The sequence below is a fragment of the Ambystoma mexicanum genome, chromosome 2p (assembly GCF_040938575.1).
Source record: "Ambystoma mexicanum isolate Mex_15411 chromosome 2p, UKY_AmexF1_1, whole genome shotgun sequence".
Taxonomy (NCBI): domain Eukaryota; kingdom Metazoa; phylum Chordata; class Amphibia; order Caudata; family Ambystomatidae; genus Ambystoma; species Ambystoma mexicanum.
This window is the reverse complement of record NC_090923.1, coordinates 1,349,087,305-1,349,897,693: the sequence shown is the minus strand read 5'-3', so window position 1 is coordinate 1,349,897,693 and position 810,389 is coordinate 1,349,087,305. Positions and strand designations below refer to the sequence as shown.

At 47.7% G+C, this 810,389-nt stretch overlaps 2 protein-coding genes across 3 annotated transcripts; one reads left to right on the top strand and one right to left on the bottom strand.

Annotated features, from left to right (window-relative positions):
* Positions 1–72,128: 72,128 nt before the first annotated feature.
* On the bottom strand, positions 72,129–452,530 carry ATPAF2 (ATP synthase mitochondrial F1 complex assembly factor 2). The gene is made up of 10 exons (XM_069646388.1): positions 452,444–452,530; positions 452,170–452,249; positions 451,362–451,468; positions 369,756–369,800; positions 330,510–330,655; positions 303,055–303,152; positions 265,113–265,193; positions 218,054–218,166; positions 213,593–213,708; positions 72,129–72,891 (listed from the first exon to the last, which is right to left on the bottom strand). Exons 1-10 carry the CDS (start codon positions 452,528–452,530, stop codon positions 72,754–72,756), a joined length of 1,011 nt encoding a protein of 336 aa, XP_069502489.1. The 3' UTR covers positions 72,129–72,753.
* Positions 452,338–683,040, top strand: GID4 (GID complex subunit 4 homolog). 2 transcript variants are annotated; one of them, XM_069645708.1, is made up of 6 exons: positions 452,338–452,716; positions 521,746–521,805; positions 522,235–522,342; positions 566,040–566,141; positions 630,969–631,099; positions 680,498–683,040. In XM_069645708.1, the coding sequence occupies exons 1-6, from the start codon at positions 452,552–452,554 to the stop codon at positions 680,559–680,561; spliced, it is 630 nt and encodes a 209-aa protein (XP_069501809.1). In that variant the 5' UTR covers positions 452,338–452,551; the 3' UTR covers positions 680,562–683,040. The 2 variants fall into 2 exon arrangements, with proteins under 2 accessions (XP_069501809.1, XP_069501810.1); XM_069645709.1 differs by lacking the exon at positions 522,235–522,342 and having other exon boundaries at positions 452,421–452,716; positions 680,498–680,701.
* Positions 683,041–810,389: the final 127,349 nt, after the last annotated feature.

Genomic DNA, 810,389 nt, shown 5'->3' with positions numbered 1-810,389 from the left:
CAGGGCTACGTAGCATACCAGAATCTAAGGCAGAGTAGGAACTGGTGCAAGTTGGAATGAGTTGGAGATCAAGAAAGGAGTTTGGAGGAGTGGTGAAAGAGGGTGCATGAATTGGAAGTCTGGAGTTTGGAGAAGGGGTGCAAGAAGAAGGTGCATGGAGAGGAAGGAAGGAGTTTGGTGGAGATGGAGTGAAGAAATAAGGAGTTTGGGGAATGGAGGAAGTGAAAGAGAAGTTGAGAGACGAGAGCGAGATACATTTGAAGACATCATGAGGAGGCGATTGGATTAAGGAACCATCAAGAAGAGGGGGTTGGTTTACAGAAACAACAGGAGAAGGTTGGGCTTAGATGTCAGGAGGAGGTAAATTTAAGGAAAAATCAAGAGGGATGAAGTTGGATTGAGGAGATACCAGGAGGAGTTTGGTTTAATATAGCACCTTAAGAAGACGTTGATTATTAGGGACATGAAGAGGAGGTGGTTGCGGTGACAAAATGCCAGGAAGAGATTGATGAGACACATCTGGAGGGGGTTGGTATGAAACGTTAAGAGGGGTTCAGAGAAGAACCTCAGTAAGATAGAGTCATGGGTAGCATGAGTAGGAAGCACAAAAAGGCTGGCACAAGGGAGGTTGTGATTAAGAAAGTAATGTTTGCATTGACAGAAAACATGGAAGAATGATTCTTCAATAATGATTATTATCAAACGAAAGATAATTACGAAATTCTTAATGGACTTGTCTTGCTACTACTATGTCCAGTCGAGCACCCTAGTCTTTGTCTTGTGAGTTTCAGGGTTCCCAAAACTGCTTTCCAGAACATCTAATAAGGACTGTCGAGGCCAAGATGCCACAGGCTTCACAACACCTTAAAGTCACTTTCACAAGTTGGAGACATAGGTGGACCTTTCTCAGCAGTGGTCTGCTCTGCCAGGCTTCTAAGTGCTTGTTTAGAGGTGCTCTGTCACCTGACCCCCTCCATGTTCAGTGCTCATTTGTGTCATCTCTTGCGCGGGTTAACACGTATGAGTTTAATTTAATTCTTTTGGTTTATGAAACAAAACTTTGTATCCATGGGACCACAGCATTATCCGTGAGCCTAACTAATTTCTCATGATTTTTTTCTTTTAGCAGCTGTGCTGAGCAAAGAAATCTATTTCCACAATCATTGATGATTTCAAAATGCTGTAACTCTGTTTCTTTAAAGGGAAAGTAGTATGCCCAATGCTGGGTGTTTGGTTCTGGCTAGGGGGCTGAAATATCTCACTGGGGACACCAGTATTATGATTTTAGGTATCCCAAAGTGATTTGTACTTGACCCCTTTACCCTGATTTTCATTGGTGGCTGTAGGTGGGGTAGAGCTTGTGTAACTGGGGGAGCTGTTTAACAGCCAATCAAGATGGCTGCCTGAATGAGGAGCTCCAGCCACGTAAAATCCAAAGCTTAAATCAATCCGTTAGTGCCTGACTACGAGGAAAATTGCTACCAGCCAAACGTTCATAAAAGAATAGTGCATCTGTGGACCTGTTTCTGTATTGATCCGGTCTGCTGGTGCGGAGCTACGAGCGACTGAAACCCTGTTGCGGCCGATGTCCGGACTGCGCTGAGGAGGGGGAGGCCGCTGGGAGCCCGGTCGTGGGCCCGCCCTCCGCTGTCCTGCTGCGGGTGGTACTGCCGGCCCTCCAGTTACTGATCCTGACGAGGGAGGAGGCAAACAAGACACCATCCAGACCGTCCTAAACCCAGCTGGCTCTAGTGGCGGTTGCCAGTGGTGGACGAACCCGTCTGTGTGCTCCTTGGAAGAGGGGCGCATGGAGCTATGCGTGCTTCCCGTGCTGCGGCCGTGAGTAGGTGAGAGCGGGCCAAGCTGTTGCCGTGAAGCCAGTGTGAGCCGGGGTCGCGTTGGGGCGTCCACTGCAGCAGGGGCACCGGAACGGCCCGTGCCATCTGCGGTCTGCCAGACCTGCATTATATCTGACGGGTGAATGGCGAGAATATCTGAGGGGCACTGGATTGCAGACACAAGTTCCAAAAACACCGGGAACTGTGCAACAAACACTCTGCTGTGCATACATGTCCGAAGGCCCTCTGTGCTGATCAGTGAGGTAGATCAATATATGGACACTGCCCGAGGCAGTAACCTGCATCTGGGCACCGATGTCTGAGGCTCTGCAGCTGGGGTGGCGCTGGTGGCAGCGATCAGGCTTCCGACCTTCTCATCTGCTCAGAAGATCTGGGCACTGGAGTAAATCTGGGCCACAGATGAATCTGTACATCCGGTGAGTGACTCGTGGGTTGGGATCACCCTGGTGAGTGAGCGCAGAGGCTGGTGTGGCCTGTTTGCTGACCCGACGTGGGGGCCACATTAGAGGGATCTGACCCGGGAGCACCTGCCATACCATACACCTCATTGGCTCTTTGGGGTGGCCTGGTCCCCCGGTGGGCGCGGGAGCGACACACCATAACATATTATGCGACTCAGACGAAGATTCGGGTCCTGCAGGACCGTGCTAATTAATTGATAAACTAGCCAAGCTCCCAACACAGATCCCAAATGGTATGGTTTTTTGTGCGCTCATCGAGGCATCTTAATGGGATCCGCGCTACGGGTGCGCAGACAGGCTGTCGGATCTTGCATAAACTGCCTGCGCAGCCAAAACTGAAGACCAGTAACAAATGGTACTCTGCCACCTCCAGGTGCTACTAAGAATTGTACAGATGTCACCCATGGGTGCAAACTAGAAATAGGGAGTGGTGGAGACTGCGGCAACACTACCCACCATAACCGCTGTGTGGAGCGACCCTTGGGATGCAGCGTTTACACTCACTCACCCCTGTGCAAACTACTGGGCCTGTGTGACAATGACATAAGGTGATGAAACTCATCTTAAGACAAACACGCTTTTGAGTATAATCGTGAGTGTCTGGGCACAACAATACAACTGATTTGAAGCTCTCATGTCGGCATCCAGTTATTCGCTCAGACCCACAGACTGCTTACACGGCGGAGAAAGTCTCTCCAGCTACCCGGAACACTATACTTTTTCGACACAGTTGTAACCTGCTGCGGCCGCTTGTTGGCCCCTGTATTGCCAAGGCTACAACACAAGCACAACAAGGTTGACCTGTCACTGGAAAGAGTGGCCTGAACAAAGTGGCTGTGGTGGGAAGGCCAGTAGCGAAAACATACTTTGACATTGCCGGGGGCTGCCTCGAGCTGTGTGGTAGGCGCCAGAGAGCCTACACTGGAAACATGCAGCAGCACAGACTACATTAGAATTACCCACTGGAGCCATACTGGGAAGACCTCACAGGGTCATGTTACACTTGTAGACACCCACACCCCAAGTGCAGTGGATTGGCGGGAGCTTGGGGCCCAGGTGGGGAACCTGAGACAGTACACTGAACGGACACATCTGGGCTCTCTAGCAATCTACAGAGCAGAGAAAATCTGTATGGCTTCCTTTGTGGCTGCGCTCGCCCAGTGGGCCTCCGGACTGGGGCGTGAAGCATATCAAGCCCGCAACACGACATAGAACAGCCGACTAATACTACTACAAGTCACATGCTCCTGACAAACTTGAGGGTTACATCGAAACCTTCTGACTCTGGGCTTCCTGCCGCGATGCCGTGGGTGCAATTAGGTTGATCTTTTACTGGTGGTATTCTGCATAGCTCGTGAATAACCGAGAGTGGAAACAATACACGTAGCAGACCTACGCAACAGTGCTGGAGGCAACTGGTGGCAACTTTCCCCTAACCGCTTACAGGCCACACACCCAGCGGTGGGACAGCATGACGAAGGGAGCCAGATTCAAAAAGAAGGGCCCAATGCATACATACACTAGCACCCCGGCTAAGAACTCGAATCCTGCTGGGGACCCGCCTGAAGATGAACAGCCCTCTGCGTCCAACACCACCAGGGATGACCATCTCATTGCTGCAATGCAGAATAGCTTTATGGCAGTGAACGTGACATTAGACGACATAGTCTCCACCATTGGGTCTTTGAAGTCCAAGCTTGAAAAGGAAGGGGTCTGCATTACGCAAGTTGAAACAAGAGTGAGCGAAGCATGATCGTGACATCGCCCATCTGCAGCAAGAGTTTAGCAGAGTCTGAAATAAATGCAACGACCTAGAATCACAGTCTCGCCGGAATAACATCCGGATAGTCGATATCCCAGAGGCAGCCTGCAAAGGACCTATGGAGCATTTTGCCGAGAACCTGTTAAAAACACTATTCAACTCTTCCAGATTCTCACAGCATTTCTTGGTGGAAAGAGCACACCGGGTCCTGGCCTCAGTCCCCAAACCTGCCCCCCCCCCCCTCCTACCAACCTGGCTAAACTACTGAACCATTGTGATAGGGACCTAATCCTCCGCGTGGCCAGGGAAAAAGGGGCACTGCGGTACGAATCCTCAGATATACATATATATCCAGAATTTGCTGCAAATGTACTAACCAAACACAAGTCATACGACCCAGTTAAAACAAAAATGCTACAGATACGTCAAGTACAATGTGCACTGCTATATCCGGCAAAGCTGCACATACAGCATGGAGGAAGGGCCCATTTCTTTGAAGATCCTGATGAGGCCACAGCATGCATTGAATCCAAGATATCCATACCATTATCTAGAAGAGATCGTGATGGCAGGGGTGGTTCACCCGCAGGCAACAATGATCGAAATGTCATGGAAAATGACTGATTCCATTCGGTAGGATAGGCCCATGCTGGGAATTAACTATGGGCACAGATAATTCAAGTCACAGGGCTGGTGGCAAGATAGTGGCCATCAGAACAGCTCCACGGACTGCACACAGTGCACCCCAAAAGTGTTCAAACTGTTATTGCAGGATGAGGGTTTCATCGTCAAGTTGGGGGTGATGTGGGAGGGGGAAGGGATGGGGATGATTGCAATTGCAAATGTTTAGACCTTATAGGTTTGTTGTTCAAAGTCACCCATATGGTTCACGGTTTGGACGTTACAACCAGACACAGATGAGTTAATAAGCCTCAACCCAGTACCCTAGTTAGGGTGACTTGCTTACCTGCTCCATCACGAGCCTGCTCGACCATCTTTTTGCCTTGATAAAGACTACGGTTGAAACGTGCGTCAGCTTTTTTTTGTTTCACCACATATGGCACAAGATGCCAGAATTGTCATGTTGTATCTGAACAATAAAATACCATGTACAACAACTCAAGACTGATCTGTCAATAATTATCGAAAGTATCAAATATTGGACCACCAATAACTGCCAGCGCCCACACCAAACAAGGATTTGTGACCCCACCTAGTGCTATATATAAGAAACCCAGCCACAAATCTTTCCCCAATATTGGATAAGCTCCGCAAATTCTGGTATTCCCCACATGAGCGACTATTACATGCACGTTTGGATAAATATAGCGCGTCCCGGCTAGCTTACATACAATGGTTTTGGCCAATCAACCTAACAACACTTGTACGCTTGATCCGGTCCACACATACCTGAATGCCTGTGCCAGGATATTGTAAAAGGTATGGTGTCACTGAGCCATACGTAGGAGCAATCCCTCTCTGGAACTGCCCAGGGCTTCCTCTGAAATATGATAAGGCTATTCAGAGGGGGTGGGATCCTGAAGACATTATGACATTACATGACCTCTTCCCGGAGGGTTTGTTTGTTATGCAGGCAGACTTCTCTTAGAAAAGCTGGGCACAGGACCCATCAAGACTCTTCAATATTATAGAGTGAGAGCAGCGGTCAGGGGCGCTGGCCGTCGTTTCCAGGGGAACCTGAGGAATGTGAAGTACTGGGCATGGTGGTAACAGGCAGGAACCCCAGAGGGCTGGTCTTCAGGGTATATAAAAAATGCCAAGAAGCGCTAACCCAACCCCTGAAAGCCAATGAGAAATAGATATAGGCACTCCGCTGGATGATCCTCAGTGGATCCGGTGGTGTCGTCTGACCAAGGAAGTGTCCCTCAATGCCCGACACAGACTCATTCCGTTTAAGATACTCAATAGGCCGCACTACACCCCCACAAAAATTGCTAGGTTCGCTCCTGCGGTGAACGGTGGCTGCATTAAATGTAACGCAGACATAGCTGATGTACATCACATGTATTGGACCTGTCCCAGAGTAGCCCAATTTTGGCAGGAAGTTGCTAATAGTTTACAGGAATGTACAGCTGTTCCTCCCACTCTGTCATTCCCAAAATACTTATTTGGGGATATTGGAAACGTTACAGTTAAACTGAGATGCCTCTTTAATCTTGGATGTTTGATAGCCAAAAAATGCATATTGCTTTAATGGAAATCTGTAACGGCTCCGGACATTGGACTGTGGGTCAGAGAAATGACGCATGTCAATGAGTGCGAGGAGGCTGAGCTGTGACACCAAGCTGCAGGCCAAAGGACAATTGGGAGCCTTTTTCGTGCATACTTAAGCAAGCGAAGAACTGTACAATGACGACCATGCACAAAGTAAATGTATTCAGATAAATGTGATTCATACAATGTTTGCATATGTGGATACTAAAACCCAGGAATGTTGTAAACATAGCTATGTTATTTATCACTGTCTCAGAGGATGTATGTTCTGCATTAAAATAAAGTTTTTTAAAAAAATGTTAAAAACTTTGGGTGTCTATTTTGACTCCCACCTTACCTTTCAGAAACATGTTTCAACTGTTAAATCTTCATGTGCCTTCTTTACCAGTCTACTTTGGCAAATTTGTCCTTATCTGTCTGAGGTTAATCGTGCCCTAATTGCTGCAGCAGTCATTAATTCTAAATTAGACTACTGTAATAGTCTTTTGGTAGGTACTGCGAAATGAAATACCCCGAGGTTACAGGTCTCTCAAAATGGAGCTGTTTGTGTGGTATGTGGCCTTTGCCGGATATCAAAGGTCTCGGAGTCTCGCAAGAAGCTACACTGGCTCCCTTTCACGCAGCGGATTCTCTTTAAGGGCGATGTCCTGATTTTTAAATGTCTCTCAGATGAGGCTTTTTTATATCTTTCTTCCCGAATCCACAGAGCTCCCATGAGGCGCACCCTCCGCTCTAATTCTGATTTTTCTCTTCCAACCTTGTGTGACCCTAAAAAAGTTTGGTGGTGCAAGCTTTAATGCCTGGGCATCCACCATCTGGAACTCTTAACCCTGGAACTTCAAGTATGCAATTCTATAACCAGTTTCAAGAAGCAACTCAAGACGTTCCCTCTGTGTTATTGATCCCCTTATTCTGTGCCCCCTTTTTCAGTTTAATGTGTGTCTGTCTCCTAAGCGTCCCGAGTTCTTCGGCAGTGTGGCGGGATACAAGAAATCTATAGATAGATAGTCGAGCCTTTTATCTCAGACGAGAAGCATATGCACAGAGACTCAGACAGACTTAAGATTCAAATTACTTGAACTGCCTAGCCCAGCAGAGAGCCCGGGAGAAAGGGTAAGGACACTTGGGTGGAGGCCCGTACCAGGTACAAACAGGAAGAGAGAAAGACGGAAAGGGCCATTTTTAACTGTATTACCAGACCCGTGGCATGTGAGAGGACCGAAAAATCTTTGGATGGGGGTCAGAAGCCGGCCACCACTAGCCAACTAACAGGAGGAACAATGGTCCTACGTCAAGTTTATTTTACCTTTTTGTATTAGTGGAAGGGACACACGTTAGGTTAGATCAGGTTTGGACAGAGGACAGATTTTGTATAAGACATCCTGACGAACACCAGTTTATTTTCTTTTGAGATTAGGGACACCATCATCATAGAAGTAGGGACAGGAGAGGCATACTTTCCTTTAAAAAAAAAAGAAATTGACACAGTTAAAACAGGTCTTCTTGTCCATCTCCTATGTATGACTTACCACATATCATATTAAATAAAATGATAGATGGAATTACTAGCTGGTGTTGGGAATGAATGGGTGAATGACACGCCTGAAACCGCAGCCAGTTATACAATTGGTCCCAGGAGTAGTTTGGAGGGCAAAACGGATGGCAATATAAGAAGCTGTCCTTACACCCTTAAGTCACCAACTCCATGAACTATTAATCATAAACCATTCAGACTATGTGCCTCATTACGACCCTGGAGGTAACCATGCCGCTTTTTGTGGCATGGCTACCCCCATTCTGGGTACAGAGTCCGGGTTCCCTGAATGGGTAAATACCGGGCCATTCCGACCTTGGAGGGCCTGGTATTTCTCCATTCACATTTCAGCCCCCATACCAGGCGTCCTTAGCGGGTCTCGCAAGCAGACCTCGTAATTAGGCGGTAGGGGTTAATGGGGCCGGCAGCTCTACCGGCCCCGTTAACCCCCTACCGCCAGGGTCGTAATGAGTTCCTATTTCTGAAATGGATTTGTTGAGCATTTAGTTTCCTAGAAAGCCAGAGGTAAGCTTTGTGCACACAACAAACCCCTGAAACATGGAAAGTCAATCCAAACGAAAGATGATTTAGTGCCATCAAACAACATGACCCTATTTTTGAAGAAAATAAAGGGTCACACAAAAGTTGAAGGTCCTGATAAAAATGGAAATTATTTGGCTGATGAACTCTCCAAAACTGGGCGATGCAAGGCAAGTACATTGACATGGAACATCTCACTGGAGAATTACTAGTAACTTGATCACAAACTCAAGCTAAAAAGAACCACCGCCAGTTTTTCCCAACAAAGAGACTGGCATGACAGCCTGCAGTATAGCACAAGGTAAAAGATCTTTGGCTCCTATGCAAGCTATTCCATGCATTGTTGCGCCCAATTGTCTTGCTCACAGGCCACCACCACCTACCCTCTTCCTACACCCAGTTCTCTGTGCTAATACTACTGATTCCCAGACACGCAGTTCACTTGCATGTGCCATAACCCTTATGGCCCTGCCCATCCGCGCACTACTTCTGCACAAGCATGTCACTGCCACTCTCACCTCTAGCACCCTTTCCATGCATCATTACTTTAATGACCTACAACCCTCTACCATCTATAGCCCCCGCTCCAAAAACACTCTGGCTGCATTCTCCTCAACAGGCTTTAAAGTAACTTGCATCACAAACTCCCTGCTCATACTCCCCACTCACTTCGGAGAGACCACCAACTCCAGCCAATATAGAATCACACTCCCCTCCCAGGCCCACACCTCCCCTGCACAACTTTGCTGCCCCTATGCTACATACCATCACCCTACCTACCTCCTCCACCATCCCCAGGCCCACACCTACCACTTTCCTCCCATCTCTACGCCCTTTGCTGCTCCCATTGCCCACATGCCCCAAGACACTGATAAATGAAACCGTCAGTTACAGCTACAAGACCATCAGCGTGACCATTTCGGCCAACAGCACCCTCTTCTATTTGGTGTGCCATCCGATACTCGTGCAGCCTTACGGTTTGGCTGCGAGCGCCACGTAGAGCGCTAGTTTCAGAATTTCTCAGCTGATCCAAAATGCCCACCACTACGCCGATATCTTTTTGTTGATTTGGTTGTTAAGCAACCCAGTGTGCCGCTGTGTACTTTAAGCCTATTGGCTCGACTGGCAGGCGGAAGCCGGCCCCTTCGCAAAAGGCTCCAAGTACAAGGCCCTGTCCGGTGCCTGTCCGAGCCGAAAGGACCTATGGACCGCCCTGGAACTCTGCCCCTCTCATACTTTAAGACTCTGGTCTCATGTCTTAGACTTGCTTTGTATACAACAACTGCAGCTTACCTACTATTTTGATCGGACACTGCTGCTTCCTCTGTACACAGATTGCGCCTGTATCTGCTATTCCTTGCGGTAAGAGGGTTTGCATCTCTTATAAGTTTCAACTCTCTCAAACAGGCTGTGCGCTCATGTTTCAGCTTCTGCTGCCTTCCCCCACTAAACGCCAACCTCCACCTCTTGCACGATTCCACCTTTTAGGCCACACCACGACTCTTACTCCTTCTCTACTGCCGCCCACTTTCCACCTTTGCTATCCCAATAGCACCACCGCCCAGATCACTAAGACCTCGCTGCGCACCTCCTCTCTTTTTATTGCTCCGTCCTGCTCCTCACACTGCATGCCCACTGTCTACTACTTCACCCACTTCCTCCAGCACACCCTGAACTGCTGTGCTGTCACACGCTTCAGTTGCGATCATCAAGCTACAGTTGCTAGAGCATTATGCCCCCCTGAACCCTTTGTTTACCATTGCAGTCTATTTCTTCCGCCCCACTTGGAGGGAACTGCTCTTTGACACTACTGCATGAATTTTCTTATTGTCCTTTCCAGGTGTGCCGTACCTTCTGTCATTTTTATGATGCCTCACTTGTAACCTGTGTTAATGACTTACTGCTGACATATTCAATGCATGCTGGTTTTGCTCATATGTTCTGTGGGATTACTATATAGAAACAATTACTAAGTATGTGCCCAAATGTATTTTCCCTGGCAATATACTAGCTAACATCTACCTGACTGACACCACAATATAGCTGTGTGTTGTTGGAGTCCTGCACCTTTGCTTATGACCAGTAGCCTACACCCTATTTTACGACTGTATCACGCTTCTAGATCTCATTCTAGCTTATACTTGCTTGATACCTATACCTTTGATGCCAGCAACCCTCTCACAAAAGGTCTTCATGGCTAATTTATGGCTGGTCACTCTCACCATGGCCACTCTGCAACATGTCTCCAGTACCATTGCAGCTATTGAACTACCCCCCCCCCCCCTACTCGACTATAACCAACTACTTAGGCCTGTTACTGTAGTTGCAGAGTGTAACAATTACCCCCTCTATCCCACTCAGTGGATACTACGTTACACCACTAAGCCTACTCCTAACATACCTTGCACTATAGCGCCTAGAAACACCAGACTTGGTTCTCGAACCAACTTCAAAAACATCTTGCGTGTCAAGACCCCTTCGACCAAATCTACTTTTGCCAACTTTGACCTCATCAATACAAATAACACTGTGCCCTCATGGAATCATTGACTCCTGAGTCTATCCCTTCAGCACTGCCTCCCTCGCCAGAAGCCTCCCAAATCAAAGGAGCTCTCAATAACGCCAGGTCTCTGATTGCTCATGCGCTAGATATAGCAGACCTCATCTCCTTTAATAACTTAGACTTCCTAGCAGTCACAGAAACATGGCTTCACCCAGCAGCAGGACCATCCCTCATGCTAGCACTACCTGAAAACTACACAATCATTTGAGCTGACAGAACTACTAGCAGAGGTGGCAGAGTCGCATTCATTACCAAAAACCAACTTGGTATCAGAGAATTCGCCAGCCAACCTACCTCCTTGGGAGAACTCCCATCTGTCAAACTTCCCCTATCAACTAAGCGTTCACTACTCATCCACCTTGTGTACAGACCACCTGGCCCTCTGTCCTCATTCGAGGAAGACATCTCACATCTTTTCACCCACAACACCAAACCTAGTTCCCAAATTCTGCTACTAGGCGATCTGAATTTAGGTGTACACGACTCACAAGACACCAATGCAACAGCCCTAGAACACTCCCTCACTGAACTAGGCTTCACACAGCGTATCATCAAACCTACTCATAGCAAAGGCAGAACCCTGGACTGGGTTGCTGATCTAAACTGTAATACAAAAATCCTCTCAAACCTACCGTGCGCTTGGTCTGATCACCATGTCATATCCTTTGAGTTTCATGACACCTGCCACCCCGTGGTCCTCAAGCACCCCCTGCCACTTCCAGAAATAACCGGTTGGTCACCTTGGAGAATATACTCCTGCTAATGCAACCTATTACCAACCCCCACAAGATTCTTGACAAGGATCCCACTAACTTAGTGGATCTATATAACCAAAACTTCAAGCATTAGACCAAATAGCTCCAGTCAAATTGAGAAAAGCCAAGCCTCCAGCACACTTCAACAAATGGTTCTCACTTGATCTGAAAGCCCTACGGAAGACCAAATGATGCGCAGAAGCTAACCGGAAAATAAAAAACCTCGATCCAGAATAAGGAAATATTTAACATTGGGCCTCATTACGACCCTGGCGGTGAGGGGTTTACGCCAGCGTTAGCTGCGCCGACCCCTTACCGCCAATTACGAGGTCCCTTAGCGCCATGGCGCTTTTAACACCTGCTTTTAGCAGGTGTTAAAATCCATGGCGCTAAGGGACCATGGAGTTAATTACGCCACCGTAATTTACGGTGGCGTAATTAACGCCTTCCCCACTCCCATTATGCCCTATGGGGCAAAAATGGGAATGGGGAAGGGTAAATGGGGATTGGGGACTTACCGCCCCGCCAAGGTCGGAATGGGGCGGTAAGTCCGCCAACCACCATGGCGTAAACATAGTTTACGCCATGGTGGTAAAGTCACGGCCCAGGCGGTAACTTACCGCCTGGGTCGTAATGAGGCCCATTGTCTCAAACGCCTATAAAGCCGCCATTCTGAAAGCAAAAAGTGAGACCTTCAACAATAGAATACTAAACACCAAGTCTAGTACCAAAGAGCTCTTTATCATCCTCAAAGAGCTGGAGTCTCCTATTCCCCCTCTGGATTCGTGCAACAAAGATGCTGTTTGGTGTGCCAGCATCCAAAAGGCCCTTCTAGATAAAATGGCACTATTACAAGCGAAAATTGAATCTAAAAAACTCAGCCTCGCGACCAAAGTCAAATCTAGCGAACCCCGGTCTTCTCCATCCAAATTCTGCAACCTATTTGAATTCTCACCAGTCACTACTGAAGAGGTTGAAGCCATAATTGCTAGCCTTAAACCATCTAGATGCCAAGGAGACATCTGCCCAGCCACCATCATAAAAGAGGCGGCCAAGGAATTTGCTCCCTTTATTACATCTTTCATCAATACTTCCTTCGCCTCATGTTCTGTCCCAAAAAATCTCAAAGATGCTTGGGTTATGCCCCCAATTAAGAAACCCAACCTCGACCCTAACATTCCAACCAACTACAGAACAATCACTACCGTTCCGTTTCTCTTGAAAATATTGGATAAAGCAGCCTACATCCAAATACAAAACCATCTCGAAGCCAACAATCTTCTGGGCCTCCGGCAATCCGGTTCCAGACATACACACAGCACCGAGACAGCCCTCTTGGATTTAAAAATCCAGATGGATGAGGCTAAAGATAATGGAAATCCTGCCTTACTCCTCTTACTAGACCTTTCGGCAGCTTTTGATGTAGTTGACCACAGCATACTAACCACCCACCTTATCACAGCAGCCTCCTTTTCACCCAAAGTCGCTGCTTGGACCCAATTCTCCCTCTCAGACAGAACTATGAGGGTCTTTTCCTCTACAGCATCAGCAGCCCCCTCTCAAATTACATGCAGAGTCCCACAAGGCTCCTGCGTCCCCCCCAACTTTGTATAACATCTTTACAAAGTTGCTGTTTGACCACTTAGATGACTTGGACATCCCCTATACAAATTACACAAATGATACAAAAAATTCTGATCATTCTCTCGGGATCTTATGAGAAAGATTCCACATTCCTAAATGAAATATACCTAAAAATCCAAGCATGGATAGCCAAGCATGGTCTTTGTCTCAATGATGATAAGACCAAGCTTTTGCTTATCGGCTCAAGGCAGCGCCTCAACAAGTTACATCCCCAATACACTTCATTTACCATCAATGGGAATAACATAAGTGTCTAAGGATGCCAAAACACTTGGAGTCTATCTCAATTCCACGCTCTCCCTCTCTAGACAAGTAAACAACAGCTTCAGCAACTGCTTACACCTCCAAACTAATAAACGCATGCAGACCTTTCTTATCCACCATCAGCTGTATCACTCTGGCCAGAGCGCTTATACTCTCCAAATTGGACTATTGCAACACCTTATATGTAGGCACTAGTAAATTAAACCTTAACAAGCTAGATGTGTTGCAAAATAATGCCCTCAGAGTGGCGCTAAACATACCTCGTTCTAACCACATCTCACAAGCCAGACGCAATATCAATATCAACTGGCTCCCAATTGCAGACAGGATTACCTTCAGAACTTTAATGACCACACATAAATGTCTGTCTAATTCGGGCCCCAAATACCTGGTCGATCATTCTCTAGAAAAATATCCTCTAGACCTACCAGAGTCAACTACATACACTGCCTCAACATCCCCAAGTTCAAGATGCAGAAAGCAGGCGGTTCCAGCTTTCCAGTGCTGGCAGCTAAAACTTGGAACTCTATGCCCCCTTCTCTAAGAGAGGAACCATCTTTTCAATCCTTCATAAATAAGGTTAAATCCTGGCTCTTCTCCCTGCTTACTTAGTGACGCGTCCTCAAATCTCTGACACCACACCAACCTTTTCGGAATCACACTTAGATATGTAACACTGAGCGATGTCTTCTAGTTGGACTCATCCTTAACCATCTCTAATTGTGCATAAACTTTGTATATATTTTCTTCTGCCATATCTCATGATTTTGGCCGGTAACATAAGGCAACTGCCAACCTTGTACATTTTTATATCTTGTATATGCATATTTCAACTATATTAGAACAGTGCGTGTTCCTGTAATATCATTGCCACTTTAAAACAATTGTTGTTCGTCTAAGTTAAAGCACCTAGTTACCTCTGTGTTCAGTGCGCTATATAAGAAATTAAACTAAATGACCCCAACAGCTTAAGATCTTGCAAGACAAGCCACCACGCTGCTCCCTGCATACGACCTACACACCTGCCAAGCTCTCCTACTCACGTCCTCATGCCACCCACAGAACTGTACCCTGTCTAGGCCTTCCTAGACATGAGTGTCTACGCTCACGCATTCCTATTGTCACTGACTCACCGTGATATGGCCCCGATAGAATTGAACACCTAAGTGCTCACACATGCCCCTCACCATCGCCTCTTACACAGCACTCTCCTCCACACCCCTCACCCATCCTACAGGAACCATTACACACCAAGCCCCAACCCCCACCATCACAACTAAGCACCCTCTCCTGTGCCCTCATTAATGCACGCTCCCTCTGTGCGCAAACACAAGATATTTTTGACTTAATACTGGAACATGACCTTGATATACTCACCATCGCTGAAACATGGCTACACAATGCTGCCAGACCCTCGCTTTCCCTAGTCATCCCCCCCTGTGTACACCTTGCTGAGATCCGACAGAACAACCCAACCTGGCGGCGAAGTCGCCATCATTGCCAGAGCCTCCATATCCATCAGATCACCCCCCCTTCAGACTCTGTCGCGCAATTAACTCCTGCTCGCTAAATTAGAACCTCATCACCAAACTACCATCAACCTGGCCTTGCTACCTCTCCGGACACTGACATCCCCTTCCTCCTCACTCCACTCATTAAACCTGAAACCAAACTACTACTTCTCAGAGACTCAGAGTCTCCATGATTCAACTGACACCAAGGCCACTGCCCTTGCTACCTCTCTAGAAGAGATGAACTTTACAATAGCCATTAGTTCTCCTACTCATATCAAGGGCCAGACCCTCGACTGGGTCACGCACCTCAACTTGCCCATCTCAGTCACAGCCATTGTCCATGTCCCCTGGACCGACCACTCCCTGATCCTCTTCCTCCTACCTCTGGAGCATTCTAATGCTTATACCTACCCCATGCGTATCCCTATAACCTCCAGACACACGTGCACAATCACTGCCGAGTTGCTCAAACTTACCCTCTCCTCTTTCCTCGCCACTTTACCTGACTACAATGACCCCAACCCCATCCTCACTGCCTACAATGCCCTGATACTCCACACACTTGACTCTCGTGCACCCCTCAAAAATGACCATCCAAAAGAAACCTTGCATCCACAATTGGTTCTCTGAAGAACTTATCTTCCTACACAAACACAAATGGGCCCTAGAACACCTCTGGAGAAAAAGCCTCTCCATCAACCACAAAAAAGCCTTTCTCGCTGCATCAAAAACATACAAAGCTGCCGCCATTTCCACTAAATCCTCGTTCTACAATACTAGAATTAGAAAGGCCAGCTCCAACTCTAAAGAGCTCTTTAAAATCTTCAAAGAACTTGAAGCCCCAGCACCCTCGATCACCAACTTTCCCTAAAGACAAAGCCTGGCATACTACTGTTCAATCAGCAGTATCTGACAAAACCACCAAATTAAGAAACAAAACTATCCTAAAAAAAGAATTGCTTATTGCCAAAGACTCCTCCCTCTCCATCCCTCAAGAACTTCCACCTCCTGCCTTTTTCCTGTTCCAGTTCTCCCTTGTCTCCCCATTCGGATATCCTCCTCATCATCCAACGCCGTAAGCCCTCAAACTGCAAGGGTGACCTCTGCCCCGCCCACATCATCGAAAGGTTTGCTGAGCACCTGGCACCTGTTATCTCTAAATTCATTAATGCCTCCTTCCAATCGAGCTCAGCCTCAGCTGCTATCAAGGAAGCTTGGGTCACTCTCCTCATCAAAAAATCCACCCTCAATCCCTCCCCACCAACTACAGCCCGATCACTCCCATTCCTTACCTACTCCTAATCCTAGACCACACTGCATACGTCCAACTCCAAGCTTACCTAGAAACCAACAACCTACTGGGCTCCCACCAATTCGGCTCGGCTTCAGACCCAGGCACAGCACAAAGGCTGACCTCCTCGACCTAAAATCCATCTCGATGGTGTCCGTGATGCCGGTGAACTAGCCATCCTCCTCCTCCTCCTCCTCGACCTCTCTGCAGCCTTTGATCTTGATGACCACAATATTTTCTGCCAACACCTCACCACCAAATTTTACTTCTCTAGAGAAGCCACCAGTTGGGTCACAGCATTTCTGAGCGAGCGATCCTCTAGGGTCTTCCCAGGCTCAGAAGCTGCAGACCCCTTACCTGTGCCCTGCGGTGTCCCTCAGGGCTCCTGCATTTCACCCACCTTGTACAACATGTACACCAAATCCCTGTTCAACCATCTCGACAACCTTGGAATCTTCTACACAAACTTTGCAGGCAACACTCAAATCCTGCTAACAATAACTGGTAACCATGCCACTGATTCCACAAACATCAATCAATTTTACAGCATTATTCAGGCCTGGATGGCGGAACACCATCTATGCTTGAATGAGAAAACCAAGCTTGTCATAGTAGGCTCCCCATACAGTCTTAAATTACTTTTGCATCATTCTGCATTGACGTAATCCCTACCAGCGTATCGAGCCATGTGAAAACACTGGGTGTTCATTTAGATGCAGAACTATCTATGCACAAACACATCAAGGCCCTTGCCTCCTCAGCGGCCTATACCACTAGACTCATCAACCTCAGCAAGAAATTCCTATACACTGACAACTGCGTCACCCCCGACAGTGGCATTATATGCAGTAAACTGGACTACTGCAGCGCCATCCTTGCCGGCACTAACTCAAAAAATCTGGTAAAAATAAATTCAACTGATTCAAAACAATGCCCTCCGGGCTGTCTGGGGCCTCAAATGATTGGACCACATCTCTCATGCCAGGTGGAATGTCGACTGGTTGCCAATCAAAGCATGCATTGATTTCAAGATTCTCTCCCTAACGCACAGATGCATCCACAATACTGCACCCTCTTTCCTCACCCAACGCATACTCTAAAAGAGCACAGCTGCCCTGCCTACGTTCCTCATCCACCTTGAATTTAACCATCCCTGGATTCACAAGAAAAAGAGCTGGGAGCACTTGCTTCATGTCATCGCCCTCATCCTGTGGAATGCCCTACCTCCTTGCATCCAAGAGCAGGCATCCTACCTCATCTTCAGAGAACAGCTAAAAACTTGGCTGTTTGACAAATACGACTAATCTGACATTGGTGTATCCTGCCTGTTATGACATGGACACTACTTAACTCTCTGCATCATTTAGTGTCCTACTTGTGTATCATGTTTGCTTTGTTTTCTCGAAGTTTATCAGCGCTGTGATACTTCCGGGTTTGGGCACTGTCAATAAATGCAATAAATAAGAGAGATTTCTGTCCTGCAATGAAGTTCAAATTTCCTAACTTATTCTGATGTATATTGTTAAATCATGCCCCTGACACAGTAACAGCTGGTCATCATTGTCTCAGGAGGATAGCCCAGGGACAAAACGCTCTCCTTGGAAGCAAGACTATGCGGAGCAGCACAGGTTTGATCCCCGGGTCCGCGCTTAGAAACCTGTAGGTATTAAGCGCATTATAAATAATCAATTATAAATTATAAATCAGGATTTTTAAAATAGATTAAAGATCCTATGTGAAGTTGCTTATTGGCTGCACACAGGTCAAGACTTAAAGGGGTGTCTAGCGTGGGCTCAGTTCCAACCGAATTCTTTCACTCACCAGGTTCCTCTATAAAAAGAGAGGAATGACCTTACCATCGTCAGATCTTCAGATCGACTTTATTGGTCCAGTAAATCGTTCTGCATGCAGCAATGAATATATGTTGACCATTACGTGTCTCGTTACCAACGGTGTCGAATGTCTTCCTGCTCCAAATTGCCAGGTGCAAACAGTCACCATGTTATTGATGAACCACATATTTGGTCGTTTCGACCTTCCTGAAAAGATTGAGACTGACCGAGGTAGTCATTTCACCAGTGAGGTAATTACTAAAATGTGGGAAATTCTCTGAGTTAAAAGAAAATTACTTATCACCTACCATTCAGCTTCAAGCAGGGGTTTGAGTTATATAATAAGACTGTAGTAGGAATCTTAGTCAACCTCAGGGGAGATATCCAGACCACTGGCTTCTTTCAGATAAATTGCTAGGTCTTCAAGCTGGATTTGGTCTGAGACCAACTCTTCTGGAACATTGGGAGTTCCAAAACATTCATAACTGAATGGTAGGATGTCATCTTCCTCCTCATCCTCTTCAGAGATGGACCGAAAGGATCTGAAGAAATCTGTCTTCGATTTGGGTTTAAAAACTTAAAGTTGTCTCAGAAGTTGACGTTGAAGGACCCTTTGACTCGTTCAAGGAGGCAGTCACAGAAGCTTTTTGCTTCGATGAAGTCTCTGTGGTTGACGCTACATGAGACTATATCCCTGAGGTCTTCAGACTGTGGCTTTTGGGTGTGCGGGTCAAAGCCTTGCTGGATTCCCTGTCGGTCTTGGAAGACACAGTGCGTTCAACAGCCTTTTATGGCTCTTTCGAGGGACCAGGAAAGAACCACCTTTGAAAAAACCTCCATCATCTTCTCTCTAAACCTTTCCCCATCAGCAGCAGAAGCAGTCTTATCGGGAAAATGTACCCAAAGCTTGTAGGGCGAAGAGTCAGAGGGTGAGGCACAATGGTGTTGTTTCTTCGAGGTATGCTGTGATGATGAAGAGGAAGAATGATGGCAATCACACCTGGATCTTGACCGTTTAGAATGTCGAGATAGTTTCTTGGGTCTTTCTGGAGACTGGGTGTGGAGGACGGAGACTTGGAAACTGACCGGCCTATGGTGAACTTCGCTCTTCTCTCCTTCTATGCCTTGTTGGTCATCGATTGGCAGGAGTCGCACTCAATTAATTTATGTTCTTCGGCGAGGCACCAGAGACAAATCCTTTGCGGATCAGTGTTCAACATCTTCGAATCACAGTCAGCACATGTCTTGAAGCCTGTCTTAGGTGTAGACATTGTGACTATTCTCAAAAAATATAAAGACGTTAGTTGAGAGATTCGCTGAGGCAAGTCGAACCATTCCGAGACCATGCTGTGCATGTGGAAAAATTGAACTGAGGCAATGGTGCAGTGTGCGTTATTTATACCATCATCAACGTCACACATCCGGATGTGGGAATGGTAACCATTAAGGGACATTTATTCGATGCCGCACAGTGCCCTCTGCTGTCAAAACATTTCCAAGATTGCAAAGCAGTATATGGATGAGGAACCCGTGGGAGGAACATACATCAGAAAGAACATTACTAGGGGTCGATAATTTGTTCTTTTGAAGAAGAAACAGTCCCAGAACCTTTGGGTTTTTCTCTTGGAGACATCAGTTCTGGAAGGGACTTTGTAAGAAACTTTGAAGCAAAGGATAACTGCATAAAATAAACTGACAACAGAAAGTATTTCTGAAAGAGCCATTGCCCAAAAGAGTTATTTTGTGCAGGAGATTTCTGCCTCTATCCCGCTGCCATGATAAAAAGGATGCCACTGTGAAATGCAAATAGTAGCGCGCACCTGAGAACATTTACCTTATAAACTGCAATAATTGTTAAGGCCTTTTAATTGATTCCAGAGACTGGCAAGAACTGTGCATATATATGTTGAAACTTTATACATATAAACAAAAGATACCTAATTTCCCCTTCAAAGACTCCAATGAAAATCATGTATTTATTCTCCTATTGCTTCATGGTATGTAAAGGCATTCATAAAAATGCCCAGGGAAGTTGAAACTGTGCCACATGATAAAAACTGTGTTTTAGCGCCAAAATAATTAAACAGGCTGAAGAACATTGATTGGAGAACATAACACAATTGTAAAAGTCCAGGATTTTATCACAGTGATGTCCTGGGTCCCAGGCACATTGAAAAGAAATTACATTTGTGCATAATAAGAAACTTTTTATTGTTTTTTTAATGACCATACTTGCTATCTATTTTGTTTAACCAAAATAATGTGAAATGTAATGTAGTACCATTGTATTTTGCCATGCTCTCACTTCACTTTGAATAATACTGCCATTATTTAACTCAAAATAAAACATGCCTGAGCATAAAGCTTGATGTTGTATTGAGCTGACCTAAGATTCACTACATCATAAAACAAAGGCCATACATAACCATTGTATTCATTGTGTTCAAGCTAGTTACAAGCCAAGGCCTCGTGAAAGCTCACAAACCATTGCCAATGAGAGTCTAAATATTATACTACAAAGAGAACTGTCACATATAACAAACTTCAGGCGTTTCATAAATCCATTAGCTAAGGTCATGAGAGCAGCTCATTAGATTTCTCTGCAGCCAAATAAACTTGTCTTGATATGTATTCATATTAGGAAGGGGAATGTATATGGGATCTATCAATTGTGACCTGTGGGTCGAAGTCAACATTTCTTTACTTACAAATTGGTTACAAAGGTAATCGGTGTGCATTTTAAACATAAAATGTAATAATTTGAAAAAACATATCTATAGAATGGAAGCTCCTAGCTACTTAAAACAACTCACAGTTTATAGCTAAAAATGACATTTCCCAACCTATTTAAAATGTGCCTGGGGTGTAATGAAAACACATTTTAGATAAATGGGAAAACAAATTATCTCTAGCATGCAACATTATTATGAACATGGTAGATGAATATTGAAGCTTTTCCAGATACAACTGGAGATGACGATGGCTGGCAAAAAGAGCTGAAATTACCTGGAAGACATAGTCCTAGGCAGGCTGGAGACAGATGATTTTCAGAGAGGTGATCAGCCCATATTGGAAACTGAATTCCAGCAAGCGAGCATAAAAGTCCACTAAAGCTGGTAACTCCATATCCATCATTGCTGCACTTTCCCCTTTAAGGGAGTCAAGGAGCATGGTTCCCGGGGAGCCACCAGCGCCTATGCGCTAAGCTCCCCTGACACAGGTGCAGAAACTGCTCCTAAATGTTCCCAGAGAAAGAGGGGACCATGAGCTAGGCAGGAAATCCCAGAGGAAGGCAGCTAGTTCTCACACATGGCCTGCAAATGCACACAGTTGAGAACAGATAGGCAGGGTGAGTTTACCCCCCCTCCCCTCTCGAGGGCAACAGAGATGTCATTATGGGAGGTCAAAAAGGCACGGCCCTCCTCCTGATTGCCTGATGTAAAGAAGGCAGTGCACGTATTTAAAAAAGTATAAACACATGCTTTGATATTTGATGGTGTGCTCCTGATGCGCTGTGCCTACTGCCTGGCTGTTCTTAACAACTAAGGTATTAGTTGACCAATTAATCCTGTAACACATTCTGTGTTCACTGCACTACTCGCCGTATGTGCGTTTACTATAGCACAACTTGTGCAGCATGTTTACCTTTCTTTGGGGAATACATTGATCACATGCAATAACCAAAGTTGAAATGTATATTCATAATCTTGAGTGCCACAATGGTTCAGATGATAGCTCAGTATGATGAGCATATGTTGCAGAGATCTGTGTTCATATGCCAGATCACACTTGCAAATCCTGGCAGGGCAGATTTGGGGGCTGATTCATGGAATTTGTGCGCCGAAAAACAGCAATTTTTGTGCGCCATTCTGCCCGCAAATCCCCATTTGTTAAACAGGGATTCGCGGGCAGAATGGCGCACAAATCACCGTTTTTCTGCGCACGAATTCCATGAATCAGCCCCTCAGTCTATACTCTCTTTGAGGTTAATACACTTAAGTATACAAATGTTGCTGATAATCAAGAAGTTCGTGGTCCATAGCAACGACAAAAATTTAAAAAGCTGCACTGGATGATTGCACAAAAACGACATAAAACGTCTACATAAAAAACGTCTACACTGAAACTGAAACTAAAGTACACAGAAGTGAAGAGAAAACAAAAAAAAAAATGAAGTAAACCACTTTGCAAAATCATAAAATTGATAAATGCAAAAAAAACAAAAAAAAAAATGTTGCTGATAGTAACAATGTGCTGCAAAACAACATGTTTGAAGGATACGGGAAAGTGGTGTAACAGCAACCTTGGGCCTACGGAGCTTTGAATAGGTGCGTGGTCGCTTACAAATCATTAACCTTACTCATCCAATTTTAGTATTCATGAAAATAATGTTGCTGCCACATGTGCTAGTTGTTTGATACATAAAAACCCAATGTGATAACGGAAATAAATATCTATGTGGCACAAATGCCCAGCGTTTGGGAAAGATCATCAACCTTCCAAATGTGTGTTGACAGTTTTTTGTTACATTTGTACAATTTCTAAACAATGCATTCCACTCTACACATACATCAACCTGTAATTGCATTTGTATAATTGAATGCAAAACATTTGGTTCTTAAAAAAATGAAAAACATTTGGTTCTGAAAAAGCAGACCCTTCACATTTGCACACATGATTTCTTTTCTCCTTAAACAAGGCTTTATCAAGGCTTAATTGATTAAACTGATCCTAGTAAATTAATTGTGCTATTCATTCACGTACATTGTGCCATTGTCCATAATGGCTGTGTGTTTGCATACCAGGCACGAGAGCGCCGACGCGAGGACACCAGCCGGTCTGTGGCATGGATAAATAGACCTCATTGAGGTGAGTTCTCATTTAGCAGTGTATTTTATTAATTGTATCCATGCATTTTAATATTTGATTTTAGCTCGTTTGTGACTGTATTTTCTACATCATTTTAGCTTCCTGGTATCTTGCGGCGTGCAATTCCCTTTGTTCGCAGCGCATCTGGGGCTTAGTGTGCTCGTAACACTGTGTCTGTATCCCGCTACCGGGTCTTGAAGCAGACGTGCTCTGATAGGCTTAGGCCCTTGAAACCACAACTCCCGGACCGCCTGGTAATTCTCGGTCCTATTTTTTTGCATACCAGGCACGAGAGCGCCAACATGAGAACACCAAGCGGCCTGTGGCATAGATAAATAGACCTCATTGAGGCGAGTTCTCATTTAGCAGTGTATTTTATTAATTGTTGTATCCACGCATTTTAATATTTGCTTTTAGCTCGCTTGTGACTGTATTTTCTATATCATTTTAGCTTCCTGGCATCTTGCGGCGTGTAATTCCCTTTGTTCGCAGCGTATCTGGGGCTTAGTGTGCTTGTAACATTGTGTCTGTATCCCGCTACTGGGTCTTGAAGTAGACGTGTTCTGATAGGTTTAGGCCCTTGAAACCACTGCTCCCAGACCGCCTGGTAGTTTTCGCTCCTATTTATTTGCTACCAGGCGCAAGCACCAAGCGGTCTGTGGCGGTCCGGAAGTAGGAAGCTCCACGCTATGGGGATTGTCGAAGTTCTCGCTGCTATTGCTGCAGCTAGAACCATCTTTGTGAATACAAATCTGGAGAGAGATAACCTCTTTATTATAATTCCAGCTACTAAATGTGCTCTGGTTAGCGCTGAGGAAACTAATTGTGATTCCTCACTTATGGATGTGGTCACTCAATCCATAGATTCTACATCTATCCCTGCTATGGTTTCAGCTGCTCCGCATGTTGTGATAGATAACAACAGTTCTTCGGAACGTATAGATCAAGGCGGCCATACGGCTCCATCACTCTTAGAAGAGCCTTTGTGGGACCAGATGACATGTAGCCCGTTGCTGAAAAACAAGCACTGGGAATTTCTTCCCAGAACAAAAATCACCCCTATATCGTAGTTGAGAATCGTTTTTTTTAAAACTCTTTGTTTTCTTGTTTTACGACATATATATATATATATAACAGACAACAGATAACATAACATTCATTCTTGCACGTTGCGACGGGAGCTTCCAACATCATCAGTGTCCTAGCGCGCTGTCCTGGTCCTCTGTACTCGGATCTCTAGCTGCTTCTTTGCCCGGCTGAGTTGTCTCCCACTTTCGGGTTCTCCGGTGCTTGGATTGTCCCTTCTTAGCTTGTTTGACTCGTCGTCAACTATGCCCTTCATTTTCTCCTGCGTTTATGTCCGCACCTTCCGGCCCGCTTGGATTGTCTGTGTGGTTTCCATCCCTGGATTCAAACAGTTCCTGAATTAATGAATTCTATGCCAGTATCTTGTCTCTGCTCTCGCTCGCCCCACTTAGCAATGCCCTGGTCCATGCCGTCGTTTCGGCTAGTGACCAACGCTTCAGTTCTGCCCACCATGCTTCCATGCTCGGACCTGTGTTATTTTACCACGCCATTGTTATTCGTCGTTTAGCCAGGATAGTCGTTAAGTCTTTCATTTTGGCTACATGTGCTCTTGGCCTGCCACCTCTCGGGAACAGTCCCAGCAAATAAGACTCTCGACCACGCCTGCATATGGATTTCCCCCCTCCTCCGCTCTTGCCTTGATACCCTCCCAGAATTTTGTTATGACTGGGCAGGCCCAGAACATGTGCAGCATATCTGTGTCTTCCATTGTGCATCGAGGGCAGCTCTGAATTTCTCTGCTCCCCATCCTAGATATTCTGCTTGGGGTAAGGTATGCCCTTTGCGTGACGTAGAGCTGTGTCTGCCTGAATCTCGCATTCCTGGAGACCTTCTTTATATATCTTAAGGCCCTTGTCTATTCTTGGTCTGTAAGGGTTCTTTAGAGTTCTGCCTCCCACGTGCCTGCAGTTCCTGTGTGTTCTGGCTTTTCAGGAGCTACTCATAAAGCCTGAACACTGTGTGTCCACCTAACACATCATACCATGCTTCCAGTGTGTCCCCCATTCCGGTATCCTCTGTTAAATCTGGCCATCTTTTCTTCATTGTTCTGACCATGCTGTTGTTCATGTACATCATATTCTTCCCTGAGGGTTTGAAATTCCACACGTTGTGCCTCTTTCGATAAGTCCCCAATCTGTGCTATGCTTTTGGCCTCCCAATGTTTTCAATAGGCTGCGAGGGTTTCGGGTCGGGTATTCGCCAGCCCTGCTAGGGGAATCTGCGTCGAGGAAGGGTCCAGGGTTCCCTGGATTTACCACGCTTTCTTCCATCATTTCAGACCCAGTCTAGCCAGGGTGGAGAGCATTCGGGTTAAGGACTTCTCCATCCATATGACCTCTCGCAGTGCTGCAGTGCTGATTGTACTAGTAATGAGTCAATGAATGTGTCATCTCCCAGCCATCTCACCACAAATTGCAGCTTCCCTGACAAGTAGTAACGTTCAAAGTCAGGCAGTTTGATTACTCCTGACTCGTAATCTCTTTGTAGTGTGTCGAGTGCCAGCCTGTCTCTTCCCCCTTCCCACAGGAATTCCAGTGCAATTGTTTTTAGTTGTTTAAAAGAATATCCCCGGTATGTTGTAGGGTATGTTTGGGAAAAAGTATAGGAGGGAGGATAGTACTCTCATCTCCAGCATGTCTGCCCTCCCCATCAACTCTCATGGTAGTGTCTTCCAGAACTTCATGGCCTTGTGTGTGTCTACGGAGTCATGGCGTGTATATATATATATATATATATATATATACCCAGGTAGCGAAAGGTGTTCAGAGGCCCCAGTTGGGCAATTGGTCTGTGCCAGCCTGTCTGAGTTCTGCTAGTGGTTACAGGAATGATTTCTCTTTATCAATGGAAATACCTGACAGTCTGGCAAATGCATCTTTCACCCTCAACAGATCTGGTAAGTTAACTTGTGGTTTTGCTACAAATAGGAGTATGCTGTCTGCGTATAGCGAGACTAGGTGGGTGATGTTATCTATTTTGATCCCTGTGTCATCATCCTCTGCTCTCAGGAAGACCGCTAACGGTTCTAAAGCCAATATGTAAAGCATCGGTGACAGCGGGCATCCCTACTTTGTACCCCGATATATCCTCCACGACTCTGAGATATGTTGACCCATCCTAACCCTTGCCCTGGGGTCCCTGTATAGGAGCTCGATCCACCGCAAGAAGCCCTCCCCAATTCCAAACTCCGCCAGTGTGTGCAACAGCCAATTCCAGTTCTCAGAGTCGAATGCTTTGACTGCATCTAAAGGCGCTACCACACATTGTTCCCTTCTTTGGTTAGTCTGGTCTATGACGTGGTGCAGCCAAGTACAGTGTAGTCCCCAAGCACCCACAAAAGAATGCCCACACACTGCATTAGTTAAAACACAGTATTTATATAATTAAGGTTCAAAGTTATATACACAATGGGCCTCATTACAACCCTGGCGTTAAGGGGTTAACGGCGCCGTAAAAGGCTGCGGCGCCGTTAAACCCTTAACGCCAGATTCACACTTTAACGTCTGCTTTTTGCAGGCGTTAAAGTCCAACCCGCTAAGGGACCTTGGTGCTAATTACGGCACAATTTACGGTGCCGTAATTAATGCCTTCCCCATTCCCATTGAGCCCTATGGGGCCATGGTGAATGGGGATTTACCGCCCCGCCAATCTTGGAATGGGGCGGTAAATCCGCCCTCCAACATGGCATGGCGGAATCTGGCATGGACCATGGTGCTAATAGCCAGGGTTGTAATGAGGCCAAATAACTCACTTTGTGCTCAGTTAATCTACAATGGCAAATATATACGGTTCTAAGTGGTACCACAATTATTATCAGATTTCATTAAAGTGCATCAACTGTACTCTGGTCAAAAGTCACACAAATCAATTAATGAAGGTAACCAACAATAGACATAGGAGGAAAGCAGTTGGTTAGAACAATTGGCAGAATATTGGCCCCTACCACTAGACACAGTTCTGTGTGGAGATCCCCCCCCACCTGGGCAACCTGTAAAACAAAGATATACTACAAGCCCAGTCCATATATTGTTCAATGAGTCTTATTCCATTCTAAAATGTTTCTACCACCCCAATGAAATGGCAAAGTTCCTCGAGGAGGCGTCGAGGGATCCTTCTTGAGTGACTCCCTTTAAAGCAGGAGCCACGGATCGTCAATGGGCCTCGAAGAAAGTGCACTTGGCATCAAGAATCCTAGATGGAAAGTTTGGTGGCGTCGAGGCAGCAGCTTCGGTCCTGCCGGTGCTCATTGCCGACGAGTCGAAGATGTCCTGCAAGGAAGAGGCGTGCGGGGCACCTCGGTGTCAATAGTTCTGGATCGCAAAGAATGTGTGAAGAACTTTGGCCCAGCAAGGGCGTAGAGTCGTCCGGCGTCTCTGCGGTCTTTGGGTGGCGGGAAACCGACTGGCGGATTCTCCTCAGTGCGTCAGCGGCCTGCCCTTCTCCAGCGGGATAAAAGCAGTCGGCCGTAGCGGTCAAGATAGTCCTTTGATTCGAATGTCTTAATCAATGGAGTGTTGTGGCTACGGTCACCGATGGCACAGCGTCAAGCAGTCCCCGCTTCTGGGCAACACAGCTTCAACGGGCCTCCAGCGGATATAGCAAACCTGCGAACCCTGGTCGACAACGGTGGACGGAATGTCCGGTGCTTCTCTTCATTCTGCTTGGCGGTCCCCGCCTCCGGTCAGCAGCCTGTCGAGGGTCTGACTTCCAGGGAGCTTCGGCGAAGGTTAGCGGTGCTCAATGGTCCCTCGGAGCTCAGGAACAGGGCACCTAACCAGGTCCTCTCTTGGGATCAGTCTCGACGTCACAGCGGCTTCCAGATTGCGGTGAAGGTAACAGCAGTCAACCTTCTTCTTTGGGCTCTGCTTCGAAATCAATCATCAATTTCTACTTCAGCTTCTGCACGAATTCTAGCAGTGAGAGGCCCCCAGATATACTGTTGATCGCCCATTAATTCTGCTGGGTCACACTCAGGCAACCAATCACTCACAAGGGCATTCAGCAGTCAGTCAGCCAATCAGGCATAAAGTGCATTCAGGCCATTCTCCTCCCTCTCAGACACTCACAACAAGGAATGTGTATTGGGACAAGTACCCAGCCATTCAACACTACACACTGCATTCATACCAGTTTTGGGCCGGGCTGTCTCAGTCAATGTGTTTCATACCAGAAATCAGATATCCACAAAAGAAGTGCATATTGCTCACACACTCCATTCACCCAGGTCCCACCCACAGGGTATACCCACAACATACAGTCACTGGGAAGGCTCCAGCCAGTCTGGCCTGGACTTCGCTACAATACCATATATGGAACTTCCACCCAACAGCCAGTCAGGGGGAAGGGACAGAGTCAGGGCTTCGCAGGTCTTTGGGAAAACAAGGTAACAGGCAATAGAAAGCAAGAGGCCAGAGGGGCCATATTGTTTCCTATCAGGAATCAACTGATTCCAATGGCAGGGCCTGGGTATCCCAAAATGGAGGATAGTCAGACCACCTGTCAAATTCAGCATGGAGCTGACTCCAGCCCATGCCCTGCTCTGTGGCCACACACAGGTGCCCAAGAACATACACTAGGGGCACAGGGTTGTACCCCTGCCCGTGGGTGACATAAGGGTTTCCCATGGGTCTGTACACCAAACCAAAAATAGGAAGAGCTGCACTGCCAGGAGTCCTGCATGGACTCCTGGGAAGAAAACAATACAGAACACAAATGAAAAAGGACTACAGGAAAAGGACAGGGAGGCCCTGTCCCTCCAATGCATTTCCAGCATCAGTCACCCCGCCCCCTCCCCCCCCAGACTGAGGTTAGGGTGCCTAATCTCTCACGAGATAGACACCCTCATCCAGATGGTCAACATACTTTCTGGAAAGGCTCTATGGTGAAGTCTAGCCTTTGCAGGCTAATTGACCACCTGAACAGTTTCGGGCTCTCACCCTTAATCTGCATAAGCCACTTCAGGGGCTTATGATCTGTTTGGACCTTGAAGGTAGAGCCCGTAAGGTAGGGCCTAAAACACCTAAGGCTCCAAACTATGCTGAAACATTCCTTTTCAACAATAGCCCACCTAAGTTCTCTACCTTTGAGTTGTCTACTGATGAATATGATCGGATGTTCCCTCCCTTTGTCATTTAACTGGGACAAGACTGCTCCAATTGCAGTGTTGCAGGCATCCGTCTGGACGATAAAGGGTTTGCTGTAGTCAGGCGCACACAACACGGGTGCCCTACACAGAATTTCTTTCAAGCCATCAAAGGCCCTCCGTCCGTCTTCAGTCCAATTAACCTTCCTAGGTTGTTTGGGTGAAGTCAGAGCTGTCAGAGGTGCAGCAATGGTTCCATAGTCTGCCATGAAATTGGGATAATACCCAGTGAGGCCCAAAAAGGCTCTCACCTGGGTTTGAGTAGTGGGAGTCTCCCAGTCATGTACATCCTGTACTTTATTGGGGAGAGGTTGGATTTTACCCCCTCTTACCTCATGATCAAGATACGTGACTTTCTCCTGAGCTATCTGGCACTTGGTGGCCTCGATAGTTAGGCCTGCAACACCTTATCCAGATGTGTCAAATGCTCTTCCCAGGTGGAACTGGAGACGGCAATGTCATCTAAGTAGGCCACACAAAAGGCATCCAGCCCACTGAGCGCAATCTCTGGAAGGTGGCAGGGGCATTCTTCAACCCAAAAGGCATGACCCTAAACTGGTAGAGTCCCTCGGGTATTGAGAACACTGTCTTTTCCTTGACATGATCCGTCAGAGCTATTTTCCAATAGCCTGAGGTAAGGTCAAAGGTGCTCACAAATTTGGCAGCACCTATGGTGTCCACAAGCTCTTTAGCCCTGAGCAATGGGTGAGCATCAGTTTTGGTGACGGCATTGACTCCTCGGTTGTCCACACAGAACCTCCAATCCTTGGTACCTGCCTGGGAACTTGCCTTGGGGACAAGGACCACTGGACTGGACCAGGGACTGGTTGAGGGTTCAATAACACCCAGATCCAACATCTTGGCGACCTCAGCCAGGATGTGGTTCTTAACGGTATCTGACATATGGTAGCAGCTGCTTTTGACAGGCACACTGTCACCAGTGTCAATTTCGTGCCTACACCACGGTGTAAGGCCTGGTGTCAGTGAGAACAGAGAGGCATACTGCCGGAGCAAAGCCCTGCAGGCCCTCTGCTGCTCTGTCGTCAGATCTGGAGAGAGATGTACTCCCTCCACTGAGCCATCCTGAGGGTTGCTATGCAGCAAATCAGGAATGGGCTCACTCTCATCCTCTTCTTGCTCTGAAGCTAGCAAGAGACATGAGACCTCCGCTCGCCTATGGAAAGGCTTTAGGGGCTACCCCAGAGACTCCCATGTCAACCAGATAATTGACTTTGCCCATCTTGGAGATTATCCTGAAGGGTCCAGTCCATTTGTCTGCCAAAGCTTGAGGCTTGGTAGGCTCCATCACAAGGATCTCCTGGCCTGGAGTCCAATGCACTTGCGAGGCTTTAAGGTCATGCCAGTACTTATTCAATTCCTGGCTGGCCTTGAGATTCGCTGTCGCCTGACCCATCATCTGTGCCATCCTCTGTCTGAGGCCTAACACATAGTCCCCCACTTGCTTGGCCGGGCCTGGAGGGGTGGCTTCCAAACCTTCTCTGATCAAGGCAAGGGGCCCCCTCACGGGATGTCCAAAGAGTAACTCAAAGGGGCTGAAACCAACACCCTCTTGAGGTGCCTCTCTGTAAGCGAACAGCAGGCATGGCAGGAGGAGATCCCATTTCCTCCGTAGGGGCTCTTCCAAAGCGCCTAGCATGCCCTTGAGAGTTTTATTAAATCTCTCAACCAGACCATTGGTCTGGGGATGGTAAGAGGTATAGAACTTGTAGGTTACCCCACACTCTTTCCACATAGATTTCATGTAACTAGACAGGAAGTTGGATCCTCTGTCAGAGACAACCTTCTTAGGGAATCCAACCCGGGTGAAATGCCCAGGAGAGCCCTGGCAACCACCTTGGCAGTAACAGTCCGAAGCGTTATAGCCTCAGGGTACCTGGTGGCATGATCAACCAAGACCAGGATAAACCGATGTTCACCTGAAGTGGGAGGGTCAAGGGGACCGACAATGACGATGGCCGTCCTCTCAAACCGTGTGCCAACCACTGGCAATGGCTGCAGTGGGGCAACGACACTGCCTCCAGTCTTGCCAGACAACTGACAAGTTGGGCAGGTCCTGCATTGGGGCTCCACTTCTACTCCGATCCGGGGCCAGTAGAAATGGGCAGAGAGCCTCTGCTTAGTCTTCTTGGTACCAAGATGACCAGCTAAGGGCACCTCATGCAACAACTGCAGCAGGAAGGAGCTCACCCTCCCAATAGATCCGGAATGTCCTAGGCACGTCTCCTTGTGCCTGAGACAGGGCCTGTTTCCTCAGATCCTCGAGAGAGTGGCACTCTCTCTGTCCCTTACAGAAGTCCGCCCGGGAGGGTGCCCCTTCAGCCAGCAGGCATTGAAGGTCGGGGTGGTCCTTTGGGTTGAGCAACTCTCCCGCAGGAGGGTCTTCTGCCTCTTCTCCCTCAGGAGTTGAGTTTGGGTTTTCCAGTGGACCCAGCTGTCATGATTGGTACCACTGATAACCCCTCACGTCACTCCCCTCAGGGTAGAGTGGCACTGCAGCATTCACACATGGCCCTACAGGCCCCAAAAGACTGGAGGAAGAACACCTGGTCTCAGTCCTGGCACCTTTGGCGCCAGGCTCATGACAGAAATAGACCAGGTATCAGGAACACTACCAGAATCCAACATGGAGGCCTACCCTACAGCCTTGTTCCCCCAACTGGACCGAGCAGTCTAGTGTTTTGTAAGTGGTCGGGTCTTAGGGTGCAGCTGGCTATTTAAGCCACGCCCAGGCCGAAATCCACGCTTTGCGTTATTCTGCATCTCTGCAGCGTAACGTTCACTGTGTCCGGCTCTGCTTACCTGATCCGCAGTCCTGAATCCAATCGCCGATCCATCTGGAAGAGAAAGCAGTACAAGAAGAACACCAGCGCTTACCTGCACGTTAACCGAGGGATCTCGAGCACCACCTAGGTGGTCCACTTGATCTTCACTCCAAGAGCCTCACTGCAACCTGTAACAATGAAACAAGAGAAAACAGAGACAGCAGGTTAGCAACGCGCACTTTCACCACCGCCCAATGCAAGTGCTCGCATATTGGAACTTACCTGTCAAATTGCCAGTCTACATGTTCTGGGTTCTGCAACATCCATCTCCGGGCTAAGGTGGCCCACAACCCGCTACGCAAACTGCAACTGTGGAAATAAGAGAGAAATGAACTCAGAATAAAACATCAAACGGAAGGATGAACACAGAGAGAAAGGACATCTCACCTTAAGAAGCTTAAGGTAAACACTGGGAAAAGAACGTTAAGAGAAGAACAAGCATAGAAAGGGAGAAAAGGAGAAGAGACCGAGCATAACGTAATTAAGGACTATACTCACCTTAAGACTGCAAAGCACGAATTGAGTCGCAGCAGGTCTGGACTCTATGCACAGGCCCGTGGACCAGTTAAGCAACTAGGTCCATTCACCACCTGCATCCATAACGGCACCCCTGCAATAAGGAAAGCAGGACTGGGAGTTCATTGTTCATATATCCAATGTGAGAACAAACCCTCAGGGAGGGAATCGTGAGCAAGGGGCAGTGGTGGTCGTACCCAGAACAATTCCTAACTGCTTCCCTCGCCCATTTTAGGAGCGGTTTCCCCCAAGCTTGACCATTAACCAGAGTGACTCAAGGAGCAGTGCAACCACGGCCAGCATCTTTTGACGCCCCCGAGGAGACCAGGCGAGCGTAACAGAATGCAAAGCTGTAGTCAATCCTCCACCCGGGCATCATGGAAACATCGGACACTGACCAATTGGCCCAGTTATTAGGCAAATTACAGGCCGAAGTGCACGCCGCCGGACAAGAAACCAATTCTCTAAGGAGTGAGTTGATAGTGAATAAGGACCACACAGATGAGCTAGCCAGGCAATTACTGCAGACGCAAGCCGGCCAGGCTCCATTACCCGGGAGTGTTCCATCAGTCATGGCTCTGTCAGCTGCCCCGGTGCAAGTAGTCCTTCCTGGGGCAGTTCCTTTGGCCCCACCTGAGCGTTTCACTTGGGACCCGAAACAATTTGCAGTGTTCATGAACCAGTGCCGCCTCCAATTCCTTTGTAGACCAGGAGCATTTTCCAAATGATCAAACAAGAGGTGCCCTCTTGTTATCATACCTGGGTGGCAGTGCTGCGGACTGGTCAGTGCCACTGGTTAACCGTGATGACCCCCTACTGCAGGATTTCGGGGGATTTCAACAGGAAATGGAGAAACTGTTTGCCCGACAAACCCAGGGCCAAGCCCTGGACAACAAACTTCTATTGCTTCGCCAAGGCAGTCAGGATTTGCTAACCTATATCGCTACCTTCAACAGACTAATCGTTGAAACTGGGTGGCCAGAAGAAAAGCGCATCAAACTATTGCATCGGGGCCTGCGTGGCAAGTTCAAAGACGTTCTGGCCCAGGTACTAGATCCCCCTTGAGACTGTGCTGAGTTCATCGACTTGGTAGTACAGTTAGACCACAGGCTGCAGGACCGGAAAACTGATCGAGCCCGATTTGAGGGCCACACTATGTATGTACACCCAAAGGAAAGCCCTAAGCACCTTACGGCCACAGGAGAACCCTGCTGATTCTATGCAAATCGGAGGGGTACGGAGCCCATTAACCAAGACTGAAATAGACAAACAAAGGCAACAGCAGTTATGCCTGTATTGTGGGAAACCAGGCCATTTTCTCCGGGGAAACCACCCCGGAGAACGGTAGGAGCTACATACAAAGAATACATTGAACGGGAGTCGGAAAACTCTCAAGCACAGCAGGCGTAGGGGTCCGTCTGTCGAGTGAAAAGAAGGTACCACAGATCTCGCACCCTGCTGTGCCTGTGATCTTGATCAACCACCAACAACCATCCAGGATGCATGCTGTTGAGGCATATTTTAGACAGCGGAGCAGTTGGTAATTACATAGACCAGGATTTGGCAACTAGAATGGGTCTTCCCCTGCACCAAAAGAAGACATCAGAAGAACAAGTTACTTTCTTACCTGGTAACGTTCTTTCGATGGGATGTTCCGGCGACGTATTCCGACGCACAACGGCCGTAGCCTCAGTTGTAGTTTTTTTCCCTAGAATGTGTGGCACCAATCTTCTGCCATAATGACTACAGAAAGCCTTGCGGAAACGGAAGCTGCAATCGCATAAGAAATTCTGTAGCGGGGCAGGTAGGGAGGATTTGATGTTGAATACGTTTTCGGAACATCCCCACGAAAGAATGTTACCAGGTAAGAAAGTAACTTGTTCTTCGAAGGGATTGGTTCCTCCGACGTATTCCACATCTATGACAGACTCCCAAAGCATTACCAACGTATGGAGGTGGGAAAAGAATTTAGAAATTTAGAATGCCCAATCAAATTGCAGAATAGAGGACAGCCTTACCAAAGGCTAGGTCCTGCCCCTGGATAGAATCCAGCGAGTAGTGTTTTACAAAAGTATGGACAGAGGCTCATGTGGCTGCTTCACAAATGTTACGAATAGGAACACCCCTCTGCAGAGCAGTGGAGGCAGCCACACCACTATTAGAATGGGCCCTCAAGCCTACCGGAGGGTCCTTACCCGCCAGACGGTAGCATTCCGAGATGGTCAAGATAATCCATCTGGACAATGTCTGCTTAGTAGTCCACTCTGACCCGGGACATGCGTGAGATGTAGAAGCTTAACGCTCTCCTAGGATCCAACCTATGGAACCTCTCCTCTTCCTTACCAGGATGTGGAGGAGGATAGAACACCAGAAGAATGACCTTCTGGCTTAAATGAAATTCTGACACAACCTTTGGAAGAAAAGAAGGACGTACCCTAAGGACAACCCTGTCCTTATGGAACACCGTGAAGGGTGGCTTAGCGGATAGTGCCTGCAACTCACTCAATCTGTGAGCGGAAGTAACCGCAACCAAAAATACAGTTTTAAAGGTAAACAGTCTCAAAAGACAAGAATGTAAAGGCTCAAACGGAGCTCCCATTAGGAATTTTAAAACCAGGTTCAAAACCCAACCGGGCACCTGGAAAGGTGACGGTGGGAACACATTAGTGAGCCCTTTCAGAAACTGAGAAATCAAAGTAATCTTAAATTAAGAACACTCCTCAGACAAGCGCTTAAATATGGACCGCGCCGCCAGGTAACCTTTTTTGGTACCCACTTGCAGGCCCTTGTGGGCTAACGAAAGCAAAAAAGACAGAACGACAGTATTGGCACATGAAAAAGGATCCACATTCTGAACCCTGCACCTGTCGCAGAACTTTCTCCAACGGCAACGGTACAGGGACTTAGTTGCGGGCCTTCTGGCCGAAAGCAACACCTCCATCACGTCTTCAGGGAGGTCCCAATCCTTATACCTCAATCTTTCAGAAGACAAGCATGAAGGTTGAGAGATTTGACCTCTGGATGGAGAACCTGACCCCCCTCCAGTGAGAGCAGATCGTCTCGGTAGGGAAGATGGCGTGGAGGGCAGATGGACATGTCGAGAAGGTCCGGGTACCACGTTCTCCTGGCCCATGCCGGAGCAATGAGGATCATTCTGGAACCGAACCTCCGTAACCTCTGCAGCTCTTGCGGAATGACAGGGACTGGAGGAAACGCATACAGCAGTGGGAAGGACCACTCCACTACAAATGCGTCTCCTAAGGCTCCTCTTGGAGGAAATCCCCGCGAGAAGAATCTTTTGCACTTCTGGTTGACACTGGTGGCAAAGAGATCCACTAGTGGGGTCCCCCAAAGGGCAAAGATCTCCAGGAGAACTTCCTGAGCCAGCTCCCACTCGTGAGAGACCGTGCTCTGCCTGCTCAGAGCGTCCGCCACCTCGTTTTCGTCTCTGGCCTGGTGAACTGCCGAGATCGAAATTTCCTGCTGGATAGGCCAGAACCAGAGCTGCATCGCCTGCCTGCACAATGGGAGTGATCCTGCCCGCCTTTTTTGTTGAGGTAGTGCATGGCCACTGTATTGTCCGTCATAATCAGGACATTCTTCCACTGCACAGACGGCAGAAAAGGCTTCAGGCTAGCCTGACAGCCCGCAGCGCTAACAGATTGATGTGGAGTCTGGACTCCGACGGAGACCAACGGCCGCTGGCTGTCAACTCGCTGACATGATGCGTCCGTCACGATCGTCATCTCCGGCCATGGTTGCCAAAACGGAGCACCCTTCAACAGATTTCCTTCGACAGCCCACCACAGAATGTCCTGCTGGGCGACCGAGGGCGGAATCTGAATGGGATCCGACATCCTGCTGGAGAACTGCAACCACTACATCTTCAGAGCCCACTGCAGAGATCTCATCCGCAGCCTGGCCTCTGGCACCAGGAAAATGCAGGATGCCATGAGGCCGAGCAACCTCAAGAACTCGAACGCCAGGAGACTCTGGGCACATTGAAATTTGTTTACCATCTGCAGAATGTTTTGAGCCCTCACCCGAAGAGGCAAACACAGCCCCAGGGATTTGTCGAGCACAGCTCCGATGTATTGGAGCCGCTGGGTAGGTGTCAAATGGGACTTCTTTAAATTGAGGGAGAAGCCAGGCTTGTGAAGGGAGTGGCAAGTGACGGACCGATGATCCAGGGTTTGCTCGGGAGAGTGCGCCCTGATCAACCAATCGTCCAGGTAGGGGTAGACGTGAATCCCCCATTTGCTGAGATACGCTGCCACCACCACCATCAGCTTGGTGAAGACCCTGGGGCTGAGGTCAATCCGAACGGCAGGACCCGAAACTGAAAATGCGAGTCGCCAACCGCGAACCTCAGGTACTTCCTGTGCTTGGGATGAATCTGTACATGAAAGTAAGCATCCTTGAGGTCGCGAGACGCCAACCAATCCTGAAGTTGAAGGGCCTGGAGAATTTGAGAAAGAGTGACCATCTTGCACTTGTCCTTCCTGAGGAGCTTGTTCAGCCAACGCAAGTCCATGATGGGTCTCAATCCCCCGTCTTTTTTCGGATCAAAAAATAAGGGAAATACCATCCCTTGTTCCTCTCTGCTACAGGCACCAGTTCTTTGGCGCCTTTCTCCAGCAGGGATAGTATTTCCAGTGCAAGGAGTGGATCCAGACTCTTCAACGAGAGCTTCCCCGGTGGATTGTCGTGAGGCCTCTGCCGAAAGAGGAGACAGTAGCCATGGGTTATGATCTCCAGAACCCACACATCTGAAGTAATGGCACGCCATTCTCCCAGATGCTGCGCAAGTCTGCCCCCAACCGGCGAACCATGGGACATGGCCGCATGACTGACCGGACGCGGCTGCGGCAGTGCCTGAGGGCAAAGGGGCAACTGCCCGAGCGGCTTTGGCACCTTGAGTACCTTGCTTTCCACCTCTGGTTCTCCTACGTTGGCCCCTTTGACTGGCAGCTCCTCTCGATCTACCAAAGGAAGAGTAGTACCGAAAAGGAACCTCCCCTCCATTTCCGGCCCCCTAGGACGAAAAGGCGGAGGTTGACGTACTGCAGCGCCCAAAGACTTTGCTGCAGTTTTGGAGGTCTGCAACCTCTCAAGGCTCTCTTCAGCCTTTCTGCCAAACAGATGGATACCATCAAAGGGCATGTTGAGAAGCCGGGATTGCACATCAGGAGCAAACCCTGACTTCCGCAACCACGCAAATCTGCGTATCACGGTACTCACAGCCATGGACCGACTGACACAGTCTGCCGTGTCCAAACCCGACTGAACGGCTTCACACATGGCATCCTTGCTGTCCTGCACGAGGGCTAGAAAACCATCCCGTTCCTCCCCTTCGGGAATACGCTCAGCCGCCAAAGATACACAATTCCACAGAGTGTGAATGAATCTTGCCAAGGCACAAACGGAGTTGGCCGCCTTCAAGGCCATACCCCCAGATGAAAATACCTTCTTCGCCCAACCATCAAAGCGCTTGTCGTCCCTATCAGGAGGGATGGTAGGGTACGCAGCCTGCTTTGCAGGGGCCGCAGCGGCCTCCACCACCAAACTCTCCGGAGTAGGGTACGTTGACAAGTAGCAGGGGTCACCACTGGCTGGACGGTATTTTTTCAGAAGCGACTTATTCACTGCTGGGATACTCTCCAGAGCAGTCCAAGCCGCCGCCACCCTTCTTTGCAAAGCCATATGAAATGGCAACATCAGGTCAGTGGATGGACCTTGGTCCAGGATATCTGTCAGATGATCCTGCAGAAAATCAACAGGTGTAGCAGACCTCCCCAAGTATTCAGTCACACTCGACATGAGACGCCTATAGGAGGATTCGGCATGCGTACCAGGTTCAGGCTTGCCAAACTCCACCTCCGGAGAGGTGTCAAGCCCACTGGTGTCATGCAAGGACTGACAGAGTTCTTCCATCTGGCTGTGAACAGACAACAGGTCATCAGGGACATCAGGAGGCACCAACACCTACTCATCAGACCCTTCTTCCACCTCCGAAATGTAATCCAAAGGTTGGTATGAATCCATCCTGGGTGGAGGAACATAGAAGGGCTCAAAACATGCCTCACTGACTTACTGAGAGCCTTCCTCAGAGCTTCCACAGCCCTCCAGGGCACCTCCGGCAAATTCTCCTCAAAAGGCGTTGAGGGCGCTGATGGAATCGGCGTCGACATCGACCGAGGCGCTGATGACTTCGACAAATGCTTCAAGGCCGGAGCCCCGAGAGTGTCCTTCGACGGCCTCGACACCGATGGTGTCGACGACTTCTTCGGAGCCGTAGCTTCAAGAGAGTCCCTCGATGGACACGGCGCCGATGGCGTCGATGCCTTCTTGGAAGGCCTCACAGGTTCCGACGGTCTCGAGGGCATCAAGGACCGGGACCTGGATCTGGCACAGCTATGGCGATCATCCTTGTCCGATCGGGACCTCGATGGCTCCCGAAGATCGCGCCGACCACCCGAGCCCGAAGACGTGCGAGCGGTAGCTCTAGCTCGTTCCTTGCTGGCTTCTCTCGAATCTGCTGGCGGAATGCGTCCCATTCAGCCGGCGATGAATACTTGGTGGGACAAGTCTCCCTCCGTCTGGCTGAGTCCTCCGACGAGTACGGGGAAGGCGACCGAGAATGCGACTGAGAATGCCTAGAAGAGGCAGAGGAATGGCAGGATCCACTCCGACACCGAGACCCCCTGGAGGCACCCTATATATAACATCCGGTGATGTCGACCCTCGAGGGACAGCATATCGACGTCATTGACGCAGGACGCCTATGCCAAAAAATGTGGTCATTACTGTCATAGATGTGGAAAACGTCAGAGGACACAATCCCCTCGAAGCAATTTACAATCGGGAATCAAACCAATAAAACAGTAAGTAGAGCAATGAATCTGTGAGGGAAGAGGGAAGGGGTGAGGAAGGGAAGAAGGAGGGAAACAGAAGGGGTATAGGGTGAAAATGAGGGAGGGTAAAGGGAAGGGGGAGGGAAGAGAGATGTGTTAACTAGATTAAAATGTGTTAACCAGTTAAGCATCTGTTAAAATGTGAAATCCATATGCTGTATTTTAAAATTCACATGTCTTCAATTTTGTATAATGCATGTTTTTGTCCGAGACCCTCCTTAGGACCTGTCTCATATAATGCTGGTGTTATTCTTATGGTTCAGAGAATAAGAATGTCATTGAAATATATGAGATCTAGAATGTCTCTTAATATGTCCTTTTCTGTGTTTAAAAATGCTACGGGTGCATTTTAAAGCCTGAAAGGCATTACTAGATATTCAAAGTATCAATATCTTGTGTTGAAGGCCGTCTTTCACTCCTATTAATTTATTACTATCAGATTGTTTGCCCTTCTGAGATCTAATTTAGGAAATATTTTGGCAGACTTTAATTTATCAATGAGCACTCCGATCGGGGCAAAAGATATCTATAGTGATGTCATTCAGTTCTCTATAATGTATATAGTCTGTTTCCACTTCAGATATTGGAACAAAAAGATAGCTGCCCCTGCTGGGGAGTTAGTGTGTATATAATGAAGTATTTTTTTCATATTCTATGTTAAATATTCACCTGTCTTTTCTGTCAAAGGATATATGTGGCAATGTGGTATCTTCACATTAGGTATTAAGGCAATCAGGCAATCATATGTCCTCTGTGGAGGACTCATCCATGCTTCCTTTTCTGAAAATACAGCGAGGAACTCTTGATAGATAAGGTGATGCTTCTCTTGATGCTTATCTACCATAAAAATTACACATTAAATGTGTAATGTCTGTGCTATTGGCCAGCACTGTTGTTGGCATAATGGTGTAGACAAAATGATCTCCTCGTTTACCCAATCTATCTAAACTACACAGCTCGAGTAAGACGAGCAAACTGGTGTTCCAAGTAGACGCGAACGTCCCCAGGGGATTAAGACACCATTTCCTCAGGTGTTTGCAACAAAAGAAAATCAACAGCCATAGCAACCCAGGTCTTTTCCCTCTGTTCTTCCTTTTCCATATTTCTGGATTAACAGAGCGCACTATGTAGGATTACCCATGCTCTGCAACACAGAGGAATTTCGAGACTTTGACCGAAGCCTTGCAACAAATACCAGCTGGGTGATATCACAAATGTATTACTGTACTTTCATGGGTCCTGAAGAAAGTGGAACAGCTCTATTATCCATTGAAACCGGACGACCTTTTTAAAACAAAGGGATGTCCACACACCATGTGGTCACCCTGGATATAATGTTGTATATATCGTTTTACAAATTGTGTTCTCAACAAAAAACAGGAGAATTAAAGACTTGCTTCCTCCTGTTTACACTCACCAACCGGATAGTTTTCCTTGTATTTTACTCTGGCTTTTTAATAAAAAACTCACTGATACAGAACATAAAATTGTTCACCACTTCAGGTGATAGCTCAAGGAGGGTCAGTCTCTTTCTATGTCCCCTCGCCCTAGCTAGGCGGCCCACACCCTCTCTCTAGGGTGCGCTCACTTGCACAGGGACATTTAGTTTTATGTTGGAGGGTCAGTTGAGCTATTAGATAGCTACTATTGAATCAGACTCAATACGACAGCCCTGTTATTTTTGTGTGTGATAACGTTCAGGATTAAAAACAGGGTCGTACATACCCATCCCGGTCCCTTAATGTGTTTTGTGTTACCCAATCTATCACACGGTTGTGTTTGTGCAACCATGATGTCCCCGATTACAAAATCAAATTGAAAGGCTTCAACATGTCCTATCTTAGGTGCCATGACTATCTGTGTGCATTCGTGTTGAGTAGCCACTGAAATAAGTGGAAAACAATCAACTGTGCGAAATGGTTCTGAAGTAAGATTCTCATTCAATGGTCCTTGAACCTTTTAGGAATATTTACATCCATAATCACCCCAGATGCACCTGAACCAATGAGTGACAATACCTGGAAAGAAAGGGATTTATTTTTGGAGCAGAACCGCATAGCAAAACATGGTCACGGCTGCTGCATGTCCACAATATAGGCTTTAAACTGAACTATGTTCTTTGTTTTATTTTTCAGCAGGAGTTAATGTTCTTTTCATCATCATTTAGTCTATTTCTGTGTTACAAGCCATTAAAGTACACATAAACAATGCATATTAAATAATATAGATATAAACAATTTAATGAATTTATTAGAGATAATCAGATATATGAGTACAACTAAATAATCCAAGACTCTAAAACTCTATAATAAGTCATGCAAGCAAAGAAGAACTAAAGCATATATTTAACCATATACATTTTAAAATCCTATCTCTCCTCCACCATACTTACCAATTTAAGTGGAGACAGCAGAAATCCCATCTATTGAGTTCCACTTTCCTCAGCAATGTTCAGAGATCGAACACCTGTCCGAAAACATGGTTTTACATTATTTCTGCTCCTTATATGAACATATAGGTTCCTTTTAATATTACTAATTTGCATGTGTTGTGCTCTATCAGTTGAAGTTGGGTAAAAGGGTTTTGGCCATATGTTAATTCTCTGGGACCCTACACATTTCTCTTTTAGCCCAATAAGCTCTTGTGGGTTACTCTGCAAGGTTAACTGTATTAGATAAGTGAGGCAATGGGCAGCCCACTACCCATGATTATTTTAATTTTTATGAAGGTTCCTAAACATGTTACACTATACTGCATGGCTCAATTTATATGACGCAACTTTCATTGCCCCTCCCTTCGCCCCTATCCCCTCCCAATTCCAAATCCCCCAACGAAACAAATCAACCCACGGATTCAGTCTTCAGAAGTCCACCAGAGTTTCTGCCTTGCCTTCCATCCCAAAACATACCCCATCTCATGTTCTTCAACTCTCCCTCCAGAATCCCTCCCCACCTCCATCTTGTCACACCTTGCCATCAGGCGACCTGAACAATGCTTTCACAAAGGCATTCCAAATTGCTACATTCTCCGAGCTTTCCCGTCTACCCACCTGTATGGGCTCATATCACACTGCAGTCTCAGCCATTGACCAGCACCGTAAATCCTCTCACAACCTCGCAATACTTGGGCCATCTCGGGACCTCCAGGCCATGGTGATCTTTCTCTTCGCCAGGACCCAGGCCAGGTCTACCAGCCTGTTTTCTGGTTTAGCCTTCTTGGGGCACGTAAACAATGTTAACTGCCATAATTAACAAGTGCCTTATTGCCATTGTTTTAATGCATGTGTCCTACAATGCTTTATCGACAAGTACCTAGATATCCTTTCTTCTCCAGTTCTTGCCTCTGACGTGTTTCCCTTTTGCCATATAGAAGCGTGTATTAGCCCTGCTTTCGTAGGCAAGGCGGCCGTAGCATGAAGGAAGTTGTCACATAGTAAACAGGTTTGCTTGCCCCGAGTCGTGTGTGAATTGTATAAGTAGCTTGCACAGCACAACCAGAAATGTATTACTGTTTGCCTCCCATCAGGATTATGCCTTCCTGAAAGTGTGAGAACGCAGCATCTGCCTAAAATGTGTATGCAGAGACACTGTTCATTCACCTGCAACATTGCTGCTTAATTACACCATGCGATGTATGAAACCTCCGTCTCCATTGAAATGAATGTGTGCTCTCTTGTATGAAGCCCAGTGAACGGAGGCAAGGGGGCGGGGTTGCTGCGCCTAGTGTCATTCTGTTGTTGGGTTGCTGGTGTTTTGTGTATGCTAGCTTTGCCGATTGCCAATAAAGGTCATTCACCATTCCACTGTATAGGTCTGTGGTTATTTTTCCTTTACTAAATTGGTGCTTGCGACGTCTGATTCCCACTGACCTACAGCCAAACTCAGGGGTCGCGGGTCACAACTCCCAGTGATCCCCATGGGCCCAGGTAAGATGATTTCAACTGCATGGAAAGTTGGAGTAGACAGAACAGACGGTCAAGAAGAGTGAACAAAAATCATGGGTTGGTGAGTGCAGTCAATTCCAATGCTATTCGTCATTTTTGTGTATTATTGTCTGAGGCCGGTTGGGATGTTTGTCTCTGGTAAAAGAATCCTGAAAGCTGGAAAGTGTCTGGTTGTCCTAGGCCACAGGAGGGTAGGAGAGACTGTATCCCGCCTATGAATGTTTGATCTGATCAGGAAAAAGGCAAAAGCCTTACATTTTAAAACTTGTATGACTGCGTGGCTTTTAAAAATGTATTTTATTCTACTCCATGACGCTCCACTTGGAATCTGGTTAGGCTGCTTACTGTGTGACTGGCGCTTGAGTTAAAAGAAAAATCTGTACTATCGAGCTGCTTGAGTGGCTCACCCATTCCGGTTTGGGCTTTTTCAGAAGTGCAGACCGTTGTTATAAAATGACGAGGTAGATGCCAGATCTATGCAGTGGAAGACCCCCAGGCACAGCCGCACTGCTGCTGCTAGGTCCGCCGGTTGCCAACTGCTCTTCGGCAACATTCGCGAACCCTCGAACGATGCAGGAGATGTTGTGACAAATGACGTTAGGTGTCTTGAATCAAGAACAACCTGGTGGTAGGCTGAGGATGGATAGATACAAAGGTGTGGAGTAATTCGCTGGCCTCATAATTGTCAGCATCTCATTGATGTTGGACACTGATCAACCCAGATGTTGGAATTTAGATCCCTGTCACTCTTTCGCACAATCACTATAGGAGCTAGCCAATTGTCGACTCAATGGGTTCAACGATGTAATGTTCACACAGTTTGCCTAGCTACTTTTCTAGAGCATCCCTACTGCCGATAGGTATGTTTCTGACCTTATGCATCACTGGCTTCACTCCTCTCTTCTGCACAATACGATGCTTGAACCCTTTAAACATGCCTATCGTGTCATGGAACATGAGGGGAAAACGTCTTCACTAAACCCTCTTTGGATGAGAAATCATGCTTTGTGACACACAGTATGGGTCTCAACTCACCAGGGTGTATTTTGATCTGTAGGGAAGCTTGCTCTTCCCTTCCTACTACCAATGATCCATTCTGCACCACATGCATTTTGCAGAAAACATCTCTCCCTCTCTGATCTTGAGGGGGACCCATGTATATGTATCATGATAGGACTCTTGCCGTACCCTGTGGCACTTACATGAGAGGGCTTCAATTCATGTAGCTGTCCTTTCAATTCATGCACAAATACATGGGTATTTACTATTGTGTACAGTGAACCAGGATCCACCATTACATCCAAAGAAATGTAATGTATATCCATGATCACCCACGGGCTTCTCTTACTTGTAGAGCCAACAGTAAGTATGTGGATGGGGTTGGCATCTGACATCGTAAGGAAGCTACTGGGCCCCCCTATTTCTTCAAGGGCTCTAATACTGTGCCTCCCCTTGACGCTCTTGCACTCTACCATAGTGTCCAACCACGTCGCACAAGAAAAACTCTGCAGTAGCAGCTGGACAGTCTTTGTTCACCATTCAGGTGCCCGTTGTGCCCACACTTATGACCTCTCCATTGAGGACGAGTTACTGGAGTATAAGCACCTGTCCCTTGTACAGTTCCAGGAGTGAATTTGTCACATGAATTCAACTTGTGTCGTGATGCACACATCGATCCCTTCTTGACTAATGCCACAGTGATGTCATCGCTATAGTCGCCTCCTTCATTCTCTATCATTTTCACTTCCTGAGCAGTGGACTCATGTTGAACTACTTTAATTCACTTGCTCCCCAATTACATTGCCCTAGCCATTTCAATGGCCTGCTCCAGGGTAGAGTCCTTCGCATGCCATAACTTTTATTGAATGTGGGGGGGGAGCATAAACTGATCTCTCAGGTACTCATCAGCAACACCTGTAAACTTGCAAGTGGCATGCAGTCCCTCTCAAAGCTGCAACATAGCTGTCCACACACTCCTTTCTCTGCATCCTCGTGAAGAAATAATACCTCTCCAGACAGCATTGGTTTTGTTCCCAGAATGTTTCTCCAGTTTCAGCAGGGCTGTCCCATATGTCTTTGGCATACTTGATTCACCAGCACCATCTAAATAATCACTTCAGACAGAGTGCGAAAAATCCATAATGCATCTGGCTCCCTATGCAGTTCAGGAGAGAAGCCTCCCTCAAATCATCATTACATTCTGCTCCCCCAATAGCCCTGAGATATACTCGAAAGGAGTGTACTTCTCCCATGGAATTCGAGGATCTCCTGGAGAGGCGAGGAAAGGAGAGGGGGCAGGCACATTCTGTGTTGTTTCCTCCTCTTCACCCCTGCAAGCCACTTAAAACGAAACAGATGCAAAAGTATGGGGACCTGGCAGATGTGTGTGATTTAAAACGACTGCCAAAGGTACTGGGACGAGGAAGATTAGCGTGATGACCGCACACACCAGCCAGAATCAAGATGGCCACACACACACACAGCACGCTTGAGGGTCCTTTCCCTCTAGTGTGCGTCGCACCCTCAAATGGCTAGCAGACAAACACTCGCCTCAGCACAAGCTGGGTCCCAATCGTGGAGCCCAGTTTTGAGAGGGACCCACCACTGGCCTGCCGAAGGAGCAGCTGCCCCAGACTTCAGGGAAGGCTGCTGCAGGAGTCTCGACCGGTTCGCCCTGCTGTATCCTACATCTGTAGACCCTCAGAGCGCCTGGGGGTCTCCACCACCGCCTCCCCACTGGTCCCTCGTCACAAAGATGTTATAAAATGACGAGGAAGACAGCGGATCTGTGCAGAAAGGTACGTTTAATAGTGGAAGGACCCCCCCAGGCACGGCCGCACTGCCACTGCTGGGACCGCCGGTTGCCAACTACTCTTCCACATCGTTCGCAAACCCTGGCGGTGCTCGAACGATGCAGAAGATCAAACCACAACAGTCCCACATATATAATATGAAAGGCAAGACTACATGTAGCATACAATAAAAACAAATCTGTGTGGGCTACTCAGGCGGACATTGAAGAACTTGAGGAGGGAAGTACTGGTAGATGTTGCATACTTGCATCCTGGTTGTCAATAGCCCAGCTTCACATTTGTCCAATGAGCAGACTATGCAGCCACTGTAAGGGCAAGAGAGAACCAGTGGAGTCTGTCTTTCAGGGCAATTGGGTCTTAAAGCAGTGAACAGCCAAAGTTTTAATCGTGCAAGCATAGAACAGACTGTTGGGCCACAGTAGATAGTTAACCGGCACAGGCGCGGTCCATAAAGGTGGATAAGGATCTGGGCTAGCAGAAGCAGGACATCCAGCCCTTGAGGAGATGTAAGGACATGGTAAAGACTGTGCAGACCTAGTACTGACTGTGCAGGCATAGCACCGATGGCCCAACCACAGCAGGTAAGGTCCCACCATGGTTGTGTTATGTCACTTGAAAGGGTGTCCAGTCATTATTTCGAATACAAAAGAGTCGAACACAATACGTTCGAATCAAAAGGATCGAAAAAAATGACCGAATGCTTTTTTTTAAATGTATTTTTATTTATTTTTTGGTATAGGAAAAAGGAGTGGGTTTTCCCCCCAAAAAACAGGGGTTTGTGGGGGGACCCCCCAAATAAATAAAAGTGCATTAGATTTTTTTTTTTTCGATCCTTTTGTTTCCGAAAGTATTGCATTTCGAAACTTTGTATTCTAAACTTTAACTATAAACCACTTGAAAGTACTTCAGGGAATGGAACGAAGTACATTTTCTGGAAGGGGTCAGGGATCAGGAATAGGATGTGGGGCACACGACAGGGAGGCGAGGGCATCATGATAGGTTTTGTAGGTTACATGTAAGGCACACACTACAGTCATTTGTAGGTGCAACCAACAGGATACACCCAAAGGGTAGGCGGTGATGCTGGAAGAGAAACAGTTATGAACTAGCAATTCCTTTTATAGTGTTCCATCATGCCAACTTAAACAACAGCAAAGTGTTCTTTTGCCCTCCCGTCAGGACTTCAGCACCTAGCAGCCCTGCTCTCTCTCTTCCAGAATGATACAATGTGCAGAGCAGCACCTAGGCATGATAGGCCGACTAGGGAAGTACTGACACTTCCTTTATTTCCTGGTGTTCGAGGCACTGACAGACTTACCTAGGCAGAATCCATCCGGGGGGTGTGTTTTCCCTCAACCTCCTATGTAAAGACAGACAGCATCCTACTTAGCTTGGTTAAGGTCAAGCTATTGCATTTCCCCAGAAAGCGTGCACTGCCAGTGAGCAAATATTCCATTGTGGTCACATCTGTGGCAAGTCTACCATTCAAGAGATTAGTGCTCCCAGTGACACATCCACTTGTATTTTGTATTTATCTGACAAACAGAATATTTACAATGTCACGTTTCCAGATGGCGGAGGCCTTACTCGGGAGGGTGCCTACAATAAGAGCAAGGGGTGATCACGCCAGTTTATGAGGGTGTGAACAAAGTGGGACATCGACCATGAACAAAAACAAGAAATAGGCTTACAAAGACATTAACCTAGCAAGTACTTCAATCTAAAGAGGAGTACTATACAAGATTACAAAAATTACATTATTATGTGGCACTGGAGGGAGTGTTGGAGTCAAGTATGATATGATAAGTCATTTATAACGCACCTGTACACAAGTGTTTCTAGGCGTGACACGACAAGGGAGGGAAGACAGAGGACAAGACAAACGATCTTACTAGGCCTTGTGTCATTCCGATCATGCAAGTGCGAGAACGAGAAGTGCAAGGGGAAAGGGAGAACAGTAGTGCAAGGGAGAGGGGAGGGGAAGACAGGGCAGCAATGCTCTGAGTAAGTGCAGCCAGGGCAGCGTGGCTCTGGGCAGTGCAAGGAGAACACAGGACTGTAGGGGTACAGTTACAGCCCCCAAGTCCATGGTATGCCCGGAGGCAGTGCAAGGGTGACTGATCAAGAAAGTGCCTGGTACCCAGTGAGACTCTGAGGGTAGCCAATCAACCAGTCGGTACAGCAGACAGATAAGGTCAGTTAGGTCAGCAGGGGAGGGAGAGAGAGCAGAAAAGAGTTTTGAGTTGCCTCCAGAACTTCAGGTGGTCCAGCTCAAGTTTGAGAGGGGCAGGGAGGCAATTCCAGAGGGAGGCACCTGCAGAGGAGAGAGTTTTACCCTCCACTCTCTGCCTGGAGAAGCGTCTAACCCTTAGAGAGTTGGAGGTAGCTGAGCAAAGCACTTGAAAAGGAAGGTATTTTGGAAGGGAGCGTTGGATGTAGTTCAGGCCCCGGTCCCAGAAAGCCTTGTGGACAATGCAAAGGGCCTTGAGCTTGATCCTTGCAGCCATCTGGAGCCAGTGGAGAGATTTCAGGGCTGGAGAGATACGGTCCCTGCACTTAAGGCCAAGGATAAGTCTTGCAGTCCTGTTCTGGATTAGTTGCAGAAGGCGGAGAGTAGAGTAAGGCAGATTGAGAAAATGGCTGTTGCAGTAGTCCAGCCTATAGAGAACCAGGGCTCTGGATACAGTGAGCTTCTGGGGGAAGGTGAGTAGGGAGGATGTGGGGGTGGGCAGAGGGAGCTCCTTCTTTAGTAAGGGAAGTTTAGGCTAAGCTTTGAAGGGATCCAGTCGGGCTGGGTTTGATTGAGATAGGCAGTGGGTTCCAATGGAGCAGGCCGAGGAGGGAGAAAGAGCAGAAATGAGAAGAGGCCCAAGGGGGCTATGTGACAGTGAGGTTCAGTGCAAAGGATTAGCGTCAGAAAGGTGGTTAGTAGATAGAGACAGTCAGAACGGAGGAGCAAGACCAACGATAGTTTTGTAGACAAGGAGAAGGAACTTGAAAAGGAAGCATTTATGGATGGGGAGTCAGCCAGTATGTTGTTGGTAGGTGGAAGTGGGTGAGAATATGGGTAGGTTGTAGAGAGTGCGGGTAGGAAGGTTGAACACTTTGGCTAGAAGGGAGAATGCCAAGGAATAGGAATGAGCAGCAGTCGAGTTTGCTGCACACGAAAATGGAGATTAGCGTTTTCATAAAATGGTAAGAAAGTAACGCATTCTCTGGATTTTGAGATGGTTAACACAAGAAGAAGCAGTGGTAGTAATAGAATGTTGTGGCCGGAGCTCGCAATCAAAGAGGCCTTCAAGGTTGCCCACCTTAGGCGAGGGAGCAAAACGGTTAAGTGTGTAGGAGATGGGAGTACTCACCCGGCCCCTTGCACTACCGTTATACCCTTACAGGACTCCACCCCTCCAGTGCACCATGTGCTGCTCACTCTCCTAGTGTTGCTAATTATTGAGCTGGCAGGACACAAAACTAAGCACCATCAATAAGTAGGCAATAGTAAGGGTAACCAGTAAGCCACAGAAACCAGCATTGTATCGCGCTTGGATGAGGGAGTCCTATGTTCATAGCCCAGATGAAAAGGACAACGTGGGTCAAAAGACCACCCACTTCGTGAGGTCAACCTGAAAGTGGTAATGGTGAATCCCTCCAGGCCTCATCCCGGTTTCTGAAAAGATGTGTTGTCATAATTCCACCCCACCTAGAAGAAAAGAAACCTGAAATGTCCCCTCGTTCACTGGGATGCGTGTGCTTCTAAAACAGGATTGTAGCTTGTGAAACTTTGCAGCTGAGACCAAAAAGGTACATTTTCAACATCTGTGAACCACTGCTTACTCAATTCCTGACAATGCAAATGCTGCTGTTCTGGCCACAAACAAGCAGCCTTCCAGGTATCGGGAATCACATGGGCAGGGGAAGGGAAACATTTCAGAATGTGGCAGCCATTGTGACAGGGTCTACTCATTCCAAGATTGTTGCCCAGAATTTTATGCATTCGGCCAATGCAGCCATTAACAATCAGTGAGTACGGCTGGGGACAGGATCGATTAGGAAACACCAATCCCAAAACCTGCGCAATAGAGCCCTGCAAGTACAGGCAATTCATTATGTGACAAATTCACTGAAGCACAGGCCAGAGTATAAACAGGGGTCCAACACCAGTGTGGGAGTTTGGAGCAGGTTGGAAAGAGTGAGGCAGAGCAGAAAAAAGAATGCGGAACAAGTGAGAGAAGGCAGAAAGCGAGAGATGGAAGGGGGAGGGTATGAGCAGGGAAATGGCATTGGAAAGGGGAGAAATTAGCAGTATGAAAGAAGGCAAATGAGATAAGGAAGTCTAAGAGGAATGTAGGAAGAAAGAAAGTATATACAGGAGAGAGAAAACCAGAGAGGAACACCGACGCCAAAGGAACCTATAGTTTAGCCAAGCAAAGAAGGCCAAACAGTATAGAGGAAGTTTGGAACTGGAATGTGAAATCAACAAAGCTGACAGTGGAAGATGACCAAGATAGCTGGCAGATATGCAAAGGTTTGGTTGAGCTGGGACAGAGATGTGGAGACCAAATGTAAGCATCCAGAACAAGTAGACAAAAAAAGTCAGGCTAAACATTTGCCACAGACTTGACCTGGTGGAACGGTCAAGGCCATCAACAACACTAAGCAATCCTTGGCCAAGGAACAAATACTGAACACAGTGTACAACAGCAAGATAGATATTAGTCTAGGAACAGATCTGGTTGAATTGGCAAGTCCACCAATTAAACTAAAGAACTCTTGTCCAGCAGTCCAGAGGCATCGACTTCTAAACTGCGAGTCTCCCTTGAGTACAATCACAAAGTATAGGATGTGTACAAAAGACACGGAAGGAGAATGAGTCTGTGACAGGCTCCCATGCGAACTGAGAAGAGGTTTACAAGAATTTGCTTATCGTGGGATGCAATAATGATACCCTAAAAATACATCCATTGAAGAAAACGAATAGCACATCCACTGCCTTGATGGATTAACCGTTGCAAGAAAGAGGTTTCGAGGAATTTTGGGGGTACTTTAATATGTCCAAAAGACCAAAATTAGTGATTTGAGTAAGGCCTCTGGAACCAAGGCCCAGAGAAGTACAAAAGACTTTCCAGTAGGATACGGGTTCTGACAACTAGACCCTACGTATGCAGAAGGACATACTTTTTCTTTTCAGTCTGTGAACTAATATTGCCTTTTACAAACTTGTTTTATGAATAAAAACTCAGAGCCCAGAGCCTGTCAATATCCTCTGCACTTTTTTCTCTCTTTCTGTCACAACATTTGCAGAGGTGTGTCCCATCTTAATTGTATCATTTTTGCTCCTCTTCTGTTGTGGATGACTGAATACATAACTTTGTTATCTCGCATGCGCCTCGCAAACCCTTTGTTGATCTCCTTCGCTGTAACAGGTGGCACATCATTTACAGGGATCAAAGGAGACACAAACAATCAAGTTTTAGAAATAAACAAAGGTTTATTAGGAATCTGGTATAGACTAGGGCAAAACAATAAATAGTGAGACTTTGAATTAAACTGAAGTTATCATGAGGGGTACTCTGTAGGATGCGGGCTGTGCTTCAGGACAAATTAAAGTGTGTCTTGGGGGAAGTTAGAGTCCAAACAAAAAGATCTGCCAGTTTTCAGTCTTACAAGAAGCAGTTTCTTTATAGTGCTTGGTTCAAGCGATACCCACGCCCTTCTCTCTTACATAGACTGAGGTTGAAATGGGTCCCACATCCTGTTTTTCCTCTTCCTTTCAGGGTCTCCACTTGTATTCCTAATCTCGGATTTAGGGAGCCTTGCACCCTTCTTCCTTATGGGAAGCCTCCTCCTGTGGTCTAAGCTATGAGCTGAGGCATGTTGGTTGGCTATTTTAGTGGGGTCACGTGCATCTGGCCTTCAATCAAATACCAGAGCTGCAGGGAGACTGGAGGCCACTCTAAGGTCTTGCTAGGGTATTCAACAGGCCTCTTTTCACCCCCTCTTCTTCTCAGTCCGGATTCTCCAGCCACCCTACCTATGTGAGTCTTGCTTTTGCCGTACGAGTCTTACACCAAGTCTGTCGCAACATGGTTCTGCCCTAGACCTTCCTCTCTCTCTTGGCTATGAGCTTCTCCTGCACCTCCTGGAGGCGTTATCAGGTACTGTCCCCATACATAATGTCCCCATACTTCAATGTAATAATGTCTCTGCAAAAACCGGTCAAATATTTTGTCAGGAGACAATTTTGCGGGGACATTATTACACCGTGATCCTATCCTGCCCTCCAAGGTACAAGGCAAACACTGTGGTCATGGGGTGTCCACCATCTTCTTTTCCTCGCTACATGTTCCTACACCTCTATGCTGACCTAAAGTCTTCTTCATACTTCTCTCTACCAACTCCTTCACCTTGTTGGTTTCTCCACCCCTCTGCCCTTTCACCAACCCTTACCACACCTCCTTACCCTTTTATCTCTATCTCCTTCCCTTTTCTTGCCCACCTCATCTTCTCTGATAATGCTTCCTTACTCTCCATCGCAAATAAACACTTTCTCCGACATTCTAGATCGTTTTCCTACCCAGCTCTCTGTGTCTGTCTCACTTAAGCCCCCTGAGCCATCTCCTCCCACCACACTGCAGAGAAAGACTGGAGGCTTAGGTGGACAAAGACCAAGAGGGCTAGGAGTAGAAAAGCCCAAGGTCCTATTGGTCGGTCACCTCCCAGCCCTCTGGGTCTTTCCCTCTCAAGTCACTGGGTCTTTCTCAGACCAGTCTTCTTGGTCCCAATTCCCAAACTACAGGGCCTGTCTCTCCCAATCAACTGAGTCTCCCTTGCAGCCTCCTGACCTCATCCTTCCGGGCTGACCTCTAGCACCCTTCTCTCCACAGGCTCAAGGGACTCTCCTCCAGTCTCCTTCTCTGGTTCCAACTCCTGCTCTCTGTTCACTTCTCCAGCCAGCTTTGAATAAGCGCTCCTCCTAATTTCCCCAACCTTCTTCCAAATGCCCCACCTTCCAGCCACTCTCTGGTTTAAGGAAACAAGCGATTTCCCTTCCATAGCTGGGATGGGAATTGGCTAGTGGGCCTACCACTGCGAAGGTCTTACAGCCGAGATGTGCTTGGGGTTGGTTCGTCCCACCCCTTGGGCAGTCCTCTCTTTCCATGCCACACCATTTCCCTGCCCTCAAAATGGACTCCCTTGTGCATGTTTGCATGGGACTTATAAACCACAAACCTAGCTGGAAAGCAGTGGAGCGCTGTACATGGAGGACATACCCAGGGGATTGCAAGCAAGGATGCAGTATAAGCAGGGGAGCTGGGATGGATAGGTGGAGCAGTTGAGAAAGGCCTCCAGGGGAAAGAGTTAGGATTGAGTGGAGAAATCAGCATTTGGTGAAATGTTGTTTGAAGACTAGGTTCTTCAGATTGTTCTTGATATGTGGGATGTTCTGCATTGGGAGTAACTAACCAGTCTTAACTGTATGAGTGTGGAACCTTTGGAAGACGATTGATGGATTACTTGCTCAGGTCTCACTCTTTTCTTTCGCTATGGTTTTATAAGGGGCTTCTGTAGTTTCACGAGAGGAATCTAGTATATAAGGGTTGCCGGCTCCATTGGATCGCTGCTCCCACTGGATTCCTTTCAAGGGCTCCATTGGATCGCTGCTCCCACTGGATTCCTTTCAAGGGCTAGAAGAGTTTATGGTGTAAACATGACATGTCTTTCTCCACAAGTGGCATGGTGGTGTTAGCAAGTGATCCTTTGCGCAATACCTCCCAGACCATCGCCTGACTTGTGGTGGTACCCAGTCCCTTGACGACCCCACGATCCACTAGCAAGTTATGGTAGAAATGACGGTCTGATAAATCAATCCAAGACAGATGGGGAAGAAATATACTGATCAGCAAGCTCAGTGACCACTGCCCAGGAGGGCCATTGTACTCTAGGGACACCGTACCAAGCAAGGTTCAGAACTTTAAATGACTATGCTACATCAGCCAGGAGGATTTACCCCGACCACAAATTGTTGATAATAGGACTTTGGAGTTCAGGGCCATAGTCCTTATGACTGATTACTTACACTAGTTTAAGTTTTCCCTTGCCCTTTCACAGTGTTATTGAAGATTTGTTTTTACTAGGTTATTATCACTCTAGTGCTGGTACAATAAGATTATCTTTTTGTACAACAACTGTGGTACACATGCCTTTGTTGATCCTCTGATCTGTGACAATGCTCAAAAGCTTTCAATAAATTAATTCTTCAGTACTGGAAATTATAGGATTAAACTCGCCAAATAATTTGTGGACCCATGTTTATATACACAATATATGGGTGTAGTGAAAACATTTACAAATGGGAGATTTAAGACAAAATTGTACCAACAAAGTCAATAATCTTTTTCATACCATGGGTTACCAAGTCTGTACGATAAGGGTCTGTCATACATTTAAATCCATATCTAGAAATTACCTCTCAAAATATGTGGTAGGTAAAACATCTAATTTAACTTATGTCAGTATGTTTTCATGTTACACTCACGAAATTGAAAAGATTATTACAAATAATTGGTCTATGCTCTCAGCAGACTTGGGAACCTTGTTCTGACCCCTTCAACACCCCATACATGGTTAAATAAAAAAAGGATGAAATGGGTAAGACACAAAAGACTTAAAGATCATAGATTAAAAAAACACAATTGTGTACGTCGTAAAATAAAGGCACTGTCACAATCTTGAATTGCAGTTAACACCCAGGAAGACAATACAACCAATTACCCATGTGTGAGTAAAAAAAGAAAAAAAATAATTTAACTTCAATTTTTAAATGAGCGCCTCGAGTGTCCTTTCACTATCACAGTATTTGTGCATCACTGGAGAACAGCTGCTATTGGTCCACGTTTCTTTCTACTGAAAGGAGTCACCCCTGAACCTTAGTCTTTCACTGCAACACGGCACACCACTGCTTCTGAAGCCAGGACAGACCTGCCAGAAGAGCCACTGCCTGCTCAAATATTGCACAGGACTGTGGGGTTAGGAGAGCGCAAAAGGAGGAAATCTAGACATCCTACCCCCTCGGCTCCCACAGAGACAGTGAATCTACTTATCATGAACGTGAACGGACCACCCAGTAACACTACAGAGCAGGCCAGTGTTGGCCTGCTAAGGAAATCGATCAAAAGAGGCAGAACAACATTTCAAGCATGTCTAGAGGAACCCCAACTGCTGGTGGCAAAATTCGTAGGATGGAAGGACCCTGCTGAGCTGGTTCATCAACACATTGTCAATGTCCAGAATGTAAAACGCAATGGTATTGGGTAGGCCTCTAGACCGATCTGATGAGCAAACTGTGCCTCTGATGAGCAAACTGTGCCTGGGTCCTTGAACAAGTATCCCCAACTGCCAAATGTATTAATAAGAAGCCTGCTATAAAACGAAGAGGATTTAGTAAAACCCATGTTCACATATTCTTGGAGAAACTGTAATTGGTGGCAGAGCTACATTGGAGGCATGCCCCCGGACCATATAGACATCAAAGAATGTCTATTTACTTTTGGATGAAGAGAGGTTTCCCTCTGCCTGATTAGATCTAAACCAGATATATTTATGAACCGCTATGGAACAAATAATGCTCTGACTTTTGCATGCCCCTATTCCATTGGCACAGTTCATTCCCCTCTTTCTAAATGTGAAAATCCTTGGTGTCCCTTTTCAGTCTAAGCTGCAACATGTTCCACAATTACATAACAGGGCTAAGTGTCAGTCACATACTACCAACATAGGTCTACCATAACACAAAAAGGAGTTAAAAGTGAACATGTGAATACATGCGTAGTCCTGGAAACAATCAGCTAATAAAAACAAAAAAAAATTAACTAATAGGTCAAACCTCTTCCCATACCTATTGTGATCAAGTTCCCTGCCTAGATCTGAGGACATCTAGTCACTTAACCAAGAGGGCTGGGCACAACTCTAAATTAGTGGATGATGGGCACAGGGGTGTTATGAAGAGAATCTCCTCAACACTCCCACTTAAGCACCATCTTAGGGCAAGGGGCAGTTACAGGATAGCTTACGGCAGATGGGGACCCTTTACTCGAGGAGCCCTCTACATCGGTGGAGGCGTCTCCCTGGCCCCAGAAAACTGTGCTCACAGTTGGCAAGTCCTTGTAGACCACGGATGCCTCTCGAATTTTCCACAACAGTCGTACAGTGAGCCCAGCTGGACATCAGTGGCACGCCAGAATTTCTTGTGGCACTCATGCTGTGAGTTTGCTGAGACATCAGGGTCACAACACACTCTCTTGTGATTCTCAGGAGACACGTCTGCTGTATACACAGATGCTATGCTAATTTATCTGCAGCTCAAAGCACAGAGCTCCTGCAAAGAAAACAGTGCCAGATTTAAAAGTGCTTCTAGAAAATTCACCTTCATGCATCAAGCCTGCAGAAAGCGAACACCATCTCTCAAATTATAACAGATCAAAGGAATGTTACAAGGCAAACAGGGCGTCAAAGAGGTAGGGCAGATAAGCCCTTTAAAGACTTGGTGCTGCCCCATAAGGCCAAACCTTACACAGTTGCTGCCATAAGACCCAACAAATGTGTGTCACTCCCTGCCTCACAGCCATAGGTGCTTACCATTGCATGGAGCCAGTCAATGTGGAGGAATCACATGGCTTTATAAATCAGTTAGTGTGGGCGTGTTTATCATAGGAGCTGGAGACATGAGTTTGAAGTCAAGAATGCGGTTGGAGGAGAGACCAAGAGGAGCTGGTCCTAGAGCGAAGTCCGGGATACTGTAGGAGCGGTAAAAGAGGCTAGGCAAAACTGAAGCCTGGGAACTGGATGCGAGGTTCAGGAGACCAAGGAAAGAAACCAAGAGAATTGGAGTAAGAGACAAGGAGTGGGAGAGTGATGTGCAGATAATGTGAAAGGAGAGAAAGGACAGTTGGAGCCCAGAGAGGCGAAGAAGGTGGGAGAGACCTAGAAAATGTTGAGAGGGAAAACAGAATAAAATATGTGAGAGGCCCAGACAGGACAAGAGATCATAAGAGTCAGAGGACAACTGATAAGACTGGTGGTAGCCGAAGGCTTGTCGAAGCCGACAAAAGATATTGAAGGTCTGAAAGACAGGAGTGTCTTGGAAAGGACAGATTCAGAGGGTAGTGGTGCCATGTGGGCTTCAGAGTTTGTACAGATAGTGCAATCTGTGAACCCAGAAATGAAACAATGGTAGTGAGAAAGAGAATAGACAGTTGGAGTGAAGTGTACACTGATGAGAGGTGGTAATGAAAGGAGTACCCAGAAGAAAGGCGTAGAGAGGAGGAAATGAACAAGTCACGTACCCTTGGTAATGTTCTTTCAACTGAATGTTCCTCCCGTGTATTCCTTATCTTTGATATTTCTAATATCCCTGCTTTGGAATTTTTTTCAGCAGGGGGCGCTGTGCGTAGATGCCTGTCGACTCGAGGTCCCTCAGATACCTCTGTCTCGATGTCGACGTCACTGCTGGTATATGGAGCACGCGCAGCGCCAGTTGGCCTCAGTTCTGTTTTTTCAAGTGAAGCATTTATCTTGTGTTCGATAGTTACCCCCCATGAGAGAGCGTAGACTGTAACCGCAAGGGGAATTCTACTGCGGGGTAGGTTGGGAGGGGCAATAAGGAATACGTCGGAGGACCATCCAGTCGAAGGAACGTTACTAGGGGTAAGTAACTTTTTCCTCTGACCTATTCCTTATCTTTGATACACTCCAAAAGCAGTTTAACTAGAGGGAGTAGAGTTTAGTGTGACATGAATTTTCATGGTTGTGTATGCACCCAGTGTAACACTGCTTTGCCAAATGCTGATCCCTGCCTAGAAGAAGAGTCTAAACTATGTTTAGTGAAAGTGTGTACAGACGACCATGTGGCAGCTGCACATATATCCCTTATTGGGACTCCCCTCTGTAGAGCAGAAGAAGTTGCCATGCCCCTGGTCTAATGAGCTCTTGGGTGTTCCAGGGGATCTTTCCCCGCCAGTTTGTAGCATTCTGATATTGTTAAAATAATCCATCTGGATAGTTTGTTTGTTAATAGCCAAACCCAATTTGTGACCACAATAGCCCACCAATAACTGGTCATCCTGTCTTAACTGCGTCATTCTGGAGATGTAAAAGCTCAGTGCACATTTAGGGTCAAGCCTGTGAAGCCTTTCCTCTTCTTTCCCAGGATGTGGTGGAGGGTAAAAAGATGGTAACATTATCTTCTGAGTGAGGTGAAACTCAGGGACAATTTTGGGGAGAGTACCACTTTGTCTTTATAAAAGATAGTGTAAGGAGGCTTGCAGGATAACGCCTGTATCTCACTCACCCTTCGGTCAGAAGTAATTGCCAAAAAGATTGTCTTTAGAGTTAGTAGCCTCGTAGGACAGGAGTGTAAAGGCTCGAAAGGAGCTGCCATCAAAAAAGTTAGCACTGGTATTCCAAGATGGCCGCCGGCACTGTGTAGACGTGTTGACGGTGCTCTCCGGACCCGCTGGATGAAAGGTGCCCACCACCCCATCAGCGGACCTGTCGTTAACTCTGCGTGTCCCCCCCCCCCAAGGGGTTGGTGGTGAAGGGGGAAAGCAGGACGAGCCGGCCGGCTCGGAAGAGCAGTTTGGAGTGTGCAATGCCTGGAGCGCCCGGGCGGGAGCCGAAGAGACCAACGAGGAGCGCGGCAGAGTCGGGAACGATCCCATTGGGAGACGTGAAAGGAGCGGCATTCCCGGGGAGGAAGGGCGGAGGGCCGCGACGCCGGAGATCCCCGAGGACTTCTCTGCCTGGGTGGCGCATGGCGGGGAGGCACTCTTGGAGAGCTGTTGGTTGCCGGCCCAGCGCCAGAGGGGAGAAATCAGAAAGCACGGCCCTGGGGGCGGCCTGCCCCCGCCGGCGAACCCGAGTGTGTCCGAGGGACTTGGATAGCGATCGGGATAGCGATCGGGGGCACCAGCGGACGCGGCCTCGCTGGGGGGAGAGGATCGGCGGAGGCGAACTTAAGGCAGCTGGACTGGATGGAGGTCCTGGTCGGTTGGCGGTCTCCGGCGGAACCTTCCAGGTGGAGAGAGGGGGAGAGAACCCCTTTAAGCGAACGGCCTGAAAGCGGCGGGGTGAGGAACCCATTTGGAGGTGAGCATGGACTCTATCCACACCCCTGAAGGCTGGGGGGTTTTCTTGGAGTGGAGGGCCCGTTGAGGGGCGCGGGACAGGTTGGACCCCTAGCCGAGGAGTCAGCTAGAGGAGCTACAAACAGCTAGACACCCCATAAAGGCTTCCTCTGGGGGGTGAGGGGAGCATCCCGATCCCGCATATTCAACAGTCGGAGAAGTGACAAGAAGAAGGCCTGTCGGGGCACTGGCGGAGGTTGGAGAGGAAAAGGTGGCTCCAGCCCCCTAGCATTGCTCTCGGGTCGTCTGGGAGCGGTGGAGGACTGGTGCAGGGCAGCAGTTGCGGGGGCTTACCCGCTGAGAAGTGAGCAGCATGTCCACGAAACTCAAAGGGAAAGGGGGGAGGGTGCCGCAAGCGTCGGGAGATATCCCGGGCACCCTTCTGGCGATGTAGCCAGCTTAGTCCTTGAAAGACGGGCCTGGGGCATCCCGGGGGCGAACAGGAGAAGAACCCATACAAGAGGAATCAGAGCACTTGGCACCCATGCCTAGACAAGAATTTCTGGGGGGAACTACTTGCCTTGCAAGCAAATCTGGCAAAGGCCTTCCAGGAACAATTCCAGCTGATGCGCAACGACTTGAATGAAGCCATTGGGGAAATGAAACATGAGATGCGACAATTAGGGGAAAGAACTGAAGCGCTGGAGAAAGGGCTCCAAGAGGTAGATACAGATACTTCAGCTAATAGTGAAGCTATAGAAAGGCTGGACATTGCCACCAGAAATCTCGAAAAACAGGTCTCGTAGGATCAATATAAGAGTGCAAATGCTGCCGGAATCAGTGCCTGACAAGACAGGACAGCCCGGAGGTGGTGGAACTGGATCGGGCACACAGAACCGGGAGATTATCCAAAGGTCAGACAGCAAGGCCGAGAGATGTGCTCGCAGCATTCACTAGGTACGCTCAGGAGGAAGCGGTTCTTAGGGCAGCAAGATTGAAGGAACCAATTATGTATGAGGGCCACCAGAATGCTCTTTTTCAAGATTTGGCGAATAGCACGCTCCTGAAAAGGAAACAAATGGCACCACTACTGAAAGTCCTCAACAAGAAAGCAGTCCGATACAAATGGACCTTTCCGTTTGGCTTGCTTTTTGAATGGGAGGGGGCCCAGAGGCGGATTACCTCTCTCCAGGAAGGGTCTGATCTTCTGCAACTGGACCTCGAGTATGCCCCAGCGAGTTCAGGTCAGAAAGCTTGGAGTGGTCGACCTAGACCTCGACCATGGGAATGGACGACAGTTGGGGATAAAAGAAGGAGAGGCCAAGAACGACAATCCGTGGAACAGAGGCAAACTCAGCGAAACGCGATGCGAGACTGTGACGGAGTCAAAACTTGAATGGTAACGACAGGGGTGGTGGGCCTCTAGAAGGGTGATGTAGCTATATGGTCGCAGGTAGAGCAACCATGTTGGAACCGAAAGGGCGTTGATGCCCGAGTTGGGAGTAGGGAGAGTGCGGGAAGGTTTTTGCCTTCGGGGGGGGAAGAGAGGGGACGGAGACTAATAGTGGGTTGGGCAGGGCAGGCAAAGGGGAATTCCCGCGTAGTGGTAACCTTTTACGAGGGGTAACTCCTTAAGTGGCTAACGCATAATGTAAGAGGGATGAATACCCCTCTTAAAAAGGAAGAAGTTGGAGCATTTCACACAGAAAGAAAGGCCAGACTTTATGGGGCTTCAGGAAACACATTTGCTGCGGAAAGATCAGGACAGATTAAAATTGCGGGACTTCGACCAGATTCTCCATGCCTCAGGTCCAAGTAAAACAAAGGGAGTAGCCCTGGCCATTCCGAATACGGTGGGCTTCAGCGTCTGTGAGGTGACTAGAGATAAGGAAGGGAGGTACATAGTGGTCAGGGGGAAGTATCAAGAGGCTCCCTATACAATAGCCGTGGTGTACGCTCCAAACTCCGGTCAGGAGCAGTTTCTGAAACAGATTCTAAAGGTATTAGAAGAGCAGAGTAGGGGGTCAAATTGTTCTATTGGGGGCTCGAATATCGCATGGGACAGGGAAAAAGACAGGGCCGGTAGAAGGGGGGGGCGGTAATGTCTGAGGAGCTGAAGGAGAGGATTGGCAGGATGGGGATACGAGATGTCTGGAGGGAATTGAAGGGGGATGAGGATGGACATACTTTTCTGTCAGGAGTCCATGGATCACAATCTAGGATTGATTATATATGCGTGTCAGTAGGCCTAATGGGGAACATTCGGGAGGTATGCACTGGTCCAATAGGGGTAGTGGACCACAAGACGGTTTCTATGGTGATGGAGCTTGGCCGGCGGGTAAAGGGAATCTGGGGCTGGAAATTACCAGGGGCCATACAGAGGGACCCGGAAATTCAGGGGTGTATTGAAGAGAAAATTAAGGTCTTTTTTGAGATTAACAGGAAGGAAAATACGGGGGAGGGGATAAGGTGGGATGCTCTCAAGGCCATGCTCAGGGGGGAGTTTATTGCGGCATCAGCCCATCGGGCGAAACAATTACAGACATTAGAAGCCCAGCTAGAGGCAGAAGTAGAGCCAGCTAGACAGGCAACGGGAGGTACCCCTTCCCAGAAAGCAATGCAGGCCTATAGGAAAGCGGTGGGCAACTGGAGATCCTGCGCACGAAAAAGCCTGAGGGAGCACTGCTAGCAGTAAGACAAAAGTATAATGCTAAGGCTAATAAATCAGATGCACTTTTGGCGCGCCTGTTAAGGGGCAAAAGGGCGAGAAATACAATCACGGCATTGAAGGTAGGCACAGGGGTCCGTGTTACGAGGCAGGAAGAGCTACAAGAGGCTTTAGCGGAGTATTATGATTCTCTATACGCCTTGCAGCATCCCTGCAGTGATACGCAAGAGCAATTACTGCAAAAAGTGCATTTGGGGGAAATTGGTAGGGAAATGAGGGAATTCCTTAACCAGGAAATCTCGCAGGAGGAGGTAAGAGGGGTTATAAGAGAGCTCCCGGTACATAAAGCTCCTGGCCCGGATGGTTATACTGTAGCTTTCTACAAGTCGTTTATATTGCAACTGGCCCCTCAATTGACGTCACTATACAATTCATTCCGTCAGTCAGGCAGAATTGCCCCTTCCATGAGAGAAGCCAAAGTTACCCTCATCGTTAAACCCAATAAGAGCCCAGAAGAGAGAACATCCTACCGCCGTATAGCCTTGATTAATATCGATGCTAAGATTTATACTAAGATCATGGCGAAGAGACTTGAGTCCATCCTCCCACAATTGATACACCCCGATCAGGCCTGGTTCTTTAGGGGAAGGCAACCAGCTGATAACATCAGGCGAGTGGCCCATATAGTTGAAAAAGTGCAGAAAACGAACACTCCCGCAGTCCTGGCATTGGACGCAGAAAAGGCTTTTGACCGCGTGGAGTGGACGTTTCTTTTCCGGGTAATGGAAAAGATGGGCTTTGGGAGGGAGTTTATGTCAATGGTTAAGGCCAACTACCAAAACCCCACGATTAGAGTGATGGTAAACGGGGCAGCCTCGAGACGGGTACATCTACCAAGAGGGACAAAACAGGGCTGCCCGCTCTCCCCATTACTCTATGCGATCTATCTAGACCACTTTTACAAGCCATCAGGGAATCCACAGAGATATGGGGCGTTCCCTTTGGGGGGGAGCAACACAAGGTTGCAGCTTTTGCTGACGATATGCTGCTTATGCTGTCGGCTCCAAGTGAGTCTCTCAGGACTAGCGTGACATTGCTGGAGACATATAGGGAGGCCTCTGGATTAAAAATTAATGTTAGCAAGTAGGAGGTCCTGAATCTAACGTTAGAAGCGGCAGAACAGGATAGACTAAGATGGAGCACCCTCTTCCAGTGGAGCTCGGGAGGGATTCGTTACCTCGGGGTGAGGTAAGGGTGTCATGGCTGGGAAGGTTAGCTGCAGTGAAGATGGTCATACACCCGCGGCTATTGTATTTTTTCCAGACAATCCCTCAGCTGGTCCGGGTGAGCTTCTTCAAGGAGTTGGGAACACTGACTAGACATTTTATTTGGGAAGGGAAAAGACCCAAGTGTGGGGTCCAAGCTACTGACGGCGCCTAAGGGCGAGGGAGGTCTAGCGCTGCTGGATTTTCGGCGATATTACGAGGCAACACAACTCTGCATTATCAGGGAGTGGTTGAAGGGTGAAGAAGACACGCAAGATAAGTTATGGGTGCGGATGGATAGGGCAGTGGTGCACCGTAGCCTGGCCGAAGTGTTGTGACTCTCGAAGGCGCATAGACCCAGTCATTTGTATCAGAGCGCTATTACCAAACTCATGGCGGACACTTGGGGCAGGCTGGCGGGACCTGGGGGGATCACCACATTCCAGTCTCCCTTTACCCCCCATTTTCGGCAATGGGGATTTCACCCCAGGGCTGGAGAAGGGGGCATTTACAAAATGGCCGGAAGGAGGCTGTAAGAAATTGTGTGACATGTTCCAGGAGGGGGGGGAAGTGCTATCCTTTAACAAATGTAAGAGGGAATTCGCTATACATGAGGGTGAAAGGCTTCGGTACGTGCAGATACGTCATTGGGTACTACAGCCGGGGGTCAGATTGGCAGCCACACATGACCCAACACAATTTGAGAAATTTTTACTCACCAATGACGGATCAAAAGGTCTCATCGCCAACATATATAAAATTTTAGATGCCGCAAAGGCAGGAACGCAATGGGCTTATTTGCGGGAATGGGAATGTGTTTTGGGATGTGAGATTGGTAGGGGGGAGTGGGAAAGGATGTGGAGGAGAATACCCAAATTGGCCAGGGCGTCCCAATTACAAGAGGCATGGTATAAGATACTATGTGGGTGGCATTATACCCCTGCCCGGCTCCATAGGTTTTACCCTACAATATCCGGGTCATGCTGGAGGGGGTGTGGAATGGCAGGTACTGCGGAGAATATTTGGTAGAACTGCCCAAAGATCAAGCCCTTTTGGGGAGAAATACGGGAAGCACAGGAGCAGGCGTTTGGCCGGGGGGACGACAGAACTCCAATGCAGATCCTTTTAGGTATTCGAGACACCTCGGGGACAGGGGGACTTTAGGGTGATGTGGTGCCCTTCGCGAGAGAAGGTCCTCTCTTTGTGGAAGACGTATCTTAGGGCAGATGGACATGTCCAGAAGGTCCGGGTAACACATTCTCCTGGCCAAATCCAGGGCAATTAAGATCAAGGATTTCCAGAACTTTATCAACCTCCTGATTACATGAGGAATCAAGGGGACTGGAGGGAACACATACAGGAAAGGAAATTCCTAGTCCACTCCGAACACGTCTGCTAGAGCTCCTCTTGGTGAAAATTCCCTTGAGCAGTACAGTTCACACTTCCGATTGTTACCGGTAGCGAACAGATCCAGTTGAGGGGTTACCCAAAGGGAGAAGATCTCTTGAAGGACTTTCTGAGCTAGTTCCCATTCCTGGGAGACTGTGCTCTGCCTGCTCAGAGCATCCACCGTTGTGTTCTTCTCTTCGACTAGATGAACTGCCGATAGAGATATCCCTTCTTGTATTGCCAGAATCAGAGCTGCATTGCCTTTCTGCACAGTGGTAGTCACCCTACACCTCTTCTTTTGTTTAAGTAGTACATGGCCACTGTATTGTCCGTCATTATCCGGACATTTGTTCCCTGTACAGATGGCAGAAAAGCCTTCAGCGCTAGTCTGATTGTCCTCAGCGCTAAAAGGTTGATATGTAGTTTGGACTTCAATGGAGACCAACGACTGTTAATTGTCAGTTCTTTGGTATGGGCTCCCCACCCCATAAGTGAGGCGTCTGTCACTACTGTTATCTCCGGCCACGGTTGCCACAAAGGTTCTCCTGTCAAGATGTTCTCCCGACAGGCGCACCACTGAAGATCCAGTGAGACTCTGTTTGGGATAAGTAGGAGGTCTGCCATCCTTCCTGAGAATTGTGACCACTGAGTCTTGTGAGCCCATTGGAGAGATCTCCTTCTCAGGCGAGCCGCTGGCACCAGAAAAATGGAGGATGCCATGAGGCAGAGCAACCTCAGAAAATCGAAGGCCTGTAGATACTGGACATTCTGGAATTTGGTCACCACCTGCAAAATGTCTTGAGCCCTCACCTCTGGTGGCGAGGCTTTTCCCAGGGATGCATCCAGGACTGCTCTGATGTACTGGAGCCTTTGTGATGGTATCATGTGGGACTTCTTGAAGTTGAGGGAGAAGCCCAGTCTGTGAGGGGAGTGGCAGGTGTAGCTGAGATGATCCAAGGCCTGTTCTGGGGAACTGGCCCTGACCAGTCAGTCATCTAGGTAGGGGTAAACGTGAATTCCACCCCTCCTGAGACTTGCTGCCACAACCGCCATCAGTTTGGTGAAAACCCTCGGGCGGAGGTCAGCCCAAATGGCAGAACCCAAAACTGATAATAAGAAACGCCAATGGCGAACCTCAGGAACTGCCTGTGCTTGAGATGGATCCGCACATGAAAGTAAGCATCCTGAAGGTCCAATGATAGCATCAAATCCTGACGCTGGAGGGCCTAAAGGATCTGAGAAAGGGTTACCATCTTGAACTTGTCCTTCCTGAGGAACTTTTTCAAGTCTCTTAAATCAAAGATGGGTCTCAATCCTCCGTCATTTTTGGGGATTAGAAAATACGGGGAGTACCAACCCTGGTTCCTCTCCACTACAGGTACTGGTTCTATAGCACCTTTCTTTAGCAGGGTTAACATCTCCTGCATAAGGAGCGGATCTGGAACTTCCAAAGAGTTGTTCCCCGGTGGATGACTGACGTATTTTCAGAAAAGGGAGACAGTAACCTTGGTGAACTGTTTCCAATGCCCATGCATCTGAAGTAATAGCCTGCCATTCTGACAGATGCTGTGACAATCTGCCTACTACTGCAGTCTTGTAAACGAAGATCTCAAAAGGGTTTTGGGGCGGCTGACGCAGTGGCTGAAGGTAAAACAGCCGCTGCTGTTGCGGTCTTAGTATTTCTTCCTCGTTCACCACGAAGGAATCATCTTTGTCCTCTTTGAGCTGGCTGTCCTCTGCCCCTTCCAAATGTGGAGTAGTGGCGAAAACTACCCCTCCAGGGTGTACCCGTGGGGTGGTTTTGAGGTTGTTTGATTGCAGCCCCCAAGGGATTTGGCAGCTGCCTTGGAAGTTTGCAGCTTCTCCAAACTCTCATCAGCTTTGTTTCCCAATATATGAGTGCCGTCAAAGGGCATGTTGAGAAGTCTGGATTGTGCACGTTGGGCAAATCCTGACTTTCTCAACCAGGCAAATCTGCACATCACTGTACTTCCCGCCATAGCTCTGCTGATACTGTAAACAGAGTCGAGACCAGTCTGGGGGGATTTGCACATTGCATCTTTCCCATCCTTGACAATTTTAAGGAATCCGTCTCGCTCTTCTCCTTCGGGGATATTGTCAGCCGCCATAGAAATCTACTCCCAAAGTGTGTGTGTAAATCTTGCTAATGTGCACGTAGCATTGGCCGATTTCAAGCCATTCTCCCGGTCGAAAACACTTTCTTGGCTATGATGTCATAACACTTGTAATCCCAATCCTTGTAGGATAGGCATTTTGCCTACTCGTGGAGGTGGCTGCCTGAACCACCAGGCTTTCTGTCGTAGGATGCTTGGACAGGTAATATGGGTCAGAGCTTGAAACCCTATATTTAGCCGTCAATTTCGTATCGACAGCTAGGATAACTTCTGGTGCTCCCCAGTTATTAGTGACAAGCCTTTGTAAGGCTTGATGGAAGGGTACAATTGGGTCCTCTTGGGGTCCTCTATCCAAGATATCGGTAAGATCGTCTTGTTCAAACACTAGTGTAGGTCTTGACTACCCCATGTACTCCATAACCGTTGACATCAGTTGCCTGTATGCCACTTCTGCATGGTCACCTGGGTCAGCCCTGCCAAATTCAACCTCTGGTGAGGTGTCTATTCCACTAGCATCACAAAGGCATTCCTATAGGTTTGTGACACATGAATCCTTTGAAAACAATGCCTCAGGCACCGAGGTGTTCCATATTCTGACCCAAAGGGTCTGGTTTCATCTGAACATTCCTCTGCATCTTCCAAAATAGAAGAGGGGAATTTGAAAAAATCAGATTGTGGCAAGGGCGTGTATGTCTTCTCCAGTGAAGTTATGATATTTGTCGTTGGGGGAGTTGAAATCGTTGACAGTTGACGTTGACGGCTGCGTCGATGGCTTCGAAAGTTGCGTTGATGGCTTCGGCATATGCAGCGTCAAGGAGGTCGACGCTCGAAGCGTAGGTGGCTTCTCTGAAGCTATCGGCACCAATGGCGTTGATGATGCACCTTTCGTCCCCGACAGTGTTGAGTCTTTCGGTGTGGATGGTTCTGTCCTCAAGGGGACTTTTTCTCGACTCAAGGGATTTTTTGATCGCTCTCGAGGAGTCTTCTCCACCGGGTCCGAAGACGCACAGCTCTTGTGTTTACGAGGTCTTTCGACTGGGACATGTGTTTTGGGTGTAGTCGAGGGGGGCAAGGCTGCATTCTCGAACACCTTTAACATCTGTAATCGAAACTCTTCCCACTGGGTCGTGACCTTTATTTAGTGGGGCAAATGACCCGTTCCATTGAAGAACCTGCAGACGAGGAAGATGGCGATCTGTGGCACAGTTTCTTTCCGTGTCTAGAGGTCGAAGAGGGGTATGAACCACTTCGAGACCTGGAACATTTATGGTTTCTTAGACGAGGAGAAACTGCTCGACTCGTCTGAAGTTTTTTGATGGAATGGAAGGGGATTTGTGTGTCCTACCTGCCGCTAGCTTCCCTCTACGCTCCCTTAGGCCCTTGGGCGTCATAGAAAGGCAGTTTTCACACTCTGACGATGGGTGAGTCGATCCCAGAAACCACAGGCAGATCCTGTGAGGGTCTGTCACAGACATCTTTGCACCGCAGTCACAGCATTTCTTGAAGCCTGATCTCGGGGTGGACGACGCCAAAGACTAAACCATTGTTACTCTACTAAAAGATTGTTGAAATTTCACGAAGAAATGTTGAAGATATTCCTGTAACAGGAACAAGGTGTACAGCATCTGAAGCTTAAGCGTGGAAAAATGGAACTGAGGCCTACATGCGCTGCGCGTGCTACTTATACCAGCAGTGACATCAACATCAAGATGAAGGCCTCCAAAGGACAAAGTCGATGCACAGCACCCCCTGCTGAAAAATAAATTCCGAAGCAGCAAAGCTGGGATATTGGAAATATCAAAGATGAGGAATACGTGGAAGGACACTCCATTCGAAGGTGCGTTACAGGCCAAGTGAAGAAATAAAAAGCAGAGAGGAACTGGGAGAAGATAAAGAGACATATGAGGCTGCGATGAGCCAGAGTATGATCAGGAGAAGAGAACGCAGAGAATGAACTGGAAAGAGGGATGTCTTGGGGACGGATTACAGAGAAAGAGGGAGGTTGGGGGGAGGGAGAGAAGAGGGGGAAGAGGGAGGGGAAGAGAAAGAGGGAGGAGAGGAGAAGGGAGGGGAAAGAGAAAGCCGTCAAGCTGCATGGTCCACATTCAGGACTTTGGAAGTCACCACAAGGTACCAGGGTACTCCTTCCCTTGCCAGGGGAACATGAACTGTTCACAGAAACAAACCACCATGAGGAGCAGGCTCTTGTGGTCTTTGTGAGAGACATCAGACAGCTGACTAGAAAGACCATGTCCCAAAGGAGAAAGCGGAGGAAAGGAGGGGTGGCCTCTAAAAAGCCCCAGAAGATGAGACAAACATGTCAACAGCCTGGAAACTTTGTTTTGAGACTTTATTGCCAGACGGCTCCCACAAAGGGAACTCTGGAAGGAATCAGAGGCTCGAGCGAAGCCCTTTCAAAATTTAGTTATTTGTAACCACCTAGCCAATCCCGACACTTTGGTCGCAATTTACTCAATCCCTGTTTAACAATTTGTATCACACAGTAAAGCCCACTGAGGCATCCCAGTGTACGTTTTGCTGGCTTTACTGAGTTTTGCACTCTGTCTACCAACCAGGCATAATCCAAAGTCTGACAGTGACATGTTCTGTCTTTTGAGTTGTCTACCTTAGGAGTCCTTGTAACTCCTAAAGCAGGTGTACCTCATTGTTACCCTCTAGTCTCACAAATGGAGTACCCTCTCTCTGTTAGTTATGTGGATAGAGTCACCAATGCTGAGATCAAGTCTTTCTCCTGTGATGAATTTTGCATTACCATAAGCAACACAGTCTCCAAGGGAGAGCAGCCAGAAACAATCGGACATGGCAACAACAACCCCAAGTACGCCTGCATGGGAAAAAGCTCCAGCGCTAAAGAAGGTTTGGGACCCTCTGATCCAACAACCCCCACTCCTCCCATGGAAAAGGAAGCAAGAGATTGGCTGGAGAGGTCAGGTGCAGACTTAAGCCAAAGGGAAGGAGAGGAAGAGGTGAGTAACGAAGGCAGGTATAAAAGACCAAGGGGCCACGGATCAATGAGGGGTGTTTGGGTGAGGTCAGGTGAATTGGTGGCAGGCCGAAAGACAAGTGGAGAACAGAAGCTGGGGCAGAGTGCAGCAGACATGTTGGAAACTATAGACTAGAGTATGAGAGAGTGGGGTGACTGTTGTGGGAGTAAGTGCAGGAATGAGAGAGAGGAAAGTAGAAGAGAGTGAGAGTAGAGGGAAACTAGAAGGAGAGATTGGGCCACGGCACAGACAGGGTGTAATAGGAGAGAAAGAGGAAGTGTGAGAAACATCCAAGAGAGGGGTAGAAAGAAAGGTGCGGAAGACCTGGGGGGAGAGATAGGAGAGAGAGCAAAGAGGGAGGAAAGAAGAAAGAAGAGGAATGATAATAGAAGTAGTAGTGAGACACAAAGACTAGGAGTTAGTAGGAGGGGGTTAGAGGAGAGAAATAAGGGAGGGGGAAGAGGGGGACAAGTGAAGAAGGGAGACAGGAGAAAAAGTAGAGGAAAGAGTAGGCAAGAGAAACAATAGGAAGAGGAGAAAGCGGGAATAAGAGGTTTGGAAGGAGAGAGAGTAAACGGTTTACCGTGACCATCATTCTTAGGTGAGATCAGAACAGGTTGCCAGTAGAACATTCCTAAGGGAGTGAGACAGAAAATGATGCAGTAATTAGGCCCTTATTGGCAGACCAGAAGTGCTACAGACAGTAAGGGCTACCTTGCTCTAGTCCTGATGTACAACCATCTTGGAAAAAGGGAAGTTCTGGTTAGGAAGGAGGGAGCCCACAGGAGGCTGAGGATTGGACATGGGAATCTGCTTAGTCTGACCCTCCTGCAATCCCAGTTTTAACCAGTGCTAAACATTTGAAATACATTCTTTAACTTTTCTAAAGGACTTGTGGAATTATTGAGGCCATGTGTGACAGCTTCCAGGACTCCAAAGACTCGCTGTTCCAACCAACCAGACGATCTTCATTCCAGGATATCATGCCCTGTTTGGTGAGCTCCAAATGCACTGCTAAACTTGCCTCCCTATCGTCCCTCCGTGGCTGGCTTCCCTATGGTGTGACTTTGTCACACCTTCTACCCTCTTCAATATTCTTCCTTCTTGGGGTCTCTCCAGGTCGAACCTAAGCTGAAAAGCTGAATCTGTGCTTGAGGTCGCAGTGGAAACCTCGTATCACCAGCCCCACTGCCGACTCACCTTTCCAACCCTCTGGCCCAGACTCAGAAATCACTGAATCGAGACTAAGTGCTCTTTCCCAAAAGGCTCGGAAGCCTTCCTCCACCACAGAGTTGTTTCTAGATTCCTCAGTGGGCGCCAATGTGTACAGGAAGCACATCTGGAAACTCCTGACTACCTGCTGCAAAACTGCTTTTTCGGTCCCAGTGTATTGCTCCTCTGACCCTTTAGTGCTGCTGGCAAGTCTTTTCTTTATACATTTCTTCAACCCTGGGCCTCTCCGTCATCTTCAAGGGACTTGTGAGGATAATTTAGGCCCAATCTTAGATTTTCACATTTTTATGAATAAACTGTATATTTTGGTCTAGCAACAGGCAGAGATTACGTTAATCTTTACTTGAGACTAAGACGTATCAATGCATATTTGAGTATTGTATACTAATCATGTATATGTGTACACTAATCAGGTTCACATACTAAACCAATTGGACAGCGCACCTCCCGGGATTTACTTGTAGTTCAATTTTCTATTTGTAGGTTTTGGGTGACCTACCATAATCCCACAGGATTGCAGCAGTCAGTGTTCTTTTTATTCTGGCATTGCTTTTGAATTCATCCTCTGAGCGCTCGTCTACCTGGACTGGAAGGCATCCCAACGAAGAGGGTGCTACTTTAAAGTGAAATATGAGATGGTGAAATTGAGATACAGTTGTAAGGTGGTAGGTTTACGCCAAAGAACATCCTAAAAAGTGGCTCTACCAGTATGAGGCACCAGTAGAGTTTGATAAGAGTTTAAATAAATGATTGTAGAGTCAGATATTGGGCTATGAGAGCCAGAAAACGAGTAATCTGTAAAGGTCATGCACAAAACGTAAAGTTTAAACCTCATAATATACTGACCATTTTATTTTTGCAGAATTAAGTACCCGTTGGTTCAGTCATAGACTGCGCCTTGCACTTTATAAGAAAGGAGTCAAGACATCCATTAAGAACCCACAGGACAAAGCACCTTTAATTCAGGCAGACACAGCTGGATTGATTGTTGAACAAATTAACAAATCCTAACAGATTTAGAGGTTGGTTAGGTGGTAGGTCAGGGGAGATGGGTGGAATGGTCTGTTTACATCACAGTTCTTGTGCCGCCTGGGGCTCAGTGCCAGTCCATAACAAATGTGCCACTGCCGTCAAATGCATCTTAGGGTAAATGTCATAAGAAGGTAGGCACATATAGGCCAGATATGTTCCAAGCTCTATGGATATCGTAGACAGAGCTATCGTGGAGTTATGGATGAGTCTTCATTATGGTTCTGCATTCATGCAGGATTCCTCATGATGGTTCTACAAACACGTGGGGTTACCAATTGTGGTGTAGTCTTGAAGTGATACTTCTGTTGTCAAAGCCTGTGGTGGATCCCTCCTCAAAGGCAGTCTGTGTTCTCTTCTTCTAGGGATCTGTGAGGAATGCCCGTTCCATCTCATTGGGTACCATTATTCTCGCTCTACAGTGCACAATCGTTAGATATGAACTTGAACCCAAGTCTTGTGAATAACCACTCTGAAGTCTTAAAGGTGTTTGGCATTCACTCTTAAATAGTTGCCAGAAGAAGCCCTCAATCCTGCAGTAGCTTGTGCTTCACAGTAGAGGATTCGGAGCAAAAGTGGACAAACAGAGTCCCAGCTGCTGTGCGAGCACACAAATCCTTGAATTCATAGTCATGGGCCCACTCCACATTGCCCCAGTGCTGGATCTGAGGAGAAAAGGTAATGTAACAGTCAATCCACCAACCTCAAAACAAAAATTGGTAATACGTTCTTTGGAATTCTGTACATTTGTGAAACCAAACAACAACGCAAATAAAATACACATTAAATTAACACAACCTCCAAATGAGAATATAAAATCATCATGTGTTATACGGTATAACGCTGGATATCTTCTGCTGCCAAGACATGCAACAGGTGTTATTGTAACCAAATTTATTGGTAATCAATTTATTGACCACAGGTGCAAGATGGGCTCAGTTGGCCCTTTCCAGATCTGACACAGGTCACACACCTCTGAGGCAAGAGCTAAATGCCCTGAGCTATTTCACAAGCAGAAATAGCAAGCACAAGGTCTCTGATCTTGAGCAACCTGCCACAGTTGGCACTACCCATAGCCAACTTGTGATCCCTTATCATTTGTGCCAGATATGTGCAGTCCTGCCGTTTCAGTCACAAGTACCCAAATGCAAATTATGTTCTTCAAATGCAAATTGGATGATTGGCTCACAAACAATAGGAGGAGGATTTTTAAATCTGCTTAATTCTTTTTAGGGGTGCCATGTGTCACAATCCGGAATGTCAGCAGTTTGACATTCTATAACTCTGCACAAGAAGTAAATCTGCTTATGTAGTGAGAAGGTATTCGCAACTCCAATATATAGGCATCTTTTAACGGAAAACTATTGTCGCTCTCTGGAATCCTTTTGCCTGAGAAGAGAGGTGGCGGTATCCGCTACAAGGTGCAAAGGCTAGGTGGCAGAAAGGAGCATGGTGGAACTACTACTGGGGTCATCTTAAGAAATGTTGAAGCGCGGGGTACAGACACCTTTGTGGTTCTCCCCCCTCCCCCAGAACTAAAGACATTAAGAGAAAGAGATCCAAAATCTCTGGTCACACCCCCTTGTAGTGATCACAACCCTTAGGTTTGATACGTTGCCCTGCAGAGATCAGAATAAACATCGAAACTCCCTTCCAGTTCCCTTACCTACTAAATCCTTCTGCAATCAGAATAATAAACAAATGGCATTTCAAGGACAACATTAGGAATCCACAAGGGTACTTTTGTTCCAGAAAAGGTACAGGACGCTTTTTAAGAACATCAGCCACGAGGAAGGTACAGGCTATAGTTTAGATGCGGAGACATAGAATTCCATTGAAAAAAAGAAAACGTACCCCAGCATATAAAGGGGATTCAGATGAGCAACATCACAGAGTGTACAAGTGCTCAAGCATGGATACAGGTGACAGATTGGAAGCAACCAGAAAGGTACAAATACCATTGCACAGTTAATGGATACAGATTCAGAACTACTTAGAAGGGGCAGGCATCCAGAGGCTGATCGACTGAGATTAAAAGAGAGCCAAGGTTTTCAGGTGATGTTGCCATTGGTGAGCAAATGAACGAATTACTTTGCTGTGTCCAATATATCAATTGTCACTATTGTTAAATATGAAGCAATATTATGGCCAGTTAAATCATGTGCAGGACTTCTTTGAAGAGAATACCAGGAGAACTAAATCCCTCTCAAGGGAATGACAATTTTTCAGATGTGTAGGAACTGACAATTTTTAAAGGTTGGGCGCAATGAGCCCAGCATCACCCACGTTGGTTTAAAGGTGAAACTGGGGTTTAAGCCAAAACTGCAATTTTTGCACTTGACCACATTGTTTTCAGTCCTTATCATACAGCGAGGTGCAATTATTTGTGAATGTTTGACTTTCATGAACTAAAAGGAATACCTGCTATTTGCAATAGGTAATAGAATACTTGCTATTTGCTGCTTACGGAAGTTGATTGGGCTATTATGCCTATAAGTCTAAGATGAAATGCAAGGACTGGGAGAGCAACTTCCAACGAACAAGTGAACTTCACAATGGCTTCATGGAGGGCACGGTATATACTTACCTTAGCGCTCAACTCTATCTAATTCGTTGCCCCGATCAGTTTATTCGTAGATTTAGGCTCCTTATGCTTACAAATCAATTGCCAGTGAAAGCAACCCATGATACGCAATGGAAGATAACCATGGGTGATTGACAATGTCGAATCTGCAAGTTGGAGAATAATCTTGAAACTGTGAGGCACTTGCTGACTGGCTGCTTTATGATGCAATCTCAGTATTTGTTGAATTATGACCGCTATGTTTATAATGTGTCGTTTATATAGTCTGATCATTTTTGGTATTGGTGTTTGAACACTCAGTCTGAATCAATGCATATTGCCCTATTCAGAGTTTGGTCTGCTGTACCTTCATTAATGGTAATTGAATGAATAACTTGGTAGCCTACATGGACAACCAGGGGGCACGGACCAGGATGGCCATGTAGGGACGGAGCTCCGCCACACCCCATCAGTGAGGAGATTACTGGCTACCCCCAGCAACCAGGGAGACATTTCCCAGCGTTTTTGGCCCAGCAGAAATCGGAAGAATACAGCCTGAGCAGAGCCACAGTTAATCGTAGGCTCCCAGGCGATGGTGCAGAAGGCGGACCAGGCTGTGCAGCAGCGAGGCGGGAACCCCGGGCTGTACAGTGTGCCTGCGGGGAAGCAGTTGCAGCACCAGGGCACCCCTTCCACCCCTGCGAGCTGTCAGAGTGCCAGCTAGGCTCTGAGGCAGCGGAGCTAAAAGGACATTTAGCAAGAAGACAGCCCAGCGGAGAGGACTGGACTGCAGAGGTGGCGGGTGCCCCCGAGACGTGAGGAGTATTGAAGGTGAGGAGCAGCCACGAGCCCCAAGAGGCGAAACCTGACCCTAACTGGGCCCACAGCCACAGAAGTGTGGGGGCAAGGTCTTCCATGCCGCCACCCACAGCTTAAGCAGACCAGAGGGGAGCGAGTCGCTGGGATGCCAACTGGGTTGGAGGTGGCCCGGGGAACGCTGCAGGCCCAGCAGGGACTTGGGACTGGGTTCCATGCACCTCCCATGCCAGCGAGGGCCCACCCAGGGGAGCAGGGACTTGGAGTGCTGGAATGGGTACCTGAATCCCAGAGCAAGGGGGAGCAGGGAGCCGCTTATCCCCCCAAAGCCGCTGAATGACAACACAACCAATGCATTGGAACCCTGAGAGCACAAGCCTAGGGTGACATGAGGTGCCCCCCCTAACACAGGAGTACAATAAGAGCCATGAGAGCAGCCGCTATTAGTGAGCTCTAAGCCCCAGGCACCGGGATATACCGCAAGCCAGGAGGAGACTACACAGGGATCAGGCCAGCAAAGGAGAGCTGGGCCAGGCATCGGCCGACCTGATACGGGCTTGATACACCTGGCACACTGCAGAGACCCAAGGGTTTGGTTCTACGGCAAAGGAGTCCTGGATCCGGGATAAGATCTCTACAGCGCTTCAGGAGAGACTCAGGGAGGGACCCAGGCGACACCTTGAGCACGAAGGACACCATGGCTGAGGGATGGGTGTGCCCCGGCCCTTATCAAAGATGACCTAAAAGACATCTTCCAAGAAATCAAGGCTATATTTGGACAGACGTCCAAAACTTTGATATGCGACCTCAAGGGAAGAATGGATAAGCTTGAGGACAAAATGGAAGGAATGGAAAATAACCATCTGCAGGTCAACCTTCTGGACATGAAATATGAGGCGCGGCTTACAGACCTGGAGTCCAGGCAAGAAGATACACTGTTGAAAATGGATGACCTCGAAAACAGAGAACACCGTAATAACCTACGCACATTCACAGAACTACCGAACAAGGGTGCGGCTGTGGGGAGAAAGGTCCAAGGTCTGATTAACTCCATCTTCGTGGCAGATAGAGGGAAGAATGTCCAGTTGGAGAGGGCCCATAGAGGTGGCGGTGGAGGAGGTAGGGGCCCGCGGTTGATAGTGGTCCGCTTCCTGAGATACAGGGAGAAGATGGAAGTGCTTGAGAAAGCCAAGCACCGGGGCAGCATTCAAATCGAGGGAGATACAGTATCCCAGGACTTATCAGGTTTTACTCTGTCCCGACGCAGATTGCTGCCCTTTGACCCAATGGCTCACGGAGAAGGGTATTAGATACCGCTGGTCCTTTCCTTTTGCGCTAACCTTCGAAAGAGGAGAGGTGGACTACCGAATTACAAGTGACCAGGAGGCGCAACAGGTCCTATATGTCCTAAAGGAGAACATCTCGGATGAAGGCCTCAGGGGAGACGGTGGGGCAGCAATGGAATTGAGCCAGGAGGGCTTCCAACGCCTGAAGAGAAGAATGCCAGGAGGCAGGAGATACAAGAAGCTCAATACTCCCCCGGCGACGAAATAGGACTGAGATACCAGTGGAGAACTATGGACGGATGTAAATGCAGGCCCTAGTTGGGCCGCACTGTTTGGGAGCAGACAGGAGGGTGTGGGGGGGGGGGAGATTACATGGGAGATGGTGGGCGAAGCATTGGTCATCCTTGATGGTCCACCACAGGGGGGGATACGCAAGGAAGGAGGGGGTCCCGGGGTGAGAGGGATCAGTGGGTCTCGAGGGGGGGGGTTGCAAGAAAGGGTGGGGGATTACGAAGGGAGGGAAGGAACGGGGAGGTGATGGCTGCGTTCAGCAGAGTGGAATAGAAGTGCCTGTATGGAAAAACACCCAAGCACAGAGAGTCCCAGGGGTACAGAAGGGTGGGCATCGGCGTAGGGGTGAACGGGGGGGGGACATTCTAGCAGCAGTTAATTCACGGTTATTTCGAGGATTGGAGTGTTCAAAAGATTCAATTAATGCTCAGAATGGCACGCATTGATACAGAGTTCGGGCTGATGCACTTAGGATGGGACCTTAAATATTAAGGGCGTGAACTCGCCTACAAAGCGATCACTATTGGGAAGGGAGTTCCGCACCAGGGGCCTGGCCTTTCTGATGGTGCAGGGAACAAGGTTGATGTGAGGTGAAGAAAGGCACATACCCGGGGGCTCAAGTTGGGCAGGTATTCTGGCCATCGGGGTCCACCAAGAAAGGAGGAGTAGGCATGCTCATTAAATCGGAGAATCCACATAGGGAACCCATGGACCTGGAGGAGGGCAGACGGGAGGGCCCTCGTGGTCTCGGGAACCATAGAGCCAGTTAAGGTGACCATTGCCACAGTATATTGCCTGAACACGGGACAGCCTCAATTTCTATCTGGAGCCATGGGAGACATACTTACCCGAATGGTGGAACTCCTCTTACTAGGGGGGGGATTTTAACATGTGGGCAGATCGACCCATGGACCACAGCGGGGGCCCGGACCGGGAGCTTGCGACACACAAGCGGAATGGGGCCTCCTTGGGTACATGAACGATCAGGGTCTAGTTGATATATGGAGGGAGCTACACCCGGCCAAAAGAGGTTTCAATTTCTATTCCCCTTTCCACGGGTCTCAGACGAGGATTGATTACTGGATTACTGGTTTGTGCATCACCAGCATGCCCAGAGGTTATCCACCAGTGAGATCATTCCCTATAGTTGGTCAGACCATGACATGGTTGACGTGGGTATATTACTGACGGGTCTTAGAGCCAGAGACTCATTATGGCGCTGCAACGATATGTTGCTAAAGGACGCAAATGAAGAAATGAGAGGAGCTATAGAGGATTACTTTAGCTTCAACGACACCGGGGAGGTGGACCTGGGAACGGTTTGGGAAGCTGCTAAAGCCACCTGGAGAGGACTCCTGATATGGGAGGTGCTGCCAAGAAGAGCGTTAGGACACTCCAGATGGAGAAGCTTAGAGGGGATATATCTGTGGGTTGGAAGCCGGTAAAGTGGAAGGAGGGAAGTAGGACGAAGACAAACTGAGGATGGTGAGGGAAAAACAGCATGAATTAAAGAGATCTGAGGTGGGGAATGGTGGTCTCTGGCCTACATTTTCTTAAACAACGATACTATGAGAATGGAGACAAGGCGGACACCCTGCTGGCGTCGAGACTCTGGGGGCAGAGGACAGACAGGTGGGTGTCTGAAATTGTGGACCCAGGGGGGCCGCCACACTCCAAAACAGGGAAAGCTATACAGGAATTCAACGAGCAATTGTATGGGGAAGAGAGGGTGGTAGGGAAGGAGCTGGATAGCTTCCCGAGAGGTGTGCGCCTCCCAGCTCTGCAGGAAAGTGAGGTCACAACCCTGGAAACGCCGATCTCACAGGAGGAGGTATTTAGAGCCATTAGTGGACTGAAGTTAGGTTCAGCTCCCTGCGACGATGGGTATACGGCAGGATTTTATAAGCCTTTTTTGGACTGCCTGGTCCAGCATATGGCTAAACTGTTTAAAAACATCTTGGCCACAGGGAAGGGCCCACCCTGTTATATGGCAGAGCACTAATAATAGTCATAGCCAAGGAGGGGAGGGACCCCAAGAATTGGAAGTCATACCACCCCATTTCCCTTCTAAACGTTGATGCGAAGATCTTTACCAAAATTGGTCCACTATGATCAGGTGGGGTTTATCCAGGGAAGACAAGGGGCCGATACAGTGCGCAAAATGCTAAATCTGATGGAGGCTGCACTGAAAAGGGAGGGCAATCCAGTGCTCATCGCCTTAGATACTGAGAAGGCTTATGACCAGGTTGACTGGAGCTTTCTCTATGGGGTCTTGCAGAAATATCGGCTGGGAGACCGGTTCCTGAAGGGGATACAGGCATTGTAAGCATCCCCAGTAGCTCCCGTACCGGTCAATGTGAGGTCATCAAATTGATGAGCTGTACAAGGCAGGGTTGTTCGCTCTCGCTACTCCTGTTTGCGCTCACAATGGCGGTACTTGCGGAACAACTGAAAGTGGGCCTATATGCGGGCGACATCCTGTTAAACCTGGTGAACCCATTGAGTTATACCCGGGTGGCCCTACATATAATTGAGGAATACGGGTAATTCTCAGGTTTCAAAGTAAACGAGGAAAAGCGAGTAGTGTTCCCCTTTGCACAAGATGACCAAATGGACGTGGAGGCGTTGCGGCTTCTAGGGTTGGAAATCCAAGTTGAAAGTATACGCTACCTGGGAGTCACTATTGTTAGGTGTGGGGAAGATCTGGGCGATGCCAACTACACCCCTCTAGTTAACACATTGTTCAAGGAAATGGTGGGATGGGGGAAAAGGACAAATCTCATGGATGAGAAGGCTTAATGCCCTAAAAATGAGCCTCCTGCCAAGGGCCCTCTACCTCTTCAGACGCTGCCAGTTAGGGCCACGGAGACCCTACTGAGAGAGGCCAAAGCCTGAATGATGCGGTTCCTGTGGTAGAATCAGAAACCCAGGGTAGGTTATGACACACTGATGCTGCCAAAACACCGGGGTTGGGGGCGGGGATTCCTAGACTTTATGTTATATTACACAGCAGCCCAGCTCAGAGTGATGGTCCCACACGTGAGGGAAGACCCTGAAAAACAGTGGGTTTTCTTGGAAAACCACCATATGCACCCTGCAAAGATTGGGGAATGGCTCTGGGTCCCAAGGAGACAACTCCTGAGGAGAATCAGAGAACATCCGTACTTGGGGGTCTACTGGGATGTCCAGAAGGAACAAGTTACTTACCTGTAACTGTTGTTCTCCAGCATGGGTCTGGCATGGATTGAAATGCTCATGAATATTCCCCGTCGTCAGGCTGGGAATCCTCGGTAAACAAAGTATCTGTTTCAGTTTCGTTTCTCAACTGTCTTTCTACTAATAACCAATCGCTGGTCTCTGGGTCATTCTGCCCCCAGCCAATGACTGCCCTCTACCTAAGCCCCTCCTCTGGCAGCCATCTTCAGATTTGGTAGCACATAAAATGGCAGTAGGACCAAGAGAAGAGACGCAGAGGGGTCGGAGGGAGGGATCGCATGAGAATCCATGCCAGACCCATGCTGAAGAACAACAGTTACAGGTAAGTAACTGGTTTCTTCTCCAGCATGGGGTCTGGCATGGGTTCACATGCTCATGAATACAAGAATACATAGCAGTACACACATGCACAACCACGGGAGGTGGCAAGGCTCAACATTAAGCATTTCAACAACTTAACATTAAGCATCTCTTCCCTCCTCACCAGGCTCACCTTCAAGCGAACAGGTTGCGCAGCACTGCCTGGACGATTCTGGACTCCTCCCTGGAATCCCAGTCGACGCAATAGAATCTCGTGAAGGTGTGCATCGACCTCCACGTAGCAGCACTGCAGATGTCCAGCATGGGCACACCAGACAGGAACGCTGTAGTAGCAGCGATCGCTCTGGTTGAATGGGCTCTCGGATGGCCGGGCAACGGTCGGTTTGCCAACCGGTGACCGTGCATGATGCAGCGGAGAGCCATCTGGAAATGGAAGCCTTGGAGAAACTCTTCCCTTGGTTCACAAGGCTAAAGTTCACAAACAGCTGTGATGTCTTCCGAAAACTCTTCGTGCGGTCCACGTAGAACTTCAGCGCTCTAGCTACATCCAGTGAGTGCAAAGTCCTATCAGCCGGTGACAAAGGCGACGGGAAGAAAACAGGTAACACCAAGGGCTCGTTGAGATGGAAGTCTGACGGCACCTTGGACATGAAGCACTACTCTTGTGCGTCCTCAGCACTACCCTCATCTCGTGTAATGTCAGGTATGGAGGTTTACAGGAGAGGGCCTGGATCTCTCCCACTCGTCGTGCGGAGGAGATGGCCACAAGAAACGCTGTCTTCCACGATAACTTCAGCAGCGCCGAATACAAAGGCTCGAATGGGGGGTCCATGAGCCTGGTCAGCACCACATTGAGCTCCCACGCCGGGGGCAGAGCCTTCACCAGCGGAAACGAGCGGAACAGTCCTTTCATGAACTCCTTCACCAGGCGGTGCCACCACAGCGACGACCGCCCCTGAGTTCTGGTGTAGTGGGAGATAGCTGCCATATGAATTTTGATGGATGCATGCGCCAGTCCCGCCTTGGCCAGCGACAGCAAGTACAGCAGCACTTGAGGGGCTGTAATCCGTAGAGGGTTGATCTTCTGTGCACAGCACCAGACAGAGAACCTCCTCCACTTGTGACCATAGCACTTAAGAGTCGAGGACACCCTGGCCTTTGCAAACACCTCCTTGCAGTCCGCCGGGATATCGTACCCTCCAAACTCTAGTGCTGCAGGAGCCAGGCCTGCAGATTCAGCGATCCCGGGTCATGATGTAGGATGGCGCCTCCTTCCCTGGCGAGAAGATCCGCGACCGTCGGCAGTTGGACTGGGGGGGCACTGACATGTCCAGAAGGTCCGGGTATCAGATCTGCCTCGGCCACACCGGTGCGACGAGGATCATCCTGCAGCGGAACCGCCTGAGTTGACTGATGAGTCGCAATAGCAATGGTGGGAACGCATACAAGAACAGGCCGTCCCAGGGGAATGAGAATGCGTTGCCCATGCTCCCCGGCTGGGGAAACCTGCTGGCGAACCGCCGGCACTTGGTGTTCGTCGCCGTCGCAAATAGATCGATTTGTGGATTGCCCCATCGTCGGAAGAGGAGATCCAATCGATCCTGCCGAAGCTCCCACTCGTGGCAAGAACGCAGCTCCCTGCTGAGCTAATCAGCAATGGTGTTCTTTATTCCTGCCAGATGGAAGGGTACCAGGAACATCCCCAGGGCCACAGATCCTTCACTTCCTTGGATAGGGCTGGGGATCTGGTGCCCCCCTGCTTCCGGATGTAGAACATCATGGTGGTGTTATCGGTGAAGAGCCTCACAACCTTGCCCTTGAGGGACGGGAGGAAAGACCTGAGGGCCCAGAACACGGTTTGGAGCTCCAGGACGTTGATGTGTAGTGACCTCTCCTCCGGGACCCAAAGGCCTCTTGCGTGGAGATCTCCGGTGTGCGCTCCCCATCCCTCCAGGAAGGTGTCCGTTGTCACCGTTTCCTGATGTTCCGGGGTCTGGCAGTCCATGCCCGCCGCTAGATGCGCATGGTTGCCCCACCACCGGATTGCTTGGTGGAAAGTCTCGTTGAGGGCGATCTTGTCTTCGAAGCTGCCCACCGCTTGTATCCAACAGGCGTCGAGGAACTCCTGTAGTGGCCGCATCCGCAATCTGCACAGACGCACGAGGTAAATGCACGATGACATCATGCCGAGCAGGGACTTGATGGACCTCACCCTGGCCACTTCCATGGTCAACAGCCGTTGTACCTTGCCCAGGATGGCCTTCGTCCTCTCCTCAGACGGTGAAACCAACCGTGCCACTGTGTCGAGTCTAGCTCCCAGGAACAGGGCGTTCCGCGACGGTACCAAGTGGGACTTTGAGAAGTTGATCGAGAATCCCAGTTCCGTGAGCAGGCGGACGGTCTACGCTGTGTGATCGACGGCGAGTTCTCTTGACTTTGCTCGGATGAGCCAATCGTCCAGATAGGCATATACGTGGATCCCTTGCAAGCGCAGCTGCGCCGCCACCGGTGGCAGGCACTTGGTGAAGACCCTTGGCGCCGACTTCAACCCGAAGGGCAGGGCCTTGAACTGGTAGTGCTGCCCTTGGACGAAGAAATATAGGAACTTTCGATGTCCTTTGCGTATGGGGATGTGGAAGTAAGCATCCTCCAAGTCCAGCGACAACAGGAAGTTGCCCTCCTCCAGCTGTTCCAGCACGTGCTGAAGGGTGAGCATCCGGAACTTCTGGGACTTGATGTATTTGTTGAGGCGGCGAAGGCCCAGGATGGGTCGCCCACCGCCGGTCTTCTTTCGGATGAGGAAGTACCGCGAGTATACTCCGGAGCCCCGGAGCCTCTTTGGGACAATTTCATTCGCACCCTTTTTAAGCATTGCTCGTACCTCCAGAAGTAGCTGTGGTACGTGGTTTTCCTTCCTGGCCACGGGTGGTAGACGGAGACACTTTCTTTGGAATTCCAGAGTGTGCCCGTTGGCCAGAGCATCCAGAACCCAACGGTCACTGGAGATGGACTCCCATGCGCTGACGAAATTCACCAGCTGGCCTCCCACTGGGGTGCTCGGGTGGGGGCCCGACGTCATGGCTGGTTCAATCTTGCTTCGCCGAGGCCTTGTCACCTTGGCCTTCTTGATGACGACGGTGTCCTCCGGCCTGCGACAATGAGCGGGCCGCTTGGCGGTACGATGTGGAACCGCCACCAAATCCTTTGGAGGCACCTTGAGACCTGCCTCCGCGGGTCCGAAAGGACGGCCGCCGTTGATGGAGAGAACCCAAGGCCCGGGCTGTCTCGGTGTCCGCCTTGATGACCTGCATGGACTCGTCTTCTGCCTTGCCGAACAGGTCGTTTCCGTCGAAGGGCATGTCCAGTACCCTGGTCTGAACGTCCTGACGGAAGTCGGTGGCCTTGAGCCACCCGCGCCGGCGGAGGCAAACGCTGTTTCCCATCTGGCGAAAACCGGTGTTGGCGATGTCCATGGCCACCATGATGGCGTGGTCCGACACCACCTCGCCTTCCTGTAGGATTTCAAGGGCCTCCGCCCTCGTCATCTGTCAGGAAATCCAGGAGGGGAGCGCTCTTGAACCACAGTTCCCTGTCGTAGCGTGCCACAATCGCGAGAGCGTTGGCCGCCTTGATGGTCATCGCCGCCGACGAGATGACTCGTCCCATAGCGTCCAGCTTCTTCCCCTTGCCGTCCGGTGGGGAAGTGGAAGTTGATGCCGTCGCCCCTGCCGATTTATTCTTGGCCGGCGCGGAGACAACTGAATCCGGGGACGGCTGAGCTCTGAGGCACATCGGGGCAGAATCTGGGACCGGGTACTACTTCTTATACCGGTCCCTCTTCGCAGGAGCCGTGGACGGGTTCTTGAGCAGCGATATTCCCTCGTCCCAGATGTCATCTAGTAACGGAACTGAGAGGACTGTCTTCCTCTTGGCCTCCCATCGTTGGTAAAGGAAACCCTCCTTCTTCTGCTCTTCGGGACAAAGCTGGAAAAGCTCTGATGCCCTGGAGATCATGGCGTGAAAGGAGCCAATTTCGTCGGGAGGGGAGGGATATCTGTCCTGTCGTCACCACCATCGTCGTCCGTCGCCGTCGGCTGCGTTCCCGTCTCATCCCTCGGCGGAGGGGAAGGAGGTGAAGGCTGGAAAGGAGGGGGTGCATGGATTCGCCTCTGCTTGTTCGGTGGGCTTCCCGACGGTCCAGGCGCCGCTGGATCATCCGCTGGGGGTAAGGGCAACCTCGTCCTTATCTCCATACACAGGGTCTGGATGGCCATCAAGATCGCTCCTGTGTTGTCCTGTGGCATGGGATCCTCCGTCCCCTCCATGGACCGCAGCTCCTCGTCGGCTCCACCGTTGCTCTCTACATCCGCCTCATCGGGAACCCTCCCGTAGGACCAGACTTCCTCGAACTTCTTGTCCAGGATTTTTGTGACGCCAACCAGCTCATCTTCGGAGGTGGTATCTGTGTCCATTATGGCTACCGTGCCCCGCCCCTCTTTCTCGTCCCGGGGTTTCACAGGTGTCTTCTCGATAGGTTGAAAAGATGATTCCCTCCGGGGTGGCAGGGAAACTCTAGGCCGAGGAGTCGGTTCCAATGGGATAGCCTCCACAGGCTTCGCCAGCGCCTCCACGACTCCTGCAATCGAGGCCTTCTCTGGGTGAATCGGGGCCCTCATGACCTTGCCCACATCTGGGGCATTTACCTTAGGGGGAGGGTCACCGCCTCGCCGCCCCCCTTGGCTTTCTCCGTCGGGATCGACCGGGGCTTCTCCCGAAGCTTACCCGGGTTCTCCGACTTCCCTTTTCCCCGAGCCAGAGCGGTGGCTCGTGGTTGATGGAGTCGGGGACATCGCGGCCTGCCTGGCAGCCGAGGAGCCTGAACCAACGGCGCTCCCGGTGCCCACGGGCTCGCAGCGCTTTGCCTTTTGTTGGGCCCCCATCGCCGGAGCGCCCTCAAAGGTTCTTCTCACCTGCTGCTGGGCTCTTTGCCTCCAGCCAGTCAGCGAGTCAGCGAGTCGTTTAGGACGGTCTTTCAGGGTCCGTACGGACATGTTCTTGCAGAACGCACAGTCCTTCATGTGTGATTTGTCGGCGTGAAAGCAGCAGAGGCACCGGGAGTGCTCATCCTCAAAGACATTCTGCAATCCACATCCAGGGCAGTTCCTAAACAGCTTGCATCCAGTAGGCGTCGTGTCTCCTTTGTCCTGGTCCACGACCAGGCGGGGTAGGCCTCAAAGACCTTCCGGAATCCTCCAAGAAGAGAAACTCGATGAAAATTTGCCCTTGAGGGGCGTATAAAAATTCCAAAACGGGTCCCAGTTGATCGGAAGAAGAATCGGTGGAGCTTGAGGCTCGAATTGACCGAAAAATAAGAGAAAACTCTTAAAGAAAAGGCAAAACACAGTAAAAGCTCGAGAGCTATAGCACGAGGACTCCCAACACTTGAATGTGCGGTACAAATCTGAAGATGGCTGCCAGATGAGGGGCTTAGGTAGAGGGCAGTCATTGGCTGGGGGCAGTATGACCCAGAGACCAGTGATTGGTTATCAGTAGAAAGACCGTTCAGAAACGAAACTGAAACTGATTTTTTCTTTACCGAGGATTCCCAGCCTGACGGGGAATATTCATGAGCATGTGAATACATGCCAGACCCCATGCTGGAGAAGAAGGGTTCTAGGGCGCAAGGAATCACCCCATGGCCCTCTCTGATGAGCCACATTTGGGCCCCCCTCCCCCCGGTACGGGATGAGATACCCAAGCCAGAAAGGTATCAGAAATGTTTCAGGTGGACTCTCCAGATTTTGTCAACTTTGGGAGCAGAAAAATTCATAGGATTGCAGGAGCTAGAAGCCAGTCTGGGTATCTGAAGGCTACCAGTGCTCTGATACCACCGGTTGAAAGATATTTTTACGGCGGAGAAATGGAGAGACAAGAAACAAAGTGATCTCACCCCCATTGAGAAGGGCACACAGATGAGGGGTCTCATTTCACTAATTTACAGAGCATTGCTAGAGACAGCAAGGAATGTAGTGGAGGGTCTCAGGCAGAGATGGGAACAGAACAGGAGGGCCTTCAAAACATCAATATCCTGTCAGTACAAACTCTATGGCTTGAAGCTATTGAACCGGTGGCAATATGACCCGGTGCAGCTATCTAAGATGTTCCCTATGGTGAATCCGCGGTTGCGGGGTCAGAGAGGACTATTGGCACATGTGGTGGAGCTGCCCGATATTCAAGATGTATTGGGCAGAGGTCCTGGGGTGGATAAAAGACGCGGGAGGGGGAGACCTGGGGGCGTGAACCAATGTTAGTACTTTTTGGACTAGAAAAAACAAGATGAACAATGGCACACCCTGTCCTCCGTGGTTCACTTTCTCCTACTGGCAAGCGAGAGCATGCAGCGCTAGATATTGGACGAGAAGGGACCTTCTGAGTGTTATGGAATGGTCGGACAAGGCAGAGGACATTTATCTCATGGAAAAGATCACAGCAGCAATCCATGGAGGGAGTGCAGAGGTTGAAGAGGAATGGCTGCAATTCTGCACAAGCTTTGAAGGGGGATAAAGAGACATGCACGTATCCATGATATTCCAGTCGGGTCCCGGTATAGACAGAAGTAGTTAATGAACATAATCTGAGTTCCTGAAGACATATGCTTGACCATTGTGTGTTTGAGTTGCCTGTTTTTTCTGTACACGAAACTTCACATTTATTTTGGGATGTTTGCTGGACAACTGGGGTGGTGGGGTTGGGGGAAGGGGGAAAACAAGAATAAATGGAAGATCCAGAGTTGGAACCACTTATAAAGGGCATGTGCCCGCCAGTTGATTTGTAATCTTTCAATGTTCTCTTGAAAATAATAAAACTCAATTTACAACAAAAAAAGAACACCCTGTTTTGCAGAAATAACAGGGAAAGTATACAAATCAAATAATAATGCACCGTGAAAATATTAAAAAAATAAAATGTTATAATGGCAAGTCTGAGGATTATTGGTAAAATCAGCTCCTCTAGGGCCCTGGCGCCGAACAATTTGTCCAATGTTCTTTTTAAGGGGGACGCTGCTACATGGGCAACCATCTTACCTATCCTCTTTAACAATATTGCCCACTTCGAATCAATGACTCCTTCTTGGTCCATGTTATTCCGATATAAAAGAAGGGTTCACGCTCTAATCTGACAAATTATCACCCGATTGCAATTTTAGACGCAGACAGCAAAAAGTTTTCGCACATCCTTCTTGAACATTTAGAGACTTGGCAAAGATCTGTAGGGAGGATTCCGAAATGGCAAATAGCCTTTCGCAAATAAATAAATAAATAAATAAAAACTGTCCTTAATGGTGTGATCTCAAAGGCAATCCTGAATAAAGTATGGCATGGAAAGATGTACGTAGTGTACCTAGCTACAATTTGTCTGCTGCTTTTGACATGGTAGACTGTAATCTATTTTGGATCAAACTAAAGAGGTGGGGAATATGAATCTATATCAACAGATTGCACCGCCTGTAACTGCGCCGATAAAAAAGTCGACGTCAATTACAGCGCAGCGCAGTGATCAGATAGATCATGTTTCCCCTGCAATACTCCAACCCCCACCCCATTTACCTTTACTGTGGCGCACTTCTGTGTTTTTATTTTTCCTGTCCCCTGCTTACCGTAATGGTAAACGGGGACACCCCCGCAACTCCCAACTCCCATTACTGCAAGCAGGGAGAACTGGGGACACCACCAAAACCCCCACTCCACTTGGGTGCAGTAATGAGAGTTGGCATACTCTAAAATAATGACAGCGTAGTAAAAGCACAGTCAGCATTTTGAGTCGCAGTTTTGGTATGCTTCTGGGAATACCAGTAGGGCTTCTCCGGCTATTAATTTCTCTCCACACCCATACGAACATCAGAATCCAGTTAGATGCCGCTGGTTCTCTGTACCGTAACGTTCCCACATTGAACAGGGTAAGACAGGGATGTGTATTAGCTGCTTACCCGTTTTGTCTTTACTTGTCTGATATTGGGATGATCTGATTAAGGCTGCATTGCTTTCTCCTAGATTAGATACGCTGAAGGTATCCTGGCTCGCCTAAGCGGATGATTTCTTGTTATTCGACACAACCTCCAGGGGCCTTCAGCATCTTATAAATACATTGTTGGCCTTCGCTACAAACCATAACTTGTGCATCAACTCATCTAAAACAGAAGTTCTCAGCTGTGCTGTTAAAAAGAAAAAAAATAGTTTCGCGTACAAATTTTACATAGACCAGGTTCAGCTGGATAGAGCGGAACACTTTACCCACTTGGGCTTTTCAATTTTGGTGCGTGATCCTTAATTGGGCTTGAGTGATGGGCTGCTTGCCCGAGGTGTTACACTATGCAATCAGCTAATGCGTGTTATACCTAAAGTATGGTAGGTGTTCCATTCTACCAGCTATCAAATTTTATGAAAAGAAACTAATCCCCAACCTACTGTATGGCATTGAGCTTTTCCCTGACTGGGTTGGTAATACTCTTCCCACTATCGAAGGTAATCTGTGGAGACGAGGTCTCCATGTTCCAAATGGTCTTCCCATTGTGATAATTCGCTATGACCTTGGGCTCCTCTCTTTTAAATATAGAGCTCAGTGGAGGCTCCTGGCTCTTCACTATAACATTCCTTTTCGGAAACTGAGCCCTGCCTATGCACTGACTTGAAAATGATCATAGCGACTGCCCGGGATCCTTTTTTTAACACACTCGGTAAGGCTCATTATTGCATTCTCTTGGGCCTAGAATTGACTGTTATTTTACTTTTTCAGATAAATCTATGTCTTTTATATAGATAGGATTGGAGTTCTACAGTGGACACAATGCACTCTTATCCATCCCAGAACCCTTTACAGTTAGATTACAAAACAGTTAGAATTACTGCCCCTTTTTTACAATCTATCCCCACCCAGCAGTCAGGCGAATGTTCATCCGTTTCAGATGGAATGTGATCCTGACACGTTAACTACTGGCCTGCTTCAATGACTACTCTAAATTGTCAACTCTTTGTCACTTTTGCAACCATCCGTTAAGAGGAGAAACTCTAGAACATCTGATTGTATACTGCATAGAATTAGACGGAAAGCGTGAGGTGTACTTCAAGAACTATATGTCACTTCGAGATTTTGGGGGCGGCTGTTCCTTTTAGTATCTGTTTATCAGGTCGGGTCACGTCAACTGCGATAGCTGCCGTGGGGATTTTATTCTCATTGAAGCTTGAATGAAATTAAAGATACCCTTGTGTCTTTTTCTGCAAACAAACTTCTGGAATGCATTACTGGATGTCGTATTTTACAAATGTAATTAATGTATGTTCTTATTCAATTTTTATAAGCTATGTTTCTATAAGTTTTATATGTATTTCGATGTTTTGTCAAAGGTTTGAAAATTAACCATATGATAATAAAAAAAACAAATTAGCAATGCTATCCTTCAGCGCAGAAGCCGGCAGAGCTCGTGTGCAAGCTTCTCTTCCTGGACCGCCTGGCTTCCAGGTCAATAAAAGCAGATCGATTCATAATGTGGTATTCAGAGACGTGTTTCCTTGATTGCTCATATGCCCGTTTGGGTTCATAAAGGATCTATTCAGGAAGACTCACAGTCTCCTAAAATAGGGAAACACTAGAGCCAACCGAAGCTTGAGGAGAATTTCCCTGAAGAAAAGAAACAGGAACCATAATATCAAAAGGGGAAACAAAAATGAAGCCTTTGCTGAACAAAGAATAAAATACTTCCTGAAGAAAAGAAAGGAGAACGCTTCATCCAATTGATGTACCAGATTCAACAAGCATTGGCAATGCCAACAGTTTTGGCATTTGTGTATGCGCGAGAACAGCATTTGCCAGGCACATAATATCAAAAGGAGAAACCATTAATGAAGCCTTTGCTGAACAAGGAATAACATACTTCCTGAAGAAAAGGAAGGAGAGGGCTTCATCCAATTGATGTACCCGATTCAACAAGCATTGGCAATGCCAACACTTTTGGCATTTGTGTAGGCACGAGAAAGGCATTTGCCAGGCACTGCCATAGAGGTATTAACTGCCCATTGATGGCAGCAGCAGCTGCACAATGGTGTGAGTACCTGGGCATTTAATAGCATTGCCCGTCATAAGCTTAATAACACACAAGCCAAAACAGTCAGCTTTGCCAATGCTTGTTTTACCAGGACTCGAATGAAGGACACTCATAAAGGTGTGGGGCAGCAAATGTGGTTTGAGATAAGTGAAATTCAAGTTCGGACTCATGTTAGGCACCTTAATGAAAAACACCAGAGCATCCCCATTTGGATTAGGACATCTATTCTCCATATGCATCACATAACTGCCTCCCAAACCAAAGTCCTTTACCTATGCTGCACTGAATTAATTCTTCTAGTTCTGTAAATTATACATTAATTGAATGAGAAGATATGTGCTACCAAGAAGAACAAGTTACTCTCTTACCTGGTAACTGTTAGGGAGAATTCTCTGTTTAGGCTGAATTTCCTAACCTAGTGAGTCCCCCAGCAGCTTTGCTGGATTTTTGGGGTTTATTTTTTCTCCTGCCAAGAGTGAGACTCTTTTACCCTCACTCTTGGACATGACCTGAGAGTGTTTCTGTGACTTGCTATGTGCTTATGGGCTATGGGGTATTTTTTTCCCCATAGGCTATCATTGGTTTTTGAATGTGTGTTACACAGCACCCTCAGTGAAGTAACACAGGGGTGTCATAGTGACCCCCAAACATAGACTCCACACCCTGGGACTGACTACTGTCTCCCTGGGTCTGTAAAGTCACCATTGACTTTACTAGTCTTAACTTAGGAACTTAACCAGTACAAACCATCATACTGTGGAAGTACTGGTAGGGGCAATTAGATTGCCCCTGGGTCTGTTGTCAAGGGGGTACTGTCCCGTCCCCCCTCGCCGAGTTTCTGGCTGGTGGCAGTGGATACCACGGAAATATTCCACCGGAATATTTCCCAATGGGATTTCCCATTGATTTTAATGTACCACTTTTTGGTGCAATGTTAAAGATACCGCCGGTTTATTTATTTAATATAAATTCACCGGTTGGGATTTTTTGCCAGAACTCGTCGCTAAAATGGCGTCTAGGTTCACTTCAGTAACCCTGAACCCGAGTCGAGCCTTTGTTCCACTTTTGGCGGGCTTCTGTACAGAAGCCCTCCAAAGTGGTGCCATTCTGTCTGGGTACCACAGGGGGGTGTGGGAGGGGGTTTAGGCACCCTGGACTGAGTTGCCTTGCCAACTCATGTCGCACTCTGGTGTGATTGGCCCAAGTGGTGAGCCGCCCCGCTCACCACTTAGCATGTTTGAGTGACAGCTAGCCTGTATGAATGGGGGTTTGCTGCATAAAAGCAGGGTTTTTGGGACTGGTTCTTCAAAAGTTGCCACAGGACCTAAGAAGCCGAAGAGGGAGAAGCCGAGCCGACCTGCCAAGACGACACCACCGGTGGAGCCCTGCGGAACCGTCTCAACACTTTTCCCAACGACAGAGGAGATCTCCAGCCGGGAGAGTCTTCTTCCCTTGACTGGTGGGGACAACCAGTTTCTGCCTTCTTTTCGCCTCCCTGAAGCATCTCGTGGCCGCCTTGCCTGTGCCAAGCACCCCGGCAAACGGGACACCACTTTTCACCTCAACCGCGAAAGAGGAGTAACATACTTTTAACCGGAAAAATCCACGGCTGGTTTCTTCCCTGGTAGTGCAACGACCTTCAGCTTTCCTCCACGTCGAGATCTTCTCTTCCTCTGGACGACGCCGCGACTTGCACCCACTACCAGGAACAACTGCCACCGCTGGAGGATCCTTTCCATTTTAAAAGGTACCGTGTTCCGCCCGGCTTCCCTTGCCACCGATTGTACGGGGTAGATTTAGCCCTCGCCTCTCGAACCTGGGTAAGCCTGGGACACCCTAACTAAACTTTTCTAAACTTGGTAAAACCTTTTCTACTCACCTGTAAAGACTTGTGACATTGGGCCTCATTACGACCCAGGCGTTAAGGGTTAACGCCGTCGTTAACCCTTAACACCTGATTCCAATTTTAACGGCTGCTTTTAGCAGCCGTTAAAATCCATGGCGCTAACCCGCCATGGTGCTAATTACGCCGCCGTAATTTACGGCGGCGTAATTAGCACCTTCCCCACTCCCATTATGCCCTATGGGGCAAAAATGGGAATGGGGAAGGGAAAATGGGAAATGGGGATTTACTGCCCCACTCACCTTGGAATGGGGCGGTAAATCCGCCATCCACCATGGTGTAAACGGAGTTTACACCAAGGTGGTAAAGTTGGTGCACTTAGCACCAAGGTTGTAATGACCTCCATTGTGTGATCTTGGACACCTTTTCGCCTGGCTTTCCCTAGAGTGGGCCTGGCAACCGAACTTCCTTGCTCCACAATAGACTGCCTTTCTAAACTTACTGTGAATCTCTGAAAAGTGTTTTACCTTGCTGTTTTCATTACTTCTGCCTTTTCCCTCCCTTTTTAACTAACTTGTTGGAGTGCCATCTAACGTTAAGCGCTCACCTCTGTTTGGAAATAAGTGGTGTTAACTTAGACTTGTCCAACAAATAACTAGGGATGTACATATAAGTAATAGTGACTGTGTTTTGACTTACTTACCTTTTCTGTGCTAGTGTAATTTATGAGTGTGTCTTTTAAATAAATAATTATATACTTTTACACCTAGCTCTGGTCAGTGTTTGCTTGTACTACTGTGCCTCTGTACCTATTATGTATGCTCTATATACTGCCTAACTCTTCTTGAGGGAAGTCTGACTGCTCAGCCACAGCTACCAGGTAAATCTGGGTGGTACAGACTGCTACCAAGTGGGTTTACTGCCAAACACCTGTAGTCTTAAATCTTTTGCAGTGGTCCCAGAGGGAACTGCACAGGTTTCTGCCTAACAGTAACGTTCTTTCGATGGGATGGTCCGACGACTTATTCCATATCTATGACAGTAATCACTACAGCTGTGCTGCTTCGGAAAATCTTCCGGCGTCTGCGTCCTGCGTCGATGACGTCGATAAGCCGCCCTCTAGGACCGCCTCCGACAGCTGACGTCACTGGATGTTATAAGTAGGACGCACAACGCCGTAGTCTCAGTTGTAGTTTTTTCACAGAACGTGTGGCACTAATCTTCTGCCAGTCTGACCACAGAAAGCCTTGCGGAAACGTAAGGTGCAATCGCATAAGAAATTCTGTAGCGGGGCAGGCAGGGAGGGAGCGATATGGAATACGTCCTCGGACCATCCCATCGAAAGAACATTACCAGGTAAGAGAGTAACTTGTTCTTCAAGGGGATTGGGTCCTTCAACGTATTCCATATCTATGACAGACTCCCAAAGCAGTACCAACGTAAGGAGGTGGGAAAAGAATTTAGAATATACAAATTTAGAATGCCCAATCAAATTGCAGAGTAAAGGACCACCTTGCCAAAGGCCAGATCCTGTCCCCTGATAGAATCGAGGGAGTAGTGACGTACAAAAGTATGGACCGAAGCCCAGGTGGCTGCATCACAGAAGTTACGAATAGGAACACCCCTCTGCAGGGTAGTAGAGGCAGCCGTACCCCTGCTAGAATGGGCCTGTAAGCCTACCGGAGGGTCCTTACCCGCCAAGCGGTAACATTCAGAAATTGCCAAGATGATCCATCGAGACAAAATTCTGCTTCGTAACAGCCTGTCCCAAACGCCTTCCAGCGTAACCAATAAAGAGTTGATCGTCCGCTCTGACCCGGGAGATATGTGATATGCAGAAGCTTAAAGCTCTCCTGGGATCCAGCCTATGGAGCCTCTCCTCTTCCTTACCAGGATGTGGAGGAGGATAAAATGCTGGTAGAATAACCTTCTGGCTTAAATGAAATTCTGACACCACTTTCGGAAGAAAGGAAGGACGAACTCTAAGGACAACCCTGTCCTTATGAAACACAGTGAAGGGTGGTTTAACTGAAAGTGCCTGTAACTCACTCACTCTGCGAGCGGAAGTGACCGCAACTAAAAACACAGTTTTAAGGGTTAACAGTCTCAAAGGACAAGAATGCAAAGGCTCAAAGGGAGCACCCATCAGAAACTTGAGAACAAGGTTCAGATCCCACCCGGGCACCTGGAAAGGTAACTGAGGGAACACATTAGTGAGCCCTTTCAGAAACTGAGAAATTCAAGGGATTTTAAAATAAGAACACTCCTCAGACGAGCGCTTAAATATAGACAGTGCCGCCAGGTAACCTTTAATGGTACCCACTTGCAGGCCCTTGTGGGCCAAAGAAAGCAAAAAAGACAGAACGACAGGAATGTCACATGAAAAAGGATCCACATTCTGAACCCTGCACCAGTCGCAGAACTTCCTCCAACGGCAACGGTACAGGGACTTTGTTGCCGGCCGTCTGGCCGAAAACAACACCTCCATCACGTCTTCAGGGAGGTCCCAATCCTTATACCTCAACCTTTCAGAAGCCAAGCGTGAATGTTGAGGGATCTGACTTCTGGATGGAGAACCTGACCCCCCCTCCCTTGAGAGCAGATTGTCTCGGTAGGGAAGACGACTTGGAGGGCAGATGGACAAGTCGAGAAGGTCCGGGTACCACGTCCTCCGGGCCCATGCTGGAGCAATGAGGATCATCGGGGAACCGAACCTCCGTAACCTCCGCAGCACTTGCGGAATGATAGGGACTGGAGGAAACGCGTACAGCAGCGGGAAGGACCACTCCACCACGAACGCATCCCCTAAGGCTCTATTTGGAGGAAATTCCCACAAGCAGAACCTTTCGCACTTCCGGTTGACACTGGAGGCGAAGAGATCCACTTGAGGGATCCGCCAAAGGGTGAAGATCTCCCTCCAGGCGAATCTCCTGAGCCAGCTCCCACTCGTGAGAGATCGTGCTCTACCTGCTCAGAACGTCCGCCGTCTCGTTTTCGTCTCCGGCCAGATGAACTGCCAAGATCGAAATTTCCTGCTGGATGGCCCAGAACCAGAGCTGCATCGCCTCCCTGCGCAGAGGAAGTGACCCTGCCCCCACCCCCTTTTTGTTGAGGTAGTGCATGGCCACTGTGTTGTCCGTCAGAATCAGGACATTCTTTCCTCGCACAGTCGGCAGAAAAGCCTTCAGGGCAAGCCTGACGGCCCTCAGCTCCAACAGATTGATAAGGAGTCTGGACTCCGACGGAGACCAACGACCGCTGACTGTCATCTCGTTGGCATGAGCTCCCCATCCCGTGAGGGATGCGTCTGTCACGATCGTCACCTCCGGCCAGGGTAGCCAAAAGGAGCCCCGTTCATCAGATTGCCTTAGACGGCCCAACACAGAAGGTCCTGGGCAACCGAGGACGGCACCTGAACAGGGTCCGACATCCTGCTGGAGGACTGAGACCACTGGAGCTTGAGTGCCCATTGCAAAGATCTCATCCGCAACCTTGCCTCTGGCACCAGAAGAATGCAGGGTGCCATGAGGCCGAGCAATCTCAAGAACTTGAACGCAGGGAGACTTTGGGCATGTTGAAACTTGTGCACCATCTGCTGAATGTGATGAGCCTTCACCTGGGGAGGAAAACACTGCCCCAGGGACGTGTCGAACACTGCTCCAATGTACTGGAGCCCCTGCGTTGGCGTCAAGTGGGACTTCTTTAAGTTGAGGGAGAAGCCCAGCCTGTGAAGGGAGTGGCAGGTGACGGACAGATGATCCAGGACTTGCTCGGGAGAGCACGCCCTGATCAACCAATCCTCCAGGTAGGATTGACGTGAATCCCCCCTTTCCTGAGATACGCTGCCACCACCATGAGCTTGGTGAAAACCCTCGGGGCGGAGGTCAATCCGAACGGCAGGACCCCAAACTGAAAGTGCGAGTCGTCAACTGCGAACCTCAGGTACTTCTTGTGCTTGGAATGGATCGGCACATGAAAATAAGCGTCCTTGAGGTCGAGAGACAGCAACCAGTCCTGAAGTTGAAGGGCGTGGAGGACTTGAGAGAGAGAGTAACCATCTTGAACTTGTCCTTCCTGAGGAGTTTGTTCAAACCGCGCAAGTCCATGATGGGTCTCAATCCCCCGTCTTTCTTCGAAACCAGAAAATAAGGGGAATACCATCCCTTGTTCCTCTCCGCTACATGTACCAGTTCTATAGCGCCTTTCTCCAGCAGGGATTGAATTTCCTGCGCAAGGAGCGGATCCGGACTCTTCAAAGAGATTCCCTGGTGGATTGTCGTAAGGCCTCTGCCAGAAAGGAAGACAGTAGCCGTGGGCTATGATCTCCAGAACCCACACATCTGAAGTAATGGCACACCATTCTACAAGATGCTGCGCCAGCATTCCCCCAATCGGCGAAGCATGGGCCTCATGACTGAGCAGAAGCAGCTGTGGCCTTGGCACCTCGAGTACCTTGTTTTCCACCTCTGGCACTCCTACGGTTGCCCCTTTGACTTGCAGCTCCTCTCGCTTTACTAAAGGATGAGTAATAACGAAAGGAACCTCCCCTCCACTGCTGTCCCCTAGAACGAAAAGGCGGAGGTTGGCGGACTGCAGCGCCCAACAACTTTGCTGCAGTTTTGGAGGTCTGCAACCTCCAAAGCTCTCATCAGCCTTGCTGCCAAAAAGATGTTCACCATCAAAGGGCATCTTGAGGAGCATGGCTTGCACATCAGGAGCAAACCCCGACTTCCTCAACCACGTAAACCTGCGCATCACGGTACTCGCCGCCATGGACCGGCTGACACAGTCTGCCATGTCCAAATCCGACTGAACGGACTCACACATGGCATCCTTGACATCCTGAATAATAGCAAGAAAACCCTCCTGTTCGCCCCCTTCGGGAATATGTTCAGTCGCTAAGGAAATACAGTTCCACAGAGTGTGCGTGAAACCCCCCACCCCATGAAGAAAACACTTTCTTCGCCCAGCCATCAACTCTTGTCGTCCCCGTCAGGAGGGATGGCAGGATACGCCTGCTTTGCTGGTGCCGTAGCCGCCTGCACCACCAAACTCTCCGGAGTGGGGTGCGTGGTCAAGTAGCAGGGGTCACTACTGGCTGGGCGGTATTTTCGCGGCAAAGACTTGCCCACTGCGGGGAGACTCTCTGGAACAGTCCAAGCCGCTGCCACCCTTCTTTGCAGAGCCATATGGAATGGCAGTACCGGGTCAGTGGGTGGACCTTGGTCGAGGATATCCGTCAGGTTATCCTGCACAAAATCAACTGGGGGTGCCGACCACCCCAAGTAGTCCGTGACCCTCGACATAAGGCGCCGGTACGATGAATCTGCATGGGTGCCAGGCTCAGGCCTACAGAACTCCACTTCCGGAGAGGTGTCCAGACCACTGGCGTCATGCAGTGACTGACCCAGATCCTCAATCTGGCTATGACCAGAAAGAATCTCATCTGGAACTGTGTCAGGAACCAACCCATCTTCAGAACCCTCCTCCACCTTGGAAATATACTCCAAAGGCTGGAAAGTGGGCATTGAATAAGGGAGAAAGGCACGTTTTGCCTTTGCCAGAGCCTTTCTAAGGGGTTCCCCCGTGCCACGGGGTACCTCCGACACCACAGCCTCGAAAGGCGTTGAGGGCGTCGAGTGAAACGGCGCCCACAGCATCGACGGCGTCGACACAGGCCTGTCATGATGCCTACCTCTAAGGAGCCAGGCCGGGCCCAGCAACCCCAGAGGCAGACATCATTTTCCCCAGGGAAGTCTCAGCGGGCCCAAGTCGGGGCCCTTTGGACTCAGTCCTGGCGCCTTAGGCGCCAGGCTCATAGCGGACCCCAGTCCTGGCGCCAGGCTCATAGAAGAGGATATGTGTTTAAGTGCTTGGGTGCACACTTACCTGATGCAGACCTTGCTGCTTCATCCAGGCCCTCTTGAGGCCTGAATGGGACTACTTAACCTGTAGGACTACTTCACCACCCGGGTGTGGTCGGGGAAGGATACTGTCACAACTCGTCTGCCGTGGAAACTATACCTAAGATGGAGACTGAAACGGAGATAGAAGAAGGACTCCTTTCCAGGACTCGCAGTGCGCATTCTAGTCTTTTGACTTTATATTTCCGGAAGTCACTAACGCAACCGCGTTGCAACTTCCAGTGTTTTGGATAGTGTTCACCAGCGCTCACGTGTAATTCTACTTACCTTTCTGGCCGCTTTCCGAACGACCTTCCTTTGCAGTCTCTGCCGTTCTCAGACGGCTGTTCCTCTGTTTGCTGTTTACTGTTTACCCTCCTGGGTACTCTCTCTCTTTCCTTGCTCGCAGTTCTTGCGAGGTACCTGCTACTCTTCTGCTACCTTGCCCTTCCGGACTTCCGACAATTCTTCTGTTACCTTCTGGAGGATTCTTTGGAACTTTCGTATACTACTTCAGTTCTCAAGTGCATTCTGGGAATTGATGTCCCAGCAAAAGATCACAACCTACCAGGGTTTTTTCGGCAAGGCTTTTTCCCTGGTCTGGGGTGGGCTCCCTGGGGTTCCCGCTGCCAGGCAAATTGCATCTCTGGCAAAGTGGCCTCTAGTGGAGCTCATTCCCAACGCTCCAAACCAGGAGTAAGGACGCACAAGAAGCCCAACGAATTTTGGAGACAGAGAAGAAAGGAGATACCAACGGATGAATCCTGGGACTCGGATTCAGATAGTACTTCAGCCATAAAGACTTCAGGTGAGGAGGGGGTTGGTGGAGATAGTAAGCATCAGACTGAATCTGAGAGATACATACCTGATTGGTGGAAGGATACATACCAGGAACTTCTTCCAAGGCTATTTAAACCCCACCCGAACAGCCACACATGCTTCGCGTTGTTCTGCACCTAGCAGCTGGACGCTCACCGTGTCAGCTCCTGCATTCTGACTTCAGCCACGCCTGCCAGCACCCTGGAACACCTGCAAGGGGAGAAAGGAAGAGAATAGGAGAAGAAAAGCCCTTACCTGCTAAATCTGCATCCCGGAGTCATTTCTCCAACGGCCCTGAAAAGGAAGACATCATTTTAAAGGCATTTCGTTTCGATCGCTGCAGCGCTGCATTTTACTCACCTTTGCAAGGCGCTTCCATCTTCAGCAGCGATCTTCCGGATTCAGCTACGCCCCGGCGCCTAGAGGAAAAAAGACAAGAACAAAGGTGAGAGGGAGAAAAGGAATAAGGAAAGCTCAGTTTCCTTTTAAGTCTTACCTGTTGGATTATTCCCACTGCATTTCGGGTCCTGCCGCTTCCTGGCATCTCCGGACCCCGGCCCCTGTGGGGAAAAAAGACAAAGACATTGAATGAGCGAATGCAAAGACATTACCTGAGCGCTCATCCAGAACTGTTTCACTTCGGGTCGGCGCCATATCTCCGGCACTCCGAACCCCGGCCCCTAAGGAGAAAAAGACATGAGCATTAGCGCTTGCTGCAATTAGACAACAAACATTATTATTAAGCTTGAACTTTTGAACAGAACTTTTACAGCGCCTTACCTGAACAGTCAAGCTTACCTGAACTCCCATCAATCCTCAATCCAGTGAAGTAACTGGGTTTCAACGCGCCCCTGCATCAGAAGCAGGATGGAGAGCTCATCCTTCCAAACCATAAGGTGAGGCTTCACGGGGAATCGTGCAGGAGGTATCGTGGAGGGTTGGAAGGGAGTGGGAGGCTTGAGCATTGTTCCACAGTTGGTAAAACTCCCTTTTCACACACAGGAGGGTATCCAACGAGCCAGGGAAGCCAGAATAGAGGGGCCCTTCCTGTCCATCTTCAGAGTTCTGCGCCTTCGACGCCGCGCCTCCGTGGGAACCAGGTGAGCGTTACAGAACGCGAAGCCTTACCACAATTTCCCACCTGGGCGCTATGGAGACTTCCGAGACAGATCAGCTGGCCCATCTTTTAGGGGAATTACGGGCAGAAGTGCACTCAGCCCGCCAGGAGACTAATGCTCTCAGAAGGGAACTAATCCTATCCAAGGAAAGAACTGATGATCTGGCCAAAAGGTTATTGCAGGGCCAGGCAGAGCACACTCCTTTACCTGTTTCCGGAGATATTTCTACAACAATGGGTTCGAATAACCCGGTACAAATCAATCTACCTGGACACATGCCTTTGGCCCCGCCGGAACGTTTTGCGGGGGATCCCAAGAAATATGCCGTTTTTATGAACCAATGCCGTTTACACTTTTTATGCAGGCCCGGGGCCTTCCCCAACGACCAGACCAAAGTAGCCTTTGTACTATCTTACCTCAGTGGCTGTGCTGCCGATTGGTCTATTCCATTGGTAAATCAGGATGATCCCATTCTCCGGGATTTCCAGGGCTTCCAGGCCAGCATGGAAAGATTGTTCGCTCGACACTCGCAGGGACAGGCCCTTGACAACGAACTGCTATCCTTACGACAAGGTAATCAGGATCTTTTGTCCTATATCGCCACCTTTAATAGACTAGTTGTGGAAACCGGATGGCCTGAAAATAAAAGGATCACATTGTTTCATCGAGGCCTGCGCGGCGAGCTTAAAGATGTTATAGCTCAGATAGTAGATCCACCCCAGGCCTGCGCAGACTACATAGACTTAGTGGTTCAACTTGATCACAGACTTCAAAATAGAAAAGCAGATCGGCTCAAGTATGAAACCAGAGTACCTATCAAGACCCACGTTAACTCCAAGAGTACTGACGTTTCCGAATCTATGCAAATTGGCAGTGTTAAAGGACCATTAACGCAGAAGGAACGAGTGAGAAGGCGACAAATGCAACTTTGTCTGTATTGCGGAACTTCCGGTCACTTTCTTCAAAGTTGTCCAGTTAAACCACCCAAGAAGGTGGTTGGAGCCACTGATAACGAGTTATTGACACCTGGTTCGGGAAACGACCTAGCCCGACAAGCGTAGGGGTCCGCTTGCCGAGCTTGAAAACAAACTCTTTGACCTCGCATTTTGTCATGCCAATGGTGCTTGTGAACCCAAAACAGCCTCAACAGTTGCATGCTATAAAAGCATACATAGACAGTGGCGCTATTGGAAATTACATAGACCGTGAATTGGCTTCCAGGATTAAGCTTCCTCTCCGCCCGAAAGTAACCCAAGATGTAATTACTACAGTTGATGGAACCGAAATAGCCTCAGGGCCTGTAACGCATTCCACAGTTGAAATCACTCTGGTGGGTCAGGACGGACATCGGGAAGCAATCGTGTTTGATGTGATCAAGGCCCCACAATTTCAAGTACTTCTTGGAATCCCTTGGTTAGAAACACATAATCCGAGAATAGACTGGCGAGCAAAGAAGATAACTTTTCCTGATTGTGAACCAACCTGTTACCCAAGGAATCCAGCTATGGGTCTAGCCTCGGTAACTTCCACCCCTGTACAGCTACCATCTGAATACCAAGAATTCCAAGACGTTTTTCAGAAAGAGCAGGCTAACACCTTACCTCCCCATCGATCTTACGATTGCCAAATCGACTTGGTACCCAATGCACAACTACCTTGTAGTAGGATTTATGCTCTTACTGAACCTGAGAACCTGCATTTGCGCCAGTATTTGGATCAATACCTGGCCAATGGTTTCATTCGCCCATCAAAGTCACCAGTCTCTTCCGCTTTGTTCTTCGTACCTAAAAAGGAAGGAGACCTTAGGGCCTGTATTGACTACCGCGCCCTAAATCAGATAACGATTAAGAATCGTTACCCTTTGCCCCTGATACCTGAGCTTATCGACCAAGTAAAAGATGCTCGTGTGTACACCAAGCTAGATCTCCGAGGAGCTTACCACCTGGTACGTATAAAAGAGGGCGACGAGTGGAAGACTGCATTCCGCACCAAACTTGGGCTCTTCGAATATCAAGTAATGCCCTTCGGTTTGTGCAACGCACCTGCCGCCTTTCAGTACTTCATGAATGATGTTCTTCGGGAACTTATCGATGTTTGTGTCATCGTTTATATTGATGACATCCTGGTGTATTCCTCCTCAGAATCTGATCACAGAAACCATGTTAGGGCAGTTCTTGAGAAATTGCGCCAGCACAAATTATTTGCCAAGCTCGAAAAATGCGTTTTTCATACCACAGAAGTGGAGTTTCTCGGATTCATCCTGACACCTCGAGGAATCCGAATGGACTCGCGGAAAGTGAATGCCATTCTCAAATGGCCATCTCCTAGCTCTGTGAAGGGAGTGCAAAGCATGCTTGGCTTTGCCAATTTCTATCGAAGGTTCATCCCGGAATTTTCTCGAACTGTTCAACCCATCACAGCTCTCCTAAAGAAAAATAAACGCTTTGAATGGACTCTTGAGGCTGAACAAGCCTTTCAGGACCTGAAAACCAAATTCACCTCTGCACCTGTATTGAAGCACCCGCGCCCAGATCTCCCTTACATCGTGGAAACCGATGCATCCAGTTCGGCCATGGGAGCTGTCCTGTCGCAAAGAGACCCAGAAACTAACCAACTACACCCTGTAGCCTTTTGGTCCAGAAAATTCTCTCCACCTGAACTCAATTACGCAATTACCGACAAAGAACTACTGGCTATTAAATCAGCTTTCAAGGCTTGGCGTCACTATCTTCTCGGTGCAAGACACACCATCACCGTAATTACGGACCACAGAAATTTGCAGTATTTAAAGACGGCCAAAGCTCAATCTTCGCGACAACTCCGATGGGCTTTATTCTTTGCGGAATTTGATTTTGTAATTACCTATCGCCCTGGCTGCAAGAATGGTAAGGCAGATGCCTTATCCCGGATAGGCATGGAAGAACCCAATTCGAGTTTAGAACCTGTGCCAATCATACCGGAACAAAGAATTCTGGGCTTGACTTCATTGCAAACCATTGAGGACATCCAAGCTCAAGTAAAACAGCTTTTTGACTCTTCTGCCTTACTGGAATGGAGTCAAAAGGGTCCTCACTACACCGTTAAGGATGATTTACCCCACTTCCAAGAGCGGTTATTTCTGCCAAGTAAAGAATTGCAGGAACTTGTCATTACCCGTCATCATGAATCATTAATGGAAGGACACCCCGGTATCGTGAAAACAGAAGAAAAGATCAAACGCCACTTCTGGTGGCCTTCTTGGAGAAAAGACAAAGTCATTTGTGTTGTCTTGCGGAATCTGTGCCCAAATTAAGAGTCAAAAGAAAAGGCCAGCCGGCCTACTTCAACCTTTGGACATTCCACCAGCACCTTGGCACACCTTGTCAATGGACTTTATAACTGACCTGCCTCCTTGTGGTGGTTACAACACGATTCTCGTAATAGTGGATCTATTCTCCAAAATGGCCCATTTTATCCCTTTGAAAGGATTGCCGTCAGCTTCCACCTTGGCCAAGGAATTTATGGAAAATATAGCGCGGTTACATGGTTTCCCTTCCATATTAGTCTCAGACCGTGGAAGTCAATTTATCTCCCACTTTTGGAAGAAATGTTGCCAACTAGCACAAATAGACGTGCGGTTATCCACCAGCCACCACCCCCAGACCGACGGACAAACTGAGAGAACCAATCAGACTCTCAAGCAATATCTGCGGTGCATGTTACACCAATCCGAGTTGAATTGGAAGGACATCCTTTGGATTGCAGAATATGCATACAACAATTCAGTGCATTCTGGAACCGGACAGACTCCTTTTTATACCCTGTATGGTCACCATCCTCGGACCTCTGACCTAGATCCACCTCTGACCCTGGAGATGCCTGCAGTAAATCACCTACATTCCACAATAACCCAAGCCTTCAAAGAAGCTACAACCCACTTACAGCAAGCCAAGAAAAAGTATAAAGAAAACGCTGATTTGCACCGAAGTAAAACTCCTCCTTACCAAGTAGGAGATCAGGTATGGCTAGCAACTAAACATCTACCCCTCAAGGGTCAGCGAACTTTTAATCCCAGATTCATTGGGCCTTACCCCATCAAAGCTATTATCAACCCAGTGGCCTTTAAACTCGATTTACCATCCAACATGCGGATTCATCCCGTTTTTCACGCATCTCTTCTAAAACCAGTACAACCTGGAACCAGACTGTCTGAGACCCCAGGCCCTGTCCAAATTGATGGAGAATTAGAATTCGAAGTGAAAGACATTTTAGATTCCAAGATAATTAAGTCGAAACTCTTCTATCTTGTTGATTGGAAAGGATATGGACCTCAGGAAAGATCTTGGGAACCCAGTAACTATGTTCACGCACCACGATTAATTCAAAGATTCCATCGAAGATTCCTTCACAAACCAAAACCCCCGGAGGAAAAGACCTTGGGAGGGGCCTTGAGGGGGGGGGGGTACTGTCATGATGCCTACCTCTAAGGAGCCAGGCCGGGCCCAGCAACCCCAGAGGCAGACATCTTTTTCCCCAGGGAAGTCTCAGCGGGCCCAAGTCGGGGCCCTTTGGACTCAGTCCTGGCGCCTTAGGCGCCAGGCTCATAGCGGACCCCAGTCCTGGCGCCTTAGGCGCCAGGCTCATAGAAGAGGATATGTGTTTAAGTGCTTGGGTGCACACTTACCTGATGCAGACCTTGCTGCTTCATCCAGGCCCTCTTGAGGCCTGAATGGGACTACTTAACCTGTAGAACTACTTCACCACCCGGGTGTGGTCGGGGAAGGATACAAACCTGATTGGTGGAAGGATACATACCAGGAACTTCTTCCAAGGCTATTTAAACCCCACCCGAACAGCCACACATGCTTCGCGTTGTTCTGCACCTAGCAGCTGGACGCTCACCGTGTCAGCTCTTGCATCCTGACTTCAGCCACGCCTGCCAGCACCCTGGAACACCTGCAAGGGGAGAAAGGAAGAGAATAGGAGAAGAAAAGCCCTTAACTGCTAAATCTGCATCCCGGAGTCATTTCTCCAACGGCCCTGAAAAGGAAGACATCATTTTAAAGGCATTTCGTTTCGATCGCTGCAGCGCTGCATTTTACTCACCTTTGCAAGGCGCTTCCATCTTCAGCAGCGATCTTCCGGATTCAGCTACGCCCCGGCGCCTAGAGGAAAAAAGACAAGAACAAAGGTGAGAGGGAGAAAAGGAATAAGGAAAGCTCAGTTTCCTTTTAAGTCTTACCTGTTGGATTATTCCCACTGCATTTCGGGTCCTGCCGCTTCCTGGCATCTCCGGACCCCGGCCCCTGTGGGGAAAAAAGACAGACATTGAATGAGCGAATGCAAAGACATTACCTGAGCGCTCATCCAGAACTGTTTCACTTCGGGTCGGCGCCATATCTCCGGCACTCCGAACCCCGGCCCCTAAGGGGAAAAAGACATAAGCATTAGCGCTTGCTGCAATTAGACAACAAACATTATTATTAAGCTTGAACTTTTGAACAGAACTTTTGCAGCGCCTTACCTGAACAGTCAAGCTTACCTGAACTCCCATCAATCCTCAATCCAGTGAAGTAACTGGGTTTCAACGCGCCCCTGCATCAGAAGCAGGATGGAGAGCTCATCCTTCCAAACCCTAAGGTGAGGCTTCACGGGGAATCGTGGAGGAGGTATCGTGGACGGTTGGAAGGGAGTGGGAGGCTTGAGCATTGTTCCACAGTTGGTAATACTCCCTTTTCACACACAGGAGGGTATCCAATGAGCCAGGGAAGCCAGAATAGAGGGGCCCTTCCTGTCCATCTTCAGAGTTCTGCGCCTTCGACGCCGCGCCTCCGTGGGAACCAGGTGAGCGTTACAAGGCCTCAAGGGTGGAGCCCTGAGCGTGTCCTTCGACAGCCTGGGCGCCGATGGCGTCGACGACTTCTGCGGAGGCGGAGCCTCGAGAGAGACCATCGACGACCTCGGCGCCACCAGCATCTTCTTTGAAGACTTCACAGGTGCACACGGGCTCGAGCGCGTCGAGGACCGGGACCAGGAAAAGGTAATGACTCGAACGATTCCCCTTGTCCGAGCGGGACCTCTCCCGCGAATCGTGCCGACCACCCGAGCCCGAAGGCGTATGAGCGGTGTCTCCAGTACGGTCACGACCGACCCCTCTTGGAGGCGCGGATGGACCGGAGCCCTGCGATTCAAGAATCGCCAACATTTTCTTCCCGAAGGAAGCCCATTCCTCCGGAGAGGAACGCTTGGTGGGATAAGAAGCCCGCCGACGGGCGGAGTCGTCGGAGGAGGACGGGGAAGGCAACCGATGACGGCGCTTCCGGGAGTGCCTCGAAGAGGCAGAGGAGTGGTGGGAACCACTCCGGGATTGAGACCCCCTAGAATTACGACTACGATGCGGAGAGTCGCCCCTCTAATCATCCGTCGAAAGCCCAGTGGACCCTTCCGGGGCTTGGACACCTTACCGACCGACGGCTTCTTCTTACGTTCCCGCAAGTCGACACAATCATCCATGTTGTGGGCCTCCTTGAGGCACCAGAGGCAGGCGTTGTGCGAGTCCGTCATTGACATTTTGGACCCGCTGTCCCCACACTTCTTGAAGCCCGGACGAGGGGTGGAAGAAGAGGAAGACATCCCGAGAACTTCACAAAACGAACAGGTTTGAAGAACCGTAAGAACAGAAACTCCAAGGAGTCGAGGCACGCCGAGATCTCCGAAACTAACACGTTTCACAGAAAAAACGGAACTGAGGCTACGGGCGTTGTGCGTCCTACTTATAACATCCGGTGATGTCGGCCGTCAGAGGAGGTCCTCGAGGACAGCGTATCGACGTCATCGACGCAGGACACAGAAAGATTTTCCGAAGAAGCACAGCTGTGGTGATTACTGTCATAGATATGGAATAAGTCGGAGGACCCAATCCCCTCGAAATAAAACTACAGGGAGGGACTGGGGAATATTTGAAAACCTTAAGTTAAACATCAATGAATTCCTGGTGTTAAAATATGCAGGATGATTTTCCCAGATGTAGGCAAAGAACCCCCCAATCTCAAGAAAAACATGAGGGGGCACAGCTTTGCGATTTTGAATATGTGAGTACCTAAACCTATGGAAGGCTTAGCAGTTTTTCTCACCCAAAATATATTTCAATGACTATCCATCACTCTTTGCAGAGATGTCATGGACTGATCAGGGCAGTGTATGGGCATTATGACTGAATTTTTAAAATGATGCATTAATGCCCAGTGATACACTGCAGGTCCAAGACTTGCTTTTGCCACTGGTCAAGCTGCCCAATCTCCATTATAGCAACAAGTCGAATAGGCAGTGACCTCATGGTGGCTCCGCATGGGTCAGAGCAGATTGGAAATTGACTAATGTAGTCCTAATTATATTCTAGATATGTAATGCACACTGATTTTCAACCGTCTCTATTCTAACATGCAGTTCCGGGTTATTTTATCATTTGAAAAATGCAGTCGGTTTCAGCTCATTTAGAAATGCACATCAGCATTTTGCAGGAGTGAAATGAAGGCTGCACAGCAGTTTTCCAGCGCAGTTTCCCTCCCTCCCTCCCCTGCTCTCAGGCCCAGCACATATTAAACATATACACATGGCCCATTGGTGAGTTGTGCTATGCATCCTACCAAACAGCACTGTTAGGCAATGTTTGTATGCAGTGCCCTCTGGGAACACTACAAACAACTATGACTACAGGTGTAGGCAACCCAACCTTTGGTATAAGCTTGTACTACACAGTTTTGGTAGCGTGCTGAGCAACCAGGCTTATCTCAAGTGGGGAAATGAGAGCTGTAGTGGAGTTACATAAAGATTCACAGTTACAGGTATTCAAATAAACACATACATTCAAGGTTTCTTGCATAAACAATAATTTATCAGTCAGTTATAAAACATTCTTCAGAAGGGAGCAATAGAATACTAACACACAAATATACTTCAATACTGTACACTGAGTTTCTGAATCAGACAAGGCCCTTTTAGGATGGCCCACAGACACAACCTACACCTACAGGTGACTTCAGTAACAAGAGTGCTGGGAACATTAATACCTTACTGTTGGCATTCAGAATACTCTTTAAAAAGTAAGTAAAAAGCAAAGGTTATTTAGAACTCAATATACAAATATTCATAAGCAGGGCAAATACTTTCAGATAGCACTTACAAGAGTCATTCAATTCAATAGGCTAAGCCAAAGTCAATAGGCAAAGGTCTTTGTATAGGATGCAGCACTTCAAGTAAGTAATGGAAATGTCTTTGCACAAGTGGAGTCTTTGATAAAAAGAAGAAACAAATGTAGGGCCACAGGCTGATTAGACTTGTGAGTTGCAGAAGTTACAAGCACTTCCACAGTAAGAGGTAAGTTCTCTTAGGCTAGTGTTACAGTACCTTAGTAAAGAAGAAAAAGATGCAGCTGAAGCATCTGTTCCTGTACAGCTCTGCAGCTCTCACTGTTCCTGGGCCTCAGTTGCGGGCACAAGAGGGAGGACGTCGGGGGAACCCTGCACTGTATTGGCACCGTCAAAGCTGGCAACTGGCAAACTTTACTTTCAGTGGCTGTTTCGCTTTTCAGCTCCTTGCGGTACAGCAAATATCAATAAGCGCGGTTCCTGGCTGTCAAGGTGGACTTTCCTCACATCCAAGGTCCCGCACTCAACTGAGGGGGGTCAGGCTTCGTCAGTCCTGCTTCATGGGAGTCCGGAGGATCTTCCAAAAGCTTTAGGGCAGCTTATAAGCAACGCACACAATCTGGTGTCCCTCTCCATGGCTCTACAGTTTCCTGCAGCAACTCTGAGGAAATTCAACCAGCTCCGAGATGGGTGTCCAGGTGGCTTACTTGGGAGTTGATTGGCCCACCAACTCAAAGGGAGAAGTCGCCCTTGCAGGGCTTCTCAGTCAATGCGAACTTAGCGAATCGGACCTGGAGCAGGGCTTCACCAGGCAAACCAACGGTCCAGGAGTTGCAGCAGCCATCCTCTTCAAGCTCTTCTTCGGTTCCTTCATCCAGTGGTCGACTCTGCCTTCCAAGCCAAGAGACTCGCCTTTTATTCAGTTCTCTCCCATTCATTCCAGCTAGGCTGCCACTCACCCAGCAGAGTGCTGTCCTTGCCGGACAGTCAGCCAGCCAATCGTCACAGAGTGCATTTGGGTCTCCTAGGAGACAAAGCACAGGGAGTTTCGGGCACCTCCCTCACTTCCTGCCTACCCCAGACACTCTGGAGCCAGAGGTGGGTTTCACTCCTGAAGCCCACCAGTGGCGAATGAACAAAGACCAAACCTGGTTTGGCGCGCAGAGAAAAACTCTAGAAGGACCTTTCCACAAAGACCTGGCAAAAAAAGAACACCGTGTGTTTCATTCACACACTCTTCTAGACCAATCTTGAGACTTGAATTATTAATTCTTTCAGAACCTATACATTTACAGTGGGATTTGAGCCTGGCTGCCTTCAGGTCCGTGGTGCGCCTTCTGAACCAGTGGGTGACTACAGCCCTAGCCGAGTGAGCACTCGATTAGCCGTTGCCTATGACCAGGGTAAGGATGATGTTCTCACCAGCCCCCCTTTTTTAACTATTGCAATCCTAAAATGTGATTCATTCCAGCCCAATAGTTTCTGAAAACACTCCTTAAAATCCTTCTCTGTCTGCCTCCATACAGGGTAAAGTTCTTTCCTTCCTTGTTTTCGCCCTGAGGAAGGCTTCGACCTAAATATCCTGCCCAGCAAGGGGCAGTCTTGCCGAAACGTGACATGGATGTTATTTCTACTATGGATAGGAAGGTCCTATTTGAACTAAGTCCTGTTTGAATCTATTTTTGTTTTTTGGATCTCCTCATAACACGAACACGTCGGCAGACCTGCATTCATGGGACTTCTGCACTTGGAATACTACTAAAGGCCCTGTTATTTCCTTTCTTTCTTTCTTTTATGCATTTATTGCTTATCATTTGTCTATTTTCTCAATCTTGTTTGACCCTTTGTGTTTAATTTTAAGATTTGTACATTGCATTTCTGTAATTAGTTTTTTGGTTCATTGTTGGAATTTGTCTCAACAATTGTTAATCATTTTTGTTTTTTTTGCTCCAATTAGTAATGTCTTTTCCTATTAGTAATGTCTTTTCCAACTCAACATGTCAATAATATTGGTTTTGTAAAATGCATCATTAAATTTGTTTTAACAAGAAGGACTGTTTTCAGTATCTACAGAGGCTCAAAATAATTGTGGTATCTGCTTTTGGATACACACAAGTTAAAACTAACTACACTCATTTTATATTTTTTGCTGCAGCATAGTGGATACTGTTGGTATAAAAAAAAAAAGAAGACCGGGCACCATTTTAACAAGGATGGCTGGATGCCATTTTGAAAAAGATGACTCCCGCGGTTAATGTTACCAGGTCCGCGAACGGTCGCGGTAAATGCAAACCATGGAAGTTCAAACGAAACCACTGCCACCAGCCAGTCATTGAGGAAAGGGTAACATAAAAGATGCTACATGAGCATTTAGACACAGGTGATACTAAGTAACCCCTCCAGCACTCTATTGTAAGATAGGGCGTGCTGGGTCTAGCAAATACAATGCTAAGTAGAGTCAATTTCACTCTACCGCTATGGGAAATAGTAGTTGATCCCAGAGAAGGCATTGAAACCTTGGGAAATCTAAAAGACTTCCCTGTGTGACACAATTGAAAAAGATGATGCCTATGGAGTTGGTTAGACTCCATAACCAGAACAAAAAACACAGAAAACACATTGGGCCTCATTACAGGTTGGGTGGTCCGGAAATAACCAAATCACAAGATGGTGCCGGTGTTTCCACTTCCCCATTCCCATTGAGGCCTATGGGACTCAATGGGAATGGGGATTTACCGAATTCCGCCTTTGGAATTCCCGGGACACCAGGGTCGTAATGCCCTGGTAATTCCGGGAGTCAAGGAGGCGGAATGGTAATACGAGTCCGCAGTAACCGAGCTGGAAAAACCTGCTGGTTGCTGCCGGACTCGTAATGAGGCCCATTGATTTGAAAAGTTCAAAGTCCCAAAGTGTAGCAAAAGAGCTGGAGGGCTCTAAGGTGGGAGGAATTGGCAATTTTTGGAGAATTCTCCCTAACAAGCACTTGCACCACCGACTGCGGTGTGTAACCCTCCCAAGCGTGTTGCCCCTTTAAGGGAATGTGCCCCTCCCCTCTGTATTGCCCTTTTAACATGGGCCATGACTGTGTCGTGGCCCAAGCTAATAAAAGGAGCCTCTGCAGACACCTGCACCAGAACGGCTGCAGACTCCCAAAGAGGAACGATCTAGTCCGTCTCTCATTTATTAGGCCTGCAGGCCAACACCGTGTGAGCACGGGCCTGCAGGCCATGATGCTGTGGGACCCTCGTGCCAGCACGGTGGCAGAGGTCTGCATGGTCAGGGGCATGGCTTGCCCTGCCCCCACTCCAGATGGTGCAGAATGTCCATAGCAGGCCCCAAATCCCCCGGCCCCCAGAGGCAGTGGGCCTCAATGGTGCCGATGCCCATAGCACTACAAATGAAATATATAACAGCCCTGCAAGAGCGGTCCCGGGGCAACTGCTGGTAAAAATGATCAGCCACACTGCAAACACAGATATAGCCCGGTTAGCTGATCCCAGTTGGTTCAGCTGCCTACACTCCTGCAGTGTCCCGGGCCGCTGGGAGCGGTGATATGCACTGTATCACGCATTCGGTAGGAGGAAGTCAATGCACAATTTGTCATTCCTGCTATCCAGATTTGTGCAGCGCCAGTGGCAGAGCGAGGTCTATGACTGTTGCACCAACTGTAGAGTATGGATCCATCCTTAATGACTGCATGATGTCTTTGTTTTGCCCCAATGGTACACTCTGCCAACTCAAGAGAGACATCAACACGAGGAAAGCACAGGGCACTTTTGAAAGTGCAGCTGGAGCACGTAGGTTCCATGACAGATGGCCTGTTCTGCGCAAAAAATTCATCAATCAAGGCAATTACTGATTGGAAAAGGGATTGAGGAAATTACTGAACAAAGGGTACTCCGGTGTCGAGGCTGGGATCACAGGAGCCCCCGGCAATAACCCGGCCCCCCCAGCAGTGAGAACCGTGCACAGAGGCTGCCCACCTTCACCAGAAACACAGGCATCACTCTGCTGGGCCAGTGGCCCCGGCTGCAGCATGGCCGGGCCAATATGGTGGTGAAAAATAAAGCACTGCATGTCAGTGCTATAACCCGCATCTCGCCGACTGCCCAACGTCAAGGGACTGACCGAGCCTGACCCTGGCGCAGGTTGAAAGCCCTGCTACCCGCGTCTCGGTGCCTACCACAACATCAAGGGACTAAGTCAATGTGGCCCCTGGTGCTCCCAGGTGCAGCTTTACTGGCTTTGAACTGTAACATCAACGGACCTGGACCTGTGCAAATGACTTGGACGGATGCTGGTGGAAAGTGAACTGGTCTCATGCAGCCCTGCAATTGCTTAAAGAGGACTCAGTAAACACGTGTTTTTCATGCTGTGAGCCTGCATATTAGCTACATGCTTAAAGTGGTTTCGGTAAAGAACAGTTAGGTGAAGCTGTGATCCCGCAGTTTGCAGATGTGCAATATATGGTGCCAGCAGCCAACAATGGGGTCATTCAGTGGTTGCAGTTCCACACCCCGGGTTAATAAAGTGTTTTGAAACATGTGGTGTATATGGTGCCAGCAGCCAACAATGGGGTCATTCAGTGGTTGCAGTTCCACACCCCGGGTTAATAAAGTGTTTTGAAACATGTGGTGGAACTGCCAACATTCTACTGGTGGTTTGCCAACCATGATTGTCACCCGCAAGTTATGTGTAGGGTGTGTTAATATGTGTAGTAGGTCTATGAAAATGTGAGCCCCATGTGTGTAGCCGTGCCAGATCCGATCTGTTGTTGATCCTACGATTCTGAATTAGTGCAAGTAATGTCTTTCTGTAACAGGGGGAGGGGATCGTTTATGTTTTAGTAACATTTGTTGTTTGTTATGAAAAAGGAGGAGCGCCCATAGCACCACAGGGCCTGTTGGATGCCCAGAGCAGGCCCCACCAAACCGACCTCGCAAGGCGTGGACCAGTCAGTGATTACGTTCTGACCCGACTCAAACCGTCACGTTAAAAAATAAAGGGTACCTGGTAAATATCTATGGTCCTCCGGGTGAGTGTACATATTAAGCAAAAGAATGGACCAATAGATCAAAGATGACAAAGTACTATGAAAGTCGTTTCAATATTTAACAACAAATGGTATTTACTTCATTTCATATCCATATACAGTTCAAAAAAGAAGGCTCAAGACCTTTCCTCATCAACCATACTCATTCTACTCTCATTCACACAAATCAATTCACTAAAATATCTGGTTGAAATTCATTAGGGGCAGCTGATCACTTGCCCATTGAATTTAACCATCCTTCATCAGGATGGAGGTCAACTACCGGCTGTGTGTTGCCTCACAAATGGATAGGGTGAGCCCCATGATCTAAAAACATTAATAAACTACTCTCTTTTTCACAAATCAATGTAATCTTGAACAATTTACACAACACAATCAATGTGAATGCAGTAACATCTCATATTGTTACCAATATCACACTCGCCTCCTCTATCGGAGTGTCAGAGGCAATATACTGGGACAAATCCCTTTTTCTGCTCCATCTGGTAATGCATCAAATTATGACAACTCCTGCAGAGCGAGAGAGAAACAAACAAAGAGCCTAATCTGTAATTATACAGAAGGCTTATGTAGTCAGCCTATCCTTGACCGCATATATAAAACTTTCAGCATAAGGATTTTGATACTCATTATATTCTTCATGACTAGCCAACGGTCCGTTTGGCCTTGTGTATGCTGGTTAGTGGAGGTTCCCCATCTTTATTAGCTATTCTTGATCTCATGATTAAAGAAAATCAGGTAACAAACTAGAGACCACATTGTACAGAAAGCCAACTGACAGAAACACCCTGCTACACTACTCCAGTTTCCACCCCATGGGACTGAGACAAAACCTGCCATACGGCTAGTTTCTGTGAATACGACGCAATTGCACAGAGAGGAAAGATTTCGACACACATGCGTCGCAATTGAAAGACAGATTGCAAGAACGCGGATACCCTAAAAAATTGGTGAAGGATAACCTCAAAAGAGCAGCCAATGCCAACAGGGAAATAAGCTTGACTCCCAGAGAGAACCGGACCAATGACAGATTGGTGTGCATGACAACCCGATCAACAATTACATCATTAATCGTAACTGGAATTTGGTCAAACATCCAGGCAGGCTGCTGAAAAAGCTGATGTTTGCATTTAAACGCAACAGTTATCTGCGCCAAAGATTGGTGCATACATGCCGTGAAAAACCAAAAGAGCAAACTACTTAAACAATGAGGATTGCCACCCATAATTGGGCATCACAAATGTGGGTACTGTGTGGTATGCCTGCTAACTGAAACCAAATATGTGTTCCAGTACGGACACGTGAAATGGGAATTTAAGAACTATACCAACTGTCTGACAAAAAATGTAATATACACGATTTCCTGCCCATGCAATTTGCTACATGTAGGCAAAACCACTAGGGAGATTAGACTGAGAATATTACGAGCATAGGTCTTGCATTCGGAATAAAGTGACAGACAAGCCCTTGGTGACCACTTTACTAAAAAAGATCACAAGGACACAGAACTGAAATGGTTTGTACTACAAGCTATAAAACCAAAAATGTGTGGAGTAGAGATGGCAACGGCGCTCCATAAGTTAGAACAGCGCTAGTTATACTCTTTGGACACAGTGCAACATGGTTTGCACTTTGCCGTAGAATAGAACGCTTTAAATCTGCAAGTAAAACAGCTGCCAATGGTATTGTGTACATGCAGCAGCAACTGTGAATAGGACTATTTTGATCTTAATATGGAATAACCACAGTACTTTAACTATTTGACATAGATACACATCCAATATACCCCCCCCCACTGGTGAGGTAAGTAGTACCAGTCCTATACATTGAAAACCTGATCGGCAACTGTGACAAAGGGGAAGGGGGCAGGATCCACGTTAAGTATCCAGCTCTAAACTACAAGTCCCAAGAAGCTTTGCACAACTACACACCACATTAGATACCACAAGTTGTGAACGCTATATGATACACTTATCAATAAGGTATCTGTAATGACAGGAGGATTCATCCACACATTAGTGGTTACTAACAGTATCATCTCTGGCTGTTTTAGGCACTTTCAATATGCTGCAGCGAGATACACTACGAGTCCTCTTTCTAGCACCTTGGCTCCCTTAGGAAAAAGGTGCCGTAATGAGGAGCGTTTCATCATTACGCCCCGAGAGTCCGACATGAGCAGTGACTGCCACAGTCGAGCCGGAATGCACATTTCAAGTGAATGCTTTCACTTTTAAGGTAAGCATGTAAAAAGAAACAGACTCGCGGCAGCCTAGCACCAGTTGCTATGAGCAGAGGTATAGTGGGATATATTTGCAATAATGGTTTACTCCCCCACGAGGACTACGATAACTTATTGACCCGCACTTGCTCCTTAGAACAATAGAGACAAGTCAGCAAATTTCCCAGCTCGCGCCAACATGTGTAACGAAAAACACATGGTAAAGCTATCACTATACAGGATTAAAACTCGACTGAATTTTAAGCACACCAGAGTGGGGAAGGAACAGTAGCCCCTCCTGTGAGATATATATAACATTCAGAGTATTGCGAAAAGTGCTGTTGAACCTCAAAGATCTGGAATTTTTTGAGACTAGTGGGAAATGGTAACCAGAAATCTAAAGTAGTTTGTTTGTCTTCCATTTTTAGTGACTACAACACGAGCGCTGAAACAACATTAGTATATCCCTACTTGGCGGGACTACAACATATATATGATTACCTGCGTGTTTCCATATCAACGCATGGTAAGACATTACTATGTACTATGAATTTTATTGGCACTACAGCCTAGACACAATGAAAAGGAATCACAGTGCACCAAAATAGGCAATTTTGCTGTTTTAAGACAAGAGCCAATAAATATGGGGAACCTCCGCTAACCAGCATACACAAGGCCAAACGGACCGTTGGCTGGTCATGAAGAATATGTAGTGAGTATACAAATCCTTCTGCTGAATGTTAAATATGCGGTCAAGGATAGGCTAACTACATAAGCCTTATGTATATTTACATATTAGGCTCTTTGTTAATCTCTCACTCTGCAGGAGTTCTCATAATTTGATGCATTCCTAGATAGAGCGGAAAAAGGGATTTGTCCCAGTATATCGAGACTTGCCTCCGACACTCCGATAGAGGAGGTGAGTGCGATATTGGTAACAATATGAAATGTTACTGCATTCACATTGATTGTGTTGTGTAAATTGTTCAAGATGACTTTGATTTATGAAAAAGAGAGCAATTAGTTTATTGTTTTTAGATCACGGGGCTCATCCTATCCATTTGTGAGGCAACACACCGCCGGTAGTTGATCTCCGTCCTGATGAAGGTTGGCTAAATTGAATGGGCAAGTGATCAGCTGCCCCTATTGAATTCCAACTGAAACACGTGTCAACATATATCTCCTGTAAAAGACACAGAGGGACACAGCTGTAAAATGTCATGGGTTTAAGTTTAAATTTGTAGTTGGATGTTTTGATATTGTGATAGTACATGCCATTGTTAGGGATATTTGAGTGAATTGATTTGTGTGAAGGAGAATAGAATGAGATGATTTATGGGGAAAGGTCTTGAGCCTCCTTTTTATGAACTGTATATGGATTTGAAATGAAATAAATACCATTGTTGTTAAATATTGAAACGACTATCATAGTACTCTGTCATCTTTGATCTATTGGTCCATTATTTTGCTTTATATAAAACCATCACGTGCAAGCATTCGAACCTGTGTAAACAAGAATTCTAAATGGTTACAGAAAGATTACAGACAGTCCCCTAAAGTGAGCATCCAGCTCACTGACATTTCGCAGAATACTCAAAACTAGTCCAACCATCCGACACATTGCCGTAGTGTCCCAGTCCTCTAATCCCTCTATGCTAATGCCAAGAGGGGGATGGTCCTCTCACCTTGTCCGTGGCAGTGCTTGAATATCCTGGTCATCCAGTTTACACAAACATCTGCTGGCTCTTCCAATGCATGGCCCTGGAGGGCAGCTTAGCACATGCAGACTTTCCATTTCAAAGAAGACAGGTTTTTCCGACGCTTACAGAATGAAATGGTGGAAGCACAGTCCTCCTGGAAACAAATCAAGGCTCAGCCAGTGCTTTGGCTATTTCATCCCATTAGCGGTCAGTTGCCATGCCAACACTAGACTGCTCCCGAACTCCCCTTTTTCTTTCAGTACCAATTATTTTGGCATTAGGTGGCGCTAGCACGCCACCAAATACGTCAAAACCAATATACGAGTAATTTTCAGGACTAGATGAATTTGACAAATGCTCCAGAGTACAAATTTGAAGCCTTGAAAAAGCCCAGGATTGTGCAAAACATGAATGGGCTGTTGTATTTTATATATACCAAAGTGCTGTGGCAATTCTTTTGCACATCCAATCAATTAATAGGGTACATGTAAGAGTAAAGGTGTTGCGTTTTTACAAAAAAGAAATACAGTATTAAAAAAGGCTGTATTTAAACATTAGTAAGAAATCATGATGGACACCGGGAACACAAACTAGACACGCACCAGGGTTCTTTTAAAATGGTTTATCAGGGATAAATTACAAAGTGGGGCCAAAATAATAAAAGGGGTTCAGTAAGGGTGATCTACATTGTCCCACAGGCTTCCCTACACTGAAGTAAAATGGCAGTGCTCAACAAAGTTCCAGGTAGTTATTCTGGCTACAGGAAGAATATGTTCAGTAGTCCTGCATTTTCCTACATTTTCCAATAAAATGTCCTCATACGGGGAAGGGGCGTGGTTGCCCGAGCATGCAGAGGACAGTTACCTGTATCTGTAACACGGTGGAGCAACTAGAGAGGCCCATGGAGCGTGCTAAGCTCCTGTATTCAATGATCCACTGCCTTGCATAGGGGAGCAGAGCCACCATCTTTGAGAAGGCCGGACGCTGGAGACAACAAATCGGCATTCCAAGAGGACGTGGGGAGCCGGAACAACCGCAGAGCAGGAACAGACATATTGCTCATTACTACCTGATTGCAGCAGCAATCGCAAGCATATTAAGACTGGGTCAGGCTGCTGGGGCCTCTGAGGAGACAGTGGAGGTGTGGAGGTGGAGATGGGAGGCAATCTGGCTGGGGAAGGCACCGGACAGCAGTCGCAAAGACGAGAGTGGTGCTGCGGCTGGGTAATGATGCTCAAAGTAGAAAGCAGATCCTCCCCTGGATAGGCACCAGGAGGAACGGCTGGGGTGATTTTTAAGTTTTTCACCTGTGCTCCAGACCGATCTACTTATTAATGGAGAGTGTAGAGTGCAATTGCTAGTGTGATGTGTCAGGAGACATTGTATCTACAACAAGTAGTAACATCACTCCCGTGCCTAAACCATGGGTTGCCCTGCCCCCACTCCAGATGGTGCTGGTGTCCCATAGTGCCATGGGGCCTGCTGGAAGTCCACAGCAGGCCCCAACCCCCAGAGGCACTGGGCCTCAATGGTGCAGATGCCCATAGCACCACGGGCCTGCTGAATGCCCATAGCAGGCCCCCACCACTCCGACCTCTCAAGGCGTGGACCATTCAGTGATTATGTTCAGACCTGACTGAAACCATCACGTGCAAGCATTCGAACCTGTGTAAACAAGGATTCAAACTTGTCAAAGAAAGATTACAGACGGTCCCCTAAAGTGAGCATCCAGCTCACTGACATTTCACAGCAGACCAAAAGATAGTCCAACCAGCCGAAACATTGCCATAGTGTCCCAGTCCTCTACTCCCTCTACGATAATGCCGAGAGGGGGATGGTCCTCTTACCTTGTCCGTGGGCAGTGTTCGAATGTCCTGGTCATCCTGTTTAAACACAAACATTGGCTGGCTCTTCCAATCCATGGCCCTGGAAGGCATCTTAGCACATGCAGACTTTCCATTTCAAAGAAGACAGGTGTTTCCGACGCTTACAGAATGAAATGGCGGAAGCACAATCCACCTGGAAACAAATCAAGGCTCAGCTAGTGCTTTGGCCATTTCATCCCATACGAGGTCAGTTGCCATGGCAACACAAGACTGCTCCCGAACTCCCTTTTCTCATATTTGATGGCGCTCTAGCGACATATTTGATGGCGCTAGCGTGTCATGATGCCTACCCCGGGCATCCGAATCAAGCCCATCAGCCCCGGGAGCAGGCATCCAGGTATTTAATAAAACCCCAGCAGCCTGGCTGGGGGCTGTCTGGGTTCAGTCCTGGCGCCTTAGGAGTCAGGCTCATAATAGAAAATAGGCCTGGCTCCATAGGCGCCAGGCTCATAGACTTTACTTACCTCATGCAGACCATGCTGCAAATGAATCCAAGCCAACGTGAGGCCTGGATGGGACTATTTTTCTACAGGGACTATTTTTTACTCGGGTGTGGTTCTAGGGACATCTTACCTGGAACTACTTTGGAGGCTATTTAAACCACGCCCGAACAGCAGCACATGCTTCGTGTTATTCTGCATCCAGCAGCGTAACGCTCACTGTGCCTGCAGTCAGCATCCAGTCTTCAGCCACGCCCGTCTCGAATCCAGAGCTCCTAGCAATAGAAGAAAGAAGAAGGAAAGGTTAGAAAACAGATATTATTTCAATCCTTACCTGAATTCTGGATCCATCACGTCTAAGAACTTGAAAAGGACATTATTCTACATGCGTCGCATCGCCAGCTGCAACGCCGCGCCATACTCACCAGTCCTCACAGCATTTTTCGATCCAGCGCAGCCTCCATCATTTTCTCTGCCGAATTCCACCATCTAGGTGACAAAAGAAACATAAGGTGAGCCGAGAGAGGCAACAAATGCAACCTCTCCACCATAGACTTACCTGATTAACAACCAGAGGCATTATTCTGTAACAAATCGCAACTTCTTACGCCACACCTGTAAGGAGAGAGAAACCAGCAATTTAAACACCCGCATCTTTTGCCGGACAGTGTTGGGTAATACAGACTCTCACCTGAACACCATCAGCTGCCACAAGACAATCTTCCCTTGGACCCAGCTGCAGCACAAGAAAGGAATGTACAAGAGTGAACGTCTGACATATTGAACTCTTTGAACTTTATACTTACGGGTTCTCGCCTGGAACCTCGGAGTCAATATTCATCCGGAACTCTTCCAATGCCCTAAAACCAGTGAAGTAACTGGTATCTACGCACCCCTGCATTCCACGCAGGATGGAGAGCTCATCATTTACAAACATAAGGTGAGTTTACAGAAAGTGAATATCGGTGGTGATTAGTGGGGAGAACAGTGGGGTGCCATTACTAAAATCCACGGGTGGCTAAATCCCTTTCTCCACTTGCAGGAGAATACTTCTACGGGTCAAGCAGACGAGATTAGGCGGTCCAGTCCAGTCTGTCATCTCTGCACTACGCTTCACGTTGGAGGAGGTCGCAGCTGTCCGGGCCCGATCGATGCCCCTGTGGGAGCCAGGTGAGCGTAACATAGCGCGCCATCAAATATGTCAAAACCAATATATGACTAATTTTCAGGACTAGATGAAGCTGCTGAAAATCCCAACACCTCATGAAGAAAGAAATCAAGATACCATATGGCTATATGTACCTTCGCAATGCAACGCCTTGGACATGGAACTGTAGGAACACTGAGATGAGGAGACTACCTCAAAAGGAAAGAAGAGCTGAACACCAACAGTACTTTGGTTCCTTTTTTATGACCGATGATTTTTTAACCAACAAAAGAGAGGAAGGACTAAAAGGGGCGATTGTTGGAGTAGTAGTAAGTAGAGGAAGTTGTGAACGAATGAGTCATCAAGCAGAGGAGAATGGAGTTGCAGCAGTGGTTTTGAGGCAAGAGGCAGTCAGAGAATTAGGAGTTGAAGAAGACAAGTAATAAACAGTGACTTAAATAAAAGCTTGTTGGCAGAAGGAGACGCAAGAAAGAGTTACAAACGGCATTGCCGCCTTCCCGAAAGAGCGAGGCTGCATCGGCGTTCATCAGAAACCCCAGCGGTGGCCTCAAAGGGATACAATCAGCCGGCAGCAAACTGGTGACGCCACCTACCGACAGCCCTTAAACCCCAGAGCGACCAAGAAGAACAAGTTACTCTTTTACCAGGTAACGTTCTTTCGATGGGGTGGTCCGACGACGTATTCCATATCTATGACAGTAATCACCACAGCTGTGCTGCTTCGGAAAATTTTCGGCGTCTGCGTTGATGACGACGATGCGCCGTCCTTGAGGACCTCCTCCGACGGCCGACGTCACCCGATGTGATAAGTAGGACGCACGACGCCCATAGCCTCAGTTGTAGTTTTTTCCCAGAACGTGTGCCACCAGTCTTCTGCCAGTCTGACACACAAAGCCTTGCGGAAACGTAAGCTGCAATCGCATAAGAAATTCTGTAGCGGGGAAGGAAGGGAGGGAGCGATATGGAATACGTTGTCGGACCATCCCATCGAAAGAACGTTACCAGGTAAGAGAGTAACTTGTTCTTCGAGGGGATAGCGTCCTCCGACGTATTCCATATCTATGACAGACTCCCAAAGCAGTACCAATGCAAGGAGGTGGGAAAAGAATTTAGAAAACAGAAATTTAGCATGCCCAATCAAATTGCGGAGTAAAGGACTGCCTTGCCAAAGGCCAGATCCTGCCCCCGGATGGAATCGAGGGAATAGTGATGTACAAAAGTATTTACCGAAGCCCAGGTGGCTGCATCACAGATGTTGCAAATAGGAACACCCCTCTGCAGGGCAGTAGAGGCAGCCATACCCCTTGTAGAATGGGCCCGTAAACCGACCGGGGGGTCCTTACCCGCCAAGCGGTAACACTCAGAGATAGCCAAAATAATCCAGCGAGACAAAGTCTGTTTCGTCACAGCCTGTCCCAAACACTTTCCAGCGTAACCAATAAAGAGCTGATCGTCCACTCTGACCCGCGACATGCGTGAAATATAAAAGCTTAACGCTCTCCTAGGATCAAGCCTATGCAGCCTCTCCTCTTCTTTACCAGGATGTGGAGGAGGATAAAATGCCGGAAGAACAACCTTCTGGCCTAAATTAAATTCCGACACCACCTTCGGAAGAAAAGGACGAACTCTAAGGACAACCCTGTCCTTATGAAACACAGTGAAGGGTGGCTTAACTGAAAGAGCCTGTAACTCGCTCACTCTGCGAGCGGAAGTGACCGCAACTAAAAATACAGTTTTCAGAGTTAACAGTCTCAAAGGGCATGAATGCAAAGGCTCAAACGGAGCACCCATCAGAAACTTGAGAATAAGGTTCAAATCCCAACCGGGCACCTGGAAAGGTGATGGAGGGAACACATTAGTGAGCCCTTTCAGAAACTGAGAAATTAAAGGAATTTTAAAATAGGAACACTCTTCAGACAAGCGCTTAAATATGGACAGCGCCGCCAGGTAACCTTTAATGGTACCCACTTGAAGGCCCCTGTAGGCCAAAGAAAGCAAAAAAGACAGAACCATGGGAATTTCACATGCAAAAGGATCCACATTCTTAACCCTGCACCAGTCGCAGAACTTACTCCAACGGCAACGGTACAGGGACTTTGTTGCGGAACACCTCCATCACGTCTTCAGGGAGGTCCCAATCCTTATACTTCAACCTTTCAGAAACCAAGCGTGAAGGTTGAGGGACCTGACCTCTGGATGGAGAACCTGACCCCCCCCTCCCGTGAGAGCAGATCGTCTCGGTAGGGAAGACGACGTGGAGGACAGATGGACAAGCAGAGAAGGTCCGGGTACCACGTCCTCCGGGCCCATGCCGGAGAAATGAGGACCATCCGGGAACCGAACCTCCGTAACCTCCGCAGTACTTGCGGGATGACGGGGACTGGAGGAAACACGTACAGCAGTGGGAATGACCACTCCACCACGAACGCGTCTCCTAAGGCTCCGTTTGGAGGAAATTCCCACGAGCAGAATCTCTCGCACTTCCGATTGACACTGGAGGCGAAGAGATCCACTTGAGGGGTCCCCCGAAGGGCGAAGATCTCCAGGAGAATCTCCTGAGCCAACTCCCACTCGTGAGAGATCGCGCTTTGCCTGTTCAGAGCGTCCGCCGTCTCGTTTTCGTCTCCTGCCAGATGAACTGCCGAGATCGAAACTTCCTGCTGGATTGCCCAGAACCAGAGCTGCATCGCCTCCCTGCACAGAGGAAGTGACCCTGCCCCCACTTTTTGTTGAGGTAGTGCATGGCCACCGTGTTGTCTGTTAGGATCAGGACATTCTTTCCTCGCACAGTCGGCAGAAAAGCCTTCAGGGCTAGCCTGACGGCCCTCAGCTCCAACAGATTGATATGGAGTCTGGACTCCGACGGAGACCAACGACCGCTGTCAACTCGTTGGCATGAGCTCCCCATCCCGTGAGGGATGCGTCCATCACGATCGTCACCTCTGGCCAGGGCAGCCAAAATGGAGCCCCCCTCATCAGATTGCCTTCGTCGGCCCACCACAGAAGGTCATGGGCGACCTAAGACGGCACCTGAACCGGGTCCGACATCCTGCCGGAGGACTTAGACCACTGGAGCTTGAGTGCCCATTGCAAAGATCTCATCCGCAACCTGGCCTCTGGCACCAGAAGAATGCAGGATGCCATGAGGCCGAGCAGTCTCAAGAACTCCAACGCTGGGAGAGTCTGGGCAAGTTGAAACTTGTGCACCATCTGCTGAATGTGATGAGCCCTCACTTGGGGAGGAAAACACTGCCCCAGGGACGTGTCGAGCACTGCTCCGATGTACTGGAGCCTCTGAGTTGGTGTCAAATGGGACCTCTTTAATTTGAGGGACAAGCCCAGCTTGTGGAGGGAGTGGCAGGTGATTGACAGATGATCCAGGACTTGCTCGGGAGAGCGCGCCCTGATCAACCAATCATCCAGGTAGGGGTAGATGTGAACCCCCCCTTTCCTGAGGTGCGCTGCCACCACTACCATGAGCTTGGTGAAGACCCTCGGGGCGGAGGTCAATCCGAACAGCAGGACCCGAAACTGAAAGTGCGAGTCGCCAACCGCAAACCTCAGGTACTTCTTGTGCTTGGAATGGATCGGCACATGAAAATAAGCATCCTTGAGGTCGAGAGACACCAACCAGTCCTGAAGTTGAAGGGCCTGGAGGACTTGAGAAAGAGTAACCATCTTGAACTTGTCCTTCCTGAGGAGTTTGTTCAAACCGCGCAAGTCCGTGATGGGTCTCAATCCCCTGTCTTTCTTGGAAATCAAAAAATAAGGGGAATACCATCCCTTGTTACACTCCCCTACAGGCACCAGTTCTATGGCGCCTTTCTCCAGCAGGGATTGAATTTCCTGCGCAAGGAGCGGATCCGGACTCTTCAAAGAGATTCCCTGGTGGATTGTCTTGAGGCAGAAAGGAAGACAGTAGCCGTGGGTTATGATCTCCAGAACCCACACATCTGAAGAAATGGCGCGCCACTCTGCAAGATGCTGCGCCAGCCTTCCCCCAACCGGCGAACCATGGGACATGGCCTCATGACTGAGCTGAAGCGGCTGTGGCGTTGCCTGACGGCAAAGAGGCAACAGCCCGAGCGGCCTTGGCACCTCGAGTACCTTGTTTTCCACCTCTGGCACTCCTACGGTGGCCCCTTTGACTGGCAGCTCCTCTCGCTTTACCACAGGATGAGTAATAACAAAAGGAACCTCCCCTTCATTGCTGTCCCCTAGGACGAAAAGGCAGAGGTTGTCGAACTGCATCGCCCAACGAATTTGCTGCAGCTTTGGAGGTCTGCAACCTCTCAAGGCTCTCGTCAGCCCTGCTGCCAAAAAGATGTTCCCCGTCAAAGGGTATGTTGAGGAGCCGGGCCTGCACATCAGGAGCAAACCCCGACTTCCGCAACCACGCAAACCTGCGTATCACGGTGCTCGCCGCCATGGACCGGCTGACGCAATCTGCCATGTCCAAACCCGATTGAACGGCCTTACACATAGCATCCTTGCCATCCTGAACCATGGCAAGGAAACCATCTCGTTCATCCCCTTCGGGAATATGTTCAGCCGCCAAGGAAAAACAGTTCCACAGAGTGTGCGCGAAATGAGACAAGGCACAAATGGAGTTGGCCGCCTGAAGCGCCATACCCCCTGCAGAAAACACTTTCTTCGCCCAGCTGTCAAAACGCTTGTCGTCCCTATCAGGAGGGATGGTAGGGTACGACGCCTGCTTTGCCGGGGCCGTAGCCGCCTGCACCACCAAACTCTCCGGAGTAGGGTGCTTGGACAAGTAGCAGGGGTCACTACTGGCTGAGCGGTATTTTCGCGGCAAAGACTTGCTCACTGCCGGGAGACTCTCCGGAGCAGTCCAAGCCGCTGCCACCCTTCTTTGCAGAGCCATATGGAATGGCAGTACCGGGTCAGTTGGTGGACCAATGTCGAGGATATCCATAAGGTCATCCTGAACAAACTCCCCTGGGGGAGCAGACCATCCCAAGTACTCGGAGACCCGTGACATAAGTCGCCGGTACGAAGAATCGGCATGAGTGCCAGGCTCAGGCCTACAAAACTCCACCTCCGGAGAGGTGTCCAGCCCACTAGCATCATGCAGGGACTGCCTCAGGTCCTCAAACTGGCTATGGCTCGAGAGAATCTCGTCGGGCACCGTGTCAGGCACCATGCCAACATCAGAGCTATCATCCACCTCTGAAATGAATTCCAGATGGCGTTAAGAAGGCACAGAACTGGAACCAAAGCCATGCTTGACCTTGGCCAGAGCCTTCCTAGGTGGTTCCCTCGAGCAACGGGGTACCCCCGTCGACACAGCCCCGAAAGGCGTCGAGAGAGTCGGCGTCGACGACAGAAGCGGCGCCGACAGCATCGACGGTGTCGACACAAGCCTCGAAGGTGGAGCCCCGAGCGTGTCCCTCGACATCCTGGGCGCCAACGACTTCCTCGGAGGCGGAGCCTCGAGAGAGTCTGTCGACGACCTCGGCGCCACAGGCGTCGATGTCTTCCTCGAAGACTTCACAGGTTCACGCAGTCTCGAGCGTATCGAGGACCGTGCATGCCGAGAACGATTCCCCTTGTCTGAGCGGGACCTTTCCTGTGAATCGTGACAACCACCCGAGCCCGAAGGCGTGCGAGCGGCGTTTCTCGACTGATCACGACTGACCCCACTCGGAGGCGTGGACGGACCAGTACCCTGCAATTCGAGAATCGCCAACATTTTCTTCCCGAAGGAAGCACATTCCTCCGGTGTCGCATGTTTGGTGGGGTAAGCGACCTGCCGACGGGCAGAGTCCTCGGATGAGGACAGGGAAGGCGACCGATGACGGTGCTTCCGGAAGTCCCTCAAAGAGGCAGAGGAGTGGCGAGACCGACTCCGGGACCGAGACCCACTGGACTTCCGACGACGACGCGGAGAATCACCCCTCGAGTCGTCCGTCGAAAGCCCCGCAGACCTCGACTTCCGGGGCTTGGACACCTTACCTACCGGTAAACCTCTTGCGCTCTTGCAAGGCTTTCGAAGTGAGCAACTGGCAGTCGACACTTGAGCCTCCCCGAGGCACCAGAGGCAGGCGTTGTGCGAGTCCGTGACCGACATCTTGGACCCACAGTCCCCGCACTTCTTAAAGCCCGGACGCAGTGTGGAAGATGAGGTAGACATCTTCACAAAGAAATCGTACACAAACAGGTTCGAAGAACCGAGATGAACAACAGAAACTCCAAAGAGTCGAGGCGTACCGAGATTCACGAAGCAAACACGTAACGGAACTGAGGTTACGGGCGTCGTGCGTCCTACTTATCACATCGGGTGACGTCGGCCATTGGAGGAGGTCCTCGAGGACGGCGCATCAACGTCATCGACGCAGGAGCCGAAAATGTTCCCAAGCAGCACAGCTGTGGTGATTACCGTCATAGATATGGAATACGTCGGAGGACCCAATCCCCTCAAAGACACCTCTGGAAGGAGCCGTGTGGTGGGACTGCTTTGAAAGGTACCCGTCAGGGAAAACGAGCTCTGGGGATCAAAGAGGACAGTGGTGCTACATGGTGTGATACTCTATGAGTGGGGGCTGGGCGCGGCAGGCCAAGGCGCACATCAAAGGAAAGAACGAGAGGCACTCGCTGGCAATCTCGGAGCAGTAATCCCTTTGCAGGCTTTCCGACTCCCTTTTATTAACTTTGTCATGTGGTCTCACGCGGCCTCGTTCCTTGATGTCATGTGATCATCACATCCTTCCCCAACTTGGATAACAAACAAACATTTTCAAAATCATGACCATGGCCTCCTGTTACATATCTAGAGGTAACATTTTCCTAGCTTTTGGCTTTAAAGTCTTCTTACTTCTAGTTCGGGTTTTCACCGGCTCCCACCTTTTGGTAAATGCCATTCAGGATGAACCCATGCAGCTGAGTGGAGGGTACTGGTCGTCGGCAGAGCGAGTATCGTCCCCAGTCTTCTTTTCTCAGGGTATTGGACCCGTTGGGGTTTGTCAGAGTCTCTTCTGCACTCACTTGGTGGTGTTTCCGGTGGTTCTCTCCGGTCTTCTGCCCTGGGTACTTGCTCCGTTGTTATGGGGCTTGCTCCCGTGTGGGCTCCTTCATGAGTCTCATGCCAGGTAGTGCTTGGTATCCACCTGAAATGGGGCACATTTCTTGTGACTGTCTCTGATCCTCGGGAATGCAGTTACTAGTCTATGGTCTTGATGGGTGATGGTCTAGGGTAGTGATTCGTAAGCGAGTGCCATCTTCCTGGGAGGGGTTCGGTTTTTGATCAGCACTGTATCCTCTACTTGTAGGTAACTCTCCTTGTGCTGTCTTCTTTGCGTTGTGCTCTTGCTTCTTCTGTTCCATCCTTTCTAGGTCTGTTTTAGGGGGACACCAGGAGTGGTAGAGGGGAAGCCATGCCTGGATGGGAACCCCGAACATAAGGGCTGTGGGGCTCACTTGCGTGGCCGAGTGAGGCGTCTGTCGGTATGGCCGGAGAAACCGGTACAGTTCTGGTAGCCATGGTCACCCTCTGTCCTTGGCGATGTGCACGCATTTATTGATGCATATCATGAATATCTCTGCGTCTCCATTGGCTTGGGGCCAGTACGGTGTGGCATGGTGGTGTCTGACTCCAATATTGTCAATGAAGTGTTGGAATTATTTTTTTCTGAACAGTGGGCCGTTGTCGCTCTTGAGTGACGAGGGTATACCATGGGCAGCAAACATTTTCTTGAGCACGGTTGTCACAGAGGCTGCATTGGTGGAGTTGACTGGTACAACCTCTTTGTATCGTGTGTATTCATCTACCTCTACTAGGTGGTACACCTCATTGGCAATCGTGCACAAATCCACACTCACTGTGTCCCGTGTGCGTTCACTTTTAGGTGGGCAGGCCATGGGCTCTAGTGGTCCTGGCCGGCGGGTGGCTAGGCATGATGCACAAGGGACATAACTTTCTGCTGTATATGTGGCATCCATACTCGCGACTTGAGGACTGCCTGTGTCTTCATGATCCCCTGGTGCCCTTTGTGCGCGAGTTGGAGCGCTCTCTCTTGCAGGCTGGAGGGCACTGCAATGCGGTGTCCTTAGAGGATCAGTCCTTCCGGGGGGATGGACACCTCATGTCAGATCCGAATAGTGCTTGCATTAGTTCTTGTGCTTGTGGTGTTCGATAGCCGACAGCTGTGAGGAAGGTTTTCCATTCGCCTGTTAGTATGGCCTCTTTGGCGATTTGGAGGCAGGTGTCTTTGTTTCAGACGCAATTTCATCTAGTCTCATTGCTTTTGGCTTGACACACGCGATTATGTGGCATACATGCTCCTCTATCTCTTTGGCCACTTCGCATTCCATCACAATGGCAGGTCTTGGGTGCCGTGACAGGAAATCTGCGGGGTACTTCTAGATCGAACTGTTGCAGTTGGAGCATCCAGCGCTCTATTCTGGCTGGGGGTGTGTGGTGCCGACCCCTTGAAGATTGGAACTAAGGGCTTTTGGTCCGTCAGTACTTTCACCGGGTGGCTCCTAATGTATACATGAAAGTCTCGGCAACCCCATATGATGGTAAGAGCTTAATTCTCTTTGTGGGCATAGTTCCTCTCTGTTGGAGTGAGTGCACGGCTGGCAAAGGCAATGGGGACTAGTGTTGCTGCTAGCCGTTTGTGTTGTTCTTCCGTTTTGCCGTAGACTACTATATCGTCACTGACATTGGTGACTCCAGGTAGGTCTTGGAGTACCTTTCTGATTTCATGTTGGAATACCTCTGCTATGGAGGAGGAGATTCCGAAGTTGAGCCGGCGGTAACTTAGCCCGAGGTGTGACGAAAAGGTTGTGATGTATCTCGACTTTTTCGCTAAGCGGATCTGGTGGTATCCTGATCTTAAGTCTAGTTTGCTGAATATAGTGGCACCACTGAGGTCCACTATTAGCTCATCCACCGTCGGGGTAATGTGCCTTTAGTGCCCTATGGCAAAGTTGCGCAATGCAAATTCGTACAGCTTGTGGCTGTTTGGGCTTTGCGGTCACGACCATGGGGGATACCCATGGTGTGGGGCCTTTGGTCTTTTTGATTAACCTGAGGTCTTCGACCTTGTTCAGTTCAGCCCCAACTGCCGCTCTCATATGAAAGGGAACCAGTCAGCGCCGGATGGCTCTTGATTCCACCGTGGGGTCGATGTTGCGTGTTACTGTCCTCCCTTTTAGGCACCCAATGCCTTGGAACATCTTCTTGTTCTTTGGCTAGCAAATGGTAGATTTCTCTGGAATGGATAGCAAAGGTGAACAGGATTAGCTGTAGTTTTTCAGCATGTGGGCAGCTGAGTACCATCTCGATCCCGGCGTCAACCACATAGATGTGTGTTTTGCAGCTTTTTTCAGCATAGGTGAGGTTGTTTTTTTTGGTATCCTATGACTGGTAGGGGTTTCTTACACACATAGGCGAATAGTTGTACAGGTTTGTGTCGTAGGGTTGGTCTGGGATGGCGCTTGTCAAATTTTGTGGTTGGCATTACCTTTAAAGTGGCACCGGTATCAATCATCATTTTTACTGGCATGTCTGCGACTGCTACCATGCAGGTGAGGTATGATTTGTTGTTGTGTGGTTGGTTGCCGCTGGCTGGCTTGACTGTCGAGATCATGTGAGCCTTTTCTCTTCTCGACTTGTGGTAGCGGTTTGTGCAGCTCAAGGAAGGCTCTCTGCTCGATTGGTCATCGTCATTGTTGCTGCTGTCAGCGTCATCTCCTTCGACTGGGCAGGCTCCCCTCTGTGCCTGTCGCGGGGTTTATTGGACTGTTTCCGTGGGCGGTAGTCTGGTTGCCGTGGGCTGAATGGCTGTGCATGCTTGGACCTTGGGCCACTTTTCCATTCTCGGGCCCTTTCTTGTGGTGGGTGTTCTTTTGCTCTCCGGGAGTTGTAGTGGTTTATCCACAGCATAGGCAGTCTCCGACTCTGCTCAGTGTGGGAACATGTTGGGGTCGGTTCTGCTGCAGTGCGTTGATGGTAGTCATGCTGTTCCGCGTTTCGGTGGCAAGCGGTTGATCATCTGCTCCATTTCCACCACGTGCTCGTCCATCCTCTGTGCTGTTGTCCCATGGTGAGGATGGCTTCCAAAGGGAGATTGGTCTCCGAAAGTATAGTTCTGTTAAGTTTCTCAGAGGAGAGGCCATGTAAGACTTGTTGCCAGACTGCAAATTTTCGTTTGGGGAAGTCGCATCCGATGGCCATCTCCCAGAGTCGGCTGTCAAAATCATCAACGTTTTCTTACGGGCGCTGCCTCGCTTGGCATTTTTTGAACCTTTCAAAGTCTGGGTTTAGCTGGTGTTTGAATTTTCTCGTTAATACTGCTTTTGCCGTGTCATAGTCTTCTTAAATGCCGCTGTTCGGGAGCGTGTTGAAGAGTCAACGCCATGGTGCCAAGGTTGAGCATTAGCAGCGTTCTTTTCTCTTCATCATCTGTAACTTTCCGTGACTTCAGACTCTGTTGGACCCACAATTCGCAGTGAAGAGCAGCTGTGGGGTTGAACGCCTCAAAAGGCTTCATAAACGTACCCTGTGTCGTGTCCAACCACGTGCTGGAGTCTGGGTTTTGAGGCCCGTCCTGTGACGCAGTGGGGTCAGCCGGTGCTGGTTGTACTAGTTAGATGCAGCGGCACTTGTGCAGGCCCAGGGCACGTGCCACACATAGCTGTTACACTTATGAAGGTGCTCTAGGGAGGTGCTGCACCTTCCTTTTCTAGTTTCCTGTGGTGTGCCGGCACTAGCAACCTCTGATGTGTCCCTGATGCGTGTGCAGGCCCTTAGCGTGGACAGGTGGTGGCCGGGGGGCTGGCTCTTGCGTGGTCCATTGGTGGCTGGTGGTCCCAGCAAGGCACCGCTGGCTGGTGGGGGGCTGTTCATGGGACTGGATGCTGTTGCCACTAGTATGAGGGGCTGGGGCAGCACTAGTGCTGTGGTCGTACTCACGGCTATCACCGGCATGTGCTGCAGCTGTCCTCAGCAACCAGGCAAGGTGTAGAAAAGGTGCGACTCTGCGGTCGAGTCAGCGGGCCCATGGATGCCTGGGGTGCTCTTGCGAGCCGAGTGTGTCGCGTAATGTGGGCTGAGGGGCATGTAGCGGCGGGGCCTTTTCGGGCACCCTTCATCGCCAGTGTGATACTCTATGAGTGCGGGCTGGGCGCAGCAGGCCCACGCGCACATCGGAGGAAAGAACAAGACACACACACTTGCTGGCAGTCTTGGAGCGGCAATCCCTTCGCAGGCTTTCCAACTCCCTTTTATTAACCATCACGTGGTCTCGAGCGGCCACGTTCCTAGATGTCATGTGATCATCACACATGTGTCGGGTGAACGAGGGAAAAAGAAACGGACACAACTTTAACATTACCATTGGGAAGTGAGCGGTAAAGTGGGCAGTAGAGTAAACCCACTTTACCAAAGAAGTAGAAATAGGCAAGTTTTATCTCCGTGCATCAGTAAAAAGAATTAAGTATAAACAGTACTCTTCCTCGTCCCAGTAGTTTTGGGAGAGACTGCGCTAAAGAGAAATTTAGCACATTAAGAAAATCAGTGATCTGTGATAAAACCAAAAAAACATACAGTCCTTGGAAGCATCAGAAGCCCAAGAATGTGGTTCAATCGACCAGGGCAAAAGCAAGGGACATACTTGGCTGGAGAACAAGCTAAGTGTGTCACAACAAATACCTAAAACAGATTGGAACAAGGCCACAAAGAGAAGGGAGAAACCCTCTAAGAACCATGGGAATAAGACATGGGGAAGGGGATTGTCCCCCTTAGCATTTTGTGGAGCACTATTTATCAAGTGGAATTCAGAAGTTGAACCCACAGTGCTGCAGGCAAGCAGCCAAGAGATATATTTAGTTTAATCCTGGAAATATGTTTTTTTAAACATTTAGAGTGCGAGGGTCAAAATAGGTTTTAGACACAGGACGATAAACTTCATTTTGGACTTCGTGACAACAAAGATTGTCTCATTAGTTTGTTCTGTTGAGGTAGGGAAACCCCTCAAAGTTAGGGATAGTGAGGCATTTTTCCAATCCCTTTTATTATTTGAATAAAATCATTGAAGAAAACCATCACTTGTGTCAGTCTCCTTAACTGTGACCCCTCACACTAGGTACACTGTCTTTAGGTGGACATACCTTCCATATTTGGTGAGAGGCCGTTAATGATGGTAAAAGTTCAGCAAAAGATGAAGCAGTTTGTGGGCTCCTAGAATAAACTGGGTAAGCAGTCCTCAACTTTTCAAGTTCTTGGCTCGTCGCCAGCATCAGCCTCAGAGGGGATTACCATGGAAAGCCTCTTACTGGCCATACATGACTCCAGAGTGGCATTGGGGGAAAAGATTCTGGATGTAGGAAGGGATGTCTCGCTCATACGGGTTGATTTTAAAGAACGTGAATGAAAGTCTCTGAAATAGAATGAAATCAGTGACACGGAGTACTCGCTGACGAAGTAACAGAATAAAGCTATGGGCCTAGTTGGGGCTGCTAGCACCCTGAACATAGGGCTGAGGATGCAGAGGGAAGATCTGACGATGAAATGTCCGGGTACTGGCTGTGCCGGAAGGGGAAGAAGGCCCATGCACGGAACTGTTTGGGGAAAAATTGATATTGGTGACCCTACGGATCAGAGGACTCGAAATGTTTCACCATCGTACGAGCACAGCGTGTCATGGGGGCATCCACCCACGGGAGGCCCTACACGAGTGATAGCAGCCAAATTTCTGAATTTTAGAGAAAGATACAGTTCTAGAGGAGGCACACAAATGCAGACAGTTTAAGGTAGTGGCATCACATTTCCTGACCTTCCCCTACTTTAGTCTGGAGGTCCAGAGGCAAAGAAGATTCTTTGACGCAAGGAGGAGAAAATGGCGTCAAGAGAACCTTGTACATATGATGTCCTTTTCCGCTACATTGAAAGTCTATGGCAGATGAAAAAGCCCTTTATTTATGCCAGCACAAGAGGTTTGGGATTGTTTGGCGAGCAGGACTCCCAGTATACTCGGTCTGGGAGGACCAAGCAATGCTGTGGATACGCCTAATGGCTGGATGGACTGTTATGGTCCGAATCTTGGTCCAGAGAAGAGTGGAAAATGGTTACATGAGCTGGATGGCTATAAAGGGGGTGTTGTGAAGAAAACAGGAACCCAAATAGTCTCCTTAGGAAAAGAGGGGAGGGGGAGGCAGGTGAACACTGTGCTGTATTCAGTGCGAAAATGCTGTGGAGGAAGGGGATGTTCTCTGTTCTTGCCGGTTTCTGTTTTAGGGGCCTGGGGGGGGGGAGGGGGTAAATCGTGAGGTTTGGTACGAGGGATGGTTATTGCTGCAATTGTTGCTCAGAAGGACTATTTATGTGGCTGTTTGCCACGGTCCTGGCTCTTCGGATCCACGTTCTGAAGTGTCTGGATCGGGGTCAGATTGGGGCACTTGGAAATAGTGGATATTCAATGTAGGTATTGTGGGGGATCCACTGGGACATTATAGGAGCAAGGAAGGTTACTCCAAAGGATCGTGAGGGAGGGTGGGTGATGGGGTTTGTTGAGTTGTTGACAGGGTTTGTGTGGGGGGAGGGCTTGGGTGATCCATCCGGGAAATTAATGCGGATTGTTTGAAGAAATGAGCGAGGTGGGCAGGGGGGAATGTTTTGGCAATGCTGTTGGTTATATTAATGTGCAACAATGCAGTGATTGTTGGAACAGGGATGTGGTGTATGGGAGTGATTATTGAGATGCCTTGCGGAAAGATAATCGAAATGTGTAGGAATAAGATCAGAATGGTAACTTGAAATATGCAAGGGTTGGGTAATAAAAAAATAAAAGGAGAAAAAAAAGCAACAGGACGATGGTGGGGAACCTCCTGTAGAGATTGGCCGTTCAGGTGGAGCTGTTGCAGGAAACACATCTCATGAAATCTGACCTAGATGACATATGGAAGAAATTGGGTGGGACAGCCTTCGGATCTGACTAGCCCTCATTTGCAAGGTGGGTTTATAATGTGGATAGCGAAGGGTCTACTGATATATATAGAGAAGCGACTACGATACTCAGAGGATAGGACCTTGATACTATTGGGTAGTCTGGACGGGAAAGCGTGTTTACTGAACTCTTATGCACCCAATGAGGATGCTAGAACATATTTTCAATCAGAGGTGGAATTGGATGGGGGCTATAGATCTGACTTTTTCCTCTGGGGATGAGATTCTAATTGCTTTCTGAATCCAGAGCTGGATAGCTCAGCAAGAACATGACCATTTAAACAACAGTCTTCCGAAGCTTTGAATGGTAGGATTGCTGATCTAATTAAAGTAGAATTATAGAGGGCAAGTCATGGAGATAAGGAGGGTTATTCTTTCTATTCTTATGCCCATAGACCTTATTCCAGACTGGATTACATTTTTGTGGGAAGAGAGCATTTTAATTAGTTCTCGGACAGAATATTTGGGGAGGATAATCTCGGACCATGCCCGTTGTTAATCACTCTGGCACGGACATAAATTAGACCAGTCATTTCATTATTGAGACAGAGCGGAAGCTCTGGAGGACACTGCGTTCAGAGCTATAGTTAAGGATGAGATTTCCAATTGTTTTTTTTTAAAGCAATGAAGGTTCCATAGAGGGTGTGGGGTTGATCTTGGAGGCATTCAAGGTGACGATGAGAGGGGTGTTTATTGCCAAGACGGTGGGAGCCCTCAAAGCGTTGCATAGTTCCTTCAAGCAGGTGGAACAAACTATTGTTGGTTTGGAGGGTCAGTTAGTTAAAGGGTCCCTGCAGGGGACAGTCTTTCCTGGGAACTGTGTGAGCTTTAGGAGGCACTGCATAGGTATGAATATAGCCAATATATACGGCACACCTTTATAAGGAGGGCGACAAGGCTGGTAGATGGTTGGCATGGCTGATCCATCAGGAAAGTCTGAGGTCAGAGATAAAAGATATATATGACAAGGCAGGTATGTTGACATCAACATAACAGGGGATTAAAATGAGATCTTTCAGGAATATTACATTTCCCTTTATTCCAGCGAAAGTACATTCTCAGAGAGGGACGCCTCAGATGAACAAGTTACTTACCAACTGTAACGTTCTTTCGATTGGATGTTCCTCCGACGTATTCCTCATCTTAGATATAGCCTTACCTTTAGCTTTGCTGCCTCAGAAATGTTTTCTCCCTCCAGCAGAGGGCGCTCCACTCGAGGCCGCGGCGTTGATGTCCTTTGGCGGCATCCGCCGAGTGCCGACGTCATCCGGTGTAAATAAATGCCTCGGGCGTGCCCGTTGGCCTCAGTTCTGTTTTTTCGTATATTATGACCAACGGATTGTAGTTAATGGCGTGCCTCTTTTGACCCAAGCCTTAAAAGAATTTAGAGTGTAAATCACGTAAACTGTACTGTAGGGTAGGCTGGGAGGGTCGATGAGGAATACGTGGGAGGAACATCTAATCGAAAGAACGTTAGAGTTGGTAAGTAACTTGTTCTTCGAATGGATTGTGTCCTCCCACGTATTCCACATCTTAGATTGACTCCCAAAGCAGTTTTGTATTGGAGGTGGGAGTACAGAAATTTTAGTCATGTACAGAATGAAGTATTGATTTAGCAAATAGACCTCCTTGAGAAGAAGTCGAATCTAGAGTATAATGTTTTATAAAAGTGTGCATGGATGACCATGTGGCTGCTGCACAAATATCTTGCACAGGGACACCCCTTTGAAGTGCTGTTGAAGTTGCCATGCCCCTGGTTGAATGAGCCCTCAGCCCATCAGCTAGTCCCAATTTACAGCCAGTGTATCCCACAAAAAGCTGGTCAAACTGACATAGTTTTGCCAATCTTGAGATATAGAAGCCAAGAGCTCTTCTAGGATCTAATCTATGTAGCCGTTCCTCTTCCTTACTTGTGTGAGGAGGAGGGTAGAAATTAGGCAATGTTATTTTTTGTGACAGGTGAAAATCTGAGACAAGTTTTGGCAAAAAAGAGGGTTTTACTCTAAGGACTACTTTATCTTTATAAAAGATGGTGTGAGGAGGACCACTAGAAAGTGCCTGCAACTCACTTACCCTGCGTGCTGATGTCATTGCAACAAGTATTGTTTTTAGATTAAGAAGCCTTAATGGACAAGAATGTAAAGGCTCAAATGGAATGCATGTGAGGAACTTTCGTACCAAGTTTAAATCCCACACACTTGAAAGGGTATTGGAGGAAACACATTATTTAGACCTTTTAAGAATGGAGTTATTAAAAAGGTATCTTAAAGTAAGATTCTTCTTCTGATGAGCGCTTAAAAATGGATTGCGCTGCTAAGTATACTTTCATTGTGCCAACCTGGATCCCCAGATTAGCCAAGTGTAATAGAAAAGACAACATTGTAGGAATATTACATTGAAACAGGTCCACATTCTTTTCTCTGCACCAGTTACTGAACTTGTTCCAACGACACCGGTACAGAGATTTTGTTGCTGGCCTTCTGGCCATAAGCAAGATCTCCATAACGTCATCTGGAAGGTCCCAATGCTTGTATCTCAACCTCTCAGAAGCCATGTGTTAAGGTTGAGAGTCTTGACCTCTGGATGGAGAACGTGACCACCTTCTTGCGAGAGAAGATCCTCTCTTTTTGGAAGACGTATTGGAGGGCAGATGGACATCAGAAGGTCCGGGTACCACGTTCTCCTGGACCAATCCGAGGATATTAGGATCATGGTTTTCCTGAACTTTCTCAACCTCCTGATTACCTGAGGGATCACAGGGACTGGAGGAAACGCGTAGGGAAGTGGAAACTCCCATCCCACCACAAATGCGTCTCCTAGAGCTCCTCTCGGTGGAAATTCCCTTGCGCAGTAAAGTTTGCACTTCCTGTTGACACTGGTCACAAACAGATCCACTTGTGGGGTTCCCCAAAGGGGGAAGATTTCTTGAAGGACTTCCTGAGCTAGTTCCTACTCGTGGGAGACTTTGCTCTGCCTGCTCAGAGCGTCCGCCGCTAAGTTTTGGTCTCTGGCTAGGTGAACTGCCGACAGAGATCCCTTCTTGTATTGCCCAGAACCAGAGCTGCATTGCTTCTCTGCACAGTGGCAGTGACCATACTCCTCCTCTCTTGTTGAGGCCACCGTGTTGTCCGTCATTATCGGGACATTCTTTCCCCGTACAGAGGGCAAGAAGGCCTTTAGCGCTAGTCTAATTGCCCTCAACTCCAATAGGTTGATGTGTGTTTGGACTCCGATGGAGACCGACGACCGCTGATTTTCAACTCATTGGTGTGAGCTCTCAACCCCGTGAGTGAGGCGTCCGTTACTGTTACCTCCAGCCATGGTTGCCAAAAAGATTCTCCCCTGAGGATATGTTCCCTGCAAGCCCACCATTGCAGATCCTGTGCTACTCTGGTTGGAACTTGCAATAGATCTACCATTTCCCCAGAAATCTGGGACCATTGAGTCCTGAGGGCCCATTGAAGGGATCTCATCCTCAATCTGGCACCAGAAAAACGCAGCATGCCATGAGACAAAGCAACCTCAGAAAATCTAAGGTCCGATAGACACTGGGCATTCTGGAATTTTATTACCATCTGCAGAATGTGGTGAGCTCTCTCTTCGGGAGACGAGGCTTTGCCCGAACAAGTATCCAGGACTGCTCCGATAAACTGGAGTTTCTGTCATGGTATCATGTTGGACTTTTTTAAATTCAGAGAAAACCCTAGTTTGTGAAGGAAGTGGCAAGTCTTGGACAGATGTTCCTGGGCTTGTTCTTGAGAACGTGCCCTGATCATCCAATCGTCCAGATAGGGGTCGACGTGAATGCCCCCTTTCCTCAGACTCGCTGCCACGACCACCATCAACTTGGTGAAAACTCTTGGGGGAGAAGTCAACCGAATGGCAGAACTCGAAATCGCGAACCTCAGGTACTTTCTGTGCTTGAGATGGATTGGCACATGAAAGTATACATCCTGAAAGTCCAATGATACCAACCAATCCTGGCGTTGGAGAGCCTGAAGGATCTGGGAAAGTGTATTCTTGAACTTGTCCTTCCTGAGGAACTTGTTCAAGCTTCTCAAGTCCAAGATGGGTCTCAGTCCTCCGCCCTTCTTTGGTATGAGGAAATATGGGGAATACCAACCCTTGTTCCTCTCCGCTACAGGTACATGTTCTATTGCACCTTTCAGTAGCAGGCTTAAAACTTCCTGAAACAGGAGCGGATCTGGATTTTTGACAGAGTTGTATCCCAGTGGGTGATTCTGAGGTTTCATTTGAAAAGGAAGGCAGTAACAGTTTCCAGTGCCCAAGCATATGAGGTAATGCCCTGCCATTTTTCCAGATGCTGTGAGATCCCGCCTCCCACTGGGGTCTTGTGGGTCAAAACCTTAGAGTGGTTTTGCGGCACCTGCAGCAGCGGCTGAAGGGACAGATGCTGGGGCAGATCTAGCACCTTTTCCTCGCCCTGAAGAAATTTCCTTTGCCCTCTCTGACTGGGCCTGTCCCCTTCCTTTCCCAAATGAGGAATAAAATCAAAAGGGACGACCCCTCCAGAAAGATGAGCCTGTGTAGGGGCGTTGTTGAGGTTGTCGTATAGTGGCAGTGAGTGATTTTGTCACCGCTTTGGAGGTCTACAGCTTCTCCAAACTTTCATGCCCCTTGCTGGCAAACAACCTTGAGTCGTCAAATGGCATATTAAGAAGCCTGGATTGCACATCCGGTGCAAAACATGACTTTCTTAGCCATGCAAATCTGCCTAGCACCATGCTCGATGCCATGGACCTACTGATACTGTCAGCTGTGTCCAAACCTGATTGAAGACATTTCCCCGAAGCCTCCTTTCCATCCCTTACTATAGATAGGAACCCATCATGCTCCTCACCTTCTGGGATGTGTTGAGCTGCCGCTGACATGCAGTCCCACAGGGTATATGTAAATCTTGCAAGGGTGCAAGTTACATTTGTGGATTTTAAAGCCATGCTCCCTGACGTAAAAATCTTTCTGGACCATGCATCAACCTTTTCATCATCCCTATAAGGGGGAATTGTAGGGTATGCAGCATTCCTAGTAGAGGTAGCTGCTTGAACTACCAGACTTTCTGGAGATGGATGCTTACTTAAATATTCTGGATCTGAAGGACAGGGTCTTTATTTTGACACATATTTCTTATTTACTGCCGGAATAGTTTCAGGGTTTTCCCATGCAGTATTAACCTTCCTTTGTAAGGCCACATGAAAAGGAAGTATGGGGTCTTGCTGAGATCCTCCTGAAAGGATGTCACCCATGTCATCATCTTGATAGACAGGTGAATTTCTACCCCATCCCATGAATTCAGTTACCCTGTTCATCAATTTTCTATAACCTGTATCAGCATGTTCTACTGGGCCAGGTTTTTCGAATTCATATTCTGGAGAAGTATCCAGACCACTTGCTGATTGCAAGCACTCATGTAGATCTTGCATCTTAGATTGCGGATCAACTAACTCCTCAGGGACTTGTCTTGTACCAAATTTATCATCAGCAAGTGAAACCTCCTATTCTGCTGAGGACTCTCCTTCATATATAAATGACATGGTCCTAAAAAAAGCATGTCTACTTTCTGGGTGAAACACCTTTTCAGGTGGTATAGGTTTTAACATTGGTGTCGATTTTACCATTGGAATGGGCGTAGACGTCGACAAAAGCGTTGATGGCGTCGTTGTTGTAGCCAATACCTTCGATATTGTCGAGTTAGTTTTCGATGCCTTCGAAGGAATCGTTGATGCCGTTAACAGAGTTGTTGAGATCATTGACACCGTCGGAGGAGCCTTCAATACTGTTGATTGTGCACTCGACGTAACCTTTTTAGGTTGGGTCATCGACACCTTGTGCTCGACCGCCTTCGATAGAAGTTCTAGACGAGGACTTTGATGACGTATGAGAGTCTGACGCCATTTTCTTAAATTCTACCTCCGATTTATGCACCGTTAGGTCTTTTCTATGGTGTGTCTGGGAAGACTCCCTGGATGACACCCACAACAATTTTTTGTCAGATTTTCTCGTCTTGGGTCTTCTCCTGTCACTTTTTTTGTGAGCAGAGGCATGGTCTGCCTTAGACTTTTTTGAGGGGTTCTGGGTCGCATTCTCAAAAAGTTTTAACATAGATGCTCTGAAAGCTTCCCACTTTCTTGGAGAGTCATGCCTCGATGGACATGTTATAACTTCCTCAGACGACGTCGAGGAAGAGGGAAACCGGGGTCGTCTTTTTTTCCACCTTTTTATAGGACGAAGAAGACGACTTCCTACATCTACTCCTCCACCTAGATTTGTTATGACGTTTTACTTAAGACTCAGCCGAGTCTTTTCTCCCCCTCGAAGAAAACTTTGAGGATTCCTCCCCCACCGCCAGTTTACCTCTTCATTCTTTTAAGGCCTTATGGGTCATCGACTGACAAGCCAGCGACACCTTTCTCCCACATTTCTGGCATTTCTTAAATCCAGTCTTCGGTGTGGAAGGATTAGATGAAGACGACTTTATCGTTCGAACTGAAGTGCTGTTTATATCGATCCGAAGCGAAGCCAACGGAAAAACGGGACTGAGGCCAACGGGCGCCCTCAAGGCATTTTTACAGCGGACGATGTTGGCACTCGACAGATGCCGCCGAGTGACATCGGTGCCACTGCCTCGAGTGGAGCGCCCTCTGGTGGAGAGAGAAAACATTTCCGAAGCAGCAAAGCTGAAGGTAAGGATATATCTAAGATGAAGAATACGTGGGAGGACACAATCCATTCGAAATGCTAGATTTGGTGAGTTTACCGAGATAGTCCAATGATTCTAGAAACATGTTGAAGGCACCCATCACGGAGTGTGAAAAACTGGCACCACTCAATTCGATGCAAAGAAATAGGTCGCCAGGTAGGGATGATCTTCTGGTTGAATTTTTTATAACATTGGCAGATATGGTCCCAAGTTAAAGAAGGTATTTGATTTCGCTTGTGGCAGCGGAATCCACCCAAAGCGGCTGAAATCTCAGAGGTACCCGAGATACTGAGGTTCTTATCGGCCTATCTCATTGATAAATGTGGATGCGAAGGATTTGGGAAAAGTAATTGCAATGGGGCCGTCAATGTGGCTTTGAGGGGGGAGGAATAAGTCTATGAACTTGAGAAGACTCCATCATGTGATAGACAGGATCAAGACCGTCGAGGAGGAATTAGTGATTGCATCTCTGGATGCTGTCCATGCTTTTGATTCACTCAAATGGGCATGGCTCCTTCATCTATTGGAAAGACTAAGATTTGGCCTAGGTATTTTGAAATTGATCTATTTATTATATAATGGCCCTATGGCTAGGGTTAAGACAGGTTCTTCGGTATCTTGCCGGTAGATTCTAGAAAGAGGTACCAGGCAGGGGTGCCCAGTGTCCCAGATTCTGTTCACGATGACACTGGAGCCACTGGCTGGTTACTTTTGAAACTATAAGCCTGAAACTGGAATACTGATAGATAATAACTTGCATATTATTTCCTATATGCTAATGATGTCCTATTATCTATATGCAATCCCTCACCCAATGTCCAGATAATATTGCAAGTGTTGGATAACTTTAGGAAATTATCTGTATTTCAGGTTAATAAGGACAAATTAATACTTTTCCTGTTGTCTAAGTTGAGGGACAAAAATAGGGACATGTTTCCCGATTGGGGAATACAATGGGAATTTCAATCCTTTAAATATTTGGACATTCAGGTTTTTCCAAGAGGCTGAAGACACGTTTGTCAATAATACGGCTAGGGCCCTGAATGGCATCAGTGTCACGATCGATTTTTGGAAAGCGCTAGCTTTGTCAGTGTTCGGGAGAGTGGCACTGTGTAAAATGGTCATACTATCCAGATTGTTATATTTTGTCATTAACATCATATATATGATTAAGCAGATCTTTTTAAAAAAGTGTTGGATACTAAGATAGGGAAATTGGGCATGGGGTGATTATGTCCTTAAATACGGGGAAGAAGCCTGGAGGGGATGAATTACTGTGAGTTCTCTAACTCGTATGGCATAATTATTATTTTTTTTATTTGTTTTTATTTGGAAACAAGAACATAAAGAAACACAAATGCCAGATCTTAATTGGATGTCACTCTGCGACAGATAGAATATATGACGTAGCTTCAAAAGAAGAAACACAATTGACTCATACAAGAAAATTAATGAAAGTCAAAATTAAGTAATTAATTCATCTCAACCCTGCCCTTCCCACCTGCCCCATACCTTCTGAAATTGAGAGGCAACCCCATGCATTGTACACCCTTTGCTCCAGGGCCATACACCAGTCTACTTCGGTCATCCAGCGACTAATACATGAACGATCCGCCAAGCCCCACAATGCAACAATGATCCTTTTCATTAGCTTGATCGCTAAAGGACAAACAAATTCTCATATTTAGTAAATCCAGCTTCGCCCCATATTTGAAGCAGTACAAGCTTCGGAAATTTAGGCATGTACAGGCAGTACAAGCTTCGGAAATTTAGTCATGTATGCTCTGTGAAGTATGTAGAATTGTAGCTGTTTCAGGAGACCTTTTTGGGGTATAGCATTGCTATGCAGCGCTCCTTTTCCGTAATTTCTCTTCCTATTTCTGCTTCCCATGGACGTTTCCCTTTATGTAGATCTTTGGGTATCTCCTCTAAGAGCGCCTGATATATTCTGGAGACCATATGACCTCCTTCAGACACATCATACAACAGTCCCAGTACAGGATTTTCGGTTTCCAGGGCTGCAGGGGATGGCCATCGGGTTTTCAGATCTTGTATGTGTATTGCATAAGTTGGTGTACTTCATGTGTTTTGACTAGGTCTTGGAACTCTAGTAGTTTCCATGTGGGGGCGAGATCTACTGTAAGCAGTATGTTCCCAGTATGCTCTACTTTGCTTGAGGTGTTCTCTATTGTTCCCATGCAGGGCCGCCACTGGTATCTGGGGGAATATGGTTCTTCTACCTTTAGTATTCTCTTTATTCTAGTCCATATCTGCTTACCTAGCTGTAGGAGTGATGGGGGACTTTCGATTCTCGCTTTCTCAAGCCATAGTACTTCTTTAAGGAGGTAAGGCGCTATGTTGGCACTCACCAGGGTGTGTTCCATCGTTTCTGTATCTGCTAGCCAACCCGCTACATGCTGGAGTTGTCTTGTTAGATAGTAGTCAGAATTCAGGAGGCACACACCTCCTTCTGAGTTGTTCCTTTACAATACCTCCATGGCAATTCTTTTCCGGCCTTTTCCCTGTATGAAACTTCTTAGTACTGTATTTAAGTCTCTGAAAAGGTCCTTGGTATGAAGAATGGTACGTTAATGAAGTGATATAGTAGTCGAGGGAGAGCTATCATTTTTACCAATGAGATTCTTCTCATCACTGGCAGGGGTAGTTTTTCCCAGAACTTTATGGATGCCTCCAGACTCTTGTTTTCTCTTAGCGTGTTTGTAGTATGAGTATCTTTAATGTCATGACATATGTTTATGCCCAAATAGCAGAATGTGTGGGGGTTCCATTGGAGGCCAAGGCGGGGAAGTCTGTCTTCTGCAATACCTGCTCATCCTTCCAGGGGGAATAGGCAGGTTTTATTCCTGCTAATTGATATTTGTATTTGCTTTATTTGTATAGCGCGCCGAACCCGCAGGCAACTGGGCGCATTGCTTAAGGTTACAGTTGCATTTCTTAGGTTACATTTGCTTAAATTACACATTGTTACAAATGAAAAAAATAGGCAATTTGAGATAATAGTCAAAAAAGTACAAGAGAAGGTTTATACATGGCAAGAGGTATAGTATCCAGAGTACAGTGTATTATTTACAAATGTGTTAGACATGATCATGATATCTAATGATCCTGTGTTGCGAGCCAAGTTTTGGCTTTGTTTTTGAATGAGTGGAAGGATGGTTCAGTTCTGAGTAGCAAAGGTAGAGAGTTCCAAAGCTTTGCTGCTTCCCTGACAGCTGTGCGAAATTTCCCAGTACTTCTAAGTATGACTCTAGGTTGTCCTCCGGATGTTTTATATATAGCAGTACATCGTCTGCGTAGAGGGATATTATATGCAGGGTCCCAGCTACTTGTAGCCCTGTGTCTTCAAATGAGTTACCCATGTATATTGCTAGGGGTGCTGGTGCTAAGATGTACAATAGGGGGGATATAGGGCAGCCCTGTTTGGTGCCTCTGCGGATCAGAAATGGATCTGAAATATGTTTCCCTGTGCGGACTCTTGCCGATGGCGTTGCATATAGCATGCGTATCCATCGCATAAACCTGTGTCCTATCCCGTATTGTTCCAGTGTGGCAAACAGCCATTCCCATCGCACAGATTCAAATGCCTTGATAGCATCCAATGCCACCACTGCACAGCCCTCTGTCCTGCCATGCGTCCTGTCTATGACCGCCTGAAGTCGCCTCAGGTTTTCTGTTGTGGCTGTACCCGGAACATAGCCTGTCTGGTCAGGGTGGACTAATGTAGTGATTACCTTTTTTAAGCCTCTCCGCTAACACTGATGTAAGAATGTTAGTGTCTTGATTTATTAGCGCAATTGGCCGATAGGATTCGCATAATATTTTATCTTTTCCGGGTTTTAGGATAGGAAGTATCAGTGCTTGTTCCATCGTATTGGGTATGGCACAAAGCTTGTATGCCTCTTAGAAGACTAATAGTAATTGCAGGGCTATTAAATCAGTGTACTCTTTATAAAATTCCACCGTCCATCGCTTCCTGGTTTTTCCGGTGGGTAGTGCAGTATTTCTTCTATTGTGAGGGGGTATCAGTACAGGCAGTCCTTTGTCTTCTAGGGTTTCTCTTATTTCTGTTTCCCTGGATTGTGTGTTATCCTCGTATAATCTACTGTAGAAGTCTTTAAAGGTGTTGTTGATCTCTGACTGCGATCTCCATACATTCCTGCACTTGTCTGTTATTTCTACCGGTACTTCTCTGGTGTTCTGGCTCTGGGCCAGCCAGGCCAGCAGTCTACCTGGTTTATCACCCTGCCCATGTATTTTTTCGGTATACTTTGCAAAGCTAAAGTTGCCCAGCTTTTCCCATTGCACTATGCAGTTTCGTCTTGGGTCTATGAAGGTACTTTCTTTTTGTTTTCTTATCGATTCCTCTCCCTCCAGTTATTTGATCTCAGCTTCTACCACTGATATTTTCTAGATCCTTTCTGACTCCCCTCCTTTAGCTATGGCCGCCCCGCGTATAACTACTTTAAAGGTCTCCCAACACTGTTATGTATTTTTAACACTTCCCAGGTTGTGCTCAAAATATTGTTCTATTTGGAGTCTTAGTTCTTCCATGAAGCTACTCTCCCTAAGTGATTCTGCTCTTAGTTTCCATGTGGGGATAGGTGCTGGATGGTTGGCAAGTGCCCATTGTATCATCATGGTTTAGTGGTTGGATAGTGTTCTGCCTTCATAAGTGGCCCCTACTACACTCCCCAGGTGTTATTTCCCAGTGAAGACAAAGTCAATTCTCATGTACAACTGGTGCACACTCGAGTAGAACAAGAATTCTCGTCTGTCTCAGACAGTGTATCCATCTCCACACTTCCTGGAGCTCCAGATCTCGTACTAATGTTTCCAGTACTCAGGATGGCGGGAGGAGTGGTCGGGTTGAGCTCTCTGATCTATCCTGGATCGGATCTAGTACACAATTAATGTTCCCTCCCCAGATCTATTGCATGCCCTTATAGTGAGTCAGGAAGAAGTACAGTGAGCGGAAGAAAGTTGCAGCATTCTGATTGGGTGCATAGGTATTGATTATGCAGATGTCTTTCTTATCTAAGAATCTGTGCATTAATATTACTCTCCCCTCTAGGTCTGAGTGTGTGTTTAATACTTGGAGCCGTATTCCTGGGGCAATGCATACGAATACCCCTCTGGCATAGTTGGAGTATGCTGAGCCGTACCCTCTACCTTTCCATTTATAAAATATACGTGACTGCTTGTCAGGTGTCAAGTGTGTTTCTTAGAGCAGGGCAATGTAGATAGCTTTTTGACGTAAATATGTCATCACTCTCATTCTTTTGATGTAGTTGTTGAGGCCACGTACGTTCCACATGGCAATTTTCAGGGTTTCTGGCATCTGGGGTGTGTTATTGGCTCTATGTCTCTGTTCCTAGATGATGGGCTTTTGGCTCTGTGACTGCGTTAATTTGGGCCATAGTTGTTTTCTCCTGTGTGCGTTCCTGGTCTCTTGGCAATTCCTGGGTTTTACTCTGTTCTCTTTTTCCCTTTTGTTCCTCAGTCTGTCTGTAGTCCTCCCAATTGACATCCGTTGTGACATTGACCCTTGGACTTTTTGTAGGTTGCGTCTTCTATAGCCGCTTCGGTCACGGTATGTCCTTAACTGTGTTGTTAACAACTGAACTCTAATATAACAGTCAACTTGATGCCCACACATGTAGTTCCGTAGAGGTGTCACCACCAGTGATTCCTGATACATCTCGGGAGGTCAGTGACTGAGTACTACAGAGTACTCTCAGTCCATTTGAGTGTGGGTGTGGGGTTGGGTGGCCAGGCCAGTTGAACAGGGGAATCGAAAAAAGTTGGAATGTGATTCCTGTATTCGTGGTCCTTGTGCTGGCCTGGGGTTTTTTGCTTGTGAGTTCTGTAGACCTGGAGTATGGAGTTCCAGCTTATGTTGTCTCCATTCTGTTGTGTCGACAGTGACATGTTTATGGTTGTTTTACTTGATTGCATCATTCGTTGTGGCGGGTTGTATCTTCTTGCAATTCTGTCCCAGGTTCTGTTCATCCATCCATTCATTGACTGCTTCCTGTGTTTTGAAGAAAAGTGATTTCCCTTTGTACAATATTTTTAATTTAGCAGGATTGAGGAGCATATATTTGATGTCTTGACGCCCGAGCCGTTCTTTGGTGGCTATATATTGATTTCTTCTTCTTTGGACCCGATTTGTTTAGTCTGGATTTATTGCCAGATCACTCCGCGTGATTGTGAGAGGGCTAGGTTTTTCTCCTCGTCTCCATTGTTAAGAATTTTTGCTATAACTGGTCTCAGGATGGCTCCTGGGGGTGAGGGGTTTCCTTGTGAGGGCCCGGTGGGCTCTTTTGACTGTGAACCCCTGCAACAGGGCTCCAGGTCCTATCTCTTGGAGGAGTAGGTTTTCATTGAAATTCGTGGGGTCTCTACCTTCTGTGCCTTCAGGTAATCCCAGGATCCTGATAATACTACTTCCGCATCTTCTGCTCTCTCTCCTGCAGCATTCTGACTTTAGTTGTTAGTCCCTTTACCGTTGCCTGCAGTTCTTTGGTCGTGGATGCCGTCTCATCCAGCTTCTGCTCTGTTTCTCCTACTCTGCTGGCGAGAGTACGCACGTCTTGGTGTAGTAGACTCACATAGCATTCTATCTCTCCTATGTGGGTCTCCATGGATGTGCGCATGGTCGCAATCACTTCCAGGATCTTATTTTCATCAGCCATATGTTGTGGCGCCGATTTGTTGCTTCCTAGACGCTCTCCCGGATGTGTGGAATCAGTCTTTGATTCATATTTCTTTGCATAGGTATCTATTGTCGCTTGCTTAGGCTGTGCTGCTGTTTTCCTCCTCCCGTCCGACATTTGTGATAGTTGCCTGTGACCTTTTATCTCTGAGCCACATGGGTCCACTTGCTCCAGCAGCAGTTTTTCCTGAGGGGGATCTGAGCTTCCAATGGCTACCTCATGATTGTTGAGACTCTACTCTTGCTTGGTCATTCACTGGATGTGTTCCTTATCGCTCTGCTGGTGATCGGTCTTGCGTCCCTGGTAATTCAGGAGGTGCTGGGGTCAGCTTGCCCCACTTGTGCCCTATTAGAGTTTAGGCTTCAGACTAGGCGTCTCTACAGTTTTTATTCCAGGTCAGGATTTAGTAGCCTTGTGGGACACCTATGCACTTTTCGTGTGTCCTCCGGCGCTGATTGCTTCCTCCTCTTTCCCTTTCCCTCCTGGGGTCCCATGGGTGTGTGCTTTCGCTGCACGTCCCTTTCTGGTGCTCATATAGATGGGTTTGGTGGTACTGTTGTGATTGCAGCCTTTATTCCCCCCTATAGTCTGGTACTCTCTGGGCTGCGTGGGATTCTGGCTTCTCTATCTCGCAGTCATTACTGGCTCATCTTTCTTCTATAACCCTTTGTCTGGTTCCCCTTCTCCGATTTGCCTGGAATCTCTGAGGCTCTGTGTTATGTTGGGTCTCTCTCCCGCTCTCAGTGAGCGAAGTGTGTGTTGTATTTTGGGGGTTACCCACGGATGCTCCGGGCTTCTTCCCCACTGTGTGTGCCCTTTGGGGGCGAGGGGGAGCCAGAGGGAGCCTCTGTATTTCAGCACTGTTCCAGTGTCAGGCCACTGTGCGTCTTGGAGCATTCATGGGGCTGCTGGTCTCTGTATTTTTTTCCCCGGGTGTGCTCCGCTTTAATGCGTGTTGGGGGGGCAGTAGTAGCTTCCCGGTTCCCATTCGCTACTGTGTCCTGCTTCACTATGTCTCGTGGGGAGCCGGGTCTGCAGCGTTCTATTCCGTCCCTCTTCCCCCGGCCTGTGTGTATTTTCAGCTCTTCTCCCTGTAGAAGGCTGCACTCTAGCCGCAGTTGCTACGTTCGCTTTACCACTTATTTCCTCGTCCGCGGGTGTCACTCCCTGGCACTCGCAGGCCTCTGCGGGTCGGCCGGTTCTTCCACCAGTGGATCGGAGCTATCCGCGTCTTCACTGGTTCTCGGGTGTCCCAGGTACCATTTTGCAGGCACCTCCTCTGCTGCCATTACAGGTACGTTCTTTGGATTTACTTCTTCGTTCGCTGCAAGAGTCAGTACAACGTACTCCCCAGAAGTTCCTGGTTTTATAGGAATCTATACCGCCTCAGCCAGATCACTCTGTCTTGCACAGGATCGCGTTATACCGGATCAAGCAGGGAGTGCACAAAGATCTCAACCGCCTCACATTGCAGCTGGCCACAGCCCCCCCCGGCTCATACAACATAACATATTGCACCCTGTTTACTATTCCCGACCAGCGCTGGTTAGGTGAAACAAAATATATAATAACTGTCTACAGTGTGGACGACCAGGGGCGTAATGTCTTCCATACGCTATGGGAATGTGAGCAGATTCAAGTTGTTTGGGGGAGGTGTATGGATATGCTGACTGCAGTACTTGGCTCTGAGCTTCACAGAGCATACATGACGCCTAAAAGGATATCACAATTTCCAGGAGCAAGTACACAGAGTTGCCCGAAATGTGGAGAAGATGATGCAGACATGGGACATATGTTCTGGTCTTGCCCATAGAGCCAGACATATTGGCGAGATATCGAACAGTGCCTACGGAAGAATGGAATAAAAGGCCATGAATGATCAGCTGAGGCCTGCCTCCTTGGCTATATAAATACCCAGGGAAAGACAGAGCAATGAAAAGAATGATGACCTGGCATGAACACTGGCCAAACGGCGAATAGCAATGACATAGAAGACCAAAGAGGGACCCAATCATAGAAATATGGTGGAAAGATTTGAAAAGATGGACCAGGGCGGAGACAGCAGTATGGTATGAAGTACTAGGGATGGGAAGAAGAGAGAGCTCTGTAGACATCACGTCGTGGAATGTACTTCTGCAAGAACTGCTCACCTTGCCAGGCGACAAACCCCCCTAAATATGGCAATCTGTAAAAGGACATTGACAAAAGATCTAAAGGAAAACAACATGCCTAGCGTCTGACATCCTGCATTCACCTAAAAGATAGGTTGACCCAAGGAACGTGTAACCTTACATATAGATTATGGACACATTTACTGTTCTAGTTGGGGTTAGGGAGGTAATGAGGGGAGGGAGGAAAAGTTGATACGATAGTCGCTACATATCTGAACACTGATCAAACCAGTTTAATTAAACTTGTAAAACTTTAATAAAATGTTAAAAAATATATATATATATTGTACGAGCCGGAGCTTGGCCGATATCCCCATCTCACCCCGGAACATTAGCGCTTTGACACACTCCTCAGGCTCCAGTGAGCCAAGGTCTTTTTTACACTTTCCTTTAGTGGAGTCAGTTCCTTAGTCCCGAATGCCATTAGTACTTGGTATAGAGTAGACGTTAACTTGGTAACAATGCATTTGGGAAGGATATTGGCATCAAGAGGAAAACTGTTTGGAACCTCTCCCAGGGACTGAAACTGTGAAACAATGGCATGTGCAAGTTGTAAGTGCCTATATAATTCCCTGCCAAGCATTTCATACGTATCTTGCAGTGTCTCGAAGGGGAGGAATGGTCCTTCATGCACCACATTCCTTAGGGTAATTAATCCATACACCCTAAAGTGTCTCCTTTTAAGTATCCCAGGTAGGTGCATATTATTCCACTATCCCCGTCCCCCACTTCAATCCACATCAGCGGGTGTGAACTATCATTTGAGGGAGGGCCGTCTTTCCTTTCCTGCACCCATATAGCACTTGTGTCGGTGGGTCCTCTCTCATCCATCCCTTCTCTAGGTTAATATGGGGTAGCTTAGAGTCACCATGCAGCTGGAGGTTGGGCAGACCTATCCCTGCCTCCCATACTGAGCACTGAAAGGTTGTCAGGGTGATAAGGGGTAGTTTCCCGCCATATGGCGAAATCTTGGTGCCCACACTCCTTCAAGTCTATGAAGATGCGTTAGATCCTGGGAGCCTAACGGAAAGTATGCGCAAGTCTATAATTGTCCCGATACTCATGCCTGGGAAGCCACAGTATTTATGTGATTACTACAGGCCGCTGTGCATGTTGAACCAGGACATTACGATCCTTACTACGCACCTTGCGATCCGGCTTGATTGGGTCATTGCTTCCAGAATACATCAGGATCAGACTGGATTTGTTCCTCGAAGGAATGCCTCTCTGAATTTACATAGGCTCCAATATGTCCTTGATAGGATGTAAACGCACAAAGTGGACAATGCGGTTTGCTTCCCTCAATGCCATAAATGCCTTTAACACTCATTACAAGTTTGCTGGTATCCCGCCAGTAATTCTGGCGGGATACCAGCAAACTGACCTTCCATTACTGTCACCAGATATCCCCAAATTTCGAGGATATTACAGGTGGTGGAAAGAGCAGTGAATCCCAATTCCATTAAGTCCATTAGGACTCCATGGAGGGGATTGCCGGTATTTCCTGCACAGATAATACGGGTGTTGGAAATACCGGCTGTTTTTTGACAGTGGGGGCCTGATTTACCATCAGTTCTTGGCTGCAGGTAAATCAGTGAACCCCCACCAGAAAACTTGCAGTTTGCCTGTATGGGAAAATTGCTGGTCATAGAAATACTGCAAATTTTGCTGCCAATTTTCCCAGACTGCCCAACTTATAATGACCGCATGCCCCCTTGATTCCATCTACTGCCGTTGAATGTACGCAGTCCTCAGCAGATTGGTACTGGGGAAGGATTCTCTAGATGGGTCAAGTTTATTTACTCTAAGCCCGTGGATATAGTTCAAATGGCTAGACAGATTTTCCCTGCATGGCTGATTCAGAGGGGCACCAAACGGGGATATCCCTTATTGCCAATGCTCTTCATCCTGGCATTCGGACCATTAGCTATATATCTACAGGAAGAATTGGAGGAGGCTGGATGCGGTACGTCATCTCGTCTCTATGCAGAGGACTGACTCCTACATATCCAGGAACTAGCGCATAATCTCCCTCTGATGCTCGAGATACGGTCTTGTCTTTCCCCATTGGCTGCAATGCGTACCAATGTTGAGGACCTCCCAGTGGTTGGCATGAAATGGAAAGTTCAATTGTTTCGATAGTTGGGTGAAAATATCTGGCACTGTGTGAAGTGTATGCACACACAACACTGTCCGGACTGTAGCAGGGATAACAAATTCAATGGACTTCTATAGCCGGCTTCTGCAGCTCAGCGATGGGGAGGGTGGTGCCGATTAAGATTGTTGCACTACCTCGTTTATTATATTATTTCACTAATATCATGTTTCTTATTCTGCAGTCATTCTTCAAGACCTTAGACTCTTCTCAAAAGGTTCATATGGGGCCCAAAAAAGACAGTCGCGTTGACTGGGTTGCACTTGAGGTATGAAGATGAGGTCGGGGGCACAGTTACCTTGGTTCGAACTATATTACCTGGCTGCACAAACACAATACTTGGTATGGTGGCGGACGGATGTGGGACACTGGACAACACTATGATGCATTGAATGGTACAGCCGGTGGTGCTCAAGGATGCGCTATGGATTGCTAATGTTTGCTTTTAAGATTGACCCAGCATTTTGATTCTGGGGTAGGAGATATGAAGTAGATGAACAAGTTACTCTCTTACCTGGTAACGTTCTTTCGATGGGATGGTCCGACGACGTATTCCATATCTATGACAGTAATCACCACAGCTGTGCTGCTTCGGAAAATCTTCGGCGTCTGCGTCCTGCGTCGATAACGTCGATACGCCACCCTCGAGGACCTCCTCCGACAGCTGACGTCACTGGATGTTATAAGTAGGACGCACGACGCCCGTAGCCTCAGTTGTAGTTTTTTCCCAAAACGTGTGCCACCAGTCTTCTGCCAGTCCGACACAGAAAGCCTTGCGGAAACGTAAGCTGCAATCGCATAAGAAATTCTGTAGAGGGGAAGGTAGGGAGGGAGCGATATGGAATACGTCGTCGGACCATCCCATCGAAACAACGTTACCAGGTAAGGGAGTAACTTGTTCTTCGAGGGGATTGGGTCGTCCGACGTATTCCATATCTACGACAGACTCCCAAAGCAGTACCAATGCAAGGAGGTGGGAAAAGAATTTAGAAAACAGAAATTTAACATGCCCAATCAAATTGCGGAGTAAAGGACCGCCTTGCCAAAGGCCAGACCCTGCCCCCGGATGGAATCGAGGGAATAGTGACGTACAAAAGTATGTACCGAAGCCCAGGTGGCTGCATCACAGATGTTGCGAATAGGAACACCCCTCTGCACGGCAGTAGAGGCAGCCATACCCCTGGTAGAATGGGCCCGTAAGCCGACCGGTGGGTCCTTACCCGCCAAGCGGTAACACTCAGAGATAGCCAGAATAATCCAGCGAGACAAAGTCTGTTTCGTCACAGCCTGTCCCAAACGCTTTCCAGCGTAACCAATAAAGAGCTGATCGTCCACTCTGACCCAGGACATGCGTGAAATATAAAAGCTTAACGCTCTCCTAGGATCAAGTCTATGGAGCCTCTCCTCTTCCTTACCAGGATGTGGAGGAGGATAAAATGCCGGAAGAACAACCTTCTGGCCTAAATGAAATTCCGACACCACCTTCGGAAGAAAAGGACAAACTCTAAGGACAACCCTATCCTTAAGAAACACAGTGAAGGGTGGCTTAACTGAAAGTGCCTGTAACTCACTCACTCTGCGAGCGGAAGTGACCGCAACTAAAAATACCGTTTTCAGAGTTAACAGTCTCAAAGGGCATGAATGCAAAGGCTCAAACGGAGCACCTATCAGAAACTTGAGAACAAGGTTCAAATCCCAACCGGGCACCTGGAAAGGTGACAGAGGGAACACATTAGTGAGCCCTTTCAGAAACTGAGAAATGCAAAAGGATCCACATTCTTAACCCTGCACCAGTCGCAGAACTTCCTCCAACGGCACAGGGACTTTGTTGCGGGCCTTCTGGCCGAAAGCAACACCTCCATCATGTCTTCAGGGAGGCCCCAATCCTTATACCTCAACCTTTCAGAAACCAAGCGTGAAGGTTGAGGGACCTGACCTCTGGATGGAGAATCTGACCCCCCTCCAGTGAGAGCAGATCGTCTCGGTAGGGAAGACGACGTGGAGGGCAGATAGACAAGTCGAGAAGGTCCGGGTACCACATCCTCCGGGCCCACGCCGGAGCAATGAGGATCATCCGGGAACCGAACCTCCGTAACCTCCGCAGTACTTGCGGGATGACAGGGACTGGAGGAAACGCGTTCAGCAGTGGGAATGACCACTCCACCACAAACGCGTCTCCTAAGGCTCCGTTTGGAGGAAATTCCCACGAGCAGAACCTCTCGCACTTCCGGTTGACACTGGAGGCGAAGAGATCCAGTTGAGGGGTCCCCCAAAGGGCAAAGATCTCCAGGAGAATCTCCTGAGCCAACTCCCACTCGTTTGAGATCGAGCTCTGCCTGCTCAGAGCGTCCGCCGTCTCATTTTCGTCTCCTGCCAGATGAACTGCCGAGATCGAAACGTCCTGCTGGATTGCCCAGAACCAAAGCTGCATCGCCTCCCTGCACAGAGGAAGTGACCCTGCCCTCCCCTTTTTGTTGAGGTAGTGCATGCCACTGTGTTGTCCGTCAGGATCATGACATTCTTTCCTCGCACAGTCGGCAGAAAAGCCTTCAGGGCTAGCCTGACGGCCCTCAGCTCCAACAGATTGTTATGGAGTCTGGACTCCGACGGAGACCAACGACCGCTGACTGTGAACTCGTTGGCATGAGCTCCCCATCCCGTGAGCGATGCGTCCGACACGATCGTCACCTCCGGCCAGGGCAGGCAAAACAGAGCCCCCCTCATCAGATTGCCTTCGTCGGCCCACCACAGAAGGTCCCGGGCGACCGAAGACGGCACCTGAACAGGGTCCGACATCCTGCCGGAGGACTGAGACCACTGGAGCTTGAGTGCCCACTGCAAAGATCTCATCCGCAACCTGGCCTCTGGCACCAGAAGAATGCAGGATGCCATGAGGCCGAAGAGTCTCAAGAACTCGAACGCTGGGAGAGTCTGGGCAAGTTGAAACTTGTGCACCATCTGCTGAATGTGATGAGCCCTCACCTGGGGAGGAAAACACTGCCCCAGGGACGTATCGAGCACTGCTCAGATGTACTGGAGCCTCTGAGTTGGTGTCAAATGGGACTTCTTTAAGTAGAGGGAGAAGCCCAGCTTGTGGAGGGAGTGGCAGGTGACTGACAGATGATCCAGGACTTGCTTGGGAGAGCACGCCCTGATCAACCAATCATCCAGGTAGGGGTAGACGTGAATCCCCCCTTTCCTGAGGAGCGCTGCCACCACTACCATGAGCTTGGTGAAGACCCTCGGGCGGAGGTCAATCTGAATGGCAGGACCCGAAACTGAAAGTGCGAGTCGCCAACCGCAAACCTCAAGTGGTACTTGTGCTTCGGATGGATCGGCACATGAAAATAAGCAACCTTGAGGTCGAGAGACACCAACCAGTCCTGAAGTTGAAGGGCCTGGAGGACTTGAGAAAGAGTAACCATCTTGAACTTGTCCTTCCTGAGGAGTTTGTTCAAACCGCGCAAGTCCATGATGGGTCTCAATCCCCCGTCTTTCTTGGAAATCAAAAAATAAGGGGAAAACCATCCCTTGTTCCTCTCCGCTACAGGCACCAGTTCTCTGGCGCCTTTCTCCAGCAGGGATTGAATTTCCTGCGCAAGGAGCGGATCCAGACTCTTCAAAGAGAGATTCCCTGGTGGATTGTCTTGAGGACTTTGCCGGAAAGGAAGACAGTAGCCGTGGGTTATGATCTCCAGAACCTACACATCTGAAAGATGCTGTGCCAGCCTTCCTCTACCCGGCGAACCATGGGACATGGCCTCATGACTGAGCTGAAGCGGCTGCAGCGTTGCCTGAGGGCAAAGAGGCAACAGCCCGAGCGGCCTTGGCACCTCGAGTACCTTGTTTTCCACCTCTGGCACTCCTACGGTGGCCCCTTTGACTGGCAGCTCCTCTCGCTTTACCACAGGATGAGTAATAACAAAAGGAACCTCCCCTCCATTGCTGTCCCCTAGGACGAAAAGGCAGGGGTTGTCGAACTGCAGCGCCCAACGACTTCGCTGCAGCTTTGGAGGTCTGCAACCTCTCAAGGCTCTCATCAGCCTTGCTGCCAAAAAGATGTTCCCTGTCAAAGGGCATGTTGAGGAGCCGGGCCTGCACATCAGGAGCAAACCCCGACTTCCGCAACCATGCAAACCTGCGTATCACGGTGCTCGCCGCCATGGGCCGGCTGACGCAATCTGCCATGTCCAAACCCGACTGAACGGCCTCACACATAGCATCCTTGCCATCCTGAACCATGGCAAGGAAACCATCCCATTCATCCCCTCCGGGAATATGTTCAGCCACCAAGGAAACACAGTTCCACAGAGTGTGCATGAACCGAGTCAAGGCACAAATGGAGTTGGCCGCCTGAAGCACCATATCCCCTGCAGAAAACACTTTCTTCGCCCAGCCATCAAAACACTTGTCGTCCCTATCAGGAGGGATGGTAGGGTACGACGCCTGCTTTGCCGGGGCTGTAGCCGCCTGCACCACCAAACTCTCTGGAGTAGGGTGCTTGGACAAGTAGCAGCGGTCACTACTGGCTGGGTGGTATTTTCGCGGCAAAGACTTGCTTACTGCCGGAAGACTCTCTGGAGCAGTCCAAGTCGATGCCACCCTTCTTTGCAGAGCCATATGGAATGGCAGTACCGGGTCAGTTGGTGGACCAATGTCGAGGATATCCGTAAGGTCATCCTGAACAAACTCCCCTGGGGGAGAAGACCATCCCAAGTACTCGGTGACCCGTGACATAAGTCGCCGGTACGAAGAATCGGCATGAGTGCCAGGCTCAGGCCTACAAAACTCTACCTCCGGAGAGGTGTCCTGCCCACTAGCATCATGCAGGGACTGCCTCAGGTCCTCAAACTGGCTATGGCCCGAGAGAATCTCGTCAGGCACCGTGTCAGGCACCATGCCATCATCAGAGCCCTCATCCACCTCTGAAATGAATTCCAGATGGCGGTAAGAAGGCACAGAACTGGAACCAAAGCCATGCTTAACCTTGGCCAGAGCCTTCCTAGGTGGTTCCCCCGAGCCACGGGGTACCCCCGTCGACACAGCCCCGAAAGGCGTCGAGGGCGTCGAGTGAATCGACGCCGACGTCGAGAGAATCGGCATGGACAACAGACGCGGCGCCGACCGCATCGAGGCATCGACACATGCCTCGAGGGAGGAGCCCCAAGCGTGTCCCTCGACATCCTGGGAGCCGACGACTTCCTCGGAGGCAGAGCCTCGAGAGAGTCCGTCGACGACCTCAGCGCCACAGGCGTCGATGTCTTCCACGAGGACTTTACAGGCTCACTCGGTCTCGAGTGCGTCGAGGACCGGGACCTGGACCGGACATGCCGAGAACGATTCCCCTTGTCCGAGCGGGACCTTTCCCACGAATCGTGACAACCACCCAAGACCAAAGGCGTGCGAGCAGCGTCTCTCGGCTGATCACGACTGACCCCGCACGGAGGAGCGGACGGACCAGTGCCCTGCGGTTCGAGAATCGCCAACATTTTCTTCCCGAAGGAAGCCCATTCCTCCGGTGTCGCATGCTTGGTGGGGTAAGCGACCCGCCGACGGCCGGAGTCCTCGGATGAATGAGGACGGGGAAGGCGACACATGACGGCACTCCCGGGAGTGCCTCGAAGAGGCAGAGGAGTGGCGAGACCGACTCTGGGACCGAGACCCACTGGACTTCCGAGGACGACGCGGAGAGTCATCCCTCGAGTTGTCCGTCGAAAGCTCCGCAGACCTCGACTTCCGGAGCTTGGACACCTTACCTACCGATAACTTCTTCTTGCGCTCCCGCAAGGCTTTGGACGTGAGCGACTGGCAGTCGACACAGTCATCCGTGTCATGGGCCTCCCCAAGGCACCAGAGGCAGGCGTTGTGCGAGTCTGTGACCGACATCTTGGACCCACAGTCCCCCCACTTCTTAAAGCCCAGACGCGGTGTGGAAGACGAGTTAGACATCTTCACGAAGAATAACTTCACAAACGAACAGGTTCTAAGAACCGAGATGAACAACAGAAACTCCAAAGAGTCAAGGCGTACCGAGATTCACGAAGCGAACGCGTTCGGGGGAAAAAACGGAACTGAGGCTACAGGCGTCGTGTGTCCTACTTATAACATCCAGTTACGTCAGCCGTCGGAGGAGGACCTCGAGGGCGGCGTATCGACGTCATTGACGCAGGAGCCGAAGATTTTCCGAAGCAGCACAGCTGTGGTGATTACTGTCATAGATATGGAATACGTCAGAGGACCCAATCCCCTCGAATAATGAACATTTTTCATTCTGAGAATGCATACTCGCCTCATATACCCCTGGATGCGACCTAGAGCCTGGATTTGAACAAAAGTTTCGAATATTCAGGAAATGGGAGGAATTGGGTCTTACCACACAGGAGAGGTTTTTTAAGATGGAGTGTTTGATAGTTGTTGACTATGGGATACACACAGGGCAATTCCTAAGATATACGAGGCTTTTCAAAACAGCACAGGCAAGATGGCCCAAGTGGTCTGAAGAACCCAAGCACAATGACACGCTCTGCCTTCTCTATAATTTGCAGGGTGCCTGGAAACCAGTGCCTAGGATATACCACAACCTACTATTGGGGACAAGCATCAAGCTGGCATGTGAAAAGTATTTGGGTATTGAGCTGGAAGATAAGCAATGGGATTGCGCATTAGTGTTTTTGAAACGGGTTTCCAGGAATCCGTTCTTCTGCTTAGTACAATTGGTTTACTTTATAGAACATACATGATACCACACTTGCAAAATTCAATAGCCAGGTATCCCCAAATCTCCCGTTGTGTGGCAGTGAACACGCCGATTTCTTACATATGTTTTTGGAAGACCAGACAGTTAAATCCTTTTGGCAGCAAATACGGCAATAAGTGAAGGAGATTGGTATAAGCAGACCTAGTTGTACTCCATCTGAATGTTTGCTTGGTACCTACCCTTGCCCTGAGAAGGTTGGACATGTAAAATGTACGGACTTAGCTTGTGTGTTAGCTTAAAGTAGGATTGCCATGTCATGAAAACTGGGCTCCAGCCCACTATACAAGGCATCGTGGGAAGACATGCTGAAATGGGCCACGGCATAATCAGAGGAATAGTGCAGAGCCTTGAAAAAAGGTCTTTGGGAGCCTACTACAAACTTAGAAGCGTGAAGTCTTTGATGCAAGCAATGTTTTGTCAGCGGGATGATCCGCCTCCTTCAGCATGTAGGCATGTCTATGATTGAGACTGTAAATATGTGGACTTCTGCATGACACGATCTTACCAGGATAGATAAAGGGCCTAACTGGAATTGAAATGTGCCTGATCCCACTTCTCAACCCCCCTCTTCTTTGATGTATTTGGATCTGTGATTTGATTGCTCCATGGTATAAGGTGTATTGCCATTATGTGTCTGTCCAGCTGTTAACGTTATATATGTATTCTATGACAGTGCCATACGATAACGTAAAATGTGCTGCATTTGTTGATTTATATTTTAATGAAAAGGGTTTAAAAACAAAAATGATAGGGGAATTGCTTTGGGGATCTGGAAGGTGCAGGGTGACCATAGGAACATTGCACAGACCATACCAGATAGAGGGATTGATAATTCCAGATTTTGAGTTCTACTTTCTGGCCGCTCAATTGCATCATGCAATCAGATAGGAAGCTTTGCCAGAGGGGGTGTTATAAAAACTGATACTGGGTTTCCCAAATGAATAGTCAGAGTGTGGAATTGCTTTGGGACTCTATGGGGGACAGAGGGAATATTTACATATAGTGAGGTTTCTGACCAAGCCGTGGAAGAGGCTGGTGTTAAAGTTTCAGCTGACAGGCAGCTATAACCCAGATTTCTCATTGAGTTTTGATAGGACTATTTTTGGTGTACTTCGGGATATGGGTCTTTTGAATTTACAGGACAGGGTATTTGAGTCGATGGGCGATTTCTTTAAGGGGTCCTCCTCACATTAAAAGAATGGTAGTAAAATGATATAATGCTACAAGGACACTCCCTGTCATATCCCAGGGTGGTTAGGAGAATGGCGGAGATATGGAAAGACATCCCAGAGGAACCAGAAACTAATGCTTTGTAGTAGGCTCTTCTCGCTATGGGTGACTGGAAGGAAATAGTTTCCCGGATTTATAGGGCACTGGTGAGTGGGAGGACCCCCACATCCCTAAAACTAAAGGACGAATAGGAAAGGGACATGGGCTTGTTCTACATTGGATCAGGAATGGATTAACATAGGGGAACAAGTAAAAGAAATATTTTTTTTAGAAGGTGTCCAGGAATGCTAGTTTCAAATTCATTCAGTACAACTTCCAACATAGGGAGTATATGACCCATGCAAAATGACATACACTAGATTTAAAGTTCTTTCACATCTGTCCAAGAAGCAACCAGGACTCAGCAGGGTTTATACGGTCTGTGAGTCAAGGTTATCCAAAAGTATTGGAGTCACGTGGTAGACAGAACAAATACTTTAATCCAAAGCTCCTTGGAACGTACACCTGTCGTATGCCTCTTTGGGAAAGTACTGGGGGTAAGAAAAAGGACACAATTTGTATTATTACTGGCAAAAAGGAGGATTGCAATATGATTGAAGAGTTCCAGGGGGTCACTTCTCCAGCACTGAAATACGGATATAAGAAGGTGGGATTTGGGAAGGTTTCGTCCCAGTCACTCCACACGAAACAGCCTTGACCTCAGTACTTAACTTTCTTCTTACTGCTCGTTACTCGAAACACTCTTCTGTCCCTTTTTTATTCTTCTTGATCTCTCTGCTGCTTTGGACACAGTGGCTCATTCTTTGCTTCTTGACTCGCTCTCCTCATTTGGTTTTTGTGGTTCTGTCCTATACTGGTTCTCTTATCTATCTAACCGCACATTTGCTGTATCCTGAGGCAGCAATATTTCTCCTCCTCTTCCTCTCAATCACAGAGTCCCACAACGGTCTGTTCTTGGTCCTTTTCTTTTTTCTTTATACACTTCCTTTCTTGCTCCTGTCATCTCTTTCTTCGGAATGACACATCACTTCTACGCAGATGACACTAAGCTCTTTCTCTCTTTCTGGTCCTTCACACCAGATATCCACGCCACCCCCTCTTCCTGTCTTATTTCTATTAAGTCGTGGATGACCTCCCATTTTCTCACTTGGAACTCCAGAAAGACGGAGGTTCTTTTCTTTCCTGCTAATGCTCTTCCACCTCCCTCTATTCTCTTTCCCCCTCAACCCTGGTGATTTGTCCTACTGCCCGCAATCTCAATCTTTATCTTGACTCTAATTTCTCCTTCAGCCATCATATTTCACTCACCTCTCGCGCCTGTCGTTTTCACCTCTTTAATATTTGCAAAATGTATCCCTTTCTCACTTTTCATGCCACTAAACTCTTGGTTTCTTTAATTTGTTCTCGACTTTTCTACTGCTCTGTTCTACTTTTTGGTCTTCCTCACTCTCGCCATAGCCCCACTTAAATCAATTCATCATTCCGCCATTCGCTCACTTTGCTTACTTTCCATCGTGACTCCATCTCCTCTTCTCTTGACTTTCTTGGATGGCTCTCCTTTCATTCTCAGTTGAAATTCAATTTCCTCCGTTTAGTATTTAAATTTCTATATGGCCTTGCCCATGATTATCTCGCTTCTCTTCTCTCATTTTACTCTCATTCTCGGCCTCTCCGCTCTGCTGGACTCTTCTTACTCACTGTTCCCCGTGCCCCTTGCACACAATCTCGCTTTCAATCTTTTCAACTGCTGGCCCCTCTCCACTGGAACCTCCTTCCCCTATCCCACCGATCTATAACCTCTTAATCTCTATTTCGCCCCTCCTTAAAATGTCATCTACTTCAGTCAACTGTCTGATTGCTACTGGCTGATCTCGAAAACAATTGTTTTTGCTGATTTTAATGTACTGTTGATTGTGCTTTGTGAAACGCTTTGGTAAAAAGCGCTACATAAAACTCAATAAAATACAAAAAATACACTGTTGGGGATTTTGTGTTGCAATGATGTCACCAAGGGAGATTACTTGTATATGGAAGGTCTCCCAGTCTCCATACCCCCTCTCCTCACCTCTCGCCTACTCACAATCCCCCATCTACGACTCTATGCCCTAATCTTACCACACTTTATCCACCTATCTCTTCCAAATGCATTCCCCTCCTGATGCATGCCACCATCAATACTGCTCCCCCTGCTACCTTGGACTCTGTGGCGGGTCAGAAGAAGAACACAGACTCTGATTTTCCATTTCACTGCTGATGTTTATTAAATGAAAGGTGAAAGCTCCTATCATTCCCTATGCTAAGGGTGTTCCCTACCTAACAAAGCTAACTAAGGTGCTGGTCAGTCGCCAGTGAGACCTAATCAAGTTCAGACCACTGTCCAAACGAACCTGACCTAACCTAACCCTACCACTATTAGAACAAAAGCACATAATGACTCCCTTGTCCTGTGAGGTGTTATTTCCACCAAGTTCAGTTCAATAAAGTATCCTTAGGTAGTTCTTGGTAAATTCTTTTATCAAATCACAGTTCTGATACTGGCTTATTCAAGGTCTCAACCATCTCTTTCGCCTCAAATACTCTTTCATTCCTTCTTGTCTTATTCTAGTTGGGATCCAGATTTAAGGTTTTCCCTTTACTCAATGTCCACTCTTTATCTTGACTGAAACGAGTTTGAGGGTTCCAGTATTGATGCTCTAGTTCTTCATTCACTCCCAATACTATATCTTGACTGGGACAAGTATGAACGTTCCAGTAATTCTCTTCGGTACCTCTTCCGGGTCTCCTGTTTTTCCTGTTAACTGGATTGCTCAGGGACAATGTCACTTAGGTTTCTAACAGACTGGGGCCCTCTTCTTCGCTTGTCAGGTTAGAATCTGCGATACCTTAATGGAAGTGGTGCACTGACCATGGACCTCCAGATCCACCACAACTTGCTTGTGGTTACGCCACCAAGGATCTCTCGCTCAGGACACCCTGCATCTACCTCTGTCTATCGCGTCTCCTCTCACCTCCAAAACCAGACGTCGGAAGCTGCACTCAGGCTTCTCTCTATCACTGTATACTGCGTGTCCAGGTTTTCTTCAGAATTTCTCTGCCAGCTGGTTCAAAACTCGTGGGTTCCCTCTCTCTCTCTCAAGATCTCTGCCTCCAAGCTTTATGATACTGCCGTGGGACTTCCCTGGTGTAGTGTCAAAGTCCTACTTTTCTGTTTGATGCATGCTCTGTATTCTTTCAGTGGTTTTCTTCGTCTCAGTGCCATAGTTCCTTCATTGGTACAATCATAGTGTTTGGCTGACGATAACAAATTCTAGTTTGTTCTTCCATTCTTCCTTCACTAGTTGTTTTTGAAGGTGGGTTAGTGATATGTTGGCTTGGGGAGTTCCTCATAAGAAATGTCTTTGTCCCTAGAGGGGGTCTCTCTCCCGGTGAGGTCCCGATTGCCTCTACCCCTAGGGAAGGTATTGCGTAGCAGGCTCACCTCCCAAGCCTCACAGGGAAAGGCTCCCCGCTGGGGAGAAGTGACGGAATCCAGTGATTAGTCACAACTCTCTCCACACCCACCAACCATACACTATCTCCCTCACTCTCCAATTCCCCCATGATGCTTTCCTTCTCCCTCTCTTTCTCCATCTAGACTCTCCTTTCACACACACCACTCTTTCTCACATTACCCTACATACAACTGGTACCACTATCTCTCACAACCAATATATCGCTTTCACTTTGCTCCAACTCTGCCACAAACTCTTTAGCCCTCTGCTCCACAGATCCTGATTCCACCCCTACAATCCTCACTTCGTCTCTCATTCACTCTCCCTTTATACTGTGTTCTTCCAGGTTCCATCTCCCTTCTCCTTCCATTGGTTCGAGTCCTCACCTGACTATTGGCCCTTCTGTGGCTATTCCTTCCCCAGTGATTGGGTTACAGAGGTGTAAAGCTTTAAAACACCCTTTAGCCCATTCCCCTCTTCAGTCTCCATTTTCAGGGTATAGCAGCCAGGTCTTCAGACAGCCCGCGTGCCTTGTGGCCATCTCTATTTGCTGGGGAGATTTGCTTTCTATTCAGTTTGGTGAGGATGTCAGTCTCTCCTGCTTCCCTGCAGTCTCATTTCACTCTCTTCATTTTTTGTTGCCCCACAATTCGCCTGGCGTCCTGCCCGCAGTTGGTAGGTCTCGTGTTGGGTGTATCATCTCTTTTTGGCAGGTCAAATTCCAGTCCATTCTATTTCTGTTCTTGATTCCATTCCCCCTGATGCTTTTATGGGTTTTCTTGGCTGCACCCAGATGCATTCTGGGAGTTACTGTCATGTAAAAGACAAAACAAGTACTGGGAGGCATTGTGTGGCAGAGGGAGGTATTGTGTGGCAGAGGGGTACCCACATTAACAATCAAGGCATGCAAGAGGATTTCAGGGTCTGGGCACCCCCTCACCCCACCTCCCACCTGCCACTCTCTTCTGGGAGGGTTCACTGTTCCCCGCAGCCGGTTCAGGATGCTGACCCTGTCACACTAACTCCGTCTCAACTCCACTTCCTTCTTTAATTTCTTCTTCTCCCGCCTCCTGATGATGTGCCACCTCCTACTTGAATTCTCTAACCCCTTCTTCCTCAAATCTACCTCCATCGATCTCCTGATCTTGTCTAACCACGTTCACCATGGCTAGGCCTCCTTGCTTGACTTCCCCTCCTATATCTTGATGTTTCCCTACCGCTTCCATAGCTTTACCACCTCGTCCTGCTTCTCAGCACTCTCCTCCAACAACCTTCCCCACCACCTTGCTAATATTGTCAACCTCCTCAACCAACAATCTCAGCTCCTTTTCCAACTCGCCCACCTTTGGCAACCTTCTACCTTCCTTTTCAACATTATTAACCCTCAAAAAATCTCCAGCTTCCTCCTTAACTTTAACCAACACCTCGAATAACTATCCACCCCCCTCCTCAAACTCTTCCAAGGATATAGTTGCCAGGTCACTTGGGGTTATAGTGCACTGCTCACTCACCTACTTCTTCCCCTCTAAAAAGCTCACCAACCGCCATCCTCACTGTCCCTTCGGACTCCTTCGCCTTCCTTCACTCCAATCTTTTCAGCTCTCTTGAAACACCATCTGATCAGTTATCCTGCTCTCTCTGGGATGGGATGTGGGTCTATTTATATTGTCTTAACAGCTCTCCTAGGCTGGACTCTCCAAGTGTTTACAGCAGCTCAAGGGGAGGGCTCCACTGGTATGGGCTGAGGCCACTTTCTTCCTAAATGTCTCCTGTAAGTAGGCTTAATAAATTAGAGGCTATAGGAAGTGGGGAAGCCATCTTGAATTTCATTAGGTCCGTCTCTTTCTGCCTTCATGCTCTCTTCGGCTCCCACTCCCTGGCTGTTGCTGGAACGTTCTCTAACACTGATGTTGTCTTTGGTGCTTTCCTGCTCTCATCAGGATAGTGTGATTAATATCTCCTTTGAGGGTGGGCAGGGGGTGGGGGTAGAGGCCGGGATCCTATTTCTCCCCTTTGTTTTTAAGAAGGGGAGGAGGGACATTTATTCGGGTTGAGGGTTTCCCGGGGCCATTGCCCCTAAAGTTTGAAAATCACTTCTGCGGGTCGGCCTGCTTCCACAAGCAATTCTCCTGTCCCTGTAACAGTAAGTGTGGTTTGTTGTTGGCAAGATCAAGTTTTGTGTACTGCTTGTAATCCATTTTAAAATCAAAACTAAATGGGTGTTTTTTTCATCTTGCATCCTTTTTTGTGCAGTGCTTGCAATCCACCTCACTGTACTTTGGCTTGACATCTTGCATTCTTGTTGTGTTCTGCAATGTATTCCTTTTGCAACACATCTTTTGCCTTGTATTGTAATTGTGCCCTCCTTACCACCTGTCAATTAGTGCCCAGGACTGTGCAGTACAGCCCCTCTCCCTCCTCCTTCTCTCATCTATCCTCTGCCTCTGAGATGGTTCCCACCATCTCTCAAATCTTTTTTAACTGCTTCACTATGACCTATCCTCTGTCTCTCACGAAATCTGGACGGAAAAAGCACAAAAAATAAAAAAAGACATCCTGGGTGCAAATCCTGGCCTTCCCATCGCAGACACCGATGTCAGTGCATCTTCCAGAGATCTTCACCGATATACAATTCTCTGTCCCCTCTCCAGACCTATGGACTCCTCAGCTCAACTCTACTCTCTCCCCTTTCTCATCCTCTCCCATTAATGGTGGCACCAAGTGGGAAGCCCTCTTGGCGGGCTTCTTCTCACACTGCATCATTAATGACTATCACACTGGCACTATTCTGGTTCAGGGTCCTCAAGCCAACCTCCTTCTCTTTGACCGGATCCTACCATCTCTCATTCATTTTCTTCCTTCTCCTGCCTCTTCCCCTTCTGTCCCTCCCCCTCTGACTGAAATATCATGGCCCCATACTCCACCTCTGACAACCTTCAAAGGCAGAGACCAACTCCATCTGGCAATTCTGAAAGCCCACTGAGCCAACAAACACTCTGCTGACATCGGTCTCCTCGAAGGCACTGATCTTGACATTCTCGCTCTTACTGATACATGGTTCAATACCAGCTCAGTCACCGCTTTTGACTCCCTCCTACCTGATGGCTTTAAGATAATTTCCAAGCCATGGCCTCACCGTACTGGCAGTGAGGTTGCCTTAATCTTCCCTTAGTGGGTACCCTCTTCCATCTTAACCACTCAGCTCTACTCTTCCTTTGAGAGCCTTGTATGCAAGTTGACAAACACAAAGGATGTCACCTCTATTACATTGCACAGCTCAAACACCAATAAGTGAATGCAAGGCTAGATCAAAAGCAAAATATAAATTGGCAATAAGTTCAAAAAAATATAATCAGCCAACGGTCTTAAAGTAAAAGATGTTTTATAGTCCAATGTAACACAGAACTGCTGACATGTGTTTCGACCCTAGACAACGGGTCCTTTTCAAGGAAAAACTGTTAATATTATGAGAAGAAAATTACATTAAAACTTTTACACATAGTGCATAGCAATCAAGGAACACAAAGGTCACATTGGAAAATTGTTGCGATTAAAGAATAGACAACAAAGGAAGAGATAGGGCCAGAACCCATCAGGAGAAAGCAAAAAAGCATTCAAGTAGGTAGTTACCATAAAAAGCATATAATGAAATGACATACCATGAGGACAGTTGAATGGGGTGTAACCATTAGGAATCAAACATGCGATGATCATGGTCCACAGGTGTAGTGTTCGATATTGAAATCGTGTAGAAGGAACAAAACATATGGAACAAGCAATGAATTGGGTTTATTGCATATTTATATGAGTACCCTTTTCCCAAGGTGTTATAGGGTAGCTCAAAGAGATTTGAAAGAGTGGCATTATTACTGCGTAATTTAGGCAAAACTGATAGTCGTGGATGCCAATTTCTCAGCCGGTTTCAAGCGATGCAAAAGGTCATTACTGCTAAGTTCCAGGATCACGGAAATATGTCCTGGACTACAAGAATAGGTCTGAGCAAAATAAGTCTATGAAGAAAAACAAATCAAGTGCGTCCCAATATAGTATATATTAGTATAATATAAGAGATCTGTTATTTCAAACATCCCATTTGGGGAGTTCTACCGTGCTCGACGCAATTGCAGCACAGAGGTGGCTTTCGAAGGAGAGTGCACAATGATCAAGCAGAGGTTTTTAGAACAAGGCTTTACTAAATCTTCCATTAATAAAGGCCTAGATCGCATCAAACGTATGACCCGAGAGTCCATTTTGGTTTCTCACAAAACACCTAACAGTAACCAATCTGACAATGTATCGTGTTCATTACTAAGTACTCAGAAGACTCCAATATGCTTTACCGACTTCTCAATAAGCATTGGCACCTTTTGTGTCTTGATCCAGATTTGCAGTCATATATTTCCAAAACACCTAAATCGATTTTTACTCGCAATAAAACCTTGCGCAATCAACTTTGCCCCTCGTTCTTAAAACCAAAGCCTGTTCAAAAACAGTCCTTGACTTGGCTTCAACCGAAACCTGCTGGCTTTCCCAAGTGTGGCTCTTGTAACTTTTACACATTTTCCTTGAATCAGAAAGAGTTCAGTTGTCACCAAGGTCTAACGATTCAAATTTCCGATTTTATTAATTGTAAATCCAAATATATAGTGTATGCTATATTGTGTGTATGCGGTAAGGTATATATAGGCTCCACTATCAGAGAGTCGAGAGTACGTATTCGTGAGCATTTTGCCCATTTGAAAAGTCAAGATCCTAAATTGCCACTCGCCATGCATTGGCAACATCATCATCAATTGGACTCAGTAAGTGATCTCAAGTTCATTGGACTAATTCAAGCTCATGCTCACCCTAGAGGTGGTGATCGACAACTACTATTACGACAGCTTGAGGCACGGAACATTGCCAAACTTTGGTGCACCAGCCTTGGATTGAACACTGACACAGAACTTAATGTATTTCTTTAATGTGACTTTTTTAACGTTGGTTCATGTTCCTAAAGTTTGCAGTTCATTTGATCACCTAATTGCACATTTAGTTTTTACACAGTCTAACACTACTTTTTCGTTAATTCTTTGCTCAATACTTGCATTACAAGGTCTTTACACTTGCATGTAACACTTTCTCTGCAGGGAAGTGTCATAGTTCAGCTGTCCATCCCGAGTTATCTTTATTTGTGTATAATTGTTCTGTGCTAAAAAACATTTCACGTATATAGCTCTCTCACACATTCTTCCGTTAGTGTTCGCTTACGGATTATCAGCATACCGATGTTCTCATGAATTCTCCAACAATTATCAAAATTGGGACAATTGAGAATTTTCCACACTTATTTTTGGTCCGCACATATAACTCAATTTTATTTAAATACTGCTAATATGGATGTAATGCACTCAAACATTGGTTTTCCATATATCAATTATCTATATTACTTGTTCTTTATACGTGCATTTCTTTTTGCAGCCTAACTGGCACGTGACGTTCTCACGTGACGCGGCCTAAGGCCATATTTTTTCCGATAGTGTCCGCTTACTGATTATCAGTATACCGATGCTCTCATGAACTCTTCAATAATTACAAAATTTGGGGCAACGGAGAATTCTCCACACTCATTTTTGGTCTGCACATATAACTCAGTTTTATTTACACACCTGTGCAAATACGGATGTAATGTACTCAAACATTGGGTTTCTATACGTTAACTATCCATATTATTCGTTCTTTACACGTGCATTACAATCTTCAGCGCAATTGGATGAGCTACGCACACGTGATGCTCTCACGTGATGCACTTTAAGGTCCGTTCTACTAATATGAGGAAGACACAAGCCTCGGAAGACACAAGCCTCGTACTTCCTAACAACAGATACCCGAGAACAGTGTTTCACAGGGAATTGGAACCCAGTATACGCAGGCATGGATCTTTTCCTGAGCGAACGGGGCACAAAAACATAATTAGTTTAGCCCTAAATTCACTCATGTATCTGGATGATACTATAGCCTACTCCCTCCTTTTTTTGTAGTTACTGCGAGACCGCGCCGGGGAATCACCCAGTCTATTGTATGCGCTTGACTTTTCTTTGCTCAGGTAATTAACGTAATATGGCCAATCACATTTTCAATATCTGCCATCAAACATACTATATTTTGACGCACTTGATTCATTTTTCTTCATAGACTTAGTTTGCTCAGACCTATTCTTGTAGTCCAGGACATATTTCCGTGATCCCGGAACTTACAAGTAATGACCTTTTGCATCGCTCTAAACCGGCTGAGAAATTGGCATCCACGACTATCAGTTTTGCCTAAATTACGCAGTAATAATGCCACTCTTTCAAATCTCTTTGAGCTACCCTATAACACCTTGAGAAAGGGAACTCATATAAATACGCAATAACTGCATGAGATCACCTAGGTGACCAATGGAGGACTTTCTGATTCTTGGCACATCATGCTATCTTGTCATTTAGGACTCTAATTTTGTTTTATAATAAAAAAGAGCACCACATGTAGTTGGTTTCTAACCTTTGGACACTACTACCAATCTCCTTTTTTCTTTACTGTAATACTGGTTTTTGAGATGTTAAAGCAAAAGTGATCAAGTAGACATTCATACTATGCAACACAGTTTATATTCAACATAGCACTTTACCATACGGCACACTATGTGCCTAAATTGCACTATGAGCAAGATGTTGGAGCCCAATTCATTGCTTGTTCCATATGTTTTGTTCCTTCTACACGATTTCAATATCGAACACTACACCTGTGGACCATGATCATCGCATGTTTGATTCCTAATGGTAACACCACATTCAACTGTGCTCATGGTATGTAATTTCATTATATGCGTTTTATGGTAACTACCTACTTGAATGCTTTTTTGCTTTCTCCTGATGGGTTCTGGCCCTATCCCTTCCTTTGTTGTCTATTCTTTAATCGCAACAATTTTACAATGTGACCTTTGTGTTCCTTGATTGCTATGCACTATGTGTATATGTTTCCATGTAATTTTCTTCTCATAATATTAACAGTTTTGCGTTGAAAAGGACCCGTTGTCTAGGGTGGAAACACATGTCGGCAGTTCTGTGTTACATTGGACTATAAAACATCTTTTACTTTAAGACCGTTGGCTGATTATGCCTTTTTGAATTTATTGCCACTTTATATTTTGCTTTTGATCTAGGCTTGCATTCACTTATTGGTGTTTGAGCTGCGCAATGTAATAGAGGTGACATCCTTTGAGTTTGTGAATGTTTTAGAATAGCAGTTTTGAGGTACTGCTGGTCTCTCGCACGTGCAGCAACCCCAGCTTTTCTTTTGATTTATGACTTACTAATTGCATTCTTGCTTACTATTCACTCATAGTCCCAGCGCCTCCTAGACACGGCATTCCTCAATTCAGTTTTTGTATGCAAGTTGGTCATCTGTCCCTCCTCGACCATGACCATTGCTACCATTTACTGGCCTTCAGGCGCTACCTCCCTGTTCCTCTCTGAATGAACTGATTTCTGTTTTTCCTTACTTTCTACCTGCTCCTCATGGGGGACTTTAACATTCAAATTGGACTCTCCTGGCACAGCATCCTCTCTTTTCATTGTCCTCTGCACCACCTAATCCCTCTCCATTCTCTAGTCTGTTCCAACCCACTCTGCTGCACACTCTAGATGCCCTCATCCACTCTGACCTCCCTCTCATCTCTCATGGTCACCACTCTCTCTTGGTCAGACCACTCCCTTCTCTCCTCCTACCTGGGTCCATATGGCCATGTGACTTGACCTCCAAAAGTCCTGCCAACCTCGTTCACGAGCATCCGCCCGATGAAATGTCAGCTGCTGTCTTCAGTTCCTGCTTTATTCCCCCTTCTTCCCACAGCTATCCCCCAACTCAGATTCTACCACAGACATTTTTTTCAGCAACTTCCACTTGTCCATTACCAACCCCATGGACATTCTTGCCCCGGTCATTGAAACCTGCTTCTAAGCGCAACGCCTGGTACGACTGCAAACTTGCAGCCCTGAAACGAAGGTGCAGATCTGCGGAACAGATGTGGCAAACTTCCGGCACACCCTCTGAAAAACTGGTCTGCCACCTGCCCCAAATGCAATACAGACTAGCTATATGTGCCAAGAGAAGGGCCCGCATTCAGGCACAGCTATCTGGCGCATCCAGAAACACGGCTGAACTTTTCACAATCTGCAGGGAAATAGCCAACACTTCCGCTGTATCCTCCTCCCCTACTCCCTCTCAGGCCCTTTGCAATATACTTGCCACTCACCTCACCACCAAGACCCAGGACATCCTGAACAGCCTTGTTACACACACTCCCATCACTCTCCCTCCCCCTCCCTCCTCCTATGTTTCCTCCTTTGCCCTTGTCTCACCTGATGAAGTCACCAGAATGGTCTGCTCCATGAAGGTCTCTTCCTAACAGGTTTACCCTTGCACTTTGAGAAACATCAAGGACAACATTGGCTCTCTTGTGCCTGCACTTGCTGATCTCTGTAAAAACTCCTTTGCTATTGGTTCTTTCCCCTCCTGCCTCAAGCACTCCCTTGTGTGCCCCCTCCTTAAAAGAAAGTCAGCAGACCCTACCCTGTCCAGCCAACTACCACCCTATCTCCATCACCCCTTCCTGAGGAAACTGCTGGAGAAGTTGGCCCTGTCCCAACTCCCACAATTAGCTTGTTGGTGGTCTCGACGACTATCAATCTGGATTCCGAGCATCCAGAGGCATGAAAACCGCTCTCCTGAACACCTGTGAAGAACTGCTTGAATCCCTGGATTCCAACTCCCCACTGTCCTCATCCGTCTTGATCTCTCCTCTGCATTTGACACAGTCAACCACTCCATCCTCATACAAAGGCTCCACAACACCCTTGGTATCTCAGAGTGGGCACTGGAGTGGCTGACCTCCTTCCTTACTGACTGCTCCTCTCAAGTCATCCTTGCCACCTTTTCCTCTCATACTTCCTTCTCCTCATGGTATCCGCAGGGCTCTATCCTCCTTAACATCTATCTTTTTCAGCTGGCACTCCTCATCTCCACATTCTCCCCCAACTTCCAGTGTTATGCAGACGCACAACTCTGCTTCAAACTTCCTGCTGACCCTCTTGCACCTTACATCATCCAGACTGCCTCTGCCATAAATGCCTGGTGCACTTCCAATGATTTCTGCCTCAATGCCAGCAAAACAGAGATCCTTCCCATTGGGGACCCTGCTCCCGACTTCTTCCCTTCACTCTGGCCTTCCTCCATGGGCTCTCCCTCTGCTCCCTCCTCTGAAGCCAGAAACCTTGGAGTTATCGTCGACTCCTTTCTCTCCTTCCTCCCTCAAACTAAGGACATTGCCAAAAAGTCCCACTTTCAGCTCTTTTTTCTCAAAGGAATTCTACCTTTTCTCACCTTCCCCCAGAAGCTCAATGTTACTCACGCCTTGGTTCTCTCTCAAGCTTGACTATTGCAATAGCCTCATCAATCTTCCTTCTTCCACTCTGCGTCCTCTGCAGCTAATGCAGAATAAGGCAGCAAGACTTATCCTTGGGCTGAAGCCCACGGACTACAGCTCTCCTGTCCTAAACACTTTTCACTGGCTCCTGGTTGCTTTGCAGATTAAATTCAAATCCCTCCATCATCCACAAGGCTTTCTGGGGCCAGGGACCACACTATCTGCAACTCTCCCTTAATAAATGTTCCCCCCTCTACTCCCCTGCGCTCCTCTGGTACCAACTCTATGTGTAAAGGGCTTCGCTACATAGAGGGCAGGAGGTCGATCTCTTTCCTCAACCCGCTCCCTTCTCTTGAACAGCCTCCCCCTCCCGCTTCATCTTGAGAAGAACATTCTTAAATTCTGGTAGCTCCTCAAGACTTTCCTCTTGACCTCTGCCTTCCCCATCACTCCCCTCTGCTAATCTCAAAGTTGCTTGTTTGGTGTTTAGGGCCCTTTTGCATCCCCGGGATCCTGACCTCCCACACTGAATCCCCCCCAGCTTATGTCTATCCTCAGCACTTGCCTCGGCTCACCTTCCACCATGGAGGCTGGCACTTACCTGACATTGCACTTAATTTGTTGATCACCCATGAGCACCACAGCACCTATCCCTTTCCCTCTTCCTTCTGCACTTGCACGTTCTGAACACTCACAAGGCATAGTAGGTTTGTCTCCCCTTCGCTGTGTATTATTGTATTTCAATCGTTTTTACATCCCCTTGTCATCTCCCTATTGCCCTGTGGACGCTTTGAAACAGTATTTACTTCCTGTACAAGTGCCTAACAAGCAAACAATAAATAAATAAATCTTCCTAGTCTAATGGCCTTTTGGGGATTAGCTGGGTGTTCCCCAATGATGGTCCCCCCATGGTCTCCATAATTGCCTTATCTGGATTCAGTCCAGGTTTTGAATTGGAGCCACTAGGGAATTCTGGGGAGTGGTAATGTTTTATTCCATTCTTTCCCCTACTGACCTGACTAATTGGAAATAAGATTCTCTCATTTGGAGAGTTGGCTAACCTGTGAGCTGTGTGGCTTTCCCCCGCTATGAGGAAGGGGGTTCTGCAGAGGTGACCCATATGGTTTTAGGGTCACCCCACTAGTCACCACTTAATTCCAGCTGGGGACCTCATCACAATATGTATTAGAAGCACAGGCATACATAAATGTGAGACACATGTTTTGCCATGTTCCATTACTGTGGAGGCATAGGCAGTCACCCCCACCCAAGACAGGAATACGGGCCCCTCTTTAATTAAGACACTTGTATTACCTGGAGCTGTAAAGCACTGCTCATCTGCCCCGTTGTGTTTTTTTTTCACTTAATTCCACTTTTAGTTTGCTCCTTTGGCCACCCTTTATGCTCTCGCCAGCCGTCTCCCATTTCATTGGCTCCTGTTCTTTTGAGTACCTTCAGGCCATTCTTTTTGGTTCTGTTGTTCCTCCCATATTTCTGATCAATCCCATCTATCCTCCAAGATCCTCCAATACACCCTGCATGTATTTCCATCTTATACTTGCTTTGGGGTATATGGGAAGAGCTGTTCGTCCTGTCAACCAGGACAGCGACATCTCATTTTTACGTAGACCCAGCAGGAGACATAAACCTAGTAGGAGACTTGGTTGTACCAGCTCAGAGCTTCCCCAAATACTCCATTCCAAGTTGTGATATTAATTGTGAAGGTAGAAGGTTGGAGTCGTATTTCAACTGTGTGTCATAAATTGCAAAGGTAACCCAGGTAGGTTTTGGGTGGCTGTGCTGATGTAAGGGGCAGGAAGCTAAACAAGAATGAAGAATAGGCGAAGTAATTTAGAACGATGGAACAGGAAGAAAGGACGGATCTCAATGGTGAACAAAATGGGATGGGACCCATGCACTGGACAAACAATGTGAAATCCCACATTGGTACAAGTGTTAGCTATGAGAAGAACTATAGGATCAGATGAATGTTTCTCTGATATACAATGTCAACTCAAATACATTAGCTAGACAAAGTTTTGTTTGAAGTTTGAGAACCTTACTTGATCAAGCAACTAAGGTTATTGCAATCATACAAAAGGTATTGGACTTGAAAATCAAGAGAGGTCAAGTACCCATGTGATGTAATATTTAAAATTCACTGATAAGAATCAATACATGGTCAGATTAGGGCGAGTAAAGAATTGCTTTCTGATGCACAATAACACCCCAGATACATTAGCTGTTTTGAAATCACTTAAACGGTGGAATATTGTGTAATTAAGAAACTGAAACCGTTGCAATTGTACAAGTTTTTGTGAATATCATTTGTACATATATTTTATATATATCTTTTGTAGACATTGTCTAAAAACCAGCCCGTGAAGAAGAGATAGATAATCTCACATCTGACGAAAAAGAATATTGAGAGCATTTATATTTAATTAATTGAAATATGAAAACTGCTAAGTTATTTAATAATAATTGTACATGAAATCACTTAACCAGCTACCCAGAAATAGGGGTAGCACCTTTCTAAAAAACTGGACTTATCTATTGAGCCACAAAATGTGTGCAGGGGACACAAGTTTCCCAAATAAGGTAACTTATCTTTCAAGTTTTCCCCTATACAACCCATATGCCAAGGTTGTAGTTTTCTCCTCTGCACCTGCAATACATTAAACATTTTGTCTTACAATTTCGACAATATCTTAACATACGAAAGAGCAGAGGTATAAGAGTGCAGGGTATAATAGGAACACAGTATCTAGATTACCTTGGGTGGCATAATCATACCTTCTGCACCAACAATCTTAAATTATGTCATTTTCAAAGATGAACTTTTTAACAAATACATTTTTAACAAATAAATCGGCTACGACACTAGCATTCAGTGAGGATGAGGCTACAAGGATTTTAGGCCTCATTTCAAGTACAGAAAAGGAATCATCAGAAGACAATCCTGAGAGACTTATTTCAAATTGGAAAAACTGATACGAAGAGAAATCTCACAAAAGCTACATGCATCAACACTATTACAAATCCAAAAGAATTCCACAAGGACTCGGAGTGTATCTGCGCCTAACACTGTGCAAGGAGAACCAGGAATTCATAAAACGCTGGCAACAGATATTAAACAAATGTTCTCTTAATTTGATACTATTAAAAATCGAAGAATTAGCAAAATCATCACCTTCCATAAACTCAGAGATAGAAGAGATCAGTGAACAATTATCTACACTACAATCCCCAGGGGAACTTAAAAAGATCCCGGAAGATACCAACCGAAAACCAGAGGTCTATAAAAAGGACATAGAACAGCGAAATATAGGAAGTTTAGAAGAGATACGCTTGACTACGCAAGAGATATTGTATATACATGTCAAGACTTCTACCAAAAGACAGACACCTTACAATCCAATGAGAAAACCACCCAATAAGTTCAGCAGAGAGAGCAGTGACATAACCAGCAGGGAAGGTGACAATGTAAATAACACGAATACCAACATTCAAACAGTAGTCTCCGTATCGAGAAAAGAAACAATTCCATCAAAACCAAGTAGCTCCACTATACCGGTACAACAGCCTTTTTTTTAGAAGAAGAAAACAGTCCCAAAGAGGGGAAAAAGAAAACAAAGACCCAAACACAAATTAATGATTCCTTAATCATTAATATTTCCAGCAAACCACAAACTAGACCACAGATGTATACAATGAATTTAGGACTATCCTTTATGCCAACAAATAATACAATGTGTTTTTAAGAAGAGGTGAATCTCTTTAAACTCATTTGGAAATGGAGATAAGAATATTCTTTGAGAATTTACTAGAGACTCAATCCAGAGCGAAAGAGAGAGACTACTTGGAAATGAAAGGCAACAGTTCCTTTCACTCACAAATAAACCGTTCCATTATAGACTTATTTAAACTAAAAACAACAAAAGATCTCATACATATAAATTACAGCACACAAGGAGTTAGTAATATAAGACAACATCATCTCAAATTGATAAAAGGAACTAGCTGAAGACAGGACAAATGTCATGAAATCAGCAGATAAGGGCGGTGCCCCAGTTATAATGGACACAACTTCTTACAAAGAGGGCTGTATGCAACTATTACTGGACCAACAAGTCTACTTGCAACTTGATCATGATCCCATAATGGAAATTAAAGAACTGGTGGAAAATACAGTGAAAAAAAGCACTTGACTTGCAATGGATTACAGAGCGTACCAAAGAATTCCCCATAAACACATCACCCATAACACCAGTGTTTTATACTCTGGCAAAGATCCATAAAAAACCACAAACCCGCCTTTTAGACCAATAGTAGCCAGGACAGAAAGAATATTTCAACCACTCGCCATCTATCTAGATGCGGCGTTACAACCCATGATCCAAGCTACAAATACTTATCTCAAAGACGCCGCACACTTCTTACAACTTCTTACAATTGGTGAAAGAACTGCATTTGACCAATCCAATTCTTATACTTGTTACACTAGATGTCACAAGCCTATATACCTCAATTCCACATGGAGAAGGAATAGAAGTAAGAATGGTTTCTGCTAAACCGTGAGAATTGTACGATCCAGAAAGTCTTCGCCATCAAGCTGTTACATGTCATTTTGTACAACAATTACTTCAGTTACTATAAAAAGTTCTATCTAAAATAGCATGCACTTCAATGGGCTCAACAGTAGTACCATCGTATGAAAATACTTTCATGCAACACTTTGAAAAACAGTATATTCTGAACAACCAGGAATGGATGCCAAAGCAAAATGTTTGGAAGAGATTTATTGATATCGTCTTTGGAATTTGGGAGGGAACTAAAGAAGAACTCATTCAATTTCATGACTATCTAAATAGATGCAAAGAACGGATCAAGTTCACCTTGGAAGTAGGAACACCCCAAATACATTTCCTAGATGTTATGATCCATTACACAGGAACAGAACCTCCAACTACTAGTTACCGAAAACCAACAGATGTTAGTAACCCAAACCATCTTAAGGAGAACTTTCCATTTAGCCAATTCTTTAGGCTCAAAAGAATAATATTAAATACAGAAAACTTACAGAATGAATATGAGAACAAGATTCACAGAGAGAGGCTTTCCGGAGAATATTCTGGAGAAAGCAAGAACAAGAATAGAACCACTGAAACGAGACGATCTTCTGAAATGTAGTGAGAAGAAAGAATCTACCAGATTGGTACACTCGCTCAAATTTTCTTCCCAAAGCTACCAAATCAAGAAAATCATAATGAAGAACTGGGAGCTGATTAAACATGATCCCACATTACATCGTTTGTTCCCTGAACCATCAATGTTAGCCTACAAAAGAGGCAGAAATTTTAGGGACAGATTGATAAAAGCAGAAAGATCTAAAAATACAACACAGTCACTTTTGAAGAAACAAAAGAAGGGCACTTTTGCCTGTTTAAACTGCCAACACTGCTCAAATCTGATTAAAGGAGAACACATCGACACCCCAACACAGGAAAGAAAATCCAATTGAGGGACTTTGTGACTTGTGATTCCAAAATGTAATCTATGCTTTGAAATGCCCCTGTCGGAAATACTATGTAGGCAAAACAATGAGGAAAGCCAAGGAACGTTGGACAGAACATAAGTCCAACATTAGGACAAACCACATCAAATCTCCTATTTATAGACATTTCAGAGACAACAAACACATAATAGCCCAGCTAAGATGCCTAGTACTTGAAATAATACATACACTTCCGAGGAGTGGAACCATCTCCAGGATACTCTCACAAAGAGAACTGGATTCATAAACTTGACTCTATGTCTACTTTAGGTCTGAATGAAGACTACTACCTGGGACCCTATCTCTACAAACAATGGTGGATAGTAACCCCACTGGGTTTAGACAGATTCCAAACTCAAATAGATATGGACAGATTGTGAACTCAATTGAGGCAGACAAGTAACAACTGTGTGTAATCGGAAAATAACTGATGTCACAGTATGAAATATAACCAACATTTACATCCATATGAATCACCAAGGAATAGAAGAGGTGGTTCAATATGTCAATTCTGATGTCACATTTAAACAAAGGTGGAAAGTAAACCATAGGGTATAGGCAGATTGTAAACTCGGGAGTGTGTTACCATGTGTGCATACTGCTTACTGCACGGAAGTCTGTCTACAGTGGCTGTGCATTTTGGAGGGTGTCCCAACATCATTTCCAACACTCAAAGCACCCGGCTCCTGAGCGAAGTGGAGCGAGTGCGGGTGGAGTGTGTTACTGTGTGTTCCCGGATTACACAGTACGGTAAGGCTTGGAGTTTTGCCAAATTAAACAAAAGAAGAAATTAAGATCTCGGAGTGTCCCCTGATTAATGACATAGGAGCGGGAGCTGTATCACGGATGTGCAGCCAAATGAAGCTACTACGTGAAGGTAAGGGGGGAGGGGTAACACACTTTGGTGTGGCTCAGAGGCCTGTCATAAAACCTAATGACCCCCAAGTTACAGCAAACACCTGTGTCCATGCTCCCTAGATCCCGGCTAACATCACGCCTGCCACTTCCCCACCAAAGGCACACGCAGCCTTTTACTTCCCCTCAGCCTTTGCAGGGCCTCAGAGGGGCCGTCCCTGCGCCCAGCGCAATCCCGGTTACGAAGATTCTAACACATGGACAACCGGGGAGCGCTAGGGAGAAAGGTTTGACTGAGGGATTAGTGGGCTGTCTTGTAAACAATCGTGACATTGAAGAAGGAGAGAAAGGACGGGGCGGTGCTGCAGCCCATTGAACAATCACAGCTCTCTAAACCCTCCCTGACTGCCCCCTCAAGGATTCCTCCACTCCAAAAAGATGCAGGAGCCCGTAAAGGAAAAGAAAGTGTTTTTCCACAACAAAAACAGCGAAGCAAATCGCTTTCTGAAAGCAAGACAATTCGCTGGCATTTTCAAACCAAAATCTTGACAGCCTCCCAGCCGGTAAAGGAAATTCTGCAAAAAGAAGACGACGTCTGTGCAAACCACTGAGACATGGATTTACTAGTGGGATCCGGCCACAGCCTGTCCCAACCGGGGGCTTTCCAACAAGACTTATACCCAGAACCCTGTGTTTTTGTAGAAGAAGCACCATCATCTCTCCCAAATACACAGAGTGGGGTGGGGGCTCGGCCAGGGAACATCCAAGTACAAATAAAGAGCCATGAGGGGTATGACTTACAAGGGGTGTCTGCTTCAGAACTGCCTAAAAAAAGGAGCCAGGATCTAGCCCTCCACTCCAATCCACAAGAGATGGGTCGAGCACCCAGCACTGACAACAGAAAAGAACCTGAAGAGATGATGGCACCCAGAATTGGGTGCCTCGCAAGGAGCCACTCTGAGAAATAACTATTTGAACAGGGGGTTGGAAAAAGGTGTATGAGTGAATCGGAAGACGACGATCGAAGAGGCGCCAGTGCCTCGACAAAAAAACAAAAGATCTAATTTGCGAATCTAGCATGGAGGCCAACTCCCCGAAAAAATAACGGGGAAGTTCACGTTACTGATACCTCTAGTAAAAAGTATGAGCCAAAAAAAGCTGTGCTTCAACTACTGATCCGACTCTTCTGTCATGGTCATTCAGAAATAGACTGTGAGGATGCCCCCGGAGCCCACAGACCTCTACAGAGCGGGACATAGGCTACAAAGTCTATGCAAAATTGCCAAGCCGAACAGGCCCATCCTATGTCAAGTATTCATCAAAACTGGTAGGACCAAAGTGTCAATTGGTTCTATGGTCACTATTGCCCTCTCTACTTTTCTAAAACTATATGAAAATTTGAGTGAAAACTATAATGACCAATCAACGCTGCTTTCTTTGATGCACTCAAAGCCGATTTTTATAGACACTTACATTAAGGCCTCCAGAGAAAAAAGATCTAACGAAAAGGAGTCGGAGGGGGTAATTATCAAAACGCTTATTGACCTGATAGAAGACGCCCGAGAAGACAAAAAAAATCTTTCCTGCCGTGTTTCAGGGAAACAATTAACTTGATGAAAACACAAGACGACTCAGGGGCTATTAAACACCTAGTTCCTAAAGTGATAACTGCCCCACTCACTCAACAGCAGCCTCATAGTATGGGAGAAATTACGCGGGAGATCACTACTGGGTCCAGGTGTAAGTTAGTGTCTGAGAAGGAACCTGCAAGGCCTTCCGGTAGTGGACTACAAAAGGATACCATGACACAGTGTCCACCAATCAGGGTGGAGCCTTCCACTGCTCCATCAACCGAACAAACACCATGGCAACAGGCTTCAACAAGAGAAACCACTTCAGTGGATCCACTCGAAGAATCTCAGGGAAATTCTGAACATGTCTCAATTTTCGCAAAGGATGGCAATGGACCCACAAAAGTAGCAACTACCACTAAAGGTTTGAAACGTGTTGCGGTAAAGAAGTAAAAAAATATAGCAACCAAGGAAGTTCGAGGGGCCAGAAATTTCATTCGTAACCTAAGAACTGTAGATTTGATTCCACAGATTCAGCAGAAATGCCTGCTGCAAATTAAAACCAACGAGAAGATCGATCCCTTGCTGGCAACAAAGAACATAAGAGACCGGGATGTCGATCTAGAGACCACAATGAAGGATCTGGGAATTCCGACATAGAAGAAGGTTTGATGTTTCTTTCTACTTATGAAGACTAGGAAGAACAGGAATTGGTCCCCGTTACCAAGCACCCCCTGTCGCTATATAGACGTGTCCAGTTCATAGATTCCATCAATTCTTCACAAAACTATAGAACATTTGAAACCCGGGAGGAGAAGAGAACTAAAACAATCGCAATGGGACAAAATGTGGCGAGACTTAACCTGTTAAGGGAGAAAGGACCGTAAAATGAGGAAAGAAGAGTCCTCAGCAATAAAAAAAAAACAGCAACACCCACTAGAAATTGGAGGTGGAAAAACCCAGACTTGAACCCCAAGTTGACCAACTGACAGCACAGGCACTCGTGATTGCTAGAAAATAAGAAAATATGGAAAATTCTCTTTATTGCCGGTGATTCAATTTTATAATCAAAAGGTGGTGCCTGCTTTGACCTACGGCTGTGAAGCTGGCCTGGGTCTAGCCTGGGATATTTGGGAAAAACCTGAGAGCACGTTTTGGAAAAGATTGCTAACGCTGCCAAAATCTATACCCATAGCAATCGTAAGACACTAGTTGGGCTCAACTTCTATGTACGCTAGAATCATATGGCAATCCCTCTCGGTCTTTGGCAAACTGAACTCCTGGAACTGTCCACCACAATATGACATCATTAAGAAAAGGGGAGACGGTTAACTTGAATGGATCCTGAAATAATGGCTTGCAAATTGCCAGGAAATATTGAACCAACTGGGCCAATCGGTAAAAACTATGTGAAAACCTGCTACAAGTTAAGCAAATGTTATGGGCCGCCAACTGGTCCGCAACAGAGGCAAAAAGAACTGCTTCAAAAAACCATAAACTATCTGAGACAACAAATAATCATTTAAATATAGTGCCTACATATTTGAGGAAGTATCAGTCTTCTGGCTTCCACGACATCTACTTAAGATTTTGCCTTAATATCCTCCACACAAGGTCTGTGTTCTTCCACTATGGAGGAAGGGTGAAGGATAAGAGTTGCTGATTTTGCAACCAGCAGGAGGAAACCCTGTACCATTTGACACTCTACTGCCCAGAACTCTGAATAGAGAGAACCTTAAGCCTATATGAAAAATTGAACACAGCGGGCACTGACCCTGAACAGTGGTTGGAAAAATGGTATGGGGGCACCACCCAATCTGTTAACAGATGTATGGTAACATATCTGGAGAGAACCTTTAATCACAAATTCAGAGATAACCTTGCAGCTTGGAAAGTCTCCATCTGCTGAATTCGGTGGGCTTACCCTGACTCTCGAATGTAGGACTAGCAAACTGAACGGGATGACGACCCAGGAACATTGACTAGGACTTCTGAAGGGTGGGCTGTATGATTTTCTTACCTTGTGATGTCTCTCCCTCGTCACCTTTTCTTCTCTTTTTATCTTTTTTTCCACTTTATTTTTATTGAGCTTTTTAACAAACAACAATACACCAGGTAATTCTGGTATTAGCCAACAGTAATAAACTTCGGAAAGACAAACATACCCACTTTCTCCCCTAAGCCCCCCGCACCACCCTCCTTCCCCAAACACAGGCAAACCAAGCTTCCCAAAACCCTTGATACACGAGGCGTGAAGTTAGAGCAAGACACAAATGATGACTCTTCAGAACAACAACAGCTTCCTTGAGGTCCCAGATGATGTAGCGAGATGCAGCCACTTGGAAGCCCGTCAGACACATCCACAAGCCCTCTAAAAACATAGCAACCCCAAAAAAGGAAACAAAGTCACAGCTTCAAGCCTTCACAGTCTGTACTGAGCAGGACAACGGTCCACTCTTCCAGGAAAGAAGACATAGAATCATTGGCAATGGCTGTCAATTTCTCATAAGTGAAGATAACAAGCAGTTTATTAAAACAATCTGCCTTGGAGGGGGCAGATGATCCCTTCCACTTTTGGGCAAGGGCCAGACTCCCCGCCCTCAACATTGCCCCCAACACTTTTGAGAAGGGTAAGGACTCACAATACGGCCTAGGAGTACCCAATAAGACTTCTAAGGGGTGAAGGGAGGGGCTCGTACCAAGGATATCCTTAATCCAACTAAGCAGCTCCGCCCAGAAGACCCGGATGATCAGACATTCCCACCAGATATGAAACCAAGTGCCGCTGTGTGAACGCAACCTAGGGCACAGTGACGACACCTTGGAAAACATCCTAGCTAGAGTGGCGGGGGGAGGGGGGGTGGTGCCAAGAACGAAAGACCTTAAAATTGTGTTCCATGGCAGCCGTATACAACCTACCTGAAACGGTTGATTTAAAGATCAACTCCCATGTATGGTCATCCCATGTATGGTCATCAAGGGCATAGCCCAATCTCTCCTCCCAGACCCGCTTAAACGACTGTTTGCCATTGAGATTGGCAGAGACCAGTACGTTGTAAATCTTGGAAATGATCCCCTTCGTAGATGTGGCCTCCACCATGATCCTCTCGAAGGGAAACAAAGGCTGTGTAAGGTCCGCCACCCAATTGGCCTGAGTAAGAATCCCCCTAAGACTCAGCTACTCAAATATGGAGAGGTGTTTGTCCTTCAGCACCTCCCGCAATTGATCATACTCAATAAAGATGTCCTGACGAAAGAGCTGGGCAGCCCTCTCCAGCCCCTGATCAGACCACGACTGTGTTTCCCGGAACCTTTTGACGCTGAGGTTTAAGGGGGGGCCCCCATAGGGAAGAGAGGGGGGAAGGCCAGGAGGAGAGGCGCTTGTTATCCTTATTAGGCGTCCAGGAAGCTCAGAGGGCAGCCAGGATTGGACGTGCCCGAACTGACAGAGGAAGGGTCTTCGGGGAGCCCATAGAAAGTCCCTGACTTTTCTCGGGTGCACCTGGACATCTTCCACGTATGTCCAATACGTTCTTAGATCGTCCCTAAGATGTTCTAATATCACACACATCTGAGCTGCCTTGTAGTACAACCTAAAGTCTGGGAGGCCAAAGCCTCCGTGAGACTTCAGGAGCGTCCAGGTGGAAAATTTCACTCTAGCCCTTCCAAATGAAGCGAAGAATACAAACATTTGAAAAAGGAGTCGGGAATCATGCAGGGGAGAGATTAAAATAGATTGAGGAGTCGAGAGAGTACATTCATTTTAATCGTGACCATTCTTCCAAACCACAATAGAGTAAGAGGGGCCCATCTTGTGAGATCACTTTGGATCTTTGCCTGAAGAGGGAGGAAATTGAGCTCAAACACCTTCTCCAGATCTCTGGGGATACTGATGCCCAGATAGCTGGAGGATTCCCGCTCAACCCTCATGCCCAACACTTCTACTCTATCTCTAACTTTGCGGTCCAACTTACCCATGGACATTAAGCATGATTTGGTAACATTGACCTTTAGCCCTGAAAAGGAGCCAAAACGGCGGATTAAATCCAGTAAGCGGGGGAGTGAAATATGGAGATTGGTCAGATACTTCAAGATATCGTCCACGAACAGGGATAACTTGAACTCACATTCCCCACAGAGCACCCCAGAGATGACACTGTCGGTCCGGACCGCTATGGCAAAGGGTTCCATTACTAAAGCATACAAGAGGGGGGAAAGAGGGCACCCTTGCCGGGTACCTCTAGAGAGCGAAAAACCTGTCGACGTACAACTATTAACTAGTACCCTCGCGGAGGGACCATTGTACAAGGCCGAGACCCAACCACAAAATGTGTCCCCCAGACCCATCTTCCTAAGCACCCTTCCCATATATGGCCATTCGACTCGGTCGAATGCCTTTTCTGAGTCCAAAGACAAGAGATAGGCCTCTATATCACGCCTCGACACTTCGTGCATAAGGTCCAGTGTTTTCCTCACATTATCTGACCCCTGGCGACCGGGAATGAAACCGACCTGATGTCCATGAACCAGCAAAATGGGGACAGCCTATTAGCCAGTAGTTTAGCTAAAATTTTCACATCTATGTTGAGAAGAGAAATGGGCCTATAGGACTGGCAAAGAGAAGAGTCTTTCCCTTCATTTGGTAGGACCACTATAAGTGCAGACATCATGGAAGGGGGAGGGAACCTGTTTCCAGAGCAGAGTTGAACACCTTAGCCAAGAAGGGAGCCAACATGGACTGGAAAGTTTTATAGAAAGTGACCAAGAACCCATCATCCCCCGGCGCAGTGCCACTCCTCAATGATGAAATGGTGTCAATTACTTCCTGGGGCGAGACAGGGAGCTCCGGGTAAGTCCGAGTTCTCTGGGGAAAGTCGAGGAATGGGAAGCAAATTTAAAAATTACCCACATCGGTCCCATCTCCTGAATACTCTGATGACGCGTAAAGGGCTTCATAAAATTGCTTAAACTGTTCTGCTATCAGGTCATCCTTCAAAAAATGTTCACCTGCCCGGCCGGAAATAAAGCTCACTCTTCTACTATTCCGAACCTCCCTCAGCCTCCAAGCCAGAATCCTATCTGCCTTCTCCCCCCTCTCCATATACCTCTGTTTTAGGAAGGCTAGCTTTCTCTCCGCTTGCCCCACCATCAGGGCCGTCAATTTTGCCCTGAGCCCCTGGAGTTCCTCCCACCTGCCCGGACCCATCTGCGACCTCAGCTTCCCCCCTGGCTGGATGGCTGCAATTTGTTTTCTAAGCTTTGACTCTTCCCGACCCCTCTCTCTCTTCCTCCTCAAGCCCATTTCCAACAGCAAGCCCCTGATCGTGGCCTTTAACGCATTCCAAGTTCCCCTAGCATCCACCTCCCCCGTATCATTAAGGGCAAAATATTCCTTGATAGCGACAAGAAGAGACTGCCTCAGCTCCCTATCTTGCAACAAGGAATCATTGCAAATCCACTGTGACCTTACCGAAGCAAGGGGGGGAACCCCAAGCTGACTCTGACCAAGTCGTGGTCCGACCACGGAATGGTCTCTACCCAGACCTCAGAAATGCAGTACCGAACCAAAGAATCCACCAAAACATAATCTATCCTAGAGAATGCCAAATGCACTTTGGAGAAGTAGGTGAAGAGTGGTTTGCGTTCGCATTCAGCGAAGTGCGCATCGACTAGGCCTAATTCCTCGTTAACCCGTCGGAATGAACACGCAAACTTCTTTTGGGCCTTTAGATCGAGGAAAGGAGTAGGAGACTTCCTATCCCCATCTAGAGAAAGGACCATATTGAAATCACCTTCTACTATTAGGGAGCCTTCTGCGAAACCTCTAATTCTTCCCCTCATCCCCTCCAAAAAAACATCCTGAGCCTCGTTCGGGGCATACACTCCTACCAGTGTGAGCACCCTGCCTCTCACCTCCCCCTTGACCATAATATGACACCCTTCCGGATCAGCCCTGTGAGCTCTGGGGACAAAGAGCATTCAGAGAAACCAAAAGGGCCACCCCCCCTTTCTTCACTATGAAAGATGACTTGAACACGTGCTGGATGGCCCCAGACCTTAAGATCGGTTCCTTCCCATTGACCCAATGGGTTTCTTGTAGGAAAAGAAAGCTTAAGTCTGGAAATTTCCCTCGCCACCAACGATCTCTTAGTAGCAGAGTTTAATCCCTGCACATTTAGGGACCCCACAGAAAGGAACTGAGGAGAATCACCCATTAGAGAAAAAGATCAAATCCACCAACCCCACTCGGGAGACCACCGTGCCCAACCCCCCGCCTCTGTGCGCAGAAATAAACCCAGAGAAGCCTAAAGACCCCCCCAGAAACTGAGAAACTTGGCCGCTTAAAGAACCCCACCCCAACAACAAAAGGATCCCACTGCCCCAACCGCCCTCCCCACCCAGTCCCACCCCACCGCGCAACCCCCCCCCGCCCTCCCTCTCCCCGAGTGCCTGGAAGAGCTGCGACATGGAACCGCCGCACAACCAGGCCACCAAGGATCGCCTCCACTGGGGCGAATTACCCCACAAAAAACACTCCAATTATCTGAGCCCCCCCCCAACAGAAGTAAGCCCAATAACAACATCTCTATCAACCTCCTAACTCCCACTCTCCATGACTCTCTACAGGCTGAACATTGAAGGCCATCAACGACCCTGTGAGAACAGCCCCAAAGCCCCCCAATGCCCAGAACAACCAGCCAATAAGCCCATGCCCACCCCCCCTCGAGGTCAGGTTGCAGGCTGCACCGGGGATGGTGGGGCCAATTTTCTATACTTCCTGTGGCGCCGAATATATCGCCTCCCCACGAACTCTGGGGCTTCATGAGGGCCACCTCATCCTTCATTCCCAGCTTCTTTAACAGGACCCGAGGACATGGCCCCCAGCAGTTCGCTAGTCATTTTCTGAATCTCAGACTCCATGGATAGGGTCTATTTATAGCCGTCCACCTCAAACGAGAGTGAGAATGGGTGCCCGCACTCCCTTTGTCTGCAACCAACTCATCAGGGGCCCACACAATCTCCAGCGGGCAAAGGGTGAGCGCTGAAAGGTCCTGGTAGATCGTTATTTTAGCACCCTCCCAGTCGATGGGGCCCTTTCTACGCTCTAGCTCCAGAATCTTTGTTTTCTCAGCATAGTAATGAAATTTAACTAGAACAGATCTCGTCCCTCTCCTGCGCAACCTCCTGCTCTGTGGGCTCGACAGCATTCACCTTCTTATCGAGGGAGTCTAGCCGCCTGCCAATATCTGCCCTGAAACCACAGATCGCCTCCAGCAGGGCAACCATATTGTGCCTCATAGACTGAGCCTCTGCTGCCTCTGGCAGACTGGCTGACTGCATACTGGGCCTCTCCGGCGTCTGCTCAGGGGTGCGACAAAACTTCTGTACAGACTGGACACAGTCCATCAAAGAACTTAAAGGGTGTGGACCACCCCAAGAGTCCCGGTGGCCGGCAATAAGAGAACACCAGCCAGCCGCCTACAGAAACACTGTTGTGCCTCCCCACCGAAGAGCAACAATACCTCAAAGCAGACCGCCCACTGCCCGGCTCTTCACACACTGATTCTAAATCGAGAGATTCATGTCTGCGGGCCCACCTCTCGAAGTCCAACGATTAGAGCCCAAAAAAACCCCACTTATGTAAAACTCTGGGGGTCCAAGAGAAGCCACACACTTCGCCAAGGCCAAGGGTGACCAACCAGCAGGCCCAGCCCTCACCAATCCGGCTCTCACACAGTCACAGGCCTTCACCAGGATGGACTCTGCAGAGTGGAAAGCAGCAGGCCCAACAAGCAGGCCCCTGGAACCTCACTGCTGGCAGACTGATGTCCCTGGCATTACCGCTGCTGTGTTATTGGAGACTCCCGACAGCCCCAACATGCAACTCCTAAGCAAAACATAGATATCTGGGATCTTCTTGTGAATACGAGATGTTAGCAGGACAAACAGCATCCACTAAAGTGTCCCTCTATATTCTGACTACTAATGCTCACAGTGGGACTGCTGGGAAATCTGAGCTAAATATTTATACAATTCCCCAAGCAGTGGAAGTTGCCAGATCCTGCCTTTGCCACCATTTCAAAGGCCAGAGTCACTGCCCAGATACACATCCCACTGCAGGCACTGACTTCCGGGCAATGCTCCGTGTAAAATCCATTCAGTTAAAAAACACAGGTATCTCACAGAGCCCTCGAGCCGCAGCTATATCATGTGGCATGTCAGAGACGCCTTGGCCATATATCACAAACTACAATGTTGATAATGTCTCCACAGGCCACCAAGGCACATCGTCCGCCTGGGCCTCCTCTTCCCACCGTGGCTCTCCCCGATATCCAATGTAGAAGAGACCAGTAAGCAGGCTCCTGCAGACCCACACCCTGCCGCCCCTCCAAGGTTCAGGAGGTGCCGCTGCGGTGGACCGCACATACCTTGTTTGCCGTGCCTCTAGATGGCACGGACAGCCGTTCCCAGCACCAGTCCTGGCAGGCCTCACAAATCTGCCCTCCAGGATTGACCGGCGGATCACGCCTGGGTGCCCGGCGGGACCTGACACCAACACTGCAGCGAATGGGGCCACGACCCCGCCGGGATTAGCCCACACACCCAGGCACCCCACTCCGATTCCTCACAGGGACCGCGGCCGCTGTCCCGCGCCTCCGCCTGAGCTCTTCCTGGAGGGGGCGAGCCCGCGGCCCAAGCTCCTGCCCCTCCCCCCACCGTCAGGCAGCCGGCATTCGCACGGTTTCCACAGCTGGGCGGACCTGCCCTCTGTGCCCGCACACTGCCGAACAACGGCTGTTCTCTGGTCTCTCGGCACCCACAAGCACCGGGAACACGCTCCGCCGCTGCACAATAGCTTCAGCTCACCTAGGGGGGGGGTCCAACCTCGACACCCTCAGGGCTGGGGGGCAGACTCCCAAAATCAGCGCCCCGGGGAGGAGATCAGCCAAGACCCGTCAGCACACCTCAGAGCCCCCTGGTGGCTCCCTCTATCTTTTTGATCTTTTGGATAGTCTGTCTTAACTTTCTAACTTCACTGGCTTCCTTTTTTTCTTCTTTTAATTTGATAATGGAGAAACAAAAAGGTTTTGTATTAAAACAGAATGTTTAATAAAAAAAATAGGGATGAACAGATTATGAACTTGATTCAGGCAGACAAACAACTGTGTGTAACCACAAAATAATTAATATCACAGTATGAAAAATAACCAGTATGTACATGCATTGAACATGTTGTTCAATATGACAGTTCTGATTTGACATTTAAGACATGTGACAAATACATCAAAGTTCATAAGATGGTAACTTGAATTATCTTCACAAAATGTGCACTCGGATGAGACAGAGATTGAGTACGGAATAAGAAAAGTAAACACCTTAGAATCTTGAATTAATCAAGATATAGATTGCAATATGTGCCAACATGTATCTAATGATCTTACACTATTATGGAGAGACATTATCCGCTCTATACATCAAAATGTACCTGAACGAATTCTTTAAACTACCAAGACCAACACTAGGCATAGAGGTAGAACAATGCACCGTAGGACCATATTTATATAAAGAAATTAGAAAGGAACAATTATAATCCATCATTAAGTATACACCACCTGGAAGCTGCTGGGAGCTGGTACTTTTTGCCCCCCCCCCCCTCCACCATCAGGAGTTTGGACTTCTTCCTTCCATTCAGAAGAAAGGTAAGCCATAGGCTTACAGAAAAGCAAATTTGCTGTGAAGCGCGACATGAAACGTTTTCCCGAATTTCAGAAAAAAAATGACTATTTTCGTGCTGAGCCGTGGACTGCCGTTGCCCTTATTATTTCGCTTTCCTGTCTTTGAAATGCTAGCCTTTTCATTCATGCTGCAGTGCCTTTTGCTGCTCCTTGGCCATTCCAAGATGGCCGCCCCATGCACACCGGAGTGCCTGGGTCTTTGTTCTGTGCTCGTGGTCCCCAATTGGCTGGGGCTACCATCAAACCGGCCTATGGGATCGCCGGCAGGCTTGGCTGGCCCTCCCTTCCAAGGCCCACTCCTAAGGCCCCGTCTACCCCTGTCCACCACGGTATGACACAGCTACCCCCCTGTATGGTCGTCTATGTGCTCTGTAAGCCCCCCACACCCATGTATGGTCGCCTGTGTGTGGTGGTATCCATCACCTCCCCACCCCATCTCTCTGCCACCTGATTTTACTCTACAGCACTTATGTGCTGTCACCAGCTAGCAACACAGGATCAGACAGCATGCCTCTGCCGAATTTATTTATGCATCTGCTTGACTATATGTACCTGATGTAGTTCCCCGTAACATGAGGTGAGATTGCCCAAGTATATATTCCTTCGTACCTATTATTACATTATGTACCTGATGTAGTTCCCTGTAACATGGTGAGCTTGCCCAAGTATATATTCCTTCGTACCTATTATTACATTATGTACCTGATGTAGTTCCCGTAACATGAGGTGAGATTGCTCTAGTATATATTTCCTTTGTACCTTGTATGACCTTATGTACCTGTTGTAGCTCCCCGCAACAAGAGGTGAGCTTGCCCAAGTATGTACTCTGTGTCTGCACTTCCCTGGCTTACGTACACCAGGTCTGTAATTGTTTATTGCACTTACTGTAACCGTATTCTTATGCCAAGCGCCTAGATGCCCCAGGCCTTTGCGCGCTATATAAATAAAAAAACAAACCAAAACACCAAAGAAACAAGGGTAATGTATGTTTTACCATGCACGTACATTTAGGATAAGGGAAAATAAGATTGTCAGTTTATACTGACACTAACCTTTTAATTCTCCTTGACCCAAGCAGAGGAGTCCTACAAATTGATTTAACAATAACAAATCTGCATATGAAGCAAATCCAACAGTAGCCTTTACACATTTTTAGCAAAGCCATCCAAAATTGCTTATATGTAAATTTCTTAAAAAGAAAGACTTCCTAGAGGGATGTTCTTTAATATTGGTTCAATATTACATTAACATTCACTATACTTAGGACAGATGCACAAAATTGACCGCAGCATTTTACGGTACTTTGTTTACACTAATGACGTCATGATGAACGTATTGACGCCGCTATATAACGTGGCCATTTTGAATGGCATGGTTGTCAGATCCAGCAAAGAACTCGTGGAGACAAGATCGCCAGCCACAGGTAATCCACTTCCTCCATAGATAATATTTTCCAAACTAACACATGAATATATTATCCTTATTCTTAACAAGACACTTTCTTTGTATTTTGTTTCCCAGACAGATCCTGTTAATAACTACCATTTCTGAATACAGGATTTTTGGTTATAAAGAAAGATCATTCTCCTTTCCTCATCATTAACAAGCTGCAGGTACTTTATCGTGCTATTCAATTATAGCAGAATTAGTAAACTTAACTATTCTTCACTACTGAAAATACCACAATTTACATAAACGTGGCCGCTGAGTGGACCCTAAAACCCTTTTTTTGATGGGAGGCTAAACTGAATAATCGCTTCTGAAGTTACCCTGACGTTTGCTAACTTAACAATGGCTGGCCTGGCTCCCTAAATGATGACTCTTCCATTCCTTGCTTATGTGTTTTGCCTTCCTTCCAGGAAAGGGTTAACTGACTTTGCATTGGGGGGTTATTTTGAAAGTACTTACCTGCTTAAGGATGACTGTGTGAATACTTGTTTTATTCCGAAATCTCTTTTCTTGAACACTCCACTCAAGGATATTCTAAATGCAACAGTGATTTATTAATGTCAATAGCACCCTAGCTATTGAAGTCACCTGAGTGTGTAGGTAGTGCCTGTATGTCATCCCAAATGGGTATTTGCTGATTTAGTAAACTAAGAGTGTGTATTGTTGGAGTGTATTTGTGTGTTGCTTTATATTGCTCCCTTCTGAAGAAGGCTTATTCAAATGGACTGATACATTAATAATTGTGTAATCAATAAACCTTGTGTGTAAGTTTATTTGAATACTTTTCACTTCTGAATCTCTTTAACTCCCCTACAGCTCACATTGACCCCGCTTGAGATAAGGTTGGCTACTCGATCACTCTACCAACCTGTGTAGTACAGACTTATACCAAAGGTTGGGTTCCTATTGGCAGGCAGTCAGGGTTGTTGTAGTGCACTCAAAGGGTACTGCATACAATCATGCCTAACAACTTTACACTTTGCATTTTCCCAAATAAGTTTCCAATAATCGCTGAAAAACCGCAGAGGCTGATGCCAGCCTAAATGAAGTCTCATAGGACAATGAATGCCTTGATTCAGAATGTAGAACTACCCGACGGTATGCGGATGATGGGTCCAACGTTGAGAACCAACTCGCTTCCTTCATGATCACTAACCTTTCACTGATGTTAGACAGTGTTGGACAGTGGATTGCTTTGTTTAAATCACATAAGTCTACGCACATGCAAATTCTTATATCCTGTCTCATAGTTCTTACTACTAAGGATAATCTCTCACTCGCCTTGATGGGTTCAATCACATTCTTCTCACATAACCTTTTCCAACACAACTTTTTCTCTAATAGCTACTGGCACCAGTGTCACCTTGTGACAGGCTTTGTTCCTTTTTTGCATAATCTTGTGTGTAAATCCCTTCAGTTCTAATCCGGTCGAGAATACTTCTGGGCGCACTGCGCCCTCACCAAGCGCCAACATTTGTACCACTGCCACAGGCTTCAAGTGCATTTGCAACATAACCGGATGTTGCCATCCCAACAAATGTACCCCTTTACTTGCAACATATGTTTTCCCTACCGACCAGTCTGCAGTTGAAAACTATTTAACTTATGAAATACCCCACATTTTGGATCGGATAACCTCCATATGCTGAGAGTTCATTGTCAGACCTTGACAGCTTGAATCATTGACGCATTCCCGAAACAACTTGTGGGATATAGTTGTATATGGTGAGCCTGAATCCACTAACATTCTCAAGTCCTTTCCTCCTATCAGCACCTCTATCAAAAGGTGCTTTCATTGTTTTTCTGCCCCTCATCAATCTGTAGTACTACTTGGCTCTCATCACCATAGTTTCCGTTCTCAATAAGATACCCAGTCTTTTTCCTGGTAACTTTTTCAGAAGTGTTCCTTCACGCCCTGGTGAAATGCCCTTTTTTTTATCATTTCCTGCACATTGCTTTCTGTACTGGACACTCCTTGGACGTGGGGATGTGTCCCTCATTCCCGTACCTAAAGCATAATACTTTGCCATCTTTTTTTTTTTTTTAACGGTTTTTATTATTTTTTAAAACAAACAATACAAACCAAATTGGCAGCGTTATTTGCAACAAAACACATGAACATCAATTAGTCAAGACCACTGCTCCCCCGATCCCTCCCCCCTCAAGAGCTTGTTTATCCTTCTCATCCCGTATCTGCTGCGTGTGGCAGGGTATCACCTTCTTCTCAGACTGCAGAATCCGTTACTGTTCCAAACAGTCCTGCTATTAATACTCTCCATGCTAGCAGGGTACTCACTTCTTCCCCACACATGCTACATGCCTCCTGCCATACCACCGTTTCAGCCTCCCCCCATTTTTGCAAATCCTGCCACCATACCTCCACCCGTGGCTTATGGCACTGCTTCCAGCCCATGGCAATCCTTCGTTTTGCAAGCACATATGCCAAGTCCTTCAATTTCCCGACATGTTTAAGTTTCCGTGGTCTGGGAAACCCTCCCAACAGGCAGGCCCAGGCCGTATCTATAGTGAGCGTGACCCCTTTGTCCGCTATTTTTTGCGCCACTTCTCCCCAGAAACTCTCAATCACTGGGCAAGACCAAAACACGTGTGTCATGTCAGCATCTTCCTTATCGCATTTTGGGCACGCTTGTCGTCCCGCATTTACAAACTTCGATATTCTCATCGGGGTTGTGTAAGCTCTGTGCGTTATGTGCAACTGTATTTGTTGTAATCTGGCATTTCTGGACACCTTCTTGTGGTATCCCATAGCACACTCCCACATCCCATCTTCCATCTGTGCTCCCACCTCTGTTTCCCAATCCAGCCTCAAATGCATCAATTCCTTCCCTACCCGGGTCATCACCATCTCGTACAATCTAGAGATCTCATGCCCTCCTTCTGATATGTCATATATTGTCCCCATTGTGGCGTCTGGCTCCTCCGCCAATACAGTCTCAGGCCAGATTTTACGAATATTCTGCACCAGCCTTAGATACGTGACATACTGGCCCCTATGCAAGCCCGCCTCTTCCCCCTAGTCCTTCAAAATCCTTAATGGCTCCCTTTTGCCAGACATCCCCCAATGTAACCAGCCCGACCGACTCCCAATAGGTCCTGATTATCATCCTTAGTTGTTTGTCTTCCCCTGCCAAGGCCACCAGCGGCACCTGTGGGGAACACGGGTACGGGTCCTCCATCATTCGACATACTCTACGACACATTTTCCATCCAAGCAACATCATACCCGGGCACTCCTTCATTTCAGACCTAGGCAACCAAATAATTTCCTTCAGGTAAAAAGGAGTGCAGTCCTGTCCAAACAGCCTAAATTTGGGAGTTACCTCATCAGAGAGCCATTTGACCACATATTGCAAATGGCCAGCCACATAATAGGCCTCAAAATTAGGCAGCTTAATACCCCCTTTTTCATAGAAATTCTGCAACTTCCACAGCGCCACTCTATTTCGAGTGCCATGCCATAGGAAGTCGCTGCACATACTATTCAGCTTGGCAAAAAACTTCTTAGGCATCATGTACGGAATATTGCTGAAAAAATGTAAGAGCCTGGGTAGGACCACCATTTTGAGCATCGCCCCCTATCCCATCATCGCCACCGTCAACTTCTCCCAAAACTTCATACTTATACGGATTTTTCCCACAGCCACCTCAGTGTTATGCAAATGTTCCTCCTCTACCGTGTGATACACATCTATTCCGAGGTAGCGGAAGGAGCCAACCGCCCATGGTATCGACAACACTGGCAACCGCTCCGGAGGGGTTCCTCTCTAGCTACCCAATGGGAACATGCTCGATTTTTGGGGGTTCACCGCTATGCCAGACAATTCTGCATACCTTTCCATTACCTCCAGAATATATTGAAGATTTTCCTCTGGATATTTCAGATATAATAGCAAATCGTCAGCATACAGGGATATTAGGTGTTTCTCTCCCCCTACCTCAATGCCTATCATGTCATATTGTTGTCGAAGGTACACTGCCAGGGGCTCCACGACCAGAATATATAACATCGGGGACCAGGGGCACCCTTGTCTGGTGCCCCTGCCAAGTTGCCACCTCTCGGATATCAACGCTCCTGTACATACCCTAGCCAGCGGCTCACTGTACTGCAACTTCGCCCACCTAACATAGCCCGGCCCCATCCCGTATTCCCTCAGGGCCTCCAGCAACCACGGCCACCTCATTGAGTCGAAAGCTTTGACTGCATCTAGGGACACAACCGCCATTTCACCCTCGCTCTTGCTCCCCCCTTCAATCACCCGGTGGAGTCGCCTATGGTTGTGGGTTATATTTCTGTTGGGGACATAACCTGTCTGATCCAGATGTATCAATTTACTAATAACTCTACGCAACCTATTGGCCAGGACCGCCGTCAATATCTTGCTGTCCTGGTTCAACTTTGACAAGGGCCTATAGGAGCCGCAGCCATTACCTGGTTTGTTGGGCTTAGGGAGCGGTATTATCGCTTCTCTAAGCGATTCTGGCAGCCGTCTCACCTCAAACGATTCATTGAGCATTTCCAGCATGGGGGGGGGGGGGCGAGTACCTCCTCTCTATATGCTTTATAAAATTCGCTAGGGAGTCTGTCCACACCCGGGGTCTTACTGGTGGGCAGCTGCTTCACCACCTCCTCCAATTCTTCTAAAGTAATCGGTGCATCCAGCTCCTCCCTTTCTTCGGCACTGATCTTAGGTAATCCCATATCTCAAAGTTTCTCTTACCTCCTCTCGGGTTGCCCCCCCCCCTTTGTCCTCATATAGTGCCCTGTAATAGTCTAAGAATGCCTCATTGATCCTTCTTGGGTGTCCGCTACCTCTCCATCCTCTCTGGTTACCGTCCTAATCGGGGGCCTAGGGGTTTCGATCTTGTATAACCACGCCAAGAGACGGTCCGTTTTATCCCCCCCTGCATGCTGTCTCTCAACATACTTCTTATAGTTAAGGTTGCAAAGCCTTTCCCAAAGTTCCGCACACCACTGCTGTAGTGTGAGTACTAGCTCCGCATCCCCCCATCCCCTATTGAGTTCCCGTTCCAGTTCATCCTCAGCTTCCCCCTAACTCCATTAGGACCCCACCCTGCAGGCCCTTTGATTTAGCAATGGCAGCCCCCCGCAATACCACCTTAAAGGCTTCCCAGAGCGTGCCCGCCGAATCCACACTGCCAGCGTTTTCTTCGAAATAATGTGTGATCTCATCCCTGATATCCTCTCTAAAGACCGGATCCTTGAGCGCCTCAGCCCGGAGGCGCTACGTCGGTATCCGCGCTCTGGGGCGGCAGTACTGCCAATCCAGGACCAGAGGCGAGTGGTCCGACAGGACCCTTGCTTTGTAGTCTATTTGGGTGGTCTCTATCACCACATCTGGCGTGGCAAAAAAATAATCAAGTCTCGTGTGCAGTTGTTGCAGGGCTGAGTAATGCGAGTACTGCTCCTCATTAGGATGTTTCAGCCTCCAAACATCTGCCAGCCCGAAGTCGAGCAGTGTCTGCAATGCCCTGGCCGCTGGGGTGGGCCTATCAATCTTATCATCAGATCTGTCTACCCTGGGGTTCAGCACGCAATTAAAATCCCCTCCCCAAATAACCGCCCCACCCACACACGCACCTAGGTTGGTACACAGAGTCCTAAAATATGCCGCCGTATTTTTATTGGGGGCATACGTATTTACAATGCACACCTCCCTATTCTCAACCAGTGCCTTCAAAATGACCATCCTCCCCTCCGTATCCACCACCTCTTGTGTAAGTTGGGGTGGAACGTGCGGTGCCACCCAGACCAACACTCCCCTAGCGTAGGCAGAATACGGAGAGCCCACTACAGTACCTCTCCACTTCTTCCCCACCAGTTCCAACTTTTGCCGAGTCAGATGCGTCTCTTGCAACAGTGCAATATCAATCTTCTGTCTTTTCAAATACATCATGACCTTGTTCCTCTTTAGGTAACTATTGAGTCCCCTGACATTCCACGTTACGATCTTAAGATCCCACATAGCTCACAAGTATCCTCCCCCCTTCCGTGCAACAAATCCCACCTGCCCACGCGATACAGATACAGCCCTCTGGCTTTTTCTTGTAGCCTCTTGTACAAACTCGAACTCCCCATAACTATACACACCCCAAACTCCCCACTTCCCTCCCCACCCTCTACCCATCCCTTCCCCAACACCACACACCCCAACTGCTGCCAAGCTCCATCCTCAGAACTCGGGCAGCCCCACATCTAGCCCTGCAAGCACCAAACAATGCCCAGAGCTCAGTAGGGTGAAGTCGCCCTAATGGCCACTTAACTAAAGTTACTAAGTGGGGTAAAGAGATACGCTCTGCAAGGCTCCCCTAAATACAGCAATAGCCACAGTGCTCATAATATCTTGTGCAACAGTCTGACCTTCTCTGCCTAAGGCTGCGCAAATGACTATAATCAAGTCCCAGAGATCTATTCCGCGCCATCTTGTAGCATCCTCCTCGTGCACTACTTATCTCCTCCATCTCCTCTTCCCGTCGGAACGTCAGGCTCCTGGAGACATCCCTGCGCATCGAGCCATCCCTCCGGAGTCTCAAAAAACAAAGTTTTGTGTTTATGAAAAACTTTCAATTTCGCCGGATACAGCAACATGTATTTATGGCCCGCCTCTCTCAATCTCCGCTTTACCGTCCCAAAGTTCATGCGGCTACGCTGCACAGTCAGGGTATAGTCCGGGTAGGCCGTTATGTTTGCCGCACCTCGTGTAATCGTTCCTCCCTTGCGGAAGTGTTCTAGTATCCACTCCCAGACCCGGTAATTAAGGATTTTGGCAATTACGGGCCTAGGCGGGTTTCCCGGCGGCGGCCTCCTTGTTAGGGCTCTATGAGCACGTTCCACCGCGAATCCTTGAGATAAGGCTCCTCCGGGTATCTCCTGCAACAGCATAGATTCGATGAACTCCGTAGGATCGTGGCCCTCCGATCCTTCTGGCAGGCCCACGATGCGAATGTTGTTCCGTCGGGCACGTCATTCTGCCTCCTCAGCCCTGCTCTCTCACCAGGGCATGCAATTCAGCCTTATGGGAGGCACAATCCGCGGTGTTCGGGCTCACCTCTTTCTCGAGGGTCTCAGTGCGCTCCGCCAAGGACCTGACGTCCTGCCGGAGTAAATTCACCTCCTCCTGCACCTCACCGACCTTAAGGTCCAATGCCGTTTTCAGCTCAGTAACGGCCAGTTCTAGCTTAGCTTCCCAGGTCGCCTGCAATTGCAGCCAGGACCTCTTGGTTAGTACCCGTCGCAGGCATGCCGCCTGTAGGCGACTTATCCTTACTCTTGGAATTTTCCGGGCCGGGGGACGTCTTGGCGAAGTCGTCCAAGGTGGGCTGCTTCGCCTTTGGTCTCACTGTTCTATTAGACATGACCCAGAGGACCTGCATTCTGCACAAGTTACAAATGCGCACACAATACGCTTCTATCGCCCGACCACCGTGCGGCCTGCTCCTTCCTTTGTTCCGGTCGTTGATCGGCCATTTTGTTTCGTCTTTCGTCTCCGGCGCTCCTTATCTTTTTCGCACAAAACTCCACCACCGTTCCTCCCACGCCTTCCAAAATTTCACCAAGCACAGTCAGACCGTTCACACACCGGCATGTGTGTTTTCAGCAGTCATAGGCACGTTGTTATGCACTATTTCGCCAGGATCATTTCAGGATCTCGGGAGCTCCTCCAGATCGCGTCCTCCTACATGGCCCTCGTAGCCACGCCCCACTTTGTCATCTTTAACTTCTTTCCACACTTGTCTTTTGAGTGTCATTCGGCATACATTAACCATATTGGGTTCTTCGTTAGTTTCAGCACCTTTCATGTTAACATAGGTGACAAAGCAGGCGGTCATCTCTACATCCCGTGCCAATGGCAATGCTTCCTTGACAGGTGGAATTTTTGCTAGCCATTCGTTTGCCTGTATTTTCCTGTTAGAGGTTGCCAGCATTAATTGGTCACAGACATATTCATCTTCATTTCCAAGTTACCTTAGATCAGTAATGAAATTATCCACAATTCCTCCACTGAATAGTCGAAAGATGAACAAGTTACTCTCTTCCTTGGTAATGTTCTTTGATGGGATGGTCCGACGACGTATTCCATATCTATAACAGTAATCACCACAGCTGTGCTGCGTCTGAAAATCTTTCAGCGTCTGCGTCCTGCGTCGATGAGCCGCCCTCGAGGACCTCCTCTGACGGCCAACGTCACTGGATGTTATAAGTAGGACGCACGACGCCTGTAGCCTCAGTTGTAGTTTTTTTCTCCAGAACGTGTGGCACCAGTCTTCTGCCAGTCTGACCACACAAAGCCTTGCGGAAACGTAAGCTGCAATCGCATAAGAAATTCTGTAGCAGGGAAAGCAGGGAGGGAGCGATATGGAATACGTCGTCAGACCATCCCATCAAAAGAACGTTACCTTGTAAGAGAGTAACTTCTTCGAGGTGATTGGGTCCTCCGACGTATTCCATATCTATGACAGACTCCCAAAGCAGTACCAATGCAAGGAGGTGGGAAAAGAATTTAACAAAAGAAATTTAGAATGCCCAATCAAATTGCAGAGCAAAGGACCGCCTTGCCAAAGGCCAGATCCTGCCCATGGATGGAATCGAGGGAGTAGTGACGTACAAAAGTATGGACCGAAGCCCAGGTGGCTGCGTCACAGATGTTACGAATAGGAACACCCCTCTGTAGGGCAGTAGAGGCAGCCATGCCCCTGGTAGAATGGGCCCGCAAGCCGACCGGTGGGTCCTTACCCGCCAAGCGGTAACACTCAGAAATAGCCAGAATAATGCAGCGAGAAAAAGTCTGCTTAGTCCCAGCTTGTCCCAAAATCTTACCAGCGTAACCAATGAAGAGTTGATCGTCCACTCTGACCCGGGACATGCGTGAAATGTAAAAGCTTAAAACTCTCCTAGGATCGAGCCTATGGAGCCTCTCCTCTTCCTTACCAGGATGTGGAGGAGGATGAAATGCCGGAAGAACAACCTTCTGGCCTGAATGAAATTCCGACACCACCTTCGGAAGAAAGGAAGGACGAACTCTAAGGACAACCCTGTCCTTATGAAATACAGTGAAGGGTGGCTTAACTGAAAGTGCCTGTAACTCACTCACTCTGCGAGCGGAAGTGACCGCAACCAAAAATGCAGTTTTAAGAGTTAACAGTCTCAAAGGGCAAGAATGCAAAGGCTCAAACGGAGCACCCATCAGAAACTTGGCGACAAGGTTCAAATCCCAACCGGGCACCTGTAAAGGTGACGGAGGGAACACATTAGTTAGCCCTTTTAGAAACTGAGAAATTAAAGGAATTTTAAAATAAGAACACTCTTCAGACGAGCGCTTAAATATGGACAGCGCCGCCAGGTAACCTTTAACCGTACCCACTTGCAAGCCCCTGTGGGCTAAAGAAAGCAAAAAAGACAGAACCACAGGAATGTCACATGCAAAAGGATCCACATTATTAACCCTGCACCAGTCGCAGAACTTTCGCCAACGGCAACGGTACAGGGACTTAGTTACGGGCCTTCTGGCCGAAAGCAACACCTCCATCACATCTTCAGGGAGGTCCCAATCCTTATACCTCAACCTTTCAGACACCAAGCGTGAAGGTTGAGGGATCTGCCCTCTGGATGGAGAACCTGACCTCCCTCCTATGAGAGCAGATCATCTTGGAAGGGAAGACGACGTGGAGGGCAGATGGGTAAGTCGAGAAGGTCCGGGTACCACGTCCTCAGGACCCACGCCAGAGCAATGAGGATCATCCGGGAACTGAACATTCGTAACCTCCGCAGCACTTGCGGGATGACGGGGACTGGAGGAAACGCGTACAGCAGTGGGAAAGACCACTCCGCCACAAACGCATCTCCCAAGGCTCCTTTTGGAGGAAATTCCCGCAAGCAGAACCTTTCGCACTTCGGGTTGACACTGGAGGCGAAGAGATCCACTTGAGGGGTCCCCCAAAGGGGCGAAGATCTCCAGGAGAGTCTCCTGAGCTAACTCCCACTTGTGAGAGATCGTGCTCTGCCTGCTTAGAGCGTCCGCCGTCTCGTTTTCGTCTAAGGCCAGATGAACTGCCGAGATCGAAACTTACTGCTGGATTGCCCAGAACCAGAGCTGCACCTGCACAGAGGTAGTGACCCTGCCCCCCCTTTTTGTTGAGGTAGTGCATGGCCACTGCGTTTTCCGTCAGGATCAGGACACACTTTCCTCGCACAGTCGGCAGAAAAGCCTTCAGGGCAAGCCTGACGGCCCTCAGCTCCAACAGATTGATTTGGAGTCTGGACTCCGACAGAGACCAACGACCGCTGACTGTCAGCTCGTTGGCATGAGCTCCCCTTCCCGTGAGGGATGCGTCCGTCACGATCATCACCTCCGGCCAGGGTAGCCAAAAGGGAGCCCCCTTCATCAGATTGCCTTCGACGGCCCACCATAGAAGATCCTGGGCGACCGAGGACGGCACCTGAACAGGGTCCGACATCCTGCAGGAAGGACTGAGACCACTGGCGCTTGAGTGCCCATTGCAAAGATCTCATCCGCAACCTGGCCTCTGGCACCAGAAGAATGCAGGATGCCATGAGGCCGAGCAGTCTCAAGAACTCGAACGCAGGGAGACTCTGGGCAAGTTGAAACTTGTGCACCATCTGCTGAATGTGATGAGCCCTCACCTGGGGAGGAAAACACTGCTCCAGGGACGTGTCGAGCACTGCTCCGATGTACTGGAGCCTCTGAGTTGGCGTCAAATGGGACTTCTTTAAGTTGAGGGAGAAGCCCAGCTTGTGGAGGGAGTGGCAGGTGACTGACCGATGATCCAGGACTTGCTCGGGAGAGCGTGCCCTGATCAACCAATCATCCAGGTAGGGGTAGACGTGAATCCCCTCCTTTCCTGAGATGCGCTGCCACCACTACCATGAGCTTGGTGAAGACCCTCGGGCAGAGGTTAATCCGAACGGCAGGACCCGAAACTGAAAGTGCGAGTCGCCAACCGCGAACCTCAGGTACTTCTTGTGCTTTGGATGGATCGGCACATGAAAATAAGCGTCCTTGAGGTCGGGAGACACCAACCAGTCCTGAAGTCGAAGGGCCTGGAGGACTTGAGAGAGTGTAACCATCTTGAACTTGTCCTTCCTGAGGAGTTTGTTCAAACCGCGCAAGTCCATGATGGGTCTCAATCCCCAGTCTTTCTTGGAAATCAAAAAAATAAGGGGAATACCATCCCTTGTTCCTTTCCGATAAAGGCACCAGTTCCATGGCGCCATTGTCCAGCAGGGATTGAATTTCCTGCGCAAGGAGCGGATCCGGACTCTTCAAAGAGAGATTCCCCGGTGGATTGTCATGAGGCCTCTGCCAGAAAGCAAGACAGTAGCCGTGGGCTATGATCTCCAGAACCCACACATCTGAAGTAATGGCACGCCACTCTACAAGATGCTGCGCCAGCCTTCCCCCAACCGGCAAACCATGGGACATGGCCTCATGACTGAGCTGAAGCAGCTGCAGCATTGCCTGAGGGCAAAGAGGCAACTGCCCGAGCGGCCTTGGCACCTCAAGTACCTCGTTTTCCACCTCTGGCACTCCTACGGTGGCCCCTTTGACTGGCAGCTCCTCTCGCTTTACCAAAGGATGAGTAATAACGAAAGAAACCTCGCCTCCATTGCTGTCCCCTATAACGAAAAGGCAGAGGTTGTCGAACTGCAGCGCCCAACGACTTCGCTGCAGCTTTGGAGGTCTGCAACTTCTCAAGGCTCTCATCAGCCTTGCTGCCAAAAAGATGTTCACCGTCAAAGGACATCTTGAGGAGCCGGGCCTGCACATCAGGAGCAAACCCCGACTTCCGCAACCACGCAAACCTGCGCATTACGGTGCTCGCGCCGTGGACCGGCTGACGAAATCTGCCAAGTCCAAACCCGACTGAACGGCCTCACACATGGCATCCTTGCCATCCCGAACCATGGCCAGGAAACCATCCCGTTCTTCCCCTTCGGGAATATGTTCAGCCGCTAAGGAAACACAGTTCCACAGAGTGTGCGTGAAACGTGACAAGGCACATACGGAGTTGGCCGCCTGAAGCGCCATACTCCCCTGAAGAAAACACTTTCTTCACCCAACCATCTAAACGCTTGTCGTCCCAATCAGGAGGGATGGTAGGATACGACGCCTGCTTTGCTGGGGCCATAGCCGCCTGCACCACCAAACTCTCCGGAGTGGGGTGCCAGGTCAAGTAGCAGGGGGCGCTACTGGCTGGGCGGTATTTTCACTGCAAAGACTTGCCCACTGCCGGGAGACTCTCCGGAGCAGTCCAAGCCACTGCCACCCTCCTCTGTAGAGCCATGTGGAAGGGCAGTACTGGGTCAGTTGGTGGACCTTGGTTGAGGATATCCGTAAGGTCATCCTGAAGAAAATCCCCTGGAGGAGCAGACCACCCCAAGTACTCGGTGACTCTAGACATAAGGCGCCGGTATGAGGAGTCGGCATGAGTGCCAGGCTCAGGCCTACAAAACTCCACCTCCGGAGAGGTGTCCAGACCACTGGCGTTGTGCAGGGACTGAGGCAGGTCCTCAATTTGGCTATGGCCCGAGAGAATCTCATCTGGCACCGTATCAGGAACCATGCCATCATCAGAGACCTCATCCTTTAAATAATTTAGCATTTATATAGCGTTATGAACCCTCAGGTATCTGAGCGCTGCTTATTATTTACCCACAGTGTTGAAATGAACTCAAGATGGCGGTAAGATGGCACAGAATGGGGAACAAAGCCATGCTTGACGTTGGCCAGAGCCTTCCTAGGGGGTTCCACCATGCCCCGGGGTACCCCTGTCGAAACAGCCTCGAAAGGCATTGAGGGCGTCGAGTGAATCGGCGTTGACGCCGAACGTGGAGCCGACAGCATCGACACAGGCCTCGAGGGCGGAGCCCCGAGCGTGTCCCTCGACAGCCTGGGTGCTGATGGCGTCGACGACTTATTCGGAGGCGGAGCCTCGAAAGAGTCTGTCGATGACCTCGGCGCCACAGGCGTCTACGTCTTCCTCGAAGACACCACAGGTGCACACGGTCTCGAGCGAGTCGAGGACCGGGACCTGGAACGGGCATGACGAGAACGATTCCCCTTGTCCGAGCGGGACCTTTCCCGCGAATCGTGCCGATCACACAAGCCCGAAGGCGTGCGAGCGGTGTCTCCAGACCGATCACGACCGAACCCACTCGGAGGCGCGGACGGACCAGTGCCCTGCGATTCGAGAATCCCTAGCATTTTCTTACCGAAGGAAGCCCATTCCTCCGGCGTCGCATTCTTGGTGGGATAAGCGACCCGCCAACGGGCGGAGTCCTCGGATGAGGAAGACGACTGATCACGGCACTTCCGGGAGTGCCTCGAAGAGGCAGAGGAGTGGCGGGACCTACTCCGGGACCGAGACCCACTGGACTTCCGACGACGATGCAGAGAGTCGCCTCTCGAATCGTCCGTCGAAAAGCCCCGCAAACTTCCGTGGCTTAGACACCTTACCTACCGACAGTTTCTTCTTGCGCTCCCGCAAGGCTTTGGAAGTAAGCGACTGGCAGTCAACACAATCATCCATGTCATGGGCCTCCTCGAGGCACCAGAGGCAGGTGTCATGCGAGTCTGTCACCGACATCTCGGACCCACAGTCCCCGCACTTCTTAAAGCCCGGACGCGGGGTGGAAGACGAGGTAGACATCATGAAGGATAACTTCACAAACAAACAGGTTCGAAGAACTGAGAAATAACAGAAACTCCAAAGAGTTGAGGCGTGCCGAGATCTCTGAAGCGAACACGTTCGCTGAAAAAACGGAACTGAGGCTACGGGCGTTGTGCGTCCTACTTATAACATCGAGTGACATCGGCCGTCAGAGGAGGTCCTCGAGGGCGGCGTATCGACGTCATTGACGCAGGAGGCAAAAGATTTTCCTAAGCAGCACAGCTGTGGTGATTACGGTCATAGATATGGAATACATTGGAGGACCCAATCCCCTTGAAACACATTTTTCAGACTTGAACTACATTGGACTTCTGACCAGTTCGATCTTTTTCATGGCAACGTCAAAAATGCTAGGCACGGCACTAGCTTCTCCTGCACTTTCTTGTACTCTCTAGCACTGGTGAATTCACAGCTTCAGGTTAAGGGTTAATATACTCTTAAACCTTCCCTTCCTAAGCATGCGTTGAGAGTGGCATATTTCTCCTCCTCTGCTATGCTTGCGCCACCACTAGTAAGAGCTGCAACATGTCCTCTCAGGGCACTGTGGGTTGCCCCGCAGTGGGTTAGCACTACAGGGGGGGTGCAAATCTCGGCTATGAAAATTTCCGTCTACGGATGCTTCAATATGTCATACCCACTGCCGATTGTCCTAAAGTTGTGGGTGCACTGGTCAACTCAAAATTAGACTATTTAAATGCCATTTTAGCTGGTATCCCTGAACAACTTATGTATACGAGTTGCACAAAATGGAGTGGTTAAATTACTTAGCCAGGTGCTACATTTTCCTCAATCTTACAATGTTAGGTTATGCTATGTTATACCGTGCACTGCTACCATCCCATCCTAGGGCAGTCTCTAGGCACCCACGTGGCTCTGCAAGAGAAGAGGTTGCGGTATGTTAGTGACGATAGGATAGGTTCAGAACCTGGAGGAACTGTAGTCTGTGTGTGTTACCTTGCATGTGAGAGTTGGTTTGATTCACTAGGCCCCGCTTGTTGTAACCGTATGGGCAGGACTCAGTGCCTCAGATGTGTGCCAATGTTGGGTGTGTGGGTCATATGAGGTTAGAGTGGGGTTGAACTCAAACGCACTGGTTAGTTGTATCCATAAGGGGGTCCAGAGTCACAGATGATTGTTAGGTGTTTTATTGTATTGGGTTAGTGTTTATATGTGTAGTGTTGCTGGATTTATGAACTATGTGCAAAGGTGTGTTCTTCTAACGTTACTTCCAGAGTCTTGGAGAGTTGGTTGAGTGCGAGGATTAGATTTGTTTTAGGTGTGCCGTTGTGTAGTGTGGCTAGCCCCTAGTCGTGTATAGTGGCGCTGGTTATGTTTGAGGAGCAGGAAGGGGGGGAGCTGGTTAGAACATTGGTTAGTTTGACAGTGCCTCTGAAGTGCGTCTTTAGTTGCCGCTCGATAGTACCTCCCCACGTTCTTGTTTGCGGCCCATCGGCCAGCCCGCCCTCCTCTCCAAGCATGGAGGCTGACTTCCCCTACGGGTTTGAGGTCAGGGGTTGGTTGTACCCAATGTGTTCCTAGTTCCTCGACATGGATTAGTCAGGGCAGTTGCGTTTTGGCCTGTTCTACCGGTGGCTGCTAAATTGGTGCACAGCTGGTATTATAATACCTTTTAGGAAGTGATGATCTTCTGGGCAACCCTAGTTATGTGGGTGGGCCATTGTTAGGGTGATGCTTTAGTTTAATGTATTACCTGTCTGGGCTTTCATGAGTACATGAATTGCACATGGGTCCTCGTTCTCTGGGTCTGTCTGCTGATTGGGCGGGCTACCCTTCGCAGATCTCTCTAGTTGTGGGGCGTGACTGGGGGTGGGGAGGTGGGCAATGGGTTATTCTGGTCCTCCTTGGTTTGGCTGCTGTTATACATGACCGCGTCCCTTGGTATGTTTCTATTGGCCTGCAATGGGTTTTTTGTGGTTTTCGTTGTCCTTTAGCGCTTGTCATTGTCTGCTGAATAACTAGGTTTTTAGCAGTTTCCTGAAGGTGATGAGGTCTTATGTGGTTACGATTTCTTTGGGCATGGTTAACAATTAGCCGTGAAAATGCTGTTCCTCCAAATTTCCTCTTTTCATATTGTTTTGTCTACATTTATAGGTCAATGCTTGACCTTAGGTCCCTTCTTGGCTGGTAGCGGCAGATCCTGACCTGGAGGAATTCGGCTCCTTGTCTATGTAGGGATTTATGGGCAATGCAGAGGGCTCTGCATTTGATGCATTCTTTTAGTAGTAGCCAATGGTGGCTTCTCAAAGCTGGTGTGATGTGTTCTCTTCTGTTTACTCTTAGGAGAATCCTGGCTGCAGTGCTTTGGACTTGTCGGAGTTTCTTGGTGAGTTTTTCTGGCATTCCTAGGTAGAGGCTGTTTGCATAGTCCATTCCTGTTAGTATGAGGGATATGATCTTGAGGGTTCAGAGTGGTATGAGAGAAGCCTCCTGAGTAGTCTTCGGAGATAGAAGCACTTTTTAGTGATTGCGTTGACTTGCGGTTCCACGGGTAGTCCATTGTCCATGAGTATTCCTAGGTTATTTACCACATTGGAAGTCTCCAGTTATGTTCCCAAGAAAGTCCACCAGTCCAGTTGTGGGTTGATTGCATTGCTTTCTATGGGTGAAATTATTTACGTTTTGGCCTGGTTCAATTTGAGGCTGTTCGTTGTCATCGGGTGAAGATGTCTGTGAGACAGTTGTTGAGGCTGCTTTGTTCCTGGGTCGTGTTCATCTTCACAATCAGTTGTGTGCTTAGTGGTAGGCGGTCAGTCCGTGGGTTCAAATCATTTTCCTCAGGGGGGACATGTAGATGTTGAAAAGCAGGGGAGAGAGGAGGGATCCCTGTGGAACTCTGCAGGAGATGTTTTTGGTGTTTGAGGTTCTTTTGGTTCGATTTGTGAGGAATGAGGTAAGCCACCTTAGGGCGGATTCCTGTATGCCACATTCCATTAGTCTTTTTATATGTGTTGCATTGCTAATTGTGCCGAATGCCGCAGATATGTCCAATAGTATGAGAGCAGATTGGGTGCCACTGTGTGCATTTATTTTCAGGTCGTCCTACATTGATAGGAGTGCAGATTCTGTTTCTCTCATTGGTCTGAAGCCAACTTGTGAGTGGTTGAACTCTCCACTTGCTTCCAGGCAGGTGAATAATTATCTTGCAGCTACTTTGACTGGTATTCAAATGCACCCGCAGGCTTGCTCCATCTTATCTAACCAATAAAAATACATTCCATCATCCCACTCACTGCTCATCCACAGTCTGACAGTGCCCTCTTCTCGTTACCTCAATAGATGTGATGGCCGATTTTCAGTGGCTGGCCCTCACCTCTGGTACTCTCTTCCACAATGACTCTTGGAGCCACTGATTCTTCCAATTTGTTTCTTAAGAAGTTAAAGTCTTTTCCCTTAATTTACCCCTTGAAGATTATGGTCAGGCATCAATCTAAGACACGGCCCAGGTGGAGTAACTGGTAGGGACCATGGTGCCTGTACTGCTCTGCACACTAACGTATCCGCTAACGTCATTATGCTCCGACACAGTCAAATGCGCTGTGCATTTAGCAATGTGCTCATAACTGTCAGGCTGAGGATCTCATGTGTCAGCAGAAGCTGCTGAACCCCCAACAATCCCCCCGGAGCGTCTAACTTAGAACTAGGGAATACTACAGTTCAGCATGTTACACTACAAAGGGAAAGGGGGAAGTGGAAAAAATAATAGACTCCAGGTTGCACCAGTCTTAACCTCAGAACCTGTAGATTGGATACAAAGAACAAGCACATTCCAACTTAATCTAAAAAAAAATAACACTTACCTGCAAATCTTGTTATATCCCAAACATTGAAGTTTAAAAACCATACCTGGTTCTTCTCTTCCGATTGCCCAGAGAAGTTTATATAGTTGCAGTTGCCTTTAATAATGAATGGCTTAACCTTGCTTCTAGAAGGCTCCTGAGTAGATGTAGAGAATTGCTTCAAAACCCTTCTCTTCACCAGAGTTCAATTCCCTCAATAATGCTTTAATGTCATCATCTCGAGTGAGTAAATATTCAGCTGCTTCAGCCATAATACAGCTGCTGGGTATAGTGACTTGAAAATGACAAGAACAAAGTTATGGCAGAAAAAGTCACGAGTCCACAGCACTTATACAGTGATTAAGAAAATAAACATCAAGGCTGCGGGTATCTGGGCGGTGTGGGTGTACTGCCAATACACATCCACAGGAATAGTTGAAGAAAAAAAAGAATCATGTTTGATTTAAGACTTAGCTTACTAAGTGGAACTTGATTGCGCTGCTATGGCCAACTTTTGTTTCTAAAATCATGTTTCTTTTTCTTCTTTTTTTGTTTGTCTGTCAACGGGCTACTACGAATGAAATTGGTTAATTTGTGGTACTTCATTTCTACTTTTTTACTCTTCCTACATGTGATGTACATGTGTTATATTTTTTGTGGTTGCATCGCGCCCTGGACTGCTTGCTCACAACCTGTGCCTATGTTCTTTATGTAACAATTCTTTGCACAAAACAATCATGTGTATGTTTTATTTTTAACTTTACCCAATTTGTATGGAAATGATGTACTATGCAATTTAAGCCTCTGATGAAAAGCTGTACACAGCTTGAAACACGTGTCAGGCTTCTCTTCGCACAAACAATAAAGGCTTTTCTTTGCACAAACAACTAATTATAATTTCTTGGCGCAGTGAGACTGGGAACATCTTTGTTTTTCTTCAAATTAAATATTGTGCTCACGCACAATACAAAAGAGCAGAGCGATACTTCAGTTTGCCTTATGAAACGCGCACCCTAAACTTCCACGCTTCGGATCATTGACGTCAGCTGCTCTGGACACGAGCATGACTTAATGGAAGGTATCCTAGCAACTATGAGGCAGATCTCTAATCCGCTCAACTCAGCATTACGAGCGACATGCTCAGTTTAAAAACACATTAGAAAGTAAATACTGTCTTTTCACAAATATAACTCAGCGCTACCATAACTTTTAAAGATTATTTACAGACTAAAACTCTAACTTTAGATTAAGGAAGTGTAGAAGCCAAAATGGCCAGTCACTCAACTTTCTGGTTTTCTGAATTCACCCCTGTTCGCTACGTGTGGTTTATAGTCATAATGTCGAAAAAAAAATGTCGACAAACAAAAATGTTGAACATTTTTTTTTCGAAAACAATAATGTCGACATCCTATACTTATAATGGAAAAAGTCATTTTTTAGAAAAAAAAATGTTGACAAAAAAATGTCACTTAGAACTATCAACACCTCACCCAACACCCCCCCCTGCCACCCCACCCCACACCCCTCACCACCACCCTCCCACCCCTCATACTCAACACATTCTAATTATATATTTATTTATTTATTCAATAAATAAATAACCAAAAAGAGTATCATTTACTATTGGGGGGGGTCCCCCCCAACTCCCCCTCACCCAACACCCCCCTGCCACCCCCCCCAACCACCCTCTCACCCCTCTTACTCAACACATTCTAATTATACATTTATTTATTTTTTCAATAAATAAATAACCAAAAAGAGTATCATTTACTATTGGGGGGTCCCCCCCAACCACCTCTCACCAAAGACCCCCTGCCACCCCCCCACATCCCCCACCCCTCATACCCAACACATCTTAGTTATATATATTTATTTATTTATTCATACAATAAATACAAAATTTCGAAAAAATATCGAAAAAATGTCGACATTTTGACTGTCGACATTATTTTTTTCGACATTTATTTTTCGAAATTTTGACTGTCGACATTTTGACTGTCGACATTATGACTGCCCACCATGCAGATCTCCTGGAAATCTCCTGTAACTCTCACAGCACGCTTAACTCCACAACTTGATGCCTTAAATCCTTTTCAGGCCTACAAAACTGGAGCTTCTTCATAACATGTCCACTCAGCTGGGCATTTGACAATGAAAGGCAGTTTAGAATGTTCATGGTCTCATCTTCAGAACTCTCCAGCCAATCAAGGAGCCTGCAAGGGACCTCCATCTTGGCCAGACACACTTCCCATACTCTGCAAGGGAAAGTTAAGGCCAATCCAACTCCATAATAAGAAAATTCCTACTAATTCTAATAAATTCCCCAGCAGAACCTGACAAGAACACACCCACCCTTTTAAACCATTGCAACGTGGGAGGTGCGCTCTGTTTTGCGATCTTCATTTTCCGGACCGGTCTCATGGGTTATCCCGTGTTTCGTCGCCTTGGAGTTTGCTTCTTGGACCCAGACTTGTTTGCATGGACTTGGATTTCTTGGTTTGGACGTTGCCCTTAGTGGGCCTTCCGGATTGTGTGAACTTTGCTTTCCTGTGTGCTCCTGGCTCTCCCTTTCTGCTGACCCTCATACCACTCAGACATCTCTCTAGCTGGATTCAGCTGCGTGTTTCCCCTTACAGGCATGCAGAGTCTTGGGGAGCAGGGCAAGGGATGAGGGGAAAGGGGCATTCCCAGCCTTCCTAATCTAGGCTCTTGTTGTCTTACAGCGCTGCTTGGAGAGAGCTGTGCAGTGTTTCTCCCCTGACCTTTTGGTTCAGTGAATCACCCACAGTGGCTAATGATCTGTGCGGGGCCCATTGGACAGAAAGATCTTGCTTCGAGTCATTGTTGAACTCGGGACAATACAGCATGACAATTATGCCTTAGTAACATCTGTGCCCAGGTGCAATTTAGACTGCCTGGCTTGCAGTGCTATACCAATCATCCCCACAGCCTAGTACAAGAGAGGTAATGAGTACACAGTAGATAAGAATCAACGAGTACACAGAAACTCTGGAGCCACTTCAACCCTTTAGATCAAAGGATACTGCACAGTATATGAAATAAGGCTATGTTTTTTATTGGGTTTAGTAATCAAGTATCAGCCATTTTCCCAAAAAATCATAGCAGAGCTTACCTGGTACTCTTCCTCTAAACGTGACAGCAGCACAGCTTTCTCGACTGTAAGATGGCGGTCCAAAAGCCCCATTGCCAGAATAAGAGACTTCAAATGTGTTATCACAAACTCCATACCTGAATAATGAAAGGCGATCAAGAACAGAGAAGGAAAACTGAGCTAGTTATGCAACAACACTGCCACATGCAGGGCCACAGTCAATTCACATTAGGTACTGGTGGGATCACAGTGCCGCCAATGTTCTTTGGCTTTTTCAAGATATTCACAGGCCCCTTAGTAACTGCTTTAGTGCATGCGTCAAAAGTATTCTGCTACATTTAGGCAAGTTTTGGAATCCGCAGACATAGCATAATGAAATTAATCTGTAGATCTATTCTCAAATCCTGGTTAGTACTACTCTCTACACCTACCCACCATCATGTGACAAAATATTGCCTAGAAAATTCAAACCACTAGGTTTTACATATTCAGTGCAGTTAAATGGTTATCAAAGTGTATTTCAACTATGGTGTATACATTAGACATTTGGGTGTGCCCAAGCTATGACCTGTACTCGAAAATGAATTTTAAATTAAAAATATCTAGTTCAGAGTGTTCCTCTAGAAGGAGAGGCAGTGGTAATAATATGCTGTTTGTGTATATTTTCAAACTTTTCCATACAGTGGAGAACCTAGCGTCTCAGAATTCATTTGGGTTAGGCACCCATCTTACACTTCAAATCATCATAGATACTAGTGGGCGGCAGATAAATAATGTAGCACCCAGACCCTTTTTTTCTGGATCTTGAATGGTCAGAGAAATAACGGTGAGAGAAAACAGCAGGAATATCTGCTTGTATGCAGATCGGAGTACAATCCAAGTTCTGTGAATGAGAAGCTAGAACGGACAGGCTCACTGAACTGAATTACCTGAGGCACTAGTTATGTTAAGTGTAATTGTTAGGGAGAATTCTCAGAAATGTGCTAATTCCCTCCACCTTAGAGACCCCCCAGCAACTTTGCTGGATTTTGAGGACTTGATTTTTTTAACCTGGAGCGAGTGAGACTCTTTTTCTCCACTCTCTCATGTATTTTAATGTGATTTCTCAGCTTTGTGTTTTCTTTTGGATATGGAGCCTGACAAAATCCATAGGCATAATCTTTTACATTGTGTCGCACAGCACCTTCAGTGCAGTGGCACAGAGGGAAGTCTTTCAGATTTCCCCAAGGTTTAAATACCTTCTCTTGGATAAACTACTGTTTCCAAGAGCAGTAAAGTGAAATTGACTTTACTTACATTTCTAACTTTCTAGACCCAGCACACACCATCATACAATAGGGTGTTGAGGGGTTACCTAGTGTCCCCTTTGTCTAGCTTCTCATGTAACAATTTTTTGTTACCTTTTCTTCACTGAATGGCTGGTGGCAGTGGTTTCGTTTTAACTACCGTGGTGTGCATTTACCGCGAGCTGTGTTCGCAGCTGCAGTGAAGCACACAAGGGTGTCATTTTTGTCGAAATGGCCCCGGTTTTCTTTTTTCGCCATTTCTTTGTGGAAAGGTCCTTCTTGAGATGCACTCTGCACGCCAAACCAGGTTTGGTCCCGTTGTTCGTTTTAGCTTTGGCGGGATTCACAAGTGAAGCCTGCCTCTGGCTCCATGGTGTCTGGGGTGTGCAGGAAGTGAGGGTTGTGCCCAAAACTCCCTGTTCTCAGTCTCCTAGGAGACCCAAATGCACTCTGTAGTGATTGGCCGGCTGACTGTTCGGCAAGGAAAGTCACCCTGCTGGGTGATTGACAGCTAGGCTGGAATGAATGGGAGAGAACTGAATAAAAGGCAAGGCTTTTGTCTTGGAAGGCAGAGTCGACCACTGGACGAAGGAACAGAAGAAGAACTTGAAGAGGACGCCTGCTGCAACTCCTGGACAGTTGGTTTGCGCGGTGAAGCCCTGCTGCTGTGCTGCAACTCCAAATTCGTATCGACAGAGAAGCCCCTGCAAGGACGACTTCTCCCCTTGAGTTGGTGGGACAAAATCTAAAGTAAGCCACCTGGACATCCTTCTCGGAGATGTTTGAATTTCCAAAGAGTTGCTGCTGGAAACCGTATAGCCAGGGTGAGGAACACCAAATTGTGCATGTTGCTTTTAAGCTGGCCTAGAGCTTCAGGAAGATCCTCCAGACTCCCAGGAAGCAGGACTGACCGAGCCTGAGCCCCCTCAACAGAGTGCAGGACCCCAGAAGCAAGGAAAGTCCATCTCGCCAGCCAGGATCCACTGTGTTTCTATTTGCGTAAGATGCAAGGAGCTGAAACACTGAACAGCCACTGATTTGAAGATTGCTGGTTGCAAGCAGTGACGTTCCATTGCAGTGCAGGAGTCCCCAGAAGTCCTCCCTCTTGTCCCCACGACTGAGGCCCAGGAACAGTGAGATCTGCAGAGCTGCACAGGAACAGAAGTCATCTGCTGCGTCTTCTCTCCAATTCAAAGGTACTGTACCAAGTTTGAGAGAATGTACCTCTTGCTGTAGAGCTGCTTGCATCTTCTTCTACTCAAGTATAACGGCTTGTGGCCCTACATTTGATTCTTCTTTTCTTCAAAGACTTCTAAAACATTGTGCAAAGACTTTTCTAATTACCTACCAGAAGTGCTTCATCCTATAGAAGACTTTTGCCCATTGACTTTGGCCTAGCCTGTTATACTGAATGACTCTGCTGTGGGGATCCAAAAGTATTTGCCTGCCTAAGAATATTTGTGGTCTCTTGTTGTTCTAATAACCTTATAAACATTTTTGTAAATGCAAACAGTAAGATATTAATGTCCCCAGCACCCTAGCTATTGAAGTCACCTGAGGGCGTAGGTTGTGTCTGTGGGCCATTCCGAAAGGGTCTTTACTGATTTGGAAACTAAGAGTGTACAGTATTGAAGTGCATTTGTGTGTTGCTATTATATTGCTCCTTTCTGAAGAAGGCTTATTCTAACTGATGAATAAATTAATAATTGTTTATTCAAGAAACCTTGAGTATAAGTGCTTATATGAATACTTGTCACTGTGAATCTCTGTGTAACTCCCCTACAGCTCACATTGACCCTTCTTGAGATAAGCCTGGTTGCTCAACACGCTACCAAAACTGTGTAGTACAAGCTTATACCAAAGGTTGGGTTTGCTATACCTGTAGTCAGAGTTGTTTGTAGTGTTCCCAGAGGGTACTGCATACAAACTTTGCCTAACAGTAATTTGTGGTGTACTCATCTGCTTCTGGTACAGCCTCTTCAGAATTTTCGGGCTGTCAGAGTGTGCCAGTTTACACAGTTCTTGGTTTCCGACTGCAAACTAATACTGCATAAAAAATGACAATGAGCACAACATTGCAGAATGGCAAGCATATTGCTCATTACTACTTTCAAATGAGCATTAACAACATATTGCAGGTAGAGCAACAAGTAATCGGCGCAGTATAGTAGACCATCTCTTAGGATATCTGTCAGAATGGTAATGCTGCGGTTGTGACATGTGATGCGTGCTGTTGGATATGGCACTTGCATGGTTTTATCGCCCCATGCAATTGAGTAGTGGTGTGATTGGAATAGCTGTGTCAGTCGACAGTCAGAAATGATAACCCAGGCAATGGAATCCAAATTGTAGGCCTCAAGTTTGCATCTCGACATAGTGTAACCGGATATAGTGTGACCCAGTAGAACAATGCATTACAGGACACAAAATAACCTCCTCCACAGGTTTCTGCAGAAAGCTTTAAATTGTACTGTTCTCTCTCGCTCTCTCTTGATGACAATTAAGGAGAGGGTGTTGCTAGTAGTCTACCCAGGTTATTATGAATGGATACATTTCTGGGTCTTTTTTTACCATCATCTCAAAGCATTTTGGATGAAGAATGGCTTTTCTAAGATGCTCGTTATGGTGCTAGAATCTTTGTCATTTTCTCAGGAAATCTGCACCAATCTACACCAATGTTGAGTGTAATCCCATTTCTGGACTGGTATTGAGAATGAACATCAATGGCACCTGAAGGTGTCATGTGAAACTATCTACCGACATCCACCAACTGTGCCTTATCCTTGATTTGATCCCATGCGCATTCAATTATTTGTCCTTTATCCAAGGATCCTAACAGAGGTCACACATCTTGGAATTTGCAAAGATTATCTGTGAAGAGGACACCTGCCATCATGAAGTATGGATGGTTGTAAGCATTTACTTTTACTTTTGCATGGCACCATCAGATGGCATTGAGGTTCAAACAACATCCTAGGGCCTTTTCTGTTCCATCGGTTTACTGCAAAGCTTCAATATGACTGTGTCAAATAGTATTGATCTCTTGGTTAAACGCTCCCCCTCCCCCATTCAGAGAAAGGCAGCTTGACTCCCAGTTAAAAAGCAGCTGTTCATCATTAAGTAATGTTTCATCATGGAAAGAAGCTCAACATGAAATTAAAAAACCACAGAAAGCTTCTGCAGCCACTACGCTTACCTATAAGTCCCCAGGTATTGTATGAAGCCAAATGCTTGACAAAGGTGTCTTTGGTCTCTGCCGGGATCTTGGGGCCCAGGATGCTGGTAGAGGAGCCAATGGAGACATTAAATCTGCAAGAGATCAGGGTTTCTTTTAAGGCATGGCGAAAAAGACAGGCTTTGTTCCATAGCGAAATCACATTTTGTAGGGATTAGAAAAAAGAAAAGCACAGATGGCATGACAAAAATGGATTGCAGTCATTGCTTTCACAAGATTTATTAGCATTTCGAGGTTTACTCGCCAATCCCGATTGTAGGTAAGATGTGGTGTTGAGCCAGTTTTGAAATAAAAAAAAATATTTCCATTGTCAACAAGCATGTTGAATTAATTTTGTGTTGTCAAATTGAAAAAACGAAATCCCCGATAAGCAAGTAAGCAAAAAGTGTCCTTCTTGTACTAAATGAAAAACACTGGGGAAATGTTTTACGAAATGCTTTTCTCTTTAGAAAATCTTGTAAGTGTTTATAATTTTCACAACGGATCAACAGAACGCATGAATTAGCAAAACATAACCAGTTTGGTTGGATGAATGCCATTAAAAGGTACAGACCTGCCCATTATAAAACTGTTTACTGCTCCCTGAGTACTAAACAAACAGTGCTCAGGATTAGCGAAATGCCAAAGTGTTGGGGTTCCTGGACAGATTTTCTGATGTGAACCGGCTTCTCTGGTCTATTCACTAATCAGTGAGGCTACAGCCCCCAAAATCTCCATTGCTCTGCAGACCCCAGACCACTGATGCAGGTACTGAAGTCGGACATGGGTGCCGCGACCGGCTGGGCGCAGGCCAGCGTGCCGCTCCTCGCATGAATGCCACCTGACCAGGCTTTGGGTGGATCAATGGTGTGCCACACTTTAGGAGGTGTGCTCTCTAGGCAGCTCAGTGGCGACGCTGGTGCACGCAGCCACGGAACGAAAGAGCGGGTAGCCCGATCTCACTGACTGAGGTGCTGCAGGGATAGTGGGAAGCCGTGCCCCCAGTCCCTCGAGAGTGCAAGCAGCTCCATTGAGAACAGCTAAGGCGGAGAGGGCCCCCAGCCTGGAGCGAATAGCGATCGGCACGACAGCGGCTGCCCTGGTGGGAAGAAGTTGATTTTACAAAGAGACCCCCCACATGGGGCCTGAAGCCACTGCGGCCTGGGGAACATGGATCTGCTTTGAAGGTGTGTTAGGGAGAATTTTTAGTTTCTGTGCTAATTCCCCTCAACCTGCGAGATCACCAGTACTTCTTGCTGGACTCTAGAGCAACTTTTTACCAATCACTCATTCTTTTCCTCTGAATGGGAATCTTTTACTGCTTTTGTATTCTCTTTTTACTTTAATGGAGTTCTGCTTTCCTCCATGTATTTCAATACAGGCATCTGTCATTGACTTTTGTGACACACAGCATCCTATGTGCAGTGTTACAGAGGAGTCCCTTGGACTTCCCTTTTTATGTTATTCTCTCATGTGAATTACTGTTCTCAAGAGTAATAAGGTAACTTATCTTACCTTTTCTTTTGTGGGACCAGCACACACCACCTCATGTGGGATGCTGGGGGGTTACATTGTAACTCCTTTCCCACTGTAACCTTCTAGTTACAGTAACTAACAAACCTAAATGGAAAGTGGCAGTGGATACTTTTTCTACCTTTATATGCAGGTTACTTGCAGGCCAATTTCTCAGCTGCAGTACAGCACCCCACCCATGGGTGACCATTTTCTCAATTTTTCACCATTTTTCGTTTGTAAGTTCCTTCTGGGCTCTCCTATCATTCCAGGTGGGGGTGGGTCCTTTGGGCGTTTTGCCTTTGGTGGGTTTCTTGTGTGATGCCTGCCAGGGCTCCAGTGTCTGGAAAATCAGGTAGTGAGGGAGGACCCCAAGCTTCACTGTCCTTTGTCTGATGGTGTGTCTAGCTGAAACCAGTTTAAACTGGGCGGCTGGCTGTCCTGCAGAACAGCCAACCCCCAGTTGATTGACAGCTCCATCCAGCATATAAGGTGAGGATTTTAGGACTACAGGAGAGTCGACGACTGGAACTGGAAATCCAAAACGGAAGGCAAGCAGAGATGCCTGCACTACCTTCAAGAACCAACGTACCACCAGTGAAGACCTGGCTGCTGTCCTGACCCCGTTTTCAACTTGACAGGGAAGCTCCGCCAAGGACGACTTTGCCCTTTAGGCTGGTGAGATCAATCAGCCTCAAGAACCTCTTCGTTTTGGCCCATCCCCACGGGCCCTTTGAGTGCATTGCCTTGGACCGACCGAATCTCGCCGAACCTTCACAGGAATTAGACAATGCAATTCTCTTCCAAAAGTCCCCTCAAAAGAGTTCAGGATGAAGAAACCAAGGAGAATCCAAACAGCGATATTTGTACCCTCTTGGCGCTAAGAAAAAGGCACCAAAACCACAAACTGCCGCTGGAGTGAGCTGAATCCTTTGCTGGTGACCCTTCTCTTGATGGCTGCCGCAGAAGTCCACTGAAGGTCCCCCCATTCGTCAGCACGACTGAGGAGCAGGAAACCAAGTCTTCAACACTGCATCCGGAAGGCTACCAGCTGCATTTTAAACTTCACTCTCCAGGTACTGTGGGGCTTGGGTTACACTTACCTTAGGCCATTTCGGTGCTCCTTTGCTTTAAAAGTGCTGTTTTTGACGTTTGGGATTTGACCTCAAATCCATTTTGCAGGCCTTACAGCCTGCATACCTACAGGAAGGCTCCTCTTGAGCTCCGGTGCTTTCTACATGTACAACTGACTGGTTACTTAACTTTTCTCTGAAGACTGCATCAGAACTGGCACTGTCCATTTGACCCTGGCTTTCCTGCTTCCCAAAAGTCAATTTTCTTCATCCCACTGGCTTGGGTAATGATTGTTACTCCACAACCTGAACTGTGAACTAATTTCTAGTTCAGAAACAGACTGCCTATACCATTCTTGGAAAGTGTCCCATTGTTACTTACCAGTTCCAAGCTGTGTTCTGCCTAACCTTTCCTTCCCCTTAAACTGAATTTTGGAAAGTTGATACACACAAGTGCTTTTACTGACCGTAACTGAAGTCACTGTGTGTGGATATGAAAAGTACATGAAAAGTTACTCATCTGCATTATTGTTATTTTTCAAAATCTTATTCCATTTTTAATTGAATGTTATTAGTAGTTACTGCATTTTAGAATTGCTTGTGTGCCTTGTGTATATAAATAAAAAAATTATTTTAATATAACTTTCAGTGAGTGTTTCCTTGGATCTGCGTATAAAAACTTGCCTAACAAGGTGCTCGACAAGCAGCGCTGCGAGTAATGGCTCGGTGAGGTTCGACCTGACCTCATTGGGATAGTGAAAACCCCAGAACAGCTGTCACAGACAGATCCAGACTCCCACTTGGTGGAAAGAAGTGGGGGACATTGTCCGGCCTTCAATTTGTGCGCATATTGCTACTCCACGCAGCATCAGCCCTATATGAGAGTGCAACTCTCCTGAGGCGGCCCCTGGAACCACAGACATGGCTTTGCTGACACACTAAGGATTCTTGTTGGCGGGCAACCCAGCCTAGCTGTGTGCGCCTAGTTTTTCAGGATGTGTCAGCTGTCTCTGGACAGCATGGTTCTGATTGGTGGCTGCCTCGTCGCCCGGAGGGGGAAGTTGGTGGTGTGACACCGGCCCGCTACGTTGTGTACACCTGGAGAGAGCAGTGGAATGGACTGAACAGCACCTGGTGGAGACGTGTGCTGGTGGCGCACCTTGAGTGGGGGCACATCTCCTAGACCCCATAGCGGGGAGTGGGTCATGTGCACACCTCATTAGCGTCATCGCACTGCCAGCCCCAAAGGGCAACGAGTGGGTACACAGTCTGCTAATACAACGCAAGACATAACGGACAAGGGAGACATGGATACGGCAGCCAAACTCCAAGCAATTGTAGCAGAAAGGAAGACGCTGAACCAAGGATCGCAGGAAACAAACCTGGCTGTGCAGGACATGGCAAAAGAGTTTAAAGACATTAACAGTTGCTTACATGCTCAGGTGGAGAGAAAAACAGAGCAGTGGATCAGTGTGGTGGAGGACGACCAGCGGGACATGGCCCAGGTGCAGGATGCAGCACCTTGGGGCAAAATTGGACGATCAAGAAAATCGCTTCCGTCATAATAATATTCGCCTGGTCAGGCAAGGAAGGGAATGACTTAGATGGCCATCTCTACTCTCTCTGGCAGTCGGAGCTATGTTTTAGCAATCCCAGGGAGTTGCCGATTGAACGTGCCCATACAGCACTGATCGCGCAGCCACCTAAAGAAGCACACCCCCAGGTCATCACTATCCGGTTTTTAACTTTCCAGCATAAACTGACTGTTCTTTTTTTAAAAAAATGTTATTTTAAATCAAGGCAGGTTGACAAGCATACAGAATAAATAGTAGCAAAGACGTGTTAACCCTTAACCCCCCCCTCCCCTCGGGCCCGTCCCCCCCCTTGCTCCACTCCCCTGCCAGGCCTCCACTCTCTGTGCTCTCCTCTCTGCGGCCCCACAGTTTATGTGTCCCCTTTGGGTTCCTCCCGGACTTCCAGGGTCCATCGGGCATTAATAGGCTTATAAGTCAGGGCGGGAAATCGCTGGTCATATTCCAGTACTGGGTCCCAAATGTTCTGAAACCGGTGAAGGACCCCGCCCTTTGCCGCCGTCACCTTTTCCGCTATCAGTATGTCCCATAGTTTTGTCCACCAATGAGCTAAGCAGGGGCCGTCCAGGGACTTCCAGTGGCGGGCCAGCACCGATTTTCCAGCTAAAAGGCAATGGGTCAACAGTTTCGCCCTATTCCCGAAGCGTGGGTAGATCGCCGGGACTGAGACCCCCAGAAAAACGGGGCCTGGCTCCAGTGGAATCGTTGCCCCCGTGATCTGTGTAATTGTCCCCAGGCATTGTCTCCAAAAATCGCTGGATTTTCGGGCACGCCCACCACATGTGGAAAAAGGAGCCTGGGTGGCTACATCCTCTCCAGCAGGAGGGGTCCACACTGGGATTCATGTGATGGAGCCTAAGAGGGGGGTAGTACCACCTCAGCATGATCTTATATGCACATTACCTATTGGTGACATAGGAGGACGAGGAGTGTGCTCGGGTCCAAATGTCTACCCATGTTTGGTCTTCTATCGGGTGCCCTAGGTCGGCCTCCCATTGGGCCATGCAGAGGGTTCTCTCAACCAGGAAATCGCCCAAAAAGCATCTGTAAAAGGTAGATAACCTACCACGAGATGGGGGGTCCTTGATCGATGGTTCCAGTGAAGTCAGGGCGCGCGTTGCGGGTATGCAGATTTACCTACATAAATCTGGTGTGAGCACCAGTGGCGCAGCTGTATGTAGGTAAATCTGTCCTTTTCCTGAAGTTGGAACTTCTCCTTGCATCGTTCGAACGTGCATGGCGCGTTCCCCTCGGACATCTGCCAGCATTGAAAATTGCGCGGGTTTGATCCGGGGGAGAAAGCTGGATTGTGGAAAATCGGCGATTGCGGGTTCAGGCCTCTTGGGACGCCCTTCCGTTTTAGTGCCCAGTCCGAGACACTCAGGGTGCGTTTGGTTGCCCGCTGGAGGTCTCCCCAATGTGTCCTGAGGGGGGGCCGGGATGTGTGGCAGGAATCGCAGGGGCAGCCGTGACTGTTCCAGTTCTACCCATATAGGGTGGTTTGTGAGTGTTTGCCATGCGTGAACGTGTGCCAATTGGGCCGCCACTCTGTAGGCCTGTAAGTCCGGGACTCCGAGCCCTCCCATTTTGGAGGCTCCCAGTAGAGTTTTGTAAGGAATTCTAGGTTTTTTACCCCTCCATATGAACTTCACCATTTTCTTCTGCAGGTCTCGAAGGGCTGGTGCGGGGATTGCCACTGGGAGGGAGGAGCAGGCATAGAGAAACCTCGGGAGAAGGTTCATTTTGCAGGCTGTTATTCGCCCCATTAAGGAGATCTCCTGGGTCGTCAAACGTCTCAGGTCTCCCTCCAGTTCTTTAAATAGCCAGGGAAAGTTGGTCTGGTACGTTTCTTTTGGGTCTGCCGGGATGTAGACCCCCCCCAAGTAGGGGATGGCACGGTTTTCCCACTTGATCGGGCTCATCTTGGTCAGTGTCTCCCGCTCCTCCGGGGCGAGGCCAATACTCAAGGCTGTTGATTTAGCAAAGTTAACTGAAAAGCCGGATACCTCACCGTAGCTGCTTATTTCTGCCAGGGCATGCTTCAGGGAGGAGCGGGGTTCTGAGATTGTTAACAGGACATCGTCACATATTGTGTTGGGAGGGGCCGACCTGCAGGTCTGTGATCTGGGTGTTTTGTCTTATTTTCTGGGCAAAGGGCTCCATGGTAAGTGCAAAAAGCAGAGGTGATAATGGGCAGCCCTGCCTCGTACCGCAGGACAGCGAGATCGGGGCCGAGATGGATCCGTTGGTCCTCAGAAATGTTTTGGGTCCTTTGTAGTTGGCCAGGATCATTGTCTGAAAAGCAGTTCCAAAGCCAAAGGCCCCCAGGGTGCGTTTCATGAATGGCCAGCCCACCCTGTCAAATGCCTTGGTGGCATCTAGTGCCATCAATACTAGTTTTTGGGATTTTCGGGTGGCGATGTCCACCAGGTTTAGAGGTCTCCGGATATTGTCCCCTGTCGACCGATTTAGGATGAAGCCTGCTTGGTCTGGCTGGATTATCTCCGGTAGGATGCGACCCAGACGATTCGCAAGGACTTTGGAATATAGGTTTGCATCTATGTTTAATAGTGCTATTGGTCTGTAGGAGACTAGGTCTCTCGGGTCTTCCCCTGGCTTGGGTAGAATAACAGTGGTTGATTCCTGCATCGAGGGGGTTACTGAGCCAGAATCTCTGAAGGAGTTGAAGAGAGTTACTAAGGGGGGGGGGCGGTGGGGTTAGCTGGTGCTTAAATAATTTGTAGTACCTTGTCGAGAATCTATCTGGGCCTAGGGCCCGTGTCTTGAGCGATTTGATGGCTTCCTCAATCTCTTCTTATGTGATCAGTGCCTCCGGAGATTCCCTTGCCGAGGTGGAGAGTGGGGGCAGTGCTGCGCTCTGCAGGTATTCCTTCTGTTTGAGCCGGTCTTGTGGAGTAGCCGTCATGACCTGCGTTAAGTGGGCTACCACCAGTTGCTGTTTATTAGATTCTGAATATTGGACAGCTCCCTGGGGGTCGCGCAGGCTGGAGATGGTGTAAGTTTGTTTTATTTTGGCCAGTTTGGCTACCACGAATTTGTTTGCTTTATTATTCTTTGCGCAGTAGGATTGTTTGGCCTTGGCCATTAATTGTGCGGTCTGTTCCGCGTAGTGGGCCTCCAGCTTCTTTCTGGCCATGCGTAGGGCTCGCTGCGTTTTGGGGACCAGCCTTTTTCTTTGTGGATCTCCTCTGCCGCTTTCAGTTCTTCCTCCAAGGTTATCCTGGTCTGCCGCCTGTTCCGATGATAGGCTACTCCCTGTGCAATCAGGACGCCTCTGATCTCTGCCTTCATGGCGTCCCAGTTATTCGCTGGGGAGGTATCAGAAGCTGGGTTTTCTTCAAGAAAATTCTTGATCGCCTTCGCGATTCTGTCTCTCACCGACATGTCATTGAGGATCGGGTCATATAATGACCATTTTTGGGGAGCATTAGGGGTGGGGTTCTGGACCCGGATCTCCATGATCACTGGAGCGTGGTCAGATAGAATTCTTGAACCAATAGACACTTCTTTGATGAAGGCGAGAGTTTGTGGGGATGCCAGGAGGAGGTCGATCCGTGAAAAGGTTCGGGGGACGTAGGAGTGAAAAGAATAGTCTATTTCAGTGGGGTGTAGGACCCGCCATGAGTCCACTATTTCCAGGGATCTGAAAGGGTGTAGGAGGCTCAGAGCCTGGGTGAAGTCGTTCGGGGTCGGAGGGTGCGACTTATCTCTTATCGGGTCTGGTACTCCGTGAAAGTCCCCTCCTATTATCACCTGGCCTTCTATGAAGCGTGAAAGAGACATGCTCAAGGAGTCGTAAAAGTTCGATTGGCCAGAGTAAGGCGCATATACGGAGACAAAGGTATATAAGTCACCAAGGAGGAGGCATTTGACTGCTATGAACCGGCCTACTGGGCATGTTTTAGTGTCCAGGATTTGAGGGTGTAGGTCTCTCCTGAAGAGGATTGCAGTGCCTCCTTTTTTAGACTATCCCGAGGCGAAGAATTGGAGTGGATACATCCGGGAGCGGAGACGCCCAAAGTCTGCTCGTAGCAGGTGGGTCTCCTGCAGCATGGCCACCGCGGCCTCCTCATCTTGGAGTTTTTGCAGGATATTCTTCTGTTTGGCTGGAGAGTTCAGCCCATTGACATTGAGGGAGAGGAGTCTTAGGTTTTGGTGGTCTGAGGCCAGATTCCCCCCTGTTGACTGGATTGGGGGGGGAAAGGGTCGATGGCGCCTGTGTCAACCGCCATCGCTTGTGAGAGATAAGAAGGGGTCAACCTGCACTTGGGATTTTAACACGAGCCCCCAACAGGGGGCCGTAACTTTAACCAGCGGGTGGGCCGACATTGTGTGAGTGGCCTCACCCTTGGCCAACGGGGCCAACAAGCAATACAGTACTGTGAATTTCCAAGGACTCAGGGTTGGAACGTCTCTTGGAACGGGCACGAGCCGTGGATATTGCCCGCCGCCGCAGTTAATGGTGCATGTTCCTTACCCCGAAGATGATGGTTCCTTGCGGGGTAGGATCAAGCGGTTGGTGAGAAAGGTGTGGTGAGCGCCTATATCTTCAGTTATCTCTTCCGGTTGTTCCACTGCACCTTTGACCATGATGGCAGCCTTGGCTTTGGGGGGGGGGGGGGGGGGGGGGGAGCCAGGTCTGGGTCTCCAGTTGGCTCTGAGTTTGGTGAGGCGGATTCTCTAGGTGAGGTTGGGTGCATGATTTTATTCGCATCTTCCAGGTGACTGATACGTCGCATCACGCCTTTGAATGAGAATTGCAAGGCCGTTGGAAATAGCCATCGGTAACGCACCTTTTGGTCTTGGAGAAAGAGTGCCAGGGGTCGGAGCGTCCCCTTCTTTTCTGGAGGGTGAGCATTGAGAGATCTTGATAAATTTGGAGCGGAGAGCCCTGGAAAGAGAGTTTGTCCCCGGTACGGCTGATCGCCGAGATGGCCTCCTTAGTAGAGAAGAAATGGACCCTGGTGATGACATCTGGGGGGAGATCCAAGTCTATTCCCTGGCGTGGGCGCAGCCTAATACGAGGTGGGCTTCATCGAGATCTGGGAGCAAGGACCGAAAGAAGTCTCCGACGTATTACGCCAGGTTTTTGTCGGGTACAGAGGAGGGAATTCCTCGGATCCGGAGGTTGTTCGACGGGCCCCGTTTTCGAGGTCCTCTTGTTTATACTCTAGGATTTCGTATTTATCTTGTAGGGCTCTGATTGAGCGCTGCACCTCCTCTAGTGCGGTCGTATGTTCCAGTGAGCGATCTTCAACCTCGCCCAGCCTCTGCTCCACCTCAGTCACCCTCTGATCTGTCTGTTCCACTTTGGTGGAGAGTTCTGCTAGGCATGAGCGGAATTCGGACTTGATATCCGCCATAAAAGCCACCAGGTCTCCCTTGGTAGCGAGGGCTTCTTTTTCTCCACAGGGTGTTTGCGGGGAAAGATTGGGAGGGTCCTGTTTCTTACCCTTTTCTGTCGTCGAGAACATAGTAGCTATGTCCGAGTTTTTGCCGGCCTTCGTTTGTTTCGTCATGGCGGCTGCGGTGGAGGTTCTGCAAGCAATGAGGTTGGGCAGGGATGTGGGCCGGGGTGCCCCAGGAAACCCATGGGAGGCAGGTCGCGGCGAGGTCGTTGGCTTAGACCGGCGATTTCGTTATACAGCCAGGGGGATCTTATGTGGGGCGCGTGGTCTTAGGGTGCTCCCAGTCCACAGGTGTGGGTCTGCAGCTGAGGTTACCCCCCGCTGAAGCGGGGTCCTGGCGTCTTCCGACGGAGTAGGCTGGTGGGGGAGGCCTCGGTTGTCTGTGTCTAGAGTCTTTGTTTTTCGGTGCCTTGTAGGGCTGGGGCAGGCGGCACTCGCCCCGCCGGCTCCAAGATGCTTCTGGAGTGCGGGCTTGCCGCGGCTCCGCCGCCGCATGTCACGCTTGGGCGCCGGGGTTGCTCCCGCCGGCTAGAGCTCCGCTGGCCCCCTCATCATTGTGTTAGATCTGGGTCGCATTGTGCATCCGGCTTCAGGCTGCAGGCTGTACTCGGGCTCTCGTCTGTTTCGAGTCCTGGGTCAGCGTAAAATCTGCCTCCATTTCCTGGCTGCGTCTGAGCTTGTAGGTGCGGCCGCCATCTTGCTTCTTCCGAGAGGAGCAGGGCGTTATGTTTCAGACGACGAATTCGGGCGTAGAGCTTCCTTGCAAGTTCTTCATCTTCAGACCGCTTGCGCTCTGGCAGTTCCGCTCCTTATTGCTAATGTCGATGAGTCATTTCAGCCAAGGGAACCGCATGAATTTTCCTGCGGTAACGGGCGATCCACGGGCGGCTTCAGCGGAGCGACCACATCGCTGGCGTTCCAAGCCACGCCCCCCCACCCCAAACTGACTGTTCTTAAAGTCTACCGGCAACATGGCCCCATCCATCTGAATGGAGCGCAGATACAGCTGTTGAATTGCTTCTTGCTGGAGGTTTCTAGGTGCCGCAGGGAATCCAATCCAATCCAATCTCCAAGACTCTGAAGAGCTCAACTCATCACGACTACCTGAAGTTCCCAGCAGTTTGGTGCTTTCTGCTTGGCGAGAAATGGTACTCGTTTGACTCTCCAGCCGAGGCCTGGCAGTTCCTGGGCCGGCACGACATTCTGGTGCCAGATTCTATTCACAACCTGAACTCTCAGGCCATCTCCCCTAAAGAGGACAATATGGAGCTCTGCAATACGGACCAGAGAATGAGGTGGCAAAAGAAGAAAGGTAGACAGCCCAGGGGGCCAGCGCGATCAGCAGGGAGTAGAATGCTGAATAAGGCACATAACTGAGGGGGTGGGCACAGCAAGTTTTGATAGCGCTTTGACTTTGTGATGGAGTGGCATAAATTGTGTGCAGCATGCTGCAATGGTTACTGACGGGGCGATTATGAGCATATGTGTTTCTTAGATGCCTCTTTATTCATCGTTTTGAGCCAGGGCAAAAACACTGCTCGTACTCTCTTAGTTTCTGAACGATTTGCCTCGTGGTGCCGCTCCTTTGCTTTGTTTTGGGGTCGCCAGGTCTGTCGTTGTATATGGTCATTACGGTTTGCCCATAGGTTCTGCATTGGCTGTTCATTCTTCTTATGGGCTCCCCACTTGGGCGCTCAATGTTTGACTGTATTTCCTATTTTGGATTGTTATTTTGGTGGGGTTGGACAGGCTTGCGTGGGGGGGGGGAGGGGGGTGTTGACCCTGTGGCGTGTGCATAGATGGGGTAGGTATTTTGCCCAGGTTGGGGCCTATCATGTCATTGACTAGGTTGACACTTTTGAAGGGGGGATGGGGGAGAGACTATCTCCGGAATTTGATAAGAGGCCTACAGTGTCCTGGGTGGGGCGAGGGGGTTGAGGGTGCATCTAGGTATAATTTCCATGGCCTGGGGGAACCAATTAAGCGTTGAATGTTAAACCTGTTTCAGGATGAAGGGGGGTGGGGGGGACGTAGCCTTCCTTCAGGAAAACAACTTAGATGTGATTGAGTCAGGGAAGCTTGCACGGAAGTGGTTGAGGATGCCATATCATGGTGCCTTTTCACACAAGTGAGAGGTAGTCTCCTTCATAAAAGGCAGCCTTTTATCCCGATGACAACTGTCTGATCCAGATGGGTGCTTTGTTTTGGTGAGGGAGCTACTTTTCAAACAATGTGTAACCCATCTGAATATTTATGGCCAGATGGACGATAATGCAGGTTTTTTTGCTCATGTGTTCACGCAATAGGCCCCCTACATGGTACATGGGTCCCTTAACATTCGTGGAAGTCGGGGGTAGGGTTTAAATGTCACTTTGGCTCTTGATGTGCAAGCAGCCGCCTCACTCTTCTCGCACAAGGCATCCCAGAAAGACTAAGGCCCTTCTGAGCCGGATGGAAGAGCTTCGGTTGAGGGACACGAGGAGGGAGCTGCATCCGCCACGGCGAGTATTTTCTCTCTGCACGAACCGTCAAGGAAATCTTGTCCATCTTGATTATTGGCTACTTGCCTCGCCCATGCTGCCCAAGGAGGACCAGTGCGAGGTCCGACCCATCGCCATTTCGGATCATGGCCCGATAGTGCTCCAAATTGCGCTCCCGGCAGAGCGGCTACAATCCCTGTTGTAGAGATTGAATCTTGCTACCCTGCAGTACTCAGATTTCATGGATCACTTAAACCAGCACAGAGATTGCTTCTGGAAGGAAAATTTGATGGAGGGCTACACGGCAGTTCGATGTCGGGATGCCTTCAAAGCCTCTCTGCTGGGGCAATGCAATGCCAAGTGGGTGACAGCAGCGTGAGAAACAGCTCCAGAAGGACCTTCAATGATTGGGGTGAGCACCTAAGGTCACACTTGATCGTACTTTTTTGGGTAGAATAAAGACTTGTAAGAAAGAGGGAGCTCACGGATTTCACAACTCAGTGAGCTCAGAGGTTCTTTGCTAAATGTGCCCAATCCTCCTTCGAAAATAACAATCGCCCTATGTGACCCAAGGTGGTCCTTTTGAAGGAACGTCACCAAGCCCGGATCATCAACGCAGTTAAGTCCAAGGCTGGGTTCCTCCTCACCAATGCTAAAGCGATCAATGAGCGCTTCATGGAGTTCTATCAGGAGTTATATGCAGAGCCGGGGCCATCTGAAACCAGTGCAGTTCTGGCCTTTGAGAGCCTTGACCTACCCGTTATAACTGAGGAGGACCGAGTGCTGCTGAATGCCCCTATCGAGGAAGGGGACTTGGCTGTGGCGGGTCTAACTGGAGGAAAGACTACTGGCCCCAATGGCCTCCCAATCAATTTGAATAATGCTCTGGTAGATAAGCTGACCCCCAAAGCAGACCACAGTATTACATGAAGCTAGGATTGCAGGTTCCATACCAGACTCGCTCTTAAGGGCCAATATCATTGTTTTCCCCAAACTGGGTAAAGATCCTACTGAATGTAGTGCCTATAGGCCAATATCCCTCATCAACACAGATGCTTATGTTTTGGCCAAATGCTTTGCGCGCCGCCTGGATCGTGTTCTCCCAAAGCTGGTCCGTTCAGACCAGACCGGCTTCATTTGCCGTCGCCACTCGTGCGACAATATGAGACGCCTATGAAATATGGTGGTAGCGGCGGCAGCAGCAGGAGACCAGGGGGATATCGTCCTATCCCTTAATGCCGAAAAGGCGTTTGTCAATGTTAAATGGAACTATACGTTTACAGTTTTGCAGACTTTCGCCATCAAAGGACTTTTCCTGAATATGGTGGGGCTCTTGTATTGTCGCCCACAGGTGCCGGTTGTCACCAACGGGTTCACCTCTGCTCCCTTTTGACTGTACACGGGTACGAGACAGGGTTGCTCCATGTCTCTGCTCCTCTACGCATTGGTCATTGAACCTCTGGCAGCCAGAATTCAGCAGGACACTCAGCTGAAGGGTATCACTAGAGCTGGGATCGAGCATTGCATATCTCTATACGATAACAATGTTCTGCTATATGTGGCTGAATGGTAAGTTAATCTATCCCGTATTCAGACCATCCTGAATGTTTTTGGCCCAATAGCTGGCTATAATGTCAACTATGATAAAAACGGAGGTCCTGCCGTTATGGCAAAATATTCAGTGGGACCCAGGCGGATGGCACCAGCTGCAGTTGACCGCTATAATATATTTGGGGATATATGTGGGCGCCTCAGTGGGAACACTTCTTCGGGACAATTATCCTGGGCTGATTACAAACATTTAGACTGACATGTGTAGATGGAATGTGTTGCCTCTGTCACTGCAGGGCAGGTTCAATGTGATAACAATGAATACTCTTCCTAAATTGGTCCACTTGGCAGAGATTATCCCGTTCCCCATGCCATCTAGCATGAGGTGGGAACTTGAAAGGCATATAGGGAAATTCTTGTGGCGACGTAAGAGGGCAAGGTTGAGAACGGAGTGGTTATACAACACCAAGCAAGACGGGGCCTAGCCCTCCCATTGTGGCAGTCCTACTTCCTGGCAGCACAGGAGTGTTGGGTCAAGCGGTGGCTGGGCCAGCCACAGACAACTAGGTGGTGTAAAACGAAGCTTTCGCTGCTGTAGCACTTCTCTCCTCAGGAGGCTGTGACCCTTTCGTGGACTGGCTTCCAGTGGCATGTTGCGCACCATCTCATAGTGGGGACATTGCTGCGATGTGTGCACAGCTGTGGAAGGTAGGGGTGGACAACAAATCGGTGCCGCCCTGATTTAGTCTCAGGGCATTACTCCTAACAAATCCGAAGGGAGGAAGAAGGTGGAAGAGGTGTGAGGCTTGGCGCCAGGTGCACATAATAGATCTATTTGAAGAGACAACTCCACTGCCTTTTGCTGAGGCCGGGGTGATACTGGGCCTGGAGCAAACCATGTGGTTAGAGCACAGGGCTGTGATCTCAATGATCCAATCCCAGATGACAACAGCAGGGCTTTTGCGTAACACCTCGTCCTGCAAATTATAACTGTAGGTTCATAAGCTTGAATTCTGTCAAAGCTGTCGCTATGGATATCAGAACCGTCAGTCCCACTTCCCTCCTCCGACTCCTCACCTGAAGAACTGGAATCCATGGTGTATCTGGGGGCTTCTCGGTATTGATGACAGTTTGAAGTTGAATCCCTTCCGCGGTGAGAAGCCACAGCGGCCACCTGTGAACTGTGGCCACTTCGACCCCGTCACGAAGGCGGGTGAATAGGGGAAAAAGCCAAATGACAAAAAAAAAACCTTGCTGAGATCGATGTGCTGGAGAATCGGCTGGAATTCAGGAGCAGTCTGGAACAGGTCGAAAATAGGATTCCAATGATGCAGAACAATCGGAAGAATTGGTTCAAAAAGGAAGGAAGGATGGAAAACACAGGTAAGCTTGGGAAGTCTGGACTAATGTGGACGTGAATGAAAAGGATACGAGTCCAGCGGAAAAGCAGCGTGAACGAAGGCACATCACTAGAAAGGAGAGAAAAACTGAAACTGGGAGAGGAAACGAGCCCCGAATGGGGGAGAGAGAGAGGAAAAGAAAGTACACACTAGCGTTCAGCAACAAAGTAAGCAAGCGATAGCTCAAAGTTGCAACGCCCCGTCCGCCGGGGAAACGCGTAAGTAATGTCTCCCAGCTACGGCGACGTCACAACTTGAAAAACGTGAGAAAGACTAGACCGCCACTTATGCAAGGGCAAGAAGGCGTGTGACAACCTAATGGCCACTCCAACGGAACCATCACCACAGTCTCCATGCGGTCGGGCGCATGACAAATTCCGTAAATTAAAGGCCTTTTACCTGCATAGTATCCCAAATAATGTGGGGAGGAATACAATTCTGGCTGAACAAGGGACCGCGGAACTGGAAGTCCAGCTGGATTGTGGTGATATATTTACTTTCTTCTCCTGGGTTACCAAGGTCTCGTACAGCATGGGGAAAATCATTTAAAATCGTTCAAACATACTATTACACACCAACGAATTTGGCGGCAATGAAATTGTTAAAATCTGATTGCTGGAGGGGCAGTGGGCAACAGGGGATGCTAGGTTAGTTGTTTTGGACTTGCCCGGTGATCAGAGATTTTGGGGTTCAGTGCGAGATGCAGAAAGTGGAATCCCAGGTGTGGTGTCTAGGCTGGAACTAGGGGCCACGTTTGGGGTAGGGTTGGAGGACTGGCATGACGACAATAATGTTATTCGACTCCTGCACATGATATTTCCTGCCAGAAAGGCCATTCTTGTCAAATGGAAGTCCCCGGCGGGTCTGCCTCAGAGTGTACAGCAAGGGCTTGTTTCGAGCTGGTGCGTACATGAGAGGGAGGCTCTGGTGAATCGGCCCGGAGTGGAGAGGTCACAGCAACTATGGGAGCTATACAAACAATACACTTGACTTATGTGGGCATACTCGTGGCCAGTGCCTCAGGGAAATACTTCTCTCACCAGGATGCATGTCTTTTGCTCCCCTACCCTTGGGAGTGAGATTTTTTACCCCCACATGTGAACCTCCCAACCTGGATTATGTTCCCCTATATGGCATTTGTCGTTTTACTGTTTCTGTTTTTCATTTGTACGGTTTATTTTTCTTGTAATAAAAAGGTTTAAATAAAAATAAACCCACAGACAAGGATTGTGCAGTTTTAGCTTTATTAAGATTTGAAAAGTATTCTCTGTGAGGTTGTAGTGGGTTTGGGCTAAGGGGTACCCTAGGACTTTCTCAAGCTTCACGTGGTCTCCCTCGACCCTAGCCAAGGCATCCATCCCCCCCTATACATGATCCGGAGAGTTGGGCCTAATGCAAGTTAACCCACGTCATATAAAGTAGTCTATTTCTAATGGAAACTGAAAGGCATTCGCCTTATCCATCTATCCATGTGACTTTCTAAAGGGACTGTGTTTCATTTGAAGTTACTACTTCTGTGTTCTATATATTTACGCTATTCCTCTCTTCACCAGTCTAACTAATCTCATCTCATCTCTCTCCCCACTCAACCTTTCTGATTAACATCCTCCTCTCCCAGCGTCTTCTCTATCTATCTATCTCTGGTCTCCTCATCACTACCTTCCTCATGACTCACTCTGATCTTCACCTTTCACCCCTCTCCCTCTGTCCCTGTTCTTCTCATTCTCTCTAATCGCTCCCTCTAATGCTCATTCCATTCTGGCATTGCTTTCCTCCTGCTCTCTGCTCTTTCCCACAATTCCTGCCCTACTCTCTGCTACCCCCTCCTACTATTTATCTCTCGCTCTGTAACTTTGAAATCACTACCTACTCTCACACTGCCAAAACAGGTTTACCTCATACTCTGATTCTCACCCCGCTATAGCTCTCCCTTTCCCCCTGTACCAGTCACTCTCACCCTCATGACACTCTACACTAATTCAATTTGTAGAACTCTCACTCACACACACACACACACACCCTTACGTGCACTCACTCGCACCATTGCCAGTCTCCTCTAATCTCCTCCCCACCATTCATTTTCCATCGCATGGTCTCTTGGTTCATCAACTCCACTCTCGACCTCACTCTAACACCTTTTATCCATCTTCTGTCTGGCTGTACTTTTCTAGCCCTGCCCATCCTGCAATACGACTCCCCTGGTTCTTATTGGTCTTTTTGGTCACTTGTGATATAGGGTCAATTTATTCCTAGTTTTTTCCCCTGGGGTTGGATTTTCAGGTCACAAGTTTCAAAAACCCAGGTATGCTCCACCCCCTTTCTGGTCTCCTCCGTGGTCTCTGTTGTCTCCGAGGCAAACAGTTTGTTTTCACCATGTTGATTCCTTGCACCAGGTAACATTGTCTTTGTTGTTCCGCAGTTCTTTTCTTTGGCAGAAATAAATTGGAGGTCACATAATAACTGAAAATTGGTGATAGCAAGTGCTATGCAGTGACCCATTTGGTGTTCTGGCGGTTGTCAAGGTTTTCATTGTGGCAGCCTTAGGACTCCTGGGTTGTGTAGTTCTGAAAAGGAAACAAAATATACCAGGCCAGGACTGGGGCCAACAGGTGTTGCGGATGGGACAGTGGTACCAATATTTTCACAGTGGAGCACTCTGGGGAGTCCAGGACTAGGGTCCCCCTTAACTCCTGCACCCCACATCTGGGGTAGGATCAGCTCGAGGACTGCCTAAGTAGACAGCCTACCCCAGATTGTGAGGGGTCCCTGTTCCCCTCTGACGGGGTCATGAGCCTCTAACAGTATTTTAGAGTTGAAATAGTCCATGAGGAATCTGCATACTGGCGGTGAATGTGGGTGTGGATGGTGGTTTAGAAAGTGACTTGATATTGAAAGGTTTCTGTGTGCGACTGGTAGTTCTTGGAGGTAGTGGGCGTGTCTGGAGTTGCAACAGTGTTTGAGGGGTGTCCTGGTGGTAGGGCATGGATTCTTTTGCCAGGTTTTTTCTGTTTTGATGGGGGCTATTTTGTAGAGTGGTCGTGTGATGGTGGCGTTATCATTTTGAGAGTAAGGAGGGATATGTGTGAGGGGAGGACATGGGTGGTATGGGTGTTGCGAACAAGGTGTGTAATGTATTTGATTTGTCTGGCTGGGGAGTGGAGATATGGTGGGAGGTGAGGGGATGTGTGGCAGAGTGAGGATGAAGGGGATCGCAAAGTGGTCAGACCAGAATACCCAGATCAATTGTCTCCGGCTCAAACCAAGGTATGAGATATATCCTCGGTAGGTTTATAATATTGTTTTACCTTTTGTCTTGGTTTCAGCCACAGTCTGCGGTGAGTGTGTGTGTGAGTGTGAGTGTAGAGGGTTTTGATCGATAGGGCCTTAGCTTGCTCCTTGTCCTCCGTTATATTCATTGCTTTGCACTTGGAGTAGTTTATCGCAAAGCCAGATATATTAGCAAACTCTTGGAATTTCCTTACAAACCTGTGCAGTGCATTGCATTCTTTGTGTTTACCATAAAGAGCATTACTTCATCTGCGTATAGCGCGATTTTACGTGTGGTTCCCCCGCATGTCACCCCTCTAATTTCTGGGTCCCTTCTCATCCAAGCTGCAAAGGGCTCCATTGCCATAGCGAAGATTAGAGGTGATAGGGGACATCCCTGTCGTGTGCTCCTCCTTATGTTGATCTGTTCCGAGCTTAGCCCCTTTGACTACAAAGTGAGTGGAAGGGAGTTGGAAATTGGCTACAACCATCGTTACAAATGATGCTGCGCAACCGAAGCCTTCTAGAACTAGCTTCAGATATTCCCAATCCAGGCTATCAAAGGCCCGCTTGGCGTCTAGGGCGGCTACCACGAATCATTGTTTCCTCCTTGTCCCCATGTCGATGAGGTTGATGGCGCATCCGACATTGGCTTGTGTGTGCCTTCCCCTGATGAATCCTGCCTGGGCTGTATATATGATTTCTGGGAGTATGTTCATCAACCAGGTGGGCAATATCCTGGCGTACATTTTTGCATCTGTGTTCAGTAGCGCGATAGGTCGGTAGTTGGCGCATTCTGAGAGATCGTGGTCTGGTTTTAGAATTAGAATAGTCGTGCATTTCCCCATGTCTGCTGTGACCGAACCTTTTTCTCTAATGAAGTTAAAAAGGCGTGTGAGAGGGGCCAGCAACTGTGTGCGGAATGTCTTATAGTAGCAGTTTCCCAAACCGTCTGGACCCGGGGTTTTGTTTGCCAGTAATATTAATATTGCATCACTAATTTCCTGGGCCGTTATTGGTCCCCCTAGTATGTTCCTATCTTGTTCTGTGATTTGGGATAGGGGTGTTGCCAGCATGTAGGACTTCTGATGTGCAGGGTCAAGGTTTTCCCCCCCATAACAATGCCTCGTGGAACTGTGCCATTATTTCCAATGTTTCCTTTTCTGCAATACGGGATTCCCCCCCCCGTGTGTTTTTGAGGCGTGCGATATAGTTACGTGTTTTTTGTTTCTTCAGTTTAGCTGTCAGAAATTGGTTCGCCTTCCCTCCATCTATATAATATGATTGTTTAGTATTCAATATTGTCTGTGCCACCCGGTCGGCGATGTGGTTTTCTAGCTGGGCTCTGGCCTTTCTCAATTCTTGTAATGACTTATGCGTTTGTCGGGAGTTATGCTGTTTCTCCGGTTCTTGTAACATCCCTTCCAGCTTTACCGTTATGAGGGCCCTCTCTCTGTTATATGCGGACGCCTGTGAGATAAACCCACCACGTACTACCGCTTTCCCGCGTCTCAGACCACCCTCCAGTCCATCTCCCCATTGTCATTTTCTCTAAAGTTGTTATTTATGGCGCCCTCCATGTGTGCTCCAAGTGTTATGTCCATTAATATCATCTAATTTGATCTCCATTAAGGCCGGCATCCACTCCCTGTACCCCACACGTCGATGTCGACCCGCATTGGCGCGTGGCCCAAGAGGTATTTCGTCTCTATATCCACTTTCGTCACCTGGGGGATCAAGAAGCCGCCACCAGCACCATCTCTATTCTGGAGTACCTTTTATGTACTGCCAAGTAATGTGTGTATTCTCTGTTTTCGTCTTGGAAGTATCCCACATTTCAATCACTCACATTTCCCTAAAGAGTTTGCCCAGTGCTTGTCTATTTCTCTGGTCCGCTGCTGTGGGTGGGAGCGTTTTATTAAGTATCGGGTCCATAACACAGTTGAAATCCACTCCTTGAAGCTCCAATTTTTACAAACTCTGCATATTTACTCTAACAGGTAGCGGGCCATTGGGGATGGTGTTCGCCTGGCCACCACCATATGCACTTTCCCGTTCTTTATTAGGTGGATCCCATGGGCCAGTTAATCCGCAGGGAACCTGGTGATCCATACCAAGGCACACCGGCAGAGAAGGAAGACTTAAATACTTAGGGAACTACATGTCCCAGCAGGGCCCTAAAACATGGGAACCTCAATGAAGGCAGAGGACAGATAACCGCAAACCTGTGAACCAACCAAACTCGCTTAAGCAGACGCAGTTTGGCCATACTGCAAATTCATAATAGTCTGAAAGCAAGCACGTTTTACCTGCAGAAACAGGATGTGGAAGCACATCCTCAAAGCCGGCTTCCAGCTCTGGAGGAATGCCAGGACTAACTAAGGAGAGTGGATGTAGATCTATGCAAAGATGCGTTAAACTATCTGGTAAAAGCCAAGATGGCAGTGGCAGCTGCAGTGCCCTTTAAACCATCACTGAACCTCATTATAGAGGCTCAGGAATGTTAACAAATCAACCAAGCAACCTACCTATTAAGATAAAGCGCCTCCAGGGAGGCAGGGGGGTGGGATAAATGTGACTGGGAAAGGCCAGCTGAGGTGCAGATCCTTGATCCAAAAGGGAAGAACGCTGAGAAGCAAGGACACAGACTGCTGCCTGGCAGAGTCTTGCTAGGCTTTAGGAGAGACTATGGCATGCTAGGAGAATTGGTCATAGAGGAATAAGGGGCAAACTTGAAGCCGACCACAACAAGGACTAGCACAGCCGATAAACTTCTGGGACTGAGGGGGAATGCATCTGAAGAGCCCAACTTGCAATCAGAAGGTCTGTGACAAGCTGTGGCCATGCAAAATAAAAGAATGTCAACTGCCTTACAAGAACACAAAGAAGGGGGTGGGGTGAGAAATATCGATCTACATTAGGAATGACCAAGGAGATCCAGAGAGGTCCCATCCCTGAGACAAAGAAATGAGACACCAGTGGCTGGAAACAATACCCGAGAGCCAAGCCAAGACAGTCCTGATACAAAGAACAAGTGGCGGACCAAAAGGTCTCCTAATAAAGGTGGAAAGCTAAGAACCAGAGTTTGACACGAGGAAGATGACTATGGAAGCATGAAGCAAAGACACAGTTTGCCAGAAGGAGAAGATGTGAGCATTTGACCAGAGTGTCAAGAAGGTGTCCACTGGAGGAGACCCCTGGCGAAAGCAGAGAGGATGAGGAGGAACTCAACTGTGTAGACAGTTGCATCTTAAATTAGTGATGGACTTAAAGACTATAGAATGTGTGAACATTTGATTTTGGCCAAATCTTGAAACTGTGCTGTACCTTAGGGGGGCTTTCAGGCTGAGGACTTGTTAAAAATAGGGTTTGAGTCTTTTGTTGACCATCATTCGGAATCTTCTTTTATAGAATAGGGTGTTTCAAGGAAGACAAGCTCTTGAAAAGACAAGGAGGGTTATAACACAAAGAGGTGGGAATAGATCAGTTGCTGAAAAGTGGTGATCACTATATTATGTTGTCCAGATACTAGCACTTTTGGTTATAGGTTATTAGTTTTAGTTTTCCCCTAGGAACTCCTAGGCACTTCCCACACCTTTCCTGTGTTAATAATATAACAATAAAGAAACCTGAAAACTCATTCTGTGGTCGCACATGTCTCAATACTCCTATTCGGCTTACTACAGTATAAATGATAATATGGCATGGAAGAACTGCGTTACGCAATTCTTGTATTCTTGAATTGTACAATTGTACAATTCAGGGCGGCATTTGCTTTGGCATTCTTCGGGGCTCTCCGGGTTAGCGAATTGGTGGCAACAGGGAAGGGTGATGACTCAGGTAGGACACTGGCTCCAGGGGATGTCATAATCACTGAGGGGGGCTACAGTGAAGATCAGGAAATCAAAGACTGATCAGGCCGGGAGGGGCATCTCAATCAGCTTTCAGAAGTCAGCGGAACAGTCCAGCTGCCCCACGTGGTTACTGTCCCAGTACTTGACAAACAGGCCAGCCGGCGGCAGGTACCTCTTAATACACAAGAACGGGTCTCTACTGACCATGTTTCAATTCCGGAGGGTACTGGCCATGGCTTTGAAAAGAGCGGGGTGTCAAGGGGAAGGATGGTCCACGCATGGGTTCCGGATAGGGGCAGCAACAACAGCATTTCAGGCAGGGAGGCACGGCCCGGCCATCCAGACGCTGGGAAGATGGCAATCAGACAGGTATAAAGTATACATTTGCCCAGGGGGGCAGGACACCCAACCCCCTCCAAGAAAATAGGTCAGGCTCGGGTGTGACAGGATAAGGGGGGGGGCATGGTGGATACGATAGGGTGGAAAGGTTTAATGACTATGCGTTTGATTTTATTACAGCTGGGCGCGCAGTCTGGATAATTGGCCACTTGTTTATCAGCAGAGCGGAGAAATGGGCCCGCACTAAGCCGGTTCGGGGGGCCAATTTGGGTTTTCATGACACAGAGCTGGTGTGGCTAGGAACACCGGGCATGCGGTGGCAGACCCCGTGCTGCACCCCGTGCTGCACAGGCAGACCAGGAGGGCACCCTCCAGGTTGCTGGTGGTGCACCTTGGGGGGAATGGCCTGGTGGATTTGGGGAGGGGGCGATTGCTGAGAGTGATGCAAGAAGGCATTAGAATTCTAGCACGAATGCTGCCGGCAACAGAGATAGCATGGTCAGAGCTGATCCCGAGGAAGGTGTGGCGGGGAGCGGCGTCTAACGCTGCCATGGAAAAATCTAGGAGAAGTGTTAACAGGAGCATGGAGCACTTCATAAAGCATGAAGGGCTTGCATTTGTCAGACACCGGGAGTTGTGTGAAGGGATCCCAGTAGATTTTGCAGCAGATGGAGTGCATCTATCAGAGCACGGGACAGGCCATTTCAACTTAGTGCTGTGGGGAATGGTTGGGAAGTACAAGCAGGAAGAGGAATTTGGTGTGGGGGCATTTGGGGTTGCGGGGGGGCCACCCCAAAGCGTGGCAGAGTTACAAGGGCGGTCCCGGAGAAGGAGGCACGCTGCGGTCTGGTCCACGAGCTACAACCACTGGCTGCTTCAGGTAGGATTGGGTGACATGGGCACTGCTACCACTAGGGACGGTTGGGACCCAACAACCGATGCAGTGGCCTTATTCGCTCCATGTTCTCTGGAGGAATGACTGAACTGGCAGTGGAACCCTGGGCGGGCCGTTCTCGCAAGAACGGAAGGATGTGAGATGGCTCACAGGTTTTTGGACATGGGACTTTGTAAGGCGGGATTGGCAGAGCCACCCGGATAAGGACCATGGGTTGGGCCAGGCAGACATAAGACCTGAGCAGGGATGGCGAGGCCGCCCTCATAAGTGGACTCCAATTATGCAACCATATGTTTTCCAATAAAATGTTATATATATTTCCAACTTTCAGAAAGTCTCTGTCTCCATCATTGGGGTAAGCAGGGTAGGAAATGTTATACATGTTTACTGGTATGATGTAAGGGGCCAAGGAGTAGGGGTTAGCCCCGCTAAGCAGGTGTGCCAGCCCACGCAGGGGGTGCTAGAGGCGGAGCTCACATAGCGGGCCGCTCCTCTGGCCGCCCCCTGCGTGGACTCGCCTCCTCTGAAAGGACCAATCAGTGTGCCCTCAGGGGTCCAGCCAGAAACGGCCAGCACCTCGGAGTCTTAAATAGCCAGGGGCGGAGTGAGCAAGCCCTCTCATCCAGCCCTGGCAGCAGTAACAACCACTCTCTCACCCAAGCTTCCGAACAAGACAAGGACGTGAGAGAGAGCGGCAAGGGTTTGGATAAGGACAGGACAGAATATGAAGGAACTGTAAAAAAAATTGTAATTACGTGATGTATGAATGATCTATTGACAAATTTGTTTGGCATAGGTGATGGTAGCACTAAATGTACTAACTAATTTCTTTGTCGCAAGCGGAGTTACGAGGGTGGTCCCAGAGAAGGAGGCACGTTGCGGTCTGCTCCACGAGCTACAACCACTGGCTGCTTCAGGTAGGATTGGGTGACATGGGCACTGCTACCACTAGGGACGGTTGGGACCCAACAACCGATGCAGTGGCCTTATTCGCTCCATGTTCTCTAGAGGAATGACTGAACTGGCAGTGGAACCCAGGACGGGCCGTTCTCGCAAGAACGGAAGGGTGTGAGATGGCTCACAGGTTTTTGGACACGGGACTTTGTAAGGCGGGATTGGCGGAGCCACCCGGATAAAGACCATGGGTTGGGCCAGGCAGTCATAAGACCAGAGCTCATCACCACGCCACTGCCAAAACAAATACTTTGGACCGACCACCTCATCATCCCATTCGTGATCACTCTGCTTACGCAAGTCTGCATCCAGCCCCCTAAACTCACAACCACCTCAAAAAGAAACTGGAAACATGTCAAAGAAAGCAACCTATTCGAACAACTGGAGTTAACCTTACCCTCAACTACAGAACTCGAGCTAGCTGACCTAAATGGGAAAGCGGAGTTACTACACAAATGGATTGCAGACGCAATTGACAAGATCGCCCCAGAAAACCCATTTACCCCATCAAAAAAAAGAAAGAGCAATGGCTAAATGGTTCACCCCACTATTAAGCATCATGAAAAAGGAAAACTAAAAGAGGGAACTGGAATGGAGGAAAGAATACAACCCAGGCAAAAAAACACTATTCCAGAGACAAATCCGCGCATACAAGAAGGAAATTCAAAAGGCGAAGAGAAGGCATTATGATGACAGAATCACCAATGCCACCAACACAAAAAAAGAAATGTTTTACATCATTAAAGAGATGAGAAACCCACCAGGCTGCGACAACACCCTCAGAGAAACTATGCAACGACCTGGCAGACTACTTCAAGAAAAAAAATAATAAAATAATTCGATGATATCCGACAAACCATACAAAACATACCAACCGACCACAACATACTACCAAGCGAACCTATCACAGAACCTCAGCACAAACTCAAATCTTTCCTGAAATATCAGCAGAGGCCTTCGCAATGCTGGTAAAACACAGCAAGAAAACTGGATCACATATGAATACCTGTCCCCCGGACATCTACAAATCAATCCTCGTACAAGGAACGCCAGCAGAATACTACAGAAACCTTCAGAACCTTTCACTAGCAACAGGAACTGTACCAAAGATCTTCAAATCAGCATATATCAAACCACTTCTGAAAAACACAAGTAGCGACATAGAAGACCTCTTCAACTACAGGCCGATTTCAAACATTCCCTACCCGGCACAACTCCTGGAAACCTACGTATATGAACTGACAAGAAAACTTAGAAAAACACCACCTGCTAGACCAAGCTCAAGTCGGTTTCAGACCCGCAAGAGGAACGGAAACAGCACTACTATCCATCTGGGATGACCTAAAAACTAACGCAGACTCAAACACAACCTCAGCCCTCATTCTACTCGACCTCTCTGCAGCCTTCGACACAGTTAGTCATGACACCCTAATCAAAAGACTAGAAGACATAGGCATAACAAACACAGCACTACTCTGGACTAAATCATTCCTAGCAGACAGAACAGAAACCATATGGATTAAACCCTTCAAATCCACTCTAAGAGTTAACGACTGTGGAGTGCCAGAAGGGTTCACTATCACTACTGTACTTCAACATATACCAGACTCCGGTTATCAAAAAGTACAACATTACATGCTACAACTACGCAGATGATACCCAAATCATCTACAAAATCAAAGACAACCAAGCTGATCATTCAACCCTAATCGAGTGTCTAAAAGAAGTCTTCAACTGGATGACTGCCAACAACTTGAAAATCAACCCAGGAAAGACAGAAATCATGATCATATCCAAAGACCAAGAGAACGAAACCGCCATCCCGTGGCCAACGGAAATGGGAACCGCACCATCACCATCTAAGGTAGAAAAAAATCTGGGAATCCTGATGGACAACACCCTAACCTTAGAACCACAAGTAAATGCAACAGTCAAGAAATGTTTTTTCCTCCTCCACACAGCAAGAAGAATCCTACCTTTCCTTTCCTTTCCTTTGCGCACAAAACACTCACTATCATACCCTCATCATGTCAAGAATCGACTATGCAAACAGTCTCTACCTCAGAATACCAGAATACCTCCTGAAGAAACTATAACGGATCCAAAATGCAGCAGCCAGACTACTCCTCAAACTATCAAGAAGAGAACACATCACTCCTGCCCTAAAAACACTACACTGGCTCCCAGTAAAACACTGCATCACCTTCAAAACAATGTGCATAATGCACAGGGCAATCAGTGGACAAGGAGCAGAATTCCTACAAAAGAAAACAACATCTACAAGCCAACAAGACTCCTAAGGTCGAGCAACGAAATCCGCCTGGAACCAAAACCATACCTCAAGAAGAAACTTGGAGGCACCTCCTTCTACCACTTAGCCGCAAAAACCTGGAACAACATCCCAAAAGAAATACACACCCCAAATCACCTAAAATTTAGGAAACTACTAAAAACCTGGCTCTTCAACACCACAGACTCAAACTGAAAACCGAAACTGAAGGGAAAAGGGATGACTAAACTGGATTGGACACGGACAACTTCCAGCACCGACTGTGGACAACTCCCTATGTTAAGAAGCTCACACGGCACCTAGACGAAGGACGCTGGTTAGAGTGGAAGGAACAAGTTACTTACCTGTAACTGTTGTTCTCCAGCATGGGTCTGGCATGGATTCACATGCTCATGAATATTCCCCGTCGTCAGGCTGGGAATCCTCGGTAAAGAAAAAAACCAGTATCAGTTTCGTTTCTGATCTGTCTTTCGTAGTAATAACCAATCACTGGTCTCTGCGTCATACTGACCACAGCCAATGACTGCCCTCTACCTAAGCACCGCCTCTGGCAGCCATCTTCAGATTTGGAAGCACGTGAAGTGGCAGTATGACCAAGTGAAGAGCCGCAGAGGGGTAGGCGGGAGGGTTCGCATGTGAATCCATGCCAGACCCATGCTGGAGAACAACAGTTACAGGTAAGTAACTTGTTCCTTCTCCAGCATGGGGTCTGGCATGGATTCACATGCTCATGAATAAAGAATACATAGCAGTACACACATGCACAACCACGGGAGGTGGCAAAGGCTCAACATTAAGCATTACATCAAACTCAACATTAAGCATCTTACCTCCTCACCAGGCTCACCTCAGGCGAACAGGTTGCGCAGCACTGCTTGGCCGACCCTGGACTCCTCCCTGGAATCCAGATCGACGCAGTAGAATTTCGTGAAGGTGTGCGTCGACCTCCACGTAGCAGCCCTGCATATGTCCAGCAGGGGCACACCAGAAAGGAACGCCGTGGTAGCTGCGATCGCTCTGGTGGAATGGGCTCTCGGACGGCCAGGCAGCGGTCGGTTTGCCAACCGATGACAGTACATGATACAGCCGGAGAGCCATCTGGAAATGGAAGCCTTCGAGAGAGCCTTCCCCTGATTGACAGGTCCAAAGTTCACAAAGAGTTGTGACGTCTTCCGAAAACACTTTGTGCAGTCCACGTAGAACTTCAGCGCTCTAGCCACATCCAGCGAGTGCAAAGTCCTCTCAGCCGGCGACGAAGGCGACGGGAAGAACACAGGCAACACCAAGGGTTCGTTGAGATGGAAGTCCGACGGTACCTGGGGCATGAAGGAGGGGTGCGTCCTGAGCACTACCCTCGTGTCGTGAAAAGTCAAGTACGGGGCCTTGCAGGAAAGGGCCTGGATCTCTCCCACCCGTCGTGCGGAGGTGATGGCCACAAGAAACGCTGTTTTCCATGACAGAAACTTCAACGGGGCCGAGTGCAGAGGCTCGAACGGAGGTCCCATGAGCTTGGTCAGCACCACGTTGAGCTCCCACGCCGGGGCCGGCGCCTTCACCGGCGGGAACGATCTGAACAGTCCCTTCATGAACTCTTTCACCAGACGATGAGACCACAGGGACGTCCGGCCCGTGGTTCTGGTGTACCGGGAGATCGCAGCAAGATGAATCTTGATGGACGCGTGTGCCAGTCCAGCTTTGGCCAGCGTCAGCAGGTACGGCAGTACCTGGGGAGCCGTAATCCGTAGAGGGTTAATCTTCTGTGAGTGGCACCAGACAGAGAACCTCTTCCATTTGTGTCCGTAGCATTTAAGAGTCGAGGACGCCCTGGCCTTTGCAAGAACCTCTCTGCAGTCGGCCGGTATGTCATATCCTCCAAACTCTAGCGCTGCAGGAGCCAGGCCTGCAAGTTCAGCGATTTCGGGTCGTGGTGGAGGATGGCGCCTCCTTCCCTGGAGAGTAGATCCGCGTCCACCGGCAGCTTGATTGCCGGGGACGCTGACAAGTCCAGAAGGTCCGGGAACCATATCTGCCTCGGCCACGCAGGTGCGACGAGGATCATCCTGCACCGTGACCTCTTGAGCTGGTTGACGAGCCGGGTTAGCAGTGGCAAAGGAGGGAGCGCGTAGAGGAACAGGCCCTCCCAGGGGAACGAGAAAGCATCGCCCATGCTCCTCGCCTGGGGAAACCTGCTGGCGAACCTCCGGCACTTGGAGTTCGTCGCCGTCGCGAACAGGTCGATCTGGGGTGTGCCCCACCGTCGGAAGAGGCGATCCACTAGATCCTGCCGTAGTTCCCACTCGTGGCACGAGCGCAGCTCCCTGCTGAGTGAGTCGGCGATGGTGTTTTTTATCCCTGCCAGATGAAACGGCACCAGAAACATCCTTTGGGCGACTGCCCAATGCCACAGGTCCTGCGCCTCCTTGGACAATGCTGGGGACCTGGTTCCGCCCTGTTTCCTGATGTAAAACATGGTGGTGGTGTTGTCGGTGAAGATCCTCACCACCTTGCCCTTGAGGGACGGAAGGAAGGACCCGAGGGCCCAGAACACTGCACGGAGCTCCAGGACGTTGATATGGAGGGACTTCTCCGTCGGGAGCCAGAGGCCTCTCGCGTGCAGATTTTCAGTGTGCGCTCCCCACCCTTCCAGGGAGGCATCCGTGGTCACTGTCTCCTGGTGGTCTGGGGTCTGGAAGTCCATGCCCGCCGTCAGATGCGCGCGGGTGCCCCACCACCGGACCACTCGGCGGAAACTCTTCGTCGAGTGTGATCCTCTCCTCGAAGCCGCCCGTCGTTTGGATCCAGCCCGCGTCCAGGAACTAATGCAACGGGCGCATCCGGAGCCTGCAGATGGGAATGAGGTAGATGCAAGAGGACATCATTCCGAGGAGGGACTTGATGGACCTCACCTTGGCAGCGTCGGAAACCAACATCCGCTGTACCTTGCCCAGGATGGACCTGGTCCTTTCCTCCGACGGGGAGGCCAGAAGGGACACTGTGTCGAGCTTCGCTCCCAGAAACAGTGCGTTTTGCGCAGGTACCAGGTGGGACTTGGCGTAGTTCACAGAGAATCCCAGGTCCGTGAGAAGTTGGACGGTCCTTGCCGTGTGGTCCACGGCGAGCTCCCTCGTCTTGGCTCGGATGAGCCAGTCGTCCAGGTAGGGGTAGACGTGGATCCCCTTGCGGCGCAGCTGCGCCGCCACCGGTGCAAGGCGCTTGGTAAATACCCTGGGTGCCGACCGTAGTCCGAAGGGGAGGGCTTTGAACTGGTAGTGACGCCCTTGGACCACAAACCTGAGGAATTTTCGGTGCCCCTTTAGGATGGGAATATGGAAGTAGGCATCTTCCAAATCCAACGACGACAGGAAGTCTCCTTCCTCCAGCTGACCCAGGACGTGCTGGAGGGTGACCATCCGGAACTTCTGCGCCTTGATGATCTTGTTCAGACGTCGCAGGTCTAGGATGGGGCGCCATCCTCCCGTCTTCTTCTTCACGAGGAAGTATCTCGAGTAAACTCCGGAGCCCCGAAGCCTCTTTGGGACGAGTTCGATGGCGCCCTTCCTGAGCAACGCCTTTACCTCCAGGAGAAGCTGAGGGACGTGAAGCTCTCTCCTGGCCACGGGGGGGACGCGCGGGCACCTTCTTTGAAACTCGAGCGCGTGACCCTGGGCCAAGGCGTCCAGCACCCAACGGTCGGTGGAGATCGACTCCCACACGCTGACGAAGCTCGCCAGCCGGCCTCCCACCGGGGTGCTTCGGTGGGGGCCCGACCCCACGGCCGGTTCAATCCTGTTTCGACGAGGCTTTGCCGCCTTGACCTCCTTGGCGACGACGGCGGGGTCCTCCAGACTTGCCTCGTCCTCTATAGGCCTCTTGAGACGACGAGCGGGCCGCTTGACGGTAGGTAGAGAAACCGCCGCCGGAACCTTTGGAGGCGCCCTTGCCTCCGCTGCTCCGAAAGGGCGTCCGTCGTTGCTGTAGAACCCCAAGGGCCCGGGCCGTCTCAGTGTCCGCTTTAATGGCCTGAAGGGAATCGTCCACTGTTTTCCCAAACAGGTTCTTCCCATCGAACGGCATGTCCAGGACTCTGGTCTGTACGTCTTGACGGAAGTCCGTAGCCTTGAGCCATCCACGCCGCCTAAGGCACACGCTGTTGCCCAACTGGCGAAACCCAGTGTCGGCGATGTCCGTCGCAATAGTGATGGCGTGGTCCGACGCCACCTCACCTTCCTGTAGAATCTCCAGGGCATCCGCCCTCTTGTCGTCCGGTAGGAAGTCCAGCAGGGGAGCCAGTTTGTACCATAGCTCCCTGTCGTAGCGGGCCACGATAGCCAAGGCGTTGGCCGCTTTAATCGTCGTCGCTGCAGACGAGATGACCCAGCGTCCCATAGCGTCCAATTTCTTTCCCTCGCCGTCCGGTGGGGAAGTCGATGTGGAGGCTGCACCTCCACCCCCCCCCCGCTTTCTTCCTGGCCGCCGCGGAGACGACGGAGTCCGGGGTAGGCTGCGCCCGGAGGCACAGGGGGGCCGCGTCCGGGACCCGGTACTTCTTTTCGTACCGGTCTCTTCTAGCTGGCGTCGTGGAAGGGTTCTTTAGGAGGGCGAGGCCCTCATCCCAAATGTCGTCCAGTAGAGGCACCGCGAGGACAGTCTTCCTCTTGGCCTCGCGCCGTTGATAAAGGAATCCTTCCTTTTTCTTCTCCTCAGGGCAGAGTTGGAAAAGCTCGGATGCCCTGGCGATCATGGAGTGGAACGATCCAATCTCGTCGGGCGGAGAGGCCCTGGTGGGAGGTGACGACGGGAGATCCTCGTCATATACCTCGTCGTCCGTACCCGTCGCTGCCGTGTCAGTCCCCGTATCATCCCCTCGGGTGGACGGGGAGGAGGGCTGGACGGGTCGCGACGGCTGAAAAGGAGGTGGAGGGTGAATCCTTCTTTTCTTGGGAGGGGGAACACCCGAAGGTCCCGGTTCAGGATCCCCCGACGGGAGAGGCTCCTCCGTCGGCAACGGTAGTCTCGTCCGTATCTCTGAGCATAAAGGACTGTATAGCCAACAAAATGGCCGCCGAGTTGTCTTGCGGCGCTGGCAGAGGGGTATCCGACGGGCGATCAGGGGCCCCGTCGGCACCCTCGACGCTGTCGTCGTCACCTGCGTCGGGATCCATCCCGACGGGCCGGTCTTCATCCACGCCAAGGCCGTGGCTTAAGACCTCGATCAGCTCTTCCTCTGAAGCCGAATCTACGACGACGCCCTGCCCCCCCTTTTTCTTCCCCGCCGGGGATTTCACGGGGGTCCTATCGATGGGCACAAAAGAGGACTCCCTCCGAGGTGGCAGGGAGACTCTGAGCCCCGAGGTCGCCACCACTGGTGTAGCCTCCACAGGCTGAGCCAGGGCCGCCGCGACAGTATCGATAGAGGGCTTGGCCGGATGGATTAAGGCCTTCACCACCTTAGGTGCGCTCACCGCCTTATCCTTGAGGGGGGGGACACTGCCTCGCTCCCCCTCCGATGGGGCCTTCGAGCTCGACCGGGGCCTCTCCAGGAGCTTTGCCGGGTGCTCGCCCTTCCTCTTACCCGACCCAGAGCGTTGGCTCGTGGCTGAAGGTGCCGGGGAGGGTGCGCCCTGCCTGGCGCCCGTAGAGCCCGACCGTTCGGCGCTCCCGGTGCCAGCGGACTCGCGGTGCTTGGCCTTGTGTTGGACCCCCGTCGCCGGGGCGTCCTCAAAGGTCTTAGTAGACCGCTCGGATTTCTTCCTCTTCTTCTCGCCTGACGGGCTCTTCCCTTCCAGCCAGTTGGCGAGGCGTTGGTGGCGGTCCTTCATGGTCCGCTCCGACATATTGCCGCAAAACGCACAGTCCTTCTCCACGTGCGTCTTGTCCTCATGTAAGCAGTAGAGACAAAAGGAGTGTTCGTCCTCCTTAAAGACGTTCTGCAGCTGGCATCCAGGGCAGACCCTGAACAGCTTTCCGGGCGTCGAGCTTCCCTTCTCCTGGGCCATGTCCGGGCCTGAGAAGCTTCTGGAGTCCTCCAAAACGTAGCTCGACGAAATCTTCACCCTTGAGGGGAGCAGACGAATCCGACACGGGTCCCCGTTGATCGGATGGAGAGTCGGTGGAGCTTGAGGCTCTTTTGACCGGAAAAAACAAAGTTTTGAGAAATAAACGTGAAAAAGTAGCACTAACGCTCGAGAGCAATAGCACGAGGATCCCAACACATGAACGTGCGGTAAAAATCTGAAGATGGCTGCCAGAGGCGGTGCTTAGGTAGAGGGCAGTCATTGGCTGTGGTCAGTATGACGCAGAGACCAGTGATTGGTTATTACTACGAAAGACAGATCAGAAACGAAACTGATACTGGTTTTTTCTTTACTGAGGATTCCCAGCCTGACGACGGGGAATATTCATGAGCATGTGAATCCATGCCAGACCCCATGCTGGAGAATCAAGCATATTCCATAGGAATCAATTACAAATGGTGCTTGCCAAACATTAACAGCGTGCTGAGTTGACTAAATGTGCACTGCAAAAGCGCACAAAGGCAACGTTGTGGGATATATTGACCCACTCAACAGTATTTCTCCACATCACCAAGCTGCATTTGCGCATATACAGCTGGCTCCTGTGAGCGCCATGGCCTCAAAACTGCGTTTTGCAGCAACAAAAAAAATGGCGGCACCGTCCTGCGAAGCACACATTGGGCAGGATGGAACAAGGGGGCACACTGACAGAGCGTGCCAGTGTGTTTCGACACATACAAAGAGAATAAAGTGAAAAGGCAGGACTGCTCTGCTGAAACCCCAAAATCACCATTGAAAAGGAAACTTTTTCACCTTTAATAAAGACTGCTTTGACGCGAATTCCATCTGTTCTTTCTTAAACCATCGTGCTTAATAAGGCCTTGCTATGAACATTCATATACCCATTGTGCTTCAGCAAAACCAACATGACCCCTGAATGAGAGGCTCCGTTAAGCCAAATCTGAAAATAAAGGCCCAAGAAACCTCACTTTCTGCCGTGCACGGGAAATGCTTTATTTTGTGCTACAAAGTGTCAAAGGAATGAACCCTGCAAAAGAAATCATAGCTCTGTGCACATATCCATTCCAGGAGACCGTTGCCTTGTACAGACTGTTGTGTACAAGAAACCAACTATGGCTGCAAGACAATATTGGGAAGTCAGATGGCAAAATTGAATTTGAAAGGAAATGGTAGCAGTTTTCACCACATGTGTAAAATGGGCTTTGCAAACCAAAGAAAAATAAATTGCTGTTTTAAAGGAAAAGTAATATGTTGAATGAAAGCTTGTCTGTGCCTAGCAATGAGAAAGGGTTGGCTGCTGGGAAACATATTGGCTATTTTTATTCCACAGGCTTGTTTATTTTTTTAATTCAGGACCAAATCAAAGAAAATAAAGGTTTTAAACTGACTTGGCTAGATTTTGCAAGCTTCCAAAAACAAGTTATTCTAGCAAGGAGCCACCATAAACTTCCAGGACACGAAAGTGATAATTGCTAGGATGGAAAACTGTGACTAACCAGGACAAAGAAACTTCACATACTAATCGGACTTCAGTCTGGGCAGGGGCCTCTTTCAACAGAAATTCTGGGACATCAAAGTGCGAAGTGGATAAGGGGCAATAAACCTTCAATCAAGCTGGAAAAACCCATCCTCCCTATGGGGGAAGTGACAGTTGGTGGTAGCTGAAAAAGAAGAAAATGGCCCAGTGCGGGACAAAGGACTGCCATTTGCTTCCAAAGACTATTTTATAAATAAACTTTAAAGACCTATCTCTGCAGCAAGACTTTGTAAAAATTTCGCATTTTAAAAGTGATTTTTTGTATTATAATTTGAGACATTGTAGAAGTCACTGATACCTTGGGAATAGAAATGGCAAAGAATCAGGGATTATAAGAAAAGTATCAATGATACCAATTGACATTTTTATACTTGCATCCCTTATGATAACCACACGTATATAAAGTTATGGAATTTTAGGCCGAATCTTTCATACCCAAAATTGCCAAAATGTATCAGAGGGGCGAAACAATATCTCACAGAGTTGGAGTGGAATGGTCTGCATAAAATGTGTAACCTGCTCATGTCATTGGGTAATATGCCAAAAACTGTATAAATGTGTAAATTCTGTTATGACTGATTTTTGGCAAAAAGGTCTGTGGGAAGTCTTTTCACCTCATAAAAGTACGACCCCTAAACTGAGTCAGATCCTATGGGAGGCAGCCAACATTGATTGCCCAATCCAGTTGGTAGAGGCGTGATTAGCAGACCCTGCCCAGCCATATACTTCAATGATGTCACTATGCATTTTAAATAAGAGTCCCTGACAAGACTCTGGACACAGATACTCTTCCTGAAGTTCCTGCGCTGCGTTCCTGTTCCAGTCATCAGCCAGATACCAGACCCCACTACAAGGCCAAAGCATTGCTGATCCTACTCCAGGGCCCACTGCAAAACCCAAGCAGTGCTGATGCCATTCCCAGCAAGGCCTCAATTCTGAAAACCCACTAATCCATCAGTAAAAAGGGGAAAGCTGTGGTACTTTTTGCATCCTGAACCAGATTGGCTTGCTGCCCATCAACTGCATGCCCGCTGCAATCCTGCCATCCAGCTGACCTTTAGTATCCAGTGACCAGAATTGCCAGTCCAGAAGTGCCATCCGGGGACCAGAACTGCCCAGCTGTTTGCCAGGCACGCCGACGTATAGTGACCCGACCCTATTGACGGTCCAAAAATCCCAAAACTAAAAGTGGACTGGGAGTATAAATTACGGCCCCATAGAAACCCATAGTATACCCTGTCTTGCCTTTGTCCTTATGCCCCTCTCCAAGCCATCCTACCCTTATCCTGATAACTTTATCCATGCAACCCTGCCTTTGATTTCTAGTGCTAGCGCCATCTTTTTTCAATTTTGTCTGGTGTAATCCTATGCCATTAGTTATATTCAAGTGATCGGACTGGTTTCCACCAAGGTTGGGCACTGGGGTGATAGGGTTGAACTCCCGAATCAACCTTGGATCTTACTGAGTCCATCTTTGGTGGTCTAGCCTGAATATTCTAGTTTTAAGTAAAACTATTCTTATCACAACTGATTTCCTTTCCTATTTCACGGATTCATTTTACTCAAAGCGCACCTTTTTATATCTTGTATAACTCCTCCAATTTACCAGCTAGAGACTCACTTCCATGTTGTCCCTGTGAGATACTTCTATCCCCCAGCCCAAGAACCGCACTCCAAATCAGTGTATTTTACCCGTTTTTATAAAAAAACGTTTGGGTAATTTAAGGGGGGGGAATTAAGAAAAGGCAACATTTACACGTGTAATTTTGCTGCAATCTGTCGTAAAATTTCCACTCATTTTCAAACTGTATGCTTTTGGTAATCCATTCTTTGTGATTGTTAGTGTCTTTGCATTGTTGCTTTAGTGAGGAATTAGATTTGCTTCAAGGTTTTTAACACATTCATTATTTCTTTGTCCATTTCCGAGTGTCATTTCATAACATTGCAAGCGGTTTAAAATGTGTTTTTCTCTCTTATTTGGGGAGGGAAGGTCAGATTTGGATTCTGTTTCCTGTTTCTTATTCCTGATTACCTGCTGCTTCTGTTTATCCACTCAGAATTGATTATTTGTGGGTTGAAAGAACATTACAGGGGGAAATTCTAACTTGGGTGCTATCTTTCCTAAATCAAAAAGTGCTCCTATTCCGCCATACTGTGTATATGTTCCACTAGAAGGTTAAACCCAGTGCATTGCTCACATTCTCATTGTAATTATCACCCCATTAGTGATTGCTGCCCCATATTAAAAATTGTATGATTTCTTTTCAATTTTAAAATAAATAAATAAATATTGCATTTTACCAACCAGCCTGGTTCATGGTCCATTGTTATCCGGGGTATTTGAAAAGGGAGTGTGATATCAGTTGTGTACCATCTCAAAATTGAATCTGCATAAAATAAGCAGAAAAGCATCTCAATTGTGCGCTACATACTAGGCCGAGACCAAGGTCTGTGTCGCTTGATTGAAATCCTTAACAACGTCCATGCGAATACTCTTGCTTTTACACCTTTATTTCGCACTTCGTAGTGCAAATGATGAAAACTGCACGGAGAACTGTTTTCACCAAAGGTCCCGGTCATGCAGTTTACATACACGTGTAAAAGGGCCTCCCGTAGCATTGTGCTTACCCTCAATAAAACCTTGTGACCCCAGTTCTTGGTTTAGAGTTGTATGTTGAGCCCTCTGACATGTCAAGATCCAAGAAGTTCAACCCCATTACGTGGCCATGAAGACACCTGCATGCAAACTTGTGTCAAATGTCGAGGGTGCAGGCTTTTGCAAGCACACGCACAGCAAGCAAACTGCCACCGGCGATGAACCCTTCCTGCAAATGTGTTCTGTGTTAGGTTGGTATGTTTCCTTCATAATCAGTCAGTCCTAACCTGGCGACCTCAGGTCTATTTCCTGTGTCCTCTTAGCCATCTTGCAAGTCAAAGGCACTCATGCAGCAAAAAAGAAAAGGTGGATGCCAAGCTGGAAGAGAGATGACTAGCTGTCCAGCATGACAGCTAAAGTGAACAGAGTCTTGTGTAGCCCCTGTTGGCTGCAGGGCATATCAGTTCCCAACAGTGTCCCTAACTCATTTGTTGGTTGTGATCTAGTCCCATTCCTGGTAGAACAACCTTAGCTTTCCTCATATTATTGGGATGCTATGGACTGAGTGCATATGTGGGTCATCATTGCTTTATCGAGGTAGTTCCTCAGTCTGAACTCTCTGCACCCCCCAACCCCCCCCCCCCCCCCCCCCCGTTTCTCTGGTAGGACTAGATTCCCATGAGTCTCCACTCAGGACTAAAAATGAATGGGATTTTCTGCTTTACTTGATCTAACCCTCCTAAGAAGTAGTTTCCTTGTTAGAGCTGCCATAGATGTAGCAGTATAGGTTTCCTTTTTGTCTTTTTCCAAGGCATCGTCTAATGTTTCCCAAATAAATGTTTCCATAGAATGTCGAATTAATCATTGGAGGCAATAACACAAGCCTAAAACCTGATATCCTCAGCCATATTTGTTTAATTAAATGGTCAATTGCTGCATATCTGGCTGCAGTCTCACCAGCACCAAAACTAATTTTAGTCATAGTACTGAAACAGATTTGAACCTCTTGTACAAAATGTTGCACTTTTTAGAAAGATCTCTAGGACTGCTTAATAACATTCTCCACCTCATCGCATTGACAGAGATCGCATCTAGGGAACATTGCTGGCAGGTGTTAGGCAAGATTGTATGTAGTAACCCTGTGGGAGACGACACCAGCCTTGTCCTCTTGGCAATAAGTAACCCAACCTTTGGTATAGCCCTGTACTATTTAAGTTGGTAGAGTGACTGAGCAGCCAGGCCTATCTCAAGATGGGTCAATGTGAGCTGTAGGGTTGCAACACAGAGATTCACAGTGACATGTATTCAAATAACACTTATACTAAAGGTATCTTGATTAAAATAATTATGTATTTATGTAACAGTCAGTTTTAAAACGAGCCTTCTTTAGAAGTGAGCAATATGCAACACTTAAAAACACTTCAAAAATACTCCTTCAGTTATGTTAAGTAGATACCCTTTTGGGATGGCACACAGATACTTCCTACACCCTGAGGTGACTTCAATAGTTAGGACACTGGACATTAATATATCACTTTCCACACTTAAAAGGTAATACTGAAGTTATGGCAAAAAAGGAAAAGGTCAGGGAAGGAAACAATGGTTAACACGTTTCTCAAACAGGTAAGCACTTAATAATCCCCCAATGAAATATAGGTTAACCCTTTCCCAGCTATACAAGTAAGGTATGTATGACTGTTTGGAGGGACAGTTAAACACAAGGTCAGAGGGTAAGAAGAGTCTGCAGGCAGCCACGACAGACAATGTCAATTGAGCAAAGTCTAGGGGAGCTGAGGCACTTCTTGAAGATAGCACAAAAGTCTTGCACAATGTTAAAGTTTTGTTGTAAAAAGAATCATTGTTGGGACACAAGCTGGGAGGCTTGTGAAGGGCAAAGCTGTAAACAGCTCTGCAAAGGGCAACCAATGCTAGTCTCCAGGGAGAGCAAGCAAGCTACACACAACAAGAGGTAAGTTCCCCTAGTTACACAGTACCTTGAGTCTGAAGAAAAGGTTCCAGCTGGCTTCTGTTCCTGTTGTAGTCCTGTAGATCCTGTTGTTCCTGGGCCTCAGTCGCGGGGACAAGAGGGAGGACGTCTGGGAACTCCTGCACTACGGTTTGAAGGTCGGCGCCAGCAATGGGCACAATTCAGATCAGCGGCACTTCGCGGTTTCAGCTACTCGCAAATAGCACCACAGCGGTTCTTGGACACCTTGTGGACTTGCCTTGCTTCTGGGGTCCAGCACTCTGTTGAGGTTGCTCAAGCTTCGTTAGTCCTGCTTCTAGGGAGTCCTGAAGATCTTCCTAGAGCTCAGGTCCAGCCTAAAGGTGAAGCACTTGATTCTGGTGTTCCTGTCCCCTGGCACTCGGTTCCTGCAGCAGCAAAGCGGTACAGCCAGCAGAGAGGGGTTCCAGTTGAGTTCATCATGGGGCCGATTGGTCCCACCAACCCAAGGGGAGAAGTCGTCCTTTACGGGAATCTCTAGTCGACTAGAAATTCAGAGCTTCAGCACTGCAGCAGGGCTTCACCGGGCAAACCAATGTTCCAGGAGGATCCAGCAAGCTTCTCTTCCATTTTCTTCTTCGTTTCTTTCATCCAGTGGTTGACTCTGCCTTCCTTGCAAAAGACCCTGCCTTTTATGCAAGTTTCTCCCATTCATTTGTAGCCTAGCGGCCACTCACACAGCAGGGTGGCTGTCCTCCAAGGACAGCCAGCCAGCCAGCCAGCCAATCACCTTTGGGTGCATTCCTACAACCAAGGAGACTAAGCACAGGGAGTTTCAGGACCCTCCCTTGCTTCCTGCCCTGCCAGAGGCAGGCTTCACCAGTGAATCCCACCAAAGACAAAACAAACAAAAGGGACCAGACCTGGTTTGGCGTTCAGAGTAAATCTCAAGAAGGACCTTTACAGCAAGAAATGGCAAAAAAAGAATACCAGGGTCATTTGGACGAAATGGGCACAATACTGCAGCTGCGAATGCAGCCTGCGGTAACATGCGCAATGGTTGGAAAAAGTAAACCACTGCCACCAGACATTAATTGTAGAAAGGGTAACATACAAATGTTACATGAGAAGGTAGACAAAAGGGGATACTAAGTAACCCCTCCAGCACTCTATGTAAGATAGTGTGTGCTGGGTCTACAAAGAAAAAAAGGTGAGTAAAGTCAATTTCACTTTACTACTCTTGGAAACAGTAGTTTATCCAAGAGAAGGTTTTTAAACCTTAGCAGAAATCCAAAGGATTTCTCTGTGACACTGCACGGAGGGTGCTTTGTGTTACAATACAAATAGATGATGCCTATGGAGTTTGTCGGAGGGTTCAAATTCAAGAATAATACTTGAGAGAGTGGGAAAAAGGTCTCACTCTCTCCAGGATAAAAAGAAAAGTCATAAAGTCCAGCAAACAAGCCGGGGTCTCTAAGGTAGAAGGGAATTAACACAGAATTGAGAATTCTCCCTAACAGCGAGCTTGCCATTCTGAGGTTGTATGGTGCTTAAGGGAGGTTGACACTTTTCCATACAACATTTAATTGTTCGCTCACCCTATCAGAATGAGGCATTGAAGTACTTGCTGGAGTGAATCATTTCTTTCTAGCTGGGTCAGAATACCAAGAGTCAGGTGTTTAGAGACCACTAAAAATATGGTCTTGGGGCACTGGTTTGCATTTCATTTCAATACATGTTCTAACTTTTCTGAAATTGGTCAAATTTGTTCATATTTTAGGGAGTATTTAAAGTATCAAAAAGACTGAATCTTCAATCTTATCTTGCATTATAGCGTTATATTTTACTGATGATCACTTTAAGACTGTGTGGGAACGTCAATGTTCATGAACAGATGAAGTTACTGAGAGTCTTTTTTCAGCATGTAATCATCCACTATATTCCCCTGTTCATCGAGCATATTTTCCTCATCATTAGAAAATAAGTGTTCTCCCTGTGATCCTTCTTCTTGAATTGGAGAACATGATAGTGACATTTATTTCTTCCTTTTGTTAGAGCTTCGGTAGGGTGGATAGAGTGTCTACTAGAGAAAAAAGTATCCTTTGTGCTGATGGAACTTTAGCCACAGGAACTGCCGCACTCCTGCACTCATTCACCCCATACCCCAGACTAAAACACAAGATCTGTCATCAAAATGCAGCTAGTTCTTACGACAACAAATTTGGCCTAGCTGGACACATAATGAGTCTCTCGCACTTGCGCATCCTTCTGACAAGCTCTGAGCACCTATCCACATGCCTGACCATCATGGGTAGCTTACTGGACCTCGGCCATCCCACCAACTCCATACGTTGGCCAAATGCACACACACATTCTAATCTCTGACAACTTTCCCATACCTTGGACTTCAGACCCCCAAGGGCATTTCCACCACCAGCACGTTGAGACCATAATAATGGGATAAAGGCGCTATATAAAAGACAAACGACTACTACTTCTTGTAAGTCATGTTTCCTTCATAGATTTATTTAGGTTATATGGGCTTAATGAAAACACCTTTCCTGTGCTGGAGTTAAAGTAGGGATACCAATTCCTAAAATGAATTCAGAGTCTGTGACAAAACCCAAGAGGTTAGACCTTTGTGACTAAGTCCCATGCCAGACCTTGAAGATCCACCAAGGGATGGTCAATGAGGCCACGTGCCACACCAAGATAATGGATGTTGGGCCCCAAGGTGGTCTACAGGGAATCTCAAGACCACCTACACTGGGTCTCTATGCTAAGTCTGGGGAGGTCACACAGCGACAAACCTTCTCAACCCTACTGATGGGAAGAAGCCTGAACAAGATGGTCACAATGGCACCCTACTTCCTGCCTTTCCCCCACCGTTACTTATAACCCAGACAGGAAACAGGGATGGCATAAAGTCTCTGGTGGAAATCGCTGCCCGAATGTAATGGTTCCCAGAGAGACCATCAACTCCCTTAACCGGAACCAGAACTTCAGTGCCGGAGGGCAAGCCACTCTTGAGACATTAAGAGTGTTGTCCCAGCTGACAGTCCTCAGTGAGGAAATATCAATATTATATGCACCACAATTCCTAAGATAAATCATGCATGCATAATCCTTTGATTACCAAGTCATGCTGGGAGGAAGCACTGGCGATTCCAACTGGGCTCCTGTCAAACGAGATTATACCACATTACTCCCAGTGCCATGGGACAATGAACCTTCCTGACCCCCTGCAACAAAGGAGAATTACACATGACAAACCACGCCCATTGCATACTGCAAGGTTTCCCAGCAACAGAAACATACAGTAGCCAAATGGAGAGACACATACCCACACAGTCATGGACACTAGGACTCCCAGGGCAAGACAAGGACATTCCAGATATGCCCACAGCCCTTGTGAGATCCAAGATGGCATCAGGCCTTATAACTTCAGACCAGTCCTCTTGCAAGCCACATGACCCCCAATCTGGTTACCAATCACATAAAAGCACATCCCTTCATGCCAGGGAGCCCTCTACTACAAACTGTCCCACCACACTGGAGAAGAGACCTTACTGTATAATGTAGCCAGCTCTGAATGGCAGTGGAGAGTGTGTAGGAGGTGGAGGAATGAGCTTGGTGAATACTGGCAAGCTAGAGGTGTAACAAGAGGAGAGCAGGAGGAGAGAGATGTAGGTTGAACTGCCAGTTAGCAGGAGATTTGAGCCTAAGAGAGGTGTCATCCGGAGGCATAGTGCACTGGAGTTTGGATGAGGTTGGAACAGGAGAAAGGTACCATCACAGAGAAGAGGATTGTTGGGGAGTAGAGGAGGATGGAGAAAACAGAGGGAGGTTTCAGTGGGCCAGGTTGACCTAGGGAAAATATTAGTTGAGGTGGGAGGAGGCATAAGGTGGTACAATCGCACAGAGGTTTAGGGAACATATTGTAGAGCACATCGGTCAGGGACTACCATGAGGACTGAGACCCTAGAACAGGGAGGTGAAGATCACATTAGGACCCCTTCCTGTACCTACTGGAGAAGTTTTCCATTGCCTCGCATTGCTGAGGGAGACTTTCAAGCTCACCAAAGAAACAAGACCATGGGCAGGGGAAGGCCCAGAACAACATACTTTATAAAAAAACCTTGCAAAACTGGCAACCTAAAAGGCAAATATAAAAATTATCACCCTGTTTGATCTGCAAAGGGGATAGAAATGTGCCTGTGGAATTATTTTAACAGACTTTCGTTTTGCTTTCTGAAACAGTTTAGTTGCTTTGATTGTTAATAGAATAAATTCCTTTGTGCAGTTGGCCTCTTTTATGCACCCTACCCGGCAACCATGTCACACCTTTTAAATGGTGTAGTTCAAAAATCCGCAAAAACTTGGATTACAGGTTTAAAGAGTGTTTTTATTATGTCTAATGTATTTGTTGGTGTAGAGAACGCTCAGCTGTAGTTGTCGAAATGGTTTCCTTTGGGGCCAATGTTTCTCGGAAATGGTATGACTGACACACACGTCGAAGGTAGGCCTCATTGTTTTTGTCTTAAGCCTCAAGTTGTTTGTGTCACAGATAGCCTTAATAATACACAACTGGGAGACAGTTCAAGGGTTATTAAATATATATGCAAAGGACTGGGTTTGGTATTCTGAATAGGTTGATGTGGGGACACTGAGCTCATCTCTCTCCCTCATTTCCCGTGGGCTACCTCCACCCTAGCCCAGGCTTCCCCTAATCCCCAGGGTGACTAAACTAGAGATAGGCAACATCTACTATCAAAAGGCTCACAGGCTAGATGTGAAGGCCTTAAGTCCAAAGCCTTATCCATCAGGCTCCCTCCAGGGTTCTTCTAGGTGGTAATCCCTCATAACACTTGAGGTCTTCTCAATGGAAATAATTTTTATTGTGGCATTTGTTTCCTTCCTCTCTTTTCTCTGATCCTACGATTCCACTCTCCCCTTGCTTCTACTTTATTATAATACCATCTCTCCTCCTATATCGTTAATCTTTTCAATACCTTTGATGTCCTGCACTCTCACCCTCTGCTCATAGCTCCTCTCATCCCTCCAGGCATCTCTCCTTTCACCCCTCCTCACTCTGCTACGCTCACCTTTCATCTTTATGCTACTCCTGGATATGGTGCCCTGCTCACACTGTCAGCGATAAAGCACCCTGCACACTCTCCCAGGGATATAAAGCCCTGCACACCCTACTCCAAAAACGTCTCTCTCTACCTAATCACTCACACATACTATTCTCAACTGCCCCTCAAATCTCCCCTGCACCCTTCTCCTCACACATCTCTATTACACCCCTCTACTATCCTTACTCGCCTCGAGCTTCCACTTCCTCTCATTACATCTACTACCCTCACACTCCTATATTTGTCCATTACCTTCTCTCACAAAAATACTGTTGCTCACTGTTTCACTCTCACAAACTGGTACTATTCCCCATCACTACCAATGGCTCGCCTGTACTCTGCACCAACTCTGCCACCAACTTCTCAGCACTAAACTCCTCTATCGACCCTCCTGCTGTTCTCTTGGTCCACCTTCATGCCTCCCGACTGACTCACCCAAACCTGTGACTCAGTCTTCCATTCATTCATTCCCTTTATATTCAGTGCTGTTCCTGGTCCTGTCCTCGCCCCCACCTCCTTTGGCTCCAGTTGACCTTACTCTGGGGGCCAATCTGTGCCTCTTTTCCTCTAGGCTGTGGTTAGACAGGTAAAAAAGCTTAAGAAAAACATTCTCTTCTGGGAAAGGGGGAGGGGATTCATTTTGTTTGCAGTATCTCTCGGTTTCTCTGTTTCTCTGGCGTGCTGTCAGTCTGGGAGTTCACTTTTCTTTCGCTGCATTCAGTGGTTTGGTTGTGGTACTGTTTCATAGTCGGTGGTTTTTGCAGTGTTACTGTTTTCCCATTAATTTGTGTGTTTCAGCACCATCACAGTGGATGCTCGGTCTTGCAGTCCTCAAAAAGAAAAGACAACACTGGCCAGACACATTACTGGGAGGCATCGTGCCACAGAGGGTGGTAACAGGCTGGCCCATGAGGGAGTTAAGTTCATAGCTACCACTACTCTCCACAGATCCCCCTCCCTGGCTCTGGGATGGGACGGGCTCTGGCTTATGTCCAGGTAGCCCAGGTCACCCCTGACTGGTTTATGCCACACTTGATTTTGACACAATTGGTGCTTTTTATGGGAAAAAGTTGGCCCTTGAGATGAGGATCGTTAGACTAGGGGTACTTTTAGTAGACTTTTATAGTAAACCTCTAAAGAGCATCTGAAGCCTTTTATTCATGTTGTTACTCCTCATAAGACTGTTCCATTTTGCTTTGGAGACACTCTACCGTAGCCGAGTAATCCAATGGTCGAAAAGAGGTAATTGTGTACCCTTGGTAAGCAACTGTTACATACTCGGTTCTGACCTATCCAAGGGAATAATTGATCACACCCTTGTGAAAAATGTAAAAGGCGCATTCTGCACTGGCTCAAAACATTCAAATGCCAAGAGCTATGTAACTCTCGAAACACATACAGTTATTCTCATATTGATCGGGGACAGTATATAAAAATAATCCTTTAAATGAGTGTGTTGTCAGGTGGACGCGTCTCCGTTTCTGATGATTGTCTCCCAAGTCAAAATCTCGTAGGCTCTCCTATATTTTAGAGCTTTTTTTTCTCTGTGTTGCTCTGCATGACTCAATACGATAGATGGCGTCAATTTGAAGGGCTGCTGTGGCTGGCTGGGCAAGAGAATCCAGCATTCTGACTCTATACATATGCTCAGGTCGTATCTTGAGCAAAGCAGAATAGCCAGACAAAATAACTTGAATGAGACGTATGCAGAGCATATCAATATCAATGTATAAAAATGTGTGGTGCACATATAGAACAGTACAGGAAGGGAGGGGCACATATCTTTCAGCCACCGGTCTTCTCCAAACATTTTCAGTGTTAGTCACATCATCAGGCCTGAAAAGCGTGAGCCAAGCTCAGTTGTTACAGTTGGCGAGGTGCAAGACGTCTGTAGGTCTCATGGTGGCACTATTTTTACAGCTGTCTCCCACAACTTTGATCTGGAGCATTGTTCAAACACGCTTATTTATATTGCAAATCTCCATCCAATATGCTTAAATACAATTTGAGTAGTTGTCCTGAGAAGCAAGAGGAGTCTAGGTAAAACATGGAAAAGCTGCTTCCCAGCACCATTACGGATACGGCAAAAGCTTAGTTGCCATTTCCTGACATGGAGAAAAATCACTCTACAAGTGTGGGGCAAAGACAAGCAAAGAAGACTACCTTTTAAAATACAAGTACTGCAAGAATTACACAAATTATTATTAGGAGTCCCAAGAAGCTGCAACAAGATCCTCGGAATGCCAACGTGGAGCCCAGTAGAAACGTTGCGTAAGTAACTCTGCAGCGACCGAGAAGCTGCAAGAATCAGGCAGAAGAGTCCTCGAAGATAGACATGGAGCCCAGTTGAAAAGTTGAGTAAGCAGCTCTGCGATAAAAGGAGGCTTGACCAGGCTCAGTGCCCCTCCCGTGGAGCACCGCCTGAGGCAGTTATGAACCTGGTGGCTCAAGTTAAACGGGAGGCAGGTGAAACAGAAAGAGGGAAAAAAACATGGCGGCAAAATACTAAGAATACCCCAGACAATGGTATTGAGAAGTAGAACAGCCCTATACTCGGGGGAGACTGAGATTATCCCAGAGTGGGGTGGAAGGAAGACGGACGGAATCCCTGATGAGGGAGAGAGCAAGAATTCCAGAGTGGGAGGAAACCGAGAGCGAGAAACATGGGCTGGAACAGTTGGATAGCAATCCAGCACCCAAAGAACTATCTGCGTCCAACTAGAACTATGGGCAAAAGCCTTTAATGAAGGGGAGCCAGGATTGGGGGTCATAAGCCAGCAGCCATCCCCTCCATGTAATAGTTCCACAAAGTTTCTCTGTGTTTTCTTTTGTTGATATGAAAGTGGTTAGTTTAGAACAGGATTGGGATTCGATTTCTAGATTTAGGGAAAGAGTATGTTGTACTCTGACAACGAGGCATTGTTCAAAGTCTTTATTTTTCTTTCATAGTCCTGATTCTGACCTTCCACAGCAGTCTGAACTGGAAATTGGCATCTGCTTTTTAGGATCGCTTAAGGTAATTTTTAGGAGGCAGAGAAAGCAACAGTACATGAGGAACCCGTTACATACTGGGAAGCAATAAAAAGTGCAGCACTGTCCCCAATGTTTCAGATACGCTCAGAAGTCAACTTGAGACAATAAAGAGCGCTCTTACCTCTTTTGGGCCCAGTCCAGCATGGGGTCCCATTCGTTCTTCTGAAGTTCCACTAATGTTTGAGGCTCGTCCACTCGATAACTAGTTAAAAATAAAAAAAACATTCAAGATAATCATGAACAGTAAAGTGCAACTATCAAAAAATGGAAGCATCCAAGAACATGTGGTGCTGTGGGGGACCTGTGCTTTGGTGCAACAGTCACCAAAGACTGTGTGGGGAGGGGATATGCTGGCTGCATACCCGCTCCCCAGAGTGCACTCATGCATGGTCATTAAGTGACTTTACAAAAAAGTAGACATGTACCCTACAATTCTGTAATTATATTTTATTCTGGTGATGTTAACACATTTCATGATATCACTACAATCTTTACTGTACACTGGTGATCAATCAGGGTTTCTAGAGGTCAGAAGTACAACCTTTTTGTTACCACTTGCCATCTTTTCCAGGGACTCTGCTTGTCCCAGACTAGTGACTGAATCAAAGAGGCAGCATTGGCTTTTAAGAGTGATGTAGAGCCTGAACTTTCTTTTTTTTTTAAACTTCTCTTTATTGGCAAGGAGCAATAGCAGGTGCATTACATACTACATCAACAAACCGCGATATATGTTTAAAGGTACGGACAACCATCAGTGCATTAGTAACAAGGCAGGCACATTCACAAGAGCAAATCAAGTCCAGTGAGGGGATCCACAGTTCAGCTTACACCCCTGTCTGATCTGGCAATGGGGGCAAGGATAGGAGCTCCAGATCAGCTTTGCTATTCAAATAGCTACAGAATTCTGTCCACACGTTTTTGGGGAGAGCATTCACAGGCAATGTATTGATATAGTCTTCCTCACACACCTGTGTCCAGATGAGAGCCTTTAGCCACATTTCTAGCGTAGGGGGTGATCGCCGCTTCCAGCACTGCAGGATGTATCTCTTGGTCACTATGGCTCCCACGTTCAAAAATTTAGCAACCCGCTTAGCCCCCGCTCCCTCCCACAGCCCAAATGCAGCCAGAGGGTCAGGATCAATCCGAAACCCCACCATCTCTGAGAGGCCCTCGAGCACAGACTCCCAAAACGGGGCCAGCGTCCCACAGGACCAGAACATATGTGTGGGATCCGCCTTGTTGGATTTGCATCTCTGGCAAACTTGGGGTTGATTTCATGCAAACTTCCCAACCACCCAGGGAGTGTAATACAGGCGATTAAGGAGTTTATATTGCATACATCTAAATCTAGAGTTGAGGGAGACGTTACGTGTGTGTGTACACATTTTCGCCCACATCTCGTCAGTGATTGCCAACCCCAGTTCCTGGCTCCATGCATCCCGAATCTTATAGGATGGTTCTGCAGTACGTTCTATCAGCATTTTGTAAAGGGCGGATATTATGCCCCTACCCCTGCAGAATTAGCAATATAACAGATTTCAGAGGACTCTGGGGGTTCATCCGGGTATGAGGGCCACATGTCCTACACTGCCACTCTGGGTCTAAAGTATTGCAGTAACTCCAGTGGTGAGCCAGAGTGTCCTGGCCTCCATGTCTGCGGGGTGATGAATTTCCACTCGGGGAACAGGTCGGAGATACCCCAGGTCCAGCCAGTGTCGCATGAGGAGTTTATCCTGTGTTGGGGCGAGGCCTGGGAATGACCATTTGGGCAGCCATTTATAGTACGGACGGAGTTTAGAGTGGGGTTGCAGCATCTGTTTCCATGCCCTGATTGTGGTGGCCACTGGGTCAGCCGGGGCGTCGGATTGATACGAGTGGAAGAGGATCAGGGACATAACATTTAACTCCTCGGTTGCCAGGATCTCGAGTTTGACATGAGGAGGTGGGTCTTGGTGTTTATACCAGTGAGTTGCGTGTTGGGCTTGTGCAGCAATCCAGTATCGGGCTATATCCGGCGCGTTAAAACCCCCTTTCTCGTATGGTAAAGTCATATGCTGCCATTTCCGGCGGACGGCCCCGGAGTGCCATAGGAACTGGGCAAACCCTGCGTGTAGGTCTGTGAAATAGTGCTACCCGGTCCAGAGTGGGACGTTGGCGAATATATATAGGAGCTTTGTAACTATAATTATTTTGATTAGCGAAAGTCTTCCCGCCAGGGACAGGGGGAGGTTACTCCACCTCTTCATTCTAGCTTCCGCATACTGCGCAGCAGCATCATAGTTGTCAGCCAATTGGGAGGCTCTAGACAGGGAGACCTGGACCACGAGATATTTAATCCCTTCTGGGGCCCACCTGAGTGGGAATTCGCATGACAGTTGAGGGGTTGCAGGTGTGAGAGGGAAGATATCTGATTTAGTGTAATTTATAGTGAAGCCCGAAAATGTACCTATTTTGATTATCTCACGGATGATTGGGTCTAAGTCGACCGAGGGGTCCCTGATGTACAGAAGCACGTCGTCCACATACAGTGATATAATTTCAGGTGTGTCACGCAGGCGTATCCCCTTACGAGTATGCTTGTCTCTTACACTGTCTGCCATTGGCTCAATAGCCATCGCAAATAATAGGGGGGAAAATGGGCACCCCTGGCGTGTCCCTCTGTGGAGGTTGAAGGGAGCCGAGAGCTGAGAATTAACCAGGACTCTGGCCACTGGGTTTGTGTAAAGCAATTTGATTTAGGAGAGCATGTGTGGGCCAATTCCCATCTTCTCCAGCACCGCCCACAGGTACTGCCATGAAACCATATCAAACGCCTTTTGGGCATCTAGTGTCACGGCCACCGCGTTAGCTTTAGGGTCAATTCTGGAGATGACATTGAATAGGTGCCGGATATTTAAAGCAGTGGAACGGGCAGGGACAAAGCCTCTTTGGTCCGGGTGGATTAGGTACGTCATGATGGGGAGGAACCTGTTCGCAATAATCTTGGCGAATATTTTGGTGTCTGTATTCATAAGAGAAAGAGGCTTGTAGGAGCCACACTCCTCCGGGGGTTTGCCCGGCTTGGGCAGTACAGTGATAATAGCCTCACGTAGGGACTGTGGCAAGGCAGAGGGACTCAGCCCACACCTCATGCAGGCGCAGGGCCAGTAAAGCAACATGCTCTTGATAAAATTCAGCGGTTAGGCCATCAGGACCGGGGGCCTTGCCTTTGAGAAGGGCAGAGATAGCCTCAGTGATCTCATCAAAAGAGATGGGAGCATCCAGCTGCTCTTTAGTGGCGTGGGATATATAGGACATGGGGATACTGTCAAGGAGACGATCCAGGTCCTGAGGGCTATGCTCACTCTGCGTGGCATAGAGGGCAGCATAAAATTCCGAAAAGGTTTCAAGAATGGGTTGGTCAGCCCAATGTTGGACACCGTCCTTGCTCCTAATACTGTCAATCAGGGTTCTGCCCCCCTCGATACGGGTCAGCCTGGCCAGGGTACAACCGGGTCTTTCCCCCTCGCCATATTTACGAGCCACAATGGGTCGTGCATAATATCGTATCTCCCTGAGGGGATGTGCCTCAAAGGTCTCCAATTCCGCACGTATCTGTGCCAACTTGGGCGGGGAGGGAGCAGAGGCGTATTCACGCTCTAGTTCCTTGAGTTTTGTCTCAGAGCGTTGCAAAGAGTTCCTAATGTCTTTCAGGACGCCATCTTCCCTAGAGATACACATCCCCCTGATGAACACCTTGAAAGCCTCCCATCGGACCCCATCAGTTGTGTCATGGCGTTTATTGTTGTCAAAAAACGAATTGACATCCGCAAGGATGTCAGCCTTAAAAACTATGTCATGTAATGCCTCAGATTTAAATCGCCAGTTGGAGTGGCGAGGTAGTGCAGGCTGCAAGGTTATGTCGAGTGTCACTGGGGAGTGGTCTGAAAGCGTGCGTGGTAATATCTGCATGCTGAGATTCTTCCCCATCAATCCGGCCGACAGAAGGAAGAGATCGATTCTGGAATGACTGTCGTGTGCAGAAGAGTAAAACGTGTACTCCTTAGCCAGTGGGTTAAGTGCTCTCTAGCCATCGATTAGGCCAGCTGGGCCCATGTGTGCCTGGAGCCGACGAGCAGCTCTGGATACCGTCCTGTGTGCAGTGCCTGATCTGTCGAGCTCAGTGTTTAGAATGAGATTCATGTCCCCCACCCAAATAACCGGGATCCCGATGTATCTCAGAAGCAGGGTATTGATTTCATCGAAGAAGTCGGGGGTGTCTATGCTCGGGGCGTATGTGTTGACCAACAGGCACTCCGTGTTAGCTAATAGACAATGGAGGATCACGTATCTACCCTCATGATCTATGTGGCTAGTATGTAAGGAAAATTCCACCGATTTGTGAACACCCCTGGACTGAGAGGAATATACAGTGTAGAATTTATTGGTGCCCCATGCCGGGGCCAGAACGGATGAGAGATGCGCAAGAGCGTGGGTTTCTTGTAAAAGGAGAATATTAACCCCATGCCTCTGAGCGTACGCCGTTATCCTGCGGGCCTTAGTGAAATTACTGAGCCCCCGAATATTCCATGACATTAGTCTAATAGCCATGTTACGACTTTACGGGACATCCCAGCATCGCGTAGCTTTGATTGTTGACCGTATGATGGTTATTGATGCAGTGACACACCTTTCCACCCTCCAAGCCGCACTCTCCTTGCCATTTTTGAGATAACATCCCTCAATCCTGCCACCCCAACCCTCACTGCCCACCCCAACCAAGCAGTGCACAGAAACCCACCCCAAGACCCTACACAGGCGTGCCCAACGGAACAGGGGCCCACCTGCCTGCGCGCCCAACAGGGGCGCATCCAACGGTCACAACATGCCAAACTTGGCATTGCAGCTGCATCGGGGGGTCGCTGTTGCCGTTAACCCAACTTGAGTGTGAGATTGGTGCAATGCACCGTGGATCTAGTAGCAGTATCAATTAGTACAATTCAGGGAGCCATTACAACAGGTTACGCATAGCAGAGGATATAGAGAATGCAAGGTTCATGAGTACAACAAGGGAGATATAGACAGCACGTGTGTTAGCAGCGCCCAAGGCGGACCGCTTGTGCGGGTCGGTGTTCGCTTCTTCAGCCATCAAGTGTTGGCTCCTCGACCGAGTCAGGAAGCGGGATGTGGGCTTCCATGAATTTCACTGCTTCCTCCGGCACCGTGAAAAAAATATAACTTATTGCGATGAGTAAGCTTCAGACGTGCCGGGAACAGCATGGCATATTTAATTTTCCTCTCCCTGAGCAACTTTTTCACACCGTTGAACTGCTTGCGCTCCATTTGCACACTGATGGAAAAGTCTGGAAAAATTCTAATAGTTTGAGATTCAAATTTCAGTTCCCCCTTCTCCCGGGCCAAGCGAAGTATATTGTCTCTGTCCCTAAAACTCAAAACCTTGGCAATGATCGGCCCGGGTTTGGACGGGGGGGGGGGGTCAGCACCCGATCAGCACGCTCGATCGTGAAGAACAGGGAGAGTTGGGGATTACCCAGGAGGTCTCTCAGCAGATTTTCAACAGCCTGCTCAATCTTGCCCTTGAGGGCGGACTCCGGGACCCCCACGATGGGAAGATTATTTCCGACGGGACCTGGACTCCAAATCATCACATTTTGCCTTGACTTGCTTCATATCACGCACCAGTTTAGAGACAGTGTTTTGGAGAGTGTGCATCCCATCCTCGTTGGCCCCGATTCGTGTCTCGGCCTCCGCCAGCCTGGTACCATGCTGATCCAATTTGGCCCGCATAGAGGCAACACTTGCATTAATGTCATCCAGCTTCTCGTGGAATGACACAAAGTTTTTCGCCATGGTTTCCATTAAGGTCGTGAGGGGGGCACGAGAGAGCCTCAGAATCGTCCTGGTTCAGGGGTGACCCTCCCTGCTCCTGTCTGGGAAGTGACTTAGTGTATTTGTCCATTGCCCCCGCCTTGTTGGCCCCGCGTGATTTACTTGACATGCTACAGGAGTGCACCGGAGCGACACAGGGCAGCCCTTGCAGGGTGTTAGGTTCGTGGTCCTTGGGCCCCCTGGGTACAGAAGTATCGGGACAAGAAGGAGTGCCTCAATCTCCCGTTAGCAGGCATCCAAACTCAGTGTAGGGGTAGGGCTGAGCTGCACACTGGGCAAAAACGTTCCATAGCGGGTGCACAGACTCCAGTAACAGCAGCAGGAGGGGGGTGTAGACAGAGAGACAGAGACCGCCAGGAAGGCACAGAGTTTGGGCGGCCGGATGTGGCCAGAGCCGGTCCCCGGCGGTGTCGCACCCCACGCCAAATCACGGAGGGGCCAAAGTCCTGTTTATTGCCCCGGGCCTACGGGTCCGCAGCAGCTTGATAAGTATAGGAATCCCAGATCCAGTGGGACTCACGTTGCAGGCGAGCCATGCGCACGTTGGATAAACGGGGGCTCAGCACACACCCACCGCAGCCCCCACCTCCTCACCTGCTGGCACAGAGTTCAAGTCTTTCAGCCGCACCAGACCGCTCTCAGGGGATCGAGAAGAAAATATGCGGATGGGCCGCAGTGTCCAAGTTCGTGGAGGTTGGCAGCAGTCAGCACAGCACCATAGGCACCTCGTGGGGGGGGGGGGGTGGTGGATGGCAGGCCGGGTGCAGGCAGGGGAGGGCGCTTTGTCTCCGGGGCAGAGGGATCGCCTCGGGAACCCCCGTGGGGCTGGATGAGTCACTGGGGCAGCCACCAACCGGAGTCACCACTGCACCACCGGGCGCATCCGCCGTACCCGCCCGTCCTCAGGGCGAGCCAGGAATGAGGAGCCGCTCGGGACAGCAACAACTTCAGGCGCACCTCGCCACAGGGGGACAGGACCGGGAGAGAAGTGCCGCCCAAACGACGCGCAGAGGGTCAGGTACGCAGGCGGCCAGGCAAGGAGGAAATATAGTCTGCCGCTCCAGCGGCCTCCGGAGGGCCAATCCCGCGGCGATAGAGTGCGGCTCCACAGGGCACCAGAAGCAGATAGCCGCTCCGCAAGGATTAGGAAGTAAAAATCACAGCAGCATACAGGGGCCGGGGCCGCATCCTCAACACGCGGCCCGGCCCGGCCGGCCTCAGTCAGCGAGGGGCCGGGTCAGGAGAAAGAAGGGCCCTGCTCGGTGATAAAGTTATGTTTTTCACCCCGACATGGATCAATATGTCACTCCGGGGATGGCAAACACAATACACTCACTCCCAGTGTCGGATGGTGCAGGGAACCGCTGATGCAGGCGGATATTCAACAGTCGGGTACGGAGCTTGAAAGCTAGGCAGCCATCTTGCAGGCTGCTCAACAGCGCCCCCCAGAGTCTGAACTTTCTGCCCTATGTCATGCCCTAACCTTCATCGGTCTTCCACTGGAGGCTGAGGGACGCAGGACCTTTTCCTACTAGCTACATGTCATCACAACAGAGTGGTGGATTTATGTGTATGTGAGAAATCCAGCGTTTTACATGGAGATATTTTATTTTACTAGTATTAAGAGTATAAAAACACATAATACTGCTATTATTTTAGAAAACAAAACATCATTTTAAAATTGCATATCAAGCATCAATTCACTGGATTTTGGTGACTCCAACCTGCATATCATATTAAAATCGCATGACATGCACCATGTATGTGTGTACCTCCTTGGATAGACAGCTCTACAGGGACCAGGCTCTCTGAAGTATACATGCGTTTGAGGTTGATGCAAATTAAACTGTTAATAGAGCTACAGAAAAGCAAGTGCCAAGTGGAAAGAGAGGTAGGTTGCTTCTAAGAGTCATCCATTTTAGATAGTAGTATTTTGCCATTTATATAGCGCCTTTACCCTATTAGTATTGCCTCAACATGCTTGTGGTGGTAACGCCCTAGAGGGACCGAAGTCCAAGGTATCAGAAAATTGGCAGAATGATTAGAATTAGTGTGTGCATTTGGCCAAGATATGGAGTTAGGTGGGCTGGCCGAGCTCCAGTAAGCTACTCTAAGGGTGCAGAAGTAGGACTCTGACACAGAGGGGTCATGGGGATTATTAGAAACCTTTATTCAAGTGTGAAAAGGAAAAGAAGACCCTATCTCACCCTAACTCAAGAGGGGTTTCCATGCCTCAAATGAAATAACTAGTATCAGAATGTCCAAAGCAAAAGTCCCAATGTCCAATGTCAAAATCCCAATTCTGTCCCTCGCATTTAAGTTTAAACTAAAATGAAAGTGCGGTCTTACTAACCCAAAGGGAGTGCTACCCTTCCCCCTGGACAAACATCTTCAGACCTTGAAGAATTGGGGAATATCTCCATTCTCTGGCCTTGCTTAGGCTTCTAGTAGAATTCAACAACTGATGGGGGAAATTCCCTCCCCTTGTTGGCCCTTCTCAGTCTTCCTTTCTGTCCTTGGGCCCCTAACGCCGATTGACAAACCTGGTTCCTTTTCACTAGGCACAGATGCAAACACAAAAAAAGAGTTTGGATAGGTTTCCAAACTGGAGTGGGTCCTTGAGCCTGGTTGGCAGACCTGGTTTCGTCCCACCAGGCACTGCAATGAAGAACAACCTGGATGCACGCCCCAAGCTGTGATGGGTCCCTGACCCTGGGTGGCAGACCTGGTGTCCTCCCACCAGGTACTGTGACGAAAAAGAACAGCCTGGATGCACTTCCAAAGCTGTGCTGTCACATACAGACCAGGTTTATTCGCCTGCCAAATACTGTATATACTGTCTGTTAGTTTCACAGTTCGCTTTACATGGGTGCAGATTCCAGACTTGCAAAACTGACTTTAGTTTCCCACTTAGTAGGCTTGGTTTGCTCTCCTGCCAAGCCTTAGCATAAGTCCATGTCCAATCAGCCATTTTCCCATGGATTTAGGGTTGCAGATCCTCTTTTCCCAGCCTCGCAGCTCGTGCCACCACCTCCTTGGGCTTCCAGCACCTCTCCGGCCACAAACATACCTTACTGCGTGGTCTGCACGGGTGTCTGCTTCTCCAGGGGAGCTGGGTTTGGTCGTTCTGGGGCCTTTTTCGCTCTGGCATTCCTAGCAGCGTGGTTTCTTCCCTGCGCACTCTCTGGTTCTCAGGGGTGCCCGTTGTTCCAGCCCACCTTCTGGCCATACGGTCCTCACATCCTGGACCAACATCGGACTTTCTCCCTCCGCTCTCGGCATCCCGGTCAGCTTCCGCTTTCACTCCTGGTCTTGCGGCTCGTCCAGAGAGGGCTTGACACTTTGTCAAGTCCCTAGTTGCTTTTCACATGGCTTCTTCCAGTCGGCTGTCAAGAACCACTAGAATGGACAAAGTGGTTATGCTAAGTATTCTGTACTGGTCTGCGCCGCCTCCTTTTCCCAGTACTGAGTGAGGTATGATGTAACTCACTAGTGACCTTCCTCGTCTTAATACTTTCTTTTGTTGGACTACAAAAATACATGGTATATGAGGGTAGGGAGGGAGGATGTGAAGGAGAGGTTGGGTTGTTGTATGAAGGGGGTGTAGGGTCAGGTGATTGGCGGTGATACCACATTCTCCCGATATGGTCAGTGGTCCCAAAGGGGGGGTTCCCCTCCCATGAGATCCACCCGCTGAGTACCACCCGCAAGGGGACTATCGGGTAGTGGCCTTACCATCCTGTCCTCAAGGGAAGGGGCTCCCCCCTTCAGAAGCAGCAACATCATCTTGGGATTCGTAACACTACCTATGAAGGTCAGGCATGATGATGGGGGCTGAGGTGGGCAGGAGAGTGAGCAAGTGCAAGAGAATCATTATGTGTCCAGCTAGACTGAATTTTGTGATAGGTTTGTCGCTGCATTCTGATGGCAGAGGTTTTGTGCTGTGTTTTTTAGTCTGGTGTATGTAGCCGAAACATGTGTCCAGCTAGACCTGAATTTTTGTCATAGGTCATCGCTGCATTCTGATGCATGCGGGTAGATAGCCGTGCCTGTGGCAGATGCACACTGAAGTTGTGCGTGCATACGTAGCTTGAAGCTCAGATGGAGTTTTGTTTTTGACATAGCTGTGTGATCAGATCTTCTATATAATAAACAGCCTGCCCTCAGACCCTCTAAGCGCAATAGACAAGCTATCCTAATACATCTTCAAAGCGCAATAGAAATCTTCCTCAGAAATCTTCTGAGTGCAATATCAAGGCTACCAGGAGTTTCAAAGTACGCAGTGGATCCGGGGAAAGGGTTCTGCAGAGGATGCCCGTGAGAAGCTGAGCGAGCCCGTAACAGGTCCTGCATCGGCACGACTGAGTTCAGCTGCAAATAGGTGAGACAGTGGCACGGCCTCCAGGAGGAGGAGGACCGCACGGTCCCCGAACAGTGCTGAGACTGCAGGAAGCTTCAACACGCGGATACACCGCAGAACCAGAAGAAGCTGACGGCTGCAGTAAGCGGGAAGGAGACGGACCCCAGTCACTGGAGAGACTGGCACCATGCGAGCAAGTCCCAGAAGGTAATGGGAAGCATGGGCAGACCGGTAGGGACGTGGTGGGAGTTACGAGGTTTCAGATTCTGGCCAGGACAAGTGCTTCAAGGGTCTGGGACCCAAACAATAGTAAAGGGTACATCCAAAGTAATCTTCCTCATACTAGTGGCAGGGATAAGGCCACTGACCATCAGAGAACGGTCTGGGACCTGAGAAAAAGTGAACAGTGCATCTGAGTAAAACTTCCTTGTACCAAGGGATAAGTTCAATAACCAACAAAGAAGGGTCTGGGACCCCGACGAAAGAGAACAGTGCATCTGATGACACTTCCTCATATCTGTGGCAGAGGTAAGCACTGACCACCAGAGAAGGGTCTGAGACCTTGAGTTAAGTTTGTTGATTCTGTGAAAAACCAAGGCCAAGGCAAAAACCCAAGTGAGAAAACTCTCAAATACCAGAAGAAGGGAGTAATTCTCCTGGTGGGAAAAACAAAGCCAGTCAAGTATGCTGAAGAGGCACTCACCCACCATTTAATTCCTGCAATGGTTTCTCCACATCTAAAAACACCTCAGGCAGAGGTTGTGAATATGAAGTATACCAAAGTCCCTTGGCGTTCCCTAGCTAATATAGTGTTACCCAGGGGTCAAATGCGTTTCTTTAGAAAGCATGATATCAAACTGCCTTCTGCGTATGTAGGATGAAATCCTGACTCTTTGGACCACAATATTGATCCCCTTCACATTCTGAAAGAGAATGGTTAATTTAGTAATCTCCAATCCCCGCTCTTCAATGCCTGAGTGTGTGGCTCTTCCTAGATATGAAATGACTTAATGCGATGCTCAACTCTGAACAATCCGAAAACATATTGCTTCCTTTTATATGTACCACACGCTGTGAACTTAAGGCCTTCCCCTCATGCAACCTTCCATATCCAAGCTTGGCTGCATCAATTAATACAATGGACCTGCAGCCACCACAAAGCTGCCCCCTACCGAAATCCCATACGTAGGTAAGCCTATAACCCCGCCACACCCACCCCCCAGCATGTGCAATGAAACTTACATTTGCAACATGCACACAACTTCTTCCAATTAAAGAATTACAGATACTTCCCCTTAAATGCAGATTTGAAAAATGCTGCTGGAGTGAGAACGGAGTCTCAAGGTTCCCTTGTGTTTGAACTGTTGTTTGAAGCTTGGGGAAGGGTACCCTCGATCTTGATTGATACCATATTACCTTGAGTCAAGAGAAGGTAACTGAGTTGTTTTGTAGAACTGTTTTATGCTTGGGTAAGGGATCTGAAAGTAAGCTGTGACTAAGTTGAACACTGATTCTTTTGACTTTGACATCCCTACACATTTATTAACTGTAGTTGTGAGAGCAAGGATAGGTTTTCGACACAGACAGACTTGAATCAGACTTCCCTTAGTTTGGTTTAGGTAGGGAAATTCCACCTTGGTATCGGGCAAGTTAGGATTTCAAACATCCTGACATTTAAGTTAATAAAGTATTTTATTTTTAACTCTTAATCTGTTGTATGTGTCCTGCTTGATGATGCCTTCACACACCTACTTCAGGCCTGTGGAAGCGGGATGTGCTCTCTCCTTTCTCATCTCGCACACCCGCATTATGCTAAGTGGCTCTCACCCATATTTATTTAACTACCCCCTGTTGCAGTTATTTATTTATTTTTCCGCCCGTATTTAATTCCCCCTGATGCCTGCATTCACTTATTTATTTTCCCACCCCCAATATTTACTTACTTGATGCTTGCTCCCGTTGCCTCCTTCCCAAAAGTCCCTTCCCTCCCCTGTCCTTTCCCGACCCACTCACCCAGGCCAAGGATTGGCTGCTCCTTTAAGGAAGTAGCCCTCTTTATGGAGTACCTCAGGGCAGCCTTGCCTGGGCAGCCGACTGAGGGACAGAGGCAAAGGGCAGTGGCTAGCTCTCATTCCCTGTTCGCCCCTGTTCGCCCATGGACGCCTGATGAAACATCCTACACCGACAACTCTGGTAAGGTGATACGGGAGGGGAGCACAGCCATTACTGTGCTCTGGTAATACCCTGCCAAGCTTACTCACATTAATACTACCTATTCCAACAGTGTGATGTTCCCCTCTGTGCACTGGTAAATAGTCGATGTGTTAACCATGCTGTGCTCTGGGTTGCCACTGTGTTAGAACATCCTACGCTCTCTAGAAAGCCACTGTGCAGGCAATGTGTTGTACTTAGATGGGATTTGCGGGTGGGTAATGTATTGCACTTAGATGGAATTTGGAGGTGGGCAATGTGTTGCACCTATTAGGATAGCCTATCACACTAGAAGTTTTATAGGGATAGCCTTTCTGCTACACTTAGAAGATATATCATTGCGGGCTGTCTTTGACACTCAGAAGACCTATGAGTTACCCAATGTATAGCACATAGAAGATATATGCAGGTAGCTTTGATATTGCACCTAAATATTTCTGAGGGTAGCCGGTCTATTGCGCTTAGAAGATATACAGGATAGCCTGTCTATTGCACTTAGCATGGTATTGAACCTAGAATATTCTTGATGTAAGCCTGTCTGTTGCGCTTGAAAATTAATGAGGACAGCCAATGAATTGCAAGTAGAAGATGCCGAGAGGTCGAATGGGAGGAGGGTGGCAAGGTCTCCGGCGTCATGGTCTCTGGCGTCACGGATGGGGTCAAGTTGGATATTTACGTCAAGAAGGGCGGATTCCATGCTGTGTCTGAAGCCGGATTGACGGGTGTGGTCGAGGATTTTCAGGCGATAGGGCACCATAGTGATAGGGCGCTAGTTAGTAGGAAGGGTGGGGTCTAGGGGGGGGGTTTTCAAGAGATGTGTGTCCCATGCTTTTTTGATGGATTTGGGAACAGTGCAGGTGTTGAAGACAGCATTAATAAAATTGGTGTTGGTGGGGGTAAGGGGATTTGCGCACATCTTTATTAGATTGGCTGGGCAGATGTCACCTATGCAGTTGGAGGTTTTAAGGCGTTGGATGGTGGAGATCACATCAGGCGGGGAGACAGGGGAGAGGTGAAGGGCGGGTTGTGGGGGCAGGTGGGGTAATGGCTGCAGTGGAGACCTCATTGGTGATGAGGAGCAGGGATTTCTTGATAATGGTTTTGTCACAAAGTTTGAGGGTTTTGTTCGCTAGGGTTGATTGCACAAGGGAACACCAGGTTTTATCTTTGGGGAAGCCAGTAGGAGGGGGGGGGGCTGGGATTTTGAGCTTCTTGAGGATCTTAAATAGCTCTCTGGTGTTGGAGCTGGCTTCACTGATTCGAGTATTGTAAATGCTGGCTTTAGTAGAGGTAATAGCTTTTTTGTAAGAGGTGGCCGAGTTGGAGAATGTCTCCTTGATGTGGGGGGTAGGGTTTTTCATCCAGAGATGTTCTTTGGCATGTTTTAGTTTATGGATGGTAGTTCGTTCTTTAGTGAACCAGTTATGGGGATTGTCTTTTTTATGCTAAGTAGGTTTGACGGGAAGGTGCTGGTTTAGGGTGCTGAGGAGGGCAGAGTTGTAGGTGTGAAGAATTACTTCAGGGTCAGTGCTGATGAGACCTGGCTCGAGGGAGGCCAGAATGGTGGGTTCCAATATTTCCTTGGCTAGTTTGCAGGTTTGTCTAGCAGTGATGGCTAGGCGATCATCAGGTTTTAAGGTGGCGGGGGACGTGGGGGTGATGGAGAATTGGATCACGGAGTGGTCAGTCCAGGGAACAGGGATAATGGAGATGACTAGGGTGGGGATGATGAAGGATAAGATCCAGTCGAGAATGCGATCTTTGGAGTGGGTCGGGGCTGAAATTGCTTGGGCGAGGTACATTTCATGGAGAGCTGTGGAGAGAGCAGTAGATTTCAGGTCTGAGGGGTCTTTGAATCCTAAGCTGAAATCGCCCAGGAGCAAGAATTTAGTGTTGGGCTTCAATAATGGGGCGATGAGCAGATTAATTAAATGTCCAGGGAGCTGAGGTTGCTGGGTTGTCTGTAGAGGAGGAGGTTGTTGATGGTAGTTTGGGGTTCAATTTAAGCAAGTAGGAGTTTGTAGCCTGGACGAAGCGGGAGGGAAGGGAGGCACTGATGGGGAGGGAGCCTTTTGATATGATGGCGACTCCCCCACCTGGGGAGCCATCTCTGTCCTAAGGATGGAGTAGCCAGGTGGTAGGGCGAGGGATAAAGAGGGGCAGCCAGGTCTCGGTGATGGCCAGCAGGTCAAGGTTATTGTCCAGTAGGTCATGGATGTTGAGTGCATGGGAACAGAGAGTGTGTGTTGATAAGGGCGCAGACAAGGTGTTGAAGCCTACTTGGGGTGTGTGGTGAGAGGTTTGGCTGTGGTTATGATGGAGTGTGTGGTGTGGTGGGGAGTAGATTTGGTAAATTGGGTACTATGGGTCTGTTTACCTGGTGGTGTTTCAGAGGCCACAAATCGGGATCAGAGGCGATGCGGTCTGGGGATACCTGTGCAGGCATGAGTGGTGGGTGGGTGGGGGAGGGAGGAGGGGCAAGTGGTGCCGTGTTTAAGGGAGTTGGGAGGGTTCAGCAGGTCTTGAGCCGAGTCTGTGTAGGCGTGTAGTGCCCAGGTAGGGTGCCAAGAGCGCTGCAGCGCGTGTGGTTGGCAAGGGCTGTGTAGAGAGTAGAAGGTATGGGGGAATGTCAGGTTGGTGCCAAGTAGTTTGGGTGAGTGTGTAGTGGTGGATGGTGTGGGGGGGCTGGTAGGAGGTTGGTCGAGCGTCGGGGTATGCCTGGTGCTCTGGTATGCCAATCCATTTCAAGATGGGCAGGAAGGGTCTGGGGGAGTGTTGAGCCGAAAGATGGCCGGAAGGAGAGGTTTGGGGGGCTGCAGGGCAGCTGGTAGGTCTCTCAGAGGGGCAGCATGCGGGAGGGTGTGGATGGCGAGGGGGTGATTGGGAACAGTGGGGGGGTTGTAGGCAGCTTGTTACACACATTGGTGTCTGAGGCTAATGTACAACTAACATTGTCATTGTAAGAGGACTTATCAACATCGTGAGATATGAGAGCAGCAGGCAGCTTAGTCCAGTCGTTGGAATTGACAAATAGTTCACTGGTGTCTGATGGATTGGCGGAAACCTGAGCGGGGTGGAGGGGCATCCGATGGTCTGGCACAGGTGTTGGCGGCTGTGTAAACACCACATCAGGCGGCCACAGTGTAGTGAGGTACACCGTGGGCCTGGGAGGTAGAAGTCGTGGTGTTACAGGCACCAGAGTTCCTCGTGGGGTGGGAGGGTCTGTCGGGAGGTTGTTTGTTGCATGAGGGTGAGACCACAGCTGGTGGAATGCTTGCGTCAGCGGGGGAATCGCTTCAGGGTAGAGGGCCAATGCAAGTGGCGATATCTGGGTGGATGGTACTTGGTGGGTTGGTAGGGATAAGGCATATGAGGATCTTATGAGAGGGGTGGGAGCGGGAGTGAGGGTCTTGCTGAAATGTGGGCAGAAAGCTTGTGGGTGGTGGGAGGATGGCAGGTGTGGGGGAGTGGTAGGGCAAAGGGAGTGGGAGGCAGTAACTGTGTTCCAAATAGCATTGCTTGCGGGCTGGGCATGTCTCGTCTCGGGCGGTGGATAATGCTGACAAGCGGGCGGTGTCGTTAGAGGCGCAGGTGCACCTCTTACCTGGCACTAGGAGTTTGATCCAAGTAGATATCTGCCGGATCATAGAGGGGGTGGCGGGAGCCATAGCGACCATCTGCAGACCGTAAATCTTGTATAATGTGGCAGGAGAGGCAGCCAGAGGAAGACAGGGAAAGAGAGGGGCCTTAGACCAGGGCCTCTGGTCTGTACCCGGCGTCGCCTCCCGGCTCGGCAGAGCCTTGCGATTCGTAGCTGATAACACCCAATCAGAAAGCTCAATGAAGCTGGGTGCTTCTCCAGGCAATTGAGGACAAAGGCACACAGGGCAATGCGGCAGCCATTTTATGAGTGGTTTTTAAACCACTGAAGTCGGTTGGTGCATCAGTTACAGATGCAGATGCCTCGATGTTAGGGAGCACATCATGCTCTTTTGTGGCTCCTTGTGGAAAGAGCCCACCATCCCTAGGCATGTGATTCTCTGAGAGGAAGAATCACTTGAGGTCGAAGGAGATCTGTGACGTCGTTGCTTTGCCTTCTTGGACGAAGAGGGACGTGATCGACTCCTCAATCGAGATCTTTTCTTAGATCTCTTCCATCGAGGAGACTCTCTCAACACGTCAGATTTTCTTTTCTTCTAAATATTCTAAGGGGACTTTGAAGGGATCCTACCCCCGCTAATTTACCTTTACACTCCCTTAGAGCTTTGTCAGCCATTGCCCGATAGGAATTACATGCCGTTGTGCGATGTTCTGTGCCAAGACACCACAGACATACGTGGTGGGGGGTCAGGATCGTCATTTTTGCCCCACAATCCAGAATGTTTTTAACCCCATTTTAGGCATGGATGGAGCCGTCAATGAAGACATTTTGAATATAGTTTTGTTGAACCGGAGTTCGATGAAGAACCAAAGTGTGCCGTAATTCTTCAAAGCGAAAGCTGTGTTGGAAAAATGGAACTGAAGCCAACGGGCGCTGCACAAGTTACATATACTGGTGATGTCGACAGGAGGCCCTCGAGGGACATCAGGTCAATGGGACCAGTGCACAGCACCCTCCCTCGAGGAAAATATTTTTTCGAAGCAGCTGAAGCTGGAAAGGAATATCAAAGATGAGGAATATGTGGGAGGATACAATCCATTTAAATTAGGGTTGTGCTGCTGGCTCAGTGAGAGTCCACGCCCCAGGTTGAAGTGAGCAGATCATGACTGAATGTGGGATATGCTCCAATCCTCGTTTATGAGAGAGTTGCCATAAGCACCTGGCTACACTAGGGTGCCAGTCGGGGAGTCTAGGCAAACTGCTGCATTTGATGCCACCTGATGGCTATCGGGGGGAAGGTGTGACTACACAACCCTAAACAAATACCCAAATACAGGATTTGGGCGCTCTAGGTAAGAGGGGCTGGCCATGGGCGATATTGGAAAGCTAGAATAGCTCTCTAAATGGTGCTCAAGGAATGTTGCAACAAACCTAGCACCCACAATCGTACTTCAAGCCAGTACATACATACCCGTCTACACCTTTAAAGAAAGGGAATCTGGATTTCACTTAAAAAAGAAGTCTTCGAAATGTGATCTGGTCAGAAATATGTTCTCTTTTAATCCATGTGTACATCCCCAAATAGCTTCAGATTAGTCATGAGATTATAGTCTCTGACATGTAACGAAATGGAGTTTTACAACAAGAATGATTATGCGACAGGCTATTGCACTCAATTACAGCATCTATAATGCAATTGGAGTGGTTTGTTCGAATGAATACATGTTGTACGGATACTTTCATGCATTTAAGTGCAACCAAATACGTAGTTATTACTCTGCCATAAATGGAACAAGTGGAGGCACTGTACCTAGTAGCATACAATTCAGGTGATGCAGAGGTGGGTTGGAATAGGAAAATGAAACTATCCTCAAGTCGCTGTTAACCATGCCCTAATTCTTTTGAAGGCGCAGATAATGCCAATATCCTTTTGGGAGGAAAGTAAAAAAGGGTTGCATAGAATGAGATTATGTTAATGAGAGGATTAATCAAGTACTGGCCAATCCTTGCAATATTCAGAGAAGGACCGTCTATCCCATGTTAAGGAACATATGGAGAGGGGTTTATAGTCATAATGTCGACAACAAAAATGTCGAAAAAAAAAATGTCGACTTTTTTTTTCAATGCATTTTTTTTCGAAATGGGGGGGTTCCCCCCCAGCCCCCACTTTTTTAATTTTTTTTTTAATTTTTCCCTTTTTTTTTAGTCCCGAACCCCTAAAATAAATATATAATTTAAAAAAACGAAAGTCGACATTTTTTTTTCGACATTTTTTTGTCGACATTTTTTTTTCGACATTATGACTGTCCACCATGGAGAGGCCTGAGGGATATAAAAGGAGAAACAGACTTACAATGCAGTTTGCCATTTGGGTTCCTATGAAGGAAGGACGGTGAGAAGGGAGTGTTGGTGATCAGAAGAAAAGCGATGCAGACGGCTTGGAAAACCACTTGAAATGAGGAGGTGATGGGAGATATTGAGAAGCCTGGAAAGCATGTCACCATAGCAGGTGAATTTTGCAGACAGATCTAACTTTTTTGGACTCTCAGATCTGTGCTCAGACAATACAAACAACAATGGTATAAATATGATTTCCAAAATCATTCCTGGTGGGAGGATTTTGGGAAGCCACCCTTTTTATGGTAAACTGGGAATAGACTGAGCGGTTAGCAAAACCCAAACAAGGTAAGAGCTGAGCAGCCAAGGTTTAGTCTCAGGAAGTGCGAATAGTCTAGGGCTACAATGAGTCCACACAGAGCAACATTACTAATTGAAGTTAGATAGTAAGTACATAAAAATATAATTATTTATTTTTAGGCCTTAATTTCACACTAAGCATATATAAAGAAAAAAGAAAATCATGGGGTGTGGCTAGGAACGCCATCCCAGCAGATGGCTTCCTCAGAGCCTCAGGTGACGAGAGAGACGTAAATGGAGTGAGCCCCCTTTCTCGCTACCTTTCAATAGTGGATTGTGTTGATGGACCCGGTGTGGAGCTGATCCAGGAATTTCAGAGCGCTGGGAGAACGAACGCTGCGGAGGTGCAGCCCATGGCTCCCAAGATGGCGGCGGTGGTCGCATCCCACATGGCCTGAGAGGAGGTGAAGCTGCTACAAGGTGAACGGAGGGCTGCGCATCCCAGGCTGCCAGCAAGGGTGCGAGGAAAGCACCCAGATGGTGTGCTGGCAAGAACGACGTGGCTGAACACAGGGAATGGGTCCCGAGTCTCCCAGACGCCAGGAAAGTGAATATCAGGCGGAGTCTGCCTGCTGGGGGGCTGAGTAGACTGTGTGTGACTCGTGGCACCTGCCTTGAAGCTGGAGTGAAGCGGAGCACTGGGAGGACTGCTGGTGTATTCACACTGGGGCAATTGGATGGCCATGCCTGAAGTGGTCCGCGAACCTCTGAAACTGGTGGCAGGACTTGAGGCAAGGTGAGGAGCAACATGTGGAGCAGTGAATGCATGAATTGAGGTTGGGGTGACCACAAATGTGCCGAATTGGATAGTCTGCCTCCAAGCAAGAGGAAGCAGAGCTGGTGTGCAGCGTAGAAGTTTTGGTGAAGGAGTGAGGTGTCAAATGAATGTGGGGCCCTGCAGGTGGTGCAGTTTTCTGTGGTCGCCTGAATCCAGACTCAGATTGCAGTTAGGATAGATGTTGGAGTTTGCCCACCAATTGCCACCCAACTATTCTAAGTAGTAGAATACCTGCCCTTTGCACAGTATCCCGACTGGGAAATAAATCTAATGCCATGTGTCACTGAGCTGCTGGCACTGGTGATGTACAATGGCTAAACCCATCAAATCAACAAAACAGGGGGATATCTCTGTAGTGCTCCAGGAAAAGCCTAGAGGGGTGAGGAGGTGGCGGCACAGGCGCATACATCAGACTGTCTTCCTGAATTGCCAGATCAGGTGGCCATCAAGGTGGATTTGCAGGAGTTTTTGGTGTCATTTAGCAAAGAAATCAACAAGAACACAAATTGTCCAACAAAATATTGGTGCTGGATAAAAGGGTTTCTGACAGAAACAAGAATCTGAGGTTGAAGATACGGAGTACAAGCAGTCATGCTGTGGAGGAGTGGTCCAATATGATTGAGGCTATGGAGGCTCACTGCGAGGCATTGAAAAGCAAGAGGATACTGTGAGAAACCAAAGGGTGTCTCACCTACTTGTCCCCGAGGATCTCTCTCAGGCGGCCAGGGCACTGCCATCGCCTTTGGGTACAGACCCTGAGGGTGAAACAGTGCAGGAGGATCACCTGGGTGAGGCCTCTTCAGCGAGTGGGGGTGAGGCAACCAATGATGAGATGCGGTATTCCCCCTTTCCCGTACCCATGACCCCTCCTACTTTATAGGATTCTCTGATGTCCCAACCCTCCCCCCTTTTCTACTGGGCCGAGGAAGAGGGTGACTTAAGAGTAACAAGGCTAACCCTTACGATCTCGTTCGACATGTCCGGCTAAATCGGTTCAGGCAAAGTTAGCTCTCACCACAAGGATAAAAGGTGGAACACAAGAAGCAGCAGAACATCCGGTGAACCTACTGGAGCAGAGTGACGGATAGAGGGACGAGAGCCAAAGGTAAAGGAACCCAGGAGTTCCCTGCAGGAGGTCGTTGACTCCAGAGAACCGTAAGCGATACGTGGAGAAGGCCAAATCCCCAACAAGAAGACTGCATTGTGTTTCAAAGGCGCCCACGACCCTCCAGGGTGAACGACAGAGTTGGGGACACGAGGCCAAGCCTGTGGTATTAACCTTGACTTGTGAATTAAACGGCAAAGACGAGAAAAGAATTCACACAGCTGGTGAGTTGGCGAGCGTGATGAAAGACCAATCTGTATTGAGGAAAGATTGGATTGGCAACAATTTATCTTACAACTGAAGGCTGCAAGCGGGTGGATGAGATGCGAAGGAAGCCAGACCTGTGTTGAACTATAAATTACCGAAGCCAGTGATAGAGTAGCAGAGGTGTCCAACGAAAAGGAAGAAACCCACTCAAAAGTAGCAGGGAAAGGTGAAATGTGTTTTGTTATAAAGCAACGAAGTGAATGAACTTTAAAAGGCATGATGATCAAGATTAACCGGTACCATGTCTTAAAATCGTGGCAAAAATGGCTGTGGACACAAAATATTGCGGCAAAAAGGCAGTGGTTTTGCTGCCGCAATCCATGCAAAGGATACAGGGACACCCCTGCAACCCCTGGACCCATTATACCATCTAAGAAGGGGAGCATGGGACACGCCCGCTCCCTTTAAATGGTGTAATGGGATACACCTTTAACGGGTCAAACTACACAATTTTTGCCGCGATTTTTTATTTTGTACAGGTAACATTTTTCCCACGATTTTATCACTGCATACCGATTAACCTTGGCAAAAGGGGAAATGGAAAGTGAATATTGGACTCTTGTGCTTATAGGATTGAACTACATAGACCAAGAAACACTGGGGCAAATAACACAAGAGTGTGAGCAGAAGGGAAAGTCGAAGTGGTCCTGCGGAGATCTATAGTAAAAGCCTCGCACATTTGAAAGTCTTCGACATCAGGTAAAGGCCAGAGCCCGACTGAGGGAGACCGGAAGCGTGATAAGTTAGGGGAAGGGGACCCCTAACTAAGGTTAATAAAGCTTGGGAAAGGGAACCCCTACAAGTGTTGTGATTGAGAGCTCTGACCCCGACAGAGGGAGACCCATGTGAACTTTTTGTTTTACTTTGAGGGGTCCGAAACCAATCGAGGGAGGCCTGCGTGAACTTTTGGTTGAACTGTGAACCCTTTTGTTGAATGTTGAAAGAACTTTTGGAACGCTGGAAAAGTGACTTTAACGTGGGCCTTGATCCACGTTTTGAACTGCTTTGTTTTAAGAACCTGAGCCAGAGTGCGTCATCCTGTCTCCGGGGACCGCCTTATTCCATGCTGTCCAACGTGGGGAGGAGAGCCGACTCAGCCACTTTGATTCTTTATATTCTTCCACTGATTTTCTTTGCATACATATTTCCCTTTACCCACTTTTTGTATAAGAGATGGGGCAGCCATTAGGCTTTGTAGTATAGACCATTTTGATTTGACAGAGACTGTCTAGGACTATTTTCTTTATTATTTGATGGTAGAGTTTACTCCCATCTTACCTACAGGGCAGAGTAGGAGTTTTTCCAAACCCCAAGAATTGAATAAACGTTCTACAAATTGTACCTTTTGTGTCAGTGTCATACTTGCGATACCATGCTTCCCTTACAATACTGAAAATCGTTCCCAGAGGAACAATATTCAAATTCATGGAATATCGCAGTCGGTGAGCTCCCTGCCTTTGTGGAATATTTGTTTCAGTCCATCCTGGACCTTCCAGCTGTAAATGCTATGGAAAGTGACAGGACACATTGCACAAGAGCTAGACTTCCTATATCCCCGGAAAAACCTCTAGATGTTCGGTCAAGGGTGCACTTCACCATAAAAGAGCGGATAATGACTGCAGCAAGAGCATCCTCATCAATCACCTTTCAGAACATGTCGCTAACCCTTTATCAGGATTTGGCCACGTTCACCTGGGTGAAAAGAAGGGCCCTCAGGCCGTTGACTAAATGGCTAAGGTACAAATAAGTGGCTTACAGATGGGGTTATCGGACGGGGTTGCACTTCACCGACCAGGGGAAATCATGGGATGGTTAAACCTCTGAAGGAGGCAGGGTGCATGTTGAAAGGTGGAGGAAGGGGGCAGGAAGAGCCAAAGCCCTAAAGTGCACCTGTCAGGGTCTAAGAGGTGGATGAAAATGGGGAGCGGGAGGAAGGTTAAAAGGACTTCCCCGGAAGACTTCAGGGGCTATAATATTCCTAACTTTCCAGTCTGATTCGGACAATGTGCTTACACCTGGGTTTTTCTTGGCCGGCCGGCCGGCCAGCCAGTGGTACCAATATGTTGGATTATGGTGGTGTGCAGGGTGACATTGTGTTGGTTGGGAGGGGGGCTACTTCAAAGAGGACGTAGAGGTCCCTACAAGTCAAAATGCTTTACACGCAAGTCTTGCTTAGATTTATGGGGGTGTTTTTCGGGGGTTGGGTGTTTGTGTTTACATTGGGGTGTGGGCAGATGGGATGGCTGGGATGGAGGTAAAAGTTGGGAAATGATGCCAAGAGTCGGAAGATGCAGTTGTTGGTCAGGTAGTGAAGGGCACTTGGGGGTGGTTGCTGAAGTTCTGGTGGTATAACGATTTGGTGTCATGCCGGACTGATCTTGACTCTGCTGTAGAGGGTGCCCCTATTTAAAAAAACGAAAATTCAGCAAGATCCTGTGGGAAGGTACATTTGTCTCAAAGGGTGCATCGCGGATTGTTTACCTTACCTTGATTTCTCGTTACGCTCGTAATACTGGGCAGGATTGGTTCCTGGAGGAGGTGGTGCCTAGAGTACTGTCTTTTGCTGAAGGCAAAATAATGCTTTGGGTGATTTTAATTTGGTTCCTAATCCAACGGCGGATTAAACCCTTCTGGGTCCAGCGAGGACTATAAACAGGCCCTCTCATTCACCAAGTTACTTCGGGAGTTGGGGCTGGTAGACGCCAGGAGGGTTTCTTATGGGGTATGACATGGGTTTCACCTTCTACTCGCATGTGCACAGTGTTTTTCCAGGATTGACCCATTACTGATCCCCAATGGGCTATTCCCACGTGTGCGAGAGGTGAAGATTGGACAGCGTTCGCTCTCCGACCATGCTCCGGTGAGGCTTACACTGGCGATCCTGGGCAGGCTTGTACCTATTAGACGGCCATGGAACTTGTATAATCCTGATTTAGCAGATCAGGTACTTTGCAGAGACATTGGGGAGGCCAATACAAATTATTTTGGGTAAAATGGGAATGGGGGCCTTTTGCCGGCAATAGTCTGGGATACCATGAAGGCTGTCATTCGGGGCAAACTGATTAGCCGCTTGGCGGCCTATATTATGGAGCATGGGCTGGTTCATCAGAAGTTGGAGAGGGGAGTTGGCAGCAGCTGAGGCAGAGCATAAAGGTTCAGGGTCGCAAGCCTCCCTACCAATGTTGAAAGTAGCACAGACAAAATTAGAGGAACATCTGGCCAACACGTCGGCACAGGCCCAATTGAAAACAAGGCAATTTTATTATGTTAAAAGCAACAAGGCTGACGGGGCGTGGCCTAGCTGGAGGCTGGTGATGGTGTGAGCCAGGTAGCTCTGAAGCCCTGCACAGCATAAACAGCAATAACCACCTCAAATTGCATCGATCAGCAGATGTAAACCAAGCGATTGAGGGATGAACCCATGTGGACCCAAGCTTTTGTAATTCCAAGGCAGGTAGAAGCAAAGTGATCTTGTGGTGGCCGCAGGCCTGCAGCTCCATTCCGAAGCTTCGGAGTGCAGCAAGACGGTGGTCCCTACAGGGAGAGCGGCTTAGAACTTGGCCCAAACACTGCAGACTTAAGTGAACACAGCCACGATGGGTGGGCCCGCGCCTGCAGGGGCCAAATGAGTACAGCGCCAGTGTTGAATCTACCGAGCGGGAGAGCAGAGACCCCCCAAACCAGCAATGCGCTGAGTCACGCACGTTTGACCTAACCGCTGTATGGCTGGCGCCTGAAGCACGGCACCTTAATTACCGCCTCCCAGGGGAGAGTGGAGAGTTGAGCGGCCGGTAGTAGAGGCCTGACGAGTCTGTGATAGGAACTGCGGGCGGGTGACTGAGTCAGTGCCCTTGGTCTCTTAGGTTGCAGCAGTGGAAGCTGGGGGTAAGGCTCCCTCCTCAGCAGGATGTGGAGCCTTGTGTTTCTGAAGTCCCAGGCCCAGCAGCAGTGCGTGCATGAAGGGGAGATGGAAGAGGCACAAAGGTGGCAGGGGAGGCTACATGGTTCTAGTCCTACTGTGGTAGTGAATCACCACTTTTACAAGCTGCACTTGGTTGGAGGGCGCACTGCGAGCATAGTACCCCATAAACAACGGATTGTGAGCTGAACCAGGAGTGGAGTTAGTAGGATTTGCTGCCCCTTATAATTCTCAACTGCACTAGCGAGCAGGAACTAACCCTGCAGGGAAGTCCGGGTACCGTTCTGGAAGCCTATTTTAACATTGGTTAGCACTTTCCCTGAGGTGGCCGACCCTGTGTCGATTGTTCTAGAGTCTACATCATACTGCAAATAGGAGGGATGGCAAGGGCCGACCAGACAGGAGTGCAGTGTAGGGTGCAGTGAAATAAAGCAACGGGAGCTGTATTATCTTGCTGTTTAAATAAACAAAATACAAATACAAATACACTGGAAACAACTCAAACAACCCCAGAGTGATCAAAAGGGGATACTTTCCCATATTCTTAGCTCATCACAGAGCCCTCCCGCCCCCCCATCTCCATCTGTACTCACCACAACCCATCCATGAGCAAAATGAAGGCAGGGAAGATTAAGGAAAAGCCGGCGAAATCTATCAAAGAGATGCTTCAGCAATCTAAACCGGGATCTGAGCCGACACCCTTTGTGAATGAGGCTCAGCCCACCACGAGAGGAGATAACTTGCGCGTGTTTCAGTCCATACAAAAGGAAATGGTATCAACAGTGCAGGAATTGAAAAGCTCCTTCCAGGAATTGTCCCAAAATGTGCAACAGAACGAAGCTGAACTGGTAGAACTGGAGACAGCCTTCTGTGACAAGGCGAACGCACAAGATCAGTTGGAACAGGGTGTGGCAATGCCCGAGGCTTACAGGCACTCTGCAGCAGAAAGGCAGGAGGATGTGGAAAAATCGCTCCCGTAGGAACAATGTCTGCATCAGAGGGGTGCCAAGAGAAGTTAAAGATCAGGATCTGGAGGGTTACATCCGGGGGCTGTTCCATGTGATACTGGGGGATAAGGATGCCGATCTCACACTTGATCATACGCACAGAGTATACTCCAACTTTCAAACATGGTAAAATCTCCTCCCGGATGTCTTAACAAGAGTTCATTTTTTTAAGACGAAAGACCTTATATGCCAGAAGTCCAGGGAACAACGCAGTCTGGAGTATAATGGGGCCTCCCTCCAATTGTTTCAGGACCTTTCCCAAGGGACAATCCAAAGACGCAGACTCATGAGGCCACTAACCAATTGGCTAGGGGACAAGGGGGTTCGCTACAGGTGTGGATGGCCACTAACCAACTGGCTAGGAGACAAGAGGGCTCGCTACAGGTGAGGATATCTTTTTTTGCATCGTGTTTCAGCTGGACGCAGTCAGGCACCAATTTACTTCCCTCCGGGCGGCAGTGGAGACTTTTAAGATATCGGAAGTGGATTTGCACTTACCGGACAATAGTTCCAAGGACCTTCAACATCTACCTGGGCCCAATCCCACTCTAGGAAAAGGAGGAGGGACCGCCTCAGGCCCTCGATGGACAGACGAGAGAGGAGCGTGAATTCAGGGGCCGCTACTTCAGGGTACCCTGCCAGGTCAAACTTGGGTCCTTCCTTTCCTCTATCTCACTCTCTACCTGTGGTGTTCCCCAGGGACCTAACCTTTCACCCTGGCTTTTCAACCAATACCTGGCGCCCCTTGCCCACCACATTGCCACTCTCTGCTCCAACTTTCAGTGTTATGCAGATGACAGCTGGTTTTCAGGCTTCCCTCTGCCACCTTTTCTGTTTCTCTCATCTCTGACTGTATGTCTGCTATCCAGGAGTGGTGTGCCTCCAATTATCTCTGCCTCAATGCCAGTAAGGCAGAGATTCTCCTCATCGGCACACCTGCACCCTCCCTTTTTGTCCCTCTCGGTTCCATGTGTTAATATCCCTGCAAAAATATCGCAATACAAAGATATCGCCATATTTTTGCAGCAATATTGACCCATGGACCCTTCCGCAACCCCTGCATTATTTTAAAATGTGCGGGTGAAACCCTGCAACCCCCGCTCCCACAAAATATCCTCCCCAAAAATATCGCCTATGGCAAGACAAACGGCCATATGTACGGCAATATTTTTGGTGGGGATATTTACCTCCCTCTCTGGCTGGCCTCCATTGGCCCTCTCCCTGATCCCACCTGTGAGGCTAAAAACCTCTGGGTCATCTTCAACTCCCCACACTCCTTTTCTACTCACATCTCGGACATCTCCAAGAAGTCCAACTACCAACTACACCTCCTCACATGTATCCTTCCTTTCCTCTCCTCTCCTTCCCCCAGAAGCTTACTGTCTTTAGAGCTCTGCTTCTCTCCAGGCTGGACTACTGCAACATTCCCTTTCTAAATCTGCCTGCTCCTACTCCGCCCTCTGCAACTCATCCAGAACAGGACTGCGAGACTCGTCCTTGGCCTCAAGCCCTGGGATCGTATCTCTCCAGCCCTAAAATTTCTTAATTGGCTCCCAGTGACTGCAAGGATTAAATCAAGACCATTTGCATTGTTACAAGGCTTTCTGGGGCCTGTGTCCAAAATACCTTGAACTCTCCCTCCGTAAATCCCTTCCCACTCGAGCCCTTCGCTGATCCACCTCCAACTGCCTCGGGGTCAGTTGCTTCTATAAGCAACGAGTTGGTGGCAGATCTCTTTCCTTGGCTGGGGCCTCCCTCTGGAACAGCCTCCCTCCCACTCTGAAACTGGAGTAGAACCATCTCCGGTTCCGGAAGCATCTCAAGACCTTGCTTTATGCTTCTGCCTTCACTCCTGCTCTCCCCCGCTGATCTGGCTGGTTTGGCACTGTGTACCTGGTTTACCCTCCTATTTCGGGCCCAGGTACATACCCATCCAGCCACTCACTGCACTGCCTCTTGGCAACCTCTGCAGTTGGGCCTGTATTTGTAACCCTACAGTGTTACGCTCACCTGGTCTCTGCGGGGACGCCGGACGGGGCTGGGCATGGTTGTCTGCTGACTATGCTTCTGGGGGCTCAGGCAATCAGCTTTGGGTTGAAAGGAGGCTGCTCCTATGACAAGGAAAGGAATTCGGATGTTTGTCCTGCTGGGGAGTGAGCCACACCTCCCTCCAGCATTCACCGTCTTTTCGTTCTAGATTAACTCTCACCTTAGGTATGTATTTGGTGGGCTCTCCATCCTGCTTGTCTGTGCAGGGGCGCTGTTGCTCACGAAATATGGTATGAAGGGCCTAGTTACTCCACTGGTCCTTGAGATTGTCTTTACTTCAGTTTTTTTCCTGTGTTATGTGTGTTTCACTCCAGTCCTCTTACTTCTTTTCTCCTTTAGTCTTTCTATGAATGTTCTTGTGATCTCTCATGCTTGCTCTTTCGCTCCTTTTCTCCTTCTTCCTTGCACCCAAGCTCTCTTGCTTTTTTTCCCCTTCGTTTCTTCTGAGCATGTCTCTTTGTAATCTTTCACGCTTCTAATCGGCCTTTGTCCCTTTGTCTTTGAAGGGTGGATCGGAGCCGGAGAAGTCCCGAAGACTTGCGGTTCAACTCAGTGATGCAGCGGAATGAAGCCGATGAAGAGAGCAGGTGAGTACAAATGTGCAAAGCGTTAGCGCTGAGTTGTGGGTTTCTTTAACCTGTTGTTTTTGAGTTGCGGGATGCGGCTCAACGGTGGATGATCGAGGAATCCGGGCAATATTCAGGACTTCACAGGATTCTCAGGTAAGCCGAGGTATAATGTTGTCTTGCTTTCTCCTTGCAGGTCGACGCTCGGATCAGGATCGCAGCTGGAAGTTCGTGGACACCTAGAGCTAGACACGGTGAGCGTTACGCTGCTGGCATGCAGAGTAACATGAAGCATGGATTCAGGTTTGGGCGTGGCTTATATAGCCAGCCACGCCCATGTGCTCAACCACACGCAATAAACTAGACTGCATGGTCCAAAGGAATAACAGGACCCTGACTTCCTGACCTCCATGTTTGATGACTTCCTGTTGTCCATGTTTAATTCATGGTTCCACAATCACCATGACGAGCCTGGTGCCAAATGCGCCAGGACTGAGACCAAGTGGTACTTTTCAGTAGTATTGGGCCTCTTTTGGCTGCTTGTTGGTACAATGTTCTCACAATGGGTCGGGGTGAGGGTGCAAATGGGTTCCGAGGGTACCGACCATGACAGCACTCCCCCCTAAGGCCCTTCTCATGGTTGTTTTTCCATCTGGTCCTGGTTTGGCTAGGTGAGCTTGATGGAAGTGTTTAATCAGCCGTGGTGCATGACTTGGTCGCTGGGCTCCCATGTTCGATCCTGAGGGCTGTATCCTTTCCAGTCTAGTAGGTAGTATAACTTGGACCTGGTCATTTTTGAATCTAGGATATCCTTGACTTCGAATTCTTGTTCACCATTAATCACCACAGGGTCCAGAGGTGTTTTAATCCGAGTACCAGGTTCAACAGGTTTCAGAAGTGACACATGGAAAACCGGATGGATTTGCATATTTGATGGTAGAGCTAACTTTACTGCCACTGGGTTAATGATGGCCTGAATGGTGTGTGGCCCTAAATATCGGGGACGAAAAGTTTGGGTTCCTTTCATGGGTACATGTCGAGATGCCAGCCAGACTTTATCTCCGACTTGATACGCAGGGGCCTCCTTACGGTGTTGGTCCAAAAACCTTTTGTGTCGATCTTTGGCTTTTGCCAGATGCCCCGCTGCTTTCATGAAGGTCTGAGTGATAGTGAAGTGCAAAGTTTTCACTGCAGGCATTTCTAAAACCTCAGGTGGATCCAAACTGGAGGTACACGGATGTCGTCCATACATTGGGTAAAACTGACTCTGTCCGGTACTGGTGTGTAGGGAGTTGTTATATGCATATTCGGCTATCCATAGAATGTCCTTCCAATCATTCTCATTTTGATGCAGCATGCATCTTAGGTATTGTTCCAGCGTTTGGTTTGTCCGTTCGGTCTGACCGTTAGTTCGAGGATGGTGACTGGTGGACAATCGGAGATCGGTTTGTGCGATTTTACAACACTTCCTCCACAAATTAAAGACGAATTGACTTCCTCGGTCTGAAATTAAGATTGAGGGAAACCCGTGTAGATGAACAATCTGCTCTAGAAACACTTTTGCTAAGGTGGAAGCCGTTGGAAGGCCCTTCAAGGGAATGAAGTGGGCCATTTTAGAAAACAGGTTCACCACGACTAGAATGGTGTTATAGCTGTTGCAAGGAGGTAGGTTTGCGATAAAATCAAGCAAAAGCGTATGCCAAGGAGCAGGAGGCACTTCTAGAGGTTGCAAAAGACCTGCAGGTTTCTGCTTTTGCAACTTTTTTTGCACACAAATTCCACAAGAGAGCACAAACTGAGTTATGTCTCCCCTGGCCACCAATAATGTCTTTTTAATTTGGCCAACGTTTTAGCGATTCCTGGATGCCCTTCTACTAAGGAGTCATGGTAACTGGTGATTAGTTGTTCCCATAGTTCTTGGTTGGGCATATAAAGGCGTCCTTGAAAATAGGCAAGTCCATCAATGATATGCTGTTCTCTCTCGGCCCAGTCCTGTTCCTTTTCGTTCATCTGGAGCTGGATTTCCTTCCTTAGATCATCCAAGGATGAGGTTGCTGTAAGACCTAACAAATTGTCACCCGGAATGATGGGCACCGGGTCGAGCGTTATGTATGCCTCTTTGCCGATTCCCATTCGAGACAGTGCGTCAGCTTTACCGTTCCGTACTCCTGGTCGATATGTAATCACATAATCATATACTGAAAAAAAGAGTGTCCATCGAAGTTGACGAGAAGATTGGGCCTTTGCTGTCTTGAGGTATTGCAGGTTACGGTGGTCCATGATGACTGATTGTGTGCTTTGCACCCAGAAGGTGGTGTCCCCAAGCCTTGAATGATGCTTTGATCGCAAGGAGCTCTTTGTCAGTTATTGTGTAATTGAGTTCAGGTGCTGTAAATTTGCGTGACCAAAATGCCACTGGGTGTAGTTGGTTGGTTTCGGGATCCTTCTGCAAGAGAACAGCCCCCATCGCTATGCTAGAGGCATCGGTTTCAACCACATATGCAAGGTCCGGACGAGGGTGATGCAATACCGGGGTTGAAGTAAATCGTTGCTTAAGAACATGGAAGGCCTTTTCAGCCTTATCAGAAACGTCTGTTTTTTTGTAACAAGGATGTGATTGGGTGGATAATCTGGGAAAATCCAGGACTAAACCGGAGGTAAAGGTTTTCAAAACCAAGCATACTCTGAACCCCTTTTACAGAGGATGGTGATGGCCAGTTGAGGATGCCATCTACCTTACGTGTATCCATCCGGACTCCTTGTGGCGTGAGGATAAATCCCAGAAACTCAACTTCGGTGACGTGGAAGGAGCATTTTTCTAATTTGACATATAGATGGTGTTGCCGGAGTTTCTCCAGGACTGCACGGATGTGAAGTATATGCTCTTGCTCGGTGGCCGAGTAAACCAAGATGTCGTTAATATAGACTAACGCACAGACGTCGAGCAGTTCACGTAATACATCATTCATGAAAAACTGAAACTCCGCTGGTGCGTTGCACAGCCCAAAGGGCATTACCTGATACTCGTACAGTCCATACTTGGTACGAAAGGCAGTTTTCCATTTATCTCCCTTTTTTTTATTTTTTTTTTTATTTTTTTTTTTTTACACGTACAAGATGATATTCCCTCCTGAGGTCTAGTTTGATGTAAATTTCAAGCATCTTTCACCAAGTCCAATAGTTCTGGGATGAGGGTTAAAGGATATCGTTTTTTTTTACCGTCACCGGATTTAACGCTCGGTAATCAATGCAAGTCCTCAGATGATCTGCTTTCTTGGGGACAAAGAAGAGGGGTGAGGCCGCAGGTGACTTGGATGGACGAGTAAACCATTTGCCAGGTATTGGTCCAGGTACAACTTCAAATGGAGGTTTTCTTGCTCAGTGAGTCCGTAAATTCGGCTGCAAGGAATTTGTCCACCAGGTATGAGATCGATTTGACAGTCGCAAGGTCTGTGAGGAGGTAGAGTATTGGCTTGTTCCTTTCGGAAGACGTCTTGAAAATCCTGGTATTCACTCAGCAATGTACCTGTTAAAGCCAATACTACTTTTCCCATATCAGAGGAAGGCTTCGTTTGCTTGCTCAAAGGTGTTTTCACTGTATAACATGAGTGAGCGCATTCACCATAATAAAAAGGTCAGACTCTTAGCGCGCCGGTCAATCTGTGGATTGTGGGTCTTTAACCAGGGTATACCCAGAATCACGCGAAAGGTCAAAGACAATGTCTTCCCGGCTTGAAACCCTGGCTTCAACACGGGCCGGTCTGGTTTTGGCCTCCCTAATTTACCAGCTGTGTTGATTTCAATGGTGCTGCTTTGTTGTGGGAGCCAAGGACAGTATCACGGCAGCAGGCGATTCTCCCAGCCTTGATTATCGACACGGTAGAGCTCCGGGTACCTCAGACACACAATGCAGGATTCTTCAGCTTGGTTTCCTGGTCTTACGTTTTGTCTTCTCGAAGCTTCGTGAAAGTAATGGTTCCTCGTTGAAAAGTAAAGGGCACTTCCCTCCTTGAGATCCCTTCTATTTTGCAGTTTTTTGCTTCGTGTTAAATTGCCATTTTAGAACTGCTGCTTCCTCATGTGCTTTGCCTCGCTCAGACTGTGCTCTCGTGCTCCACCTTTTATCTGTGTGGAGGAATGTAATGGAAGTCGGGTGCGTGTGTGATTGTCAGTAACTGCCTGACCCTGCCTGACTATCGTATTGGGACATGTCAGGTATAGGGCTCACGTGTTAGTCCATTTTCTCTCATACCAAGCTGTCCGTGAGAAGGTGTGTGTGTCGTGAAGGGGAGTTCCGGGGTTTGGTGTTCCCACGTATCCTACCTGGTAGGATGGGATAAAGGTGTTACAGGGAAGGGTATACCGCATCTCGCAATCCGGTGTCCCACTCCCAGAAGACCCCTCACCCAGGTGGATCCTCCCACACTGGTCCATCCCCAGGAACTGGATCCAAAAGCGATGGTTGTGTCCTGGCCATCTGGATGACAGATCCCTGGTGGCTAGCGGGTGAGACACCTTCAGGTTTCTCATAGGCCATACACATTCAGAAAAATCTTCTCCATCCCCGCTAGCACCCCATAAATCATAACATATCGCCCCAGAGGATCCATGTAAACCTTCTTGTGCCTTAACGGGAGAGTGCTATGAAGCAAAATCATTACTCCCCTAGACTGCATGGAGCATGTGGCGTAAAACCTGTTTTTGTTCCAGTTTTTGGCAAACCCTGCACATTCTGCAGCTAAAGTGTGGGTTTCCTGTAACAACAAAAGCTTGGCTTTGTGGCGTTGAACAGGAAGCAGAAGTTTCCACCACTTAACAGGATTCCCAAGGCCTCCGATGCTCCAGCTCAAACAAGTAAGCTCACCCATCTCCCCAGTATGCAACATACCCGCTCCTCCGCTTACAAACCATCTGCAAGAAAATGTATCTCGTTACCTCACAAACATTGCCTGCGAATCAATAGAACTGCTACCGCATGACCAACTGCATTTTGAGCCCCAACTGATTCCCATTTCCCTCGAACCCTCATTCTCCCCTAAAATGGAACGATGGATCCCCCGAAACAATTCACCCAATACAATTTGCCACATTGCATGGGGAGGCTATCGCACGGGTGTCGACCCGGGCCTGGCAACAAACCATTGAATATGGAGTATTAAACATCAATATAGCAAAAATAGAATGGTGTAATGATATCACTATTGTGAAAAAGCAGAGGGTGTTTCACAACCTAGTCCCTGGGAATCCCGTACTCAGGTGGTCAGGTAAAGGCCATTGCTTTTGGATCTCGACCCTTGGGGGGTGGACAAGCGATGGAGGATCACCTGGGTAGGGGGTCCTCGGGAAGTGGGTGAGAAGCACCCAATCGTGAGACATGCTATCCCCTTTTTCAATAACCCATCCAACCCATCTCCCTGCCTATTTTATAGTACAATACAGCTCCCCTAATCCCTCCCCACTTTACATTGACAACTATACTGAGCCGTGGAAGATGAGCAATGGAGGTCAGAAAGATTACCTCCACTGACTTGCATTGGCTCTCTCCCTGTAATGAGGCCAGGCAGAGTCAGGCACGTAGTCCTAGCAATGCACACCTACCACTTGTTAACACTCACTGTGAGAATAAAAGTTGGCGTGCACAGACATACTTTGAGCGAGGCTGGGCACGAGAAGGAACAGTTCTTTCGGGGCTGATACGAACCAGGCTGTGGAAGTGGGAAAGCGAACAGGCTGATCAGCAGTTGAACGGATCAAGGGAGCCAGGCGAGAAATCCACACTTTCGGGAAGCCGTAAGCGCTCCACAGCTGGAGCAGGGTGAGCCGACCAAAGAAACCTTCAAGCTGCATGAAAGCCTCCTGAGACCCTCCTGGGTGAACGGCAGAGCTGGGAAGGACCAGTGGAGGCGTTGGTAAGGGCCTCGACTGCTGCATGAATAAGATGAAAGAAGGCCAATTGGCACGACCTGCCAGTTATCGAAGGCAACAAAAGTTTGGTTGGTGTTAAAGCAAAAGTAATGGTAATCTGTAAATTGAATGTTGCACTTGCTCCGGTAAAACATAATGGAAAAAACAATTGGTGAATTGCAAAAGGAAAGGATAGAAAGTAACAGAGTGGTCCTGCGAGGTGATGTTGCACATTTGAAAGTCTCTGAAATGTTATGAGTTGAAAGATATTACAGCGGGGACCAAAGGAAAAAGTAACCGCAATAAGGAAAGTTGAATAAGAGGAAACTGAAGTATGTGAACTCTGAATATGCCAAAAGGGCAAAAGATATGAACTTTGAAAAAGGCCAAGAGGGCAAACAAAAGAGAATAAGAACTACAAGTACCAAGAGACATTGGTGTTACAAGATGAGGAAGATTGTGAATTACATAATTTTTGAAAGAGGTTGCAGTGGTCCAAAAGTGAAGGTACCAAAGATAAAATCATGGGGAAGGCAATGCCCACAAAGAAGACAGGCTCGAGCCCGGCAGAGGGAAGCCTGTACAGAACTGCGATGTAAATAGAGTATTGATGACAAGGCAGACAAAGCCTAAGGAAGTGATTGAACAACCGGACGTTTTGAAGCCCAAGCCTGAACTATTGAATTGTGCCAGTAAGCCAAAGTGTGCAAGACTGATAGAACTGTGCCATTCACCTATCCTTTTTAAGAAATTCTCTAGACCACGTGGGGAAGTGCGTTGTTACTTAAGCCATTCTGACATTTCTTTTGAGACACTCTTTTCCTTTTGTATTCCCTTAACACATTTGTCATTTGGAGAAGTGGGAGAAACCTGAAGGTGCTCACCCACTAGTCCCCGGGGATATGTCATCCAGGGGGCCTGGACACGGCCATCACTTTTTTGGATCAAGTTCCTGGAGGTGGACCAGTGCAGGAGGATCACCTGAATGGGGTGTCCTCAGGGTGTGGAAGTGGGACACCGGGCGGCGAGACGCGGTATCCCCTTCCCTGTAACACCTTTTCCCCATCCTACCAGGTAGGATACCTAGGGACTCAACCTCCCCCACCCCTTTTTCCTGACACAAACACTTTCTCACGGACAGTTCACCGTGAGCGACAATGGACTAACAACAGAGCCGTATAGCTGACATGTCCCAACACTACGGTCAGGCAAGGTCAGGCAAGTATGGATCATTACACACACCTGTCTTCCATCACACTTCCCCCACACGGATAAAAGGCGGAGCACAAAAGCACACTCTGAGCGAGGCAAAACACACAAGGAAACAGCAGTTTCAAGATGGCAGTTTAATACAAGGAGAAAGATGGCGAGACCAGAGAGGGTTGCCAGAAGGGAAGCACCCTCGACCTATAAAGGAGTTTTACTTTCAAGAGCCTTGGAAAGTAAGAAACCGAAGACCAGGAACTAAGGCTGATCAAACCTGCACAGCGCGTCAGAGGTACACGAGGCTCTCCTGCGTCGATAACCAAGGCGGGGAGGAGCGATTGCTGCTGTCGTACTCTCCTTGGCTCCTACAACAAAGCGGCGTCAGAAAAGACAGCACAGCCGGTGAGTCGGAGAGACTGATACCAAAATAGCTTGAGATTTGAACCAAGGTTGCAAGCAGCAACATTATACAAAGAGAACAGTGTGTGAGGCATTTGCAAAGAGCAACGCAAGTATAATTAGAACCAAAGAAGTAACTGAACTTTGTGATTGAACTTTGGGAGGCAACCCACGATACCAGAGTGGCCTGGCACCCCTCATTCGAAGGTCTGTTAGGTATCCAACTGATGCTTAGGTATCCAACTGATGCTGAGCAAGAAAGAAAGAAATGCTGAGATCGAAGTGGTCATGCAACGGGTCTTGCTAAAACCTGTGAACATTCGAAAATCTTTGATACTTTAAAGTATATTTTAAGTGGTCCGAGCTCGGCTGAGGGAGACTAATTGACCAAAGGAAAGGGGATTTGAGCCTGGCTGAGGGGTATCCGGGGTGAACCGTGAGTCACCCAAGAGAAAATCTTTTGAACTATTGCTTTGAAGGGGTTCTGAGCCCGGCTGTGGGGGATCCAAGGAAAAGAACGTGTACACAGAGCTCCAGATAAGATTTTGAGGTGGGAGTATTTTACGCATGATTTTTCAAATGAGAGAGAGTAAATGCAATTTCAAGTGAGTATAAATGAGTTTTCTCCTCTGCAAGAGAGTAAAACGTATCCAACACATATACCCAATGCATACATAAAATCAGTCCCGTAGACCAAAAGAGTTGTAGATCAAAGTGGTCTGGCTTGCGCAGTAGTTTCACTCCACAAGCAAACGGCACATCCCGTCTGAGGACACAGTAACAGCACATCACTCCACTTGATAATGGCATACATCCTCCATGAACATGCTAGCTACACATCTCCTCTTGACACATACTAACGAGTACGACACGTACTCTGTGCACATGGTAAAAGCACATCTCCTTTCAGCATTTTCAGAGATGTGCTGTTAGCACTTGAAGAGCGAATTTGTGTCATTTGCATGTGTAAATTGCATCTTTACATCGTGCACATGCTGGGAGCACATCTCTATGCATATGCTAATGGCAGACATTGTTCCCAAGTTCCAATTACGTGGAGGAGGAAGGAGGTGGCAGAGGAACCAGAGAGGTGTTAGGAGTAACAGGAGAAGGGAGGTAGTTGATATGACGCAGGAGACACCTATCAAAAAGAAGGAGGTTGGACTGAGAGCCCTGGACCATGATGGTGCCATTCAGATAGACACTGATGATGGACTTGGAGGAATGGAAGGGGGCCTCAAGGACCTCCCACCAGATGCCACCATTTATGGGAGAGGAGGAGAGAGAACAGAGACCATATGAGGAGTCCATAGGTCAGGAGCAGGAACGACAACGAGGATGTCGTTGAGAGTCTGTCTGGAGGAAGCCTTGATGTGGGTATCGGCGAGAGGGAGGCCTGGGTGGGAGGCCTGGGTTGGAGACCAGGCTAATGAGCAGGAACAAACATCATCTCAGTCCAGCTCACACCTGGTGTCATCAATCCAAGGCAGCAGTACAAACTCAGTACCTTGCTACACCAAATACCACTCATTAGCCGAATGTCTCAACCAAGTCCCATAATTTAGTGAGAACAACCTATTCAACAAGTCACCAAACAGCACATGCTCACGATGGAGAGAAACTTGGATAGCTCTGTGGGAAATACAGGAGACATTGTAGGAAGGAGAAACAGGTGTATGATTTAGTACTAGTGGGACAATACAAGTGACCTGTAAGAAGTTCAAAGCTCTAGATATGCTTCAAACACTAACTGCTCGAACCTGTAAACAGCAGCAGGAATACTGAACGGATCAATCAATGAGTCAAAGATGCAACCAGCACATAACACGAAGCAGAGATGTTAAAGAAAAACAAATGTTTTCAGAGAGCTTGTGTGACATTGACACGATCCTGGCAGTTACACCACTGTGTGTGTCCAAATCTGGCCCCTGGACAAAAACTAAAAATTACAGACAGCCCTTTCCTACTTTGATTTCTATGTTCTTATTAAAATGTGGTGACGTGAACATTTGCTCCTAGAACGTTCTACTCAGTCAAGCAGACACGCGAATCTGTCGTACTACAACATGGACCGTGTGAATTGCGCCCAGTGCCGGGCAACCTACCAGATGGTGTCTGTTTCCAGGAACTTTACTGCTGCTCGGATAAGCTGTTCCTTGTTTCTTTGAGTCGGGTTGTCCAAAGCAGTGTTGCACAAGGCAGTCTGAGAAATGAGACCAAAAAAGCTCACAGGTTAAACTTTTACAGGAACTTGAAAAATGACGAACAAGCTACAAACAAATTCCAGAAAGGCAATCGGAACACCTAGTTTCCTTCACTTACATCACTCAATTACACTTTATAGCTGGTCCTATTTCACGGAACGGGTATAGTAAAAAATTAAGCAATAGCGCCCGACCATACACGCATTCCCGGGTAGTAACGGTCCACAGACCAAACTAAAAATCCTGAAAAACTGCAAGTGAGGGAGCTATAATTTACCTCCTCAGCATACAGTTTTGGCGGTAATTGTGTGTTTTTACTCGCCAACTGTTTCTCATGTTAAATGAAACCGACAATCCAAGACTGCACCATGGAAATTGTGAAGAGATCCAAAGACCCCCGCCCCCTCCCCCATTTCCTTTTGTGGCTGTGCAGGAGAACGCCAAGGGAGATAAGTGCAGAGGCCAGTGAACATTTTGCTAAGTGTCTGTTACAGGAGGCCATAGACTGAGAAATGGAGTGTGTGGACCTGTGAGGGAGCACACGAGGGCGTGGAAGTTTGCGGTGGGGGTGGGTGGCACACAGAATTCATTGAAGCATTTGGAATGTGGACCTTACCATAAGGAATGGTCTGCATTCGGAGATGTCCGATTGGCTGATCACTGCCCGAGTGATCATGTGCATTGTAGTTGTGACCAGGGAGATGAAATCCCATTGTCTCACTGGCACGTGGGTGAGGGATCTTGCATTAGTCAGGATGGGCTCAGGAATCAACAGACATCGCCAACTCCAACATAAAGTGCAAAAGGGGTTTTATTTGGGATTGTGCGCAGTTTGGGATCAAAATAACAAAAGGGGTGGATAAAAGGTAACTCAAATGTCTTGCCTAGGTTCTCCAGCTGACAACCCCCTCCCTAGGCCTCGACCTTCCTTCCTGGAGTTAATGTGCATTTTTAGTAGGACTATTGTAGCATGTTTTGCTTTGGGAGGTCCTGAATGCCCTGTAAAGTTGTTCCCTACAGTGTATGCAAATGGTTAGTCCATGGGCATCGGGGTACAGAGTGGATGACTCCTAGCTTCAGGGTAGTCACTTGTGCAGTTTGCATATCTGGATGGATCGAGGCTGCTGTGGTAGTATAGTGAGTGATGTGCTGACAGGTGCAACCTTAGTGTGGCATCTATTTAATAAGTGCCCTAGAGCTTTAGCTGGCCCTACTGTCCTCGTAGTCACGTCAAAAGCTTGTACCTTCTCCAACTGTGGGCTACTAAACTTTAGAACGGGGACTCACCCCTAACACATTCCGTCTACTGCTGGGTTTTCTCCGGCTGATGCTTCATTTCCCCCTCTGGTTCTTTCATACAACGTCTAACCTCCTATAACCTCATACAGCACTCTGATGCGACACGCTTCCTTTCTACAGTTCTCCAACCTCCTCAATCAGTCCATCTTTCCACCTCCTTTTTAAATTCCTCAACCTCCTCCTTCAATTTGCCAATCTCCTCCAACCTCCTGACTGTCTTGACTCTGCCAACAATACTTCCACCTCATCTTAAAATTCTCCAACCTTCCTCTTAAGTTCCACAGCCTCTTCCCTCTGCGTTAACTCTCTCAACATCCTCCGTCAGTTCTCCTCAACCTTCGCTCCAGATGGCAATCCCTCCTAAAATCCTGCTCTTCCCCTCTACTTTAACAACTCTCTTGCGGTTTAGCTTTCCTCCATTCCTACTCACCTTAACCTCCTCCAACCCCATTGATTTTAATACTTCCCCCTGCAATACTGTCTTCCCAAAACTCTTTCTACTCCACACCAGCTCCCGTTCCACCTCCTGCTCCCCCTCAAAGATGTGAGCAGCCCCCCGACCACAATCTGCTCCTACAGCCTCCCCCCATCTGCACCACACTGCTGCGTCAACTCATTTCCCAACTCTCTCCAGACACTGACTGTACTGCTCTCCAGCAAACCAAAAACAGACTATTTACAGCTGCTTTTCTAGTGGCCTGGCACCTTCTCATGGCTGGTCTTGAAGACAATAGGCTGCAGCTGTGACCGTAAGTTATGGTCCCACTGTGATTGACTGCAAAAGCTTCCTTCAAGTTCCATGGGGTAGAGGGGGCTTAAATGAGCCAGAGGTTATAAGAGGTAGGGCAGCTATGCTGGCTTTCACTAGTCTTCTCTGCCACGTTCTGCTGCTTACAGCTGTGAATCCCTGTCGGCTGATGGAAAGTTCTTTCCCTGGAAGCTGGTTCTGGCCAGTTTCCACTTTTCTTCGGTTCGTTTGAATTTTACCAGCTCTTTTGGAGAGGGCGAGTGGCTGTTATTTAATTTGGATCCTGTTACTAAGAAAAGGAGACAGTGCACATTCTCCCCTCTTATGGCAGGGCTTGTGGGTTCCCTGGAGATGCCTTGCCTAGGTATGGGCAACTCTGTAGGTTTGCCCAATCTCCCCCAGTTCTCCGGTCCCTGTGACAATGAATGCAGTTTACTGGTTTGAGTGGGGATTATGTGAGATGTAGTCCTCCCTTTCTGGCACTAAGGAAAAACCCTGGGTGGCCTTTTTATGCGGGGTGAGGATTTTTTATGCAGAGCAGTTGCCATTATGTGAGCCATGTGCCTGTTCTCTGCTGTGAAGAGGTGGTGCTCTAGAGGTGAGCTGAGGGGTTTAGGATCACCCTCTAGGTACCCTTGAATCCCAGCAGAAGACAAACACATCTCCCTTGCTTCATCCTGGCCTTCCCCTGTAAGTAAGGGTTTAGAGGGTTCTGCCTTGCCTTCCCTTTTTAAAAAAAATAAACTTTCTTTATTGGCGATTCACGTCACAGAACATCATTAAACATACATTGTAAGATTGAGGTACAGTAACCAGATAGCAGGCAATACTGTGTCCCTATGGGGTCTTGATCAAAGGAAACTGTTTACTGACCTTCTTGGGTCTCAGACATGCAGGAGGGTAGTACAGTGTCAATGAAGCCGGCAGGCCCCCTCTTCCCCAGCAGTGGCTAGGCCATGCAGTCAATATTTCTCCGAGCTGCGACCATCCTTGGCCCAGCCACGTCGCACTCTTTTTGCAGAGCTCCGAGACAATAAGTAAGCTGTAAATGGGTTCCAAATGTTCTCAGGCCCGTTTTGCCGCCCACATAGGCCCCCGTATTCCTCATCAGCGTCACTATGCCATGTTAAGTCCTTCAACCACACTTTTATCTCGGGGGTGGGGAGGGGGGTGGAGCAGGTCCATTTCAATAGCATACATCGCCTGGTGACTATCATTCAGGTCATATGTCATTTCCGGTACTGTCTAGCGAGGTCTGGAGCCCAGCCAAACATGCAAAATAAAGGTTCACAAGGGATGACCTCTCCCAACATTGCAGAAATACATTCCACTACCTCCTCCTAGAACGGTCTCAGTCTGGTACAAGCCCAAATCATATGCAAAAAGTCAGCCGGTTCATAGGTACATCTCTGACAGCTGGCCGGCCTATAGTTATCAAACTGGTGGGGTGGACGCGGGGTGGTGTCATGTACGCTCTGTGTAATGTTTTTAATTGGATCAGCTATAGCCGCGTGTTGAAGGCTCCCCTGTGTGTGTTTTTCGCATATCCTCACCCACTGTTTATCCGTAAAGGGGGTCCCAGTCTCCTCTTCCCACTCCCACTTCTGTTTACATTTTAAGGGCTCTTGGGGTGAATCGTCTTGGATCGGCTTGTACAATGTAGAGATCACCCCTCTGAAACTCAGTGAGCCTACAATGTATTTCAAGAGCGGGGTAGTAGGTGGCCTCTCTGGAAATACAGGGGGCCACTCCTTGAAAGCTGCTCTCATTTGGAAATAGAGTAATCCAGGTTGGAGGCCTGTCCCCATCCTGTCCCTGAATAGTTCCAGGGTGACGAAGGAGCCCTCCGGGTACATGTCTTCTATACGGACTATGCCTCCCGCCCCGCCACTCCCTAATTATGGCTTCATCACAGGTCGGTGCCATCGCATCTACGTTCCATAATAAAATTCCAAAATTGAAGGGGACATCTAGCCGCAACCGTTTCAGGGCTCTCTTCCATGCATGAAGCGTGCACGCCACTGGATCAAATTTACATTTGTCTGCCACCCTCTGGGAGATCAGGACCCCCGGCAAGGAGAACGGGTGTACCAAGCATTTTTCTATGAGGACATGAGGAGAGACGGGTCCCCCGGCATCCACTTTGAGGTCAAGTATAACTGGGAAGCCAGGAAGTACAATTCCACATCAGGGGCGCATACACCTCCCCTGTCCCAGGGTAGGGTCAGAGTGTCCCAGCTAATTTGTGGGCTTTGCGGGCGCCAGGCTAGTTTGATCAGCTGGGTCTTCACTTCAGTAAAGTAGCCTACCCCGGAAACACTGCGACGTTCTGGAAAAAGTACACCAGTTTTGGGATCACCACCATCTTAGCTACCGCTATTCTGCCCAACAGTGAGAGAGGAAGCCTACACCACTTTTTAACCTTCGCTCTCAGGGTTTGCAAGTATTGTACATGGTTATCCGCCAGTAATCTCTGGGCCTCTCTGCTAACCCTCACGCCCAGGTATGTGATGGCCGGTTGTTCCCATCTATATCCCTCAGGTGGTCTAACCATGTTCTCGTTCAGTGGGAACAGGGTGGATTTCCCCCTATTTAACCTCAGGCACGAGGCTTCTCCAAATTTCACCACCTCCCGTGATAGCTGAGGCATGTTAGTTGCAGGATCTTGAATCGCATCGTCGGCGTATAACACCACAAACTATCTGGTACCCCCCAGAACAAGACCCTGAGTCCCGTGGTATTTTGCAGACAGGCCAGCATCACCTCTATCACTGCGGCGAAGAGCAGGGGGAGAGCAGGCAGCCCTGCCCGATCACCTGCCCCAGTGAAAAGAGCTTAGACCTCAGGCCGCCAATCCCCATTTAGGTATTTGATCCCGCATATAGCAGTTTTACCGCCGCCAGGTAGTATGGTGGGGTTCCCAACTGACGCAACACCTCAAAAAGGTAGTCCCACTCCACAGAGTCGAAAGCTTTCTCCATGTCGAGCAAGACTACTGCTGCTTGTACATTCCGGTCTATCTGCGCCAGAATCGCGAAGAGCCTACGCAGGTTAGAGGAGGTCGACCTTCCGGGTATGAAACCCGATTGGTCCACGTGTATAATATGGGATATGTGCAGGAGGAGCCTGTCTGCTAGAATCTTGGCAAAGATTTTAGTGTCGAGGTTCAGCAGCGATATTGGGCGGTACGAGGAGCAGTCTAAGGGGTCCTTATCTGGTTTGCGGATTAATGGGATTACTGCTGCACGCATTGTTAGTTGCCATTCCTTCATCCTTTCCTCCCATGTCTTTAGCATATACTGCGCCACCTCTGGTCCCTATTCCTTATGGAATTCGGCCGTTATCTCATCCGTGCCAGGCGCTTTGGATGTAGGTAGGGCAGGAATCGCTAGGAGGATCTCATCTACTGTAATGGGGAAGCCAGCGCCTCCACCGCCTCCTCTCCCAGCACTGGGAGGGCAGCCTGCCCGATTTAACTTTCCAGTTCCTCCAGGGGCAATGTCCCCTTAGAAGCATTTAGATTCTCGTAATATTGACAGAAGGAGTCCGCTATGTCTGTCTGTTTTACCACTACTGACCCTTCTGGTGTCCTTACCGCTGCTATATCTGTGCTCACTCTCTCGTGGCGAACCATCACTGCTAACAGTTTACCTGACCTACCTTCCCTCCCTCCCCATACCTACGGGCCATTGCCGGGCGTGCGAAGTACATAGCCTCCCTCTCCACCAGGTAGTTGAACATATCCAGCTCCACCCTTAGTTTAGCTATGGGTCCAAACCCCCCTCCCTCGTCCACCAGCCCGTCCAGTGCCTTGATATTTGCTTCCGTCGTGTTAAGCTGTCTGCGTATCGTTTTTAACACGCCCAATTCCAGGGACATTCATCCCTTGCAAAGCACAACTTTAAATGCTTTGCAGATCATACTCATCGCAGGTACTGAGCACAGTATGATTTAATCAAATCGTGCACTTTGCTTTTGAACACTACATCTGATGGTGCCTGTGACTTAAATCTCCAGAAGCGGCGTCGTGTTCCCTTCCCCCTCAGGGTTCACCGACCAGAGAACCGGCGAGTGGTCCGACAATGTTCTGGGGAGGACGACGCAATCGACCGTCGGTGTAACAGAGAGGGGCCCGCTAAGATGTAGTCCAGTCGCCAGGAGGTCCCATGTACTGTCGAGTGGAACGAGTACTCACTCGCTTCAGGTCGCAGCATCCGCCACACATCACGCAGCTCCAGCTCCTGCATACCCTCCCTGACCACCTCAACTGCCTTGGCACGTGGGCGGTCTCCACCAGCTGATTGATTGATATATATATATATATATCAATCACTCTCTCTCTCACACATTTGAATCTATTAGTGTTTCGGACATAAGGAGGACCAGAGACTTGTGCACAAGGATCATCACTCCTGCGGAGTACGATGAATATGAGGTGTAGTGCCTACAGTCTCTCCAGTACCAGGCGACTCCTCTGTTCCCTCCGTCCACCAGGTGTGTTTCATGCATCAGGACCACCTTTGATGCTGTGCCGTTTGCAGAACTGAACTACTTTGCGGGCTCTGCGTGGGTTGTTGAGACCTTGCACACTCCAGCCAAGTACTTTGATCATCTCTGCTCACTTGTGCATCGTTTGTATATCTGCTTTGCCCCCTTACTCACATAAGCTGTACTTTGGCTTGTTCCCCTAGATGTGGGGTGTGAAGCCTTTTTCCCCCCACTAATAACACCCAAATGTTCTCACAACCCCCTTCCCCCCAAACTCTACCCCCAACCTTGCACCAGCCTTTCCACCCCGACCCACAGTGCCATCCCCCCAACTCGCAGTGACACATCCCCGCCACCCAACTACCCTCAACATCTGAATTACCATGGGGGCACAGCCCGGGGGGAGCCGGACACCGCCACCCGGGTAACCTCTCATTGCCCGGATGTCGGAAGGGAGATCCAACTTAAAAACAATATGCAGCATGACTGACTAGCTACATTACCATCACATATATTTGACTGTCCATCGGGGGGTATCGGCTCTCTCTTGAGCACAATTAGCCATATTAAACCTGGTCGGCGCAGTGTAGCACCTATTCAGTATTGAAAGATGCCCAACCTTTCTATCAACTGGCTCCGCTCTCAAGGACCAGCCGGCGGCTTCGAAAGTGTCTATAAATTCATGTACTGCACTCAGATCAGTAAAGAAGTGTGTGCAACCCTCATGTTGAACTCATAGCTTAGAGGGGTACAGCATAGCATACTGAATCCCACGATCTCTGAGTGCTCACTTTGTTGCTAGGATGGAGAAGCAAGCTTTATGGACTGAAGAGGTAAAATCCGGATAGAAGGAAACTCTGGTGTTCTCGTAGTTTAGGTCCCCCAGTTCCCTGGCTCTGCGTAGTATGGTGTCTCAATCTCTATAATTTAGCAGGCATGCGATGATCGGGTGAGGACTCTGCCCCCGCCTAGAGGCAGTCTGAAACACGCGGCAGGCTCTCTCGACTAGGAATTGGGTGGTCAGTGAGGGCCCCTGCAGCCCATCTTTGATGAAGTGTTCCATAAAAACTGCCATATTCTGCTGGGAGATCGATTCGGGGAACCCCACCACCCGGCTGTTCCTCCTTGATCTCACCACGAGGTCCTCGTTCTTATCCTTGATCATGCTCACTTCCTTCCTCAGCTCCTGGATCTCCTTGCCACTATCTTCCAGCAGCCCCACTTGGTGTTCTACTTCGGATGTCCTTCCACTATCGTTCTCGATGCGCTCCTGCATCCTGTCAACCTTGTAGGCCATCCTGTCCAGCTTTGCGTTGATGGATGCGAAGCCTGTCCGCATCTCTGCCAATACCAGGCCTACTTCCGACTGCTGGGCGCCCCCCCAGGGACTCACAGAGGGGCTCCTCATGGCCAAGAGAGAGGCGTCTTGTCTGCAGTGTTTCGAGACGTCAACATCTTCTCACTTCATTTACTCAGGCCTTCCTTCTGAGAGAAAGTCAGGCGAGACTGCCGTTTATTCCCTTAAGCCATGCATTCCCCCCTCACTCCGCCACGCGGTATTCCTCCGGTGCTGGGGCCGAAGCCCAGGGGAGCATGGTTTTCTCCTCCCCTTAGTGGACTCCGGGTTCGCTCCCCCGGATGGGAGCAGGGTTCCTTTTCACTGGGTGAGTATTGAGGCCAGGCAGTCCCGTTCTGCGGCCTTCGGACTGATGCCCTTTGCGATCTGCATATCTCTTCTATTGTGAACTTTCCACTAGGGGGTCGTTGTTGGGGCTACAACTACCAGAAGAACAACCAGAGAGATTTGCTCTAAAAGGAGCTCGCAACATCAAAGGGCACCTAGTACATTCAATGTACATACGGGACACCCCTTAAACTGGACTATGGAACTTACGCAAGATAACCGGACATTACCCCTGTGGGTCATGCTCAGTATGTAAATTCACCAAGAAAATCAAGTCATTTCCCATTGAAGGAAGGGAATGGACCCTCAAACACCACACGAACTGCAAAAGCAGTCAGGTGGTCTATTGTATCCAATCCCCATGCGGCTACCGATACATAGGCCAAACAATACGCAAGGTGGGAACCCGGATCTCTGAACACCGAACCAGGATCCGCTGCAAACACCTGACGTCACCAATGGTAGCGCACTGTCATGTTGAGACTCGTCATACACCAGATGACCTTTTTTGGTGGGCCTTGGAGAAAGTTGATTTGGGCCCTAACGTTCAGACCAGGCTCCTCAACCTAGAGAGTAGATGGATCCACAGATTAAATACTTTTGACCGTGGCCTCAACGAATTACACAATCCTCAGCTCTAACAACTTCGAGGGACTCCACGTGCATCCCACATCCACCCACATGCCTATGCAGGCACCTCTTGTGCCAACCGCCCCCGGAGGGCATTACTTGAGGATCACGTGACCCTGTGCTTTTTGCACATTCTGCCTACCCAGATGCTCACTTGACCCCTGTGCATACCCAGCAAAGGGGCAATTGAGCACATATCCATGCTTACATAAGACATGCAATGTTTGCCAAATGTGAAATAGCCATGCCGCCACTACCCACTCTGGGGACAAGCCAGCACCTGTGCCCTCCACTTCCCCCCCAACCCGCCTTCCCTCCGTTCTCTCACTGTCTCGCTGCGAACCGATAGTTTCCTCGACACAAGCCGCAGCAAGCCACGCCCCCACCAGTGAGGCCTAGCATCCGTTGCCTAGCTGCCAGACCGCTCTCCCGCCATGCACTGAATCAGCAGGGAGAGCAGGTCTGGCAGCTTCAGGTGACGCTTCACTTCAGCGTGTCTACAACAAACCCGCACACCGCGAGCGCCGAGACCCGCCTCCAGCATCTCTAAGCGAGCATACATCTCTTTGCAAGCCGCCTCCGTCTCCAGACATTGCCCCAAGCATCGTGAACGACCAGAACAGCAGTCCCTGCACACGCGAGCCGCAGTGCGTGCATACAGGTAAGATTACCTCCGCCTTGGGAAGCGATCCAATCTATGGATCCTTCCTTTAAGGACGTTACGCCTTCCATTAATACAGGGTTTCTTATTTCTCCTCTCTTGCCCTTCTCCCTCCCCACTGTTCCCTTCCTCTCCCCCCTCCTGTCTGTTTACAGTCCAGGATTTATTCCTGTACAAGACACCATCTGGCCCCCTCCTCGGCTGACTAGCACCCTATGGCTGGATGATTAGTGCACGCAATCTCCCTACTTCAGGGAACTGCCGGAATTTAGCATCATGCCGAGTCAGTTTCAGGACAGGAAAACATATGATGTGTAGGTGAGTACCACACACGACAACCCCCTATTAAGTTCTTCCCCAATACTGACACCCACTACCCCTTTTGTGTCTCGCCAGCTTGACGGGACAGCCGCCCATCTCAGCGGCCATCGGAAACAGCGGTACACATCCCCACCAGCCCGTTTCCTTCAGTCTACACCATCCCCAAGGATGAATTGGCCATCCGCTGAGATGAGACCTAGGATGCTCTCCACCCTGTGGCCACCAAGGTACCCAGGTCACGCAATATGCAGTTTTATCTGCACATCAACTCTAATAACGTGGCACATGACGGGTGAGGGGATGAGGCTCTCGAGGCACCGGCTTTTGGGAATATCTGGATAGAAAATGTGCACTTCTTTTCTATCCTCTTTACCCGTGATTAGGCAGTCACGGTAGAAAGCTATGTCTAAACTACCCACCTACTGTGTATGTTTCTATAGTGGAGTTTCTTCTTTTTCTTTCCTCTTTTCTCAATATGAATAACCTCACAACTAATCTTTGACTACCTTTTTGGACATCTATAAAACAGGCATTGACTGCTGACCTCAAGGCATTCCCAAAGTTTCCCTCTTACCAGGGTTTCCCTCTTCTCTGTTTTGCAGACGTGATCATCATTGCCCTGATGAAGGCGGAATACTTCATTTCATTAAACCCTTTTTTTGTTTTAAACCGCCAAAACGCAACAAATGTGAGGGGAGTGTGGCCGTGATCATATTCACCCACACAAAGATTGATTGTTTTTTCATTTTTCCTCTTTTGAACTCAGTCCCCCCACGGCGTTGGCAAACTCTAACCTCGGAAAACCAAGTTATACCCCGGGGAAAACATGCCATCATGGTTTAGTTGGCATATCCAACTCAGACCTCAACTGGGAGTAACAAAGTGAAGCTCCCATACTTGAATTTGCATAAATTGTGTTTAGCTTAATGATTTGCTCTCAGCACTCTGTTAGGACAGGAATGACTCTGTCTCACTTCTGTTGCTATCACTACTTTATGCTTTTTCCTTTCTACCTTTGCTAATTACTCAATTTCCTTCTATGCATGCTTCCTCTTCTACCCCACACCACCGCCCAGATTTCAACTTGCATGTCTTGGGATCAATGAACATGAATGTATAAGGTGTGTGTTTTTCTTTGTTTGCTTTTTTTGTTTATGCCTTTAATGACAACAAGCAACTCTCTGTTTTATGTTTTAAGCTGTTAATACAAAATTATTTTGTACCTTTTACATAGACTGTGCGTTTATTTTTTCTTACCTTTGGTGTCCCATCTGCTTTGTCAACAGGACTAGATGTGATATACACCAAAGCATTTATTGCAATATTGTTGGGTTGGCAAGGCGAGGTTACGGAATAATATTAACCCACCCTGTTTTTCGAAGTAAAAGCCCATGGCACAGCAACACTCTCTACTCTATGATTTATTGGGGCTGGCTCAATGTCAGTGTGCCAGAGAACGCCCCAGCTCAGTTATCGGTAGTACAAATGTTTTTGCTATAAACCCTGCTTGTTTGGAGGACCCTTGGTCCCCAGTGTTCTCACTGTGTGGCTGTCAGAGGTGTCCCCTGCTTGGTTCCAGGGCTGGTTGGCCTACAAGTACTGGTCCATGCTTGCAGAGACCGGGGCTCTTGCTCTGCAGATATCACGGTGCAGGCTTCATTGAGGAGGTAGGTATGCCCCCGTAGGGGCTGCGGCTCCCCCATATGGCCACAGCACCCCTGGTGAGCGAACTCCCGCTGGTTGACCCTCTTGCCTCTTCAGACGGGTGCTTTCCGGTCCACACCGGCCCATGGCTGAGATGCAGCGCTGTCTTTACGTTGCCCGGCCTGATGACCCCCTGCCAGCTCTCCCCTCTCACGTCGCGGATTTCTGCTCCGTGGTGGAGGAGGATCCCTCACCTCTCATTGCTGTTTCCGTGCACCGGTCCTGCAAGTGCCGTGGCAGTCACTCTGGCCACTGGCCGGCTCCCGGTCCCAGTTCCAGCGTCGGGGATGCCCCCTTTAGTGGGTGTGCACAGCTCTGGGGCCCAGCCATCCCCCGTGGGCATGCGCCTTCTCTGGGTTCTCCGGCGTCCCGGGCCATCATCCTGTTTTTAGGGCCAGCTGCCCGCTGTGTATGTGTGTGCTGCATTGTTTTTGCCATTCCATATGCAGGGGACCTGGGTGCTTCAGGGGTCTATCCTCAGAGCTCCTCACCTAAAGGCAATGGGACTCGCCGAGTACCGCTCCACGAGGGGGGTGGGGGGCGTCTGCAGTTAGATCTGTCCCCTCTCTCATCTGATGCAGTGATATCCCACCAGGCTGCTCACGTTCCAAAGCGCCACCTTCTCCGGTTTCCGCAATCCGGGCTTCGTCTGTGTACACGCTCTGGCTGCAGGATGCAGACCTTTTAATTGGCGATTCCCACTCTCGGGATGCAAAATTGTGCCCGATGGGTGCAGTGGCTAACTCCCCTTCCAGAGGTCCTGCACAAAGAATAGAGATGTGCGGCCATCTTGGCTGCAGGCTCTCTAGCGCCCCCCCCTTCCCTTCCGATTCGCACTCTGGTATAGATTAGGAGACTACTCGGTTTGCACGTTCACCTGAATGAAGTCCTGGGGTCACTAACACTGGGTGGGAGCGCGCAGACCAGGCTACCATCTTTTTGGTATTATCCGTTCGAGTCTAAATTTGAGCCTTATGAAGCCAGTCAAACAGAGGTAGGTAAAAATGTGGGAGACCCTCAACTGAGAATGAACACATTCTATGGGATGGCTCCCACTCAGGATGGTCTACAGCCACGTTTTAGTCCCCTGGCCTCACAGAGGAGAAATATCCATTTGCTTGTCAGTCTGGTAACACACAGTCAGGGTTCTCTTTTGTTGTGAATGTAATTTGGCTGGCTCACATATTGGGGGTGATTTTATGTTTTTTATTCAGGAGGGTTTGGAATTAGGACATTTACCTTAACATGTTATTGAGAGTGTTAACACTTGCCCAAGCCAAGATGGAGGTTCTTAACCCGGTCCTGATAGGTTGGTTGGAAGAGTCACAAGGTCAGTTGTAGAACTGTTCCAACTGCCTTTCATTAGCTTTTGCCCAGCTGAGGCAATCAGGATCCAGGAAGCTCCAGTAAGGCCTACCTATCAGGCCCATTAAACCTACGTCTTGAACCGGTGATAAGCTGTCAGGAGGGAGCTGAGAAGTATTTCTCAGATAACTGAAGCTAACTGAACAAATCTTCTAATTCAAGTATTTCTCAGATAACTGAAGCTAACTGAACAAATCTTCTAATTCAATGTATGAAGGAATGTATGTAAGCTGACATATTCCTGTGAAGAAACTGTGTTACAAAACATTAGTTAAGTCATCCGTTTTATTATTTCTTGTTCAAAACTGTCAAAGTCTTGAAAAGGAGGTTAATTCTTGTGCTCGTGCTGTTTTTTCTTCTCGCATCAAGAGCTTGTTTATTTTTCTCTCGGCGAGAGCGTTTCGTTTTAAATTCCGCTCACTGTCATCCCCGTTGCTAGGAAACTGAAGTGTTTTCTAGAGGGGAAAACTTTCCTCAGCACGCTGCCGCTGGTTTACTTTTTCAGTGTTTAGTCTCTGTGGGTTGCGGATACACGGTATAAGATAGGGAATTGTTTACATATTTAAAGCTGCAGTTAGTAACGTGCAAGCAGGTTTCTTATTCTTTACCACGGCATAAGTTGTTACTAATTTCCGGGCTGGAGCGACACAACATTAGTTTTTGCTGACGCCTGAACTCTCTCAGAAGCAGAGAGGTGCAACTATAAACAGTGTCAGTTTTAGGAGAAACGTTGCGCGGATATAGCAGTGACTATTTTTAGCCTGTGGAGACAGGAGTGTGCAGATCTCTCTTCAAGGAGGAACGAGTCAAGGCAACAGCAGAACTTTGTGTAAGCAATTTATTCCTGCCTCCCACATGTTCACAATTAAACTAAACCCTTACATTTATGGACTCCGTTCTTCTGTTAGCAAGTGTTTAGGGAAATAGTTAAAGGTGCAAGTGAAAGGTAAAGTCAAGTACAATTTGAGCAAGGAGGTTAAAGAGTATAAAGACATTGGAGTTTAGCAGAAGAAAAGCTCCTGTTGAATGAGCTCAAATCATAGATTCAGTGAATCCTCTGGACAATCAGCTGAGGAATTAACAGGTATACATTTCATTTAAAAGATCTTTAAAATATCTGGAAGGTTAGAGTTTGAATGTTTAAATGTAACCTACTTTGTACTCGCTTTTCTTCCTCCTGCAGATTTCCATGAAGTCACAGTAGAATCTGTTCTTTTTTATTTTATCCACTTCCTTTCCCCTGGGGGTGTGACGCGCTCAGCCGTGAATTATTGTGGTCGAGTACACCGCGCCTTTGAGGGTCCGACGGGGTTCAGCAGCTTCTGCAGATGCATTGTCAAGACTCAGCCTGACACACCCACAAAGTCAGTCAAAGGTTGAAATTCCAGGCATTCTCCTCTAAACAAGAGTATCAACAGCAACCACAGATCAGCGTTTGTCTTGTCGGGTACCATCATTGAGGTGAGGCTATGCTGCTATGCACAGTGAGTCTGGATTACCCTTAATAAATTAGGGTTAAACCCCAGGTTTTTTCTAAACAGGCAAAAATGTGGAAGCCCCTCGACTGAGATTGAACATGCCAGGCTGAACTGTTCTAATGGATAGTATGCACTCAAGAGGGGCTGCAACCATGTTTTAGACCACTCTACCTGTTGCAGAAAAAAACAATCCATTTTAATATCAGTCTGATCCCGTTCACAAGGGTAGTCCAGCACCAATGTGCTAAGCAATTCTCCTCTGAACAAGAGTACGAAGAGTAAATCCAGACAAGTCGTTCTGCCTTGTTGGTGAACGTTAGGCCATACTTGTACCCCTTAAAAACATTGGGATACCCCCTGATCACACTCACACCAGATTAAATACACCCCACTAGGGAATTAAGGCCATGCGTCTATCTTGCAAGAGATAACAAACTTTAATCTTTACAAAGATGAGGATTGGGGTGAATGGCAGAGGACTCTGCCATTCTGACCAGCATTCTGTCTTCCTTGACGGGCTCCCAGGTCCTGAAAACTGGTGCTGGGCCTGGGGTTTAAATACTCTTGACTTGGTTACTGGATACTGGCAGACCTCATCCAAAATGCTCCTTCTTGCCTTTCAAGGGATGCAGCAGTTTTTCCTTCTAGCATGGTTGGGTTCTGTTTGGGGCAGACTACTTTAACATAATGCTGCCTCTGCAAGAATACACTGTCGCTCCTGTTTAGCATAATTTGCTGTGTTATAAACATTCATACATTAACACATCTTCCCGCCATTCTCTTAACACTTAACATAATTATATTTGATCTGGTCCAGTAATTTCTACAAAAAAAAAAGTGTTTTCCCATAGTACTCTGTATGTCGTGCTGAATCTTTTTAAGTCTCCATTGACTTGTGATGGACAGGAACAGCTGCTGAGTTACCTCGTGCTTTCTGCTAGAGATGCAATGCATGTAGTCTATTTTTAGCACAGGCTGCATTCACTGTGTGCTTTAAGCAAAGCGAACTACCCTTTAACAGTTTTAGTAATACATTCATCTAAATACTTATTTGTGCCTTATATTTAATACCATTTTCATTTAGTGGCTGGCCACGCCTGTATGCGATTATATTTGCACGAAAAAAAGCTTTCTCAGTGCTATATTGCTTAGAGAAGTCTTGCCTCATTGTAAAGCGCTTGAGGGGTACAGGAAGGTGTTAGCCAAAGTGCTAGCTCCTCCACAACATTGGGCATCATCAGCAAGGTGGAGCTGTGCCTCTTCAATTCACTCAGAGTCTCTGAATGTCTACAGGGAGATAAATGATAACTGCCCTATCAACCTTTTGCATTCTTCTGTCATGCTACTCGGCTCTATTTTGCAACAAAAAAAACTGGAATGGGCACAAGAGAATGAAGTGCTCACCAATGTTCAACATGATTTTAAAGAAGGATAAAGTACTATTACGAAGTGTGTGAACCTAGACCTGTCAGCAGCAGCCATAGCTTTTGGCTGCATGGTCTGGTACTGTTATTGATAAGGGGGTTGAAACAAATAGAGTATTTTTTGGGAATTACACAAAGGTAATAAAGCTGTAGTGAGCTATGAATTGAGAGAACAGGATGAATACGCCATGGGGGTTAGACAGGCTGTGGAGTGCCCCCCCCCACATTTTAATAAACCACTGTCACAAGAAACAAGCCAAGGCTCAGAGGCAGTTCCGGGGCTTTTACTGAAAATCCTGTGGCCCTGGTGCCAACCCTATTCTCACTCTCCTCTTGATTTGAAGCTCATCTCTAACCCCAGGTTAGTAGATATAGAAGATTGACACCTACTGTCTAACGTCGCTTTCGACTAGATGTGAAAAAGGCAGAAAGCATTTTCTCACTATACTCCTAACTTTCCTTAATCTAGCCAGTAGTTATTGTTCAACTGGGATTTGGGAATTTGTGCCTTTCAGAATAGCTGTTGGATTCAGACTTCCCACAATCAACCATACTCTCATCTCCCCCTATGCCTCTCCTCCTCTTCCTCCCACACCCCTTCCTTGACTCTACCCACTTCTTACTCCTCCCACCAATCTTCTGTCCCTCACTTCATCTCTCCTTTTTCCATCTACTACTCCCATCGCTCTGCGACTACTTCCTCCTCTATCCAACAACTACTCCCTTCTCCATACTGCTTCTACCTCCTCCACACTGCTTCTACCTCCTCCTTCCTCCAATTACTACTACTCCCTCTTTCAAAATACTACACCCTTCTCCATCCAACTCCACTCAGCCACCCTCTGTTCACCGTGTACCATACAACACGCACTCCCTACACTGACTCACCTTTTTCAATATTAAAGATGAATCTGGGTCTGGAAAGTTACTGAGCATAAGATAAACCTAAGTGTGCAAGAGGCCTATTGTCACATTTGCACTATGGACAGCTCCCTCTAGCATCACTAGATGTACAAATGCATGATCAAATATGCATTTCTGGAGCTTGTGAGCAGAAACCATCTATGCACTTTTTTATCCCTTGCACACTATGCTAGCATATGCCAAATATATATTTCAGTATTATGGAGGAGGGGAATGCAAATTTCAAGACAGGTTTTCTTATATTTCTTGCAAATTGATGACCCTATGATTCTATTTGCGTCACAGAACTACCTCACAAAAGTCTCTGTCCAAATGATCTAGGTACTTTAGAAAGTAGTTATAAAAGGTCCTCAATTAACCCTTCCACGAAGGAGTTTAGAATTCATAATCTGTAATTTAGTTGTTTTAAGTGTGGTTGATACACCATGTACTGCATGAGCACTGAGACTTACTACTAAATACGAATGTTGAGTATTAAAAAACACAATTTTAGATCTGAATTTTAGTCTTTTTTTAGGATGTTAATGCTTTTATGGAAAAGTATTACTTTCGTAAATGAATCAGAATTTAACTTAAAGGTATTGAGGTGGAACAGAAGAAAGTTAAGGGGAAACAGATACCAAAAGAAGGAAATTAGTTTCTTGTAGAACTTGTATCGCTGGCTAATGCCTTTCAAAGTGTCAAGGGGAAAGAGAAAGAAAAGGTAGTATATGCGAGTCAGTGGATGGTGGTGTGAAGGGCTGTTGTGGGCTACACGAGAGTCTGTACAGGACATGCAAAGGCATATAAGTGGTGGTTGAGGGCTATGAAAGGATCTGTTGAAGTCTGTGGTAGGTCTTTTCACCTCTTGTGATGTCAGAGTGCACATTAAGTGTAGCAACTCAAAAAGGGATAACCAGCTTCATTATTTTGTTTTAGAATGTTGAGGGGGTGTAATTGTTCATTACCATTTTAAAAACATATGGCAAATACAATACAAATATTTGCTCGCAATGCACTCTGTCACTGTGGGCTACAGTTTTGCACAAAACTGCAAGCTTCCTCATTCACAGAAGCAGCCCAAAAAGAATTTCCATTTGACTGTTTAGTTTGCAAACACAGTCGATTTAACAGGTTGGGTTGAGTGGGCACAGCTTAATTCTTTAAAGGTTATTGAGTGATTCTTGTATCTTTAGTTATTTGGTCCTGTCGCCAGATAGCACCCCATTTGCACAATGGAGCGATTTGTTACATTTGCCAAGTGTTGGTCTGGGTTAGATGTCCCAGACAGCTGGAAGGACCTTTGTGAAAATCCACTTAGTTTAGTCTCCACTTTCTTTTGTAGTAGTCTTTGGAAATATAAAAAAATTAGGATGCAGCAAGTGTTTTAGAAATGTTCACTAAAGTTGTTCTTTATTCCAAAAAAGGGAAAGGGGTTAAAAAAAGTGGGCCCGTTGCAAATTGCGTCCAATGCATTTCGGACATTAATGACCATCTTCAGGGACTATTTCAAAGTAAAAGCAATATATGCAAAAAACATGTTTACATGAAGCATTTCATAAAGCTACACGTTAAATCAAATTTTAATTCTCCATTTATATTTACCAGGCTTCTTAGGTCTTCACTTGGTCCTAGCCAAAGTATAACTTCTTTGAGTCTGGTGCCCTCAATTTTTCTGCAATACATCAGAGAATTACTAATGCTCTAGTTTCTCTAAAGCTCCCGAGTTGTTATAATGTGGTTATAGTACTGTAGTACAATATTAGAATAAGTGTCATACCTTGATATCTGCTAGTTGGTATATTCTAGGAGTCCTTAATCAGGTACCTGCACATCAGAAAAATGCTTTGCTCTTTTCAATAGATACCCCCCCATTACTGGTTAATAGCTCACAAGTCCATAATATCAGTGTATCTCCTTAACAGGATAAAAGCTTACCTCAATTTTTATAACGTTGGCGAGCAGGTCACCAGATTTGCGCTTTTTCTGAATTAAATTTGGTCAGAAGGGTATCTTTATAGTAGAGTGTACATTGGTAAACATTATGGAACATAATTCATCGGAATATCCAACAATGAGCGAAATTACTTTGTTTTCATCATGTAACGAACTCCGAGAACTATAAAGAAATACCATACTTCCATGAAACACCGAACATTGGCAGAAAAGGCATGAACATCACCTCATTCTGCATTATGAATCCTTTTCTGATTTATCTCCAACCGATTTCCAACATTGATTTCTCTACCAACCAATCCAGAAGTACTTGACCTCAATTGACAACACCACATCAATTGACTTTTAAAAAGGAAGTAATATCTCCATTGGGTCTCTGACACTATTTTCTGTATATATACACAATATGCGAAGAACTCTACATGAACAATATTACGAAATCTGACCAATTCAAAATGGGCGCCGGCACATGATGATGTCATCACGTTACGCATGCAAGCGCCATTTTGCTATATAAAAACAAGCAGGACACTCAGACAGTCCCATCTGCGCGAATCTGGTATCCTTCTCGCCAACATTATGAAAATTGAGGTAAGCTTTTATCTTTTTGAGGAGAGTGGGTAGCAATTGAAAAGAGCAAAACATTTTTTTGATTTGCAGGTACCAGATTAATGACTCCTAGAATATACCAACTAACAGATCAAGGTATGACACTTATTCTAATCTTGCACTACAGTACTGTAACCACATTATAATAACTCAGGAGCTTTATAGAAACTAGAGCATTAGTGATTCTCTGTTGTACTGCAGAAAAATTGAGGGCACCAGACTAAACTAAGTGGATTTCCACACAGGTTCTTCCAGATGTCTGGGACATGTAACCCGGACCAACACTTGGCAATAGTTGGAAAGCACAAACACAAAATCGAACCATGGTTATAATCCCGCTTGAAAAATGTGCATCTGTCCCAACCAAGATGAAGTCAAAATTGTCCACAATTTCTTCTTATGCTGATTATGCAGGATAAGGAAAGGCTGTTCTTCTTACAGTCTCCTCAGTTTAGGCAACCAACATGTATGTCTAGATACCAAGTGAATACATCATCTGCCTCTCAAATGATGTATGAAAGCAAATGGTATGAATGAACACCTGCCCTCAATTACGTACGCGAACATACCATTTTTACATGGATTTTCGTTTCTGCCACTCTCAAAATGCAGTACGAAGCTACAATGTGCCATGGTATCTCTTAAGGGAAATGTATTACCCACTACATACTCATGTTTAGGAGGTTAATATACTTGTCATCAATCTTTGATTCTTCTTTTATTGCAAAACTCCATTCACAATCAAACAGCCTCTTTTTTAGTGGTTATGTAAATGTTCGGTCAGTTAAACAAGAGCACGATACTAACCGTTGGAGCAAATCAACTGCTTTTGGGAATTTAACAGTCTTTCACAAATGTCCTAGAAATTCAGGCGAGTGGGGACATCTGGACAGTATACTCCAAGAAAAGCTGTCCATAAATTACCTGAAAGATGGGTGTGTCCTTGCAAGACTTACTTCAAAGGGTGAAGGTTTTTGTTCCAAAAGTTTTAAACGCATATGGGAGCTCCTTATGTATGCAGACAATATAACAGGCTCAATATTAATAAAGGGAAAATAGTGCCAATACTTACGAGTAAATCACATATTTGGCAGCTAGGATGAGCCACAGCAGGGGATTCATGAAGCATGCCTATTGGCAAGTAACAAGGTTGCCAGTACACTGCACATAGTAAGAGCGCAAAGCAATGCTACCTGGAGGGTTTAATGGCATGTATGTGGATATCTAACATATCCGATGAAAACTTGGAGTGTAGAAGATATGAATATCTGGACTTTCATTAGCCAGCTCTCTGTAGAAGGACTCATCTGCTACTACATGCCAAAGATTACTGCTGGGTTTCAATTTATCAACTCAAGGACACCACACATTTTGGCTAATGGTGGCTGATATTGAATTTGGTTGTCTATTTTTGTACTCCCGCGATTCTCCCTTACGGAAAAGCCCAGGCACTTGCGGCTGCCATGTTAAACTGACCCTTACTGCCTTAACTGCACTGTTCTATATTGTTGTGCGCATGTAATGCAGTGTAATTATCATTTGTATAGTGCCATTTCCCACTGGTATGGTCTCAAAGCGCTGTAGGTAAACACCCTCGGGAGACCGATGTGCAAGGTAGTGTGTGAGGGAGAAGGAGACCCTCCTAGCTACCCATATTGAGCTGACATGTGGATGGATGAGGTCGTTTGGAGAGTATCATCAAGACCGAAGGTTTGTCGTGGGGCATAGCTGCATTCTAATGGCAGAGGTGTTGTGTGATGTGTCTTAAAATGGTGCATGATAGCAGATATTTGCGGGTGGGTGGCCTTGCTTTCGGCTGTCTTCCACAAGCATGGAGTGAGGTACATACCTATGGATTCTGCCTGGTTTCTTGGTTTCATAGATGCAGCAGGTCTCATCTTAAATATATTCTTGGTGCTCGGCTAGATATGGCTCGCTTCTGTATTGCTTGCCACTGACATATTTCCTGTTTGGCACTAGCAAGCGTGTTTTAGACCACAGCCTGGTTAGACAAGACTGTTTTAGCAGGTAGAATTAGCAACAGTAGGCGGACAGGCTGTGCTGTTTGAGTAGTGTCGTCGTTGTAGATACTGCCGAGCTGTGGAAAATGTAACTTGCTGTCTGCTTCATGTTGCAGTGTTTACTCTCCAAGGTGTGAGAAGCTCACAGAGTGTCTGTATACTCTAAGATGAGAAGCCTGCTATGCACGTTGATGCACTGTATTCTGTTGTCACAGTGCAAGTCATGATCCACCACCTTCCATAGAAGAACCTGTGTTCATTACTGTATAAAACACATGTAAGCCCGGGAAGGGGGGTTGCTGTGCTGTCTACAGATTTTGTATCCTGTCTTGTGGATTATCTCTATGCTGCTTCGTGGACTGCCATAAAAGGCGAATACCAATCTGCCTCAAGTCTGTGGTTCTTTTCCATTACATAAGTGGTAGGAAACCAACAGCCAAACAAGCAGCAAGAGCAAAAATCTACATTGCAGGCCTGATGTAGGCATGAGGGATGTAGAGTTTACCCTTCTTTTTTTGTTTAAGTTACTAGAAAATGAAGATAATCCGATCAATTATAGACTGAGATGCCATTAAATAAAACTGTTCAGGTCAAATCACAGTAAGCATTCTATTATATCAGAATAACGTATCAGAGCACAAAATCTCAGTCCTAGAAATAGAGGAAAAATTATGCAGATATCAGATTTGGATGAGTCTACAAGATAAAGAGGTCTGAAAACCAAGGTCTGAAAATGCAAGTCACTTAGTGAAAACTTGCCGTTGCATCACTAGAACATCATGAGCATATATTTCTAAAGTGCTACCTCTCTTGAAATTTAAGAGTGGGGCACGAATGTGGTGGGGCAGAAATGTGGCCTAGAGGGTTGAATATGGTGATTAAGAGAGGGGAAGAAACATACTCTGATAAGAACGGTTTATGGAGGGAGAAGGAACCGGTACAAAGAGCCGAGGTGTTGGTAAGATTGATAAAAAGAGAAAGAAGACTAGAGGAGAGTTGTAAAGTTGGGAGAACAGGAAAAATAACTGGGACAGAAGTTGCTAAGAGGATTGGTGACATGAGATCCGAGCATGAGAAGAAAACCTACAGAGTGAAGTGGAAGAAGGTGGAGGGTTGAGCATGGGGAGGATCTGGGGACCAAAGAGTGAATTTCTGGGCCTGGGGACAAGAATCCAGAAAGGGAAAGGTTGAGTACTTGGCCATCTTCTAAGGCTGCTGTGCTCCGCTGGCCACATATGGGAACGTCAGAGTTTCCATGCTCTCTACTAAGGTCCTTTATTCCCCTGAAAGTATACCATGAGAATTGCACTGAGAGAGACTGTTTGGAGGAGCAGACAGTGGCCCTGGAGAACAACAACAGACCAGTTCCAAGAGGAGAAAAAGAAGTGAAAACAGTGCTAGCTGAAGATAGTCCAAGAACCCCATTCCCCCAACCTAATTCAGAATGAAGGCAAGTTTCAGAACTGAGAAAATCAAAGACTGTTTTAGGAATTTTACTGCAACATTTCCCTGGGAACCATCTGAAGCTGGAGAGAAGATATTTTTGAACTTTTAGTTGCCACTGACCTTTAGCTAGTCAAAGCCATTACTCATCCCGACATATCAGTTGCACCAATTCCAACTCTATTTATTATTTTACATTGTAGAGGTCTCTAATAAAATACCTAAAACTGAGGCTCAAGAAGAAGCGCCCCCTCCCCCGGTGCGGATAGGCTCACAATAGTGGATTCACGAAGTGTGATGTCTATGCGGTCAATTGCCCTGGCCCCATTTTTTTAACTTTGATTCCATCAATGATACAATGAAGGATCAGGAAACCTTGATTGTCATGCTACATTAAAAGATCTGGTTTATTTTTGCTTTTTTTATTGAGGGTTATATAACAGCGGTCAAGTAGGTGGAAGTTCGTGGATGGAAAAAACCACACAGTGGAAAGACTTTATCACAGTGGGGGCTGTCCTTACTATGAAGGAACCACAAACGGGGATCCTACTAGAATTAACAGCACCTCAAGAGCTGAGCAAAACAACTTGGGGAGAACCCAAAATGGATTGGGGGGTTGTCAGATTGAGGAGAAGGCTGAATTGGAGACCCCTTAAATGCGGGGTGTAAATAGACAGTCAGAAGTTACTGACTTCGGACCTCCTGTCCCAGGTGGAGCCTTGGAAAGAGACGAAAACCCAACAAACTCTTCCCCAAAGTCCCCTCATTTTGAAAAATTGGACGACAGTGAGGCCTTCTTGGAGCTTCAAGACCTTAGCCGATCTTTTGCCAAAGAAGAAAGATTGGGAAGACCTTTGCAGGTTGCTAAGTCAAAGAAACAAAAAAGTCCAGCTGCAGGTGAGATCTAATGACTCAAGAAAATTCTTGAGGAACTTATCAACCCCAGACTTGAGTGGTCAACCAATTGCTCATAAAAATGCTAAAGCCACCAAGAACACCACGGGGGCCATTGTGAAACAAATATCACTGACTTTGGTGGAGGATCCAGGGACTGAAGGGTCAGATGCATGGTCATCTTTATTGGACCTCTCAGTTTATTCTACTGGCACCAATCAGTCACAGAGTGTGCCTGTATTGAATAACCCTACCACGGAGGGGAGGAGGGAGGTGGGAGGGGGTTCAATCACTGTCCCGCTAAATCGAAAAATTGAAACTAATATTGAAGAGGTGACATTTCAGAACTTAGACGAGCTGAAGCAGACAAGAGGTTTACTCTAAGTCTGAAATCTGCTGAAGTAACAAAGGATCCATGCCCTCCCAGGGACCAACACCCGAACCCAGGAGAACGTAAAGTCACCTTTAACAAGCAAGTGAGGATGCTTACTGGGACCGATATGCTGTTTAGCCACCAGGAAAAGAAGGCGGAAAGTTCAGCTAATCTATCCAACAGAGATGAGACCAGGAGCCTGAAATTGAAAAGGATTGTAGAGAGGACCATCTAATTTTGAACGGAAGAAAAGTTCTGGACCCTTCACACTGCGTGCCAAACGACAAATTTGCACTGATGATTTCGCGTTAACTGAATTTGTTGAGGAGGCTCGGTTGGACGCAGTATCTCCACATTTGTTCTCTAATGGTGAAATATTCACTCCTGGAAGGAAGCGAGGGTCTTGGGCTTCTGGGTTTTGATCTCACGCCATTACGGGATCACACCATTGATGAAAAGGAAAATACCAGCGGCACGGCTCACTCAGCCGGTAATTTGCATCAATCCATCAAGCAAAGTAAAGATTTAGGGGAATGTGTTGAGGTAGGTAATGGCAGCACTGTTCTTTGCCCCGCCATTAGGACACTGTCTAATAATCAGTGTTGGATCTTGAGCGCAAAGGAGCAACCACTCAAACATATATTTAACAGAACGATAAGGTGTAAAGGAGGAGTCGAGCCTGGGAAAGGGTAGCAATTATAGACAAGATGGATTCAGTGTTGGTGGAGAGGGATTGTTGGGCATGGTTGCTGGGTACTCTGATGGGATGATTACAAACTAACAGAAGAGGGAGGTCGAAAAATATATTCTTTGGCCTCATGGAACACCTGGGGCCATTCTCCCCTTTTTGAGAAAGGATAAACTGGGAGCTTTTGATTTGGTTTGCCTTCAGGAAATCTGGCTCAGTTTTAAGCCGAGCCTGGATGGTTTCTCGGTCCATCTAAACCATGCTACCTGTAGTACAAAAGGGAAGACAAATGTCAGGCTTACTCATGGCCATTCGAAATGGGAGGGGTTTGGAAGTGAATAAGCGTCTAGTTGCCCTTGGGCTTTGCACGCTTTATAAATGCATAAATAAATCAAATTGATAATCCATACCCATTGATACAAATGGCAGCGGTGCAATGGGATCAGTCACCGTCAAGGGCACTACAATGAAAGAAAAACCCTGACAATGTTTTATTTATATTGGAATCCGTTGGATGTGGGCGAGGAGGAATTTATTGAGAGGGTCTCAGACCTGACTGACGAGGCCATGATTGGGGAAGGTAAAGGGTCAGTTATAATTTGTGGTGATCTGAACATTACTTGTTTAAAAAGGAATCATATGATATGGTATTTGGGAAAGTTATCCGGGATCACACCTTTAGTTGAGCCCCATTTGAAAAAAAGAGGCCTTGCTTGGACCAAGTCTTTAGACCGGAGGGACTTGCAGGTTCTGAATGGTTACATAGAAATCGACATTCCAAGTAAATATGCATGGTCTACAATTAGCAAAAATGTAGTATTTGTAGGTCTCTCGAAATTTGCTGTCCGCCATTAAAGCTCTTGAAGTTAGGAATACAAAATCTAGTGACCACAGCCGATTACACTGGCACAACGCTACATTGCTCCAACAAAATGCTGAGGTGATGCGGAGTGTAATCTGCAAAAAAGATCCACGTGAACTTAAGACCATGGACTCCACTCATATGGCTCAGCAAATAAATAGTGTATCGGAGTCTGCATGGGTAGAACATTTTTAACAACGTTTACGTCCCAGTGTTAAAGGATTATGCATGTGGGACAGTTTGTGCGTGTGAAAGAGGGGTAGATGGATAACCTACAAAGGCAGAGGGTAGGGTGCATTCTGACAAGGGAAAGGGGGATACCATGCCTCACCTGAAGACATCCTCTCCCCGCTCCTCAAGGTCCCTCCACCCAGGTGATTCTCCCTTGCATATCCACCCCCAGGGTCAGGATCCAAAAGCGATGGCTCTATCCTGGTCACCTGAGCGGGGAGGACCCAAGGGGAGTAGATGGGAGGATGCCCTCAGGTTCCCCAACACTGACCTACCACAATACAATATTCCAGAGCAGATAGTCTAACAAGTTGTCAGATTGTGATATAAGGCACACATTGTGCTTTACATTGTGCAGAATATATATGGTCTCACTTGGATGAGAGTAGTCTTTGTTGCAACTGCGTCTGTTAGCAGTTCCACTTGTTGCATGTAAATACTTGTTTGTGCGTTTGGTAGCAAATACCTGTAGGCTTTCTCCAAACTTCACAGTGGCCTTTTTAGATTAAACATTTCCCCATTATGGTGAACATGACCCAGATGACGCCCCACTCATACATCCCTAACCAGTCTATCTGGTAAAACTGGAAAGCCCTCCCTCACACACAAGATACATATCTCATATAACATCACTGTTCTGAGCTTCATGGCAAGTCGTAGTGCAGATTAATGGAGCCGACATCATAGATATATGCTTGTTCTGTGTGCAGTCAGGCAGAATGCAATCTATGGGTTAAAATATATCTGATGGCGTCTCTTGAACCAGTTGGGGTGGGTTACTTGATATTGCATTTGAGGAAACATTTACTCCTGTCCTCCATGAGATTACCAGAAGCTGGTGGTAGGCGGGGAAGATGAAAGAAGACATTCTCATGAACAGATGCAGTTCACTAGTTTATGAAGAACACCCCAATTTCCTCATGAGGGGGCTGGCTGTCTAGGGCCTGAGAATGTTCCACCCATACAAAATAATAATAAAAAAAGGTTTGCCAACTGAAGCGACAATAGGAAAGTCCAAAGAACCCCTTCTTTTGCAACCATTCCCTTTAACCGCAGTACATCTGCATACTGACACCATTGTATATCTTAGTTGGCTTAAAAGGTGGAGCACTTAGAATCAGCCCTTGGTGCACATTACTTAAGTAAATGGAGTCTTTCAAGTTACACAATTAACAAGCAAAAGCCTATTTCCTTTCCATCAAGGACTCATTCACCGATTACGACCATAGCAATAAAACCATAGGCCAACAAATGCATAACCAGCCTCCAATGCTATCAATTTCTGAGCTATTGCTACGCTTGCGTTGATGCCAACATTGCATGAAAATGTATTGCGCAACGGCAACGCAAAATATCCAATTTGCATTCCTATGGTACAAGCAGGAATTGAACATTACACAGTAAGGTTTTCAAATACTCCCTGGCCTCCTGTCCTTAGAAGGTTATGGTATGACAAAGCCCTGTACCCCTCCCCACTCTTCCCGTTCTATTCTGCACTTGGAAAATAGCCCTTATCCAGTGTAGTGGTAAATAAGCAAGCACGAAAAACAAACACACAAAGCTGGAAGGCTCACCAGGTGCATGGAGAATAACTTGAGGGTGTCCTTTTGCGAATCCCATTCTGTGGCCACAGCAATAGCAAGTGCCTCGTTGGGGACCACGAACAGATTGCCCTGTGGAGTTTTCAGCTTCTTGCGGTCCAGATTTATCTCAAAGCCACCTAAAGGATAAAATGCACGTGGTCAATCATGCGAAATAAGGTGGAAAGTCTACCCTAAAGAAGTAGAAAACGGGCAAATCCCTCAAGGTGTGCAGAAGAAAGGGAGAGGCAAAGAAAGCTAAACATTACCAACAAAACAGACACACACACACACAACACTATAGTATGGATGAAAACGGTTGCTAATTTTTAAAAAGACAAAGATTTCACTTGGGTGTGCTTAGTTTTCAGGGCACAATATTTTCTGAAAAGGAAACGAGGCCAGGTAAATAGAAAACACACGGGATCTGTGACTGTGGTGTGTCACCCCTCCTGCGAGCATGGTATCTCCCAGGGCTCGTGCCGTCAGTGACCATGTGACTAAAATAATAAGAAGGGAGGAGCCAGTTTGGGCTCATCAGTTAAGACTATGGAGACCTGCCTGTTGTGTGTGTCATTGCAGCCTTGCAATGCTGGTGCTGCATAGCTGTCATAAATCACCAAAGTATCAACTGAAAAGGATACAGTAACCAAAAAAGGATACAATTTGGTAGGGCTTTTCCGGATCCTATCTTCACACGACTTCATTGTAGGTAGGTCAAATTAGACCTTCCAAATGATACAACTCTCTGACTGAATAAAACAGGCAGAGAGATGGATCACTGGAAAGGGCGTGGGAATTGTACAGGAAGTATGCCTAGAATAGATAAGTATCATAAGACACTGTCCCAAGTTAAATACTAAGAAACACAGAATTGGGATTAATTCAGACACTGACCTTAAGGCTAAACTGAAGAATTCCAGGACAGTTTCTTGAAGAGTCCCAAGAGTTGAACAAACGACAAAGGAAGGGAAGATTAGTAAGGGAGACTTATCCCGAACGGCACGAGGCTCTCGCTAGATACCGGGTTGGTGCACCACAGGATAGCGTCCAATGTACTGTGCACATTCACCTTCCAATAGTTCATGAAATACTTCCTTTCCCACAAAGAACAAAATAAGAATCTCACCTGTTGACTGTCACAGGTACCAAAAGTTCGAAGTAGTTCAGAAAAACACGTGCAGGATTGCACGCGACAGCATACACGCAGCCAAGCCAGCCGCGCTTGTAGACAGCGTTTCCGCGTGAAGAATTAGACACGGGAACAGGATTCACGCAGCTCAGGACAGCAGCGCTTGCAGACAGCGTCCGCGTGGAGATTTGGCACGCGAACCGGATTCACGCAGCTCAGGACAGCCGCGCTTGCAGACAGCATCTGCATGGAAATTTGGCACGCGGACAGGATACAGGCAACCCAGGAATTAGCGTGTGGAGGAAAACAAGCTCAAATTAGGCCAAAGAAGTTTGCTGAAAGGAATGCGAGAACGCAGGTCCGGAGTTCAGCTACCAACGCCAAAATTGACTTAATCAGAAGCAGCGAATGGAGTTTCCACACCGCTTATGTACGCACTGCCGTGATACACGTGACGGACCCAAGTCACATGAAAATTAACGACGTGAAAAATGCAGATGTCGTTTTCCAGGCAATGTATCGAACAACCTCCATTTTGAGTAAAAAGGTCTACTGGTTCTATGGGCGTAACTCATCTTGTATGGGGAAGTTGTTCCTGGTCCAGAGGTATGTCCGGCAGGCATGACAATAGCAGACAGAGAGCCTGCTGCAGCAGGATCCTCCACCTGGACAGGATCCCCATGTCCCCCTCCCATGGTAGCAGAGCCCTGTCACACTGTCCTGTAACGTCAATTGTATACTCTTTGACAATTCTGTTGACCACTGTGATTATATGTTATGCATGTATGTAACGTTCCACTAAGATATGCGCCTGGTTGCCCTTGGGCCTAGTCTGCACTATATAAATAAAACAAATACAAAATACAAATACATGGTAGCAGAGCACCTCCAGGGCAACTCGGCATTCCCCTGTTAGCAGAGCCCCAGCTGGGCAACTCTGCAAGAAGGTACCGGTGCCCCTGCTGGGCACCTCCGTCGCTGTTTCCAGTGGGTGCCCCCAGTCCATGGAAGAGCCTGTCAGCTCATGGGCTGGCAGGGTGCCCCCTGCCAACAGATGTCCGCTGGGTGCCCCCAGCATGTTGGCTGGGTTCCCCTAGCCTTGGTCTGCCTGGCCTGCATGATCGTAGTCCAGGACATAATATTGGCAACGAGCGTTCAATAATGCATGGGCCCTTTTCAGAGCCGGGCCCATTGGCGGTGGAGGTGCGAGTGCTCCATGTTGGAGCAAGAAGAAATGAGTGCTCCGGTGGCGGAGCTCAGGAGTGAGCAGCCCCGGTGCCCAATGCACATCCTGGGCCAGCCGTAGCTCAATGATCGTTTGCTCCATTCCGGAGCTAAGTGAAAGAAAGAAGAACCCAGTGAACTGATGTGCTCTGGAGCCGAAAGGGAAAACAAAAGTGCTCCACGTCGGAGCAAACAGCAGAGAGCAGTGCCTATGTCTACAGAATACCCGGACCCTCCAGAGGTGAGGTGTGCATGTGCTCCACGTCGGAGCAAGTGAAAAGGAGTGTGCTCTGGTGTCGTAGCCCAGCAACTAGAGGGCCAGTGCCTAGAAAGCTCCCGGCCCATTGGTGGTGACTAGCGGAAAAAAAATAATAAAAGGGAAAGATGGAAAGGAGAAGGGGAATAACACAGAGGGTTGGAGCTCTCATGAGTGTGTGTGCGTCCTCATGGGCCTGCGGCCCAGACGCCTTGCCACCAGTGTCTCCCAGTCATCCGCCCTAATGTGCAAAGAGGAGCGTAAGGAGTGGCCCATCATCCCGGAAGGGCAGCTCAGCGGCAACGTGCTCGCCTTGGAAGCAAGACGATACGAAGCAAAAGAGGTTCGATCCCCGGGTCCGCGCTTACAAACCTCTGGGTATTTAAGCACGTTATAAATACGCAACTAAAAACAAACAATGACGCAACTGAAAAACAAACAATAACTGTAACAGCGCCTCGATGCCCGCGAGCTGTGTGAGCACTTTAAAAATGCAAAAAATTAAATAAATCCTGCCACTGGTTGCCCCCACTGCAGATGGACTAGGCTGGTGTGGCCGCTGGTGCCCCTCCCCCACCCCAGGTGCGGCTTTGCCAGCCCCCGAACTGTGGTGCAACTGTCCTGAACTGATACTGGTGAAAGTATGAACTGGTTTCCCGCAGCTCCACAAGTGCGTAAAATGGACTCAGTAGACATTCCCATGAAGGCTAGGAGCCTGCAGACCCTGGACCTGCTTAAAATGGCCCAGTCAATGGGCAATGTGAAGCTTTGAACATCCGTATTGTGGAGATGCCTTATATGTGAGCCCTGACATTATGATCTTGTGGGTATGCCCGGTATGCTTCCTTGAACTCCGCCCTGACCCAGGTCCCAGGTTCCCTCCGATTACAGATACCCTAAGGGGAGTCACTACACGCCATCTTTTCACTGCTGTCCGGCTTCTAGGAGACAATCTCCAGACCTGACTAATACCAATGAGTCCCGTTTTCTCCACCACTAAGGTTAGTGGTTGCTTTCATTACACTTTGGACTTCAACTACTCCCTAAACACTTATAGAGATCCAATTAGTTTATTCTCATTACTCTTAGGATTAATCTAGAGAAATCATCGTGAACACATTATGAAAGTTTAACACGTCCTGCCCTGAAGATGGATTAGTACAATCCGAAAAGCATTGGCACCAACCACCATTTAGGAGTGTTCTTCTATGTTGATGACTGAGCATGAATGTATTACATTGCTCAGAACAATTACAAGAGTTATGATCAATGATGGAATTGTGACAACTATTGTATATATTTTTTTAGGTTTACTTGAGCGTATTTTCAGCCCAATTGTGCTACTGTTGTTTGAAACACTATTTTCTATAATTCACATTCCACATTGTGTGTTTAGCAGTGTGGTGTCAATTGATTGTGCTGTATAAACAATTGTTCTTTACCTGTTTTAACCTGTCTCGAGTCAGTTTGGTTTCTTTTTCTTACTACATTCCAGCAGGTGGACAGACATATGTAAACACGGATATGTTTTATTAACTATGATTTTTGAATGAAATGAAAACATAAGCACAATTTGCTCGACTTAAACATTTTAATATCGTCAACTACCTGGGTTTATTGGCTCCATGGAGGGGCTCATCAACACTACCTAGTTGTAATATTCACTCTGGGAGTGCAGCTTTGGGCTACTGGTCGGCAACGTCCAGTGTTTGTTTTTGTGTTCCTTGTTCTGGATCCAGAGTGGCCTCAAGGTCTTCCCAGCTGCCACTGAAGTATCTCTTACTTAACTACATACATTGTCTAGAATCCCCCCACCATTACAAACGGAAATTGTACCTTTGACATTTGGTTGTGCCTCCCACCCCCCCATTTTTTCTATGTTTATGCCTTATATGGTGCCCGGAGCTGCCATTGGTGTCTTTTAGTGGTTTTCCGTGGCTTTAGGCGTCACTCACCCAGGTCGATAAAGGGTCTTTTGATAATGTGGTGAAATCACCAACGTGCTACCAACCCTGTCACCCTTGAATATGTGTAAACGCATGTTTCGTGTGCAACTGTCAGAGCAATGTATTTGTGTGACATTTACCATAATCACAACTTTTGTGCCCGTGATTTAAGTTGTTTTGATGTTCAGTGATGCTTTTCTTTTGTTTGTTCCCTATGGAAAAGGAGGAGTGTGGTAGGTCACCACTCCTGGGAGCATGGCATCTCCCAGGGCTCGTGCTATCAGTAACCACGTGACTAAAATAATAAAAGGGCTCGCCAGTCAAGACTATGGAGCCCTGCCAGCTGTGTCTGTCATTGCAGCCTTGCGATGCTGGTGTTGCCCTGCATCCTCCACCTGGACAGTGCGCCCTTGCTGGGCAACACTGTTCCCGATATCCCAGGCCATGGAAGAGCCAATGTGCTCATGGGCTGGCAGGGTGCCCCCTGCCAACTAATGTCCGCTGGGTGCCCCCAGCCTTGCTGTGCCTGGCCTGCGTGACCACAGCCTAGGACTTAACAGTGACCACTGTCCTACAAACTCCAAGACAAAACTCTTCCCCAACCCAACAAGAAAAGTGCGATACAACTAGATTATCCTTGAAACAGAAATCCAAACAAGCACGAAATTAACATTTGTGGATTATGGGAATCTTACATCCCCTCGCTCTGCTGATCTACAATTAATGTGGACGCCGTATAAAGCACGTCAGAGTCTTGCTTGGTCAGGACCAATGTTGTAGTTTTCGCTCTACTGCCATTCACCGAGCGCTCACTGTCCGCACGGAAGGCTCTGGCACGCGTAGCGTAGCAAGTCACTGAGGCCGCTGTTCAACGTTCCAGCCTCCAGGCGGCATTGCTTGTTCTAGAAGGCCCTTCCTCTGCTGCCCATCACATGGGGCAGGAAAGAGGAGCTCTCGCCCTTCGTAACTCCTGCACTGACGGGTGAGGCGGCAGCAGCATGCCTCAGAGCGTACGGTAACAACACAACAGGGGGGGGGTGGGTGGGAAACTGCTGCCAGTGCTCAGTGTAACGGTGTATGAATCATGCTTCGCTTGGGTAAACGGTCCTTTGTTGCCCAATGGTAAAGGAGACATAAATGAAGAGGCCACAAGATAACGGCAGTCGGCAGCACGTTTATTAGTCATGATATAGATCTCATCATAGGACGTGTCATAATACAAGTCATGTCATGACAGAGCATCACAGGAAATATATACTGTATCGTGACCTATCACGTAATACCATGTATGCATGTCACTACATCATATTTGCCATGATATTATATTTCAGCTTTCCCGAGGCAACTCAATGCAGTGCATCTGCTCGTCCCAGAGTGTACACTCCTCAACCACCACACCAGATCCTACTGGCATCAAATTCGACCAGTAAATTGTTCTAAATATTGAAATCAATAGAGAAACCCAAGTCTTTAACTCCTCCATCTGTGCCTTCAAAGGAAGATTGTGAAAAAGTTCAAGAGGGCTTTGCAGATAAAGCAAGGAAAGCCAGAGAAACAATACAAGCAGCGCAAACAACATCACAAGATCAGCAAAGCATACCCACCGAGATAAACCACTAAGTAATCAGGACAACTTTGAATTTCAGCCCATTAGCACAGAGGAGATGCTAAAGATATTAGCATCTATGAAACCAACCTCTTGTGCAGAAAATGTTCTCCCTCAAACATAATTTTGGAAAACAAAGATAGTCGCACCCCTGTTTACCAGGATGGTGAACTCCTTATTAAGATATAGGATAATACCAGAGGAACTTAAAACAGTCACCATTACACACTTAGTGAAAAAAAAACAGGTCAGGTCCCAAAGGACCCAGGCAATTTGCGACCTATAACCAACTAACTTTTTACTTAAAATCTTGGACAAGGTGGCTCCTGCATAGCTCCAAACCTTTGTTGAAGCAAACGACATCTTGCATAAACAACAATCAGGGTTCCGAACAGCGCACAGCACAGAAACAGCTATGCTGGATTTACAAACCCACTTGTTGAGCATTACGGACAAAGGTAAAACGGGTCTTCTTGTGCTATTAGATCTGAGCGCAGGTTTCGTCCCGTTAGACCACAAACAGCTCCAGTGGGTTTTGGAAAATGTGGCTAACTGTTCCCCCGCAGCCACCAGATGGGCAGTTTCTTTCAGATTGGGTAGGAAGTCTAAGATTCACTGGGGGATACATTCTCGAGCGAATCGCGCATAAATGTTGGCGTTCCGCAGGGCGCTAGTCTATCCCTGCTCTTGTTCAACCTCTACCTGAGGTGTCTCTGCATAGTGCTCGATAACAGAGCCTATTTTACGAACTATGCAGATGACACTCAGTTGGTGGTGGCATGAAGTGGTTGTTACATCAAGGACAGTGCCAAGGTAGTAGCCATATACAACATCATTGAAGCCTGGATGGCGCAGAATTTGATGTGTCAGAATGGGACGAAGACTGAGATGATGATCTTTGGCTCTCTCCAAGCTCGAGCAAAGCTTAGCCCAGAGTTTAAGTCTTTCACCATCAAAGTCTCCGCCATAACTGTGAGTGAGAAAGTGAAAACACTTGGCTTATTCCTAGAAGCTTCAAGGGGTGCCAAAGCACAGGGCATATATTTACACATAAATTGCCAGCATTACCTCTGCCTCCTCAAATCTATTCGACCCTAATTAAGTGAGGAATCTGTGCCACCATTGCCAGAGCAATAATTCTATCTCGGCTAGACTATGGAAATGCACTGATGTTAGGAGCAAGTAAGGGTTGCATAACTAAATGCCAGATTATTCTAAACAATGCTGTGAGAATAACGAGGAAAGCAAGGAGAGAGCATATCACCGATGATAGAATAGCTCTCCATTGGCTGGCTATCAAGGACAGGATACATTTATTTGTTTGGGCATGCCCCAGCTTATCTCAAAGAAAGGATCACGCTTACGTTCCAACTAGATCCTTATGATCAGCGGCTCTGGGCCAGATTAAGTGCCCGATCTTTAAACAGGCTAATGGCCTAGACAGGGCTTTTCCTGTGAAAGCAGCCCAAATGTGGAACAGTCTCCCAATCAAACTTCGGCTCGAAAGGAATCACAACCTCTTTAGGAAAATGCTGAAAACGCACCTTTTCAAGTGAAAATAGCAGAAACAGTCTCCTGTCTCTCCTAATTAAGCCGATCTTGCGTCCCTATACGTTTGTCTTTTTGGTGCACCCCATTGCCTGCGGCCTTCAGCGCTATATAAACCCATAAATACATTTTTAAAATAGCCTGCGGGCACCAACCTTGGTCAGGGCTTTCACACACATCGCGGCAGCAAGTGTTCAACCCACTGAGCTATCTTACGCTTTAAACAACTCAGCTGTTACCAAACACCCCAGCACATAACCTGCGAGCACCCAGGGCTTTCCCACCTGAGTAGAAATACTCTTATCTGGTGTGAGAGGGTAGCATAGAGTAAGGCAATGAAGGGCATAGGTTGCTAAGCACAACACACAAGGACAGGCACTGGGTAATGTTTTAATGCACCCTTCCATGTCAGAGTCAGATGCCTGCATCGTTCTCCTCGGGTCTGGCTGCTGAAAGCAAGTGGCTCTGATGTGAGGACGCCCTGGTGCCAGCGTTTGTCCTGTCCTCTGCGAGCCCTTGTCATGCCAAGGGGCGCTCAAGAATTCCATTCTCCTGCTGGTCTCTGGTGGTGCCCCCCCAATACCCCTGCACTCTAAGGTCAGGATGAATCCCCCTCGAGGAGTACTTTTGGATGCCTAAGTGGGCCTCCACGGTGCAGGCAGACATGTTGTCTAGAGGGAGGGATTGGCAATATTGTGGGGCTGTCGAGACCTCGCAGGCCGCAGAGCTATCATTGTACATATCATTGTACAGAATGCATGCAGACGGATTATTGGGCCTCATTCCAAGCGGGCAGCTGGTAAAAAGTGCTGGTATCAGTGCCCCACCACACGACTATGGGTTTGGCGGTGGGGTAAGCCATGTGCCCTACTGGCAAAAAAAGCCATCATTACCGACACCGGACCGAGTACCGGTAAAGGTAAGTACCAAATGCTGGTATCCTGGGGACTCTACCGCCAGGATACTGCCAGGGTCAGAATGAGGCCCATTCTTTGCAGTTCACAGAACCCGAACACTTTAAACATGATCGATTATTAGTCATGCAAGTAATTTATAAACTCGGCCAATAATACTTAATTATCATAAACCCAGCGCAAAGGCAATTTCAATAACAACGCAAAGGCAATTTCAATAAGCATTGCGTGGAGAAAGTTTAATACTATTTTTAAATGAAATGCTCCAATGCTAAATAATCCATGTTATGGAGAACGGTGGTGCTTGTTAAACGGGGGTGGGGGGAAGCAAACATGTAGGTATTGGCGCTGTGTTCTGCAATTGTACTGCAGATGCGTAGCTAAAAAGACGAGTAACCACGGAGACTGAGAGCTACATACGTTGAAATTCTTCGCTCTTCCTGCAATCCCAACTTTCCGCGTGCACGGAAGTTGAAATTGAAGAATTAGCAAAACACGAAATAAACCATTATGTGCAATACCCCCACCCTTCCCCCCCCAACGCTTTTGCGTTCTACCATCTATTCAAAAATCCAGACCCCCTCGTCTTTGCTTCCCCGCTGTCTGGCTCTATTGCAAAGCAAACCCCCATATGCGGACCTTGACTCGTACGCCACAATCCTTGTGAAAACATCTTCAAATCGCAATATGGAGCATCACATAACACATTAAATCCGTCCGTCCCGTACAGTATTTAACCCCCAGCTTACTTGATGGCCAATGGCCAAACGTGGACTCCGCCACCACAACATTCTAACATCCTGTGGGGCAAGGCTGGGTAAGCCTATGGCGGCCGGTGTCTCAAATAACAAAGCCTGTGCACCAGTGCGTTCCCTTCACACGCAAGCACGCTTCCTTAAAGCTAACTGGCGCCGTGCCGCTATAAGTGTCGCACTGTTACAAATGCAATGCTCACTGAATCCTGCTGATCCCCTCAGCCTACTAAACCCTGAGACCGCGCAGGCCAATGGGCAATGGCACGGGTGCATTTCATCGCAACACAGCGATCCCATTATATTTCCTAATACCAAATAGATTTCCCTTTGTACCTCCACCGCTTCGCGCCATTCCACCCATAACCATAGCTAAACCAATGCAGCTAGTGTGCTTACCAGAGCATCATCCTCACACAACTCGCGTTTCTCGCTGAACTAGGGCCACCCCACTTCCGGAGCAAAGTCTGCAGCTGTTAGGTTGACAGGGGGTGCCGGGGGTCCCAGCCGTCATTCACACGTGCGCTCACACACTTGCACAATGAGCCACGCCGGAGACGTGCGACTTGCTCGGGTCCCCGGCGGCAACTGCCAGTGGACCGTCTTTATTATTAACTGCACATGCGCGAGCCTCGATCCCGCCCGCACATGCGTACATTGGCGTATTCACTACGCAACATACCTCCCTTTTCCCTTGAACAAACATTATCAAACATTAGAATTAACAGTGTTCTATTCAAACTGCAACTGACAGTGTGTCACGGATTAAGAGGCAGGGTCCATGATAAAGTCTTGGAACCTCTGCGGCGGCTTGCGCCCTGCCCGGCTCGGGTACCTGCTTGCCTCAACATTGGGCATCTCTGGTGTCCCAGGAGTCTCTGGCGGTCCATCGTTTCCTTGTGGCACTTCTGCATCTGGACCTGGACCTTGCGTGACTTTTCCTTCCGTGTTCGCCGATCCTATTCGTTTGAAGAACGATACGTTCCGTGTGACTGTCCCTCATGCATTGGCGGCTGTGACCATAGATCCCTTGACGTGCGTCACTCCCAGTGGTTGTGTTTCGTAGGGCAGTGACAGCTTTCCTTCAGGTCTCCGATTCCACACCAGCACGGTGTCTCCCACCGCAATCTCTCTCTCTGGTAATCCTCGCTGTATTGTCTCTCTCTCGTTCTGAGCGGCCCTCTCCGTTCGCACGTGGTTGTTGTTGATCTCTCCCGGACGTCGCCCTTCCACTTCAAGTAACAGTCCTCTTGGTACCCGGCTGAAGAGGGCCTCCGCAGGAGCGACTCCCGTGGACTGGTGCGGCGTCATGCAGTATTCTCGGAGAAAGTCAAATAGATTGCGTCGGAGCTCTTCCCCCCCGTTCATCGATATGCGGAACACTTTGTTGAGCGTTCGCATGAAGCGTTCTACTTCTCTGTTCGCTCTTGGGCAAAGGGGGGGTGACTTTGCGATGTTTTATCCCCCTTTCCTCACAGTAGCGAGCAAATTGCTGTCCTTTGAACGGTGCTCTGTTGTCCGAGCATATCTCCAGGGGAAAACCATGGGTGGCGAACATCTTCTCCATGGCTAAGATGGTGTGGTCACTGGCCGTTGATTCGACCAGCTCCACCTCTGGATATCGCGACCACTGGTCTGTCACCACCAGGAAGTGTGTTCCTCTGCCCGTGGATCTGAAATCGGCATGCACCGTTCCCCATGGGCGGTCACTCCGTTCCTTTGCCTGCATAGGTGGCCCCCTCTCCACGGACATGCTGCCTGGCAGGGAATGCAGGCCCTCACGAATTCTTGAACCCTGCTTTCCAGATCAGGAAACCAGACCTTCAACCTGAGCCGTGCTTTCGTCTTAGCCATCCCCTGGTGGCCTTTGTGGGCGAGCTGCAGGACTTTGTTCACCAGTGTTCTTGGTATCACGATCTGGTGGCCTCTCAGCAGGGGTCCGTCATCTGCGACCGACAGCTCGTGACGCGCCTTCCAGAGCGCTTGTAGGTCCTTCTGTGCTCCTACATTCCTCCGGGAGTTGTTCTGGAGGACTGCCCGCCACTCCCCACTGGCTACGGCTTCTTTTATTACGATGAATGCCTCGTCTGTGTTGGATTCGTCTGCGATCTCGTGGCGTGCTAGGCCAACAGGCAGTGCCGACTCCACCACCAGATGTATAGCCTCTATGCAGTCAGCCACTTCCTGCGAGTCTCTGGGTCGTCCGGCACCCGGATGGCGGGACAAATAGTCTGCCGGGTTGTGTGTCCCTGGGCGGTAGAGTAGCCTGACCCCATATTCCATGAGCGAGAGCATCCATCTTTCTATGCGAGGTGGAGGTTTGGACGATGTTCCTGACAGAATCAGGATGAGAGGTTTGTGATCTGTCACTATGACAACTGGCTTCCCTAGGATGTAGATCCGGAAGTGTTTGCACCCCCACAATATAGCCAAGGCCTCACGTTCAATCTGAGAATATCTCCTCTGTCTCGGTGAGCGCCTTGCACGCGTAGGCGATCGGTCACATGGTCCCCTGATGGTCTGCCTGCATGAGGACTGCGCCCAGCCCCACTGGGCTGGCTTCGACCACAATCTCCGACTCGCAGTCCGGGTTGAAATAGGTCATGTCCGGACAGGGCATTCTTGATGGCCGTGAACGCCCTCTGTTCATTCCCGGTCCAGGTCCACGCTACGTCGTTTCTGGTCAGAGCCCTCAGGGGTTCCGACAAGGAGGCTAGGTCACAAATGAATTGTCTGCAATAGTTGACCATCCCCAGGAAGCTTCCGATTTCTGCTGGGGACGCTGGCGGTGCTGCCTCTCAAATGTCTTTCACCTTTTTCAGGATCCGGGGAGATGCCCCCAGTGTGGAATATGAAACCAAAAAATTCCAGCCTGTCCTTCAGGAATTCACACTTTTCTTTGTGCAGAGTCAGACCGAGGCTGCGAAGTCTTTCGAGGGTGTTTTCCAGACATTTTAAGTGTTCTGCCTCCGAGCGTGCAAAGACTAGGATGTCGTCCGACATGTTAATGACCCCGTTGAGCCCTGACAGGGCCCCCCTAATGACATTTTGGAAGACCTCTGCTGCGGACGAGACCCCGAAACTGAGCCTTTTGTACTGGTATAGCCCCTTGTGAGTTGTAAAAGTGGTAATATACCTCGACTTGGGGTGGAGCTTTAGCTGGTGATAACCAGATCTCAAGTCCATTTTCGAGAAGAACTTCGCTCCCTGAAGTTCACCAACAATGTCTTCTAGGGTGGGCGTAAGGTGGCGTTCTCTCTTGATTGCTACGTTGGGTAGCCTCATATCCACACATATGCATACAGCGCCCGGCTGTTTGGGCTTTGGGGCCACCACAATTGGGGAGACCCACTAGGTCCTTCCACTCTTTCGATAATGTCTAAGTCAACCAGTGACTGTAGCTCTTTTTCTATCTGAGCCCGCAGATGGAATGGGATGCGGCGATGCTTGAGCGCTGTCGGTCTCACCGATCCATCGATGTGCAAACGTATGGGGTCGGCCTTTAGTTTCCCAATGCCGTCGAAAATCATCTCAAAGCGTTGCAGCAGACGTTCCAGATCGGCATGATATACCGCCAAAGTAAAGTGCACAATGTTCAGCGCTTCTGATGTGGCGCAACTTAAAAGTGTATGTGGCCTTTCGCTGGTGACGAAGAACCTTGCTTTAACACTCCTTGGATGGGAAGGGGTGCATCTTCACCAAATGCGTATATCCGTGCTGTGGACTCAGTCAAACTTGGCGGGCCTGGGAGTGCATTGTAGTGTTCGGTAGCTAACACACAGACAGAAGCCCCGGTGTCTATGAGGACCGGAGTAGGGACTTCTCCGATGAGTACTGTACATTTTGGTTGTCGACTTTCGCCAGGGCCCTTGGCAATGCTGGAGATGAAGAAAATGTCCTCTTCTTCCTCTTCCTCTTCCTCTTCTGCGATGTTGAGGTCTTGCATGCCCTGTTCGACAGCCATACACCCCTTACTCTCTGAGCGTTGCTTCTGCCAGCTCTCTCTGGCCCCCTCAAGGCCGTTACTGGTGTCGCTGCCCTGCACACCCTAGCATAGTGTCCTGGTGTGCCACACCGGCCACATACTCTTGATTTGGCTGGGCACTCACCCACGTGCGGCAGGTCATACCCGCAGTAGGAGCACGACAGAGCAGTGCTTGGAGTCGTGGAGCCTTCCGCACTCCTTGGTGTACACCTCGCTCTCCCTGGACCAGAACGTCCGATCGCAAACGCTGCTTCCTCCTTTCTCGAATGCGTGGCTGCATCCATCTTTACCCCCCTGGCCTCAGCAAGTTCATAGGCGCTCCCAGTGTCCAGAATCTGCTGCAGCGTCAGCCCAGGTTCTCTCAGGACTTGTCTCCTCAGCTTCCCGGAACTGCACCCTTGCAGCAGCTGGTTACGAATCATTTCTTCTTCATTCGCCCACCGGCAGGAGCTTGCTAGGTGCCTTAGCCTCGCACAAAACTGGTCTAGCGACTCTTCTTCCAGTTGCTTTTCGGCGCTCATGACAAAGCTGTCAAAGTCCACGTTTGCCATGGGAAGGAAATGGTCTCTGAGTGCTTGTTTTATTGCGTCATACGCGACTACTGGGATGGTGAGCGAGTCATATGTTCTGTGGACCTCCGTCCCTGCAGAGTATACCATGATGGCTATCTTCGCCTCATCCTCCGTTTCCCCCGAGGCTCTGAAGAACATTTCAAATTTTTTGACCCACAGGAGCCATTTTGGTCCTAATTTGGATGGAGGGCCCGTGGTATCCAATTCGGGCATGGGAGCCAAAGTACTGTGCATCCTGCGTGGGACCGGGGCCATGGCACCCTCTTGCTCTCCCTCCTCACCCATTGTGACATGTGGTACTCACAGGGAAATGTAGTCCTTTGTGGGTGTCGAGGTGGTCTGGCCAGGTGGGCCTATATGTGACACAGTATACTTCTCCAACACACCTTCCCGACTTGTTCACTTTTCTTGAATGCCACAGCCCTATGGCAGCACAGGCTGTACAAGTTCCACAACTTGGTCTCAAAAGACAGACGAAGTGCAGCTGGTGCACGAGTTCCCTCGCGGGCCGCAACCACTGCAATCTGCGTGTGAAGCAAAATGGCGGCCGGCCGTGCGCATGGATCCGTGCCGACACGGAGCGACGATTTTCCCTCCAACGCCGGCGAAGTGGAGAATTACTCCGGAGTCATCCTCGTCGCCAATGTTAGGTTGACAGGGGGTGCCGGGGGTGCCAGCAATCATTCACACGTGCGCTCACACACTTGCACAATGAGCCACGCCGGAGAGGTGTGACTTGCTCGGGTCCCCGGCGGCAACTGGCAGCGATATGTCTTTATTATTAACTGCGCATGCGCGAGTCTCGATCCCGCCCGCGCATGCGTACCTTGGCGCAAACCCCACCCAAATCTCAACATAATACAAGAAAACCTCTCGTCTTTCCCTACTGTTGCCGTCCATGGTACAAAGACTCTCCATCGCCGCACCGGCTCTCCCCGTTCATCCTCAGTAAACCGCTGCCACCTCCCCTCACAGTGCTGCTGTAACCTCAGGAGGGGCCTAGCGACACGGCTTGAGATCCACGCTCTGGATGGCTCCATAGAGCACAGGTAAGGCCCTCTGTCCTGGCTTGGTGGCAATGGTATCTGCGGCAGGCAGGGACTACATTACCTCGCTGCAGAAGTTTCTTGGGCGCATTTGGATCAGTGCAGCTCTGTCGAGTAGGATGGCAAGAAGGGTAAGACGAGATGGTGCCATGACAGGGGGTGGGTGGGGGCGGGGGTGGAGCTCCACTAACCCACACATGCCCAAGAAGGTCATGCGTTCACTGGGGATGCCAGCAGCAGCGCCCTGCTGCAAATGGCTGCTGCTTCGGGTCAAAAACATATCACTCTCGTGGTGGACTTTAAACATAGTCGACAGGAGTTTAAGTGACAATAAAACATTGTTGTGTACAAATGAAAATATAATGGGCAGATAGTTAAGTGCAGCCATTTTGCTCCTACTTCGGAGTGCGCACAGCTCCCCAGCAAAAGCTGCAGGCTGGTAGACACCACCAGTGAGAGGTTGAAGGCCCTGCTTGCGGTTCAACATGCCAACGCACTACACTGCTCCCAAACTTCCCTCTCTCTTTTTTTACAGTACCAATGTTGTGGCAATTATTTGGTGGTACGACCAAAAAGTACCAAAACTTAAAAGGATCCAAATGATCATGGGTAGCAAGCAGCTCTTGGAAAAGCCCCATTTGTGCAGATCAAACTGAAAAGAGACAACATCATCCCTACCCACTCACATTGGATAATTACAAGCAGTGTGATGAGACTTCGGACTCACACTGAAACCATACTTTCCAAATCCTCAAGGCAAAATGAGTTTGCGCAAACCTTTGAGGTGAGAGAGTTTAGCTGCTGGAACCCCAAAAAAGAGACTAACAGATGTGCATGCATCTGCTCTTAGTTGCCACCTGTGTTAATGCATGGCACATGGAGGAGCTCTGTTATAGTGCTGTCTGATCGAGCTGACAAGGGCATGCCTGTAAGAATAACAAATATATAATCATTTCACTTATAGTAATTCTTGGGCACAAAGAAAATATTCTACAAATAAACCCATGTTTTCCTAGTGAAAAGATACTCCAGTTGACAATGTGAACTACCTGTTTACTTCGAGAAAATTCTTTTAGCTCCAAACTGACAAATGTAGGGAATACAATATTCTCACCGGATAATCTTGTCTGGAGCCCTAGGGATACGTGCACAACCTCAAGGCATATGGGTAGCCACCCTGGCCAATAAGGCGGAGAATGGCCTTCCGTTTGACCAAACCGTGTCGAATGGAAATCCACGTAGAAAAGAGGGACTTCTGTCACTAGGCAGATGTCCTTGTTGTTAACGGAGAGAGGAAGGCTGTTGGCACTTGATCTCAGCAGGTGAGAAGCTGTCTACCTTATGTGCTTCCATGTCAGGTGTCTTGGGAGGGGGGTTTGAGATTCTCGTGCAGGCTGTGCCAGAACTGGAAAACCTATGTGCGCCACCGCCACGGTTCCCGTCTCCTCACAGGAATCTCCGAGCAGAAGCGTGGGAGTGACTTGCAGCCAAGTAGCTGGAATAGGAAGGCGTGCCTAGTGTGATGCAAAGTCACAGGGTTCCATATAGCAATGGGGATTCAAGGAGTCTTATTAAACGGACAAAACCTGCAACAGTCTCAGCAAAGCCAGCAGCAAATAAGGCATCATTCCAAAAGCAGCGAGTCGGCAGAGAAGGGCCGAATGGGAAGGGTCGGATTCTTGCATGGACGAAACATGGCCACAGAGCCTCATCAAGCTGCTCACCTACAATAGCTGGGGAAAATTACCAAAGTAAGATGAAGGATCCATTGATCTCCACACAACCACAGCTAGTAATTAGGCAACAGGAAACACCAAAGACAGGTACTGGGAAGACCTATAAGAAGTGGTCAGAAAAAAGATATAGGTAGGCAATTATCCAAGAGGCAGTGACCAGACAGGCACTGATCTAGGCAGCAGCTGTCCAGGAAACTGTTCTTCAAGAAGCAGCGAGCCACATGCATGCTGACAGTCCGATGGAGTCACTCAGGCACTCACAAGAAGCACAAACCTGTATGGTGTATGCAGGCATGCAGACTTACAACTCCAGGTCCCAGGCAAGCTTGGGGCCCTGGCCAAGCTACTGGAGCTTTGAGAGCAGAAACGTCTGAGGAGCTAGAAGGCATGAGGCTCCCAAGAAAACTGGAATTGCTTACACGCTAGCTGGGCACTATAACCCTGGACTCTGAAATAGGAAGAAGAAAGCCAGAACGTACCCTGCTGGATGGATTTCAAATGGTAATCTGGGTGCAACATCTATAGAACTGATTTGGGCAAAGGAGCAAGCTACGGCATCGTTCCCTGTAACACTGTTGAGAGTTCAGATCCTGAGGGAGACCAGTAGCCCTAACACCTTTTTGTTAAATCCATCCAGAAACCTTTTGCTTAGATCGTCCAAGAGGTGTACATCCTTTTAATAAGTAAATAAATCACTATTCCTCATATGTGTTTATCCCACCCTCATTTGAATAAAGCAAGTTTAAAATCCATCTTTGTCAATCTACCACAGTATACACATAGCCACCCCACCCTTTTTTGTATTTACATTTTTATTGAAAGTTTAACATTACGACAAAATTCTCAACATATAGACATTAATACCACCCACCGATCCATCCTTCCTTCCTTCCTTCCTTCCTTCCTTCCTTCCTTCCTTCCTTCCTTCCTTCCTAGTAGTGTTACATAACAGTGGCTTAGAACCAAGATTCCTTCAAGTACATGGATGATAATTAAGTAGAGATTTACAAACTGCAAGAATCTTTCCCGAATTTGATCATACAGATTTCTTTTTTTATTCCTGTACAAGATTACTCTCTCCATTGAAGACATTTGCTGTAAATCTAACAGCCAGGCTGATACTGAAGACGGTTGCTCACTCTTCCATTCAAGCCGTATTATTTTGTTTTGCACCTCCTCCCCTGAGATAATACTTGTAAAATCATAATCCACATCAATCATCAATACTTTGTTCATGGTTAACATAACACCTTTCCAAAATTCTCTTAAACCGCCACTCCCATATCATGTGCTCAAAAGATCCCACTCTTTGTTTACATCTCCAACATGCCTCAGATTGTAATAAGCCCCTGTCATACAGCCTCTGTGGTGTCCAGTACATTCTGTTCAAGATTTTGATCTGTCTAGCTCTTTACCCTAGATTCGATGATATAATTCACACATTTTTGCATACATTGTTCGATCTGTTTACACTTATCTCAGAGCCTATTACTTCAGACCATTTGTCTAGTAATTTCTCATTTGTTTCCTTGTATTGTGCTAAAATGTTTGTAAACCTTTGAAGCAATGTGTCCACCCAACTTGTAGTTTCTCAGCCTTTCCATCCAGTCTTTGCCCTTTTTGCGAATCCCATCCCCCACGGCTCTCTTCAGCTTCCGATATTCCCCAAACGTGCAGTCTTTAAGTCTCCTTTCAATAGTTAATCTGTTAAAGGTAATCCATTTTCTATCGTCAATTAAGTCCACTCAAAAGCCAATTTGGCCAAAACAACATTTTCGCTTCTAGCTTAATCTCTGGATTTAGCCACAACAATGAATACCAGAACTAGTGACATCTTTTTGGATTGCTTCATTAGGCCTTTCCAACATTCCCTCAGGAATGTTGTTGGTGCATACGATTTGCATCCAGTTGCATCTTCCGACGCCGGTATCGCCCTGGGAGCCAGAGGAGTACACCTACTAGTTTCAGCCTGTGTCCAGATATCTGATGAATCATCAATAAATGGAAGCAGATGTCTTGCACCGAAAGCCAGGTGGTAATTAACAAAGCCTGGAAACCCCAATCCCCCATTTTCAGACGATATTTGGAGTTTCCATAGCTTCAGACAAGGTTGTTTCCTGTCCCACAAGAATGCCGGCATCAAGCATTCTATCTTCTTTATTGCTTTATTTTTTGCCACCATAGGAATCATACTCAAAATGTAACTGATGCGTGGTGCTGAAGTCATTGTTATTGCGTTTGCGCTCACCCAAAGACAGTCGCAATTCTTTCCACCTACGCAAGTCATTTTCCAGTAGCGCAATATAGATTCACATCCATCAATCGATCGATCCACTTCCTTTAACCAAATACCCAGGTATCGCATTTTCTCCGGGCACCATCTAAAGTCAAAATTCCTCAGCCGATGACTGGTACATGCTTTTGAGGCTGGCATTGCTTCCGATTTAGACCAGTTTATCTTGTATCCAGAATAATCATGAACATTTTTAATTTTACTCATAGATGCCTGAACAGAAGGGTCTATATTTTGTACCACCATAAGCATATTGTCCACATACACCCATAGTTTGTGTGGCATCTCTAAGTTGAACCCTTGAATCAGTGCAATCTCCTCTTATCTTTGCTGCCAGCGGCTCCATTGCAAGGGCAAATAGTAGTGGGGAGAGTGGGCATCCCTGTCTCGTTCCTCTTCCCAGTTCAAATGCAGCTGATGGAAGATCATTGGTATTCACGCTTGTCGTTGGTCTTGAGTACAAAAGTTGTATCCAAAGATTCATCCTTTCTCCTAAACCAACATCTGCTAAAATCGCCATGAGATATTGCCATTCGATGCGATCGAAAGCCTTCTCTGCGTCCACTGATAACACCACCACCTCTGTTGGTAATTTCTTGCTTTCGCATAGAGTTAGAAACAATCTGTTCATGTTCTCCGATGCATGTCTCCCTTTAACAAATCCTGCTTGTTCCCGATCGAGGATTTCAGGTTAGAGGTTCTCCAATCTCAATGCCAAGGCCTTTGCAAAAATAGTATTAGCAGTGTTAATTAAACATATTGGTCTGTAGCTACACGTAGTCACCGAAGATTTCTGGTGCTTCAAAAATCGGGAAATGGTGGCATGCCTTAAGGTAGAAGGAAGTATACTCTTGTTTAGTGAGGAATGCAACATGGCCAGCATCAGGGCATATACTTCATCCGGCATAATCTTGTATAATTCTGCTGGTAGACCATCTGGACCCAGACATTTCCCAGAATTCAAATGACACGCTGCACTCTTAAGCTCATCTATGCTCAGGTTTTCTCCTAAACTCAATCTGCCCTCCGGTTTCAGTCTCTTTCAAATTACACCCTTTAATATACTTCTTCAAAAAGTCTGGCTTTATATGTACTTCTGATGTGTATACTTTTGTATATTATTCCTTGAACTTTCTATTTATCTGATATGGCTCATAATAAAGTACCTGTCATGCCTTCAATTGTGCCAATTGATTTTTCATTGTCTATTATTCGAAGACAATGAGCCAAAAGGCAATCACGTTTTTCTCCTCCCTCATAATAATGACATCATATTTTAAAGTCCATCTGCCTTTTCTGTTAGTTTTTCCTCCAGTCTCCTTTTCTTTATTTTAAGAGCATTGCATGAGTCCATTGGTAGTTTATCATAGTTTGCTTTTCAATTTTGTCAATTTCTTCTCCCAGATTTTTCGCCTCCATCTCCCTTTCTTTTTTCTTTTTACTTGAAAGGCCAATCAGCATGCCCCTCATGTAACATTTGAAAGCCTTCCAGACATACTCCACAGCTAGATCTTCCGTCCAATTTTCTCCACAAAAACCTTGCTTCTTTCACCATCTTGTCTAGTAGTTCTACATCAAGAAGTGTAACGTTCATTTTCCAGGTATTTGTCTTAGACAATGGATACGATAATGTCATTTGGAGCGAGACTGGGGCATGATCTGAGATAAGATGGTTTTTATATCTCCCCCTTTATAATTCTGTGTGCATAATCCAGACGTCAGGATCATATCAATTTTCATATCAATTCGGTTTTGTCAATTCTAACCCACATGTTCCTCCCTTCTGTACTATTTGTAGAGAGAACTCTGCCCCACCCCTTCCCCAAATTTCTAATTATTCCCATTTCGTCACCATAAATCAATGATTGTTATGAATACCTACATTTCTCCTCGATCTACACTTAGAAATGTTCACCTCTCAATTAACAAACCATTTGTATATATACTCAAAAAGGAGGAAGGTAACAATATATCCAGGGCACACTCCATCTGAAGACCCCAACTCATTTCAGAATAACCTTATTTAATGCTAAAGGGTGTATTAACTTTCTCTTGCTTTAACCAATACTAAAACACATTAATTCATTAGTTATGTATCCCCTATTCCTTTTACCACAGAATTAAAGCTAATAAGAATCCACCTTGCTCAAAAGAACCCTTTCGAGAATAATTGGCAAACTAATTTGTAACGCCAGAGACTAATCAGCAATGGTATCCAACTGAAATCCAGTACCAATAATATGCAATATAGTTTGAAACCTATCTCTCTAGTCTTTCCAACCACCTCTTCCTCGATGATAACTTGAGGTCCTTTAAACTAGGCCACCATAATAAAGTCCCAAGCCCACTAAATGCCCGAACAAATAATCTCCAGAGCCATATGAGAGCCATCCACCATCCATTGACTTGGAGATAACCAGGACCATTGGTGGCCAGGCAGGGGAATCAACATTCATACGCAGCGGAGGTGGGAGCCGAGTTACAAAGGAAAATCTGCTCACTCCCAAACCCATGGAGAGCAATGCAAAGCCAGACCAGGTAGTATGTGTGAGAGAAGGGCCTCAACGACCGGTGGGGGGTGTCTGTACTCCCGCTCCCTATATGGTGGAGGAGAGGCACACGAGACCCCAGCCAAGATTCTCTATTACGGTAGCAATGGTCGAGCAATCAAGGCCTAGCTTCTCAGGAGGTGATGCAGGCTGGTTCTTAAGTACAGTGTAGTCCCCAAGCCCCCACAAAGGAATATCCACACTCTGTATTGGTTAGAACACAGTCTTTATATAATCAATATTCAAGGTTATGTACACTTATCATAATAACTCACTTTGTACTCCGGAAAAATCAACAATGGCAAATATATACAATTGTAAAGTGGTACCACCCTTTGTATTAGATCTCATTAAAGTGCATGAACAATACTGTACAATGTCACACAGACCATTAGAGTGAAACCAGCAATAGAGGGAGGAGAGAAAATAAGATGATTGAGCAATAGGCAGAATATTGGCCCCTACCACTAGGCACAGTTCTGTGTGGAGATCCCCCCACCTGGGCAACCTGTAAAACAAAGATGTAGCGCACGCCCAGTCCATATATTGCTCTCCAAGTCTTATTCTCTCCTATAATGGTTTTACCCCCCCAATGTACCTGGTGGAGTCGAGCTCCTTGAAGAGGCGTCGACAAACGTCGAGGAACTCGCTGTTCGGCGACGGGGAATCGACAGCCCTTCTTGAATGCCTTCCCTTTCAAGCGGGAGGCACGGGGCGTCGAACGTCCGTCGACGAACGAGGTAGAACGGTGTCGGTGAGGCGGCAGCTTCGTCCGAGCGGTGCTCGTCGGCATCGGAGCGTCGGCGTCCTGCAAGGCAGAGGCGTGCGGGGCACCTCAGTGACACTAGTTCTGGACCGCAAAGATTGTAGAGACGGAGGCCCAGCAAGGGCGTCGAGTCGGTCGAGTCTTTGGGGTCTTCGGGTGGCGGGAAACCCACCGGCAGGTTTCTCCTTGGCGCGTTGGTCGTCCTCGACTTTCTCCGGCAGGATAAGCGGTCGACGATGCGGTCGAGAGAGTCCTTCGATTGAATGTTCTTAGGCAACGGAGCGGACGGCTCCGGTCGTCGGCGGCACAGCGTCAAGGGGTTCCCACGGCTGGGCAACACCACTTCGACGGGCCTCCAGCGGTTACACAACCCTGCGAACCCTGGCCGACGGCAATGGACTTCGACGGCGTCGATGTCCGGGTGCTTCACTTCGATCTCCTCAGCGGTCCCGTCTCGGGTCGACAGCCTTTCGAGGGTCTGTCTTCCAGGGCGCTTCGGCGAAGATGGAGCGGTGCTCGATGGTCCCTCGGAGCACGGGAAGAGGGCGCCTTACCAGGTCCTCTCTCGGGTCAGCCCTCGACGATCTCGTCAGCCTTCAGATCGGTCGAAGCAAATGCCACAGCAAGTCGTCTTCTTCCAGCTGGACGTCGAGGATCAGCAGTTCCAGTTACTCTTAGAGTGGAGACTCAGCTCCAGAACGCTGCTGAACACAATGGTCGCTTCTCAACCAATGGTTCCTTCTGAACCCTTGGTCGCTTCTGAGCCAATGGTTCCTTCTGAACACTTTTCCAGTGGTGAGAGGTCCCCAGATATACTATCCTGTCTCTCATCCACACTGCTGGCACACACTCAGCAGCCAATCATACAGAAGGGCATTCATGCAGTCAGTCAGCCAATCAGGCACACAGTGCATTCAGGCCACACTCCTCCCTTCCAGACACTCACAACAAGAAAGGTGGATTGGGACAAGTACCCAGCCATTCAACACTACACACTGCATTCAGGCCAGTTTCGGGCAGGGCTGTCTCAGTCTTTGTCTCTCATGCCAGAAACCAGACAACCACAACAAGAAGTGTATATTGGTCACACACTCCATTCACCCAGGTCCCACCCACAGGAGGTACCCACAACATACAGACACTGGGAAGGCTCCAGTCAGTCTAGCTGGGCCTTCACAACAATACCATATATGGAACTTCCACCCAACAGCCAGTCAGGGGGAAGGGACAGAGACAGGGCTTCCCAGGACTTTGGGAAAACAAGTTAACAGGCCATAGAAAGCAAGAGGCCACAGGGGCCATCTTGCTTCCTATCAGGAATCAACAGATCCCAATGGCAGGGCCTGGGTATCCCAAAATGGAGGACACCCGGAGCACCTGTCAATTTCAGCACGGAGCTACCACCAGCCCATACCCTGCTCTGGGGCCACCCACAGGTGCCCAAAAACATACACTAGGGGCACAGGGTTGTACCCCTACCCATGGGTGCCATAAGGGTATCCCATGGGTCTGTTCACCAAACCAAAAGAGAGAGCTGCACTGCCAGGAGTCCCACATGGACTCCGGGGCACAAAACATAACAGAACACACGGTAAAAAGCAGTAAAAGGACAAGGGTTCAGAGGCCCTGTCCCTCAGATGCATTTCCAGCATCACAGTATGTCAGTTTTACACAGCTCTACTGTGAGGAATTGGATGTGATTATCCCAGAAACCCTGGACTGGGAACCTTCTGATGTGGCCAGGGAAAGGCAGACACTGGGAACCTTCTGATGTGGCCAGGGAAAGGCAGACACTTCCTGATCCTGACCCTGGGGGTGGTGTTCTGCGGGAGGATCACATGAGAGGGGTACCGGGTCAGGAAACTGGGAGAACCCCGTTAATAACTTCCCTAAAAACCCTACGATATTAATGGCCAATTGCAGAATTGAAAACTTTGAAGAAAAGAGAAATCAGCACATTGGGGACTTCAAGTCCCACAATGCATTGAGTAATGGGATGAGGGAGAGGGCCCAAACTGCAGAATGCAGTCTAGTGGTTCTAATGACCACATACCTGAGGGGACTTTTGAATATATAATGTCGTCTCAGGTGCAGGCCATTAGAAGAACAAGAAGGAGGTGGAGAGGCAGCAGAAGTTGCAGCAGCAGGAGGGTGAAAGTATCGAAGACGCCCCAGCCGCCGTTGTGTCTAAAGCGGGTGCCGGTCCCGAGAGGGTCTTCGCGCTTACAAATCACCATTGTAGAGATCACACAGCGGGAAGCGCCGTAAAACAAGACTTTCCCTGAGAAGAGCGAGACTATCCTCTGTGTGCCTTTTTCTCTGGTGGCCGGCAGAGCACCAACACATTTTTTGGAGCGCGAAGAGCTCCTTTCCCGGACTGTGGGAGCTGCGGGAAGTAGACCGAATCCGTCGGTCAGACGTGCAGCAGAAGCAGAGTTGGATGCAGCAGCGGATCAAGTGGACGCGCAGATGGAATTCAGTGAGTTTAGTGTTGCCCGGTAACCCCCAACGCTCCGTAGTCAACCACTTCATGTTTTCCCTTTTATTGAATATCTAACTAATGAAAGAGAATCAGATGTGCATTATCACAACGTTGACAAAGAGCAAGAAAGGAAAGGATACAATTACTATTACCCAAGCATAGAATATTGCCAAAACCGAAAAAGATTAACATTGAAATAAAACAGAAATACACATTGCCAAAGCCAAAAAAAGGCAATATTGAAACAAGCCATGAATAACTACCACTGCCAAAGCCAAGAGAGGGCAATATGGAAGTCAGCTAATAGTAACAATTATTTCAAGAGTAAAGAAGAGATAATAGTTGAAGACATCAACAAGTATTGCCTAAGCCAAGAAGGAGCAAGTGTAACGCAGAGTCATTGTCAGAAGTTGTTTGATGTACAAGTGGGAAAACTAGAGTGACAGGAGAGAATCCCTTTGATGGACAGTGTCAAGGAGAAGAGAATAACCCGGATTGCCTGTGGCAAATATAACAATGGAACAAACAGTACCAATGTGTTTCATGTTTTTGAAGAAGTTGTGAATATGGATGTTGATAAAAGTCGAAGACTTGTTAAAGGTTTTGAAGTAAACCACACAGTACTTGAAAGTTAGGAGAGTGTTTGTCCTGGCAGGAGAATATCCAAGGAAAAGGATCTTTTAGTAGTAGTCCTGGCAGGTGAGTGGACCAGGAAGAAAATCAATTAAGTACTACGTTATGGTTGAAGGTTTTGTGAAGAAGTATAAGTGGCAAGACCACTACCGTGTTTTGTGAATTGTTGTGGAATAATCCTGACAAACCTTTATTTGTTGACACAGAAGAATTGCAAAAGTAAAGTTGCTTTCTGAAGAAGAAACCATATTGAACTGGTGTTTAAATTTGAAGAGATAAGATCCTTTTTCATCTGATGGAACTTTTGTTGAAAGTCTAAGTGGAAGACTTTTGGAAGCAAGACTAACTTTTCACTTAAAACGTGGTTACAAGAAGGAGAACAAGTTACTCTTACCTGGTAACGTTCTTTCGATGGGATGGTCCGACGACGTATTCCATATCTTTGACAGTAATCATCACAGCTGTGCTGCTTTGGTAAATTTTCAGCATCTGCGTCCTGCGTCGATGACGTCGATGTGCCGTCCCCGAGGACCTCCTCCGTCAGCCAACATCACCAGATGTTATACGTAGGACGCACGACGCCCGTAGCCTCACGTGTAGTTTTTTCCCCCCAGAACGTGTGGCACCAATCTTCTGCCAGTATGACCACAGAAAGCATTGCGGAAACGTAAGCTGCAATCGCATAAGAAATTCTGTAGCGGGGTAGGCAGGGAGGGAGCAATATGGAATATGTCGTCGGACCATCCCATCGAAAGAACGTTACCAGGTAAGAGAGTAACTTGTTCTTCAAGGGGATTGGGTCCTCCAACGTATTCCATATCTATGACAGACTCCCAAAGCAGTACCAAAGCAAGGAGGTGGGAAAATAATTTAGAACACAAATTTAACATGCCCAATCAAATTGCGGAATAAAGGACTGCCTTGCCAAAGGCCAGATTCTGTTCTCGGATGGAATCGAGGGAGTAGTGACGTACAAAAGTATGTACAGAAGCCCAATTGGCTGCATCACAGATGTTACGAATAGGAACACCCCTTTGTAGGGCAGTAGGTGCAGCCATACCCCTGTTAGAATGGGCCCGCAAGCTAGCTGGTGGGTCCTTACCCGTGAAGCGGTAACACTCGGAGATAGCCAAAATAATCCAATGAGACAAAGTCTGTTTCGTCACAGCTTGTCCCAAACGCTTTCCAGCGTAACCAATGAAGAGTTGATCGTCCACTCGGACCTGGGACATGCGTGAAATATAAAAGCTCAACGCTCTCCTAGGATCAAGCATATGAAGCCTCTCCTCTTCCTTACCAGGATGCGGAGGATAGAATGCCGGAAGAACAACCTTCTGGCACAAATGAAATTCCGAAACCACCTTCGGAAGAAAGGAAGGGTGAACTCGAAGGACAACCCTGTCCTTATGAAACACAGTGAAGGGTGGCTTAACTGAAAGTACCTGTAACTCACTCACTCTGCGAGCGGAAGTAACCGCAACCAAAAACACAGTTTTCAGAGTTAACAGTCTCAAAGGGCAAGAATGCAAAGGCTCAAACGGAGCCCCCATAAGAAACTTAAGAACAAGGTTCAAATCCCAACCGGGCACCAGAAAAGGTGACGGAGGGAACACATTAGTGAGCTCTTTCAAAAACTGAGAAATTAAAGGAATTTTAAAATAGGAACATTCTTCAGACGAGCGCTTAAATATGGACAGCGCCGCCAGGTAACCTTTAATGGTACCCACTTGCAATCCCCTGTGGGCCAAGGAAAGCAAAAAAGACAGAACCATGGGAATGTCACACTCAAAAGGATCCACATTCTTAACTCTGCACCATTTGCAGAATTTACGCCAAATGCAACGTTACAGAGACTTTGTTGCCGGCTGTCTGGCCGAGAGCAACACCTCCAACACGTCTTCAGGGAGGTCCCAATCCTTATACCTCAACCTTTCAGAAGCCAAGCGTGAAGGTTGAGGGATTTGACCTCTGGATGGAGAATCTGACCCCCCTCCCGCGGGAACAGATCGTCTCGGTAGGGAAGACGACGTGGGACGTGGAGGACAGATGGACAAGTCGAGAAGGTCCGGGTACCACGTCCTCCGGGCCCACGCCGGAGCAATGAGGATCATCCGGGAACCGAACCTCCCTAACCTCCGCAGTACTTGTGGGATGACGGGGACTGGTGGAAACGCATACAGCAGTGAGAATGACCACTCCACCATGAACGCGTCTCCTAAGGCTCCTTTTGGAGGAAATTCCCGCGAGAAGAACCTTTCGCACTTCCGGTTGACACTGGAGGCGAACAGATCCACTTGAGGGGTCCCCCAAAGGGCGAAGATCTCCAGGAGAATCTCCAGCTCCCACTCGTGAGAGATCGTGCTCTGCCTGCTCAGAGCGTCCGCCGTCTCGTTGTCGTCTCCGGCCAGATGAACAGCTGAGATCGAAACTTCCTGCTGGATGGCCCAGATCTCGAGCTGCATCGCCTCCCTGCACAGAGGAAGTGACCCCCCCCCCTTTTTGTTGAGGTAGTGCATGGCCACCCTGTTGTCCGTTAGAATCAGGACACTCTTTCCTCGCACAGTCAGCAGAAAAGCCTTCAGGGCTACCCTGACGGCCCTCAGCTCCAACAGATTGATATGGAGTCTGGACTCTGACAGAGACCAACGACCGCTGACTGTCAACTCGTTGGCATGAGCTCCCCATCCCGTGAGGGATGCGTCCATCACGAACGTCACCTCCGGCCAGGGCAGCCAAAATGGGGCCCCCTTCATCAGATTGCCTTCGACGGCCCACCACAGAAGGTCCTGGTCGACCGAGGGCGACACCTGAACAGGGTCCGACATCTTGCCGGAAGAGTGCGACCACTGCATCTTGAGTGCCCACTGCAAAGATCTCATCCGCAGAAGAGCCCCTGGCACCAGAAGAATGCAGGATGCCATGAGGCCGAGCAACCTCAAGAACTCGAACGTCGGGAGCGTCTGGGCAAGTTGAAACTTGTGCACCATCTGCTGAATGTGAAGAGCCATCACCTGGGGAGGAAAACACAGCCCCAGGGATTTGTCGAGCACTGCTCCGATGTACTGGAGCCGCTGTGTTGGCGTCAAATGGGACTTCTTGAAATTGAGGGAGAAGCCCAGCTTGTGAAGGGAGTGGCAGGTGACGGACAGATAATCCAGGACTTGCTTGGGAGAGCTCCCCCTGATCAACCAATCGTCCGGGTAGGGGTAGACCTGAATCCCCCCTTTCCTGAGATGCGCTACCACCACCACAAGCTTGGTGAAAACCCTCGGGCGGAGGTCAATCCGAACGGCAGGACCCGAAACTGAAAGTGCGAGTCGCCAACCGCGAACCTCAGGTACTTCTTGTGCTTGGGATGGATCAGCACATGGAAGTAAGCGTCCTTGAGGTCGAGAGACACCAACCAGTCCTGAAGTTGAAGGGCCTGGAGGACTTGAGAGAGAGTAACCATCTTGAACTTGTCCTTCCTGAGGAGTTTGTTCAAACTGCGCAAGTCCATGATGGGTCTCAATCCCCCGTCTTTCTTCGAAATCAAAAAATAAGGGGAATACCATCCCTTGTTCCTCTCCGCTACAGGCACCAGTTCTATGGTGCCTTTCTCCAGCAGGGATTGAAGTTTCTGCGCAAGGAGCAGATCCGGACTCTTCAAAGAGAGGTTCCCAGGTAGATTGTCGTGAGGCCTCTGCCGAAAGGGAAGTCAGTAGCCATGGGTTATGATCTCCAGAACCCACACATCTGAAGTAATGGCACGCCACTCTACAAGATGCTGCGCCAGCCTTCCCCCAACCGGCGAACCATGGGACCTGGCCCCATGATTGAGTGTTAGCGGCTGCGGCGTTGCCTGAGGGCAAAGAGGCAACTGCCCGAGCGGCCTTGGCACCTCGAGTACCCTGTTTTCCACCTCTGGCACTCTTACGGTGGCCTCTTTGACTGACAGCTCCTCTCGCTTTACTGAAGGACGAGTAATAGCGAAAGGAACCTCTCCTCCATTGTTGTCCCCTAGGACGAAAAGGCAGAGGTTGTCGAACTGCAGCGCCCCACGACTTCGCTGCAGCTTTGGAGGTCTGCAACCTCTCAAGGCTCTCATCAGCCTTGCTGCCAAAAAGATGTTCACCGTCAAAGGGCATGTTGAGGAGCCGGGACTGCACATCAGGAGCAAACCCAGACTTCCGCAACCACGCAAACCTGCGTATTACGGTGGTCGCCGCCATGGACCGGCTGACACAATCTGCCATGTCCAAACCCAAGTGAATGGCCTCACACATGGCATCCTTGCCATCCTGAACCATAGCAAGGAAACCATCCCGTTCATCCCCTTCGGGAATATGTTCAGCCGCTAATCCAACACAGTTCCACAGAGTGTGTGTGAAACGAGACAAGGCACATACCGAGTTGGCCGCCTGAAGCGCCATACCCCCTGAAGAAAACACTTTCTTCGCCCAGCCATCAAAACGTTTGTCATCCCTATCCGGAGGGATGGTAGGATACGAAGCCTGATTTGCCGGGGCTGTAGCCGCCTGCACCACCAAACTCTCCGGAGTGGGGTGCCTGGACAAGTAGCAGGGGTCGCTACTGGCTGGACGGTATTTTCGCGACAAAGACTTGCCCACTGCCGGGAGACTCTCCGGAGCAGTCCAAGCCGCCACCACCTTCTCTGCAGAGCCATATGAAACGGCAGTACTGGGTCATGTCCGTGAGATCACCCTGAACAAACTCCCCTGGGGGAGGCGACCATCCCAAGTACTCAGTGACACGAGACATAAGGCGTCGGTACGATTAATCGGCATGAGTGCCAGGCCCAGGCCCACAAAACTCCACCTCCGGAGAGGTGTCCAGTCCACTGGCATCATGCAGTGACTGCCTCAGGTCATCAAATTGGCTATGGCCCGAGAGAAGCTCATCTGGCACCGTAACCGAAACCAAGCCCTCATCAGAGCCCTCATCACCCTCTGAAATGTACTCCAGGCGGTGAGAGGAAGACACCTGGGGACCAAAGCTATGCCTGACCTTAGCCAGAGCCTTTCTAGGGGCTACCCCCCTCCGACACCACCGCCTCGAAAGGATTCGAGGGCGCCGAACAAGTCGGCGTCGAGAGAATCGGCATCGACGTCAGCCGCAGTGCCGTCGACACAGGACTCAAAGCCAGAGCTCCGAGCGTGTCCTTCGAGGACCTAGGCGCCGACAGAATCGACGACCCCCTCGGAGGCGGAGCCTCGAGAGAGGCCGTCGACGACCTCAGCGCCACAGGCGTCAACGTCTTCCTCGAAGAAGGCACAGGATCACGCGGTCTCGAGCGCGTCGAGGACTGGGACCTGGAACGGGCATGGCGAGAACAGTTACCCTTGTCCGAGCGGGACCTGTCCCACGAACTGTGCTGACCACCCGAGCCTGAAGGCGTGCGAGCGGTGTTTCTCGACCGATCACGCCGACCCCACTCGGAGGCGCGGACGGACCGGTGCCCTGCGATTCGAGAATCGCTAACATCTTCTTCCCGAAGGAAGCCCATTCCTCCGGTGTCGCTTGCATGGTGGGATAAGCGACCCACTGATGGGCGGAGTCCTCGGAAGAGGACGGGGAAGCCGACCGATGCCGGCGCTTCCGGGAATGCCTCCAAGAGGCAGAGGAGTGGCGAGACCGACTCCTGGAAGGAGACCCACTGGACCTTCGACGATGACGCGGAGAGTCGCCTCTCAAATCATCCGTCAAAAGCCCTGCAGACCTCGACTTCCTGGGCTTAGACACCCTACCTACCGACAACTTCTTGCGCTCCCGCAAGGCCTTGGCCGTGAGCGACTGACAGTCTACACAGTCGTCCGTGTCGTGGGCCTCCCCGAGGCACCAGAGGCAGGCATCGTGCAAGTCCGTTACCGACATCTTGGACCCACAGTCCGCGCATTTCTTGAAGCCCGGACGCGGGGTTGAAGACGAGGTAGACATCGTCACGAACAGGCTTTTCACAAAAACCGAACAGTTCCAAGAACCGAGAAGAATACAACAGAAACTCCAAGGAGTCGAGGCGTACCGGGATTCACGAAGCGAACAGGTTCGTGGAAAAAACTGAACTGAGGCTACGGGTGTCGTGCGTCCTACTTATCACATCCGGTGACGTCGGCCGTCGGAGGAGGTCCTCGGGGATGGCGCATCGACGCAGAAAATTTTCCGAAGCAGCACAGCTGTGGTGATTACTGTCAAAGATATGGAATACGTCGGAGGACCCAATCCCCTCGAAACTTTATTCTTTGAACATTTACTTGAAATTTCTGTTTGAATCTGGGGAGGGGAACCAACCCAGATCAAAAGGTTACACATTTATTAAATTCAAGTTGAATAGAACTTATTTCTGTTACATGAAATTGCCATTAAGTACCTTTATGAGTTTGATGTGTACTAGTGGGAGGGACCGATTCCTTTTTAGAGTGTTTCATTTAGTTATTTTGATAGGCAGGCAAATCCTCTTTAGGTTAGGAATAGTGAGGCGTTTGTCACAACCTTTTAAGTTAATAAAATGTCTACTTGTGAAAAACCTTTACCAAGTTGTCCACCTCACATTTCTGACCCCTCAAGGCTACGCAGTGGACTGCAGAACATCAAGAGTTAGCCTCTCTTCCTGGTGTCAGAGGTTAATAAACAACAGATGCCTAGACTAACTAAAGATGCTACAAAGTAGCCTGTTGGTAAATTACATGCCGAGGAGACACACCCCATAATCCGTCTTCGGAAGACACTCCTTCGGTGCACATTTCCTGAGCTCTGAACAAGAGCACAGTGATGGTCTAGTGCTAGCATATAGACTAGTTCCCAGAAAATAAAGTGTAAAAAGATCCAGAAGGAACAAGTTACTATTGTTCTCCAGCATGGGTCTGGCATGGATTTAAATGCTCATGAATATTCCCCGTCAGGCCGGGAATCCTCAGTAAAAAAGTTTCACTTACTGTCTTTCTCCTTTAAAACAATCTCTGGGTCGTACTGCCCCCAGCCAATGACTGCCCTCTCCCTAAGCCGCTTCCATGGGGGCCATCTTCAGATTTGGTAGCATGCAAAGTGACAGTATGACCAAGAAGAGGGGCAGAAGGGAGGGTTCGCATGTGAATCCATGCCACACCCATGCTGGAGAACAAAAGTTACAGTTAAGTAACTTGTTCCTTCTCCAGCAAGGGGTCCGATATTGATTCACATGCTCATGAATAAAGAATACATAGCAGTACAACATTACACAACCACGGGAAGTGGCAAGGCTCAACAGAAGCAATTACTCTTACTCCGAAACAGGGTCACCTTCAAGCGAACAGGTTGCGTAGCACTGCTTGGCCGACCCTGGACTCCTCTCTGGAATCCCTGTCGACGCAGTAGAAACTTGTGAAGGTGTGCGTGGACCTCCATGTAGCAGCCCTGCAGATATCCATCAGGGGCACACCCGACAGGAATGCCATCGTCACAGCGATCGCTCTGGTGGAATGGGCTCTCGGACGACCGGGCAGCGGCCGGTTTACCAACCGGTGACAGTGTCTGATACAGCTGGAGAGCCACCTGGAGGTGGAAGCCTTGGACAAGGCCTCCCCATGTTTCACGGGACCAAAGTTCAGGAAAAGTGGAGACGTTTTTGTGTGTGCCACATAGAACTTCAGAGCACAAGCAACATCCAGCGAATGCAAAGTCCTTTCAACCGGCGACCAAGGTTTTGCAAAGAATACGGGGAACACCAAAGGGTCATTGAGGTGGATTTCCGACGGAACATTCGGCATGAAGGAGGGATGAGTCTGCAGCACCACCCTCGTGTCGTGAAAAGTCAGATACGGCTGTTTGCAGGACAGGGCCTGCATCTCACCTACCCACCTGGCAGAGGTGATGGCCATGAGGAAAGCAGTCTTCCTTGATCGGAACTTGAGAGGGACCCGATGCATAGGCTCGAAGGGGGGCCCCCAATGAGCCTCGTCAGTACCATGTGGAGTTCCCACGCCGGGGCAGGCGCCTTCACCAGCGGGAACTATCAAGTCCTTTGAGGAACTCCTTGATGAAACAGTGGGACCAAAGATGACCGTCCTGGAGACCTGGTGTAGTGGGGGATAGCCACCAGATGCACATTGATAGAGGCGTGCGCCAGCCCTGCCTTGGCCGAGGACAACAAGTATGAAGAATCTGCGGGGCCGTGACCCTCAGAGGGTTGATCTTCTGCACCCGGCACTGCGTTGTGAAACGTCGACAACGCTCTCGCCCTGGCAAGGACCTCCCTGCAGTCCGCCAGCAGGTCGTACCCTCCGAACACTAAGGCCGCAGGAGCCAAGCCTTCAGGTTTAGCAATCCTTGGTCGTGATGTAGGATTGCGTCCCCTTTTCTGGAGAGCAGATCTTGAACACCAGCAGGTTGACCGGGGGAGACGACGACAGGCTGAGAAGATAGGGTACCAAATCTGCCTCGGCCACACCGGGGCGATGAGGATCATCCTGTATCGGCACTGTTTGAGTTGATTGATGACTCGCAGCAGGAGAGGCAACGGAGGAAACGCGCACAGGAACAGGCCTTCCCACAGGAAGGAAAATGCATCACCCCATGCTCCCTGGCTTGTGGAACTTGCTGGTGAAGTCTCTGGCATTTGGAATTCGTCGCCGTCACAAACAGATTGATCTGTGGGTCTGCCCCATCTGAGGAAGAGGCTGTCCACTTGATCCTGTCAAAGTTCCCACTCATGGCAAGAGTGCAGCTCCCTGCTGAGAGAGTCGGCGATGGTGTTCTTGACTCCCGCCCGGTGAAAAGGAATGAGGAACATCCCTTCAGCGATGTTCTGGAGAGCGCCGGGGATCTGGTACCCCCTGCTTCCTGATGTAGAACATTGTGGTGGTATTGTCTGTGAAGACCCTCACCACCTTGCCCTTGAGGGACAGAAGGAACGACTTGAGGGCCCAGAACACTGCCCGCAGCTCCAGGTCATTGATGTTGAGATTCTTCTCCTCCGGTAGCCACAGGCCTCTGGCAAGGAGACAACCAGTGTGAGCTCCCCAGCCCTCGAGGGACGCGTCTGTGGTGACCGTCCCCACATACAGGGGCTTTGGAAATCCATGTCCCTGGCGATGTTGGTGTGCACGCCCCACCAACTTATTGCTCGACGCAACTGCTCGCCGAGAACTATCTTGTCTGCGAAGCTTCCGGACACCTGGATCCACCGAGCGTCCAGGAATTCCTGGACGGGTCCCATGCTCAACCTGCAGAGTTGGATCAGGTAAATGCACAATGACAGCATGCGAAGCAGCGACATGATGGTCCGCACCGTGACGGTCTTCAGTGCCAACAGCTGTTGCACCTTGCCCAGCATGGCCGCTATCCTCTCTTCTGAGGGGGTCGCCAGGAAGGAGACCGTGTTGAGCCTGGCCACCAGGAACAGCGCATTCTGCAATGGAATCAAGCTTAACTTTGGATAGTTCACAGAGAATCCCAGACCCGTCAGCAGCCGGATGGTCCTCCCAGTGTGGTCGTTGGCTACTTCCCTTGACTTGGCCTAGACGAGCCAGTCGTCGAGGTACGGGTACACATGTATCCCTTCTAGGCCCAGATGGGGCGCCACTAGTGCCACATGCTTCTCGTGAATGGGGACATGGAAGTATGCAGCATCCAGATCCAGTGATGTCAATAAGTCCCATTCCTCCAGTTGGCCGAGCACATGCTGCAACAGGACCATCCTGAATATTTGGGACTTAAGGTATTTGTTGAGATGCCTCAGGTCTAGAATGGGCCACCAGCCCCCGGTCTTCTTTACCAAGAAGTATTTGGAGTAGACTCGAGCCCGGAGTCACTTTGGAACCAGCTCTAGCGCCCCTTTTCTTTGCATGGCCCGTACTTCCTGCAGGAGCTGAGGGATGTGCTGCTCCTGCCGGGCCACCGGTGGTATCTGCGGCCACTTCTGCTGGAACTCTATGTCCGTGGGCGAGAGTGTCCAGCACCCATCGGTTGGTGGAGATCAAGCCCGCCAGCCGGCCTCCCACCGGGGTGCATGGGAACATCCTGGCCGGATCAATCTTGCTTCAGGCCCTGCGAGCTGCCTTGGGAGCGACGAAGGCCACCTCCACCAAAAGCCTTGGAACAGCCCCTGTACGCCTCTTGGGTCGTGGACCAGGTGGGTTGACGGTATGAAGAGGACCCTCCGCCAAAACCATGCGACGATCTGACAGATTTTCCACCATAGGCACGAAAGGATGGACGACGCTGCTTAAGAGTGCCTAGGGCACGGGCCTTGTCTGTTTTATTGGCCTGCAACGATTCCTCTACGGCTTTCCCAAAGAGGTTGTCCCCGTCGACGGGCATGTCCAGCACCCTTGCCTGTACCTCTTGAGGGAAGTTGGTTGCTTTCAACCAGCCACGACGATTGAGGCAGACATCATTCCCCATCTCTCTGAGCCCAGTGTTCACAGTTTCCAGCGCCAAAGTGATGGCATTGTCAGATGCCACCTCGCCCTCCTGGAGGATCTCCAGTGCCTCGACCCGCTTGTTGTTGGGCAGAAATTCCAGCAGCGTGGCCATCTTATACCACAGCTCCCTATCATATTCGCTACCTGGACTGTCATCGCCGCAGAGTAGATCACTTTCCTACCCACAGCATCCAACTTCTTCCCCTCGCTGTCTGGGGGAACGGAGGCTGAAGATGAGGGATTAGAAGACTTCTTCCTCACTGCCACTAAGACCACCCAGTCCATGGAGGACTGTGACCGTAGGCACTTGGACACGGACTCCAGCACCCGGTACTTCTTCTCCAGCCCATCCCTTTTCACCGGGGCGGAGGCTGGGTTTCTCATAAGCACTAGGCCCTCATCCCAAACGTCGTCCAGGAGAGGCATCGCCAGAACGGTCTTTTTCTTGGCTTCATGTGGTTGGTAAAGAAAGGAACCCTTCCTTCTTGGTCTCTTCTGGCATCAGCTGGAAAAGCTCAGATGCTCTGGCGACCAGAGCATGGAACGACCCCACTTCGTCCGAGGGAGAAACCCTTGGCGGCAGAGAAACACTGCTGCTGCCGTCTGTGTCTGTAGACGCCGTGTCCGTTCCCGTATCTCTTGGGGGGGCGAGGCAGGGGGCATGTGTGGTTGATGAGGCGGCATAGGGTGCCATCTCCTCTTCTTTGTGGGCCCGGTGCCACTGGGGCCGGTGCCGGAGGTGCCGTTGGCATCCTCTTCTGGATCTCCAACACCAGGGCGTGCAGAGTTGATAGGATGTCGAGCGATACGTCCCTGGCAGGTGTCGGAGGGGTAGGCTTGCTGGGCCCAGCGCCCATGTCGTCGTTGGCATGCCCTCCGTCGTCACCCCCCCACTGCGTTTCCGCCATCGACCTTCTCCATGTCCTCCGGGACCGTGTGAACGGACACCAAGTCGTCCTCGTCCGAGGGGACACCTTTCCCAGCTCCTTGGTCTTCTACAGCTTCTCCCGCAGCTTCCCAGGGTTAGCCGATTACCTCTTCGAGCAGGAGCTGAGCGATGACTGGAGATGAAGGCAGATGGTGAAGTGGAACGTGCCCCTACCCGTCGCGGGACCCGCTTGCGCAGCGACCCCGACGGAAACAGACTTATGGTGCTTGGCCGCGTTTTGGGCCCCCACAGATGGAGCGCCCTCAAAGGACTTAGAAGCCTGCTCCTCGGATCGGCCGGTTCCGGGTAAGGCATGCCCCTGCTTGCCACACAGGGTAGGGGCCTTGGCGTTGAGCCACACCGCCAACCTACTGTGACGATCCTGGACTGTTCGCTTAGAGAACCCAAGGCAGATTTCACAATCCGCTTCCCTGTGGTCCGGATGGAGACATTAGAGGCACTGGTAGTGTTTGACCACCACAAACACGTACCTAAATCCGCAGCTGGAGCAGAGCTTGAAGAGGGAGCCTCCCACCTTCTCCTCTGACATGGTCCAGCATGCAGTGTAGACTCCAAATCTCCAATGTCTCCAGATGTGTTCTCCTCGTCAGAGGCAACAGGCCCTTGTGATCGGAGTTTGCCTGTATTTGCGTAACTGAACATGCCCTTCACCACACAAGGGGTCCCTTGTGTGGTCACCACATTTCAGGTATTTCCCTTGTTCAAATCAAACAAATGTTTCTCACCCCCTCGTGGGTTTCTTGATTATCAGCCTGGTGTGGGTTACCTGGGTCTTTAGCCCTTCTGCGTTGATTGGTTTTCTCACCCCCTTGTGGGGTGTTCTCAATTCTCAGACCAGTGTGGGCTATGTTGTGGCCTCACTACTCTCTACACACGCCTCAATTTGTGCTGCATACCTACTTTTCAGCGGCAGTGCTGGTTGGGAGAGGTGGGCTCTCCAGGCCAGCACAGAACAGTGCCTCCAACTTTGTTGCAGTCTTTGCTTTTGGGTCTCTTGCGTTGGTTCCTCCAGTCTAGGATTGACAGGACTTTGTGTCGGTTAGGTAGGATACCAGCATGCCGCTTGTGGCGTGGTTTTGTTTTATTTCTCCTCAGCAGCTCCAACTCCTCGCCTTCCTGGTAGTGACAGCGTTCAATGGGGATTCCCTGTTGGTCTGCCCACCATGCAGTATGTGTGGATCTGCCTCCTGAGGCTGCTTCTTTCACCCTCTGGCTGGCTCCCTCTCCAGTGTATGGGTCACTGCACCTTTATGTTTCTGCATGGAACGACATAGAATAATCCATTGGTTCCTCTCTTCATGCAAGGACAGCAACTAATAAAAAAAGTCAGAAACCAAACCATCCACTTTTAAAGGGCCCTGTACATCATTACCATGCTCAATTCACATATATCCAACAAACACTTTGGATTCTGTGTCAAGTTAAAGGGAGGTGGAGTAAAACCCTTGTTTGGGGAATGCTTACCTACCACGAGTGGGATCCTGCTTCCCCTGTCCCCTAAGGGTAGTAAAGCAGAGAGGGCCCACCTCCCTAGCCCCAAATGGGGTGGCTCCTCCTAAGGGATAATGGACGAATTCCCTGGATTCGTCACAGATCACAGTACACAGGGGTGCGGAAGAAAATGATTAGCGAGCTCTTCACATGACAAGCGATTTATAGTGTGGGCAGGGTATTTGTATTCCACAGACTGTTCTCAATGTTCCGTCAGTACTTGGGGTAGGTGGACGAGTGTCCACGTACCAGCAGAACTTTACATGAATAAAACATTTTAAAAATCACATTATGGCGCAACAATGAAACAAAGACTTAATTGACACAAAAAAAGTGTCTTGGGAAAAATATCTCGACGTATTGCTGTGAAACAAGGCTGTACTGTGTAGGAGAACATGCAACAAAGTGGCATCGTGTAAGAGGTGCACCCTGTGCTGGTAGTACCAAACAAACACCGAATGACAATCTGCCCCAACAAGTGTGAGAGCGAATAGCGATAATGACGGTGTCCCCTTAGGTGTATTGCTTTAGAGTGATCAGTGATAACCATTCTGCTAATAAAGTGAAAGTCAGGCTATCGTGCTGTGAGACTGGCTCCTCAGTACGCCCCAGATGAGACTTCGGTTTATGGGACTAGGGTTGGCCTGTTCTTAGAGTTCTATGAGGTCATGCTGCCTTTTTCATGGGGCAGTTAAACCACAAGCCAAAAAGAAGGTACTTTTGAAGTTTACTCACCCGCCTTTCGGTTATGCACACCATAGAAATCCGTTTGTTCACTGTATGTCTACTTACATTAGATTGATGGGTGGACTACAAGGAACTCAGATTTCGTCAGTCTGCGCAGCGAAACCAAAAAGGACAAGACTGCTTCCAGCAGGTTCAGAATGGGAAGTAACAAAAAAGCACCAAGTGCAAACAGCACGACGGTGCCGGAAGAACGCTGCTAAAAAGGCCAATACACACCTTCTCCATGGGAAATATTCACAGTCTGATAAAACTTCTTTCTTTCTAGAAAAAAAAAGCAAAAAAAAGCATGAGGTATATTAAAAGCACTTCGTGATATCAGAAATGTATTAAGTATTTCACAGCAGCTCTAAGTTCCGAAATCACCTGAAATCAGAGAGGATTACTTCTGAGGACTGTCTGCATGATTCTCCAAGTATAACAACTCAATATGCCTGGGCTGATATTCATTTCCCTGAAACTAACTTGTGAAATGTTTCCTAGGTATAGTGCCTATTTGCCACACTAGCACACTTCTCCACATAATGATCTTTGTACCAACCTTCAAACGCGCTCAATGCTTATGCTACTACAGGGTCCCACATATTTTGATGAATAAATATGTCAGATTTTTAAATGTGTTTTTGAACCCAAGCAACACATGACCAGTTCCCAGTATGCACATTTAGCACAGGATTGCCAATTTACATCATGCCCAGTTATCAAGTTACATTACACCCAATTAGCAGACCATTGCCAGTTTCCAGTAAGCCCATTTGGCACACCATGGCCGGTTTCTAGTCTACTGACTCCGCACATCATTGCTAGTGTCCATATTGACCCTTATACATTCAGTTTGTTATGTCCGATTAGCACATCATGGGCAGTATTCCATTATATTTAGGTAACCCATCATTACCTGCCCTTAAATTGTTTCTTCTGAAGGTTCACGTCTCCTGATGGTGGTGGAAAGAAGAGAAGCCAATGCTCCCAACAGTGTCCTAGGGCCTGGATAGGCAAAAAACATACAGCCTGTGGGGTCACTGCAGTAACGAATGTGGGGTTAGTGAAGGGGGTGGGGGGCACCATGGGTTGCCGATTGCAAATTATGGCCAGCCTCTGCCAGCCAAACACATACGGGTCTGGATGGGGCCTCTTACAGCACTTCCCTTGTTTTCTCCGAGGACTCTTTATGGCACAGAGCCATTTATATTTGTAGTGCCAGGGCACTGACCCATTTTACGCTGGTCTAATTGCCGAAACAGGGACATGATTTGAGATGGCTGCATTGCCAGTGACAGGCTAAACGTGGTTGAGTTTCACTCTAGCCCAAACTCAGGTCTTGCATGGGTTGTGACAAATCCCCTTACTTGACCCTTAGGGCAGAGGTTGGGATGGGTGTGGGGGCTGCTGCCTGTTCCACAACGTTGCGCCTGGAGAGGATCCCCTGCCTACCACACTGTGCCCCCAGTCAGTTAGCAGCGACTTGTCAAAGGGGGAAAAGACACGACCTGCCCCTTTAAGGGATGCATTGACCAAACAAATCTGACTACATTACCTTTATATTGTGAGCCAACTCATTCTCGGGTGGTAGGTCTACTCTTCATGCATGTAATGTCACCCACAATCTACCTACATCTTGATACCCAGAAGCAACCTACCCCAGCTTCCAGGTACTGTGTTACTGTATCAAGCGATATGTGCTAGGCTAAACTGTATTCACCCACCCTATTGTTGCTCAGTACAGCTTTCAATGAGTGTGAATTTACGCCATCCACTACACCTGCATGCCAAATTGCCTATGCCAGAATATGAATATCTGATACGTTTGTCTTTATCCTCTATGCCTACATAGACCTAGATCATGCAGCTCCCATGCCCTCACACGGGCTGCAAAATCCCATTAGCCTATACTCTGCATGTAATATTGCTCTCCTATTATGTCACCACTTCTTATTATAGTGTAGCCACCAGTCATCAATGCTAGAAGTACTTAATCTATTGCTCACTACTCTACTGCATACGACAGATGCCTCATTGCTACCTCGCCCTGCTGCCTCTCACGCTTTACCGTATTGGTGTGGTTTATACTGCCAATCGCTAACTGCAATTTCGCCCAGTTGCCTCACTAACATTGCCCTATCCCTGCCGCTTGGCGGTTTCCGCAGGGACCTAATGCGTATTACCTTACTATGCTTACTACTGCCTAGGTGCCCAGTTTCCCTACATGCACTATTGTACTTGTGCAGCTTAATTGCTATTTGCATTATCGCCCAATTGCCTCTTTGCCATTGTCCTATTCCAGCTGTTTAACTGTGTTCTAGCCCAGAGGCCTAGCTGCCACAGATACCGCCTCATTTATGTTGTTTAATTGTGAGTTGTTTAATTGCAACCTTGCCTAGATGCTCTACGCGCATCGCTATACTCCTGCTGCTCCAAGGGAAAAAATGTTAATTCTAACAATTCAGCTCTGCACAATGGCTGCCACATTACATGTTGGTTCCAAGGTTCCAGAGGCCAAGCATGCCGTGCCAAGCGTCCGCTAGCACCCATTTTAGATCCCAGCCCACCTGAATTGACAAATACAGACACGTACTTTGCCACTCCCCTCCAACCTACACACAATAGTGCCTCAGGGACAACAACCCTTGTCTCTCTACCCTGCACCACTTCTAATAGAAACCTCAGACTCCGTCCCAGGTTAACAAAATTACACAAACCACTGAGAAGATCTCTACCTCCTACCAACCTGAAAACTTAATTATCAACATAATCTGAAACGTAGTCACACCTATTTGTCGCCTCTACGTTCTATCCCCAATATAAAGATCCACCAAACTAATAATATTAAGCGTAAGCTAACTGCTAACATTACAGCCAAACCTACCCAAGTCAAAGCTGTAATTGAGACCCCCCCCTCTTAAAGGAGCACTTCTCGATGCGAGATTGCTCGTGGCCCAAGCCATCGACATTACTGACCTAATCACAGAAGGTAATCTAGATTTCCTTGCGATCACCGATACTTGGCTACACAATGCGGGAGGACCGTCGCTTATTTTAGCCATCCCAGATGGCTACACAATAGCCAGACAGGACCGAGCGGGGACCCGAGGAGGCGGTATCGCCATCATTTCTAAAATATGCCTTGCCCTCAGACTAGCCCCCACCCAACTGTCACAATCGTGTGAAATTCTATCTGCTAAATTTCAGATAAATAACTCTCAATCACTCACCATTCATCTAATATACAGACTGCCTGGTCCTCTTGGTACCCTTGAGGAGGATCTGCACAACATACTTACAAACAACCTTAAACCATCCTCTCAATTACTCCTTTTAGGGGGCTTTAACATAGGCTTTAACAACCTAATGGATAAATGGACGCCACAGATATGGCTAACACAATCAATGCACTAACTCTGTCTCAAAAAGTGAATAAACCCACCCATGCAAAGGGGAGAACTTTGGATTGGATAGCGGATTATAACTGCACAGTTACCATCGCATGGTGTGCGGTTAAAGGTGCGATTACAAAAGGTTCGAATGCAATAGGTTTGGGTCAATGGGACCGAAAACAAAAGGTTACATTTTTTTTAAATTATATATATTTTTTTGGGTTTCCGTATAGGTAAAAAAAGTGGTTCTTACCACAAAAACAGGGGTTGGGGGGGACCCCACCAAAAAAAAAAAAAAAAATAGTATTTCGAACCTTTTGTTTTCGGTACTTTTGTTTCGACCCTATTGTATTTTGAACCTTTTGATTCAAACCTTTAACCTATAACCCCATCTCATCTATCACGCCACTATCCTGGACAGACCACTCACTTGTGTCCTTTCACCTATCCACCACCAGACCTACTCCTAACAACCCCTACACTAGCACCATGCCTAATCAGAAACCTAAAAAGCCTCACAGTAGATAAAGTAATCCCTGCGATCCTTCCCACTCTAAATGCATTACCAGAAAATCTTGATCCTAGCACCCTAGTCCATGAATTCAACAATATCATGCTCACTACACTGGATAAAATTGCCCCGCTTAAACTAAGATCTAGCAAACCAAAAGCCCATTTAAATAAATGGTTTACGCCTCAACTCAGAGATTTACGCCTTTTGACACCAACTGGAGACTCTGCCCTACTAATGATAATAAAGACAAATTAACCTCACTCTCCTTGCATTACAAGAATGAAATCTGTAGGGCAAAATGCAACTCTTATGATGAGCGCATTGCCAAATCCAACTCCAGTATGAGTCCCAATAGCTATACCCGATATCTGCACGAAGGATAAGTCTTGGTGTAAAGACATCCAACATGCACTAGCAAATAAAATCAACCTGCTCCAAAATAAAATTCAGGAAAAAAAAAGAAATGCTGAATCTACAGTACTCGCCTAAAAACCCTCTGACTAGTGATCCACCAGCGGCACACAATACAATATTCCACTTCACCAAATCGTCTACCCTGGAAGTAGAAAAAATCATCCTTTCACTGCAACTGCAAGGGTGACATTTGCCCAGCACAATTAATAAAAGATGCGGCTAGAGAACTATCCCTGTTTATCGCCAAATTGATTAATGCCACCTTTGCCTCAGGTACCATCCCTGCAAACTTAAAACAATCGTGGGTGCTCCCTCTCCTCAAGAAGCAGTCATTAAATCTTCTCATCCCTACTAACTACCGTCCCATCACCACAGTACCATTTCTACTTAAAATATTGGACAAAGCGGCCTACAACCAAATTCAAAAACACCTTGAACTGCACAAACTCTTAGGAGACAGACAATCCGGTTTCCGCCCACTACACGGAACGGAAACAGCCCAAATTGACGAGCTGAGAGACAAAGGGAGGACAGTACTTCTGCTCCTACTTGATCTCTCAGCCGCATTTGATCTAGTGGACCATAGGGTCCTTTGTGGACACCTTGACTTGCCGCTCATTTCTCCTCTGAGGCTATCAGATGGATTGAATCATTCCTGAGCGAGAGAACCATGAGAGTTTTCTCTCCATTGGCAGCCGCAGACCCACTCCCATCCTGTGCGATGTTCCACAAGGCTCTTGTGTCTCTCCAACTCTATACAACATCTTCACCAAACCCTTGTTTGATGATTTGGACCATCTGGGTATCATCTACACCAACTACGCAGATGGTACACAGATTCTCCTCACACTTTCTGGGGATCACAGTAAGGACACAGAGTTGGTGAACAGGGTATATCTCATCATCCAGGCTTGGATGGCCACTCATGGCCTCTGCCTGAACTATAAAACTGAGCTGATAATCATGGGCACATTGTCCGATTTTGTCTCCCTCTCCTCCCCACTCTCCTCACCTGATCGGTAATCCTCCAATTCTTCCGTATTGAGATGCCGACGTGAACAGAAATCTCTCTTCGTGGTTGAAGATACTTGTCTACCACGAGAGGAAGCCACAGTGAATGCTTGAAACAAGCAGTCCTGGGACTCCTCTCCCGTAGTAGGCGACAAGGGAAAAAGCCTTGATGGCAGAAAAAACCCTTGAAAGGAACGAAGCCAATCCGGAGTCTTCCAAGGAGATTGATGGAACGTCGTCTCCTGTGGTTGCAGAAGAGTAGGTAGCCGGCTACTGCAGATTGGAGGAGGTAGACGACAGCTGATGATGGCAGAAACAAGGCAGAAAACGCCTCGCAAGAATGAGTAGCGAGAGAGACTCGAGCCGGCGGCGAGAGAGAGCCGCGGAAGCTGAAAGAAAGTGAAGCAAAGGAGAGAAGAGAGAGAGAGAGAGAGGAAGAAGCCTCGCTCGAAGCTAGGAGAGGCGAAGGGAAAGGCACGGACCAAGCCCCGATAAGGGAAATACTAGCGTTCTCACCCAAAGCAGGAAACAAAACACTACGGGGGTCGCAACGCAGCGATCGCTGGGAGTGAGAGACTGAAATACCTCCCAGCGACCGTCATGTTGCCGGAGAACTAGACCGCGGCTGCACGTAAGTGAAAGCAACGTGCTGGAACTACGGTCTGCGCCGGAGCCTCCAATGCGGAAGTACCCGCCAATCGGCCCGGCTGCGTATGACAGTATGCCCCCTCACAAAGCGAACCCCCCCAGGCTTTCCCGGAAAACACCGATGGAACCCAGTCAACAACCGGGGGGCATGAATGTGGGAGACTGGTTCCCAAGAGTCCTCCGTCTCCGGGTAACCCTTCCACGAGACCAAGTATTCCAATCGTCCCCTGTAGAATCTGGAGTCACGAATGGCCGAAACTTCGTATTCCTTCGTACTTCCAGAACCTTGGACTTGCAAACGGGGAAGAGATCTTAGGTGAGGATCCGGAACAAAAGGTTTGAGAAGGGAGGAGTGAAAAACAGGATGAATGCGACTGAGAGTGGGAGGCAATTTCAATCTGAAAGCGACAGGGTTGATCTTAGATAGAATAGAAAAAGGTCCCAAAAAGCGAGGAGAAAGTTTGGAAGGGTGAACCCATCGAGGCAGAAATTTAGTAGAGAGCCACACCTTGTCTCCCTCCTTCCAATCGGGACAGTCCTGCCGACGTTTATCCGCCTGTTCCTTGTTCCGGCTTCTGCTCCTTTTCAGACTGAATTCCGCAATCCTATGCGCCTCCGCATTGGACTGAAGCACTGCTTCCGCAGTGGGAGAGTTCGTAGGAGCTGAAATCACGGGAAAAATGGTTCGAGGATGCACTCCATACGTGCAAAAAAAAGGAGTAAGACCTATCGCGGAATGTGTAGAATTGTTATACGTAAATTCCGCGGTGGGTAACGACACCCAGTTGTCTTGGTGTTGGTTGGTATAACATCTCAGATATTGCTCCAAGGTGGCATTCAGTCGTTCTGTCTGGCCATTCGACTGAGGGTGGAAACCAGATCATAGTGCTCTCTCCATGCCCAATCTAGTACACAAAGCCTTCCAGAAGTTTGAGATGAACTGACTACCTCGATCGGAAATGATCTTGTCACGTAAGCCATGTAGTCGAAAAACATCTCGTGTGAAGGTCTCCGCCATCTGAGTGGCGGTAGGTAAGCCAGGTAGCGGGGAAAAATGTGCCAATTTCGTGAAAGTATCTATCGTCACCATAATGCAAGTGCAGGATTCGGACTTTGGTAGATCCACAATGAAATCGGTAGAGATGAGACCCCAAGGGCGTGTAGGCATCTCGGGTTGGGTCAGCAAACCTAAGGGCTTGCCCAATGGATATTTAGCTCTGGCACATATTGGACAGGCCTTGATGTAATCCTTGACCTCTCCTTTCAATTCAGGCCAGAAGAACCTTCTTGAAATAAGTTCAGTAGTGTTCTGCACTCCTCTATGACCCGCGGTAAGTGGATCATGGCCCAAATGAATGATCTTCTTAAGCCAAGGGCCTTCTGGAATGTACAGTCGGTTCTCGTAAAACACTAAACCTTCCTTCTCGGTATATTTTCCTCCTCTTAGCTTAGAAAGTTTCATCCTTTCGGAAGCCAACGCGGTCTTCACTTCTTGAAAGAAAACGTTGACAAGTCCCAGAATCTTGTTTCTTCTGAACATAGTTTCTCGAGAATGAGGGGTATTAGTCTCCAGGAACCTCCTTCCTTGATAAGGCATCTGCGACTTTATTCGAGGAACCTGGTAGATAGGTAATACGAAAGTCGTATTGGGCGAAAAAATAAGCCCATCGGGCTTGCCTTGAATTAACACACTCCATGTTTTGTAATGCCTTGAGATTCTTATGGTCTGTCCTAATGAGAAAAGGATGACGCGCACCCATCAGTAAATGTCGCCAATCCTCACAGGCCAGCTTCATGGCGAGTAGTTCCTTCTCTAAAACCGAATAGTTAAGTTGGCTGGGAGACAAAGTCTTCGAGAGATAGGCTACTGGATGTTCCACACCATCGTAGGTTTGTAAAAGAACTGCCCCTATAGCCAAGGCAGAGCCATCAGTCTCCACGATGAACTGTCGGTTTTGATCCGGATGTCGAAGAATCGGAGCGGAACAGAACAATCTTTTTAAGTCCCTAAAACCATGTTCAGCTTCGGGTGACCATAGGAAGGGCCCTGAATCTTTCCTTAAGAGTCGCGTAATGGGAAGTACTATCTCTGAGAAGTTTGGGATGAACCTCCTGTAGAAATTTGCGAGACCCAGAAATCTTTGTACCTCCTTTACACTGTCCGGGGAGGACCAATCGAGTAAAGCAGCGACCTTGCCTGAATCCATGGAAATTCCTTCTTCCGAGAGAACGTATCCGAGGTAGTGAACAGAGGGGACTGCAAAAACGCACTTCTCGGGTTTGACCAGAAGTTTATAACGTTGTAGACGCTCCAGCACTTGAGTCACATGAATGATATGGGATTCCAAATCGGATGAGTAAATCAAAATATCATGCCAATCGGCCCGGCTGCGTATGACACACATAGGCAAACATCAAAAAAGTAGGTCAGGAATTTCCTCATTCAACATCAATGGGAATACCATCAAAGTCTCTAAGGATGTAAAAACCCTTGGCTTCCATATTGATTTGACACTGTCCTTTGATAAACAGATAAAATCCCTTGCCTCCACCACGGCCTACACTTGCAAGCTGATAAGAGCTGGCAAGCCATTCCTTTCTAACGACAGCTGCCTGATCCTGGGTAGAGCCACAATACTCTCTAGAATTGATTATTGTAATGCCATATATAGTGGTGCTAACAAAACCACCATACAAAGGTTTCAAAGACTACAAAATAACGCCTTGAGAGCAGCACTCGGCATCAATAAAAGAACTCATTATTTCCTCCGTCAGACGCCAACATAAATGGCTATCTACTGGCAATAAAATACAACTAAAAATGCTATCACTGACCCAGAAAGCGCTAAATAACGGTGCCCCTAGCTACCTTACAGATAAACTTCATAGAAGAATCTCTCTCAGACCAACTAGATTTGGCAATGCGATTTGCCTGGCTATACCTAGATATAGGCTCACCACTATTGGTGGTAACAGCTTCCCAGTGAAGGCTGCTAAACTATGGAACCTATTGCCTCAAGACTTGAGAGTTGACCAACCTTACCTACACGTCAGAAAAAATGCTATTTAACATATTATCTTGACTGACCCCTAGTATCACATCCTTTAGGATGTTTCCACAGCTGGATCTACCTACTCTTACTCACCCGTTCTTCTCCCCTAATTCTGTGTCACTGCTTTAAACTCATGTGTAATCTCATCTATTATTGAGATGCAGTGCTATACCTAGTGTAACATTTTGTAACTTTGTATATTTGTACATTATATATTGTTGTAACCTCATAAGCCTTTATATTGTATATACTGTATATTGTGTAACCATGTAAGCCTTGCATTTTCTTATTGCTGCGCCCTTTTACCTTCGGGTCTGGTGCGCATAAAAATTGAATAAACAAAAAAACAAGGATATATCCTACAAAATAGCAGCATTCCCCTGGGGCCCTTTACACCAAATGATGCCCCATGGGGAATTAATCAGCATTCCCATCTCCTGATGGGTATCCTGGGAGGAGATTGCTCAATCCTTGTAGGATACCCTTAGTTTTGCCAGGCAGAGCAGGGTACAGTTCCTGCCCACAAGGTTAGCTTATACATTAGAGCTGGAGATGAAGATGCCCAGCAGCCAGTCCTGTGGGAAAATTACACACAGGCAGTCTTGCGCCAAAGAACAGTCCATTTGCTAGCCTGCATGAACCTGTAGTGCAGAGCCCCGCTCCACCAGTCCGGCTTCTCGCAAGCCAATGGGGCGGGACCAGGCCACTATTTTAGCCGCTGGCATGCCACTAGTAATGTTAGTGTTTGGAATAAGATGGGGATCAATTCTTGTGAGTGCTGGAAGCAGAAGCAGGAGTGAGTTGGAGCAGGAAGAAGGATGCTGCAGAGGAAAAGGCAGGAGGAGTGCAAGAATGAAGTGGAAGGTAAGGAGGGGATAAAGACCAAGGAGGAGGAAGAATATCAGAAGGAGTCAGGGGCTTCGAAGAGGTGTTAAGGAAGATTGGAAGGAGGAGGGTATATATATATACATATATATGGGATACATTACTCACCGTAATCGTATTTCTGATGCTTGTATCTGCTTAGATTCACATGCTGTGCATAGGCCGACATCTAGTGGAAGCTGCGGAGTATTACAGTTTGTTTTTCGAAAGTCGAAAATGGGCGTCGACACAGGCGTGCCAGTAATACTATCCCTAGTGTGACGTCCACTGTACCCAAGATCCCTCACGCGTGTAGGATCCTCAGATTGTATTTTTTCTGACATGAGGAAGCATGAGGAGTAGCGTGAGTACAGATAATCCAAGCAGATAGACAGAAAAGGTAAGACTACAAGCAATCATGCGCCTTCTCTCGGAGGGGAGGAAGGGTGGGTCGCATGTGAATCTAAGCAGATACAAGCATCAGAAATACGATTACGGTGAGTAATGTATCCCTTCTGAGGCTTGTGGAATCTGCTTAGATCACATGCTGTGCATAGATTAGCGAGCAGTACCAGAAGAAGGAGGTGGGATGTGAGAAGGGTCATGAGCAAACAGGTGTCTTAGAACCGCTTGTCCCACTTGTGTATCTGTCTTGGAATGAGTGTCAATGCAGTAATGCTGAGTAAAAGTGTGAATAGAGCTCCAAGTAGCCGCTTTGCAAATGGTGTCGAGGGGAACATTTGCAATGAAAGCCAGAGTGGCACCAATGCCTCTAGTAGAGTGGGCCCTTGGCGTAAAAGGCAGAGTCTTGTCAGAAAGAGAGTAACACAGCTGTATACAGTTGATAATCCACTTCGAGATAGCGCCCTTAGAGACGCGATCCCCCTCTCTGCCTGTAGCTACGGAGACAAACAGTTGATCTGTTTTCCTTAGCGGTCTGGTTTTATTTACATAGTATAGGACCGCCCTACGCACATCTAGGGTGTGTAGTTTCACCTCAGCCGAGCTTTGCGGGTTCTGGAAGAAAGCCGGAAGCTCGATGGACTGGTTTACATGGAACTTGGATATGAATTTAGGTGAGAACCTAGGGTGTGTGCGTAAAACCAGTTTGTCCTTGTGGATAGTAAAGAAAGGATCCTGCACTGACAGAGCCTGAATTTCACTGACCCTTCTTATGGAGGTAATGGCTACTAAGAAGGCCGTTTTATAAGTCAGGTGTTTGAGACTACTTTTATGCATGGGTTCGAATGGGGGTCCCATGAGCTTAGCTAGCACCACGTTGAGGTCCCATCCTGGCGGTGGGTTCGAAATAGGAGGGTGAAGTCTCTTTACTCCTTCCATGAAGGCTTTAACCACTGGTACTTTCCACCACGAGACCTTGTTATGGGATGTGGTGTAAGCCGAGAGGGCTGCCAGGTGTACTTTCAGCGAGTTAAAAACCAACCCTGCATCCAGCAGGTGGAGCATGTATGTCACAACGTTGGAAGGAGTGCAATCAACCGGGTTGATTTGTTTATTCTGGCACCAGATAACGAATCTTTTCCACTTATCAAAGTAACAGTGCCTTGTATTTGGTTTCCTGGACTCCTTTAGAATGTCCATACACCTCTGTGGTAATTTGAGATGTCCAAACTCTATGACTTCAGGAGCCATGCTGCTAGGTTCATAGAGTTGGGTTCCTGATGCACTGTTTGACCCTGTTGCTGGGACAGTAGGTTGTACCAGGCTGGGAGTCTGATGGGTTCGCACACCGCCATCCTGCGTAGGTGTGGAAACCATGGTTGTCTCGCCCACATGGGAGCAACTAGGATGAGCGTCATAGATTCCTTGTTCATCTTGTACACCACCTTCCTGATGAGAGGAGTTGGTGGAAAAGCGTACGCAAACATCCCTGACCAGTTCATCCACAGGGCATTCCCTTGGGAGTCCGGCTGGGGGAACCTGGATGCAAATCCTGGGCATTGTTTGTTTTCGCTTGTGGCGAATAGGTCTATAGTGGGGAAACCCCACTGAGAGAAGAGATTTCTTACTACGTCTCTGTGAAGGACCCATTCGTGTTCTTCTGGGAGGGAGTCTCTGCTTAGAGCATCCGCTAGGGAATTGAGCTCCCCTGGAACATGTTGCGATGACAGGAAGATGTTCCGTCTGAGTGCCCATATCCATATTTTCTGGGCAAGCTTGGACAGATTTGGCGAACGAGTCCCCCCTTGCTTGTTCAGATAGAACATGGCTGTCGTGCTGTCCGTCCTGATCTGCACCGACAAGTTCAGTAGATGGGGCTCGAACGCCCTTAGCGCTCGGAATACTGCCAGAAGCTCTAGCAGATTGATGTGGTTCTTGGCTACTGAGTGAGACCAGAGACCCTGAGCTGTGTGGTGGAGATGGTGAGCTCCCCACCCAGTCAGGCATGCATCTGTAGTCACCACGGCTTGTACTTCGGGATCGTAAAAGGGTTTCCCCTTTGCGAGATTCTCTCTTGTCCACCAGTGTAGGCTCTGTACGAGTGTTGGCGAAACGACCACTAGATCGTCCCAATGACCACTTGCCTGAGACCACTGTTTCGCCAACCATTCCTGCATGGGACGCATGCGCAGACGCGCGTGGGGGACCAGGTAAATGCATGACGCCATCATGCCCAGTAACCGCATAGCTTTGCGTACTGTTATCTGTTGACCTGACTGATAATGCGGAATTTGCAGAAGTATATTCCGAATTCTCTCTTCCGAAGGGAAGGTCAATCCTTTCTGAGTATCTAGGATAGCTCCTAGAAACTGTTTTGAGGTGCTTGGCACCAGACTTGACTTTTTCTCGTTGATGGAGAAGCCTAATTCGTGGAGGAGGTCGATAGTCCTCTGAATGTTTGACCTGCAAATTCCTGGGGTTTCCCCCGTTATGAGCCAGTCGTCCAGATAAGGGTACACCGGGATTGCTTCCCTGCGTAGGTGTGCAGCCGCCACCGCCAGTACCTTGGTGAATACCCTTGGTGCTGAAGCTATCCCGAAGGGCAGTACCTTGAATTGGTAGTGGCGACTGTCCACCTTGAAGCGCAAGTACTTTTTGTGCGCTGGGAGCATGGAAATATGAAAATAAGCATCTTTCATATCCAAGGTTGCCATGTAATCCCCCTTTTTTAGGAGGGGGATTACCTCTTGTAGCGTGGTCATACGGAATTTTTGGGGCTTGACATATTTGTTGGCAGGCCGTAAGTCCAATACTGGGCGCATTGTCAAATCTTTCTTTGGCACAAGGAAGTAAGTTGAATAGATACCCTTGTTTACCTGGTGTCCTGGGACGAGTTCTATCGCGTCCTTTTCTAGCAGAATGGCGATCTCCTCGAGAAGGATCCTTTGATGCTCTAGGGAGTGCACTCTTTGTCGTGGAGGATGATTCCGGGGACGCTGCAGTAGTTCTTATACAATATCCTGCGGATACTGTTGACAGCACCCATCTGTCTGAGGTGATCCCTTCCCAAGCCTGGGTGAAGGTGGAAATGCGTCCCCCTACTGGGGTTGCGTGGCAAGGGACCCTGAACTGAGCGTCACTGTTTTGGTGGAGGCGTGCCACCGCCCTTGTTGGGGCTGCCTCTGCCTCTTCCACGACCTCTCTTGTTACCCCTGCCGTAACTCTGGGTAGACTGCTGGTTGTTATTCCATTGTGTACCTTGTCCCTGGGCATAGTTGCCTCTTTGTGAATTTTGGCCGCGTGGGCGACGAAAATTATTGTTCCCCCTCTGGTTAGGGGGTTTGTTGGTAAGCTGGCCAAGGGATTTGAGAGTCTCATATTCATCTTTGGCATTTTTAAGTGCGTCTTCGACCGCTTTCCCAAACAATAGGTCGGGTTCCACTGGCTTGTCTATTAAAGAAGCCTGGGTTTCTGTCTTGAATCCCGACTGCCGTAACCACGCATGTCTCTTGATAACAGTACCTTCTGCTATCAATCTCCCTGCGTTGTCCGCGGCGTCGAAAGTTGCTTTTAAAATGCAACCAGACACGGCTCTCCCCTCTGCCGAGATCCGAGCCAGCTGGCTGGAGCAGAGGCAATGAGCGCCGCGACTTCTTCCCATTGATGGCAATTGTAACTAGCCAACAGGGTGGTGGAATTCGCAATCCTTGCTTGGTAGGCGGACGTTGAGGCTACCTTTCTGCCAAACCCGTAAAGTTTTTTGCTCTCCTTGTCGGGAGGAGCTTCTGATGAAGATAAGGGCGTGCCAGCCCTCTTTCTAGTGTTGGTCACCACTAGGGAATCTGGTTTAAGATGTCCCTTTATATACAGAGGGTCAGACTGGGCTGCCCGGAAAATCTTTTCAATTCTGGGGTTGACAGCTCTGGTGAGGTTAGGATTCACCAGGGAAGGATCTATTCTTCGTTGGATGGATTTGAGGATAGGGATGGTCTGAGCGACCGGTCTTCTCTCTCCTACAAACTCCTCCGCGAAGTCCCTTTCCTCCTGTACACCGTGGGTGTCGATGTGGAAGTGTTCCGCTGCTCGAGCGAGAACCTCGTTAAGGAGGGGCTGGTTATCAACTGGAGAGTCAGTAACTGGGGCTTCGCTTTGTACTGGGGAATCTACTCTGTAAATTTCCTGCTCATCTTCTCCCTCCTCCAGGTCCTCATCCTCTGCATAGTAATCTGTCCCGGTTTGTTCTTCCATAATTGCAAACTCCTGGTCCTCTTCAGGGAAAACTTGTCCCTGATAACTGGGGAGTGGAGTAGAATATGGAGTGGAGTAAGGCTGAACCTCGAAGGGTTCAGGTCTTTCGACCCGGGGCTTTTTACTTAGCGGGATAGGATCGGAGGAGCCTGAGGGTGTGGCCCCTTGAGGGTTATATGAAAGAAAGTGTTTTGGGTTCTTATCATAAAAATCAGCCAAGGAAGACATCCTAGACATAACCCTGTCTATGTCTTCACTGGACCATTCCCTGGAACAGGGTATTACTTTAGCAGGTGATTTATTTTCAAGGGTAGACTTGTGTTTGCTTGTCTGCTTAGGCTTTACAGGGGTGTAAGGCTGTGCTTTCCGCTGTTTCCCCCCTTCTCCGTGCGTGGAAAAATGTTTTCCCTGTCCCTTGGGGGCCCCAGAGACTTTCGACGCCTGGCGTCGAGGGTCTGGAAAGGTATCTGTGTGCTTCGGGCGTGGGGCCTCACTGGTGTTAACCGCGGTCTCGGTATCTTGGAGCGCGGCCTGGGGGTGGAAGTCGTCTTCGTCTCCCGACGATCGAACTTCCGTTAGTGTGTGTAGCGAGGCACTCTTGGCAAGAGTGGATGATTGCCTTGCGTCGTGAGGCGATCTCGATTGAGAGCGCCCAGAGGACACCGAGTCGGACCGTTCTTTTTGTGCCTCTTTCCGGGAAGTCGACGTCGTCGAGGTCCGGTTGGTCTTAGTGTGTTTAGTGTGTGTTAGGTGTGTAGCGCTTGCGTCGCCGGGGGTCTTCCCCATAGCCGCCTTGCCGGACGACCTTCCGAGGTCGGGGACCTGCGCTCGTCGGCTGTCTTTCGACGCCGTAATGCCCTCGCCGTCCGAAAGTACGGCGTCGCTGCCATCGCTGAAGGCGCCCTCCGCTGCCATGGCCTCCTGCCTGGCGTGGTGGGCCCAACGCTTTGTCGAACGGTCCTTAAGTGTCTTAGGTTTAAACCTACTACACGCTCTGCAGTTCGCTTCGGGGTGATCCCTCGGCAAGCAGAGATTGCACGTGGCGTGCCTGTCGACCCAAGGGTATTTGCGATTGCACTTGGGGCAGAATTGAAAAGGGGTACCCTCCATACGCACCTTAAGGCAGCGGGCTGCTAAGTGTAGGAATATATATAAATGTAACTATATATCAAGAGTGAAGAGTATGTACCACCCCCCACTCTCCCTACTTGTAAGGGCCGAGGCCAGCGGCCTACTAGGCCCGGGCCGAGGCCAGCGGCCTACCGAGGCCCAGATCCGTCGTGCTGGGGAAGGGAATGAATAAGAATTAAAATTATAATAACAGCAAAAGTATGGCTAAGGCCAGGGAACTCCGCAAGATGCTTCCGACCAGTATGGCGGAAAAAAACAATCTGAGGATCCTACACGCGTGAGGGATCTTGGGTACAGTGGACGTCACACTAGGGATAGTATTACTGGCACGCCTGTGTCGACGCCCATTTTCGACTTTCGAAAAACAAACTGTAATACTCCGCAGCTTCCACTAGATGTCGGCCTATGCACAGCATGTGATCTAAGCAGATTCCACAAGCCTCAGAAATATATATATAGGAGAGAGGAGGTTGGTAAAGCCAGGAGGAGGTTTGGAAGAACAAATGAAGTTGAGTGAGAAGGGGTGGAGGAACAGCTTTGCAGTGGGGGTACAGAAGGAGGTGGGAGAGGAGAGTGGTGAAGAGGACTATTGAAGAAGATGTGCCATTTGGGAGACCATTGCGACTTGTCAAGGAAGTGGATGAGAATGAGGTGTTGGGGACTTGAAGGAGATCCTTGAGATACGGAGGGAGAGATCAGCACCAAACCCAGCTTGCAGATTAGCATAGGGAGCCAGTGTATGGGGCACAAGTTGGCATTACCAGTGTTACCTTTCACAGCTACTCCTGGCTGATGTGCAAGCATGCAAGGTGCCCGAGAACCCAAAAGGAAGGTAGGCTGCCAAAAGGTACCAGATGGGAAGAAGAGAATAGGAACCAATAGAACCAGAAGCTAAGAAAGAAATGCAGGTACACGCAAACCGCCAGACTCTGAATAGGAACTCACAGTAAACCCTGGGGAAAGAACCAGGTTGCGAAGAACACAAGACTCTTAGATATTACTGCTGGAACTTTAAGGAGAAGCCATTCTGTTTTGTTACACCATCATGAATTGATTGAATCTTTAATACAATCTCTAATAACCAAGTACCGGTTAGAGCCCAACCTCCCGAGTCTGTCCGTCATCGATTCTGCTCAGCTTAGTGACGGGTGGAAGCACTGACATAAGGAACACATAAATGCTCGGTTTAGCACTGGGGCTAACTACAGCAGAATTCTGGCACAAATACAATTCCTTTTATTGTGCCAGCCCTGAGACAGCATATGTTTCGTCATACCAGCATTGCTAGCTGTGGTTCAAGCACAATGGTATAAATTCTAGGGCTCCTGGCAATTCCATGATCTGTCCAGGTAGGTAAAATGATAATAAACACAATCAGGGCGTCCCGAATATATGAAAAACTCCAGTGACTATAGAGAATTTAGTAAATTTTACTTGTGACAAGGTTGCAAAAGAAAATGAACATAACTTAACACATTGCCTAGAAAAAGGTCATCATAGTCTTAAACAATGGCATAAATTTGATATCTTCACAGGACAAACAAAAAATGATTTTATATATACATATATGTGATGTTGTAGATCGTCAACATAAATGCACGTGTGGAAATAAACAGACTTTATACATAACATGTAGTACAGAATGAATGGGTCCCATTTCTCTATTGGAAACCAAAATGTTATTTAATTTGCTGATTCAAACGGCTTAAACTGGCAGTATGAACATTCAACACTGTATATGAGAGTCGTGAACACCGGTGTGTTTCGCCCACTTTTAGCAGATGTGAAATGCTTAAGGTTGGGCGGCCTTCATCAGAATGGGAGAAGGATGGACATTCAATAAATGATGGATCCTGTGTATATCTGTGGAGTAATCAAAGAGTAATGTGGTGTTTAAGTCACTTGGTCTATATTCGGGTATATCGTACATGATTTAGAAAGCTCTTATTGCTATAATTGGTGAAAACGCCCATGGAGGGCTTACCTTGTGTTTGTTGTTGAGCACGGTGTGGAGGGGACTCTGCTATCACTAGTTTGTAGAGTGGCCTTCAAGGCTGTAGAGAGGATTCACAATGTTGCCTTGCAGATAACAGTCTGTCGGAGAGAGTATGTACGCAGACAGAAAAGTCACCTTAGTCTGACAGGAGTCAACATGGAGCACGATTACACAGGATTCAAGTTGGTCACGGTAGAAGTTGCCCCATTATAGTCAGTAGCCTAAAATCATGGGGGTGGGGTGGATCACTGTGCATGCCCGAGGTGGGTGCTAGCATTGTGAGGTGCTGGATGTAATTGTGGTATGGGGTGCCGTAAGGGTGCAAAGATACTCACTCCGTTGTGACAGTTGGAAACATCTGTTAGAGCTTAAAAACAGTGCCGTTATCAAATGACAGACTCCCTCGATTATTGCTAACCTATTTTGTCCAGGGATGTGGGCTCCGGTCAGAACAAACCGAAGGTTTGCACACATCTACAAAAGGAGCACCGAATGGTAAAGCTGCACTAGATTGTAAATTGAGATGGCATTTATAGGTTTTTGAATATGTATTGGTGCTATGTCAAAAGACAAAAATGGAGAGGAAGAGCATCTCTGAACCTAAGCTATACAGGATAACAAAGCAGCAGGTGGGGGTTCAGAGAGAACAGAGAATGTATTAGACAATCCAGGAATTCAAGCAACAGGAAGACAGACACCAATGAGCTACATACGATAACAACAAAGAAAGTGAGAAGGGAAACAGAGGTAAATAATAGGAGACACACACACAATAGGAGTGAGAGATTGAAGCAGAGCAAAAGAAGTATAGAGACAGTAAAATAAGAAAACACATCAACAGCAAATGGGGAGAGCTGGAAATAGAACATTCACAGTAGAGAAAGGCAGGCCAACAACATAAGAGGCAGTGCAGAAATATAATCAAAAGGAGTAGCAACCACAACAGAGAAAATGTGATCTAGCCAGAGTAATGGCATGAGAGAGGAAGAGGAGTTAAATCAACCGATACACAAGATACAGGAGGGAAACAGCAATGATCGAATGCAGAGAGGGGAGAGGCAGAGTGATAGAGCAACAGACTGCAAAACGTGGCATAGCAACACTTAAAGGTAAGAGGCAGAGCATCAGAAAGTGAGAGACGGGGGAAACGGAGTAGCAAAGGGAAGGAGAGATAAAGCAAAAACATGGAGTATCTGGCAAAGTGGTAGTGCCAGGCAGCAACAGTAGGGACAAGAGGCAGAGAAGTGATGCTGGTAGAGCGAGGGACTTGATTCATGATGCAACTAGCTGGCACCTGTAGTAGTTCTTAATAGACTTTAGTGTCCAAGTATAATGAAGATGCATCTGGGGAGTTTGCATTGGCAGGTTTTTTTACACTAATGTTTTCAAACAGTTTTAATTTTATACACAAATTGGATAGTTGTCAGACACTTTAGTCCCTTGCGAGGGAGGAAACTAATTTTTATTCTAGAAATTGGATTTACTCTCCAATTTTAAAAATTGGGAAAAGAATACTCTCATGCTAAAATCCTATCTGGAGCACTGCGGATAAGCTCTTCTGTGGAAATATAACTAACAGCTTTACACAGCTCTTCCTTCAGCACCACAAACAACATACATTGACTTTGTCAGGATCGGCTTATAGCACTTCATCAACTTCCACATGGTTTACTTCCATGCCAGGCCTACTTCTCCAAAGGTATGCCATCTGGGTATACTCTCTTGCCCAAACAGCTTCTTCACAAAGTTCTTTTATGATTTAAATCAACTGACAAAAGGAAAGGTTCACTACAGTATTCAACAGTTTGCATATTCAAAACCTTTAACAAATCTTCAGGGAAAACAAGATTCACATTGGTGCTTTTCAATACTGTAAATAATGCTCTTCTTCTGAATATCCTTTTCCAAAAGCAGAGCGTTTTGTTTCCCTCACTGCACCAGTAACCATATATTGACATGGACAGGATCGTATTCTGCCGCTTGCAGGAATTCAGCTTCTGAGGCTCCTCGCGACCCAGCAAACTGCTTCTCTTAGCCCACCGTTGACTAGGAGGTAATCTGCAACAGGAGCTCTCTTTGCTCCCCAGGCTCTCGGATGCACGCCAGCCACCTGAGACGGCCTTGCGGCCCTCCAGCAACCGGAGCCAGCCTACCGGGAAGGACAGATACTCTCGCTTTTGCTTCCTGCTGCGCAGCCTCTGCTGAATAAGTCTACATAGGGCAAGCTTTTCTCTTGCATGCTTTCTAATGCGCGACTTCTGCACTTCAGGAGTTGGGAGACACAGACCATCTCAGAACCGACAACGGATATCTGCCGATCAGCAGTCCTGGCATCTTCTCTCTTCTCCAGCTTCTGACTACAATGCCTGTATGAACTACAATGCTTCTGCTTCTTGTTTCCTCTTCTCTTCCTTCTCCTCTTTGGCCTGCACCTGAGGGGGCCTTTTAAGCCTCTCTCTTTTTCCCCCCAGTGTGTGTCACCTGCATTAACGATCTGACCACTCCTGAAACCTTGTACCTTTTTGGTTCTCTTCTTCGTCCCAATACCTAGTGCGATGGTTCATAAATGTGAGGTGGATCACGTTATGAAGTGCTCAATAAATGCCATTTTATTTTAGTATAAAGTTGGATGAAAGCCTCACTGTCCCTGTCTAAAATAAACTAAAGGAAATACTAACAAAGGATATCCGTCCGTCAGACTTCTACATACATCAAATAAACAAGGGAACCTATATGGCAGTTCGACACAATAATGATTGAATCCAAAATATGAACAGTCTCTTTTCATAACCTGGACGTACTCCACTTCACCCAGGTTCAAACGTACTTCAGCTTCAAAGTTCAAGAAAGAACACAGGAGATCCTGATTCGTAACAAAAGTTCCAACACAGTTCAATGTTGATTCAACTTGTTAACAAAGTTCCAACACATAAAATGTAAGTATTTTCTTCTTCTTTAAATAAGGTCTCAGTTCCTCAATAGCAACAATGATGGTCTTGGTCAGGATGATTTGCCACTTTAACAACTCAAGAAATACAATCTCTGTAACAGCCTTGCTGTTTGACTCAACAAACAACAAAGCATCAAGACCACTTTGTACCACTCCCTCACATGGCCTGCTTCCCTGCCAGGCTTAAAGTTTGATAATCTGGGTATACTCCCCTGCCCAAACAGCTTTTCACTACTACAAGTGGTTTTGTGGTCAATGTTGTTAGGCAGAAACCTGTGCAGTTCCCTTAGGGACCAGTGCAAAAGATTTAAGACTACAGGTGTTTGGCAGTAAACCCACTTGGTAGCAGTCTGTACCACACAGATTCACTTGGTAGCTGTGGTTGAGCAGTCAGACTTCCCTCAAGAAGAGTTAGGCAGTATACAGAGCATACAAAATAGGTACAGAAATACAGTAGCACAAGCAAACACTGACCAGAGCTTGGGTGTAAAAGTATATAATTATTTATTTAACACACACTTAAAAAACACACTAGCACTAAATTGGTAAGATAAGTTCAAAACACAATCACTATTATCATATGTACATTCCTGATTACTTGTTGGACAAGTCTTAGTTAACACCACTTATTTCCAGACAGAGGTGAGCGCTTAACGTTCGATGGCACTCCAACAAGTTAAATAAAAAGGGGAGGGAAAAGCAGAATTATGGAAGCATACACACTTAACACTTTTTAAAGAAACACAGCAAGTTAGGAAGGCACAGTCTACTGGTGAGCAAGGAAGTTTAGGTGCCAGGCCCACTTTCAAGGGAGCCAGGCAAAAGATGCCCAAGATCAGACAGTTACACAGAGTCTTCAAAGTTTGTGGAGGTAGTTCGAAAAAAAGGTTTAGTTCAGTGTAGGAAAGTTAGCTAAGGTGTCCCAGGCTAACCCAGGTTCGAGAGACGAGGATTTAATACACCCCGTTCAAACGGTTGCAAGGGAAGCCAGGCGGAACACGGTGCCTTAAATGAGAGGATCCTCCAGCGGGGGCAGTTGTTCCTGGCAGCGGGTGCAAGTCGCAGCGCCGTCCAGAGGAGGAGAAGATCTCATCGTGGAGGAAGGATGAAGGTCGTTGCACTGCCAGGGAAGAAACCAGCCACAGGTTTCGGTTTGCGGTAGTGGTGAAAATGTGGCATCCCGGTTGCCGAGGTGCCTGGCACAGGCAAGGCGGCCACGAGATGCTCCAGGGAGGCGAAAAGAAGGTAGACTGGTTATCCCCACCAGTCGAAGGAAGAAGACTCTCCGGGCTGGAGATCTCCTCTGTCATTGGGAAAAGTGGCGAGACGGTTCAGCAGGGCTCCACCGGTGGCGTCGTCGTTGCAGGCCGGCTCAACTTCTCCCTCCTCGGATTCTTAGGTCCTGTGGCGACTTCTGAAGTTCCAGTCCCCAAAGCCCAGCTTTTATGCAGCACACCCCCATTCACTCAGCCTAGCTGTCAATCAAACATGCTAAGTGGTGCGCCGGCCGGCTCACCACTTGGGCCAATCACACAAGAGTGTGACTTGAGTTACCAAGGTAACTCAGTCCAGGGTGCCTAAACCCCCTCCCACACCCTCTGTGGTACCCAGACAGAGTGGCACCACTTTTGGGAGGCTTCTGTGGAGAAACCCGCCAAAAAGTGGAACAAAGGGCTCGACTTGGGTTGGAGTCAGAGAAGAGAACACAAACGCCATTTTAGAATAGAGTTCCGGCAAAAAATACCAACCGGCGAATTACTATTAAATAAATAAACCGGCGGTATGTTCGAGGCTATAAGAATTAAATAATTAAAGTTGGTAGCCTCGAACAATGGGAAAATCCCATAGAGATATATTTGCGGTCGAATTTAAAAAGTAGTATCCACTGCCACTAGCCAAAACTCGATCAGGGGGGACGGAGACGTGCCCCCTTGAACAACAGACCCCGGGGCAATCGAATTGCCCCGACGAGTACGTCCACAATATGATGGTTTGTACTGGTTTCTGTTCATAATTTGGGACTAGCAAAGCCAATGGTGACTTTACATGCCCTGGGAGACAGTAGTCAGTCCCAGGGTATGGAGTCTATGTTGGGGGGGTCGCTACAACACCCCTGGGTTACGGCACGGAGGGTGCTGTGTAACCCACATAAAAAAACACATGAGACCCTATGTAGTAAAAGACCCCATAGCCCATAAAACGTATGGGCCCTCATTACGATCCAGGCGGTAATGGTTTAACGGCACCGTAAAAGGCGGCGGTGCCGTTAAACCATTACCGCCTGATTACAAGGTCCCTTTGCGGGACCCGTACTTAACGGCTGGTGTAGACCAGCCGTTAAAGTGGGTGCCGCAAAGGGACCTTGGCGATAATTACGGCAACCGCTATTAGCGGTGCCGTAATTATCGCCTTCCCCATTCCCATTATGCCCTATAGGGCAAAATGGGAATGAGGAAGGGCAAATGGTGAATGGGGAATTACCGCCCCCGCCAACCTTGTGATGGGGCCGTAATTCCGCCATCCACCATGGCGGAGACCGACATGGACCATGGTGCTAATAGCACCATGGTCCAACGCCAGGGTCGTAAATGAGGGCCATGGAACGTTAAAGGAACACCTCAAATCATGTCTAAGAGTTGGAGCAAAAGAATCTCACGCTTAGCAGGAGAGAAAAAAAATAAACCCCAAAGATCCAGCAAAGCTGCTGGGGGACTCACTAGGCTTGGGAAATTAGCCTTACAGAGAATTCTCCCTAATAAATGTCAACTGATAAGAGTTTATAACAGCTTCACAGCATTCAACAAATTGCACCTTCAAAAACATTCACCAACTTTTCAGGGAAACCAAGATTCACACTGATGCTCTTCAATACCTTAAAGCAAATGATGCTCCTTTCCTTCTGGTTAACTGTTCCCAAGTGCAATCCTTTGGCCTCTCTTGGTTTCCCACTGTAAAAGCAACCAAAGGAGGATAGGGATATAGTCTCTATCTGGGTTTGGCAATGTATGGGTATCTCAATTTGTACCAGATGTTGTATACAATATGGGCAAAAACTTATAGAGTTTATATACTTGGCATTAACCCCCCTTCTGCTGTTGGCAATATTGTTTAGGTGGTGGTTTTCTTAGTTTCAGTTTTTATTGCTTGGGCAATGCTTGTCAACTCACTCCCACAGTTGGTTGGGTTCTCCACAGCCTCATACTTCAAAATTACAATCATTTGACTTTGATTTGCAATGATTTAGCTGCTTTTCCGTGGTTTGATGTTTAAAACCAACTTGGGAATCACATCCATTCACAAAGGAATACTGCTGATGTTTTACAATAGTTTGATATGCCTCAGTAACGTGTGATTCACTTTCAGTAACATGTGAGCGCTGCACCTGCTTCTTTTTACCAATACTGCTTCTACGCAAGTGCAATTTACTCGCCGGGTGCCTGCTTTCACAACGCGAGCAGGTACAGAGCGCTGCAGGGTCACTAACAAGTGTGGACTCACTGGATCAGACGAGCGCCTCCATTTCCCCTCGTTGATCACAGGACTACAGTTGCTGTGGCGGTACTCTAACCGGCAAACCACTTCAGTAAGTCTGCCTTCGTCCACGCCACTTCCAGTTGGAGCACGCCAGTCTCCTGCATGCTTCCCGCTATGCCGCCTGTGCAAATCAGGTAACAAGGGGGAAAGCGTTCCTCGACATGCCTTGCACTGCGCAACCTATACATTTCAGATTTCTGGGGTCATAGACCGCCTCAGGACCGGCAGTTTGTGTCTGCCCAGCAATGATCCTGGCGTTTGTTAGGAAAGATTTCATTTTATATGTAATTTTCCCTCCAGTTGTACACCCCCAAACTTTTTTCTGCTGTTTAAACACCTTAGTCTGACTTTGCCAGGGGAGCACAGCCCTCTGCTGCACTCCTCTGGGCTTTCACTCCCTTTTTATGGGAAAATGACATGCCCTTAAGACATTCAGTGCTGGGAGACTGTTTCCCTTAGTCCTTTTCCAATGTTGCAACTTTTCTGCAACACGGAACAAGTGCACAATGTACCTTACAGTACAATCCACTTGGGTCTCAGTAATTTCCAAAGATCCTAGATACTCTCGTATGACTTTTTGGGATATGTGCAGATGTGTCATGGAGAGGGCTGGTGGCCCTTTCCTGCCATTTAAACCGTGTTAACCGCGTTTGACACGAATAGATGGCCTGGCTCCAAAATGGCCATGCCACGAGAGCCTTTGTCCTGTCCTTTGGCCATCTTGCTACTTTGCCGTCCCCAGGTCGAGCCGACCAGAGTCTGTCCTTATTTTGTCATGCAGTTTCCCACAAAATGCCAAGCTTTCGCAGGCTTCTGCATGCCTTGTGTGTGTGCCTCCAGGATGTGGGCTGGGGTGTCTGTCCCCAATACACATCCTGGGTGCCAGAGAGTCTGGAGTGCTGTGAATGCCTGGGACCACCATGGTCCATGACTGGTCCACGTATGGAATGTGTGTTTGTGAGCAGATCTCCCATTGGGTCCTCTCTGTTTAGGCACAAAGGGAACTTTGGATAAGAGGAGGCTGAAAACACCCATACCATGTTGATCTCTGGAGTTCTCACTGAATGAAGGATGGGATCCAAGTATCCTGAAACTAAGAAGCTGAGTCGAGGAACCGCTGGACAGTTTGGCACCCTGAGCCCGCTGTAGTCCCATGGGACCCCTCTGCATGTGGTCATCCTAGAAGGTCTGCGAAGACGCTTCGACCCATTAGAATAGTGGGACAACTATTCTCAAAACCTGTAAGTAAGCCTTCTAGGAAGTGTCCCTGGGCCAACCAGTGGGCTGACCAGCTTACGCTCTGTCCCCGCCGTCATTTCGAGGAGGCCCTCAAAACTTGGTATACTGCTAGCTCTGTGTCCCCGGTACCGTTACACCGAATTTCGAATACTTGGCATTCCCAAGTCTGAAGTGAGACGTGTGGGCCAGGACCGAGTAAAAGCGGTTACCGTGTTCCCCAGCCGCGGCAATGATCTTTGCAGGTGTGCTGCATTTGTGACCCTTTTGCCCCTGAAGCCTGCTGCAGTGAAACTGGCCTGATCCATCCATCAGAAGTGGAGAAATCACCACTGTCCCGTTTGGGAATCATCGCTGTATTGGCAGAACTGAAAGCCGCAGAGACCTCCTTTTTGTCGCATTTGAACCTACAGCTGCAGTGGACTCAACTGGCGAAGTTTGGTCCAGAGTGCGCCTGTGGCCGGTGAGTAACCCTAACCTTAACCGGTGGCCCCTAGCGCCTCCATTTGTTTTTACACACAAGTGGCCCCTGGGGGTCCCTCTCCTTTCCACTGCTAGTGCGAACTAGCAACCTATTCCCAAACCTTGGAATCACCTCTGCCTTCAAGTGGAGGCCCTCCTCGAATAGTGGGAATCTATTCTTCATCGCCTCACCCACCTTCCTAAGTTTCTAGAGACCCCTGAAGAGACCCCGTTTTGCCCATTGGAACAACCGTTGCGCCTGCACTACATGTACTATTGAGCATAAGGCTCCTCTCTTCTTAGGGTTTGGACTGCCTCTTAATTAGGTGTGTGTTTGATGTTGAAGGGGACTAAAGACTATCTGCACTGCCTATTTTCACATATTTCGTGCCTTTAACACTTTAGACCCTATGGTCTTGTATAAATCTTGTATTGATTGTGTTGTGTTGGTTTAGTAGGATTGCTGCGATTTTTTACTGTGTGTTGAACAAGGCCTTGTAATAAATGTGTTCATATTTTTGATATATATATACACCGGTCTGGGAGTAATTTGTAAGTGTCCTTGCTCTGTGTGCTCATGCTCATTGAGGCCCTTCAATCACCCTCACCCCTCCTGAGACTTAGTTTTGACCGCCTGCCATAGCTACCTTGATTGGACTGGATTGTCCAGAGGTTACCCAGTTCCAAGAAACAAGGCTGGCCTTCTGAACGTCTGCCCAACAGGTCAGAGTTCAGAAATCCATCTTAACAGTGTTCTTTCGCTACACCAGCTTCTGCCTGGGCTGCCAGCACGAACCATGCTGCTTGTGCTGCGGACTTCTACTCTCCATCAGCAATGCCAACTCTATGGCCTACACCTGTGGGGGCCTTTTAAGCCTCTCAGTCTCCCTCAGTTGTGGGTCATCCGCTCTAATGAACCGATGACTCCTAACTGAGCCTCTTCATTCCTCTTATTCATCCCAGTACTTGGGTAATTATGGGACTTGAAGTCACAAACAATAAAATCAGAATTTCTAATTTCTGTTGATTTGCGCGGAAGTTATTTCCAAATTTCCTTTTGGTTTGAAGCAGGTTTTCTGTGAACTTTAGAAGGGTTTTGATTTCTCCTCAGTCCCAGGAGTGTATGATTCAGTTCCCTCCTATTTATATGCATAGCTTGTGGAACAGATAGATATTTATTAAAACAAGCCGTTATATACACATGGGTATTGTGGAGACATCCTCCTCAGTGGAAGACAAATACGGTGACTCATCCCATGTATTCCATTCACTGCCTGGGCCTTTTCTCCTCCCGCGTTTTCCTCTCACAGAACACTACCCCCAAGGTGAGGATCAGAAAGTGTATGCCTTTTCCTGGCTACCTGGGAGGAGACTTTAGGGAGGGGTTTAGTGAGGGGCCCATAGGATTCAGCACACTAGGGAATAATGGGACTTGAAGTCTCTAATGGCGAAATAAAGTTTTCTAGTTTGAGTTCGACTTTTAAACCGAAGTCTGTTCCTTAGAACATTCTTTAAAGGATATTCATAAGGATTAGCCATCAGACATGAATGAAAAAGGGAAGGCAGTTCTTTAAAGCCATTACTATTCACACATTTCCTTTCGCTGTACCTTTGGGAGTTAGGGAGGTCTTTAGCTTTGCAAGCCTCTGGGATTTTAGAAGAGTTTTTTTCCCTCTCCCAAAGCCTAGAAGTTTGTGATTGTTTTCACCCTTGTTTGTATGCGTTTCTTGGGGGAACAAAAAGATGGTTATTACGATAAGCCATTACACACTTTGGCAATGAGAAGACATCCCCCTTAAAGGAAGAGAAATACCATGTCTCATCCCACGGAGCCCTCCAATTCCTCTGCGCCTCCCGTAGAACACCACCCCAAAGTCAGAATCAGAAAGCCCCTGCCTTTGCCCGGCCACCTGGGAGGAGACTTTAGGCAGGGATTTAGTGAGGAATCTGTAGGATTCATCATAACCTCCACTGCTGGCTTCACCCGAATAACCCAAACTCCCTGCTTCTTGTTCCCCTTATATTTCCCCATCAGTTCTAGCATAATTAGGGGGTAATCCCTGCCCACTTTCCACATTCAGGTTTGTCGCAAAGCTGCCATCGTGTCTCAGGATGTTAAATGTCCCAGTTCCTATTACAGGGTGCAATACCAGGTATTGCCATACTAGTCCATTTTCCGAGGCCAGCAGAGCTGGAAGGAGATATCTAAGATGAGGAATACTTCGGAGGACACAATCCCTTCGAAGTGTGCATTACTCCTAGTTGCCTCTTCCTCGTCCCAGTTGAAAAGGCATGTGAATGTGGGACAGTAGGTGTGTAGGCAAGGGAAAAGGACTTACAATACCCTATGGAGGTTGGGGGTGGATAGGACTCATTCTCAACAGGGAAAGGGGGATACCATGTCTCACCTGCACACATCCGCTCCCCAAGGTCCTTCAACCCAGGTGATCCTCCGTGCATCTCTACCCCCAGGGGTAGGATCCAAAAGTGATGGCCTTTCCCTAGCGACCTGAGAAGAGGATCCAAGGGGAGTAGATGGGGGAGATGTGTTCTGTGAGGAACCTCGGCACATGAAGGAGGAGTCCCTTCCCTGGAGGCAGCGAAGAGACCCTGAGATCGAATCATTCGACTGGGGTGGAGATGCGCAGAGCAGACTCTATTGCGCCGCAGAGTGCATGTAGTGGGCGTAACGCTGGCAGACCGCTGCCGAGCCCAGCAATGCTGATTAAACAAGGTTTTCGGAAATGGTCTAGAGGGACAGTAATGAGAAGGGACACCAGAGGTAGGCCTACGAAGATGCTGCGGCTGGAGAAATCCAGAGAACGAAATACTGGTAAGCCCACAAGGAGGCTACTGCCGGAGGAAGCCAGAAAACAATACACTGAGGAACCCACGCAAAGGGTGCAACCGGAGAGAGGCAGAGGAGAAGATACTGGCGTACCACCATGAAGGCTGCTGCCGAAAAGTGTTAGGGAGTGTTCCAAAATGAAGGAACCCGTTGCCGCCGGGATCACTGATGCTACCTCGGGAAAGCACTATGGATGAGAGAGTCTATGCATGAGAGAGGGAGGTCGCCGAGCTGCGCAACAAGCCATAGGAAATTCCTGAACAAAGTGTACACCAGCCAGTAGGCTAGAGGCCACAGTAAAGTTCTGATGAAGTGACTAAGTGAAAATATGACCATTAAACCTAAAGGGGAGGGCCAGAAAGACCCTGACAGAAAGTCAATCATAACTCTAGGGAAAGCTTTAACTGCTCTGGAAGAATGGCTGTCGAGATATATCCTAAGAGTTTGGAAACAGATGAGAAAAGCAACCTCTTTACTACATTAGGGAAACCTTGGCGTTGTTGGAAAACTATTAGTAAAAGGTAATTTTCTTGAGAAGAACATTTGAGAAGCCAATTGCATTTTGGAACTGTTAGTCAAAAAGGCCTACGACCAAGTTGAACAGTTTATTTTCTCTTATTTGTATTTGTTATTGCGTTACAGCTTGACATTGGACAAAGTACAATGCAAGCTTTTCACAAAAAAGAAAAAAGGACAGCACAATTTTTCCAAACGTATCAAGACATCAGGCATCCTATATTAAAAAAAGAAATGAAAAAGAGAACATACATACATTTATACACTCAATTCAAGCTTCTCAAGTGTCCAAAGAGATCTGTTGACTCAGAGAACATTTTTTGAAAAATTCTGAAAGTTGAAATTCGGAATTGGGAGCAAAATCATTTATAGATGAGATAATTTGAACCATCTGATGATCCTTATAATATAGATTCCTGAGACCTCAGGGCTCCTGTGTATCACCAACACTATACAACATATTTACTAAGCCCCTTTTTGATGATCTGGACCTTCTTGGTATCACCTACACAAACTATGCACATGATACCCAGATTCTCCTCCCGCTTTCAGGGGTTTACAATGAGGATTTGGCCTTGGTAAATAGGGTGCATCTCATCATTCAGGCATGGATGGCCACTCATGGTCTATGCCTGAATGATGACAAAACAGAGCTCATCATCTTGGGCACTCACTCCAATCTCAAAAAACTAGGCCAAAACTACTTGGCCTTTGAGATTGACGGGTACACTATTAAGGTAGCCAGAGAAGTGAAAACGTTAGGATTCCATCTAGATGCCACCCTTTCCTTCCACAAGGAGGTAAAATCACTGGCCTCCGCCACAGCGTACACATGCAAGCTCATCATATCAGGTAAACACTTTATCTCTGACGACAATTGCATGATTCTGGCTAGAGCTCTTGTTCTATCCAGACTCGATTACTGCACTGCAATGCCCTATATATCGGAGCCAACAAACACATCCTACATAGAATTCAAACTTTACAAAATAATGCCTTGAGAGCAGCTCCACATATCCCCAGACGAGCACACATCTCTAAGATAAGGCTAAATAACAACTGGCTATCAACCCAAGATAAAATCCTTCTGAAAGTTGCCTCCCTCACACACAAAGCCCTGAACAATGTGGCCCCTCCCTACCTAACAGATAGATTTGTAGAAAGAAGATCCTCCAGACCATCAAGAATTTCCAATGCTAACACACTTATCATTCCTAGATTTAAATTGACCAAGGCTGGAGGCGCCAGCTTCCCCATCCGGGCGGCTCAAGTATGGAACTCATTTCCCCACACCATACGTGAGGAGAATCCCTACCCCAAATTTAGATCCAGTTACATTAACCATCTGAAACAACTAGTCAACTAGCCAGTACTACACCTACACCATGTTGATATGCTACCTGCAAATTGTATATTATCCTGCATATAACTCACTGTATGACTGATAAAGCCTGTATATAGTTCTAATTGTATGTCTAACTACGTAGCTATGTATCCTATGCTTCGCATATCCTGTACTGCTGCGCCCTCTTAACCTCGGGTCTGGTGCGCATTATAAATGAATAAAACAAACAAACAAACAAGAGTACCTCCTTTGAAGAAGAAAGGATTAACCTTGATTATTTCCATCAAAATGATAATGTGGCGTGATGTAACTCATCCTACTCGTTGCTAATGGGGATGAAGATACTCCCCGTATTGGTCCTGAAGAAGGTTGTGCTAATAAGTGGGCGAAGATTTTTGACGTCCGAACTAGACAACCGAAACACGTGTAGACAGATAGATCGGTGTGACATAGCACACGGATAGATCCAGTAGACCATTTGGTGGAGGACTTTTTCAGTCTAAGAAGGATTGGGTTGCTGACTATTAGAGTAAGAAAAATATGTTGTGTGTTTGTTTTAGAAAGTAGCAAGGAATGAATGGTAGGAGTGAATCAGTATGAGTTGATTATAAAAAGTATTTTGTGTTGAAATATTTTATGAAAAAAGATATTTTATATTTGAGATGAAAATAAAATATTTTGAATTCAATATTTGGCATTTATTGGTATATGTAAAAAGATAAATGTGTTGATTGGCTATTTCCTATCCCAGTGGTACAATATATTGAGCCTGGAGGATCAGGGATTAAGACCAGGTACCCCTTTTGTTTTGAAGTATCACAGTTCTAATAGTAAGGAGTCTAGCCCGTATAGGACTATAGGTTCCACCTTGACTAAGTAATACTTTATTAAAAAGGCAGAAGAGAGAATCTGCAGAGTAAACTGTAGACCGTCTTTAATTGCGAGACCAGAGGTTTTGCCTTAGCCTTCAGTCTTTCCTTAGTTTCCGACATAGAACATGTTAAATTATAGCCCAAGTAACGGGTTATCAAGACTCTCCCAAGTCTTTGATCTCCAGCGGTCCAACACATGGTCTTTGGTTTGGACACGTTGGAGAAGATCATCACCTTAGACTTGGATCCGTTTACCAATAAGTTGTTTTTAACCACCTAAGAGAAGAGATCTAACTTTCTTTGCAGACCAACAGACGTCCAGTCTAAGAATACCAGATCATCTGCAAATGCCATCCAGTTTAGTTTCAGGTCCCCATTTTGACCGGCAAGGTAATATCCTCCCTCCACAACATGTCTATGTCGGAAATATAGGTGTTACAGTGTGATGGGGACAGTACACAGCCCTGTTTAGGTCCCACATTGATTGGCACTGGCCCTGTATAGGCTCCCTCCTTGGTGTATCTTTGCTCCAGCCAATAACCTCACAAGTCCTACTTTCGATTCTCTTCAAAATGCCACCCACAGTGCAAGCATGAACTTAGTGCACAGTGGACAAAATGTGTCAAACTATAAAATAATTGCAGGGAACTTGTTTCGAAATACTGCAAATCTGAGAACCAAAACCTCAACTAACCTTCTCATTAATTCTTCTACGCTCGAAGTAGAAATCCAGAATGAAGCTAAAATTGGCCCCGATGGAAACAGCAACGAGGCAGTCCTCTTGGAGCCGAGAAAATTAGGTTCAACACATTTGAAGACGATGCTGGATGCAGCTTTTTTGCAGCTTTGCAGAAACATGGGCGATTTTGAAACAGAGGGGAACACAGATCGTCGGGCATCATGCAAGAAGGGCCCACTGCAGACAAATCCATACAGTGGGAGAACCAGTCCCTAATAGACCAACCAATCGGGCACATATTCCCTTTAAACCAATCTTGAAGCCCATCTCTATCGTCGGAAAACAAACTCCCAAACCCACTTTGGATTGGTGTGATCGAATACTCTTCCAGACATCTGTTTTTTGGTTAGACTTCCATTGCCGCCTTACATCTGGTGCTCCTGTCAATCTAACGCATATATAACAAACTATTTCCTGGGAACTGTCACAAGCATTTATTTTCAAGACTTAATTTTTCAAGAAACATTCAAATGGAGGGGGCTCAGGGTCAGTTATAAGAACCCATTCACCCATTCACCCATGCCGAACTAGCAATTCCTTTTATTTTACGTTTTGGCAAGTGGTAGGGCCAGTGGGAGCACCAGCACAGGTTAGGACGGTGGACAAGACTATGTTTTGGACAACCTCTGCGACTCAATTGCCACCCTTCAACTAAACCATCCCAACCTCACCCTTCTTGGAGACTTCAACATATGGCTCGACATCCCCACCAACCCTATGACTCACTCTCTGGTTGACGGTTTAGATGCAATTAACCTCCAACCCCACATAAATGGCCCGACTCACTATAAAGGACACACTCTTGATGCTATCTTTAGCACCAACACCCGGATTCATTTAAACCCCCCCACCCCAATCATCTGGTCCGATCACTCCATTCTCTCTTTCGCCATTCACTCACCTGACCCCACTCCCGTACTCAAATCTGAACCACCAAATCTACGCAAATGCTGGAAAAAACTAATAATCGTCCCGGACCTAGACGACGCACTCCTCCAATCTCTACCACCTACCTGCCAACCGATTAAACAACTAACCCCCGATGCTTTTGACTCATGGCTCAACGCATCTCTGATGCCACTCACACCCCCTTGTAAACCATCATCCCGCCGTGGCATTTTCCCCAGAAGGTTCACTCCTGAATTGAAGACCACTAAACAACTATATAAATACCTAGAATGCAAATGGCAGAAAGACAAAACCAAGGAGAACAGGGCCATCTTGGCCCGACACCTCTATCAGTACAAGGCCGAAATCCGGAAAGCAAAAAAAGCCCACTACAACTCCCGAATCCTAAACTGCAAAAACCCAAGCAAGGAACTCCACAAAATCATCTCTGAATTCACAAAACCGGCTTGCACCACGACCGTCCCGACCCCCTCACAATCACTGTGCGACTCACTCTCCCTCCACTTTTACACCACGGCTCTCGAAAGAACAAATACTCTAGCCACCAAACTGGCTCTCTTACATCCACCAGGCAATACTCCCCCCTTAGCGGCCAGCCCACCAGCTGCGACCACTACGCAACCAACGTTCGAATCCTTTAGTCCAATATCACCAGAGCAATTTCTCAAACTTCTATCCGCCCACAAACCATCTGGCTCCCCGCTGGACCCTTGCCCGGCCACAACCCTCAAAGAAATTTTCGCTTCCACCTGCACAGGAGAACACGCAAGATCCATCATAAATGTCTCCCTTTCCTCCGGTATCTTTCCCGACGCATTCAAAACGGTTCATGTCAAACCACTAATTAAAAAACCTTCCCTCGACCCTCTCCAGCCCAAAAACTACCGCCCCATCTCAAACACCAGATTCCATGCAAAACTCATTGACCGAACCGCCTACTCCCAACTAAATGCCTTCGTCGAAGCCAACAATCTCCTAGACCCTGCACAATCAGGTTTCAGAGCCCGTCACGGAACCGAAACCACCCTAACCTCAATATGGGATGACCTTAAAATGATGGCAGACTCCGCGGGATGCGCGGCACTAATCCTCCTTGACCTATCCGCCCCCTTTGACACAATCAATCACTCACTCCTCCCAGACCGCCTCCACTCCCTAGGAATTCGTGGAACCGCTCTTAAATGGATAGCTTAATTCCTCAAAGATAGTTACCAAATAACGATACTCTCCACCTATACCTCCCAAGCCCGACCAGTTGACACGCTCCACAAGGAGCATGCCTATCTGCACTCCTGTTCAATCTCTACTTGATCACCCTCCCTCCAATAGTTCGTTCACACAATATCCTGTGTTACAACTACACCGACGACACTCAACTAATTCTAAAACTAATGAACTCAAATCCCAACTCCCGACCTAAAATGGCCTCCTGCCTCCTTGACATTGAACTCTGGATGACCCAAAGCCACCTCTTGTTAAACCCCTCCAAAACGGAAATCATGGTATGTGGCAACTCCGAGCTCCTTCCGCAACCACTACCCTGGCCACCCGCCATGGGCAGCTCACCGACCCCCTGCAAATCAGTGAAAAATCTTGGATGAATCCTTGACTCTGACCTAACACTCACGCGCCAAGTCAACAACGTCTCAAAATCCTGACACTGCCACCTTAAAACCCTTAGGCGCATCTTCCCATATCTCTCCTTCCCTAACAGACTCTCCGCGGTCCAATCAATCGTTATGTCAAGACTGGACTATGCAAACCCCCTATACCTCGTAATCCACATGTACCAACTCCAAAGGGCACAAAACGCGGCAACCAAATTGCTACTTGCGCTCGGCCCAAGAGACCACATCTCCCCAGCCCTTAAGACGCTGCACTGGCTTCCAGTAGCCCGAAGGGTGACTTTCAAAACCCTATGCATCTCCCATCGAGCACTGCATAAAACCGGACCTCAATATCTTCAAAACAAACTAAAACCCTATCACCCCACTCGCACCCTAAGATCAAGCTCAGCCGGCCTCCTAGTCATACCTAAGACAAACTCAGTCAGATTAGGCGGATCATCATTCTCAGCCTTGGCCCCCACCCTGTGGAACTCACTCCCACCCCACATCCACCAAACTGAGGATTTAATATCTTTCCGCAAGCTGCTGAAAACCTGGCTTTTCCCCTAAAACCAACCGGTAACCAACCTAACCCAAACAGACAAACAGCATCTCAGCGACACCAACCCAACAAACTATCGGAGGCGAGAAATGGACAGCTAATAACCCCAAATATAAACTAGAAAGACAAACAGAATTAAACGAGTAAAGCAGATCAAAACAGTGAAGTGGATAATAAGAATAAATCATAGGGAAACAGTAAGGAGATGTAAACTGCTGAAATGCACAATGCATGAGGAGGGAACGAAGTGAATAGCGTCGATGAAATAGTTAGAATGGATGAAGCGTGTTGAACAGATGAATGCACTGAATGAAAGAATGCATGAGTGGAAGAACAGATGACTATATAGATTGAATAAGTGTGTAAATCGAATTAGTAAGTACATCGGATAAGTGTATAGAATGGATGAACATGTTAAGCGGCTAAGTGTGTAGAGTGGTTGAGTGTAAACAGTTGAATGCACTGAGTGGAAGAATGCATGAGTGGAGGAACAGATGACTACATAGATCAAATGAGTGTGTAAATCGAATGAGTATGTAGATCGGATGAAGGTATAGAATGGATGAACATGTTATGCGGATGAGCATGTAGAGTGGTTGGGTATGTAGATCAGATGAGCGCGTATGGCGGATGAGGGCATAAATACAGAGAAACGAATGTAGAACTGATGATTGTACAGAACGTATGAGCGTGTAGAGCGGAGGAGCGTGTAGAGCGGAGGAGCGTGTAGAGCGGATGAGGCTCCCAACAAAAGTAGAAAAAACCCAGACACAACTGGTTCCAGACTTTGTGAGAAACCGGAGGGTATTTTCACTCTGCTCCCTTGGGATCCGCTGCACAGGTAGCCAGAGAAAGGCCATCACTCTTGGATCCCGACCCCGGGAGTGGAGAAGCGAGGGGGATCACCTAGGTGAGGGGTCCTTGGGGATTGGGAGTGAGATAGACTCAGGCGAGTCATGGTCTCCCCCATTTCCCTTCCAAGAAAAACCCTCTATTCCACCCTCTATTCCAAGGGCAGTTATGGGATATTGTTATCCATGTCCCAATGACCAAGAAAAGGGTATGAGATACCATCAGTCCAGACATAGCAGAAGGAGCGCAAAAAGGGTTAAATGTAAGATGGGTACGATAGGGTACCCCTTTTTCCTATGGACAATAAACCCAACCTTTATGGGCTATTCTAAACCAGCTCCCCTCATTTTCCCACATGGGACACCTGACAGACCTAGGACGAGGAAGAGACAACTACGAGATATACACACCAACATGCAGCTACTCCACTTTGGTACCGAGATGAGGAAGAGGGCCTCAGAGCAGTACCATTGCAAAGAGCAGGCATGTCTTACTAATAAGCCTAACTATGGTCAGGCAATTAAAAGAAAGGACTCACACCTGCAACCTGTTTACACAGGAGTATAAAAGAGGTGAGGTCAGACGTGGGAAAAGACGCTGATGGAAGCTGTGCTTAGCCGTTCTATAGCCCGAGAAGCACACCAGGGACTCAGAGCGCTCAGGGTCCAGGCGAGTGAGACGTGTGGACAGGAGCTCCGTGGGGCAGAGCCGAGGCGAAGGAAAGAGGCCAGATGAGGGTCTGTCCTTCATCCCATCAAAGGGAGTGCTCGTTATTCCATGGCGCTGTGAGAGCGGCTGAGGGGCAGAGAAAGACCCCCTGAAAGGAAATCACAAAGTCTGGCCAGCGTGTTATGGAAAAAGGTCTTCACAGTGAGCCGGTGAGTTTCCAAGGAAGAGTGACCCGGTGTTACTTCAATCCCAAGCCTTACAAAGTGAACCACTATTGTTACATGAAACCAGACTTGTACATTGTATCAGAGTGGTTACGTGTCTATTTAAAGCAACAAGCATGTTTTCGAAAGTCTACGAACGGTATGAACTCTTAAGCAATTAAAGTATTGTTGAAGTACCTTAGAGAAAAGAAGAAACGTCATCAAAAGTCTTCAACTAGAGAAAAAGAAACATTTACTGCATGCGACTATAATGAATGGGTAATGGTTAAAAAAGTTGAATGAGGCTAAAATTTAAAATCGGAGTGCTTGAAAGTTACACCTGGTTAAAAATTGAACTCAGTGAAAGTAAAACACATGAAGTTTGTGAATTGTGAAATGATTGAAAACAAAAGCACAGTGACTACCGAACTATATGGAAACCTAACATTGAAGAAAGCCAATGCATATTGAATACCAAACTAAAAGGGAAATTTAACATTGAAGAAAACAAGTATACATTGAAAGCTGAATAAAATTGAGCAACAGAAGAGCACTATGAACCTTGGACTATAATTGAACAATATTTAATATAGTTTGCACAACAAATTAAATCAAACCTTGAACTGGAACACATTAAAAGCTGAAGGAAAGCAAACAGCAAACTTTAATGAGTGAATGTAGTGTGGCAAAATTACAGTTTGGACAGGGGTGTGCAACGCAGGGTGACAGAGCCACGAGGCGACCAAGGAGAAGCCAGAGGAACCAAGAGTACACCCTAAACCCAGAGGCCAATAAAATGAATCAAGACTTGTCCTTGGCCTCAAGCCCTGGAATCGTATCTCTCCAGCCCTGAAATCTCTCCATTGGCTCTCAGTGGATGAAAGAATTAAATTCAAAACCCTCTGCATTGTCCACAAGGCTTTCTGGGGCCAGGGTCCAAAATACCTTCAGCTATGCCTCTGCAAATACCTCCCCTCTCGAGCTCTTTGCTCCTCTACCTCTAACTCCCTCCGGGTCAATTGTTTTTCAAAGTAACAAGCTGGGGTAGATCTCCATCTTCGCTGGGGCCTCCCTCTGGAACAGCCCCCCTGCCAATCTAAAACTTGAGGAGAACTATCTCCGGTTCCGGAAGAACCTCAAGACCTTCCCCTTTGCTTCTGCCTTCGTTCCCCCTCTCCCCTGCTGATCTGCTCTCTCTTGGCACTGTGCACCCGGCCACCCTCTGTCCCCTGGGCCCAGTTACCTGCTCACCCTGCCACCCTCCTGCACTGCCTCATGGCCACTCTTTGCACTGGGGACTGTTGTACCCTTACAGCCTCCCCCACCCCCATTTTCTTATTTTTCTGCACTTATCAGACTTACCCAGTCTGCTGCTTTAAACACAGCACTTGCCACTTGCTGGCTGCACTACCACTGTTTATTGCCCCCATTTTCTATTTATTTTTATTTATTATTTGTTTATCTGCTCTCCCCTGCGCTCCCCCTTCCATGCACTTTTTCCCTTTTCCCCATGCACTTGCTCGTTCTCAGTGTCACTGGGCCTAGTAAGATCGTTGTTGTTGTGTTGTGTTCTCCCCTGTTGCCCTCCCTTGCCAAGTCACGCTCTGAAACACTTCGTACGAGCGCGATAAAAATTAAATATATCAAGTAAAGGTGACTTGGTGCACAGGAGCAAGTAACAAGGAACCTGTGTGAAACAGCAAAGTCTAGGGGAAGGGAACCCAAGGGACAGAATTAAACTAAGATTGCTTGTCATCACACACAAATGCCTTTCACTGACTGCCCCACAGTATTTATCAGACAAATTCTCCAGGCATAGCACCTCTAGACCCACCAGAACACCCTACATGCACCAACTGAACATTCCCAAATTCAATCTGAAAACATCAGGAGGATGTAGCTTCCCTGTGCTAACAGCGAAATGTTGGAACACACTCCCGTTGACAATCGGGTCTGAAGAGTCATTCTGGTCATTCAGAGCTATGGTGAAATCTGTAACTCCATTCTGCATTCTGTAACCTAGTCAGCCTGTACCACAAATTGGATCACACTAACCCTGTCCTTATGCTACCCATTGTGTTTTCCTTTTATGCATCTCGCATGTGCAACCTTTCTGTAACTATGTTGCTCCTCAAGACCAATGCGCCCAGTTACCTGAGGGTTTGGCTGCGCTATATAAATAAAAAAACTAAACTAAACTGAACCCCGAGACTTAAGAGAAACTAAGTCTTGTCTTGGCAACGGAGTCTCAAGACCCCTTTGTTTTGGATTTGTGTTACTTGAAACTTGAGGAAAGGAACGCCAGGATTGGTTCTTAACTATATTGCCTTGAACTGGAACAAGGTAAACGTTAAGACTCTTTTTTATGGAAGTTTCTTATGCTTGGGCAAGGGGAGATGTGAGAAAGCTGTTAGTTGGAAGAAGCTCAGAACTTCAAGTTAAACACGGTTTCTTTTCACATTTGTTTGTTCTACTTGTGAGGTTAAGGACAGGTTTTGGATACAGGCGGACTATAATGTTGAACTTTTTGACTAAGACTTTCTTTAGTTTCATTCAGGTAGGGAAACCCCATCTTATAATAGGGCAAGTTAAGCTTTTAAACATCCTGACATTGAAGTTGATAAAACTGTTTATTTTGAATCCGTTGTCTGTGTCCTCCTTCATGATGACTTCACAGCTTCTACCCACATAGCTCAATGAATATGTTCCACAAATGGTATCAGCAAAGCAATAAACAGTTCAAGTTCAAAGTTACTAGCTAGGCATACAAAGTCACTTATCTTCTCAGTTCTGAAGATACACACAGCACACCATTTCTCATGGGTCAAGAGTCAATTACCACTAGCGAATGGCTAGTGGCAACTGCCAATTTTGATACCTTGTCAAAGGATGGAGCTCTATTATTAATGTCTTATCTGAGGAGGAACGTAATGACTAAATGGTCATGAATAACTAGGTGCAATGAAGTATGAAATACAAAAGGATCAGTTTTAGAATTCCAATATTTTACTCGCCAAATCAAAAACATTTCAATCCCCTGGAATAAAAATGTTAATCTCCACTTCTAACAAGGAGTAAAACTCTCCCACTTATAAATCTTATCTGAAGCCTTCAGATTCATTTTTTTGCTCAAACCTCCAGTGCTATGCTGATGACACCAAACTCATTTTCAGGCTTCCTTCAGCCACCTCCTCTCCTTCCCTCATCTTCGATTGTCTACTCGCCATTCAAAATTGGTGTGCCGCCAACGAACTTTGTCTAAATGCCAACAAGACTGAGATCCTCGTCATTGGTACACCTTCTCCATCCTTTCCCCTCACTCTCTGGCCGGCCTCCCTAGCCCTCCCTCCTACCCCTACCTGCAAGGCTAAGAACCTCAGGGTGATCTTTGACTCCACACTTTCCTTCTCCACACACATCTCCGACATCTCCAAAAGTCAAACTTTTAATTACACCTCCTTAGAGGTACTCTACCTTTCCTCTGCTTCCCTCAAAAGCTCACTGTCTCCCAAGCTCTGGTTCTCTCTAGACTGGACTACTGTAACAGCCTCTTTCTAAATCTACCTGCCTCCGCTCTGCGCCCTTTACAACTAATCCAGAACAGAACTGCAAGACTTGTCCTTGGCCTCAAGCCCTGGGATCGTATCTCTCCAGCTCTGAAATCCCATCATTGGCTCACAGTGGATGCAAGGATGAAATGTAAAACCCTCTGCATTGCCCACAAGGCTTTCTAGGACCACACCTTCAACTATCCCTCCTTAAATACCTCCCTTCTCGAGCCCTTCGCTCCTCTAATTCTAACTCCCTCAGGGTTAGTCGTTTTGCAAAGAAACAAGCTGGGGGTAGATCTTGGTCTTCGGCTGGGGCCTCCCTTTTGAATAGCATCACGGCCACTTTGAAACTTGAGGAGAACCATCTCCGGAGGCATCTCAAGACCTTCCTCTTCGGTTCTGCTTTTGCCCCTCTTCTCCTCTGCTCCTCTGCTGATCTGTTTTCTCTCCTGGCACCGTGCACCTGGCCACCCTCTGTCATTTGGGCCCAAGTACCTGCTCACCGTGCCACCCTCCTGCACTGCCTCCGGGCCACCCCTTGCACTGGGGTCTTTATCTGTACCGATAAAGTCCCCGTCCCACTTTCTTCTGCACTTATCAGATATACCCTATCTGACTAATCTATCACCTGCCACTTGCTGGTTGCACTACCACTGTTTATAGCCGTTATTTATTTATGTATTTTAGATTTATTCTGTTCTATCCTCTGTTCTGCATTTTCCACTTCTCCCCCCTTCCATGCACTTTCTCCCCTTTTCCCTTTTCCATGAACTTGCACGTTCTTAATGTCACTGGGCCTAGTAAGATCGCCGTTTTTGTTCTCCCTTGTTCCCCTCCCTTTGCCTGGTCACGCTCTGAAATACTTGTGTACGAGCGCAATATAAATAAAATATTTCATTTCATTATCAAATCACTACAAAAAATATATTACCACGCCACCACACCAACATCAAAACACAGATGTATTCAACTTTATCATAACTGTGTGAGTGCTGTTCTAGGATCCTAGTGACAGTTTTCAAAAGAGCATTATTTAAAAGGTTTCATGCACTACAGTTAACTCATGAACACACAAAAAAAAAAAAAAGTACATGAACAATAAAGGGATGGACTACCAACTCAAACCACAGTAGATTAGTGTGTCTTTATTGGACATTGTTTAAAACAAACCTTTCATCGAAAAAACAAGAAAAGAATTACTCTCACCCCTCTTCATACTAAAACTAAAACAACTGTCTATTCCTGGAACTTGTATTCAAACAGATACACAAACTGTGGGGTATTGACATACTTATCTATTGTGTCCCGAGTCAGAGGCTTTAGAGGAAAAAGGGTTACATATCGTGGTAGGTCAGACATAGGAGATGGACAAGAGTACATGTTTGAACAAGCGATTTTTATTCAAATAAAGAATACCTCCTCTAAACCCTACTTTTAAAGAGGAATTTTCAACTCAACAATAAACGGGTGCTCAACAGGATGTCTTACAAAGAAAAGCTGTCCTCTGTCCAGACCCAAACTATCATAACCTCTTTTCTATAACTACGAAAAGAAAAAGCTGTGGGGGCTACAAGTTTCTCCAACCCTTTGCCGTTCCTTTTTCTCACCCCCTCCTGGGGTATGTAAATGCTTAGCCCAGCACAGACTACAGGCCTGCTTAGCCCAGCTTTGCTCATCAATTTGCTCCCCTTCTCGTGGAGTATTCTCAGCCCTGCATGGGCTATGGGTCTGCCCAGCCCAGCTTTGCTTCTTGGTCTCCCCCCCACCCATCCCCCTCTAGTGGGGTAGGTGAATTATCAGGCCATTGTGGGTTATGGGCAAGCCTGATGCTTCTTTGCTTCTCAGTTCGTCCCCCTTCTCGTTGGATATGTGTAATGCATATGCGAAAATTAGCTAAATAGCATGGTGTGGTGTGCGGCCATTTTGGACATTCACTTCCATTATCTCAGATGATCTAACTGAAGAATAGTTGTATTGTCCGCTGAAGGACAAGCCAAGAAGGGAGTTGGAGCTTTGCAGGTGGAGGAAAAGACGTGCTGGGAACGACGGCGAGGGAGAGAAGCTGGGGTTTTCCACTCTTTGCTCCCAATGCTTGCTGTCTGTCCTTCGGCCGAGGGCAGTCTGGTAACCAAGAAGGGGTCGGGATTTCCACATAAAGAGAAGAGGTATTCCTCATGAAAAAGACAGAATTGGACACCGGGTGATGCAGTCTCGTTGAGAGGGAGGACGCTCCGCTCTAGACCCCGTTAGAACGAGTGATCCCTCTGCCTGCCTGCTCTGGGACTAAGCAGTGTTGTGATGGCCGAGATGAATGGGTCTTCTGTAACCATACTAACGGTGACGCTCTTTTTCTAGGTTTATGTATAATCCATTATACGTTATGTTTTAGTCGTGTGTGCCTGTATATAGTGTGTGAATAAAGTGCCTGTAACGAGCCATTTTTGTATTCCTAACTATTGGTCTAAGTGTGATTCATTGCCTCTCTGAGTCCAAGAGCTTTGCTGGGTCCGTGTAATAGAGTGCGCGAGTCTGAGGTCCCTATACAGACCAGCCAAAGCAAAACATTATGCAGATTCTCACTCCAGCGTGGGCTACGGGTCTGCTCCACCCCGCTTTGTGTGTGTTATTTTCCCATCTTGTTGGGCTACAGTGTGGCCTCACCATCCTCCACCCATTCCTTTTAGGATGCGGTGTACCTGCTTTCCAGACCTGCTTTCCAGTGGTAGGCAGTCTCTCTGGTCAGCACAGACTGCGTTTTCTGGTTCTGGTATGTGCCGTCAGTTCTTTTGTCTTTTCTTCCTCCACAGGATTTCAGCTGCGACAGGCACTGTGGCTTTCCTTCCTTCCACAGTGGCTCAGAGATTATCGGGCTCCCTGCCTTTCGTCGAAGCAGCATCGCTCTGTGGGCTGCCTTAGGTCTCCACCTACTATGCCGATAGTGTTGCTCTTCTGCTCTGTTCCTCCTACAAGAGAGAAGCTCCCTTCACTGGACAGCTGCACAAGCTTCTCGCTCTCTGGCTGATTCTCTCGTCCTCTGTTGGGCGTGTCTTTAGGTCACTGGAATGTAAGGGAGGATTCCATTGGTTCTAGTCTTTGAGAGGGCAGCAACAAACACAGGTCACAAACCAAGCCATCTACTCTAAAAGAGCCCTGTACATGACGGCCCTGTTCAACTCCCATATAACCAGCAAACAGTTGGGGCTTTGGATTAAAGGGAGGAGGAATACAACCCACCCTTGGGCATTCCTTGTCCCCCAAAGTAAGGGGATCGGGAGAAACAGTGCTCCAACTGATGATTGATCGTGAAGTGAAACATACTACCCTAGACCGCGGCTCCTGTCTTGATTGTCTGCGTCTTGTGTAGCGAACATGCTTGCATATCATGTTTCTCTTATACGACCGCGATAGGTCACAGTGATGGAAAAAACGTGATCCGCAAAAATAGCAAGCAATTCTCTTTTTACATAGCTAGCTCAATGGGCTTGGTCCTTCCAAGGTAAAACATTTGTCCATTTCATCTAGTGTTTTAAGCTTGGCCAATTCCAAATTCCACCCAAACTATGCATCCAATGGAATGACCCCAGAGTCTTCTTTTTTAATGCAGGCTACTTGAGTGTAGAATTCTCGCACTTATAATCAGTTAGTTTACAGATTGCCATCTCTCATTCAGGCATAAGTTGAAAAACACGCTTGTCACCCACAAACAGCATCGGTCTAACCATCATTGCCGTTTAGTGCAGAGAAGTCAGTTCAATGGCAGCAGGGCTCTTTACAAGTAACTAATAACATAACACTCCACAGATTTTGAAGTTGGGCAGCACCATGTGGTGCTATTATCAGACTCATTTTATTGAGCTGGGAAGGATGCAAGGTTCTAGTTGGCCCTTGTGAGAATGGTGCACAACACAGAACTAGCAATTTAGACATGGTGTTATTTTCATGGACGGTTTATGGACAACAGGTTGATTTGACAATTCCGAAGAAAAGCTTATAGTGGATTCTGCCAGTACTACAGGCAAGGAGCTGTCGGTCAGACACTTAATCCCTAAAAATAAACAGCAAATAAAATACTACCAACAAAAAAAATAGGAAACAGACACATAGGAACTCCCCCCCCCCTCCCTTTCACCACACAGGTCCTCGATATGTTTGGACCAGATGTTCATGAGGAGTCACAAAGTATAATTTCTGCCTGACCTGACTGGGTAAAAATCTATCTTCTAATGTACACATTAGTAACTAGGTGCAAAGAAATATTAATTGCAAAAACATCTGCTTTACGGTTGCACATGTTTTTACCGACAGCGTTTTTAAAAAAAAGTATTAATTTTGGCAGAGCGCACGTTTGTCTTTTCGTGGCCGGAGAGGCTGACCAGCTCAACATTCTAAAAAAATAATCACTAGGAAAGGTGAGTGCTTTCTACAACACTGCACCCCCACCCCATCTTAAAAGCACTCCATTACACACTGCCTCCGAATTACAGTAATTCCACCCTTACTGTACAAACCGTACCAATGAATTAAATTACATACCTAATGATAAATAACATTGTAATGCCCCCTCCCACACCCCTTAACACCTAAATTTACGAGGTATTTTGTCCTCCAGTCCACAGCCTTCTCCATGCTCGGATTCAATCAACCATATTCTGCAGAGAAGTGTACTTTACAAAGTGTTGCGTCGGGACGTAATCCAGGAACAAGGAAACCAACTACCAACAGATGAGTCGGCCACAAAGAACTTTGCATCAGGAAGACCGGCAATGCACGATAAAGAGAGAGCGTGGTGACGGCGAAGAATATGGACAGAAGTCCATTCAGGGATGAAAGTGTAACGAGAAGATGCACAGCAGCGAAAATGCTGGCGGTGAGAACGCGGAAAATGCCGTTTTATACTTAAAGCAGATTTGGACTCATTTATCAACACTCACATTGGGAAAGGTACTTCCTTTCATACTCCCTAAAAAAATAATTGTACTACCAACGTTAAAAAATAAAAAGTAAAATGCTCCCTTTCAAAATCTTATCATGATATTGGATACCGCCATGTCCACATAATCCAGGGTTATATATTGTTCAGATGCATGACAAAAAGCAGCAGCAAGCTCTCATCTCACGATTAAAAGGAAAGTCCTGCTTTTTTTTCTCAAAAGGCTGCCTTCGATTCATCTCCCAGACTTGACAGTAAAAAAACAAATTGCCCTCAGTTACTTAAGGTTCAGAGAATCAAGGGACACATCTTGTGATTTAAGAGTATTATATTTGCCAAATCCAAACTGTTTGCCATGTGCAGAGGCAAGGGTTTCTATAAATACCTTTGTGAGGCGCTTGTGCAAACAGCAATTAAGTCAGTTTGGACAATGCATAAAAACAGCAGTTATGATCATCGATGAAGATCAAACAGTCAGATCCTTAAACATAACAGAGCATAACAGGATTCTCTTAAATCCACTATGAGAAAGGAAGATTTGCATGCAATTATGGCAGATCACGTTTTCATACATTGTTCACTTTGACAACAGGGATATTTGTGAATGAAGCACTAGAGCCTTCAAACCGCACATGAAAACGCGATACTGCAAGTTTAAACTTAGCACAAAAAGATCCTGTGTTTCACAACAAATACAGTCCATTGAGAAGATGAAATGTGATATAGATGGCGGACACGAGCTTGTAGTGGAACATTATTGCTGTAGTCCTAATCACTAGAGACAAACATGCAGTGAAAAAAGGGAGCAAGAGAAATGGTTCAGGTATGTTTATTTATTGCTTACCTGCTGGTGGGGAGTACCATCGGCCCTTTTGAAATCTGGATAGATCCATAATGTTGTTTGACTCTGGAAACAGACATTGACAAAGAAATGGACTTCTCCGATGGCATTTGATGGAAAGCTGGGACAGACTACGCCACATCTCCAGGCCAATATATACAGCTTCTTTTGAAAAGCGATTTCTAAAATAAACAATAGGCTTTAGTGGAGTTCAGATGTACTGAAAAGGAATCTAAAAAACGAATGTGCATTTGTCTTTTATGGGTATCATGCAAAAGGAGCATACATGTAAAGGTTATCCCTTAGAGGGCCGCATGAGTTTTGTTTAACACTCTGCCCCTGGAGCAGGCCTGTCCAGAATATTTAGGGGCACTGGGACAAGTTATTGACCCAGTAGCGAGAGCCACCAACCAAAGTATTTCAGTGAAAGGAATTTGAACAAATTTCATTAAAAAAAATAATATTTTATTCCAATTTAATGTGTTTAATTGTGTTGGCTGAACCCTTAAAGCTTACAATAAACCACATGTACAGTTTGCACTCCAGGGGTCCAAATTGCAAGCTGCAAGTGTGATGAATCCAGGGAATTCGTCCCTTCTCTCTGCAATACTACCTCCAAGGGGTAGGGCAATCAGGGTCCCACTGGGGTTGACCCCTCAACCCCCCACCTCTGGGCTGAGGGTGTGTATTCCCCAGGACGGGTTGAGGAAAGCCAGAAACTATTCTGGCCTGAGGAGGCCTGTAGCCCGCCCACGGCATACTACGAGAATACCCCACGGGGTGGGTGGCCATGAGGGTGATAGAACCGACCAAACAAGGCTAAAGAAGCCTAAAGCCCAAAACAGGCTTCAGAAACCGAATACCCCACGAGGGGTCGATGGAAGTAACCACAGAAGCAGAGCTGAGCAGACCCGTAGCCCACACGGGATTAACAATCAGAATACTCCAGGAGGGGGGTGAAGAGGAAAGCAGTAACCCCGGAGAGCTGAGCAGGCCTGTAGCGCTCCGAAGGCTGAGAAAACAATTACCTCAGGAGGGGGTGAAAGAAAGGAGAAACCCATCAGAGTGTAAGAGTTGGAGCCTACCGAAGGCTACGTTTGTGAATCAACCAGAAGGAATGACGACGAGTATACTTTGTTTTTGTAAATATCGGCCTATTGAGGTCAAGAGTACTCATCCTTGGAGAACGGATGACCCAGAGAATATACGGACTGCCCAAAAGACCATCATTTGAAACGGAGAACCATTAAAAGACATTTGCTTTTACTTTCCTTTGTTGATCATTCTGCAAAACTGAAAAACAGAAGAGATGGTCAGGAAACCAGCCACCACAAAAAGGGAGTACCCAAATAAATACTTGTTTTTCTTTCCCTTCTTTCTTTTCCCAGTGGTAGATCAGAGGGTAGGTTAGCGTAGTTTTGGATGGAAGACCGAGTTTATTTGTTAGACATCCTGAAGAGCACCAGTTTGTGTTTTCTACCATAGGAAATCCATCATATTGGTAGAGATTAGAGAAGGTTTTCTGAATATCTAAATATTTGTAGGAAACATGTCTTCCCGTCAGTCTCCTATGCCAGACTTACCATAAAAGCTACTAGCCTGTGTAAGGGCAGCGAAGAAGAAAGAGGACACAAGGCATGGTGGTGGTAATAGACTTCTTTGTGCATAAAAGGCCCTCATTATGCCAATCTTCTAAGAAGGGGTTCTCTGGCTCCAAACTAATACTAAAGGGTCCGTCAAAATGTCAGTCAAATCAAACTCTACCGCCCTGTGACATAACCTAATTCTATCCCTGACACTACAACTAAAGGATAATCTAACAAGGTCCTACTTCTGGAGAAATTCTACCTTCTCCTGATGCTCGGATAGTGTTTCATTCTCTTGCATCAAAAATACCAGGGGGAAATTACTACTTTCCCCTGGCTTACGGATTTCACACCACGTTTATACAATTCCACATCCAGGTGAATACCAGGAGAAGGGAGCCAAAGATCTACACAGCTTCCAATAAAGCCAGGCAGAATGACTCCATTTCCCTGGCGTCTCTAGCACAACTTCTCCCTTCTCCTGGTATTGCTTGGCACAGTACACAAGGCCAGTGGGGGGTGGGGGGGGGGAGGGGGGGAGTACTCACTTCCGCTGACGTAGAGTATTTTCGAAGAGCTTTAGCCCCTTCTCCAGGAGAATGTCTCCCTTCTCCAGGTGTCTAAAAAGTTCATTTTCACAATCTTCCTCTTGATGTACACTTTGCCACTCTGTTTTGGTGTTAGCAAAGTCCCAAATCCTTGCTTGGTTGATCACTGGGCTTAGTGCCGCCACTGTGATGAGGAAGTTCTCCTTGCTTGTACAGTTCTTTTGTTGGGGTCCAGACCCTTCTCTGGTAGTCAGAGAGCTTACTACTACTGCTGCGATGAGGACGCTCTCCTCGGATGCTTGGTTTCCAATAGTTGGGGTCTCCAATCCATCTCTGTTGGTCAGTGGGCTTATTGTCGTCACTCCAACAATGAAGCTCTCCTCGGATACTGGGTATACAAGTGTTAGGGACCCCAACCCATCCATCTTCCACTCACCATTTCCCTCTAGGTCTCGCACCTCCAGTTACCTTCTGCGGGATTTTGTCAAGCTAAACAGGACTTCCAGGGACTGGGGTTCTTCTCTTCGATGCACCAGGCTTCTCCTCTCTAGTTTCCACTGCACCACCCGGGCTCTGAGCTCTCATATGCTACTCGACTCTTTTCTCCTGCTTTTTGATAGGGTCTGCACCAGCTGGACCCACAGAGAAACGTGCGTCACCGGCATCCTCTGCTCTTCTCAGACACTGATCTGCTCACAACGTTATGAACTCCAGCTGGTTTCCGCAACCGTTGCCTCTCCAGGCTGGATTTGACAGGTTTGTTAGTCCATCATCTATACTTCTACAATGTTGCCAGTCCAGCCCTGGCGGATTGTAAAAGTCCTGCATTTCTGTTGAGAACTTAATCCTCATGTCTGCTGACCTCTTTGTCTCCTCTGCTCTTCTTTGTCCTAGTACTTTTGGCTTTAGCTTTATCCCCCGTGTTACAACAATACATATGTATGTTCAATAAAACGGTTCTGAACAGTGGGGAGGGCTAAGGAATGTTGGGGAGTGACAATGGGCTGTACCCCAGGCGATCATCCTTGTCCCTATTGGGGAATTCCCCCCATGAGGTCCTCCCGCATTAAACCTCCCCTAGGGGGGACTATCAGTAGGGGGCTGCACCTCCCTAGCCTCATGAGAAAGGTCTAACCTGGGGAGAAGTGACGTCAACTTATGAATCGTCACACCTGCCATAAAAAAGTAACTCACCACCTCAAATCTACTAATTCTTACAGCACACCATTTCTTACTCGATAAGAGTCAAATAGCACTAGCGAATGGCTAGTGGCAAGTGCAAATTGTGCACCCAATTAAAAAGGAATATCAAACAAATTCTAAACCATCAATCCCCAAAAAGAGGGTTTACTTTCTGATATTTTAAAAGCGTGCAGGACCTCATCTAATTGACACACTGAGCGTCCCGAAAACTTCTACAGCCACATCTCCAGCCAACCTCAACTACGCAAAGTAATGGAAATGTGGCGATCAAACAGCTTTAAAACCGTCTCAAACCTTTCTTGTCCCCCTTCCCATACCAGCGATTCAGGGATCCCCCAATGTTCTGCCCTCTTGATGTGCCTGCTCGCCTCCCTCATTTCTGATGACAGACACCCTACTGATCATTCCCCAGTCCACCACTTGGCATTCCCAACTGTGACGCCATCGCGCTGCCACAGAGCCATCCGGGGCTGGATGGAGAAAGACAAGTTGGCTCTAAATGGCAATAAATTAGAAATCTTTGCAGGCCCCCAAAGCTCTCACAACACTCTCCTTGACCTGGTTAAAGGGTCTAGGCTCTGCACCGACCCCCATAGAAACTTCCAGGAATCTGGAAGTACTGTCCAATGACACATTATCACCAGTAAACCAAACAAACTATCTTGCCAAGAGAGCAGCTTTTGCCTCTGTCACAAGGCTTCGTCACTTCACCCAAAAGCGGAGCCCTTCCTTAAGAGGCTAGGGAGGTGAGCCCACTACGCAACATTCCCCAGAGGGGTGGCAGTAAGCAGTACCTCACAGGGAGAGACTCGCCTCTTGGGATTAAGGATTGCTGTTCGATCAAGGAACTTCCTAATCACCTCTCTTGTACACCACCGATACCATCCACACTTTAGAGCAACCCGTTGGATCAAGCTAATGTTTGATTTTGTAATGTTAGCCCCAACATCCAGATTGAAGATGTGTTTATCACACATACTGAAACAAAGAAGAGAGGTGAGCGAGTAATAATGATTGCTCCATGTTTGACACACATTCAGACTAAGAATAGTGTGTGAGCAGCAGAAATTGCCCATCCAACAGAGAGAAAGGACTTTAAGGTTCTGCTGTGTAGGACCCAGGACTTGAGTATATAAATGGAAGAAGGACTAACCAAAATGTGTGAAGCGTAGGAAGTTCGAACCCGGGAAATGCTGAAAGCTGCAGAGGAGCTTGCGAGTAGCTGTAATCCAGAGGCACGAAAGAAACAGACGAAAGTGCAGTGCAAGGGACTGGAGCCCCAAGGAAATGAGGAGCGAAGAGATGGTGGTGGGATATGGAAAAGGTGGGCTGGTCAGTCAAATAACGCTGATACAATTACCGCAGTGGCCCCGCAGGACCACGCCTATGCTGCCAGAAGAACCAGTACTAACACCAGTGCGAACGCTGAAGCCGTTCCAAATCGGAGAGTTACCCAACCGTGGAGGAGCAGACAGTGACACTAGCCCGTGGATACAGAGGTGGCGGGAGACTAGGGTAGGAGTACAGGGAAGAGAAACCAGCTAATCATACTTGTCCCAGTGAAGCCACAAATATTTACAAGAGTGTGAATCAGTACAGGACACTGCCTCCTCGTCCCAGAAAACCTATACATATTCACCAGGGAGAATAACTATGGGACTGAGTCTACTCGTCCCAGTGGAAAGAGCAGGATTCACAAGAGTGTGAAGAAACATGGTGTCCACCCTACTCGTCCCAGTGAATGGACAAGAGACATTAATAGAGAGAATGCTCCATAGGGAAAGGAAAACTGTGAAACCTAGCAAAGGTTATATAGCAAGCCACAACCAGCAGGTAAAGGTGGTTGAGAATAATGCCCCAATCAAGAGAAAGCAGAGATAAACTATTTTGCTTATAACGGAATAAGTAACCAGAGGAACATACAGAAGCATAGACAAGAAGAGGAACCATGGAGTCCCATCAAAGTTTTGTTTAATACAAACTTTAAAACGACAGTGCCAGAAACCATTGCCTAACATGGCAAAAACCCAAATATTGGGAGGAAGTTCACAGTGAAAAGAAAAGGGGACACCGAAAGCCTGGAGAAGTCGCCGAGAAGAACCAAGGTAAATGGTCAAAGAAATAGCCAGGAGCCATTTCAAAATCGTTCATTAGGGCTGAAAAGCCTATCCAGGAGAAGCAAGTGATTCTCCTGGATTTTCTTCGTCTTAGTGGTAGGGCTAGAACAGATTAGCTTTGAGACAGAGGACTGGCAATATTCTTGTTGGACTTCACTACTTACGGCAAGCACACTAGTTAGTTATTAGGTAAGGAAACCCATAGAGTAGGGATAGGTAGGTCCTTTTTCTTATTGTTTGATAAATCATTAGTCTGCTTCCTTCTTAGGACCTACCACACCTCTGAGGCTTGCTAACATCACTCTTACCTCTCAACCTACCACCGGGCCATCATCTTCGGTTCAAACTATGAAAATGCCCTTTCCATCGGCCTTTCCCAATCACTAAGGGGCAAACTGTTGGGAATCCAAAACAAAGTAGCAAGGTTCATCTTCCAGATTCTTCCTGTAGGAAAATCTAGCAATGACACAAGGGAAGACAATGTTTAGGTTCTGTTTTTTGTTGTTATTTAATACTAGCAGAAGTACCTGTTCTCCAAAAGGGTTCTGTACACAGACATAACACTGATCCTGTAGTAAACTGCATTGAGAAGGGGCGCGTGTGGCTCGCTGACATAACCCGGAGCAGACGTTGGAAGGAGGCAATAGTTGTGTGCTGCTGCATACTGGGACCTTCTGTGGTCTCTCCCCACATGTCGCCTCACCCTGGCATGGTGCAGTTCGTTGCAGTGCATTACGGTGCAAATATCTTGAAAACTGTGCATCCTAGGGCCGGGACTTTGAGTTTTGTTTGTGTCAGGACCAGTTCTTCCACAACCACATTGATGTTTTGCCAATTTCAAGCAACCGTCTCAGGTGTGAAGGTGCAGAAATCCAGGGGAAGGGCATGGGGTGTCCAAATGTCATGTAATCAGTACTGCCCAGAGTGTCCTAACAGGTAACTATACAAAATATGGTGTAGATTTGTGAAACCGAGTGGAATTGTATAAGGAACAACACTTTGCCACAAATAAAAACATATTACACGGCCTGCGGTAGCAGCCATGAAGTTATGGTTAAGTTTCTCAACTCATAGGAAGAACACTTTTTGGGCAGCTTATAACTTCACTCCCCCAGGACGTATCCTTACCAAACTTTGCAAAAAAGGTATATGGCCCACTCTGATTTTGTTGGCAAGTTTTGAGAGGTTTCGTCAAGGGGTGGGGGGGAAAAGTTATAGCGGGGGTCCCAAACATTTTTTATTTCCATAGACCTAATGGAAAAAATACTTCGCTCATGCCTACAGCCCAAACCACTGGACAGATGTTCACCAAATTTGTGCCAGGAGTGGCGGCTTGGTCCCAATAGGTGCTTTTGTAAATCCGTCCAGTAGCAGTTTTTGAAACAACCAAAAAGTATGTCCCAAAAAATTAGCGATATCCTTCTCTGCTCCGCGGACCCATTTCCCTGTTCTGTCCGGGGACAGGCATCTGATTGGTCTAGAGGGTGCTGTGATGTCCAAGGACATCGGACATGCCCACTGATTGGATGTTGAAAAGCGTGAAGTGCGTCAGATCTTTGGAAACGACCGCCATGTTGGATTTGCGGACATCAGCCGATGTCTGCGGCCACCGCGTTAGAAACATATTGAAAAATACAACATTGCACTTGTCAAACAATCTCTGGGGAGGTGAGGGGTGTTCAGGATGGGATGGGATATGGCCATAACACCAATTGTGCAACCGAGGCTAGCCACCTCTCTATTGGATGGTCGCGCATTAACTCTGTTCTGGCTACGCCTCTTGTTTGCACCAACTGCATTGAGCCACACGAAGCTGCCACAGGCGCCCTGCCCCTTGACAATGTTGCCGCTATCTCACCATGTATTACAGTGTCTGATGCTATGCACCCAGTCAATGCCCTTGTTACCTTGGCTTGTAATACTGCTACTGATGAGGTCTCTGCTGCTGCCCTGTACCCTGACAATGCCCTTGTTACCTTGGCTTGTAATACTGCTACTGATGATGTCACTGATGCCTTGCACCCCAACACCGCTGTCGTCATCTTGCCTAATAACGATGCCACTGCTACTGTGCCGCCTGAAGGTACCATTGTCCCCGTGCCACCTGCTCTCGCTCATGCTACTACACCCTGTATCACATCACCAACCCATCGCAATACCTCTACCCCCACCACCAGCGCCATGTACCGTTTGGCGGATGCCCCACTCAAATGTGCACTAATCAATTGCCATTACCTTCATGCACATGCCTTAGATGTGCACGACCTAATAACTAGGGATAACCTTGACCTTCTCTTCCTCATTGAGACCTGGCTCACTGAATCCTCCGGCCCTGCACTCACCCTTGCCATCCCAAATGGCTTCACCATCCACAGACAGGACAGCTCCTTGCATAGAGGTGGGGGTGTCACTGTCATAGCCAGGGAGGCTCTCTCAATCAGAAGGATTGAAGGTGACCTTGGACCCAATTCTGACTACCTGGCTCTTAAACTTAAGCTCTCCCACAAATCCACCATTGCCATCCACGTCGTGTACCGTCCTCTTGGCCCTGTCACTGACTTCCATGACTCCCTCATCCACTCGCTCTCAGACAACCTAAAAACAACATCTAAAGTGTTACTCCTTAGCGACTTCAACCTTGGGCTTCATGACCCCAATGACTCCCATGCTACCACCTTCAACAAAGTACTCTCCACCCTTGGGTTCTCCCAAGCCATCACTGAGCCCACTCGTACTAAAGTCCGGGCCCTATATTGGGTTTCCCACCACACCTTTACCCCTCATGACACTGAGGTTACTCCGGTTCCATGGTCTGACCATTACTGCATTAAATTTCAAATCAATACTGTCAAAGCCCCCCCCCCCAAACCCACCATCCCCCTCCCTGCAGCACTCTCAAGAAGCACTCGGCAACTCACTGTTGAAAATCTCTCCCAACACCTCTCGGTGCCTGCCTTACTACCCCCATTCTCCAACGACCCGGGGGAACTCGCAAATGCCTTCAAAAGCATCACCACCAAAGCTGTCGACACTGTGGATCCACTCACCCTTAAAAAAGCCAAAAAAGTGAAGCACGTCAACGCATGGTTCTCCAATGTACTCGCAAAACTACTCTCCAAAAAAAGGGCTGCACTTTGCAAATGGAAAAACCACCCCAACAAAACCACTAAAGCCACTTTCAAGGCCCTGTCTAAAGATAACAAAATCGCTATCAAGGAAAAAGCCCCGTCCTTCAATACCAGGATAGCTAATGCAAAATCAGGGACAAAAGAAATCTTCAGCATCTTCAGAGAATTGGAGACCCCAGCAGCCCCGCCCTCTACCCTCAAGGATGAGGCCTGGTGCAACAAAAGTCAACTTGCCATGCCACCTTGCCGTCTAAAATCATTGCGCACCAACAGGCACTTAACATAATCATCGCAAATAGCCACACCCGAATTTTCACCTGCCATGGACCCTTGCCAAACCCCGCTATTTGAATTTAAGGACACGACTGTGCACGAAATCACTGCTCTCCTCAGATCCATCAAACCGTCCAACTGCAAAGGAGACGCTTGCCCAGCCCAGGTCATCAAGGACTGTGCCACCTCCCTTGCTCCCCTCATTACAGCATTCATCAATGCCTCCTTCCAATCTGGACACGTTCCAATTGGACTCAAGGAAACCTGGGTTCGCCCTCTCCTCAGAAATCCCACCCTAGACCCATCGGTCCCTGGGAGCTACAGACCCATTAAAACTGTCCCCTTTATTCTAAAAATCTTGGACAAAGAAGCCTACCTGCAGGTTTAGAAATTCTTAGAAGACCACCAACTTCTTGGTCCCTGTCAGTCAAGGTTCTGGCCAAGACATGGCACCGAAAAAGCCCTCCTTGACCTTAAAAACCAGATGGACGACCTCAGACGTAGGCAAACCTGCGCTCCTCCTCCTCCTTGACCTCTCAGCGGCTTTTGATTTGATAGACCACAAGACCCTCTGCCAGCATCTATCCACTGCAGCCAACTTTTCTCCAATGGCCTGCGATTGGATAACCTCATTCCTACAGGATAGAGCGATGAAGGTCTTCCCCGAATCATCATCTGCCACTCCCAGCATCATCAAATGAGAAGTCTCACAGGGCTCCTGCATTGCCCCCATTCTCTACAAACTCTTTACAAGGCCATTATTTAAAATCTTGGACACCTTGGGCATCTCATACACCAACTATGCTGATGACACCCAAGTGCTCATCCCCCTCTCGGGTGATTATTTGACGGACCTGAACACCCTCAACTCTGTTTTCTCCATGAGCCAATCCTGGATGGCAGAAAACTGGTTATGCCTCAACAGTGAGAAAACCGAAATTCTGTTGATTGGATCCCCATCCACCTTGGGCAAGTTGGATTAACAATACAAATCTTTCTCCCTCGACAATATCCCAATCACGGTCTCGCAAAATAAAAGACCTTGGGTGTGTATCTCGATCCCAACCTCTCCATAAAGAGGCAAGTAAATGCCATCATGTCTGCATCAGCTTACCACGCTAAACTAATTAATTCTGTTAGACCGTTCCTCCCCAAACTGTCAAAACCTGTATGTGGGCTCACCTGTGAAGGCTTGGAGTGTCTCTTTGTAGGTTCAAGCTTACCGCACTTCTTGGCGGTGGGGTCGCGTGGAGGCAAGGACGGGTTTCTTCTGATGCCACTCTGTCGGGTAGTCTGTTCAACTATCCAGCATGAAGACATAAATCCCAGGGAAGATAGGAGCGGTCAGGAGCAACCGATGTGAGTTCAAGGATTCGGAAGCCCAGGGAGGAGCAGCAGCGGTCCAAAGGCAACCGTGGCAGGACTGCAGAACTCGGCAGCAGCCGAACACTCCAGGGAGGGTGGAAAACAGGATGGAATCGCTGGGCAGAGTTTCCAAGGTAGGCAAACCGGAACACAAGGAAAGCAGCGACGAAGAACTCGGAAACTGCAAAGCGTTGAGATGTGCCATACCGCAGGGGCAGGGCGCTTATCAAGTTATGGAGGAATTCCCAGGAGCTAGACCGCAGATCTGAAAACAGCGTCCGCCATGTTGAGGGGGCTTGTAAGGTCACTGTGGAACGGTGCCGTAGAGACCAGGAAAACCAGAGGGGACAGAACCGAGGTTTCATGACAAAAAGTGAACTGTCTCATCATTGCTAGAGCCATAATTGGATCCAGGCTGGACTATTGCAACGCCCTCCTGCTAGGAACAGAAAAAATCTGGCCAAACTCCAAATTACGCAAAATAATTACCTTAGGGCCGCCACAGGGCTCTCTCGCAAAGATCATATCTCTAGATGAGGAGACAAGTCCACTCGTTACCAGTCAAAGAAAGGATCATTTTCAAAACCCTTGCTCTGACTCACAAGTGTCTTCACGATTTGGCACCCCCATACCTGGTTCAAAGATTTTCCAAGCCCTCATGCTTCAGACCTACTAGGACCCCCTACTCCAACAGGATAACCATTCCCAAATCACAAAAAAACATGTGCTGGTGGCAATAGCTTCCCAACACTGGCTGCCACTCACTGGAACGCCCTCCCACCACATATCAAGACCATTTTCTCAAGAGGGAACACATTTAGAGGGGGAGTCCCAAAATATTGTAAAGGCTTACAAATATGGTGCCATTTGACGAATGTGCACAAAAGCATGCATCTAGATATAAATATTTCTGTAAAGTTTGGTAGTATTTTCTCAAGAGGATGCTAAATTAGAGGGGGGGTCTCAACATTTTCAGATGGCTTATAACTTTGTTGACGTATGTGGACAAATGTTTTCAGAAAGATTAGACCCAACCTTCAATGTTTGTGTAAAGACCGAATGGATTTTGTCAAGTGGAGGCTAAGTGAAGGCCAAGTTATATGACTATTGTATGTGCATACATTTTGACACTTTATTTTTTCAAAAGTATCATAATGTAGGTACACAAAATAGTGATATACCCTTGGTGACTGAGGTATAGCCTGTGACCATGGGCAGTGGCCACATTGCCCAGGTCATGGTATAAGGTCGCGAGGGACGTAAAATGGGGTTAAAATGGCCACGTCCACCTGGGACCGGTTATGTGGTAAGTTATTCTAAAGTGGAATAGGTTTGAAAGGGAAAAAAATATGTGCTTGTGGTAATATGGTCATAGGGTTCTGTCTTTGCCCTCTGCAGGCTGCCATGGCTCTGTACGGAGCCCCGCCTTCCCTTTCTGTTATGGCCATCTTGGAAAAGTGCTGCAAGGGAGAATAATGCAAGGGAGAATAATTATCCGGAGCCCTGGTTATTTATTTATGTATAACCTGCCAAAGCCCGCAGGCATCAGGGTACACACAGACACTTTGCTTGGGCCGATACCCTAGGCTGCCGGGCCGTTATCCAGTCCCTGCAACGGGGGATGAATGCCACATTATTTCCATTAGCATAACAAAAAATGCTAATAGAAATGTCGGAAAAATGTATTGAGTCTATGTACGTTACTGAGAAATGTAAAGTAAATGGAGTCTATAAGATTTTTTTTTGTTCTATTTTTTAACTGTGAAAGGTGGTTCCTAAAGGAACCTTTCTTTTGTTGTTTGCAGGAGAGGTTACAACATAAGATGAGGAGGGAAATGAGGGAAGAGGAACCAAGCACGAATATGGAGGGGCAGGTGGACAGGGGAAGATGTTACACGTGTGTTACTTCTAAAGTAGTGGGCAGCGTTTCTCATGCTTCTTGATTACAGCTACAAAAGCACTTTGAAATTGCTTCACTCTGCAGAGTGGTGTGTTGCACTATATACAGAGGACTGTTGTCTTCCAAAGATATGGATCAACAGCCTCTTTTATTGCTTGCAAGGTAGCTGGTGGGATATTGTGTCCCACAGAGCTGGCTATGTGGTTACAGTATTGGTTGAGGAAGATGATGTGGAGGAAGCCAGCCCACTACTTGGTAAGAAAGGAACAATCTTTCTGAGAGCATTGCAGTAGTTGGCTTTCGTGTGGTGGCGCATGGAGGTGGTCCTGTAGGAGTAATGTCCAGGTAGTCCGCAACGGAGTACAAAGTTGCACTCAGTGCATTTTACACGGATAGCTTTAGCCTTTGGTACATTCCCAACAGTGGCAAAGAACTGCCACACCCATGATTCTCTCTGGGTGCTGGAGGTAGGCACTTCCTCTACCTCATCTTCTTGGTCCTCGTCATTGTCTTTGGAAAAACTGTGCTTTTTTTGTTGTGTGGGTCCTCCAGCTGGTGGTGGTGGTGGCTCTTGGTGAGGAGGGATGGCATTAGCGGATGCCATTTTTAAGATAAATAGCAGTTTTGCTACTATTCCTCCAAGTATGTGCTTTGTACTAGATTGTTAATGGTTAATGATTAAGAAGGTGTAGGAGCTGTGCAAGGGTACATTTTGAGCTTGAATGTTCCTAGATCAGTAGAAGATGCAGACCTAAAATGTCCTCGAAGCAAGGACCCGAACGTGAAGTGCAAACACATTCATGGACACGTCATCATGCCGCGCATAAGCGCATGGTCACGTGGTACTGTCCAGAAGGTCCACGGTGATGTCAGACTTTCGCAGACATCAATGGAAGCAAAAACAGTGGAAAACGTATAGAAGTGTTAATAATGATGCTAGAAGGTGGGAAATGGTAGAGTTTTAAGGTGAAGCTTTGGAAATGGGACACAAATTCTGCTATATTGGGGTAGGTAAGTATGATATTAGTAAGTTGTAGGAAAATAGCATGCACTGGTAAAAACCCATGAAATTATTTGGAGAAAAAAAAGAAATTTAAAAAAACTTTGTTAAAAAGAGATGTTATGGTTAGAAGTTAAACCAAAAACCTCAAATTCGCCAGTTATGGTAAGCTAAGCAACCATAATTCGCGCCACCACCGTGCACTGCTAACACTAACACCCAGGACATCAAAGATGACATCACAGATACATCCTTCCACCTATACTTCATACTGGGTGGTGGATCAGAAGAAGGACATGGACTCTGAGGACATTTTTGCCATGCAGTTATTATATTAAATAATAAAAAGAAGGCCAATCTTTCCCTATTACTACGGGGCGTTCTCTGCCTATTTTACCAACTAAGGCGCTCGTCAGTCGTGAATAAATGTCCAAAGGAATCAGTCCGCTGTGTGAGAAACCAGAGGGCATCCTCACACCTGATCCTCTCGGATCCTCTTCTCAAGTGGCCAGGAAAAGGCCATCACTCTTGGATCCTGACCCTGGGGCGGAGATGCGAGGGAGGATCACCTGGGGAAGAGGAATGTTTTTTCCTTTTATTTCCCCTCAGTCATACCACTTTAGTACTGGGAGGAGGAAGAGGCGACTAGGAGTTGTATACATGAACATGCATTGACATCACTCTGGTAATGAGACGAGGAAGATACCTGGAAACTATTGTGAGGTTCAGCCATGTCCAGAGAACACCAGTAATTGTAGTCAGGCAATTATACACAAGGGCTCACACCTGGAACCCATTAATGGGTCACTGGTGCATACAAGATGGAGCCGACAACAATTAAGGGGAAACTAGCAGCGGACACCAGTCCAGGAGAGACGGGCCGAGAGGGGTGAATTCCTGCAAAGAAGGGGGCTGTCGAGGAGGCCTCTGCCTGCAGGTCAGGATGCTGGCTTTGGCCTGAAAGAAACTTACGGTGGGGGCTCAGGTGGGCCGTGAAAGGATCAGGGCTGACCGAGTCCCCTTTGCATGCTGCCCACAGCCGGAGCTGAGGGGCAGGGAGAACTCAAAAGTGCTGCAGGCCACCGGTAGCATCCGCAAGCGAGAGAGCTACCAGCAACCCACAGTGGGATTCGTAGCAGGCGAGCGTGTAGCCGGGAGAGAAGAGAGGAAGACCGCGTGGAGTAGCCGTTGAGGACCAGTGAGTGAATTAGAGGGAACACTTGAACTGGGGTGCTCCTGGGGCTATTGCAAGTCATATGGTGATATTGAATGAAAATGAATGTGCAAGTAACAGCAAAACCAAAGATTGGGTGTTTTTTTATTTTTTCAATACTACGAACAAACCTGAACTTCAAAATGAAGGAACTTAAAAGACAAGCATTATTGAATATCAAACTGAAGGAAAGCTTTAAGAAGCCCATTAATGAAATGAAAACAGGTGTGAAACACAGGTTATGAACATTTAAAGGCAAAAAATGACAAGTTATGAATAAAGTGAAAAGCAAGTGATGAATACTTATGAAGTTTGTGAAAGCAAGGTTTTGGAAGAGAGCGAGCATCAAGGACTAAGCTGTGTAGAAGAACACAGAGGCAAAGCCAAAAGGCTGGGAGTTCTAAGAAAATGCAAACTAAAGCACAGGTGTGGTGAAATAGAAACCTGCGTGAGCAAGAAACCTTGGGTTATCGGTTGCGTGACTTGTAATGGGTGGACCGTGTGGTCCGACAACTGCGCCTAGACCGCGGACACCCTTTCTGGAAAAGCCAAGGAAGTCCAGATAAAGAATCTTCACTTGTGACCAAGGTTGCTGAAGTGAATAGGAAAGATAGCAATCTGTATCAACTGAACCTGAAGGATTACAAAGGTGACCTGGAACTGGTTGTGAGAATTACGAGACTTGAACTAATTGTACTTCGGCAAGCTGGAAGAGCTATTGGAAACTGTTTTGTCGCCGTAGGGAAGGAAACCCAAGGCCTTCTCGGGAATTGTGCGGTTGCCTTGGGTAAGGGAGCCCGAAGGCCCATTTTGAGAAATGTATTGCAACCTTGGGGAAGGGAAGCCTGAGGCCTTTTAGAACTGATTTGCACTTGGGGAAAGGGAACTGGAAAGTAAGACTAGAGATGGACGAAGCTCAGAACTTTATTTGGAACACGTTTGTGGTCGACATCACTACACATTGTTTAGCTTTAGTTGTGAGGGCAAGTATAGTTTTTAGTTTCTTTAGGTAGGGAAATCCCCACCTTAGCATAAGGCCTTACACTATCCTGACATTTAAGTTAATAAACCTATTTTGTTTCAACTTTGAATTAGATATCTGTGTCTTGCTTCATGATGCACAGATGTCCAAACCGAACCCAATTGACCGTACCACTATTTTAATTAACTAAAGTCAGCAGAATGACACTTCTCCCGGTATTGGGGCTCATGCACGCATGTTCTCTGCTTTCCAGTGATCTGATCAATATACAATCCTCAAATAGTGTCTTATTATTCTCTGGTTTAGTTCCATCAACTTCCTTAGGGGATATCGTTTCCTTCTCGGTTAGGGTTCTTCCTTGCTCTTGTCAGAATCCTTCTCCTTATTATTGGATTCTGAATGTACTTGTATCGTGTCCATTTCTCTGGGGGTTTTGTGTGTAAATGCTTATAGTTCCTCTTTTCCCAAAGTGGTCTTTCTTGTAGAAGGTTTATTGTAGGAACATCTTTGGTTCCCAGGTGTCTCTCTTTATTCTGTTGTACTTTCCGTCTCTTGGATATTGGGTGGTCTTCCCCTTTTGCCAAGCTATCAATACTTCAATTCACTTCCCTTCACTCTTGGTGCTTTCTGTATTTCTCATTACCACATAAATATAGTTCCAGGTTATCAACTTATTTTGCACACTTTCGTAATTTGTACTGGGATGAATTTCGTTAATTCTATAACGAGTCCCTTTTGGCTTTCCTGTATTCTGGTTCTCCTCATTAACTTCAGTATTGTAGGGGGGAATGTCTCAAGTGCCCGCAGCTACTTAGGATCTATATTCCTTTCTTCGGTTTGTTTCTCGGTTCGCATTGCGCAATGTCCGCTTTCTGTGCGTTTCCAACTCCCGTTTTGCTTATCGATACTGCTGCGGGTAATCAGCTAACTCAGTGCTTCCCCTCTGCGATGGTGTCGTCGTTGTGAGGGCAGCCTGCCCACCACGATTGCTTTGCGGTCACGCCACCAACAAGCCCTCCGGTCCAGCCGTCTTGGCTATCTGTGACTCACATGCTGGGCTTCCAGCGTGTCCTGCTTCAGCTCGAAGCAGTTCTGAACTTCGCAGGCTTTGCTGTCGTGTTAGCTACACCTCCTTTGGGTGTTCTCTGTACAGGGGCTACCCCGGTCTGTCTGCCTTACTCTCTTTCTTTGCCCCCCCTTGGCGTCTCCTCTCTTCAACGTACTCGGCACAGTCCATTGGAGATTGTGATTTTAAAAAGGGACAGCTTCTCTTTCATATTGGTATACGTTTACTTTATCTTCGCCACAGGCATGGAACTTGTAATGATTTGGTGTATTAGATAGTTCCATTTAGGCCATCACACGGATGGCATCAGGAGATTTCTCACTGGAATGGGAATCCTTGGCCCAAAAGGGGAGTCTCTCACGGCGAGGTCCTACTTGCCACAACCCCTAGAGAGGGTGTTGCAGAGCAGGCTCACTTGACTAACCTCGCGGGGGGGGGGGGGGGGGTCGGAGGAGAGGGGAGGGGAGGAACTCCCCCCTTGGGCAGAAAGGACACATTCCCTTGATTCATCACAACTGTCCCAAATACACTAACACATTAACCCAGTCACAGAAACTGAAACACACACACACTCCACCCGATTTGAAAACACAAAATATATTAGGTCGCTCATGCTCCCTTTCCATCACCAGGTCAAAGGCACATTTCCCTTGCAGTTCTCGCTGCTTCTGAGAGTTGAAAAATGCAACCGACTTTCCAACAAAGTGCCACTTGGGAGCACAAAAAAAGGCACATCCCCTTGTAGAGGAGCAGGTTGATGCCTCCTCTCTTACCTCCACCCACTTACCACCATCCTATTGGAGAAGTAGACGAAGAGCTACAATTGTGAACCCATGCATGAGTCCATGTAACATTCCGATACCGTGTTGAGTGTATGAAAGACGATAGGCACTCAAGCAGCCATTCAAAATCTACCCTCACGTTGAGGCAGAGGAAGGATGCTACCAGGAGGGATGCCCACTGCCAAGATACCAGAATGCAGTTACGGGTAACATGGACAAACTCCAAGTAAAGTCTGATGATGACAGAATTATGTCATCAAGAAGATGTATGAACCTATGCCGAAACAATATGAAAATGCTTAAGACTGACAATGTTACTGAAGCACTTGGAGAAACATGTACCTAAAGATGAAGTAACGTGCTGACCAATAACTAAATACGCTGTAATGCAAGGTAGAAAAGATACATAGAAGCTTGCTAAAAAAAAAATGTAAACAAAAAACAACAAAAAAAAAAAAAAGGGATATATTTATAAATATACATAACATTTAGGACCGCCATTGGAAGAAAATGGATGACTGCCTGTGTTAAGAATCAACCCTGCTACCTCAAAAGACGAGCCTAGGATTGCAAATTGATGAAGAAGCTGTTTGTGTGCAGAATAATGGAGTACCTTGGCACAAAGGGAGTCGAATGAACAGACTATGTACGCAAGACATTCTGCTAAGATTAGTATGATATGATTGGTTATTTATAACACGCTTAATAGCCAGAAGTTTCTAAGCGCGGACCCGGGGACCGAACATGCAGTGCTCCGTGTCGTCTTGTTTCCAAAACGAGCACATTGCCCCTGAGCTATCCTAGTAGAGACAAAAACACTTGCAGGTGCCAAGTGCTAAAAAAACCCAAAGGCAAAACCCTACGGGAGGTGGAGTGAGACGAGCAACCACACCCAGCATAATAAAATCAAAATAGCACTAATTGAGAGGCTGAAATGGAGAAAATCGTGGTCTCCTAACATGTGACACAGAAGTCGAAAACAAGGGCTCTTCATTAAAAGCCAAGATGGAGATAGCGGTCTGCTCATTGTACCTTGAATGTTCCATAACAGTGAGCAGACTACGAGGTCAACTACAGACGGTAGGCCTTGGCTAAGGATCTGTCACATCCGGGTCTCTGTGGCGTCTTTTGAGGCGCTGGACGTTCCGCCATTGAATTGGCCACACGTAATTTCTTGCAATGTGCAGCAGCAGGCTAGTTGTTTCCAACATGGCCGCCACCTCTCCCCCTTATAATCATGTCTGTGCTTCTTGGCAGCGCGTTGCTACCATTCTATAATGCTTACCTGGGACTCCGCGAGAGTGGAAAGCCTTCTCAGCCAGAGGATCTGTTATTGGGCACTTTTTGGATTCTTTTTCTGTGAAAACGACAAGAACAATAGAACTACAGTAATTTCTATTTTGCTGGGAATAAACCGTATAGCAGTGTACCTTTGATAATCCCTCCCTCCTCACCTGTGTTTATGTTTGGTGGAGTTCTCCATCCTGTACTCTACAGGGGCGCTTTGGTATGAAAGCTTTTAACATGAAAGGCTGCGGTGTTCAAATGATTCTTGTCAGAATAATGTCCTTGCTCCACTATAGTTATCTTGGGCAAGTATTTGGTGAAATAATATTATAGTCCGTTAGATTCTGAGCAGTCCCTACGTTGGAGAAATCTCTCTTTCTATTATTTTCCCTTTTAACTTCCAGGTTCCTGGTTTGTCAGAAAAGGTTAATGGCTGCAGGATGGTTGAGACTATACTCTGTTTGAAGAAGCGTTTAACAAACGTAAGTTCGTCTTAACTGAGTAATTGCAGCCTTCCGAGATAAGCATGCTAATAACTAAGCGAAGAACAACTTGCAAGAATTTCAGGTAAGCAACATATTCCTTCTTATTTCTACAAGTTCATTCATTAAAGTAAATACCTTTGGTTTGCAGGTTTTCGGAAAGCTGTAGATGAAATACCTTCGGACGATGCAGAGTCTGCTGAGGAAACTTCAGAATGAAGACACTGCGACCGAAGACTGCTGCGAAGAAGATGCTGCGGCATGAAGGAACTTCTGATTGAAGATGCAAAGACTACGAAATAAACAGCTGACTGAAGAAACGCTTGGTTGGGTAAGTCTTTTAAAAAACAATGGAATTCTGTTGATTTTCTGTGGAAACTAATGTTTCTGAACTTTGTTTTCTTTGACAGGTTCCGTCAGGAGATCGCGGGTAGCGCTACCCGCTGTCAGCGGAGAAGACGCGAAGCAAGCGCTCCAGCGGAGACGGGGCTTAAGTAGCTCCCTCTGCAATAGGTATAGTACGTGCTATAAATTAACAACGGACTTGGCAGCGGCCATGTTCAGTGTATGAAAACCAATGTAAGCGCTATGTGAGCCTATGGGTGCAATGCTATGAATGAGACAAATGCCATTTGTGCAAGGCTTGTAGCCCCTGTTTACCCACTGACTGAGGTGAAGTGCCTTGCTTCCCTGTTATGCGTAAAAGGGAACTGTGCTCCTTTACTGGGATCATGACACATTCGTCCTACTTTGGGTAAGACGCTGTGCATAGGCAGTCTTATGTCCTATTTTCCTGTGCTTTTCACGCACTGCTCTTCTGTGCCTTTCCCTTGCTCCAAACTCGCAGAGCATTTCTCCCGATTCCAGTTGTCCCTATTCCTTCGTGATCCGGTCTCATTCCGGACCTCATACACTCCTGGCATCGCTCTTTCCGTTCTCTATCCTCTCTGGTTCTGTGTCCTGGTACTCTCTCATTGTGGCTTTCTGGATCCCAGTTTCTCGTTATACACGTGACAGAATCCTGTGTTTGCATTCATTCACTGGTGGTTTCTTCTGCTGGCTTGTCCTCTTTTAGTTCTTGGGAGGACTTCCTATCCCTCATTGAGCAACAAGGACTTCAATACTCCTCCTACATACTTCTGATTCTACTGAGGTCTTGGAGCAGTCATCTCGACACAACATCCTTCTTAGGGGTTTTTCTGCCGTTCCAGGCTTTTCCCCTGACCCGTCGGTTTCGGGGAGGGGGCTGCTTGTCTGCCAATTTGACAGGCAGACATAGTGGCTTCCCCCGCAGCAGGCCTCATCTTTTTAAAGAACAGAAGACTACAAAGAAGAAAAGGAAGGAGAGAAGAAGTCGGACAAAGGAAACATCTTCAAGTTCGGAGGAACAAGGTGAGGAGTTGGGTGTCCTCTCGGATTCCGAGATCAATCTTGACAGGATCAGGTTGATGACATACGGTGGACTAATTTGGAGGACAAGAAATGAAGACGCATCTCGAGCGCCTAGGTTTTGTTTTCACTCACGTGCTGCTAAAAGAAGCCAAAAGTCGAAGGTTAGATAGGGTTGCCAACCAATCATAAAGCCTGCCACGCACGTTCGTATATTACGTATGTAGAAATAGCTCAGGGCGTGTCCTACAGACAAGGGGCAGCAAATGAGACACCAACCCTTATCATTCTAGAAGTAGACATGTTCCCCTAATCCAAGCCCTCACGTCAATAGGTTTTACAAATGCCACGTAGGAGGACGTCATAAATGAAGTTTGTAAAAGTATATAAACGTTGTACAAATAAGATAAAGGATGAATGCGCATGCACCTATTCTGATAGCAGTCACATCTCCCTGCTTTCTTCCATTGAGATTAAAGCAGTATTTTACCATCTTTCTGGAGTCTGTCCAGTTATTTTGTCTTAGATATTTACTGGTAATTCCATCTAGCACATAGAAGACGCTTCAAAAGTGCTAAAGCACACCCCTTGACGTTCCTCGCTCTGTATTACTGTATTATCCAAGTGGTGACCCCACAATTACAAGTAAGACCCTGACCTCTGCTTGTTGTCATGTCTCGCAGAGTGTGTCTGGAAAATCAAGGTGGTCTACTGTCTAATTGTAAGCCAGGGCAATGGAAGGTGGTGATGGGCAAGGAATGGGCTTGGTATGATGGTCAATTAAAGGGCATGAGTGGCAAGGAATTAGTGACTGAGCAATGTGGGCTAGGGCCAGAGGTGCAAGGGGAGAGGATTGAATGGATAGTTAATGGAGGTCTGAAAGTTAATTGTAAGAAACAGGGTGGCATTAAGAAGGTCTTGCGAGGGAAGGACGCCAGAGGAAGGTGGGGTAAGGAAAATAGGGTAAATGAGACAGAGGTACACATCTGGAACAGTAGGTCAGCCTGTTGGCTGTTGCTGAGATCTCTGTGGCATGATCCCCTTTCTTTTCCTGACTTAAGTGATGCATACTTACTTTATGAACATATGCTTCAATTACTACTTCCATTTGTTCAGGTTGCTGCATCATGTGACTTTGTGCTTTGAAAGTACATAAAATTGTACAGACCAAGATTATAATTATAATTAAAAAAAACATACCATCATTATAATCTTAGTCTGTTTCACGGATTTATTTGCCTCAGGATACAGTCGATTAATAGGCTTCCCCCTTGCAGATACTTTGGCGCTTTGAAGGGTATCATACTAAAAATGCAGAATAAAAAATTCAGACTTACACAATACTGCGTATTTTCTGTGCTCGAAAATTTTGTAATGCTGGCCTTGATGTGCTCCGTTGCACATGGCACACCGTTTCTAATGTTCTCAACAAAAGCCATGAGACGAGTCAATAACGGCAGTAGATACGGCTTTGGTGTGCTCCTCTGCGCATTTCTATACAAGGTCATTCACCCAATGACACAGCATGACCGTGAGCTGCGAGGCACACCATTTGTTATGCTCCCTCAATGAAAGCCATCAGATGAGTCAATAATGGCGGCAGACACCATTTCCTGCATCTGTATATTTATATCTGCCACAATTTATATTGTTAAAGTACAATCTGATAAGATAGCTTTTCCATCATTTCAGAAAGTTTACGTAATTATTTTATCATGAACAGCTTCTGTATGTGCGCAATAGCTTTATTTCAGATGTGCGTTCGTTCGTTCTCTCACAGCACTTGTTTTTCTAGAAATGCAATACTGTTTACTTCAATGCCGGATTCTCACGAGCATAACAATGTAGCTTTCAGTTTCTCTCCCTTTTGTGATGTTAGTTTCACACAGAAGTTGCGTTATGCAGCAAGTTTATTTTGTTTTTAAACTGTACCTTTCATTCAGACGTTTGTAGGAAATCTTGAAATTTTCTAGTGGATTATGCTCTTGCATAATGAATATTTCCTTTTTTGTTGTTCCGCTATTGTTTTTAATTCCCGACGTTAAAACTGTAAAGCTTTTTCATGTGTCTTCTTAACTCCATATGATCACTGCCCGTCTTCAGTTGAATTTTTGCTGCAACATTTTCGGACTCGCAGTGATCACACAGATCCCATTGAAAAACAGGTTTATTGAACAGTTTACTAGTTTAGCCCTTGAATAACAACTTTGCAGAAAGCATTTTTTTGTTTCTAATATTGAAGATGGAATCCACCTACTTTCTGAATTAGAAACTGTGGAACCAGGAAGACCAGGCCCAAATCTCTTCCTTCCACACATTATGTGATTCTGAGCCAAAGCACTTCATCACTGTACCATTTTCCTTAACTATCTGTAGCGAAAGCCTCACTCATGGGTTTATATTGTATAACTAATGTTACCAATGTATGTTAAGCATGCTAGTGAGGAGGCAGGATGGTAGGAGAGGGTCTTATGTTGTGGGGTGGGTACACAGGGTGCAGATACTGGCTGTGTTGTGGGCTGGGAAGGCGGAAAGCCAGGTATGGGTCTTTTTGCCATGCCAGCTCATGTTTGACTCTGAGAGCAACCCCACACCCACTGGTTCAATGGCTTTGCTCTACCAATGAATTCTCTAGCTTGGTCATCACTTTACATTGTTCTAAAACTAAAGATGAGATGGTAGGAGGTGTAGCTTATTGTCAAATTACAAACAAACACATTAAAAACGGGGATGAAGTCCCAGCTTTCCCATTTCACCAATGGGAAGTGAATTTCCAGGGATCCATTTTGTACACATTACTTTTTATGCAACACATTTTTCAGTTATGTCAATAATGGATACTATATATACACACTTGAGAAGGTGTGGGAGGGAGGGAGGTTGATATTACTTGTTCTGGAAGTTGGGGCTGCTGCACTGTGGGCTTTGGCCATTACACTATCGGCCAGAAAAGGAAACTTGAACCATAATTAGTGTTATCAACTGCCTGAGGTACTCCCTAGTCTGCGGACCACAGCAGCATAGCCACGCAGCACCTGAGAGTGCCAAGTGTGTCACGCCCCTAATCAACCAGCATGTGTAATTGATAGATCTGCCCAGCATGGAGAGCCCCCTAAAAATACCCACAGCGAGCGGAACAAAGTCCCCAACCGGCTCGAGCAGGCAAAGAAGCACACAGAGATGGGACTGGCCGGGGTCTACCATTAGTCTGGTCTCCCGTTCCGCCAATACCCCTACATAGCTATTTTTCTTTGGGCGATGCACATAACAGAGGAGCCAGAAATCCGGACAAAGTTCGACTCATGCTCAGCCCCCTCACATCAGGTTAACCATAATACTGGGCAAGCCAACCTCCAGCCGGCACCCCGAAGGATGAAAGCAGCATTTGCCTGGGCCAGGTAGTAACAAACACTGTCAGCCCATACACATGAGATGGAACACCCAGGAACAGCCCAAACTGGGCAGAACTCCACCCCACCTCAGCCAGGCACAAACAAAGAAAGAAAGAAATCGGATGGGCCCCCCGCACCTGTGCCCAAGCACCGGGCAATTCCCCAGTCCATTGACGGACAACCCTTGCAGCGCCAGCAATATCAGAGGCTGCAGACAGTGATCCCAGTCCACTCGTACAGGAGGGAGCACGAGAGGTTCTAGCATGATGTTTTCCCCTCCTCCAAGGTGGGTGAAGAAGGAGAATGTTGTTTTGGGTGGGTGAGAGCCCACTGAAATGAAAGAACGGGTAGGAGGCTTGGGGGGTGAATTAATTCATTCCAAGGCGAGTAGCACCTGCCGAAAACATGCGAGTTGAGAGGTATGCTCACTTATGTGCAGGGGAGGGTACACACAATGCCACCAATGTTGCTCCTCAAAGCTCAACAGCGAGAGGATAAGGCCCCCTGCCTGGAGGGCAAGAAAAAAGGACCGAGGTGGATTTTCACCAATATGTAGATGATAAACAAATATACTTCCAAATGTCATCCCCTTCAAAACTCCACACCCTCAAAACCTGTCTCTCCACCATCACCAACTGTATGCCCAGGCACTTCCTCAAACTCAACCCTTCCAAAACAGACTACCTCCTCATCTACCCCCTCCCGCACCCACGGCACAAACCCGACCTCACCCCCTGGATCCAAGAACTCGCCACGGACAACCCACACATGTCCCTGTCCACATCTACAAAATCCCTTGGCTTCGCCATCGACCCCCAGCTTCCCTTCACATACCACATAGCCGCAGTCACCAAAACATGCAATCTACAACTACACCTCTTACACAAAATCAGACATATCGTTCCTCTTGATACCGCAGTCCAGGCACTGGTTCACTCCCTGCTAGACTATGAGAATGCTTTCCTCACTGGACTCCCCAACAACACCCTTGCCCCCCCCCTGCAAGCCAAACTACTTTTAATAAATACACTCTGTTTTGTGAATGCTTTGTTTAATGTTGTTTTCTCCTTTTCAATAGTTTCATATAACTTCTGTAAAAAGTGATTTGAATATAAAATGCGTTTAGTCTATTACATTTTTGTACTCTAAAGACTTTCTCTTTGGTTCTCTTTATGTGACTTTTTCTAAGCACATTCCTTCTGAATTATTTTGGAGATATAATTAAAATAACTGATAGAAATTAGGACTGTCCTCAGCGTGGGTACCTTGTTTGGTTCTGCTTTAAAAAGTATATTTTGCCCTCTCTCACGCTTGCACAAAGGGGCACCCCTATTGTTCGTATAAATATACAAAATGCAGGAACCAGACTTATTATCCACCTACCCCAAACAGTCACACATCACCCCCGCTCTTGCTCAGCTCCATCAGACCAACCTACGTTTGTTGAAGAGAAACCCAGGGAATGATACGCCCCACCCCCTTTTTGACAAGACCATGCCCACATTTCTTTTTGGTTTTTTTTGTAAAAAAAACAACCCCAAATGACGTCAATATGAGCAGGATTTTGCTCAATGCTTTCTCTCCGCCCACACCTATATGTCATTTGCCACTAGCCCTCCGTTAGTAGGCAGTCACATCGAGGTGTGGAGAAGTTGCTCAGACGCCAGGAAATCTCAGAGACTCATCACTCTTTCCCAGAGACCCAGAGAAGAGCGTAAAAACCCAGAGACTGGGCAGGTCTGCTTCCCATGTCCGAGAGAATGTCCTTCAAAAGGACTCTGCATTGAACCCAAACATACATACATGCCAAAATCAGGGAACAGAATTTTCCCATTGGGTTGCACTGGCAGTAGAATTGTTTTAGGAGGGAAAATGTAAAAAAGCTATATTTTTTATAGAAAAAATACAGAAGTCTCACACCTAAATCGAGGGGATTGGCATGTATGCTCAAAGCCATCCACCTCAAAACTCTGTCCTACCATCATGACGAACTCAAACCCCATCACTCACACAAACACCAGCCAACAATTCTACACATTGCACTCTACAAACTCACATACACACAAAACCAAGCATTTACCTGTTGTACCCGCATACAGAATAAGGACGCAACACCAGTTTAGGGAGCTCCTTCCCTTTATTACCTCTTTTAGCAAAATACAAATCTCAACTGCCCTTTTCTCCTTTGGCTCCGCCCCTTTCCTCCTCCCACTCCAGTTTCCCCGGCTCCCGTTAAAGGCTCACCACCCCCGGAGATATGTTCAGAGTTCTGGTCTAGCATTCTTCTACCAACCGAGTGGGCCACTTGATGACCCGCTGGGGGCGTCAACCTTCTTCTGGGGTGCTTTCGCCAGATCTCCCTTCCCTCTGCTCATTTCCGTTCTCTCTCTCTCCCTGGCTGGGGGAACCCATGGGATGTCATGGGGCACAGGCCATTCCGTTTCCGAAATCTGTCAAGGAGTTCCCCCCTTCTCACCTGCGTCCGATCTTTGCTGGATTTCTTGGTCGATGCCTTCTTGCGGACGGATCGGGTCTTGAATTAGGCTGCACGAGTCTCTTCCGACTCCGGCGTGCGTTCAACGTTCCGGGATGCAAGGATCCAGGAATCCGGGAAATTAAGAAAGTGCACTAAACAGCACACGAATCCAGGAAGTAAGAAAGAAAGGAGAGGGACTAGGAATGGTGTTAGTAGGGACAGAATCAGGGAAACAATACTGCGAGCTACGGAGCACACGTCTGGTCGCTACTTCGCAATAGCATTGAGACACGCGGAGCCGCGGGGGGCGTGGTCTATTAGTACAACACGTTACGTCCAATTTGTAGAGCGAGGAAGGTGCTTCAGGCTGGACAGCCATGTTGGGAGTACCAGGGAGTGTGAGCCCCGTTGAGCCAAGGACTAGGAAGTCCAAAAGGGGCGCGTTCTGTAGGTCATGATAAAGTCTGCTATTGGTGTGGTCTCCTCTTCTCATTTGATGAAGTGTTTGAACTGTGAGGCATTCCTGGTGACATCATGTTGTGCATTTTGGGCTGTTAAAATGGTCCCTTTGAGGACCACTACAGTGAGGGGTTTCGGTAAGTAGCGGGTGTCTGTTTATCTGGTCTTTGGTTGTATTACTAGCACCTCCTCGCCGACTACAAATTCCTTGGGCGCTGCTCTCCGAAGGTCAGTGTCTTGCTTGGCGCGCTTCTTTCACACTGTCTCTCGTCATTATATCCTTGTTCGGTTTGGCTGGGCCAGTCGAGTTTCTCACCAACCTGGTCTGTACCCGGTAGCGCATCATTAGCTCAGCCGGTGTCCTGCCAGTTGCTTCGTGGGGGGGGTGTTCCAGTAGTCCCCGAGAATCCTCCAGAGTGCTTGGTAGGGGTTCACTGCTTCAACATGGGCCCACTGGATGGTCTTTTTAATAGACGCCATAAACCGTTCTGCCATCCCGTTGGCTTGTTGCCATCTGGGAGTGATCTTCAGATTCTGGAACCCCATGTATTTTGCAAAGGTGGTGAAGTTGTGGCTGCTGAAAGGGGGCCCACTGTCGGATTTGATCATGCGGGGGTATGCCCCATTCACTCAGCACTTCATCGAATGTGGTTGCCACCAGTGGGTATGCTGTCGTGCCCAGGTTCTGACTGTTCGTCGACCAACGCTAGCAAGTAGTCTCCTGTGTGCATCGGGATGTAGAAATCAACGGTCACTCAGTCCCATGGTCGGTCCGGAATTTGTGTGGGTTGTAGCAGTATGGCCGATTCCTCTCTTGCAGTGCATTGGCAGGGCAGGCAGTTTCTTACCCACTCTTCTACAAGGGTGTGCATGAAAGAGAACCAGGTGTGGCACTTCAGCAGTTTTTTTGTGTTGTCTGCACCTCTATGTCCTTCGTGAGCTGCTTTGATCACTTCTGCTCCGAGTGTAGGTTGGATTACTAACTTGCATCCTCTCAGTAGTATCCAATTGTCCTGGACGGCAAGTTCGGTGTGAATTATGGCTAGCCTCGCAAACTCCTGTCTGCTTGCACCTGGGTGGCTTGCAAGCTGCTGCCTAAAGTTTCTCCATTTGTTGCCGGAGGTCAGTCCTATGGCCAATGACATGGACGTGTCGGCTGCTGATGCGCACGCCACTGTCTCAACAGAGAGTGCAGGCGGTAGAACATTCTTTGTGACATAGTTGAGGTATTCAAATGTCTTCTTTCCTTGTTGCTTGGTTTCCTGTGGGGTGTCGTGAAATGTAGTCCAGGGGGTTCTGGTCTCAATCGTCAGTGGCATTTTGGTCCCAGGATTTCCGAAGTCAAGAGAAGGGCCTGATGATCACTGATTAAGGTAACTTCTTCCCTATGACCAACCAGTGGAAACGTTCACATGCACAGACTGCCACTAGGCTCCCCTTTTCAGCCTGCGAATAAGCTGTTTCTGTGGGTGAGATGGCTCTGCTCGCGTATGCTACTATGTGTCTGGGGTGTGCGTCTTCTCCACTGGTTTGGGCGAGAATGGCACGAAGTCCAACCGGGCTGGCGTCCACTATTATTTCTGTATGCCAGGTGGGATCGAAGTAAGCAAGTCGTTTGGCTTCGGCCAGCGCCTGCTTCACGCTATCAAATGCGCCCTGGCATTGATCAGTCCATTGGAATATCATGTCTTTCTGTAGGAGGCGTTGTAGGGGCTCTGTGCAATTCACGTAGTGCAGGATTTATCTAGCAGAGTAGCCCTCCATTCCAAGGAACGACCATACGTCCGCCACCCGTCATGGTGCTTGTAGATTGGTGATGGTACTGACTTTGTCCAGGTCTGGTGTCATCCCTGCATCTGAGAAGACGTGACCAAAGACTCTTAGCCACTTCTTGTTAAACCTCTATTTCTCTATGTTTAGTGGGAGTCCAGGGTTCTTTGATGCTGTGCACGTGAGCAGTAGTGCTGGGTCATGTTCTTCCTGTGTGGCCCCAAAAACCAAGATGTCATCGCTGTAGTCCAGTGCAGATTTGATCGGGCGAATGACTTGCCGGATGGCCTCCTGAAAGATCTCTGCAGCTGAGGAGGTGCCAAAATCTAGACATCGGTAATGCAAAACACCTCCGTGGGTTGAGCATGTGGCGATTACCCTCAACTCTGGGTGCAGTTCTAGCTGGTGGTACCCATGGACCAAACAGTTTCGAAAATGTTGTCACCCTGTTTAGCTGCATTATCATGTTTTCAATGCACGGGCTGAGGTGACGCTCCTGTTCAAAGGTGGGGTTGGCTATTCTCATATTGATGCATAGACGTATGCGTTTGCCTTCCTTAGGGATGATCACGAGTGGGGAAACCCACGGGGTTGGCCCAGTGGCTGGTTCGATTATGCCGTTTCTCAGTAACTGGTACAGCTCCTGTGATACCATTCCTTGGAGGTGAAACCCCACTCTCCTGGGGTGCTGGGGGGCAGGTCGTATTCTCTCATCGATGTGCAGTTTTATTAGCACATTCTTAAGTCTCCCAAGCCCTTTGCATAAGTCCAGAAACGTTGACTGAATAATTTCCTTCGAGATTGGACAGTCCCCAGCATTAGAGTCAGACATGGATTGTATTGTTTCCGTTGGTGATCCAGAGGATTGAATCACTTCACAGTCCTGGTAGTGAAAGTCTATCAGCCCCAGTTCACTCACTGTGTGTCAACTCAGCAGGCAGCGACCATTTGTGGGGTGTTTCGTATTACGTGGATGAAGGGGTTGACTGAACGACCACTGTGGGCTAGTGCAAGTCGAAATTTGTCTTATGGAGTGCAGCACCCCACTGGAATATTCTCGATGTCTTTGTGAGGGGCGGCTTCTCTGGCCTTTTTAGCAACTCCTGTTCCCCCATTACGTTGACTGTTGCTCCCATGTCCACCAAGAAGCAATAATGTCTTTTTCCTAGGTTGACGGTAACCCTCGGTGCCTCCTTCGCTTCTTGATCATCTCTAATGAGGATGACTTATTCATCTGCTTGCTCGTGATCATAGGCATAGTCATATGAATGTCCCGATTGTTTTTCATGGTCTCCCAGATATTGGTACTTCCGCAGGGGCTCATCATATTCATCCCCAAACCATGTACTTCAGTCCCATTGATCATAACTTTGCGCCGGGTCCTGCAATGCCATCTCATCCATGGCTCTTACGAACCACTGTTGACCTTGGAACTGTGTTTGTTGGGGGCGTGGAGCAATGGCCCTTTGTGATAACACAATAACACGCGTTTTGGCGAGCACAGCACCCTTCTCAAATCAGGGCTAGTCTCCAAACCAGAAAAAAGTAAATTCATCAATTCTAAATTAGTTTTCAAAAGAATTAATATAAACATAAAAATGGTAATTGTAACCATCAACGTGCAAAGACATTGTGAGTGACCCAAGAACCAAAACGAAAAAATCCAAACATTACATACCAACATTGTGAAGTGCCATTATATATTTGTCATTGCATGCAAGTTCAGTATCACCAAATCTTATCATTTAAATGATCCAATTTATATTATAACTCATTATGGTGTTACATTGTTCATTACACCACAGCCATGAAGGATGGGGAAAGGGAGGGATGGTTAGGAAATAAAATAAGAGAAAATGCACAGATACGTGGGGGGGAGAGAGATGAAAAATGAATGTAAGTATCTCTGAGTAATGGTCATGTAAATTTGCATGCCAAAAATATATATATATATAAATAATGATGCAACTTTCCCATAGGTGGATAACCACCTCTTACCTATATTGTATGTCTTTATTCAAAAGTCTTGAGAAACAGGATTGTCATGGGTTAAATCCCTGCCTGGTAAGTAAAGCATTATTTGTTAATGTTTAAGTTCGTTGTATTGTCTGCAGCATATTCACAAGTATTTTGCACTAACGCATAGTGTTTGCATTGCTTGGTCTAATATTAGTTGCACAGCCTTGGTTGCATCTAAATTTAAACCCATTGGTTGTCATATGAAGTGCGCATTGTCACATATTGCTAGGATCGATTAGATCTGATCTGACCTTTATGTCAAGCATGAGAAAATACCAGTTGTTTTTAGAAAAATAAATGAAAGTGCGCCTTTCCATGTTCCCATTGTTTTCCGACATAGTTGGTCATCAAATGATGCCCTTACTCTCTGCGTCTCGCAACGCAGATTTATTAAGTGAACTCTCCCTGTAGTCTACGGAGCCATTACTTCAAGTGCTTATCTGAAAAGTCCTTGATTTTTGCCATCGTGTCCACGTTCAAACGCGGTCTGATACCAAGTAAATTTGTTTACTGAGTGCGGTCATGGAAATGGAAGTAGTCTTACTTCCGTTTCCATTCCGGCAGCCATATTTTGAGTTGTCAGTTTGTCAATGGAGATAATGTTAAGACCTTCTGTTCTCTATCTTGACACTTACATTTCTGCTCACCAGGGTTGGCAAGGTGAATTATTATGGACGTGTCTCACGTGCAACTGATATTTTGAGACTATGATTAATGAGAACTAGTGATTCGTCTTGGTGTCTTCTAAAAGTGATGAAAAATATACCATCTATTGCAGATGCAATAATTGAGAAAATTAGGTATAAAGTGACCTATTTCTAGATAATGTTGTGTAATTAGTTAGTATTAGATTGGTATAAATTTGAGTCCCATCCTCAAAATGGATTAGCTGGGCAGGAAAAGTGTGCTCCCTCAAAGGGCAAATTTCCTTAATTATAGATTTCAAAATTTCAGAAAAAATAAACCTTCCTGACCTTAATATAGGTTGTTATCTCAATTTGGGTAATCTTATAAATTGTCGATCGGAATTTGTGATTTATGCCATCAAATTATCTCTTTGAATATTGTCGCAGTTTGTGCTGCTCGTGTACCTCTAGCGTGCAGTTCTTCTCTTTTTTAGCAAATGTTACGTGTATAGGAAGGTCATGAAACATAATTTGAGGGAACAGAGGAATGCGCTGTACTTTTCTCTGGCTTCAGTAGAGGACACTCCGCACCATGGAGTGTAATGGTTTGTGGTTTTCATCATGTAAGATGAAACCATGCCATTTAATGATATTTTAGAGCACTGGCGCTCAACAACACATCATTATTGTTTTTAATGTTTTGTCAGGAAATAGGGTACAGCATCTGGTATGTGTCTTCTCCCGCGCTTTCCATTCATTTTCCATTATAGCATTAGCTGATATGGGATTAGCGCCAATCGAAATTTAGTCACTTTGAATCCTTTCAAAGATGGCCGCAAATTTGTGAGTTTACTACCACTGCCTCTTGCGATCACATGATCGGTAACTTAAAAGCAAATGGGAGGAGCTTAAGACCGATGCTGACCCGTTTCCTGTTTATAAAAGTAATGTGTTTTCACGTATTGGGAAGTAAATAGCCTGAGGAAGCTTGATAATCAAGCGGAACGCGTGGCGGTTTCCACCCTGGTGGGGTGAGTGTTCTTTTTACCTGATTGTCAGCAAGGGAGGCATGGTCATTATGCCTGCCCCTTTTAAGCCATTAGGCAGTGTTGGTTGCATGAGTCTTTTTGAAATGCAATAAAATATGTTTTTTGTAGCAAGCGGTTTGGTTGTGTGTGCAGGGTTTATTTTCTACATGTTGTGGTTGGGGGTTTTTTGTAGTGTTACAACTTTCCTTCACACATGTGTATTTTTACATATATATATATATATATATATATTTTTTTTTTTGTTTTGGGGCGTGCAAATTTACATAACCATTACTAAGAGATACTTGCATTCATTCTTCATCTCTCTTCCCCACGTATCTGTGCATTTTCTCTCATTTTATTTCCTAACCTTCCCTCCCTTTTCCCATTGTTCATGGCTATGGTGTAATGAACAATGTAACGCCATAATGAATTATAAATTGGATCATTTAAATTATACGATTTGGTGACACTGAACTAATATGCAATGACAAATGTATAATGACACTTCACAATGTTGGTATGTAATGTTTGGATATTTTCGTTTTGGTTCTTGGGTCACTCACAATGTCTTGCATGTTGATGGTTACAATTACCATTTTTATGTTATATTAATTCTTTTGAAAACTAATCAGAATTGATTAATTTACTTTTTTATGGTTTGGAGACTAGCCCTGATTTGAGAAAGGCGCTGCGCTCGCCGAAACACGTGTTTTGACAAAGGGCCATTTTTTAAAATACAAATTGCCACTCAATACAAATTTGAGTTGGGTTTCACATGAATCATTGTGTGACATTTTTACTTCTTTTGACGCATGATCAAATATGAAATAACACTGTACTATCTCATGCTGGAGGGACCTATCTCTCCGTTTTTGATTTTCATATTTATGCAACACCAGCTTTTGAACCACATAAGACCTGAGGGTGCTGAGGTCCACATGTTAGTATCCCCCAAAAGGTTCCTAATAACCTTCTCTAACCTTCTGTGATTGTTGGAATGCCCTGCTGACATGTCTACTCTGTGGTGGGGGTGGGAGGAGGGTGGTTTGTTCATTCGCAGGGTGGGGAATGGCATCCCTTCTCGACACAAGGATTGGAAATGTCCTTCCGTTCCACAGTTAGAGCGTGTTTGGGTAAGTGCTGGGCATGTTCCAGAACGGAGGAAATTAATTCTGCATCTGTAGCATTGCCGTTGGGTCCGTTGAAATGTTTGGTTGTTAGGCCGTCCTGCGTGCAGACCCCGCTCTGTGATCCACTGGGGGTGTATTGCTGCAATGGATTCATTTTGCTCACCTTTGTCCCTTGGTGTATTCTCAATGGATGCCTCTTGTGTGTCAACTCTTTCCAATATTCTTGCAAGGTCACTGACTTTGTCGATGGATAGTGGTTTCCTAAGGAGTTGTTTTCTGAAAGTTGGGGAGAGGCACCCTTCGATCACTCGTAGTCTGATCGCCTCTTCAACTGAGAATTCATTAAACCGGCAGTGTGTGCTCTTTAGCCGCAGGCATGTGATGAATTTGTCTATGGTTTCGTCGGTTCTTTGAGCGCACTGGTTGAAGACGTACCGCTCATAGTCTCTGTTTGGTTCTATGATCAGTTTCTGGTTGAGCGCTGTGATGAGTAGGAGTCTCTCATTTGGAGGGATTGTCTTGACAATTGTTTTTATCTCTCCCCCTACAAGGTTGATAAACATTTCACACAGCGTCGGTGGCTGCTCCTATCCTGCTGCCTTGACGAAGTAGCTGAAATCCGCGACCCATTCAACCCACCTGGGGACTTTGTCACTCTGTGGGATCAGTGTGAATGGGAGTGGCTTCATCAGCGGTGCAGCCTTGGATGTTGAGGCCATGACTGGGGGTTGAATTCCCTGCCTTGTTGGTGAACTTGAGCCTCTCATGATCACCCAAGTGTTGTATGGAGGTGGCTCCCTCTCTCTCCTTATTAGTTTCTCTGGTGGGTATCTGGGTCGTTGGGTGTGGAGCATGTTGTTTACTGGGGCTTGTGCCTGTAGAAAGTAGGGTTTATGAAAACCCTGACTGTGGGAAAAGCTGTATTATGCTTGGCCACCAGCAGGTGGCATTGGGGCCTTTTTTTTCCTTCGTTGCAGGCTCTCACCTGAGGTTTCGTTTCTTTCCCGGCTTGTGTTGTCCGTTGCCTGGGCTCCTCCTGGTGGTGCTGCCACCTGCACGAGGGCGCTGTATGTCCTCGTCTGTGGTAGCCCCCTTCCACGTGGGTTTAGGGATGTCCCGTGTGCTGCACTCCGTGGCTCCTGCTGCGTGGCTGATGCGGAGTGGGACTTCTCTTTCTTTTGGCAGGATCGCTGTGTTATTCACCTTCTGCGGGAAGGCAGACTGCCGTGCGGATGAGGCAGGATCACCTGATGTGGAGGATGACGGCGGACTGCCGTGTGGATGAGGCGGGAATAGCCCGGCACACTGGATGAGGCGGACTGCCGTTGGAGGTAGGCAAATCGCCTGGCAGCGCTCCAGGGAGACAGTGGAATCACCGGGGGCGGCAGATGCTGGTGCGCAGGACAAACCTTGTTGCCAGTTGTTTTACCGGAGTACAGAATAAGGACGTGACAGCAGTTTAGGGAGCTCCTTCCCTTTATTACCTCCTTTAGCAAAGTACAAATCTCAACTGCCCTTTGCTCCTTTGGCTCCACCCATTTCTTCATCCCGCTTCCTGCTCCGGTTTCCCCGGCTCCCATTAAAGGCACAGTAGTCTCCAACATTACCCACTGGGCACAGAACACCTTACCTCTTCACATACGCACTGCATCCTCCATCACCACTTTCATAAAGAGCCTCAAAACATACTTGTTTCCCAACACATAACCCTACTCTGCTGTCATCACTTTTGTAATTCTTTTTTCCAACTATGACCCTTGTATGCTATCTGATGTAGCTCCCTGTAACATGAGGAGTAGCGTTCCCAGTTGGTATATCTGCACCTAGTATGCACTTTCTGTAACTAGCGCCTAGATGCCTCTGGGTTTTGTGCGCTGTAAGAAATGTTAAAATAAGTAAATAAATAAACTCCCACCTTTTAACCGGTAAAGCAAATCGAGCCCCTCTGGGTAGGACAAGTGCTAAACAAGCATTTAAATAAAATACCTCCTCTGGTTAGTAATCGGAAGAAGGTAGGGCTCAAAAGTAAGTACTTTAACGCGAAAAGACGTGTAGTGAATATGTTCATAAAGATTGAGTGAGTTCCAAGTTTAAGGCACCTGACACCAATAATTTGAACAATAAATGCTCAGGGAAAAAGAAAAACCTCTGCCGAGTGACACAAGAACACTCACATGCACAACCCACTGGATGAAAATAGAGGATCCCTTCCCTTGGTGGATATGGCTGGCTCTGATAATACTAAGGTTGTACTAACATCATGGGCGATGCGTGCGATAAACGAAGACGATGAGGACCCTTCTTCAAAAACAAAACTTACCACACAAAACGGGTTTTCCTTGATCGCGAGCAGTTCTAGTTGATCTCAGATTATTGTAGCAGATATTCCAGTACCAATGGGCGCGGCCATTTTGGTAACCCTGAGTTCTAAGGAGATAGAAGAAACATTCAAAGGTCACGGGTATATCGCGGTACTGAAATAGGATTAAACAACAAATGGACGGGGCGGTGAAGATGTAAACGTTTCTGCCATATTGGAAAGAGGTGTGGTGTTCGCTGTAAAAGTAACCGGTTAGTAGATGAGGAAAATAGTCTGAATAACAGGGCATATTCAAATAATAGGTGAAATCCATTTGTGAATTTCGCTTAGTATCCTTATTTAACAGTAATATAAAATATTTATTATGTATATTTTTCTATTAGATAATCGTTTTAATTGCTTTTAGTATGTTTAAAATAAACGCGTATTCAATAACTTTCTAAACAAATAATGTTATCTTTGTTGGAGATGCGATTGATGTGAGCTACATGCATGAGCAACTGCCAGCAATGCCCGTAAAACACGTAATCCCTTTACCGACAGTGACATCCATCTCAGGATACATGTTTAGCGTGGCTTTAATACGTAGTTTATCAGAAAACTAAAAACTAAACATAATACATATCAGGCTAAAGTTTCGTCTGTTAAGTAATAGTGTGCAACCATACATTGGCACCGCATGCTGGTATGCGTGCAATGAAAATATTATTATAGTTTAGTGTGAACTATTGAATGAAATTCGTAACAATCAACATCAACCAATACATATTTTAAAAATGCATATACAGTAAAGTTGACCACACTTAACCTCTGGCTGGTGTATTTGGGTAGAACTAGAAGCTCTAAGAGCCTTAATACCACGTATGCCCCTCCAAGGTGGCTAGTAACCTGAATTCAACCAGATAACGTCATATTGACATACGGCCAATCAAGTGCCGAAGTAAAACTGCGTCTCACCCGTGACCTCAGAAAGACTACATTTCCCGACAAGCCCTGGATCAGAAAGGACTACTGGTGGCCAATGGGAAAAGTGGGTACACACAAGCAACCCTGGAGTTCTAGATTAGCCAATCGGGGCGCACGTTGTTCCAGAGACCTGGACCGAAGCGCTGTGAGGCAGCGGACGGGACAGGAGAGAGCGCACGGTGACCGGCGAGGAAGCCCTGCATTCTATCAGTCAGGGCCTGGCCATGCCTGTGCGCACGGAACCTCGGCCCGCGGCCTCTCTCATACCCCCGCCCCCCATAAATACGCAACAACCTGGGGTGACTGTGTCTCTGTTGTACAGCGGCGCCAAGTATCGGGGCCATCAGAAAAGCAAGGGCAACGCCTACGACGTGGAAGTGGTGCTGCAGGTGAGGGACTTGTGAACGATTGTAGAGTAAATGGGGGATTATGAGTACCGATAGGAGAGGGGACAGAAGTACGGCGTGACTTCTAGGACCAGTTGATGGTTCTGCTGCATGTTGACATCGGAAGCATGGCCGGGTTTGGTAAGAGTCTTGGGAAATGCTCCACTCGGCATCTCCTCATTCTTAACACTGTAGAAAATCGCTTAAAAACACATTAACTTCACTCTTCCTCGTCTCAGTTGTATTCTGCCATGCCCCTTACGTTTTGGCTGATGTTTGTACCCCTTTTAGAGTTTGTGGTAATTTAAAGTGTGACTTACGTTTTACACTTATACCCTAACGCGGATTGACATGTTTACGTTTATGATTTCGCGCACATCTCAGCGACAAATGCTTCTATGCTGCTGGAATCACTCTCGTATGGTTATTGCTTATCCTCTGAACAACCCCAAATGTCTCCATTTGACTTTCTACCAGAAAACCCGAACCTGCGGCCACAAAAGTATTCCTATTTTAGTCAGCGGATGTGTCATTTCAAAAACATCTCCCTTCTTCTTCCATGTATAATCAACAGGTCGGGAGATATGCACTTGCCTGGCAGCGCTTGTAAATTCTAAAGTTCCCACGAGTGGTTAACAACGTTCTGCTATACGGCGGTATAAGTAAGGCACATTGAGAGAAACGATGTCCTTGAAAAAGAAATCAAGATTATCCATGCTGTACATAAATACTTCTTAGCTACATGTAAGGCAGGTTGTTGCTGCAGTATGCTCTAGAGTCTAGGAGATAAACATGGGCACCCACTAGCAGCCTAGATGTTTAAGAACCGATTTCCTTCCATTGTGATTTTTTTATTTTTTTATTTTTACTTTGTTTCTTACCCGATTTGTGGTGCACGTGGGCCGCATATACATTTTGCCACACAATCTTAGATTTTATGTACGGTAGGTATATAGTGTGTGCTTCTTACAAACTACACGGCTCTGCTTTTTTTTTAAAAAAAATGGCTAGAACCATAAGACTGCAACATACGCTTTACATAGAACAGAAGTTGTAATATGTGCATGCAAACTTTGTTTATATTATGAGAACGGCGTCTGGGTTAAATCAATATTTTTCCTATTAACTTATGAGTCATAATTCTACTAAACAGACCATCCCGGATTTTGCCACGAATAGATTTGCACTTCAGCCAAACAACCTAAAATTTACCTTTCACCACCAACCCACCCCCTCCCCTAGTTAACTGCTTGATTGCTGCCTCTTCCCTGCCAACCCTGCGGTGTCGGATCAGTCCCTCTAACGCAGGACGGATCCGACGCCGCAAGGTCCCTTTTTATTTTTGTTTTCAGTCCCCCACCTCCAATTTTGGGAAAGCGGGGACACCCCTGCAATCCCCAAGGCCGAAATACTGAAAATAAGGAGCGGGTGACACCCCCTCTCCACATGTTTGATATTTATAAAAATCGATCGAAGGTACTTGTCAAAATAGGTCAAATTGTACCATTCGATGGATTTTTGGCTGTTAAAATGGGTAGTATTTTGAATAGAAGCGCTCCCCTGACAGTGTTTTGCAAGCTCCAAGCACGTCCACTGTAAAATGCGACGCAAAAAACGCATTTCTATCCTGTTTGAGGATCAGAAATGCAAGTGACAGCAGCGGTTCATATACCTTAAAAAATGCATGACCTGGTCAAGAAAGACCCAGGGGGTCATTATGAGGTTGCTGGTCCGGAAACAACCGTACCAGTAAACGTGCCGCTACCGTTGTTTCAGGACCGGCAAACTAAGAGTTCTGCCAGCGGCTGCCTTTCAGTCCGCCAGGTCTGACCTGACTGGTGGAACGGCACCCGCTCGCAGACGTTGATGGATGCACCAGCACTGTTGCACACAGTGCCGGTGCATCCGTCCTCCCCGTTCCCTTAGAGTTCAATGGGACTCCATGGGAATGGGGATTTTATTTTTTCGAGCATCTGGCCGGAGGGACTGCCAAAAAAAAAGACTGGCGTTTTTACCGGCAGGGCTACCGCCGGACTTGTAATGAGGCCCCCTGTCATGCAATGGCCCCTCCAGCTCCTGTGCGCGTAGGGTTGCCTACAATTTCTGCACACTTAAAAGTGCATCTTGCGTGGAAATTTAGGATGCGCTTTTAAATTGGCAGAAACGCCCCCTGATTTACTCAGAGGTGAAGAAGGCGATCTGAATGGGCGCGCATATAAAATCCACAAGGGACACCTGAATGGGCACAATTTAATAAAATGTGCCCATTCAAGTGTTCCTTGTGGATTGGGCTGCTTTTTTTTCAGGTGCAAGTGATGAGATGTTTGCACATTTCATTTCTTGCATTGATACGTTTTGAGAATCTGGGACGCTGAGGATTTTTTTTTTTTTTTTGTCGTTTTTGCAGGGTTTTTTTGTTGCAAAAACGTCAGTTTTCGTTTTTGCGGGATCGCAAAATCGCTATAAGCTGGAGGGTCTGACTAAAACACGGAGGCGAAGGATTATGCTCTACCCCGGACTTCTCGAGCAGCCTTATTTAAAACTGTAACACAACACATGTAAAACTACAGCATCCACAGTAAACACAACGTTTTTGTAGTTTAGACTTGATGGGGTGTTTACGTGACACGACCATCCAATCCTGTTCACCCTTGTCTAGACACTGACTGAACTTCCTCCTCTTTCTGGGGCTTTCAGAAATGAAAACCAGATATTTTTCCCTTTTGAGGCTGTCTTTTGGGCATTCTTGCAGAATGGGGAAACTCGCAGGCTTAACATATAGGGGTGAAGGGGGTTTGGCCTTCAGTTTGGCTTTGGGGAGGTTAAAATGACAGTAATTGTGCGGTTTCAGTGTGTGGTAGGTTAGGGAATTTTCTTTTGGTGAGAAAATTGATGTTTCGTTTTTTTTTAAGCATTACAAGAAAGAATGCAGCTAATTGGGGCATTATGCTATATACCTGCACTCACCATCGGCTAATGATAATGGACCCTTGGTGAGTAAGAAATGCTGTTCTCTGCTTGTATAGAATTGAGGCAAGGGACCTTTTTTGTTGCTGGATAGTAGCTTGCAGCTTGAAATTATTGCTGCTGGTTGTGGGACTTAGGACAGTTTGCTGGCAGTGCCTGTGAGAAGGGTTAGACTAGCATAAAGTTTGTGGGGGGCTTGGTGTGACAAAATAACTACTTTGCAGGAGTACAGGGATGAGAAGTACCTAAACCGCCTACTCGGCCCCACACTATCACTAAACCAGCAGTGACCCAAATCCTAAAAGTGAAACTGATACAGCCCAAAGGTATGCTTTCTTTGCCTCTTTTGATAGTGTTGGGAGGGCAGGCTTTATCATCAGAATGGGTGATGGTAACCCAAACAAACTTAGATCCATGGGTCGAGGAAAAATGTGATTTTGTTTAAATCATTCAATGCAAACACACGACTAACCCAATCATGTAAAAGAAATGCAGAGAATACAGAACTTTTATGAGAAGTGCTACTATGGGTGGGTGAGCAGGGATGTTTAGACGAGACGGATAGCTCTTTGAAAGGTCTATTATTGGGGGAGGGGCTTGCATTACTATGTTCATTTTTTTTTTTAAATGGACTTAGAGTGGGGGACAGGGTCTCTTCAAAATACAAGTTCTTGTTGCTCAACAGGATTGAGCTGGTCTTCTAGGCACTTTTTACTGTAGTAGGTTTGTGCAGTTGGCATTCAGTCTGTTCTAACTCCCGTTGCATCGTGTCTGCATGCGTGACTGTTGAGTCGATCACTTCCAGCAAATAGTTTGTCGCGATCGATGGTGTTAGACAGTGGTTCGGGCCAGAGTACGGATGGCTCCAAGTACAGCAAGCAGTTTGGAGAGTACTGAAAGTAGCATTGTGCGAAATTGAGCCAGCTCGAAGACCTCCTGAAGTGTTGAAACAGGGTTCAAGCTATTGCTTGATCGCTGGGACGCCCAAACCAGAGTTTCCAGGGACCAATTAAGTCCTCGGGACTGCACTTTCAGGCCAGTTCAGCGTTCTGTCTTCCCAACTGCTTTTGCAGAACGTGGACCCTACTTTTAGGTTCCTTTTTAAGGCTCCAACAATATCTTGAGCCGATTTTGCTACATATTGCAAAGATTAAGTGGGCTTCATGGGTCATTACTAAAGTAGGTTCATTTTGAATTTACAATTTCTCTAGTATATTGGACAGTTTGAGCGTGTATTATGAGATCTTCCAGTTGAAATTTCCTAAAATTAGGATTTACCTTGATCGATCTATCCGCAGCTACATCGCACGATCACGAGGCAGACCCAAGTGATCATCCACAGACCAGGGAACTACGTCGGTATCCAACACCAGTCTCAAAGGATTCTCCTCTAAATCAACCATAGATCTGGAAATCACGTCTTTCAATACCAGTTCCAAAAAAAGGACACCCCAAGACTCTTAAGAAAAGAGTATGCTAGGGCAGTATGCCCAGGGGCCTACACAAAAAAGAAATGCATTATGTGAAAGAAATAGTTGAGAGGGGTTGGTCAAGAAGAGACTATGAAGATCGGGAGGAAAACAGACACCACGCAAACAAAGGAGGAAGATTTTGAGCACTTCCATAATGAGCACAACAGATACCTTAAAGGCCTGCACTCAAGTATGGGAAAAGAAAGTGACGCTTTTGGAAGCCCTAATCCAGCCAACTCAAGTAAAAGAAGGGCTTCGGTGACAAATTGAACAACCGACCCAAGAAATTGGACTTGGGTCTCCAAGGCAGTCCAAAAGCAATGCGCGATCTAGCCATTAAAACAGGACCAGGCCAGTCTCACTCACTTAGCCCTAATAGAACCCATCAAAGCCAAAATGATCAGATAGTGATGGGCTTATGGAACACTTAGGGCTTTGGACATCTCACTGGGATCTCTGATGTGAATCTTGGAGACTATGACATTTTATGTCTCCAAGAGACCTGACTGGTGACAAAACCAAGTTTGGATGGGTATGAAATTGCTTTTTCAGCAGCTAAAAAAGGGCACAAGGGAAGACCCTCTACTGGCTTACTAACTGCCATTCGTTCTGGCAGCGGGCTACTTCTCAAATCAATACTGACCCTAACAACCTTGTCTAAAGCAGTGTTGATTGAATGGTCAAAATACAATAGAGGGAAACCAGGAAACGCCACTTCTGATTTTGCTGATCAATTCCTATTGGAATCACGCTGTAGTCAACGAAGCTTTTATCAAATCAATTTGGAACATCTTGGAAGACTATTAACCCAAAAAATTGATCACATTATCGTCACTGGTGACCTGAATGCACTATTGGATGTTGTTGTTTTGCACTTATATAGCGCCTTATATACCATTGGTATGGTCTGAAGGCGCTGGTAGGTTGAACGCCCTTGGGAACCGAAGTTCAGGTCAGTAGAGAGAGTAGGGAGAGTCAACGGCGCGTGTGCCCACCGGGTATGTGTGCAGCTGGTGCGGTATTCGTTAAATAGCTGCTTCTTAGCGGTAGGTATGGTGGTTGAGATCAGGGGTATGTGTTCGTTCTGGCAGGATTTATCCAGACCGACTGTGGCTGTGTCAGGCCTGAGGAGAACGCCTGGCTGGGGGGTGTGTAACCAGCAGTGTGATGGGGAGTGAGCGGGAGGTGTCGGTATGAGAACAGTTATACCGAATGGTGTCGTAGTATCTGTGTTCTAGCTGACTTGTGGTGTAAAGAAGAGAGTAAGCGTGGGGTGTGATATGATGGGTTATATGCTTTTTCATACGTTCTCTGCATTCCAGACCATACTATGTACGTCGCGCAGTTCTATGCGCTCCAGTCCGTTCTATGGACTTATATTAATTCCATGCATCCCCGTCAGTGCTATACACTCCGATCTGCTCGGCGCACTCATGCATTCCAGTCCGCCCTGCGCGCTCCTGACTGCCCCACGCATGCAGTCATGTCTGCCTCTCGCACGCACACTGTCTGCGCCTGTACTTCGCATTACCCACCGTGCCCAGTCACCCGCTCCCCGCATTCACCAGCTCCCTGCACTCACAAGCTCTGCATACTCATTCGCTCTATGCACTCATGCTTTCCCCGCATTCATCATTAGTATGCACTCATCAGCCCCTTAGTCATTCGTTAGTACGCAGTAAACCAGTTCTTTAAATTAATTTGCTCTCTAGCCTCATCCGCTCTACACACTTCCCCCGCTCTACACACTTCCCCCACTCTACACGCTCATACGTTCTGTGCAATCAGTTCTACATTCGATTTCTGTATTTATGCCCTCGTCTGCCATACGCGCTCGTCTGATATACATACCCAACCACTCTACATGCTCATCCCATTATCATGTTCATCCTTTCTATACCTTCATCCGATCCACATACTCATTCGATTTACACTAATTCGATCTATGTAGTCATCTGTTCCTCCACTCATGCATTCTTCCACTTAGTGCATTCATCTGTTCACACGCTTCATCCATTCTAACTTTCATCGATGTTATTCACTTCGTTTCCTCCTTATGCATTATGTGCATTTCAGCAGTTTACATCTCCTTACTGTTTCCATATGATTTATTCTTATCGACTTCACTGTTTTGATCTACTTTACTTGTTTAATTCTGTTTGTCTTTCTAGTTTATATTCGGGTTTATCAGCTGTCCATTTCTCGTCTCAGGTAGTTTGATGGGTTGGTGTCGTTGAGATGCTGTTTGTCTGTTTGGGTTAGTTTGGTTATCGATTGGTTTTAGGGGAAGAGCCAGGTTTTCAGCAGTTTGCGTAAGGATGTTAAATCCTCAGTTTGGCAGATGTGGGGTGGAGTTACACAGGGTGGGGGCCAAGGCTGAGAATGATCCGCCTAATCTGACTGAGTTTGTCTTCGGTATGACTAGGAGGCTGGCTGAGCTTGATCTTAGGGTGTGAGGGGGGTGATATGGTTTTAGTTTGTTTTGAAGATATTGAGGTCCGGTTTTATGCAGTACTCGAAGGGAGATGCATAAGGTTTTAAGTCACCCTTCGGGCTACTGGAAGCCAGTGCAGCGTCTTAAGGGTTGGGGAGATGTGGTCTCTTGGGCCGAGCGCAAGCAGCAATTTGGCTGCCGCGTTTTGTGCCCTTTTGAGTTTATTCAGTTGGTACGCATGGAGTCCGAGGTATAGAGGGTTTGCATAGTCACGATTGATTGGACCGCTGAGAGTCTGTTAGGGAAGGAGAGATATGGAAAGATGCGCCAAAGGGTTTTAAGGTGGTAGTGGCAGGATTTTGAGACATTGTTGACTTGGCGCAAGAGTGTTAGGTCAGAGTCAAGGGTGCATTCAAGATTTTTCACTGATTTGCAGGGGGTCGGTGAGCTGCCCATGTGGGTGGCCAGGCTAATGATTGCGGAAGAAGCTCGGAGTTGCCACATACGATGGTTTCGGTTTTGGAGGGGTTTAATAAGAGGTGACTTTTGGTCATCCAGAGTTTTATGTCGAGGAGGCCAGGTCAGGTCGGGAGTTGGGATTTGAGTTCATTAGTTTTAGGATCAGTTGAGTGACATCGGCATAGTTGTAACACAGGATGTTGTGTGAACAAGCTATTGGAAGGAGGGTGATCAAGTAGAGATTGAACAGGTGTGCAGATGGGCATGCTCCTTGTGGGACTCCGGTGTCGACTGGTCGGGCTTGGGAAGTATAGGTGGAGAGTATCGTTATTTGGTACCTATCTTTGAGGAATTAAGCTATCCATATAAGAGCGGTTCCACAAATTCCTAGGGAGTGCAGGCGGTTTAGGAGGATTGAGTGATTGTGTCAAATTGCGTCGGATAGGTCAAGAAGGATTAGTGCTGCGCATCCTGTAGAGTCTGACGTCATTTTAAGGTCCTCCCAGATTGAGGTTAGGGTGGTTTCGGTTCCGTGACGAGCTCTGAAACCTGATTGTGCAGGGTCTAGGAGATTGTTGGCTTCGACAAAGGCATTTAGTTGGGAGTAGGCGGTTCGGTCAATGAGTTTTGCAAGGAATCTGGTGTTTGAGATGGGGCGCTAGTTTTTGGGTTGGAGAGGGTCGAGAGAAGGTATTTTAATTAGTGGTTTGATATGAACCATTTTGAATGCGTCAGGAAAGATACCAGAGGAAAGGGAAGCATTTATGATGAATCTTGCGTGTTCTCCTACGCGGGTGGAAGCGCATTTCTTTGAGGGTTGTGGCCGGGCAAGGGTCCAGCGGGGAGCCAGATGGTTTGCGGGCAGATAGAAGTTTGAGAAATAGCTCTGGTGATATTGGACGAAAGGATTCGAACGTTGGTTGCGTAGTGGTCGCATCTTGGGGGTTGGCCGCTAAGGGGGGGGTATTGCCTGGTGGATGTGAGAGAGCCAGTTTGGTGGCTAGAGTATTTGTTCTTTCGAGAGCCGTGGTGTAAAAGTGGAGGGAGAGTGATTGTGAGGGGGTCGGGACGGTCCCGGTGCAAGCCGGTTTGGTGAACTCGGAGATGATTTTGTCGATGAAAAGGACTACCCAGCAAAAGAGCTTAAGTCTCACCCGCTTAAAAAAAAAAAGGAATAAAATGGAAACAACTAATGGAGGCATTTGCTCTTCATGACCTCCACTCTACAAGAAAACATCAACACCCTACAATACCATCTTGGGAAAGAAATGGACAAGGGATGACGATCGATCATACGTTCGTATCACGAGAGTTATTAATTATCAACAACTTGATGTCATAAGAACGCAAAATGGTGACCACAATTTGCTACAGACAAGGTAGAAAACTACCCAGAACCGGCCGAAACAAATGTCAGCAGACCTGGAACTGTACAACGGGTATTCTCGACTCCGTTTAAATGAAAAGGCCATTCTGATACTACCCAAAACTACCAAATCCAGCTGGAAAAATCCTTGCACCTTCAAACAGCTCTGGATTACCATCCTTTGCTAGAAAACCTACAAAGTTAGCAAGAAAAAATGGATGGATACCAAATCAACGAAATCACACGCCTACAATGCCCCATTAGTGGCAAGAAGACGAATACTCTGAGCGCTTAAAAGACAAGCTAATAAGACAGGTGACTCGTTGATTAAGGAGAAATGGGGGCAGGAAGTCCGAAGCTATAGAGCATGGGTTTGTAACAATAGGCATACTCTATACCAAAAAGACGCATGCTTCGAGCATTGTCCGGGGAATAAATCCAGAGACTTTTGGTCACTGATTCGAGTAACGGGAGGTGATCCCAGTGGGAGCCTACAAAATGGTGTGGGAGAAGAACCCTGGGCGAATCACTTTAAAGAACTGTATAAATCCAACACCACTACCATTAAAAACCAATCCTGGAAAAGTAGGGAAATGGAACATTACTTGGGCAATAGAGGAAATTGAATCAAGGATAACAAAAACTAAACAATTCCCGGGCCGCGGGTCCCGACGGCATTACGAACCTCCAATTGAAAAGGCATCCCGAGTCTTGGGGAGGGGGCGGGGGGTGTAAATATCTAGGGATTATATTGAACAATAGCCGGGTGGAACCCCCCAATGCAGGAACACCTGTTCAATAAACTCAAAGCCCTGACCAATCAGTCTAAAATGATCAATCAAATGTTTGGGCGTTTCTCAATCCTTCCCATCGTGTACTAGTATAAAGCAAAAGTCATGCCAACACTGATTTACGGCGTAGAAGCAATGCCGGGCCTGCCATCAGACCTATGGTCAAAACTGGAAGGACGTTTTTGGCGTAAAGTCCGCAGCCTTCCAAATTCAACTCCTAAGGCGTTGATAAGGAGAGAACTAAGCCTAAGTTCAATGAAAGTCCTGATGGAGAGAAACTCCTTGATGTTAGTTAGGAAAGTAACAGATCCGTTAGCAAAACCCATTTTGAAAAATGATGGAAAAAGAAAATGGGATTCTACTTGAGTGGAGGACTCAAAGTAAACGGTTGCTTCAAAAAATTGGAAGAGCTGAAGATTTGCTATCAAATCTACACTGATTAGCACAAAACTCTTGGCATTGGATTGAGACCAGTGACTCAGCAGGCCAGTGCAAGCTGCTTGCTGATCTCCCGTGGAACCCAAAAAAATTGAACAAGGTGGCTCCATAGCAACTTAAATTTCCTGACCAACGAATATAGCATGCCTTTATGCAAATTAGACTGAATCTAGTCAACACCTAATGAAATCCTGGCAGTCAGAGGGAAGGTTTTATCAAACAAATGTAGATTTTGCTCTTCTACTCTCGTAGAGACAAGAAGGCATTTATTTCTGGAATGTGTGGGTTTGGCGAAGAAAACTCAATTGGCTAGGCCACCTTTTCAGGGATCTTCACCTTTATAGTGAAGATGATTGGTGGGCTCGACTAATGAGCGGGGAGCAAACCCACTGGGTCATCGCCATGGTGGGCTTTTTTGGACAGTTGGAATTGGAGGAACAACTGGGTCAGCTACAGAAAGCACCATGACTACCCTCGCTCCCCGGCTCCTTAGAAACTGCGACAGTCTTTTTCTCGCCTCCTACACAACTTCTTCTTCAGCATATTGGCAACTTCTACTCATTTTATAAAAATTGTTTGTACAATTAAACAAAAAAAATAGAGGTATCACAAATATAGCATGTCGTTTTGTATGTGCAGTATTTTATTAAGACCCAATATGCATTATGGGTCATAACATATTTATTATGCTTTTTATCAATTTACTTATGAAATTATATATTTTTCCAAATGCTTCTTATGATTTTGGTCTAATTGAGCTTCCCCCCACGTGTATGTCACGGAGGACAGTCAAGCATTAACGTTTTCATTTAAGGTTACATTTGCCTGACAGGACCACTGTTCTATAAATGCTATCTATTTCTCCCCCCACTGTCATCACTGTAGGGGATACCCATCTTTGTTATTGAGAGAATGGGAATGAGAACAGCACTGCATCTCCCACTGATGACCTTTCTCGCTCTTCTAGCTGGCCAAGCTAGTCCACAAATCGCAACACGGGTAGACGATGGCGCAACAGTTTTGGTAATCAGTTTGACCCTAGAAGTGTCATCCAAACCAGCAGGGATCTGTGATCACTGGGAAGAAATTACTATGAATGCCCAAAATGTGGAATTTCTTATCTTCACTTTTTTCACAGTTAAATTCGTGGGGTGACCACCCCCTGCCCATCCTCCCATGTCTAATGAATACCCATACCCATCTTGCCATCTATTTGTGTGGGGAGAAAGGTGCAAAAAACGACACGCACTCCCCGCGTTTCGGTCTCGCAGTACCGGAATTTGACATTTTTGTCCTATAACAACCCTGTGGTCCTGCCCTGAGTGTTAGGGCTATCTTGGGAGGCTAACAAAGTTTGTTCCACTCTGTAGGATGCAGACATGGTCTTGGCGAGCCTATGTACATAGGTGGTACATAGCTCAAATAAGTTGCATGTATTTTTCTACTATTGCATAAAAATGGGTACAAGTGTGCATGAAGCTGTGATGTGGATGCCACTAGCTCAAACTACTACACTTAGAGTGACAGTCAGTCTGGGGCCGTGAAATGGCATCCCTGCAAGCTACATGGGGTATTGGGGAGCAGGGGTTGGGGGGGGGGCGGCGTATGGGGGCAGCAGGTCAAAAAGGATTGCTGTGATGGGAACTAATACCCCCCCCCCCCCTGATCACAAAAGTTAAGAAACGACAATAAAGAAGGTGAACATTTTAGAGAACCCAGTGTGGATTTGTGGGAACTCCCAAATCTATATGGGTTTTAACAGGTGTTTGCTTACCTTCCTTACCACAGTATGGGGCAGGTTGGTCCTGGTGTACCCCTCATGCATGGATCCCCAGGCTGCATGCTGAGAATCTACCTCCACGGCAAGAGCCGGATAGGCATCCTATGTTTTTGCTCTCATGCCTCCTAGAACATACAAAAGAATGGCAAGGGTCAGCATTTGGCCATTTCTTTACCCCTGCAAACTCACCCAGTACACACTGGCCTCGCACACACCACCTGCTTGTTACCCATCCCTGTATTGGATGGGTGGCTGCAAGGCCAATGCAGAGCTATTGAGGGGCTGTTGTGTCCTGAGAGAGTGCAGTAGGAAAGGGCAGTGGACATCTATTTCGATAACCAAGTAACAGCTCTGGCCTAGTGCCCATCCAGTCTCAAGCTATTTGCACATGAGCCCACTGGACATACAACGAGGAGTGTGCTAGTTCATTATGCCATGCTGTCTGCCCCTAACAGAGCTAGTTCAAAACGTGCACTACAAATGGCTTCCCCTATGAACAAAAAAACGAGACTTGCATTTACTCCTACATCCCGTCCTGTCCCCTTTCATCCATACTTAGGGGACATTCCTCTGTCCTGTGGGACGGGACAGGAGCACTTTGTAAAAAGCATCACATTTTTCAAAAATGTGTCCCTCTCTTCTTATGCAGGGTACCGCACGTGGTCGTAACTCCGCCCACCTTAGCTCTGCCCTGCGCATCGCCCATCGGTCCTTTTCTCCGCTCGATCGGGACTGGACGCGCTTGCATCTTTGGAAGATTTTTTTTCCTTCCAGTGTCGTCATCTCCTGCTCCAGCTTAGTGGTCGTGTTGCAGTCAGTCTATGCAATTTCCCCATCCTTTGTAGAGTGTTTGGGTCCGGACCACTGGTAGGACTCATGCTTTTTCTGCGATTCCCTTTCGGTCCAGGCGCTTCACCGTCGTTTAGAGCGGTGGGAAGAGGTGTTTCAGCGCAAAAGCCCCCACCCCCACCCCTACACACTTTCAAACTTTCATCAACGAGAAGAAGAAATGCCTGGTAAGCCCTTTACTTTTTAGGGCACCCCGGCCGGGGGACTCCTTCCTGCTCCGGGAAGAGCATCAAAAGCTCTGTTACCGGGGTTTGCCCTGAGGTGCCTTCTGGGCCTAAAAAGTGTACCAGAGTTTTCTCGGAGGGCCTCCTTAAGGGGCCTATTGACACCGGATTACAATCTGTGGCCCCTCCTGTGGGGGCTGTTTGTGGGCCCAGTTCTACTGAGGCAGCAGGTACCGGAGCTTGCTTCTAGGTCTCCTTGACTGGAGCTTCCCGTAAAGACACTGGGGTACGCCCTTAGGTCTCAAAGTCCTTCTTGGTGTTATGCTTGAACTAAAATGGCGCTGGTGCGCAGTGCATTCTGGGAGCGCTCGGAGCCATGATGGATATTTACTTCATGCCACAGTGGAAAGGTGCACACGTTTTTCTGAGTGTTAGATTCACTGTGCTGAGGAAACCATGCTTACCAGATCTGGTATGCGGTCAAGGACATTTCTGCTGGGAAAGCTAACTTTGTTATGGTTTGTTATGAGCGTGTTTTTAGAGGAGGGAGGCACTCGGCTCCTTGAGGGTGGCTGTCGATTGACCCAGCTGGCAACCGACGGCTGCTCATCAAGTGCCATTTCCAGAAGGTTCGAGAACTGCCACCCCTTTTCGGAGTGTGTATACATGCGGAAACCCAGAGGTGGTCAGGTGAGACTTCAGCCGGAGGAGGCCGCTTACGTCTGGCATTCCTGTACTCTCGGCCTGGCTGTTCCCGAGGTCTTCGAGCCGCTTCTGGGCGAGATGAGGAATCCAGTTACGCTCAGGGTGATGTATTTCCTTTTGAATTCTTTGCTTCTTCTGTGATTTATGTCTATATTACTTCTGTGAATTATTTCTGTTATTATTGGTTGCTTCTAAACTTTGAATAAATAGCCGTATAAGTGCTGATTATCTTCTAAGAGTGTGTGGTTGCGAGTTATTGTGTCTTTCAGCGTTTAAAATATTGGCTCTATAATTGCATTGGTGATTTGTTTTTCCGTGCACTCTGGGGAGAGCAATACACTTGGTCGCTGTGACTTCGGCAAGACATGTGAGTGAGCTCCTGGCCTTGTCGGTGGAGCATCCCTTTCTGGTTTTTATAAGGATAAGGTTGTCCTGAGGACGAATCCTTCTTCCCTTCCAAAAGTGGTCTCTGATTTTCATCTGAATCAGTCTCCTTGCCTGCCTTCAGAGGAGAATTGCCTAGCATTTTGGTGCTGGACTGCCCCAGGGCAGGACAAAGACTGATATGTTTGGGATATGTCTTCTCTGTGATAGATAGTGAGCTAAAGACTCTGGGTAAGTCTCTCGTTACCAGGACTAATGTCTGGCAGAGGGACTCCCAGGACCCCCCTTGTTAAGTTCCTTCCAAACCAGCCTCAGAGGTTGAGAGCGTTTTGCATTGCCTGGGCACTAGAAGAGCTCTTAAATTCTATCTGGACAGAACATCTGAATTTAGGAGTTCTTCTCAACTCTTGGGGACCTTCGGTAATCCGCAGGGTAAACAGGCCTCCAAAGCGGCTATCTCCAGGTGGATCGCTGCCTGTATTATGGAGTCTTACATGTCCCCTAGGAGACCATTGCGAAAGCGGCTACCTGGGCCTCTCCATTGGCATTTTGTAAACACTACTGTTTGGATCTGAGCTCCAGGTCTGATGCTCAGTTTGGACAGGCTGTGCTTAACCTTTTTCGGTAAGAGTTTTCCATCCACCTGTAATTCCTATGAGGAGTGCTTGGGAATCTCCCATAAGTATGGAGGAAAGGGGACTGGACGTTAAGAGTATAATAATTTTACTCACTGTAGTGACCACCTTACTCCTAGTCCCCTTTCCTCCATCCTCCCGCCCGCCGTCTCCTCTAATCAGGTTCCTCTGTTATTGCTTAAAGACGATAGAAAAGGACTGATGGGCGATGTACTGGGCGGAGCTAAGGTGGGCAGGGTTACAGCCGCATGCAATACTGTCATGCGATGAAGTATTAGTTGCTTGACAAATACCCTCCTTGGTTCCCTCCTCCTCCTCCTCCTCACCTGTACTGAGTTCTTCTGAGGAACTGTCTGTGTCTATGCTCTCCTTTCTCTCCAGAGGTCCAGTCCTTTCCTGTTGAGTTTGGGACGAGCTCCACTGGAAGCCACCCTGCCCGCTGTCAAACAGCAAGGCAGAAGGGACCCTCAGTGAGTCCGCCCCCAATTCCAGGGAAAAGCGTGGCTGAAAAACCCTGGTGTGCTTGGATGTAGTAGCACTACGAATATCAAGGCTTTCCGTTGAAGTAGATGAGAGGACTTCAATTCCCAGAAGACACTGCTGGAGTCGAGCTAGCGTACGTAGCGCTGTTTAGATGGAGACCGTAGCTGAGGAATGAGGAAGAGGTCTGCAGAAGGCTGCGGTGGGAAGGAGCATACAATCGTAGATGTATGTACAACAAGTTAGGGAAAAGCACTAGAGCGGAAGAAGGAACAAGGACTACAAAGCGGGAGGAACAGAGGAGTGGAGGAAGCACCATGAGAGATCAAAGGCTAGGAGCTGAGCGGGCAATCACTGAGGACTTGAGAAGAGAAAACAAGCGGGAATTAACAAGGGGAGTCAGAGAGGAGCACTAGCGTACAAACCTGGCGAGGAAAGCAAGGTTGCAACGCATCGATTACCGCGTGTGACGCCTATATATATATATATATATATATATATATATATATATATATATATATATATATATATATATATATATATATATATATATATATATATATATATATATATATATATATATATATATATATATATATATATATATATATGTCATGACGGTAACGTGCAGTGCGTGGGAGACTAGACCGCTGGTGGAGGAACGGAATCGGCCCTTCCATCGGCTCCATAGCTTCCATGGAGCGCGCGTCATGACAAATACCCTACGGAAAAAGGGGACGGACACATTTTTTTGAAAAATGTGATTCTTTTTACAAAGTGCTTCGGTCTCTTCCCACAGGACGGAGGAATGTCCCATAAGTATGGAGGAAAGGGGACTATGGACTAGGAGTAAGGTGGTCACTACGATGAGTAACCTTATTATATTCCTGTGATTTATACTGCTCTGCTGCCATTTGCATGGTTTTCAGACCTCTGGAAGGTCTGTAAGGGTCTGGTGTGTTGGGATTGTGGGGCGAGGGAGAAAATGCAAGATTCTTTGAATTAATATGTGCAGACAGGAAGTGCTGTAAGCTCTGCATGAGAGTCTGTCTTCGGGGGTTCTGTGTAAGAGCATAGAGGTATTTCTATACCGAGGAGAGCCTCATGGGCGCAGTGGTGCTAGGATGCTTTGACCAGGAGGTAGTGTTCTATTTTTGGATTTTTCCTGTGAGTTGTTCAATTGTGGTGCACAAGTGTTTAGTTGGCAGGTGCATAGAGGTAGAGCAGGTTGATGGAGGTTAGGTAAAGGCCCAGTGGATGACTTGGATCCTCCAGTTTTCGTATGCGAAGGAAGCTTCTTGGTGGGGTCATGGTGGTAGTGCCCTTAAGTTAAGGTACTTGACGTGTTCTCTGGCCACCTGGAGTGGATGGTGTCAGCAGACCGCTTCCCTCTCCAACCCCATAGTGCACTATGATCAACAAGGCCTGGTAAACCATAGAAACGGGAAGGTGCATAACCACAAACTGAGTGTTCAGGATTATGGTAAGTAGGAACTGTTGGGTCAGAGAAAAAAGCTGTGTGAAATATGGTCCTGAGTGTTGAAAGGCTTAGAATTGATCCGAGTAAGGTTTCCTGGTTACAATATTCATATCTTTTTATATCATTGATTTATCCAGTGCTTTAAAAAATGTTCTATTTTCCTCCCAAAAATGTTCCCCTATATACGAAAAGTTGGATTTTATTTGCTGCATGTATTACATTGAAGTAGCAAAATCAAAGTGTATGAAATTATTTAACACCAAAATAATCTTGTATTTGGAACTAGCTCTGCATTTCTATTTGGCTTTCTTTGGAAAGCCCACAGATCTGCTTCACTGTTTGTTTAAGAAAAGATTTTGTCTCCAGTTTTCTTTCCAAGTCCTGTTGGATCCATTAGCTCTATTGTCTAGGGCATCATCTATCCCATTTCCCTTATATCATTCCTACTTTCCATTTCCATGTCGTAGGGTGTTCTGGCTGTATGCACTGGGATGCTGTCACTTTTTTACACTCTAAAGGCTATGCTAATCAGGGATTGTATATTCCTAGGAATTTCAGCTGTGGATCACATTGACAGTAGTAGCACCTTGGTTGTCATGATCAATCCGCCTATCAATTATTTGGGTCATCTACTGCACCACTCTCTCACAGTAGCTTTGTGGTGTCTGGCAACTCCACACTGTGTGCAGAAAGGTTCCCTTTTCTGTGTTGTACTTGGGTCAGCTGGTGTTGCCACCCCTTCCCATTCTATTTAGCTTCTCTCGGGCACTTAATCCAATTTATGCAAAGTTTCACTGATATGGCTACCTCCCTCCAACTGCAAGACATCCCATTCCCGTGGTTTGGGTCCATGTCTTCTCACCTTAATTTTAGTGTACTCTGTGACAGATAATTGTAGGGATTTATGGAAGTTTTTCAGGTGTATGCTGTATTTCCTCCTGAAGTTTAGGGAGTGATTTATGCTCAGTTCCATGCACAATGTCGCTTATGTTTATAATCCCTATGCAACTCCAGGTACCATAACAAAAGCGGCGACACCGAAGTTGGCCTCCCAGTCCTAGCCGCTGGGTGGCTTATAAGCCATGCATGCCTAAACCCCTTTGATCATTGCGGGGAACTTTTTTGTGTTGTACAGAAGTACCTTCCAGCCCCCAATCCATGTTTCAGTCTCTACACAATCGTTTTATCTGCTACATGCTTCCAACTATTTACCATAGATGTTTCGTAAGCTCAATTGTAGGTCATAATGTTTTGTAACCCTGGACCCCATTCCCACCTTCACACTGGAAGTTATATAAAGTTATCTGGCTCAGGCGGTTTGTTAAGTTGCACAAGGATCGATGGTTCTTCTTTTACCCATTAACTCCTCATTTCTGTCGATTGTCGTTGCATTCCATATTCTAAATAGGAGCCTAGGAAACGTAATCATTTTAATATATTGCTACTCTTCCATATATGGAGTGGGGGTAAACGGTTCCAGTGTTTTACGGCCATTTCGTATATCTTGAAAGTTGGTGCTAGGTTTGTTTTTCGTGGAAGTAGCTTGTCTTTGTGTACAAACACTATTTCTAGCCTTCCTCTTTGGGAAGGGGTTTATGGGGGGGGGGCACACCCTATATTTGTATTTATTTGTATTTCTTGAGTGCTTTTGCCAGTGCTGAACGTATGATAAAAGAACAGTACAATATTATAACATGTTTATCCAATCAAGTAGAGCAACAGAAATCTCAGTTATTAGAATGAGATTTGTTGGGTTTGGAGAATGAAAAAGAATGGATATAGAAGGGTGGGGGGAGGGGTTTCCGTGCTTTGGAGCGGGAGGAGAAGTAGCAAATGCTGAATGAAGCACAGGTAGGTCGGATAACAGTATGTAGGAGCTGATTTGGAGAGGTAAGCGGGTAAATCTAGAGAAATAAGGGAGGAGAGATGGGGCAGAGCGAGCCCATCTGTTAGAAAGATGGTAACAAAATCACTAACAGAAATGGGGAGCTTAAAGCGAGGAATGGAGACCGTGATTAACTGTCAACGGCTTCTAAAATATCCAGAAGAATAAGCATAGAGGAGAGTTTTAAGTGACATGCAGTTAGAACAGTATTGGAGACATTGGGAATAGCGGCCTCTGTAGAGTGGGTGGGACGAAAACCATATTGGAGGGGAGGAAGAAGAGTATGAAGATTTAAATAAAGGAGATGGGAGAATAGGCAGCGGGTTCAAGTAGTTTGGAAAGAAAGGGTAGAAGAGACATGGGGTGGGAAGAGTGAGACCAAGGGAACCTATTTAAAATTTTTAAGTAAAGGTAGAACTAGGGCATGCTTGAGGGATGGTAAGAAAGAACTGGGGGAGACATGTTGAGGGAGTTAAGCTGAGATATTATAGGGATCAGTGTAGATGGAAGAGGATAAAGTGGCAAAGCAGTGGAGAACAGCATTTGAGAAGTCGAGAAGAGAATGCTTTGTAGGAGTTGAATAAGGCGGTGGGGGCTGTGAATGTAGAAGCGTGAAATTGGACAATGATTGCATTTTACAGGCAGGATGGAAAGATCGTAGCGTGAGTGAAGAGGGCGCAAGATCTGAGGACGAGGGAGATTAGTTCCATTGTTGGCTCTGCAAAGGGTAGTAAGAAGGGAGGAATGGCAGGGGAAAGCCATGTTTACAGGAGGGGAGAGTGGGATACAAGTATACAACAGAAGTGTGAAGAGAAGTAACTTCAGAGGAGAAAGTAATGAGAAGGAAGAGTAGAGCAGGGATAGGAACTAAGAAGGTTCAAATGAGCGTAGATCACGAGGGAAGTTAATTGGGGTGAGCCGACGAGTATGGTGGAAGATGGGGAGAAAGAGACCCCCTTGTCAATTTTTAAAACTACATTTTTATTTTCATTTTGTCAAATGACTTACAGCATGTTTACCTTGCATTAAAAACACCATTGTAAGAGTTGACGAACCCCTTCAAAACAGCATCAACCAGAACTATAGAGGAAGAGTTGTGGACTTGTGATAATCTGCTTTAAACGCGAAGGTGTCTGTTACGTTAGGTAAACTTATAGCGAGCACATACACCCAAAGGCATCTTGGCGCGAGGAAGTACACAGCTAAGCCATAGACCGAGGCGAATCGGCAGAAAAGAGTTGTCTTAAGTAGGCGATGGAAGGTTAAGTGATTCTCAATAGACTTGAGAGGAAGTCTGTTCCACAGCCTACTAGCCACTATAGAGCAGGCCCTGCCATCCATTCTGTAGGCAAAACCTTGAAACCACAACCAAGTGATCGCTACTAGAGCGGAGAGTCCAATTGGGAATGTTCAGCTGAAACTTAACCGGAAGGAATTCTGGTCAAACTTGATAAACCGCCTGATGAACAATACACAGGGATTTCAAGGTGATCGCTGCTGCACTGGAAGTCAGTGCAGGTGGCGCAATACCGGGCTGATGTGGGCGCCAAGTGGGGTTGCAGTAGCAACCCAAGCGGCTAGGTTCTGAAGCAACTGCAGCCGGCGGATCAACCAGCCGGCTGGGCCAAGAAGAGCATTACAGTAATCCTGCTAGAAACCAATGCAGCCACCACAGACGCTTCTGTAAGCCCTAGCTCATCATTGATGCTGTGGAACTTCTGGATTGTGTACGCTCAGCACAAGATGTGGGTCAACAGAACAGTGATTTGGAGTGCCCATCATCAATCACTTAACAGTACCTCCCCTCTGGGTCCCGTGGGATACCATGAACATTAATCCTGAGTATGGACGCCACCACAATAACCCCTGCTCTTTCTGTTTTGCCAATGCCTTAAATAGCTCCCCAATGCACCGAGCCATCAGTCCTTGAGGGGCTCGCCTGGTCCAATGGGTTTCATGCAAGAGGAGCAGGTTAAGCTTGGCTTGCTTAAATTCTGAGTACAAGAGATCGCTTGGGAGAATTGAGACCCTAGACGTTGAGGGACCCCCACCACCAAATCAATATAAACATCAGCCAGTAGGTAGCATTGGATCCCCCATAATGGTCACACTTGAACACCTGTCTTTATGCCAAGTTATATAGTGCCTTATGTATCATTGGTATGATCTCAAAACGCTGGTAGGTTGAACGCCCTCGGAAATCAGCGAAAGAAAGTCATAAGGTGCGTGTGTGCACCAGATATGAGTGCAGCCGGTGTGGCAGTTGCATGTTAGCTGCTGCTTAGCAGTAGGTGTAGGTTGGAAGGTCAGGCATGCGTTCATTCTGGAGGGATGACGCCCAGAATGATTTGTGGCTGCGTTAGGCCTGAGGAGACGCTTAAGCTAGCAGTGTGTTAGTATGAGAACAGCTATACCGAATGTGTCATAGTATCGTTGTGTTCTAGTTGAGTTTTTGTGAATAGGAGAGAGTAAGCGTGGTGGTGCAATATGGTTATTAGTTATGCGCTTGAGATCGAGCTCTCCATCTGTACCATCTATTCTATTTGTTTTATTTATTCTTTTCATTCCACTTTGTCGGATCATCCATTTTCGTCTGTTGCATCCATTTGGTTATCAGTGAGGGCTTTAGGATCGGGCATTCCATCTGTTTCATTCATTTTGTTTATCCCGTCAGTTCTACTACATCTGTTCATCCATTTCGTCTGCTTTATCCATTTAAACTAATTAATCTTTACATCATTAAATCCACTCAACCCATCGTCCACATAGCTTACTGCATTCCGTAGATCATTTCATCCTTCCCATCCGTTTAATGTGTTCAATACGTTTCATACTTCCTGTTCATTCGATCAGCTCAGTCCATTCCATCTGCACCATCGGTTCCATCTGCACCATTGGCACCCCATCTCCATCGGATCCTTCGGCACCCCATCCGTTCTAATTACATTGGCCAATTTAGTTTTCTGTTTGTCTGATCGGTCACTATGCTGGATTGTTATTTTTGATTCAGCAACCTTGGTTTCTGTTTATTGTGGTTGGTGGTTCTCTTTGTGCTAAGAGTCGATTTCAAGGGAAGAGACACGTTGTCTTTATTTTGCATAAAGACATGAAGTCTTCGGTGAGTCGAATGTGGGGTGGAAGCAAGTTCCACAGAGGGGGCCAAGGCTGAGAAGAATGATCCACCTAAATTGACTGAGTTGGTGTTTGGCATCACTAGGAGGCTGGTTGAGCTTGAACGTAGCATGCGCAATGGATGGTAGGGTTTTAGCTTGTCCTGAAGGTATTGCGGTCCGGTTTTATGCATTGCTCGGTGCGAGATGCATAAGGTTTTGAAGGTCACCCTTCGTTCAACCAGGAGCCAGTGGAGAGTTTTGAGAGCTGGGGAGGAGTGATCTCTTGGGCCAAGTGCTAGTAGTAGTTTGGCTGCAGCATTTTGTGCTCTTTGTAGTTTAATCAGGTGATATACTTGGACTCCGAGGTAGAGGGAGTTGGCATAGTCCAGTCTTGACATTACAATTGATTGGACTGTGGCAAGTCTGTTGGGAAACAGAGATATGGAAAAATGCGCCTATTTTGAGGTGGTAGTGGCAGGACTTGGAGACGTTGTGTTTTTATTTTTTTTAATTTTTTTAAAAAACATTTTTAAAAACAATTTTATTAATTTTGTTCAAACAAATAACAAACTCAACTTACAGTGGTTGCATATCTTGCTCATAAATGCACATACATTGTTACTTTTCCGCCCACTGTATTTCCCGTCCGAACCCCTCCCAAGCCTACTTTCTCCCATTGTCAGTCTCCACCTCTTGTGGTGTGGAGACCTCTTCAGCCACGCTTATTGAATCATCATCATCACTTGGTCCATCATACGAGGGCCCAAATAGCTCTGCTATTAATTGTCTCCAACCCACTAGGTCTCCGGCTTCACCCTCTGTCCCCTTTACACGCTTCCTGCCATGCCGCTGTTTCTGCCTCCGCCCCCTTCTGCAAGTCCCTCCACCACATCTCCACATTGGGCTTGTGGCATGCTTTCCATCCCATTGCAATCCTTTTCTTCGCCAGTACATATGCCAGATCTTTCAACTTACCCACATGTTTAAGCTTCTGCGGTCTGTGGAACCCTCCCAACAGGCAAGCCCACACCGTATCCACCTTCATGCGGATTCCCTTGTCCTCCATTTTCTGTGCTATACCTCTCCAATATTTCGCTATCAGTGGACATGCCCAGAACATATGCACCATTCCTGCGTTTTCCTCATTGCATTTGGGACACACTTGGCTTCCGGCGTTCTTAAACTTGGCTATCTTAAGTGGCGTCAGAAATACTCTGAGTTATATACAACTGTATTTGTTGCAGCCTAGCATTTCTCGATACTTTTTTATGATACCCCTGAGCCCTTTCCCACATCCCATCACTCGTCATATCCCCCTACTTCCTCTTCCTCGTCCAGTCTAAATTGCACCACTTCCTTGCCCGTCATCGCCTCGTACACTCTAGACGTTTCATGCCCTCCTTCTGCTATATCAGATATCCCATCTAGTGTGGTGTCCGGTTCCTCTGCAAGTTCCACCTCGGACCAGGTATCTTTAATTCGTTGCACCATCCCATGATACGTAATATATTGCACAGCACTCAACCCCGTTTGTTCCAACTCCTCAAATTCCAATATTTTCCCCCTCTTGCTACACATCTCCCAATGTTGCTATTCCTAACAGTTCCCAATACTTCCTAATCATTAACTGTAGTTGCTTTTCTGTCCCCATCATTGTGACCAGTGGGATTTGCAGAGAGCACAGGGCCGGCTTGTCCATCAACCAGCACGCCCTCTGCCACATCCCCCACCCCAGACCCAACATCCCAGATGACCTCTTGGCTTCCGCAACCATATCATTTCTCTCAAAGTATGGTGCGCAAATCACCTTGATGCAGCCTATGCTGTAAGGTAGGCTCTGCAGAGAGCCATTTGGCTACATGTTGCGACTGGCTCGCTACATAATATACCTCCCAGTTAGGCCATTTAATGCCCCCTTTCTCATGCGGATTTTGGAGTTTCCACAGGGCTACCCTGTTCCTCATCCCGTACCATAGGAATTCCCTGCATATGCTGTCCAACTTAATGACGCATTGCCGGGGTATAGAGTATGGGATGTTCACGAAGCAATGCAACAGTCTAGGCAATGCCACCATCTTGAGCATCGCCGCACGTCCCATCATTGCGAAGGGGAGTTTTGCCGAGAACTTCATGCTGTTCTCCAGTTTCCGAACTGTTCTTTCTGTATTATGACTATGTTCGGCTTCTGCTGTATGATATGTCTATCCCAAGATACCTAAAGGTTGTGGCCTCCCACAGTATCTGGAGTACCGGCAAATTCTCTACCAAGAGCCCTCTATATCTGCCCAGCGGGAACACACAGGATTTACTTGGGTTCCCGGCTATACCTGAGAGTTCAGCAAACCTCCCCACCACTTCCAACACATACTGCAGATTCTCCTCTGGGTAGTGCAGATACAATAGCATATCGTCTGCGTATAGTGAAATTAAATGTGATGTTTCCCCAACGACAATGCCTATTGTGTCATATTGCTGCCTTAAATAAATCGCCAGAGGCTCCAAGGCCAGAATATACAACATGGGGCACCAGGGGCATCCCTGCCTAGTCCCTCTCCCAAGTTGCCACCTTTCAGAGATCACAGATCCTGTCTTCACTCTCGCTAATGGCTCACTATATAGGAGTTCTACCCAGTGAAGATATCCCATACCATAGTTGGCTAGGGCCGCCTTCAGCCAGGGCCATCTGACCGAGTCAAATGCCTTGACCGCATCCAGCGACACTATCGCCATTTCGCTAGTTTCCCCTTCACTACGCTCAATCACTCGATGGAGTCGCCTCAAATTATTCGAAATATTCCTATTTGGGACATATCCTGTTCAGGACGAATCAGTTTGTTTACGACCTTCTTTAATCTGTTTGCTAGAACCGCTGTTACAATCTTAGTATCTTGGTTTAACATCGATGGGGGCCTATAGGAACCGCAGTCACTACCAGGCCTGTTGGGCTTGGGGAGTGGTATAATAACCGCTTCGTGCAGTGATTACGGTAATTTCCCAACTTCATATGCTTCATTAAGCATTTCCAGCAGTGGGGGGAGAATCTCTGCTTTATATGCCTTTATAAAATTTGCTTGGGAGTCTGTCAGTTCCCGGGGTTTTACTCGTGGGCAGCTGCCTCACCACTTCTTCTAGCTCTTCTAGAGTGATCGGGGCGTCTAGCTCCTCCCTTTCTTCCACACTAATTTGGGGTAGCCCAATGTCTTCCAGTATGTCTCCTACCTCCCCTCTTCTGCTTCTCGTCTCCGTACAAGCGTCTATAATAGTCTGCAAATTCTTGATTAACCCCCTCTTGCGTATCCACTACGTCGCCATTGTCTTTCACTATTCTGATTGGGGGACTTGGAGTCTCGTTTTTGTAGAGCCACGCGAGGAGTCTTCCTGGTTTGTTGCCTTTCTATGTACTTTTTATAATTAAGATTACATAATCTCTCCCAGTATCCTGCACATTTCTGCTGCAGGCCCAGTGCCATTTCTGTATCTGCCTTAGTGTTGCTGCCCCGTTCCAATACCTTCTCCAATTCCTTTTCAGAGTCCTGCAATGCAGTCAGAATCCCATCCTGCAGTCATTTAGACTTGGCTATGGCAATTCCTCTTACTACAACTTTAAAGGCTTCACAAAGTGTGCCCGCTGTCTTGACACTGCCAGTATTTATCTCGAAATAACTTATGTCCTCTCGCATATACTCCCTGAATACGCTGTCTTTAAGCGCTTCTGCACGCAATCGCCATGCAGGTATCCTTCCCCTAGGGGTGTGGTATTGCCATGTTAGCAGCAGTGGCGAGTGGTCTGAGAGGACTCTAGCTTTGTACTCCGCCTGCGGTATTTCGGTCAGTAACTCCTGCATGACAAATACATAGTCCAGTCTTGTGTATAGGCCCTGTGGGGCTGCATAGTGTGAATATTGTCTATCCTGCGGGTGACGTGTTCTCCATGCATCTGTCAGCCCAAAATCCGCCAATAGTGCATGTAGTGCCTTTGCAGCCGGGGTGGGTCTAACTATTTTATCATCTGATCCATCTATGGTGGGGTTCAAAACACAATTGAAGTATCCCCCTCCACAATATAGCTCCCCCACGCTGCCACTGAGTGTACTATACAGGGTCCTAAAATACGCAGCTGTATCTTGGTTTGGGGCATAAGTATTTACAATGCAGATCTCTCTATTTTCCACCATCCCTCTCATGATCGCCATCCGCCTCTACCTGCGAGCTCAGCAACTGAAACGGAACATGTTGGGCCACCCATGTGATTACCCCTCTTGCATAGGCAGAGTATGTTGCCCCCACCACTGTCCCTCTCCATTTCTTCCATACCACTTCTAGTGTCTTGCGTTAAATGAGTTTCTTGTAACAGGGCTATATCCACTTTCTGTCTGCGTAGGTACATCATTACCTTGTTCCGCTTCAGATAACTATTGAGCCCCCTAACGTTCCAAGTGACTATCTTAAGGTCTCCCATGGTTCATCTCGTTTTCTGTGAGGTGTAGGCTCACCCCATAACTCTTCCCCCCCCCCCCCCAACTATAACAAACCACAGCACACAACCCCCTTCCCTCCCTCCTAACCACCCTTCCCCAACAGCTGCCCAGCTCCATCCCTGGATCTCGGGCTCCCCCACTTTTGGTCCTAACCTGATACCCTGGGCAAGACCCCAGCAGGGCGTCACCGCACTATCAGCGACCTAACTAAACTCTAAATGGGGGATGTAAAGGTTGGACCTGCAAGGCTCCTAGTCCAAATCTTGATCGCAATAGTAGCGGATCATGTGTTTCTTCCAGCTTGATCACATCCTTCAACAAGCTACTTCAATGACTATATTCCAGTCCCATAGTCTTAACTTCTGACACTCCCCGGTGCCCCTCTCGTTCATTACTTATCCGCATCGCCTCCTTCTCCTGTCCGAACGTCTGACTCCTGGGGACATCCCTGCATGTCGAGCCATCCCATTGCTTCTTCCGGAGTTTCAAAAAACAAACTTCTGTGCTTGTGAAAAACCTTCATTTTAGCTGGGTAAAGCAGCATGTACTTATGACCTGCCTCTCGCAATCTCCTCTTGACTGCCCCAAAGTTCATTCTGCTCCGCTGCACCATCAGGGTATAATCCGGGTAAGCCGTTATGTTTGCCGACCCCCTTTGTATTGTCCCACCTTTGCGGAAGTGTTCCAGGATCCTTTCTCGATCCCTGTAGTTAAGTATTTTGGTGGGCCTCCTGGCGGTGATTTCCTCGTTAGGGCCCTATGCGCCCTTTCCACCGTGAACCCCTGAGACAGCACTCCTCCAGTGATTCCTTGTAGCAACATTGTTTCAATGAATTCCAGGGGGTTATGGCCTTCTGCTCCCTCTGGTAGTCCAACAATATGGATATTATTTCACCGGACTCGTCCTTCCGCCTCCTCAGCTCTGCTCTCCAGATTACCCACTCGTTGTACCAGGGCGTGAAGCTCCGACCGGTGGGAAGCACAGTCCGCCGTGTTAGGGCCCATCTCCTTCTCGAGGTTCCCCGTGCGCTCCGCCAGAGACCGAACGTCTTGCCGTAGCAGATTCACAACCTCTTGCACTGCCCCAACCTGGAGCTCCAGCGCTGTTTTTAGCTCTGTCACTGCCAGTTCGAGCTTGGTCTCCAAAGCCACCTTCAGATCGGCGATTGCCTCAAGGACCTCCTGATTCGTTCCCATGGTGGCACTGCTCCCAACTTGGGCTTTGTCTTTGTTCCTGGCATGTTCCGGGCCGGGCGGCGTCTTAGTGTATTCCTCTAGTCTTGGGGGGGTTATTAGACATAGTGCTGTGTCTGAGTTGTGGGTCAGCCCCTTTACCTGTGGTCTTCACTCCCAGCAAGAGTGGATTCTCGCTATCCTCAAAGGGCCTACAGTATCTGCTGGTTCTTTTGATCGTCCACAACCCGCTCCGTGCACTCCTCCAGCGTCTCTCCCTTTGCTTTCCTTTCACTGCGGCCACCCGGACTGGCAATGTGATGATTTATTTTGTATCCCTAGTGATCCTCCTCGGCTGTTGTCAAACGGAGTCAGATCCTCCGTCTCAGGGGTGCGCCCCTCGGGATCTCATTGTTCTCGTCCGTGGCCATTTTGATCTCTCTTCCGCGATCGGCCTCTCAGTCCAAAGTAACAATACGACCGTTCCTCCGCTGTAAATTTGCAGTCAACCTGCTCATACTCTGCTCTGTGCCTTCCCACGCCTGCACATACTTTTTGGGCCGCCGCTAATCAAAAAAAATATGCGTTTCTTGGTTGGTTCAAGTTGTCGGATCGCGGAGCTGACGGGGTTTCCAGCCTATTCCATGGCTGCCAAGCCACGCCCCCTGGAGACGTTGACCTGGTGGGAGAGGGTTGGGTCAGAGTTTTTTTTACTGAAGTAGAGGTTATCGGGGGATGGGGGGGGGGGTTTGATTGCCCAGGGTAGGGGGGTGAGGAAGACGTTTGGTGTTGCCACACAGTTTTGGTGGGGTTAAAAAGGAGGTGGTTTGTAGACATCGGTGATCAATGTCAAGTAGGCAGGCAGCGAGGTCGGGCTGGCAGTTGGGTTTTGAGTTAAGGAGTTTTAGGATTAGTTGGCTGTCGTCGGCGTAGTTGTAGCACAGGATATTGTGCGAACGGATTATTCGTGGGAGGGTGGACATGTAGAGGTTGAACTGGTGGGCTGATGGGCATGCTCCTTGTGGAACTCCAGTATTGACTGGTCGGGCGGTGGAGAAGGAGGAGAGGAGGGTTATTTGTTTCCTATTGTGGAAGGATGCTATCCACTTGAGTGTTTCCACGGATTCCTAGGGAGTGGAGGCGGTTGAGGAGTATTGAGTGGTTGATTGTGCCAAAGGTGGTAGATAGGTCAAGAAGGATTAGTGCAGCGCATCCAGCAGAGTCTGCAGTGTTTTTAAGGTCCTCCCAGATTGAGGACAGGGTGGTTTGGGTTCTGTGTCGGGTGCCTGAAACCTGATTGAGCGGGCTCTAGGAGATTGTTGGCTTCGACAAAGGCGTTTAGTTGGGAGTAAGCGGTTTGATAGTTTAGCAAGGAACCTGGTGTTTGAGATGGGGTCGAGGCACGGTTTTTTAGGGGGGTTTGGCATGAGCAGTTTTGAACACGTGGGGGGGGGGGGGGGGGGTCCTTCCTGGGGAGAGGGACTCTTTTATGGTTCTAGCATATTCTCTAGTGCAGGTGGATGCAAATATTTATTTGAGGGTTGAGGCTGGGCAGGGAGCCGGAAGGTTTCCGGGCGGAGAGAAGTTTGGTAAATTGGTCAGTTAATATCGGTGTGAATGAGTGGAAGGTCGGGTGGGTTGTAGGTGGAGGGTTGGTAGGTGGTGTGGGTGGATTGTGCGGTGGGTCCAGGAGGGCCGGTTTGTTGGTTAGGGGAGACAAGGGAAAACTAAGTTAGTAATCAACTGCTTAGTCGCTTGGAAAGAGTGGTCGTACTTTACAGATGTTGAAGTGAAAGCATTGGGTGCGGGCAAGAGTAGACGTGAGGAACAAGGGGAATTTGAGGAATCTAACATTACATGCAGAATGGGGGAAATGGAGGAAAACTAAGGGTTGGCAGCGGGGGGAAATTGATCTAGAAGACAACTTCAGTTTTATTTGGATTGAGATGAATATTGGACTATAAGCACTCGGAGGAAAGTCGGAAAAGAGTAAGGGAAAGATTGGAGGCATAGTACGGGTTGCAAAAATGGGTACTCTCAATTAGCTAGTGCTATTGAACGCTTAGCAAGTAAGAAATGGTGTGTTGTATGTATAGAAATGAGGTAGCAAGTGACTTTTTTTTATGGCTGGCTTGTAACTTTAATTTTGTGCGTCATGTAGGAGAAACCAGATGATGCAATGTTGGAAGAAAGGGGAATAGTATAAAGGGTGGGGGGGTCCAAGGACACATTGAGGTACACCAAATTTAAGAGGGGAAAGAGGGAGGTATGTGGTACCAGCCCAGTTGACTGGAACACACCCAATGGAGGATAGAGTTTTGGAGGCCTAGTTGTGAGAGGCCAGTTGTAGTCCTTGAAAAAGGTATAAAAGGTGGGGGATGATTTTTCATCTTTGGGATGGTCACTCCTCCGCAACCATGACTTGGCTAACCCTTTCCAACTGTTCTAGTCTTGTTCGAGAATGTCAGTGAATTTGGGCTAATTGGTTCTTAGGGGGTCTTTAACATTTCCTTTTAAATAGTGTTTGCGGGCCTGCTTAACATCTGAAAAGGGGAGTGTATGCTTAAATAGTTTAATCTATTCCATTGCATGTTCACATTAAGCTACTCTTGGTTTCAATCTTTTACTTCAAAAACCTCAGACTTAAATAAGTTAAACATTTTCAGACACTACTGCTGGTATAGATTTCAGGGATGTTAGGCCTAAGAGGACAGGAGACTGAGTTTGTGCTGTCCCTTTGCCACTGGGACTCCTGTGATCACTCAGTTTTTCTTGATGTGCTGCAAAGGTTCCATACATGCGCAAAGAGGAATGAGGGCACCCTGTTTTGCTGCTCTTCCAGTGTGAGGGGGTCCATATGGCTGCATTCACTCTTGCGCTAGCACAGGTGTGCTCATGTTTACCCAATTATCTAAATCTTTTTTGGGTTGAATCCAAATCTTTGGGGTACTTGGAGCGATAACCCCAGTCAACCTGATCAAAAGCATTCTCAGAATTGAGTGACAAGATGTCGGTCTCTAATTCTGGGATTTGTCAGATCAAATATTGTGGGACTTGCTGGTTATGATCGACCAGAGAAGGAACTTATTTGCCAATTATTTCTGCAATAATTCTTGTATGTTTAGTGTACTGATTAATCTTTTCAATTGGTTCATATGGTGAATAGCAGGATTCATCCTTGAAGCATTTGGAGATTTCAGATGTGTGATTTCACCATTGTTTTATTTAATTGCCTAATTTGTGAAACGTTCAGTCAGGTGTGGAAATTACTATTGTGCCGATCGAATGCCCTGAGGAGTTAAGCTTCTTGATCACTTTAAGAACCTCAACTGCCTTAGTAGTCCTATCAAGGTGGTCTTTGTGTTACTTATACATTTGCATGGTTCGAAATTGAGGGGAGCTGGGAGCCATTTAGCTCCTGCTTTATAGCCAAAAATATCCTGGCTAGCTGGACACCACAGCTACCAGGAGCTACTCTCGGCTCCCCTGGCCAACTGATGGCAAAGAAACATTCCTATGTGAATTTAACTCTGTATGTGGGACAATCTATAAAGAAACAATAGGACACAGGATACAACATTTAACCCCTCAACTGCCAATGGTTTTCTCTCCCAGTGCTAAGTTTTATTTTTTGTTGGGGTGATTTTGGTTTGCCATTGAATCCCTTAACTTTATTTTACACGTGATATCTCGGCCAAATGTGGCCCCTTTTCTTCCCACCTGTAGATGGTCGTAACTCCACCAAGGAGTCCTAGTTTGCTGTATGGGGGTGAGGGAAAATAACCAAAAAGAGCACATTTTGTATTTTTTCCAAAAATGCCAATAAAATGATGTACAAAGAAGCGAATGGTTTGCTGTTCCGAATTCGTCATTTTCCAGGCTTTCGAGAACAGGTTGACAGAAAACCACAAAGATATTTTTATAAGGTTGCCATCTTTTCTTTTTTTTCTTTCTTCCCCCTAAAGGACATGTGGGGACGGAATGGAAGAGGGAGGGTAGGAAAGCTGAATGGAAAGACAGAAAGGCATACATTTCTGAAAGGTAAACACAATTAAAAATTTAGGAAGGGCTCCTTTGCGCAAGTCGGGCAACAACTATATAGGTAAAACTCCCATAGTTTAAGGAAAAATTTGAAAATTGACAGGAAAAAAAGGTATTTGCTGGACATGGTTGGACCTGTAAGGTAATATTGAGAAAAGCAATGTACCGCTACATTACCTCTGCTCTTCTAGTTAGGAAATCGCACATTTTTTGTAATGTTTTGCAAAACCACAAGCCAAAAACTGAGCAATGGTACACAGGATGTTTATGCTGACAGCCTAAACAGACCTACTTAGCATGTGTAAATAAGGGAAAGAAATGTGGTGAGGACTGGCAAGCCTACGGTTTTTGAAAGGGCACAGGCAGACCTTTTGAAGGTAGGTCACTTGTGCAGGTTCGAAAAGTGTACAGTGCCTAAAGCAGCGACTAAATGTATGTTGCATTTGGGAAATTAAAGGGTTGTATAACAAAGTACAGTAGCAAATGTGTGAAAACGTTATGAAAACCAAGGGAAAACAAATGGCCAGCCTTCTCACATTCCCACAGGTGTCCCGACAAAAATGATACCTCAAATGTGGGGGTGCACATATCTGGACGCAAAGGGAGAAAGGCCAAACTACTGGTACATCAAATGCTCTGGGGCAAGACCGGATTTGACTTTGTGGACAACCTACAGATTTGGGCCTGGGGTGTCGCAGCCACCAAGGAAAGCATGGAACTCCATGCATTTCTGAAAAGAAGGGACCCGTGGGAATCCAGAGGTCTGACTTGCATGAATCGCCCTAGCATTTATTACCCACAAGCCCTGGCACATTTAGGTGGGAAAGAACATTTCCAGACATTTCCCACCACGAAACCCCCGAAACACCGGCAACAGCACATGTCCTACCTTCCCACATTACCTCAGGTGTCTGGATGAAAACAGTACCTCACATAGGTGGGTGCACCTACCTGGACTGAAAAAGTGTTGACTATCCACTAGTCCAGCGGCAGTCCCATGGAGTCCCGGCAGGGTCCCTATCCGTTCCCCAAGGGAAATTCTGTAATGCTGCCTAGACAGAGCTCCAGGCTGGTTGGGGGTAATGTCCCAGGCCTTGGGCACCAGTCTCCCATGTGTCGATCATCCCCCAAGCCCAGTCTGGAGCTCTGGCTCGGCTGCGTTACAACCTTTCCCTCCGGGGAAGAATGGGGACCCTGCTGGGGCTCCCTGCAACTGCTGCAGGACTTTGGGGTGGTCGACCTACATGGGAGAAAGGTGCCCAAGGCCAGAGACATCGCCTCAAACCATCCTAGAAATCTGGCTCGCCTGCATTACAGCTTTGCACTGTGGGATTGGATGGGGACCCTGCCGGGGCTCCTTTGGACTGCTGCTGTGCTTGGGGCTGGTCAACCCACATGGGAGACACCCATGGTCACGGACATCGCCCCTGACCATCCTGTAGTTCTGACTGGCATGTGTTACAGCTTTTCCCCACCAGGTAGCCCAGGCAGGGTCCCCATCCCTTACAGAGGGAAATTCTGTAATGCAGCCCAGCCAGCTCTCTATGATTTGTCAGGGGTGATGTCCCTGGCCTTGGGCGCCTGTGTCCCATGTGGGTTGACCATCCGTAAGCCCAGGCCTCACCTCTGGCTAGGCTGGGTTAAAGATGTGGACTGCTGCTGGGCTTCTCTGGGACTGCCGCTGGGCTTCCCCACAGAAGACCCACATGGCCAACGAATGCCCAAGGCTGGGGACATCACGCCAAACCGACCTGGAGTTCAGGCTGGGCTGCCTTACAGCTTTTCCCTCTGGGAGGCCAGGGGGGAAATTGGCATCCTGCCGGGGCTACCTGGTGGGGAAAAGCTGTAACTGGTAGTCTAGTGTCAAAATACTATCCATACCCAGATCAAACTATCCACACCCAGCAATGCTTCAAGATAGGTATCCTTGGCAAGGGGAGTCTCTCCCCTTTCCAAGGACCCCTCCCTCAAACTCGATATGGCACAATAATGACAGGAGATTGGGAGGAAACCTACATCCTTCGCCGCCGCAGCCGAAAATAGCGACAGCAGTGAAATTTACTTTCAGTTTCACATCGGTGCGCATTACGCACATTGACGTGAAATTGAAGGAAATCCAACCCCTGGGCTGTGACGAGGAACCTCCTCATCACATAGCCCGGGGGTTAGATTTAGAGTTTGTGCGATCGCTGCTGCAGCAATCGCACAAACACCAGTACCAAAAAGGACAAGGTACCTCGTCCTTGGCACTTAAGGGGTTAAAACATTCGAGATCATAATGGACTAAAGGATAGCCAGGAGCTGCTTTTAGCTCCTCCCTCCTCATCCAATCTTAATTTTTTTCCCTTAGTTGGAAAAGACCCTCCTTGTATTGACGTTCCTGGCAAATGTTTAAGCCTCGAGATATATTATGCACTAAAGGAATGAATTCCCTGCTTTTTGTCTTAATTTTTGTGGACTTCAAGTCCATGTTCTGTTGTGTGAGCTCTGTGAATTTTAGCCTGAAATTGATTAGTATCCTACAGCTTTTATGACTGTTAAAATCTTTATATGGCATTAAAAGATGCTTTGGCATTATTCTATTTCATTACATTTAATTGCCTTCTAATATGTGAGTTTCTGACGTGTATGCTTGGTGGTGGTTACTCTTGTGGGCAACTTCTCCCAGCTTCAGCTGCTTTTCAAGCTAGATTTCACTACTATAACTCGAGCGTTTACTTTTGTTACAGATCACTTTGCCCGTTATGCCTTCTTTAGCTGCATCTCAGCACATCACTAAATTAGTTTCAGTAGCCTTGTTTTCACTACAGTATTTTTTGATTGAATCTGCAATGCCTTTTCCATAGAGAGGGTGCCTTACAATCTATTTGTGCGTAGTGTTCTTGTGTTTTCGTGAGGATGTGCACTGGCCAAGTCAGCCCAACTTGCCAACATGGCAGACTGTGGCCATAGAAGAAGTCGAGCTGCAGATCTTTCAGTGAGTCCTTTTAACGCTCGTGCTTGAGTCTACTCAAAACTGTTAAAAGCTTGCTGGCTCACCTGTTCCTTTCCTATGTGACGATGATTGTTCAAATTACCTATTCTGCAACAGGGTATCCACGTTCCCCCTCATTTGTCACGTCGGGCACTTCAGTGGTTTCAACTTTTTGGCAAACGTCATGGCTGCATCCGTTACACAGCAAGTGTATTCTGAGTACCGAAGCACCCCCTGGTCTATTCCAGTTCTTCCAATGGGGCTCGCCTCGCACTGCCCTAAAGCGCCTAGGAGGTGTGATTGATTTGTTCCCTTCCGAACCCCCCCCCCACCCCTTCGCTCCCAACGCATGTGCTCATTGTCTCTTCTCACTGCCTCTTCATCTGGTGGGGTTTCCTTTTATGGTATCCAGGCCCTACACACGGACAGCAAGCGTTCCCCTGATCGCGCATATTCCTCGGGCGTGTCAAATCCACCCATACTTCTAATAATTCTCAGTGGTTGGGGCAATGGAAGTGATATACAAACGATCCACTTAGTCTCCATAGGGACGATGTGAGGGATGGCGTTGGTTTGTATTCACTTTGTATTGCGAGGTACTTTAGAAACCCCAATTAACACCATTGCGCTACTAGACACTGCTTGGCACAACACACCGGAGGCCCATTTGGCAGGTGCAGAAGTTGAACATGACTGGTAACATCTTCACGTTGGGCAGGTCCCAATCAAATGCAACGTCAAACCAGTCCTTTCCTTGTATTCCTTCTTCATCCAAACTCTTGGACCATGTATTGCTGCAATTATGTGAGATGACTCCTTCTCCTTGTCTTCGGGAGGTATGAATGTGCAACAGGAATCTCACGTAGCACACACCACCTTCCTTGGCTGTCGGCACAGCAAGGACGTAACGGTACTGCATAATCAGCCTCTGGGCACGCAGCTTGACTTTTGACATTGAATCCATCCTTTGTCATATGCCAACTGGATCAGCTCCCAGCATACAATATGCAGCCATTTTGCATTGGCTGCTACTTGCACGCCGGGTAACAATAGGGAGGCAAAGAAGGTTTCCCCTGAGCAATCTATTCTTCTGGAATTTCAGCAAGCAATGCGGCGGAGTCTCTCGCTGGGTAGTTTGATCTCTTCTTCCTCTGCAGATTCTCTTGTTGCCCTCTTCCGAGCAGGATGTGAAATTTTGGTGCTGGTAACATGTTCTGTTCTTCAAACGCAGGAGAAATAGTCGGGTATAGCAAGTGTTTTTCTAATAGGGCTGAGTGCAGCGTTGCCAGCGAACAGTAGCCCCTGTATGATGGCGAGAGGTGCAAGTACGCTTGTTGGCTTCAGACCCAATAGTAATCTATCTCTGCTGCAATACCTCTCTTCAGGTCTGGAATTTGGAGGGTCCTGTTGCATCGTTTGTTCGAGCCCACAAAAATAGTTCCTTCACTGTGGAAGCAAACTTGAGTGCCCAGCACCACCATCGGATACCTACGTGAAAGATGCAGCGTGGTGCGCTAATATTCAGAAAGCGCTTGCAGACAAAATTGTTACGCTCCAATTCAAAATTGAGCAAAAAAAGAACAGCTTGGTCAAGAATGCCAAACCCGCACCCCAGCCGACTCTCGGCACCCCTGACTGCCCACTTTTTTATTTATTTATTTATTTTCTTTCCTTGTCACTGGTCTCGACCAAAGAAGTGGAAAAGATCATAAGCCTCAAACCCTCCAGATGCCAAGGAGATCTCTGCCCAGCATCAATCATTTAGGAAGGTGCCGAGGACCTGGCCCCTCATCTCAGCATTAAACAACTCCTCCTTCGAGAACAGCACAGTACCTAACAACCTGAGGCATGGGTCATGCCCTCTTTTGAAAAAGCCCAACCTAGACCCCATCACTACCGTTCCCTCTAACTTAAAGGTCCTAGACAGTGGCCTACCTTCAAATCCAGAAACATTTGGAGGCCCATAACTTACTGGGCCGTAGAAAATCAGGCTTTAGGCCAAGACATGGAACAGAAACAGCCCTCCTGGAACTTAAAATCCAAATGGACGATGCCAAGGACAATGGTAAGCTTGCCATGCTCCTGCTGTTAGACCTTTCGGCAGCGTTTGATCTTGTCGATCATCAGATCCTCACTGATCACCTGTCCACTGCAGCTGCCTTCTCTAGCAACTCTTCTACCTGGATCCAATAATTTCTGTGCATTCGTACCGCTAGGCTCGCACCATCTGCCTCAGCGAACCCTATACCGATCCACTGCGGCATACCACAAGGCTTGTGCGTCTCGCCAACGCTCTACAACATCTTTACTAAGCTCCTCTTCAACCGCCTTGACAACCTGGGTGTCACATACACAAATTACGCGGATGACACCCAGGTTCTCATCATGCTCAGGATGCTATGAAGGTGATGCTAAATGGATTAACGAGATATACTTGGAAATCCAGGTGTGGATGGTAGACCACAGCCTGTGCCTCAACGATGAAAAACCGAGCTCTTGATCGTCGGCACCCAAACACGCCATAACAAACTAGACGCCAGCCATGAAACTTAACATCGATGGATACACGATCAAAGTGGCCAAAGAAATTAAAACATTGGGGGTATACTTACTCTACCGTCTTTCAAGAAGCAAGTGCATGCCACTGCCGCTTTCACAGCATACACTAATAAACTAACGCCTGAAAGCCATACCTTTCACCTAGTAGCTCCATCACCTTAGCCAGGGCACTAGTGTGATCTAAGATTGACTACTGCAACACCATATACCTAGGCACCTCAGAAAGGAACCTCAACAAACGCCAGGTCCTTCAAAATAACGCTTTTAAGATCTGCATTAAGCTTACCAAGATCCACGCACATCACTAGCTTTAGACAAGATGCCCACTGGCTACCAGTACGAAATAGAATTGCCCTCTGCACGCTCGCCATCACCCACAAGTGCTTCTCGAACTCCGTCCCAAATACCTGGCAGACATCATCAAACGCCAACCAACTAGACCAGCCGGAGCTGTCTACTCACATTGCCTTACTGTTCCTAGATTCCTCCTAAAGAACGGGGGAATCGAGCTTCCCTGTGTTAGCCACCAAACAGTGGAATGCCTTACCCCTCAGACTTAGCATGGAACCTGCATTTTGGAACTTCAGAGCCAAAGTAAAGGGCTGGATCTTCGGAAAGAAACGGGATTGATCCACTTTTTAACATTCACTCTGCATCCACCATACCTGCTTGTTCTCTCTTGGCCCGCTGTAACTCTAGTAGGCTGATGATGTATCTGATTCTCCCATGTCTCGACCCATATGTAACCATGGTCGACCTGCACTTATTTCTTCTGTTACTATTCTTGTTCGCTTTTGTCTAAACTGTTGCTTAAGCCATGTGCGCCTAGGTACCTGAGGGTTCGGTGCGCGGTACAAATAAAGAAACTAAACAAAGTTCATGTTTCTTTGTGCATTTTCACTGTTTTTTTTCCATTGCTGCAATCCATGACAACTTTGTACTGTGCTCTGTCCAAATTTGTGCGCAGTTTGCTTCCACTTGAGCCATAAGTTACTCTTCATATCCCAGAAGACACTCTGCCAAGCAACTAAGTGTGGTCTCTTGCCATCTATTTATATATTTAAGTCCTTGAATCGCCAGATATGGTTGCTGCAGTCATTTAATGTCTCTTATCGTTACATTGCGGGGGATCTGCTGGTTCAATGAGTTCTAGTCTCCTCTGTGTGCCTAGAAAGAGCATTTAACCCTACATAGCGCAAGATGAACCAGGCACTGTGCCTCTGATTGGTACTTCCTGTGCTTCTAATACCTTGGGCGCTCCTGACGCGTGTTGGATTAGTGAACACGCGTAACGGCTACCATTTCCAGTTTTCCTCCCTACCGCACTCCTATCCATATACCAACTATAGATAATTCAGGGTGTCGCATCTTGAATAGCATCGAGGCTTAGCCCATGGTATGCATTGTACTGCTGTTTTATGTGGCCCCATGGGTCTCCTCACCACTTTTGTATCATCAAAAGTTCTAATGTAGTGAGAAACAGTTTTAAAAACAAATGGACACATTTATATTGTGCTTAGTCATACACCTATGTACAGGTGTACTTGTTGACCTATTATCTTTGTTACTATGCTCATTAATGTTTATTTCCAAATGCGCCCCCCTTATCCCTTTCTTCTATATGAGCACCACATATAAAACATGCTCCCTGATAAATTCTGGGAGGAACATTAAAATGGTAAACGGTCCTGCAACTTAATGCATGAGGCACATTTATGAATAAGAATGCCTTTGGGGGTAATTTCATAGCTAACATTTTTTAATACTATACACAGGTATTTGAAGTTGCTGGATCCATAGTCTTCTCACCTAAAAGGTAAGGGAAAATAAATGCGCGCAAAAATATGAAAAAAGAGGGAGCAAGACAAGATGGAGGGAGGGAGAAGGCGAGAGAAAGGGAGGGAGAGATCTTATAACTGTGTGTGTACCAATAAAATAGGGGCTGAAATTCATTGAGTAGGTTGGCCGTATAATTAATGCTGAGATAACTGAGCACTATCATGTGTTTTTAAGGTGCGTGTGTAATGTTTGGGAAAGGTGTATCCAATAGTAGAGCCACTTCACGTTTACAGAAAGAGGGGTGGAAAAACCCACTCTGTAGGGACCATGAAATCTGGGATTCCATTTTCTGACTCCTTACGTAGGTTCTTCAGGCAGCAGTGGTTGGGCTGGCGGGAAAGCTGTTGCAGTTGTGTTTGCAGTGTCCAATGCCTGTGGTCTGGGTAGTGTAATCTGTCGGGAGACGCATTTAATTGCAAATGTTAAGGTTGTCATGCTCTTTAAATTCTTCTCTTAAACCACTACTGCTCTAAGGGCATCTGATGCCTTCCTGACGGGGGATAGGGGCGCGTTCAGTGCCGACCAGTAACCACCTCATGGGGTGATAAATGATGGTCCTTGCTATGTTGTGTGCATAAACTGAAGAGCGCCATGGTTAAGCAAATGCCCTTTTTTGTTTTTTTTACATAGTGCGGAGCTCAGATAATTTGTTCTTTAACCCTTTAGTGCCATGGGTATTTCTCCCCAGTGCCAGAGCCTTTTTTGTTGATTTTGGTATGTGGCCATTCAATGGCTTGTAACTTTTTTGTTACATGAGATATCTCGGCCAAATTTAGCTCCTTTTTTCCCCACATGTAGGCGGTCGTAACGCCACCCAGGAATCCCAGGTTGCTGTAGGGGGGTGAGAGAAAATAAGGAAAAAGTGCGAAAATTTTGGGTTTTTTCAAAAAATGCCAATAAAATGATGTACAAAGAAGCCTGTGGTTTTTTCCTTGTAAGAGCTAGAAACAAATGGTTTGCTGTGCTGAGTTCCCCAATGTGTTGGCTTTCAGGAACAGGTTGAGTGGAAATGGAAAAAAATTATTTTGATGGGGTTTTCAACCGTTTTGTGAGAGGTAGGCGATTTTTGCCATTTTTGCCAATTGGACATGCATGGACGGAATGGAAGAAAAGGGCAGGAAAGCCAAATTGGAGGACAGAAAGGCATATATTTCTGAAAAGTAGACAAAATTCCAAGTTTAGGAAGGGGTGATTTGCATAGGTCGGGCAACAACTAGGTAGGGGAAACTGCCATCGAATGGGGGAAAAGCGGGAAAATGACTGAAAAAAAGGTATGTGTTGGACATGGTTGGCTTGGTACGGCAATGGCTTCTATGAATTTTGAGAAAAGCAATGCTCCGCTACATTCCCCCGACTCTTGCAGTTAGGAGAGCATACCATTTTTGTAGTGTTTGTACAAAACAAGCAATACCACAAGCCAAACACTGAGCCATGGTACACAGGAGTTTTACGCTCACGGCCTGACCAGACGCACTTAGCATGTGTAAATTGGGAAAACCAATGTGGTGAGGAACGGCAGCCATACATTTTTTGAAAGAGCACAGGCAGACCTTTTCAAGGGTAGGTGACTTGTGCAGGTTACAGAAGTGTATGGTGGCTAAAGCAGCGACTAAATGTAGGTCACATTTGGGAAAAGAAAGGGTTGTGAGACAAAGGGCTCCAGCAAATGGGTCAAAACGTTATGAAAACCACACAAACACAACACATGGCCTACCGTCCCGCGTTCCCACAGGTGTCCCGATGAAAACGGTACCTCACATGTGTGGGTGCACCTACCTGGCCGCCAAGGGGAAAGCCTAAAACACAAGTAACCCCAAGTCTGTTTTCAGAGGGAAATCTCAGACATTCTGCCGACCGGCACAGCGTACAGATATGGGCCTCGGGTGTCCAAGCCACCGAGGAAAACGGGGAACCCCATGCATTTTCGAAAAGAGGACACCCGTGGGAATCCGCAGAGGTGTGATTTGCGCACATCGCCCCAGATTTTTTTACCCAGACACCCCTGCAACGTCCGAAATGTGGGGGGGAAAAACGCTTTTTCCGCACATTTCGCTCGATGCACCCATCGAAACGCGCCCCCAACAACACATGGCCTACCGTCACGCGTTCCCACAGGTGTCCCGATGAAAACGGTACCTCACATGTGTGGGTGCACCTACCGGGGGCGCAAAAGGAAAAGGGTAACTGACTGAGAACCCCAAGCCATTCGCCACTGCCCATTTTGTTCATGTGGGCAACATACAGATTTGGGCCTAGGGTGTCGCAGCCAGCAAGGGAAACGGGGAACCCCATGCATTTCCCAAAAGAGGACACCCGTGGGAATCCAGAGGTCTGACTTACGGAAATCGGCCCAGAATGTAATACCCAGAACCACCAGCAAAGACCCACATGGGAGAAGGGTGCCCAAGGCCAGGGATATTACCGCCGACTTTGCTGGACCCCTGGCTGCCCTGCGTTACAGCTTCTCCCCACCAAGGAGTCTCGGCAGTGTGCCAATACCTCCCCGAAGGGAAAAGCTGTAATGCAGCCCAGCCGCAACTCCAGGACAGTTGGGTGATCTGCCCAGACGGGCCATTCCCACCCACACCACCAACAATCCAGCCCCATTCTCACCCACCCCACTGGCAGTGGGCCCTAACCATAGAATAATAAAAAACAGTACTCACATAACGTTGCAGCTGCTCGGGTAGAAAAAGCTGTAAACAAAACAAAGAACATGTTACCTACGGTCACACCAGCAAAATGTAGCCCTCCCCGGGGGCAGATAAGGGGGGGGGGCTGTCATGCACTCCTCCCTGGGCTCAGGCGTCCGTTCCTAGGAGCAGATATCTGGTCCCAGGAAGGGCTGCATGACTTGGCACCCACTCCATTGCGGGTGGGGGGGAGGGGGTCAACGCCTCATCCCATTAGAAAATTCCCTGACCCTTTGGGGTGCCCCACCGCCCCCCCCTAAAAAGCGTTCCACCATTTTCATTTTTTTCCTTTGGTAACCCAACTCTCCTTGGTGCAGAGGGTCACATTGGAGTGCCAATCTGGCGCCGGGGTGCCCAAACCTTACTGCCCCACCCACTGGGGGGGGGCCTGTCCCACCATTTGTGGTGGCCCTCCATGGTGGTCTAGTGGGTTGCTGGTCACGGATCGAGCACTCTGCGCCGATCCGTGACCAGCAATGCCTCATATATGTGGTGTCCTTGGAAAGGGGGAACCCCCCCCTTTCCAAGGACACCATTTTTTTACAAAATCCCTGGTCTAGTGGGCCCCAGGGCCCCAAACCCCCTCCCACCTCCCTCCATCCCTCGTTTTTTTCTTTTTTTTTTTTTATTTCACCCCTGGGGGCAGTGATCATCTGCCCTCGGGGGTCTCTGCCGCTGTGGCCCCATGCCTTGGGGCCACGGGGGAGGGGGGGCGCTTACCTAGTAAGCAGCCCCCTCCTCCCCCTGCGTCACAAACGGATCTGTATTGATCCGGTGGCATTGCTGCCCACGGATCACGCGCCCTGCACTCGATCCACGGGCAGCAATGCCACACAATGGGTATCGTTGGAAAGGGGAGAATCTCCCCTTTCCAACGATACCCGCCTCGATCTCCGGCTTGAAATACAGCCGGAGATCGAGGCGGACAAAGAAGGTCTCTTACCTTCTCTCTTCCCCGCAGCAGCCGAAAATGGCTGCTGCGGGAAATTTACTTTCAGTTTCACGCCGACGTGCGTTACGCACGCCGACGTGACACTGAAGGTAATCCAGCCCCCTGGCAGTGAGGGGGGACCTCCTTTGCAGGGATCGCTCAAAACAAGGTGCCGAAAAGGACAAGCTATCTCGTCCTTGGCACTGCGTGTGCACTGTCAAGGACGAGATACCTCGCCCTTGGCACTTAAAGGGTTAAGACAGTTGATCATCCACAACGTCGTTGGCCTGGAGGTAATAAATTGAACACATCTGCTGCTTAATGCCAAGGAGTCCTATCTCTTTAATGAGCTCATTGAAAAAAATGTGTGCCGTTATCGGACCTTAGCACATCGCACACACACCATCAGGGGAAGGCCTCACAGACAAGAAATTTAGCAGCACATTTGGCATCCGGGTGTGTGCAAGGATCTGCCTCAACCCACTGTGAAAAAGGGCAAACCACAACAATCAAATGCCGGGACCCATTACACCTTCCCCCATGTCTGCGTAATCTGTGTAGCTCACGGAACGGCCCAATAGGGCGAGGCAAAGTGCCCCATATAGTTCAGAGCGTCATGCCTGTGATGAATCTTTGACACATTGTGCAGTGTATAATCATGTTTGTGAGGTGCTCCTGACTGATTGGCCACAAACCAATGTTCGTGAGGTGCTCCTGACTGATTGGCCACAAACCAATGTTCGTGAGGTGCTCCTGACTGATTGGCCACAAACCAATGTTCGTGAGGTGCTCCTGACTGATTGGCCACAAACCAATTTTTTTGTATGTCGGCTGCAATATGTTGGTTTGCGTTGTGGGAGGGGTGGTGAATTTGGTAGAAAGCTATTGCTAATAGTTCCTGGGGGGTAACTGCTTTACTAGTGCACTCTTGTCTCCTCAACAAATCAGTTGGATTGTTTGCACCCTCTTCATCCATAGTTTTGCCCCCATTTGGCGCTTTGCCTGGCATTTCGATGAGCTGTGCAATAGGCACAGCTGTATATGGGGTGTTCTGCTGGTTATTTGGAGGCATGGTCACAACGTACTTGCCAAGTTTGGGTACCGTGAGATAAGCCACCATTTTGGCCGCTGCATCCGTGGTAGTGATTCTCAGTGACATTTCGTCTTTCATTCGTATGGGAGATGCACTTGACTGCCACTACAGAGGGTTGGGATAATGCAGAGATCAATAGGTCTACCAGTGCAGCATGCTGTACTGGAGAACCATCGGCCCTTTGGAAACCCCTCTTCCACAGACCGGCATGCACTGTTGAAGTGACATATGCCGAGTCGGAAATAAATGGTCACATGGCACCCTTGGGACGCCCACACCGCTTCTATGAGCTCCGCTGCTTGGGCTGATTAATTCATCGGCAATCTTTTCATAATCTGTCTCATTATTCAAGTCTCTTGAGGCATACCCCCTGCGGTGCCCAGATGTCTCTGGCCCGTCTCCTGGTCAATTGTTGCTGACCCGTCAAAGAGAACCGTAGCCAATGGGCTATCTCTTGCCTTGGGGATGTAATCTGCCTCCCCTTCGTACGTGACGCTGTCATGGATTGCTAAGTCCTCTTCCGTACACATTTCTGTCAAGAAGGTGGTAGTGTTCACTGTTTTGCATTGTACAATATGGATGTTTGGACTTGAGAGGATAATTTCATAACCTGAGGAGGCTGTGTGGTCAGGGAAGATTTTGATTGCTCTAAAATGGCAAACGCGGACTGTTCCCCATCATGATTGTGGAACTTCTCAATTGCTAACATAGCTGCAGCAAGTGCTTGCTCGCAGGCGAACTGTCCCACCATCATGGAGTCTAGTGTGCCACTATAGTAGGCCAATGGCTTGTGGCCCGTTGTGCTCCTCTGAGTCAGTACTGCAGTCATAAGTTGGCTATTAGAATGTGAAAATATGTAGAACTCCTGGGTATTGTCTGGAGTGGCGAGCACTGGGGCTGTAGATATCACTTCCTTGAAATCATTGACATTTTTTATGTCTGCCGTCCATTCAACTTGTGGTTGCCTTTTTGTGCTTCCTCGAGTGCCTGCAGGAGCGGTCTGGTATATGCTCCATAGTCTACTGTAGTTTGCTACTCAATCTAACCTCCCACAAACTCTCCACCTGGAAGTTTGTCCAGGCGCTTGCGCTGCCTCCTCATGCTCATCAAGCTCATTGAATGTAATCCACCCGTCTTAATCTGGGAGATCCTAAATTCTTGTAGCCTATGCGGTCTGGTTGCTCTCCTCCACGCCCCTCTCCTTCCTTCTCTATATCCACCTTCTTTATGGCTGCGCTATTTGTATTTATTTGGTTTATATAGCTCTCTATGCTGAGCAAGTCTTCAGTTTTCCACCCAACAGGTCCTTGCTCTGTTGGTTTATCAGTTTTTCCTTCTTTTTGTGCTGACCTCAGTCTAGTCAACTCTGTTCGTACCACTTTTAATTCCCTTTTATGGACATCAGCATGCGCTTGGACTTCGGGGGGGGAAACATATGCATATGGGCGTGGTGGGGCTGTCACTGTGGTGGACACACAGGTCGGGTTAGTGTCACCTACTGTGGTGCAAGGTGCCAATGGGTATATTCCCCTGTGCTCAGCTAGTGCCCTGCCCTCCTTTCCTGTACAGTCACCCATGCCATCATTTGCGCTCCTCCCTCAAGATCTTCTCTATCTTCTAACCGTTTCCAGAGATCTAATATCTATTTCCTCTTTTGCAACTATTTACCCTTATATCTGGCTGTCAAATATGGACCTGTGTTCTACAATTCCCTTATTATGGGATCCCTGCTCTGGCCACGAGTGGGGCATCCCGCTCCTCTTGTTTCTGTCATCCATTGCTTGTGGTACTTCTCAATTCTGTCACTACATATAGTAGCAGGGCCTTGTACATATATTCTATGGGTGTTTCTCTTTCCATTATAATGGTCCGTGCGCCTCACTGTCTCTACGCCTGTTTTAACGCGACGCGCACACTGTCGCTGCACATCCAAAAAGTAATTCCTTCATCCCCTCCCTCTCTTCAAAAAATCTAAACTCCCCCGGCCCCCTTATTTCCACCACGCACACTCACATTCCGCACACAAAAAACACACTGCTACTTACACAGTGCCCCTTCTCAGGCTTTCACCCTACACAATAACATGAACAACAAGCTAAAATAAAAACGACTATTTCCGAGTCCACTAATTATGCAAGGCTCCTACTTGTTACCTTTTTTCCTCTGTCATGCAATATACGTGGTACCCTCCTTCTACCCTCACTTGGGAAGGCTCCCCAATACTCTTTGCCTTTCCTTTAATATTCTCCTTAAAAACAAATGCCAAAAATACAATAAGCCACAACCTCACTGTCCATGTTCACAACCTCCAGCCTCTCCCATGTACTCGTCCCCTCCATGGGTATACTCGTGTGCGCGTGGTCACAGGGTTTCCAATAACACCAGTCTGCACTCTCCTCTGAGCCGTGCCCCGCTCCAAAGAGCAGACTGGAATTCTGCAAAGACGGCTCCTGTAAAACCACTTGGGGGGGGGAGGGGGGAGGGGGGGGGTAGAGAATAAGTGTTTTTCTGGTGGCTGTAGGTGGGCGTGGCCCCTCCGGAGAAGCAGCCTGGACACATCCGCAAGCACGGGCGGGGGGGGGTGCTGGGATCATGTCATACTCACCAATTGAAGGCATGGCCCTGAATGCTCACACCAGAAAAAATATAACCTGCTAGGGAAAAGGGCCCAAGAAACTCTTCTACAACAATGGGTGCGTCGGCGAAGAACTCTGCTGCCATGGAACGTTCTGGGGGTGGGGTGGGGAAGGGTCCAAGATGAAGCTTCAAGGGGACATCATCATAGGTTGCATCATTTTGTATATAGTGGAAACCAGTGTGACTGTTTGGCGCGACGGTCGACCTACTCCGTGGGGAATGCTAGGTCATTGGTCCCAGCCCCGTCCATCTTCCATCACATGGGGTCTGCTGGGCTCATTGTCTCCAGGGAACCGAGGCCAAAGGAACAATTAGCTACATTTAAGAATAGTGCTACTCTAGCATTATACAGTGCACCTGGCATGCTCCAAGGCTGGCACAGGGGAGTCTCGAGGTCGCAAGAAACCACACATCCTTCACTCAGCCCAATCTCATCTCTTGGCTTCCAAGACTTTCACCTTTGTTTTTTAACTATAATTTCTCCTCCCTGTACCTTGCTTTACAAATCATGCCAGTATGAAATAAAGGTGGGACGACCATGCTCTTGGATCTTTTATGGTGGATTGGTTTATGATCGGTGGTCCACTGGGATCTTTGAATTCAGGGGTTTTTGATCTAGGGCAGTTGGAGGGGCTATAACTCTTCATAAGCTGGATGGGCGTCGGAGCCCTGCTTTGGCCTGTGTGTGATAACGCGTACACCAAGGCCCACAGGACTGTCTCGTATCCTTGCATGGCACACTATTTCTTAGAACAAACATATTGGCAACAATTTTAGAACATAGAAGCGTTTTCAGTGGGTGTTGGCAGCATGGGCCTCTCATCAGTTGGGCCTATTCAGATTTCACCTTCAAGCTCTCGGCCTGCGTCTAACGCACTAAAAGCTGCATCGCCGTGCAGGCGCCCATGCTTCGACTATGGCTACTTCAGATCTGCAAATGACATCTGCTTATATACTCACACTGTCTAAACATCTAAATTGCGTACAATATTATGATTGTAAGAGCACCCCCGGTCTATTATAGTTCATCAGTGGTACTCGCCTCACCCTAAAGCTCCTAGGGGGTGGGATGTATTTGCTCCTTTCCCAACAGCTCGTTCAATTACATGGATTATTATGGCCAACGTAAATGGTTCTAATCATTATTCAGGTGGCTGAGGACTGTGGGCATGGTACATCCGCAATTATTGTTGGGCTAATCTGTTAGAAATACTGTGGCCATCATTTCGAAAAATGTTTTCAATGGCCCACCATTAAAGCTGGGTTATGTGATTCTGTTAAATTCTGATGCCATTGGAGACATCAAGTTCTTAGTACATGTCTAGGTGTTTTTCCTTTGTTTTGAAACGGGGCACTCCACAGCATGGTTGAAATTACTATTATTTCATGTAGTATGTCTTCTCGAGGTCCATACATTGTTGTTAATGGTAACAGTGGTGCACGAGAATCTGCAGGTACTGCAACTTCCACAGGGGAAATTATCCAACATTGGGTCCATGCCCCACTATGAAGAAATGGTTTGTAGACTTGACTTGGAAACTGTCCGTATATAAACACAAGAAAATGGACCAAGAGCTAGAGGATGGCAGAGATTTCTAAATCCAATTTACAAAAAATGTCTAATCTTTAATATATCTTTAATCTCATACAGTATACATATTACTCCTACGTACCGTCCCCTTTCCTCCATACTTATGGGACATTCCTCCGTCCTGTGGGACGGGACCGGAGCACTGTAAAAGCATCCAAAATTTTGCAAAAAATGTTAGTCCCTCTTTCTACGTGGGGTACAGCACATGGCCGTAACCCCGCCCATCTCGGCTCCTCCCCACGCATCACCCATCAGTCTTTTTCTCTGCTCGCTCGGCACTGAAAGCACTTGCCTCCGCAGAAGATTTTCTTCTTTTTCCTCCTCTGGTTCTCGCTGGCGATCGCGTACTTGTCTGTCGTTTACAATAGACTTTCCAAATTGTTCCTCGTGTCAGCGACGCTTTGCGAGGGCGGATCCCCATCCTCTTTGTTTAGAGTGTCTTGGTCCCGATCACCGTTGGGACTCCTGCTTCTATTGTGATTCCCTTTCGGTCCGGGCACTTCAACATCGGTTAGAGCGCTGGGAGGAGGTGTTCTAGCGTACTCATCCTACGCATTTTCAATCCTTTGTCGATGAAAAGAAGAAACGCCCAGTGAGTTCTTTACTTTCTAGAGCACCTCGGCCGGGAGACACCTCCTTTCCGGGGTCTTCCCGGTACGGGGGGGGGTGTTGCACACACTGTCACCGGGGCTTGCCCCGAGGTGCCTTCTGGGCCTTAAAACTGTACCAGAGTTTTCTGAGGGTCTCCGTAAGGGGCCTGTGGATACCAGAGTACACTGAGGCCCCTCCTGTGGGGTCTGCTTGTAGACCTAGTTCTACTGAGTCGTGGGGTACCGGGACTTGCTCCGAGGCCTCCTTAGCGGCTTCCCTCAAAAGTACTGGGGTGCGCCACGAGGCCTCGGCTGGGCTTTGTAATACTGAACGTATGTTCGAGGCCCGCTGTGGAGAGGTTGCTACCGGACCTGGGTCCGAGGTCCCTCGTACAGAGGCTAAAGAAACCCAACAGTTCTGAGAGGCCTGGGAAGGCCTTATCGGTGAAAGGTTTTTCTCACCGTTCCCACTCTTGTGGCAACGCTAGAACCGTTGAGGGGGCAAGGAGTGAGCCAAGTTCCTCCTTTATCGGCAGTGCCGAGGTCCTTCCTGCGAAGGCTAAAATGAAGACCCCTGATCCACCGGCAGGGACCCCTGCCTCACTTCCACACGAGCCACAGTTCCCCTTAGGTGACGGCAAAATGGTGGCCATTCCCGCCACGACCACAGCAGCAATTATGGATGCTTCCCCTACAACTACGCCATCAGCCTCAGGTGTGGGGAGCGGTTCTGTAGGTGAACATAAGGTTCCTGTGCTCACCCGTTTCGTCAGTTTACGACTGGAACGCTCAGATGCTCCTTCCGCACAACATCTCGCTGCCTGCGAGTTCAGCACCCTTGATTTATGTGGACGCTTCCGGGGATGGGCCTTCTTGGCAACCCTCCCCTCTGCATCCTTGGAATTTTACTCATGATGAGAGGCCTTCCCCGGCAGCTCCAAAGCTTTCTCCGGAGGACGCCTTTCGGCAAGTTTCATGCGTACCGACCCCCATGAGGGAGTATTTCAAGGGTCTTTTTAGGGAGATATGCCCGCTTGCGCCTTCGGCTCCACATGTGCCTCTGGTAGTGCCGCCGGCGCCACCTTTGCCTACGGTGCCTCCTCCTACCCTTCCGCCCTTGCCTCAGTTGTCCCCTGTGGACAAGGCGGTGCCCGTGGTCCAGCAGGACCCTGACCTATCAGATGATGCACAGGGTGATCAGGACAGCGAAGACCAGCCACACACTATTAGCTCTTTTCACGACCGGGTACTGGACATGATGTGGCTATTGGATGTTCCAGTGCCTGAGGCACCCGTTCCGCAGGAGGATGTGCTTTCTGGGGCGTTCACCTTGTCTCCTTCGGTGCATACTGGCCTGTTCTTGCAGAAGGACGTTTTGGCCGAGGTCCGTACAGTCTGGGAAAAGCCGCACTCTGGACTTTTCGTCTGTAAGAAAATGAACGTGCGCTACAGGCTGCATTCTTTGAAAGAGGTGGCTCTAGCATCTTGTCCGCCCCCTCCTCCTCCACGGTGGTGGCTGCAGCCACTTTACAGTCCAGGCCTGCAGCAGCCTCTTCTACGACGCCTGCTCAGGTCCTGGGGAAAGAGGACAAGCTTCTCGACTCCCTTGGAAGGAAGATTTTTGCTAACTCGGCCCTGCAGCTGCGGCAGGCCAATGCAGAACTGGTGTTGGCGGGGGCGAATAAGATGTGGAAAGGTCTGGCGGAGTTCATTCCGGTTGAGAAGCTGGACAACTTTAATGGCGGGATTATCAGATTCCAGGGTCTTGGCCCAGGATCTGCTGGAGGCCGCGGCTCATCACGTTGACACTTCGGCTCGGGGCCAAATGCTTGGGGTTGACTCTCTGCAGGCTTGGTTGCATGCCACCAAGTTCTCAAAGGAGGTGCAGGACAAAGTGTTGGACCTGCCATTTGACGGTAAGGAGCTTTTTCATTCTTCAACGGATGTAGAGCTCACCAAAACGAAGGACAGCACGGAGACGGCCAAGTCCTTGTCCGTCTTGGTTAAAACTCCTTTTAGGACCCAGAGACTGTTGTCGCAAAGCCGGCCCTCCTCTGGTCTCAGAGGTTTTCTATATCGGAAATCCCGCAGAGTGGAGACCCCTTCGGGAAATTCCCGCCAGAGGCAGTAGCGTACGGTTTTTCTCCCGCTCCTCAGCCTCCTCCTCGGGTTCAGGTGGTAACACCACCGAAAAACTCACCAAATGAGGGATCTCCACACTCGCACGAGACCCTGATGGGAGGACGCATTGTCTCATTGGGAGGCGTGGCAGACCATCACGAGGACCGGTGAGTCTTGTCGGTTGCTCGGGCGGGCTTCCGCTTACCCTTACCCCCTTACCCCCTACACCACCTTTCAACCCTCCTTTCCAGCAGTCTGGGTCATTCTCCCTAAAAGCCGAGGTTTAGAAACTGCTGGACCTCAGAGCTGTGGAACCGGTTCCCCTAGGGGAGGGCTTCTACTCCCGACTGTTTACGGTGCCCAATCCCAAACAGGCTGGCCTGCACACCATCCTAGACCTTTCCCAGTTCAATCTTTTCCTACCCCAAGAGACTTTCAAGATCACGCCCGGCCCGATATGGTCCTCTTTGCAGATGGGCGATTGGCTCCGCATGGTGGACCTTCAGGATGCGTACATGCATATTCTGATCTGGAATCCACACTGGAGATCTCACCTTCTCTGTGGGAGAGGAGCATTTCCAGTTTCGAGTGCTTCCTTTTGGCCTCAGCTTGGCGCCACGTGTCTTTGCGAAGATGTCTGTGATAGCGGTGTATCTTTGTCTGCAGGGTATCCATGCAAATTTGGGCGATTGGCTTTTACGCAGCCCTTGCCCGTTAAAAGCCACGTGCAATCTTCAGTCTCTCCTCCAGCTCCTGTCCAACATCGGGCTGTCAGTGAACTGGCGGAAATCTTCCATGACGGTCTCTCAGGACTTGATTTCCCTGGGTTTTTGCTGGAACACGATCGACTGCAGAGTTTACCTGACTGGGAACAGAATGGCGGATCTATTGGCTACTTGTCAGATGTTTGTGCAGTCGGAGAGCATGTCGGCCTGGTGGTTCCAGAGGCTTCTGGGCCTCATGTGTTTTGGCTCTACCTCTCGCCTGTCTCAAGATGAAGCGGACTCATATGGCTCTTCAGAGTTTTTGGCGCCAGGCCATGGATCCGGACTCCAAGTTGATATTGAGTCCGGCTTCCATGAGAGCGGCCCTAGAGTGGTGGTCGTCTCTCAGCAACCTGTCGGCGGGAGCGGTGTTTCAGGACCCAGCCCCGATGGTAACGGTCACGACGGACTCCTCCTTTCTAGGGTGGGGTGCGACGTTGGATCTTGTTCAGGTCTCAGACCTTTGGTCGCCTCAGGACCAGCTCCATCGCATAAATCTGGAGCTTCTGGCGTTTTTTTAATTTTTCTTTTCTCTCTCCTAGCGCTCAAGGCGTTCACAGATCATTGCCAACAAGGTGGTTCGTATCCGCATGGACAATGTGGTGTCAATGTATTACATCAACAAGCAAGGGGGCACCAAGTCTCCCCCTATTGTGGACCTGTCCAACCAGATTTGGGAGTGGGCGGTTCGTCATGGTGTCTGGCTGGTAGCAGTACACATTCCAGTGCAGCTGAACGTCATGGCAGATGCCCTCAGTCGGCGGACGATGGTCAGATACGAGTGGGAACTGAAGGCGGAGATCCTCTCATGGATTTTCCTGCGTTGGGGCCCCCGAAGGTGGACCTCTTCGTAACAGCGGCAAACAAGAAACTTCCTCTGTATGCCTCCAGCAATGGTCTGGGAGCCTCCTCGCTGGGGGATGCACCTGAGATTCCTTGGCACAACATGAGAGCTTGGCTCTGGTTCTGAGAACTTCAACACCTGTCGGGTTGTGCACCTATCAGGCTGCCGGTGACTCCAGATATTCTTCACCGGGGGATCAGCAGCTGTGGCACCCCTCCCCACAATCGTTCAGCTTGGCAGCATGGTGCCTGAGCTCAGGTCTTTAGAACATCTCAACCTGTCTGCGGATAACATGCACATTATTGAAGCAGCCAGGAAACCCTAGACTAGGTCTCGGTATAGAAGCAAATGGCTTAGGTTCTGTCATTGGTGCTTAGACAAACAGCTGGACCCTAGGGCGGCTACGATTGACACTGTGCTGTCCTTCGCATCCCACCTGGCAGAGTCGGGCATTCATGTTCTGTCGTGCAGAACTTATCTTTCGGCGGTATCCGCCTACCTATCTACTGACCAATGCTCTTACTGTGTCTAATCCAGTGGTTAAGAGACATTTGGCCGGTTTGATGAGCCTTTATCACCCGGTTCGTAAAACTCATCCGGCGTGGGATCTGAATGTGGTCCTTGGCGTTGTGCCATAAACCCTTCGAACCAATGGCCAAGGTGAACCTTAAACACCTGTCGTGGAAGGTGTATTTTTTTGGTTGCCGTTACTTCAGCAAGGCATGTAAGTGAGCTCCAGGCTTTGTCGGTGGAACATCCCTTATTGGTTTTTCACAAGGATAAGGTGATCCATCGGACAAACCCTTCTTTCCTGTCGAAGGGGGTCTCTGATTTCCATCTGAACCCCTTCTTGGTTTTTCACAAGGATAAGGTGATCCTACGACAAACCCTTCTTTCCTGCCAAAGGTGGTCTGATTTCCATCTGAACCAATCAATCTCCCTGCCGGCTTTTTTTTTTTTCCAGAACCCTGCTTCAGAAGCGGAAAGTGTTCTGCATTGTTTGGATGTTAGAAGGGCTCTTAAGTTCTATCTAGACAGAACATCCGAATTTAGGAGCTCTTAACTGTTGGTGACCTTTGGTAATCCACAAGGTAAAATCCACAAGGTAAGCAGGCCTCTAAGGCGACTATCTCCAGATGGTTCGCTGCATGTATTACAGGGTCTTGCACTGTCCAAGGACTGCAGCCTCCTAAAGGTATTCATGCACACCTGGTGCGGGACAAGGCAGCCGCAGTTGCCTTTCAGAAATATGCCCATGGGAGACCATCGTAAAGGAGGCTGCTTGGGCCTACCCATCGGCTTTTTGTAAACATTGTCTAGACCTGAGCTCCAGATCTGATTCTCAGTTTGGCCAGGCTGTGCTGAAGAACCTTTTTCAGTAAGGGTTTTTTTTTTTCATCCACCCGTAGTTCCTGCGAGGAGTACTTGGAAATCTCCCATAAGTATGGAGGAAAAGGGACGGGACGTAGGTGTATAACCAGGTTACTCACCATAGTGACCACCTTACTCCTAGTCCATAGTCCCCTTTCCTCCATATGCCCGCCCGCAGTCCCCGCTAATAAGGTTCCTCTGTTATTGCTTAAAGGTCTGAGACCTGGTGATAGGTAAGGACTGATGGCCGATGCGCTGGGCGGAGCTGAGATGGGAGGGGATTACGGCCGTGTGCTGTACCCCACGGAGAAAGGGGAAGGACTAACATTTTAGCAAAATTTTGGATGCTTTTACAAAGTGCTCCGGTCGCGTCCCACAGGACGGAGGAATGTCCCATAAGTATGGAGGAAAAGGGACTATGTACTAGGAGTAAGGTGGTCACTACGTTGAGTAACCTGGTTAATGAAGAATTTTTGAAAATCCAATAATGATTACTACTCACTTTTCCAACAATCATTCTACTCCATCATACCCACTCTTTCACACATTCATATTTCTTGACTCTACAGTTCGTGTATCGGCATGTATCATGCGCAAACTTCAAACAAATTATTTCAAAACAATGTTTTAACACCCCATGTTTGTCTTGATCAGCCACATGTGTGATGTATCCAAATCTAATTTACAAAAAATATTTTCTCTGCCATCCTCTAGCTCTTGGTGCATTTTCTTGTGTGTGTATATATTGCTTGCCTCGGGGGTCAAGAGTGTACCAGGTACCTTTTGATATATTTCTTTTGGGGGCCGAAATAGTCGGTACATAACCATTCTTTCAAGTTTTTGCCTTTCTTTTAAAAGTTTTCTCAGACTACACAACACCGTTTATTCTTAAGAACTCATTCTGAAACGTATAACTGTATATGAGAACAACATGGAGATTTCTGAGTAGCATGATGGGTGAGATGATGCCAACAACTATGGACCTAAATTTCAATATTACTAAAGTGCATGTTGATTGTAAGACTTGTTTATAAACCAAATCTTGTTTTCTTTCCTGGCAAACACTGTCAATTCAATTTTGGGAAGCAATTTTTAACGCATAACCTTGTGCCATTTCACAGCCTAGGTGAGTCGAGATTGCGAAGCGGCATGATGGGTGACCCAACTTTCAGTCGTGGGTGATGTGGTGGCATGCCATGGGGCAGGGGAGGAGGGGGGAGAGAGAATTTGTTGGTTAGGTAAGACTTTGTTGGCATCCACCACTGTATTGATTGAGTTGTATTCAGTAACTGTGCCCGGAAGCATATCCTGAATCTGATCCTAGGGCCTGGGCCCATTAGTTTTGTTCCTCGTGTTGGGACATGTCCTTCTACGACCACATTGATGTTTTGCCGATTTCAGGCTACTGTATCATGTGTAAAGCTGCTGAAATCCAGGGAAAGAGTTGGGGTGTCCAAATGTCACGTAGCCAGTAATGTCTGGAGGGTCCTAACTGGTAACTATGCAAAATTTGGTGCAGATGGGTGAAACGGTGTGGAATTGTATAAGGAACAACTCTGAGGCTTGTGGATCTGCTTGGATCTCATTGCACTTTACACCCCCACCCACCTCATGTTAAAAGTGATCTTCAGAGGTGACTGCAGTTTCCACTTCCTTTTTTGTCCGAGACAGACTGTCTGCTTGTCTGTGGGTGGACCCATCAAATACTTCTATGGCCGCGGAGCTGACCGCAGGCCTTTGCACAGATTGGAAGAAATGGAAGCCGCAGTTTTTCAGCATGTGCCCAGTATCTCGCCAAATAGGACCTAGGATGATGATCATGATGAGACGGTGCTTAAAAAGCTCCTGTACCCGTCGTGAAAGAAAAATGCCCCCACCTCTGGGCAGGGGCCGTTCATCTTCAGTTCCAACATCTTTGTTCTGGTGAACTCGTCTGCACTGACTACGTGCATGCCAGGACTGACAGTCCGTGAAGGTTTGCTGCATACGCTGTAGAAATCGAACGTCCAAATCGACCAAGATCTCGTCAAGAACAGCAAGGTTCCTTCACAAAAGGACCCTGCTGGCCTCAAAGCAGCGCCCCAAGATCTAGATTTCCACCATTCCCGCTCCTTACCTGTGTGCCGTGGGCTGGCGCTGCATGTCTGAGGAGAGACAGCAAAGGTTTTGGCAACAGGTCTCCGTGCAGGTGTGGGCTCGCGGGAGGGGGGGTCCTCTTGAGCTATACAGCGTAATGGAGAAGGCCTCGGCTTAAGGAGAGGCCCGCCACTCAAGTCCCAGATGGAGGCCCGCCCCATGCTCCAGCATACAGAGATCTTACCACTCAGAACAACGCGGACGGGGGCTAAGCCACTCCACCTGCACTTTCGCCAAAACCCTCTCAACTTGGAGGTGAAAAATCTGGTGGACCCCTCCTCGTGTCAGTCGAAGTTCACGTCGAGCAGAGAGGCGACACGGAGCTCAGCTCTCCTAGCTGGGCGAGCCCTCCGGACTCTCCAGACAAAAGCGAAAACAAAAGTATTTTCATAACTGAAAAAGCATCCGCCAAAATAATTTTGCTGGACTTTCCACAAGCAACATTGGAGGAAAAAAAACTCAACGAAGCAAGACCCACTGATTGTATCTCGAAAGAAACGAACCACAAACAAGTCGGCTTTGGTTCATCTTCAGAAAAAATTAAAGGAAAGGATCACAATAGAAATGCTAAATTCACAATCTCCAACAACCAGAAAAATACATGAGGGGGAAATGCAGCAGCAATGTTGTACAAAATAAATTTCTCCCCAAACTTTTGTTGTCAACTGCACTAAGGGACTTCTTTAAGCAGCTGAACTATCAGATGTAGAGATACTGGAGGCGGTTCAAGAACTGCAGCAAGCTACAAAATCTCAAAACTGAGAAACACAGCTGACAAAATATCTAAGCCTATATTCAGCCTTCACATGTGCTTCCATCAACAAACGTTGAAGCACTATCCGTTTCGCCAGGCCAGTCAAGTCGACATCAGTAAGAAAAGGGTGACGCAGTACTCTCGCCAGAAAAGGGAATGAACGAAAATACCCACATAAACTGACCTTTGTCCCCTTTACCTCCAAGACCGATTTTCACCTCAATCTTGGGATTGCCAAAGTCGCCTCGCTCCAAAAAAGCATGATCGGGGAGTCTGACTATGCGTCACAGCTTGCTCACCCATCCATTCAGACTTCAATAACTGAGCCCAATATATCATTTGACACCAGGCTTTCTCCAACTATTCCTCCCAAAGGGGCGGGAACGTCTTGTCCACAGAATGATTAAGAACTTTCATCTTTGAAATCACTACAAGACCAAAACAACACTTACGGCGCTCCATATAGATGCCCAGCCTGGAATACTTTGCCAGTAATCCCCCTGAGCACACCTCCGAGAAATCGAAGACTGAGTGCACTTCCATCCAACGCCCCAAAGGAAACTGTCAAAGAAGCCTACCCTAATGACTGTCGGGAGTGACTATCGTGCTGGCACCATTTAGCAAATTATACGAGTCACTAAACACTTAAAAGACCATACAACCGTCACAGCAATGATGCACACAAAGCTTATATTCCTCGAGGGTTACATCACAGCAATGAAGCACAGCAATGAAGCAAAAGATCAATGACCAAACAGCGATTGAATCAAGGCTCATTACCTCCTTACATGAAGAAAGAACTTGCTCTGTGCATTCTCTCCAACTTAAAAAAAGAAACAAGGTAGAGACACAAACTACCCAGACGAAACTTCATGGCAAACCATCAAACTCTGATCCACTCTACAATTCAAAACGATGGAAGAAAGAGTCCCATTTGCTAGTCCCTCACGCTACGGCCCCTTCTGATACAAACTGGCCCCTCAAAGAGACTGCCTGAATCTAAGTATCAGAGGCCCACAAAAAGCCTTCCAAACTCCACAACCAAAGGCAAATCGACCTCTTGCAGATGGGCAAATGCCACAAATCAAGGTTCCGAGTTGTATTTTTGTCAAATCAACCCCTGACCACAAGGAGACCAACAAAGATTTGTCAATCTTCGAAGCGCTAAAAATAAAATCAATCGTAGCACCCGGGGAAAGACAAGTGACCCTCCACCTTTCAGATGCAGAGGCCTCATGGTTGGACACTAACACTCGCACTTCTAACTTCACTCCACTGATCTTATCAAAGAAAACGCAAAAAGACAGGACTGAATCCAATCTTCCAGAGGCACAGTATATTCCAATGAATCAGGGTCAGAGACAGATTAATTCTGTCAAATCGACAATAACTGTCGAAGATTTTCTTGCAGACAAGACCTCAAATGTCGGCATCTCTCCCCTGAGGACGAGGCATCTAAGGAGGGTAGTGTATCTGAAGACCGCCAAGAGCCACACAAGCCGCTCCTAAATCATAGAGGGCCACTCTGACAACTTGACCAATCTGATCAGAATCCCCGATGCCTCCTTTAAGACCTTAGAAAACGGATGCAAAAAATTGGTGGCAAAAACAGACTGGATTTCTCCGACCTCGACCTCCTCTAGACATAGAAAAGCATTGGATACGCATAATTACAGAAAAAAACCACATCAACCTTACTGAGAGGCCAAAAAGGGTTGTCTCACAGAGCAGGCAAAAGACTTTGAAAATGAAAGGAAAACCACAACATCTACTTACAGATGTCCCAGAATAGAAACCCAAACAAAAGGCCTTAAAGACCACTTTTCCTCATGATAAAACCATTGGCAAGATCCCGCGACAAACGAAAGAACCAAAAACTAAACACTGCTCAAAAAGCAAAACGAGCACCACACATTTTCAAACTGGAGACAACCAAAGACAACTACGATGATTTAGTACTGAACAGAAAAACCATCCTCAACCTCTTCGACAGGTTCCGTAAACTTAGATCAGTGAGATCAAGTGACTTTACGCTAGTGAAATCTTACCACAAAGATCAAAAAGCAAAGTACTTCGTCCACATAATAGCCTCCTCGTTGAAGGTGAGTCAAAAAGAGGTAGAGTATCTACTGAAATTGGGCTACCTACTAACAGAATTGAGCGGAAACTGTGCTCAAGAACACACGGGAAAGGCACTGTCAACCTAATCCCCAAACCTCGTTGCACATCGAGAACTGAGGCCTTATATAGAACCGGTGGGCACAGAAACAGTTACTGTTGCCTCCGGTCAAACATAGAATGAGAGACCAGCTCCAGACAACAAATCGGGAAAACAACAAATTACCCAGAACAAAAGGTTGGAAAAGACCTGGGCACTACCACCAGCAGGAGAACAACCATTTGCAGGCAAATCACCTGACTCGAGGAGGCTCCCAAGAGGCCCAGTGCACAAACCTCACGACACTATGGAAAAAGGACCCCATGCTGCCCCAGGATTCCTAAAGCGCTCGCAATTCACTCAAACAAATAGCAACTCGCTGCCCAAAGAGGTCCTCCATGCAACATAGATTCTCCAGTCACTGCCAAAATCATAAATTCAGTTCTGAGGATGGGATCTTGGAATACGCACGGCCATCAGCATCTTACGACAACCGGGGACCCAGACTTGGGCAACTTTGACATTCTTTGCCTCCTGGAAACCTGGCTGGTCAAAAAACCTACTCTCGACTGCTTCACCATCAAAATCTCTCCTGCCATGCAAGGGCCTAAAGAGCGCCAGTTGTCGGGCCTTTTACTTGCCGTCTGTTCTGGCACTGGAATTAACATCCAAAAGACTCTCGCCGCTTCCCCTACCCACCTCAACTTTAGTAAATTGGAACGCCTCGACTTGCAGACGGAAAAAAGGTGAATACTCTAATATGCATTATCGATACCTACTGGAACCCACAAACCATTTCATATAAAAAATATCCTAACGATGATGGAAAAATAAATCCTCAAAATCTCAGTCGAGGCACATTATTATTTGCAGCAATCTCAATGCTACATGCAGTAGAAAAAGATCAACCATCACTGAGGAAAAACCATCTGCTTTGGAGAAGCTGGATTTCTCTGGCTTGAATTAATGGATTCTAGGCACTTTCATAACATCGACCAGGTATTTTACCAGCCAAATCGTATCCCCACGTGGGAAAGAGAACACAGCAGCAACAATCTACCATATTTTCATGTCACACGCCATGCTACCGCTACTTCCCTCTTTTGAGTTAACTCAGACAAAACCAAGCGGCCACAACCTCTCAACAACGTGGGCCTCGTCGGTACTCAGGAATCCAACAGCAATGGATAAAATAGAAAGAAACAAGCAAGGCAATCGCCTTACTTGCGGCACGGAATGTAGAGGACCTAACAAATACAGAAGACCGCTCGAACCCAACGGAGAAAGGGAAACTTCTTTGATAACTGACTACCAACCCCTGCTCACGGTATACATGGCAGTGGCAAGAAAGGCAAACCAACTTCCATAAATAAAAAAAATCGATACAGTAATGGTCGAAGATGCGCTCACTCAGACATATTAAGAGATTGGCTTGCAAATACAAATCAAAGACTCTCCAGTCCATGCTTCTCGAAGAAACAAAGAAATGGAAGTCTTGGGTCAAAGGCAACAGAGCAAGACTCATCAACAAGACTCAGAAGTCCTGCTAAAGCAGGTGACTGGCCACAACTCTCACAAATTTTGGTTCCTAATCAAATCTTCAGGAACCCAAATTGAAGATGCTCAGACAAACCGCGTGGGCGAAGACACTTAGACGACCCACTTTACAACCGTATTCAAACCACCTTCCAAAACCCTGTTACCGCTGGGGAAACTAAAGATATCGAAGCAGTCTTTCGTAAACTGAAAACGTCCAGAGCCCCGGGCTGATAAACGGGGTGATGAACCTTGCTCTAAAAGACTACCCAGTTGCGTGGACAAACGTAATTAGCCTGGTATTTAAAAGGTGCAAGGACTCAAATCCATCCCGACGACATGGACGTCTTTGATGGTGGTCCCCATCTTTAAGAAGGGCAACAAAGCAGATCTTAGAACTTACTGCCCGATCACCCTGTTTGACACCATCGGGAAGGTGTTCGGCTTGCTTCTACTTACAAGGTTTCAAATGTGGGCCAAGTCTTAACCATTTGTCAACCCCCCTTTCAAGCGGGCTTCATGAAAAACGCTGGTACCTCAGTTAATATTATGCTTCTGAGCATGGTAAAAAGTAAAATCATGGGGGGAAGCCAGCGGGTGTTCCTTGTGTCTATTGATCCAACTGAATCATTCGACCTGGTTGCTCGAAAGACTATGGACTAAACTTTAAGCTTGGAACTGCCTTAACAAAATTCTCGAGCCAGTAAGAGCATTACATTCTGATACCAAGAGAATTACCACCAAAAGGGGAGTCAAGCAAAGGTTCCCCCCTGGCCCTGGAACTTTTCATTGCTTGCTTTGGTGACTTCAAAGAAGCAGGATCATGTCAGATCATTCCTGCCAAAAAACTCTCTCTCCAGCTTTCCACCTTTTATACGCGCACGATATAATACTGTTGGACCAAACGGCTATTGGCCTGCAAAGGCAACTGAACAACCTGTCAGATTAAATCTGCTTGAATAACCTAGAAATTAACAAAGAAAAAACTAAGATAATGGCCCTGGAAAAATATATCAAAAGGAAAGAAAACCTGAATTGAACATCGAAGGCTCGCAAATAAGTCCATGAATTTAAATACCTAGGAGTAACGCTAGATAGTTCAAGATCCGGATCTAGAATGCAACAAACCTTATGGGGAAAAACTCGAAAACTCACTTCTCAAGCTCGAGTGATGGACACAAAATTTGGTGGGTTCTCCCTCTTGCCGGCAATAAAATTCTACAAAGCAATGGTGGTCAGTTCATTAATCTAAGGTGGCGACGCAATGCCAAACATTCCAAGCAAAATATGGCAAAAACTGGAAGGCTACTTTTCAAGGTCTCTTTTAAATCTTCCCAAATCAACTTCGTCTCCATCGATAAGACAGTCAGGTCTGCTGTCACTGAAAGCCACAGTGGAGTCACATAGCATGTTGCTCTTCAGAAAAACTGATGCAGGAAAGCCCACCGCTGTACCATTTGATTAGTAACGAAATGAAAGGAGGGCGTTGCAAAATGTTGGTCAAATGGGCCAACACAAAGGATTCAGCTGGCATTCATACAGTGCTCCGAGGAATATCTCATTCAGAATCCACAAAGGATCAAAAAGAAAATGGAAGAGCTTGACTGGATCTTGATGCAAGAACTAGCGGGGTAAAAACAAGCTCCTCGTCCATCTCCCACGGTTTACAAAAAAGCTAAAGCAGACTCAAGAATTCATCAAAACATTTCCAAATAAAACGCTAACACACTTCTTCCTGAGCACGTCTAAACCTTCTAACTACAAATTAAATTTTGGCGATTGGAGGCCTTTCCAACTCCAGCACATGCAGACTGTAAGACTTTTGTCATGTTCAGCAACTCAACCTCTCAGAACTGCATACTTAAAGCTGCTAACGTCTCCATTTACCTTATGCAATGAAGAAACCTGGTGGACCCATTTGATGAGCGGGGAGAAGACCCCATGGACAATTGCGACAGTAAGAATTCTGCAGAATGCCCTGGGCAAAATTGAGGCGCTTAAAAGCCACTAATAACATTTAACCTTGATATTAACTGCGGATTGAATGCAACATACACGCTCCTTTTTTCTACCTTGTACTTTTAGAAGATTCACAGAACGTATTGAAAGAATACACGTCTTGTAAAAATCTTCAATTGATTCACACAAGTAAATAAAAAAAAAGCGATCTTCTGAAATGACCCACCGTCAGCTCGGGGCTTTTGACAGCTTTTCCTGGAGCTTCTTGTATTTCCTAGAGGTCTGTTCCTTCCGGCACCCCTTGGGCTCGGTGCAAAAGCACTATTAAAGCACTCCTGAAGCTTATGCTGTCAGTCCTGCTCCTGATTCGCTCCCTGCTGCAGTTCGACCAGCAGGTGGGGCGCCTCATGGCCCCGTTTAAGATCATAATGATCCCTGTTTTACTCGAATGTAAGGGCAAAGGGAAATCACCACTGATGACTTATTCCCTTGTCCTGCAGCCATTTCGTCAGGGGCCTACACTTCCTCCTCTGCTCCAGGATGTACATCGCCAAGTCATGAAATATTCGCAGAGGCACCTTTCCAGCCAAGCTCACCCACCATGCAGGCCTTTTTCAAGATGTCCTCTTTGTCCCTGTAGTAGTGGCACTTCGGCACCACTGAGCGAGGTCCTGTCTCTGTTCCTGTGCCTCTATGAACCCTGTCAAAGCGAACCTCTGTCGAACAACTCCCCCCATGAGCTTCTTCACCACCTGGGCCAGCAGGAGCTCCAACCATCTCCCTGGGTGACTTGCCATCTGTGCTTGGAGGCTCCAGATCCTCAATTGTTCCTCCTTTCTCTGTGCACCACAACATCCAATGTACAACACACCACTTACCATTCTTCCCAGCTCTTTAATCCACATCTTGATGTTCATTATCATGTCGTCTGCCAACCTCTGGTTGTGCTCCAGGGTCTCCACCCGCTCTTCCACCTTGGAGACCATCTCCGTGATGGCACCCATGGAGGTTTGCACTTCTGCCCTAAATGCATTGAGTTCCAACAGGATCATTTGAACATCTTGTCTCAGGGTTCCCAAGCCTCCCACCGCCATTATCAATCGCCCATTTGTGTCTTTTCCTTACTTGATGTCCTGTAAATGCTGGGGAGTTTGAGGCCACCTGGTGGAAACTAACCACCACATCTTCACTACCGGAAGCGGTCTACTCCCTCTGGACTGTTCAGCTCTCTGTGCTGCACATCCACCATCCAGCTACCGCACGGTCACTGGCACTCCATGGCGGTGGCTCCTGCTGCAGGTCTCTACGCTGGTAATTCAATCAAATGTTGCAGTGCCCACTGTTTTCGCTAGCCTTCTGTAGTTGTATTGAAAGAAGGATTCTCTTATTTGCTGTAATTATGTATGAGCAGGGCTGTGGGTATGATCTCCCCTTGTGTCACGTGGTGGCTTGTAACTGGTGGCTTTCTGCCGTCCCGAGACCTCTGGGCCAGGGGCCGCCCTCCACACTGCCTGCCAGGACTCGAGTCTGCGCAGCCACCCACTACTGCTGCCCAACTTTGCTTCCCTGGTAGTGTTTGTTGCTTGCCCCTGGCAAGAGGGGGTGGTGGAGGGGATGACGCCTGCCGGCACAGCCTTTTGCTTCTCTGCAGCGTTTGAGGGTCTGCCACCTTATTGTGCCGTTGCAGGCTCTGCGTGCTCCCCGCCAGGCCTGCCCCGCTCCTGCTTGGGAGCACCGCTCTGACCGCAGCCCTGCAACAGAGGATCCAGTGTCTCCCCTCGCCACCTACAGCACCCCCCCCTCACCACCTGCAGCACCAGGTCACACTTTACTGCTCCTCCTGCAGTCCTCTTCCTTCCTCACTACGCCACGGACGTTGCTGAAGGCCTGAGCTCCCCACATTGTGCCCTCGAACACAGTTGTCACCCTTCACTGGGGGTGCGCCCTGGTTGTCTCCCCCCGACCCCTCACTTGCACCACGTCAAGAGGGATAACTGGGCTCCTGGGGGTGGCAAGGCTTATTAATTGCCGACTGGGTGCAGAGCCAGTTTCGCGCACACCATCTTGCTCCGCGCCCGCTAGTGGTCTCCCTCCCCCTGCAAGTTTAACCTAATATGTTCTGTCATACCATAAATAGGGTAACTGCCCAAATATCGGGATCATTTTTAAGCAAGTAATCGCTCAGACCGTAGGGACCCAGCGCTCTTAATGTGGAATCTTTGTTGATAAGTAGTCTAATGGACTCTACCCAAATGAAGTGTCCATGGTTGCTCGCCAATAACTGGGAACGCAGTATTTTGGGGCATTTTATAAAGATCTGCATAGTACTTTTCCCAAATATTTCCAGGGATTGGGTTCAACTGGATTGATGCTTGAGGGGAGTTCAGATTCCTAATTGGTGTCCAGAAGCTAAATGAACTTCCTTTTAAGGTATCAAACCAATGGGGGGCAAGGGGGGCAGTAAATGCACAGCACAATATAAGCTTGAAATAATGCTTCATGGGACCACAAGTACCAACGTGGAATAGATTTGACCTTAAAAATATGGATTGGTTTATTTCACACCCAGAGAGAATACTGCCATCTGTTGCACTACTTTCTAAACTTGCAGAGACCAGGAGGCTGTGCTAAAGCAAACTGCTTAGTTGTTTGAAGCCGGTAGGTGGCTCGTTATGTGAAGATCATTTATAGCATAGCCAACAGTAAACTCGTTTTTCTGTGCACCTAACCAGCAACATCTTGGACGAGTGAGCTTTTTTAAACTTTCAAAAAGATGCTTGTTTTGTGGGTTCAGTGGAAGGTGGCATAGTTAGAAGCCATTTGGGTTTTCGAAGGAGACTCGTTCCATCCAACCACTAAATTGCCATTTGCATTTACCACAAACCTAAACCAGAGGAAGGAAAGGGCCATTAATGAACACCTTGTTCGGGTGTACGAGCTACATAAAGTTACTTCAGATATGCACGGCTTAAAATAAAGATCTCTGCTGAAGGTGTTTGTTGTCCCATCTACAAAACCTGCCCCAGTTGTCTGTCCTATATCTAGCCTGCTGCGGAGTAGGTGTGGGACAACTGGGGCACTGGAGGCGTTGTCCCGCAGCGGTGACGGCGTTAACGGCCACACCGGCGCCAGAGGTGAAAGGAGAATATCCGCCTCTCCGGCCCGCAGCATCTGCTCACTGGGCGGAGGCTGGCACACACAAGCTGCAGAGTTGGGAGTGCAGCAAAGGTGGGCGTGTGGCAACCCGCCATCTTTAAGAGTGGGCTGCATGGAGCAGCTACCTGGGAACGGTGACAGCAGCACAGACCCGGGACTAACGGCGGGTGAAAGCAGAAGCAGATGGGTGACACGACCCAGGCAAGGTCTTTTAACAGGTAAGGCAGTGCTCCCATGAGGACTCACAAAGCTGCAGGGCAGTGGCACACGAAGCATGGCGCTGCTCCCCAGGGGTTTCATATGGGACACTTTTGGAATTGTAGAAACTGCTCTAGCAAAACAAACTGCCGCAACATGGGCCTAATGAGCACACCAGGGACGGCAAGTGACGGGAGGATGCTGCAGATTTAGAGGAATAGAGCGCAGAGCCCTGGTGCGGCGGCTGCTCATGGATGGAAGAACCACCGCCTCAAGGAACCACTACCTTGACGGGAAGGAAAGATACCGCAGCAATGACCAAAGATAAAAAAAAAGGCAAAAATGCCAGGCAACCATACAAAAATGGATGTATACACCACGGGGGCATGGCAGGATGGCCTATGCCGGAGGCCCCTGTGGGGGAGGCAGGACGAAAGGAAGCAGCATTAAGTGTGACACAGGACATCTTGAAAGCGTTCTAGGAGGCGAGAGGGCAACTAGGACACATGCTCGAGGTAGTGGACATAGATGTTGTGCTACTGCGCCAGGAGCAGCGGAACATGTCCACAAGTGCAGGAGGCAGAGTACCATATCTCTGGGTTCGAGAACGCAATCAAGCCACTGCAAAGGAACACTCGAGCCCTGCTCAAGGGGAAGGCGCTCCTGGAAAGCAGGATGGAAGACGTGGATGGGGCGATCCCGCCAGAATAACATACACTTCAGCGGCTTGCTGCACACAGCAGGGTGCCCCTCCATGGAGCCATTCCTGGATAAATGGATCCAGGAATGGATGGGAACTCCAATGTCACAATTCTTCTCCATTGAGCATGCCCAGAGTCCCAGGAAGGGAGCCGCCTCCATGGGCCCCTCCCAGACTCGCCAAACTGCAAAATTATCGGGACAGATGCGGAAGGGGCCATTGCAACACAACAGGGCGGTTTTGGCCGTATACCCGGACTTGACCAAAGTGGTCCAAAAGGCGAAGCAATCCTTCGGTGCTGTGATTAAATCAGAGAAAGGGGGTTCAAGTATGCAGTGATGTTGCGGCCACCATGCATGCCTGCGTTCCGCAGGGGGTGTGCTTCACCAATCCCTCTGAAGCCTGGGACTGGGCAGAGACTATTCCCAGCCAAATGGGGGACCAATGGGTGACATCAAGCAAGACCCGCATAGGACCATGCAGGACCGGCACCCCTGGAAGCACTGAGTCTGTGGACAACTGCTTATTTCCCCCCACACCAAACAGCCAGGATTGAGGTCTAGTTGCAGAGCTTGCGAGTACCGTAATGTTGCCTTCTCTTCTCTGGGGGTTGGAGCAGTAGTGTATCGACTGCGGTTGGACCATAGAAGTAAGGGCGGGGCAACCAATATGCGCAGCCCCCCATACCAGAGGGGGGAGGAGGGGTGTAGAAAGCAGGGTGCTCAGATGCAAGATGTGGAACATCAATGGCATCCTTGATAAGATTTAAGCGGGGTTTGGTAATGTGCTACACCAGTGATCAAAAGGTGGACGTAGCCCTGTTACAAGAAACCCACCTAATGGGGTCAGTGTGTCGATGCCATGGGAAGGGACAGTACAATGTGGTGGAACACATGAGATACTATGTATCCCGGGGGTGGCAGTTCTGGTGCACAAAACCATACCGCTACAGGTCAGAAGAGTGATAAGGGATCGATATGTGGTACTTAGGGGTCCTGTGGGAAAAGACAATCACAATTATCAGTGTTTATGCACCTCCACCACTGCAGGTCGACCTTCTGGCACAGATGCAGGCACTACGAGGGGCAGAACTCAAAATTGTAGGTGACAACGTCAATAATGTGGACAGTGGTCTGGATAGATGGTCTGGAGGGGGTTGTGCTCCAGAGGGAGGCTCACGCCAAACTGGCATAATTCCTGGCTGCAACAGGGCTACAGGATGTGTGGCGGGACCTTCACCCCACGAGCCACATTTCCAGGGCCCACGATTCCCAGTACAGACTAGACTGTTGCTACCCTGCACGTCAATGGGTAGGGTGGCAAGGGCACGTTAACTGCCCAAGGGGCTATCCGACCACGTCCCACTCTACATATAAGTGGAAGGGATGGTGAAATCCGGGAGAGGGGAATGGAGGCTGGGCACGTATCACTTGGGGAGTGTCGAGATTAGGGAGGCGATCCTGGAAGGATCAGAGACTGCTTTAACCTGAACACAGAAATAGTAGACAAGTTACACACTGTGGGAAGCTTACAAAGCGGTGATGAGTGGGGCAGCTCAATCGGAGATGGGGGGGGGGCACATTAACTTGAGAGACTGAGCCAATCTGCAGGAAAAAGAGGGCGAGGTGGAGGAAGCAGAAGCGCCACCCTGGTGCACCTTCGGTTGAAGCTGCACTCGTCAGTGCAGTAGAGGCATACAAGGTGGCATTGTAAGAAGCCCAACCGACTTGCTGGCCAAAAGAGCAAGGGGATATGACCGGAGGGATAATGGGGGGGTGGAGGGCAGATTGCATGCCATGTTGAGATGAGGCGTCTGGGTGGGTTAGGGCCATAGACAGAACGGAGTGTGGGGGAGGACAGGGAAAGGGAGGACATGTCCCAAGCATTTGCTGACTAGTACCACACCTTATAAGTAGAGGTCCGTGGAACCGTCCCCCTCGGACATTGACAGATACCTGGCTAGAATAGAGCTACTGAGCCTGGGCAATCGGGAATGCTTGGGGCTGGAGGCAGATATAATCAAAGAGGCGTTAATGGGGGTGGTGCAGGGGCTACAAGCCGGGAAGTCGCCAGGGCCCAACGGGCTCCCAGCTTAATTCTGGAGAAGCAGCTGGGAGAAATTAAAGGGATCCCATGTTAGAGATGCTTCGGGAAAGAGGAACTCCCTGAGGAAGACCGATATAGTGGTCATCCACATGAAGGGAAGCCCCCAGGGGTTGTCCCTCATAACGACCAATTTCGTTATTAAATGCAGAGGCCAAGGTCCTGGCTAACCGGCTGATTCCACTAATAAGCAGGTTAATGCATCTGGGCCAGTGCATTAACCTGCACAGGACCCACAATGCTTTGGCGGTCTCTGGATGGACCACACGTCCACAAGATGTGCTTGAGCAAAACATCCTAATGTCCTTCTAGGCTTTGAGCGACCAATATGACCTGGGACAGGGAAGCATATACATACACATGCCTAGCGCATGAGATTGACGCAGTTTGAAGGAGTCTTTGATCTCCTGGACCACAGCCCTCTAGAGGTAAATGTGTTCACTGAAGCATTGCAAAGTAACTTAACAAGGGGGGTCCTGGGAGTCCCTCTGCCAGACAGTAGTCCTGGTTACTAGAGACTTACCCAGAGTCTTTAGCTCACTATCTTTCACAGAGAAGAAATATCCCTTACATATCAGTCTTTGTCCTGCCCTGGGGCAGTCCAGCACCGAAATGCTAGGCAATTCTCCTCTGAACAAGAGTACCAACAGCATCCCCAGACGCGTGTTTCGGTCTGGTTGGACCTCATCAGTAGGGAGGAGCTCTGGGTAAGTCTCTCGTAACCAGGACTAATGTCTCGCAGAGACTCCCAGGACCCCTCCCCTTGGCAATTTGCTTATTTAAGTAACTTTGGGTCTGACCCTAAGTTACTGGGAATCCAGACGTGGACCCCTGCTCACTATTCTTAGAGAAGCACAGCTCCTCTCTACTGATGAGGTCCAACCAGTCCGGTAATCGCACCATTTTCCAGCTGTTCTGTTCTATTGTGGCAATTCTGGTAAATACTACTCCATGCCCACACAAACGCCCAAACTGTTGTCAATCTTTGATTAGATTGTCATGGTTTTAAAATCCGTTTAAGCTGTGAATTATCTGAGCTATCACATTTTTAATGCATTCAATTAATTAGTGTGAAATGAACAGCCTTAATGTCACAACCTTTAAGGCAATGCTAAACGTCTGTTTCAAATATTAAGGGTTACGTCAAAAACAGGGCCAGTGTTTTTTTGGGTTAATTTAAAGAGATTTTTTCCTGAGTTTTTTTTTAATGTAACTAATTCTTTGTTCTTAGAATGTGGACACCGAAAACTCCTACCTCTGTGGATACTTGAAAATTAAAGGCCTTACAGAGGTGAGCATGTGAGCATCGTTGGCACTTCGTTTGCTCGTCGGTCTGTTTTGCATAAATTACCGTTCTGCTTTATCTTCATGTCTGCTTAAATGTGTAACTTTTCACAAATGAAAATGTTGGCAAGTCTCCCGTTTTATATAAAAGAAACCATTGCTTACATTTCCCATTGCTCATATCTTGCTAGGGATAGGTTCCGTTTTCTGTTAGTCCTTTTACTGAACATTGACCAATAAATCTACTATAATTGGCAACTTGATAATTATCAAGTGTGCTTTTCTATGCCGGTATTTTGGAAAGGTCTGCCAATTTGACTTAAGTTGTCTGTAAGGCAAGGTTAAATAATGCTAAGTTTGACTGTTTTCCAAAATGTACTCTACTTGGTTCAGCTTAACCCATTGCAAAAGCTGTGTGCTTTCTTTTTCTTTGTAGGAATACCCAACCCTCACCACTTTCTTTGAAGGCGAAATCATTAGTAAAAAACACCCTTTCCTAACCCGGAAGTGGGATGCAGATGAAGATGTCGACCGCAAACACTGGGTAAAGTCATTTTTTTAAAAAGCGATTTGCTTTCTCTCCACGAGCGAGCACGCACACACACACTACAGACTTGTAGTGGATTTTACCGAATTATGGCTGGATCCCGGACTTTAATTTATGGAAATATGGGTGACTTATTGGGCTCTCTAACCAGGTCAATGCAGGTTTGCGGGCAGTCATGCGTTTTGTGACATAGGTGTGTCAAAAAAGTCACTAGTTGAGTATTTTTTCAGAAACCCACCAGACAGAAGCACCGAAGTGGCTTATGAAAGAAGCTTCTTAATTAGATATGGAAGCTGGAAAATAACGCATTTTGTTTTACCCAGCATGCTTGGAACATCCATTTCTGATGGTCTTCTCGGCAACCCCGCTGCTCCTCAAACTTTTAGATATTTTGGTTGCATATATCTTTGTTCATGGTGGTTTTGTGAGCAACAGTGCGTGCATTTACAAAGCTATTTTAGGGGGTTTAATACTTGGGTTGCCTAAAATAAGTGGGTGGGTAGGTAGGTTGGCGGGTGTGCGTTTGACAGTGCCTATTGTGGATACTGGCATTTGTTGCTTGTTTTAACAGAGATGGTGAAGACTTGGTATGCAATAACGTGAGTTGCCCTTTTTATGGGTAGAATGTACACTACTGCAAACGCAAGTGCTTTTAGCTTCTCAAACCTCTGATGGAACTAAGCAAGCCATTCTTAGAAGGGTCCTCGTACATTTTAGAAGTACAGCACTACATCTTGAATGAAGTTTTAGTAAAGTAACATATTGGGTACCCACTGCTGTTGGTTTAAATGCAGCACATTTGTTGACCTCTTGCAGTCCTCACGCACCACCCATACCTGCATTCCAGAAGCTCCTTTGAGGGGGGGGGGGAGGGGCGGTTTGGCTATGAGGACTCATCTGGATAGTACCTTGGGCATACAATTCACCCACCCCAAAAAAGGCACAATAAACTGAATCGCCAAAAAATGTGAGTAGCTGGAAAAACTGCAACCTTACTGATGGATGGAGGGGGAGGTTACATGGGGGGGGGGGGAGGGAGTGAGAAGGGGAGGACCTAAAATGCACAGAAGTGATCCTGTTTGTTCAAATACAGTAAGTATTGCTGTTTGGGCATTGCAAACTGGCTGCAACATGGTTCCAACCCACAACCATACAGTGAAGGCATCAGCAATGTATGACGGGCACACCTTGACCTGCTGTACCATCTATTCTCCTACTCCTCGGTCATAGTTCACTGACTCGAGTACAGTCACAGTAGCGCAAATGCCTCGCATATAAAGCAGCTGGCCCCAGCAGCAGCAGCAGCACCAACTGCCCACAGATGGTATAGTGCAAGCAGCAGCAACACCAGTACTTGGTTGTACAAAGCTAGCAACCCTTCTTACCAGCCCTTAGACTATGCACCCACATTTGCTAGTAGACAAGTCTGATGGGCTTGTGTTCGAAGTACCTTGAGAGGCTTAGGTAGCCACCAGTCATGCACATTATGCTGCTTCAGTGACCAGCATTGAACAAGGCATTCAGGCATAATGCCACCAGCATGTACGCTCAACCCACACTATACAATATGCTGTGAAGGTCTAACGTGCAGTTTCCAGGGCCTGGTTTTGAGTAGTTGCATGACTCTTCACTAGATTAGGTGCAAGCCTTGCTGAGACTTGTCTGGTTGTCTCCACTTTCTTTGTGTGGTAGAGGCATTTTTATCCATGTCTTGTAGGGCAGAAAGAGGAGTAATGTTGTGTTTCTAATTTAAACTAGTAATCTACTCCCATTATTTTGAGACTTGGATCGGCATAATTTGCAGCTACTAAAAACTTGTTTGTTGCATGAGTTACCTAGAATCACTGTCTAGTATAAAACCATATTTCCTCTACAAAGCGCCCCTATTATGCAGGCAACTAATATTCCATAGATGGCACACTTATTGGAGATGCAATGTGATATTTCTGCTTGTAGAAATCAACACTGTAGCTTGGGCAGTTACTAGCAGACACAACCAACAGGTTATAGTTATACAATAGGAGTAGGAGAAAAGATTTTAATAACTAGCAGAAGGGTCTACCATTCTAACATTTTTGGAGCATGTGAATTTAGAATCCGTTTGGCAGAGAATGGGAACTAGCACCACTTAAAATATACATGCCCATAATCTTGCAATTGAAAGCTTTAACCAGATTAATAAAATCAGCGATAATCATGAAGGGAGAAAAAATGGACTGGTCTATAGTAATGGTTAATATGATGATCTCAGGATGAAGAAAAATTTCTTTTAGAGCCAAGAATGGTATATAAATATAAGGAGATTTTTTTTTTCTTAAAGAATGTTATTGGAGTAGGAAAATCCATTTAAAGAAAGGAAGTGGCAGTGACCAATTGCAGCAACAGGAAAGGATTCAAAACTATTCTGTCAAATCCTAAACCGAGTACTGTATTTAATGAACAAATTACAAAATCCTAATACCCATGAAAAAGGAATGGGCAAGGCATTCAAAAAATTCTAATCGGGTAAGTGAGCCTCGTGAGTCTCTGAACCACTGCTTACCTGGAGTTCCTGCTGGAGAAGCGCTGTCCTTCTTCTATTGCTACTACCAACTAGAGGGGTGTGGACTTAAAAACCTCCTTCCGCGGAGCGGCGCGGAGTCGGTGCAGAGTCTCGTGAGTCTCTGGAGGCTCACGAGGTACCTTCTGTCACGAGGCTTACGAGGCACCTTTTGTCATCTAGTGGTCATGAACCGCGAAACGCAGCTACCGCGAATCATCCACCACCCCCTAACGCGTCTACAGCTGCGCAGAACTGAGCAAGAAGTACCTTCAAAGACAACTGAAACTACAAGTCTAAATAAGGAGGATTCTGCGACTGCTCAAGTAAGAAAAATATGCGGCTTTTCTTCCCCGGCCCTTCGTATTATCTCCCTCCCAAACCCCTTAACACTTAAGCCTTGCGAAAATCATTCAAACACGAGAGCCAATAACATTGTAACTGAGGCAACATATATGGAACGCATTGACCCACCCCAGACTTACCCCATGTTTAAAAATCATGAGACCTTACCTCAGTCGGCTGGCTCCTTTGGGGGCGGGTGTGGTGGGGGCTGCCGGGGTGGGTGCAGCTGCCGCGGTCGGCGCAGCTGCCGCGGTCGGCTGTTGGCGTGCCGAGAAGGAGGCAGCGGCGAATGATGTGTCAATCAGCCGCGCGCCAAGAGAGCAAGGCGTGCAGTGTGCTCGGGGGAAGGGGGACCCTGATCCCCTGGTGGCCATGGGGGGAGGGAATCTCTCACCTGAGCCGCCGCGGTTGCGAGCGTTGGCCTTGCAAGCCGTTCAAGTGGCTGGACTGGATGCAGACCCCGTGCTTGTATTCACAATGCCAAGAGAAAGGCGCCTAACTTCAGAATGCACAAGTGACTGGTTAGAATGCGCGCTGACCTGTCCAGGAGTCCTTGTGAGTGCCCAAAAGTTTCACATACCCATCACTCACCCCGCGCTCATACCCGAGCTAGGTGAAAATGATACAGACTGCACCACTGAGACTCGAGAGAAAAATACACAGATTGCAATAAGAAGTGCATGGAAGCTTCCCACTCGTTGGTAGAGACAGACATAAATTGCAAAATCATTAATTCATCCTCTGAAAAACCGGAAAGATGCTATGACGCCTCTTGACGAGGCGGGGATTGCCTCGCCACTAGAAATTATAGATCCTGTTTGTTCAAAGAGCAACAATATGAAAAAAAACTGACAATCCCCTGTAAAAAAACAAAATTCGCTGGCCATTGTAAATAAATTGCTGTTAGACTTGACTGAACTGAATGGCTCCTTAACCTCAAAACCAGCTGTAGCTAATGAATCAAAAAGCAATCTGGAGGAAATACACAGTGAACCTTGTCGAACACAGCAAACGCCACCGATACCAGTTAAAGTATCTACCCCGTGGAATCACTGGCTAGGTGGTGCAAGAAAAAGAAGACGGGTGGCTGAAAGTCTGTCACCCCCGTTCGAATGCTCACAGAATAGACCCAGGCAAATCGATAATACTCCTTCTACAAACTTAAACGGCAATCATCAAGAGATGCTCCTCACCTAAGATCATTCTCCGCTTAAGTACAGAAAAACGGCAAGTCTCATCTAGCAATGATGAATCTCTCTCATACTCTCCAGAAGAACAAAGGTATAATTCAAAACCAAAACGTCTGATCAATAGAGTTCCATCAAATCGAAATAGGAACGATGTAAACGTTCAGAAATTAATCAAGGAGGCTTTAAACGAATTAAGACCTTTTTGTTATGTCTTCGCTGACAATAGCGATAGCCCCTATGCTTAAGATGTATGAGCAAATTAACGAGAACATAAAAGATCTCTCAACCCTGTCTGCTTTGATGAATTCGAAACTGCCTCTTGCAGATACCCAGGGAGCAATGACAACTGCCAAACTATGGGGAAACATCCAAAGAATAGACCAGTCCATCAAGGACCTAGCAGACCAAAAGAGAAATAATACTGAAGACAAGAGAATTTTAGCTGAGGTGACCAGAGAGGCACTGGGGCTATTAAAACAAAGTCAAAAACTGAGAAGGGATGAAGTGGACCCAATCACGATGACATCTCTGCAATCTTTATCGAGGTCTGTTGTTACCCAAAAGAAAGGTTTTGAGGGGCTGAATCAACAACCGGTGAGCCGGACCGGAACGGCATTACCATGTCTGTCTGGACATCCAGACAAAGAAACAACACAAGTCCGCCTTGGAGAAATGGAAGATATGGAACCGTTTTTCGTGGGAACCACATGTTCCACGTTGATGCAAACTATACAGGTTTCCTGCCCATCGTCAAATGTGGCGAATGTTGCTCATAATCTTCACCCTGTAACGTACCAACCAAACATTCGCAATCAATTGGAAAAAGAGAAGACTGCAGTCGTCCAGGATATTGCCCCCCAAACAGAAGTGCGTCCAACAACTTCTGTCAATGCCGATGGCATCATAGGGTCCGGTGACATCCATCCGCAAGTCCCACATGTTAATCAAAATCCGCAATCTACAGGTGAAAAGAAAAAGTTCGTAAGCGTCCTCAATACACCAAATGAAACGGACATTCCATCCTCATGTTCGACAAATGAAGTGGAGGATTCTAGTTCAAGTGGAGGCAATATTCCTGGTCAAAATTTAAGTAAGGATAAAACTTACGATATATTTCAGAAACCGAACTTGTCCATTACAAGTCAAGAACTGGAAAAGAAATCAAAAAATCAAAAATGTAAGAGAAAACGAAATAATCTTGGCTCAAGAAAATTTCTCAGGAATCTGAAGGCAGTAAATGTCTTCGTAAACACAGAACAGCCGAGTGGAAGACTCAAAAAAGCTCTGCCTAGTTCTAAAACAAACGAAAAAACCATTGTTGACGAAGCAATTGTCGTAGATGAAAGCGTAGAAATTGCACAGAGTGAACTTCTTGACTTTTCTACCTACGAGGATGGTTCATGCTATGAGGAAACTGAAGAGCAAACTGTTGAGGACTCTGCGAATCAAAGTGCTCCAAAACCTGAGAACAAGCAGCTGGTAAAAGACACACAAGATATGGCAAACTGTGGAAGAATCTGCCAACTAATATTTCCCATTGAAGACTCAAAAGCCCCAGATCCTGTACAACAAGAGATCAAATTCGAGACCATGGATGAGAAAAGAAAACGGCTAAGAGCAACGGTTTGATTGAAATATCACACAATAGAAACAATACAGGGACTATAACAGTCTAAAGGTGAAGGATGCTGCTGGAACACCGAGATGCCATACTCCACCAGGTAAATTCTTGCTTAAAACATGCTCAAAGGATCTCACAATAGGATCAACCATCAACAAGAATGATGGAACCGGGAGGCAAGCCAACCAAAAAAATAACCTGCAAAATGGGAAATACAAAAAGCCTGGGAGGCACGTATTGATCCTGGAACGAATTTTAGATACAAAAGATGGCCTAACGTTAAATAGAAATAACGTATTACGCCTATTACATCATGTGCCCGGCCTTCGCTCCATAGAGTCAAATGACATTCAAACAGTCGAATTTGTAAGTGATCATCGAAATGACAAAGTCTGGCTTCATATTGAATCCAGATTAATATGTGACTTGCTCATGAACGCAATACAGTTCCTGCTGTCCGTGGGATTCGACATCCATGAAGAAAGAAATACGTCCCGGGAAGATGTATTCTCCACCGATACCCAAAGTGGAAGTCCGGAAGATTTCAAAGGTCAGGATAGACATGCTAAGAAACCTGGTGCGGCCCAAATAGGATCTACAAGTGAGCAGGCAGCAGAGCGACCAGTAATACTCCAGATTGAAAAGGAGTTTAGTGATAAAAATCATGTACGCTTTACACATGGCGAACAAATAAAAATTACAATAAATGGAAACATAAGCAGAGCAAAAAATGAAAACGATGTGACACAAGATGTAGAAAAGCCAAATAAGAGCTCAAACTGGAACTGGTTAGCAGGTGCCCTAGGCAGTAAATCGAGCTAATGCCAACAAGGGCCAGTCGGCCCGACCATAAACATTCTTTCTTGGAATACAAGAGGCTTCATACACCTATTTAACGACCCAAAAAACTGGAGCAACGATCAAACCGTTATTTGCTTGCAAGAAACATGGTTGGTAAACTGTCCTGTGTCTGACGCATACGAGCTAGCTATAAACCCGGCTATTACAAGAGCCAAGGGACATCCATCTGCTGGTCTCTTAACAATGATAAAGAAGAACTCTGGTTGGAACTTAGAGAAAGCAATAAACATATCACCTTTCATACAGTATTCTGTGATTGTCGCGAAAAAGGAGACGAACAACAACAGAACCCAAATTCACATCATCAATTTCTATTGGCATCACAAGAATGCAGGAAAATATAAATTCATAACAATGGTGTGTGATCTAATTGACGGAATAAACAGTGCTCATCATAATCCAAACATTATTTGTTGTGGTGATCTTAATCTGGACACTGTGAATGAGGCAAAGACACCTGGACCTAAAACCCTGCTACAAACTTTGGCAAAAAAATGGTGTGATGAGCTCGAGGAAAGAAATGTCACCATCTTAAATGGGAACATCACGGGGGACATTCCGCCAAAAAAACGTGGAGATTTCTGAAGCAATCCTCCACCATAGACTATTTCTTTATATCTGATAGTCTGCAACAACGAGTCATTGCTCTCAACATCACAGCAAACTCAACAGTGACCACAGTCAATTAGAATTGGCAATCAAAATGTCAAACATTAAGATGCCCCAACAATGGCACAGTCAGATCTCTGTTGAACCTAACAGATCTCGGCTGAGAATAAAACCTCACGAAGTCAAGATATTAACAAAATCCTATGACAAGTATATACTGAGTGCAATAGAATCGAGAGCTGAATATAATTGCCTTCTACAACAATTTATGACGGTAGACTTGGGGTTGAGAAAACCTTCCCTCCAACCAATGCATCGTTTTGATAAACAAGTTCGAGAAAGAAAACAACTGCGAAAAGAATTGAGGCAACATAGAAACCTGAATGTTGAACAACAAAAGAAGGCGGTTAAAATCAGCAAACAGAAATACAAAAACTGGCAAATCTCGCATAAAGCAGTCATGTATCAAAACGACAGCGAAGCAATGCTTACCAGCCTCAACAACAAAAATTCCTCCGAGTTTTGGAAACTAATAAACAACATTAACTGCACGCAAGACGCAATTCAATCAAACATGGTGAATGAAAAAGATTGGATCAACCACTATAACTCCGTATACGAGAAAAAAAGTACCACCATCGACCCGATACTCCCTGAGCTCTCAAAATGGGACTTGCACTTTGATAAAGAGGACATCCTACAGAGTATCCAAAGAGGCTCCTCCTCCAGGGCACCGGGACCAGATGGCCTGACAAACTTTATTCTCAAACAAAACCCTGAAGAGTGGGCAAACTTCCTATCAAAACTGTTTGCCACAATTACTAATGAAGCAAAAGTCCCAACCAGTTGGAAAACCGCAATTGTCATTCCAATCTTTAAAAAAGGCAATAGAGCTGAACCTAAAAACTACAGACCCATTGCCTTGCTGGACGTTGTGGGAAAAATATTCGCGACTCAAATACAGAAACAACTCCAAGAGTCAGGTCATCTAGACATCAGTCAAGCGGGTTTTGTCAAAGGTGTAGGCTGTGGCCTAAACCTTCTTCTGCTAAACCTACTCAAGATGGATGCAATAAAAAGAAACAAAAAAATCTATTTGGCATTTGTGGACCTATCACAAGCCTTTGACAGCATAGATAGAGAGCTACTTTGGAAAAAAATGTTTGATTGGCAATGTCCAATTAGCCTACTTTTAGCAATAAAAGCATTACATACCAACACAGAGATAAAAATAAAGCTAGATAAAAGTGGCACCCTATCGGCTCCAATAAAAACATATCGAGGAGTAAAACAAGGGTGCCCTCTGGTCTCTGTCATCTTCAATCTGTTTATCTCAGACTTGGGCGATGCATACAAAGGTGCAAACACTTTTCCTCAAAGTTAATGGAAAAGATCTTCATTGGCTTCTGTATGCGGATGACCTTGTTCTCTTGGACTTGACGCCAATAGGTCTGCAACGAAAACTCGGGATCTTAGCGCAATATATCCAGCTAAACGGCCTAAATGTGAACACACAAAAATCAGAAATTTTAATCCTGCAAGATCTGCAAAAGAACAAAGATCCTATTGGGGGAAAAAAAAGTTCACGTGGAAACTGGATGATGGCAAAATTGAGCTAAAAAAACAATCGCTGTACCTGGGTATGTTGCTCAGCTCAAGTTTAAACGATGCTCCATGGGTTGGAAAAGTCAAGTCAAAATGTAAACAATTGACAGCGCAGGCTTGCATTTTAAACTCAAAATTCGGGAAACACTCATTAACACCCGTTCTAACATTCTATAAGGCAAAAGTCATACCGACCTTAATCCATGGAGCTGAATGTGCCTTTGGATGTCCAGCAGAATTATGGGCCTCTTTGGAACACTCGTTTTGGTCAAAAGTCTTGTGCCTACCCCCGGGCGTACCAACCGCCTGTATAAGATATGAGCTGAGCCTCCCATCTATTAATGAAAGGATAACGTGGAACACCCTAAATGAATTCCGCAAAGTATCTGCTGAAAAGCCGATCATCCAATATAACATCCTAAAAACTTCAGCTATAGAGCATGATAATTCTGTGTTCTCAATGTGGCTCCAACGTTGTGAAAAAATCCTCAGCGACATAGGAGCGGACAAAAAATTATAGCAAGAAAATCCGAATAAGGTCAAATCCTTGCTGTGGATCCAAGACTGGATTGACACGGGTGACACGTGTAAAAAACACAGAATAATGAAGCCGATGCCAAATGGAGAGAGAAATTTGAACAAAACTCAGCCATACTTACACGAATTTCCAGACACAAAACGCAGAGCATTGTTCATGAAATATCGTCTCAACCAATTTCCAACCAAAGAAAATCTAAACATACGGAACGGCATGGATCAAACCTCCACAACGTGCCGACTCTGTGGGAAAGGTACTGAAACGTTGAAACATCTGACGCTGGCATGCAGTCATTTGACACAGGAACGCACAAAGCATCTTGGAAGATTTATAATGGCAAAGCCTTCATTGTCCGCTGAAGAATGGTGGACACGACTCTCTCAAGACTCAGATCGCAGCCTAACATTTGAACTAACCTTCTTTTTAGAATCAATGATGGAGAGGCTACTAAAGGCAGAACCTAATCTGGAATTACAACAATCGAAATTATCAGACGGGTGTCTAATCAGCATCAGTGGAAGAACCGTTCCTTTCCTGTAAACACCTAGCTTTGAAGTTTTGGCGAATGTAAAACCAACCCAAACACTGTGCCAACAAATCCATGTCACATGAGGGATTTACTGATTGGTTCCGCCTTTTTGTGGGTTCTCTAGTTTGGTGGCTTTTCCTAGTCTTCTCCCCTGTTTTTCTTTTCTTAATTTTTAAAGGTTTGTAACAAACCAATAAAAAAAAATATATATTTTTTTAATGAATTTTCTTAATGACATGAAATGTACCATAGTTTAATCTAAAAAGATGGATTGCTCAAAAGATAGTGACCCAGATAATCTTGTGGCCATGATAAAAAAGAATCCTCCACTCCTGGCAATTTATAGCAATTTATAGCTTGCAATGTATGGTATTTATTGAGCGCGGACCTAGCTTCGAGAAGCAAAGGAGTGCTATACAATCATATTCCAGAGTTTGAAAGGATCAAATACATATATTTAAAACAGAGTAGCAAAGTCCCTTAGAGCTACATGATGACTTTTCTAGGCCAGTTAATGGTATGGGCAGTCTTCAAATTTGAGAACTAAGTTTCAATCTGGATTTAGAAAGGGATAGCCACATCAGATAGTTTAATTGTACAAGGGCACACAATTTGCACTCGCACTGGCCATTGGCTTAATGGCGAGTAAAAAAATGGTGTCCTGTGGCTGTAGAGAGTAGAAGTGCAAGTGACTTTTTTGTGTCTTGCTGGTAACTTACAACTGACTTTTTGTTACCCCTGGTTGCACATGATTTGTTATTCCCAATATTCGATCAGTAGAGAATTGCTTGTTGGCTCCGTCTTCTAGACCTTTCAAAATCATTCTAGTTGACGGGAATATATTTTGCAAAAAAAAAAACCTCATTGGCAGTATTGCCCAACCTATCTTGGCCTTCGTGATAGAATTCCACCCAGATTGATTGACCAAAACTACGTTGTCTGAAAAAGGACCTTTTATCAAAACGAGTACCGATTGTAAACTCTTAAGGGCTGCCTGCTGCCTCCAATGTTGTATAATATATAAATGGCAGACCTAGACAGAAGCAGTAAATTGCATGAAACCCTTGATTTGTCAGCATAAGGTTTGTTTCTTATGCTGACAATACCGTTAATACAGATTAGTTTATTGAGATTAAACCTATTTTCAGAATCATTACTTAATAATTAAACTTGATTAAACCAGCTTAATATTTTGAATGATCCTAGATGGTGACTGTGGTGCAATAAGACCACGAATAACATGATTAAGGTGGTTGATAATATGAATAGCTAGGAATAACGTTTAATAAATGTTTCACATGGCAGGTGAATAAAAGGAGAACATATAAACTCCTATGTGTTATGAGTAAGGTAATGAAATGTGAGGTTTTTTAGGCTGTAAAACATGGAAACCACTGATGAAACTGAGCTAAAATTAGTCATTGTCTTTATATATGATTTGACTTCAGTATGTGTTGAATAAAAGTTAGTTATAACAATTTGAAAGCTTTTAGTTGAAATGGCTGTTTGGCCCAAGTAAATCCACGAATGTTGAAGGACTTGGATTTGTATTAGCCATTGCTAGAGCAAGCCTACAGATTGAAATCACAGTTTTGAAGCTTAAGCTAGTAACTTGGTGTCACCAAAATGTTGACCAATAATACAACTTAACTATAGCCCAACCAATTGCCAAAAGGCACAAAGAATCAGGCTGAAAACTCAAGTGGGAAGAGGACTGGGTACTAAGGGATGATCACAGGAAATCTGTATGGAATACATAGTGCAAACTAAATCATGCTGGGTGAGAAACTACAATGATCAAACTTCTTAGTTTCTAAAGGGGAAATATGCAGTTAGTGGTTAGAAAAAAAAATCAACCTCCTACGGGATGGGTCAGGGGCAACACGCTTGCCTTGGACGCAAGACGATGCAGAGCAACACAGGTTCGATTCCCCTGGCCCGCGCTTGGAAATCTGAGTATTACGTGCATTATTAAAAAAAAAAACCAAGCCAAAAGGAAAAAAACAGCCGGTGCATTAACATTTGCACTTGAATTGGGTGACAACTGTCACATTTTGTCCAGTCCTGCCCATTTTCACACCTCATTGTTATAGTACTAGCTAACTAATTGTATGCAAGCAGCAGCTAGAACTCCCACTACACCTTAACCTATTTACCGAATCCACTGAAATGGAAGTCTGTCTGACAGTAATCTGCACACCCTACATTTTTAATAGCAGTGACCTGTCAAAATAAGTTGCAAGCATTTCAGTGGTACAAAAACCATAACACACACTGAATACTAGAGTTGCATTGGCCAGAAATTGAATGAAGGAACCATCGAACTCCTGCAGATGTTCAGCGTTTTTAATGTGAACAGTGAGGCCTGAATGGAAACACTGCACATGGGCTTAAAACTTTCCTGATACCCAAGAGCCCTTTAATTTGGTTTTAGGCCATGTGCTGACACTTGAGCAACAACCTGTGGCTAATAAAATTCTACAGTGAAGGGGAGAAGGAATAATTGTTGGCATGGCAGCTGGAAATGCATGTGGCATGCTTTTTCCACCATATCGAGCAACAATTGGTTCTTAAATCTGTAGCAACCCCAGTAATTGTAATGTAGGACTAGTCTGTTTCCGCCACGCACCATGCTGTCTGCCAGCATTTGGTGTAGCGGTTTTGTTTCAAGCACCTCCACCATTTGGCGCTACATTGCACGGCTGCTGTGTGGAAATCGTTCCCTGTTGCACCCCATCATTTTACTGATTACTTTGGTGTAGGACGCCCCTTTTCCTCCCAGCTAGCCTTGATCTAAAGCATCTCTGGGGAATTGGAACTGTACTTGTGTGCTCTGCTTTGAGTCCTTAACACGCCCAATAGTGTCTCACGGTGGATTCATACTCTGTCATGTGGCTGAGGCTGGTGGTAGGTTTACTTTGTGCAAAGTAGCCACCACTATGTGGAACCATTTAAGCTGGGGTCTCTTTTTGACCTGCACATTTAGGTACATAAAAGAACAATCCAGCGGTGTCACAAGACTATTGTGTGTCTGTGCGCGTGTGGGTGGGGTTGCGAGTGGGGTGGCATACTGGGAACGAGCGAGGGGGGGTGATAGAACAATGTTGTCACAGGATGCTGTGTCTCACTCAGCTGGGGGGCTGTTGCAGCCCAAACCAGGTCTCACTGGCATATCCATGGTCACTGGAACAAAATCCTCGAAGAGAACTAAACCTCTGGATCAGCATCTGAAGTGCCCCAGAAGTCTGGTGGCAAACCTCGGTTCCTGGGGACAGACTGCAGTGCTCCTTCCCGCCGGTCTGGCGGGGACCGCTGCATCCAGACATCTGCCCAATGCCCCAGTGTCCTTGATGCTCTTCGCTGTGCCTGCATCACCTGTCCCGGAAGCAGGGGCCCTTTTGCTATCTAGGATTGGTCTAGCTACTGGACCTAATCTTGCTTATCTGTGGACATCTGCCAAGTGCCCTGGTTTTGCCCCTGCAGCCTCCCCATCTGGGAAGCTCCAGGGGTCTGTTCAGCACTTTGTTACTCGACCTTTCCCTGGTGTCTCCTGACGCCAGCTCTTTTGAGCTCTATAGCCTGAGCGCGTGGATCACCCTTCTTCAATATAGACTCGACTCTTTGGCAAAGTTGGTGGGGAATCTCAAACCACCGCCACCACCACCAGGGTTTATCCGCCCTCTACATGGTTTGGGCCCTACTGGGTGATGCCGGTGGTGGGGAGGGCGGGAGTGTAGTTCTTTTGTCAAACTTTGAGAAGGACCTCCACTTTTTTTTTTTTTGCTCTATTCATAAGGTTTTGCACTAGCCAGGCTTAATCAAAAACCAAAGCAACATTTAAAAACATGATTGATGCGAAAGAAGTATGAGCACAAAAAAAACGCGCTTGCACCGTGTGATAAGTGCTAGGAGGGCAGCAGGTGGCTGGGAGTTGTGGGTACCTTGCCCAAGTACACCACCATAATGGAAGACAAAAGGAGGATTTCCAGTTTCACTGCGTGGACACACAGAAAAATGCACACTGCATGAATTGCAGATTTATTATGGTTTGAAACAGCCTGACACGTGTTTCGAGCAGTCCTTGCTCTTCATCTGAGGCTTGTGCGTTTTGAATAATAAATTGAAATGTTGAGAGTAAACCCAAATCAAAGTTTCCATCATATTAGAAAAGAAAACAAAAAAAGGAGGGCATAGGGAGGGGGGGGGGGTTCATAACAAAAACGGTTGTCCGTTATGTATGAGCAACATTAATGCTTATGTTAAATTCAAATGGGGCAGGTGACATAACCAATTGCAAGACTAATTTTCCCAACATTCCACCACAATAAGCAAGTTGAATAGTCGGAGCGTCAATAGAAATCGTAGAGAATTCATTGCAAATCCAAATTAATACATATGGGTTATAGATACTGTCAATTTGAAGCAATGCAGATGCGTAGCGTTTCATCCGGGACAAGGGAAAGATAGAGAGGTGGCATTATCTTGTTTAAGAGTTGAGCAGTGCATATTGAAAGTATTCAAAGGGGGAGATTGCATCAAGGATGGTGCACAAAGTCCCGAGAAAGGTAAATGGAAGGAGTTATGAATCTTTCAGGCGTCTGCTGTGTTGCTGTCTCTTGCGCTGGTAATTGCAGAGACGGATGTTCGGCAGCCGTCCTAGGGGCCATAAAAAAGTGGCTTACCTGGGTGGTCTGCTTCATGAGCAGCTGGTCCCCACACGCGCGTTAGCACAAACTAATTTGTTAGTTTTGCCGTGTGTGCTTTGAAGGAGAGGAAGTCCGAGTAGCATAGGATTGTGGGACCGCCAGCTTTGAATGGAGTATCAGCTAATGTGAGGTATAGAAGGTACACAAACCAAAGTTATGGCCTGTTTTAGCTGCGAACAGCACTGGACAACCAGTGCTGGAATTTCAGATATGGATTTTTGCAAAAAACAAATTTGGGAAAAAGGAAAGGGCTTTCTGTATATTATTTTTATCCCAATACTTAGAGTGCATGCAGCCATGTAATTGAGGCGCGCGCAGCCTATTATTTGTTATAATAAGGTGTAGTTGTGAAAATCGTTAGGGGAACTAATCGCCCAAGCTGCAAATTAACTTGAAATTCAGGAGGCAACAACCCAGGGCTGGGCCTGAGAGACTTCGAAAAGTAACGTTATTCATTGTCACTCTGATTGGTGTCATCTAGTGCTGTTTCCCAACCTGCTTGCTTAATCTGTGTATTGTTAATGTGAGGTCGAATGGTGGATTGCGGAGATGTGCGTGTGGGTAATCCACGTGGGATCGTGGGCACGAATGCAACCTGGCGTGTGGGTAAACGTATAAAATGAACGAAGAGAGATGATGAGATAAAGGAATAAGGGGAGAAGAGACCAATGCAAATATATGAAAAGGCTATTAGTGGGAGATTGCTGAACCCAAAGTTGAAATGCAATTTCTACAGTAACTCATTAACTCGAAAGAGAAATGGAGGAATAGTAAACAACGCTGTTTTCATGAAAGTAGATGGTACTTGAATTAGCTGTTTTCTTATTTCATAATTCATGGTCTGCATTGAGGCCACAATAAACAGTCCTATATTTGCATATAAGCCTAGCTTCAAGTCTGGGGAGAATCAGTCAGGTTGCCCCCTCTTGGGGGCAGGACTGCTTTTGCAAGCCCTACAAATCTGATATTCTGTTAGATGTCCATTTGATGATGTTTCTGCCAATGACTGGCAAGAGGAAATTTAGCATCCTGACTGGCTATGGTGGACAGATGTTCTCTAATCCGGGTCTTGAGCAGTCTGATGGTGCTGCCGATGTATTTTTTGTTGCACACAGATAATACAGTAAACAATAAATTTGGTGTTGCAATTCATGAAAATGTCAATCTGGTGAACCTGTCTTGAGTTGAACACAACGTTTGTAGTTTCGAGTGCATAAGGGCACACTGAGCAACTGCTACATTGCCGAAAACCTTTTTGTTGATCTTGGCTTAGCCATGTCGATAGTCGCGTTTGATTGCGCTTGAAGGATGGGCTAGGTGTGTTAAGAGTTATACCTTTGCTGAAGGTGAAATTTGGAAAATGGTCAATCCAGTTAGTGATATCCACATCCAAATGCAATCAGTGCCAGTGTCTTTTCAAAATCTTAGAGTATATGGCTGTCTTGGTTGTATCTGGTAATAAGGCAAATCTTGTAAGCTCCTTGTCTCGTGGTTCCAGTTTTGGATTGAAGTAAAGCGTGCCTCTCAGGATTGCTGACCTTTTTCGCTGTGGCTGTGACCTGGTTGGCGTTATAACCTTTGTGCAAACCTAGCTTGAATAAGTCTGCTTTCTGAATCAAAGTCTTGACGGGTCGTACAGTTGCGTCGAGCTCCGATTAGTTCTCCCTTAGGTTTGTTTGTGATGACGTTTCTTACGGCAGATGCCTGCATGTAAAACTGAGTTAACTGAAGTGCTTTTTCTGAAGTTCTTAGTTATAAATCCACAGTCTGAGTTGGTGATTGTGAGGTCTAGAAAATCAATTTTTGCTGTGGCTCTAAGAGTAGGTGAATTGGATCCCCCATATGTTACAGTTAAGTTGATTAACAAATGAGAGCTATTGTTGCTTGTTACCTGTCCAGAGCATTACAACATCGTCAATGTAACGTTTCCAAAGGTATATGAATGATTTGAAGGCATGATTGCTGTAGAGAAATTCCTGTTCATAGAAGTGCATAAAAATGTGTGGCAAAGCTAGCCCCCATGGAAATGCCAATAAGTTGCTTGTAGTAGGTATTAAAAAGAAAGACATTGTTTTGAAGCATGAACAATAAAAATTGTTTGAGCATTTCGATGTGCACATAGAATGAAGCGGAAGTTTGCCGAAAGATGAAGTGGAGAAGGATCCTCTGTGTGTGCCAGCCAAGATTCCTGGAGTGTGGGTGCAAAAAGGACACACCATGTCCCCAGTAGCCTGAGTTGGGCCACCCAGCAATCCAGAAGTCCAGGAAGAGCTGTGGGTCATGATGCATGCTTTAAATTTTGGGACCATAGTTAGTTGAGGCGCCTTTCTGCCTTTTTCCCCTAGACACTTTTGAACTTTGAAATCTACCCACAGTGCCCATTTACAAGTCGTCTTGCTGTTTTCTCTTGCTGGGGTGGGTTCTTCTATAATTGAAATGTTATCTGTATTTTTAAAGAACCTTGATTGCATATTTTATTTTGGACCATTGTACTAAAGTTTATTGGGTTGCAACTGTTATCTACTCGCACCCCTCCTGAAGAAGCAGCCTGCCTTTGTCCTGCGCTAACACACAAAGCGAAGAAGGTATACCTTTCAGGCTGGGGCCGTTTCCCCTTTGATTGAGAACACTGCTGGTTTGTGTTGCGGGGAGGGCAGAGTGTTTAGCCACTACACATCCCTGTACTTCAACAGAACAGTAATCATTTTGGCAGTCTGAGTTCTAAGGCAGGTGTGGCTTATAGTGCCTCAGAGGGGCTACCCCCCTTGGTTAGTCATGTGACTATGCTGATATTAGCTTTTTGCTTAGTGTAAAATGGCTCCACCTGGTGGAAATCATTGACCTTGCTCCAGGGACCTGTATTGCCCTTTTGCCCTGTACCCTTCATGGCTGGCTTTTTTGGTGTGGTTTTGAAAGCACATCAATAACCATCCTTCCCTGGGTTCTTTTCAAGCTGACACATGCCATAGTCGCTGAATCCTGTGCCCAAGGATGGTTGAGGAATTCTGCATCGCCAACAACCGTTTCATTGTGTTGCAGCTCCTCTGGCTTGGTACCTTGATGCAGAACCATCTATCCTATTAAGGGTTCTTGTGGAGGCAGGGGGGGGGGGGTGGGCAGTGAGGGGTTGGCAGGGGGGTGGAGGGTGGCCTACTGCATTGTTGGAGCCTAAGGTGGTTGCAAAACTGTCTGCTGTACAATTGATTTGGTTCCATGGTATTTCTCTCCTTCCTCACCAGTGATGCTAGTTAATCCTTTTTTTCACTTGAGTCTTCATTTATGGGTCCCCTCTTCATCACAAAGTGTGTTCTGTGGCCTAAACTCGACCTGAAATCTATAAACTGCTCCTTTTGATGGCCTCATTGACGGTAACTACCACAGAAAGCCTGCCCAAATTCACACTACGTGTTCTGTCCCCCTATGTGTTCTGACTCATCTGGGGTGGGGCAAGGCCCTTTTTCGAATGCAAGGGTCTGCCATTGTCTGAAGACTCCTGGGATACAAAGGCACCGACTACAAGAACCTTCCAAAAATGGAATACATTTCTCAGTCTTTACCACCATAAGTTAGGATAAGTTTGCAATCTTTGTTCTTCATCCCTAGAAGTAATTTGGCAGGACTGACTGAAGCTTGTAGACTTTGAAATACTGTTGCCCATTTCTTATGAGTTTTACTTCTCTCTATGCTACTTTCGGTTTGCCTTCTTAGTGTTTACGTTCTAAAGCTCTGTTGTATGGCCCATATTTTATTTTGTGTATTCGTGTTTACTGTACCCTTATCCACCCTGGTGACCTGAGTAAGTTTGCACCGCTCTGCTACATATTGGTGCAATGTTGTCCGAATGGCAAGGAGAGCGAGCCTTCTCTAGGGTCGACAACCTGAGTTCTCCAGTATGGGGTCTGGCATGGATTCACATGCTATTGAATATTCCCTGTCAGGCTGGGAATCCTCGGTAAAGAAAAAAATCAATATCAGTTTCGTTTCTGATCTGTCTTTCTTAGTAGTAACCAATCACTGATCTCTGGGTCATACTGCCCCAGCCAATGACTGCCCACTCCTTAAGCCCCTCCCCTGGCAGCCATCCTCAGATTTGTACCGCACGTTCAAGTGTTGGGGGGTCCTCGTGCTTTAGCTCTTGAGCCTTTACTGTGTGTTGCGTTTTTTCAAAGAGTCATCTCATTTTTTTCGGTCAATCGAGCCTCGAGCTCCACTGTTTCTACTTCCGATCAACGGGGACCCGTTTCGGATTTTTCTATGCCCCTCAAGGGCGAAGGTTTTGTTGAGTTACTTTTCTCGGAGGATTCCAGAAGATCTGAGGCCTACCTCCTGGACATGGCCCAGGACGAGGGAAGCTCGACGCCCGGATCCAAGCTGTTCAGGAACTGCCCTGGATGCAGTTTACAGAATGTTTTCAAGGAGGATGAGCATTCAATATGTCTCTACTGCCTTCATGAGGACAAAATGCACGTGGAAAAGGACTGTTTTGTTGGGGCCCAACAAGGCAAAGCACTGTGAGTCCGCAGGCACCGGGAGCGCCGAAGGATCGGGCTCTTTGGCTGGCAGGCAGGGCGCGCTTTCACCAACGCCATCAACCGCGAGCCAACGCTATGGCTCGGGGAAGAGGAAATCAAAGAACCCGGGTAAGCTTCTGGAGAGGCCCCGGTCGATCTTGAAGGAATCAGCCGAGGGGGAGCGAGGTGGTGACCCCCCCCACCCCCAAGGTGAAGGCCTCAACCGCGCCCAAGGTGGTGAAGGCCTTGATTCACCCGGCTAAGGCCTCTATCGAGAGAGTCGTGGCCACCGTGGCAAAGCCTGTGGAGGCTACCCCAGTGGAGGCGACCTCGGGCCCAGAGTTTCCCTGCCGCCGCAGAGGGAATCCTCTTTCCAGCCCATCAACAAGACCCCCATCAAGGCCCAGTTGGAAAAACGGGGAGGGGGTGGCCATCACGGACACAGCCTCTGAGGAAGAGCTGGTTGAAGTCGTCAAAGACCTCAACAAGAGGTTCGAGAAGGTTCGATCCCAGGGGAGAGATCCTCAGGAAGTGATCGAGGAGAGCGACGGTGGCGACGATGAGGCTCCAGTGGAGGAGCAGCCATCTTGTCCGCCGCAACCAACGCCTGGGCTGCAGGACAGCTCTGCGGCAATTTTGATGGCAATCCAAACCTTATGCACGGAGATGAGGACGAGGTTGCCTCTGACCCCGACGGAACCGGGCCCGTTGGGGTCCTCCAAACAAGCGGAGGAGAATTCATCCTCCCCCACCCTTCCAGCCCTCGCGGCCCGTAGAGCCTGCATCTCCCTTTCCGGAGCCCAGAGATGACACAGCGACAGATTCGACAATGGGGACAGATGATGATGATGATGATGGCGGTGAAGACGGGATAGACCTTCCATCACCACCCCCTCGGGCTTCTCCGCCCGACAAAATTGGTTCCTTCCACGCCATGGTCGCCAGGGCATCTGAGCTCTTCCAACTCTGCCCCGAGGAACAGAAGAAGGAATATTTCCTCTACCAACGGCGGGAGCCCAAGAGAAAGGCGGTCCTCGCGGTACCGTTACTCGACGATATCTCGGACGAGGGGCTTGCGGTCTTGAAGAACCCGTCCACGGCTCCTGCCAAGAGGGATTGGTACGAGAAGAAGTACACAGTCCCGGATTCCGCCCCCCCTATGCCTTGGGGCCCAGCCAACCCCGGATTCGGTTGTCTCACGGCCAAGAATAAAGCGGTGGGGGCGATGACTTCCCCACCCGACGGCGAGGGAAAGAAACTGGAGCCATGGGGCGACAAGTCTTCTCGGCGGTGACGACGATCAAGGCGTCCAACGCCCTAGCGATCGTGGCCCACTACCACAGGGAGCTGTGGTACAAGATTGCTCCCGTGCTGGACTTCCTACCAGACGACAAGAGGGCCAAAGCCCTGGAGATTCTGAAGGAAGAAGACGTGGCATCAGATACCGCCATAACGGTGGCCACGGACATCGCTGACACCAGTTTCTGCCAGTTGGGCAACAGTGTTCGGCGGGGGATGGCTGAAGGCAACTGATTTCTGCCAGGACGTGCAAACCGGAGTTTTGGACATGCCCTTCGACGGGAACAACCTGTTTGGGGGGAAAAAAGTAGATGAATCTCTTCAGGCCATCAAAGCCGACACAGACACAGCACGGGCCTTGGGAGTTTTGCAGCAACGACGGTCACCCTTTCGGAACTCCGGAGGCAAGCAAGGTGCCTCCAAAGGATTCGGCGGTGGCGCCTCGACGTACCGCGAGGCAGCCCGTTCCTCGTCGCAAGAAGCCTACAGAGGGCGCGTCGGGAGGATCCCGTCTCCGTCGCCAGGGAGGCCAAGGTGGCAAGGCCACCTCCAAGCGGGACTGAACCAGCCGTAGTGTCGGGCCCCCACCGAAGCACCCCGGTGGGAGGCTGACTAGCTTCGTCAGCATGTGGGAGTCCATCTCCACCGACCGTTGGCTGCTGGATGCCCTGGCCCACGGGCACATACTCGGATTTCTAAAGAAGTGCCCCCACATTCCTCCTGTGGCCAGGAAGGAAAATCATGTCCCACAACTGCTACTAGAAGTAAGGGCGATGCTCAAGGGTGCCATCGAGCTAGTCCCGAAGAGACTCCGGGGCTCCGGAGTATACTCAAGATATTTTCTCGTCAGAAAGACAGGCGGTTGGCGCCCCATCCTGGACCTGCGTCGGTTAAACAAATACATCAAGGCCCAGAAGTTCCAGATGGTCACCCTCCAGCACGTGCTGGGACAGCTGGGAGGCAGGCGACTTCCTATCGTCGTCGGACCTGGAGGATGCTTACTTCCACATCCCCATTCTAAAAGGACACCGAAAGTTTCTCAGATTCGTAGTCCAAGGACGGCACTACCAATTCAAGTCCCTGCCCTTCGGATAGAAGGCGGCGCCCAGAGTTTTTACCAAGTGCCTAGCACCAGTGGCGGCGCAGCTGCCCCTGAGCTCATCCGGACAAGGAAAAGGGAGCTCACCGTCCAACTGCTCCAGGATCTGGGATTCTCTATCAACTTCCCAAAATCCCACCTAGTTCTGTCGCAGGTCGCACTGTTTCTGGGAGCCAAGCTCGACAGTGGCGCGACTGGCTTCGCCGTCGGAGGAAAGGACGAAAGCCATCCTGGGCAAGGTGCAGCGTCTGCTAGCCACGGACGTGGCCAGAGTGAGATCCATCAAGTCCCTCCTCGGCATGATGCCGTCTTGCATCTTCCTGGTGCGCCTTTGTAGGCTCCGGATGCGTCCTTTACAGGAGTTCCTCGACGCCTGTTGGATGCAATCAGCGGGCAGGTTCGAAGACGAGATCCTGCTCAATGAGATCTTCCGCCAAGCTATCCGGTGGTGGGGCACCCGCGTGCATCTTGCGGCGGGCACGGCCTTTCAGACCCCACCACATCAGGAGAAGGTGACGACGGACGCCTCCCTGGAAGGATGGGGAGCGCACACCAGAGATCTACACGCAAGAGAACTTTGGCTCCCCGAGGAGAGGTCACTCCACATCAATATCCTTGAGCTCCGAGCAGTGTTCTGGGCTCAAGTCTTTTCTCCCGTCCCTCAAGGGCAAGGTGGTGAGGATCTTCACTGACAACACCACCACGATGTTCTACATTCGGAAGCAGGGAGGAACCAGGTCCCCGGCCCTATCCAAAGAGTCCCAGCAGCTGTGGCATTGGGCAGTGGCCCAGGGGATGTCTATGGTGCCTTTACACCTGGCAGGTATAAAGAACACCATCGCCGACTCGCTGAGCAGGGAGCTGCGCTCATGCCACAAGTGGGAACTGCGTCAAGACCACGTGGATCGGCTCTTCCGATGATGGGGCAAACTCTGGATCGACCTGTTCGCGACGGCGACAAACTCAAAGTGCCAGAGGTTAGCCAACAGGATTCCCCAGCCGAGGAGCATGGGTGATGCTTTCTCCTTCCCCTGGGGCAGCCTGTCCCTGTATGCGTTCCCTCTGTTGTCGTTGCTACTGCGACTCTTCAACCAACTCAAGAGGTCCCGGTGCAGGATGATACTCGTCGCACCGGCTTGGCAGAGGCAGATCTGGTTTCTGAACCTTCTGGACTTGTCAGCGTCCCCCCCCTTGTGCCCCCCCCCCCCCCCCCCAATCAAGCTACCGACGGACGCAGATCTTTCCAGAGGAGGAGGCGCCATCCTCCACGACCCGAGGTCGCTGAACTTGCAGGTCTGGAGCACTAGAGTTTGGAGGGTACGATATCCCTGGTGGACTGCAAGAAGGTACTTGCAAAGGCCTGGGCATCTTCAACTCAAGTGCTATGGACACACATGGAAGAGGTTCTCTGTCTGGTGCCATGCACAGAAGATGAACCCTCTGCGGATTACGACCCCTCAAGTGCTGCCGTACTTGCTGTCGCTGGCCAAGGCGGGACTGGCCCTTGCCGCCATCAAAATACATCTGGCGGCGATCTCCTGCTACACCAGAACTACGGGACGATCATCTCTGTGGTCTCATCACCTGGTGAAGGAGTTTATGAAGGGACTGTTCCGTTCATTCCCGATGGTAAAGGCACCGGCCCTGGCGTGGGAGCTCAACGTGGTGCTGACCCATTCGAGCCTCTGCACTCGGCACTGTTGAAGTTCCTGTCGTGGGAAACAGCATTTCTTGTGGCCATCACCTCCGCACGACGAGTGGGAGAGATCCAGGCCCTTTCCTGTAAACCTCCATACCTGACTTTTCACGATACGAGGGTGGTGCTGAGGACGCACCCCTCCTTCATACCCAAGGTGCCGTCGGACTTCCACCTCACCGAGCCCTTGGTGTTACCAGTTTTCTTCTCATCGCCTTCGTCTCCGGCCGAGAGGACTTTGCACTCGCTTGATGTGGCTAGAGCGCTGAAGTTCTACATGTACCGTATGAAGAGTTTTCGGAAGACATCACAGCTGTTTGTGAACTTTGGACCTGTGACCCAGGGGAAGGCCCTCTCGAAGGCTTCCATTTCCAGATGGCTCTCCGGCTGCATCATGCACTGTCACGGTTGGCAAACCGACCGTTGCCCGGCCGTCCGAGAGCCCATTCGACCAGAGTGATCGTTGCTACCACGGCGTTCTTGTCTGGTGTGCCCCTGCTGGACATCTGCAGGGCTGCTACATGGAGGTCGACTCACACCGTCACGAGATTCTACTGCGTCGACCGGGATTCCAGGGAGGAGTCCAGAGTCGGCCAAGCAGTGGCTTCGCATCCTGTTGGCCTGAAGGTGGGCCTGGTGAGGAGGTAAGAGTTGCTTAATGTTGAGTTTGTGTAATGCTTAATGTTGAGCCTTGCCACTTCCCGTGGTTGGGCATGTGTATACTGCTATGTATTCTTATATTCATGAGCATGTAAATCCATGCCAGACCCCATGCTGGAGAAGGAACAAGTTACTTACCTGTAACTGTTGTTCTCCAGCATGGGTCTGGCATGGATTCACATGCGAACCCGCCCTCCTACCCCTCGGCGGCTCTTCACTTGGTCATACTGCCACTTTACGTGCTACCAAATCTGAGGATAGCTGCCAGGGAAGGGGCTTAGGGAGAGGGCAGTCATTGGCTGGGGGCAGTATGACCCAGAGACCAGTAATTGGTTACTACTAAGAAAGACAGATCAGAAACGAAACTGATACTGATTTTTTCCTATACTGAGTATTCCTAGCCTGACGCAATATTCCTGAGCATGTGAATCCATGCCAGACCCATGCTGAAGAACAGTTACAGGTAAGTAACTTGTTCCTTAGTCGGTAAGACCTGACAATAGCCCAAAACCTATGTTGGTAGGTGTAGTTTGGGTAATCACTACCAAACATGGGGAGCTGGGGTTGCGGGGGTGTCCCCGGTCCCCATGTTTGTTAGAGATGGCCTTTGGGGATAGCGGGGGGGGTATACCGCGCTTCCAGAGGTTTGAAGGCTGGGGACTGGAAAAATAAAAAATAAATAAAAGAAAGGCGGCCCCTGTGGTGTCAGATCCGACCCGCGTAGGAAGGACGGATCCGACGCCACAAGGTCAAAGCAGGTGTGAAAGAGGTGGGGGGGGGGGGGTGTTTTGGGGCGGTGAGGGGTTTGAATTTGGGCCGATTTGGTTGCGGCGAAAGTGTCTTCGTGCCCGAATTGACCAGTCAATGCGCCTGCAAACAATTGTGCCACAGCCAAATCGTATACATCTGAAAAATGACTAACAGGTAATATCACACAATACTAAAAATTAGATGCATACATACAATTACTGGTGTAGGGTAAAAAATATATCAACCCCCTGAAGAGTACAGATTAGTATTGACACTACAAGTCCACAGAATCAACCCTAACTTCAGAAGTCTAGCCCTAAGTTGTCTGGGGCCTTGTGCCCAAAGTTTCCACACAGTTTGTGAAGCTGGAAAAAATGAAGGTAGGATCTCTGGGGTCCAGTGAACAGTTCAGTGTAAGGGGACGAGTTAAACTAGCTAACAAATGTATTCCCATCTTTTTTAAGTGCGTGTCTGAACAAGCTATGGCAAAGCCAACGTGTTAGAACATTTTCATAAATACATTTTTTAAAAGGCAGTTTAGAGGGCAGGTAAGTATTGTTGAAACTTGGCGTGAAACTTGCCAGGTCGGTTGAAGGTAGTTTTTCCCACTGTCAGCCTCAGCCCTTTATCCCCAAGGGTTGCAGGTTCGAGCAGGTCTCCGGTCGGTGTCTGATGTTGGTGCGAGGACTCGGGGAGAATGTAGCAAAACTCTATGCAGGGCCCCTCAGGACAGGAATGGACGCAATTTCGGATGACGGCCACTGATGCACAGTGACGCATATGGATTCACTTGCTGCAGTCAAACCTTTTCTCCAATCTCAGATCCCCTGGTTGCTAGGACCACGACATTTCACAAGCTGAGGATCTCCCAAGTTCCAGGCCTCAACTCAGAATGGAGATGTCTTGCAGCACGGTAGCCCAAACTCAGGAGCTGGTCACCCACAGGGCGATCCGGGGGCACTTTCAAAAGGCTTTTCTTTGTAGAACTCTGAGCTGATGTTGTGAATCGATGTTCCCTCCACTCCAAGGGTTGTAGCTCCTTTGCAGGACTGCTGGGGATCTTACACAGACAGGGTGCCACCAGGGCAGCAGCAGAAGTTGGTCGCCAAGCCTCGTTCAGACGGGTTCAGTCTCCTTGCAAGTCTTGTAGCTGGACAGGAGTCTTGGCTCCTTCATTTTCTTCCAGGACCTCTCTAGAATGGGTGCAGGGGATTCTCTTATTTTCCCAAAAAAAACAGGTAAGGGCAGCAGCCCCCACTAGAAAATGATGCACACCCCAGCAGTGGTCCAATCTGGACCACTGGCAGAAAAACTCATTCATTCCACCCAGACACACTGGCAACAGTATGTAGATTGGGACCAGACAGTCCCAGCCCACTTCCTGGCAGTGCAAACATATAGCCCTGCAGTAACCCGCCAAAAGCCTCTGCTGTCCTGGGCACTGTAAGTCAATAAAAGGATTTTCCTGGTCTCGCAAGCCAGGAAGGAAGGCTAAAAGACGAGATGCCCAAAGAACAAGTGAAATATCTCATGGCATGGCCATGTTTGACCATTAGTAAGTAGCCAAACATGGAAAATTCGGTAAGGCTAAAACGAAATGCACCGACTAATGGTGAATGTCACTTCTGCCACCAGCTTGTCCATTTAGCACTGCTAGAGTAACCAAAATATCCTCCGAGTTAGACTAGGGCAAAACAAAAAGTGTACCCCATTGTACTGCATTGTACAATGATAAAAAGGAACCACAAATAAGTTACTAAAAGTAGCTACAAAGTAACAAAACTAAGGGAAACAATGTTTCCCAGTACTGACAGCCTGAAGGACATGTCAGTTTCCCCATAACAGATGAAAAAAGCCAGTGTAGTGAAGCTTAAGGCTTCGCTGCACTGTAAAAAGAACAGTTCATATAAAATTCAACCAAAGGTTTGGGGGTCCATAGAAATGGAAGGAAAGGTGCAGTAAAGAGAAATCATTCCTAACAGTGGGTTTTACCGGAGGTGCTCTCCCATGAGGAACGTGAACACCGGTGCTCCTCTAATCTTTGCTTGTAGTATTACAAAGCAGGATACTTTATACATGTTTGTCCCAAAAGATCAAAAAGGCAGTCTGAAAACTATCAGGCTAATCCCGAGATGTGACTGTGGACGAGTCTAGTTGACATGGTCCCATGAAGACCCCGAATCCCATGTCTAGTTATCAGTAACCTTACAAGGACCTCACAACACTCAGGTTCTTGGACCCCTTTTTTTGATGGACTCCGGAAATGTAATGCACATTTCTGATGCTTGTGAATCTGCTCCGAATCGCATGCTGTGCATTTAGTCTGACAACTAGTGGAAGTCGTGGAGTATTGCATCTTTCTTCCGAAGTTTGAAAGGGGACGTTGACATGGGCGTGACTGTAACACTATCCCTATGTGGTGTGTAGTGTACCCAAAATTCCTCACGCGTCGAGGTCCCTCAAATTCTTTTGCGCCAACCTAGTTGGTCACCTATGCAGAGCTCGCAAGAGTTTTATATTGTCGTCTAGCCTCCGAATATCTTAACGACTGCCTCATGGGTTTCCTACCGTCGAAGAAATCTACACCTGCTCAGCGACTGTTCGACGAATGTCAACCGCATGGCCTCGGCCCTCCGGCCAGGCCCTTACAGTAGGGAGAGTAGGGCCCTGGGTTTATTATCTAAGAATGTATTTCCTTTACCCCTCCTTCTCTTCTTGGTCTGGCTGCCACTACACTCTGCTATGGAGACGACGCCCTTTAAATTTTGCCCATCGTATAACCGCACGTTTCCTTGGAAGGACACCCATTACCGTTGCAATCAGTGTCTTCCTCTACCACAATGAACTCTCACGCAAGTCCTGTAAGCTTTTTCGACCAAAAATGTTGACAGGCGTACTAAACATCCTATCCAGGCTCGACTATTGTAAAACTCTTTCTGATGTTTGTTAATCTGCTTAGAATCGCATGTGCTTCAGAATAACACTCTATCTGCCTTAAACATCCTGCGAACTAACCATGGATTGGCAGTTAGATGACACACACTGGCTCCCAGTGCGTGACAGAATCTCGCTTCGAAATCTAGTAGTTACTCACAAATGTCTAACATTGCACCACAATACCTGGTTGATAAATTCATCAGGAACCAATCTTCCAGACCAACCAGAACAAAACTATTCACACTGCTGCAACATTCCCAAGTACAAACTTCAAAAAGCTGGCGGGTCCCGCTTTCCGGTGGTAGCTGCCATGCTGTGGAACTCCACCCCCAATGTACTTGGAGCTGAACCATCCTTCTGGTCCTTCAGAAATTGAGTAAAAGAATGGCTTTTCGCCCAGCAAAACTAAATCTTCTCCATTCCCTCCAGGCCTGATTATCTGTACGGATTTTGTTGACTACTTTTAACTTGATATCCTGTATGCCGAGCCACAGCCTGGCATGATGACCAGACTCATGCTCATTTCTACTTATTTGTACCGATTGTTTCCCTCTAATTTTTGTATGTTGGTACCTCTTCGTACATTGTTCACACTCTACCTTTCTTTTATGTTGACCTGATATGTAACACAAGTCAACTGTTTTTTTTCTTTTCTCTGTAACCACTGCTCAAGTGCAAGCGCCCAGATAACCCAGGGTTAGGTGCGCTCTATAAATAAACTAATAAATCCCCTTACTGAACTCTAAAAAGAGGCACCTGGCCCCTTCTTTGTTGTTGCTGTCTCATACCAGGTGGTTGTTGGGGAGAATTCTCAATTTTGTGCTAATTCGCTTTAACCTTAGGCACCCCCCCACCCCTCAACCAGCTCTTTTGCTGGACTTTAGGACTTTTCACTTTTATCCTGGAGTGAGTGAAACCTTTTTCCCACTCTCGTGTATTGTTGATGATTTGGCTTCTTTGTTTTTGGAGTCTAACAAACTCCATAGGCATCTACGTGTTGTATGGTGACTGCCAGCACCTTCAGTGCAGTGTCAGAGGGATCCTTTAGATTTCTCTTGAGGTTTAAATACCTTTTCTTGTGAGAACTACTGTTCCCAAAAATAGTAAAGTGAAATGGACTTACCTTTTCTCTCTGTAGATCCAGCACACACCATCTTATGTAGAGTTCTGGGGGGTCGGGGGGGGGGGGGGGGTGGGGGTGGGGGTTACTTAGTAGACTTTTTCTATTTACTCACGTAACTTTGTTACCTTCACTGCTTTAAATGGATGGTGGCAGTCGTTTAATTTCCTAACATTGTGCTTTTCTACCGCAGACTGAACCCTCAGCTGCAGTATAGCACCCATGGGTGACCATTGTCAAAATGGCCTCGGTCGTCTTTTTTCACCATTGTCTTTTTCGCCATTTCTCGTTAGTGAAGTCTTTCTTGGGTTTAACTCTGCACACCAAACCAGGTTTTTGCCTTTGGCGGTCTTCAGTGATGAAACCTGCCTCTGGCTCCATTGTGTATTGGCAGTGCAGGAAGTGAGGGAGGTGCCTGAAACTCCCTGTCCTTGGTCTCCTTGGTAACCTGAATGCACCAAATGCTGATTGGCTGGCTGGCTGTTTTTGCAGGACAGCTACCCTGCTGTGAGTGACAGCTAGGCTGTGCACAAATGGGAGAAACCTGCAAAAAAGGCGAGGCTTCTTGAACAGAATATAGTCGACCACTGGACAAACATCCGACTAAGGAATCGTGAAAAGAAGCTTGCTGCATCCTCCTGGACTGTTTATTTGCCCGGTGAAGCCCTGCTGCTGTGCTGATTAGTCGATTTGGAAAGAGAAGCTCTGGCGAGGACGACTTCTTCCCTGGGGTTAGTGGGGACCAACTAACCCCAAGATTAACTTTGCTGGAAGACCTTCCCCAACTGGCTGTACTACTTTGCTGCTGCTGGAACCGAGTGCCAGGGGTCGAGAAATCCGTAGTTGAGTGCATAGTCTTTAAACCGAACCAGAGCTCCAGGAAGAACGTGAGGACCCTCCCGAAGGACGACGACCCAAGCTAGTCACCTCACTCAAGGAGCGAACAAAGTGCAAGTGTCCAAGATCTTCAGTGGTGCTATTTGCCGGTAGCTGGAACCGCAAAGTGCCGCTTAACTGAAAAGAGCCCCTAGCTGCAGCTGACATCCGAACTGCTGTGCAGGAGTCCTCCAGACGTCCTCCCTCTTATCCCCACGACCAAGGCCCAGGAACACAGGCAGTCTGCAACCTGGATCCTCTTCTAACCCAAGGTACTGTTCTGACTAAGGGGTACTTACCTCTTTGTAGCTTGCTTGTTTCAGTTGAGATTTGCAGTAGCTGCCTTTCTAGAGTTATTTTAGCTCCAACTTTTCACAAGTGTAACAGCTTGTGCCCCAAAAGTGATTTTCTACAACAAACTTTCTCAAGACTTTAGTGCCATCCAAGTGCTTCTGCTCCATAGACATTGTTCAAATGACTTTGGCTGTCCTGGCTCCCTGCATACTCTTCTGACCCATTGACTTTGATTCTAACTGTCCCTCATAGGTGGTAACTTGTTTGAAACTGTTATTGCTGGGCAAAGTTTTTATCTAGACTTCATTGGGGGATTTTAAAAAGTTCTCACATGCTCTGAGAACCTGTTAACATTTTTTCCTTACATTAACCTCTCCTTTCCACAACCTCAGAAATTTGCCAAGTACAAAAGTGATATAAAATGCCAATACTGTCCTAGTAATTGAAGTCACCCCAGGGTGTAGGAAGTGTATAAGAAGCCTCTCTAATATCTACTTGATTATCTTGATTCCGAGAACCTGTTATGAAGTGTTTTTATTGTTGCACATTGCCCCTTTTAAAGAATGCTTATTTAAAACTGACATTTATTTAACTTCAAAACTTATAGTGACGGAGCAGTCAGACTTCTCTTCCACTCCATCAACTTGTGTAGTACAGACCTATACCAATAGGTGGGTGACTGGTGTAGTCTCCCTGAGGATTACTGCATACTATCTTGCTTAACAGCGGTTAACACCTGGGTTGAAAAATGATTCCGCCCATCACCAGCCGACCCACTGTATATAAGGGGTCATGCTAGACCAGACTGCTTGGTGGTTACTACCACTCTGAAAAGGGTGGGGGGGGTTCCACTCTCCTCGGCGGACACCCCTCCGGACAAAAACTGTAAAGCTTTATGCCCTAGGTAAACGGGTCGCCGCCTTTGCGGTCTACTCTACTAGGATCGCAATCAATGCCATTCTCCCGGCAAGTTACAGCAATGTACAATGGGGGCTAGTCCAGGTTGGCCTTCAAGATGTCCCAGAACCCACCCGATCAGGCCTGCTGGCGGTTGTGGTTCAGGGCAGACGGGTTACCCATAACAATGAAGAACACCCTGGATTTTGCTGAGACGGCTGGATGCACTGTAGCCCAGGGGACCTTACTTAAAAGACAGGCCTGGTTAAAGAACTCCGGCTTAAACCCAAAACTCTGGCCTCTCTCCAGTTTACCAGTTGAGGACTCCAACTTTTTTGGCAAGGCTGTTGATGACGCCCTAGAGACTGCGAAGAAAAGGTACCAGAGGCAGAGTGGTCCGGCGCCACATGGGCGCTCAGTCGAAGGTCTGACTGGAGCCCCTCTCCTGAACAAAGATTGTTTTGAACATTATGAAAAACAAGTACCACCAAGAGGCCGTAGGGAAGGCTGCTTTAAGGTGGTCATACAAGGGCCAAGTCAAATACCTTGTAGAATCGAGAGGCCTTGACACATTGCAGTTGTTTATTATTGTGGAACTGGCGTTTGCACCTGGCTGAGTGGGAATGTTCTGCAGACTGTGATGGTAGAGAGCCCACGCTGGCTGTGTGACCCAGCGAGACAAGATCACCCTTCAGAAGTCTGTTTGAATCGGCGTTCTGGTTGGTCTGAGCCCAACTGAGGGAGGCTGACAAATGAGAGAAGGATCGGAAGTGGCTGAGGGTGATCCAAGGGTGACGGGTATTCACCCCACGTAAAGATTACCAGAAGGAACTTTTTATTTTGTTTGGCATATCGGGCCCTCTGAAGCAAGAGACTTTGCATTAAAATAGACTTGGAAGGCCCTGATACTGAGAAAAGGAACTGTAATGCTTGTTCCCAGGAGTGTGCTGTTCTCGAGTCCAGCCTTGTCCGTGCTAAAAACGTGGGGAAGGGAGATGGAGACCCCAGCCATAACATGCTGACTTAGCATTTTGTGAACACTTCTTTAAGGATTGGCAATAGTTTTTTTTTTTTTTTAAGTATAGGCCCTTTTTGTGGACTAGACTCCTCTAGGACTATATTATTTGATGGTCATAGCTTGCTCCCATCTTAGAGTTTGGTTTAGCTTAGGCGTTTATCTCACCCATTTTAGTTTAATAAACCGCCTTGAACTGTGATCACTTGTGTCTCTTACTTTGATGCTATGCCTTCCTTACAACACCCAGCCAGAACAAGGGATGAGGTGTCCTGGGGCCTACGGTGTTTCCCTCATACTGATTCTACGGTGCATGACCTTCCATTTTACCTGTGGTATTAGGTGCCTGTGACAAAGTGTTTAGATTTCCATTTGGTGTGTTGGGTCTAAATCCCTCGCAGGACAAGGCCGCAGTGTTGAGCGACGCAGGTGTTTGGCGGCCAAGGGGATGCAGCTGCCAGGAAAAGTTGCGGGGAGAGTTCTGCTTGCTCTACTCCACATAGCTCCCTGACCGGTGCCGCCCCCCCCCCCCCCCCGGCTCACCCTTGCACTCGTACAGTTCCTCCGTGACCTGTACCAGCCCCCCACACCCCACCGTTCACTTCGCATCCTCACAATCCCTGATCGAGTGCAGTCACTCGCTCCCTAGGCTGCGCTTGCTCCTTCATTTTAGGGCTTCTTTATTGGGGGTCATGTGTGCTCCCTTGCATCCTAGGACTGCGTTTGCTCTCTAGTGACCTTGGTCGCGTTCGTTCCCACGCGACCCTTGAGTGCATGCACTTCTCACTTCCTAGGCCGCGTGTCCCCTCGCACGCTTGGCCCTCTGTGTTCTGGCACAGAACCTGATTCCGACGCTCCCTTGCGATTAAGCCTTGTGCACTCCCTGTCAACTCTAGGCCACCTTCTCCACCTACTGCATTCCCTATGCTTCCCCTGCAAGCCTCTTTTCCCCCCCCCCACCTGACCTACTGTTACTCTGATTTTGTCCTCCATGGTTTGCTGTTTTCTTTCCGCCTCTAGGTTCCCTTGGTAGTTGTCATGCGCTGGGTTGTTTTCTATTCATGGTTGCTTGCTCGCATTGTACTGCCTGCATCCTTGCTGTTCTTTCTAGGTTCCCCGGTTGATTGCTCCATCTTTGTGCGTTTTGTGGCTCCTGGTTGTTTGCTTCACTGTTTCCCTGCTGTTCATCCGTTTTCTAGGTTCCCTGGTGATTGCTCTGTCTATGCGATTTTGTTTGTGTCGTATCCCTGCTGTTTACTCCATTCGAAGTTCCCCAGTTGTTTGCTCTGTCTTGACGGTTTTCTCCTGGTTGTTTGTCATTTTATTGCCTACATCTTGCTGTTCTTCCTTCCTTCAGGTTCTGTCTGTTCTACTTTTCCAGTGACGTTTTCTGCTTTAGTTTGCTTGTCTGTTTGTATCTGATTTTGGTCATTGTTCTGTCCACTTTGTGCCCTCCTGTGTCCCCCCCACTGTGCCCTCTACAGAGCTTTGGCTCTCCTGGCTTCTCTAACTGTTTTTCTATAGACTATCCTATCCTTCCAGTGGATTGTGTCCTCCCACGTATGCCTCATCTTAGATATCTTGTCGCCCAGCTTTGCTGCTTACGAAAACATTTTTCACCATAGGGTGCTGTGTTCGAGGCCACGAAGTCAAAGTCCCTCGAGGACTGCCGTCGAGCGTCGATGTCCTCCACTGTATAACCGGCTAGAGCAGCGCCTGTTACCTCAGTTCCGTTTTTCCAAGCAACTGCTTAGTGTCACGAACAGCACATCAGGTTTTTTCTCGACGATGTCCTAGTCATCTACTCACACCACACCCAAGACAGGTTTAAAAAAATGTCAGAAGTGTGGTAGGAAAATGTCAATAACCAACCCCCATTGAAATTGCTTCTGGTCTCTCAGCCCAGATCATTGGGTTGATAGTGCAGTTCCTGTCAGGCCATGTCCGATAAGGCTCTTGGGGAGCGGAGAGGTAAGCTGGCGGTGCGGGAGCAAACTTACAAGTGTTAAAGACAGCTAGATTTGAGAGAATCTAGTCAAAAATCTCAACATGTGACGAGGAGGTTGAGATCGAACAGTCGTTCGAGGAAATCCTCCTCGTCTTCGACTAAGAAGTCAAAAAAGCGATGTCACAGGTAGTCTTCCTCCTCCAAGAGGAGAGTGACTTATCCATCCAAGCACGATTCCTCTGAAAAATTGGAGGCCTTTAGGGCTTCGATGCTTAATATATTTGAGAATGCGGCCAAGACCCCCTCGCAGATGCCGCGCCTCTGCCCACTCTAAGTCAGAGGGCAATCAAAGATAAACACGTGAGCCGAAAAAGAGTCGGAAAGTGTCATCAGGGGAAAGTTCCCCGACGCCTCGTACTTACTCAAAACCTCCGGTGCATAAATCGTTGGTAGCGTAATCGACATCGGTGTCGAAGTCAAGACTTGACTCGACAGTCGATGGCTGCAGCGTCAAAACTGCCGACAAAAGTGGCGTTGACACCCTTGACTGTATGGAAGCCTTTTTTGACGGTATCAAAGCCTCATTCGAAAACATTGAAGCCAGCATCGTCTTTATCGACGCCTTTGACACCTTTATCGAGGCATTCTTTATTCCCAATACCCAAGTCGACGCCATTGCCCATGCCTAAGTCGATACCACCCTCTTTACCTGAATAAGCTTTCCATCCTCAAGCCAGACAGGAATTTTTCAGATCTGTGTCATCCATTTTTGAACACTCCTCTGAAGATGTTACTTCAGCTGGAGTTAGGTTTGGAGCCATAGAGGTCCCTGAAGAGCTAGTTGACCCGAATTCCAAGATAACATATCTTTGACTGTCTTCAAAATGCCAGTGGCCTATACGCTTACCCTGAAGTAGAATTTGAGAGACCAGATCATGCTGCTCCTAGTTATAGAAATCACATGGGAAGGGTAGTTGATTTTATGGGTTGGAAGGCAGCTGCCCCAAATTTCAACCAGGATGACATGACTGACAGCCTGAGTGAAAATCCTCTAGAAGATCCTGTTCTTCTCTTCCATAAAGCACTTCAGAAGAGGGTGATGGTAAATTGGAATACTCCTGATTCAGTTCCAGCAGAAAACAAGAAATTTGTACCAAAATACAGGATGATACGTGTTGTTTACTTGCCTCCAACCCCTCACACAAAAACTCTAAGGTTTTCCAGCATCACTAGTCCTGAAAAAATGGACCGTCTTCTATAACTGATTTACACAAATGTATAACAAGTTTATTATGCAAATAATTTAAACTGAATTTAAACAAAAAACACTATCCTCACCTAACAGTGTACTAAACATTAAAAAACAAATATAAAACCAATGTAAAACATCAAATAACTTATTTATACGACACAAAAGATATCACATAACACAAAAAAATCTCAATGTGTCACTAAAACAACAAGCATCCCAACATGTTTCTGTTCTTAACTGCCCAGTTCAGGCGACCATTCTTCAGGGGATAAATTTAAAAGCATCCACTAATCTCTTCCACACCGTGTTGAAAGGGTAGATTCAGGCACCCAAGAGGGTAAAAGGAAAACAAACTCCAAGCCTTTAAATGGTGAAACTTCAAAGCACGTCACAGAATGACAAATTTGCTGGTTTCCCTCCAAATGAGAAATCAATACTTCAACAAAGCGTCACAGTCCGCTAGAGTATCGCCACACCTCCACAAATGTAGGGATCAAGATTGCAATTCACAATTCAGTAATGAACAAGTTGAAATGGAAACATCCATACGATATGAAAGAGCGAGAGAGAGAGGCCCCCGGAGCCGATGGGAGAAGCGAGTGGATCTCAGGCCTGAGCTGTGCCAGCGGGCGCGGTACCACATGTACAACCTTCCATTGATCTGTATTAATCACTTAAAGCTGCGTGGGGACCAGGCAAAGTGTCTTGGAAATCAGACAGTGCTAGTAGGAACCCAGTTTCCGGCAGCAGGCAGGCTGGCGCTGTGCACCAGCTACCAGTGCAGAGATGTTTCCACAAAATCGCCCCCCGATGCTTTGAGATTGTGCAGCAGCCATGGCTCCTATGAATCGAGTGCTGGCCGAGTATATTTGAATGCTGCAAGTGGAGTGAATAAACCCCTCTGGGTGTATAGATTGACTCTACTTTATTGCTTGATCGTATGGATGTTTCCATTTCAACTTGTTCATTACTGAATTGTGAATTGCAGTCTAGATCCCTACATTTGTGGAGGTGTGGCGATACTCTAGCGGACTGTGACGCTTTGTTGAAGTATTGATTTCTCATTTGGAGGGAAACCAGCAAATTTGTCATTCTGTGACGTGCTTTGAAGTTTCACCATTTAAAGGCTTGGAGTTTGTTTTCCTTTTACCCTCTTGGGTGCCTGAATCTACCCTTTCAACACGGTGTGGAAGAGATTAGTGGATGCTTTTAAATTTATCCCCTGAAGAATGTTCGCCTGAACTGGGCAGTTAAGAACAGAAACATGTTGGGATGCTTGTTGTTTTAGTGACACATTGAGATTTTTTTGTGTTTTATGTGATATCTTTTGTGTTGTATAAATAAGTTATTTGATGTTTTGCATTTGTTTTATATTTGTTTTTTAATGTTTAGTACACTGTGTTAGGTGATGGTAGTGTTTTTTGTTTAAATTCAGTTTAAATTATTTGAATAATAAACTTGTTATACATTTGTGTAAATCAGTTATAGCAGATGGTCCATTTTTTCAGGACTAGTGATGCTGGAAAACCTTATAGAGTTTTTGTGTGAGGGGGTTGGAGGCAAGTAAACAACACGTATCATCTTGCTCTTTATTGTATTACATATATCTATATCCCCGTTGGTGGAGTAGGATGTTTTCATGTTAATAGGGATTCTTTATGCCTATTTAAACATATTATTACCAAAATACAGGCCATCTTTATCAGATCCGGATTACCTATCTAAACATCCCTCCCCTAAAAGTCTAGTGGTACAAGCGGCAACCTCCACCAGGCAATCCGCTTACCCCTCAATACCACCAGACGGGGATGATAAAAAACAGTTGACGCTTGGGCCTGAATGTTTTTTTTTTCTTCAGGCAGCATGGCCCTTAATTCAACTAATGTAACTTGTTCTTTAGCAAGATTTACAAATATCGTGTGGCACTGCATGACATCAGCGGCTGAACACATCCTGGAAGGTGAGGAACGGGATGGTTTCCTGGCGATAGTAAAAGATGGTAAAGAGGCCATCTGGGAATGCCTTCTGTCAGGACTGGACACTGATGATAGTATAAGCAGGTCCATGGCATCTAGCACGGTCCTACGCAGATTTGCATGGCTGAGGAAATCTGGCTTTGCACCTGATGTGCAGTCTAGATTACTCAATATGCCCTTTGACGTCTCGCGGTTGTTTGGCAGCAAGGTGGACGAGGGCTTGGAGAAGCTGCAGACCTCAAAAGCAGCAGCGGCTACTACCTCCTCCTCCACCGCTGCAGCAGCCGCTGCAAAGAGCGACCGCAAACATAAATACAACGTTTTTAAAGCTGCAAAACCGCAGCTAGTGCTTATTTAAAAAAATAAAAATAAATAGCACTTACTGAGATTCAGCTGTAGCTTTCCTGCTTTGGTCTCCGGTCCCCGTCCTCCGCCTACAGCACTAATGAAGTGAAAGCCATCCAGCGGTAGCTTTTGTTTACTACAGCTGGCTGGCTTTTCCTTCATTAGTGCCGCAAAAGCCAGCACAGGAAGGCCTCCATTTCACAAAATGGATGCGCCCATGTGCTTGCTTTTGCAAATTTTGAGCTTGAATAGCTCAAAATTTTACATAGGAAGTTTTAAAAAAGAGAATGCTAGTATCTATGTTGCCTATCTATTTTTTAAATAAAAATTTTTACTAGACCATCCCTTTAACAATTTTGTTGGTGGCTATAACATCAGCCCGCAGGGTAAGTGAGTTGCTGGCACTTTCTTGTAAGCCTCCTCACACCATTTTCCATAGACAGTTATTCTAAAAGTCAAACCATCGTTCTTGCCTAAAATAATCTGATTTCCATCTCACATTAAATTACCTTATCTTTTTATCCTCCTCCTCACGCTAGCAAGGAAGAGGTAAGATTGCATAGACTGGACCTAAAAAGGGCTCCGTTTCTACATTTCCAGATTGACAAATCTTAGACAATGTGACCAACTATTTGTTGGGTATACTGGACACAAAGTGGGACTTGGAGTGTCTAAACAAACCCTATCCAGATGGATAATTCTAGCAATTTCAGAGTGCTATAAATTGGCTGGAAAAGAGCCTCCAGATGGATTAAGGGCTCATTCAACCAGGGGCATGGCAACTTTCACGGATCTTCAGAGGAGTGTCCTGGTGCAGGATTTGTGCTACAGCCACCCGGTCATCAATGCACACCTTTGTGAAGCATTACTGCTTGGACTCTACTTCATATCAAGGAGGACTCTTTGTAAAAGCTGTCCTTCATTCAGTCCATAATTGCATTTTCTGGTACTCCCTCCTCCAAATTACTACTGCTTTGGGAGCCTATTTAAGATGAGGAATATGTGGAAGGACACAATCCATTCGAAGAACAAGTTACTTACCAACTGTAACGTTCTTTCGATTGGATGTTCCTCCCACATATTCCTCATCGACCCTCCCAAACTACCCCTCCATACAGTTTGCGCCAGTTGCACTCGAACTTCCTTAAGAGCCTGAGGACTTTAAAGCTTGGTCAACTGATGCGACCGTGAACACCGTAAAAACAGAACTGAGTTAACAGACGCTGCTCGACCCCTTTATACAGCGGATTAAGTCGACGCTCGACGGCGGCCCTCGAGACTTCGACACCGCGGCCTAGTACACAGTGCCCTCGGAATTATTGATTTTCTTCCGAAGCAGCAAAGCTGGGCGGCAAGATATCGAAGATGAGGAATACGTGGGAGGACAATCAATCGAAAGAAAGTTACAGCTGGTAAGTAACTTGTTCTTCTCACTTAATCTGGTAGGAAGGTCAAGAGGTATATCCTGGTCTCAAACCAGGCCTCCCCATCGCTGATGCCTACACCAGTGCTTCCTCCAGACAGACCTTACTGACATCCTGTCGTTCCCTCTCCTCGCCTTTGGACCCTCCATGTGGTCTCTGTTCTTTCTCCTTTTTCCTCTTCACCCATTTATGGTGGCACCCGATGGAGGCCCTCCTGGCCCCCACTCCTTTAAGACTATCATTAATGTTTACCTAAATGGCACCATCTTGGTCCAAGGCCCTCAGGCCAACCTCTTCCTTTGTTTAAAAGACTCTTCCCGTGCCTTATTCACTTCCTTTCTTCTCCTGCTGTCCCTAATCTCCTTTCTTTGGCTACTCTGCCTCCCTCCTCCTCTGCCACTTCTACGGCTTCCCCTGCTGTTTCTCCAACCACCCTGTTGCCTCTTCCTTTTGGCACCCACCTCTTCCTTGGCTACATTGCCTTCTCTTTCCTCCTGTGCCCTCCCTATGGCACCTCCAACACTTCCTCAGGGCATACCTCTGACCATTACCCCTCACAGAAGTCTTTCAAAGGTGGCAACCTGCTCAACATTGACACTCCCAATTCTTGCTCAGCTGTCAAACACTCATCTGACATCTGTCTCCTAGAAAAACTCTATCTGGATGTCCTCTGTTTGACCGAGACATGGTTCACAACCAGCTGTCACAAGCTTTGGCACTCTCCTTCCTGATAGCTACAAGATCCCCTCCAAACCCAGAACAAACCGTCCCGGTGGGGATTTAGCCTTGATCTTACCAGAGTGCATCCCTGCTTCCATCATTCCTACACAGGACTCCTCCTCTGAATGCCTGGTCTGCAGGCTCTCTCGCCTAGCCTTTCACGGTGTCCACTATCTACCAACTGCCCGGCCAGGTAGCCACCTTCCTCTGAGTGGGTATTCTCTTCCCTCCTCACCGCTACCTCTCAACTTCTCCTTGGCGACCTTCATTTCCACCTAGATGCTTCTTGTCCTTCTGCAGGACTTTCGAAACCTCTGCGACTCCCTCTGTCTCTATTTTCTTCCCTCTTGCCCGACCCACTCTGCAGGGCACACCCTGGATGTTCCGATCTCCTCAGACCTCCCCTCCAACCCTCTCACCACTCTGCTTTCCTGGAGTGACCACTTCTCCTTTCCTCCCATCTCTCTAGTCCCCACAGGCAAAGCCGATCCCACCACTGCCACCTCCCTTCTCGGTCATTCGACCCATGAAGCGTGCGTCAGTTGGTTATTTCACTGCTACTTCCTCTCCTCCTTGCACCTTTGGTTGACTCCCATCCTGACACAACCCTCTCTAACCTCCCTCTTGCTATCTCTGATATGCTTGATGTACTTGCCCCTGTCATGAGGATACGCTTGAAGCCTAAATCCAAGTGCAACTCTTGTCACCCTGAAACGCTAGTTCAGGGTGGCTAAGAGGAAATTGAAGGCTACTGTTGCACCCTCTGACAAACTGGCCTGCTGCCTGCTCCAAAGGCAGTACAGACGCTGTCCTCGCCAAGAAGAGAGCACACAACCAAGCCCGCGTCTCTGCAGCATCTAATATCTCGGCCGAATTCTTCAAAATCTGCAAGGAGCTGGCATACCCTGCTGCAGTCTCTACCTCTTCTGTCCCTATCCAGGCCCTCTGCACTGCCTTAGCTCCTCATTTCATCACTATCCTGTCCACCCTCCCTTCCACCTCCGGCCCGCCTGTGGCCGCCTCTTCCCTTGTTCACTGCAGACAGGGTTTCTAGACCAGTCTGATCTATGAAAGTCTTGTAAAAACAGGTTCTTCCCTGTTCTTCCAAAACCATCAAGGACCGCATTGACACTCTTGCTCCAGCCCTGGCTGATTTCTTCAATCACTCTTTTGCCACTGGAACTTCCCCCTCCTCCCTGAAAACTGACGATCCTTCCTCTCCGGGTAACTATTGCCTGAGCTCGATAGCTCCTTTCTTGGGCAAACTCTTGGAAAAGATGGCCCTCTCCCAGCTTAACCTTCACACTGAATCTGTTGGTTGTCTCCATGACATCCGTCTGGCTTCAGAGCGGCCAGAAGCATGGAAACTGCTCTCCTGTACATCCGTGAAGACCTGCTCGCCAACCTTGACTCTAACCTTCATTCTGTCCTCATTCTCGATCTTTCTTGAGCTTTCGACACGGTCAACCATGCCTGGCTGACCTCTTTTCTCACTGACTTACCCTCTCTGGTCCAACTGGGGTCCTTCCTCTCTTCTATCTCTACCTGTTGTGTTCCCCAAGGTCTAACCTCACTGGCTGTTCAACCAATGCCTGGCTCCTCTCGCCCACAGCGTAGCTGTTATCTGCAACAACTTTGTTATGCAGGTGACACCCAGCTCTCTTTCAGTCCCCTCGGCCACCTGTACTCCTTCTCTCGTTCCTGACTGCAATTCAGGATTTGTGTGCCGCTATTGATAGCTGCCTCAATGCCAGTAAGACGGAGCTCCTCCTCATCGGAACACCAGCTCCCTCCTTTCCTCTCTGGCCATTCACTCTGGGTCCTCTTCCTTCTCGTACATCTGAGGCTAAGAACCTTGGGGTCATCTTCGACTCCACCCTCTCCTTCTCTCCTCACATTTATGACGTCTCTAAAGTCAAACTATCAGCTGCACCTCCTCAGGGGTATTCTTCCCTTCCTCACTTCCCCCAAAAGCTCACTGTCTGCGGAGCTCTGGCCCTCTCAAGGCTGGACTACTGCATCAGTCTCTTGCTAAATCTTCCTCCCTCTACTGTTCTCTACAACTTATCCACAACAAGACTGCAAGACTTGTCCTTGGACTCCCAGGGATTGTATCCCTCCAGCTCTGAAATCCCTTCATTGGCTCCCAGTGGATCAAGTTAAAGAGCCTCTGCCTTGTCCACAAGGCTTTCTGGGGCCTGGGTCCACACTACCTCCAACTCTTTCTCAGTATCTCCCTTCAGCTCTGCTCATCCACTGCCAACTAGTCAGTCGGTTTTCCAAGCAGATTTGGGGGCAGATCTTTCTTCGGCTGGGCCCTCCCTGCCTCTCTCAAGCTTGACCAAAACCATTCGGTTCCGGAAGCAACTCCAGAACTTCATCTTGGCTTCCACTTTCTCTCTTCCTCTCCTGATGACCCGTCTGTTCCACGCACCTTGTCACCTGGCCACCCTCTGGAATTGGGACTGGGACCAGGACCCTGTTGTCCAGTTACACCTCACACTACCTCTTGCCCCCCCCATAGCACTTGTGGTCCATATGTAACCCTACAGCCCACCCACTCTCTGCACTTATTAGCCACACACTGGCTGCACCCTCTGATTACCCGCACTTAGCTACCCATTGACTGTACTGTTACCTGCATTTCTCCTTCTCCCCTCCCTTTTGCACTTCTCCTTCCCCTCCCCACTTTTGCACTTCTCCCCTTCCCTCCCCCTGCTCTTGCTTGATCTGCATGACACAAGGCCTAGTAAGAACGTTGTTTTGTCCTCCATTTCCCCCCTACCCCCTTTGTCTGGTCGCACATGGAAACACTTGTGTACAGGCGCATTATAAATGCCATGTCATAAGTGACTGTGGTTCGGTTAGTACATGTCCCTTGCACCGCTATTTACAGATTTGTGGTTATGGTCCACTCCTGGTGGGGGCGCTAGGGGTGGGAGAGGGCAGCAGAGAGCAGTTAACTTAGATATTTAATGTATGCCTGTTTGCAGGCATGAGCCACACCCATAGAGGGTTCCCCTTTTGTTTTGTATTTGCATATAAAACCTGCATCAAGACGCACCATTTCCTGCTTTTCTTTTCTATTTTCACAAATCCTGAAAGGAATCTGATTTCCGTATTTGTGCACCAAGAAGTACAAACCGAAACCTGAGAGGCCTAAATATAATGCAGAGAATACTGATGCGTAGTTTACCAAACCAAAGTAAATGCGGATTGCAAACATGTTACTCAATGTAATTTATTAGCCATGTCTCTGTATAGGCCATAGTGCATGCTTTTCTCACATAAGGTGACAGCACACTGAATGCTATCGCACACAACCTTAACCAGGTAGGTGCTGCAATTCTATGATGTCACCCATAAAATACTGATTTAGTTGAAGTGCCTACTGGAAGGCAGAGAGTGAACCATATTGGTGATCTTGTTACATTCTTTAAGTGCACTGTACAAAAAGGACATACGTGGAAAACCTCAATGTACTGAGCAATAAAGTAACAAAAGCGTTCAATGCTATGCCCAGTCTTCACTTCGTTGGGGCTGTGGCCCCGGTCCGATCCTTTTGTTAGAAAGGTCGTCTTCCCCTCCACGCCCCAATTTATGGTGCAATATTATTTTTGAAGGGGAGGGGGCCGTTTAATCCCCCATTGCCTCTCCTCAATCCTGATCCACATCAGCTTTCTGCACCCCCGGCTCCTTATGGCTCTGTGCATGCTTTTTCTCCCTGGCATTGCTACCCTAACACCTGCCTGTTTTCCACTCCCCCCACCTCCATGCCTGCACCGTATTTTGCGACCTGTTAAAGATCCTGTACAACAAAGCTGTCGTACTAGAGATCTGCGCCCCAAAGCCAGCATTGGAAAGGCATGTAACCCTTAAAAGTAATATTAAAGTGCTTTTTCCAAGTTGCACTAGCTTCTACAAAATTGCCAAAACAGGACCAAGGCATCACAACACCAGGTCCCTCTACTTACTGCTGTATCAACTCTGGTAGAGAGTGAATGACCTCTAAAAACGATTGCATTTCTAGACCATTGAGAGCCATAATTCCCCCCACGCCAAGTTGAAAATATGCTATTGGTTCAGCGATATTGGTTCTTGTTCTTTTTGCCATATTCTGGACAATCTATTGCTTATTCCTTTGATCCTAGTTTGTCTGAAAAAAATGGCACTCATTGCATTCCTTTCTGGCTTTCCATCTGTTTTAGGAGACTAGACTGCCCTGGTAAAATTAGCTGCATACTAGCTGGTTCATAAATCCTTTCATACTCCCTGCATATTCTGAACATCAACAATAATCTTTCAAAGTGACTAATTGTTCTCCTCCTGCAGGGAAAGTTCCAGGCCTTTTATCAATATGCAAAAACATTCAACTGTGACGATTTTGATTATGAAGAACTGAAAACTGGGGACTACGTCTTCATGAGGTGGAAGGTAAATTGTACACTTTGCAGCATTTTTCATTTTTGGGGTAATGGGTGACTCGTGTTGGTCGCATTTTATAACCGAGTATTGCAGGCTGGCAAATATGCTTCCTCTTATGTGTGGTCTGGATTGTCCTTCATGTGCCCTTTGTTTTTCTTACCAAAAGCATCTTATGGTGTTTGCTGAATGCGTATTAATGTGAGCTGATATCTGACTGATCTGCTGTGAGAACGTTGCTACGTGCCTGTTTTGTTGGAAATTGATATATTTTGAGTGCAAATTTGATTATTGTTGCTGATTAAAGAGACTTTATTTCACCTTTTTATTCAGGTTAGGGAATCTATCCCTTTGGCACCGATTGTCTGCGTGATCCCAATTTGTCCCAAACGTTGGAGAATTTGTGCGGGCATCCTTGGGACCTGTACACTTGTTCTTCCACTAACATGCAAAGTCCAGTTTGTGCACACACTTAGAAAGATTTGGCAGATCTTTGGCTCCCCATTTCATGGTGACACTTTGCTTAGCAGTGATCATAGTGTTGGATATTAACAGCGTCCCTTATCTAGTATAGTCTGTTTCCCTACCACATACCCAGTAGTGCTAAGTTCAGGTAGTCTGAGATGGTGTGTGGAAGTGGCTCTGACGTTCAACGTTGAACTGCAAGCCAAAATCTCAGTTTGGGTATTGCCAAAGTATATGGTAGTAGGTGCCTAATGTGTTATGGCAGCATAAACCGCCTGGATAGGTGGTGCAGTCACATGTGTACAATAGCAGCCTTCCCCCTTATCCAGCCCTAGGCCTTTGCTTTTGCTCTTGCCCTCGTGACATGAACTGTCTGTTGTGAAGTGGCAGTCCTCAGATGTCATCCCCACAATGTAGCTTTAAAATAGGGGTCTGGTTTGTTAGGCAAAGTTTGTATGCAGTACCCCCTGGGAAACTACACACAACTAGGACTACAGGTGTAAGCAAAACCAACCTTTGGTATATGTCTGTACCACACAGTTTTTGGTAGCAAGCTGAGCAGCCAAGCTTATTTCAAGAGGGAATGTGAGCTTGTTTGGGTGTTGCACAAAGGTCTACAATGACAAGTATTCAGATACACTTATGCTCAGTGTTGCTTGGTAAACACTTCATAATTTATTACACAATCATTTATAAAGCATTCACTAAATGAGGCAACCAATATCACACAAATTATACTACAATACTTATTCCTAAGCAGTTGAGCTCCCTTGAAGTAAGAGCAAAAAGGCATTAAACGAATATTAGTTACTCTAAAACAGTGCAAATAGAGTTCACCAGAGGAGTTGATTCAATGCAATAGGTAGGCCAAAGTTAATGGACTAGTGTCTTGTATAGGTAAAAACGGTTCTGGTATTTAAACGGAAAAGTCTTTGCCACGGTTCTTGAAAGTTCACGGAAGAAAGGTTTGTATGTCGAGTCACAAGCTGACTAGGCCTGCTAGTTGCCAAAGTTCCACGAACTTTAGCGGTGAGAGGGAAGTTCTCTGTCGGGTTTTTACAGTACCTTATATTGAAGAAAAAGATCCAGCTTAAGACTTCTGTTCCTGGCAGTTCTTGCAGATCTCGCTGTTCCTGAGCCTCAGTCGTGGGGACAAGAGGGAGGACATTGGGGGACTCCTGCACTGCACAGGGACTGGTCACAAAGCTGGCAAACTGACAATTCTTCGATTCTGGTTGCTGTTCTTCAAGCACACAAGCTGGTGTCCTTCCCCCTGGTTAATCTTAACCAGCTCCAAGAATGGTATCCAGGTGGCTTACGAGTTGATTGGTCCTACCACCTCAAAGGAAGAAGTCGTCCTTGAAGGGGCTTTTCTGTTGAGATGAACGTGGCGATTTGGACCAGCAGCAGGGCTCCACCAGGCAAACCAACGGTCCCGTAGTTACAGTAGCCGTCCTCTTCCAGCTCTTCTTTGACTCCAGCGGTCGACTCTGCCTTCCAAGCCAAGAGACTCCATTTTAACAGTTTTCTTCCATTCATTCCAGCCTAGCTGCCACTCACCCAGCAGGGTGGCTGTCCTTGCAGAACAGTCAGCCAGCCAATCACGCCAGAGTGCATTAGGGTCTCCTACGAGACTAAGCACAGGGAGTTTCGGGCACCTCCCTCACTTCCTGCCCACCTCAGACACTCGGGCGCCTGAGGCAGTCTTCAGTCCTGAAGCCTGCCAAAGGCATAGAAACAAAGGTACCAAACCTAGTTTGGCACACCGAGATAAACTCTAGAAGGACCTTTCCAAAAAGAAATGGCGAAAAAAGACTGGGGCCTGTTTAAACAAAGGGGGCTTGGGCGCCACCTTGAAAAAACATGGCTCCCGCAATTTTTAGCTACCGTTTGCGGTCGGGAAAAATCATGGTAGTTCTTTGTAAAACCACTGCCACCAGCCATTTTGATGGGAAAGGGTAGCATTTGACTGCTACATGAGTTTCTAGAGGTGGGGGATACTAGGTAACCCCTCCAGCACGCTATTGTAAGATAGTGTGCGCTGTGTATAGGAATTTAAAAAGACTAGTAAAGTCAATTTTCTCCAGCATGGGGTCTTGCATGGATTCACATGCTCATGAATATTCCCCGTCGTCAGGCTGGGAATCCTCGGTAAAGAAAAAAAAAACAGTATCAGTTTCGTTTCTGATCTGTCTTTCGTAGTAATAACCAATCACTGGTCTCTGCGTCATACTGACCACAGCCAATGACTGCCCTCTACCTAAGCACCGCCTCTGGCAGCCATCTTCAGATTTTTACCACACGTTAATGTGTTGGGATCCTCGTGCTATTGCTCTCGAGCCTTAGTGCTATTTTGTCACGTTTTTTCTCAAAAACTTCATTTTTTTTTCGGTCAAAAGAGCCTCAAGCTCCACCGACTCTCCATCCGATCAACGGGGACCCGTGTCGGATTCGTCTGCGCCCCTCAAGGGTGAAGATTTCGTCGAGCTACGCTTTTGGAGGACTCCAGAAGTTTCTCAGGCCCGGACATGGCCCAGGAGAAGGGAAGCTCGACGCCCGGAAAGCTGTTGAGGATCTGCCCTGGATGCCAGCTGCAGAACGTCTTTGAGGACGAACACTCCTTTTGTCTCTACTGCTTACATGAGGACAAGACGCACGTGGAGAAGGACTGTGCGTTTTGCGGCAACATGTCGGAGTGGACCATGAAGGACCGCCATCAACGTCTCGCCAACTGGCTGGAAGGGAAGAGCCCGTCAGGCGAGAAGAGGAAGAAATCCGAGCGGTCTTCTAAGACCTTTGAGGACGCCCCGGCGACGGGGGTCCAACACAAGGCCAAGCACCGCGAGTCCGCTGGCACCGGGAGCGCCGAACGGTCGGGCTCTACGGGCGCCAGGCAGGGCGCACCCTCCCCGGCACCTTCAGCCACGAGCCAACGCTCTGGGTCGGGTAAGAGGAAGGGCGAGCACCCGGCGAAGCTCCTGGAGAGGCCCCGGTCGAGCTCGAAGGCCCCATCGGAGGGGGAGTGAGGCAGTGTCCCCCCCCCTCAAGGATAAGGCGGTGAGCGCACCTAAGGTGGTGAAGGCCTTAATCCATCCGGCCAAGCCCTCTATCGATACTGTCGCGGCGGCCCTGGCTCAGCCTATGGAGGCTACACCAGTGGTGGCGACTTCGGGGCTCAGAGTCTCCCTGCCACCTCGGAGGGAGTCCTCTTTTGTGCCCATCGATAGGACCCCCATGAAACCCCTGGCGGGGAAGAAAAAGGGGGGGCAGGGCGTCGTCGTAGATTCGGCCTCAACCTCAGAGGAAGAGCTAATTGAGGTCTTAAGCCACGGCCTTGGCGTGGAAGAAGACCGGCCCGTCGGGATGGATCCCGACGCAGGTGACAACGACATCGTCGAGGGTGCCGACGGGGCCCCTGATCGCCCATCGGATTCCCCTCGGCCAGTGCCGCAAGACAACTCGGCGGCCATTTTGTTGGCTATACAGTCCTTATGTTCAGAGATGAGGACGAGACTACCGTTGCCGACGGAGGAACCTCTCCCGTCGGGGGATCCTGAACCGGGACCTTCTGGTGCTCCCCCGCCCAAGAAAAGAAGGATTCACCCTCCACCTCCTTTTCAGCCGTCGTGCCCCGTCCAGCCCTCCTCCCCGTCCACCCGAGGGGATGATACGGGGACTGACACGGCAGCGACGGGTACGGACGACGAGGTATACGACGAGGATCTACCGTCGTCACCTCCCACCAGGGCTTCGCCGCCCGACAAGATTGAATCGTTCCACTCCATGATCGCCAGGGCATCCAAGCTTTTCCCACTCTGCCCTGAGGAGAAGAAAAAGGAAGGATTCCTTTTATCAACGGCGCGAGGCCAAGAGGAAGACGGTCCTCGCGGTGCCTCTACTGGACGACATTTGGGATGAGGGCCTCGCCCTCCTCAAGAACCCTTCCACGACGCCAGCTAGAAGAGACCGGTACGAGAAGAAGTACCGGGTCCCGGACGCGGCCCCCCTGTGCCTCCGGGCGCAGCCTACCCCGGACTCCGTCGTCTCCGCGGCGGCCAGGAAGAAAGCGGGGGGGTGCGGCCTCCACATCGACTTCCCCACCGGACGGCGAGGGAAAGAAATTGGACGCTATGGGACGCAGGGTCCTCTCGTCTGCAGCGACGACGATTAAAGCGGCCAACGCCTTGGCTATCGTGGCCCGCTACGACAGGGAGCTATGGTACAAACTGGCTCCCCTGCTGGACTTCCTACCGGACGACAAGAGGGCGGATGCCCTGGAGATCCTACAGGAAGGCGAGGTGGCGTCGGACCACGCCATCACTATTGCGACGGACATCGCCGACACTGGGTTTCTCCAGTTGGGCAACGGCGTGTGCCTTAGGCGGCGTGGATGGCTCAAGGCTACGGACTTCCGTCAATACGTACAGACCAGAGTCCTGGACATGCCGTTCGATGGGAACAACCTGTTTGGGAAAACAGTGGACGATTCCCTTCAGGCCATTAAAGCGGACACTGAGACGGCCCGGGCCCTTGGGGTTCTGCAGCAACGACGGACGCCCTTTCGGAGCAGCGGAGGCAAGGGCGCCTCCAAAGGTTCCGGCGGCGGTTTCTCCACCTACCGTCAAGCGGCCCGCTCGTCGTCTCAGGAGGCCTACAGAGGACGAGGCAAGTCTGGCGGACCCCTCCGTCGTCGCCAAGGGGGTCAAGGCGGCAAAGCCTCGTCGAAACAGGATTGAACCGGCCGTGGGGTCGGGCCCCCACCGAAGCACCCCGGTGGGAGGCCGGCTGGCGAGCTTCGTCAGCGTGTGGGAGTCCATCTCCACCGACCGTTGGGTGCTGGACGCCTTAGCCCGGGCCCACGCGCTCGAGTTTCAAAGAAGGTGCCCGCGCGTCCCCCCCGTGGCCAGGAAAGAGCTTCACGTCCCTCAGCTTCTCCTGGAGGTAAAGGCGATGCTCAGGAAGGGCGTCATCGAACTCGTCCCAAAGAGGCTTCGGGGCTCCGGAGTTTACTCGAGATACTTCCTCGTGAAGAAGAAGACGGGAGGATGGCGCCCCATCCTAGACCTGCGACGTCTGAACAAGTTCATCAAGGCGCAGAAGTTCCGGATGGTCACCCTCCAGCACGTCCTGGGGCAGCTGGAGGAAGGAGACTTCCTGTCGTCGTTGGATTTGGAGGATGCCTACTTCCATATTCCCATCCTAAAGGGGCACCGAAAATTCCTCGGGTTTGTGGTCCAAGGGCGTCACTACCAGTTCAAAGCCCTCCCCTTCGGACTACGGTCGGCACCCAGGGTATTCACCAAGTGCCTTGCACCGGTGGCGGCGCAGCTGCGCCGCGAGGGGATCCACGTCTACCCCTACCTGGACGACTGGCTCATCCGAGCCAAGACGAGGGAGCTCGCCGTGGAGCACACGGCAAGGACCGTCCAACTTCTCACGGACCTGGGATTCTCCGTGAACTACGCCAAGTCCCACCTGGTACCCGCGCAAAACGCACTGTTTCTGGGAGCGAAGCTCGACAGTGTCCCTTCTGGCCTCCCCGTCGGAGGAAAGGACCAGGTCCATCCTGGGCAAGGTACAGCGGATGTTGGTTTCCGACGCGGCCAAGGTGAGGTCCATCAAGTCCCTCTTCGGAATGATGTCTTCTTGCATCTACCTCATTCCCATGTGCAGGCTCCGGATGCGCCCGTTGCAGGAGTTCCTGGACGCGCGCTAGATCCAAACGACGGGCGGCTTCGAGGAGAGGATCACACTCGACGAGAGTTTCCGCCGAGCGGTCCGGTGGTGGGGCAACCACGCGCATCTAACGGCGGGCATGGACTTCCAGACCCCAGACCACCAGGAGACAGTGACCACGGATGCCTCCCTGGAAGGGTGGGGAGCGCACACCGAAAATCTGCACGCGATAGGCCTTTGGCTCCCGACTGAGAAGTTCCTCCATATCAACGTCCTGGAGCTCCGTGCAGTGTTCTGGGCCCTCAGGTCCTTCCTTCCGTCCCTCAAGGGCAAGGTGGTGAGGATCTTCACCGACAACACCACCACCATGTTTTACATCAGGAAACAGGGCGGAACCAGGTCTCCAGCGCTGTCCAAGGAGGCGCAGGACCTGTGGCATTGGGCCGTCGCCCAAAGGATGTTTCTGGTGCCGTTTCATCTGGCAGGGATAAAAAACACCATCGCCGACTCACTCAGCAGGGAGCTGCGCTCGTGCCACGAGTGGGAACTACGGCAGGATCTAGTGGATCGCCTCTTCCGACGGTGGGGCACACCCCAGATCGACCTGTTCGCGACGGCGACGAACTCCAAGTGCCGGAGGTTCGCCAGCAGGTTTCCCCAGGCGAGGAGCATGGGCGATGCTTTCTCGTTCCCCTGGGAGGGCCTGTTCCTCTACGCGTTCCCTCCTTTGCCACTGCTAATCCGGCTCGTCAACCAGCTCAAGAGGTCACGGTGCAGGATGATCCTCGTCGCACCTGCGTGGCCGAGGCAGATATGGTTCCCGGACCTTCTGGACTTGTCAGCGTCCCCACCAATCAAGCTGCCGGTGGACGCGGTTCTACTCTCCAGGGAAGGAGGCGCCATCCTCCACCACGACCCGAAATCGCTGAACTTGCAGGCCTGGCTCCTGCAGCGTTAGAGTTTGGAGGATATGACATACCGGCCGACTGCAGAGAGGTTCTTGCAAAGGCCAGGGCGTCCTCGACTCTTAAATGCTACAGACACAAATGGAAGAGGTTCTCTGTCTGGTGCCACGCACAGAAGATTAACCCTCTACGGATTACGGCTCCCCAGGTACTGCCGTACCTGCTGACGCTGGCCAAAGCTGGACTGGCACACAGTTCCATCAAGATTCATCTTGCTGCGATCTCCCGATACACCAGAACCACGGGCCGGACGTCCTTGTGGTCTCATCGTCTGGTGAAAGAGTTCATGAAGGGACTGTTCAGATCGTTCCCGCTGGTGAAGGCGCCGGCCCCGGCGTGGGAGCTCAACGTGGTGCTGACCAAGCTCATGGGACCTCCGTTCGAGCCTCTGCACTCGGCCCCGTTGAAGTTTCTGTCGTGGAAAACAGCGTTTCTTGTGGCCATCACCTCCGCACGACGGGTGGGAGAGATCCAGGCCCTTTCCTGCAAGGTCCCGTACTTGACTTTTCACGACACGAGGGTAGTGCTCAGGACGCACCCCTCCTTCATGCCCAAGGTACCGTCGGACTTCCATCTCAACGAACCCTTGGTGTTGCCTGTGTTCTTCCCGTCGCCTTCGTCGCCGGCTGAGAGGACTTTGCACTCGCTGGATGTGGCTAGATCGCTGAAGTTCTACGTGAACCGCACAAAGTGTTTTCGGAAGACGTCACAACTCTTTGTGAACTTTGGACCTGTCAATCAGGGGAAGGCTCTCTCGAAGGCTTCCATTTCCAGATGGCTCTCCGGCTGTATCATGTACTGTCATCGGTTGGCAAATCGACCACTGCCTGGCCGTCCGAGAGCCCATTCCACCAGAGCGATCGCAGCTACCACGGCGTTCCTTTCTGGTGTGCCCCTGCTGGACATATGCAGGGCTGCTACGTGGAGGTCGACGCACACCTTCACGAAATTCTACTGCGTCGATCGGGATTCCAGGGAGGAGTCCAGGGTCGGCCAAGCAGTGCTGCGCAACCTGTTCGCCTGAGGTGAGCCTGGTGAGGAGGTAAGATTGCTTGATGTTGAGTTTGATGTAATGCTTAATGTTGAGCCTTTGCCACCTCCCGTGGTTGTGCATGTGTGTACTGCTATGTATTCTTTATTCATGAGCATGTGAATCCATGCCAGACCCCATGCTGGAGAAGGAACAAATTACTTACCTGTAACTGTTGTTCTCCAGCATGGGTCTGGCATGGATTCACATGCGAACCCTCCCGCCTACCCCTCTGCGGCTCTTCACTTGGTCATACTGCCACTTCACGTGCTTCCAAATCTGAAGATGGCTGCCAGAGGCGGTGCTTAGGTAGAGGGCAGTCATTGGCTGTGGTCAGTATGACGCAGAGACCAGTGATTGGTTATTACTACGAAAGACAGATCAGAAACGAAACTGATACTGGTTTTTTTTCTTTACCGAGGATTCCCAGCCTGACGGGGAATATTCATGAGCATGTGAATCCATGCCAGACCCATGCTGGAGAACAACAGTTACAGGTAAGTAACTTGTTCCTAACTTTACATTCTCTGGGATAAACTGTTTCCCAGAGAAGGTATTTAATCCTCGGGACAGCTTAAAAAGCTTCCCTGTGTCACTGCACTGAGGGTGCTGTGTAAAACACATGAAAAAATGCTTATGGAGTTGTATAAAACTCCATAATCAAAGAACACAAGAGTAAAACACACATCAAAATACATGAGCGGGGGAAAAAGGCTCACTCTCCAGGTAAAAAAATCAATTCCTCAAAATCCAGCAAAGTTCCTGGGGGGTCTTTAAGGTGAAGGGCATTAGCACATTTATGAGAATTCTCCCTAACAGTTTGACCCAGCCATTATTGTTAGTCTGATGCATGGCGTAGGCGAAATCTCCATGCAGCCATTCATTGGCTATGGTCCAGACCAAGCCCGCCCTGATCGTATGACAAAGGGTTTGAAGAACAATCCTAGGTTGGGATCCGCCTCATAGTAATTTTCTTAGTCTTTTCAGTCTTTACAATTCCCTGTCTGGGATTGTACCTGGAGTGTTTTGAAGTAAATATAAATATCTGGGAAAGTGTAATCATTGTAAATCAGTGCAAACACGCTGTCCTAGAGGGAGAGCTGCCCAAAGGGCTGCACCAAATTTTGTGTGTGCCTGGGCACTGCTGGTGACAGGCGTTGGGTTATGGGCCAGAAAGGAGTCAGTGTTCTGGCAGACACAAATGCCAAGGTATCGGTAGTGAGGTGGAAGGTACAGAGGTGCAGTTCTCGGAGAATCGCAGTCGGGTGCATCAGAGGGGTGTCGCGGTGGGGGGGGTGGTGGAGAGATTGAGGAGACAGGGCAGCTGAACCAGGAGCAGAACCTACTATTATCAAAGATCCGTGGGATTTCTAGGACCCTGGGTTTGGGTCTGCAAGGGTCCCCCATGTATAATAGATTGTCAGCATATAGTGGCACTCGGTCTTCGTGATCAGATGGCCACACCAATCCTTTCATCAATGGGTCATCCCTCAGCCATACCTCCAGCGGTTCTATAATGAGAATAAAAAGCTGTGGCGAAAAGATTGTTCCACACTCTAATGGGTAGTATTGCAAAGTGAGTCTGACTTGTACAACGGCTACTTGTTTGTTGAACAGCTTAGCCCATTACAGAAAGGTTGGTCTGAATTCCACGCCAAACATCACCACCTATACAGACTCCCAATAGAGTGTCAAACGATTTTTCAAAGTAGGTTTTCACACTAGCGAGAGGGTCTCTGATGGATTCTGTTTTATTCAAGGCCACGTGGAGTCTAACCATAGTCATTTGTCCGGATGGAACAGCGAGGGAAGTACGGTCTGTCTGTATCTGGACTTTCCATCGAATGCATGTTTTTAAAAGGTAGAGCGTTAATTTTGGGGTGTTTGGGGGGTGGGGGGGATTAAAGGGTAAAAAACAGGGTTTTGGGAGGAACACCAGTAAAAAAAAAAATGAATTCAATGCACATTTTTTTTCAATGCAAAATTTTAGATTGAAAGAACCCTCGATGGAAAGAATTTGATGCAAAGACTATTAACCTGGTCTGTGCCAGTATGTTGGACCTGAAATTGAGAAGCGAGGTTGGCCTGCATGGGGCAGTCGTGTGGGGGTTATCTTTTTTTGAGGAAGAATAACGATGCACGGGCAGCTTTCCACACACCCGGTTAGGTAAGAATTGGTGCAGTCACACGTGTGAGACTACACAACACTTATCTGATTGGTGTTGGGGGTAACCCACCTTTTTGTTATAAGTCTGTACACACAAGTTGGCAGTGTGCCTGAACAGCCAGGCCTATCTCAAGAGGTGTAAATGTGAGCTGTATGATGTCAATACAAGTAGCCAAGTAACACACTCAAGGTTTCAGTTATAAATAATTATCTAACATCAATTTTGAAGTAAGTGTTGTAACAATGTAAATCTACTTTAAAAATACTCTTCAGAATCGGAACTAGTTGGTGGATAATCTTTGAATAAGCGTCTTACACTTCCTACACCTGGAGGTGACTTCAAGGACAGTAATGGCATTTATATGTCACACTAGTTATACTTTGCAGATATTGAGGTTTTGCAGAAAGGAAAGGTTTGGGAAGGAAAAAGGTTTAAAAAGATTCTCAGGATAGATGAGGACAAATGAATCTTCCAATGAAATCTAGACAGGCCTTTCCCAGCAGTAACCGTGTACTCTAAGCTGCCACCTTGAGGGACAAACAATGTCAGTCAATGGAGAAGAAGAGTTTTCAAGGAGCCAGGACAGCCTAAGGCAATTGGATCGCAGTCTATGGCTCTGTTGCGCTTCTTAGATCCAAAGTCTTGCACAAAGTAAGAGCTTGTTAAAAATAATCACTTGTAGGGTCACAATCTTTGAAGCCTGTGGAAAGAGTTGGAATCAACTCTAAAAGGAAAAGCCACTGCAATTCCCAACTGAGAAAAGCACAGCTAAAAGACAATCGGGAAAGAACCCGAAGTCTAAACGGAACCTCTTGTTTGAAGTATAATGGTCCAGCTTGATTTGTCTTGCTACAGCAGTGCAGACCCTGGTTCCTGAGCCTCAATCGTCGGGACAAGAGGGAGGACCTCTGGAGGGCTCCTGCAGTGATACTTGGGAGGTCATCGGCAGCTACGGGCTCGTTTCAGGGGCACTTCATAGTTTCAGTGCTTATCAAAGTTTCGGTTCAGGGGCACTTCATGGTTTCAGTGCTTATCAAACGGCACCGTCGCGGATCTCTGCTACCGGTTGGGCTTCCTTCACTCCTTGGTTCCTGCACTCTGAGGGGGACTCGTGATCAGGTCGTCCTGCTTCTGGAGGGCCCTTGGGAGACTTTTGGAGATTCTGGCTGGATTTGTTAGTTTCAAACGTTTCACTCTACTACAGATATTCAACTCCTGGCATTGGGCTTCAAAAGCAACAGAGGCACAGCAAGTTGGGGATGATGGTCCAGTGGAGTTAATCTCAGGGTTAGTTGGTCCTACTAATCCAAGTGGAGAAGTCATTCCGTCCGAAGCTTCTGTCGAGGTGAAAAGGGAGTGAAGCACAGCAGCAGGGCTTCACTGGGCAACTCAAAGGCCCAGGAGGATGCAGCAATCTTAGTTCACGGTTTCTTCGGGTGTTTCTCCCAGTGATAACTATCTCTAGTCCCAAAACCCTCACCATTTAAGCAAATTTCTTCCATACTCCTACGTCCCGTCCCCTTGCCTCCATACCTATTGGACATTCCTCTGTCCTGTGGGACGGAACCGGAGCACTTTGAAAAAGCATCAAATTTTGCAAAAATGTGTCCTTCTCTTTTTATGTGGGGTACTGCATGCAGCCGTAACCCCGCCCACCTTGGCTCCGCCCAGCACATCGCCCATCAGTCCTTAATCCGCTTGTTCAAGACTGGACGCACTTGCATTTGTGGAAGACCTTTTTCTTCCAGTTTGCTCCCCTTGCTTAGCGATCGCGTGGTAGTCAGTCTATGCCGTTTCAGCTAGACTTTCCAAATTGTTCCTCCTGTCCGCTAGGGCGGATCCCCATCCTCTTTGTTTGGTGTTCGGGTCCGGACCACCGGAGGGACTCATGTTTTTATTGCGATTCCCTTTCGGTCTGGGCGCTTTGTCGTTTAGAGCGGCGGGAAGAGGTGTTGAAGCGCACTCCCCTACAACGCATTTTCAAACCATCGACGAGAAGAAAGGCCCGGTGAGTTCTTTACTTTTTAGAGCACCCCGGCTGGGTCTTCCCGGTCTGGGAGAAGCGTCATAAGCTCTGTTACCGGGGCTTGCCCTGAGGTGCCATCTAAGCCTAAAAAGTGTTTTCTCCGAGGGTCTCCGTAAGGGGCCTATTGACACTGGATTACATTTAGAGGCCCCTCCTTTTAAGGGCTGTTTGTGGGCCCAGTTCTGCTGAGGCGCTGGGTACTGGTGCTTGCTATGAGGTCATCCTTGATTGGAGCTTCCCGTAAAATCACCGGGGTACGACGCCCTGAGGCCTCGGTTGAGGTTGTTGATACCGAACGGAAGTTTGAGGCCCGACTTGAAGAGGCTTTTACCGGACTCTGGTCCGAGGTCCCTCATTTAGCGGCTAAGGTGACCAACAGTTCTGAGAGGCCTGTTAAGTTGTCGTCGGGGAGGTGTGTTCCTCATCGTTCCTGCTCTTGCGGTGACTCCAGATCTGTTAAGGGGGCAAGGAGTGAGGTTTTGAACCGTAATTCCTCCTTTACCGGCAGTGCCGAGGTCCTTCCTGTGAAGGGTAGTTTGGCTGTCAGCATGTCACAGAAACATCCTGGGTCACACAGTACCTCGGCTGAGGTTCCTTGCGTTAAGGCTAAAATGAAGACCCCTGACCCACCTGTGGGGACCCCTGTCTCATTTCCACACGTGTCGAAGTTCTCATCGGGTGCTGACAAAATGGTGGCCGTTCCTGCCAAGACCACGGTGGCCATTTTGGATACATCCCATAAGGCTACGCCATAGGCCCTAGTTGCAGGGGGTGGCTCTTTGGGTGCACATTATTTTCATCCAGTTTATGACGAACGCTCGATGGCCCTACCGCACAATGTCTCGTTGCCTGCGGCATCGGCACCCTTGATTTATCTGGACACCACTGGGGTATTGCCCTCTTGGCAACACTCTCCCTTGCATCCCTGGAATTAATCCCCTCATGAGAGGCCTCTTCCAGTCGCGCCCAAAAGGATGCCTTTTTCGGCAAGTTTCAAAAACGTATGCGTTCCGACCTCATGAAGGAATACTTTCAAGGCTTGTTTAGGGAGATATGCCTCCCTGCGCCGTCTTCCAGCTGCGGTTCCTGTGGTTCTGCCAACACCGCCTTTGCCTGCTGGGCCTCCCCTGACTCTTCCACCCCTGCCTCAGTTGTCCCCAGTGGACAAGGCCTTTGTGGTGCCTGATGCGACTCAACCTCATCCAGACCTGTCGGACGATGCACAGGGCGATCAGGACAGCGAAGACCAGCCCCGCTCTATCGGAGCCTTTCGCTACCGGGTGCTGGATATGTCTGTTGGATGTTCCAGTACCTGAGGCACCCGCTTGTTTGCAGAAGGACGTTTTGGCTGAGGTCTGTAGAGTGTGGGAGAAACCACACTCTGGACTGTTTGTCAACAAGAAAATTGACGCACGCTACATGCTCCATTCTTGGGAAGAGGTGACCTTAGCGTCATGTCTGCCCCCCTCTCCACGGTAGTGGCTGCGGCCACTTTGCAATCCAGACCTGCGGCATCCTCTTCTAGGACAACTACGCAGGTTCTGGGCAAAGAGGATAAGCTTCTTGACTCCATTGGAAGTTGTTCGCTAATTCAGCCCTGCAGCTGCGTCCAGCCAATGCAGAACTGGTGTTAGCGGGGCGAATATGACAATGTGGAAAGGTCTGTCGGAGTTTGAGAAGTTTATTCCCGCTGAAAAGCTTGAAGATTTCAAGGCGGGATTGTTGGATGCTAGGGTCCTGGCACATGATCTGCTGGAGGCTGCGGCGCATCATGTTGACACCTCAGCCCAGGGCCTTATGCTTGGCGTGGGAACCTCTCATCAGGCTTGGCTGCACGCCACCAAGTTCTCTTAAGGAAGTGCAGGATAAGGTTTTGGACCTGCCTTTTGATGTCCAGGAGTTCTTTCATTCTACAACAGACGTGGAGCTGACCAAAATGAAGGAAAGCACTCTGACCGCTAAGTCCTTGTCTGTCCTGGTAAAACCACCTTTTAGGACACAGATCATTGTCGCACCCTCAGCCTTTCTCTGGTTTCAGGAATTATCTAGATCGAAAATACCGCAGGGTTGACACCCCTTTGGGAAATTCCCGCTGAAGCCAGCAATAATCCTCACGCTCCTCAGCCTCCTCCTCAGGTTCAGGTGGTGCTGCCACCGAGAAACGAGCTAAGTGATGGGTTTTCTGCGCTCGCACGAGGCCCCGGTGGGAGGACGCATTGCGTCTCATTGGGAGGCGTGGCAGACCATCACCGAGGACCGGTGGGTCTTGTCGGGCGGGCCTCCGCTTACCACTTCCCTCTACCCCACCCATCAATCCTTCCATCAGTCAGGGTCGCCCTCCCTCAGAGCTGAGATTCAGAAATTACTGGATCTCAGAGCGGTGGAACCCGTTCCCCTGGGGGAACGAGGGAAGGGCTTCAACTCCCAGCTGTTTACGGTGTCCAAATCCAACCAGGCTGGCTTGCGCACAATCCTAGACCTTTCCCACTTCAATCATTTTCTACCCCAGGAGAAATTCAACATGATCACGCCTGGTCAGATAAAGTCCTCTTTGCAGAAGGGCGATTGGCTCAGCGTGGTGGACCTTCAGGATCCATATATGCATATCCTGATCTGGAATCCACACCGGAGATACCTACGGTTTTCTGTGAGGAGGAGCACTTCCAGTTCAGAGTGCTCCCTTTTGGCCTCAGCTCGGAACCGCGTGTCTTTATGAAGATGTCGGTTATTGCAGCTTATCTTCGGTTTCAGGGTATCCATGTATAGCTGTATTTGGACAATTGGCTGTTGCGCAGTCCTTACCCACTGAAAGCTTTGAGCAATCTTCAGTCTCTCCTCCAGCTCATGTTCCACCTTGGGCTGTCGGTAAACTGGCGGAAATCTTCCATAACGGTCTCTCAGGACATGACTATCCTGGGTTTTCTTTGGAACACGATCAACTGCAGAGTTTAGCTGACCGGGGACAGAATGGTGGATCTGTTGGCCACGTGTCAGATGTTTGCACAGTCGGAGAGCATGTCGACCTGGTGGTTCCAGAGGCTTCTGGGTCTCATAGCCTCATGCATATTGGCTCTTCCTCAGCTCAAGATGAGGCGGATGCAGATGGCTCTTTGGAATTCTTGGTGTCAGGCTGTGGATCCGGACTCCAAGATGATCTGGATTACGACTTTCATGAGAGTGGACCTGGTGTGGTGGTCGTCTCTGAGCAACATGTCGGTGGGGTGGGGGTTTACAAGACCCTGCTCCGATGGTGACTATATCGACGGACTCCTCCCTTCTGGGGTGGGGTGTGACGTTGGACCTTCTTCAGGTCTCAGACCTCTGGTTGCCCCAAGACCAGTGCCTTCACATAAATCATCTGGAGCTTCTGGCGATTTTCCTGGCGCTCAAGGCATTCAGGCCGGTCATTGCCAACAAAGTGGTTCATGTCCGAACGGAACAATGTGGTGTCAATGTTTTACATCAACAAGCAGGGGGGCACCAAGTCTCCTCTTGTGGATCTGGCCATTCAGATTTGGGAATGGGCGGTTCAGCATGGCGTCTAGCTGGTAGCAGTACACATCCCGGCCAGCTGAACGTCACGGCTGATGCCCTTAGCCAACAGACAGTTTTCAGCTACGAGTGGGAATTGAAAGCGGAGGTCTTCTCAGATATTCTTGTGTTGGGGCACTCCGTAAGTGGACCTTGGCAAACAAACTCCCTCGGTATGCCTCCAGAAATGGGCTGGGAGCCTCCTCTCTGGGGAATGCTCTCGAGATTCCTTGGCATAACATGAGGGCCTATGCTTTCCTGCCTCTGCCTCTGATTCATCATACGATTTGCAAGCTGAGGAACACAGTGAACTGTTCTCTTCTGCTCATAGCTACATGGTGGCCGACCAGGTTCTGGTTTTCTGAGCTTCAACATCTGTCAGTGTGTGCACCGATCAGGCTTCAGTTGGTTTCCGATCTGCTTCAGCAGAGGAATCTGCAACTGTGGCAGCCTTCCCCACAATCGTTCAGCTTGGCGGCCTGGTGCCTGAGTTCAGATCTTTAAAACATCTCAATCTGTCTGCTGACAACATGCACATTATCCAGGCAGCCAGGAAGCCCTCGACAAGGTCTCAGTACAGAAGCAAATGGCTTTGGTTCTGTCACTGGTGCTTAGCCAAACAGCTGGACCCCACGGTGGCTACGGTTGACACAGTGCTGTTGTTCGTTTCTCACCTAGCAGTCAGGCATTCATGGTCTGTCATGCAGAACTTATCTTACGGCTGTGGCCGCCTATCTATCCACAGACCAGTGCTCTTTTTCACTGTCACATCCAGTGGTTAAGAGGCACTTCGCAGGTCTAATGCGTCTCCACCCTCCGGTTCGCAAGCCGCACCCGACTTGGGATCTGAATGTGGTCCTTACAGCGTTGTGCCATAAGCTGTTCGAACCAGTGGCTAGGGTAGATCTTAAGCACCTTTCGTGGAAGGTGTCTTTCTTGGTCGCCGTTACTTCGGCAAGGCGTGTGAGTGAACTCCAAGCTTTGCCGGTGGAGCATCCCTTCTTGGTTTTTCACAAGGATAAGGTGGTCCTAAGGACAAATCCTTCTTTCCTTCCGAAGGTGGTTTTTGATTTCCATCTGAATCAATCTCCCTGCCTGTCTTTTTTCCAAATCCAGCTTCGGAAGCGGAGAGGGTTTTGCATTGCTTGGATGTTAGAAGAGCTCTTAAATTCTATCTGGACAGAACATCTGAATTTAGGAGTTCTTCTCTATCGGCTTTGTGTAAACACTGTTTGGACCTGAGCTCCAGATCTAATGCTCAGTTTGGCCAGGCTGTGCTGAAGAACATTTTTCAGTGGGGGGGTTTCCATCCACCTGTAGTTCCTGTGTGGAGTGCTTGGGAATCTCCCATAAGTATGGAGCAAAGGGGACGTAGGAGTATATTAAGATTACTCACCGTAGTGACCACCTTACTCCTAGTCCATAGTCCCCTTTCCTCCATACGCCCGCCCGCCGTCCCCTCTAATAAGGTTCCTCTATTATTGCTTAAAGGTCTCTGACCTGGCGATGGAAAAGGACTCGTGGGCGATGGGGGCGTACCTGAGGTGGGCGGGGTTTCAGCCACGTGCAGTATCCCCACGCAAAAAGAGGGGAAGGACACATTTTTTGCAAACTGTGATGCTTTTTCAAAGTGCTCCGGTCTCTTCCCACAGGATGGAGGAATGTCCCATAAGTATGAAGGAAAGGAGACTATGGACTAGGAGTAAGGTGGTCACTACGGTGAGTAACCTTATTATGCATGCACAGCCTAGGCTGTCATTCACCACACAGCAGGGTGGCTGTTCTGAAAGGACAGCCAGGCAGCCAATCTGGACTGGTTGCATTCAGGCACTTCTAGAGACAAAGGTTTCAGGACCCTCCCTCACAACCTGTCCTTCCAGACACTAGAGCCAGGGGCGGGCTTCATGCCTGAAACCTGTCTCAGCGCACAGAGAAACCCAAGAAAGACCTCACAAACAGAAAATGGCGAAAAAAGACTGGGGCCATTTTGCCAAAATGGTCACCCAGGGGTGCTGTACTGCAGTTGAGGGTTCAGCCTGCGGTAGAAAAGCACAATGGTAGGAACAATTAAACCTCTGCCACCAGCCATTTAAAGTAGTGAGGGTAACATTAAAATGTTACTTGAAAATGTAGGATAAGGGGCTACTAGGTAAGCCCTCCTCCCCCGAGCACTCCACATAAGATGGTGTGTGCTCGACCTACAAAGAGAAAAATTAAGTAAAGTCAATTTCACTTTAGTATTCTTGGGAATGGTAGTCCACACAAGAAAAAGGTATTTAAACATTATGGGAGATCTAAAGGATTTCTCAATGACCTTACACTGAAGGTGCTGTGTCACTATACAAAAAGCAGATGCCATGGAGTTTGTAAGACTCCAACAGTAAAACACAAAATCCAAATCAGGTCAAAACACATGAGTGAGAAAAACAGGTCTCACTGAGTCCAGGGTTAAAATTAAAAAGTCTGACGCCTTGCAAAAGAGCCTGGGTGGGTGGGAGTCTCTAAGGTTGTTGGTCAATGGCACAGAAATGAGAATTCTCCTTAACACTCCCTGCTGGCCAAAAACATTGAAAGTAAGGGTTTGAAGACCCTCTCAGCTTCTTCCCGGATTCTGCTGGGAAGCCATTCAGCCCCTGAGATTTGTCCAACTAAATCAATTGAATAACTAATTTATGCTCCTCCTGCATAATCTGATTCTAAGACCTCCCTTTGGTGGTCAATGAAGATGGGGGAATAAGGATCTCTTCCAGGAGATGTACCTAGGCTCAGCGGAGTCTACTGGCATCCTGCATAATGGAGCATAACACTTCCCAAAGTTCCCCCACTTATTTTGTCGTCTGAGACCATCATTCCCATAATCGTTATGCTTTCATGAACGTGTCACAAGGATGATTCTGCTCCAGCCAGGCAGGCATCTTTCAGGCCTTGTTGCCCTTTTCATACAGTGGCTCTGGTCGCTAGGTACGACTGATGGGCCGTGTCCATTGTGGATTTGCGGTATGAACCCGAGATTGCGTTCGGGCCCTCTGGGTCATCAAGAAATGGTCTGAGCATAAAGCTTGTCATGGGTGTTTATTCTCAAGCTGCTTTGTTCCCTAGCCATGAACACAGATATGGATTCCCACGGATTACGTTCTACCCTTCTCCGAGTACCCTGCGTTCCTCCACTGTTTAGCTCAAGGTATTCTGCTTTAGCTGCCAATTTTATCAATGTCTGGGAGGCTGAGGTATCATGGTTTGAGCCTCCAGGATGTCAAGTTGGGAGACTTATTACCCTACCGAAAGCAGGTGAGGGGTGATCAAAAATGCCTCATGTGAGCAACTGGACATCCGAGACCCAGAAAAGAATGATAAATGAGAGACAAGGACAGAATGTGCTCCCAAGTGGAACAAATATCTTTGACGGTGGGGGCGGGGCGGTTGAAAAGACCAGCACACATAAAATTAGACCTGCAGCATGAGCAAAGTCATGTTGTGTAGTTTAGGCGTGTTCCTGAACTGCTGGTATCGGAAATCTGTCTTGGATTACGTCCATGACCTTGGTAAGTTACCCACACATCCACGAAGCGTCCGACCAATAGCCCTTGCAGTTCATGCAGGAGCTGGAGGGGATGGAGAGTGGGGGGCATCAAAGTTCAGAAGACCTGTTCACCCTTTAACCTACCAGTTACTAAGGAGTACCTTCACTTGCTATCACAGGTCCTGATATAACTTCAAAGTGTGTTTGCAGATCAGAATCCCTCAAGCCCCTAGTGAACTGTTCATGCCATAATTTCTGATAGTCCTCATTCCCTGATAGGTGAGTTACCTGGAACATCTAAAAAGTTGGCGTCTATGGTGTTGTTGTATGGTGCCTCCCTTTATTTTTTGCATTTGTAAAGTGTGCTTAACACGGAGGCAACTATAGACACTGGTTACAGGAAAACAAGTTAGTCATGGAGACTGATGATGAGGGTGCCGACATCTTAGACGAAAGGCCACGTTTTCAGTTTCCTGAATGTCCAGTATGATGATTCTGAACGAAGGGAGAGCAGCAGTTTTCAGGCCGTGACTGAAGCTAGCGCTGCCTGCTCTGGATCTCAGAACTAGAAGGCAGTGGCAGTAGGCTGAGCGAGTAGGTCATGTTGAAATTGCTTTTTCAAGCCTCTGGGAGAGGTAAGCTTGGTCTGTATTGGTTAGACACCAGTGGGTGATGGCAAGCGTTTTGAATTGAATGCGTTCCAGAAATAGGAGTCAGTGATTTTCTTCCGGCATCTTCGAGTTTGGGGATGCCAAGGGCAGCAGAGAATTGTTTTGGATGATTTGCAATTTGTTGATGTCTTGCTCTGAGTCACCAGTGAATAGAGCATTGCCGTAGTCCTGTTTTGATTCAATGATGGCACATGTGATGGTGATTGTTCACAGAGAAGAAAGGTCTGCTGGCAGTCATACGTTTCAGAGTAGGCAGAAAAGAATGCAATGGCAATGACTTGTGTCTATGGTAGAAAAGATTGTAGTTCGTGAGGATATCTTGCGCTCACACCATACACTTGATCTAAGTTTTAAATGTTTACAAGTCCAACATCATTATTCATAAAGTCACTCCAAGTGTTCCTTCAATATGAATGTTTTTAATTCTTCTAAAGAAAAACACAGCCGACACGTGTTTCGACCACCGGTCGTTCTCCAGGCTGCACAAAATTACACATTCATTCAATATATACATTTTTCAAAAACCATACCATATTGTGTCACACGTCAGGTCAGGATGATGGAAAATTCACGGCATAATCAAGAATTTCAATCCGTGTTTAAAGAAAAAAACATAAATTTAAGACCACAAATTAGTGTCTCAATCAAAATATCTCCGTTTGATCAACAAAAATAGTTATCTGTATTCCACAATTAGATCCACTAATGTATTAATTATCAAATTAAACTGAGTCAGCATAAAAACAATTAGCCTGCAATATATAAACTTCATGCATGGCTACTACAAAATAAGAAACTTGTACCCAAACACCTTGTGAAGCCATTCCAACATGACCAAAATGTGAGTTGCCAAAATAAAGGTATAAGTGTCTTAAATCTTAGTGCTTTGTTAAACAGTGTTACTATAATCGGTGCTTACCCCATGTACACTCCCTATATCTCTTAAATTTGAGATCTCAATGTCAAATGATCACACTTGATCTTAGGTTGAAAATTCAGAGTTCCAATCTATATAGAGAAAACCTTGAATTATTATAATTTAGTATGTAGAACTGAAATGCCATAAACTATATTCATAAATGATTGGAAATGCTCACCCACCTGTACGGATGAGTCTATTGAGTCAAATGAGTATTGTAAATTCCCGTAGTCTTATAATTGTGAGTTCTAGGCTCCAACATTCAAAAATCACCTACAAAAAACACAATGTTCTCAACTTATTACAAGTATCTGAGTCCCATCTCTTTTACTTCATTCACTTGCTCTGGTAATCTCAGTAATAGGCTCCAATCTGTACCATTCTATCAAAAACATCACCTCCCTCAAACTATCTTTTTCCTTTATCCGTCAAAATATATGTATGTAATGAGTTCATCTTGATCCTAGTATCAAAAAACCATCACCACCATTAAACCATTTGTTGACACTCGCAATCTCTCTCACTTGACAACAATACAAATAGACAGGATCAGGTTTATCCTTTTCAACCTAAATATGACAATGTAACACCGCGATCTAGACCTAGCTTTTCCAATACTACACCTGCCAGCTCCGATCCTGACTCGGAGGAAGAACTTGGAGAGTAATGACGGAACCAAAGAAGGTACAGAACCTACACATAGTGGAGGGCAAAGTTTTTTAGAACAGATACGCAGACACAAGAAGGGGAAATATAAGATTTACAAATTTAAAACAAGTCAGATTCGCAACACCACCAACAAGATCTATACCAATACCAGGTGCCACACAAGGGGCAGGAGAAGGGGCAAGCGGGAGTGGAAGCTCCGACGAGGATCAGGGTCGTCCTGGAATCTTGACCAGGTCGAGCAGCAAGAAACGTCAGGCGACACAGTGAAATGTGATTTAGTTATCAATTTGTCAGACAAATGCCTCTCTCATGCTGAAATTGCAGTGCTGAATTAAGGTTTTTCGTTTGCACCGAGTGTCAGGACAGACTTTGATTTCAATTTCCTTAGAAATTTAAAATGTCTATCTAAAAGGTCAAAGAAATTTTACGCAACTCAGGTACAAATAGATCAGCCTAAGACCGCCCTGAATCCACTGAGTTCGTATACTGTTTCTGACATTCGTAATATTACTACTTTGACCAGTTTAGCCCAAGAAACTACTGTAGATTCTGAATCCATCACTGGGCGGCAATACCAGACACCTTGATTTAAAAGAACTGAAGCCAAAATCAAAATGTACACCTTGTTTGGGAACAGATAATGTAATTGAAACCTTCCATAAGGCAATTTTAAAGGATGTACACAAGCATATGGATAACAGAATCTATAATATGAGCTGCAGATCAAATCTGAGTAAGCTCTGGAGGCCTTAATAATAAGTCTATAACTATCAAAGAAGCGGACAAGGGGGATAACATTGTGGTGATAAATAATAAGGATTATATTAGCATGGCTATATCTCATCTAAATACACCACAATGTTACACCCCTTTGAAATCTAACCCAACAAAGAGAATTATAACTGAACATTTGGAACTAATACAGGTATGGTATGATAGAGGTTTTCTAACGGAGGATGAAAAAGTTGTCTTGACTAATACAGAACCCACTATGCTGACCCTATATTTTCTACCTAAAGTACACAAGACTTATGAAATTTTACAGTCAGACCGATTATGAGTGGTATAGGGCGGGTCAAAGAGGGCATGTCGCAGTATCTGGATGAATCGTTGAAACCTCATGTCCTTAAAATGAAATCTTACATTAGATATAGTGTACATGTTTTGCAATTTTTTAAAACTCTAAAATGGGAATCAGACTACCTTTTGGCTACTTTAGATGTTTCAGCGCTTTATACTAGTGTAGATCATGATCTAGCAGTTCAAACAATAGACTGCACCTTTGTAAACTCATCTGCTTCTTATATGCAACATACACTTATGCTTAAGAGTTTTCTGAAATTCACCTTAGATAATAATGTATTCATCTTTAATGATAGATACTATGCACAGGCTAAAGGGTTAGCCATGGGTGCTAAATTTGCGCCATCCCTGGCTAACCTGTTTATGGCCCAATATGAAGAAACACATCTATGACCAAGAAATTTTCAAAACGAATCTAATCGCATGGAGAAGATTTGACAATGTCCTAATTGTATGGAAAGGGTCTCTTGCATCTTTTGAAAGTTTTGTGCTATATGCCAACAACAAATTTGGTATCTGTTTTACTGGTTCAGCAAGTTCACACAGTATAGACTTTACAATTACACATTTTTGTTAAGTATGGGCAGATTGAAACTAAAATATACCTTAAGCCAACAGAGGTAAACTCTGTACTTTATGCACAAAGCAGTCATCAAAGATCTACAATAGACCAAATCCCAGCTGGAGAATTTTATCGAGCCAGGAGAAATTGTAGTTTGGATTTGGATTATTTTAAGGAGTCCGATCTGCTTATGGATAGATTCAAAAAGAGAGGGTACAATTTGAGATGCATAAAGAAAGCGGCTGATAAGTACAAAGAGGGCAGTCAAGCGGAACTTTTATGTGACTGTGCGAAAGAGAAATCGGGGACAGATCCTATTTCTATAATCACGCAGTTTTCACAAGATTCCCTTTTACTCTACAAAATGGTGTCCAAACATTGGGACATACTAAGACTAGATGATGATGATCTACTTCCTTTTTTGACTGAGAAACCCAAGTTCATTTTCACAAGAGCAATTACTATCAAACAAAAATTGAGTCCTTCTTTCTTGAATGCTAAGGAAGATAATACTAAAGAAAATTGGTTAAAAGGAAAAAAGGGATTTTTTTAAATGTGGCAACTGTAACCAGTGCAAATATGCTCATGCAAACTGTTTCTTTTTCTGATGCTAATGGAATGACAATTGAGATTAATGAGTTCATTAACTGTAAAACGTGTTATGTTTATGCGATTTGTAAATGTGGCAAACTTTACATTGGTAGCACCATTCGGCAATTGAGAATCCGAATAAGGGAACATTTGGCTAGTCTTAGGAATACTGATGCAAAGTCACCATTGGCCATACACTTGCAGCTACAACACCAGCTTGACAATCAGGAAGACTTAAGATTTATTGGACTAATGCGAATCAAGATGGGGAAACGGGGTGGTAACCTTAGGCTCAAACGTAGGCAACAAGAATGCAAGCTAATTTGTTACCTAAAAAGCACCATAGTTGGACTTAACCAGGACCATGAAATGCATGTATTTCTATGAAATATTCATTAGGACCAACAATACTCTGTCAGTATTTGACATGCTCACCGCTTGTGAAGTCATTCTAGCCTTACATGAATGATGCAACATATGGCAACTAAATGTCTAGTTCATTTAGTAAAAAATTATATATGGGGGCGCATCACCCAAACCATTTTCAGAGAAAGACATACTAATGCACTAAAGAAATAGATTTGTTTTGGGCTTCCATTTATGAGTAAAACACTAATTCACATATGTTTAATATAGGATACAATTGCAGAATAAGATCCTGACTAAATATTTACTTAGTCACAACAAAGGTGTAACACCGGAGCAAAATCCTATAGCACTATATGGATTTAGTCAAAATGTCACAATTATAATTGTGCAGGCAGAATATATCTCAGCTAAGGCAGATATAGGCTAACAACAATTTGGGAATTGAAGTGATGGGCTGTAAGCTATACCGCGTATGATGATTGGGTACTTTTAAATATATATATTTTAATATATTTTAAAAAAAGCACATTTTTGTTTACAACTAACGTGTATGTGAAGTCATTGCGTGCGCGTGACGTCACCGCGATGTTTCCTGCTTTTTCACTCGCATTTAGCATTTAAAAAGGAGGCAGTAATGCATGGGACCCCCCCCTTTTGTGAAGCTAGATGAACATAGATTGGGATCAAGCCCAGTAAATGGTATGTATAAGCCAATGCCAATTTTGAGAGGGAAAGGGTCTGTTTATTTCTCAATTTCTGTTGTGGGGGAAGTGATAGATTGTGATAGTGTCAACAAATGGTTTAAAGAAGGTGATGGTTTTTTGATACTAGGATCAAGATGAACTCATTCCATACATATTTTTTGACGGATAAAGGAAAAAGATAGTTTGAGGGAGGTGATGTTTTTGATAGAATGGTACACATTGGAGCCTATTACTGAGATTACCAGAGCAAGTGAATGAAGTAAAAAAGATGGGACTCATAGATAATTCTACTAAGTTGAGCCCATTGTATTTTTTGTAGGTGATTTTTGAATGTTGGAGCCTAGAACTCACAATTATAAGACTAGGGGAATTTCCAATACTCATTTGACTCAATAAACTCATCCGTACAGGTGGGTGAGCATTTCCAATCATTTATGAATATAGTTTATGGCATTTCAGTTCTACATAATAAAGTATAATAATTTAAGGTTTTCTCTATATAGGATTGGAACTCTGAATTTTCAACATAAGATCAAGTGTGATCATTTCACATTGAGATCTCAAATTTAAGAGATATAGAGAGTGTACATGGGGTAAGCACCGATTATAGTAACACTGTTTAACAAAGCACTAATAAGATTTAACACACTTATACCTTTATTTTGGCAACTCACATTTTGGTCATGTTGGAATGGCTTCACAAGGTGTTTGGGTACAAGTTTCTTATTTTGGAGTAACTAACCATGCATGAAGTTTATATATTGCAGGCTAATTGTTTTTATGCTGACTCATTTTAATTTGATAATTAATACATTAGTGGATCTAATTGTGGAATACAGATAACGGTCTATTTTTATTGATCAAACAGATATTTTGATTGAGACACTAATTTGTGGTCTTAAATTTGTTTTTTTCTTTAAACACCGATTTGAAATTCTTGATTATGCCGTGAATTTTCCATCATCCTGACCTGACATGTGACACTATAGTATGGTTTTTGAAAAATGTACATATTGAATGAATGTGTAATCTTGTACAGCCTTGAGAACGACCGGTGGTCGAAACGTGTTGGATGTTTTTCTCTTGAAGAATTAAAAACATTCATATTGAAGGAACACTTGGAGTGACTTTATGAATAATGATGTTGGACTTGTAAAAATTTTAAACTTGGATCAAATGTATGGTGTGAGCGCAAGATATCCTCCCGAACTACAATATTTTGTGTTTACTTGCTACAAGCTCTGTGGGAAGCTTAAGGGAAGATTACTTACTGCTGACCTTTCATTTATGTTTTAAGAGTGGTAAATAGCGCACGCAATCCAATAGCAATACCACAAAGAAACCGCTAAATTGTGTCTAGGGTAGTTTCCTGAATAATTCCCAGTGTTTTCACAGCCGATGAGATGGATAGTAATACAGTCAAATCACGAAGGAGTGGTAGGGCTGGTATAGTTTGAGTAGGGCTTGGGAACCAACAAGTAGCATTTCATTTTTTTTGTCATTGACATAGTGCATTACAGCTGGCAGTGTATTCAGTCTGTCGAAGCACGGACGCTCTTCTCGTTGGGATCAGGTGATGTCACCAGCACCACCACAGGCACCCTCCGATGGGTGGTCTCAACAATGTGACGTGGCCATCCATCCACGGGCCCAAGGCCGGATTACCAGCCTGTCTCACCAATCTGCTTGTCTACACTTGTCTACGCAGTTATATCGGTTGTGGGTCAACTTGCCAATTTATGTCTTTGCTGGGATCTTTGCTGGGGAATCACAGCTGCTCAGAACTACGCCCGCATTCCGATGCTGCGATCTAGCACCCCCTATTTTGTAAATCCTGATGTAATTTGTAGGTGATTTTGTTTTGTACAAAATAAATGTTTGAAGCTGACTGAACAACATCAATGCTTGTGGGATGGGAGGTATTAGCACCCCATTGAAACTTGAAAGTTGTTTCTGATGCTTGTTAATCTGCTTAGAATCACATGCTGTGCATATAGTCCGACATCTAGTGGTTATTGCGGAGTACTGCATCTTTCTTTCGGAGATCTAAAGGCGACATCTAAATTGGCGTGCCTGTAACACTATCCCAAACGTGACGTGCAGTGTACCCAAAATTCCTCATGCGTCGAGATCCCTCAGATCGTTTTTTCCACCCAGCTAGCTGGTCCCCTACTGCGGAGCTCGTAAGATATATTGCAAAAACGTATAACTTATTGTCCCACAACTGTTGGTCATTTTCAGTGTTTGACCTTCGGCGGTTGTGGATCCCTGGGCCAGAGAACTCCACGACTTGTCGTAGACTGGAGCTTCGGTTGACTGTCGACCGCGTGTCCTCAGCCCTCCAGCCAGGCCTATACGGTAGGGAGAGTGGGGCCCCAGGGTTTGATTCTTTAAGAATGAATTTCCTTTTCCCTTCTCTTCTCGTCTGGCTGCCACCCTTACCTCTGCTATGGAGAAGACTCCTTCAAGTTCCGTCCATCCTGTAACGGAAAGTATCCTCATAAGGACACTCAGGGAAAGTGTAACAAGCGTGTACCTCTTGATCACGACTAGAGTTCCTGCAAGTCTTGCCAACTTAAACAAAATATTGGCGGACGAAGCAGTGGGCGGCCTACACTATGCAGCAGACAGTTGTGTGCCCTCCCCCGAGTGATGATTCTAGCGGCAGCCATGGCTGTGATGTGGAGTCTATAGACTTTCCGCTGAACTGTCTGGTTCCCAGTTGCCGACTGGCAACTGGGAACCAGACAGAGTTGGTGACTGGGGCACACACCGAGTTGGTGACTGGGGCACACACCGCACCACAAAAGAATCACACAAACACACAGATTGTTGAGGGAGTGACAGTCCACCGAAGGGTTCAACAGTGCCTCACGATCGTCTGAAGTCGCGGCATGCATCTGGGCATCACCAACATAAGGGTGTCCCTGATTAAAAAAACACGAGCGTCGACGTGCTGCATAAGAGCGTGTCAACGCCTTTTGGCGGTCCCAAAAACCTTGACGGTGCATTCAGGCCCGTCACTCACTCCCTAATCTGCTGGAGCTACGCGAGGGTCTCGCAAACATCGTTTCGGCTGCGAATAAACTGAAAAGCTCATACGTTCGAGGAGTATTCAGAAGGATCCCAGCCCCTCTCTCAGACTTTGTCTGAGGACCCCGTTTCCCCTGAAGAGACTTTCCCGCCTCCTGACCCCTCTGGTTCATCCAATGGACCAGAGTGAGGTTGAGACTTGTATGAATAAATTGTCAGTCTGTAGATTTCTGACACACTTTTCACCCGAAGAGATCTGGGGGGTGGATTCATGCCCTAGTTTTCCCAAAGTGCAGAAACCTTCCACCCAAACGCCACATGAAGAGGTTTTGAATTCTCAGACCCTGAAGAGGTCTATAAAGATCTGACCCTTGCCCAGATTGGATTCAAGATCAGCCTGGTGAGGAAGCGCCATGGCCTTCCCCCTCTCACACCTGACCCAGACGCCATTTGTCTCGATCCTCCCTGCCTCCGCAGAGACGAGCTTCACCTGTAGATGACCAGATGGCCTTTATTGCAATCCTGAAAAGGGCTGCAGATCACTTCCAGATTGCCACACAGGAAGTTGCACAAGATACTGACTTTGTGGAGGACATCCTGAAAGGAGAAACCACCTGCAAGTCAGTTCCTTCAAGAAGCGCATTGCACCACCTTTGCTGTCCCCTTCATTAACAAGGGCCGTCAATCCTCGGGTCAAAATTGTCCTGCCCTTCCCCTCTGACCCATTATACATCCAGGGGCATGCCACTCTGGACTCCCTTGTAGTCACTACTACCAGGAAGGGGGTTGGGGTACCATTGTCCACTTCAGAACAGCCCCCCCCCCTATCCCCCCGACAAGGACTGTAAAAGCTGTACGCCCTAGGCAATCACATCACCACTTCAGCAGCATATTCCATGAGAATTGTTGATGACATTACACTTCTTGCAAGCTATAGTGACGTACAGTGGAACTTGCTTCTGGAGGGTCTCCAAGAAGTCCCAGAACTGGTACGATCGTGCCTGCTGGCGGTTGTCTTGTAACGGAAACAGGTCACCTATAACATCCTAAAGCACACGCTGCATGCAGCTGAAATGGCAGGGCGGACCCTCGCTCATGGTACTCTTCTTAAAAGGCACGCCTGGCTCAAGAACTCAGGGTTTAAGCTGGAATAACAGGCCTTGCGCATAAACAAACCAGTGGAAGACAGTTTGGGAAGGCGATGGATGAAGCCTTAAACAGCAAAGGAGGAGCCCAAGACTATCCAGTTTCTTAATCCGATCACTGCTCGCCCCTTCCAACAGCGGGGAGGTAACTCTTGCTTGTCCTATCAGGGGCAGTCTTTTTTTTTTTTTTTTCCCGTTCCCCACAGAATCAGTATGGTATTGTGGGGCTTCAACATGGTCCTCCGGACCGGGCGCAGCTGCCGCCGGTCAATGCCAGCAGCAGGGTCAGCGAAGAGGCACAGGCATGGGTAGGAACTCCACCCTATGAAGCTCCCCGGCCTCTGCTAAGAAATGACTCACCAGTCCGGGTCCCCTCTAATACCTTCCCGGTCAGGGGGGTGTTTAACATCCTTTCTCCATGCATGGGAGGGAGTCACTTCAGATCAGTGGGTGCTCAAGACCATAGCCCACGGTTATTGCATAGAGTTCCGCCGGCCAGCTCGATACCATCCACCAAAATGGACGCCTATCGCCAGCCCACCTGCAGATTCTACTGGAAGAGGTGCAGATCCTTCAAGAAAAGGGTACCATCGAAGTCCCATTCATCGAGTAAATAAGGGTATTTATTCAGTATACTTCCTTGTACCCAAAATACCTCACCATGTGCCCTGTTAGACTTGCGCCCTGTTAAAATATTTGTCAAACCACAAAAGTTCAGAATGATAACACTGCCGGAAGTAATCCCTCTGATGCAGGGGGATTACATGGCAACACTGGATATGAAAGATACATATTTTCATATTTCAATTTTGCCAGTGCACAGAGTACCTAAGGTTTATGATCGAGAACAAGCGCCATCAGTTCAAGGTTCTCCCCTTTGGCATTGCCTCAGCCCCAAGGGTCTTTACAAAGGTACTGGCGGTAGTTGCGGCACAGCTGCGCAGGCAGTCCATTCCCTTCTACCCTTACCTCGACGATTGGCTAATAACAGGTGATTCGTATGGAGCATGCCTATCAAATAACCAGAAGACGGTAGATCTATTCAGTCTGGGGTTCTCAATCAACAAGAAAAAGTCCAGCCTAGATCCCAGCCAAGTCAAGCAATTTCTGGGGGCTCTAATTCAGGCCAAAGACTGGCTCGTCTTTCCCTCCAATGAGGTGGTTTAGAACATGCTGTTCCTGATCCCTCACTATGTAGCCAATCGCTAGGTGACCATACGCCAAGCCATGCGACTGTTAGGGATGATGGCCTCTTATTTATCTAGTCTAACATGTGGGTCTGCACCCCATGCAAGAGTGGCTCTCGAGCCATTGGTGTCAGGCCAGCGGACAAAGGGACGATCTAGTGGTTGTCTCAGCAGCTCTCGTTCAACCTTCACCCCCACAGTAGAAGCCACTCTCGGACGCATCTGATGGAGTATGGGGGCTCACCTTCACCAGACAGCGCATGGTCCCCAGGGGTAGCAAGCAACCACGTAAACCTGTTGGAACTGCTAGCAGTATTCAAGGCCCTGAAGGCATTACAAACAAACCACCAGGGACAGCTAGTACCACAGCCATGTATTACCTGAACAAACAAGGGGGCACGCACTCTCCAGGGCTTTTCAAACTGTGCCAGAACACTTGGAAGTGGGCTCTCAAACACAAGATGTTCCTCTGTCACAACACGTCCCACTATCCGTAGAGTACGAATGGCAGTTACACAAAGACATTTTATTCAACGTCTTCGCGGACTTGGACTTCCCAGAGATCAACTTGTTCGCAACTCTGGAGAATACACAATGCCCAGATTACGCCTCCACGTAGCCGCAGAACTGCTCCAAAGGGAACGGTCTCTGGATATCATGGTCAGGGAAATTTGTCTATGCTTTCCTCTGACTCCCTTATTCAACAAGATGGTGCACAAGATGCACCAGGAACCAGTCACAATGATTCTGGTGGGCTGGATGTGGGCCTGCCAGCCCTGGTTCTGTCACTTGATGGCAATGTTGGTCGCTCCGGTGAAAAAGCTGTCATGCCCATACAACATGCTGTCATAAGACAGGGGAGAGACACTGCATCCATGCCTGCAAACTAACAGCCTGGCTCCTGAGGTCCTAGAGTTCGGACACATCCACCTCCCTCAAAGATGCATGAAAACCCAACACCAGACATTGCTACTCCAATAAATGGAAACGCTTGGGACCTGACTGTTCTCACTAGACTGATGGGACCTCCCTTTTTATATATACATAAGGCTAACCTTAAAGCACTTACTTTCAAGACTGCCTTCCTGGTGGCAGTTACATCACTAAGGAGAATTCTCCAGCATGGGGTCTAGCATGGATTCACATGCTCATGAATATTCCTCGTTGTCAGGCTGGGAATCCTCGGTAAAAAAAAAAATCAGTTTAGTTTTTGAACTCTCTCCTAATAACCAATTGCTGGTCTCTGGGTCATACTGCCCCCAGCCAATGACTGCCCTCTACCTAAGCCCCTCCTTGGCAGCCAGCTTCCTATTTTTACTGCATTTACTCTGAATTTGTGGTAAACTAGGGTTTTTCTCCCCTCGCAGGATTTTCAAACTTAGGTGGCCTCTCCACTGGGTACCTGATATGCATTATTGTGTTCACTGTGCTCTGAATTTGTGGTAAACTAGGGCTTGCCGCTCTCTTCCTGCTTGCTTGTCCTGTCCCCCCCCCCCCACTCCCTCCTATCCCATGGTGCTCTCTATCTCGCCTATCTTTTCTAACTGCTTCTCCATTGACAATCCTGCTCTCCTCACTAAATCTGGTAGGAAAAAGTTTAAAAAGGACATCCTGGTCTCCAACCCAGGCCTCCCTATCGCTGACATCTACACCAGTGCCTCCTCTAAGGAAACTCACTGACATCCTCTTTTTCGTGCCTTCACCTGACCTATGGACCCTTCATATGGTCTCTGTGCTCTCTCCTTTCTCCTCTTCTCCTATTAATGGTGGCACCCTGTTGGGATGTCCTCTTGGCCTCCTTCCACTCCTCTAAGGCTATCATTGTCTACGCTAATGGGACCGTCTTGGTCCAAGGCCCTCAGGCCAACCTTCACCTCTTTGATAGACGCTTCCCACGCCTCATCAACTTCCTTTCCTCTCCTGCTGTCCACCTCTCTGCCACCTTGCCTCTACCCTCCCTCCCTCCCTCCCTGCCCCCTCCCGTGTTCCTTCACCTCCGCAGGGCGTACCACTGATTTGTACCCCTCCCCGGAAATCCTTCAAAGATGGCAACCTTCTCCACATTGCCACTCTTAACTCTCGCTCTGCCGTCAAACCATTCCTCTGATATCTGCCGCCTTCTTGAGGAACTGGACCTTGAAGTACTCTGTCTCACTGAGACATGGTTCACGGCCAGCTCTGTCACCAGCTTTGACACACTCCTACCTGATGGTTACAAGATCCTCTCTGTGCCCTAGCCCAAACGTGCTGGGGGGGTGTGGCCCTTATCTTTCCTGAGTGGATTCCTGCCACTGTTACTCCCACGCAGACCTACTCCTTTTTTTGAATGTCTTGTCTGCCGACTCTCTCTCTTCCCTAGCCATTCCCTTACTGTGGCTACTATCTATCGGCCACCTGGTCAAATTTCCTCCTTCCTCTCCAAGTGGGCAGACATCTCCTCCTCACTCCTGTCCTCAACCACTCAACTCATCTTTCTTGGAGACTACAACATCCACCTGGATACCTCCTGTCCCCCCCTCTGGGCTCTGTCGCAACCTCTGTGACTCTCTCACTCTATTCTCCCGTCTGGGCCGACTCATTCTGCAGGGCACACTCTTGATGCCTTGATCTCTTCTGACCTTCCCCTCTGTCCCTCTCTCCACTCCTCTCTCCTGGAGTGATCACTTTCTCCTCTCCTCCCTACCCCACAGGCAAAGCCACCCTCATCACTGCCATCTTCCTTCTCGGTCATCCGACCCATGAAGCGAGTGTCAGTTGAGGCTTTCGCTGCTACCTTCTCGCCCCTCCTCCCCCTTCGGCTGACTCCCACCCTGACACAGCCCTCTCCACTCTGCTATATCTGATACTCTTGATATCCTTGCCCCTGTCATGAGAATCCACCTGAGCCCAAAGCCAAATGTAACTCCTGGTATGACTCGGATCTCGTCACCCTTAAACGCAAGTGCAGGGTGGCAGAGAGGAAATGGCGTGCTTCATGTTCATCTTCTGACAAACTGGCCTGTCGCCTACTCCAAAGGCAATACCGGCTCTCCGTTCTCACCAAGATGAGAGCCCTTATCCAAGCCCGCATCACTGCGGCATCTAACAATTCGGCCAAACTCTTTAAAATCTGCAAGGAGCTGGCCAGCCCTGCTGCAGTCTCTACCTCTTCTGTCCCCTCCCAGACCCTCTGCACGGCACTGGCCTCTCACTTCATTTCAAAAACTCAGGACATCCTGTCCTCACTCTCCTCCTATCACCTCCCCCCACCCCATCTATTCCCTGCCCTTCCTCTGGCCCTTATGCAGCCACCCCGCCTCCTCTCCTTCTCTGTCTTTCCCCTTTTTTCTGCTGATGAGGTTTCGAGACCAGTCCGATCTATGAAAGTCTCTTCAAAACAGGTCCACCCCTGTTCCTCCAACTATCAAGGACCACATCGACTCCTTGGCTCCTGCCCTTGCTGACTTCTGCAATCACTCCTTCGCCTCTGGAGTCTTCCCATCCCCCCTCGAGCACTCCCTTGTGCACCCCCTTCTTAAGAAACCCTCTTCCGACCCTTCCTGCCCAGCTAACTATCGCCCAATCTCTATCACTCCTTTCCTGGGCAAGTTCCTGGAGAAACTGGCCATCTCCCAGCTAAATCTCCATGCTGAATCTGGTGGTAGCCTTCATGACAATCAGTCTGGCTTCAGAGCTGCCAGAAGCACGGAAACTGCTCTCCTGAACATCCTTGAGGACCTGCTCTCTAACCTTGGCTCTAACATTCCATGTGTTCTCATTTTGCTTGATCTCTCTTCTGCCTTTGATACTGTCAACCATACCATCCTGCTCAACCGTCTCCGTGATAACCTGGGTATCGCTGGTCAGGCTCTGGCGTGGCTGACCTGTTTCCTCTCAAATCAACCCTCCCAGGTCCAACTGGGGTCTTTCCTCTGACATCCTTTTCTCTACCTGTGGTGTCCCCCAGGTTCTAACCTCTCTCCCTGGCTGTTAAACCAGTATCTGGCACTTCTCGCCCACCGCATCGCCGCTCTCTGCCCCAACTTTCAGTGCTATGCGGATGATACCCAGCTCATTTTCAGGCTACCCTCGGCCTCCTTCTCCTTCCCTCATCTCTGACTGTCTTTCTGCTATCCTGGAATGGTGTTCCGCCAACGACCTCTGCCTTAATGCCAGTAAGACTGAGATTCTACTCATCGGCACACCCACTCCCTCCTTCCCTGAAGCTCTCTGGCTGGCCTCTCTTGGCCCTCTTCCTGCTCCTACCTGCAAGGCAAAAAAACCTCGGGGTCATCTTCGACTCAACACTCTCCTTCTCTCCTCACATATTCGACGTCTCTAAGAAGTCACACTACCAACTACACCTCCTCGGAGGTATCCTTCCTTTCCTCTCCTTCCCCCAGAAGCTCACGGTCTCTAGAGCCCTGGTTCTCTCGAAGCTGGACTACTGTAACGGCCTCTACCTAAATATGCCCGCCTCTACTCTCTGCCCTTTGCAACTCATCCAGAACAGGACTGCGAGACTTGTCCTTGGCCTCAAGCCCAGGGACCGTATCTCTCCAGGACTGAAATCACTACACTGGCTCCCAGTGACTGCGAGGATCAAGTTCAAAACCCTTTGCATTGTCCACAAGGCTGTCTGGGGTCTTGGGCCAAAATACCTTCAACTCTCGCTTCCTACATATCTTCCTTCTCGTGCTCTTCGCTCATCCGCCTCCAACTCCCTCAGGGTCAGCCGCTTCTCCAAACGAGTTGGGGGCAGATCTCTCTCCGCTGCAGGGGCCTCCCTCTGGAACTGCCTTCCTGCCTCCCTGAAACTTGAGGAGAACCATCTCTGGTTCCGGAAGCACCTCAAAACCTTCCTCTTTGCCTCCTCTTTCTCTCCCCTGCTAAAATTACTGAAACTGCACTGAATCTGCAACTGGGCCACTCACAGTTCTCGGTCCTTGGACCAGCCACTCTCCCCTGTACTGCCTGCCTGGCAACCCCTGCACTGCGGGACTGTCTGTATCCCTACAGCTCCCCTTCCCGGCACTTGTCTGCACTTACCTCGCACTTGCCACCAGCTGGCCCTTGTTGTTAATCCTTTATGCTATAACCCTGTACTGCACTTTTCCCTCTACCTTCCCCCCACAGCACTTTTCCCTTCCCCTCTACCCTTGCACTTGCACGATCTGATTGACACCTCGCCTAGTAGGATCGTCGTCTGTCTCCCCTTGTTCCCCCTCCCCAGCCTCGTCGCGCCTTGAAACACTTGTGTATAGGCGCGTTACAAATGCCATATAATATCACATTCCAGTGTTGGGAGTCCTTGTGCTTAGCTCTCAAGCTATTACTGCATTTTGCGTTTTTGAAAGAGTTTACTCTTCTATATTTTGGTCAAATTGAGCCTCAAGCTCCACCGGTTCATCTTCCGATTAACGGGTACCCGGTTCGGAAATCTTTACGTCGCTCAAGGGCAAATTTTCATCAAATTTCACTTCTTGGACCAGAAGATCTTGGAGGCCTTACCCCTCCGTGGTCATGGCTGAAGACGAAGACTCGACACCTCTGTTTAGGATCTGCCCAGGATGTGGACTACAGAATGTCTTCAAGGAGGATGGGCACACCCGGTGCTTCTACTGCCTGCACGCAGATAAATCGCATACTGCCTGCACGCAGATAAATCGCATGTCGAGGAGACCTGATTTTTCTGCAAGGACATGTCCTCCCGGACCTTGAAGGACAGTCGCAAACGACTCGCTCACTGGCTGGAGTCAAAGAGCCCCGGCGGCAGTTGAGCCACGGCAACGTACTTCTCCCAAGAGAAAATCCGAGTGGTCTTCTAAGACCTTTGAGGACGCTCCAGCTACGGGGGCCCAACATAAGGCAAAGCACCGCGAGTCCGCGGGCACAGGGAGCGCGTTGGTATGGGCTCCTTGGCTGCCAGGCCGGGCACAGCATCGCTGACGCAGTCAACCACGAGCCAGCGCACTGGCTTGACGAAAAGGAAATCCGACAACCCAGGTAAGCTCCTGGAGAAGGCCCGGTCTGTTCCGACAGAGAAAGCAAGGGGGGAGTGAGGCGGTGAAACTATTCTCCCCCTCCCCCCCCCCCCCCCCCCAAGGTGAAGGTTTCAGACGAGCCTATGGTCCTGAAGGCCCAGATTCACCCGGCTAAGGCTTCGATTGAGGGATTGGTAGCGTCCCTGGCAAAGACCACGGAGGCGGCACCAGTGGAGATGGCTCCCCAACACAAGTTTCCCTACCCAGCCGGAGGGGATAGTCTTTCACGCCCATTGATAAAACCCCTGTGAAGCCCCTGGGTGAGAAGGTTGGGGGGGGGGGGGGGGGCACGATAGTCCTACCGGACTCCATCTCCCCCGAGGACAAGCTTTTGGGCCTCAAGGCCATTCTTGACCAGAAGTTCGTCAATGTCGGAGCCTACGGGAAGGACCCCGACGAGGCGGACGTGGAGAGCGACAAGGGAGGCGAAAGGCAGATTGATGAGGAGCTAGAGGACACTATGCTGCTGACGACGCTCCGGTCGCAACCGCTGCCACTACCGACGGACCGGTCAGAGGACATCTTGATAGCCTTGCATACACTGTGCACAGAGATGAGGACAACAATGCCTTTGCCTCTGCCGGACGATCCAGTGGCGCCTGGACCGTCGGGAGCCCTCCATTCAAGCCAAGGCGGGTCCATCCTCCCCCGCCCTGCCATCCTTCACCTCTATCCCTTCCACCGAGGGACGAGACAGACAGCGGCGACAATGGAACTGATCTCCCGTCGTCACCATCCTGGCTTCTCCTCCCGACGAAATTGTCTCATGTCATGATCGCTAGGGCCTCTGCTTTTTCAGCTATGCCCCAAATAGCAGGGGGGGATTCCTTCATCAGCAACGAGAGGCCAAGAGGAAGACCCTTCTCTTGCTCCCGCTGTTGGACGACATCTGGGACGAAGGGCTGGCACTCCTGAAGAACCCATCCTCTGCCCCGGCAAAGACCTGTACAAGAAGTACCGGGTCCCAGACTCTGCACCTATGTGCCTCAGAGCGCAGCTGTCCCCAGATTCAGTGCTCTCTGTAGCAGCCAAGATGAAATCTGCTGGGGGTGACGGCATCGACTTCTACTTCCCCGCCGGACGGTGAGGGCAAGAAGCTAGACAACATGGGATGTCAGGTCATCTCATCGACGGTGACGACCATTAAGGCGGCCAACGCTCTCACAGCCTGCTACGATAGGGAGCTGTGATTTAAAAACGCCCCCCCTTTGAGGACTTCCTCCCAGGCGACAAGAGGGTGGAAGCCCATGAGATCTTGCAAGAAGGCGAGGTGGCCGTGGACATCGCTGACACCCATTTATGCCAGATGGGCAGCAGCGTTTGTCTTCGCCGGCGTGGCTGGCTCAGGGCCACCGATTTCCGTCGGGACGTACAGCCGTTACTGGACATGCCCTTCAATGGGAACAACTTGTTCGGCAAGGCAGTGGACGAGTCACTGCAGGCCATCAAGGCAGACACTGAGACGGCCCGTGCCTTGGGCATGCTCCATCGACGGCTGTTCTTTCGGCCCTCCGGAGGCAAGTCACAAGGTGCCTCCAAAGGATTCGGCGGCAGCTCCTCTTCATACTGTCAGGCGGCCCGTTCGTCCCAGGAAGCCTACAGAGGTCGCAACAAGGCCGGAGGACATTGTCATTGTTGCCAAGGGGCCCAGGGTGGTAAAGCCTCGGCAAAGCAGGACTGAACCGACCATGTCGGGCCCCCACCTGAGCACCCCGGTGGGAGGCTGGCTGGCGAACTTCATCAGCGTGTGGAAGTCCACCTCCACCGACGGTTGGGTGCTGGATGCCCTGGCCCACGGACCCACTCTGGAGTTCCAAGGGAAGTGTCCCAGTTTTCCACCGGTGGCCAGGAAAGAAAACCACATTCCGCAGCTTCTGCTGGAGGTGCAAGCAATGCTAAAAAAGGGCACAATAGAACTTGTCCCAAAAAGGCTGCAGAGTTTACTCGCAGTACTTCCTCATCCGAAAGGAAGACCGGCGGTTGGCGGCCCACTCTACATCTTCACCGCCTCAACAAATGCATAAAATCTCAGAGGTTCCGGGTGGTCACACTCCAGCACGTGCTGGGACAGCTGGAGGAAAGGGAATTCCTGTTGTCGCTGGACTTGGAGGATGCCTACTTCCACATCCACAAGGGACATTGAAAGTTTCTGCGCTTGTTGGTCCAAAAGCGGCACTACCAATTCAAGGCCCTCCCCTTCGGGTTGAAGTCGGCCCAAGGGTCTTCACCAAGTGCCTCGCACCAATGGCGGTGCGGCTGGGCCTGCAGGGGATCCATGTCTACCCCTACATGGACAATTGGCTCATCCGAGTGAAGTTGAAGAAACTCGTTGTCGGACACACGACGAGGACCATCTGCCTGCTCACAGAACTGCGGTTGTTGATAAACTATAAAGTCCTGCTTGGAGCCATCTTGGGACGCTCAGTTCCTGGGAGCCAGACTCCACGGTGGCGTGCCTAGCCGCACCGTCTGAGGACCGGATAAAGTTCATCCTGGGCAAGGTACAACGGCTGCTGACCATGAAGATTGCCAGGGTGAGGTCCAAGTCCCTGCTCGGCATGATGTCGTCATGCATCTACCTCGTCCGGCTGTGCAGGTTGCGGATGCGGCCGCTGCAGGGGTTCCTCGACGCCCGTTGGATGCAAGCGGCGGGAAGCTTCGAGAAGAAGATTGCCCTGGTGGGGAGTCCATGCGCATCTCGCGGCAGGCATGGACTTCCAAACCCCGGCACATCAGGAGACGGTGACGACGGACACCTCCCTGGAGGGATGGGGTGCACATACCGGAAATCTCCACGCAAGAGGCCTGTGGCTCCCAGCGGAGAGAACATTACACATCAACCTTCTGGAGCTCCGAGCTGTGTTTTGGGCCCTAAAGTAATTCCTTCCATTTCTCAAGGGCAAGGTGGTGGAGATCTTCACCGACAACACCACCACAATGTTCTACATTCGGAAGCGGGGGGGGGGGGGGGGCACCAGATCCCCAGCTCTCTCCAAGGAAGTCCAGGACTTATGGCACTGGGCCGCCGCCCAGAGGATGTTCTTGGTACCTTTACATCTGGCAGGAGTGACCACTGTCGCCGTCTCACTCAGCAAGGAGCTGCACTCTTGCCATGAGTGGGAACTTCGGAAGGATCAGGTGGATCTACTGTTTCAACGTTGGGGCAATCCCCAGATCGATCTGTTTGTGACAAACACCAAGTGCCGCAGGTTCGCCAGCAGGTTTCCCCAGCCGGGGAGCATGGGGAATGCATTCTCATTCCCCTGGGACAGCCTTTTTCTCTGTGTTCCCACCGTACTTGCTGTCGCTGGCCAAGGCAAGGCTGGCACACGCCTCTATCAAGATCCATCTGGCGGCTATCTCCCGCTACACCAGAACTCCAGGGCGATCGTCGCTGTGGTCGCATCACCTGGTTAAGGAGTTAATGAAAGGACTTTCCCGCTTGTTCCCGCCGGTGAACGATCCGGCGTGGGAACTCAGTGGCGCTGACTAGGCTCATGGGTCCCCCATTCGAGCCTCTGCTTTCGGCACCTCTGAAATTCCTGTCGTGCAAGACTGCGTTACTGTGGCCATCACCTCTGTATGACGAGTGGGAGAGAACCAGGCCCTCTCCTATAAACCTCCGTACTTGACTTTCCACGCAACGAGGGTCGTGCTAAGGATGCACCCCTCCTTCATGCCCAAGCTGCTGTTGGACTTCCATCTCAACGAGCCCTTGGTGTTACCTGTTTTCTTCCCGTCGCCATCGTCGCAGGATGAGAGGTCTTTGCACTCGCTGGATGTGGCTAGAGCGCTGAAGTTGTACTTGGACCGCACGAAGAGTATTCGGAAGACGTCACCGCTGTTTGAGAACTTTGGCCCTATGAACCAGGGGAATGCTCTCTCCAAGGCCTACATTTCCAGGTGGCTCTCTGGCTGCATCACGCACTGTCATCGGTTGGCAAACAGACTGTTGCCTGGTCGTCTGAGCCCATTCCATCAGAGGGATTGCTTTAACTACAGTGTTCGTCTGGTGTGCCCCTGCTGGACATCTGCTGGGCTGCTACGTGGAGGTCGACGCACACCTTCACGAAATTCTAATGCGTTGACCAGGATTCCAGGGAGGAGTCAAGAGTCGGCCAAGCAGTGCTGCGCAACCTGTTCGCGTGAAGGTAAGCCTGGTGAGGAGGTAAGAGATGCTTAATGTTGAGTTGTTGAAATGCTTAGTGTTGAGCCTTGCCACCTCCCATGGTTGTGAATGTGTGTACCGATATGTATTCTTGTATTCATGAGCATGTGAATCCATGCCAGACCCCATGCTGGAGAAGGAACAAGTTACTTACCTGTAACTGTTGTTCTCCAGCATGGGTCTGGCATGGATTCACATGCAAACCCTCCCGCCTACCCCTCTGCGGTTCTTCTCTTGGTCCTGCTGCCACTGTGCTACCAAATCTGAAGATGGCTGCCAGAGGAGGGTCTTGGGTAGAGGGCAGTCATTGGCTGGGGGCAGTATGACCCAGAGACCAGTGATTGGTTATAAGGAGAGAGACAGTTCAGAAACTAAACTGATTTATTTTTATTTTTTTAACCAAGGATTCCCAGCCTGACTGCGGGGAATATTCATGAACATGTGAATACATGCCAGACCCATGCGGGAGAACAAGTTACAGGTTAGTAACTTGTTCCTTAGTGAACTGCAGGCAAGACCCATTTGTCACGATGCGCAAAGATAAGGTGGTCTTGTGCACTCGCCCACGATTTGTGCCGAAATGTATTTTGAAGTTCCATGTGTGCTAATCAATAGAACCACCCACCTTCTTCCAGGACCCCACAAATGTGGCAGAAAGGCCTCCACACACTGGATGTGAGGAGAGCAATGATATACTATCTGGAAATAACTAAACCACTAAGAAAGAGCAATCCGTTTTTCGTTTGTGTCAGCTGGTAGAGAGGGGACCTTGTCTCTAAATTAGCAATTTCAAAGAGGATCGTAAACTGCATCACACTGTGCTAAGCACTTGCCAAGAGAGATCTGCCCTTCAAGCCTAGAGCACTCTACCCGGGGCTCTGTGGCTTCCATAGCATTCATTGCAAATGTTCCTCTTGAGTCCATTTGTAAAGCAGCAACCTGAAGTTCTTTACACACCACATTACTGCCTAGATGCACACACTAGGTCTGATTCTTAGGTGGGACAAGCGGTGCTAAGACGTCTCTTTGCTACTGTTCCTTCACACATCTCACCACCATCTCAGGGTAGTTCTCGCTAGTCTATGCACAGCATGGGAATCTAAGCAGATTAACAAGCATCAGAAGACATGCATTACTTTCCGTAATAGCATCTGATTGAATCTGCTTAGATTCACATGCACCCACCCTTCCTCCCCCTCTTTGTATAGAAGGAACATAGACCATAGAGAGATCTTGCTCTCTATCTCGCTCTCTCTCGCGCTACCCCCTACGATATTCATAAGGCTCCTTCATGGCCAAAAAAACACTATTGGAAGTACCGCGACACGTGAAAAATTTTGAGTCACTACACTTTACGTATAGTGTTACAAGCATGCCCATGTCGACGTTCCCTTTCGATCCTCAAAGATGCAATGCTCCGTGATTACCACTAGATGTCGAACTATATGCACATCATGTGAATCTAAGCGGATACAATCATCAAATGCTATTACGGTAAGTAATGCATGTTGTATATTCTAAAAACTTCCATAATTTCATGTTGTGGGTTAACTTTGTTAAATATTTACTGTACACCACTGCCATTTCTATGGCGTTAAGCCAAGTTGGGACCACTACACACAACTAGAACTACAGATGTAAGCAAAACGAACCACAGTTTTTGGTATTGAGCTGAGCAGCCAGGCTAATCTCGAGAGGGAATGTGATTGTGATGGTGTTAGAGGTCTACAATCCCAAGTATTCAGATGGACACTTCTACTCGGGGTTTCTTGGTAAAACACTTCATTTATTACCGTCAGTTAGAAAGCATTCACTAAAAGGAGGCAATCATTATCAGAAAAAAATATACTACAATACTACACACTAACCATTTCTGAAATATTTACTCTACTTTGAAGGAGGAGCAAAATAGCATATGTTAATAAAACTAATATTAGTTACTTTAAAACAGTGCAAATAGTTTGAGTTCACCAGAGGAGTTGATTCAATGCAATAGGTAGGCCAAAGTCAAGGTAAAAATTGTTCTGGTATTTAAATGTAAAGGTCTTTGCCACGGTTCTCAGAAGTAGTTAACAGAAGAAACGTTCATGTATTGAGTCACAAGCTGATTAGGCCTGCAAGTTGCTAAAGTGTCAGGCACTTTCGCAGTGAGAGAAGTTCTCTCAGTCGGGTTTTCACAGTACCTTATTTCGAAGAAAAAAGATGCAGCTGAAGACTTCTGTTCCTGGCAGTTCTTGCTAATCTCACTGTTCCTGAGCCTCAGTCATGGGGACAAGATGGACAACGTCAGGGGACTCTTGCACTGCACAGGGACTGGTCACAAAGCTGGCAAACTAGCAATTCTTTGATTCCGGTAGCTGTCTTCAAGCACACATGCTGGTGTCCTTCTCCCTGATTATTTGGTTTCCTGCAACACTCTGAGGTAAATACAAACAGCTCCGAGAATGGTGGGCAGGTAGCTTACAAGTGGATTGGTCCTACCAACTCAAAGGAAGAAGTCGTCATTGAAGGGCATCGCTGTCAAGATTAACTTGCCGATTCTGACCTGCAGCAGGGCTCCCCTGGGCAATACGGTCCACTAGTTGCAGCAGCCGTCCTCTTCCAGTTAGCCTTCGGTTCTTTTTTTCCAGCGGTCGACTCTGCCTTCCAAGCCAAGAGACTTGCCTTTTAAATATTCATTCCAGCCTAGCTGCCACTCACCCAGCAGGGTGGCTGTCCTTGCCGGACAGTCAGCCAGCCAATTACGCCAGAGTGCATTTGGGTCTCCTAGGAGACTAAGCACAGGGAGTTTCAGGCACCTCCCTAACTTCCTGCCCACCCCAGAGACTCGGGCGCCAGAGGCGGTCTTAAGTCCTGAAGCCCACCAAAGGCATAGAAACAAAGGGACCAAACCTAGTTTGGTGCACAGAGACGAACTCTAGAAGGACCTTTCCAAAAAAGAAATGGGGGGGGGGGGTGAGGAAGACTGGGACCTGTTTAAACAAAGGGGGCTTAGGCGCCATCTTGTAAAACATGGTAGTTTGTTGAAAAACCACTGCCACCAGCCATTTAGAGAGGAAAGGGTAGCAAGGGACTGCTACATGAGTTTCTAGACATGGGAGATACTAGGTAACCCCTCCAGCACTCTATTGTAAAAGTGTGTGCTGGATCTAGGAATTTAAAAAGACTAGTCGGGTCAATTTAACTTTACCTTCTCTGGGAAACAGTTTATCCCAGAGAAGGTGTTTAAACTTTGGGATAGCCTAAAAAGACTTCCCTGTGTCACTGCACTGAGGGTGCTGTGACGCACATGAAAGATTATGCCTATGGAGCTATCTAAAACCCCATAATAAAACGCACATCAAAATACATGAGTGGGGGAAAAAGCCTCACTCTCTCTCCAGGAAAAAATAGTCATCAAAATCCAGCAAAGTTACTGGGGGTCTCTAAGGTGAAGGGAATTAGCACTTTTATGAGAATTCTCCCGAACATATGGTTTCTGGGTGTACTGGTGGATTTGGAAGAGTGGGTGGGTTTGGCTAGTTGAGGCGTGACAGGCATGATTGCGGTGCTTTGTGTTGAGGTTGCAGATCATTAGTATCCTGAGCTCTGCATGCTTGTAAACTCGGCAGCATCGAAGGCTTTGTGTTCTGAGGGGCAACCTTACGCTTATAGTTTGTGTGTGTTGATCAGGGGCTGTGTATGTTTTTGCAATTAAAGGTGCATGTTTGTGATGCTCAGTTTGGGGAAGGTGAAGGTTTTCCAAAATATTTTACTTAAGTGCGAGTCTGGTTTGTGTGGTAAGGTGGAGAGAATTTGGGTTTTCTGTAGTGCTTTTAAATTGTTGGTCTGTTGCGTTATGGTTGAGGTCTTGCTTTAGTGGTAGATTGTTGAGGTTTAGATATTCTGGGAGACGGGGAAGGTGTTCTCTTGTGGTTTTGGCAGTGCATTGATTTGATGTCTTCTAGTCATTAGTTTCCCATGTTCTCGGTGGATGGTTGGTAGTTAGTATGGCATTTCCTTATTTTGTGTCTGAGCATGAAAGTCAAACTATTGAGTATTTTTAGCTGCTTGATTTGTGTAGGTCAAACCTTGTGTTGAGCATTAAAGAGCCCGGCTTTACTTTTTCTGAATTTCAGTTGGTCCTGTGGGGTGCATATTTACCTTGGTAGCGCGTACCAGTGTTTGAGACAGCACCTACTTGTCTTAATCTGCAGAATCTTCTGACTTCAAATTCTCTTTCCTGATTTTGGGTCTCTGGTAAATTGTGGAGGAATTCTGCTCCTTGACCAAGTGCTCTGCGGACAATGCCGAAGGCCTTGATCTGGATCCTATTTTTGGATTGGTAGAGTGCTCTGAGCCTCTGCTGTGTTCCCTCCTGTGGACTGAGTAGTAGTCTAGGTTCTCTGTTTTTGTTCTGTTGAAGTTAGTTTTGTTGGGTAGTCCGGCAGCTAGGTAAATGTTTTTTACATAGATTCATGAAGGAATCCGGGGGTTTACGGCCAGAGCTCTGTGTGCGAAATGAGCGATGGGGAAGAACGTTGGCTAGAGTACACATGATACGAACACTTTTTGGCTATTGAATTGACAGATCCAGCTGAGTCAGTTGTCTCTGGATCAAATGTTATTGGATGCTCGGGGCGCTAGAGAGCCCATGCAAGATGGCCGCGTGCCCGTGAGCTCCCGCACACACACAGATCCGGCGGTTTTCCTTGCTACACCCTAAACGTTGAAAGCAGTGGCATGTACGTCAAACCCTTACTATCTGCAGGGTGAAATTCTTGGAAGATTAGGCACCAGCAAAGCGGAAAACCAGTGAAAGCACGGACAGCCCGAATCGAGACGGCTCCAGGTGGGGGAGGAGGAGCAGCCTTGGGCGCGAACCCCTGGTCCGTCCTCAACCTGCAGCTGGGAGACGCTGCTGCAGCGCTCCAGTCTGCAAGCAGAGGCAGTGAGGGGATCTCGACCAACATCAGGAGGACCTCACAGGCGCAACTGGACAGCTAAACCCTGCAGGCTTTTGTGGAGCAAGCTGGGGGCCCAGCGGAGTACTGAGGACCAGTGTGTCCTGCACACTAGGGGCACACCGGTGGCTGGTGGCAGTCTGCTGTTGGTGTCGAGTCCCCAGTGAACTTGGGGGACACGGACACAGCCAAGAGGGACAGCCGCACTTGCAGACAAGTGCGGAGGAGCCCACCCCTTGAGACCAGTGGCTTGCTGGGTGGGGGGGGCGGGCGCAGACTGTGGTTGGGGACAACCCATGTCGACAGCGTCGAACCAACCCAACATCGGACCGGTGAGACTGCCATGCCTGGGGCGGTGGGACGCAGCTCTCCCTGGAGGCTATGACTAAGCTGCCTATGCTCAAAAGGAGACATGAGGCAACCCTGGGAATGCAGGCGCTTCCAGCGATATACCACAGCCAACAGTGATACAAGTAGGCCCAAGGGGCAAGGAGGAGCATGCATCCCAGGGGCTTGACTCAACAATACTGATGGCGCAGTGTACTGTCGTGTTAAGGCACACTGTGCAGCTGCAGACAGGCACATGAACAAGATAAAGACTGCTGAAGGAGACAAACGGACATCTTTTCCCCACCGACATAGTTCTGCTTTATGATGCTGCCGACGGCTATGGCCGGATTGAGGTGACATGGAGCCCTGGAGGCCTAGAGAGTGAATATAACCAATGTTGCACATACCATTGCCCCGAGAAAGGGCTTACAGGAAGGACCGTGGATGGAGACGTGACCCCCCCCCCCCCCCCCATTCCCCCACCCCCCCCCCCACAGGTGCTTATAAAACGCACATCATTAACTCATCACTGTGAGACCGAAAATCTGTGAGGGGTGGGGGGGGGGGCACAAGTACTACATTGTGAGGAACAGAGACTGCATGAGGAGAAAATTGAGCACATCCTAGTAGTAGCTCAAGACTGCAACAGTTCACATCTGCGTCAAGGACACCCACGGGGATTGGGCATTGGCATAGAGAAAACCACAGGGAATTCTAGATGGCTCCCCCATAAGACAGGGGTTCTACTGATAAACATTCCACTGCTCCAGGACTGCACCGTATAAGGTGAACCCCTGTTTTTGCTAGTCAACCCTCAGAGCGATCATGGAGCCGGAAGTGCAAGGGCCATAAGAGTTTCTGTGGGTGACATTTGCAAAAGAGATGAAAGCAGGGATAGAGCACCAATTGGACACAGCGTATCCACTTCACACAGACCCCAGAACAACAGAAATGTCCAAGTCCGGCAACGGGGCTAAACAGCAGTCCAAACTGCACTTTGATGCACCCTCCCAGGCAAAAACTAACCAATGGAAGATTCCCTGGAGGACCAGAATCGGGCGGTGTCTCAGGACCGGCCAGGAGTGTTTCAAGACATTAAGGAGATGTTCAATCACCTGCAAACCAGCATACTGTCCCAAGATGGGGAAACTGGACACTCGCGTGCAAATTCAATCGCATACTAGGCAGCATGGATCAACGCGGTGAGAGGCTAGATGAGGTAGAAGGAAGTGTGTCCAGGGTGGAGGACGAGTCCACAGCGGTGACCAGTGAGATGGTCATTGAAGGACTTACCGATGAATAGGATGGTCTAGAATCCAGATCACGAAGGAACAACCTTCAAATAATTGGAATCCCGGAATTGGTGGAGCAGAGAAACCTGGAACCCCTCGTGGAGGAGATACTGCGGGAAGCACTAGGGCCGGAGGATTTCTTGGCAGTGTTTATAGTTGAAAGGGCACACCGGATACCCAGTGGAAGGAGATTCAAGGTGCACCACCCTGTCCGATCATAGCCCGCATGCTGAATTGCCGTGACAGATGTTGCCCTCCGCAAAGCTTGAGAAAAGAGGACAGTGACATACAAAGGAGATACCATCAAACTCTTTCCTGATTTTTTTGGACAAAGTGCAAGCCTCTAGGAGAACATACATCGAAGTAAAAAAAAAAAAAAAATTGAGACGGGGCATCCAATACGCCATTTTCCTGGCTAAGCTGCGTATTGAACATGAGGGGCGAGCACTCTTCCTTCAAACGGAGGAGGCCACCGCCTTCCTAGAAATGCTACCAACGAGCCCTTGGCCACGAGGAAACAATGGATGAAATCACGCCAGATGAAGCATAGCCTTTAATAACGCACTTAAATCTGACTGGGCCTAGATTTGTGTGTGCTGGGGTAACCACGCATCCCTATGGGTGGGATGGAGGGCTGGTCTCATAGCTACCCCTCAAGCGGAAGCCCAAGTTTTGTTTATGGTTGGTGCAGGGAGAATCCTGATGAGTTGGGGGTATTCAGCAGAAGAGGGGGTGGGGGGATCTTGGAGAGATGCTCTGAAAAGGGAAAGTGGGGGTGAGTTAGTAGGAGTACGCGGGAAAAGTGCAAGAGAGCAGTGATGTGCCGTTGGCAGCCTCACTGCGGTTAACACCTTTCACTGGGCTTGTTTTTTTTTCCGGTCAGCAGATGTCGTGTGCTGTTGTGCGAGTCTATGTGCGGTTTTTGTTGTTGCAGTGTAGTGAGGTTTGTGGTATAGGGTTGTTTAGAGCTTGAGGGGTGAAATTGTTAGTGGGTTGGTTATTGGCATTGCTGTTTAGAAGTGATGTTAGATTTCCATGTTCTTACTAGATGTGGCACGTGTATTCTGCATTTCTATCTAGATAATTTCTGGCTAATATTCGCAATCCTTTCTATATGTGAGGCCCACCAAATTTAACAGCTGTATCCAAATGTGGCACTGGTCCACCTTCGAAATCTTGTCTGTGTGAAGCAAGCTAGTGTTCACAATTCTATGGGAGTTTGGGTTTGAATGTAATCCGGATGCACTCTAAATGTGGCACTGGCTGACATTCACAATCCAATCTAGTTGTGACGCAGGCTATTGAGTCTCCTATCCAAGAGTGGCACTTGCCAACATTCACTATTCCATCGAAGTGTGGCGTGTGCTATAATTCACAATTCCATCCAAGTTATGTGACACAGGCTAATGTTCATGATTCCATCTAAGTGAGACACATGCTAGCATTCACAGTTCAGAGGTAGGGTAATGTAGAGTGGCAGGTTTCTTTTGGAGTAGAGTAATTGCTCTACTCCCCACTCATCCCACACTTACTTTGGTTGGTGGCTTGCCACTGGCCTTGCCTGGTGTCTCCTGCTGACACTTTCTGGAGCCGCCCTTTGCTTCTGGGCCCTTAGCCAAAGGGGCTGCTCAGTTCATGTCCAGGATAAGGAGGAAATTGGCCAATAGCGACCCGTGGGTTGTTGCGGGAGGCGGGACAAACCGGGGGAAGCAGCTGCATGAGTTGGGAGGCAGCGAGGGTTGCGCAGCCCTAAAATGGTGCTATGCAGGGGCGGCAGAATCACCAGTGCTTACCTGGGCCAGGGTGGAAATGGCCCAGGAAGCAGAATGCCTAGGGTTAGGCCCTTGCTGGCATGCAGCTGGGTATGGCCAATAGCGGCCTGGGGCAGCCGTTTACCCTGGTTTGTCCCACGGCCTCATGAGTTGGGAGGCAGCAGAATCACCAGCGCTTACCTAGGCCACGCTGGAACATGGGTGTGTGTATACATATGTGTAAACATATGTTCAGAGTTACATAGTGTGAACGAAAGGAAGCGGGGGAGATAACTGGTTTAAGGGATTGGCCCCCTAGAGAAACTCATGTTCTAACGAAGAGCAATGGCAATACTTAGTCCGGTTACCTGGAATGTCAGGGGGCTAAAGTCTGTCAAAGTGCCGGAAGGTTCTGCTGTACATTAAGCGGCATCAGGTCGGGATGTCATTGTGTTAAATTTTTTTTTGCAAGAGACCCATTTAGCATCGGAGGTGGAGTCTAATTTGGTAAAAGCTGGGACTGCCATAGATATTTTTCTTTCTATTCCTCGTATGCAAGGGTTGTGGGCACCCTTATTCAAAGCTCTGTTGGGTTTCGCCACATCAATGTTGTCATGGATTGGGAGGGAAGGGCTCTTGTGGTCCAGGGCACCATCCATGGGAAATTATACACGCTAGTTAATTATTGCAGTCCAAACCAGGACATGGTAGACACATTGGATTGGATAGATCAGCAGTTGGGGAAGTTGCCGCTGGGGATGATAAATTTGGTACTTCAATGCCGTCATGAACCATGCATATGATTGAAAGGGGGATGTCCACAGGACAGGGGCAAGAGGGACAAGTAGGATACAAGGCATGGTTGTCACATGGGAGATCGAGGATGTTTGCAGGATCAGAAACAAGAATGAGAGGCAATACACGTGCCACTCAGCACCCCATAACTGCGTCACGGCTGGATTTCTTTCTGGTGTCAGTCACTGCTTGAACAGGTGGAAATTCTCGCCCACACCCTGTCAGACCACAGCGGCGTTGCTGGTCATTGAGCTGTCCGTCCAGGTGAAGGGTAAACTTCCCTGGCGCTTCAAAAGCTAAGGCCTCACAGATAGTGTTTCAGGAAGGTTTGACAATAGCCTTAGATAACTTTATTGACATTAATGTGGGATTAGTGAGATTGGCAGGGACACTTGGGAATGTTTCAAGTGCGTGATTAGAGGGGAATGCATATCCAAGTAAGCGAGAATACTGAGACAAATCAGAAGGTAACTGGCTGATGGAGAGTAGTATAAGAGCAATGCAGATGGCTGCTCCCACCCCAACAAACCAAGAACAAGCGAAGCTTCTGCAACAACTGCAAGATTTCCAGACATTAGCGCTCGGCGCTCAGAGAGGTTATATATCGAGGGGGGCGGGGGGGGAGGCCAGGCGGCGAATATGCCATTATGGGGAGGGACAAGCACCAGGGAGGACATTGGCAAGGGCAATAAAGATTGACATCCTTAGAGGCAGGATCTTGGTGATGGCGGATGAGCAAGGTTGGACTGATTTGAGGACAAAGCAATAGTACAGCAGTTCTTTGGGTTTAATCATCAATCATACTCCTCCCAAACTCGTGTCTCCCAGGCGGAGATAGACACTTATCTAAATCGGGAGGCGCTACATTGGTGCACAATCGGAGGGAACAGTTGAACCGCCCATTGACATGGGCGGCAGTGTTGAACGCCATCAAATCTTTACCCAATGGGAAGTCGCCAGGGCCCAATAGGCCAACGGCGGAATTCTACAAACATTATGCTGACAGGCTTGCCCCCCACCTGCTGGAGATGTTTCGACATAGCCTGGAGGAGGGGCATCTACCAGAATGTTTGAGTGAAGCAATGGTAGTGGAGTTATTAAAGCCGGATAAGCCCTGTAATGACTGTTCCTCCTATCGCCCAATATCGCTTAGCAATATAGACAATAAGATCTTGGCAAAGATCCTAGCATCCTGACTCTCGTCCATGATGCATTTCATGGGGAGGGTGGACCAGGCAGGTTTTATCCCAGGATGCTCTACCTCGTATGGACTCAGGAGAATGTTCGGGTTGATCGCAGAGGTGCAACAAGAGGACTGAATAGTGGCAGCCCTACTCAACGCCACTAAAGCGTTTATTCGGCAGAGTGGCCGTTTGTTCTTCGTACTGCGGCGCATGGGGGAGCAGTATATAGCCATGGTCTCAATATTATACACGCAACCAGTAGCCAAGGTGAGGGTTAATTGTCAGTTAACACCGACTTTATCATTGGAAAGGGGGACACGACAGGGGTGCCCCCTCTCACCATTAAGGTTCGCCCTGGCAATAGAGCAACCCGACTTTGAAACCTATGTGGCACAAGCAGGGTTTCTATGCTATTGGTATGAAATACAAGGGCACAGAAGACATGTTGAGGTTTATCGCGGCACCAGCACTGCTGCGATCAATCATCCTTAAAGCACCGGACAGAACACCATGGGTATCAAACATGGTAGATGTAACCTGCAAAGCCTGGTCCCGCATAGAACACAAGACTGGGGGAGGTTCTCTACTCCACTATACTCCCTGTGATGCATATCACCAGCAAGGTGGAGTTTGTAGCTTTGGTGAAAAGGTTGGGTGTGACGCACATTGGGGAACTCTTCCCGATGGGAAGTTTATAACCTTCGTTCTGGTGCTTGTTAATCTGCTTAGAATCACATGCTGTGCATATGGTCCGACATCCAGTTGTAATCACGGAGTATTGCATCTTCGGGGACGTCGGCATAGGCGTGTCTGAAACACTATCCCTATCGTGATGTGTGTAGTACCCAAAATCCCTCACGCGCCGAGGTCCCTCAGATTGTTTTTTTCCACCCAGATCACTGGTCGCCCTGTAGCGGAGCTCTTCATGAGACATTGTTTATCTTACCGAATTGTCGGTTTATCCCCGCTAAGTCACTTCGCCCATCAAGAACATCATCGACAAAGGCTACGGGGGAATCGTCTACGGCTGTGGGTTCCGACGCCTAAGATTCGGAGTTCGAACTTCCACGTGGTCGGGCCTTCCGGCCTACCTACACAGTAGGGAGAGTGGGCTCGGGGTTTGCCATACTGTTATGTCTTTCCTTTTTTCCATTGCTTTCCCTTTTGGTCTGGTCACCCTTCCCTTCTGCTATTGAAAGGACTCCATTTAAGTTCTGCCGTGTGTGCAGGGTTAAATGTCCGTGGAAAGACGAGCACACCTTGTGTAACGCTCGTCTCCCCCTAGAGCACGATGAAAGGCGGTGTTCGGCGTGTAAACTCCTTAAACCTAAGACCCTTAGGGAGCGTCGGTTAAAGCGGTGGGCCGCGTATGCCATGGTACGCGTGGAGCCTCCTTCCCCTGCTGCGACACCAGCCGAAAGTGGCGGGGGCACGTCGGATGACCAAACGTCCAATGCGGACATTATAGACCTTGTGGCGGACACTTCTAGGGCCGCCACGCCCGTTCCCGACCCTTCCAGACTCGACTCCGGTCTTGCTACAGGGAACACACCCAGCGACAGGGGCGTACAATCGCACCGCACCAAGCGCACAACCCAAACGCCGTCCTCGACGACATCGTCAAAGAAGGAGAAAGCGCTAACGGGCCCGCCGGAAATTTCGCCGGTGCCCACGGATCGGTCAGGTCCGAAGCCTTCCCTGCATCCGCAGCAGCGCATGACGACTGGGCATAACAAACATAACAAGGGCACTACTCCCCAAATTACACGTGCCGAAGTTTCAGAACAAGAAACTTCAACGGATTCCAAGAGTTCCAAGGCCCGTACAGGCCCGAAAACTAAGAGTAGGCCTCTACCCGAGAAGCCATCCGCTGGCCCTTCTGGAGCAGCGGAAAACATTTCCACTGCCGACACATCAGAGGCGTTGTCTCCCGAAGATTCGGTGACTATCCGTAAGAGCATCAGTAGGATTGCTACGGCGGTGGGCCTAGTTCTGGTTCCGCCCACAGTTATGGGCCAATCCGCCAAAAAGTTTTCCACATATTTGGAAGACGATCCCAAAGACTCTTAAGAAGAAAGCCAGGTACCCCTCTCAAGCACCCTGAGGAGATCCCCTCAATGCCTTAGGGCGGAGAACACGGTTCCTACTCAGCTAGGTCCATTTGGGTCATCCAAGTGGACCACAGAGCAATTCGAGGGGTGTATGGATCGGCTGGAGAAGTTTTTCAGGGCTTCTGATCAACCTCTGCCGAAAAAAGCTTGGGTAGACCCTAACCCTCAAACACAAGATGTCCAACACCAAGTTGAATATCAAGAAGATGTCCAGATGGACACGTATAGAGACATATATACAGAAGAGAACTATGGGGAAGATCAAGGAGCAACGGACAACTGGAGGACACCCAGCAGGACGATCACAACTCTATCGTTTGCCTCGACTCTCCCCCATCCAACCCGATTCGACAAGCTTCCCCGGTGGATGATCAAATGGCTTTCAACAATATGTTGAAAAAAGCAGCGGAATTCTTTAAAATTGCCACGCTTGAAGCCTTGCCCGAACAAGATTTTGCAGAGGACATTATTAATGAAAAGCCTCCGGCAAGCCAGTCTATCCCTCTCTTGAGCTCTGTAAAGAGACGGCTGGCCCCTTCCTTACTCACACCTGCTCAGACTAGGGCTGTGAACCCCAGGGTCGAAAAACCTTTCCGACCCTCCCACTCCGACCCGCTTTATATCAAAGGACACACAATCCCAGACTCGCTGGTGGTAACCAACACTCGCAAGAGAGCAGGGGTTCCCCTTGCCACGGGAGTCACCCCCGGACAAGGATTCCAAAAGGTTGTTTGCCTTAGGCAAACGGGTTACATCGGCAGCAGCCTATACCGTCCGGATTGCCAATAACACTTTACTAGCAAGCTACGTCGACGCCCAATGGAACCTACTCCAGGAAGGCCTTCAAGAGGTTCCGGAACCAACCGGAGCCAAGCGTCTCGCCATTGTCTCGGAGGGCAAACCTACCAATCAGAATGTGGTAAGGAATACCCTGGACACCGCAGAGAGACAGCAGGAAGGTCTCTCGCACAGGGTACTCTCCTAAAGAGGCACACGTGGCTGCGCACGTCGGGCTTCAGGCCTGAGACCCAGGCATCCATTATCAACAAACCCATAGAAGAGGCCAACCTCTTCGGGAAGGCGGTAGACAATGCATTGGAGACAGCGAAGGAGCACAAGACTATTAAGTCTCTGCACCAAATTTCCCAGAAACCCTATTCACAGAGGGGCAGTAATTCTCTGCGGTCCTTTCGAGGACAAGCCCGTGCCGCTCAAAACAATTTCGGCACAGGCAACTTCAACTCCAGTCAAACGGCTGCAAGCCCCACTTACTACCCCCAGAGGAGTCAGAAGCTTGGAAAGAATAGAAGCAGAGGCTCCAATTCTAGAGGAGCATCAACTTCGGGTCAGAAATGACCACCATGTCCAGGTCCCCTCCCATGTTTCCCCGGTCGGGGGGCGATTAACATCTTTCCTCAAGGCATGGGAGGGGAAAACTTCAGACCGGTGGGTCTTAAAGACGGTCGACCTCGGTTACTGCGTGGAATTCGCCCGACCTCCACAGTTCAGACCGCCGAAACATCAACGCCTTTCACCGGAACATCTGCAGATCCTGATCGAAGAGGTGGAAGCGCTGCTGGGAAAGGACGCCATAGAAGCTGTCCCCATTCTTCGGGTAAACTAGGGTATCTATTCAGTGTACTTCCTTGTACCTAAAAAAGATCTCACCATGCGTCCTGTTCTAGACCTGCGCCCAGCGAACAAGTTCATAAAGCCCCAGAAGTTTCGCATGGTAACACTGCAAGAGGTGATCCCATTGCTAAAACGGGGGGACTTCATGACAACATTGGATATGAAAGATGCATACTTTCATATTTCAATGCTGCCAGCGCACAGAAAATTCCTAAGGTTCTTGATTCAGCACAAACACTACCAGTTCAAGGTACTTCCCTTCGGCATAGCCTTGGCGCCAAGGGTGTTTACCAAGGTCCTGTCAGTGCAGTGGCAGCGGCACACCTGCGCAGACTTTCAGTTCCAGTTTACCCATACCTCAACGATTGGCTCATCACAGGGGACTCATTCGACGTTTGTTTTTCGAACTCCCAAAAAACAGTAGACCTACTGTTCATCCTGGAATTTTCTATCCACAAAAATAAATCCAGCTTAGTCCCCAGCCCAGTAAAACAGTTCCTGAGGGCTCTAATTCGTCCGGAAGACTGTCTAGTCTTCCCTTCCAGCGAGAGGGTTCAGAACATGCTCTCTCAGGTTCCTCAGTATGTAGCCAGTCGAGGTACGCAAAGCTATGCGTTTGCTAGGGATGAAGGTGTCATGCATATACTTGGCTCCCCATGCGCGGCTGCGCACGTGTCCCATGCAAGAGTGGCCAGCGGACAATGGGAAGATCTGTTGTCTCGCCAGCCCTCGTTCTCTCTCTGCAGTGGTGGTCGAGGGAGAACCTCTTGAAGGGGAAAACCTTCACCACCCCTGCAGTGGAAGCCACTCTCACGACAGACGCATCTCTCACGGGGGTGGGGGGCTCACCTGCTTCAACAGACAGCGCAGAGAGTGTGGTCCCCTCAGGTAGCGTCCAACCATATAAACCTACTGGAGCTACTAAGTGTTCAAAGCATTGAAAGCCTTTCAGGAGCAACTGCAAGGGAAGACCGTGCTGGTCCTAACCGACAGCACAACAGCAATGTATTACCTGAACAGGGGGGCACTCACACTCCAGGGCTATCCAAGCTGTCCCAAAACATCTGGATATGGGCTCTCAAACACAAGATGTTCCTGATATCCCAACATGTTCTTTGAACTCAAACTTCTGGCAGACGTACTCAGCAGAGATTTTCCTCTGCCAGAAGAGTATGAATGGCGATTGCACAAAGACATTGTATCCGTCTTCGCAGAAAGGGGGTTTCCAGAGATCGACCTGTTCGCTACTCAGGAGAACGCCCAGTGCCAAGATTACGCCTCCAGGTACCCCCAGAACTGATCCAAGGGGAACGGTCTCTGGATAACTTGGTCGGGGAAATTTGTCTACGATTCTCCCCCCCCTCCCCCCCCCCCGCCCCCCACCCGACTCCCCTTCTGAACAGTACACAAGATGCACCAGGAACCAGTCACCATGATTCTGGTGGCTCCCATGTGGGCCCGCCAACCTTGGTTCGCTCACCTGATGGAAATGTCCCTCTCCCCACCAGTCAAGCTGCCCTGCCCATACAACATGTCTCAGGACAGGGGGGAGACTCTGCACCCATGCCCACAAACTCTGAACTTAGCCGCCTGGCTCCTGAGGTCATAGTTTGGACATCTGCAACTCCCTCAAAGATGCATGGACATACTGAGGGAGGCAAGAAAGCCTAACACACGTTATTGCTATGCCAGCAAATGGAAACGTTTTGTCATCTTGTGCAGTTCCAAAGGCGTCAATCCCACTGATTGCTCGCCTTCACACATTGTGTTATATCTAACCCATCTGTTGGACTCTGGGTTAGTCTTCAATTCCTTAAAGGTTCACCTAACGGCGTTTTCCGCCTACACCACGTCACAGCAGAAGGTGTCGTGGTGGAAAATACCTGTTTAAAGCCTTTATGGAAGGGGTTAAAAGAATTTATCCCCCCTATCACTCACCCAGCCCCTGGGTGGGATCTAAATGTGGTTTTAACTAGGCTCATGGGACCCCCTTTTGAGCCTATGCATAAAGCTAGTCTGAAAGACCTGACTTGAAAGACCGCCTTTCTAGTAGCTATCCCTTCTATAAGAAGGGTTAGCGAACTACAGGCCCTCTCGGTTTTGGACCCCTTTGTTACAGTCCACAAAGATAAGGTAGTTCTGCGCACACATCCCAGATTTGCGCCGAAATTTATTTGGAAGTTCCATGTGAACCAGTCAATCGAACTACCCACGTTCTTCCAGAGACCTACTAACATGGCCGAAAGAAGCCTTCACACACTAGATGTGCGCAGGGCAGTCATGTTCTACATGGATAGATCTAAACCACTGAGGAAAACAAAAAAATTATTTGTTTCGAAGGCATTGTGTCCTCCGACGTATTCCTTATCTTAGATAGCTCCTTCCAGCTCTGCTGGCCCCGGAAGATTTTTCTCTAGAGGGCGCTGCGCGTCGACGTCTGCCGAGTCGATGTCCCTCGACAGCCGCCGTATCGACGTTGATGTCATCCTGCCTGTAAAGGCCGCGCGCATCGTCCGTTGCTCAGTTCCGTTTTTCCGTGCTTACTCAGTGCCTCAGAATACCGTTGCTCAGTTTCGTAGACAATTTATCGTATTTACCTCGAGATATTCGATCCGTACTCTATGGCTTCCTCGTCGGAACCGACGACCCCTCTGTCCGGCTTCAAAAAATGCAGAGATTGTGGGAAAAAGATGTCGCTGACTGACCCTCACAGAGTTTGTCTGTGGTGTTTAGGAGCTGAACACCATTGTTCGGAGTGCGAGGACTGTATGTCCATGACAGCTAAGGCCCTGAAGGAGCGTAGGGGGAAGCTGGAGAAAGGTAAGACTTCAAAAGCTTCTTCTTCCTCGACGAAGTCGAGACATTCGTCTCCTCGTCACCATTCGCGCTCCAGGTCTCGGAGTGGGTCCCATCACTCCTCGATCAAAGCACTCGAAGAGGAGACGTCAAAGATCCCCTTCTCCGTCCTCCTCTTCCTCTGTTTCTCCGAAGAGAATCCCTTGCCCCACGAAACATAGTTCCCGGGCTGAATGGGAGGAATTCCGCAAAAATATGATGAGCGTCTTCGAGAAAGCGGCCTCGACCCCCTCGAAGACTGCCGAGAGCGATGCTCTGGTCGAAAGACCCGAAGGTCAAAAACGCCGCGAGTCGCAGTACCCGGCAAAGGAAGCTTCTCGAGCGCGTCACGAACCCTCGAGTAAAGCTATGACCTCAGCCTTCTTCGAAGGTTCCATCGTCGAAGGTTCCGTCGACGCCGAGGTCGGTGTCTTCGCCGTTGTCGAAGGGACCTTCGACACACGGGTCTGTTGACTCAACACCATCTTCGACACCGGCGTCGACGCCAAGGAAAGTCACGGTTACGACGCACCCAGTGGCTATCCCCAAGTCCTTGATGACGATGGCGTCGAGATTGTCGACTTCCTCGAGCAGAATCCCAATTCTATCGAGGACCTTGAGGCCTCCGCCTTTGTTTTCGACGCCACTCCCGAAGCCTTCGGCGTCGACGACATTGACGTTTTCGAGGCCGATTATGACAAGTTTGGCACCCTCTGCCTTGGAGATGGGTTTTACACCCTTTGTGAGTTCAGAACAATTGAGAACTGTGTCCTCAATTATGGAAGAGGGAGAACTATCTGAACAGGAAGACACATTTGAGTTGCAGGGACCTGCAACCCCAGTTAGAGAGGAGTTATCCTCAGAAGAACGCAGGTTAAAGGATCTTCATGATTCCCTACATGAGGCAAGTGGGTTAGACACTTCCCCTGAGGTGGAGTTTGCTAGGCCAGACCCGGGGGAGCATGCTGAAACCCCCTATAGAGCCTTAATGGCCAGGATCACAGAATTTATGGGGTGGTCAACACCTTCACAGGCTTTCCAACAAGATGACCTCACGGATATTCTTGACAAAGGTCCACAGGAGGATCCTGTAGTGCCCTTTCATAAAGCTCTTCAGAGGACGATTATGACGAACTGGGAAACCCCAGATGTCGTCCCGGCAGTAAATAAAAAACTGTCTACAAAATACAGGGCATCTTCTGCAGACCCGGAGTTTTTGTCAAAACACCCATCCCCAGAAAGTCTGGTGGTACAGGCAGCATCTTCTACTGACGTCAAGACTGCTTACCCTACCGTCCCACAGGACAGGGACGATACGAAATAGTATGCTATGGCAAAGTTTTTTCGGCATGTAGCATGGCGTCAAAATCTGTTAATGCTACTCGCACCCTTGCTAGATTCAGCCATACACTTTGAGAGTGTGCTTCTACAGTGGCTGACTGCATCCCGGAGGGAGAAGAAAGGGAGGCGTTCCTAAATATCATACAGGATGGTAAAGACGCTATGTGCGAATCCCTCCAGACGGGCATTGATTCGGCTGACAGTATCAGCAGAGCAATGGCGGCAAGTACAACAACCAGGAGATTCGCTTGGTTGAGAAAGTCTGGTTTTGCCCCAGATGTGCAAGCCAGACTCTTCAACATGCCATTCGATGGCTCTTTGTTTCGGAAAAAGGCGGATGACAGTTTAGAAAAACTGCAAACATCAAAAGCAGCAGCAAAATCCCGAGGCGCTGCAATCCGTCAGACACCTTTTTGTCCCACAGGAACCTCTGCGAGGAGCAAGTCCTTTCGCTTCTACTCCGCATTCGGAAGAGGTAGAGGACGACCGGCTCAAAGGGGACAAAGAAGAACTACCCGAGGTGGACGGGGTAGATATTCAAAAGCTGCAGCAACAGCAGGTGCCTCTTTACCATCGGCATCTGCATCAGCCGCCCCAAAACCACTCTGAGGACTTCCCTCACAGGACACCTGTAGGAGGCAGGTTAACTCATCTGGCGGAATGGCAGGCTATCACGTCAGATGCTTGGGCATTGGAAACAGTTGCCCAAGGTTACTGCCTGCCTCTCCTACGCATACCTCAGTCATCCACCGGGGATCAGCTCTCAGAAAGCTCCAGATCCGCTCCTCTTGCAGGAAATTTTGGACCTGCTAGAGAAAGGTGCCATAGAACCGGTACCTGTAGCGGAGAGGAACAAAGGCTGGTACTCCCATTACTTTCTCATTCCAAAGAAAGACGGAGGACTGAGACCCATCTTGGACTTGCGAGAATTGAACAAATTCCTCAGGAAAGACAAATTCAAGATGGTAACTCAGATCCTTCAGGCCCTTCAGTTCCAGGACTGGTTGGTATCTCTGGACCTTCAGGACGCTTATTTCCTTGTGCCTATCCATCGCAAACACAGGAAATACCTGAGGTTCGCAATTGGCAACTCTCATTATCAATTTTGAGTGCTGCCATTTGGGCTGACCTCCGCCCCCAGGGTCTTCACCAAGTTAATGTCGGTAGTGGCGGCAAGTCTAAGGAGGGAAGGGATTCACGTCTACCCCTACCTGGACGATTGGTTGATCAGGGATGTATCTTCGGAACAAGCTCAGATCCAGCTAAATCACATTTGCCACTCCCTTCACAGACTGGGCCTCTCCCTCAATTTAAAGAAGTCACAAATGATACCATTGCAGAGACTCCAGTTCATCTGAGCGATCCTGGACACTTCCCTGGGAAAAGCCTCGCCACCAGAGGTGAGGGCTCAAGATATTCTACAGATGGTTACCAAGTTCCAAAATGCCCAACGTCTCCCAGCCTTCGACTTTTTGAGGTTGCTAGGCCTCATGGCATCCTGCATTTTCCTAGTGCCAGAGGCTCGCCTGAGAATGAGATCCCTCCAGTGGGCACTGAGGACTCAGTGGTCACAATTCTCAGGAAGATTGACAGATCTTCTTCGGGTTCCCGACAGGGTGGCTCGAGACCTTCAGTGGTGGGCCTGTCAGGAGAACTTTCTGAAAGGAGAACAGTTTTGGCAACCCTGGCCGGAGAGAACAGCAGTCACGGATGCCTCAATCACGGGGTGGGGAGCCCACGCCAACGACTTGACCATCAGTGGTCGTTGGTCTCCATCGGAGTCCAGACTACATATCAACCAGTTAGAGCTGATGGCCATCAGACTTGCGCTGAAGGCGTTCCTGCCAGCTGTACAAGGGAAGAATGTCCTGATAATGACGGACAACACAGTGGCCATGCATTACCTCAACAAGAGGAGGCATAGGATCACTACCCCTGTGCAGAGAGGCGATGCAGCTCTGGTTTTGGGCAATCCAAGAAGGAATCTCTCTATCGGCAGTTCACCTAGCCGGAGAGAAGAACTTGACAGCGGACGCTCTGAGCAGGCAGAGCACAGTCTCCCACGAGTGGGAACTAGCTCAGGAAGTCCTTCAAGAGATCTTCGCCCTTTGGGGAACCCCTCAGGTGGATCTGTTCGCCACCAGTGTCAACAGGAAGTGCGATCTGTTCTGCTCAAGGGAATTTCCCCCGAGAGGAGCTCTGGGAGACGCGTTCATAGTGGACTGGGAATTTCCGCTTCTGTACGCGTTCCCACCGGTCCCCGTCATTCCTCAAATGATCAGGAGGTTGAGAAGATTCCGGAAAACCATGATCCTAATTGCCCCGGATTGGGCCAGGAGAACGTGGTACCCGGACCTTCTAGACTTGTCCATCTGCCCTCCAATTCGACTTCCACTCAGAGAGAACCTACTCTCACAGAAGGGAGGTCAGGTTCTCCATCCAGACATCAAAACCCTCAACCTTCACGCTTGGCTTCTGAAAGGCTGAGGTACAAGGATTGGGACCTCCCTGATGATGTTATGGAGGTGTTGCTTTCGGCAAGGAGGCCAGCAACAAAGTCTTTATTCCGCTGCCGTTGGAACAGATTTTGCAGCTGGTGTAGAGAAAAGAATATCGACCCCTTTTCATGTGGTACACCAATGGTTTTGTCCTTCCTACTCTTTGGCGCATTCAGGCCTTCAAGTTTGCACCATTAAGGGCTATCTCGCAGCGCTATCCATCTTTAAGCGCACTGCGGAAGAACCATCCTATTTCAAGTTACCCTTGGTAATACAGTTTCTAAAGGGGTTAACCAACGTTTATCCCCCAAGACCATTCCAGGTTCCCCTATGGGATTTAAACTTAGTCCTAACTTTCCTGATGGGCACACCTTTCGAACCACTCATTCTTGTTCGTTAAGATTTCTTACCCTTAAAACTATTTTATTAATAGCACTTACATCTGCTAGAAGGGTGAGCGAGTTACAAGCTCTTTCTTGTACACCCCCTCATACAATCTTTCACAAAGACAAAGTTGTCCTGCAATTGAAGCCTAATTTCCTCCCAAAGGTGGTTTCTGAATTCCATATCACTCAGATTACCCTGCCATCTTTCTATCCTCCTCCTCATCCGGGGAAAGAGGAAGAGAGGTTACACAGGCTGGACCCTAGAAGGGCTTTAAGTTTTTACATCAGTAGACTGGCCAGGATAAGACAAGCAGACCAGCTGTTTGTAGGCTACGCAGGTCACAAGCTGGGATTACCGATAACTAAGCAGACCATTTCCAGATGGATCATTCTAGCCATTTTGGAATGTTATAAACTGGCAGGAAAAGAGCCCCCTCGAAACCTTAGGGCTCATTCGACCAGAGGTATTGCAGCTTCATCGGCCCTCAAAAGAGGAGTGCCGGTTAAAGACCTTTGTGCGGCCGCCACATGGTCTTCCGTCCATACCTTTACACGATTTTACAACTTGGATTCCTCCTCCAGTCAAGAGACTAGGTTTGGAAAGGCAGTATTGCACTCTATTCATCAATAGAATGCAGCATGAAGTCAGTACTCCCACCTCCAATAATAGAATACTGCTATGGGAGCCGATCTAAGATAAGGAATACGTCGGAGGACACAATCCCTTCGAAAAACAAGTTACTTCTTACTTGTAACGTTCTTTCGATGGGATGTTCCTCCAAAGTATTCCTTATCGACCCTCCCATCCATCCCCCGCAGTTCTAATTCCCTTGTTGCAGCTTACGCTCCTTCAGGGTGATTAGTCTAGTCCAGACAGAAATACTGTGGGCTACAAAACGGAACTGAGCAACGGACGCTGCACGCGGCCTTTATAGGCTGGATGACGTCGATACGGCGGCTGTCGAGGGACATCGACTCAGCGGACGTTGACACGCAGCGCCCTCTAGAGAAAAAATTTCCGAGGCCAGCAGAGCTGGCAGAGCTGGAAGGAGATATCTAAGATAAGGAATACGTCGGAGGAACATCCCATCGAAAGAACTTTACAAGGTAAGAAGTAACTTGTTCTTCAGTGGCAGCTGGTAGAGAAGGGGACCCTGTCTCTCAGCAATATCAAGGTGGATTGTCAAATGCATCACACTGTGCTACACTCTTGCAAAGAGAGAACTGCCCTTCAAGCCTAGAACACATTCTACTTGAGGCACTGGGGCATCCATAGCATTCATTGCAAATGTTCCCCTAGAGTCCACTTGCAAAGCGGCAACCTGGAGTTCTGTACACCTTTACAATACACTATTGCCTAGACACTCATTCTAGGTCTGATTCTCAGGTGGGACAAGCAGTACTAAGACATTTTTTTTCTACTGTTCCTTCTCACAACCCACCTCCAACTCCGGGTACTGCTCGCTAGTCTATGCACAGCATGTGATTCTAAGAAGATTAACCAGCATCAGAAGACATGCATTACTTTCCGTAAAAGCATTTCTGATGATTGTATCTGCTTAGATTCACATGCGCCCTCGCTGCCTCCCCGCTCGGGGTGGAAGGAACATAGACTTCTTACTACTTTCTCTCTTCATGTACTCACTCACTATAGCCTTGGGCTCCCTCATGGCAGAAAAAATACAATCGGAGGGACCTCGGCGCGTGAGGGATTTTGGGTACTACACACGTCACGATAGGGATAGTGTTTCAGACACGCCTATGCCGACGTCCCCTTTTAATCCCCCAAAAGACAAGATGCAATACTCCGTGGTTACCACTGGATGTCGGACCATATGCACCGCATGTGAATCTAAGCAGATACAATCATCAGAAATGCTTTTACTGTAAGTAATCCATGTCATATGTTGAGGGAGAAGGGGAATCATCAGCTTTGAACATATTCCTCCTGTATTACAGATTGAAGGTAACCTTGCACCAATTGTTTACAACCTTTCCTGAGCAACCACAGATTTCCTGCACAATTGACAGACTGCTTTGGGGAGGTCTGCGCAGTAGGGTTATATCGGGCCACTACGCTATGTGCACAAACTGAGGCGGTGAGGATATCGCCACAGAGGAAATGGGAGGGAGACCCTGGGACTGGAAATCTCAGAAGAAATGACTAGAAAGAGGGTTATCGATGCTAGTTTTAAACTGATTAATTTCAAGTATTTACACCAATTGTACACTGGCCAAGCTGAAGGAATATTTCCCGGACACTTCAGGCAGATGCGCCAGATGCTATAGTATGCTGGCAGACTTCCTCCACGTTGCTTGAGGCTGCTCAGCCATACTATTTTGGGGACAGGTATTTGTGGCGGTCAGTGGTATCGCGGGTCAGGAGATAGACCCAGACCCGCTGTTGGCTCTGTTGGTTATACTAAAAGGGTACCCGAACATACTCTGAAGCTTTTGTGGGCTGCTCCTAATGATGGCCAAGAGACGAGTAGCGATGTTGTGGGGGGACGCAGGGAGGGGGACAGAGCCCACAGATCTCTCAATGGAAGGCGGATGGCCTATATTGTAATGATAAAGTGGCTGGGGGGGGGGGGCAATGACTCGTAACAGGTGTGGTGACTGGGACGCTTAAAAGCACTTCTTGATCGGACATTCTGGTGCTTTAGCTTAAACCATGAAACGACGAGATGTGCGGGGGACATGATGATCTGCATAGACAAACTAATATGATGCACAATCCGTATCCTTCATCAAAAAGACGGAACTACATGCAACACTGTCTGATGTGAACATAGTCCAGGACATGATGGACAATATCAATTCTCTGAAATGTGGGGTAGTACCGGGGGAGGGGAGGAGGGATGGAGGGATGTTGGTATTGTTGGCACACGGTGCCGGTTATGTTCTAAATGCCAATAAAAAAAGTTTTTAAAAAAATTGGATGCTCTTCTAGTGCACTAGTAGACAAATATCCACTCCAATCTTTTGGAACATGTCCTTATTGTCAGTAAAAGCAATAAAAAAAGTTATGATTTCAAAGGTTTTGCTGTTGCACCTGGATTCCTAGCTGGACAAGTACAACATTTGGCTTATTGCAGTTGTCAAATGTAAACCTTTGGTGTGTTAGTCTGAATGGCATAATTGAAGCGCAATCTTGTGTTACCGGCTTATAAATTGTGTATATTTCAGTTTTTACTAGATTGTGGTTTTGATAGTTTTTCTTTTTAATTACTTAGGAGCAATTCTTGGTCCCAGATCACACAATCAAAGACATCAGTGGAGCATCTTTTGCTGGTTTCTACTACATTTGCTTCCAGAAATCGGCAGCGTCTATAGAAGGCTACTATTACCACAGGAGCTCGGAATGGTATGTATTTGGCTGCATTCTTTGTTATTGCTTTTATGACTTGAATAGCGCCCAGTGCCACACAGCACCACAGCCCTTTTGTAACTCTAACATTTGCATGTTGCCCCAATCCCACCACCTCCCAAACTTGCAGTCTGCAGCGCATCTCTCCCATACCAGACATAGCATCATTAGAGTGCTAGTCCAAAGGGCCTCTTGTATACAGATGTCGGTGATCACCTTCCACATCAACCATCCTACAGTCTGCCGCTCCAGCACTCCCATTCCTCAGTTTGTTGTACTTAACCACATTTACTCTCGGATTCCCCAATCTTGGACACATTTCTGCAGGCAGCCTCTGGACTCTTAAACCTGGCCATAACTATTTAACAAACTTAACTCTGCTCCTCGTCCTTGAGTTTGGCCATGTCGTCCCCATCCAAGTCTGTACTATATCCTTCCTCATTGCAACCAGTGCTTGAGCCAAGAGAATCTCAATACCTGGGGTGCTGCAGTTTCGAGATCAACCCCAGCACAAACTTGTTTGAGCAAAGCGTGAGGCCAATACTCAGAACAAAAGAAAATCCCTACAGAAAGTTTGTATCCACCTGAACCCTGCCCTAACACAGCAGGTTCAGCAGTGCCACCCTTCCTTTCAACCCTTAAATGTGTAACGGCATGTACAAAACCTTTGGTTGGCATGAATGCTGCCTGCATTAGTCACCTGTAGAGCAGATCATACAGCAACCCAAACCTTACTTCAAGCTCCAACCATCCCATCCTCTTTAAACCCTTGTAATACTGGTCTCCTTCACCCATTTCACCAGTGGTTGCATTGCCAAGGAGGGGGGCACGAAGGATGGTGCAACTGGCAGCCCTGCCTAGTATCCAGATGAATTGATTAATCCTAAGGCTGACCCTTGCTTTCAGTTCATTTAAAGAGCAGTTTGGTTCTTCTCAAATTCCTTCTCATCCCCATTTGTCTTGAGTCTAAACCTGCAACCCTATTTCAGTGAGTTGAAGGAGTGTATTGAGAAATTAATACATTTAGAAACTTCAGTTGTGCTCTTTGTCCAATAGGTGTTCTGAAATTTTTATCTCCACCTTCCTGTCCCCCACGCCTCAACACATCTGGCCTGCTCTCTGGGAGCACCCCTCCCGCTTTCTCTCTTCCCCACCCCCCAAACTCCCCACCGCTCATCCTCAGTTTTATATTATGCAGGGGAGACCTGTTGGGAGAAGTCCTACTGGCAGTAAGACTTTAGTAAGCTGTTCCAGCGGTTTGTAAATACGCCCCCCCCTCCCCGCGCTCCCCCAAACTTAGTATTCGTCTGTAATAGCTCAGGACCTTGGTAGAGTGGCAGAGCAGTCAGGCTCATCTTAAGAGGAAGATGTGAACTGTAGGTAAGTACACTGAATCTTAGCTAGGCAGGCACAACAAAGAAGCACTTCAACATATAGTTATATAAAATATATTATATTTACACCAGAATCACCTTAAATACTTCAGACGTTTATACTAGAACACTTAGGATTACTTGATGATGATAATACACTTCAAAGGGCACTTTCACTTTGTGTGTGTTCATGGTTACATGTGTAGCACTGTTAGAAAGGAAAAAGACTAGGAGACCACCAGGGGGGCTCGGACGTAATGGCTGCTTGAGCAGTCATCTCCCTCTCCAGGCACCAAGATACAAATCCTATGGCATTTTATATATATGTGCTGAACCCTGATATTTCAAAGTACATTGTGGTTCAATGCAGGACGAAAACGTGCCCTAATTCGTAGTGAGCTCGACCTGGAATGCTGCAGGAGCCCTCAAGTGGGAAGCAAACAACGTGGTGGACAGAGCTCGAATGTCGTAGAAGCTCCCGATTTGCCGAAGCCCTTTGGAAGAACAAGGCCCTCCACTGTGACAGCAAGCTAAGAGCTTCCAGCCTGCCGGCATTGTGAAAGCGAGAGGCTGACTTCGGGAGTATGCAGGCCCAGAGCTGTAAGGAAAATCGGGGGCACACCACACAGCCGGTACGCAATGCATGCTTTAGCCTGAGACTGGCACCCTACGGAGAAACACGGTCCACCCTCCCTCACAGGCAGCGCATAAAGCGCACACGAAAAACACTCTGGCAAAGGGGAGTTGGGAGGGGGGGGGCACTGAAGCCGGGATATCGATAAAGAAAAAATCAGTTTCACTTTAATTTCTGAACTGTCTTTCTCCTAATAACCAATCGCTGTTCTCTGGGTCCTACTGCCCCCAGCCAATGCCTGCCCTCTACCTAAGCCCCTCTGGCAGCCATCTTCAGATTTTTACAGCACATTCAAGTGTTGGGAGTCCTCATGCGATAGCTCTCAGGCTTTTACTGTGTTTTGCGATTTTTTTTTTTTTCAAAGAGTTGAATCTCATTTTTTCGGTCAATCGAGCCTCAAGCTCCACTGTTTCTACTTCCGATCAACGGGGACCCGTTTCGTAATTTTCTACGCCCCTTAAGGGCGAAGTTCTCTTCGAGTTCCGCTTCTGAGGATTCCAGAAGATCTTTGAGGCCTACCCCACGTGGACATGGCCCAGGACAAAGGGAGCACAACGCCCAGAACCAAGCTGTTCAGGAGCTGCCCTGAATGCGGATTGTAGAATGCCTTCAAGGAGGACGAGCATTCCAGATGCCTCTACTGCCTTCACGAAGACAAAACGCACGTGGAGGACTGTGTGTTTTTGCCAGAACATGTCGGAGCAGACCATGAAGGATTGGCGTATCCGCCTCACCAACTGGCTGGAGGGTAAGAGCCCAGCAGCATGTGAGAAGAGGTCTGAGCGGTCTTCTTAGACCTTTGAGGGTGCTGCGGCGATGGGGGCCCAACAAAAGGCAAAGCACTGCGAGTCTGCAGGCACCTGTAGCACCGAACGGTCAGGCTCCTCAGCTGCCAGGCAGGGCGCACTTTCACCGACACCATCAACCCGAGCCAACGCTCTGGCTCGGAAAAGAAAGTTGGAGAACCCGGGTAAACTTGGGGATAGTTTCAGGTCGATCCTGACGGAGACAGCCGAGGGGGAGCGAGTCAACGACCCTCCCCCCAAGGTGAAGGCCTCAAGCGCGTCTAAGGTCGTGAAGGCCTTGATTCACCCGGCTAAGGCCTCTATCGAGGGAGTCGTGGCGGCTCTGGCGAAGCCTGTGGAGGCTACCCCAGTGGAGACTACCTCTGGGCCCAGAGTTTCCCTGCCACCGCAGAGGGAATCCTCTCTTCAGCCCATCGATAAGACCCCCATGAGAACCCCAGTGGAAAAAGATGAGGGGGGGGCGGCTGTGGCCATCACGGACACGGATACAGCCTCTGAAGAGGAGCTAGCTGAAGTCGTGAAGATCCTGGACAAGAGGCTCGAAGTCTGGTCCCACGGGAGAGATCCCGACGAGTCGGACAAAGAAAGTGACGGTGGCGCCAATGAGGTTCCCGTGGAGGCGGAGGATTCCACTCCCCAACCGTCGCAGCCGTCACAACTGGTACCTGGGCCACAGGACAACTCGGGAGCAATCCTGATGGCGATCCAGGCCTTGTGTACAGAGATGAGGACAAGGTTGCCCTTACCCCCAACGGACGACCCAGCAGAACCTGGTCTGTCGGGAAGCCCTCCAAGCAAGCGGAGGAGAACTCATCCCCCACCGCCCTTCCAGCTGGCGCGGCCCTCAAAGCCTTCTCCTCCACCACTCCCGAGGGATGACACGGACAGAGACGGCCATGACAGAGACTGATGATGACACTGGTGACAATGGGATGGGCCTCCCATCACCACCTCCTCGGGCCTCTCCACCCGCCGAAATTGGCTCCTTCCACGCCATGATCGCCAGGGCATCCAAGCTCTTCCAGCTCTGCCCCGTAGAACAGAAGGAAAGTTCCCTCTATCAATGGTGTGAGGCCAAGAGGAAGACAGTCCTCTCGGTCCCGTTACTTGACATCTGGGACGAGGGGCTGGAGCTCCTGAAGAACCCGTCCACGACCCCTGCTAAGAGACCGGTATGAGAAGTAGTACCGGGTCCCAGATTCCACCCCCATGTGCCTTATGGCGCAGCCGACCCCGGATTTGGTTGTCTCAGCAGCGGCCAAGAAGAAAGTGGCGGGGACGACTGCTTCAACTTCGACCTCACTGCCGGACGGCAAAGGGAAGAAATTAGACGCCATGGGACGACGGGTCATCTCGTTGGCAACGACGATTAAAGCGGCCAATGCCCTCACCATTGTGGCCTGCTACGACAGGGAGCTGTGGTGTAAGATTGCTCCTCTGCTGGACTTCCTCCCGGACGACAAGAGGGCGGAGGCCCTGGAGATCCTGCAGGAAGGCGAGGTGGCGTCAGACCACGCCATGATGATGGCCACAGACATTGCTGACACCGGCTTCCGCCAGATGGGCAACAGTGTTTGCCTTCGGCGTGGTTGGCACAAAGCAACCGATTTTCCGTCAGGACGTGCAGACCAGAGTTTTGGACATGCCTTTCGACGGAACTCCGGAGGCAAGCAGCCAGCCCGCTCCTTGTCACAGGAGGCCTACAGAGGATGCGACAATTCAGGAGGATCTCATCGTCGAGGAGGCCAAGGCGGCAAGGCCGCTGCCAAGCAGGATTGAACCGGCTGTGGTGTCGGGCCCCATCTGAGCTCCCCGTTGGGAGGCCGGCTGGCGAAGTTCATCAGCGTGTGGGAGTCAATCTCCACCAACCGTTGGGTGTCGGATGCCCTGGCCCGTGGGCACACTAGTTTCTAAAGTGCCCCAGCATTCCTCCCGTGGCAGGAAGGAAAACCACGTCCCTCAACTGCTGCTGGAAGTAAGGGCGATGCTTAAGAAGAGGGACATCAAGCTCGTCCCAAAGAGGCTCTGGGGCTCCGGAGTTTACTCTCGATACTTCCTCCTAAGAAAGACCTACGGCTGGCGACCCATCCTGGACCTTCGTCATTTAAACAAGTACATCAAGTCCCAGAAGTTCCGGATGGTCACTCTGCAGCACGTGCTGGGACAGCTGGAGGAGGGTGACTTCCTATCGTCGCTGGACTTGGAGGATGCCTACTTCCACAGCCCCATTCTAAAAGGACATCGAAAGTTTCTCAGATTCGTAGTCCAAGGACGGCACTACCAGTTCAAGGCCCTTCCCTTCGGATTGAAGTCGGCGGCCAGGGTATTCACCAAGGTGCCTAGCACCAGTGGCGGCGCGGCTGTGGGGATCCACGTCTACCCCTACCTGGCCGATTGGCTCATCCGAGCAAGGACAAGAGAACTCAGTCGAGCACAGAGCGAAGACTATCCAGCTGCTCCCGGATCTGGGATTCTCCATCGATTTTGCGAAATCCCACCTGGTCCCGTCTCACTGTTCCTGGGAGCCAGGCTCGACAGTTGCATGCTTGGTCTCACCGTCGGAGGAAAGGACGAAGGCCATCCTGGTCAAGGTGCAGTGGCTGTCGACCATGGACGTGGCCAGGGTGAGGTCCATCAAGTCCCTTCTAGGCATGATGTCCTCGTGCATCTAACTTATACGCCTGTGCAGGCTGCGGATGCGTCCTCTGCAAGAGTTCCCCGACGCCCGTTGGATGCAATCGGCGGGCAGCTTCGAAGACAGGATCTCGCTCAACGAGACCTGCCAAGCAATCCGGTGGTGGGGCACCCGTGTGCATCTCGAGGCGGGTATGGACTTCCGGACCCCGGCACATCAGGAGACTGACGGATGCCTCCCTGGAGGGATGGGGAGCACACATCGGAGATCTCCACGCAAGAGGCCTTTGGCTCCCGGAGGAGAGGTCACTACACCAACTTCCTGGAGCTCCGAGCCGTGTTCCTGGCCCTCAGGTCATTCCTCCCGTCCCTCAAGGGCAATGTGGCGAGGATCTTCACTGACAACACCACGATGTTCTACATCCGGAAGCAGGGAGGCACTAGATCCCTAGCCCTATCCAAGGAGGCCCAGGATATGTGGCACTGGGCCGTCGCTCGAGGGATGTTTCTGGCACCCTTCCACCTGGTAGGAATAAAGAACACCATCGCCTACTCACTCAGCAGGGAGCTGCGCTCGTGCCACGAGTGGGAGCGGCAACAGGATCAAGTGGATCTGCTATCCAACGATGGGGCAATCCCCAGATTGACTTATTTGCGATGGCGGCGAACGCCAAGTGCCAGAGGTTCGCCAGCAGGTTTCCCCAGCTGGGGAGCATGGGCGATGCCTTCTCATTCCCTTGGGACGGCCTGTTTCTCTATGCGTTCCCACCGTTACCATTGCTGCTGCAACTTATCAACCAACTCAGACGGTGCCAGTGCAGGATGATCCTCGTCTCACTGCCGTGGCCAAGACAGATTTGGTTCCCGGAACTTCTGGACATGTCAGCATACCCCAGTCAAACTGCCGACAGACGCGGCTCTCCTCTCCAGAGAAGGAGGCGCCATCCTCCACCACGACCCGGGGTCGATGAATTTGATGGCCTGGCTCCTGCAGCACGAGTTTGGAGGGTACGATATCCCGGCGGACTGCAAGGAGGTGCTTGCAAAGGCCAGGGCGTCCAACTCTCAAGTGCTACGGACACAAATGGAAGATGTTTTCTGTCTGGTGGCGAGAACAGAAGATGTAACCCTCTGCGGATTACGGCCCCTCAAGTGCTGCCGTACTTGCTATCACTGGCCAAGGCAGGGCTGGCCCATGCCTCCAAGATCCATCTGGTGGATCCATCTCCCACCACACCAGAACTCCGGACGCTCCTCCCTGTGGTCCCATTGCCTGGTGAAGGAGTTCATGAAGGGACTGTTCTGATCTTTTCCGCCGGTGAAGGCTCCAGCCCCAGCGTGGGAGCTCAACGTGGTGCTAACTAGGCTCATGGGCCCGCCAGTCGAGCCTCTGCATTTGGCACCATTCAAGTTCCTGTCGTGGTAAACAGCGTTTCTTGTGGCCATCACCTCTGCACCACTAGTGGGAGACATCCAGGCCCTATCCGCACCCCTCCATGCCCAAAGTGCTGTCGGACTTCCATCTCAATGAGCCCTTGGTGTTACATATTTTCTTCCCATCGCCTTCATCGCCGGTCAAGAGGACTTTGCACTCGCTGGATGAAGCTAGAGCGCTGAAGTTCTACGTGGACCGCGCAGAGAGTTTTCGGAAGACATCGCAGCTGTTAACTTTGGACCTGTGAACCAGGGGAAGGCCCTCTCGAAGGCTTCCATTTCCAGATGGCTCTCCGGCTGCATCATGCACTGTCATCGGTTGGCAAACCGACCGTTGCCCGGCCTTCCGAGAGCCCATTTCGATCAGTGATTGCTGCTACCACGGCGTTCTTGTTTGGTGTGCCCCTGCAGGACATCTGCAGGGCTGCTACGTGGAGGTCGACGCACACCTTCACGAGATTCTACTGCATCGACCGGGAATCCAGGGAGGAGTCCAGAGTCGCGCAGGCAGTGCTGCGCAACCCGTTCGCCTGAAGGTGTGCTTGGTGAGAGGTAAGAGATGCTTAATGTTGAGCCTTGCCACCTCCCGTGGTTGTGCATGTGTACTGCTGTGTATTCTTGTATTCATGAGCCTGTGAATCCATGCTGCAGAACATGCGAACCCTCCCGCCTACCCCTCTGCGGCTCTTCACTTTGTCGCACTGCCACTTTACGTGCTACCAAATCTGAAGATGGCTGACAGAGGAGGGGCTTAGGTAGAGGGCAGTCATTGGCTGGGGGCAATATGACCCAGAGACCAGTGATTGGTTATTAGGAGAAAGACAGTTCAGAAACGAAACTGATTTTTTCTTTACAGAGGATTCCCAGCCTGACGACTGGAAATATTCATGAGCATGTGAATGCATGCCGTACCCATGCTGGAGAACAGTTAAAGGTAAGTAACTTGTTCCTTCGCATAACCTTCAGGGGAAAGGCTGGATTTACAGCTATTTGGCATAATCTACCATTACAAGACAAGAGTCCAACTACAAAAAACGTCAAAGCATAGCGTGCCCACAAAAGGCAAAGTGAGCAGGGAAACTCCTCGAAAGCACAAGTGTTGAAGTAGAGGAGAAAAGGAGGCAGGAACCTCTTCTGGACCCCAAAACTAGAGTAAGCAATCGGGGTAGAGCACTGCTGGGGTGGAACTCCCAGAGGCCATCAATTGCAAGAGTAAAGATCAATCCCCTTGCCTATTAGCGCCCTGTATCTGAGCAGAGCCCTCAAGTTGCATGAATTCTACCACGACTCGGCAGCTATGGAGCAGGATCAGGGGCTGAGCTTGCCAGAGATACCAGGAAACGGCGACGGTCCCACCAATGCGGACATTAGACGACTCCTAGGAGAAATGTGTTCAAATAAATCCAGCTTGACAAAGTCACTGACCTGCAAGCCAGAATGATAAAAGTGGAAGACCGGATTGAGGCTGTAGAACCGAGAGAGACATTGAATTGAAGCTGGATGATCTAGAAAACCGGGAACAAAGATCAAACATACGTATAATGGGCCTAAGCGAGAGACTGGGCAAAACAGCTGCATTAGAAAGCAGAGTAAAGGCCCTTGTGATATCTTTGTTTGACCCCACAGATGTCCCCAATTTCGAATTCAATAGAATACACAGAGCAGGAGGCCCTCAATTTTTTTAAGCAAAAACAGGACATTTTACAGAAGGCGAGAGAGAGAACCTATTGACTTCAAAGGATCCAGCGTCAAAATATTTCAGGACATCTCGGCTACTATATTTAAACGAAGAAGCTGCTGCCCACTGACAACTTGGCTACTGGAGCAGGAAATGTGCTACCGATTGGCGGGGTGGGTCACCATCTCATTAAGCTTCGAACACGAGGGAGGGGGCTATCGTGTCACTTCATAGGAGTGAGCTTGAGGGGGTCCAAACTGGATGTGTAATTTGTGCAGGAAACAATTTGCGCAAGAGAGAATTCAAGGTAGTGAGCAGGGAAATGGGAGGTCATTGTGGGCTTCGGGCGGTCACAGAGGCGGTGTGGGAATCGTACATAGGAAATCCTTGGCTGTGCAAATAGAGCAAATATATAGGGAAGAGAGGAGATACCTTGCATTAAAAGGGAAAGTAAGATCCTGAATAGTTACTCTGCTCTGCCTAGGCACCCATCCAGAACCAGCTACACTTCAGCGAGTCCCTCTTTGACTTCCTAGATAGCGGGAAAGAGGGCACTTTAGTATGTGGGGGCGATTTCAACATCATATCGCACCCCAGAATGGATTGGGATTCGAGCCAGGGAGCACATGTCTGTGTGGCTTGACAGGGGAAGGATTCCCAGGCCTATTAAGAACGAACCACTTAATTGACACTTGGCGCACAGTACATCCACGGGGGGAAGAGCATTTACTTTTTATTCCCCACCCCACTTATTCCCACGTAGATTACTTATTGATTGAAGCAGTGAACGAAGGCACAATACTGGTTGCAGCCATTGAGATAGTAGCCTGGACAGATCATGAATTATGCATTCTGGAGTTAACTCTACGTCTATCCTTATACACAGAGCGCAGATGGATCTGCAATGATACCCCTTATAAAGATCTATTTAGAGAAACTCTAGACGCAATAAAGGATTAATTCACCGTAAACTACACGGGAGAGCTATCACTACACAGTTTGGGAAGAGGCAAAGGCCACAATTCAGGGAAATATGATTGCGGAAGGGGCCCATAGAAACGGGATCAAAGTGAAAAGGGGGAAAGAAGCTAAATCAATAAATCACACTTAAAGAACTGGCGCTCCAAACCCAGCCCGCAGATAGCGAGGGAATTTTAGCGCACTCTACATACAGCTTAGGAGGGTGGTACAGAGGAAGATATTGTACAATACTTATCAAAATTCCCCTGCATGCCAATATCACAAGATAATCAAAACAAGCTGAACAGCCCAATCACAACCGAACAAATCCAGACCGCCATCTCCAAATTGAAGGCTGGCTCAGCGCAAGGGCAGGATGGGTACAGACCAGCCTTTTCATAAAGCAAACAGTAATTTGCCAACTCCCTTTTTGGTGAAACTCTTCAATTCAATCCTGGAAACCAGCCAGGACCGTCATTCACTGAGTCAAGAATTATAGTAATTCTAAAAGAAGGCAAATATATGCACATCCTATAGCTCAATATCTCTCATAAATGTTGATGTGAAGAGTTACGCAAGCATCCTTGCTGGCCATTGCCCCAATTATTTCATACAGATCAGGTTGGCTATGTGAGGGGCAGGCAAGGTGCGGACAACGTCCACTTAACCCTTGACCTTATCGCCGCCATCGATGAGAGGGAGTACTATCCCACCTTGATGTCTATCGACGCAGAGAAGGCGTTCGACAGTCAAATGGCCTTTTCTGCACAGTTATGCAGAGGGTGGGTTTGTGCCCACAATGGGTGTCAGAAGCACTGGTATTATATTGGAACGCCACTGCCAAGTTTTGGTTAATGGGGTAGTATCCAAGTTATTCAACTTGACAAAAGGAACACGACGGGGCTGCCCTCTGGCCCTCCCTCTTGTTTGCCCTGGTATTAGAGCTGTTAACACAGGCCATTAAAACAAAAGGAGGAAATACAAGTTGGCACTATTCGCTGATGTCATCTTAGCCGACATCTCCCAACTGCTGGAATCAGTGCCTGCCCTTTTTGACACATTGGCGGAATATGGGATACCATCAGGATTTTGAGCAAACCTAAATAAAACTGTCAAGTTAACGCTTCCCTTCCAAGAGATACTTAGTAGCAGAGTTAACTGCAGGCAGAGGCAATAAAATATCTGGGTGTGGTGATTACCAAAGACCTGGCAAGTTTATTTCAAGCAAACTATACACCCCTGTGGAACGCCATCAAATCTGAATTGGCGCCATGTTGGACCACCGGTCTATCTTGGATGGCTAGATTTACTTCAATTAAGATGAACATACTTCCCAGACTTCGATTTCTCTTCCACTTGCTTCTAGTGGCTATTCAGTTGCATTCCACATAGAAATTAAGCGCATTCTCCTTGCATATTTGTGGGCGGACCTGAAGCCCTGGTTATCGTACACGACTGATTACTCCAAAGGATAAGGGAGGCATGGGTTACCCGGATCACTTTGAATATTATAGAGCTTCCCAACTGCGTATCCTAGTGGATCACTTGTGGGAAAACGCCAAGAAACAATGGGTCGGCCTGGAAAATGACCTATTCACGCTGGTAACCCTGGGTGAATGGTTGGGGGTCCCATATAGCACCATACCGCACAGATCTGAGAGCACCTAGTCTTAGCAGTATTGTGGTCTCTTTGGCGCCTCACGCAAACCACGAGTTGTATATGGCCTCACCAACCCCCTTTAGAGATCGACTAATAGATGTAAACCTCATTCAGCCCCAATACGAAGGCTTGGTGAGAGCAGGGTAGATGTGGAAAGAAGGGACCTACATATCAAAGGCCGATTTGGAGGTAGCACAGCACAACACCACTACACATCTGCAGTTAAGGAGTGTACTGCGAGATACGCACTGGGACTCCCCCCCCCCTCCGAAGGTCGCTTACAGCATTTGAATGTAGTTTGAACAAACGCTGTGTCCCAAGAGCGTCTGGCTCAATTATATAGTGCATTACTTACCAGAGGGCACCTGATGCAACCAGGCACTCGGACCATGTGGGAGACTGAGCTGGGGCTGCAGGATCAACCAGGCACATGGGCAGTAATGTACAGGGCAGTGTGTAACACATCCATATCATGCAGTACAAGATGCATAACTAACGCTCAACTGGTATCCACGGGGACGTCACTCAGCCTGTTCTGACCTCTTACGACCTCTAACCCTTCCCTGGCGTCTACTCGACTGGAGACTGGGCCTGAAACACAGGATTGGTAGAGTTTAACTCCCTATTGTCTGTGTGCTTGAACCCCTTCTTCCCCGGGGTCCAACCCTTCCCTTTGATCAACAGCTCACCTTGTTTTTTTGGAAAGTGTGCTCTCCGTCCTGCTTTCAGCGCAGGGGCGCGTTGATTGATGCAGGCTTTTTGCTGCCTAGTTAGTTCACTGGCAAGAGTCCGACAGGTAAGTATGAGTCTTTTGAACAGTTCTCTAACTTCGTTCCTTTCCTTCCTTAGATGATGGGCGGCGTCCGGGGATGGCGACGTGCTGCTGAGATGAGTAGCGCTGAAGGTGAGAGCGCGATGCAATCCTTTCATATTTGTATTGAACTGAGTTCTTTTTCTGTGTCTTTTAGGTGGCGCGAAGTTTTCAGCGTGGATGCCGGTTATAAAGAACAAATGCGGTGAGTAAGCGCGGTATACGGCGCCTCTAGATGTTTCCACGCTAACCTGGAGTGTCTTTTCCCTCTTGCAGATGGATGAGATGTTCCGGAGACGAGAGTTCCCCCAAGGCGGCTGGATAAGCGAAGATTTGCTGAATGCTTACTAATGCCTTTTTTGTTCTTTTGCCTTTTCCTTAGGAAGCGACGTGCCAGGATGGGAATGACACCGCCGAAGATGCCCGCAGAACAGAAGAAGCAATGAATGATGGGCAGAAGCGCCGCAAGGTAAGGCTGTTCCTAACTGTGTTCTTGCAGGAGCTGAGCGCAGAAGAAGGATGCAGGCCTACTGGAGACCGATCCGAACACGGTGAGTGTCATGCTGCAGGTGCAGAAAACACAAAGCGTGTTTCTCAGCCTGAGCGCGGCTTAAATAGTCTCTTGGTATCCCAGGTGTCTCTGGGCTGAACCACACCCAAAAGACTACACTGCACATGCAGTTCTGGGAACTGAAATATGTAGGGGCATCCATCTTGTCCCCATCAATTCACTAAAAGTCCAATCCCCAATGTTATCCTATGGGAGTGAGTGAGTCTGGTGCCACAAGCGCCAAGTCTGACTCCAAGTGGGTCTTTGGAGGGATGGAGAGGCCCTTGAGGGCCATGTAGGTGATCGTGGCCTGGCTCCAGCCTGACATCTTGAAGGGCTGGGGACATGAGGGGCAGGAATCATAACCATAACAGGGGGCTATTGATGAGATGGCACCTGACCCTGCAACGACTGTCAAAAGTTCTCAGGGGTGCACAACACTGTTGCAGGGATTGTAGGGAAATGTGATTATTGGCACCAGTGGTGGAGTTGTGTAAGTGTGCAGACGATCTGTAAAGAGATCCTGGGCTGGATACAAGCCATAGATGGTATCCATAGGAACCTGTCCCCATTATTAATTTTGTTCGGAATAGACGGGCGCTGTTGGAACTAACACAATCCTTTCTCACATGCCTAGAAACCTGTTGGCAGTAAGTGTCTAACAATCAAATGGAAAAGCAGCACACTACCAACGAGAGGGGAATGGCTCACCAAGGCGCACACAATATACCAGATGGAAAGCATAACGGCGGCTCTGTTAGAAACCCACTCTCACATAGATGTGATTTGGCTTCCCTTTTTGGAATATTATGTTGAACACAGGGATGCTTTAAACCGGGCTAGGTAGAGACAAATGAAAGGGCACCCAACATGCTACAATTATTACTCAAACACTTTGACTCGGCAAAAGTGGCAAGCAGAGAAAAAAACTTTAAACATAAAAATAAAGAAAACTCTTTGGAAAGGGTTGAACAAAGCTGAAAAGAGCTAAAGTTAATAAAATGGTCTGCATGGGGGCGTGGCCAAGATGGCGGGCTGAGTGGACATGGAATTGTTGAGCTCCGTCCTGGCCTGCAGAAATGAGAGCGAATCCGGCATATCTGCAAGAGGGAATAAAAGTAACAAGGAGAACGCGGGGGGAGAAGCACACTGACCTCAACCGGAGAGAGAAGGGATGAATGGATGAGATGGCAGCAGCCGTGAGGAAAATGGCGACCAGCCCTCGCTGACCTCGTAGAAGGGAGGCGGACCAGTACAAGTGGTGACCTGGTGTGGAGAGGTCCCACTGACAAAATGGAGAGGTGGTCCCGCAAAGACAAGAGGACAACTGATCCAGGAAAGACGACGGCGAGGGGGTGAGCAGAGTGATGGCGAGGCCATTCTACGGAGCCCAGCGAGGAGGGAGATGCAGAGCGAGGGGGCGCAGCGAGCGCTGCCCAGCAGCACCGTAGGGGGCCAAAAGCAGAGGAGCGTGCCACCAGGTGAAGCATGAGGTCCACCGGATCAGTGCAGGAGATAGCCAGGACGAAGGAGCTGTTAGGAGAGGAGTAGCCTGGAGCAACCCAGGCAACGGGACACTGCTGGAGGGAGAGTCGGAGCAGTGCAGTGAGGGAGAAGACACCCAGACTGGTGAAGGCCCACCCACCCGTATTGCTGCGGCCCGGAAGGTGTGGAAGTGCGGAGACGGGTGTGGAAAGCAGCGGGATCGAGTCGGAGGGGTGAGCCAACAGAGTGGGAGAGACCAGGGCAGAGCCCCGGGAGACCAGGTGTGAAGGAGCCCAGCCCGAAAAGGGTGACAGACGCTTAAGACATCCAGCAGATGGGGCTTGGAAAAGTTAATATAGGCGCAGAGGAGCATAATATGCCCTGTAGGACCGCTGGCAGTCCGAGCACTGTAAGGCTTTGCAGCACTGAGAAGGGTGTGGAGGAGTGAACTGGGTTCAGAGCCGGTTACATCGCCCAGCAAAGCCTCAAGGAACACTAGGCACCAGGGGACATGAGACACACGGGGAGAGAGGGGAGAAGGACACCCGAGAGACAGAAGGGCGCAGCGAAGACATAGGCAAACAGGAGGGTGACTCCAGAGAGGCTACAAAGGGGGCCCAGCTGAAGAAGGGCAGTTGGAATCCGTGAGGGAGTAACCCCAAAGAAGGATAAAGGCAGGCCCAGACAGAAGAGGGCAGAAGGGAGAAGGCAAGAAAGCTGAAGTGCAAAGAGAAATTAAACATTAGAGGGATAGCAGATGGGGAAGGGGGGGGGCGGCCTCCAGGAATGGAATAAGCGCAAGTTGATGGGGCCCAAAGAAGAATATTAACCCAGTAGAGCGGGAAAGAGAAGGGCACGACAAGGGGCATATCCAAACAAGCTCCTCTTTGGAAACTCGAAAAAATGCAGTGACTGGGGAATGACGCTTACCAAAGACCTATTGGCAGCACTGGCTCAATTCAAAGGTGAGCTCACGGAAATGGTCAAGACGAAAGGGGCAAGTATAAGAGAACTGTAGCAGGCCATCACAAGCAATAGGAAGGACTTTGATTCCCTAGGGGGGAGAGGGTGATGGAAATGGAGGAACGCCTGACTGAGCTGGATACTAGAGGTCCAGAATGGACGATGCAGACGCAGGGCACGGAGGAGAGAATAAGGGCTCTGGAGGAGAAATGTGAGGACTAGCAGGTCGCGAAGAAACAATGTTTGAATTAAAGACATGGGGGGGGGGGGAATGAAGTGGGGGGGCCTGTATTTGGAAGTCTGCATTCGAGAACTGTTTGAAAGTCTAGTGGAAGAGCAGGCTCAAAGTATGGTGATAGAAAGAGCGCACAGAGTGGGCACCCAGAGGATGGACCTAGGGGCAAGACAACAAGACATACTGGTGAAAATGCATAATTACAAGGACGAAGTGCAGCTAGTAGGAGCAGCGAGGAAGAAGGGGAAGATCTATGTGTAGGGTTGCGAAGTCCAGTTATTCGACTATCTGTCCCAAGCCACATTGGCGAGGAGGCGATCATTGAAACCACTCTGTAGAATTGAACAATAGGAAAATGAGATTAGTGGCTCTTCCCAACGAGGCTGCAATGCTACATGGGCAATGAGGAAAAAAGTGTCCCAGGTGGAGGACGGTCAGAGCCCTGGGGATGGTCAAGAACCTGGACAATAGATCCAGGGACAGTTACAAGCAGGGAGGTGTTACCAGTAAGAAGAGTAGCAAGATATTACAGGATGAAGGCTTAGCAGTCCAAAGGGAGCAGGGGGTGCCAGGGCAATAGAGAGAAGACAGTGATGAGGGGATGTATAAGCTAATTTCATGGAATGCGAGGACTGAACAGTCCTAATAAGAGGGCAACAATCTGGAGGGAAATTGATAGAGGGGCCTGTAATAGCCTGCCTGCAGGAAACTCACCTTCTCAAAGGAGATGAGGGGCACCTGAGGAATTGGAACTACCCACTGCAATATCATGCCACTGCAGGGACTAAAAGTGCAGGGGTGGCAATCCTATTGCATAGAATCGTGCAAATGGAGGGGGTCATGGTTAAACGAGATGTGGAGTTATGTGATGATCAAAGGGAATTGAGAGGCTGGATACATACGTTGGTGTCAATATACGCCCCCAATCAGGGGCAGGAAGGGTTCTTGATAAGTTTCTGGAGCAGCTAGGTAAGTTTGGGGAGGGGGACATTTTTGTTTCAGGGGACTTTGCAGTGGACACTGTGCAGGATATGGCAGGAGCTCTGAGGGGACACCTCTGGGATAATGTCCAACAATTTGTTGAAAAGGTTCCAAGAAGAGGGAGTGAATGATGTATGGAGGACGTACCACCCGCAAGAGAAGGATTACTCCTTCCCTTTACTCGTATGTCCATAAGACATGCTCTTGAATAGACGACCTCATGGCAACACAAGGGGTAGTACAAACAACTAACAGAACACAGATTGGAAGTATGAGATCGGACCATGCAATGGTCTCACTTGAATGGGAGGGGTGAAATGCGAGGGACTGAGGGATGGAGATTGGACGAATACATCCTTGGCGGCCGTGAGGTGAGGCAACAAACGGAAAACTAGATACGCCAATGTATGGAGAATAGGGGGGATGAGAGTAAGGGCCTGGGGCAGAGATGGGGTAGATTTAAGCAGCACATTGAGGAGCACTTTATAAGGGCTGCAAAAGAAAAGTTCAAGGAAAGGAGGGAAGACTAGAAAAAGATACGGGAGGTGCAGCTCATGCATAAGGAGAAGAGAACACATAGTGGTCAGAAGACTAGCACATGCGAGATTACTTCTCCGATGACCAATTGGACCGTGGCAAGCACTCTATTAAGAAGTAGGCAGAGGTTTTATGAGCATGGCAACAAGGTGGGGACGGAGTTAGCATGGCAGATGAGGGCTAGGGAACAGAAGGCGTTTATAGACATTCTGGAGGATAAAGTGGGCAGACGAGTGGGGTCAGAGGGTGCTAAACATAAGCTAGTGAGAGTTTTACAAGGACCTATACAGGGAGGAGCCAGCCAGGGAGGAGCAGTAGGCGGAATATCTAGAGGGTTGGGAAGTGCCACTCCTTACTCCTGAGCAAATAGACCAATTGGAGGAACCCATAGCTTACGAAGAAGTGTTAAGAGTGATGGCGCGACTGAAGGGAAACCAAGCCCCGGGGAGGATGCGCGAACAGTGTTTTACACAACATTTGGGTAACTACTCGCCAAGGCCTTCACTGAGGTATTCAACTGGTTTCGAGAGACTGGGAGGTAACCGAATCAAGGAATTTGGCACATCATGCTTACCCTGAAACCGGGAAAGGACCCACACCTGTGTTGCTCTTATCGCCCTACTGCGCTTATCAACGTGGTCGCCAAATTGTACACGAGGGTACTAGCGGAAAGGCTAGAAGGAATCCTGCCGGGTCTGGTGACGCAGGATCAATCGGGGTTTATTAAAGGACTGAATACATTTCATAACCTAAGAAGGATACTACAGATCGTAGATAAGGCGGGTAGGGCCTCCCGGTCCTTTAGGATCTTTTGAAGATGACATCTCGGCTATAGCAGCTGACAACGCCAAACACTTTGCGCAAATCATTATCCTAGGTGGCCTCATCCTCGCCTACAATGATCCTAACGACCTACCTGCTAATGGAAAGACACTTGACTGGATAGCTGACCTAAATTGTAATATCACAATAGTCTTCACTCCTGTTATGGACAGACCTCCATCTCATCTTTGAGAACCACATTAATAACCTTGAGTGGATAAAAAGTCCTGTCGCACCACCTTGTCTCACGAAATAAACGTTATTTCTGATGCTTGTTAATCTCCTTAGAATCGCATGCTGTGCATATGGTCCGACATCCAGTGGTAACCGCGGAGTATTGCATCTGGTCTTTCAGGGACTGAAAGGGGACGTCGGCATACTAGTGTCTGTAACATTAACCCCTGTTGTGACGTGTCGTAACCAAAATCCCTCATGCCGAGTTCCCACAGTTTGTTTTTTTCTGCCCAGATAACTGGTCACCCTATAGCGGAGCTCTTACTAGAGACATTGTTTATCTTTACCAAATTGTCGGTTTATTCCCCCGTTAAGTCACTTCGCCCAATAAGAACAAGAACATCTTCGACGAAGACTACGGGTATAGTCTAAGGCTGTGGATTTGGGCGCCTAAGACCCGGCAGCTGGATTTTCAACATGGTTGGGCCCTCTGGCTGACCTATACAGTAGGGAGAGTGGGGTCGAGGTGGCCATATTGTTTAGAACTCCTGTCTCCCCCTAGAGCACGACGAGAAGCGGCGTGCAAACTCCCTTGGCCCAAGACCCTTCAGGAGCGCTGTGTAAAGCGGTGGGCCGCGTACGGTATGTAACGCGTGGAGCCCCCTCCCCACCTCCATGCCAGCTGAAAGTGAAAGGGGTACTTCGGATGACCAAACGTTCAATGCGGATGTTAGACCTTGAGGCGGACACTTCTAGGTCCACCATGCTAGTCCCTGACCCTTCCAGGCTCGACTCTGGTCTTGCTATAGGGACTACACCCAGCTACAGGGGCGTACAAGCGCAACGCACTAAGCACACAACCCCTACGCCAATTTCAACATCTTCATCGAAAAAGGCAAAAGCGCCAACGGGGCCCTCAAACTTCGCCGTGACCCTCGGATCGGTCAGATCCAAAGCCTTCCCCGCATCTGCAGCAGCGCTTTGCAACTGGGCAGTTGAAACAGACCAAGGGTGGTACTCCAAAACCTACACGCGTCGAAACTCGGGAGCCCGACGCTTTGGCGATTTCCAAGGCCTCAGTAGGCCCGAAAACTACGGCTAGGCCTCTACCCAGAAAACCAACCGCTAGGCCTTCAAGTGCTGCGGACGGTATCTCTACTGCCTACAAATCATCGGGCCATTGTCTCAGGACGATTCAGCGACTATCAAGAGTAGCATCGGAAGAATTGCAGCGGCGGTGGGCCTTAATCCGGTTCTGCCTAAGGTTATGGGCCAGGCTGCGGAAAAGATTTTGGCGGATTTGGTTCCCGATTCCGATGAGACTTACGTAGATGGTCAAGAGCCCCTCTCTGACACCCTGAGAGGTTCCTATCGACGCCACAGTGCGGAGAACATCATTTCTCCTCGCGTAGTCCTTTTTGGGTCCTCTAAATGGACTAGAGAAAAATTTGAGGGTTGTATGGATCGGCTGGAGCAGATGATCAGTTCTGATAATCCTCCCCCGAAAAAGACTCGAGTAGACCCGAACCTCCAAATTCAAGAAGTTCATTCTCAGGTTTTCCAACAAGACGTGGTCCATATGGACACATATAGACATCTATAATGAAGAAGCTTCTTTTCTCAAACTGAGGAAGATCCGCAGGATACGACTGAGAACTGGGAGGAAACCAAGCAGGAAGGTCAAGACCCTTGGACACAGCAAGATCAGGACTCTGATATTTTGTGCCTAGACTCTCCTCCATCCACCCCAGCTCGCCAGGCCTCCCCTGTGAATGACCAGATAGCTTTCAACTCCATGTTGAAGAAAGCAGCTGAATACTTCAAAATTGCCACTCAAGAGGCGGTACCTGAGCAGGATTTTGTGGAGGATATAATTAAGGAAAAACCTCCAGCAAGTCAATCCATCCCCCACCTTAACTCTAAGAGGCGGGTAGCCCCCCCCTCATTGGTCTCACCTGCTCAGACATGGGCAGTGAACCCGAGAGTCGAAACATTATTTCGACCTACTCCTTCCGCACCTCTGTATATCAAAGGGCACGCCATCCCAGACTCACTGGTAGTGACTACCACTCGAAAGAGGGCAGGGGTACCCCTTGCCACAGGAGAATCACCACCGGACAAGGAGTCTAAAAGGTTGTATGCCCTGGGCAAACGTGTCACATCAGCAGCTGCATACACCATTCCGGTTGCTAATAATACTACGCTATTAGCCAGCTATGCTGATGCCCAATGGAACTTGCTGCAGGAAGGCCTCCAGGAGGTTCCTGAACCCACCAGGACAAAGCTTCTCGCCCTTGTTTCGGGTGCGCGGGGGGAGACTGGTTAACCAGAATGTGGGGAAGACCCTAGACACTGCAGAAAGGGCAGGCAGGTCTCTTGCACAAGGGACTCTTCTGCAAAGACACGCGTGGCTGCGTACATCAGGATTTAGACCTGAGACTTGGGCCTACCGCTTTAATAAACCCATTGAGGAGACTTACCTCTTCGGGAAAGCAGTGGATCAAGCGTTGGAGACAGCCAAGAAGGAGCATGAGACTATAAGGTCCTTGGACCAAATTACACAGAAACCCTCCTCCCAGAGGGGTAATAATTCTCGGCGGTCCTTTTGAGGGCAAGCCTGTGCTGGTCAAAACTACGGCATGGGTAACTTCAACACAAAATCAAACATCTGGAAGCCCCACTTACTACCCCTCAAGGGGTCAGAAACTTGGCAAAGGTAGAGGCCCCAATCCCAGAGGAGCCACAGCCTCTGGCCAGAAATGACCACCAATTCCAGGTCTCCCCGGTCGGGGGGCTATTAACATCTTTCCTCAAGGAATGGGAGGGGATAACATCCGACCAGTGGGTCTTAAAGATGGTCGCCTGTGGTTATTGTGTGGAATTCGCCCGACCTCCACAGTTCAGACCGCCGTGCTCACGGCGCCTTTCACCGCACCATCTGGATATCCTGATCCAAGAGGTGGAAGCACTGCTGGGAAAGGCCGCCATAGAAGTCGTCCCTATTCTTCAGGTAAAGAAGGGTATTTATTCAGTTTACTTCCTTGTACCCAGAAAGGATCTCACCATGCGTCCTGTTCTAGATATGCGCCCAGCGAACAAGTTCATAAAACCCCAGAAGTTTTGTGTGGTAACACTGCAGGAGTTGATCCCTTTGCTGAAACAGGGGGATCTTCATGGCAACATTGGATATGAAAGATGCATACTTTCATATTTCAATGTTGCCAGTGCACAGAAAATACCTAGGTTCATGATCCAGGACAAACACTACCAATTCAAGGTAATCCCCTTCGGCATCACCTCAGCACCAAGGAGGTTTACCAAAGTCCTGGGCAGACTATCGGTCCCAGTTTACCCTTACCTCGACGACTGGCTCATTAAGCGGGACTCATTCAACACTTGTTTTTTGAACACCAAAAAAACAGTAGATCTCCTCTTCAGCCTGGGTTTTTCAATCAACGAAAAGAAATCCAGCGTAGTCCCCAGCCAAGTAAAACATTTTCTGGGGGCTCTAATTCGGACGGAAGACTGTCTTGTCTTCCCCCTCCAGCGAGAGGGTTCAGAACATGCTTTCACAGATCCCTCAATATGTAGCCAGTCGGGAGGTGACGGTACGCAAAGCAATGCGCTTGCTAGGAATGATGGCGTTGTGCATATACTTGGTTCCCCACGCGCGGCTGCGCATGCGTCCCATGCAAGAGTGGCTCAACAGCCAGTGGTGTCAGGCCAGCGTACAATGGGAAGATCTGGTAGTTGTCTCGCCAGCCCTCATTCTCTCTCTGCAGTGGTGGTCAAGAGAACCTCTTGAAGGGGGAAAACCTTCACCACCCCTGCCGTGGAAGCCACTCTCACGACAGACTTATCTCTCACGGGGTGGGGGGGTGGGGCCTCATCTGCTTCAGCAGACAGCACACAGAGTGTGGTCCCCTCAAGTAGCGTCCAATCATGTAAACTTACTGGAGCTATTGGCGGTGTTCAAAGCATTGAAAGCCTTTCAGTTGCAGCTGCAAGTGAAGACGGTGCTGATCCTAACCAACAGCACTAAAGCAATGTATTACCTGAACAAACGGGGGCACTCACTCTCCAGGGCTATCCAAGCTGTCCCAAAACATTTGGATATGGGCTCTCATCTCCAAACACAAGCTGTTTTTGTTGTCCCAGCATGTTCCAGGGGAACTCATCTTCTGGCAGACGTACTCAGCAGAGATTTTCCTCTGCCAGAAGAATACAAATTTCGACTGCACGAAGACATTGTGTCCAACGTCTTTGCAGAATGGGGTTTCCCAGAGATCGACCTATTTGCTACTCAGGAGAACGCCCAATGCCAAGATTACGCCTCCAGGTACCCCAGAACCGATCCAAGGGAACGGTCTCTGGATAACTTGGTCGGGCAAATTTGTCTACGCTCCATCCCCCCCTCCCCCCAACTCCCCTTCTCAACAAGATAGTGCACAAGATGCACCAGGAACCAGTTACCATGATACTGGTGGGCCCGCCAACCCTGGTTCGCTCACCTGATGGAAATGTCCCTCTCCCCACCAGTCAAGCTGCCCTGCCTGTACAACATGTTGTCTCAGGACGGGGGAGACCCTACACCCATACCCACAGACTCTTAACTTGAAGGCCTGGCTCCTGAGATCATAGTTTGGACACCTGCAACTTCCTCAAAGGTGCATGGACTTAATCAGGGAAGCGAGGAAACCTAATACACGTTATTGCTTTGCCAGCAAATGGAAACGTTTTGTCATCTGGTGCAATTGCAAGGGCGTCAATCGCATAGATTGCTCACACATTGAGCCTCATTACGAGGTGGGCGCAAAGGGATAACTGGTACCGTTAAGGACATTGGTGCTGGTAATCCCTTTGCGCCCTATTCCGAAGGTCTCTTAACGGGTCCCTTAAAGCCTGGTTTTACCAGGCTTATGGACGTAGCCCATTAAGGGACTTGAGGGCTAATAACGGTACCGCAATTTGCAGTACCGTTATTGGCGCCTTCCCATTGAGCCCTATCGGGGGGCGGGAATGTCTTTTTCAATGGGGACTTACCGGTCTATTCCGAACTTTGCGGGACAGGTAAGTCCCCATTGAACGAGGGCGGACTTGGTACCGGTATTGGAGGTAGTCATTGCACTAATAGCGCCATGACTACCTCCAACCTTGTAATGAGGACCATTGTGTTGTATCTAACCCACCTGTTGGACTCTGGGTTAGTCTTCAATTCCCTAAAGGTTCATCCGGCTGCTCTGTCAAGCAAATACCGGTGATTAAAGCCTTTATGGAAGGGCTTCAGAGGATTTATCCTCCCATCTCTCACCCAGCCCTTGGATGGGATCTGAATGTGGTTTTGACCAGGCTCATGGGAGCTCCCTTTGAGCCTATGCATAAAGCAAGTCTGAAAGACCGGACTTGTAAAACATCCTTCTTAGTGGCTATCACTTCTATCAAAAGGGTTGGCGAACTACAGGCTCTTTCTGTTTTAGACCCCTTTGTCACAGTCCACAAAGATAAGGTAGTTCTGTGCGCACACCCCAGGTTTGCACCTAAATTCATCTCGAATTCCATGTGAACCAGTCAATCGAACTACCCACTTTCTTCCAGAACCCTACTAACATGGACGAAAGAAGCCTTCACACACTAGACGTGCACAGGGCAGTCATGTTTTACCTTGAAAGAACCAAACCACTAAAGAAGACTAAACAATTCTTCGTTTCAGTGGCAGCTGGTAGAGAAGGGGACCCTGTCTCTAAATCGGCTATCTCAAGGTGGATTGGCAAATGCATCACACTGTTTCTCTTGCTAAAAGAGAACTGCCCTTCAACCCTTTACTCGAGGTACTAGGGCATCCATTCAAATGTTCCTCTTGAGTCCATTTGCAAAGCGGCAACCTGGAGTTCTGTACACACATTTACCAAACACTGATGCCTAGACGCTCATTCTAGGTCCGATTCTCAGGTGGGACAAGCAGTACTAAGACCTCTTTTCTCTACTGTTCCTTCTCACAACCCACCTCCAACTCCGGGTACTGCTCGCTAGTCTATGCACAGCATGTGATTCTAAGCAGATTGACAAGCATCAGAAGACATGCATTACTTACAATCATCAGAAATGCTATTACGGTATCTGCTTGGATTCACATGCGCCCTCCCTACCTCCCCGCTCGGGGTGGTGGGAACATAGACGTCTTACTACTGTCTCTTTACGTACTCACTATAGCCTTGGGCTCCCTCATGGCCAAAAAAATACACTCTGAGGGACCTCGGCGCGTGAGGGATTTTGGGTACTACACAAGTCGCGATAGGGATAGTTTTAGACACGCGTATGCCGACGTCCCCTTTTGGCCCCCGAAGACAAGATGCAATACTCTGCGGTTACCATTGGATGTCGGACCATATGCACAGCATGTGAATCTAAGCGGATAAAATGATCAGAAATGCTATTACGGTAAGTAATGCATGCCATCACAGCAGAGACCTTCATACCTCTGATAATCCCATTACTCAATGCTCTACCCCCTACGAACTACTCAAATCTGATGGTAGATCTGTACAATGATTCTATGATCAAAGTCCTGGATACTGTCGCCCCATTAAAAATGCACAGTGGGAAACCAAGAGCACATCTGAACTTCTGATTCACTCCGAAACTTAAAGTACTACGCACAGAAAAGAGGAAATCTGAAACGCTCTGGAAGAATACTCTTTCCACTGAGAACAAAATTAACTTAGCAAAAATCACTGCTACTTATAAAAGTGAGATTATCCGTACCAAAAAAGAAACATTCAATGATAGTATTAACCAAGCTAGCTCTAGCACTAAAGAACTGTTCAGCATCTTAAGAGAGCTGGAAAACCCTAACCCACCTCCAGATTCGTGCCTCAAGGATAAACCTTGGTGCACCAGAATCCAAAATGCACTCACTAATAAAATCACTGGCCTCCAGACCAAAATAGCCCATAAATGGCTTCAAATCACCACCGATAATCTACCTAGGACTTTCATGCCCGACCCTATAAACCTTGACTCAGGATTAAAATTCACTAATGTATCAGTAGCAGAAATACAAAAAAATATAGCTTCCTTGAAACCATCAAATTGCAAAGGTGACAGCTGCCCTGCACAGATCATAATGGATTCAGCAAGAGATCTGGCCCCTCTTATCACCAAACTGATCAATTCATCATTTGCCAGCATTTCCGTACCCTGCAACTTGAAGGAATCTTGGGTGCTTACATTACTTTTTTTTTGTTTTGTTGTTTCTTTATAAGTTTGCTTCAGGTTCTTGAGTTGCATGTTACAAGTTCTAGATATCAGGTATAAGACAATATAACGCCGGCACCATTACCCAGGAAGGGAGGAACCAACTGACTCAACAGAACACTCACCACAGCATTCTCCCACTCATACATCAACCTTCCACAGGCACTCGCATGACAAACCACATCAGACTCAAACAAGTACTTCACAACACACCTCCGTCCTTATCGAATATACGCCCAGGCAAGTACTTCATAAAGCAAGTAATCACAAACACCTACACGCATAACACCCAGTCCAAACTACCATGCATGTTCTACAAGAAAATCCCACAGCTATGCAATTCCAAAACTACCCCTAAACTTCTCCAAATACAATAATTATGGGTGCTTCCATTACTTAAGAAACAAACGCTTGATCCATTGATACCCACAAACTATAGACCTATTACAAAATACTAGATAAGAGTTGCATATCTGCAAATTCAAGATTATCTTGAATCTAACAAACTACTTGGATCACGTCGATCTGGCTTTAGACCGCAACATGGAACGGAAACTGCACTTTTTGACCTTAAAAGCCAGATTGACGAGCTAAAAGATAGGCAAAATGGCCATCCTACTTCTCCTAGACCTGTCTGCAGCCTTCGACTTGGTTGACCACCAGGTACTTTGTGACCACCTCGCATCGACTGCTCACTTTTCAAGCTCAGCCATCAAGTGGATTCAATCATTCCTCGATAACAGGACCATGCAGGTCTTTTCACCTTCGGCAGCTGCTGACCCCATTCCCATCGCCTGTGGCTTGCCCCAAGGCTCTTGTGTGTCACCTACTTTGTATAACATCTTTACAAAGCCATTATTCGATAAACTAGACCATCTGGGTGTCACCTACACAAACTACGCTGACACCCAGATACTCCTACCACTATCGGGCACATACGAAACAGATGTAGCCAAGATTAATGAAATTTACACCGTCATTCAGGCATGGATGGCCAGTGCCTGAATGATAAGACTGAGATCCTCTTGGTTGGATCACAGACTAATCTACAGAAACTTAGCCCAAACTATACTAGCTTCTGCATGGATGGGAACATCATACCTATCGCTAAATATGTAAAAACATTAGGTTTTTACTTTGATGCACATTCCAAATTTACCAAACAGGTAAACCTGACTGCTTCAGCCACTGTCTACACTGGCAAGCTGATCAGTGCGTGCAGACCCCTACTAGCACCAAAAGTTGTCTCATGCTTGCCAGAGCACTTACACAATCCCAACTAGATTACTTCAATGGTCTCTACCTAGGTGCCAATAAGTCTATCTTGAACAAACTACAGATCTTGTAAAATAATGCTCTTAGAGCCGCCCTAAATATACCTAGAAAGTAGCACATGGCAGCTACCAGAAAACTCTGCAAATGGCTCTCCATTGAAGACAAAATCTACCTGAAAACTGTCTCACTCATAAAGCCCTTCACCAGAGAGCCCCACCCTACCCGACTGATAAATTCTCCGAGATCTTCCACTCGCATTACAAGATCCTGTAACACTTCTTGCCTGGTGGTACCTAGATACACCCTCAAAACGGCAGGCGGCTCCAGCTTCCCGGTCCTGGCTCCCCAGTTATACAACTCTCTCCCACAAGATTTAAAATCCATCCAAGTATTTGATAAATTCAGAAACTGATATCACCTGGATACTCCATAAGAACTAACCTTTACCGACACCTAGCCTGACATATACGCCCCGATTTATCATGTATGACCTTATTTGGATCAGTCCTTTCCTTTGCATGCTCAAATGTATTGCTGAATTCAATGCCTTGTTTTATTTTGTCATTTTCACCATCTTGCATGATTTACCATAAGTGACATTTGTAATTTTTACTGAGTGTAACATGTTTTATGTGACATATGTTCGCTTCTATTATCTCTATTATGTAACCATTTCCTTATTTACTAGTGCCCTGATAGCCACAGGTCAGGCGTGCTATATAAATAAAAGAAACAAACATTTCGAGGGGATTTGTTCCTCCGACGTATTCCACATCTGACGGTACTCACCACAGCTGTGATGCTTCGGAAAATATTTCGGCGTCCTGCGTCGATGACGTCGATACACTGTCCTCGAAGGCCTCCGTCGAGCCGACGTCACGGGAGTTTATATGTAGGACACACGACACCCGTAGCCTCAGTTCTGTTTTTTCCGCGAACGTGTTCGCTTCAGAGATCTCGGCGCACCTCGGTTCTTCTGATTTCTATCGGTTATTTGAACTTTGTTGTTTGTGAAGTTACCATGTCTTCGTCTTCTACCCCGCGGTCGGGATTCAAGAAGTGTCGGGACTGCGGTTCCAAGATGTCGCTTATGGACCCGCATGACGTCTGCCTCTGGTGCCTCGGCGAGGACCACGCCATGGATGACTGCGACGATTGTCAGTCTTTGACGTCGAAGGCCTTGCAAGAGCGGAAGAAGCAGCTCTCTGTAGGTAGGGTTTCCAAACCCCGAAAGTCAAAATCCGTTGGGCTCTCGACTGACGATTCAAGGGGTGACTCTCTGCGTCGGTCTCTGGTCTCGATCGCCTCACGACAGACGGCAACCATCTACGATTTCTAAGAGTGCCACGCTTCCTAAAGTCAGAGGTTTGGTCGTCAGAAGACGAAACTGACCTCCACCCCCAAGCAGCACGTTCAAAGTTTGCTCTGGCAGTTCGTACTAAGTCTGCCTCCGAGTCTCAACATCCCCCCTCTAAATCCTTAGACCCTCCGGAAACCACCTCCCTGAATCTTTCGACGCCTGGCGTCGATTCGGAAGTCCAAAGAGTCAGGGAAACATTCCTCCACACATGGGGAAAGGGGACAAACAACTGAAAAAAAAGTCTGAACACCAGTTTCAGAAGGACAAACCTAGATCTTCTGAAAAGACCAAGACCCCTGACACTGTCACAAGGCCATAAAGTTGTCCCTCCCACTCCAGAGGATATGGGAATGGAAGATGAACCTCATCAAGAGGTGATCGTTCCCAGTTCTAAGGAGTGGAGCGCTGAAGACATTGACAGGGTGATGAGGCAAATGTCTTTTATGGCAGAGCTTTGAGAAAAATCCTGATTATTTTCTGAGCTATCAGATTACCCTTGTTACCTCTACTCCTTCCGGATCCAAAAACCCTCAGCCTCCTAGCAAGAGACCTCGCACTGAGACTCCAGTTCAGGGCCTGATTTCAGACCCATTCACTATTCAACCTTACCATCAGTATGCTGAAGATCTGGATGACCAGGCAGGGGTCAAATACTATGGGGACGATGAGTACCAGGAGGAGGAAGACCAGGCAGAAGCCTATAGTCTCGACTACCCTATTTCTAAGGACCCACCTGTGAATGACTCACCTGTGGATAATCAGCCATTAATAAATGAGGTCTTAGCTAAAGCTGCAGGGCGCTTTCAGATAGACACTCAAGGGGCTCAAGAAGAGAGGGACTTTGCAGATGAAATTATGGGGGATAGGAAATCTGATGCCCAAGCCATACCAATTCTGAAATCCATTCAACACAGAATTGATCCCTCCCTCTTCACCCCTAACCTTACCCGGCAGTCAACCCAAGAATAGAAAAATTATTCAGGGCCGGCCCCTCCAACCCACTTTATAGAAGGGGTCAGCTTAAACCCGACTCTTTGGTCACAACTACTAGAAAGAGGGTGGGTACACCTCTAGCATCCTCCGAAGCTCCCCCAGACAAGGATAGCAAGAGGATATATTGGCTAGGAAGGAAAGTAGCTTCCACCTCCGCTTACCAGGCAAGAATTGCTAATACCACCACTCTGCTGGCAAGTTATAATTGTCGCCAAAGGGAGCAGGTAGCTGCCCTCATTGCCTCCGCACCTGAACCTCTAAAGGGCCAGTTGGCCCAGATTGCGTCAGAAGGGAGATCGGTGTTCAGATGCATTCTCAAGGTGACTTTTGACGCGGCAGACAATGCAGGCCGGCTCATTGCAGAGAGCAGCGATCAAGTGGCGCGCTTGGCTAAGGCAATTGGGGTTCAAACCCGAGACACAAGCCACTCTAATCGACATGCCAGTGGAACCAAATGTCTTGTTTGGGAAAGCGGTGGAAGAGGCACTCAAAACAGCAAAAGATGAATGAGACCCTTGGGTCCCTTGGTCAGCTAATAAACCAACGAGGGAATAATGATTTTTGTCGCTCCCGCGGCCAAAATGCCCAAAGAGGGTCCAACTACTCCCAAGGACAAGGTAGATCATGGGGAAACGACCAACAGGGTACCCAGAATTTCACCAGGTCAAAAAAGGGGCCGTGGTAGAGGGAGAGGCAGCCCAGGTAGAGGCGGTACACCTCCCAACAAACGGTGATGCTCCGCTGAGGGTCCCTTCCCATGCATCCCCAGTAGGAGGGGGCATTTCCAGCTTCACCCACACATGGGAGGGGAATCGCATCGGACGGATGGATGCTGCCCAGTGTCTGCGGAATACTGCATCGAAATGTTGGAGCGCCCCCGCAACCATCCTCTAAGACAGAAAATGCACTCCTTGGAGCACCAAAGAATACTCCTCGAGGTGATCGTCATTCTTCTTGCAAAGGACGCAATATAACTCCTCCCGGGCAACCAGGTAAACAAGGGTATTCAACTTTCTTCCTTGTGCCAAAAAAGATCTAACAATGCACCCAGCATTACTTACGCCCTGCAACCAAGTATGTCAAGCCTAAAAATGTTTGCATGACTACCCTCCAAGAAGTAAGACAGATACTCAAGTGGGACAAGCGGTTCTAAGACATTTATTTGCTCATGACCCTTCTCACATCACACCTCCTAACACTGCTTGCTAATCTATGCACAGCATGTGATCTAAGCAGATTCCATAAGCCTCAGAAGGGATACATTACTCACCGTAATCGTATTTCTGATGCTTGTATCTGCTTAGATTCACATGCGCCCGCCTTTCCTCCCCTCCGAGAGAAGGCTCATAGAGGCTTGTAGTCTTACCTTATCTGCTTGGTCACTCTGTACTCGCGCTACTCCTCATGCTACCTCATGTCAGAAAAAATACAATCTGAGGGTCCTACACACGTGAGGGATCATGGGTACGGTGGATGTCACACTAGGGATAGTATTACTGGCCGCCCTTGGTAGATGCCCATTTTTGAGTTTCGAAAAACAAACTGTAGTACTCCGAAGCTTCCACTAGATGTCGGCCTATGCACAGCATGTGAATCTAAGCAGATACAAGCATCAGAAATACGGTTACGGTGAGTAATGTATCCAATTTATTTTACACACTTCTAGTTCAACACATAAATCACAATTATCCGGTCCATGGCGTCTAGCACCGTGATGCACAGATTTGCGTGGTTGCGGAAGTCCGGGTTTGCTCCCGATGTACAAGCCCAGCTTCTCAACATGCCCTTTGATGGTGTACATCTTTTTGGCAGCAAGGCTGACGAGAGCGTTGAGAGGTTGCAGACCTCCATAGCTGCAGCAAAGTCGTTGAGCGCTGCAGTCCGCCAACCTCTGCCTTTTAGTCCTAGGGGACAGCAATGGAGGGGGAGGTTCCTTTCGATTACTCATCTTTTGGTAGATCGAGGGGAGCTGCCAGTCAAAGGGGCCAATGTAGCAGTACCAGAGGTGGAAAACAAGGTACTCTATGTGCCAAAGCCGCTCGGACAGTTGCCTCTTTGCCCTCAGGCACTGTCGCAACTGCTTCAGCTCAGTCATGCGGCCATGTCCCATGGTTCGCTGGTTGGGGAAAGGCTGGCGCAGCATCTTGTAGAATGGCGTGCCATTACTTCAGATGTGTGGCTTCTGGAGATCATAGCCCACGGCTACTGTCTTCCTTTCCGGCAGAGGCCTCACTACAATGCACCAGGAAATCTCTCTTTGAATAGTCTGGATCCGCTCTTTGTGTGGGAAATCGAATCCCTGCTTGAGAAAGGCGCCGTAGAACTGGAGAGGAATAAGGGATGGTATTCCCCATATTTTTTGATCCCGAAACAAGACTGGATTGAGACCCATCATGGACTTGCCTGGTTTGAACAAGCTCCTCAGGAAGGACAAGTTCAAGATGGTTACTCCCTAAGTCCTCCAGGCCCTTTAACTACAGGACTGGTTGGTGTCTCTCGACCTCAAGGACGCTTACTTTCATGTGCCGATTCATCCCAAGCACAAGTAACTGTGAGGTTCGTGTCTCGCATTTTCAGTTTCGGGTCCTGCCGTTCGGGTTGACCTCTGCTCGAGGGTCTTCACCAAGCTCATGATGGTGGTGGCAGTGTATCTCGGGAAAGGGTATTCACGTCTCCCCCCTACCTGGACGATTGGTTGATCAGGGCACGCTCTCCCCAGCAAGTCCTGGATCATCTGTCAGTCACCTGCCACTCCCTTCACAAGCTGGGCTTCTCCCTCAACTTAAAGAAGTCCCACTTGACAACTACCCAGTGGCTCCAGTACATCGGAGCAGTGCTCGACACATCTCTGGGGCAGTGTTACCCTCCACAGGTGAGGGCTCATCGCATTCTGCAGATGGTGGACAAGTTTCAACGTGCCCAGAGTCTCCCGGCATTCGAGTTCTTGACGTTGCTCGGCCTCATGGCATCCTGCATTCTTCTGGTGCCGGAGGCCAGGCTGCGGATGAGATCTTTGCAGTGGGCTCTCAAGATGCAGTGATCGCAGGCCTCCGGCAGGATGTCGGATCCAGTTCAGGTGCTGCCCTCGGTCGCCCAGGATCTTCTGTGTCTCCGTCGGAGTCCAGACTCCATATCAATCTGTTGGAGCTGAGGGCCGTCGGCTAGCCCTGAAGTCTTTTCTGCCGGTCGTGCGAGTAAAGAATGTCCTGATTTTGACGGACAATACAGTGGCCATGCACTACCTCAACAAAAGGGAGGGGGGGGAGGGGGCAGGGTTTCTCCCTCTCTGCAGAGAGCCGATACAACTCTGGGTTCTGGGCCATCCAGCAGGAAATTTCAATCTCAGCAGTTCATCTGGCCAGAGATGAAAACGTGGCGGCGGACGCCCTGAGCATGCAGAGCACGGTCTCTCGCGAGTAGGAGCTGGCTCAGGAGATTCTCCTGGAGACCTTTGTCCTTTGGGGGACCCCACAAGTGGATCTCTTCGCCACCAGTGTCAACTGGAAGTGCGAAAGATTCTGCTCGCGGGAATTTCCTCCAAGAGGAGCCGTAGTGGAGTGGTCCTTCCCTCTGCTGTACGGGTTTCCTCCAGTCCCCGTCTTTCTGCAAGTGCTGCGGAGGTTCGGTTCCTGAATGATCCTCATTGATCCGGCATGGGGCAGGAGAATGTGGTACCCGGACCTTCTCGACATGGCCATCTGCCCTCCACGCCGTCTTCCCTTCCGAGACCATCTGCTCTCATGGGGCAGTGGAGGTCCTCTTAAGTCCCTCAACCTTCATGCTTGGCTTCTGAAAGGTTGAGGTATAAGGATTGGGACCTCCCTGAAGACGCGATGGAGGTGTTGTTTTCGGCCAGAAGGCCTGCAACAAAGTCCTTGTACTGTTGCCGTTGGAGAAAGTTCTGCGACTGGTGCAGGGTTAAGAATGTGGATCCTTTTTCATGTGCCATTCCTGTGGTTGTTTTTTGCTTTCATTAGCCCACAAGGGCCTGCAAGTGGGTACCATTAAAGGTTACCTGGCGGTGCTGTCCATATTTAAGCACTCGTCAGAGGAGTGTTTTTAAGATTCCTTTGATTTCTCAGTTTTTGAAAGGGCTCACTAATGTGTTCCCACCGTCACCTTTCCAGGTGCCCGGTTGGGATTTGAACCTGGTTCTAAAATTCCTAATGGGAGCTCCGTTTGAGCCTTTACATTCTTGTCCTTGGAGACTGACCTTTTAAAAACGTTTTTTAGTTGTGGTTACTTCTGCTCGCAGAGTGAGTTGCAGGCACTATACACTAAGCCACCCTTCAGTGTTCCATAAGGACACGGTCGTCCTCCTTAGGGTTCGTCCTCCTTTTCTTCCGAAGGTTGTCGGAATTTCATTAAAGCCAGGTCATTCTTCCGTTCTATCCTGCGCATCCTGGTAAGGAAGAGGAGAGGCTCCATAGGTTGGATCCTAGGGGAGCGTTAAGCTTCTACATCTCACGCAGGTCCCGGGTCAGAGTGGACGATCAGCTCTCTGTAGGATACGCTGGAAGGCGTTTGGGTCAAGCTGTTACTAAGCAGACCTTGCCCAGATGGTTTTCTTGACCATCTCGGAATGCTACAGTCTGGCGGGGTAAGGACCCTCCGGTAGGCTTGAGGGCCCATTCTACTAGGGGTGGCTGCCTTGACTGCTCTGCAGAGGGGTGTTCCCATTAGTAACATTTGTGAAGCAACCACATGGGCCTCTGTCCATACTTTTGTAAAACATTACTCCCTGGACTCTCTCCATGGCAAGACTTAACCTTTGGTAAGGCGGTCCTCTATTCTGAAATTTGATTGGGCATTCTAAATTTCTAGATTCTTTTCCCACCTCCATACATTGGTACTGCTTTGGGAGTCTGTCATAGATGTGGAATACGTCGGAGGAACAAATCCCCTCAAACAAGTTACTTTCTTACTTGGTAAGGTTCTTTCGATGGGATGTTCCGATGATTTATTCCACATCATACCCTCCGAGCCTGCCTCGCTACAGAATTTCTTATGCGATTGCAGTTTACGTTTCCGCAAGGCTTTCTGTAGCCATTCTAGCAGAAGATTGGTGCCACACGCTCTGGGAAAAAACTACAACTGAGGCTACGGGCGTCGTGCGTCCTACTTATAACATCTGGTGACGTCGGCTCGACGGAGGCCCTTGAGGACGGCATATCGACGTCGTTGACGCAGATGCCGAAATATTTTTCGAAGCAGCACAGAGCACAGCTGTGGTGATTACTGTCATAGATGTGGAATACGTCGTCGGAACATCCCATTGAAAGAACGTTAACAGGTAAGAAAGTTTGTCTAATGATGCTAGAAGCCGAGAAGGTGTTCGACCGCATCAACTGGGTGTTCATGGAGCAAACACTCCAGAGGATTGAATGGGACCAAAATTTAGGAAGATGATTCAAGCTAATTATCTGTCGTCTGACTAAGGTCAGGGTGAATTGGTGGGGGGGGGGGAGAATTGACCAACCCTTTTTCAATTATGGGAACAAAGAAAGGCTGCCCACTCTCCCCTCTCCTATTCACTCTTGTGATGGAACCCTTTGTGCATCGGATTAGTGAGATTCGTGGAGTGTGTTGGGCAGTTGCACACCATAAAATTTCTGTTTGCCTATGGTGTGTTCTTGCTGATCACCAAACCGGAGAAATCGCTACCAGCAATAATGGATGAGATAGACTTTCTCTGAGGTATCGGGCTTTAAGGTGAACTTTGCAAATTCTGAGATGCTGAATATATCCATCAGGAAGAGGAAGCGGCTGGAAGACAGTAACCTGTTTAGATGTGCAATGGAACAGGTCAGATACCTGAGGGTACGTCTAACAGCACCAAAGATGCCTGAACAAGTAACTAAAGTCTAAAAAAAATTCAAGATGGTCACGTTGCGGCACGTGCTCGGCCAACTGGAAAGGAGAGACTTGTTGAAGTCGCTGGACTTGGAGGATGCCTTCTTCCACGTCCCCATTCACAGGAAGCACTGAAGTTTCTATGCTTCGTATTGCAGGGACTGCACGCCCAGTTCAAGGCAGTACCTTTTGGGTTTGAAGTCCGCCCCCAGAGTGTTCGCAAAGTGCCCGGCACTGGTGGTGGCCTATCTGAGTCTGCGGGGGTTACATGTATACCGGTACCTCGGCGACTGGCTCACCCGGGGCAGCTTGCGAGAGTTGGCTCTTGGACGCACGGGGGCGCCCGTCAAGTTACTGACGGGTCTGGGATTCTCCATCAATTATCCAAAGTCCTGCTTGACACCATGCCGTTCCTAGGAGCCAGACTCAATGGTGTTCTGCTTGTCTTCCCCCTCGGGGGAGACCGTAGCGGCCATTCAAGGGGAAGGTGCAGCAGCTGTTGTCGAAGACAGCCACAGTGCGAACCATGAAGTTGTTGCTTGGCATTATTTCATGCATCTACCTCATCCAGCTCTGCCGGTTGCAAATGCAACTTCGAGTTCTTGAACGCCCGCTTCATACAAGTGTCCGGAAGCTTCGCGGACAAGATCACACTGGACGAATTTAGTCGGGCGATTAGGTGGTGGGGCATCTGCGCCCGAGGCACAGGGTTTCAGAACCCTCCCTTCCAGGAAACTGTTGTCACAGACGCTTCCCTGGAAGGCTGGGGAACCCACACCAGGCGTCTGCACGCCATAGGCCTTTGGCTGCTGGAGAAGGATCTCCATATCCACATATTGGAGCTACAGGCAGTGTTCTGGGCCCTCAAGTTATTCCTTCCGTCTCTGAAGGGCAAGGTGGTGAGGATCTTCATGGACCACACCACCACCACAATAATGTTCTACATCAGGAAACGGAGGTGGGAGGGCATTTGAGACCCAGCGCGCTCCACAAAAGCGTAGACTTGTGACGCTGGGCCGTTGGACAAGAGATGTTCCCTGTCCCTCGTCTCCTAGCGGGAGTCGAGAACGCAATCGCAGACTCCCTCATAAGGGAATTGCACTCCTGCCACGAGTGGAACTTCGGCAGGACCAGGTGGACTGCATCTTCGCCAAGTGGGGCAGTCCCCAGATCAATCCGTTTGGGACGGCCGCAAATGCCAGATGTTTGTCAGCAGATTCCACCAACCGAGGAGCCTGGGGACGCCTTCTCCTTCCTGTGTGAAGGGATGTTTCCTTCATTGCCTCTCCTGCTACGAGTCATCAACACACTGTCAGACAGTGCCAGTGCAAGATGATACTAATCGCTCCGGCGTGGCCGAGGCAGATTTGGTATCCGGACCTCTTCGGCCTGTCAGCATCGTCTCTGGTCAAGGATCTTCTCACCAGGGAAGGAGGCTCAACCCTGCATCACGACCCAGGATCGCTGAACCTGGGTGCTTGGCTCCTGCAGCCCTAGAGTTTGGAGGATATGTGTTGCCAGCGGACTGCTCTGAAGTCCTTGCCAGGGCGTTGTTGACCTTGAAGTACTAAGGTCACAAGTGGAAGCTTTTTGCTACGTGGTGTGCCGGTCTCAGAAGATTACCCCTCTGGAGGTCATGGCCCCGCATAGTCTTCCGTACTTGCTATCCTTGGCCAATGCTGAACTGGCGCACTCCTCTATCAAGGTGCATCTGGCAGTGATCTCCTGATACTACTCGACTTGTCAAGAAGTTCCTAAAAGGACTTTTTTGATCTTTCCCACCATTGAAGGCTCCTGCCCCGGCGTGGGAACTGAATGTGTTTCTGACACGGCACATAGGGGTCCCCTTTGAGCCTATGCAAGGCCCCCTCAAGTTGTTTTCGTGGAAAACTGCTTTTCTGATGCTTTATCTGCTTAGAATCACATGCTGTGCATATAGTCCGACATCCAGTGGTAACCGCAGAGTATTGCATCTTGTCTTTCGGGGACCGAAAGGGGACGTCTGCATAGGCGTGTCTAACACTATCCCTATCGTGACGTGTAGTGTACCCAAAATCCCTCACGTGCCGAGGTCCCTCAGATTGTTTTTCCGCCCAGATAACTGGTCGCCCTATAGCGGAGCTCTAACATAAGAGACATTGTTTCTCATACTGACTTGTCGGTTATTCCCTGTTAAGTCACTTCGGTCACAAGAACATCTTCAACAAAGACTGCAGGGGATTTGTCTACGGCGGTGGATTTCTGCGCCAAAGATCCGGTGGCCAGATTTTCCACGTGGTCGGGCCTTCTAGCCGTCCTTCACAGTAGGGAGAGTGGGGTCGAGGTGGCCATATTTTCGGTACGTCTTTCCTCTTTCCCCTTTCCCCCTCTTTACCCTTTTGGTCTAGTTATCTTCTTTTGCTATGGAAAGGACTTCTTTTAGGTTCTGCCCCAAGTGTAGGGTCAGATATCCTTGGAAGGACGAAGACAGGATGTGTAACGCCCGTCTCCCCTTAGATCACGATGAAAGGCGGTGTGCGGCCTGCAAACTGCTTCGGCCTAAGACCCTTAAGGAGGACCATGTAAAGTGGTGGGCCCCTCTTCCCCCACCGCCACACCCGCTGAGAGTGACTGGGCACTTCAGATGACAAACATCCGTTGCGGATGTAGTAGACCTTGAAGCGGACACTTCTAGGTCCTCCATGCCAGTCCCTGACCCTTTGAGGCCTGACTGTGGTCACGCTTCAGAGAGAACACCGGCGACAGGGGCGTACAAAAGCCTCTCACTAAGCATACCACCCCTACGCCTATTTCAACGTCTTCGTCAAAAAAGGCGAAAGCACCAGCAGGGGCGTCAAATTTCAGCGGTTTCCTCGGATCGTGCCGATCCAAAGTCTTCCCCTCATTCGCAGCAGCCTCTTGCACTGGGCAATCAAAAACCAGTAAGGGCGCTACTCCAAAAGCTTCACACGTTGAAGCGCAGAAATCCGACGGGCCGTGGTAGGCCCAAACATCACGACTAGGCCTCTAGTCGAAAAACCAACTGCTATGCCCTCTAACGCCACAGAAGGCAATATACCTACCGATAGACCATCAGAACCTTTATCTCTCACCGATTCGGTGGTTTTCGTGGGCAGCATCGAGAGAATTACTGCGGCGATGGGACTTATTCTGGTTCCGCTGAAAATTATAGGGCAAGACACGGACACATTTTTTGATACGCCATGGGGCCCCAATTCTCACGATACTTTGGACAGTCGGGAGCCTCTTTTCAACACCCGAAGACATTTTTCGGTGCCGTAGGGAGGAAGACAATGTTTTTCCACCCAGAGGCCCTCCTGGGTCCTCCAAATGGACAAGGGAGAAATTCGAGGGGTGTGTGGACCGTCTGAATTTTCAGTTTTTCTGACCATCCTCCCCGAAAAGGTCTTGTGGAGAGCCTAACCTTCAATCTACTCATTATCAGGAAGATCAGCTTTCTGTCCCCGTCCAGCAGTAAGACATTGTCCACATGCACACCTTTTGGGACATTCACAATGAAGAGGAAGAAACTTCCTTTCTACAGGATTATGGGAACAGACTGATGCCTCAGACAATTGTGAAGAAACCCAGCACGAGGAAACAGACCCATGGACTCTTCCCCCATCAAGATCAGGACACGGATGTATTGTGTTTGGATTCCTCTCCGTCCACTCCATCTCATCAGGCCTTGCCTGCAGATGACCAGATGGCCTTCAACTCTGTTGAAGAAGGCAGCTGAACATTTTCACATCTCTACTAAAGAGGCTGTGCCTGAGCAGGACTCTGTAGAGGATATTCTAAAGGAGAAGCCTCATCTAGACAAGCCATTCCCCTCCTTAACTCCAAGAGAAGGTTGGCTCCCTCCTTGGTATCACCGGCTCAAACCCGGCAGTGAACCCAAGAGTGAAAAAATTGTTTCGGCTGTCTCCTTCCGCCATCCCCGATTCTCTGGTAGTGACTACCACCCGAAAAAGAGCAGGGGGAACCCTTGCCACTGGCGAGGCACCCCCCGGACAAGGAATCAGAGGCTGTATGCCTTAGGCAAATGAGTCGCCTTGGATGCCGCATATACTAAGTGTATAGCAAATACCACGCTGTTGGCAAGTTATGCTGACGCTCAGTGGAACCTACTCCAAGACTGCCTCCAGGAGGTCCCAGAACCCACCAGGTTGAAACTTCTCTAGGGAAGGCCGATGAAAGAGATTGTGATAAAGAACACTCTGGACACGGCTGAGACAGCAGGCAGGTCTCTGGCCCAAAGGACCCTACTCAAAAGACACGATTGGTTGCGTACCTCTGGTTTAAACCTGAAACTCGGGCCTCACTCATCAAAGTAACCTCTTTGGTAAAGCTGTTGATGAGGCATTGGAAACAGCCAAAACAGATCACCAGACTCTGGTCTCTGCGACAGATCACACAAAGACCTTCTCCCCAGAGAGGTAATAACTCCCGGCGGTCCTTTCGAGGGCAGCCCCGTGCAAAGAAAAGTAACTATGGCACGGGGAGTTTCAATACAGGACAAACTTCAGGAAGCCCTGCGTACTATCCTTCAAGAGGGCAGCGACGCAGCAGAGGTAGAGGCCCCAGTCCGAGAGGAGCCGCAGCCTCCAGTCAGAAATGACCATCAGATCCAGTTCCACTCAGATGTTTCCCTGGTCGGGGGGGATGATTAACAGCTTTCCTCATGGCATGGGAGGGGATAACTTCAGACCAGTGGGTCATGAAGATGGTCGCCCACAGGTACTGCATGGAATTCACCCGCCCTCCACAATTCAGACCACCATGCTGCCTGCGCCTTTCACCGGACCATCTAGAAATCCTGAATCAAGAAGTGGAAGCATTGCTGGGAAAGGACGCCATAGAAGGCGTCCCTATTCTTCAGGTAAACAAGGGTATTTATTCAGTGTACTTCCTTGTACCCAAAAAGGACCTCACCATGCGCCCTGTTCTAGACCTGCGCCCAGCGAACAAGTTCATAAAACCTCATGTTTTGCATGGTAACACTACAGGGGGTAATCCCACTATTGAATCAAGAGGACTACATGGCAACATTGGACATGAAAGATGCATACTTTCATATTTCAATGTTGCCAGCGCACATAAAAATATAAGATTCACGATAGAGGACAGGTATTACCAATCGAAGGTACTCCCGTTCGGCGCCAAGGGTGTTTATCAAGGTCCTTTGGTCACCTGCGCAGACTATCCGTCCCAGTTTACCCTTACCTCAACGACTGGCTCATCACAGGGGATTTGTACAACACATTTTTCGAACACCCAAAAAAACAGATGGTCTTCTCTTCAGTCTGGTTTTCTCGATTAACGAGAAGAAATCCAGTCTAGTCCGCAGTCAAACAAAACAAGTTCTGGGAGCTCTAATTCAGACAGAAGACTGCCTCGACTTCTCCTCCAACGAGAGGGATCAGAACATGGTTTTCGAGATCCCTCAATATGTAGCCAGTTGGGAAGTGACGCTGCGCAAAGCTATGCACTTGCTAGGAATGATGGCGTTGTGCATATACTTGGTTCTCCACGCGCGGCTGCACATGCGTCTCATGCAAGAGTGGCTCAACAGCCAGTGGTGTCAGGCCAGCGGACAATGGGAATATCTGGTAGTTGTCTCGCCAGCCCTTGTTCTCTCTGCAGTGGTGGTCAAGAGAAAACCTCTTAAAGGGGAAGAACTTCACCACCCCTGCAGTGGAAGCCACTCACGATGGACGCATCTCTCACGGGGTAAGGGGCTCACCTGCTTCAGCAGACAGCACATGGAGTGTGGTCCCCTCAAGTAGCATCCAACCATATACATTTACTGGAGCCATTAGCGTTCAAGGCATTGAAGGCCTTTCAGATGCAACTGCAAGAGAAGACAGTGCTGATTCTAACGGACAGCAAAGTATGACCTGAAAAAACAGGGTGGCACTCACTCTCCAGGGCTATCCAAGCTGTCCCAAAACATTTGGCTATCTGTTGTCCCAACATGTTCTGGGGGAACTCAATCTTCTGGCAGACGAGCTCAGCAGAGATTTTTCCTCTGCCCGAAGAATACGAATGGCATCTGCATGAAGACATTGTTTCCAATGTCTTTGCAGACTGGGGCTTCCCATAGATCGACCTGTTCGCAACTCTGGAGAATGCACAATTCCCAGATTACGACTCCAGGTACCCGCAGAACTGCTCCAAGGGGAACGGTCTCTGGATAACATGGTCAGGGAAATTGTCTACGATTTTCCCCAGACTCCCCTTCTCAACAAGGGTGCACAAGATGCAACAGGAACCCGTTACCATGATACTGGGCCCACCAAACCTGGTTCGCTCATCTGATGGAAATGTCCCTCTCCCCAACAGTGAAACTACCCTGCCCGTACATGTCTCAGGACAGGGGGATACCCTACACCCATGCCCAAAAACTCTGAACTTAGCAGCTTGACTCCTGAGGTAATAGTTTGGACACCTTTTAGCTCCCTCAGAGGTGCATGGACATACTCGGGGAAAGCTAGGAAACCGAACACACGTTATTGCTATGCCAGCAAATGGAAAGGTTTTGTCATCTGGTGTAATTCCAAGGGTGTCAATCCCATCGATTGCTCACCCACACACATTGTTCTATACCTAACCCATCTGTTGGACACTGGGTTGGTCTTCAATTCCCTAAAGGTTCATCTGGCTGCACTGTCAGCCTACACCACATCACAACAAAAGGTGTTGTGGTGGAAGATACTGGTGATTAAGGCCTTTATGGAAGGGGTTAAGATGATTCATCCTCCCATTTCTCACACAGCTCCTGAGTGGGACCCAAATGTGGTTTTGACCAGGCTCATGGGAGCTCCCTTTGAGCCTATGTATAAAGCAAGTCTGAAAGACCCGACTTATAAAACAGCCTTCCTTCTAGCTATCACTTCTATCAGAAGGGTTAGCGAATTACAGGCACTTTCTCTTCTAGATACCTTTGTTACAGTCCACAGGGATAAGGTAGTTCTGCGCACGCATCCCAGATTTGTGCCCAAATTCATCTCGCAGTTCCATGGGATCCGATCGATTGAACTACCTACCTTTTTCCAGAATCCCACTAGCATGGCCGAAAAAAGCCTACACACACTGAATGTACACAGGGCAGTCATGTTCTACCTGGAAAGAACTAAACCACTGAGGAAAAGAAACCAATTTTTCTTGTCAGTGTGAGCTGGTAGAGCAGGGGATCCTGTCTCTAAATCGGCTATCTCAAGGTGGATTGTCAAATGCATCACACTATGTTAAACTCTTGCTAAGAGAGAACTGCCCTTCAAGCCTAGAGCACATTCTACTCTGGGAACTAGGGCATCCATAGCATTCATTGCAAATGTTCCCCCTTGAGTCAATTTGCAAAGCGGCAACCTGGTGTTCTGTACACACCTTTAGAAGACACTATTGCCTAGACGCTCATTCTAGGTCTGATTCTCAGGCGGGACAAGCAGTGTTAAGGCATCTCTTCTCTACTGTTCCTTCTCACAAACCACCTCCAACTCCGGGTACTGCTTGCTAGTCTATGCACAGCATGTGATTCTATGCAGATTAACAAGCATCAGAAGACATGCATTACTTACCGTAATAGCATTTCTGATGATTGTATCTGCTTAGATACACATGCGCCCGCCCTGCCTCCCTGATCGGGGTGGAAGGAACATAGACGTCTTACTACTGCCCTCTTCATCATGTAGTCACTATAGCCTTGGGCTCCCTCATGACAGAAAAAATACAATCGGGGGGACCTCGGCGTGTGAGGGATTTTGGGTATACTACATGTCACAATAGGGATAGTGTTAGACATGCCTATGCCGACGTCCCCTTTCAGTCACCGAAAGACCAGATGCAATACTCGCGGTTACGACTATGTCGACTATATGCACAGCATGTGAATCTAAGCAGATATAATCAGAAATGCTATTACAGTAGGTAATGCATGTCTCCTTGTGGCCATCACGTCTGGCAGGAGGGTCAGTGAGATACAGGCCCTATCCTGCAAACAGCCATACCTGACTTTCCACAAATTGAGGGTGGTGCTGCAGCTGCATCCCTCTTTCATGCCGAAGCTTCAGTTGGAATTTCACCTCAATGAGCCTTTGATGTTGCCTGTTTTTTCCCATAGCCTTCGTCACCGACTCAAAGGGCCTTGCACTCGCTGGATGATGCTTTTGCCGGGAAGTTGTACGTGGCACGCACAAGGTTTTCGAAAGACTTCAAAGGTGTTTGTCAACCTTGGTCCTTTGCACCACGGGAAAGGCCTTGTCCAGGGCTTCAATCTCAAGGTGGCTCTCTGGCTGTATCGTGCACAGTCTTCAGTTGGCAAACCGACTGCTGCCCAGCCGTCTGAGAGCCCACTCCAAATGAGGGATCGCTGCAACAGCGTTACCAGCTGGTGTGCCCCTGCTGGACAGCTGCAGGGCTGCTACGTGGAGGTCCACCATGCACACCTTCACAAAGTTATACTGCATTGACTGGGATTCCAGGGAGGAGTCCTGAGTCGACCAAGCAGTGCTATGCAACCTGTTCGCTTGACGCGAGTCTGTTCCAGAGGTAAGAGTTGATTGCGAGGAGGGTTGTTGGTGAGCAAGCTTTTTGTCAAGGGGACTTGTGGGTACATATAAACCTGGAAGACATATGTTGGAGGGATGTTTTATTTTCGGGTGGAATGTTATTTGTGGGTTCTTTCTCATATAAATGAAGTTATAACCATGATTTTTCATCATGATATGGCCTTCAGTGGATCGCACTAGTTTGTAACCCTGATTGGAGGAAGGAAAACTTGGAAACAACCACCGTCCCTGAGGCACATATTGAGCTGGCTCTAGGAGATATTCCTGTTGGGTTGACTTCCTTTGTGTTTTGGTAGCCTGTTAATGTGATGTAAAGTGGCAAAGTACTAATGTAATTTTAGTTAGAATGATTGTGTTTTTTTGATATGTGCAAGTGTGGAATTTCTTTTGAAATTCTACCCAACTAAATCTGTGGTGTTTCAATGTTTGATTGGTTTGCAAGTGCTGGGGGAGTGACACTGAGTCTGATTAAGTAACCTTGGATGGATGTCTTTTGGTGTGAAATTTCGGTGACATCCTTTCTTTAGTCTAAAGTGTGTGGAATGTGTTTTTGATAAACGATGCAAGCCTAACCTATGTCTTTTTAAAATTCGAATAACTACATAAAATGTATTTGATCACTTTGGTGGGGAGTGAATTGGTGTTGGGAAGTGGGTGATTCACTATTGCCACCTTTTGGCAGAAGGTCGAATTGGTCCTGAGATTTAATCTAGCAATGATCTGTTGCTCTCTGGTCGTTTTGTATAGCAGGGTCTGTTATTTGTATTTTATTTGCATTTATTTTTAGTCTGCTAAATACGTGCTCAATTTTGTGTGGTGCACATGCATTTTAATTTTACTCCAGAGCGGGCAGGCAAGTAAAAGGGCCACGCTGTGGGTGCATTGTGCTAACAGCCTTTCATGCGTGCCAATTCTTAGACTGGCAGAGGCATCTGGACCTGTCTGCAAGGCATGGACTTCTGATTCTTGCGACAATGCAATAGGCACAACAAGCCTCGACTGCATTGTGTGGCTGTTTCATTTGAAGTGGGGTGCAGGGATAAAAGGCATGGCGGCGCAGGACTCATGTGCCAACAAGAAGTCTGGGCGAGATACAACAGCTCTCGCTGTGAAGGGGGACGGGATGGCCCTTAGTCCGCACTGCAGCCCCAAACCCATATCCCAGCAGGTCAAGTTAGTGTCCCACACATGCCTGGATCCAGAAGTACCTGTTCAAATGGAGAATCAGCCTCTCTTGGTTTAAATAATAAAAAGGAGGTAACGAGGGGACAACCTCTGAAAAGTAATTACCCCATTTGCATTAATATGCCCCCAAGATAGTGGCCCTCTCGAAGGATGCCCGAGGGAGTCTGAACGAGGTGGTCCGGGGGGGTGGGTGTCTTGTGAACTTTAAAAACAATCCCACACCTGCCCCATACCTGCCTATGGTGTATTTCCTTTATCCAACTACCATTACGTGGCCAAAAATATGCTTACAAGGCTCCAGAAAAGTGGTTGCCACTAGATGCTTCAATTACAGTAGCCACAGCTGCAAAATCCCATCAAGAACCTGACTGCAAGGCAAATCTGGACATATTGCTGCAGGCCAAGGCAGCTGAGCAGCTTTCAGCAACAGCGAGTAAGACCCTACTGTTTGCGACGACCAGAAGGAAGCCTCTTTCACAGCAAGGAAACACTGAGCCTGCCCCAAACCACGGGACCGCTCCGGAGAAACCGAGCTTGAAGCTACAGGCACAGCAGCAGGCTGGGGGCACACAAGGCCAGCTGAGGTACTGCAGACGATCACAGGAGCTTTTCTTGAAACTGACATCTGTCCGCAAATTCGCAGGCACCGGCCCAACGTTAAAAGCTCCCCGCCTGCAGGCACCAGGATCAGGGTTCTACCGAACTCAGGAGGAACTCAAAAGCTCCAACAAATATTATTTTGCTGAATTTATGCCGACAACAGGCTGATTAGATCTTGGGTGCAGTGGGCTTTTGAATATTTGACATTGCCACAAACCACTCAATAATATTGCACCAAAACATAAGGTAACTTGGACCTGCAGTGCACACTAACCTTTTGTCATTTACTTATGGCCCATAATGATATAAATGTGTCCCAAAGCACTTTTCTGCACATTCCCTTATCATATTCCCAAAGCGTTAATGTTGGATAGGTAATTTTCGGCGGCACCAGCTGCCCTAGTCATCTAGAAAGTAGCTCCTGGTAGCTGTTTTCAAGCCAACCAGAGACTCCTATGTTATAACATTAACATATAAAGTGGCAAAGTACAAATGTAATTTTAGTTAGCATGTTTGTTTTGATAAGTGTGGAATTTCTTCTGAAATTCTAACCAACTCAATCTGTGGTGTTTCAATGTTTGATTGGTTTGTGAGTGCTGGGGAAGTGACACTGAGTCTGATTAACCGTGGATCAATGTCTTTTGGTGTGACATTTCATTGGCATCCTTTCTTTAATGTAAAGAAAGCGGGATCACCCATGGATCCCTGACATCTACAAATCAATCCTTGCACAAGGAACTACACCAGAATACTACAGAAACCTCCTAAATTTCTCTCACACAGGAACCGTATCACGATCCTTCAAATCAGCATATATCAAACCGCTTTTAAAAAAAAAACACGTGGTGATGTGGAAGACCGCCAAATACAGACCAATTTCAAACATTCCCTACCCAGCAACACTCCTAGAAACTTGCATATACAAATGATCCCAAGAACATGTAGAAAAACACCACTTGCTACACCAAGCAGGTCTGTTTCTGACCCACAAGAGGAACAGAATTGGCACTACTATCCATCTGGGACGACCTTAAAACAAACGCAGACTCCAACACAACCTCGGCTCTGATTCTCCTCGACCTCTCCACAGCCTTCGACACAGTAAGCCATAACACCCTAACCAAAAGATTGGAAGATATAGGTATAACGGACATTGCACTACTCTGTATTAAATCATTCCTAGCAAACAGGACAGAAACCGTATGGATAAAACCCTTCAAATGTACTCCACGAGTTAACGACTGGAGTACCGCAGGGATCCTCGCTATCACCACTATACTTCAACATCTACCAGACTCCAGTAATCAGAATCTTCAAAAATACAAAATTACATGCTACAACTACGCAGACAACACTCAAATCATCTAAAAAATCGAAGACACACAAGCCAATCACGGAACCCTAGTTGAGTGTCTAAAAGAAGTCTTTAACTGGATGAACGCCAACAAATTGAAAATCAACAGAGTAAAGACAGAAATCATGATTATCCACCTACATTCCCTGGCCGAAGGAAATGGGAACCGCACCACACGCTCTAAGGTAGTGAAAAAAACGGAGTCCTGATGGACAACACCCTAACCTTAGAACCACAAACGCAATAATCAAGAAATGTTTCTTCCTCCTTCACACAAGAAGAAACTTGCGTTTCCTCTCCTTCACCCACAAAACACAATTGTTGCCCTCATGTCAAGAATAGACAATGCAAACAGCCTCTACCTCAGGATGCCAGAATACCTCCTGAAGAAACTACAATGCATCCAAAATGCAGCAGCCAGACTCCTCTTCAAACTATCCAGAAGAAACCACATCACTCCAGCACTAAAACTACTACATTGTCTCCCATTCAAACATTGCATCACCTTCAAAACAATGTGCATAACTCGCAGGGAGCTAATTTCCTACAAAAGAAAATAATCTACAAGCCAACGAGAGTCTTCAGATCAAGCAATGAAATCCGCCTGGAACCAAACCCATGCATCAAGAAAAAACTAGGAGGCTCCTTTCTCCCACCTGGCTGCAGAAGAAATAAACACCAAAGACCACATACAATTCAAAAAACTACTAAAAACCTTGCTCTTCAACACTGCAGAATCAAATTGAATCAACTAAACAGGAAACACAAAGAACAGGTTGACAGAATTTAGGATGGCACAAACAACACCAAGGAAGAACTAAGGGAAACTCCTCCAATTACAAGAGAGACACTAGGGTGCTAGGACACAAGTGACAACCCCACGAGGACCGAAATTAGCATCCCTGCCCAACTCCATCCAACAACCTCTCCCACTCCATGAACGCTACCAAGTGCCATATTTGGATGGAATTGTGAATATTAGCAGTTGCCACATTTGGACAGCTATGAATAATGGCAGGTGCCTTGTTTGGATATAGTTGCGAATGTTGGCATGTGCCACGCTTAGATGGTATTGTGAATGGTAGCCTGCGTGAAAAACTGGATAGGATTGCGAATGTTGACCATTGCCACATCTGGATAGAGTAACTATTGTTGACCGATGCCGGGTCTGGATGGCATTGGGAATGCCATGGAGGCCAGATTTGGATGGAATCGCGAACACTAGCTTGCCTCACATATAGACAGGTTTTTTTAAAAAAAAAAAGTCAAAAGGTGCGCAGGGGCCGAATTTGGACACAGTTGTGAATATTGGTGGGCATCATATATGGAAGGGATTGTGAATATCGGCAGGTGTCGGATCTAGATAGAAATGCAGATATATTCACGTGTCACACTCAGAAAGAATGTGGAAATTTAGCACAACACTTCTAGACAGCGAAGCCAATAACCAACCCACTAACCACTTCACCCCTCTGCATATACCTCAAACTCTAACCAAACACAACCATAACACTATAGCACAACAAACTTCACTACACCGCAACAAAAAACAAATCCCACATGGACTCGCACATGACTGCTACCGATCGGAAAACACCCCAAGCCCAGCTAACTGTGTTAACCGGGCTGAGGCTGCCAACGACGCATCACTGCTCTCTTGCACTTTTCCCGCTTATTCCCACTTCCTCACCCCCTTTCCTTTTCAGAGCGGCCAGAGCGCAAGGGGATAGCGGTGGTGATAGTGCGTGGTACAAATCCTTTAACATAACCTAACCAGAAGCCTGTAACCTTTGGCTCTCGAATGTTGTGGACTACAAATCCCAACAGTCCTGGTCTAAAACATCTAGAGAGCTGCAGGTTGCGGACCCGTTGCAGGGGCAAAGGTCAATTGAACAAAATGAATAAAAGAAAATGTCTGTTTACACCTGAAAAAAGTTGTCAAATATTTTTGAAAGGGGAAAACGCTGAAACATACAGAAATGGTTTTAAAACACTGGAAAAACACCCCTGGAAGTATTTTTTTTTTTTTACAAAAAAGGAATCCTAATTATAATTAGCTTATTTATAAGAAGCTTAATATCCAGAGGGTTCTAAGCACAGATCCAGGGATCGAACCTGTGTTGCTCCGTGCTGTCTTGCTTCCAAGACTAGCACGTTGCCCCCTGAGCTATCCTCCCGAAACACATTGATGGTCAAACAGGAGTGCAGTAGATGTGATGGGCATTGTATATGGAGCCCTGTTTAAGGGAGTGTACTGTGTTCCACTTACCAAAGTCGCTGCTTGGGGTCGATTTGTCTGAGATCCTGTGAAAATAGAGAAAACTGTAAATGGTGGTGATCTATTTATCAGCATAACCTGTGAGGAGGTATGTGTTAAGGTTCTCTGGACTGCAAACGTCCTTTGTATTTGCTCTAGTGTATGTCTGTCACTCGACCAAGAGATGGAAAACTTCAGTGGTGAGTTTAGTGCATGACAATTTAGGGTAGCATAGCTACTTGAGCCATCAGGATGAGTGCAACAGCAGTCTTTGCTGGATGCTAATGGTTCTGTGCTTTGTATCGTAACTTTCAGAATTGGTTTTGTTCTTCTGAACCTTACTATGCATGTGTTACATGTTGGATCTTAAGGTTGCAAATTAATTGAGTTGTTGCTTAAAATGAATTGTTTTTTGGCATACTGCGCATGTCCGACAATATCAATGCATTTTTTTGACTTAAAAGCTTGAATGATGTGATTTTTCTAAATGTTTGCAGTGTTCACTGCTTCACTCTAATTAGTTAATTCTTTCAGCCTCTCTGAAAAGGCCAATTTTCCTTTTTAAGCCATGTTTTTCAGCATAACAAATTGATTTTGCAAATCTGCCTACATTCGAACACTTGTGCCAAATGTGTTGCCTGCCACATTTGGTGTACTTTGAACGACATTTAGAAGAAATCCTTTTACCTTATTTTAAGAATTATGTAATCTTCGCTATACTGCCACTACACCCTAGGTTGGAGATAGTCAAAATAAGATTATGAAAGTGCCTATGATGGAATTACAGCTACCCATTGCATATAGTGGACAGCTAATAATTGGACATTGCCTGCTTCCCAGTTGAGTAATGAATGGAACAAGTCATTGAAAGCTTTGTTTTCTTAAAGGAATGTTCAGCTAAGTTCCAATATACCTTCAACAAACCTTCTGTAAGCCTTTGATTTTGTTTCTTTATAGGTATCAGTCATTAAATCTAACACATGTACCTGAACACAGTGCACCAATCTATGAATTCCGGTGACGACGGCACAGCAGAGGAATGCTAAGCCCTATTAAACTTGGCATGGGAGGGTGCAGTCAGCCAAGAGACCCTTGAAGCCGTCCTAAACCTGCCGGGCCTGCTGCTCTCCTTCTGTTGAACGGACTAGGAAAAAAGCATGAATGTTAACAGTGGAGCCCTAGAGCATGGCCGGTGGATCTAGATCACCCTCCAAGCACCAGTTTCCTTTTTAATCTGGGTTTTAAGATACCTTCTTTAACAGCACCCTCTTTTCTTGTTCTTCCTCTCACCAACGCCTGTCCACGTTAATCCTGGCATCAACCGTGGTGTGTTGTCTGTGTGTGTTGCACAAGAGGAGTTGTTCAACACTTTCATCAAACCCTTTTTGGGTATGTAAACAGGAAGGAGTGTTAAATGAGGGTTTCGTCTCTTGGTGGTTGGTAAGACACTATGTGAGCAATTGAAGCAGAAGTGTGGCGTGCAAAGGCTGTTTTCTAAAGACCATTGCTTGGCCTTCAGGGCTGTTAGTTGGGGGGTGTTTGCTGCTAGTGTAACAGGGGCTCTGAATTGGGTGGTGGGCATCAGCCAAGAACTGAATCTTCGAACAGGTCAATAGCCACTCGGTCTGCAGTACGTTTTCTGTAATATGCTTCAGGGCCACCAAACACCATCTTATGGAAGAGGATACTTCTTCCATTCTGTTCTAGTTTAGGATTGTTCCTAACTTGATGGTAATACTTACCTAAAAAATACATAGAATTCAAGAAATCAGAGTTTTATTATAAAGTGATTTTTATGGCTCCTTTAAGAGGATCCCTTTGAAATGCACAATGATTCTCAATTGCATTTTGCTGTTTTCACATTGAAAATAGTGAATGTCAAACATTTTTTCTATATATAAGTATATGTATATTTAATCTACGAATAGTTATGAAAGTCACCCTACAAGTGTTGCACCCACACTAAAAAATGTCTACAGTAGATTTAGCATTTCTACTGCTTATGTTGCTCTACAAACATCGATGCTTGGTATTACCTCTGATAGGAGAAGCCGTTTCTGTCTTTCCAATAATATTGGATTTTGAAATGCTTAAAATACCATGTTAAAGTAACTCGGCTTGTGTGCCAAAGTGTTGCTTTTTATTATTTCACCTCTGCATCAGTTCTGTATTTAGCAAGGTAAGGTGCTGGGCTGCTGTGGGAAATGAATTAACTTGCATTTTCTGGCTGCTATAAAATGTATGTGTACGTTGGGTGGTGCTTCGTTTTTAAACACAAGATATGAGAGGTGTGGTGTACATGTGGATTTATTGAAGCTTGTGGGCTTGCAGACTACAGAGCAATATAAAGAAATGCAAATCCCAACACCAGTACTTGTATTTTTTATTTTTTAGTTTATGGACTACATCTTAAAAGGATGTTATTTAGTATGCCTCAAAGGAAAGTGTTTGCATCTTATCTTTTTCAGAATCAAAAATGGGGAGCTTTGTCTTTTTCCACAGTGTTACAAAATCAATAGCGTCTGATCAACGGCAAAGATGTACGTTTAACCTGCACCTTTGTGGGAAATGGCATACAGAAATGACTACTGTCTCTAATTAATTTCACTTGTATATGTATTTTTAGAGTTTGATCTCAAGAGATTTGCTGATTTTAGCTAACATCTGCATGCAGATGTTTGTCAACACTGTCCTGGTTTTGTGCTCATCAGTGACATGTTTCTCTAAGGAGAAGCAACAGGAAGTTCGAACGGGCTGTGTGAATTAGTTGTTCTCCAGCAATAAAAAAATCTATATTTGTGCCGACTTCTAATATGGCCACCGTAATGGGCAGGGGCCTGTCATTTATTTTTCATGCAAAAAGTACTTTATGCTAAAATGTTCATCTTCATGTCGTTCAGCAAACGTTCTATGTGCCTTCCATATTCTGTGTGCACCGTTTTTACTGATGCTTTCAGCAATCTCATGAGTTTCTCATTATGCAGAATATTTATATATACATTCACACATTCTCAATTTGCTTTTTTTTAAAAGTTTTTTTTTTTCAATTAACCACATCTCATCACTGGGTCTAGGTCCATATAAATTGTTGTGGTCTGTCTGCTTCAGTGGTGCGTGATCTCCAGGAAGAAGGTAGTACTTCCGAGCATTTGCCAGCTAAAATCCCAAATTAACTGCTAAATATCTTTAACAGTGTCTACCTAGTTGGATTTGTCTTTAATAACAAATGCCATAAATGAAAGAGGACTTCATTTTTTAAGAGATTTCTTTCGTTCTATATCAGTTTCTTAAAATGTCTTTCAAAAATCTAATTCTATTGTTGCCCTCTGGCAAAAGAAAGTAATGAAAATGAGGATTGTGCAGTCTTGCCAGAACATGTTTTTTCTTTTTTTGGACAGTCGTTATGAATATTTTCTCTTTGGAATGAAAAGTATGTATTTGGGTGGGAGATGTATTTTGCAGAACTGTCAACGTCCAAATAAAAGTATTGCAGGAGTTCATTTGATTTCACTTTTTTCTTTTGCTGTACATGTGTGGTTTTTAGCCCATTTTTGGCTTTCTGCAGCCACACAAATGAATTTTCACTTTCTTTTGCTTCTGCTTGTCCTTAATTTCACAATGCTTACACCACATATTGCACATGATTCACCTCTAAGTAAAATACAGATTGCTTTTAATTATTGTAGCAAAGAAAGAAAGAAAAACAATCCCTGTATAAAGGTCTGGGTGTTTGCAAGATCAGAATAGTCAGTTTAAAAGTCTTTTGGTGGATCCTTATTTTGGATTAATTTCAGAAAGTCGGACACATCAAGAGGAAACCATTGCTAGATTATATAATTCTCTAGCCACTACTGCACTGTGCAAGCCCCTGAGCTTCCTCAAATGGGACACAATTTCTCATGCATTCTTTGCTCCCACAGACTACATCTTGGTCATTTCATCTAGGTTGAAGTCTTGCTTCGGAAAACGTTTCTGCCATCAACAGACTGCACTCTGGCTCCATGTCAACTTTGCAAGCATTGTATGAAGTTGATGTTTCAGTGTGTCAGATCCTCGCAAATCCCTGCATGATGCCTTTTCTTGGACTGTCATGATGACGACAGTCTCCCGCCAGTTGGCACACTGTTATGCTGTTAAGGAGCAAGTCACAAAGGTATTTGCCCATATACAAACCTCCAAGTCACTGGCTTAATCTGTACCTTTGCTTTCTCAGTGGGTTAAGACTTCTCTCTGGAATCCAAAGGAACCAGCGGAGCCTCTAACCTGTGTAGCTGAACAAGACCAGAAAAGGGGCAATAGGGGTTGCCCACTCGGGGATTCCTCTTCCAGACAGCACTCTATTCTAAGAGTTGCCTTCTGTGAACCTCTAGGGCCTCTTTTCACTGGTACCATTCCCCACCAGTGTCACTGCCTGTAAAGCAGTGCAAGACATTCAGAAAGGGAAAGCTAAAGATGTTTTTGCAAGGTGACAACGGTGGGTGTATGGGCCCCTTTGTGCCTTCAAAGTACAGCAGAGGCACCTCTTGAGCCCAACATTGCATGTCAATGAGCTGTATACAGGCCTACAGTCCCAGTGTATTTTAGCTGTGCTTTCTGGCATGGTAGCCCTGATGCTTATTGGTTTAGCACGGTTTGTTGTGGTTCCTCTGAAGAGACATAGAGACAGTCTACCCCCAGCTTCCAGGTCGTAATTCCTCTCCATATTTGAGCAGATCTTTGGTGTATGAGGTTGTCCTGCATGTTTATTTGGGGCATGATTCCCATTCTAAAGACTGTGGGTCTGTAGGTTTAGGTACTCTGAATCTTTGAGCCGGACAAGGTTTTGGTTAGCTTTGCTCCTGACGTTTTGGACACTCATGCCTGGACATTCTCCTGAGCTGGTGTTCATGCAGGCAACTAATTATGGTAATGTTGATGGTACCTTCCAGAAGTGTCAAAGCAGTGGGGTGCCTGGGAATCTGCTCCCTTGGTCCACAAAGTACAGTAGCAACGCAGATATGATAGAGGGATTTCTCTAAGTAAGCTCTCCGTTTTAATGCTGCGTTTTGAGCTGGCCCCAGCTGTGTGGTTCAAGTCCGCCTTTGCTATATCCCCAAACAAGGACTTTAACAAACACCACACCGCTTATTCATGCAGTGTTCCTCTCCAGTTGCCCCCAGGAGAGCCTGGCTGTTCTGGCTTCCACAGCAGAGGTCAAGGTTGCAACCTTTCTAACCTTGCTCCCTGAAAATGCGAGTATAATATGGATGCCCTACGGGGTTAAGAATTGGTAGGAGCTATGTAGCTTTGACTTCTAGCTTGAAACCAATAGTTAACGGGAGGTACTTTTGTGTCTCCAGGCCAACTGGTGCCTTACAAACCTATGTATGTGACATAAACATTTGAGTATTTGAGATGATGAACAATGACGCATCTGAACATGGGCAAAAGCTTTGTTTGCTTCTCCTGTGGAAGTAAGGTTTGTTGTGTGCTCTCTCATGGTTCCCCAGCTGCAGCTCCTGCCTACTGGGTGATGCCTGACACCCAGTAGCTACTTTTAGCAACTGCGCATTCAATCTTAATTTCGGACCCTGCCCTAGTGTGCAGGGGTTTGTTTATTGCATCCTCGCAAACTGCAGGAGGCGGCAGGCAGTTATCCCCCTGAAACGAAGGTAGTTGTCCATTTGATGGACAGCATGCAGGCTTATCTTGCAGTTGGGTGTGGATACAGCTCTACGTGGCCTGTTTGAATGGCTAGGGGGGGCTGCACTTGGATAGCCACTCCTGGATTTGAATACTGGGATGTGCCTGATGGACAAGCAATGCTCATTGACATGGCATTTATTGGGGCAAATCTCCTTGGATCCAAAGCGGGTGAATCTCCTTGAAAGGTAAAGGTGTCCAACACTATTGCCAAGACACTTGGACTGATTGGCAACAGCCTTCCCCATCTTTGGCTAGGAAACCGCCCCGTCCATCCCCTCCTTTCAGATTTCTTCAGGGTGCAGCAACAGAGGGGTTACCTCATTCATGTAGAGGCAGCAGTGCACCCAGAGCTAAAGTATCCACCCTCCCCCACCCCCTTCGACTTTGCACCCCTCCTGGTCCAACACCTTCATTTGGACTTGAAGCTTTATTCACCAGTAGCTTGGGAGGCTGTCCCTGTTCATCCTGGGGTGGATGTGAACTGCCTTTGCTGCTCTGGGCCTTACAGGACATTTCTCAGGGCTGCTGCATCCCTCCCCTGTCATCCTCCGGCTGATATTTTTCATGGAATCCATACAAATGTATTAAAGAAAACGGGAGAAAATGCTGAATGTGGCATATGGAGAAAAAAATGATCCTCAAGTGGAGCGGGGGCTGTGGGGGTGTCCTCCCGCTTCCATAAAAAGGCAAGCGGGGGACAAGTGGTTAAAAAAAAAGGACCCTGTGGTGCCAGTTCCCTTCTTAGTGCGTGAAGGGAACTAGCGTTGCAGAGCAATGGCAAGGTGGCGGGCACACAGTGAAGTGCTGCTAGAAGGTAAGAGGGGGCTGGGTGGAGAAGGGGAGCGGGTTGTAGGAAATGACCGCGGGAGGAAAAACAGTTAGTTTCGAAAAAATAACTTGGTTATTTCTCACTCAGTCATTTAGAATTTGAATATATTACAGTAATCTGTTTTCAAACTTCTGCCCAACAAAGGCCGCAGTAAAACCTGTGTCTTCAAAGGGGTGATGGTATTCCAATTTAGTTGTGTAGCAGGACAGGTTTTTGGAGTTGTCTGCAACCTATCCCTTAACTCTGGCTACTGAGCTTATACCTGAACAAGCGCAAGATGGTAATGTGTTCCGAAATCCTTTAGGACTGGATAGTTTGGTGTTTATTCAAGATGTCTTTCATGTGATGTTATGCAGTCCTTCCCCCTAGGTCTGTCATTGTACTTCAATTGTTCACCAATTTCTTGTCTCAGGATGGAATGCATTCACATCTTTCCTTATATGGACTACAGGGTAATTCGAGCATTTGCGTTAGTCGTTGGCCCACCTTTACCTTACTTGTAATTTGCTGCACTGCTTGGGCTCTTTACCTTAACTTCAGAAAGCCCCAGTGGCATTCCTTCCCAGGCACTGGTTTGTTGGGGGTGAATTTGAACATGTGCTCGGGCAGGGCTTTTCTATCGAAGTACTTTTGTCAACATTATTTAGACAGCACAGATTTTCTGCTCCCACAGTAGTATCCCTGTCTTGTGTTTTCTAGGTCCCATAGCTTCCTACATCTTCCTGCTGCCAGATGCCCCGTTGGGCATGTGGTTGCTATGCTGCTGTTGGTCATGATGGATCTTTGTCTTGAACAATGTTGTTGCAGGATATTCTGTTGTAGCCTCAGACAACTTGTTAGAGGGGATACTTTTCAGAAACAGTTGCTACAGTTGGTACAAATGCATCTTTGAAGGGAAGGAGAGAGGTGGTGTTCACCTAAATCTTAGTTTGAGTGGCCTGCTGTCCTTTATAGATTCTAGGGAACGTGCATGTCCAGATTTTAGCGGGTAATAGTGTGGACATGTGGTTCCACTGCTTCTGTGCATGGAGGCACAAACTGTGGTTGGGCTTTTTGAAAAATGTTTTTCGGCCTGCAGCTAATCTCGCTGGGATGGAGAGCATTGTTGCCGCTCCAGAGTACCATCTCCTATGAGTGGGAAGTGTCAAAGTTCTGTATGGAACTCCCCAACCTCCTAATCTTCCCCCATTGGTGTCAACCAGAGGTGAAACTATTTTGGAATGCTACCATCAGGCCAACTAGTGCCTGTGGTGCAGGACTCCTTCTACCAGAGGATTGCTAGCTACCCATCCTTTGTATAGTTTTATCTTTGTGGGTGTCTATTCAGTGGTTGCATGGGCTTCATTGCAGATGTTCATCAAATAACACTGCCTGAATGCCTTATCAGCTGAGGCACTGTGTGCTGTGTTCCTGCGTTTCCTTATTTAGGGAGATGGTTATTTATGCTTCTCCAGATTCTATACTAATTTGGAAGTCTCTAAAATTAGGAATTGGTTGGAGAATTAATCAATTAGTTATAATTTCAAATGGATTGTGTCCTCCAACGTATTCCACATCTTTGACATGTAATGTCCACAGCTGTGTACTTTGGAACCTTTTTCCGCAGAGGGCGTCCTGCGTCAATGGCGTCTGGTTGATGTCCCTCGAAGGTCTCCGTCGAGGGCGACATAAACGGGTATTATAAATAGGACGCATGGTGCCTGTAGCTTCTCAAACGTGTTTGCTTCGGAGACTCGGCGCACCTCATGTATGTCTTCCTGTTCAACCCCTCTGACTCTGCGTTCTGGCTTCAAGACTTGCCTGTACTGCAAGTCGAAAATGTTGATTACTGACCTGCATCACATTTGTTTGTGGTGCTTGGGTGAGTGTCACGACACTGACGACTGTTTCAAATGCCAGTTACGGACTGCTAAGGCCTTGCGGGAGCATAAAGAAAGCTTCAGGTAGGTAGGGGTTCGAAACCCAGTAGGTCTGTACTTCCAAAAAGAAGTCCCCGGTTATGTCCATTGACGATTCAAGGGGTGACTGTCTGCATCGGAAGGAGTCCCGGGGATCTTGGTCCCGGAGTGGTTCCGGCCATTCGTCCTCATCCGTGCAGTCACCGGTTGCCTTCCCTGTCGTCCTAGGAGGATGGCGCCGTGAGGAAAGTGGCTTGTCCAACTAAGCCCTTGACTCCGGAGCAACAGGCTGCCTTTAAGGAGCAGATGTTTGCAATTTTCTAATCGCAAGGCACAGATTCGTCCGCGCCTTCTAACGAAGCTGGCAAGGAACAGTCTCGACCCGTGGCTTGCACCTTCGGGCTCGGGTCCTCAATGCGATCCTAATGGATGGTCGCAAGAGATGTGCTTCCAGGTCTCGGTCCTCGTCCCCAGCGAGATAGCAGAAACCTGCTAAGGACTCTAGGTCTGCTCCGTGTCCGTCGGATACGGACGCCAAAGCTTTGCCTTTGTGGACGCCAAAGCCATCGGCGATCTCAACGCATTCGGGGCATTTTGGCTGTAATTTACTGTTGGAGATCCCTACTGCTGTGGATCATCCAAGGAAGGCTACTTCCAAGTCTAGAGTCTGTGATGGACTCCAGACCCTCTTCTGTCCCAAGGCAGAACTTTTACCTCCCTCTGGATGACCTCTATGACGAAGAGGAGGAGGAGGAGGAGGAGGAGGATAAGGAGAGGTCAGACTTCGATGTTGACCCTGATGGGGCTCCTGTATTTTCTGGAGACAGTCAATTGTAAGAGTTGAGGCAATCTCTTCATAATGCCAATGATTTGGACACTTCTCCATGAGTGGAATTTGGAAGACCTGAGCCTGGGGCTCATGCTGAGTTGTCCTACAGGAGGCTCATGTCTATGGTCAGAGTATCTGGGCTGGTCCAGTCCTCCTGAAGCTTTTGTACAGGATGATCTAACGGACATTTTAGATCAAGGTCCGTCCTCTGACCTGGTGTTACCTTTTCATCTTACATTGCAGAAAAGGGAGGTGGCTGCTTGGCACTCACCGGAATCTCTTGCTGCTGTTAACTTGTTAACCAAAAATACTGCCCTTCCGGTAGCGACCCCAGCTACCTTTCTTCTTACCCCACTCCTGGGAGTTTGGTGGTTGAGGCAGCTCCGGCCTGCCTCCAGGCAGGCAGTGTACCCTACCATCCCTCCTGGTAGGGATGACAAACGCTTCAACGGTTGGGCACGCAAGGTGTCTTCTGCAGGGGAGTATGGTGCTTAAATCGGCCTACTCCACTTGTGCCTTGGCAAGATTTTCACTCTTTTGGAACTGTTTCTCTTACAGCTGAGCATATTCCTGCTCCGGATGTGCAAGCCTATCTTTTGAACATGCCCTTTGATGGCGACCATTTGACGAGAGCTTTGAGAGGTTGCAGACCTCAAAAGCTGCGGCAAAATCTTTAGGTGAAGCTGTGCGTAAACTGCTGCCTTTTCGTCCTAGGGGACAGCAGTGGAGGGGAGGCTCTTTTCGTTACTATTCCTCCTTTGGTAGGACGAGAGGAGCCGCCAGTCAAAGGGGTCAGTGAAAAAGTACCTGTAGTGGTCGGGGAAATGGTGGCCCCAAAGCCACTCAGGCAGCTGCCTCTTTGCCTTCAGGCGCTGCCGCAGCTGCTCAACAGTCATGAGGCCATGTCCCATGGTTTGCTGTTTGGGGGCAAACTTTCTCAGCATCTCGCAGAATGGCGAGCCATTACTTTGGCTGCGTGGCTTCTGGATACGATAGCCCACGGCTGTCTTCCCTAAAGCAGCCTCACGACAATCCACCGGGGACTCTTTGAAGCTTCCGGTTGCGCTTCTTGTGCAGGAAATCTTGGCCCTGCTAGAGAAAGGCACTAGAGAACGAGTGCCTGTAGCGGAGAGGAACACGGGATGGTATTCCTCATATTTTCTGATCCCAAAGAAAGACTGGATTGAGACCTATCCTGGACCTATGTTGGTTGAACAAGCTTCTCAGGAAGGACAAGTTGAAGTTGTTACTTTCTGAAGTCTTTCAGGCCCTTCAACTTGTTGGTGTCTCTGGACCTACAGGATGCTTACTTTCATGTGCCAATTCATCCCAAGCACCTGAGGTTCGCAGCTGGCGACTCGCAGTTTCGGGTCCTGCTGTTCGGATTGACCTCCGCCCGAGGCTCTTCACCAAGCTCATGGTGGTGGCAGCGTACCTCGGGCAAGGGGGGCGGGGGGTGCGGAGGATTGGGGGGAATTCACATCTACCCCCTACCTGGATGATTGGCTGATCAGGGCGCGCTCTCCTAAGCAAGCTTTGAATCACTGCAGTCCCACCTGCCGCTCCCTCCACGGGCTGGGTTTCTCCATCAATTTCAAGAAGTCACATCTGACACCTTCCCAACAGCTCCAGTACATCGGGGCTGTGTTGGACACATCCTTTGAAGTGCTCGCCTCCCAAGGTAAGGGCTCATCACATTGTGAAGATGTGGACAAGTTTCAACATGCCCTTAGTCTCCTGGCGTTCGAATTCTGAAGGTTGCTCGGCCTCATGGCATCCTGCATTTTTCTGATTCCATAGACCAGGCTGAGATCCCTGCAATGGGTCCTCAAGATGCAGTGGTCGCAGTTCTTAGGCAAGATGTCTGATCTTGTTCAGATTCCCCACTCGGTCACCAAGGATCTTCTGTGGTGGGCCAACGAAGGGAACCTGATGAAGGGGGAGTCGTTTTGGCAACCATGGCCAGAGGTAACTGTAGTGACCGATGCTTCCTTCATGGGATGGGGCGCTCATGCCGACGACTTGACTGCCAGCGGTCGTTGGTGTCCGGAGTCCAAACTCCACATCAACCTATTAGAGCTGAGGGCCATCAGGCTAGCCCTGAAGGCTTTTCTGCAATTGGTGCAGGGGAAGAGTGTCCTGATCATGACGGACAGCACAGTGGCCATGCATTACCTCAACAAAAAAACAGGGTTGTGGGGGGTAGGGAGTCACGCTCATTGTGCAGAGGCAATGCAGCTCTGGTTCTGGGCAATCCACCAGGGCATTTCGCTCTCAGCGGTTCATCTGGCCAGAGATTAAAATGCAGCGACGGACGTTCTGAGCAAGCAGAGCACAATCTCTTGAGTGGGAGTTGGCTGAGGATGTCCTTCTGGAGATGATTGCCCTTTGGGGAACCCAACAAGTGGATCTGGGAGGAGCCTTAGGCGACACATTCATAGAGGAATAATCATTCCCACTGCTGTACGCGTTTCCTCCAGTCCCTGTCATTCCTCAAGTGTTACGTAGGTTTGGATCCCACATGATCCTCATTGTTCCAGATTGGGCCAGGAGAGCGTGGTACACGGACCTTCTAGGAATGTACCTCCACGCAGTCTTCCTTACTGAGAGGATCTGCTCTCGTGGGGGAGGAGGGGTCAGGTTCTACATCCAGAGGTCAGGACTCTCAACCTTAACGCTTCGTATCTGAAAGGTTGAGGTATGAGGATTGGGACCTCCCGGATAATGTGATGGAGGTGTTGCTTTCGATCAGAAGGCCAGCAACAAAATCTGTGTACCGTTGCTGTTAGTTTTGCGACTGGTGCAGAGGACAAAATGTTGATCCTTTTCGGTGTTCTATTCCTATGGTTTTGTCTTTCTTACTTTCTTTGGCCCACCGGTCCCTTCAAGTTGGTACCATTAAAGGTTACCTGGTAGCGTTGTCTATATTTAAGCGCTCGTCTGAAGAACTTTTACTTTAAGATTCCTTTGATCTCCCAATTTCTTAAAGGACTAATGTGCTCCTGCTGTCCCCTTTCCAGGTGTCGGTTTGGGATTTGAATTTGGTTTTGAAATTTCTAATGGGTGCTCCATTTGAACCTTTGCACTCTTGTCCTTTGAGTTTCTTTCAAGACAGTGGGTTGCGGTTACTTCTGCTCGTAGAGTGAGTGAATTGCAGGAATTTTTGTTTAAGCCACCCTTTACTGTGTTCCACAAGGACAGGATTGTACTTTGTATATGTCCTTCCTTTCTACCTAAGGTATCTGAATTTCATTTGAGCCAGAAGGTGATTTTCTTCTTTCTATCCTCCTCATCCTGGTAAGGAAGAGGAACGGCTCCATAGATTGGACCCTTGGAGAGCTCTGAGCTTCTATATTTCTAGGAGTCGGAGTGGATGATCAACTCTGTAGGGTATGCTGGTCATCGATTGTGCCAGGCTGTGTCAAAACAGACCTTGTCCAGGTGGATTTTCCGCACCATTTCTGAATGTTACCGTTTGGTGGGCAAGGACCTTCAGGAAGGGTTGGAAGCTCATTCCAATAGGGTTGTGGCTACATCCACAGCCCTACAAAGGATAGTTCCTATAAGGAACATTTGTGATGCAGCCACATGGGCTTCAAATGACACCTTTGTAAAACATTACTCCCTGGACACGCTCCATGGTCCAGATATGGCCTTTGGAAAGGCGGTTCTTTATTCTGCCATCTGATTGGGTACTCAATTCTTTTTCCTACTCAATTTTCTGGTACTGCTTTGGGAGTCTGTCAAAGATGTGGAATATGTTGGAGGACACAATCCATTCGAAGAACAAGTTAGTTACCAACTGGTAACGTTCTTTCGATTGGATGCTTCTTCAACGTATTCTACATCACCCTCCCAGCCTGCCGCTGTGGAGAATTTCCTATGATATTGCAACATATGTTTCCGTAAGGCTATGTGCAGTAAAGCAGACATTGGATATGTGCATGTCACACGTTATGGAGGAAAAAACATAAACTGAGGTTACGGGTGCTGCGCGACCTACTTATAACATGTGGTGACGTCGCCCTCGACGGAGGCCTTTGAGGGACATTGACCCGACTCCATCGATGCAGGACGCCCTCTGCCGAAAATGTTTCCGAAGTACAGAGCTGTGGACATTACATGTCAAAGATGTGGAATACATTGGAGGAACATCCAATTGAAAGAACGTTACCAGTTGGAGTAACTTGTACAGAAGGTGTTTCTGATGGATCAGTCTTTCCTCCAGATTCCTCATAGCTCTTTCAGCCTATCCCACATTATGAAATGATAGTAACTTCTGGTAGTTCTGTGGTTTTCTAGCCTCTTGAGTGGGGTTGGGGGTGTGTGTGTGTGTGTAACTGGACAGAACGGAGGCCATGTAGTACTTCAGGGATATATATATTTCTGAGGCTTGTGGAATCTGCTTAGATCACATGCTGTGCATAGGCTGACATCTAGTGGAAGCTGCGGAGTATTACAGTTTGTTTTTTGAAACTCAAAAATGGACGTCGACACAGGGCGTGCCAGTAATACTATCCCTAGTGTGACGTCCACTGTACCCAAGATCCCTCACACGTCTAGGATCCTCAGATTGTTTTTTTCCGCCATACTGGTTGGAAGCATTTTGCGGAGTCCCCTGGCCTTAGCCATACTTTTGCTAAAAAATTAAAAATAATAATCTATTGACATCCTTCCCCCACCCCAATGTTGAACTTCGACGCCGGCTGGAGAAGAAATTGACCGTCGGCTGCTGCACGACGGATTTGGGCCTCGGAAGGCCGCTGGCCTCGGAAGGCCGCTGGCCTTGGCCCTGCAAGTAGGGAGAGTGGGGGGTGGTACATACTCTACACTCTTGGTATATAGGTACACCTTATACATTTCCTACACCTAACAGCCCGCTGCCTCAAGGTGCGTATGGAGGGTACCCCTTTTCAATTCTGCCCCAAGTGCAATCGCAAATACCCTTGGGTCGACAGGCACGCCACGTGCAATCTCTGCTTGCCGAGGGACCACCCCGAAGCGAACTGCAGAGCGTGTAGTAGGTTAAAACCTAAGACACTTGAGGACCGTTCGACGAAGCGTTGGGCCCACCACGCCAGGCAGGCGCCATGGCAGCAGAGGTTGCCTTCAGCAACGGCAGCGACGCTGTACTTTCGGACGGCGAGGGCATTACGGCGTCAAAAGACAGCCGAGCGCAGGTCCCCGACCTCGGAAGGTCGTCCGGCAGGGCGGCTATGGGGAAGACCCCCGGCGACACAAGCGCTTCACATACTACACATACTACACACACTAAACACACTAAGTCCAACCGAGACTCGACAACATCGAGTTCTCGGAAAGAGGCACAAACAGAACGGTCCGATTCGGTGTCCTCTGGGCGCTCTCGATCAAGATCGCCGCATGACTCCAGGCAATCATCCACTCTTGCCAAGAGTGCCTCGCTCCCTAGGCTAACCGAAGTTCGATCGTCGGAAGACGAAGACTACTTCCACCCCCAGGCTGCGCTCCAGGAGTCGGAGCCCGCAATTAAAGCCAGCGAGGGCCCCACGCTCGAAGGACAGGGACACCATCCTCGACGCCAGGCGTCGAAAACCTCTAGCCACTAAAGGACAGGGAAAACATTTTTCCACGCACGGGGAGGGGGGAAAACAGCAGAAGAAACAACCTTTGCACTCTTCCACACCTGTGAAACACACCTCTCCCCCTAAACAGACAGACAAAACCAGGTCTGCTGATATGTCTACCACCAGCAAAGCTACTCAGGTTAAATCCCATAGACTTTCTGAGAGTCATTCCCAGTTCCAAAAAATGGTCCAGTTAAGACATAGATAGGGTCATGTCAAGAATGTCTTTTTTGGCTGATTTTTATGATAAAAATCCAGGACATTGCCTCTCGTATGATCCACAAGGGGTGACTCCCTCAGGCTCTACTGATCCTATCCCCCCAGAGTAAAAAGCCCCGGTTTGAAACTCTGATGAGGTCAGAACCCTTCGAGGTTCAACCATACGCAAGACCATACTCACTGTATCAAGGAGAGGCTTCCTTTGGTGAGGACTAAGAATTTGGTCTGGTAGAAGAGCAAATCGGGACTGGCTACTATGGAGATGAGGACCAGGAGGAAGAAGAGGATGACCCGGAAACATAGAGTAGATTCCCCGGTAGAGAACGAAACCCCGGTTACCGACTCCCCGGTCGATAACCAACCCCTCCTAAACTAGGTTCTCGCACGTGCAGCAGAACATTTCCACATTGACACCCACGGTGTCCAGGAGGAGAGGGACTTCGCAGAAGAGTTAGTGGGAGAAAGGAGGCCTGTTGCCCAGACCATCCCTATCCTAAAGTCCATTCAGCGGAGAATAGATCCGTCCCTGGTGAACCCGAACCTCACCAGAGCAGTCAATCCCAGGGTTGAAAAACTTTTCAGGGCGGCCCAGTCTGACCCTCTCTATATAAGAGGACATCTGAAGCCAGACTCCCTAGTTGTCACCAACACTTGTAAGAGGGCTGGAACACCCTTGTCATCGTCCGAAGCTCCTCCCGACAAGGAGAGCAAAAAACTACGGTTTCGGCAGGAAAGTAGCCTCAACGTCCGCCTATCAAGCAAGGATTGCAAACTCCACCACCCTGTTGGCCAGCTACAACTGCCATCAGTGGGAAGACGTCGCGGCACTCATAGCCTCTGCTCCTGAACCTTTAAAGGGCGGCCAGTTAGCTCGGATTTCCGCAGAGGGTAGAGCCGTGTCTGGTTGCATTTTGAAAGCAACCTTCGACGCTGCGGACAACGCAGGCAGATTGATAGCAGAAGGCACTGTTATCAAAAGACATGCGTGGTTAAGGCAGTCTGGTTTTAAGGCAGAAACCCAGGCATTGTTGGACAAACCGGTGGAAACCGATCTGTTGTTTGGCAAGGCGGTCGAAGACGCACTGATGAATGCCAAGGACGAATACGAAACACTCAAGTCCCTTGGCCAGTTAACCAATAAACCCCCTAACCAGAGAGGGAATAGTAATTTTCGTCACCCACGCGGCCAAAATTCCCAGAGAGGATCTAACTATTCCCAGGGGCAGGGTACACAGTGGAACAACAACCAACAGTCTAACCAGGGTTACGGCAGGGGTAATAGGAGAGGTTGTGGTAAAGGCAGAGGCAGCCCCAGCAAGGGAGGTGGCACGCCTCCACCAAAGCAGTGACGCTCAGTTCAGGGTCCCTTCTCACGCAACCCCAGTAGGGGGACGCATTTCCAACTTCACCCAGGCTTGGGAAGGGATCACATCAGACAGATGGGTGCTGTCAACAGTATCCACAGGATATTGTATAGAGCTACTGCAGCGTCCCTGGAACCATCCTCCACGACAAAGAGTACACTCTTTACAACATCAGAAGATTCTCCTCGAGGAGATTGCCATTCTGCTAGAAAAGGACGCGATAGAACTCGTCCCGGGACACCAGGTAAACAAGGGTATTTATTCAACTTACTTCCTTTTGCCAAAGAAAGATTTGGCAATGCACCCAGTATTGGACTTACGGCCTGCCAACAAGTATGTCAAGCCCCAAAAGTTTCGTATGACCACGCTACAAGAGGTAATCCCCCTCCTAAAAAAGGGGATTACATGGCAACCTTGGATATGAAAGATGCTTATTTTCATATTTCCATGTTCCCAGCGCACAGAAAGTATTTGCGCTTCAAGGTGGACAGTCGACACTACCAATTCAAGGTACTGCCCTTCGGGATAGCTTCGGCACCAAGGGTATTCACCAAGGTACTGGAGGTGGCGGCTGCACACCTACGCAGGGAGGCAATCCCAGTGTACCCTTATCTGGACGACTGGCTCATAACGGGGGAAACCCCAGGAATTTGCAGGATAAACATTCAAAGGACTATCGACCTCCTCCGTGAGTTAGGCTTCTCAATCAACGAGAAAAAGTCAAGCCTGGTGCCAAGCACCTCCAAACAATTCCTAGGAGCAATCCTAGATACTCAAGAGGGGTTGACCTTCCCTTCAGAAGAAAGAATTCGGAATATACTACTGCAAATTCCGCATTATCAGTCCGGTCAACAAATAACGGTACGCAAAGCAATGCATTTACTGGGCATGATGGCGTCATGTATTTACCTGGTCGCCTGCGCATGCATCCCATGCAGGAATGGTTGGCAAAACAGTGGTCTCAGGCAAGTGGTCAGTGGGACGATCTAGTGGTTGTTTCGTCAACACTGTAACAAAGCCTTCACTGGTGGACAAGAGAGAATCTCGCACAGGGGAAACCCTTTTAAGATCCCGAAGTAGAGGCAGTAGTCACTACAGATGCATGTCTGACGGGGTGGGGAGCTCACCATCTCCACCACACAGCTCAGGGTCTCTGGTCTCACTCAGTGGCCAAGAACCACATCAACCTGCTAGATCTTCTGGCAGTATTCAGAGCGCTTCAGGCGTTCGAGCCCCGCCTACTAAACCTGTCAGTGCAAATCTGGACGGACAGCACAACAGCCATGTTCCACCTGAACAAGCAAGGAGGGACTCGCTCGCCAAATCTGTCCAAGGCTGCCCAGAAAATCTGGATATGGGCACACAGACGGAACATCTTCCTGTCATCACAACATGTTCCAGGGGAGCTCAATTCCCTAGCGGACGCTCTGAGCAGAGACTTCCTCCGAGAGGAACACGAATGGGTTCTACACGGAGAGGTCGTAGAAGATATCTTCTCTCAGTGGGGTTTCCCCACTATAGACTTATTTGCCACAAGCGAAAACAGACAATGCCCAGGATTTGCATCCAGGTTCCCCCAACCAGACTCCCAGGGGAACGCCCTGTGGATGAACTGGTCAGGGATGTTTGCGTACGCTTTTCCACCAACTCCTCATCAGGAAAGTGGTGAACAAGATGAACAGAGAGTCGATGACGCTCGTCCTAGTTGCTCCCATGTGGGCAAGACAACCGTGGTTCCCACACCTACGCAGGATGGCGGTGTGCGAGCCCATCAAACTTCCAGCCTGGTACAACCTACTGTCCCAGCACCAAGGTCAAACAGTGCACCAGCAACCCAACTCAATGAACCTGGCAGCATGGCTCCTGAGGTCATAGAGTTTGGTCTCAATTTGCCACAGAGGTGTATGGACATCCTAAAGGAATCTAGGAAACCAAACACAAGGCACTGTTACTTTGACAAGTGGAAGAGGTTTGTTATCTGGTGCCAGAGTAGACAAATCAACCCGGTTGATTGCACGCCTTCCACTATTGTTACTTACATGCTCCACCTGCTAGATGCAGGATTGGTTTTTAACTCGCTGAAAGTACACCTGGCAGCCCTGTCGGCTTACACCACTTCCCATAGCAAGGTTTCGTGGTGGAAAGTACCAGTAGTTCAAGCCTTCATGGAAGGAGTGAAGAGACTTAACCCTCCTATTTCGAACCCACCACCAGGGTGGGACCTTAATGTGGTGCTAGCCAAGCTCATGGGCCCCCCTTTGGAACCCATGCATAAAAGCAGTCTCAAACAGCTGACGTATAAAACGGCCTTCTTAGTAGCTATTACTTCTATAAGAAGGGTCAGTGAAATTCAGGCTCTGTCAGTGCAGGATCCCTTCTTTACTGTCCATAAAGACAAACTGGTTTTACGCACACCCTAGGTTCTCACCTAAGTTTATATCTAAATTCCATGTAAACCAGTCCATCGAGCTTCCGGCTTTCTTCCAGGACCCACAAAGCTCGGCTGAGGTGAAACTACACACCCTAGATGTGCGTAGGGTGGTCCTCTACTATGTAAATAAAACCAGACCGCTAAGAAAAACAGATCAACTGTTTGTCTCCGTAGCTACAGGCAGAGAGGGGGATTGCGTCTCTAAAGGTGCCATCTCGAAGTGGATTATTAACTGTATCCAGCTGTGTTACTCACTCTCTGAAAGAACTCTGCCTTTCACGCCAAGAGCCCACTCTACTAGAGGCATTGGGGCCACCCTGGCTTTCATTGCAAATGTACCCCTTGACACCATTTGCAAAGCAGCTACTTGGAGCTCTATTCACACTTTTACTCAGCATTACTGCATTGACACCCATTCCAAGGCAGATACACAAGTGGGACAAGCGGTTCTAAGACACTTATTTGCTCATGACCCTTCTCACATCCCACCTCCTTCTTCAGGTACTGCTCGCTAATCTATACACAGCATGTGATCTAAGCAGATTCCACAAGCCTCAGAAGGGATACATTACTCACCGTAATCGTATTTCTGATGCTTGTATCTGCGTAGATTCACATGCGACCCACCCTTCCTCCCCTCTGAGAGAAGGTGCATGATTGCTTGTAGTCTTACCTTTCTGTCTATCTGCTTGGATTATCTGTACTCGCGCTACTCCTCATGCTACCTCATGTCAGAAAAAATACAATCTGAGGATCCTAGACGCGTGAGGGATCTTGGGTACAGTGGACGTCACACTAGGGATAGTATCACTGGCACGCCCTGTGTCGACGCCCATTTTCGAGTTTCGAAAAACAAACTAATACTCCGCAGCTCCCACTAGATGTCGGCCTATGCACAGCATGTGAATCTAAGCAGATACAAGCATCAGAAATACGATTACGGTGAGTAATGTATCCTATATATATATATATATATTCCAGCCATGGACACTGGTGATGCTGAACTAGTGTGTGCCCTTTGGTGGCTGAAAGTTTTTGAAGTAGCACTTGGGTATGAAGGATATTTCTATGTGTTGCAAGTACTCGTATAGAGTGCCCTTCTGCCACGTTTGGTGGACTTGCTGTGTGTGGCTATAACAAGTTTGGGGGTGCCGGGTAGCACCGTTGCAGAGGTAATTCAAAAACTTAGGTTCATGGACGCAGGTCAGAACTACCTGGCTCTCCTTTGTGCCAGTTTGCTCTCTAAGCATTTGGCAGAGAAACCACAGTTATCCATAGGGGAAAAACCCCAGATCTGTTAGACTAAAGCATGGTAAAAGAAAAAAGCACTTTTGGATCTAGTTAGCTGCTGATGTGGTCGTTTGATGAAGCTAAAGAGGAGAGTTTAGTCATGTCTCAGTGTTAATGTGCAACTGGCCACTTGCAGACGTCTCACTCCACGACTCGTAGTTCCACTATTCATCTGTTTTCATTCTAATAGATGTGTACCCCCAATTTCAACAAAGAAAGCAGATGAGGAAAAGGGGGGCTGTCTAACTAAACATGACTAAAGGCTACATTTCAGGGGATTGTGTCCTGACGTATTCCACATCTGTGACAGTAATTGCCACAGCTGTGCTGCTTTGGAAAATTTTCTGCGTTGATACGCCCTTTCAAGGATGATTTGTGATGGCAGACGTCACCAGATGTTATATGTAGGATGCATGACGCCCGTAGCCTCAATTCTGTTTTTTCCACGAATGCGTTTGCTTCGGAATATAGGTGCGCCTCAGTTCTTCTACCTGTGAATCGGTTCTTCGTTCTTGGTATTGTTTTTCGAATTATGTCTTCTACCCCGAGGTCGGCCTTCAAGAAGTGCTGCGGCTGTGGTTACAAGATGTCGCTTACGGACCCGCATGATGTCTGCCTGTGGTGCCTCGGCGAGGACCACGCTACCGATGACTGTGACGAATGCCAGTCTTTAACGTCGAAGGCCTTGCAGGAGCGAAAGAAGCTTTCTGTAGGTAGGGTTTCCAAACCCCGTAAATCGAGGGCTTTTGACAGACAATTTTGAGGGGTGACTCTCCGCGTCGGCGTAAGTCCATGGGGGGGGTCTCGGTCCTGGAGTGGTTTCCGACATTCCTCTGCCTCTTCTAGGCACTCGTGGAAGCACTGTCACCAGTTGCCTTCCTCGTCCGAGTACTCCGCCAGACGGCGGGTAGCTTGTCCCAACAGGCATTCATCTCCGGCAGAATGGGATGCATTTCATAAGGAGATGGCGATTTTCGAATCCCAGGGCTCTGATCCGTCCGCGCCTTCGAGAGAAGCCGGCAAGGAACGCGCTAGGGCAACCGCTCGCATTCCTCTCTCGAGGCTCCGTCTCTGAGGAAGTCATCGGCCCCGAGGCCGTCGAAGGACACACTTGGGGCTCTGGTCTCAAAGCCGTTGTTGCCTATTTGAGGTGGCTTTATCGGAGGTGCCCCGGAGACCGGTGGAAACCCAGAGGAAGGCCCGGAGTAAGTTAGTGAGACCTGTGTTTGAGCCTTTTTCTGTACCCTCATCCAGGGATTTCCTCCAGCCTTTGGATTACATCTGAGGTGGATGAAGTGTCAGATGTAGAAGGGTTTGTGCCTCCTGAGGTTCCTGATGACCTGTTGTCTGGTCATAGCCAATTGGAAGACCTTCGTCAATCTTCACATGATGAAAGTGGTCTTGATACCTCCCCAGAGGTTGAGTTTGGCAGGTCTGAGCCTGGTACACATGCTGACTCCTCGTACAGGCACCTTTTGTCGAGGGTGACTGAGTATCTAGGGTGGTCGGCTCCACCTGTGGATTTTCTGCAGGATGACCTGACAGACATTCTTGACCAAGGTCCACCCACTGAGCCGGTGTTGCCATTTCATATGGCCTTACAAAGAAGGGTGGCGGTTTGGACTGCTCCGGAAAGTCTCCTGGCAGTGAACAAGTCTTTGCCGAAAAATACCATCCAGCCAGTGGTGACCCCTGCTACTTGTCTACGCACCCTACTCCGGAGAGTTTGGTGGTGCAGGTGGCTACGGCCCCAGCAAAGTAGGCGGCGTGCCCTACAATCCCTCCTGATGGGGACGACAAATGCTTTGACGGCTGGGCGAAGAAAGTATTTTCTTCTGGGGTTATGGCTTTAAAGGCAGCCAACTCAGTTTGTGCCCTTGCAAGAGTCACGCACACTCTGTGGAATTGTTGTTGGCGGCTGAACATATTCCCGAAGGGGATTTCTTGCCCTCTTTCATGATGGCAAGGATGCCGTGTGAGTCCGTTCAGTTGGGTCTGGACGTGGCAGACTGTGTCAGCCGATCCATGGCGGCAAGCACTGTGATGCACAGGTATGTGTGGTTACGGAAGTCGGGGTTTGCTCCTGATGTACAGTCCATGCTTCTCAACATGGCCTTTGATGGTGACCATCTTTTTAGCAGCAAGGCTGACGAGAGCCTTCAGAGGTTGCAGACCTCCAAAGTTGCAGCAAGGTTGTTGAGCACTGCAGTCAACCTCTGCCTTTTCGTCCTAGTGGACTGCAATGGAAGGGGGGGGGGGTGCTCCTGTCAGGAGTAAGGGCAGGCACAGACCTAGAAAAGGGTTATAACGGTGCAAACTTACCAAAACTAAAATTCCCAGCAGTACATGGGAATTGGAGTAGTCCATTGCCGTGCGCGTGTCTGGCCAGCTGATATTGATTGGCAACGGTTTGTGAAGAGGCCTGAGGCGCACGGCAGGTGTGGCTTATTTTGTATTCCGGAAGGTGCTGTGTCGGAGGGAGAAAGAAGTCGCCGCCCAATGATGAACGCTGCAAGGATTTGGAGGCGGCGGGCGTGATCAGCAGCGGGCAATTCAGCGGATGTTACGAGCAACATCATTTACGTCCGGGAAGGATCAGGAGCTTCCCAGACCAAAGATAAGTGCTGGCAAGGGCTCTGAGGGAGCGTTTCTTAATGGCAAAAAACAAAACACATTATTCACAGGCATTGTTCTGAAAGTGCTACGAACACTGTATGGTTTATGTGCAAAAACTGGTTCAGTTTATGGTTTGAATGAATATGCAGTGGCCAGGCTCTCCACGTGCGGATAACGGGGGAGGGGCAGGTTGGGGTACCTTCACGTGTGAATTATGCACAGAGCAAATGTGTGGTTCACAGTTTATTCTAAGTTTGTTCTTTGTTTGTCAGTACTGCTTATGCCAGCCTAGGGGGCCATGAGTCATGTCCTTCATAGTGGGAGCAATCCCCAGTCTGTTCGTTTTTGCCTGCTTGCTACGTATATGTTTTGTAAGAGAGAATGAAATGGGTACATGTATCAAGGTGTCCCAACAAGTCATGTTGTGCAAATTACAAGTAGTGCTAAGTAGCAGGTTATGCACGTAACAAGGCATAGAGATATAGACTGTTATAAAGAACACACACAGTTGTTAGTGTTATTAGGAGGTGTTTGGTATAGTCAGTGTAGGGATTTTTCCCCTGCTGCTTCCCCAGTCTTATCCAAACTAGGTTTCCCCTTACCCTCTATCTGATGTTACTAAACTCCCTTACCCTGTCCACAACCTCTCCCTAACCCTCTTCCCACCCCCCACTGGCTGCCACGTGGTGTCCTCTCTATTCTATATCGGGTACCTGTGCCAACCACGGTGGGAGGGTCGACTTCATTTGGCTTCTGTGGTTCGGGGGAGAGTGTCAGCATCTCTTCCCCATTATTGTGTATATCCTTGACAGCTCCTTTCGATATTACTCTTCCTTTGGTAGATCGAGGGGAGCTGCCCGATGGTTTTCATCAAGATAATGGTGGTGGCAGCAGCGTATCTCAGGAAAGGGGATTCACGTCTGCCCCAACCTGGACGATTGATTGATCAGGGGGTGCTCTCCCGAGCAAGTCCTTGATCATATCGATCACCTGCCACTCCCTTCACAGGCTGGTGCTACTCCCTCAACTTAAAGAAGTCCCACTTGACACCTACACAGCGGCTCCAGTACATCGGAGCAGTGCTCGACACATCCCTGGGGCTGTGTTCGCCTCCCCAGATGAGGGCTCATCACATTCTGCAGATGGTGCACAAGTTTCAATATGCCCAGAGTCTCCCGGTGTTCGAGTTCTTGAGGTTGCTCGGCCTCATGGCATCCTGCATTCTAGTGGTGCCAAAGGCCAGGTTGCAGATGAGATCTCTGCAATGGGCTCTTAAGATGCAGTAGTCGCAGTCCTCCGGCAGGATGTCTGATCCTGTTCAGGTGCTGCCCTCGGTCGCCCAGGATCTTCTGTGGTGGGCCGTCGAAGGCAATCTGATGAAGGGGACTCCATTTTGGCTACCCTGGCTGGAGGTAACGATCGTGACGGACACATCCCTCACGGGATGGGGAGCTCGTGTCAGCGAGTTGAGTCAGCGGTCGTTGGTCTCCGAGTCCAGACTCCATATCAATCTGTTAGAGCTGAGCGCCATCATGCTGGCCCTGAAGGCTTTTCTGCAGTCTGTGCGGGGGAAAGCATGTTCTGATTCTGACGGACAATACAGTGGCCATGCACTACCTCAACAAAAAGGGGGGGTGGGCAGGGTCTCTCCCACTGTGCAGAGAGACGATGCAGTTCTGGTTCTGGGCCATCCAGCAGGAACTTTTGATCTGGGCAGTTCATCTGGCTGGAGACGAAAAAGAGGCAGCGAATGCTCTGAGCAGGCAGAGCACGGTCTCTCACGAGTGGGAGCTAGCTCAGGAAGTTCTCTTGGAGATCTTCACCCTTTGGGGGACCCCACAAGTGGATCTCTTCGCCACCAGTGTCAAACGGAAGTGCAAAAGATTCTGCTCGTGGGAATTTCCTCTAAGAGGAGCCTTGGGGGATGCGTTCGTAGTGGAGTGGTCCTTCCCACTGCTGTGCATGTTTCCTCCAATCACGTCATTCTGCAAGTGTTGTGGAGGTTTGGTTCCCGAATGATCGTCACTGCTCTGCCGTGGGCCAGAGAGCATGGTACCTGCCTCGACCTTCTCGACATGTCCATCTGCCCTCCGCGCTGTCTTCCCTACCGAGATGATCTGCTCTCACAGGAGGGGGGCGGGGTCTGGTTCCCCCTCCAGAGGTAAAGTCTCCCAGCTTTCATGCTTGGTATCTGAAAGGTTGAGGTATAAGGATTGGGACCTCCCTGAAGACGTGATGGAGGTGTTGCTTTCGGCCAGATGGCCCGCAACAAAGTCCCTGTACTGTTGCCATTGGAGAAAGTTCTGCGACTGGTGCAGGGTACAGATTGTGGATCCTTTTTCATGTGCCGTGCCTGTGGTTCTGTCTTTTTGTTTTCATTAGCCCACAAGGGCTTGCAAGTGGGTACCATTAAAGGGTACCTGGTGGCGCTGTCCATATTTAAGCGCTTGTCTGAGTGTTCTTATTTTAAGATCCATTTTGATTTCTGAGTTTCTGAAAGGGCTAACTCGTGTGTTTCCACCGTTGCCTTTCCAGGTGCCAGGGATGTGATTTGAGTTTGGTTTTAAAGTTCCTCATGCTCATGGGAGCTCCGTTTGAGCCCTTACATTCTTGTCCATTGAGATTGTTAACCTTTAAAACAGTATTTTTAGTTGCGATTACTTCCGCACGCAGAGTGAGCGAGTTGCAGGCACTTTCCACCAAACCACCCTTCACTGTATTCATAAGGACCGGGTTGTCCTTAGGGTACGGACTTCCTTTTTTCCGAAGGTTGTGACGGAATTCCATCTGAGCCAGAAGGTAATTCTTCCGGCAGTCTATCCTCCTCCACATCCTGGTAAGGAAGAGGAGAGGCTCTATAGGTTGGATCCTAGGAGAGCTTTGAGTTTCTATCTCGCATGGATGTCCCGGGTCAGAGTGGACGATCATCTCTTTATTGGTTACGCTGGAAGGCGTTTAGGTCAGGCTGTTTCTAAGCAGACCTTGTCTAGATGGATCGTTTTGACAATCTCTGAATGTTCTAGTTTGGTGGGGAAGGACCGTCCTGTAGGTTTATGGGCCCATTCTACTAGGGGTATGGCTGCCTCCACTGCACTATAGAGGGGTGTTCCAATATTTGTGAAGCGGCCACGTGGGCCTCTGTTTATACTTTTTTGAAACATTATTCCCTGGACTCTATCCATGGGCAAAATTTGGCCTTTGACAAGGCAGTCATCTATTCTGAAATTTGATTGGGTGTTCTAAAATATCCAAATTCTTTTACCACCTACCTTGGTACTGCTTTGGGAGTCTGTCATAGATGTGGAATTTGTTGGAGGACGCAATCCCCTCTAAGAACAAGTTACTTTCTTACCTTGTAACGTTCTTTCGATGGGATGTTCCTCTGACGTATTCCACATTGCACCCTCCCAGCCTGCCCCTTTACAGAATTTCTTATGTGATTGCAGCTTTCGTTTCCGCAAGGCTTTGTGTAGTCATACTGGCAGAAGATTGGTGCCACACGTTCTGGGAAAAAAACTACAACTGAGTCTACGGGCGTTGTGCGTCCTACATATAACATATGGTGACGTTGGCTGTCGGAGTTCCTCGAAGGGGCGTATCGATGTCATCGGCGCAGACGCCTGAAAATTTTCCGAAGCTGCACAGCTATGGTGATTACTGTCATAGATGTGGAATACGTCGGAGGAACATCCCATCGAAAGAACGTTACCAGGTAAGAAAGTAACTTGTTCTTCTAAAGGTTGAGCAGCAAGAAATTGAGATTACATGCCCCAGTTAACCATCTTTAGTATGTCAATTGGCAGACTTGAGAGATACTTCAAATATCTAACCTGTTAAGTTGCTATTCTCAGTGACCTGGGGATTTTGCCTGTCTGGGGCAGCATAAGGAATTGGAAACTCGTGGGAGGATGCTTCAGGACATTAGAACATTACTGTATGTAAGAAATGTGTTCCTCAGTCCTAAAACAACTTCATCTACCAAGCTTATGAACTCCTACAAATGTCTGTCAATTCCACTTCCTAACACTGCAACCCTTTGTCACCCAGGCAAAAAGCTTGATCGTTCATGATTCAAAGGCACTCTTGGACCGAGTCAAGGTCTTTTATCCTGTTTTCTTCATGTCCTTACATAGGCTTCCAGCGCACCCAGCTGTAAAGTGACCAATTCGCATTTATTTTATAGAACAGTATTTTTATATTTTGCTTGTTGATTTTTCAAGTACTGAATGGTAGGAAAATCTGCTTGCCAAAGAACACAATTTAAGTATTGTGTTCGTAGTCCTTTTTCGAACAGAAGCATATAGTTCTATGTGTCCCCTTTATGATTTGTTCATGGAAGTTAAGTTAATCAGATGTTTTAATGTAAGGGAACCTAGTATTTAAGAGATTAAAGGCAGCCACCAATTTGGTCTTGGGTCTAGGGGAAGGGAGGGGGGCTGAAAAGCTGTCAGGAAAAACAAGTGCAGAAAAAGCCATGAAATCATCAGACTTTGATGGTTGTTGTGGGGGTTTTATATGATGTGTGGCCGCCATTTGCCTTGTCTCATGGTTCTCTGGTGGATCTGGAAGAGGTGGGCCGTGAATTGATTACTGGGAATGTACAAGATGGCTTTGGCTTTGACTTTAGCGTTCTGTTTGTGAGTGCCTGGGTACTATTTGTTGACTTTGTTCCTAGGTGATTCATTTTGAAAGCGCATGAAATCTATGTCAAAAGGGGGAGCTCTTGCCTCCAGCGCAAGGATGCATTGGTTGGAACTTTGGTTTGGGGGTAACTGGAGAGGTGTAGCTTTATGATGGCTTTTGTCATGGGAGTGGTCAAATATGGATTACTTACTTGTGTTTGAACATATGATTGAGTGTTAGTGTGCAGAGGAGTTGGTGGAGACTGTTAGAATGGATTTCTGGTCTCTGCTCTGGCGAAAAGATGTTCAGGTGGCCACCCTTGTTTAGTGAAACACACTTCTGTGGAGTTAGTCAGGACAATTCAAGGTAGCTTGGAGAGCAGTCAAAGCCACGTCTCAGTAGTGGAGGTGATCTGAGGTCTTAGATGAGCAAATGCAGTAGGACACAATAATGACCCTTAGACAGTAGTATATTAAAAAATATACAATTTATTAGGCCCTTAAAAAATACAGGTGAATAATGAATGCAGTAATACTTCAATTTAAGACACTATATAAAACCTATGTACATTATTTTTTGGTCCATGCAGTAAGGTGCATATTCCCGCCAAGGCATACAAACTTTAACACAATGGCCAACTCCAGAAATGGGTATCCCTAATTTAAGAAGATTGTGCTCAATGTTATGTGTGTGCATGAAAGCGCTCGTCGATGTGTAAAGCTCACAATGGACAAACCTCAATGAGAAGGAAAAGATGGAGGACACTGGGGTGTGGAGAATTTGGTTCCAAGAGTCGGAGGTGGGTGTGCTATGGAGAACCAAGCTGTCCAACTTTCGGACAACTGCAGGGAGCAAGAGCCACCCGACTCAAGACGAGGACCACAAGGTAAACTGTGTGTGTAAAGGGATGAACTAAGGACCACTGGTAAGTATATGGTTACTCACTGCCCTTCGCTCACTCTGGGTTCAAACTTGGCTGGTTTGAAGGTTGCCTGGACTATGAAATCCCCTCTGTGCTTATGCTTCAAAATGTTCAGATGCTGTGAGTGCGGATGTATGGGCCAAGAGCTGTACCGCTCATCTTGAATGCAGGACAAAGGTAACACTGATGCAGCTTGTCTTGGGGCACTAGAAGAAAGGCAGGAAAGTCGCAAGCAGTGACTGCCACTGTTGCACAGTGATGCAGGAGCACCCAAGTCTCATGGACTGAGCCCCCCCTCCCCTCCCCTGCTTCTCGTGGCCCAAAGCCGTAGGGACGATGATATTTGGCAAGAAGGTGCCTTACAGTGCGAACTGGGGTTCTCGCAAAGCTTGAGGTAGCAATGCTCCAACAAGGGTGCCAGGCTGGTCAGTCCACTAGAGGGTCCAGGGACGCTTCAGAGAAGGCTTGTTTGCAGGGCATCAAGGAGTGATGGTCCCACCACTGAAAAGGGTTGAAGCACCTTTGCAGGTTTTTGGAGATTGAGCGGAAAGCTAGGTTCTACTGGGACAACAGCGGGCTCAGGGTGACAAACCTCTGCACGGTTCCAGACAGTCCTTGGATTTGCTTCACTGCTCTGGATACTTGGCTCTGTGTAGAGGTTCATTCGGACCTCAGGGTGATCTGTGGGTCTGCACTCTGAGCCCCTCCTCATATCCCAAAGTCCAGTGAGTGTTCGTACTCCAGCTGGCCAGTGAGATCTGCCCCACTCATGTACGCTAGCAGTAGTCCGAACAGGGACCACCCCAGCTCTCATGCCCTTGTGCACACCAGACATCCTGGCACAAGGAGTGTGCATTGGGACTACACAGTCCCAGCCCACTTCCTGGGTATCTACACAAATGACATGCATTAGCCTGCTAAGAGCATTGGCTTTTGTGGGTATATGCATGCCAAAATAAGCGCTCCCTGGGTCACGGATAGCAATGGGAAGGCCAAAAGGCAAAATGGCCAAAGGAGAAGACAAAAGACTTTGTGGCATGGCCATGACAGACACTAGCCACAGTCCTAAGACAAATGCGGTAAGCGTGGTATGGCCCAGTAAAAGTTAATACAAATGCACAAAAAGCAACTTTGACGAGGTGGACAATGCCGGAAACATCATTGCTTAGGGGGCGGTTATTTAAAGGCATGCATGGCTGCGCCAGTCAGGGTTTAGACCAGAGACGCAGGCCAACCTAATAAACATGCCTGTTGAACCCAACATGCTCTTTGGTATGGCTGTTGAAGACGCACCTAAGACAGCAAAAGATGAGTATGACTTACTTAAATCTTTGGGTCAACTCACCAATAAGCCTTCTGGGCAGAGGTGCAATGGCAATTTTTGCTGGTTTCGCTGCCAAAATTCTCAATTAGGATCCAACTACAGTCAAGGCCAGGGTTCCTCCTGGGGAAATAATCAAGGCCAATCCTCCCAGGGCAATCCTAGAGGACAATGTGGAGGTTGTGGTCGGGGAAGGGGCAACCCTGCTTGAGGTGGCACACCACCTCAAAAGCAGTGACATTCCGCTTTAGGTGCCCTCCCATGCTTCTCCAGAAGGAAGACGCATTTCCAGCTTCACCCACGCATGTGAGGGAATTGCCTCAGACAGATGTGTGCTGTCCACAGTAGCAGGCGGATACTGTATAGCACTTCTCCTATGACCACCCCCCACGACAGAAAATCCACTCAGAAGAACACCAGCGTATCCTTCACGAAGAGATAGCCACACTTCTATTAAAGGACGCCATCAAAGTCGTCCTGGCCAACCAGGTAAACTGGGGTATTTATTCAACTTACTTCCTTGTGCCAAAGAAAGATCTAACAATGCACCCAGTATTAGATGTGCGCCCTGCAAACAAGTATGTCAAGCCGCAAAAGTTCTGCATGACTATGCTACAAGAGGTTAATCCCTCTACTAAAAAAGGGGATTACATGGCAACACTGGATATGAAAGATGATTATGTTCCCAGTGCACAGATTCTTGCAGTTCTAGATGGTAAACCAGCACTACCAATTCAAAGTGCTGCCCTTTGGAATAGCCTTGGCTCCAAGGGTATTCACAAAGGTACTGGTGGTGGTGGTGGCAGTGCACCTGCACAGGGAGGCAATCCCATTGTACCCTTACCTGGACGACTGGCTCATTACAAAGGAATCACCCCTGATTTGCAGACAAAACATTCAGAGAACAATCAACCATTTCTTTCAATTGGGCTTCTCAATCAACGAGAAAGTCAAGCCTAGTGCCAAGCACTTCAAAACAGTTCCTAGGAGCTGTCTTAAACACAGTAGAGGGGTTGGTCTTTCCATCAGAGGAAAGAGTACAAAATGTGTTACTGCAAATACCACATTATCAGGCCGGCCGCCAGATAAGGGTGCGCAAAGCTATGCATTTAATAGGCATGATGGCATCTTGCATTTACCTTGTTCCTCGCACGTGCCTGCGACCCATGCAGGAGTGGTTGGCGAAACAGTGGTCTCAGGCAAGTGGTCAGTGGGACGATCTAGTGGTCGTTTTGCCGACACTTGTAGAAAATCTTCGCTGGTGCACAAGGGAAAATCTAACGAAAGGAAAACCCTTCTATGATCCAGAGGTACAGGTGGTGGTCACAACGGATGCCTCACTAGTGGGGTGGGAGGGCTCACTACCTTCACTACACAGCTTGTTCTGTGGACTCGCACTGTAGCTCAGAATCGCATCAATCTGCTGGAACTTCTGGCAGTATTCAAAGTCTTTGGGCATTCGAACCCCATTTAACAAACCTATCTGTGCAGATCCTAACAGACAGCACTACAGCGATGTTTTATATCAACAAACAGGGGGGTACATGTTCTCCAAATGTGTCCAAACTTGCACTGCAAATTTGGAAATGGGAACTCAAACGGAAGATGTTCCTGTCGTTGCAACATGTTCCAGGGGAATTCAACTCTCTAGCAGACGCATTTAGCCGAGATCCCCTACCAGAGAAACTAGAGTGGTGCCTACACGAAGGAGTCTTAGAACACCTCGTCTCTCAATGGGGCTTCCCCCCCCACTATAGACTTATTTGCCACAAGCGAAAACAGTCAATGCCCAGACTTAGCGTCCAGGCTCCCCCAGCCAGGCTCCAAGGGGAAAGCCCTATGGATGAACTGGTCAGGGAAATTTGCTTACGCTTAACCCCATACCTCCAACACCTCTCATTCGGAAAAAGTGGTAAACAAGATACACAAGGAACCAATGACGCTTATCCTAGTTGCTCCTATGTCGGCAAGCCAACCATGGTATCCACATCTGTACAAACTGACGAACTGACGATGTGCGATTCCCATCCAACTCCTGTGCTAGTACAACCTACTCACCCAGCAAGAGGGACTAACCGTGCACCTGCACTCAATGAATTTGGCAGCATAGCTCCTGAGGTCAGAGAATTCGGACAGTTCAACCTACCACAGAGATGCATGGAAATCTTGAAAGAATCAAGAAAACCAAACACTAGGCACTGTCAATTTGACACATGGAGAAGATTTGTTATTTGGTGCCAGTCTAAACAGATTAACCCCATAGAATGCACTCAAACCCACATTCTAACTTATATGCTCCATTTGCTAGATGCAGGGTTAGTATTCAACTCCCTAAAAGTCCACCTAGTGGCACTGACGGCCTACACAACCTCTCATAATAAGGTCTCATGGTGGAAAGTACCAGTCATCAAGGCATTTATGGAAGGAGTAAAGAGACTCCACCCTCCAATTTCTAATCCGCCGCCAGGGTTGGGATATCAATGTGGTACTAGCTAAGCTCATGGGACCTCCTTTCGAGCCTATTCACAAGTCTAGTATTAAATGCCTGACCTGTAAAACTGCCTTCTTAGTGGCTATCACTTCCATAATAAGGGTTAGTGAAATTCAAGCATGGTCAGTGCAGGATCCTTTCATTGTTGTACACAAAGACAAGCTGGTTTTACGTACTCACCGTAGGTTCTCCCCTAAATTCATCTCATGTTAACCAGTCAATTGAGCTACCGGCTTTCTTCCAGGAACCCAACAGCTCAGCTGAGGTAAAACCTCACACAGTAGATGTGAGGAGAGCGGTCCTCTACGTAGACCAGACCGCCAAGAAAGACAGCTCATTTGTTTGTCTCCATGGTGCCAGGCACAGAAGGGGACTGCATTTCTAAAAATGCCATCTCTAGGTGGATAGTCAGATGTATCCAACTGTGCTATTCCCTATCAAATAAAACACTGCCTTTTATGCTCAGGGCTCATTCCACAAGAGGAACAGGAGCCACACTGGCTTTCATTGCAAATGTCCCCTTTGACAGTATTTGCAAGACAGCTACATGGAGCTCTGTACATACTTTCCCTCGGCACTACTGCATTGACACTCATTCCAAGACACATATACAAGTGGGACAAGTGGTTCTAAGACATTTATTTGCTCATGAACCTTCTCCCATCCCACTGCCGCCTTCTTACACTGCTCGCTTATCTATGCACAGCATGTGATCTAAGCAGATTCCACAACCCTCAGAAGGGATGCATTACTCACCGTAATCGTATTTCTGATGCTTGTATCTGCTTAGATTCACATGCGGCCCACCCTTCGTCCCCTCGGAGAGAAGGCGCATGGATGCTTATGAACTTGTCTGATACGTATCTGCATGGATACAACTGTATTCACGCTACACCTCATGTCAGAAAAATAACAATCTGAGGGACCTCGATGGGTGAGGGATCATGGGTACAGTGGACATCACACTAGGGAAAGTATTACTGGCATGCCCTGTCGACGTCCCTTTTCAAGTTTCAAAAACACCTGTAATACTCTGCATTTTCCACTAGATGTCGGCCTATGCACAGCATGTGAATCTAAGCAAATACAAACATCAGAAATACAATTACAGTGAGTAATGTATCATATATGTGTATACGTATTTTAAATTAGGAGTACATTATTTTTTAGGTGGTAAAAAGTAAGTCCCATTTCTTTGTGCCTAGTTCAATCATGTACAGTAAGGAGGTACATGTGGACCTTTTTTTTCTAATCGGGCAGAAATACGTTTTTTTCTATTGCACTACTGATTGAAACATGGAGTTGTGTAGGTGAAAGCAAGGGGATAAGCTCATATGTGTGTTTCCTATTTTCTGTTGGGAGCATTTTTACTCTGTTTTTCTTTTTTGGGGAGAATGTGCCTCATTTTGCAGAGCAAACATATCCGACACACCCCTTACCTGTAGGGTTTGGTGTATTATTTTTTTACTCTTTTGGTAACCTGTTATGTCTTGTTATAACATGGGCTGAGGGCAGTTTAGGTCCTCGGGAAGGGTGTTAGCTGATAATAGTACCAACCCACACAAATTAGTACAATGGTTCAAAATATTACAATGTTCAATCAAGGTTTTATAACAATATAGTACCTTTAATAAAAAAACATTATTACAAACGATCTAAAAACCCACTCTTGTAAAAGAAACCAAGAGAATGCAGAGCGTTGATGTGAAAGGACACTGAGTTCATAGGTGGGGATGCTATGGCAAGAAACTGGTAGCAATGCCAATTGTTCAAGGATCTTGTCTGTGGAAGGTGTGGTTGGGGTGCTTAAAAGTCACTATGGTAGAGGCAGTCAAGATGGCCTTCTTGAAGCAGCCTGATCCTGGTGCTTTGTGACACCAATACTTGTTTATGTGCTGGAAAAAGCGGGTGTCATGTGGAGCCTCTCTGGGTGTACTGGGCAGACATCACTCTTTTCGTTGCTTGCAGATGTGTGGAGCAGGCTGCCGAATTCACAATATGTGCCTGGGTGAATGGGCTGCGTAGGCACTGAGTGGAGTTGGGACTGCTTCAAACCGCTGCTCCCATCATTAGCTGGCTATTCAGCGATCGCTGAGGGAGTGCCTATACTCTGATGGAGGTATTTGATAACTGATTGGCACACACGGTGGTTGCTACTGGCTAGGTGTGGGGGGCACACTGTCCTCTTGCTGTTTGTAGGACAAGAGGGTGGAGGGGGGGTTATAGGCACAGCAAGTAGCAGAGGGGGCTGCTCTTCTTCCTCCTTAAACGTGCTGTTGTGGTCCTGTGGTGAGTGGGATCTGGTGGCAGCCTGCTGGATGCTGCACCACGGTCAATGGTGCTAGGTGATCATAGCATCACTGTGGATGTGCTGGGTTCTGACCTCCATTGATTTGGATTGAGGTTGGGTGTGTGCTTTCTTGTAAAGGCTGCTAATTGTCTTCATGCAATATTAGTTCTGTGCATGTTTTTCACGCTACCTCCATCACCCCTAGTTCTCTCTTGTGGATCCTTTGTTTGGTGTCAACAGGTAAATCTAGTTATGTACTGTACAAGGCTTGCTTCACGCCCCACAACAAAGCATAGCAATGGCATATGGGAGAAATATTTGAGTGGACTGTTGGGAGGCTGAGTGGACAAGGGATTGTTTACATGCAAAGAATGTATACAGGAACATGACATTCAAGTGAATAACCTTCAGATGTAAACAGCAAGCACATCCAGCCCAAGAAAGCCTACATAAAATTGGAACAGAAAATCCCCAATTTTTTTCTCCTGTAGCCTTTGTGCACATTTGATACTGAATCCATGTACAAACATTCTGGTTGGCAATTGTGAAATGTCTTGCACGTTTTTGTGAATGGGCATTAGTCCCATATATGAGGCTGTTTGTTTGGCTTGGTCCCTGGCAGGAAACCTGGGAAATGTGAGTGTTAAATTCGTAAATTTGGGTCTTGTTTTGGTGAGACGGTTCATCGCAATGCAGTGGAGGTCTGCTAACCGTCTGAAGATTAGTGTATTAGGCTGGTCACAGGAAGTGGCTGGGGCAGAACACACACGTCTTTGAATAAGAAAGAGCACCTATGCAGATGATTATCAACTTTATTGTGTCTGGGTCAGTTTCCTTCAGGACTTGTAACAAGACTGATCTTCACCAACCATCAAGATGCTCCCCTGTTTTGTGATTCAGGCTTTGTTACCGTTTTTGTTTGTTGAATTCAATAAATTGGGACTAGTTTGCAGCTGGGAGGTCTGCTATTCCCCAGCATTAGTCTTTCATAGATTGACATGCTGTTGGGAGTATCCCCCATCAGGCTGGAAAACCTCAGTAACATTATGCAGTTGCTTAGAAAACAAATGCATTCAGTTCATTGTTTTAGGTCATTTACTGTTCAGCCTATACGCCGCACCACCTTTAGATCCTTCCCTGGCGGACATCTTCAGATTCTTTACTTGCAAGTTAGAGTTGGGCGTCTTCTCAAAAGTTAACATTTGTATACAAAGTTTTCTTAAAGAATCCTCACTGCTCAGCTTAACATACCATGTCTGACTAGTGAGCTAGACACCTGGGTAAAAACACTGGTTTTTAGTAATTCCAGTGAGTGGGAAAAAATAAACTGTTCACTGTTTTTTTTAATGGCTTTGTAGAAGTTGCCAATGTGCCTTACGAATTTGTTTTGTAACTCTGAATAAATTTAAGGTCAGTTTCCTCTTCTATCCCCTCACCTTAGATGAGCATTGGCCAGCGCATGCTATGGCCAGGCACTTTTCGAGGGGTACTTGGCAGAGAATGAGAATAGTTGTACTTTCAAGTTTGTAATTTTATAAGTAAGGTTTGGATGTCTTGACTTCAGTGTGTGATCATAGAATGCACGGGCACCAGCGAGGTCTTGGTCCTCAGAAGTTTCGCTCCATATGTGTCCTTGAGGTGAGTAGGGAAAATGGCTTTCCTCTTCCTTGGAACCTTCTGTCTTCACCTCTATAGCAGAGGACTTTGGAATAGACTATTCACAACACACTGTCAGGTTTATTTCTTGAAGGCCAAAGAAGAATCAACTTAGAGGAGGCTTCCCCCCCCGCCCCCCCCTCATGAAAACAAAATGCTTGAATGGATTGGTCAAAAGTAAGCTGCTGGACAAGTGTCAGAGGATATACTACCTAGAGTGCTTTGTCTGCAGGAATTGGGGACAGGGGAAGGAAGTTTGGGGAGCCCCAGCAAAATCCAAGCTGGCGGAACTCCCTCTTTGGGCTAATCTAACTATTCACTTCCTCTGTCAGCCTACTTCAAAAGTACTCCAGTTACAACACCCTGGTGTGAGGATCATTGTTCTGACTTAGAAGCAGAGGTTCCCAGTGGACCACCCGGGGAGGGTTCCAGTGCCCAGGCTAAAGGTGTCTACCTTTACAGAATCAAGGGAAGCTACCTGGGCAGAGGCATACATGGTTCATGAGCTCATACACACCTAGCAATATCATGAATGTGATTTCCACCCCCCCCCCCCATCCCCAAGCTGAAAATGACCTTCAAATTCTTGTTGCTTTTTTGCTGTGAAATCTTAGTATCCACCCTGTATTAACCAGAAATTGCTTATTTGGATATGTGCTGCTGGGGTGCACAATTATAAGACTATTTTGCCAGAGGTGCAGATGATTAAAAGGCCACCTTTGTCTGTTGGAACCTTGTCTTCTAACAGCTGTTCAGGAATATACTTGTGACCTTAAGCCTTTCCCTCCTGTCACTGCAGGGCAAGTGCTGCAATGACTGCAGACCATCATAGTAAGTGTACATGGAGCGCTATTTTTGGCATTTAGCAATGTGAAGGAGCAGGCCTCTTTGTGAAATAGAATTATCTGCATTATTGTATTACTAAAAAATTGAAAACAAATCTAGGCTATCCTGCTCTCAACAGATGCCATTCTGTCACACCTGATGGTTGCAATAACTACTACATCAAAGAGTAAGTGAAATTTCTCCCGGAGGACTCCCTACAGGGAAACCTAGGAGTGGAATTGCAGCAGAGCAAAATCAGTTGGACACCTAAGGGCAGACTTGCAATGGAACATTGGGAAGCCGTATGGTATAAGGAAGAAAATAGAATGCTGGGACGATTGTCAGGGGGCCCACATTAAATAGAAAAGTATAGCCAGTTATACAGTCCTAGCAAGGCATGAAAGGCCTAACAAGGGAATGCAAAGAATAGCCTCCAGCCTGCATTCCTACCACTGCCCTTTGAAGACTTCCCATCTTGTGTTACCTCTTTACCAATGTCAAACCCTGCTTCTCTCAATACCTTGTGCAGCAATGATTGGGGAATTGGCAATGTGTGAAAGGTGCCGAATGGAGACTCCACTTACTACCTGAAGTGAAGTGCTAAGGGTCGAAGGAGGCATGACCTTTTTGGTTCAGAGAAACCGCTAAATAAGATATGAAATTGCCAAGTGCTCATTTCACTGTGGTTAGTATTTTGGTAGGCGAGTTGAGAATCGTCGCAATCTTCACTCTACCTTGCTTGTAGCCTGTGCTCGCTGGGACGTTTGCCTGTCGGAGCAAAGAATGCCATTTTCATTCAATTGGGCCATGAGGTAGATTTCCTGTAATTTCTCCTGGAAGTCTTTCCCAGTGTTATCCAACAGGCCTCAACCCCCTCACCCAGAAAACACAGATATAGGCAAAAAATGAATCTCTGACCGCTCTCACACCAGGTCATTACACCAGTTTCACTGTTAGTCTGCTCACCTACTGTACTGGCTAGCTCCTGATGCACCCCCATTCTCCTTGTCCTGTTTCTTTTTGGTCTTCTCTCAACCCTTCTTGCAGAGAGACTACTCATATGCTGTCCTCCACCTAATTTAGAATGCCCCTTGATGCTCCGTTCGCCCTTGTGGTGGCCTCAGGTCCTGCTCATGTGTGTCTTGTCTCCCCCATTGAGAATACATTGTTTCCTTCTCACCTTTTCTTTTTTCTTCAACTTTTTAACTTCAGTGATGAAGTGGACATCAGACCACACTTGTCTGTGGACTCTGTAATTAAGCCAATCGCAGTTTGCGTTATGCCGATCGGCCTGTATACTTCACTGATAGTGACAAATTTTTGGACCTATAAAATCACATCTCGGAGAGCCATAAATCTCTTTTGAGAACAATGCATCCGTCTGTTACTTAAATATAGGTGCTGCACTATGCATGTGAGGCATTAGCTGGCATGAGATGTTATTGGTGCATTTGAGTAGCTCTTAACCTATGATGGTGGCCCCTGCGCATCTTGAGGGTGTTCCTTACAGATGTTATTGTGTTTGCATGGACTCCCGAGTGTCGTGTGGATCTGAAAGGGGAGGGTTGGGGTCTAGTTAAAGGGTCATGAATGTTAATTAACATTTTGGTACTTAAAGCTGTTACTTGTTGGGCAAGCATCAACACTTTAAAAGCCTGAAAAACTGCTACTGTTGGGGTGGAAACAGAAGAAAAAGAAACTGAAGTAGCAGGAACTGCACAAAATGTCGTATGCTAACGTCCAGGGAGCGCGCTCTCCTTTCCAATCTATTGGAAAGGCCTGCTCTTGTGATATGCATGGCTGAGAAATTGTTCTTTAAAAAAAAAAAAGGGTTCTTGCATAAAGCAACTTTTGAGTTAGGAATGCAGAACCATGTTATACAGATCTGCCATTATGCACATGGTACAATTGCTACCCTATATAACTGCCCCAACTGCCCATTTTCCGGCTATAAGCATGGATAACTGCTCTCATATATAGCTTTTTCTTTCTCCCCGTTTTGCCATTTTGAACAAACATGGATTCAATTTGTGCTGAAAAGGGGAACATACGGCTTTGTGCCGGGTGCCACATTTGCATTTTGTTTTTAAATCAAAGGATCTTATTGGCTTTTTGAGAACAATGTGTTTTTACATTTTTCAAATGTCGTCCTTCCCACCAATGATGCATGGAGCATGTCATAAGGTTCAAAGCATGTATCTGTTGCATGCCCCTTCATGGTGGCTGAGCTGCACAGGACCTACAACATGTGCCTCAAACTTGCATCTGGTGTGTTTTGAGCAGCCTTCTGCAGATGTACTAGAAGTATTTCTCCTTACCTGCTGACCTTCAGGTTTATTTGGGGGAGAATGTAGGGAAGGGGGCTAGTGTGAGGAGAGGGTGCAGAGTGGGTGGGTGGTGGGGCGGTTGCATTGGTAGTGGGCAGGCATTTGCTTCCACAGTTTGTGTACTTATTTGGAACTATTCATGGACTGTCGGTTATCGCCCTTTCAGCACACAGGTAACATCTGAGCTGACTGAGGTGTACGATTTAGCCACCTGTCTTCTGGTGCTGAAACGCTGTTTTAAATGGTTTGTGTCCTCCAACGTATTCCCCATCTTTGACATGTGGTGTCCACAGCTCGGCTGCTTTGGAATTTTTCGGCAGAGGATGCCCTGCGTCAATGGTGTCGGGTCAGTGTCCCTTGAAGGCCCCTGTTGAGGGTGACGCTATCGTAGCCTCAGTTCTGTTTTTTCAGCAATCTTGTTTGCTTTGAGAACTTGGCGCGCCTTGTACTTTCTGTGGTTTGCTGTGTAGATTTTCTTTGCAATGTCTTTGTCCTCCTCTCTGGCGACACCTCGGTCTGGATTTAAGGAATGCCAGGACTCCATATACATGATGTCCATCACGGATCTGCACTGTGTCTGCCTATGGTGCCTCAGTGGGGGCCATGACACGGATACGTGCTCCAAGTGCCAGTCGATGACTGGTAAGGCCTTGTGGGAACAAAAAGGGAAACTGAAGGTAGGCAAGGTGTCCAAGCCCCATAAGTCCTGACCTGCTGGGCCTTCGACCGATGAGTCGAGAGGTGACTCTCCTCAGAGGAAGAAGGCCAAGTGCTCAAGGTTCCAGAGTGGTTCCTACACCTCGTCCTTGTCGAAGCGCTCAAAGGCATAGGCACCACTGGTCACCTTCCTTGTCGTCTTCTTCGGGGGGCACCCACCAACAGGGTGAGCTGCCCGTCCAAACATTTGTCGCCCGTGGAGTGGGAAGCTTTCCGGGTGAAAATGCTTAACATTTTTGAGAAACCGGGCAAGGCCCCATCCGCGCCTTCTTTTGAAGCCGGCAGGAAACAGTCTCGGCCGGAATACTCTTGCGCCTTCGAGCCCGGGTACCCCGCGCAGTCCTCATCGAAAGCCTTCGAGGCCTTGTTTGGAAAAGGTGCATAACGATCGCCGGAGATGTGAAGCGAGGTCATGGCCTTAATCTCCACCAAAACGGTCCAAATCCTCCTTGATGCCATCGGCGCCATGACTGTCGATGTTACCTATCTGGTCCTCAACCCCGATCAGACCCTTGATGCCTTTGGAGCCATTGTCTACGCCATCAGTGCCACTTTTACCGGCACAGCCCCTGGTGATGGTAGAACCACCTAAAAAGGCGGTATCTAAATCCAAGTTGTCGACATTGAAGCCTCTGGCTGAATTGCCTGAGAAAAGCTTTACTCCTCTGCCTAAGAGACTTTAAGTCCCTCACCTCAATTTTTGAGAAGGAGGAACCGTCTGATGAGGGTGAGGCGCCTTCTGGTCTCCAGTTTGGGACCCCTAATGCACCAGAGTGCCTCATCACGGAGGAGAGTAGGATGCAGGATCTTTGTGATTCCTTGCACAATGCCACTGGTATTGACACTTCTCCCGAGCTGGAGTTCGGCAGACCTCCCCCGAGTGAACATGCTGACTACTCTTACCGATGCCTTATGTCAAGGGTAGTGGAGTATTTGGGCTGGGCCAGGCCTACTCCCCAATATGATCAGGATGATCTTATGGACATTTTGATCAGGGTCCTCCTACAGATCCCATATTGCCATTTCATGTGGCTCTGCAGAACAGGGTGGCTAAAAAATTGGAAAAACCCCGGAAACTAATCCGGCGGTGAACAAGTCTGACAAGTAAATTCCACCCTTCCAGTAGCAACCCCAGCTATCTGTCATCTCACCCCACTCCCGATTTGCCTGGTGGTCCAGGGCGCCACAGCTACCTCGAAACAAGCTGCGTACACTACCATCCCACTGGGTGGGAGGGACGCACGCACGCACGCACGCACGCACGCACGCACACTCTGTGGGATTGCATCTCGATGGTGGCTGAGAATATTCCAGAAGGGGAAGATTGGGAGGGCTTGCTCACTCTTATTAAACACAGCAAGGAGGCCACGTGTGAATCCCTTCCGTCTGGGTTGGATGTAGCAGATGGTGTCAGCAGGTCCATGGCTACGAGCACTGTGGTACGCAGATTTGCATGGTTGCGCAAGTTGCTTTTTACTCCAGATGTGCAGGCTAGACCTCGGAACATGCCATTTGATGGGTCTCGCCTTTTTGTCAGCAAGGCTGACAACAGCCTTGAGAAGCTGCATACCTCTAAGGCAACCGCCAAGTCTTTGGGCGCCGCTGTCAGGCAGCCTCAGCCTTTTCGTCCTAGCTGACAGCAATGGAGGGGTACATCCTTTCGTTACTACCCCTCATTTGGAAAGGCGAGAGAAATGGCCAGTCAGAGGCCAACATAACTTTCTTCATGGTGGATGAGGTAGAGGTGCCAACGCCGCTCAAGCAGCAGTCTCTTTCCCCCCCAGATTCTACTACTGCTGCTTAAAAACCGCTCTGAGACCTTCGGTCACAGCTCACTGGTGGGGGGCAGGCTGTCTCAGCATCTGGAAGAATGGCGGGCCATTATAGCCCATGGGTACTGTCTTCCCTTTCTACGCAAGCCTCACAACAATCCACCAGGAGTACACACTTTGAGGGTTCCAGATCCACTCCTTGTACAGGAAATATTAACCATGCTAGAGAAAGGCGCTATAGAACCAGTGCCTGTAGCGGAGAGGCACAAGAGATGGTACTCGCCTATTTTTTGATTCCCAAGAAGGACAGGGGACTGCGACCCATCTTAGACTTGAGAAATTTGAATAAGTTCCTCAGGAAGGACAAAGTCAAGATGGTAACTCTTTCTCAGATCCTTCAGGCCCTCCAACTTCAGGATTGGTTGGTGTCATTGGACCTTCAGGATGCTTGTTTTCATGTGCCGATCCATCTCAAGCACAGAAAATACCTGAGGTTCGCGGTTGGCAGGTCACACTTTCAGTTTTGTGTCCTGCCATTCGGGTTGACCTGCACCTCGAGGGTGTTCACCAGACTGATAGTGGTATTGGCAGCGCATCTCAGGATAGGGGGAATTCACATCTACCCCTAACTGGACGACTGGCTGATCAGGGCGTTTTCTCCGGAACAAGCCTTGGATCATCTCAATGTTACCTGCCACTCCCTTCACAGGCTGGACTTCTCCTTCAACTTTGGGAAGTCCCATATGACACCTTCCCAACCGCTGCAGTACATTGGGGCTGTCTTGGACACATCCTTGGGGAAGTGCTCGCCACCCAAGGTGAGGGCTCAAAACATTCTCCAGATGGTAACATTTCAGAATGCCCAGACTCTTCCGGCCTTCAAATTCTTAAGGTTGCGCGGCCTCATGGCATCCTGCATTTTTCTGGTACCAGAGGCTCGCCTAACGAATGAGGTCCCTTCAATGGGCGCTCAGGACTCAATGGTCCCAATTCTCGAGCGAGATGTTGGATCGCCTTCAGGTTCCGGTCAGGGTCTCACAGGATCTTCTGTGGTGGGCATGCGACGAAAACCTCATGAAAGGTGAACCTTTTGGCAACCATGGCCGGAGGTGACGATAGTGACAGATCCTTCCCTCGCAGGGTGGGGAGCTCACGCCAACGTCGGAGTACAAATTTCATATCCATCTTTTGGAGCTGAGAGCAATCAGGCTAGCACTGAAGGCTTTTCTGCCGTCTGAACGGGGGAAAAGTGTCCCGATACTGACCGACAATGCGGTGGCCATGCATTGCCTCAATAAGGGAGGAGGTGTAGGGTCCCTACCACTGTGCAGAGAGGCGATGCAGCTCTGGTTCTGGGCACTAGAAAAAGGCATCTCCCTAGCAGCAGTTCATCTTGCGGTAGAGGAGAATACGGCAGCGGATGCTCCGAGCAGGCAGAGTCCCACAAGTTGGAACTAGCTCAGGAAGTCCTTCAAGGGATCTTTGCCCTTTGGGGAACCCCTCAAGTCAATCTGTTCGCGACCGTTGCCAACCGGAAGTGCGAGCAGTACTGCTCAATGGCATTTCCTCTAAGAGGAGCTCTAGGAGATGCGTTCGTGGTGGATTGGGAATTCCTGCTACTGTACGCGTTTCCTCCAATCCCCAACATTCCTCAAGAGATTATGATGGTTCGGGACTTGCATGATCCTAGTGGCACCAGATTGGGCCGGGAGGTTGTGGTACCTGGATTTTCTTGAAATGTCCATATGTCCTCCAATGCATCTTCCCCAAAGAGAGGATCTTCTCTCGCGAGGGAAAGTCTGGTTCTCCATCCAGAGGTCAGGACTCTCAACCTTTTTGCATGGTTTCTAAAAGGTTGAGATATAAGAATTGGGACCTCACGGATCAATGGAGGTGTTGCTTTCGGCCAGGCAGCCGGCAACACAGTCTCTGTACCATTGTCATTGGAATAAGTTCTGCAACTGGTGCAGAGAGAAGAATGTTAATCCTTTTGAGCGTTCAACTCCGGATGTTCTATCCTTTTTACTTTCTTTAGCCCACAAGGGTCTTCAGGTGGGGACCATTAAAGGTTACCTAGCAGCGCTCTCTATCTTTAAGCACTCATCTGAGGAATGCTCTTATTTTAAGATTCCTTTTGGTTACTCAATTTCTGAAAGGGCTTATGAATGTGTTCCCGTCTTCACCATTTCAGGTTCCGGTTTGGGACCTCAACTTTGTATTGAGGTTTCTGATGGGTGCTCCATTTGAACCTTTGCACTCATGCCAATTGAGGTTGTTACCCTTTAAGACTATTATGTTGGTTGCTCTTGCATCTGCATGAAGAGTGAGCAAGTTGCAGGCACTTTCCTATAAGCCACCCTTTACTGTGTTCCAAGTGAGAGATCCATTTCCCCTGGTTAGAACTGCTGACCAGCACCCGAGTAGCCACAACAGAAAGCATGACTCCAAGTGAGCCATGTCTGACTTGCTCATACCAGATTCCTAGAAGTAGAGACACCACAATAAGTGGGAATCCAAGGAACATTGTTTGTCTCTCTGTGGGAATGACAACTATGGGTTCTGTGATGTTTCCTTGAGAAAACTTGTTTGAGGCCGTTGGGTCGAATTAGTCGGCCACAGTTTGCATTTTGGGCAGTTTTGAATGGGGTAGAATTGTGAAGATTAGCCTTGTGCCAAATCTAGATAGAATTTGTGGAGATTAGTATGCAGCACATCTAGATGGAATCGTGGAGATTAGCCTGCGCAACATCGAGATAGTGATGCCACTAATCAACCCTACTAAAAAAAAAGTACCCCTTTTGAATACACATAACTTAACACAAACTGCACGCACTTCACTACACCGCAGCAACAAAACATATACCCTCACACAACAGCACATGACGGCTACCAACCAAAAAACACACCTAAACTTAGCAAAACTGTGTAAACCGAACTGAAGCTGCCAACTGCACATCTTGCTTTTTTTTCTTTCTCGCTCCGTCCTAACTTACCCCATACCTTGCCCTCTTGCTTTACAGATCTGCTAGAACGCCAAGGGACCATGCATGTGGTGATGGTGTGCCCTATCAAAAATCTTTTAAAAAAACTCAAACAAATGGGCCGGTGAATAAATGGTCTAGTGAATTACTCTGCTGGTACCGGGGAAAGGTTTCCTTGGCCAAAGTACCCTGAACATTCTGGGATTGTTGTGCGATTAGGTCATGGATTCTATTACCTCGAGCTTTTTTCTTGGTCTCTGGTCCTTTCAATTACAGCATAGACATATGATCCTGGATGTGGTTTTTCCAGTGTTCTACTAGGTGATTTTTTTTTCTCCAACCTACAGCTGAGTCATCAGTGCCTTCAGCTCATTTGGTCCCACAAGCTTACTCATTGCCACCGTTCGTCTGAGGTGGAGCAGCCAGGTGCCTTGACATTTCCAGATTTGAGTGGGCTCTGCTCCTAGAGGATTTGTTGCTGTGTTAACAGGAGGGATACCCCTACTGTTAGGACCTGAGGATACAATGTTAGTGACAAAACTAACAACAGTTTCTAAGCAACGTTGAGCATTATTTCTTCAACATTCAATGTCTGAAAAAATTATTTCAAAGATTAACCACATGTTAGTGTGCATTACTCAATACAAACAATTACTTTAATCTTATGATCATAATTTGTTGGAAAATAAGGCAATTCTTATAGCATATCACCATTACTTTTTTTGTCAAAAGTACATCATTATTTGACTCTTAACATACAGATACCTGCTGCAATATGCAGTGTCGGGTGCCTATTCACAGTGACCGTCACTAGGCCCCTGAATTTATTCCAATAGGAGGGTTCAAGTTCTTCAGAAATCATTTTTATTAAAAAGACAAATATAGGAAGAACTGGAAGATGTCCTCCATTAAGGACAAATCCTTGTTTTATTTATATTGTGCGCCTGACCCGAAGATATCTTGGCGTGTTTGTAAGAAGGTGCAAGAAGGTTACATATAGTCATCAGACTACAATGTTAATAAAATAAATAAATGCATAGTAGGTAAACAAGCATTCATAGAGTTTAGGCAGGATCAACAGTGTTCAGGTGGCTTACACCAATACAGATGGAGTCAAAGGGCATTTGACACTATCCATCTTTGAGGTTAGACCTGAAGTTCAAGAAGGCTTGGTTCATTCGCAGGTGTGTTGGGAGAGTGTTCCAGCATTGGGCTGCTTGCACAGGAAAACTAGAGCCCCCGCCTTTTCTTTTTTTTTTTAGGTTGAATCTAGGGACTGCGATACAGTTTGAGTTAGCTGATCTAGCAGGTCGTGCCGAGGATTTTCTATTGATTTTGTCTCTTGAATAAGGTGGTGTGGCATTATTCAGGCATGTGTGATAGAGGCAATTTTGAGCTGGATTCTATCCTTGATAGAAAGTCATTTGGTGGTGCTTCTCACTTTGGAAATGTGGTGGTTTCTAGGGATACTTAATGCCAATCTTAATGCATTATTCTGCAAGATTTGCAGTTTCTTCAGAACCTGTTTATTAGAGCCTGTGTAGAGGGCATTGCAGTAATCAAGTTTGGACAAGATTAAAGCCTAGCTAGTGTAATACAGCTATTGTTGGATAGGACTGGTTTGCAGGCCCAGATCAGTTTGCACGTATATGCTGTAGCTGACGCAGTAGCATTGACTTATTTCCTTAGATTCAAGGTTGAGTCCAGGTAGAAGCGTAAGGTTTTTGTCTCCTTGGCAACTTTGATGTCAGTACCGTCTATAGTGAAAGAGTTGTATTGGCATCCACATTTGTCAATGTTGGGTGGGGCACCCTAGATCAGGATCTCTGTTTTGTAATCATTCAGGCAGAGTCTGTGTGTGGCAATCCATGCCTGAATGATTGAAAAGATGTTATTAACTTGTGCCAGGTCTGAATCGTAGTCTCCCGTAAGGGGTAGGAGTATCATCTGCGTAATTAGTGTAGGTGATACCCAGATAGTCCAGTATGTCAAACAGTGGCTTAGTAAATATATTGTACATGGTTGGTGAAACGCATGCACCTTGTGGTACCCCACAAGTAATGGGAGAAGGATCAGCAGCAGCCAGTGGAGAGAAGACTCTTGTAGTCCAGTTGTTAAGGAAGGACTGGATCCAGTTAGTGGCTTTTCTTTTCGAAAAGTTTGCTGCAGTGGACAGATGATTGCAAAGCACTTAATGGTCCACCAAATCAAATGCCGCTGATGGGTCCAGAAGGAGCAGTAGGGCACATTGTCTGTTGTCTTTAAGGCGGTCGATTTGTGTTTTTAGATCAATTAAGACCCTTTCAGTGCCATGGAGCGGTCTGAAGCCCGATTGGCGTAGTCCTAATAGATTCTTCACTTCTAGGTATGACTGTATTGGGATATATGAAGCTTTGTCAATTATTTTAAGCAAGAATGGGATGGTATTTCGAGGCCTCTAGTTTGTGGGAATAGTTGGGTCTAATGAAGCCTTCTTTAACAGCGGCAGCACCCAGGCATCCTTAAGGTTGTTGGAGACATTTGAGTTAAGGAAGGAGGCATTTGTAAGCTTAGTCATAAAGGGTGCAAGGTCTTTGGCGGCCTCTTTGATAATTTGTGCTGGACTTATATCTCCCTGGCATCTCGAAGGTTTAAGTGAGGCAATAATCTTTTCCACCTCTTGTGTGGTGACCTGAGAAAATTTGAATTGCGCAAAGAGATCTGGGCATTTTTTTGGTGGGTTATCGTTGGTAGTTTCTTTGGTGATGATGCATCTCTGTGCTTCAATTTTACTTTGAAGAGAGGTAATTTTATTGGATAAGGTGTTTTGGATGTTGGTACACCATATTTTATCCTTTGTACATAGATCCTCTGGTTGAGTCAGGGATTCCATTTTCCCTCAAGATCACAAAGTTCCTTGGTGCTGGAACTGGCTTCATGTATCCTCTCGTTGTACATTTCACATTTAGTTTGCAAGATTTCTGTTTTGTATTTCATAGACATTTTAGCTAGATTTTTTGTTTTCTTTGGATGGTGAGTTTTTCTACAAGGCCTCCATTTTTCTTTTCTCTTCTCGGAGGATTTTGAGTTGGGGAGTAAACCAAGCGTTGAGATGTGCTTTAGGTTTAGCTTTACGCAATTTGACTGGGGCAATAGTGGCTAGGGCTTGAGTAATGGAGGAGTTGTAGAGGTCTACTAATGCAGAAGGGTCTAGGGACTCCGGTGCAGCATTCAGTATAGGGATCAAGAGCGGCATAAGATGTCCACTGTAATATTTCTAGTAGCGAGTGGTGGAGCCATAGGTGCATTTTTGTTAGGGGGGCGTGTGGATAAGATGTTGAAAGAGACTACATAGCGGTCAGTCCGTGAGTGGAGTGCAACAGCTGTGATTTCCGTCTCCCAGTCTAGTATTCTACTGTTTTGTGAGAGACCTAGTGCGGTAAGGGTCTCGGAGAGTTTTGGCTAGTTGGTTGTTGGGGGTCACGAAAGCCTAGATTGAAGTCGCCTAGTAGAAGTAATTGAGTTAGGTTTGGTATCTGATATTATGGTCATGATATCCTCCTCAAAACAATCTATAGGCCATGGAGGTCTATAAATTAAGTGAATAGTTAGTGTGCTAGCATTGGAGGTGGCAAGTTTGGTGGTGAGTATTTCACATGATTTTACTGTAGGCGGACTAGTTATTGTGTGGCCTAATTAGATTTTGCAATCGGGGCAAAACCGCCTCCTTTAGAGATTACTCTAGCAGATTTAATGATGGTATAGTTGTCTGGTATAGCCAATAGAAGAGATGGTCCAGCTGCAGCATGTAGCCAGGTCTCTGTTATGGCAAATAAGTCTCTAGATCTAAGTAGGTCGGCTATGTCAATAGCATGAGCGACCATAGATCTGGCATTGATTAAAGTGCCTTTGATCTGATGGCTAGCGATGAGTGTGGGGGGAGGGGTCAATGATTCTCTTTTAGGGTTAGGTCTTATACTTTTTTGTTGGTTTTTTTTGGTTATCCTTAAAGTTATTTTTATAGGTTGTTCCCAGAGGGCACCTCTGGTTGTGCAATATATTAGGGTGGGTTTGGGTGCACGGCTTGTGTTGTCTGGTCAGTCTGGAGCGCAGTCTGTTGTTTCTCTATAGGGTGAGACACAGTGTATTAGTTATGATGAGCTCTACTGAAATCTTAGGGTTAAATAGGACCGTAAGGTTAGGGTTATGGTGTGTTGGAGATTCTGCTTGTGTAGGACTGGGAGGCAGGTCGAGCTTAGGTAAGAACCTTGTAGGTTTAATAAACTGCGTTTGGGACTGGGGGAGGAACCTAGTGGGTTTGATTCCCATGTAGGTCTCAGTCGAATTGATCCTGGTTTGGTGGTGTAAGATAGTATGTTTAGTGTTAGTATTACTTTCTATGAATGCAGGCCACATGGTTTCATACATAGTGTGAAAAGGAGACAGGGAGACTGATGCTAAGAGAAGGGTCTCTGTACTGGCATAAAAGTTGATTATTACGCCAGTTTCTAGGTGCATAGCAGTCTATAGTCTATGGTATGCAGTCTAAGATAGTACTATAAGGCTTGTGGCCAGGGGACTGAGATAAGTATGTCAGCAAGTATTATCCGGTATGGCTAGTGGCAGAGCAGGGCTACTGCTCTTAATCACGGTAAGTCTTATAACGTGGAACGTTAGTAGCATAGGCAGCTTACTTAAGAGTATTTAGATTAGACAAAGCAATAGGCGGTATCAAATGCTTAGGTTTAGACAGTGCAGAATATAATCACTATGAACATGACATAAGGAAGCAGGGACGTCTCTATGGGGGGCAAACGGGGCATCCTGGTGGTCCCGGAGGGGGGGCCCCGGCCCCTGGTGCTGAACACGTTGTGTGTGTTTTTTTAAAACTTATGTGCGTGTGCGTGCAGGCAGTGCAGCCCCGGCCCCTTTATCAACATTGGGATCTCGACACTTCTGTGACCTGTGAAGCCGTGGTTTCGATTCCCAATGGCAATGTTGATTCTGACTGAACAACAACAGTGGGGGAGGGGGAGGAGAACGACGCAGAACCACGAGCCGTGCGTTCCCCTCCCCCCACCCCGCAGGGAATATGGCACGTGCCAGCCCACTGGGCTGGAGTGTGCACTGCTGCGCAGCTTACAGCCTCCTCCTCACCTTTAGAAGAACAAGCCAGCAGCAGCAGGCAGCGACACGTGCAGACTGAGCTTCCGAGGCTAAAATTGTGTGGCTAGCTTCCCAGAGCACGCTTCTTCACGGTTTCACCAGGTCAGTGTGTTATGTTTTGTGGCCAGGGGCGTCGCTAGGGGGGTGGGCTAGAGGGGCTATAGCCCTGGATCATTTGCTTGTAGCCCCGGATGAAGATCACGGGGCTACAAGCAAAGGCTAGCCCCGGGCCGAACATCTGAAGTTCTTTTCTGCCGCCTGCAGTGCTGGAAAGGCGGGTGGGCGGCACTGTGCACACAGCAGGTACGTAGATGCAGCAAATTAATCATGCAGGCAGGCCAGGAGGCAGCGCAGCAACGTTTGTTCGTGTCGTGATTTGAATAAAAAAAATGTCACTGACACGATTCGAACATAGCTGCCTCCTGTCCCTGGGCTGCTACTCATGCTCATGATAACAGGGAGCCGAGCCACCGCCCAGGCACAAACGCACGTGCCCTGGGTCTTTCCCTGCATGCGCACTTGCGCAGAATAGATCAATCCAGTAGCATCGCAGGTCACGCCCAGGCCCGTGCCTGCACTGAACGTGAGCTGCCATGAGCGAGGAGTCCGACGACACCAGTTGCCAGTGCCACTATTTACTCTGTGTGACCCGGGCCCACAGTCATGTCACCGCGCCCCCCCCACCTCTGTGAAGCTGCCGCCGACTCCGGGACCGAGCCCCGTGCCGGCGGCATATGCACCCGGCAGCAGCTAAGGTAGGTGTCGTCGTTGTCGGTATTGGTTCAGTTGACGCCACGGGCCAAACCGCTGTCTGATTGCATACCCACCACCAGCAAACCCCGCTCACAACCAACTGACCTGTCCAACATCAAGTTCCTGGGCCCTATTTCAAAAGCTTTGCATTGATCAAGTGCAATTACGATGCCACACTCCCAGCATTCTCTGTAATATGCAGGACACCCTTTTGCTGACATACTATCAGCCCTACAGCCACACCAGAAGCATCCTTCCTCGTCCTTTTTAATTTCTCTTTTTCTGCCTTGCACATTTGCGCTACTCCTTCGAACAGTACGCACAGCACCTTCATAATTTGGGGGTTTTCCTAGCTCCGGGACTGACTCAGCAGAATTCTCGTAGCTATTTGCTGTGGTACTCAGGGGGATGAGTCTCAATGCTGAGTCAGGGCAGCAAGAAGCAGGCAGGGGCCCTCTTGGTTTGCACCCCCGGAACAGTGGGCCATAGCACACAGACCCAAACGGCCTAAGTGGAAGGCCAGCAGCAGAAGCCCCAGCATAGTGTGCCATGCCTAGAAAGCGGCCCATGAGACAGTCAAGGACCTCTGCCCCCCACCCTCTCTTGAAGCACGCTTGCACTACTCCTCTAAACAGTGTACTCGGCCTATTCCTCATTTGAAGCTTTCCTGAAGACCTGGACTGGCTCAGCATAACACTCTAACTTGCTTGGTGGTACTTGTGCTTACTAACAGTATATTCTTACAACAGACTTCCTTGCATTTTGTGACTAAAAAAATAATGATCAATTGGTCACTAATAAATTGCTCAGTCAAATGTTCAAATCCACAAGTTTTTAAAATGGATACATAGGCTTTCCTAAGGTCATTGGTCTATTGCGTGATGTTATGGAACATGTATCTTATCAAATGCATGCCTGGTTTCTCCAAAAAACCTGCCACCAACCACTTGCTAACCACTGTGGCAAATGATCTATACATTTGTGCGTCTGTCCATCATTGATCAGCGTTGCAAATGTGTGCTCAGGAATGTACCGATAGTTAATTTTTCTGTACTATTGTTGTGGTGCACCTGTCATTAAAGATAGGAGAAACAGGGTTTAATGTCCAAATCATGTCGGATCCGGGTGATGTGTGTAAATGGCTTGCATGTCCATCTTGGCAGAGTCACCTTTTCGGTGATAATTCCTCCAATTGTTTTTTGGCGACTAGGCACACATTCGCGCATGTGACTGACACACAGCTTTGCGTCCTCGTGGTGGGTGCAGTCCAACATTGTACTGCGGTGCGTGCCTCTGCGAGGTGCAGGTGGATGTGGCTCGAGCAAAACACAATGTAGGTTTGGCACCCTCACCAATGCCTTCGCGTGGTGCTCAGTCCCTCTTAACTGGCAAGGGGCCTCGTGCGCAATGCGCATGTAGGGCAGTCAAAATGCGCAGCATCTTCGGCAGCATCCTGCCCACCATGCCACATTTATCAGTAGGTCACAAATTGCAGCGTGCAAAAAAACATTTTTCAAACGCAAATGTTCATTTGATCAAAGGAGTTGGTCTAGGGCAAACATCGCCCTCCAGAAAAAAATGCATTGACGGTATGTTTTTTCGCAATACGGCATCGCACTGGGGCAAACGTTTTGCCCCGTTTATTTGCCCGATCCTGCCACCTCGCCTAACTTCTGAAAAGAAACCAGCTGCCTGTCACAGCTGTAAAGATTACTAGCAAGGCTCTTCCTCTTCGTGGCGTTTCTCTGGCATTCTCGAGTCGATGACACCTTGTATTACACTATTATTGGTTAAAGGTGAAAATAGGTGCATGAGTAACGTTCGGTAATGCACCCAACATATTCCACCATTGCATTTTAAATAATTGTCACCTTACCCTAACTTCCGGTTTAATTCCCCAACAATAACCCCAGTAAGCCTACTACTAATAGTACATCACATAAAGTATACTGAATTTGACGGCAGAAGAGCAAACTTGTCCATAGGGCAAATTTATTATGCAACACCGGCCCTGGGCTGTTTTACCCTGCTTTGGACCACCAGAGGACATTACAGGTGATGCCTGGTCAGGGGTGGACTGGGAACCAAGAGACCCTGGAAAATGTTTTCAAAGTGGCTCCATATTACACATTTTCAGCAAGCCCAGCCCTCCTATGAGAACATTTGGAAATAAAATAGTTTACCAGACAAAAGAGGCCCAGTGTGCAGAGGCCTACCAGGACATCTCCAGAGTTCCCTATAGGTCAGTCCACCCTGTGCCTGATCGAGGTGGGCAGTATGGCTATGTCCTCAGCACTGTTGCAGCGATGAAGGTGGAATGTTAGGCAGGCTCTTTTTGGTCTGTGTCAAAATGTGGTATTGTGGGCCACTGTGTGAGACCACTTGGCTTTGCTGGTGTTATTAGCCATTCTGTGGCATCTTGTGTCTATTTAACACACTGCCACGTGCATCCTCTAGTGCCAGGAGCTTCTGTCTCCCTGCACTCCTTTCTCCTTCACCTGCAGGACCCATTTTTTTCCTCTCGCTTGGAGGGTGTGAAGGCTGCATGAATGCGCACAAGTCCCAAAGAAATAAGTGGTGAAATAATGAGCATTCAGAATCCACATCAACAGGATGTCGCACCAGTGTGTGAAGTTGTACCTGTTTAGCATGTGGTGTACCTAGCCCAAGGGCAAAGCCATGTAGAGGGTGCTAGGAGACTCATACCCCTCAAATTCCTTCCCAGACACAGACAGGATTTGTTTCAGAAGCTGATACCATGCCAGGATGTGAAATGGTAATGACTGGTGACCCATCTAGCATCATAACTTCCTTTACTTCGGCCTGGTGCCTTGGGTTAAATTCACTCACAGTAGTAATCTGCTGAGGAAGACCGTTTGTCAACGTTGCTAGGTTTATTGGAATTCAAACTGCTACCCACTAACCTAAACTCATCCATTGACCTTTCAGAGCTCTGCAGTTGATTGTTTTTGCAGGTCCAGGGTTTTAATTCGTCATTTTAATTCCTCTGTGTAGTGTTTTCTTTTTTCCCAGTAACGTGTAATCCTACAAGTACCAGAATGCAAAGTGATGTGAGTTTTTAAAAGCTAGAATTTACTGAACAGTTTATACCTGACAATGGACATCTTAACCTTATTTTAATCTGGCCTACTTTAAGACTAGCTGTGCGTTTAGTCATTCTTTGTTGTGGGCATGCAGCTTGTTGTGAATGATTATCCTAAATGTACAGTTGGTTAAACAAGCAATCATCATGGACATTGAATAGACTGCTTTTAACATCCTATTATTGGTTGTGTCTTGAATGCAGATATTGAGAAGCAAACCTGGAAAGTGTAGGGGTTGGCTTTGAGAAGCTACTGTGAGGCATGGCTCAACCTCCAAAGAAATGGATGGGATGACAAGTAATTCAACCCAGCATGTGACCCAGAGTAGGGTTCCTTGGCTCCACCCATTCTCACATAAATGGGACATCCTCTTCTACTCCCTAAGGAAGGGGATGTCGTCCTCTCTAAAAATAGTACAGAACTTTGTCCATTTGCATGTGCCGTAGGCTTAGCCCTTGCTGCATACAGGTACCAGAGATCAGATGTGAATGATGAGATCCACCTTTATTGGTCCATGCTCACCTATGGCACTATTATGATTTTTCCGCTATCACTCGCCACACTCTTGCTGCTGTGTCTATTTATGCCTCCTGCACATCTCAATCTTGGCATCCTGGACAAAGCAGTCCCATTGAAGATGGTTGCCTTGATACCAACTAACCAGATTTCCCCAGCAGGCCTCATGTCCCTGGTCAGCAGAGCACGAGCAGTCTGATTTTTGGCCCTACCCTTCCCTTATTGCATTGGCACACCATGCTTTCCAGACTGGACCCTTCCCATTTACTGAGCGCCTCCCACAAGGCTTGTCTCCCCTTCCCTGCCACCCCGACTGTCCCTCATCATGAGTCAAACCCTAGCAGTTGCGAGGTTTCAATGCCACATGGCAATCACTGGCTATATTTAAATGGACGATCATATTATATGCTATGATATGGCATTTATAAGGCGCCATACACAAGGGTTTCAAGCCGCGACAGGTAGAAGCAGAGGGATGGTGTGTGTTATTATATGGCACTTGTGTTTCAGTCAACAAAGTGAAATGTCCTTAATATGGCATCCTATTGGGGAAACAGAGCACAGATGTATAATGTTTATATTTTATTAACAACTAGATAATCCATTTAAAGCTTAGAGGAGTATCTGTTGAATTAGACTCGAGATATGGAGGGAGCATGGGTGTCGTGTCGCGGGGGCGACATGGGTTTGGAGGGGGTGGGAGTAGGACATGGGTTTTGGGGGGCAACATCGGTTTCGGGGTGGTGGGGGGGGCCAAGGCTGTCTGTGCCCCGGGCCCCCAAAACTGTTAAGATGGCCCTGTTAAAGGAAGCAGTGCAGAGCAATATTAGTACATGATGAAAGCAGATAACGGTCAGTTATGTTTACATAAGATAGTGTGATAATCGCGGTAATATATTGCCTACAGCGTATCGTGGGCAAGCTAGTGATAGTCTGAGTGTTTAAGATAACATTCATAAGTTTGTGAGCCATATTGTCGATTGCGTGGGAAGCCGAGGCAAACAAATGTTCGTCGCATACAGGATTACGATCGTAGTTGCGTTCAATGAACAGAAGAGCATACACTCGTAGTAAGGTTATGTGATAAAGGCAGGGCGAAATATGGATGATTACTGGAAAGAAGGAAGGTCAAACGTACCTCATGAAAGCATAGTTGTTGAGGAGAAGTAGTGCTCTCGGGATGCGAACAGGGGCAAACGGGGCCTTTATCTGGCCTTTGTCGTGGCCGGCTCTTCCGCCTGTCGGCAGATGTTGCAGATAAGAATTGAAATCATTTGCCTAGCAACATGTTGAAGCGGAGCCTCGTTGTGGCGCCGCATCGCGCCTCACATTTTTAAATCCGGCGAGGTTGATGCAATGCGGATAAAGACACCGCGCTGCTTTCCAAGAACATAGAAAGGGTAACGGGGTCTGTCTGATGTGCCCATGGAAGCACCCAGAGGGCTTCTGTGATACGGAACTCTCAAATCGCACGGGGCCTCACCCAGATTTGGTCGCTTCAGTTGGTGTGTTGGGAGGCTGCTCGGGTCTGGGGGGGGGGGGGGGATTTCCTTTAAGTGATTTATGGCTTTCGGATTGATTTGCATTTCACATTTTGCATATTGTTCTGTAAACCTCTTTTGGGAAATGTGCACTGCTTGCACTTTAGGTGTTGCAGTTTTTAGACTGTGGTTGCACATGCTAAGTGATTTTAGCTTTTTCAACTTAGTTTTATGTAAGATTTATATTTCAGCTGACACTATGTATATTGCAACAGGTATCAGTCAAGACAAGCAGCCGTGGTTGTACCAATGACCGGCCTGAGGAAATTCAAGGTTGGAGAACATGGTCTAGGGTTTTTGCTGACCTCTAAAAAACAAAATGTGTTTGCTTAGGCATCACCGGATCATAGAAGTGCTAAGCGAACTGAACTACCGCGTTCAACAAAGGGACCATCAAGACATTTCAAGGGTTCACGGAATGGAAGGACCTTACTGAGTCAGACTTAATGGCCAGTGCCTACATCTAGCGCACATCAACCTTCTGAAGATGAGTCCAGATATGCAGGCCAACGATCTTCAGGACAACCTGGCACACGTTGTGGGATTCCATGTCATTTCAATGCCTGTAATTCCTTAGGACTGTCACTTTGTTTTACATTTTTTTGGGGAGGAGCCTATGCCCCCCCCTTCTCCTTTTAAATTTTTCAAAGTAACTACATTGCAGTAATTTATTTTGAAGTAACTATTTGCGTTGAAAGCACGGGATACCCTTTGTGGGTGGCTTTTAATAGACGAGAGCAAAAGGATTAATCCATTTAAACAACACCTAGAAAATCTGTATGATCAGATAACGTGGTCTAATTTGAAATCTAGCAGACGCTGGACTTGATGGAATTGAGGTTCATTGAGCTATTGTAGACTCGCTGATCTTCCACATTCGTTTTAGTGGAAAAGCAGGATGGATCCTGAAGTTATGCCTAGATTTCCAGAAGTAAATGAAGTTTCGATTTTCAGTGCTTTACCATAGACCACAAGTGGATGACCTGCTTGAAAGGATAGGGCTGACCAACATCTCTACCCTGAAATTGGCAAAGGAATACTGGCAAATCTTTGTCCCCACTGAAAACAGCGCAGAAACTGCTTTTTAACCCCCCCTCAAACAACGTACCACTTTTACCATTCATGGAGCACTGGTGTGAGCGCAGTGTAGCAAGGAGAGGGGATATTAGTGCTTACAGCAAAATAAGGTGTTTCAAGAAAGTATGAAAAGCAGCACAAATGGTGTCAGAAAATGATTAGCTTTAACAGCAAACGGGATAGGAGCTGGGAAGCAACTACTGCAGGCATGATTCAGTAGCCGAAAGCAAGATAGCATGGAAAGGTTAAACGCACAAAGGAGGAAATCCCAGTACGCTGTTGACAGAATAACTTGTTCTCCTCAAAGTGAGCGTATGAAAGCACTCCCAGCCCACATCCCAAAAGGGTGAAGCTGGTTAAAGTCTGAGGCAGCTGTGTCCAATTAAGCCTAGTCCAGACTTCGGAACCTTGCAGCACCGGATTGTACTTGAGGCACCTCCACCTTTAGCAGTCTAGCCTGCAGTAGCCTCCAACAGGTGCATGTAATCAGGGCCTCTCCCGCTCGTAGCAGCTTGTTGTTGCAAGTGAATGTATTTAGTATGCCTCCACAACTTCTCTGCCTCTTGGACTGCATACATCTACCAGAATGCATCAGCTAGTTTAACCCAAAATCGGACGTCAACTTAGTTTGGGCCAAAATTGCAGCGTTAACAGGTAAATGTTTGCCATGGCAGTGGGGGTTTTAACATGGTGGTTATGCTCTGGACAAAGTTTATCAATGGGTGCATACAGCGGTGCTGTGTAGCAGACTGGCAGGATCCTAACAGTACCCCCCTCTTTTTGTGCACCTCTGGGTGTGCAAAAAGAAATCCAAGTCTATGAAATTGTTCCTGCTGCTGTAGCCAGAGTAGAGGTTGAAGTATTAAAGTCCTAAACGGTGCCCATGGGGAAGTTGTATAACAGTTCCCTTTAGTACTTTGATCAAGAAATGCTGGGGGATGTTTGAGTGGACTGTAAAAATCATTCAACTGTAAACTGTGGTTACTCACTGAATTCCTTCGTATAGGCTGGCTAGCACAGACCAAGCAAATCTTAGGTTGTTCTTGGGAAACTGGTGTTGTGAAGGCGACTCCAAATGCAAAGCAACATGTTTAATTTCCGGTGGCTATAGAAAACCGATGCTGCCTTCATGGAATTCGGGAAGCACAGGTAATTGTGTTGCTACCAAAATCAGATGTTTTGGATGGCATTACTTCAGCTGATCTGGGGATTTCATTAGGCAGAATGTGGTGTTGTACTTCGGATACTACACTCATGCTGTCTTTGCCAACAGAGTCTTCATGTACTGAGGCGGGAGGTACAGCTGAATGCAAGGTTAGTGGAAGATCAGCCAAAGCTTTTTCACAGGCAAGGAGCGCAGTTACTTCTTTCCACTTATTGAGATGGCCAAACAAAATAACACTTATAACAGTACTGATCAGAAGGTCTTGAAACACAGAATCTGTTACAAAGTCTTTCTTCATGGTCACGGGTATGGTTTTGCCTTCAGGTCAATCTTTATTCAGTACTTGGGGTTTTACCTCATTCATGGGCATGGAGCTTACTTCAGATCTTGAAGGGGACACCGGGATTGGCATGGATGCACAGTCCAGATTCCTGCCACAAGCAGCAACCGGTATTGAAACAGTCGCTTGCAAAATGGGTGGATAGACTGAATATTGTTTTGTAGACTGTGCCAAAGGTTGTGCTGCAGTTATTTTAAAGGTTAGTTGTATTGCTTGCAGTGTCCAAGGCAGGACAGGAGACTGGAATTGGAACTAAGGGAGGAGTTATGTCAGTGGGCAGGATTGGAGCTAGAATAGGGCTATGCTCCTGGAGTAGATTCAAATCATAGCCTGCAGAAGTGTTTGAAGTGATAGTAGAGGGTAAACTCAGCGGGAGACAGGACAGGCCTTTCAAATGGTCAGACGGCTGAGGTACAAGAGAGGTCCAGAACAAATGGATCGAAGTTAGAGGAATCCTGGCTGCGCTCGAGAGGAGGAATAGAAGAGTGTTTTAGGTCAACCTGTAGCTAGTAAGCATATTCTTCCTTCAACACTTCTAATTGGCATACTGATCTTTCAGTCAAATTGTGCGATCTTGTTGGAATCCAAATGTCCTCTATAGTTGGAGCATGTCTGGTGCAGGGTAACGTGAGTAATCTAATGAGGAAATGTATCTTTCACTTACATTTAGCAAATGCAGAATGACATGGTCACCGTATAAATCCATGGTTTCCGTCTTTAGAGAAACTGGCTTTTTCAAGGTGTTTTCCTGTTCAAAGTCCTCTTCTGGGGATGTAGCTGCCCTTTGTTTACCAGAATCACTCTTGGTGTGTATCCCAGGAGTGGCTGTTGGTTTAACATGCACTCTTGGGGTGCCAGAGTGTGTCTGTGTTACAGAACACAGTCTTGTGGCATTGCAAGAAACCTGCAAGAAGGGGCTTCTCTCTTGGAAATGTACAGTGCCAACCTAAAGCATCTTGGGAACTTGAATCATGGTGTGTGCCCCAACACAATGAAAAACAGTAACCTGTTCATAGTTTTACCAGGCTTGGAAACAGTAGGGAATGTTTTCACAAACTTGTATGTCTGTGCCCCCCCCCCCACACCCCACGCTCCACTCCATCCATACCTTGTCTTGGTGGGGCATTTCAATGACTGGGTCAAAAACGTATTTTCATTCTGTAACTCTTCTACCAACATCAGGTTGGGGTCAGAATAAAACACAGAATTGCATCCCAAAGTGCTGACAGAAAACTGTAAAAACGTATTTGCCACCGAGATACCCATTCTCTCTAAGGTGGGTGTTAATTTGTAATTCTGAATTACCTTTAGGGGTAACAGACCCATGTAACTGGCTGCTGGCAATGCAAGCCAGTGGCCCATGAATGGCTGATGTGGTCAAAGAGTCAGACTCTAATATGGAATTCACAGAATGGTTCTGAAAAAACAGCCTCCCTGAAAGGTGGGTAGGTCTTTTAGGTCTTTTGCGGAACTCATTCTCATCTTGAAGATCACTTGCTGCTGTCAAATGGGGGCTCTAGTTTATATATTGAATGGAGAGGCATTATTGGCTTTCAAATGACTAATTCAAGGATGTTTGATTGAAGGCTGTATCGCAAGTGGGTGTTTTTTATTTTTCTTCTTAGGCACCTTGAATCAAACTATGCTAAGCATTGCCCCAGGAATAAATTGTAATGTTCTATCAATCTGTCAGGCGTGCACAAGGGCATAGAGATATGTTGGAGTGCACCCTGTGGTTTTGGGGCGATTCAAGGCATAACATTTAGCATGTTCATGAAATACATACCAGGCTGATCTTTGTGGAGACAGGTAGCCACAGGAACAGGGCAGGAGATGGCTGAAAGCAAAGTGACACAGAAAGAAAGAGAAGGCAGGCAAATATACTAGGTATCATGAATTGATCAGAATAACGGGTGTACTGGAAAGGGAGAGTAGGCAAAGCGCTTGGGATCAGCAGCAGTGCTGGCTACTCCCTCTGGTTATAATTGTGAGCTGAAACTTGCATGAAGTTGTACTGTGTTGGAGGGGAATAGCTTTTGGGAAGAAAATTGTGAGCTTTGAAACTTGTGCTGTGTTGCGCAACTAAAAAAACTATTTCCCGGCTTTCCTGAGCCTTTAATTTGTTCATCAGGTGCAGCCAGTCTGCGCCGAATGCAGCAGAGCATGGGAAGCTCTCTGGCCCAGATCAGTGACTTGGCCTAGTAAGTGGGTTCTTTGGTAATTTTACACTCTGGGTATTTGGACCTACCTGCTAAATCTGATCTCCTCCCTGACACTTGTATGGTTTTCAGCATGCCTGTTACCTGAGTTATTACTGGAAATTGCCATTGCAAACTTCAAAGCACCAACAATATGCTGATATTGTTGCTAAATATATGTCTGTGGCACTTGAGGATGTGTTAGTGCCCAATAAGTGTTTTTGTTGAGAGCACTTCTAATGAACTGGATATTTCAACTATTTTACAACCTCGAGGGACAACTACTTTAATGTGTGATCATGATTCACCTATGTGCCCATCCCTCGAAGAAGCCAGTCCAATGCCGAATGGGATGCATAGGGAATTAGCCATCAATAATGACGCGACTACTTGCAGTGTTTGCAGTTGCAGATAGACAGTGGGTCATCATAATGAGCCTGCTGTTGGTCTGCACAGAGGTGCTACTAGACTGCTGAATACGGACCTCACTGCACTTAGTATGTGTCCTGATGGCCGAGCAGATGTACATCCATATGTTATGATGCCTGATATTGGCCTTGAACCTTACAAAGTGAAAATTGCCTTAATACCACAGAAAAACAAGTTACTTACCCGTAGTAACGTATTCCTCATCTTATGATATCTTCGTTTCCAGCTTCAGAACAATTGTTCTTCTCGTCAGAAGGGGCTGTGCGCCGACACGATCGACCCAATCTCCCTCGAGGGCTGCCATCGCGATTGATTCCATCATTGAGTGTATATATACCACATGCAGCGCCTGTTGGCTTCAGTTCTGTTTTTGACGCAACCCATATGCAGAATTAAGTGCCTTGTGTAAAGTTAAATGCCTGTAAATTCTACAGCGGGGTAGGTTGGGATGTTCGATGAGGAATACGTGGGAGGAACATCCAATCGAAAGATCGTTACCACAGGTAACTAACTTGTTCTTCAAATGGTTTGTGTCCTCCCATGTATTCCTCATTTTATGATAGACACCCAAAGCAGTATTACATTTTTGAAGGAGGGTGTATGAATTCTGAATGTTACTTGTCAAGAATGGAGCATAGAACTCCCTTCCCAAATCTTCCCTCATTGTTAGAAGTATCTAGACAATAATGTCTTGTAAAAGTGTGGATGGGTAGACCAGGTAGCTGCCTCACAGATATCCTTTATTGGAACTCCCTTCTGAAGGGCAGAGGAAGTTGCCATGGCCTTAGTAGAATGAGACCTTAAGCCCACTGTGGGATCTTTAACAGCTAACCTATAACACTCTGAAATAGCCAGTACTGTCCATCTGGATAAGGTTTGTTTAGTAACTGACAGACCTAGTTTACGTCCTCTATACCCAATGAAGAGTTGGTCATGCTGGCATAATTTGGCATTCTTGAAATATTAAAGCTTAGAACTCTCCTTGGGTCGAGTCTATGAAATCTTTCCTCTTCCTTGCCAGGATGAGGTGGTGGATAGAAGTTTGGAAGCACAATTGTATGTGCTAAATGATAATCCGATACCATTTTAGGTCGGAATGAGGGTATGACTTAGGGGCAACCTTATCCTGTAAAGGTGGTAAACTGAGGTTTACAGGATAAGGCCTGCAACTCACGCACCCTGCGGGCTGATGTTATCACAACTAACAAAGTAGTTTTGAAAGGTAGCATCCTTAATGGGCAGGAATGGAGTGGCTCAAAAGGAGCACACATCAAAAACTTTAAAACCAAATTAAGGTCCCAAGTTGGGACTTGAAAAGGTGTAGGAGGAACCACATTTGTGAGGCCTTTAAGAAACTGAGTTATAAAAGTTATTTTGTAGTATGATGCCTCCTCCAAGGTGCGCTTGAATATGGAAAGCGCTGCCAGATAACCCTTAATTGTTCCAATCTGGAGCCCCAGATTTGCTAAATGTCACAAAAAACATACCACCATAGGTGTATCGCGTTGAAAAGGGTCCACATCCTTTTCCCTACAACAGCTGCAGAAATTCTTGCTGGCCTTCCGGCCGAAAGCAAAATCTCCACTACATCATCTGGGAGGTCCCAATCCTTATTTCGAATGGATTGTGTCCTCCCACGTATTCCTCATCTTGTGATAAAACGTCATCTCCAGCTTTGCTGCTTCGGAAAAAAGAATTCTCGGCAGAGGGCGCTGTGCTGGAGGTCATGGCGTCGATTGTCCCTCGACGTACTCCGTACTCTGTCGACGTCACCAATGGTATAAATAGCTCAAGCCGCGCCCGTTGCTTCAGTTCCGTTTTTCCGATCGCTTCGCTATCGAGAACGGCGCGCTTCTATTTTCTGTGAAGAAAATGTCATCATCTTCGACACCCAGAACTGGGTTTAAAAAGTGTGCAGATTGTGGATCTAAGATGTCGATCACCGATCCCCACCGGATTTGTCTCTGGTGTCTCGGTTCCAGTCACCGAACCGACGACAGCGGGTCCTGCCAATCTATGACCGAAAAAGCTCTTCTGTCGGTGGGAAGGGAGGCCTCAAAAAAGGTTTTGTCAAAAAGACACAAGAAAGCGACTGATTCGAATCGGATCGCCTTAGGCACTCGAAGAGATCTCGATCTAGGAGTAGATCGAGACACTCTTCGTCGTCATTGACAAAAATGAAGAGGAGACATAGATCTCCCTCATCATCTTCTTCTTCAGAGTCGACCGAAGAAATTCGTTGTCCGACTAAATCGGATTCTCCCAGTAAGTGGGAAGAATTCTGCAAAAAGATGATGGAGGTTTTCGAGAATGCGGCCCCGAACCCCTCGGAAGACCCTCGAAAAAGCCATACTCCTAAAGTTGCTCCATTGGACGACAAAGGGAAGCCCAAGGCTACCATGGCCAAGACCGGTAGCGTCGAGGAATCCAGAAAACCTCGAGTCGACGTAAAACCGTCGAAGACTCTTAGAGTCGAGCACCTCTCCAGTGCCATGCAAGAAACACAAGTCGTCGAAGACTTCTACAACTTCGTCGACGCCCTCGACATCGATAATTTCGACGCCAAAGCCAAATGCGTCATCGACGCCATTATCGAAGTCATCTTTGAAAACTTCGAAGACACCCTCGAAATCTTCGAGGGATTTGCCGTTTCCTTCGAAGCAGATGGAAGAGGAAGAAAGGAGATTCACTCCTTTGCCCAGGTCAGACTTTTTCAAATCTATGTCAGAAATCTATGAAGAGTCTGCTTCAGAAGAAGACGAGGTTACTCCTTTGGGAGTTACATATGGTACAAGACAAGTTCCTGAGGAACTTATTGACCAGGAATCTAGAATGAGAGACCTGAGTGATACTCTACATTCTGCCAGTGGAGTTGACACACCCCCAGAATTAGAGTTCGCCAAACCTGATCCTGCAGAGCATGCAGATGCTGGGTACAGGGGTTTTATGACCAGGGTAGTTGAATATATGGGTTGGGGTAATACTTCACCCATTTTTGAACAAGATGACATGACGGATATAATAATCAAGGGACCTCAGAAAGATCCTGTTCTCCCTTTTCACAGGGCCCTTCAAAGGACTGTGGAGAAAAACTGGGAGAAACCAGAAACTATTGCTGCTGCAGATGGCACTTTTCCAAGAAAATATAGACCAGCTGGAACGGATCCTGAATATTTGAATAAACATCCGACACCAGAGAGTTTAGTCATTCAGGCAGCATCTACTTCAAAACAAACTGCTTATCCAACTATCCCTCCAGATAGAGAGGATAAAAAAATTGATGCCTGGGCACGTAAAGTTTTCACGTCAGGCAGTACGGCACTTAAGTCGGCAAATGTCACCTGTACCCTAGCCAGGTTTACCCATACCCTGTCGGACTGTATTTCGGCGGCGGCTGATCATATTCCGGAAGGCGAGGAAAGGGAAGGCTTCCTGAATATAGTCAAAGACGGGAAGGAGGCAATGGGGGAATGTCTCCAGTCTGGACTTGATACTGCTGATAGTATCAGCAGATCCATGGCTGCAAGCGTTGTGCTACGCAGATTTGCGTGGTTGAGGAAGTCGGGATTTGCACCAGACTTGCAAGCTAGACTCCTCAACATGCCCTTTGATGGCTCGAGGCTCTTTGGCAGAAAGGCTGATGAAAGCCTAGAAAAACTTTAGACCTCGAAAGCGGCAGCTAATTCACTTAGCGGCTCTTTGCGCCAGCCTCTAAAACCCTATTCCGGCTCATCTTCCTGGAGGGGTCGTTCTTTTCGATACTACTCCTCTTTTGGTAGAGGAAGAGGACAGGCTTCTCAAAGGGGCAAAAGAAACTCCCTTGTGGAGCACGAGGAAGAGGAGCAAAATCAGCCTCAGGAGCGGCATCTGTACCCTCAGCCACTCCTGCAGCCGCCTCCAAATCCCTCTGAGACCTTGTTACACAAAACACCAGTGGGAGGCAGGATCTCTCAACATCTAAAGGAATGGCGGGGCATTACCTCAGATGCTTGGGCACTGGAAACAGTAGGCCAAGGTTACTGTCTCCCCTTTCTAAAAAGGCCTCAGAATCATCCACCGGGAGCCAACTCTGCCAAACTTCCGGATCCGCTCCTGTTGCAGGAAATTTTAACCCTGCTAGAGAAAGGTGCCATAGAACTGGTACCTGTAGCGGAGAGGAACAGGGGTTGGTACTCCCCATATTTTCTCATTCCAAAAAAGGACGGAGGACTGAGACCCATCTTGGACTCGAGAAACTTGAACAAGTTCCTCAGGAAGGACAAGTTCAAGATGGTGACTCTTTCTCAGATCCTTCAGGCTCTCCAACTCCAAGATTGGTTGGTATCATTGGACCTTCAGGATACTTACTTTCATGTGCCAATCCATCCAAAGCACAGAAAGTACCTGAGGTTCGCGATTGGCAATTCTCATTATCAGTTTCGAGTTCTGCCATTCGGGTTGACCTCCGCCCCGAGGGTTTTCACCAAACTGTTGGCGGTTGTGGCAGCAAGTCTCAGGAGAGGAGGTATTCACATATATCCCTACCTGGACGACTGGTTGATCAGAGCAAGTTCTCCAGAACAAGCTCAGGAACATCTTTCGATCACCTGCCACTTCCTCCACAAACTGGGCTTCTCTCTCAATTTCAAGAAATCCCACATGATACCATCCCAGAAACTCCAGTTTATCGGAGCAGCCTTGGACACTTCATTGGGAAAAGCCTCGCCTCCCGAAGTGAGAGCTCTCCACATCCAGCAGATGGTAACGAAGTTTCAGAATGCCCAACATCTACCGGCCTTCGATTTTCTCAGGTTGCTCGGCCTCATGGCATCCTGCATTTTCCTAGTACCAGAGGGCAGGTTGAGAATGAGATCCCTTCAATGGGCACTCAGAACTCAGTGGTCCCAGTTCTCAGGGAATATGTCGGATCTTCTGCAAGTACCGAGCGCAGTTGCTCAGGATCTTCTATGGTGGGCTTGCAACGACAACATTCTCAAGGGAGAGTCTTTTTGGCAAACATGGCCGGAGATAACGGTAGTGACGGACGCCTCACTCACGGGGTGGGGAGCACACACCAACAATCTGATAATCAGCGGTCGTTGGTCTCCATCGGAGTCCAAACTACACATCAACCTATTGGAGCTGAGGGCAATCAGACTAGCTCTGAAGGCCTTTCTGCCCTCTGTACAGGGAAAGAATGTCCTGATAATGACGGACAATACAGTGGCCATGTACTATCTCAACAAGAGAGGAGGTGTAGGGTCACTGCCACTGTGCAGAGAAGCAATGCAGCTCTGGTTCTGGGCAATACGAGAAGGAATCTCTCTGTCGGCAATTCACCTAGCTGGAGAGAAGAACACAGCGCAGACGCTCTGAGCAGGCAGAGTACGGTCTCTCATGAGTGGGAGCTGGCTCAGGAAGTCCTTCTGGAGATCTTCGCCCTTTGGGGAACCCCTCAAGTGGATCTGTTTGCCACCGCGATCAACCGGAAGTGCGATCAGTACTGCTCAAGGGAATTTCCTCAAAGAGGAGCTCTGGGAGACGCATTCGTAGTGGAGTGGAAGTTTCCACTGCTGTACGCGTTTCCCCCAGTCCCCGTGATTCCTCAAGTAATCAGGAGGTTGAGAAAGTTCAGGAAAACCATGATCCCAATTGCCCCGGATTGGGCCAGGAGAACGTGGTACCCGGACCTTCTAGACATGTCCATCTGCCCTCCAATAAGTCTTCCGCAAGGAGAGGATCTTCTCTCGCAAGAGGAAGGTCGGGTTCTCCATCCAGAGGTCAAGACACTCAACCTTCACGCATGGTTTCTGAGAGGTTGAGGTACAAGGATTGGGATCTTCCGGATGACGTAATGGAAATCTTGCTTTCGGCCAGAAGAACAGCAACAAAGTCTTTGTGCCGATGTCACTGGAACAGGTTTAGTAACTGGTGCAAAGACAAGGATGTGGACCCTTTTCTGTGTGGCACCCCAATGGTACTCTCTTTTCTACTACATCTAGCTAATCTGGGGCTCCAGATAGGAACAATCAAAGGATACCTTGCTGCGCTGTCCATTTTCAAGCGCTCCTCGGAAGAGGTTTCATATTTCAAAATACCGTTAATAATTCAATTCTTAAAGGGGCTTACTAATGTATACCCTCCAGTACCTTTTCATGTACCAACTTGGGACTTAAATTTAGTATTAAAATTCTTGACTTGCATACCTTTTGAGCCTCTGCACTCATGTCCCTTGAGGCTTTTGACTCTAAAAACTGTCCTCCTTGTGGCCCTATCATCAGCCCGCAGGGTTAGCGAACTTCAGGCTCTCTCATGCAAACCACCATATACTATTTTTTATAAAGATAAGGAAGTCCTTAAAGTTAAACCTTCGTTCTTGCCAAAAGTAGTCTCGGACTTCCATTTGTCACAAAAAAATAGTACTACCAACTTTTTATCCTCCTCCTCATCTGGGCAAAGAAGAGGAAAGATTACACAGATTAGATCCCAAGAGGACTCTTAGTTTTTACATCTCAAGGATGGCTAAATTGAGACAAGATGACCAACTGTTTGTGGGTTATACTGGTCATAAATTAGGCTTATCTGTAACAAAACAGACCATTTCCCGCTAGATCATATTAGCCATAGTTGAATGCTACAGATTAGCGGGAAAAAAACCACCAGATGGGCTTCGTGCCCATTCTACAAGGGGAATGGCTACTTCTGCGGCTCTAAAGAGGGGAGTCCCGGCAGCAGATATTTGTGCAGCTGCAACCTGGAAAACAATGCATACTTTTGTTAAACATTATTGTTTGGACACTGCCTCCTCTAACAAGGGTTTATTTGCAAAGGCAGTTCTGCATTCTGTCCACGAAAACTGAAATTAGTACTCCCACCTCCAAAAATTGATACTGCTATGGGAGCCTATCACAAGATGAGGAATACGTGGGAGGACACAATCCATTCGAAGAACAAGTTACTTACCAACTGTAACGTTCTTTCGACTGGATGTTCCTCCCACGTATTCCTCATCGACCCTCCCATCCTACCCCACAGTACAGTTTACGTTTTCTTACACTTTCCTCTCACGAAGAATGTATCGGTCATGGGACACGCCTGAGTGTTCCTCCTATATATATATATATATATATATATATATATATATATATATATAAAATCGAAAAAACAGAACTGAAGCAACGGGCGCGGCTCGAGCTATTTATACCATAGGTGACGTCGACAGAGTACGGAGTACGTCGAGGGACAATCGACGCCACGACCTCGAGCACAGCGCCCTCTGCCGAGAATTTTTTTTTCCGAAGCAGCGAAGCTGGAGATAACGATTTATCACAAGATGAGGAATACGTGGGAGGAACATCCAGTCGAAGGAACGTTACAGTTGGTAAGTAACTTGTTCATCTCAAACTCTCAGAATCCATGTGTGAAGATTGAGTGTCTTGACCTCTGGATGGAAAACCTGATCCTCCTCTCGTGAGAGAAGGTCCTCTCTTTGTGGAAGACCTCAAACCTCCTAATCATGTGAGGAATGACGGGGACTGGAGGAAATGCATACAGTAGTGGAAGCTCCCAGTCCACCATGAATGCTCCTCTTGGGGAAAATTCCCTGCAGCAAAACAGTTTAAACTTCTGGTTGACACTGGTTGCTAACAGATCCACTTGAGGGGTTCACCAAAGGGTGAAGATCTCTTGAAGGATTTCCTGAGCTAGTTCCCACTCGTGTGAGACTGTGTTCTGCCTGCTCAGAGAGTCTGCCGCTGTGTTCTCCTTGCCGGCTAGTTGAACTATTGACAGGGATATTCCTTCTTGAATTGTCCAGAACCAGAGCTGCATTACCCCTCTGCACAGTGGTAGTGATCCTACACCTCTTCTCTTGTTGAGGTAATACATGACTGTTGTATTGTCTTGTCATCATCAAGACGTTCTTTCTCCGTACAGAGGGCAGAAAGGCTATCAGCACTAGTCTGATTGCCCTCGGCTCCAAAAGGTCGATCTGTAGTTTGGACTCTGATGGAGACCAACGACTGCTGATTGTCAGATTGTTGGTGTGGGCTCCCCGCCCTGTGAGTGAGGCGTCCATCACTACCGTTATCTCCTGCCATGGTTGCCAAAAAGGTTCCCCCTTCAGAATGTTGTCCTTGCAGGCCCACCACAGGAGATCCTGTGCGACCTTGCTCGGAACCTGAAGTAGGTCTGACAATCTGCCTGAAAATTGCGACCATTGTGTCCTGAGAGCCCATTGAAAGGTTCTCATTCTCAGCCGAGCCTCTGGCACCAGGGAAATGCAGGATGCCCTGAGGCTGAGCAAACCTCACAAAGTCGAAGACTGGAAGATGCTGCGCACTTTAGTGTCCATCTGCAGAATCTGTTGAGCCTTCACCTTGGGTGGCAAGGCTTTTCCCAAGGATGCATCCAGGACCACTCCAATGAATTGGAGCTTTTGAGATGGTATCATGTGGGACTTCTTGTAATTGAGGGAGAAGCCCAGTTTGTGGAGAGAGTGGCAGGTTATGCTGAGATGATCCAGAGTTTGTTTGGGTAAACGTGCCCTGATCAGCCAATCGTCCAGGTAGGGGTAGACGTGAATCCCCCTCTCCTGAAACTCACTGCCACTACCGCCTTTAACTTGGTGAAAACCCTCAGGGTGGTCAGCTAGAATGGCAGAACTGGAAACTGATATTGAGAACTGGCAACAGCAAACCTCGGGTGCTTTCTGTGCTTGTGATGGATTGTCACATGAAAGTATGCATCCTGAAGGTCCAATGACACCATCCAATCCTGGAGCTGGAGGGCCTGAAGGATTTGAGAAAGTGTGACTATCTTGAACTATCTTGAACTTGTCCTTCCTCAGGAACTTGTTCAGGTTTTTTATAATCCACTGTATTTTTGCTTCAGTCCCATGTTCCCTCCCTGTTGCCCTGTGGGTGCTTTGAAACAGAATTGATTTGCTGTATAAGCACATAACAAATGCACAGTAAAATAAAAAATAAAAATAAAGTATCTCAAGTCCAGAATGGGTCTAAGTACTGGGGTGAAATAGCTGTGGCTGCCTGATGGTGGCATCTAGGGATTTGGCTGCTGATTTTGAGGTCTGCAGCTTCTATAACCCTAATCATAAGACCTCTGTATGATGCATCAGCATGATCAGCCGGGTCTGGATTCCCAAAGTCTGATTCTGGAGAAGTGTCAACACCACTAGCTGTTTAGAGGCAATCATGTAGTTCCCTGACTATGGTTTCCTCTGAGATGAAACTTTCTGGAACATTGGGAGTATCCCTAAGTATTTTAGGAGTATCCAATTGAAGGGCAAAAGGAGCCGTGTGGTCATCTGACGTCTCATAACCCTCATATATTGAGGTTAAAGACTTTGAAAAGTCCTTTTTAGGTGAAGGGTTAAACGTTTTTTTTTTTTTTTGGTTTTTGTGGTAAATGTGTCGATTCCACTGACAGCGTCAATGTCTTGGTCTTAGACTGATTTCGGTGCCTGGGCCGATGGTATCGACGACTTATGCTTCGAGGGACTCGACAGAGTCCTGGAGGATTTCTTGTCCCATCCCGTACTTGAATCCCGAGAGGTTTTAGGCTTAAGTCACGGGTTCGACGGCAGTGTGCAGGGTTTCGCCTTGGCCCTATGCTTGTCAAATGGAGCATGGCCACTTTCTTTGTGTTCCATAGAGAATGGGCCTCTTTCGCGAGGATTTTAACCATCTGTTTTCTGAAATATTCCCACTCATCTTTTGTAGAGGTTTTAGTCGGGCAGACTAAGCTTCTTTCCTGAGAAGTATCTGAGGAAGAAGGGGAAGAGGTTGCTCTACAATGCCTTCTCTTTGGACTTTTTTGAAGATGAAGAGGTGGGTCTGCTCCTGGAGTGAGAGTTTTTTTTTCCAAAATCTACTTTTATGAGGAGATTATTCTCTTGACTCATGGGACACCCAAATTTTGAGACAAGCCTACCTGCTGGCAATTTAGCTTTACGCTCTTTTAGGGCCTTGCCTGTCATCGACTGATCAGATCGATAGTCGGAGGTTTCATGCTCACCGCCCAGGCACCAGATGCATATTTTATGCAGGTCGTGATGGACATTTAGGCGCTGCATTTTAGGCACTCATTTTAGAGCCAGTTCTCGGAGTAACAGGTGTTGAAGAAGAGGCCATATTGAAATATTTTGTGATGAAAACAGAAGTGTGCCATCATTCTCAAAGCTATCGGGTGACTGACACACACACACACACCCCCCCCCTCCCTGATGACATCACCTGAGATGGAAGCCCTTCAGGGACATTGAGTTGACTGTGTCTACGCACGGCACCCTCTGCTGAGAAGAAAACATTTTCGGAAGCAGCTGAAGCTGGAAAAGAAGATATCATAAGATGAGGAACACATGGGAGGACACAAACCTTAAATCTAGATGCCTCTTTCTCACCAAAACCTTGCTACATGATGCGGTCACTCATGCAGCAGTGCTGGCCACTCCCTCAGACTAGATCATAAGGACATGAGGAGGTGGTGTCACTATCATCGTTAAAGAACCTATGGGCGCATAACGATCCTGACCCAGAAGCGACTGCATCAATTTCTGCCCTATCAGCCATTGGCTTTCTCCAGCCTGTTGATGTCCCCATGCACAAAAATGGAAACACACTGGACTGGGTACATAATCTTGCAATTTCCACTCCTAAATGTACTGCCTGTCCCAGGTCAGATCATCAGCTGATATGCTTTGATGGGTCTCTCCCTAGCACGCCCAATTGGGCTGATAGTCATCTTAGGTCATTTCAGAAATCACAGAAACTAAGAAAGGCCACTTTTGGAGCCTTTGTTGACCTTGTGACCCCCACAGCTTAGAAACCATCCCCCACTCCCCTCATCTGATGTTGAGAAACTGGTGAGGCAAAAACAGGAAATCTCAACTAGGGTTATAGATGTGGAAGAAAAGAAAGCAAAGTTGAGAACATAAAGTGGTTCAAAAGTAATGTCATACTTCATAGGAAAGCTAAAAGATCCAGTGAGAAGTCTTAGCACAGAAAGCCATGTCCTGAAACAAAGAAGGTATGTCAGCATGCTGCAGCAGGTTATAAGAAAGAGATTAATCAAGCAAAAAGGGAGGATTATGATCACAGAATCTCAGGTGCTAAATCAGGACCTACCCAATTATTTTCCAACCTGAAAGAGCTTGAAGACAGTAAACATCAAGGTAACAAATGCCAAATGAGTGACAAGTGGTGTGAAACCATTCAGTCCGAACTTATTTAACTAAGTTGAGACCCGTCAACAGAACATCAGGTGGAGTCAATTGGAACTGCATGGCTTTCTGCCGTCTGTTGAGGAAGATAACCCAGTTATTACACTTAACCTTCCAAATGTCCTCTTCGGGTGGTTTCTGAGGAGGATATCCTCAAGATTGTTTTATGTCTTAAATCTACATCCTCTAAAGGACCCATTAGTCTCACCCCTTTTATCACCACTATAGTCAACTCATCCTTCTCTAACTCTTGTGTACTGATGGGCCTGGAAGAGGTCTGGGTTACACCTTTACTCAAAAAAGCCACACTGGATCCTGGGGTTGCTGGGAATTGCCGCCCAATCACGAATGTCCCTTTTTTAAAATGTATTAACAGGACGGTATACCTAATGCTACAGAATCCTATTGAAGATAATGGTTTTCAGGAAACATCATGCAACAGAAACTGCTTTGATGGACTTAAGAGCCAGTCTTGCTGAAATCGTAGATGGAGGCCTTGCTCATGCTGCTTGGCTTGTCGGTGGCCTTTGATCTTGTGGAACGCTCATTGTTACTTAAGAGAATTACTGAGCTTATCAACTGCTCTGACCATGGCATGGATCAGGTCTTTCCTCACCCTAGACTCTCAAGGGTATCGCCTGTGGATTTTAAAGCATCAACATTCCCCCTATCATGTGGAGTACCACCGGGATTGTGTCCATCTCCCTATTATTTAACATATATACTCGTCCACTATTCGGCCTTTTGGACAATGTTGAAGTGAAATACACTCATTTTGTGGATGATGCCCAGCCTGTCTTTGAGCTGACCGGAAACTATGAGTCTTATACCTCTACTATCAAATAACAAAGACCGAGCTGCTGATGGTGGGTTCGGCACAGCGTCTAAAAACGTTAAGCAGCAGGTACCATCAGTTCAAAATTGGAAGCTGCGACAGTCCAGTGGTTTCATCAGTAAAAACATGAGCGGTCATTTTTGACTCCATCAGACCATGAGAAATCATGTTGTGCATCTTTGATCTGTCTGTGCTTATTCCACCAAACTGATCAAGCCTTAACCCTCATCTAATAATCTGGCATATCTTGCGGACGCCCTTATTAGCACCAAAGTTGATTACTTTAATGCCCTGTTAGTGGATAATTCAAAAATGAACTTGCAATCTTTACGTGTCATCCAAAATGGGGCTGTCCGAGCAGTGAAAGTTCTGAAGAAAACTGCACGTTTCAGAAGCCAGTAGCTTGCTCCATTGGCTACCTGTGCGCCATAGAGTGACCCTTAAGACCCTGAACTAGTACACAAATCTAGAACAGGAAATGCCCCCAAATACCTCATAGATCAGCTGTATGAGGCTCCTATATGTAGAGTGCTTCGGTCTAAACTCCATCAGATGCGGGGTAAGTTTAAGAATTTCGGTGGAGTGCGCTTTTATTTTGCTCCAGAACTCTGGAACAATCTTATGGGAAGTATCAACACCCTCCAGCTTTAAGCAAGCTATAAAGACGCATTTGTTTTTAATTCTAATGATTAAGTTAACAGATTAGATGTGATCTCTGACTCACTGGTCCCTCAACTACTTCTTTCTACTGTTTGCTTTTTTTTTGTTTTCTAGCTGTCTTGTTTTAGGTGCGCACAGAGGCTGATTGGCGAGTTGCACGTTATAAGTAATTAATAATAGTACCAGCTGATTACTCTTAATCGTGCATCATGGATAGGACATGCTGATGAGATAGTTGTACTCATTGTAAGGGTAGAGCTGGTGACCATATACAGAGACAGGTAAGACCCCAACAGAGTAGACTAAGGCAACAGAGGGTTTCCTTTTACCTGATCTTAACAAAGATCAACCCAGAGGTCACACTATATACGGATCAATTTGTAATCAAGATGGAAAAGCAGAGTTGATAGAAATAACCAAGTACTGGATAGGCAGAGAAAACAAGCTAGAGCAGAAACTGTAGACGGAGGCTGTATACTGAAGCTATACAGGTACTAACTTAGAAGGCACACACAAATGCTAGTATATAGGAAATAATGGACGAAGAATTAGAACAGGTATCAGGGACTTGCTGTCAGGAGTGGCACTCTATTAAGAGTGGCACAGAACACCCAGAAAGGGTTTGGGTGGTTGTGCCAAATAAAGTGGACAGATAAGAACACACACAGCGGAAAGGAAAGAGAACGAAGAGTAAGCAAGAGTAGCAAGGGAAAAGATACAGAATGAATACCCTCTTGGGGTGTATGCAGATATAGGAAAAGAGTATTCCACGAACATTGGAAATACTCTAGCCTTCTGCACAGTTTGCTATAACAGAGGCCCACGCTGATTTCTCATGACTTGAAACAGCAGCTCTGGGTGTCTGTATTGTAGAAACAGGACAAGGGAAGGGGCAGAGGTTGACTGATGGGAACCAACAGACAAGCTCTGTACAAAAGGGTCTACAAACAGTACAAGAGAAGATACTACAGACAAATCCAGTAAATGAGGTGATAGCAAACTAGCAGAAGGAAATGAAAGGAAAGTCGTGTAACAGGATAGGATAGCAGAGGACAGTAAGGAACAAGGTTGAGAGCTCAGAGGAGCAGGAAAGCAATGAGTAAGCCCACAGGAGTAGGACTGTAAGGTAGAACGCCCAGAGGAAAAAGGGCTTAGGGCAGCAGAGTAAAGCAGACTGCACGGCAAGGATCCCGTAAGGGCCGGGCAGTAAGGAGTGAAACCTGAGGGACAGGGCCGCTGAACGTAGAAGGTAGCAGAGGACTGTAGAGAGCTGCTAGGCCGAGAACCCAGCGGAAAAGGTAGATAGTAGGCAGCGGAGCGTGATAAGATGCAAAGTAGGAAGGCCCAAAGGACAAGGGCTGTAGGTAGCCAGAGAGAGGTAGGCTGCAGAGCAGGGAGCCCCAGAGGACAAGGGCTAAGGCAGCCGGAGTGAGGCAGGCTGCAGGGCAGGGAGCCCAGAGGACAAGGGCTGAGGAAGGAAAGCAGCAGAGCGTGATCAGCTGCAATGTAGAGGGTCCGCAGGGCAAGGGCGGAGGCTGGAAGGCAGCAGAGTGTGATCGGCTGCAATGTGGAGAGCCCGGCAGGGCAAGGGCGAAGGCTGGAAGGCAGCAGAGCGTGATCGGCTGCAATGTGGAGAGCCCGGCAGGGCAAGGGCGGAGACTGGAAGGCAGCAGAGCGTGATCGGCTGCAATGTGGAGAGCCCGGCAGGGCAAGGGCGAAGGCTGGAAGGCAGCAGAGCGTGATCAGCTGCAGTGTGGAGAGCCCAGAGGAGCAGGGCTGTGAGGCAGGGAGCCTGGCAGGCTATGGCTGGAGGCAGCAGGGTGGAGCAAGCAACAAGGCAGGGGTCCAAGCAGGAGTGAAGGTAAGCAGCATACAAGATCCGTAGGAAGATGCAAAAGGTGGAGGAAGGACTCTCAGATGCAAGAGGCTGAGCCACTGCAGGCAGCAGCCTTTATACTGCCTAGCCCAGCTCAGGGGCAGGCTAATTGGTTGCACCTGGCGAAGCACACCTGCAGGCAATCGGCCACCTCCCTTTCTGTTCCTGGGCTGGTGGAAGCAGCGCAAGTCTCTAGGGCTTCTGGGGGGTGTAGTTCCTTTGATAACCAATAGGAACAGCCAGGAATTGATGCTTGTAGCCAGGTGCATTATGGTATGCGTAGTTTGTTGGAAATAATAATTAAGCAGCAAAGTCTCGCAAATGGGAAATAAAGTTCCCAAAGTAAATATAGATGGATCCAAGAGTCTGTTGTAAATAAATGATAAACATATAGTCCAAATTGAGCGTAAATGGATGCGCCCATGGCGCGGGCATGACACTTGCATGGAAGTGGTCAAGGTAAGCTACCACACAAACCTGGAAACCTAGCCTTCTAGGAATATCATGAAAACAAAACATTAGTCATAGATAAGCAGTAAGTCGCTTCCCACTCAGCGAGTACATGGCTCGGGAAACTCAATGCACTAGTCACTTACAAGGTAAGAAGTCACTGCCAACTATGCAAATACACGGTTCAGGAAACTCGGTGCACTAGTTAATGACAAGATGGTTCTATGTTGTTACATCAGCAGTTATTTTTTCGATGAGTTTTTTGCAGATTTTATTTTTAAACTCATAGAATGATATATTTTTTTATATTTGGGTGGGGGTCCCCCAAACTCCCTCCCCCTCCTATAATTTACTTCCTGCCCCTTATGTGCCCAATCCGCCACCCCCTATATTTTTTGATGAGTTTTTTTTTCCATTGAAAGGTCTTCAGCAAAATGCTCATCTAAAAACATACTGGCGATGTAACAATGTTGTACTGACTAGACAAGCGGTCGCTGCAAACTCTGCCAATATGTGGTTCAGGAAATAAAGTAAACAAGAGAGCAGGTATTTAAACTATGGCTGGAAGTCTAGTAATATAGCAAGAAATAAATAAACTGGAAAGTAGATGTGCTCCAGGTTGCTTCCAACTTAGCTATTACGTGGAATTGCAAAGCAGGAGAACATTACAGTAAAGCATGAAAACTGGTTTGCAGGTAGGTACAAGTTTATTCAGACAATATCCATTAACAAAATCGCCAACAGCACATGAAACAAAACCAAAAACATGATGAATGTTCATGAAACTCATACTTCTATAAATCTTCTTGTAAATGCTGCCTTCACATAATATAAAAGCTACAGAAAGTCATCATTAAGAGTCATATACAAGGCCATGGCATCTGTGCACAGCTTTATATTATTTTTAATGAAAAAGCGGCGTAAGCCATTTTTACGTAAAATCAATAAAAACCTGCAAGTTGTTAAAAAGTTTTTTATATCCTTATTTGAACAGACCGCACTCATACGCCGTATATGAGCCCAACCAATTCAGTCTTGCTTTTAAAGGTAGCACATTTAGCCTAATCATCAGCGTTGTCCTCCTGCACTCTGGATTTAAGTTGGCCTATAAATGTAGTTGCCTTTAAATGTAAGCAGTAGGACTATACTTTAATGATGATCATTTACTGATTTGGGACTGTTAGATGATGCTCAACTTCCACTACCCTTTTTTTGTAGAAGGGTCTTGTGCTGTACTTTCAAAAGATTGCGGAGTGCTGCTACATCCGCCAACCCCCAACTATTCTTCAAAGGGATCCCACTTGAGAACCAACTATTAGAGTCCTTCATGAGGAACAACCCTAGCTCCTCCATTGCTTTATCAAAATTGGGTTTCACGGTTGATCCAACTGAATCTTGAGAAACAAACCTCCAGGAACCTCCTTTAAGCCTGGCAGGTCATGCTAAGAACACCTAATTTGCACCTTTGAGTATCTCCTGGAGAGCTGGGCGATAGCCCAGGCACCTTTGTCAGAAAAGTGTTCTGCAGACACCCACGTTGCGTAGACCCCTGCCCCCCAAATCTGACTACCATATAGGCGGCCACCTGCATTTTTGCCTAGGAGGCATTTATCAAGCCTTTTGCCACCTTATCAATGGTAGATGTGGAACAGCTGCGTTAGGCCTGAGGCAACTTGTTTAGCCATCATATTTATCTTCGTCAGCCAGCTTTGTTGATAAATGTCAGGCCTAAATATTTATAAACACAGACACCTCTATTTTATCGTTTTTAATAAACTAGCTTGCTTTAACGCAACCCTTTCCGAAAACCATCATCTCTGTTTTTGACAATTCAGTTTCAGACAATGTTCATTGAAAGAAAGTTAGTGTAAATGAAGCTCTGCTGTAAACTTCCAGGGGTGAGATCAATTAACCCCTTGAGTGCAGAGGATGAGGTATCTCGTACAACGTTCACAGTGCGCAGGATGAGATACTTTGTCCTCCACACTGGTAACCTCGGGGGAGGTGGGGTGGATCACCCTTCTCTGCAGGCTGCTGTCCCCCACCCCCGAGCTGTGTAGGAGAAGACCTCCCCTTCTGTGCCTGGGGGAGGGGTCGAGGTGCAGCCGAGATGACGCGCCAACGTCATCAGGAAATTCAATTTACATGCTGAAGCGAAAGGCTTCAGCATGTCAATTTTACACAAGGTTTTGCTTGCTGCAAGGGCATTTTCTACCTGATTTGCTTGAGTGAGGGTTCGTCAGAAAGGGCTCACCTTTCCAACAAGCTCTCACTCAATGAGATTGGTGGTCGAGGATCATTCAATCCTCCTACAAAGACCATTAGACCACCAGGAAATTGATTTTGGGGGTGCCCCCCTACTAGGCCAAACAGCCCCCCCACCCAATAAATGTAAATAGCACAATGTTTTGCCTTCTTTGGGGGCAGATGGGTGCTGTTTTGCACCCATTTGCCCACAAGGAAGGCAAAAGGAAAGACCTATTATTTGAGGAAGACTTGGTGGCCATCAGGGGGCTGTACCCATGCCTGTGGGCCAGCACCCCTCCCCACCCCCCCCCCCACAAGGAGGGGCAGATCCTTTCTGCAGTCTGGCCCCATTTTTACACCCCTGGGAAGCAGAAAGGAGCACCAGACTACCAGGGAATTGATTTTGGGGGTGGGGCGCTGGTTGTCCCATTGCCTGCCACAGCATCCCGGCTGCCCTGGAGCTCTGGCCATGCGGGGGAGGGACGGGGACCCCTGCCGGGTCACCCCATGGCTGCCACTGGGTTGGGGGCCAGGGGGGTTGGTTGACACACGTGCGAGGCAGACACCCAAGGCCTGGGGCAGGAAGGATGGGGGACAGTCGAACCACATAGGAGACAGGTACTCAAGTCCGGGGGAAGCACCCCCGACCATCCTGGAGCTCTCGCCTGGCTGTGTTACAGGACAGGGACCCCGCCGTGTTGCACATGACTGCCGCTGGTCTGGGGGGTATTCGACCCACATGCCAAGCAGATGTCGAAGGCAGGGGTAGCACTCCCGGATGTCCTAGAGTTCTGGCTGGGCTGCGTTACAGCTTCTCCCCCTAGGGAGGGATGGGAACCCTGCAGGGGTTCCTGGACTGCAGCTGGACTTGAGGACAGTCGACCCACATGGGAGACAGGCACCCAAGGCCGGGGACATCACCCCCGGCTGTCCTGGAACTCTGGCCATGCCGTGTTACAGCTTACAGTTACAGGTAAGCACACCACGCATGTGAGGTACCGTTTTTGTCGGGACGCCTGTGGGAACGTGGAAAGGTAGGACATGTGGTGTTGCTGGCGTGTTTCGGTGGTTTCCTGGACACAAATGTCTGAAAAATGTGGGGGTTTTCCTACATTTCTGATTTTATTTGGGGTAATAAAATCTAGGGCGATTCGCGCAGGTCAGACCTCTTTGGATTGCCTCGGGTGTCTTCTTTCCAGAAATGCATGGGGTTCCTTGTTTTCCTTGGTGGCTGCGACGCACCAGGCCCAAATCAGTGGGTTGTCCACAAAGCTAAATCCGTACTAGTGGTCTCGGCTTTTCCCTTTGCGCCCAGGTCAGTGCACCCACCCGTGTGAAATACCATTTGTATAGCGACGTCTGTGGGAAGGTAGGACATTTGTTGTTTTCTCTTGGTTTTGATAATGTTTTCATGCATTTCCTACTGCACTTTGTTACACAAACCTTTCATTTCCCAGATGTGACCTACTTTAAGTCGCTGCTTTAAGCATTGTTCGCTTTTGTAACCTGCGTAAGTCACCTATCCATCAAAAAGTTCTGCCTGTGCTCTTTCAAAAAATGTATGCTTGCCATTCTTCATCACATTTTTTTTCCTTATTTTTTTTTCACATTTTATTTTTATTGGTATCAACACATTTACAGCTCAACGCAGGATGCCTGCAGACCTATTTATATTACTAGTTACCAACCAAATGTTAACTTTTCTCCCCCCCCACCCAATTTTAAACACTCACCACCCCCTCCCTATCCCCAACTGTGTTCCGGCCTTTCTAGGGCAATCACTCTTTCAATCCTTCCGGGATCTCTGTTCCAGTCTCTCCAATTGTAACCAGAGGTTTAAAGGCCTGGGCTGATTCACCCAGAGTTCAACCAACTTCGAATCTGTTCCGATTCCTCCCCATACAGTTATTGCTCTCCTGTGCCTACTGGCTACTGACAGGGCTGGCTCACTGCTCCCGTAATGTTCCTCCCAGCCCACCACCTGCTCCACCTGCCTCCCCTACAGCTTGTAGGTGTTCTGGGTCGTATTTCTCCAGGAACGGGGCCCATTTCATAGCCCTATGAGGCGATCGATTGTGTATCAGTCTCGCTTGGGAGTCTATCCCTCTTCCATCCACTTGCTAGACATACTCTGGCTGCCAGCAGGAGATAGTGCGGCATATGTGGTAGTCTTTCCCAGTTTTCCTCTGTCGTTTCGGTTCCAAACAGCACTAGTAGTGGGTCCTTCGTCCTCTCTACCCCATCCAGGTCCCTTATCCACCCCAACACTTCTTTCCAATACTGTTGTACCTTATCACAGTTCCACCACATATGCCAATAGTCTATATGACCACATTTCCTCCAGCAGTGGAGGTCTACCCCTGGATACATTTTCTCCAACCTAGCCGGATCCCATTGCCACCTGTATAGCAGCTTAAGCCCATGCAGTTTATACTGGCAGGCCAATGAGGTTCGATGTGCACTCAGGAAGAGTGTCTTCCATAGATCTGGATCTATCTCCCTTCCTATGTCTCCCTCCCATCTTCCCTTGAGCGTAGATACTTCTACCCCTCTAGCATCTAATAGTGCCTGGTGCAGTTTAGAGATAAGACCCTTGGTGCCCTTCGCCGTGTCTAATACTCGCTCGGTGTGTGTCAGATCGCTCTGCAATTCCTGTTTCCATTTCTCTGACATTAGTACCCCCTTCAGTTGCAGATATTTAAAAATATACAGGTTGCCCACCCCCAGAGCTGCTTCTAGGTCTGCTATTCCCACAAATGTGTCCTTCTTGAGGACTTGCCACACCCTCTCTAGGCCTGCTTCAAACCAGTCCTAAAAGCATCCATGGTCTGGTATGTTATTGCGTATGGGTGGTGCCCATATGTCGCTTAATGGGGAGAGCCACGTCATGACCCCTTCCATCTCTTTTCTATCTCTCCACAGCGTAAGCAACGGGCCTAGAGTTTTATGTGATTGGATTCCTTTTGGCATTGCCCTCATCGGCGCCCACAACCACTCCCCCAAGGTGACCGGGCGGAAGTGGTAGTTTTCCATCCCTACCCACTGCATTTCCTTATCCATACACAGGTGGGGGACCAGGGCCCTGAACTGAGCTGCCGTATAGTATGTTCCCATCTCGGGTAGTCCCAACCCTCCCTTTTCCTTTGGTTGGATCAATAATTATAGGCTACTCTTTGCTTTCCCCCTTGCCACAGAAAACAAAGTATTTTCTTCTTCAATTCCCGAAGTGTATCTGCAGTATGTCTATGAAGAGCTTGGTATAAATATAGTATTCAGGGAAGAATTATCATTTTAAGTGCATTTAGCCGCCCAAGCCATGAGATAGATAGTTTCTCCCATTTCTCCATTTTACCTGCTAATCTATGCAAAAGTGAGGGGAAGTTACATTTGTAAATTCTTTCCAACCTTCACGGTATCCGCACCCCTAGGTACCTTATACAGTCCGTTTCAATCGGTATCCCCAGTTCTGACCATCTCAGCAATTTCTCTGGTGTGCCCTCACCCAAGGGAAGGAGAGTAGACTTGTCAATATTTATCTTAAAGCCTGACACTTTTCCATATATTCTTATAACCCGGAGCGCTCTCTGTAAAGAGCCACCTGTATTTGAGATGTACATTTGTATATCATCTGCGTACATGCTCATTTTGTGCATCTACTGCCCTACTGCAATTCCCTCTATCCCGCCTTATCTTCTCCCCCTGAGGCTCCATCGCCAGAGGGAAAATTAGAGGTGAGAGGGGGCAACCCTGCCTGGTGCCTCTAGTCAGATGGAATTTGCGCGATGTAACCCCGTTAACCATTACTCTGGCTGTCGGTCCAGTAAAAACCACCCCGATTGCCCTGCACATCCTCTCTCCTACCGCTATTTTATGCAGCACCCCAAAGAGAAAGTTCCACTCCACCCTGTCAAATGCCTTCTTGGCGTCTAAACTTAGGAGTGCTTGTTCCCCTGGGTGCTCCCCCACGTGCTCCATTAGATCAATGGTCTTCCTGATTGTGTCCGGCCCCTGCCTTCCCGCTATGAACCCCATCTAATCGGGATGTACTATGTGCAGCAGTTTCTCTTCAAATCTTATCGCCAGAATGTGGGTGAAGATAATTTTTTCCACATTTAAGAGGGAGATAGGGAGGTACGAAGAGCAGTGGGATGGGTCGCGTCCCTCTTTGGGGATAACCAAGATCAGGGCCTTACTAAATAATACCGGGGCCTTTCCTGTCTCCAGCATGTGATTATACAATTTGACCAGATGTTGTGTCAGGGTCCCTGAGTATTTATAACCCTATCGTATATCCATCCTCTCCCGGGGCTTTCCCACTTGGAAGGCGGGATATTGCATTCTGGACTTCTTCCTCCGTAATCAGGCTATCTAAATGTCCTATCTCTAGGGGTGCAAGTCTGTTCATGTGCACATCTCCCAGGTACATCCCAACCTCTTCTTCCCCTCCCTAGCCTTGGTAGCATATAGCGTTTCATAATACTGTGTGAATCCTTCCGCTATAGCGCCCGGCATATGCCTGCCTCCCTCTCCCACCACCGGATCCTCCAGTTTTGTAACCCACCTCTCTCTTCGCTGGGCTCGGAGTCTAGCTGCCAGGAGCGTGTCAGCCTTATCGCCTTTTTCGTAGTATTTTTGTTTCAAATATCTCAGTTTACATAATGTTGCACCCATGTCCAGAGCTCTCAACTCAGGTCTTTTAGCGAATACCTTATCCCTTAGTTCATCTGTGTCTCCTTTCCCAGCATGCATCCCCTCTTCTCCTTCTGCTATTTCCTTACGAAGCTTCTCTTCTTTCAGGCCCCTCTCTCTCTTCTTCTTTGCCCCCTCTCTTATCAATATGCCCCTCCAGATAGCTTTCCCTGCATCCCATACTGTTTCCACACTCACTTCCCCTGTGTCATTTAATTTGAAATACTCCACTATTCCCTCTGCTGAGCGGTTGGAGAAAAGTGGGTTGCTCCAGAGCGAATCATTACATCGCCATGTGCCCCTTGGTCTTTATAATCCAGAGATTTCAAGCGTGCACAACACCATATCATGGTCTGACCATCCCACAGGTCTTCTAGCACCAGTCCAGAGCTCTGCTCCTTGTTGAGAAGGAGATAGTCAATCCTCATATAGGTTTTGAATGGGGGAGAGTAGAACGTATAATCTTCTTCCCTCGGTTGCTTCTGCCGCCACACATCTACCAACGCATACCGTTCCATAGCCCGTCCCAGATGACCCCATCTATCTTCTCCTTTATACGCACTTCGCTTGCTAGACTTTCTGTCCCATGTTTCATTCGCTCAGGCATTGAAGTCTCCACCAACAATATAGAGTTCAGCTTCCCGCTCGTGTATTTTGTCTAGCACTTCCCTTATAAACTGCTCCTGTCCCTGATTAGGGGCGTATATTGCCGCCAATAACACTCTTGCACCATCCAGCATTACCTCTACTATTAACAGTCTGCACTCCAGCTGATTAGTGGTTCCGCTATCTTGGATCTGACGTTGTTTATGGAGGATTATTCCTACCCCTCCCTTTTTCCCCGGGTCCGGAAGCCCATTGCACCTTCCCTACTCCTCCTCCCCTCAGCTCCCGCTCTGCTCCCTGCGCAAGTCTGGTCTCTGCCAGGAATAAGATGTCTAGGGAAGCCTTCCGAAACTCCCTAATTACCCTTTTACATTTAGGGTGTCCACCTTCAGGCCCTTCTTTTTTTTTTTTAAACGTGTTTTTATTTCATGTTCTTAAACATCAACAATGGGGCATTCCCCCAAGCCCCTTCCCTCCCTTTCCATCCCCCCAACCCGCACCACAGTCAATTGTTCTCATGGCCAAGGGCGCTGGCTATCTGATTACTTTCAGTTTATGCAAACAAATCCACTATGCATATTTTGTGCAGGAACCACTGTGCCATGTAGTCGCCCTGTAGAAATTCCAGCGCGCTCCCCAGTCTGTTGTAAACTTTTGGTGGTCTCCCTGTAAATTGTAGGTGATGCATTCCATCGTACGGTGGGAGCATACTCTCCGCTTCAGGCCCTTCTTAACTGCACCCCCCCCCCCCCCAATCGCTGGTTCTGTCTTTTATTACTGCCATCACGGAACGAGGGATGGAAATTGCCTCAAGGTTTATGTCCTTTCCCTTCGGAGTGGCTCGCACAAGATCTTGTAGATTAGCCCTTTTGGTGCCGGTTGCCCCCTTAAACTTAGTACTAAACCATGTAACTTCCCAAAAAGTAAAACCCTCCAACATGGAGGTGCGAACAATGAAGTGTGAGACACCCCCTCTCTCTCCGGGGGCCACTTTGGAGAGGTCAGAACAGCCTCCCTCCAGCAATTATTCCATGTTTACCTGAGCATCTATCCCTGCTTCATTACTTAATGCATAGCAACTTGCTTTCTCTGTGTTTCCCTCCCAGTCCCCTTTCTCCTCTTGAAGCGCTGGATCTTTTCTAGGTGAAAGGCCATTAAGCCTAACAAATTCCCGCCCCGTCCGGGCTCTCTTTCTCTGTGGTTCTGGTGCCAGCCGAGTACGTGCTTCACCTGTGGTCGGGTCCCGCACCTGGTGTTCTGTGTCAGACGTTAGATGGCTCAGGGCTTGCTCTGCCTCCTCGATCAAATTGTCAACCTGTACTCGTTCGGCCTCAAATTCCATTTAAAACGGGTACCCCCATCTGTAGCGGATCTCCCTCTCACGAACCAGGTCATAAGTGGTTTGCAGCGTCTTCTCCTTGCAAGTGTAAAATTGGAGAGGTCCTGGTATATAGAAACTTTAGAGCCTTCAAATTCAATTTCCTGTTGCTGCTTAGCTCTGTTCAAGACCTCTTGTCGGTCTCTGTAACTTGAGAACCTGACCACAATGGAGCGGGAGCCGTTCCCATAAGGTTTTCCACCCATGTGCGCCCTTTCCATCTGCACCGTCCTGCCCCTTTCTGCTGAAAAGAGCTGATGAATTAGTGCATGTACCTTTTCTTCAACTTGGCGTCTCTGTGTCCGGCTCCCTCAGGCCCAGTATTCTCACATTGTTTCTTTTTTTCCTATTTTCGAGGTCATCGATTTTCAGCCTCATTTCCTCTTCTCTAAGGTCCATCTCTGTCATTCTAGCGTCCAGACGCATCTCCACCATATCGACGTTGAGCTGGTTATGTTCCAATGCTTCTACTTTGCCTTCAACTACCGATACTCTGCCCGTCAAGTCAGCTAGCGACACCAGAATGTCGCCTCTCAGGGCTTTAATCTCTTTTAGAATATGTCCTATATCCTCTTTAGTCGAGAATTGGGAGAGGTCAACTCCTGTGGCCATTGTGCTGTGTATCCCTGGGCGCTTGTATCGTTACTTTGGGTACATGCTTTGGTGCGCCCCCTTTATCTTCCTTGTCAGTATGCACTCCAATCCTCTCTTCCGTGGATTCACTGCTGTCTCCTCGGTTTCTGCATTGTCCTGGGTTTCTTTGCTTGTGTAACAAATTCTTTCACCCTACCAGCAGAGGCCCCATAGGCTCCCAGTTACCTCTCACCGGCACATAGCTCTGGACAGTGCAGTGTCGCGGGGGCTATGGACTTTCACATGGTAGTAACGCTGAGTTTGCTAATACACAGCAGTCCTTTTGCCCTGCTTAGCATTAATAATTACCCCCCTCTGGGTGTGGGAATGGGGGTCAGAGTGTGCCCGCTGTCCGCATCAGCGCTTCACAGTGGCGTGAGTCCAATTCACTTCTACAATTCCAATTGCCCTGCTTTCCTGTTTGCATGAGAAGGGCTTGGGTATAAGCACGTACCTCCTTGTCAGTGTGGGCGCTTGCCTTCCGTTGTTCCCACTCATCACCCTTCTCAAATTCTCCCTTTTACGGTTATCCCGTCTGCACTGCTGCTGGGCGGTTCCCCAGCACACTTCTGCCGGTGAGAGGGCCATCCTCCACGCCGCAGCTGGGTGAGATCCCTCACGTTGCTCCAATGTTCCTGAGGCCTTAAGCATCATCTCCTGTGCACGTCTCCTTCAATTTTGGGCACTTCCCGGGGCCGGGTGCGCCCAGAGGGGGGTGTCTCTACTTCTTTCTCATATCAGACTCTTCCCCTCGTTCCCAGGCCCCGGCACTGTCCCCTCTGCCATGGGTCTCCCTCGCTCTGCGTAGTCTGGGCGGCAGGCGGTACGCTCCGGTGTATTGCAGCCAATGCGCCTGCGGGCACTCTGCCTTCGCTGCGTGGGCCCACAGGCTTCTTTATGTACTTTTGGTGCGGGCTGGCGCCGTTCGGGACGCTTCTTACTTCCGCTTGTGCTCCTGGCGGGGAACTCACCGACCGTAGCCCAGCTGGGGTCTGCCTGCAGCTTCTTAGTTGGGTGTGCTATCGGGCTTACGAATTGGGTCCAGGATCTTGTCTGCTTTCCAGCGCTCTATGTCCCACGGTGCCTGCTTCGCGCTGTGGTCCTCTTCTCCATGTCCCTGCTGTATTACGCAATGAGGCCGTATTGCACCAATCCGCGATGCACACCTTATGCGGTCCTAGTCCTGCTGTCTCTGTCGGGAAGGGATCCCTCCATGCTGCCTCCCTTAACTCCAATGCATGAGGCTACAGTCACACCCACGGGTGCCTCAGTCATTGCACTACAGGCGGCTATCGCCTCTCGAGGTCTCTGTGGGACTGGATGCCCTTTTTCATCTTATAAATGCTGGAGCGAGCAGGAGCTGCGTTTTCATACAGCCATCTTGTCCCGCGCCCCCTAGTGGTCTCCATTTTCCTTATTTTTAAATGCTAAGTACGTCTGTTTAGGCAGTCAACATAAAACTCCTGTGTGCCATGGCTCCGTTTTTGGCTTGTGGTATTGCTTCTTTTGTGAAACATTATGAGAAATGTGTGATTTCCTAATAAGAGTCGGTGGAATGTAGCGGTCCGTTGCTTTTCTCAATATTCACAGAAGCCATTACCTTAAGTCCAAATATGCCCAACACATACATTTTTATCTGTCCCTTTTCCAATTTATTCCCAAACTATGGGAATTTTAGGTGCATAGTTGTTGCCTGACCTACCTGCCCAAATGACCCCTTTCTGAACTTGGAATTTTGTCTACTTTTCAGAAATGTATGCCTTTGTGTTCCTTTTGAGCTTGCCTACCCTCCTCTTCCATTCCGTCCAAGCATGTCCTATTAAAAAAATAAAAAGGGAAAAATCGCCCACCTCTCACAAAACTGTTGGTAACCTTATGAAAAAAATGTTTTGGTTTCCACTCAACATGTTGGAAAATGGCGATTTCAGAACTGCAAACCATATGTTCCTAGCACTTACAAGAAAAAAAAAACACAAGCTTCGTTGTATATCATTTTATTGAAATGTTCTGAAAAAACACAAAAGGTGGTCACTTTTTTTGTTATCTTCTCACACCCCCCAACAACAAACTAGGAATCCTTGGTGGTGTGAAAAGGGTGCAAATTTGGGCAGAATATCACTTGTAACAAAAAGGGATTGAATGCGACATACTGAAATTTCCAAAAAAGGGGCTCCGCACTGCGAGCGAAAACCCTCAGCAGTTAAGGGATTAAAACAGTGTTGCCTGTATATAACCGGGTACTAAATTTGGTCCCATTTAGAATTGGTGGGATTAGCCTCGCTGAAACATTATGTGGATTAAAATCATACAAAAACAATACCAATGACAACAGTACTAAAGTGCACCCTTGCCTCACCACCTCTATTTGTATGTAAATCGCTTGAGTGCTCATTTCCCCTGGTGCACCAAACCGCAGCTGAGGAATCCTCATATGACAATTGCAATAGTGGCAGGAGCCTGGCCGGGACCCCAATCCGGTCAAGCTTTTTTCTTAGCAGATTGCGATTAATAAAGTCTAATGCTTCTGACTGATCTAAAAAAAGCAGCAACATTTTAATTACTCCTCCTTTGGGTATACTTCTGAACAATGGTGTTCAGCAGAAAGCACTGGTCCATAGTAGAGAACCCCTTCCCAAAATCAGCCTAGGTATCTATTCTTTCAATCTTGCCACCACATATCCTGCAGAAATCCTGTTGAGACCTATATGAGCGAGATTGGACAAACAATGAAGGTCTGCGGCTGAGCCTTTTTTAAACAATGGCACAAGCAGACTTCTTTTCCAGACAACTGGGAGAATAAGGCCACATGCAATTGAGCTAAAAGCCTGGACCAAGACTGGGCCCTGGAACCAATCCAACCATAAAAGCGTCTTGGGTCTTACGCCATTTGGGCCAGCAGCTTTGCCCTTTTTCAAATTCTTCCTCTGATTTGACTATTCCATCACAAGTGAAGTTTATGGCTTCTTGGTCCTTTATGTCCCTTCTTCTTTCATAAAAGCCCATTCTTCTCGGCATTAAACAGAACTCGTTGGACATGCCGCAGGGATAGACCCTACATCACCCTCCTATTTCATCAAAACCCCTTGCAAACAGATTCCAAAATACTTTTCAATTTCCCCCCCCCAAACTGCCTTCTGCATCAGCTCACATTGTGACTCAATATATTCCCTATTGTTTAATTTGAGCACGTTTCTATAAGCTTGCTTCCTAGCATGTAATTGCCCTGCATTCACAGCCCTCGCTCTATTGCAGCCAAATCCAGGGTCCATTTTTCATGCCTGCATTAAGTATGGAACCAGGGAGCATCATTTATGGCTTCTATTCTTCTATTTTCTGCCTCATTAGTACTCCTAATATAATTGATGCTCTTATTTTTTATAGATTGAGCCCAGGTGGTGTTCAAACAGGGAGATTAGGTCCCCTAGTCACCAAGGTCGTGTTGCCTGTATGCCCAGTATTTCATAGAGAATTCTTACAACCTTGTCTCTATCAAGTCTTTTCATGGGAGGAGCAAACATCAGGCCGTCCTTCTCCTGGAAATGTTGCTCCTTATTTGGTCCCACATATCACTCGGGGGTTATGGTCCCTCTCCACATGCTCCTGGACCGCACAACCCTTGACTTTTTGGAAGGGGAAACAGTCCACTACACAGTAATCTGCGACAGTTTTACCCCGAACCTGACGTAAACGTGTGTTTTGGGGTAGTATCCCCCCTTACATTTAATTCAACAACCCAGTATTTAGTCATGCAATGGTCCATAAAGCGACCCATGGCGCCTTTACCCTTTACAAAACACCCCTTTAGAATTCTACAGGTTTCTTCTACCTACATTAATTCATCAGAGTGGGCCAAAGTGCTCTCTAATTTTGCATTGAAATCACCTACGAGTATGGTACTGGCATCTGCCTTGCGTCATTGCGGGGAAAAGAAACTCCTACTTAAGACTACTAACGTGCTCTATTTTTGACAGGATATGAATATTTACCACCACCAATGTATGACCTGTTGATACAACCCCCTTAGACAGGGAGATAGTGTCATATGGGGGGGGGGGTCATTACGAGGTTGGAGGTAACCAGCTGCCTCCAAAACCTCACCGACTCCGCCCTGGTGAATGGAGCTATTAACGCCCCATTCCAAGGTTGGCGGGGGCAGTATTTCCCCATTCACCAGGGCCCTTCCCCAATCCCATTTGAGCCCCCATAGGGCTCAATGGGAATGGGGAAGGCGCTAATAACGGTACCGCAAATTGCCGTACCGTTTTTAGCACCAAAGTCCCTTTGCGGGTCCCGTCCTTAACGCCTGGTAGAACCAGGCGTTAAGGGAGGACCCGCAAACAGAACTCGTAATAGCGCGGTAAGGGATTACCAGTACCGGTGCCCCTACCGGTACCGGTAATCCCTTACCGTCTGGGTTTTAATGAGGCCCCATGGTGTCGGTAATTCTGCCCAATTGCTTGTACAGAGAGATTTCCTCACCAGTGTTGCCAGGCTTTTTCTCGTTTTTTTCTTCCTTTGCTAAGAATATATTAAAATCTTTGATCTTGTCATCCAGCCATGTTTCCTGCAGAGAAATTATGTCAAACCTGCTTTCCCACGCAATCAAATCCACATCATATAGTATGTTTTTAATCCCTGTAATGGTCCAACTTGACCCCATCAGCACATCCGCAGTCCGACTAGTTTCCTTGCAGGGGCCCTGTTGACAATGCTCCCTGGCGTTCCTTTATTTATGAATCGGCAGGAACAGGTAAAGGCTCCTGCCTCCGCTGGGACTTCCTTCGTCCCTGCCCCAACTGTGTTCAGTACCCCCTTTGTGCCCATATCCGCTTGTTCCGCTGGTGACTGTCAATGCCCCCCACCAAGGTCTGGCAGGCTTTATCCACCATGCTGCTTTTCTCCCCTCACCATTGCAACACACTGGGGCATTGTAATAGCCATTCAATCATTTCTATGCTTTTATCAAAACAAGCAAGATCTTTTATTCCTTGACTCGTTTTGAGCCCTTATGGCCTTTTCCAAGTTTCTTAGGGATAGACCTGTATTTATTGTGCATGGTGAAAACGGTGGCGTGATATATGCCTCTACTCTCTGTTGGGCAAAGCTGCTGTCTGCTTGCACAGCGCAAGAGAGGAGCCAGCAAATTGCTACTTGACTTTCGTTGTAGCTCTGCCTTTTGGTTACTTGGAGAATGTGAGGGATTGTGAAGGGTGCTTGTTAACCGGCTTCCTTTCATTTTGGTATTGTGCCCGATATTCTCTATACCCAGTTCCGCAATCTCCCATGGTGCGGGAGCTCTCTGTGATTAGTGCATCAAATGTAGGGGATTTCTGCTGAGTTTTGTTTATAAGAGGCGGTTGCATCCTAGTTAAGGCCTCCAGAGGGAGTAGGAATGCCTGGAGCACAATCTTAAAGTTCAATCGCTCCTGCATTGAAGTCAGGATTCTGGGCCTCTTGATAATTCTCTGTGTATAACCGATCAATGGACCGGTCTACTGCCTCCAAGATCAATTACACGGCCATCTCTACTCTCAGGCAACTCACCTATCTGAGGTTGGGTTCTCGCTGCTGTGTAGCCCATGCCTGTTATCTTCGCTTCCACAGTTGAGACTTCACTCCTAGTTGGGGTTTCTTCTATGTGCAGCTGTTGAGCGTCCTCATTCGTCCCAAGAAGTGCATCATCTGTGTACACACCCACAGCCGCGTTATTAATATTTGCGCTTCATAGGACATTTGGAATACTTCCATGTAAGTTACTATTCTGTTCCAGCAATCTCTGGCTTCTCTGGTCCCATTTTATTGGGTTCCATGTGATATTTTCGCCGCATAAATATCGCGATGCAAAAATATCGCCATATTTTTGCGGCGAAAATAACACATGGACCCTGCGGGGGATACCCCCGCAACCCTCGCATCATTTTTTATTTGCGGGGGACACCCCCGCACCTAATATTTTCGCAACCAAAAATATCGCCTATGGCTGTTCCCAACGACCATATGTACGGCGATATTTTTGCTGGCGAAAATATTACCCGATACCTTTTACTGTTGATTGGGTATACTTATTTCAGCTCTGTAAGTTTGTGAGCGGAGACGAAGGTTTTATTTTCCTACTTTTTTACCAGCCCAGGTTTCCTGACTTTCAGCCTTGGAGCCATTCCTGCTTCCACCACCGATGGAGCAAGCTTTTTAAGTGTTGTATTATGATATGCAGGTTCTGCTGAAAGTCAGCCAATGGTCTTATTAAGAACTGAAGTTGTCAAGTTGCATCTATCAACTTCTACAGTATCACATTGCACAAATCTGATACCATGCAGGCGTGTAGAGAAGTGAGGGAGGATGGAGGAATTTACTGTCCTGAACTCCCCCACTCCACTGCCAGCCTCCTCAAAACAAGGCGAGACGTGGGGGGTTGCTCACAGCAAAACAAGGCGCTAGAAGAAAGTCTGAAAAGCAGCACCAATACCATCAGATAAATTATTAGCTCTAAGAAACCGACCAGGAGCTGTAAAGCAGCTGCAGCAAGCAGGATTTGGTAGCCAAAAGCAAGATAGCATGGAAAGGTTAATAAAGGCAGAAAGTAGAAGCTCCCAGTGTATGCAGTTGATAGAACAACTGCTCCGCCTTAAAGTGAGTTTATGAAAGCCCTCCCATTGCGCAGCCCAACAGGGTGGAGCTGACTGCAGTCTGAGGCAGCTGTGTCCTATTAAACCCAGCCCGCAGTAGCTTGCAACAGGTGAATGTCATCGGGTCTCTCCAGCAAGTTGTTGCAAGTGAATGTATTTAGTGTGCCTCCCCCAGCTTTCTGCCTCTTGGACAGTATACACCTACCAAAATGCAGGAACTAGTTTTACCCAAAACCTGGAATGGAACATGAAAATTAGTTTGGTTCAAAATTGTAGCAGTAAAACCAGTAAATGAATGCCATAGAGGTTTGTGGGTAATAACATGGTAGTTGGGAACAACGTGTGTTAATATGTGCATACAGCGGTGCTGGGTACGAGCTTAACAACTGGTCACTTTTCCACAAACAGACCAAGACTTGCTGCACCATCAAACATATGATGGGGCTTACTTTAAAAAAATTGTGATAAGTAGCAAGACCTAGGGGGGGTCATTCTGAGTTTCCCAGTATCCCGCTGGTAATCCAGGTGGGATATTGAGAAATGCACCTACCGTTACCAGCGTCTGATACCCGGGTATTACCAGGATATTCCAGGTGCTGGCAACGGCAGTAAATCCCCATTCCATGGAGTCACATAGTGCTGAAAGCCTATGAAATATGGGCCGGAAAGCAAACCTGGGAAAACCTTGCCCTTTCATCAGACAAATATTCCCACTTCAAGTCTGGAAGGGAACCTTCTAACAGCAGGAAGCAAATGTTTAGGTTATTCATAGGTTTCCGCCGCCTTCAACCCAGAGAGAACTTTCTTGGACCAGATATTATAAACTATTCATCGCACACTTCTCAGTTGTTGCCTGGCCTCTTTATAGACCTCTTTATGAGGGTTCCAGCCTCAAAAAAGTTACAGGATATCAGTGACCAAGGTTGCCTTCAATCGTCTGAAACAATTACTTTGCCATCTGCCCCTCCTACCAAGGCCAGACTGGCAGCACTTTATTTTGCAAACAGGTTCTTTGACGGTTGGCCTTGAGGTCGTTTTCTCCCAGGAGCACAACCGCTGTGACCAACCCATCCTCTAGATCAGCCTAAAACTCCTCCCCAGGGAAAACAATTGTGCTGTTTTATTTTTTACCTGGAATGTCTGGCAGTGAAATTGACCCTTTGAAGCCCTTAAGTACTACCTTGCGGGGCAAATTAATTCTTATCACAGATCTTGCTCCTCTCAAGTGGTCAGCCCGGAACAACGATACCAACGCTGGAGTTCTTTGATGGTTCCTGGCATTGCAATGATACAGATGAATGGTTATCCATTGGGAAAGGTGTCTACATACTGGCAATTTCTAAAGTTTTCACCCTGATGAAAATCTAAAGGGGAGGTTGGAGGAAAGTGTGAAGATATATGATAAAGTACCCTCCCTTGCTCTAGGGGTTGGAGATGAAGTGACCCAGGGGGCTCGGTACTGCCACCTACTTACTGCAGGCCTTCAAAGCAGTGTGGGGCAGATCGCCCGGTCTAACTCCTCTTACCTTTGAGTATAGCAGGGACTTATCGTAAGGTCCTAACTGGATAGATGGCCCCTTTAGGAGTTCTGATCATCATGCATCGACGTTGGGGTAACATCCTCAGCGAACATATCCCACATGATAAATTCCCAAAAGTCAATTTCCCTAGTATAACTTTCCAAGCCCTGTGTCTGAACCAACTTGTTTGTGGGCATTTGGATGAAAAATGCTAAAACCCCACTCGCATATAGTGAGTCCAAGAACAATCAGGGCATGCAGACCACCAAACACTCCCTCCAATCACATGTGTTGTCTGAAAATCGAAGATGGTGGACTGCCTCTAAAAATTTTAGGTTTGTGCAGAGGAAATGGGTGGGAATGGAGACATGAACATCAAGGAAAGACTTCTCAGACACAAACTCTGCTCATTCACAAACCCAGAGTCCTGAATGCACACACCTGAAATTTACAGCCCAAAGAGCAACAGGCTGGGTCGGGTGTTGGAAAGTATACAATGCAAGTGAACGGACTAGGTAGCGTGGGAGTTTGGAGTGAGTGGAGGCAAGGACAAATAGTGTGTTAGAGGCAAAGAAGGGATTACCTCGGAGCAGAGGATGTAGTACATTGGAGGGTAGCAGAAACATTGGTTTGGGAGTAGGAAGGATAAGTTGAATAACATCTGGAGGAGGTTGGGGTGTGTAAGACTGTGGAGGTGGGAAGAAGGAGGTGGACTACAAGGGGGGGGAGGAGGGGGAGCTATCAATAAGAGGAAGAGGGGTGGGGTCCCACAAATGGAGATCGTGAGAATACACTCCTGGAAGGGGACCGTAACCAGTAAAAGAGGGCCTCAAGGAGGAAGGCATTGTAGCGTCTGAAGAGGGAAAAACGGAGAGGAACTTGCACAGGCTTAGATGAGAGGGAAGGTGCCAGTGGTATGTGCTACACCTGGTGGACCGTGGGTGTGGCCGGAGTTCTGAGCAGGTGGTGGAGCATCAGGGGAGGTGAGCTCAGTGTAACGAAAGATCCCAAGAGACTAGATTGGTACACAGATACTAGGAGGAGAGCCAGAGGTGTGGAATGCAGAGCATTCAGCCAGCCCCTGAGCTGGTGTCAGATATGCCCCCTTTCTGGTACCCCAGCTAAGAAGCGGAACCTGGACGTTCATACTGATTCCAGAAAGTGACACTGCTTGTTTCTGATCGAATGAGAAACCAACCTGCTATTTGTTCTTTTAACCCAAGAAGATCCCATCTTGTTATTTTTCTGAGTTGAACATTTTTACTTGTATTAGTTACAAATAAAACTGCCACCTTGGTCTGTGCCTCATTGATCCCCTCTTGGCTTTGTGACCAATGTTAGTCCAGATTTGTAAACATTTTTCCAGTGTCAGTTCATGTCCAGGGTGTTGTCAACATGAAAGCCGGTCAGATTGTCATCTCTGACACGCCCCTCACCATTGGGAATTTCACCAGGAAGTAGTTCAGAACATTTTTCTGTAGTGGGGTGTCCATCAAACTTAATACTTGCTGGAAAATACTTCAGGAAGATTTAGTCTTGTGTGTCTTTAATGGGGAAAGGCTCAAATTCCTTAGGGGCTGCCTTCTTACTGGATTGGTTGGCCATGTTCCTCTAGTTTAGTTTAGTTTAGTTTGTTTATTTATAGAGCGTGTCCGAACCCTCGGGTAGCTGGGCGCATAATCATATGGACAACATAGTTACGTATCGTTGCGCACAACAAGAAAAGTACATACATTCAATGGTACAGACAGATGGGTGAAGTAAGTAACAAGCAAAAAAATACAATAGATAATAGCGGACCGGGTTACATGGTGATCCGTTTCAAGGTATAGTTAAGACCTAGGGTGCGTGAGTAAGTAGCACGGTGTTAGGCAGAGAGCCAGGATTTCACCATGGCTCTGAATGGCCAAATGGAAACTTCCGATCTGAATGCAAGAGGGAGGGTGTTCCAACATTGAGCTGCAAGAACTGGGAAGCTGGAACCGCCTGCTGTTTTTAGATTGAATTTGGGGACCGTGAGTTGGTGCAAGTAGGGGGTTCTGGTGGGTCTAGAAGTGCTGTGTCTAGCGAATTTGTCAGAAAGGTAGCGCAGGGCAGTCGATGACAGGCACTTGTGTGTGATGACAAGAGTTCTTAGCTTGATTCTGTCTCGGATTGGGAGCCAGTGAACATCTTTGCTAGCCATGGAGATGTGTGCCTTGCGCGGGAGGTTACGAGTGCATTTTAAGGCATTGTTTTGGAGGATCTGGAGTCTGTCCAGATTTTTGGTGGTGGTGCCTAGGAAGAGTGTGTTGCAGTAGTCTTAATTTAGACAAAATCAGCGCTCTGGATAAGGTGAGGCAACTGGAGGAGGATAGAAAAGGTCTACAGGCATTGATAAGTTTGTTGGTGAATGTGGTTGATGAGATGGTGGCATTTATTTGTTTTTTCAACGATAGGGTGGAGTCGAGGTACACACCTAAGGTTTTGACCTCTTTGGAGACTTTTATGATGTTGCCATCGATGGTGAAAGATTGGTACCTAGAATCTAATTTATTGAGGCGGGCCTGGGAGCCTACGATAAGCAATTCCGTTTTATCGTCATTAAGGCAGAGACTGTGTGTGGCCATCCAGGCTTGAATTTCTAGGTAAATTTTGTTGAGCTTTGCAACATCTTCTTCGTACCAACCGGTGAGTGTGATGAGGACCTGGGTGTCGTCTGCATAATTGGTGTAGCTGACACCCAGTTCGTCAAGATGGTCGAACAGAAGCTTAGTGAAGATGTAGAGTGTGGGAGAGATGCAGGAACCTTGGGGAACTCCGCATTGGATTGGGATAGGGTCAGCAGCGGCTGAGGGGGCGAAGACCCTAGTCGACCTGTCAGACAGAAATGACTGAATCCAATTGGTGGCATTCTGTGAGAATGCAGTAGCCGAGGAAAGGTGTTGTGCAAGGATCTAGTGGTCAACCAGGTCGAAGGCCGCAGAGAGATCCAACAGGAGCAAGATGGCCAAGTTGCCCTTGTCTTTGGCTTCATCCATTTGGATTTTTAGATCCAGGAGGGCGGTTTCGGTCCCATGCCTAGGTCTAAAGCCGGATTGTCGCAGGCCTAAGAGGTTATTGTTTTCCAAATGTTGTTGTATTTGGAGGTAGGCTACTCTGTCTAATATTTTGAGGAGGAAAGGGCCCGTGGTGATGGGTCTGTAATTCGTAGGGGTGTTAGGGTCTAGGTTGTATTTTTTGAGGAGGGGGAGGACCCACGCTTCTTTGAGGTTATTAGGGACTACTGAATTCTTGAAAGAAGAATTGATCAGAGAGGTGTTGAGGGGAGCTAGATCTTTGGCTCCATCTTTGATGACGGAAGTGGTGCATAGGTCACCTTTACAATTGGATGGTTTAAGGCTAGCGATTATCTTAACTACTTCCTCTTCAGTGACTGAGGAGAAGTGGAAAGGGGGGCAGTTGGGAGTGGTGTGGTCTTTTTTGCTGTTGAGGATATCTTTGGTGACCAGGTTGGCTTTTTTGGCTTCTATCTTTGCTTGAAGAAGGGCAATTTTGTTAGCGAGGGCTAGTTGGATATTATTGCACCATGCCTTGTCCTTAGTGCAGTCCTCTGTGGGTGGCAGTGGAGATTCAAGTTCTCTTGGTATAGAGAATAATTCTTTCGTACCAGATTTGGCGTTGTGTATTCTTGTGTTATAAATCTATTTTTTGGCATTTAAGATGGCAGATTTGTAGGTGGAGGCAGCTGTAGTGAAATTGTCTTTAGTGGATAGAGATGGCGCTTTTCTCCATCTGGTTTCCGCAGCTCTTTTGATGTTACGGAGAGCTTCTAGTTCTGCTGAGAACCATTTGTTAGTGTGGGCAATGGGTTTGGCTTTACGTTGTTTGAGTGGAGCTATCTGGTTGAGGGCTAGTTCCAACGTATTGTTGTACCGATCTAACAGAGTGGACGGGTTGTCATTCTGAGTGGGCAGGTTGGCTTTAGAGATGGGCATGAGGAGTGGTCTAAGGTTTTCTATAGTGATGTTACAATTGTTTCTGGGGATTATTTGTGCCGTCCTGGCAGGCGGTGTCGTATAGGGTACAGTTTTGGGTCGAGAGAAGGTGATAGGTGATGGTCAGTCCAAGCACAGGGTGTGATGTCTGTCAGTAATAGATTGCAGTTGGCATCTGCTAGCCAGTCTAAAGATCTTCCTTTAGTGTGAGTAGGTTTGTTAATGTGTTGAGTGAGGCCCAAGTGAGTAATAGTGTCAATAAGGGAGGCGGCGTGGTTGTCGTTGGGGTCATTGAGTCCCAGATTGAAATCACCCATGATGATGATTTGTGATTTAGGTTCGGTGTTAGTGGTGAGTAGAAGAGAGATATCCTCTTCAAAGGTGGATAGGGCGCCTGGAGGTCTATATATAATGTGTAGTAGGATGGTTTGGGTATCAGATAATGGAAGTTTGATGGAAAGGAAATTGGCTGAGGGTAAGGTTGTGTTAGTTGCTTCTCTGATGTTTAGGTTAGATTTAGCAATAATTGCCACACCTCCTCCTATTATGTTTTTTCTGTCAGCACGGATGATGTTGTAATTCTCAGGGATGGCTATGGTTAGAGTAGGGCCAGCTGCTAGGTGGAGCCATGTCTCCGTGATAGCGATAAAAAGTCGAGTTGGTTAGCAGAGATGATGTCTGCAACATTGGTGGCATGGGCTACCAGGGAGCGGGCGTTGATGAGAGCGCCTTTAATGGGTATGGAAGTAGGGTTGACTTTCATAGGTGGAGGAGTGTGAGGTGTTATGGGGTTTTGGCTCGCTGTGGAGTCGCTATGCGGCAACTGTTGCATATGGTTCTTAGTCAGGTTGGTGATTGTTCTGATGGATTTGTGACTAAGGGTAGTGTGGAGGCTAAGTCTAGCGTTTCTGTGCATGATGGACAGAGCTGTATTCAGGATGGTGGTAGTAGGTGGAGAGAGGCGAGAGCCTAGAGCCTAGTCGTGTGTTTCTGAGTGGTGTAGGGCATGGTGTGAAGGGTGTGGGTGGGCGAGCGAATCTGTTTATCCATTCCCTAGGGGATAGGAGGTCTGGGTAGAGTGGAGTAGTCATATTGCTACTGTTCTGAGGTGCAACATTGTGGAGTAACGCGAGGAGCGTTGCCATAGTCAGAGTGGCGCCTCTTAGGGTGGCCATCATGGCGGATTTGTGGGTTGACAGAAAGTAGGGTGTGAGCATTAAGTATATATTTTAACACAGACGGCAACCTGGAACGCTGTTGCACAGCTGCAGGGAAAGCAAAATGCCAGAGAAACTGAACCAAATGCCCACCATCCCAGGAAGCCCCAGCAACGTGCCGAAAACTCCACCAAGGTCAAAGGTGGCACGGGAGACCCGGAGGGAATACGATGCAGCTTACTAAGAGGGTGCATTGCATGCCGTTGTCCATAGGCCCCTTGGCAACTATAACAATTGGGTGGCACGGCAGGACCAGAAAGCTTACAAACCTTCTGCTCCTAATTGCAGTGGTGGTACGAAGCCTGTTGAGGACCCTAAGCACCATAAATAAAGAGAACTTGAGAGGGAGAGGAGTCCCTCACAGCAGTGGCAGGGATAACCCCACTAACAGCCAAAGAAGAGTCAGGGACCCTAAACAAGATGAGTCGTCTTCCTTGTGGCAGTACTTGGCAGGGGGAGTGAATCAAGTGGGCCAGTTCAAAGAAGGAGAGTAACCAGGGTCTAGCACCCAAATCAAGAAAGTAATATGAGCCATCTTCCTCGTGGCAGTACTTGGCAGGGAAGTGAAACAAGTAAGCCAGTTCAAAGAAGAGAAGCCAGGGTAGCTGACCCCCCCCCCCCCAACATTTAGAATTGGATGTTGTAGGTGTGAAGCCTAATGAAAAGAAGACCAGGGGAAGGGAGTCATTACCCCTGGTTGTAAGGAACTGATAAAAAGATATCGGGAGAATGGAATCATTCTCCTGGTAATCCGGACCAGTAGGAAGGTCCAAAAAGGCCTAGGGACTGGATGTCAGGAGAAGGAAGACATTCTCCTGGCTTACAGAGAAAGTATTATTTGAAACTTTACTATCAGGGGAAGAAGCCATTCCCCTTGACAACATGTGAGAGTGCAATATTTGGAACTTTACTATCAGGGGAAGGGAGCCATTCCCCCTGACAATGTGTGAGACACGAGACTGTTTTAAGATTTGGGAACTGTTACAACAAACCATAACCCAGGAGAAGGGAGCCATTCTCCTTGGGCTGGAATAGTACTGCCTTATTATTTAGTTTCTAGAGTACGGTAGGTTTTCTTGACACAGGATGATGGACACTTTTGAGTTGACAGACACCTTATCTTTAGATGAGGCAGGGAAACCCCTCTTAGTAATGGGATAGATAGGTTTTCTCTTGCTTTCTTGGTTAACAAGTCTTTAGCCCCAAACATGCAATCTTTGGGTCAGCCTCCTTCTTCTGCAGCCTTACAGTGCCTAGAATGAATATTACCTCCGAGTCATTTTATACTGGTATTCAATGTGTACCTTAGACCAACTGAGGTGCTCCGGGAAAACTCTATGTGGACAACCTTTGAAGAACTGGTTCCAAACCCCAACGGCAAGTGTAAGAAGCAACCAGTGTTTGTGGTAGCAGGGGATTTTACTAGTCAATCTGAGCCTGCAGAAGTTATCGCTGCTCTTTCAGCGGAGGGGGAAATCTGCTGTAATATTTCAGATCTCTGATGCTGGCCTATAAAGCGGGATACTCCAGTTTTACGCAGATTGGTATCACTATTTTATGCTATAGGTCTTATATGCAGTAATGGTAGACTCTTGGGTGATTGTTCCGCAACTCCCACCTTAAGAAAAGGAGAGTTCTCAAGTAACAGATTATATTCCAGTTTCAGTGGTGGATTGGCATTTTATGGAGTTAAGGTTGAAAACTGGGGCTCCTAATAACTTAAATAATAGCTTGACTATTCAAGATAGAGCGCAGTCCAATACTAGGTAAATAATTAAATTGACCAGTGTGGACTAGGTGACAATTGCCTCAGATATGTTCCAGACAATCTTACCAACACTAGAATCATGTTTTCTTAAGGAACTTCAGGGACCAAAATCCTTAGAAAAATTGTACCAAGATCCTTTCTCTGTCAACATTTGTTACAAAAAGGGGTTATTAGCAATTGAAATTAACAGGCATACGTCAAACCTTGCAGCGAAGAATCAAATGTCTTTTTTGGGGGGGTTTAGGGGAGCCGCCGCTGAGAAATAACCCCTGATATTGTGTCTGCTGTCCCATGTGATAATGTCCCCGAAAAAATGTTGCCTGGCCAAAAAGTCCCTGAAAAATTGCTGTTTTTTTGCAGAGACATTATTACATGGTTATTTAACCTCCTGATAATCCACAAAAGAGACTGTGTCGAAAACATGTGCTGTGGTTGAACGGTTTTTGAACTAAGAAATCAGTAAAAGCAACTTTGGATCTCACTGAAAGTGAAGTTGAACACATTGAATTCAAAATACTATACAATTCGGACTCTATTGAGGGCGATTTTTCTTTGAACTCCAACAAGTGGGACAGTTTTGATTTAATTGAAAGTGTGAAGTTGAACACTATGAACCTTACAAGTTGATTAGTTCTGGACTCATTTGGAAATATAACCACCATAAATTTGGATTGTATTGAAAGTGAGATCAAAATAAATATATAAATCTAAACACCCTCCAGGACTTCCAAGTGTTTTACAAACCACTACCTTGAATTTTTCCTTTCAACTGAACACTGCCGAGTGCAGAAGCATTACACCTTCACTAACCAGCTATGTTACAGCTAGGGAGGATAGCTCAGGGGCAACGCGCTCGTCTTGGAAGCAAAACGAGATGCAAAGCAACATAGGTTCGATCCCCGGGTCCGCGCTTAGAAACCTCTGGGTATTAAACACGTTATAAATAACCAATTACAATTACACAAACCTGTTCAATTCACCAAGCAAAGGACAAGATCAAGGGACACTTGGTTTGATAATGAATGTCAGTCAGCAGAGAGGGATCTCGTAAGCACATTAAGCTAATGCAGGTATATATAAAAAAGCAAGATTGCACCAATCATTTAAGGACTTGGTAAGGCAAAATAATTTAGCGTATGAGCAGATGAAATGGGCGGATCTGTGGCATGCTTCTGATAACTGTGACCACAGCAGCTTCTGAGAATAATTGCTGACTGTATGAGCTAAAGACACAACAGCCCAGAAACAGAAACCCCCATAACGATAAATGCGTGATATGATTATTTTAGTAAGGTATATCTAATGGAGGCTTTGACCACAAAAACCTGAGCGCCCCCCACCATACCAGAATCCTATCTAGTTATAGCAAAGTCATATGTACACAAAGCTTTACTTACAAAGAAATCTGGCAAGTCCCCAGGTGTGGACAAAGTCCCATAGACTTAAATCAGAGCCAATAGCATGGGTTCCTTTTTATTAATGGCTCTTTTTATCATCATAAATGCATTTAATTATGTTCCTGCGAGCTGGAAATAGTGCCCACTTTAAAGACAAGGTGACAGAATGCAACTTTGTTATTATTGGCCAATATCATTGATAGCTTAAGTACTCACTAAAATCCTATTAAGACATCTGGAGGACTGGGCAGAAGAAAACTATTTTAGTGGAAAATCGATCAGCTTTTTATGTTTATTGTTTTAAGTGAATATCTTATTTTAAAGAAAGAAACCTTATATATTGCTTTTATAGATTTTAAAGCAGCCTTTGATTGAGACAATTGTAATATTTTATGGAAACTAAGCGTACCAAAAGAAAATCTTAATCCCATTCAGAGGCTATATTAAAGACAATTTTGCTGTTGTGTGCTGTGGCAAGGGGGTGAGACCACTAAAGAGTTTTCCATTAGAAGTGGTGTCAGGCAGGGGTGTGTTTTGGTACCCCTGCTGTTTCTGTTATATATTAATGATTCATCAGTTGGGATCCTAGATTTAAACGATGATGCCCAATTAATTGAAAAAGGAAAACTAGGCGTGTTGTTTCTGGTGGATGATGCGGTTATCTCTAAGTCAACCTCGTGAATAATAACAACTAGAAGCAGTGTCTTCTTTTTACAAAGAAAGAAGTTAATCATTAACACTGGGAAGATGGTGGCCATGGCTTGCCACCACTTATGTCAAAAGAAACAAATTGTCTTGTTAGAAGGCATCCAACTAAAACAGGTTAGTAGCTTTGACTAGTTAAGAGTTTTGCTTCCAAAACTTAGTTACTTGGTTGGATCAAATTGACAAGAGTGAACAAGTTTTGACTAGGCAAACGGGAACACTAAGAGTTTTAAGCCATAAACCAAGAAACAACCTGCTTATACTAACTGCAAAGGTTTATACATTATAAATCCCAAGCAGTTCCTGTCACAGTATACAGCAGTGAAGTATGTGGTATCATGCAGCTGACAATTTATCAAAATCCGAACGCAAGTTCATGAAACTAATCTTTGACCTAACTCAAAGCTGTCCTACTTTCCCTTTGTTTTTACAAATTGAAACTATGTAAATGCTTTTAACCATGTTTTATATTGGATTCAAATGGAATCAAAAAAGGAACCAAGTCTCTAAAAAAATAATCAATGCAAAATGGGAATAGTTGGAGGTGATTGAAACATGTGAAGAATGTTTTAGACTGCACTGGCCAGGGTATTTTTCTCTAAGAAACCAAGGCTGCCACAGGAAAGCACCTGGGCAATGTAAAGGACATTTTACATCTAGAGGCCAATTTGAAAAATCACGATTGTCTAGATTTGAAGGATATATTGTACACACAGTCTCTGCATAACAATACTTAAATGAAATATTTCTGCCTAGAAGAAGGGTCTTTTACCTTAAAAATTTAGATTGAACATTTTTCCTGTGACAGGGTTCACGAGTAAATGGTCAAATATAATAATTCAAGATTTTGTTCTTTTTGCCCAGTTGAAAGGAAGATTCACTTTCTACTATGTTGCCCTTGGTAAGCTAAGGTTAGAAGAAAATGGCTGACCCCAATTTTTGTAACAAATATAATGCAAATCCTGCAACACACCATTATGTTATATCTAAATCAACACTACACTCTGAAATCCTCTTTGCAGTCTCTGGCTAGATCACAAATACTTCTAAGTGGAGAAAGAAAATGTGTGATTCATGAATTGTTTGAACTGTCTGATTTAGTATGGATTTTTTGGAATCTATTACTTGTTTTATATCCGATTTGGGTTTTTATGGAATTATTTAATGGCCTGATTGTATACTTTAAGACAGCTGCATCATTTGTATTTATACTTTTTTCTAGCTTGTGCTTTTAATTGTCCAAGATAAAGCGGGTTTGATTAATTAGCTCTCCAAACTTTCCTTGCCCGTTCTGGCAATCTGATTTATTTGTTATTGGACAGTGTGTTTCTGGTTCTCCAACTGAGGGAATAGCCCCTGCCCCCGTTGTACCAGAAGAAAGGCTCGATGCTCCACCAATCTCTATCATTGCCCAGCTGGAGAGTTTGGTACCCGAGTTGTTTATGCTCATGAGTGGATTTCTTGGCATGGACATTTAGATTATGAGCTTGGCCAGAACGGAGACCAGGAAGCCATGCAAAAGCAAATGGACATGCTTCTGTCACTGGGCTCTAGGGTGGCATTCAATCTCTGTAGACAGTCATGTATTTTTTTTTATCGCATTTGGCCAGTACCCCCATCAAGGTGGACTCTTGTAAAAACTATCTTTTTGCCGTCATGACCTGAGTGAATGGGGTTGAAAATATCTTCCTAGAAGGAGGCCATTGGACGTCAATTCGATTGGCTTGTTCATCTTTACTCCCCTGCCTCCTGTCAGCCACTGTCCACCTGAGTGGGGCTTGAATCTGGTTTTGGCTTCTTTGTTTAACAAACCTTCAGAGCCTATTCCTTCCTGCAACGTTGCCCACTTTGCCTAGAAGACAAATTGAAGGCCTTAACCTGTAAGGAGCCGTAGTCTTTCAAGTTGGCTATGTTCTTCTTAGAATAGTCCTGTGCTTCATTCACAAAGTCCTCTCCAAGTTGCATTTGAAAAAGGAAAAGTATTGACCTCTTTTTCAGCATTGACCTCATGGTTCTTTGGCCGAGGAAGCTCTCCACAATTTGGATGTGGCCAGAACATTGAAGTTCTATTCGGAGAGAATTAGGTCTTTCTGTGATTAGTTAATCTTTTGCCTCCCATGGTGGTGTTTCCCCTGGATGCAAGAGGGCCATTGCCACCATTACTAGGTAATCTCTAAATGATACACTCTTCATAGTTTCCCTGATGCAGAGAGACTTTATTCAACTAGTTTTAAGCCACTATCTGTAGCTTTCCAAAAGCATATGCTTGTTTTTGTGGGGCAGCCAGTTGGGCAACTCGCCAAGTGTTCTGCAAGCACTATTCCCAGGAAGATTTACTAAGTCATTCGAACTCCAGCTTGCTGGTGTCTGAACTTTGCTAGGGGCGATAAATTGGCTAACCCCAAATATTCTCCCCCTTGAAAGATTTACCAGAAAATATGAAACCCCAACAATTCAGGGGATATTCTGCATTGTTTTATATGGTGCTCTCTCCCAATCTATGGAAAGGGTGCCATGGGGAAACTCCCAGAGCCTGAGGACGTTTTAGTGCAGTTTATCAGAACCCAACTGTTCTCTTGACGCTCCAGTCACCACTTTCCGAGAGACTCTGCCATCAGTCCCAAATGTCCAAAATCCTGTTGCTTTATCTTTCATTGACTCCATTTTGAGTTACTAACTGCTGGATCATCCCTAGTTAAATTGCACCCTGTAGCCCCACTAGCCCCTATGTTGGATATGCAATAGGTCACTGTAGTCCAGGAAGGCTGGCCTATGTAATTTAGTGATGCCAATGGCAAACCAGGAGGCAGAGAAACGTAGCCCCTTGTCATCTAGCAGACAACCTGAAGGGAAAGAACATGCAAACATACAGGCTACTGCTTACCCCAAATTGAGAAAGGGGTTATGAAGATCTGTTCATTAAATGCCATTAAATTAAAGATCAATAGCCCACCATAACCATTTACCATAAAGGTTCTGTAGCTCTCTGGTCTGCTCCCTGTGTTATTGGGGATGGGTGCTTCTGGGGTGGATCTTGTGCTCCATGCTTTTCATTCTTTATATGAAACTGCAGGAAGATTTGATGGTAGGCGTGGCCATCCCCATGTACCAATACACAGAGGATTCCCAGTTGCTGCACCTATGTGTGTCATTGCAGGATGATGTCCATCTCCCAGAGGGCATACTTTGGGTGATCAGAAGTTGGATGGTCACCTTTTCATAAAGTTAACACTTCGAAAACCGTTTTTTTTTCTATTCTCTCTCACACTAATCCTCTTGTCTGTTCTGCCCCGGATGCATTTATGTTCTGTTCCTCTGGTGCTAAAACAGCTACAGTTGCTCCCTCTGGAAGAGAAGGAGGCCCTGTATTACTCTCATGGTTGCTCTGGTCACGCTTCTGCTCGCACTTGGCAGGTAAGTGTTAGAATTACTGAACTGGACAGGACCACAGGCAAGTTGACAAAATTCCTTCACCCCAATAGACCCGTCAGGATCTCAAATATAAGTCCTGAAGAGATGATTGAGCAAAAGGCCAAAGAAGATGCAAGGCTCCTCTTACAGGAGCTGAAAAGATAGAGAAAGGTAAGATTAGTAAAAAGGTATGTACACAAACCCACTACTCCTAAACTATATTGATGTACCTGCTTATTATCCAGTTGGTGTCTCTAAGGTAAGTAGTATGGCTCCAGAAAGGGTGGACAGGCCAGGTCCCCAAGTGGGAGTAGGGGATGGCCACGGGTAACAGGAAATGGGCAGGCAAGGAAGTCTTGGAGTGAAAATCCAAAGTGGGGGGAAGTGCAAGCAAATCCAATGGAGCAGGATCCAGGTTCACAGAACAGCAAGGAAGTCCTGAATACAAAAAGCCCCCAAGAGATCAGGCACAAAAAATAACAAAGGAGAATCCAGGCAGCAAATCCAAACCGAAATCCAAGGCTAGGTCAGGCAATCCAAAGGTACCAGGCAAACAAATCCGAAAAGGGTAATCCACAAGGAGGGTCAAGGAAGTCCAGAGTCGAGCGCACAGGAAATCGTCAATAAGAAACGCGGTCTGCGGGAAAACCAAAAGGTAGCAAGTCAGCTGTGAAGCGCCGGATGTTTGCAAGTACCAGCTCTTTATCGGGAGCGGCAGAGAATCAGCTGTTTCCTGATTGCGCCATGTCCCATGACAGAATGTACGTATGGACGTACAACGGGACGTGGAGCACAGCACTCTAGGGCAGCTAGGTGTTGTTGTTTCCTGCTGGCTGACTATCTCTGCAGTAAGCGCCACAGCAGGTGCCAATTGCGGCGTACTGTTTATTTGTTTACAGAAACCCCTCCCCAAGGCCAGCGGTTTCCGCAGAGCCAAAGGGTGAGCACGATGGAAACGAGCCAGAAGGAGCAGGCATGAACTTCAGATGCAGATTTCCATGACTGTTCCTCTGTACGATAATCCTTCCAATCAACAGGGTACTGTAGGCAGCCCTTGCACACTCGAGAAGCTAGGATGCGCTGTACCTCGTCTTCCTCATTTGATCCTACTTGAATTGGAAAGGGACAGGGCAGGAGGTGGGTAGAAGGTTTATAGGGTTTCAAAAGAGAGACATGAAAGACGTCATGTATACGCCAAGTTGGAGGAATGGCAAGACGGAAAGCGACTGGATTAATCACTTGCGTGATTTTGTGGGGTCCAACAAAGCAAGGAATCAGCTTCCGGGTTCCATGTATATGTAGGTATCGAGTGGCTAACCAAACTCGATCGCCGATTGTATAAACTGGAGACTTGCATCTACGGGGATTTGCATGTGAATGCTTCCTTTCCAGTTCAGCCAGCAAGTGTTGTTTCGTATGAGAGTGTATTTGCTGGATGTACGAATAACTGGTGTTGGCAGCAGGTGTATCAGAAGCAGGAGGATCCATAATTGGCAGTATGCAAGGATGTTGACCATATAGAACGTAAAAAGGTGAGTAACCTGTTGCTGAATGGACTGCGTCGTTATACGCAAATTCAGCGATATGGAGCAAATCAAACCAAGTGCCCTGATGTTGTAGGCAGAGACATCTGAGATATTGTTCAAGGGTTTGGTTTTACCTCTCCGGTTGACCATCTGTTTCTGGGTGGTATGCTGAAGAGAAACTTGCCTCTATCCCCAACATCCGTGTAAGAGCCCGCCAGAAACAGGAAGTGAACCGAGACCCTGGATCGGGGACAAACATGATGGAAGTACAAATTTGCTAAAACAGGATCTGAAGGGAGACCTTTGCAAGGGACAAAACAGGCCATTTTAGAAAAATAGTTCATGACAACCCATACTGTGTCGTACTTGTTTTCAGGTGGTATATCAGTGATGAAGTCCATGGATATCATATACCATGGCTTGTGGGGCACGGCAACAATTTACCCAGAGGAGGAGATTTATCTGCCTTGCCTCGAGTGCAGATAGCACAGGTGGAAATAGAAGATGTAACATCTTTGGCCATTTGCGGTCCCCAGCACCAGCGTTGTATCAGAGCTATAGTTTGCTTTTGCCTTGGACGTGCCACGATTTTAGCATCGTGGGACCATTGTAACTCTTGATATCAAAGAGGAACTGTGGGAATGTACAGGCGCTTATGTATGTATTGTAGTCCTGCTAATATTTCAGCATTGCATTCGGCCAGATCGTCTTTATGTGTGTGGACCTAGGAGCGGATATCAGAAAGTACGGTATTTGGGGCGGTACAGACAGACAAAATGTTCTTTCTGTAACACATACTCTGAGGTAGTGGGTAATATGCCCCCCCCCCTTGACTTTGAGATGGGACATCCACCTTTCCATTTTCTTTAGCAGGACGGTACTTAATAACAAAGTCAAAGGCAGAAAGGAAGAGGTGCCATCGTACTTGTCTACTGTTTGTGCATTTTAGTAACGCTAAATCACAGAGGTTTAGGTGATTTGTATAAACAGTAACCGGGTACTCTCCACCCAACAAATGGCGTGTCCAGACCCTAAAGGCATCTTTTATAGCAAGGAGTTATGTTTCCGTAACTGTATAGTGTTGTTTAACGGTGGTGAGCTTGTGTGAATGATAGGCAACATGGTGCAATCGTAGGGCATTCTTGTGACAACATGCCTCCTGCTGTAAAGTCAGAAGCATCCACCTCTACGATGAAAAGCGTGTCTGGATTTGGGTGTTCTAAGACAGGGACAGAGACAAATGCTTCCTTTAATGTGTCACATGCTTGTTGTGCTTCTGTAGACCACTGATAGGCTACCAAGTTGTGTCAAGGGAGACACTATGGACGAGAAGCCTCTAATGAAACACCCATAAAAATCATAAAAACTAAGAAAGGCCTGTCGTTTTTTCAGTGTAGAGGGAGCTGACCAGTCAAAAACGGCCATCACCTGGGTGTTACTCATATGGGTGCATTGTGCGGTAAGAACGAATCCTAAAAACTCCACTTCCTGGGTATGGAATATATATTTTTCCGGTTTGGCATACAGGGAGTACTTTTGCAATCTTTTTAGCACTTCTCGTACATGCTTTGTGTTCTTGGTAGGAAGGAGAGTATATGAGTATATCGTCCAGGTATACTACCACAAACATGTCGAGCATATCCTGTAAGATTTCATTCATGAATTGTTGGAAGGTGGCTGGTGCGTTACATAAGCCGAAAGGCATCACAAGGTATTCGTAGAGGCCATAATGAGCGCAAGAGGCTGTCTTCCCTCATCTCTGTGTCTTATGCGAACCAGATTGTAGGCCCCCCGTAGGTCTAGTTTGATGAATAATACGGCATCATGAAGCTGGCCTAAGAGAACAGAGATGAGAGGAATGGGATAGCGATTCTTTATGGTGGTTTGATTGATTTTCCGGTAATCTATGCAAGGTCTGAGATCGCCCTCCAGCTTAGGGTAAAAAAAAAACAAAGGACTGGCAGCGGGAGAAGATGACGCACGGATAAAGCCATTGCCAATATCTGATCTTCCTGCTTAGTGAGGGAATACACCCTGCCCGTTGGTATCACTGCTTTCTCAATAAAGTCAATGGGACAATCCTATGTACGATGAGGAGGTAAGTGTTCTGCTTCTTTCTTATCGAATACATCTTGATAGTCATCATATTCAGTGGGTAAGCAAGGGACTATGGTTCCTAGAGAATGTCTTGCGGACAATAGACTGTGACAAGGTGAATAAGGAGGGGTAGATGATAGAGACACTGATTGAGACAGTAAGAGGAGTTAAACTCCACAGTTCTTGCAACCCAGTCTATATGGGGGTTGTGGCATTGGAGCCAGGGAATGGCAAATACAATACCGAAGTGTGGGGAAGCAATGAGATTGAATGCAAGTTCCTCCTGGTGATCCAATTGTAAGGACATGGAAAGAAGTACGGTCTGGTGGAGGACCAAACCCGAAGACACGGTCTGTCCTATCAACAGCTCTAATGGTTTCTGGTTTGGCCTTTCTTACTCTGGGTATCCCCAACTTGTCGGCTGTTGTAATGTCCATATAGTTACTTATTGCCCCAAGTCTAACATGACTGATGTCAGGATCAGGACTGAACCAGGTGCGGTTAAACGGGTGCTAAGAAAGAGATGCATTGGAGCAGAATCAGGGGTCTGGCTGATGACACGGCTCGGCCGTAAACCCCTTTCTAGGGGCGAGCCTTCAGAAAATTCGAGGGCTTTTTGGGACTTTTAGGGCATTCCTGTGTGAAATGCTCTGCCTGTCCACAGTAAAGACAAAGATTGGAGTTACATCTTCTTTCTCGTTCCAAAGGAGAAAGGGGCCCTCGTATACCCCCTATCTACATGGGCTCAGGTGTAGTCTCGGAACTGGTATGCAGAGCTGGTCTGGACGTGGGGGGACAGCGAGTAACAAATTGAATGCTTTCGCCCTTTGATTCTGTTCTCCGGGCTTCCACTTGAAGGACTAGATCGAGTAAATCTGGGTACGTCACAGGAATGTTAGGAACCACAGATAGGGCCTCTCTGAGTTGTTCGCTCAGACCCTTATAGAAGACTGCAGCCTTCTTTTCTTCATGCCAGGCTGTTTCAGCTACTAGCTAATTGAAACGTGTGACATACTTCAATAGTGTTGACTTGTCTTGTGTTAATTCCAGTTCGATGTCTGTGGCCTGTGCTTTAAAACGTGTGTCAAATACCTTATTCATTTCTTGTAAGAGAAGGTCGAAATCATACAAAACAGGATGATTGGTTTCCATTAATGGGTTAGCCCAGACAGCAGCAGCCCCCCCCCCTAACCGAGAAAGCATAAATGCAGCTTTGGTGGTGGCATCAGGAAAGGCAGTTGGACGGCAGAGAAAATGTAATTTATATTGATTCACAAAGGTGCAGTTTTTTTCGGGGTCCCCTGTGAACCTCTCTGGGGGTGCTAACGGAAATGATGTGGGAACAAATAGCGGGGCTATGGCTTGAGGGACTGGGACAGCTGGGGGATTAGGGGCAGGCCGGTCAATCAGGTAATTGATGTTGGGCGGCTTGTAAATTGTCAAGTCTTTGATGCAGAAGGTTGTTAGCTGCAATAATGTCAGCCCTTAAGGCTGTAATAGCCTAAACTATAACATGTTGTCAACCTGAGTGAGATATAAGTATCGCCTTCACAGTCTGTTAGGCTTACCGAACTGGACGGGACCTCAGGCAGGTTGACAAAATTCCTTCACCTCAATAGCCCCGTCAGGACCTCAAATATAAGTCCTTAAAAGATGATTGAGCAAAAGTCCAAAGAAGATGCCAGGCACCCTCTTACAGGAGATGAAAACATAGAGAAAGGTAAAATTAGTAAAAATGTATGTACACAAACCCACTACTCCCAATCTATTTTGTTGTACCTGCTTATTATCCAGTTGGTGTCTTGAAGATAAGTAGTACGGCTCCAGAAAGGGTGGATAGGCCAGGTCCCCAAGTGGGAGCCAGGGGATAGCAGGAAAAGGGCTGGGAAGGAAGTCCAAAGTGGAGGGAAGCTCAAGCAAATCCAATGGAGCAGGATCCAGGTTCACAGAACAGCATGGAAGTCCTGAATACAAAACGCCCCCAAGAGATCAGGCACAAAAAAATGAAGGAGAATCCAGGCAGCAAATCCAAATCGAAATCCAAGGGTAGGTCAGGCAATCCCAAGGTACCAGGCAAACAAATCCGAAAAGGGTAAACCACAAGGAGGGTCAAGGAAGTCAGCAGTGAAGCGCCAGATGATTGCAAGTGCTGGCTCTATATCGGGACCGGTAGAGAATCAGTCGTTTCCTGGTTGCGCCGCTTTCGGTGACAGAACGTACGTATGGACGTACAATGGGATGCAGAGCACAGCGCTCTAGGGCAGCTGGGTGTTGTGGTTTCCTGCTGGATGCCCGTCGCTGCAGTAAGTTCCACGTCAGGTGCCAATTGCTGCGTACTGTCTTTTTTGTTACAGTAAGGTTGCAATCGCAGGTGGTACTCTGGGTCTAAGGTAGATTACATTTTGGGGTGCAGGAATTCCATCTAAGGTGCACCACAGTCCTAGCTGGATTATGTGTGCTGGAACTTCCTTTTTACAGCTAATTAGGGATCTACTCCCTTTTATTGTTTGTATACCTTGTTACTTCACAAGATGCATCAAGCATACATGCATTTATGTCTGTTGCAAGACTGGCTGTTCTTGCCAGTCTTAATCCAAAGTAACATCAGTCAATACCAGCATTTAATTAATGAAATCTAAAATGTCAGTCAATATCCACATTTAGGTAATGCAACATAGATTGGACGTATATTGTATAGCCATGATGTTCACGAATAGGGCTTTGTCAAGGCAAACGTAGTGCGCATTAGATGGGCGTTCCTTGATAAAGTGAAAAAAAGACACAAAGGGAGAGAGGATAAAATACAGAAAAAGGAGGACAGCGATTAGAACCTTACAATTTCATAATTTATATTTGCAAACAACTGTGATGAATCAGAGATGATTCCACTGAAACCCCAACCTGGGACCTATAAGGAACTCATGGTGGCAACAGTAAAGACAGACACAAGTGATCACAGTTCCAGGGTGTTTATTACACTGAATGCAGGTTGGAAAAACGCCTAATCTAAACCTAAATCTAAGATGGGAGCAAGCGTCGACCATCAAATAACAATAAGGAAGTCCTAGTGGTGCTCTGCCAAATAAAAAGGGCCTATGCTAAGAAACCTATTTTTTCAAACATTTTTTATTTGTACATGGTTTTAAAAAAACCTTTACAAAATTATTTTATGTTACATATAATTCATCCAAAAGGTAGTGTAAAAAGACTTATTTACATTTTAAATACACTAAAACAATCAATATTACAAAAAAGTCCATTTAAAAATATCAGAGATGTTTGAATGCTGGCGCCCAAGTTATTATCCGGTAAATACACCATTTTCGCTCAGTGCAACAAATAGATACACCGTTTTGCAGGAGCAACTAAACATGTATATATATTATAGTAACCATAGTTGCACTGCTGACACCCAACATCATCATTTTAATTTACTTGATTCTCCCTCTCTCCACTGTCAGTCTTTTCCAATTCGATTTCTATTACTTTTAGTAACCGAACCAGTACAAAGATCAGTGGGTTTTGTTTTCCTATCATCATTCTATTCCAGAGGAATTCGAGTGCATCCAAAAAATCGATATTAACAAATTTCATAAATAATGTAGTTCTAACAACCTTAAATTGTATACATTCAAGCACTAAGTGCTTTAAGGTTTCGTTAGGTTCCTCGCATCCCGAAAAATGACATTTTGACCCTTGTTCGTTACTACCCGTTGAGTTTCCCCAATGTTTAGACCTTTCCCTGGTGTGAAATTGATTCAATTTAAAAATTGTATGTAATAAATATGTGTCAAATGGCAAGGACATATTTCTACATATATACCAACCAGGCCTCTTTTCTGCATAAACTTAGCGTATTCGGTGTACGTAGAGTATTTAGTGATTTCTTCCAATGTATGTATCCAATCTTTTTCGAATCATTTTTCTTTTTACATATGCTGGTCTAAGACATAGGTCATTGGGCGTCATCTCCAATTCGGTCAGTATATTTTGCATCCTCCCATGATACTGCATAACTGAACCTGTACAGTTACTCGACAGGGTTGCATGGAGGTCCTGATAAAAAGAGTTCCTGGGAGGTCTGAGCATTTTGGCATAGTTTGTTAGTGCACGCCATTCCCCTCTACATGACAGTGAAACCAGTCCAAATGGATGTCTGATTATACAGTTCGGAATGGCAGCCGAGATATGCAAAGCAGCTTTCATTAATCGACCTTGCAATAGGTCAAGTTGCTTATTGAAATTGTACAAGCAAATATCTAATGAATAGAGAATCACTGGCTCGACATTAAGTATTAAAAATTCGAGCAATGGTGCCATTGAAAATTTGCAATACTTTGAAAAGATAAGCTTGGAAAAGATAGGAAACCTATTGCCAAACCTTACAACTAATACAAAAGGGGTGTGGGATGGTTTTCAAGAAAAGAAAGAAGTGTTCACAAATAATATGTCAGGGTGCAATAGCTTGGGTCTCCCTTCCCCACGTTTTAAGCATGGGGTAACGTGGGCTCTTGGAGCACAATGCAGTCTTGAGCTTCCCCAGCACGAGACAACAGTTCCACTTGCAGCTATCTGGGTCGTCGATGGCCAAGTTTCGTTTTTCCTGAAAGTCTCTTGCCTTCGAGGGCCTGACGTATTAAAACAAAACAAAGGTTCCTTCAACAAAATGAAAGTTTGTTTCCTGGTTTCACTTAAGGTGAGGATTCTTCACCCCTGGCTCCCCTTCTTCCAGACGCTAACCCTTGTTCCTTGTGGTGTTGGGTGATAGCTTTTCACCTCTTGGATCTCCCTCTTCCGGGCTTGGATCCTAAAACAGTTCTTTTTGCTATCAAGGTCTTCAGTGGTTGTGGTTTCCTAGTCCCAAGACCTAGTTTACCAAGAAAAAAGCAACAAACAAACATAAAGTTCTATTCTACGTAATTCTCAGGTGATGGATTTACCCCTGGTTCCCCCTCTTCCAGGCACAGACCCCTCTTTGCTTTCAGCCTCCCTCCACCGGGTTCACTATGACTTTTCGTTTGCTCGCAAATCTTAATGTCTTTTTAAACAGTTTCAGTGGACATCCCTTGTCAACACACTTTCTTGGTACTTTAGACTTGTCCCTTTCCTCTCAGCATCCCTCTTCAGGGTTCACTCTTGCCAACTTCACATTCAAATTTACTTTCAATGTTTATAGGATTCACTTCCATTGCTTTCTCATGTGGCAGGATTCACTTCCCTTGCTTTCCTTATAGTTCTTAGGTCAAAGGCTTTCTACTGTACGGGGATTTTGCTTGACGACCTGTTTGACCACTTTGACCTATCCTGGTGGCTCTCCTACGGCCTTCTTGTATCTGTAGTTTTACGCAGATGGGGATTGACCAGAGTTTCTCGGAGCAGCATCCACGTGGTCCCTTTCTGCAGCTGGTCTCCCCTTACAATTTTGCAGTTCTTTGAACTTCTCTTACTTTGCGACTTTTATTCAGCCTGGTTCTTATTGGTTCTCCCTTCGACTGTGATGAACTGCTTGGCTTTCCCTGTAGCTGGAGTCAAGGCTGGTACCATGGTTGCAGGAGTCTCCCTCGCTCCGGCTTATCAGCGTTGATACGCTGCGTGTACCGTTGACATGTGGTGCAACACACTTGGGCTATTGTCTCGGTCTTACGATTCCTTCTGTGGAGGTTTTGCAGGGTTTGGTCGAAAAAAGGGAAAGGTTGTGTCTCTCCTAGTTAGCCTCTCGATGTTTGCTGCCTTTCTCCTCCTCTTGAACTGCCGGGTCTGGGTAGCTAGTTTGTCGTGCGGTCTGCCTTGCTCGTACTGTGCTCTCTTGCTCCACCTTGTATCCCTGTGGGGGAAAGGGACGTAAGGTGTGTGTGATTCAGTTTAACTGCCTGACTTTGCCCGACACTGGGGTTGGGACATGTTGAGTAAACAGCTCTAGGGTTAGTCTTTTTGTTTTCATGTCTGGGAAAAGTGCTTGAGTCGGGAAAGGGGAGAGGTGGCGGTTTTTGAGTATTCTGCATGGTAGGACGGGAAAGAGGTGCTATAAGTAATCATAGCCTCGTATTAGAGGGATTTTGAAATGAGTAGGAGGTTTTGTGAGGCAAATGGGAATAGCTAGGATCGTGAAATAAACAAGGGATTGTGGGAACGGTAGCGTTTTATCTGAGCAGGTTGGGAGTGCAGGAAATAATAATCAGAGGGACGTGGAGAAGAATGTCCAGGAATGTTCGGACAGTATTCAAGAAAACTGAGATTCTGTGATAAATAATCTTCGGGTACAAGTGGGTTGGAGATTTTAGGGGATTGGTTCTGTACAGAGGGGTCATTGGATCTGGGTAGGAGAGATTCAATGGGAGGAGACTAGGTAGGCCGCAGGGATTTCATCCTCCTCTTGTTTTCCCCTCAGTATAGGTACCGCGTCTCGTCTGGGGCATTTCCCTGAGCATAACCCTGGTTTCCCTTATCCAGGTGATCCTTCTCCGTTTGTCTACCCCTTGTTTGGACTTTGAGAGAGACAGTTCTTCCCTGGCCACCTGAATAAGGTATTCCCGAGATCTAATTGGGGAAATACCCTCAGGTTTTCCACAGACCCCTCTGATGTGGCCTGCTAAAGGCAGACTCTTCCTGACCCTGTGGGTGGTGTTCTGCGGGAGGATCACATGAGTTGGGAAACAGGTCGAGAAGAATGGGAAAATCCTTTTTATAAATTCCCCAGAGACCCTGCCCTTTTGACGGCATACTGTAAAGTTAAAGCTGATTTTTACATTGTGGATTCCAAGTCCCACAATTCCTAACTGGGAGGAAGAAGAGGGCTGCAGAGGGACGAGACTGCAAGTTGCAGCCTATTAGTGATAATGGCCCATACCTGAGGGAGACAGGCAGGCATAAAAGGCCCCCTCAGGTGCAGGCCATGAAGATAAGTAGCAGCAGCAGGTGTAGTAGTCGTGGTCTCTCCACGTTGCAGCAGAGGCAGAATCTGGAAGAGAACGGAAGTGCCAGGACCACTGTCGTATGTCGAGCAGTTGCCGGTCCTGAGAGGGTCTTTTTGCTCTTTAAACCTTCATTGCAGAGGCCAAGCGGCGGGAAGCATTAAAGTCTGGAGACCTGAATTGCAGAGGTTGTGCAGCAGGAAGTATGAACTTTGTAAGCTTTCCCCGAAGTAAGGCAAGCTCTAGTGGCAGGCGAGCACCAGAGAAAGCTTGATTTAGAGTGGTGCTGGCCGCAGGGGACTGCACGAAGCAAGTTGGCTGGCCGTGTGAAGCAGCAGAAGACTTGGAGGCAGCAGAGAGAATGGACACGCATGCCAGTCCCAGTGAGTTCACCATTGCACTATGACCCTGGAGCGCTCCGTGATCGCCCGCTGGCCAAGCCGGGGTGCCATAACCAAAGAACTATTACAGAGAGAGTGAAGGGGCAAAATAATTTTGATTATGAATACCGAACTGACGTGAAGAGGACTAATAATCCATTTGAAAACCACACTGATGTAAAGAGAAGGAGGTGGCAAAATAAGATCTTGGCAAACAGACCAGAAAGGTGTGGTTGTATTTGTGTGAGTCAGGATAAAGGCCAACAACAAGAGAGGGCAATATTCAAAGAAACCAATACAAACAACTATTGCTGAAGCCAAAAGAGAAGCACACCTAGGCAAGTTAAACAACATAGACAAGCCAAGAAGGGGTAATTAAGAGATGTAAGGCCTGATTAACAGAATGCTTTCCTATGGGATTGCGCCATTATAAAACACTTCTGTAAATCAGGCCCTAGGTGTTTGTAAAACATATTGCCTATATGTAAAGGAGGTCATAAGAGGAACATACTTAAACCCATTTGCCAAAGAAGTGTAAAAGTGAGAAAGAACTATTGTCAGCATTTGGTTTATGCGGAAGTGGGAAACAAAAGTGTCAGGAGGGATATCCAGGAGGTGTGGCAAACACAAGAGTGTAACAAATACCATCAGTGTGTTTCTTGTTTGCCCAGAAAGAATCCTTCAACTTGATGTTGTGGAGCAAAAGACATTGCTAACTTGTTGGAGGCTAACCTTTACCATAGAAGCACTTATAGTAAGTTTTATTCTGTCCTGGCAGGAGAGTACACCAGGGCAGCACACCTTGTAGTAGGAGGCCTGGCAGGTGAGTGGACCAGGTGGAAGTCGATGAAGTACTGTGGTGTGGTGGTAAAAAGTTGTGAAGAAGTGTCAGAACCACTATGATGTTTTTGTGAATTCTTACAGAATCATCCTGACAAACCTATATCACTGAAGAATGTGCTGTGTGAACTGCTGCAGAATTATCGTACATTGTCAAATCAAGTGTTTTGTGAACTGTTGCAGAATAATCCTGAAAAAGACAATTCCTGTGGATCTTAATGAACTATGGAAGTATTCCTTGTTTATGAGGAGTTGTTTTGAGCTCCTTAGCAAAAGTGGGAAAGAGAAAAAAAAGAGAAAAACCTTGTGGATGAGACGAAGTTGTTTCAAACTCTCTGCAACAGGTGGGAAGAGGAAAACCTTGTTGAACAATTTTGAACTGTTCGCTGAATTCAAGCTGGAACAAACAGAACTGTATTGGAACTTTTGTTATCAAGTTAAAACTAAAAGAACTGTATTAGAACTTTCTTATTGTCATGCTTGCGCCACGGGCACACTCATTTGCAACCATCATGGACTAATTGTTATTCATTCATCTTCATAATACTCTTTGAACAACCCCTATTCACACTTTGGTCCTTAATTCCCATTTGCGCAACATTGGTACTGTCCTATTTAATTCAACTAACTACATGTACCATAATGCACCTTGCTTCAGCTATCAATTCCTGGCCATTCACATTCGTCTGTATTGGAACCACAATCCCCAGAAGCCCTAGCAATCACTGCTGCTTCCACCATCTCAGGACCAGAGAGGGAGGAGGCAGATTATCTTCTGGTGTGCTGCTCCAGGTGCTGCCAATTAGCCTGCCTCCGTACAGGGCAGGGCTGTATTTAAGCAGCTGCCTGCAGGAGCTCAGTCTCTTGCATCAAGAGTCCTCCCAGCCCCTTTTTGCCTTGTGACTCGAATTTGTATGCTGTTCCTGCTGCTGCATTTTCCTGCTTTGATCCAGTGCTCTTTCGGGGCTGCCTGCCTTGCAGCCTGCTACACTCTGCTGCCTACAGCCCTAGCCTTCTGGGCTCCCTGCCTCAGAGCCCTGCTCCTCTGGGCTCCCTGCCTTGCAGCCTGCAACCCTCCGCTGCTCACAGCCCTGGTCCTCTGGGCTCCCTGCCTTGCAGCCCGCTACACTCTGCTGCCTACAGCCATAGCCTTCTGGGCTCCCTGCCTCGCTGCCCTGCTCCTCTGGGTTCCCTGCCTAGCAGCCTGCAATCCTCTGCTGCCTACAGCCATAGCCTTCCGGGCTCCCTGCCTCGCTGCCCTGCTCCTCTGGGCTCCCTGCCTTGCAGCCTGCAATCCTCCGCTGCCTACAGCCCGGGTCCTCTGGGCTCCCTGCCTTGCAGTCTGCTACTCTCTTCTGCTTTCAGCCCTGACCCTCTGGTCTCCCTGCCTCGACGCACTGTTCCTTTGGGTTCGCTCCCGGCTGCCCTACTCCTCTGGGCTCTCTGTCTGCCGTCTACTACAGCTCTGAGTCCTGCTCCTCTGGACTCTGCCTTGCAGCCTACTACAGTTCTCTGCAATCCACTACAGTTTTTCTGCACCTTGTGCCATCCGTTACTGCAGCCCTGCTTCCTTGTTGGCAGCCCCCATATTTCCTGGTTGCTGCTCCCTTGCTCTCTTCCTTGTTTGCAACCCCTTGTTCTTGTTCCCTGTCCTTCTCTTCCTTGAGTCCTCTGTCCTCCCCTTTAGTTTACCCATTTCTATTGTACTGTTTTTTCCTTCATTCCCTTCTGCTAGATTTCTCTTAGACTTCCTTTTCCCTGGATATTTCTGTTCTTGTCTCTCTTGTGTCTGATGTTGATCCTTTGTACAGAGCTTGACTGTTGGTTTCCTGCAGGCAACCTCTGCCCCTTCCCTTGTCGCGTTTGTTGTGTCATGAGCAGACAGAGTGGGCCCCTATAATAGTAATCTGTGCAGAAGGCTGGAGTTTCCAAAGGTCCATGGAACACTCTTTTCCATTTCTGCATACACCCCAAGAGGGAATCCAATTTGTTTGTTTCTTTGTATTTCCTGCCCCTTTCAGTTCACAACTACAGTTGCCTACTTTTCTTTCTTGTTGAGTTTCCTGCTGTGTGTGTACTTATCTGTCACCTTACCTCAGCACAGCCACCCAAACCCTACCTGGGGGCCCTGTGCCACTCTTGACAGAGTGCTATCCTTGACACTTATAGGACAGGATTTCCTTATCCTTTTGGAACTGTTGAATAGAATCTTCCTTGAATCTGGGAAAGGGGAATTCACCCAGATTATATGGAGAAACAGTTATCTGACTTTGAACATAACTGTTATATTTGAACTGCCATATATGACCTTGTTGAGTGTTGTATGTACAAGTGTGAGGGACAGAAATCTTTTGTTAGAGTGTTTCCATTAGTTTAATTTAGGCAGGGAAATTCTTGTCAGGGCAGGGACAGTGAGGCATTTATCCAACCTTTTGAGTTAATAAAATGGCATCTTTTGAAAAATCACAAAGCTGTCCACCTCACATTTCTGACCATTCACAAAACACTGAGGCATGACACTATAGTCTAACCTTGTGCAAAAGTAACTGAGCTGGGTATATATATCTAACCATGGGGCGCTCTCCTATTGTTTGGTGAGTGACTGGATCCTAATATGTCATGTCCTAGCAACTGAAAGTAGATGCCATAGCACAGTGTGAATCACATGTCAATTGTGCAGACTAGAGGAAATAACCAGTTAATATGTGAGTAGAAAGTGGTTTGAGTATTCCAATTTACATAGTTCCGAAGAAGTAGATTATTATCCTGTCTCTAGAACCTATATTGCATATTCGTCCTCTGTATCATGATCCATAAGGAAAGACTCGAAAAAAACGGGGGGGCGGGGGGGTTGAACCACTGTGCACTGCAATTGTACGGTCTGTTAAAAATGGTATTGGAGCATGACCCCAAACAAATTGAAACTCACCTCCGCCCTCCCGTAAAACGATGAGCTTCAATTTGTTTGAAGTCATGCACCAAGACCATTTTTTACAGATGGCACAATTGCTGTACACAGTGGTTCAACCCCCCTTTTTCTCAAGTCACTCAGCAAGCAACAGCAGAGTGTCCCACTGGACGATGAATATAGCCAACGCAAAGTTACTTCTGCACAAGGTTAGACTACTGTGTCATGACTCAGTGTTGTTTGCCACTGGATAGTATGAAATTGTATGGTTCTAATCTTTGTCCTCCTTTTTCTGTTTTTTTATCCACTCTTCCTTTTTGTCTTTTTTCCCTTTATAAAGTAACACCAATCTATTACGCACCAAGTTTGCCTTGACAAAGCCCTAGTGGCGAAACTCATGGCCATGCAGTTGGCCTTTCTTCAGCTAACCACATTTGTTTATGCAAACTGTGATACAATATAAGTCCAATGCTGATATTGATCGACATTATTTTAGATTGCATTACTTAAATGCTGGTATTGACTGACATTGCTTTGGATTGAGACTGGCAAGACTGGCAAGAAGAGACAGTCCTGCAACAGACATAAATGAATGGCATGTGTGCTTAATACATCTTGTGCAGTAACAAGGTATACGAACAATAAAACCCTGTAAAATAATAGGACACACTCTAACTACGGGTGTTTAAATTAATTATCTCAAAAGTGTGCACACGAACGTTTGGTTCATATTGTAACTCAAAACTAGCAAAGGGCTGTATACTAGTATCTCCAGAGTAGCGCTGCATTTTAAACAAAAATTTCAGCAGCATGGCGCAGGTCACAGACGTCTTAAAACCCACACCCTCCCTTTCCTCCAAGCCACAAAGATTTGGCTGCGAAATGAAAAGTCGATGTACTACTTTTTTTTGTCTTTTTTTCTTTGGTTTGTTGACTGGTTTCTTGGAACATTTAGTGCTGTTAAGGTTTATATTCTGCTTTTTATATGGATTTGATGTTTCACAAAGGTCGGCACAGCTCTCTGCACTTCACTTTAAAATGGCATCCAAACATAATGATTTTACAACATCAAAGTTAATCTCTTAATTGAAGTGTTTTGCAACACTTTTTTGAAAATATTTTTATTATTTTACAAACAACTCTTCAAACATTACAAACCAATAGGACGTTCATGATTAAGCATCAAACATTATGCTGCAGAATACTCACTTAGGTCCTCCCCCCACCCACCATTATACCCATGTCATCAATCTATACATCCTCGGGTGTGTCCACCATAACTATCTCTTCCATGCTATCATCACTGTGGTTGGCTTGGGAGAGGCCGCCATTGAGGCCACCAATTGTCTCCAAGCTATTAGAGGGGCCACCTCTTCCCCACCCCCCTAGTGACCGCTTCATACCAAGCGGCCGTTTCAGCTTCTGCCCGCCACATCTCAATTCTGGGCTGATGGGCCACTTTCCAACACATTGCGATTCTACGTTTGGCTAAAATGTAGACCAGGTCCTTCATCTTGCTAATGTGTCTCAGGTTGCGCGGTCTGGTGAAATCCCCGAGCATGCAAGCCCATGCCGATTCCACGTCCAGCGTGACCCCTCTGCTAGACATGTTTTCAGTTCTGTCCAGAACCTACCCACCTCCGGGCAAGCCCAGAACATATGCAGCAACCCAGCCTCTACATCCCCGCACCTAGGGCATTTCTGTGTCTCCGGGCCACCAAACCTGGCTATTTTGCTGGGGGTCAGGTATGCCCTGTGAGTGACATATAGTTGGATTTGCTGAAGTCTCGCGTTTCTGGACACTTCTTATGGTACCTTTGGGCTCTTTCCCATTGTCCATATGTCATGGGTGCCCCCACCTCCTCCTCCCAATCCTGCCTTAGTTGGAGCAACTCCCATCCCGCCCTGGTGCTCAGTAGCTCACATATACAGGATATTTTGTGCCCACCCTCCGAGACATCATACATCGTCTCTATTGTGGCATCAGGTTGTTTCGCAAGCGCTGCCCCAGGCCAACGTTCTCTCACAAATTTAGTAATTCTAGAATAAGTTATGTGTTGGCCTCTATGTACCCCAGTGTCCTCCACTAAACACTGAAAATCCACTAGCTCCCCCTCTTGCCATGTATCACCAAGGGTGGCTAGACCCACCGGTTCCCAGTATCTGGGGACCCCTTTCATCAGTTGAGAGTCTTCCCCGCACAATGCCACTAACGGCACCTGCAGGGAAATCGGGGCTGGGTCTCCCCTATTCAGCCATGCCCTACGCCATACCTCCCACCCAAGCACCAACAACCCCGCCATTCTTGATACCTTTGATTTCGGCAGCAACACTGTCTCTCTGAGGAAGTAGGGAGCTGGATCCCTACCCAACAGCCCAGCTTCAGCCGATGCCTCTTCAGACAGCCATCTTGCCACATACTGCAACTGGCCTGCCATGTAATACAACTCAAAGTTTGGCAGATTGATACCCCCCCCCCGTCACACAGGTTTTGTAATTTCCAGAGGGCCACCCTATTTCTAGAATTGTGCCAGATGAAACCCCTGCACAGGCTGTGAAGTTTAACAAAAAAACGTTTAGGAATCACATACGGGATGTTTACAAAGAAGTGTAGCAATGTGGGCAGGACTACCATTTTTTAGCAAAGCCGCCCTCCCCATCATGGCCAAGGGCAATCTAGACCAAAATCCCATGCTATTTTTAATACCATCAGCTGCTTTGTCTGTATTGTATTTGTGTTCTGCCCCCGTCGAGTGATATGACAATGCATTACTTACCGTAAAAGCATTTCTGATGGTTGTATCTGCTTAGATTCACATGCTGTGCATAGGTCCGACATCCAGTGGTCACTGCGGAGTATTGCATTTTGTTTTTCGTAGTCGAAAAGGGGACGTAGTCAAGGCGTGTCTGTAACACTATCCCTATAGTGACGTGCGTTGTACCCACAATCCCTCACGCGTCGAGGTCCCTCTGTTTGTATTTTTTCTGCCCTGAGGGAGCCTTCTATGCGTGAGTGAGTACAGAAAAGAGAGAGAGATGTAGAAAGGTGTCTATGTTCCTTCCATCCGAGCGGGGAGGAAGGGTGGGCACATGTGAATCTAAGCAGATACAACCATCAGAAATGCTTTTACGGTAAGTAATGCATTGTCTTCTGATGTTTGTTAATCTGCTTAGAATCACATGCTGTGCATAGACTAGCGAGCAGTACCCGGAGTTGGAGGTGGGTTATGAGAAGGAACAGTAGAGAAAAGATGTCTTAATACTGCCTGTCCCACCTGGGAGTCAGATTTAGAGTGTGCATCTAGACAGTAGTGTTTTGTAAAGGTGTGCACAGAACTCCAGGTAGCCACTTTGCAGATGGACTCAAGGGGAACATTTGCAATGAACGCTATGGAAGCCCCAGTGCCTCGAGTAGAATGTGCTCTTGGCTTGAAGGGTAGTTCTCTCTTAGCAAGAGTGTAACAGAGAGTGATGCATTGAACAATCCATCTAGATATAGTGGACTTTGAGACTGCATCTCCTTCTCTTCCTGCTGCCGCCGAGACAAAGAACTGATTAGTCTTTCTCAGTGGCCTGGTTCTTTCCATGTAGACCATGACAGCTCTGCGTACATCGAGTGTATGCAGACTTTTTTCTCCCAAGCTGGAAGGGTTTTGAAAGAACGTTGGTAGTTCTATTGACTGGTTTACATGGAATTTCGAGATGAATTTTGGTGCAAACCTTGGGTGTGTGCGTAGAACCACCTTATCTTTGTGAACTGTTACGAAGGGGTCTAGAACAGAAAGAGCCTGTAGTTCACTTACTCTCCTAATGGAGGTGATAGCTATTAGGAAAGTAGTCTTAAGAGTGAGGTCTTTAAGAGTTGCCTTGTGCATGGGTTCAAAAGGCGAGCCCATGAGTCTAGAACGTACCACATTTAAGTCCCATCCAGGAGCTGGGTTAGCTATCGGAGGGTGTATTCTCTTTACCCCCTCCATGAAGGCCTTGATAACTGGTATCTTCCACCACAACACTTTAAGTTGGGAAGTGGTGTATGCAGAAAGTGCCACCAGGTGGACTTTAATGGAATTGAACACTAGACCTGAATCCAGTAAATGGCACAAGTACAGAACAATGTGTGTGGGAGAGCAGTCAACCGGGTTGATGCTCTTACCTCTACACCAGATGACAAATCTTTTCCACTTGCTAGAATAGCAGTGGCGAGTATTAGGTTTTCTGGCCTCCCTGAGGATGTCCATACATCTCTGCGGGAGTTGTAGATGTCCAAATTCTATGATCTCAGGAGCCAGGCTGCTAAGTTCATGGTCTGAGGGCATGGATGCAGTGTCCTGTGACAGCATGTTGTACGGGCAGGGAAGTTTCACTGGGGGAGATAGGGACATCTCCATCAAGTGAGCGAACCATGGCTGCCGGGCCCACATTGGGGCCACTAGTATCATGGTAACTTGCTCCTGGTGCATCTTGTGCACCACTTTGTTGAGAAGGGGAGTCGGGGGAAAGGCGTAAACAAATTTCCCCGACCATTGAATCGACAGACCGTACCCCTTGGACTGGTTCTGGGGGTACCTGGAGGCGTAACTTTGGCATTGTGAGTTCTCCAGAGTTGCGAACAGGTCTATTTCCGGGAATCCCCATTGCGTGAAGACGTCTAAGACGATGTCTTCGTGCAATCGCCATTCGTACTCTTCGGGCAGGGGGAAGTCTCTGCGGAGTTCGTCTGCTAGCAGATTGAGTTCCCCTGGTACGTGTTGTGACAGTAGGAACATGTGTTTGAGAGCCCACTTCCATATATTCTGGGACAGCTTGGACAGTCCTGGAGAGTGGGTGCCCCCCTGCTTGTTGATGTAGTACATGGCTGTGGTGCTGTCTGTAAGGACCATCACTGCCTTCCCTTGTAGGTGTTCCTGGAAGGCTTTTAGTGCTTTGAACACTGCCAGTAGATCCAGTAGGTTTATGTGCTTGGATGCTACGTTCGGAGTCCACACTCCGTGAGCAGTCTGATGGGATAGGTGAGCCCCCATCCTGTGAGGGATGCGTCCGTGGTTAGAGTGGCCTCCACCGCGGGTGTGGCAAAGGGTTTCCCTATTATCAGGTTTTCCTTTTTCCACCACCGTAGCGAGAGAACCAAGGCTTGCGAGACCACCACTAGATCGTCCCATTGTCCGCTGGCCTGACACCACTGGCTGTTGAGCCACTCTTGCATTGGGCGCATGCGCAGGTGCGCGTGAGGTACCAAATAAATACACAACGCCATCATTCCTAGCAATCGCATCGCTTTGCGCACCGTCACCTCTCGACCTGCCACATATTGGGGGATCTGAAACAGCATGTTTTGGACCCTCTCGTTGGAGGGGAAGACGAGGCCGTCCTTTGTTCGAATTAGAGCCCCTAGGAATTGTTTGACTTGGCTGGGGTCTAAGCTGAACTTCCTCTCGTTGATGGAGAAGCCCAGTTGGAACAAAAGGTCTACAGTCTTTTGGGTGTTTGAGAAGCATGTCTCGTAAGAATCCCCTGTTATGAGCCAGTCGTCGAGGTAAGGGTATACTGGGATGGATAACCTGCGCAGGTGGGCCGCTGCCACTGCCAGTACTTTCGTGAATACCCTTGGTGCAGATGCTATGCCGAAGGGTAGCACTCTGAACTGGTAGTGTTTGCCGTCTATCATGAACCTGAGGTATTTTCTGTGCGCTGGCAACATTAAAATATGAAAGTATGCATCTTTCATGTCTAGTGTTGTCATGTAATCTCCCTGTGATAGCAGTGGGATCACTTCCTGTAAGGTCACCATACGAAACTTTTGGGGTTTGACAAACTTGTTCGCTGGGCGGAGATCTAATACAGGGCGCATGGTTAGATCCTTTTTGGGTACAAGGAAGTACACTGAATAAATACCTTCCATTACCTGAAATAGAGGCACGACCTCTATGGCTCCTTTTTCCAGCAGTTGGTCCACTTCTTGGAGAAGGATGGTGAGGTGTTCTGCGGCGTCCCCTCGGGGGTCTGTATGTTGGGGAACTGTTGAACTCTATACAGTAGCCGCGGGCTACGGTGGAAAGTACCCAGCGGTCTGATGTTATTCCCTCCCATGCTGGAAGAAAGGATGTTAACCGGCCAACCCGACCAGCGTTGCATGGGAGGGGACGCGAATCTTCGCGTCACTTGGTGGTGTTGTTGGCTTGGGAGCCTCTGGGGGTGGAACCCCGGCCTCTTCCCTTGCCACGGCGTTGACCCCTTTGATTGTACTGGCCGCTATTACCCTGGTAGTTGCTGGCAGAATACTGTTGTTGGTTTTGTTGCTGGCGTTGTCCACGAAAAAATCGCTTATTAACAAATTCCCGCCTGTTAGGGGGTTTTGAAATTTGGTCTAAGGTCTTTATTGTATCAAATTCTTTCTTCGCGTTCTTCAACGCGTCATTCACTGCTCTCCCAAAGAGGTTGGACTCCTATGGGTTTATTAATAAGGGACGCTTGTGTTTCTGCCTTAAATCCGGAATTGCGAAGCGAGACGTGACGCTTTAGTAAAATTCCTTGTACCAAAGTGCGGCCAGCCGTCTCTGCTGCATCGAGGGTATTCTTGACGATGCTTTGATTGACCAGAGAGCCCTCGTTAACTGTAGCCAGTAAACGAGTCCTTAGGGGTTCGGGAACTTCCTCGATGCCCTGTTTGAGCTTAGCCCATTGAGCATCGGCGTAGCTTGCCAATAGGGTATTATTATTGGCGATTCTGGTAGAGAATGCTGCAGAGGTGGTGATTCTCTTGGCTAGGGCATACAGCTTCTTCCCCTCTTTATCTGGGGGTGCCTCGCTAGTAGATAGTGGGACTCCTGCCCTTTTGCTGGTTTTGGTCACAATCAGGGAGTCCAGGATTGAGTGACCCTTAATATATAATGGGTCTGATTGAGAGGGAGAGAACAGTTTCTCAATCCTCGGATTGACCCCTCTCACCAATGCAGGAGTGGAAAGAGAAGGTGTAATACGTCTCTTAACTGAGGCGAGGATGGGTATAATCTGGCTAGTGGGGGGTTTTTCTTTGATAATACTCTCCACAAAAATCGGTGTCTGGGGTGACCTCCCCAGTTTCGATTTCGAAATGTGCTGCTGCCTTCTTCAGCAGTGCATTGAAGGTGGGTTGATCATCGACAGACGAAGGGTTCCTGACTGGTGTAGTTTCAGTAGACCCGATGACTATACTGCTACTGCCTGTGTCAGTCGACCTAGCCGGTGACTGCCAGGGATTTGGGTCGCCCTCGTCTGTCTTCCTGGAATCCCTCCTCACATAGGTTAGTTTCCTCGTGAAAACCTTCCTCTTCTTGTTGGTCCTCAACATAGGTGAACTCATCTTCCTCCTGGAAGAAGGTGTCTTCCTCAGTGGGATTGTAAGAGTATATGTCCTCCTGTATGGGGTTATAAAACTTCTGGTATTTAGCCCTTGGACTCGCCAGGGGTGCCTCCCTTGGTCTCTTGGGTGCCCTGTTTTCTGGGATGGACATGAACCTGTCTAGTTTGTCCATACAGGTCTGGAACCTTTCAAAGGTCCACTGAGGTCGGCCAGGACGCTCTGGGAAAGAAAAAGGAGTTTCTTCCTCCTGTAATTGTCTGGTTCTGTCCCATAACGTCTAAGAAAGAGAGCCTTCGCCTTCTGAGTAGCCTTCTTGCTGGCTAGGGCCTTCTGGCGGCGTCAGGAACTGGCCTGATCTGTTTTCCGGCGCTTTCGGCGTACCTTTGGCCTTGTGCGCGGTCTTCGGCGTTTCACTCGCCGTACGTCTCTGGCAGTTCTTAGATGCTATGCGCGCGAGGCTTTCGGCGATCATTCTCTCTTCCGAGGCATCGGTTGCCGTCGCGCTATGTAATGTTGAGCCTTTGTTCGTCGAGACCTTGCTCGTCGAGTCCTTGTTGGCAACGTGAGCGCTCTTGCAATGCGCGTCGCCGGAGGTTTTGGTGTTAGCGCCCTTATTCTTAGAGTGCACAGTCGCCTGTCGCGGAAGCGGTGGCGGGGAGGGCTGACGACCCTTACGGTCGGCGGAAGACGCCGGTGGGCCCGGCGTCCCCGTTGGCGCTATGGCTGTCTTCGTCTTCGACGAATGTGTGCCGGGGGTATGTGCTTTGGTGTTGGGCGTGAGCCGGGCTTGTCGGGCCGGGGACGAGGAGCGTGAACGCTCCTTTGAGAGGTCTACAGCCTCCGTTACGGGGGCCGTGTAGTCACTGTCCTCGTCACACTCGGCGGCAGCGGGCGAGAAGTCAGGCTTAGACATGGCGTAGGCCGCCCACCTTTTGACCCTGCGGTCTTTTAGAGTTTTGGGCTTTAGTAATTTACAGGCCGCACAGCCGTCCTCCTGGTGATCGAGGGGTAAGCAACGGTTGCACCGTTTGTGCTTATCCTTCCAGGTATATTTACCCTTGCAAAGCGGGCAAAACCTAAATGGCGTCCTCTCCATAGCTGAGGGTAATAAGTGTGACTACGACCTCGAAAGAGAAGGAGGGGAAAGAGAAAGGCATTCTTAAAGAAAAGAAAGAAAGACCACAAAACCCCACTCTCCCTACTGTGTATGGCCGGCGAGGCCAGGCCACGTGTTCGGCAGCACCGAAGGATCCCCTCCGCTCGTCCTTCCGTCGAAGATCTTGCTCGGCGGAGAAACGGCTCTGCGTCGAGGGAGGGATTTACGTTATTGATATTAATAACAAACGACCAAAGGTCGAAGAAACTATTTGGCAATGTCTCTCGAGGAGCTCCGTATAAAGGCGACCAGTAGCTGGGCGGAAAAAACAATCTGAGGGACCTCGACACGTGAGGGATTGTGGGTACAACGCACGTCACTATAGAGATAGCGTTACAGACACGCCTTGTCGACGTCCCCTTTTCGACTACGAAAAACAAAATGCAATACTCCGCAGTGACCACTGGATGTCGGACCTATGCACAGCATGTGATTCTAAGCAGATTAACAAACATCAGAAATATCGATACCCAAGTATCGGAGTGTCTCCGTTCGTGACGGTATAGGCAAAACGGGTAGGTGTTTCCCTGGGGTATTTTTATACCTCACTAGGGGGAATATGCTGGACTTCCTAGGATTCACTGCTATACCCGAGAGGATTGCGCAACGTTCCATCACCTCCAGGATATATTGAAGGTTCTCCTCCGGGAAGCACAGGTACAAAAGCATGTTGTCAGCATACAGTGATATAAGGCGAGTATCTCCCACAGTACGGATCCCTATCTCCCCGTATTGTTGTCTGAGGCACACAGCCAGTGGCTCCAACGCTAGGATATATAACATGGGCGACCAAAGGCATCCCTGTCTTGTACCCCTGCTAAGTTACCATTTATCTGAAATTATGGCGCCCGTTTTAACCCTTGCAATTGGGGAACTATACAACATCTTGACCCATCTTAAATACCCCGGTCCCATCCCATATCCTTTCAAGATCGCCAGCAACCAGGGCCACTTCACTGAATCAAAGGCCTTGACCGCATCTAGCGAGACAATTGCCAACTCGCCGGGGTCTTTCTCCGTTTGGTCAATAATGTGATGTAATCTCCTATGATTATCCATTATATTCCTACCAGGAACATAGCCCGTTTGGTCAGGGTATATCAATTTGCCTATGACTCGCTTAAGCCTGTTAGCCAGCACTGCTGTGAGGATCTTGCTGTCCTGATGAAGCATCGATAGGGGCCTATATGTTCCACAGTCTGTGCTTGGCTTGCCTGTTTTCAGGAGCGGGATAATCACTGCTTCCCGTAGGGATTCTGGCAACTCCCCACGTTCATAAGCCTCATTAAAGATGGCCAGTAGCGGCGGGAGCAACTCTTGTTTATACGTCTTATAAAATTCACTGGGGAGCCCATCGGATCCCAGGGCTTTGCACGTGGGCAGGTGCAGGGTAACTGTCTCCAGTTCATCTAAGGTGATTGGGGCATCCAGGTCAGCCTGCTCCGAGTCGTCTAGGGATGGCAGGCCCATGTCCTCTAGTGTTTCTTGGATCTCTTGGTCTCCGTTTCCCCCCCCTCCC

Coding starts and splice junctions, on each gene's coding strand:
- ATPAF2 (XM_069646388.1), bottom strand. CDS start 452,530: ATGCAGGGCTTCCTCGCCGGTCACCGTGCGCTCTCTCCTGTCCCGTCC. Junction 218,167..265,112: donor CTGGACTGGGCCCAAAAGAG/GTAAGAGCGCTC, acceptor GATCTCTTGCAG/ATTTAATGTCTCCATTGGCT. Junction 72,892..213,592: donor GTTTAGAGGAAGAGTACCAG/GTAAGCTCTGCT, acceptor TTTTCTCCTCAG/ATCCAGCACTGGGGCAATGT.
- GID4 (XM_069645708.1), top strand. CDS start 452,552: ATGCCTGTGCGCACGGAACCTCGGCCCGCGGCCTCTCTCATACCCCCG. Junction 521,806..522,234: donor AAATTAAAGGCCTTACAGAG/GTGAGCATGTGA, acceptor TTTTCTTTGTAG/GAATACCCAACCCTCACCAC. Junction 566,142..630,968: donor ACGTCTTCATGAGGTGGAAG/GTAAATTGTACA, acceptor TTAATTACTTAG/GAGCAATTCTTGGTCCCAGA.